The 1085077-nt window shown below is 38.0% G+C and overlaps 1 protein-coding gene and 2 pseudogenes across 4 annotated transcripts; 2 read left to right on the plus strand and 1 right to left on the minus strand.

The window, feature by feature from the left end:
- The first annotated feature begins 93888 nt into the window (after window positions 1–93888).
- On the plus strand, window positions 93889–889828 carry LOC148776201 (neurexin-1-beta). 4 transcript variants are annotated; one of them, XM_088841488.1, is made up of 17 exons: window positions 93889–94149; window positions 97276–97437; window positions 172324–172762; window positions 189636–190019; window positions 196478–196681; window positions 199232–199258; window positions 218946–219068; window positions 233635–234016; window positions 235093–235283; window positions 255701–255874; window positions 262506–262625; window positions 502680–502861; window positions 691798–691969; window positions 729655–729744; window positions 731128–731447; window positions 858564–858642; window positions 886499–889828. In XM_088841488.1, exons 1-17 carry the CDS (start codon window positions 93976–93978, stop codon window positions 886804–886806), a joined length of 3531 nt encoding a protein of 1176 aa, XP_088697614.1. In that variant the 5' UTR covers window positions 93889–93975; the 3' UTR covers window positions 886807–889828. The 4 variants fall into 4 exon arrangements, with proteins under 4 accessions (XP_088697614.1, XP_088697611.1, XP_088697612.1 ...); XM_088841485.1 differs by lacking the exons at window positions 93889–94149; window positions 97276–97437; window positions 172324–172762; ... (1 more) ...; window positions 196478–196681; window positions 199232–199258 and having other exon boundaries at window positions 218970–219068; window positions 858564–858651; XM_088841486.1 differs by lacking the exons at window positions 93889–94149; window positions 97276–97437; window positions 172324–172762; ... (6 more) ...; window positions 255701–255874; window positions 262506–262625 and adding an exon at window positions 388355–388980 and having other exon boundaries at window positions 858564–858651.
- On the minus strand, window positions 401396–457731 carry LOC148776202 (F-box/WD repeat-containing protein 2 pseudogene; annotated as a pseudogene).
- Window positions 884818–884914, plus strand: LOC148776203 (U6 spliceosomal RNA; annotated as a pseudogene).
- Window positions 889829–1085077: the final 195249 nt, after the last annotated feature.

A 1085077-nucleotide genomic window follows, 5' to 3' on the forward strand; every position in this document is an offset into this window, starting at 1 on the left:
TCCAGAGTTCATTGCCACTGGCTTCTTCTGGATCGATCACATTGTTCTAAATGAATGATGCTGTCAGTTTTAAAGAATGTCAGGGAGTTGTGCAGTCAGCTCTAGATATAATGAAAATGCTCTAGCAGCTTCCTTGACTTCATCAGGGCAGCAGGATTAAATTTGAGCTTGAATTTTGAAATGATAAAAAGCTGTTTGACTGCATTTTCAATATGTTTATCAGAAGAAAGCTGAAAGTACAAGATAACTTCTGCAAGAAATTTGGAAATGAAATGGGTATCAGAATCGGCTGAAAGGAATCTGCTGCAGTTGAAAATTACTCACGTTTCTACTGCCAAGAACCCACACTGCACTTTTCTTCCAGAATTATTTTTAACTAGCCTGGAAGTCATCCAGGTTTGAATCTCCCAGAAACAATTTTGTAAATGTGAGAGGGGCTAACTGGCTTCTGATTCCAAAGACAGGTGCACCTGGATGTCTTTTATACAGCTGTGAAAATCCACACGATGGTCATCACTTATCATTCCACAGTGGAACAGCTTAAGTGTGAAATGCATTTTCCTCCAAAGGTGATGAAAGCCAGCAAGACAGATCAAAGTTAAGTCAAGCAAATACATACACACCCATTTTCCTTTTCTCCTTCCTCAGAAAATATCCTGACAATAAAGTGAAAGATTTATGACCAGAAACCTGAGAATCAGCTGCATATATCCAACTGAAATTACAGTTGCTACTTAGTCCTGTCTAAATGAGGTACAAATTCATTTGAAATCTCTTGTGAGATAAACTGGCTACTACCCCCCTGAGGGTCGTTCAAATTTTGTGAAACAAGGTACAGTATGAGGTTTTATGTTAAACAATGAAGCAAAATATAGGTAGAATCTGAAATCTGATGGTCATTGCTTCTTAGTTCAGAATAAAGCAAAAATCCAGTTATGCTTTTTCAGTCTTTTAACATTGGAGTTGTCTTCTGTTATCACATTGAGATTAAAAGTTCATGTCAATGTATGGCAAAACCAACCAATACAATATTATAAAATAATTAGCCTCCAATAAAAAAAAAAGTGCCCTAGTCATTGTTAGCATCCCCATTTTACAGTGACATTCTACAGATTTTGTGTAAACTGTACACATATCGTTAAATATAATCAAATATAAAAATGTCAAAGTGAATAAAATAATATTATTTTCAATTTGTCTTTATCTACAGCTCATATAAACTTATTGCCTGTGAAAATTTCTTTAAAATTAATGTTCATCTTGAACAAAGTTTTCAGAGGAATCTTTTACAACTGGAGAATCTCTAATTGCTCTCAAGATTGTCTTAGCAGTTAGCTAAGATCATTTGCTAAGGTAAAAGTCCGCCTTCTATTAACCCAAGTGTTCTGCTAACCTCTTGGTAAAACATACCAGAATGTGTCCCATGCATCATGTAATTATTGCTTTAAACGTTTTCCCAAACCCAGAAAAGGCAATGAATAGGTAACTCAGCAGGTACCTACATCAAAAACTGTCCTGGGATTGGTAGACTTTAGTTAGTTAGTTAGAGAGGTCACCCATCTTGCTTCAGCAGTGAAAATGCATTTTAAAGATTGACACAGAAAGAAAGAAGATAGTAAATATAATGTTCTTGAAACAACTACATGTCCATGCTTCAAGTAAAAAACAAGAAACATATGATAGTTTGGTCTTTGAAGAACAGATAGACTTCAGCCTCTGGAAGGTGGACTAGATTCAAGGCAGAATTTGGGGGACCATTGATCTAGTATCCACCACTAATTGACTTAAGGACTCAATTTTTCTCTCTTCTATGTGATTTTTCTGCTTTCCCTTCTCCTACCAACTGACTCCTTTATCTTTAGTTTGAATTTATAGGAGAGATGCCAGTGGGTTTAGTTAATTACTATTATTCCTTTATGGGCAGATTGTTTATGGGTTGGCTAGAGGTTAGCCTGTATACAAGGGCATTTTCTGGATCAAGTGATCCCTGGGCCAGTCAGCTATGGCTAAGGGGTGGCAGCCAGCAGTGTACTCATGTAGATGGAAAGGCTAAGAAGGAAACATCAAAGTGAGGTTGAAGGGATAACTGGTATTTTGAGCCTCGGCTTATCTAATTATTTTTCCCTGAATGATTCAAGAGAAATTTGCAGTATGTGGGAAGTTGAAAATAATTCATCTCTATAGTCAAAAGATTTCAATCTGAATTTATGGAAGTCATGGTACACTTTGTGGTTAAGTATAAAGGAAGCACATTACTCTCATATTTATTGAACACTTACTATGTTACCAAGGTCTTTGCTAATTGTTTTCATACATTATCACATTTAATCCTCACCATAAAGTTTTCAAATACGTTTATAGGTTTGATATTACTATTGACACTATCAGTGTGCTTCAGTGTAACCTATTACAAGCAATGGTTACAAAGCAATATTAACTTTTTTAACTAGAACTGACAAAGAGATCAAACTTTAGGCCATTACATATATGATTCAGTGCTTGATAAAACATTAATCTTTGTCCAGTTTCCTGTTACAATAAATATATTTGTCAAATATCAATTTAATACCAAAGTAGATAGTTATTTTCTGTTATGAATTTCAATAGATTTATACTTGAAATCAGTAATTCCTGGGAAGCTTTATATACTGTATAAATATGTATTAAAATATATATATAAATATATAACTTGTAAAGCTTTATCAAGCTGCATAACTTTAGGCAAGCCATTTTACCTCTTAGAAACTCAATAACTTGAGTTGTAAAAGATATCTACTACTGTGGGCAGGAATCCCTTAGAAGAAATGGAGTAGCCATCATGGTCAACAAAAGGGTCCGAAATGCAGTACTTAGATGCAATCTTAAAAATGACAGAATGATTTCTGTTCGTTTCCAAGGCAAACCATTCAATATTACAGTAATCCAGGCCTATGCCCCAACCAGTAATGCTGAAGAAGCCGAAGTTAATCGGTTCTATGAAGACCTACAAGACCTTTTAGAACTAACACCCAAAAAAGATGTCCTTTTCATTATAGGGGACTGGAATGCAAAAGTAGGAAGTCAAGAAACACCTGGAGTAACAGGCAAATTTGGCCTTGGAGCACGGAATGAAGCAGGGCAAAGGCTAATAGAGTTTTGTCAAGAGAACGCACTGGTCATAGCAAACACCCTCTTCCAACAACACAAGAGAAGACTCTACACATGGACATAACCAGATGGTCAACACCGAAATCAGATTGATTATATTCTTTGCAACCAAAGATGGAGAAGCTGTATACAGTTAGCGAAAACAAGACCAGGAGCTGACTGTGGCTCAGATCATGAACTCCTTATTGCCAAATTCAGACTTAAATTGAAGAAAGTAGGGAAAACCACTAGACCATTCAGATATGACCTCAATCAAATCCCTTATGATTATACAGTGAAAGTGAGAAATAGATTTAAGGGACTAGATCTGATTGATAGAGTGCCTGATGAACTCTGGACGGAGGTTCGTGACATTGTACAGGAGACAGGGACCAAGACCATCCCCATGGAAAAGAAATGCAAAAGAGCGAAATGGCTGTCTGAGGAGGCCTTACAAATAGCTGTGAAAAGAAGAGAGGCGAAAAGCAAAGGAGAAAAGGAAAGATATAAGCATCTGAATGCAGAGTTCCAAAGAATAGCAAGGAGAGATAAGAAAGCCTTCCTCAGTGATCAATGCAAAGAAATAGAGGAAAACAACAGAATAGGAAAAACAAGAGACCTCTTCAAGAAAATTAGAGATTCCAAGGGAACATTTCATGCAAAGATGGGCTCGATAAAGGACAGAAATGGTATGGACCTAACAGAAGCAGAAGATATTAAAAAGAGGTGGCAGGAACACACAGAAGAACTGTACAAAAAAGATCTTCACAACCAAGATAGTCACGATAACGTGATCACTGACCTAGAGCCAGACATCTTGGAATGTGAAGTCAAGTGGGCCTTAGAAAGCATCACTACTAACAAAGCTAGTGGAGGTGATGGGATTCCAGTTGAGCTATTTCAAGTCTTGAAAGATGATGCTGTGAAAGTGCTGCACTCAATATGCCAGCAGATTTGGAAAACTCAGCAGTGGCCACAGGACTGGAAGAGGTCAGTCTTCATTCCAATCCCAAAGAAAGGCAATGCCAAAGAATGCTCAAACTACTGCACAATTGCACTTATCTCACACACTAGTAAATTCATGCTCAAAATTCTCCAAGCCAGGCTTCAGCAGTATGTAAACCGTAAACTCCCAGATGTTCAAGCAGGTTTTAGAAAAGGCAGAGGCACCAGAGATCAAATTGCCAACATCCGCTGGATCATGGAGAAAGCAAGAGAGTTTCAGAAAAACATCTATTTCTGCTTCGTTGACTATGCCAAAGCCTTTGACTGTGTCGATCACAATAAACTGTGGAAAATTCTGAAAGAGATGGGAATCCCAGACCACCTGACCTGCCTCTTGAGAAACCTGTATGCAGGTCAGGAAGCAACAGTTAGAACTGGACATGGAACAACAGACTGGTTCCAAATAGGAAAAGGTGTACGTCAAGGTTGTATATTGTCACCTTGCTTATTTAACTTATATGCAGAGTACATCATAAGGAATGCTGGGCTGGAAGAAGCACAAGCTGGAATCAAGATTGCTGGGAGAAATATCAATAACCTCAGATATGCAGATGACACTACCCTTATGGCAGAAAGTGAAGAGGAACTCAAAAGCCTCTTGATGAAAGTGAAAGAGGAGAGTGACAAGGTTGGCTTGAAGCTCAACATTCAGAAAACAAAGATCATGGCATCTGGTCCCATCACTTCATGGGAAATAGATGGAAAAACAGTGGAAACAGTGTCAGACTTTATTTTTTTGGGCTCCAAAATCACTGCAGATGCTGATTGCAGCCATGAAATTAAAAGACGCTTGCTCCTTGGAAGGAAAGTTATGACCAACCTTGATAGTATATTAAAAAGCAGAGACATTACTTTGCCAACCAAGGTCTGTCTAGTCAAGGCAATGGTTTTTCCCGTGGTCATGTATGGATGTGAGAGTTGGACTGTGAAGAAAGCTGATCGCCAAAGAATCGATGCTTTTGAACTGTGGTGTTGGAGAAGACTCTTGAGAGTCCCTTATACTGCAAGGAGATCCAACCAGTCCATTCTAAAGGAGATCAATCCTGGATGTTCATTGGAGGGACTGATGCTAAAGCTGAAGCTGCAATACTTTGGCCACCTCATGCGACGAGTTGACTCACTGGAAAAGAGTCTGATGCTGGGAATGGTTGGGGGCGGGAGGAGAAGGGGACGACGGAGAATGAGATGGCTGGATGGCATCACCGACTCTGTGGACATGAGTTTGAGTGAACTCCGGGAGTTGGTGATGGACAGGGAGGCCTGGCGTGCTGTGATTCATGGGGTCACGGAGAGTTGGACACGACTGAGCGACTGAACTGAACTGAACTGAAAAGAATTCTTGCCCTATCACAGATTTTGGAGAGAAAACATTTAAAAAATTATAATTAGAAAGTGCTACTCTTCCCTGGTGTCTCAGACAGTAAAGAATCTGCCTGCAATGCAGGAGACCCCAGTATAATCCCCAGGTCAGGAAGATCCCCTGGAGAAGGTAATGGCAACCCACTTCAGTATTCTTGCCTAGAGAATTCCATGGACAGACACCATGGGGTCACAGAGAGTTGGACACAACTGAGAAACTTTCATTCACTCAGTTAAGTTTTGAAAATATTATAACTGATCATGAATAATAAGGTTAAGGAAGTAAACTGTAGGAAATGAAATTAAGAGCTTTAAAATACCAAGATAAGACAAAAACTATAATTTACTCATATAAAAAATATTTTAAAAATTTAAAATGATCAAACCACCAGGGTATATTATCTGATATGATTTTCTGGCATTGTACTTTGAGATTTTTCTCAAAATGAAATGATTATTGATTTAATTTTTAATTATTTAGCTTGTAAATTAATGCCTTAAAAATCTTTATAAAAAAGTATTTTTGCAAGTGCTCTGTAGCATATTGATCTAATAATCTGATCCATGTTCATTTTTCTTCTTTTTTTAAGGTAACACAAACTTCTACTCCCTTAGAAATAAAATTGTAAAGGAACCTTGCCAAAAGATGAATAATATATAATTTTAGAAAAACAGACTTGACCCAATTGTGAAGCATGAAGAGAACAATTTGAAAACAGTTCAAAGGTGCTGTATTTGGAGTAGTAGAAATGTTTCATAATCTATTTTATATTTATATTAATACAAGATAATACAATGCCATTAATATTAATGGCATTCTTGTATGCCATTCTTAAGGTAGACGACAATAGAGCTAATATTGGTCACTAACTCTTCTAGGACCAGATCCAGTTTGCACATTTCTATAATTAGAAAATTTCCCATTTATATATAACTGTAACATAACCAATTTTGTGAATATTGAAATCCTTTAGAACTACCAGAATTTATTTATACAAGTGCCATCCATATATAAAACTCAAAGTTTGTTTGCATGTATACCTTTTAGCCTGTTTACAGCTTTGCAGTTTGTTTTCATCTTATTTTATTCTACAGTAAACCTTACAATCCCAGGTACTAGGTTTAAATCCTGACTTTATCACCTAGTAGGTATATGACCTTAGGTCAAGTTTCTTAGTCAATGTTTTTGCCTTCTTACCTATATACATCTATCCACAGGATTAAAGCAGGTTACTCTGCGTTAAATTCTTAGCATGAAGCTTAACACATAGGAAGCCTCAACTATACTTAGCCGTTGTGATTATTGTATAACTCTTAACTGAATTAAATTGCCATTTTGAGTGAGAGTTGGACTGTGAAGAAAGCTGATCGCCGAAGAATTGATGCTTTTGAACTGTGGTGCTGGAGAAGACTCTTGAGAGTCCATTGGATTGCAGGGAGATCCAAACAGTCCATTCTAAAGGCGATCAATCCTGGGTGTTCATTGGAAGGACTGATGCTAAAGCTGAAACTCCAATACTTTGGCCACCTCATGCGAAGAGTTGACTCACTGGAAAAGACTCTGATGCTGGGAAGGATTGGGGGCGGGAGGAGACGGGGACAACAGAGAATGAGATGGCTGGATGGCTTCACCGACTCGATGGACATGAGTTTGAGTGAACTCCGGGAGTTGGTGATGGACAGGGAGGCCTGGCGTGCTGTGAGTCACAAAGAGTCAGTCACGACTGAGCGACTGAACTGAACTGATACCCTAATGACCTTCATGTCACTCCATGAATTTCCATGTTTAGACAAGGGGCTATTTGAACAACCACTGATCACCAAAACAAATGTCATATGAAACATCCCCAAAGAGATTATAATATATAAAGAAGAATTGCAAAAGATGATATTAAGACATCTTTCTCTTTTTGTTCACACTTGAAATAAAACTTTTAAGACAAGTTTGGTCCCTTCTTTCAATTGTCATCCTGATACTTAGAACTTAGAGTGCAGAAATCAGTTTACATTCATGCATGATGTGCGAGTGTGCATAGTCCCTCAGTCATGTCTGACTCTTTGCGACCCTGTAGCCTGTAACCCACCAGGCTGCTCTGTCCAGGATTCTCAAGGCGAGAATACTGGAGTGGGTAGCCATTCCCTTCTCAAGGAGATCTTCCTTACCCAGAGCTTGAACCCAGGTCTCTTGCATGACTTCAGCCATTAAAAAACAATTGCCTGGTTTTATTAAACATATTCCAATCTCTTGACAGGCAAATTTTTAGTCTTACTCCCCTGTCCCTTGACACCACCCCTTACTACTTGAAATGTTATCTGTTTTTTCTCAGTTGACTGCCCTGAGGTTTAAGACCTTCTTAGAACTGTTTGACCTTGGAAAGATTTAACTTCTATTACGATTTTGCTTTGCAGTAAAATCTGCCTTATTTACAATTAAATGGAATGAGTAATCTTAACAGTAATAGAATGCTTTACCAAAACATTTGAGACTGTCAAAAGGTGTTATTTTGGGTGTAGGTTTTATTTACTTTTTCCTTCCCATGCCCACTGAAGATTTAGCTGTTATCTTGTTCATACCTTGTTCTTAATGAGGGAAAAAGATAATAAAGCAAAAGAGACATTTATAGGACTTTTCAGTCAGCATTAATAGAAAATTCTGAAAAGATATTTATTTGGAATTGTTTTTAACATTAGGGAAATAATTATAACACTGACAGATGGCTAAATATTATTTTTATATGTTGCCATAAAAGTCTGTTCAATTAAAAAAGCTAAATATATTGGCCATAGTTATTTATTTTAGTGAATTCACCTGAAGAGATAACCACAAAGCAAATAACCATACAATGTAAATACAGTTATGTATGATTTCTTGGCTGGCACATTAAAAAAATCAAGAATATATAATGGAATACCACTGCTTTAAATTCTTCAGTCTGAGCTATGGAGGTCAAAGTATTATAGGTTCAAGAAAAGTCATGCATGTATTCACATGCATAGAGAAAAATTTCCCTATTCTTCTCTGATTTATATCAAGGAGATGAGCTGTATAGCTTTGTGAAGCTTATAAAGGCAAGCTTAGCTATTTATGTCATTCTTTCAGATATACCTTGTCTTCCGTGTTTTCCGTTCCGTTCCGTTCTGTCGCTCAGTCGTGTCCGACTCTATGCGACCCCGTGGACTGTAGCCTACCAGGCTTCTCCGTCCACGGGATTCTCCAGGCAAGAATACTGGAGTGGGTTACCATTTCCTTCTCCAGGGGATCTTCCCGACCCAGGGATCGAACCCGGGTCTCCCGCATTGGAGGCAGACGCTTTAACCTCTGAGCCACCAGGGAAGCCCTTCCGTGTTTTACTCATGCCAAATACCATTAACTATTTCTTTACTATAATATCCTTTATGCCAAACATCTTTTATAGCATTTTTTCCATAGTATGGTTCATTAAAATGGTCTGTAGGAAGCTTATATATGTTATTAGAAAAGGAGTTCCATATGAAAATATGTTTAGAAAATTCTGGTTTAAGAAAAGCTATACTCACTTCTTAGACTTTTGTACATGATAATAGGCATGGTGAATTTCTAAGGTATGTAACATTTCCAGAACTTGCTTGACTACATAATGTTTTTTCCTCTAAATTCGTTTAAGTCTAATTTACCATGAAACAATCTTTTCAGAAATCAAGTTAAAGAAGTCTGGCATTATAGGTATCATTTTCCAGTCATTGGTGCATAGTTAAAGAAATTTTTAACAAACGCTTATTTTATATTGATTATTTATCAAATGTATGAAAAAGCAACTATGGTCAAACATTGGAATCCTATGAGAGACTCAATATGAATGATTCATATTGCCACTATTATGAATTCTAATTGGGAAAACATATTAAGTGCATTGCCAGGTATAACTAAAAACATGGGAGAAGAGAGAAAAGAGTAGGGAAAAATTGTTTCCTACTTTTAAGGGCTTTTCAACCTATGAGAGGCACCTAAGCATTGAACAGACATGGTTGCTATAATGAGATACAACATTAAATGAATAGACGCATGAGATGAGTCCTAAGACCTTTTCAGTCTACTGCAACTTAGTGATTTGTGTGCATGAAACTGGCATAGAATAATCCATGAGTATAAGAAATCAAATGCTAAAAGAGATAGCAAGGTATAGTAAAAATAAAATACACTTGGCAGAAATACAGACTCCACATTGTTCATATAAATCTAGGCAGATTTAGCCTTTGTGTGCCTCAACATCCTAACCTGTAAAGTGGTTCTGAGATTTGCTATCCTGTTGTGAAATCAAATTAGGCAATTTATGTATTGAATTACTGTAGAATGTGATATACTGTTAGCATTTCATGACCCTCAGATCTTCTTGGAAAAGATCTTCAAGGACTTTAGCAATTCCATACTGAACTATTCTGAATAACTGTAGATGTTATATTCAAAAGAAAATGTAGGATAGAATAATCTAAAATACATTATTTTTTTTTGTATATTCCTGAAGCGGTACTGAAAGAATAAATAAAAAGTAGGAGGAGTAGTAGTAATAGTAATAATATACCACCAAAGTTACCTTTGAAAGAGGTGATATTTGAGAAGGAAAATGGACAAATATGAGACAGATGGGAAGGTTAATTTTCTCTGTATATTTTAATACTTTTTTGATGGAATGAACTGAGGAAAATATTGTTGTTCAATTGCTAAGTTGTGTCCAACTCTTTGTGGCCCCATGTACTGCAGCACACCAGGCTTCCCTGTCTTTCACCATCTCCCTGAGTTTGCTCAAACTCATATCCACTGGTCGGGTATAAAATGCTTCATCTGAACTCCTCCATAGCTTATATCCTTGAAATTACTCTACAATACTGATACTGGGTAAGTTCATGTGAGTCCGATTTAATAATCCAATCCTTCCATTTAAGAGTTGGACACGACTGAACGACTGAACTGAACTGAATACAATCATGTATTCTGAAGGAATTTCAAGTAGAAGTATCAGAGATAAGAAGCCATTTTGTTTTCTTTGCCCTTACCCAAATTGAAATGTTTACTGGTATGTTGGTAAATAGTCTCCCTATTGAATTGATAAAATCAAAGCCACTCTTTTAAGCAGTGAAAATGCCTGATCTAATTTCAATAGCTATAAATCAAAATTAAGCCTAGGAAACTCGACCCATAAATAGCTGTAGAGAATCCAGCTGCTATTATTCTAAAGGCATTCTCAGATCAATCTTCATGGGATGATGTGGCTGATATAAGGGAATTGTCTTCCTATTCAGTTAGAAGTTTCCAGAATTTAAAGTGTATTATGGGGAGAAAAAAACAGTAATTATTTATTTTAAAAGTCAGGAAAAGATTGTATTGATAAAATGAGAAATCAAGTTTTTACTTTTGTCTTGAACATTTTTGTTGCATAGTTTTTATTTTATTTTTCAGGATTAAATATAAAAATTGGACATAATTATTCAATGTCCTCAAAATCAATGAGATAAGATAAAGAATGTAACTGACACCTACTCCTACTCAAATTAATTGGTTTGGTTTTAGGTAGAATTTTTTTTTTCTCTACTTTGAATTTAAGCAAATGAAATGCTGTTTTTTAGATTTTGACTGTAACGAGCAAACAAGTCAGTCATCTTGAGTGTTTGTTCGGTTTTAAACAGACATTCGTCAGGCTTAGAAATAATTACTGCAATAAACAGATAAAGAAAGTTATGAAAATGTGTGAGAATTCTTTTCTCCCCTCACATTTTTTCGTGATCTTTTCTTTCTTAGAGCAACATATTTTATTAATTTACAAAACTTTATCATATTCAGGTTCATATATTTGTAGTCAGTATCCAGTGTTTAAAAATACATTAATCTTTACCCTTAAGTTATACATACTTCAGTCCCCAAAAATTCTGAGTAAAATGCTGTGAAATATACCTTTGGGTTACAGACATATCTATGATTTTGAAAATATATCAACTTTCTCAAGTTGAGTTGTGTGCTTAGTCACTCAAGATCTCTCTATTTGTCTTTCATAATTTCCTTAGACACTAGTGGTAGTAAAAATTCTGTTTTAATGTAGAAATGTAAAAGCTCATGTATATAAAATATTTAGGCAGTATAAACTGTTATGAACTTTTGCATTTGCAGTTACACTTTTTGCTCTGTGCCAGTTCGTTTGGCCTTTGCATGCAAGAGTAGGCAGAACAACGTTCCTAGAAAGAGTAGACCAAAGGAGTGTGGCTGCCTTCTGACAGAAAACTTGGAGAAGCCAGGCGGCAGCTGGGAGAAGCTGTTTATGAACATGGGTCTCTCACTGCTCATTTCTTTGTCATGTTCTTTGTCCTGTCAGCCACCAATCCCAGACCTCAGCCTACCTACCGCCTATACTCTGTTAGCATTTTGTATGTAGCATTTGGCCATTTAGTCAGAATCTTCTTTCCCGTGTTTTCTCTTATCAAAATCTGCTCTAAGGTCGATATCTTTTCTTTATACAGTTATGTACTCTCTCCTTTGATTTTTTTGCCTTTTAAATCTGCACTCTACTGTGATGAAAAGCTTTGTCCCGTGAGAAACTATTCAAGTATTAGTATTCAATGGATGCAGAAGGCCCAGTTTAGGCGAGTGGAGCTGGGCAGAGATTAAGTCCTAGGTTTTGCATGCAGCAGATTTTTTTCTATTCCGTTCATGAGTAATTGTGGCCCTGCCACTAATAATTTAGCACTTCCTTTTTATAAGAATTGACTGATAGTTTTCTATCCTTCTCAGACTGAACATTTAAAATTAAACATGAAACTCATAGATTGTCAGAAATTAGGATTCAGGGCCAATATTTGTAAAGTGAACATGTTGAATGGCAGCTGAAGAAACAGTGATTGCTAGTGGAACTGTTTTGTTGTGCTAATATAAAAGTGCTGACAAGGACAGATTAGAAGGGGTGTGCGTAATTGTTTAAATGCAGCACTGACAGAGTGACTCATACTACCTGAAAGGGGGAAGAAATAAAACGGGGGTGAAGTAGAAAAGGAGAGAAAGGAAAAAGAAAAAAACAAAGCACCTTTCTTCAATTTTTAATCTCACGTTTTCATTGCTGGAAAGCCTAACGAGATTCATTGCAAAGATAGCTCTTTGTTGATGGGTCATAAAATAAACGGACAAAATAGTGGTGGATGAGTGATTTTTAGACTTTCTATGTTATATCATATTCAAGTATGGCCCTTCACACTCTGATTAGAATTTTAAATATGTCTGGGAATTAAGAAAAAGAATTTATGAAAAAAAAAAGACCTCCACAGAGTAGCTTTTAGGCATGCTGGAATGCTTTGACCTTGAAAACATAAATCCAGAACAAACTAAAAATAGCACATAACATTACTGCTAACATGCAATGCATATCAGGTTACTATGTATCATAAAATACAAAGAAGCAACCAGAGGATAAAAGAAGAACTATGTTTAAAATGGGATGATATATTGATACAATCTTTAATGCTATTCAGAGGCATTTAAATTCCATTTATGAAATACAGCTTGCTTTTATTGTGGAGGATCAGTTAGACTATATGTTCCAAAATAATATATATATATATACATATATTTGTGTGTCTGTGTGTATAATAACTCATTCAACGAATAAACAAGTAGAGGGGAATTTAGCAAAGCTTAGATAGAATCTTCTTTTTTATGATCTAAAGTCAATCTATTTGATATTGTTTTTCTTTGTTTTCATACCCAGATATATTTCCCAAAGCCAGCCTTAATCAGTAAAGGGTATAAATTAAAGACTTTTCAGATAAGTACAGGTAACTTCCATCTAGATAGCTTCAAATTTATATAGAAACTAAGTTTATTTTGGAATACTTTTCAAATGAATATTCTATTTTCTTTTTAGGAAATGGGAGCCGTGGACCACTATTATAGTTCACAGAGAGAAAGTGAAGGGAAGGTTTTCTATGGGAGTAGCCCTGAGTCTGCCCCAAGGGTTTTATGGCCACCAGAGACTGACCAAGAGCAAGGAAGGCTGGTGATGTGAGATGGGGGCAAGAATCCTAAAGGGAACTGGGTATTTATTCAACATTCTGTTTTGTCTTCTTTTGTGTAATCTGACAATTCTATGAGTAGAGTATTCTGCAATGCAGAAACAGCAACCCTGATTGTAAAATTAAAAAAGCATCACAAATCCTTAAAATGGCATTTCAGAGCAAAACCAGTATGTATACTCTTTCCACTTAAAATAAGATACCTTTCTCCATTCTAATGAAATAAAATGAACATTTGAAAAGATTTTTATTTTTTTCAACTTTGAAGTTTAAAAAACCCTCATTTATTTGAATTGTTATAAAAAAATCTCATGAGATAACAAGGCTCAATTGAGCCTGTTAGCTTTGGCACAAAGTTAAGCCAATAAAAACTGTTCTGAAACATGAATTTTCATTACATGCGATACAAGTTATTCAAGTACTTATACAATGGGTCAAGCCCAGTTCACCTTCTAGTGGTTTTCTTTATCCGTGTCAGAGCATTTATTAATTTTTTATGTTTATTTTTAAGCTAACAAATTTCATTTCTAAAATCACATCTCTAAACCCTCTATGTATTTGCCTACAAAGACATTTGTGTGATTGTTAGAAATTCCTCTCGTGTCTCCATCTAAAATGTAATCATTGACTTTTGAAATATTGAAAGAAAATGCCTTTAGAAAAATGTCACCCCAGGACAGTGAGGTAACTGAAACGCATCCCACATTTAATATCCAATTTAATACAACGTTTAATCTGTTGTATCTGACAAGGGACAGATATTTTCTGTGAATAATACAAGGAACACAGTAGTTAAGAAATTCTCAGAATGGTTAGAGGAAAGGAATGAGAGAAAAGTGGTTAATTTATTATTTGTGTGTATGTGGAAGAGAGAATCAGGAAAAGTATTTAACATTATTTTACCTCCTCTGGTTTGTGCCACTTAGACCAAAGAAATTAGCATTTTCAAGCCCAGAACTTGATCATATCTGTGTTCTAAGATGACACTTAGGATAAGAGTGCTTCAGCACAGATGTGCAGTGTATTTCTGCATAAGTGTATGTTTTCAAGGCCACTTATTAGAGGCTGTTACACTGTGATAGAAAATATATATTTGGTCTTCTTTGCTGGTTCCTGGCCCAGAGTTCCTAAAATCCTGTGGAGATAGGGTTGAGAGATGTGTCTTCCATTATTCATAATAACCCCCTTTCAACATACCTGAGTTTATGCTAATGATGTGATTCTAGGACAATGGGGACTGGTTACTAGAGGAACCAACCAGTGGTTAGAGGCCTGGAACTTTTAGAATTACCTCTGGGCAGGGGAATGGGCTTTGAGGTTGAGCCAAATCACCAGTGACCAATGACTTAACCTCTCATACCTACATAACAAAACCCCCATAAAAACTCTAACTGAAGGGGTTCAGAGAGCTTCTAAGGTAGTGACCATATCAAGGTGCAAATCTGGAGAAGGCATGGATGCCCCATGCCCCTTCACATATCTAGCCCTATATAGCTCCTCCATTTGGCTGCCCTTAAATTATATTCTTTTTTTTTCATTGCTGTATAGTCAATGTATATTATGATACAAGTTATAGGTCTATAGTATAGTGATCACAATTTTTAAAGGTTATTTTCCATTTATAGTTATTATAAAATACTGCCTATATTCCCTGTCCTGTACAATGTATCCTTGCAGCTTATTTTGCACAGAATAAATTTACCTTTTAATCCCCTACCGCTGCATTGTTCCCTCTTCCCTGTACCCACAGGTAAACACTAATTTGGTTTCTCTATCTGTTAGTCTGTTTCTTTTTTTGTTATAGTCACTAGTTGCATTTTTTAGATTCTACATATAAGTGATATAATACAATATTTGTCATTCTCTGACTTATATCGCTTATCATACCTTCCAAGTCCATCCATATTGTTGCAAGTGGCAAAATTTTCTTTTTATGACTGAATAATATTCCACTGAATACAGATACCACATCTTCTTTATCCGTTTATCTGTTGATAGACGCTTAGGTTGCTTCCGTATCTTAGAAATTGTAAATAATGCTGCTCTGAACATTGGGGTGCATGTATCTTTTCAAATTAGTACCAAATGACCCAACAATGCCACTCCTGAGTGTACACCCCAAAGAAACAAAATACTAATTCAGAAAGATACATGAATATATTCTTTATGATACATAGATATGACTAAATAAAGCGCTTTCCTGACTTCTGTGAGCTGTTCTTGCAAATTATTAAACTTAAGGGGGAGACATGGGACAGATGACAGAAGTACAGGTGACAACTGGGACTTGAAATTGGCATTCAAAGTGGGGAACCGTCTTGTGGGACTTAACCTCTTGGGTTGTCTCTGATTCCTGGTAGCTGAATTGTAAGACACACCTTTGGTATTTGGAGAGTTGTAGAATTGGTTGGTGTGGGGAAAAGCCCCACTCATTTTGTGTTAAGAGTGTTGAGAGTAAAGGAAACGGTTTGTTTGGGGGAACTGGGTGCCCATTATATTTCACTTCTTTCACACTCACTTTTATATTCATGAATTTGACTGTGAATGCCATCTCTCAGTAAAGATTCAGTGAAATCCAGAGACTTGCGAATGCATTCCTATTCCCTCCGTCTCACATGCAAAGCTTGATGGCTTCATGGTATTCTGCATTAGAGAATTCATCCATTTTGCTGCCTCCGGATGATTTTTATTCTATACATAGAGAGCACTATCAGAATTTCATAGGTCTGTGTGCTGAATCATTTATATAAGAGGCTGTAGAATGCATATTTATGAATGCCTGGATTATTCTGTCTTATAGCACCATATCTTTTGTGGTATTTGCATCTCAGGTTATCTACAATTATTGACTAGCCTAGCAAAGTTGGAAAGTTGAGTTTGACTTAAAATTTTATGTAGAAGTGAAATGTTAGTATCACAGCATTATTTTTGCAGTTATTTAAAATATGAACCAATGTGAAACCCCAAATGGGTTTGTCCTTTGTTTCTTCATTTCAAAATGACTTTTTTAATAGACAAAACAATGGATGGCAGTCTTGAATCTAATTCCATTCCTGTATTGGACTCTTACCTATGTACTTTTGTGTAATGTGTTGTACCACAGCCACAGGGTGAAGCCAAGCCACCATAGTAAACTTAGGGGCAAGACATGAACCAAGGACTTCTGGCTGGGAAATCAGGATGGCTTCTTAGAGTATGTTACACTTAGCTGGACTTTGCCATACAGAGAATTTTTTAAATGGAGCCCATTTTGTATTGACTGAAATCTGTGAGGCTGAGAGAACTGTAACACTGGTTTTGTTTCCAAGTCTATTATTCTTATTTTAATCAGACTTTTAACATTTCTGAAAGAAGGGCTAACATGAGGGCTTCAGAGATTTACACTCTTTATTGGTTTGTCTACAGTGATATTTTGTTTCAGTTTGCTATTTAATGTAATAAGTTTGTATATATTAAATTTAGTTGAATGGTGATATAAAAGGATTTGATGTAGATCTGAATTTCAGTGTCTTAGAATAAATTGATTACCCTGAGTCAAGTTCACATAACTTAGATACAGTTGCAGAAAACCCAACTATTAATAGTCAAGGGGTATTTCTATTTATTTTTAAGTCCCCTTATTGAAAAATAATCCAGTTGCAATGTGGAAAGGAAGCTGGCATAGCTTAATGTGGTACAAAAGACCTGCAATACAACATGCCTCTGCAGAGGAAAACATTGTGCTTATTAGTAGCAAGCGCATGAGGTTGCCCTGTGGCCTTTGAGCTTTGGGACTAATTGTATAATCTATATTCTTCTACTGGATTTCATACTAATTTTACTCTTGAGAGTGTATGGGACTGGGAGGGGCCTTTGTATTCTGCACACAGGTTGGCATTAAACAATAAAAAAAAAAGTCCTTTGTAATGCTGAAAAGCAAAGAAGCCCCTGACAAGATAAGGGATGCTGTCTCTGCTCTCATCTTTGTTTGAACCTAAGAAGTCTTTACTAATTGCAGTGAAATCCTGGCTACATCTGGGTCCTGGGGGAGAAACAGGAAAAGGATGTTCATCTTTCCTTCCCACCCAACCCCACACCCTCTGTCTGTCTTAGAGACATGCAGTCTCTTTATTGTGGGCTTTGAAGGAAGCATTTAAGCATTAAAAAAAAAAAAATAGATTGTGTACAGTAAATAAATATGGAGGGATCGGCAGGGAGATGGCTGGTTGTTACTAAGCCATCAAGATGAAGTCATTCAAATACAAATAGGCAGATGGGTGAGTCTCTGTTTTAGCACCAGGCTGTGGTTGGTGTGTGGAAACAGGGAGGCTCTGGAAACCACATGTGTTTGGGGACCCATAATAGGCTATCCTCAGGGACAGTATTAGACACAAGAGAAGACTTTAGGTAGGGGCCCTGATTTGAGGATTTCTGTAAAGAGATGGAAGCAAAGTAGACAGCTTTGTGAAGCCATGTGAAAATGAACCATGCAGCTCAGATTGGAGCTTGAACCCACACAACCGAGAGAGTCTTCCAACTGAGATCAAACACCTGGTTTCAATCTTAATGAAGCTCAAGTTCTTGATGTCTCATCACAAAAAGAATTCAGTGAGAGACAAAGTGATGGGTAAGAAGTGGATTTATTTAGAGAGAAATACACTCCACAGATAGAGTATGGGTATCTCAGAAGGAGAGAGTAGCCTCAAAATACGAGGTGGTTAGATTTTGCTGCTGCTGCTGCTGCTGCTGAGCCGCTTCTGTTGTGTTCAATTCTTTGCGATCATCTGGACCATAGCCCATCAGGCTCTTCTGTCCACGGGATTCTCCAGGCAAGAATACTGGGAGTGGGTTGCCATGCCCTTCTCCAGGGGATCTTCCTGACCCAGTGATTGAACCTGCATCTCTTACGTCTCTTGCATTGGTAGGTGGGTTCTTTACCACTAACATCACCTGGGAAGTCCCAGTTAGTTTTTATGGGCTGGGTAATTTCATAAGCTAATAGTGGAAGAATTGTTCCAACTATTTTGGGAAGGGGTGGGGACTTCCAGGAATTGGGCCACTGCCCACTTTTTGATCTTTGATGGTTGACCTCAGACCTGTCATGGCACTGATATGTATATCACTAAGCTTGCTGATGTGTCATGATGATCATGTAAGGCTTCCCAGGTGGCTCTAGAGGTAAAGAACCTGCATGCCAATGCAGGAGCTGTAAGAGATGCAGGTTCAACCCCTGGGGTGGGAAAGTCCCCTGGAAGAGGAAATGGAAACACACTCCAGTATTCATGCCTGGAGAATCCCAAGGACAGAGGAACCTGGTGGGCTACAGTCCTTAGGGTTGTAAAGAGTCAGACATGACTGAAGCAGGTTAGCACATAATGAGGCTCAAGGTCTAGTGGAAGTTGACTTGTTCACCATCTTGGACTTATTTGATTATAATCAGTTAATGTCCTGTCCTTGGGCTATGTCACTCTTTTAAACTTTGTCCAGCCCCAGGCAACTGATTTCCTATTGGCTCTTAAGAATTGTACCTGCCCAGAGCCCTGGTTTGGCAGGCCTTATGCTGTAATGTCTGTGATTCAGTTTTTCATCTCAGAACACCTGAGATGTATGTCTGCTTGGGTGGATTACAGAGTTCTGTATTGGGAAAAATAGGGAAGTTGTGTTAGGTTAAGCCTGGTTATGAATAAGATTTGAGAGGGCTGGTTTGAGAACGTTAGCATTTTTAAAGCAATATTATGTTTCTTCAGTTCAGTTCAGTCACTCAGTCGTGTCCGACTCTCTGCGACCCCATGAATCACAGCACTCCAGGCCTCCCTGTCCATCACCAACTCCTGGAGTTCACTCAAACTCATGTCCATCGAGTCGGTGATGCCATCCAGCCATCTCATAGTAACCTATAAATGGGAAAAATTCTGCAGCAGAGCAATTTACTACTGCAGCAGTTAAACAGTCATGAAGAGCAGTTGGTGTTAGGTTTAAATTCTGCTTCCTTCAGATGTCTACTGAGTTCACACCTAGATCTGAGAATCACAGTCAAGCACTTTAACCAGATATTAGTGGTTATTTGAGGAGAAGGCGATGGCACCCCATTCCAGTACTCTTGCCTGGAAAATCCCAAGGACGAAGGAACCTGGTAGGCTGCAGTCCATGGGGTTGCTAGGAGTCGGATACGACTGAGCGACTTCACTTTCACTTTTCACTTTCATGCATTGGAGAAGGAAATGGCAACCCATTCCAGTGTTCTTGCCTGGAGAATCTCAGGGATGGGGGAGCCTGGTGGGCTGCTGTCTGTGGGGTCGCACAGAATCGGACATGACTGAAGCGACTTAGCAGCAGCAGCAGCAGCCACAGCCCTGCCCCCTTCGCTCCTGTTTCAAAAACACAGCTAGTCCTGTTCTATTCTTTCCTAAGATTCTCCCATCTCACCTAACCAACATTCTGAGGGGTAAAGGTGATATCCTGAGAGATTCTAACAGGAAACCATACTTTTTGCCTATTATCCTTCAAGTTTGTCCTTCTAGAAATTGCCCTTCATATCTACGTGGGGGGAAAAAACAGACGTCTGGTAATCAAGGAAAGATTTTGATCTTCATAGTTTGAGGTTTTAGGCTAGGGTTCTTGAATATTGACTCATTTAATTCCTTTACTTCTGTAGAGTCTACTCAGTTTCCCTAGCTTGTATATTGTCTAAACCATCTCGTCTCTCTATGGAGAAATACTTTAACCTTGAATGCAGAAATAGCCTACCAATTCAAAGAACAAACCTCAACCCTTAATCTAGAATTAAGTGAAAACTTTCTGCATATCCAAAATAGCTTTCATGAAAACTCCATATTAAGGACATGCATTTTCTTTCTTAGTACCTCACTCTGAGCCCTTTGACTTGTATTCAGCAAGTCATTCTTAATCAGCCTGATTATCTGGTTTCTCAGCCCACAACAGATTGGAAAACAACAAAGGAGAAGCTATAAGAGGCATAGTGACAGCCACAGTGACAGCTGAAAGCTTGACATTGAAGGAGGAGAGAGAAAAATGATATAGCAGGCATAGAACTATATAGCCATATGGTGCAGTAATGAATGTTCACCAAGATGACCCCTAAGTCATCACGGGAAAAAAAAAAGATAATATTATGTTTAGAAATATCTATGTAGGAAGGCAGAAAGCCAGTGGGTAATTTATTTTATAAAGATTACCATCTAAAATTTAGGTGTTAAGTGGGCATAAGCTTTAAGTACATGGAAAAATCAGTTCTCCAGAACTGCTCTTTCCCAGGAAATACCCAGGTAAATGAGGTGTTACTAATCTCATCTTTAATCACCCTACTGATTTTCTCCTACAATTTGTCCATAAATAGCCTGACTATTCATTGTTTTGCAGCAGTTACCTTGTTACAGGAGGAAACAAACCCAAAGAAATGTTAATGAAACATGTTTTCTGTTTTTATTCAATGCCAAACATTATGAGTTCTGAGTTAAAAGCAATTGATAATTCAGAAACTAACTACTTAATTATGGAAATATCAAGTCTTGCCTCCTCTTCCCAGCACAGACTTCAGAGGTTTGATCTGATGTTGAGTACAAGGTATCATTTTACCAAACTTAACAAAATAGTTGCTGGCACTCTGTGGACATTAATTCCCATTTACATGCATAATACAAAAGATGCCCTGACCTAATCAACCGATCACTGCACATTTTGATATATCTCTAGAGGGAGAGAGTCCTTGTCTCATTGACTTGGCAACAGTCCCTACCAGTGACCTTTAATGCTATTATCCTCTCTCTGGGGAGGGAATCAGGATGTGTCGAACGTTGCAGAATCAAGGCCATCCTAAGAAATTGGATTTGAAAACAGGATTTTGTTGTCAGTTTTTACTTGTAATTTCACTGTGGTTTTTATATAGCATTTTATAGATTGTATTTTTTCCCTAATTGCCTTAATTTAGTATAAGACAAGCTGTAGCATTTCTGCAGATAGACAGAGGATCAGGACCAAGAGGGATGAATTTTTTTTTTTTTCCTGAGTCGGGCTGGCATGGGCTTATAATGAAAAGATTCCGTTTTATCTGAAAAGACCCTGATGCTGGGAAAGATTGAAGGCAAGAGGAGAGGGGGACAACAGAGGATGAGATGGTTGGATGGCAGTACTGACTCAATGAACATGAGTTTGAGCAAGCTCTGGGAGTTGGTGATGGACAGGGAAGCCTGGTGTACTGCAGTTCATGGGATCGCAAAGAGTCAGACACGACTGAGCAACTGAACTGAACTGAATGTTATTTTCCCCTCAAGGGGGCTCCTTTTGAAAAGGCCCAAGAAATGTATGAGGAATTTGCTGTGATTTCCAGTTGCAGCCTCAGCTGGTTATATATAATAACATATAATAAGATGGTAACAGTGGACTCTGGCCTAAGAAACATTATAGCATCCTCAGGAAGCCTGCTTGGATAAGAATGCATTTTTTAAAAATTCATACTGAAAACCTAAACTGGTGTTACCCTGGCTAATATAACTTAAGCTGTGGATTCTGGGATAGCCTTTTCCTTTTTGATTACTCTGTGTTATCACCAAACTAGTAGCTATCTAGCTCTCTCCGAATATAATTTGGAAGTTGACTTTTTCTTAAAATGTTCTTTTGCAGGCATAGTTCTTATAGTAGATAAGCAAGTAGGGCCAAGACCTTCCAAAAGAGTGAAATGGGTCATATTTGCTTTTTCTGTCCCAAGGCAGTCAATTCTAAGTGCTCACTCTCCCCTTTCCATAAATATCATCCCCCTCATACTCCATTTCTATCCTATTAAATACAGCCCTGAGGAAACTAGCTCAAATATTGTTCTTTATAAGGTGTAAATGACCAATAAAAGAAAGAAAGGGTCTCAGAATCAAATGCCTGGCAGGCGAAGTATATGAGCAAAACTGACTCAGTGTGAGATGACAGGCAGAAGTAGTCTGTGAATCAGAGAGTGTTTACCTCACCATTGAAATCCCCTTCATTTCTATTACACAAGAATGAAGACTCAATAAGACTAGATATTCTGATTTTTCAAGAAAAACTTGACATCTAAATTTTTATTTGAGACCTAATATTTGTAAATGTGGGTAACCATTTCTTTCTTTCTTTTTTTTAAATTCCATATTGGCTAAATGTAACTTTCTGCAAATCAGTTTCCAAACTGCAATTTAAATACAAAATATCTTCAGATATTTTTTGCTGGATGATGTGGATGGTTATGAGGATTCAGCTTTAATCCCAGAAGAGTATGATTCTAGTTGCAGAATTGCAGATATCAGAAAGAAAGGAGGAAGGGGTTTGAGAGGGAGAAGAAATGAATAGCTCCAAGTTCCTGAATTTATACTTTAGTGAAAGCCTGTCTATTTTCCGTACTTGTCTTTGGAAGCAGGATCTGTATCTTTGGCTTGGTCAAATGAATGTAGAAGAAAAGCAAAGCACAGCAGAGCATGGTACCAGGTGTGCAGCACTTGATGATGATGTTGAAAATACCCAGATTTTAAAAATGTATAATTTTTCAAATGCAAAAGACATATTGGAGTTTAATGTTGCAGATACCATAAATTTGGTCTCTCTGCAGCTGCTTTTAGATAAGAGATATAAAAAGTGGAACAAATTGCTCAATTAGTATTTTAAATTAGATATTGACAATATAAAACAAAATTAAGACTGTTAATTGTAAATAAATTTGAGGCAAAAAGAGACCAGAGACTGCTATGGTAATAAAGATCTTAACTTATTGGGTACTATCCCAGTTGGAGGAGGTTTGGAATGGAGATAAAAGGAAGGAAATGAGATATATTCCAAGAGAAAAAGTGACAAGATATGGTGTCCAAATGAATATAAAGAATAAAATAATGAGATGACCCAGAGTTTTAGTATCATAGCAGTGGACACAAACTGGTGTCAGTAAACAAGTTTGTGAAACAGAAAATGATTATAGCTTGGGTCCCATCAAGTTGGAAAGGATAGACTATACAGACTAAAATGACAAAAGACCATGTAAAGAAGATAGTGACACACAAAGATATTGGATAGTCCTCAGTGTTTTGGTTTCAGCCCTACCTCTCACATTTAGAGAGAAGGGCAGAAGACTATGGGTTATACTGAGGCATGTGGCAACAGCTGCAAGAAGAAAAGAATGAAAAATGTATATCAAGAACAGCCAGACTAGCATCTTAAGAGTTAAGGTGGAAAAAAGTAAAATAGTAATAAATCTTGTTTAAGTGAGAAGTTCATCTCTAGAATATACTTTTTAAAAAGCTAGTTTTATTTAACTTTAAGAAGAAAACAAACTAAAATTGGACTCATAAAAATGTGTAATTTACGATGATTCTTAGAAAATTGTATTTTGAAAAACAATTGTGTTTCCCATTTTTGGTGCCTTTATTAATTTAGTGATCTAATACTCATCTGTGACTCAAAGTTCAAATCTGATTCATGTTCTGTTCATGTTTGTCAGCAAGAGGTGCATTCCCAATATTTTCTACCAAAAATAATATATAAGGCAAGAATTTTCCAATTTAATGAATGCCAACATACCAATTTATTCTTATCCAAAATAAGACAGAGGAAATGAAGCAGAAAGTGAGATTTCAAATGTTTTCTTACAATTTAATATGGACATAAACTGGGATGTTGCCAAAACCCCATCTCTGAGTGTGACATAATCTGTGTGTTGACAGATATTAGGTGATTCATGAAGTTGCTTAGGGCTTGTCACCATGTATCATTCAATTTCTGCCTTGCAGGCCGGAAGAGATATTTGGGAAACAACTCAACTATAGATAGCAAAATGAGAAACCAGGCTATTATATGCATTTTCTTGTTCAACTTCAAGCTTTCAAGAATGTATTTTAATGAAATTCTTTAGAACTATCATTTCCATTTCAGAATTGGTCTGAAAATGCAATAATAAGTAAAAATAATATAATTTAGCCATTAGTGTGCATTAAGTGTACTAATTAGTATGCTCTGTTATAGTTGAGATTTGCCATGGTAGGAGTAGAGAATAACTTAGATAAAGTAAAGGAATAGAAAATTGCAGGAAATGAGATACACAGGATGGGTAGAATGGGTACATATAGTCACTATCTGATGCCATTTGAGAAGATTGTTCTACAAGCATGAACTTTCCAGATAAGTGATGTTTTCCACTTTGTGCAACAAAACTTTTCTATTTCATTATTTTGAAAGCAATACACACTTCCTACCTTATTGACTAAAACCTGCTAGCATAAATTAACCTCTTTTTGATAACACAAGGTCATCGTTATGAACATTAATCCCTGTACTATGCTATAATACAGTAATTCCTGTGGGGCTACTGAGGCGTGTAAAGCTGCTGCCCTCATGCTAAGCTACTATGCTTTCTAAATTCCTATATCTATTTTTTATAATTCACTTCTTAATCCTCCTCCCTTATTAGGAGAGCAATTTCTTGTTGTTATCATCAATATGCCTGCCTATTGAAGCCACTTCCAGGTTAGAGCAACTGTTTGCTTCTGATTTGCTGTAGGCTAGAAAGCCAAATAACACACCATTTAGAATCCTGTCAAAGATAAAGCTAATAGATTACAAAAGAGGTTCTACAGAGCATTTCCGTGTGCAAAGTGAAAAACTTCTGTGAAGGAATTATGCCATAGCTATTTCAGCTTTCAGATACTTTATTTGCTTCTTGATTATTATCTATGTTCTGGGAAGTCAGGAACTCAGGCTAAATACCTTCCAGCGTAATCAGTGTACACAGAACAACTAAAAGTTGCCTTCTCTCAATTATTAAAGCACACCACACTTAGCAGTCTCTTAATGGTTGATCTATAAGTATGTATTTAGTTATATAACTGTATCTGTATATGTATATATGCATATACATGTAAAATTTGTGTATAAATGTTACTATACAAAGAGCTACATTATGAAGTATTGAGATCACTCTGCTCCTCTATCTTATAATTTATATCGCTATTTAGTCCAATAAAAATGTGTGTGTGAGCTTTATCTTTTAAAATTACCCCTGCATTACTGAGATTACTTTTGTTCCTTTCCTAGACCTTAAAACATTACATGTACTGTTTTGCTGATTCTTGCTAGATCCTTGGAAATACTAGCTACTGAAAATCACAATCCATGTCAGACTATGGAGTGGGATGGTGTTATCTCCTGATAATGAAACAATATTGCATGCCACCATGACTTGCTTTTGTCTGACCCCTTCTGCCTTTGCACTGACACCAAGCTATAACATTATTAAATGCTGAAAAATGCCACAAGTTTAGTGTTCTTACACTTTCCAGCCAAGGGATGAAGCTTCTAGTAGATTTTCTTCTCCCTTATTTCATCTCAATAGGCCAAAAAGTTTAGCACTATTATTTTGAGACTATTATCAGCACTCTGTGTTGAAAGTCAGTCCTTACCTTCTTTTAAAAAGTAGGAAGATATCGGATGATGTAAGTGAATGAGAGCAATTTAAAGATGGTTTGGTTGTGTATTATCAGTACATGGATTAATGGTTTAGGAGATCTTCTTGGGAAAGCTCTCAGGTTCTTTGTAGCTAGAAAGATGTTAGTCATTGTCGTCTGCCTGGGTAATTTACTGAGGGCATACTTATGGTCTCACATAGTTCACAGGTTCTCACACAGGCCTCATACTATATGAAACAGCCAATTGTAGGACATAGAAAGGGAAACTAATTAATTTTAGGTGGGAATGCAAACTTGTGATCTTGTCACTGAGTACTGACCTACAAGTTAATAGGGCTTGTATTTATTTAATGGCTGACAGCTACCATTCATTGGCTCTGGGTCAGTAACTATGCTTTATGTTTCATATGGTATATCATTTGATCTTCACAAAAACTCTGTGAGTTGATATTATTATCAGTCTCTACTTTATAGATGAGGTTGCTTGAGGTTTAGAAAGAGAGAGTGCCATGCCCAAGATTAAACAGTTAATAAGTGTCAGAACACAGTTTTAATTACTATGCTGATTTGCAGTCATAATGTTAATGTGGACACATCCAATAAGTCAAATTTATATAAACAGCATTGACTTAACATCAAACCACTTGCTTTGATTAGTTATAAAAATGGCATGGTTGCTGAGTTGTAATATTTATTACCATCAAATAGTTCAACAAAGAAAAACTCCTGTTTCTCTTTTTCCTCCAAAGTTTTATGGCTGGGTGGGGTAGAGGGGAATGGTTGAAATTAATTAGTACTAGAAGATTGCATCTAGGTTAATGTTAAATGATTTGTATTTAATATTTTTTTCTTATTACTTTCTACTAGAATACATATCATTTAGTCTTTACTGGAATGTTTGTAACAAAAAATCTGCTGAACGCCTGTTAGTTCACGTCAGCCCATGTCAAAGTCCTTGATTCCAGGATGCTTCTGTATGGCTTGGTACTCTTTTGTGTCCACATATATTATTATATTTCAGCTCCTTTGCTCCTGACCTCCAGGGCAGGATGGCCTGTTCAGCCCCATGCCTGGCCCTTACTTCCAAAATAGGAGTATAAGACCCAGACCAGAGATAATTTTGTTCCTTGGATTTAGTTCTGATCATTTTTCTTAAAAGAGGTTAATATCATTCCATTTCCATTTGATCCAGTTGTCTATGCTTCATAGACACTGGAAAATAGGAACTGATTTTAAAAAGCAGAGAGTACCACATTTTTTGCACTTTTGCTGTTGTTATGGTTTTCATGCACTTCAAGTATGGCAGATAATGTAAAGACCAGTTGTCCTGAGACCAGCTTCTGATTTTTAATGTCTTGGCTGTAGGCTGTTGAAATAAGTCCCCTGGGTTTGCCTAGGCAGTGGTAAAGAAGCAAGGCTACATATAAAGATGGACAATGGAAATATATTTTTAAGAAATTATCCCTTGCTAGTGTAATAATGGAAAATTAAGTGCTATAAGTTGCGCTGGCCAGCTGCCTCCTGCAGGTCTCAGTATTCTAGTGGGATATAGCTGGGATTGCCATGTGATAACAGTGCTGCCCAGCAATTTGAGCACTGGATGGCATAACTCTGAAATCCAGCAAGTCATCCTTTTTTCCACAGCCTGCTTAATTATTTTGTTTTAATTTAGCTTTGCCTAAAGTCACTAAAAAAAAGAAATTCCTTTTCTTGCAGCATACTGTTTTCACATCTGCTAATTTCTTCCCTATGCTAAAATGATTTCCATCTCAGAAAGGCCAGATAATATCTTTTGTAATTTTCCATAGGCTGTTACTTTATGGAAAATTTTTGTGTCTTCTAGATCTTAGAGGAAACACTTAAGAGGATCTAGTGGTCTGAAATTTTATTTTTTAGTCATATATTTGACATTATGTCAACATTATAGCAATGTTTCTCTTAAACTTCACTTTACCTATTTTTATAGTCCATTTTCTTGACATCTGAAGGGGAAAAAAACTTATTTTTAAACCTTTTTTTCAAAATTTAAAGCTTATTCACAGCAGAAGTGAGTCCTTCAGAGGTCTCTACAGTGTACTTAGAGTGGATTAGATAATATATTTGATAAAAAGCAAAATCAAAGTAAATTCAGAAAATGCTTTTTTTTCTCCCTTAGGTTAATTCATCCAGACTTCACTGACATCATATTTATATATTCATTGGACTATTTGTAGATTTAAGAAAAATAATAGAAGTGACATTCAGTTCAGTTCAGTCGCTCAGTCGTGTCCAACTCTTTGCAACCCCATGAATGCCAGGCCTCCCTGCCCATCACCAACTCCTGGAGTTCACTCAAACTCAGGACCATTGAGTCGGTGATGCCATCCAGCCATCTCATTATCTGTCGTCCCCTTCTCCTCCTGCCCCCAATCCGTCCCATCATCAGAGTCTTTTCCAGTGAGTCAACTCTTCACATGAGGTGGCCAAATCATTGGAGTTTCAGGTTTAGCATCAGTCCTTCCAATGAACACCCAGGACTGATCTCCTTTAGGATGTACTGGTTGGATCTCCTTGCAGTCCAAGGGACTCTCAAGAGTCTTCTCTAACACCACAGTTCAAAAGCATCAATTCTTTGGTGATCAGCTTTCTTCACAGTCCAACTCTCACACCCATACATGACCACTGGAAAAAACTAAGATCATGGCAGCTGGTCCCATAACTTCATGGCAAATAGATGGGGAAACAGTGAAAACAGTGGCAGACTTTATTTTGGGGGGCTCCAAAATCACTGCAGATGCTGATTGCAGCCATGAAATTAAAAGACGCTTACTCCTTGGAAGGAAAGTTATGACCAACCTAGATAGCATATTAAAAAGCAGAGACATTACTTTGCCAACAAAAGTCTGTCTAGTGAAGGCTATGGTTTTCCCAGTGGTCATGTATGGATGTGAGAGTTAGACTGTGAAGAAGGCTGATATCTGAAGAATTGATTCTTGAACTATGTCCTAAATTAAAGTTTTAGCAAAATACTTTGAGGGAGTTCCTATTTAGAAACAACACAGTGTATATGACCAGATGGATGTTAAATAGGAAACAAATGTCCTGATTGTAGTCCTTAGCAACTGTATCACTCAAGACAAATCAGTTAAACTTTATAAGATGCATTTTCTTCATATGCATTGTTTTATCAGTAAAATAAAGATCATTTTATTTACCTTTTTTTATTTTTGTGAAGCTCATATAAGTAAAATAAAATAATTTATCTCACCATGTCTTACTGCTATCAATTCCCAGTGGTCAATAGTGTGAAATCCCAGATCATCTCTAGTTGACTTTGATGAATGGTATGTAAGCTTTACTCTAGTGGATTTGGGGAGTTTATAATATTTCAAAGTAATGAAACTGTACTGCAATCTTGATTCTGGAAGAACCAAAATACTTTTAGTTTTTCTTCCTTGCCTGTGTCATTCAACCTTTGTTTCTTCCTCTAAGAACAGACAGTATCCCTTCTTCAATTCTGTGTAGCCTAACTGTTTAACTGACTTGATCATGCTCACCTAAGTGAGGGAGTGCTTCAATCCCTGCCCCACCCTCCAGAGCCCTCCCAGACATTTGCCCCTTCATGCTTATAAACTATCCCAGTATCTTTAATCCGAACTTGGCATTCACCATAATTTCACTCCTCCTTGGGAATCTGCTTTTCTGCATCCTCTCTTGCTTGTGAGGCATAGCAAAGAAGAAAATACCAATGTAGCTACTGTTCCAATTCATACCAAGCATGTGTCTGCACATCCCCCCAAAGCTGCCAACCTCTGGGCTCTAGACTGACACTGCATTTGTAACAAGTAGAGAATCCCTTCCTTTCCAACTCTGGGCCTGCAGTTGTCACTTGGATTTCGGATGTTTCTCTGGGTGACCCATAGTCTCCACACATCCCCTTTGAATCTCTCTAAGCCCTATCTCCTTAGGAGCTAAACTCAGTCAAATGGACCTCATGGGTTCCAATTTGCTCTTCTCAATCATCCTACTTTGTTTCCCTACCTCTGCCCATTTCCTCTCTCTCTCTTTTCCTAATTATCATCATCATCTCATGCACATTGTATGATAATGAGCTCAGACAATGGAAGAAAAGATAATATTCTTTGTACGAGCAAAAAGCAGTAGGAAAAAAAAAAGTCTCAGTTGGGAAAAATTACCATATGTGATTTAAAAGATTCTCTGGAAAAAGAGGCTGTAGTGTTAACAAATCATCAAAGGTCCAAATTAAAAATGTGCTAAGAATTTGAAAACAAGAATTGCCAGTGCTGGTCAGTGAATGGTTGAAGACATCTTCATAACACTTGATTCTAGTTAAAATGTATAAATAAATATGTGCTTATAAAAGAATTACCTTTACATAGCATTTGTATTTTCTTTGAAAGCTGCAGTGCATTTTTACAAGACTGTCATTTAGAATAGTAGACTACTTTCTGAAGATTTTCAATAGCAAACCAGGAAATTCATCTCAGTTCTATAAATAACTTTTCTTGCATGTGAATTAAAATTTAAATTGCAATGTAGGCTTATGTATTCATGTTATATTAATCCAAACAATGCTTGATCATAATGTGTTGATGAACTTGCCTCACAAATCTCTTCCTATCAAACAAAACAGCAGATGCAATACTTCTAATGTGACTTGACAAAATTAGATTCATTGGGCAGAAAAAAAAATGGAATGCTTTAAATAAGTGTCATTAGCAGTTTGGAGGAAGGAAGCAAATTGCTCTGATAATGTGTCAGACCCTTAACCAGTTGACATTTTTTAAAAAAAAATGTATTTGGAGTACTAGAGAAGATGGTAGAATTATTATATATATATATATATATTCAGGAATATGGCTTGTAGAATATATCATATTATCTGTGATTCACAATGATCCCTGAGATGGCATTTCAAAGAAGCAGATGATTTGTACAAATACCAGATGCAACATTAATAATAAACCTCTTGTGGACTATTCCATATACATGAAGCAAGTGTGGGCTTAAGAATAAAAGTGTGAGAGAGGGAACCTGCTTTTCTAAAGATTGACCTGAAAAGGGGTATATCTATTTACAGTCTTTGACTAGGCTTTTCTCCATGCAGGTTTTTAAAGCTTTGATATCAGGATTTAACAAAGAAATAATCATCTTTTGTATGTGTTCAGAAAATATATTTCCAGAAGTCCAGTCTAGTCACTCAGCCAGCTGAGGTAAAAACTAATTCAGTGTAAAGTCCACCAGACCGATTGAATTAACTAAATTGATTGTGTAACTGAATTAGGCCAGTAAATTTAGTCAAAACTGTAGACTTTGCAACTGAGTGCTAACACAAAAACCTTGAGTTGGCAGTAGAGATGGAAATACAGTAGAGTTTCTCAGAGTGTTAGGAAACAGGAAGGGCAACTTAACACTTGTATCCTTGAGTTACAATACAACTAACTTATTCCAGAGTCTTTCAATAGCCTGTACACAGGCATTGCCAAAGTTAAATTGTGGACGAGAGTATCAATTATACATTGGCTATTGAAAACTCTTTGAAATTCTGACCATGAGATTCCTTGCAGAGCTAGAACAAAAAGTGTTGTGGGAAAGTCCCAAACTGACTGTTCCCTGTGCTTTTTCCTGCCTAGAATCTACTATTTCTAAGGCAGGTTTTTAATGAGTGTTTCAAAAGGAAAGACTGAAGGAGATACATAAGCTGTCATGCTTCTCTGAGGCTTGTTATACTTATCATGCAAAGTTCTGCTGAAAGGAAAAATATGACGGTTCTACCCTTGGCCCTGATATTCATGAAGGGTGCCACACTTATTTCTCTTACTGCTCTCAAACCATAACCTCATTTTAGTCACACTTGCCATGTCATGGCTTTTCATACTGAATATCAAATAATTGTTCAGTACTTTTATGCAGAATTTTAAAATGAATAAATGAATGAATTGTTGTTGCTAAGCTATCAGGGACTTATAAAGGATTCTTGTTTCTTCTTTTTACCTCACAAAACTTATCTTGCTTTTAAAGTCTCAGCACATAACCTAAATGCTCCAGGCCAAGTTGAACTTGCAATTTTTTGAAACTCCTTAGCTCTTATGTGTCCTCAACAATTGGTTATCAATTGGTACAAAATATTAATTATTTTTATTATTAGAGCTAACACTAAATGGTTAGCTTGTGTACTGCCATAAGCACGTTGTATGTGTTATATCTTTTAATTCTCTTAAAAACTGGAAAAGTATCACATTGTTCAGTTCAGTTCAGTCACTCAGTTGTGCCTGACTCTGCAACCCCATGGACTGCAGCATACCAGGCCTCCCTGTCCATCACCAACTCCCAGAGTTTACTCAAACTCATGTCCGTTGAGTCGGTGATGCCATCCAACCATTTCATGCTCTGTTGTCCTCTTCTCCTCCTGCCTTCAATCTTTCCCAGCATCAGGGTCTCTTCAAAGGAGTCAGTTCTTCACATCAGGTGGCCAAAGTATTAGAGCTTCAGCTTCAACATCAGTCCTTCCAATGAATATTCAGGACTGATTTCCTTTAATTTGGACTGGTTGGATCTCCTTGCTGTCCAAGGGACTCTCAAGAGTCTTCTCCAACACCACAGTTCAAATGCATCAGTTTTTTGGCACTCAGCTTTCTTTATAGTCCAGCTCTCACATCCATACATGACCACTGGAAAAACCATGACTTTGACTAGATGGACCTTTGTTGGCAAAGTAATGTCTCTGCTTTTTAATATGCTATCTAGGTTATTCATAACTTTTCTTCCAAGGAATAAGCATCTTTAAATTTCATGGCTTCAGTCACCATCTGCAGTGATTTTGGAGACAAAAAAGTAGTCTGCCACTGTTTCCCCATCTATTTGCCATGAAGTGATGGGACCAGATGCCATGATCTTAGTTTTCTGAATGTTGAGCATTAAGCCAACCATTTTACTCTCCTCTTTCACTTTCAAGAGGCTCTTTATTTCCTCTTCACTTTCTGCCATAAGGGTGGTGTCATCTGCATATCCGAGGTTATTGATATTAATCCCGACAATCTTGATTCCAGCTTGTGCTTCATCCAGCCCAGCATTTCTCATGATGTACTCTTCATAGAAGTTAAATAAGCAGGGTGACAGTATACAGCCTTGATGTACTCCCTTCCCTATTCAGAACCAATCTGTATAGGTACAAAAATTGAGGCTCAGAGAAGGCTACTTGCCCAGTATCACAATGCTCTTAATTAGCAGAACTGAGAATTAAACCAAGTCTATCGTATGACCTAACACTCTTTACTACTAAGCTATCTCACCTTATGTTTGGGTACTTTCCTTTTTTTTTTTTTTAGTGCATATTGTCTTCTTGAATAGATTTTAAGCTTCTTAATTCATTTGTTATCCTGAACGGTGCCTTTGATAAAGTGCTAACCGCAATACAGGTCATTGACACATACTTGATTTATTAATTATTAATCTTCTTAGCTAATGCACTTCTTTTCATTTTTATTATTCCTCTGACAATAGTCCCTAAAATTCATATTTCTTAAAGAATGGTGTGTTTGAGTTCACAACTAAAGTGTATTTGTGCCATGTTAATTTTAAACTTGCATAACCTTAAACAAAAGTGACTCATAGTTTAATTGGTAAATTTTTTAAGATGATGTATAAATATTGTTTGTCTGTGTTGCACTGGAGTAGCTTGAGTTAACATATTTCACTGTTGTCCCAAAAGCAATCTTCTAGTTTATCATCACTTCACCGGCCAAATGCAAATGCTTATTTTTTCCTAATTATGCTGCTTATACAGACAAGCCAAACCTAGTTAATTTCCTGAAACAGCATAAATTTAAATTATGCTTTTCTCAAAAGCAGTGGTAGTCTAACACAACAAATTAAGTCATTGTTGAAATCTGTCTGTGTTTCTATTATTGACTAGTAGCCCAAAATACTGAAGCAGACTGTTAGAAGCAAATAGTATTGCCAATCAATTTAAAAATCTATTGATTCCCAAAATAGAATTTGTGGTTTATAGGACTGCTGGACTATTTCATTTCTTTTTTTCCATAGCTAACCTTTTTTTACTTCAGATTCAGCACATCTAAAATTAAACTCATTATCTTTGCTCCAAAATATATCCCTCTTTCTTTATTTTCTTCTATTCATCCAAGCCAGAAACCTGCAAATTATTCTCAGCTTTTACCCCTCTCATCTACATGTATAAATGATCACAAAATTTTGCTGTTTCCCCTCCAAAATGCTCTCAAGTCTCTCCCTGTTTCTCCGTGCCACTGCTATAGCTAGACCTGTCAGTCCTAGGGTGAATCTTTGTAATATCCTCCCAAATGACGTCCCTGACTCCTACTCTGTCTCTTTCTCATTTTCCACATTTAGTAAAACTCAAACATGGTTGTGCTTAGTCATTCAGTCATGTCCAGATCTTTGCAACCCCATAGGCTGTAGCCCGTCAGAGTCCTCAGTCCGTGGGGATTCTCCAGGCAAGAATATTGGAGTGGATAGCCATGTCCTCCTCCAGGAAATCTTCCCAACCCAGGGACTGAACCCAGATCTCCCGCATTGCAGGCAGATTGTTTCCTGTCTGAGCCACAAGGAAAGCCCAAATGTGATTATGTCACTCCAATTTAAAAAATCTTTCCATGTATCCCTAAGGCCTAAGAATAAATGCCAGACTTCACGGCAGAGCTCAGAAAGTCTCCTTGGTTTGGCCTCAGCCCACCTGGCATCTGTTGTGTTCTCTAAAGAGAACGCTGTTCCCTCCATTCTACCTTTTCCTTTTCAGACCACATCTCTAAGAGTTCCTTCCTCTTCTGTAAGTGCCGTGGTACCTTGTATCATCTTTCTGAAGGCTTTTATTTTCTATTATTATAATTAGTTATTTGCCTGTCTTTTCGATTAATTGGTAGGTATATCTTCTTTCACATAAAGTATGTGTGTGCTTATTCGCTTCAGTTGTGTCCAACTCTTTGTGGCCCCATGGACTGCCAGGCTCCTCTGTCCATGGGATTTTCCAGGCAAGAATACTAGAGTGGGTTGCCATTTTCTCCTCCAGGGGATCTTCCTGACCCCCTGGAACCTGTGTCTCTTGTGTCTCTTGTGTCTTCTAAATTGGCAGACAGGTTCTTTGCTGCTAATGCCACTTGAGAAACCCCTAATAAACAGTAGATGTTTTAGTCAGTGTTGAAAGGATGAGACCACTTCTTTATATGCTAGCATTTTCCCAACAAGTCACTTTTTCTAGAAAACAATTTTCTAGTTATAAATTTCCACACAGAATAAAACTTCTGATCTGTAACAGAAATGTATTTTAAGGCATCTGATCTCAGAAATAAATAGGCAGATCTGAGAGCTAAGAGCTAGCATAGTTTCTAAACTACTCTTAAGTTTAATTATTGTCATTCTCTTCATTTTGTTTTTTCAGAAGTCACATTGCCTCACCATTACTACCTACTTTGTAGCATATGCAGATATGTATAGGTTCAAGAAATATCAAGTAATAAGCAGTTCGTTTTCCAGTTTAATAAACCAGAACCAAACGATGGTCGCATTTTATTAGATGTGATCTAAATGTGTTGCTTTGCAAATATAACGATATGTTTGAATTATAAATGTACAGTGATGCTTACAAAAGCATGTTTAGTTTAATATGAATTTTTTCACAAGTGTTCTTCTATTTCAGGGGATCTCATGAAAAAGTTTAATTGAATATGGCCATCTAGAATATATTTAATAAACTTAAATGATAATAAGCCAACCACTTTTTAAATAAGTACCATGTAGACAGTATAGGATTTTATCCATAACACCTGGGAAATTCAACTGAATACCATTTTAGTTTCACTTAATGAATTTTTTTTGAATCTCTATTAGTCAAACTATTGATATTCACATTTTACTCTAAAGAAACTGAAATGAGGAGGAAAGCAAAACTTCAGAGTTGATGTCTGAAACACTGAATTTCTACATTTGTTGTTTTAAGACCTCTGTAACAAATTCTTTGCTCTTCTTCAAGGGATTCAAGTTCAGTTTAAAATTACTTATCAAGTTAAGCATAAGACTCCTCTTGAACTTAGCAGTTAAAAAGCAAGGTAGAAGTATAAAAGTATGGTTACATTTTAATGAAGCCATTGTTTATAGATTAACTTGAGTAATTACATTGCAATGTAAAAAACAAGCAAAAAGAGTCATAGAAAATTTCCACTGAACTATGACATGTGTTTCTTTAACATTAATGGTTGAAGACATAGCTTATAATTGGTGGTAGAAAGGACAGAGGACAGACAGAGAAGCCTGGCATGCTACAGTCCCTGGGACATGACTTAGTGTATAAACAACGTGCTCAACAAGACAGAAGGAGCCAATAAGAAAACTTTACATTGCTGTTAGAAAATCAAATTATTTACATTCCAATGATATACTATGACTAGTCAGTGGACATTAATGGCTATTATAGCAAATTATGATTAAAACATTTTCAAAATTAATGTATCCATCAGTGAGTAATATGAATCATCATACAGAGATGTTATTCTCGTTGATATCTACATGTATTTTATATTTTATGTTAGGCACTAACTGGAATATTTATAATTCAAGTAGAATGCTGAACACTACAAAGAGTCATTTAAAATGTAAGAGTAACACAAGACACACAAAGAGAACTTTAAATCCTAATGAGCACATTCTGTCATTATTTTTTTTTTTAATTTGGGTCTTCCTGTCAAGAAAACAGATGAAAAATTGTCATTCTTCTTCAAAGTTTTTTTATGCTAGAGTTACCACGTGTTTACTGGCAGCTAAAATTCTGAAAGTTTAACAAAATAGCAAAAAGTATAGATGGTTAAAATATACTGCTGAATTAGCAAAGCTCCATTTAACCATTCATTGTTTTTGTAATTAAATTGTAACATCATATTGGAATACAAAAGTTTTTCCCCAAGGCCAGCATGCTTTCTTATATAACAAATTACACTCCAGGTTCTTACTATTGATTACTTATATTTAGTTACAAGATGTGCATGCAATTAGCAAAATATGGTTTATGTGACTTAAGGCATTGTGAATACTTAATAAATTAGATGTAATGAATATTATCAGGAGAAAGAAATGATTTGAAAATAATAAGATTGATTATATAACATAAATCAAGAAGAATATAAGGTAATTATGTCACAACAAACAGTGGAAAATTCATAAGAGATGGGAATACCAGACCACCTTTCCTGCCTCCTAAGAAATCCATATGCAGGTCAAGAAGCAACAGTTAGAACTGGACATGGAAAAATAGACTGCTTCCAAATCTGGAAATGAGTACATCAAGGCTGTATATTGTCACCCTGCTTATTTAACTTATATGCAGAGTACATCATGCAAAATGCTGGGCTGGATGAAGCTGGAATCAAGATTGCCGGGAGAAATATCAATAACCTCAGATATGCAGATGATACCACCCTTATGGCAGAAAGTGAAGAGGAACTCAAAGGCCTCTTGATGAAAGTGAAAGAGGAGAGTGAAAAGGTTGGCTTGAAGCTCAACATTCAGAAAACGAAGATCATGGCATCTGGTTCCATCACTTCATGGCAAATAGATGGGGAAACAGTGGAAAGAGTGGCAGACTTTATTTTTTTGTCTCCAAAATCACTGCAGATGGTGATTGCAGCCATGAAATTAAATATGCTTACTCCTTGGAAGAAAAGTTATGAACAACCTAGACAGCATATTAAAAAGCAGAGACATTACTTTTGCCAACAAAGATCCGTCTAGTCAAAGTTTTCCAGTAGTCATATATGGATGTGAGAGTTGGACTATAAAGAAAGCTGAGCGCTGAAGAATTGATGCATTTGAATTGTGGTGTTGGAGAAGACACTTGAGAGTCCCTTGGACAGCAAGGAGATCCAACCAGTCCATCCTAAAGGAAATCAGTCCTGAATATTTATTGGACGGACTGAAGTTGAAGCTGAAACTCCAGTACTGTGGCCACCTGATGCAAAGAACTGACTCATTTGAAAAGACCCTGATGCTGGGAAAGATTGAAGGTGGGAGTGGAAGGTGATGACAGAGGATGAGATGGTTGGATGGCATCACTGACTCAATGGACATGAGTTTGAATTAGCTCTGGGAGTTGGTGATAGACAGGGAAGCCTGGAATGCTGCAGTCCATGGGGTCACAAAGAGTTGGACACAACTGAGCTACTGAACTGAACTGAACTAATATCATTTTACTGTTTTCAGCAGCCAGAAACTCTAAATTTTAGTTATAAAATGGGGAAAAAAATGAAATATTTTTTCTGTGCAAGTAGCCAAATAGATTAAAAACTGAAAGAACCTATTGTTTTCTTATACAATATGCAGAATATAAAGTATTTTTTTTCTATCATTACTTGGTTTCTATAGCAACTTAGAAAATTTTATGCTCGCGAGGTATTCCCCAAGATTTGTTTGCGTTGTCAGGAAAAATTTTTTAAAAGAAAGAAAATCTACGATTTTTAGCAGTACGTGATATGTTTCAGTTATACATTTTGAGTTATGAAAAAATATACTGTTAAAGCAGATAAGATATAATACACTGAGAAGGGCATATCACTTCTGAAATATTATTGATAACATTCATAACTTCAGTCTAATCATGAGAAGACATCAGGCAAATACAACTTGAAGAATGATCTACAAATTCAGTGATCAGTACCCTTCACAAATCAGGGTCCTTGGTCCACCAAGGGGATTAGGAATTCATAACTTCAGTCTAATCATGAGAAGACATCAGGCAAATACAACTTGAAGAATGATCTACAAATTCAGTGATCAGTACCCTTCACAAATCAGGGTCCTTGGTCCACCAAGGGGATTAGGAAACATAACAAGGTGGGAGACTGGATTGGGTTCTGGGACAAAATAAAGATATTAATGGAAAAACTGGTAGAATCCTATAAAGTGTAATTTGGTTAAACATACTGAGCAACTGTTACTTTCTTTTGCTAACAGTCCTATATAGTATAAGATATTGATGTTAAGTAAAATTGAATAAAGAGAATATGCTCCTTCTCTGTATTATCTTTGCAGTTTTTCTGCAAAGTCTAAAATTATTTCCAAATTAAAAAAAAATCATTATTTTTATATTGTGTCCTACCTTATAGTAAAAACAAAGGTCCATATCCATATCATTAAAATATATTATTAATATAATGGAAATATATATATATAGCATTAAAAATTTGGAAAAGCCCTTGTAAAAATTTTAATTGCCTTTTTTAATGATTAAAGAATAATTAGTTAATATCCAAATATAAACATCTTCCTACATGATTTTATAGAAAATTTATAGAACATGCCTGATGTTTTCTCATCTTGAACCAACATTTTGGAGTTGAATAGTCATAGAACACCTATATTTATTCTTTGATTTATGTTGCCATGCTCTTGTTAAAATTACAGTTTTGCCTCAATAAACACATTAAGATAGGATAAATTTTAAAAAAATAATAGTTGAATGCAGAAAGGTAATACTGACTATATATGTATAAAGTTATTCTTAAAATTTTAATTTGAGTAGAACAAGATTATGTGTTGAATTTGATTTTCACATTATTTTTCCCTTTTGAAACAGCTTTGAGAATCATGGTAGCAGCAGCCCTTTTGTAAAATGTTCTAAACTGAGGTCTGGTTAATATAGTGTATTTGTGTAGCTACCAGCAGCCAGTATGCTTTTCTGTGAAATCACTATTTGTGTTTCTTTCTCTGTTTATAAACTGAGGTTCCTCTATTAATTTACATTGAGTCTACACTGGAAAACCATGCTGATAAATTTGATGATGGATAGGGGAAGGAAATTTTAAAAACATATCAGAAGAAATGCACTGTTATATAGTAGTTAAATCGAGTGGCATTATTATTCAAAATAGCTATCATGAAACTTGCTATAGATTTATTGTCAAATGTCTTCACCCTAATTAAATGATTGTTTACCAGTTACATTATATCTCCAAGGGCAATGAATGATGATGGTGGACAAATCCTATCAAGTTTAAAATATCCTTTGAAAAGATAATTTAGTTTTTTTTTTATATCACTCTTTATTTCTATTATGATGATGATTTCAGAAAAGAAATTTTATCTGAAATCTTTCAGGGATTTTTCATAGCTTTAAATAAGATAAAGCTTAATCTCCCTAATCTTGCAAAAAATTAAAATGTCTTGTCACTATTTCATTTAATAAACATCTACATTCTGCTGTGTTCCAAATCCCATGGCTGTCACTGGAGTACAAAGGGAGTAAGATTAAATCTGTCTTTTAGGAGCTCACAGCTCACTGACACCTATTTCTCACTATTTCTCTGGGTGAGCCCTTTTCTAAATTAGTTGGACCCCACTTGAGAATCTGCAAGGAGATCAAACCAGTCAATCCTAAAGGAAATCAGTACTGAATATTCATTGGAAGGACTGATGTTGAAGCTGAAACTCCAGTACTTTGGCCACCTGATGCAAGGAACTGACTCATTGGAAAATACCCTGATGCTGAGAGGGATTGGGGACAGGAGTAGAAGGGGATGACAGAGGATGAGATGGTTGGATGGCATCACCGATTCGATGGACATGAGTTTGAGCAAGCTCTGGAAGTTGCTGATGGACAGGGAAGCCTGACGTGCTGCAGTCCATGGGGTTGAAGAGTTGGACAGGACTGAGCATCTGAACTGAACTGAACTGAACAGAACTGAACTCTCTTTCCTGATGGCCACCACTCCCTCCCCACTTTCCTGCTTAACTTCCCTTCTCCTCTGTTCCCACACATCCCATTACATCCATCACCTGGACATCTTGCATCCCCAAACCATCACAGTCCACAGCAATCTCTATTTCTATACTAAAAAACTCCATTTGCACTTCCTGCTTGCAGTGGTACCCTTATGTTTGAATCTATCATAGCCTCTCAACAAGAGTCAGCACTCCCAGCATAGGAATCGTCCCTTCTTTGTCTGTCTTTGCTTTTCCAGCAATAGCTGCTGGGATCCACGTGGAACCAATTTTATTTTAAGGTATGGATGACATCATCAGCATATGAATCATTCCACAAGACCCAAATATTTTTTTTATTTGATCTTTCTCCAGTTTACCTCCTCCTTCCTTTTTCTCACCTCAAAGAAAACTCTTCATTATGAAACTCCCTCCAGAAATTTCTATTTCATGCTGATAGAATTCTAAAGCATGAAACCAATGATAAACTTGTCCTGTGGCCAGGATGATGATAAATCCCTGCACTAGCAATGTTCTCTATGCTTTCCAACCTTTTTCACATCAGGATGCCCAAGAAGATGATGATGTTTGAATGGCACATTGAAATAAATAGGAAGTTGTTTGCCCCTCGTTTACCCAACTGCTCCAGGACAGAGGTATTGATATCACAGCACCACTGTCCAGTTTTCAGTACAACCCAGCTCACTGCACCAATTAATTGCATAGGGTGATTGCAAGGCAATATATCTTCTCAAATCCTGTAGGCAGTATTTCCTCCTCCCTGATGCATGCTATGCAGTTACTCCTTTTGTATTAATTTTGAGAGATACCAGTATTTGAATTGGGGATATTCTACAGTAGTGTTTTAATAAGTTTGTAGATTGTAAGTGAAAGTGTTAATTGCTCAGTCATTTCCAGCTCTTTGAGACCCCAATGACTATAACCCACCTGGCTCCTCTGACCATGGAATTCTCCAGGCAAAAATACTGGAGTGGGTAGCCATCCCTTCTCCGTGGATCTTCCCAACTCAGGGATCAAACCCGGGTCTCCTCTATTGCAGGCAAATTCTTAACCATCTGAACCACCAAGGAAGCCCTAAAGATTGTTAAGAAAAATTGTCCACACATTGATTCTGTTTTTCAACTTGTGAGTCATCCACTTAAGCTCAAAACAAAAGAGCATAATTTAAGCAAGGGAGTGCTTGAGATAGCCACTTTATTTCTCTATTTTATTGCCCTATGTAGCTTATAGAGGGTCCTCCATGAAAGCGCCAACAAAACACTGAATTGACAAATCAAACATGACCCCAGATAACAGTAAAGAGATCTCTCAGTTGAAAAAGAAGGAAGTTGAAGTGTTAGATGTTGTGTTAACTAACAGGACTAAAATTCCATCCAGAATTATTTGCAGTTCCCTTTTTTACGTAAAAGTTATCTTACTACTCAAGGATAAACTGTCATTAGATTCTTGCATTCTTACTTGGTTCAAGGCATTTTGTAATACAAGAGACTATATAAAATGTAAAAATATTCTGAAAACTATGTTTTTTCTGAAAAATTTTGTATAAATAATGACAAAGTTGATAGTAAACATTGTGAATGGGGCATAACTAATTTTGGAATATGATTTCAAAACTCTGGTAACTTTTAATGTAGTTGTACAGGTAAGATATGCAGAGATGGAGTAATAGCCAGGAATATGAGGGTAGTTAGTGATGACACCAGGGTATCCCTCGTGACTCAGTGGTAATGAATACAACTGCCAATGCAGGAGATGCAGGTTTGATCCTTGTGTCAGGAAGATCCCCTAGAGAAGGACATGGTAACCTACTCCAGTATTATTGCCTGGGAAATCTCATGGACAGGAGCCTGGTGGTCTACAGTCTATGGAGTTGCGAAAGAGTCAGACACAACTTAGCAGCTGAACAACATCCAGGAATGACACCGAGACATATTCATGAAGAAGATTAGAAAGAATACAATGTTTTAAAGAAGAAAAATAACATTTAAAGCCAGAAGTAACAAGGAAACATTCTCAGAGATATAAAATGTGAGCTGAGTAATGCAAAATGAATATGAGGGGGACATTCAGAACTTAGATGTACCTCAGTGTACTTCTCTTGATTATCCTGTTTATATGACATTCTATCATCATTCTTACCAATTAGCAAAATAGCCACTAGCCCTATGAATATATCAGTGCTTATAAAATGCAGTTTATTTTGTGGCAGTTGAAACATTGAAAAAAACTAAAGCTATCTTTCTTCTTCTGTGAACGTGTATAACCAATATTAAGTCCATCTAAAAATTTGAAGCCTTCATTCACCCAGTGCTATTTGTAACATTCTGCTGCTGCTAAGTCACTTCAGTCGTGTCCGACTCTCTGTGACCCCATAGACGGCAGCCCACCAGGCTTCCCCGTCCCTGGGATTCTCCAGGCAAGAACACTGGAGTGGGTTGCCATTTCCTTCTCCAATGTGTGAAAGTGAAAAGTGAAAGTGAAGTCATCGCTCAGTCGTGTCTGACTCGAAGCGGCCCCATGAACTGCAGCCTACCAGGCTCCTCCATCCATGGGACTTTCCAGGCAAGAGTACTATTCTACTGGATGTTAATAGAAGAGAATGCTGTTATTTTACTTCTCTGAAGATGGAAATTATGAAATTGTCCCTGGTGAATAGGAAACTATGTTGATAACATGCAATTAAGATGGATCATCAGATAAAAAGTGTTGTTTACCTGACAAGGTTAAATGTCCAAAAAAGAGATAACTTGTCTTAATTCTTTCTGGATTTCTCTGTATTTCACGTGTGTGTGTGTGTGTGTGTGTGGGTATGTGTGTGTATAAAATATATACACACATATATTTTTAGTCTTTAGAATAAAAGGACAAATTTATAATTGGTTAAACTATCCCAATTGCTGAAACATATACATTACCATAAGTAAAATTAGATAGCCAATGGAAATTTGCTGTATGATGCAGGGAGCTCAAAATGGTGCTCTGTGACAACCTAGAGGGGTGGGATGGGGTGGGACGTGGGACAGAGGTTCAAGAGGGAGGGGATACATATACCTAGGGCTGATTCATGTTGATATATAGCAGAAACCTACACAATATTGTAAAGGAGTTATCCTCCAATTAAAAATAAATTTTTAAAATCCCATTTGCTTTTGGCGAATGGAAGAATATTAAGCAAGCAAAATCACATGAAAGTAAAACAATGTTTTTTATTAGCTATTTAAAAAGAAAATGACGTCATTTTACACTAGTGACACAGCCTTCTTTTTCATATACCCTCACCATGCCACTCACATGCTTTCTAAACCTAGAATCTATGTCTGTTAAATGCTCTTCACACACACAGAAGATAAATACATAAATAAATCAAACCATTGTCTTATGCTCTGAAACTTGGATACTGTTTTCCTTTTCTGGCCTTGGGTGCTGGTTCAGTAGGTCTAAAATATCACAGCCACTACTGCCATTGATACTTGAAGGACTTCTGATTATTCTTTTGGCTGAAAAATCTATTCTGAATGATCTAGCCTTTTATTTTTTTATCTGTGAATGTGCTACTTATTTCCATCACTTAGAGCCATTTATTTTCAGCTTAATGTTTGGGAGATTAATAATGTGCTTTACCTTTTTGTCTTTCCAAATGAATGATTTTAGCCCTAATCAGCTCAAGGTTCCCTATGGCATGTATTTTTTTGATTGGAAAATAAGATTTATTCAAGAGCAATGCAAAGAGGAGAAAAAAAAAGTGCAGGTATCCCCTAGTTTTTGAAGGTTTGTTTTATACTATCTTATTTATAGGAAAGACTTACAATAGTACATTCTTTTGCTACCTGAAAAAAAAATCTGAAAAGGATTTTCACTTTTAGAAGAAAAGGCAAGAAGTGAAAATAGCGTTCAGCATTTGTCTTGCAGTGAACTGATACAGAGGCAAGGATATATGGTCAGGGAGAATGGTACTGGGCAAGCTCCTTCTCGGAAACTACACTCAGCATCTAGCTTTGTACTATGTCTGTGAGGATCTGTGTGATATATATCTTTTTATTCTGTGCATCCATGAGCCAGCTGTGTTGTTAGGTGATAGCTTCTTCAACTGACACCATTCCTACCTTGTTGAGTTTTCCTAGGAATGATCTACTTTCAGATAATAGAGGAAATCTAAGTTTCTAATATGCAAACATAATTTCAAAATAAAATGTCAATCTTGTAAATAACCCCAACACAATCATTTATTCCAAAGAAGCAGATAAGGCATATATTATCATGCCACTGCCAAGTGTTGGCAAGCTCATAAAAAAAAACTGGAACTCTCACAACACTGCTGATGAAAATGCAAAATAAGGCAACCATTTTGGAAAATACTTTGGCAGATTTTTAAGAAGTTAAACATATAGGTACCATATAATCCAGCCACTCCACTCCCCAGTATTTTTTCAAGAGAAATGAAAGCTTACTTTAGTGCAATGGCTTGTTATTGAATGTTCATAGCCACTTTAATTGTAAGGGACAAAAACTAGAAACAGCCAAAATATCTATCTACAGTGGATGGATAAACAAATTGGGATATAGCCATATAATGAAATAGTATTAAGCAATGAAAAGAAATTGACTTTTTTTAATTGAAGTATAGTTGATTTATAATATTAATTTTTGCTGTACATAAAGTGATTCATTTATACATATACATACTTTAAAAATATTATTTTCCATTATGGTTTATCTGTCTGTGTAGTTGTTAAGTTGTGTCTGATTCTGCAACCCTGTGGACTATAGCCTGCAAGGCTCCCCTCTCCATGGGATTCTTCAGGCAAGAATACTGGAGTGGGTTGCCATTTCCTCCTCCAGATGGTTTCAGTTCAGTTCAATTCAGTTTAGTCACTCAGTTGTGTCCGACTCTTTGCAACCCCATGAATCACAGCACGCCAGGCCTCCCTGTCCATCACCAACTCCCGGAGTTTGCTCAAACTCATGTCCATCGATTCGGTGATGCCATCCAACCATCTCATTCTCTGTCATCCCCTTCTCCTCCTCCCCCCAATCCCTCCCAGCATCAGAGTCTTTTCCAGTGAGTCAACTCGTCGCATGAGGTGGCCAAAGTATTGGAGTTTCAGCTTTAGCATCAGTCTTTCCAATGAACACCCAGGACTGATCTTTAGAATGGACTGGTTGGATCTCCTTGCGGTCCAAGGGACTCTCAAGAGTCTTCTCCAGCACCACAGTTCAAAAGCATCAATTCTTCGGCGATCAGCTTTCTTCACAGTCCAACTCTCACATCCATACATGACCACTGGAAAAACCATAGCCTTGACTAGATGGACCTTGTTGGCAAAGTAATGTCTCTGCTTTTTCATATGCTATCTAGGTTGGTCATAACTTTCCTTCCAAGAAGTAAGTGTCTTTTAATTTCATGACTGTAATCAGCATCTGCAGTGATTTTGGAGCCAGATGGTTTATCAGAGGATATATATATATATATGAATATATATATAGTATATATATATATTCTTTTTTGGCTGTGCTGGGTCTTTGTTGCTTTGTGCAGGCTCTCTTTAACTGCAGCTAGCAGAGGCTGCCCTTTCTTGTGGTGCATGGGCTTCTTGTAATGGCTTCTCATATTGTGGAGCACAAGCTACAGGTATGCAGGCTTCAGTAGTTGAAACATGTGGACTCAATAGTTGTGGTTTATGGGCCCTGGAGCACTGCAGACTCAGGAGTTATGGCCTATGGACTTAGTTGCTCCAGGGCTTGTGAAATCTTCCTGGACCAGGGATTGAACCTATGTTCCCTGCATTGATAGGCAACTCTTATCGATTGTGCCACCAGGAAATTCCCTATCGTAGGATATTGAATATAGTTCTCTGTGCTTTACAGATAACCTTGTTGTTTATCCATTCTATGTATAAAAGCTTACATCTATTAACCCCAACCTCCCATTCCATCCCCCGAGCAGCACCCTTCCCCTTGGCAACTACCAGCCTCTTCTGTATGTCCGTGATTCTGTATCTGTTCCATAGATAGGTTCATCTGTGCCATATTTTAGATTCCACATAAAAGGGATATCATATGGTACCTGTCTTTCTCTTTCTGAGTTACTTTACTAGGTATGATAATCTCTAGTTGTGTCTATGTTGCTGCAAATGGTATTATTTCATTTTTTATGTGACTGAGTAGTTTTAAAAAGAAATTGACTTTAGATGCACATTAACTAGGATGAATCTCAAAATAATTATTCCAAGTGACTGTATTAGTTAGTAGTTGCCAGAGAAAAAGAACCAATAGGCTATAGTTATAAATACAGATTGGAGTAGGGCATGGCAATCCACTCCAGTATTCCTGCCTGGAGAATCCCATGGACAGAGAAAACCAGGTGGACTATAGCCCTTGGGGTTGCATAGAGTTGGACACGACTGAGCGACTCACACACACACATAAATACAGATATATGAGAAGATTTAGTTTAGGAATGGCTGACACAATTATAGAGGCTAAGATATGTCACTATCTGCCATCTGTAAGTTAGAGAATCAGAAAACATTGTGGTAAAATTTAGTCTGAGCCTGAGAACAGGGGCTCCAGTGTCTGAGGGCAGAGGAAGATGAAATATACTAGTTCAAGAAGAGAAAGAAGAAACACCCTTCCTCTCTCTTTTTGTTCTGTTTGAAGGCCTCAAAGGTTCATGCCCATTTGCATGCCCTGGTGAGGGCAGGTCTTCTTTACTCAGTCTTCAGATTGAAATACTGTTCTCTCTGGAAATACCCTCACAGACACACCCAGAAGTAATGTTTTACCAGTTATCTAGGCATCCCTTAGGCCAGTCAAGCTGACACATAAGGTTAATCATCACAGTGATAGAGGCTAGATTTGAAACAAAAAAGCTATATACAATATTACCCCAATAGCATTAAATTCTAGAAAATGTAAGTAATATATAGTGACAGTAAGCCTGTTGTCTGGAGGATGAGTAGAAGGGGTTATACCTTTGTAACAAGAAAACTTATGGGGTTATGAGTACATTCACTACCTTAACTCTAATGATAGTTTCATAGGCATATTGCATATATCAAAACCTGTGAAATTATACATTTTAATATGTAGAGTTTCCTGAACATCAACTGTATCTCAGGGGGCTGTTTTTAAAAAAGAGAGAGGACATTCAGTTAATTACTGGAAGAACAACAAATAGAATCCAGGTCTTTATCCTTTTGCAGTGGGTACACTACTAGGGTCCTGATTTTAAATTATGTGATCCAGCCAAAAAGATTTTGAGTTTATATAGTCCTTAACTATTATTAGAAAGGAGTTTGATAATACAGGAGGGCTTCTCTGATGGCTCAGATGGTAAAGAATCTGCCTGCAATGTGGGAAAACTGGATTCAATCTCTGGGTTGGGAAGATTCCCTGAAGAAGGGAATGATAACCTAGGCATTCTTCGTATCCATACCTGGTAATCATACTTGGTAACCAAGTATTCTTGTCTGGAGAATTTCATGGACAGAAGAGCCTGACAGGCTATATATAGTCAGTCCATGGGGTCGCAAAGAGTCAGACACGACTGAGTAAATAACACTTTTACTTTGATATATAGACTTTTAAAATATAGTAAAATCAACTCCCTTTCCTATAGACTGGATTTTTATAGATTGTGACTTTTCCAATATGGAACTCAAAATCTTTTGCAGAATTAGTTGAAGAAAGCAAAACAGCTGCATTTCTGACCTTTAAGTGGTGAACATTTTGCTTTTTTAATTCATTCTAGCCTATTTGATGAGTTGAGGAGATTGCCAATAGATCAATTATTTGATCTGACAGAGTATTTATCTAGTACAAAAGTTTCATAAAAAGTGGTTCCTTGGAATAATGTAGACAATTGAGATGTAACTGCACTAAATAAATTGATTCTGATTGGGATTTATCAGTTAGAGGACTGGAAATCAATAATAAGATAAAAAATCCTTTCTACTGACCTTCACATCTATTTAAACAGAGTATTTTAAGGTATGGGAGGGTCCCCCTCCTTATATCCCAGACAATGTTTCCAAGTCTGTTTTATTAACTAGCAGGGAAGTAGTATAAACCTATTGAATCCAGTGCATGAAATTAGCATAATAATTAAAGTTTGACCTTATTGTAGGTCACAAAAATTGTTTAATCTCTTTATTCATCTGTGCATACTGAATAAGAAAGTGGCCTGTGGAGATGCTAGTAAGCTAGGATCTATCAAAGCAACCATATTATGTTAAAAGAACAAAGTTAATTATGCTTTCAGTTTATCACTTTTTTGATGCCATCAAGGTTAACATGAATTGTTTTTTTCTTTTCAAATAGCTTATATGTGAAAGAATCAAAAATTACATGAGCTTCTATTTAAAAGATAAACATCTGTTTGTCTTTCATTAAGAATTATTGTTCTGCACAAAGAATGATAGAATAGGGCTATTTTTATTGCAAAACAAGACTGAAATATATCTTACATTTTGTATTTTTTTTTTTTAAGGAATATCAACTCATTTCTTATTACTCAAACCTAAAGCTTTGTCTCAGCTTCGAGGGAATGTCAAAGTATATGATTTGGTTTCTAAACTCAAGACAAATTATGGTTAAGATGCAGTGGTTAGCTTCTCCATGCCCAGACAGTAAAGGACATTGTGCAAGCAGCAAATAACTATAAGAACTTTCTTGTTCAATCTTCCAAAAGCATCACATACTTTGCCTCTGGTTCCAAATGGTAATTCTGGAGCCAAAATTAACGATTTTTGTCTGTTTGTTTTTGTTTTGTATTTAACCACCAGTGAAGAGAATTTAACCCAGTGGCTAGCCTCTTCACACACTCTTTATTATAGAATCTCTTAAGCTTTGCATTGTCAAGAGTTTATCTCTAAGCTAGAGACTTGAGATACATATTTTTAACTCAATGACTTATGCATGTTTCTCTGAAGAAGAAAGCATGTCTTTAGTTTGTATTAAAATTATGTTTATTTTTAAGAGAGAGAAGACATGTATTCTGATTGGAAAATATGAAATGGAAATGATATTTTTATTGAATTTCAAGATTGCTTTAGCATTGGGCAATTATTTAAATAATTGCTTTGTGTAACTGTGTATCTGTCATCTTTCTGCCATAATAGTTTATAAGTTCCAAGTGAATCTGTTTGTTCATTCTCCATTGTATCCCTACCCTCTAAACACAGTGCCTAGACCCATAAGAGGAGATCCTAAGATACCTTTTAATAAAGGGTGAATTAATAAAATAAATGAACAAGATATATTTTCAGCTTTTAAGTGGTGGTTTCTCCCAGAAATCAATGCCATGGAGACATTTAAATGTATAGATTCAGCAAGCAGGATTTCACCTATTGGGAGAGACACCCTAGATATTTGCAGCCAATCAAAATAAGAGAAATTAAAGTAATAACAATATTCTATTAAAACACAGAGTTGTATTTTTGGATACAGAAACTACCAGTATAAGAATGACAGTCAATAGAATGAATATTGTGATATATATGGATTATGATTGTGGATTTTACATATGTGAATTGTGCATGTACATTTGAAAATTCCACATTAACATTTTTTGGAACTCAGAATGGGGCAAGACCACCTTTGCTGCACCAGTTTTCATATGCTCTAAAGAAATGGAACTAATCATTAAAAGTTAGCCGAAGCAAGATAAAATTAGGAAGGCAGTTCCAAGATAAGATATTATTAAAAATATGTGTTTCTTAATTTCCTTTCAATTTTTATTTATCTGGACTTGACTGTTTATGTTAAACTCTCACCCTTCATTGTAAAGTTTCCAATCAGCTCAGAGTTGTAATAGGTAGTTTCTTACCAGAGATCTTGGATAGGAGATGGGTACCTCTAAAAACAGTAGCGAGAACTGAGCTAAAAATTAAACAGAAAGTCAGTTTCTCAGAAGGAGAAAAGAGAACCCAAGATTCATTTACTTGAAAGAACCAGAAATCCTCTAAAGATACAGAAATCTGAAAGACAGAGAGATAAGAGAACAAACAGAAAAGTCATAAAGGAGCAGGTGATTATCTCAGAAAAACATTTTACAGATATGAAAAATTATGGTGTGTGCATGGTTTCAGTGAGCAAGAACATAGGGTGATCAGTTTAAATCAAAGATCATGTTAGCAAGACTAGTCTGAAAAACACTGCAGAGAAGACTTGTCTTTTCCTTCTGGCCTCTATCACCGATATCTTGGTTTATTATTCCTTAGCATCATTTATCAAGGAGTGATGCTGGACCAGAATGATCTGTCAGAATCACCTGGGTGTTTGTTAAAAAATGAGGTTTTTCACAAGTCACCCCTCATCTACTTGAGTGAAAACACCAGGAGGTGAGGACCAAGTATCAATGATTTTTCAGTCTCTACAGGAGTTGGATCCTCTCTAAAGTTGGAAACTCCTAGATCTAAACCTTCCATGGTGGTGTCATCATATAAGAACATCAACTAAAAACAGGTTGGAGTTTACTTTCCCACATAGAAATTTCCTTGATCAAAATTTTCACTGCTTCAAAACTGAAAAATATATATATATTTTAATCCACTACTCCCAAACCTTCTACTATATTAATTGGAGAAGTAAGAGACTCATTTTGTAGGAATTCCCTATGGTCAGCTCCCACATTTTCTTGATGTTTTAACCATTCATACTTCTCCTGGCTAGAATGCAGAAACAGGAAAGTGGAACATCAGGTACCTAATGGGGATATGTTTGCAACAAGATGATCATTTCTGTGTGTCTCAGAACACTCTGTGTAGGTGGTCACTAACTCTGCCTATGCAAAGATCTAACCCTGAATATTGCAGGGCAGGTGTAGTGTTCAAAATAATGAAGGCAAAATAGAACCAGCAGCTTTTCCTTGCAGATGATATCCTTTCCTAACTTATGCAAGCTGTGGTAAGGACATTCTGTTTAGTTTGTAGTGTTTCAGCACCTGTTGGGAGGAATTGTAATCGACCTTATACATGGCACCCTCAGACTCTTGGAAAATAGTTGCCACATACATACATTATAATTTCAGTACTGTCACAAAAGCTGTAGGGAGTGAAAGCCTTGAGGAATAATACAAATAACAATTAAGGGCAATTGCAGTGATGGACAGACCAAACAATTCCTTTCCTAGTCTCTGCAAGTCTAAGAAGGCTTCAGGAAGCACTTCATGAATATAATAACAGGCCTGCCTGGGGAGAGACAGCTTCTAGTGTTTGCATGTCAAGCAGTTCTTTTCTTAATTAATAGAAAAAGTATCTGAGATGGTCTTTAGATGGTGCATTTGGAGAAGGAATGATTCTGTTTGGGTTCTAAATGCCATGAAAAAGCAGAATAATTTCAGAAGGAAGGGGAAACTCCTGCTCTGCATGACCTAATCATCCTACGAATGCACACTGCTGCTGTCATTCATGTTACTGTACCATAGAATTTTCCTAATGTAACAAATAGAACTCCAAATCAGCTTCTAGGGCTATGTGTCTAAACAGCTGATGGGTAATTACTGGCAACCTTTAAGGCACTAGCAAGGAAAAGTGGAGGCTATTAAGAATAAGCTATAGTTGAGCAATGTGATAGAGGAAAGCCTTATTTATGGAACTAGTTTCTGAAAAGGGAGAAAGAAAGCCATGTACCTAATTTGTTTTAGACTCAAGCAGTACACATTAAACTGAGGCTAGGATGAGAAGGCAATCAGGACAACAGTACAAATCAGAAATAGGATCAAAGATACAGTTCATGGTCAGTTCTTCTGTGAACCATCTACTGAAAGAACCTCCTTTTCCCTGATGGGCTAGAACAAAATTATTAAAGAAGCCTGAAATGTATGGATTTGCCACTATTTACTGAGGGGATGTAAGCCATCACCTGGTGTCTTTAAGACTCAATTTGCCTATTGTTGTTGAGTCGCTAAATTGTGTCTGACTCTTTGCAACCCAAGAACTGCAGCACGCCAGGCTTCCCTATCCTTCACTATCTCCCTGAGTTTGCTCAGACTCATATATGTTGAGTCAGTGATGCCATCCAACAATCTCATCCTCTGTTGCCCCCTTCTCCTCTTGCCCTCAATCTTTCCCAGCATCAGGGTCTTTTCCAATGAGTTGGTTCTTCAAATCAGGTGACCAAAATTTTGGAGCTTCAGTTTCAACACTAGTCAGTCCTTCCAATGAATATTCAGGGTTGATTTCCTTTAGGATTGACTGGTTTGACCTCCTTGCTGTCCAAGGGACTCTCAAGAGTCTTATTCAGCACCACAGTTCAAAAGCATCATTTCTTTGCACTTGACCTTCTTTATGGTCCAACTTTCACATTCATACATGACTCCTGGAAAAATCATAGTTTTGACTATATGGACCTTTGTCAGCCCATAAATTGTGGAAAATGTGGATAGTAAAAATATCAGTTCAGTTCAGTTTAGTCACTCAGTCATGTCTGACTCTTTGCTACCCCATGAACTGCAGCACACCAGGCCTCCCTGTCTATCACCAACTCCCGGAGTTCACCCAAACTCATGTCCATTGAGTCGGTGATGCCATCCAACCATCTCATCCTCTATTGTCCCCTTCTCCTCCCTCCCTCAATCTTTCCCAGCATCAGGGTCTTTTCAAATGACTCAGCTCTTCGCATCAGGTGGCCAAAGTATTGGAGTTTCAACTTCAACATCAGTCCTTCCAATGAACACCCAGGACTGATCTCCTTTAGGACCAACTGGTTAGATCTCCTTGCAGTCCAAGGGACTTCTCCAATACCACAGTTCAAAAGCCTCAGTTCTTCAGTGCTCAGCTTTCTGTATAGTCCAACTCACATCCATATATGTCTACTGGAAAAACCATAGCCTTGACTAGATGGACCTTTGTTAACAAAGTAATGTCTCTGCTTTTTAATATGCTGTCTAGGGTGGTCATAACTTTCCTTTCAAGGAGAAAGCGTCTTTCAATTTCATGGCTGCAATCACCATCTACAGTGATTTTGGAGCTCAAAAAAATAAAATTTCCGCTGTTTCCCCATCTATTTGCCATAAAGTGACAGGACTGGATGCCATGATCTTAGTTTTCTGAATGTTGAGTTTTAACCCAACTTTTTCACTCTCCTCTTTCACTTTCATCAAGAGGCTCTTTAGTTCTTCTTCACTTTCTGCCATAAGAGTGGTGTCATCTGCATATCTGTAGTTATTGATATTTCTCCCGGCAATCTTGATTCCATCTTGTGCTTCTTCCAGCCCAGCGTTTCTCATGATGTACTCTGCATATAAGTTAAATAAGTAGGGTGACAATATACTGCCTTAACGTACTCCTTTTCTTATTTGGAACTAGTCTGTTGTTCTGTGTCCATTTCTAACTGTTTTTCCTGACCATAGATGTTGGCAAAAGTAAGCACTAGCATGTATATAGAATCTGGAAAGATGGTACTGATGAACTATTTCCAGGGCAGCAATGGAGACACAAGAGAACAGACTTGTGGACACGGTGCAGGAAAGAGGGTGGAACAAATTGAGAGAGTAAATTGGAAACATACTTTGCCATATGTAAAATGGATAGTCAGTGGGAATTGCTGTATGATGCAGATTTTTTTTTTATTTCTCGGCTTTACTGAGGTATACCTGACAAATCAATTGTATATGCTTAAGGTGTACAGAGTGATTAGCTTTAATATATACATGCATTGTGAAATGATTACCATGATCAAATTAATCAACATATCGATTACCTCACATAGTTATCTTTTGTGTGTGTCATACATCTACCATGTTAGCAAATTTCAAGTATATAAGGCTGTATTATTATCTGTATTCACCATGCTATACGTTAGATTCCCACAACTTAATTCATTTTGTATCTTTATATATCCAACCCTCAGACCAGTGCATAGAACCTAATTGACACAACATACATTTTTTTAGATATTATCTGTTGATGAATGGATTTTCTAAGGTTCTGGGATGTATTGCTGTAGTATCTAGTACCCTGAAATTCAAGTCAGAAACAGCCGTAATACATGTTCACATTGACCTAAACCAGTGGCCAAGGGTCCTGCTCACATTTCCAAGCCTCTCACCTGTTCTAACTGCAGGTTGCATGTTACTCTTGCTTGAAGTCTCTTCTTCTCAGATGGAATTAAACCCAACAGGTTAGTGACACTAGGATATGACCCAGTAACGGGTCAGTCTCAATATTGTTACATGCTGTGGGTGGGGATAGAGAAGCATTTGTAGTTCCTTTTAGTTGTAAAACTTTTGGGTGAAGAAAGGCAACATGGCAATTTTAAGAGGCCAAAATTTGCAGTCAGACAAACTTTACGGCTTTAATCTTGACTTGCAGTTTATTAGCTCTGTTACTTTGAATGACCACCTTAGCTTCTAAATTCTTGACTGTTCATCTGTAAAACAAGGATAACAGTGCCTACAACAAAAGCATTTGTGATAGTTAAAAGAGATGGTGTATGTGAATTGCTTAGCATAGTGCCTGGCTCTTCTAGGTTCTCCTGACCATCCACCTCCCCATAGGGGTAAAGCACAGGGATTAGGCACTCATTAAGTTGATATATTTGCTGAGCACCCCTTGTATACCAGGCTGTATTCTAGGTGCTGGGATAAATCATTGGACAAAACAGACAGAAACTCCAGTCCTGATGGAACAATTCTTTTCTTTAATATAAAGTAAATTTTATAAGCTCATTGTATCCTCAAAACCTCTAATCTTATTAAAATGGAAACTTAATTTAGGATGAAATCAAAGCAAAACCAAATATAAATGATGGTTATAATTGATTGTAAGATGTTAGTCAAGGCACAGACTAGCTTTCAGAGAGTGAAATCTGTTGCAGATTTTTTAAAGTTGTAGATTCAGAAAAATAAAAGGGGGGGATGAAAGCCATAATTCATTTTAATTAAAGAATAAACCACTAATATTTCTTAAGAAAAAATATATATGAATGTATAATTTCTAATATTCAAAAATATATCCCTAAATAAGTTTCGTATTTACAGAGGTATGTTTACTTCTTAAATTTTAAAAGACTTCTAAGTCCTTTTAAAATTACAAAATCTTCAATAATTTGTCACAAAATGATTTTTAAATAGTTCATTTTATCAAACTCATCCCCAAACTATATGTCAGTATGCTATATACTCCCCACTCAAAACAGATTTTTAAGCTTCTTGAGTGAAAAATACCTTACTTTCTTTTTAAAGGACATTTATTATCCTCTCTAGTCAAGGCTATGGTTTTTCCAGTGGTCATGTGTGGATGTGAGAGTTGGACTGTGAAGAAAGCTGATCACTGAAAAATTGATGCTTTTGAACTGTGGTGCTGGAGAAGACTCTTGAGAGTCCCTTGGACTGCAAGGAGATCCAACCAGTCCATTCTAAAGGAGATCAATCCTGGGTGTTCATTGGAAGGACTGATGCTAAAGCTGAAACTGCAATACTTTGGCCACCTCATGCAATGAGTTGACTCACTGGAAAAGACTTTGATGCTGGGAGGAATTGGGGGCGGGAGGAGACTGGGACGACAGAGAATGAGATGGCTGGATGGCATCACCGACTCGATGGACATGAGTTTGAGTGAAGTCCGGGAGTTGGTGATGGACAGGGAGGCCTGGCGTGCTGTGACTCATGGGGTCACAAAGAGTCAGACACGACTGAGTGACTGAACTGAACTGAACTGATTATCCTCTACATTCAAATAAATGGATCAGGTAATAGGCCTTTCAAATAATCATGCAAAAGAAACTATTCATATTAAACATAAGGAAGCCCTTTGTAATAGGTAAATGTAAGAAGTGTCCAGCAAAATGTAATAAAAAAATGTACACTGCAAAAGAACAATTGTTTATATATCTGTTTACAGTGCAATGGAATCTTGAAGCATTGTGTTATTGATGCATTTAGCATTTGTCCTTGATGGAAGCACAGAGCCATATGTCATGCCATCCTCTATGTGCATGATGTATAAGTGGTAAGAGAGATGGTAGTCTGGGAAAAGGTCAAGAGTGCTGAAGCTGACAGGTAAAGAGAGAAGCAATGCTTCCTGCCACTACCTTCCCTTATTAATCCACCTAAAGCTATCTTTTGAGCTTATGGCTCATTCTTCAATTACCTATTGCTTGCCCAGTGTAAAAGGCACTATTACAAGTTGTGCTGTGATGTGATTTGAATAGTATGAAATGATACATCCTGCTCTCAAGAAGCTTGCGTGTATGTGTGCTTTAGTTGCTCTGTTGTGTCCAACTCTTTGTGACTTCATGGACTGCAGCCCACCAGGCTCCTCTGTACATGGGGATTCTTCATGCAATTCTACTGGAGTGGATTGTCATGCCCTCCTCCAGGATATCTTCCCAAACTAGGGATCAAACCCAGTTCTCCCACATTGCAGGCAGATTCTTTACTGACTGAGCCACAATTCTGAAAGAAGGAAGAAAGCTTTTCACAATTGGGCAGTGTATGGATATTGAGGGGATAAAGAAAGCGCTTTTACTAGTGTGATTAAAGAAGAGGTGATGTTAACTCTGGAACTGGGCAAAACGCCATGGAGCATGGCAGAAAGGGAGCAAAGGCTCAGAAACAGGAGGGTGATGAGGCTATAGGGACAATAGGGAAATGAGTAGGGAAGAACTTCCAAAGAGTCAATGTTTGTGAAAGATGCTGCCAGGAAAAGTGCCATTTATATTTCTAGAAGACATTTCTTTTTAAAATTAAATTAAATTTTTAAAAATAAAATTTGACTGTGCTAGGTCTTCGTTGCTGTGTGTGGACTTTTTCTAGTTGCAGTGAGTGGGCTGGGGGCCATTCTCTAGCTATGGTGTGCAGGCTTCTCATTGTGGTGGCTTCTTTTGTTGCAGTGTGAGGGCTCTAGAATGTGCAGGCTTCCGTATTTGTGGGGCACAGGCTTAGTTGCCCCGTGGCATGTGGGATTTTCCCGGACCAGGGAGCAATCCCCAGCCACCTACGTTGGCAGGCAGATTCTTAACTGCTGGACCACCAAAGAAGTCCTAGAAGACATTTTCAATAAGAATAATTTAGATAATTTTTCTTCCCATTACATACTTGTGCTCTCTAAAAAATAAATACAGTCAATGTATTTCTAGCAAGTTAAGACTTTTGCATTTATACTTAAAAGATCTGTGTTTGTGCCCTGGTTTGAGGATTACCAAGAAGTTAGGTCGTTCTTCATTCTAAAGTGAAGATGTACCCACTGCTCTTTCCTCAACTAAGACTATTTTGAGGTTCAGTCAAAGGTGCGAATGGACCCTGGGATGCTAATGTAGGTTTTATATTATAGTGTAAAATTAAGTAAAATGAAGATCCAGACTAAGCAATTGCACATTGAGTCAATACAAAGGCAACAAACAACAGAAATGAAAGACTAAGACTTGCTGAGTACATTACAATGGAAAATGTAGTTATGCTTGTATCTTTATTCACAAGCTAATTACATAACCTAAAAGCCTCTCTTGAGGGTGGAGAAGGAGACTTCTGTCTACTTGCCAGTTTACTGTCATCTGAGATGTGGCTGCAGTTCATTGTGACTCTGTAGAAGAGGAAATCCAATAACATGCTTTGCTAGTCCTGGTTCTGTCACTGAGGGCTTCAATAAATTCTACAGCCTCTTTCTCTCTCCACTGGGGATAATAATAGCCTGGAGCTGTTGTAAGGGTCAACAGATTATCCTTATGATTAAAGGAAGATGAGAATTTCAAGTGTGAAAGTGTTTGTTTTTATTTTTATTTTTTTTAAAGTCATTCTTTTTTTTTTCTTTTTGAGGGCATAACATAGAACTCTTATGTCTATCCTCCAGTTCAGACTGAGCCCCAGCAATAGGAAACAGAGATACCCACAGTTCCACATTTGCCTTCTAGCACCAGGAGCAACACCAATCATTTAAGAACTGCCTATTATAAGTGTGGCATCTCTCTGGGCCCCGGGAAAGCTACTAAATAAACAAAATAATAACTATCCCCGCCTCAAATCACATTCCACTGTGGAAGACAAGGCAACAAATATTTCAGCTTAAGTGATTATATATTATATTAGGAATTGTGTAAGTTTGAAGGAGAAAAACAAGCCGAGGTAAAAACAAGGCAAGGTAAGACCAGGTGTGGGTGATACTGGAACAAAGATTAGGAGGTTAGGGGGCAAGCATTATGAATATCTGGAAGAATAATCCAGACAGAGGAAAGAACCAGTGAAAGGTGGCAATCTTGGGAATTGCCTGGCTTGTTAAAGAATCAGTGGGTTGGTGGTTATGGCTGGAGCACAGTGGGAGCCCCTGAAGATGAGCTCATTGATGTAAGAGTGGGGGTCAGATGTATAGTTATGGCATTCTGAGGACTTTGGCTTTCATTCAGAAAGCCAGGAAGTTTGTGAGGGGGTTGTTGTTTTTGATTCTGAAATTTTTAATGGGATAGGGAAATGCCCATATCATGTTCAGTGGGGAAAGCAAGATACAAAACTACCATACAGTATTAATATTATTTCTTTTTTTTTTTGGTTGTGATGCAGAGCGTGCAGACTCTTTTTAAAAAAATATCGATTGACTGATTTGGCTGCTCTGGCTCGTAGTTGCGGCAGCTGGGATCTTTGATCTTTGTGTGGCACGTGTGAATCTGTAGTTGTGGCAGGTGAACTCAGGATCTATTTCCCTGACCAGGGTTCGAACCCCATCACCCCTGCATGGGAAGTTTGGAGTATTAGTCATTGAATCACTCAGGGAAGTCCCCAGTTGAACTCTTAGTGCCCCACCAGAATTGAATCCATGTCCCTTGCAGTGGAAGCTCATTGTCTTAACCTCTGGACTGCCAGGGAAGTGCCTGAAAGTGTTCATTTCTTGATGGTTGTGGATAATTTCTCTTATTTGATTATTTTCAAAAAAAAAAGAACAAATGCTCTAGGATAGCCTTATTTTTTAAACTAATGAATTAATTTTAAATCAATATATTTCGTCTCAAGTGTGAGATGATATTCTTGCTGAGATTATTGCACGAGTAGCCCTTGAGCTTGGATGAAACGATGGGGACCTGGGGATTGGGGAAATGGCAACCCACTCCAGTCTTCTTGCCTGCAGAATCCCATGGACAGAGGAGCCTGGCAGGCTACAGTCAAAGGGGTTGCAAGAGTCGAACATGACTGAGTGACTAACAGTTTGGGGGCTGTGGGGTAGATTGTCCATCAATTAGGTAATAATGATTAGTGTATAAACCAGAGAAGTCCTGTCATGTCAGTTATGAGCAGCCAAGAGAGGCAGGGTAGGCTGCTCAGTATGTTTTATCATGCATTTATAAATAAAATAAATATTTACTTAGATTATAAATTAATTTCACTTCTCACTTACAAGCCTCAGTACCTCAAATGAATCAAAAAAAAAAAAATAGTGGAGAAGATACCGCTAGAACTTTACAAACTCTTATTTCTCTTAATATTTACTTATTTTTTTCCTTAGCTTGTGACTTTGTCAGATCATTTTCATGACTTCTGGCTGCACCTGTTCTAATACAGATTGAGCTCTTTAAAATATACGTGCTACTTACCCTTTTAATTAACACCTCTTTTGCTTCTAATTCAAAAAGTCTACTAGTTTCTCAGAGATGGGATTTCAGCCAAAGAGTGAGGTGATACAACCTTAACTTTTCAAAGGATCATTTTGATTTCTTGTGGGGGAGGGAAAGAGGGAAGAATAATCTCAGGAATACCAGTTTGAGGGTTATTTCAGAAGTCCAAGAGCGACACTGGTGACTCAGACAAGGGTGCAGCAGTAAAAATGATATGTGTTTAGATTCTGGAATTATTTTGATGGTAGAACTGAGTTGTAATGATTTTACCCAAGCTTTCTGAAGCCTAGAAGTCAGTGTGTGTGTGTGTCTGTGTGTGTCTGTGTGTGTCTGTGTGTGTCTGTGTGCGGGCAGGGGCGCTCGCATATGCACCATCATGTCCAACTCTTTGCAACCCCCTGGACTGTAGCCTTTCAGGCTCCTCTGTCCATGGGATTTTCCAGGCAAGAATCCTGGAGGAGGTTGCCATTTCCTCCTTCAGGGGATCTTCATGACCCGGGGACCGAACCCATGTCTCTTGCATCTCCTGCGTTTGCCAGGCAGGTTCTTTACCACTGCACCACCAGGGAAGAGGGCAATACCTTCCCATTTCCTTATATCAGTAATTAGATTGAAAAATGGTTCAAGTTTAATTTCACAGTTATATGTCAGTTTATCCTTAAATAATAGCTGGTTTAAGAATTATTTTTGCTTCTTTCTCCTCTTCTGCTCTTGAGTATTTTTTCTTGTATAAGACATATAATGTCAAAAAGAAATGTCAAAATACACTACTACAAAGTTAAATGATATATAACAGCTGTATTTAGGTACTGGGTATGTGAATCATGATGTCCTAGCTTTCAAAGTCCCAAAGTCCTAGTTCTCTTACGTTCTCTTTCTTTCTCCTGCTCTCTTAAAGCAAAAATGAAAGCAAAAGCCAAAACATCTGTCCTTCATTCATAGGTATTTTGTTCCCAACAAGATGCCAAGATGTAGCTCTTAAACTAAGTCATACTAGCCCCAGCAAAGCTTTCAAGCAAATATTTCTCAATTCAGTTTAAATGTAATTTTCCATCCAAACAAGAACTGCATCCTTATCAGGCTGGACTGGTTCAGATTTATCTATCAGAATGTCTCTAAACACGTCCTGATAGAAAAGCATATATTCATCCTCCTAAGTTGCAGGCTAGAACAAATCTGAGTTCCAGAAACAATTGTTTTGGTATACGGATAGAGTGATTTGAAAGGCAAATAAAAATGCATCAGATGAAGTTCTTGATTCTTTATCAATGCCTGAAAAAAAGGTTATTATTTTCTTCTGAAAGAGAAGGAAATGAAAGAAAAGTAAAGAAGAGAAAGAGAACTGTATCTCTTCTCAATGTTTGCTACTCTCCAGAAGAAAAATACAAATAAAACTAATCCAATTTACAATTTAGTCGTAATCAATTAAATGTTTTTCTCGAACTGGCAAATCTATCACACATCAGACAATCCCAGTTTTCCAAACTTTCTATTTTACATCAAGGTCTGATGTGTTTTTCCCAGGTTGCAAAGAATTTGAATTAATTTGCCCTTTCTTGCTCTTTTGTTCCTTGCTTTTGTTCTCCTGTTTCTCCGGGTTCACTTGGTTGTATAGTGTGAAATGAATAATAATTTTTGTTTAAGCATCATTTGAACCTTTGTGTGGAGTCACCCATTGGCTACAGCTTAGATAGGAGGTGAAAAAAGCCAGAAGGGAAGAAAGGGAGGAGGCGTTTGTGTGGGGCTACTTGTATGCATTGACAGCAGTCATTATGTCACAGAGAAATGGGAAGGAAACAGAAGAGGCAGGTGGGGAAGGTAGTGATAACATTGGGTTCTAAACTGAAAGTGTTTCCAATCAAATGACTTTACGCTCTCCATAAGGCAGGAGTAGAGCAGGACAGTCTGATCATATGATCAACATATTTACTTAAACTTCAAATTATGATATAATAATACTTTAAGTATTTATATGTAAATCAAGGTAAACTTGAACTTCTCTATACTATTTATGTGGAAATTTAAAAAATTGGCTTCTCTGCCTTTTTTTCAAATAGAAATGTAACCTCAGCAAGTTCACGGATATAAATAAACTGAGAATGAGCTGTAAGCTGCAGGCATTTAGATATAGGACTTAATTAAATATGAGTGGGAATCAACAGGAGGAAATGGGTATAAAGGAAAAACGGGTCTTAAAAGCTTCAAAGAATAATAAAAGTAGAGGAATTTTAAAAATAGAAAAGAAAAAGAGCAGTCAAACACAAATGAGAGATGGTCATAATCATAAACCATCAGGAAAATGCACATTAAAGCCACAATGAGATACACCCAATGAGATGGCCATAATCAAAAAGACAGATAATAATGATTATTGGTAAAGATAAGGAGAAATTGAAATCCTCACACCTTGCTGATTGTAATGTGAAACTTTGGAAAACTGACAGTTTCTTAAAATGTTAAACATAGACTTAACATATGACTCAATAACTCCACTCCAGGTACCTACACACGAGAAATAAAAACATGGCCACACACAAAAAAACTCAAATGTCTGTTGACTGGTAAATGGATAACAAAAATGTAATATATCCATTCAGAGGAATACTGTTGTCTTCAGTATTGCTGTATGCTGCAATATGGATGGATCTCAAAAACATTATGCTAAGTGAAAGCAGTTAGACATAAAGGCCACACATTGTATGATTCCTTATTAACTGTCCAGAAAAGACAAATCCATGGCAACAGAAAGATTAATGGTTGCCTGGGTTGACCTGGGGTAGGGACAGAGAATGACTGCAAATGGGCACAAGGGTTTTTTTGGTGCAATGGAAATGTAAAATCAGACTGTGATGATGGCGGCACAACACTGGAAGTTTACCAAAGCTCATCAAATTGTACATTTAAAATGAGTATATTTATAATGTATAAACTAAACCTCAAAAAGTCCATTAAACATTTTTTAAAGATAATGAGACAAGACCGTGAATCCAGAAATATGGATGACGAAGATAGCTACATATTAAGGTAGAGGGGGAATGATGAATTGTAGGTGAGATTCGTGAAAAATTAAAATAGAAAATTCATGGTGGCCTCTCTGATTTTATCAGGGAAGCCATTCAGTTGATACCACCAGGGAAGCCTCCTTCAGCTGATGGCCTCATCTGCAGGTGTCTGCAGGAAAATCTGCCATCACTCCAGACTGTAATACCTGTCCTGTGGCCACAGAGCAGCTCATAATTATCCCACAATAATATGCTCATTTAAATAGGGTTTGTCATACCCAGACCATTAGGGTTTATTGTTGCTGTTTCAGTGCAGCTTTGGGTTGACTGTCCTGCAGGATTTATATTTTAATAGACATTAATTAGAATCAGAAAAGTGCCCTTATTTGTTAAGTTCCAGGACCCCAGTACAAGCTGTATTAATCCTATCATTGTGAGCAATGGAAAAACTGAAGGGGTGAGATTAGGGAAGGAGGGGGAATGGAAGAGAATATGTTTCGCCAGCAGGTTCACACTCTTTACTTTCATAGAGATAGTTTTACTTTAGAAAAACTCCCAAGGATGAAGAATCAACTTTAATTTCAGTGTGGTCAAAAGGATTTCCCTACAGGGAAGAATTACTATGCACATGCACAACACATAGATCACTCATTTCAAATGATTTAAAAATAGCATATGATTACTTATTTGATTTAAAATAGAATTACTTTTTTTTTTCAGTTCAGTTCAGTTCAGTTCAGCCGCTCAGTCGTGTCCGACTCTTTGCGACCCCATGAATCACAGCACGCCAGGCCTCCCTGTCCATCACCAGCTCCCGGAGTTCACCCAAACTCATATCCATCGAGTCGGTGATGCTATCCAGCCATCTCATTCTCTGTCGTCCCCTTCTCCTCCCACCCCCAATCCTTCCCAGCATCAGAGTCTTTTCCAGTGAGTCAACTCGTCTCATGAGGTGGCCAAAGTATTGCAGTTTCAGCTTTAGCATCAGTCCTTCCAATGAACATACAGGACTGATCTCCTTTAGAATGGACTGGTTGGATTTCCTTGCAATCCAAGGGACTCTCAAGAGCCTTCTCCAACACCACAGTTCAAAAGCATCAATTCTTCGGCGATCAGCTTTCTTCACAGTCCAACTCTCACATCCATACATGACCACGGGAAAAACCATAGCCTTGACTAGGCGGACCTTGGTTGGCAAAGTAATGTCTCTGCTTTTTAATATACTATCAAGGTTGGTCGTAACTTTCCTTCCAAGGAGTAAGCGTCTTTTAATTTCATGGCTGCAATCAGCATCCACAGTGATTTCTATGATCTAATTCCCAGGAATGACAGTGTTAGGGGTCATTATTATGCATATTGCTTTATTATCAGTTATTGAAAGAAGCTGTGGTTAAAAGATATATTTTGAGTGCCAGGTAATAAAGTTTACTAAAATATAATTCACTATCAGAAACCATAGAAAAATGTGTTCCTGTTTCCTAGTTTTTCTACCACTTAAAACTAATTCGAAAGTGTTGGCTAAAATGAGTTGTCAGTTACTTATTTTTATATTTTTTTTCACCTTCAAATATTTAGGATCTTAAAATTTTAAAGTCGAGCCAAAGATAACTTTGTACTTCTTGACTGACATTTTTGTTTCAAAAGTCAGCAGTTAGTTAAGAACACAGGGGTTTTTAAAATAGACTATGAGAGACTGGTTTCCGTTTGTTGGTTTGTTTTAATAGCTGTATTAGCAAGTGTTTTATTACCTAAATTACAGTGAGGTGCAAAGAAAAATCCTAGGTTTCATTGTCTGGTATTTGTAAAGGCGCCTGTTTTTCTGCTGGTTTGGGCATGGACATAATGAGCTCAGAGTGTTTGTTTTCCTGACCTCTGGAATAAAAAAGCAACCTGACGTTAAAGACAGGGTAAAATACTGGGTTGCCACTTACAGGTTTATCAGTGTGTTTGCTGTCACCATAATTGTTTGGAAGCATTTTTATTTGATGTTTAAATTTCAGAGCAGGTTCTTATGAAGGTCCAGGAAAGGAGAGCACAGAACCGTAAAGTGAATCATCCTTTGAGAACTGTGTTGACATCTGCACAAAAACGGTGTGCTGAGTTATCACACAACGTCAGGAGCCATACATTGATTGCTCTTACTGAAATCATATTTTATCATTATATATATGCTTTATATACATATAAAGCAATGGCGAGAGCAGAGGCTTCACATTTGGGATCTTTTCTTATATCAGAACCACTTTCCTAACTACCATGTTGTTTAGTGGCTAAATTGTGTCTGACTCTTTGCAATCCTGTGGACTGTATCCCACCAGGCTCCTCTGTCCATGAGTTTTCCCAGGCAAGAACAGTGGAGTGGGTTGCTGTGTCCTTCTCCAGGGGATCTTCCCAACCCAGGGATCAAAACCGAGTCTCCTGCATTAGCAGGTAGATTCTTTACCATCTGAGTCACCGGGGAAGCCCTCTAACTACCTTACAAAATAGCTTAAATAAAAACAGCAATCTTGTTAGTTATCACAGTAGATATTTACAGCTGTCCTTTGGTACTCATGCAGAATTGATTCCAGGACCCCCTGTGGATACCAAAGTCTACAGATGCTCAAGTCCCTTAGAGACAATGGTGTATTTCACATCCACACATCTGGGGTACAGTGCACAATTGAGGCCGTCATTCAAATTCCTCAGGAATAAGGGCATTTCTGACTGTAACTGGGAAAACTGGCAGAAAGAAACAGCTGCAGAATTAAAATAAATGCTACCAGTGTCTACCTTGTTTTACTGGATTTAGACCATATGTGGCTATTAGACAATGAGAAGGTAGATGACCACAGCTAATTCATTTTTATACATTTTAAGGACAGAGCAAGGGCAGTGATGACCTTTACAATTCATTCCCATCTGTTAAATCAGCCCCTAATCAGAGAAAAATGTATTGTGTGCCAGGAAGAACATCAACAAAAATTCCTTGCCCTAAAAAAGAGTTATCTTCTGGTAACTGTCATCTTTCTGGTATTTCTGGTGAATTTTAGAAGTAGCTGCTCAGGTGCCATCCTTTAAGGCCCTGAGCATTTGCCATCTTGCCATCTCTCTTACCCTTCAAATCAGGGTCATGCAGAGGACAAGTCCAGGACAAATGATCTTGATCACTGTGATAGGCAAAGTGAATTCCATTTGATAGAGGAGGATGCTCACAAACACATGTTTAATGTGCGCAAATTTTGTCAGCCTAAGTAAAATCTTGACTCCAAAATAGATACCTACTAAGGGATTTTCCCTGACAAAAGTTCATCGGAAGGTACTTTCCAGTAACGATCTCATCTGTAGCTTCTCAGCATTTTCAACTGATAAACATTGTAAAAAAAAAAAACAAAACAACAGTGTTGTGTGAAAAAGAAGAGGGTCTCTGTAGGAGGTTTTGTATTATGTCATTGTTGGCCATTGAGTCTCTACAGAACCCAATATGGTTTGGCATCTCTTTGGCTTGTCTTGTAAAAGGGAGCTGTTTATGTAAAATATTTCATGCACATGGCAAAATGACTCTAAATGAATCATTTAATATTATTAACTTTTCCCTGGTTATAAAAAAATGCTCATTATAGAAAATTTGGGAGGTAAAATATACTTTTAAAAATTCACATTTTTATACAACACAGAAATGATAATATTCTAGTATATTTTCTTTCAAAAATGTATTTATATGTATATGTCCATTGTATACATACTCATATGTACATTATAATTATAATCATGCAATTTATATGCAATTTGTATGTCTTAGCTTTACTTTCTTTAGTTATATGTGGAGTATCTTCCTCCATCTTTAGAATGTGAAAACATGATTTTTAATGTTGTAAAATGTCCCATCCTAATGTTTTTCCATTATTTAACAAAATTTTCTTGATTTTCAAGTCTGTAATGGATATCTAGTATACAAACTTTTTTTTCCTTAGATATGTTATCTGTGAGGACACTTATTAGGATATGGGCAGAACTTTTCTTCGAGTCTTCAAATAAATTGTTGATTTATAATCCCTGCAGTTCATACCACTTTGCATTTCCACGGTTAGGATTTTATTGTTTTGGTTGTTCAGTTGTGTCCAACTCTTTGCAACCCCATGGACTGTATGTAGCCTGCCAGGCTCATCTGTCCACAGGATTCGCCAGGCAAGAATACTGGATTGGGTTGCCATTTCCTACTCCCGGGGATCTTCCCAAACCAGGGTTTAAACCTGTGTCTCCTGCACTGACAGGTGGAATCTTTACCACTGAGCCACCAGGGAACCCCCTGACGAGTATTACGTATCATAAGCTAAACACAAAGCCATTTCTATTTTGTCTTTCCATGTACTTAACTGAATGTTTATAAAGTTGTATAATTTTTCATAGATTTATTAATCATTAATTTTCAGTTTCATGGATTGTTTATTCATGTTTTTTTTTACCTGTTTTCTTGTTGGAGGGCTAAGGATTTTTTCTGAACTGGTTTTACCAATGTTGAAAATATCATACCTTACACGTGTATTCTGAATACCTAGAACAAGATATATGAGTCTCTTAAAACTGGCTAATAAATGAAATAATTTGTATTTTTGGAAAATTGGGTTACTATCTACAAGTTTAAACTCTTTTTCGAGTCAATCTCCAGATAATGGCCTAAGCAAACATGGCTATAATTGATATGTGCTTGGTAAGTATGACTTGTTTCTTAGCAAGTAATTGTTGCTAAGAAGACTTTCTATTGCATAGATATTCTATCGAGTAATATTAAAACAGGATTCCCAGATTGAATAATATTCTCTCAAAGAATGTGACGCTTGACCTTGAATTGGTCTTTTACATGCTCATTAGAAATTTTCTTTTGATAAAAATATTCTATATTCATGTCTATAGTCTTTCTACCTTCCTACCTCCCTCCTTCTGTCTTCCTCCTCTTCTCCTCAGAAATCATATGCTACTGAAAGAAAAATTGTTTAACAAAGGGTATAAAATATGGAAAAGGTTAAAGGAGAGATGGCTCAAATGAGGCATTCTTGTGATTCTTGGTGATTCTGGAAATATGTGGGTAGTGGAAATGTTGCAGGAAGGGGGACCCCTTCCAGGGCCTGAAACTGGGCTCTTGTCTAGCACTCAGAAATGAATTGTCCAAGGAGACACATGTGCTAACAATGCAAGAAATTTTATTGGGAAAGGGCACCCGGATGGAGAGCAGTAGGGTAAGGGGATCCAGGAGAACAGCTCTGCCACGTGGTTTTATGGTGATGGGGTTAATTTCTGGGTTGTCTTTAGCCAATCATTCTGACTCAGAGTCCCTGGTGGTGCATGCCTTGTTCAGCCAAGATGGATTCCAGAGAGGATTCTGGGAGGTGGTCAGACATGGGGTGTCTCCTTTCGATCTTTCCTGAGCTCTTCCAGATGGTGGTGGCTTATTAGTTCTGTGTTCCTTACCAGGATCTGTTGTAAAACAACTCATGCAAATGGTTACTATGGTGCCTGGCCAGGGTGGGTGGTTTCAGTCAGCGTGCTTCGCCTAACAGAACAGGTCATAGAAAAAAAGAAAATAGAAGTATAGTGTCAGAAAAAAAATACAACATTTGAGGAATCATAAGAAAACTGAATTTTTCATAGCTGAATAATTGAACCTAGTTTGTGTCACTAGTGTAAAAATAGATGGATGAGGTTTGACTCCCTTTTGTCCTCCCCTAGAAAGATCTCAGATCTGCAGCCAAAGAGCTGATTCTCCTCAGTTTGATCTCTCATATCACAGAGTGCTTATTGGAAAGCCATCTAAGGAATTTCAAACTTTCTAAATACAAAATGCCTCTTTTGACCAGCCAGGAGTCACCCTCATGACTAAACAAATCTGCCAATTTTAGAGTATCCCCTGCTTTGACTTGTCACTGATGCAGCATCTAGCAGGGACATAGTGCTACTGTTTGCAGGAAAGTTCAAGAATGTTCCAAAGACTCCAGGTGGCTGATTTCAGTGTGAGAAGAAAGTCAGTCATCAAAATAGCTGCCTCCCACCTGTTTTGTCTTGATTCTTCTCTAAGACATCTTCACTCTCAACAGTTTCTAGAATTTGACAAGCAACATCTTCTTTTTCAGAAATTTCTAGACATTTCTGTAGACAACTAGAATGTTCCTTGCCATTTCTACCCACCTTAATTCTTACTCTTTCATTGGGTCTTGGTGACTGGAGTGTTCGTTTTCAGGGAATCTCTTTGTAAGTGCCAGTTGAGTATGTGCTTTCAAGGCACATTTCAGTTTTCCTTCCTTGGTGGCACTTTGAACAAATATAATTGAATGATTTGTTTAGTGTGTGATTAGTACCTGCTTTTCCCCCTTAGATAGACATGTAAATAAAAATCATTCCTGATCTCATATTCAATGAGTAGCATTCCTTTAACTCTGTAATCAAATTTGATTTTTAATTTTAAGCACAGTAGAGCTTAAAAGGGTCATAGATGAAAATGACAAAAAGTGCCATTTACATTTTAAAATAGCTTAATTGGTTAGTGTTTCATTCTTGTGCTCATATACAAATGGCAAATTAAGTAATTATAAATAATTCAGTCAACACATGGTTATTGAGTGTCTCCGAGGTTCTGGGCACTGTGCAGGGCCCTGAGATCCACTGGTAGACAACCATCAAGATAACAACAACCAAAGTCTCCTGCTCTCACTAAGCTCCCACTTTAGTGGGGCATGCAGATATTAATATATAAATAAATTCATAACTTAAGTAGTGATAAATGCTCTATAGGGGAAAAATAAAGCCCAGTGAAAGAAAGCAATGCAAGTGCTATTAATTCTGGTGGAAGTGCCTTGTTACTTTTGAAATAATTCTTGTGTTATTTATTTTTTCTTAGAAATGAAAATTAGAGACACTTTTCTATATAGCTTATAGAAAAACACTGCTTTCTGGGATATGGCTTGGAGTGTTTATTTAGGATCACATTTGAAATATACCTGTATTTGACATGATTTTTCAACACCAAAATCAAGAAATGTATATGATTATCATTTTATAAAGAAAAATGTATATTTAACAAACCTGTAGATGCTCTTCAGCATCCCAAATTGGCTTAAATTGCAGCATTTTCGTTCTCTTACCTCAGTAGTGAAGTTGCAAGAGGAAGGTGACCATTTGCACTTTCAATGTAATTTTATGTCCCTCAGGGTTGTTATTGGCAGGTAAATATCAAAGAATTATTTTCCCTCAACCTGGAGGATGGACTAATGAACGGATTGAACTTAGAGGAAGGAATGTCCTCCAATGAGTTCGTATAAGAGCATTTTATTCCATCTCATAAGTTTATGAGACTAAAATTGATGTCCATCCATCAAGATGGTTTAGGCCTTAATTTCTGACTGCAGGGTCATGAGGATTAGCCATCTGGGGGCCGGTTGTCTGTTTCCAGTTAAATTGTTGTTATTTCTTGCCCTTGTTGTTATTTTTTTTAATAGTCTCCTCTGGAATTTGTAGGAGTTACTTCTTTCCATAGATAAAATTTTAAAATGTTATATCTTGCTAATTATAAACATACATATATAAATTTAGTGAAATAAATGCCGTTTTTATATTTGAAAGAGTAATAAAAAGAATAAATGTTTTTCTTAACAATTCAGTTACTTAACAAAATTAAAATAGAAGACTAAAAAAGGCAAGGCAAAAATGTTAATTGTATTTTCTCTCAAATCATTATGTATATCAAATTAATGTAGATATTTAAATCATTAGGATTTTTACCTGCATTAAAATTTTAGGGATATGAAAAGCTTATCCAAACACTACAAAATACTAGCTTTATGTAAAATCTACATAAAAGATAATAAATCTTTTGAGAACAATACAAAATAGGGCCCAAATAGGTGGAAAAACAAACTGTGTGTCCCTAGATTGGATGATTTAAGGTATAAATTAAGTGACAGATTTAGGGCATTTTAACTCTTAATCTCAACTTTGGGAGAGGAATTGGGGACTTGACAAATTGATTCTAAAGTTAACATGGAAGCATAAACATCTAATTCTTTTTTTTTTTTTTGAGAAAGATAATTTGGGTAGTTTACCAACATGATCTTAAAAGATACTGTGTAATGACTATAAATAAACTTGGTTCTGTCCCAGAAACAGATAAACATATATATGGAGAAAAATGGGGTCTAGAAATGGATTAAGTACATATGGAGTTTAGTATATGATAATGTGGTATTTAAAAACTGAGGAAGATGTTTTATTTAATAGATAGTATTGAAAGAACTGATTATACACTTGGAAAATAAAGTAAAATTATGTTTCACTCATGTGTTATTCATATAAATAAACACTAAAGGAGTTACATATTATAGAAATACTAGAGGAAAATTCTTTTTGATTTAAGTAGGGCATGTTTTCTTAATCAAGAAATGAAAGCAGCTTGCCATGAAGTAAAACTCTGATGGAACTGATTTTATAAGATTAAGGAACAAACAAGGAAAGTTGGATGACATATGTTGCCAGACACTGTGCTAATAATTTTACAAGCATCAACTCATTAACCACTGGGTGAATATTACTTTTACCCACATTTTGAATAGTAAGTAGAGAATTATAATGTTTAAACAACTTGTCCCCAGTCACAAAGCTAATAAGTGATGGAGTAATGATTTGTCTACTGTGATTCTAAAGTGTGGGCACTTAACCACATCACTGGGAACAGAGTCAAAAGAAAATGTATTTAGGCAATGTATTCATCTGCATTTAAATTTAGTCTACCGGAAAAGTTGGCATCCACATAGGATATTTAAAGAGGGTATGTGTGCACGCTCAGTCGCTTCAGTCATGTCCGACTCCTTGTGACTTTGTGGACTGTAACCCTCCAGGCTCCTGTCTGTGGGATTCTCCAGGTAAGAGTGCTGGAGTAGATTGCCATTTCCTCCTCCAAGAAATCTTCTCCACCCAGGGACCAAACCCACATCTCTTGCATCTCCTGCCTTGACAGGCAGGTTCTTTACCACTAGTGCCACCTGGGAAACCCTATTTAAACAGTATCTTGGACTATTATTTCTTATGTGTTCAATATAATAGTTTTAAAGAATATAAAGTCTCTTCATAATATGCTTTAATGGTGTTTAATGCAACTTACTAGATTATATCTCACAGTTCAATAGAATATATCATAGCTTTACTTCTTTGAATCATTAGACTAACATCCTCTTTGGCAGATAGTGCAAAGTAAACCCTTTTTACATGAAGCATCTTTCCTCACAAATGCTTATCTGATAGGAAATAAGAATAAAAATATCTAATGACGGACAATCTGTCTCCCCACTTCTCGCAAACTAAACATGAGTAAATTTCCAAATGCTTAACTCTCCTTATTTTTAAATAAGGAAATTATCACCTTCACTTTACATAGACTGCATTGTTCAAAACTATAATATTAATACTTATAACAAAAGTATGAGGTGCAACTCTTGTCCCTAAGTCTGTGCTAATCAATAATTCACAATTTAGTTTCAGCTGGATGTTCCTGATAAAAATGTCTGGAATATCTCTTTCCTTTATCAAAGCCTTTTACAATTCATATGTAACCAAATTTTCTCACCTCATTTACCAGTCTTCTTCATGCCATCTTGCTGCTGCTGCTGCGAAGTCACTTCAGTCGTGTCCAACTCTTTGCGACCCCATAGACGGCAGCCCACCAGTCTCCCCTGTCCCTGGGATTCTCCAGGCAAAAACACTGGAGTGGGTTGCCATTTCCTTCTCCAATGCATGAAAGTGAAAAGTGAAAGTGAAGTTGCTCAGTCGTGTCCAACTCTTAGTTACCCCATGGACTGCAATCTACCAGGCTCCTCTGTCCATGGGATTTTCCAGGCAAGAGTACTGGAGTGGGGTGCCATTGCCTTCTCCTCATGCCATCTTAGTTCTAATCAAATTTCATTAATTGTTTGACTTCTTACCTCAAAATATTCACTCATTTTCATTCCCTCACCAGAAATGCTCCTCCCCAAAGTTCCTAAATTTCAAATGTGTCATCCTTCAAGAAGTCATTCATGTTTTGCCTTCTCTATGAAATGTATCTCAACACTGTAAATAGCCTCTTCTTTTGCATGCTTCTGACTTTTGATATGCCTTGTATCCTCTTTGCATTTTAAACATCTTATAAAATAAATATCTGTCTAATTCAACATTGTTTCTTTCAAAACAATTAATACAGTGCCTCACACATCAGTCAGTTCAGTTCAGTCGCTCAGTCGTGTCCGACTCTCCGCGACCCCATGAATCACAGCACGCCAGTCCTCCCTGACCATCACCAACTCCCGGAGTACACTCAGACTCACGTCCACAGAGTCGGTGATGCCATCCAGCCATCTCATTCTCTGTCGTCCCCTTCTCCTCCCGCCCCCAACCTTTCCCAGCATCAGAGTCTTTTCCAGTGAGTCAACTCGTCTCATGAGGTGGCCAAAGTATTGCAGCTTCAGCTTTAGCATCAGTTCTTCCAATGAACGCCCAGGATTGATCTCCTTTAGAATGGGCTGGTTGGATCTCCTTGCAGTCCAAGGGACTCTCAAGAGTCTTCTCCAACACCACAGCTCAAAAGCATCGATTCTTCGGCGATCAGCTTTCTTCACAGTCCAACTCTCATATCCATACATGACCACGGGAAAAACCATTGCCTTGACTAGACGGACCTTGGTTGGCAAAGTTGGTCATAACTTTCCTTCCAAGGAGCAAGCGTCTTTTAATTTCATGGCTGCAATCAGCATCTGCAGTGATTTTGGAGCCCAAAAAAATAGTCTGACACTGTATGATTATACAGTGGAAGTGAGAAATAGATTTAAAGGACTAGATCTGATTGATAGAGTGCCTGATGAACTCTGGACGGAGGTTCGTGACATTGTACAGGAGACAGGAACCAAGACCATCCCCATGGAAAAGAAATGCAAAAGAGCGAAATGGCTGTCTGAGGAGGCCTTACAAATAGTTGTGAAAAGAAGAGAGGCGAAAAGCAAAGGAGAAAAGGAAAGATATAAGCATCTGAATGCAGAGTTCCAAAGAATAGCAAGGAGAGATAAGAAAGACTTCCTCAGTGATCAATGCAAAGAAATAGAGAAAAACAACAGAATAGGAAAAACAAGAGACCTCTTCAAGAACATTAGAGATTCCAAGGGAACATTTCATGCAAAGATGGGCTCGATAAAGGACAGAAATGGTATGGACCCAACAGAAGCCTCACACATAGTAGGCCTTTAATATGTTTCCTTAAGCAATGAGTTAATTAATTCCTTGAGACTTCCATGATTTATTTTGCAAGCACATTCTAAAATGTAGCTTAAGATTTCAGCCTTTTGAAATGCAGCAATTAAGAAAAAAATATATTTCCCCCTGAATATTTTATTTAGTCCTTTATATACGTACATACAGATCTTGATTCATGGAAACATTTCTTTGAAAATCTTTATGATTGCCAACATATACAGGCATATTATGTATAAAGAGGAAGTGTGGTTTTTAGAGAGCAGAACAGATAGCATCAAGAAGGGGACAGACAGATGCAGGAGCTCATCGGCGGTCAGGAAGGTCTCTGCAGGTAACATCTGCAGTAGCATCCTAAAGTGCTTTGAAGGCGTGAAGTGGTTATTCTGCTGAATAACTGAATATCCACAGAGCCAAGGTCTGTGACCTTGAGCACAGCAGATCTTTTCTGCTGAATATGATCTTATTCCAAGTGAAGTCAAATTATTCTTCCAAGTCGCCAAGAAAACCTCAAAGCTTTCAAACCACTTTGCCCTGAGAGGTGCCTCAAACCTGCTAGGGCAGCCCACAGGATGCAAGGACCACAGAGTGCACTTGAACTGCTTGGAAGCATAAAACTTTCCTTTTTGAACAGAATTCAGATGCGTCTAGGTTGTATGCCAAGTATAAAAAGGACCGTGACCTGAAGTAGGAAAGGCTGAAGGGCTGCTTCTGTGTCTTCCTCAAATCGGATCTAGAAGAATAAAGCGTTTGTGTCAGTGGAGAAACTCACAGGCCTGACAGAGCCACAGACATTCCATCTTGAACCATCCGCCCACCCTTCCATTTTATCCCCTTTCGCATTCAAAGAGTGTGCTTTTTAATTAGTCCAGCAAGAAGCAGCAAATGAGGGAAATGTGGAGAAAGCTCTTTGTCTTCAAGTTGCAATACATGTAAAGAAAACACAAGCAGGGATTTATTAAAAGGCTTTTGTGAGGAGGCTTTTAGTCAGCATTTGACTTGGTTAAAATCCCGAGCGATTGTTTATTATGGCACAGCAGCAAGGGAAGAAAAATCAGTGCTTTGTGAATTTTTCTATTAGGAGAGGAGCCTTAGATGCTTCAAATTTCAGCCTGTGGTGTACCCTGAGGTGTCACCTGTTAAAGAAAGACTGGCCTGCCAAGGAGAGTTGCTGATGGATGGGTGTGGCTCCTCTTGTTAACTGTTTCAGGACCAGCTTGGGCGCTGCAGCTTTCTTTCTTTATCCACTTTAATCCCAGCACTTCTTCCCGTGACTTTCTCCTCAGAGTAGAACATCCTTGTTTTTAGAATCCACCATGAGATATTTAGCTTCCATGGACATTTCATCAGCTTCGGGTGTTTTTCTGACCAGCAAATAGAGCACTGTTCAAGACAGAATATTTGCCTTCTTTGAACTTTGGCGTTAAATTTTACCAGAAATACATAAACATTATATATTTGTATAATGAGGGTTTTGGAGATTGGCTAAAATTTTTTATTAAAAGAAAACTGAAAACAGTTGAATTCAGCTACTTGGGAATTTCTGTGTGTTTGGGCAAATGTGATTGCCTGAATTGGTAGTACTCTTCATCACTTCTTGGATGATTTTCCTTCAGGAAGGAAATGTATAATATCAGCATCTGAATGGGTTGAAGATCCATGCTTGTGCTTTTACATAAAGACTGGCCCTTTTAAAGAAAACTGTGGTTTAAAATCAGATGCTTTCAAAGGTCAGTCTGATAATGTACATCAAAGGGAAGAGAGGACATGCACTGTGTTGCCATTTTGTGAAATAAAGTATGCCAACTACTTATTAATTACTCAAGCAACATGCAGATGTAAAGCAATACTCTACACAGGCAGGTCATATCTAAAGAATGAATTATAACTTAAAGAGCTGCACCGTTTTGTCACATTATTATAACTAAATTAGTACATTTATAAAGGAACTCTTATTACACATTAAATGTGTAGGTCATATCTTTCTAAACCCATGATTCCCTTCCATGTTGATACATTTGAATCATCTGAGAAACTTCTAAAAGTGCCCATGCCCAGGACACTCTCTTGACCAATTAAATGAGGGTATAGAGGTGGGAGTCTGGAACTGAGGCAGTAATATTTTCTGAGGCTCTTTAGATGGTTTCGTTGTGATGCCAAGTTGAAAACCACTGTGAACATTAAACATTTCATCAAATAAACTCAGTCTGATATACCTAATTAGTCACTGATTCAATTCTTATTAATATGGTTATATATATTCAATTTATGTTTATTTTTTATTGTAAAACAATACAGATTTCCACCCCCCCACTTTATTGGCAATACTATCAATTTAAAATAAAATACACTGTCTGTTTTTAAGTGGCAATATTTGAACATTTAACTCAATGACATTCATTATAATACTATAAATCAAAATAAACTGCAGAATTAAAATTTTGATGTTGAGAAGCTTAACATAATTAGTGCAAACACAGTGAGATAGTCAAAATGATTGCTTCACTTTGAGATTATAGCTGAGAAAAAAATATTGGTACTCTTAACTGGCAACTTGAAAGCTATAAAGCTAAAATTTTACATATGTTGTCTTGGAGTTATGAAAACTAGTTTTCTGAGAAAGAGATTAAGTTGGGATTGAATGTCATGTTGAAAGAGCCAGACTGCCCTGTATTCTTCAAAGTGAATAGTTTCTTCCCTCTGAAACTGAAGATGTTCCATTCAAAGCTATTTAAAACAGCATTAGAAATGCAGCAGAATCTGATATAAAGACCACAGGATTCAGTCAGAGATCCATATTCTGGTCTGAAATATTCACAAGTTGCATACTTTCTGCCAAGTGTCTTAAATTCTCTGGGCCTTGGTTTTCTTATCTGTAGAGTGAAAAGGCTGAATTAAATCGGTGTTTTTCATTTTGATTAATTTAATTTAGTTTTTAATTGGAAGATAATTACTTTATAATATTGTGATGGTTTCTGCCATACATCAACATGAATCAGCCATAAGTATACATATGTCCCTTCCCTCTTGAAGCTCCCTCCCACTTCCCTCCAAATCCCACCCCTCTAGGTTGTCACAGAGAACCTGCTTTGGGTTCCCTGCATCATACAGCAAATTCCTCCTCCCTATCTACTTTGCATGTGGTAACGTGTGTATCAATGCTACTCTGTCAAATCATCCCAGTCTCTCCTTCCCCCACTGTGTTCCAAAGTCCATCCTTTATGTCTGCGTCTCCTTTGCTGTCCTGAAAATAGGGTAATCAGTACCATATTTTGAGATTCCATATATATGAGTTAATATACAGTATTTGTCTTTGTCTTTCTGACTTATCCTCTGTATAATAGGTTCCAGATTCATCTACCTCATTAGAAGTGACTCAAATGTGTCCCTTTTTACAGCTGAGTAATTTTCCATTGTGTGTATGTATCGCAACTTTACCAGTTCATCTATCAATGGACATCTAGGTTGTTTTCATATCCTAGCTATTTTGAATAGTGCTGCAATAAACCTTGGGGTACATGTGTCTTTTTCAGCTATGGTTTCCTCAGAATATATGGTCAGTAGTGGGATTGTTGGGTCATTTGGTAGTTTAATTCCTAGTTTTAATTTAAAGGAATCTCAATGCTGTCCTCCATAGTGCTGTATCAATTTGCATTCCCACTAACAGTGCAGTAACGGTCCCTTTTCTCAATACCCTCTCCAACATTGATTGTCTGTAGACTTTGTTAATGGCCATTTTGACAGGTGTGAGATACCTCATTGTAGTTTTGTAAATCAGTTTTTTTCAGATTTGAGTGGTGAACCTTTTTGAAATCAATTTAGATCAATTACCATTTGTAGAAAAAAAAATATAAGAGTACATTGCGAGTACAACATCTATATTGAGGATGTGAATCCTGAGTACCTAGGAAGAAATTTTCAAAAGACTTTGAATTAGAAGATTCCTTTAACTTTTATGGTTTTATTAATTGTTCATGAGAAGGGCATGTAGTACGGGGAAATGAGGGGTAGGCAACTTATTTCAAGCATAGTAGCTAAAATATATCCACATATTCTGGCCATACAATGTCACGGTCAGTGATCTTTAGAAAGAAAAGACTTGTTTCAATAGGGTATTTGGTTTACTCACAACAGGTAGAAAAGGTGGAAAAAGTATGTAAAATTACAGCTTGTGAATGTGGAAATATGTCCTATCCTTGAGACCAGAGAATTCTCACTGCGAGAAGTGAACAGATGCATTGTGAATTACAGCTACCGATTTAAGAGGTGGTATTATTCAGTCTGGCCAGAATGTTCTGTCATCAGTCAAATGACTTCCAAGCTAAAAAGTGAGAATGTGCTCTGCTTTTTGATTGCTTCATTTATATTTCATCGATGTTATTCTACATTTTTTGCTTACTGTTGGGAAATGGGTTCTTTCAATGGAGAGTAAGGGAAGGGACAGCCCAGTAATTTATAAAAAAAACATTGTTTCAAGCTTAATTTGTTACTGGAAATAAGTGGAAAGTAAGAAATAATACTGGGAGATTATTTCTTACTTTCCACTTATTTCCAGTAACAAATTAAGCTTGAAACAATGTTTTGATGCTAAAGCTGAAACTGCAATACTTTGGCCACCTCATACGACGAGTTGACTCAGTGGAAGACTCTGATGCTGGGAAAGGTTGGGGGCGGGAGGAGAAGGGGACGACAGAGAATGAGATGGCTGGATGGCATCACTGACTCTGTGGACATGAATTTGAGTGAACTCCGGGAGTTGGTGATGGTCAGGGAGGCCTGGCGTACAGTGATTCATGGGGTCGCGGAGAGTCGGACACGACTGAGCAACTGAACTGAACTGAACTGAAGAAATAATAATAATAAAGTATCAGGATTACTACTCCAAATCTTATTAAAGTATGACTTAAGGGAGTAGGTGCTAGAAATACGCTTCTTTTTCTTATTTTTTTTTAGTGAGGTTGTTGTACAGTATTATGTGTTTCAGGTATACAACATTGTGATTCACAATGTTTTAAGATTATACTCCTTTTATTGTTATTATAAAATACTGGCTATATTCCCTGTACTGTGTAATATTTTTTAAAAATGATTCCCAGGTGATTCTGATGACTAGGCCTGTTTGAGATCAACTGGTCTATACACTCAGCTTCTCATCCCTGTGCCTATCTATAGATGCCAGAGAAAAATTTCATAACCTTTATAGGTCTCCTTTTTCCTTTTTTAAAATTTACATTTATGTGACTCACTGAGATTTCTGATGAAGTTTCATGGTTAATCACAAACCAGCCAGTGTCCATATTTTAAAAATTGGAACCTAAGACATAAATTTTTATTGTAGGTGGCACTAAAAAGGTAATTATAATTTCTTCATTCTAGGAAGTTTGCTCTTTTGATATTAGATCCCAATACCAATTTGTTGACAATGTCAGGTATTAACCAAGGAGACTGTTCTCTTACAATAATTGCCACACATGCCCCTGTTTTATAATCCTGCCTGTTTTCCTACTCCAGTCATAAAAATCTGAACTGGGAATAAATATTTCTGACCAATGCAAGCCGGGCTAATCAAATTTCATCCCCTTCGGGGAATTCAGAACTCAAGTGAAATTACTTGGAGACTCGGGTTCACTCTTGTTGAGTGATACAACCTTATAGGAGACCAAACCTGTGAGGAGCTTAGGTCTTCCCCATGTTTCTTCCCTACCAAAACTTCACGGTTCACAGATTCCTTCTATTCTGTAAACCACTTCCAAATTCTTTCCACTAAATTCTGTATATTTGCATTAGGCTTGATAGTATATTAAAAAGCAGAGACAAAACTTTGCCAACAAAGGTCCGTCTAGTCAAGGCAATGGTTTTTCCTGTGGTCATGTGTGGATGTGAGAGTTGGACTGTGAAGAAAGCTGAGCGCTGAAGAATTGATGCTTTTGAACTGTGGTGCTGGAGAAGACTCTTGAGAGTCCCTTGTACTGCAAGGAGATCCAACCAGTCCATTCTAAAGGAGATCAATCCTGGGTGTTCACTGGAAGAACTGATGCTAAAGCTGAAGCTGCAATACTTTGGCCACCTCATGCGACGAGTTGACTCACTGGAAAAGACTCTGATGCTGGGAAAAGTTGGGGGCGGGAGGAGAAGGGGAAGACAGAGAATGAAATGGCTGGATGGCATCACCGACTCTGTGGATATGAATTTGAGTGAACTCCGGGAGTTGGTGATGGACAGGAAGGCCTGGCGTACTGTGATTCATGGGGTCGCGGAGAGTCGGACACGACTGAGCGACTGAACTGAACTGAACTGAACTGAGCTCTGCTGGTGCTGGGAAAGAGAAAAGACCTAAGGAATCTGTTTAACAGAATAACTTCTCTCCTGGGTATCTAGAAAGGTATTAGTTTTGTACCATTCTTGGGAGACTTGAGAAAATAGTATTCAAAGCAGACGAGAAACCTGGTTTGAGAAATGCTGAGCTTGACAGTGTTGATTTATGATGCTTTCAGTACAGCTATGATAGATGGGTGTGGGGAGGTTATGGAAGAATCAGTATATAATTAATAACCATAATTCCAAAATCATTATATCACCAATCCTTTTTTTTTTTTTAAATCTGAAGGTGTGGCATGGCAACATCATGATAGTCATTGTACTGTGGTCAACTCAGACTGTTACATATGTGACCATAGTCATGTAGCACAAACCATTAAGTGGGGAATCTGAACCCAGGGTTCCTAATTCCAAACTAATCCATTGGAAAGCATTAGTCACTGTTGATTGGAAAACACTATTCATTGTTGAATATATCCTTTCATACATTCTTTAGAGAAATATACATGGTCCTGAATTGATTCATATGAACTCATGGTAAAATATTATCCTCTTCTTAAAATGTTTTATTATTCTAGGAATTTCATTTATATGGAAAAGTGCCTTAAATTTAGGAGAAAAAAGTTTTATCAAACACATTCTTTTAATACCTGCATATATTGAACCAGAAAGTCTGTTGAAGGTATTTGTTTCTGGACAAGGAAGAAAAGTGATCAGAATAGAAACTTTGCTTCTGATAGAGTGTGAACAGAGCACTTTCAATGTTGCTTTATTTTTCTTAAATGTTAAGTCCTTACAGTCTAACAGGAAAAGTAGTTCTAGAAGCTCAGATAGACAGAGGGGTTGCTGTGGAAAGTTCTTTGTAAAAGTAACATCATCAGAAAACTTTAAAGACATTTTAACTCTAGCTTGTTATGTGATTTTGACAGCAGGAAAGCAGTAGAATTTAGCACAAAGTTGAGCCTCAGTAAATGTTTATTGAATGAATCAGTGAAAGAGTGACTCAATAAATCAAGAATGTTATAGGGCCATAAAATTTTAAAATTGAAATAATCACTGGAGATCACTTAGTCCAGCTATGTCACTTTGCCAGGGAGGAAAATGAGGCCCAGTGAGGCTAAATGGGGTGACCAAAGGGACAGAGAGCTGAAAGTGGCTGAGTAGAAACCAGTGCTCAACTCTCCTGATCTTTAGTATGATGTTTTGTTTTGTTTTGTTTTAGAGAATGAAAAATGAACATTAAAAAAAGCACAAACCTCATGAAATCATTTTGAAAGTCATCCAGGTTTAAACTTCTTTAAAAGAATAAGTCACCAATAGAAAAACATATTTTTTTCTTCCTTTATGCTATTTCCTTCCATCTCTTTTTTACTGCATGAACCTAAATTAACCAACAATTTCCTAGACTTAGGGTATTGACCAAAATGAAATTCTAGTTATTAAATTATCAGGTAAAAAGCTGATTTAAAAAAAAAAACTACTGGACAGTCTTTTAAAATATGATATTTAGTTTTTTAATGGGATTCCCTATTGGCTCAGATGGAGACAGTAGAGGATCTGCCTGTAAGGCAGGAGACCTGGGTTCAATCCCTGGGTCGAGAAGATCCTCTGGAGAAGGCAATGGCTACCCACTCCAGTATTCTTGCCTGGAGAATTCCATGGACAGAGGAGTCTGGCAGGCTATAGTTCATGGGCTCACAAAGAGTCAGTAATAATAATGATAACCAGTAATGATAACGATAACCAACAGCTGATTGCTCTCCATATGCCAGGCAATATAAAGCATACCTCTTTATATTCACAGCAGAATTTTGAGGATAAATTTTTTGCATAGAATTGTTGATTAAAGCCCCTTGAAACAGAATTTAAGTAACCTCTACTCTAAAGAAAATCTCTAAACATTGGCCACTTATCTCCCTCAGCACTTAGTAGAAGATATCAAAAGTGATCTTTTGACAACATCTAACCCTCTAATCCTGGATGTTCATTGGAGGGACTGATGCTAAAGCTGAAACTGCAATACTTTGGCCACCTCATGCGACGAGTTGACTCACTGGAAAAAACTCTGATGCTGGGAAGGGTTGGGGGCAGGAGGAGAAGGGGACGACCGAGAATGAGATGGCTGGATGGCATCACCGACTCTGTGGACATGAGTTCGAGTGAACTCCGGGAGTTGGTGATGGACAGGGAGGCCTGGCGTACTGTGATTCATGGGGTCGCGGAGAGTCGGACACGACTGAGCGACTGAACTGAACTGAACCCAATTCCTGCCTCCCTACCTCCCATCTTCCTTATTTACCCAAGCATTAGAGATGAGTGAGTGGACCGAAGAGTCAGTAGACAATAGGCCTCATGAAAATATACTGTCCAAGGAGAGTCTGCTTCCTTTGCCCATGGTAATAGAGAGAAGAGACCGCTATAGAAGCTTGTCTGCATTCTACATTCCTGATGCGTGACAGTGTCTGCATCAAACTTGCTGACCTGCCTTTGCCTTACTGAGGAGAAAGGGAGCTGGCAGGATGGAAAGAGACAAAGGAGGATAGCTTACACTCTCAACATCTGGTGTAGCCAGGATGCCTAAGATTCTGTGGGTCATGCAGACACTTTACTTTATTCTGGAGCTTGAACCATCTGGCCAGTATTACTCACAAGAAGGCCACTTGCTGGGCTGCGGGGTCAGGGGATCACAGGAGCCAGATGCAATGTGTTGGAACCAGAGGATGAAGCAAGTTGGGCCAGATGAATCAATCCCATCCCCACCTCTCTTTCTCATTATGTTTGGAAAATGAAGTGATGCAATCCTAAAGTGCTCTTGAGTCTACCATTTCAAGGGCATTAGAGGTCAGGGAGGGTGAACCAAAGAAGCAGGTAGAACCAATAGAAGGAGACTGCAACAATAGCCTCTGTCTTGTTCTCTTCCTCTCATCAGCTCCATCCCAATATACTGGAAGGGCCAGGTTTTAAGGTAGGTGGTAAAAAGATGTCTGTGGTTACACCACATCCTCCCTGTGTTCCTCAGCTCAGACTGTGAATTGAGGGATGAAATTTATATCATATATGAGGTGAAAGTTATCAAGTAGTCTCAGTCTTTAATAACCAAAAGACCAGAGATTTAGTAAGTCTGCCCAGGATGTTATTAAGAGATGGGGAAAGGAAGTGACAGTGTGTGCATGTGTAAAATCAGTGACTGAGGAAATATAATGAATGCATAAATAAATATCCTTTCATGTTTATATGCTATGAGTATATCCCTTGGATTTTGATTCTAATGAATTTATTACACGTGTTATATTACTTAATTCTCACAACTAACCATCATTTATATAGCTCCTATGCTTCCACTCATTGATCAGAAAACAAATTTTTAAGATGAGTGATTATTATTTAAGTACTCACAATGTGAGAGTGGGATTCAAACCCAGCTGTATATGACACTATAGACCCCATTCCTATGATTTATAACTTTATAACTATCGGTCTCATTGCTGTCACTTTCATACATATCCAGAATCCAATCTCTACATAGAAGTCAGACTTAACTTTTTAAAATGCAGATCAAATCTTATCACTTTTCAGCCTGCAATACACCAATGACTTCCCATTGTACATGGAATAAAATTTAAAAAGTTTGACCAGAATGATGCCTGAATGGATTATTAATCTCCCTCTCAATTTAAACTTCAATACTAGGCTTTACATATGTGACTTTTTGGATTCAGTATTCTTTCTTTAAGATCAGAGTGTGGTACTCTAAAATTCAGGTGTTCTTGGACTTCCCTGGTTGCACAGTGGATAAGAACCTGCCTGTCAATGCAGGGAATATGGGTTCAATCCCTAGTCCGGGTGGGTTTCACAAGCCATGGAACAACTAAGCCCATGTGCCACAGCTGTTGAGCCTGCGCTCTTGAGCCTCCAAGCCACAACTGCTGAGACTGTGTACCACAATTGCTGAAGCCCACACACCTGGAAGCTGTGCTCCCCAATAAGAGAAGCTGCCACAATGAGTAGCCCTTGCACTGCAACAAAGAGTAGCCCCCTCTCACCACAACTAAATAAAGTCCTCTCAAAGCAACAAAGACCCAGCACAGTCAAAAATAAATAAATAAAACAATCCAAGAGTTTTTAGTTTATACTGATCAGTATAAATGTGTGAGTGTGTGCTAAGTTGCTTCAATCGTGTCTGACTTTGCGATTCTATGTACTGTAGTCTGCCAGGCTTCTCTTTCCATGGGATCCTCCAGGTAATAATACTAGAGTGGGTTGCCTCCATAGTATAATGAGGAATAGTATAAATGAAGAATATTTATATATATATGTTTAAATACAGTATATCTATAAATTTGCTATAAACATCATTGTAATCCTCTAATTATTTATGTAATAATATATATGCTATCTCTCTCTGTATATATAATTTATTTATTTATTAAGTATTCCTTCATTGACACCCAAAGAAATCATAAGTTTATATAGAGTTTCTTTGGAAAGCCTATAATCACCATGCTATGGGTTTCCCTGGTGGCTCAGATGGTAAAGAACCTGCCTTCCCTGGGTTGGGAAGATCCTCTGGAGGAGGACATGGCAACCCACTCCAGTATTCTTGCCTGGAGAATCCCCATGGACAGAGGAGCCTGGTGGGCTACAGTCCATGGTGTCACAAAGAGTAGGACACGACTGAGTGACTAAGCACAGCACATACAATGCTATGTTTTTGCTTTGCTTGTGTCACTGATATCCACCAGGTTAAAAGATTATGGAGTCTAGTCACAGATTCAACTGAGGAGTTGAAGCAGGCCCAGAAATTATAATATTGCACACCTGGTGAATGTGTGTTTATGACTTTTCCTGCATGTCATCTGATCTGTGCAGAAGTGAATGGTCATCAGGCCAGTTAGGCATGGAGTGGCCTGTTTCCCAGCACCTGTAGTTATACAAACAAATGCAAATCAGTTGCACGATAGAATTGGAAAATTGTCCTGAAGTATTGAGCTGTGTCTTATTATTTTTTATTTTTTAGAGTATGTTCAAATGTAAATGGCATTTAGTTTTTGGTCATTAGTTAGAGGCTCATTTTGTGGCATTATCTAGGGAGTAAGGAAGAGAGTAAGATTTGAATAAAGAAAGCAAGGGGGGTTTACATATTATGATTCTACTCCAATTAATTAATGTGATCATGGTTTTATCTGTTCAGCCCTCACTCTCTTCATCTAATAAATGAAAGCATTATGTCAAATAACATCTAAGTCTTCACTTTGATATTTAATGAGTTCACGTATATCATCATTAAAAGTGTGCCTATTTTTCTAGGGTTATCTGATGGATACTTGGCAACTTACTTCCGGATTGGTTGCCTTGAGGTGTATCTGAAGTGAAATAAAACCTTTAAGAATGAATATTTTATGAAGCTTTATTTCTTGCTGCAAACAATAGAAGCTAACCACAGAATTTCTGTAGGTTTAATCATATTTGGGAATTTTGGAGTGATTTATGACATTTCATCAGATAGAAAGTCCAGATAAAGAACTATTCTCCCTTTAAAATAATGCTATTTTTTGTTACAGTGATCAATTGATTGTTTTAATATATAAATTACAAAGGATTTTGGCAAATAAAACTATGCTATTTTCTGTTATACTTCTTAGGAACTGAGAATTTAACCTGATGTGATTCAATAGGCAGACCTTCTTTTTCTATTTTTCTGAGCTTGCTTTATCTTCATAGTCAGAGACAGCCAGGCTTGTTATTTAATTTAATAATGTAAACTTCTAGTGTGTACCTTTGTTTAGTCAAGGATATTTGGGCCATGATATTCTTGTGTATTTGACTTCTAGAGCAGTAAAACAAATGAAACAAGTCTCTTACTCAAATGTCAGTTTTTGTTCACTTTTTTTTTTTAATGTGTTGATTTTAGTTCCTGATTTGTGTTGAACATAACCTTAGAATATATTTTAAGGTAGAGTGAAACCATGTAAACCTGTGTGATTTGTGACTGTGTATATGAAAAGCAAGATGATCGAGAACAATAATGTAGGTCAGGTTCTTGCCTTCAGAAAATAGCCTGACATTCTCCATGTAAGTGGGAATAGTAAGGCTTCTCTCTGACCATAGATATCTTTGCCTTAGGAACTAGAGTCATTTCCTTGCCGGTCCTTCACTTAGTAAAGAAGTTCAGTGAACTTGAAAGTTGTGGCAACATAGGGTAAACTTAGTGAGACTTTACCTAAAGCATAAGCAATGGGAAGGGGCACTGCTCTGAGAATCAATTTGCGAGTGAACTCGGGAAGTCATATGACCTTTTTTTTTTTTTGTCGAATATTCTACTCTCTAAAGTAGAAATCAGTAATTCTTGCTGTTGAAAAGGATCCATTTGTTCAATTGACCATCCAAAGTTTGAACACCATCTGCCATATCCAATTAAGTTTTGGTTATGTTTATGTCCTTTCTGCGATGAGAAATTTGTTTTCGAGCAAATGAAATGTTCCACCTATGGATAGCTCTCTTATAAAGTCTATTATTTTGAGATATATTTTCTCATAGCTTTTATGCTTTGATTCTATTCACACCCCTGATTCACTGCAAAATGGAATTTCTCCTCTAGGGAACATCCTTCCTAATGTTTGAAGATTCTGTCACATATCTTCTAAATTTTTCTTTGGAGGGTTTTTACACTACCTTATATAATCTTGAAGCCTTTTATCATCTCAACATATATCCAATAAATTCCAGCTTGTCTAAATAGGAGTGTGATAGCAGGCATGAGCCACCCAAAGACCATCCCATCCCTCTTCTAAGAACGTCTATGAATGTAACCCATGCTTACCTGAGCTTTTCTCCTTCACACTTTGGGGTTTCCTGGTGGCTCAGATGGTAAAGAATCTGCCTGCACTGCAGGAGACCCAGATTCAACCCCTATATCAGGAAGATCCCCTGGAGAAGGAAATGGCAACCCACTCCAGTATTCTTGTCTGGAAAATCCCATGGACGGAGGAACCTGGTCAGCTACAGTCCATGGCGTCGCAAAGAGTCAGACATGACTGAGCGACTTCTCTCTGACACTTTGATTCATGTTCTAAATGCTCTAGATTTAGCTTTCTTTGTTTTATCTGGCATGTCTGGGAAGTCGTGTTTTCTACATATTCTTCCTTGTTCAGTTGAGTGATTTTCGACCTCAGAATAGAACTCCAATTTTATACAATTTAGATTTTTTTCATTGAACTTTCCTTCAGAAAACTAGATGAGCAAGAACTGTGTATTTTTGTCTAAGTCATAAGAGAATTGAAAATTGGTGAGGACTAAAATCCAGTGGCACCCATTGGATATCTCTTTCTCCAATTGTATTATAACAGAAAGCAAATTAATGTAGAACATTAGAAAAATAAGTTTTTGAGCAGTTTATTTTTAAATGTTTCTCTAATTCTGTCATAGCATTTCTAAGATGAGTAGTAGACACCCCTTTCATCTCGACAGTGTTCCATTAATCACACATTTGGAGTATGGTCCCTCAAACAATTATAATTATATCCTTGCAACTTATTTATATTTTCTAAATCCTGTGAGGTTGCTCTGGAGAGCAAATGGTATTAAGGGATATTGATATACATAGAAAAGTTTTAAAGTGATGCATAGTTGGTATTATTACTATTGTTATTTTCATTTTTACTAATAAAAGTACTATTAATAAAGTAATGTCTTACTCATATCACCCTATTAATCAGTAAGAAAAGACTTTATCAGATGAATTTGTTTTGTTCTAAGTCATCTAGATTATGAATTTAAATTATTTTTTGAAAGATAGTATAAATACTAGGAAGTGCACGTATCATTAGTATATAGCTATATGAATGTTTGCACTCTGATCACACACATGAAAAAATCCAGATCAAGAACAGAATGTTGCTAGTACCCCCAATGTCCTCCTAACTACTTTCCCCTTCATTTCTACCAAAGGCAGTCAGTACCTTGACTTACAACAGTAGAGATTTAGTTTTGTTTTTGTTTTTTTTTTAATATAAATGAAATCATAAATATCTTCTCTTTTGTCTGGCTTTTTTTTTTCCTCAATGTTATCATTATGATATTTATCCATATTTTTGCATGTGGACACATTGGAGAAGGATATGGCAACCCACTCCAGTGTTCTTGCCTGGAGAATTCCAGGGACAGGGGAGCCTGGTGGGCTTCCATCTATGGGGTCACATAGAGTCGGACACGACTGAAGTGACTTAGCAGCAGCAGCAGCAGCAGCATAGACCATATTTTCTCTTTGCTGTTTAATATAATATTCTATAATTATGCCCCAATTTATTTATCCATTCTACTATGGATTGGCATTTAAGTACTGTTCAGTTTGAGGTTGTTATGCAGAGTGCTGTAAACATTCTAGTGTGTCATTCTGATTATCTTGTGTTCATTTTGTTGGATGTATAATTATAAGGGGAGATTCCTGGGTCATAAGATAGGCAAATTTAGCTTTTAAAGATACTACAAATTTCAAAAAGCTGTTCTCACCAGCAATACATAAGAGTTCTAGTTTCTCCACATCCTAACACTTGGTACATTTTGTCTTTTCCACTTGTTTTATTTTTATTTTTTTATTCATTGTAGTGTACTGTATTGATATTTTATTATGGTTTAGTTTGCATTTCTCTGAATTCTAATAAAGTTGAACATCTTTTCCTATAGTTGTGAATCTAATTTCTTTTTGATGTTTATTATTTTAGAACATAGTAGAAATGTGTAAGATATTTGAATCTTATCTTTTAAAATGGATGTAGACCCTTTCTTTAATTGTTCAACAGGAAAGCATGAATAATTCTTTACTGTGCTACTTGGTATTTGCATTTGACATAGCACAAAACTTAATGATAAAGACAGTATGGTAACAAGGACGAATTATAGTCCTCTTGAAGAAGATTGAATGACTTACATATTCTCATATGGTAATCAAATTCCTTCTTGAAAAAGAACATAACAAAAATATTTCCCTGCTTAGATTCATGTCTCATTTATGACTTTTTGATGTAAAGATATATTCTACAGGGTGAATTCTTCTAAAACTACGTGGATGCATTTAATGAAAATTTAAATTATCTTAATTTAGCATTAAACAACATAATAGGAGTGATATATTTTCATTTTTGAGTAATAGAAATATGATGGTGTGAAATGTCATTGACCTTCATATAACTTCACAGATTTCCATCTAGTAAACTACAAACTCTAATATTTAGTACTTTTCCTTTGGCTCTGCCACATTGTCTGGATTTATTTTGCATAAATCATATTTGGAATGATGTGAAGTCTGTTGGATAAAATGCTATCGCCTCTTAACTAGCAACGAGCCTCTTCAAGGACCCAGTCTTGTTACTTAGTATTTAAGGGTAGTAGGCTGAATTCAAGTCCCTTTCTGTGACTGGAATTTTCTGAATTTGACAGTCATTTAAACTCCATGTGCATCACTTTCCTAATGATATAAACTAAAAACTCGGGCTAGAAGACGATCTCTAAAACTCCCTTTGGTTCAGAGACCTCTTCTGAGTATTCAGTGGGGATGAAAAGTCTGCAAATATCCCCTTCAGATAAGTGAATCTCACCGTATCTGATGTATGTATATGGATATTAGCCAGAATTCTCTTGGCTCCCTATTCCTTGAATTCTCTTGTCTCCATATTCCTATTACTCATCAAATGATCAGAGCAGTGAGGAGAAAGTAATGGATTGAAAGAAATTGGGAATGTTATTTTTGTTGATTATGGTAACCATTTTCTAAAGACCAATACCTTTATAGTATGTGATGTTCCCATGGGGTAGCATAAGGCCAAATCGTGCTTATTGCAGTTGGTTGATTTTAAACTCATCAGCACTCTCATTAATTAGCGTTGGATAACAATGACTATTTTTCCATAACTTTTACAAAACCTGGAGTTTTTCTATCTTGTCAATTTTTGTCAATTTCATGGCTGCAAAATGAATTCTGAATTTGAGTTTTGTCTTTCCCTGAAGACTCAAAGAATTGAACATCTTTTTATTTATTCTTAAAGTATATACTGGTTTTTCTATGAAATTGTTGTTGTTGTTCAGTTGTATCCAAACATATTTTGCCAATTTTCCCATTTTCTTTTTTCCAAACTGATTTATCAGAATGCTTTGCAAATCTTGTATTGTAGTCCTTTGCAGACTAATATGGTATGAAAGTATTTTATGCCAGCTTAATTTAGATTCTTACTCTCTTTGTGGTATTATTGATAAACAGATGTTCTTAATTTTAATGCAGTTGAATATATCAATATTTTATTCATTTTTTATGCCTGTTTAATAAATCCTTCCATACCTTCATACCATAATTTCTTGTCTTAACAAAAAGTTTACAGATTTACCTCACTAATTTATGTTCTTAGTCCATGGAGAATTGATTTTTGTAAGCAAAATAATGTAAATGTTCAATTTCACTTTACTCGTATAGTTAACCTGTTGTCCCAATACCACTTATTGACTAATCTGTACTTGTCTCACTTTTTTCCAGTGCCTGATGACATAAATCATTTTCGTATATGTATAAGATTATTTTTAGTTTGATTATTATCTTTATTCTCTCCTTTGTCTATCCTAATGAATTATCTTTATTATCATGATTTTCTAATAGTTGTTCATATCTACACAGGAAACTTCCTTAATCTTCGTCCTCTGATCTATCTTGGCTATTTTGGGCTCTTTGTTTTGCCATAGAACTTACAGAAGCAGCTTTTCACATTCATTAAAAAAAATCATTGATATTTTTGTTGGAATTTTACCTAACCTTCAATCTGTTTATATGTTTAAAACATTGGTTTTCCCCAGTTCATAGAACCCTGCAATCTTTCTGCAGTATTTTAAGCCTAATAGATTTTGAAGATACTTTTGGTCTTTCAATTGTACAATTATATTTCCTCATGTGATTGTTTTTTCACTTGTACTCTTGATAATGCTCTTAAGTTTTTCTTAAGTCCTACATTAGCTAGGACTTGAAGCACAGTATGCTGATAGCGGGCATCTTGTTCTATAACTGATCTTAAAGAGAGTTTTCTAGATTTCATAATGAAGTATGACATATGCTGTTTGTTTTAGATTATTTATCATATTTTTTACATTAGTTAGGTTAGGAGGAAGACATCTACCATTTCTAGTGCCCACCAACTTTCCCAGAATGTCTGTACAGCATAATCTCATTATATCCTGAGAAACTGGTATCACTAACCATGTTTAGAAATTGAAATTTTAAAAGATGCATAATTGCCCCCCAGTACAGTTAACATGTGGCCCGCTAGGATCTAAATTCATACTTTAGCCTATGTTTTTTTATTCCCTTCATTATATCATAAATATTTAGTTGTGCTGGCTCCCAATATCAAGCCATTTACCATATTGAACTGACCTGAGAAGCAAACACCTAAACCGTAGACTTTCAGAGAAAGGGATTAGGTCAGTGTTGGTCACTCCACTATTGCTGAAGACTAGCGCCGGACTTACATTTGGGGATTTCAGCTAATAATTTGAGTATATGAAGGGAAGGGGCCCTTTAGTATGGATCGGGCTGTCATTGCTATGACTGACTGGATTGTAGTGGATTTGGCCTGACCACTAGTCTTCACTAATAGTTTACTGATAACTCTTCCTCAAGGGCTCACTCTCTTGTGAAAGTTCTTAGGTGCTCGCTATCCTACTCAGTGCCTTGCCTTGTCTGCCTGTATTGGTTACTCTGCTTTCTGTATCCAGAGAGTCACGTCATTGGACCCTGATGAGCTGAGACCTTAATTTGAGCTCCAATGCAAAGATATGACTTATATGTCTACTGAATGAAAGTAGTCCTGAGTTAAAATCCTATTGCCAGGATAAAGATAAAAGTGAGACCCCTGTTGGTATATGAGCCCTCCATTGGGCACAGTAGAGATGCTGTATTACCAGTGAAACAGATTCTCTAGTACCACTTGTAATTCTATGTTTATAGTTTATTGGAAGCTGAGTCCAGACCATACGGTCTCATTTTTCTTGGTACAATGCCATCATTGCGTAGAGAGTTGAGGGAGATTTTGGCTTCTACTTTTCCTTTGATTAAACTCACTTAATTAGTGGGAAAAGACTGATCTTTCCAAATAGCCACCATTTCTGTTTGATTTGACGTTTTGTGGGATCCATGATGTTACCCCTAAATAAATGTGGAGAAGACTGAGAAATATAGAAAATGTTGAGACTTCATTTACATGCTATTCCCCTGAGAATGTGCTGTAATTCTTACCAGTCTCATAAAAGCCAGTCTTGCCATCTGCTTGGTGAGATCAGAGAATGAACAAATAATCCAGCTTCTGCCATTAGGCCTTCTATCACTGTCCCCTCCACCCAGGGAGAAAACAAATGCATTTGTTCTATAAGAAATCTATTCACTCCCAGACAAAATTCTGTTATTTTTCTTCTTTACTTTCCCCTCACCAGATAATTTGTTGTGGTTTCTCAATGGTGGAAATATTTGGCTCTTCACTGAGAAGATCTTTGAATATAAATACCTCACTGAAAATTAAAATAACCTCAGTTGGGTGGAGAGAATGTTGCAAACACTTTGGAATCCATTGTTGCCAGCAGAGTAGAACCATCCAATATGTATTTATGGTACCTGACTCGTGCCCTGGAGATATCACAGAGCTACTTGCTCTGATCAGAGCTCTTGCAGTGATACTTAAAAATTAATTGAATTTTCAAGAATGTCAGATTTAGCTATTGCAGTTGATGGCCCAGTAGCTGACATTTCTTAAAAATATGCTGCCACCTACAGTATTGTTAGGGAATGGCAACCCACTCCAGTATTGCCTGAATTCCATGGACAGAGAAGCCCGACAGTCCACAGGTTCACAAAGAGTCGAACACGATTGAGCGACTAACCCTTTCACTTTTTCACAGTGCTGTTTAACTCTGACAAGGTTCTTGTCATGAATGTTAACTAGACAAAGAGTTAATCTTGGGACTGATTAGTGGTCATTTCTGTTAAGATTTGGTAATTTGCATAGTGTATTTTCTTTACTTATGCAATGTGTATCTGTTTTCCTCCAGGGAAAGAAGAATATATTGCCACTTTCAAGGGATCAGAATACTTCTGCTACGACTTGTCTCAAAACCCCATTCAAAGCAGCAGCGATGAAATAACTCTGTCCTTTAAAACCCTTCAGAGGAATGGACTGATGCTTCACACCGGGAAATCAGCCGATTATGTCAATCTCGCCCTGAAAAATGGAGCTGTCTCTCTGGTCATTAATTTGGGATCAGGGGCCTTTGAAGCACTAGTGGAGCCCGTGAATGGAAAGTTTAATGATAATGCCTGGCATGATGTGAAAGTCACCAGGAATCTGCGTCAGGTAACAGCGCAGTGGATAAGAGAGTAACTGGCTTTGTTTCTCGCTCCAGCTGTGTTTGTGTGGTACTTGAAAACCCTAACAACATGAGCTAGGGCTCCTCAGAGTTGCTTACAAATTAGTTTTTTTCTTCTGAGATAAATCTTCCTGCCATACTTGAGCAGGGGCATATCTAGAAAGTTCCAGGGGCCCAAAGGCTGTTTTGACTCATCAACATGTGACAGTTTCCCAGAGGGCTGCAAGGTCATCCCTGAGACCTGCCCTTCCTGTGACGTGTGTGATTCTGTTGTGTTTTTGGTTTTTTGTTTATTTGATTTTAAATTATAGTTTTCATGGTGATCATTTGGAAGCATGTACATTGGGATCATTAAATCACAGTTCCTTTTTTGTAGTTAAAAAAAAAGAAAAATCAAACAACAATGTGTTTATGATTCAGGATTGTGTCGATCCCTACTTCCTCCCCAGCCCAGTTGCTGAAATGAGGACAGAAAAAGCCCCTGAAGGGGGAAAATGACTTTGGGGATTTCCACATCTCCTAAAGAATCTATTTATGAAGATATTTTTATTTTTTAGCACAGACACTTATGTTAAGCCCCAGATGTCTCTGCAGAGACCAGTTCATCTTCTAAATGCCCATTTCTATTTGATTATATTTTCAAAAAATTCTTCCAAGTTTCTACATATTAGAAAAATACCATTTTTTCAGTCTATCTATGGGTCCCCATATACTGTATGCTTTTAACTGAGACATATTATTACAGTATATATATATATATTCAGATGAAAGTGAATAGATTGTCCTTATATATTGAACATGATAAGTTTTGGTTAATATTTAAAATTTTATGATATTACAATGTACCATTTTGTAAAGTGTTGACAGTGACTAATTTTTCTGCAGTACATGCTGATCTCAAACTAATATCCTTAACATATTTGTTGTTTCTCTGAACAGTTGCAGAATGACCGGATTGTCTCTGGTTTTCCTTTACTAAAACAGCCCCCTCTTTCTGAGCTGTTAACTGACTAACCTTTTCTTTCCCGCTTCTGAAAGGCTTAAACTGACCAAGCTAGAGAAGCAACCAGGAATTTTAGGAGTGCAGGGTTAGTCTAGCTGAGGCAGAGAAGTAAAAGTAAAGGATTCCTGAGACCCTCCAAGACCTTTCAGAGGCCTTAGTGTCACGGGAGGGGCCCTGCATGTATCCCACCTGACCTGGGGGATAGTTTCCCACCATCAGTGTAGCTGTAGACCACAGACTTCTTATACATGTGTCTCTTTGGTTTTCCCTTTTTATTTTTCTCTCAGATTCTCACCAAGAGGCCGAAGGCTCATTTGAGAGAAGCACAGAAGGAAGGGTGGGGCTTGAGGAGCCCACTTTCTAGATTTGCCTTTGCTCAGGTTACAAACCAAACTGCGAATTGGTAGCTCCAAGGAAACTGCAGTTATACAGCCGGGGTGCATGTGTGGCAGGACAGATTAAAAACAAATCCATTCTACTCATTCTGTGTGTCAGGATCTTTGCTTTGTTTCATTGCAGTAAACTGTGATCCTAAAGTCCATCAATATGACCGAAGGAAGTTTTGGAGTTGAGGAGGAGTCCTTGTATGCTGTAAAATTGAGTAGCAGGGCAATGCCAACCAATTCCTATGAATTTGCAGGGGCTGGGGTGGGCCAGGGTGGGGGAGGGACCACTTCTGGGCAGAAGGTGGCAGTGGTCAGCTGATGAGCTTTAGGCCTTTGAGTCCCTTTTAGACTTTTTAAATGTCTGTCAGATGTACTCAGGGAGACAAAGGAACATTGCCATATGTCTGTTTCCGTCTCATAGCAAGTTATGAACAATACTGGCAGGAAAAATATTACCTCTGTGGGAGGCCTATTTGTTAGTCTGCTTTTTTCTTGTAAAATTTTTTTGCCCTTTTTCTATGTTACTAACATGCTTAATAACTAACATGTCATTCATGGAATGTTTCATTCTACTAACCGTTACCTGAATCAAAAAATGTACTAACATGGTAGAGACCATCATATTTTTTAAGTAACGATCGTTATTTTGTTCACAGTTTTTAATTTCCTTTCTCCCCCCTTCTCCACAAAGCACTCAGGCATTGGACACGCTATGGTAAACAAACTACATTGTTCGGTAGATATCATTCTAATTGTTTCTTATTTTGGGTTTGCCGTGTGTTTTCTTTCTTTCTTTTAACTGTAGACATCATTAACAAAAGAGGAACTGCGGTTGGTACTCTTCTGCTTACTTTGACCTCCTTCTTTTCATCTGTTGTTGACCTTCTTATTTTTTACCTGTTCCTGTCAACTTCTGTTTTCCAACTCACCTGTAGGGGCATCGTTAACGTTTCGAACGTTTTGCATCCAGCTGTGGTTTAACACGGGATAAGACACAATGGTGGCTGGCCCGAGTGACCGCAAAAGCTCAGCCAGCCTCAAACCATTCATGACGCATGGCATGCACCTTTGATTTGGGAATGCTGGAGATGCCACACCCATTCATCTTTCCTCATCATTGAGCAGTTGTGTGTTTTCCTTTGGTTCTCCCTGTTGCCTTTCTGAACTGTCCTGTCCCTCCTGCATGTGCACCTCAATGTGTGCCGCTTCCACTGGTTGTTTTGCGCCCCCCTCCCCTTTGGCATGGACGCAGGCACTTGCATGCTGGACAACTGCTGCTCAATAGTGCAAACAGTGACATTGCTGGAAAGAGCTTGCGCCTTTTCTGTTAACAAGGTGCACGTGTGATTAGTTAATAACAGACGACTAAACTTTACTAATATGTACACCAGCAAAACTAACCTAGGAAGCATTTTACTAACACCATTTTTGTGTCTGCTAAATAACTTTTGAGTTGCCATAGGGATGATGCTGACACTAGTTCAATAACCACTTAACTCTCTAACTAGTTTAGACCTGTTAGGGCTAGTTGAATAGAATCCAAGAATAAACCTCAAACAGACATGAAAATGGGTTCCGCCATAGGTCTAAAAATAAAAACCAAAAAAAAAAAAAAGCAAAAAGCAAAATGAAAAAATAAAGCAAAACACAACACAGGCATATCCCAGGATTACAGTATCTAGGTCTGAGTATAGCGTGTCCTTTCCCTGTGCTTTGTTATCTAGGTGACAATATCAGTGGATGGGATTCTTACCACAACGGGCTACACGCAAGAAGATTATACCATGCTGGGGTCTGATGACTTTTTCTATGTTGGAGGCAGTCCCAGCACAGCAGACCTTCCAGGGTCACCAGTCAGTAACAACTTTATGGGTTGTCTCAAAGAGGTAAATATCACTGTCACCAGAATCATTTCTAATTCATGATCTCATCATTTCAGATCCGGACTCAAAGCACCTTTGCTGAAGACCTGATGTGTGTGGTGTCAAAGGGCACGACTTTAAATTCAGTATTCCACTGTGGTTTTTATAGGTTTGGAGGGATGAGGGAAGCTCATAGAACATTATCAAGGAATTAAGTTCCTCATCCTTTTAGTCTATAAGTAATTCACAGTTAATATTTACATGGGCAGTCATATTCACTATAAAAGGAAGTCAGACATAAAGAAATATTGGATTTAGAGTTAAGCCAAACACCTTGCTCATCTCTACAAATGCCTTAGTTGTTATATATTCAGTGGTGACTTATTTGAGCATTACAGGAAAAAAGAAGAAAAAAATAATTGGCTAAAAGAGACCAAGTTCAACAAGCACAAAATGAATCTGAATGATAAACTTTGTTCCTATATTTTAACTATGTTCAGAAGGAAGTAAATATGTTTCATTTGTGAGCTGATGAGTTAACTTGATGTTCACCTGAGTGAAGTTCTCAGGCTAAAAGATATCAAGAATTTCATCCCTCATTCTCAGCTGTCATTGTTGATTGTAACTTTTGATAGGCTTAGAATTTGTTGGGGTGTGAGAAGTAAAAAATCAGGAATGTCCTTGGGTTTTGACTTGTATGAATATTTTTCCATAAAATCTGCCTGTTTTCATTCAGGTACGACCCAATTTCTTTTGGCTGCTAGAACTAGAAGTTCCCTTTGCATTATATGGCTGTAGTTTAATGGTACAGACCTATAAAATATAAAATTTAAGAACTTTGAATTTATTATTGATTAGCCATAGATGTTGCTGGTAAGCAGTGATGTGGTTTGGTTTATTTTAAAGAAAATATTCTAATCAAACTCAATTCAGGTAAGCATCAGTGAAAGACTATCAGTGCTTAAATTATCCTGACCTGTTTTCCGTTTATATAAATATACTGGATATTGCATTGCCTAGTATGTGAATGTGTATAGAAGAGTCCTAAGAAGTGTTTGTGTTTTGTGGTGGTAGGGATCGATTTTCTCTCAAAAAAGACCTTTTAATTTTTACAAATATGTAACATGACCTAAGACTGCACCAAGCTCTGTGAGCATAATAAAATCTTAATAGTTATTATCACTGTGATAATAATAGGCATTTTCTGAGCTCTTATTTTGTACCTGATGCACTCCCAAGAGCTTTATAGGGATCTCCACAACATAAATAGTAATTATCTGCATTTTGGGGGCAAGGAAACTAAGGTTTGGCACAGGTAAGTTTCTTGAGCAAAGGTCTCACGCCTAACAAATTTTAAAGCCTAAATCATGGCAGTCTGATTTCAGAATTTTGTGTACTCTTAGCCACCATAATATACAGTGCCCTAACAGAAATATTTGTCAGAAGATTGTATAAACCCTCAAGTTTGTTACAAAAAAAGAAACAACTTTCAGAAATGTAATATAGACTGTGAGGAATGAGGTATTCAATTGTGTAGTACCATTATACCCGTTTGAATATAAATGAGAGCGAATGAATGGGGATCTAGTAGACAAGGAAGACCCAGAGAAGGTCAGAATGTGAGCATCTTGAGGGATAATTATGATTGATGCTGGGGATGGAGAATACACTGCAAGCTGGGGAGAAGCATGGTGAAAACATACTTAGATTTCACAATATGATGCCTGAATCTCTCTTTTGGAGATAGAAGTTGGAGTTGGGGCAGAATCATAACCCTAACCATCTACATCATTCCGTCATTTTTACTGTGATCTCTGCTATCTACCATCAGCCTCTTTGGTAAGTTAGTCTTGCTAATGACTGTGAAAAGGAAAGGAAATCCAAGGATCTTCAGTGGAAACTGAAATCTAGCTAAAGAGCCCTTCTGGGTATCCTGTTAAAACATGAGAGTTTCTGCAGTGATCACCCAAAACTTCAACTGTGTCTCATCATCTTCTGACATTTCGGTTTGGGCCAGGCAACTTCCTGTGTGTATGAGTCTTCAATGGATTGCCTTAATCTAAAATTACAGTTTCAGATTGAACTGTATCTCACGTTAATATCTTTGTGTTAATGAGTAGTTGATATACTTTACAACTCATCTCGTTTCTTAATTATAGTCAATTTGCAATTTTATATTAGTTTCAAGTACAACGTAGTGATTCAGTGTTTTTTTGCAGATTATACTCCATTAATGTTATTTTAGTCACTAAAAAACTGCGACCCCCTGGACTGTAGCCCACCAGGCTTCTCTGTCCATGGGATTTCCCAGGCAAGAATACTGGAGTGGGTTGCCATTTTTTTTTTTTTTTTTCTCCAGGAGATCTTCCCAACTCAGGGATTGAACCTGAGCCTCCTGCATGTCTTCTAAGGTGGATTCCTTACCACTGGGCAACCTGGGAAGCCCCATACTCCATTATCGGTTATTACAAAATAATGGCTGTAATTCCCCGTGCTATATCCTTGTTGCTTATGAATTTTGCACTTATCTTTTTAATTAGTATTTAACCACAAAAACTGAGTCAAGTGGTTTTCTGTGCGACTTCATCTACTGAGTCCAAACAATGAGGATCCGCTTGTGTTACTGTTTCTGTAAGTCTAGGATAGATATCTGGAGAAGGAAATGGCAATCCGCTCCAGTATTCCTGCCTGGAGAATTCTGTGGACAGAGGAGCCTGGTGGGCTGCTGTCCATAGGGTCGCATAGAGTTGGACATGACTGAAGCGACTTAGCATGCGTTCATTAGAGAAGGAAATGGCAACCCACTCCAGTATTCTTGCCTGGAGAATCCCAGGGACGGTGGAGCCCAGTGGGCTGCTGTCTATGGGGTCGCACAGAGTCGGGCATGACTGAAGTGACTCAGAAGCAGCAGGATAGATATCAGCCTTACTGATAGGGTATTTCCTACATCTCTTCCTCCACAGACCAGGATATGTGTTTGGAACAAGTCCTGCCAGTGTTTTATTAATGTGTAATCTCTTACACTTTATTTCCTTCTGACACACTAGTATGAAAGGATATGGGCATGATCAGCTCATAGCACACTTTGCTTGGTCAGATTTTGGATGGTTCCTAGTCTCCATCCAAGTCTAAGTATCTGTTTAGAATGCTCTGTTTTTCCTACTACTGAGATGAAATTGTGACAGAGTATCATAAGCTTTGAGCTACATCACCTTATCTCAGATAGGTGAGTTTTGTAGAGTTGCTGATAAGAGAGAAACATACCCACATTCATTCTCATCCCATCTCTTTTAAGCCCATATGAGCCTTCCTTAACTCTGTTGTGGGCTTTCTGCCCTATAGAACGTTATGTAAAACCTTAATTATGATTTTATTTATGGCTCATAACATTTTTATTTTCAGTCTAGTATGTGATCCCCCTTAGGATAACCAGTCCTGGAGGAGATACTAATAATATCATGTCTGAAATCATAGAAGAAATTTTGGAGTGTTGAAACAGGAAGAATCCTGGAAGTCACGTTCCAAGTCCAGCTTCCTTATCTTGAAAATAAGGAAACAGACCTAGAGGTTATTTGTTCCACCTCAAAATAATGAAGGGGTAAATGGCAACCCACTCCCGTGTTCTTGCCTGGAGAATCCCAGGGACGGGGGAGCCTGGTGGGCTTCCTTCTATGGGGTCACACAGAGTCGGACATGACTGAAGTGACTTAGCAGCAGCAGCAGCAACAGGATTAGAACACAGAATATTGTCAGATAAAACATAATACTTGTATCACTGGTTCTGTTTCATTATGAACAGTGGCACTCAAGATCTCAAGATACAAAACTAGAGATGGCCTACCACTCTCACTAATTCACATCTCTACTCTTGGAAAATTAAAGTAAAAAAAAAAATTACTTTGCAACAACCCATAATCTAGTGTTTATTAGAAGTAGCTAGAAGTTAGGGCTTTACCTATATGGCATTTGATAATGCTTTTTTGAAATGAGACTCGGTTTGCATGGAGAGCAGCCAACTTCATTAAGAAATTTATTTTTTAGTGATTAATAAATTTTAAAATAAATTATTTCAACATAATTTGGCAAAATCTAACCTGAACTTCATATATTGTTTTGTTCAAACCAAGAAGGAGTTTTGAATGGCCAAGAATTTATGATAAGAGGATCAAAGTAGTTTTTCTAAAAAAATTTGTATTTTCATCATAAATCGAAAAGACTTTGGAGAAATGTTTGAGGTCACTGAAAATGACTTTCAAGAACATAAATTTGAGAAGTTAGAATAAGAATTATAAATAATAAATTACCCATATACCAGCCCACATCTATGAAATTCCTGGAGGGTGATAGGTCTGTGAAAATACACTTAAAAAAAAAATCTGATTTTTATCGAAGCAATACTAATCATGCTTAGGCTGAAGCATTGTTTGTATTCTTTGCATTCTTTATGCTATTGTCTAAAACCTTAAATATATGTTGCTTAAAAAGATCATTTGAAATTAAATTTAGTTTTTCCAGCAGCCAGTTTTTGAGTGATTGTTCCAACAGTGGGGAGATTCAGAAGACGCTGTGGAAAGTTGAATCGTGGTATCTAGGTGAGATGGAGTCTATCTGAGGATACCTGTAGTCCTGCCCATTTACCTTAGACTCCTAGGAAAGCTCTGTGTGTGTGTGTGTGTGTGTGTGTGTGTGTGTGTGTGTGTATAAAAGCATCACCATTGATTCCTAAGGTGCTCATTAGAGGTTTTTGTTCATTTGTGTTTTAATATTCCAAGATGGTGGAAAACTTACTAACATGTGCTTCTACTGCAGTGTTTTGACCATGAGGGCTTCTGCAATAAATAACTTACAAGGAAGGCTCATGCTGCTCCTTATTAACCTTGCCTCAGAATCTTCTTCTGATATTATGCATTTCTTAGTCCCTTTGTGCCTTCATAATGCTTTGAAACACCTATTTCCCTCCTGCAGAGTGAAAATTACTCAACATAGTTTGTTAGTAGGGAAATGAAGTCAACAAGGAAGGAAAGGATTGTGTTCAATAAAATGACTTGGAATGCTTTATTTGAAGTTTGTTTTTAGCTATGTGTCCTTGCTGAAGGTCTTAAAATACATTCTGTGAGTGGAGACATTGCCTGAGTATGAAAATTTAGAATGCTACCACTAAAAGTTGCTTGGGATAAGCCTAAGAAAGGATGTTAGAAAAATAAATAAATAATTTAAATGCTAGGGGGATCAAATTCCTACTGAAAATTTCATCAGCCTAATTAGATCAGTGCAGCCTTTAATTACACTGAGAAATTTTTCAAAGTAAAAATTTAGAAGAGGCTGTGAGGTGGATGAGGTTCAGAAAATATCCTCTTTTGCACGCCTTTTCATCCGCTGTGAAAAAAATATACCTGCATGTGATCAGCATGGTCCCGTCTGCCATTTGCAGTGGCATTGCTATGGTTCATATAATATACCGGTATCATTACTGGGAAAAAGGTGCAGTAGTTCCTTCATGCAAATACCTCTTAATTCCTATCCTTCTGGGAGGGCAACAGAACTTTAGAAGATTGTGAAGGCTTCTCAGTTTATCTTCTATTATAGAACCAGCTCATCAAGTGTGGGTTCTGTGGTACCCTGTTCTTATTTCCTCATGACTCAGAGAATAGAGTGCGTATCATTTACATGTAAGAACAAAAATCCATGGCATACTTATTTTCATTTTAAGTAATCTTTCCAATTTTGAAATAGAAGTCTAACCTGTTGGAGAAATTTGACATCAAGGAAAACTTTGGAGGGTAAAGAGATCTTCGTTGGTCATCATGCAACTTGGGAAAAGGGGGGACTTCTTATGTGAGAGGACTTCCTCATAGGAGATCCAAAGTCATGATTAAACACAGTTCTCCCAGGTTTTAATTTCCTCCAGACTCTTCATTCTTGGGGTCCCTGATCCCTGAGATAGTTTCTGCCTTTCCTCTCCCATTACGCTATCACAGTCTATATATCACTGTATTTTTACAGTGTAGTTATGTTAACCTTTCTGCATGACTCATTCATTCTTTTCAAAAGAGAACTGCCTTTGCATTTCCATCTAACTTCTTCCTAGCCATTTTCCATACACATCCATGTATTTTTACTCACCGTGTAATTATATAACTAAGGATACTAAATTCTACCTTAATTATGTTTTTTAGAATGTCCTCAATGTAACTATTTTGGGAGATATTTTACTAATGCCATCCAAATAAGAGATTGTATGAGAATGCAAAGGAATTCCTGTAACAGAAGTCACCTTTGTCTTGGAGCTGTATTCCTAGAGGCAGGATTGTGGTTTAGAGACTTGTAAGAGAGCTTAGTTTAGCCTTAGCTGCAGAGGAGGCACATTGACTTACAGCATTGGGCAAAAGTTCTGGTCTAGAAAGAAAATAAATTTTCTCTATCTGATTTAAAATACAGAAGATGGCAGTTTGCTTTTTAAACTTTAACGAGAAAGCAAGATGGAGTATGTGGGAATGTCAAAGAATTTGACAAATTCTTATGTACTATTAACCTGATTTATTATAAGCCCTGCCTAATTTCTTTCAGATCGTGGAATTACTGAAATGTGTTTCAAGTCTTCTGCTGTAATAAATTGTCAGCACTAGAATGCAAACAGAGGTCAATTACCCTTGCCCCCTTTCATGTTTAAGACAGCAGACCAACAGCTTCTTTTAAGTCAGACAATCCCCTTTCCTTTTTAAGGATGTCATTCCAAGAACTCTTGTGAGGTAATAGTAATAATAATAATAATATCCTCATTATACAAATGAGGACTCTGAGATCTTAACAGAACACATATCTCTGAGTGGTGAGATTGAACCATGACCTTGATTTTCCATCCCTAAGTTGAGTACTTTTCCTAGTTAAAGCACATTGCCTGAATGTGCTCATCCAAGCAAACTCCAGTGATATAAACTCTGTGGTACCTAGTCGTGGGTAGGATTATACTAGGCATTATACACAGGGATATTAAAAGAGCTATTGTAAAAGGGCAAGAGGGTTGGTATATTCCAGAACAGTAATAGTAATAATAATATACTAAGTATTTTCTATTTTTCATGTAATATCTACAGCATCCACTGAGTTACCCCATTTTACTAGGGGCAGCATCAACACAGCAAACATAATAACTTATTCCTAAACAATAAAAGGATGAAACTTTGGGAAACAACTTGATATTCGGTACTTGAGACATAGTGGCAAGGAAGGAAAAAAAAATTGTATATGTGGACTTACAGCATTTTATCTTTGGTGCTACTTTTATTATTAAATGGCCTAGAGCAGTGCACTGTCATTTTTCCATTGTTTTATATGTTCAAGAGTAACTCTCCGAACATGATAAGAGTATAGTAATACCATTTGTATTTGACAAATGAGAACATGGAGACCAGAGAAGTTGGGTAACTGACCTAGGGAAAAAACAGTTACTAAGTAGCAGGGTCAAGACCTAAACCTTAACTCACCTGACCACAGAATCCTCTCCTTTACTACTCTATGTTGCATTCTTTACACAAAATGTAATTTCACTTATCTTTCCTTATTCTCAGTCTTTTCATTAAGGTATAATTAAATGGAATGAACATTATAGCAATCTTGAAGCAAAAGAAAACACAGCCTAGATGCCTAGGATGTTGCAGAAGGAGTTGTCTACGTGGGAGGAGAAAGAGCAGGAGATAGTTATTTCTTGAATGCTCAGTCATAGGTGAGCTTCCTGGGGGACTTTTCCTCCCACAGTTTTAACTGGTATTGGGATGTCACCTCTGTAAAAGTCTTCTCTACTCTGTAAGTCTATATTCTTCCTCCTCTGTGGATGTAAATAAGGCAATAATGCTTGTCATCAATTTCTGAACTCTATAGCCAACCATTTGAACAGGGATGCACAAAAAATACATTTGGAAGTACTTTCTAGCTTTCTATTAAGTATTGGCTCCATAGATTGTTGAGAGTAAATTTGCTTCTGTGGCTTGTAGCCTTGGGGACAGGGAAATAAGCAATTGGGGCAGAAACCAGGAATTTTGCCATAGACACTTCTCTTTGAGATTGGATTCAGGGGATCCCATCTGCTCAGGTCCCTGAGGAAGTGGAGCTCAGCTCTTTAGTCTCCAAGCATCTGGTGAGTCCTTGTCTGGAATTCAGCTTTTTTAACATACTAACCTCCCTTCCAGGGGACCCACAGGATTTTTATTTCCCATCATTTTCAGCAGATGCCCCATAGCCTGGAACTATAACAGCAGTTGGCGTAACGCATTGTAGTGTTTTCAGATATCAAGCTAGCAAAACATGGTTGGGTAGGAGGTTCGATGACATTTTAATTCAGAGGAATTGATGCATTTTATAGACTGACATTTTTCTAGCCCAGCAGAAAGCAATAATGAATAATGTCTAAGACTAAACATTTCCTCTTAATTTCAGCACCCACTGCAGTACCCTGTTTAAATTGTTCTGTTCACTTATGCCTGTGCATTCAGTGAATCATTAGTCAACACCTACTATGTGCTAGGCTCTGTAGTAGATACCAGGGACATACCGATAAATCACTCTTAGAAATCTGGAAGGAGACCCTGACAAAGAAACAGAAAATTACATTACAGATACCTTAATTGAGGTAGTGAAAATTGCTCTAAAAATACAGTGAAAGCTGTTATTAATTCAGCCAGAGGTGATTGTTAATACTTTCAAAGAGAAGGTGACAAAGTAATCTGAGTTATCCTCTCTGTCTCTCTTTGCTCAACTCTATAATGGGCATGATATTATATGAGATTAAAGCACAATGAATTAGCTTCACTCTCAGAATTAGAAAATAATAGAAAAGATAAAATGATATGAAGGATTAAAAAACACATTAGAAAAGAAAGGCTCCATAGAAATGCAAGCTTGTTCTTTGCTAAGTATGAACCATATTTTAAAAATCTGATATCCATCCAAAACAAAGGGAATATTTTAGTCCTCATCTTAATTTTTATTATGAGATGATTTACTTTTCATTTAGTTCTTTGGATCAAGTGCTGTGTTTGGAAGAAAATTATTGCTGTACATGGAAATTAGTATTTTTTTTTTTCAGGAGATTTATCACTATTGAAACACATTTAAAACTAATTACTTTAAAGTGAAAATAATTCTGTTATCATTCAGAAGCATGTGATTTTTAAATAATAGGAAAATGAGATTTTTTTATCTTTGTTGAATATTCTGCACACAGACAAATTGGTGATTCTGAGTGTTCAGTTTAGTTCTATATACATGATATGACTATCTACTATGTATCAGGGTCTGTGTGAAGTACCAGGATATGATAACTAGGTTGACATAGGTTATCCAATCAAGATCATGATGAATGAATTGTCCATCAAACATTTATATTTTTCTGAAACTGCTGCTGCTGCTGCTAAGTCGCTTCAGTCATGTCTGACTCTGTACGACCCCATAGATGGCAGCCCACTAGGCTCACCCATCCCTGGGATTCTCCAGGCAAGAACACTGGAGTGGGTTGCCATTTCCTTCTCCGACGCGTGAAAGTGAAAAGTGAAAGTGAAGTCACTCAGTCGTGCCTGACTCTTAGTGACCCCATGGACTGCAGCCTACCAGGCTCCTCTGTCCATAGGATTTTCTAGGCAAGAGTATTGGAGTGGCTTGCCATTGCCTTCTCCGTTTTCTGAAACTAACTTTCTAAATTTGAGTCAAATGGGATGACAGTAACCAGTTATAGATTGTTATTCCATTAAATTAGTTACAACAAATTACATTAGAATCAGACGGACCTGGGTTCAAGCCCTGGCTCCCTAGACTTAGTAATTGTGTAACCTGCGAATAGTAATTTAGTATTTTTTGCTTCCTTTTTCCTTCACTCTAAAGGATTAAGTGAATGTATGTAATTGAAGGACTCAGCATAATACCCGTTATACTGGACTATTTCAATAAATAAGGAGTGTTAACTATGACTATATTGCAGATAGGAATAGACCAATACATATATATTTCATGGACATGTGACCAATGTAATCACACAGGGCCCCCACATACAGAAGGACCCTGCACTTGGTTTAATATCTTCCTCTTGCCATTTGAAATTCTTAATAACTTTGAACAAGGGTCCCTTCATTTTTATTTTTTCACTGGACCCTGTAAAATATGAGAATTGTCTGGGTTTCAGACATGTATATGAGATTTTGCACATATTATCACATTTTAAAAATTATTTCATTTAACTCTCCCAACAGCTCTATGAGGAAATCGATTTCAATGCCACAAATTATTTATAACATCATCAAGGCCACAATACTCATATGTAAAAGAATTCAGAAGAAACACTGTTTATTGACTCTAGCCAATGTGTTTTCCTGTTTTGTTCTCCTAAATTATAATAGCCACCTTACAAAAATTAGTAAAGATGACTGAGAAACTCATCATTTTTTAGAAAAATATTGATATCTTTTTCATAACTGGAGATAGTTCATTTTTATGGTTTAAATGCAATTTCGTTTTTTATTTTTTAAGGATTTTATCATCATCATCAGATTTCACATTACAGTATTTTTCAAACACAGTCACTGTATTCCTTGCCTACACTCACCATCTGTAGACAAAACAGTCTTATATGTAAGACTTCAGTGCTTGAAAGAGTAAATTGACCTTTTAGTTAACATTTTCTTCTCTAAGATTGCCATCCATCCTTCATGAACATTACCTTTAGCTGTTTAATATTTTTTTGATTTATCCTGGATTAATCAAAACATTTATATAAAATTACTTAGAATTTATATAGAACAATTTCTAAACAATGGCATGCAACTAAGAAATAAAGCCCAGCAGCAATTCTTAGGCCATTTAAGGATTTACTCTTCAAGGTGTGGCCTGTGAACTATCAATATCACCTAGAAGCTTGTTAGATGAAAAACCTCAGGCTCTTCCCCAGATCTACTAAATCAGAATCTATGTTTTAATAAGACCCCCAGGTGATTTCATATGCAAATTAAAGTTTGAAAATCACTCATCTAGAGTACCTCAGCTCCTTTATTAACATCATTGAGTATGTGCGCACACTAAGTCTCTTCAGTCATATCTGACTCTGTGCAATCCCATGAACTGTAGCCTGCCAGGTTCCTTTATCCATGGAATTCTCCAGGCAAGAATACCAGAGTGAGTTACCCCGTCTCCGGGGGATCTTCCCAACCCAGGGATCCAATCCATGTCTGGCAGGGTGGTTCTTTACCACTAGCGCCCCCTGGGAACTCTCATTATTGACTGCATGATGCACAGTTAGCTATGATTGGCATTAAACATGGCTAGAATGAACCTCAATTGCAACTATGATCTGCATTTTAAACATATTAAATATAAAACTGGAGAAGGAAATGGCAACCCACTCCAGTATTCTTGCCTGGAGAATCCCAGGGACAAAGGAGCCTGGTGGGCTGCCGTCTATGGGGTCACAGAGAGTCGGACACAACTGAAGTGACTTAGCAGCAGCAGCAGCAGCAAATATAAAACAGTATACAATTAAGTAGCTCAGAAATGACTCTGAGGCTTACACCCAGAGCTCAGCATCTCAAAGTGACAAGACCCTAGGAAAACACTCCTAGGCTCGGTTCTCCTATACTTCCTGCTTGGGCTCAGCCTTTTGCAGAAGATGGACATCAGGATCTTCGTGTCAGATTACACCAAGGGCAGATAAACCACCAGGATCCCTGCAGGGCCAACCTCTCAACATTCTAAATTTAGTGGCAAATATAGCCTTAGGATCAGTTGTATTTACTATCCAAGCAATAAGCTTTTGCTTCTGAAATAGTTGGAACTATGCCCATGACCATTAAAGTAAAATACCTGTGTGTTTTAATAACAATTTTAAACTAGGTCTCCTAAGCTTTATTTGATTTTGAGTACTGCTTTCATAGCAAAATTTGTTCCCTTGCAAAAGTGCTGAAAATCACTGTGTGCAGGTCTACTTGGGTTAATTATTATTTTTGCATGGTAATATTCTTATGCTGAATTTTCCATGTACACTCTTCACATTTTTTTAGGCCATGGTTTATTCAGGTTTATTTTTACCTTACCACAATTTGCTAACTTAAACAGATTTCTATGTATTTATTTACATTTTAACAACTTTGTAACATAATGGATTATGCCCTAAAGGAAGTAAACTCTTCCTTGGATATAAATTAAACAGTTGGGGATTTGAGGCATTACAGAACCATTTAGGGAAATACTGCTTTTGCAACATGAATTTGAGTAAGAGTCCCCTAGAGGAAGGTGTGTTTAAACTACCACACCATTCCACTTATCTCACATGCTAGCAAAGTAATGCTCAAAATTCTCCAAGTTAGGCTTCAGTAGTACATGAACCAAGAAATTCCAGATGTTCAAGCTGGATTTAGAAAACCCAGAGGAGCCAGAAGTCAAATTGCCAACATCTATTGTATCATAGAAAAAACAAGAGAATTCCAGAAGAACATCTACTTCTTCATTGACTATGCCAAAGCCTTTGACTATGTGGATCACGATAAACTGTGGAAAATTCTTCAAGAGATGGCAATACCAGACCCCCTAACCTGCCTCCTAAGAAACCTATATGCAGTTCAAGAAGCAACATTTAGAACCAGATACAGAATGATGGAATGGTTCCAAATTGGAAAAGGAGTACGTCAAGGCAGTATATTGACACCCTGCTTATTTAACTTATATGCAGAGTACATCATGTGGAATGCTGGGCTGGATGAAGCACAAGCTGGAATCAACGTTGCCAGAAGAAATGTCAATAACCTCAGATATGCAGATGACACCACCCTTATGGCAGAAAGCAAAGAGTAACTAAAGAGCATCTTGATGAGGGTGATAGAGGAGAGTGAAAAAGCTGGCTTAAAAATCAACATTCAGAAACTGAAGATCATGGCTTCTGGTCCTATCACTTAGTGGCAAATAGATGGGGAAACAATGGAAGCAGTGACAGACTTTATTTTCTTGGGCTCCAAAATAAATGGGCACAGTGACTGCAGCCATGAAATTAAAAGGCGTTTGCTCCTTGAAAGAAAAGCTATGACCAATCTAGACAGCATATTAAAAAGCAGAGACATTACTTTGCTGACAAAGCTCTGTCTAGTCAAATCTATGATTTTTCCAGTAGTCATGTATGGATGTGACAGTTGGACCATAAAAAAGCCGAGTGCCAAAGAATTAGTACTTTTGAGCTGTGGTGTTGGAGAACACTCTAAGGAGTCCCTTGGACTGCAAGGAGATCGACCAGTCAATCCTAAAGGAAATCAGTTCTGAATAGTCATTGGAAGGACTGATGCTGAAACAGAAGCTCCAAAACTTTGGCCACCTAATGTAAAGACCTGACTCATTGGAAAAAACCCTGATGTGGGAAAAGATTGAAGGCAGGAGGAGAGGGGATGACAGAGGATGAGATGGTTGGATGGCACCATCAACTCGATGGACATGAGTTTGAGTGAGCTTTGGAAGTTGGTGATAGACAGGGAAGCCTGGCGTGCTGCAGTCCATGGGGTCATGAAGAGTCAGACATGACTGAGCGGCCCTACTGAACTACTACTGAAAGGAAAGTAAGAAGTATGACACCACTCTAAATTGAAGGACACTCAACCCAAAATTTTCTTGGAAATTAAGTGAACAGAGATGCCTTTGAGTGACATTAATGGAAAAACCATGAATCCCAAGAAGAGTGTGAAGTGTGTGCTTATGCAATGCTTATAGAAAAAATAACTTTGAAGTGAGCTGGCTGAATACTCTGTAGTCAGAAAAGAAAGTATCACAGACCTCCTCAAAATTTCTTTAGGAGACCAGAAATTTATGGCACTTTATATCCTTCCCCACTACCTTCCTCTAAACTCAGTGTGTAATTAGAGGCTATTTGTTCTTGAAAATGCATTAAAACTAAATCTCTCTGGCTTTATTAGATTAGAATAACAGTGAAAATACTTCCACTTACTTTCATCCCCCATTCAGGAAAATGCAGCCTTTTTTCACTTCATACAACTTTACTTGCACTTTTAATGCAATTTCTTCTTTCTATCTTGAAAATATACATAACACAGGGAGTATTAATAATTAAATTTGAAGTGGAATATCCAGAAGTGAAGTTTAATAGGAAAGATTTTTACATTCATGTTTAAGTATTGTAGTTATACATATGATAATTGAGTAACAATCCTTTAAAATGTTTGCATTTATTCGCCAAGCCCTCAGAGAGAACCAGCTGTCTCTCTAGCACTGAGTAGATGCTGGGTTTACAAATATGAATGATTTGCATCACCTTGTCTGAATTCTGAAGACCCACAACCATAAAAATGAATTTCAGTGCTCTGATTTGATAACAGCAACAAAATGTATCAAATGACCTCCATGAAATGAGCCTGTGCAAGATGCCAAGTGAAGATTAAAAAACAAAGAGAGAGAGAGAAGAGAGAAAGAGAATAAGATGTGGTACAGATGAAAGAAATACATAAGTAATTAGGTCACCTTATTCTGCTTTTCTGCCTCATCCTGAGCTCATCTCTATCGTAGTATTACTACTATAATTGTATCGGTGTTCAATCAACTAGGGTTTCTCAAGAATATTAAGCCTTAGCTCTGAGACATCCATTGTTATGTAATAGTGTTAGTTATGGATCATCATTGGGAGAATTGAGAAAATAGTTACTCAGCTAATTTTCTGTGTTCTGTGGTTCAGATGACTTTTCTAGTTGAGAAAAGCTAGGAAATGACTATTCTGCTAGTTTGCTGGCAAGGACTTTGACTTTCTTAGTGCTAGAACCTGTGGCATAGTTGGTGCTCTATAACACTTCAGCTGATTCATTATAATTACACTCAAGTGAGATATTTTCTACAACAAAGGTTTGTACTGCATTCTATGGCAACATGATGTAGAGAGAGGCATCAAGAAATGTCAAAAAACAGACTTTCCCAGGGAGATACTATTTGCGCTTAGCTTTCAAACAAAAATAATATATCTGCAAGTGAATAGGATGTGATATACAAAGTTTGAGACAGAGGAGAATTTGGAGAAATGGCATGGTTGTAAAAGAATACACAACCATGTAGGGGATGTCTAGGGTCCATCAGTGTGACTCAGGAAAGGATACATGGAACACTGGTGCTGGCTATAAATTGGAGGAAATAATGTTGAAAATGGCTAAAATGATGACAGGATATGACTGCTCTAATGGTTGAGACATTTGTGTATTAAGAATCACCTGAGAGTTTCCTATGCTACAGATCCTGGTCCCCACAACTTTTCATTCATTTAACAAACATTTAAGGTAATAAAGATACACCATATGCAAGGACTTTTTTTAAATTAATTTATTTTTATTGAAGGATAACTGCTTTATAGAATTTTGCTGTTTTCTGGAAAAATTGGAAACTACATGTAAAAAAAAGATATTAGAATACTTCCTAAAACCATACACAATGATAAACTCAAAATGGATTAAAGACCTAAATGTAAGACCAGAAACTATGAAACTCTTAGAGGAAAACATAGGCAGAGCACTCAATGACATAAATCAAACCTGATGCAAGGACTTTAACAAAGACTGCTACGTGTTATAGAGTGCTATGGATACTTCTTGAAAAGTCTGTGATTGGGCCAGGGTTTAACACGAATGATCAAAAGACACTAAGGCTCCCGTTGGAAAAAAGAGAAAACTGAAACAGATCACGAGAGAGATGTTCAAGATCAGGCTTGGGCAAGAGAAGAACAGAGAGGAGCAAATAATCCAGAGGGCCCTTGGAAGTAGAATCAAGGTGACTTGACTTTGGGAGACGAAAATAGAAAAATACCAACACAAGACATGTCTATATATTTCTATACAAACAAAGCAATCTAACCAGCTGTTTTTCTTCAGATCAAGGGCTCAAAGGAGTAGGGAACTAGAGCCATGGGAAGCATGAAGAAGTAAGAAAACTGGCTATCCAGATGCACTTTTTGATCCTTTGGACAACACAGGTCTGAAAGCTGTCCAAGACATGGGAAATGTAACCCAATGAAATTCACTTAACCTCTCTGAGCACCAGGGTTTTCATCTGTTAAGAGAGGGGATTACACTCGTCTCACAAACTAGCAAATGAATGCTCAAAATTCTCCAAGTCACGCTTCAACAGTACGTAAATCATGAATTTCCAGATTTTCAAGCTGGATTTAGAAAACCCAGAGGAACCATAAATCAAATTGCCAACATCTGTTGGATCGCCAAAAAAGCAAGAGAGTTTTAGAAAAACATCTACTCCTTTTTATTGGACTACACCAAAGCCTTTGACTGTGTGGATCACAATAAACTGTGGAAAATTCTGAAAGAGATGGGAATACCAGACCACCTGACCTGCCTCTTCAGAAACCTGTATGCAGGTCAGGAAGCTACAGTTAGAACTGGACATGGAACAACAGACTGGTTCCAAATAGGAAAAGGAGTACATCAAGGTTGTATATTGTCACCCTGCTTATTTAACTTATATGCAGAGTACATCATGAGGAACACTGGGCTGGAAGAAGCACAGGCTGGAATCAAGATTGCCGGGAGAAATATCAGTCACCTCAGATATGCAGATGATACCACCCTTATGGCAGAAAGTGAAGAGGAACTCAAAAGCCTCTTGACGACAGTGAAAGAGGAGAGTGACAAGGTTGGCTTGAAGCTCAACATTCAAAAAACAAAGATCATGGCATCTGGTCCCATCACTTCATGGGGAATACATGGGGAAACAGTGGAAACAGTGTCAGACTTTATTTTTTGGGCTCGAAAATCACTGCAGATGCTGATTGCAGCCATGAAATTAAAAGACACTTACTCCTTGGAAGGAAAGTTATGACCAACCTAGATAGCATATTAAAAAGCAGAGACATTACTTTGCCAACCAAGGTCTGCCTAGTCAAGGCTATGGTTTCTCCCGTGGTCATGTATGGATGTGAGAGTTGGACTGTGAAGAAAGCTGATCGCCAAAGAATCGATGCTTTTGAACTATGGTGCTGGAGAAGACTCTTGAGAGTCCCTTGGACTGCAAGGAGATCCAACCTGTCCATTCTAAAGGAGATCAATCCTGGGTGTTCATTGGAAGGACTGATGCTAAAGCTGAAACTCCAATACTTTGGCCACCTCATGCGATGAGTTGACTCACTGGAAAAGACTCTGATGCTGGGAGGGATTGGGGACAGGAGGAGACGGGGACGACAGAGAATGAGATGGCTGGATGGCATCACTGACTCGATGGACATGAGTTTGAGTGAACTCTGGGAGTTGGTGATGGACAGGGAGGCCTGACGTGCTGTGATTCATGGGGTTACCAAGAGTTGGACACGACAGGGACTGAACTGAACTGAAAGCCTTTGACTGTGTGGATCACAGCAAGCTGTGGAACATCTTAAAGAGATGGCAATATCAGATCACCTGACCTGCCTCCTGAGAAGTCCGTATGCAGGTCAAGAAGCAACAGTTACAACTGGAATGGAACAAAAGACTGGTTCCAAATCGGTAACGGAGTACGTCAAGGCAGTATCTTGTCACCCTGCTTATTTAACTTATATACGGAGTACATCATGCAAAATGCCAGACTGGAAGAAGCACAAGCTGGAATCAAGATTGCTGGGAGAAATCTCAATAACCTCAAATATGCAGATGACACCACCCTTATGGCAGAAAGTGAAGAAGAACTAAAGAGCCTCTTGACGAAAGTGAAAGAGGAGAGTGTAAAAGTTGGCGTAAAGCTCAACATTCAGAAAACTGAGATCATCGCATCTGATCCCATCACTTCATGGCAAATAGATGGGGAAACAATGGAAGCAGTGAGAGACTTTATTTTTGGGGGCTCCAAAATCACTACAAATGGTGACTACAGCCATGAAATTAAAAGATGCTTACTCCTTGAAAGAAAAGCTATGACCAACCTAGACAGTTTATTAAAAAGCAGAGACATTACTTTGCCAACAAAGGTCTGTCTAGTCAAAGCTATGGTTTTACCAATAGTCATGTACAGATGTGAGAGTTGGACTATAAAGAAAGTTGAGCACCGAAAAATTGATGCTTTGGAACTGTGGTGTTGGAGAAGACTCTTGAGTGTCCCTTAGACTGCAAGGAGATCCAGCCAGTCCATCCTAAAGGAAATTAGTCCTCGGTGTTCATTGGAAGGACTGATGTTGAAGCTGAAACTCCAATACTTTGTCCACCTGATGCGAAGAACTAACTCATTGGAAAAGACCCAGATGCTGGGAAGGATTGAAGGCAGGAGAAGAAGGGGACGACAGAGGATGAGATGGTTGGATGGCATCACTGACTCAATGGACATGAGTTTGAGTAAACTCCAGGAGTTGGTGATGAACAGGGAGGCCTGGCATGCTGCAGTCCATGGGGTCTCAAAGAGTCGGCCAGGACTGAGCACCTGAACTGAACTGAACTGAAATGAGGGGATTAAGCTTTGTATACTTTGAGGTCCCTTTACAATAAGGTTTAAGTTCTGAGGTAAAATCCTTCTTGTGGCCTTGGTAACAAACGCAGATAAGCATTTTTCTCACAAAGCTATCTGAAAGTCCTATTCTCAAAAGTCCCCTAGCCAAAATGGTTCTAAGAGATCACTCAGAGTGACCTTCATTATCTTCAAAAGATAAGAAAAGATAAGATTTTTCTTCCACTACCTCCTCCCTAATCAAAAACAAAACAGAACAAAACAGCAAACAGAATACTCCTAAATCTAAGACAAAATGTGGATTGAAAAAGATTCCTATCTGCCTGCTTAGTTATTATTTGTTCTTTCCCTTAAGGAAAGTTTGGCAAAGCCTCCAGAATCAGATGATCAAAAACAGGACAAATTTAAGAGTCTTTCTCTGTCCAAACCCTTGAAGCCTTTCTGAGGCAACTACCTGCTTTGATGCTGAGAAGTCAGGATTCTCATTAAGTTTTACAGTTTTCAATCAAACAGGCTTCATCACTGTAAGCCTGTAGCTGGTCCCACAGTCCAGTCATAGGACAAATGATCAAAACACTCTGTGTTTTAAAAAATTCAAACACTGGATGTACTTCCACTGCTATATACCTCCTTGTGTTCTAGTAAAGGTAGGCCGATGGGCTCTGCATGTCATTGCCCTGTGGTTATTTTTAAATGACAGTTTGAGTCTAGGAGGGGGATGATGCTTGTGAACAGGTGAGAGATCTCTGCCAGAGAATTGCTTTTAAGAATGGTATTATTAGGGATCGGCTTCAAGGAAAGTTTTATCCTGGAATTTTTTAACGTGGAGCAGGCAGATCCTATAGAGAGGCAAACTATATTTCCTGTTCTTTGAAGGTATAATACTCATACCAGTCCATCCCTCCTGGTCCTAGGACTGCAATGCATTAAAGAAGAGAAATCAAAGAGGAGCTATCTCTGCTGTTGGTACTATGATCACAAGTGCTAAGCAGTGAGTAAGTGTGGGAGGACGTGCAAGTGCCTGTAGAAGAGATGGATGAGTTCAGAAAATGCTCTCTCTGCTTTTGGGTTATTATGGTCTGCTTTCTTCTTTGCCAGAATCCATTCACCCTTTCATTCTATTAAAAATAGTAAGTGTACCTGAAACCCCAAATTCTTTTATTAGGAGGGAAGGAAATGAAGGAAGAAAAGGAAGAGAAAGAGACTGAGAGAGGGAAAGAAAACATTTTTGATTATACTCTTAGTGGGAAAAATAACGTATACAAAATTCAAAAGTAAGAGAAACTAGAAGAAGGTAAAAGTTGATTGAAAGGAGAAAATTCTGAATGGTGACAAGATGTTTCAAGAAAAACATGATTAGAATATAAATATAGGCGTGTCTATCAGGCTTGAAGGAGAAAAAAATTATGAGACATGATTTTATCTATCTTTCAGTGGAATTTTCCAGGATGCCAAAACCTAGTCTGAAAAGAAGTAGGGGGGAGATAGTTACTCCCACTCTCCCATAAATAAACCTGGAATTTGTTATTATTATAGTTTTGATCGTGAGATCCCATATCCAATGTAGTGCATATGTGGTAGTCTGTATTTTCTGGGCTACCTAGTTGATGGATTTTCCAAATCTGAATGAAATACATTCAGTTCAGTTCAGTTCAGTTCAGTCGCTCAGTCGTGTCCAACTCTGCGACCCCATGAATCAGAGCCCGCCAGGCCTCCCTGTCCATCACCAACTCCCGGAGTTCACTTAAACTCATGTTCATCGAGTCGATGATGCCATCCAGCCATCTCATTCTCTGTCGTCCCCGTCTCCTCCTGCCCCCAATCCCTCCCAGCATCAGAGTCTTTTCCAGTGAGTCAACTCTTCGCATGAGGTGGCCAAAGTATTGGAGCTTCAGCTTTAGCATCAGTCCTTCCAATGAACACCCAGGACTGAACTTCTTTAGAATGGACTCGTTGGATCTCCTTGCAGTCCAAGGGACTCTCAAGAGTCTTCTCCAACACCACATCTCAAAAGCATCAATTCTTTGGTGATCAGCTTTCTTCACAGTCCAACTCTCACATCCATACATGACCACGGGAGAAACCATAGCCTTGACTAGGCAGACCTTGGTTGGCAAAGTAATGTCTGCTTTTTAATATGCTATCTAGGTTGGTCATAACTTTCCTTCCAAGGAGTAAGCGTCTTTTAATTTCCTGGCTGTAATCAGCATCTGCAGTGATTTTGGAGTCCAAAAATTAAAGTCTGACACTGTTTCCACTGTTTTTCCATCGATTTCCCGTGAAGTGATGGGACCAGATGCCATAATCTTTGTTTTCTGAATGTTGAGCTTCAAGCCAACCTTTTCACTCTCCTCTTTCACTTTCATCAAGAGGCTTCTGAGTTCCTCTTCACTTTCTGCCATAAGGGTGATGTCATCTGCATATCTGAGGTGATTGATATTTCTCCCGGCAATCTTGATTCCAGCTTGTGCTTCTTCCAGCCCAGCGTTCCTCATGATGTACTCTGCATAGAAGTTAAATAAGCAGGGTGATAATATACAACCTTGACGTACTCCTTTTTCTATTTGGAACCAGTCTGTTGTTCCGTGTCCAGTTCTGACTGTTGCTTCCTGACCTGCATACAGGTTTCTCAAGAGGCAGGTCAGGTGGTCTGGTATTCCCATCTCTTTCAGAATTTTCCACAGTTTATTGTGATCCACACAGTCAAAGGCCTTGGCATAGTCAATGAAGCAGAAATAGATGTTTTTCTGGAACTCTCTTGCTTTCTCCATGATCCAGCGGATGTTGGCAATTTGATCTCTGGTTCCTCTGCCTTTTCTAAAAACTGCTTGAACATCTGGGAGTTTACTGTTCACATATTGCTGAAGCCTGGCTTGGAGAATTTTGAGCATGACTTTACTAGTGTGTGAGATGAGTGCAATTGTGCGGTAGTTTGAGCATTCTTTGGCATTGCCTTTCTTTGGGATTGGAATGAAGACTGACCTTTTCCAGTTCTGTGGCCACTGCTGAGTTTTCCAAATTTGCTGGCATATTGAGTGCAGCACTTTCACAGCATCATCTTTCAGGATTTGAAATAGCTCAATTGGAATTCCATCACCTCCACTAGCTTTGTTCGTAGTGATGCTTTCTATGGCCCACTTGACTTCACATTTCAAGATGTCTGGTTCCAGGTGAGTGATCACGCCATCGTGATTATCTTCATCGTGAAGATCTTTTTTGTACAGTTCTTCTGTGTTCTTGCCACCTCTTCTTAATATCTTCTGCTTCTGTTAGGTCCATACCATTTCTGTCCTTCATCGAGCCCATCTTTGCATGAAATCTTCCCTTGATATCTCTAATTTTCTTGAAAAGATCTCTTGTTTTTCCTATTCTGTTGTTTTCCTCTATTTCTTTGCATTGATCGCTGAGGAAGGCTTTCTTATCTCTCTTGCTATTCTTTGCGCTCTGCATTGAGATGCTTATATCTTTCCTTTTCTCCTTTGCTTTTCGCTTTTCTTCTTTTCACAGCTATTCATAAGGCCTCCTCAGACAGCCATTTTGCTTTTTTGCATTTCTTTTCCATGGGGATGGTCTTGATCCCTATTTCCTGTACAATGTCACGAATCTCGTCTAGAGTTCATCAGGCACTCTATCTAACAGATCTAGTCCCTTAAATTTATTTCTCACTTCCACTGTATAATCATAAGGGATTTGATTTAGGTCATATCTGAATGGTCTAGTGGTTTTCCCTACTTTCTTCAATTTAAGTCTGAATTTGGCAATAAGGCATTCATGATCTAAGCCACAGTCAGCTCCTGGTCTTGTTTTTGCTAACTGTATAGAGCTTCTCCATCTTTGGTTGCAACGAATATAATCAATCTGATTTCAGTGTTGACCATCTGGTGATGTCCATGTGTAGAGTCTTCTCTTGTGTTGTTGGAAGAGGGTGTTTGCTATGACCAGTGAAATACATTGGAATCCATTAAACTGCAGCCTTTCAGATTCCCAGCCTTTTCCATCAGGCTATACAGTTTTAAAGAAAAAGCAAAGATGATATCATTGTATCCTATTCAAGGGCTTTCCTGGTGACTCCTATAGTAAGGAATCTGCCTACAGTGTGGGTGACCTGGGTTCAATCCCTATGTTGGGAAGATCCCCTGGAGGAGAGTATGGCAACCCACTCCAGTATTCTTGCCTGGAGAATCCCAATGGACAGAGGAGCCTGACAAGCTACAGTCCATGGGGTCACAAAGAGTCGGGCACAATTGAGCAACTAAGCAGAGCAAAGCACAGCATCCTATTCAAAATGAAGGGAGAATATAAGAGGCATGTTCTAGCCTCACTATTAACCATTGGTAGTAGAGCTCAGTAGAGAAGCTCAGGCTCAGTAGAGGAGCCTGGTGGGCTGCAGTCCATGGGGTCACTAAGAGTCTGACACGACTGAGCAATTTCACTTTCACTTTTCACTTTGGTGCATTGGTGAAGGAAATGGCAACCCACTTCAGTGTTCTTGCCTGGAGAATGCCAGGGACGGAGGAGTCTGGTAGGCTGCCATCTATGGGGTCGCACAGACCTTCAGTCGGACATGACTGAAGAAACTTAGCAGCAGCAGTAGAGCTCAGTAGAGAAATAGGTCTTATGATTTTTACCTCAGACTCTTTTCACATTATAGCTCTTTTCACAAGCTTCCATGTTATTATTGATTCCTTCCCTAACTTTGTGGAACCAGTGAGCATTGCAGATATCAAAGATGTCATAGTTCTGTTTGATAACACCTGGTTTGTGTCTGACTAACCAATGAGGAAGAGTTGCTGCAGAGCACAGAAGGAGCTAAGCCTGCCTTATGTAACAGTACATTTTCATGGTATTTAAATATACTCTAATCTATAATGTGCGTGGCAGACCTGGCAGACTCTTAACTAAATTGAAGTGGTTTTTAAATCCTCCAGGTCAAAACTATATAAACTTATGAAAGTCTAAAGACAGGTGGTAATACACAATAAAATTATGATTTCTTTTTTAAATATGTGACTTAATTTCAAATCTTAGACTCTTCTCCCTACTCTTCCTATTTCTTAAGCACTTTCCAAGATGATCATTTTGGACCTTCTTGAACAACTGAAGTGGTTTACCATTCCCTTCTCCAGTGGACCACATTCGGCTGTGGTCCGTATGATCAGATAGACTAGTTTCCTGTGATTATGACATTACTTTGCCAACCAAGGTCCGTCTAGTCAAGGCTATGGTTTTTCCCGTGGTCATATATGGATGTGAGAGTTGGACTGTGAAGAAAGCTGATCACCAAAGAATTGATGCTTTTGAACTGTGGTGCTGGAGAAGACTCTTGAGAGTCCCTTGGTCTGCAAGGAGATCCAACCAGTCCATTCTAAAGGAGATCAATCCTGGGTGTTCATTGGAAGGACTGATGCTAAAGCTGAAACTGCAATACTTTGGCCACCTCATGCAACGAATTGACTCACTGGAAAAGACTCTGATGCTGGGAAGGGTTGGGGGCGGGAGGAGAAGAGGACGACAGAGAATGAGATGGCTGGATGGCATCACCGACTAGATGGACATGAGTTTGAGTGAACTCCGGGAGTTGGTGATGGACAGGGAGGCCTGGCGTGCTATAATTCATGGGGTCGCAGAGAGTTGGACACGACTGAGCGACTGAACTGAACTGAACTGAACAACTGACTTTCTTAGAATTGCATTGCAGAAGTCAAGGGCATGATTTCTGAGAGTTAATCTCATAATTGCTTGAGTTAAGTCATGCCTTTGACACAGTGCTATGTCTAACCCCATTCATCAGAATTTCTTTTGTTCCAGTAGCATCCTAAAACCCATATGTCTAGCATGTATTTCAAACCTAATTATTACACTATTTGAAGGACAGATCCAAGAGTTTAATTCTCAAATGCCTAATCTTATTTGATCCTTCAGATCAGATCAGATCAGATCAGTCGCTCAGTCGTGTCCGACTCTCTGCGACCCCATGAATCACAGCACGCCAGGCCTCCCTGTCCATCACCAACTCCCGGAGTACACTCAAACTCATGTCCACAGAGTCGGTGATGCCATCCAGCCATCTCATTCTCTGTCTTCCCCTTCTCCTCCCGCCCCCAACCTTTCCCAGCATCAGAGTCTTTTCCAGTGAGTCAACTCGTCGCATGAGGTGGCCAAAGTATTGCAGTTTCAGCTTTAGCATCAGTCCTTCCAATGAACATCCAGGATTGATCTCCTTTAGAATGGACTGGTTGGATCTCCTTACAGTATAAGGGACTCTCAAGAGTCTTCTCCAACACCACAGTTCGAAAGCATCGATTCTTCGGCGATCAGCCTTCTTCACAGTCCAACTCTCACATCCATACATGACCACGGGAAAAACCATTGCCTTGACTAGACGGACCTTGGTTGGCAAAGTAATGTCTCTGCTTTTTAATATACTATCAAGGTTGGTCATAACTTTCCTTCCAAGGAGCAAGCGTCTTTTAATTTCATGGCTGCAGTCAGCATCTGCAGTGATTTTGGAATCCAAAAAAATAAAGTCTGACACTGTTTCCACTGTTTTTCCATCTATTTCCCATGAAGTGATGGGACCAGATGCCATGATCTTTGTTTTCTGAATGTTGAGCTTCAAGCCAACCTTTTCACTCTCCTCTTTCACTTTCATCAAGAGGCTTTTGAGTTCCTCTTCACTTTCTGCCATAAGGGTAGTGTCATCTGCATATCTGAGGTTATTGATATTTCTCCCAGCAATCTTCATTCCAGCTTGTGCTTCTTCCAGCCCAGCGTTCCTCATGATGTACTCTGCATATAAGTTAAATAAGCAAGGTGACAATATACAACCTTGACGTACACTTTTTCCTATTTGGAACCAGTCTGTTGTTCCATGTCCAGTTCTAACTGTTGCTTCCTGATTTACCTGTAATTTCTTTATTAGGTAGTTGTGTTATTCTATGAACATCAAATATTAACATCAGAAGAAAAGATAGCAGTGTATATCATAGTGGTTAGAAAAACAAACAAAAATGGTTAATTACACAAGTAAGGAATCTAAGGTATAGTTCGATTAAGTGACTCTCCCCAAGTTGTTGTCCTTGTTATTTGCAAAGATGTCTCTAATAAGTTGGGTATCCTTGATGTTCCCAATACAATCTTCAGTTTAACAAAACAATAACTATGTCTATATAGGCAACCACATCACTCAATATTTTTTTCACCTAATTTTCATTTAGATAAGCTTAGAATCTGAAAAGGCATTTTCCCATTGTCAGTTTTTTAATTGTCACAGTCTTTCATGTCATTTTCCTCTGTTCTTATTTTTATCAGAAGTTTAATGATCACATGATTCTACAAGTGTCTTTCAAATTAATCTTGAGTTTCTAATCTATCATCCTCTAGCAGAATAAAGAGCTGTTGGAGAAAGGCCACAGTTCAGCTATTCCTCTAGAAACTTTACTTCTAAGTAGAGTTGTGAGCTTTTGCAGGGCCCATGGATAAGGCAATGGCAACCCACTCCAGTACTCTTGCCTGGAGAATCCCATGGACGGAGGAGCCTGGTAGGCTGCAGTCCATGGGGTCGCTAAGAGTTGGACAGGACTGAGCAACTTCACTTTCACTTTTCACATTCATGCACTGGAGAAGGAAATGGCAAACCCACTCCAGTGTTCTTGCCTGGAGAATCCCAAGGACGGTGGAGCCTGGTGGGCTTCCATCTATGGGGTCGCACAGAGTTGGACACGACTGAAGCGACTTAGCAGCAGCAGCAGCAGCAGGGCCCATAAAACATGTCTTTCACCTTTATTATTATCCCTTGCCACAGAGAACAAATCTTTGTATTTCTACTTAGAAATTTTATTTCCCCACTTATTTTTGGTCTCCAGTCATAACCACACTTTTCAGGTTATACCATATCTATCACTGCAAGGATGTGACTGTAATTAAGTAATATAATTCGAATGAAGCAGTTATATTTTGTGTGTTCTTATCATCTTACCATTTTCATAAAAAAATTGTTCACTTCAGAATTTTTTTTTTTTAAGCTTTTCAACAACCGGCTGTATTTGAGCAGTTCTTTCTTCTTGTTTTTTGAATCAGGTACTTCTCTTCTAATTATTATTTCTGTTCCTCATTTAATCTAAAACTCTGTCTAAGCAATTTGCAATATTAATTTCTCATGTAAGCAGTCAATCTGCTTTCCTCCATTTGATTTTACATCGCCCAATTTTTGATATGCCTTCCTGCTCTCCTTCAATTAGGTTTATAGTTATTGAGATGACTAAAATCCACTCCACCAACTGACAAAACAATTATTCACCCTTTCCACCCTGTTTAAAATGCATTAAATTTCTACCCACAACTGGAATTATAATGCACTTTCTAGCGTCTTATAGAAAACATCAAACCATTTCTGATGATTTCCTTTTCATCAAGTGCAACTGCTTCAACCCCAATTAGCAGAACAAATTTCTCAATCATATATTCCCTCTTTTGATGAAGAAATTATAAGTTGGTTTCTAGGATGTTGACTCATACAACTTTCATTGGAGCATGTTTGCTCGGAAATACTTTTCTTTCTCATTTCTCCTTATCTTAAAATTCCTATTTTGTGCAGCATCCACTCCCTCATATTTTTTGGAAAAGCATCACCAAGTATGTTTTCTTTATTACACCATAATTTTTAAGTCAAGGATATATATATATTTCACTTAGTGTTGTGCAAACATTCACAAGCTTTTCCCTGAAATAACTTACCATCAAACTGAGAAGTCAGATTTCCAGAAGTAAATATATTTATTTCTTCAGTATTTAGTGATCACTTTCTAAAGGCTCATTTTATTTGGAGCCATTTGATTTATCATTTTTTTAAAGTCTGAATCCTGCCTCTTAGCTTATAATCTGAGAGTAAGATAGTTATTTTATGGGCCTTGGGGACTTGGTTTTGATCTGACTGTGCAAGTAAGTCACATCCTGTCCCTCTGTTTTCTCATCACCTCATTCATAAAATAGAGATAAAAGTATTTATCTCATGTGATATCTGTGAGGTTTAAGTGAGATACTTAATGTACTTTTAGAAAAGTTAGAGATTAGAGCTGATAAGCATTAATACGGCGGGCACTGAGATATTTTACAGGTACAACCTAGATAGCATATTAAAAAGCAGAGACATTACTTTGCCAACCAAGGTCCGCCTAGTCAAGGCTATGGTTTTTCCCGTGGTCATGTATGGATGTGAGAGTTGGACTGTGAAGAAAGCTGATCGCTGAAGAATTGATGCTTCTGAACTGTGGTGCTGGAGAAGCCTCTTGAAAGTCCCTTGGACTTCAAGGAGATCCAGCCAGTCCATTCTAAAGGAGATCGATCCTGGGTGTTCATTGGAAGGACTGATGCTAAAGCTGAAACTCCAATACTTTGGCCACCTCATGCGATGAGTTGACTCACTGGAAAAGACTCTGATGCTAGGAAGGATTGGGGGTGGGAGGAGACGGGGACGACAGAGAATGAGATGGCTGGATGGCATCACTGACTTGATGGACATGAGTTTGAGTGAACTCCGGGAGTTGGTGATGGACAGGGAGGCCTGGCGTGCTGTGATTCATGGGGTCGCAAAGAGTCGGACACGACTGAGCGACTGAACTGAACTGAACTGATTTTCATAATATACAAATAGAGTGATTATTATTCTCTGTGATATTTGTTTTTTTTTTGTTGTTGTTGTTTGTTTCCTAAGGAGATGGCTGAGGAAAGCTGAGTGATTTGCCTGAGACTTCCTCTTATTAATATATTGATCACAGTTTCAAACTAATTCACTGTTAATCTAAAACTCATTCCAGGGCACAGCCAGCAGAGGGAGTGTTGGATAAAGGTGGGAAAAAAAAAGTTTTGTTTTAAACTCATTCGTTTGTTTGTTCAACAAATTGACATGGAGATGGTATTGAAACTTTGGAAATGGACATGCTCATTGGGAAAGGTAATTAGAGGACACAGGAGGCGACTCATTCATTTTTTTATTCAAAAAACATGTGCTGAACACTGAGCTGTGTTCCAGGTGTGCTCTGGCTGCTGGGCAGCAAATGAGAAAAGCTATATTATTCCTGAAAAACCTTCAGAGAGGTTCCTCTACTGTTGTGGAAGCAGGGTGGCTGCTAAAGAGAAAGATCAGGAGCCGCTCACGCAGAGTGAGTATTGTAGATGCAGGAACGTACGTGCCTGTTGGAGAGGGTAAGGAGGAGAGACAGGAAGAGAATGGAACCTTGGGAAGCGTCCATGTTAAGAAATAAGAACAGGGAGACAAGACAGGGAAGAGAAGTCAGAAGGAGAGGGATGTAACCCAGAATCTAGGGCAGGACATAGTAACAGGTAAGATCTCAGGAAGGGGCAACTTCTGAGGGGGCCTAATGGCTGGGGAGGAAGAGGTAAATCCTTGAAAGTAGACTCTCTGGCTGCTGCAGCAGGTCAGAGACAGAACCTGCTGACACATCAGTCAAAGGTTTAAGGACTGCAACACGGCCAGAGGACTGTTCCTATCTTAGGCAGCTAGAACAAAGACCCAGATCAAGCCTAGAGCAGAGCCATGACCTTCTCCAAGGCAGGCCCCTCTGGCTTCGCTTGTTAAGAACCAAGTCTTAGGGAATTTTCGATAGGCCCCCGTAAAGACCTGAGGAGCAATCCAACAGGACCTTTTTCCCAGACAGACTAGGAGGATCCCTACTGCAGTGTTCTATCCAGGGCAGGGCCTTTGGAGGCTTCCAAACCAGATGGGCAGACAGTCCTTCTTCCCAGGGAGAACAGGCAAAGTTCACCGTCTGTTCCATCAGATACAGATTTTTTCTCTCTGTAATTTTGACCTGGCCAAGCCAACTTATATTGTTGTGAACCACAAACACAATATTCCTGTCTGGGCACAGTGGAAGTGTGGAGAGAGTCAAGGATCTTGAGTTAGACAAATCTTCACTCCAGCCTTAAGTCCAGCACAGCTGATGAACTGTACAGCTGCTTTGCATGTGAGGTTTGTGTAATGAGAGAGGATAACAAAGGGTTATTTTGACAATTTAAAGCAGTATGTACCAACCCAGAAGCACAAAGAAGGGAGTGTTCCACCAAATAGGAGCATTTCTATATGGTGCATATTATGAATAACAGTAGCAATTATTTTAAAAATATGAGAGATCTGAGAAAGAACAAGGATCTGATAAAAGGAGGCAGCTCTGTAAGAGCAATGGTCCCAAGAACTCAGACTGCAAGAGGTTAAGGAAAAAGTAGACAGTGAAGAAATAGAAGCAGTCTTTTTTTTTTCTTTTTTTAAGTTGGCAATGAGCAGAAGGAGAGAGAGACTATTTGGACCATTGATGGAAGAAGTCTAAGGCTGAAGGGAAGCTTCTAACTCCTGATCATAACTGTGAAATCAAAACAAATGTGAAAATCAGTTCTAATCTAGCTGGGAATAAATATGCTTTTGGTAAGTTAGTTTTCTTATAGGAAATCACTACAAGAGTTTTAGGGGGACATTAGGAGAGAGAAATTGAAAATGCTGGCAAGATAATAGCTTCTATAGCATGTTGTTTATTCTTATTTTATAGCTTTTATTTATTTTTGCATTGTTTCAGCTCTTGGGCCTCATTTTATTCATGACATAGCAGGCTGGAGGGGAACTATTAAGGAACACAGTTAAGAACAGCAATGGAAATTAAAACGATGTTGGACTCTAAGCCCTCACTTGAAAAAATAGCTGGCATGCCTCTCCCCTCAGATCCTCCGTCCCTATGGCAGAATTCCAAGTAATGTGCATTCTCTGAGGCAGCCTATCCAATCATCCTGGGACCACCCTGGTTGCTATTCTTTTATCTGTTTCCATTAATCTTACATTTGTCTGCCAGGAAGAACTATTCATACTCACAGTCTCAAATGCTGACCCCGACACCCTTGCCAAGGTATTTCCTTCCCTTGGAACAGGGCTGGGGATGAGGAGTTGGGGAAGAGTAGGGTGAGGTGCATTCTTTTCTTACTCTGATCCATAAATCATAGTCTAAAAATTGGGAACATGCCCTACTCCCTGCAAAGAAAAAAAAAAAAAGAAGACAAAAAAATTCCTTCCTGCTTTCAAAACTCAACATATTTTCTCTGAAATCAGATCACAGTCTAAGAAAATGTTCTTCTTGGTTGGATGCCATAAACTCAACACACTAGGGTCTCACCATCATTTCCAAAGTTCATTTTATTCCAGATGGCTACTAAGACCTCATAAAAGTACTCACTCAATGCTCAATCTTCCCAGCATGTCAGAATTTTTAACTTGGATGTGCAAATTGAGCCCCAACTAGGTGCTTTGTTATTGTTTTTGTTGGTTCCTTCTGAGCAGTATTCTTCTCTTACACAGTAGAAAATCCCTCCTAGCTCTTGAAGAGTGGCTTAGACATAGGCACAAACTACAGTTGACTGAATAAATAAACACACTGATTGGACCTAGAACATTTCCTAAACAGTAAAAGAGTCTTCTCTAACATTGAGATAGGATGGAATGAAGGGATATGAGGACCCTATAGTTAAAGATGAAGAGAAGGGAAAATGTGAAACTGCCAGATTTAGCACCCGTCTTTAAGAATTCAATTGGTCATAGACTGAATGGAATCAAAGAGTAAAACATAAGCATAAATAATTGCTTCAATGATTAAGTAACACTCAGTGAATTTATATTATTCCTGTGGGTCTTTAAGAAGAAACATTCCTCAGCCCCTTTTCTCAGCCTCTGCTCTTAGAAGGTTTTATTTTGTGTTTTAATGATTCCCTTTTAGCACAGTACACATGCCTAATACAGTTATCAGAAGCCCTTTCTCCAAGTTTGTGACCTGGAGTAAATGACTCCCTGAATGGCCCTCCCACACTAATGCCTACAAGTGTTGACAATTACCAGATAATTTTGATATGTATTTTGATTAATATTCTTTTTCAGAAAAGAGAAATTTATAGACCTATGAATAAATTTTCAGTTTACATAGATATGACCACATGTCCTGATCTACCTTGATATGCATGTATGCTAAGTCCCTTAAGTCATGTCTCACTCTTTGTGACTCTATAGACTGTACTGTTCAGGCGGTTGTCATGCCCTCCTCCAGGGGATCTTCCTAAACCAGGGAAGATACTGCTAGCCAAGTGCACAAAGAAGACGACCCACTGCCCTCTTCCTTCTGGGGTGTGCAAACTGTAGTAGGTATCTGTTTACGTGCTGGCTTGACAGCTCTCACATTATTAAGCCTGTTTATGTACTGCTAGTGTTGTTTGCCCTTGCTCTTGAAAACTGCAAAAATTGACTGCCGAGTCTCAAATCTGGCTTTAATTCTTAGTGCTTGTGTAACTTAAACGAATTTCTTTATTTCATCCATAAAGCAGAGGTGATAGGAGTAGTCATCGTAGCTAGCGGGCAGGGCTTATGGTGAGGATATGCTGCGTTCTGAGTTTAGCACAGTGATTGGTCCATAATAAGTGATCACTAAGCTATAGATGTTATTCTTATCCCCTCCTTTATTATGTGTTCTTGAGCCTTCACTGCCAGGGTTAGGGTTGGAAAGGATTTGAGGCCTGTTTAACCAAGGTTGAAATTTGGATCCAGCACAATAACTGTGAGATCCACACAAAGGGTTTTAGAAACCTCAGACATGTAGTAATTCTGTGGGCATGGAGCTTAATAGCTAAGGGAACAAAGCCAAGCCTGAATCTTTGCTGAGGGATGCTTGACTTGTGTTTAGTGGGCAAATGGGGGCACACCTTCAGGCTCAGCTTTGGGGCATCTGCTGAAGGAGAGAAAGGTGCTTTTTCCTACCCAGTAGACTTGCTAGTCCCTAGAACAGCACAGAGACCTCACTGATGTCAGCCCCCTGGGGAACAGCCCTTGAATGCAGGAAAGAATCATAATAGCAAGGGAAGGAACTGTAAAAAAATTCAGTGAAACATCAAGGAGCAAGGAAATCATAAGCATCGTGATGATTAAAATTAGATAACCCAAAACTTCCCCGTCCCTTCATTTCTTATGTCACTGTCATCTCTTGTCCTACTTTCTCCTTTCTGCAGATTATAATCTGTCTCCTTAAAGATCTGAGTCATATGTGTGTGTGTGTGTATATATATATATATATATATATATATATTAGACAAGAAATAAAGCTTAGAACTGGAGATAAAATGTTGAACAACTTCAGTCTCTGACCTCAAAATGCTGACGGGACTTTAACTCCCCACCACATTGTTAGATGAACCCCTAAAACTCCGTGGACACTTTCTTTGCTTTTTATCAACACGTTGATCACTAGTGTCTGTGCATATTTTGTTAGCCATTATGTCAAAACAGTTCACCAAAAATAGAGTTCTCTATGGAAGAAACCATGTTTGGTATATAACACTCTTGGTTCAGGACAGGGATTTACAATATTTAGAGTACAGTGGGGTAATGGCAGTTGTCCAGGAGAATGCCATATAGTGTCCCATGTTCTCATGGATTTGGAATGTAAGAGTGTTCAGGTCATGGGAAAAGTTATTTATGCTAACATAATACTCTGGATTGTTTCATAGACAGAACAGCATCACAGAAGTAGCTCACAGGCAATGTTATAAAGAACCATCATTTCCTAGAGCTACATGCATGCATTATACAAGCACATTTTTTAACCACAGCAGTGTAAAATTCTATCTTTTTAAATAGTAAATATAACTTGATAAAATCTCTGATTGGAAATTTATCTGATTTAAAACTACATATGAATAAATCACTGATTTTAAAAGATTAACTAAAAATGCTTTTAAACACTCCACATTTTAAAGTTTGTAAAGTTCTAAAATTTATTTTATTATGTTCAATACTTGAGCAGCAATGAACATTGCATAGTAATTGGAATAGAACAGTGTGAGTGTTAATGGTTCAGTCATGTCGGACTCTTTGCAACCCCGTGGACTGTAGCCTGTCAGGCTCCTCCTTCCATGGGATTCTCCAGGCAAGAATACTGGAGTGGGTTGCCATTCCCTTTTCCAGGGAATCTTTCCAACCCAGGAATTGGACCCAAGTCTCCTGCACTTTAGACAGATTCTTTATGTCTGAGCCATTAGAGACCCTAGTGTACTTATGAAGCACCTGCTGTAATATAACAGGTGCTCCATAAATACATCTTTCCATTAGTGTATCCCTTCATTCACTATTTGTGAAAACTTTGCTATATGCCAGGTACTGTGGACGTGACAGTAAATGAAGCAGGATGGTTTCTTACTTCCCGTGGAGTTTATGATCTAATGGGCGAGAACCAGTCGCAGTTAGACCCGTGTCTATTTTCAAAACAGATAAGGTGAATTTCTGACTTATCTGAGAAAATTGAAAGGAAGTAGGTAAGTGAATGCAGAAAAGCCAGTAAGCAGCTGAGAACAACTAGAACGGATATATTGTGTGTAAGTGATGCGCATAGTGTGGTATGGAAACTGTGAGGGGAGCACGGCAAACAGCAAGCACTCCTGGGCCATCTACGCGATCTTCTACATGCTCACATTTTTATGCAGATTATAACATTTTACACCCCTTCAGTAAAGTATATGGTTTTATGAGGTGCAGATTCTCAGGAGAACTGGATTTATGGCCTGGATACGTGATGTGGGGAGACAATTGACTGTGATAGGCCCCAGCTTCCAGCAGGTTTGTTTGTAGGGGTAAAATGCCTAGTTTTTATTGCGTGCCAAGAACATAATAGGTGCACCAAAAAAAAAGGAAGATAACTCTTACCAGAATAATCATTATAATACTTTATTTCATTTGCATTTATTTAATGCTAATACTATCTTAGTATGGTTGACACTTAACTTTGAAAAGAACATTCTCATACTATCATGAATGATTCTCACAAGATTCTCCCAAACCTCAGTTGTTTATATATCACATTCAGCTGCTGCTGCTGCTGCTAAGTTGCGGCAGTCGTGTCCGACTCTGTGCGACCCCATAGGTGGCAGCCCACCAGGCTCCTCCGTCCCCAGGATTCTCCAGGCGAGAACACTGGAGTGGGTTGTCTTTTCCTTCTCCAGTGCATGAAAGTGAAAAGTGAAAGTGAAGTCGCTCAGTCGTGTCCAACTCTTAGCGACCCCATGGACTGTAGACTACCAGGCTCCTCCGTCCATGGGATTTCCCAGGCAAGAGTACTGGAGTGGGTACCATACTTATGTATTACCTATGTTACTTGTTTAATATTTTGCATTTAAACTTAATTTACTTTTGAAATTCATATCATCTTAAAGTAATATTATCCATACAATTTTAACCTGAATATGCTACCTATACTTTTTCCTTCCAAGTATACAACATATAAATATATATATAAGCTGGAAATTAAAATACAGTTTTTGAGCCACCTACACTTCATGGAAAATAGATGGGGAAACAATGGAAAAAATGACAGGCTTTTATTTTGGGGGGCTACAAAATCACTCCAGATGGTGACTGCAGCCACAAAATTAAAATACACTTGCTCCTTGGAAGAAAAGTTATGACCAACCTAGACAGCATATTAAAAAGTAGACAGATTACTTTGCCAACAAAAGTCCATCTAGTCAAAGCTATGGCTTTTCCAGTAGTCACGTATAGATGTGAGAGTTGGACTATAAAGAAACTGAGCACCGAAGAATTTATATTTTTGAACTGTGGTGTTGGAAAAGACTCTTGAGAGTCCCCTGGACTGCAGGGAGATCAAACCAGTCCATCCTAAAGATCAGTCCTTAATATTCATTGGAAGGACTGATGCTGAAACTGAAGGGCCAATACAATGGCCACCTGATGCAAGGAACTAACTCATTGGAAAAGACCCTGATGGCGGGAGAAGAAGGGTATGACAGAGGATGAGATGGTTGGATGACATCAGCGACTCGATGGAAATGGGTTTGAGCAGGCTCCGGGAGTTGGTGATGGATAGGGCGTGCAGACTGGTGTGCTACAGTCCATGAGGTCACTAAGAGCCGGATACGACTGAGCGACTGAACTGAATAGCATCCAGCACGTGAGTCTCAATTTTCAAAACCATAGGGCAATGTTGTGCCATAGGTGGAACAAGGATTGTTATGTTTATTTCACCAGTGAGATAGTTGAGGCTCAGAGAAGTTAAGATTTTTATAATAAACCAATCTATACAGCCGAACCTGGAGAGATTGTGTCTTGCCTGAGGTATGGGAGCTGGAGGAAGACAATTCTGGCATTGGAATCCCAGTTGCATACCTCCCTGATGTAAATTCTTTCTAGCCTACTCTCCCTTTTTGGAAGTTTTTTCTCCTAATACAGAACAGAATAATATATTGGTATCACATTCAAGTATGATAATGATATTTATAAATATTTATCTAGCCTAAGCCAGGAACCCAAGATGTGTTTTCATAAAGCTATCTATAATAACAGATAATTTATATTGAATGAACACTTGTTCAAAACATTTTATTAAATATCTACCTATACCTCTAAATCTCCAAATTGTTTTTAGTAACTATTGGTACATTAGCTTATGTGTGTCCCAAACTCCTGATTGGGGACATAGTAGCAGACAGATACATACTCTCCCTTTTATTGGAGTGGAAAGAAATTTGAGGTTAATGCAAATGACTTTTAGTAGGGGCATGCTATGGGGCTGCTAACTAAAATTTTTTTGATATTTCCTTTGTGAGGAGAATTCTTTTGGTTAAGCCATTATTGATTCTTTGAATTAAATAAGGCTTTGACCAATACATTTATTCATTCAATCAAAAATATTGAATATTCATACAATGTAACAGACCCTATTCTAGGTTGAAATACAGTGGTGAACAAAACGGATTTTTTTTAACATTTATGGAGCTTATACTGACTCTACTATAAGGACCTAGACACTAAACAAAGTTTTAAAGTGTATAATTCATCTGTGGATAGTATATGTTTTTGAGAAAAGTCAATATCCCTGGTCTAGGAGAGGAAGAAGGTAGTACTTTCATATGAGGTGGTCACAAAGAAATATACTGAGAAGGTGGGCTGGGAACAAAAATTCGAAGAAAGTAAGGGAGTGATCCTGTGGTCATTGAGGGAGATATTTCTGGGCAGAGGGAAGAACGATGAACAACTGCAGACTCTCTGAGGGATGAGCAGATCTGGGGATTCATTCAGAAATAGCCAAGAGACCAGTGGGACTCAAGTCAAGTAAGTGAGAGGAAATGGATTCCGGGGGTAAGGAAGGGGGTCAGTTTGAGATGGACATTGGCTTCTTGTCTGGTAACGCCCCCAGACTATTTTCTCCAGCAGAAAGAAAATCTGTGTGACTCTGCTCTCAGAGGTGTTTAGGAATTGTCAGTGCTTACCAGAGTGCCTGAATGGATGCTATCAAGTATAACTGAATGAATTCTCTTAGAAGACCGGTGCTTCCCCAGATTACTGCTTCATGCTTCACTAAAACACAAGACTCATGATCATCAGTAAAGCTGGCAGCATGAATGAATCATCTGAATGAGTTCAGTGATCCTCTTGACTGATGCCCCATCATCAACAACTGCCTAACACACTGAGAGGGAAATCATTCACTGAGTCGGTAGAATTGTCTATGTGCTTGGTACCTTTAATAATCTTGATCATCTCATTGAAAAAAGAATACTAGCCCCCTTTTATAAAAAGCCCTGACTCTTCTGGGTACTTGAATCTATCTATAAAATTTTAATCTTCACTATAATTCTATAAAGCAGGTTTTTTGTTAATTGTGTGTATGTGTGTTTCACAAAATCACATAGCATATAAAATTTACCATCTTAATTATAATGTAGTGAGTGAGTTGCTCAGTCGTGTCTGACTCTTTGTGACCCCATGGACTTGACATACAGTCAAGGAGTTTTCCAGGCCAGAATACTGGAGTGGGTAGCCTTTCCCTTCTCCAGGGGATCTTCCCAACCCAGGGATCGAACCCATGTCTCCTGCATTGCAGGTGGATTCTTTACCAACTGAGCCACATATACCAGCTGAGCCATTATAATGTAAGTGTACAGTTTAAGAGTGGTAGGCATATTTTTATTGTATAACAGATCTCCAGAATATTTTCATCTTGTAAAACTGTAACTCATGCTGAACAACTCTTCAGTCCCCTTCCCAGTACCTATTAATCAGCATTCTATTTTCTGTATTTGACTACTTTTGATACCTCATGGGCTTCCCTGGCTGCTCAGCTGGTGAAAGAATCACCCACAATGCGGGACACCTGGGTTCGATCCCTGGGATGGGAAGATACCCTGGAGAAGGGAACAACTACCCACTCCAGTATTTTGGCCTGGAGAATTCCATAGACTGGTATAGTCCATGGGGTCACAAAGAGTCAGACACAGCTGAGCGACTTTCACTTTTAGATACCTCATACAAGTTGGAATCCTATAGTTTTTTTGTTTGTTTGTTTTTTTGGACTGGCTCATTTCATGTAGGGATAGGCTTTTTTTTTTTTTCAATTTTTTAGTTTGTTTTGCTTTAATCTGTTTTACACATGAAGAGACCAATGTTTAGAAAACATAATTAACTGGCTTAAAGCCATTCAGTTACTAAGTAACACTGAGAACTTGAATCTGTCTGATGCTGAAACCCATGAACTTAACTACTATTTCTCAAACCAGAATGCCCGGAATCTGTGGGAAGAGGGTGAGGTATATAGATTTAACCTTGGAGAACTTTGAAGTTTCTATTTCCTTTAAAAATTTGAAGACTCATATTTAAGTGTGAGGAATCAATGCCAAACTGAAGTGATGGAGCCTGTGACTTGATGCCAGAGTCAAGAACATCCCAGACTTCCTCACTTATTACTTGTGTTTAACACATTGACCTTTACATTTGTACTTGTGGCTGAGATTAAGAATTCTCTTTCACATTCATGTAGGTATACTGTGATTGACCCAAGACATCAGGCTATGACGACAGTATTGCCACTGACCATCTACTTACCAAGCTCAGACAGCACATTCATTTAGGTTTTTCATCCTTTGATCAGAGAAAACCCTTCACTTAACAGAAGGAAACTTCATCTGCTTTGTTCCACCACCAGCACATTTCCAAGTCATTTGATGTCAAAATAAGAATAGTTCATCATATTCATCTTCTCTGCCAATAGCTGTCCATGTTCCTTACTTTTTTCAGAAAAGAGCTAAGATAATTTAAATATCGTTAAACATAGAGGGTGAACGTTGGGTGGTTGGTAGGAAATAAATAGAACATTCACGGTGACCACATTTTCTAAGCCAGTGAAACCAGGACAGACGGGCTGACGAGTACAAGTGTATTTATGGGATAGATGGAAGACACTATTTGATCAAGACTGACCTAGAAATATAAGAACATATGGTCACCCCCAAAATTTGGTATTCTCCATTTTTAGCATATTGAGTTTAAAGGATAATTGTCGGCTTGCCTTGAACAAAAGTTTAAAAGAACTTCCTTAGGGCAGCTGATCTTTAAAACTGTTAACTATGGGGATTGATGGGGATTTTATCTCTATATCAGGCATTTTCAAGGACTTATTAAGGCAGTGCTCTGGGTAGCCTTTTTCTTTTTGTGTACTTTACAGGGGAAGAGGAGAATTAGATATCGTCTATGAATTTCATTCAACAGATACTTACTGTGCTCTAGCCAAATGTCCAGCTCATCACTAGTTACTTGGGGTCAAGATGAGGAGTAAGATACATAGACCTAAAACACACAAAATGAAGTGAGAGATATACTCATAATAATTTTAGTGTAATATTTTGAGTATCATTATCTTACTATTTTTTACGTGTGCCAGGAGAATAGCAACTAAGCCTTAACAATTGGAAGATTATGAGGGTTGGGTTATCTGTTCTAGATCATAAACTTTAAATAAAATTTTACCTTGTGGAGAAGGAATTTCTAGATTCTGTGAACCTTAAGATTAATGTCCTCAGTACAATACTCAGTGAATAAGAAGTGCTCAATAAATTTTATCTACTCAGACATTTGGTGAGTAGCACTATATACCAGGTGTTGTGCTAGAGTGACTAGAAGGCTTAGCAGGCCCTAGTGTTTAACCTGAGTAAGCATGGGTTCACTATGAAATCAGGCAGATAAGGAGGTAACTGCAGTACTCCATGGTAAGTCCTCTGAGGGTGGTGGACAGGCGGTGAACCCTTGGTGCTCTGCCAGATCCAGAGTGCAATGTCAAAGAAGCTTCTCAGTCTTGATATACCAGTGAGTTCTAGAAGGTGAATAGATTAACCAGGTTAAAGTTGGGGAAGGAAGGGTGAAAAGCTGAATGAACAAGGGTCCAGAGAGAAAGGAGAGAAGAAAGCGATGAATGAAGGGAGATAATATATTGTTACGGCTTCCTTGGGGGGAGAAAGTTTATTGTCATTTGGACCCTAAGGTTTTTGAAAGTGAATAACAGGAAATGCAATTAGTAAGATATATAGGATAAGTTATGATAGCCTTTTGAGGTCTGGTAGGCAACTTAAACCCTTATGGTTTGAGTTGGGAAACTGGAAGCTGCTGGAGGTGTTTCTGGGGAAGTACTTATATGAGTATTTTAGACATAAATACAACACAACAAAACAATAAGCTATTTTGATTTTTTTTCTTGACAGATCGCAAATATGGTTAACAGAGAACTGAGAAGCTACTTGGAATATGTGTATTAGCTTCACTAGTGGCTTTCCCTTTCTCTTCTCGGATGCCTTTTTGCCATCTTTGCTTTATCCTATTTTGTCTTTTATTCCATCTGTGATTATTTTATGCCCTATTTTTCGGGTCAGAATTTTGTTAGCCTCCTATAAAACCAATATTTAAAGTCAAATGTTATGCTGGGAAATAATACTTTAATCCTGTAGCTATGAAAACCTTTAAAGATCAGACAAAATTTCTGGATATTAACAATATTGAATTATTGTGACAGGTGGTTTGTATGTTAGTAAACAGAATCTTATTAAATTATGTCTTTTTAAAATCAGGAAAGTCATAACCTCTCTATGATAGTATACCATAGTAAAATTTTACTATGTATACAACATTTTTTTTCAAGATGTCATTGCCCACCATGGCCTAGCCCAAGTTTCAAAGTGTACCTAGTTTATAGTGCCTGGTTCATAGTCTTGAGTCTGCCTCTAAATAACTGGATGTTCTTGGATAAATCAGTGCCCTGAGTTCTGAAATATAACCTTGCTTGGTTCCACCATTCCTTGCTAGCTATCTTCTTGTCTCAGATAAACAGCTGTGCGCTCTGTGCTTGGTGTTCTCAAGAGACCTCCAGAGTCTCCTGCTAGGTGCTTTTCCTCATAATCACAACATCTTCTCTTGTGATTCCTCCAAAAATTCCTACTTCACTTTAAACCTATTTTTCCTTTTGCTTCTTCCTTTTGCACCTAAAAAGATTGTCACAGAAAACTCTTCTTTACAAGTTCATCACATATTTATCTGTTGAAGATGTAACTAAATTAAACCCCTTAGTTTTCTTTCACTGAGCTATAAATTTATCTTTTCTATCACCTGGGGAGGTGAAATATGGCCAATTGGGGAGTTGAAATATGGCCAATTTGAACTTATTTGGTTTTTAATTATTTGAAGAAAGATGAATAATAATCTCTTTATGAAAGTGGGAGTCGTAATATGAGTATTATTGTTTGGATTGGTTATTATCAAACCTTTGGTATCTATAGATAAAAGATGCTGCCACATTAAACTGAAAAGTGTAATCCAAGTAAGGATATTTGTGTTTTCTTCCTTTCTTTTTTTAACTCCTCATTTATTCTGGCCTGATGCAGTGACTTGATTTAACCAATACAATGCCTTTCCATTCTAAGGCATTCTGTCAGGACTTTCCAAGTCTAAGCCTTGAGGAGGTTTGGCAGCTTCAGTTTTTGTACTTTGGGGAGTCCTGACCCACTACGTAAGAAGAGACCATGGTCTGGAAGAGCCCATGTGATGAGATCACATAGGGAGAGACCCTGAGTGTACATAGAGAGATGCCATGTGTCCCAGCTGTTCTCCAAGGTGCCACTCTGCGCAGAAGATGCTTTACCTCAGGACTTTGAGCAGTTCAGAGGGGCAAGGGGCTTAGGACTTTTTCCGAAAGACCAGCATCTTGTTTCCACTGGCAGCCTGTGAGACAAGGGCAAGAGTGGGGACTTTGTATCCAGTATAGACAGCCAAAGCATCCTTTCCAGAATCTTCTTTTAATGCAATTTCTGGTCCCCTAACATCCTTCATTTTCTTCTTTAAAAAACAGAACAAAACTTTTTTCACCCATTTCTTCCATACCCATTTCCTGGCGACCATCAGTCTATTCTCTGTATCAGTGAGCTTGGTTTGTTTCTTGGTGTGCTGTTTGGATTCTGCATATAAGAAAGATCATGTGGTATTTGTCTTTTTCTGACTTATTTCAGTTCATCCTTTGATGGACACTTAAATTATTTCAGTTGTTTCGATATCTTGGCTATTGTAAGTAATTCTACAATAAACATGAGGTGCATACACCTTTTTGATAGTTATTTCATTTTCTTCAGGTAAATACCTAGAAGTGGAATTATTGTATTATATGGTAATTTCTTTTTCTTTTTTTCCCTTCCTTCCATCCTCCCTCCCTCTCTTTCTTCCTTCCTTTCTTTCTTTTTTTAAGGAACCTCTATACTGTTATCCATAGTGGCTGTACCAAGTCACATTCCCACCAACAGGACACAAGATTTCCTTGTTCTCCACCTTCTCACCCGCACTTATTACTTCTTGTCTTTTTGATAAAAGGCATTATTACAGGTGCATTTGGGCTTAAGTCTTCTAGACAGCGTAGGAACTGGGAATAAAGCCCAGGACACAAACCATTCTGAACAGGGACATAATCATGAGAGGGAAACGAGCCTGGGAGGAAGAGCACTGTACCACTGAGCCAGGCTCTCACCCCAGTTTCAGATATCCACAGCGTGCTTCCTCCTGCTCTGGGTGACCTCTTGCCCCGTGTGTATCCTCATCCTTCCAGCTGTCCTTCACTTGTCATATTTCTTGGTCCTCTTATCTTTCTCTTCCAACATCTATTAGAGAAACTGGTGAATTAGATTTTTCTTATAAACCATTCCTCTTGGTTTTATTTCTAGAGGAAATAATATTGTTACCTATGCCAATCAAATAACCACTAAAAATAATTTTATTTTGAGACTGTTATGAATTAATACCATTGTGCTGAATTAATGTATGGTTATTTTTCAATGCTCTTTTTTCTAAACATATCAAAACCAGGATTCCTCTATCTTTGTATATGTGTGTGAGTATGGGGCATTTCCAAAAAGATGGGATGCTATAAATAAGCAGCAGAACTGAAATAAAAAATTATACCCAGAACCGTGCTTTAGGGGACTTTTCACCTCTGAATTATTAATTTTCAAGTCTGTTTTATAACTCTGTTTTCTTTCTTTCTAAATATAGGCTTGCATTTTCTTCTAGATATGTGAAGTTTAGGCATGATTTAATTCTCTAAGTATTTACTGAATATTTATCATATGCAATTAGCTAATCTGAAATCTGCAAGGGATATAAAGAAGAATAAGATCTGTTCTCAAACCTCCTGGGAAAAGAGCATTGCAGGAAGGGAAATAAAGCAAATGACTTGGAGAAGAAAGCATCTTTTTACTTTGAAGCATTTGTCTTAAAAACTGACCAGCAGAAAGCATAAGCATCTCATGATAGCCCTAGTTATCTAAAGTTGCTACACTGCCCTATTTGCCACGTAGATCTCTGGCAAGGAGGTGCCTGACATTTGTACTGGATCTCCGAGAGTGATGGGATCATTTATACTAACCCAGACATACTTTTGTACTATGTTTCTCCTTCGTATCACATGCGTATTTGTGGAAAAGTTGGGTGACAGCAGTGAAAACTGAGTGAATCTTGTTATAATCATCATATGTGGAACTCTAAGCCCACTTTCCCCACCCTCACTCTCCAAATTAGATCAGAGCTTTGTGACTTGGTGGTCTCTTTAGAAATCCAGTACTGGCTCTCGCTATTTATCAGTGCTACCTAGCAGCATAAAGTGTGAAATGAATCAATCCCATCCTAGACTTCCTCGTCTCTGAAGACAGTAGCTGAGAATCGGTTTTCCCAGCTCTGTAAGTTGCATGACAGCTGGCCTGCATTTGGAGCTGATACAAAAGTAGGGATCTCATTTCACTCTACCCACAATTTTAGTGAGTAGGGTTTATGTTATTAAGATTAGGATCATTTGACTTCAGTAAAATATGAATTTCTTGAATGATCTCTGTAAAGGAGCATGCCAAAATGGGAAATACAGCTTATAGGAAAAGAAGTCTGAAAATGGCACATGTGCCTGAAGTAAAGAAGTGGTAGTTTCATGTTATAGAATCCAAGACTGAGCCCAGATGCCCTCAGTGGTGAGAGAGAATCTGGGAGAGTGAATAGTGGGAGGGTAGATTTAGCCTAGAGGTGTCATCGGTACCTCTCTAGTGACCCCAAAACAAAATAGTGTATTTCCTTGATCTGAATAATTTACATCTTCTCATATGTGTCCACAGTGTAAATAAAAATGTACGTTTTGCTCTTTTGTATACTCTAACCTACAATACAATACTGTGGGGGATACACGAACCTACACATCTGATAAAATTGCATGGATCTAATACACACACACTCAAAGATACATACATACAAATCAGAACAAAGGAGTCAGCAATCCCTGAATTATATGGGTGGATTGGATCAATGTCAATAACCTGGTTATGACAGTGTACTAAAATTTTTCAAGGTGTTACTGTTCCTAATAGTGAGCAATGGGAAAGTGTCTGTACTTTATTATAGCCACATATGAAGCTGCTGTTATGCCAAAGCAATTTATTTTAAGTCATGGGCTTGTTATGCAAATACAACTTCAAAACAAGTCTCCTAAGCACCCACTTCAAACATTGTGGACCCTAACCCTTCATATATAGACATTCTGGAACTGATATTCTGAGCCATGGACGCTATTCTCCTGCTGTAAACAAATATTTTTAAATGACTTTTAAAGTATTTAAAATGAAATAGGGGAGTCAAGGCAATGGTTTTTCCCGTGGTCATGTATGGATGTGAGAGCTGGACTGGGAAGAAAGCTGATCGCTGAAGAATCGATGCTTTTGAACTGTGGTGTTGGAGAAGACTCTTGAGAGTCCCTTATACTGCAAGGAGATCCAACCAGTCCATTCTAAAGGAGATCAATCCTGGATGTTCATTGGAGGGACTGATGCTAAAGCTGAAACTGCAATACTTTGGCCACCTCATGCGACGAGCTGACTCACTGGAAAAGACTCTGATGCTGGGAAAGGTTGGGGGCGGGAGGAGAAGGGGACGACCGAGAATGAGATGGCTGGATGGCATCACCGACTCTGTGGACATGAGTTTGAGTGTACTCCGGGAGTTGGTGATGGACAGGGAGGCCTGGCGTGCTGTGATTCATGGGGTCGCGGAGAGTCGGACACGACTGAGCGACTGAACTGAACTGAACTGAACTGAAGAATGAAAAACCCAAGAAAAATCTAGAACATTGAATTCAACATTGGAATTAGAGCTGTTCAGGGCCGTTGTGGGAATTTCCATTGTGGCTCAGATGGTAAAGAATCTGCCTGCAATGTACAAGACCTGAGTTCAATCCCTGGGTTGGGAAGATCCCCTGGAGAAGGGAATGGCCTACCCACTCCAGTATTTTACCTGGAAAATTCCATGGACAGAGGAGCCTGGCAGGCTACATACAGTCCATGGGGTAGCAAAGTCGGACATGGCTAAACAGCTAACACTTTCAGGGCCATTGTGTTCCTCTTAGTATTCTTTGTGAACTTGTTGTGGAATGGGTGGCATAAAATTTTAGTCTTTAATGATTTTACAAAATTAAGAAAAAATAACTTCTTCTTTGCTCAATTTAGACTTCATTTTTCCTGACTATTAATCTACATTTACATATGATTTAGGGAGCTCAGGCTGAACTTCATAATACCTCAGTTCAGTTCAGTTCAGTTCAGTCGCTCAGTCGTGTCCAACTCTCCGCGACCCCATGAACCACAGCACGCCAGGCCTCCCTGTCCATCACCAACTCCCAGAGTTCACTTAAACTCATGTCCAGCGAGTCGGTGATGCCATCCAGCCATCTCATTCTCTGTCGTCCCCGTCTCCTCCTGCCCCCAATCCCTCCCAGCATCAGAGTCTTTTCCCCTTCTCCTACCGCCCCCAACCTTTCCCAGCATCAGAGTCTTTTCCAGTGAGTCAACTCGTCGCATGAGGTGGCCAAAGTATTGCAGTTTCAGCTTTAGCATCAGTCCTTCCAATGAACACCCAGGATTGATCTCCTTTAGAATGGACTGGTTGGACCTCCTTGCAGTACAAGGGACTCTCAAGAGTCTTCTCCAACACCACAGTTCAAAAGCATCAATTCTTCGGCGATCAGCTTTCTTCACAGTCCAACTCTCACATCCATACATGACCACGGGAAAAGCCATAGCCTTGACCAGACGGACCTTTGTTGGCAAAGGAATGTCTCTGCTTTTTAATATACTATCTAGGTTGGTCATAACTTTCCTTCCAAGGAGTAAGCGTCTTTTAATTTCATGGCTGCAATCACCATCCGCAGTGATTTTGGAGCCCAAAAAAATAAAGTCTGACACACAAATGCCCCAATAAAAAGGTAACTAGATCACAGTATTGCATACTGTAGATAAACTCATTGATTAGTAAATGTTTTAATAATCTTTTCCATCTCCTAAAAACTTGGGCTTCCCCCTAAATATAACTATTCTGTATTTCTGTGACTTCAATTTCATTTTTTTCCATCAGGAAGACATAATATTGGACATCTACAAAAAATATATTAGTCAGATGCTATTACAATTTCATATATACTATAGCAGTTTTTATGTTTGTTCCAGACCATTAATTATAACAGTAAGTATAATACTCTGCATAGTCTCATTAATTGGCATTTTATGTTAATACTATTCAGCCTAGCCACAGGTTATAAACATGTATACTCATGTCATACAGCTAAACATTTAAAGTAAAACTGGAACTCCATGCATCATGTGATATTAGGAACCAAAATATGTAATGCTTTTGGGCCCTAATGTTAAGACTAAAATCAGCCTTAAAAGTCCACAAATACTTGTAATAGTTACTTGTTTTTGATAAATCTGCTAGCATATATGCAGCTGATAATGATCTATTATAATTGTAAGGCTTATTTTATATTCACAAATATTAACAAGATTTTATTTAGGGTCTTAAATCATTTAAGTGTGCTGCTGCTGCTGCGTCACTTCAGTCGTGTCCGACTCTGTGTGACCCCATAGACAGAAGCCCACCAGGGTCCCCCGTCCCTGGGATTCTCCAGGCAAGAACACTAGTAATAGAGAAAAAAGAACAAGTTTGAATTTCATATCTTATTTCTCCACACCGTTCTCAGAGTTCTCCATCGGCTGGCATTATTTATTCATTGATTTCTGTGTGTGAAGCATCACACTGAGGATGATTTGGAAGTGAAAAAATGCTGAGATTAGGAAATGAAATAATGGTTCAGAATATTGACAACCAAGAGGTGGTAGTTTATCACTTGCTATGATGGCAATATAGAAACAAATTCTGGGTAAGACGATGACTGCTGATCACAAGGAGCTTATTATTAAAATGGCAGAAAGGATTAGCAAGAGTGTAATCAATTCTATCACAGACATATGGTAATTACAAGTTACAGCTCCAAAGAAGGGCTATTTAACCATAGAGGACATAGTGCAACAGGGTAAGGAGGGAGAAGGCCAGAGGGAGGAGGATGATAAGATAGAAAGGCCCTTGGGAGAGCCTTCATTTAAAAGGAGGAAGACTTGACAATGCTTTCAAAAGAGAGCTATTGGTATTCAGTTCCAGACCAAGCTGGGTGCAAGCAGATTCAGTATTTGCAATGCAAGAACTGTATCTATTTGTGCAGAATACATATAGGGAATATGGAGGTATGGTGAAGGTATGCATGTGTCTGTGAGCTTCTATGTGTGTGCACCTGTGTTTGTGTATCTGGTAACCCTTGCAAGTTAGGGTACTGAATTTAAAGTTACACATAAAGATTATTTTTTTATTCAAGAAGCTTAAAACCAAAGCTACTTTGGAGACTTATGGCATACAGTATAAGGGGAGAACAAAAAGAAGTATGAAAACTTGATTCATCTGGAAGGCAGTCAAGGATGCACTGGTTTTAGTCTGAAATGCAGATATAAGAAATGCTACTAAGTGTTTTTGAGTGTGTGTGTGTGTGTGTGTGTGTTTGTTCTTGTGTGCTTTAGATCTCAGAATATACGACACTGTCAAAAAGAGATAATAAGGTCTCTGAGAAAGAAATATACTAGGAACTTTGTCACTAGAGTAGTTAAAACTTACAATATACAAAATGTGATTATAAAGTAAGAAAACTAATTCTCAGTTCAGTTCAGTTGCTCAGTCCTGTCTGACTCTTTGTGACCCCATAGACTGCAGCACACCAGGCTTCCCTGTCCATCACCAACTCCCAGAACTTGCTCAAACTCACGTCCTTGAGTTGATGATGCCATCCAACCATCTCATCCTCTGTCTAAACTAATTCTAGAATCTATAGATAATTTTTTTTAATCTACAGTCACCCTGACAACTTAAACTCTGTGCAGGTGGACATATCTTTAGAAAATAATTTTCTGAAAATACATATATGAAAAATGCACTGGAAAATCCTATTAATAATTAAACTGTTTTCTCTCTTTTCCTTTTGTTCTCTCCTTTTCTTCCTCTCTCCCCCACCCCTCTCCTTTTCTCTCATTTTCTGCCTGTTTTTTGCATGTTTTGTGAAAATTATTTTCCTATTTTGGTTTTTACAGCAAAATCTATAGATTAAAACCATTTCTTTAAAAAGAATTGCCATTATTTACCACTTTTAGATGCAATTTAACTTCTGGTTGTGTGAGAGGGTAATTCCATTTGGAGGAAGTAACTCTTTGCTTCCAAAGAAAAGTTTGCTGATGAAATAATTGTACAAAGTTAAAGGAACACGTGACTATTAAAGCACTGAATAAACATTTGTTAAACATTTTTTACAGAACAGCCATGATGCACAGGGAAAATATTGTAAGCAGAATAGTTGTCTGCCCTCATGTAACGTGCCTCTAGCAACATATTCTGGATAATCCAAAAAAAATGATACAGTCTAGTATCTATTTTTAGAATTTGTGAATTGCTAGTTTTCTAAAAATTATCCCACCCTTTCATCCAATAAAATTAGACAGTGAAAAGAGAGATCAGAATTTTCTGGTTCACACAACTATAGCCATACAGAACCTATCATTAAAGAGCATGCAGGATTAGAACTCTGTGTAGGTGCCCGCACAGAACTTTTTGCTTCTAGGAAGCATCTCCACCTGGCTCCCATGTTTCCTGCCCAGGGCCCACCACTAGGCCATGTGATATCCTCTGGAGAAGACGCAGCTGACTACCAGGGTTCATACTGGGGGACTGGATATCGACCTCTTTACTTACTCCATGCCACACCTACATTAAGTGCAGCTACTGGGTGTACCTATTAAAAGCAATATGTAGTCAGAATGCTTTTTATGATAGGGAAAAGCACTGAATCTCTTAGATCAGCCATAACAGAAATCTAACGTGTATCTTCCAAACCACCAAAAAGGGAATATACACATCATTTAATACGAAACATTAGAAATTAAGTCTTTAAAACTTGCCTATGGCAACTAGTTCTGCCTCACGTGGCAATACATCACATAAGCTAAAGTGTTTTGGTGATGTATTGCTCTAATCCATCCTAGCAAGTGCACTCTGAGAGCATATTAGTGCAATATATCATTGCTGGGGGAGATTGCGGTGCCCACATAGCAGTCTAGCCCGAAGGGTACAGAGCATCACTTCAGCCCTAATGCCAAAGCATGGGGATTCCCTGATGTAGCAGTTTCCCAGCGATCAAGGCGAGGATGTGTCACAATGTGTGGGCTCTGAAAGGAACCTAGGATTGCTGTTGGCTGTCAGCAAACGTTAAATAAAAGTCCAGAGAACTATAGTCTCATCATCAGTGTGTTCAACAGCACAGTGCCATTCCCATTCAGAAACTACCCTTCTTGCTTGATTTTGCAGAGTGCTTCAGGGTGAAGTTAATATTTGGGTTTCTCTCCTGGGTAGATACTAGGAGACCTGAGAGAACTAGAGCAAGATGATGTTACAGTTTGATACTTCCTTTATGTATGCATCTAACCTCTTCTGTTTGAAGTTAATTTGATTTTGCCTGCATAGAAAACGAGCCTTGGGAAATGATTTTTTATTAGAGATATGCTGAACCATTCAGTTTCTAAACTTGCAAACTGGAGGAGATTGAAAAGTCCTTGAAGACTGAAGCTTTTGGTGCATATCCAGAACTTCAGTTTGTTTTTCTCGAGAAAAACCAATATCTCAAGCAGTTTTGAGAGACATCATCGTACAATCATTTGCTAACTTAAGTGAACTTGTAAGATATCCACCAGTTTATCCTAATGCTATTGGTTAGATGGCATTTTGGACTGCTTCCTTTTACTGACATTCTGTGTGCACAGAGTTTCTAATCTCTTCCTTGGTGTTTATTTATTGACCTACTAGAAGAAGAGATTAAAAGGTGGATTATTTTTTTAAAGTAAACACAAAACTTCTGTCAGTATATTAAGGCCTTATAAGGCCCCGTGCTATGGACACATACCAAGAGAAACCATTGGAGGCAGTTTTTGCGTATGTAAGAACACAAATAAAGGAAGTTTCAACAGGACATGTTTATTATATGATAATATGATGCCATTATCTATACATATAATTCTTTGGGTAGCTTTCTCACTAGTGGAATCACTTTTCATAAAATCCTTGGTGACAGTTATTCTTTCATTGAAGATGCGGTGTCCTATATATAATATTTCTTACTATTATATTGCATTTATGTAACTCTACTCTTCTTAGATTTGCTAAAGCAGTAGGTGTTATCTTCTTGCCTTCAGGAAAGAGTTTATTAGGAGAGGTAACCCTTGTACTTGATCTGTGACTTAAAGACCAGTCATCTTTTATGTGCCTAGTTAAACAGACATGCAGTTGAGAAAAATCACCCTGCTATTTCTTCCCAGGATTTCAGAGTAACATTCACATTCATGTGCTCTTACCTTTTTCACAAATTGTCCTGAGGTTTCCCTGACGGCTCAGTGGGTAAAGAATCTGCCTGTAGTACAAGAGATACAGGTTTGATCCCTAGGTTAGGAAGCTCCCTAACCTAGGGAAGCAGAAGGAAATGGCAACCCTTTCCAGTATTATTGCTGGGAAATCCCATGGACAGAGGAGCCTGGTGGGCTACAGTGGCAAGAGTCACAGAGAATTGGACATGACGAAGCATGATTCCTTTCCTTTGTAAATTGTTCTGTCCCAGGGTGCAGTGTAGTATGTGGAGGTTAGGAACTGAGAGTAAGGGTTGCATAGCCACCTTGTCTGGGTTCCAGTCTTACTTCCACTTACTAACTCTCTAACTGTGGTTTGGTTGGGCTAAGCCACTTTACTCTTCTGACTATCAGTTTCTTTATTTATGAAATGAGGATGATATTACTAGGCTATCAGGAAAAAATTGAAATGAAAATATCCCTACAGAGTTCTTTGTGCAATGCCTGTGATCCACAGAAAGGATGCAATAACATGGTAACTATTCTTGTTATGCAAATGAGAAACTCAAATTGTCAAGGAAACCTAAATTTACATCACTTTTTTGAAACTTTTTTACATCTTTTTGTGGCTTCATCTCCAACGAGCAGCTGTTTCATTCTTTAACTTTACTTGCTGATAATATGTACAAAAATATAATCATATTTAATTGTGAACCTCTAAATGTAAACATACCTTCTACTTGTTTATATCTCTCACAGTCAAATTCAAAAATCATCACCATCATACAACTGTGGATGAAACATTCCCTATCCAGGTCCTTCTTCTGAGATGTAGGTGGCGATCCATATGTTTGACTTTAGATTCATAACATTATTTTTGTTTCTGTCTGTTTCTATTTCATTACATGCTAATCAGCTATATATATTCCCAACTCCCTCTCTCAGGCTGGGAGCTCCTCAAGTCCAGAGACTGGAGCTTTTTATCATTATGTCTTTAGGACCTGGTCCAGCCTCTGACACAAACTCCACATATTGAAGTTGTCTCCCCAGATATCCCCATACCTGATAGGAATTTTAGATATGGCTATAATAATATATTTTAGATTCATCAGAAAAGTACATTTGCACACTATCCAGTTCTTTATCAATTAAGACAAAGCTAGAAATACTCATGATGCTCCAGAGGAGATAAGACAGCTATTATCCTTGTTGATCAGATGAGAATATTAAAAAGGTACTTACCACAAGTCACACAACTAATGGCAGCACTGAAACTAGAACTGAAATTTCTCAGTACTTTAAAACTCATGCCAGTACCCAATAGGTTCTGCCTACTGAGAAAATGAATAATCCTGAAGATTAATGTTGGATGGGGAAAAACAAAGTTAGCTTTAGTTTTTTCACAGAGCCCTCTGCTCCTCAGAGATTGTCAAAGTTTATTCATGTGTTAGAACTCATGTGTTAGGATTTAATACTATGTAATAGAATGAGCTTTGATTAGTTGTATGACTATGGGAAAGTTACTTAAACTTTCAGATATAGCTTTGATTGCTATATCTGAAAATAGGTATACGAAATGCCTACCTTAGAGAATCGATGCAATACTACTCATAATGGCTAGAATGCATACTGACTGGCACACACTGGGCATTAATCCGTGGTGGCTATTAATGATATCATTAACTATAAGATTACCAACATCATCCTCGTAGGATACTAGCTAAGTGAGTCTCTTTTAGTGAAAGAACACACTAAACATGTATTTGAAAAAGCAGAAAAGGCCAGATCAAACAAAAAAGACCCTTACATTTAAAAAAGAAAATAGTGTACGGTAAGTATATTATTTTTGCTCAAGGTGTATTGGAAACAATTTCTGGCAGCAGAATTTGCCGCCATGCCATGTATATATCAACCTGTCTCGTATGGACTGTGCATTGTAAGCAAGAGAAAGCTTTAACTGTACAGCAAGCCTTGCTATTGTAGTATGATACGGGCTGGAAGGATATAAAAGTTTAAGCAATTTAAAGAAGATATGCAGAGAAAAATTATTTCTTTTTGGTTCTAATCTTGTTCTTAATTCCCAGTCCTGGTGGTGGTGGTGTGAGGGCAAGTGGTAGAGTAACATTCCGATTTTAGGTCATGCATTTTCTTATTTTTTAAGAGTATTTCTTTCATGTAAATATTCAGTCAACTCAGATTTCAAATTCTCTTAAGTAAAGGGAAATGTCTCTGTCCATCCCCAGGATCTGGGGGAGGGATTTCTGTTCTAAAGGCCCGCCTTGGCATCAGCCTTGGAATCCCTGAGATTTGCCCCATGAGCCTGATCTCTGGCCATCCTTTGTGACTGAGACATGAGTGGCCCTGGCTAGTGGTCCGGGGACTATGTGCGTAGACATCCTTCTGGACTTTGGATTTTGTGTTGCCTTTAGATCCAAGATTCCTCAAGGCTCCTTGTCTGGGCTCCAAGCTTTTTCTGGTCCCTTGGTCCTCGTACTGTCTCTGAGCCCGGCTGGAAAACCCAGGAACTTCTCTGTAACCTGCTGGAGCCTTTGAGTTTTCCCTCAGATATTCTCCTCTGCTGTTCCACCTCTGCTCTTAGGCCTTGGTGGATAGAGCACTTTATCAAAATCAAGGCTTCTCTGAGAGGCTCTTATTATTCACCTACTCCCTGCTTCCCGCCCATTCAGGGAAGTGTGAGGACAGCGCAAGTGGTTTCTGAATCCTCCAGCCTGGGTGTCTGATCTTTCGGTTCAGCTCTGGTGGAGGAAAACAGTCACTCCATCTGCCTTCTTTCTCCTTTATTTTCCTTTTTCTGTGCTCTGCCTGCAAGCATCTAAATATCTTTTCCTTCCTGTTGTGGTGGGAACTTTCCCTGTTATTTGCTGCTCTGTGGTTTGCTCTTTGGCTCGCAGGCACCTCCCCTACACTACCCCCGCACTGAAATGTTACAGAGCATAAATCCTTTTAGATGTTTACTTTTCCTCTCAAAAAATTATGGCTTTTACAAACAGACAAACAAAAAATAATGTTTATTTGATCATTTCACTATGGAATTAAAAAAAAATGAGAAACTAGCAGAATTACTGGTTTCTCAAATGTGTTCAGGCATAGTTTTAGTGGGTGGGGGAATATCAACAGACAGCATTAAAGAGAAATTACCCTAAGCAAAAATACTTTGGGAGAATTAGGAATTAAGATTACAAATGAGAAAATTACACAGGCTTACCCTCTAACAAATTTTATCTCCGTTGTATCTAAGAATGTAAAATCCACTTCTCTTTTGGCCTTCTCAAGACAGTACAATATTCTTCAAATCCTTAAATTTATTGATTGAGTTTCCTTCCCTGTGTAAATGTAATCTTCTAAATGGGTATTTATAATTTTACCTTTTAGAAGCAATCAGCTATTACAGTTGTGCTTCCAATACTCTAATCATCACCGTGGGAAACGTTTTATATTGTGATAATTTGAACCAATATCTCTTTTAGAGGCTTCCTGGTGTCAACTAGCTTCTTTAAGAAATGGACCCTAGGGTTTATAGCTAAAGTTATAATCAGTAAACCTATAATTTCCATTCCACTGTAGACATCCTGATTTCAGGTTTAAACTTAGGGCTGCTTCTTGAGAGGATCTTAATTTGCTGACAGGTTTCTTGTAACCTGTTCAAAACAAATTGAACATTGTAATTCATGAGTGACTGTCCCATCCACTTCTTTCATCCTCACCTCCCATACTCCTCATACCCTTGCTGATATTGTATTAGTATGAAAAGCATTACCACTACTGTCCTCATTTGGAACAGTTGCCAGGGAAAGAATTTACATTATTTACAGGAAATAACCAATATTTTTTCCATCAATATTTATTCAACAAGTACAGGGAGATTTACAGCTGCCTAGCACATGAAGGAAATGGCAGCCCACTCCAGTGTTCTTGCCTGGAGAATCCCAGGGATGGGGGAGCCTGGTGGGCTTCCGTCTATGGGGTCACACCGAGTCGGACACGACTGAAGTGACTTAGCAGAAGCAGCAGCACATGAAGTATGGTGCTAGAGTACACATCTCTCTCTGATCCAACCACAGAGGTGATCAAGCTACAGAAAATACTTTGATTTTAAAATCAGTGTGTATCTATGGCCCTTACTGTCGCTTTGAGTGTTCAATAAGACTCAGCAACATATGAGCATTATGCAAAACATCAGTATCATAAATATCATAAAGAACACCATATCATAAATTTACCACAAAATAGATGTACTATAATAACATTATATTATTATATAATAATATATTAGAATACTTATTAGAATACTTCTGAGCCTCCCGTCACTGGTCAACATGCTTATTTAGTGATTCTGTTTTTCCTCTAGTCTGTATGTGTTTTTTCTAATCTATCCATATTTTGTATCTAATTTTTTGTGACCTATGGGTTGCATGTACAACACAGCTGCCAGAGCCTAGAGTTGCTTTCTGCAGATCAACCAGGGACCAAAACAAAGACTCAGGTGAGAAATTCATTATGAGAGTTCTTAAATAAGTCGTGTGTGAATGAACACACTCACGAATCCACTAAAAGTTTTTCCTCAGTGATACTTTCCTTAGAAGATGATTTGGTTTATCACATTTATAAGAAATGAATTCTGAATGGGATTATAAATTTCAATTAATGGCATATAATTAATAGCCTTGACCTACTTAACCAATGCTATGGAAATGCCCAAGTTTTTTGTGGATTAACGGCATTAATATTCTATTTATGGATTTTTCCCGCCTCAGTACTCTACTGCCAGCCCATCTCCCAACCCTTCTTTCCTTCTGAAATAGCATTTTCTCAAGAGCCTAGCCTGCTCTGTTTTGCTCCTCAAAGGTATTCCTACTTTAATACTGGCTCATTATGGACCTGAAAAAACATTAGTAGTAAATATTCTAATAGGACTGTTAACTTTTGTTTGTTATTTAATTTAATAGTAAAGTAGATGATCTGAAATCTACATGTATGGACAGCATGAATTGTGTCAGTAATTCCTTAAAAGTGTCCATGTAATAGATATGGTCTAAAGGCTTTACTCTAAATTCTTTATTCTTTTGTTTATAATTCTTTACAGTGTTCTAATTTCATCGTATAATTATAGTGCCACTGAGCACAGAGATGAAATTTATATAATTATTCTGTTTTTTAATCTTTCATTTGATCATACTGGCTGATTAATACAAGAATACTAGCTGTACACCTATAAAAGCTAGCTTACCAGCAGTGACAAAAGCTAGGAGGCTGGATTCTGTTGGCCTTTCAGTGCCTGTGAGCTGTTGAATTAATGTTTATTTATTCATCACTATCGGAGAAGGCAGTGGCACCCCACTCCAGTACTCTTGCCTGGAAAATCCCATGGATGGAGGAGCCTGGTAGGCTGCAGTCCATGGGGTCACGAAGAGTCAGACACAACTGAGCAACTTCACTTTCACTTTTCACTTTCATGCATTGGAGAAGGAAATGGCAACCTATTCCAGTGTTCTTGCCTGGAGAATCCCAGGGACAGGGGAGCTTGGTGGGCTGCCGTCTATGGGGTCTCACAGAGTCGGACACGACTGAAGCGACTTAGCAGCAGCAGCAGCAGCATTCATCACTATTTTTAAAAAGTCTTGAGTAAGCAGTCTAGTATATCCTTTTGAACTGTACATTGATTGGTGAATGTCAGAGATCTATTGTTCTTCAGTATGTATGGCTCTCAATATGATTTCAATGACAAGCCATTAAAAAATATGTTTGCTTTAAAATTTTTTCTAGTTTCTATGAAAGTTCACACCAGTATCTTTATTTTCAGGGTAATGATTATTAAAGTTGACCACACTGTAGGACTGAGTGGGTGTAGGAGTCAGATTATTTGGTCTTTGTGAACAGTATTGTTAAGAGCAAGGGCCTTGAAGAGACCATTTGGGTTTGAATCTTGTCTCCTTAGTTTCAGACCATGTGAGTTCAGTTTCCTCATCTGTAAGACAAAGACCATTTCTTTGTGTGGCCAGAATCATCCTGTGGTGTAGTTAGTTCCTCAGACATTGTCATCTAATGAATTCTGGGACAGGGAGCCTGTTCTTCTATCTCAGCAAGTTGTCCTGAGAATTAAATGAGTGAAGTGCCTAAAATATTGTCTGATTAAGTACTCTATAAGTGTTTTCTATCATTATCCTTTGGTAAAACTGGTCTTATTAATGTCTTGGACACCTGAAAAATTAAAAGTGTATTCTGATTCTAATTTTAATGATAGGTAATGATTTTTTCCCATAACTGCTACTGGTTACTGGCACTTGTTTTAATAAAAAAAGTTTCCAACAGACTAAATTAGGGTCTTTGATCCTAGAAAAACACTGTATTGCATTGCTGCACTAGGCTATGTTGGAGCCTGAGGTGAAAAGGAGCAATGAATAATTCTGATCCTATGGTTCTTTAAAAGTTTAGCAATTTGTTTATCATAGATGTTTTTGCATTTGAAAAAATATTGCATTGAAATATTATTTGTTTTGATAGCCAAATTTTTAGCATCCTTCCCTCCCACCCCCACTTGCTTTATATTTTGCATCCAAGATGAATGTCTCATTCACCTCACCCATTTCAGCCTAGTTCTGGCCCTGCTGTTCTGGCTTCATCTGATGTAATGAAAACAGTTTACATGTGATTAGCATATCATTATTCTATTGCTGACTCAGGGTGGAGGCTATTGTAGCCAAATCTGAATCTAAACACTGGAAACTGGCCCTTAGAATGCCATTCCTACTAATACTAAATCTCTCTCTTTTTTTTTTTTTTTCCACTTTCAAGGTAAGTTAGAAAAATCTCAGTTTATGGAATCCTGAAATTTCAAAGCAAGTTTTGTACTCATTTGAAAACATGGTCAGGCAATTTGCTCTTAAGAGTGAAATGAGCACAAAATAAGTGTGACACCAAATCAGAGTGCCATAGGGCAATAGGTCAGCCATGTGAACAATAATTATCCTAAACTCAAGGGAGAAAGAGAGTGGGATGGAACCCAGGGGGATTTTTTTTTTTAAACCAGTAATATTAAGACAGACACAATTAGTCAGATGAGCCACTTTGTGGGAGAAAAGGCATAAGGTGTGTCATTACTTATTGATGATGAGATTGATGGTGCTGGCTAAGTACACAGGAACTCATCCAATATCCTGTGGGATAATGGGGAGCATGGACTAAAACCCCATACAAGTTTGGAAGCAAATAAATGAGTTGTACTCCTGCTTGCTGCTGCTGCTGCTAAGTCACTTCAGTCGTGTCCAACTCTGCGTGATCCCATAGATGGCAGCCCACCAGGCTCCCCCGTCCCTGCGATTCTCCAGGCAGTCATCTATTAATATTAGCTGTGCAGTTTGGACTAGATACTTAAACGCTCTGAGCCTTCATATGCCTATATTACTAGACTGAAATGAGATATAAGAGTTTATGTAAGTAGCTTAAAAAGCACGGAGTACGTAGTAGAAGCTTTTATGAGTGATTCCTGGTGTTATTATAATTCACATTAATATTATGTCAAGCATCATACTAGCTAATCAAGGTATAAGGAGAGAGCTCAGTGAATAAGTCCGGAGAGGAGAATGTGCTGTCACTGAGTTGTGTCTTTACGACCCCATGGGCCACAGCCCACCAGACTCCTCTGTCCATGGAATTTTCCAAGCAAGAATACTGGAGCAAGTTGCCATTTCCTACTCCAGGGGATCTTCCTGAGCCAAGGATAGAACCCGCATCTCTTGTGTCTCCTGCATTGACAGGTGGAATCTTTATCATCATGCCACCTGGGAAGCCATAGAGCAGAATACATGTCCATATAAGCTGCCTGAGAGCTGGCAAACCTAGGGTAAGATGTGGCCAGCCCTCTTAATTTCTAAATAAAGCAAGAAAATGGTAAGAAAGGTAAGAAAGCCAAACAGGTAAGAAGCCAGGCTTCTGGTTGCTGAAGAATGCAGGGAGCCTTCAGCAAACCAGTAGAGAAAGAGAGAGCCGGGCTGACTCAAAATTTTTCTCCCAGAGAGGGAAAGGGACTGGGAGCTAGGCTGGCGAGTGCAGAAGATTGAAGGAGAGCTGACATCAGAGCCGAGTGGGTGGAGACGACTGCAGCAGACCTTTATTACACACAAGCCTCAGCACATGCTTAGAATAATAATTTGTAGGCTGGTGCTGTTCATCTTAAGTTGCTGAAAGATACTTACATTCTCTTTGTTTTCTCAAACTAGTGTTTATTAAAAAAAAAAAAAAACTTCCTTCCTCATTCTGTATCATAGTTGCATACTCATTTTGTAGTATAGTTGAGTAAAAGCAAAATGTATCTTTTAGTGAATTTGGGACTTTCCAGAGCCCAGGTGACATTTCAGGGCATCTTCCTGCTCCAGTCCTTAGAGAAAACATATCTGGTAGGCAGTGCTTATACAATGTCTAGGAACCTGGCTGAATCATTTAAAAAATTCAACCATATGGACATTTGTTCTAGGATGCACAGTTTTAAAAAAATCAATTACTGATTAGTCCTTCATCGAAATGAGTAAACTGAGTATATCTTTCAAGTATATTCTCCAGGGCTTGGTGTCTCAGATGGTAAAGAATCTGCTTGCAGTGTAGGAGACCCAGGTCTGACCCCTGGATCAGGAAGATCCCCTGGAGTAGGAAATGCCAACCCACTTCAGTATTCTTGCCTAGAAAATTCCGTGGACACAGGAGCCTGGCAGGCTACAGTCCATGGGGTCTTAAAGAGTCGGACATGACTGAGCGACTGATACATCTTTCAATAACATAAACATAGGTTTAGATGGATCTCCTTTAGGAGGGAACATGTGAGAAATTACATGACTTCATCTTTTTTTTTTTCTTAGCAAATAGTGAATTTTCCAATCAATCAAGAAATTTAAGCATATTGTCATCCTCCAAACTGAGGAGATTCTATTCCCATTTTTCCCCCAGAATTGTGAAGCATTTCCCCTCGTCCATTCATGGGCCACCTGAGATACTTGGATCCAGGATTTGTTTAATCCTCCACACCAAAGTCAGTTTTCCTTGGGTTATATGTGAGTTTGGTCTTTGTATTTTGTATTTTAGTGAATTTTTCTTGGCAAAGGTGCTGGTCTGCCTGGGAACTGATTGAGCTTCCGTAGAGCCAATATGTTTCTCAGTTCTCCAATTTAAATGCTGCCAAAAATTTCCCAACCTGTGCCATGAGAAATTCAGCAGCACATAAAACCCCATTCATTAAATAAACAGTTAACTAAGCAACCCTTGGCAAAAGCCACAACCCATCTGACATTTGAAGCACTCGGGACCTTCCAAAGGAAATAATTAAAGAAGGCATTAAGAAGAAATACCCCCGTGCTTAGCAGTCACAACTGAAAAAAATCACTGTTCCCAACCTGGGGTCTCTATACTTTTTAGTGTCTTTAAAATTAGAAATGAAGAGTGGTTGCACATGCTTAATATTTCAATACACCCGGAAAAGGCTACATACTTACTCATGCTTAGTACAAGCTAAATAAAAAATTTGCATAGGCTATCATTTGATCGGTTTAGTGGGATTACAGGCACTGTCATGTTTTTCATTGACAGTTTTTTAAAAAATCAGACACTTCCGTATTAAATACTATTTGTTAAGTAGAGGGAAGTTCTCAAAATGTATATTCATGGGAGATAAGAAATAGGGGTAGAAATTTGGGAAATATTTATTCTTTTTTCTATTTTTTGGCCATACCATATGTATCTTAGTTCTTAGTTCCCTGCCCAGTGGTCGAATATGTGCCCCCTGCAGTGGAAATGTGGCATCTTAACCACTGGACCACCAGGAAAGCCCCGGGAAGTATGCATTAAAATGAGATTTGAGAGTGACTAATTACTTCACAGAATGCTTCTTTGCTTTTTAGAGAAGTAGCACTTATTTTTTTAAATGACAAGCATGCCCCTCTAAAAATTTAAAGTCATAACTTCTAAGATCTTACACAACACCATGCTAGTAACAATAATAGCTGCTCTATTTACTCAGTGCCCACCACCAAACACTTAGTACTCTGTGTGCTTAAAGAACACTCTAAAATGGGTATTAACCTTGTGTGATAAAGAGGAAAACTACTTCGGAGAGACTAACGAACTTGCCTGAGGCAGTGTAACTAGTTAAGTAGCAAAGCAGGTCTGGAATCTATGGCCATATGAATCTATATCCATGTCTATATATCACACAATGCATTGCCTTCATCAGATATTATTAAAATTACAGAAGAGATTTGCACAAAATTTCTCAGGAACAAGTCTACTTTGCAAGATCTTTTCATCTCAGATGCTAAAAACAACAGCTTTGGCTGCCTTAAACGTCAGCTTACTCTGTTTTATTTGAGGTTTCTCAGGTAGAGGTGTGATTGAGAAGTAAAAGCTGGCAGCCAGGGCCTAAAAGAGGACCCACACAACTTTGAGTAATCATAAATTAGATGACTAGCTGTTGAAATTTAGGAGGCTTAGTTGAGTCCCCCAGTTTTTATTGCTGAAGGGAATTTAACTACCATAAAAACAGTCCCATGGAAAGGAAACAAAACAAAGAAAAAAACATATATTCCTGGTTGTGGAGACAAGCATTCAGATTCTCCCTCATCTTCTGCTTACTGTTTCCACACTTACTAGCTGCGTGTCTTTGGACAAGTGGCCTTGCTTCTTGAAGAGAACCACATTAAACGGGAGTCAGAGGGCACTTGCCTTCTCCTGCACTGATAGTCGTTCACCTGGTCGTCCTCCAACATCCTTGATGGACTCACAACACACTCTTCATACCAGAACCTTATGACTGTTGGAGAAGAATTAGTGTGCTTATAACTACATTCACTTTTTCTTTTTTTCTGATTTTCTCTCTGTAGTTGTATGTCTGCCCTCTAGCTAACAAATAATGTAATTTTCTGGCATGAGGCCAGATTCACTGATGTGTTCAACTCAAAATTATTATAATCACTTATGAATAACTTTACACATAAACATAATAACAGGTATGTAATTCTAAGCAAGATGTAATTTCCTTTACTAGTCAAGTCTCTTTAAGTGAGTTTGAATACTTAATTTGCCACCAGCTTTGAGTTGCTACCTTTTAGAAAGCTTCAATAATTCTGTTACATATATTTATCTTATTGATGCAGAAAACGAGAACCTCTGTATAATACAGTATATAAATATTATGAGAATAATTAACCTAAATGACTTTGTAGGAGGGGCATACATTATATTAGCATATTATAAAGCTATGATAATTAAATGAAGTGGAACTGGATTAAGAAACAAAGAAAGAGATGAATAAAACAAATAAAATGCTAGGCATAGAACCTTGTATATATAAGAATTTAATGTGTGGTAGGTAAGCCGTACAAATCAGCAGAAGAAGAATTATTTAACAGTTGTGCTGGTTCGTATAAAGACCTACTATTTGGGTATGGGGACTCAGTTTGGATCTTCCCCTTAAATGAGAAGACAGATATTTGCAAAAAGAAAAAGTTATACAGAAATGTATAAAATTAAGTAATAAATATTTAAAATGAAAATGCATTTGTCAAGTCTCTCTTGGTGGAGGATTTTCTAAGCTAAAAAGTGATGAATACAATCAAAAAATGATAGCAGATGGAAATGTTGAAGCTTTGGCATATCCAAAACACTGGCATACAATGTCACTGAGACAGTGGGGAAAGGACAGACTATATATAATAAATGGTATTCATGAATGCAGTGAACATATACTAAATGGTACATTATATACTAATGGCCACACCCCTCAGGAAAATATAAAAGTAAATGATGAAGGGAGATTCACTGAGTTCAAGAGGGTAGAGATACAAAAGAACATGAGTTGGTTAATCTACATAACATTTGGTGCCAGGATTTTATGATTATCAGTCTGAAGCTACTGTTTTTTGGTTGATGGGAAGATAGTTTCCCTTGGCGGGAGGCGGCGGGTGGAGGATGTGGCTACCTTCTCCTCACTGAGACTGGCAGACGATTAAAAAAGTCTTTTGGATAAAGCAGACGTGCATTGCCCTTATTAGCAGCATCTGCTGGCTTGGAATAGAAGCTTTAAACCCTAATTTACAGTGTGTTACATTCTGCAAGATCATGAAAGACTGAGGTTGAAAATATCTTCATCACTTAGTTGCAAAATAACAGTAAACATTGCAAGTTTATTGTTTCTAGTTAACTTTTTCAGTGTCTTTCTAAATTCCATTAGTAGGGGAAATAACTGCAAGATGTTTTCCCCTCAGGACTTTTATTTTTATATTTCAGCAGCAGCTTATTGTGAAGCTAATGCAGTTTTAAAGTTAGAATTGCCTTTAAATCAGTTACGGTTCCCTTTCTACCATGTTGCTGAGAAGACAGCTGCTCTTCATTTGTAATTGCTCAAGGGCCTCTGATGAGCCTGTGCCTGTGGGAGAAATGGTTTGTTGTTCTATTTATTTATTTATTTTTAGCAAAGGGTTTTGAAAGAGCCCTGAACACCGAAGTTCCCAATCCTCGCTCGTGATCAGAGCTTAATGCCAACTGGAACAATCCCTTGGTTTTTCTGAGCCCTCAGTTTGCCTGTGTGGATGCTCAGCTGCTCAGTCACTCGGTTGCGTCTGACTCTTTGTGACCCCATGAACTATAGACCACTGAGGTCCTCTGTCCTTGGGATTTCCCAGGCAAGAATACTGGAGTGGGTTGCCATTTCTTCCTCTAGGGAACCTCAGTTTACTCATCTGAGAAAGAGGATAGATCTAGTTTTCATCTTTTTTTTTTGAGTCAGTGTGTCAAATCTCATATTACTGACTATTGTGCTTCATTTTTGAGATATTATATTTTTTTTTTCCAAAGACATTACTGACTTACTGAATTTATTTTCAGAAAAAGAGACATTCCTATTTAATAGAACTCTTTCCACACTTAATGGAGTTATTTTGCCACACACCCATATGCCACTAAAAGCTTCATTAAATAGAGCTGTTAACCCAGGGACATCACAGTCTTTTAGCTCCTCTTTTAACTCCTACGGCTAACTTGCACAGATGGCATCCACTGTTGTCTACCAAACTGAGGTAGTTCACTGATGGTGGCAAGACGGAAGGACAAAGCAGGAGGATTTTTCTTTTCCTTCTTTTTATGAATAAGATGTATTTGGTGATGCTTATTTGAAACTAAGCAAAAAAAAAAAAGGTTTCTTTCCTTACATTGCTTAAACAAAATATTTTTTTATCTATATTTCATCTAATTTTTGGTTTCAAATTAAATGTCATATGCCTTTTAAAAAATGTCTTCACCATTCTGTTTTTTATTCTTTCTGTTAAAATTCAGGATTTCTTTTTTTAATTTAATTTAATGTGTTTATTTTTGGCTGCGCTGGGTCTTTGTTGCTGTGTGGCCTTTTCTCTAATTGCAGAGAGCAGGGTCTACGCTTTAGTTCCAGTGGCTTCTCCTGTTCTGGGAGCACAGGTTCTCAGGCATGCGGGCTTCAGTAGTTGTGGCATGTATGTTCAGTAGTTGTGGTTCCGAGGTTCTAGATCACAGGCTCAAAAGTTGTGGCGCACAAGCTTAGTTGCTGCTCAACATGTGGAATCTTTCTGGATCAGGGATTGAAGCTGTGTCTCCCACACTGACAGATAGATTCTTCATACGCCTTTATTGATAAATGATGTTATTGGAATCTATTTCATGTTCCATAATTAATTATTATTATTATTATGAAATATTTATTTTGGTGTGAAGCGTTTTGATTTAGTTGAACATTTTATGGGCATATCATCTCTAAACAGGATTAGAAAATGGGAAAAAACTCCATAAATTCCTACCCCCTCAAACCCCTTTTACCTTTTCAAGTGCTTTACGTAACTCTTCTTAAGACTGAGTTTCCTCAATGTGAAGTCGTGTTTTTAAAGAGGTATGGAGCTACTCTGTACAGGGCTTGTACGTCTCCTACACTTTCCTTGCCATCTGCTACCCTTTCTCTGCTACTGCTAAGTCACTTTAGTCGTGTCCGACTCTGTGCAACCCCACAGACGGAAGCCCACCAGGCTTCCCCGTCCCTGGGATTCTCCAGGCAAGAACACTGGAGTGGGTTGCCATTTCCTTCTCCAATGCATGAAAGGGAAAAGTGAAAGTGAAGTCGCTCAGTCGTGTCCGACTCTTAGCGACCCCATGGATTGCAGCCTACCAGGCTCCTCCATCCATGGGATTTCCCAGGCAAGAGTAATGGAGTGGGGTGCCATTGCCTACACTCTGATATGCTACAAATACACGAGTCCCTGCACCTGGCTGCGCATCTGCCTCAGTGGATGTATTCAGATTTTAGATGAAAACTTCAATGGTGTGATAGTCTCAGAAAAGCTAAAATCCTATTAGTCCCTTGATCAGTTAAGGTCAACAAACATTTTCTTAAAACCTTTTTTGCTTAAAATAAAGCAAGTTCTGTGCTAGGGTCTGGGTGTGAGAAAGCAACTAAAGCATAAGAAACTTGATCTCAGGTAGATGACAGGACAATAATGAGTACAACCGTTAAAAAAATGTGATTATCACAACCCTTGCCTTTACTCTGTCTTTATAATTATCTCTTCCTGCTGGCAGGAACACTGAGGGGAGCCTGTTGTTGTTGTTTTTTTAAAATCTTAATTGTAAGACTTTTATTTTATTTTTTGAGGGGGGGTGCTTTAACCCTTCCTTTGAAATGTGCTAAACTTATATAAGTGCTAAAATTTGTTTTTAAGCCAAGACATTTTGACCCAAGACCTTGAGTAAGACTATTAGTATATTTTAGCCAAGAAATCTCTAATTTCTGAAATTATTAAATATTTGTATTTAATATACAAAATATTTGCATTTACTATGGATTATTATATTAAATATTTATCTTAATATAAATTAAAATTATTTAATGCATATAAATATATGTATGTTTATTTTGATGTATATGTGGTATATATACATCATATACATCATGGGCTACCCTTGGGCTTCCTTTGTGGCTCAACTGGCAAAGAATCCACCTGCAATGCAGGAGACCTGGGTTCGATCCCTGGGTTGGCAAAATTCCCTGAAGAAGGAAACGTCTATCCACTCCAGTGTTCTGGCCTAGAGAATTCCATGGACTGTATAAGTCCATGGGGTCACAAAGAATCAGACACTTTTGAGCAACTTTCACTTTCATACATACATAATGTCTACTTATCTCTTAGATATGTACAATCTATTTTAAGATATGTGTATGTTTTTTCTCGGAGAAGGCAATGGCAAGCCACTCCAGTACTATTGCCTAGAAAATCCCATGGATGGAGGAGCCTGGTAGGCTGCAGTCCGTGGGGTCGCTAGGGGTCGGACACGACTGAGTGACTTTACTTTCACTTTTCACTTTCACACATTGGAGAAGGAAATGGCAAACCACTCCAGTGTTCTTGCCTGGAGAATCCCAGGGACGGGGGAGCCTGGTGGGCTCCCGTCTATGGGGTCACACAGAGTCGGACACGACTGAAGTGACTTAGCCGTATGTTTTTTCTGGACATCAGTGATAGCAGATTTAATGTTTATTACATTTAAACACATTTACATCGGGGAATGTATACACTCTGTGTGTGTATGCATCCACATATAGTTTACACATCACCTATATATGTGTGTGTATGTGTGTGGCAGATATTCAAGAGAAATTAAACTGCTTTATTCTCAGTGGCCCAAGATTTATTGGACTAAGGGTATGCAAAGGGAAGTGATTAAACTACATCTTCTTCAATACCTTGCCTAATAAATACTTATCTGATTAAACTGAAAGTGCAAGGATTGAAAAATCATTTCAAAATAATAAATAAGTTAATGTTAGGGATGAAACTTGTGATGCAGTTCGTGTCCTTTTCCTGTTTCTTATCTGCTGCTGCTGTCTTGGCAAAACAAATGACATTTACTCCTTAGTCGCCTGAGTGGTCCTTATACTGTTGGTTCACTTACTGGCTAACTCTTGGTTGTATTTTGAAATGGGCACATAGTTATAAGCAGATGGTCCATGGACAGATCACAGATAGGAAAAAAGAAGAATTAACTTTGGATGCTGGAAATATTCTTTTTCTTAATAGAGTAAAAATATTAAGTGCATTTAAAATGAACAAACAAAAAGTAAAGCTGAAACAGTCTCAGATTAATTCTTAAACCTCCTGGACTTTTAGAATATATTCAGTCATCCCTATCCATGGGTTCTGCACCCACAGATTCAACTAACCAAAGATGAAAAATATTCAGGGAAAAAAATACCAGGAAACAAAATACCAAAAAATACAAAAAAAATACCAAAAAACAAAACTTAAATTTGCCATGCACTGGCAACTATTTACATAGCATTTACATTCTATTAGGTATTATAAGTAATCTAGAGATGATTTAAACTATATGGGAGGATGTATATAGGTTATATGCAAATACTATGTCATAAGAGACTTGAACATCTGTGGATTTTGATATGGGGTAAGGGAGGAGTGTTCTGGAACCAATCCCTTGCAGATATCGAAGGAGGACTGTGTGTCTATATATGTATATATATTTGTATATATTATATCCTAAAAGACATAATGGTTAAAAACCACAGTATAGTCACAGAAATAGAAAAATAAGCCCCTCTGCCTATACTGGGCTTGAAGAGACATTTTATAGTCACGTGAAAAAATCCCTCTACTTAAGGTCCGTCTAGTCAAGGCTATGGTTTTTCCTGTGGTCATGTATGGATGTGAGAGTTGGACTGTGAAGAAAGCTGATCGCCGAGGAATTGATGCTTTTGAACTGTGGTGTTGGAGAAGACTCTTGAGAGTCCCCTGTAGCGCAAGGAGATCCAACCAGTCCATTCTAAGGGAGATCGATCCTGGGTGTTCATTGGAAGGACTGATGCTAAAGCTGAAACTGCAATACTTTGGCCACCTCATGCGATGAGTTGACTCACTGGAAAAGACTCTGATGCTGGGAAAGGTTGGGGGCGGGAGGAGAAGGGGACGACGGAGAATGAGATGGCTGGATGGCATCACCGACTCTGTGGACATGAGTTTGAGTGAACTCCGGGAGTTGGTGATGGACACGGAGGCCTGGCGTGCTGTGATTCATGGGGTCGCGGAGAGTCAGACACGACTGAGCGACTGAACTGAACTGAACTGAATTGTGATATCTGATTCATTTAAAGATATTTTAATCACCATAAATGAAAGGAAAGGTACTATTTTGTTTTGTTTTTTTTTGACTAATCCATGTAATTTATAACAAGGTCATCCCTTTGCATGGTGGCAAATGGCTGTTTGATTGTGAATCTCTTACTTTGCAACTATCAAAAACTAAGTGCAATTTCCTGCTGAGACAAAAACAAAGTTTGAAATTAATGTCTTTAGATATTCGAACACAGAGTATTAGACATGGTCATGATAAAAAACACTCAATGAACTCTGTACCTCTAAACATTTATTGATAAAATTATATAATGTTCCCTATCTCCTAGGATACTTCTGAGGAGTAAACATAATATGTCCATGCATCTCATAACATGACCTGGCAGAAAGCAAACCCTCCATAAATCTGAATTGATTCTTCTTGAAGTGGAGATGGTGGTGTTGGTGGTGGTGGTGGTGGTAGTTTGATGCCTAAAACTCCTTTTTATGAGTGAAAGTGAAACTCCCAGGATCATCAGTTTCCTGTGTAAACTTCCTGGCTGAGAAACCTCATCTCTAAAGAAAGCCTTTGGTGTACTTTACAATAGGGCTATCAGAATAAAAAAGAAAGGTCTAATCTGCTTTGATCTCTTTGATCCTGCTGGTTACAACTCTAATTTCTTTAATGCACTGACCAGTCATCTACCATGTGTCTTGTTAACTATTATTATTATTACACTTCGATTGTACAACTCGATAATTCAATGTAAGGATGATAATACTGTTATTCATAATGATAACCACATAAATAAGAGCAGCTACTATTTATTTTAGTACTTACTCTGTGCCAGGCCGTGTTCTTAGCACATTAATTGAGCTATTATTCATTTTTTACAATATTGACTATGCCAAAGCCTTTGACTGTGTGTATCACAATAAACTATGGAAAATTCTGAAAGAGATGGGAATACCAGACCACCTGACCTGCTTCTTGAGAAACCTGTATGCAGGTCAGGAAGCAACAGTCAGAACTGGACATGGAACAACAGACTGGTTCCAAATAGGAAAAGGAGTATGTCAAGGCTGTATATTGTCACCTTGCTTATTTAACTTATATGCGGAGTACATCATGAGGAACGCTCGGCTGGAAGAAGCACAAACTGGAATCAAGATTGCTGGGAGAAATATCAATCACCTCAGATATGCAGATGACACCACCCTTATGGCAGAAAGTGAAGAGGAACTCAAAAGCCTCTTGATGAAAGTGAAAGAGGAGAGTGAAAAGGTTGGCTTGAAGCTCAACATTCAGAAAACAAAGATCATGGCATCCGGTCCCATCACTTCATGGGAAATAGATGGGGAAACAATGGAAACAGTGTCAGACTTTATTTTTTTTGGGCTCCAAAATCACTGCGGATGCTGATTGCAGCCATGAAATTAAAAGACACTTACTCCTTGGAAGGAAAGTTATGACCATCCTAGATATTATATTAAAAAGCAGAGACATTATTTTGCCAACCAAGGTCCGTCTAGTCAAGGCTATGGTTTTTCCAGTGGTCATGTATGGATGTGAGAGTTGGACTGTGAAGAAAGCTGATCGCCGAGGAATTGATGCTTTTGAACTGTGGTGCTTGAGAAGACTCTTGAGAGTCCCTAGGACTGCAAGGAGATCCAACCAGTCTATTCTGAAGGAGATCAATCCTGGGTGTTCATTGGAAGGACTGATGCTAAAGCTGAAACTGCAATACTTTGGCCACCTCATGCGACGAGTTGACTCACTGGAAAAGACTCTGATGCTGGGAAGGATTGGGGATGTGAGGAGAAGGGGACGACAGAGAAGGCTGGATGGCATCACCGACTCTGTGGACATGACCTTGAGTGAACTCTGGGAGTTGGTGATGGACAGGGAGGCCTGGCATGCTGTGATTCATGGGGTCATGCGGACACGACTGAGCGACTGAACTGAACTGAACTACTCTGATAGTTAACATATGAAAAGCCTTGATCGATGCCTGTTAATTAATTTGAGCACCATTAAGATTTTTAAACTAAAACATATTGATAACAACAACAGCGAAAGTCATAATTTGAGTGGCAAACATCTTTCAATGATCTGATTATTTCATGCACATATTCTCATGTGGAAAGAGATTTATGTATCAGCCAATATCTTCAACATCATGTGTACAAACACTAGCTAGATAGAATTCTTGAGGCATGTCTGTGTACCTAAAGATGTGGTGAACATTCTCTTTACTAATGGATTAGAGTTTAACCAACCTAGACAGCATATTAAAAAACAGAGACATTACTTTGCCAACAAAGGTTCATCTAGTCAAAGCTGTGGTTTTTCCAGTAGTCATGCATGGATGTGAGAGTTGGACTGTAAAGAAAGCTGAGCACCAAAGAATTGATGCTTTGAAACTGTGCTATTGGAGAAGACTCTTGAGAGTCCTTTGGACTGCAAGGAGATCCAACCAGTCCATCCTAAAGGAAATCAGTCCTGAATATCATTGGAAGGACTGATGCTGAAGTTGAAGCTCCAATACTTTGGCCACCTGATGCAAAGAACTGACTCATTGGAAAAGACTCTGATGGTGAGAAAGATTGAAGGCAGGAGGAGAAGGGGACAATAGAGGATGAGATGGTTGGATGGCATCACCGACACGATAGATATGAGTATGAGTCTGCTCTGGGAGTTGGTGATGGAGAGGGAGGTCTGGTGTGCTGCAGTCCGTGGGGTTGCAAAGAGTCGGACATGACTGAGCAACTGAACTGACTGACTAGAGTTTGATACAGCTCAGAAGAGGGAACAATATCTTGGCGTCAAAATCATAACCAGGAGGAAATCCAAAGAGAAGGAGCAATGGGGCATCTTTTACCTCTGCCCCGAATTGCAGAGACTAAGGGAAAAAAGCTCAAGGATTTATGGATTTGACATTCCTTTCCTTTTTGGGGGTCTGATTTATAAATTAAGAAACTGAGACAGAGAGAAGTTAGGCAGCCTGACTTAAGTAAAAGCCTTGTGTTTAAACTGAGTCTATCCAGACTACCAAATTTTCATCCTTTAGCCCATTTATTTTTCCTGTCTTTTTAAGATTATTATCAAGATCAAATAAAATACTCAGTGACTGTCCACCTCAAGTTTCAAGCCTAAACCTATAAAAACACAAATTCATTACTCTTATTCTTGCTTATTTGTGAGTGACATTTTAAAAATTCTAACAAATGTTGAAAGAAAGGGAAAAGATCATCTCATAGCAATGTATGGAAATCATATGGCAGCTAAAGCAAACTATAAAAAAAGCCCAGCAAATAAATAAATACGTCTCTATTTCTTTGGGGCTTAGGTTATCATTTCATGAAGCAGGGAAGTGAAATTCAACATTTTGAATTACTCTTCAGAAAAACTTAAAATCAGTATCCCCCCCCCGAAAATATTGATTCTGTAAGAAGATCCAAATAAGTGTGTAAAAACATCAACAACTTTTAAGATGATAAAGTGTATGGAGATTTGTTGAAAGTTGAAACTATTAAATGATTACAACTTTAAGCATAAATAAGAAAAACATATATGAATAATAATTTGTAGATTGAAAACCATACTATCTCAGAAGGAAGCCAAAGAAAAAACAGATTTGGAGTGTTTGCTGGCTACTCATTATTATTATAACTGAACTATGTTCAGTGCATTTTAAGAATAAGTCTAGTCTTAGAAAAGTATAGTGCTTATGAAATCTGGGTCAGATGAAGCAGTTGTATAGGTCTGAGAGCCATCAGTCTGCCTATCCAATATCACTCTTCTGTCTAGAGTTGTCTTTCAAAATATACGAAATAAGAAAAAAAAATCGTGCTCAAGATAGTTCTTCTAGAAAAATTATTTCACTACTGGAGAATTTTAACTCAGGTGTTTTTACTATGAAAGTAGTTTCTACCCCATAAAATTAGTTTGAAGGTGATATGTCAGCTTGCCATTTGTAACTGAACATGTATGTAAGTTTTCACATTTTTCTAGGGAAATTGGCTAAAAATTATAGCTAGGTTATGATATGGGTCCATGATACCACATTCTGTTATATTTTAACTGTACTTGTAACTATTGTTATTAATAATATGTGAAGTATATTTTTAAAAATGAAGAAATAATATTATTCAACTCTCAGCAAGTGTTTATTGAATATCTGCTCCATGCCAAGCACTGATCTTGTTGCAGGGTTTTTGCGTGCATAGAGCAGACATTCTGGTGGAGATTTATTTTCCTGTTTTGGGTGGGAGGGCATAGTTCATGGCTAACCCTAAGTATTATGATCTAGGGAATCCTAACGTTTCTTCTCCATCTTCCTGAACCTTCCTGAATCACCAGGGCACCCGATTCACTCGTGAGATTTTAAATCTCTCACCTAAATTCTCACCTAGAATTGCCCTAACGCTGCATATTTTCAGATTTCTGATAGCTGATGTGTGGGACTCATGAGACGATATACCCCACCTTACACACACTTGCTCATGTCAAAAACATCCAATTCCATTTCTATAGTTCTATTTTATGGTGATGTGTTAGCATTGATCAGCATTATCATCTGCATCATTTGGGTCAGAAAATACTCTTTCCTGATTAATGTCAGAAGAATCTCCACATATTAAGATATAAATCATCAGGAAAAATGAACAAAAAATAGGCTTAGGTAGCTTGAAAATCATGATGAGAGGTGATAAAACTTAGAAAATCTGCCATGGAAAGCATTTTATCCAGTTCTAAAAATTCCCTTATGGCTCAGCTCTTAAAGAATCTGCCTGCAGTGTGGAAGACCTAGGTTCAATCCCTGGGTTGGGAAGATCCCTGGAAGAGGGAAAGGCTGACCACTCCGGTACGCTGGCCTGGATAATTCCATGGACTATATAGCCCATGGGGTCATGAAGAGTCAGACATGACTGAGCAACATTCACTTTCTCTTTTAAAGATTCTCAGAGAAATCAACCTTATATCAACTTTCCCGAAGGTTAATAAATAGTTCTTTCTCTTTTCAAGGAAGTATATTAAGAATTAATCTAATTCCTTTTCATTATAGCTTTAGTTCATTTCTCTTTTGCTGTCAATGTGCTGTGCTTAGTCGTTCAGTCATGTCCAACTCTTTGCCCCCATGGACTATAGCCCACCAGGCTCCTCTGTTCATGGGGATTCTCCAGACAAGAATACTGGAGTGGGTTGCCATGCCCTCCTCTAAAGAATCTTCCCAACCCAGGGATTGAACCCAGGCCTCCTGCATTGCAGGCAGATTTGTTGTCAATAAATGTTTGTTAAACCTTTATACATCTATGTTCAAGGAATAAGGGATATAGTATTCTTTATAATAATCCTTCTTCAAGATAAAGATAAACTGAAACACCAGGAGTAGCATTGAAATATGTGATATATTTAGTTGGCATAATTCATCTAAAATATACCAATTATATGAGTGTGCTTAATTTCTGAACATTTTCTCATAATAAATTAGAACTCATATCTTTATGTCTACTGGATGATAATAAAGAGATGATGATATTTATTATCATACAGTTTGATGTGGTTGATATTATTGAGATCTCACAATGTGCTTGGCATTGGATTGATTCCCTTTTAGGTAGATTTTATCACATGCATTTTCTTCTTTAAATATTTTAACCATTTTGAAAAGTGTTGGGGCTTCCAAAGTGGTGCTAGTGGTAAAGAACCTGCCTGCCAACGCAGGAGACATAAGAGACATGGGTTTGATCCCTGGGTCAGAAAGAACCCACACCAGGATTCTTGCCTGGAGAATCCTACATCCAGAGGAGCCTGGTGGGCCTGGAAGACTACAGTCCATGGGGTCACAAAGAGTCGAACATGAATGAGTGACTAAGCATGCTTGTAAAGTATTATCTCTCTATAAACAAGTCTTGGAGATCATACTCAAGGAGTCTGAAACTAGAACTTGCACTTTTACTCACTCTGAAAAGTGAATGTTCATTAACAAATCCTATCAGGAAATTCATCAGACACATTATTGGCTCAGTTACCATGAGTTTAGAAGAAATAACAGCTGTCTTGACTTGGTTAACTTTATAGCACTAATCAGACACAGGCTTATTTATTCTGTTATACAAATTTATTTTTATACATGGATAAATGAATTTACAAACCGACAGTGTTGACTGCTGTGAAATTTCAAGTGTCTTTGTAAAAGTAATTAGATAGTTATCTGGACATAGATAAATAATTTATCCTTAAGTCAGTATGACTTACATCTTTTGGAAATGTAATTATTCATAGTATGGATTTTGTAGAGAAAGGATGTGAATCTCTCTTTATCCTTATGTCGAAATAGCTACAAATTTATTATGGTGATGTGATAGCAGCTGCATGATGTTGTGAGCCATTCCAGTGGATTTGTCCCAAGTGCTGTTTGGAGTCCCAGAAAAGCGCTGGGACTATTAACAAACAATGAGAACTACCCCACCACTTTGGTGAAGTGCCTTTGGAAATGAGGGTACAAGGCAAACTTTGTTCCATATCAGTATACATTAAGAGTATTGGTTACATAGACTGAATGGATTTAGGGAAAATACCAAGTTCCAGAGTTAACTAACATTATTCAAGCAGTTATTAATGCAGGGCAGGGTAAGAGAGAACTTCTGGATCTTAGTCATAGTTTATAATTTTTCTGAGAAAATTTAAGATGTTTTCTGTCTCAGTTGTGATTTTACAAAGTTAATATATACTGTGGATATATAGACCATAGAAGTGATCCTATATTTTAGGGGACTGGCATTTGAAAGCATTTAATTTGGAATGTTTCAGTGATGGTAAAACTGAAAAACCTCAGTATTTATATTTAATAAACAAAGCATAATAGCCAACTAATGAAAGCAAATGCTTTAAGTGCAAGTCTACAAACGCTTGAAATAATGAAATTTCTATACAGATTTATTCAAGTTATTTGAGTTAGCTACAGAGACTTTATGTGAGTGTGTACATATATTTGAATGAAATTAGGTCATTAGTTCAATGAATTGATACCTGGATTTTATTTGGCTGAAAAAAAAACTGTCTTGTACATCAAAAGGCAGTAAACATTGTATGTCTTTTCATGCTCTACTTGGAAGTTACATGAACTGATAGCAAGTTGGAAATATTAAAATACAGGCACAGTTTCTCACTATTATCCTCTCCCTATAGGTTGTGTATAAAAATAATGATGTAAGGCTGGAGTTATCTCGACTTGCCAAGCAAGGTGACCCAAAGATGAAGATCCATGGAGTGGTGGCATTTAAATGTGAGAATGTTGCAACTTTGGACCCAATCACCTTTGAAACCCCAGAATCCTTCATCTCTTTGCCTAAATGGAATGCAAAGAAAACAGGCTCCATATCCTTTGATTTCCGTACAACGGAGCCAAATGGCCTCATCTTATTTAGTCATGGCAAGCCACGACACCAAAAAGATGCCAAGCACCCACAGATGATAAAGGTAGACTTCTTTGCTATTGAGATGCTGGATGGCCACCTCTACCTCCTCCTGGACATGGGGTCAGGTACAATCAAAATCAAAGCCCTGCAGAAGAAAGTGAATGATGGAGAATGGTATCATGTGGACTTCCAGAGGGACGGACGGTCAGGTAATTTATCATTTTTTATGCTGTTTAGCTGTTAGAACACCATTTGTAAGGAATTAAAATCAACTCATATTAAAAAGTTCTTGCATTTCTGTCTTTAGGGGAAAGGAAATTGTTATTATTTCTGTTTCACATCGTATAAGAATCAGAAGGAGCTAATTAATCGTCATAGTTGGGCATCAAACCCCAAATGCTCAAATGACTTCAAGAACAGCTTCTTAAATGAACATTAAATGGATAATCAAGTGCCAAATCTTGCAAGAAATTTTATCTTGAGTTTGCAAATGACAAAACTCAAGGTTCTTATGTTCCCAATTATCTCTTATATCATTGGATGTCTAGAGGTGCCTGAAGTGGCAAATATAAAATCTGGAAAAAAATCAATGATTCATATATCAAATCCTTAGTTTAATACAATATATATCAAATCCTTAGTTTAATACAATATAGTTTTTATCCAAGATGGGCCTACAGTATCAAAAACACTTTAATCATTACAGGAGGATTTCAAGGATGCTGGCAAAACTCTGCTGCCTTCCAAATAGCTTTCCTTTCTGATAAAAGAGGTTTCAAATTCCACCAACAAGAATTCATTTCTCTGACTTCCTTTTGCTGCACTTGTTTATTTATTTTTATTCTGAAGTCTTTGTGAGGTGGGGGGAAGGAGGGCATGTTGCAGAGAGGCCTGAAGAAACACCGTTTACTTTGAAATGCAGAAGTAGATTAGGCGGCTTAGGGAGTTGAGCAGTGTTAGGTTTGTGGGGGCAAGGACCATACAGGCAAAGGAAATAGTATTTGGAAACCCAGAGGTGGGGGGGGGGGTTGGGGAGAGAAACAATTTGTTTCAGGTCTGCAACTGTGTATTATTTCACTTTCTTGACCCTTTGCTTTCATGGTGATTGGACCTCTCACTTACAAATCAAGTTATCTTCTAATGGAAGATGGTTGAATTTAGACTTAGCCACTCTCCTCTCCCTCCCCCAACTCTCTCATTTGGTTTTATACTATACCAGCCTCTCTGGATTCTCCACTAAATACCAGTATAAGCTTGGCCTCAGCATTTTTTTTTTTTTATTAAGGCCTGGATGTCTTTCTTTGCAAAGCAGCTTGGGAAGGATTCACTTGATTCCAGTACCAGGGACAGGGAATTAACAGTGATGGAGACTAGGATTCTATATGTTTGCAAAGTTTTCTTGAGGCCATGATTTGGTCAGCCACATTTGGAAACCACAGATCAGATGACATTCAGATGACACCTAGAGTGCTTCTTTCAGATCCAAGAATCTGTGATTACCATCCCAGGTTAGAAGGGCCTTGCTGAAGTGCTGAGGGGAACCCTTCTCACTCCTTCCTTTCATAGACACCAGTGTCGCTTGTCTGTTTCTGGCTTCTCTGCAGCAGAACAGTTTGTTATTTGACAATTATTCATGCCTTCCTTTTCTGTTTATCTATCTAGAAGATCATATTTACCTTTATGGAAATATCTTTTTTGTCCACTAAAATAAAGAGATGAAATGTTTGAAAATTGGGAGGGAGGCAGGGGTGAGGGTGAAGTGTTGAAGGATGGTCAGAACCCATTGCTCTGATCCCCAAGAATTTTACAGACAGTTTCTGATTCATTCTTCTCTGTACACTTGGTCTCTATGTTCTTTCATTCCTCTAAAGAAATTCAAAAGGAAAAGAAGCTACTGTTGTGTGTAGTCTGTGCTTTGTTGTCATTTCCCCAGTATCTTAGATGATTAAGAGTAAACAGTAAAAAAAAAAATTTTTTGTCTGTTGTACTTTACTGTGCATTACAAATTGGATTCCTCTTTGTTTTTCCGATTTAAGCTGAGAAGAGTTCATTGATATGAATACAGAAATATAGCAATAGGTGGCCACCTGTTGGCTTCCCCCAGACTATTTCTATCAGAATTAACAATTAATTTGCTTCTGAAGAACCTTCAGAAGGAAGACTTAAAAGAGGATGGGAATATGACGAATCTTGTGTTTGACATACTAACTTATGGATGTTATCACTTGACTTAAAATATATCTAGAACTAATTTTGAAAGTGACTTTCAAGAATATATATAATTTTAGTCAGATATTATAACAATTTAAAACAGATTTAAATTTAAATCAGATCAGTAGGTATCTTTTGGAAGTTCAGAAGGGTAAAAAAAAAATACTACACTGCAGACTGGTTGTATTTCTTTCACCTAAAATTTTTTCTAAGTATTTTCTAACTGTATGAAAAAGTATATAGTTAATGTCAAATTTTTATTAAATGCAAAATAATATGAAATTGAAAATAAAATCATTAATTATTCATTTGATAATAATGATTTATACCTGGATATTTCTTTCCAGTCTTAAGTGGTGATGCAGTCTAATTAGTTTCCCAAGTTCCCTGGGTGACCTATTACAATAAGAATCAGATTAATACCTTAATCCTCAAGTCAAGGAATTTCTACATTTTTTTTCTATTTAAACTCTTTAATTCCTCCAGATTACCAAAATTTTATTAACTGCTCTGTTTATACCCTCATTGGAAAAGGTCAGAGCAGAAAATACCAACTTTAATTTACAAAGTTCAGTGCTAAATGAGAAAAAGAGAGATGTCTTAAGAGAATATTATTTGCAGTAAGAAAGAAGATAAACAAATGGTGGATTTCTGTTAGAATCCATTGGAAATATTTAGTATGCTTGATGTTGGTGTTTTGATGCTAAAGTACTTTAATTTGATAATGATTTCAGGTTAGTGAAATGAAACAAACAATATAAAAGCCAATGTTCATTCACTAAACCAAATTCTGCTTTACTAAATTGAAGGGAAAAAAAAAAAGAAAGAACTCATATTATGTTGGCCTAGCTCAAGGGAGTTTAATGTAGTTTTAATAACTGCAGCTGTTAATATTTTATATATAGTATTTTAATTAAGTTCTATATTTGCACATTGCATTGGTTTGGTATAAAGCAGCTTTTAAAAGATTGAATGACTAGCTGTACTGGCTTTTTTTTTTTAATTTCTTAAATTTTTTTTAATTTTTATTTTTATTGGAGGCTAATTATTTTACAATATTATATTGGTTGGTTTTGCCATACATTGACATGAATCCACCCCGGGTGTACATGAGTTCCCCCTCCCGAACCCCCCTCCCACCTCCCTCCTCCCCTTATCCTCCCTCTGGGTCATCCCTGCATACCAGCCCCGAGCATCCTGTAACATGCATTGATCCTGAACTGGCGATTCGTTTCACATATGATAATATACATGTTTCAGTGCCATTCTCCCAAACCATCCCACCCTCACCCTCTCCCACAGAGTCCCAAAGACTGTTCTATACATCTGTGTCTCTTTTGCTGTCTCGTATACAGTGTACTGGCTTTTATTTTACTTAAAGGATATTTCTGAGTTATGCTTGGAGAAATGCTAAAATTTATAGCTCAGTTAAAACAAGGAAGGGGCTTCCCTGGTGGCTCAGACGGTAAACAATCTGCCTGCAATGCAAGAGACCTGGATTTGATCCCTGGGCTGGGAAGATCCCTTGGAGAGGGGAATGGTGACCCACTCCAGTATTGTCACCTGGAGAACTCCATGGACAAAGGAGCCTGGTGGGCTACAGTCCATGAGGTCACAAAGAGTCAGACATGGCTGAGCAACTAACACTCACTTTTGAAACTAAGAAACATAGTATTTCAAGAAATAATTTGTTTCACCGATATTTCACATCAGCTATATTCAGAGGCTATATGAAAATTACTCTTAATATAGCATGGGAAATGATACTGATATGACTTGGCAACATTGGCTGATTTCTGACACATGGACAATGAAGGTCATAGCTATTGATTTGTCTGGGAACCTCTTTGGCTGAATATTTTAAAAGCATTTAATTAGCAATATTATCTCTGTTATTAAAATAAAGGAATCCTGGGCCTAGGAATTATTCTTTCTCCTATTGACCATACTAAAATTAGTAGGGCCAGCAGTCACGGTCATTAACTTGATGCTAATAGTTCTTGGCTATCTTGTTCAGAGACTGAGTTAAAACTATGTTGGTAGATAGACTGAATTTTTTATATTCCCCAGTTTATAAGGGAAATCCATGTATAACAAGGACTGTCTTATTTATGTTTATATCCACAGGTCCTGGTGCTTCTATATGCAGTAACAGGTGCTCCGTACATAATTGGTATAAGAAAAAGATAAAGAATTAAAACATGTAAATGGCTCAGTGCCAACCCACCCCAAGATTCTAAACATAGTAACATCATTACACTTGAAGAGTAATAGCACTCTTTTAGTTGTAAATGCAGCTTTTTAAAGGAATTATGTTACTTCCTAAAAGCAGGTAACACAGTATAACAGGGTAACAGGTCTTCTTTTATCAATATGATGCCATCCTGCAAGCCAGGATGTCTGGAAAAAAATGCAATGAGGGAGTTAAACAATTGTTAGATGATTGTGATAAGCCTAGTATAAAAATGACAACCTTTTATGAGAACAGAACTGCTATTCCTGCTTGTTCATGAGCTTCCTGTATCATGTACATGTGAACATGTAGATAGAAGGAGCATTAATCCTGAGGGAAGGTGTTTGCTTCTTTCTGAGGGTTAGAATATGCAGCCACAGTAATCACACTATTGATGAGGAAGTCACTCAGGATGTCCATTTTTCTGGTTATTTGTCCTTCTGTCCTTCGTTCACTAAGAGGTGGGTACATGAGCCCTTCGTCTAATGAGAAATACCACCTTCATCTGAATACTTTTCCAGCATTTTTCAGCACAATTAATTGTATTAGGTTATGTGTCCTTCTTCCACTCCATAATTTGGGGAAAGAAACACTTTTTCACTTCCAAACTTTGACTAACACTGTTTGGCCGCAGCTGTTCTCTCCGTACTTCTTTGGTCGCCTGCTTAGCCTATGACTGGTCACGTTGGGGAGTGGACTACGTGGACTAAGTCACAAGGGTCATTTTCAGATCCTGCACTAAATGGCAAAGGAGGAACCATACAAAATGTCAGCCTGACTTGTGGATCAGAGTGTATGATTTGAATGTCACAAAAAGTGGATATGCTCAATATATAACATAATTACTTAACAGAGCAAGACTCCTAAGTTGCTGAGTTAATAAATATGATTGATGGGACTCATTACTCTGCAAACTCTAAAGGATGAACAACTCAGTAGTTTCTTACCAACCTTTCTTACCTTTTCTAGGGTTTCCCTTTGCCTCGCTTTTGTTCCCAAACTCAGTCAGTACAAGATCGCCTCCCAGGCGTTTAACTAAAGGATGAATTGTACTAAAATTAAGAGGAAGTTAATGACTGTTTTCTTGGGGCAGATATATCATTTAAATTTGCATTAAGCTCTTTGACTGAGTCAAGAGTATCCTCTCAAGTATTTTTATAGTAAACTGCCAGTCATTTTTTTCTTATTTTTGCAAACCATCATTGCACATTGAAATCAAAGAGAAAACTCATTATTCTTATCAAATTCTGCTTGTGTACAGCAGGGTGTAGCGGATTGTATCAGCAGTTATTCATGGGTAAGCCTACATTTAACAGTTAAGAAGCCATTGAAAGTTGAATCAAAGTCACAGACTTCCAGTTTAAGAACTAGAAATTACAGAGGGAAAGCACAAGGCTCTCTCCAGAGCACATAATTAGAGGTTTATAGTAATCACTGTTTGATGTGAACACTTTCTAGCTATCTATTACCAGCACTGATTTCTGTGTATACCATTCATGAATCACCCCTCTTATACATTTCTACTTGAACAACCATTAGAGGATTTCTCTGTTTAGGTCTTGATTTGAGTTTGCCCTCTGACTATAAACATTCCTCCCATGCCTCTACCTAGTAGCCTGTTGCATACATTTGAAATAAGATTAAGTGAATGTATAACGCTTTATTTTGTACCCATGTCCATTAGACACTACTACCCATCCATGGGAAGACTAAAATACCTTATCAATAATTTATCAATTATTTGACAATTGCCGAAGAAGTGATGCTTTTGAACTGTGGTGCTGGAGAAGACTCTTGAGAGTCCCTTGGACTGCAAGGAGATCCAACTAGTCTATTCTAAAGGAGATCAATCCTGGGTGTTCATTGGAAGGACTGATGCAAAAGCTGAAACTCCAATACTTTGGCCACCTCATGCGACGAGTTGACTCACTGGAAAAGAGTCTGATGCTAGGAAGGATTGGGGGTGGGAGGAGATGGGGACGACAGAGAATGAGATGGCTGGATGGCATCACCAACTTGATGGACATGAGTTTGAGTGAACTCCGGGAGTTGGTGATGGACAGGGAGGCCTGGCGTGCTGTGGTTCATGGGGTCGCAAAGAGTCAGACACCACTGAGCGACTGAACTGAACTGAATGACTAGATGGAGTCAATGTTGCGTATGAAAATGTTTTGAATGGGGAGGGGGGAAAGGCAACAGATGAGTTTCTTCTCTAAAACACGTTCAGAATAAATAAATGAATATAAGGATCAATTTAATAAAATGTAAAATACAGACATGTCATGAATTAAGCAAGTACATATACAAATACACATAGCAGTTTTCAGTTTCAAAACATTTTCATTTTTGCATATCTTTATTTTTTGTTAACAGGTACATATATTTTATACAGTTGCAAATAAAGTACAAACTTACTTTTCAGGCTATTTGTTTAATATAATATCATGAATTCTTTTTTAACTGAAAAATATCTAAAGTAACAACACTTATTCTGTGGGATTTATGAAAACAGCATCTAAGAATCAGAGCAGAGTTTCCAGAGGTACCTTTTCCAAGCTTCTGGGGCTGTAGGACTCAAATGTATCAATCTTTATAGTGTCTGTAGGAAAGAAAGTCATGGAGACAAACATAGGCAGTACCCAGCTAAGCACTGCCCAAGGGACTTGACTATTCCACCGAGACAGAGGCAGGTCATCTTACCTGAGATAAGGGAAGGTGTCAAACCACCCTAAGCTAAAGTTATTAAAACTCCCATCATAAATGAATAAATACACACTCGAATTATAAATTGGCCTCTCTGAGGAAACATTTCATATCATGTGATAGCTAATTTCTCAACAGAATTAGTAACTTGGCATTCTTATTTTATACATTGGTCTTGGGAGTTGGTTGACTGATATGTATGTATGAAGGTATAATATGAAGACTTTCATTATAATTTAGTTTAAAACAGTGAATTTAGAAAAAAAAAGTTAAAATGTTCATCAATAGAGGACAAACTCAGAGAGGTGGAACCTCTCTTTCTAAATCTACTAAATCTTTCCAGCCTACTCTTTCAAAGGGCAGACACTGGACCTTGGTGTCAGGTGCATCCTCAAGATGTGAATGTATGGCAAAAACCTCCACAATATTGTAAAGTAATTAGCCTCCAATTAAAATTTTTACAAAAGAAAAAAAAGAAAAATGTGGGGGAGCACCAAAAAAAAAAGAAATAAGTATTTAACTCCACACACAGCCATAGTGGCTGTCACTGTGGAGTGCTGAGGAGAAATCTGTGGAAATTCTAGAAAATAATATTTTAATGCTGCGATATGTATCGATTGATATTTACAACTTCCCAGCATTGTGTATGATCATTTTAAAAACTCTTATGTATAAATATACTGTTATGAATATATGTGTTTGTATATGTGCCTGTGCTTAATTCATGACATATCTGTAACATATAAATATGTACTGTTAGTGAAAAAGTTTAGTCAGCTCATAAAATACATAAGTGAAAAGTTTTTCTTTTCTACATACTTCCATAATGAATTCACTCCCCACTTCCTTTGGTAAAAGAATTTGGTGTTGAAAAATTCCAGATATTTTCCTATGCACCAACATATCTATAAATATAATTACACATATAAAATAAATGTAGAGCTTCTTTTTTACATAAAGGTTACTCTTTACCAATTATTGGGTGACTTAAAAATATTAACTTTTTTTAGGCCATCCTTTATAATGATATCATATATCTCTAGTTTAAAGATATCAATATTTACTTATTCCTCTATTATAATATTCCTCTGTTGAGGGAGGAATATCAAACTTCTAAATGTTACTTCAAGATTTATTTTTTTCATAAATCTTTTAATTTCTGAAATTCCCAGCTCACAGAGGACGTTTAACTTTTTAAAAAATCCAGTTTTAAACTAATTTATAATGAAAGTGTTTATATTATATCTTTATGCATATTGGTTAGAATTTCTGTAGGATAGATTATGGGAACTGGAATTGCTGTGTTAAGTACATTTTTAAAGATAATCAAAGGTTATTTTACTACAAGCTGTTTCAGTCTACAGTCTTTAAAAAAACTACTTATTTTTGGCTCTGCTGGGTCTCGGTTGCTGGCTTTCTCTAGTTGCAGAGAGCGGGAGCTACTCTGTAGTTGTAGGGTATGGGCTTCTCTTTGGAATGGCTTCTTTTGTTGCATAGTATGGGCTTTAAAGCATGGGGGCTTCAGAAGTTGTGGGGCATGGGCTCAGTAGTTGCAGTGCGTGGGCTCCAGAGTGTCAGGGCATCAGTCATTGTGGAATACAGGCTTAGTTGCTCTGTGACATGTGAATCTTCCCAGATCAGGGATCAAACCCGTGTCTCCTGCATTGGCAGGGAAATACTTAACTACTTGACCACCAGAGAAGTCCCAGTCTACACTCTTATCTGCAGTGTATGAGCTGCCCTTTTCTCCTTTCTCTTGGCTTTTACTAAGAAATATATAACTTTTAAGTGTTGTTTCAAGATTTACTTTTTCATTTATCTATTTAATTTCTGAAATTCCCAGCTCACAGTAATCCAAGTAAACAAGAAATACATAGTAATAACCCGAAAACAGAATATTAAGATTGTATTTTTGTTTTGTTTTCAAGCAAAATTAATTTTAGTTCTTATTATAAACCTAATACATGAAGCTGTTTTTAAAAAGACATAGAAAACTAAAAAGAAAGAAAGAAGAAAGAAAAGAGAAAGCAAGAAAACTATCCATTTATGATTGTACTACTTCAAAGCTCCCATTATTAATATTTTGGTATTTTTGCTATCTATTTATGGGAATCATGTATCTTTCATTTTGCGTCACACACGGAAATCAGTGCTTCATTGTTTTTATCGCTTGTATTATGCCTTTTTACCGAGTTTGGTTTTGTTAATAGGATACTAAATTTGCCAAGTAAGTGTGTAAGTTTGTGGAATCTGATTTTCTTCAGGAGTGAGGGGTGAAACAGAATTGTTGTTGCTTAGTCAACAAGTCCTGTCCAACTCTTTTGTGACCCCGTGGACTACAGCCCTACATGATCCTCTGTCCATGGGATTTCCCAGGCAATAATACTGGAGTGGGTTGTCATTTCCTTCTCCAAGGGATCCAGGGATCAAACCCACGTATCCTGCATTGGCAGGCATATTCTTTACTACTGAGACACTTGGGCTTCCCTTGAAGCAGAGTTACAGATAGATTAAATTTATATTTAACTAAAAAATGATTTTAAACAGTACTTACAAAAATCTTACTCACTGAAGAATTTTAGTAACCATCCAGGCAAGTCGTTTATTTTGCATAAGAGGCACACTGAAACTTAGTAAATGTGTTATTTGACTAAGCTCCTGAGCTAGTTAGTTGCAAAGCTAGAACATGAAAATTGGTTTCCTTCGACCAGGTAAAATCATTTCCCATTAGAACACACTTTCTATTCCCTTATTTCTCAATCACTTAAACTTTTGCAGTAATTTAAAATGGAACTGGGGGAATTAACCTGCCAGACTTCAGGCTCTACTACAAAGCCACAGTCATCAAGACAGTATGGTACTGGCATAAAGACAGAAATATAGATCAATGGAACAAAATAGAAAGCCCAGAGATAAATCCACGCATCTATGGACACCTCATCTTTGACAAAGGAGGCAAGAATATAAAATGGAGAAAAGACAGTCTTTTTAACAAGTGGTGCTGGGAAAACTGGTCAGCCACTTGTAAAAGAATGAAACTAGAACACTTCCTAACACCATACACCAAAATAAACTCAAAATGGATTAGAGAGCTAAATGTAAGACCAGAAACTATAAAACTCCTGGAGGAGAACGTAGGCAAAACACTCTCCGACATAAATCACAGCAGGATCCTCCATGACCCACCTCCCAGAATATTGGAAATAAAAGCAAAAATAAACAAATGGGACCTAATTAAAATCAAAAGCTTCTGCACAGCAAAGGAAACTATAAGTAAGGTGAAAAGACAGCCTTCAGAATGGGAGAAAATAATAGCAAATGAAGCAACTGATAAAGGATTACTCTCCAAATTATACAAGCAGCTCCTGCAGCTCAATTCCAGAAAAATAAATGACCCAATCAAAAAATGGGCCAAAGAACTAAACAGACATTTCTCCAAAGAAGACATAAAGATGGCTAACAAACACATGAAAAAATGCTCAACATCCCTCATAATCAGAGAGATGCAAATCAAAACCACAATGAGATACCATTTCACACCAGTCAGAATGGCTGCTATCCAAAAGTCTACAGGCAATAAATGCTGGAGAGGATGTGGAGAGAAAGGAACCCTCTTACACTGTTGGTGGGAATGCAAACTAGTACAGCCACTATGGAGAACAGTGTGGAGATTCCTCAAAAAATTGGAAATAGAACTGCCATATGATCCAGCAATCGCACTCCTGGGCATACACACCGAGGAAACCAGAATTGAAAGAGACACGTGTACTCCAATGTTCATTGCAGCACTGTTTATAATAGCCAGGACATGGAAGCAACCTAGATGTCCATCTGCAGACGAATGGATAAGAAAGCTTTGGTACATATACACAATGGAGTATTATTCAGCCATTAAAAAGAATACATTTGAATCAGTTCTAATGAGGTGGATGAAACTGGAGCCTATTATACAGAGTGAAGTAAGCCAGAAAGAAAAACACCAATACAGTATACTAACACATATATATGGAATTTAGAAAGATGCAAATGATAACCCTGTATACGAGACAGCAAAAGAGACACAGATGTATAGAACAGTCTTTGGGACTCTATGACTCTATGGGAGAGGGTGAGGGTGGGATGATTTGGGAGAATGGCATTGAAACACGTATGTTGTCATATGTGAAACGAATCACCAGTTCAGGGTCAATGCATGTTATAGGATGCTCGGGGCTGGCATGCGGGGATGACCCAGAGGGAGGATAAAGGGAGGAGGGAGGTGGGAGGGGGGTTCAGGAGGGGGAACTTATGTAAACCCGGGGCAAATTCATATCAATGTATGGCAAAACCAACCAATATAATATTGTAAAATAATTTGCCTCCAATAAAAAATAAATTAATTACAAAAAATAAATAAATAAATAAATAATGAAAAAATTGGAAAAACAAAACAAACAAACAAAAAAAACTTGAAACCAAATTAACTTGTTTTAAATCTCACCTTTGCTTCATGTTTCTTTTCACCCTCTAAGCTAATCGGGAAATAGAGTAGCCTGGAAGAACTGGATGAGAAAAAGAGTAGAAACTAACAGTTTAAAAACACCAGACCAAACCATGAAGCTAATTTCCATTTTCATAACTAAGTGTTCCCCTATGAAATTAAGATGAATTTATATTATTTATGCTTATGGATATTTTTAAATATTACCTAATCTATTTAGTTTATTACTTTTGTTTTACCTTTTGCACATACCATGAAAACAACTAGATTTAAATGTTAATATAAGTTAACGTGGGTGCATCCCAGGTGGCTCAGTGATAAAGAATCTTTCTGCCAATGCAGAAGTTGTGGGTTTGATCCTTGAGTCAGGAAGACCCCTGGAGAAGGAAATGGCAATCCACTCCAGTATTCTTGCCTGGGAAATCCCATGGACAGAGGAGCCTTAAGGGCTGCAGTCCATGGGGTCTCAAAGAGTTAGACACAACTGAGCGACTGAGCTGGAGAAGGCAATGGCACCCCACTCCAGTGCTCTTGCCTGGAAAATCCCATGGATGGAGGAGCCTGGTAGGCTTCAGTCCATGGGGTCGCTAAGAGTCGGACACAACTGAGTGGCTTCACTTTCACTTTTCACTTTCATGCACTGGAGAAGGAAATGGCAACCCAACCCACTCCAGTGTTCTTGCCTGGAGAATCCCAGGGATGGGGTAGCCTGGTGGGCTGCCGTCTATGGGGTCGCACAGAGTCGGACATGACTGAAGTGACTTAGCAGTAGCAGCAGAGCGACTGAGCACTCACACAAGTTAATGTGATTTCTATTTTAAGATGATAAAAGTCCTATGTACAAAAATACCTTTGTTTTCAGCTGAAATTTCATTTCTTTAAAAGTAAAATAGCGCAGCAGGGTACTTTAGATTCTTAATATTGAAGCATGAAACAAACACCAATCCAAGTAAGTCCCCAAATATGACTACCATCTACATATTATAGCAGCTCAGATATAACAATGTTTACATAAAATGTTTTATTTGCCAGAAACTTCACATGTAATTATAGTGGAAGAAGGTAAAATGTGTGAAATAATCAAGCTGTTTCAAAGAGAACATGCCAGTATTTGTCATTCCTGGAAAAAATGATACAGGGATAATCCAATAGCACAATCAGATTTCTGTTTTCTTTTAAGTATTTATTTACATATGATCATACCTCAACCTTTGGAAATGCTTAATTTCTATTGATATATACAACTGCAGCAACCACTCATGGTCTTTCAATGAATAAGATTTAAATATTCATTTCATATTTTCTTGGTAATCATTGCCTTTATAATTCAATTATAGTGAAATAGGTACCTGAGAATGTTAATACTGAAATTTCCATTGTTCTCCTATGTAAGTGTTAGGTTGACTTGACTGAATTTGGAAATTCCATCATGAGTTTTTTTGTTTAGGTAAAAAGGTCCCTTGATTCATGTCAATAATAAAATCATTAAGGAACTAGGGATTCATATCCTTTACCAGAAACAGATGTGTTTCAGGACAGTTGCACATGGGAAGCCTAAAATATCAATCTCCATTTTGAGTTTGACTAACTAATAAAATATAGGTATTATTTCAAATAAATTTTTACTCTTTGAATCTTCAAAACATAAAAATAATCATTTCCGTTCCCTCTCAAGTCCTACCCTTTTCCTTTTTTGCCATCCCTTTTACAAAGATTTTCTAACGTATAAGTGAATTGACAAAGCATATAAAGCATGTAGGTGATTTTGGGTCATAGTCATTTCATTCTGCTTGTTTGTAAACTATTTCAGTGAATAATATCTAATACATGCATTTGTTCATGGAGACTCCACACCTTGAAACTGGGGCTAAATGAAAGTGTTGACTTCCTTGGATTGTATTTCACGTGAAGTTAGGATCATATTCTTCTGCTTCTTCTCCACCTCTCATTGTTCTTCTTCCCATGAGAAGTCTCAGACTGTCTCTCAAAGGGATAATAAGGAGAAAAACAACCTTATCCTTTATGATGGAAACTTCTCAGTGTTTTTTGAACATAGGATACAACCTGTCAGTTCTGAAATGAGTTTGGTGGGTCATGTCTAGCATTTGTATTAATATAAGAAAACATTATCAGAGTGTCTCAGAAGTAGTAGAGATATTTTGCTGTTAAACAGATATTTCAATGTGTAAATATATGTGTGTATGTGTTTGCGTGCACTGGTCTGCATGAAAACTATGGTTTAACTTTAGTTGTTGTGATCAGAAAACTCTAATCTCAAAGTTATAGTGAATATCTTACTCTGGCCACAGCAAGAATATCCATAGAGACATAATCTTCGGTCGCTCAATCATGTTCAACTCTTTGTGACCGTTTGAACTATAGCCTGCCAGGGTCCTCTGTCCATGAGATTTCCCAGGCAAGAATACTGGAGTGGGTTGCCATTTCCTCCTCCAGGGAGTCTTCCTGACCCAAGGATTGAACCCATGTCTCTTGTATCACCTGCATTACAGGCAGACTCTTTAGCAGCTGAGCCATACTGGAATGGGTCATAGAGAAATATCTGAACTTAAATACTTTGTTCAGAGCAGGCACTAATGCACCATAGTTAGAAGACCTAGTAACTCCATTCTCTCAGGCAAACTCTTCATGGATGATTATCTGAAATACTTGGCAGCAGATTTGCCCTGAGAGTGTAGACATACTGAAGACGGAAACCCCAGAGTGTACCGAACTCTGCAAACTGTGCAGAGGAGACAGAGTGAAGTGTTATGCAAGCCACTGGACTTCCTCATCTCAGGAATCCTCCAAACATCCTCATCCTTAGTGTCAGAATCATAACACCACAAATGAGGACAAGACAGTTTTTCCCAGTGTTTTCCCAGTCCTGAGCTAAATCAGACTTATTCCATGAATAAAAAGGCATATGGGGAAAATTGGATATTTCAAAAATATATCCCCAGTTTTGTAAAACTTGCTCTGTGTCTCCTAACAGTTGTGTCTCAATAATATGCATTCATTTCCAGGAAGTCTTCTGGAACTAATTAAAAATAGGGGCTGGGACCTCTCTCTCTTTTATCTTAAAAACCTAAGTCATTGTTTTCCTTGTGCACAAAACTTTGCGTTCAGCGTATGCTGTTTTTTTTTTTTTAATGTCCACTTTTCCTTTTATCATTAATACTTAACTCTCATCATTTTCTAACTTACTTTAGCTGCTGCAATGGTTACAGATCATGTCTTAATTTACTTCTTAGCGCATTTTGGACAGTTAAAAATGCATGTGGTGAAATAATGTTTAGAACAGTGTCACTATTCTCTCAGAATTATATATTTTATTTCCCCTAAATGATTTTTATAATATTTTTCTAAGTAAGATTTTCTGCTCTGTGTATTCCTAAATGAATTTTCTTCTAGACACCTGCACAAACGTGAACAGTAAAAATGAGTACTTGACCATTTTCCTCTTTTGCTGCCTCCCAAATCCCTATTATACTTCCCTCTTTGGAAGGCCAAAATAGCAATGCCTCTGAGTGTTTCTCCCCTAGGAGCCTTTTCCATTTCTTTCTGTGGAAGTCTAGAGAGACAAATGCACTCTTAATGACTTGGCCTGCCGCACAGTCTCTGTCAGCAGCTTCCATTGCCCTTCTCCCTCACAAAGACAGATCCCATTACACTGCTCACATTGGGGAGTGCGCCTCTGCTGGGATTTGAGGGTCTCCCGGGCACAGTGCAGGCCCCGGCAGCCCTGTGTGCTTAGATGCATGTTCCACATTCACCGCAGGCCGTAATTCCATTTGGAGTGGGCCTCAGCTAAACTAAAACACATCTTCCTACTCTTCTTCTGCTTCCCAGTGGTGAAAGACCCGCCTGCCAATGCAGGAGACATAAGAAATGCAGGTTCGATCCCTGGCCAGGAAGATCCCCTAGAAGAAGGCATGGCAACCCACTCCAGTATTCTTGCCTGGGAAATCCCATGGACAGAGGAGGCTGGTGGGCTACAGTCCATGGGGTCACAAAGAGTCAGATGTGGCTAAGGCAACTTAGCATGCACACACTTACCCTCTACAAACATTACCTTTTTCTTTCCAGTCCCCACATTTTGTACCCCATCTTCTGTCTTCAGGTCTCTCCTGTGTGTCTACATCCTAAATCCCTGGAGCTTCTAATCCACTTTCTCTTGTTAGACTCTTTCTAGTCTGCTTTATGGTCTAGACCTAAGAAAGAAATCTGGGAATGGGTAAGTGTGGTATTCATTTTGAGTATCATACCTACATTTTTACAAAGATCTTTCTGGAAATAGAGTATTAGTGGATTGTTGAGTAATCTGGTGGTACCCTGGGGAAGTTTTAATCAGGAAAATGCCTTCTATTTCTTCTTTTAATGGATTCCATAAATATATATATTTTTTCTGTGATCTTCAAGTAATCCCATGCAAATGTCTACCTCTTAATCCCATGTTTAAGACTAGGGTTTCTATATATTTATAAACTAATAGAGTAATTTTCTCCTCACACTATTGTGAGGAAGAAAAAAAAATGACTTAATTTAAATAAGTAACTGATTTGGTTTAAAGAAAAAAGTAAACACCTAACTTGACTTGGTTCTTGTGATGAATCATATTACACACAGTTATGTAGTGCTTACTACAAACCAGACTTTTTACTTGTATTGTTTTATTTAACACTCATATGAGGTAGGTCATATTAGTATGCCCATATTATGGATGAGTAACTGAGGCCACAGGGCTAATCAAGATTCATCACAGCTGTGATGAAGTCAGGTTTTGCTATAATCTGTCAATGTATTGTATTCTATTAAAAACAAAACAAAACAAAACAAGAACATGTCTATTACAGATGGGGACCCAACACAAGCTTTCATTGATTTGCAGATGCATAGCAGCTTTGAAAATGAACACTAACCAAAGAGAGCATGGCTTTTATTAGAGAGAGTGATGTAGAAGCCAGTTTTTCCTTCTTTCTTTCTCTGCCTCTCCACCACCTTCTCCCCACAAGCACCCCCTTCTCCGTCCTCCCTCCCCTCTCTTCCTTCCTTGCCATCTTGCCTGACCTGCCAGAGAGTGATCAGTAAGCCATTTTCTCTTCCCTCGTTCTCTCCCTCTTTCCCTCCCTCCCTTTTTCTGCCTTTCTTCCTTCCTTCCTTTCCTTCTTTTTTCCCCCTAAATTCTTGGAGGCTGACAACCGTCCTTCTTGCCTGTGCACTTTGGTTTTCATTCCCAAAGTGAAATAGCAACCATTTTAATGACAGTCTGCCTTATTCTTCAAGTTCCTTGATTCCTCGGGTTTCTAGTCATTTCCCTGGGAAGTACACCAGGAATAGGAAGAAAAATAAGAAATGTCAAGGGGGTCACCCTCAGGCAGATGGCAGAAAGAAAGGATGATGTTCAGAAGGGGTTGCCTTCTGTAAAGACCCGTGTGCTCTCTTGTCTTTGCACCAGGTACCATTTCTGTCAACACGCTGCGCACGCCTTACACCGCTCCTGGCGAGAGTGAGATTCTGGACCTGGATGATGAGTTGTACCTGGGGGGCTTGCCAGAAAATAAGGCTGGCCTCGTCTTCCCCACTGAGGTGTGGACTGCGCTACTCAACTACGGCTACGTGGGCTGCATACGAGATCTGTTCATTGATGGCCAGAGCAAAGATATCCGGCAAATGGCTGAAGTTCAAAGTACTGCTGGCGTGAAGCCCTCCTGCTCAAGAGAAACAGCAAAACCGTGCCTTAGCAACCCCTGCAAAAACAACGGCATGTGCAGGGATGGGTGGAACAGATATGTCTGCGATTGTTCCGGAACAGGCTATCTTGGCAGGTCCTGTGAGAGAGGTACGATTCCAAAATCCAAGCAGCCAACTCCCCTGAGGTGAAAAACGTATTCAGTGTGGACCTCACACCTTAAATGACCATTGAAATGTAATATGTGCTCTGGGGAAGTAAACTCTGCAAGCAGAGTGGCCACACGGATGCTTTACTGACAAGTCTGTATTGATTTTAAAAGGGCTTGATTCTGGGAATGCACAGCCCTTTAAGTATATCGCAGGAATACTTAGTAAGGTCCTTTGCATCCTCGAGGGTATGGGCCCAAGATGTATCATAGACAATCACTGTCTCTTTTGCCCAGTTTTTAATTTCCAGACACTGGAAAGTAAAATAAAAAAATAAAACGAATGAATCCAGCATACTTTTGGTGTCTAGTGCTAATATGTAGGTCAAAAATAGCATTCAAAGCAAGCTAAGCTGTAAGTTGCAACTTCCCTGACACTGAGCCTGTTCATTTTACTTTAGTCGACCTTCTCAAGGTTGAAATTTGAAGAGTAAGGTGATTTTAAACCATTTAAGTTACACCAGTATTTTCAGAAATGCACCCTAATTTCAGAGACACTTACCTTGGTCTAAGACCCAACTGATTACAGAAGGTTTCTTTACCAATTTGATATTAAGGCTTATTGTGTCTGAAAGCTCTGAATGGGTGCCTCCCTTTCCTTCTCTAGCAGAAGGCAAAGCTACACTTTTTTTTTCTTTTCTTCTCCCATTAGTAGGAGAATAAGGGTTAAAGGAAAGGTAAAGTGTGATAGCTGCCACTGCTCATCTAGAGACCAGTCAAAAGGAAGAAATAGCAGAACAAATATGTCTAAGTACGTTTTTCATCGACCCAAGAGTTTCAAATAAATGCTTTAGTCACTATACTCATTGCCACTCATTTTCAACAATGGAACAAAAATCAATATGAAAAAATATTGACAAGTTATCCCATTGTCCTCTCATGTTCCAAATAACATTGCTCTCTTAGACATTTAGCCTAAAGGAACCTGCCATCTATTTTTCAAGCCGTACACATCTAGTCATTTTGCCTTTGCACTCCTGAAATAGTTTAGTTAAGCTGACACTTTCTAGAGAAAAAGTGCGTTTTTTGAGGGGGGGAAATCTGAAGTTGAAATGTGGCTTTGATTCTTTATGTTAGTGAGAGGGTTCATCAGCTTATCAGTTCTATTGATAACATTAATCACTGAAACAATCAATAATCATAACCTAATAAATCTAATGATCTTAAATTACCCACCAAAATACTATCACTGTTCTGGATTTTACAATGAGATAGGTCTCTAGATAGGTACATATTTTAATCACATATATTCATTCATTCTCCTAGTACCTAATTGCAATTCCTGTGAATAGTCATTAGAGGTTATTTGGGTATAGTTTCATGTGTAAGGTGTATATTCTCTGTACATTTCCCCTTCTAATTTGTTTGCATAGTGTAGGTTTTAGAAATTGCCCAAAGGAGCCAACAACAACAAAGTGACAAACCTTGCAAGATAAATTATAGTTAAGTATGATGTGAGATTAGGAGACCTGTGTAATTTAAGACTCTGTTTTCATTTTAATCACTCAGAGAGCTGTCACTTATTCTGATGCCTCCTGCTTAAGTGAAGCTAGAAAAGGGTATAACTGAGCTATCACACAAATTACAAAAGCCTTCAGTTAAATATGCATTGTGTACCACCCTGTGGCAGTATTCCACTACTGCATATGGCAGAAATAAGAAGGGAAATTCTAGAGCTCCCTAAACCAGAATGAGGGAAAGGAGCTATTTATATGTTGCAATAATTAGAAGGAAGGGTGGCAAGCATATGCAGATTTGCAAATTAGAATTTAATAGCAAGTTTCAGCACTGGGTTTCAACATACATTTTTAACTGACAAGTGGCTGAAAATTTCTGCAGATTTCTTTGTCTCCAGGTTGGTTGTGTATTGAGGAGAGAAAATAGTCATTTTTGTGTGTTTTCTGTTTCTTGACTAACCAGTGTATTGCGAGAAGTCTTTGCTTTTCAGAATTAATTTTCTTGCTCACATTATGGCATCTCTCAAGAACAAGAGTGAAGTGGGATGCTTGTCATGTTCACTGCCACAAAATTTGGCTGCTGTCCAGTTCCCAACTCTGCCCTAGTTCAGTCAACACAAGATCATGTCCAGCCTTCAGGGTTTCCAATTCCAAAGAGAGTGCTTTGACTGTGGTTCTTCGCATAAATTCTGATCACATAAGGCTGCTGACCACGTAAGAGTTGACTGACAACGCTTGAAATTTTTTTTTAAAGGCATTTTCAAAGTTTATGTTTTACAATTATTAAGCAATAAATGTTAATTTATAAAGAAGCATGTTCAAGTCCTTGGACAGTGCTTATGGGAAATGCTGTTTCAATCACATTATAGGAAATCTTCATTCTTCACTACGTAAGCAAAAGAGTTTATAAGAAAGATTATAAGTATTTGCTGACTTAGGCAAATAAGAAAATAGTATTTTGCTTGAATGTGTATTGATCCCATAAAGAAGAGTAGCATAGAAATCACGTCCAGTTGAATATAGATTGAATTCAGCACCTTCTCTCCTTCTTTACATTTTATAAAACTGAAAATGTGTGGAGACTGGTCATACAGAAATTATTTTTGATTGTATGTACATGGTATCATCACAGGTCTACTTTATACTTGTTTGTTAAAGCTCTACCAGATGGAGGGACAGATGTCAGAGCAATATAATTTGGCTTCCTGTCTGATTTTCATCGTTGATCACAATATGTGACTGCCTTTTGGCAAAACTGAGCACAGGTGTGCACTTTAGACCACAAGAAGGAATAACACAGAAAAGCAAATTTATCAAACTTAAGGACAAGGGGGAAGGAGACAGAGGAGACAAAGTTGAAACTTTTTCTCCCTTGCTGGGAAGTGCTGTATTGAAATTAGCTTCTTAAAGAACTCTTTTGTGTTCTAAGTGGTAAAGTAAGTTTACTAATGTTTAAAGGATGCTGCCAAATAGCATAACCTTCAAATGTCAGAATGTTGTTTACCATTTATTTGGCAGCTCTCAACTACAGCCTTGTACATTTTCCATTTCTTGTCTAATTAAACGTTAACTCTAATTATGAGGAATCATTTAGGCATTCATTTGTCATTTATCAACAGGTTATTTTCACACTGAGAAGTGTTTAAAATGGCACTCAGAGGCACTCGAGTTTTATTACTTTACTGTTATTTCATTCCTGCAGCTTTTCAGAGAATATTAAAGGCCAATGATACTTATTTTCTTTTTACTTTGGATTGTATTTCATACAATATTTATAATCCCTTGTCAGTCATCTGTATCTCTAAAAGAATATTCCCTCTACTTAATTTTTAATCAAATTAAGCTATATTTCATACAAGAATGAGATAACTTTAAAAAATGATAGTTGAATAATAGAGACTAAATTTACAGATTAAATAAGAGAAAACTAAAAATATTTTAGCCCTTGTATCTACGTAACACCAAAATAACTGAGTGATAATGACTTTAAAATTTTTATTCAAATATATGTTGCTTTATAGATAGGGACAGTGATTGGCTATAAATTAGGAAGGAGTATGGTAGAGATCAAGTGTCTTTAAGATTATACTAGAAGCAGTTTTTTTTTTTCTAATGTTTATTTCAACTTTACAGTCATGCTTTATTTTTTGAGCAAATCCTACTAGATTTTCTTTAGGGAAACCTTATTGAAAAAATATGATGCATTCATAGATATGTGATATGATGTAAAACCACCATATTTTAAGGGGATTATATTTTATATTCTCAGTGCTTACTTAGGTCAGTGCTTAGCCATGAGACCCCTAGTTTGGTAAACAGACCCCTCTCATAGAAGGTCTTTTATGACATTATTATGGCTTCCAATGTAGACTTTAAGGAATATTTTCTTCATATACATCACCAAAATTAGATTCACTTACAATAGACAGAATAAATACTTAATCTCATTAGTGAGTATTTATGTATACATGATATCCAAATTGAAATAAGCTCTTTTACATCCCTCAGTATCAAGTCCAATCATTAATTCAGTCAATGTTTATCAAGGCTCTGCGGTGTGCCTGGTGCACTTGGCTGATGATAGAGAAAGACGTAGGAGGACTCAGCCTCTGCTGTAATGATATGCATACAAAAGGCCAAAGACAGATTACAGACAAATGAGAGATGGTAATTTAAAAAATACTAAGTAGATATAGAATAACTGGAGGGAGAATTAAAGGAGTGCTTGTACGTCTGGAGTAACGTTTGACCAGAAATCTGAATGCTGAAGGAACCAACCATATAAAGATCTGGGGCCGAAACCTTTTAAGACTGAACATGCCTCAAGTGCAAATACTTGAGTGAGAGATGAAATCAGTGTGGCTGGAATTTACTAAACGAGGGAGGACATGCTAAAAGCTGAGGCTGAGAGATGGACTGGGGCTGATTCACACAAAATATTATAGGTTAATAAAAGGAATACAGATTTTATTCGAACTGTAGTGGTGGGAATCTATTGGTGAAGGGTAGGGAGGTGAAGGTTTTGGGGTGGGTTGGTAGATGTGCCCAGATGAAGTAATGAAGTGATATGATCAGATTGGCTCCTTTAAAAGTTTAGCTTGACCACCATGTGTAGGGAGAAAGAGTAGAAGTAGGGAGGCCATTGAGCGAGCTATCCTTATTGATCTACGTGAGACATGGGAGCAGAGTCTGATGTACTGCAGTGGCACTAACTGATTGATTCAGAAGGTGGATTGGAATTAGAGCCTACAAGACTTGCAGATTTGCAAACAGATTGGACATGGCAGAGAGGTTAAGAAAGAAAGCAGAAAGGGTAAGATCTGAGTAATGGTGTTAAGCCATTTACAGAGGTGGAGAACACTGGAGCAGGAGCATGTTCATTGGAGCAGGAGAATTTGTTCTTTATCGGTGTGTGTATCTTATTCAAATTGGAGATGTCAAATAAGCAATGGCTGATGGATGTTTGAGGGAGCTCAGGAGAGAAGTCAGGACTGTTTATAAGTATTAAGGGGAGTGAGCATGTGAGTTGACCCAGATCCCTTAAGAGACAGAGAGAAGAGAAAGGTCCTAAGCAGGGAGCTCTGGAACCCTTAATGATTCTGGATGTGCGTTCAACCCCGAGATGATAACTAATGATTGAAGTCTGTTAGAAGCAATACTTGATTTTCCTGATTTTGAGAAGATAATCTTGCAAAACCACAGCTCCAAAATATAGTCTTAATAATAGGCATGGTTGTATCACTAAAGTTAATTGCTTCCAATCGGCAAGAGAAGGAGAACTTCCTAGTTTGTTTTAATTTCAGGTAGTTTTTCTTTTATTAAATGGTATCCTGAGTTCTCAGAACCCATGAAAAAGCAACATGATTCATACTTGTTTCACAGTGTTCCACAACCATATGGTGTTTAACATGAAGGGGTGCAGACTATTTCTTAAAGCAGTCAGTTTGAGAGCAACAGTTTTGTTCTTTGCCTCTCTTTGTGTTTCATGCAAAATTAAGCAACTTCTCCATTAAAGCCATCTACTTTTCTTTAGTAGCACACATCCATACAAGCTCTTCAGTCCTACCCCCATCCTCACTCAATGTTACCCAGGTACATAGTTATTGACTTTTTGGCGATAGCTTAATTTTTTCAGAACACCAGGGTGATGCTTACAGGTAATGTTTTAAGTTACTCCTATCTGCCAAATAACTTTAATATGAAGTTACAGTTTGTGTCATTGTGAAAATGTATTCCCTTGCTCACCTCAGTGACTCAGAACATGTATTACCTGTTGTTTGGTAATACCAATTTTTCTTCTGTTTCTGAACATCACCTTTGGAAAAGTGTTGACTTGATTCCTGTATTTAACTCATAATTTTAGTGTTTCTTTTTTGATTGTATTGGGGCACAAATTATTTTTTAAAAATGATAAAAGTAACTTTCCTTAGAATCATGGGCTTTTGAGGTAGGAAGAGGCCTTAGAGATGCTCTAGTAGTACCCTCTCATTTTGCAAGTGAAGGATTTGAGCCACGTTTAATTTCACAGAGCTGATCAGTGGCCTAGCCATATAGAAATAAGCATAAATAGTAACTAATACTTCAAGCCAGGCTTGCACTATGGCTGTACACAGACACACACACACACACACAATATGATCTCTGCTCTTGAGAAAAGATATGCATCCATGAACATGGATAATCCTACATGATGAATCCTATAGATAGAAGTTGTTTTAGGTACAGAAAGGGAAGTGCAGCCACCTCTGCTTTTGGACTTTACCAGATACTTCTCCTGTGACTTTTCTTTCCAGTTAAAAAAAAAAAATTGCTCATTTTGGAAGATGAGCCGAGTTTGTGTCTTATCTTCTATATGGAAACCTTTAATAGGTCATGCTTTTCCTTTTCTAAGTTTATATGTACTAAACTGACCCAGAGATGTTATGTTTATTTCCCAACTATAGAAGCAACGGTTCTGAGCTACGATGGGAGTATGTTTATGAAAATCCAGCTCCCAGTGGTGATGCACACGGAGGCTGAGGATGTGTCCTTACGGTTTCGATCCCAGCGTGCATATGGCATTCTCATGGCAACCACCTCCAGAGACTCAGCAGACACCCTCCGCCTGGAGCTGGACGCAGGGCGTGTGAAACTGACGGTCAACCTAGGTAACAACTCGCCTTCCCCCATTGAACTAACACTTTTCACTTTTTGTTCAGTTTTGCCTGCAAACATTTATCGAGTAGCCTGTTTGCCATAGAAAGTTAAAACACTTAATAGTCTCATCTCCATTATTTAAATTCATTTAGGTTTTGGGGACATCTTTTCATTGTTTTTATATTGTTTAACATAATTTACTGTTTTGTGGTTCCTTCCACTGAGGGTTCTTAAAAGGGAAGCCATGTGCATTAATGAAATTAATTGAAAATATTACGCTTGATGATGTCTCAAACTGAATTTCCTATTTTTACATTGACTGATATTCTGATTGGTTATAGATAAAATCCTTTCAGATAAAATAAAAATCCACCAACTTTGACTTGGACAGCACATGCTATAAAGTGTCAAATATGTAGTTTGTGATCTAAATCAACAGTTGCTCTTTATCTGTCCTTGGGCTTCTCCTTTGAACAGTTACCTTTGTGGTGTCCCATCTTTTCTGTTTGGAAATATTGTGTGGTGATATTTTGCTATCAAACAACAATCCACAACCCTTCAATGCCCAAAGTCTGCGGCCCTCAGCAAGCAGCCATGAGAACACTAAAAACACAGACTCTTCCACAGAAAAATAATGCTTTCCTGCTTAACTGTAGCATTCAGAAAGATTCATTACAGTAAAACCTCACCAAACTGGATAAAATCTAGGGGAAAATCAGGCCGAATTAAGAAAAAGTATGAGTTGTAGACTAAAAAAAAAAAAATGTAAGCATATTTGTTTCCAAATACATTCAAAAACACAAATTAGTAGCTCAAAAAATCTTAAGGAAAGGTCTTACAAGGCTAATGTTAATGGGTGGTTAAGAATTATCCATAATTAGCACATTGTTTCACGGAAGTTGCTCCATCAGTGTACTTGAAATCAGTTTTCTTTCCAAACTTGGCCTTTCACAATTTGTTTAATTTTTCTCAGACAATCTCTGCTCATAGCGAATGAAGAATTACAAATGTTCTGCCCAATAAGTTTCAATATTATAATTAACTCCAAATAATAGGAGCACACATTAATGAGGTTTTACTGTATTTCCTGGAAGTACTGAACACACACAATATGAATAAGCGGAAAGAGAAAAATAAAATTCAAGACTACATAGATTTACAAAAAGTGTAGCAAAATATGATGAGGTATGGCATTTGTGAAACCCCCACATATATCAAACCGTGCTGGGCAGAATAGTAGCTCATAAAATATAAAATTATTTCATTAGTAGTTCGTTGCATACAATTACATTCAATTAATATTAAGTTTAAAAGTCCAATAATAAGGTCGTTTTTTCTGTTTACTGAAGAACACAGAATACTTTTTTACTCTTCTGTTAGAGTTCCCTCTAGTGACAATGATAGGTTACTACAAGCCCATCAAAATTGCCTAGTTTCGGTAAAGGGGCTGTTAGCCAGAGGAGGTGAGCACACTCATGGGAATTTTCTAACAGCAAAGCATTCTGTGGAAAGAGTTGTGTAGATGCTGATCCTTGGCTGTTTGCAACCACTTTTCTGATGCGGTTGACGACACATGACAAACTCAGCTATATGGAAACAGAATCTAGGTTTGTATTTTTCATGTTCCCCAAAGGCATTAAATACAACAACCAAATCCAACAAATATTTATCTACATATAAAAGAAACATAAAACACCCCACATGGTCCTTTAAAGATAAGCTTTATAATTATAATCTATGCTATTCAGATCAAGCATTTCATTTTTGGGGAATCTACTTTTATATAAGAAGAAAGTATAAGAAAAGAAAAATCAATAGCAGTAATAACTATGAAACTTATTACATAGAGATAACATAGTTAGCTCCTAACAGAGGAGCCTGTGTGCTCCCGGGAATGACACTACTCTTTAGCCACTAGAGGTTCTAAAGGAAACAGAGTGTTTATTTCCTTCTCCAATTAATACAAGGCATGGAATCCAGCTAACTCCTGGCTGTTTACCTTTTTTTTGTCCAAGCAAATAATAGTAACAACAGCAGCAACAATAATAATAAATACATTAGAGTGAAATGAGAATAATTTCAACTAGCTCTCCATTTGACCACCACAATTCTAAAGCATTCTGTTGGCCTTTGCGGGATAATAGATTTTGGAGGTCCAAGATGTCTGAGCCTAGCTGAGCTTGCACTGTTCCCCATTGTGACGGAGCACTTTTTAATTAAATTGAAAACAATGATTTGTTCTTTCACAGATGGGGAGAAAGCTGCAGCCAGTCTAAGCTAAGCATCTTTGACAGTTAACAATTCTTTATTTCACTTAGATTTGTCACCATGTAGCTTTGTTTGAGTTGGCCATTTTTAAAAAAAATTCTCCCGTTGTCTCCAATGGTGAAGTTTTATGACAAAGAATCTGGGTTCTAGAAGTATGTAAAGAATAAATGATATGGAGTGGCCATATTTGCATGTGTCTGTCCCCGGAAGGGTGGACTGTGATTTTATTGGATGTCTGCAGCTATTACCTTGAAGGATAAATTTTCATTTTTCATCTATTCTTCCCCATCTAGATTGTATCAGGATTAACTGTAATTCCAGTAAGTGCCTATTCAAAATTTTTAAAATGTTATTCCTCCATCATGATGTAGCTAGTGAAGAAAAACAAAAGAGAGAGCAAGACAAAGTTGTTTATAAAATTCATGAGTTCACTTTTGAAATACACCAGTCCATCATCTGGGTTGTAAAAATTCATTTTGAAATCTGTCCAGCTGAAGACGTTCCTGCTGCAGTTCCCACCTCTAACTTGGAAAAAGAGGTGAGAAATATCCTGTAACAGAAGGTACCAACACCTCTGGAGACCTGTGGATAAAGCTGACAGCATTTGTATTTTGGTAAATCTTGGACTCCAGTAGTTCTCTTCATAACCAAATTAGGATAAAATGCTGTGGGTCTTAATTTCCTTCACTTTCTGTTTTTAATCTCTTAAATCAAACATAGAAAAAAATCCCTTTCATTTGAAAGTTACTATTGAACTCTTCTAAATTCAGCTGAAGTTTTACATTGAAAAATGTGTGTTTTTCCAAGTTTCATATATATATATGTATGTATATATATATATTCAGACTATGACTTATCTAAAGTGTTTTTCTGGTTTACTGAGAGTATTTACATAATGAATTTTTACATCCTAATCATATATCTGCAAAAATAACCAAAACCCTTCAAATCTGTGATATGCATGCCAAGTGATGAGATACAAAAGATGCATGGACTGAGTTGTTGTTTTTTTTAATTTGGACTAGAGAACTTGAAAGGATGTAAGGACTGTGATTTTATTTTGAGTTGTAGCATTATCTTGAGTGAATTTATTTATTTACATAAATATTTAGGTTTTTCTTTTCCAGGTTTTGCTGACCACATTAAGGAATCTCCTCCAATATAAAAAAGTTGTTAGCTATTTAACTATTTAATTGGTTCTAACAAGCTTCTAATCTTTTATTGTCCTATTCAGTAAAATATATATATTTTCTATATCCTTGGAAAATGCTGAATGTGAGTTGATGGAATTCACTCCCAAAACCTTTGACTATGTATCCAAATGGCAGTAAGTCATCCTCTGAGGAACAAAATGGTGGTCTTCAGCTTACAAAAGCAATAAGCTTATAAAGCATGCTGCTGATAACTCAGACTTGTCTTTAAAATATTTTAATATTCATTTTAAAGAGCATAAAAGACTGTCTTTCCAATCATAACAATAAAAAGGTAACAGAATCATGATTGGTAAAAAAAAAAAAAAATAAGCTGTTAAACTGTCATATAAGGCATTAAAACGGAGAAGGCAATGGCAACCCACTCCAGTACTCTTGCCTGGAAAATCCCATGGACGGAGGAGCCTGGTAGGCTGCAGTTCATGGGGTCACTAAGAGTCGGACATGACTGAGCGACTTCACTTTCACTTTTCACTTTCCACTTTCATGCATTGGAGAAGGAAATGGCAACCCACTCCAGTGTTCTTGCCTGGAGAATCCCAGGGATGGGGGAGCCCGATGGGCTGCCATCTATGGGGTCGCAGAGTCGGACACGACTGAAGTGACTTACCAGCAGCTGCAAGGCGTTAAAAATCATCTCAAACAGACTCTAGTTCCTGAACTAATCTCTCAGAGCTCTCACACAAGTGGAATATTTTCAAATATTCATCATCTCCTTTCAAACTCCATCTCTACCACACTCTGAAAAGAAGCACAGTTTTACCAATCTGATACCATGATCCAGCTTGCTTTCACCCTTGGACTGTAAATACAGGCAAAGTAACAACTCACAAAGCCCTTTCCCGAGGCCCCATTTGTGACTCAAGGCAGCTGTAGATGTTCTGAATGCTTCCTGGATCTTAGAAAATCCATGTGAGGAAAATATTTCTTTCTAGACTTCTGCTTTATTTTTATTTATATTAGGTATGCAATAATGCATGGGTTTTTAGATTTACAAAATGTGGCTACATAAACTATAATAGTTAATGGAAATTGCCCCATCAAATGTGCTTCTGTGTTCTCTAGCTCTATCATTTTAAAATACACGTTTATGGTCTAATTACCCTTGTTAGTTATTTCTCTTTATTTGGCTATTATAAGACTGATACTAAGTATAATATTTTCTCTAGATATTTCACAGAATAATACTTTTGAGGACAAAGGTTTTTGATGGTTAGTGGATTTATTTTCCCTTTTTAAAGATAATATCTTACCCTTAATTTTACTTGAATTAAACCAATGATTATGAGCTTTCAGTGCATACTGTGGACAGGACTGCAAATGCCTTAACTTGACAGCAGTCACTGGAAAGAACATTCAGTGATCAGGTAATGTTTTTATTTTCTTTGCCTTTGTTTAATATGGAGAATAATGGGCAAATATACCCAGAACTCTAAGTTCCATCAAGAAATCATGTTATTACTCAACTTTGAGGTTAGGGAGAAATTTACATTTTAAATAATGCAAATCTAACTCACAGTGATTAAATAGAGATTTCCACCTAGACTTTATTTCATACTCATAATGAAATATAAATAAAATGCTTGTATCTCAGTATAACTTGTAGTTTAATGAAAGACTGATTTATTGCATTTATCCTCTGCAAGCCATGAGTTTGTCTGAAACTGAAATGTACATTTACTAAGTCACAAACTTATACCACCACCATCTAAATATTATACCACACCTAAGATATCAACTGTGCTGTGAGGTTAATATGCAATACCTCAGTTGATATCTTTAAGACAATTTCCACAGGAAATATACATATGGTAACAAAAATTATCATACTTTGAGAATTAATAGTAGATGATAAATCTTTAATTTTGAATAGGAATCTCTCATTTCTCTACACTTATACAGAGTTGCTCTGCTGTTTCCTATAGTCACTCCATCCTTTTTAATCCTCCCTTCCCTCGGTTTATGGCAGGTGTTACTTCATATAGAAAAAAAATACATATATCATCAGATTCTCCAGTCTTTGCCACTGAAGAATAGGTAGTAGGTGAGGAGGGAGCAGGGTCTAGCTGCGTTGCGTGTATGCAGACCCGCAGGACTACAAGACGGCAGATCCATTTCTTTTTCAGCCCTTCCTGTGTCAGTAGTTTAGATGCAGCAATGCACTCTTCCACAGACAGGCCGAGCAAAGTCTTTTGTTAAGGTTCTCTTGAGAAGAGGCTGATTTGAATTTCAGGAACCATCTCTGTCAAACTCTTTGTTGCCACCATCCCTCCCTCCCCTAATAGGCAGAGCTGTCAAGAATTTTTAAATGGAAGGAAACAGCCCATTTTTATTTAAAAATAAAAAGCTTATTTTCATGTGTGGAGAGGGTTTTGTTTTTTGTTTTTTTTTAAAGAGCCATCTCTGTGAATAGCAGTCATGTCAGTGTCAAAATGTATGCTTTGATCTCTCTGATTATCAATGGAATGTCTCTGCACACAATCCCAGACCAGACTCAGTTCTTTGATGTCCATTAGCTTATTTCATTGCTAAGATATGTTTGTTACCTACAGCTTGGTGTTAGATTAGGTCAGTATTTGAAAATCTGTGGAGGGGAAGGCAAACACAGAAGTGTATTATATCTACAGCCCTCCATTCTCATCTATCCAGGATAGTCAGATTATTCTTGTCTCTTCAGTCAACTCCAATATGGAGAACCACAATCTACCATTATAGAATAATTGTATATGGAAGTTGCTAAAAAGAACCACCATCTTTTAGTGCAGATAATGTCTTCCCTGGACAGTGAAACTTACTTCAGTAAAGGTAGATGTGAAAGGACTGTAGAGTCACATTCTTTTAACATAAAGAACAATTATTTGATTAATGAAAAAAGGTCTGGTTATAGATGATTTTACAAAAATAATTATATATTACAGAGATATACACTAATACCAAGTTATCACTAAAGGAGGCCAAGTCGGATGGAATAGTGCTTTGTGACTAACACATTAATTATCATGAAAAGTGAGTGTATGAGGGTCTCTTGCCTAGCCCATAGTGTTAATTGACCTAAGTGTTTTAAAAAGTGTAGAGTGTGAAAGAAAATTTCTACTCCCTGTGAAATTTTCTCAAATGCATTATTAGTAGAGTTTGTAGTATTATTATAATAGAAATGACATTGGTTTTATCCTGCATTCTCTTTGTCTGCCAAAGTATGTAGCTTGAGATAGAGTGACCAAGAGAGTCTCAGTTTTAAATTTGCTGCCCATTTATCAATACATCCAAAGTCATTAGGCTATGTTTCTTTTTCTTTTTTTTTTTTCCGGATAATTTGGCATCTGTAGTGGTATATTGCATGTTTTAATAGTCTGTTTTTTTTTTTTTTCTCTTCTTTTAGTAACCTTACAAGTTGTTAGTGTTATAATCTTTGAAGGTTTAAATATATTGAAAATTTGAAAACTAAACTTGTTCCTGTCAACTATAAGTAAGTCCTAGTTGTCATATAAATAACTACTTTAAATATGTAGCAGACGCAAGGAGGATTTTGTGATTTTTGTTTTTGTTAGTGTTGTCTTTCCCTTTTTTTTTTGTCTTTTCAAGTCAATGACATAATTATGGAATATCCTTCTTGCCCACAGGAAGGTTTGCGGCCACCTCTGAATTCATATAAACATGCATTTTAATAAAACCATGATCTTTGATGTTTATTTTGCTTGTTTATTTATTTTTGTTTATTTAATCCTTATACATGGGTCTCTTCTGCCCACCTGCTGTTTCTTCCTACCAAGATTTACTCATCTTACTTCTCCATTTCCAATGTTGTTTTCTCTTGTTCTCCTTCTTGATTTCTTACAAAAATAAAACGCTCTATGGGGTAAAAAAAAAAATCCCAGTAGGCAGAACTTCCAACTATGTTTGGCTTCTTACGGAAAATGATTTATTTAAGACACAGAGATGGTGTTAATGTGGGCAGAGTGTCAAGGGTTGAAGTTCAGCTTCTTTTTTTTTGGCAGTTCATTGTCTAAGGATTGCAAAGAAAGAAAAACTAAGGCCAAGTACTTAACCTCACTTTTGACTTGGATATAGTGAAGAAATGCCCTGAGTGATATGTTATTGGAAAATGTACTATGATGGATGCCCAGAGTGGATAATAAGATCTTTGAATTATCATTTTATTACCAGAATGAAAAGATCAACTGGATATTAGTTATCACCAATTTTTTTATGTAGATAAAAATGGAAAGCAATAAAAGAATGCAAAATGTCAACCAGTGGCACTTAAGCCACATTAGATTGCTTTGATCAGGCTGCCACTTGGCAGACTACTTAAAAGATATGAGGGAATTTCCGGAGGCTGACTCTTGTTAACATGAAACAAATATTCAGTTCAGAGCAGCTGCCTGGTGCCTGAAGAGCAGAGAACTGCAAAGGAGCCTCTGTCTCTGCCTCCTTGATTTGAAGAGTTCCATCAATCACTGCTTCTCACTGATCGGTGCTGTCCGTCCACCTAGGATAGGAACTGCTCAAGGAATAAAGATATACATACATACAGAAAAGGGCAGGGTGTTTTTTGTTTGTTTGTTTTTCATTGCTGTCATTTTTAAAGCTGAAAGTATATATGAAGGAAAGGAAAAGAATGTTTATGAAGGATTTTCAACAAAAATATATACATATAAAATAAAAAGACCATAGATTTCTGATGAAAAATAAATAACTCAAAGAAGCAAAAGCTGAGTTTTTTTTTAAGGCCCATTGTGTAGGCAGTGTCTTTAGAAAAATATCAAAATTGGAATAAAATTTAAGGAAAGCCCATTTGAATTATCCACTCTTAACATTAAGAGAATCATAAAGAGTGCACATTTAATGACTACATAGATGTGCAAAATCATTGTATGGGAGCTTGGTAAGTAGAAGACTTGGGTCTATTTTAGTGAACAGTTAATTGGCTTATTGCTTACATGAAAATATAAAATGCTTCAATATTTTAAAAGATTGCTCTTTAGGTGCAGGTTAAGAATTCATCATGAAATCAGCCTGTTATTAGTCAGTTGAACATCTCCTTAGTACTATGGCAAATGGCTGTGCTCAAAGAAATGCAGAATTCCAGATCTGTGTTAACCAAATTCATCAAATTCTCTTTCATTGTTGAAAGTTAGCATTGTAACTATGGCCACAGTAGAAATTGTCAGAAAAGCCTATAATGTTTCAGAAGAAACATTCTGTACTTGATATTTCCCTTGGCTTGTGGGAAAAGGAAATTTTCTTTTCTACCACAAAATGTCACAAATTGTGAGACCACAACTTGTTGATCAGAGGTTCCTATTGTGCTATTAGAGAGTTGATTTCTAAAACATTTGCCATTTCCTTCATAGGTTAGAGTTTTGCCTTGTTTTTGTTTGCTTTTTGATAGGGAGGTAGCATTTTAGCAAGCTATCTTTGATCCAAAAAATTGAACGTAAAAATATGAATTAGACATTGTTAGCTACTATTAGCCGTCTAGGGGGTCTCACAGTGTCGGACATGACTGATGCGACTTAGCAGCAGCAGCAGCTACTATTAAGATTTTTTTTTTAATCTAGCCAGTCTCATTGTTAGATATATGATTAGAAGTTCATTTATTTTAAAGAAAATAATAACTGTTTGTTTGTTTGTATTTGGAGCATATTTTTTTACTTATGTGCCTCTATGATTCAGGTTCATAGACAGTTAATCCTAAATGCTCAGAAAGACTAAAAAGTGCTCAAAACTTCTGTTTAAAATAGCCTCTAATCCTTAGGACAGCCTTAAAGTTCAATGATGATACAAAGTACTATGACAAATAACTCATTTTACAAGTGTAGACTTGTAAAATATATTAATATTTTATATATGAATATATTGCAATTTAACATATATATTGCAATTTTTCAAGAAGTTTTGCCTTCCTAATCTTTCTCAAAAGAAAGCCATTAACAATTTGCTGCTGCTGCTGCTAAGTCACTTCAGTCGTGTCCGACTCTGTGCGACCCCATAGACGGCAGGCCACCAGGCTCAGCCATCCCTGGGATTCTCCAGGAAGGAACACTGGAGTAGGTTGCCATTTCCTTCTCCAATGCATGAAAGTGAAAAGTGAAAGTGAAGTCGCTCAGTCGTGTCTGACTAGTAGCGACCCCATGGACTGTAGCCTACCAGGCTCCTCTGTCCATGGGATTTTCTAGGCAAGAGTACTGGAGTGGCTTGCCATTGCCTTCTTCGTAACAATTTACACTTCATCAATTACTTACCTATCAGAAAATATGGAAACAAATAATATAATCATGAATTTCAATTCCTCATTTAGTCGCTAGATAGAAATTATGTATCTGCTAACTGCTAAAGTGGATGCATAATTTAAAAGACATTTTGTCCACTTAACCATATATCAGACATGATTAATATAAACCTTCAAGCTGAGCTTTGTTTAGTTTCCTCTCTTCTCTACTCACTTGCTTCTGCTTGGTTATAGCCTCTACTTTTTCGTGTCTTCTGCTTACCATGGTGTCTCCTACCTCATGGTTATTTGTCCACTGCCTCCTCTTGTGCATGTTTTTTTTTTTTTTTTTTTGCTGCTTCTTAAACTGTTGACTAAATGTATGCTATGTATTCAAACTCCGCTAGAAAGAGAATCTAGTGGATTCATTACTTATCCTTGCTCTGTTGAGCAGAGCTTTCAAGTCATGTCACCTCATAGGACACTGACCAGACTTTAACTTTGGGGGAAGATGCCCACTGGTGATCCAATGAAGTGTCCTCAGAGAAGGGGGACACAGAGTCAGTATACACACCTCCGGGGTAATGTAGGAGCAGTGGGCTTTCCCCACAAGCATCTCTTCTTCAGGCTGTCTGATTAACAGTGTTTTGACTTTAACCATGAAATATCCTTGAGGATTGTAATTTCTTCAACACATTGCTGGCAATCATATGGGACGTAAGTCAAGTGAGAAAGGCTCTTTAAATCGGGGGGAAATGCATGGGACCATAAAAAGTTGGAGATTGAAATGTTCAGCGTTGCTCAGGTCTTATGTGTTTTTCTTACTTGTGACCAATGGGAACAAAGAGCAAGATGGGTAAGAAGTACATTATGAAAACCATTTCCCAAAGGTAAAGTAAAAAATTCTAAGAATATTTCAATTACTGTTACTTTTATTGTACTTAGTATTGGATTGTTCTTTATTTGTTCTTTGAATGCATCATTCATACAGTTGTGAGTATTCTTCACCCTTCCATCACCCTTCCCAAGAGGTCAGTCTCAATATAAGACTTGAAATATTTTATGCACAGTACTATTGAAATAAATATGTTATATGTGTTTCTTTAAAAATATAAGGTCATGGTGTGCAAATGTTTTGCAACAGTTTATTTTTTACTTCAATAATACACTGAAAAAAATATTAATATGTCCAGTTTGTGAATATAGCATGCAGTACTGAAAAATCTGATCCATTGCATGTTTCAGATCTTATACTGAAGTAATATGAAGCAGATCGAGGTCACTGAGCCAGCTGAAGAACAATAAAATAGGGAGAAAACATATATGTACAAAAATAAATTCTATCATGATTCATCAGAGACCTCAAAGCAATCATATGAACACTGATCAGAAGCATCTGTGAGCAAGATCTTGAGAAACAAACTAGATTGGAATAACTGTAAATGAAAAGATAGTTTGCACTGGGATAAACTATTATCAGTGACACTAACTCACTCAAATGAAAACCTAACTAAAGTAATCTTAGTGTAGCAAGACTGATGAGGAGCAAGCACACAAATATTTCTTCTAGCAGCTGGCTGACCAGCTCCAGGGAACCTCCAAACACTCTCTCCTGAGATTAACCAAATTAATCTGGTATAAGATTTAATTGCTAATAGCCGTTGCTATAGGTGGGCAAGAATCATCTTAGAATAGCTCCTGTTTAGTAAGGCATGTCGTTCATTTAAGAAGACTTTGTCCCAACTTCAAACAAAAGAGTAAGCCCAATATTTTACCAAATACTAAAATAAATGGTCAAATAGAATCATAGCACTCAAATTAGTGACTAAAAGTTAGCCGGATAAAAAAGCTAATTATCAGTACAATAAAAGAAAAATTAAATTTAGTTCTATTTGTTATTGCAATAATAAAATTCAAAGTAAAGAATTCAGGAAATCATTATATCAATACTTTGAAAACACTTTATATTATCATTCTAATTTTTACATGATAGATGAATGAATTATCACGTATCATTTGTTCATAGCTTTCTTTGGGGCATTCACTGAGGAAAAAAAGAAAAAAGGATCAAAACAAATGAGACACTCTAGTTCAAAAATCCTAAAGACATATTATCCTTTATCATATTCCTGAGAATGCATTTGCTTTTTTTAAAAAATAGATATTGTAACGTTTATCACAAATAGTGAAAGCTAGATTTTCAAGAATTGTTTTGATTTCCTAGTGAAATAAAGAGGAACAAAAACTTAAAGACAGAAGCTTAGCTTTTTATTTTTATTTTTTCCTAATGTGTTTCTTATTCTGGGAGAAAGTTTTTACAAGAATACCCCCAAAATTCTGAGTAACAGCAAAATTTTGTTCAGTCAGTCTCACATTTAATGATATTGAAATACACTTATAGTGTTTATAGTACTATAATATTAGTATTAGTAATAATTTATAGTATTAAATTATTCCTTTAATTTTACAGAAATGTACATTCTTCTTGATCTTCTCATAAAAAATTCTGTAATAGTGTTGTATTTGGATGAGAAATTATTTAATTTTAGCATCTTTGCATTTGTCATTGCAATTCATGGCTTTGTTTATGAGATGTCAAATTGAATATTTGTATATTTCAAAATGCTCAATATTTGTATGCTTTTTCATTTTTGTTTTCATTCAGATTGTTTGGCATTGTGTAAGAATTGCATAAGACTTGTTTAAATTTCTGTCAATATAAATCTACATAATCCTTTTCTTCTCATGTTACACCAAGGCTCAGTATATTTTCAGTTTAAAATGCTTACTTAAAATCATATTAACTGTTTAGTACTTAATTTGATACATGCAGACTATCCTATAATGTGATAAGCTTTTCTTGGAAATGGCCTTTTTTTCTTAAAATAAAGTCACAGTCCAGATTTTTCCTTTCATTACAGTAGGTTTATTTTATTATGCTTCTTCCTAAACCAGTCACTTGAGCTAGATTAGATTTTAAAAGAGCTCTTGTAAAACATTATTTTAGTAATATATAATTTGTGTTCATTTTTTACTGTGTTGTAGTTATATTCTTAAAAGGTAAATTGTATTTCTTAAAATGTATTTTTTTTACATTGAAAATGATTTACATCAGAGATATTTATCCTGGTCTGTCATAAATGGGTACAATCAATGTCAAAGCTGTGTGTAAAGGCTAAATGTTTCTTATAAACCTTGTGTATTTATTTGCTTAGAGCTATGGTATCTAGCCAGATATGAAACAGGAGGGGAGGCAGCTGTATATAGTAATGTTTATTTTGTAGATGATAGGATAGGGTTGGTATGAGTTAGGATAATGGCAGAGGAGTCTCCATGGGGTATTTCCAGTAGCTCTCCAAGGTCAGACTCTTTGCACACAAGATCTATATTTCTTATAATTAAATACTCATTAAGCCTTGAATCCCCAGTTCCTAAGCCAACTACTCTCTTTGTATTTGGAAGTTACTGACTACCGGCCTCAGGTCATTTTGCTCTCCTAGACTGTACACATCATTAAATTTATTTTCAATGGAACTAAGCAAAAAAACTGTCCAAATAATTAGCCAGATAACCGATTAGCCCAAGTTTTCCAGTTCTTGGACTTATCAGATTCCATGCTGCCAAATATGAAAACAAGGGGGTGAAACTTTATATTTTTGACACTTCTTAGTGAAGATTGGTGTTAAAAGTTAATGAAGTTACTTTTCATTAACTATTTGGCTTAATTCAATATCAAGAGTTATTCAATCTACCATAAAAAATGTTCACAAAATCTAAACAGATTTACTCTTTCAATAAATAATTAAGCATGGATTTTATATTCAAGGCACTGAACAATAGGACCTAGGGTATTTTTCCTGAAGTTCTAAGCCCAGGTGGCTCAGTGGTAAAGAATCTGCCTGCCAGTGCAGGAGACATGGGTTTGATCACTAGGTTGGGAAGATGCCCTGGATAAGGAAATGGCAACCCTCTCCAGTACTCTTGCCTGGAAAATCCAATGGACAGAGGAGCCTGGTGGACTACAGTCTACATGGGGTCACAAAAAGTTAGACATGACCTAGTTACTAAACAACAACAACGAAGGGAGAATAACAATAGTGACAATATAATACTGATAGTATTATTATCATTATAAATGAAGGTGTACTATGCACTGCTGCTGCTGCTGCTAAGTCACTTCAGTCGTGTCCGACTCTGTGTGACCCCATAGACGGAAGCCCACCAGGCTCCCCCGTCCCTGGGATTCTCCAGGCAAGAACACTGGAGTGGGTTGCCATTTCCTTCTCCAATGTGTGAAAGTGAAAAGTAAAAGTGAAGTCGCTCAGTCGTGTCCGACCCTTAGCGATCCCACGGACTGCAGCCTACCAGGCTCCTCCATCCATGGGATTTTCTAGGCAAGAGTACTGGAGTGGCTTGCCATTGCCTTCTCCGGTACTATGCACTAGGCGTTGTTTTAAGTAATTAAAATGCCTTAAATTTGTATCGTAAAATGGTTCTATTGTTAGCTTATTTTAGACATAAGAATACTGAGACACAGAGAACTTATATAATTTACCAGGATCACATAGCTAGTAACTCATGGAGCCAGGATAAAAATTCAGAGGATCTGTGAATCTAAAACACATGCACCAGACCAAGCCATACACATTGTAGAAAGTTTAAAAGAAAGGAAAGACTTAAATAGCAATCTAACCAAAGTAAATACAGTGTAATTGATTAATGTGGGACTATTTCATTTCTCCAGTGGTTTTTTAAAGTTTACAAAATGCCTTTCTTCTGTTGTTACTGTTCATTTTTGAACCAAGTTTAATGTCTAATTTTATTTGCTCAAAGTACTTTTTAGTTGGGCTTCCCAGGTGGCACTAGTGGTAAAGAACTCACCTGCCAATGCAGGAGACATCAGAGACGCCCACCCGTTTGATCCCCGGATCAGGAAGATCCCCTGGTGGAGGAGAGCATGGCAACTCACTCCAGTATTCTTGCTTGGAGAATCCCATGGACAGAGGAGCCTATCGGGCTACAGTCCATAGGGTCGCAAAGAATCAGACACGACTGAAGTGTCAACACAGCACAGCACACACACAGAGCACACTTTTTAGTTAGGGAAGAATATTTGTAATATTTTTAGTATAAAGAAATTTTTCTGTCCTTAGGAGTCTATAAATGTCTTTTCCTATACAGTAAAGGACAATATAAAAACATTCTCAATAGTTCTCAAGGATCAGCTAAATTGAGGAGAATTTGAGGAGGAGACTTAGCAGCAGCAGCAGCAGCAGCAGAGAAGAGGAAGAGTTAGGTGACTGGGCTGGTACATCAGCCTTATGGCTGTGTGGGTGATTGGTCTATCCAGGTCATGATTGGCACCAGACCTGGCCAACAAGACAGCTCCGAGACAGACAGCCTTTCTGATACCCCAGAGGCCTTGTCATTAAGGGCTGACAAACTGGGCAGGGTGATGTAACCTTACCGCTTCCGTTGATAAATGGAGTCTTGTCTGCATATTCCTGAATGTAGAGCTAACTAAAAGAAAACTTTAAAAATAAATAAGCACAAAACTTCGACTCCTCTTTAGGGGTGGCTCAAACAGCATGCAATTTGTGCAGTTACCCAGGGCTCTGTGTTTAGAAGGGCCTGTTTTTGGGTAAATACTTAGCTATCACTGTTCTGAAATACTACATTTTGAATAAGATTTGCACGTCTTCACTGGGCTCAGAAACTATTTAACTGGTCCTTCCCCTTATGAGGCTAGTGTATTACAATATATATATATATATATATATAAAATAATCTGAAAGTGCCATTTATATGTTTCTAATTTTAATCAGCTTTCCTAACTGATTCATGTGGAAATAAAAACAAAAAATTCTGCTCCCAGCCCAGTATCTAAAAATTGAGAAAGATAAAACAGAAACATTTAATAAGACTGACTCTTCTTTCATTTCTATTTGTCCTTCAAGGAGCAATCTGATTATTTTTTAAAGTAATTATTTTAAAACCAGAAACTAATGGCAAAGTCAAACAGCAGGCTGAAGGTGTCATAATTACAACCTGAGAAATACATCCTCCTGTCATTTACAGGTGTAAGTGCTGTTGCCAGGAGCCATGACTCAGGCACCCAGCAGTGGTGGCTCTTGCTTCTGTTTCTCCTGGCTTTTCTCTCTTCTATTGTCACAATGACAAGGCTTCTTTCCAGCTTCCCACTGGGTCCTACCTCCCACTGGAGGCTACAGTCCTCAAAGTCAATTGCCAAATAAAGCTTAATACCTGGAAATTTTGATATAGATAGACACCTAATTTTATACACATATGCAAATGTCATGCGTTTAATGAAAAAGTTACTATTCTAAATTTGTAGAACAGGAAAGGTAATTACATTTTAGAAGTAGAAGGACTTTGCAATTGGTTTATGCCATTTACAGCCTTTTAAAATTGTTTTTAGTTTTTGTTATTCTCATTGTTTTGCTGATAAGAAAACTCAGACCAAGAGCTGTGGTAGCATTAGACAAAGTTAGAATAATTAAGGTTGTTGTTTAGTTGGTAAGTTGTGTCTGACTCTTTGACGACTGCATGGCCTGTAGCCTACCAGGCTCCTCTGTCCGTGGGATTTTCCAGTTATGAACACCAGAGTGGGTTGTGATTTCTTTCTCCAATAATTAATATTATGTTGGAGTTAATGGTCACAGTCAATCTAAAACTCTGGTCTCCGGACTCAAACTCATGACTATTTTTCCATTGCTTATTTCTCTAATACTCAATGTGAAGATTGAGGAGAAAAGGGAATTTGTCTGTTTATTTATGTGTCTCATACAAAGACCTGAAAACTATAAGCTGGTCTACTGTTTAAACAAATAATTATTGAAACAAAGCCATATCCATTTGTTTACATATAGTCTATGGCTGCTTTTGCACTACAATAGCAGTGTTAAGTAATTGCGATGACAACCAAATTTGGCAAAGTGGAATATATTTACTATTTGGTCCATTCATTTCAGTTCAGTCACTCATTCATGTCCAACTCTTTGCGACCCCATGGACTGCAGCACGCCAGACTTCCCTGTCCATCACCAACTCCCAGAGCTTCATTTGGTCCATTGCCAGAAGTATCTTGACCCCTATTAGATCTACTAGAATGTAAGCTATAGAAAGCACCTTGAAAATCTAACTAGGGACGTTCCCAATGCTGATCAGTGTTTGGCACAAAATAATTTTTAAACTAAATTAGTAGCCTATCTCAGATGGTAAAGAATCTACCTGCAATGCAGGAGACCCTGGTTTGATTCCTGGGTAAGGAAGATCTGCCGAAGAAGGGATAGGCAAAGAGTCGAACATGACTGAGTGATTAAGCACCAGAACATGGGTGCCACATAATCCAGAATGAATAAGACTAGTTAAATGAGACTAGATAAGCAGCAGATATAACATGGATCTGCTGCTGCTGCTGCTAAGTTGCTTCAGTCGTGTCCAACTCTGTGCGACCCCATAGATGGCAGCCCACCAGGCTCCCCCATCCCTGGGATTCTCCAGGCAAGAATACTGGAGCGGGTTGCCATTTCCTTTTCCAGTGAATGAAGGTGAAAGTAAAGTTGCTCAATCGTGTCCAACTCTTAAGAGACCCGATGGCCTGCAGCCTACCAGGCTCCTCTCTCCATGGGATTTTCCAGGCAAGATTACTGGAGTGGGTTGCCCTGCCTTCTCCATAACATGGATCATTTGGTTTCAAAGTTTCGTAATTCTGAGATATATGGTGCTGTAATAACTTCTAATTCATTTGCTGGGTGCTATAAGCAATTTAATGATCTAAAAAAAAAAAACAGTTATGTATAAAGGTAGAACCAATTTATATCCCTAAGGCAATGTGAATTTTTTGTTATTATTTATAGAAGTACTGTAGAAACTCCACTTTCATTTTTAACCCACATAGCTGTGGTTGAAGAGGCACAACCTATTCTTAATAAAATGAAGATAGATCATTTCTAGAAGGCAAACTAAGTGAATTCCTACCTGCCCATCATCTATGCAGTTTGCTGGGTTAGGGCTTTGCAGAAATACTTATTCAAATCCCCGTATTTAAATAGCTTAATTGAGAAAACTGATTAGCTCCTCAAATCTCTAGGTTGTTATATATAGAAATTACTTACAGTTAATGTTTAAGGCAACAAAAAGGAAATCTAGAACCAACTAGTTTGAACTCTAGTGAGAAATGGGTACCTCATACTGATGATCCATTTATGTAGTTAGCATCTTCAAAAAATACCAGTGGAAGGAAATAGCTACCTAAAGGGTATGTAATGAGTCTAAACTTTGCAGCCCTCACATCTGGAACTTTTAAAAATCAAAATATAGTAGGTCTGGGTTTGATTTTCTCAAGCTACATCCAACTTTCAACTCTAGGGACAGCTGTCATTACAGGCTACTAGACATCCTTAATCACATTGCTTCCTAAACTTCTTAGCTTTGTTTTAATCTTCACTATTGTCCTTTAATGTTATTTCCCCCCCTACATTTAAAAAAAACCAATGAATATACTTCACAGGACATTTGCACAGAAAGCTTTCTTACAAAAAGGATCCCAAATTGCTATTATATACATCTTGAATATGAAGTAAATTTGAAATATTCATGAAATAATATGAAACAAATATTAAAAATAAATTTAAAATACATTTGCAAAATTATCTGAAATGATCAGTGATGTTGTATACATACATGTCAACTAACCTCCCACAGAGCTATCTGTAAAATGGGAGGGTTGAATTAGTTATTTCTACATCCATTTGAAGCTATTCTTTTCTTCATTAAATAAATTCATTTATTGATTTATGACAAAATACTTTCAAAAAGAATATAAAGTGCTTAGCAAAAATAACTTAAATAATTAATTAGGGAGAAAGGTCAATATGCAGTTTGTTCATTTTTTTTAAAGAAAAGAAAAGAATCAAGTTGCCGAAAGTAAGCATATATCCTAAATCTTGATTTCATGATGAATAGAAAGAGATAAGGAAAGGCAGTCAGTTCTATAACTCACATGATATAAGAGGAAATAGCCTATGAAATCTTCAGAAAAGACTTTATGAATTTGGACTTTGCAATCAAAAAGAGAATTGAAAATGCATGTTAAAGAGTTGATATAAAAAAAGAAGAGAAGAGTGGATAAAAAAAATGAGTTGATAATGTAGGTAGACTAAAAAGTAGCTTTGAATTACTCTGGACCTTGGTAATGTAATAAATGATATTCCAGAAAAAAATTTTTTTTAATTCGGTGAAAAATCTTTTTTCTTAATCTAACTTTGAAAAGAAAAAGTTACTTGCAAATGATTTTTAAAAGCCTTTGCTGGAGTTTTCTAATAAAGAAACTCATCATTTTCCTAAAGGAAGAAATGAGCATCCCCTCCCCCCCACCCACCCCAGAAGGTTCTGCAGAATCCAGGGCTTCTGGGTGATGCCTTAGGGGACAAGTTAGCCTGCTTCTTTAATAGAATAGTAACTTCCCCTTTATGTGATTTTTATATTCTTTATGTGAGATTACAGGTGTAAAAAAAATATTCCACCATTTTAAAATAATAATTAACGACTGCCACAGTTTTGGACTATTCACTCCCTAGCATATACATTGATGCTGGGAGAAAGGTTAGAATCAATGAGACATGTTTTGATATCCCAAAAGGAAAAAGAAATTTCAAAAGGAATTCAGATCACTAATGGTATGAATGACTATAATTCTGCCATGGGGACAAATGACTCTGAAATTCAAAATTTCAACAGAGGATAAATTATCCTAGGTCAGACCTAGGAGAGAAGACATCTATATCACATTTTAGCTATGTGACCTTGGGCCGAGTTGTTTTTCGCTTTCTAGGCCTTTGTTTCACATCAGCCAAATGATAATAATGTAAAGATGAAATAAGTTAATAAAGTGCCTGGTACATAACAAACATTTACCAGGTCCCAACTTCCTTCTCAGTAGCAAATTAAGGACCAGCAACCGCAATCCTTAATTCCCTGTCCAGTTTACTTTCCATGACACTTCATGTCACATAGATAACATTGTTTTAAACTGAGAATATTATGTGCATTAAAAAAAAAAACCTCTTCTAAAATCAATCTCTTCACATTTTTAATAATGCAGGGAAGGAGCTTGAAGTTGGTCCACAGAGATTTTCATGAACCAAAGGGTTATTTTTAATTGGATTTTGTGCCTGTTGTTATGGAAATTATTGTTTCATGGATAAAGCTTTATGATTTCACTGCAAGATCAAGGCCAGAATGGGATATAATGATGATATCATCCTTATGCTTCTTTTTCTTGACAAAACATTTAAATTAAGAGAATGGAAGTGAAACTGCTTCAAAAGCACATATTTCTAAGAAAAAAAAGATCCACCCTATAAAAATAGCTTTTAAAATGATATATTCTCTTTTCAAAGATCAAAACTCAGAATGGCCCTTGCTGCCAGTAGGATGCTAAGATTCTGCAGAGTTATTAAACACTTCACTGTTGAAACTAGAAAGAGTTCCTTTGATCCTGGAACTTGCTTTCAACATTTGGTCTCAAAGCATTTTTGCAGTTGTTGAACAGGCTTCCTCTCGTTATTTAGTGATCAATCTCTCCAAACTCTTCTTTCTAGACTAGTTTTTATTCATGTGTCCAGATGCAATTTAACTCCTCTAAAGAAACAAGAAGAAATGCTTACTAATCTTAATGATCGTTCTGTTTAAAATTGAAAGTGTTAGTTGCTCAGTTGTGTCCAACTCTTTGCAACCCCATGGACTGTAGCCCATCAGGCTCCTCTGTCCATGGAATTCTCCAGGCCAGAATGCTGGAGTGGGTAGCCATTCCCTTCTCGAGGGGATCTTCCTGACCCAGCAATTGAACCCTGGTCTCCTGCATTATAGGTGAATTCTTTACCATCTGAGCCACCAGGGAAACCCAATACAGGAGGCAATTCATCCTGCAAAATTTAACTTATATCACTGGCTCATTTTAAGCCTCGAAGAAACCTCAAACAAGGAAGACAGAACTTGTTTCATCAATAACATCCTAAGAGAGAAATCAGGATAGTAGTCTGCAGTATTAAAGCAGTGATTTCTTGTTGGACAGACTGCTGAGGTTTCTTCTAGTACTTAGTTCCCTAATTTATTTTTCTTTCTTCTTTTCTCTCTCGTTCTTCTTGGCATTTTCATACACCATCCTATGATCCTTAGACATTGGCTAGATTGTCTGGTAGAATTCGGTGGAAGAAATTGTGAACCCCACCTTGATCCTGAATCAATTGAAAGTTGTGTAACTAAATGTCATGTCTTTAGTCATTTTAGTTTACCAAGAAATGTCAGTACCTTAAAAAAAAAAAAGCGGGGGGGGAATCCATCACCAAAAAATGTATCATGAAAAACTTTATGATTTTTTTAAATGAATCAAAATATCAGATTATTAGCAAGGCTTATTTTTAATAAAACATTTTCAGTTCTATTAAAAGTTCTTTTTTCCCTTCGTTTTTACGTGTAAGAGAGACATTTGTCTAATTTGTCATTTCAATAACGTCAGCAGATACTTTCTGGTATAGTCTCTCTGTCCTGCTGCTGCTGCTAAGTGTCTTCAGTCATGTCTGACTCTGTGTGACCCAATAGACGGCAGCCCACCAGGCTCCACTATCCCTGGGATTCTCCAGGCAAGAATACTGGAGCGGGTTGCCATTTCCTTTTCCTAAGCCAACTTAAATTCAACTTGCACAGGTTTACATAGGTTCACTTGCAATTGCTTTTCCAGTTGCTTATACTTCTGGCTCTTTCTCCTTTGGTCCTTAGTTGGAAATCACTTCCCGGTACCACTGCTTAATCATTTTTTCCCCTACCACTCAACACTTGACCCTTTATGGGCAGTGTTTTTCTTGACTTTCTTCATTTCCTAAGAGTCAGTACTTTTACCTATACCCACTCTCTGGGCCTTCACTAGTTCTCAGACACAACATTCCAGAAATTTAAAAACCTGGTGAATATTGAAAGTACATGATATAAATGCAAAGAGCAGTCATCCCACAATCTAATACCCAGAGCAACCTCCTTGCCAGGGCCTAATCAACCAGGTGCCATTCATTGAAAATTGTTAGCTAATGGCCTAGGGTCAGATCTCTCGTCAAGGTCAGAAGATGTCTTATGACTGCTATCTACTTCATTTGCCAAAAAAAGGAAAAAAGAGATAGTGCAAAACAAGAAAATTTCTGAGAGAGGGAAAAGTTTGTGCAAATTTGGGAGCATTGCTGTGTTGAGTGTGCCTATTTATGACAACAGGTGCGTTTGTTTGTCTTTGATTGATGCATAATGTTAAAGATTCTTCTTAAATTGTTACACCTGAATATCTGTTAACTGGTAATTTTCCTTGCTTGCTGTGACTCTAATGGGCTTGAGAATTGATCCAGCCAGTCTGTCCTCTCTCTGTCTTTTTCTCTCCTCTTTCTTTCATTCCTTTCTCTTCTCTCTCCTCCCTCTCCCTTGCTTCCCCGCTTTCTTTGTCTTTCTCTCACTCTCTGTGAGGTTCATTTGCTTGACTGATTCTGAGTGTCCATAATGACTGTTTGGCATATTCTACAGGCAAAGGTCCCGAGACCCTTTTTGCTGGCTATAACCTCAATGATAACGAATGGCACACAGTGCGTGTGGTTCGTCGAGGAAAAAGTTTAAAGTTAACGGTGGATGACCAGCAGGCCATGACAGGTAAAGCCCTATCACCTTTGCCTTTGTTGAAGCTTTAGACTTTCCTGTTTCTTCCAGGTGACCTTGAAAACCGGATGAATAATTTGAAGCTGATAGACACAGTTCATTTCTTATTCAAATTCTTCCGGCAGCAATTAAATTTAATAAGCTGCATGTTGTTTTCTTTTCTCTCAAATGAGCAACAATTTTTTGTCATGTTCCTTTCCATTTAATAATTCAAGAAGTTATAATATATTTTAATTTTATGCTTTGATAAATATCTCAGGGCTTCATAAAATATTGAAGTTATTGTTTGGAGGCCAATTCCTGTTCAATTTCTTTGTTATATATTTAGGCGATGAACAGCAGCAAGTTATACTTTTTAGCTTCTGGATACATTGATAGATACACTGGCATTCTGTCAGGTGAACTGCTTTTTATTTTAAGCTATGAGAGATCATTTTGGGCCATTTAGCTCTGTTGGTTAAGCTCTAATGTTAAGAATGGCAAGTTCAGTCCCTGATTTGTGGATTTCTGACCGAGGTGTGGAATATAAAGGCCCACGCCAGAGACAGAGGGAAACCAAATGAAAGAGGAATTGACTCACCTTTATTCTCCCTGCTGAAAATAACTTCAAGCATATGACCCACTGGGATATTAGCTCCCTTTTTTTTAAGAGCACATCCCCCTGTTAATTATTTTAGTGCAAGATGCAAAATGGTCCTTCTGCAGCACGGAAGTGTCTGTTCTACGTTCAGTCTCAAGGGGGTTTCCATTCTCAGAGATCAGGTGGTTATATCAATGAAGAAATAATGTGTATGGGATTTTAACTTTTAAGAGAATCATTCCGCAGTTTAAATGAAGCAAACTACCAACCCATAGATCTTTTACTGTCTTGTATTTTGTTAGCCCTTTATGGCTTTCCAAAACTTTTGTCTTCATGTGGGAGCAAACTTACTTTGTTTCAGAATCATCTGAAGAGCTTTAAAAGGATCATTTCTTGGCCAGACACCGCAGAAAGTGTGAGAGGAGCCCATTATTATTATTTCTTAAAATCTCTCTAAAGAATGCTAATGCAGCTGGCCCATGCACTGGCATCTAAAAACCACTGCTATGTTATGCCATTTTATTCTCCCAGGATGAAAATCAACCAGGGACTCATTAGCATAAGCCTTTATTCAAAATTACCAAACATGAGACGTCTCTAAAGAAACTGTGTGAACGTAGGGAAGGGAGGCAGAATTTTTATAGAGCTTTGGCAGGAGTGTCAGCTGAAGTTCAGCTAGTTTTGGTAAAGGCATTTCTTGGAAGAGGTGTAAATTGTTTTTGTAGATTAACATCCATTGTTTGAACAGTCTGGGTTTTATCAAAAGGGGCAGAAATTAGTGTCTAAGATCATGTATAAGAGGTTGGGAAGAAATAACTGCCAGAGACAAGGACATATGAAGGTCACAGTAGAACATTCTTTAGTCCCTTAAGTTTGTCTCAAATCTCGTACAGCCCTATGACATAGATAGGGTAGATGCATTCTCATTTTATAGATGAGGAAACTGAGATTCAAAGAGGTAACATGACATGTAACTTTGAAATGCCATTGTTACCAGAACTGACAGAGAGCCTAGGTTTTTTGTTTTTTTTTTTTTTCGGTTGTGTTTGTTAACTTAAAAAAAAATTGTTTACTTTTGACTTATAGTTCATTTATTTATATTTATTAATATCCTAATTTATATATATATATGACTATGATGAGTACTTTCTCAGATATAGAATGATTTTATGAGGATTTTATATATATATATATATATATATATAAACATATCAAAATCACATGGTAACTTATCATCTGGGATAGTATATGATGTACTAAAAAGTTGAGTAAGCAATTCATGTTCTTGAGGTTCAGAAGAGCTTCAAGATTTCAGGAATAGCTAAATCAATCAATAATATTTGAAGGCTGTAAAGAAAGGATAATACAGATAAGATTATGTAGGGAAGGGTAGAATGGTTTGGATGAGGATAGACAGACTAGTGTTCAGGCAGCAGAGAAGGTCTGTTTTGTTTCATGTAACCACAGGACAGCTGACATGGCTAGAATAACCTTGGATGCCAATAGGTCAGTGCTCCAAATGAAGCAGTTGATATTTCACGAGTTTTCAGGCAGTTGGGAAGTCACTGCATTTAAGCTGGAAAATAAGTTAAGAGAATATGTTTTGAGCAATAGAGATTCTGTGCAATGTGCTAAATGCTTGAGAATGTAAAGCAGGAAAATCCTAAACTACAATGGCTGAAAAAGGTATAGAAACAAAAGACTGGGGCAACACATTTTTAAAAAGTTTTGTTTATAAATAATTTCAAATTTATAAAAAGTTTCAAAAGTAAAACGACAGTGATATACTTTTACTATTGTGAGCATGTTATCCCATTTGCTTTGACATTTTCACTCTCTTTTTTCTTTTCTTAGCCAAGTGAGAATAAGTTACATACTTAATAGCCCTTTATTTTAAATATTATACTTCAGTGGACATTTTCTAAAGATGTGAATATCCCTTTACAGAGCAAATGCTACTAACTTCAGTAGATATGACACTGATGCAATATATTTTATTTGTCCTCTCACCCATATTCCACTTTTGTCAGTTAACACAATGTTGTCTTTTATAGCATTTTCACCTCTAGCAGAACGTGCAGTCTAGGGTCAGACTGCATTTAGTGTTCATGTCTCTTTAGTGAAGTGAAAGTCACTCAGTCGTGTCCGACTCTTTGTGACCCCATAGACTATACGGTCCATGGAATTCTCTAGGCCAGAATACTGGAGTGGGTACCCATTCCCTTTTCCAGGGGATCTTTCCAACCCAGGGATCGAAGCCAGGTCTCCCACATTGCAGGCAGATTCTTTACCAGCTGAGCCACAAGGGAAGCCCTCATGTCTCTTTCAGTTCAGTTCGGTTCAGTCGCTCAGTCGTGTCCGACTCTCCACGACCCCATGAATCACAGCACGCCAGGCTTCCCTGTCCATCACCAACTCCCGGAGTTCACTCAAACTCATGTCCATCGAGTCGGTGATGCCATCCAGCCATCTCATTCTCTGTCGTCCCCTTCTCCTCCCACCCCCAATCCTTCCCAGCATCAGTCTTTTCCAGTGAGTCAACTCGTTGCATGAGGTGGCCAAAGTATTGGAGTTTCGGCTTCAGCATCAGTCCTTCCAATGAACACCCAGGGTTGATCTCCTTCAGAATGGACTGGTTGGATCTCCTTGCAGTCCTAGGGACTCTCAAGAGTCTTCTCCAGCACCACAGTTCAAAAGCATCAATTCTTCGGCGATCAGCTTTCTTCCCAGTCCAACTCTCACATCCATACATGACCATGGGAAAAACCATAGCCTTGACTAGACGAACCTTGGTTGGCAAAGTAATGTCTCTGCTTTTTAATATACTACCTAGGTTGGTCATAACTTTCCTTCCAAGGAGTAAGCGTCTTTTAATTTCATGGCTGCAATCAGCATCCACAGTGATTTTCGAGCCCAAAAAATAAAGTCTGACACTGTTTCTACTGTTTCCCCATCTATTTCCCATGAAGTGATGGGACCAGATGCCATGATCTTTGTTTTCTGAATGTTGAGCTTCAAGCCAACTTTTTCACTCTCCTCTTTCACTTTCATCAAGAGGCTTTTTAGTTCCTCTTCACTTTCTGCCATAAAGGTGGTATCATCTGCATATCTGAGGTGATTGATATTTCTCCCGGCAATCTTTTTCCAGCTTGTGCTTCTTCCAGCCCAGCGTTCCTCATGATGTACTCTGCATAGAAGTTAAGTAAGCAGGGTGACAATATACAACCTTGATGTACTCCTTTTCCTATTTGGAACCAGTCTGTTGTTCCATGTACAGTTCTAACTGTAGCTTCCTGACCTGCATACAGGTTTCTCAAGAGGCAGGTCAGGTGGTCTGGTATTCTCATCTCTTTCAAAATGTTCCACAGTTTATTGTGATCCACACAGTCAAAGGCTTTGGCATAGTCAATGAAGCAGAAATAGATGTTTTTCTGGAACTCTCTTGCTTTTTCCATGATCCAGCGGATGTTGGCAATTTGATCTCTATTTCCTTTGCCTTTTCTAAAACCTGCTTGAACATCTGGAAGTTGACGGTTCACATATTGCTGAAGCCTGGCTTGGAGAATTTTGAGCACGACTTTACTAGCGTGTGAGATGAGTGCAATTGTGTGGTAGTTTGAGCATTCTTTGGCATTGCCTTTCTTTGGGATTGGGATGAAGACTGACCTTTTCCAGTCCTGGCATGCTGAGTTCTCCAAATTTGCTGGCATATTCAGTGCAGCACTTTCACAACATCATCTTTCAGGATTTGAAATAGCTCAACTGGAATTCCATCACCTCCACTATCTTTGTTCGTAGTGATGCTTTCTAAGGCCCACTTGACTTCACATTCCAAGATGTCTGGCTCTGGGTGAGTGACCACGCCATCGTGATCACCTTCATTGTGAAGCTCTTTTTTGTACAGTTCTTCTGTGTATTCTTGCCACCTCTTCTTAATATCTTCTGCTTCGTGTCTCTTTAGTCCCCTTTAATTGAAAACATTGCCATAGACTTTCTTTGTCTTTGATTACATTGACAAATTAAAAAGATATATAGTCCTCTAATATTTTATCCATGTAAAGTCATTCTTTGGGCTTATCTGATATTTCATGATGATTGAATTCAAGTTTTAACATTCTTGGATGAAATACCACATTGTTGATTGTGTGATCTTCTTATAGTATCCTGTCTGGAGACAAACGATATCCATATGCTTGACTCATGATTTTAGCACTTGGTCAGTATGTTGCCCCGGAGAAGGCAATGGCAAGCCACTCCAGTACTCTTGCCTAGAAAATCCCATGGATGGAGGAGCCTGGTAGGCTGCAGTCCGTGGGGTCGATAAGGGTCGGACACGACTGAGTGACTTCACTTTCACTTTTCACTTTCACACATTGGAGAAGGAAATGGCAACCCACTCCAGTGTACTTGCCTGGAGAATCCCAGGGACGGGGGAGCCTGGTGGGCTGCCATCTATGGGATCGCACAGAGTTGGACACGACTGAAGTGACTTAGCAGCAGCAGCAGTATGTTGCCCAGTTTCTCCATTGTATGATTAATATATTTTACTCCCTTACAACTAGTAAACTGTCTGTGGAGAAACATATTAAGACAATGAAAATATCGTAATATCTTCCTCAAATATTTGCCCCAGATTATCATCTACTGAAGATTTTTCCTGATCCAGTCTTTAACACAGTAGTTACAAATGATTATTTTCAAACCCCATTACTCTTTCCACGTTTAGAGTCAATACTTAGCATTCTACTGTATACAAGAGCTATCCCTTCTTTCTGTTCTCTTTCCTTTTCTTTTCTTCCTTCTCTCTCCATCTTCGTCCTCCTCTCCTTCCCTTCCTTCTTCCTTTCTTTCCTTCCTTCCTTATTGATATGGACCCTCAAGTTTCTGTATTTTCAAATAGTTATAATTACTTAATTATTTCGGTGCTTAAAATGTCCCTTTTTGGGCCAGTGTGAGTCCCATGAAGTTGGTTTCTGTGATCTTGTAACATAACTTCACCTCAGATTTTTTTTTTCTCACTTTTTTGGCAAAACAGAATATTTCAAGCACAACTTTTACTACCATGCCCCAGCCCTGGACTGAGACATTTACTTTCTATTTAGTGGAGAATTAGGTGTTGGTGGTTGGTATTGGTATGCTCATCACTGCTTTGCAACCTTTTCAGGAGGCTGAGATAGTAAATACATAGTATTTACTCAAGTATAAATACATATAACTGAATATGTATAGTTGCTAAGTTTAGTTGCTAAGTCATTCCCAACTCTTTTGTGACCCCATGGACTGTAGCCCACCAGGCTCCTCTGTCCATGGAATTTCCAGGCAAGAATACTGGAGTAGGTTGCCATTTCCTCTCTATGGGATCTTCCTGACCCAGGGATTTTTTACTGCTGAGCCACTAAGGAAGCCCAGAAGTGTGTGTGTGTGTGTATTTGCTTTAATATGCCTCTCCACACAAATATATATACATACATACATATAAATTACATGTTCACACAAATATACATGTACACGTATTTTAGAAAACATGAGTTCACCCTAGTACGACCATATCTACAGCATTGTTTCTTCCCCCATTTCATGTTTTCATATCTCTTCTTCCAATTTGTAAACTTGGTTTCCAGCGATGTCATTTTCCCATTTGCTTAATCCAGTAACACATCTATGATAGTTTCAGAATTGCTTTACATTGTCCATCCCACAAGTAATAACCTGACTAAAAGCAATTCAGGATTAATTTGTGATTCTTTTTCTTTCTGCCTAAGATACAATGTATATAGTCAAATACTATTTATAAATAACTTTGATTAGTTTGTTTCTTCTTTTCTTCCTTTCCTTTTCCTTCCTTTCTTTTCCTTGAGTGTAGTTATAGTATTTATTTAAAATACAGTTAATCTTATTGATTTCAGTTATGTTTATTCCCTCCCATTCTTATGTATTTAATTACACTTGTGTGTAAAACATTAGCCTGCTTTTTAAATCAGTGCAACTGTTTTGAATTAGGAAGTGATGAATAGAGTATGAAAATTATATCATAACAGAAAACTCCAGAAATGTTCCCTAAATGAATCGCCAGCCAATTTTCATTAAAATTTAAGATATATCTTTTCAGTTGCATAGATTCCTACCAAACTCCTAAATGAATAATTATATTCTACATTAGTGAGTTGACTTCTTCAACTTCCAGTCAATACATCATTTCTTTGTTTACTGCCATGTGTTTATGTACCACTAGGGAGGAGCCTGGTAGGCTGCAGTCCGTGGGGTCACTAAGGGTCGGACACGACTGAGCGACTTCACTTTCACTTTTCACTTTCCACTTTCACACATTGGAGAAGGAAATGGCAACCCACTCCAGTGTTCTTGCCTGGAGAATCCCAGGGACGGGGGAGCCTGGTGGGCTTCCGTCTATGGGGTCACACAGAGTCGGACACGACTGAAGTGACTTAGCAGCAGCAGTGAACATAATGTTAGGAAGTGGAGTGAATAGATACTTATATGGGTGTAGTTTGCTTATAGAAATAGGAACAAATAAATGATGAATTCAAAGGAGTACTCAGAATTGACACTGTTGGGGCATGATTTCTTAGCTAATGTAACATGTTTCCACTCTTCTGCTCCTGGGCATAGCCTGTTTGCTCATGGTAAAGTAACCTGTGTCTCCTTGGCGGATTAATTTTGTTAAACTCTGGCAGCTACTATTTCATTAGGAATTCATAGGCCATTTGCATAGTTTCGCTCATGATCTGAAAGAAAAAAAACAAAACTCCCTTTTGAGATTTCCAACTTTGAACAGCAGACACATTTGTTTCACAGATTTTTTTTCCCCCAGCAGGTATTAATAAAATTATAAGTCTGAGTCCACCAACTCAAGGGTGCAAGAAATGGCACATTTATTGTCTTTAATATCAATTTAAATGAGACCTTAGGCCTTTCTTCTGGGTTTACAGAATATTTAATCGTAGTCATGTGACCCCTGCTCCCACACACCCTGAGTTACGCAGAAGCTCCTGTTGGCTTCTGTCTTCACGGATTCTCACCAAAAAGACAGTTCTCCTAGTTTGTCCTTTAAATTATAAGAACCCTATTGCTGCTGTCCTAAGTGGGGCAAAGAGTCTTTGCTGATTCTTGCAGCCTATAAAGTATGGTTCAGTCCTCCTATATTGACCTCAGTAATTCTCTCTGAACCCCTGAATCTTATCAGATGACAGGATGTTGGTGCTCAGTACTGCTAAATCCCACCGATGTTCATCTCTGTCCCAGTCAGCGGTAACTGCCTTATCTAGTTCAGATCAGAAAGGCATTCTGTTCATTTCTTTTTCCTTTGTTGAACACCTTGCAAACTATGCCTTCACAAAAGATTGGGAAAAGCACTGTTTTCCAGAAAGTTGCCTTCCACTTTTTGCCAAGAAAAAGCCTTTGAGGCAAAGTGCTAAAAGGGACTAGGCTAGTTTCTTAGAACTGAAGGAAGAACAAAGTATAGACTAGCATTTCAGTAAATTAGCCTGCTATTTACTCTTTCTCAAAACTGCCAAGGCCTTAGAGCAGAAATTATATTCTATCTTCTTTCTGTTCTGTAAGAGTTGAACATTTTTTCAGTTGTAGAAAACAACTTGTTCTTTCTCAGAGTTAAAAGATGAATGGGATATAAGCCAAATAAGCATTGATAATTTACCCAAATTATGCATTCTCCCCCAGTATCCCACTCTAGCACTTTCCTTCCCCCAGCTCCCAGCATCTTGCTGCTCAGAGCTCAAGACAATGTTTTGTTTTTTGTTTTTCACAGTAATTTACCTTGATGAGTTTTTATCTGGGTGATTCATATTTGGAAAATTATGTTTTGCCAAAGATATCATGAAAGTCAACAATTCATAACAATAGAAAGTCAGCCTTGAGTTATATGGCATAGAAAGTTTTGCAAAGATGCAGTGGAACTCTGCCACTGAGGCTTCAGTTTGGAATGGAATTTTTTTCAATCATTCTAATAGCCACATGAAACTAGTCAAGCATCAGAAAAGCAATGGAGATTTCTTCCTAAATTTTACAGCAAGTTCAGAAATCACTGAACAAGAAAATAAATAAATCACTGGAGACTCTTCATGCAAAGTCCTATATTTTGATTACATCTTTATATACTGTTTTATATAGAGTTTTATATACTGTTAAGTCAAGTTGAAAACAATACAGTACATACTCAGGCCGTTCTTGGGAATGTCTGACTGCACTGAGGCTCATGAGGATAAGCAGTTGCCAGCAAAGAAACCCCAGAAGAGAGAGATTCCCCAGGACTCAGATGAGAAAGTGTCCTATACACTATTTGGTATCCCAGTGTAGGGAGTTTTGGGGGTTTAGTTTATCTCCTAGACTGTAAAAAAAAAAAATCTGGAATTGTGTGTTTTGTATGTGTGTATATGTTAGGGTGTATGTCCTTCACTGAACGCTAGTCACTGTATATCCAGTTACCCAAGCCTGGAAGAAGTCATCATTATCATATCCCTCTTTTCCAGCATTCTATGCATTATTAGTAAATCCTGAAATTATATCAGCAAAATTGTCTAATTTTGTCCATGGTTTTCCATTTCTAACATAAATAGTCTACTTCAAATTGTCTCCAGTCTATTATATCCACATCAGAAAGATTAAATACACATACACACACAGTTTCATGGCTTATGTCTGCCTAAAACCCTTCAGTAGTTCCTAATATAATCAGGAAAGTGAAAGTGAAGTTGCTCAGTCGTGTCCAACTCTTTGCAACCCCATAGACTAGCCTATTAGGCTTCTCCATCCATGGGATTTTCCAGGCAAGGATACTGGTGTGGGTTGCCATTTCCTTCTCCAGGGGATCTTCGCGACCCAGGAATCAAACCCAGGTCAGTCACTTACTCTTCCGATCTCATCTGAGCACTAACCTCCCTTACTTATTATGCCTTTCCAGCCACACTCCCTGGCTCTTTCTCTCCGAAGCTCCTCTGTTTCTCCTTTCTGGAATCCACCTTTCCATTCCTATCTTACAGTTTTTAATGTGGCTTTTCCTTTTTTAGTCCTTCAATTTTAACTTCACTATCCACTTGAGCACTTGCCCCTGTCCCATATTTACCAGCACAATTTGCTGTGTATCAAATACCTGGCATTTTTCCTCAGTTTTATCATTATATAGTTAATTATTTTCTTACCTGGTTTTGTCTGCCTTCCCCCAATAGACCATGAATTTTGTGAAAACAGGAGCCAAATCTGCTCCTTTCAACATTATTTCTTACTTACCTAATATAACACCTGACTCATGCATATAGCCCACTCTCAATAATTTTCTATACCTTTTAGTGAATCAATGAGTCTATCTAAGGCTGGGGAGGGGGGGTGGATCATTTTGTTCTGCAGCAGAAATGTAACCCAACTCAAGAGTAGGACCCAGCATAAAATAGTAGATCTTGCTATCTGTTTTGGTAAAAAGATTTGATTTAGAAATTGAGGTTTGTATACAAACACACAAGCCAGAAGTTTGTTTCTTAATGGAGATAATCATCAACCTGGATACCCCAGACACTTCGATCAGAAGCATTTTGCTAATTCCAAATTCTCCTTTCCATTAAATGCCTAGAAAAGATGTTGCATTCTTTAGTGAGTGGAGTCTTAAAACAATATTTCTCCTTCAGTGTCCTTTATGTTTTCTTAGTCAATATATGTATACAGCAGTAGAGATGGCTACATTGCCTACTGAGGATTAAGCATTAGAATAAATTCTGAAAAATAAAGGATTTTTAAAAGGCAGCCATTAATGTTTTCTTAGTGCATAATGGCTTTTAGGTGCTAATTCTCCTTCATGAGCAAGCATATCTGCCATTACTGTCAAGGCGATTTATATATGCTTATTAAAGAAAGAATAGGCTCTTGAACATGGGCCATAATGATTTTTCTTGTAACTGGGCCATGGTTGCTCCAATACTGTTTTACTACTTTTTCATTATTTATGGTCTGCATACATATTCTTTTCCTTTGAGAAAAGAAAACAGACATTACATGTTATTTTTATCACTGAACTTCTTTCTCAGTTCTGCTGAACAATGTGCTTTCCTCTTTCAGAGCTGCCAGTAACTGGACAATTTAGAATAATATATAATTTCAAATATTAGAAATATTTTTTTGATAGTCCCTTACTATTAGTTGGCTCATTCATGTAGCTTTTATGAAGAAACTTGATAGTTTCAGGATCTTGGTGGGTCCACCAGGTTAAGACTCAAGTTTTAATATAATGAAAAAAAAACTAATCGATATAAGGAAATGTAAAAGCCCAAGTCATTTTTTTTTACCTTTTCAGATTTTCATTCTATATAGCTTATTAATTCACTGTTACTGGCACCACTAGAGATTTGTATTTGAAAATGGTTAAAGGCCAATTTTATTTGATACCAAAGAGGTAGTGCCACACAGAGTAGTGTCAAGGTCACTGAGTAAAAGAATTGGAGAAGAGGATGAAATGGTGTCAGAGCATGAATCCCAGCAGAGCCCTCCACGGCCCACCTCCCAGAGGAATGGAAATAAAAGCAAAAATAAACAAATGGGGCCTAATTAAACTTAAAGCTTTGCACAACGAAGGAAACTATAAGCAAGGTGAAAAGACAGCCTTCAGAATGGGAGAAAATAATAGCAAATGAAGCAACTGATAAAGGAGTAATCTCAAAAATATACAAGCAGCTCTTGCAGCTCAATTCCAGAAAAATAAACGACCCAACCAAAAAATGGGCCAAAGAACTAAACAGATATTTCTCCAAAGAAGACATACAGATGGCTAACAAAAACATGAAAAGATGCCCAACATCACTCATTATCAGAGAAATGCAAATCAAAACCACAGTGAGGTACCATTTCACGCCAGTCAGAATGGCTGCTATCCGAAAGTCTACAAAAAATAAATGCTGGAGAGGGTGTGGAGAAAAGGGAACCCTCTTACACTGTTGGTGGGAATGCAAACTAGTACAGCCACTATGGAGAACAGTCTGGAGATTCCTTAACAAACTGGAAATAGAACTGCCATACAACCCAGCAGTTGCACTCCTGGGCATACACACTGAGGAAACCAGAATTGAAAGAGACACATGTACCCCAGTGTTCATTGCAGCACTGTTTATAATAGCCAGGACATGGAAGCAACCTAGATGTCCATCTGCAGACGAATGGATAAGAAAGCTGTAGTACGTATACACAATGGAATATTACTCAGCTGTTAAAAAGAATGCATTTGAATCAGTTCTAATGAGGTGGCTGAAACTGGAGCCTATTATACAGAGTGAAGTAAGTCAGAAAGAAAAACACCAATACAGTATACTAATGCATATATGTGGAATTTAGAAAGATGGTAACAACAACCCTATATGCGAGACAGCAAAAGAGACACAAAGATAAAAAACAGACTTTTGGACTCTGTGGGAGAGGGTGAGGGTGAGATGATTTGAGAGAAAAGCGTTGAAACATGTATATTACTATATGTGAAATAGATCACCAGTCCAGGTTCGATGCATGAGAAATGATGCTCAGGGCTGGTGCACTGGGATGACCCTGAGGGATGGGATAGGGAGGGAGGTGGAAGGGGGTGTTCAAGATGGGGGACACATGTACACCCATGGCTGATTCATGTCACTGTATGGTAAAAACCACTACAATATTGTAAAGTAATTAGCCTTCAATTAAAATAAATAAATTAATTTAAAAAATGAAGTCATAGGAGAAACCAGAATTTCTAAGGATTTAATAGTATCGTTGTTATCGAATTGTAGCTTGATCTGCTCGCCACATGATAGGCCAGTAATCGGGAGACAAGGTCCTGAGGCAAGAAATAGCAACTTTATTCAGAAAGCCAGATATTGGAGACGATGGCAGACTAGTGTCCTAGAGTCTTGTTGAAGAGTGCCAGTTTCCTAGTTTCTTTCACAGAACAGAGAGGGTGAGGAGGTACCTAAGTAAACTAAAAAGGCCAAAATCTTTGCAAAATATTTCCTGGCTTGACCAGCTTCGGGGAGAGGATGTGTTAATTATCCTCTTTTCTGCAGCCATTCACAGGTGTCAGAGTCAGAATGTCTCCCTGTGAGCCAGGCAAAGACACTTTAATCTTCAGGTGGAGAGGCAGGGTCCCCCCAAGTAGGACATTATGTATGCTTACAGCTATAAATAGAGAGCATCCTTTTAGTGATTATAGTTACAAAAGCAACAAAATGCAAAGGTTGAAGTAAAAGAAACAGATCCAACAAGGAGTCAGATTTTTCTCTTTCCTGTTGCATTTTTGCATGGGATAGACAAGAAAGAGGCATCGTGGGGAGGAGAGAGAAGAGAGAGCAATTTATAGTGGTAATTTTTGTCTTAAAAAAATACATTTGCAGAGAAGGAATCAGAACAAACTAATAACTGAAAAAGAAAAACCCACAGCATATTAAGGGGCAACAGAAACTGTTGTCAGGATCAAGGATTAGCAAGGAGGTGCAGGAATTAAGAGCTAAGAACCACTCGGGGGAGAGTTTTTAATACCAATGAGTTTATTAGTATCAAAATCAATTGAGCATGCCAACAATTTTTATTGCACAACAAAAAGTATGCCTTTTATAATTTAATTACAGAGATTTTCTTTTCAAATCTCACCTAGTACTTTTTTGTCTTAATGAAAGAAATGGCAATCTGTCAAACTGGCTGAAGGAGGCCCAGGACGGGTGATGTTCAATCTTCATTACACATGGGAATAAGGTCCAGTGCCTTTTCTCAGGTCTGAGGCTGGGATCAATTCTAATTCATATTTTCATTAATATCAGGGATGATGGGATAGGGTAAGCTCAATAAATTTTCCAATTATGCCAAACTGAGTAGTGAAGCTAACACCTGGAAGAACTTGATTGCAATTTAAATGACATTTTTGAGTTTCTAAAGAAACTGAATGACAGTTTAATTAGACAAGAACAAGATGCTGGGGACAAATTATTAGTGATGATAAGAGTAATATATGCTGTGCTTTAGAAAACAAGTTCACATCTTTGGTAATTTTTATTTCAACCTTGATGGTAAGTATAGTTATCACTCTGGAGGTAAAGACAGGACTAGGTACGCTTTTAATGGGGTTAGTACAGAAAGATGGTGGGAAGAACAGGGATGGAGTTGAAGAGTGAATCACTAAATAACTTGGCAACTAAGCTCCACATTATGGTGTTTAAGATTGTACCTTGGGGTAATGTGGACTGATTTTACTGGTATTCTAAAAACTGGACATGCCTTGAATCAGTTTGTTGTGCTCAATTTAGATATCCAAAACCTAAATGCAAGGAAAATAGCAGAGGTCCAGCAAAGATCAACAGAAATTCTGCTTGACTAGGAGACTAGGTCTTGGAAAGACTGGAAATTATTCAGCACCAAAAAGAGAAGGTGCAAAGTACATATTTAATTTCAAGCACATTTTCATGGTTCATATTGGAAGAATAGTCAGCAGGTCTTCAATATTTCTGTTGCTGTTGGAAAATATACTGTTGCTTTTTTGTCTGTTTGTTTTTCTCTAAGTGCATTCTCAATAAAGACAAACATCACATCACCGTGGAGCTGGGATGTATCACTTTCTGTTGGGATGATGCAGGACAGTCATTGCCCCTAATCCTTCTCCCTCTCTCTTGCCTTCCCGCCCTCTCCCTCTTCCTTCCTCTTCCGTTCTCTTCTTCCTTCCTACCAATTCTCCGTTCCTTTCTTCACTTCTTCTACCTATAAAAATTTCTACAACTTTAGTTAATGTAAAATTTGGGGCAGAGATTAAAACTTGAGCTAAGAAGGTTTTATTAATATTATCTGATTCAGTCTCACCCTGTAAGTTCATTTCTTTGTTTTTTAACATATGTAACTGAATATCAAGGAGGTATGTGGATCCTTGCATTTTAAAATGTGATATTGTTACGGAAGTCTAAAGTTGAAAGTGCCCTATAGATGCGGAAAATAGTAATAGACCATCTTCCCTTTTAGGTCAAATGGCAGGGGATCATACAAGGCTGGAGTTCCATAATATAGAGACTGGCATCATCACGGAACGCCGGTATCTGTCTTCTGTTCCCTCCAACTTCATTGGACACCTGCAGAGCCTGACATTTAATGGAATGGCATACATTGACTTGTGTAAAAATGGCGACATAGATTATTGTGAGCTCAATGCCAGGTTTGGCTTCAGGAACATCATAGCAGACCCTGTCACCTTTAAGACCAAATCAAGCTATGTTGCCTTAGCTACATTGCAAGCCTACACGTCTATGCATCTTTTTTTCCAGTTCAAGACAACATCCCTAGATGGACTAATTCTGTATAACAGTGGGGATGGAAACGACTTTATTGTGGTTGAGTTAGTTAAAGGGTAAGTATAGTTGTATTCAATGACAAATAATTAGAGCTTTGGGAAAATGAACCTCATTTTCCATAACTATAAGCAGAAGAAGGAAGGTGGTTTGCAAATAAATCATTTGTTTAAATCCCTTCTTAGATATCTTATAAAGTTAAGAGGGATTCAGTGCAGTTCTTTATGCCTAAATTTCCATAAAAGTACAAATAATGTTGTTTTAATTTACTGTAGGCATTACATAAATCTTACTCTTCACATGTGCATTTCTTTACTATGTGCGTGGTAATTCTACAAAAGAATTTCTACACACTTGTCAGCTCATCTGTGCTAGGTTAAATAGCTAATGCATAAAATCAGATTACTTCAAGTCCACAGTATCCCATTTAACTAAAGCTTAATTCTATGTCAGAGTTTCTTGAAGAATTTAAAAAGATTTTTATGACATTTTCTTGAAGCTTCCACTTCGTGGATCTTCCTGACCCAAGGATCAAATCCAAGTCTCCTACGTTGGTAGACAGGTTCTTTACCACTCAGCCACCAGGGAAGTCCATATATATACTATCACGCACACTTCACATTCCACCAACTGCGAGGTGCCTGGATGCACATGACCAGTGGGGATACAAGTGAACACAGGAATTTAGCAGAAAACCACCAGGAAGTTTCCTAAGATGGTGTTGTGTAGAGGTTCAGGAGAGCGAGGGAAGGTCGTGCACAGGTTCAGGGAAATTAAGAAGATCTATGAATACAGGTGAAAGAAGCTGAGGATTGCCAGTTTAGTGTGTTGGCAGAGGATGGAAAAAGTGGTGAGAGCAGAGAGTGTGTAGTGATAGATATTTACTTTCCACAGTGATGAAGTGGAATGTGGACCACAATTTTAGAAGTATGTTCACTATTTCCTGTATTGAAGACAATAAAGAATCCTTCCTGAAACAGAGTAGTGTTTCTTATATGTTTCTGTACAACTCACTCTCATGATTTCTAGCAAAGACACAACTACCTAAAGAGATCTCATATTTGTAATATGTATTTTGACTCCATCAAAAAATTCAAACAGTGATGGCACTTTCTCACCTTCCCTTTTTTCCCAGGTACTTACATTACGTGTTTGATTTGGGAAATGGTGCTAACCTCATCAAAGGAAGCTCAAATAAACCTCTTAATGACAATCAGTGGCACAACGTGATGATATCAAGGGACACCAGCAACCTCCACACTGTAAAGATCGACACGAAAATCACAACGCAAATCACGGCAGGAGCCAGGAACTTGGACCTTAAGAGTAAGTGTGCGAAGTCAGAGCAGCAGGCAGGAACACACGTGGCTGTGTACATGTGGCACGTCCTTGGCTTTGGGGCCTGTGTGTGCATGTGTGTGTGTGTGTGTGTGTGTGTGCCTTCTGAAAAGACTGACCAGAATTTCATCTCTAGCATGTAGTTAATAATACAGCACTCAAGCGTCTGTTCCTCCTTTTATATGGCAGAAACATATGTATTTTTAATAGCAGCTCAAAAAATACAACACCTAAGAATGCATGCATGATTAAAATTTAAAGAGTGAGAGAAATATATTCTTAGTCATGTTATTATAAAGAAAAGTAGGTGTTTGCAGCACCTTTTAGTCCCAACAGCTTTTAATTAATCTGGAGTCAAGTTAACCAGATACCTAATGAGTTTCTTCCAGAGCTTATTAGTTTTCTTTTCTTGGTGAGATTTCCTAGATACATACGAAGCCTCTGACAGCAGGGGTCTGAGGCTGACTTGTACCCTGAGTCTCTGATGGTGAATCTGCCCAACCCACATACACAAATGCAAATATTCTTTCACCAGCTGCTAAGAAAGTCTTAACAGACTTTTTTCCTTCCTTATTGATACTTGATTACTCAAATGAGCAAGACAAAATGCTTAGAAAACTTGTCAGTAATAGGAGGAAATAGCAGAAGTTTCTGTTTGAATGGGACTTTGTGATTCACTCAGAGCATACCCATAGATTCTATCTCATTTACCATGACAGCAAGCATTGAACAAGTGGTTATTAGCACTTTAATACTATTGCAGGAAATTGAGCTTTGAATGACTTGCCCAGGGTTAAAACAACTGCTTCAGCAGACCAAAACATAACCTCAGTTCTGACACACGCCCCCATCCATGGCTCCTTCTGTTCTGTCCTGATATATTCCAAAGCCCTGTGGGAATCATCATGGTCACATGTTTGCCTGGCAAGAGCTGTTCATTTATATTGATAAGATCTTTCCCTTTGATTTGAAAGACAAATACATAGGGGAGTTGGGAACTGGAAAGAGAAAATCTTTCTTTCTAGAGAAAAAATATTCTTTCTAAGCAGGGTGAAAGAAGAAAGAAAAGGATTTCACTTTCTGTAATTGCAGAATATATTTAGAATCCCGGTACTTTATTTGTCTAACACATAAAGGATGTGGTGATGGCTGTAACTTACCCTTGTCTCAGAGTCAGCCTCTTGTTAACTTCAAAGAGAGCCTGTTTATGCCCACGAATCTAATAGCTTAGCTCAAAAGGTAAAATGCAACTCAAAGGAAATGCTATTTTACAGGCTAACCCTGTTTCTTCTCTCTGACTGAAGTGAAGAGAGGGCGTTTTCAGTCCCTATCTCGTGGGGGCCCCAGTTTGGCACAGCAGGCTCAGGTGTTGATTGTCAAGGAAAAGGAAGAGATTGTGGCAGTCAGTGTGCTGGCCGTGTCAGACACCAAAGCGAAAGCAAAATGGGGTTCTGTTTGTGTAGGAAGAGACCTCGGTAAGCATAAATGAGTTTCCCTAGAAACTGTGAACACCAGGTGGGAGGCTAAAATGACTGGAAAAGAAGCAGTTCATGGTTGAAGTCTGTGACATGCGCAGAACTGCTCAGATCTAAGAGAGAAGCAGTGCCAGGCAGCGGGTATTTTATAGGGCAAGTAGGACGCTGTCTCCTGGAAAATATTTGCCTATTGTTCGTTAAAAAATCAGAGTGAGGGTAATTGGATGACATCATATGGGATTCTTTCTAGTGGTGGAAGAGACTTTTACAAACCTAAAAAACCCTCAGAGCTGATTTTTATTAAAGCATGGAGTGTTTTGTGATTCTGAATATCAGAAAGGCTTATCTGTAATAAAAATGAAAACTATGAATTGAAAATAATATTTTATATAATATGAAGATGGTAATTTTTGACTTCTGACTGAGTGCCTTTGTGTTTAAAAAAATAACACAATTTACATTTGAAGTAAATTTCTCAGGTGGACACAGAGATTCTGTGCTAATGATTATGCCCCCTTTACCTTGTGAAATTCCTTTGTGTTTAGACTTACCAGAGTGTGCCAGAAAGTGAAAGCAAGTTTCTAAAATTAAAACGTAAACATTAAAAGGCACAGCTGTGGACCTGCAGTTGGATGTGTGATTCAATGGCAACAGTAACCCCAAGAAGCCCCCTTGCCTTGTGTGCCCCCAGCAAGAGGGAACCTGAGGAGAACCTGTGGTCCTGGGGTGGACAGCTCCCTGCTTCTGCAAGCACAGCATTTTGGTGTGTGCAGCCAGGGGCCCTGGTCAGATGAGGCATATTAACTAAGTGTTTATTTTGTGCTCCGTGTGGAGAGCATGGCAGAGAAAAGGGCGGTAGGGTTCCTGTCACAAAGAACTTTCTGTTCCAAGAAGGCTGACACTAAGCGAACATTTACAGGACGGAGAACAAGATTCCCTGGAGCCACATCAGGACTCCGAAAGAAATCAGGCATCACCATGTAGAGTATTAGAGGAGGGAAGTTCTCAGAGTTACCTGAAGGATGAGGAACGAGGCCTTGTTTCTCCTTCCCACCTGGATGCCTCTGGAATTAGGAAGGCTCAATGAGAAAGGAGAACATCCACAGGCGCTCTTCACTCTGATTTTCTGGGGTGAGGGGTGGGTCTAGTTGCCTCCAGTGTTGTGTTTGTGCTGTGCAGCGAAGTGAATCAGCTGTACTTATACATATACCCCCTCCCTCTGTGAGCCCCCTCACCCCGCCCCGCATGCCATTCCTCTGGGTCAGATAGACCACCACGCTGAGCTCTCTGCTATACACGGGTTCCCACCGTCTGTTTCACACGTGGCCATGCACATTCGCCAATCCCAGTCTCCTGGTTCACTCCCCCTCCATCCACTCCTCCTCCCATCCTATTCCTGCCCTGCAAATAGGTTCATCTGTACTGTTTTTCTAGACTCCACATATAGGCGTTAATATACTATATTTGTTTTTCTTTTTCTAACTTATTTCATTCTGAATGACAGACTCTAGGTACATCCACATCAGTACAAATAACCCAATTTCATTCCTTTTTAACAGCACTGTTTCCTTTGCACGCTAGCTAGTCATGTAGGACTCAGCCACTCTAAATGCAAGAACAATGAAAGGTGACTGACTTTAGATAATGATTTTATTTTGTTTTGGTTTTTGCCCTTATAGAAATAAAATGATCAGGTTTAGTCTACACTCTGTGTACGGTCATTGCCACAATCTTTAGTTCCTCTCAGAGTGAGGTCTTCCTGATTAAAAACATCAGTTTTGTGGTGGGTTCATGGGGTTCATATTTCTGCACCCTTCTCAGACAGACTGAAGCAATGATCTTTTGAGAATGATACACAGGGAAGGCCAGGTGTCTGCACTTTTAAAGTGAAAATGTTAGTTGCTCAGACCTGTCTGACTCTTTGCAACCCCATGGACTGGGGCCCACGAGGCTCCTCTCTCCATGAACTTCTTCAGGCAAGAATACTGAGTGAGTATCCATTGCATTTTCTAAGGGATCTTCCAGACCGAGGGATCCAATGCAGGTCTCCTACACTCAAATCCAGATGCTGTAGTTCAAAGCCCTGAACAAATGCACTGTCTATGCTGAGGCCAAATTTAACTCACTTTTGAATTTTAGTGCGAAGCCTGCTTTTGCTTTCATATTAGGATTTTACTTTTGTTTTCCTAGTTCTCAGCCAAAGTGATCTTTGGTTGCTTCAGGAGCCTTGGGAATATTATTTCTTATGTAACCATACCAGAAAAAGACACTAGAGGGCAGCATAAGGCTGCAAAACCTGCCGTGAGGCTGGTGGGGCGGGGGAAGCGTCTTTCTCGTCTCCGCTGGCGCTGGGAAGCCGACTTTGTTTTTTTGCCCAACCAGAATTCCGCGGTTAGTCTTCAGAATAACACATGCTTCTGTTTGTGATTCTGTTTCATTATATAGACAGTGGTTTAGTGTGGAAATGTGCAAGCTAGGGGCCAATTATCCCATTTCCCTGGTTTACTGGGAAGAAGGTGGTCAGAGATAGGCGAGAGTCTTAATTGTCTCTGAGAAGAATTCCCGCCTGTGACCTTGTTCAAATTGTCTTTCATGACACTGCCACGTTCTCAGGGGGTTGCGTGTCTCTCCCCGCTGACACAGTTTTGCTTTCATCTTTATTTCCCAGCTGTTTGTGTCCCATTCTCTCTGGCTTTTATGTACAAGCTCTTGCTATGGAAAGAGCAGCAGAAACTTGACCTATGCAGCGATTGCCTAACACAGCTGTACCTACTTGCATGGTGGAACTTCTGAGTCCTGCCCCCTTTAGAAAGAGAAAGGGTTGGCTTAACTCCTCCTGCTGTCCCTTCCCTTGTTCCTGCAGTTGACACATCTATTTGCTTGCATGTGTATGTACATGGGCAGGAGCTCCTATATATTGACTCCCTGCTGCTGCTGGAACACTAAATGGATTTTTTAATTATTTATGTGGTTTTTTTCTCTATTTTACACAGTCTCTGACATTATAAAATACTGTTTAGGGAACTACTTATTATTCAAACTTAATTTTTACATTAAAAAATAGATTTAAATGAGGTTATTTTACTTACTCCTTGAATTGATTACCCAGGGATTTGAATTGAGGTCAGTCTTGCTCATTCGTTAATCTAGTTCAAGAACAAAAATGGAGGGAAGGGTCATCTTTGCCTCCTCCCCAAACCCCAGTGTTCCTTGGGTGTATGGGCCCCCTTCCTTAAGGCGTTACTTAAGTTTATCCTTCAGCAAATTGAGGAAAATTTCCTTCATGAGAAAATAAATGATTCCTAGGTGCAGAGGATACAGTGCCCTCAGGTGGCCACTTAGCAAAATTACTTTAAAGGGAATAATTCACTTACAGGGCAATTGTAGGCCAGCTCAGACAGAGCTTGGCCCTTTCTTCTCTTTCATACCCCATGTTGCTTGCCCCCATGGGCCCTGAGCGAGCATTCCCTCTGTCCTCCCGTTCTGTGTCTCTTCCCTTGTCACCACCATGAGCATCGTCTGCTTGTTAACCTCCCTCATAGCCCTCCTTACACCTACCTTGAAAAGCAAACACCTGCTATTGTTTATCCGGCTTCTGAGCCACTAAGAGCTCCCCTAGGCAGAGACAACCCGACCAGGGCTTTCCTTACAAATAGGTTCAGTCTCTAAGCAGAGATTGGAAGGTGAGTAGTATTCTTGCTCTTTTCGTCTTGATCTCATATCAGTCTCTGTTACTCAACTACCTACCCAGGTAGACCACATAGCCCCCCTCTTTCTTCTGTGTTTTTGACAAATCATTACTGTACAACATCAGTGATCCAGATTCTGTTCCAAAGCTCTGATCATGTTTAAATACAGCCTGGCTTTGTGTACTCAGCCAAGTGACATCTGATAGCCTGCTTGCCTTGCCCAGATAATTTACTCAAATACAAAACTTTCAGAGTCTGACTTTGAGCTTAGCCTTAAAGCAGAAGATGGCATTAAACATGTTGTATGTCCTGTTGGTTAGGCTGTCTTTATTGCTTTTATTTTTCTTTGTTTTGTTTTTTTTCAGTTTGAAAGGGAAAGAGATTTACTCACATTACTTCAGCTAATGGGAGATTATTTTAAGGACCCATTAGGAAGTAAGAGAGACCAGACATCCTTTCAGCTACTGAACAGTGCAGCCATGCAGAGAATAAGAACTTTGTTCTGATTGTCATACTGGGGTCTCAAGAGCAACCCTCATAAGTGTTTCCTTGGATACAAGGGCCCGTGTGTACATGCGTGATGAGTTGCTTCAGTCGTGTCTGACTCTTTGCGACCCTTTGGATTGTAGCCCTCCAGGCTCTTCTGCCCGTGGAATTCTCCAGGCAAGAATACTGGAGTCTGTTGCCATGCCCTCTACATGGGATCTTCCCAACCCAGGGATTGAACCAGCATCTCCTGAGGCTACTGCATTGCAGGTGGATTCTTTATCGCTGAGCCATCGGGAGTACCCACTGCTCCCTAATCCAGGGCTGCACCCCCAACCCTCTCTCTGCTGTGTCTGCTCCCATGTAGATCCTTCTGCTTCTGCCACATGGCTTCTACCTGTTACTTTCTCTCCTGTATGTTTTTCCACTTCTGTCTACTCTCCTCTTCTTCTCACTTTCAGATTTCCACAAAGACAAGTGCTCTAATATGGTGAGTGGACCTTTCTAGAACACAGCTTCATGGGCTTTTGCCCTGCTGCTTGTGGTCAGGCTTACTTCCTCAGACCGAGCAGTTATAAACACAGAGGTAGATTTACATGGGATTAAACTGGAGCTTAAAAGATGGTCCCTGGGGAGGAGGCTGGTGTTGGAAGGCTCTCATAGCTTCTCAGAGCAGGGTGATTTGCTTATTCTGAAGGTGCCAAGCAACACGGCAGAAGGTGAAGAGGAGGGAATGAAGGGGTTTTAGGTGGGAGAGTGGAGTATTATGGAACGCTTAAGAATCATTCTTTTGACTTCAGTACAGAGGATGGGCTAAGGAAAGAGGCCACTCTGGAGGCAATTGTCACAGTGCAGAACAGAGACAATTGGGCTCTGAGTACATAAAAGTGAGACTTGACATTTTTGTTAAGCCGTTTCCCACATAAGAACTGAAAGACAATTGGAGAAATGAAACTATTGTTTCTCTCCTGACTTCTCCATTGAAATCTCAGGCTTTGCAGAGATCAATCTCATTCTCTTCTTTGTACTATAATGCATTTGTCAGTTTGCTTTAATCCCACTCTCCCTCCCCATCAACACCCAGCACCGCCCCCCTCCACCAAGGCATCCTTTCTTCCTCATGCCCAGTTGCCTCGGACCTGCTGTCTAATGTGTTGCTTGGCAGCTCTTCCTTCTGCTTCCTTAAAACCCTTGGACCAGCTTCCCTGACTGCCAAAGAGTTTAAGTTCTTTATTCCCTACCAGCAACTCTGACTCTGTTTTCTTTTTTAATTTCTTTTAATTGGAGGATAGTTGCTTTACAATGTTGTATTGGTTTCTGCCATACATCAACATGAATCAGCCATAAGTATACATATGTTCCCTCCCTCTTAAAGCTCCCTCCCACATCCCACTCCATCCCACCTCTCCAGGTTCTTTTTTTTTTTTTTCAATTCCTTCACTCATGTATTGATAATTTTTTTGGAATCTCTTCTACTTTGGGCATTGTTTTACTATGCTTAGTGTGTTTTTTTTTCCCAACTCCCATCAACTCTATTATCTAAAATTTCTTTTCCCACTGTTACAATCCTGGGAACTTTTTATTCGAAAGGATCTGGGAGACACTTTGATCTGAGCCTTTCCTTTTACGGATGAGAGAAACGTGCTCAGGAGAGACTGTGTACAACCAGTCAGATAGTGTTCTGGATCTGGCTGGTATTCAAATCCCCAGTTTAACACTTTTCACAATAGACCAGGGAAAACAAATTGTCTTAATGTTTCTTGGATTCACCTCAGTTGACTGCTATTGACCACCTGGAGCGCATGCAGAAAATAAAGGGGAGGCCTCCTGTGGACTCACCAGAGAAACCAGTTTGTATGGTTGGCCGCAGGCGCGAGATGAAGCCTGGTAGCATGTGGGCCACCCATTAGCTTTTTTTTTTTTTTTTCTGGTGCAACTTTAAGGACCTCTGTCCTTCCCGTAACTTACTGGAAAAGACTCTGATGTTGGGAAAGATTGAAGGCAGGAGGAGAAGGGGACGACAGAAGATGAGCTCTTAAAGCTGGTGCTGTGGGTGCTGTAAAGAACAAAATGCCTGCATGTGCCCAGAGCTGAGTCCTTAAGGACCAGGTGACTGCTCACAGGACCTCAGCCTCATCACAGCTAGGACTTCCACATGTGTCCCTCTTCAGGGAGCATCAGGAGTGTGGCTGCACTGTCTTCTTAGAGGCTGAGCTTCTCAGCCAAAAGCTCCCGACATTAGGACCATCTGGGAAGGCAAGTTTGATGTCATCTCTCTCACTGAAGAAGGACTTAAGTCTTTAGCTTTCATTGCTCTTAGACCTTCCTCTTCTGTTTTTTTTTTCCCCCTGAGTGGAGAGAAAGACAGAGATTTTCGGGGGGTACAAGAAGCATCATAAACCCATTCAGATGAACTTAAATGAGGAAATGGGGCAGAGTGTAGCACTCCAGGAGCTCAAGGGCAAGAAAGAGAAAGCTTACAGCTGGAGCTCTTGAGAACATATCAGGAAAGCTGTCAGCAACAAGCCAGCCTCTCTTCCTCTCCCGGTCTCCACCAGGGCTGGGAGCTGCCTTCTCCCGGCTTCACAGGGAGGCCACATGCTCTCCTTCTCTGCACACTGGTTTTATCTGCTTTCACCAGCATTGGCAAAATTTTGGCTTCCCCAGACTTGGCCTTCCACCCCTGACCAACTCAAATACCCAGAGCAACTCACTTGAGTTTAGGAGTGAGTCCCAGTGCCACATTCTTGGGGGAGTAAATTTGATTGGAATGCACGTCCAATCTGTGATCAGGAGGCAGGGTCACACTGAAGAAATATGGCACCCTGGATTTGCTTGAAGAACTATTTGGACAGTCTACTTGGGGTGTAAGCAGAGCCATCAAGGGCTTCAAAAGGTGACCTTGAAGCTGCTGTGCAAAAATCGAGGGGATGGAGCAGGGGCTGGGGATTGAGGCTACAGTCATCTAGATAGTGGGAAACCAGGCATTGTGTGGCACCAACTTGTTCAGATGACTAAGATCATAAATGCTTGGGTTGGACAAAAGTACTTTGTGGTGGAGACAGAGACTGTGTTCGTCGGGAATGAGGCGGCTCAGGGGATACAGAAGCCAAAGCAGAAGTCATAGTCTCCCTGGAATTCACAGGAACACAGGAGGAAGGAAGCTAGATTCTCATCCTCTGTGGATTGGAAAGATTCAAACAAGGCTTCTCTAGAACTGTAAGGAAAGAGGGGCCCCAGCTGGCATCTGGGTAATGTTTCAATTGCTCGTTATACATCTCAGAAGTAAATACTACTATTATTTTCAGGCAGTTGTTCCATTGAGTTAGGATTTCTTGATAATTCATCTCCAGCCCACTTTTGCTGTGACTCACAGGACATCTAGCTTCTACCCTGACCCTGGACAGTTTGTCTGGAGCCATAGGTCGAAATTGGAATAGACTGGAAAATTGGGTGGGTGTAGTACAAAGTCCCCCCTGCTACTGTAGAGAAGCTGCAAAGCTGGTTCTGCTGTCTTTACTCACTAGGAAAGCACATTGTTAATGCCACTGTGCTGCTGCTGGCCCATCATTTTCATAAAATGGAGGGGACCTCCAGTGCTACTTCAGAACCGAATTAGGTCAATCAGGCTTTCCTGTTAATGCCACATTAATATGGTTTTCAGTGTCCACTCTTACAAGGGGCCCTTCCTTGGCCTTTGCAATTAATTGTTGTGGTTTTTCTTAAGGGTAATGCAAGAAGCAATAAAGCTTTGTAATTAAGGTTCAGGCACGGGGTCAGACAGACTTGGTGAAATAGAGTCTCTACCATTTATTTCTGTGTATCCTTAGGCAAGGTCCCCCATACCATCTTCATCATCATCTGCTTTTCAGTAAGCACTAGCTACAAGATTTACATATATTATTCCCTTATTTTTTTGTGGCTAATTGGTAAGGCTGCTGTACTTATCCACATTGTAGATGATGAAACTGAAGTTTAGGAAAGTTAAACTTCTCACCTAAACAGTAGTGACAGTAAAATCAAATAACAGTGATAATTAGTTTAGCTATTTCTGAGAGCTGATCATATCCCATGAACTCTTATAAGTATTTTACTCATAAGATTTCATTTAATCCTCACAACCATGCAGAAGCTCAACCAGTGCGTTCTTTAAAGCCCAAATGTTTATAAGGCAAAGGGTTTGTAAGGCCCACCTGGATATGACAGGCATTGGCAACATTCTCATAGGCTACTTTCTCATAACTGCCCTGGTGCAGGACAGCCCAGCTATTATTCCCAGATTTCTTAGAGGCTGGGTATTAGCATTCCTAGCCAGACTGTCGGAGAAGGCAATGGCAAGCCACTCCAGTACTATCACCTAGAAAATCCCATGGATGGAGGAGCCTGGTAGGCTGCAGTCTGTGGGGTCGCTAAGGGTCGGACACGACTGAGCGACTTCACTTTCACACATTGGAGAAGGAAATGGCAACCCACTCCAGTGTTCTTGCCTGGAGAATCCTAGGGATGGGGGAGCCTAGTGGGCTTCCGTCTATGGGGTCACACAGAGTCGGACACGACTGAAGTGACTTAGCAGCAGCAGCAGCCAGACTGTACTAGGTTCTGTCTGAACCCCACCATTCCCCTTCCACACACTCACTGTTTAGATTCCACCACTGGTTTTTCTGTGGAGATCAGAGACTGTATAAAGACTTCTTCAAGCTCTTTAAAGTTCTGTACTAGTGTACTATATCTATAACACAGCAATTCTGTATTCCTCAACTGCAGGAAACACAAAACAAGTTATCTACAACAAGGGTCCCCAATCCCTGGGGCCATGTACTATTACCAGTTCTTGGCCTGTTAGGAACCAGGCCGCACAACAGGAGGTGAATGGCACATGAGCAGAGTGAAGTTTCAACTGTTTCTACAGCCACTTGCCATCACTCGCATTCCTGCCTGTGCCTCCCGTCACATCAGCGGCAGCATTAGATTCTCCTAGGAGCACCAACTCTACTGTGAACTGCACGTGCGAGAGGTCTAGGTTGCATACCCTAGTAAGAGTCTAGGGTGATGATCTGATTCTTCATTATGGTTTGAGTTGTATAACTATTTTATTTATATCACAATATAACAATAATGGAAATAAAGTACACAATAAATATAATGCACTTGAGTCATCCCAAAATCATCCTTCTGCTCTGGTTCATGGAAAAATCTTAGAGAAAAATGTCATGTAATAAAAGAAAGTATTTCTTCCCTTGTGTAAAATGTAGTTCTTCAGAACATTTGACATTGCTATAATACCTGTGTAGTGCTGTAGCACTGAAAATGTCACTTCTGGTAATTGCACAATAACTGGATATTTTCCCGTTCACTTTCCACATGCTCTTCCCATCTCTATGCCTTGTGTAGAACCTATATCTTGGGTCTGTTTCCTTAGCCCCTGAAGTCTTCCTCAAATACGACAGCCAACAATTTTAATTGCTCTGTGTCCTTAATATGCATTCCATAGAACATTTGCATTTATAGATGCCTAAAGCAGGCCCAGGCAAATGTAGAATTTGATTGGATGATTGGAGAGTAGCCTGTTCTTCCATCATCAGCTTGTTCCAGCAGGCTGTTGGCTAGACCATTAAACTGGTAAAGCCCTCCATTCTCCTAGCTTTAAGGGAAAGTTCCCTGCACATCCAGCCCCACTTTTTGATCATTACTGTTAATTATCTGCATTTCTCCTTAAGGGTAATTTAAATATTGGAAGGACAAAGTGTTTGGGGACCTGCCCTAAGGAATTTTATACTGGTCCAGTGGGATTTGATGACCTGATTGAGAATATTCCATCCTTTAAGCATAGAAGCAATTCATTCTTTGGGGGAAAAAATACAGAAAAGTTCAGGTACCTAAGTAAAAAATAAGAGTTTTATTTGTCCCTGAAGCTCATAATATTTTGGAAGCTTTTTGACAATGTCTGTAAAGCTTTTTTGTGTGCTTTGTATCACTTTGTCCTTTCAAGCTCTCCAGAAAACCCTGGTGACTTCCCCCTATATCTAAGTTGAGAGCAGGTGCCATTTTTGACCTGCATTAAACAGGCCATTATGATGGGCAAGAACCTTCCTTTTATACTTACTCTGTACCCTGCTAGATCTTCCCCTCCCCCCAAAAAAGTGTGCATTCATTTTTAAATAGGAAAAGAAAATTTCTTTGAAATAATATAAGTTATTTTGAAAAAGAAAGAAAGCTCAAATTGTTATCCAGAGCTCCTCAAAATCTCAGGAAAGATAAATTTGGGCAGCTCCTCTTACGGGCCCCCTAGTTATAAGTCTCTGGTTCTGTCATTTCTAAACTCCTCTTCTACCCATTCTCTTCCTGTCGTCGAGAAAGCTTTTAGTAAAACTAGGAGGCAGTGTGTTGCAGTGGGAAGAGAGGTCACCTGGGACTTAGAGGCTGGGGTGCCAGTGTTACTCTCCTGGGAGTGGTTGAATTGCCTTGGGGAGGTCACTTACCTTTTCAGAAGGGTTGTTTCCTTACCTGTCAGGTGAGGATAGTAACCTCTTCCTGCTTATTGTGAAGATTTGGTATGAGGATCAGATGAAACAAGAGATGGCAAAGCACTGTTCACATGGAGGTCTGTGCACATATCAGGTGTGACAGTATGTGCGAGAGGAATTTCTGCAAGGCAGTAGGCAGTCCCGAAGAGCAACACCCAGGGAGTGGGGAACGAAACATGAAACAGCGACAGGATTGTTTGCTGCTGAAGGATATCTGTAGTTTCTAAACTGGCTGTCACTCGGATGGGAAAATGTGAAAACAATGAAAATACCTGAACCCTGTTTTTAACCAAAAGGTAAAGTCACTGAGCACGAGACACAGTTAGCTTGACAAGAACTGATATGCCTGAACTCGCACCCTGTCTGCCACATTGCCACTGACATCGTGTGATTTAAAATGGATTACTGCATGCCCCTCCATAGCAACTTCACTTTATTAGTTCCCGTTTAATATGCCCACCGGCTTTGCCTTAGAGTCTGTTGGCTAAACACACAAAGAAATTAAGTTTTACAATCATACTTTTCACTGGTTTGAATCCTTCATGATCAGTGCAAGTGTTGCTATGACCAAAACCAGAAAAGATAGCTCTGACTTAATAATAATAACTGACATTGATGTAATGCCCTGCTGCTGCTGCTGCTAAGTCACTTCAGTCGTGTCCGACTCTGTGTGACCCCATAGACAGAAGCCCACCAGGCTCCCCCATCCCCAGGATTCTCCAGGCAAGAACACTGGAGTGGGTTGCCATTTCCTTCTCCAATGCGTGAAAGTGAAAAGTGAAAGTGAAGTCGCTCAGTCATGTCCGACCCTCAGCGACCCCATGGACTGCAGCCTACCAGACTCCTCCATCCATGGGATTTTCTAGGCAAGAGTACTGGAGTGGGTTGCCATTGCGTTACCAAATACTTGCACATAGATTGTGTCATTTAGTTTTCACCTGATGAGCTACAAAAGAAATAAAGGTTATCATAGACACATGTTACAGACACAGACACTATGGTTCAGTGGTTCAAAGCCAGAAAAAATGGCAGGTCTGATTCCAAGCCCAGGTGTCCTGAATCTAGGATAATTTTCACTTAATCTGCACTGGTTTGTATACTGTACATGCCATGTGTCAAGTGACCAGTTTGTACAGTTCCACTGCCACAAAATACAGGAGTATTTTGACTACAGGAATAACCTGACTAGTGGGGAAAAGTAACGGTAATAAATGTTTGCGGAGTCCAAACTAAATAACACATATTTCCAGGATGAAGCGGAACCCACCTGCATGCTCCTTGACTGATCTCACAAACACAAAGTCAATTTGCTTCTATAATCATAAATGTTAGGTATCTAAATTCCAACAAGTGGATAGAATTCTTATGACTTCCAAGTTTGATTTTTAGATATGACAGCTACTTTTCACTTGCCTCTCTCTCACAAAGAGATAAGTAGAATTCCTGCGTCATCTATGACCCAGTGTAATACTTGTGTATGAATAGGTGGGGGGGCTCCAAGAAAATTGGAGTTCAGACCTTAGTGTTCCCCTGTAGTAAGACATTGACATTATAGTTACGAACAAGACAGACAATGCTTTCGACACTCTGAAATTTCTGTTTCTAGCTGATATTTTTGATTCAAAATTGCCCAAAAAAGGAAAGTTTTCTGAAAGTAACCTGATTTCCCATAGAGATGTATAAAAGACACAGATCTAATGTCTCAGAGCAGAAAACCCACTTGTATTATCAGTTTTGACTTCAATAATGATAATTTGTTGTGCCCTCAACTCACATGTGATTTTGAATAGTGTTTATTGTTCAATCCAATGTGTGCTTTATTATTACAGCTTCCATTTGTCTCCTGTTAAGCTCAAACATGTTAGAGAAATATTAACAACTTCCCATGCTTTTGCTTTCCGTAATTTAGCATCATTTATTTAAACAATCACAGGAAATAGTAACATCGGCTTTCTCCCCAGAAAAAACATGAAGTGAGTGTTTGTTCTTCAGAGACTAGAGATGATTTTTTTCTTCTATCTAACAGGGTTCACCTGTTATAAAAATAGTTTTTTATTTATTTTTTCTCCCCAAGAAAGCCTGTGTTAACTTACATGGTCTAGATATAACCTGCAGATGTTCACTTGTGGATATGCAACAAAAGATGAAAATTGAAGAGAAAGATACAAATCAGTGGAGGTGGGGGGTGGAAGAAGGTGGAGTTTGACTGTTCCCAAAGGTAAGGCAGGACATCTTTCCTGCAGAATAACTCTAAGAAACTAGTCCAGCCTGGTAGACTGGACTACTATTTTCTATTAGCCAATCACAGCAAGAATTGAGAGAAAAGTTAGCACAGTCTCCAGCTTTGCTAAACAAGGTCACATCCTCTCAGCAAAGCCTCTAGAAACTCCTCCAGTCTGGCCCATTGGAAAGTAAGACAGTGTGCATTGTTTCACCTTTTTCCCCCCATATGCCACTTACAAGAGATGGCAGAAGCTTCCTTAAGTTTCCCTAGAGCTTTAGCTATTCAAATCTGTAAAGCAGTTGTCCTTTTCATGTGTGCTCTTTTTAATTAAAATGAAACTGAGATGTTTGAGGCACTGAAAAATGCATCTGAATAAACAGGAACGCTGAGTCAAAGAACTAATTATACCTCGATGTTTACTCTGCTCTTGGAAGACGCATTCCAGGTCCTTGCACTAACTGCCTTATGCTCCCTGTTTGAAGAAAAGAGAAAACTTCTTTCACCACTTCATTTATCTGCTTCCGGTTGATGGCTCCCAAGCCAGTCTTCCAGGCCCAGCATCCCTGAGCCCCTGGTTGATATCATCCTGATTCCTAAAGAACACTCCTACTCAAATTACACATGTTGAATGTTAAATACAATTTCTTCTCTCCTCTCCAGATTATTGCTGTTTCACATTCTCTCCTAGCCTGCATGTCTTATATTTTTGGACTTGTCATTGCCTTTGGAAAAAAAAAAAATAGTCACAAATTCTATCATGTTACTCAAGGCTTTCCTTTGACTTTTCTTATCCAACATTATTTACCATGGTCCTTTTGAAAATTCTTCTTTTCTAGTCCATTCTGGCCTTTTGTGCTCTTTCTTGAATGCTGTTTTAATTTTGTCTTCCTGGTATATTTGTGCTGTTCCCCATGTTTGGTGTGTGCATTTATATCATCCCAAAGTAATGTATCCTATATTTTATTTTGATCTAAACTCTTTCATAATACTCCAGCTTACAATCAACGGCCATACAATCCTTCTCTTTCTCTGATTTTATAAGGTACATTTAGCCTGAACCTTACAACCTGTCCCTTGGTCTTCATAGAATTCTTCTCTCAGTCTGTTTACGTCAAATTAAAAGATATGCATTAAACAACTGTCCTGTTTATGTTACCAGTTTTAATCCTGCTGGGATTCAAATGGAGCATGTCAAAGAATCCTCTCAAGCTGCTTCTTGGATAGTGCAAGGCACACTTCCAGTACACAGATGCCTCTAAACTAAGTCAAGGAAAATAAGACTGTGTGTTGATATCTTACCACTCTAATTATACTAGAAGCAAGGGGAGAGCTTAGACTTCTTATTCTTCTGTATTTCTCAGTGCAAGTCAGCATAGAATGAGGTACACTGTCAATGGATAATTCTTACCACACACACCAACACTGCCACACCAGTAGCAGTCGTGTGCCGAGTACACTCTGTGCCCAATGCTTGCATGCATTCTCGGTGATTCTCACAGCCTTACAGGGTAGGCATTATTAACTCATTTCACAGATGAAAAATCTGACTCTTGAAAAAGTTGTATAACTTAATGTACCTACACTGAGGCAATCAGTAAATGGCAGAACCAGGGTCTGTAGCCAGATATAACTAAAAAGGTTGTGCACTATTTCCTTCTCGTTACTGCCCAACTACTGGGAAACAGATACTTGTGGTATCATTTCAGATTATTCTACAGATAATATTCTTGAGAGGGGACTGTTATATACACCCCCTACACACATGCATTCCACAGCAGTGCCAAAGATAAGGGTTTCTTGATATATATCTGGCTTTGTACACGTTCTTTGTATCTTCTTTTGCCCCAGCTCCATCATTTCCTTGTCAGTTCTATATATGGCCTACTTAAAGAATACTAATGAAAATCAACCAGTCATTCATAGCTTGAAGAAAGAGTAAGAGCATAGCTTGAAGTCCATAGGAAACTGACTCTTACTAGATGTCCATCCTGGGTATCATTCACATGCTGGACCTTTAAAAAAACCCAGCTCCCTTTCCAAGCACAGGATTTTGCCTTCAAGATCCCATTAGCGCTAATGGGTCATTTTCCTTCCATCACCTTAAGGATCAAAAGGAGAAGCTGCATCTTTGATGAAGTGCTAATACTACACAGGGCTCAAGCCACTTAAAGGTTTCCTTTGTTCTCTTCCTATGGAAACCCACCGGGGGACTTGAGACCACCGTCTGCTATATGAAGAGTTTATAAAGACTGTACTAAGTGGCAGTGCTAAGTGCAGCTTCAGTAATGAAAATGAGAATGAATCCCCTGCTTATAAAGCCAAACTCATCCACCTTGCTTTGTCCGAGGCATGTATCCTGCATGGCTTGAATCAGTATTTCCTGCTCTTTAACAGCACAAGAGAAAGATTACTACTTCTCTTCAATGAGCTTTAAAAAATTTGGGAAAGTAAGCGTGCTAATAGAAAAAAAGTAGGACATAGTAGGAAGTGGGGAATGGAAGTAAGTGCATTTTAGAATTAGTGCTCTCCCCGTGTGCTGCCTTGCCATTCTTTCTTTTCTGATTCTTTTCTACATGACTTCAATCCATCAGCTGACTGACAGTATTTTGTGCCCACTGTGCTTGTAGCCCAGTACTAGGCTCTGAGGGAGAATTGAAAACAAAGACACAGTCTCTATCCTCGAGGAGGTTATAGTCAGAAAGAGGAGGGACTTCCCTGGCAGTCCAGTGGTTAAGACTCCAAGCTTGCACTATAGGGGACGTGGGTTTGACCCCTGGTTGAGGAACCAAGATCCCACATGCCATGTGGTACAGTCAAAAAATAAATAAATTAAAAAGAAATTGAAAAGGAAGAAGAAAATTGATTATCATATGTATAGCATCCCACACATAACTTTCAGTGCTAAGTTCTATAGCCTGAAGCAGTGCCTAGAATTCTTCATTCAGCTACCACTGTTCTCTAATACCACCATTCAGTAGGCCTAGAGGAAAACTGAAATTTCCTAACAAATTTATTTGAATATATGAGTGTAGGAGGTAGGTCCTTCCTTTTGACATCTAACAGTATAAATCAGCCCGCTATCTCAGAAGAGCAACAAAGGGCACTTGTCCCTGTTTTTCTAGAACTCACCTTGGTTTCTGTTTGGAGCTCTGATTCTTTGAATTAGTGAAAATCTAACCTCAGGAACTTTTCATTCCTTCATTTCCCTGGGATTATGTCTAGATTATTTGGAGATGAAAGACTTCCACTGTACCAAAATTCTGGGAATAGAGAGAGATTGCACAGGAGCTAGTCTCAAATAATCTATACTCACAGCATAGGTGCCCACTGACTTGCTACTCACCGTCTTTATTCTTTGTGTGCATAACCTCCTCAGCGTTAGTTTCTCAGAGTCTGACTCTGTGACCTCTAAGGACTGTAGCCTGCCAGGCTCCTCTGTCCATGGAATTCTCCAGGTAAGAATACTGGAGTGAGTTGCCATGCTCTCCTCCAGGGGATCTTCCTGACCCAGACATCAAACCTGGGTCTCTTGCATTGCAAGAGGATTCTTTACTGTCTGTACCACTGGCGAAGCCCTCCTCAGACCAGCCCTTTTCTGCTCGTCGCTATTCTACTCTGGGAATTGTTCTGTTGCTTCCATAGCGTGTGGGATATGGAAAGCTCTGTGAGGCTCACTAAGCTCTCAGCATGTCTAAATCTACCCTGCCACAATTTCTTCTCAAAGATCACACTGCTGCTTCTGGGTTCTCTTGAGGAAATGCTACTGATCATTATTACTTTACTCAGCCTACTTGAGGTTTTGACATCCACCAGACCTCACCTCAGAACACTATGTCCTCTTTTTGGGAATGACTATGTTCACACTTCTCCTCCAACTTTCTTTCCTGCTTGCCCACATGAGGGACAGGAAGGCTTTACTCATCTCATGTAATTGCCATTATATTCTATTTAACTCCTTTAATAGTCTTGAATTTTAAGGATCAAATACATAAGGACAGCTTTATGTCTCTGGTTTCTGATCCATATCCCTTCTCTGAGGCAAGTGAAACACAATAACTTGAAATGTGGGAGAAAAGACTAAGAGAAAGGAAACGTGGAAGAAAAAATCATGCATTTCAAAGGTAGTATCCTATTGTAGACCAAAAGCATGGTATCCTTTAATAGTAGGAATCTTGGTTAATAATCAATAGGTGTTTTCTTCTATTTAAAATGTATCAGAGGTAAACATACCCAGTACCTTCAGTACAAATTATGGAGGATCCATGGCAATCCTACTTTAGTACTTTGAGCTTTAGTTAGTGGGTCAGGGACCTAAGTTCTCAGTTTTTATGGCACAGTGACTTTAAACAAGCTCAGTTTGCTCGTCAATACAACCCAGGAATATTCTTTGTGTTGCTTTTTACCCTACTTACAAAGATAGCTTATTACTGTTTCACGGATGGTGACAGGAGACAGTTTCTGGGTCAGACACCGAGGCATTTATTACTCATGACTCAACAACCAGAGTGAGCATCAGCGTGTAGTTCTCCTCACTCCCGGGTCTCATGAAAATAATACAGAGGGGCCCGGAAAACATTAAGAATGTAGGAGTTTTGTGTTACAGTGGGAGAAGGTACCAGGTGTCATGAGAGTTAAATAAAATGGTTAAGGTGGGACAGAAAATTCAAATAACAATGCAAACTCAGAGAAGTAAGTAGCTAAATAGTATATGTTACCAGGACCTAAAAACATGAGTAGTATATCAAGGAAATTTGTGGTGACCCTCCTTATGTTTTGCACTGATTAAGTGTCTACTAGAGTCAGTTCGGAGAAGGCAATGGCACCCAACTACAGTACTCTTGCCTGGAAAATCCCATGGACGGAGGAGCCTGGTAGGCTGCAGTCCATGGGGTCGCTAAGAGTCGGACACGACTGAGTGACTTCACTTACACTTTTCACTTTCACGCGTTGGAGAAGGAAATGGCAATCCACTCCAGCGTTCTTGCCTTGAGAATCCCAGGGACGGGGGAGCCTGGTAGGCTGCTGTCTGTGGGGTCGCACAGAGTCGGACGCTACTGAAGCGACTTAGCAGCAGCAGCAGAGTCAGTTAGTTACATCTACTCAGTGCTATCCAGATATGGTGATAGAAAGGAAATAGAATCAAACTTGGATTACAATTTTTTTTTTAAGTAGTAGTTCATTAAATTCAGAAGTCTCAAACCTAGAGACAATGAAGATGAGAAAGCAAAGCAAAATGTCCCACTAGAAACTGTAATAAAATTGGGGGAAAGTTATTGATGCCTTGTTAAATGACCCCAGAACAGCTTAACAAATTCAAAGTGGTATACCTTTACCTAAAAATAAATAAATACTTGAAAAGGGGTGGAATATTCAGGTATATACAGTCTACTATGGGATTGAGTTGGTGAATAAGATAGGTACAAGCAAGGATAATAGATTTAAGCATAATAGTGAAGGCAATTTTAGACATTAGACATTTAGAATTTGTTGAGCTTCTAGTTAACAGAAAAGCCTAGAATTCTCTAATCTGAAGGTAGATTTGATAATAAAAGCACCTTCTAACATCTACTACAGATTTTCATTCTGATACTCTCCATTATTTTATCTTTTAATCCTCATGCAGTACTATAGGATGCACTTTATTGTTCCCATTTAAGAAATGAGGTTATTAACTATCAGAGAATTTTTTTAAAAGTGCTCAAAGCCATGGAGTTGGTAATAATGACTTAGATTTTAATTCAGGGGCCTCTTCATGGCCCATGTTCATTCCATTTGGCCACATTGTATTAATTAGTTTTCTGTGGAACTAGCTTCTAGAAATTTCTTCTAGTGCTGATGTATTAGTCAAACACTTCTACTGTTTTGTACTTTTAAGAAAATAGTTATAAATTTTATTAATTTTGAAAATTAATGAAAAATAGACCATACTTTTTATTTTTCCTGTCCTACTGTTGGTTAAAGTCAATGACAAGTTACTTTTGTGACCGAAATTTTTGTCTTCCCACAGGTGACTTGTATATAGGAGGAGTGGCCAAAGAAACGTACAAATCATTGCCAAAGCTCGTCCATGCCAAGGAGGGCTTTCAAGGCTGCCTGGCATCGGTTGATCTAAATGGGCGGCTTCCAGACCTCATCTCAGATGCTCTTTTCTGCAATGGACAGATTGAGAGAGGATGTGAAGGTATTAGAGCTTCGTTATTACACTCAAAATAATTCTAATTCCACCTATAAATGAGAACAGATCTCTCTGGCCAGCAAAATTTTCATTTCTGACAATTGGCCAAATCCCTATTTAAGGCTTAAAAAATCCTTATTCATCCCATACATCTTAAATTTTCTGGACACTTTGCAAACCTTACTAATGCTCAATAAATTTAAAAATTGTAGCTATATCTATGGATCTTGATTTTTTCTACTTCTTTGCATTCCATAGTTCATCTCATTAGCGTGCTAATCAGCTCTGCAATGCTTGCTTTATAGCATGTAATAGATACTCCATTTGAACCAGAAAAACATATTTATTCCAGCAAATGTTAATCAACCTGAGACTGTTGTTTTTTCTTTTTTTTTCTTGAAATCTACATTCAATAAGACCCAACAAGAAAATAACATTCAGACATTCATTCTCAAATCACTATATGATTTGTGTCTACATGACAGCACAAGTGTCTCCCGTATATCATGAGTTTGTTTTAGCAAAAAGTGGTTTCTTCTATTCCCCAAGGCTAATATTCCAACCTTCAGAAATGTGCTCAAGTATCTTTCTGTTCTTTTGTGTTCTCTATCAGACTAAGATCTGTAGGAGTACTTTTTGATTGCTGCTTTCATTTTAGATAATTTTCACTTCAACACCTCAGATTGTTTGAGCCATTTCTACTTCCATAAATGCAATTTAATCACATTATCCTGAATTTTGTAGCTCTGAATGTGTTGCTGCTTCTCCTTTAATGTTGAATACAGTTTGGGCCATTTTGAAAATTTTAGATTCATAATGAAATTTCACATGGGAGAAATGAAGAAAGACATGTGAATTCCTGTCCCCCAGGAGCTTACGAATCATTTCTTCTCAGCCAAAATAATGCTATGAGGTTTAGCAACTACCTAAGTACATATAAATTTTTTATTTGAAAATACATTTTTTTCCTCTTTGCAGCATATGTTTTCCTGAAAAGTCAGGTGAAATTCAAACTGTTTTAATCATGCCAGAGAATAGGTTATTTAACTGAAATCTTTGATTAATTAATTTTTAATGTTTTGCCATATTTCTTTTTTCATATTTTTGAATAACACACTTTTGTAAAACAAAAAGAAACTATGTGTTTTATTCTTTCATTAATTTAACAAAGGAAATAAAATTGTTAAGTGAATAAATTCTCTCTAGTGGATGAATACCGAAATGTGAGACGTAACTTTGATCCTTGGAGGTGATCTAATAAGTGAGGATATATGTATTTTTTTTAAGTTACTACAAACTCTTCTGAAAATATTTTTCAAAAATAGGCCTTTCTACAAGTTGCTTGATGAATTCTCACCTATAAAGAGATGGTGGGAGAGAAAGACAGAGACACATTCGCAGCTAAACACTCACAAGATAGAAAAACAGACACACATACATGACCTCCCACCACTGGCACATAATTGAGTGGGTGAGTGGGAGGGAAAACTAGTGAGAAACGTACTGAGAAAGTGTATTTACAATAAAATTTGTTGTTATTTTCCATCATAATCTAATGAGCAAATTGGTTAATATGATTGATTGGAATCCTCTTGAGTAATTGTAAACTATGATTTGAACATCTGGAATCATTCAGTAGATTATATCATTGTTTCCTTCCTTACTTTATCCAGTTTGCTTTAATATCTAAGCTTTAATAATCCTCACCCTCTCTTAACCCCATTTCCTTTATTTTAAAAGTGTTGACATGTTCCTGCCTTCCTGCCTTAATACTTCCTTATTTTTTTCACTCCAAAATCAAGATTAACAGTTTATAATTTATGATTATTTCTGTTCTCTGTGGTCCCTAGGAATAATCTCAAATGTTCCTGTCATAGATGTAATTGATGAAATACACATATTTTTCATGATCAATTTCTAAATATTCCATGAATTATTTCTCTAAAGATGATTGTCTTAAGGGGTTTTGAGTTCAAATCGCATCAGAATCACTAAACCCCTGTATTAATATTAATAGATATAGTATAAATTTGACATCACTTAATAATATCTTCCCATGATTTTCCACCATGTCCACCCAACAAGACACATCTCTAAGCTTCTTTCATGTGAGAAGCCATTGGTTTTCTCACAATAATCACTTGCTGCCTTTCTCTCTAACTTATTTCAATGAGTAAAAGTTGATTTTATTTACATGACACATGTTAGCTTGCAGATGGAGCTTACATTGTCCTTTTCCCCTTACATTAATGTTTCTCAACCTGAGCAAGTATTCAAATCACCTGGAGAATTGTTAAAACCCATGTCACTTGACAATACCCTCAAAGTTTCTGGTTCAGTAGATCTAGGATGGGACTCTAGAATTTATGTTTCTAGCAAGTTCCTAACTTATGCTGATGCTTTTGGCCTTACAACAAACTCTGAAAATTACTGCCTGGAAAGGCATTGACCTGCTTAGATAAGAGAAAATAGAGACTGGCAATGCACCAATAATCAGACTCAATTAAGCTCAATACTGAGTCAAGATAACTTCTGTACATGAAGTCAGTGAAACAGCTTTTAGACACTTGGATTGACTCATAACATTCAACTCTTGAACTGCATTATAAGCTCCAGAAATGCTTCATTATTAAAGCTACCATTGATTAAGCAATGATAACAATAAGTTTATATGTATACAATTTCATTTAATTCTCAAGACTCTAACAGCTAGATATTATTGTATTATTTTAGAGGAGTAAATTGAGCCTTGAGGCTTTCCTGGAGACTCAGTGGTAAAGAATCTGCCTGCCAATACAGGAGATGCAGTTTCCATCCCTGGGTCAGGAAGAGCCCCTGGAGAAAAAATGGCAATCTACTCCAGTATTCTTGCCTGGGAAAACCCATGGACAGAGGAGCCTGTAGGCTACGGTCCATGGAGTTGCAAAAGAGTCAGACATAGTGACGAACTAAAAAACAATTTGAGCCTTACAGATGTAACGTGATCTTCCTAATGTCACACAGCAAGTAAGTGGATGTGGAAGCTTTGAACCCAAGTTTGCCTTATTTGAAATCCCAGACACCTAAGCAACTTTATCTATTGTTTCTTTGGTTTCCAGACATTGTCGTTTACCTTCACTTTCCTTTCCTTTTCAGAAATATCCTTATTTTCAAACACTTAGTACAAAAGTCTTTGTGGCTTGCTCCCAGTTTTATTCAGTGATAAAATAAAAAGAACATTATAAAACTAAAAAGAAAAATTCAGGGCTTTGTCTCATGCAAATGGCTGTCAGTGTTTAAATATTATTCTAGAAGGTGAGTTCTTTGAAAAATGTGACTTGTCAGGCATAGGCCTGAATTCTCTTGTAATACCTGAAAACATAAAAAACTGTTGTGATAATAAAAAATAATAATAAAACGTATCTTTATGCTCACATAAGACTTGGCAGGCACTCTGAGTGGCTGATGTACAATATGGAGAGGCAGGTTATTTTTCAAAATTGCAACTTTACCATTTTTAGAGTTTAGCATTATTTTGCAATTCTATTTCTGATAATTTTTACAAAAACAAAAAGATAAAAGCAAAAGCATGGCTCTTCATCAGTTCTTATTCCTGCTCTTTCCTTCTGCTGAGCAAGTCGGGGGAACAGTATTGTTGATAACACAGCCCCTGACCCAAGCTGGACTTGTGCTCAGGAAGGACTGCACTAAGGAATACTGCTTTAAGATTTTTTTCTTTCAGTTCAGTTCAGTTCAGTTCAGTTCAGTCGCTCAGTCTTGTCTGACTCTTTGCGACCCCATGAATCACAGCATGCCAGGCCTCCCTGTGCATCACCAACTCTCGGAGTTCACTCAAACTCATGTCCATCGAGTCGGTGATGCCATCTAGCCATCTCATTCTCTGTCGTCCCCTTCTCCTCCTGCCCCCAATCCCTCCTAGCATCAGACTCTTTTCCAGTGAGTCAACTCGTCGCATGAGGTGGCCAAAGTATTGCAGTTTCAGCTTTAGCATCAGTCCTTCCAATGAACACCCAGGATTGATCTCCTTTAGAATGGACTGGTTGGATCTCCTTGCAGTCCAAGGGACTCTCAAGAGTCTTCTCCAGCACCACAGTTCAAAAGCATCAATTCATCGGCAATCAGCTTTCTTCACAGTCCAACTCTCACATCCATACATGACCACTGGAAAAACCATAGTCTTGACTAGACGGACCTTTGTTGGCAAAGTAATGTCTCTGCTTTTTAATATGCTATCTAGGTTGGTCATAACTTTCCTCCCAAGGAGTAAGCGTCTTTTAATTTCATGGCTGCAATTAGCATCTGCAGTGATTTTGGAGCCCCCAAAAATAAAGTGACACTGTTTCCACTGTTTCCCCATCTATTTCCCATGAAGTGATGACAACCATTAATTATTTTCAGTCTTTAGTACCATGGAATAAAGATCTTACCTCTCACTGATTGGAAAAAACAACAAAAACTGAGCAAGTTAGTGATCCTTGGTTCTTTAATATAGTAAGTGAGAAAAACTAGCTATTATTATTATTAAAAGCAACTATTATTTTTGTTATTATTTCTATACCGATTATTATTATGATGAGACAATTAGTAGTTACAATATTATGATTACTAAATTTTTGAATATTCATAGTTTAGGCTACATTCAATACTTTTTATGAAGAATACCGTGACTCAGAATTTCTAATAAAAATATATTTATAAGGAAGATGTTTAAAATTGGCATTTATAAAAACATCAGTTTGTTCAAAATCTAATTACAGATAACTCTCATGTATTCACTAGAGCAGTTACCTCAAAGGCTCTCAGTGTTAATAGCATCTAATTAGTCTGGTATCTATTTTTGTATTTTCATAAAACCTAAAATTGTGTTTGCTAGAAAATATCTTCAGTTTATACTCTAAAGGTATTGAGATAGATGCTGCTCCCTTTCCACCCATCTCTAAGATAACCCTTATTAGTGAGGTTATACTGTAATAAATATTCACAGGGCAGTTTGTAAGAGTTGAAGACAGTTATAAAAGTAGGGAAAATATAGATATAACTCTGAGACCTGTAAGCAATAAATACCTCGTCTGGTAAAAGCAAAGATAAATACTCCACCTTGCAGTCTTGTAAAGGAATTTTCTTGATGGGGAATTACATTGCAATTTGCTTCTTCCATTCTTTACTTTTTCTTTCATCTATTCTAAATGATGTTGTATTCATTTGGATAGTGTGGTGTCACTGTAAGGTCCAAGTGTCGGCAGAGAATGGCTGTCATTACAGTTTTAAACCTTAACTGCAATAGCAAGTGAAAAGACCCAGAGGGGGAAAAAAATAGAAAGGGTCTGATAATGACTATCATATCCATTGTATCTACACATGATAAGTGGGGCTGCATGCTTCAACTAAGCAGTGCAATCATATCTATCCGAGAAGGGAAAATATGCAAAAGCCCTCTTAATTTTCCTTCATTACATGTCATTGGCTCAATTAACCATTTTATGAATACATATGTAGTGAAATTCTAATCAATTATCGCTTTCTCATTTTTGGCTTCTCTTGAGATTTATGGCTGTTAATTATTAATTTGTTTGCTCTACATAGCATTTCTCTCCCCCTTTACAGCAGCATGCTTTTTTGAATCTTCTGTGTTTGCCCATTTCAGTATTGCTTACTAACATTTAATATATTTTGCTTTTTTTTTTTTATTTTGCTGACAAAGTTGCATTGATGAAAGCTGACTTGCAAGGTAGATAGCCCTGTGTGTATAAAACAAGACTGAAACCCCATAATACACAGTGGAAACCTCAAAATAACACATTTTATATTTTTGCAGTAACCATTATTTGGGTATAGATTTAATTTTTTCCCTTCTTGAATGCTGTGTAAGAAATGTTATTTTGTAGCATAGTTTGCATAAAGGCTTTCAGTCTTGAATATGTTTGTAGAGTGATTACATTTAGTGCTTTGATCATTCTTTTTAGTTCTTTGTTTTTCAGTGTTCTAGTTATGATTCTTTAGAAATAGACTAGCATTCTTTTTCTTGTTTGTTAAATGGAGGCATGTCATTTATACAGTTTTTAAGTTTATGTTTGATTGCATGAAATCGTTAAAGCATGTGAATTGATACTTGCCAACATACCTATCCAAAACACCAACAGTCAACTTTAATCATAGTTTCTGCAGGGAAACTTCTAGAAACTTGCAGGACATTTTTGCACAACTCTCTTCAGTTTTTTTTGCCAATCTTTATCTCAGTTTCATGAAAGTTGTAATCTCCATCTCTCATGGTGTCTCTACCCATTGGTCAGAAGTTAAGGAGATCCGTGCATTTTTCTAAAATCCAAACAGTGAGAGAGTTATTGAAGATGGAATGAGATTACCTGCTACCATGATCATACTGGAAGCTATGTGCTTGCTTTTACTATTTGTTGGTTTAGTTTACTATTATAACGTATATTGTCCTATATTTGAAATTCCAGAAAACCTTCATATGACAGCTTCTCTGTTTCTAATTCAGGTGTGTGAACTAGAACTTTCCTAACTAGTTTGGTCATGTAATTTGAGTTGTTGGCAACTACTGTATGTGACCTTGCTCATGTGTAAAGCTTTTTTGATTTTTTTAAAGAACCCAAGTTTCTTTTGGATTGTTTTTCAGGGCCTAGCACAACCTGCCAGGAAGACTCATGTTCCAACCAAGGTGTGTGCTTGCAGCAGTGGGATGGCTTCAGCTGTGACTGTAGCATGACTTCCTTCAGTGGACCGCTCTGCAACGACCGTGAGTACCTGCATGTGGACTGATGCTTGTCTTTGCTTCCAGATACTATTTGATACCCCAGTCTAAGGCTAAGAGTCTTTATATTATTCATGAATAAGTTAAATGGTTGTAATCAGGAGAAGCATTTGGTGCTACAGAAAGGGCAGGTTTGAAATACTAAAGTATTGATCAAAGATGCCATTCGCCAAAATCTGTGATAATGGTTGATTCTTTGGTCTTTGACTCTTTGTTGGAATTTTTAGAACTGGTAGTGGATACCTTATTGAAAATAATTTTTCCTTTGTTTTATATGACACTTCTTCCCTAATTTTTGAAAGAGCCTTCATGTTGCTTTCTATTAAGTAATATTTAATTTCATAAGATTATATCTTGAGAGCGGGAATTTTAGTGAATTAACAGGTCTTGTTATTTTTTTCTCTCTCTACATCTTTTCAAGCCCACACTGTCTTTTAAGTTAACAGACACTATGTTTAAACTTTGTCCTTCAACTATTCTCCCTTATATTTTAGCCACTTGTGTTTGTGTTTTTTCCCCTTCAGTCTCACAATATAAGCATGATAAAGAAACACAGCATTCACAATATATTATGGAATATCTGTGAAAGCCTAATTTATGTGATAGCAGTCTGAATTTTGAGACCAAACTAACTGGCATATGGGATGAATTTCTGCTTCTTAACTTTCCAATAGGTGCTGCTTTACAATAGTTCATCAATATGATGAAAGGGTTTCCTACAAATCATGGCATTCTGCTCTATTGAGAAAATATATCTGACAAAGCTTTTTGTTGTAAAATAGGGTTCCATACTTATGTTGGAAATGCTACTACATTTAACAAAAGCTCTAGGATGGGATGATGGGAGAGCAGGTGAGATGATTGAAGGTTTGGGCTTCCAGGTTAAAGCTGAGCTTGAGTATGGATTTAAAGAAAGACTAGAGTTTGTTCATTTTGACCTTTATCCATCTGAGACTGTTCATGTCAGTAGATATGTGTATGTGTTGAAGATGGAGTCAAACTAAAATGTGTTATTGAACTGAGTTGTTGTAGCCTAGCAGTATAGCACAATTTCCTAGCCATTTTTACGTCTCCTATCTGACAGTGAATATAGGAAGAACAAGTGACTAATACAAAGTAAACAATACTTGGAGGAGGCATGTAAAGATCACACCACAACAGGAGAACTATTTAATCTTCATCCTACCAGTGACCCCTTCTATTACAAGAATTACAAGAAACTTGAAGCCACAAGCATATATACTAACCATCACACATTTGCAAACACTGTATTTCTGAAAATCAAATCACTCCTACAAACATTAAGCCACATTTGAAGTTATATAAATAACCTTATGTAAAGACTCAATAATTACTTATATGTACCTAGAGCAAAGCAAATCAGAGAACCTATATATCCTTTTAATAGACACTTTTGGATATAAATAGAACAGTAACTCCTTGCAGTGGCTCCTGCCCCAGAGAAAGTAAAACCAGCTTACTTTCAAGGACAAACAGAAGACTAATAATTTGCTATGATTTCATTATGACAGTTTTAAAACACTAAATATGATCCTGACACGTGTAGCTGAGTGCCTTTTTTCTTTTTTTTTGCATGGAACCATTTTGCATTTTGCCAAAGAATTTATCTGCCAAATTTTATGTTTAGTTTCCATGTTTTACACAATGGTTGTCTCTTGGTTGTGTCAGATTGTGTATCCTCTTATATGAGTTAAGTGTAAAGAATTTAATTTTCTCTGTTTATCTGCTAATTGTTGCTGTTGTTAGTCACTCAGCCGTGTCTGACTCTTTGCAACACCATGAACTGTAGTCTGCCAGGCTTCTCTGTCCATGGAATTTCCCAGGCAAGAATACTGAAGTGGGTTGCCATTTCTGTCTCCAATGTATTTGCTAGACATTTCCTAAAGGAATATCGAGATCCTTCCTTAAGTATCATGCTGTCTTCAGATCATTTTTTACAGAAAATTATTTGAATGCTGCTCTTGGGTGATAGTAGTGGTGATGACAATGATAAGGTTATTTGTTATTTTCTTGTAAATAGGGTAGCTGTCATTCAATAAATAGGTCTCCTGATATACCTCTTGCACAAATCAGCATTAAAATGACTTTGGAGGGCTCTCAGAATACATGCATTTTGATTAAATCATTACCTCTTAATGGGTTTTCTGGGAATGTGAAGTAGTTTTCCCGGTTTTTACATTGGTGTTTTGGTGGTGAGGCTATGTAGGTACAGATCAATATTTAAAAGCAAATCTTATTTTCATATCAATTTGTAGAAGTTGTCACTATTGTACAATAGTGACAGTTACCTTGAAGACATGCAATTAACAAGGAATAAATGTGGTATGTCGCAGTTTCTTCACTCTTTAAACTGATCAAAATAAACCTTATCTCTACATCTCACTGCTTTTCTTTAAGTTGTGCACATAAGCCAAGTGTGATTCCATTTTAACAAGCTCCTTTCCTGTATAGAGGATGACTTTTAATTTTTAAATAAAGCAAAATATGACATTTTGTTTCTTAATGAAATGTTCTTCTCCAGTTTAGATATTTATCCTTAATTTCTGTGACTGTGGCTGTCAACTGCATGGAAAACAAACCAATAAAAAAAAAAAAGAATGGAAAATAGAAACAAAACTATTTTTTAAGGGAAGAGAAAGAACACAGCACATTGCAAATGAGATTCCCTTACTCCAATCCCCCATAGACCTTCTAAATGTCATCTCTCTGATAAGTTTCATAGAGTTAGAGTAACTAGAAAAATTTATTTATGTTAGCCTGGAGACATAATTAACAGTGGGATGATGGGAATACTTTTTTCCCTTGTAAGTGTAATCTTGGATAAATCATACTAATTAATGAAGTTAAAGGAATCTTTCAAAAAAAGTGGTACTTAGGCTAAGTGGTGCCAAAGGCTATTTTTTAAGAAAAGTGTTTGTGAAACCCTATCTTTTCTGGAAAGTTGCCATCTAAATAACCTACTCATTGACAAAAATAATTGCTCTGAGGGTGTATGTGTTTGTGCATGTGTAGGGTGCTGCATGTAACTCCTTAATTCTTCCATATCTATACCATATTTTAGGTCCCCCATATAATTTTTCTGGCTCATTGTGGCAATATCCTGGTTGAGTTTCCCCCTTCTAATCCCTCCCTCATCCAATCCATCCTATGCCTCCTTACCAGTTTTGTTCTTTCTTCCTGTTCTTCCTAGGTTAATTATCACCAGCTCTTCCTGACTTTCCTAACAGAGAAATGCTTTCCCCCCTTTGACCTCTATAGAACTTTGTTTATGCCATCTTATCAGCCATCACTTTCTACGTTATAGTTACTTATATCTGGTCTTATCTCCCAGGAACAGTAATTCTGTTTTGGGCGGCAGGTGTTCTCAGCCCGGTGCTTGGCCCCTGTGTGCATGTTGCATGTTACGTGTACTGTTGATAGTAGTAACTCACTAAATCAGTGTTGACTAGATGCATGAACTTTTCATAAGAATTTCTAGTATGTCCTCAGTGGCTGACAGTACTCTCTCCAAATTCATCAGTTTGGAGTTCATGAACCTCCATGTTCCGACCCTCAGTTTCATTTCTTATTCTTATCTATTGAAAAAAGCCTTGTCCAAATGGCATGTTACTGCCAGTTAACCCACAGTGTTTTGAGCAACATTACACCTTCCCCATTTCTTCACCATTGCTTATGCTAATTTCTCCTCCTAGAGAATGTACCCACTCCACCTAAAATGCATTCCTTTCACTATATCTGCTTGAAGAAATGTAATTTCATTTTTTAATCTTTACCTTAACTGTTTCATCTCATGAAAACTTCCAGGTCCTCTGAGCTGGGTCTGCTTTCCCTCTTCTGAAATCTTGGAGCATCTGTTTTTTGCACTTATCACTTATGTTTGTGAACTTTCTCTTGGATGTAACTGCTTTCTGAGTGTACACTGCATGCCAGATGTGTGTTAAGAGTTTACATTCACTGCATTAAATCTGCATATCACCTATCAATGCTTGCGTGCGTACCCACACCATCTTCAGACGACTGTGCTACGATAATCCTTTTCTGTATCTTCCCTGTGGTTCAGAATAGAATGTAACCACACTAGCTAATTTAATGTCAGATTGGGGAAGATGAATATGGCTATGATCACATGGAAGATAGCGAACATAATAACACTGTCACATTACATTAGTGTAGAAATGTTGTGTGCCAAATTACAGTTCAGCTTCAGTGGTGCCTGTTACCATGAGGGATTAATACATCATAGTGCTGTTATTTTGGTGCTAGAAGGGTGTGGGCACTGCCATTAAAAGACTATTTTCAGAATTCTAAACTTTGCCAAAAGAAAATCTTTCTGATAGGAATTTGTCGTATCTATTGTATGAGAATTAGAATTGTTCATTGAAAGATAAGAATGGAAAACATTTGACTGTGACTTGTTACCATGACATTTTAAAATATCTTCAGATTTGTTTCTCACCTTCTTTTGTTCTTTGAAAAGAAAATCTAATACCCAGCATCTGAGCATCAATATCAGAACTACTGTAAATTAATCATAACATACATAAAACTAACTTGAATCAAAGTGACATTATTTCTCTCCCATGTAAAGCTGCCAATAGTATTCAGCTGTGAGCTGATTTGCTACTAATGCCATTTATGGCTGAATAAAATTTAGCAATTAGCTGTGTCCACAACCAGATCCTCATTGTGAGTATGATGAATCTTATTAACCTTGAATCATTCAAGCATTTCTATAATAAATGGCAGCCCTGAACTTGTTGAAAGCAAATAATAAGTGATATTTACTGATAATGCTTTAGAAAAACTATCTAGGACCAGACCTGTATTAGGTTAAACCATAAAGGATTAAAATATTGTTCATACTGAGTCAGAAAATGCAATAAAAGACAGAACAGGAAGCATGATGTATGATAGAGAAATGTATTATATAGTAGAAGTGCTATCTTCTGCTATTTTATATAAATTTATCTTTGTTCTTCTGGTTTGTAATAGACATCGTAAAAGTAAATGTATAAAAAGAAGCATTAGTCTCTCTTCATATTGCAATTGGGTGATCAAATGACAGTTTTAAGTTCTATCTTTATAAGAAAATTTAAGTGGGAAGAGAAGTCCCAAACAGTAGAGTGTAGAATATTTCTGTATTTAAATTACCCAGATTAATTCCCTCTATTTTTCAGCAGCTGAATGATCCATGATTCTAAGTAGCCTTTTTGCTCTTTGTAACTGGTGCCAATTTGGCCCCAGAAGTCAATAAAGAAGGTCTAATTGTTGTTGTTGTTTGGCTTGTTTGTTTGTTTTTTACCTCCGCTGAAAGTGAAATGAAAGTAAAAGTCGCTCAGTTGTGTTTGACTATTTGGAACGGACGCCATGAGTCCATGGAATTCTCCAGGCCAGAATACTAGATTGCGTAGCCTTTCCCTTTTCCAGGGGATCTTCGTAATGCAGGGATCGAAGCCAGGTCTCCATCATTGCAGGCAAATTATTTACCAACTGAACTATCAGGGAGGCCTGTTACCTCTGCTGGTACTCTCTAAATTTTCTGGCTTGCTTAAAAATCTTACTTTGTGGACCTTGATTTGGCTCTTACATGGATGCTCTCCATCACAGGCCTTATATAAACGTGAAGGTGGCTCTTGTGGTAATACTGTCATGTCCCACCAGAACCCACTGGATCTCTGCTCCATGGAGGGAAGTTTTCACCAGTCACCTTTGTTAACTATCCTTAAGGGTTTATTTGATTTGGGTTCTCACTCGGTGCTATTTCAGAGAATTCTGTGACCCTAGTCTTTGTCTGAATAATTTTCTTTTTGTGTGAGTGCATTTTGCTCAGGCTTCTAACTTTGCTGTTCAGTAGAGCAACACAATGGGTGCAGGATCTAGGCTCAGGTGGGAGACTGCTTGAATCTGAGGTACTCATTTCAAACTTAATTTCTTTGGGTTTTACTTTGGATTTTGCTTCCTCGGAATTGATACACTGAAGACCCTTGTGAACAAACCAAAGATTTATCATGGCAAATTCTCATAAACCTGTAGATACCAAATAATTATAAACAATGAATAGTTTAATACTTATTTACTAACCAAGAAAGTCTGTGAAGAGAGTAAAATGTTAGATAATTTTCCAACTTTATGCAATCTGATTATTATAGGTAACTTTTAAAAGGAGTATAAGACTAAAAAGGATAAGTTGAGTCATTGGAAAAGACCCTGATGCTGGGAATGATTGAAGGTGGGAGGAGAAGGGGATGACAGAAGATGATGTGGTTGGATGATATGGTTGGATATGGTTGAATATGGATCACCGACTCAACGGACATGAGTTTGAGTAAACTCTGGGAGTTAGTGATAGACAGGGAGGCCTGGCGTGCTGCAGTCCATGGGTTTGCAAAGAGTCGGACACAACTGAGGGACTGAACTGAACTTGTAAAGTAGATATTTGATTTAAAAAATGAATAAAATTGTCATTGAATTTGGAAGGAAGTAGTTGGATCAGGCATAAGTTGTTTATGTAGTTTGTTCTTATGAATATATCTAAGTGTATAAAAGAACTGCAAAATATTTTTATGTGGATCACACCAACATATTTTAATCTGAATCACATAATAAATAGCATATGCATATTATTTATATATTATAAACCTTGGCTTTTCAGTATTCACAAGATATTATTTTCACTTTATAAGTGAGGCTATCGAAGCTTTGATGGTTTAAATGTCTTCTTTATGCTAAAATGGCTAGTACTTTTCACAGAGAAAATTTGAATGTAAGTTTGTCTAACTTCAAGCTCATATTCTTACTTGCACCCACAATTCTCCCCAGAAAGGGATAGATTCTGAAATTCCCCAGATGCAAAATTCTACAGAGAAGTTGGTAATGACTGATACTTAATATTGTAAATTTTTTTTCCAACCCCTTCTGACTCTTGATTCTTACATATAATGTTAAGCATTGTATTGCATGAAACATGCTCTTCTTAACTTCTCACTTCTGCTTCCAAAGACGAGTTAAAAATTCATAGCTGTTTAAAGCCTACTGTCATTAACTTTCAGTTCTGTTATAAAAAGGTACTGATTATGAAATAGAGATGGGAATTTTCTGTGATGTTTCCGTGACAGCCTGGGTTTCTCAAAAATAATAATTTAATACTTGATAATGAAGTCAGGCAAAATACTTCCCAAGCTTATTTTCTTTGAATCAGAGTCACAATGCATATTATGGGAAAGGAGGAGCAAAAATTCAGAATTGTGCTGATCACTGCATTGGTACCAAGTGTTTGATGATGTTAATTACATCTCAGGTTTCTCTTTATGTGGTGTTAAGGTGGAAAGGAGAAAAAAAAAGAATGAAGTCAGAGGTTAGCAGTGTGGTCTTTTAAGGTCTTTGAATGATTCACAGGGATGACATGAGAGAATGCATGAAGCCCAAACCATGGAAAGTGCTTACAGGATTAGTAGTCAAGACCAAAGCCTGCTTGTATTTGTAGGGAAGAGAAAGAAAGATTCTGAGGAAGTGTGCAGAGTCCAGAAGAAAGGTCATGATAAATAATTTTAGTTGTAGGGAAAAAAATATTACCATGTAGAAAATGCACCTAGTCCAGCAATCCTTTTTCCTTCCCGGAACAAAGTATTCTGTTTCTTTAATGAGATTTACTGTGGCAATTAAAACATGTTGGGACCTTTTATGGGGAGGAATTATGATCTGCTCTGTAGCTCGGTGCTGTTATGCATTGTTACTTCTCTGGTAGCATTCTCTAGCAGCATAAAGTACAAAGGTGGTTTCTAGCTCTAGGTATTATGGAGTATATGATTTTAATGACCCTAATGATCTAGATTCACATCTCTCAGAAAATGGCCTGTAGAGCCTGAGGCTTAATCTCCCCAGGATTTGGTAGATAGGAAGGTACAAAGGCATTTCTTAACTTGAAATGATTTCAGAATGAAACAAGTTTCATAAAAGGATGAGTGGATGGATGTAGAAGGATGTTTTAAAAAAAAATGGGTCATGAACAGGGAGGAGGCTGTGTTTGACAGAGACAGTGGAAACTGTGTTTACGTAGGTGTGAATGCTTCTTATAAATGTATAACATATGACCTTTTAGGGAAAGAAACAGATGGAGTATGTAGCAGAAAATAAAGAAATAAACCCAGCATTTTGCTGGGTTTTGTCACTCAAATGGTAGAGGGTGTATTTTAATATTTGTCATCTCCTGTTGGGAACCTTTCAAGGTCTCATCTGGATTCCAGCAGCTCAGGACAACACTGACATTGGGAATAGTGCTGGATAAAAGCAAGCCTTTGAATATGATGACAAAACTTATCTGGGTCATGACTAGATGCATAAATATCCCAGCTGTGTTTCTATGTCAAATCCTTGATGATCCCTCAAACACCCATGAAGGAGTCCAGAACGAAGGATCTGGATTCATGCAGTCATCACACCCTCAGAGTAAAGCTGTGTTCTGAAACTGTGGGGTCCATCTTCCATGGCATCCATCACAAATCTGTTCTCCAAGGTCTTATTCAGGGCAAGTGCTCCATCTTACTAAATTAAAAACAGAACAGTGTCAGAGAAATATCATTTCCTCTCAGCCGCAGGAGACATCACAGAAGTAATTAAACTGAATTTTGGTGTGTCAGGCACATTCCTTTTATTGACAGTGACAATAATTCTGTAAATCAGAACTTGGAAGCATTTTTTCAGTGTTGTTGAAGTGCAAAAGATGAAAACCTAAGGTTCTTAAAATTAAATCCCATGAAACTAAAATTGATCTGTGGAGTACAGTATGAGAAGCTGCTGTCTGAGTTGTGAAAGCAGTCTCTCTTCTGGAATTCAATGCCTGCAAGGTATGTGATTATGATTATATATATATATATATATATATGTTTTAATGCTGAGTCCCTGAAAGCTGTATTGATGTAAGACCAAATGGAGTAGGACTTCAGTGCAAGATATTGGTTATGGTTTTAAGGTCCCTGGGAAAATGCTGTCTCCATAACGCCAACGTCTCCTTTTCTAACGTTGTTAGTAGGTTTTGTTGACATTCACTCCCCTAGCATTCTTGTAGTCTTTTCACTCAACAGTTAAGGTTCTCCATAGTCTTGCTCAACAAACAAACTGTACACGGTGCCTCAGGTGCTCAGAAGACAACTCTTTATTACCAACATGTATAGACACACAGTGTAGTCACTGAATGTTCTCCACGTGTTCACCTTTGCTGAACGAGTCCTCCTCAGATTGCCCACCTCCTCCCCAACTTCTACTCTGCCTAAGAAAATGCAGTCCATCAAGGTGAGCCAGTGCAGATCAAGTTCTTCCAGAGCAGGACAGTCTTCACTTAGCGGGTGATTTATCAGCTTTTGAGTCTCCAGTTACTATCTACCAGGTATCTTTTTATGTGTCTATGCCTTTATTTTCCAGCTCTATTTCTCATTCCATTCTTCTCTTTCTGGTATTATTTCTCACAGTAAGTGTTCTGAAATACTTGAAGCTTGGTTTCTTGAGGCCTCCATTAGTTACCTGATTTTTTAAAGACTATTTTCTTAGAGACATTTTAGGTTCACAGCAAATTAAGAGGGAAGTACAGAGATTTCCTGTGTGCGCCTGAACCCACACAGGTATCACTTCCCCCATTACCAACAGCCCTCACCAGAGTGGTACACTGATTACAATTAATGGACCTAGACACATCGTAATCACCCAAAGTCTGTAATTTACAAGTTAACTGATGTGTGTACCCATCCCTAAAGTTCTTTAAAGATACATACGTACACATATCATATAATATCTGGCAGGGGTAAATACATTTTTCATTATCTTTATTCCTAATAGTAGAGGCCATGTGGAATTAGAGCCTTAAATAACCAGAAAGAAAATGCTTTGAGTAAAGATGTGTCTGTCTGTCTGTCTAGGGGGATGTGGGTAAGAGTGTGTATGTGTGTGTCTGTGTGTACACATACCATGGAAGATGGATTTAAAAGCATCACTTTCTGTTTTCTTCAAATTCTGCTGATGTCCTGATTGGTGTATTATCACATTAAATCTAACACATTTTGAAACCTTTAGTTGTTTCAAGAATTTTTGTTCAATTTTCTTTTTTCTCACTAATTAGCTGATAACTGCAGGAATAATCACATCATTATGAAATGCTACATTGCTTATTTGATCTTTTCTAGTTCAACTTTACGATTTTGCAATATTGGAGTGTTTTCCCAGCAATAACATAAGCTCTCTGTGAGGAAAATGATACTATTTTTCCTATAATAACATATCACTCATGTGCCTTGATACAGTGAGTCCACCAGTGTCCTTGAAGAATTCTCAACATTTAGAGTTGCTTTTGCAATAGTCCTGGAAGAGTCCAGTCCCCATATGATGCTATATAGATGGATTCAAAATGTTCTTATTTCTTTCTTTTCATATTAAATATGATTAAGATAGCATTTTTATGATACAGCTATGCCAGGTGCAAAAGAGTAACTTGGCCTTCTTGCTCTGGTTCAGTATTTTAGGAGAATTTACCTAATATCAGCTTAATAGATCAACATTTTCTACCTCCCAGTCTTTGTAAACCACACAAGTCCATAGTGACAGCCTCAGAAACAGAACTTGCTTAGTTGTTGGAGAGGTGGAGAAAGGGTATAAAAAAATAAATTCTAAGAATACTAGAATGTGTCTACCTAAATAAAAAAGAACGTTGTAAAATGAGCAGGCTGGACTAAATCAGTGGTTCCCAAAATGTGTTTCTTGGACCAACATTGTCAACACAACCTGTGAATTTGTTAGAAATAAATATTCCTACATTCCAGACCTCCTGAATTAGAAACTGTGGGATGGAGCTATATGAAATCTGTATCATAAGAGCCTCCAGGTAATTCTGATACACCCAAAATCTGAGAACTGCTAGACCAAATGATCTATAAACTCATCTTGTTGGTTCTATGCTTTCCATATAACAAAAACTTTATTTAACGAAATGAAGGAAGTTTGCCTGAAGAATTTTCATAAGTAAAGCATCATGACTAGATTTAAGAGATGATTTCAATACCATCTTAGATATTTCTTTCATAGTAATTTGAAAAAATAACAAATTTTCATTTTTATTATTAACATCTTCAGTAGGCCGGCAATCTTAAAAAATGTTTAAAAAGTTCCTGTTCACACTATAATGCTATGAAAAATCAAGTTCAAGTCAAAATTTTCCCTTCAATATGAGAAAAATTACTAAATCCAAGTGCATATCCTTCTATTAATAGTCTTTGTGGTTTTTCAGAGTAATACTCTGATAATTTATTTGAACTGGAACCTATAAAATTATTCTTATCTGCATACATATTTTAGCCTAAAAGAAAGTTGAATCAAGAAAACTATTGTCAAATATGCCATTCATATGAGATAGTATGTTCTTCACATGGCATCCTTTTTCATTGCCTGAAATGTTCCACATCTTTACCTATCTTTTCCACTTGCTCATAAATGTGATCCCGATTCAGTACCCCAGATATGATTTCCCTTCTCATTAACTAAGATCTTGCATCTAGTAAGATCTGCATTTTTCTTTTTTATCTTTACTCACAAAGAATGACTTATATGTGGGCCATTCCATCAAGATTCCAGTATATGACCTTGAACAAGTCCCGTGAGTTTGTGGGCCTCAATTTCCCCATTATAAAATAAGAGATTAGGTTTGCCTGGTCCTTAAGGTCCCTAGAGCTCCAAGAGTTTGTGATTCATTGTCACTATATTCTTTCTCTTCTTTTCCCAACCCTCAGACCTATTTTTACTCATGGTTAAGGCTCTTCTAGGACGCAGCCTATAGCTCAGTCACACAACACTAATCTTAAGCTATATTTTAGCCAAAGACCTTTCCTGCCAAGTCCTATAAAAACGAAGAACTTGGGGAAAGAAATCTGATTAATGGGATGTCTTCCTCTTTGTAAAAGGAAACTTTGGATTAATCCTGAAACACAAGGAAAAGGCATCTGCTATTTGTTTCTTTCATGTTTGTATAGCTATTTATTTATAAGTTCTTTTAGAAATCTATTTCGGAGAAGGCAATGGCAAGCCACTCCAGTACTATTGCCTAGAAAATCCCATGGATGGAGGAGCCTGGTTGCAGTCCATGGGGTCGCTAAGGGTCAGACACGACTGAGCGACTTCACTTTCACTTTTCACTTTCACACATTGGAGAAGGAAATGGCAACCCACTCCAGTGTTCTTGCCTGGAGAATCCCAGGGACAGGGGAGCCTGGTGGGCTTCCGTCTATGGGGTCACACAGAGTCGGACACGACTGAAGTGACTTAGCAGCAGCAGCAGATATCTATTTATATCAACTTTGTTTTAAATTGAAAATTTTTACTGATTCAGGGTCATGACTGTGTACTTGCTTAGCTAAACACTAAATGTGATTACTTACAGTACTTCAATTGTTTTCAGTGGTTAAAAAAACCCAAGTGATTCAGTTCAGTTCAGTTCAGTTCAGTCGCTCAGTCGTGTCCGACTCTTCGCGACCCCATGAATCACAACATGCCAGGCCTCCCTGTCCATCACCAACTCCCGGAGTTCACTCAAACTCATGTCCACAGAGTCGGTGATGCCATCCAGCCATCTCATTCTCTGTCGTCCCCTTCTCCTCCCGCCCCCAACCTTTCCCAGCATCAGAGTCTTTTCCAGTGAGTCAACTCATTGCATGAGGTGGCCAAATATTGCAGTTTCAGAGGGATATATAATTGTTAATATGATCAGAATACAGCAACTTATTGAATATTTACTATGTACTGGGTTTCTATATTAATTTTTTTATTCTCCTACCATTCTCTCATAATAAGAATTATGACAGCTATTTTACAAAAGTTTTATCTAACGTAAAGATGTATTCTCCTTATTAACATTCACATATTAATAAGACCAAGAATCTTGTCTCACTTAAATTTCCATGGTCTGCCATCCATAGATGGCATCATGTAGTCTCTTAATATTGAATAAAGTAGTCAAACTGAGATTCACATGCTTTCTTTATTTTCGTTTTAAATATTTTAGAACACATGCAAAATGAATTCATATATACAAATTTTCTCAATATAAGTAGTTGTAAATATGAGGAAGAATTGATACAGAACAAGTTTAGTCTTATTTTCTCGTTTAAGTCACTCATCTTCAGGCCAAAATCCTATACTGATATATATTAATACATGTGACCAGCATGCCTAGTGAGTTTTATGAAGTCTACAGCTTTAAAGAGAAAAGCTTTGTATACCTTCAGTGAATGAACAGACTTTAAAAGCTGATGCTTATGAAATATTGTAGAATACAGAACATTCTGAATAATCCAGGAAGTTATGTTTTCTCTATTTAAGTTAGCACAGATTTGGTTAAAAACGTTTGTAAAAAACATTTATGAAATGATAAGCCTGTGATCTTTCCTAGTTATTAATAGTAGGTTTCTGGTCTTGAGTTTTAGCGTGTAAGGAGGAAAGGGATCATCTTCAACAGTGGAGATGACCTTTCATGGAGTTGCCTCTTCTGCCTGCAATTTCTATATTTCTGAAAAGATAATTTCTTTTTACTGAAAACTGCTATGATTTAATTTTAGTGAATTCTGTTTCTCCAGCTGATACATGTACTGGGTAGGAGACTTTAATACCTCTACTTCTGGCCTGAAACACTGCCAGTGGGAAATAAGAAACATTGTGAAAGCATCGTTCCACCTTCTAAGGATCACTTGTACAAAAACAGAGGGCCTTGGGCTTAAGACTCTCCTGTAGATTAGGAACATATTTGCCTGGTAAGTTATCTGAATCTTAGACTATTACTCATTGGTGCACTTGCTATGTACAAAACACTGAGATATATGAAAAGTGAAATGGTTGGATCCCTGTCCTCAAATGAGTTTTCATCTTGGAAGAATGATTTCCAAGACCCAGCAGTAGGGAATATTATCTGTTTTGTTTCATGGCCTGTCACAAGTGCTTACAACAATGCTCGGTGCTTAGTACCTACTCAAAAACTCTTTACACAATGAATAAAACACATTGCTGATAAGATAACTAGTAATTTAAATACTTACTGTATGGTGTAAACAATTGGCATTTGTGAACTCAAAGGAGAGGGCAAGCACAGTAATGCTTGCAGTTGGCCAAGAAGTGAGGTGGATCTCAATCAGTTAAGAGAGAAGCAGGGAGGGCATTCCATACAAGGGACAGGGTATGAGCAAAGGAGAATATACAGATAAAATATTCACAGAACCAAACACATCTTTGAAGCGTTTTCTGTAGCATCAAGTACACTATTAGACTATGTATATACAGAAATGAACAAAAGGAGGCTGTGGGGAAGTAGAAAGATCACAGACTTTGGAGACATATAGATCCAGAATTGCATTCTGTGTGCCATCATCAGGTTGACTAATATATCTGAGACTTGGCTTCTTCATCTGTAAAATGAGACCATGATAACAGACATTGCAGGGTTGTTTTGAGAACTGCAGGTAATGTATAGTAAGATACTTACTGTACTCCAAACTGGTCAACATTGGTATCTATCACAATGCTCCCCTTACCTTTGTTTTCATGGAGCTCATAGACAAGAGGAAATGTCTGATATGTGTACAGATTATTATAATTTAAGCAGTGCTTTAATAGTTTGTTCCTTCTGGACCCCTATAGTGCAAATGTTGGTGTGTTTAATGTTGTCCCAGAGTTTCTCTTAAACTGTCTTCATTGGTTTTGATTCTTTTTATTCTTTTTGTTCCATGGCAGTAATTTCTACCAATCTGTCTTCCGGCATACTTATTCATTCTTCTGAATCATTTATTCTGATATTGATTCCTTCTAGTGTATTTTCATTTCAGTTATTGTGTTATCTTTGTTTGTTTGTTCTTTAAATCTTCTAACTCTTTGTTAAACATGTCTTATATCTTCTCAGTCTTTGCCTCAATTCTTGTTCCAAGATCTTGGATTATCTTTAGTGCCATTATTCTGATTTAGTTTTCAGGTAGATTGCCTGTCTCCATTTCACTTAGTTCTTCTGAAGTTTTATCTTGTTCCTTCTGGAACAAGAAGGAATATATCTAGAATATATTTCTCTACTGTCTCATTTTGTCTAACTTTCTGTGTTTGTGGGCTCCATTCTGCAGGCTGCAGGATTGTGGTTCTTCTTGCTTCTGGTGTCTAACCCCGGGTTGTAAGGTTGGTTCAGGGTCTTATGTAGGCTTTTTGGTGGGAGGGGCTGGTACCTGCTGCCCACTGGTGGTTGGACGTGGATCTTGTCCCTCTGGTGGGCAGAGCCATGTCAAAGGGCATGTCCAGAGGTAGCTTTTGGCTCAAGACAACTTTAGGCAGCCTATGTGTCGATGGGTGGGGCTGTGTTCCCACCCTTTTGGTTGTTTGGCCTAAGGTGCCCCAGAACTTCAACCTGTAGGCTATTGGATGGGGCCAGATCTCAGGGCCAAAATGGTGACCTCTAGGAGGGTTCACACTGAGGAATATTCCTTGGGGACTCTACCACCAATGTCCTTGCCCCAGCAATGGGCCACAGATAACTCCTGCCTCCCCAGGAGACTCTCTAAGACCCTTAGGTAGGTCTGGTCCAGGCTTCTGTGGAGTTACGGCTTTGCCTTGGGTGCACCTTCCAACAATGGAATCTTTGTTTCCCCTGGTCCTAGGAGGTCCTACATTCAGGCCCTGCTGGCCATCAAAATCAAATGCTCTGGAAACTCCTACTCCTGATACCAGACTCCCACGCAGGAGAGCCTGACGTGGTACTCAGCACTCTCACACCCACAGGAAAACCTCTGCAATATCATCATTTTCCAGTTTGTGGGTCACCCACCCGGTTGGTATGGGTTTTGATTATATAATGAAAACGCCCCTTCTGCCCTCTCGTTATGGCCTCTTCTTTGTCTTTGGATGTCGATTTTTTTTTTTAATACATTCCAGTCCTGTCGGTGGTTGGTAGTTATGATTTTGATGTTTTTGTGAGAAGAGGTGAGCTCAAGTTCTACTTTTCCATCTTGTCTGCCTTCAATATTCTCCTGTTCAAAATGTGGTCTGAAGACCAGAAGCACCTACAAGCTCATTAGAGATGCAGACACACAGACCCCCCTCTCCCCCGACACACCTGCTGAATCAGAATCTGCATTTAACAAGACCCCGGGTGATTCATGGGCACATTAAAGTGTGAGACGCGCTGCTCTAATAGAGGTATGTAACTGGGGCAGAGCAGGGAGTGACTAAGTACACTTAAGGAACTGAGTGAATTCTCATAGAAAATGAAAGCTGGAGAAATTCAGACAGAAATATTACGTATGTGTGGAGTAACTTGTTTAGTAAATCAGAATTCCTAATTTGAAAGTTTTGGTATAGATTCACCTTCTTGACACCACTATTTTTACATCACGTTGACTTTTGGTAATCACCAGTGGTTTAGCAGACGAAATGCATGCCAAGGCAACAGTTTGATCCAAGTGAGGCTGGCTAATCCTTGCTTCCTGCTTCAATGCATTAGAAGGAATAAGCTCTAAAACCTAGGATTTACTGTGAACCTGCCTATAACAGGTCTGAATCCACAAGCCCTCTCCCAATGCCCTCTCTCAGAATGCAGCCGTTTCATTGGATGGTCTAGTTTAATCATAAAGGTCTTGGCAGACACTACTTCTTTCTGGGCCAGTAAATGGGATAATATAAGAGTTAGTCATTTGGTACTTAGGAAAAAAATAAATACCCAGCTTTCCCTAGACTGTCCCTGAAGGCCCCTCTGGTTTAACACTCATTTTGTTTTTTAATGTTAAAATTGCTTCTATTTTATGTGGAACCACGTGGTTCTGTTCATTGAGTTGGCAGGTGGCTCCAAACCTGTAATTATGATTCTGATTGTCGGCTGCCAAAGCACAAAAGAAAACTGTAGTAATCCACCCTTGTGGTCTTTAGTGAATTGCTGCATATGCTCTTTGATATATCACGGCACATAAATCTCACAGTAGCAATAAAACTATTAGGGTAGTAAAAGATATGCATTTTAATTTTCATAAAAAATGTCATGAAATTCAATTAACTACACTTTCCCAAATTGCAGTTCACTCTGGGAAGCCTTGGGTTTCCTAATCTGAAATTGTGTGTTCCTTTCACTTTTCCTAGTGACCTCCATTAATGCTTTAATCATGACACCTACTCGACATCTTACAACATTATCATCTCTGGGGTCCCTTTGTCTCCTTATATTTCTGTAAAATTTCTCCTGCTTTTCTACTTACAGTTTTGTAGAGGCACTTGCAATACAGTGTTTTGTTTTTTTTTTTTCTACTGCCTTAATTGGAGGGAGAATGGGAAAATGAATTGCATAAGTAATCCATACAAATTTAGGCTTTATAATTGCACAGAATGGAGGAGGATGTTCTTTGGTGCTATATCCACAAGTAATGAGGAAAAAACAATGAGGTTTTATTTATTAGACCACGAAAGACTCTGGCCAACTGCTGCTTTGCTAATCTGTGAAAGTGAACATTCCTCCAGTATTTTTAGATAGTTCACCTTCTTCTCAAAAGTAGTTTAATAGCACAGACTTGAGAAAGGTCTCCTGGTGTTCAGATTTTATTACTTTCACCGACTAAAGTGCAGTACATTTCCTAGTATAATTACACCCTAGTTGTCACAATAAATGAATGCAGTATATTTTACGATACACTTTACTTGCTTATTATCATGTTTGTTCACACATCTCTCAGATTTAATAACCCATGGGGGGCTTCTACCAACATTGGTGAGTGGAAATTAGTGAAGTTCTCTTTCATTTGTGTTTGTGGTGGGATGCTTATTTCAGTTGTACAAAGCCATACACAGGATAGAAAACAGATTTTTAAAGATTTTTTTAAGTATCTATAACTTTGTAATATTCTCTGCTCACTGTGTCTCTTTTCTAAGTGTCACTACTAATTTCCCAGCACCCACAAAAGTGAATATTAGGTAAATGCATTTTTAATGGAGACCAACTAATGTTCCTGATTATTTTACAAAACAAAATCAAAGAAAATCCTGAATGTCAATATAACTCTTTTTTGAGATTTATATTTGAGTTCTGGTTGACCTTTCGCAAGAGAGAGTTTCATTCTACATTTGTGCTAGGATCAGAAAAAATACCAAAATGTCCAGTTGGTTTAAATAAATTAAAGTCAGAATATAAGAATTCAACCCTGTTAGCATGGATATTTGAAAGACTGTCTATACTGCTTGTTGTAGGACAATTACAGATCTTATCATGGAAATTTAAAATGTAGCCTAAAAGTAATGAGATCTTTTTTCTTTAAGGAGAGGATGAAGACATTGTATGCCCTGAATCATGTAGTATTGTATTAACTTTTATAAATGTGCAGGGCATTTTTCCTCAAATTAGACAAGGCACAGTCATGTAGGCTTGGCCATAAAATAAGCAATTAGGTTCCAACTTTTGGGTAAGTTTAAAAGATTTTTGTCTATTTATAAAGACAGCACATACTTGTAGAACCATTGAAAATACAGAGTCCCTTTGCTAGTCACCTGAAACTATCACAATGTTGTTAATCAACTATACCCCAACATATAATAAAAAGTTTTTAAAAATAGAACAAATAAACGGCAAAGCAAAATCACCTGTATTTCTACAATTAAGCTTCTCTTTTAAGGGAAGCTTTCAATTCAGCAGTCAGGAAGTATTTACTCAATGGGCTTAACATTGTGCTAACCATCAAAAGATAAAAACAAATGGAAAGAAAGAAGTTAACTTTACTCTGTAGATGTAAGACAAAAATGTGACCTAACAATGACCAAATAGCATTGGGACAGCAGTCACCGTGTAGTACTGCACAGTTTCTATATTATAGATTTGGGAGGCACCATTCACCTTATAGTCATTGATCACTTAATATTTGAACCATCATTTTGACAGATATTTTAGCAGCTATATGTATTGATAAAGTTGCACCTTTTTTTTTTTTCCCAATTCCTGTGAAGTTACCATACATGTTGTATTAAGGAATGCAAGATGGTGTATAATCAAGACCAACATGATCTGATACAATATAAATCCCACAGGTCTTACAAATGAGGAAAAACTTAAACTAGACCTTGAAATTTATCTAAGATTTCCTTACATCAGTTTAAAAGAAATAGGAAGTTGAGGTTGTCAGTGCTTGCTTTCTGGATCTGTCTTTTGGGGAACCAGTTAGGAGCAGTAGTGGTCTAAGAGTAAAGGCTCTTCCTACTTCGGTGTGGCCTTCTCTTGAAGAAATCTCCTCTTGCCAGTCTTATGGTAGAAGGATTGCCACAGTTATCCTCACCCTGTTTAAGCCCGTTTTCCCTGCCACACCTTTGGCTTCTTTGGTTTGAAAGTCCTTTCATATGTTATTGCTTGGAGTTGACAGTTATCCCCATCCACCTACACTGAAGTGATTCTCTCCCATTTTTTATAAAGATAAGTGAATAGGCATCATGGTTCTTCCCCTCAGGAAGCTTAAATTCTAGTTAGAGTATCACACACTGGTCAACCCACCCCTTGATTGTGAAAATTGAGCTCGAAAAAATGCTGGAAAAGAAAATGGTTTGTACAGTGAGAGAATAACAGAGGTAGGTCTCAGATATCTCAGAGTTTAGAATTTTGCTTACTTGCCTTTTGAGGGTGGATACAGCCGAAGACTCTTGAGAGTCCCTTGGACTGCAAGGAGATCCAACCAGTCCATTCTAAAGGAGATCAATCCTGGGTGTTCATTGGAAGGACTGATGCTAAAGCTGAAACTGCAATAATTTGGCCACCTCATGTGAAGAGTTGACTGACTCTCTGGAAAAGACTCTGATGTTGGGAGGGATTGAGGGCAGGAGGAGACGGGGATGACAGAGAATGAGATGGCATCACTGACTCGATGGAGGTGTGTTTGAGTGAACTCCGGGAGTTGATGATGGACAGGGAGGCCTGGCGTGCTGTGATTCATGGGGTCGCAAAGAGTCGGACACGACTGAGCAACTGAACTGAACTGAACTGAACTGAACAGCCTCCTTATAATTGTTTTCCTTTGACTGTGCTCATTCATCCCTTCTATGCTCCAAGAGGGAAAGGGACAGAAGCTCTTAGTACATTTTTAGGTATATGCAAAGAGACATTCACTGGCTTTCTCAAGTTGAAAAATGTTATACCTTTGCAGCTGCCCCCTTGCAGCTATTGCCTGATTTTGAGCCAAAAACATGAGATTTATTTTCCTTGGAAATACTCTTTATCTCCCCTGATATAGTAGGTTGTTTTGGTTATTTGAAGCATTGAAAGTCACCCAGAAGGATTTTTTTTTTCTAGTGCAGTATATGAATAAATCCCTCTACAGAAACTAAAAGGAAGAGAACTTGGTCGGATAAATAGTAGTTGATATCCACAAAGAGCTGTGTTTCTTAGTGGCAGCAGAAACAAGTTATGGGTACAGTGTATCCTGCTATGCCAGCTATTTTGTTGGTAAATTTAATGGAGTCTAGGATGAGGCAAGTGAACCATTCACTAGGGTATAAAACTTAAGGGGGCACTAAACACTGTGTAATTAGTATAATATTTGACAAAAAAATGCAAAAATAAGTGATGAACAATATCAAAATTGAATCAAGAAAGTATCAGTAGTACTGAGTTTTCCTTTCTTCTCAGGTCCCAGTATTGCCGAACACACCGCTGTTACAGATCCTGTCTTTTAAAAAATTTTTGACGTTATTCATCATAAAAAAATTTTGATGTTTAGTTTTTATTTTTAAATATTGCTTTGTCAGAGGTTGTGGTTCCACCTCAGATGTTGCTCTCCTGAGGCAAGTGCTTCACTCCAATCCTGGCAAACATCCACTTTAAAACAAAGGCCAACGGGCAGGCACATAATTAGACCAGGGACAGAGCTGCAACTTGAACTTGACTGGCATTATTAATTCGTAAGGCCCAGAACTTCTGCAGGACTGTAAATCAAAAACAAACAAATAATACTGAGTATATAACATCATTATGGGTGCTGTGGGTGCTATAATTTGCTGAAGAGACCCAGCTTCTAACAGGCTAATAACAACTGAGGAGTTAATTGCATCCCCTTGCATTTTGGAAAATTAAAGTCAGTCAACTCTGTCCCACACTGCTTTCTATGAGAGCTCATTACTTTTATGTATATTTATGTTTCATGTGACAGAAAATGGCTACCCCAAGGCGAAAATTAAATGCCATTTACAACACTCTTAAGTTGGCTAAGACCAAAGATTTTGGTCAGAGAAGAAAGGAAAGATTCATTGCCCATCTTTTATTGGGTTGTCATTGAATAGAAATTTATAAACACACTTAAAATCACAAAAGCAGTGGAGGAGGAGGAGAAGGAAAATTCTTGATGAACATGTTGTGGGTCGTGGTGTAGCTTTCTACTCAAATGCAATCCCTCCATAATAGCAAACATTCAAATTGATTTTTGTGCTTAATTCTACATTTTATGTACCAGACAGATTTTGTAATTCAGCACTCAAATAATAAAATTATTTCAAAATTTCTACATGACAAACTTAAGAAATTGAAAACATCCTATAGATAACTGAGGACAAATTTTAGAAAGAGTATATTGAAAACCTAGAGGATTTTTACAAATTTAGTCTGTGAACACAAAATGAGCCTATAATGTAGCTATTTTGACTGTCCAGTAGTTGCAGTTTTGAAGATTATATTTAAATTCTATAATAAAACAATCAGTTCAGTTCAGTCGCTCAGTCGTGTCCAACTATTTACAACCCCATGAATCACAGCACGCCAGGCCTCCCTATCCATCACCAACTCCCGGAGTTCACTCAAACTCATGTCCACAGAGTCGGTGATGCCATCCAGACATCTCATTCTCTGTCGTCCCCTTCTCCTCCTGCCCCCAATCCCTCCTAGCATCAATCTTTTCCAGTGAGTCAACTCTTTGCATGAGGTGGCCAAAGTATTGGAGTTTCAGCCTTAGCACCAGTCCTTCCAATGAACACCCAGGATTGATCTCCTTTAGAATGGACTGGTTGGATCTCCTTGCAGTCCAAGGGACTCCCAAGAGTCTTCTCCAGCACCACAGTTCAAAAGCATCCATTCTTCGGCGATCAGCTTTCTTCACAGTCCAACTCTCACATCCATACATGACCACTGGAAAAACCATAGCCTTGACTAGACGGACCGTGGTTGGCAAAGTAATGTCTCTGCTTTTTAATATACTACCTAGGTTGGTCATAACTTTCCTTCCAAGGAATAAGCATCTTTTAATTTCATGAATGGCATCAATTAATTGTTGATCTTTCTAAATGATCTAGATCAGTCTTCCTCTACAAGAAAAGAAAAGTTGAGGTTCAAAGATTTTTATTGTGTTTAACCCAAGATCACTTATTGATTTAGAGGCATATCTCAAATTAGGGCCCCCAGTACTCTTGCCTGGAAAATCCCATGAATGGAGGAGCCTAGTATGCTGCAGTCCATGGAGTCGCTACGAGTTGGACCCGACTGAGCAACTTCACTTTCACTTTTCACTTTCATGCATTGGAGAAGGAAATGGCAACCCACTCCCATGTTCTTGCCTGGAGAATCCCAGGTACAGTGGAACCTGGTGGGCTGCCGTCTGTGGGGTCACACAGAGTTGGACACGACTGAAGCGACTTAGCAGCAGCAGCAGAATCCTAATTCTTAGACCAGTTCCCTTTCCCTTCTGTAATGCAACATCAGTTACTCACCAAACAATGTTTCACTACTTGAGGTAAAAAACAAGCGTTAAAACAATGACTCCAAATTGTCCTCCAACAAATCCACAGATTACACAGTCCTTGCCCCGCACTTTCTATACCACTGAAGAAAACAAAGCTGGAAACCAGTAGAAGAGAACTCTCCTATTCCCACCGTCTCCACTTCCTTCTCATGTTACACTTGGTGATTGTCTGTTTGCTGTCTTACCTTGCTCGTCCGCCCAGTGACTCAGTCTTTCATTTTATTCCTCTTTATGGCCTTGATTCTTCAACACTGGATTACGCTAATCCTCAAAACAAATAAACCCAAAAACCTTCCTCTTGACCTAATAATATGTATCCTTTTGCCCTTTTTCTTAACTCTCCTTCATGGCCAAGCTCCGTGAAAGTTTTTAATGATAAATGCAAAACGACATTAACAATTCAAGCCACTCCATACCAGCTTCCCCAACAGAATTCAGCCAAAACTTTATTCTAGGAATACCATTAGCCTTCCCATCATCAAATTCATTAGACATTTTTTTTCAGTTATCATCTTGTTCAATCTCTCTTTGATATTTTATGACTCCTTCATCCCAGAAGCATTGTGTACCCATGACACTACACACATCTGGTTGTCCTTCTTTCCCTGTGACTTATCCTGTCCAGGTATCTGCCAGTTCTTTTGTTCTACTTACCTTCTAATAGTTGAAGTTACTCAATTCTTTATTTCAGAGTTCTTCTCATTTAATACTCCCCATCTAAGTAATCTCATCCCTTCGCATATCCTTAAATACTGTCTTTATACCTATGACTCTCGATTTTCTACCTTTAGTGCCAACTCCTTAGATTCAGATGTTGGCATACAAAATTGTATTTAACATTACTACTTGAATATCTCATATGTGTCTCGTTTCACATGTCTTAAATGTAACTTTTGGCACTTCCCTCCTACCTCTTCCCTCTCTCCCATATCTCTCTCCCTGTTCCCCATTTTAGTAAATAATGCCTCAATTTATCTGGTGAGATAATCTATATAACTTGAAACTTAAGTCCTAAGTGTATATTTGAGAAAAAAGTTTCAAACAATAAAAAATAAGTATATGTGTGGCGTCACATTTGTCTTTTATTGCAAATGTTTAATCCATGGAGCTCATAATATTTCCATTTCAGAGACCTTAGAAATAATAGAAATGAAAGGCAACACATAGGTCCTACTTTGTACTAGAAACTGTACTAATATTTGATATTTGCAAGGAGATCCAACCAGTCCATTCTAAAGGAGATCAATCTTGGGTGTTCATTGGAAGGACTGATGCTAAAGCTGAAACTCCAATACTTTGGCCACCTCATGCAAAGAGTTGACTCACTGGAAAAGACTCTGATTTTGGGAAGGATTGGGGGCAGGAGGAAAAGGGGACGACAGAGAATGAGATGGCTGGATGGCATCACTGACTCGATGGACATGAGTTTGAGTGAACTCCGGGAGTTGGTGATGGACAGAGAGGCCTGGCGTGCTGTGATTCATGGGGTCGCAAAGAGTCAGACACGACTGAGTGATTGAACTGAACTGAACTGAACTAATAAGGTGGCAGTCGTATTCTCTCTTTACAGATAATTAAACTGAGGTGCAGAGAAATCAAGTAACTTGCCCAGGCTCATAAAGCTATTAAATGACAGAACTGAGATTTGAACTCATGCAGTCTGGTTCTAGGGTCCTTGCTCATAAAAACTATGCTGTGCCACCTTGAAATGGTGACAATGATGGGTACATGTAAGTAAGTACTAGTGTTTAAGCCAGTGTGTTGAAGACTGAAAAGAGAGACTCAACTCAAAGAAATTAACAGTGGATTTTGATCTAATTTTTTAAACATATAAAACAATGGTTAGAAAGTGCTGATGTTTATTGTATTTTTTCCACTTTTTTTTTTTGACAACACAGACTTGAGTATTAGGTGTATCTGCCTTAAGGGCAGGGAACCTCCAAATCAGATGCTGATGGATGTTTTTTCATGTGTAAGTTTTCAGAAATTCATGATAAAGTTTCCATTATTTTGACATTCTAAGACCAAAATTACATGGACCTGTTTTGCCTTATACGAGGTCTTTCCTATTTCTTTCATATTACGACTACATTTACAGTAATTGATTTTGAAATACAAAAGCCCAGAACAGGTTGTACAGACAGTTTGTTGTTTCCATGGAGTGGGAGTCCTGGACAAAATGCACAACCCCATTCCTTTCCCATTAGACTCTTGGGAAACACATAATGTTTTTCTATCTTTCCCACTGGCTGTCGGTAAGAACAAATGCCTGTTATCTCATTTAAACTGAGATTGGTGAATTTCATGTTACAATAAAATAAATTACACTGAATGTTTCATATAATTGGAAAGCTTATAAATTATTCATTTTTAAAACACATAAGAAGTATAGCTCTATCCATTTATTCTAAATCTTTTTGAAATAAGTTAATAAAAGGAAAGAGGGAAGAAATAAACGGAAACAGAAATGAAAAGAGGGCTATTATTCCATTTACCACAAAGTACATACTAAGTAGCTAATTTACAAATTAAAAACCATTGAGACAGTTAGCAACATTTTAATGAAACTTTCTACATTGTCTGAATTATAAGGATTGTCAGGGTTTACATTTTTTGAATTCTCTAAGTGATATATAATCTTCCATGACATTCTGATGAAAAACCAAATTCAATAATTACGTAGAAGAAAAGATACAAATCTAAGAAGAATCAGCAGATCTAGAAATTAAATGATCTCTATTTGGATTGTGTAGAAACTAGGTGAACATACCTTTAAAAATAACCAGTAAACGAGAGTACACCTTTGATGAAGAGTCGGGCTGAAATGGAATTATGTTATTTATATCTGCTGTAGATTCATTCCCCCCCACCACCATAATGGATGGACTTTAAATTTCTTACCTCAATCAAAAACAAATTAAAATTGTATTTGAATAGTTATAAAAGCATTATATAAGCTTTTATATAAAAGCCATGATAGGTTGAAAGTTATGTACATGTTCTTTCTTAAAACACCATTCCAAAGTGAAAAATAACTCTTAAAAGAAATATGAGATTTTTGTGTGTGATAATCCCAAACCCCATTGGAGGGAGGAGACATTAATGCAATGGGAAAGCTGAAGAGTGAACCAGTCTTTATGTTCAAATGTCACTTTCCCAATAAAGCCTCCTTCCTGGCTATTGTAAATCAAATGGCACATCATTTACCAGATACTCCTTAACCATGTTTCTAGCCTTATTTTCCCCTTTAAACTTTCTCAACATCTATCAAACTTCCTATTTTAATATTTATCTTATGTATTGACTCTCTTTATCTGCTGGGGGCAGTAATATAATCAATCTTGTTTGTGCCTGTATTTTCTAAACAAACAAAATAGCAAACTATAGTCAGGTGTTCATCAGGTTTGGAACCTTCAGCATCCTACATAAGCCCCCAGCATCCCATCTCCAATCTTAAGTGCAACTCTGAGAGTTTTTTTGGGTATTCTGGCCCTGTGTCATCTGGAGCCTTGACTCGGTTTTTACCCCTCTCACCTTCCCCTTTCTAGTCACCTTTATCCTCATGCTCACCATGCATGCGTGCTAAGTCGCTTCAGTCGTGTCCGACTCTGTGTGACCCCACGGACTGTAGCCCTCCAGGCTCCTCTGTCCATGGGATTCTCCAGGCGAAAATACTGGAGTGGGTTGCCATGCCCTCCTCTAGAGGATCTTCCCAACCCAGAATGGAACCCATGTCTCATGTTTCCTGCATTGGCAGGCAAGTTCTGTACCCCTAGCATCACCTGGGAAGCCCCATGCTCATCATATGCATCCTTATCTCTGCCTCATTGCAATTGCTTATTACCTGAGCATCCTTGCCTGGAATTCTCTATTTCCCTGCCAACCCAGAAAAGTCTGATCCCTCTTGAAGATGATTTGAAATTTTGCTTCCTCCATAAATCTTTCCTCAACTTCTGTAGTTATATAATCAAAGTGAGCTTTGAAATCTTTGGGCACAGATTCAAATCTAAGCTCTGCTAACTTACTAGCTATGAGACATTTTGTGCTGTGCTATGCTTAGTAGCTTAGTGGTGTCCGACTCTTTGCCACCCCATGGACTTCCATGAACATGGGGATTCTCCAGGCAAGAATACTGGAGCGGGTTGCCATGCCCTCCTCCAGGGAATCTTCCCAACCCAGGGATCCACCCCAGGTCTCCTGTATTGCAGGCGGATTATTTAACAGATGAGCCACCAGAGAAGCCCTATGAGATCTTTTATAAGGTGCCTAATGTAGAGTTTCAGTCTTAAAAGTTATGGTAATTATTTTCATCCATAATATTATAGTGAATCTACTCTTGGGAGTCCCTTGTACCACAAGGAGATCCAACCAGTCCATTCTAAGGGAGATCGATCCTGGGTGTTCATTGGAAGTACTGATGCTGAAGCTGAAACTGCAATACTTTGGCCACCTCATGCGACGAGTTGACTCACTGGAAAAGACTCTGATGCTGGGAAAGGTTGGGGGCGGGAGGAGAAGGGGACGACTGAGAATGAGATGGCTGGATGGTATCACTGACTCTGTGGACATGAGTTTGAGTGAACTCCAAGAGTTGGTGATGGACAGGGAGGCCTGGCGTGCTGTGATTCATGGGGTCGCGGAGAGTCAGACACGACTGAGCGACTGAACTGAACTGAACTATGGGGAAGACCTAGCACATAATGAGCTTTCAATAATTATATTAGAATATTTATGTTATATAATACATAAATATGTACTGCACAATAATATAAAGATGATGATGGTGATTATAAGCATAGTTATGTAGAATTTATTGAGTCAGGCTTTTCCAGCTGCTTTACATATCAGGCTCTCTGCCTCTGTAAGAACTGCTATAGCACTTATAAATCATAGTTATCATACACTCTTGTGTTCATATATTCTTCCATTTTGTTGACTATGGTTTTTCTCAAGTGGTTCTTGGAGCACCTTGAGGCAATGATCATGTCTTATACTTCTTTGTTTTCTAGAACTTAGCATGTTACTGGCTACCCTGTGCTTACTGTAACATCCTCTAAAGAATGTATGGCTCTGTATTCCTTGCAGATTTAGGTTGTATAATTTAATACAGAGACAGACAGAAAGATTCAAAGACACACATCTATCAGTCATACTGTGCAGCAGAATACCTAGAACTGTAATCTGTTTCTTATTTCTAAGTTGGAACTCCTGACACTGGAGTTATTTTCTTCGACGTAGGGCAAGAGAGCCACTGATCTTACCAACATAACTATGTTTTTTAAAGCTAGCTATCAGAACCCAGAGTGGCCCCTGCAGACTGTAGGGTACTATTTTACGTTTTGGTACCCTTCAGTAAAACCCTATTTTGAGTTCATCTGGCAATTTTCCATGATGACAAGGGAAGTCAAGGTCTGTAACCAAATGGGGTGATATGCAAATAACAGCAAATGCAACATAGCCATAGAAGAGGCCACTGGGTTAAGTATTTTAGAAAGTATTTTCTGTGTTTGTCCTAAAACTGTTTTTCCTTCTGGATTTAGTAGAGGTTTAGAGCATGTGTAGGATTGAAGGCGGAAGGAGAAGGGGACGATAGTGGATGAGATGGTTGGATGGCATCACCGACTTGATGGACTTGAGTTTGAGCAAGCTCCAGGAATTGATGATGGACAAGGAAGCCTGGCGTGCTGCAGTCCATGGGGTCACAAAGAGTCAAATATGACCGAGTGACTGAACTGAACTGAGAGCATGTGTAGCAACAGTGACCCCAGTGGTAGGATTTACCCATGTTCTAATAATTGATAAAGTGTTTAGTAACCCTTTCCATCCCTTAAGCTAAATCTTAACACCAGCCTTTTTTATTTTGAATATGCATTTGAGAATGCATATTCTCCTGTGGTATGAGTAAAAAAACCCTGCATATGAAAACAATGTATGACCTCAGTGAAGAATAGCACCTGCCCAAATACACTCACGATGTGAGAAAAATTGCACCTGCCAGATTGTGCTGATCATTTCCAAGTTGACACAATGAAGTGACATCTGTGCTTAAGCAGTAACCTGCTATTTGCTATCAGCATTTTTGAGTTAACTCAGAAGAAGTCCACTCTCCCCAATTCCAGTGGAGTCAGAAGGTCTTCCTGGGACCTATTCCTGGATAAGCTGGAAACAGAGATTCATTTTTTGACATTTTGCTGTGACTGTCCCTAGCCAATTACGTAAAATAAATCTGACTCTTGGTTTTCTTCATTCAGGACTATATCCACAAGCAAATCTGGCAACGTGAGAGGCAAAATGTCAGGGCTCTTCTCCACTCACTTAACTTCTAGCTGTGCCCTGGGAAGAAGGAAAGAGAATCGTATTCTTGTGTTGGAAATGAGAGATCCAGGTGGAAGGGCAAGAAAGTTATTTTTGATGTCTCCGGTTTAGATCTTAGAAGATGCCACTGTTCATCTGATTCGCTCTGATGACTGGCATTCGGGATTCTCCTACTTGATTGCACTATTGATGCCCAGAAAGACTATTCTTCTCTTTAATTGTAGTAATTTTTAATTTGATGTTTGCTATGGAGCAAGCATCCCCAAGGGAATTTTGATGGCTTTTGGCAACTTCCATTCCAGAGATTGCAAAGCATTTCACTTATACTTTATCCATGGCTTTTTGGTGACCAGTTTTATTAGTAGCCAGGATATCAGTGAATTAGAAAAAAAATCACTTTTCATTTTTCCAGAATGAAAATATGCATCTAGGCTGCCTTTACCTAGCATATTTTCAAGATCAAAGACAAGATTTTGTCTTCGCTTTTTCTTTTTTCTTTCTTCTTCTCAGTTCCACCCCGCCAAACCCATAGTCTAGATCCATAGACACATTGCATGCAGAACCACATGTTACTGCTAGTGTATGTTTACTGACATAGAAACCATTTTCACAGAGGGCAAGGCCATTTTATTAAAAGTAAGAGATAAGACTCAAATAAGAATAACTCTGGGACTTGCATTAGAAGCATCCTCATGAAAGAAAGATAGTTCTAGGTTGCTGGTGGTAGAGGCAGTTAGAGGGTAGACAGGCTTGGTGCAAAGAGGATCATTATGCACAAAAGGATGCCTGGGACATTTTAGCTACAATGAATACTCCAAAATGCTGATTTAAGCAGGTCTAGTGGTGGCACTGGTGGTAAAGAACCTGCCTGACAATGCAGGGGATGTAAGAGATTCAGGTTTGATTCCTGGGTCAGGAAGATCCCTTGGAGGAGGGCAGGAAACCCACTCCAGTATTCTTGCCTGGAGAATCCCCATGGATAGAGGAGCCTGAAGGCCTAAGTCCATGGTGTTGCAAAGAGTCAAACACAAGTGAAGCGACTTAACATGCACAGCACAGTAGGTATTTATATGTTTTTTCCATGTCTTTAACAAATAATAGCTCACTTAACTAGGCTTTTCTGTAATAAAATAACTAGTTTTCTGAAAGTGAAATAAGGCTTAGATATTCATAGATGAACTTGGGAATTGGCACCCTGAGTGGTTCACTCAAAATGAATAGGGAGAATGAAAGTCTGTTTCCAGTCATACAGTATTGAGACTTTTTTTTTACCATGGAGATCCTAACTCCAGTGAATAATTTGTCTGTTAGAAAGGGTAGGGACTGGATACTGTAGAAAGTAATTATGATTGTTATTAAGAGACAAATTACTTTGGGAGATAGAATAATCTAGTGTAGCTATTCTTCATCCTAGTTTTGAGATACTCTTGGGTGTCTCCAGACATCGCAAAGGATATCACAAGACTCCCCCAGAAAAATTAATTTTACTTTGTCCTACTTTTAAAAATATATAGTATGCAGCACTATTAAAAGAAGCAGAATCCCTTGTAATAAAAATATGATGGAGATAGCTGAAAAATGAAAAGAACACAGAGCTTAGTTGAAAACATTGATTCCATGCTTGTCCCTGCTATCCATCTCTGTTCTGAAAAGTTTCACTTTCAGATGAAACAATTATCTATCTTAAAACCCAAGTAGGATATAATAAATATAAAATGATATTTCATTTTGAAAATATGTCTTATATCTGAAGAATTTCACATCACTGTAAAATTATTTTTAAATCAGTAAATTCTGGTAAACAGTTCCACATTTAACAGAGTGGGGTTTTTTCAGTAGGCAATAACAATGAACTGAGAGTTAGGAAAACATAGATTCTAATCTAGACTTCTTTCTCAAATATTCATTTCTTTTATTTTTAACCTTCGATAAATCATTAGTATTTCTTGGATTTAAGTTATGTATTTGTAAAATGAGGGAGCTTGACCCTACAAGTTTTAAGTTTCCTTCTATTTCTAGAACACTGTGATGCTAGCTATGAAGACCGATTCTTAGAGAAGTTAAAAGTTCTTGGTGAATTGGAAAATGCCAGTTTTCAAAGTTTCTTCCATTAATTTATACATCTTCTTAGAGTTTAGGTAATGTTTTCATATATATACATGCTTTCATTTGTTGATCATACATGAGGCAGACAGAGCAGGAACCACCCTCATTTTATAGGCGACTTGTTAAGTGGGTGATATTAAGAATGCACAGCTGGTGAGTGACTGATGTCAGACATGAACCCACTTCTATGTCTAACATGTGAAGCTCTCTCTTAGACTCCACAGCTTTGGTCTTTGCTGTCTGCGAAGTGCCCAGTATTTTAGACTATTTCCATTTTGTACAGCATAAACCTGTAAACAAAAGCATCTTACTTTGTGATTTGCATTATGAAATAGATGCTTCCATCTCTAAAGTGTGGTTTGGCACACCATGATTTTCATTGAGTTTTGACAGCAGATAATTTAATCTCGGTAAATATAATACTGTATCCTGACAGTGATATAAATATGTGGGCAAGCTAGTTTAGCAAATTCCTCAGCATTTTCAATGCTGTTTCCATTTCTGGAAAAGCAAGTCTGAACTGTAGGAAGGAAAAAATATAGTCTTATGAAAATGGCTATGAGAAAGTTCTATTTACAACTACTTAGCACAGTCTCAGACAGTACCAACTACTGTTGCTAGCATTAATTCTATTCCACAGTTTTGAGATTCAAGAAATGAACAAAGAAACTGAAAACTTCTCTGTTTGACTCTAAAGATATCTCATTTTATAGTTAAGAATAGATTCTTAAAGATGACCTTCCCATTTCATTTTGTTCCTCTCAAGGCTGGCATCCATCCAGATGTAGGAGAATGAATTGTAGGAGAATGCTATTTCTGATCTGAGATCTGTCATTTTTACTCAGTTCCTTCACTGTCATTCTCACTGGTAACCTTATTCAATCTTGGGGGATGGTCTGAGACATGGTGGTCATTTATTCATTTGTTACTGTTTGTGAAGAAGTCTTGTGAAGATTGAAGCGGGACTGAGGGAAGGCTTAGATGCCAGAAACAAGGAGTAAGCAGGAGGTGTAGTGATGTTTCACGTGAAATGCAGAACCAAAGTGAAACATAAATATTGCTGGCGAAATGAAAGAGCAGCTTGTTCAGTTGCTACTTCATTAGCAGGGAATTTGTGGCCAAGAGGAAAAAGCAAAAGCAAAAGCTTTACCATCTGCTTTTATTTCTGAAGCTGCCTTTTTATTTCTGAAGTACTGGGTGATTGGCCTCTGCAACCTGTTCATCATTTGTGTACAAAATGTTCTTTACATGTACCAGCCTCCCTCCCTCCTTTCTGTTTCTTTATTTCTCTCTTTCCTTCCTTCCTTCCTCCCTCCCTGTCTTCCTTCTTTCTCCTACTGATGTCTAGGTGCTTGCAGTGATGACTTTCAATATATTTTTGCTACACATGACACCTTTGGAAGAAATCAGAACAGAATTCATCTTCCCTTTCTGCTAGATACCCATCTTTACCACTCTTCCAACATGTATTAGTGTATTCAGTCAACAAGCAGATACTAAGCATCTGTAATGGGTTTAATGCTGAGAAAATATATAGAATAAATATTTCTTCCACCAATCCTTCAAGGACAAGTTAAGTAATAATGTTAATGAAATGCTAAATAATATTACAAATTAATAAAACACATGACAGAGCTGAATGCAGAATATATGTGTAATATAAATATGTATATATATATATATGTATGTTAAATGCACACATGCATTTAAATTGCAGTAAATATTTGTTGAAAACTGACTCAGACTCTGCAAGTAATAGAAGATGCAAATATTAATAAAAGTAGCCTAAGCTCTAATGGATTCTTTTATCCTTTAATAAAAATCTAGAAATAAGACTACAGTAGGATTGGTTAATTCAAGAGTTAAAATAGGTCATCAGAGACCAAAAGGCTTTCAGACCTTCTCTCTAATGGCATGTGTGTGATAACTGGGTCTGCTTTCATTGTTGTGAGATGGTTAAAGCTATTTTAAACAAAGAGGGGTGTTCCCTCCTGTCAATTTTTTATTACAAAGGAAAACCTTTCTCTGAAGGCCCCCTTTATATTTCACTTGACCAGTGTTTTAGACTGAATATTTGCCCCCCAACAAATTCATATATTGAAGCCCTTACTTCCTCCCCATGTGATGGTATTTGAGATGAGGCCCTTTGGAGGTAATTGGGGTTAAATGAGGTATGTGGATAGGGCCTTCAGGATATTATTAGTGTCTTTATAGAAAGAGGAAGAGACTGGAACCCTCTCTTTGTTTGTCACGTGAGGATATAGCAAGAAGACAGCCAATGGTAAGCCAGGAAAAAGGCCCTCACCAAGAACTGAGCCATGGTGTTGGTCTGATCTTGGACTGCCAGACCTTCAGGACTGTGAGAAATCAGTGTCCATTTTTTAAGCCACTCAGTGTATTTTGTTATAGCAGCCTGAGCAGGGGCTTCCCTGGTGGCTCGGCAGTAAAAATCCGTTTGCAGTGCAGGAGATGCAGGAGATGCAGATTTGATCCCTGGGTCGGGAAGATCCCCTGGAAGAGCGCATACACTCTAGTATTACTGCCTGGAGAATCCTCATGGACAGAGGAGTGTGGCAGGCTGCAGCCCATAGCGTCACAGCAAATCAGACACGACTGAAGTGACTGAGCAGGAGCCTGAGCAGACTAAGCCTCTTGCCTTGACTGATTTAGACCAATCATGACTAAGCTGTTGGCAGAGGTGGGTGTATCTCACCTGAGTACACAGTTAAAATGGAGGTTCTGCTGGCCAAAAACAAAGGGAGAGTATAGCTGTTGGCTAGACAACCAAAACAAAAATACTTCAAACACTTGTGTCCTGTAAGCTGTAAGAAACTCCATACCAAGAGTAAGATGAGGCCATGCCTTCAAGGAGGTATAGTGGAATTGTGGAGATTAGACATGCATACTGATAATCATCACGGGAGACAGTTTGAATTAAAAATAGCTTGAATGAAAGAGTAACTCAAGGAAGGGAGAATAAAAACCGTCCTTACAACTAAACTAACTGAAATGATGGACAAGGAATTCCAGGAGGAAGGCAGAAGAGGAACAATGAGCAGCTGCAAAGGGCTTTTGCCGCGAGAAGTGACAAGAGTAGCACTTGGTAAGCACTTTACTAGATTCTTACAGATATGACGATGTGAGTGAGATGGGTGAGAAAATGCTCCTTTAGAGAGCTTAAGTGATGTGAGCATGCAGGAGAGATGGAAGACAGAAGAACTTAAGACTCGTACAACAGAAAATACACACTACTTCAGGCAAGAGGTTGTTATTTTCTAAGCTACACAAATGGCAAAGGAAATGGAAAGAGTTTTATGGGGAAAAGAGTCAAGGCTGGAATATCTAGAGTCAGGTATAGTCAAGGGGACTGGGGAAGTGAGTATGGATGCCACACATATGTACTGACTCCATGCAGTGGGCTAGAAAATCTGTTCCACAAATTACTAGCTAATGTCAGTGAATAGTCTTGACGGGTTATTTAAGCTGAGCATCAGATTTCACATTTTACAGTGGCATTACGTGCCTCATTTAATGTCAAGGATTACATACAATGATGACTATAAGTTGCTGTCATGTTGCCTGGCATATACTAGGAATTCAACAATTGCTAATTCTTGTCTCGCTTCACAGAAGTGATGGGAAGCAGCTGTAATGATTGAAGGAAAAGCTTTAAAAGAAAGTTAAGAGCTGCCTTATGCAGAGGTCAACGAACTTTCCTCAAGGACTAGATAGTAAATATTCTCAGCTTTGCAGGTTGTATGACCTCTGTTGCAAGTATTCAACTTTGTAGCATGAAAGCAGTCATCCATAATATGTAAATGAGTGTAGCTATGTTTCAATAACACTTTATTATGAATTTCATCATATTTCCACCTCCCATGAAATATTAACCTTATTTTGATTTTAATATAGAATATTCTAACATGTGATAAACACTCTCAGCTCTTATGTCACATAAAAAGTCAGCAGGCTAAACATGGCTGGTAGGTTATAGGCTGATGATCCCTCATTTTAACTAATGCTCAGTTTCAGGGAATGGAATGGTAGAGAATATTCAATAAGAATGATCAGTTAAAGAGTTACAAAAAGAACCAAGTGAGTGCCCAGAAGAAGGTTGAATTGAGTGATTATCAAGTCACTGATCAGAGAAGTGACTGAGGTAGAACCTAGGATTTCAGGGGAAACAAGGAAGCAAAGCAGAATAATTATAATAGCTTTAAGTGTGATTAATAGAAGGGATCTGAAAGAATCACTTGTTTATTATGTGGGTAGACAAAGATCGAAGATACAAAAAGATGAAGGGAATAATGAAAAAGAGACCAGAGGAGATGAAAGTGAATATTATTTATGTTAATGGGTATGATACTTGGAAGAATACAGTCATCTTTGTTGCCAGGAGAAATGGAGGATAGAAAAATAAAAGTTGATGTGTGGTGGTAGTGATATGTGTATTGGCAGAATTAATATCGCATGTGCTTGAGTTCCTTTGTGAATGAGGCATAGACCCTATTTTCTGAGCATGAAAGGGGACCAATAGGACTGAGAACCTAGAATATGGAGATAATTTAAAATGGAGGCTATGGTCAATGCAGAAGTCTTAAATGAGAATAATCAAAGGGTTTCTGAATGACAGTGAGGGTCCTGTGAGAATTTAGACATCCTGACTTGTAGTAGTTGATATCTCAGAGATTTTGAGTTGTAAGCAATATTAAGAAAACAAACCCAGAAACAGAGAAAGTGAAAGTAAATATTCACATACCTGATATGGAGAAATAGGTTTCTTCTTCTCCAGCCTTTTCCCTTTTACAGTCACCTATTAATAGAAATGATCTGAGCATGGTATATGTTCTTGCATGCTTAGTTGCTCAGTTGTGTCTGACTCTGCAGTCCCATGGACTGGTAGCCTGCCAGGCTGCTCTGTTCATGGGATCCTCCAGGTAAGAATACTGGGATGGGTAGCTATTCTCTTCTCCAATGGATCTTCCCAACCCAGGGAAAAACCCCAGTCTCCTGCAATGTAGGCAGATACTTTACCATTTGAGCCACCAGGGAAGCTGAGCATAGTATATACAGCTGTAGTATTTAATACTGTAACTACTAATCACCTGTAGCTATTTATTTATTTAAATTTATTAAAATTACATTAAATTTTTTAAAAAGCAGTAGTTGCATTAGCTACACTACAAGTGCCTAGTAGTCATCTGTGGCTACTGACTATTGTGTTAGACTGCTCAGATAAAGAACATTTCCATCATTTTCAGGAGAAAATTCAATTGGACAGTGCTGGTATTGGGAATGGCTTCCTACATCTTATTGTTGTTGTTTTTTTAACCTGTCCAGAAATCACTGAGATTAAAGTAAAACTACAAGGAGATAATCAAAATTTGCACATATGTCCCCAGCCCAAGAACTTGAGAACATTAGAACAAATGGTTCAAAGACAAACCATGGTTCACCCTAGGTTAACTTCTCCATCTTGACTGATAGGCACACAGACAAAAATAGAGTTCAACTGAGTGACAATTAAAGAATTTAAAATCCAAGGCAGTGAAGAGAACAATGGGGACGTCTGTATTCATTCTGCTGCTTTTTTCTCCCACTCTCAAATTTTCACTTGACTGAGTCACATAGGTTAAATGTGTGTGACCAGAGTGTATTCTGTTGTGTGTGAACATGAAGGGCACATGCTGAAATGTAGAACATTAATATGTTAATCAATGCATTTTTTTCATAATAGGTATATTAATGGAAGTGCTTAAAGGATAGAAAATGCAAGAGGTATGATCACCATGCCCTTTTTGTCAAAGTCCATTATAAGCACAAGGGAACTTACATGGATGTGGCATGTATGAGCCCATCATCTCAAAAACTGGGGTGGTTAGTTAAGGAGAGATGGTTGTTAGTTGCCTCAGTTATTCATTAAGTAGTGCTTACGTACAAAATTTCCAATACTGCACTAACTACTCTTCAGTAGAAAAATATTTTAAAAATTATGACTATTTTTAGAAAGGTATAATGAGTTACTCTTGATCTATTGTGGATCTATTTTTATTTTCTTAAAAAAATGGAATAATTTCTGTAGTCTGCAGAAACTATGTGCAGGCACACGTCATTTTGTTGCACTTTATTATACCTCACAGATATTGCATTTTTTACAAATCTAAGGTTTATGGCAACCCTGTGTTGAGCAAGTCTATCGGCACCATTTTTCCAAAAGCATTTGCTTACTTTATGTCTTTGTGTTACAGTTTGATAATTTTCACAATACTTCAAAATTTTTGTTACTATTGTATTGTGGTGACCTGTGGTCAGTGATCTCTGATGTCACTATTGTAATTGATTGGGGAAACCACAAGCCACACCCATATAAAAGAGCAAACTTAATCCATGAATGTTGTGTTTTAACTCCACCAATTGCTCTTCCATCTCTCTCTCTCTCCTTGGGCCACTCTATTCCTTGAGATACAACAATATTGAAATTGAGCCAGTTAATAATCCTATAGTGACCTCAAAATGTTTCAGGGAAGGGGAGAGCCATACATCTGGTCTGGATAGAAGATCAAATCAGCCATCTGGTCACCCAAGCACTCTGATGGAGATTGATTTCATGCCTCCTAACACAACATTCATTCTGTAGCCCATGGATTAAGGAATAATTTTGACTTTCAAGTCTCAATGCTTAAGAAATACATTTCATAAAGCTATAGTTGCCATAGATAGTGATTCCTCTGATGGATCTGGGCAAAGTTAATTGAAAACCTTCTGGAGACTTCCTTGGCAATCCAGTAGTTAAGACTCTGTGCTTCCAATGCAGAGGGCATAGGTTTGATCACTGGTTGGGGAACTAAGATACAACATGCTGCACCTTGTGTCCACTCCTCTGCCCTACAAAAAAGAAAACCTTCTAGAAAGGATTCACCATTGTAGATGCCATTAAGAATATTTGTGATTCATCAGAAGAGGCCAAATATCAACATTAACAAGAATTTGGAAGAAGTTGATTCCAGTCCTCATAGATGACTTTGAGAGGGGTTCAGGACTTCAGTGGAAGAAGTAACTGCAGATGTGGTTGAAATAGCAGGAGAGCTAGAAGCGGAGCCTGAAGATGTGACAGATGCTGCAATCCCATGATAAAACTCTAATGGATGAGAAGTTTCTTCATGGATGAACAAAGGGGGTAGTTTCTTGAGAGGGCGTCTACCCTGGAAGATGTTGAAATGGTGACAGAGGGTTTAGACTATAACATAGACTTAGATGATAAAGCAGAGGCAAGGTTTAAGAGGATTGACTCCAATTTTGAAAAAAGTCTTACTGTGGGTAAAAAGCTATCAAACAACATGCCTACTACAGAGAAATCATTCATGAAAGAGAGCCAGTCGATGCAGACTTTATTATGATCTTATTTTAAGAAATTGTCACAGCCACCCAAACCTTTAGCAGTCATCACCCTGATCAGTCAGCAACCGCAAACGTTGAGCAAGACCCTCCACCAGCAAAAAAGGTTAGGACTCACTGAAGGCTGAGCTGATGATTGGTGAAGTGAACGAGAAAGTCATTCAGTTGTGTCTGACTCTTTGCAACCCCATGGACTATACAGTTGTCCATGGAATTCTCCAGGCCAGAATACTGGAGTAGTAGCTGTTTCATTCTCCAGGGAATCTTCCCAACCCAGGGATTGAACCCAGGTCTGCTGCATTGCAGGCAGATTCTTTACCTGCTGAGGTACTAGGAAGCCCAAGAATACTAGAGTGGGTAGCCTATCCCTTCTCCAGTGGATCTTCCCAATCCAGGAATCGAACTGGGGTTTCCTGCATTGCAGACAGATTCTTTACCAGCTGAGCTACCAGGGAAGCCCCTTTAGCAATAAAGTATTTGTTAATTAAGTTGTGTACATTTTTTAAACAAACTGCACACTTGATAGGCTTCAGTATAGTAAATTTATATACACTGGGAAACAAACAAACAAAAATTGCTTGACTTGCTTTGTTGTGATACATGTTTCATTTTGTTGCTCTAATACCAAATCCCCAATATCTCCGAGATGTGCCTGTATACTCTGGCAAGCTCCCAGGTGACTAATAGTCAAAAGAATTGTGGAAAAGTTCCTATTATTACTTTTAATTCTAAATGTAACATTAAATAGGGAACTTGAAAGTTATTTCTGAAAAAAGGTGCATGGCACAAATATTGTTCCTTCATGAAAAATTACATAAAATAAGTAAGGACAAAGATCTTAAAATGTAGACATAAATTTTATTTAATACCTATACATTTATTTATTTACACAGAGTTGCATATTGTTCAGATAACCAATATACTCTCTTTATGAAGATAAATATATAAATTAGGTACTTAAAAGCTCTATGAAGTTGGACAAATTGTTAAATTGCCCTAAACCTTTTTTTTCTTCTTCTGTTATAATGGATTTAATAACAGTATCTTTCTCACTGAATTTACCTTCATATTAAATGAGGCCATGACTATCAGTCTTTTAACTTAGGGATAAATGTGCTAAAGGAAGATTTACTATTATTTTCTTATTGTTTTTTAAAGCCCCAGAGCTAAGAAATGTTCAGAGTGTCAAATCCATATCAGATTGTCAGCAAAGCCACTCTTCTTTCCTGACTCCATGGTTAGAAAACTGCCCTTCTAAACTTGTGCCAAGACACTACGCAACTTATTCTCTAGGAAAAATAAAATTAAATGAATATCTAACTGTATAGGAAAGCCACTCACAAAATAGACCTGTTTAAATATGTTTACAAAAATTCCTAAAACCCTTGTTCATCTTACTAGAGCTTCTCTTGAAACACAAGGATCTAAAGAATTTGGGGCCTGAGTTCTTATAAGGAGAGGAAGCAGCAAAACTTTACCCATAAGGGAGAGGAAAGTGAAACAGTGAATCAGACCTTAGGGTACCCATTTCAGAGTCTTCTGTCCTTCTGCAAAGATATTACTTGTCCTTCTATCCATTTTTCAAACTTAATGTTCTCAATTTCAAATTCTAAACCTCATATCAAAAGAATGGGAATGATAGGGCATGAGGTTTTTCATTTTGCAGATGCTACTTTTCACCCTTGGGATTATGTCAACAGAACAAAAGAAAATACAGTTAGTTATTGAAGCAAGGTCCAGGAGCAGCTGGGCTTCTGCCAGATTGATCTGGATTAGAGATTTATCATTCTGAACTTGCTATTGAACTTTATGACCTATCACTTGGCTTTCATTGCATCAGCACAACTTGTTAAGGAAAAAGGAAGGTGGCAATTAAACTACTAATGTCAAACCTCTGTTGACATCTCCCTAAAAGATAACCTGCAGTTATAGAAATCTACAATGAAAATTAGCCTAATGGTTCATACATACTCTGACTATATGATCAGAATAACAAAATCTCATCATCTCTGCTATTTCCAGATATGACAAGAGAGGTAAGAAGTATTAATCAGTTATTAACTTTTTCCCTAGAATAAGTAATGCATGGCTTTTCTCCCCAAATTAGACTGTTACATAATTGTATATTGATAATTTGTCCTAAAGAAACATTCACTAACTTCATTTTAGTTATTATTGTACAGCTTCATATATTTACAAATGAACAGCTTCTAATTTGGACAAGACCTATAATTTTCTGAGAGCACTATTTTATTATTAACATTATTTTACTATTACTATAAAAATGGATTTAGATGATGCAATTAATTTAGTTTATTAGGCAAGACAGCTTATAATCTGGATTCATCCTCTTAATTTGTGAGATTTCTCTGTAAAATGATTATCTCTCTAATAGTAAAAAAAAAGGAACCAAGGCATAGCAAGTTTGGCATGAAATATTTTGTCTTGATATATTAAGATAAAATGTTCAAATGTCTTTCTTTTCTTACATGTACATTAAATGCTGTCACTATCCAATGCAATTTTAAACTTCCAAATCTTGAAGGAAGGGCTGTGAATTTAGAGAAAGACTGCATGAGGCAAAGAGAATGTATATGTTGTCAATTATGGGGTGGTATGTGAAATAGAGTCCATCTGAAATGTTATTATATCATAAAAACATCTTGAGGTTTGGGTGCATGTATTCTGTTCTTTGGCATGGGTCAGAGACTGAATTTGCAGTGGAATTTTTCAGAGCTGAATGCAACAAAAATAACTGCTTCCCTCAGGGAAAATGAAAGAGAAGATTTTCCAAGACTGACCTCTAAAGAACTGGTACATTAGATGTGGAAATTGTCATGGTGGAACTCAGTTATGCTTCTGAAATTTCTTTCCATTCTCAAATAAATATCATGGTGTACTGGGATGTGTGAATGTGAAAACCAAGATGCTACACACTGTGTTGCTGTAGAATTGGGCAAAGTATGTGTGCTTTTTGAAATTTGTTTGAGATAAATCAAAAGTTAGATGAACTATTAGAAGGATTTTTGTTACATTAAGTGAATTAAAAAATGTTTGTCTTCCTCTGAAAATGGATAGTAGGATGATAATTTTTTAAATTGATAAAAGTCATCTATGCTGGATGGCTTTATTAGTAGCATTAGATCATTCACCTAAATAGTCTCTTGTAGTTGCAGTAACTGAAAAACACAATTGGTGGCATGTCACAGCCCTTTAAGCTTGAGCACTTGGAGTTCTATCTCAGAAAGTTAGCCTCATAAGCTTCTCTACTGAGAAAAGTAAAACTTGGAATTTCCACAAAGTAGTTTAGAAAATCAAAAGAGACAGGATGGGTTTACCAGGATGCGCATGACTCATATCCTTCCAATAATATCATTTTATTTCAGGCAGCACAAAAGCTCTAAGTACAAACAGTTACCTACTGAAAAGATTTTAAAATGTCTCTGCGACCAGGATCATTGAGAGATGTAGAGCGTGGGATGAGATAAGGACGTCCACAATTTGGCCTGCTCAGTGGGCCTCCTTTATTGTAGCCTACATTTTCTGCTTTTGAAGAATAGAACTAAAGTGATGTTCAAGGGACTCTAGGAAAGAACGGTGCTTCTTGGAAAGGTGAGCAGTCTGTCAGCAGTGCCCCTGTTAGGGGTGACCTGTGTCAAGCACGCCTCTTCATCTCAGAGGCATCATGCGTCTTTGGAAATCTTTAGATCAAACTCACAAGAAAAAGAGGTGTTAAATGTATCACAGGGAGCCAGCCAAAGAACTTTAACAAAGAAAAACAAAACCTTGAACAGAAAGTGTTTAGGATTCAACATTACGCCCTTAATTTACAAAGATTAAGCAGTACCAAACCATGGCCTCATTCTCCCTTTATTATACTATACATATTTTCTCCCATCTCTATCTCTACCTGCCTCCAAACTCTTCCCAAGAAACTGGGATGAGCATTAAGACAGACAGTAACTTGCAGATTATAAAGCCCCCAGCTAGACAGAAGCTGTGAGACAGGAAGTTTGCCTAGTGGAATGGATGTTAATAATTTAAACAAGCCATAAGGGAAACTTCTCAGGTATCCAGTTATGTAGGTTAAATGAAGGCTTGTACTCTCAGGCAAGACATTGATCAGAATGTAACAAAGAGTTTGTTCCAGTATAAAGCCTTAGCTCCCCCAGTTGTTAATAGCAACTACTAGCATATGATAGAAGCATCCTGTTTCAGTGTTATATCTTAAGATCTTGACAAGGTAGTTTAAAGCTAATTATTTCTATCACAAAAGAGCACAGGAGGCAGTGGCATGCTCATTGAAGTTTGGCATTTTTTATTTTTCTAGCAAAATTCATGCTATGGTCCGAAGTGGTGCTACAAATTACAGCCTGTTTCTCAGCAAGACTTTTTTTTTTTTTTAACTGAGACCCAGTATCTTGTTTCTAAATAGTTAGGAAACTTTAAATCAAAGTGAGAAGATTCCCCATTTGTTACTAAAAAGACTGAAGAGGGTTAGTGAATGGATTTTAGATGCCTCATTTTAAAACAATCTTACACTACACAATAAGAAATAACTTGTCTTTACTGATATTAATCTGTCAGCAACCAGTTAATGCAATGGCAGAAAATTAGAATCAGAGCAAAGAAGCCATCTCTGATGCAAGCCAATCAGGCAGATTTTTAGTGCAGATGTGAATCCATGTCTTAAATTCATTAGAGATGGGTATAGTATTCTTGAATTTCCCACAAAGCTTAGCCTAGAATTGAGCATTATATAAAGTTCTAGTAGAAGTCATCTGATTAATTAAATCAAGTAGGACCTATGCTGTCACATATAAAGAGACCATTCTTTAGTACCACAGATGATGACCACTGACCTTTCCTGGGGCTTTGTCATCAATTGTTGCGGGGCTGTTTTTGGGCACACCCTCACCCTCACTTGTGCTCTTTCTCTAATCCCCACAGTCAGCCAGCCTGACTCCTCCACTGGAATAGGGCAAACTGGACCTCACCTCGGGGCCTTTGCACCTGCCTTTCCCTATGCCAGACTCCACAGTGATTACCCAGCTGCCTGAATGACTGGCTTGCTCTCATCTTCTGATCCTTGCTTAGATGTCATCTCTGCAGAGAGCTCTCTTTTGACTCTTGGCTATCTTTATTATTATTATGCTTTATTTTTCTTAATAACATTAACTATCTTCAGTATTTGATGCATTAGTGTTTGTCTCCCTATTACCACTAACCACCTCCAAAACAGAAATGCAAGCTCTCAAGGGCAGGGATTCTGGCTTATTCATTACTATAGTTTCTGCTCCTCATAGACATAAGACGTGCTCATTAAAGATTTTTGACTAATAAATTAATGATGAGAACATTTTTTCCAAATTCCATTTCCGATTTCCTTTCCAGAACAATGGAGTAGGTGCCATGTTCTCTTTTGTTTCCTTTCTAGTAGTTTACCTTGTTAAGGGGAATTGTCTTGCAGTTGCTAGAGGTAGATTGTCCATCGAGGGCACAGAGGGAGATGGCATTGACAGGTAATCTACTTATTGCTGAGGGGAAGTCACTGAGGCGGGGCATGGACAACCAAAGGAAATGAGAGTTGATAGGAGGGGATTTGATCAGCCTCAATCATTTGAGAACTCTCAATATGTTCACTGGAGAAGGAAATGGCAACCCACTACAGTATTCTTGCCTGGATAATCCCCATGGACAGAGGAGCCTAGTTGTCTACAATCCATGGGGTCACAAAGGGTCGGACACAACTGAGCAACTAAACACAGCACAGCACAATATGTTCACAAATACAGTTTTCAAGCTGAGAAATGCAACCGTATCTCTGCTTTCAAGGGCTTCCTTCTGGATATAGGAGTAAGATAAGTCAGATGAAAAACCACAGATTCAATGATAGGAAAGGGAAGACAGAATTCCAGGGAAAAGAGAGAGCTTGAGCAAATATAAAAGGGCAGGAGAGGAATACGTTTCACCAAGGAATGGAGAAATACTTCAGAGTTGTTGGGGACTCACTCAAAGCAGAAAACTGGGATAATGAAATGGAAATATTAGCTTATGCCAGACTGTGGTGAGATTTTAATTCAAGGCTTTGGTTTTTGTAGTTTGAGCTACTTGTTTTCTGTAGAAATATGCTAAGTTTTAAATGACTTTTAAGGACAATCAGTATAACATCAGCGCTCAGGCTAAGGCAACTTGCATACAGAACTGAGAGTGGTCAGGAAGTCTGGGGAAATTTTTGCACATATTTTATGTCTAAAGATAGTTCTGTGTGACTGCCTGGTGTATGTCTTCTATTAGCCGATCTGCCTCTCAGCTTTAGCTCTGTGTTACTTACTATATTTATGGTTCTGGTTCGCTGTGGTCAAACCAGCAATTCTCTGAGAAAAAAGCAGATCATGTTTCAAACCTTCATAAGCACTTAGATAAGTAATTTAGTTAGATTGATTAGAGGTTGTGAAATTTCCTGCAGTGCTTATGTGTTTTGAATACAAAATCTAGACTAGAGCAACATATAGCCATTGCTACAAACAAAATTGGATTCAATTCAGTTCAGGTCAGTCGCTCAGTTGTGTCCGACTCTTTGCGACCCCATGAATCACAGCACGCCAGGCCTCCCTGTCCATCACCAACTCCCGGAGTTCACTCAAACTCATGTCCATCGAGTCGGTGATGCCATCCAGCCATCTCATTCTCTGTCGTCCCCGTCTCCTCCCACCCCCAATTCTTCCTAGCATCAGAGTCTTTTCCAGTGAGTCAACTCGTCGCATAAGGTGGCCAAAGTATTGCAGTTTCAGCTTTAGCATCAGTCCTTCCAATGAACACCCAGAATTGATCTCCTTTAGAATGGACTGGTTGGATCTCCTTGCAGTCCAAGAGACTCTCGAGAGTCTTCTCCAATACCACAGTTCAAAAGCATCAATTCTTCAGCGATCAGCTTTCTTCACAGTCCAACTCTCAAATCCATACATGACCACAGGAAAAACCAGAGCCTTGACTAGACGGACCTTGGTTGGCAAAGTAATGTGTCTGCTTTTTAATATGCTATCTATGTTGGTCATAACTTTCCTTCCAAGGAGTAAGCATCTTTTAATTTCATGGCTGCAATCAGCATCTGCAGTGATTTTGGAGCCCAAAAAATAAAGTCTGACACTGTTTCCACTGTTTCCCCATCTATTTCCCATAAAGTGATGGGATCAGATGCCATGATCTTTGTTTTCTGAATGTTGAGCTTCAAGCCAACCTTTTCACTCTCCTCTTTCACTTTCATCAAGAGGCTTTTGAGTTCCTCTTCACTTTCTGCCATAAGGGTGGTGTTATCTGCATATCTGAGGTTATTGATATTTCTCCCAGCAATCTTGATTCCTGCTTGTGCTTCTTCCAGCCCAGCATTCCTCATGATGTACTCTGCATAGAAGTTAAATAAGCAGGGTGACAATATACAACCTTGATGTACTCCTTTTCCTATTTGGAACCAATCTGTTGTTCCATGTCCAGTTCTAACTGTTGCTTCCTGACCTACATACATGTTTCTCAAGAGGTAGATCAGGTGGTCTGGGCTTCCCATCTCTTTCAGAATTTTCCACAGTTTATTGTGATCCACACAGTCAAAGGCTTTGGCATAGTCAATGAAGCAGAAATAGATGTTTTTCTGGAACTCTCTTGCTTTCTCCATGATCCAGCGGATGTTGGCAATTTGATCTCCTGTGCCTCTGCCTTTTCTAAAACCTGCTTGAACATCTGGAAGTTCACGGTTCACATATTGCTGAAGCCTGGCTTGGAGAATTTTGAGCATGACTTTACTAGCGTGTGAGATGAGTGCAATTGTGCGGTAGTGTGAGCATTCTTTGGCATTGCCTTTCTTTGGGATTGGAATGAAGACTGACCTTTTCCAGTCCTGTGGCCACTGCTGAGTTTTCCAAATTTGCTGGCATATTGAGTGCTGCATTTTCACCCCATCATTTTTCAGGATTTGAAATAGCTCAGTTGGAATTCCATCACCTCCACTAGCTTTGTTCGTAGTGATGCTCTCTAAGGCCCACTTGACTTCACATTCCAAGATGTCTGGCTCCAGGTGAGTGACCATGCCATCGTGATTATCTTCATCGTGAAGCTCTTTTTTGTACAGTTCTTCTGTGTTTCTGTGTATTCTTGCCACCTCTTCTTAATATCTTCTGCTTCTGTTAGGTCCATACCATTTCTGTCCTTTATCGAGCCCATCTTTGCATGAAATGTTCCCTTGATAGCTCTAATTTTCTTGAAAAGATCTCTTGTTTTTCCTATTCTGTTGTTTAAAAATTGGATTAGCTAGACTAAAATGACAGCTTCAATTGAAAAGTGGGTCATCATGAAATTTCTTGCTTGAGCTTGGTGTCTCAAAGTCCAGGTACTTGCTTCCATATGTACTAAAATGTTTCTGATAATGTCAGTTCTAGAGAAGAACAATTTTTTTTTTTTAATTTTCATGGTTTGTCTTTCTCTGGAAAAATATTCAGCTCAGTGGTAATACATGCTCCGTATTAAATGATTTATTGTTGTTTTAACTCTAGGCTATAGTTAGAATTCATGAGGTCACAAACTGGTATTTTGGGAGGAAATTATGTCAATTATCATGTTACACTTTGAACAATTAACATCTGTAACATTTTAGAACCACACACTTGAATTGTGCAAATTTTTAAAAGTTGGATATCACTAAATATTATATTATCTTATATATTATATATTTTATTTTATAGCTGATAAGTTAGATGTGGTAGCTCTCGTTATCATTCATTTAAAGTCAAACATCTCAGTCCAAATACACTCCTTGAGAATGTAGGTCAGAAATAATTCATTATGTGAGAAATTTGCAACTTAAGAGTGTATATGAAAGAAAGAGGGAAAAAGAGCTCAAATTGGAGAAGCACAAAGAATATAGCCATATAGTGACTCTAAAGAATTTGATTACTTACTTTTAAAACTGATGATAACAAATAAGCTGGCCACACAAATCATTTGTGGTTTTCTTGAATTGCCCATTTCATTAAAGGAAAAATTTGGGAAAAAATTCTTCATAAGAATTGTGCATCTTGCATGGCTGACTAGTTTGTCACTTTTTTACTTGCAATACTCATTTGTTGAGCCACAAAAATCCACCAAATTATTCTGTTTAGGGGTTCAAATATGCTAGTGCCCACAGGATTTCATCCTGGAAATAATCAACATAGTTTAATGGTTTTGAAGATAAATTGAAACTTGCTAATTATATTCATTTTGTGAAAACTCAGATTAAAAAGAGACAGCCATATGCAAATTAGATATATGCAGCCCAACTGAATTATATTGTTTCATGTGCTTTCTAAATAATAGACAAGGTAACTATTCAGAATGATTCTTTTGAATCTTCTGACAAGCATGATTTATGGTGTTCCTAAGGTGTATTCTTTGCTTAACAGGCAAAAGAAAGGCTTTACTTTCTCACTGATCTAATATTGCATGAATTTATATTATAATGTAGCTCCACTTAGAAAGTGAAGGAGGAGGCGAAAATGGATAAAAATTATATCTTACCAAAACGTACAACAGGTTTGAAATTGAAAATTACTATTTTAGCATGCAAAGTGGAAAACCACAATTAATTGCTTTTCTTATAACAGACACCATAATGAACTTTGTAGAAGTGTGACATCTTACAACCTCACTGTAAAAGCCTTTTGACATTATGAAACCTGAGTGACAGGGGGAGGGGGGTAGACTTTTCTGCATTTGACATAAATCAGACAGTCTCTTTCCCCATCTAGCAACAAGAGGTCAGTTGTTAGATATTTGAATACGAATGTATTAGGCTAAAGGGCTAGAACAGTGCTGGAAAAAAACGCACCTCATCTGTTCTGCCTAGGGTGACCAGTCGCAGCTGTTTGCTTGGAGTAATCCAAATGTATTCCTGTTGTACTAGTGCTAACTATGAGTTCTACTACTTTTTACCTTCATAAGAGTTCCATTTTAGAGGATAAAATATGATAACACTGGTGATTCACCATAATGAAGTAGGGACTAGCATTTCATGGCTGAGCTTCCTTAGTACTCCCTTGCTGTAATTCACTAGAGCATGCACAAGGGAATTATGGGTGACCAGAAAGGTATGTGAGTTGCACAGGGTTTTCTTTATCCCATGATGTTAAATCACCAGATCCTTACTCTTTAGTGAGATACTTTAAAAGGTCAGCTTAATACTGAAAACAAATGAAATGAGGTATCATGGGGATGGGTGGCTCATCTACATTGGTTTTCCCATCCAGCAAGAGCCTACGAAATCAAAAATAACTTTTGCTTGCAACGGAAACTACTCATGATTTTTGTTTTTGTCTTGGTTTTACTTTTCATGGATGCCTTCTACACTTCCACTCCTTTCAGTGTTTTCTTTATCTGTTTCTGTCCCCTCCTCTAGTTCTGTTATTTTTGTAGAAGGATGAGAATTCTCTGTGTTGTCTGATCATTTTTATTCCTTCCCCAAATCCCCTTTATCTCTGCTCTCTTGCTTTTTTTAATACAAATTCCCATTACACATCTAAGTCTGGCCTGGTCACTTGTTCTGTTTCACTAGTGTGTTCAGATTTATTTGGTGCGGTGTAAGAGTGTTATCTGGGATATAAGGAAGAGCTATTTCTATGTTATTTTTCCCAGATAAACTTGAAGCTTCAAAAAGTGCATTATCTTAACTATGAAACTTACAAAGCGTTCTCATAAGAGCATATATTAAGAAGATATACACATAGATGCTTTCTGTCGGTTTTGTGACTGAGCATTATTTTAACTTTAGTATTTTATAAGGAATAAAATTTAAGTATTTCCCAACTTATATGAACTATTGCATCCATGCAAAGTTCTTTTCAATGTATCCTTCCTCCCTCCCTCCCTTTTTTCCTTTCTACCCTCCTTCTTTCCTTATTTTCACTGAAAGCACGTGGAAAAATAAAGAAAATTGGACAAACATGTAATTGAATACCCAGAATACCAGCAGGATGTCACAAGTCAATAACAGTTACTTGGATAGCAGTGGCACTTCCACTGTTAGCTTTGTTCTTGATAGTAGGATGATTTTACACTTCTGGTACCAAGATTGGAAGAAATTTCTTGATCAAGTGGGACATCAAATATCTAGGCCTGACTCAGAGATCATTGGTTTCATTAATTTGATGGCAGCCTTGCAAATCATGATCCCTTGTTAATTGTATATTTTATCTTTACTTATATTTATACTTGACTTGGGAACTTTCAAAGGAGAATCAAAAGACTTTTGTAACACAAATGATAAAAATCTAATTATAATTACAAAAATTAAAATACTAAAATATTTATCATTTGATTATGATGTAAATATGATAAACTATTCATGTCTTTATACATGTTCATAGATGTATTCACAGTAGGTTAATGGATTTGCTGCATATATTGTAACTCCTTTGTGATTATAACATCCTAGATATTAATATATATAGTATATCATATGTAATAATATATGAGATATATATATATGTCTTTGCATTTGAGAATAATTTCTCAATCACATTGTAAAAGTTGATAATGGAGTAAAAATATTATTGATTGTCCTTAACCAATTGGATGAGTTTGTTCTATAGGGTGAATTATAAAGAGAGTTTGCCCATACAAAGACATAACTTCCTTAAAATCCACTTTTTAGTAACAGTTATGAAGTCAAAGAGAAAAGAAATAAGTGATGATTAACCTAATCAAAATGGGGTTTCTGCTGCTGCTGCTAAGTCACTTCAGTCGTGTCCGACTCTGTGCGACCTCATAGACGGCAGCCCACCAGGCTCCCCCATCCCTGGGATTCTCCAGGCAAGAACACTGGAGTGGGTTGCCATTTCCTTCTCCAATGCATGAAAGTGAAAAGTGAAAGTGAAGTTGCTCAGTTGTGTCTGACTTTTAGTGACCCCATGGACTGCAGCCTACCAGGCTCCTCCGCCCATGGGATTTTCCAGGCAAGAGTGCTGGAGTTGGTTGCCATTGCGTTCTCCGACTGGGGTTTCTAGGAAGGCCCTAATCAAAGCATCAGCTGTTTGCCAACTACCTCCAAATGCAAAGAACACTCCCTTTCTCTGGCATCTTATTTGTGTCAATCAATGACTGTCTTAGTTTGGAGGGTCAATGATGGATCAATATGTGATTCCATTGTGTGAGTGTATGCTCAGTCACTCTGTTGCATCCGACTCTTTGAAACCCCGTGGACTGTATCCTGCCAGGCTTCGCTGTCAATGGCAGTTTCCAGGCAAGAATACTTGAGTGGGTTACCATTTCCTTCTCTAGGGGATACCATTACACATAAAATAAAAGCATCAGCATATTAAGAAAAGCAGCAGCAGGGGAAACAATGTGTTAAGGAATGAATCTGAACCAAATTCATTCTGGGTGATGCTTCATGGGCAGGTATAGTTTAAAATTGCCCATTCAAGGCTCAGTGGTGATTACTGTTTGCTATAAGAAGAGGTTTGCTTTCAGTGGTCCAAAACAGAGAGCCTCTCCTTCCTTCACATTCCATCAACTACTGGTTTCATCCCCTAAATAACTAGAATACAAAAGGAAAAATCCATTTTTCCCCCTTCTGCAGACTTTATGGTGCTTCAGGTCATCATCAAGGTGACCTCTCAAGTAGACTCCTGGAACCAGTAATCTTTGGAAAATGTCACTTCATTTTCCTGCTCACTACTGCCCAGTACCCAGCCCCAACCTGGTCTTCAGGATGGTCATCCTCTACTTGACCCATAAGGCCATCATCCAGCCTTTTTACCTCAGCAGCCCCGCCTGCGCCTCATCCCCTTTTCATACTTCACACTCCTCTTCACACCTATGAGCTTCTCGCAGTTTCTTAGTTAAGCACTCTTTGGACTTTGCACATGTTATTTCCTCAATATGCGTCTTCATTTCTTTAATCTTTACTCAGTTTTCAGGCCTCCATTCAGATACTATGGTCTCAAGAAAGCCTTGCCTGCCTACTCCCTGCTATGCAAGTTATCTGCCCCTCCCATATGTTTCCAAAGTATTTTTACACTTATATAGATTATGATTGCTAGGTTGCATTCTGAGTCATCAGCCTCTGTGTAAGCATGGAATTTGTCTTCTGAACTAAGTATTATTCGACTACCAAGCAGAACGCCAGTTCTTAAAGCAGAATGGTAGTCCTTAGGACTAAGCAGAATACGAGGGTTTTAGACATTGCCAAAAATCATAGGGACTTCCCTGGCAATCCAGTTAAGACTGCACCTTCCAATGCGGCTAATGCAGGTTCAATCCCTGGTTGCAGATCTAAGAGCCCACATGCCTTGTTGCCAAAAAACAAAACATCAAACAGAAGCAACATTATAAGGAATTCAATATAAAGACTAAAAAAAATCATGGGTGGCTACTTTCTCTAGACCGTGTTAATTTTGCCATCTATCAATATTAACAGAGAAGCAGAAGTTTTAGTTCAGTGATAAACACAGGGACAAGTCAAAAAGTTTTTCTAAAGTGCCATTTATATCCTCTACTCAATAGAATATTTTACACTATTCAGATATTTTCACATCTAGTTCACCACTCTGTTTCTTAAATGTCTTTTGTTTCAAATGTCCAAACAGATTTGGAGCACATGGCCTTCATTTATTTATGTAAGTTCTTCTTTTTGGAGGTAGGGAGGCAGGCAAATGCAGAGGAAACAGCCCACACTGGGCTTCTGCTTCTAAGGAGAAATGGTTCTGGCTCTTGCTGTAACATTACTAGAGGCAGAGTTGAAATTCAGTCATAATACCTTTCCTTATTTAAGGTGAGTTCAATGAGCAGATCCCTCTGTGAATTCTAGAGCTAACAGTAAAAAGCAAGCTGTCGCATTTCTTTTTTGGATTAAAGTACGAAATGGAACTGCTTACACATCATAGATTCATTGCATTATAAAAGTGCCAAACATAGCTTTCTGAGAAAGGTGCACACGTATCTTGCTAATGAAAAGTTATAATGTTTATTTCCATCTTTCTCCTAAAAGAGGAGGGAAATAGAAACCATTAACTCTAAAATGAATGAAAGAGGACATGAAGCTTAAAAGGTCGATTTGGGGAGATCACCTAGGAGAAATAGAGGGAACTCAGTTTATCTAAAGAGATGTGGAGGCCAACCTTCTCTTCGGTGCTCCCCAGCCTTCTTCTTCAACCTGTTTTTCCCACCCTTCCCCTCCACTGTCTTCCCTCTATCTCCTTCCCTGTTAAAGTGCATTTTCTCAGTGAGGTCTGCTCCAATGACTCTGTTAATTAAAACTTAGAGTCACTTCCACAACTTTCAAATCTCCCTCTCTCTTTGCTGCTTTATTTTGTCCCACGGAATAGAAGGCCATCTGTTTTACTACAAAGCTTATTTATTCTCTTTCTTGCTTACTTCCCTACCTTAGAGTGTGAGCTTGTTGAGGACATGCAGTGTTGCCCATATTGCTTACTGTGGCATCCCTAGTGCCCAGGACATGGATGCCATGGAGTAGTCACCGAACAGATTCCTGCTGAATGAATAAATCAACCTTACTTGTGGCTAGCCTACAGCTTTCTGACTTATATGTGCCCCATCTGAAGCCTTTAAATTCTCTATCTATTCTGTTTTTCTTTTATTCTTATCTCAGTTCAGTTCAATTCAGTCGCTCAGTTGTGTCCGACTCTTTGTGACCCCATGAATCACAGCACGCCAGGCCTGCCTGTCCATCACCAACTCCCGGATTTCACTCAAACCCACCTCCATCGAGTCGGTGATGCCATCCAGCCATCTCATTCTCTGTCGTCCCCTTCTCCAACTGCCCCGAATCCCTCCTAGCATCAGAGTCTTTTCCAGTGAGTCAACTCTTCGATGAGGTGGCCAAAGTATTGGAGCTTCAGCTTTAGCATCAGTCCTTCCAATAAACACCCAGGACTGATCTCCTTTAGGATGGACTGGTTAGATCTCCTTGCAGTCCAAGGGACTTTCAAGAGTATTCTCTAACAACACAGTTCAAAAGCATCAATTCTTTGGTGATCAGCTTTCTTCACAGTCCAACTCTCACATCCATACATGACCACTGGAAAAACCATAGCCTTGACTAGACGGACCTTGGTTGGCAAAGTAATGTCTCTGCTTTTTAATATGCTATCTAGGTTGGTCATAACTTTCCTTCCAAGGAGTAAGCATCTTTTAATTTCATGGCTGCAATCAGCATCCACAGTGATTTTAGAGCCCAAAAAAATAAAATCTGACACTGTTTCCCCATCTATTTGCCATGAAGTGATGGGACCAGATGCCATGATCTTAGTTTTCTGAATGTTGAGCGTCAAGCCAACTTTTTCACTGTCCTCTTTCACTTTCATCAAGAGGCTTTTGAGTTCCTCTTCGCTTTCTGCCGTAAGGGTGGTGTCATCTGCATATCTGAGGTTACTGATATTTTTCCCAGCAATCTTGACTCCAGCTTGTACTTCTTCCAGCCCAGCATTCCTCATCATGTACTCTGCATAGAAGTTAAATAAGCAGGGTGACAATATACAACCTTGATGTACTCCTTTTCCTATTTGGAACCAGTCTGTTGTTCCATGTCCAGTTCTGACTGTTGCTTCCTGACCTGCATACAGGTTTCTCAAGAGGCAAGTCAGGTGGTCTGGTATTCCCATCTCTTTCAGAATTTTCCACAATTTGTTGAGATCCACACAGTCAAAGGCTTTGGCATAGTCAATGAAGCAGAAATAGATGTTTTTTCTGGAAGTCTCTTGCTTTCTCTATGATCCAGCGGATGTTGGCAATTTGATCTCTGGTGCCTCTGCCTTTTCTAAAACCTGCTTGAACATCTGGAAGTTCACGGTTCACGTATTGCTGAAGCCTGTCTTGGAGAATTTTGAGCATGAATTTACTAGCATGTGAGATGAGTGCAACTGTGCGGTAGTGTGAGCATTCTTTGGCATTGCCTTTCTTTGGGATTGGAATGAAGAGTGACCTTTTCCAATCCTGTGGCCACTGTTGCATTTTCCAGATTTGCTGGCATATTGAGTGCAGCACTTTCGCTGCATCTTCTTTCAGGATTTGAAATAGCTCAACTGGAATTCCATCACCACCACTAGCTTTGTTCGTAGTGATGCTTTCTAAGGCCCACTTGACTTCACATTCCAAGATGTCTGGCTCTAGGTCAGTGATCACACCATCATGATTATCTTGGTTGTGAAGATCTTTTTTGTACAGTTCTTCTGTGTATTCTTGCCACCTCTTCTTAATATCTTCTGCTTCCGTTAGGTCCATACCATTTCTGTCCTTTATTGAGCCCATCTTTGCATGAAATTTTCCTTTGGTATCTCTAATTTTCTTGAAGAGGTCTCTTGTCTTTCCTATTCTGTTGTTTTCCTCTATTTCTTTGCATTGATCGCTGAGGAAGGCTTTCTTATCTCTCCTCGCTATTCTTTGGAACTCTGCATTCAGATGCTTATATCTTTCCTTTTCTCCTTTGCTTTTCGCTTCTCTTCTTTTCACGGCTATTTGTAAGGCCTCCTCAGACAGCCATTTTGCAGAAACAAATACTTCAGCCCATATTTCTGTATAACTTCTTCCATTGTTTTTCAGTTTCTCAGTCTTCCAATTTCCCTAATATGTACAAGAAATAAAAGGATGCAAAGATATACACAGATAGTTACAGAGATAGAGATGAAAAAATAAAGATAACTTCAATCTTCAGGTTAAAATTTTTACATTAACTGCATCTCTGAATGTACTGTTTTCATGCCATTTTTGGATTTTGAAGTCCTTAAAGTAATTTAATGCGTACACTTGTACATGCTGGTACACACTCTACAGACATACAGACACACATACACGGAGTCATGTGCTTCCCCCAAAATCTTGAGCTCAGAGAAATCAGAAGCAATTTTTGGTATTACATAATCTGAAGATAAACTACCTAAAGAAAATTATTTAAAACATGTCTATATTCTTCGTATTGAATAGATTTTATTATTTCTAATCAATTAGCATTCAGTCTAAGATTTATTTTTCATACTATTGGATAAGTACTAATAATCACTCATAAAAGTAGGAATAGAGAATTTGAAAGTCATTCACAGTGACAAAACTAATAAACTCCTACAAATTTTGTCTATTTTTCTTTATGTTTTTACATAATTGGATATTTCACAGTGTGAGGAACTATGTCATGAGATCCTCTTCAGTTAATGCAAAATGTATCGTCTAACTATAAGTGGTAAAATATTGGCCCTGGAGTCAATATTTGTAATGATTTATGATGTTATTTAGTGAATTACAGTTAGACCTTTGTTTTTTACACAGTAGCTTATTTCATGTTCAAATTTTTAAAATGTCATGATTCAAACAGATGTAAATAGCAGATGAGACATGTTCCTCTGTCTTATAGCTCCATGCCTCTTATGAGGCTCTAGCTTAATATGCTATGGATCTGAGGATTCAATTCACATCATTATCCAAGCTTCATCAGAACATCCACAGAACCTCGGCAGTGAGCACTAGACACGTTGGAACTAATGATATCTTCATCACAGCTTCCAGTAGTCACATTATGAAACAGCTTGTTTCAACCAGTCCACAGTGTACTTTGTGAAACAAGTGAGGTGAAAATACAGTGATTAAATTCCATGTAAGCCATGGAAAGAGATACCTTCTACTGTAACCTCTGGGTTCTGTTGCTAAAGTTCAAAGAACAAAAAAATGAGTTCTGTGAATGGGAAAATGGATTAATATGTGGAGTTAAAAATAATTCTAACTCTAATTGATTTAATGTGAACCTTCTTGGTATTCTGATTTTATACAAAGACCTCCAGTTAACATAATTGTCTTCTTTTTTATTTTTAAGAAGTAAGAAAATCCATTGCATATTCTGTTTCTAGGAAGCTGTCGCTTTCTGTCATTCTGTGTTTTGTGTCATTGTCTTTTACTTGGAAAACCATATTTAATGCATTTGCAATACTTCTAGTTATAGATTGGCAAGGGAGTGATGGGAAAGGTTAATGGTATCTGTGAGATTTAATAACATTTTTGTAAATTATTTCTGGTATATTTAAGAATGGTTTCCAAATTTAATAGCTTTGAACTTTGCTGAAGTCCAGCATCAGCTATCTTCACAATTTTTACAGTATATTAATATACTTGGTGTTACTACATTCACATTATATGTGAATTTTATGTATATTATATATGTGCTTTAAAAATAATATTTATGGAAATTCAAAACACAATTATTCATTTATTCATTCATTTTGCTGAGTACATACTACTCTGGCTTTTGTGAGAGAGAATGAGTGTGTGAATAGTCTCTGCTTCCAGACATTAACCTGGAAATATACTAGGTAGAATACGTATTTGTTGATATATGGGGTTGGCCAATAAGTTTGTTTGAGTTTTCCTGTAAGATGTTATTGGAAAAACCAGGATGAACATTTTGGCCAACACTGTATATGTGCATGCATCACACGTGTGCAGTTGACATCCTGCAGAGTTCTGAGTTACAAAACGGGCTCAGAATAGATGGAAGGTACCACAGTATCACATGCATGTTTTAGAAAATAAGAACAATAGGAATTCAGAAGTGGAGGGAAGTATACAGGCCAGACAGCAGAGAAAGCTTTAGGGAGGGAGCGAATTTCAGCCAGACCTTCAAGTCCTATTGACTGTTGTCAAGAAAGAAAGTAATCTAGAGAGATCCCCTAGTTTTTTTTGTTTTGTTTTTGCCTTTGTTCTATCCTCAGTGTCTAGCAGAGGTCTTAAAAATTACTTGTTAAATCAGAGAATAGGACTGTGGAGTTTCTGTACCCTTACCTGAATGCAGGGGATCAGGGAGGGATGGAGAAGAGAAGTATCAGGACGGGGACTGAGGGGAAGGGCATAGAACAGAGAACAGCATGGCGAGAGGAAAAGGGTCCTGAAGGAATGTCAAGATGAGGTTGAGTGGGCATTCAAGTCAGAATGGAGGGAGGCTTGCAGTCTCTGTCCTTTTGCTAATGGAGAGCAATGCATTTATTTTAATTAACTGAAGAGTAGCGTGGTAAAACTTTGAAAAAAAAGATCTGTCCACTTATAAATAATTGCCTAATCATAATCTGTCAGATAACATGTAATTTCATCTCCTAGTAAATTTAACCATTTACATATGTTGACAAAGTACTCTACAGTCTCTCTCTTGAGACTATTAGAATGAACTTAAATTGTGTCATCTGGAAGGTAAAATCTGGAAAACCAAACATGTTGGAGATAGTGGAGGTGAAATCAAAAAGGATGCTTCTTATTCCAAGTCTTTAACACCTGTGTAATTGTCTATTATTTAGAAGGTTTAAACTGGTCCAGATGATGCTGTCCCAATGAAAGAAGAGAATGCTTAAGTATATTTCTTTAGTTTTATAATTTTGGGAATGGAAATCTAGTTATGGTCTTCCCCAGTGGCTCAGCAGTAAAGAATCAGCCTGCCAATGCAGGAGCTATGGGTTCAATCCCTGGGTTGGGAAGATGCCCTGGAGAAGGAAATGGCTATCCACTCCAGTATTCTTACCTGGAGAATCCCATGGACAGAGGAGCCTGGCGGGCTGCAGTCCATGGGGTCCCAAATAGTTGGACAGGACTGAGCGACTAAGCAGCAACAGCCAGCCTAGTTATAACCAAGGGATGCAAATGGCCAGTTCCTCTTAAACTAAAACACTGCCTAAGAGTACTGCTGGATAAGCAGGCTTTGTATGCAGGAGAATCTTAACCGAAGACCATCAGTAGCCAAACAGAAGCAAAGGGGCCTTTTTAGTTACTACTGGCTTAGGAAGTCACATGAGTAAAGTAGGGTGAGCGGGTTTGGTCAGAACATCTATGAGGCCTTGAAACACTAAGAATGGTGAGAATGGTGTTTGGTGAGTTGCTTTTCTCCCAAGGTGGATGAGCTTCATAAACTAATAAGTGTTTTCCATCTGTGAGATCAAAAGACAGATTTTTACAACATTTGGCAGGGAGGGTTAAGCATTTGGAGTCCACATGGAGATTATATAGGAGAAAAATCAGGGGAAAGCTGCTTTTTTGGCTTTGGTTTGCACCAGACTCAAGCAGGTCCATAAACAACACCCTCCAAAACATAAACCAGAATGCCACTTCAAAAATCCCACTTGTCAAAATTGTCTTTTCTCTTCTCAGTTTTTGTATTAGCAGTTTCTATTTAGTCTTCTCATTCTATTCATATTGTTCTGAGAAGGTAAAATCAGATTAAGAATATATACATACATAGAGAAATAGAGAGAAGTGGGGGAGGGGTAAGACAGTTGACTTGAAGTGGCATAAAGCATACCCACCCATTACCTCTAGCTATTGGAAGGGAGGAGGCAAATAAAATACAATATGAACAGTAGATTATTTTCCAATACACTTGTGTGTCTACACGCACATACACACAAAATCTATGTTAGTCCAAAATATTTGGGGGCCTTACACTTTGGGGTCTGTTGAAGAATACTTTTTTCATGGCTATCGCATACTCTCTAATCTGATTCATTCAACAAACACTTAAAGAGCATCAACTAAGCAAGAGGAAATAGCGCAGTAATTGAAGCCAGCTCAGAACCAGTTTGTTCCAAGGAGCCCTGGCTGCCTTGTGGAGGCTATGCAACCTTGTGCAAATGTTTGCCTCTTCAGCTGCCTTTCCATCATTGGTAAAATGAAGATGGAAACAGTGCCTAAAGTTGTAGTGAGGGCTAAATGAAATAATACATTTTGTACACACGGTAAATGCTCCATAAATATTCTTTATTACTGTGATTATGTGCCAAGCACAACCTCAACCGGATTCTCATTACTGCTTGGAAATTCTTCTGTTCATCTGTTGTGGACTCTAATTTGTATTCCTTACAGTGGGACTTAGAACTGTTTCCCCTTATTCTGGACAGACTTTCTCACTCTAGTGTGATCTCGGAGGGCTGGGATTGTAACTAATTTATTCTTATATGTGCCAGATGGACTTTTAGATGGTACACACTGAAAACACTGAATGAATATGTGAAGGACAGCAAGTAGTTATTGAGTCTACTGTCTTTAGTTAGCACGTAATCTAACTGGATGGGAAAGACAAGTATAAAAAGAATGAGAAGACAATGCAAATAAGAATACGATGAAGTGTGAGCCTTGTACAGAGACTAAAGGCCAAGATATTTAAGAGGGAATGATAGTAGTGAGGCTGAACAAAGTGAGTTGAGACAGAATTTTATTTGCATCTTAAAGTTTGGATAGTTTACATATACAGAAGGGATAATGGTATCATTTCTTGTGAGAAGTCATTAAGCATTTCTGAGCAGAAAAGTGGAAGGTTGATGACAGAGATGTTAAAGATCCCTTGCAGCAAAGAAAGAAAATGTTACACATGTTTTTAAAAGTAAATCTTTTTATAGAGATGAGGAAGAGTATAGAAACAATACAGGTTTTCCCATCATTTGTTAGGTTAGAAGATTGAAACCATAGGAATTTCATAATTAAAAATTTTCATAACTTAAAAAAAATTAGTAATTTTTAAAAGATGCGTAAAGAATAACATCCATAGGCTTATCCTAGTGTCTACAGGAAAGAGCCTCCCTTTCCATTCTCTGTGATCTAGAGGTGATAGATAAAGCTGTAAATACTGGAGTCAGTGTTCCAAATTCTCAAGATCATGAGTTGAGATCTTCCTACTTCCCAGAATGATCAATCAGTGCACAAATTGAACTTCATAAATTCATTGTGAAAAAGGACTACTACATAGGTTAAAATTGCATTTGAGGATTGGACTTATAACTCGGTTTGTAGAGTATCTCCCAAACAGATTATTCCTTTTAGATAATGGTTTCAGAGGTACATGGAGCAGAATTAGTTATCAGATAAAAACCAGAGAAAAAATGTTGTGCCCTCACTGTCTCTGTATTAAATGGAAACGCTGAACTCACAATTATTAACTATGCACATGGACATCCCTAATACCTGTATGTCATGAGCTTATAATGAATATAATTTTCCTTTCCTGCCTTTTCACTCAGATCCTACTGACATCTGGCTAGACATGGCCATGAGGGGTCCTCTTGACTGCAGAGTCAAACAGTAAAATTTATGCCAAGATTAGATTTCTTATTGAAAAGTGGAGGTCATTAAAGCAAAGTAGAATTTGGATGCTGTCAACAAAATACTCAAGAGATAAGGAACCACATTTTGGAAAAGACAATTGAAACCATTTTATTTAACATTTCTTTTGCATTTTCACAAAAGATCCATATAGACTTTAAAAGTGTATATATATATTTTTTTCTTAAAGGGTTAACCTATTCTTCTTTGTTTCTTCCGTTATTTAGTAGATCAAATTTATGACTGTGTCTTCTCCCAAAAGTTCCATCATGTTTTATGGTGGTTTTCCCATCATCTCTCCCCCAATAGATATGAAACCATTATTTAAAGGCTTACTGTCAGAGGTATCAAGAGTTTATAGAAAGCAGAAAACACGGGGAATACATGATGTGAAATAAAAATCAGGGATTGAAAAGGTATCAGAGGAGGAGAACTAACATGAAAAATTTTAGGCTCTGGAGCAAGACCCCAGAACTCACATTCTGATTCCACTGCATACCAGCTGCATAGTCATGGACAAGTGATTTTACCAATCTGTGCCTCAGTTTCCTTGTCTGTGAAATGGGGATAATTATGTTACCTGCCGTGAAGGATTTTGGGAGGATTAAATCAATGTAAACATCTAGAGCACCTTGAACAGTGACTGACAATTAGGAAGTACTTATTAAGTTAGCTATTATCATTGTTCCTATAATCACTATTTATAGTTAGAGTACAGTATTTCTGTCATACAAATATAATTGATTCCTTGGGGAATTTAACCACTGAGTTTGAGTCATGGGAGGCAGGAGTCAACATGAGTGGACATTAGGTCTTCTGGTTCCCAGTTCTATTTGTTTCCTGCTGTACCATGGGATAGAAGAAAAAGCAAGAGAGGTTTGGAAGAAAGAAAGCAGATAGGGACTAGAAAATATGCTCTGGTGAAAACTAGGTTTGCTTAAATCCCCAAATTGGGTTCTGAACAACATGTGGATTACTTTTACATCATGGAAAAGGATTTTTATTTATTTTCTTTGCAGTCTTTTCTGTATGCTAAGCAAATCCCAGTGTCCCTAGAAGTTTGTGTTGTCTTTAAGGCATTTAAGTTTCATTTCCAATTCTTAGAGTTTGTCAGTGTATAAGTCAAATCCAGCCTTTGAGCTGAAGGGACACCGTTGTTTGTCATAGCACTGTCTTTTCTATGTTGTCCCCAATTCCCTTTTTTAAAAAGTCTTTGCTTCCTGTGTTCAGCAGGCATGTGTACTGAGCCTACATCTCCACTGAACATTGACAAAGAAACTTTTCTATATCAATAGACATCTATCTGTAAATATACAAGTGGAAAAATCCCTAAGATCTTACTTTAAATGGAAGCTACAAGAAGTTGTGTATATCGTGTAGTTCAGGCCTGATATAGTGTCTACATAAAAGATTTGTGAAGGGTGGAATGATAGCAAATATCACCCATATTCTGTCCTCTCTTCAAAGTCCACCTTCTTAGCATAGTAAGTTGGGGAAGGGGTAGTTTTTCTGGACCAGAACTTTTGTCAAGAGCATCTGGAAACAAAGCTGTAGGTAAGAGAAAAGAGAGCCAATATGAAGAGCCTAAGAGATATGTCCCCCTGTGCCTGTGTGCCTGATATTGGGTTCTGATTAGTAAAGGGAACAGATCGGAAGCCCTGGGTACTCTCCCGGGTGAAGTTCCTTGTCCTCTCCTAAAAAGCTTCCTTCCAGTTGAGCAGACAGTCGAAATTCCTAAACTTCTAAGAGCACCTCCTCAAAACATTTCCTGATCTTCAGTATCCAACTTTAGTGCAGGGAACATATTTTTTTTAATGTTTCCAATGACAAGTTCAGAGAAAGAAACTCCACAAATTCTGAAATCCATCATTTTAGGGATTTCTGCTATTACTCAAGGAGATAACCCACAGACATCACTTCTGTAGCCAGAGCCTACATTAAATCTCTTCCCCATCAAGTCTGAAACTCTTCATTCCTTAAAGTACATGAAGTTCCACTTATGAGCTTTTCACTTCAGTATATGAATTATCCTGAAAATTTTGTAGATCCCCATTAGGAGGTTACAGAAAACTGTTAGCGTCCACATTTCTTAGTGTGCGCTGGTTTAATCAGGTGGCTTCACTCACCCACAGCCAAGGTACTGAAGAAAAGGAGAAGAATGAATAATTTTATAGCAGGAGCTGGTTATACAGGGACTATCCTGGTTGAACCACTGGCATTAAAGTATTTTAACCTATTATTCAGAACATAGCTATGGGAAAAAACACCTAAAGGAAAAAGACAGAGCAAATGTGTGTGTATGTCAGGGGGTGGGGGGAAGGTGGATGTAAAAAGGGAATGGATTCCATTCTCACACCTGCCCACACGTCTTCCAAGTTAGGATCACTTTAAATTTGTGCCTGGATAATTTTGGCCCTATTTGTTGCTAGTACAATGATTTAGTTCCAGCAACTCAGAACATCTTATAGATTAAATAGATTATATCTTCAGTGAAAGCTAAAACTTACTAGGTTTTTTCAAAAATCTGATTAGACTTGAGTTGACCTTCTAAATTCTCTTCTGCTTATGTAATTTGCATTTTAAAGTTCTATCAGCACAGGTAATACAAGCAAATATAAAGTATGCATGTGTCATTGCCAGTGTAAGAATTATCTTAAAATTTGTACTAAGAAGCTATAAAATTTTTGAAGTAATGTTTTGCGATATAATGTTTATAAAAATCATTTTATTATATTCTTTGTTAAGATTCATGAAAACGAATTATCCTTTACCACAATTTTCTTTCCAGCCTCATTTTTATAAGTTGTTGTCAATATACTGTTAAAATAAAGCCAAGCCAAAAATACTATTCTGTAAATGCTTACTAGATATCAACTGATGTATATATATATAGCCAGAGAGAATTTATAGCCTAAATAGTCCAGAGTAGAGTTTCTTAAACTTAAATTTTCCCATTTTCTGGGAAAATTGTTAAAATGCAGATTCTGAGTCAGTTGCCTGGGTTAAAACCTGAAGTCTGTGTTTGTAACAACCTCCCAGGTGATGAGATGTTGTTGTTGGTCTGAAAGCACAGAACCAAAGCTAGACAGCAGTGATTACAGAGTGTAAGAAATTATCTTACTCTCCTTTACCCATCTCCATCTCTCTGTTCATCAACCAGTAGTGACCCCTTTAAGCGTATCTTATTCTTGGAAATAAGATTTTGAGCAATGGTTATGGAAATCAAAGATAATGCTGAGTCCTTGGAAATCAGGTGATGTTACAGGAATTTGAATGTCTGTTTGCATGATGACAATGCCTGGTGTGTCCAGCCTGGAGCACCTTCTTATGACTCTAGGAGAAGTTGGTGTAATTGTGAATGGAAGTGCCCCTTCTCCCCCAGCCTTACTAAATTCATACTCATTTTGCTTAGTGCTAGAACATTTAAAGTGTTTTTTGTTTCCCCTGTGTAATCTCATTTTTGCAAGAGCCCTCTGCATTAAATGGATGAATTATTATTGTTACATGCATTTTACAGATGAGGATCTGAGGGTTAAAGAGCTTTGAGCAATGTCACTAAGAATATAGAGGAGCCGGCAACAAGGCCTAGTTCTCCTAATGGGCTCTGGGGTTATTAATCCATAACCCAATCCTACCGGTCCCCGTCCCCATTCTCACTCCCAGTTGTGGTTGTGTAAAAAGAAATAGATAACAATACACACATATTCCTTTTACTAAAGTGACTCCTTAATAAAACACAAAGTCCCCTTTCTGTGACCGGTCAGAGACCGATTTGCTGTCTGCAAGGTGCCACTTCTAAGATCTCCCAGCAGGGGGCACTATGGCATTGGACTTCAGCTTTGCTTGCTGTTTACAGTTCCAAGGTGGTGGGTTTTTTTTCTCATTCTATTCAGTTTTTTGGTTTGTTTTTCTTTCTTCTTTTTTTCCCCTCCCTACTTTGTGCTTTCCTGAGATCCTTCTTTGCATTTATTAGAACAGCAGCTGATATTCATCACTGAAAAGTGCTCATCATACTTTATCATTTAAGCATGGGAATGTGTGTGTTGGCGGCCAGGGGTGGTATCTATATGAAAGCTATGGAAGAAATTATAACTGATGCAGCAAATATCAACTCTCTCATAAAAATAGCTTCTCTTGTATCTTTCCTTTTTTAAATTTAATGGGAGTAGTGAACTTGTGAAAAAAATAAAAGACATGAAGGCTCTGTAACTTTGATCCCTTGATACTTGTAGCAGATGCCTGTTGTGCTTGCTTTTCATCTGCTGCAGATTAATTTTATTTTCCAAACAGGCCAATAGATAAAAGAAGATAAGCAATGCTTGTCTGAGACCCTCAGAGTTATTATTTTCTGCAGATCCAATCAGAATAAAAAGGCTGCTGCTCTAGGAAGTTTCAAAGATGAGCACTTTCTCGTGTCAAACCTTCAGTTCACTCCATGGGGATGCTTTCTCCTCCCTCACCCCAGGCCAGCAGGGGAAGAAAAGTCACCTTCAGAAGCACATAATCTGAGCCAAGGTCTCCCTGAAGAGAAAAGGCTGTGGATTGGTTTGCATAGTTTTCTCCAGCTTTCAATACAGCAAAAAGATGTTGAAATACTAAAGATTTGGGAAAAATCACCCTGATTGTGTTCTGAGGCCCCTTTAAATGAGATATTTATTTGCTTGTTTGTAAAGAAATAAAATGCCAACTATAAACTCTCCTGAGAACTTGCCCACCGCAAGATGATATCACTGTGGAATTTTCCCGTCATGCTCTATGGCATTGCCCTTTTTTCTGCCATTAGAGACAATAAATTGAAGATTTATCTTGTAGGGGCCCAGCTGCCTTCAGTCTAGTCCAGTATATAGCGTCTTATTGGTATACCACAGATCAAGCTATGGAAGGAGTGGAATAATCAAATTTTGTGAACTGGAAAAAATCTTAGAGTTTTGTTTTGAAACCAGTCATTCATCCTTCCTCCCACCCCTTCTCGGAAAGGGGAAGCCAGTACCCAATTATCACATTTACCAAAGGGCACATGTTTGGTTTCCAGACAGAGGACAGAATCTCATTTTCTGATTCTCCTGCAGTTGTTTTTACTCTTCTGCAGTGATTTTTCAAACCACTATCAATATAAATATTTCATTGAAACATATACATTAAGAATAATTTTACTGGCAGGACTTTGCATCTGAAAAATAAATTTTAAAAATGATTCCCCTTTGAACAGCATAAAACTCATCCGGAGGTTTCCCTGGAGTCTCAGTGGCAAAGAATCCACCTGCCAATTCAGGAAACACAGGTTTAATTCCTGATCCAGGAAGATCCCACATGCTGTGGAGCAACCAAGCTCATGTGCCACAACTGTTGAGCCTGTGCTCCAGAGCCCAGGAGCCCACGTGCTGCAACTGTTGAAGCCCATGTGCCTAGAGACTGCCGCAGTGAGCAGCCTGAGCACCACACAAGAGAGTAGCTCCCAACAGCCGCCACTGGAGAAAAGCCCTCACAGCCATGATAGACCCAGCACAGCCAAAAATAGATCAGCACAATTCTTAAGAATATTTTTTTAAAACCTTGTCACTATAAAGCATCTTACCAAACTTAAAGTGAAAGGTGAACGTCAAAGGCTGAGCACAAATGCTTGATATCACATGTAAAGACAGTCTAGAAACAAGGCCAAAGATACTCAAATTTGGGAGAAAACTCAAGTTTGAGATATTACATTCCTTAATTCACTTTTCTTGAAAATAGGAAAGGACTGCAGTATTTCAGTCTTAGAGGAAGCATCTCTCAGCACAACTCATAAAACTCACTGGCCTGAAATTTTATTTTGAAATGATTACCCAGCACTACAACTGAATAATCAATTAAAGACCTATCTTCTACTCAACACTGAAATATATTTGTATCTTCAGTCTCTAAGCACTCTTTTTTTTTTTTTTTTGGCTGTGCTGGGTCTTGGTGTGCTAGTAGATTCTCTTGCCGGGGAACCCTGGCTGTAGGGCACACAAGCTTCAGAAGTTGCAGCTCCAGGGCTCTGGAGCACAGGCTCAGTAGTGGTGAAACTCGGGCTTAGTTGTTCCATGTCATGTGGGATCTTCGTGGATCAGGAAATGAACCTGTATCTCCTGCACTGACAGGTATATTCTTTATCCCCTGAGCCACAAGGAAACCCCTCTACTCAATCTTATAAAATATACTCTTACATTTGCAAAGCACTCCTGTTTGTCCAAAGCACACTTTTTTTTAGTTTCATTCAGAATTCTAGCTTTCTAAGAAACTTTCTTGATTTTATTTTATGGATTTCAAGTCCACACTAATGTAAGGGAGGAAAATATATTTTTCCTCTACCCTTTTAAGGTCTCAACTGGGACTCCAATAACTAAAGTGATTAACAAGTGAAAAATATACAAATTTATTGAATTAAGTTTTGTATGATGTGTGAGCCTTTTTAAGGAAAGGTTATACCTTAGTGTTTTCATGCTAAGTTTGATGAAAAGTGGAGAGTCATGGGAAAATGCAACAGGATGAAGAAAACGAGCTAGGAGTAGTAAACTAGGAAACAGCAAGTTCTTTTCCTTCAGAGTCCTCTGTATCCCTTGTCTTTGGAAAATTAGTAAACTAGGAAACAGCAAGGTCTTTTCCTTCAGAGTCCGCTGTATCCCTTGTCTTTGGAAAATGTGATGTCCCTTTCCTCTGGGTTTAGGGAGAGTGCCTCTCACATGAGGGTTTTACTTCCTGCTTCCAAGAAAGGTCAGAAAGTTCTTCCTACACATGCCACTTCTCAAATGCCTTCAGTTTAAGATATTCAGGTGTCCTATTTTGGGGTTATCATGTTTTGAACACCATCATCTACAGGGTTGTTAATTTATTCCAAAAAAGTCCAATGGAAACTGCTTAATGCCACTTTACCTAGAAACTCTCTGGTTTAGGATATCCTTGTGGTTTTGCTAATGAGAATCTTATCTTGTTCTCCAGGCATTGATGCCTTTTGGTCTCAGTTATTTATTTAAGTTTTATCAATGCTTTGCTTTTCTCATGTCCATTATAACAACAAATCTAAGTACTGTAAGAAATACTTTATTATGTTTATTATATATTACCAATTATTATTAATTGTGTTATTATTTATTATGTCTCTCCTTTATTATATCTATATAAGTAATTGGGTTTCTCTACAGTCTCCAACATATAGCATCCTTGAGCTTTAGGGAAAAGTGGATGGAAAAACAGATATCCTCTTCAGTTTAATCTGTTCTGCTGTGTGTCTCATTTCTATAACATGGAAAAGCTCATCAGTTCAGTTCAGTTCAGTCGCTCAGTCGTGTCTGACTCTGCGACCCCATGAATCACAGCACGCCAGGCCTCCCTGTCCATCACCAACTCCCGGAGTTCACTCAAACTCATGTCCATCGAGTCGTTGATGCCATCCAGCCATCTCATTCTCTGTCGTCCCCATCTCCTCCCGCCCCCAATCCCTCCCAGAATCAGACATACATGCTGGGAATATAGGAAATACGTCACTATAAAGGGGAGTCAATCTGCGGCCTTCATTTGTCAGTTTTCTGGCTTGTTAATGTTCTACACCAGCAAGTAACAGTAGTTGCATGCTAAATGTTCAGACAGGTCAAGACATCAAGGAGTCAAGTATAGTTGCCTATTCAACTTACATTCTTTCCTGGGATGCACTTAGGCCACAAGCTCTGGTTTACAAGTATGGATAATACTGTTCTCCTGACGTTTGTATACTTTGCTCATGTCTCCATGACTTGGCATTCTCAATTCTTTTTCAGACTCTTGTCCTTCAGGCAACATTTACCTTTTAATTTCAACTGACCAGTTCTTTACTGTATTTATTAAAAATTAAATGACTTTCAATGATAATATTTTATTAGGATGATTATTAGTTTTGCAAGTGTTCTGGTTCCACAGTTGTGTAGATTTGGAGTAGTGTACATTTTTGCAGAGTAAATGGTTTTTCAAGAATACATATAATAGGCAATTCACTGGTGGTTCAGTGGATAGCAGTGGACAGGACTTCATGCTCTTACTGCCTAGGGCCTGGCTTCAATCCTTGGTTGGGGAAATAAAATACCACAAGCTTCATAGCATGGCCAAAACAACATTCTTTTTTAATTAAAAAAAAAAGTACTCATACTAATCAAGACCAATCTGAACAACAAGACTAAGTTGTGAGAGTGACCTGAGCATGCTAACTGAACCCTGGTTAGGCAAGCCCAGCTCCCAGGCACACAAGTGGGGACCCTGGGCAGATGCATCCATGGAGTAGAGCCCTTACAGGAATCTATTGAGGGTCCCCACTTGAAGTTCTGCCACGAGGAGGAAGCATGGGGTTGAGTGGAGTGTGCCTAATTATTTTTCCCAAATTTCCCAATCAAAGGCAGAGAGAGAAACTGAGAAGAAAAAGTAAAATCCTCCAGCATGGAAAGAGAAGATGCATTCCCCTCTAACATAGTAGAAAACATTACTAGGAAATTTTTAAAATATTAAGCAAGTCATAGAAATATAAAATAAAATGCAAATAACCCATTCTTCCTTGGGAGGCAGTCATGTTCAATAACTGAAAATATTTCCTCCCAGATCTTTCCTTGTGTCAACCCAGTTTTATGGAGCAGGCTTTCTGCCTCTCCTTGAATTCACATATACTAGTCATTTAAAAAAAAAAAAAAAAGACGCAGGTCTTCTAAGAACATGACCCTTTAAAATCTAGGTGAAAAACATAAAAACACAGAGAGAGAGTAGAATAATCAAGTTTATTCCCTGTTTGAGTTGTGCTTTTTAAAATCCATTATGGCCTCAAATCAGTTCTGAAAATAGTTATGCACATATTTGCCTAGACAGGTTATAATTTATTCCAGCTGAGTAGAAAAGAAAGTTTATTTCGTGTATGTGCTTGTACACCTACTCTCCCACCCCCTATCATCAATAAGAGAAACGGCCAGCTGAAATGCAGGGCATCTCTCAGCCCCACCATTAGGCTGATAATGGAATACTGTATCACCTTTTATACTTCCAAGCCGGATATTGTAGAACTCTAGAAATGAGAATAGAAAACGCATGGGGAAGCCACCTATTTAGGAAACAGTTACATTTCCAAACCAACTGAATATAAGCAAATCCTGCCCAAAGGCAGTTCCCATTATTCTCAGGGATCACACTCTTGCAAATGAAAATGTCTCTTGGACTTCTTTATACAGGGAGATGCTATACACATGGTATTTCTCTTTCTCAGTTTAATCCTCTATAATAAATTGTTTATATTTTCACTAACATACATACGTGTGAGTCTTATGTGCTTTCTACATGAGATGCATGCATGTATGTTCTCCACAGTTTATTTTTTTCTCACTGACTAACATAATAAGTTCCTTGGCTGTATTTTCATTTTTAAAAACTTAAATAGAATTCCAATGCTTGAATAACATTGCATTCAAATTGTACATACTCTTTAGTTACCTGACTTTACCAGTTGTACTTTCTCAAGAGACAGTAATAAGACTGGTACAATAATGAGAACAATAGCCAGTAAGCTTTAGCACAGACAGAAATTTTAAAATTCTATGGTGTTTGAATCTATGAAAACACTGACCTTAGTGGAGACTTAATGCATATTTGCTAAATAGTTCTATGTGTGCTGAGTGAGAGTTATTGGGGAAACAGCCAAGAAATCAATCCCATTAAATAGGAGAAAAACACCCAAAGAGTCTATAGACCTGAGAAATTCCAGAGCCTTTTAATTCATAGTCACCAGGTTTTGCTTATGTGTAAAACAATGTTGAAACTAAAATGATGATCATGATTTTGTTCAATATTCTTCTCTTTCTATGTTGAACAGTTCAGAATATCCTCCCTTTATTTGCAGAGTTGTGATCTCTTGTTTTGAGTATGTGAAAACTATTTCAAGAACGTTGCAGAGTTTTGTTTTGCAGTTTTACTCTATTTGTTCACTGATCGATTGCAATTAGAATGAGGTGGGTTTTTTTTTTTAACCTTTTTATACATAAATGTTTCTATTACTGTAGAGGAATATGGAACTGGGTCAGTGAAACCAAGGGGTTTTAAAAGCTAAAAACTAAATTTCTTCTACTTTCACCACTCTAAACACAACTGGTTTCCTACCCTTTTTAATGACAATAGCCAGAAAACGACTGTGAAAGAAGGGTTCTCTAGGTCAATTCTTAAATCAAAAATAGGTAGAAAGTCCAGATGAGGAACATTAGGAACTTGTTTCCTGGTGGGGAAATGGCCAGTGAACCTCTCTGTAGGCTTTGGTGTCCTCATTTGTACCATGGATGCAGTAACAGGACCTACTGCTCAGGGTTGCTGCTGGTATTAAGTATGCAAGCCATGTGTCAGAGTCCACGACCCCCAGGAAAAACTCAATCAATACTCGTCGATAAATACTCTTTGCCTACATTGCATCACAGCAACCAGAGAACCTTAGAAGACAGTTCTCTGCACTGTGGCAAAGGTTTGATAGGCATTACGTGTTTCTGTCCTAAAGCACATAAAACAGATGGCAGAGTAGCAGTGTCACTGATTGTCACTCTAATAGTTTATCCCCTCTGACTCATTTTCTCATGCGTTTGAGTTGCTGGCCACAAAATGCAACAACCAAACTTCCCCATGGTTGCTGTCACAGGGCCAGAGTAAGACAGAAAACAAGTTTGGCTCTTATGGTCTGACCTCAGAGAGCCAGGCCAGTCATGAGGGTTTGGGGTGGAGCCTGGCACAACACCTCTTCAGGTCCTGTGGCTGCTTTCAGAAGTGGATTAGGATTGGAACTTGCTGCTTCTCAAAGAGAATCAAGGCACCGAGTTCAGCGTCCTTCCCTTTTCCCCTTTAGAACATGCCCGGAGGAGCTGTGATGCCCAACAAGTTTGACCTGAAGTTCAAAGCTTTAATGACCTAAAATACACTTTTTTCCTAAAAATAGGCTCATTGGTGTTTTGCTTGATAGAATGCTGAGGAGTGTTTGAATTTTAACACTCACAGCTCTGGAATGTTCAAGTCCACGGACAGTATGTGGACATTTCACCCGAGAGCTGTGTTACTCTCTGGCTGCACCTCTCCCTGCCCTACCTGTGATCATGCCTCCCTTGCACACTACGTTAGGAAGCACTTGAGCAACACAAGCAAAGCTGTTAACCTCAGACAAAAGTTCTCAGCCATTTTTCAACCACAGTCCTCATGACCCATTCCATTCCAAACATACAAAAAACGTTGACAACAAATACCACTGTATGGACAATTCAAACATAATGAGGTATGTATAACATGTGCTTTCTGATGGGAATGTAGATGAGTCATGCTTGTCTGCTATATGTAGATGTTCTAAAGTCTAGCCTTAAGGCAGTTATGAGTCACCAATACTTTATCTTCACATATGCATCATTACATAGAGTAGGGTTAGGCAAACGATTGTTAATGAGTTAAATCGACAACAATGGAGCTTAAATAAGTAAGTTTAAATAACGGAGTTAAATTTAAAGCAAGAATAACAGTACTTGAAAAGTGTTCTCTCACTGCCCACGGTGCTTTGATAAGAGCGTCTCCCTCCTAAATCTTGGCAGTGTTGGCTATCTGCATGTGTCTATGTCCCAGGTGCTATTTGCATTACTCCCAGGTGCTGGGCGGCAGCCAGATTTCTCATTAGGATATTGAATTAGCATTCTCAGTAAACTCTATTAACTACTAATTTTAGTTTATGAAAACTAAATTTTAGTAATTCAATAACTATTTAATAGGTTACTAGTGAGGACACCATAGACACAGGAAAATGGCCATCTGCCTTCTTAATCCTAACTACCTCACATGTTTGGATTAATTGAGTCTTTAGGGTCAGCAGGGGTGTCCTTGAGGCTTGCTCGTGGCAGTCAGCTCTACCCTGAAAACTGCCAAGGTAGACTAGACCTAACCTTCAGAAATGCAAGGGTTCAAGGTCCTCTTTAGTAGCTTTCTGATGTAGGACAAGTTACCAGATTACTGGCAGTGTCTCATCTCTAAAGTAGGGATTCTCAGACCTCATCGAACTGTCGCAAGGGATTTAAATAGTATAATACCTCTCCAGCTTTTGGTACATTGCCTGGTATAAATTGCTCTATAAACATTAGCTATTGTGATTCACTTTGTTGTCTTCCACAGGTTTCAATGGAGTAGGAATACCTTGAACATCATGGTTATATATTCAATTGAAGAGAATGAAATCAGACTGTATTTTAAAACAAACATATAAAGGCCCTGTTTTATCTAGAGCTGTATATATGTTTGGAGCCATTTCGATATAAGAGGTGGCCAGATTCCTTGTCATTTCTTTCAGATTATTGAAAAGGACTTGAATTTTGTCTTAAGCCATCGATCATTTTTTGAGAATGGCTTTTTTGGGGGGAATGGCTTTTATTTAAAAAAAAGAAAAAACAGAACTCTAGCTTCAGTGTAGACAATAGATTTTAGAGAAGCATAGGAAAAAGGAAATCTGTTAGGATGCCCTGCTGGGTGTCCATACAGAGAGAGTGGTTGTGATGGTTGTTTGAACATAAGCAGTGGTCAAATTCCAGATTCATTTTGGTGGCCAAATGGACAGCACTTGCTGACAGATTTGATGTGAGGAGAGAAAGCAGAAATAAATATATTCTTTAATTTTGACCTGCTAAACTGTGAAGATGGTGGTGTCACTAGAGGAAGTCCAGGTTGAAAATAAAAAATTGGAAAATCAAAAAAAAAAGAAAAGGAAAATCAAGAGCTTTCTCTTTGGAGGCAGGGAGAGGGGGTCAAGGTAAAAAAGGGGTTTTCATTGTTGTGTGTTGTTATTGCTATTGTTTAGTGATTTTTAAAGTCCTTGGTTTTGAATCATAAAATCGAAAATTTGGTTTTGACATGTGTAGTAGACATCCTAGTAGAGAAGCCAAATTACAGATGGACAAATGAATCTGGATTTCCAGGGAGAGTTGGGGCTGGAGACTCAAACCTAAGCACCTCCACACACACATTGATTAAAGTTATAAGATCAGAAGAAATTACTCTGAAAAGAAGTTGAGATGAAGTATGAAAGCTGAAGTATTACATCTTCCAATAATCAGATGTAATAAAAGACCGGAGACTATCAAAGGAGACAGAATAAGTGGCCAGCAAGGTGAGAAAATTAGAACTACTGTGTGACATCCTGGAAACCAAGAAAATAAATTGTTTCAAGGGAGGACATAATCTACTATGTCAATACTTTATAGAGGGAGAGACACAGTAATCAAAGGACAAATCCTCGGAAATGGCACCATGGATAACAACCTGATTTCTCTCTTGAGATCACACCTGTTGATCTGAAAATGTCTTAGGGCTGTTTGCTATCAGTGCTTTGTGTAGCATAATTCCCTTCCCTATTTTCTTCTTGTCCTGGGAATTTTATGTGTCAGTTGCGAGTGAGCGGTGATTTTGTCAGTTTCTCACGTATAGAGAAAACAGAAGAAATAGTGAAGTGAAGTGAAAGTTGCTTAGTCGTGTCCAACTCTTTGTCACCCCATGAACTGTAGCCCACCAGACTCCTCTGTCCATGGAATTCTCCAGGCAAGGATACTGGAGTGGGTAGCCGTTCCCTTCTCCAGGGGATCTTCCCCACCCAGGGATCAAACCCTGGTCTCCCGCATTGCAGGCAGATTCTTTATCATCTGAGCCACCAGGGAAACCCAAGAATACTGGAGTAGGTAGCCTATCTCTTCTCCAGGGGATCTTCCTGACCCAGGAATCAAACCAGGGTCTCCTGCATAGCAGGTGGACTCTTTACCCGCTGAGCTATCAGGGAAGCTCTAAAGAAACAGTAGATTAAGCCTATTTAAGTAGATCATATCCTCTTATTCCTATTCAAAAATGCCTTTATACAGCAAACCACGTAGAGAATAAAATACTAGGGAAAATGAAGGTTCTATGAAAAAAAAAATTGCGGAATAATGTGCTTTTTATCCCAAAATTTCACAAAATCCAAAAGGAGAAATGACCTACTTTGGAATAGCTTAGTTTTCCTCATTTTCTTATAAATCCATTCTACACATTTTCAAAGCCAAATTATTTTTACTACCTTAAGTAAATAGGCAAATTTCTGTTTTGCCTATTTTGAAAATTACACACTATGCTCTCATTCATCTTCCTGGAATATTTCATGGAACTACTCCTTGAAATGTCACAAAGCTCAAATTCTAACAAAAAAGATGTTAATACATTCAATGACTGACAGGCTAGGTATCATTAGGAATGAAACTTTGTCTAAAGAGTTGCTCAGTTCTGAGAGTAAATGGAAGTAAGGAGGAACGATGTAATTAATATGTAAAGTCTTGAAAACTAAGGATTTAAAAGATTTTTGAAGGAGAAAATTATCCAGTATGCAGATAGTTTATCTTGTTAGAGAAACAGCCTATAAATTATAAAACCTAGAAAGTAATAACATCCAGACAACAAAATGGCTCCTCCCTTGAGATGATATCTGTTGATTTGAAAATATCTTGGGTTTATGTGTACATTGTGATTTGTCTATCCTAGTTCTCTCCTTATTTCTTCATTCCTAGTATTGTTGCCATGTCTTTCAGCTTTTAAAAAAATGAGATTTTAAGTAACATCTGTGTGTGTGTGTGTGTGTGTGTGTGTGTTTGTCAATCGCTCAGTCGTGTCCAACTCTTAGCGAACCCATGGACCATAGCCTGTCAGGCTTCTCTGTCTGTGGCATTTTCTAGGCAAGAATATAGAGTGGATAGCCATTTCATTCTCCTTAAGTAACATCTGCTAATTTTAAAATATTGATCACTTTGCTTTTAATACATTGCTTGAGCTGAACCATTCAATTTATAGTCCTGATCTAGCTATCAGTTCAGTTCATTCGCTCAGTCGTGTCCAACTCTTTGCGATCCCATGAACCGCAGCACGCCAGGCTCCTCTGTCCATCACCACTGCTGGAGTTCACCCAAACCTATGTTCATCAAGTCAGTGATGCCGTCCAACCATCTCATTGTCGTCCCTTTCTCCTCCTGCCCTCAATCTTTCCCAGTATTCGGGTCTTTTCAAATGAGTCAGCTCTCATGAGGTGGCCAAAGTATTGGAGTTTCAGCTTCAAAATCAGTCCTACCAATAAACACCCAGGACTGATCTCCTTTAGGATGGACTGTTTGGATCTCTTTGCAGTCCAGGGGACTCTCAAGAGTCTTCTCCAACACCACAGTTCAAAAGCCTCAATTCTTTGGTGCTCAGCTTTCTTTATATCCAACTCTCACATCCATACATAGCTACTGGAAAAACCATAGCCTTGACTAGACGGACCTTGTTGACAAAGTAATGTCTCTGATTTTTAATATGCTATCTAGGTTGGTCATAACTTTTCTTCCAAGGAGTAAGCGTCTTTTAATTTAATGGCTGCAATCAACATCTGTAGTGGTTTCGGAGCCCAGAAAAATAAAGTCAGCCACTGTTTCCCCATCTATTTCCCATGAAGTGATGGGACCATATGCCATGATCTTAGTTTTCTGAATGTTGAACTTTAAGCCAACGTTTTCACTCTCCTCTTTCACGTTCATTAAGAGGCTCTTTAGTTCTTCTTCATTTTCTGCCATAAGGGTAGTATCATCTGCATATCTGAGGTTATTGATATTTCTCCTGGCAATCTTGATTCCAGCTTGTACTTCCTCCAGCCCAGCGTTTCTCATGATGTTCTCTGCATATAAGTTAAATAAGTAGGGTGACAATATACAGCCTTGACGTACTCCTTTTCCTATTTGGAACCAGTCTGTTGTTCCATGTAAGTTCTCACTGTTGCTTCCTGACCTGCATACAGCTTTCTCAAGAGGCAGGTCAGGTGGTCTGGGATTCCCATCTCTTTCAGAGTATTCCGCAGTTTGTGGTGATCCCACAGTCATGACATAGGCAATAAAGCAGAAATAGATGTTTTTCTGGAACTCTCTTGCTTTTTCAGTGATCCAGTGGATGTTGGCAATTTGATCTCTGGTTCCTCTGCCTTTTCTAAAACCAGCTTGAACATCTGGAAGTTCATGGTTCATGTATTGCTGAAGCCTGGCTTGGAGAATTTTAAGTATTACTTTACTAGCGTGTGAGATGAGTATAATTGCGTGGTAGTATGAGCATTCTTTAGCATTGCCTTTCTTTGGTATTGGAATGAAAACTGACCTTTTCCAGTCCTGTGGCCACTGCTGAGTTTTCCAGATTTGCCGGCATATTGAGTGCAGCACTTTCACAGCATCATCTTCCAGGATTTGAAATAGCTCAACTGGAATTCCATCACCTCCACTAGCTTTGTTCATAGTGATGCTTTCTAAGGCCCACTTGACTTCCCATTCCAGGATGTCTGGCTCTAGGTGAGTGATCTAGCTAACGGGGCTACCTATTTGAAATCTCTTTTCTACTATCTGTTTGTTTTCACATGTTCATTCATTTACAGAACACATATTTATCAAGTACCAACTAGACCAATGTAAAGAATCTCTCTTATAATTAACTTTCTCTTTATCCTCTATTACTTTATCTCATTCTCGCTTTTCCCCTAATGATCACATTATTCTAGTCTAAGAATATATCTCAAAAAATAGTACTGATTTATAATATTTAATAATTAGGGTTCTTTAAAAGAATCTTTTTTTTTACCTTGTTACAATCTAACTGAACATTTTTATGAATTAGATGAACTAGTATTTTCATTTCTCTTCCATGATACTATCATCTAGCAATCTTTTAGAGGCAGTGCTGGCAAAACACTGCTAGAGTGAAAAGCATCCTGTGGTGGAATTCTGCTAATCTCAGTCCACCCTCTTTAGAGGGTAATGACGATGGGGGTGGCTGTGGCCGTTGGATAGAAAGCAAAGTAGTCATATACAAAGCACATCTAGGAAGGTATTTGCCCTGAAATCTCCCCGATAGGGTACTTTTGTTGGTTCCAGTGTTATTAAATAGGTTTTGTTTGATAATTTGTCATTAGTAATTGTATAAATAATATGTGTGATCAAGTCATTTTAGAAATGCATGATTGACTCTGTCAGTGATGAATAGACAATAATTCAAGAAAGAGAAACCTCAATGATTAGCATAGATGGCAAGTGTTTGATAAATTGATAATCAAGTTTCATAATCTGCCTCATTAAGAATCAGCAAAAAGTAATATGCAGAGATGTTTACAAGTGAAAAGAAGTCAATTGCTCATAAGATTTTTTAAAATTATCAGAAATATATATATATATTTTTTTAATTAAAAAAAATCCCTCTCTCAAAATAATACCATTTATGTTATAAACCATGAGCACCCCATCAAAAGACAGGAACTGCTTTTGTTAATTCATATACATATATATATATATATGTCTGTGTCACTTTACTATACACCTGAAACAAACACAACACTGTAAATATAGTACAATATAAAATAAAAATAAGTAACAGAACTTTGGGGCTTTACACTGAGTTAGAGTTCCTATCAGAGGGATAACAGCACCACAGCCGTACTGAATCCTCATGAAGGAGGCACACGAATGACTGGATTACAAGAGTTACAGGAATGAGAGCTGCTCACTTCCCAGAAACTACAGCTCACAAAAAGCCAACAAAGGCACGAGATACAGACCATTTACTTATGAATGTGTAAAACTCAAGAAAGTCCACATTATTCCTACAACATGTTGAAAGTGCTTCAGAATTCACACAATACTAATTTTCTTTTGGTTCTGGTCAAATTATATATACCACTTTATAACAAAAGGTAAAATCTGTAACTCTGTTCAAAATTTTAAAAGATCACTTAAGAATAGATTCTTGCATTTCTATGCCACCTTTATAGTTCTGGTTTCTCATTTCTTAATTAGTAAATTCAGCGTGCAGGTTCTATCCCAGGCTAATTTATATACTTCCGGAAGGAACGGCCTCTTGAATCCACAGAGTATTGAGGTGGGGAGCCCCCAACCACGTCAGATTCGTTTCACATATGATAATATACATGTTTCAATCCATTCTCCCAAATTATCCCACCCTCGCCCTCTCCCACAGAGTCCGAAAGACTGCTCCACACATCCGTGTCCCTGCTGTTGTCTCACATATAGGGTTATTGTTATCCTTTTGCTATATTCCATATATATGTGTTAATATACTGTATTGGTGTTTTTCTTTCTGGCTTACTTCACTCTGTATAATAGGCTCCAGTTTCATCCACCTCATTAGAACTAATTCAAATGTATTCTTTTTAATTGCTGAGTAATATTCCATTGTATAAATATACCACAGCTTTCTTATCCATTCATCTGCAGATGGACATCTAGGTTGCTTCCATGTCCTGGCTATAATAAACAGTGCTGCAATGAACATTGGAGTACATGTGTCTCTTTCAATTCTGATTTCCTCAGTGTGTATGCCCAGGAGTGGGATTTCTGGGTCATATGGCAGTTCTATTTCCAGTATTTTAAGGAATCTCCACACTGTTCTCCATAGTGGTTGTACTAGTTTGCATTCCCACCAACAGTGTGAGAGGGTTCCCTTTTCTCCACACCCTCTCCAGCATTTATTGCTTGTAGACTTTGGATAGCAGCCATTCTGACTGGTGTGAAATGGTACCTTATTGTGGTTTTAATTTGCATTTCTCTGATAATGAGTGATGTTGAGCATCTTTTCACGTGTTTGTTAGCCATCTGTATGTCTTCTTTGGAGAAATGTCTGTTTAGTTCTTTGGCCCATATTTTGATTGGTTCATTAATTTTTCTGGAATTGAGTTGCAGGAGTTGCTTGTATATTTTTGAGATTAATCCTTTATCAGTTTTTTCATTTGCTATTATTTTCTCCCATTCTGAAGGCTGTCTTTTCACCTTGCTTATAGTTTCCTTTGCTGTGCAGAAGCTTTTAATTTTAATTAGGTCCCATTTGTTTATTTTTGCTTTTATTTCCAATATTCTGGGAGATGGGTCATGGAGGATCCTGCTGTGATTTATGTCAGAGAGTGTTTTGCCTATGTTCTCCTCTAGGAGTTTTATAGTTTCTGGTCTTACATTTAGATCTTTAATCCATTTTGAGTTAATTTTTGTGTATGGTGTTAGGGAGTGTACTAGTTTCATTCTTTTACAAGTGGTTGACCAGTTTTCCCAGCACCGCTTGTTAAAGAGATTGTCTTTTCTCCATTGAATATTCTTGCCTCCCTTGTCAAAGATAAGGTGTCCATAGGTGTGTGGATTTATCTCTGGGCTTTCTGTTTTGTTCCATTGATCTATATTTCTGTCTTTATGCCAGTACCATACTGTCTTGATGACTGTGGCTTTGTAGTAGAGCCTGAAGTCTGGCAGGTTGATTCCCCATTCTATTCTTCTTTCTCAAGATTGCTTTGGCTATGCGAGGTTTTTTGTATTTCCATACAAATTGTGAAATTATTTGTTCTAGCTCTGTGAAAGACACCATTGGTAGCTTGATAGGGATTGCATTGAACTTATAAATTACTTTGGGTAATATATTCATTTTCACAATATTTATTCTTCCAATCCATGAACATGGTATATTTCTCCATCTATTAGTGTCCTCTCTGATTTCTTTCACCAATGTTTTATAGTTTTCTATATACAGGTCTTTTGTTTCTTTAGGTAGATATATTCCTAAGTATTTTATTCTTTTCGTTGCAATGGTGAATGGAATTGTTTCCTTAATTTCTCTTTCTATTTTCTCATTATTAGTGTATAGGAATTCAAGGGATTTCTGTGTGTTGATTTTATATCCTGCAACTTTACTATATTCATTGATTAGCTCTAGTAATTTTCTGATAGAGTCCTTAGGGTTTTTTGTGTAGAGGATCATGTCATCTGCAAACAGTGAGAGTTTTACTTCTTCTTTTCCAGTTTGAATTCCTTTTATGTCTTTTTCTGCTCTGATTGCTGTGGCCAAAACTTCCAAAACTATGTTGAATAGTAGTGGTGAGAGTGGGCACCCTTGTCTTGTTCCTGACTTTAGGGGAAACGCTTTCAGTTTTTCAACATTGAGGATAATGTTTGCTGTGGGTTTGTGATATATAGCTTTTATTACATTGAGGAATGTTCCTTCTGTTCCCGCCTTCTGGAGGGTTTTGATCATAAATGGATGTTGAATTTTGTCAAAGGCTTTCTCTGCATCTATTGAAATAATCATATGGTTTTTATTTTTCAATTTGTTAATGTGGTGTATTACATTGATTGGTTTGCAGATATTGAAGAATCCTTGCATCCCCGGGATAAAGCCCACTTGGTCATGATGTATGATCTTTTTAATGTGTTGTTGGATTCTGCTTGCTAGAATTTTGTTAAGGAGTTTTACATCTATGTTCATCAGTGATATTAGCCTGAAGTTCTCTCTTTTTGTGGCATCTTTGCCAGGTTTTGGTACTAGGGTGATGGTGGCCTCATAGAATGAGTTAGGAAGTTTACCTTCCTCTGCAATTTTCTGGAAGAGTTTGAGTAGGATAGGTGTTAGCTCTTCTCTAAATTTTTCGTAGAATTCAGCTGTGAAGCCATCTGGACCTGGGCTTTTGTTTGCTGGAAGATTTCTGATTACAGTTTCAATTTCCATGCTTGTGATGGGTCTGTTAAGATTTTCTATATCTTCCTGGTTCAGTTTTGGAAAGTTGTACTTGTCTAAGAATTTGTCCATTTCTTGCAAGTTGTCCATTTTATTGGCATATAATTGCTGATAATAGTCTCTTATGATCCTTTGTATTTCTGTGTTGTCTGTTGTGATCTCTCCCTTTTCATTTCTAATTTTATATATTGATTTGGTTTTTCTCCCTTTGTTTCTTCATGAGTCTGGCTAGTGGTTTGTCAATTTTATTTACCCTCTCAAAGAACCGGCTTTTGGCTTTGTTGATTTTTCCTATGGTCTCTTTTGTTTCTTTTGTATTTATTTCTACCCTAATTTTTAAGATCTCTTTCCTTCTACTGACCCTAGGGTTCTTCATTTCTTCCTTTTCTAGTTGCTTTAGGTGTAGAGTTAGGTTATTTAGTTGGCTTTTTTCTTGTTTCTTGAGGTATGCCTGTATTGCTATGAACCTTCCTCTTAGCGCTGCTTTTACAGTGTCCCAGAGGTTTTGGGTTGTTGTGTTTTCATTTTCATTCATTTCTATGCATATTTTGATTTATTTTTTTGATTTCTTCAATGATTTTTTTCATTATTCAGCACTGTGTTGTTCAGCCTCCATATGTTGGAATGTTTAATAGTTTTTCTCCTGTAATTGAGATCTAGTCTTACTGCATTGTGGTCAGAAAAGATGCTTGGAATGATTTCAGTTTTTTTGAATCTACCAAGGCTAGATTTATGGCCCAGGATGTGATCTATCCTGGAGAAGGTTCCGTGTGCACTTGAGAAAAAGGTGAAATTCATTGTTTTGGGGTGAAATGTCCTATAGATATCTATTAGGTCTAACTGGTATATTGTATCATTTAAAGTTTGTCTTTCCTTGTTAATTTTCTGTTTAGTTGATCTATCCATAGGTGTGAGTGTGGTATTAAAGTCTCCCACTATTATTGTGTTATTGTTGATTTCCCCTTTCATACTTGTTAGCTTTAGTCTTACATATTGTGGTGCTCCTATGTTGGGTGCATATATATTTGTAATTGTTATATCTTCTTCTTGGATTGATCCTTTGATCATTATGTAGTGTCCTTCATTGTCTCTTTTCACAGCCTTTGTTTTAAGTCTATTTTATCTGATATGAGTATTACTACCCCTGCTTTCTTTTGGTCTCTATTTGCGTGGAATATCTTTTTCCAGCCCTTCAGTTTCAGTCTGTATGTGTCCCTGTTTTGAGGTGTGTCTCTTGTAGACAACATATCTGGGGTCTTGTTTTTGTATCCATTCAGCCAGCCTTTGTCTTTTGGTTGGGGCGTTCAACCCATTTATGTTTAAGGTAACTATTGATAAGTATGATCCTGTTGCCATTTACTTTATTCTTTTGGGTTCGAGTTTATACACTCATTCTGTGTTTTCTATCTAGAGAAGGTCCTTTAGCATTTGTTGGAGAGCTGGTTTGGTGATGCTGAATTCTCTCAGCTTTTGCTTGTCTGTAAAGCTTTTGATTTCGCCTTCATATTTGAATGAGATCCTTGCTGGGTACAGTAATCTGGGCTGTAGGTTATTTTCTTTCATCACTTTAAGTATGCCCTGCCATTCCCTCCTGGCCTGAAGAGTTTCTATTGAAAGGTCAGCTGTTATCCTTATGGGGATTCCCTTGTGTGTTATTTGTTGTTTTTCCCTTGTTGCTTTTAATATTAGTTCTTTGTGTTTGATCTTTGTTAATTTGATTAATATGTGTCTTGGGGTATTTCGCCTTGGGTTTATCCTGTTTGGGACTCTCTGGAATGCTTGTACATGGGTGATTATTTCCTTCCCCATTTTAGGGAAATTTTCAACTATTATCTCCTCAAGTATTTTCTCATGGTCTTTCTTCTTGTCTTCTTCTTCTGGGACTTCTATGATTTGGATGTTGGGGCGTTTAAAATTGTCCCAGAGGTCTCTGAGATTGTCCTCATTTCTTTTAATTCGTTTTTCTTTTTTCCTCTCTGCTTCATTTATTACTACCATTCTATCTTCTAACTCACTTATTTTATCTTCTGCCTCCGTTATTCTACTGTTGGCTCCCTCCAGAGTGTTTTTGATCTCATCTATTGCATTATTCATTGTATATTGACTCTTTTTTATTTCTTCTAGATCCTTATTAAACCTTTCTTGCATCTTCTCAATCTTCATCTCCAGATTATTTATCTGTAACTCCAATTTGCTTTCAAGATTTTGGATCAATTTCACTATCATTATTTGGAATTCTTTATCAGGTAGATTCCCTCTCTCTTCCTCTTTTGTTTGAGTTGGTGGGCATTTATCCTGTTCCTTTATTTGCTGGGTATTTCTCTGCCTCTTCATCTTGCTTATATTGCTGTGTTTGGGGTGGCCTTTCTGTCTTCTGGCAGTTTGTGGAGTTCTCTTTATTGTGGAGTTTCCTTGCTATGGGTGAGGTTGGACGGGTGCCTTGTCAAGGTTCCCTGGTTAGGGAAGCTTGTGTCAGTGTTCTAGTGGGTGGAGCTGGATTTCTTCTCTCTGGAGTGCAATGAAGTGACCAGTAATGAATTATGATATGTCAATAGGTTTGGAGTGATTTTAGACAACCTGTATAGTCACTTCCAAGGTGGTTCCCTCTGTTTTAGCTTCTGTTTGCTGGTCTCTTCAGTGTCTAATTTCCGCCCTGACACTAGGGGGCAGTGGTGGACACTTTTTAAGGCTCACTTGTTCAGTCCTGTTCTGGGAAGGGAAGAACAGTGAAGAGAAATATCTCTGGAGTCTGTGGGGAGTGCTCACAGTGTCCCAGCCACACTGGGTTTGCCCCCACTCACAGCGTGTGTGCTGTCCCAGTCTACACTGCACAGCCTCTAAGTTACTCTGCCAATAACTGTCTGAGGCCAGCGCTGGTTGCATGCACGTTCCAGGTCTAAGCCACTCAGGTTCAGGTACTCGGGTACTCCACAAAGGTGCAGACTTGGTTGGGCGTGCATTTTGTGCCTTCTCTGGACTGAGCAGCTCAAGTGACCAGGTGTTTGGCGAGTGCAGTTGCTGCGACTTATCACCTCCCCGGTCCCTCCCGCTCGGTTTTCTGTGTATACAACCGGCGCACCTTCTCAGGCGGATGTTAACCAGCCAGAAACCCAAAAAGTCTTGGTTAACACTGAAGCCTGCTTGCAGTTTGGTATCGGATGCCTCTCTGGGGCCCTGATTGCCCCCTTCTGCCTCTGGCTGCCTTCCCCTGCCTGTCTTGGCAGGGGATGGGCCATCCGCAGCCAGCTAGCTCTGCTCAGTCCTTTGTTCTGTGAGCGGGGCTGGCAGAGTCTTAAGTTAGGGCTTTTCGCCTTTTCGCGGGGTAGCTACCCCACAGTCTGTTCTGCTATCTCCAATCAGCTCCCCCAGACGGCCCTCGCGGCATTCAGGCCTGGTCCTCTCTCTAAGCAGTTCAGCTGTTATAAAATGAGACAGCACGCTTGCATATCCCTGTCTGGATTGTACAGAAACATGTAAACAGAGAAAAGAATAGGCATATTTGAGGAAATTACTTTCAATTGTTTCTCATTCCTCTCTAAGCCATTTGTTGCTGCCTAGTCATCTTAATTCTCATTCTTCTGTGTAAATTAGAAGCTTAGTAACCAACAGAGAGTTTCAGATCTGGGATTAAGACTCATTGATCCATTTGGAAAAAACAGCCTTCTTATCAGTACATTGGAACTTAAACTAGAATAGGAGCCCTTTCCAGAAAGTTCCATTCTAACAAAGACCAATGTTGTCCCTGTATTTCTAAATCATTAAGGCCATGTACTGGATTTTTAAAAATAAATGATGAAATTGCTAATAAGCAGATTTAAAGAATGTTACTGCTGTTATTATATTTTAAATGAAATATAAATTTGAAACAGGATTCTCTTCTTAAGTAAAGTGAATTGTTTTTAAAACAACACAATTAGATTTAGTCATAACTAAATTAACGTATACCTATCCCCAAAATGGGCTTCGGTGGTGGCTCAGAGGTTAAAGCGTCTGCCTGCAATGTGGGAGACCCGGGTCCAGTCCCTGGGTTGGGAAGATCCCCTGGAGAAGGTAATGGCAACCCACTCCAGTATTCTTGCCTGGAGAATCCCATGGACGGAGGAGCCTGGTGGGCTACAGTCCATGGGGTTGCAAAGAGTCGGACATGACTGAGTGACTTCACTTTCACTTTATCCCCAAAATAATTTGTTCTATAAGCTTTAAGTCTTCCTTCCCACTCTAGTCAATCCAGGAACCTACTCCTGTGTTCCAGCTTTCATCTGTCTCATGAATTACTTTTATCTTTCTGTTAACTCTTCCTGCTCTTTTCTGTCTGCACTCTTGTCAGCCTCTCTAAATACATCTAAGTCAATTTTCCGAGTATTGCCTCACTTTGCCACTCCTCCAAAGCCTTTTAATTCTGCTCCTCTAGCTCTTTGAGCTCAACTAGGAGGCTCAAATTTCACCGAGTTATTCTGGAAGCTAAAGGTAACATATTTCCAAAGTTTGGGAAAATAAGCCCAGAGTCTGTTAGAGTAAATGACATCAATTATGTGCTTCATCAGCTTATTTTTAAAACTCCTGGTCCACTGGGTAGTTAAATACTAATATGGCTTATCAAGGACACTTGTCACCAACCTTTGTAGTTCTAATATAGTAAGCACAGCATTGCATTTTTTATTAAATCAGTGTGTGAGCTGAACCAGCCTGTATAACCAGTCACTCTCAAGAGTAAGGAAAAATGTTCCTAAATTCACAAAGAGGTCTTCTCTCAAATCTGTTGAATATATTTAAAAAGTTAAAAGAAGAATGAACAAAGGGACCTAACTTTTTATTAATGAAATTAAACAAAGTGTAGGAAGAAAGTCTGGGAGGACTTCATTATCCTTATGAGGATTTCCCATATTTCCTGGGTACCCCATTTTCCTCTGGATAAAATCCTTTTAAATAGCCAAACCCATGACTTATTAACTTACAAAGGATTTTTGTAATAAACAGGAAAATCCATGTTTCTAATCTTTGCCTTGGTTTGTCCATATTAAAGAAAGATGCATACTCACAGCATAATTTGCTAGTCTATAAATCCGACACAACCATTTAAGGACAAAAAAGGTTAGAGATATCAACTAGTTAGTTGTAAGAGGTAGATATTTAATTGAGTAACATGGTACATAAATGATTCTAAAGATGAGTTTGAAATTGCAATCTAGAATTTTAACTTCCTTTAACCTGTTCAAGAAAATAAATCGGATACCATAATATCACCAACTATAATCAGCAACTCAGTATTTAAAGTTCCATTTGAACATGAGGTCCTGCCTTAGGATTTGGGCTATTTCAGCACTTTTTCAATAATATTCATGAAGCATCTACCGAGTGCCAGTTATTCTAAGCACAGGAATACGTTGCCAAAGAAGCCAGACAAGTCACCTACTTAATGAAATTAAGCTTAAAGGAGGAAGATGGATGTTGACAACAAATTAGTGATTTATTAGTTTGAAATTGTGAAAGATGCTTTAAAAGAAAGTGAAGGGAATTATAGGGGAAACTGACCTAGTTAGTGAAGTTAAAGCATAAATCTCTGAGAAGGCTATATTCAATCTGAAATGTGAACAGCAATTGAAAATAGCTAGGAGAACAGGGAAGATAAAGGGACAGTTTTACAAATCTGTACCCTTGGGTACAATGAAGGAGTTAATAGATCAATGATGTGTTCAGATACTATTGATACCAGGAAATCCAACATTATTGGTTATATTGAAAAGTACTTTGTCTCAGAACTTATTTTCCAACTCTCTCTAACTGTAACCATGTAAGCATTATCATTGGACTGAATGGTATTCATATTTTATTCATATTCAGTTCAGTTCAGTCGCTCAGTCATGTCCGACTCTTTGCAACCCCATGAATCACAGCACGCCAGGCCTCCCTGTCCATCACCAAATTATAGGAATACGAATAACGAAGAGTGCTGGCACATAGACATTTATGTGCATATGCCTAAATCTATATGTGTATCACCAGGATATCTGGTCACTTAATTCAAAGCTTTGATAGTCTTTTTTAAAATTATTTTTATTGGAGTATAGTTATAGATTTATAACTTGTGTTAGTTTCTGCTGTACAGCAAAGTGAATCAGTTATCCATATACACATACCTACTCTTTTTGAGATTGTTTTTCATGTGGGTCATTACAGAGTACTGCGTAGAGTTCCTTGTGTTATACAGTAAGTCCTTATTATCTGTTTCATATATAGTCATGTGGATAGTCCTTATTTTTGCCTTATGACACAGAATAACTGATTTGAAGCATGACTTCCCCGGTGGCTCAGACAGTAAAGCATCTGTCTACAATGCGGGAGACCTGGGTTCGAGCCCTGGGTTGGGAAGATCCCCTGGAGAAGGAAATGGCAATCCACTCCAGTACTATTGCCTGGAAAATCCCATAGACAGAGGAGCCTGGTAGGCTACAGTCTATGGGATTGCAAAGAGTCGGACACGACTGAGCGACTTCCCTTCCCTTCCCCTTACTAAGTTGGTTAGACACTGTGCTGCTTGTAGACATACTCTTAAAGTTACCATGATGTGTGTCCTTCGTTTAATGTGGTCACTACATAAGTAACCAGAGTATCTGTAAACTTCTTAAAAGTAGCATTCTTCTTCTTCTTTTTTTTTTTGCTATTGTAACCAGGGAGTCTAGTACAAGCTCTTTAATGAGTGGGAGACATTCCATAAAAGGGTGTCAGATAAAGGCACCTATCAGAGGGATTGAAAGGCATCTCTGAAAGATGATAAGGGAGGAATGTTCTGCCAGTTCCACAATATCAAGTTTGGTTTTCAACAGATATCCTGAATTTCAGTATAATTGAATGGAATTGAAGAAGCATAAATTATAATTCCAAAGCAACAGCACTCCTCAGAAAATGCCCTTCTGTCAGAAGCCAGATTTCAGAGTTGCTGCCAACTCCCTGATGGGGAGCATTTCTGGAAGATGTTTTCACTGTCAGGACACAGGAAAACCAAACCCTGGTTTGTATGGTATATAGGGCAATAGAGATAAAGTACAGCATTTGGATGTACCCCAAGTGGCTATGACAGAACCAATATACACACACACCAGGTTCTGAGTTTTGAGAGCCAAGCAGGTTCTCCACAGAATGACCACCTCTAGAAGGTCATCAAAGAGTCTGAGGATAAGGCCATGCTGGACAATGACTGTAAGCAAGTCAAAGTATAGATGCATTATATATAGCCTATGGTTAGGTTGATACCAGTCCTGTGTGGCTGAAGTGACAGTGCTAGTATATTTGTTATTCGTAATCAGTCTATTTTACTTCTCTGTGCTATGAATGGTCTAATTGAAAATCATGTCCCAAAAAAAAAAGTCTTTGCACCTGTCATGGCTGGTTCTTCTCCAAAACGGTTTACTCAGCGTGAACCTTTAATCTGCAGTGGGTTAAAGCAAAAGCTTGCAACCAGAAGACAAAACTACAGACTGCTCTCATATTTAGCTTCTTTAAGATCAGTTGACATTTTTAATTGTGATTAATCATATAATCACCATTAGGTTTCACTTTTTCAGGACTTGTGCTGCATTACCCACGCCCCTAGTGGATTAGATATTCATTGTCCACAGCAAGTGTTTTGTAAAATGTTATGAAATAAAGGTATTCATTTCTTAATTCAGAGCCTCCTGGGAGTTCATAATGGTGCTGATTGTTTTAAAAGTAATCGAGTGTTTAAAAATATCTGAAAAATTAACAGGACCTTTCTTTTTTTAATGCCATTAAGAGCAATCACGGCTTCCCTGAAGAGAGGCTTCATAGGACTATGCACTTCAGCTGTCAATTACTTCTTCATGCTGTTCCTGTAATTTTAGCCTTTAGCACAAATAACTGAATTGAGCTGAACTTGGCATTCCTTTCTCCTACCTTAGCAGAAGTTTGTTATTTAGGTATGAGTAAATAGAAAATGCAAAGGTTAAAAAAATTATATTTTTTAAAGGGCAACATGTTCCTATGTTGTTAAGAAGACACAATAAAACCAACTTCTATTAGGTCTTATTCACCCTCTTTCTAAATGGTTGAGGCCTGAAATTGCTGGGAATACTGCCCCATTGAGAGAAAAAAAATTTAATTGATACCGCAATTGATACCAATTAATTAGAAATGGATTTTCTTTTTCATGTAAAATTGTTTTATTATCTCTTATAAAGTTAATTTTTCCCTCCCTGAAATCCATTCTAATTGTTACAAATGAAATATATTTTAAAATATATAAGGAATGTCAAGTAGAATGCTTTAGCTCTGAATAAAGGAATCTTTCCCCCATTCCTGCAGTGTGTCATTTTAATTCCTTACATAAAGTCCATTGTTTTATTAACAATACTGAGAAAGCTATTCATGGATAAAGGGAGTAATACCTGGTAAATGTGAAGAATGCTTTGATGAATCAGACCCCATCTGAGGGGTGGGCAACTTAAGGCACAATTTGAGGCTCCTTAACAAGACATCAAGGAATCTTAACTCTAGAGAGAACTTTAGGCATATTCTGCCAGATCACTGAAGCTCAATTTTGTCAACTATAAAGATCATAATACCTCTCATGTGCGGAACAGACATAATTGTGTCTGTAAAGCTTTCAGTTCATGCACAGTCCCTGGGAAGCATAACACTAAGTGGAAGCAATGGAGAAACTAGAGTTCAGCAGGTAGACATGTCTTCAAAGACACCGCTAGGTCTTCTCCTGCCTTCTACCTCACCCAGGATTCTTCCCACTGCATGAGCCAATCCCTGCTCTCTTGAAATACATGCCTGACTCAATGGGAAGGAGTAAGTGTCTTCCCTTTCCACTGCAACTTGGAATCATAAATACTTGAATTTGCAAGGGTGTTACAAGAGCGCCTTAAAGTAGCCATCTGGAGCAGATGCATATGTGTGTGCTTAGTTGCTCAGTTGTGTCTGACTCTTGGTAACCCCATAGACTGTAGCCTGCCAGGCTCCTCTGTCCATGGGATTCTCCAGTCAAGAATAATGGAATGGGTTGCCATTTCCTTCTCCGGGGATCTTCCCAACACAGATGTTAAACCCAGGTCTTCTGAATTGCAGACAGATTCTTTACCATATGGGCCACCGAGGAATCCCAGGGCAGGGGTGGCTCCCTGACAGTTTGTCACTACTTTCTGCTTGAATGCCTCAGTTTGGGGGCTTTTTAACTGTTTGGTATACTTGTTATCTTGGACTTCCCTGGTGGTTCAGTGGTAAAGAATCCACCTGCCAATGCAGGAGATTGGAGTTCAATCCCTGAGTCAGGAAGATCCCCTGGACAATGAAATTTTCCAGTATTCTTGCCTGGAAAGTTCCCTGGACAGGGGAACCTGGCAGGCTACAGTTCATGGAGTTGCAAAAGAGTTCAACATGACTTAGAAATTAAACAGCAATATACTAGTTATCCTAATCTTATTCATCTGTAATTTTACCATGACTTTTGCCCTTTCATCCTGGGTATGCTGAAAAGAGAGAGAGTAGCTCACTCTCCAGAGAAGGTCACTCCAGTACTCTTGCCTAGAAAATCCCATGGATGGAGGAGCCTGGTAGGCTGCAGTCCGTGGGGTCGCTAAGGGTCAGACACGACTGAGCGACTTCACTTTCACTTTTCACTTTCACACATTGGAGAAGGAAATGACAACCCACTCCAGTGTTCTTGCCTGGAGAATCCCAGGGACGGGGGAGCCTGGTGGGTTGCTGTCTATGGGGTCACACAGAGTCGGACACAACTGAAGTGACTTAGCAGCAGCAGCAGCTCACTCTCTCGTCTATAAAACTCATTAATTGGAAAAAAAAATATGTGTATGTGTCTAATATAATCCATCAGCTTTCTTGGCAGTAACAGATTTCATGACTGGCTTTCATTGGGATCACCATTAGTTAACATTTCTAAGATCTATTGCAACTTTTTTACCATTAACTCAAAACTCCAATATTTTACACTTATATATTTCATGTTTTATGTCTTTAGTGCAGAAATTTCTAAATTTATCTCTGTCAGATGATATTTTGTTTATAATGATCAGTCTGGTCAGTATCTCTATTTTTTGTGGATTTTGATTATGAGGGATTTTTTAAAATAACATTTTCATTAAAGGAGTCATGATTAAATAAAAATTTGAAAGTACTGACAGATTTTATGTAGTGATCTATCTCTAGCATTAGTATAATTATTGATATATTATTGATATGTACACTTATATCTCTACAAAGATGTGTGTATGTATGTATATGTGTGTGTGTGTGCACGCTCAGTCACTCAGTGGTGTCCAATTCTTTGCTACCCCATGAACTGTAGCCTGCCAGGCTCCTCTGTCCATGAAATTTTCCAGGCAAGAATACTGGAATGAATAGACATTTTCCTACTACAGGGGATCTTCCAGACCTAGGGATAGAACCTGCATCTCTTTTACCTCCTGCATTGGCAAGCAGATTCTTTACCTCTGCACCACTTGGAAGCCGAGTGATGAAATATAGCTTTGATTTGTATTTGTATTTAATATATTTTATACCACCTTTCTTAATGTTTGTTTTGAGAAAATTTTATTATGTAAGTATTATTATATAATTTTAGTAATAAGTAATTTCACTTTTTTTTCCTTGGGAACCTTCAGAAATTTAATTATCTGAAGATTATCTTACAATTGAGGGGTCATTTTGTAAATTTACAAGGCATCCCTTCTGTTGTTTTTATCAAAGTCATTGACCAAGCTGTTGAATAGTATGGCAGATATATGATAACATCGATTATCCATATTCTGAGTACAGCAGGGGGAAAAAAGGCAAATCTTATGCAGTGTGAGAAAGAGCTTGGAAAGCTTCCTAGAAAGGGAATAAGCTGTGGTAGAAATCAAAGTAGTAATGTACAGCTCGGAAAAAGAAATATGAAAATGGCATCGTGCCACTGCTGGTTTACCCACTGACAGTGCTGGTTTGAGGTGTAAGCCACACGCCACCAACATTCCTGGGGAGCGTGAATGCCTGAGTTTCATTAGCTTAATGTAGAAATCACTGAGACTTCAGAAATCTGCTGCTTTCAAATTCTTTCTGGCACTGCTGATTTAAGGAAGCCATTTGAGTGAGTTAACTCTGTTGTGGTCGACAAAATATTTGATTTATTAGTCTCTGACATGAGAAGATTTAATACTGTAGAAGAGAAGTAAATTGTTAATTTTGTGTACAAGAGAAGGGTGCAGGCTCTCAACTGCCCAAAGCAATGCGGAAGTTGCTTTCCTCATTCACGCAGTGAGGTGCAGACTGCCATGGAGAGTCATTGCTTGAGGTTCGGTATAAAAACAAACCCATTTTTCAAATGGGAAAGTTTTGGAAGAATTGGAAATTTTCATCCTCAGTGTTCCTTGGGGGTGTGTGGATTAAACACGGAACCGTTTGCTGATTTTGTGTGAATAGTAAACAAACAAACAACAGCAACATTTATATTTTAAAATGTTAGTTGAGTTCCTGCAATATTGGAGCAACTGATTGTTGAAACTAGATGATTTCTCTAAACAAATGGAGTTGGAGGAATATTATTTCTTTTTGAAGTATAAGGGTGGTTCAAAACTCCCTGATTTGAATGCTGTACCAAGAGTAAGGGACAGCTATTTAAAGTTGCCAAGAGCTGAGTGGGTGAGCAGCTCTAAGGAGCAGCTGGGAAGGACCTGGGAGAATCAGAGGAAACAGGCCCACTCATGTGTATAGGTTGAGAAAAAGACAGACACAGGATGGGGTTGTGTGTGACTCTAAAAGTAATAATTTTTGAAAGGTATGAGACAGAAAAGGATGATAGTGTGAAGGTAACTCATCTCACACGCTAGTAATGTTCAAAATTCTCCATGCCAGCCTTCAATAATACCATGAACTTTGAGATGTTCAAGCTGGTTTTAGAAAAGGCAAAGGAACCAGGGATCAAATTGCCAACATCTACTGGATCAACAAAAAAGCAACAGAGTTCCAGAAAACATCTATTTCTGCTTTATTGACTATGTCAAAGCCTTTGACTGTGGGATCACCACAAACTGTGGAACATTCTGAAAGAGATGGGAATACCAGACCACCTGACCTGCCTCTTGAGAAACCTGTATGCAGGTCAGGAAGCAACAGTTAGAACTGGACATGGAACAACAGACTGGTTCCAAATAGGAAAAGGACTACATCAAGGCTTCATATTGTCACCCTGCTTATTTAACTTCTATGCAGAGTACATCATGAGGAACGCTGGGCTGGAAGAAGCACAAGCTGGAATCAGGTTTTCCAGGAGAAATATCAATAACCTCAGATATTCAGATGACACCACCCTTATGGCAGAAAATGAAGAGAAACTAAAGAGCCTCCTGATGAAAGTGAAAGAGGAGAGTGAAAAAGTTGGCTTAAAGTTCAGCATTCAGAAAACTAAGATCATGGCATCAGGTCCCATCACTTCATGGGAAATAGATGGGGAAACAGTGGAAACAGTGTCAGACTTTATTTTTTGGGGGCTCTGAAATCACTGCAGATGGTGACTGCAGCCATGAAATTAAAAGACATTTACTCCTTGGAAAAAAAGTTATGACCAACCTAGATAGCATATCAAAAAGCAGGGATATTACTTTGCCAACAAAGGTCCATCTAGTCAAGGATATGGTTTTTCCAGTAGTCATGTTGGACTATAAAGGATGCTGAGCGTTGAAGAATTGATGCTTTTGAACTGTGGTATTGGAGAAGACTCTTGAGAGTCCCTTGGACTGCAGGGAGATCCAACTAGTCCATCCTAAAGGAAATCAGTCCTGAATATTCGTTGGAAGAACTGATGTTGAAGCTGAAACTCCAATACTTTGGCCACCTGATGTGAAGAACTGACTCATTTGTAAAGATTCTGATGCTGGGAAAGATTGAGGGCGGTAAGAGAAGGGGATGACAGAGAATGAGCTGGTTGGATGGTGTCATTGACTCGATGAATATGAGTTTGAATAAACTCCAGGAGTTGGTGATGGCGTGCTGCAGTCCATGGGGTTGCAAAGAGTCGGACATGACTGAACAACTGAACTGAACAGAGTTAAAGAAAATGTTATCTGATAAGCAAGCAAAAATGGAGTTTCCTGGTTTGGGGTAGAGTCGGGGTTTTCTGTGAAAGATGAGTGATCAAGAGACCAGAATTCAGTAAGAAAGGAGACAACCATACACTTAAATGGGACTCTGAACAATGCATTTTTGGAGAGGCTGCCTTTTTCTAAGCTATCATGATTTTACTGTGCATCAGTAGGAAGAAAAACATCCAGTAGCTAACTTCCTTTTTCAGGCTTTGTCTCACTCAGAAAAATCTATATTCTGAGGCTAAAGGCACAACTCCCCAAGAGGTCATTACATGCTGACCTGTCACTTTACGTGTAGTAAAAAAAAGTTGGATATACAAAGGTTTTTCTTCCCTCTCTTTCTTTTTTATCTTCAGATTCTGAGAAAGGTCAGTTGTCTAAGCAAGTACAACATGCGGAAGTATGCTCAAGTTGAATTGGTTTTTACAACAAAACTCTCAGAAGGATGGACTAACTGCTATTTCTCAGTCTTTTTGTGGTACTTTCCCCCATGGTAGAAACTATGTCAGAAGATTTGATCAACTAGAACCAGAGCAACATGAACTATTTAAAGGTGAAATAATCCATAAGAGATCATTCTGTCCAAGATTTTTAATTCTATGGTTAAGGAAAGAAGCACTGTAGGAGATTTACCCAATGTATAAAATAAGTTATTTTCAAGGAGTACCAGAACCTATTTTCTTCACTCTCTTAACCCAGTTTTCTTTTTCAGGGTTATTCCTTTTGAGAGGGAAACAAAACATTGTTGTGGAAGGTGTGGCCAGTGCTTAAAATCTCATTTGTTTTGGGTCTAGGAAATCTCAGAACATTTGGATGATAATGGATCCTTCTTTCAGTGTTAGAAGCTGTTCTCTTTTTTGCTTCTTCTGCTTTTGCTATTATTATTATTACTCAACTGTGCTAGTTAGTGGTGATGAACAGTAATGGGAAACAGGCAGATGATGCCTGGGTTCCAAGTGCCTTCCTAAATATTTCCTAGTGCAGTTCAACACCGAATGATCAGATCATACCACATTCTGTCCAGGTTATTTCTTCCCTACTGAAATTCCTGTGATATTGTATTAAGGAGCTTTAACTTGGGCTTCAAAGTTTTAGGCAAATCCAAATTCATACTGTTAAAGGATAAATTGAGGTATATTAAACGTTTTAAGAGTTTTTTTGAACAAAAATCTACTTGAATTTTGCAGTACCAAACCAGAAGTGGTTAGGAGCCAAGGCGGGTGGCAGGGTGGGGTGAAATGTACAGAAGATGCAGAAGCATAAAAAGGAAATAATTTGATTGACTGTAGCTTAAAGCCTAATTGACTGTGATTGTCTGTCATTAGGTTTCAACTTCTTAACCTTGACATATGTACAGATGTAGGTTTGGGTTTGCGCAATTAGGCTTCTGTAGCATTAGAGCCACCACAGTTTAATAAGCCCCTTGTTTAATCAATTTAACAATACCCATTCATTCCACAACTTGATCTACCCTCAACAAATCATATAAAAAGGAAAATGAATAGTACCTACCCTCAGGTTGCTTATGACCAAGAGCCTACAAGACAATGAGAATAATTCTAAGAAAAACTAAGTAAATGCAAATATAAGTAAGTTAAACGCTGTGAGATTAAATCTGGAAAGATCCCAAATAAGAGAAAAAGTATACTGAGTCTAAGGCAACTTCAGAAGTCTTCCTAAGGGAAGCTTAACTTTAAGCCTTTGGGGCATTACCACGGAAAACCATGACTTTCCATTAGAATAAAGATCCAGAGTCAGCTGACTTCCACATCAAGTTTGCCCTCCCACTGCCTAGTCCCTTCCCCTCCATAGTTGGATCAGAGTGTCTGCCTGTGGGGAGTTGCAGATGGATGCCTATGTAGCTGATCTTTTCCTTCCATGTTAGACTTTGATGATAAATCACTACTTTGGGAGAAATGATGCCCAACGTCCAGGAGGAAAAGCTTCCTGGCCATAGGCTATTTCAGATCTGGCAGGCTGCATGCACTTAATAAACATCAAAGAAAAATAAGTGATGAAGCCCAGGAGAAAAGTTTCCTTCTTGTTTCCCTGTCCTTTTGGAGAAAGGCAGTCTAGTTTTGACCTTGTCATTTTTCCAGTTATCTACTGGTATACATTTTCCCTCTCAGGTTCCAGGGTAATTCACAACTAAATGGAATTTTAGAACTCCTGATAGATTTTTCAAAGGTGATTGATACTTAACTGCTACTTGCTATTTTTCACTTGATAACCCAGTATCATAAGAAAATGAATCTCCTTTCAAAATTAAAATCATGATAAGTTCTTAAAGACAAATCAACACATGGGGAAGTAACAGAGTATTGAGAAATTAACAGTAAGATATTGAGTGCCTACTCTATCCCAGGCTTTGTATACTAGTGATGAAGGTTCCTGGTCTTCATTGAAGTACAAGGTGTATGGCTTTCTTAAAATCCCCAACTTAACTAATTTTCTTAGTTCTAGTCAGAAATTGAACCACTCTATGGACAGGGAGGCCTGGCGTGCTGTGGTTCATGGGGTCGCAGAGAGTCGGACACAACTGAGCAACTGAACTGAACTGAACTGACTCTGTCTATACTGAAATGCAAGCCATCTTCCAGACCTTTTGTTGTTCAGTCACCCAGTCTTGTCTGACTCTTTATGACCCCATGGACTGCAGCACACCAGGCCTCCCTGTCCCTCACCATCTCCCAAAGTTTGCCCAAGTTCATGTCCATTGCCTCAGGGATGCCATTCGGCCATCTCATCCTCTGATACCTTCTTCTTGTTCTGCCCTCAATCTTTCCCAGCATCAGGGACTTTTCTAATGAGTTGGCTATTCACATCAGATGACCAAAATACTGGAGCTTCAGATTCAGCATCCTTAGCCTCAAGTAAACCCCAGCTGTCCTCTTTTATAGGTGTGAGAATCAGCTCCCTATGCTGCCTTCCCGGACTCTAAGCTTTACCATATGGAAATTGATAGCTGTTCTGGACCCTGTGGAATCTACTTTTCAGAATCTACTTCAGATCCTGTAATCTGAAGGCTAAATACCTTCTCTATCTTGCCTTTAATAGTTCTCACTGTGATACATTGGAGAAGGAAATGGCAACCCACTCCAGTGTTCTTGCCTGGAGAATCCCAGGGATGGGAGAGCCTGGTGGGCTTCCGTCTATGGGGTCACACAGAGTCGGACACGACTGAAGTGACTTAGCAGCAGCAACTGTGATACATAAGATCTTGTATGTGTGTGTGTGTTGTCTCTTCAGTCATGTCTGACTCTTTGCGACCCTATGGACCACAGTCTGCAAGGATTCTCTGTCCATGGGATTCTCCAGTCATGAAAACTGGAGTGGGTTGCCATGCCCTCCTCCAGGGGATCTTCCCAACCCAGTTCAGTTCAGTTCAGTCGCTCAGTTGTGTCCGACTCTTTGCGACTCCATGAATCACAGCACGCTGGCCTCCCTGTCCATCACCAACTCCTGGAGTTCACCCAAACTCATGTCCATCGAGTCGGTGATGCCATCCAGCCATCTCATTCTCTGTCGTCCCCTTCTCCTCCTGCCCCCAATCCCTCCCAGCATCAGAGTCTTTTCCAGTGAGTCAACTCTTCGCATGAGGTGGCCAAAGTATTGCAGTTTCAGCTTTAGCATCAGTCCTTCCAATGAACACCCAGGATTGATCTCCTTTAGAATGGACTGGTTGGATCTCCTTGCAGTCCAAGGGACTCTCAAGAGTCTTCTCCAACACCACAGTTCAAAAGCATCACTTCTTCAGCACTCAGCTTTCGTTATAGTCCAACTCTCACATCCATACATGACCACGGGAAAAACCATAGCCTTGACTAGACGGAACTTGGTTGGCAAAGTAATGTCTCTGCTTTTTAATATGCTATCAAGGTTGGTCATAACTTTCCTTCCAAGGAGTAAGCGTATTTTAATTTCATGGCTGCAATCACCATCTGCAGTGATTTTGGAGCCCAGAAAAATAAAGTCTGACACTGTTTCCACTGTTTCCCCATCTATTTCCCATGAAGTGATGGGCCCAGATGCCATGATCTTAGTTTTCTGAATGTTGAGCTTCAAGCCAACTTTTTCACTCTCCTCTTTCACTTTCATCAAGAGGCTTTTTAGTTCCTCTTCACTTACTGCCATAAGGATGGTGTCATCTGCATATCTGAGGTTATTGATATTTCTCCCAGCAAAGGCCCATCTAAAGTCATTCCTACAGAACACATCCAGGGCTCCAGACCTGGGAATCTGTGAACCTCCTCCTGGCAAAGGTCACTCTGATCAATTGGCTGACACTGAAGCATATTTGCTAGTTGATAGATAAGGCCATAGAGGTTGGATTTACCATTAGGTTAAGCTTGGCTCCTTCCCTTACATTTAAAATCCTGGAGGGAGGATATGGGGAAGAGGGAGGTGGGAGGGGGAGAAAAAAAATATCTCCAGCTAATTTCTCTAGATGGGCGTTACTATATAAGATGCCATTCTATATTATTTGAGCTCCTTTCCACAGCCAAAAGCAAGTTTTCCTCCTGTTTAGAAGCTCAAGTCCCCTTTAGACCTCTCACTAAATTCTAATTTCTGCTTGTCAGTGTCCCCAGGAAACTAACAAGACTGGCATGCCCTCAGCCCAGTGAACAATCCCATTCTTCCCCCAGGTATTCTTCAGTAATTTTTTATTCAAGAGTTCCCTCCTTCCTCTTCTCTTGCAACCCATTCCTTCATACACAGCATAGAAGGTAAGCACCCAGAATATCATCATGATAATAGAATCCTGTGCTTATAATTTACCACTAGTACAGAGAAGACAGATTTCTTCTCTTGGAAATACATGAAACCTTGTCTTATTCTGTAGGACTTTTTTAATATTCATATTGTTTATCCTCAACTTGAACTTTTTGAAATTAGAAATGTTTCATTAATTCTTTCAATTTTAGATGGACATGTCTAATGTTCCAGACATTATACTATCTGCTGGCATATAGAGTAAAACCTATGCATGAAGAGTTCTCTATCCAATAGTTTAAATAAGATATGAATAAATATCAAAACATAGACTATTTCTGCCATGGTAGAGGAAGTACAAGATCTGATAGTGGCCTGTATGAGAGAACAATTGATTCTGGCTGTATTCTTTAGTGTCTAATGTAATACCTTATGCTTATTAGGCTTACAGTAAATAGTTATTGGTGATGATAATATGGCATAAGTAGAAATTCACAGAAGAGAGGAGGTGGAAAATCATCTTTCTTAGAACTGAGAAAGATGCCAAGCATTGTGATGATAAGAATGCTTCTCGGTAATGGGTGGCTTTTATTATTAATACTAGCAGTCACTTATTATAGTTATAAATTGCTGCCATTTATTGAGTGCACATTATATATCAAGTATCATGCTATATTAATATATTTTTCTCATGGCACATTATTCAGTCATAACACAGTCACTGGTGATTGGGTATTTTTCCTACTTTATGGATGAGGAAACAGAGGCTCAGTCAGACAGTGAATTCCTGAGCCAGAATTATAATTCTCTCTGTCTTCCACGTTTCTCCACTTAACTATTCTATATTATTATCAATATGAAGATTGGAGCCAAATATGTCGATGCGTTTCCAAAACAACTAATTATTTGAAACAGTTGTACCAATGCCCTAGGAGTCTTTAGACAATTGGAATAGTCATGATGTGTTCTTCAGTTATTAGCAAAATTGAAATGGAATCTCTAAGAGGGAAGATATATATATATATATATAGCTTTAGAATCATTTCCTAGCAATGTGGACTATTGAATACATTAGTGAATTTGCATCCAGTATTCAAACTTCTCCTGGCCTTACAAATTATATAATAGTAAAGTGACAAACTATAATACCAGCATTTAAATTTAAAACAGTACTTTAGTTCTTCATGAAGAGTTTATAAAACATTTCTTGGAAGTATTTCACAGGCATTTCCTCAGTCAAGATTTACACTTCATTTTAAATAAAGATTTCTTCCTATTGGATATTATCCTAGTCATTTACATTTACGTTTTTTTCACTTATTGCTTTTTTGTAAATCTGTGATCAAGGCTGTTGTAATAAAACTTGTAACTACTTATAAGTATTCAATGGGAACATAATCTTATTCTCAAAGGATTAGGCTATAAACAAGGATTAGTGTCACTAAACACAATATGGTAGAATTGAGTGTTTAAAATGAGTTACAAATGTTTTAGAGACTTAAAATAAAGCATTTATTTAATAAAGAATTAAGCAAGTCTTTCCTGTTGTTGTTTAGTTACACTGATTGTGAAGAGCCCTTCCTTTTCTATACCCACCTCATTTTTTTTTTCCAAATTGCACATTAATATTAGATTGCTTTGGTATGTATTGCCTTAATCAGTAAAGCATATGAACTAAAGCTAGCTGTGGGACTGCAGAGCATCTCAAAGATGCTATAAAGGGGACATAAACAAGACATTAGACCTCTCATTCTCTTTCTCTCTCTTTTTTATTGCCTAGCTCAGTGGTCTGTTTTATAGCCATGATGCTCTGCCTAGCAGTCAATACTCCACCTGCAAGCTAGTCTGCTTCTCAAGGAGGTAGAAAATCTTTGACCGTGGGGTTGTACACAATAGAGTCTGTCTGTTTCTTTGTTATTTCCCCCTGTCGGTCTCTCTGATATTCATTTTCCATCTTATTTTGTCTAGTCCTTCTCTGCAAACATTCCTAAGGAAGTATATATGTGTCAGGGATAAAAAAGAATAAAATGTATATGGGTCAGGGAGAGAAAGTGAGTACATTGACGCCTCAGAGATTTGCCCTGGTTCCCTCACTGTGTAAAACAAAGGGTCAGTTTTGAAGTCATCCTGACAATCTGGTGCCTGTCCATCTCCCTTCTCACCTTCCTCTAAACTGTGCCTTTCTCTCTCTTCTCCATAGTCCTTTATCTTATTTTCATTTCTCTCCTCTCTTCAAAGACATTACAGTATGGACATTTCTTCTTTTAATGAACACTTTTTAAATGTCTATTGTATGACAGACACTCTGCTGGAATTACATCAGTGAATAAGGCAGTCATTTTTGGGTCATATGGGAAAATATACATGGAGCAAATGATCCTACAGATTTTTATAAAGTTTCATGAGAAGGAAGTCCTGGAAGCAATATGTGTGTGAAGTCAGGGAGCCTTAGCAGAACATTGTAGTCTAACTGGGTCAGGACAGGTTTTTCTCCTAAAGTTACATGATCTGATCCTGAATTCCCTTCACAAACTTCAATTTCACAATCACTTTTCAGAATAAACAGCTTTATTTTGTTCACAAAATTAGGAATCAACCGTCTGCTTTTATTGTTATATCTTTCTCCCTCTTTCTGTCCCAATATTATAAATAGCCCTAAATCATTATATTCAATTACCAGCATCTACCCAGCACATTCTCATGGGATTACTAGGTGAATATATGTGAAAATCACCCCAAAAGAAGAAAAGCCAGTTATTAGGCCAAGCTTCTGTTGTCTGGGTAGCAGCCTATTGACAAGTGAATATTTACGTGGCCAATCTGGCTTACTACATACTGAATACCTATATTGCATGCTTCTCATTTCCAATGTGCCTATCTCTAGGCACAGGCCTATGGTCTAGCCTGTTTTAATTGACTCGAAACCAAGATTCCATGATTCTTGGAAGCTGTCTAGTCATAGACTTAAATGATAATGTCATTGAACTTGAACAATTAAAAAAAAAATCCTGATTACTGCTGACTCTTCCTTTTCGTCTATGCCTTACAGAGCTGCGATCTTCTTTCCTACTTTCCGTCACCTTTGTTGGGATAACACAGATGTTCAGACTCAACTGCTTTACTCATTCCTCATAAATAGGCTTTTCTAAAATGTGTGTGACTTCTGTTGGATATTTTTCAAACCATTTCTTCACTTACACATCTCGTAAATGTGTAATGAGAGTCAAATATGTGAGCAAATGGCAGAATGCAAACTGGCCTGGTGAGGCCAGGGGGATTGGGGTAGTGGATATTGAGATAGCAATTAAATGTCTGCCCTTAACTCAGTCTTCTGTCTTTTAATAGGTTAAGAAACTGTCTTGTGTTTTACATGATGGTTCTTTGGAGATGAACTAGCCCCAAGTTTTTATTTTAAGGATGTGAAAGCCAGAGAGGTTGTGTAATTTGTTGAGAGTTACGTAGAGAATCAGTCATCAACCATGTAGAATTATTTCTATGTCTACTATTGTTCTTTATGAATATTTCCTTTGCAAAGGGCTACATTGTTTTTATTAATTGAATTAATTGAATTTTTGTGAGCTAAATCTCTTAACTCATCCTTTCCTGAACAATGAAGAACAGAAAACTTCCTTTTCTCTGAAATCAAGTTGTTCTGGAAACTATAGCATCAAAACTCAGTAAACCCATACTTCACCAGTGTTTGTGTAAATCTACCAACAGAACCTGAGTAGCTTAAGTATGTTATAAAGTGTTATAAAGTTGAAGGGATCTTTGTTGGGAGGTTTTCTATAATTTCCCAGTTTATTTTTTTCAATCCTGCTTCCAGTTTTGGTGGCGCAAGTCTTAGAACTGCTGCCAGTCGAGCATGGAGGAGACAAATAATTTTGCCTTCATTCTAGATCATCAAAGTCTCGAATTTGCATCAGAACTGATTCCCGCTCTTTCAGATATAAACAGTATGAAATATTCTTATACTCTATATATCTTCAAATGGAATTTGTTAATGTGTTTTCTTCAGTTATTAATAAGCTATTGGGTTAGCCGAAAAGTTCAGTTGAGTTTTTTCTTTAAGATGGTCTGGCAAAATGTAAACAAATATTTTGGCCAACCAAATAATAAAAATGATGATCTTCTTCACCATTTACTTTATTCCCCCCCCAGGAGTTATATATGTATCCAAATATTTAATTAATATTAACTTGCAGAACCGTTTTTTCCTAATACAGCACCATCTGTAAAAATGTGATCTTTTTTTTTCTTTTGCTTTTTGCATATTATTTTGTTAACCTTAGTAATGTCTGGGATTATTGTACTTAGATTATCTTTTAAGGTAAACTTTTCTTTGATCGTTTGGTTTTGCCACAGGGCTTTGAAGGTAAAGCCTTGCTACAGCCAGCATCCTCTGGTCTGTGCGTAACAGAAGCACTTCTGAATCAGTCGGGGTGCTACCTGGAGGAAATTTTGTTCTCTGGAACTAAACCTATATAATTCTACTTCAAAAGACAGTTCATTAGTTTGTTTATTATTATATGTAAAGGGATTGTATTCATTGTTATTTTAATTCAGAGCCTGCAATGGTTTCCTTTTAAAAAACTATTTAAATGTTTTTCGTTGTACTCCTAGATCAACCATCCCTCTTGTATCCTATAGTAGTCTTTCTGTTTAATTTTTTTATTCTGACCTTTTACTGTGATGCCTTTCATTGTGTCACCTTATTATTTACTTATCTTGCCACTTTCTTACACTTGAATTCTAGCTTTCAGCATCCGTTGTTTATTGCTATAGTTGTCCAATTTACCAAATTTTCCATAAATAAGCCTACTTTCACATTCAATGAGATTTTAAAAGATACAGCTGTTTCTTAACATTTTTCTTATAATTTAGAACCAGTTGAAATGGTATCTAACCTAAAAGGGTAGCATATAATTTAGTGATTAAGAGTTTTGGTATTAGACCAGCATTCAAATTCCAACTCAAAGACATACTAGCTTTATAATCTTTGGCAAGTTACCCTTTAAACTCTCTCAAAGAGTCAGCTTGTTCATCTATTAACTGATAGTAATAATAGCTAGTTATTAAAATCAAATTTAATTCAAAGATACAATAAAATAATATTGGAAAGAGATTTGGCTGGTATTTGGCACAGAATAAGAGTTGGATAATGATTTTAGTTGTTTTTATTATTGACCAATAGGTTAGTCTAGTAGGAATAATTGTCATTAGCTATGTCAATTGTTCACGAACTAACGTGATTTCCCTTCAATGGAAGTGATGTTAAACTGATGTGTATTAAAATATGTTCAGAGTGGATCCAATATATCTTGAATGTGAGCATATATATGGAAACTGTATCTATAGTTACTTACACTGAAGTATAAACAAGTTTTTGTACCCACAAAATTGCACTTATTTTTAGGGCACTGGTGTCAACAGCCACCTCTTCAAAGAAATTATTTCTTTTGATCCATTTAGTAGCTTGATCCCAGCTGCATAAAAATAGACTTGCAGTATTTCATTTTTCTACAGACTGCTGATGGCTGCATTCCATAACTCAAAAATCTGTCAAAAGGAAGCCTCTGAAACTCAAAAGCTTTTACAGAAACTTGTTGCATTCACTAACATTCAAGCTGGAATTATTTGCAATTCACAAAATATAGGCTTTAAAAATATTGTCTCAAAATATTGAATGTGATACTTGACTCTACATTAGATACTGATTGTTAGAATTCTCATAACATTATGGTTACCATTCAATCAGTAATTATATAGCTGTACGATGATGTGGCCACCTGATGCAAAGAACCAACTCATTGAAAAAGACCCTGATGCTGGGAAAGATTGAGGGCAGGAGGAGAAGAGGGCAACAGAGGATGAGATGATTGGATGGCATTATTAACTCAATGGACATGAGTTTGAGCAAACTCCGGAAGATAGTGAAGGACAGGGAATCCTGGTGTGCTGCAGTCCATGGGGTTGCAAAGAGTCAGACACGACTGTATTGACTGAACAACAGCATGATGATTTTTAATATTTTCTCTTTGGACAAATGGGATCAATCACTCCAATAAGAAGAATGTGCCCAGGAATACTATGTGTATGTGGGTGCTACAGTTGATAATAGTAGCCTCAGCAAAACTGTTTGTTACAATAGTGAATGCTTTGACCACTTGGAAAAAACTTTCCAACTGTCACACTCATGTCTATAATTTATTTATAAGGTTGAAAGTTCTGTGTCAGATTGTGGTACTTATTACTATTAAACTTTAATCAAAGAACATATCAATCACAAAGAAAACAGGCAGATAATGAGAATCCAAATGTATCTATCACCCAGTTCTGACAGTTATCTAACACATTGACATGGTTTTATCTGTAAGTTAAACTCCTTCAATTTCTACCCTCTGACTTGATTGTTTTCAAGCAAATCCAGGACTGCCTTATTCACTTGCAGATACTTCAATATGAATTATATATATATATATATATATATACACACACACACCAAGAAAAAGAAAAACTATGACCACAGTAACTTCGGTGCTGTTTTGCTGATGACATTACAGTTATGACCTAGAAATGTCTTGAGTACCATTCTTCCAGGATTCCTATCCCCCCAGGATTCTCAAGAACAACACAAAATGTGTGCCTAAATTCTTTCCATGCAGAACTCTCTAGAAAAAAAATTAAAACACCCAACGTGGACTTGAGGCCAAAGTGAAATCTCCCTCACAAATCTGAATCTTTATCACTATCATTCATAGATCTTTCTGCAAGTGAGAATATGGAGATTGAAAAGGAATGAGTTTACTTAGCCATCAATTGCCAGGAATAGAAGAGGAATATCAAGAATTTCCAACCTAAATTAGAGCTTTCATTTACTTAGGCCTGAGGCAAAAACAAAACAAAACTTTGACCTAACCTAACTCCTCCAGCAAATTTGGAAAACTCAGCAGTGGTCACAGGACTGGAAAAGGTTAGTTTTCATTTCAATCCAAAAGAAGGGCAAAGCCAAAGAATGCTCAAACTACCACACAGCTCCACTCATTTCACACGCTAGCAAGGTAATGCTCAAAATTCTCCAACCCAGGCTTCAACAGTATGTGAACAATGAACTTCCAGATGTTCAAAGTGGATTTAGAAAAGGCAGAGGAACCAGAGATCAAATTGCCAACATTTGTTGGATCATCGAAAAAGCAGGAGAGTTCAAGAAAAACATCTATTTCTGCTTTATTGACTACACCAAAGCCTTTGACTTTGTGGATCACAACAAACTGTGGAAAATTCTTCAACACATGGGACTACCATACCACCTTACTTGCCTCCTGAGAAATCTATATGCAGGTCAAGAAGCAACAGTTAGAACTGGACATGGAACAACAGACTGGTTCCAAACTGGGAAAGGAGTATGTCAAGGCTGTATATTGTCACTTGCTTATTTAACTTATATGCAGAGTACCTCATGTGAAATGCCAGGCTGGATGAAGCACAAGCTTTAATCAAGAATTCCGGGAGAAATATCAATAACCACAGATATGCAGATGACACCCCCCTAATGGCAGAAAGTGAAGAAGAACTAAAGAGCTTCTTGATGAAAGTGAAAGAGGAGAGTGAAAAAGTTGGCTTAAAGCTCAACATTCAGAAAACTAAGATCATGGCATCCTGTCCCATCACTTCATTTGGGCAAATAGATGGGGAAACAATGGAAACAGTGACAGACTTTATTTTGGGGCTCCGAAATACTGCAGATGGTTACTGCAGCCATGAAATTAAAAGACGCTTGCTCCTTGGAAGGAAAGCTATAATCAACCTAGACAGCATATTAAAAATCAGAGACATTACTTTGCCAACAAAGGTCCGTCTAGTGAAAGCTATGGCTTTTCCAGTAGTCATGTATGCATGTGAGATTTGGACTGTAAAGAAAGCTGAGTATGTTGGTATAGAAAATCAATATTGGAATAGGGAAAGAGACTGACTTTTTCATTTTGTCCCATTTTCTAGGTTTAAATTATTTGCATGATTGTTGCTACATTATTGAAGTTTGGGCTGTGAGTATACATTGCAAGAAAGTGGTTTGTGGAACTTTTATTCTATTTATTTATTTATTGGCCATGCCACACAGCTTGTGGGATCTTAGTTCCCCGACCAGGGGCCAAAAACATGCCCTCTTGTATTAGAATCATGGAGTCCTAACCATTGGACCTCCAGGGAATTCCTGGAATTTTATATCAAGTAAACCTGACAATACTTTTTCTGACATTTGAAATAGAAAAACTATATTCTAAGTCATCCTTGCTCATTCTTGCTCAGATTTTGTAAATCTGAGGTGTTCCATTCTTTGTTTCTGACTCAACCTGTGGAAAAAATGCCAGATTTTTCTCTTTTGTTAATTTCAAATATTTTATTTATGTGAACCTCATTACTGTTAAATCTGGAACTGCAACTGCCTAGAGTTGGGTGTGAATGCCCCAACTTCATGCCTCTTGCTCTGTTGCCTTTCAGGTGGGAAACTTCTGAAAAAGTCATTAACCCCAATCCTCCCAATTACATAGTAAAATATTATGATGCCCCCCCAAAAAAGAGGGGGTGCAAAATACCCACCAGGGACAGTCTAATCATGGACTAACCAGGTCACCAGTGGGGCATCGTTTTCAGAATTTGATTGTATGTTTGTTAAAGAATATTGACAAACTGAAATACATTTTTCCCAGCTCTAAATGTGCGTGAATCTAGAATGGCAACTTTGGGGCTGTTTTGATCAGAGAAACATGGATTCTTAGGAATATAACCATCATCTTCAAATATTTCTGAGTAAGCAAAATGGCTTTATTTTTGTGGCTTGAAAGGCTTACTTGGCCCTTTGTGAGAAAATATAGAATAGGAAATATACAGAGAAATTAATCCCTTTCTAATTATTGGAGCTTTGAACCCTGGTAGCATGAATGGTCATAAGCTATTAGTCATCTGAATATACTAGACAGAGGTTGTTGCATGCCCTCTACCAGAAATATTACCTAAGGATAATATTAACTGGAAGTTTGGGTTTCATGACCTTCAACTCTATTCTTCTTTAGTTATAAAAATATTTTATAAATTACAGGTCTAGCAATAACTCTCCCAACTACATTGAGGAACATTTTGAGAGTCTGATAAAATTATGGATCCTGTCTCCACAGAAATGCACAGATGCACACTAGCAATTTGCATGCAAGTTTGAAGATTCTTGGTCCCCTTGAAGCTTATTCATACATCCCAGGAAAAGAATCTGATCTGTAATTTAATTAACTTTGCAATTCTGAGTGAATCACTTAACCATCTAGGCCACAGAATCTTCTTAATTAAGGTGTAATGAATAGAGATCTTTAACAGATAGATCTTTACATTCTTACACACACACACATATTTGATGTTCTGTTAGAAAGCAATTCTTGAGTATAAGATTCATCCTTAGTAGGAAAAAATGGAAATGGAAAGCAGGGGTCTTCCCACCACTTGAAAATTTGAATCCTAGAGATAAGAAGCAATAAAACCTCATGTCCCTATTGGTTTGGACATAAACTTGTTCTCAAGTCTTGATTTCCAATTTTATCTGTTGTCTATTTGTGATAATAAAACAAGAGCACAGGAGGTGTGTGTGGGAGTTAGAGCTGAGTGAAAGATGAGGAGTGTCTTTTGCAATAAAAAACAATTGGAAACCATGGGTGACTGGGTGAGTCCATCTTATAGCTCATTAACACTGCCCATAATTGGCAGAGATCATTGTTGAGTTTATCCTTATGAAGTAATTACACATACATACATATACAAACCTATATGTACATATAGAAATGTAAATGATTTCCATTAATCAATTTTAGGAGAAGAAATAGAGACCAGCATTTCGTTACTATTACAGTACAGGTTTGTTCTATGCTAGCCCTTCATAGTATGGTCTATCTTCAATCCAAAAAAAAGACTGTCTTTTTTTTAAATTTATTTTTTTATTGAAGTATAGTTAAATTACAATGTTGTGTTAATTACTGCTGTAAAAGTGACTCAGTTATACATGTATATACATTATTTTTTAATATCATTTTCCATTACGTTTTATCACAGGAAGACTGTCTTTAGTAATCTCAAAAAAATAGGGGATAATTCTCAGTGTTAGTAAGTGTTGAACAAAGAAATTAAGTAGAAAACTTTTAAGTAGAAAATTCATTAGCACTTTTGAATTCCAGTTCATCCAAGTACAGGAGTTTTTGGAATAACCCTCCTTCTTTCCCTCCCAACTCTTTTTCCATGTTCCTCTTCCTTCACTGTTGTCTTTTTCCTTCTTAGCATAAACAATTATTTATGGTGCACTCTAGGAAGTGCCTAGTTTTATAGAAAAAAAAAATTAAAGAAGATACAAAGGACCATCTGGGCAAGACATCAACCTTCAAGGCATTTACTATCTAGTGGCTGACAGAGAACACACTAAGCAAATCATTGTTTCTTTGTTTCTCATAAACACGTATGGATGGACATGCCAAGAAGCAATATCTTAACAGCAGTGCCAGACATTTACAAGCACCTGCTCTATGCAAGGCTTTGGGCTGGCAAATATTTGTGACACTAGTGTCCAGTCATTTGTTACGAATGTGGATTCCTGAGCAATTTCCTCAGAAATTCAGTAAGTCCAGAGTGAAATACAGCTTTAAATCATGGTTTCACAGGAAAGTTCTGTGAGTAGTTGGCTGACTGTATTTTGAGTGGAGACCTGTTTATGAAATGGAGAACCAGAAAAACATAAGACATAGACCCTACCCTGATGAAGCTAGAGTCTAGCTGGAGAGATAGTCTGTGCACACAGAGAAGAAGAGATACACGGTGGCTAAGGTCATGATAAATCATGGCTGAAATAGCGGAAGAAGTAGAAACTGAGGAGTCTTCAATAAATAGAATGAATACCTTTTATCAAGAGTGTGTTTATCTTGTTTATCTTTGTCTGTTAGCCATGGCCATCATTCTGTTAATACCTTTTTTTGGCCTTTTATCTACATTCTCTAATTTGTTTAGTTCTTATGTCAGAGCTCACCGAAATAAGAAGGAGGAAATACTGGCCAACACTTCTAGTAGCAACCTGTGGGAGTTGTGGGTCAGTGGTTATTTCAGTATCACCTCCAATAGAAATGCCAGTCTGCCTAAGATATGTGAGTGTTTGAAGCCATAGGAAATATTGTAGAGGGGAATTATAATCAGAAATCACAAAGAACATCAAAAACTGGCTACTTGTTTCAGATTAAGCATACATAAGGTAGCTGTGTATCAATTCTGCCAAAATATGGAAGACAAGTAACATCATGCTATTAAATTTATTTGAGCCTATTTATTTGGGATTGTAAAATTTGTTTAACCTCCTGTAGCATCTACCCAGGTGATTTGGTATGAAAAGATAAGAATTTGAGTCTAATTGAGCACTGATAAAACTCTTAATGCTTATGATCAAATAGAGTGTTCATTGTTATTACACTTAGTCAGAAGTTGATAGTTTGCATGGTATAGTCTAATTGCAACAGAGTCCAGTGGAAATTTCATACCTTAATAGAGTAAGGTAATATGTATTTGTTTGGTTTATTTCACACATGCCCTTTTACTGTGTCTGCAGTTACCATGATTACTTCACCATCCACCTTTTTCTCAGATCATTTTGACCTTGCCCTTCTATATTCTCCATGAGGTCTCTTCTCTTCTCCTATTTTAGACTATTTATTTTTAGGCTTCCAAACTAGTGGCTATGCATTTGCAGCTTCTTAGCGTTAGAATTATTTTTTATTATATGTATTATGGTACTTCCTTCCTGCACCCCTTCCTAAGGAACATGGGGTACATTTCCTGGAACTAAGGACATATGATTGAAGATATATAAAATAAGAATTATGTCTACTTTCCTCTGGATCATTACCTAGCTCCCCAAGAAGGTACTTGGAGATGAGGTACTTGCCTAATGAGGGTGCAGCAGTATGTATGTCAGAGGGTAGCCTTTGTGCTTCTTCTTGACAACTCTTGCATAAGATCCTACTTTCAGTTTCCTTGGTTGACAATTAGACCGAAAGCTCACTTTATTATTTCTCTCAAGTTCCATTATTTCTTTAAGTACATGTTCACAGGTAAGATGTCAGGACAGGGGAACACATCAGAAATTATCTTTTAGAAATGTGGATTAATCCCAAATTCCCACTTTCTGAAATGTTCTTTCTGAAATCTTCATTTATCTTTGCGCTATAATCTGCTTCTTTATTAATCTGTTTCCATCTATTGACTCTTTCTCTAGCTTCAAAATCAATGAAGCATGCCTATCAGATGGTAAAGAATCTGCCTGCAATGCAGGAAACCCAGGTTCACTCCCTGGGTCAGGAAGACCCTTGGAGAAGGGAATGGCTACCCACTCCATTATTCCTGCCTAGAAAATGCCATGGACAGAGGAACCTGGCTACAGTCCATGGGGTTGCAAAGACTCGGACATGACTGAGTGACTAACACTTTCACTTCATCTTCATGGCTTTTCTGAGCATCTGGTCATTCCTTTTGTCAATGTATCTTTTAAAATAAGGAACTCAGCATGTCAAACCATATTCCATATGTGTTTTATGTAAAGTGTGGAAAAAAAGAACTACATCCTTCAATTAAATTCATGCTGTTTTTTATAACAGTTGCATCAAACTGTTGTCTATGATTACTTTTTTGTTCAGTGAAAATCTCATGGTACTTTTTTAAACTAAGAACTACAGAAATCAGGTTTCCCTCATCCTGTGCTTGTGCTACTGATTTTTCTCAAAGCCACATGCAAGATTTTACATTTATGCATGCTAATTTTCCCTACTCTGAAGCATATGGTAGTCTGTTGAAGAGGATGCCCTGCCAGTTGAAATGTATTTTATTAACTTTACAATAATTAAAACAATCTTCAGTCCTCTATGGACCATCTAGACACTTCCTAGATAAATTTAATTTTTATTTGCATAAATAATATGTACACAGAAGAAGAACAAAACCAGCTGTAAATTCTTGTCTAGGACTTCAAGGACTGTAGAAAGCAGTGACAAAGACATTCTTTAGTAGGTGATATAACTATTGATCTTGTGCCACAGTGGTTTTCTGGCTGCCCAAGTCAACAACTTGTTGCTTCTATACTTTTAATCATGGTGTGGTGCCCAAGAGTTAGGGCAATTGAAACTCTTTAGTCAGACAGGTAATTGCATGTGTACATCAAAGTTAATAGTGGCCTTCTAGAATGATAGAATATTAAATGCAAGGGAATTGTTGGATCAATATTTGTTTCTTGAAAACTTGATAAACAGCATTTGCCAAATAGGTGGTAAGCACCTGGTCAATAAGCATGTCTGAACTGCTTTGAAACCCTTTGAGTATGAAACTGTATTAACTGAAGTAAGACTCATTCAGTTCCAATTCAATCCTATCTCAGGGCAGTTTCTATAAGTCATGGTACATATTAGCCTTTTATGGACTTCAAGAGAGGACTGGGATGAGCCCAGTTCAAGATAAGGAGGCAATAAGCTCAAAGACTCCTTTCCTCAACTAGAACCAAACCCCCAAATGTTTCTTTCTGGATGTGATCAGGACCTGGTACACATCCTGCTTTAGAGCAGGTACTCAGTAAACATTTGTTCAATCAATAAATTATTTGATACTTTAAGGAATAAATGGAAAAATAAATGTATATCAGCTGCACCTACTCACATTTAGGTATTCTGACTAGGAAGATGAGTTTATTACTAAGAAGCCGACTTCAGAGACTTCCTGATTGAGAATATGTCTTTGGTAGGTTCTAGTTCCTTATTTCTAGAAAATAGAATGTTATCTTCCTTTTCCCTGGCATGCTTGGAAAGGACAAAGAGAGAACACTTCCCTTCAGGCCCAAAACATTTTTTACTCAAAGTCATTTTCTTCTTTTTCAAGGACCTTAGATAACCTTATTTCTCAATTATTATCTCTAATAGGCCCTTGTATTAAAGCAACTACCTTTGTAAAATGCATGTAGTTCTGGAGGAATCCAAAGCATATCCTGACCTGTTAAAATCACAGTTCTGGACAGTATGTTATTGACTTTCCTTAAGAATAAATGTCACCCTGAGTTCAACATGGCTAACCAACTCCCCTAAATAATCATCCTTACCAGAAATTAGTTATATATTAGATATGTATTTACTTCCCCACACTGATAACCTGACTTACACTGATTTAAACAGATCATTTAGTTTTCATATTTAATAATGAGCTCAGAATTAGGTGAGGTAGGGCTAGTATAACTCCAGTAGAATAATGTCAAGTATTTAGACTCCTTCTTATTTCTCCATCCTTAGAATAAGATTTTGACCTCATGGTCTCAGAATGAGTATCTTCCATAGCAGTGATTCTGCATTTTGGACAAAAGGAATAAGATTTTGTGGCACAAAGAATGAAAGGACATGCTGTCCAAGTCTGTCTTTGTAGAAAACCTTTCCCAAGAACTTCCATTTATATTCCCTCAAGATTAACGGGCTCACAAGGACACTCTGACTATCTGGAAGTTTGGGAAAGCAAGTTTCTTAATGGGACATATTGCCGTTCTATGTACTTTATTCCTCCCTCCTCCCAAAAAACCGGTCATTCAATTTGCCAAGAAAATGTCAGAGTAGATAATGAGTACAAATTAGAAGTATCTGCTACAACTGCCTTTCTAAGCTTGATCTATGATCCAAGGACTGGGCTGCCCCTCAAAACTATAGGGACTAAAGTCACTGAATTTTAAAGTGAATCTTGGCATTCCTTTATAGATACTACCCAGTAAGTCATAAGAAACTATTGGGTTCTTTAGAACCAGATCTGAGTCTTATTACAGTATTTTTGTGCTATTTATTTTTTAATCTGGAAAATTGTAACCTATTTTCCATTCCTTGACAGTAATCCAAGTCTTGATTTTTTCTTTAGTTCCCAGTTTTGGAAACCCAGTGGATTCAAACTTCATTTGCCCAACTAACCTGTTTTTAATCTATTACTAGATTGAGGGATTTTTACTGGGTAAAAATAATATCATTTATTGCTACAAATTCTGCTTATCTCAGCCACACTGGACAACTTAAAACTTCTTCTAAGACTGTATGATTGTAACAGTCATATTTTATCTTATTGGATTGTAGATCTGTACTCTTCTAATTTGATCTCTGTTTATAGTTCCTTATTCCCTTTAATTTTCACAAATAATTCCCAAGTTTATACAGTAGATTATTCCACCAAGTTAGAAAATAGCACTTACATTATATATAAAACAAGAAATATCTATGTTAATATACTTGTTCTCTTGCTTTTAATGTCTCTATAGGTTATTGAGTTCAAAATTGCCTTAGCATCACTATTTTGACAAAGTGGTAAAAAGGATGTTTAAAATAAAAGTTAGAGCTTTGTTTACTAATCATCTACCATACCTCAGGTGTCTGTTAATAGTATGAAATGTAGGATTCTAGGCAAACTGGGTAACTGAGGAATATGTTGAGATAAATAATAAGGTTTTGTCACAACCCTATTATTTAGCTACAGGAAATTTCTGTTTTTAATTATCTGATATAACAGTCTTCAGCATAGAAAAAGTGCAGCTTCCTTAAACATGACTCGTAAGCAATAAACCTTTAAAAAAATGGGCTGTGAAAACAACCTCATGGTTTTACTTCCCATTTTATACATATAACTGTTGTTTGCCTCTATTAAGACTATGCCCTACTCCTCCTTGAATGTAAAAGCATTTTAAAGTGATTAAGATTTTCACATGATGTTCAAGAGCACAGTTTTATGCTTCAAATTTTCTCAAATCTGAATGCAATACTGACTGATGGAAATAGTTATTGTTGTGAGTCCAAAAAGGAAAGCAAACATTTGCTGAAACTTACATAGTTTTCAATTTTGTAATGCTAACAAATGTGAGCTGCTTCAAAATAAAAATCACCTATTTTTTCCCTAAATAATAAAAGAAAAAAGCCTCACATATCAGTTCAAAGTCTTCCTTGTTAAGCTAATTATCTTTAGCTTGTGTTGTAGTTTAGTTTATTATTATTATTATTTTATATGCTGTGTGAAGGTTTGCTCAAGGCTGTAAATATAAATGAGGGCTTTTTAAAATCTGTTTTATTGATTGGCTGAGATGGTTTGTGTTTGGGGATCTCTAGAGACTATGTAAATTGAAAAAAAAATCAGTATTGCTTGAAAAAATAGCCAAAGCTGTGATTTAACAGTACAAAAGAGGGTACTGTCTAATCCCTCAAGTAGGAAATTGCCTTCCTTCATGGCCTGTTGCTTTAGTACTGTTTCTGGCTCCTACTGCTGAAGGAGAAAAGACCTACGTTTACTCTTTTACTATGTCTGTTTTCTAGCCTCTGAAAGGCCTGGCAGTAAATAATCATTGAAATGAGTAAATTTTAATAATAGTAGTAAAATGCATGACTGATCAGATCTACAAGTCTCATTTGGACAACCGTGATTACTGTTCCAAGATAGGAGATAATATTATATGGGAACCTGAAATGAGAAATTAAGAATTTGGCTTAGTGCAACAATGAGGATGTGACTTCTCTGTGGCCTATCTACATGGTACTATAAATGTTAGATGGAATAGGATAGCATATGATCTCAAACTGATGAATTTCTGAAGTAGGCAGGTATTTCTGCATTATACTTTGATTTTTTTTTTCTTGCCAATAAGAAAGGATACAGATTATGTTTGCAGCTGATCTTCCATTGACCATTGAAGTGTTCAATTAGAATTTAATCTGCTGTTTGCTATGCTAGGAAGTAGCATTATTTTAAAGCAAACCACTGTGAAATGGACTAACACCGTTCCATTCTCCATATCTGGTCCCTAAATTTCATTAATGAGTGGCATTTTACATTGCACAGAAAATTGCACACTATTATATAGCTCCATTCTTAAAAATTAGAAGAGGAAATCTGGTTTTAATTATTTAAGGGTGATGGTAGATAAGACATTTCTTCTTTTCATTTGGATGTGAAACATTTGCTCAAGTCTAGAAATGTTTCTTGTATCTCTTTGATTAGGCACCTAAAGCAATCTGAGGGTAAACTAGTTCATTTGAAAATAATATACAAGGCAGTCATCGTGTATGCATTTAAAAAATTACCAGATATGCTTTAATACCTATCATGTGTTAAATATTGAAGATGACACCATATGCCTAATGAAAGCTTCATTAGGAAGACATTAGTAGATTAATTCCACTCTCTGGGTGGTTTATTTTGTTTAGAATGCAATAAGGTAAGTTCATTAGTTTGCAGACGTAGTGTTTTCTACTGTACCTCAACACAACTAGGAACAATTCCACAGAGGTCAACAGATCTACTAACACCTGTCAAGATAAACACACAAGTCTCTGGGGGAATCATCTCAGCAACAGAACAGAGAAAAGCTGAGGAAAGTAATTCTTTCATGAGAGAAAAAGAAGACAGTTGAAAAAAAAACCTGATTAATGATTTTTGGAAATGCCTCTCAGAAGTCATATATTTTTATAAAAGTATCAAAAAATATATTCTATATTTTAATAGTAAATATTTTGGAAAATATACTACACATTTGGAAATAAATATAAATATCCTAAGAGATTCGAATGGAATGATCATTCAATCTGAATTGAGCCGCTGGAAGTTTTCCCAAAACCTATAGCTAAATCTCTCATCCATCCCAGAACAGGTATATTGGATTATAAGTTCTGCTATAGTGATATTATTTGAATGGTTATAGTTAAAATGCTGCCAGTATTTCCATTATAAAACCCTATTTTCAAGGATTTATAAGTTGGCTATAAATGTTTGCTTGGCAATTCAACTTGGCAGCAAGCAACGTTGCTTGGTGGTATTTTATTTTCCTTTTACATAGAAGAGGAAAGACAAACATCTGTGTACTACATGAGTAGGAAAATGACAATGAATTCCATTATTCTTCATAACCAATTTATCATTCAAACTGAAGTTTAACCTAAATTTCTTACATATTTTAGGCAATGAACGAGCTCGTCAAAAGCCTGCAAGGATAAATTGAAGAGGGTGTGTTCCATTTCTTTTGTTTTTTGGTTTGTAAGGAGTTTTTTAAACTCCTACATATGGAGATACATTTAATCTGTTATTTTGATATTCCATTCATTCAGCACAATGATAGTATAAATATATTATTACATACCTTAGGGTTTTTTTTTTTAGGTATTTGTGATAGTCTATACTTGAGAGAGTTTAGCAAATAACTGACAGAGTTCAGAAAATTTTCCAACAATTTTGTAGAAGAATACATGAGCTATTAAAGAGACATAGGAAGGAGAAAAGATAATCTTTTTACAGAGAGAATTGCATGGGCAGTGACAAAAGAAGTGAAAAAATATAGTGTGTTTAGGGAAGAGAAGTTCATGTGGCTGGAGCCTAGGATGTTTGCGGGGGAAGTGGCAGAAGTTGAGATAAAAATAAGACGGAGGCAGGATGGAGGCAACTTTTGAAGGGCTTAATATGCCATGGTAAAGAACTTTGAATTACCTGGAACACCAATCTTTGTAGTGGGATAATTACACTAACTTAACTGTAGTGCAAACTTCAAAATATCACTCTTACAAAGTGTGTAATCTATTTGTCCTGAATTGGATGGTGATTAGATTATAGATCCCAGACAAACCTATTTAGAGATTCAGTTCAAATTGCATGATTAAATTCTTTTCAGTGAATTCAAATGGCAACATATGCTCCAGAACATATATCCATAAAGATGGATCAGATTGGTTTATGCTCCAAGTACTCCAGCGTTCAGGAAATTGAACTCGTGGTATGGGTATGATGTCTGGTTCTAGATTTGAATATCTCTATTTACTAAGAAATTTGCAAATTACATCTCAGTTTTTATATCACCCTAACTTGCCTTATAGTTGTCCTTTAACTCTAGTTCCATTCTCAAAAATCCCATGTTGCTTTCTTCTGCAGTGATGCATGTATATGACAGACTGTGCCACCGCCGATACAGGTGACAACTCCCAGGTTGTCAGTTTTTGTCACTGATCTTTCCTGTAGTTGATGCTGGTCAGACTGAAAACTTGAAATGCCAGGACCTGAACGGGACTACTTTTTTTCTTTTCTTTTTTAAAATGGTATCTGGATGATTAGGTTTTATATGGAAACAAAGCATTCTCACCTGCATAAGGCCACATGGCTATTAAGTTAATAAAGTCAGATTCAGAGTGTAATGTCATGCAGTCAGTCCTGTAAGAACTCAGTCCTGCCTCTAGCCACTGGCTAGGCTAACTGAAGAAGAGCTCAATCAAATTCAAAAGATGAGAGAGAAAAGAATTTTTTCTAAGTAGAATGAAAAGAATTTATAGTTACATGGTGTGAAATTAGAACATCTAGGTTTATAAGGTAGACATCTTGAAGTCTTTAAAGAATGCTTTAAAGAAGAGATCTGGGAACAGCACTGCTGTCTATGTTTAGAGTACACAGCCAGAGAGGCGAAGTTACTGGTAAGGAGCTTAATTAGAAAGCCCTCCCGGTGTTGTTTAATAAAACCCATGTTAAAGACTGACATTCAGACGGAGCAGTGGTTCTGAAAATGTAGTTCCCCTGGGCCAGCAGTATGAGCATTACCTGGGAACTTGTTAAAAATGCAAATTATCAGGCCACTGTACAGATCAAGGGAATCAAAAGCAAAGCAATCCATGATTTAATAAGTCGTTCTAGTGATTCTCAGACACACTAAAGTTTGAGCATTACAGTTTTAGAAAATCAGAATCATGGAGGTGGCTGAACTTGACTGAGTGGGAAGAGTCTGAAATTGGGCAAAATTAAAAATCCTGTTACAGCTCATTATTAGTATGTCTTTAGTAACTATCTAAAATATGTACACGTGAGTAAGTGGCAGTAACTTACATTTAGTGCTTAATATATTTTAGAGGCTGTTCTATTTCATTACACAGTGTTATAATCATTTTACAGACAAGGAAATGGGGGTAAGGGTCCATTAAACCCAGTGTCAGATGGACACTAATCACAGACTCAGATTCAGACCCACAGTCTGGGCACACAAGCTGCATATTCTTCCTCTACACTATGAATGCAGTCACATCAGATGGCATGAACCTAGGGAAGAGTTTGTCAGCAACACAACTTCATTTAAATAACTATACAAACAATATAAGATGCTAGTGATTGAAAGTATATGATTGGGTGTTGCCAAAGTAATGCCCACAACACTTAAAAAGGAAGTTGATAGTGAAATGTCTATGACCCAGCCTTGGTGCTTAGGCAATTAATTTTATGCCAGATGTCAAAATTAAGTTTTAATTTAAAAGGGCAAGAGAAAAGATAGGGAGCATAAAATATTTCAGGCCTGAACACCGCTAACTGTGATTGAATAAATTGATTCATATTTCACAAATCAAACCACAGGCTTTATTTTGAGTAAACTGGGCATCATGCTGTCTCATGTTGGGTTCCTGCTACTATCCCTCATTTGATATATCAGTGTGGAGGTTCTAGGTAATAGGTACATGGACTGAATTCACCAATCTACATCTATGATTAGACTATCGGTGGTGGGAGATGAAAGTGCCCTTCCAGATAAGGAAACACATCCTAAGTATATCTGAATTTTTGGTATGATTTTTACTTTTGTGGACCTCAACTTTATCATCGAAGAGGTTGAACTGCAAGATTTCCAGGGATGCTTTTAGTCCTGGCATGTTTCCTCCCTCCTCCCCTCTTTCGTTCATCCTCTTTCTTCCTCCCTCCCTCCCTCCTTCTTGTCTTCCTTTCTTTTTTTTTCTTTGTCTCTTCTGTCTTTCCCCGATCTTTTATCAGAACACCTTTCCGTTCGTTCCGTTCCGTCGCTCAGTCGTGTCCGACTCTTTGCAATCCCGTGGACTGTAGCCTACCAGGCTTCTCCGTCCATGGGATTCTCCAGGCAAGAATACTGGAGTGGATTACCGTTTCCTTCTCCAAACACCTTTAGGGACCTGCAGTAACCCACAAAGGTAACAGGATCAGAGGTTTGCTTTACAGCTTCACAGATAGCACCCTCTCCTGGGTCTCCCCTCTTTACTGTCTCTCAGGCCCCACCCAGAAATGCAGGTAGATGGGCACATGGGTTTTCTTTGCCTTTCTTGTGCTGACATTGGTGGAAATGCAAAATGCTTGACTGACACTCTCCTCATTTTTAATTTTTAAAAGATTGGTGCTGCCTGTGGGTTTGAATATACTTCCTTTCTGCTGTTTTAGTGTCTACTTTTCTATTTTGAAAGCTTAATACTGAGCTGTAACAATTTCCAATTAAGTTTTAAGAAAAATACAAAAAGGTTGAAAGTGTCTACCTGACAACCATCCTGCTTCTTGAGGTGGAAGGGTTGATTTTAGGAACAGGAAAAAATAGTTTGAAGTGACCTGTCCTTTTCCATTTCTGTGCACACTCCCCCTTCTACAGGCTCTTCCCCTCTTTCTTCATCTATTTTCTTTCTTTTCTCCCCTCAGCTTTCAATCCCATCTCCCATTTCTTCACACTAAATCGCCTGCCTTCTTGTCCACTGTGAATCATTGGCTGTGAATGAATCTAGAATAACCTCCCATTTATAGATATTAGATTCTCTTGATAGATCTTGGTACATAAGGTGGTCAGAGGCAGGGGAGTTGAACCAGTCTTCCAAGCATTCCCACAGGTCCTAGTGGATTTAAGACGCAGACCAACTTTTGTTGCAGAAGCAGACATTTATTACTAAGTAGTTAAAAAATCTTATAGCCTGTTATGGAAGCTTGATGAATTTCCAACTCCTGGTTCTTTTAAGCACCACCTCCCACAAATGTCTTGCAAATAGAATTTCTTGAAGCAAATATGGCAGTATTTCAGTGGTAGCATTCAGATCCTCATCTGTTAGAATTAAGCGATTAAGACTTGTTAGGGATCAGTGAGCACTGGTTTCATATAGTTTTGTGATGACTAAATGAACTCACTCTTTTACATCTCTCAGAGTTGTGACAGTTACAAATGTGTTAGTTCCTATTACTAATATTATGGCACTATTTCTTACAGTAAACGGTGAAAGGTCTCTTAGATTTGCATATGCAATTCAAATAGAAGCAAAGCATGTTCATAAAAATTTTGGCCAGTCCACATATCTTGAGTGTTAATGATTTCACCAAAGATAACCCATTCTTAACCTCCATTAACAAACTGACAAGCCATTTATGTCATTGATGATAACCCATTTCCAACATATATTCCAATTAATGAGCAAAGCTGTATCATGATTGAAGATGATGATAACTCAAGCCTTCTAGAAGCCCCCCTCTGACTTCTGTGGTTCTGGCTTAAACATAAGAGCATGCATTCCTGGTGAAAGCAACCAATTCTCCTGAGACATAGAACAGTACTAACACACATGTATATCACATTGTCCATGCTGAAATATTTAAGAGTAAATTACAGGCAGCCAAGCACTGTGTCTCCTCCAAACAGTTGTTTACTCACATGAAAACACATGTTAGCACTGCCTCAGTTTCCTTTAAATAATACACTTCCAGCCTCAGGAATGGACCCGCTGAAGAGACATCAAGAGTAAGCACAAGCTTTATTTGCTTCATCCACATTAGGCATGAGTTTGCTCACAAGACTTTTCTCCACTCTGTAGACAGAATTGCTCCTTGTTCCACCAAATTACAGTCATTTATAACAAATATTGCAGCATCTGTATCACAGAATCCATCCCAGAACCTCCTAAGTATTGCAAAGATGCCCCAGACAGCTACAATTTCTTCTTTCAAGGCAGTCATAAATATTTCCTCTTAAGCCGTTGAGACTCCAGTAAAACTGAGATTCCTGGCCTATGCCTTCGCTAACCCCACCTTCATCTCCCAAGGCCTGAGACAATGTAAGACAGTCAGAGGAGTATTTTGTTCATCGAGTGCTCTTGGAAAGGTTCATCAAAATCTACACTTATTCTATTCCTATTTCTTTCATTTATACAAATCATTTCCCAAATTTCACCCCCTCCTTCTTGTTAATTCAAGAAAGTCAATTGCTGTTTTTCACGGGTGTGATCTTACCTCTGCAATAAAATTTATAACCCCAGATCAGTACTCATGGAACCAAGGTGATCCTTAACAGACATGCACAGAGTGGCAAAACATTTGAGTCCTCAACACCCACCTTTCCAGTTGAGGTCAAACAAGGCAACATTCTGCCTTCAGCTTATATTATAAACAAATGTCCTTTGTGTGGTCTATTTAGTACCATATTTTTCACATTTCTGTTCTTTTTGTTGGTGATTTTACTGTTTAAAACAGTCCATAAACATAATGCTGAAGTGCTGTTTAATATTCCTGAGCACAAGAAAGCCATGATATGTCTTACGGAGAAAATAAGTATGTTAGAGAAGCTTCATTCAGGCTTAAGTTATAGTGATCTTGGCTGTGATTTCAGTGTTAATGAACTGACTATATATATATATATATATTCAGTAAAGATGTCTTTAAACAGAAAACACATAAAATAAGGTTATATATCAATCTGTTGATGAAAATACTGTGACCAGAGACTTGTAGGAACCTAACCCATAGGAGCAATGGTTTGGTATTCCTTAAGTCAGTGTTCAGAGTCACTTTTTAGACATAACTTCTGTAAATAATGACAATTGACTATGTGCATTAAGAGATAAATTTTCATTTCACAAATGTTGGGCACTAGAGGGAGTACACATGAAGATTTGCCTCCTGTCTCCTTCAGGAATCTACCATCTAGTTAGGAAGGGTAGGACAGATCATCACCCTTAAGCAGGCTATCAGAGAACAGTGCTCTACCTATCTGTAGATGGAAACGAACCAGATGCATGATGTAGGCCCATCAGCTCCAATATTTTAGACCTCTACAGGAGAGACATACTGCCTGTACCCTGTGGAGTGTTTGATATATTTTAAAGCCCTCTCTCATTAAATATTACATTATACCCTTCCTGCCCTGAGGGATTGTTAGGAAAGACAGGCACATGACTGTTTTATAAAGGAAGCCACAGAGTCTTGGGGAGATGCTAGGTTACTAATGTGGCATAACCGGTATTTTAAATGGCAGTGCCAAGAAGGTAGCCCAGGTTTCCCATCTCCTAAATTAGTGCTCCTCATTTTTTTTTTTTTTTTTGAAGCTTACTGGATGTTTTAAAAATGGATATTTACAATCTAGTGAATTAAAACCCACATGCTAAAAAGTAACAAAATGAGAGAAAATGGCTTGGGGATAAGGATGGGAGCAGGACACAGTGGAAAGTGCTGGACTCGGGTTCTCTTGATCTTTGAGCAGTTGTGGTAAGTTGGGAGACATGGTGTATTTAAGTAGATAAAAGCACCTTCACTAGCCCGACTAAGCTATTGAGGCTATGGTTTTTCCAGTGGTCATGTATAGATGTGAGAGTTGGACTATAAAGAAAGTTGAGCGCCAAAGAATTGATGCTTTTGAACTGTGGTGTTGGAGAAGACTCTTGAGAGCCCCTTGGACTGAAAGGAGATCCAACCAGTCTATCCTAAAGGAGATCAGTCCTGGGTGTTCGTTGGAAGGACTGATGTTGAAGCTGAAACTCCAATACTTTGGCCACCTGATGCGAAGAGTTGACTCATTGGAAAAGACCCTGATGCTAGGAAAGATTGAGGGCAGGAGGAGACAGGGATGACAGAGGATGAGATGGTTGGATGGCATCACCGACTCAATGGACATGAGTTTGGGTAAACTCCGGGAGCTGGTGATGGACAAGGAGGCCAGGTGTGCTGCGGTTCATGGGGTCGCAAAGAGTGGAACAAAACTGAGCAACTGAACTGAACTGAAGTATTACATTTTCAGTAAAATAAGGTGAACTTTTGCCAAGGATGTGAGATGTTGGAATGCTACACATTTGATTAGGCAGTCCCTGTACACTGATAACACAGTGACCACCGGAGTCCTATGATTGACTCTGAATGAACTAGGAAGCAGTATATACATCTAAATGGCCAACTGGGTGAGTGGATGATTTGTATCAAATCCTTCTAGAACTCCTTTTTCAATACATAATTTTGTTGGCGTAAGGGATTATATAGACAGTAAGTAGCCTGTGAGAGGTAATGCTTATTCAGAGTTGTTTGTCTTTAAATAGGAATAAACACACAAAAAATGTCCAGCCACTAGTCATGCCATAGTTTTTATCTTCTTTTAGAAACCAGGGAACTGTTTTAATCATACTTCCTTATCCTGTCTACTAGCTTCCAGTGACTGTGGTCATCCTGGCTAACTCTACTTGCCATGCTAAGATTTTTATTTTCAGGTGTGTTGTCTTTTCCAGGACACATGGCTTCAGGTTAAAAATTCTTCTTTTCACCAATAGAATATAATGTCCTCTCTTCCTTAGGGGCACTAGATTAAGGAATTTTTATTTCCTGATTTATTGGTGTTATTTTCCTTATGAAACATGATAATAGAAAAGCAGCACTCCACCCATATAAAAGATCATCGTAACTGTGCTTCTACAGAGATCTTGGGGTTCTTAAAGAACCCTAAAATGTTGGACCAAAACACAAGCTATCTCATTCATGATGTTTCTCTCTTCTCTCATCCTTTCTCAGCTGTCTCCTTATGTCTCTCTTTTATTCTCTCTTTTTCTGTCTCTTCCTCAATGGCCAGATTTACTCATTCCTTTTCCTCCTTGTGTAGTTTGGCTCCCTGCACTTCTACTGCCTTATATGAGATATGATATTGTAGTAGGAACCAGGGCTCTTTGTTATGAGTAATATGTGTAATTAACAGATCATCGAAACTGATGCTTGAGTAGATTGTGTCAAGCCATATTTAGCAGATTCGGTTTGAACACCTGGCAGAATAAGTTTGGTCCAATAAAAAGAGCCGAATTCTTTCTCTTTTAAGAGCTCTCAAGACACTGGTTACATCAGAACCATAGGGGTAGGGGAAGGGTGCCATTTGCCGTTGTAATTCAGATGGCGGGATCACCTGGCAGAGGAGGGAGAGTTGCCTTTTAGGTGTTCCCCGCATCGCGGTACACGTGTCCCTTTGATGTGTGGAGAATGCTTGAGAGAGGCAAAGCAGGGCGATTTCTGTGGGAAGCCAGACCAGCCTCCCTCGTTACATAGGCTCGTCCTCTGCATTGCATCCGAGCTTCAGTGATTTGCTGTTTGGAGACTGCAGATTTGCATAGAGCCCCTCGCTTCGCCAGCTTGTGTGGTTTTTCTTTTCTTTTTTTTCTTTTTCTTTTGCTCCCCCCCCCCCCCACTCCTTTGTCTGCTTCTGCTTTTCCCCAGCTCTCTTTCCCCCGTTCGATTCCTGCTTCTTTCGGAAGGGTGCACTCTTCCCTCTGAACCCCTTGCCGGGCGTAAGTGTCAGGAGGCGGCGGACGCGGAGATTGCCTCGGGAGCAGGCGATGCGCGCCGCTGCTCCGCGCGCTGCCCGGGGGAGGCTGGCGCTAGCGGGCGAGCCGGCCCGGGCTGAATGGAGAGAAGGGGCGCCTGGAGTCCATGGGGTCTGCTTCTCCCTTGAAAGGAGGTTGGGCCGGCGAAGTGGCCTCCTCGGTTCCCACACACAATGCTAAATGGATTTACCTAGTGGATTCGCGGTGGATGGCTGTCATGTAGAAGTGAGGACCCTCCGGGAGGAGCTTTAAACCATTTCCCCGCTCCCCACCCCCCGGCACGCACTCGCCCGAAACTCTTTGGGAGTATCTCTCGAGAACCTGGAGCCCTGGAAATCTGGGAGCAGCCGCCCGCTCCGCGCTTGCTGTTCCCCGGGACTGCCTTTCCGGACAAGCCCCTATCAGCTGCATTCGCCTCGGCTATGTTTCGGAATCTTTGGGGTGCAAGGCACGGCGGACTCCAGGACCCCGAGAAGACTGTCCGAAGGAGGGAGAGGATGGGTGCCCTGGCGCGGTGAGGCGGCCGGCCCTGCAGCCCACCCTGAGCTGCCCGCTCCCCAGCGCCCTCTCCCCTCCCCGCGCCCCAAACTTTGCCTCCCGCGGCGGCGGCCCCTCGGCGGGCGCCCCGCCATGTGCCCGAGGATGCTCCGGTGCGGCGCCGAGCTGAGCTCGCCTGCGGGCGGCGGCGGCGGCGCGGGGGGGCGCCTGGCCCTGCTCTGGATAGTCCCGCTCGCCCTCAGCGGCCTCCTAGGAGTGGCTTGGGGGGCGTCCAGTTTGGGAGCGCACCACATCCACCATTTCCATGGCAGCAGCAAGCATCATTCAGTGCCTATCGCAATCTACAGGTCACCGGCATCCTTGCGAGGCGGACACGGTGGGTCTGCGATGCCAAGTTCTCGCGGGCTACTCCCTCGCTCCCCGCTTCCCACCCTGCACGCGCTTCTCGGCCCTTCAGGCTCGGAGAAACGGGAGCGCGAGAGAGGGAGGTGCATTTGGGTGTGTTTGATGGGAGCCACTTATCTCTTTGAAGACAATAGAAAGGGGTTGGAGGAAGGCGTCGCGGGTGTTTGTGCTGGGGGGTGGGAGGGGCGTTCCTTGTCGGGGGTGTCGGGAGAGAGATGTGGGCACCCATTAAAGGACCTTCCCCGGACGGGCGCCTGGGCCCCGCGGGAAGGGGGCGTTACTAGCGGGAAGGTCACTCGGTGTGGCCGAATAGGGGACCGAGCCCTGCCCGGGGACCTGAGCTCCCGAGAGAGGAGCGCTCTGCCGAACCTTTTGTCTGTGCCGTGTGCTGCCCATTTTCCCTGGTCTGGGGGAGGGAGAGGTTCCAGCCCGCACATTCCTCCAAAGAGTACCCAGACTGCAGTGATGGTGACAGGTCCCGGGACTCACTCAACAGGAGGCTATTTCCGCTTGTCCCCACCTCTTCCCTTAATTGGAGAAGGTAGGAGGGTGATGGAGGAACATTATGATTGCCAGCTCCTACACAGTTTAGAGAGGACCTCTGAACCCCATCCGCTTCCCCCACCCCTCACACTTATACGCTTCTTTTGGGATCATGTCTGAAGGCTGTTGGGATAAGGGAGGTCCTGTGTCCTCCTCCCTCAGAGTATAGTGCTCCTCAAAGAGGGCAGGTGGGTCTGGTATAATTAAGGGCTGGCTGGTATAATTAAGCTAAGAGGTCTGCCTGGAGGAGGAGAAGTTAGAACAGAAAGAATTGTTCTCCTCTCCGGGAATTCCTTTGTAAAGAGCAGAGTATGGAGGAAAGCTTTGGTTGTTAGGTTTCTTCTCCAGCATGGCCAGCAGTGTAAAGCCAGGTTCCTGGCATCTTCAGATAAATGCCTATTTCAGATTCTCTGAGTTCCCAATAAATAAAACATCAGCAGTTTGTGTATGTGTGTCTTCCCCCAGTCCCAATTTTTCTTTTCCCCTGGTGTAAAGTCTGTTACTTTAAGAAGCAAGGTGAAAGTTACGGACACTCTTTTTACGTCTATTTCTCCCTTCTTTTGCTTGCAGGGCCCCTTTCCCTTTCAGACTTGGTTCCTCACTGAACCCTTTACCCCTCCCTAGGGAATTCCTCTCCCCCAGCAGCTGCTAGTTATAGCAGAATAGCCCCTTCCCCAGGGAAGGCTTCCCACCTGGAGACAATTCTGGTTAGATGTGAGAGGCTACAGCCTAACCCAACTGAGGAGAACAAATCCCCTGGGCATCTCCTTTAGGAGTGGCTGAGACACTCTCACAATGGGCCCAGGAATCCCTTCCCTTCCTTCTCCCAGTTCTCTCTCTAGGACTGTCTCCAGTTCAGCGTGCCTAGGATGGAGACCTGAGTGATGCTTCCAAAGGGTTTTTTGTTGTTTTTTTTTGGCACAAAGTGACAGCAAGGAAAGATCCGTCTGAAACAGCAAGGAGTTGCCTAGCTCTCTCCTTGCCCACAGTATCCTGGTAGCTTGCGGTTCCCTTTCCCGGGTGCAGTCCTTACCCACTGCCCGGCCTTTATGCAAAATTGTGTGAGCCCCGAGGAAAGGAGGCGAGCCCGGGCGCGGGCGGGGCGGACAGAGCGTGGGTGGGTGCGGTGAGCCAGATGGGGTATGCGAGGGGGTGGGGCGCCTAATTGTACCAGTGGGGAGGGCTTGGCTAATAATCTTATATGCATATTAACTTCTCTTTTGCTGTGGCTCTGCCTGTCTCCCAAGGGATATGGCTGAAATGGGAGGGCACCCGGGGGTTACGGGAAGAGGAGAAGACCAAGGGGGCCCCGCCGCGGAGAGGCACCTCCTACCATTGCAGCATCTGCCCCAGTCAGGCGCCCTCTGCTGGTGTCTGCAAACACTTCTTTCCCACCAGAATATAGTGATTCTGTGCGCGAATGAAAAACCAGGCGTATCTATCGTTGAGAAAGGGAAAGGATGGATGGATGGCAGAGGGAATTGTATGTGAGCAGCAATTGGCATTATTATTTTGAGTCAGAAAACTTTCTCTTTCCTTTGAAGGTTCTGTTGTATGGTCATATTTGTTTCTTTTTGAAACTCACACCCTTCTCACACATACTTTTGGAAGAAGCTTTCTGATTCTTTTTTTTTTTTTTTCCTTTTTTAATCAGGGTAGCAGACTTACCAGTCAGTAGCCAGCCTCCACCAAATAAAAGCAGCTGTGGATTTTTCTCTCTTCCCTCTCTTGAAAGAGGGGATAAACTCTGTCTAGGGAACAACTGAGGCATGTTGAGGATGAATAAGCCTCTGAGGGTGGAGGATGGAGAGACAGGAGTGAGGTGGAGATGCGAGTGAGGTGGAGATGCGAGTGAGGTGGGAATGCAGAGAGGCTGGCAGCAGAGCAGGCAGGGTGATGGCTTAAAACAACCCTAATAAGAAAGAGGTGATGTTGAATTTGTTGGGTCAATAAACTCTCTGAATATTCAGCTAATTAGAGAGAGAGCCCACAAGGAAATAATCTCTGAGCCTCATAGATGAGGGTGAAGGAAAAACACAAAGGTGAATGACAATATGATAAACTCCTGGCTGAAAACCAAGGCAGGTGTAAATGAGGTTTGGCTCAAAAATTGAGAGTATGGCAAATATACGTATATAGATGAACAGACGAGCTACCCTGTTTGCTTATAATAGGATTTTGTGGAATCATGAGACATTTTTCTCATAATAGGGAAAGCATGCATGTGCTCAAATGTGTAAAAGAAAAATCATGTGTGGTGTATTTAAGGGAACAAAATTGAGTCTCCCCTCTGTGTTTTGAAAACTGCTGGGTTGACTGTCCGGGTCCATTCTTCTTCATTTTCTCATCATGCCATGCTTCATTTGCACTGTTAGGAGGTGTCACTTACAAGGATTGCGGGGTGCTGAAAGCACTCATCACTACCCTGAGCATCTTTGTGCAAGCTGACCCAGTTGCAGAGATTATGATGAGGATTTTTTTTTTTAATGAATATGAGAAGCAGGTTTTGAGATCACTGCAAGATCCCATTTTATTTTGCATGTACTTAAAAATATAAAGGTTGAAAATACCTCCACAGAAAAATTGAATTTTCCTAGTCAAATAAATGGAGAACTGTGTGACTGTAAATGATAAAAAGCAAGCCTGCTTGTAATTAAGACTGCTACTGAAAGCCAGCAAGAGTTCAGACTAAGCCAGTATGTTCAGTTGGTATTGTTTTAGTGAGGTGCCATATGTGTTGAGCATAGAATGATGTCAGTGCGATGCTCAGGTTTTTATCTCTGCTCCTGGATTTCCTAAGTACCTCTGCATACTTTCAAAAATTAGCTTAGAGCATCTCAATAATTTCAGGAGATAAAGGAAAGAGAACCATCATAAGAATGAGCATAGCAGCGCCAACCATTCTCCTCCCAGTAGTATGAGCTCCAGAAATTTTACCGCCATGATTAGCTTATACTATTAAAGGGCATTCCCAGAAGGGAATGTTTTCAGATTTTAAAAAGTGTGGTTTATAATTGAGGTAGCTCAATGCGCTTCTGTAAGGAAAATAATTGTATCTTAAATTGATAACATTTCTCTTTCAGAGGCACTTTCATACACACACTAAACTTCTGAAAAGTGTGGGGGCTTTTGGAGGCAGTTTGAATACCCTTTTCCTTGTAGGGATACTGAGGCACACCACAGGAGCACCGAAATGTACAGCCAAGTCTCTGGTTGAAGTCAAAGAGGAATTAGAATCAACTCTGCACGGCCCATAGCCCAGAGCAATTGCTTGAGCTCAGAGCTTTCGAAACTTGAACTGAGAGGGTCCTCCATGTGCTTTCATGGTTAATCTCTTGGAGTAGAAATCATTACAAGGACCAGAACTTCACATCTTGCTGCCAGCGTGCATTAACGATAGTGGATACTGTGAGAGAAGCTGATGGCGTCTGCCAGGTGTCTCATGGATCACTTCATTGATTCTGAGGAGGTTTTTGTTTTTCTCACAGTCGGGAGAGTGCTGTAAGATAGAGTAATCCCTTTGCTCTTTTGTCTAGCAACCAAGAGAGTTAACAACACCTTTCAAAATATACTTGACTTTACTGTGTTGAAGAGCAATTTTGCGTTGCTGGTAATTGATTCATATGTGTAACTCAGAACATTTTTAGCTATGAATATTCTGCTAAAGTAGATAACCCTACCCCACACTCCTTCCTTACTTTGGCTTCTTGGACAAAAGTGTGCATCTCTGCCATGATATTTTAGACAAACTTGTCAGCTAATACTCCTGGAAGAATCCTTGAATTAATTATGGCCCAAGTAGTCCAAGACTCTAGTGTCTTAGTTGCCCTTAACTTTAATATATTGATTTCTTAGATGGTCCATTCATTCATTTGGTAATGTGTGCATGTTTTTGTGTTTGTGAACCAGATATCATGACAGGTCAGATAACAAGGGGGGACATTGGTAGCAGAGGCAAGAGAGGAGGAACTAACATACCCAATCATGACCATCAAAAATTTTTGCAATTTAGTTCCAAAAATACAGCAAGCTATTGTTAGAAAGGGTTCATCTTTAAACAAACTTGCCCTTTAAAAACAAATAGCCTCTGAGCATAAATACAGAAGCTATAAACTTTATGTATATGTAGAAATTATCCAAGGCTCAACATGAAATGATGTGATGAAAACATCAACATAGTGAATTTTAGCTACATCACTTTGCATTATCCTTTAATGTTAATGTTCCAGAAAGAGCTCCTTATGCAATTGCTTTCCACCAAGTAGCTGCATATATTTCCTCTAACAAAAACATAGAGCTTTTTATTTTTCAAATAGAAATAAGGCTTATTTTGCAAATGTATTTAAGGCAGGGGATTCACTGATTTAAGTTCACACCAATGTATTAACAAAAGTAGTTGAGGCAGCTTGGTCTGGTGAAGATAATTCTCAAAATCATTATCTACGTGAAAATTTGGCCACTGCCACTTTCTCACCTTATATAAATTCACTAACTTCCTTATCCTCCCTAAGACTGTTTTTACAACCTCACTTCAGTTCAGTCACTGAATTGAGTCCAACTCTTTGCGACCCCATGGAATACAGCATGCCAGGCCTCCCTGTCCATCACCAACTCCCGGAGTTTACTCAAACTCATGTCCATTGAGTTGGTGATGCCATCCAGCCATCTCATCCTCTGTCATCCCCTTCTCCTCCCGCCTTCAATCTTTCCTAGCATCTGGGCCTTTTCCAGTGTATCAGTTCTTCGTATCAAGTGGCCAAAGTATTGGAGTTTCAACTTCAACATCAGTCCTTCCAATGAATATTCAGGACTGATTTGCTTTAGGATGGACTGGTTGGATCTCCTTGCTATCCAAGGGACTCTCAAGAGTGAGTCTTCTCCAACACCACAGTTTAAAATCATCAATTCTTTGGTGCTCAGCTTTCTTTATAGTCCAACTCTCACATCCATACATGACTATTGGAAAAACCATATATTGACTAGATGGACCTTTGTTGGCAAAGTAATGTCTCTGATTTTCAATATGCTGTCTGGGTTGGTCATAACTTTTCTTCCAAGGAGTAAGCATCTTTTAATTTCATTGCTGCGGTCACCATCTGCAGTGATTTTGGAGCCCAAAAAAATAAAGTCAGCCACGGTTTCCCCATCTATTTCCCATGAAGTGATGGAACCGGATGCCATGATCTTAGTTTTCTGAATGTTGAGCTTCAAGCCAACCTTTTCACTCTCCTCTTTCACTGTCATCAAGAGGCTTTTTAGTTCTTCTTCGCTTACTGCCATAAGGGTGGTGTCATCTGCGTATCTGAGGTTACTGATATTTCTTCCGGCTATCTTGATTCCAGCTCGTGCTTCATCCAGCCCAGTGTTTCTCATGATGTACTCTGCATGTAAGTTAAATAAGCAGGGTGACAATATACAGCCTTGACATACTCCTTTCCCGAATTGGAACCAGTCGGTTGTTCCATGTCCAGTTCTAACTGTTGCTTCCTGACCTGCATACAGATTTCTCAAGAGGCAGGTCAGGTGGTCTGGTATTCCCATCTCTTTCAGAATTTTCCACAGTTTGTTCTGATCCACACAGTCAAAGGCTTTGGCATAGTCAATAAAGCAGAAATAGATGTTTTTCTGGAACTCTCTTGCTTTTTCGATGATCCAGCAGATGTTGGCAATTTGATCTCTGGTTCCTCTGCCTTTTCTAAAACCAACTTGAACATCTGGAAGTTCGCAGTTCACCTACTGTTGAAGCCTGGCTTAGAGTATTTTGATCATTACTTTGCTAGCGTGTGAGATGAGTGCAATTGTGCAGTAGTTTGAGCATTCTTTGGCATTGTCTTTCTTTGGGATTGGAATGAAAACTGACCTTTTCCAGTCCTGTTTTCACTGCTGAGTTTTCCAAATTTGCTGACATATTGAGTGCAGTTTTTCAAACTATAAAATGAAAATACAATGAGTTACATCTCAGTGAAGAATAAATAGGACCATGGATTTGAGAAGTGCTCAGATGACAATAGGCCCCCAAAAAATATTTGTTAAAGAAAAATTTGTTTCCACATTTTGGTATTGTGAAGGGTGTTACAGTAAACATGGGAGTGATGACATATCTGCAAAATCCTAATTTCAATTCTTTTTGATAGAAATGGGGTTGCTAGATCAAATGGTTGGAGAAGGCAGTGGCACCCCACTCCAGTGCTCTTGCCTGGAAAATCCCATGGACGGAGGAGCCTGTTGCGCTGCAGTCCATGGGGTCGCTAAGAGTCAGACATGACCCAGCGACTTCACTTTCACTTTCATGCATTGGAGAAGGAAATGGCAACCCACTCCAGTGTTCTTGCCTGGTGAATCCCAGGGACGGGGGAGCCTGGTGGGCTGCTGTCAATGGGGTCGCACAGAGTCGGACACGACTGAAGCAGCTTAGCAGCAGCAGATCAAATGGTGGCTGTATTTATAATTTTTTGATTAACACCCATACTATTTTTCACAGTAGCTCTAGCCGTAGCATTTTGTATTCCTACTCATAGTGTATATGGATTCCAGTTTCACTTTGTCAAAGTTTGTCTTTTTGATAACAGCCATCTTAACAGGTGTCAGGTGATATCATACTGTGATTTGGATTGAAAATATAAAGTGGTGTATGTATTCAACCTTGAAAAAGAAGGATATTCTGTAGTATGTTGCAACATGGATAAACTTTGAGGGTGTTACGCTGAGTGAAATAAGCCAGTCTTAGAAAGACAAATGCTGCACAATTCCACTTATACAAAACATCTCAAACAATCAAATTCATAGAATTAGAGGACAGAATGGTGGTTGCTAGGGCTGGAGAAAAGAGGAAATGAGGTAGTTTCTAATCAACAGTATCAATTACACAAGATGAGTAAGTTCTACAGATCTTCTGTACAACATTGTGACTACAATTAACAATACTGTATTGTATACTTAAAATTTTCCTAAGAGGGTAAACCTCATGTAAAGTGTTCTTACCATGATAGCATACACTTTTAAAAAATTGTAAGAGATTTCAGAGCGAAGACATATGTAGTGGGAAAAATCAAATCTTGAAATCAGGAATTCTGGTTCTGATTCAACCAATGAGTGCATGTGTGAATTCTGGAATTCAGTCACAGCTTTGAACCTCACTTCTCTCCCAGCTCTAAAGTTTGGGGAGCACATTCCTCTCATTTTATAGATGTGACAACAGAGCTGTAAATAATGTAAATGAACTCATAGAATCAAAGCAAATTGATAGAGTTGGAAGTAGAACCCTCATCTTCTAACTCATCTTCCTCCTTGTGTAGAATACTCTTCCCAGAAGCCTGTGCTCCAGCAGTGAGGAGGGGCTGTACTAGTTGATCCAGTTTTTCCTGAACACTTGATAACCTAAGGCAATTTGAACCTTGGTCCTTGAGAACAGAATAGAGCAACTGGACTTAATTCTATAGAGAAAACCATCTTTATACAGTCAGCTACCACTGCCTCATTTACACCCCATTGTGTGCCTTCTTTTAATGAAAGACATAATTGTTTCCAGAGGTGTTAAGGATCTCAATAGTAATGTTGAGAGTGGCATTTTATATTGTTTTGTCATTCATATGCTCTTTTTTTTTAATCTGACAAAATCCTTTTCAACTTTGAGTTCTAAGATTCTTTCGGCAATAAGGATCTCTTAAAATCCTCATACTCTAGCCTTTTCCCAGAACTTTATTGATTGTAAACACACTGTAACTGGAGATATTTTTGCAAAGATTGTTTATAGACTCCTTCAGCCATCCAATTGTCCTCATTAGGTAGAGGTGGCTTTTTTAGGTGCACAGGAACCTGGTGTGGGGGGTCGGGCTCAGGGTAACTTGCTGGGTACTTACTTGCCTGTCAGCTAAGGTCCTACAGAATATCTCTTAGAAAAGCACCTGCTTCCTTTAACGTGGTCTTTTAGCCGAGTTCTTTTTTATTTTTTAGCGGAGTTCTTTTTTGGGCTGTGTAGGGTGAAGAGTATTTCTCCACACTGAAATCCTGAAATCGGCAATGGCTTACGTTACATTACAAAACATTACATTCCCTCACAAAATGCAAGAGTTTTTTCAGTGTTAATCAAATAACAATGAATTCCGTCAAGCTTTTGACAGAACTTAGTAAAAATAGCTGGATTTTATGTATGTATTTCCTCAGAGTCCTCATGTAAAGTGTCTCATTTCATCATCATCATAACTCTAGCAGGACTTATGATCTCCATTTTGCTGACAAGGAAACAGATTTAGAGAGGTGATGATTCTTCCAGGGTCACTTAATTAAGTATCCCCAATACTTTTTGCTTTCTCACTCCAATATGTTAAGAGGCAGGGTTTTGAAAAGAATATGGCATGTGAATTTAAAAGACCTGAGTTTGCCTCACTCTCATCATTTTCCAAGTCACTACTCCAGAAAAGCAACAAAAAGTTGTTTCTTCATTAAGAATAAACTTAACCAAAAAAGGTAGCATACTCATATAGTTGTTAAGAATTTCAGGTGAGTATAGATATGAAATTTATATCTTCATTCAGGTAGAAGAACTTTTAGTTAATATTGCATTTTGATATTTAGCTGGAAAGTAATAGTAAGGGGGGATGGATAAAAAATAAGGACATTATCAAGTTCAACATAAAGCACTATACTCAGGCAGTGGTAAATAATGTAATATTAGCCATGTAATAGTGGTAAAACACTTTATGACTAAAATGATGATTCCTGAACAAACTTCCTTTTAATCACTAGCTATGCAGGCAGCCAAGAAGAACCTACTGTGTCTATTGTATGAACTTAATATCTGTGGATTTGTGAATTGGAACTGAGGTAGAAAGGTTTTTTTCCAGTGTGCAGTCAAGATACTTGGTTATGTACATATTAAGTTTTACATGAAGCTTCTATGAATCTTGTAGACATTTTCATTGCAAACCTCAGTATATTAGATCTTTTTTGGCTGTGGGATCTCCTTATAAATGTATTACATAATGTGACCCAGAGTTTTTAAAAGCAAGGTTGTGGACTTTGTGTTCATGTACATATTTGGTGACTTGTTTTCCCATGTAACTAAATTGATGAACAAACATTATGCTATATCTCTGAAAATGATCATTGAGAAAGAAATAGACCTTTTTAGTGAATGATAAGGCAGTGATTTTTCATGTGTGGTAGAATACAGGCAGTGACATCACTAATGTGGACATCGCTTCTGACAGTTATTTTGATTGTCTGAGTTGCCATTGGACTAACGTTGGTGCATGTCATTATTTACGTGGTTCAGTCTGTCTTGGCTATTAGTTACCATCTGGTCCTCACTACTACAAGATTCAGAGCTGCTAGAAAAGAGGAGTGGTATTTCTGATGCTTCTTAAAGCTGAACTGATTTTTGAATTCATTTTAATTTTACATTAATTCATCTTAATTTTACATTAAGATTGCATTATCCATGTCGTTCCATAGCATGAAGCACATTGTTATGAGTGATTGTGATGATGTTCTGAAAAATGCATTTAGGGCAAATATGGAAACTCACTATCCTGGTACTCACATACTATTCAATTAGCACTTTTATTTGGGTAAGCAGCAGGACCTTTTAAAGAAATACGTCCTTTTCCTGAGGAGCTTCTCTTTCGGATATTTCAGGAAAAATGCTCTTGTTCTTATCTATGTCATTTTATATGTAGTTATACTTTTCAATTATAAGTTACATTACAAGCTAGTATAGAGAAATAATACCAACGCATAATTAGTTTAAACGCCTCTGGGGATTTTTATCTGGAAGGTATATTATAGAAATTAAACTTTCTAGTTGCTTTGCAGAACATTATTTAGTAGTCTACATATTTTATATTTCATATTGATTTCTGAAAATCTTGCCATTTTAGACTCTTTCAGCCTAGATACTCATTGTAAATTAATCATTCTGTACATCTTTCCAAAATTGAAATAACAAAATATTTCTCAACACTCAAAGCTATGCACTTCCTTGAAGTCCTTACTTAACATTTCCAAAATTCAATGTGCTGTATCAGTCATTTTTTCATGTCTACTGTCAAAGTATTAACATATGCTGGAATAAGATGAATAATAAATGAATCTCTGTCAGCAAAGTGGCTAATTGGACATGCTGTTGTATATGCAAATAATGTATCTGGCTTCCCCACTCATTCTTTCCCTGAGACTTGTCCTAAATGAGATAATAGAATTTTTGATGCTTCTCTGGACCATTTATCATATAGTAATCAAAACTAGAACACTGCTGATGGGTTTCTGATAAGTGTATTTATACAAAAGCTTTGTATTTCAGTAGATACACAAGGTATTGATTATCTGGGTGCCTTTGTAATGACTGTATTTATATAACAACAGTCTATTTGTACTTGCCAGTAACAAAATGCCTGCCTCAGTAATATTCGTTTTAAACATAACATTATGATTTTCTAAATTTTAATATGATAAACAAAAATTTTAACTTCTACCCAAGAAATTAATTCAACTCTTTGTTAATAGTAAGAAAATGACTTAAATATTGCAGGGGTGATTTACTCTCCCAGTTCTCCCCAGTAAGGCGGTTGTACAGAGAAAGAACTAGGGCTATGTAAAGTGATAGCAAGTAGCCAGTGACATCATTTATTTGTTTAATAATCACTGAGTGCTTATTATATGTTGGATGCTATTCTAAGCCCTTAACAAAATATCAACTCATTTATTTCTCTCAACTTTGTGAGACAGAAAGTATTAACTTCCCTTGTACACTCAAAGATATTAAAGCACAGGAAGTAAGAGATGACAAAGTGACAAAACAGAGGTTGTGGGGCCTGGACTGAAACTGGAGCAGGCTCACTCTGAAGTCCATGTTCTTAACTCCCGCAGTGTGCTGCCAACAGATATAATTTATCCTGACTGAGCATTTTGTTTTCCCTCCAGCTTTTATCACCAGTGGTACATAAGGGACCAACATGGATGACTCTCTGGATTTACTTTAATTTACAAGTCATTTCACTGAAGGTTTAGTGCCTCATCCTTATCTTCCAATTTGTTTTTAAGCATCTTTCTTCTTAACTACATGTGGCATCAAGTAGCCTCTCTGTGCCTCCCTTCCTCATCACTTGGTTCATCTGGACTGATTTATTAATCTTGATATCCACCACCATATCAAGAGTAAAGGAATGATTGATTTAAGATGCTTATTAATGTTTATTAACTTTTTTTCATTCTAGCTGGCAAATACATTCCCCATCAAATTGATAAATCTCCTGTGATAATAGACTAATTTGCAAGTGTAGCCATGATTTACAGTTAAAAGGAAACAGTTGCAATGTATGGGATTATGGGATTATATTCTCATGAGATGAAAGGAATACCTCTGTAAATAGTTAAAATTGTATAGTTCTGAAGCATGGTACAGAGAAAAGACTGACCGTTAATAAACTAAGTATTTATCGTAATTTTAATTATGGTTTCTTAATATAAAACGTTTATTTTTTTTATAACAGACTGTGTTTTTATAGGCAACCAATAAGCAGATTAGTGAGCCATTTAAATTTCTTTACTTAAAACTAATATTCAAGAAAGATGAACCCCAGATGCAGCCTCTCACACTGACCCACAAACTAAGAACAAATGAAGCCAGCGGTACACCCACCCCGCCAGTGTGCTGCGGTGTGTGTGTCAACAAAACGAGCCCCCCGCCCCGAGCCCTGTCCCCCGACAAACAGAGACATGATTGTGCACTGCGTGATGATACCATGAGGTGAGAACTTTGGTTCATGCAGTCGGCTGCCACAGAGGCTGCACCCTAAACCCGCGGCCCCGGCGCCGGAAGTCAGCGGGCGGAGCGGCTCGCGGCGTTAGCCGTGCTCCTTCCACAACACCAGGTGGATGCTGTGGTCGGGCATGCTGGTGGCGAAGACCAAGCCCGTTTCGTTGTGCCCATCCAGTCCGTTCAGCCGGACGCTTCGCCTGCCAGGAAGCTGGAGCCCCTCTTGGATTTCCTCCACTCAGGGAGAGAGGCCAGCGGCTAATCAGGCTCTCTGTCGGCAAGTCCAGGATATACAGGCAGCGGTTGTCAAACAGCAGGGCAAAGATATCTCCAAAGCCAAGCAAGGCCAGGTTTGCTATCTCAGGAGTCTTGATGACCCTGAGAATATCATAACTGGCAAAGTCCCACTGGTAGAGGCCCAGTGCCGAACTACAGACAATGTGTTTGCCATCAAAATGAAGTCTTGGCTGCAGGCAGATACTTCTATCCTCAGAGACAGACAACGTCTTTAAGCACTTACAGTTAATTTCTCTCCCAAATGGCCAAATCTTGATCTCATATTTGTCTGCACTTAAGAGGATGTAGTCTCCAGGGCTGTAAAACCTTTAAAATAAAAAAAAAAAAAAATCTGTAGATTATGTATGCATGGTGTTATATGAGTACATAATGAATTTAAGGATTTCTTCCCACTCATTTCTATTCAGACTATAAGCTAAAGCAACATTCAGAAAGGGTGGTAAATGCTTCGAAGTTTGAGTCTTTTAGCTACATTTTTCTTAAAGATTCATTTGTTCCTCTGACTTTATAACAGCATTTTCATTCCAGTTTATTTGCTGACACTGCACTCATTACACTTAAACTAACGCCACACATGCGTGCGCGTGTGTTAAGTTACTTCAGTCATGTCCAACTCTCTGCAGCAGCCTGCCAGGCTCCTCTGTCCATGGGATTCTCCAGGCAAGGATACTGGAGTGGGTTGCCATGCCCTCCTCCAGGGGATCTCCCCAACTCGGGGTTTAAATCCATCTCTGTTATGTCTAACCTGCCTTGGCAGGTGGGTTCTCTAGGAATTCCCAAGCAAGACTATAAAGGATTTATTTTTTGATATTTTTGTATTCACTAACTAACTCACTTTGGACAAGTTTCAAAACCTCTCTGAGTCTCAGTTTCTTCAAGAGTAAAATAGGACCTGTGATATCTACTCCGTAAGGTTTTTGTGAGGTCTAGACCCTTTATGTAATCATCTATCACAATACTTGATAAATGGCTGCTGCTGTTCAAGTAATAGATTAACCTCTCTCCGAGTGGGTCCTCTCTGCTCTGTACTCAATTAAGGGAAAAAAAAAAAAAAAAACCAGGAAAGACAGAGGTTAGTTTTGAAAACAATTATCCTCAAAGTCTTTTAAAACAGATTGTCCTCTTAATCCTGCTAGATTGATTTGGTGGATTCCTTAAGTGAAGGCAAGGGGTTGAAGGTGATCTCCTTTCCTGGTGTCTGATTAACCCCAAAAAAGGATGTCACAGATATTAACAAGAGGATATAATGCAGAAAACCAATAATTTTTATGCCCTTTGTCTACACAGGAATTAAACCAGGGAACCTGCATCAGGGTTTAACTGCCAAGGCTATTGATGCATCTTACTGTTGGACCTTGTTTTGTATTTTTATCTTTTGCAAAATTCTTTTAAAATTTAAATTAGGACTCATTAAGACATGGTAGGACTGAGAGGGCTTTGATAAGGAAGGAGGAGAGATTTAGGAAAAAAATTTCCACTTTATTTTTCCCCAACTAGTCCCTGAAAATGTCAGCAAACACAAAGCCATGTGTACCTGGCTATACTACAGCTGAAAAAAGTTTCGGCAAGAGAAACAGTATTTCCTGGCCCAGAATCTCTATGTTATTTTATTGTGGCCAGTCTGATGCTTATGCCATAGCCAAATGCCAAAAGTCTAGCATTTAAATAGAACATAAGCATCTTAGAATACTAAATCAAATAAAAATGCTCAGCAACTGTAATTTCATCATCTGTTTTTAAAATATAGCTAGTCTGTTTCTTAATAAATGTTTAATAGGAATTTTTATCTATACTTGAACCCCACCCTGCTTTCTAAAAAGCAGGGAGGATGGCATTCTTAACATGGCAGATAATCTGAACAGAAAACACCATTTTCACTCCACTTGTGCTATTTGTTTTTAAACAAATTGTTGCAAATGTAGTTTTTCTTAGTCATCCCAGCCAACTGGGTCTGACCACCAAATGAATGACTCTGTGTGTGTGTGTGTGTTCTTAGACATGCAGCCGTCAAACAACAAAAATATTTTTTTTTCCAGCCTTGGGGAAAAGCAGTATAGAAGAGATCTGATTTTTAGTTTAGCTGTAAAACACTGTGCTTTGCCCTCCAGGCACAGGCTTGGAGCTGCCAGAGAGGAGCACGTACTTGACTGATGGACAGCATACATAGAGACCAAAAGCCCCCCAGGAGCAGGGCAGTGCTCCATCCTTCATTTGCCTTAAGATGCCCCGATAGACCACTGTTAAAAGTCCTGCTTCTGCCAAGAGAAAATGATAAAGGAGAGAGATGTAGGGAGCTGACTTTCTGTTTTCACATAATTTTTTCATTTAGCCTCCTCATTCACAATATGCAGATATTTAGGTTATTACCAAAATGTGGGTGTTTTTACACTCTCTGCTGGCTAATCACTGTTCCGGTGAGTGCCAAGAATGCAGAGACCAATCAATCAACAAGTGCTTATTGAATGTCTGCTGCTTGGGAGAGGATGTTGTCTTATTGTCTGCAAAGAACACAGTGTCTGAAAGAGGCATCAAATCCATTGTGCTGGCTCAGGCTGTAAAATTCAACCTGCCTACCTTTTGTTCTTCTTACCAACACTTGAGGGAGGTCTCCCAAATGTCCTGGGAGTAGCCAGTAGGAGAGGTGACTGCCATCTCTTTTTCATTCTACTACGGCTTTACAGCATACCAGAAGCTCCATCTACCCATCAGCTGGACTAGACCAGTACAGGTCTTCTTTTATTACACATGTCTATAGGAAACCCACCAATGTTCTGTTGGTATTTGGGGAGATGTTTGATTGCATTTCCATTTTCACATTTGTAGAGCTCTTAATATTAAAAAATGGTTTCTCATGTTTTAATCTCACCTGATACCCACAATAAGCCTACAAATTATGCATGGTAAATTTTGCCCCATTTTACAGGTAGGGAAACGATGTTGTTTCACTTTCAGTGGCCTGACTTAGTCACATGTTTATGAAAGGCAGAAGTGGGACTTAAACACAGCACACTGGTTCTCAGAGTCCAGTGCTATTTCTTCCATGGAAGTAGGGGAGCACAGGTAAGCAGATGAGTAGGCTTAAGAATTCTTCATGGATTCTGGGAAAAACCACGAAAAGGACCCAATCTCTATAGACCTTTGTGATCATAGAAAAAGCTAAAAGGGACGGAGGTCCTACGAGATGCAATGAAATAAAAGGAGAGGTGGTTTGGTGACATGGTCATGGTTAAAGATCGACTGTTAATACATTTTGTTAGTGCGATCATTTCATTTTCTTCTTGCTTATTCGGGTTTGTCTTTTAGAAAAGAAATGAGGATTCCAGCAGGAAGGACAAACTCATTGGCTTTGATCATTGTTGAAATAATTCAGAAAAATACTCAGGTTTAATACATCTTTATTTAACATAACGCTGTAATATTTTTTAGTTGAACAGTGACAAGAAGCTATATATAATTAAAACACCCAATTACTTGTAGGAAATTATTTAAGGGTACTTGGAAAATTGAGATATTCTGTCAAGAACTTAATAATTAAACCATTTGATTCTTCACAAGGATGACAGAGAAGCTTACAAAGAAATCTCACTTTGGAAATGTACTTGTCTTATAATAGTATGAAAAATGATGCCCATTTGCTGAGATAGTCCACATTCCCCCCAAAGCAGAGACCGACAAGATGCAAGGAAATGCTTCCAGGTTTTATCAATGAACTTAGAGATTATGACGAGATGCATTCAAAGTATGTGTTTGTACAAACACTGTCTGCATTTTCACAGCAGCCTTCTAACTTTTCTGGACTAAACTATCTGAGAACAGGGAGTGTGGTTTTTGATTTCTCTATAGCACCTAATATGCTCCCCAACAGTAAATACTCACAGATACAGAAATGTCTCCAGAATGATTCGTAGACTGCCTCCTTACATAAAGGCCATGATATGTTCATCCTGTTAGAGGGAACTGACTTTAGAGCTACAGTCAGCAGGGTATGATTTTTGAGCTGTTTAAATAGACTGCAAGGAGATCCAACCAGTCCATTCTAAAGGAGATCAATCCTGGGTGTTCATTGGAAGGACTGATCCTAAAGCTGAAACTCCAATACTTTGGCCACCTCATGTGATGAGTTGACTCACTGGAAAAGACTGTGATGCTGGGAGGGATTGGGGGTGGGAGGAGATGGGGACGACAGAGAATGAGATGGCTGGATGGCATCACCAACTCGATGGACATGAGTTTGAGTGAACTCTGGGAGTTGGTGATGGACAGGGAGGCCTGGCGTGCTGTGATTCATGGGGTCGCAAAGAGTCGGACAGGTTTCTCCCATTGCCTTTGATTGCACCATTGGAGATGGCATTTTTCAGTGTCTTGATAACTTTAATTAACATTTGTTGTATGGTGTAAGAGCATGAAGTTTAGAGTTATGGTCCATCAGTTGCTGGCTGAGTGATTGCTCTAAAATGGGACACAAGTGACAATCCCTGTCCTTATTGAACCATGTTATGTGAGAAATAAATGACATGATGTTTGTAAAGTGCTTTATAAGTTATATTCAGGAAGAATAAAAACATTTTAATAATAAAGGTAACCCAGTTACTTAGGAAATAGTCATACACAAAACTGATGCAAGCTGATGATTCTTAAAATTTAAACCTATCAGAATTGCCTAGGGAGCTTATTAAGACTGCAGATGCCTGGCCTGTACCCCTAATGGCTCTGTTCTGTAAATTGGAGGTAAGATTCAAGATTTGCATTTCTCAATACTCACTTTAAGAATATTCTAGTGTAAATGGTTCTTGGCCAGCTCTTTTGGAATAAGACTTTATAACATCATCTTCAACTGCTGGCATGTATGTACCTCTTTTTAAGCCCACAACACATATTGTCTGATGAACCAGTAGAAAATGATTGCTTTACATAAAGTGAATTCAGGAAATTACTAGAATGCAGGGACAAAATGTGGAAGGGTACCTCAAACCTGACATCATAATGTTAGTTCTCAGTTGCTCTTCATAAAATATTAGCAATGGTACCTGAAAGTTAAGTCTATTACCTTTCTTCTAGGAAGGACTGTTACATCTAAAAATATTCTTATAGGAAGAAAACTGCAAGCAGACTTCCATTAAAGGCTCACAGCTATTGTTTTGATTGGAATAGGGTGCATCTACACTCAGCCAACTCTGGTTTTGCAGTGGAGTTATACTTTTGAGGATAATCTGCATATAGGTATAAGTAGAGACACGCACACACAAACACACACTTTACAAATCTGTCTGTGACATCCTTTTATCCTTCCATATACACATTATTTTGTTTTTCATTCCCAGTATCCTTCAGTTCATTTCAGTTCAGTCGCTCAGTTGTGTCCAACTCTTTGCGACCCCATGAATCACAGCACGCCAGGCCTCCCTGTCTGTCACCAACTCCCGGAGTTCACTCAAACTCATGTCCATCGAGTCGGTGATGCCATCCAGCCATCTCATTCTCTGTCGTCCCCTTCTCCTCCTGCCCCCAATCCCTCCCAGCATCAGTCTTTTCCAGTGAGTCAACTCTTTGTATGAGGTGGCCAAAGTATTGGAGTTTCAGCTTTAGCATCAGTCCTTCCAATGAACACCCAAGACTACACATTCTTTTGTTTTTAATTCCCAGTATCCTTAGAAAGGATTATTTTGTCTATAATGCAGACCAAGGTTTCATTTCTTTCTCTTTTTCTTTTCTTCTAGTAAAAAATGTCTTTTAATGGTTAACACTTTTTTTTCCTTCGACCAAGAAAACTTTGATGCAGGTGTTATTTCAGCACACATTTCATCATATCCTACGATAATGTTTTAGATTTTGTAATGTCTTTTCCAAATTTTATCTCCTTTAAGGATTGTGATGTTTTAATGATAAATCTTTTATGAACTTCCTCTTTCTTTGTCTTCTTCCTAAATTACCTATATCTTCCTGGAAAATGACATTATTATTGGGTTATAATTCTTCATTCTTTTTGACTTTATGTGGATACAAGTGTATCTTTAGAACCAGACACTTGGAGTACAAAAGGGATTTTTAGGATTAACTAATTCGAGTCGGACACGACTGAGTGACTGAACAGAATGGAATGGAATTCCTATCCTTAATTTTATGGATGTAGACTCTCAGACCCAGAGAGATTAAATACTCAGCTGTACATTTCTTCTCCCATTCTGTACTGCTTTTCTCTCAGCTATATTCATGAGTTACCCAAACTCAGAATAATCTAGTCGTATACAAGTCATTCTTTGTGAAGAATTTTAAACTGAGTGACTCCCCTGGCAGTAAACAAGTTCTGAGAAACTGAACAAGTTTTCCATTTATAGTTTGAGAATTTTTTTTTGAGCTACTTTATTCATTAAAATTTACTTTAACTGAGAGCAACCATAACTCCTGTGTGCACCATTAAGCTGACAGTTTAAAATACTTCCATGCTCAATTTATTTTACTATGGAGATTTTTTAAATGGGGAAAAGATAGTGTCGGCTTGGTGGGTGGGTGCAGTAGGGAAAAGGAAGTATCAGGAGGAAGGTTTTTCTACTGTGAATATCCTTGGGCATGCAAGCTTACAGCAGGAGGAAATGGCCTTGTTTTAGTATCCCATTGTTGTTAATGAGAGAAGAAAAAAAAGAGGCTCCCTCTGACTTTAAATTCTATTAAATTCTTAAGACATTTAGAGATAATTAATGTTTTAAATAACATTTGTTATTACTGAGTGACTTCCCATGTAGCTATAGTGGTAAAGAACCTGCCTGCCAATGCAGGAGAATTAAGAGATGCGGGTTAAGTCCCTAGATTGGGAAGATCCCCTGGAGGAGGGCATGGCAACCCACGCCAGTGTTCTTGCCTGGAGAATCCCATGGATAGAAGAGCCTGTCGGGCCACAATCCATAGGGTTGCAAAGAGTCGGACATGACTAAGTGACTTAGACACATGAGTATCATTATTACTGTACAAGATTTAGAAAGTGCAGAGAATTCAATGACAGCATTCATAATCATAATATACAGCTGTGCTCTGTGCTAAGTCGCTTCAGTCATGTCTGACTCTTTGCAACCCCATGGACTCAGCCCACCAGACTCTTCCATCCATGGAATTCTCCAGACAAGAATACTGGAATGGGTTGCCATTTCCTCCTCTGGAGGATCTTCCCAACACAGGGATCGAACCTGTGGCTCCTGTGGCTCCTGCATTGCAGGCGAATTCTTTACCCCTGAGCTACCAGGGAAGTCCATTATGATATCCAGAGGTCAGCACTATTAAAACCTTTAGTATTTTTTTAGTTGTCATCTTTACATATTTAAACACTAAGGAAAAAAAAATTCTGCTGTACACACTGTTTTGTAACCTTTTTTAAATTAAAAATGTATGGAGAACATCTTTTTTTTTTTAATAATTTTATTCTAGATATAATGTTTTAGTCACTGCATGGTGTTTTAACTGGACCATACTTATTTCACCAATCCTTTTTGTTGTTGAACGTTTAGATTGCTTTTGTTTAAAAACTGTATAAGCACTGGTGTTATAAATGATACTTGAATAGCAAAATCTGTGTGCAAAGTGTGGAAATTCTAAATTAGAAGGTATAATTATCTAGGGTTTTTTGGTATTCTTGGTTTTTTGGAACAGTTTTTCTAAACTAAATTCTCTACCTGATCTCTCTTTGCATCCCTGTACATTACCTCCTGGTCTATCCCCATTCCCTGTCACATTGGCCAGTCCAAGCTATAATTGCCACTTTTAATTTTGGTCATTTTATAGGAAAAAAAATTACTTCATTGTGTTAACTGTTATATACTTTTTTAATTTCTGCTGTGTTTGAACATCTTCACATGTGAATTTGCCAATTATGCTTCACCCAATTGCCTATTCATTACATATTCTAGTCTATCTAGTAAGGTGTTCCTTTTGTTCTCATTGATTTGTAAGATTTCTTTATAAATGTTTAATTTATAAATTTCTTTCTAAATAAATTCTCTATTGTACATGTGTCTAACATTTTTTTCTCAAGTTAATTACTTGCCTTTTGTTTATGGTGCTGTTAATGTATCAGTTCCGTTCAGTTCAGTTGCTCAGTCGTGTCTGACTCTTTGCGACCCCATGAATCGCAGCAAGCCAGGCCTCCCTGTCCATCACCAACTCCCGGAGTTTACTCAAATTCATGTCCATTGAGTCAGTGATGCCATCCAACCATCTCATCCTCTGTTGTCCCCTTCTCCTCCTGCCCCAAATCCGTCCCAGCATCAGAGTCTTTTCCAATGAGTCAACTCTTTGCATGAGGTGGCCAAGGTATTGGAGTTTCAGCTTCAAAATCAGTCCTTCCAATGAACACCCAGGACTGATCTCCTTTAGGATGGACTGGTTGGATCTCCTTGCAGTCCAAGGGACTTTCAAGAGTCTTCTCCAACACCACAGTTCAAAAGCATAGGGGCTTTAATATTTTCCTGTAGTCAGATATATTGGCATTTTTCTCAATTGTTAATTTCATTTGTAGTGTCCTTTTGACTCTCCACCTGCTTGGAGATGATTCTGCATGACATTTTTTATATGTCCACAGGCAGGAGATATTGAGCCAGCATCTATTCAGGTAACTGTGAAAGAAATGACAAGAGACAAGGTATGTTAGTAGATTGACCTAGCAAGCAGTTAGGGGTCAAGAGTGAAGCTGCTAACAGCATAGGGAAGTCTTGGGGTTTAGGAGTAGGGTGGGGATACCAGAGTTAGCACAAACTGATTAGAATATTTCCAATTCTTAAGAACACTGCAGCTGAGAGATCTAAATATGAAAACATCTTTCATCTCTTCTGGTGCTAGCCATGGTGTTGAACTCTTTGTAAATATGTGCTATACTATCCTTCAAGATGTTCTCTGTTGTATGATCTTATTGACTGCTTCATTTTTATAGCAAGGACCCGAAAGGAAAATCAGAACATGCATATACTAACTCTGCTTTGTAAGATTAAGAAGCAAGCTGAAGTTCTTTTTTTCTTTCTTTTTATAGCACATTTTTTCCTCTTAAAAAATGAGGAATAATTTAAATACAAGGAAATGTACTCATTTTCAGCACACAACTAGAAGGAGGAATTTTTTACCTATTTATATTCCTTGTCCTGGTCAGTATAGAACATTTCTATCACTGTAGGATATGGTTCTCAGTAGAATACTTACCTACCCTACCCCACCCAAAACCACTTCTGACTATTGTAATAGAGGATTTTGCCTGTCCTGAACTTTATATCAATGGAATCATAAAGAAGGTTCTCTTCTGTGTCTGGTTTCTTTGTGTTGGCATAGTGTTTTTGAAATTTAACCGTGTTGTTTTCTGTATCTTAGTTAGTTCTCTTTATTTCTGAATAGTATTCCATTGTATAGATATATTGCAGTTTGTTTATTGATTATCACATAGATGGGCTTTATGGTTTGTTTACAGTTTGGGATTCCTTTGACTATGATTATTCTTGTATCAGGGTAGACACAAGCATTTGTTTCTGTTTAGGTATACTCTGAAACTGGGAAGCCTGGGACATACAGTAGGCATTTGCTTGGTAAACACTGTGCCAGTTTTCCAAGGTGGCTGTATGATTTTACAGTCCCAGTAACATTATAGGGAAGTTCCAGTTGTTTCCACACCCTTATGTACACTTAGTATTTTTAACCTTTTAACTTTATGCATACTGTTCGATGTGTTTAAAATTTTATTATGAATGTTGTGACTGACCCTAACAAAATGATAATCAGTACAAATGGCTACAAGGTGATGTTTCTTAGCAAAGAAAAGTCTAAAAACTATAGACTGTATGATTTTAAAGCATTTTTAAAGTTAGTATCAATTTTATATAATTAAAGAAGGTAACTAAAGAGTTAATGGACATAAAAACAGCAAGTTAAGTAATAGTAGTTGAAGATAAAGTTCCATGTTGAAACTTTAGTCATAGTAAAGGCTTAGGTCCTCTCTCATAACTTCCTGGCCTCCTTTGGTTTTTCTCTCTCTCTTCCATTTTACGCCTGAGCCTGCAGCTGCTAGCCTGAAATTTCACTTAATAGTGAAGTGTTATTTTAATAAATTAAAATACTTGTAAAAATTTGTTTTCTAATTTTATTTAACTAAGTCTCTTGCTGTCTTCGGATACAGCAAGTACAATATAATAATCTCAGTAAACATCTGAGGAAGAAAGTTAAAGTTGAAGAAAAATGTATCATTTAAAGTAATTGCTGCTAAATTTATTTCATAGGTTTAATTTAAAGTGCTTGTTAATAATTGCTGGTGTTTGTTCAGTACCTCTTTTAGCACAGTGTACATAATATATTAATTATTGTGTTAAATAGTAAAATTGGACTGTGAACATAAGTAAAATATTCCTAAAATATGAAGAATCAGCCCACCAAATTAAAAAAGAATATTTAAATATAGCTTTGTTTTGATGAAAACTAATAAACATTATACAAATATAATGAGAGGAGTAAAATGCTTACTGTGCATTACTTCTTGAAAATACATTCAAATAATATAGTTAGAAACTTTCTCTGGTAAATATATACCTTCCATTTTTTTGAAACTATATTTTGAAATTATTTTGTTTATTGGAATCTATTGATTGGGAAACTATAAATAAGGAAAACAAATACATTGAAATCATAGTCTTTTAACATGTTCACAAATTTTATCAGAATATTTTTAAAATAAAGATAAACACATAAAATATAAATGTAGTAATAGTATGTATTTTATAATACATACTATTTGTATGTGATTTTTATCTCTGCGTTGAAGAGGAATCTCAAAAATATTCTTAAAATCAGAACCAAGCTTCTAATTCTAAATTTCAGATAATAATTTGAATAATACTGTTAATAATAGTGCAGATAGATTGATGCGCTATTAAGATGTGCTTTTAAACGTAAGGCCGAGAACTTGGAATCAGGCAAAACCAGAACTGAATTCCATCTCTGCTTGGTGGTGTGATTTCTGATGTTTCCTCATCCATTAAACAGGAGTCATATTAACTCATCTTCTTGAGATATTTGAATGATTCTGTAAAGTTCTTATCATGGGAACATAAGCATATTTTACTTCCATTTTCCTTAAGAGAGGTTAGGAAAACTGCTTCTCTTTATTCTTCCATGGGACCTAGTGAAGGACATTGTAAACTTCTTCCCTATCTAGTCATATTCTTCTCTCCAGTGATCACCAGTACATAGGCCCTGTCCTCTAAATTTGCTAGCTCCATGTTAGCACCCTCCTTTGTCTTTTCAGCACAGGGTACTGCCTCCATTCTTACTTCATTATGATTCTTTCTTCCCTTGACATCTGTTTCATTGAACTATACTATTTTCTTTCCATTCTGATAGTTCTATCCTCTCCTTCTCTCCCAATTTCTTCCTTTCTCTGCCACCAAGGTGCAGAAATTCTATTTTAAGTCCTCTCCCCTCTGTCTACCTTCTCTTTTTTGGTGATCCCATCAAGTATTCTCATTTATTTCCCTCAACCCAACTGTTCTGTTGGATATTTAAACCCATGCTGGACTTTTTCCACCTGAATTTCTGGGCAGCACATCAAAGTCCAAGAATAAAAGTGAACATACCTTCCCCACCACTAGAAACTTTTTCTGCAGAATCAGATGGAGGTTTTTCAGGGTCTAAAGCTAATAAAACTCAAGGAGTGTCAGTTAAGAAAAAGAAAGCCAAATGTTCAATAAAAATGACCATAGTCCCTCTGTTGCCACCTGATGTGAGGGGGAGTATGGCGAAGGAAAAACTGGAGCAGAAAGATTTAGACGCTTAAGCAATCAAGATAGAAATGACTTTTGAAAGTTTTACCGAAAGATATGACTATGTGAACACACAGATGGGGTTCCCCCACTCAGGGTTCTGAAAGAAGTCCTATAGATAAGTGACCCTGAAGCTTAAGATTCATTAGCTTCAAGCAAATTAATTCTATCCTTTTGTCTTTCTAAACCTTAAATGGTACCCTGATTTTTTTAACCACTAAAGTGCAAAACCTTTAAATTAATTTCCCCTTCACTTTGGCTGTGTATCTAAACAGTTGCCTATTTGTTTTCATTGTATTCTATGAATGCCAAAGATCTCAAAAACTCTAGTGGAGACCGTTTCAATAGCTTTCTCATTAGTCTTCTGCTTCTAGTCTTCTCAATCATATACCTTGCTTAAAGTTTAGTCTCATTGCTAAATGAAAATATTACTTTCACCCCATTCTTACCAAAGTAAGTTCAAATAGTTCAGATTCCTAAGTCTTATATTTAAAACCCTTCCTTCCTTGGCCCCAGCCTCCTATTTTTCCAGTTTTTCAAATCTTTTCATAACTAGTCTCCTGATAACCCACTACAGAAACTACACTGAACTACTTTGAGTTTCTAGAACATCTCTTTTATTTCTGAAAGTATATACTGACCATAATTGGAGTTAGATACTACTTGTTCAGTTCAGTTCAGTTCAGTCGCTCAGTTGTGTCCGACTCTCCGCGACCCCATGAATCACAGCACGCCAGGCCTCCCTGTCCATCACCAACTCCCGGAGTTCACTCAAACTCATGTCCACAGAGTCGGTGATGCCATCCAGCCATCTCATTCTCTGTCGTCCCCTTCTCTTCCCGCCCCCAACCTTTCCCAGCATCAGAGTCTTTTCCAGTGAGTCAACTCGTCGCATGAGGTAGCCAAAGTATTGCAGTTTCAGCTTTAGCATCAGTCCTTCCAATGAACACCCAGGATTGATCTCCTTTAGAATGGACTGGTTGGATCTCCTTGCAGTATAAGGGACTCTCAAGAGTCTTCTCCAACACCACAGTTCAAAAGCATCAATTCTTCGGCGATCAGCTTTCTTCACAGTCCAACTCTCACATCCATACATGACCACGGGAAAAACCGTAGCCTTGACTAGAGGGAGCTTTGTTGGCAAAGTAATGTCTCTGCTTTTTAATATACTATCAAGGTTGGTCATAACTTTCCTTCCAAGGAGTAAGCGTCTTTTAATTTCATGGCTGCAATCAGCATCTGCAGTGATTTTGGAGCCCAAAAAAATAAAGTCTAACAGTGTTTCCACTGTTTTTCCATCTATTTCCCATGAAGTGATGGGACCAGATGCCATGATCTTTGTTTTCTGAATGTTGAGCTTAAAGCCAACCTTTTCACTCTCCTCTTTCACTTTCATCAAGAGACTTTTGAGTTCCTCTTCACTTTCTGCCATAAGGGTAGTGTCATCTGCATATCTGAGGTTATTGATATTTCTCCCGGCAATCTTGATTCCAGCTTGTGCTTCTTCCAGCCCAGCGTTCCTCATGATGTATTCTGCATATAAGTTAAATTAGCAAGGTGACAATATACAGCCTTGACGTACTCCTTTTCCTATTTGGAACCAGTCTGTTGTTCCATGTCCAGTTCTGACTGTTGCTTCCTGACCTGCATACAGGTTTCTCAAGAGGCAGGTCAGGTGGTCTGGTCTTCCCATCTCTTTCAGAATTTTCCACAATTTATTGTGATCCACACAGTCAAAGGCTTTGGCATAGTCAATGAAGCAGAAATTGATGTTTTTCTGGAACTCTCTTGCTTTCTCTATGATCCAGCGGATGTTGGCAATTTGATCTCTGGTGCCTCTGCCTTTTCTTAAAACCTGCTTGAACATCTGGGAGTTCATGGTTAACATATTGCTGAAGCCTGGCTTGTTAAGCACCCCTTTTTTTAAGAGGAAGGAGTGTTTTCTACAACTTGTTATTTTCTAACTCATACTAATGAGTAAGTACGGACAAGCATATTTTAGAAAAGGACTTAGAGGGAGCTCGATTGCATATTGATTTTAAAAGTTACATTAAAAAATGATGCTTTTTAAAAAATCAAACCACTTATAAGGTCATAATATTGAATACTGACCGTGGTATAAATAAAATTTGAGGCTGTGAAGGAAGTTTTCCATTCATTTTCTGAAATCCATATTATTCAGCCTCCCACCTTCCATTTGGTTCTCCATCAAACATTGCAAGGCCTGTTTGCCTCCTTTTATTCAGAAATATGTATTGAGTGCCTGATAGGTGTCAAGCACAGTCTCTGTTCTTTCTGGCTGTAGTTTCATAGTGGAGGACAGACTTTGAAACACTATAAAAGTTCTCAAAGTGTGGTCCCCAGATCAGCAGCAACAGCATCATCTGCAGACTTGTTTGATGTAAATTCTTGTGTCCTACCCACACCTAATAAATCAGGAACTCTAGTGTTGGGGCCCAGCAAGCTTGTAGTTTAACAAGCACTGCAAGAGATTCTGCATGATAAAGTTTGTTACAATCTATTTCTTGAGCAATAGCAGATATTGGGCAACTGTAGAGTATACAGTGACCCTGCCGGGAATTGTTAATTGAGGGGAAGAAGACTTCTGATTAAGTTTTATGGAGGATAAGACCTATGAGCTGGATCTTGGAAAAATACTGTCTAATAGTTATTTTTTGCTTGCATTTTAGTAAATTCTAATATGGCCTATCATATAACTAAATTATTTTGACTTTTCAAAGTCACAGTTAATAAAAAAAATAACGCTAAAGTTATTTTATAGTTGGAAGAGAAATCATTTTAGAATATGCTTTAAAATGTTGGTGGACTGACTTACAGAATGACTTACAGATAAAACACTGATAAGAAGGAATGCACTGTTCTCAGGGCTAATAGCATCCTTTAACTCCATGAGGTTAGTTTTTAAATTATAGCTTTAGAATTTCATTTTTCAAGAATTATGTTTTTTTTTTTATAATTTGGGGTGAATGATGAGATAGAAATAGCAGTGAGAAAAATAAAATAGCATTGGCTTATAAGTAAATCTTTGGCAAAGGCAAGGAATGAGTTTATATCTAAATTCATACCATGCCTTACTCAACCTTATTAGTTGTCAAACACAGTGATAGATTAGAGAGCTTTGCATACTTATAGGGTAGCGTAATTCTAAAAGAATCATCACGTGAAAGATTCCTTGTCTAAGAAATCACTGTTGTCAATTCCTTATTCAGGATGTGTGTGCATACTGAAGAGGGTATCTCTTAGTGATCAAATACATTAAAATCACAGAATCATTCTTGATGGACCAAGTTATTAAATCCAACTCCCCTGTTCATACTCTGTCCCAGAATACCACCACCACCACATAAGTGTGTTTGGAGTGTTTTGTTTGTTTGCTTTTTCCTTTTAGATGATTGTTTTGAGGCTCTTCTTCTCTGTCGAGCTGAGGTGGTAAAGGGCAGTGGCCCTGAGTATCCCTTGGGGTAACCTCATTAGCCCTCGTCTCCAGGTAACCCTTCTTGATGTAACGTCTGGGCTAGCAGTCAGTGCTCAGCCTCTAGAATGAACCCAGTTCTGCCTTGCAGAGCACATCACTTAATCAACAGTATGTAGAGGAATAAAGTAACTTATAAAATGACATAATTGAATACATGTCTTAGACCTGGCTGTTTTTTGACTTTCCCAGTTTTTAGTTCTGTGGTCAAGAGTGGGTCAGGGCTTCACAGGTGGCTCAGTAGTAAAGAATTCGCTTGCCAAGCAGGAGATGCAGATTCTATCTCTGGGTCAGGAAGATCCCCTGGAGAAGGAAATGGCAACCCACTCCAGTATTCTTGCCTGGGAAATCCCATGGACAGAGGAGCCTGGTGGATTGCAGTCCCTGGGTCACAAAGAGTTGGATGTGACTTTATGATTAAACTGCCACCACCATAGTGGGTCACTTTATCAAGCCAAGCATCTGTTGTAATTTGACTAATTTTCATCTGTAAAATGGGGAAAGGAAGTTCATATAACGTTTTAAAATAATTTAATGTAATATTTGGCATATTATCTACTTTTGGCTAGTTTATTGTTATATATTGTTTAATTGTGAAATTGAATATTATACTATTATTGTAGAATGGAAGGCAGTATTAGAGTTACTGAAAAGTGAGGTTAATTACTACTAATCTTTGTGATTTTTCTCAGTTTAGAGCAAAATCAGAAGCGCTATGCCTCTTCCATTTGCTATCTTTTAAAAGATAGCCAAAGTTCAGTACCTCCCATTTATTGAAAAGTACCGTTGTGCATGCTTAGTTGCTTCATTCGTGTCTGACTCTTTGCGACCCCATGGTCTGTAGCCCGCCAGGCTCCTCTGTCCATGGGGTTCTCCAGGCAAGAATACTGGAGTGGGTTGTCATTTCCTTCTCCAGGAGATCTTCCCAACTCAGGGATCGAACCCATGTCTCCTGCATTAGCAGGTGGATTCTTTACCACTGGGCCACCTGGGAAGCCCTGAGAGGTACCAGTACTTGAAAAACAAAATCGTTTTCATTTTGTAATTTTTTGCTTCCCTTTTCCTCACTCTTAATTTATAAATCTATGCACTGTTCATGAATCTTCTGTATACTGGAATATGAACTTCAGTTTCTCTCAGTGAACAAATCTCAGTTCACTCCCTGTCTAAATGGGAAATACTGAATTCAGTAACTTAATCCCTGTTAGCTTTGAGTTTTCTTAGGTTTAGGAATACAGACAGGAAATCACTAAGTGTTGAACTAGTGACAGCATAATCTTGGGTATCACTAAAGACTTTGTGTATCTCTTTAATGTAGAGACGTGCATTTCAGCTACATGTTTTCTTTTGTGTTCTGGCTTGCCTACATACTAAGTACTCTCTCTGAATTGTGCATGGCTGGAAGCCAAAGAATGCTCTTGTTCCAGTGAGACTGCCTAATATTAATGTTTATGTTGTTACTGACTTTGGGACTTTTACTTTAGAGGGTGATGATTTTCTCCTTGTGTTTTCAGCTTTCCAGTTGTTAATAATCAATCCCAAATGCCTAAATTCTTTCAGGATGACAAGGACATGATTTGCTACCACAGGTTTTCCTACAGAACTCAGGGCTGCAATAATTTGGCATGACAGGTGTGTGCTGCCAGCAAAGTATCAGAAGATGGAAGAGTACAAACCATTGCTGTTTGAATCAGATGGCATTTGATGCACATTCCATGAGTTCAGTGAACAGAACAGTCAGACTTCTGGGTGTTTGTGGTCTTCTCTTCATATCCTCGTCAGACCAGATACTGGGATCAGCCATTTAAACTCTGTTTCATGTTGCAGCGTCATAGCCCTTGTTTCCCTTGACTTGGAGTGGGTGTTCCGTCGCTCAGTTGTGTCTAACTCTTTGCAACCCTGTGGACTGTAGCCGTTAGACTCCTCTGTCCATGGGATTTCCCAGGCAAGAATACTAGAGTTGGTTGTCATGCCCTCCTTTAGGGGATCTTCTTGATCCAGGGACTGAACCCACCTGCATTGCAGGTGAATTCTTTACCACTGAGCCCCTGGGGGAATCCTTATCATATATGTTTGAGCCTCATCCCGTATTCTGTATCTACAGCCAGAAATACTCTCCTTCCTCCTCTCTGACTTTTTAGCTCCCTTCTATTCATCCATATCCTAAACCCTAACTCTATTCTCAGAAGCCTTCCCTTAATACTCCTGATCATGCTGATTTGTCTCCTATTTGAATTTCTGTGTCACTTAATGTCACTGCTGAATCATTTGGCACTTTATTTTATTGTTTTCCATATTTTGTCTAATTCTCTTCAAGTGCAGATTTTCTCAAGGATAACGTCCTTATTGTAATGTACCGTGTTTCTTTTCTATTCCTTTACCAAACAAATCCCTCCCTACCTCCAGACTAACCTAATTCTAATCACATACTAGACATTGTTCTCCAGTATGACTCAATGGATACTTTAAAAAATTGCTGATTTTTTTCATCTGACTAAATAAGATTAAATTGTTTTAAATGTGATCATGCAAGACCTTCCAATTAGAAATGTCAGTCACTTGTTCTTAAGATTTTAAAATACTGTGGAAGTCTTTTGCTTATAAATCTTTAAGTCATCCATAAGTTTGGGATGATCTTGGTTACAGCAGAATCAAGGGTAGGGGTGGGGGTGTACTGGAGATGATTAGAAAGCTCAGCCTTCCCAGGAAAGTGTTAGGTTTTGATTATACTATCTGTATACCTCCCATTTCTGTAAGTGCTTTGCTCTCTGGATTGGAGAAGACAGGGTCTTACCAAAGTGAGTGTTGTGTTTCTAACAGGAAAGAATGCAACTTGTGTTAAAACTGGAAGAGGCAAGGATGGAGAAGTTACTGGGTAATGAATTTAGTGCTTGGGAGACAGAGGAAGTAAGTATGAGGGGGGATAGTGGTTGACCCAGGAGACATCAATAGGTTGTGACTGCATCTAAGTTTCTAGGCCTGGGAGGTGGGTGTAGGGGAACTCTTCTTTGCATTTCTAAGGTGCTGTTCCCATCTCCTGGGCTTCAGGTGGCACAGTGGTAGAGAATTTACCTGTCAATGCAGGAGATGCAGGAGACACAGATTTGATCCCTGGATCAGGAAGATTCCCTGGAGTAGGAAATGGCAACCTACTCCAGTATTCTTGCCTGGAAAATTCCATGGACAGAGGAGCCTGGCGGTCTACAGTCCATGGGGTCACAAAGAGTCGGACAAAATTGAACACCCATTCATTCCCTTCTCCCACTCAGCCCTGATACTGTTTTTTCCTGCAGGTCAGCCTTCCTTAGAATAAATGTTTTTGCTGCTGGTTGAGTCTTTCAAGGGACTCCTCTCTTTAAGGTAACGGAATTCAGACATTTTAGAGATAAAGGAGTCTGAGATCAATATGGGCTTCCCTGGTGGCTCAGATGGTAAAGAATCTGCTTCCATTGCACGAAACCCATGTTTGATCCCTGGGTTGAGAAGATCCCCTGGAGAAGGGAATGGCTACCCACTCCAGTATTCTGGAGAATACTATGGACAGAGGAGCCTGGTGGGCTGTATCTCAGTGCAGTCACAGAACAATACTGGACACTCAAAAATGACTGTCATGTGAGCCACTGTAACTTTATGCTACAGTTTATGAAGCACAGTATTTCTAATTTTGTTTTCATTTTTCATAATGCAGCTGTAATATATAATTAATGATGGGGAAATGCTATAAAACTAAACCAGAAACTAAAATAATTAAACAAAGAGACATTTTCAACTTTCAGTCAGGGGAGTTGAGTAATTGTTATTCCACTGACATTGTGAATGTGTGTGACAGAGAACATCCTCAATGTAACCTAAAGTTCTGCTGTTTTGTTAAAACATGGTTTTTGAGGAAAAAACCCAAATGTGAAACATTTCCTAATGTTTATACTAACATTCATATGCTAACTTTTTCAGTGAAATTGCTCACCATTCACAGTCCCCACATTGGAGCCCAGGGACCCCCCACTGCTACATGTGCTTATCAAAACATTAATCTTTGCTAATCTGGTGAATAAGCAGTGTTTCTCATTGTGATTTAATTTGAATTTTCCTCCTTATTAATGAAGATGTTCATTCATGTTTTCATGTTTCTTGGCTATTTATGATTCCTCTTCCATGAAGTATCTGTTCATATTTTCCATCCATTTGTTTTCTGTTAGATTGTCTTATCCTCATTGATTGTTAAGAATTCAGTGTATTTTCTACGTATATTCTTCCAGTTTTTGGTTTGAATTTTCACTTTTAAAGTTGTGTTTTCTTTCTTTTTTATTTTCTTTTTCTTGGTGAAAAGGGTTTCATTGTTTTAATGTAGTCAAAATAATCACTATTTTCATATAGTTTGCATCTTAATGTCTCATTTAGGAAATACTTTTCTATCCTGAAGTCATTAAATGTAAAACATGCATCCTTAAGGTTACAATATCTAAAATTAATGAATATCCTCCTCTGAAAATATAAAAAGGCCTTTAAATGCTTTGATTTACATTGCGTGTGTGCTACATACTAAGTTGCTTCAGTGGTGTCCCACTCTTTGCGGCCCTATGGACTGTAGCCTGCCAGGCTCCTCTGTCCATGGGATTCTCCAGGCAAGAATACTGGAGTGGGTTGTCATTTCCTCCTCCAGAGGCTCTTCCCGACCCAGGGATCAACCTTAGTTTCTTATGTGTCCTGAATTGGCAGGTGGGTTCTTTTCCACCAGGGCCATCTGTTGCTGCTGGTGCTGCTGCTAAGTCGCTTCAGTCATGTCAGACTCTGTGCGACCCCATAGAAGGCAGCCCACCAGGCCCCTCTGTCCCTGGGATTCTCCAGGCCATCTGGGAAGCCCATTAATGATCTCCTTAATCATGGTGACTCTGATTTTTGTTTTGTTAGCCCTATAAATTCAATACTGTTTATATTTTTATAGGGTATTTCTTTAGATTTGCCCAGGTGGTTACCATTTTCTTTCCTTTTCCATTTCTATTTTAGACCTTTCTTCTGGGATCATTTTCCTTTTTTTTTTAACCTGATGTATATTCTTTGCAATTTTCTTTAGTGCGGATTTTTTGGAAATTACTTTCTCATTTTTATTCCTTTGAAAATGTCTTTATTTTCACTTCATTCTGGAAGATTATTTCACTGGGTATAGCAATTGTGGTAAAACAGCTGTTGTCTCATACTTTGAAGATGTTATCCCATTGGATAACTCCATGGTTTTGTCTTCCATTGTACATTTTGAGAAATCATTTGTAAATCTATCATTTAACACTTTCATATTTCTTGACTGTTTTAAAGAGCTTTGCTTTTGTTTGTTTGTTACTAGAATACATCTCTCTAGGTAAGTGGGTTTTTTTTGTTGTTGTTGTTTTTATTTGTTTTTAACTTTGAATTCACTACACTTCCCGGTATGAGGATTTGTAGATGAGATGGTTGGATGGCACCGACTCGATGAACATGAGTTTGAGTAAGACTACGGGAGTTGGTGAAGGACAGGCAAGCCTGGAGTGCTGCAGTCCATGGGGTCACAGAGTCAGACATGACTGAGCGACTGAACTAAACTGATCATTCATGAATTATGTAGAATGACCAGCCTCTTTCTCAATCTCCTTTCCTTCTCTTTCTGGAATGCTGATTACATGTGTGTATGTTAGACTTTTTCATTGTCTTCTCCATATTTCTTAACTGGTCTTTAACAGTTTATCCATGAGTTTCAAATATATAACTGGAAGGGTTTCTATGAAAATTTAGTTCATGATATTGGCAGGAATTCCAACATATTATTTTTAAAGGCTCTCATCTCCTGAAAATAATTATTTTTCTTTTTTATATCTTTTTCTGATTAAATTTTGGTGGAAATGGGTTAATTGAGATGATATTTCAGGACTAAAATTTACTTGGAATAACTCCTATAGTAGATGTAGAATTCCACAGAACTCCTTTCAATTCAACTAAGCCTTTCTAATTGATATTTTGGCATTTGCTCTGTTTTATAATAGTAAGTCTATATCAGAATATGTATTTGTTACATATTAATCTTTTTTACTACTTCATTTATCTCCAGAATATTTGTTCTTACCTACATCTTTTATGAATGCTTTTCCTATTTTATCTTGTGACATCAATTATAAAATTTACTGCCTTTATTCCTTAGATTACAAAAATGGTTATACAAAGGAGAACCTTACAGATTGATCAGTCCAATTCAGTGTGTTATTTTTTGGCTGTACCAGTTAAATTTGACAAGATCTTCCCTTGTCTGTCTTCCATACTCCTATTCATTTTCATTGTTGTTTGATATTTGAGCTGCCCTATTAAGCCCTTGAGATCCTCACTTTTAATCCCACTGCATTTTCTTTGCTTCCTACCTATTCTCAAAGCTCAAGTCATTGGGTAGGATTTATAGTGGAGCAGAAGGTGATAGATATAAGATTTCAGGAGTAGTAGAAATGTCTTACTACTTCACCAGATTTCCACTGCCTTTTCTCTCTTCTTTTAACCTCACCAAATTCTAAGTATAGAAAACTAGCCTCATTCCTGACTATATAACCCTCAAGCCTCTAACTAAAAGTTCAGTATCATGATATTCAGAAGGAAATCCTTGAAAAATGCCCTGTTCTTCCATTCTAATAAGTATCTCTTTTTGTATGCTTTCCTAATTATAACCAGTTCCTCCACCTTGTATCACTTTCTGCTTTCACATTTGCAATGTCAGTCCCTTTCCTGTATGTCTGGCCTCTACTCCTCCTGATTGAATTTCTGAAAGTCTTTAAAGTTTGTCCTTTTACTCTACTATTTGTTTCCAGGGATGGGAACTACCGCTGTAATTTGCAGAATAGGGGATCTATCTATTACTGTACTTCCAAGATTGAACTCTGAGTCCAAGTTTCAAAGAAGCATTGCTTTGGTGATTAGTCTCCGTAGTACTCTTGATATTACCTTTTAAAAATGCATCCTTTAATAAACTGGCCTTTGTTGGGCTAGCTAGGAACCTAAACACCATTTTCATCATTAATTCTATGGGAAACTTAATACAGAGCTTGGTACAACTGGGTTGTAAATGGACTCTTGGTATATAACCCATTTGTAAGCTGGGCACTGGCTGTACAGGAGAGAATTTGATCACCATGTGGGCTGGGAGGGAAATGCCTTCTGTTAACCAGCAATGCCACAGATTTGAACATTGCACGTTTGTTTTGTGTAATCTTCCATCTAACTGTGAGCAAAGAGCATGATTGAAGTGCTGCTGATTATGTCTAATGTTTATAGATTCCATTTTAGCAGAGCAGACTGCTGTGTTCCATCATTCTATCTTAATTCTAAATATGATTTCCATTGTCTCCCCTCTTTAGTCACCCAGCAGCAGAGCAGCGAAGTAATTTTACCTTGCAGTTCAGTAACTTTTAATTGCCTGTTCAGTTTCACTTGATTCTGAGAAAAATGGAGTTGCTGCCTATGCAGTTTTAGTAGCCAGAACCTCAATTGTTAAGCACTTAAATGCTAAAATGGGAAAGGAGCTCACATAGTCTTTTGAGAGATAGAGCAGAAAGGAGATCCCACTGTGTTTTATTGTGGTTGTTATGGCTTTGTGGTTTTGTATGTGTGTGAGTGTGTTTTAAGGAATCAGAGCATTATCTATAAAATATACACCAATATATAATATATATATATATATAACATTACTTATATCCTTTTTTTCCCAAGCATATTCTAAGCATAAAAGTTACTTTATAATCAGAATTTTTAAGTGTTTTTGAAGTAGGATAAAATAGTGGCATTTTAGGTTGGGAAAGGACTTTGAAATTACCCTCATTTTGAGTGTAGGAGAATTGGAATTCTCAGAGGAATACCGGAATTGCTTCAGGCTTCCCAGGACTGTAGCTAGGACCCATGTGAGCATTCATGTAAATATTGGTTTGTTTTCTCTCATTCTTGGCATTTGTTTTCATGATCCTGGTGGAGAATATATAGTTTTAGAACCTTTTATTCTAACTCTTTTATAATTACAGAGAAACTATCCTACGTTTTTCATTGGTACTTCAACACTCCTAAACCACTCTTTATCTGAACATGATGGCATTTTGAAACAATAGATTTAACACATTATTGATTTCAGTGCACATATAACCATGTAGAATGATTTTTTTTTTTTTCCTATAAGGGACTAGAACTGTTCTGACCTTATGAGTATTGAAAAAGAGAAGAAGGAACCTGCCCTTTTGTAGTTGTGGTGAGTTTTTTGATTTGAGCTGAGGAGGAAAGGGAACAGAGGGATTAAGTATTTTCTGGAAGTTTTTGAGAGAGTTGTTTAGTTTTCATTTTTTAAATGACCAGACCCACTCCTTTTATTTATTTATTTTCTTCTTAACAAAACTGTCTGAGCCCATATGGGAAATAGATGAAAATGAAGTTTATATTTTTGAAATAGGAAAAATGTCTCCAGAAACTAGCATTTATTTAACATTCCTTAGTATTCAAGTGAATGCTTGTTTCCTCTATCAAAGATTGAGGTCTCTAGATAAGGACTCTCTTTTCTATTCAGAATCTACCTGTTTTGAAACTTTCATCTTGAGCATGCAATATGAGCTGTTTTTTCATCTTCAGGATTTCCAGATACTCAAATTATCCATGTAAGCAATTGTGTAAAAATTATTTTTGTCAATTAGTTTATATTTATTAAACTACATTGTATACTGTTGGACTGACAAAGTCCCTGTGTTCTGTGCTTATGTTCTTGTGCATAAAGCATTTTGAATAGAGCTCCACATGACAGCTGCCAGGCAAAGTCTCTTTGCTATGCTTCGAGCTGCCAAGTGGAGGGTGAAAATCACTGAAGTGTGAGACATGTCTCTTCAGTATCCTCAGCTACCTTTTCTTCATCCTTTCTCTTCCCTGAAGACATTAAACATCCCCGCAGACATGATGTCTTCCACAAAAGTGGGGATCTTATACCAATCATACTTCTGTTTAATTGCCCTGGCTACTCTTGGACCAAGATGCTCTTGATGATCTCAGCTAAGTAGTGTCATCCATCCCTGAGAGTTTTGTACCTGCTTAAGTATATAATTTCTGCTGTGCATTGTGATATCTGCTTAGATTTCTTCTGCTCACACCTAACCCATCACTACATGAAGGGACTAAAGCTTGCTGGCACCCACAGGGCAGATGATCAAGCAAATACCCTCAGGGCCCACAGCTCCCAGGACAGGAGGACTGCCTGAAGGGCTGTTTGGCCTGGCCTTTCTCTATTTTTTTTTTTTTTCCCCAGACTTTAAACTTTTTATTTTATATTGCGGTACAGCCAATTTCATGGATCCTGATTGCCGAAAACTCATGAGCATCCTCACGGAATAAATACTCATCCAACCCAGGAACATTAGTGGCATTGAGGAACTAAGTTGTTAACAGTGTAATTGTGAGAGCTTAGGGTGGGAACAGGGCTTCCCAGGTGGCGCTAGTGGTAAAGAACCTGCCTGCCAAAATAGGAGACTTAAGAGACATGTGTTCAGTCCCTGGGTCTGAAAGATCCTCTGGAAGAGGAAGAGGCAACCCACTCCAGCATTCTTGCCTGGAGAATCCCGTTGACAGAGGAGCCTGGTGGGCTATAGTCCACAGGATTTCAAAGAGTCACATGATCAAAGCGACTTAGCATGCACACAGGGTGGAAACTAGGGAAGTGGGAGTGAGCAGAATGAAAGGCATAAAGAAGAGAAGAGGGTTATTCTTCATCTTGGCCTTGATTAAAGACATTGATGCAATAATTCTTGATATATTGGAATTTATACTACATTTTCATAAATTAGCACAAGCACTCTTTGTCAGAAAAAAATTACCATTCAGTAGAAATCTCACTTTTTTCTGAACTAATTTTGTAACATTTGTTACCTTATATAATGTTATCTTGGGCTTCCCTTGTGGCCCAGCTGGTAAAGAATCCGCCTACAATGTGGGAGACCTGGGTTTGATCCCTGGGTTGGGAAGATCCCCTTGAGAAGGGAAAGTATTCCACTCCAGTATTCTGGCCTAGAGAATTCCATGGATTATATATAATCCAGTGAACCAGTGAAGTTGCTCAGTCATGTCTGACTCTGCTGTCCCATGGACTGTAGCCTACCAGGCTCCTTTATCCATGGAATTTTCCAGATAAGAGTACTGGAGTGGGTTGCCGTTTCCTTCTCCAGGGGATCTTCCCGACCCAAGGATCAAACCCAGGTCTTCTGCATTGCAGGCAGATGCTTGACTGTCTGAGCCACTAGAGAAGCCCATATATAGTCTATGGGGTTGGAAAAAGTCAGACACGGCTGAGCGACTTTCACTTATAATGTTACCTTGTACTCTCATTTACCTCTTAGTGAACGTGACCACTGTTTCAGTCTTTTCTGCCTTAATCAGTTGTTGTTCAGTCAGTCCACCAGTTCTGTGGACTCCAGCACACCAAGCTTCTCTGTCCTTCTCTATCTCCCAGATTTGCTCAAATTCATGTCCCTTGAGTTGATGAGAAATCTGGTCAGAAAGCAACAGTTAGAACTGTACATGGAACAACAGACTGTTCCAAATAGCAAAAGGAGTATGTCAAGGCTGTATATTGTCACCTTGCTTATTTAACTTCTATGCAGAGTTACATCATGAGGAACGCTGGGCTGGAAGAAGCACAAGATGGAATCAAGATTGCTGGGAGAAATATCAATAACCTCAGATATGCAGATGACACCACCCTTATGGCAGAAAGTGAAGAAGAATTAAAGAGCCTCTTGATGAAAGTGAAAGAGGAGAGTGAAAAAGTTGGCTTGAAGCTCAACATTCAGAAAACTAAGATCATGGCATCCGGTCTCATCACTTCATGGCAAATAGATGGGGAAACAGTGGAAAGAGTGACAGACTTTATTTGGGGGGGCTCCAAAATCACTGCAGATGCTGATTGCAGCCATGAAATTAAAAGACCTTACTCCTTGGAAGGAAAGTTATGACCAAACTAGACAGCATATTAAAAAGCAGAGAAATTACTTTGTCAACAAAGGTCTGTCTCGTCAAGGCTATGGTTTTTCCAGTGGTCATGTAGGGGTGTGAGAGTTGGACTATAAAGAAAGCTGGGTGCAGAAGAATTGATACTTTTGAACTGTGGTGTTGGAGAAGACTCTTGAGAGTCCCTTGGACTGCAAGGAGATCCAACCAGTCCATCCTAAAGGAGATCAGTCCTGGGTGTTCATTGGAAGGACTGATGTTGAAGCTGAAACTCCAATACATTGGCCACCTGATGCGAAGAACTGACTCATTTGAAAAGACCCTGATGCTGGGAAAGATTGACGGCAGCAGGAGAAGGGGACAACAGAGGATGAGATGGTTAGGTAGCATCACCGACCCAATGGACATGACTTTGGGTAAACTCCGGGAGTTGGTGATGGACAGGGAGGCCTGTCGTGCTGCAGTTCATGGGATTGCAAAGAGTCGGACAAAACTGAGCGACTGAACTGAACTGGATTCAATGATACAATCTAACAATCTCATCCCCATCACCCTCTTCTCCTTTGGCCTTCAATCTTTCCTAGCGTCAGTCTTTTTCAATGAGTCTGCTCTTTGCATCAGATGGCCCAAGTATTGGAGCTTCAACTTCAGCATCAGTCCTTCCAATGAATATTCACAGTTGATTTATTTTAGGATTGACTGGTTTGATCTTCTTGCTGTCCGAGGGACTCTTCAAGAGTCTTCTCCAGCACCATAGCTTGAAAGCATCAGTTCTTTGATACTCAACCTTCTTTTTGGTCCAACTCCCACATCTATACATAACTACTAGAAAAACCATAGCTTTGACTATATGGACCTTTGTTGACAAAGAGATCTCTCTGCTTTTTAATACTCTGTCTAGTTTGGTCATAACTTTTCTTCCAAGGAGCAAGCATCTTTTAATTTTGTGGTTGCTGTCACTGTCTCAGTGAATTTGGAGCCTAAGAAAATAAAATCTGTCACTGCTTCCACTTTTTCCCTTTCTATTTGCCATAAAGTGATGGGACCAGATGTCATGATTTGCATATTTTGAGTGTTGTGTTTTAACCTATCTTTTTCACTCTTCTCTTTAACCTTCATCAAGAAGGTTCTTTAGTTCCTCTTTGCTTTCTTCATTACAGTAGTATCATCTGCATACCTGAGGTTGTTGATATATCTCCCAGCAGTCTTGATTCCAGCTTGTGATTCATTCAGCTTGGCATTTCACATGGTGTCCTCTGCATGTGTGAGAGTGCTAAGTCGCTTCAGTCATGTCCAATTCTTTGTAACCCTATGGACTATAGCCTACCAGGCTCCTCTTTCCATGGAATTATCCAGGAAAGAATACTGGAGTGAGTTTCCATGCCCTCCTCCAGGGACCTTCCCGACCCAGGGATCAAACCTGCATCTCTTATGTCTTCTTGGCAGGCAGGTAGGTTCTTTACCACTAGTGCCACCTGGGAAGCCTATATAAATTAAATAAACAGGGTGATGGTATACAGTCTTGTCATACTCTTTTCCCAATTTTGAACCAATCAATTGTTCCATGTAAGGTTCTGTTAATTTTTGGCCTGCATACAAGTTTCTCAGGAGTCAGGTAAGTGGTCTGGTATTCCCATCTCTTGAAGAATTTTCCACAGTTTGTTGTAATCTACCCAATCAAAGGCTTTCATGCAGTCAATGAAGCAGAAGTAGATATTTTTCTGGAATCTCCTTGCTTAGTCAGTTAGGCGTGCTTTGATAAAAATTCTGTAGACCTAGTAGCTTAAATCACAAATGTTTATTTCTCATAGTTTTGGAGGCTGGGAATTCCATGATCAAGGTGCCAGCAAATTTGTTGTCTGGTGAGAACCCTCTTCTGGGTTGTAGGGTGCTGACTTCTCATTTTGCTCTCACATGGTAGAGAGAAGAGAGAGCTCTCCAGAGTCCCTTTCCCAAAGGACTAATATCATTCACAAAGGCTCCACTCTCACAACCTAATTATCTCCAAAAGGCATGGCCTCCTAGTACCATCACTTTGAGGGTTAGAATTGCAAGGTATGAGTTTAGGGGAGACACAAACATTCAGACCATCGCAGGAAGCAACTCTCATGGGAGCCTAGAGAACTCCATCAGTGTTCCCTGGCACACTTTCACAAATCACCTGCATAGTACTTATGCACAAAAAAGTTTGAGAATCACTGTCTCTGTCAAAAACCTAAAATTCTTTAGCCAAGTGGTGGATGTTAGTTTACTTTTTCATCATTTTGTTGGTTATATTTTGTTGTTGTTGTTCTTGATGAACAAGGTAGCTTACATTGTCATAGATTTATTTGGCTCACCTTAGGGGTAAATATAGGATAGGGGAGCCTGGTGGGCTTCCGTCTATGGGGTCACACAGAGTCAGACACGACTGAAGTGACTTAGCAGCAGCAGCAGCAGGGGTAAATATGATATAGGCATTTTCTAGTGACTGTATGAGAAGTGAAAAGATTCAGAAAGTTAGTGTTCTAAATTCTCTTCTGAGGAAATTCAGAAGGGATCTCCTGCCCCTGAAACATATCTCAGTTTCAGCATGTGTGCAGGGTGGGAACCAGTTGTGAAACTTTGGGGTATATATATAAGAATATACAGAGGGGGAAAGTCAAAGAAGAATGATCAGAGGGGGAAATATCAAGTGAATTGAAAATGTAAAAACACTGTCAAAATTACTGTGAAAGACACCTAGATTAAGAATTAAATCATGATTCTGTGACCATGTATAATCAAATGGCAAAACCAACCAATATAATAGTGTAAAATAATTTGCCTCCAATAAAAAATAAATTAAAGAAAAAAAAACTGTAAAATTTTTCAAAACTAAAAACAAAACAAAGAACAGCCATCTCATAGGCATACCACTGTTTTGCTCATGTCAGCTCTGCCTGCACCATCCTTTTTTCCCCTCTATACTGTGACTGCCCTCCCACGCTGTATATCTGTGTTCAGTTTCTCATAGCACAACCCTTAATTCAAGGTAAAATCCTGGATCCTGATTCTGTGAGTACTCATGTTCCTCCTGTGAACTAAGAATAAAGGTGAAATCTCAGAATTTGGTTGGACTGGTAAAGGGTAAACTTATTAGGAGCCTTGCCCAGGGAAAAATGACCAAGCAAATTGAATTGAATTAGTGCATGAATTGGGTCAAACTCAGATAAAAGTGAATTTATTTAGTGATTAATACTAATAATAAAGAATTAATGCATCAACACTTATTTATCAAGGCTAGGATGATGACTTCTATTCTTTTTGCCTTCCTTTCTGTTCACTCCCACTCCCAAATACTACCGTAACCTCTCACAATTAAGCCATTATGACTTGATTTTCCAGTTCAGTTTGCCTTATTCAAGTGCCTAGATATTTATTATTATTTATATTTGTGTTTATTTATGCTTATGTATATTTATTTATACATTTAGCTTGCTCTGAGCTTTTTGGCAATAAAGAGCTACAGATGTAGGTGGAAGCCCAAGTCAACTTCACCAAGCAGTTTCTCTGCCCTGGAAATCAAATAACAGTTAAAGAAATTTTAATTTTTTAAAAGAATTCAGCTGTCCTCTACTTTTTATATAACATAACTGATAATTACTTATAAAAAATTCAAGACTCTAAAGAGCAATGGTGGCACATTACTTAAAGACCATCATGACATAGCAATAAAGATAACTCTAGGGTCCTCTTGAGTTGATGGTTTCCACAGCACAATGTGAGTTGTTATATGCAAAAGTACACTTGTGGTTAATGGATAGCAATTCCATGTGAGACATATTTGACACCAAATGCTATTTAGGTATAAATCTGCTTATATAGGCAATCATTTCATATATTCTGCTTTCTATTTGGCTTCTTTATTATGTGGAATATAACCAAACATACAGAAAAATAAACTGAACTTAAATATTTGAAGTAAATCATCACAAAATAAACAGCTGTGTAAACACCACATGTGTAGTTCAGATCAATACCCCAGAACCTGTCATTTTAAGCTCCTCATCCCAAAGTTAACTATTCTTTTTGCTTCTCTCCTTAAAGTTTAGTTTTTCATAGAATTGAAATTTACATAAATGAATCATACAGTATATATTCTTGTTGCTTCTACTCTTTTATGCTATTTTGCATTCTCAAGATTCATATATATTCTTATATATGACTATAGTTCATTTAAAATTTACTGTATTATATTCTGTATTTTAAATATGCCAAAATATATTTATCTAATTTCTTATGGATGGACATTTGTGTTTTCTCCAGTTTGGTCTCTGAACATCCATGCTCATTTCTCTTGATACACATTGGCACACATTTCTATTTGGTATAAAGCAGGAGTGGAATGTGGAATGGTGAACCATAGAGTATGTAATTCTGCAGCTTTAGTGGATGATGTCAAACTGTTTCTCACAGTGGCTGTACAGATTTACACTCCCACAATATTTTGTCTATACTCAGCATTGTTGGTCTTTTCAATGTGAGTTTGTTTGATGGTTGTTTAAAGATTTCTTGCATTTCCTTTTGACTTTTGTAGCATGATTCTCCTTTTCCAAAAAACTTTGCATTTGTATCTCAGGCACAGATATAAACACACATATTCACTACTTTTGGTTCTGTGAATAAATAACACTGGAGATATATATGTTTTTATATTTCAGGCTACAGAGGTAAATGTTTCTCTGGCAACTACTCTATATTTCTATAGATTTGAAGACATGACACTGTGTCATCCATATCATAGAAGCATTTGGATGTTTTGCATTCCAAATTTCTAATCATAATTTGTTTCGCACTTCTTTCTACAATGAAAAATATTTTTGAAAATTCAAAAGTAAATTTTGTGCACTGAGAAGAAGTTTGCTCTTATTTTATTTTTTTCCCCATCCTGTCTTTTTCTCCCAACTTGCTAATTCTTCATATGCAGCACTGTGAGTGATGTCATCAGCTCTGACAACCTCCAGTGTGGTTGTGAGGGAAGGACACACTTGGTCAGCTGGTATGATCCATCCAGACTCAGATTGTCAGTGGAGGACATCTTCACTCTTTGTCTCATGGGGGTTAAAGAGCCCTTGGGGAACTAAAACTTATACTCCATAAATAGAGTATTATACTCCATAAATAGATTCCTGTCTGCTACAGTGCGTATCTCTAAATACTTAAATCAACATTTTTAGCTTGTAAATGGAAACTCTGAAAAATTACCTTGGCTAATTTATTATCTGGAAATATTTGATCTTCCATGATATATGTGTTTGTTATCATTTGTTAAATTGAACGATATGGAACTCCATTGTGATTTGATTAAGCAATCTTTGAAATTAGTTTTGTTTTAAAGAATAGATGAGATAATCCTTGACAATCATGATTCTTTTATAAGCATGTGTTATATAATATCCTGTTTCATAGAGGAGTAGAAAACATTGCTTTCATAGCTTATTTTTCTAATGTTGAAATTTTAAAAAGGCTATGTTTATTTTTGGTACACAGATTTATCTAAAAGGTTTCAATAGTCCTGCAGTCTTTGCCATTATCCAGGAACAAATGGAACTTATGTTGTGCAAATGATAGGGTACCACATTTATTTTCTTCAAAGTTTTTAATTTGAAAAATATTAAGAGACACAGTAGTGGAAAAAAATTGCCCACACCTCACTACATTATAATTGTAAATACAACCTTATAAAGTAAGATATGACAATCTCTTTGTCTGCTGTTAGTCTCTTTTTTCCTCTAAGTATATATCAATTATATAAACATGTAATTATGCATAAATATGCACATAAGTGTATGAATATTTAAATAGGCACCACGACATCCAAATATAGCTTATAGATTAAACTTGGATATGTTATCTAGTAATTCTAAAAGTATTACATTGATTGATTTTTGTTGCAGGTTTAATTTTGGAAGAAATAGCAAGTAATATTCAAATTGATGGATCATTCTGTAAGGAGAGTCATTTGAGGACAATACGCTGTATTCTTGTACATTCGCCTGAGGAGGACTCTATTTTAGAGGCCTGGAATCCAAATAGAAACAAAATATCATTTCAGAGAGTAACAGGATGCAGTCCTCAAATTGAGCAGCCTTGGGCACAAAGGATCATTGCTTCTTTCAAAGCCTCCTTCTGAGTGAAATATATTGAGTGGCAGTTGGTTATTTTTTCTCCCTTTCCAGTGTTGCAATTTTAGTTTTTTTCTGAATATGTGGTGGGAGTTAAAGGACCTAGAAATTCATTCTCCCCATTGTAAGTCAAACCGTTCCAAGTGGGCAGTTAGGTTATTCAAGAACTGAAAGCAGGGGACAATAAACAATCTTGGTCAAAATAATCCATGAGTATAGCCCAGCACTAACAGGAGTAAGACACTACCTCCTTCCTCCAACACTGCATTTCCTCCCTGCTCCTCAGACCCCTGGATGGAGCCAGAGGCATCCAAACTATATTTTAGCTATGCTTAGCAGTGTTCTTGCCTGGAGAATCCCAGGGATGGCGGAGCCTGGTGGGCTCTTGTCTCTGGGGTTGCACAGAGTTGGACACGACTGAAGTGACTTAGCAGCAGCAGCATTGAATAAATACTTGTGGGCTGACCTTGAAATCTAATATATCATTTTGATTAAATTGTTCTTTAGTTGTTATGTCCAACTCTTTTTTGAATCCATGGACCATAGCCTGCCAGGCTCCTCTGTCTTTGGGATTTCCCAGGCAAGAATACTGCAGTGGATTGTCATTTCCTTCTCCAGTGTATCTTCCTGACCCCGGGATCAAATCCATGTCTCCTACATTGCAAGTGAATTCTTTACCACTGAGCCACCGGAGAAGCTCTTAAAATAATAAATATTATTCTGCTTAAGGCTAAGAGTACTAGGCAGTTTTCTGCACACAAGGGGTTTTCATGGTACTTATGGAGATATGACAGTTTTGGAAACAACTATAATAGATGGCATGAAAAGTGCCATGAAAAGAGGCTTGATGAGCCATGACTCAGATGGCATGGAAGGTGGACAGCACCTTATCAATCATTCATTACCAGGGTCAAAACTTCACAACCAGTTGAAGAAACTTAATCAGTTAATTTCTTGTTTGAGTTAGCTAGACTGTGGTTGAGGAGGGGGAAAAAATAACCCTCACTGTTGAGACTGACTGATTAGATGTCAACGCCCATTGGATCTTCAGCACGTTCTGTTAAAGTGCAAAACCTCACTGTTCATCTGGAATGGGGCCTGAGACCCTGCATTTTTCCAAGTTCCCAGGTGATGCTGAGGATATCATTCCTGGGACCACACTTTCAGTAGCAAAGAACTAGATCACGTGAGAAGTAAAGCAATGACAATGACAAAAAAAGAAAAACACTAGCCCCAAATAACAAAATTTAACTAGCAAGCAAAAAAACTCAGCTCTCCTGACAGAATTTGACAAAAGAGGTTGAGTTCTGGGCCTGTATCATATAAATCAATCAGCTGTTATTTCACTTGAGTGGTTTTATTAATTGAAAGCAACGGAGAAAGGCTTAGTTTCATGCTTTGCTAAAACAGGGCACCAGAAGAAAAGGTAGAGTTCCTGTCCAGAGCCAATGGTTAAGGGTAAACCTTAAGCTATTTTCAGAACATTCAGTTGTAATAATCTGAAGACAAACCAGGATTTCTCTTCAGGTTTGAATCAGGAGGCTTCAATGAGAGTAAAAAATTTGTTTCTCTATCAAATTTAATAGCATGATGGCTAAGATATGAAATTTCCATCTATTTCCTAAATACATCTGAGGACATATTATGCAGTTTACGGGCTTGAGAAAAAAATAGTGCCATTATCACTGCAGTTAAATTTGATAAATATTTATAAATAAAACTAAGGGAAAGATGATTTTTCTCTCTTTTACCTTCTGTGTTTCTACCTCCATTAATTCTTATGGCCTACAACACAAGGCTATGGACGTGAGAACTGCAGTATATAAAAGCAGTTTATTTAATAACTCTCCTTTATCACAAAGTGCACTGGATGAGAGATGATTCCTGCTGCTCTGTCAATAGAATTATTTAAAATATGATCTGAGAACATATCAACAGGAACTGCAGCCAGAGAGGTTATGGTATTTGGGAGCTGCCATTTGTAGAACAATGTTGTTTCTGTGAGGGTGAAGGTTTGCGTTTCACACCAGCTTTCAAACAACAGAAGAATCCATTTTAATAGGAAGCTTTCTTCAACACAGTAATAACAATAATAATTGTAATACCTGCAAAATTCATTGAATACTTTCTAACTTCTTGCTACGATGCTCAGTATTTTACATTTTATTTCACTTAAACCTCATGATAGCTCTATGAGTTTACCTGCATTTCATTTAAGTCACATAATAACTCTATATGTGAGATACTGACATTTCCTCTATTTTACAGATGAGGAAACTGGGGCCTCAAGAGGTTAAAAAACATGTCTTAGTACATACCTGACCAGATTTACACTTCTTGATCCTTAATCCTGCTCAATCAAGGATTGAAGTCTCCTCACAGGGCTCAGTCATGAATACCATTCCTTCCTCCAGGGGATCTTCCATCTTTCATCTCCTGCATTGGCAGGCAGGTTCTTTAGCACCAGCACCTGCCTTTATCCACAGTTGTAGCCAATACATCTTGAAAATTAGGAATTTTGCATGTAAAGGACCAAAGAGAACGCTCTCTTGTACATGCAGGCTTCAGATTAATTAATCTATTCTTTTCTTGGGGAAGCACAAAATACAGATTATACCCTATTGGGCAGAACAACCCATATGTTAATGACAGATGTACCAAGCTTTAAAAAAAGGTGCCTATAGTGTGGGATAGATGTGAATTTAAGTAAAAATCCTTTTAAAAAGGTAAAACTTTTGCCAAATTATTATTTAGCAAGCATGAGTATTAATTTCTTGCTCTATGCCTCAGTTCAGTTCAGTCGCTCAGTCGTGTCCGACTCTCCGCGACCCCATGAATCACAGCACGCCAGGCCTCCCTGTCTATCACCAACTCCTGCAGTTCACTCAACCTCATGTCCATCGAGTCAATGATGCCATCCAGCCATCTCATTCTCTGTTGTCCCCTTCTCCTCCTGCCCCCAATCCCTCCCAGCATCAGAGTCTTTTCCAGTGAGTCAACTCTTCGCATGAGGTGGCCAAAGTATTGCAGTTTCAGCTTTAGCATCAGTCCTTTCGGTGAACACCCAGGACTGATCTCCTTTAGAATGGACTGGTTGGATCTCCTTGCAATCCAAGGGACGCTCAAGAGTCTTCTCCAGCACCACAGTTCAAAAGCATCAATTCTTTGGTGATCAGCTTTCTTCACAGTCCAACTCTCACATCCATACATGACCACTGGAAAAACCATAGCCTTGACTAGACGGACCTTTGTTGGCAAAGTAATGTCTCTGCTTTTTAATATGCTAACTAGGTTGGCCATAACTTTCCTTCCAAGGAGTAAACGTCTTTTAATTTCATGGCTGCAATCAGTATCTGCAGTGATTTTGGAGCCAAAAAAAATAAAATCTGACACTGTTTCCACTGTTTCTCCATCTATTTGCCATGAAGTGATGGGATCAGATGCCATGATCTTAGTTTTCTGAATGTTGAGCTTTAAGCCAACTTATTCACTCTCCTCTTTCACTTTCATCAAGAGGCTTTTTAGTTCCTCTTCACTTTCTGCCATAAGGGTGTCTCTATACCTAGTGTTGTGCTAAAACTCACAAAATGCTGTCTTGCAAAGGCAAATCGTTTGGGGATTATTTTCCTCTATTAGTGCATATATATCATCCAGCACTGACAACATGAGAAACTTTATTTTATTTAGATGTAACCCTCAGGCTCTTTGCCCTGTAAAGAGGCCCATTCCAAGAATCAGACATGTCATGAGGCCCATTTTACCCATAAGTCTATTTGGAGGAACATGTTTGAAATGGGGAAGTTAGGGAAGGTTTTCAGTTACTCTCCCCAGAATCTAAGGACAGCACTGTCATGTGATCTTGGGAGGGGACTTTGAGGAAGGACTCATTTGAGCAAGTGCAATTCATAATTGTTTTTAGAGAGGCGGCTGGCAAGGCTCCCGCAGCGGCATCAAAGGGAACAAGAAAATGAGTCTAGACGAAGCAGTCTGCTAGTGTGTCGCCTCTCTGCCTTTCCTGGGTGACAATTTGGCCTAGTTTTGTGCATAACTAATAAAGTGTCACCATGGGGTCTGCCAGAGGAAATGAGGCCAGAATTTCATATATGTGAAGATAAATTTGTTACAAATGGAGATTTATCACATGCAAAAGAAAAGATTTTTTTTTCCCCTTACAGATTGCAGTGGGGTTACAGCTCCCAGATACACTGAATACACAGATACACTGATACACTGAATACACAGATATACTGAAGGGGCCTGTGGCCCAAACGCTGATGTTGCAAATGAGGGAGACTGAGGCCTTTATTGTTAGTTGGCACTTGGAGCCAGAACTCCTGATTTCTCACCAATTTAGAGAGAAAAGTCTGTGCCTCAGTAAAAAAGCTGTATGTGCTGTGCTTAGTCACTCAGTCATGTCCAGCTCTTTGCGACCCCATGGACTATAGCCCACAAGGCTTCTCTGTCCATGGGGATTCTCCAGGCAAGAATACTGGAGTGGGTTGCCATGTCTTCCTTCAGAGGATCTTCCCTACCCAGGATTGAACCCAAGTCTCCTGCATTGCAGGAGAATTCTTTACTGTCTGAGCCACCAGGGAAGCCCAAAAATACTTGAATGGGTAGCCTATCCCTTCTCCAGGGGATCTTCCCGACCCAGCAATCGAACCAGGATCTCCCTCATTTCAGGTGAATTCTTTACCAGCTGAGCTTCTAGGGAAGCACCAAATAGTACAGTTTCAAAAAGATTGATGTTAGAGTATTTTCCAAATTGGACTCTTAAGAATATCTTATTTTACATGCTGTATTTTTATTGAGTTCCAAATTATAGCTAAGTGTAATTAGTGTAAGCAAATTGTAATCAGCCATCTTTATTTTTTTTAAAGCAACAAATAATAAATCTGTAGATGCAGAAAATCCTTGTATCATCTGATCCAACTAATGATTTTTTTTATCGGAGAAATACCTTTATATATTCAGAGAAAGAATGTGAGGAAGCATTGAAAGTCAATCATTTCAGTGGATCATGGTTTCAAGCAGTGGTCTCTAACCTTTTTGACACCAGAGACCAGTTTCATGGAAAACAATTCTTCCATGGACTGAGGTGGGGGTGATGGTTTTGGGATTATTTAAGCATGTTACATTTATTGTGAACTTGATTTCTATTATTATACCTCAGCTCCACTTCAGATCATCCATCAAGCATTTAGATCTCAGAGGCTGGGGAGCTTTGGTTTAAAATCATGGAAGCACTTGGAAGTAAAACAGGAATCATGAAACTGGTTGTTTGATGGAGTCTTTACATAAACACATTTTCAGTATATTGAACCTGATCTCCAATTAATGGTTTAGAGTCTAAACTGGGTTTGAGACAAGTCTGAGACCTAAGAATATTCAAAGTGAGCAATTAAATCTATTGCTGGTTCACTTGCAACCTTTCTATGTTCTACTCAGATGACCAGGAGTTGTGCCAATTAGGCCTGTTGTTAAATAGACTTTCCCCACTTAGTGACTAATTAAGTTGCCTTACAGGCTTTGGAGATGTTCACAATTAGAAGACTCCCCCAATCAAAAAGTTAAGCTGCTTCTTGATCTTTGCTTAATCTGACATATCCTTAAGCTTTCAAAACATATAACAGTGATAAACCAGAATCCAAATAAAAGAAAATAAATGCACAAATTAGAGTAGACAATATCTCAATTGTTTTAATGCATGTTTGTCTATTATGTGACATCAGTATCCTTATGTATTTTTCAGGAAGCTAAAGAACTGTTTATTAAAAAGACATACAATAACACATATAACAACAAAAAGCCACTTCAGCCTTAATTCTTCAGTTTAGTACTCCAGCTAAGCCAGTGCTTCTGCATTTTGATTATACTAAAAAATGTCAGTATCAATACTTAGAAACCAACTCTGTTTCCATGTTAACTGAAGTGTAGGAGGAGGGGCACGGAGAGTGCATCAGTTCTGAACTTGAGCTAATATAATCAGTGACTTGATTTGTATTAAAAAATGTAAATGTTTCTTTGAAATCTGACTAGGCCTTTGAAAGAGAAAAGTACTTACTGAGAAATCTACATTGACAGAATAAATCTTTCTTGAAAGTAGAAACCAATGTTGTTGGCTTGAGTAGATCTCAAGTCAACTGTGAAATTCATAATCTTTTATCCATAAAATAGCTTCTCCTCTGAATGATAAAATTATTTTTGAGCTGGATGTTTGCCACATCTAAAGACAAAAGGCTCCATGTGCACCTGAGCACCAGCTCCAGGCTGGCTTTAAAAAGATGGTTGTTTTCTTAGGGGTCACAGGTGCTACCGTTCTGAAATAATCAGTGTGAATATTGCTTTAATCAGTCAGATGTCATCTATTTTATTAGCAAAAGTCCAATACTTTAGTGATTTAAAGAACAGCCTCAGACTACTCAATGAATTCAATCATGTTTGGCTCCTAATTTGTACCAAGGAACTTTTTTTTTTTTTAGAGTGTCCCATTTTCAGGCCTTTACAGTCTCAATAGATGAATCTAATTATTCAGTGATTAATTTAATTTTCCTGTAAGACAGAAGTCTAGAGGCTTCTTATTCTTTGGTATTCAATTTGATAAAGTACCAATTATTCTTGACTAACCAACAAATCTCAAGTTGTCAGTGCTTATGTCCTGCCTCATTTTAAATAAATAACCATGAGGCAACGGGTAGGGGCCAATTCATCCAAGAAAAATAAAGGAAGGGTCAATTTCACTACGAAAGAAGGAAAACGTATTTCTAAAAGCCCATTCGTGCATAGCGGGACAGGAAATTGGAGTCTCTCCCTTCTTTGCAACTTCCAAGGACAAGATCACTGAGGTCTCCAGTTTGGGGGCATCTCTTTGTCTTGTGTTTCTTGCGACAAAGCATTCAGATCTTCGAAAGCATGGACTTTGGTCATAGTATTGAGAAAAGCCAGAGGTAGAGTTTCTCATAAATGTGTGACGCATGCTGACTTGTTCCATGGTCAGGCTACTCAAGATGGCCATTCTCTTGCTTTCTGTGCATCCCCCGCCAGTGTCTGGGGCACCTGCACCCTGTGCACATTTCCAGCCTTCCTACATGCTTGCCGCAGGCCCCAGCTGGCAATTGTTCTTACCAAAGAGGCCGTGAGGGACATGCCCCTCTGTTGGTTTCCCTGGTAACTAATACGCCCACCTGACATCAGTTCCACTCTCCGCTCCACCCCCACCCCACCCCACCCCCGCTCCCAGAGGTGAAGACTACCACCATGTCTTCCCACTGTCTGCTGCTCTAGGACCTTGCTTCAGACATGTAAGTACCCCTTTTCTTTAAACCAGGGGTCCCCAACCTCCAACATCTAAAGCTTGATGATCTGAGGTGGAGCTGATGTAATAATAATAGAAATGAAGTGCACAGTGAATATAATGCACTTGAATCATCCTGAAAACCAGTTCACCCACCACCACCACCAATCTGCGGAAAAGTTGTCTTTCATGAAACAGGGTCCCTGTTTCAGGGTCCCTGGTGACAAAAAGGTCAGGAACCGTGGCTTTAATCCATTGATTTAAATGGTCTTTGTTGCTGCTGACTCTGGGCTGTTTCTTCATTCTTAAAGCTGGGCAACTACAGACTCATATTCATGTGAAGTGCAGCCCAGTATGTGCATATCAACTTGTTGTTTGATATGAATTTATCTGCTAACAAAATAAATTTTCAGCATTGGTTATTTGATATTAAGATTTCATATTATGATTCAGGCCAATTATGAACACAATTGGCCTGAAATTGTGACTTGAATTTTAAATTTAACAAATAACAGTTTTCTCATCTCTGGTGTGTGTTTATTATGGTGTTGAATTTTAAATCTAGCTATTGGATTTTCACTGGAATTATAGAAGCAGACTAAAATTAAGATTACAAAGTTTGATAGCTATTTAATTTTGGAGACCCGGGATATTTAATAGACATTTATACATTGATCTTAAAGGTTTGCCTATCATATCTGTTTTAACCTTCCTTCTAGGTTAAAACTTATAGGAAGGCTATTATTTAAATAAAAGTTGATATCTCTGTGAGTCAGTGTGCTAAAAAGAATCAGTCCTTTGAGGCTCTAAAATCATATTTTAAACAACTTTGCTTTGTCTGGTGGTAATGTGGACACAATTTAATTGTACTGAGTTATAACTCTAAATACCATTGTATCAGTAAGTACCTTTTTATTAATCGGGGATGAATATGTATTTAGCATTCACTGAACACTCATAAGTATTTCACATTTCATAAAGCTCACTTATACCCCATTCTTCAGAACACAAAACCTTGATAATAAAGGGAGGGAAATTTAGAGAGGTACAGAAAACAGACTTTAATTAATAAGATCTGCTTCTATGGCTCTGTAAAATTGCTTTTCTCTGGGGTTCAAGTAGAAAGGAGGGGCGTTTTTGTTTATATCTTACCCAGCTGCAAAGAGTGAAGAAATCCCTAAACACTAATGCTGAAAATGGCTTTAGTTGGCTCCTGGGGACTTTTGGCTCATTGCATAGAGGAGCATCTACTACATAGATCTGTAGTTTATTGCTACTACTACCTGTGTTTTCCTTGATCTTCAAAATATTTTCAGCTCCAATGTAGTCAAAGCTGGTTCAGATCCCCAGAGGGCCTAGAAAATTTTTAGCCCTTTCAGCCTTTGTAGTTTATTTAATAAATGACGTTGTCCTTGATCCCTATTGTATTCTGTTGAAAATGTACTTAATATGTAGAGTTCTGGGTACATTTTGGGTTTATCTCTCCAGGGTTCAGTTGACAATTTTAATACAATTTCAGTGTATTAGGTCAGAAAAAGGTTTCTGTCCAAAATAGACAACAGGAAAACACTTAAAACACATTTGTTTTTCAGTTTCCATAAGCATTATGAATGTAACCAGTCTTCTCAGTATGCTATATCTTTTCTGCTACATCCTATTATATCTATAGCTATAATCTTACATGCCAGGACTTTCAGCTTTGGCCTACCCACTCCAGTATTCTTGCCTAGAGAATCCCATGGACAGAGGAGCCTGGCGAGCTACAGTCCATGGGGTTGCATTGAGTTGCACAAGACTGAGCAACTAACAGAGAAGGCAATGGCAACCCACTCCAGTTTTCTTGCCTGGAAAATCCCATGGACAGAGGAGCCTGGTAGGCTGCAGTCCGTGGGGTTGCAAAGAGTCAGACACGACTGAGCGACTTCACTTTCACTTTTCACTTTCATGCATGGGAGAAGGAAATGGCAACCCACTCCAGTGTTCTTGCCTGGAGAATCCCAGGGACGGCGGAGCCTGGTGGGCTGCCGTCTATGGGGTCGCACAGAGTCGGACACGACTGAAGCGACAGCAGCAGAGCAACTAACACGCTAATCTTGCATGTCAGGACTTTCAGCTAATTGGGATAAGTTATGTATGTTTACATTACAGTTATGATCTATAAAATGATATTTTGTCTGTCTTTATATAGAAAAAGACTTCCTATGATTATGATTATAATCCCTAATGAATTTGTTTGAAACACAAGACTCTTCTGAGGTTTCCTTGGGAATATCACATTTTGCAAATAGAAGATTGAAAGCTTCCAATGAGTAATTATTCTAGATATATTTAAATAGTATATTTCATAGGATGTATTACAATGTAAATGGAATTATTTTTATTTAAATATATTTAAAATAATCTAAGGGCAAGTAGACTTAGTTTAGACTTAGTCACAAAAATGCCAATTTTTGTGGCATATTCTGCTTATCAAAAGCTTTTTCTTTTTTAAAATTAATTTTTATTGGAATATAGTTGCTTTTCAATGTTGTGTAAGTTTCTGCTGTACAGCACAGTGAATCAGCTATATATATACATATAAATATATTTTATATGTATATATATATACATAATCTCCACTCTGTTTGATTCTTTTCCCATATAGGTCATTACAGAGTACTGAGTAGAGTTCCCTGTGCTATACAGTAGGTTCTCATTAGTTATCTATTTTATACATAGTAGTGTATATATGTCAGTCCTAATCTTCCAATTCATCCCTCTCCCCTCTTGGTATCCATACCTTTATTCTCTACATCTGTGTCTCTATTTCTATTTTGCAAATAAGTTTATCTGTACCATTTTGCTTGGTTTCATTACTTATACTTAAATACACATTAAAAATATAAAGAGAACAGTTTAAAGAAAGAGTATTTGGGGCTTAATTTCAAAGTGCTGTTCAGAGAGATAACCAATTGTGAAAGTACATAGGTATGACAGACACATCATCATTAATTCATGATAGTGACTTAAGAATATAGGAATTATAAAAATAGAAAGCTGAAGAAGAGAAATGTGGCCACCTAAAATGTGACTAGTAAACCTTTCATGAGTTTCAATTAATGTGTCAATTCAATACCAGCCAAACTCTCTTGGTATTGAGAAAACTAATAAGCATAGTTTTGCTAGAAACTCATTATTGTAAGTAACAATCTTCCTTCCAAAAATTATATACTGTTATGTACATATGCAGTTCATGGGTGGGTTTGTGAGAATTTAAGTGTGGAATGAACATAAAGACTGCTGATTAATGATGCAGATGGTTGTGAGTAAATTGGACATGCTCTGGGTGATATATGCTTACAGGAAAATATGTGGACCGATTATTACTCTTCTCTTTACTCCAGTGAAATCCAAAACAGATCAGTTTAAAGCAATGCGCTTCCAGGCTTTTTGACCCATATGCAGTGTTCTAGACAAGCTGAGCACAGTTTTACTACTGGTGTGTTGAGTTGCTTAGTCGTGTCTGACTCTATGTGGCCCCGTGGACTGTAACCCGCCAGGATCCTCTGTCCATGGAATTTTCCAGGCAAGGATAGTAGAGTGGGTTGCCATCTCCTGCTCCAGCATATCTTCTTGACACAGGGCTCAAACCTCTGTCTTCTGTGTCTCCTGCATTGACAGGCAGATTCTTTACCACTGTGCCACCTGGGAAGCCCCTTACTTTTGGACTCTAGTTCAATAAATTTTATTTTCCAGCTGTTAAAAGTGAACATATATGTATGTGTGCATTTTTGTATAGATGGATAGATGATAGATGGATGAACTGGCAGACTGTAATAAGTAAGCAAATGCAAATTTATTTCTCAAATTGGCAACAAGAATTCCAAACTATAGGACCTTCCCAGGTGATGCACTGAAAAGAATCCACCTGCCAATGCAGGAGATGCAGGAAACATGGTTCGATCCTTGGGTCACGAAGATCCCTTGGAGTAGGAAATGGGAACCCACGCCAGTCTTCTTGCCTGTAAAATTCCATGGACAGAGGAGCCTGGTGGGGTTGTCAAGAGTGGGGTATGACTGAGCAACTGAGCACGCACATTCATGAGTTTTGAACTCTTACATCTCCCCCTCCTCCCTTTAAAATGAAATTAAAACAAGGTAGGGATTCTTCTATAAGGACTATAAGCTTCAGTAAAATAGAATATTCTGTTTGAAACTGGCATAATGAAAGACACATTCATCCATGTTCTGGGTGCTTATGTTCAGAAACAAAGTGTTCCATTAATTTGGAAGAGTATTTGCTAAAACATACCACATTTATATAAGATGTTAACGAAGTTAGCACAACTTCCAGGTTTACAAATCACAACTACAATGCATTTTCCAAATTGTAAAATGGAGAAAAGAAGTCACCTGAACAGAATTGGTAGTAATTAATTGAGTGAGTGAGTGAGTGAGTGAAGTCGCTCAGTCGTGTCCGACTCTTTGCGACCCCGTGGACTGTAGCCACCAGGCTCCTCTGTCCATGGGATTCTCCAGGCAAGAATACTGGAGTGGGTTGCCATTTCCTTCTCCAGGGGATCTTCCCGACCCAGGGATCAAACCCAGGTCTCCCACATTGCAGACAGATGCTTTAACCTCTGAGCCACCAGGGAAGCCCTAAACCAGCTCCAAATCAGTCTTCTTAGGGATTAAAGATTTGAAAGAAAAGAAGGGATAATAAACCTGGACATCGCTCCAGAGTGAATGGTTGCTAACTCATTCCCTAAAAGGGGCACTGAGGACAATGATATATTCATGTTAATAATGTTAGCTACTCAGCTAAGCTCCAATACTTTGGCCACCTGGAAAAAACCTTGATGCTGGGAAAGACTGAAGGGAAAAGGAGAAGGGGGCAGCAGAAGAAAAGATGGTTGGAAGGCATCACTGTCTCAATGAACACAAGTTTGAGCAAACTCTGGGAGATAGTGGAGGACAGAGGAACCTGGCATGCTGCAGTCCATGGGGTCAGAAAGAGTTAGACACAACTGAATGATTCAACAACAAAATGTGTGACTTCATTGTATCTTAGCTGCCCAAAGGAATGTCTCCGTTAGTAAATACTGCATTTTTTGTTTCTACATAATTAAATTACTTCCTTAAAAAGAACTATTTACTAAATGTACTTAGTAATTAATTGTCAATCAAGACATTCTTGACTTTTGGCCTAGTGGATTGTATAATCTATCAGTTCAGTCAGTTCAGTTCAGTCGCTCAGTCGTGTCCAACTCTTTGTTACCCCATGGATCACAACACGCCAGGCCTCCCTGTCCATCGCCAACTCCCGGAGTTCACTCAAACTCACCTCCATCGAGTCGGTGATGCCATCCAGCCATCTCATTTTCTGTCATCCCCTCTCCTCCTGCCCCCAATCCCTCCCAGCATCAGAGTCTTTTCCAGTCAGTCAACTCTTCACATGAGGTGGCCAAAGTATTACTGTCAATAAAGATGACTGACAGAACTGTGTGTTGATTCTGCAGCTATCATTTGCTCTCTTTATGTATCAATGGGTTAAATCCTTTATTATTTTAAGAGTACAGAATGTCCTACAGCTTTTGTTTCATTTCCAAAACTTTAAATTTATCTATAGCAAAACAGCTATTCATTATTGAAACACTGAAAATTTGAGTCTCTGCAGAAAGAATCCTTATGGATTCAATTTTTGGTACTTGAGAGGTAGAGGGAAAGAATCTCAAAGAGATGGGCTCTATTCTTTGTCACGTAAATGTCAGATACCATTTTAGGGGGCAAAAAAAAATTAAAGAGAAAAATCTTATTGTTTGTTAGTGTTCCCTTTACTTCTTTCCACTGAAAACAGTTTTCTGAGAGTCATCATACTCACTCAAAAGGTTTATTGTATTAAGGGGAAAACACAAAGAGATCTTTGGAAAAATCTTGTACTTGAAGGGGGCTGGATTTTGAATTCCTTGAAGGGGAGAAGTTCTCTGTCATGTTTATAACTCTTCAAACTATCACCAGTCACTTTGTCCCTGGTACTTGAAAAGCACAATGCTAAAAGGACACAAAACAAACAGTTAATGGACATGCCTCACCTTGATTCTCTTTCCTGTACATCTATGCCCCTTTTCAAGTCTTGAGTGCTCCTGTATTGACGGTCATTCAGTCGCTAAGTTGTGTTTGACTCTTTGAGATCCCATGGGTTGCAGCACATCAGGCTTCCTTGTCTTTCACTATCTCTTGGAGTTTGCTCAAACTCATGTCCATTGAGTAGGTGATGACATCCAACCATTCTGTCGTCCCTTTCTCCTCTTGCCCTCAATCTTTCTCAGCATCAGCGCCTTTTCCAGTGAGTTGGTTCTTTGCATTAGGTGGTCAAAGTTTTGGAGCTTCAGCATCTATATCTCTGGATCATGTCTTTACTCAGCAGCAGCTGATATGTCATGGTCATTGAAGAGGTACTAGAGAATGGCTACATGAAGGGCAGCAGGGTGCAGAGTCTTCTAGAGAAACCTTCTGACTATAGAAAATGATCATTTCTCCCCTGTAAAAGAGGAAACTCTGTGATTGCATTATCAAATCCATCCATGTTGAAATTTCTAAATACAGTTAAACAGTTTTCAACAAATGGATCACTTCTTAATTTATTAAACAGATATTTATTCAATGTTTGGTAAATGTATTATGCTAAATGGAGTGACCAAGCATGTGGAATCCAAACTGCCTGGAATTAAACCCTGAATCTACCACTTCCTTGACTTCTCTGTGTTTGAATTCTGCACCTATAAATACAGATAGTGATAGGTTACTTTTTAGGTCATTGCATTATGTAATGTGTACTATGTTATAATCACCTATAATACTGCCTGGCACATGGTTAGTACTATAGTGTGCTTACTGTTTTTGTATATGTTCTACTGCAGGAGAAGGAGACCTAAATTAAAAAATGGCTTTAACAAAATCAAAGTTAATTTATCTTTCATATAACAGTGAGCAAATAAATCTGATTGAGATGGCTCTTCTGTGCAGAATTTTCAGGATTTTGTTTTTCGGTTCCATTAACTTTTGAAGAGACTGTCCTTCTCTGCTTAGTCTAAGGTGGATATTCTCACAGGAAGGGAGGGAGAAGGCCAGATTCCCCTGTACAGGCAGAAATTTGCAACTGCCCTCATCACTTCTCACTTGTTTTTGACCAGAACTCAGACCACACAGCCACAGGGGAGTCTGTAAACTCCCTTCTTTATATTGTATGGCCATGAGCCCAGCTCTGATTTCTATTACCTATACCAGGGAAGCCAAGGAGAAAGTTTATTAGAAGGACAGTTTCTAGTATCTGCCAGGATGAACTCATATAGAATCAGCACAGAAGTGGCTTTCCTTTCTAGAGCTGGTAGATTGTAGTACTGATTTTCCATTGTACACTGAAATACATGGGAAAAAAACACTTCTGCTTTTTTTCAGATACGTGAACTAAGTACAGCGCATTGCTCATTATTATTTCTGGCATCACTACAATCAGAAGGCTCTTAACCCCTTTATTTAACCCAGCTTTCAATCGTAGTAAGACGCTTTTAAAACTTTACAGCTAGCAGTTTCTTTGTTAATATTGTTGACTTCCTTGATTTCTCTTTAGCTTCAGTTCAGTTCAGTCGCTCAGTCGTGTCCGACTCTTTGCGACCCCATGAATCACAGCATGCCAGGCCTCCCTGTCCGTCACCAACTCCCGGAGTTCACTCAAACCCAACTCCATCAAGTCGGTGATGCCATCCAGCCATCTCATTCTCTGTCGTCCCCTTCTCCTCCTGCCCCCAATCCTTCCCAGCATCAGTCTTTTCCAGTGAGTCAACTCGTCGCATGAGGTGGCCAAAGTTTTGGAGTTTCAGCTTTAGCATCAGTCCTTCCAATGAACACCCAGGATTGATCTCCTTTAGAATGGACTGGTTGGATATCCTTGCAGTCCAAGCTTAAAATATCTATTAAAGCTCTTCATTCTTTAAAGAATATCTACTCTGATTTTCTTTTTTTTTTTCTATTACTCTATCCCAAATGTTTTCTGAATTGATTTTGTTTCTTGCCTTCCTTCCTGGCATCTTCTTTCATATTCTGGTTTAGATAATATACAACCTTCCCAAATGGTCACTTGGAAGACTCTGTTCTAAGAGTCATTATGGCGATGGAAGTTTGATCCTGAATCTTGTCTAATCACCTTCGTATTTCCTTGAGATCCATTACTTGACTCTTCCCTAAGCATGATTTCAGAAGCCTTAGGTTTGTTCATAAAGGCTTAATGAATTATAGATTGTTTATTAGCCTAAGGAAATAGGTTTGATTTAAAACATAGCCATTTCAAAAGGACTGGAGCAAGATCAGCAAGTTGGTTGGACTCCTTTTCTGTTGCTTTATATAAGGCACGGGCTAATCTCATTTCTTCCTTCAACTTTTTGAAAACAGAACAAGTTCAAATAATAACTCATTCTTTAAAATGGAGCTTGTAATTTGTACGATGTACTTAGGATGATTTATTTATTAAAATTGTAATAGAATAATGATTGGCTTCTAAGTGGAGACTAAGTAGTGGAAAAAACACATGCAGACTTACTTATTATCATCTGAGAGGATGAACTATTCTAATTCCTCAGGAACAACAAATATATCTCAAATAATAAATATAGAAGTCAGATTTTTTTAAAACATTGATCAGTGACCAGGGTATGAAACAATCTTTAGTGTTACTTTATTCAGTAAATGAGAACTGTAAAAATCTGCTGTAAATAACTGGATGCAGATATGGAATAAATGTACTCTTAATACATCATCATTAGAGCCAGGATTTAGCAGATGACAGATTTCTAGCTGATGTAGAAATTCAATCCTCCCTCCATATATAGCTTTCCTACTTTGGAAACATATTCGAAAGGAAGAGAGGATGTAATTGTATAAAGCCAGAAGTGTGAAATCTTTCATATATGAAAAGAAATCCATGATAAACCATTTCCTGAAAGTGGGCTACATGATTATAAATCCCTAAAGCGCCAGCTTGGGGTCAGATCAATTTTGAACATAACACAAGGATGGCGTTTTTTCTCCTGCATTATGCCAATATCTTTTGAAAATTTTATATATACAGAAGACAGGATCGTTGCATTTGAAAAGTGGACACACTACCCATAGAGAGCATATATTATCTGAAATAAATGTTCATTTTAAAAATAAAGTTTGTGTGTCCTGAGTTAGTAGCAGAGGCATCTCTTAATCATAAAAATCAGTTTTAAGAATCTTTAAAGAGTCAAGGGATATACCAACAACCAAGCTACATCCTCTTCCCAAACATTATGTCTAGCATAAGGCACTATAAATAGATTATGTAAAAATATATTAAAATGTTATACTTGGAAGAAATTTCAAAAGCCCAGGTCTGAGGAATCATTTAGTAGAAAGGTGCATGCTTGTTGAGAGTGGAACCTCTCTCTAGGGGAGAAAAGAAGTGGCGATGAAATATCTTTTTCCAGTTTTGTGGACATTTTACATAGGTGGTTTAGTTTAGTCTCTAAAGAACTTCATAAATTTAGGAAGGTACTACAAAGTTCTAGCAGTAATACTGACTCCTAACCTGGGTTTCCATGTAATTTTTAGGCTTTCTTACTGTGATTTCCCTGGGATTCCCCAACAAATATTCAAGAAAATGGTAGGACATTATACTGAGTCATAGTAGGGTAGTGTTAGCCTGTAAAGACTGATGCTTAGAATAAGAAAATCAAGAACAAGGTATAATAAGTGTCTAAATATTCATCTATATTCACATTCCATTCTATTCCATTATTCTTTGCTCCTTGAAAAAATCTGTGCCTGAAATTAATTTTCAGTGGTAACGACATTGGGCTCCAGAAGAAAAAAGATCAAAGAAGAGACTTGTCATAGTCTTCATTTTAGTTTTTTGGCATTTTAGCACTTACGGCAACTTCATTGAATTAGCCGTCATTTCAAAATCACCTCTTTCTATTAATTCTAATATTAGTATGAAATTAGGCTTATTAGCAAAGGCTAAAGAACTGAGATATGCTAGTCAAGAAGAGGGGAGAATACAGAGAAAGCTACCTTTTAGCTACATTGAGCTATTCAATACCCTGAGCATGCCGAGTGCCTAGTTTTGGTTTCTGAGAGTCCCTTGGACTGCAAGGAGATCCAACCAGTCCACTCTAAAGGAGATCAGTCCTGGGTGTTCATTGGAAGGACTGATGCTAAAGCTGAAGCTCCAATACTTTGGCCACCTCATGCGACGAGTTGACTCACTGGAAAAAATTCTGATGCTGGGAAGGATTGGGGGCAGGAGGAGAAGGGGACGACAGAGAATGAGATGGCTGGATGGCATCACCGACTCTGTGGACGTGAGTTTGAGTGAACTCCGGGAGTTGGTGATGGACAGGGAGGCCTGGCGTGCTGTGATTCATGGGGTTGCAAAGAGTCGGACACAACTGAGAGACTGAACTGAACTGAACCTTTTGTCCACATCACCCAATTTGCACTGAATTCCTACTCATCATTCAAGACCCTCTGAAATTATTATTATTATTTTTTGATGTGTGTGGGGGAGATACTCCTCAATGCAGCAAAGAAAAATTAACCTTCCTCTTCTATGCCTGTGTCAATAGTTTATATCACCATTACAATCATTCCCCTTTAGAGTTCTATTATAGTATGCCTAGTTAACCCAGAAGTTAATCATTTCTTTGTTAAATTACCACCAGGTGTTTCTCTCCATTTTTTGACATTTGAAGCAGTTGTTGTGCAGTGTCATGGTAGAGTGGAAGGAGAATGTGAACTTTGAAATAAGACACACCTAGGTTTAAACTTCGGAGAAGGCAATGGCACCCCACTCCAGTACTCTTGCCTGGAAAATCCCATGGACATAGGAGCCGGGTGGGCTGCTAAGAGTCGGACACGACTGAGTGACTTCACTTTCACTTTTCACTTTCATGCATTGGAGAAGGAAATGGCAACCCACTCCAGTGTTCTTGCCTGGAGAATCCCAGGGATGGCGGAGCCTGGTGGGCTGCCGTCTATGGGGTCGCACAGAGTCGGACACCACTGAAGCGACTTAGCAGCAGCAGCAGCAGGTTTAAACTTGGATCCTTCACATATTTACTTTGTGCAAATTATCTATAATTTTGGTGAGCTTCAGTTCTTATGCCTATAAAATAGAGACAATGAAATATATTGTACAGAGTAGTTCAACGAATTAAATGATAAAATCGTAGGTAACCAATGAGCATTAGTTCTTATTTGTGCTTGCATGCTAAGACGCTTCAGTTATGTCCAGCTCTGGGACCCTATCGACCATAGCCCACCAGTCTTCTCTCTAGGGATCGAACCTGTATCCCTTACATCTCCTGCATTTGCAGGCTGGTTCTGTACCACTAGTGCCACTTGGGAAGCCCAGTTCTTATTTGTATTCTTAGCCAAAGTGGCAGCTCAGCTCTTTCCCATGGTCCTGCACCATCAAAGACCTTAAGCACAATCCTTGTGGCAATAGCACAAAGTCAGTAATTTTAAAGCACTTTATTCGGAGATCAATCCTGGGTGTTCATTGGAAGGACTGATGCTAAATCTGAAACTGCAATACTTTGGCCACCTCATGCGATGAGTTGACTCACTGGAAAAGACTCTGATGCTGGGAAAGGTTGGGGGCAGGAGGAGAAGGGGACGACAGAGAATGAGATGGCTGGATGGCATCACCGACTCTGTGGACATGAGTTTGAGTGAACTCCGGGAGTTGGTGATGGACAGGGAGGCCTGGCGTGCTGTGATTCATGGGGTCGCGGAGAGTCGGACACGACTGAGCGACTGAACTGAGCTGAACTGAACTGATTCCCTCAGTTACTCTCCCAGGCTTCTTTTGTGTAGAAAGCTATATGGATGAGTGACAAAGGCCTGTAATACTTTATGAATATGGCAGTTCTGTAATTAAATGTAGTCAATCTATAATTTTTCTAAAATGATTACATATCAAGTAAGTATGAGACATAAGCATCTCATTCATCTTTATCGAGACACAGTGAAGTCTTTCCTACAGTCTGCTTAGAAAGGGTGTGCCCACTGAGGACATTCACCTAGTTGCAGCATGTAGACTAATGGCTTTTGTAAAGCAATCATTCTGTGTTTTACATGTGCTGGTAATTAAGATAGATTTAAAGGTGCTGCTCTAGTCAAGTGACTTCCAGGGACATTATTGTGATAAACTAGTGAAACGTTTTACACATCAGTGGTGGTTTGTCCTCTCTTCCAATGATCTTTCAGTGCAATAAAAATTTAGAATTTTCTGTTATTAGTGAAGCTGTCTGCATTGTAGTTTTGTGAGAAATTCACTTATGCCTACTGACTTTCTCACTCTTTACACAGTGATTCTTCATCCTCATTGAAATTTCAAGTTATTTTTGTCAGTTTGCCTTTTGATGTAAGTCAGTTTCCAAACATCCAGAAAGATTGTTTGGAATTTGGTAAATTAAGCATTGACAACATAAAGCAAATTCAGAACCTATATTTGTGAAATATTGGACAAGATTGAATTTAACAAGGTTGGAATGCAAGTTCAAATTTATTTTATTGCTCATATTTTTTTCTGTTCAATGCAGTTGTGTTAGTAAACAGACTTTTTCCCCCAAAATGGTAACATTAAACAACCATTTACTATTCCTCATTATTTTGTAATTTTTTTCCACTTAATATTAGGTGCAGAAAATATATAAAATATAAGAAATATTGATCAATATTCTCTATTATGAAAACACTTGCCTTGAGTCACTTTTGTAGGACTAATGATGGATTTGTATTGGCCTATCCAAGCTCTGTTGCTCCTTAGAATCAAAACATAAATTTAAGGGATGGCCATCTGAGTTAGTGATGTGGTTTGTCCAGAGGTGATCCAAAGCTTTGCAGAAATTATGACATTCAAATTTAGTATTAATTGATATTTTATGCCATTGTACCCAGTTTAGGGTCAGATGAAGCTTGGGGCTTGGCAAACAGGACCAGAAACACAGACAGAATATGGAATGTGTGAAATATGCATGATTCACCTTTTCTAGTCATGTGCAGAAATTTTACTAGTTAATGTATTTTTTCCAATATAAATTCTTACAAGTCCAAATTCCAGGCTGGACCAAGCAGTACTGCTAAAAACCATTCCTCTTCCCTCGTTCTTTGGAGTTTCTTTATCCTCTCCTCCGTCAGTTGTTAGGGATAAGGTTTTACCTGCAAGGACCTGAGGCCTAAGCCCAGCCAGGAAAACGTGTAAACGTGTTAATAAAGGGACTCTTTCAAAATGAAACAGATATACTCTCCCTGTGTCTTCAGTGGTTGCTCCTTTGGTCAAGAGGTTCTAATATAAGTTACTCATCAAACCACAGGGACCAGCCTGCCCTGACATGGCAGAAAATGCCTCATCCTTCTGGCTTACCTCGAGGACTGTTTCTTTAGGAAGTTTTCCCTGAATTCTGCCTCCTTCTCACCCCAGGCTAGAGCTTGTGCGCCCCTCAGACGCTCTGTTTTGATTTCTATCTAGGTATCTTTCTCCCTTACCGTGAGCTTCATGAGGACAAGGATCATATCTTATCCAACTTGTCTTCACTTCTTAGTATATAGTGACTCTTCCTTAATGAATGTATGAATGAACGACTATTTGCTATCTTCGTTTCTTTTTATATTTTTTATAACAGAATATGAAGCTTTACAAGAGAAATCTATAAAATTGTGTTATTGTTATTCTGTTTTAGATATTATAAATAAATAGACATTACTGTTGTTTAAACATAGTGGAAACAAATTGAACATTTCCTGGGAAATAAGGAGTAGAGTGAATTCACATTGGCTGTATAGGTAACAAGCTGGTAACTTAGACTGTCTAAGGTGTTTCAAGTTAATTCTGCTTTTATGTTACCTCATAAGATGACACGTTCAGTGGAAGAAGCTAGAAGGTCATGAAACTCATTTTGGAAAATCTTTTCAGAGGGTCCTAATGAATGTTATCTTTTACTAATATGAAGTTATTTGGGATAATATACACTTATTACAAAGATAATGCAGAAGACACAGGAGACTTGGGTTCGATCCCTGGGTTGGGAGGATCCCCCGGAGAAGGCAATGGCAACCCACTCCAGTATTCTTGCCTAGAGAATACCATGGACCGAGAAACCTGATAGGCTCTAGTCCATAAGATCACAAAGAGTTGGACACATCTGAAACAACTTAGCATGCGCACTTGTGCAAAGGTACTGTTGCTACTCAAAGCAGTTTTAGAATTTTCTGCTCTTGACATTAGAGCCAAAATATTAAATACATATGAAGTGTCACATTTCTATGAACATGGATTTTCTTCAGGATACAAAGATGAGACCCACTTTGGATACTGTGAGACATGGGAATGTCAGAAAATATAGGAAACCTTTGTAGTAGCTACATAGCCAGACATTATAAAAACTAGAGTGTGGTCATACTACGGGTCAGCCTAAAATATTTGAGACCTAATGAGCACAGAAGCAGAAAGGTGCAATGCAAATAGTTTTGAGCACTGGCAACATTCATATTGATCTGTAAATTCTCATATGTTTAGTGCAAAAAAAATCTTGTATATTACTTTTAAGCTTCACATTGCATGTCAGTCCTGAACTTTTAAAGGTACCATTTTGAGGCCTTGATTCTTGGTTAGCTCAACCAGAACACTTAGATGCTCTTCTCAAGTGTGGGCCACAGGCCCGTCTGTAAGGCAGTGATCAATTGTGACCTTGGGTAAAGAGTTTGACATGGAACCCTCCTCTAAATTGATAGTAATACATTTCAGAAACTGTTAAAGGATGAAAATGACTGATAATGCTCCAGATTAGGGGTTGGCAAACTTTTTCTCTAAAGGGCACAGGTAGTTTTCAGTTGTGCGCCATAGATCTCTGTCACAGCTACTCAACTCTGCAGTTGTAGTGCAAAAGCAGCCTTAGACAATATGTAAGTGAATGGATGTTGCTCCGTTCCAATACAGCTTTTTTTATGGACACTGAAGTTTCACTTTACATAGTTTTCATGTCTCACAAAATATTCTTTTTCTTTGGCTTCTTTTCAATCATTTTTAAATGCAAAAAAACACATTCCTTATTCACTGATATTACAGAAGAAGAAGTGGGGTTCTGTGGAATTTGACCCATGACCTTAGTTAGAGGACCCTTGATTTTAATGAGGTAACCAGTCAGTATTTAGGAATGTTAGGTCAAAGGGTGGCTGCCTACAGGGTGGATGCAGAGTTAAGGTGGCTTCCAGGAGCCATGCTCTGAGTGAGTTACCTGCAGCTCTAGTGTAAAGCATTTAAAGAGCACCGTTAAGGTTTAATAAACTGGCAGTTGTCATTCGGAGTCCCCTTTGTTTGGATGAAACAGGGTGCTAGAATTTATTGCTTCTGTGACTTAAAATTCCTGGACACACCAACTACACTTGCTCTTTTCAAATAAAAGTCAGTTTGGATTTATTTAGAGACTCTGCCCTTATGGAAGAAATACCAGAACAATATGTCTGAGAGAGCAGGATGCTCATTTCTTGGAAATCCCGCAGGCCTCTGGCATGGTAAAATTACTTCTAGCTGGTAATGGGGACATTCCCGTGTGACCCATAGGATGGCCTTTCAAGGGCTCCTGACTCTCAGGAATGAATGCTACTCTGGAAGTGGGGGTATGGGTTGCAAAGGCAGCCTTGAACATCTATCCACCTTGGTTTCTCTCTTTGGCAAAGTATAGCCTATTTAATAATTTCCTCCATATCTGGCCAAATGCCCTCTGATGCCTGGCATAGAATAGGTACCTGAACAAGCAACTGGGGATACAATTTTAAGCTAAAATCCTCCATCATTTTGAAATAGTTCCTCATATTTTCTTTTTGTACCTGAAGGAAGAGGCATGCATTAATGGATGCATATGTCTGGGTAAACAAAGGCAAATAAAACAGAATTATTTGTTGAAACTGTTTAGTTCCAGGGAGTGGGAAAGCACATGAGTCAGTGTTTCCTAACATCAGATTTCCCCCCTTAATTTGGAGCCTTACATTTTTTCTTTTCAACTTTGGTGGTTCAGCTCCAGGAGCAAAATGAAAAACCCTCTTCCCACCTATGGTAAGCATGCACAAGCATGATTACACGGGCTGGCTTCTCTCTGCTATCTTTCTAGAAATAGAAATGTGCTGGTACCACGTGGCAACATTACCTCCACAGTCGACTGGTAATAGTGCCTCAACTTCAGGCAAATGGGCCCTGAGATAAAATACAATCGTGGAAAGGGTGCTTGTGCCAGCCTCATTTGAAGAAAGGACCCATGATTCAGTTAGACTGTCAACTGCATACAGCAGAGTGCCTTCTAAACACCTACACTCATATCTTGGCCCCCACTTTTTGTCCAGAGGAGATCTGATTTTGCCAGTGTTATTTCTTGGAAACCTCATCCCTTCCCTGTTGGTCTAAACCAGCACTCCTAACTCCAAAGCGATAGATTATCAGGTACCCACAGACAGCCTCCTTCATTCCTCACTGCTGCACAGAGGGAGTGGGAACCAATGTCTCTGCCTCCCTTCACCAACATCCCTTTGCCTGACTGACTAGAGAACCCAGAAAACAGCACTGTCTTCTTATCTGCCCGCAGACATCGTTTACTCAGTTTATTAATCAGAAAGGAGGCTCAAATAGGACAGTTTTAACTAATACATTAAGCACAGACCCGGTGTTATGCCTGTTTCTTATATCAAGGAACCTGTCTCTGATATCTTTTATAGAGAATATTGGAGGGAAGTGTGACACTTAAAGTCCTTATTTTTTTGCTCTCTTCATACACAAGAACAACTCCAACAAAGCAAACCCAACTGAATCAACTGCTTTTACTTAGCAGTTGGTAGAAAGAGCTTCTTCAAATTGGGATAAATTTCAAGGCAAATGAAATCATAAATGCCATATAAACTTTTCCTTTTGGGGGTAAGAAGTGCTACTCATTTGTCATTAATCACCTTGCACAAGTAAATTTCACCTGTTGACTTTTCCTTTCTTGTTTCTAAATATGAACTTTGAGAGACTGCTTTTCAAAATATGTGTAGAGAAAAATGCCTGGTACTGTTTGTTCAGAACATATCTGAAAGCCATTTTCTCACTACTGTACTTAATTAACTTCCTTAATTTTCTTCTAAAGTTATCTTCTAATTTCATTTAAAAAATTACTGTCTAATTGTTTCTTAACATTTAAGTGCTAAGAATAACTGAGTTGGCTCAGGAAGCATCATTACCATTTGAGATTCAGAATTCTGAATATTGTCTTCTTGTAAAAAATTAATGAGTTTGCCAGAAGTTAGCTGATTATGGAATGTACAGCTATCATATTTCCTTCCTGTGCCCTGAATTCAAGTGTCTTGATCCTACTTGAAATCAATAGTCGTGAGATGCTGTATGTTTTATAGATAAGTAATTTATATACCCAGCTATTTGTAAATTATATAAATGTGTTTGTAATGCATATATTTGTAATATGCATTTCAATTTAATTTAAGACCTTAATTAATTAAACCTACCCTGAAAATTCATAGCTAATATTAAATTGCATTTAGAATTATAGTGAAATGACACTTTAAGTAGCAGGAAAGAAGCCAAGTTGTATAGAGTTTTGGCAAATATATCAAACAGTTTCTGGTTTCTAATGAGATGTCTTTTCTCTCAGTCTTGATTTATATCACCCATTCACATAAAAGGACCGTGAATAAGTATTGCGAATAATACTGGAGGGGGAGAGGGACGTATCATCACCACAAAATGCACAATTGTCCTAGAGGAGAGCTTTACCATTCTGGGGGAAATTAAAATCCCAGCCTCAGACATCATGGTTGCATTGTGAAGACGCCTTTTTAACAGTCATCTCTTTTAATAAATAACAATATCTAATGTGTAAAACTTCAATTTATTTGATGATTAATCCTTGGCTTTTGAATCTGGGCCTTAGGGGTCTGCTGAGTTATACATTCATCTCTATAATTACTACTTAGACATTGTTTCCATTTAAGTGTTACTTGGTGGCTCAGATGGTAAAGGATCTGCCTGCAATGCAGGAGACCAAGGTTCTAATCCCTGAATTGGGAAGATCACCTGGAGAAGGGAATGGCTACCCACTCCAGTATTCTTGCCTGGAGAATGCCACAGACAGAGGAGCCTAGCAGGCTACAATCCATGGGGTCTCAAAGAGTTGGACACAACTGAGCAATTGACACTTTCCCAAGTGTTACTCTGTATCCTCCAATTCAGCATTTTTAAAACCAAACTTATTTTCTGTCCATACCTGTCTTAGCTTCTACATTCTCGATTGCAACATATTGACAATCACCACTGGATTACCAAAATCAGAAATCTGGGAGTCTTCCTAGATGTCTTGTCTTTCTTCAGTTCAGTTCAGTTGCTCAGACGTGTCTGACTCTGTGACACCATGAACCACAGCATGCCAGGCCTCCCTGTCCATCACCAACTCCCGGAGTCTACCCAAACACATGTCCATTGAGTCGGTGATGCCATCCAATCATCTCATCCTCTGTCGTCCCCTTCTCGTCCTGCCCTCAATCTTTCCCAGCATCGGGGTCTTTTCAAATGAGTCAGCTCTTCACATCAGGTGGCCAGAGTATTACAGTTTCAGCTTCAACATCAGTCCTTCCAATGAACACCCAGGACTGATCTCCTTTAGGATGGACTGGTTGGATCTCCTTGCAGTCCAAGGGACTCTCAGGAGTCTTCTCCAACACCACAGTTCAAAAGCATCAATTCTTTGGCACTCAGCTTTCTTCACAGTTCAATTCTCACGTCCATACAGGACCACTGGGAAAACCATAGCCTTGACTAGACAGACCTTTGTTGAAAAAGTAATGTCTCTGCTTTTAAATATGCTGTCTAGGTTGGTCATAACTTTCCTTCCAAGGAGTAAGCGTCTTTTAATTTCATGGCCGCAGTCACCAACTGCAGTGATTTTGGAACCCAAAAAAATAAACTCTGACACTGTTTCCCCTGTTTCCCCATCTATTTGTCATGAAGTGATGGGACCAGATGCCATGATCTTAGTTTTCTGAATGTTGAGCTTTAAGCCAACTTTTTCACTCTCCTCTTTCACTTTCAAGAGGCTCTTTAGTTCTTCTTCACTTTCTGCCATTAGGGTGGTGTCATCTGCATATCTAAGGTTATTGATATTTCTCCTGGCAATCTTGATTCCAGCTTGTGTTTCTTCCAGGCCAACATTTCTCATGATGTACTCTGCATATAAGTTAATTAAGCAGGGTGACAATATACAGCCTTGACATACTCCTTTTCCTATTTGGAACCAGTCTGTTGTTCCATGTCCAGTTCTAACTGTTGCTTCCTGACCTGCATACAGGTTTCTCAAGAGGCAGGTCAGGTGGTCTGGTATTCCCATCTCTTTCAGAATTTTCCACAGTTTATTGTGATCCACACAGTCAAAGGCTCTGGCATAGTCAATAAAGCAGAAATAGATGTTTTCTGGAACTCTCTTGCTTTTTCCATGATCCAGCAGATGTTGGCAATTTGATCTCTGGTTCCTCTGCCTTTTCTAAAACCAGCTTGAACATCTGGAAGTTCACAGTTCATGTATTGCGGAAGCCTGGCTTGGAGAATTTTGAGCATGACTTTACTAGCGTGTGAGATGAGTGCAATTGTGCGGTAGTTTAAGCATTCAACTCAATCTGCTGTATCTTGTCTGAAATCTTTCCTAGTATCTCTTTATCTGACTCTTCCTCTCCATTCCAACCTTAACTGTTTTAGTTCATAAATCTGTCTTTTCTCACTAGGGTTAATACAATTGGAGAAGGCAATGGCATCCCACTCTAGTACTCTTGCCTGGAAAGTCCCATGGACGGAGGAGCCTGGTGGGCTGCTGTCTATGGAGTTGCACAGTGTTGGACACGACTGAAGCAACTTAGCAGCAGCAGCAGCGCTAGGGTTAATGCAGTCACCTTCCTAAAAGGTGTTCTTTCTTCAGTTTTGTGCGCCTGTAGATCATCCTTATGTATTTATTCCAGATTTCTTCCCTTAGCATTATTGGCCTTTGGGGCTGGGTAGTTCTTTGTTGCAGAGTGCTGCTGTGTACATTCTATGATGTTTAGCAACATCACTGGCCTCTACCCTCCAGATGCCAGTAGCATTTCTCTCCCAGTTATGACAACCAGGTGTTTCCAGACATTGTCAGATGTTCCCTGGAAGCAAAATTGCCCCCTACACTTGGCAACCACTGCTTTCGCCTCATTGTTAAATACGACTCCTAGAAGAGGAGATATTTAGTAAATGATATAAAGCAATTCATATGATATAATTACATATTTAAACATCCAGGAGAAAGATTTCTTTGAGTTTTGTTTGGTTTGGACATTAAGTAATACATCAAAATATGTATTTTAAGTTGTGCACCATTAATGCCATTAATATCTACTTTCATTTCAGTTCCCTTCATCTTTGATGTGTCTGCACCTGCTCTCTACCAGTTTAAGGTCCTTTTCCTTAAGAGTAGAGTACCTGATCTCCCAAGTTCAAATTACAAAATTCTTTATGATTTGATATATCAGGGAAGGATAGTCTAGAAATCTTCCTCGGTTATCAAAGTAAAAATTTAATACATAACAAAAATATTTGTGGATGCCGCTCCTTAAATGAAGAAAGCAAGCTGCAACATATGGGAACTCAAATCTTTTTATCAGCAACTAACACTTGTTTTCATTTGTTTAAAATGGTGTTTTATCGAACATGTGGTGGACTGTAAAAATGATAAAATATGGAAACAGAAACCAGATCATTCCATTATAATCCATTTGTATCCTAATAAAGACTACATCCTAGGATGTAGGATGTAGTCAGATGGTAGAAAGCAAACTTATCTTGAGAGACATGCTATAATTAGTCATCTTCCCTCTGTTGGTAGTTCCTATTGTAGGAAAATAAAATTTGCTGAATTTTAAATATTTAGCAAAATCTTCAGACAATGTAAGCTCTGGGCAGTGTCAAGAAGAAATCAGTATTCCTTCAATACTGGTTAACGTCTTTAAAAAAGTTATATAAACACCCTTTTGGAAGATAATACATCTCTATCCATTTCTCCTATAGATCCCACTCTGGTATTCTTGGGCTTCCCTTGTAGCTCAGCTGGTAAAGAATCAGCCTGCAATGCGGGAGACCTGGGTCTGATCCCTGCATTGGGAAAATCCCCTGGAGAAGGGAACAGCTACCCACTCCAGTATTCTGGCCTGGAGAATTCCATGGACTGTATAGTCCGTGGGGTCTCAAAGAGTTGGGCAAAACTGAGCCACTTTCACTTTTTCCCTTTGTCCCCCATAGATATTTTCATGATTTCTAATGCTAAGGGCATGTTAAAAATCATAATGAAAGATTAGATATTTTTGTCCTATCATTTGGGGATAAAGGATGTAGAAAGAAGACATTGATTAATTTTCAAATCAGGAAATTATAAAGAGATATTCAGTGTGAGACAAGTGCACAAAATGTGTGGGCACGGAATTTGAACAGTTTAGCACAGTCACCCAGATTAGTTTTGTTTTTATTACTTGTTTTTTAAGAAATACTGAGTCTCAAGCTCAATGAAATTACGTATTTCAGTAATTTACAAGTCTGTTTCTATTGCTTCCATGATGTTTAGATTATTACAACTTGGAAAGTACTTTCAATAAAATAGGGAGTTCTATTTATCAGCCCTTTGTACTTGAATGCCAAAATCAACATGTCTATATTGGATGAGGAGGAGGAGGAGGAGGTTGAAAATAAGGATGAAGATTAAAAAATGAAGAAGTAGAAGCAGAAATAGCAAAAGAAACGGTATTATCACAAAATATGCTGTTTCTTAGAGGCTAAAAATAATTTCCTGATTGTCAAGAAAATATAGAACTCCAGAATCTCATTTTTATATCAACACTTCTTCGGAGATAATGTGAATTCATATATATTTGTAGGAGTCCTTTGAAGCATTTTGCAATTATGCAGCAATTACTGTTCCTCACAATTTTTAATGTACTTACCCAGGTAACATGAGATGTTAACAGGAGATTTATCTAGTTCTTTGGTTTAGTTGTTTGATATTATCAGTTTGTCTCTTACTCCAATGAGTAACATTCGTGGCATGTTCATTTACTAGGTTTCTTAACTGACTTACTGGTTAAATGCCTTATCTAAGTGCTCTTCCTGAGCTATATCTTTTCTTAGGAATCTTTTGGTTTAATTTTTCTATATTGCTTTCCATAATAGTTGCAAGTTGAGAATATTTCATTCTCTCATGCTATTTTTCAACTTTTGTTCTCAAATATGTAATTTTATAGAATGTCAAATTGACTGTGTATTGACAAGAGAGCTGTATGGGTAATTTGAAAATTTTTATATGGGTCTTAGTGTAAGTGAAGGTCTTAAACATGCAAAATATTCTAACAAGTGACATGCAAGTAAAACAAAGTCCAGACTTGTAGAAACATTTCATAAAGTGGAATTTCATGACATTATTATTGAAATAATATTTCAATATGTCAGAAAAAGTATTTCTGAATGCTTTTTGTTGCCTACTGAAACATTTAAACTACTACTCACTTTCTCTTTAAACAAAACGTGTGTGTGTGTGTGGTGTATTTCACTTGGTTTGAAAATATCAAATAGTACAGAATAATCTCATGCCTCACCTCCCATATTTTCCTATTAGAAGTATAGATAAGGGCAGCTGGAGGCTAGAATTGGGTTGATAAGTTAAAACAGAATGAAGAGAAAACATTTACTAACTACCATGTATTCTCCTAGGTGCTGAGGATATATGTGATAGAGGAAAAAAATATATAGTCTTTACCTTTATTGAGTTTACAGCCATTGTGGGAGACACCCATTATTAAAAGAACACAAAATATGTAGTAATTTTTAAACCATTATAAGTGTCATAGAAGAAGAACATAGAAGCAACTTCTATAAAATCACATAATAGGAGACTCTGATCTAGTGTGGGAGGCTAGTAAAGACTTCCTTAGAGGAACATCATTTGAACTGTGATCTGCTGGGTTCATCAGCTGAAAAGGGAAGAAGTGCCAGGTAAGAGATTTCAAGCTGATGGTACAGCACAGGCAAAGGCTTTGAGGCACGGGGAGAAATGACACTTTTAAAGAACTGAAATGTTATTGTTACCCTTTATCAATGACTGTTGACTGAGAAACCTCATAGGAAACACTCTTAATTTTGTATATGCGGTGAAAACTAGGTACCATACCAACCCATAGCATTTTTGCCCATCCTTTATACTTTCGTTGGTATGGAGAGGAAGAAACTCTTTTCTCAAAGAACTTTGCCCCGGTTAGGAAAAGTAGAACAAAGAGATAGAATATAGATAGAGAAGCAGAGAGAGAGTTTAAGGCATTTGCCTAGAGTTCTCCAAATCCATCCTTGAGAATAATAAGCCTGGAGTTTCTGATGAAAATGGCCCTGTTAATAGTGACCACTGGTGTTGCCTGTTGAGACACAGAAGGTATTTAGACAGAAAATGTAGGTATTTCCAGAGACCGCATATATGAAATTAGATATTATAGTTCCAAAATTCAAATATGGGGCAGTTAGGTGTAGTAGAAAAGGCAAAGCTTAGATAAGCTAAGAAAAAGAATCACAAATATATATAGGACATCCGATATCCTTCCATTTAAAGAGTAATTCTAACAAATCATTAAGTAAAGAGTATGTCAATGCATTCTTCAATCTTTGTAAAAGACATCCGATGTTAAGCTTCTTTGTTCAAATTGGAGCCATAAAATTCTGCAACAGAAAAGGAAGTTATTGATTCTTTTTGGCATGTGCATTTTGTGTTTTAAACAAGACCAATATTTAAGATTACCAGCAGTGTAATCTCAAGGACTCTTTTTCATTCCTTAAAGCATTTCCATAAAAATAATTTACTTAAATGCTTCTTGAGGGATAGTAGCATTTTATTTTGTTGAAGGAAAAGTATTTTCCTTTAAAGCATTCTCTAATAACTAGGTTTTTAAAAGAAACCAGAGACTGCTTATAAAATAGACAAAACAAAAACAACAGTAATAACTAACATTGCAGTCTGTGGAGCAATTTCTTATCAATGGTACCACCTAACTAAGTTAAGGTTGGATCTCATTTTTTGAGCCTTCTTTATCTGAATTCCTGGTTTATTTTGAAACAGTTTGTCTTCAAGCTCTTGATTTGTGAAAGGGGACTTCTTTACTTTCTTCCTTAGGGCAGGGACCTGGAGCACATTTTTGTCATTAACAGTAATAGTATCTAATATTTACATTATCGTTATCAATTCAATAGATATTAATACTTTCCTGTTAATGTTTTCACTTGATCCTCAACAGCCCACAAAAAAAAAAAAAAAAGGTAAATGACATGACCACAGTAATAAAAATACAGGGCTTAAATCTAAACAGAGGGTCATTTTCACTCACCAAGCTCTCAGCACATTCATGTTTCCACAAGGGATAGGACAAGGTTTAATGCTGCTGTTTTACACTTATGGATGTTTAATACAAAATAATAAAAATTCAATTAACATTGGCCCCCACTCAACATGGTCCCCAAAATGTACATTTTTAACCATTATGCTTATTCAAAATGGGTTCCAATCCTCTAGTACTTTAAAACAGACAGAAATAAACAATCAAAATAAAAAATGCTCTCTTGTATCAATCATTTTCTTCCCTGAGGAAAAGCTCTATAAAAGCATCCTATGTCCTCTTTGGACCTGGGAAAATATTGAGTTGGTTGGTTACTCAGTCAATTGTGTCCAACTCCTTGCAGTCCCATGAACTGTAGTCCACCAGGTTCTTCTGTCCATGAGATTTCCCAGGCAAGAACTGTAGTGGGTTGCCATTTCCTTCTTCAGGGGATCCTCCCAACCCAGGAGTTGAACCTGTGTCTCCTGCATTGGCAGGAAGATTCTTTACCACTAAGCCACCAGGGAAACAAAATCCCAAACTACTAAATAATGGGCCTCAGAAAGTTTGAAATATGATATGGTTGGTGATTTAATAGTGATGGATTGTGCTTAGTTGCTCAGTCATATCTGACTTTTTGTGACCCCATGGACTATAGCCCACCAGACTCTTCTGTGCATGGGATTATTCAGGCAAGAATACTGGAATAGGTTGGCATGCCCTCCTCCAAGGGATCTTCCCCACCCAGGGATCAAACCTAAGTCTTCCACATTGCAAGTGGATTCTTTACAGTCTGAACCACCATATTTGTCTTAGATCATCCAGAGGGTATTCTTCTGAGGAGGTATTTGTCAGGGGCTTCCAGGTGCTGCTGGTGGTAAAGAACCTGCTTGCCAATGCAGGAGACACAAGAGACTCAGGTTTGATTCCTGGGTTGGGAAGATCCTCTGGAGGAGGCCATAGCAACCCACTCCCATTTTCTGGACTGCAGAACCCCATGGACAGAGGAGTCTGGCAGGCTATAGTCCATAGGATCTCAAAGAATCAGACATGACTGAAGCAACCTAGCATACAGGCACATTTTGTAGATGAGGAAACTGAGGTTCCAACAGGATAAATGCAGTTTGAAATCACATGACTTATAAATGGCAGAGCTGGAATTTCAGTTTGAGCCTGCTGGACTCCAAAACTTGAGGTTTGTCATGATCCACACCACATGTGCATGTGGTTAGTGTGCTCTGACAAATGGTAGCCTCAGAAAATCTCAGGAGATTTACACAGTGAAATCCTATTGATTTCAAGCAACCTTATTAATAATTTTACAAAGTTATAATGCATTTTGTAATGTGGATAATTGACTTCTAACATATCTGTTTTGTAACTTTAACTTTTTCATAGAGGGCTTTTTCTTTATAGGAAGGAAACCTGAATAAAAATTCTAAGATAAATTAACATTTCAAGTTAAAATTAAGTGACTTAATGTTATTGCCATTTTAAGTTATTTTAAAATTAATCTCTGTTGAGACAATATTTTGAAACTATGTTCACTCTAACTTTTCTCTGTTTTATATTGTGACTTATGAATCACTTAATATTGTATTATCTTTGCTAATTTGAAAATGATTCTTGGCACTTTGTCAACAATGATCACTACAGAGAAAATATTTTATCCTTCAAAGCAGTTTATGAACAAGTACTGTTTAGAGCTTTGTGGCAGTCTTTAATAAAATGGCAGAACCCATTTTCAGTTTGATTTACTTAAAAAGCTTCATCAGGGTTGTTTCATATGTCATTCATGTAAATATTTTAAATATTGAATCATTATCTGGTTAACAACTTACCCAACCAAGGATAATACTTCATGACCATCATAATCCTGGAGCAGAGAATAAGAACAGTTAACTTTGAGTGGAAAAGATACAGATATAATATTTTGGGTACTTCATTCTTCAGTTTTGAATATTCCTTTCTTTACTCCTATCAAGCACAAGCTGGAATCAAGATTGCCAGGAGAAATAACAATAACCTCAGATATGCAGATGACACCACCCTTATGGCAGAAAGCGAAGAAGAACTAAAGAGCTTCTTGATGAAAGTAAAAGAGGAGAGTGAAAAACTTGGCTTAAAACCTAACATTCAGAAAACTCAGATCATGGCATATGGTCCCATCACTTCATGGCAAATAAATGGGGAAACAATGGAAACAGTGAGAGACTTTATTTTTTTGGGCTCCAAAATCACTGCAGATGGTGACTGCAGCCATGAAATTAAAAGACGTTTGCTCCTTGGAAGAAAAGTTATGACCAACCTTAGACAACATATTAAAAAGCAGGGACATTACTTTGCCAACAAAGGTTCATCTAGTCAAAGCTATGGTTTTTCCAGTAGTCATGTATGGATGTGAGAGTTGGACTACAAAGAAAGCTGATCGCCGAAGAATTGATGCTTTTGAACTGTGGTGTTGGAGAAGACTCTTGAGAGTTCCTTGCACAGCAAGGAGTTTCAACAAGTCCATCCTAAAGGAAGGCAGTTCTGAATACTCATTGGAAGGACTGATGCTGAAGCTGAAACTCCAGTCCTTTGGCCACCTCATGTGAAGAACTAACTCATTTGAAAAGACCCTGATGCTGGGAAAGATTGAAGGCAGGAGGAGAAGGGGATGATAGACAATGAGATGGTTGGATGGCATCACTGACTCAATGGCTGTGAGTCTGAGTAAGCTCCAGGAGTTGGTGATGGACAGGGAAGCCTGGTGTGCTGTAGTCCATGGTGTCGCAAAGAATTGGACATGACTGAGTGACTGTACTGACTGACTGACTCCTATCAAAAGTATCTTGCTAACATGTCTTGCTGAGGGCTTATGCATTATCAATGCATTCTCTAACTTTTAAACTATTAATATTTATATTGGATCTGTTTTCCTCTTAAATGTAAAATGTTGATACCGATATTACTGTAAATTTGATGATGACCATTATGTTAATGTAGTTCGATGGATGGTTGCCTCATTTGACAAGCAACTGATGGATCATTTGGTGAATAAGATACAGGCAGTCACACCAGCACCATTATTTCTATTTTAGACAGTCCAGTGATTTCCATGGTGGTTCCCAGGGAATAGGAGCATGTTAGCTGATAGCCTCTGACAAATGATGCTGCAGATATCAGGCTGTTTCATTGAGCCTGATTTCTTTTAAATCTTGCAGTGCAAAAGTGCAAAATTAAGGGCAGAGAAACTTGAACTTGGTAAGAAGGATGAATGAATGGTTTGTGGCATAATTGGATATGCAGGACATTTTTAATCTCAGGAATAATTTTTTCACGTGTGTCCCTTGTTTGTAGCCAAACCACTACTTCTGTGTTCTTTGAATGGTTTGAAAGGTGAGCCATCAATAAGTTCTTCTGTATTTTAAATAATTTCTTACTAGCATTATCCCAGAAAATCTTGGTACTGTTGGCTTCTCTCAAACTGTTTCCAGTATTTCACTGCACTCTTGTTGGCTGCCACCTTACATTATGGATGTGAGAGTTGGACTGTGAAGAAAGCTGATCGCCGAAGAATGGATGCTTTTGAACTGTGGTGCTGGAGAAGACTCTTGAGAGTCCCTTGGACTGCAAGGAGATCCAACCAGTCCATTCTAAAGGAGATCAATCCTGGGTGTTCATTGGAAGGACTGATGCTAAAGCTGAAACTGCAATACTTTGGCCACCTCATGCGACGAGTTGACTCACTGGAAAAGAGTCTGATGCTAGGAGGAATTGGGGGTGGGAGGAGTAGGGGACGACAGAGAATGAGATGGCTGGATGGCATCACCGACTCGATGGAGGTGAGTTTGAGTGAACTCCGGGAGTTGGTGATGGACAGGGAAGCCTGGCATGCTGTGATTCATGGGGTCGCAAAGAGTCGGACATGACTGAGTGACTGAACTGAACTGAGCAGAAAATGGTCTTTTGCTCAATAAGACCACATTTTCATCTTTCAGTTTTATTGCTTTTGTAGAATTTTTTCTGATGTGGTAAAATGAATGCATCATATGTCAGTAAGCTTCTTACTATTCAATGTAAATACAAACCCATATAAAGAGCTTTTATTCAGAAAATATAATGACCTCCATGACCCTCTGTGCCAAATTTAAGTGGTTTCTCTCATAAGTGGTGTATTGAGATTTTTTTTAATAGGAGGCATAGTGCATAGTCTGTGTGTATGGTTTTTACATTGTTTGATGTTTTGAGCACATGGCAGATTCCTTAGAATAATCTGTGCTTAAGAGTGCTGGTATTTTAATTACCAGCCAGAACATTGTTTCTCTTTTATCCTTAACACTGTGCTCAGCACATATTTCTGGCTATATAGAAGGATGTGATATAAGTTGAATATTGCATTAAAACATAAAGAAAAATGAGGATGGTAGTCGTTCTTGTATCTCACAGCTCAGAATCCATATTTGGACGTTTTGTAAGCAAAGACAACACTGTATGATTTTAAAGGCACTTGGTGCTTTCCTGGCTGTGCTGCAAAATCAGTCCAGCTCTGATCTGCCCTGAAATCATCCATCTAAACTATACTTATTACTTTCTCTTTTGAATTTAATACTTAAAACAAAATGATCTAAACACTGTATTTTTATAAGCTCCTGGTTTAAAAATATAAAGATCAGACCCTTTGGGGGCTACTGTTGGCTGAACAATATGGGCTTCCCTCATGCTTAAGCAAGCCAACAAGTAGCAGAGGACTAGTCTTCCACTCTAGATTTTTTTTTCCAGTCAAGGAGAAGTAAATATTCTTACTAGCAGGCTCTATTCTCATGTCACTCCTTGGTTATATGTATCTCCTGAATACAAGGTTAGTTTATTTATCTTTCCTTTTAACAGTTGTGTGATCTTTCATAAGGTGAAGAGCTGTCTGTGAGCATATGAAAACTAAGTTGCAAATACATACCACCTTCTTAGAATCAAAGGAGACATCAAGGAGCCTTTTATTTCCTGCTCCTTTTGAGTGTCTCTCTAATGTTGAGGAAGTGCTGCTTGAATATATAGGGCCTTTTCCTTTAATTATTTCAATTTTTTTCAGTTGAGCCTTGCTATTTTAAACTGCTGAATTTAAGTCACAGAATTGTGGTTTTTTGCAAGTTAGTAATGGCTATAATCCATGCTGCAGTCCATGGGGTCGCAAAGAGTCGAACATGCCTGAGCGACTGAACTGAATGGCTATAATATTATTACTGTAATTATGAAACAGTGATTGAAGATTTTAACTCATTTTGCAATACATAGGACACACTAAACAAGCACGGCCTTTGACACTACTGTTATATAGCAAATTCATTTCTAATATTTAATACCTTCCTTTGTTAAACTAGGCACCCAAAATCCAAGAGGATAGGATTAGCCAGTTTTCTTTTCAGTTTGAAGGAGGTATATTTGGAGCAAACAAATGTTCCATAAGTTACCTGAACTTCAAGAGTGAATTTCACCAATATGGGGAAACGATAAACTTGTAAGTAAATTCAAAGAGACTCAGTGAATAAATAATTAATTGGCATAATAAAGGCTTCATATGTTATAGAAAGACAAAGTTTAGGTGAGGAACCTGATCCTTTGAATAAAGGTCAAGGTGAAGGACAGTAATGTTCTCCATGATCTTATAAGGGGACCAGTAGCCATAAGCATAGATTTTATTTTCTACCTGGAACTTTGGATAGAATAAAGCAAGTTAGACTAATATTTGATAAATCTTTGTAGAAGTTACAGTCTGCACATCCTTACTGATTTTCATAGAATGTTTATAAGCAATAGTTCTTGCTGCAGTAATCATCCTTCTAGTTAATAACACAAAGCTTAGAAAGTAGACTGGGCTTACTTTGTGACTGTTCATTTGTTTTCCACTCAAGCATTTTTCTTCAACTGTCACTCTGACATCTAAATTTGGTAGTTCATCCTTAAAAGATAACATTGTTGTCCAACAGCTCCAATTCCAATTACTTACGACCACTGAAGGAATAGAACAAATGGAGTGATGATATTCTTGGTGTTTAAAGAATCTGTCTTTATTTTATTCAGTCTATTTTGTGGAAACCACGGTCAGTACCTTGTCATTCAAAACGTACAGAGGCTTCTATGTTATTTGGCATCAGTTTTGTAACACAGGTCACACTTTTATCCTGAGTTAAGCACACAAAGAGAAAATCTGTTGGACAGAAGCCTGTTTTTAAATTTGATTTCATTCACTTCTACAGAGTTAGATTTTTCTTTGTCCATCACTCTGATATCTAAATGTGGCTGTTCATTGTAAAGATAGCATTGTTCTCTGGTAGCTTCACTTTAAGTTGAGTAGGACCACTAAAGGAACAGAACAGTTGAGTTGATATTCTTGGTGTTTAAAGAATCAGAGTTTATTTTATTCAGTCTCTTTTTCAAAAACAGTGATCAGTCCCTTTATTGGTGAAATATCACCTTTAGGCTGTGTCTACTGATTCCTCATTCTGAGAGAGGAAGAATTAACTCTTAAAGAGCATTTCGTTGATGTCTGTCTTCGCTTCATTTGGCTTCCCTTCCTCTCACCCCCCACCGCACCCCCTCCACCCCTGCTGTCTTCTAGCTTATTATTATCCTCTTTGTCTCTTCTAGCTCTTGTTTCAGAGAATCTGAATATTTTCTTTTGATTTCACTGAGACTTGAGCATCCATCATTTTTGTCTAAATTGTGGAGAAAATTTTTCTGGTGTACTTTTCTTAGTTTACCAGTTTTTTTTGGTCACATCAATTTGCATTGATTTCTTAACTCCAGTTTTCCAAAGAGAGTTATTGTTTTCAGGGTCAGGTTTTGTTGAATGATAACATGGGGGAAACATAGAGGTGGTACTCTGGGAGAGCAGTTAGCTTCATTTTCATGCACTGTCTCTTTACCCTTAGCAGGGATTTAACAGTGAACTGCTGATGCCACATGCCTCACCTGTGGTCCATAGCATGTTCTTCTTTTCAGCCCAACAAAGTGAATGGCTAGAAAATATGATCCTGATAAGGATAAATAATTAGAAATTATAAGTTAATTTAGATAGATTGAGAAAGAAAGATGATAGTGAGGAGAACAGAGAAAGTGTAGTGTGATTGTTCAGTGACTCCCTGGTCCAGAGAAGAAAATTCAGAATACTAAGTCAAGAACTAGAGGTAGAGGTGATGTAGAATTTCCTTCTCTGCAGCATTTTAGAAGTAGTTAAAACTAACAAAAGACTTATTTAGAGTATGTATGGTAAATAGCAGATTCAAACTACTCATTACAGTAAGTAATCCAGAGCAGGCCCCATGACCCAGCACACGTTTTCCTTTTTGTTCAGAAAAATACAAATATTTTGCTGGATATCTGACAGAAATAGGACAGCAAACGAAAAACAGAGAAATTGTCTTTTCAACCAGGATTGAAAACAACCTTTTCAATCATGTCACCCACATTTGGTTGCCTTTCATTCATTGAAGTAAATTGCCTATTATGTGCGAAGTCTACAACAAATGTTTTCTTTCCTTATTGTCCAACATCATTTGTGATCTTAGGCAAGGTCCTTACCCTCTCTCTTAGCATGGTTCCTTATGTATAAAATGGAAGAGTCCAGACTAGATGGCCTTTATTAACTTTTCCAAATCTAGAATGCACAGTACCAAATTAAGCAAATTTTATTTGCTAATCAGAAACTATAAGAACTCACATAGCCTGCTTAGTGTTATTCACCTTTTCCAACGTCACAGTTTAAAATCCAGACAGCAAGCATTATTTCTTTAACATAAATATGCAACAACATTTAAAACTTGAAGGCAGGAAGCCAACATTGATTGTATACCTATGCTATGTCAGGTATTTTGCTAGAAGCTCTGTGGCCTAGATAAAGAATCCCAATGACACAGTTCTTATTTGCAAGGCTCTTTGGGGCTTAATTGAGATAATGAGAGCCAATGGGAAGACAAGAGTTCAAAGACAACATTTCATTTGAAGTGCTAAAGTCACACGACAGACATTGTCTGGGTGATGTGGGCTATGGGAATTCAGGAGTAGGAAGGAATCACCTCCTGGGATCTTTGGAACTCAGGCTAATGAACCTTAAGTGAAGGGACTGTCTCCCTGAGTCTGGGAGCTCAATTATATTCTATAGCCATGAGCTATACCCAAAGCATCGAGTTAATGATGAAGATGGATACAGAAGGACCAATCCTCCCCATTGGTTAATTCAACAAGTGTTCTGCCTGTTGCTATTAGGTGGATGACTAAACCTATGGAAGACAATAAGAAAGCTTATATTTGTGTCCTTAAAGAATTAGTGAGGTTTTTGCCTATGAAAATTAAGGCCAATGTAGTTTTCAGTTGTAATTGTCCTATTCTTTCTTTCCTATTCAAATTCAACTCATCTTTTAAATGCCAGTTCCAGAGGTAGTTTTCTATCACTTCAACCTCTGGATCACTTCTCTTTTTAGAATTCACATTATTCATTGTCTGTTAAATGAGGAGACCAATTCAAGACAGATTTTGAGAGTCATAAAGTGCTTTTAAAATTAAGTATTGTGTATATGACTGTTACTCCTAATTTGGCTCACCCTGGAACTAGCTCTTATATGTCCAATGTGTAAGCTTTTCTTGTATTCCCCTATAATGCGTCATATACTTTGGGTATTAGATAAACATTTCTTGGTTAGTTGTCATTAACTAAACAACATACTGCTATAGCAGTTCAGATAGGAAAAGAGACTAATAGGTGTTCCCTCCAAAAGCATAAGGACCTTCTTGCTTTGGAAGACATTAAGGACAGATATTTTTATTGCTTTTTACTTTCATTTTTGGTATTATTCAGTATGTTTATGGTTCAGTTGAAAATTGAGACATTTTTGTAATGAATGCTTCCTTTTTACTTTGAGGAAATATGTACAGTATAAATAGTCTTCTTCTGAGTATTATTGTTTCTCTCTCCAGGATACATACTAATATATTTAACACTTACCTTAGAGTATTTCTGAAAAATAATAAGAATGCAACTTACTTGCTTCACAGTTCAGAAACAGAGAAAAGGAAATTGGTTTGTGATGGTCCTAAGTCAGATTCTACAGAGTCAGGGACAGGACTAACTTGTACTTAAACTTCTTTTCCCTGTACTTTTCCTGTCTGTTCATTTGCTTCTCTATATAAACAAAGAAACAATATATTTCCTTTTTTTTTTTTTTTTCTGGCAACCTCATAGAGTACATTAGCTGCTGAAAAACAGAATAGCATTGGACCTTACAAAGGACTGCTTTGGGAGTTCTTTTAAGAAAACGATCATAAGGTGTGCACAAAGCAAATAATTAATTCCCTAGGTAACTATGCTATCTGTATGCAAGATTAAGCTGAGTGTTCCATCAGTATTCTAAAATAGGGAAGAATAAACAGTGTTTTCCATGGTCATTTTTCCAAGTAATTTTGACATTGGCAAGTGGAACTATGAGCTCCTTATGATTCTTTTTTCTTAAATTCCAAGTATAGCTTTCCATATCTCTCAACTGGAAACCATCCATGCTCTGTCACAATAGATTCACGAATGTCAGGGAAGAGTCTATTACATAAAAGAGTAATAAGCAAAGACAAAAAGATGGGAAAGTAGACAGGGTCAGAGGTCACGTTGGTCAGTATTATTTGCAACTAACTTGCTTCTTCCCCCTTTATTGTCACCCTTCTCTTACTGCTTTTGCCAAACCAATAACACCTTAGGTCTTTAATTTTTTTTTCTCTCTTTTATTCTTGGTGATCTCAGCCTCAGACATCAACTTGAATTCTGTTTCTTTTCCACCAAACTTTGTGGTAATTGTAGGGGGCTATTTCTATTTCACTTAGTTATATTGAACTAACAGTCCAGCCCAGAGGAGTTTTTTGAAAATATGTAAAGTCAGTGCTTTCAAAAGTGGCCTTCAAATCTCTATGTGACCATTTTCATAGCTTTAACTTGCCTGTCCTGTACATTTGACTCAAAGAAGTTATTTCAAAACGTGGAAAGAATATTAGCTACCATGACCCCTGGGGGAAAAATGTTTATCTTTTGAGTGTGAATGACTGTGGTGAGAAGAAAGTATTTGATGGAAACATGACTTTCTCTAGTCTTGGGTCCCATTGCCTCTTCTGTTTTTATAAGATGAAAACTTGAGCCTTTTATGGAAAAATAATATTATTCCACATTTTATTAGGAAATTTCAATAGCACCTTGATATTTGGATGCACTGCTGTGAAATTACCTTTGAATTTTTTCTATCTATTTTAACTCTGGCAGGAGCCCTTTCTTTTAGATTAATGGCTGCCTGAAGAATTGGACTATTTTCTGTTTTGGGTTTCTCTCTTTTTTTTGTCTTTGTTTATTGCTGTTGAAAGGAGTTTTCCACAATGAATCACAAACAAGGAGTTTTGTGCATTCTGTCTGGAAACTATTACAGTAACTTGTGTTGTAGTGTATAGGATGATCCACAACTTTCTATGATGATTTAATCATAGTAGTACTTTTCATTGAGGAGATTGGTGAGTGCAGTCACTGAGTCCCCTCTACACGGTGATCCTTTGAAATAGTTTCTCCAACATGGTTTCTGTAATATATAGAGAGAGCTTTAACCTCACAAAGAGAATGGCTGCTGTTTTCGGATTTTCTGTACTTACTAGGATGAGTTAGCAGCAAGGTGTTTATTTCTAATAATTTGAAGTCATGTCAGAGAGCACTTTCCCAAGTATTTTCTACATAGAGCAAATATACTCCCATTATAGGAAGACTAAGAATTGGTGAGTTGGTCTTAGTTTTCTTGGGGTTCCCTGGTGACTCAGGTGGTAAAGAATTCACCTGCAGTGCAGGAGACCTGGGTTCAATCCCTGGGTTGGGAAGATTCCCTGGAGGATGGAACAGCTACCCACTCCAGTATTCTGGCCTGGAGAAATCCATGGACTGTATAGTCCATGCTGTCGCAAAGAGTCAGACATGACTTAAAAAAACGTTCACTTTTTTGTTGAAAAAGGTTAAAAAACTATCATTTTTTTGGTTAATATATCTCATCACCTGCCATATTTCTCCTTTTTCTTTTCATGTTTTCTTGAGAAGGCCTGGCACCCTGACTTAGCTTCACAAATAGACAAATTTTGCTGGTCTGGGTGATGATATTATTGCAAAGAAAATAGATATGTGTTCTTACATGAGAGTGGTCCATGATTTTGCTCCCACTTTTTATCTCCAAAAGACAAAAAACAAAACCCTAAGAGGATGCTGCTGCTGCTGCTAAGTTGCTTCAGCCGTGCCCGACTCTGTGCAACCCCATAGACGGCAGCTCACCAGGCTTCTCTGTCCCTGGGATTCTCCAGGCAAGAATACTGGAGTGGGTTGCCATTTCCTTCTCCCCCCTAAGAAGATAACTGTACTGAAATGCATCCATAATGCTAGTCCAATTAGGTGCACAGATCATTCAAAACCAGTTAAGAAAATGGAAAAATATCTATTTTAATATTCTGAGTTTCTCCATTTCACTGTACCACTCAGGGAAATCATCCTTTTGCTGGAGTACATGGCGGTCTCCTTGTCATTGACCTGCTTGCATCGATTTATCATTATTAATGTGTTTTGTTGTTTTTTTTTCTATCTCTTGGTTACTTCTTACTGCTGATGGGAATGCATTTTCCCACCCATCTGACCGTAATTTACCTTTTTTCAAAATGATTGCCTTGTCATTTACCTTTTTGGGTGTCTGCTTTGAAAATGCTTTGTTTTTTAGGAATGAGTGGCTAGTTTCTTGGATATGAAATGTTAATAGCTCTCTAGAGACCTAGTGACTGCTGTACAATGTTGTCTGTCCTATTTGTGTGTATGTCTGTGTGTATTCCATTTTTTATTTTCTTTTATATTTTATCACTAGGATTTTTTCATCCCTTTTCTTTAAATATACAGACACATACATATAAACTTAAATCTTGTTGATGAACACCTGCTTTAAACATATAACTTACTCTGCCCTATTGTCCTTATGTCATAAATTTGTTAGTTGCTGCAGTTGTCCCAGTACATAATGTTGTAGTACTTATTTCCCATACAAGCCATTTTAGTGCGTTAGAAGAAATATAGCAGATTGAAAGCTTCACTCAATGGCCTAGGTTCATTAAATCTTAAGGACTCGTGATATTGAAGTTGAGAAAGATGAAAGCAGCAACAGTCCATTGATTTCACACGATGTCACTTGCTAAATGGTCTTCAAACCAAGAGAGCAACCTTTATACCAATCCAGGTCTGCACTGGTCCTGAGCCAAATATGCAGTCAATAGAGTGACGCAAAGTTAAGTTGATGTCTGAGGATGTAGCCCTCATCATAAACAAGCTGTGGTGCTGAACTTGGTATGAAGACAGGTGATAGGGACAACTTGGAGAACTCTGGAAGAATGCATGCTCTAACTTCTTACTTCAGTGTTACTGCTCTTCTTTTTCTGTTTTTTTTTTTTTTTTGTGTGTGTGTGTGTATGTGTTGTTTTAAGATTTTTTTTTTTTGGACCATTTTTAAAGGCTTTATTGAATTGTTACAATACTGCTTCTATTTTATGTTTTGGTGGTTTGGGCCTGAGGCATGTGAGATCTTAGCTCTCTGACCAGGGATTGAACTTGCTCCCCCTGCATTGGAAGACAGTCTTAACCACAGAATTGCCAGAGAAGTCCCTCCTATTTTCTCAATAGCCAAATCATTTAGAATTTCCCTAACCTGTTTTAAGTCCCCTTTGTCTTCATTTCTGTACTTTCCATAATTTCTGCAGTATATAAATATTATTTATTCACAACCTATAATTAAACCTCTTACAAATAACTATATTATGGATAAGAATTGCCTAATGCATTTGAATACCTAACAGTTATCTATGTATAATGATTTGTTTCATTTGGAGTCCTTAAATAGATGAATAGTAGAGACTGCCCTAGATTCACTCGTTCGACATTTGTTGAGTGTACGCACAGTGCCACATTATAGTAAGTGTAATATTATTGCCGTTTTAATGTGGAACAGTTGCGTGAAGGTCAGATTTTTGAAATCTGAGAAATAAATCAGTAAAGGTATCCCTGTGTGTTCTTCCTGCTCACTAATTTTATGACTGAGGTCAGGTTACTTGTTTTTCTTTCCCCTTGGGAAAATTAGAATCACCTTGCCAGTTACCCTCCAACAGGTGCTTGGGGAAAAAAGAGGCAACATGATAGATGAAATTCAGCTTTTGTCTATGGTACTTTCATGTAGTTCTGAAAAAAACATGGTTTTCTACCCTCTAGTGTAAAAGGTTTAATGGCATTTCAGATAGTACTATTAATCTACCCGGGAATGATCACTGTGATGATTTAACTGGATATCTATAAAGGACTTTCCCTGGTGCCTCAGACGGTAAAGCATCTGTCTGCAGTGCAGGAGACCTCGGTTTGAATCCTGGGTTGGGAAGATACCCTGGAGAAGGAAATGGCAACCCACTCCAGTACTCTTGCCTAGAAAATTCCATGGATGGAGAAGCCTGGTGGGCTATAGTCCATGGGGTCGCAAAGAGTTGGACACGACTGAGCAACTTCACTTTCACTTTCTATAAAGGACTTTAAATTCTTTGCCAAAATGCATGAGCACAAACAAACAAGTGGCCATAGTCTTGGTGAACATGGCAGAATTATCTTAAGGAAGAATTAACATTTTGGCTAGTGAGTTAATGCCTGGTCTTTCTCAACTAGAAATATGGGAGGAAAATGATACCAATGAAGTTACATTTGTAGAGAATATGTTTTCACTTTTCCTTGTATTTTCACAACTTAATTTCACTGTTGGAACAGGATAATGAATCCCTTTCTGGATCTGAGTCATATTTATGACAATAGAACCCACCAAGGTTCATAATCATTCCTCCTTAGAATGATTATGTCTTTGTAAGTAGGAATTATCTTTACATGTATTCACAAAACACATCAGATAGGGTGGTTTTTACTTAATAACATTTAACCCAACCTTTTTAGTAGTAACCACAGTAATTATAGGTTTTAGACCCAGAAAACCTCAGTCATTATGTAACTAGGTTTTAATAAATCTGAAGCTCATTTTAGACTGTCATTTCTGTAGATTTTATATTGTATCGATTTTGGGTGAAATTGCTAGACCAGTCATGTGGGGTATATGATTTCAGTAAATAAAAACATTAACTGCCAACAGTGCTTAGCCAATACTCTTTTTTTCTTTTTTTGACTTGTATTTATGTCTTAATTTTCTATAATCATAGAAAGAATTACTATATGACATAAAATGTCCTCTACTATATCATTTCACAATTGTAAAATATAGTAAACATTCTGTATAATCATTGTTTAAAGTCAAAACAGAAGCAAAGTATCCTCCCTAAGAAATCTTTTCATGTTATCTGCTCTGGTGCCTCACTGGTAACATGCCTTTCTAGCTCATGCTCATGTTAGCTGGACAGTTCAGTGTATGCTGGGATCAAGTTCAAGGTTTGTGCCAGCTTTACTGAAGTGATATTTTAAACCCAGAGAGTAGAGTTGGAAATGACTATAGAGATTACCTGAAACAACCCCTCATTGAGGAAAATGACAATTATTGCATAGTTTCAATAACTTTGGCAAAATTACAGAGCCATGAGTTAGTCACTTTCCTGATTCAAGATGCAATGCTTCCACATTACATGCTGGCTTTTTAGCTGTGTTCGTATATAATCTTATTTTCATTCTTTTTGATATAGAACAGCTAGAATTTACTAATAAATTCATAGTGCAGACATTGTTCAGTTGAGAGAAGTAAAGGATCTAATTTGTATAGAGATATATTTTTACATGTATTTGTATTGTTAACATATCTTTTCAAATTAATGAAATCTGTTTGAAACTGAATTTGTCACATTGTTTTGTGTTTCTTTTAAAATTGGATACATGCATCCCTTTCAGACAACAATGTAAGGGGCATTACTGTTTTGTGAGTTTATGCATGTCTTTCAGCTTGAGAGTTCTTTGGGCGCTTCTGGGTTTAAGAATGTTTCTTCCATTTTCAGCTGCACTTGTGTGTCAGTTTCATATTCCATTGGCTAGAAAGTAAGCTTGTTGCTTTCAACAGTATCATAGAGGAGATTTTATTTTTGCCACCTTTCAATTTAACTCCAGGAAAAACTAACCTCTTTGGGCATACCTTGGAGGCTTTCCTTGATACATAAATTCATTTAAGCAAAACCTGGGAAATTCATTAAATATTTTCAGTTTGTGCATATGACTTAATTTGCAGGATCAAATTTAGTCTAGAGTAACATATGTGTGTGTGTGTGTGTATGTAACTTCTCTGGATACCTGTGTAAAGTCTGAGTCCTTCAGGGCCTCAGAAGGGGGGTGAGTTCAAGAATATAAATGGTTATAGTTTTGTAGATTAGAAGAAAGAGTTAATATTATAACTTAATTAGATGTCAGATTTTCTCCATCTTTGTCTCTAGCTTGAAATCAGTCTGGGGGGAGGAAGTTGGCAAAACTCAGTAATTATCAAACCTTTTTTGAGGCTTTTTCTTTCTTTCTTTCTTTTTATTTTTTTTAATTGAAAAGAAGGAAGATTGTCCAAAATTCATTAACTACATATTCCCGCTTGAACCCCCAATTTAACCTGCTTCAATATTGAATATGTACCTTGGAGCAGCCATAGAGGAAAACGGGAGGAGACTGGTCTCCTGAGGATCCTCAGTGTCTGGTTTTTACAAGTGACAGTTTTGTCTGACTGAAATCTGTGCTTCCAAAATAAGGAATGAGCTGCTGTGGTTTTTCTTTGTGCATGTTGGACTAATACTACTCTGATATTGTCTTTCTTTTCAGGAATTTCATTTCCACAAGTTAGGTCTGTGACTGATCTTATTTCAGCTGTGCAAAATTGCTTCTTTCCAAGAAAAAGCTGAACTTCTTTTGCTACTGGTGTTTGCTCTGCATGAAAAAAATTAGTTAACTGGGACTTATAGTCCTTTTCTCTGTCTCTTGCATTTCTCTCTCCTAAGGAGCATGGTTGTACTCCACTGAACAATAGAATCCAAGATGAGCTGAATCTCCCTCTTGAACCAAACTCTAGTGTTTCCTCTATCAGTCACTAAAGGGATGCTGTGTATACTTGTTTAAGATGTAGAAATGTGGAGGTGTTTTCATTTATGTTTTTACCTCCACAGAGTTACATATTTAATATGATAATTTTCTAAGAAACAGTAAGCAAATGGCTTGTTCTGACAAGATCAATATACTGTAACAATTTCCCAGCAGTTGGAAGTAAAGGGTTCTGAGGAAGATTTGCTTTTTTCTGATTTGCCTAAGGGTATCCTAGGGACTGGAAGTAACCATGCCCTTTATATTCTAGGAGACAGAGGGTCTATACTAGATCAAAGTTATGGTTACAATACAGAATATCTAACTAAACTTGTTCTTTAGGGAAAGTCTTCAACATTTTTTGTACTGAGGGTCAACAGAGTTAACGGTGCAGAACATACTTTCTGGTAGTAGTGGATTCCATCACCATTCCTCTTTCACTATTTCAAGGTGAAAAAAAAATGCAGAAAACTCAAGTTCCTCTATAGATGCAGGGATTTGAGCCTAAGCATAGCCAATATCGTATATTATTGCTTACTAAGTGACATAACTGCTAAACCAACACATCCTAACTTACTAAAGTACTCTGTGTGCAGGAAACAGTTAATACAGTTTTGATGAGCAGAGGAAACCAATCAACCCAGCATAAGAAGTTAACCAAGCAATTATATGCAGAGAACCAAGTGGCAATCAAGCAAAAGGCATGCTGGGACAATATAGTATGGTTAAACCTTTTCAATATTCTTTTTCTTAAAATTATTCAAAGAAAGGGAACACTGCAAATGTTCAGATGACAAATATAGCCAATTCAGGTGGGTTCCATGGAATGGTCTTTTTGAAAGATAAGCTTTGCTACATCTGGACACTATTTTAAAGATGATGAGATACAGGTGAGCTTTGTCTGGTAAAACTTGTTTTAAGAAAAAAAAAATAACACAGTGGTTTTCATTACAACATACTTTTTAATTGACATATTTGAGCCAGTATCAGGATACTGAAAAATGTCTTCTATGTCTACTTTAGGGTGCACAGTGTTATAGGGCTGTAAGAGTGATAAAAAATCCCCCTACAGAAGAAGATAATTAAATTCAAACATATAAAGCTAATTATATTCTCCACTTTTCATATTCCTCTTGATGCTTCCTGTCTCAGTGAATAAATGGCAGAGAATCTACCTCCTTTGCAGGTCAGAAACGTAGGGAGAGACCTTTGATTTCTTCCCTGTGACAGCCCTTTCGACATCCAGTCAATCATCAAAAGTCCTTATAATCTCCTTTATGCTTCTCACATCTGCCTATTTCTTTCAAGGTCTTTATATTTTATTCTTCTTTTTGTAAGATAACCTTTTGCTAGGCCTCCTTATCTCACCTACCCTGCATCCATCCCATTTTCCACATAGAAGCCCCAATAATCTCGCTAAAATTCAAACTCAATCATGTCATCTCCCCAGTGAAAATCTTCCATATAACTTCCCTTTTGCTTCAGTGTAAGCCCCATACTCTTTGGCATGAGTCTGTCTGACATGGTGAAAAGTATCTTGGAAGAGTATGTGCAGAAGATAGTGAAGAGTTGATAGCCAATTCCTCTAGGGTGATTAGCCAGGGTATTTGTGGAAGGGACATTCATTTTTGTGCATTTCTCTACACACTTATTCCAGTAGACTCTCACCTCTTCATGGGCACAGAAACATTTTATCAGCTTATTGGTGAATGTCTTAGGAAGTTACAGTGGAAATTGTCATCTCCAATTCTGAATCCATTTCAAACACATGTGAAACAGTGTGGGTTTTAGGCTTTCATGTCATTAGTGGGATTGAAAGGGAAATTGGCTATTCTATTTTGGAAATCTACCCCTCAGAATGTGTTATATAGTACATGGAAGAGAAATGGTATTTGCCAGACAGATGAGAATACAGGAAATGAATGTGGAAATGTGTTGGTTACAAGTATTAAAATGGCAGAAGAATAAAAGATGATTAACCTTTATTAATATAAGAATTTCCACACTGCTTGATAAACAAGTAACATCTTGTGGGAAAAAAAAAAACAAAAATTTTTTATCCTTTAAAATACACCTTTATGACATTAAGGTGTTTATTTTCATTAAAAAAAATAAATGAAATTCCAGCTTGAGAAAATTTCTCTTATTTCAGTTCAGTTCAGTCGCTCAGTCATGTCTGACTCTTTGCAACCCTGTGAATCATAGCATGCCAGGCCTCCCTGTCCACCACCAACTCTGAGTTTACCCAAACTCATGTCCATCGAGTCGGTGATGCCATCCAGCCATCTCATTCTCTGTCGTCCCCTTCTCCTCCCGCCCCCAATCCCCCCCAGCATCAGACTCTTCCAGTGAGTCAACTCTTTGCATGAGGTGGCCAAAGTATTGCAGTTTCAGCTTTAGCATCAGTCCTTCCAATGAACACCCAGGACTGATCTCCTTTAGAATGGACTGGTTGGATCTCCTTGCAGTCCAAGGGACTCTCAAGAGTCTTCTCCAACTGGTGGTGTTCAAAAGCATCAATTCTTCGATGCTTAACTTTCTTTATAGTCCAACTCTCACATCCATACATGACCACTGGAAAAACCATAGCTTTGACTAGACGTTCCTTTGTTGGCAAAGTAATGTCTCTGCTTTTTAATATGCTAACTAAGTTGGTCATAACTTTCCTTCCAAGGAGTAAGCGTCTTTTAATTTCATGGCTGCAATCAGTATCCGCAGTGATTTTGGAGCCCCAAAAAATAAAGTCTGGCACATGTTTCCACTGTTTTCCCATCTATTTGCCATGAAGTGATGGAAACAGATACCATGATCTTCGTTTTCTGAATGTTGAGCTTTAAGCCAACTTTTTTACTCTCCTCTTTCACTTTCATTAAGAGGCTTTTGAGTTCCTCTTCACTTTCTGCCATAAGGGTGGTGTTATCTGCATATCTGAGGTTATTGATATTTTTCTCAGCAATCTTGGTTCCAGCTTGTGCTTCTTCCAGCCCAGCATTCCTCATGATGTACCCTGCATATAAGTTAAATAAGCAGGGAGACCATATACAGCCTTGACGTACTCCTTTTCCTATTTGGAACCAGTCTGTTGTTCCATGTCCAGTTCTAACTGTTGCTTCCTGACCTGCATATAGGTTTCTCAAGAGGCAAGTCAGGTGGTCTGGTATTCCCATCTCTTTCAGAATTTTCCACAGTTTATTGTGATCCACACAGTCAGAGGCGTTGGCATAGTCAATAAAACAGAAATAGATGTTTTTCTGGAGCTTCTTGCTTTTTCCATGACCCGGCGGATGTTGGCAATTTGATCTCTGGTGCCTCTGCCTTTTCTAAAACCAGCTTGAACATCTGGAAGTTCACGGTTCACGTATTGCTGAAGCCTGGCTTGGAGAATTTTGAGCATGACTTTACTAGCGTGTGAGATGAGTGCAATTGTGCGGTAGTTTGAGCATTCTTTGGCATTGTCTTTCTTTGGGATTGTAATGAAAACTGACCTTTTCCAGTCCTGTGGCCACTGCTGAGTTTTCCAAATTTGCTGGCATATTGAGTGCAGCGCTTTCATTACATTATCTTTTAGGATTTGAAATAGCTCAACTGGAATTCCATCACCTCCACTAGCTTTGTTCGTAGTGATGCTTCCTAAGGCCCACTTGACTTCCCATTCCAGGATGTCTGGCTCTAGGTGAGTGATCACACCATCGTGATTTTCTGGGTCATGAAGATCTCTTATTTAGAGCCTGCTTATTTTCGTTTTGAGAGAGTATAAATTTGAGTAGCACCGAAAACCACTTCAAAAGAGGTTTGTTTTAGGACCTTCTTAAAAGGAAGGGTTATTTTTTTTTATTTGTTCTGCTTTGTATTTTAATTAATCTGTCCCCGGTGTGATATTGGTTATCTAAAAGTTCACTTTCTCTGATCAGCGAACTTGGCGTTTTATGTGTATATATGTATATAAACCACACAGATTCTTTATTTTATGTGGTTTTAAGTATATGCTCATTAGAGTTGATGAAAGAAGAGTATGTAATGTAGATGATTATGTGAAATATACAAATGTATATTCAAAAATAGCATATGATAAATGTGTATCAACAGAAAGCCAAGACTTTTCCTTTTATTCCAAAGTTAACATTTGAAAAGAAAATAAATCAACTAGATTATTTTTGAATAATCTTTTTCTCAGTACTCCCAACTTATAGTCTTTTGAAGATATTTTCTAAATTACAGTTTTTTTCAAGGCACTGAGAAAAGTTGCTGACATACAGATTTTGACACATTATGCTTCTCTTTGTTTCCAGCTTCCCATTGATAAATCCTTTTTTATACATGTAGTGCAAAGGTATTTGATTCTAAAACATCTAATGGAAATATAGATATATTTTATTTTTTTACCACATCACATGCAGTTATATATCTGCAAAGTTATCTAGTAGTATTCTAGGCTCTGAGGTAAATACAAGGAACCATGAGAATTAGTTCTTATCACCAAGATAGAGTGTTAGAGACAAACAATATAAAACTAATACAAAATAAAATAAATAAAATTTGCTCTATATTGATAATTATATATTTCTTGCTGTGGCTGTTCTCAAGAAATGAAGATAGAATGATCATTGCTTTGTTATAAAAAGAACTGAAAGTGTTAGTCGTTCAGTCATGTCTGACTCTTTGTGACTCCATGGACTGTAGCTTGCCAGGCTCCTCTGTCCAAGGAGTTCTTCAGGCAAGAATACTGGAGTGGGTTGCCCTTCTCTTCTCCAGGGATTTTCCTGACCCACGGATCGAACCCAGGTCTCCCATGTTGAAGGCAGATTCTTTACTGTCTAAACCACCAGGGAAGCCCATTTTGTTATAAAAGTCTCTTACAATTCAGTCTCCATAGATGTTCCTCAGATTATTTAGCATTTTGAATTAGTGTATAAAAATACCTCTCAAAATCATTTCTCCAAAGTTCTTATTACTAACCTTCCCTGATAATACTGTATTTAATTTCTGTGGAGAAGTAAATATTTTTCTCTGTGAATGAGGAAGTGAAATCCAGATAAAGAAACAATTTTCTATTTTTATTTTGACTGGGTTGCTATTTCTTTTTCTGAGGCTGACTAGCTTAGATGGCAGAATAAATAATATGATAAATGTGAATAATTTGTCACGAGTCATGGATATCAAAGAAGAATGGCACCAGAAAAGTTGAAAAAGGGGGAGAGATTGAAGGCAACCCTTCTGAAACAAAAGACTGGAGACTTTTTAAGTGCTGGAGTGAGCAGTGGTAAAATGCTGGAGGACATTGGAGATGGGAGAGGAAGGTTGATCAAGGTGATTAAGTCCTGATGTTTGCTAATTGGTGCTTATCCAAGTTTGGCTTCTACAGTTCCAGAGACTGGGACAGAGGGACACTGTCTTTCCTAATGATTACATTTCAAAGAGATAGCTCCTAGGCTCTTAAGAAAGATATTTCTAAGTTATAAAAGTATCAAGAAACTGGAAGAAGTTTTATATCTCAAAGAGGCAGAGGAAGAATTCACAATTACAAATTTCCTAAAGTAAATGCTCTATAGTCAAGCAAATGGAGTCAGTGCTGGTCCGTTTTTTCACTTTGCTTTAGGGTCACAGACCACATTCTTTAATGTATTTTACAACATATGCCATTCTGATTTTGTCAGAGAGAAAAGAATTTGGGAATGGGGTAGATTCAGGAAAACAGATGGTCCCTTCCTCCCCATCTCCACCCCCACTGAATCTGCCTGGGTGAGTAACCTTGGCCACTTATAAAAAGGGTAATAGTTTGTTACTAGCCTTGCTGAAGGTTTTGATAAGAAAAGTTTCACATTACTATGTGACCATGGACAAATCACTTTACATCGTGAACACCAATTTCTTTTAAATTTTAAAAATATAGATAATTACAGTTTCCCTATAATTTATTTGACTGTCATGAATACAAAAAAGTACTTGGAAATGTTTTGTCATTTTGTCTTAAAGTCTATTGTAAACACCCTTTGTTGTAAAAATGTTCATGCCTCCATAATACATAGGTATGAACAAAATGTAAGATTTTTTTTTCTCCTTTCATTTTTCCTGCTTGTCACATAGGATCTTCCATCTCTAGTTCTAAGGCAGCTGGCTCAGTTTTTGGTTAAGTGTCACTCAGTCGTGTCTGACTCTTTGTGACCCCATGGACTGTAGCCCAACAGGCTCCTCAGTCCATGGGATTCTCCAGGCAAGAATAGTGGAGTGGGTAGCCAGTCCCTTCTCCAGGGAATCTTCCTGACCCAGGGATTAAACCCAGGTCTCCTGCATTGCAGGCAGATTCTTTACCATCTGAGCCACTAGGGAAGTTCCAGTTTTTGGTTATCACTCAACATAAAGAAAGAGGGACCTGCCAGTAACGTGCAGGTACCTTTCAGGCCCTTAACTGGAAAAGTCACACATCATTTTTGCTCCACTGTCATTGGCCAGAATTTATTCACATAGCCCCATCAAGCTGCAAAGGTGAATGGGAAATGTAGGCTCTAGCTGGACAGCTGTATGCCCAGTTTATACATTTTAACTGTATGCCCAGCTTTGAGTTCTATTATTAAAGACATTGAAATGAAGAGTGGTGAACAACAGCAGTCTTCACCGCAGATATAATTGGAGAGAAAGATCAAGATGACAAAAACTTCTCAAAGGGGAAGATTAAGTAGTCCCAAATAACTCAAGACAATGTAATGGGTTATTAAAACACCAAAATTTAGTCAAATTGGCAGCTAGTTTCTTCTCAGAAAACAAAAGCTTCCCACTTTCTCTTCAGCCTTTTTTTAAAATGTCTTCTAGGTTCTGATATGCATAATTGCATTGATAGCATTCCAAACAATAGTTACAAAATTATCTTGCACTACAAAGCCTATGTAGTCAACTAACTATTATTTTAATGCTAAATATGTTTAATCGGTAACCTTGTTTGGTACATGGTCTGTGAACCTAGTAGCATCATTTGTCTCAGTATATTGTTGAATTTTCAGAAAGCTCTCTATGTTATGTTTTAATTCTTGCAAATTGCTTGCCAATTTAATACGAGCTGCATCTAAACAGTAAGTAATTGCTTATGATAATGAGTGCAAACTAATTTGCTGGAATATGTTAATATTCACAAAGCACTTTTATACTGCCTGCTGTTCCAAAAATACTGCTCTCTTGGTTTAATGCAGCTTTTAGATGGCATTATTGTTACAAATCTGACTAAAATCTTCACTTCGGTAACATCTACCCAAAAGTCATAGAACTATCACTTCAATATACCAAAGAAGAAACTGAAAGTCATGTCATTTTTTGATGAATGATTTAGAATATTCAAGGAAAAATTATCACATTGTTAATAATTAATTTTAATTAGCAATTAATAGTAAGCAGACTATACTGAATTAGAAATGGCCTCTTTTCCCCACAAGAATCATTAAATTTAATTTAAAAGACTTTAAAGACAGATGGCATGGCAAACTTCATTTCAATACAATAACTAATGGAAAACAAATTAAAATTTTAAGGATGGACCTGTATATGGTTGCTTTTAAGCTTGAAGCCTATTTTATTCCTTAATAGTGCCCTACCCTCTTTGTCTTATAGCTCTTTTTCAGCCTTTTTCAGACATGCTATTTGAAGACTCTAGAGCTCAAAGACTTATATTTCAAACCTGAGGGTCCTTTGAGTTTGGGGACCTGAGTATTCAAGGATCTGAGGTTCAGATTGGAACCACCTTGTAATTTTAGTCTAGGAAGACTAACATAAAAGAAGAAAAATTTGACACTTCCCTGCCCCGGGGCTGATTTGGCACTTTAATCCACTCTCTAATGTTTCAGTCATTTCAACTTCAAAAATGACTCTCACACATAGTTATATATCTTCACATGAGTGGTGAAATAGATCTCTGTAGAGAACCTTTTTTTTTTTTGCTTTTCCATTACTTTCAAAATTCATTTCCTGTGTTAAATTCCATTGGACAGATATCTTCATAGGTTAAAAAAATCCGTCTTTGGGTTTTAAATCTTTCAAATACCAAAAATTGCTTGTCAATGTAAGTGGTCTAATTTCCCAATTTTTTGCTTTTCTTGTAATTTTTGCTATGAAAATAGGTGGATTGATACCTCTAGAACTGGCTGATATTTATTATTATTGGCATCTTCACTAAGCTGTTTCAAAGAGTCTGAGATGAAGAATGAATAAACAAATGAACAAAAAAATTATATTTTAATTTAGGTTGCTGGAATTGTTGCTTTTTCTAAACACAGTCAGACTAACACTTAAGAAAATGAGAAGTGGTTTCATTTTTGATAAAGATGAAATGAGAAGATTCAGGATAAATAGTAGATATCACCAAGACACTTCTTATTAAATACAATTTATCTCAATGACAGTAATATCCCATTTTTCTAAATTTGGGAAGCTATGTGACTCTTTGTTAAAGGAAATTTGCATTTCATAGAATTATGAATATTCTAAACTGCTAGAACTGATCTAATCTCTTTTAGCACTGACCTTGAACAGTCCTAAATTCCACTATCTGATTCGTACTCTGTATTCATCTAGAGATTTAATTCAGGAGACAAAGACATAGGAAATAATAGTGCCTAAAAATATAGCTTCTGAAAAAAGGTGATGTCATTAATGTAAGTGGATCTACTCCATCTCTCTGGAACCTGTTTTGTGCCTTTGTGACTTTTCTCATGAAAACTCTGCCCACAAAAATACATTTGCTTTTATTTTTCCAGAACTATATTAAATTTTATCTTTTTTGAAAAGAATTTGGGGGCATTTCAGAAGACCGAGTGAATTCTCCAGTTTGACTGATGTAGAGGATTGGTTTGTGTGGAGGATGTTCACAGTTATAAGGGTTTTTCATTTAAATTGATAGTGGTTTAATCATTGAAGGTCTTTGAATAGAGGAGTGATTTCAGACACCATTTCGAAACAAAATGAATCTAATGTTAGTTTGTATAGTAAATTTAAATTAGGGAGAGGCAGGAAAATATTGAATCAGTAAGGATGAGCATTTAGTACATTTTAGATTGATGGTGATACAATCTGAACAACGGCTGAAGGAATGGAAATATAAAAGAAAAACTTAGGAAATCACAACTGCCTGAAACGGGAGTTTTTGAAAAACTGGATCCTATAGTTTTAACATATACCTTTCTGTCGTTTCCAGTATCTAGCATGGTGCCTATGCATAGCAAATACTTAAATTTTTATTGAATATATGGAAGTTTATATTTTTGAATTATACTGTTGTATTGCTTTTGTGTTCTCTTTCTTCACTAGCATCCTTCTGCTGTTGTTTCATCACTGTGTTTTGTTTTTGTCAAAAATCTTAACTCCGTGTTTTGAGTTAGTCTTTCATGACCACCTCACTAATTTCAATTTTCAATTTTCCAGGCAACTTCTAAAATAATCTCACCTAGGTATTTTTTTCTTGTTATGTTAAAGGAGATACAAACTTTTCTCCCATGTTGCGCACTATTCCCCATCTTTGATGGTTCATATTCATCACAACTACAGTATATATTAATACTAATTACTACGCATGAAAATATCACAGTGCATTTAGCTGTCATGTCAACTTCAGTTCAGTTCAGTCGCTCAGTCGTGTCCAACTCTTTGCGACCCCATGAATCACAGCACGCCAGGCCTCCCTGTCCATCACCAACTCCCGGAGTTCACTCAAACTCATGTCCATCGAGTCGGTGATGCCATCCAGCCATCTCATTCTCTGTCATCCCCTTCTCCTCCCGCCCCCAATCCCTCCCAGCATCAGGGTCTTTTCCAATGAGTCAAGTCTTCATGTGAGGTGACCAAAGTATTGGAGTTTCAGCTTTAGCATCAGTCTTTCCAATGACCTTAGTTCCCTCCAGTATGGGACTATTCCTCAGTCTTTTTTTTTTTTCTTCTTTATAACCTTGACTTTTGAAAAGAATTCTGCCAGTTATTTTGAGAATGTCCCTCAGTTTGAGTTTCTTGGATGTTTTCTTATCAATAGGTTGAGGCTATGCATTTTTGACATAAAGCAATATAGAAATGATGCTGTGCCCTTCTCAGCACTTCATATTTGGGGGACCCAAATTATATGTCTCCTTGCTGGTGATGTTAATTTTGATCACTGTGATTATGGTGCTGTCTCCTTGGTTTCTCTGATGATTAATACATTTTTAAGGACTAGCAGATTATATCTATCTCTTCATTATAAAACATGGAGAACTTTGGACTGGGTTATTCAAGAAAATTGTGGAACTTGGTTCTGACTCAAAAGGGTCATCATTACCTGTTTAAAGAGTCTCATGACTATTCATGATTTATTTTTTCCACAGACAGAATGAAATGGAGAATGGTGTCCATTATCAGGGTAATCTAGGAAAGTTATCTGTTCATCTGAGTCTCTGTATTTGACAGGTAAAATGATTAAGATTACTTAGAAATGGATATAAGCATGGAATTTGTTATATGAGAATCAGGAACCTTAAGTTGCTTATAATCCTATCACCAGTCCTTACTTGGTTAAAGCATTATTTCAGATTCTTATTAATGATTAATAAATGAATAAAAGACCTAAGTCTGATGAGGATAACAAGAATTAAAGCAAGACCCCTTTCATTAGGATTCTTACATTTTAAGATGGAAATTTCAAAAAAGGCAACTCTGACTTATTATATAATAGGTGCAAGTTAAATCTGTAGATGGTAAAGAGAGGGAATTCACCTTGACTGGAATGAGAATGGGAAGCAGGACTGAAAAGAAAACCAGGTACAGCAGAGAAGCATAAATCAGCAAAAGTAAAAGTCCCTTTGGGAGAAGAATGTATATTCTACCACATGTGCATGCCTAAGTGATAGAGCTTAGTTTGGAGTGACTTCTGAATCAGCAAATAGTACTCTATCCAGTTTTAGTTTAAAACTGCAAATAAATAATTTCAGTTAGTCCTAAACGAAATCAGCCCTGAATATTCACTGGAAGGACTGATGCTGAAGCTGAAGCTCCAATACTTGGGTTATCTGATGCGAAGAACCAGCTCATTGGAAAAGACCTTGATGCTGGGAAAGATTGGAGGCAGGAGGAAATTGGGGTATTATGAATTTATTATTGATATGGGGACCTCAAAGTAGTTCAGAATAACCACATGCAGTTTTGTGTTCAGAACTGAATTTTGCTTTTAAGGGCAGGAAATGGTGTCACTGACAAAAGCTGTCAGGCCTGTCTGGTATGGAATAAAAGTAATCATGGTATTAATGATAAAGATTTGGCTTCTACATCTCTGTTCAGCATTTTGGAAGCATCTGAACAAGCCAAAGCTGAGATGACTTCTGAGGCAAGATGCTGGCAGTAAAGATTTGCAAAGACTCCACGCCTTTTAAAGATTCAGGCTAGACACTGAAAATGTCAGAATATGAAATGAATCATTTCTGCTAAGTGCCATTTTAGAAACTTTGAGTCTACCAAAACCAGACCAAGGAACCATCATTAGAAAAACCTCTAGAGATTGAGACCTAGACTTGTGAATTTTAGCTTCTTTCTCTAAACAAGAAGCAGTCATTTAGTCTTAGTTCTTAATTGTGCACTAGAAATAGAGTCGGGTACTGTCCCCAAGCATCTGTGTGAAATTAAGCAGCCACTTGATTCCTCTGGGCCTCTATTTTGTCATTTGTAAAAGGAAAGTTTCCCTTTGTCTTCTCCAAGAGCACTTCAGCATTAAGGCTGTGTTCATGTCAGTTGTTTTTACCCTATGATGTTTTTTACACCATAATTCTAGTAAATTCTTAACTGTGAAAAACATTTTGACAATTAATTTATGAAAAAGTAAATTGCAGGCCATCACTAGGCATTTGCAACCTTTACTTACTGGCTAATAATTTAAAGAATTTATTAGGAGCATTTACAGCTTATTATGTTGTTTTTTTTTTTTTAATGAGAGTTTTCTTAAGGGAGCAGAAGGTTTGATTTTTTCTCCCTCCTTCCTTGCTTCCTGTAGCCCTAATGCAAATTGATTACTGAATTACCTGTCAGAGACTTTTTAATAAAGTTCACTTACTGCTTGAGGGAGTCTAGTTTCAGAAGGAAAGACATAAACCTTTGATGTTCTTAGGGTTATTGGTTGTGAGATTGCTTTGCTTAGTTTTATTTTTAACTCTAGATCACTTTGCTATCTTTATGATTTTTTTTTCTAATTTGATTGGCAGAAGGTCTACCATTTACTTATTTTTCTTCTCAGCCAGATAACTTAGATTCCAGGAGTCTTTTAAAAGGTTCCAAGACTTTGAATTTGATCTCAGAACAAGCTCGTCTCCCTGGGCAGTTAAAACTATTCAACTCAATTTTTCCTGGAGGGAGTATTTTCTACATAGCATGTTTAGAGAGGGAAATAATGAGTAGTTTTTAAGGAAAGCATATTGCAAACAAACCATGGAGTGAAGTGTTACTTGTTGTATAAGTTTAGTAAGATAATATTCACTGAACATTATTTCAAGTGAATATTTGAAACAGTTATATGACTTTGATCTGAAAAGAAATTATAGATATAATTGTTCTTGTTAATAATTTTTCTACTCTTTTTATCATTACCATTAATCAGTGCCTTTAACATTGTCTTCTTTTCTAAGATTGTTAAACAAAAAATCCAGCATAGATAGTGATGTGGCTGAATACCATTTTCCTGATATCTCTCATAAACTCTTGTCCTGATATTTACCTCTAATTCACAGATCCTACCTGTTAAGGAAAAAGGGCTTTGTGTTTTCAACTTTATATTCCTAGCTCCTTTCATGTATTAGACAACCAAGAGATAGGTCAGCTTGGGAATGTTTCTTATATTGATTAATTCCCTTAAAGATAGAGAAAGAGAATGACTTACTCTAATGACTACATTTGAACATTAGTGGCTGTTTACGTAGTCTCAACTTTGCACACCATTCATGTTGCATTTGTGTTAACACTGCCTTTTTGATTGTACAGTGCATAGTCTGTGTAGCTCTTTGTGCTATCCCTGAACAAATATCTAGGATATGAACAAGGTAGATAAGCCCTGAATCCACTTGAGAATTATTTCATTTATTAAGAAGAGTGCGCTTGTTTTTCCAAAGATTGAATACTTTTTTCCATGTAGCATATTCTTTCCATAAATGTTAAAATATGGAAATGTCAAATACCAAAATGAAAACTATATATGATACACATATATTATCCTTGCCAAGATCACAGGAATATAGAATTTTTATTACAGAAAAATACAGTATATTTATTTAAAAAGGCTTTTATTAGAGGAAAGTTTTGGGCCAAATAGACAAAGGGGAAATTTCCCTACTTTGTCATTGAAGTGCACAGTTTCTCTTGAAATTGTCTTTAAGAGAAGTGATTCCTGAGCTTATAGAAATCATGATCGTTTTTTTTCTATTCCATTTTCTTGAGTTTTAACTTGTTTAAAATATCTTATAGAATAAAATTCCCTGGTGGCTGAGACAGTAAAGAATCTGCTTGCAATGCAGAAGACCCAGGTTCGGTCCCTGGGTCAGGATGATCCCGTGGAGAAGGAAATGGCAACCCACTCCAGTATTCTTGCCTGGGAAATCCCATGGACAGCAGAACCTGGCAAGCTATAGTCCATGGGGTCGCAATGAGTTGGATACAACTGAGCAACTAACAAGCTCATGCCATTTTTCTTTTTTAAATGGTACCTTGACTGGACCCAAGCTAAAACTCATATGGTCTGGCTTAGTGGCAATGATTCTTTGCTTTCGTGACTCATAGATAGGTCTACTGTGGAGTTTGAGTGGTTCAGGCTTGTTTGATCACATTGAAACTTTGGGAGACATTAGTTTTTAATGCCTAGTGAGTCCTCATGGATCCTGAGAGTCTTAACTCCTGATTTCATGGGGCTCAAGAATCTTTGTGAAAAAGTCTGAACCAAGTTCATGAATTTTTAATGAAGCCCTGTGTGTGTGTGTGTGTGTGTGTGTGTGTGTGTGTAGTGAGTCAATACAGTGACACTAAAAAAATTTTTGGAACAGGGTGTTCACAGTTTTGTCAGCTTATATTCAATTTAATAGATGTTCAACAAACTTCTTTTAAATTCAATAAATTCCCTTAATTCCCAAGTATAGGGTGCTGATGGACCTTGCAATGTGCCATATATGAAAAACCTCCCAATGTTCCTTCTATCTGGAATGTCATCATGAGTTACTTTCTTAAGGCTTTGGTTCTTTGGGAATTATCTAAACTCTTGTTGACTTTCTTTTCTTTGCTGTGGTTCAGGCTACGAGGCCAGTGTCTAAGCCATTTCAGAGACAGGTCGTGTTTCTTGCCCTGTTTTTCCCTGAAGACCTACCTGCTCTCTTTCTCAAAGATGTATGGGTAAAAACCTTGTCTTATTTTCTAGTCTCTTTAGCTAGTTGTATTTGTTATTCCTACCAAATCTGCATCTTCCATCAGGAGTCTCCAATTGTGATATATATAATCTTTATTTTCCTTTCTTTCCTACCATTTTTTCACCCTTAGATCTGTAGCATTGAGGACTGTCTCTTATTCTCAATATTGGTAATTGGTGTTATTACTTTTTAGATTTAGAGTTGATTATGTATTATAGGTAGGAACTCCTGTTACTCTGATTCCAGTCGTCTCTCCTAATATAGTGCCCACCTTTCCTGATTTTTAAGGCTCTTACATGAAATTTTAGGAATTAGGAATTTATAGTGCTCACAACTTAATTCTTCGTGATCTTGCAAATAATTTACATTAATGTAGAGAGAAATTGTTGCTTTAGAATACAAGTAAGATTCTTCAGATTTATTAATCTATTTGTTTTACTAGTTTTAGACCTATTTTTTTAATACAAGGTGGTTTTCTTATTGTTTTTGTTTTCTGTGAACTTTATTCAGAATAATGGCTCTGTATAGGTAGATATTGTTCAAGAAACTGAGATTAAGCAACAGTCTTGACAAAGTTGTAGGAGAAATAAAAGCTCCCCTTATTTATAACTGTTTTATTCTAAATTTCTATCTGACCGCCTGGCAGAGTTTCACTGGAAAGAAGTGTTATGTCCCTGCTACATTTAATAGAATCATAATGGCCTGAATATTTCATGTTGGTTACATGATGACACTATAAGAATTATAGGCTTTCAGAAAAGGACATTTTATTCATATACTTATGAGTTAGAAGCTTATCTATTCTGAAGTTAATTATATTACTGTTCATGTTGCAAGGATCCAAGGCAACCAATGATCAAGCAGAACTGTACATGCTGATTGGTTTTCTTCTTCAGAAAGTTTCAACCTGTTGGAGGGAGTGTATTAGCACTTGCAGAAATAAGGCTAACGTAGAGATGGTTGGAAAGAAAAAGGAGGTGAGAGACTCCTTTATGTAAATAGATATTAAGTAAAAATCTAAAAATACATTTATTATAACATCACAGGCAGTTCAAACATTAGAAGTAAGAGCCCATGTATAATTTTTACAAACGTTTATTGCAGTGTAAAGTATGCTGACACTGCTAAATTTGTATCTGGTTAAGCCAGCTTTGTTAATGAATTTGGAGTAAGTAATATAGACTTACTGTATAGCTTAAATGTGAAGATTGCTGAAAACCACTTTAAATTTGAGTCACCTATACATTTAGTGATGTGATGGATGTCAGGATTTTTTTTCAATAAATCCATTAGTCATGGCACTGATGTGCTAGTGCTTGTCATATAGAAACATGCATAAATAAGAAAGGTGCCACATTCCTCCAAGTTCTTCTCTGTGTTGATAAAACTCTTGGAACTGTGATTAAGATGTACTGTTGCTGTGCTTTGAATTTACTTATATAATAAAGTAAAACATGTTCCTATAAAATAAAAATTTTAAAAATATAGCTAAATGGCAGTTCATCTTGCATAGCTTCCCCCTTTATTTAACAAAGTGAATTTTTGTGTCATGCTGTAAATCTTACCATGCTAGATGTTTTATGGCAATGAACTAATATTCTTTTTCTCATGAAAATGATGCAATTTAATATCCTTCCCTTTGTCAACTATTAGTGAATGTAAATAATAATGGAATGGATTTATGTGACAAAAGTGCTAATCTAAGGAATAAAATACTGAAAAGTGTAATAAAAACTGGGATGTAGGAAAGCCATTTCTTAAAAGGCATTTGATTTGACACAATTTTGAAATCAATCAAATATTTCTAAAGACTCTTAAAACAACAATGTTGCAATCTTGGTTATTTTAAATTGTCAACATACATATGGGGCTTCCCTAGTGGCTCAAATGGTAAAGAATCTGCCTGCAATGTGGAGACCTGGGTTCAGTCCCTAGGATGGGAAGATCCCCTGGAAAAGGGTCCGGCTCCCTGCTCCAGTATTCTGGCTTGGAGAATTCCATGAACTGTCTCAAAGAAGTCCAGGGGGGTTGCAAAGAGTCAGACACAACTGAGCGACTTCACTTCACTTCAATACACACATGGGGTTCCCTGATAGCTTAGTGGGTAGAGAATCTGCCCGAAATGCAGAGACACAGGAGGAGTGAGGTCTATCCCTCGGTTAGGAAGTTCCCCTGGAGGAGAAAATGGCAACTCACTCCAGTTTTCTTGCCTGAAAAATCCCATGGACAGAGGAGCCTGGTGGGTTACAGTCCAAAGGGTTGCAAAGAGTCAGATGCTATTGAGCACACACCCACAGCACAGCACAACACATGCATCATCCATTCTCTTTAAAGTGTATTGAGTATTTACCATATGTGAGAAATTGGACGGAGGTTTTACTGTGCAATTTTTCATTTATTCCTGACAGAAACTCTATGAGGCAGTGTTAATATCCCCAAGGATAAGAAACCCAAGAATTAAAGAGAAAAAGACATAGTCAATGTCATGTAACTGGTAAATGATACAGTTGGAATTCGCACCCAGGTCTGTCTGAGTCCAAACTTGCATTCTTAATTTCTAATCTCTTCTGCTACCTCATATCCTTGGTTCAGAAAGATGCATGTTAAATGAAGTAGATTTTGACACGTTGTCATCTATATTTTATTGTGGGAGTATTCTCATATTTTTAAGGTCACCAAAATAGAGTATATTATAATTTTCTATCTTGATGGAAGGAGGGTGTTAAGAATGTAGATTTTTGAGAACATAGAGTTTGACGCAAAGTGTTTTTTTTTGTTTTTGTTTGTTTGTTTTTAAACCAAGATGCTTATAGAGGGAAGTGTAGAGAGTTGTGTTGGGAGCTGGGCATCTGAGTCTCTCGCTTATTATAGAATTGTGCTGATGAGTACATTACAATGCACTATTGTGCTAGAAGAAAAACAGGAGAGAGATTGATTTTCAGATATATCTGAGGAAAAAGGGCACTAGAAATAATTGCATCGTTTGGCACATGGTAGTACACTTGTTTCTGCTTGGTTTTGGCAAAACTTTAAAAATTAGAAAGTCACTGTAAGGAAAACAGAGTAGCTACTGGCATGCTAGTTGCCAAGGCTTAACACTTATTGGAAAAGTTTGAAATATGAGATGAAATCAAATCTTGAGTAATGATATTTGTATTATGACATTTATCTTATTGAAAATATAAACCTTTAAATTATTATCCTCAAGTTCTACAGCTGAGCAACTGGAAACTTTCATAGTTCCACAAGTTTGGGAAGTATACCCTAAACTAAATGTTAATCTACATATATTAAATGTTCTGTCATTTCACATTTACATGTTATTTATTTTTTTCTTTCTTTAAAAGCTTTGTGAGGTGAAAGGACAGTATACGATTATGAGGTGCAAATGTCACTTTATGGATATGAGACATTCGAATATGATAGCAGTTGGCCTTGATAAATTCAGACTGACATATCCAATTAACTTTTTGCAGTCCTGTTATGGTAACAGAGCATTTCTGTTAAAAAAAAAATACAGGAGTAGAATCTGGATACTAGATTTCTACTAGCTCTTCCAAGTTTGCGACTTTAGTTAACAAGTTAATCCTTATGACTGAATTTTCTCAGATGTGTTGTGGGAGTAATGCTTGCCCTACTTTCCATACAGAAGTAAAGAGAAAATGAAAAAAATTGTTGTGAAAGTGGTTTTTAATGTTAAAAATGATCATATAATGTATGATATTGTTGCTTTGCCAGAATCCCTTACTCTGATGATTCTGGAAAACATCTGAGTCCTTAGATTTGTTTTATATTGTTAAGTAGCATCTCTACTTGAATATTTTTAATTTGCAATATATAGTCATTAGAGGACAAAGTTAATTAAAAAGAGAAAAATAAAATCAATCAAGTACCACCACAGAGGTCACCAACAGATTCTCTTTTTAAAGAAACCTTTACTTTTATATGTTCTTGTCCTGTTTTTATCATTGTAGGATTTTCAGAAACATTTAATACTTAATCATTTGCAATAGTTACCAAGCATAAGAATATTTATCAAATTGTCCTTGCTTGTTAATATTGTGGTGAACAGTCTTCTGATGAGCCTTCTGATGGGCCTAGAAGGCTCTGACAATTCTGATATACAAATATGTATATCCTTACTGAATCTTCTTTATTTGTACACTGATTAGTACATTTCAGACATAACTTACATATTCTCACATGAAAGAGACAGAGTAACTTGTTTCATACATTAGTACTCAAGAAAATGAATAGTCCCTCTACCACTGCAGTTTAACAAGATTTTGTTTTATTTCTTTTATACAGTATTATCCTGATATGTTTCTTGGGTCAGGTCTACACACCAGCACCTATTTAATCAATCAGGCACATTAGGCATATTGTAGGGTTCTTTGGAGTTTCTCAAGGACCTATGGAAAAGTTTCAGACAGAATGCCAAGAGTAATTGACCCCAAAATAGAAAAAGAGAAAAAAAAATTGTATCATCACCTATTTAATTAAATGAATATAAATGTGACACTAAGTCAACTTCATTAAATTGGTAAATTTGATTCATAGAAATTTATTTATTTCTTTTGGTTCATAGAAATTTAATGTGGGCTTCCCGGGTGGTGCAGTGGTAAAGAATCTGCCTGCCAGTGCAGGAGACCAGGGTTCAATCCCTGGTTGGGAAGATCCCTGGGAAGAGGAAATGGCAACCCACTCCGGTATTCTTGCCTGGAGAATTCCTTGGACAGAGGAGCCTGGCAAGCTACAGTCCATGGGGTCATAAATGACTGAGCATGCATGCACGCACGCACGCACGTAGAAAATAAGACTTAATATTCCGTCAGCGCTTTGGGGCTTCCCTGGTGGCTCAAATGGTAAAGAGTCTACCTGCAAATCCTGGGTTGGGAATCCTCTGGAGAAGGGCATGGTTCCCCACTGCAGTATTCTCGCCTGAAGAGTCTCATGGACAGGGCAGCCTGGCGAGTTGCAGAGTCAGATATGACTGAGCGACTTACATTCACTCATAGGTTGTCTGTTATAGTTGTTTACCCTGAACCCACAGCTCAAACCCATAGTTGAGGGTATGTTCTGTGTGTCCCGTTTTGGAGAAGGAAATGGCAACTGACTCTAGTATTCTTGCCTGGAAAATTCCATGGACAGAGGAGCCTGGCAGGCTACAGTCATTGGGATTGTAGAGTCGTCCACCACTGAGCAACTGAGCAATATGTAAGATACCTTGAAAATATACAGCTGTATACTCAACTTTTACATACAACCCTTATTCCTGGTAGAAGCTATGTTTCCATACGCTCAAGATACTTTGAGGCCAAATTTTGATATTTAATTTTATTGCTTCCCTTACCATATTGGTACATAGTAGGTACACAATAAATATATACTAGCATCCTTTGTTATTGGAAGGCTACACCCCCTTCTATAAATTTTACCTTAAAGTCTATTCTTAGGATAATAGAAGAAATATTTCTCTGGTTCCATTTAGTATGGAGGAAGATTCATTCTCCTTTATGTATATCTTTGCATGTCTCTTCCAAAATTTCTGACTCAAAGAATTAATTTTATTGCATTAAATGAAGTGGATGTCAATGCTGCAATGAAATAGGACTTTAACACATTGGATGTTTAGGAGACTCATTTGAACAAAGCTCTTTTTAAAGCAAGATGGGTACTTTACTGATATCACCATCATAAAGTAAAATTTGAACACTTAGCAAATGATGCTATGCCATTATTCTCATTGTTGTAAGACCAGCATTTGCTTTGGGAAAAAATGGATCTTTTTATGGAGCTGGATAATTTGACAGATAGTAAATATTGTGTGTTATATAAGACCCGACATCTATGGATGGGATCTATTATCTGTGTTTTCTTGACATGACTATTGGTCTTATGGCTGTTCATCTATTAGTTATCATCTGTCATATGTAAACAGGCCCTCTCTTCATAAAAGTTGATTGCATGCTTGCAATTTGCTTTGCTGTGCTGTATGACCCTGTCACACCTACACACAGCTCTTGTTTCAGACACAAGTTGATACATGTTTCTGCTCCTTTCTGAAGCATCCAAAGTCAATGTTTTCTACTATATTATTTTTTTTAACTGGCAAAAAGAAAGAAAACCCCATTACATTGCATGCTTGTCCAACTCTGTGGAAAAGCAGTAATCTCTTGTTTGTTTTGAAACACCTGCTGGTAGATTTAATGAGTGTATTAAAAATGAAGCTGCCTTGATATTAAAAAAAAAAACACTTCTTTTTCTTGAACATGTATGATTAAAATCTATTATTTGCTTATTCACTTTGTCATAGGTTTTTGGTTTCTCTTCTTGTTACTTTGTTTTATTTATTTATGATTGCCATGCTGTAAATTTAATACTTTACTAATATGTCAACATAATAATACATAGGAAAGTGTGCCCTGATATAGTTGGACTGATTGGTTTCGGTTTTTGTTTTCCAGCTGGGACAACGTATATCTTTAGCAAAGGTGGTGGACAAATCACATATAAGTGGCCTCCTAATGACCGGCCAAGTACACGAGCGGACAGACTGGCCATAGGGTTTAGTACTGTTCAGAAAGAAGCTGTATTGGTACGAGTGGACAGTTCTTCTGGCCTGGGTGACTACCTCGAGCTGCATATAGTAAGTACTTCTAAAATAAAGATTCTGTTTTTAGCTTTTACTGCTAGCTTTTTATAAATAACATATAACTCTGTTTTTTGGACATTTCCCTCCCCCTGCCCCACCAGAGCAACTAGTGCCTTATTACAGAAAGCATAAATATACTCTAGGGGTAATAAGACCTTAGAGCTATTACTGTTTTTAAAAATGTTTTTGACTATTTCGTTTTCAAGTGTGAATTCCTCTCAATTTTCTGTCCACAAAGAATTACTCTTTGTGTGTTTTTAGTGACTTTAGGCAGTTTTGTTAAATTCATAAAAATATTATAGTCCAGTAGATATTATTCCATCTGGCTGGAAGCATGAGGTTGTAATTTTGGTAACATCAACAGATTTGGATCCAGTGTCATTATTTCTTTTTTCAGTTGAGAAAAGAATTGTCTAAAGTTACATACAATGGACAGGGGGAAATGAATCGGCAAAGGTATTTGGAGATATAAAAGAAAAAGGCAGAAAGATTACTTCTATGCCATCTTATACTCATTTTGATATGTACACATCAAGAAAATACAATGGACTCTTGCCATTTATATCCTGGGACCAGAAATTTTCTCTAAGTCCTAAACCTCACACAAGAATTTAATTAGCTCTTAGTGAATGTCAAATAATAGTTCATGAATGAAAAGCTTTTCTATTCAAGTTTTAAAGTTGTCATAACTGACTATAGCTTGGGGACTCTTCCTTGTATCTCTGTATTCAGAGAGTTACTAATTTGTTTGGTTTCAATTCTTTATCTTCTCGTGTCCTCACAATATTTTCAAAGAATCATGCGGTCTTTTATCAATAAGAGATAGTCATATTTTATTGATGTATCAAAATAATACCCATAGTAAATTATCATATATTCAAAAACCCTAGAGGGTTCTTATCATCATAGTTCTAAATAAACTATCTTCTGGAAGATGTAGAAGCATATAAACCTCTTCATCCCCCTTTCTGTTCTTGAGGTTTATCTCTTCTGCCTTATGTGATCACATAAGTTTATTCTGTTTTGCTTTTATTTATCCTGCAAGTTCTTATGTTACCTGCACCAGTGTCTCAGAAGATCTTCGATTAGGTCAACATGTTCTTTCAGTCTTGCCTTCAGGCTTTCATCCTAAAATGATTAGGAAAACCACCAAACACCAAAATACATTATCACAGATTTGCAGGGTCTTAATTTTCAAAGTTCGATTTATTTATTAATCTTCGTTTTCCGCTATACTTCTAGAATTTCCAATAAGCTGAATAGGGTTTACAACTGACCACAAAAGCTGAATTTATTGCTAATATTGGGGGAAAAAAGAAAACAAAGTAAAACAAAAACCCCCTTAACACAATGATTATTGAATCATCGTAGATTTTCAATTCAAAATGCACTTGTCAAAATAAGAATCCTTGAAAAATAATTTTAGCTGCCTTTCTGCAAATATCTAACAATCAGTATCGAGGGCATCTGGATTTTTATAGCATCATAAATAAGTGATCAGCTGAGATAACTAATGTAGTAAGGAATCTTGCTATTTAGAGTAATCTCAATTTTCCAAATGGATTTGCTCCATTGTGATTTAAGAGCCTTGCTACTTCGAAAATAAATAAATGAAAAAGAAAGCAAGAGGTTTACCTCCTAAAATAAATTACATATTGATCCATAACCAGTTACACATTTACCCTGAGAAAAGGTTCTACACTGATCACTCTCATATCATAAGGGGTCTTGTTATTGAACTACTCAAATCACTGCTTATTTTATGGTCAGAGGGTTTTAGTCTACAACAATGTGTATTTCTTTCCAATTTTGATCAGCTGTGACCTTAGAGTCTCTTTATATGTAAAAGGTTGACTTTTAGGTGTCCATGCCCACTTAGAACCTTCCTAAACTTCTTTATTGGCCATAGATTTCTGATAGATGTCCTGTGAGGCCCTCCTTCATTCTGAATCTCTTCTCTTGGTCTTGCCTGACTGTTGGCTTTGGACCCGGGTCTTTGTTTCTAACACCCTTCTTCTTGGATTTGCTATATTCAAACCCTTTCTTAATCCTGGCCTGTCCTTGACTAGGAAATTGAAAACAGATGTTAGTTCCCTGGAATTAGCAAACACCATTGGTAATCAGCCCTGCTGCTGCTGCTGCTGCTAAGTAGCTTCAGTCATGTCCAACTCTGTGCAACTCCATAGACGGCAGCCCACCAGGCTCCCCTATCCCTGGGATTCTCCAGACAAGAACACCGGAGTGGGTTGCCATTTCCTTCTCCAATGCAGGAAAGTGAAAAGTGAAACTGAAGTCATTCAGTCGTGTCCGACTCTTTGCGACCCCATAAACTGCAGCCCACCAGGCTCCTCCATCTCACTCCTTTATCAAATACTAGGACCCAGTATCGGAGAAGGCAATGGCACCCCACTCCAGTACTCTTGCCTGGAAAATCCCATGGATGGAGGAGCCTGGTGGGCTGCAATCCATGGGATCGCTAAGAGTCGGACACGACTAAGCGACTTCACTTTCACTTTTCACTTTCATGCATTGGAGAAGGAAATGGCAACCTACTCCAGTGTTCTTGCCTGGAGAATCCCAGGGACGGGGGAGCCTGGTGGGCTTCCGTCTATGAGGTCGCACAGAGTCAGACACGACTGAAGCGACTTAGCAGCAGCAGCAGGAGCAGGAGCCAATCTTAGTCCAGATCGGGCCAACTAAATCTTACTATTTTCCCCTCCTTTTCTCTTGTTCCCTGCAAACAATGATCAGCCATTTAGTGACTCAGCAAGTTGCTTACATGGAAATAAGTTACTTTTTTCCCCATGTTTCCAACATACAAATAAAATTAAGCCCGTGGTTTTCATTTCACTTCTGAAGTTTACATTTAACTCTTTCCCATAATGTTGGGTACATGGAAGAGAAAGAGGAGTTATTTATATATATATATATATATATATTTTTTTTTTTTTTTTAAGAAGAAAAAAGCGTAAAAGAGAGGGAGGGAAGACAGGAACAGGAAGGGAAATTAAGTGGGAAAGAATCAAAGTTGATGCCCATGGCTGATAGAAGCAGAAATATTCTTAATGATGGTACTTAGATTTGGGAATATTCAAGGAATATTTTATCAAATGGTTTACATGCCTTTGAATTTATCCTGATTTTTACCAAATCATTTCTTTTGCTTCTTTCAGAATTGAAGTATAAAAGGAAAACAGTAATTGCAGAAAGATTATTACCATTGTTTGATTTTAGTTTATAAATATGACTGACTTAAAAATTAACCTGATGATATCACAGATATGTTTAGTCCATAAAAGTTAGAAATGTTGGTTATCCATTAACTTCTAAGAAGGTGTCTATAAACCTTCAAGGTCAGCCATGTATAAACTATGGACTTATCTTATTTAAAAATCACTATTTATACCCTTAATTAATGAAATTAACCAAGAAGCAGGAAAGTTAATTGCACGTATTGAAGGTGCTTCAGTCTTGCTGAATTGTGTAATGTCACTTCAGATAGATAACTTTTAAAATCTGACTTACATATAATTTCAATGAAGTTGTGAATATCTGACATTATTATCCTATTCTTTTCAAATGATCATGTTTGATCTTATTTAATATTACCATATTTAAATTTTGATTAACTGTACTCTTAAAAATATAATAAATTCGAATAAAATAATTTTTGACTCAGTTGACCTAGTTTTTACAGATGGATTTTTTGCCGTATTAGTATTAATTCTACCACTGTTAACCTCAAAGCCATATAATATTGCTGTTGAAATGTATAAGGTTTTAGGAGGGGATTAGAGGAAGAGAAACACAAGTAAGGGGCTATTAATTAACATAGTGCCAAGAATACAAATGTTTTCTTGTATTCAGAAATGTTTTCTGAAATAATAAAAAATGAATTATATGTTGAAAGTAGTGTGGCTTAGGTTAAATATCAGTTCAGTTCAGTTCAGTCGCTCAGTCGTGTCCGACTCTCCGCGACCCCATGAATCACAGCACGCCAGGCCTCCCTGTCCATCACCAACTCCCGGAGTACACTCAAACTCATGTCCACAGAGTCGGTGATGCCATCCAGCCATCTCATTCTCCGTCGTCCCCTTCTCCTCCCGCCCCCAACCTTTCCCAGCATCAGAGTCTTTTCCAGTGAGTCAACTCGTCGCATGAGGTGGCCAAAGTATTGCAGTTTCAGCTTTAGCATCAGTCCCTCCAATGAACATCCAGGATTGATCTCCTTTAGAATGGACTGGTTGGATCTCCTTGCAGTATAAGGGACTCTCAAGAGTCTTCTCCAACACCACAGTTCAAAAGCATCGATTCTTCGGCGATCAGCCTTCTTCACAGTCCAACTCTCACATCCATACCTGACCACGGGAAAAACCATTGCCTTGACTAGACGGACCTTGGTTGGCAAAGTAATGTCTCTGCTTTTTAATATACTATCAAGGTTGGTCATAACTTTCCTTCCAAGGAGCAAGCGTCTTTTAATTTCATGGCTGCAATCAGCATCTGCAGTGATTTTGGAGCCCAAAAAAATAAAGTCTGACACTGTTTCCACTGTTTTTCCATCTATTTTCCATGAAGTGATGGGACCAGATGCCATGATCTTAGTTTTCTGAATGTTGAGCTTCAAACTAAATATAGACTCCTCAATATTCAGTCATCAAAATTTTCAGTTAAGTCATAGATGCAGTTCAGTTTCTACATAACTGAATAAGTTTATCTAATTTCTTGTTTACACTGTATAAAAAATGTAGCACCTGATGCATATCAGCTGTTTTATTGAAAAGTTACACATTTTTATTGATGTTGTTTTATGAATATTCCCGCTAATAATTGACCATGGTAGTTGAATTAAGTCTGTGGTGAGAGTGTTTGTTGAATGAGTGATACTCTCCTAGTTACCTCATTTTTTGTAATTCACTCTTTTCATGAATTGTTCTCCAGTCATTTTGTATCTGTCCATTATCTTCAAATAAAGATAAGCTTTCTGATGGCATAGAACAAAATTTGTAATAATGATGACTAATAAGAAAAAATAATGTAATGTAGAAATGTGACTTTTTGTCATTCATGTAAGTACATACTAGAAGTCTGTGTAGAAATATTTTCTGAGCAACTTATAGGGTCCAGCCTATGTTGTAGACTCTATGGATTCAAAAATGAATGAGCTCACCACTTAGTACTTATCTCAATAAACATTAGTTAGATAGATGAATGAAAAGCCTACTGGGACCCTGGTTACCAGCTAGCTTGTATTCTTAATAGTAAACACACTTTGTCCTAGAGTGACTAGTGTTTCTTGGATATTTCTCCATCTTGGTAGAGCTCCACGTCTTCCCTTTATCTACAATAGTATTTGTAAGAATGTGGATAAATGTTAGGTTTTTAAGGTAAAGAATATGAAAAAAGAAACTTATGAACTGTAAAGTGTTCTGTTTTACACATTTAAATTAATGTTGATTATTTAATCAATATTGAATATGATAATTTCTTAGAGGCAATAAGCAAAAAATTAAATTCATTTTTTTCATTATTTATGAGATATAGCTACGGATTTTACCAATGTTGTCACTCTAGAGGAATTATCTCTCATCTATCAGTCTGGCAATGTTAATTGGAGATCACTTAACCCTTCTGACTTAGAAGAATGCACTGCAAATGTGTGTTCCCTCACTGACACGAATATTAACATGTGTATTAGTTCTGATCAGAGGAAATTGTTGTGGGTGGAAGAGAGGATGAGTGGAAAGTGTTCTTTGAAATTCTTTCATCTTAGGAGCATGAAAGAGCATTGCAAATTTGATTAGTGAATTGTATATATTTGCCTTAAGTGTTTCTTCTTTGTACCTTCCTGGACCGGAAGCCTTATGTTTGAATCCAAGCTCTTAATTGATTTTGATATAGAAATACACCTTTTGATCAGCAATTTTAGTGTTAACTAGAAGCATAGTGTATTTATGGTAGCTATCACACCCTAAAATAACGTATCAATATCTTTGACATAACCAATCTTTCTCATCATTCTCTGCTGCTCTACATTTTACACTAGTTACCTTGTTTTAAAAAGAGTTTCTGAATTTAATCTTTGTAAAATCAGTACATATACATGGGTACATACCTATATCAACAAGATAAAACCCAATTATTTCCTCACAGGCTTTTCTAGAATTTAAAGTGTTTCATCTGAAATATTCTTTTTAACCACCAGATTCCCCTATTTTAAGAGTTTCACTTTCTCGTGTAATATTTAAAGCCTGTAAATCATACACAGTAGATATTATATTTGTTTTGGCTATCCCAGCTCTTAGTTTCCCTTGTAGCTTAGTTGGTAAAGAATTTGCCTGCAATACAGGAGACCCAGGTTCGATTTCTGGGTCAGGAAGATCCCCTGGAGAAGGAAATGGCAATGCACTGGATCGTTCTTGCTGGGGAATAGTTCATGGACAAAGGAGCCTGGTTGGCTACAGTCCATGGGGTCACAAGAGTTAGACACAACCTAGTGACTAAACCACCACTACAGGTGTTAATTCAGAAAGCACTCCTGAGTGAACTTCCTTTGGCAAACCTCCATCTCAAAGTCTGCTTCCTAGGAAACTAACCTGTACATCTTGTCAAGAAGTCCTTGTTTTGGGCTTCGCAGGTGGCGCTAGTGGTAAAGAACCTGCCTGCCAATGCAGGAGACATAAGGGACATGGGTTTGAACCCTGGGTCAGGAAGATACCCTGGAGGAGCGCATGGCAGTCCATTCCAGCATTCTTACCTGAGGAATCCCATGGACAGAGGTACATGGTGGACTGTAGTCCATAGCGTTGCAGAGTTGGACACAACTGAAGCGACTTAGCCCATCCTGGTTCTTACAGGAATTAGAGACCATGTGGCCTATTTGACTATTTGTTGTAAAAGTCTTGCCCAAGCCTCTCAGGTATATAGGATGGACATTATCTTTGAAGAAAGTGAGAGAAATCATGGTCACATTTTTATTGACTTAAGTGCTGTACAGATATCTTGAAACAATCTCTATCTTGGGAATGGATGGTGTCATGTGGATTAATACAAACTCCTTCCTTCATCCTTTCACCATGGAAGTTAGTTCAGTATCTCACTTTCTAATTTATTGGTTGAAACATTTCAGCATCACTAAATCTCTCTGAAGTTGGTTTCTCAATTTTTAGAATTACCTCCTCCTCTGAAATTCTATTGCTGTGAAATGTAATAAAGAGAACCAAGACATTTCTAGCTGTACCTCCTTATTTTACATACCTATCACTTAGGGGCTTAAGAACTGCCACACCTTCTCAGCTATCTTCCTGTCTCTATTCTGAATACTCTCCAATCCAGTTTATATACTTACATCAGGCTAATTTGCTAAAATGCTTTATTCGATATTCCTGTGTTCTTCCTCTTGGGAAACACATTGATGCTTCCCAGTTACATACAGGTAAAGGCACACTCTGTGACTCACATTTAGTGTCCGGAAAATTCTGATCTTAGTTTCCCTTTGTATGTCCATATTTCCAAAATTCTTTTCTTTCCACTTCAGGGAAATTTATTAATCCACTCTTTAGAAAATGAATGTCCTATTGTCGTGTCTGAATCGACCCAGAACTTTCTTCTCATTCTCTGTCTAGCTTCTGCTCAATCATCATCTTCTCTATTCAAATATTTTGTGTTTTCAGGGTTGGGTCTGGGAACTTGTAGTCCCCTGAACTAATAGAAAAAAAATCCAGAGTTCAGAAATCTCTTTGGAAGAGCTGCTGAAACAATAGCCAGGGCATTACCTAGGTAGAGAAAATCTTGGACATAGATTTTCCTCCAGTATACGATCACTACACTTCTTGACTTACTGATTTATGTTGGACCCCAAGCTATTTTACAGAATGGCTTCAAATCCATTCTAGGTTAGCCAGTGATGAGTTGCCTTAGCAACCTCTCTTCTTATGGCTAGATGCCAAAATAAGAAAACTTTTGAATTTTTTTTCTCGCTACTGATCACACATCAATTTTTTTAAAAAGCCTGCATTGTTTCACAGGACATGGTTCAATGTCTGGTAAGGGAAGTAAGATCCTATATACTTCTGCGTGGTGAGGCCAAAAAACAAAAAGAGAAAAATAAATACTTTTTCTGATTTACTTCACTCAGTATGACAATCTGAGGTCTATCCGTGTTGCTGCAAATGGCATTATTTTGTTCTTTTTGTGGCTGAGTATTATTCCACTGTATATATGTACCACATCTTCTTTATCCATTCTTCTGTTGATGGACATTTGGGTTTCTTTCATGTCTTGGCTATTGTAGATAGTGATGCAGTGAACATTGGGATGCATGTATCCTTTTGAATTATGGTTTTCTCCAGATATTTGCCCAGGAGTACGATTGCTGGATTGTATGGTAACTCTATTTTTAATTTTTTGAGGAACCTTCATACTGTTCTCCATAGTGGCTGTACCAGTTTCCATTCCCACCAAGAGTGTAATATCACATATGTGGAATCTTAGAAAAATGGCTACGGATGAATTTACCTATAAAACAGATACAGAGTTACAGATGTAGAAAATAAACCTGTGGAAGGTGAGGGGAGGGATAAATTGGAAGATTAGGATTGACATATACACTCTGCTGCTGCTGCTTAGTCACTTCAGTCCTGTCCGACTCTGTGTGACCCCATAGACGGCAGCCCACCAGGCTCCCCCGTCCCCGGGGTTCTCCAGGCAAGAACACTGGAGAGGGTTGCCATTTCCTTCTCCAACGCATGAAAGTGAAAAGTGAAAGTGAAGTCGCTCAGTCGTGTCTGACTCTTAGCGACCCCATGGACTGCAGCCTACCTGGCTGCTCCATCCATGGGGTTTTCCAGGCAAGAGTGCTGGAGCTGGGTGCCATTGCCTTCTCCTCATATACACTCTGCTGCTGCTGCTGCTAAGTCACTTCAGTCGTGTCCAACTCTGTGTGACCCCACAGACGGAAGCCAACCAGGCTCCCCAGTCCCTGGGATTCTCCAGGCAAGAACACTGGAGTGGGTTGCCATTTCCTTCTCCAATGTGTGAAAATGAAAAGTGAAAGTGAAGTCGCTCAGTTGTGTCCGACCCTCAGCGACCCCATGGACTGCAGCCTACCAGGCTCCTCCATCCATGGGATATTCTAGGCAAGAGTACTGGAGTGGCTTGCCGTTGCCTTCTCCAGCATATACATTCTACTATATATAAAATAGATAACTAATAAGGACCTACCATATAGCACAGGGAACTCTACTCAATACTCTGTAATGGAATGGTAAGAGAATCTAAAAAAATGAGTGAATATGTATGTATAATAGATTCACTTTGCTATACACCTGAAACTAACATGACATTGTAAATACTCCCCCAAATTTGGTGAAGGCTTAATTAGGAATTTCTTTAAAAAAAAATTACTTTGGCTCATTCAACATATCATTCAGTTCAGTTCAGTCGCTCAGTCGTGTGCGACTCTTTGCGAGCCCATGAATTGTAGCACGCCAGGCCTTCCTGTCTATCACCAGCTCCCGGAGTTTACCCAAACTCATGTCCATTGAGTCGGTGATGCCATCCAGCCATTTCAACCTCTGTCATTCCCTTCTCCTCCTGCCACCAATCCCTCCCAGCATCAGGGTCTATTCCAATGAGTCAAATCTTTGCATGAGGTGGCCAAAGTATTGGAGTTTCAGCTTCAGCATCAGTCCTTCCAATGAACACCCAGGACTGATCTCCTTTAGGATGGACAGGTTTGATATCTTTGCAGTCCAAGGAACTCTCGAGAGTCTTATCCAACACCACAGTTCAAAAGCATCAATTCTTCGGCGATCAACTTTCTTTATAGTCCAACTCTCACATTCATACATGACCACTGGTAAAACTATAGCCTTGACTAGACAGACTTTTGTTGGCAAAGTAATATCTCTGCTTTTTATATGCTGTCTAAGTTGGTCATAACTTTCCTTCCAAGGAGTAAGCATCTTTTAATTTCATGGCTGCAATCACCATCTGCAGTGATTTTGGAGCCCCCAAAAATAAAGTCTGACACTATTTCCACTGTTTTCCCATCTATTTCCCGTGAAGTGATGGGTCCAGATGCCATGATCTTAGTTTTCTGAATGTTGAGCTTTAAGCCAACCTTTTCATTCTCCTCTTTCACTTTCATCAAGAGGCTTTTGAGTTCCTCTTCACTTTCTGCCATAAGGGTGGTGTCTTCTGCATATCTGAGGTTATTGATATTTCTCCCAGCAATCTTGATTCCAGCTTGTGCTTCTTCCAGCCCAGCATTTCTTATGATGTACTCTGCATATAAGTTAAATAAGCAGAGTGACAATATACAACCTTGACGTACTCCTTTTTCTATTTGGAACCAGTCTGTTGTTCCATGTCCAGTTCTAACTGTTGCTTCCTGACCTGCATACAGGTTTCTCAAGAGGCAGGTCAGGTGGTCTTGTATTCCCATCTCTTCCAGAACTTTCCACAGTTTATTGTGATCCACACAGTCAAAGGCTGGCATAGTCAATAAAACAGAAATAGATGTTTTTTGGAACTCTCTTGCTCTTTCGATGATCCAGCAGATGTTGGCAGTTTGATCTCTGGTTCCTCTGCCTTTTTAAAACCAGTTTGAGCATCTGGAAGTTCACGGTTCATGTATTGCTGAAGCCTGGGTTGGAGAATATTGAACATTACTAGTGTGTGAGATGAGTGCAATTGTGCAGTAGTTTGAGCATTCTTTGTCATTGCCTTTCTTTGGGATTGGAATGAAAACTGACCTTTTCCAGTCCTGTGGCCACTGCTGAGTTTTCAAAATTTGCTGGCTTATTGAGTGCAGCACTTTCATTGTATCATCTTTCAGCATTTGAAATAGCTCAGTTGGAATTCCATCACCTCCACTAGCTTTGTTTGTAGTGATGCTTTCTAAGGCCCACTTGACTTCACATTCCAGGATGTCTGGCTCTAGGTGAGTGATAACACCATCGTGATTCTCTGGGTCGTGAAGATCTTTTTTGTTCAGTTTTTCTGTGTATTCTTGCCACCTCTTCTTAATATCTTCTGCTTCTGTTAGGTCCATACCATTTCTGTCCTTTATCGAGCCCATCTTTGCATGAAGTGTTCCCTTGGTATCTCTAATTCTCTTGAAGAAATCTCTTGTCTTTCCCATTCTGTTGTTTTCCTCTATTTCTTTGCATTAATTGCTGAGGAAGGCTTTCTTATCTCTCCTTGCTATTCTTTGAAACTCTGCATTCAGATGCTTATATCTTTCCTTTTCCCCTTTGCTTTTCACGTCTCTTCTTTTCACAGCTATTTGTAAGGCCTCCTCAGACAGCCATTTTGCTTTTTTGCATTTCTTTTCCATGGGGATGGTTTGATCCCTGTCTCCTGTACATCATTACTGATCACCTATAATTCAGTTCATAATGTATTAGTTACCTATTTCTATGTAAAAATAATTCCCCTACAATTTAGCAGCTTAAAACAGTAAATGTTTATAATCTTATAATCTTATACAGGCTCAGAAATCTAGGAGCAGCTGAGCTAGGTTATTAAGAGATTCCCAGGAACAGACATGGTTAATATCTCCCATCCATATCTGATATGTTCATTCTTATAATCAAGTTAGAGTCTACATGGTTTAGAAAGAAATGGTGAGCAACAATGAAAGCATCCACTAGTTTAAGGATGCTGGCTTTTGCAAAAGTCTAAACACGGTATAGATTGATGGAAGAAGAGTAATGAAGACGTTGCTTGAGGGTTGAGAACTAGTTTGGGGAATGCGTAAAGAATAAGGAATCATTTGTACTCTCTTTTTATTGCACCAAAATAGAAAAGAAAACATTGAAAGGCATAAATAAAATGCACGAGAATAGTAGTTAAAAAATGAAAATGGCATAGCGAATATGTCAGCCAAAGAACAGGAAATGAGATGAAAGTGACACTATGGCATTAGAGTTTGTTTAAAGGTGATGATGGACCACTTCAGACATAGGCAGTTTGTTTCAACAAAGGAAAGAAACGACCTAGGTAAATATACCCAGGGACACTCAAGTTAATAGTAGGCATAAATAATCCACATTTTAAATCAGTAGCAAAGAACTGGAGATAATTTTTACTGGGCCTGAGAAAATCCTTTTCATGAAAACCTAACCATTTTCAGAGCTGTGAAATGCAAAGGTTTTACATTTAAGCACTTTAGGAGATAGTACGTGAGATTTGGGGATCCTTAGGTTACAAGACGGGGGCTTCCCTGGTAGCTCAGCCAGAAAAGAATCCTCCTGCAATGCAGGAGACCCTGGTTTGATTCCGGGTCAAGAAGATCCCTTGGAGAAAGGATAGGCTACCCATTCCAGTGTTCTTTGGCTTCCTGATGGTAAACAATTTGCCTGCATTGCAGGAAACATGGGTTCAATCTGTGGGTTGGGAAGATCCCCTGGAGAAGGGCATGGCAAGCCACTCTAGTATTCTTGCCAAGAGAATCCTCATGGACAGAGGAGCCTGGCAGGCCCCAGTCCATGGGGTCACAAAGAGTCTGACACAACTGAATAACTAAGCACAGCACAGGTTACAAGACAAAGGAGGCTTTTTAACCTCTCTCTTTACAAAGCACTGCCCTGGAAGAGCATATTTCTCAACTTCTGAGGGGACGTTTTCATGGCTGGGTTCTCCCATCGAGAGAAATACTTCCTCCTGGGCCTACTTCTTAGGGCCTTCCTACCCCCAAAAGAGTGGACATGCAAGATTTACAGACCAAAAAATTCTAGTGAAAGATCAAAATTTAATTGATCATGATGGGCTCTTTGGTCTCTGAAAAAAAACAGTTAATGTTCCTGGAATTCTGCTCTGCATTATAGCTAGCAAAATGCTGACTGCTTATGCTCAGATTTGCATCCCCCATCTGGACTTTCCCTGTCATCACCAACTAGCATTTCCAAAGACTTACTCAGCATCTCCACCTGGATGTCTCATAGGCAGACACCTCATTAAAAACTGAATTCACCTTCCAACTACCTGCCCATATACAATTACAGATGAAAACTTTGACATCTTTCCTGTGCTTGCTTTTTTGATGTAAACTGTTTCTCAGTAAATTCCAGAAATGTCTATCAGTACTGTCCAATAGAAATATAAAGTGAGTCAGATATGTAATTTTTTAAGTTCGTAAGTAGTCACAAAAAGAGAGGGGAAAAAAAAAACTCAGATGAAATTAACTTTGAATGTATTTTCTTTAAGCATATCCAAAGTATTATCATTTCAACATATCAAATAAATTTTACTATATTTTATACTAGTATTTCATACTAAGTTTTTGATATCTAATATATAGTTTGTAATTAGTTCCTCTCAATTCAGAATCTAAATTTGCATCAGAGATATTGTATATTTCATAAAATATCCCATTGGAAATGTAGATTTGCATTGTCTGAATTACTGTAGACATACCTAAAAATTTTCCATGATTGAATGAGCTCTCAATTTTAAATTTATATCTAACTTAATTAATTAAATACATTTTCAAATTCAGTTCCTCAGTTCCGCTAGACACATTTCAAATGCTTAACAGAGCTTTGTAATTTATAAACAGAGCTTTTCTTTGACTCTCATTATTATCGCCTTAAGTGAATGTTCTCTTTTTCAACTGTTGCAACAGATTTCTAACCCATCTCACTGCTCACAAGGATTCCCTTTCTCGTTCTTCTCTACACTGCCACCAGAACAATTTGTGTAAAGCAAAAAGTTGGTTATTTCAACCTCTTGGTTATTTCAACATTCTAAATGTTTGATGGCAGTAGGTCTCTCAACCTCTTTTAGTTCAAAACAATCTGACTGATAATATTCAGCCACCTCTATCAGTAATGGTGTTCACTTAGAAGCATAAAAGCTCCTGAGTGAACAGAAGCAGGGAGAGCGTGACACGGGGCCTGTCAACCCTTCCTCCCCTTCTCTCTCTGCTTTGCAAGGCTGTGTCTCAGCCCCTCACCTGCCAGCAATGCTGGGCAGGGATGGGCATGGACTGATTTGAAAGTGTTGGTCACTCAGCTGTATCCAACTTTTTGCAACCCCATGGACTGCAGCCCACCAGGCTTTTCTGTTCACGGAATTTCCCAAGCAACTGTACTGCAGTGGGTTGCCATTACCTTCTCCAGGTGATCTTCCCAACCCAGTGATCAAACCCAGGTCTCCTGCCTTGCAGGCAGATAGATGCTTTACCATCTGAGCCACCACGGAAGCCCAATACCAATTTGAAGTCCCTCCATAATATTCATTATTTTTTTCCCAGTGTTTATTTAGGGTTTGAGGGGAAACTGATTTTCAAATTGTCTACAAAGACGCTTAGTAATTTACTTCTCCTGGACAAAGCAAAGTCAATTGTCTGGAAAAGAATCAGCCCCAAAACCCTTTATCAGTTTTTCTAGTCCTTGTACTTTCTTGTTTCTGGTGGCATTTTTGTGAACCAGGCAAAATTTGGCATTTAAATTAAAGTGTTTAAATCCCAATGGCAGATCCTTCATTTATGATGAATAATGTGATGCTGAGCAACAGTGAATGTCAAGAGGGCGGAGACATCCATCTATTTTGTGCACCTTTGTATTCCCAGAGTCCAGCTGCAGCCTGGAATTTAGCAAATGAGCAATAAATATTTGTTGAAATTTTTTTTTGGTTGTTCTAAAAGTTCTGCAAATTTAAGCTGCCTATGTGCATTCTAAAAATGTTCAAGGACAAAAAATAGGTCAGTGCTGCTCTGGTCAAGGGCATAGTCTCCTTCAAGAGGTCGGTTTATACTTAACTTGTTAAGGCTGAGTTAGAGATGCAGATCTGAACTAACTGCTCAGTTCAGTTCATTTCAGTTGCTCAGTTGTGTCCAACTCTGTGACCCCATGGACTGCAGCACACCAGGCTTCCCTGTTCATCACCAACTCTCAGATCCTATTCAGACTCATGTCCATCGAGCTGGTGATGCCATCCAACCATCTCATCCTCTGTCATCCCCTTCTCCTCCCGCCTCCAGTCTTTTCCAGCATCAGGGTCTTTTCCAATGAGTCAGTTCTTCCTATCAGGTAGCCAAAGAATTGGAGCTTCATCTTCAACATCAGTCCTTCCAATGAATATTCAGGACTTATTTCCTTTAGGATTGACTGGTTTGATCTCCTTGCAGCCCAAGTAGCACCACAGATCAAAAGCATCAATTCTTCAGCGCTCAGCTTTCTTTATGGTTCAGTTCTCACATCCATACATGACTGCTGGAAAAACCATAGCTTTGACTATATGGACTTTTGTCGGTAAAGTAACTGCTAGCATGTTACATATTCATGATGTTGCTTCCTTATAGATTGGTATCTTGAGACATGTTTCTGGTGAACCATGCCTTCACCTGTTGAAGAACCAATGGCCTATACTGCAGATAGTTCAAAAGCCAAACTCCTTAGGTGGACCTGCAATGAATGCAAAACATGGGCTTATTTTCCAGCTCTATCTCCAGTTACTCCTCAGTGCAACTTGAACATATGCTATTCTCTCTTTATATGCATTTAACATACCTTTTAAAAAAAAGAAAAAGCACCTTTTAAGGCATTTGGAATACAGTCACATGAGGCCTGGCTTTTGCCCTCAAGTATCTTAGAATTTAATAGATAAATTTTATTTGTATGGCACCTTAGTCACAGAATGTAGGCATAGGCTGATATTCTAAACCTTCATGCTTTAGAAACACAATTAAAGGTTTTTAAATTCTATGAAGATATCTTTAAGTGTGACATTTATGAAAGTAACCAATAATCACATAGCTGTTCTAACTTTACATTTGTTATCCATTTAATATTCATAAAACCCCTACAAATAAGAAACATTCTCCTCATTTAGTTAATGAGGAAAGAAGGCACACAGTGAGTGAGCAAAACCAAGCTTTTAACTCAGACAGTCTGATTGCTAAGTCCATGTGCTTAATCTCTGGGCCTTATGTGTGTGGTACAGGTAAGGGTACAGGGGGGACTACCTCATTAGGTTACACCCCACAGCTCTGCCCACAGTCTGTTAATGCAGTTATTATAAAGTCAAACAACTTCAGCCAAAGTGGGTAGCCATTCCCTTATCCAGAGGATCTTTTCAACACAGGGATCAAACCCAGGTCTCCCACATTACAGGTGGATTCTTTACCAACTGACACCAGGGAAGCCCTTAGTATACCACACATCGTATAAATTACTGAGCATTCCGCATATCAGCTACATAGACTATTTTTTCTAGTTAATAGAAAGTTATCTGGTTGACTAGTTGTCTCAAATGTTTTGTAGTTAGCTGGTTAGCTTTTGTTATCAGTTTGATTTGTAAATTTGGGGTGTACATGATTTTAAGGCAGAGACAATTAAAAAACACTGTCAGTAACAAAATGTCAGCAAAGATAGACCTTTGTTTACATTCATTTCTTTCTTTGAAGTATTCCTACTTCCTCTCGTTCTTGCTTGCTTTCCTTTTTTTTCTAGTCTGGTGAGTTTTTATTCACCTTTAAGGCTTAGATCATATATTTCCTATATTTGTGAAGACTTCCTTTGTCCACTAGGGAAAAACTATTCAGGTCCATCTTGGTACTAACGTAGCACTTTGTTCTTAAATCTACTATATTACTTACTATAGTCATAGTTATTTCCATATGGATCCTTTTAGTCCATTAAATTGTGAACTCATCAAGGTCAATTACCATATGCTATGTATCTTTTTATCTTGGCATTTTCTGACAGTTGCACAGTGCTTAACAATACACAGTAATATTTATTGATAAAGGTAAACAAGTGTATATGAACGGAGCTTTCCTTTTTGGCTTGTGGCCTTCCTTCCCCACTTGCTGGTAAATTTCCACTCTGGTGCAACAACTCACATGAGGAGCACTCTCCTTGGATCCCAGCATGAGGTAGACTCCCAAAGGGTAATGGTGAAAGCATATGACACTCTCTTGGGCTCCCATTTTACAATGTACAGAGGCTTGCACACTCAAGCCAGAGGCTGGGACCTATCATGAAATGGTCTCATTATCCACATGGTATTTGTCTCAGGGAAGGAAGACTTCTCCTATGTTAGATCATTGACCAGTCCCACTTTCAGATTCAGATATTCCAAACAAGTAGTCGGTTCTCTGAAATTTAGTATACTTCTTTCTGCTGTCTGTATAATTTGGGGAACTTATATAAACTGTGATATATTTCTGTGCAGTCTGAATTGATGACAGAAGATTATCCGACCAGAGAGTGAAAGGGAAAAAACAAACAAACCAACCTGTGGTAATCAGTCCTAATTGATTAGGGTTGTGGAAGGTAATTAACCTCTACTCCCTGGCAATTTGACCATCATTTTTTTTCCTCCTACTGTGACACTTGTTAAAATGATGGAGATGAAATTGATTGTCCAGTTATTAAAATATTTTTAATAATTTTAATTAAAATATATTAAATGTTTGAAGTTCTAACAGTCAATTGTCTTAAGCAGGGTTAAACTTTCCCTTTGAAATCAGGTTTCTTCTGTCCATTGGCTTAATAAGAATAATAGCTAAACCATTCTATTTAGCATGTATTGAATATTTACTGTGTAACAAGCACCAAAGACTTTACATAAATGTTATATTTCATTTAATATTCACAATAACCCATTGAGGTATGAATTATTATCTCAGCTTTACAGATGAGCAAACTACATTTTTTAAGCAATTGACCCAAATCACATAGCTAGCAAGTAACTGTTCTGACTGCAAAGCCCCATTTTGCTTTTGTGTAAAGGAAAATTTCAGGCTAGCTCAGCTACTTTCTCAAATGATCATACAATCCAAATTATCAATCCTAGCTTAGTGGGTCTTCACTGCATGTTGCATTATAAGATTCCTTAACCATGGGCACAAGCTAGAGTTTCCGTGTCCCTCAATACAGTGGACTAAGTAACAGTAGAGTTCCATGACATAGCACATAATATTTATTTTGAAATTGTTTTAATGGATGGAATTATAGGTATTCTTATTATTTTTTGAGCTGTGCCCAAATGTGGGACCAAACTAATACTGTCACGAGAGTATTACCCGTAGGTGTAGATGAATATAAAAATAATCTGAAATGCTCTGGAAATTGGCTGGAGCTAAAGCTTTCATCCCTTGCACAGATTCTAAAGCTTGTGCATAAAGCCTAGACAGCTTGACCTACTTTTTTTTTTTTTTAAACCAAAGGCAGAGTAGAGTCTCTGTGTATCTCAGCATGTAAATGAGTGGGGGGAGAAAGGGAATTTGTCTATGGCTTGTATCTTGCTGATTGGACATCTTCCTGACAGAAGTGTTCAAAGGAAAAGTGTGTCATCCTGTTCATTATTGTTAATTAGCAGTGGAAAGCAAGGCTTTGGGGGCTCCATATCCCACAAGGCATCAGCAGAGAAATGGGGTTGAAATTTTATCACTTATATGTGAGGTAAGGTCAGATTGCCTGCCATGTAGGCTTCAGAACTGATTTCATTTGATCTTTAAAAGACAGGCATTGCAGAGAGATTTTACATGTAGAAAGAAAAACACTGTAAATTCTAGCTTCCCTCAAATGCCTAATTCATGACCAATGGTTAATTGGTTATTTGTAATTGGCCACTGTGAAGCACCAATACTTTGGCCACCTGATGCAAAGAGTCAACTCATTGGAAAAGACCCTCATACTGGGGAAGATGGAAGCAAAAAGATAAAGAGGCTGCAGAGGATGAGGTGGTTAGATAGCATCACCAACACAAAGGCTGTGAATCTGAGCAAACAGGGAGATAGTGAAGGACAGGGAAGCCTGGTGTGCTGCAGTCCATGGGCTCGCAAAGAGTCAGAGACGACTTAGAGACTGAACAACAAGACACAACTGTGAAACGTGTTGGATAAATGAAGAGGCTGGGGGTGCTTTTTGGTGTTTGAAATTACAACAGAGATACTGTTCATTGTTATGTGAGGTAATACTGCAGCCATCAGCTTCATGATTAACTAGCTTTTCAGTATACTCTATGTCTGTTATTCAACTGCTCTTTTTTATTTACCAGCTTTTTTTTTATTCTTCTATCTAGACATAAACTAGGTTCAATAGATTAGTGATTCATAGAATTGGGTCTGTGTGTCCAATTATATTTTATGACAGGCTGTTCAGAGAGAATTGAATTTTATCTGTTTTCCTATGTCTCTATTTACTTTCCAGAAAAAAAAATATTTTTAATAAATTTTATCTTTTTCTATCGTACTTACTGAAAATTTTAAATGCAATGATGAGAATCAAAAGTATAAACTGCCTGTAATATGACCAACCTTTTTACTGTCTTTAATTTTATGCATGTATTTATGTCTTTTCTTTTATATGTATCTGTTAATAGTTGTATATGCAGACACACTTAAACATTCTTTAAAAATACAAAATGTTTGAATGTTCTTACATGATACATACTAGTGTACAACTTAATTATTCTTATTTAATTTGTTTTGGACATCTTTCTACCCTAAAGTGTATAATCTCATATTTACCTCCTAGGCGCCTACTGCACACATATACTAAAATTTAGCTAAACCACTCCCTAATGATGGATAGTTTGTTTGTTTCAGAATTTTTAGATTGCAAGCCAATAAAAATTTTTAATCTTAAATAAAAACAATATTTCACAAATATGAATATATTTATTTAGGAAGACAAATCCCTAGGAGGGAGCCATTACATTTATTGCAGAGTTGTCCTTCAAGAAAGTTGTGCTGTTGAACACTTCTACCACCAAGTGTATAAGGATGTCAGAAACTGGAGTATTTTCATGTGAAGACAAACTGGCCTCATTATTTCATAAGACACTGGGCTCCATATAATGATTTTCCTTTTATGACGTCTTTGGTTTGAGTGTGTCTATATTTTAATAATAACATTGGTTTAAAGTTGGTACCAAACTTCCAGTAGCTTTGGTCACAGTTTTTTTTCCCTTATATTCTTACAGCATTCACGGAATAACAATAGGTTAAGGAAGTGGGATAAGGCGTTCATGAATCGTGAGTCATTTTATGGAAAGCAACTGCTGCACAGTTTTCAGGGATGAGCCAGCCAGGGAAGAGAGTAATGTCCCAGTGGGATGCACCACTCATTTCAGAGTCTGTCTTGTGTTCTTCACCTTCTACGCATTCCATAATTCTTAATTTTGCCCCTAGTCGCTTCCTATTTTGATCATGCAGTCCCCAGGAATTGTGCATCAGCAGTGGAACATGACAGGCTTTTAAATGTATTAATATTGTCAACATTATTTTGGTTAATTTTAATATAACAAACAGTAACAACAGATGTGTTCTGCTATTAACCATGTAGTAAGGCATAGATGTCTTAGCTCTTGATAGCCCATTTCAGCAACAAAGTTGTTGAGCTCAGAGAGTGGATTCCATCAAGGGACTAGCTCATATGTTGTGGGGCATTTGATAATAGCTAAGATTAAATTGAAAGGAAGTAAGATATTCAGGAGGGAAAAAAGGATGTAGCTATTAAAATTTTTCACATTCTACATGTGACTTTTTTTTTAACTTTAGTCTTAACACATCCATTGTGAACTAAATCACAGCTGATAGAATCACATGTAAAATTCGAGAACATTTTGGTTAGCTTGCCAAAATTTTTATTACTAATGCATGGATATAATTTAAACATGTGAAATATAACCAAACTGTTAGTTTTTCTTTGAACTTTTAAAATTATTTTCAAGGTGCTACCGCCTTGAGTTTTACTAATGAATGGTAAAATTAAAATATATAAGTATGGAGTTTAATAGACACTAAGAATATTTGATATGCCATGGCTCTCTATACCATATTCACTAACATATTTAATAGCGGAACAGATACATCTTGCTATGGTAACGCATGATACCAACCAACAGGGAGTCCCATTTGCCAAGTCAGTTTTTATTTTATTTCTTTATCCCAAAACCTCCTCTAATAATCTCAGCCTTCAGTGTGTTTTGATTTGTGAGGCAGCAAGCAGATAGGAGGGATTTTGTGCTCTGCTGTTTGTTTCCAGCAGGTTGTTGGTTTCAAGATGCAAAGCCCATGAGATTCTAAGATAAAATAACTGGGCAAGACTGGATAGGACATTCAGCACATATAATTATATAAGCTACATAATAAAATACATGCACCCAATACAAAACAGGTAGAGAAGTACCATGTTCAAGGAAGCTCTGCCATGTGTCATGTGATAGCTTCAAATTAGTAAGAAAATTCTAGCTACCAGCCTCTCAGTATTAGTTATGTGGTGAGCAGGTTATTTAAGTGTGATGGTTTGTGTGTATGTCTTCTAGTTGCCCTTCCCTAACTAGCAATAGCTCTTGTTACCCAAGAGATGCCCAAGGGAAATTGAAGTTGTTTGGTGTTGCAAGATTTTCTCTCAGAGGAGCAATTCTTTGGAGCTTCCATGAGCTATTTTACAATCCTTTAATTGCTGTGTCTGAAAAAAAACTCTCATATACATTCTAAAGCTAAAATAAGATGACTGTCTAGCTAATGTATGCTGATATTCATAGAAAGATGTGGAATTGAAAATGGTCCATTTAAAATGGGTTTTACCAAAGATTCTGGTCTAGCTATATTGAAAATTGAAAAACTGTTGAAATTGGATACATCCTATTGAACTAAAAGGACTTCTGTTGTGTTTTGTGTGGTGAGGGAATTATACAAACCTGGAATTTAAAATGTGAAAAAGCTTGGTTCTAATTATATGGAATGTCATAATGCAATTGTCAGTTATATGGACAAGACAAGGCAATTGTAGTTTGAGATGTTCTGCATCTTTTCTGACCATCTTCTTTAACAGAGTTTGCAAAATTGTCAACTAGGGCCTGTTAAACCATTCAGAGTATTAGTTTTTTCTTGGCTCGATGGCTTTTATGCCCAATCTATCTTTCCCTCCACAGTCCACACTGATTCATAAATTAGGGAAGTCCGTTAGCCTTACTCAACTGGAGTATTAATTTCTTTCCATTGTGTGAGTGAAGTGTTTCCCCCACTTCAAATTTCATTCTGTTGTAATGGTGAACCTCAGGGAGCCATGGTTAAGGGAGTGGGGAAAGCTGAAAATGCTTTTTGTTACTGTGACTTGTAATTTGCTGTAATGCTATCTTAAGAAAATATTCCTAAATAGGTAATCACTTCAGCATCTATTTTCTGACCAGTAGGACTGAAGAGCTGTATCCTTAAAGTATGCTAGTAGGATAAGAGGTTTGAAAACTCTTAATATCACCTTGGTTTTCCATTTTAGATATACTAAGAATGTAGATAATAATGATTTATCTTACAACTTGATTTGGTTGTTGATAATAAGGAGTTAATGTATACCTAAACTCATAGGGCTTTTTCATCAGCTAGTCTGATAACAAATAATTTTTGATAAAATGCTCATATTCTGGCTAAAATTTCTTATTTCCCAACCCAGAAGAACAGTCTTACGTGCTTATCAGAATGTTACTCTCTCCTAAATTGGAACATAGGAAGATAATTTATGAAATAGTGAAAACTGTGTGGATAGCTAACAGATAGAGCATAGTTATAAGATAATGTATCATCTTCAAGAAATTCTAGAGTTATTTAGATGGCAGGAGAATTAGATGTAGCTATTTGCTTTCTTCTATGTCTGATGGAGAGATGGATCTAAGCCTGTTTGAAGATAATGAAAACAGGTCACCCTAATGTAAAATCCAAATGAATCTTTGAAATCTAACTATTCACTCAGGGAAATAAAACCTGTAGCCTCTGGAGTTTGGTGTATTTCGAACATCACAGTGAAGCTTGTACCTAAGTTTATTGGCAATGGAGAAGAAAAAAATTTAAGACTATTGATATGTCCTTTTTTTAAATTAAAATATAGTTAAAATACAGCAAAAGAGACACAGATGTATAGAACAGTCTTTGGGACTCTGTGGGAGGGGGGGAGGGTGGGATGGTTTGGGAGAATGGCATTGAAACATGTATATTATCATATGTAAAACGAATCGCCAGTTCAGGGTCCATGCATGTTACAGGATGCTCGGGGCTGGTATGCGGGGATGACCCAGAGGGAGGATAAGGGGAGGAGGGAGGTGGCAGGGGGGTTCGGAAGGGGGAACTCATGTACACCCGGGGTGGATTCATGTCAATGTATGGCAAAATCAACCAATATAATATTGTAAAATAATTAGCCTCCAATAAAAAAAAAAGTGGAAAAAATATATAGTTCCACTGCAATGTTAGATCTCAAAGCTAAAGCAAAGTTATTGATATATATATATGTATTCTTTTTCAGATTCTTTTTCATTATAGGTTATTATAAGATGTTGAGTGTAGTTATTTGTGCTATGCAGTAGGTCCTTGTTATTTACTTATTTTATATATAGCAGTGTGTGTATGTTAATCCCCAAATCCTAATTTATCTCCCTCCACATCCCCATTTGATAACTGTAAGTTTTATTTTCTATGTCTTGTTATATTTTTCCTTAAAACTATTTCAAAAACATAGAATAAAACTAAATATTTTTGAAAAAAGTAACTTTGCCTACTTTATTTTTCAGATAAAAACAGGAATATCTAAGCTTTTAAATCAAGATCATCTAAAACGTTACTGGGTACACAACTGATATTTTCCAGGATCTGGAAGTATAGTTCACTCACAAGTTCACTTTATTCTAACCCTTAATTAGAAACTAAAGATAGCTTAAGTTTTAGAAAATAAGTGGATCATACTGCTTGTAAGCTATGGCTTACTGAGGGTTTAAATTCTGTCTCAGTCTTCAACATAAACTAATACCTTTCTATCCAAAAATATGAGAGTGGAAAAGACTATAATTGTTGTAGTTGGGTATGCATTATGCTGAAGGACTTTGGGATCTGGGAGAAAAAAAAGAACTAAAGGAGAATTCAATCAAGTCTCTAGAGTAATATGATGGATATTATTTTATTCTGAGAGAATCATTACATTTTATAGAGATGATGGGGTTCATACAACAGTTAGACCTCTCCAGAAGGATGTTTAGAACTAATAGACATCCAGTCCCCACTGGAGGTAGGAGGTCTTTCATTCATTCATGAATCATGTATTGAGAACCTTAAAGTGCACAGAACCGTGTTAGTTTCATGGAATGGAATATAGTGTGGCTAAAATATTGCATGCACTTCAGTAAAACTGAAGAATAATAAAGACAGACTTTTAAAAAAGAATTTTAAAATACTGTAATAAAGAACATAATAGAAGAATATGAACTTACAGAAGTAGTGTTAAGGAAAAACTCATGAATTTTGCTTTGGCACTTTAGGGACACCTTTGCAGAGAAGGTAGCATGAGGCATGTGTGAGTGAGGAGTTTGCCAAACAAAAGTAAACAAAGGGGACCATCAGAAATAACATACGCTAAGGTTAAATACAGCATGGGATATATTATTAATCATGTGCCCTGGGATATAGCCCTGAGTAGGTATCACAACATGTTTTCTGAATAAGTGGTAAAATGGGAGGCCTCTTACCAGATTGTTCAATAACAATAAAGAAAAGGAGCAAAATGATTTTAACAAGTATGCAAGTGATGTTATACTGCAAAGATGGTATGGTGGCATTGGTTTAGTCACTAAAGTCATGTCCGACTCTTGTGACCCCGTGGACTGTACCCTGCCAGGCTCCTCTGTCCATGGGATTCTCCAGGCAAGAATACTGGAGTTGTTTGCCATTTCCTTCTCCAGGGATCTTCGTGACCCAAGAATTGAATCCAGGTCTCTTGCATTGCAGGTGGACTTTTTACCTACTGAGCTACGAGAGAAGTCTTACAAAGATGTTATATTGTATCCTAAAGCTTTACTGTAAGTGGCTTTCAGGGCAGCACTCTGGGTTGTAAAGGTTGTAAGGATGCCCTTTGACCAGGCATTCTGGTGAAAAAAGTACTGCACAGACCCACACAGTATGCAGTGTTCCATACTGTCCCAGAACACATGCTTTGGGTCCATGTTATTACTAGTTCTGTCTTTCTTTTTCAACCTTTCTGAAAAATGATTCAAGTTGAAAGTTGAACAATTTATAGAAGGTTTTTGTGTAATTACATACTTAGATAAAAAGTTTTAAAGTAATTATAGATCCAGTCAGATAAATGAAGGTCCTATGATTCTACACATTTTTCTAGGCTTTTTTTTTTTTCCCAGACACATGAGTGCTCACCTAATTCAGTGGTCACTGATACAATAACAATGGTATGGGATCATGATATTTTCCCAATGTGATATGCGTGATGAACATACTGTTCAAAAGTGACGTTAAAGATGTGACTGAGAATAAATTGACTACTTTTTGACTACTTTGCTATTCTTACTATTACCAAAGATTATCCTTGAATGTATATTTATTGTGATGCTCATAACCAGGGATTGGGAGAAAAATTATGGAGAATATCAATAGTATTAGGAGTCCCTGCTTACTATGCTGTATCTCTTTTTCTGCAGTAACAGTTCTGATCCCTTTGTAATTGCCATATTAATCTTCACTAGTATCTGACCCAGGTGTTTCATCAGGATTGCCAGGAACATGACAAGGTCATTGCTTTTGACCCTTCAAGACATTACTAAGAAGCTGTTTTTAGCTACATATTTTGGAGGCTGCCACACATAAACTAGATTCTGTCATAGATATTTCTTTACTGTTTAAAAATAATAATGATATTTCACAATACATTCTGTGTAATTTAGACCATGTAATTATTCTGGACCTGAATTCTGATTTGAGGACAGCAGCTGCATATTTGGCATCCCCCAAATCTGAAATCCACTTTTTGAAATGATGTTAGCATGATACCATTGATCATTAAAACCTGACTTGAACTTTCCACTGTACAATATATTCAGAAAATTAGTGTGGTAGTTAGTTCTGTTGTTCCCAGAGGCTGTGGCTTCCTGAATTCAATGAAACACTCTTTTTTTTTTTTTTTTAATGGCTTGAAAACAGAAAGCTAAAAGCAAGAGAATGTCTTTTGGCATGTCTTAGTCTCTGTACATTTACATTTTTAAAAATGTGAATCTTTTTCTCCGTTTTATATTGTGAAGATAAGAGGTGACTCAAAGAAATGAATAATTCTGTTTTCTAATCTAGTTTGTAAATAGTTAAGCTATATGGCATGAAACCACTGAATACAACTTCCTCATGCAACTTCAAAATCAAATTTTTAAAACTGGACCTATCTTCCCATACTACGTTGTGATTTCTAAGTGGGGCATCCAGTTTGGCTACATATATTACAGTGTTTATAAGCATCAAAATGGTAAAAATCTAGGTACAGTTTGTTAACTCATTTGGTTGTAAAATATTTTTTAAAAGCTTCTCTGACATCTCTCTGATTCTACTCTCAATATTTTTTGTGCTTAGAAGCATATTTAGTTTCTTTAAATTCTAACAAATTTAATCTGAGGTTTAGCCACACTCATTTATAAATTAACATCTATTTTTGATAATTTATTGATAAATGCTTCATTCTCTAAAGAGTTACCTAATATGAGTAAAATGTTCAAATTACAAATTTGGACCAATTGCCTGTTTAATATACCTGATACTGTATCTTCTTTTAACTGTCCTACTTTTTAAAACTCTCGCGCCCAAAAAATTGTTTGCACTTGCTTTTAACACCTAAAACATCTGAATATTTACTGGGGAACTGGAATTATTATGCTAATTATGTGCTTGCTAAAAGTTTCATTGGAGAATTTACTTCTCATGAGGCCTGTGGTTGACCAAACTATAGGATACATGCGGTTGAACTGAAAATAGGCAAAAATAATTACCTGTTAAATTATTAATAATAATCCCTTAATTAAGATTATCTTGATTTTCTACTATTATTATTAATATGGTAATCTCATATTTTATATCTTATTTTGTAATTCAAAGCATTTCAGCATAATCTTTAAGCAACTCCAAAAGATATAGAAAGCAGTAGTTTTTATTGTATACATTTCTTGAATAGCAAAGGGGCCTAGAGAGAATAAATGACATGATTAGTCAGAGGATGAACAATGATGATAATTCAGGTCTTCTGATTTCAGTTCAATTACTCTTCTACTATAATTTAATTTGTAAATTTCTCCCCAATACTCTTTGATTGAGATCATCTTAGGTACAGGGAACTGTAATATCCACACTTGATGGGGGTCATGTTAATATGAATGGAATTCGTTTGTTGAACTTGAAGAAGTGCATTGACCCATAACATATGATATTTATTTATAACTAGTCTCTATTTTAAAATGTACCTGAAGGGTATAATAAAGGCATACAGTTCTTTGCTTTCAGAAATCCTTATAATATCTTTTTCCTTTTAATACAAGGCTAGAAAGAGCCTGGCATATTCAGTCAGATAGGAAAATGGGAGTAGAGTTGGGTTGAAAGTATAATGTAAAGGAACAATAATGTCATCATAAGAAAAAGTAAAGGAAATACTCATCAGAAAAAATTATTTCAACACCTGGGAGAATATAGAAAGGTAATTACATAAATGAAGTATTATCTGAAATGAATTTTGTGAGGTTATAGCCACCTATCTCATTTCTGTGATGTGTAGAATTCAGGTAATGCTTTGGCTGCAAATCAATGACCTGGGTATATTAAAATGAGCCGAGTCCTAACTCTGCAGCATATTTCATTTCACCTTTCATCAGTTTGTAAAATCAGGTTAATAATACTTCCCTATCTACTTCGTAGAATTATTCTGAAGATCAAATGAAATAGAGGGGTGCGAATGTACTTTGGGACATTAAAAGCATCACAGTGCAACAGAAAGCTGTATGGTTCCTCCAGATCATGCCAGAAAGCCATTTCATTATCTTTTAGTCAGACTTTGTGAAAAGATAATGTAGGATATGTTATGATTTTTGCGTGAAATCTGGGAGATATGCTTAAGAAAATCTTAAGAACAATCAGAAGAGTTAAGCTTCAGCTTAATTAGTAGTAGTTAAAAGCTGGAAGTGCCTAGAATAAAGACTGAATTCAGATTTCCTGAAAATGATGATTTCGTTAGGTAAGTAATAGAATTTTTTCTATATCTGCCAAATTCTTACTGATATTGTTGCTGTTGCTTGCATTGGAAATGTTAATGATGACGGAAATGGCAACCCACTCCAGTGTTCTTGCCTGGAGAATCCCAGGGAAGGGGGAGCCTGGTGGGCTTCCGTCTCTGGGGTCACACAGAGTCGGACACGACTGAAGTGACTTAGCAGTAGCAGTAGCAGTCTTTTCCTAGGCAAAATGATCCAAATTATTTGATAATCTACCCATTGAATACTGAAAGTATGGAAAATAAAGATGCAGATTGGATTAGAAAGAGCTGAAAAGATTTAGTGATTTGCTGATTTATCATTTATGGTGTGTGTGTATGTGTGCTCAGTCATGTCCAATTCTTTGCGACCCTATGGACTAGAGCCTGCCAGGCTCCTCTGTCCTTGAGATTTTCCAGGCAGGAATACTGGAGTGGGTTGCCATTTCCTTCTTCAGGGGATCATCCCAACCCAGGGATTGAATCTACATCTGTTGCGTCTCCTGCCTTGGCAGGCAGATCCTCTACCGCTGTGCCAACTGGGAAGCCCATCTCTTAGGGAAGTGCCTTGAAAAAGATAGGCATGCATGCACAAGAATGTCCCATTTAAGAGCAATAATACTATGTTCAAAAATGGTCATACTCATAATGAGAAATTACCTAGTACTTCCTAAAAGTCCTTGTCCTTGCACTGGCCTGATGAAAATTATCCAGCACCCCTAATGAAAATATATAAATTGTTATTCAGCTTGTAAATGAAATGCATACTGGAGCCATGGCAAATGTGTGAGTATCATATGCAAGATGAGATGAAGTGTCAAATCCAAAACATCACATTAATAACTGTAAAAATGAAGGCCTGTGTTTGAGTATAACACAGGATAAACAGCAAACAAATAAACTTTATACCTTCAGTTCAGTCCAGTCGCTCAGTCATGTCTGATGCTTTGCAACCCTATGGACTGCAGCATGCTAGGCTTCCCAATGCATCACCAACTCCCAGAGCTTACTCAAACTCATGTACGTGGAGTCTGTGGTGCCATCCAACCATCTCATTCTCTGTCGTCCCCTTTTCCTTCAGTCTTTCCCAGCATCAGGGTCTTTTCTAGTGAGTCAGTTCTTCACATCAGGCGTCCAAAGTATTGGAGCTTCAGCTTCATCATCAGTCCTTCCAATGAATATTTAGGACTGATTTCTTTTAAGATTGATTGGTTTGATCTCCTTGTAGTCCAAGGGATTCTCAAGAGTCTTCTCCAACACCACAGTTCAAAAGCATCAATTCTTCAGTGCTCAGCTTTCTTTATAGGCCAACTCTCACGTCCATATATGACTGCTGGAAAAACCGTAGCTTTGAATAGATGAAACTGTTTGTAAAGTAGTATCTCTGCTTTTTAATATGCTGTCTAGGTTGGTCATAGCTTTTCTTCCAAGGAGCAAGCATCTTTTTATTTCATGGGTGCAGTCACCATCTGCAGTGATTTTGGAGCCCAATAAAGTCTGTCACTGTTTCCACTGTTTCCCCATCTATTTGCCATGAAATGGTGGGACCAGATGCCATGATCTTAGTTTTCTGAATGTTGACCTTTAAGACAGCTTTTTCACTCTCCTCTTTCACTTTCATCAAGAGGCTCTTTAGTTCTTCACATTCTGCCATAAGGGTAGTGTCATCTGCGTATCTGAGGTTATTGATATATCTCCTGGCAATATTGATTCCCATTTATGCTTCATCCAGCCTAGAATTTTTTATGATGTACTCTGCATATAAGTTAAATAAGCAGGGTGATAATATACAGCCTTGACATACTCCTTCCCCAATTTGGAACCAGTCCATTGTTCCATGTCCAGTTCTAACTATTGCTTCTTGGCCTATAATCAGCATAAAGTTAATTTAGGTCAGTAGTGTTATGAGGCTATCAAGTAACAGTAATCAATTTTAGTATAAATTAAATTTTAAAAGATGAATATGATGATTCCCCTTATGTATACTTTCTCTGGGGGCTCCAAAATCGCCACAGATGGTGAGTGCAGCCATGAAATTAATAGACGCTTGCTTCTTGGAAGAAAAGTTATGACAAACCTAGACAGCATATTAAAAAGCAGAGACATTACTTTGACAACAAAGGTCCATCTAGTGAAAACTATGGTTTTTCCAGTAGTCATGTATGGATGTGAGAGTTGGACCATAAAGAAAGCTGAGCGCTGAAGAATTGATGCTTTTGAACTGGGGTGTTGGAGAAGACTCTTGAGAGTTCCTTGGACATCAAGGAGTTTCAACCAGTCCATCCTGAAGGAAAGCAGTTCTGAATACTCATTGGAAGGACTGATGCTGAAGCTGAAACTCCAATCCTTTGGCCACCTGATGTGAAGAACTGACTCATTTGAAAAGACCCTGATGCTGGGAAAGATTGAAGGTAGGAGGAGAAGGGGACGACAGAGGATGAGATGGTTGGATGGCATCATCGACTCAATGGACATGAGTTTGAGTAAACTCCAGGAGTTGGTGATGAACAGGGTGGCCTGGCATGCTGCAGTCCATAGGGTTGCAAAGAGTCAGACATGACTGAACAAATGAACTGAACTGATACTGATGACTCTGCTGGAGTTTCATATATTTGTCCTATTTGTCAGATTTTCCAAATAGAATATCTTCAGAGGAGAAAATGGAAAAAAAAAAAAAGCATGAAGCTAGGTTAAATTGTAGAATCATCAAAGAAATTAGAAGGAATCATGATCTCTGGTTAGAAGCCACAAAGGAGAGAACTTGAACAAGTAGGTAACAGCTTGAGGAGACTATAATTAATTTACTTGGAGAAATGTCTAACTGTCACAGGGGTTTAGAGATGGAATTGAGTGCCTCAAGAAGTAGTGAGTACTACAAGTCCCCTTGATGGGTAGTTGGACAGAATTCAAGCATTAGCTAGCTACTGGACAGAAGGACCTCTAAATTCTATTGTATTTTCCCATTATTCTATTGTGCTGAATAGATGTATCAATTATTGCAGAAATTAACAAGCTAAATGTAGCATACAAACTTAAAAACATGGAAGATGAGATGTGCCACTGTTGTTCTACAAACCATACATTCACCATAGCTTTTCTTTCCTGTCCTTTCTTATATTCTTGAACTCATGTATCCTTTACTCGTGCATTCAAGACTTTCATTTAACAAGATGTAAATGTTGCTGTATGCTTCTCAGGTGGCTCAGTGGTAAAGAAACTGCCTGACAAGCAGGAGATGCGTGTTCAATCCCTGTGTCGGGAAGATTCCCTGGAGTAGGAAATGGCAACCCTCTTCAGTATTCCTGCCTGGAAAATTCCAAGAACAGAGGAGCTTGGCAGACTGTAGTCCACAGTGTCGCAAAGAGTGAAACATGACTTAGCAACTGAACAGAAACAACAACAAAAACAAATTGTTGCTCAACAAAATGCTGAGTGAATGCGATGTATAGAGTATTAATATTAATCATGTGCAAGCTCCACAAAGGATCGACTTTTGTCTGTCTTTTTAATTTCTGTATCCTCAGCACCTAAAACTGCCTGGCTTATTATTAGTGTTTAATAGTGTGTGTGTGTCTATACACACAAACACATATAGAGATGGGGTCTTCCCTGGTGGCTCAGGTGGTAAAGAATCCACCTGTAATGTGGGAGACCTGGGGTTGATCCCTAGGTTGGGAAGATCCCCTGGAGCAGGGCATGGCAACCTACTCCAGTATTCTTGCCTGGAGAATCCCCATGGATAGAGAAGCCTGGTGGGCTACAGTCCATGTGGTCCCAAAGAGCTGGACATGATTGAGCGACTAAGCACACACACAGCATATATATAGAGAAGGGGAAATGAAAGAAAGATACAATCTGACAGTTTTACAGTTACAGTTAATTTTACAGTTAATTTATTTTTCAACTTTATTTATTTATTAATATTTATATTTTTGGTTGCACTGGGTTTCCGTTGCTGTGCATAGGCTTTCTCCAGTTGCAGTGGGCAAGGGCTACTCTTCATTTTGGTGGGTGGGCTTCTCATTACACTGGTTTCTCTTGTGGAGCATTACTTCTAGGAGTGTAGGCTTCAGTAACTGTGGCATACAGGCTGATAATTGTGGTTTGAGGGCCCTCAAGCAGGCGAGCTTCAGTAGTTGTAGCACAGGCTTAGTTGTTCTGAGGTGTGTGTAATCTTCCTAGACCAGGGATTGTACCTGTGTCCCCTGCATTGGCAGGCAGATTCCTATCCTCTGTACCACCAGGGAAGTCCTGCAGTTCATTTTACAGTTAAAAATTTTTCCCCACCACAGTATTAGAGGGCGTCCTGTTACAGAGCAGATCCAAAGACAGGCACCTTTCCTACTGTACTTGGCCACTGTTATGCAAACTACAATCCTTGGTCTCTCAGGTGTGTGAGACACTGTCCTAATGGCAAATGGCAATGAGCAGCTCCTGTTGGTCATTACATGAATGTTGATTTCTATTAATCACTATAAAGAAAAAGCATCTCATAGGGGAGTTAGCAACTGGGAAATTATTTCAAAGGCAATATCTTTGTTATAACTTTAATCTATGGTTCTCAAACTGGAGTCAGTGGGAACATGCTTAGCGTTTGGAGATTCTCACTATTGAGGGCTTCTTTATTATCATAAAGCTGTTCCCTACCTGACTCTTACAGAGATATCAGTTCACACTTGGCTTCCATTTGCCCTTGGAAATTTATATCATGTAGGCAAATTGAAAGGTTTAAAGGGACAGGGTGGTGTCGACAAAGACATTTCATTGTGCCCCCATATTTTCTCCAGTTTATCTATGTAACTATTTTTGTTTCCTAAGAATACTCTTCTTCCTTTGCTCCTTCCATTTAAATAAGAGAATTATAGAAACCAGCACCACCTGAAATTTCTTTTTCCAGTTTTGATACTAGAAACACATATTGGCCATTTATTCAAGCAGTAGTTATTTTTTCAGAACATTTAAGTTCTGGCACCGTCTTAGGGTGTATAAAACGGAGAACACAGTATATGAACACAATAGAGAACCATACCTTCACAAGAATTATGTTGTCGAGTCACACACAGGCCTTTAAAATAAGCTGTTTAGATAAAGGGGAATAGTAATGTAATGAGTGAAATAATCTTTGGGATAAAACTTCTGATATGATCTTTTCTAGGCAAACTCATTTATTTCTTTACAAATTCAAAGTATTATTTTGATTGTTAGTTTGAAACTGCTGTTCTTGTTGATTTTCTACCTTCTTCCTGAGAGTTTCTGTAATATTTATGATGAAATTAGTAGTATGAATTAAAACTTTAAAAGCATAGATCACTCACAAACTTTTTTTATTAATTACATTTTTTTGTTTCTCGGAAAATATGCTCAGTGCTCAGTGAATCCCAAGCTTATAAATTAGATCCTAAAGGGACAGTTTAAGGGACAGGAATATAGAGTATATTCAGTTTGCAGTAAACAGAAATTTTAGTGTAGCTCTTAAGGTCTTCATATTGATTTGCTTCCATGAATGAGCAAAAAAGGTATGTAAGATTTACAAACAATGCAATTCCAGCATGTGTCTGAAATTGTCATGCATCATGTTTGTTAAATCTATGGAAAACAAGTTACCTGTCCTTTTCTCTTTCCTTCTTCTTAATGAGGTAAAATTATTATACATCAAAGTAAGTCTGATTGACTGACTATACTTGATATTTTAGATATTTGCCAGTAGATAAATATACTGTACTGATGTTTTTAATTATTTCTATACTTCAATATTTTGCTCTCATTTTATTGTATATACCTCTTACTAGACTTAAGTAGAGCTTATAAATAAAGCTTTATAGATTCCAATATGTATGAAAATAGATGCTCATGATTATGCATTTGCCATATTCTTTTGCTACTACACTAGAAATCACAAGCATATTATTTTATTATCTTCCAGTATTAGTTCAGTTCAGTTCAGTCGCTCAGTCGTGTCCAACTCTCCGCGACCCCATGAATCACAGCACGCCAGGCCTCCCTGTCCATCACCAACTCCTGGAGTACACTCAAACCCATGTCCACAGAGTCAGTGATGCCATCCAGCCATCTCATTCTCGGTCGTCCCCTTCTCCTCCCGCCCCCAACCCTTCCCAGCATCAGAGTCTTTTCCAGTGAGTCAACTCTTCTAGTATAGAAATTACAAATTGCATAATTCAGATTGCTAGTCTGTTGATAAGGAGATTTCACCATCTTTTCAGTGTTATGAATATTTTCATTTTAACTACAAATAGCTAGACCTCAAATGTTATTTTATGTTCTGATTCCCACATCTACTATCAAGTTTAGGAGACAAATACTCTGAATAGGAAATCAAAGTCTTATATAATATGTAACAAACAAATATGCATGTCTGTGTGTTCACTGAGCTCATCTACCAGTCTAGGAAAAAATCTTTAAGTGTTTCTTATGGTTAATTGAAATTTTGGCCCTTCTTACATAAGATCTAAGAAGGACTTTCCTCAACCAGTTTTCTCCCACTATAAAGTTTTGCTTGAATCTAGTGGCCACTCTTAAATTATTTTCAAATCAGTTTAGTAGGTCCAGATTTTATCACAAGTCATTTAGAACAATGGATAATGATAAATATTAAAAATTTATATTTTAAATAGCATTTAACTTAGTTATCGGTGCATTGTTATTGAGGAATTTCTGATGCTAATAACTGTCCATCACTTAGATTTTATTAAACTACTTGAATTGTGTATGTTTTTGTGAAGAACCTTACTTTTTTATGAGGTATGGCTGTGAGTTTCTCATATCTGAAAGTAATGGCTAAAAATTGTATTTTTTAAAAGTTAAAATTTTTATTTAAATGGCATCTTAAAATAAGCATTTAATAATACATAAATAGAAATAAAATTGTGGTTTTGGTTGTACTTTATACAATTTTTTAGCTAGTCAATAATTTATTTCTTGCTACTGCTTTAAGTAAATATATATTCAGCAAAGAAAGATTTTATTCATAGTCAGACACCTATGAAATACATGTTCCTACTTTATTGCAAAGAAATGTTATTTTTAATTGTCTGACAGTATTATTATAATGAATATATGCAGTCTACATATAATGCGGTACTTGGATTAATAAGTTTATTGCTTTCACAAGGTCCACTCAGTGATTACTATCAGTGATTTTTTTGAAATTAGTGCATTTTCTGCTAATTACAAAACTATTCCTAGTGTCCCAGTAGTAGTTATAACTCATAGAAAACACTGATTAATATATATGAATATGGATGTAATTAAATATTAATCAGATTTAACTTTTAGAACCATGTACTACCAATCCTCTTACCTCCGAAAATACTGGTAAATTAAAATGGATTGTTCTGATTTTGAAGTTGAAATTCATGACTCTGAGTTCTTACACTAAATCAAATAGGGTGATGGTGATATGTGTTACTTATGTGATAAATTCTCAAGTCCTAATTAAAACATTTTAAATGTTGAATGAAATGATAAAACAACACAAGACCTTTAGGCAGAAAGTTATACATGAAACTGTAATTGGGTCTCATTGCCCAGGATGAAGGATCGATTTTTATTTCATTTTCTTCAAATTCCTATTATTTGTTGCAAGTGATAATATTTACTCAAGCAATTATAATTATAACAAATAACAAATTTTCTGTTTGGCTAGAAGAAAGATTTCAGAGAATTGAAAGATAAACAACATTAACAGCATCATTAATGTTGCATTATAATTATTAGTAAATAGAGAATTAATAAAGCTATGATACAGTAATATAATTATGCATGAATATATGATTAATAAATGTATACATTGGTTGCACAGTTAATTGTTGCAGAGACTTTAAGTACAACTAACATTTAAATCTATGATATTTCTCATTTTACTGTCATCTTACTCATTTTTATTGGAACAAACATAAATGATTTGAAACACTAAATCACATCTGTTTGGCTATTAATAGATCAAATCTCTGTTACTTTCCATGTTTCTACTGAGTGATGTACACACTTCAGTTACCTGGTGGCTCAGACAGTAAAGAATCTGCCTGCAATGCAGGTGACCTGGCTTCAGTCCCTGAGTTGGAAAGATCACCTGGAGGAGGGCATAACAACCCACTCCAGTATTCTGACCTGGAGAATCCCATAGACAGAGGAGCCTGGTAGGCTACAGTGCATAGTGTTGCACAGAGTTGGATATGGCTGAAGTGACAGCACACATGTAGATACTTCAGTGGTTAAGAATGTAGGCATCAGGTTCTGACAGAATTGAAAAGAAATCCCCAAAGACAATGACTTTGCTTTAAGTACCTAAGTTGCTCCAGGCAGACAGATGCTGGCCGAGGCAGGCCCAGCCCTGGTACCTCATATGTCATCTGTCTCTTGGTTGCTGCTGCAGCTTCTTCACTGGGGCTCCTCTCTGCTCTCAGAATTGGGCTGACAGACCACTGCGGTTTCCTCAGAAAATCTCAGCAGAGAGGCCCTGTTCTGAAGATGAGCAATGAAATGAATGTCTTGCTGTCCTGCCAGACTTAACAGGGAGAGGCAGGATCTGAAAGTCGGGACTCTTGGATTTGTATGTTAGGTATCACAGACCTACAGGGCGCTCTGACACACTGTCTTAATTTTTCAGCCCACAGAATGGGTCATGGGGATCTCGGAGGATAGACTGTGTCTGGCTGGGGTTTGGGAATATACAAGACCTACAGGAGAACTTCAGTATTTCTTTGAATCAGATTCTCTCTGAATCAGATTCTCCCACCACTGCTTTTTCTGAGAGTTGAATTGTAAACAAGCAAGCACCAGGCACAGAAATATATAATTTCTGTCCTACTCTTTCAGTGGGGTTTAATCTCACTGGTTATTCTTTCTAGACTGGCCCTGGCAGCTGCTCATGGTGTCAGTCGGTACTGGGTGGAACTTAGAGATCCCAGTATACTAGGTGGCCAAAACTATTGATATCTTTATATAATGTTAAAGAATAAATTTGAATGGTGGCCCTTATAATTTCTTTGTTTTTAATCTTGGGTTACTTAATTTCTAAACCTCAGTCTTCTCATTTGTAAAACAAGGATTCTAATAATGGGACCACCTCATTGGGTCAGACTGAAATGAAATGAAAAAAGGCCTCTCAAAGGTCTAGCATAATGTTTGAGACACCATAAGTACTCTATAATCGGTAGCTATTATCATTTCACATTAGTGACTCTTGAGTTAGACTCTGACATTTGTTTGTAAGTCAGATTCTCAGGGCTCATAGAGACCACTGATGTCCAGGTCAGCTCCCTTCCTCAATCTGAAATAAGTGAAACACTAACTTTGTTAGATGTTTTGCTGAAATCATAACTTTATCAGAGAGCTGGAGCGCTCCGGTGGTGAACATTACAAAGACACTTAGATTGACTGTTCTTTTAGTACTTTACAATCTTGCAATCTTATTTCTGTTTAGATTGTGGACACATATTCTCATTCTTTTTTGACTTAAAGCCTGGGCCAGAATAATTTAGGATGAAGAAATAAGTCGTGTGCAATAAAGTAAAATGTTTGTTACAGATTTGAAATGGAAATTATACATAATTAGTCTTTATATTAAGCAGGCTTGGTATGAGAAACCTAATCCTTTTATAACTAATTCAAATAGATTAAAAGGCCCCAGATGTTTTAACATCAAACGTGTTAACATATGGAATGTTTGCAATTTTGAGATATATATATATATATATATATATTTAATTATGGGTTAAAACCAGAAAGATAATTGTGTCGTTGTCAAGTGCAATTGAACATGTGATGACCTTATTCTTGTCATCCTTTGTTATAACTCAGGCCAAAGCTGAGGACGGTGGGTGTTCAGGACATCCACATGTGAAGTTAGAGGGCTTCTGGGAGGAGAAGTGGACGATAAGCCCTCCAAGCCTTTGAGAGAAGCCAAATCTTTCACCACCACCTCCCCGCCAAGTTGAAATAAGAGAAAAATGGACAGATGACATTTTTGTGAGTGTAGTATGCTTGAAGAAAAGCTATATTCTTTTTCCTTCTCAAAGTCAGAATGGGATGCCCTATGAGAAGGATTCAAAAAGATTGGAGGTGGCTCTCAGGTGAAGAGATTCAGTTCAGTTCAGTTCAGTTGCTCAGTTGTGTCCGACTCTTTGCGATCCCCTGACCGCAGCACGCCAGGCCTCCCTGTCCATCACCAACCAAACCCATGTCCTGAGTCGGTGATGCCATCCAACCATCTCATCCTCTGTTGTCCCCTTTTCTTCCTACCTTCAATCTTTCCCAGCATCAGAGCCTTTTCAAATGAGTCAGTGCTTCACATCAGGTGGCCAAAGGACTGGAGTTTCAGCTTCAACATCAGTCCTTCCAATGAATATTCAGGACTGATTTCCTTTAGGATAGACTGGTTGGATCTCCTTGCTGTCCAAGGGACTCTCAAGAGTCTTCTCCAACACCACAGTTCAAAAGCATCAATTCTTCAGTGCTCAGCTTTCTTTATAGTCCAACTCCATCCATACATGACTCACATCCATACATGACCACTGGAAAAACCATAGCCTTGACTAGATGGACCTTTGTTGACAAAGTAATGTCTCTGCTTTTCAATATACTGTCTAGGTTGGTCATAACTTTCCTTCCAAGGAGTAAGCATCTTTTAATTTCATGGCTGCAGTCACTATCTGCAGTGATTTTGGAGCCCCCAAAAATAAAGTTAGCCACTGTTTCCACTGTTTCCCCATCTATTTGCCATGAAGTGATGGGCCCAGATGCCATGATCTTAGTTTTCTGAATGTTGAGCTTTAAGCCAACTTTTTCATGCTCCTCTTTCACTTTCATCAAGAGGCTCTTTAGTTCTTCACTTTCTACCATAAGGGTGGTGTCATCTGCATATCTGAGGTTACTGATATTTCTGTCAGCAATCTTGACTCCAGCCTGTGCTTCCTCCAGCCCAGCATTCCTCATGATGTACTCTGCATATAATTTAAATAAGCAGGGTGACAATATACAGCCTTGACGCACTCCTTTTCCTATTTGGAACCAGTCTGTTTTTCCATGTCCAGTTCTAACTGTTGCTTCCGGACATTTTCTTTTTTTGTTTTCTTCTTCATCAGTAAATGGGCTGACAGAAGGGTGACAGCAGTGGAGCCACCCACACACTCACTCTTTGGTGAGGTGAGGAAGTGTGTAGCTCTCATTCACTCATTGCGTACCTCTGAAAGTCTCTGGGAGTGGGCCTGTTGTACTGGCAGACAAATCCTGCATACCACATGAGGTTACCCCCATTAGCATGAGTTACAGGCTTAGAAGGTGTGGAATAGTTGAATGGGAATTCAGTCTTTCATCTGAGGGAACTATGCAGGGTAATTCAGGAGAATGCCAGCATTTGAGTACCAGACTGTAGGTTCTTCTGCCAGCCATAGCAGGCCAGAAAATCAGCTCCCATTTACTGAAGGAGCAGGACAGCTTTCCAAGCCCAGGAAGGAAAGCTTTGCTTTTTTTCTCTCCCACTTCATCACCTAGTGTCTAAGAAGCAGCTGACCTCGAGAAAGGGGGAGGAGGAGGTCTGTACAGATTCCCAACCCAGATTTGGGTCCACTCCTCCCACCTCCCTCCCACATGGCTACAACCAAGAGCCTAACTTGTGCTGGGTGAGTGGCTGAGAGGAGCTTTGGAGTGCCTGAAAGCTTTGAACTTGGGCCAAGATATTATTAAGAGAGATTTACTAAATGAGAAGCTGATTCAGTGTAGTATAGACTGGAGCAGTTATTGGAAGGAATTAAACCAGTAACATGTGTTGAGTTAGATTTTTAGTAATCAGAATGTTTTTATGGAGACAACTGGTATGTGAAAGAATGAAGATAGCCTTTGAAATGATACTTTATTCAAATTCAAGTTATATCATGTGCCAGGCACCTTAAGCGAGTCATCTAGTATCTGCAACCTTCTGTTTCCTTACTGGTAAAATTGCAACAATAATGCCAAACTCCTTTAAGAATATTAGGGAAATAGTATAAATTGTACTTAGTCTCTCAGTTGTGTCCGACTCTGTGACCCCATGAACTGTAGCCAGCCAGGCTCCTCTGTCTATAGGGATTCTCCAGGCAAGAATACTGGAGTGGGTTGCCATGCCCTGCTCCAGGGGATCTTCCCAACCCAGGGATCGAACCCAGGTCTCCCATGTTGCAGGCAGATTCTTTACCGTCTGAGCCACCAGGGAAGCCCGAGTATTGGAGTGGGTAACCTATCCCTTCTCCAGGAGATCTTCTCAACCCAGAGATTGAACCAGGGTCTCCTGCATTGCAGGCAGATTCTTTACCAGTGGAGCTACCAGGGAAGCCCTAATATAAATTAAGCTATTGTAATTAAGTAAAATACATAACTGCAAATAGCAAGGTTCCTCACCCCCCAGAGTGTGCACAAGGGATTATTCAAAAAGTGAGCTGGAGAGAGATTGTTTATAAAGTTCATCTGGTGACAAAGTAGGAAAATATGAAAAGTATTTGAACACCAATTTAATGGTACTTTTCTACTTAGACTCTTAATAGATTCATATATCTGTTCTAACCTGAGAAGATTTTTTATTTTTTATGTCAGGAGGATAAAATGTGGAGATCACTTTTAGTGAACACAATCTTACTGCTCCTGAAATTTAGCACTCCACATTGATGAATCTTGTTTACTTTCTATCGTTAAATTCATGGTGAATTTCATCATCTAAAATACTTTTCTGAATTTATTCTGACTATGTATTTGCTATAGGAAAAGGGTGCGAGTAGAGAAGCTATTTTTAACCTAATGTATTCTTAGAATATAGATTTCAGTATTGCCAAATGACTATAAAATGGGCAGTACCCAGGTTCACAGATATGTATATAAGTTCATTGGTTTTATAATCTATAAAACACTATATATTATATATTAAATACACATATAATTTATATGTTATAGATATTATACATTATTTCATGTTGTTAGTATTTGAACAAGTGACAAGTCTTTAAACATGATGTGAAATTAGATCAAGGCTAAACAAATAAAACCTTGCAGACATTATTTCATATGCTTAGTCTAAGAGAACATAATGCCTAGGCTTATTGGGAGACCCAGGTAATTTTACACCTGCTGTTTGAGGAGTGATTACTGCAGAGGATGCTGTATACTGGTACTCAGATTTAAGTAGAGGATATGGCCACCAAGGAGGGAAAAGAATTAGACTGTCGAAAGGAATGTAATAAGGAGAAATAGATTGAAATTAAGTCAGGATGATTTCACCTGCCTAGGAAGAAAAAATGTCCTTTGAGATCTTATTATCTTCTGACATACTCTCACATGGGAAATAGTGAAACTGCCAACGGTGGATGAGTTTAAATTGGCCTGACCACTTAATGAAGACTTTTAACTGCAAGGACCTGCCCTAAAACTGGTTTTCAAAGTCCTAGTTAGGGGGAAAAAAATCAATGTGTATGTGTCTCTATGCATGTTTGTAAATATATTACATTGTATATATACTTACATGAATTCATACCTATAATTTTTGCTGAGGAAAATTTTGCAAATAAGGAAATTTTCTAGGAATTCCTTTGGGTGATGGTGGTTAACATTTTGTTTGCTTTTTAAAAGGTTTATTGAATTGTAATTCTCATATCATATAGCTCACTCATTCAAAGTATACAGTTCAAAGTTTTTCAGTATACTTACAGAGTTGTGCAACTATCACCAACATTGAATTTAAAACACTTTTCTTCTCCCAAAAGAAAGGCCTCTTCCTCCTCTTTCAATCCCTAAGCTACCACTACTTTCTGACCCTATTCCTTAGCTTGTTCTGGACATTTCCTAAAAATGGAATCATGCAATATGTGGTCTTTTGTGAATGGCTTCTTTCATTTAGTGTAATGTTTACAAAATTCATCCATGTAGCTATGTCACCTGAATCACTGCTGCATTCCTTTTCAGCTCTAAGTAACATTCCATTATATGGATATATCACATTTTGTTATCAATTAAATGGACATTTGGATTGATTTACTTTTTGGCTATTATGAATAAGGCTTCTATGAACATTTCTGTTCAAATTTTTTGTATGGATAGTGATTAGCTCATGTGTGTATGTGTGATTTTAAAATTTATATTCCATACGTTGTGTTTTGGGGATCTCTGAAAGAATTAAAATGAACTATAATGTATTTTTAAACCTAAAAATAGTATTAGAGCCAATATTTTTGTCTAGTTTTCTGTTATTCATTGGTATTGCTCTTACAGTTGATGTAAGAGTAAATTATCTGTGAGAATACAGGTAAGGGGAAGATAGTTTAATATCAGTCCTTCATGCATTGCATCACTTTTTGTTTTGATTGTACTTTCACTCACATGCTAGGGCACATCTGATCATCTTCATTTTGGAGATAATGAAAGTAATATACAAAGCTGCTCATGAGTGCCATAGTCACATGATAGATAACAAAGGCAGAATTTCTATGAAATTCAGCACTTGATGTTTAGTTCAGTATATCTGGATTTTATCCCTTACATGTGTGCAACTTGTCTGAGACACTAAATCTTTCCAAGTATCATCTTACTTATCTTTCTATGGTATTGATAATACTTACCTCACATATAAGATTATTATTGGGTGAAAATGGAACAATTCGTGTACAACTCTGTAAATTTTACATGTATCATAAGTATACAATAGAGCTTTGTAGCTGTAGTAACAGTAGCACCAGAAGTAATAGTAGTGATAATAATAACTGAGATTAAAATTCTGATTTTATGATAACTAATGCAGAACTTTTTTTGGTACTCAAAACTACATTTATGTAATTGGTTTGCCATTTGGCTGTTTGGCCACCTTGTGTGTATAATTTCACACCTACTCTTTGCCCAAATATAGCCCAAATGCCAAGATTTATTCACATCCAGAAATTACACACATCCGTATACAAATTGACTGGCCCAAAATAAGTACCCAACCAAATGGCAAGTCATATCCAGAAAGGTTTATACACACGCACACAGCTAAAATATCAATTCATGCAACACTTCTCATTTTTAAGGCACCTTTTAAAGGTTGATGTTCTCACTGCACCCGGGGAGCAGCACATTAGTCACTGGTCTAATTTCTCTGAGTTCATGGCAGTAAACAATTTGAAAAGCTTGAAGGACCAACAGAGCCAAAATCTATACTTGAATTAGAACGTTGTCTTTTGTATCTCTTAGCTCTTTTCTTATATTTCATACACATGCACAGATATACATATACTTGTATTTTTTTAAATTTTAAGTGAATACTTTCTTTGTTAAAGGAAATCTAAAAAAAATTAGAAGAAGAAGATATCCATGGACAACAACATCACTCAAAACCAGGCTTTAATTGCAGATAATTGGCTTATACCATTTCTACAATTTTGAATGCTGCTTTTTAAAATTAACTCGACAGTGTCAGCATTTTATGTTTTTATGGTTCTTACAACCAAGGTTGGTTATTGGGAGTTCTTCTCCCCTGGTAGATTTCCCATAGGTGGGTTTAGATTCACTTGAGTGATCTTTGGGTTGAAAGCTTCGTAACCCATAATTAGAAATTCCAAAATTTGTGAAAAGCATATATTGTAAAACATTTAAAATAGTATTATGTGGAAATCTCTTTTCTCACATTCAGATAGCATTATTTCCTAAGCACCATGGAGTTAAGAATGATTTTTCTTCAAGAAAACTGACCTAGTCACTGCTGCTAGAGTAAGAAAGCCTAATTTCATTTGCTTAAACTGGTGAACAACTTTCAGCTTTAAGGAAAAAATTTTAAAAAAGAAAGATTTTTGTAGGTATTTTTTGAAATGCCGTTTTGAAAGTTTAATGTATGTTATGTAACACAAATAATAGAGCATATATCAGATCTTATCGTCCATCCACAAAGCCTAGATATGTAATCTTTTCATCCTAAGAATACGGGCTTCCACAACATTTGATATCTCTTGTGAATTAAAAACAGAATCTCCCTGATGTCTAGGGTAGAATTATATGCATGATTAAACCTATATGCCAGTAGACAGTATCCAAAGAGCAAAAATAAACTTACTGTCCAAAGTAACCCTTGAAAAAACCCATACATAAAAATTCAAAAAGTAAGAAGGTCAAGGAGAAAAGGAAAAGGTGAATGACAAAGCTAAGTTTTGAACTCACTACTGTCTTACTCAAACACTGTGCTCTTAATCATCATAGCAGACTAAACCTATTACCCATTCCTCAAAAATATGCATACCATAAATTATATGTAAAAACGTGTAAAAACAAAACTAAATATGTTGCCATACCTCCTTTTCTATCTTGGAATGACATGTGTGGTTAGTAGGAACTACATACAATCCAATTTAAAAATCTATATGTTACCTTTCTCATAAAGTAGAATGAAAAGTAATTTATGATAGTAGTTATAAAACTATATATATTAGTATCTTGATATACAGGCATAATACAAGATAAAACTCAATTAATTAGTCATTTGCTTGCACTGTGAATGTAACAGTTACAGTCTAATTAGATATGTTAAATCATCAACTCAATTACTATGTGTGGTTTTGCAGTCTGATCTGATTTTCTGATGTAACAAACAAATCTTGTTAAATTCAGAAACACATAAAGCAACCAAAGTTTAAGTTTTTCTTGATTAATGCTATAGGTGGAATTCCTGGAAAATTCAGTATGTATAAAACTCATTCAATAACCTGTGTTTACGTGTGAAACAGATGTAAGTTCTAGACGTAGATCATTATAAATGGATTTTTTTTTTTTACCGACATGAATATCCAGAGGAACAGTCAAAATTTGCATAGAATGAGGGACAATATTTTGTGGAGCAGGACCTTGACAGATACTGGAATAGGCCTAGGGGACCTGCTTCTACCTACTGAATTTGAATATAACCCCCTGGTAATGTAACTTTACAATTGCAGTCTAACATTTTCAACAGTGCTTGTAGGGATTGATGCCACCTTCAGTGAAGTTCATTTATATGTCCTGTAGCATAAAGCTTTTGCTCACTATTGTAGTCTAGCACCTGGCACTGTCTGGCACATAGAGGAGTTTAATAAATAGTTCTTTAGCAGATGAACATAAGGACATTTGTTTTACTTACACAGCATTTTTCATCTTGTTTTGGATAATGACCCACAAATTTGCATTTCTGCCCCTGACCTCTCTTCTGAGCTCCCAAGGGAAAAAAAAAAAGTTAAAAACACAATTTCAACATTAGACTTAGTCTATAAAGAGGAAATATTTATTTGTTTAGAAGCACCTAAACCCTTGAAACATAGAAGGCTTTGTATCTTCAAACCCTTGGTACAAAAGTAAAGTTGAGTAATAACAGAAGACATGATCAAGAATGTGAAGATGACCTGTGTCAGAAACGGGAGAGCTGGTTTGATTGTTGGTTTTTCAGAGTTGGTGTTTCCTAGACTAAATTGTTAAGGAAAAGTTAGGCCAATTTAACTTGCTGTTGTTACCTTTGTAAAACTCAAGGAAAGTAGTTATTCCTCTTTGGCTTGAGTCTAAGGATACCAAGTTTTCAATCTCTGACCCTAAGAACTCAATTATTACTTTAATTCAGTTATCAGAAGCCCTAACAATAGCTTTGTTAGCTCTTCACCTGCACTGTGACCTTGGTTCTTCAGGCTCTTCCTAGTTTTGCTGTCCACTGTACCCTCTCAGACTGCATGAGAGTTTTCTGCTATTTCCTGGGCTGCCCTCTTTCTGACCTTCAATTCCTTCTCCCATTGACTTCCAACCATTTTTAATCTCCAGGCCTGCATTCTGTTTACATTTTCCATTCCACTCCCAGATTATTGAGTGTTGCCATAGGATTTTTAAAAAGAAAAAATAATAATAATCAGTTTCACTTAAAATTCGTACTTTTCCACATTCTAATATCACTTGCTACCAAAGCTTTTGTGTTTAGTTTTACTGTCAATACTGAAGCTATTCTGTCTTCCGTAATCTTTTCAATAGCTACCTACCATTACATACACTTAGACTGTTTTAAGAATATTCTCTACATTCATCCATAAACTCCTCCTTTTTTTTTATTCTGTCACAGTATGTTTATTTCATTGTATGCAGTAGACAAGTTGGAAACCTTAAAACCATTTCAATCCTGTTTTACACACCCATGACAATAAATATTACTTGAATGGAAAAAGTGAGTGTTAGTCACTCAGTCATGTCCAACTCTTCGCGACCCCATGGATTATTGCCCTGCTCCTCTGTCCATGTAGATTCTCCAGACAAGAATACTGGAGTGGATTGCCATGCCCTCCTCCAGAGGATCTTCCCAACCCAGGGATTGAACCCAGGCCGCCCGCATTGCAGGCAGATTCTTTGCCATCTGAACCACTAGGCATTTCCAGTAGTTATTTAAAACTAGGCCTTCTTCTACATGTATAATTACTTTCTGGTACTTGTTTTAAAATCACTAACTGCAGTAAGCAAACTAAATTTAGGATAATCTATTATGTTTTCCTGGCCTGATAGATTCTGTAAATATCAGCCCAAGTCCTGTTTCTCTATTTCAAAAGTATGTGTCTGTATGCACATATAATAACTGTATTTTTTAGTCCAAGAATCGTATTAATGAGGCCAGCCTTGTGAGATAGGATAACAAAGGTACCAATGGTCCTAGAAAAGAGACTCAAGTGAAATACCCTATTTCCCCTTTTTACCTCTCAGAAACTCACATTTATCATCAGTACACAAGTTTAATGCTACCTTATTTTGTAATTCTACCTATAGTCGTTCATTTTTCATTAATTTGCCCTTCCTTTCATTTGCCATAATCCCTTTGTGTATTCTATGTGTATTGTCTATTATACTACACCACAAGTCGTACCTGTGTATAAGCATCTTTTTTTTTTCTCCTTTAACTTGTGACATCTTCAAGACTGAAAAATAGAAGGCATAGTGCCTTGCACAGAGGAGCTATTCAATGATTATTTATTAAATAAGAGTAGACTTGTTGGTCTTAGATCATGGGTGGGAGAAAATTAAGTATAGGTAGCAAAGAAGAAAACTACAAAGCTATGAACTGAAAACAGTATGTTGTTGTCCCTGTGAGTCAGTCACCTTGGAGCAGATCCTCCAACTCCATTCAAGCCTTTAAGCTGACTCCAGCTGCACTCAAACTCTTCACTGTACTTCAATGAGACTCTGAGCCAGAACTCCTCAGTTAAGCTGTTACTGAATTACCGGTCCGCAGAAATAGTGTGGATTATACCTGTTGATTATAGTTTTAAGCCACTTCATTTTTTTATTTACTATACAACACTTGATAACTCATACACCCTCTTTTCCTAATGAATCCTGTTCAAACAGACATGGAGTACCTTGTGTAAATGCAGAAGAAATAAGTTGTGAGAAAAGGCACTCAGTGAATAATTTTAGATCATTAGTGTCTAATGCATTAAGGATTCCCAGGTGACTCAGTGGTAAAGAACCCACCTGCCAATGCAAGAGATACAGGAGATGTGGGTTTGATCCTTGGTTTGGGAAGATCTCCTGGAGGAGGAAATGGCAACCCACTGCCATATTCTTGCCTGGAAAGTCTCATGGACAGAGGAACCTGGTGGGATACAGCCCATGGGGTCACAGAGAATTGGACACGACAGGGACTGAACACAAACAGCACAGCTTAATGCTTTATGGTCCCTAGAGTTACATGGATTTAAAGTTTCGCTGAAGCCTTGACCTTTAGGGACACATGGGGTGATAGTTACATGTAAATACTCATTTATGACATCTTTCACTAAATCCTGACGATAGTATTATCCATATTATTTATGTGTAGACATAGTCATTCACCACCTTAGATTCCAGCTTAATGTTTTAAAGTAGAACCCTAGTATTACCATTGTTTAATGCCTCACAGCGGAGGAGGCAATGGCACCCCACTCCAGTACTCTTGCCTGGAAAATCTCATGGATGGAGGAGCCTGGTGGGCTACAGTCCGTGGGGTCACTAAGAGTTGGACACGACTGAGCGACTTCACTTTCACTTTTCACTTTCATGCATTGGAGAAGGAAATGGCAACCCACTCCGGTGTTCTTGCCTGGAGAATCCCAGGGACAGGGGGGCACAGAGTCGGATACTACTGAAGCGACTTAGCAGCAGCAGCAGCAGCAATGCCTCACAGGTACTCTTGTGTAGTCTAGGTTGAGATTCACTGAATTACCTTCTGATGATGATATTTAATGCTCTCCATTAGATTCTAATATGTTGCAGAACAGGGAGCATGCATTTTACCTCTTTGCATAGCATTTGGCACAGTGCCTTAGACAGAATTGTTATTTAGTCACTAAGTTGTGTCTGACTCTTTTGCAACCCCACAGACTGTAGTCCACCAGGCTGCTCTGTCCATAGGATTTCCCCAGGCAAGAATACTGGAGTGGGTAGCCATTTCCTTCTCCAGGGCATCTTCCTGACCCAGGGATTGAATTCATGTCTGCTGTGTCTCATACATTGGCAGGCAGATTCCTTACCACTGAGCCACCAAGGAAACCCTTATATAGAGTAGGAAGCCAATAACTGTTTGCTGATCTTATGCAGCTGAATGCATCTTGAAAATTCTTGAGAGGACATTAAATATCAGTCTCAGAAATTAGTCAGCGAGCAAGAATAAAACCAGAGAAGACCTAGTGAAAAAAAAGAAAAAAAGGGAGGACCAGGGGAAAAAAGAGAGAAGGCTTTTCAAAGGTAAATTCTATACCTTCACTTTTTAGGTTGTACATTCTTTTTTTAGTGTGGACTGATACAAAGAAAAATGAAAAATCAAAGAAATAATAGAGAGGGGCAGACATTACTGACCTAATACAAGTTCTATGGTCTACAGAAAGTTCTTCAGAATGGTTTTAAATTTAACACTCTAAAGTTGTTCTTACTTTTGAAAACCATAGTTCAGTGCACCAAGATTCTATTTCATTCATTGTGTCTGGGTTGTATTTACTTCTTATAGAAATAGTCTAAAGGAAACCAAATGTTAGTGTTCCAGATTGCTACAAAACCTTTGATATATTGGATATTTTTGACATTAATGTTAGCTAATGGGAGAGGGGTTATACCGATGAGAACCTGTTCAGCTTTCTCAGTTTATACCCAGTAAATTGTGTGCAGCTATCGCCTGGCTTGTCACAATGCTTGCCAAAACATTGCTTACTTTATGTTATAGTTAGAAAAGTTCAGATTCACAATTATGGTGTTCTCTTCCATGTTTTAGGCCAAGACTAGTCTGTCTGAAAGAATATTAGTAGCTTAGAAGACTTTAATATTAATGAGACAAATTCACTGTGATTCCAGACAGTAGATAAAACAGTTAAAGCAGGAGAACCAAAGCTGGGTTTACAAGCAGTTATTATAGCTAAGATTAAGAGTTCATCTAGATCCCCAAGAAATAAGTCTAGTAGGCAGCAAATGATATGATAAACATTTATGGGCTATTAAGGGTTTGTGGAAAGCTTCCAGGAGGTATTGTTTATTTATGCATATTTCCATTGCTAAATCAAAGTATTTATAGCAATAGGTGATGAGTAGATTGTCATTTATAAACTATAGAGTAATAAAAATGAAAAATAAAGGGATTATTAGCTGAGTCCAGCAGTATTGTAACTGCCTCTTAATGGGTTCTTACCTCATCTGCTTTCTCATTGCAGACGTTGTGAATCATAATAGAAGGCTGCAGGAATGTTAGAAAAATTTGTCCAGAAACAGTAATAAAATTACAATATTATAATGACTGATTTTCTGGGATGAATTTTCCACGTTTGTTTTATGAAGTTGCCCAAAGAGAATAAATTGCATTTAGTGCAGTCTCTCAGGAAGAAATGTTTCTCTTGTTTTAGGAAAAGAGAAGTGGACTGTCTTGTGTCATTCGGTTAGTTAATGTACTTGTTCCTATACCTCAAAGTGATATCATAAATTAGACAAATGTGATTGCATGCTGTCTTGCCACTCTTGGAAAGAATTCATGGGCAAATCCTTCATGGAAATAGCATTAAGACTTTCGCTTGCACTAAAAATTTAAATAAAGACACGAATATACTCATCATTCACTTGTTAATGTCAGAGAGAAAGTGATTATAAGACAGAGAAGGAAAGAGAGAAGAATCTCATTAGGAACATGTGTACTTCCTTCTTATATTTGTTTTATTTTCTTATGTAAACCCTAAGACTTTAACATCCTTAAATGAAAATTCCTTTTTCTCTTTGGTTTAAAAGGAATTAATTTCTCTGCGAGGCAGTTACTAAATTGAACCTAGCCTGGTTTCCAAATAGGACTTCTAAAATACTAGTTTTTAAGAAAAGAGTCTTTACAGAAATCCTTGGAATGAAGTCATCCTAAGGGAATCTGGAACCTGTGACAGATATGTGAACCTTTGGATTCAATCTCTCCAATCATATTTCTGACTAGAAGCAATTTGTTTTGTTTCATCCAACTGACGTGAAATAAAATTATCCTCTAAATATATATTTCTGTGAGAAATGGTACACGGTGATGACGAGTGCAAATTGGAGGCTTTATGAACCATTTCCAAAGCAGCACAGAAGGGAGCAGTTGTTCCATGCAGTCAGGTCCTCAGCTCTGGGCTTTCATGATGCTTCGTTCTAATAATGAAGTAAATGTGCCTTTCGTGGGCAGTCACTGGGGACTATTAGCCAGTCTGTGCACCTCCTTGGCTCTGAGGATAAAGGCAAGATTTTTGTCTTTAGAGATATACCTTTGCTCTAAAATTCACTGAGCATATATATTGACAAACAGCTCCCTACCCAAGAAGATCCTTCAGAAGAAAAGAATAATCTAGTATAACATGAAAACCACATGAGGCCATGTAAAATTTGAACCTTGAGACCTCACATGAAGCAAATATTTTAGCATGATCCATAGTAAGGGATAATCTAGAGTGAATTTGTTTGTTTATGGTTATCATTGCACCTTACTGATGTTCTGAATAATAACTGCTTCTTTGGTGCCTTTAACTGTCAGAGTGATAGCTCTATTTAAAGCAGGGCAGCAAAATAAACAGGTTCAAAAGTATGTGTATATGTGTTTTAAAAATCATTGATTTACCTTTAGAAAATATAATTGTTTCTAAAGAACTGTGTTCCTTCATTGGGCTGTGAACATCCAAAGAAGTTGGAAAGAATTAAAAGAGATAATTTATGATAGGGAAATGCAAAGGAGTCTTTGGGAAGATGGATGCTACAGTAGAGGGAGCACTGGAATGGAATATTCAAACAGCATTTCTTTCCTGTGGGTGACCCTGACAAGTTTTATGACCTTGAACAAGTCAGTTTACCCTTGGGACCTCTTCCTATACAATGTGTGGACTGGATTAAATGACCACTGTGATTCATACTTTTTCCTAACCATCTAAGGCTTCATGTGAGTGACTGCTAGATTCTTTATTTCTTTGAGCCTTCATAAAAACCTCAGGAAACCTAAAGGGACAGTATTGCTATTTGATGATGGCCATGTCCCTTGGATGACCTGAGGACCTAGGAATTATGCAAACCATGTTCCATAATGATGAAGGTGAAGAGTGGCGTAGGGAAAGTCGGAAATTTACCTTGAATGAGGAAGAAGAAACTGTCTTAAAACTTCTAGTGCTGCTGGATGAAAACTATGAAAAGACAAGCAATTTAGCTTAATAACCAATCAAGATTTCTTTTTCTATTGAAAAGATGACAGATACATGTGGAAAGATTAATTTTATACATTTTTATTATTTCTATGAAGTGGATATAAATAACAAAGGATCTATGAAACTGTGTTGTTTCCTTTAATACAGTTTTAAATGAAGTTGAGTTTTAGATCCTTTAACTTGGAATGCTAAAAAGCAAAGTGTAGTTTTGTGACTAGACTTTCAAGAGGCATTTAAAATATCTTCATTTTCTTATGTTGTAGCCACAAGCTAATGAGGGGTTTGGTAGGTATTGAGCAGCTGTGATAGCAGCATGTCTCTTTATTTATTGATGAAAATCCCACTGGAGAATTGTGTCTGGAATAGAAAAATAGCTCAAATCATGTCTCTGCTGAAGAAGATATCCAAAGGGGGAAAAAGAGCTTACAGGAGAGAATTTGGAGACTGCTGATCATTGGTGTCATCTTTCTAGAAGCCAACAAAGATGAAAATGTGAGATTTTGAAAATAATGAAGAAGTAAAACTTTTTAAAGCAAAATATAAGAAAAAAATAATAATCCAATGAGAAGGGGACAGTTGCATTCAGTTCAGTTCAGTCACTCAGTCGTGTCCAACTCTTTGCAACCCCATGGACTGCAGCACGCCAGGCCTCCCTGTCCATCACCAACTCCCGGAGTTTACTCAAACTCATGTCCATTGAATCAGTGATGCCATCCAACCATCTCATCCTCTGTCATCCCCTTCTCTTCTCGCCTTCAATTTTTCCCAGCATCAGGGTCTTTTCCAATGAGTCAGCTCTTCGCATGAGGTGGCCAAAGGATTGGAATTTCAGCTTCAACATCAGTCCTTCCAATGAATATTCAGGACTAATTTCCTTTAGAATGGACTGGATCTCCTTGCTGTCTAAGGGACTCTCAAGAGTCTTCTCTAAGACCATAGTTCAAAAGCATCAATTCTTTGGCACTCAGCTTTGTTTATATCCAACTCTCACATCCATATGTGACTACTGGAAAAACCATAGCCTTGACTAGATGGATCTTTCCTTCCAAGGAGTAAGCGTCTTTCAGTTTCATGGTTGCAGTCACCTTATGCAGTGATTTTGGGGCCCAAAAACATAAAGTCAGCCACTGTCCACTGTTTGCCCATCTATTTGCCATGAAGAGATGGGAGCAGATGCCATGATCATAGTATTCTGAATGTTGAGGTTTAAGCCAACTTTTTCACTCTCCTCTTTCACTTTCATCAAGAGGCTCTTTAGTTCTTCTTCACTTTCTGCCATAAAGGTGGTGTCATCTGCATATCTGAGGTTATTGATATTTCTTCCGGCTATCTTGATTCCAACTTGTGCTTCCTCCAGCCCAGCATTTCTCATGATGTACTCTGCATATAAGTTAAATAAGCAGGGTGACAATATACAGTCTTGACATAATTCTTTCCTGGTTTGGAACCAGTCTGTTGTTCCATGTCGGTTCTAACTGTTGCTTCCTGACCTGCATACAGATTTATCAGGAGATAGGTCAGGTGGTCTGGTATTCCCATCTCTTTCAGAATTTTCCACTGTTTGTTGTGATCCACACAGTCAAAGGCTTTGGTATAGTCAATAAAGCAGAAACAGATGTTTTTCTGGAAGTCTCTTGCTCTTTTGATGATCCAGCGGATGTTGGCAATTTGATCTCTGGTTCCTCTGCCTTTTCTAGATCCAGCTTAAATATCTGGAAGTTCATGGTTCACATACTGTTGAAGCCTGGCTTGGAGAATTTTGAGCATGACTTTACTAGTGTGTGAGATGAGTGCAATTGTGTGGTAGTTTGAGCATTCTTTGGCATTGCCTTTCTTTGCGATTGGAATGAAAACTGACCTTTTCCAGTCCTGTTTTCACTGCTGTGTTTTCCAAATTTGCTGGCATATTGAGTGCAGCACTTTCACAGCATCATCTTTTAGGATTTGAAATAGCTCAACTGAAATTCCATCACCTCCACTAGCTTTGTTTTGTAGTGATGCTTCCTAAGGCCCACTTGACTTCATATTCCAGGATGTGTGATCACACCGCTCTAGATGAGTGATCATACCATCATGATTATTTGAGTCGTGAAGATCTTATTTGATCTGGAGAGTCACAAAGTGTGACTAGCGCAATAGGTGATCAACCAAACTTTATTAAAATTTAAAAATAAAAATGTGTTCTTTTCCATGCCATTTTTGATGGTGTTAGGAAATTTCTCTGGAGTTCTAATAAGTGATCATAAATTTAAGCATTACAGAACAATGACATCTTAATGCTTTCTCAGCTGTAGAAACTGGGAAACTTTTCTACTTCAGTTTTCTACCACAAACACAGATATAGTAAATAATGGCATCTAAGGAGTTGACTCTAGATGTTATTAATGATGCTATATTCTTCCTTTACATTCCTTCCTACTATCTCTAGAATCAGAATAGAAGCTACATTAATATTATATTTTAAATCATTAATATGAGTTGCTTTAAGAGTAATAGAAAGTTGGATCATTGTGCAATTCTATTATCAGGCAATATTTTTGTCTTTACAATAGTCACTCAGGTACAGTTATTACCAGTTTCTCAGTCTACACAACAAGATAAGAAGCAATTATAGAAATGCCTGTCTGGGAGAGAGAAGGGAGTAAGAATCACCATAATGCCAGAGGAAAAAGCTGTCTTTGTAAGATTGCCTTTTTCCTGGTATATATAAAATGGTAAATATTTTAAAGGGCCTATTTATTCTCACTGTCTAAACAAAGCTCTAGTATTAATAGGAAATTTAAAAAGTGATATTACAAATATGCAGTGTAATATACCATTATTCTATAAAATGGAAATGGCCGTTAAAGTTTAGCACAGAATGCAAATCACTGTTGAAACATTGCAGTTTGTTATATTATGAGCAGTCAAGGATCATGCATAATTCAATGGGCAAAATGGAGCAGCCTAATCACACACAATCATTTAAACTTGATTCTGTGGACGTGAAGAATTGATCTTTGAAGTGATCTCTGATGAGGTTTGGCTAGGTCCAAGTAGCACATTCTAGGGGAATATGTTTGGTTCTCTTTTTGCATCTATACATCTTCATAGGATATGGAATAAGAATGATCTTAATTATACATGAGTTAATCTTCAGTCCCCAGTATATGGTTGAGGTTTTAACGGTTCAGGTGAAAACAGGCATACACAGATTATCCAGTTGCTCTCTCAGTGAACACCAAAAAATGGTTCTGTGTAAACTCTCCATCTGCAGAGTCAATATTAACTTGATGACACTTTTATTCTTTCCAAAGATGGCCTCAATTTGATCGTAAAGTGAAATGTTATAGGTTTTATTCTGTCAATTAGAGTTATTTTCAGGAAATGCAAAAACAAGTAAAGTTAATTGTAGTTAACAGAGTGGGGAAAATAGCAGATCACAAGCAAATCTCTAAACTGGGCTAGTCCATGGGAGTCCCTTTGGATCGCCATCGCTAAATGAACCTCTAATTCATCTTCAATTCTTGTAAACATTTCTTAGAAAAGCCTATTACCATGGAAATGACATAATTAAATTTTCCAGATTGAGTAAAGTAAGACCCTGAGAGGTTAAGCAACTCATCTAATGTCATAGAACAGAGCTGGTACTCAGATTCAGGTCTTCTAATTTCCAGATATTCTTTCAAAGGGAAGTGTCACATCTTTAGAATGCTAGTTCATTTGTAAACTTGGTATTTAATGTTATTTTAAAGCTGAAGGATGGAAGAGTAAAGGTGTTGAAATAAGTTACTGAATTTTTAATAAAATTCAGGGGAAATTTGTAGACCACTTTTGGCATCAAGGTAGCTAGAAATGATGTATCCATATTCCTTTGTATATGATGTTTAGCCTTCAGACCAAGCTTACAATATGGTGAAGTGATGATTAAGGCATCAAGAAAACATCCATGCATGATTCCTATACTCTTTCATCAGCTACTGGAAAACTAATGAACTACTGCAGCTTTCAAGCTAAGTTGTGGATGATTAACTCAGACATGGGAAAGTTTGAAAATGGGGACCTTGGGAGCACAATATTCAGCTATAGATTAGCTCAGATGAGTTCCCATTTTGATGAATTTCTGTAATGTCCACTATAGCACTACATAATTGGAGACAGACTGCCTGGGTCCAAGTGCAGTCCCCCCATAATCTGAAGGTGTGACCAGGATAGCCAGTTAAATCGGTGAATAAGTCACTTAACTCACAGGGTCGTTGTTAAGATAAAAGGAGTTAAACTACATAAAGATACATAGTAATCACTGTGTAAGTATTCAGTTCAGTTCAGTTCAGTCGCTCAGTCGTGTCCGACTCTCCGCGACCCCATGAATCACAGCACGCCAGGCCTCTCTGTCCATCACCAACTCCCAGAGTACACTCAAACCCATGTCCACAGAGTTGGTGATGCCATCCAGCCATCTCATACTCCGTTGTCCCCTTCTCCTCCCGCCGGTGTTACTAATAGCAGCAGCAGTGGTATTCCCATCATCAACAGTGCAGGACTCGCATTTGTTTTCTTAAAGTAGTTGATGCAGTTTCTTTCAAGTTGCATGACTTTTTTCAAAATTAAAAAACAATATGTCCTTGAGATACATTTGTGGTCACAAAATGATAATAAATGTAAAATATTAAAAGAAAATTATATCAGTAATTGACCCTATTATTCTATGAGTACTTGTTAATTGAAAAACTTTATAATAGATAACTTTGAGGTACTAATTCTAGTGCCTAATATGGCTGATCGCCAAAGAATCGATGCTTTTGAACTGTGGTGTTGGAGAAGACTCTTGAGAGTCCCTTATACTGCAAGGAGATCCAACCAGTCCATTCTAAAGGAGATCAATCCTGGATGTTCATTGGAGGGACTGATGCTAAAGCTGAAACTGCAATACTTTGGCCACCTCATGCGACGAGTTGACTCACTGGAAAAGACTCTGATGCTGGGTAAGGTTGGGGGCGGGAGGAGAAGGGGACGACCGAGAATGAGATGGCTGGATGGCATCACCGACTCTGTGGACATGAGTTTGAGTGTACTCCGGGAGTTGGTGATGGACAGGGAGGCCTGGCGTGCTGTAATTCATGGGGTCGCAGAGAGTCGGACACGACTGAGCGACTGAACTGAACTGAACTGAATATATTAAAGGTAAACTTCCAATTTAAAAGAAAATTACATACTAGTAACACCATAAATTGCAAGCTTTATTCAGGGCAATAGAAGCAGATGCACTGATTGGACAATTTTTCTGTTGGCAGTGGTGGCAGAGAGGGAAAACTCTACCAACAGCTATATATAATATTGATCAATACCATGCCATAATTTATAAATATCACTAAAAATTGCTGTGAAACAGGAAAAAATAGTTAATGGTTGGGCAGGTGTACTGCAGCTTTGTTTAATAAGTAAAGGAAGAAGAAATCATAAGATGTGAGTTTGGGCAACACTGGAGCATGTACACTCTAAGGACTTTATTAAATGCTGAATTTGATATATTTAGAGAAACTAAAATGTTGATGTCTCTATTTTTTGTATTTTTTGTTTTGAAACAATTTGTTTAATCAGTATTATTTAACCACTGTTCTTTTGCTGGTGAAGATATGAAGGAAATTCAAAAATTAAATTATTTTTATGGAAATGAATATAGCAAAATGCTAATTAAATTAAGTACAACTAAATAATAAGAAAATAATATTACTGTACAAGAAGACTGACTTTGTAGCAAAAGGAAAATACTGTCCTTTATATAAGAATAGTTATCTTGTAAGTCAGACCAGGTTTAAGTTCCTTTTAAAAGCATATCAAAAATACTGTTCCAAACAATAGTTCAGAATGTCCCATTTTAAATACTTATTATACAATATGGGTATACTATTCCGAATGTCTTTTTTAATATCTGTGTGCATTTGTATGCATTGTTTGATAAAACCGTATTACATAAAATATTTTTGTAACCTTCTATGATGATTACTAATAACTCAGAAATATATTCCCAGATCATTAAATTTTGTACTGTTATCATCATTCTAAATTGCTGTATAGCATTTTATTGAATGGATATTCACTAATTTGTTTAATCAAATTATTTTCAGAATGTACCTGAAAGGCAAATGTTGTAATCATAGCAGTGTTACATTAAAATCTATAGTCAATCATTGAAATAATAAATTTCATGCTTCAAAGACAATGGTATTATAATAATCAACCATAGAAAGCTAACTACTGTCTATATCAGATTTCTTATTACACTGAATAATCTAACCGAGTCTGTTGTGTGAATGAATTGAAGTACTCAAGTATTGAAATAAGAAGTAAAATATTTATAACTCTGGGTTTTAGATACAAATTTTGCAGCTACAGATTGAACCACTAAATGGAATGTAAAGCCATTTTAGATCTTAAGAAACAAGTTTTATTTTGGATAAAATTCTACTTTAGAATGTTATTTTTTCAAGCTTTATGGAAGTATGTTCTCCCTTTCTAGAAAAACATCTTTATACAGCATATGAAGAAACTGTTCTTTATATTTTAGGTAGATATTTCCATCTCAAAAGTTTATATACTGGATGATTCCATTTATCTGGCATTCTTGAAATGACACCATAATAAAGAGAGATCGGTGGTTCGGCACAAGTTAGGATTGGAGTAGGATGAGGGTGCACGTGGCTATAAGAAGGGAGCAAGAAGGAGCCTTATGGTGCTGGAGCAGTTCTGATCTTGAGGTCATGGTAGTTAATGTGTATCTACACATGTGACAAAATGGCATAGAGCTATACACACACTCACACATACATGCAGACAAGCACACATTCTTTTAAATCTGGTGACACTGGAATAAGTCCTGTGGACTAAACCAATGCCACTTTTCTCATTTTGATATCGTACTGTTGTTATGCAGGATATTGTCATTGGAAGAAACTGAGTGAAGGGTACTCAGGACCTCCTAGTACATTTGGGCAACTTTTCTTGAATCTGTGTATGAATAGAAAAACTAAAGCAAATGAAGGAAATGTTTTAAAATTTAAAAAAAATCTTAAGAGAATTTAATGTTAGGATTTGAAAGAAGAGAGACTTTGATCAGTAGAAAATGCCATTGTTCTTTTTCAAGATACCATAATGCTACCCATAGTGCCTTAATTAATATGGGAACTGCCTGTTAGTTCAACTTAAATTTTGTTTAGGATAATTACCTATATACTTGAGCTTTAAAATATCCATCTATATTTTAGAAAAAATTATCTCTTAAATTAAAATGTATCAACAAAGAGCATTTTATACATCCCTGGGAAAAATACGTAAACAATGCAGTGTCACATTCTTAATTCATTTATGTATTATAATTACATCTCTGCTTTAAGGGAAAAAAAAGTCTAGGAAAAAGCTGTTAATTGCATAACTTTCTATGATAATTGAAAATAGCAGTAACTTACAATATTCACCATTTTTATTATCATACTTCAGTCTCTCCAAGGTCCTATGGGTTGGACAAAATCAGAGTTTATTGTCTCCATTTTATAAAAAAAAAAAAAAAATTAGTAACCTGAGGTTACCATGACATAGTATTAGAACTCACTTCTGATTTTACACCTTTTTTCTACTCATCTATTCCTACTTCATTCATGATAATTACATTTTGTTTCCCTTTGGTTTGTAAAGTTTAGTGAGGTCAGTCAGTGCATAGTGCCTAGACATCGTTCATGTATAGTGTGAGCAGCAGGATGAAACTCTTACCAAATTCTTGTCCAGAATCTACTGACAAACTAATTCTGTGACTTTGAATGATTTCAGTACTCTATTAGTTCAGTTTCCTCATATATAAAGTGAACACAGATGTATGCTTAAAGTTTTGTGCTGTTCTAATACTTTGTCAAATATATTTTCCCTTTCTACTATTCTGAGTTATAATCCTCTTAAAACTTTTGAAATGCTTCTCCGTTGATCATTAGCCACCATGCTGTACTTAATTCTCTGCTGGGTAAGAAATTTTAATTTTAATTCTGTTTTACCACTCCTTCTTAAGAAAAAAGATATTTTGATGTCAAAAAATTTAAAAATGCTGTTAATTTTACAGTAGTCTTGAAATGTTTTCTCTACTAACCCTTAAGAAAAGGAATGAGCTCTGTGTGAAGACACTGGCAGTTTTAAGTGCTAATTAAAATATATCTAGTGACCTTGCTATGCCAGGACTTCAGACTTTTTCCTTTTATTCAACTTGAGTTTGTGAACATACGGTCAAGACTTCCATACCGACAGCTATTTCTCAGAACATGTCATGTTTATGGTCCCTAAGTTTAAGGTGCAGTGTTTATTGCTTTTGTCATCTCATTTTAAAACAGACTCAGCAAATGATTTTATGATTTTATTACCTATGACTTTATGTTGTAAGCTGTGTAAGAAATATCTTACCTCTTACCTCTAGAAATATCTGCTTCCTTTTTGTTCATTATTTTGCAACTTTTTAAAAGTGCAATGTAGTTGATTTACAATGTTGTATTAGTTTCAGGTGTACAGCAAAATGATTGAGATTGTTTTCCATTATACATTATTACAACATATTGAATATAAGTACCTGTACTATAGAGTAGGTCCTTGTTGTTTATTTATTTTATATATTGTAATTCCAATCCCAAAGAAAGATAATGCCAAAGAATGCTCAAACTACCGCACAATTGCACTCATCTCACACGCTAGTAAAGTCATGCTCAAAATTCTCCAAGCCAAGCTTCAGCAGTAGGTGAACCATGAACTTCCAGATGTTCAAGCTGGTTTTAGAAAAGACAGAGGTACCAGAGACGAAATTGCCATCTGCTGGATCATCATAAAAGCAAGAGAGTTCCAGAAAAACATCTATTTCTGCTTCATTGACTATGCCAAATCCTTTGACTGTGTGGATCACAATAAACTGTGGAAAATTCTGGAAGAGATGGGAATACCAGACCACCTGACCTGCCTCATGAGAAACCTATATACAGGTCAGGAAGCAACAGTTAGAACTGGACATGGAACAACAGACTTGTTCCAAATAGGAAAAGGAGTACGTCAAGGCTGTATATGGTCACCCTGTTTGTTTAATTTATATGCAGAGTACATCATGAGAAACGCTGGGCTGGAAGAAGCACAAGCTGGAATCAATATTGCCGGGAGAAATATCAATAACCTCAGATATGCAGATGATACCACCCTTATGGCAGAAGTGAAGAAGAACTAAAGAGCCTCTTGATGAAAGTGAAAGAGGAGTGTGAAAAAGTTGGTTTAAAGCTCAACATTCAGAAAACTAAGATCATGGCATCTGGTCCCATTACTTTATGGGAAATAGATGGGGAAACAGTGGAAACAGTGTCAGACTTTATTTTTCTGGGCTCCAAAATCACTGCAGATGGTGATTGCAGCCATAAATTAAAAGACACTCTTTGGGAGGAAAGTTATGACCAACCTAGATAGCATATTAAAAATCAGAGATATTGCTTTACCAACAAATGTCCGTCTAGTCATGGCTATGGGTTTTCCAGTGGTCATGTATGGATGTGAGGGTTGGGCTGTGAAGAAAGCTGAGTGCCGAGGAATTGATACTTTTGAACTGTGATGTTGGAGAAGACTCATGAGAGGCCCTTGGTCTGCAAGAAGATCCAACCAGTCCATCCTAAAGATCAGTCCTGGGTGTTCATTGAAATGATTGATGCTGAAGCTGAAACTCCAATACTTTGGCCCCCTCATGCGAAGAGTTGACTCATTGGAAAAGACCGTGATGCTGGGAGGGATTGAGGGCAGGAGGAGAAGGGGTTGACAGAGGATGAAATGGCTGGATGGCATCACCGACTTGATGGACATGAGTTTGGGTAAACTCCGGTAGTTGGTGATGGACAGAGAGGCCTGGCGTGCTGCGATTCATGGGGTCGCAAAGAGTCAGACACGACTGAGCGACTGAACTGAACTGAATGTGTATCTGTTAGTCCCAGACTCCTAACTTAATCCCCCTGTTTCCCTTTTGTAATCAAAGGGAAAATCAATCCCTTTTTCTGTGTCTGTGAATCTATTTCTGTTTTGTATAAAAGTTATTTGCATATTTTTTTAGATTCCACATAAAATTAATATCATATGATATTTGTTTTCTCTCTGACTTAGCTTTTTAATTTTTTAAAGATTAAGGACCACATCTGATTTGTCTTTATACATGCAGCACTAATCAAGATAACTGGGAAATTAGTAGACAAACAATTGTAGAAGAAATGTTTTAAATATGTTCCTGATATAAATAATATTTTTAAACATTTATTTTAAATCATTCTGTAGTTTCCCAAAGATTTTGTTTATTTACAGGCAACTAAAAATATAGATCAACGTTTTGTTTATATTAATATATCAGTATATCAATATATTGCTCTTAATGAAATATATAAGTATCACATATCTATTAACTCTGGGCCTAAGTAAAAGTTCAGAAGAAGTACCCTATATTCTTTCAGCCTTTGAGAATAGCATGCAAGATGGATGCAAAGGAAATTGTTTTGAGCTTCTTACTGTCAAGATTATAAGGAGTGTAGCCAAATCAATCAATAATCTTTTAGTTTTAAAATTGTTTGAGACATTTGGAGATGAAAAGGTTATTGGAGGATCTACTCATCTGCCAAGGCTGAGTAATACACAAATTGTTCCTATCCTTCTTGGGACTGATCCAGCACAAGCAGAAGACCCTGAAGGCATAACTTCTAAATGAACACAATGAAATCCTGAACATAACATTTCTTCCAAGTACTTTTTAAGAGGTCATAGCCTTTAGAATTACGTCTCTTTGGCAATTCATAAGTATTAGTGAGCTCTTCTTGCAATGTTTTCATGAAGACTTAGATTTACTCATTAATTTGCTAAGGGGATAGCAAGCTGAAAGAATTCTTTGTTTGTTGTGAAAAGAATAACATTTATAGGAAAAGATAACATTAATATTAGAAATAATTTTATGAGAGTTATGACCACATGAGCCATATTATTTGTTTTGTTCATTAAGGTAGCCCAATCAAACAGTGAAAAAGTCAGATTTTACAACAGAGAGTTTCAAAATATTTTACTTAGATAGTTGCTATTTATATCAATTGTACTGGCATTGCCTAGGTTTATAGATCAACATTTAACTGCTTTAAATATTTGTGTCTGAACTTAGTTGTTTTAAAATTTGAAATCAATACAGAAGTGTTGAATTATAGGACATTACAGTTGATGGCAGAAAAATGATACATAGGTAATGGGACTTTGTCAAGGCTTCTCTGAAAAGTGACACAGATTGGGTTAAAGCAGTCCTAAGCCAAAGTAATTTGGAGTTTAAGAGAGTAATCATTTCAGTCACTTGATGGCATAAATTCACAATAGCTTAATAAAAGCAAGCTGTTATAAGAAACAATTCAAAATTTCAATGGTCTTACATAATAAATATTTATTTTTGACTCACAGGATAATCCTCTATAGTTCAGTGTCAGGGGTGGAAGCTTTATTCCATGTATTAATCAAAGGACCCAACCTTCTTCCATGTTGTGGCTCCACTATTCTTTAAGCTTCTGAATGCTTCCTTGCATTCAGTTCTTCTCCATCTAGATTTAGATAAGACAAGAAAAAGAACTCAGACAAGGTACTCTTGTTCTTAGGCATCTTGGGCTGGAACCATCACACATTATTTCCATCCTTATATTATTAAAGAAAAACTAGAAACATGGCCCCACTTACCTAGAAAGAGATAGGGAAATGTGACCTGACAAGTGTTCCATGAAGAAGAAAACATAACATTCTCTCTGCCCAACAGTCAAGAAATGCACTAGAAACATAATTATAGCAATTCTAGAAATTAAACTGAAGAGTTGAGTTCCAGAGTCCACCCTCTTAAATACCATCCTATTCTGGCTCTCCTTATGGAGAATGAATGAGTTGTTAGTGACTTAAAATGGATGCCATAAACAGATGACAGGAAGAGAACAGATGCTTTCAATTTAGATCTAACTATTTTTCAACTTCTAAGAGATTTCTGGCCAAAGTAACTCCGTGGACGAACCAGCTGATAAGGCCACCATCCTGCAACAACTTTCTTTTTGACTTGACCCGAAACCTTTCACTCACATTCGGTCTCCTTCAAGGTCACACTACTGGGGCAGACCTGAGATAAATATGAAAATTAGTAGCACATGATATAGAGAAGAGGCTACCTACAAAAGGTGAAAGTACACGGTTTTTAGGATCAGCCTTCATTGATACAAGTCTTGTCTCAGTCACTTAGAATCTGTGAGACCTTGGCTATTTACTTGATCTCTGTACACCTTAGTTCCATTGTCTATGTAGGATGTGTATGTGTGTTTTAGGAGAATTAATGAGTTAATATCAGTTAAGTCAGTTCAGTCCATACATGACCACGGGAAAAACCATTGCCTTGACTAGACGGACCTTGGTCGGCAAAGTAATGTCTCTGCTTTTTAATATACTATCAAGGTTGGTCATAACTTTCCTGCCAAGGAGCAAGCGTCTTTGTTGGAGAAGACTCTTGAGAGTCCCTTATACTGCAAGGAGATCCAACCAGTCCATTCTAAAGGAGATCAATCCTGGATGTTCATTGGAGGGACTGATGCTAAAGCTGAAACTCCAATACTTTGGCCACCTCATGAGACGAGTTGACTCACTGGAAAAGACTCTGATGCTGGGAAAGGTTGGGGGCGGGAGGAGAAGGGGACGACGGAGAATGAGATGGCTGGATGGCATCACCGACTCTGTGGACATGAGTTTGAGTGTACTCCGGGAGTTGGTGATGGACAGGGAGGCCTGGCGTGCTGTGATTCATGGGGTCGCGGAGAGTCGGACACGACTGAGCGACTGAACTGAACTGAACTGAACTGAAGTCAGTTCAGTCACTCAGTCGTGTCCGACTCTTTGTGACCTCATGAACCGCATCACGCCAGGCCTCCCTGTCCATCACCAACTCCTGGAGTTTACCCAAACTCATGTCCATTGAATTGGTGATGCCGTCCAACCATCTCACATTCTGTTGTCCCCTTCTCTTCCTGCCGTCAATCTTTCCCAGCATGAGGGTCTTTTCAAATGAGTCAGCTCTTCATATCAGTTTGCCAAAGTATTGGAGTTTCAGCTTCAACATCCAGTCTTGCCAATGAACACCCAGGACTGATCTCCTTTAGGTTGGACTGGTTGGATCTCCCTGCAGTCTAAGGAACCCTCAAGAGTCTTCTCCAACACCACAGTTCAAAAGCATCAATTCTTCAGCACTCAGCTTTCTTTATAGTCCAACTCTCACATCCATACGTGATTACTGGAAAAACCATAGCCTTGACTAGACGGATTTTGGTTTTCAAAGTAATGTCTCTGCTTTTTAATATGCTGTCTAGGTTGGTCATAACTTTCCTTCCAAGGAGTAAGTGTCTTTTAATTTCATGGCTGTAGTCACCATCTGCAGTGATTTTGGAGCCCAGAAAAATAAAGTCAGCCACTGTTTCCCCATCTAATTGCCATGAAGTGATGGGACCAGATGCCATGATCTTAGTTTTCTGAATGTTGAGCTTTAAGCCAACGTCTTCACGCTCCTCTTTCACTTTCATCAAGAGGCTCTTTAGTTCCTCTTCACTTTCTGCCATAAGGGCGGTGTCATCTGCGTATCTGAGGTTATTGATATTTCTCCCAGCAATCTTGATTCCAGCTTGTGCTTCCTCCAGCCCAGAGTTTCTCATGATGTACTCTGCATATAAGTTAAATAAGCAGGGTTGACCGTATACAGCCTTGACGTACTCCTTTCCCGATTTGGAACCAGTCTTTTGTTCCATGTCCAGTTCTAAAAATTAGGACAGATAATAGGCAAATTCTAAGTGCTGTGTAAGGGAAAGAGGAAGGATAGAAGGGAGGGAGGGAGAGATGCTAAGTGTTCTGGGGATCTAAATGAAGGAGAAAGTTTTAAGATCCACAATTTTGAATTGTTTTCTGGTTTAAATGAAAATTATTATCGTGATAGTGGAGTATGTCCCCTTTAAATTTCTTCGTGATAATATTTGCCAAAAGATAAATTTTATTGGATATTTGACCCTGCATTATTCTCTGTTCTTTTATTTTTCACTGGATAAATAATAAAATAATAGTTTTTCTGAAAAATACTTTTACATGTTAGATGACATTTTTTAAAGTCAATCAATATTACATATAAAATATTTTTCTCTATAGTTAATAGAAAGTAGACACAATAAAATATGCACCCTTAGTCCTTATTTTTGAATTGAAAGTAGCTGTTTCTATTATTGATAGTCCTAAAAAATATTACTTTAAAAATGAGTAGCCTAATTATAATATTTTACATATGTTTTTTGAAAACACCTTTAATTTGAAAAAGTGATGAAATAAAAGTTGGGATAAGACTATATTCAATTTTTTTAACATTGTTTGATGAAGAGCTTGTGTGGAACATTAGCTAAGGTACATTTAGAAGATTATTATAAAAGAAGTTTCCTGTACCATTTTAGTTTAGGATTCATTTTTATGACCCAGTTCTAAAGTGTCGTACATAGAAACATATCTAGTATAAGTGCTGACACAGACTTAATTGCATCAGTACTTGCTATAATTTTAATCTAAAGAGTTAGACTGTGTTGTTCTGGTAGCACTTGAAGCACAGCCAGCGTCTGCCTGGAGCCGCTCTCTACTACACTTCTAATGGAAACGGTGGTTTACAAAGCTTGTGACTACAAACCTATCTTTAGTCTAAATACATCAAATCAATTCCTTTAAACAAAGGAGTACTGAGTACTGTCAACATGTCGGGCCAAATATTCTTTGTCATAGGAGTTGCCTTGTTTGTTAGCAATGTCTCTGGGATAGCATCCCCCACTGTGACAAACAACAAATGTTTCTAGATATCACCAAATATCCCCTCAGGGGTCAAAAATTGCCCCAGGTTAGAAAACACTGCCTAAATATCTTGAAACAACAATAAAATCTCACACTTTTTCATATACTAATTTTTTCAAAATGTAGGAAAAGTCTTTTTTGTCAAATGAAATTTTTTTCAATAGAGAAAGATATTGTTTCAATGAAATAGACATTTGCTTTTTCAAGAAACATCACAAAAATCCGCCAGCACTCACAGATGACTGTCTCTTTGGCAGGAGAAGAGTTCAGGTTTTGCTGATTTTTATTGCAGTTGTTGGTAGCAAATTGACAGCTGCTAAATATGAACCTTCTAGTATAATAAATCTTTGCTATTAACTTCTAAGTGTCAGTTGTCAATTTCTGTTCTATTGTGTTATTTTAGGAGCAGATGCTTCTGACAAATTTTCAGTGTTGTCCTAACAGGAAGAAAAAAAAATGTTGATAGCTTTATGGCTTGTGTTTTTCTCTCTGTTCACATCTGAAGCACATTTCAGGAAATACTTATTTCTAAATATCTTCTAGAAATTGGTTGAAACATAAGTCACAGCACATTGTCGGTGATCTGAATTCTTGAAGCCTACATTTAATAGAATTAGACTATCAGTCCCTCTATTATGTATACATTGGTAAACTCATATTTTAATGCCCCTTGCCATAACAACCTTATAATTAGATCATCTACATGCTTTATATCTAATGACTTCTTCATGAGTTCTAATTTACAGATTTATCTTACTGAATTTTAATCCAAAGTGAATTATGTGATATTCCTGGGTTCTACTCCCCAAACCAATCTACTACCAATAACTATGAAATGTGGAATATTATACTTCTTATTTAGAAGAACTTTCTTTTTGTATCTACTGATTCTATATAATAAAGATAGATTTTTATGACATGTCTCTGTGATAACATTTATGGTTGTGACTTTCCACAATGGACGATGGTAACACTCCACTAGAAAATGGAGCGAACAAACTTTGAGAGGGCAGGAGCCACTCAAAAGAGGAGAAAATCCAAGAGCAGTGTATACCAGTATAAGGGCAAATTGCTCTGGATGAACTGGGATTTAGAGCTCCAAAGAATTGGAAGTACAGCTTAATAATAACAGCTCACAAAGAGCAATGGGTTATGAAAGAGAGAGGAACACAAATTCAAAGAGAAATACAAGAAGGGAAGTGGAACCCCAGAATGTGGAAGCATTCCACAAAATGTGGAAGCCAGTTGCCTTTACTGACACTTAGAGACACTAATCTAGGATTTTAAATTTCATTCTTTGCCACTCAATGATATCTTTTTTGAATCTAGAAGATCAAGCAAAAAGTTTTATAAAACTTAGCTCATAAAATCAAGAAAGATTGAGCGAGATGGAAACAAAGAGGAGCTAACATTTGAGAGGCTTCCGTGTTTTAGGTCCTGTGCCAAACTCTAAGAGTGGCTTTTTTCTTATCAAAGAATAGCTGTCTGCTTTTAAAAAATCTTTAAAAAGGGGATGAGGAGGGGTGAATTTTAGGAAATAGTAATCCATGGAGAATATTTCAAAGTAATTGGGAATGAGAAAGCATTTTTTTTGTTGTTGCTATTTTTCCTTTCCCTTGCAACTCTCAAAAAAGGTATGAAAATCTTGCTTTTTTTATTTTTTAAAACTTTAAATTTAGAACTTAATGCGGTCCTAAGGATTATGCTTTGAAGAATTTTTGATACTATCTTTAACTGAGGTTACCAAATTATACCTGTGCTCCCTTGTGGCTCAGCAGGTAAAGAATCCTCTTGCAATGAGGGAGACCTGAGTTCAATCCCTGGATTGGGAAGATCACCTGTAAAAGGGAATGGCTACTGACTCCAGTATTGTGGTCTGGAGAATTCCATGAACTGTATAGTCTCAGTTCAGTTCAGTTCAGTCGCTCAGCCATGTCCAACTCTTTGTGATGCCACGGACTGCAGCACGCCAGGCATCCCTGTCCATCACCAACTCCTGGAGCATTCTCAAACTCATGTGAGTCTTGTTGGTGATACCATCCAATCATCTCATCCTCTGTTGTCCCATTTTCTCCCATCTTCAATCATTCCCACCATCAGGGTTTTTTCCAGTGAGTCGGTTCTTCACATCAGGTGGCCAAATATTGGAGTTTCCGCTTCAGCATCAGCCTTCCAATAAACATTCAGGACTGATTTCCTATAGGATTGACTGGTTGGATCTCCTTGCCATCCAAGGGACTCTTAAGAGTCTTCTCCAACACCACACTTCAAAAGCATCAATTCGTCAGCACTCAACTTTCTTTATAAAAGTCCACTCTCACATCCATACATGACTATTGGAAAAAGACGAACCTTTGTTGGTAAAGTAATGTCTCTGCTTTTTAATGTGCTGTCTAGGTGGGCCATAGCTATTCTTCCAAGGAGCAAGCGTCTTTTAATTTCATGGCTGCAGTCACCATCTGCAGTGATTTTGGAGCCCAGAAAAGTAAAGTCTCTCACTGTTTCCATTGTTTCCCTGTCTATTTGCCATGAAGTGATGGGACTGAATGCCATGATCTTAGTTTTCTGAATGTTGAGCTCTAAGCCTACTTTTTCACTCTCCTCTTTCACTTTCATCAAGAGGCTCTTTAGTTCTTCTTCACTTTCTGCCATAAGGGTAGTGTCATCTGCATATCTGAGGTTATTGATATATCTCCTGGTAATCTTGATTGCAACTTGTGGTTCATCCAGTCAGGCATTCCACATGATGTACTCTGCATATAAGTTAAATAAGCAGGGTGACCATATACAGCCTTGACGTACTCCTTTTCCTATTTGGAACCAGTCTGTTGTTCCATGTCCAGTTCTAACTCTTGCTTCTTGACCTGCATACAGATTTCTAAGGAGGCAGGTCAGGTGGTCTGGTATTCCCATCTCTTTCAGAATTTTCCACAGTTATTGTGATCCACCAGGTCAAAAGCTTTGGCATTGTTAGTAAAGCAAAAGTAGATGTTTTTCTGGAACTCTCTTGCTTTTTCGATGATCCAGCAGATTGTTGGCAATTTAATCTCTGGTTCCTCTGCGTTTTCCAAATCCAGCTTGAACATCTGAAGTGCACAGTTCACATACTGTTGAAGTCTAGCTTGGAGAATTTTCAGCATTGTTTTGCTAGCATGTGAGATGAGTGCAGTTATGTAGTAGTTTGAACATTCTTTGACATTGTCTTTCTTTGGTAATGGAATGAAAACTGACCTTCTTCAGTCCTGTGGCCACTGTTGAATTTCCCATATTTTCTGGCATATTGAGTGCAGCACTTTCACAGCATCATCTTTTAGGATTTGAAATAGCTCAACTGGAATTCTGTCCTCTCCATTATCATTGCTCATAGCGATGCTTCCTAAGGCCCACTTGACTTCGCATTTCAGCACGTCTGGCTCTAGATGAGTGATCACACCATCATGGTTATGTGGGTCATGAAGATCTTTTTTGTATAGTTCTTCTGTGTATTCTTGCCACCTCTTCTTAATATCTTCTGCTTCTGTTCAGTCCATACCATTTCTATCCTTTATTGTGCCCATGTTTGCATGAAGTGTTCCATCGGTATCTCTAATTTTCTTGAAGAAATCTCTAGTCTTTTCCATTCTATTGTTTTCCTCTATTTCTTTGCATTGATCTCTGAGGAAATCTTTCTTATCTCTCCTTGCTATTCTTTGAAACTCTGCATTCAGATGCTTTTCCTTTTCTCCTTTGCCTTTAGGTTTTCTTCTTTTCACAGCTGTTTGAAAGGCCTCCTCAAGCAACCATTTTGCCTTTTTGCATTTCTTTTTCTTTGGAATGGTCTTGATCATTGCCTCCTGTACAATTTCATGAACCTCCGTCCATAGTTCTTCAGTCACTCTGTCTATCAGATCTAATCCCTTGAATCTATTTGTCTCTTCCACTTTGTAGTCATAAGGGATTTGATTTAGATCATACCTGAATGGTCTAGTGGTTTTCCCTACTTTCTTCAATTTAAGTCTGAATTTGGCAATAAGGAGTTCATGATCTGAGCCACAGTCAGCTCCCGGTCTTGTTTTTGCTGACTGTATAGAGTTTCTCCATCTTTGGCTGGAAAGAATATTATCAATATGATTTCAATATTGACCATCTGGTGTTGTCCATGTGTAGAGTCTTCTCTTGTGTTGTTGGAAGAGGGTGTTTGCTATGAGCAGTGCATTCTCTTGGCAAAACTTTGTTAGCTTTTGACTTGCTTCATTTTGTACTCCAATGCCAAACTTAGCTGTTACTCCAGGAGTTTCTGGACTTCCTACTTTTGCATTCCAGTATCATCTATGGGGTCACAAAGAGTAGGACATGACTAAGTGACTTTCACTTTCACCTGACCTTTCCTGTAGTTGAAAGTTCTCACTGCAGTTTATTTTCTCATTTTCCAACATTATCTAATGAAGTCATCAAGTTCATGGGGTGGTTGTTGTGGTCTAGTACTGAGAGCTGAGGCCAATAAGGAAGCAGATATGTTGATGAAATTACTGAGCACTTTTTCCTATTTATTGTTCTTCATATCATCAAAGGTGTGAAACTTATCAACAGAGTAATGTCAGGAATAAAGTATTTATGTTTCCATGTGAAAAGATAAAGTTTACACCTCAGTTATGAATGGTTAGTATTTTTCTTATCTAGCTTTCTGCTACTGGAAAGGCAAAGCACTGGATTACTTTACCAATGAGGTAAATGAGACCCAGAGAAGGTAACTATTTGCCTGTGCAATGAGACCAATATGAAGCTGAATGAGGAAGCAACTCTATCTGTTCCCTCTTAAGAAATACATGTTCTATTTAGAAGAGCTGTTTTGCTATCCATGCTTCTGAACCAGTTAAAAGGCTGTATTCATATATTTGCAAGAGTTTATTGTATACCTATAGTATTCCATGAGAGGAGTAAGGGACAAAGTAATAAATAAGACTTTTTTTTTTGCCTCAGAGAAACTGAAATTCTAGTGTTTCAACATTCAGTTTGTCAATCAATTGTAATAAGAAGCATTAAAAAAATAGCTGCATATATTCTCTTTCTTTCCTTTAATAGAGTCTCATGCATTTATGTCATATACATCTAGAAAAGATATTTAAGTTACTCAGCTCTTTCAGTACTTTAGTGCTCTCATCATTGTTAAAGGAGAATGCTTTTTAAAAGTAAATTATTTTTATTATACATAATAAATACTTCTTAAAGAAAAATTGGAAAATATACAAGAATGAAAGCCCCTAATGAGTTTACACACAAACATAAATATTATAAATAATGTTATTTTGAACATCTGTGAGAAGAAAGGATTATTTTCCTTTAAGATAATTACTCTCGGACATATTCTTCCACATGATTACAGTGACTGGATCAATGGTTTCTAGTATTTGTAAGACTTTTAAAAGGGGATATACACATTTGCAGGAACTCCAGCAAGATACGGGGATCTGTCTCAAAGGCTCTCACCAAAATATGGCTATTATCATTAAAAATGAAAATTGAACTTTGATAATAATTGCTTGAAAATGAAAATAATTTAAAAAAAGCTGTATGTTACCCACAAATATGGGATACAATGCTTAATTTTAGAATAATGGTGTCAAAAAGCAAACTGATCATTTGGAGCCAGTATAAGAAAGGAGAGGGGGAATAAGATGTGGCTTAGGTCTGTGAGGATGTCTACCTGTAGGTTTATCACCCCTACGCGGCAGCTACTTTTTATTTTTTGTTCTCTGTCCTTTTCTTCCTCAAGAGCTCTTGTGAAAACTCTAAAGAGTGTGTCAATATGCAGTGTGTAAAAGGGGCAACCATTTAAACATGTGATTTGTTTATAATTAAGGGACTGCTATTATTGGGGTCATAGATTTGGTAGTGTATTATAATGAGGTACTCTGTAATAAACTGTACTGAATTCACAAAAGCTCCTGTTTTCCTGATTAATACCTTTGTGAATGTTACCACAGAATCAATATCAGAAAATATCAGCTCACCCTAGAGGAGGGAAGGGGGAGAAATGATTTCACAAGTTAAGTGAGTCTAATTTGTTTGTTTGCCTATAATATTCATAAAATCATCCCCCATTTGTGATGAAAAATTCACCTCCGGGCATAAGGACAAAAGGAAAACAGGTAATTAAAATTAATGAAACAAAAGCAGTGATTATGTACACAGTTGATCAACAAATCACTTCAGGTGGTCCCAGAATTTATTTACCTTCTCTCTCTGTGGCTAATATGCTAATATGACTAGACAGGTTAGGAATGTTTACTTACTCACATCTACTGTCTTCTCCCTGGGAGATGTGTTGAATTAGAGAATAATTCCATCTTTTTGTGAAGAGAGCAACTTGATGTTACTGAAGTATTTAATGAGATATTTCCTATTAATTCCTAAAGCTACTGTTCTCCAGTTGTCCTCCTGAATGACTTTTCTGGCCAATGACTTTTCTGAAACAGTGAGGTTGGTAGCTTTGAACTGAGAAACCTGGGAATACAGTCTTTGGTATTTTCTTTATTTTCATTATGAATATAAAATGTTCTCAAATATTCTTCCTGATTTCTCATTACAAAGAGCACATTCTCTGAAATGAAGACAGGGGGACTTGCATGTGACTTCTTCCTTGGGTCTTCCGTAATCCCAAGAACTACTTCCTGATCCCAAGAAATGCTTTACCTCTGTCTTCTGCAGCTACAAGCTGACGTGCTTCTTAAAACTATTTTCAAGGAAAACCTCCAATGTAAAGCATGGCTAAATATTGCAGTAATACTTTATGGCATATATTTTTATAGCAGGGATATGGTCAGATGTTTTAACAGATGACTTTTTTTTTCCTTTTGTTCCATTTCTAGCAAATGAACCAGTCAAAAGGTTTCCCATTGCAGTGGGCCATTTATAATCCAAATTCCACAGCAAACTTCAGATGTATCCCTCTAGATTCCTGTTTGGTATTATAAGTTTCTAGGAAAGGCAATGGCAAGCCACTCCAGTACTCTTGCCTAGAAAATCCCATGGACGGAGAAGGCTGGTAGGCTGCAGTCCATGGGGTCGCTATGAGTCAGACATGACTGAGCGACTTCACTTTCACTTTTCACTTTGACACATTGGAGAAGGAAATGGCAACCCACTCCAGGGTTCTTGCCTGGAGAATCCCAGGGACGGGGGAGCCTGGTGGGCTGCCGTCTATGGGGTCACACAGAGTCGGACACAACTGAAGAGATTTAGCAGCAGCAGCAGCAGAAGAGAGTAGAAAGTTCTTTCCAACCTTGTGTAACTTCTGTTTTGTGGACAACTGGTCTCAAATTATATACAGCATTGTAGAACAAAAGTAGCATGAAATCATTGGCAAGAATTTACTTTTAATGAAGATGGCATTTATCATGGACTGTCCTCCCTACAGCCTGTGAGACACCAAGGAAAAAAATCTAAGCCTCCCCAAATTAAAGTTATCCTAGGCAGAACATTGGATAGTCCAGATTGAGCAGGCTGTGTTGAAGAGATTTTTTTCATTCAGTGCCATCCAGCCAATCTGTTCCTGGCATCATCAAAGATACTCAGGATAGCTGGCCAAGTTGTTCTTAGAGTTGAAGCTCATCTAGTTTATGTTAGAATGTAACTTAGCTCAGAACTTTAAACTCAAAGTGTTCCTTCTACTCCACTCATCTGAAATACATTAAGGAAAAGCGATTGTTTAAAGGGACTATATGTATCTTCTAGCCAACTCCCCAATTTTGCATATGTAAAAGCTGTGGCTTGGAGAAATTATGAGACTTTTCTAAAATTCAGGGTAGGCTCAGAACTCAAATCAACGAAGACTTTCTCTCTTGAGATTGTACTCTCTTTCTCTGCTCCATGCTCCCTCAATTCCTTCTTTTCTTTTTCTAACGCATTTATTTAGTGTGTATGTGTGTGTGTGAGAGAGAGAGAGAGAGGAGAGAAATAGAAGGGGACAAGCAGAGGTGAAGAGAGATTCTTATGATGTTTAAGGTCCTTCTATTGCTAGGCCATTATATGCCATTGTTACAAGATGTTTCTGTGACATAATTACATGTGTTTGGTGATGTTTTGGTCTAGATAGGGATTTTCGATAGGCTTCCCATCAAAAGCCACTTCTTCACCAGTAGCTCAGTGGTAAAGAATCCACCTGCAATGCAGGAGTTGCAGGAGATGCAGATTTGATCCCTGGGTCAGGAAAATCCCCTGGAGAAGGGCATCGCAACCTACTCCAGTATCCTTGCCTGGAGAATCCCATGGACAGAGGACCCTGGTGGGCTACAGTCCATGGGATTGTGAAGAGTTGGGCACGACTGAAGCAACTTAGCACACACACACATGCAAGAATTTTTGATAGAGATGGTTTGCCCTCAGGGTGTATTATGCAAGGTCTGGAAATGTTTTTGCTTGTCATAACTGGGTTGGGGATGCTCCTGGCATATCAAAAATAGAGGCCAGGCATGATGCTTAATGACCTAAAATTCACAGGATAGCCTAACAGTAGAGAATTATGTGGATCAAAATGCTGATAATGAAGAGGCTGAGAAACTCTGATACAAACACAAAATATTGAGCTGTTGGAAATCTTTCTAATTTGCCCAAAAAGTTGTGTGCTTGTGAATTTTTGAGTCTTCTTGACCACGGAAGCATTCAGTCTGTAAATTTGGTCCAGAGCCAATACATATATGTCACCACAACGCATTTGGCCCAAGGAGACATATCAAAATTTTGTTTGTTTGTTTCAACAGGTTGTGAGGTGGAAGAAGAAAATATTTTTATCTTTTATTCATGGCCTAAGGAGATCAGTGATTGTCTTAATTCTGGCTGCCATAACAAAGTACCATAGACTAGGTGGCTTAAAAAACTATTTTCTCCCAGTTCAAGATCAAGGTGATTGCTGGTGAGAGCTCTTTTCCTGACTTATAAATGACTGCCTTCCTACCCGTTTCTCTCATGGCAGGGAGAGAGACAGAGATGAAAGAGAGAGACTGAGAGAGACAGAATGGGAACATGTGAATGCGCAACCTCTTTGGTCTCTTCTTATAAGGACTTTACTTGATGCTGGGAAAAATTGAGAGCATGAGGAGAAGGGGGTGACAGAGGATGAGATGGTTGGATGACATCATCAACTCAATGGATATGTGTGAGCAAACTCCAGGAGATAGTGAAGGATAGGGAAACCTGGTGTGCTGCAGTCCGTGGGGGTCGCAAAGAGTCGGACATGACTGAGCGACTGAACAACAAAATCCCATCATGAAGACCCGGATCTTGGGTGGCCTTGGCCTCCAGAAGCTTGAAGCAGAGTTTCAGTTCCTGGCCAGAGACTGAAGTCAGGCTGTGATGCTGAGAGTGCTAAATCCTGGCCACTAAACCACGAGGATCAGTGACCGATGAAACGATCCTGGCCTATTGGCTTTGAAGAAATGAATTTCCACATAGACCCAGACAGTAGTGAAACAAGTGTTTATTAGGAGGAAAAAGAGTATGTGTGGATAGACACAGGCAAGCTCAGAGAGTCATGCCCACATGGTAGCTTGAATCTTTTATATGGGGTGTTTTCTGGATTTTCTCTGGCCGGTCATCTTGCTTTCTCTGGTTCTGAGTCCATATGTGGTTTATCTCAAGGGCCTCCCATGTGCACACATGCATCTCTCAGCCAAGATGGATTCTAGCAAGGAGGCTTATGGGTAGGTTGACATCACCTATTATGGGGTGGCACCCTGTCCCTTTTTGATTCCCATGGAGTCTTTCTACACATATGTCACCGAGACAACCTCCTTGACCTTGAGAATTGAGAAATATGTGATCTGTTTATCTCTTATCTGGGCAGGGCCCAGCTCCTCTCTGCCCCTGCCATTACCATGGTCTTAAAGTGTCCACTGGAGGCAATGTTCAGCTGTTTACCCTGTTCCTTTTGTTATTTATATCTGGAAGTATAAACAGGAGGCTGGTCATAAATGTCTAACTTGGAGCTCATCTATCTTCTGCCTTAACCCCACCCACATGACTTCATCTAAACCCAACTATCCCTGCAAAAAATCCCATCTCCAAATACCATCACATCAGAAGTTAGAGTTTCAACATATGAATTTGGGAGGAGAGCAAGTCAGTCCATAGTATTTATATAAGTAATGATACTGAAAGTTACAGCTTTCCCCTTCCTGTTTGCCCTGAGGAAAGACTTAGTTCTAAGCACCTAGGACAGTACTTAGTGGACCAGGGAGTCATTAAATGCTTATTGTCTGCCTCCCTGACGAAGAGTGTTCATGAGCAGCTTCTTCCCCAAAAGACATAAGGATGACCTCCCTCCAGGAGGAAAAAAAAATTGTGCAGAATTATCTGAAGCCCATAATTTGAAAATAAAATCAGAGGTAAAGTGAAGAGAAGCTGAGAAAGGGCACCTTGTCAATGGAAAGATTTGTGTGTTTACTGACTTCAGCTTTTTTTTTTTTTTCCCACTCTTTCACCTTAGTGCTGTGTAAATTCTGAGTTGAGTGCTAAATGGTGTTATTTTCAAATATATAAAATTAAGCCATTTTTCTTTGTTATAAATGAAGACATATATATGCTTATATATGTATTTTTGGCATGAGTATGTATCCACATATATTCTTTTATTTTTAATGACAGAAACAAGCTAAAAGTGGCAAAGTTCTAGTGCTTGGAAATTTGCATAATGCAACCTTCTGTGGCCGTGAATTTTATCAAAAGCATAGAGGAGAATTTCCATGGGGTAATGGTTTCCTGCTGTTAAACAGATTCCACCTGTTATTTGCAAAGCCAGTAGCGCTAGAGGTATACTAACTGTCCCTTACTGTGGTGTGTAATTAGGAATAGCCTGAATTATCTAAGCCATGGGGAAAACAGCAATTTAAAAACAAAATGAAGATATGTACTTTTCCATGGAAGTGGCTGAAAAGTGGAGAAGCACAAGAATATTTTTTAAAGTAACCTGTTCATAGGAATTCCCTGCCAGTTCAGTGGTTAGGACTCAGTGTTTTCACTGCCAAGGGCCCGGGGTTCAATCCCTGGTCTGGGAATTAAGTTTCAACAAGCCTCGCCAAATGGCCAGGGGGAAAAAAAACAGTAACCTGTTCCTGCAGTGCCCTATCCAGCTGCAAATAATCATTAATAGACTTGAGAGACAAAGGGAATATGAAGTGTCACAGAAAAAGGAAAACTGGATCCTCTTCACGTGAATATAATCCGTTAATACCAGAATTGATAGTTCTAGGATGCATCTCTGTAGCGATGACCCTATGGTCTGTGCATTTTTAATGGTTGTTACCTACAATTTCTCTAGAATTACTGAGTCCAGAGGCACTGTGCTTTGATTTGGGAAATCACAGTGTCTTGTTTCAGGTTTCTGTATCAGGATGGCTGTTGGACAGCCTTGCTGTGGATTTTGGGTTTTGGCTGTTGAGAAACAGTGTCGTTGAAAGGACACTGAAGCAGGAGGCCCGAGGTGTTAGCCCTGGGCTCTATTATTCAGTGTTATTATGTAGCTCAGCAACTCATTGATTTTTGAGCTTCAGTGAAGTATAATCTGATGATAATAATCCATAGCTTGCCTCCATCACAGGCTTGTTGAGAAGTCCATGTTGGATTTGCATGTGTGCTCAGTTGCTAAGTCATGCCTGACTCTTTTGCAACCCCATGGACTGTAGCTTGCCAGGCTGCTCTACCTGTGGGATTTCCCAGTCAGGAATACTGGATTGGGTTGCCATTTCCTTCTCCAGGGGATCTTCCTGACCCAGGGATTGAACCCACGCCTCCTGAATTGGCAGGAGGGTTCTTTACCACCAAGCCACCAGGGAAGCCCACATGTTGGATAGTTTATATGAAAAAACAAGTGAACAATAGCATGTTCTATCTGAGCTAATTATAGCATTGTTGGGCTTTCCTGGTGGCTCAGCTGGTAAAGAATCTGCCTGCAATGCGGAAGACCTGCATTCGATCCCTGGGTTGGGATGAAGCCTTGGAGAAGGGAAAGGCAACCCACTGTAGTACTCTGGCCTGGAGAATTCCATGGATTGTTTTCAGTCCTTGGGGTCACAAAGAGTCAGACATGACTGAGCGACTTTTACTCACTCACTCATAGCATTATTATTTTAGTGGTTATTATTATGATTTTTATTATTTATTTATTATTATTATTTAGTGGTTATTATTATGATTTTTAAATGATTATTGTTTTAATGACTACTAGATTAGTTCTGTTGTTTTTCTGGATTTTTCAGTTTTTGGCCATTTTCTCTTCAGAATTAGAATGGATAAAAACAGTGGCAAATATTTGTCATGTGCTTAAAAGTTCCAGAGGTTCTTTTTTTAATTCTAAGAGTTTGACATATATTAACTCATTTAACCATCCCAACAATACTATAAAGGAGCTAATATTATTCTTATACATTTTGTAGTGATGTCAAAGCGATAATGAGTGAAACAGGCTAATAAGTCATAGAGTTAGGATTTAAAGCCAAAACTTTTTCCTAAGTACTGTGCTCTGTGGTGACAATGTGATATGAATGTCATATGTATACTGGCTGGTTGAGTCAGAATTTAAAATACAGCATGCCACCCACATCCTTATTTGATTTTTAATAGCAATTCTAAAGTTATCTCTGTAGTAGTAATGATAATAATAAACATGTTGAATGAGATGTCAGTGCCTTACATGGATCTTTTATCCTTTACAGTGGGTCTTTTGTGAGTACTCATTACTGTTGTTCTTATTTTAAATTGAGGAAGCAAGTTCAAAGAGGTGAAATAACCAGACCACATTCACATGGTAGTTAATGGTTGAACTGGCTCTGATAGAGACTATCTGGTCCTAGAACCTTTATTCCTAATCACTACATTATGTTACATCCTTTTTAAAAGCATTTTTTGTAAACCTTGCCATAGTCCTTCTACTTGTATAATACTAGACAGGTTTTCTGAGGCAACGAAGTCGTATGCTAATCACAATGGCCAATTTAGGGCAACGCTCTGTCTTATGTATGCATTGTTGATATAAATCAATTGTAGTTTTTGTTTATTTTCACGGGTAAGAGGATTGATATATTCTTTTAGGGAGGACTTGTGGTAGTATCCATCATCTGGAGAAAGACAGTCAGTGCATATGCACGTTAATCTGACAGATGGTCAGAGTTCAGAGCCTAGATCTTACTTCTGCATTACCCATAATAAATAAACCATATTGGAAGGTTTGAGAGTGCAGAGGGAACACAGAGAATTGATTTAGGACAACTTGCTGGATGATCTTATTTTACATTAATTTAATATATTGACCAAATTTTAAAAGTCATGCCCTTCATAAAATGGCCTAAGGATGTGTATATGAAAATTAAAATTTTAATGGAAACACATAAAACAAAGCAGCAGCAGTATAACACACACAGCAGGGAAGTCTTTAGGAATATGCTAACATAAAAATGGACTCGTTGTGCATGTAGGTACATACTACCTCCTAATGATTTCAAACAATTTGCATGCCAAATGATTTTCATGAAAATACTCGTTATGTCATTGGTTTAGGATTTGAAACTGAGTCCTTTTGGGCTGAAGGTCATTGCTTTATTCTAAGGCCCATTTTGGTTGCTGTATTCAACCTGCAACAGCCATGTAGGAAGGTTAAATAAAATTATATCCTTATTACTCTGCTGATTGACTGAAAATCTAGACTTTCCTCATTCTAGCTGTGCATTACCATGGAGAAGGCCTAGTATATTTTGAACTAAAATCTATGACAGTCAACTGGAATGAAATCTTTCCAATATCAGACTTGGTAAAAGTTTCTTAGTGACTTGCCCATTGTTTTTATTGTATTTATTTGTTTATACTCCATCTTGTCTGAAATAGGTTTCAGATATTCTCTGAATTGTTGCTGCTGAATTCTGAAGTCAGAATCAATATTCTTAGATAGTGATGATCCAAGGTAGCACACGTACATTCCCAAGTGTCTGTCTTGATTGGTTCTCTCATGGACTAGGAAATAAAATTCTATTGACAGTGAGCTAACTGTAGTATAATGGGAAATTGTAGATTGTTATGTGTGTGTTTATGCAAACTCTGTCTGGGAAGAGGATAATTTCTTTAGAATTTAAGGCTAAAATGAATGAGTTATGGGAAAATTGTATTTTCCGAAAGCCAGGTGTCAACAGACAACCTAGTCCAGAATCGACAGTTTTAGTGGCTATGTTTCTGCTTTAGCTTCTTTTTTTGTTTGTTTGTATGTCTGTGTTTTAATTTTTGGAGGCGGATTGGGCCAGATAAGGCAAAGGGGTAAATATCTCTGTTCTAGAACCTTGTTCCTCTCCATATTTCCCACACTGACTAGGACTTTTGCCCAGTCCCAGAGTCCAAGAATATCAGTTTGGGGAATCCTTCAAGAACCTCTTTGTTTCTTTGTTGAGCTCACTCATTTGTTTAAATGCAACTTCCTTTGTTTTTGCTTTTCTTTTCTACTTAAAATCAGTACTAAAAATAGAAAAATGGAGAGTCCAAATATATATGAATATTTTAAAATTAGGGAATTATAATAACCCAATAGCACCAAATATATTACTAATAATTATTCTGAAGTTTAAAATATTTTGTAAGGCATTATTGCCTTTTCTATAATAAGTTGAAGAAAAAATCTTTCAAGCCTCTGATATTGAGAAAGAAATACTAAGTTTGGTTCTGGTAGTTGCATAGCCATTTGTATAGCGGGTTGAACAGAGAAAGCCATGTCTCTTCATCTGCTTTTAATAACTTTTCAGAACAATCCTGTGTATAATTTTTTATGGAATATAATTGCTTTATAATATATTAGTTTCCACTGTACAGCATCATGAATCAGCCATATGTATACATATATCCCCTTCCTTCAAGGTTTTATTCTCAGACAAGCAAAATGGGTTTTCAGATGGTCAGTGCCTAGAAAGATAAATCTAGAGTCAGAAGGAGATACCACTTTTTTATTTCCTGTCCCTCAGGTGAGTGTGTCAGAAACCCTATGAAGATAACCTACCAAGATAAGCAGTAAACCAAAGAATAAGGATGCTATGACTGTTCCTTTGACCATGCTTCCAATATGGAGTCATCCCTTGAACTTATTGAATTTATTCTTCCTGCTGTCTAGCTAGACTTGATTTTGGATTCCCTGTCCTTTTTTGCCTGATCTTGGAAAATTCTCTCTTTCCTCCCAGTCTGTTTTTCAGAATCACCCAAAACACCCAATGAATGCTATAAAAGTGATCCAGTTGAGTGATAACTCTCCCTGACATGATCAAAATCCTTTATTGATCACCATTATTCCCTATATTTATAATATCTGTAAGTTTTTTTTCAAACTGTAGGTTGTATCCCATTAAACATGTATTTTCAGGGACTGACAGTGGGAGGAGAAGGAGACAACAGAGGATAAGATGGTTGGATGGCATCACCAACTCAGTGGACATGAGTTTGAGTAGCTCCACAAGTTGGTGATGGACAGGGAAACCTGGCGTACTGCAGTCCATGGGGTCTCAAAGAGTCAGACGTGGAATGAACTGAACTAGTTTCCTAAACAAATAAACAAGTGAAATAGACTAAAATAAAGTAGAATAGAAAATATGGATGCATAGTAAAGTTAGTTATTTTGTCTTAAAACTTTGCATCCACTTTTAAAATCATTCATATACATGTTTAGTATATATATGTATTATATATATATATATATATATAAATGTAGAGTGTATATGTATGGTGGTGGTTTAGTCACTAAGTCATGTCCAACTCTTGCCACCCCATAGACTGTAGCCTGCCAGGCTCCTCTATCCATGGGATTCTCCAGGCAAGAATTCTGGAGTGGGTTGCCATTTCTTTCTCCAGTATATATGTACAAACATATGCATATAAATATACTAGATTGTTGTGTGAAATGTATTTCTTTCTATGGATCGTGTTAAAAACACTTGAGCTTCTTTATTGTAGGATAAAGTCCAATAACTCGGTTTACAACTGTCATGGTGCCCTCCTTCTTTAACTCTCCATACCATCTCGGTAGTTTGGATCTTATCTCTCAGCCATATCTAACTGCTCAACACACAATATGATGGTGTTTTTTTTAACCTCTTTGATTTTACTTGCATTGCCCCGTCTGCTATAAATTTCATTCTCCTTTCATTTACTTCATCCATGTGATTTCTATTTAAACATTTTTTTCTTAACTCAGATACAAACGCCCTCCAGAAACTTCCCTGAAATTCCCATTTCCCAATGGAGCAATGTGTCCCTTTTTTGACTTCATGAGCTCCTTTTCACAGCAACTAAAATATGGTACAGTGATTAAGAGAGTGGGCACGTTGGAGCTAGATTGCCTGGGTTCTTGAATCCTGACTCTTTTACTGCTATCTGTGTAACTTTCAGCAAGTTGCTTACATTCTCTGTGTGTCTCAGTTTCATAATTTGTAAAATTAGAATAATAATAGCAACAACCCCACAGAGTGGTTAATTAAATGAGTTAATGTATGATAGGCGCACAGCCTAGAGAACTTGATCAACAAATACGAACTAGTATTATATTATAGTGGTATGTTTTCTTCTTTCTCTGATGAACGTTCTCCGTGGGAAAATTCTTTTTCTGTTTGGAGGTGCCTCTGCAAACAATATTTCAGTCTGCTTTTATCTGCATGCCTTAAGGTCATGAACTTTTTATTTGGAGGAGGGGAAGGAAAGGGCACAAAATTCTTTTTAACCGTCAGTCACCAGTGAGATAAAGAAGTTGTGGAAAGAGAAAACAGTCACCATCAAGTGCCTTGAACCTCAGGGCAGAAATCTTGGATGAATTCAGCTGCTGAAGAAGCATCTCCTGGGGCTTCATTTATATAATTTCTGGGCTTGTCAACTATCCAATCCAGAGTCATTGTAAAGTATCTGTTTGGCCTCCAGCCTTCCAGTTTCAACTATACATCAGTAAACCTTCCAGCAAACAATCTTATTTAGGCACCAGGTCAGAAAATTCTGGCAATCATACAAATGTTCCGATTGATTCATCATCAATATGTACATGAGAGTGAGAACTAAAGAAAATGTAAGATGGGGTAAAAAAAATAAAAATCAGAGTTCCATTAATTCTATCCCTTCCCCAATAAATACAGTTTCTAATAGCTTCTCTCACTCAAGTTTCTACTCTCCTCTGTACATCGATGCAACCTTAAATGAATCCTGATTGTTTTGTTAAAAGTCAAATTGTGTTGCTCTCCAATTTTCAGCCAAGATAAAGTTTAAAGCTACCTTTAGTTGGGTATATCCCTGGCCTGAAGGTTTTAAGTCCCCACATGTAGTGTAGAAGGTAGATAGTTCATTGTTAAATTTGCTACTGTGCCAACTGAGGTTGGTTTTAAAGCTATAATTATTTTTCCAGTTTTCATGTCACAGTGATAGCAGTAAAAGTCAGGATTTGTGATGCAAGGTTTTAATGTTGCTCATGTCCCTCTAATCCCATCAGGAACATCTCTGGGCCACTGCCTACCATCACTAGACTAAAGGTAGAGACACATCCTTCTTATTATAAAGAAGATTCAATTTGCACTCAAACAAGACTTTGCCCCAGTGCAATCAGACAAAAACTTTGGAAAAGCAAAAATACTAAGATAAAAGCAGTATTCTCTGGCATGTTCATTTCAGAGCCATTACTCATGGATTTTTATATTTGAGAGACTTCTAGAATCCAGTCTTCCAATGGAGAAGATAAACTGGATTCATACTTGCCCTTCTCCAAGAGTAGATCAAATGTATATCCTGGCCATGACCCAGAGGCATGTGTGCCAAGAGCAGTAAATAAATAAATGTACCCCACCTGGTAGGAGATCCAACCAGTCCATTCTAAAGGAGATCAAACCTGGGTGTTCATTGGAGGGACTGATGCTGAAGCTGAAACTGCAGTACTTTTGTCACCTCATGCGACGAGTTGACTCACTGGAAAAGACTCTGATGCTGGGAAAGGTTGGGGGCTAGAGGAGAAGGGGACGACGGAGAATGAGATGGCTGGATGGCATCACCGACTCTGTGGACATGAGTTTGAGTGGACTCCAGGAGTTGGTGATGGACAGGGAGGCCTGGCGTGCTGTGATTCATGGGGTTGCGGAGAGTCGGACACGACTGAGCGACTGAACTGAACTGAACTGAACCCCACCTGGCCATATGTTAGCATCACCTGGCCATATGTTAGCATCACCTGGAGAGTTTTTATCACACCATGATGACCAAACTGCATTCCAACTAATTCAGAATTTTTTAAGAGAGTGAAACCCAAGCATCAGAATTTGTTAAAGATCTCCAGTTAATTTCAGTATGTAATCCAGTTTGAGAATCATTATTCTAAGAAATAGAGCAAACTCCAGGAGTTGGTGAAGGACAGGAAAGTTGGGTGTGCTGCAGTCCATGGGGTCGCAAAGAGTTGGACAAGACTGAGCAACTGAACTGAAGTGATTCTAAGAAAACTTTAATAGATAAGGGTTATAAATCCAATGATTTATAAATTAGTTCTTTGACAGAACTTCCTTTTTTTTCTTTGTGAATTAGGAAGTCTTTCTTTATGAAGTGAAGTAAACTGAACTGAATTTGCTCAGTCGTGTCCGACTTTTTGCAACCCCATAGACTGTAGCCTACTAGGCTTCTCCGTTCATAGGATTTTCCAGGCAAGAATACTAGAGTGGGTTTCCTTTTCCTTCTCCAGGGGATCGTCCCAACCCAGGGATCGAACCCAGGTCTCCTGCATTGCAGGCAGATGCTTTATCATCTGAGCCACCAGGGAAGCCTTTCTTTATGAACGTGATCATTAAATTATTTTTATCCCCATTCCTTCCTAGGAAAAGGCATTTCCAATTCCCATTGGTTGTTAATCTTGTGCTGGTTGCCCACAGTACCTGACGTCAATGCAGCAGTTATATTTTTAAAATATTCTAATATCAAAACATGGGTTTTAAAATTAACAGGCATAGATGGAAGGAGAACACGATGAAATGGCCTTTACTTTTTGCTTCGTGCTGAAAGAGGATTTCCTCCAAGGAAGAATAATTAAGTCCCTGAGAGAGTGTTCTTTGATCTTTTCCCATAAAAATATACTCAAATAAGAGGGATGCTTTTTTTGGCACACTGTGATAAGACATGATAATACATGGGGGGAGAGGCAGGAGAGCAGACTTGATGGAGATGGTGCAGTTTTACTTTACTTCATCATCAGTTTTCTTACACTTTAGACGTTAATACTCAATGTTGAGACTTGCTGAATGCTAATGACTAAAGGCAAGCCTGCCTTCCCCCTAAAGCCATACTAAGCTACTGATATCCACCCCTCTTTTAAGGGTTCTGGGACTTTACCCTATGCAAAATAAGTGCACTTCATTGTAGTTATTCTGTATGTTACTGACCTGTGAGTAAACCTGGGAAATTAATGCCCAAATTATACTGATGCTGAGCCTCCGTCATATTTGACTGTAGCTTTGACACAATTCCACTGCCACCAACAAATATTGTCTACATCACCAAGGATGCTTAGACATGTCTGACAATTCTAGTTGTAATTAATCTTCAAAGCAATTTTTTTTTTTCAATTCTAACATTCCAGGATAAAAATTCTTAAGGAGAATTTTCAGCTCAGACTGCACCTGAAATGTGTCCTGATATTACATATCAGTTGCTTCATGGGCATTCAATAAATGACTTTCACTTAGTAAATAGCATTTATTCAGTAAGTAGGTTACAGTGTCTATATTAGTTTTAACATAATAGGTTACCACAACGTTGCAGCCTAAAACAACATCCACTTATTAGCTCAATTTTCTGTAGCTCAGAAGTTTTGTTTCTTTGCTTACCGTCTCACAAGGTTAAAATTAAGGTGCCAAAAGGACTAGATTCTTCTCTGGAGATGCTGGGGATGAAACTGCTTCCAAGCATCTTCTGACTGTTAGCAGAAGTAGGTTCCTTGTGGTTGTAGGACTACATCTGAATCTCCTTACTGATTTTCAGCTAAGGGGTCATTCTTAGCTCTTAGGGACATCTCTTCCATCCTTGCAGCTGATGCTCCATCTTCAAGCCAGCAACAGCATTCTGTAGTTTCCGCATGCTTTACATCTCTCTGACTTCTCCTCCTGCCTAATCCCACAGTCACCCCTATATTTTGGATATTTGTTAGAGTAACACCCCACTTCTGGTACCAAAATCTGTGTGCTCTTCCTATTGCTGCATAATTGATTACTGAAAATTTAGTGGCTTATAAAAATGTTTATTATTTCATAGTTCTGTGGGTCAGAAGTCCAGACAGGCTTATGTGAGTTCTCTGCTCAAGGCTTCATAAGGCTGAACTCAGATCATCAGCTAGGCTAAGCTCTTAACTAGAGGCTCTGGGGGGGAAGACCCTTTCCCAGATTCATTCAGGTTATTATTGGTAGAAAGATTGAAAGGCAAAAGGAGAAGGGGGTGGCAGAGGGTGAGATGGTTAGATAGCATCACTGACTCACTGAATTTGAGCAAACTCCAGGAGGTAGTGAAGGCCAGGGAAGCCAGGCGTGCTACAGTCTCTGAGATCACAAAGAGTCAGACATGACTTAGTGACTGTTGTCAGCAAGGGGGTGCTATTGCCTTCTAGAAGTCATATACATTCCTTCTCACATGGCCCTCCCATTTTGCAAAGCAGCAAAGGTGATTTGAGATCTTCTCATGCTTGAATCTTCCTTTTACTTCATTAACGTCTGGAAAAATCCTTGCTTTTAAAGGACTCCTGTGATTCGATTGCTTCCCTGGTGGCTCAGTGGTAAAGAATCCACCTGCCAATGCAAGAGACACTGGTTTGATCCCTAGGTTGGAAAGATCCCCTGGAGTGTAGGCAATGGCAACCCACTCCAGTATTCTTGCCTGGAAAATTCCATGGACAGAGGAACCTGGCGGGCTACTGTCCATGGAGTCACAAAGATTTGGACATGACTGACCAACTGAGCACAGCACAGCACACAGTTAGATTAGGCCCTCCCAGCTAAAACCTTCATGGGTGCTTTATATCAACATGTTCAAAGGATCCATCCACACTTAAAGGGAATAGGATTGTACAAAGACAGGGTCATTCCAAATCATGCTTGAAATCTGTAGACTACAGCCTCTGGGGAATATGCAAGGCATATAGTTGGTTATGACTAGCTGACTAAGAATGTGTGTAATATGGTAAGATCATATGGCTGTAACATTTGGATTAAGTATTAATAACAGTGTTTGCTTAGTGTAATCCTTTAAAGTCACTTCTAAAAACATTGCCCAGTTTATCCTTCACAAAAGCCCCATGAGGCAGAACTTGTTAGTCTCATTTTACAGAGGAGGAAACTGAGGTTCAGAGACCTTCAGTGAATTGACAAAGTTCTCTGAAGTACTGTTGAAACTCAGGCTTGAACTCATATATGTTTGATTTCAAAACACTTAAACACTACATGCTGTTACTTCTGGTACCTTCTGTACACAGTTTGTACCCCTTCTTACTCCCTCACAAGGGTCACCTCATTTGACCACTCTGTGAACCACCCCACACTTTTTCCATCTTCAATTCCATGTTCCTCCTCATGAAGCCCAGTTAACCACTGAGGTCTTCAGCACCCTTAGGGAGACAAGAAGAACCAGAGGGGACCCTTCTCCTTCACTTCTTAGGTTTTCTGACCCCTAGCATAGACTGTTCCAGCAGGCCTCCTGCTTCTAGAAAGACGTCTTTCCAAGCAGGCATCTCTCTCTCTCTCTCTCTCTCCCTGTGTATCCCTAAGCCACAGCGGGTGTGTATACGACTCCCCGACAAGTTCTTCAGCAGATTCTGTTTCATTCCTATGATGGTAAGTACAGAGGCTGGCAGTGAGTGACATGGCAGTGGCCCCACCTAGGCAACTGCTATGAGTGTCTCCTCTGGGGTCTCATTCGTTTAACTTGAATATTTTGTGGGAAACAGAAAACAGACCTCTATATTCCCTGTTGGGAATACTATCTCCTTCATGACTCTCAAGTCATATAGATTAGAAAGTACATTGGGGAGGGGGGATTCTGGAGGGTTGGGTGCCACTGTTGATCACAGCCCTAGCAGGGGATGTGACCCAGTCTTATTTAGAATCTGAATCGTTTATTTCACCTTGGTCCTCATAGTTACGCTCAGGCTGCCAAGGCAGAGGCAGCAAGAGAAGTGCCATTTGACCATCTGATACTTCAGTTCAGTGTGGGTTTCATAGTATGTGCTGAATAAATGCCCATTGAAAATTCACTTTCAAGGATTATAGTATCATTATAAGTAACTCGTTATTGAAAATTAAAACAACTTCTCACTTGTGTTCTGGTCTTTTCTACCTTCTTATCACCACCAAATTTCATTCCAAATTCTTTCATCTTATGCAAAAGAGAAAATATCCTGACCACAGAATGAATTCCTCCAAGTTCTGTCAGTCAAGCTAAATTCATTTTAACCCAGAGAATAGAACATGCCTTTGCCACTTCTGTAGAGTTTCTTTCTGTCATTGTGCCAGGTGGCTCTCATTTATTTAAATTCTTAACTAGAATTTATTTAAATATATCTAATTTATTATAAGTAATTCTATAAATGTCAGTATAATTAAGTGATATGACAATATTGGTCATAATGGAATTACTCTCAACAAATTATAAGTAAAAAATTACTAAACATGATGTTGTGTTGGTCTGTTGTATATTTCAAAACTGAAATACAGTTTATATCAATGTGCCTTAATAGAAGGAAAGGAAAACCAGAGAGAATGGATTTTGCTTTCCAAAAGCAGGCTTTTGAATGAACTTGGCTCTGGGTAGTAATTGCAATAGGATCAAGTGTATATATTTTCTCCATTGTCACATTACTTACTAACTTTCTTACAAACTTGGTTCAATCCTGAAAAATCTAGGTGTTGTCCTATAATTTATAGTGTCAGTAATTCTTAAATTAATTCTTAAGTTAGTAACATCAGGAGTAGACTGAAACGTGTATTGTTGGCACACTTTAAGAGAGAGAGTAAATACTTACTGAACTTTTTAACATTTAAAAAATGACCAGTTGCTATTTATATATGGTTTTGATCTGATCTGTTATATATGGGAGAACTTTGAAGGAATGTTTACCAAAAAAAAAAAAAGGAAAAGGCAAGTGTCCATTATCAATTGTAAAAGAATGGATATGATATTTCTTTAGCTAAAACTTAAAGTGGATTGTGATACTAAAGCAGATGGAAGTTGGCCGACTAGGCTCAAAAATTAAAACATGTTATCAAAAGCAATCAGAGAGCCCAGATAACTTCAGATTATCAACTCCATCTGTCTGTTTCTCCCCCTTGACTTGCTGCCAGTTGTGGGAGCCACTTGGTTTGAGTGGGGAACTCATTTGTTACTCAGGGATAATTTTATAGAAGAAAGGTTATTTGATTCTAATTTGACTGGACCTGATCATTAACCCTAGGTTATTAAGGGTAAGTCACTTTCAACCATGTAGTTTTGAAGACCTGCTATGATATAAATAAAATGAAAATGATGTAAACTTCCAAATTACTTGGGATACTAAATTGTTTATTAAGTATATATATATATATATAGTTGAAGTCATTTTTGTTGCTCAGTATTTGAAATAAAAATGTCTGATTTTTTTTCTTTTTTATTGGAGGCTAATTATTTTACAAGATTATATTGGTTGGTTTTGCCATACATTGACATGAATCCGCCCCGGGTGTACCTACGTTCCCCTTCCTGAACCCCCCTCTCACCTCCCTCCTCCCCTTATCCTCCCTCTGGGTCATCCCCGTGCACCAGCCCCGAGCATCCTGTATCATGTGTTGAACCTGGACTGGTGATTCGTTTCACATATGATAATATACACGTTTCAGTGCCATTTTCCCAAATCATCCCACCCCCACCCTTTCCCACAGAGTCCCAAAGACTGTTCTATACACCTGTGTCTCTTTTGCTGTCTCGTACAGGGTTATTATTGCCATCTTTCTAAATTCCATATATATGCATTAGTACACTGTATTGGTGTTTTTCTTTCTAGCTTACTTCACTCTGTATAATAGACTCCAGTTTCATCCACCTCATTAGAACTGATTCAAATGCATTCTTCTTAATGGCTGAGTAATACTCCATTGTGTATATGTACCAAAGCTTTCTTATCCATTCATCTGCAGATGGACATCTAGGTTGCTTCCATGTCCTCGCTATTATAAACAGTGCTGCGATGAACATTGGAGTACACGTGTCTCTTTCAATTCTGGTTTCCTCGGTGTGTATGCCCAGGAGTGCGATTGCTGGATCATATGGCAGTTCTATTTCCAGTTTTTTAAGGAATCTCCACACTGTTCTCCATAGTGGCTGTACTAGTTTACATTCCCACCAACAGTGTAAGAGGGTTCCCTTTTCTCCACACCCTCTCCAGCATTTATTGCTTGTAGACTTTTGGATAGCAGCCATTCTGACTGGTGTGAAATGGTATCTCATTGTTGTTTTGATTTGCATTTTTTTAACTCAAATTAATATTGAAGATAATAATTGACAAAGGTTTTACATTTTAGAATTATATTTCCAGAGCCATTGAGGAAATAAAAAAGAGATACAAATAGGATGAAGGCTGTTACCTACAAATAGTAAATGCAGCTATAATTGCTTATTTAATTAGCAGGTTGGCATTTTTAAAGACAAAAAATGTATTTTTTAAATTTTTATTTAAAATAAGAATACTATATTAGGAAAGAACATATGTGGAAAATAAGAAATTTGTAATAATGCTGTGAAGTATATTTTTCCAAATAATGTCTGATTAAGGCTTGCAAATACCACAAGGTTAAGCAGAAAGGTATTACTTACAACTTGAAAATGACTCCATGAAATAGCAAAAACAATTTCTATGTTCCATTTTGTGTATATGAAATATACTTATGAAATCATCTTTAGTAGTTCTTAAAGGGTTGAGTCCCTTGGACTGCAAGGAGATCCAACCAGTCCATTCTAGAGGAGATCAATCCTGGGTGTTCATTGGAAGGACTGATGCTAAAACTGAAACTCCAATACTTTGGCCACCTCATGCGATGAATTGACTCACTGGAAAAGACTCTGATGCTGGGAGGGATTGGGGGCGGGAGGAGACAGGGACGATAGAGAATGAGATGGCTGGATGGCATCACCGACTCTGTGGACATGAGTTTGAGTGAACTCCGGGAGTTGGTGATGGACAGGGAGGCCTGGCGTGCTGTGACTCATGGGGTCACAAAGAGTCGGACACGACTGAGCGACTGAACTGACTGACTGAACTGAACTGAACTGAACTGAAAGGGTTGATTGGTGCCCTTTTTGTTATTTCATACTTCTATTGTTGTACCTTGGCCTTCCTTTGTGATTCAGCTGGTAAAGAATCTACCTGCAAGGCAGGAGACCTGGGTTCAATCCCTGGGTTGGGAAGATCCCCTGGGGAAGGGAACCGCTACCCACTCCAGTATTCTGGCCTGGAGAATTACGAGGACTGTATGGGGTCGCAAAGAGTCGGACGTGACTGAGCAACTTTCACATCACTTATTGTCTTATCTTAATCATCTGGTTCAGTTTTGGCCCCAAAGTTTATTTCATAGAGCAGAGTTGCTATTGATTTTCTTTTCTATCTTTTTCTTAGAGTAATTCTGCAGAAGCTGCTGTGTAAACATCTGAGGAACTAGAAGCAATCCCTCTGTTTTAATCTGGTGCTGTTTATAAGCAGAATATTACATTCAGAGGATTGCAGACTTTATACAATGCTTATGAAGATCTTCAACATATTTATTGTCCTTGCTTGGCAAAAAAAAGCAGTTTTATTTGATACAAGTGCTAGTGTTCTTTTCTCCTTAACACCGTAAGAAACACCCCCTCGTTCTTAAGCAGTTTATTGCCTTGAGTGATAGATCAGTTCACTGGAAAAGGAGCAGTTGGCATACCGCTCTGGTCAAGTTACCCAGTTTTTACAGAATTGTATTAAAAAGTTGATCTCTTTAATACTGGCTAACAACTGGTAGTTTTCAAATCAAGTGAGCAAAGTCAGTATTTCACGGATTTTCAAGACAATCCTTTATGACACAGACTTCAAACATTTCTCCTTCCTTCTGAGCTTCTGTGTGTCACAGACTTAGTCAGCAGAGTGATTTGCATAAAGAAGTTCCAAAAATCCTTCCTTCCTTCAGCAAATTTTACTGAGCAACTTTTACATGCTTGGCACTAAGCATAGGAGAAGAATAAGCAAGTTTCTTCCTTTGAAAAGCCCACTTTTTAGTAGGAAGATAAACAGACATTGTAATGATTATTCTCTAACAAATTGCTAATTGTCAAGGTAGATAAGTAAAAATTTTACTGGATATTTCAGATGCTATAAAACTTTACTGACCATAGAAATAAATTTTACCAAGAAGGAATGGGCCTTGGTCTAGAAGGACAAGTAGTTTTCCTGTCAAAACTCCTTCCATTCTGCCTTTGCTGTTAAGGAACCATCTTTGGAAACAAGAGCAAGGATGCATTTCACCTCAGGGGGTCTATGCAGAAACAGTGAGTGGGACATTCTCAATATTTTTAACTGCTGACTTGAATCTGTCTATTAAATCCAGTCCCTGGAAATACTAGGCTGCTCCTAGGCAAAGCAGGCATTAGTTTGGAGCCAAATGATTTGAATTTTAGCCCAGATTTTGCCAGTAATTTATTGTTACTTCAGTTTCCTTATCAGCTCAAAACTGAAATTCAGCTTATAATTTTTGCTCTATGCAAGACCATTTTGAAGATGCAGTAAAATAATAGGTGCAAATATGTTTTGTAAAGTTACAAGGGCTATACAGATGGGTGGTGGGTGGTGGTGACTTTAGCTATAAAGTACCACTGAAGTACTACAGACAGGCCTGGCAGAGATGATAGATTAAGTTTCTAGAATATGTGTATAAATTGAAATGAGACATGTCAAATCTAATTGTTCCCCAGAAATGCTATTAATAAGAGTTACAATTTCAACCCATAGCCTGATGCTCAAAATTATAGACATCATAACACATGCCATCTGTAATCAAATATAAAGTCAATTTTTCATGTTGCACTAGGCCACTATTCAATGAGAAGCTTTCTCCAAAAAAAAGGTGAATATAATTTTAACTTTTAAAAGCCCAGGAAATAATCTGTTATGTTTAATATTTAAAAAGTATAGTGGATTCTATAGAAGTCTTATCTTCTCAAAAATGCCTGATTTATTTTATTGCAACAGATGAACAACACTGAAAAGATCAGATCACAAATCTGAACTAGAAGTTTTTGGATGACATTTGTAATGAAAAGGCTTTTTCTTCCCCTACAGTTGTCACCTCATCAGTAGTAGCAGCTGTATCTAACGTGATATAAGAAAAAGCACATACCCTTGGTCCCACTCTATTCTGTATCCTTTGATCCCTCATGATACCAAAATGCCACAAAGGTTTGCCTTGAATTGTGGCCATCAGTTCAGTTCAGTTCAGTTCAGTCGCTCAGTCGTGTCCGACTCTCCGCTACCCCACGAATCACAGCACGCCAGGCCTCCCTGTCCATCACCAACTCCTGGAGTTCACTCAAACTCATGTCCACAGAGTCGGTGATGCCATCCAGCCATCTCATTCTCGGTCGTCCCCTTCTCCTCCCGCCCCCAACCTTTCCCAGCATCAGAGTCTTTTCCAGTGAGTCAACTTGTTGCATGAGGTGGCCAAAGTATTGCAGCTTCAGCTTTAGCATCAGTCCTTCCAATGAACACCCAGGATCAATCTCCCTTAGAGTGGACTGGTTCGATCTCCTTGAGGTACAAGGGACTCTCAAGAGTCTTCTCCAACACCACAGTTCAAAAGCATCAATTCTTCGGTGCTCAACTTTCTTCACAGTCCAACTCTCACATCCATACATGACCACGGGAAAAACTATAGCCCTGCCCACAGGTTATTTATTGTTGCACTTGATGCAGAATTGCACAATCAAGTCACAAATCCTGCATGTTATCTTGCTTATCGACTGTAATGATTGTGAAAACAATGCTTTGTAAACATTTCAAAAATTTGGCTATGAAATAATGACAGATTTTTCACCAACACATTAAGTCTTAGACATTTAAGATATTTTTCTTCCACAGCATAATCATGTCATGTATAATAATTTTGGAGATATCTCCAGGATCAATAACCAGCCACAAAATAAAAGTCCTCATTATTTATAACTATGGATCACCCTTCTTTTTCCTAAGATGAGTTCTCTAGTTTTTTGTCTCTTGCATCTCCCTTTTTATAGGCTTTCTCACAGAGTCAGGGAGGACCAGTGAAGGACTGGGCTGAATCTGTAAATAATTACTTCCTGCATTAATTGCTTGAAACTACTTATGACTCAGCATACATTTTATGTATTTCAGTTAAAATTTACATACTAGCAGTTTATGCCTTAATAACATAAATTAATTTTGAACCGTTAGCTGTATTTTTCATTGTATCTATTGATTATTCAGAGATAACAAATGAAAGTTCATTTTTTGAAAAATGTTCCTATTTTGAGAGCAATTTTGTGGGGAGGGGAAGAGTGATGGCAAAAAAATACTTTGAAATTTTCCAATGATAGAATGGCAATTTGGTACAGTTTATAATCCTCCAAATAATCAAGAAATGAAGATAATTATCTAGGTGAAATTCCATTCTGAACAATATGCTCTGAAACTTCAAAATAATTCACCAAAGATTGGAAACAGAATGTTTGTCTGCGTTGGCTTTGAGGCCACTTTGAGCATTTGTCAGTTATATCGTTGTGGAATTCTGTAAACACATCAAGAAGCCACTGATCGGTTCCTTCTCTGTGATCTTATCAAGTCTGGTCCTCTTGCAGTTTCATCAGAAGTATATAGCATATTGTTTTAACTTCTAAAAAAATGAAAAAAAAAGAGAGTTTCATTCCTAGAAGCAGCATTTTTTCTCTCTCTGATCAACATTGGCCTCTGTTCATTTTCTTCTTGAGTGAACTTAGAGGAAGGCAGTTACCTTCATGTGATGAATGGTAGGTGATCTTTGGCTGTCCCCATCGTAGACAGTTTTTGTCTTATCCTGACAAGCAAATCTTCTCTATCTCTGTGGACTCCTAATAATATTTTATGGAATCAATTGTTGCCTTACAAAGTGCCAAAAAGTCTATCCCTTAATAAAGAGTGTAACCAGTATGTGAAGGAAAAATAATTATTAACCTTTTCCACCTTAAGAAAACTTGAGTCTTGAGCAATTAGTTTTGCCCTCATTACAATACCACAAAAAATAGTGGTATTTATTGCACTATTGATGCCATAAATACCATTATGTAACAAAATACAGCTGTGTCAGAAGCAAATTAATAGCTTAACACTCAGCTTCTTAGTTTCTCAAAAGAAGGTCCTTGATCCCTTCACAGGAACTTCAGTTTTTAATTATATTCATCAATTAGACACTTCATAGTGAACCATTTGCTTTGTAGGAAAAATCAGGATCAGGACATTAACACCAGGATAATAATGTCAAGAACTTTTTCTTTCTCTTCCAATTGTGGTAGACATCACCCTGCTCCAACATAATTTAATTTCTTACGGTGTTTTTTGAAGTAAATGCATGTAAGAAAATGCACTATGAATGTCAGCAAATAGTGGTGAATGACTTAACTAGGAAATGTGTTACACTTAAATGGATTAAAACTGGAAAATATTTAGCCGTGCATTTTGTACTCCATTCACATTCTGCTGGGCTCTGAAGAACGGTGCCCTGAAATGTACAAAGACAGACTTACCAGTGATGCAGATGTTCTTTATGTTTTCCGAAATGGTAATTAAGGTGAGGTGGAAGAGATTCTTATGACTCCTGTGTTGACTTTTTCTTCCCCCTCCCACACTTCTGATGAATGTTTCTTTTTTCTTTATTTTAATTGGAGGCTAATTATTTTACAATATTGTAGTGGTTTTTGCCATACACTGACATGAATCAGCCATGGGTGTACATGTGTTCCCCATCCTGAACCCCTCTCCTACCTCCCTCCCCATCCCATCCCTCAGGGTCATCCCAGTGTACCAGCCCTTAGCACCCTGTCTCATGCATCAAACCTGGAGTGGTGATCTGTTTCACATATGATAATATACATGTTTCAATGCTATTCTCTCAGATCATCCCACCCTTGCCTTCTCCCACAGAGTCCAAAAGACTTCTATACATCTGTGTCTCTTTTGCTGTCTCGCATATAGGGTCATCGTTACTATCTTTCTAAATTCTATATATTTGCATTAGTATACTGTATTGGTGTTTTTCTTTCTGGCTTACTTCACTCTGTATAATAGGCTCCAAAAGCTCTCTCTCCAGCTTCATTTCTTTTCCTGTAATTCCTTTCCCTGATTATCTCATCCAATACCAGCAAGGCTTCATCTATCCACTCCCTACAGATTACTCCAAAGTTTATCTTCCCAGCTGCAACTCAACCATGAAAAAGTCCCCACAACATGTCTAGAAGATCTTCCCCCTATCCAATTTCTTCTCTGCACTTGTGGCAAGAGAGTGTTTTCCCCAGAAATTCAGGGTAACACTATAAAAGATATCTGAGTTTTTCTCAGTGCAAACTTACCAAAGTTGGCTAACTCTGCATTGTCTTCTTCAGTATTCATTCTTACTGACTTCATTTCTGCTGCTGAGTCTACTCTTCTGACATGCTACTTACACATTCCCTGCTTCTCCATCCCCATGCCCAAGTCCATCCTGTAGATACCATGAAACAAATATTCTTAATACAACTGTAAACATTTCCTCTGTTTCTATTTGGGTGCTTATTATATAAAAGTTCATAATGTTAAATTGATTACATCTGCCCTCAAGAATAATATTATCTTTACTATTATATATCTCATATATGGAATATATATAACATATCATTTATAGTATATATAACATATGGACTTCCCTGGTGGCTTAGATGGTAAAGCGTCTGCCTACAATGAGGGACACCCGGGTTCAATCCCTGGGTTGGGAAGATCTCCTGGAGAAGGAAATGCAACCCACTCCAGTATTCTTGCCTGGAGAATCCCATGGATGGAGGAGCCTGGTAGACTACAGTTCATGGGGTCGCAAAAAATCGGACACGACATAATATATATATTACTTGTGTACTTCTATATGTAAATATTATGAAAAACTATGCTTATCTGCTTTTATGCTCTGTCTTTACTCGTGCTGTCTTCTCTGTCTAAATGATGGATTCAAAGCTTAATTTTGAGACAAATACAATGCCAACTCCTCTTGGAGGAAACTCCATGTGGCATGATCTCAACTTGATTTTATTTGGGAATGCTTGCATGTTTTGTCTCCACTGCTAAACATCAGTATTCTTTGAGTTAGAACCTATATCTTATCCATCCCAATAGTTACCACATTGTGTGACAGAAGGCATTGTAACGCGTTGGTCAAGCACCGGGCTTTAGTCTCCCCACTTCTGAACAGCATGTGTCTTTGACTGAGCTACTTAATACCTACTAGTTAAGATTGTTATGAGGCTTAGCTGAGATAATAAACACAAAGTCCTTAGCACAGTCCCTGGAACATTTTAGCACACAATGAAAGCCTTAGTTGTTACTGTTCTCTTAGCACATGTGGAGCACTTAAGAGCCAGCCAAAAAGGTATTTTCCTGCAGGAGTTTTGTGGCTTGTGAATTGCACATCTGTACAAACCAGTAGCAATATTGTGTGCCCTCAGAGCTCACTTCCGACTGGCTTGGCAGGGACATTTAGGAAAGAAATGAGATTTGATATTTATCTTATAAATTATACACTCATATCACAGATGGTAAAGAATCTGCCTGCAATGCAGGAGACCTGGGTTCGATCCTTGGGTTGGGAAGATCCCCTGGAGAAAGGAATGACTACCCACTCCAGTCTTCTTGCCTGGAGAATCCCATGGACAGAGGAGCCTGGTGGGCTACAGTCCACGAGGTCACAAAGAGTCAGACATGACTGAGCAATTCTCTCATGTCAAAGAAGGAACTAGAGAAAAATTAGAAACTGTGGCTTAAAGCTTTACATTTTATTGATTTATTTTTATTTTACTTGATTTTGTTTTTTATTTCCTTCTTATTGTTTTTATAACAACTATTTTAGCATGAACATGTTATCTTTTATAGGTTAAAAAAAGTAAAATAAGTCAAGATCAGGGATTGCCTGAATTCATTCAAGCATTAAATGGCAAAACTTGAGCTAAAACCCAGGAACACTCGTGCTGAACCCTTTTCCATTTTTCATATACATTTACCTGCCACCTTGTCTATTTAACAAGGACCTCTAGAAAGAAATAGCCCTTGGAGTGATTACCCAGAAAGAGATCCCTTTGTTTGGTGTTCTAAGGCATCTTCACACCCAATTTGACTTCATTACATGACTTTTCATTTTTTAATTTTAATTAAAAAAAATCATATCTAATGCTTTTTCTGCTTCCAAAAGTAGTATGTATTTATTCCAGGAATTTTATAGAACACAGATAAACACAAAGAATAATATGAAAATCACCCCTAATCTTACTATCCAGAAAGAGATAAATGTTGAAATGTATTGATACATTGGGTTGGCCAAAATGTTCACTTCCACAAAATCTTATGGAAAAACCTAAACAAACTTTTTGGCCAACCCAATATATAATTCCAGATACATTTATTTGCATATGTACTAATTTGAAAATGTTTTCTTTCAAACAATAGAATATATTAGACATACTATCTCAGGACACAATTTTTCAGTCTTCTGTAAAATTTTTACCATCATTTTTATTAGTTACATGTACTTCCAGTGCATGAATATACCATACTTATTTAATCCATCCCCTATCTGTATCCCAAGGGGTTTCAGGTTTTCCTTTGTAAGGAAAAAAGATGGGCAATGTATTTTTAAGTAAAATTTTTTCCATATGCATTATTTTTTTATTAAGATAAATTCCAGGAGGTAGAAAGCAAACAGAGAGATGGTCAACTCTTGAGATCTTAGACATGAACTGTTCATTTTTCTACAGAAGGATTGTTTCATTTTATACCCGATCAATTTACATTGCCAGAAACAGTGGGTGAGAGAAACACTTTTAATGTCAACATGTAAAAATTGATAACATTTTAATTAAAATACTAAAGCCCATTCTTCCTTCTGTCTTTCCTTCCTTTTTTTTTTTTTTTTTTAATCTTCTAGCCCCATACAAAACAGTAGATGAGTACATGCCTGAGTAATTACATGTTGTACATTGCCCACACTACTCTACAGACCTGGGAATGCTGGAGGAATTTTCCAGGAAAACTATTTACTACCAGAATAACCATGGTAGTAACCATCCAATACATTTTCAATTGGATAATAGTGTCTTGTTCCCATAATAAACCTCTGTCTCAGGGAAGGGTCTGAAATGTTAGTATCTTTTTTGACTGTATATTTTATTGTACGTTAGCTATTAATGAATATGAAAAGTTTTTTGGCTGTAATTGTCAGAAAGGCAGCCTGAACCATTCACACAAAGAGGAAGATTTACTGGCTCCCAGAATGGAAGGAAGCCTTGAATAACTATCCAGGGGAAAGAAGAGTGTTAAGGTTCAGCCCTAGGGACTCAGAAACTGTCAGAAATCAATCTGGTTTACTCATTTGCCTTTCTTAGGTTGTCAGTTTCATTCTGTCTTATGGCAGACTACATTCTTCTTTGTGGTAGAAAACTTGGTTTTAATAGATCCCTAGTTTTGTTTCTTTAATCTTTAGCCCCTTAATCTTCAGTAAATCTTCGGCATTTACCTGAATTTGGAGGTAGATATCTGAAGCTCAGATATCTCTGGATGGGTTATAGCCATAGATATTTGGCTGTGGATTCAAAAAGCTAGTGGAGTACCCACTTCTGGACCAATCAACTGTGCTTACACAGATACAGTATTGTTATTGGCCCAATGTGGATCCATTTCGGATCTATCAACTTTGATCAGGGAGGTATGAACACAGAAAAATATGGCAGTCCCTAAAGGATCCATATTGGTGAATTGTGGGAGGAATAGGCCCTTTTGGAAATGAGAGGTAATTTTAGTAATTCTAGAATGTAGAAGTGGTACTGATTAGAAACAAACAAACAAAAATAGATCTCTGACACACAATACCTAACCTTGTCTTCTATAATATTTAGTGTCTCTCTGTACTTCAGCAATTTTATAGACACACAAAAAAGACATAAATCCATGTAGGTGCATTTAGCAGCAGCACATTTTTGCTTCTTCAGGAAAATATTGAAATTAACATAATACAGAATTATCAATAAGTAAGAACTTAAAGAGGACTGATGCTAAAGTTGAAACTCCAATACTTTGGCCACCTCATGCGAAGAGTTGACTCACTGGAAAAGACTCTGATGCTTGGAAGAATTGGGGGCGGGAGGAGAAGGGGACGACAGAGAATGAGATGGCAGGATGGCATCACTGACTCGATGGACATGAGTCTGAGTGAACTCTGGGAGTTGGTGATGGACAGGGAGGCCTGGTGCACTGTGATTCATGGGGTCGCAAAGAGTCAGACACGACTGAGTGACTGAACTGAACTGCACTGAACTGAAGAGCTTAAAAACTAAGTGCCAAAGAATTGATATGTTTTGAACTGTGGTGTTGGAGAAGACTCTTGAGAGTCCCTTGAATGGCAAGATCAACCAGTCAATCCTAAAGGAAATCAACCTGAATATTCATTGGAAGGATTAATGCTGAAGGTGAAGCTCCAATATTTGGCCATTTGATGCAAAGAGCTGACTCAGAAAAGATCCTAATGCTGGGAAGGATTGAGGGCAGGAGGAGGAGGAGACAACAGAGGATAGACGAGATGGTTGGATAGCATCATGGCCTCAATGCACATGAGTTTAATCAAGCTCCAGAAGATGCTGAAAGACAGGGAAGCCTGGTGTGCTGAAGTTCATGGGGCCACAAAGAGTTGGACATGACTGAGCAATTGAACAACAACAACAAGAAGAGCTTTGCAGAAACTAGTGAGCTTTCTTTCATATAGAAAATGGATGAAAGTAAATATCCAATTAGAAATTTTAGCACTTTTTAGTTATGCCCTTCTCTAGATATGATGGTGTCTAAACGTAGACCAAACAGCAAGACTATGGACTGTGTTCATCTTTATAAAGTTAAGTGTCCATTGCAAGTGCAATCTAAACCTCCTTCAGTCAGTTCAGTTCAGTCACTCAGTCGTGTCTGACTCTTTGCGACCCCATGAATCACAGCACACCAGGCCTCCCTGTCCACCACCAACTCTCGGAGTTCACTCAAACTCATGTCCATCGAGTCAGTGATGCCATCCAGTCATCTCATTCTCGGTCGTCCCCGTCTCCTCCCACCCCCAATCCCTCCCAGCATCAGAGTCTTTTCCAGTGAGTCAACTCATCGCATGAGTGGCCAAAGTATTGGAGTTTCAGCTTTAGCATCAGTCCTTCCAATGAACACCCAGGATTGATCTCCTCTAGAATGGACTGGTTGGATCTCCTTGCAGTCCAAGGGACTCTCAAGAGTCTTCTCCAACACCACAGTTCAAAAGCATCAATTCTTCGGCGATCAGCTTTCTGCACAGTCCAACTCTCACATCCATTCATGACCACGGGGAAAACCATAGCCTTGACTAGACGGACCTTGGTTGGCAAAGTAATGTCTCTGCTTTTTAATATGCTATCTAGGTTGGTCATAACTTTCCTTCTAAGGAGTAAGCGTCTTTTAATTTCACGGCTGCAGTCAGCATCTGCAGTGATTTTGGAGCCCCAAAAAATAAAGTCTGACACTGTTTCTCCATCTATTTCCCATGAATTAACACAGCTTATGCTTGAAGACTATGTATCAAAACTCACCTATTACTTTGCTTGTCTCTTTGATAAATGAAGTGGTAAAAGATGATTAACTCTTGGTCAGCTCACTGAATTGTAGTTTGAGCAAGGCTCAGATCTTCTCAAAGTGATCAAGCATGATTGCTTTAAAGGTAATTTAGTATACTTAGAAGAGAATTATTGATGTTCTTCAGGAGTATCGGAATAATTCATCAATAGAATTAGACCCAATGGATGGTTTCAGTTGGAAGTTCTATTTCTTTTTGGCATCAATAGTTCTACTGATAAGCATATAGCATTGTGAAGGTAAAATTTTGAATGGTGTGGCTAGTATACTGGGAAACCTTGCAAATGACAATAAAAAACAACTGAGTCCAGGGGCTTAAGTCTTTTCTTGAGGCAAGACTTCTGATTTTTTCAAGCAACTAGTCACCAGAGCGATATGGTCAGAATCCAACTAATGTTCAACATTTTTGAATATTTACCATATGCTTTGCACTAAGCTAAGCTAGATACATAGATAGATCAATAGATATAAATGAAGAAATATCTTGTGGTTTACTGGAGAAGCCATCTGGGTAAGGAGAAAGAGTGCAATATAGTAAGCTTTATCAAAGAGCACAGGGGTACTAGGATGAATTCTGTGAAGGGTACCACATATGGCTTCCCTCATTTGGTCACACTGACATGAATCATGAGAATCAGAAAATAATTCTATGTGAGGAAGGGCAGGCAAAATAATTGTTGCAACATATGCAAGGGTAGGAGTCCTTGAATGGTTCTCTATCCAAAACTATTCATAAAGTATAAATTTTAGAGTGACCAGAATAATATCTAAATAGGCCAGTGCTATCCAGCAGAACTTTTTACATATATTTTGTTTCTGCACTTTCCAACATGGCAACCACTAATCAAATTGCTGGTGACCACTTGAAATGTAGACTGGCATGACTGGGAAGCTGTATTTTTAATTTAATTTAAATACATGGGACTAGTGACTACCACATTGGACAAAACAGACATAGATAAAGTCTTTGGGCCTGGATTATGGAAGACAGGGAAGAAACTCAGGGTCATGGGGAGAAGCCTGTGACTGAGTAATGTGGTGCGTGATCCATTTATTTGGATGACAGCTCTGGCACCAGTGTGAAGAAAATGGATTACAGAGAGAAGGGATGGTGGCAAGTTGAGAGATAAGATGAGCCTGACAAGGGCATTGGCAGTGAGTCGGAAAGAGGATGGAGACACATTCCTTAAGTATTATCATGAAATTAGGTTAACAGCAGTGGTGACAAAGAATTGGTTGTAGAGGAGTCTTCTGTCTTTAACTTGAGAAACTTAAAAAATGCTAAAATTTAGTAGAAAAAGAAATGGAAGAGTAGCTTTTGTGGAAGAAAGAGTAAATTCAATGTTTTAACTCTTTAGTTAGAAGTGATAGACAGATATTAAGATACTTGATTTGTTAAATTTTAGAAGAAAAAGATGAAAATTCAAAGAAGCTGAATCATTTAAAGTAAGTTGAAAATGTCTTTGGATCAAGCCTTTGTTAAACTGCTTTTTCCTTTTATTCTGATTCAAATATCATTTTACTCCCATGGAATCCTTAATGAATGAAACAAGTTTATGCATAAATTAGTGATTTGAAGAAAGGCCTGGGGAGTACAAGAACCATCCTGGTGCTGCCATTGTTTTTTTCTGGGAGTTTTGACAAATTGAGAAAATTTGCCTGTTTCCTTAAATTTATACAACTATTGTAGATAAAGTGCCATGTTCTGTATCATTTGCTCCTCTATATATACAAACATCCATTTTAATTTTCCACCTAGATAACATGATTCTCTAAGTTATTTCCGCAAGTAGAAAATAACTAGTTGTGTGGATTACAGCTCTACTTCCTCACTAGCAGTATGTCCACCCTGTGTCTTCTTTGTGGATCAATTTGTCCCTGAATTCTCAGTTCATCCGTTTCCAAGCAGGTGGCTCCAGTGGATTCCCCGTGGCTCAGAGGTTAAATCGTCTGCCTCCAATGCGGGAGACCCATGTTCAATCCCTGGGTTGGAAAGATCCCTGGAGAAGGAAATGGCAACCCACTCCAGTACTCTTGCCTGGAGAATCCCATGGATGGAGGAGCCTGGTAGGCTACAGTCCACGGGGTCTCAAAGAGTCAGACAGGACTGAGCGATTTCACTTCACTTCCGGTGGATGTAAAATTGGTTGCATAAAGCGAGTGATAATATATTAAAAAGCAGAGACATTACTTTGCCAACAAAGGTCCGTCTAGTCAAGGCTATGGTTTTTACCGTGGTCATGTATGGATGTGAGAGTTGGACTGTGAAGAAAGCTGATCGCCGAAGAATTGATGCTTTTGAACTGTGGTGTTGGAGAAGACTCTTGAGAGTCCCTTGGACTGCAAGGAGATCCAACCAGTCCATTCTAAGGGAGATCGATCCTGGGTGTTCATTGGAAGGACTGATGCTAAAGCTGAAACTGCAATACTTTGGCCACCTCATGCGACAAGTTGACTCACTGGAAAAGACTCTGATGCTGGGAAGGGTTGGGGGCGGGAGGAGAAGGGGACGACAGAGAATGAGATGGCTGGATGGCATCACCGACTCTGTGGACATGAGTTTGAGTGAACTCCGGGAGTTGGTGGTGGACAGGGAGGCCTGGTGTGCTGTGATTCATGGGGTCGCGGAGAGTCGGACACGACTGAGCGACTGAACTGAACTGAACTGAAAGCGAGTGATGCCTATTGATGTTCACGACATTTGAGGCCCTTCTGTGGCAATGTATTTCTTTCCTCCTTTCTGTTGGCTATTTTAGGCAAAAGCTGTTCATTGCTTTAAGACTTCTACTTTCACTACTTAATGTGTTGCCTGTAAGGAAAACATACTCTTAACATCAACTTGGAAAATAGGCTTTAAACCCAGAGATGATCTTATATACTGTTGATGAACACTCTTTGGCATGTTCATCAGAAAGAAAGGTAGATGTCAGGATGTGCTTTTTCTGAATTAGTGCTGATGTGAACCTAAACTCTACCATATTCCTCAGGACTTGGGTGAGTCATCAGATAACAGTTACAAGACAGGCCTTAAAATGGCAGATATTAATATTTTATCTTCTGGGATGACAAACTTTGCTACTGAGAATCTTCTTAAGCTTTGTGTCTTTCTGTCCTTTGACAGTGGGAACATTAGCATCAGGAATATTTTCTAATTGTAGTGCCAAATCATGTGACAGTTAAAGAGAAAGAGAGGAACATACCAATATTTGGAACCTTTCCAGAAAGCCGACTTGTCCTCTGGATAAGCAGATGCATGCCTACTACTGGACATGTGTGCAGGAAAAGAGAAATGACTAAATTCAACCAAATGGTGATGAGAAAGACGAGAGCAATTTATCTGTTGGAGAAGTTGGACTTTACCTTCTTGTCCTTCATGTATTTGTATAATAGTTCTAATAGCTAACATTTGTTGGGCAATGTAGCAAGGGCTCTGCTTGAATAAAAACTTACTCTTTAATCAAATGGATGAAGTAGATGCCAATGTTAACCTTGGCTTTTTTAACAGCAAAACTGACACACATGAGGTTGTGACTTGGTAGGTCATACAGTCAATAAATGGTAGCACTGTTTCTGAGGCACACATCATTATTACCCTAAGAGTCTCTGTAAGTGTCTGGGTTCCAAATGACTTTTACAACATAAAACAGTATTCACAAGTATCAGAGTCTCATCCATATTATATTTGTTCTTTAAACATGAAAATATATTGGTAAAATAAATGTGAGAATGGAGGAATTTGAAAGTCATCAAGCTCCATTCTTCCAAATCCTAACACTGGAGAATCTGTACAAAGAACACTGCAGTTGGAAATAGTCTTAACTTTGAGTGTCCCACTTCAACCCAGTATTAATTTATATCCAAACTCAGTTTGTAAGCAAGGATTTATTTTCTAGAAGGTGAGCAGCACATGTACATGAACCTAATAATAAAGCCTGAAATCTTTCAGTGATTTCAAATATACCATAGGATTTCCAACTAAAACTTTTATATTGACTTCTTCTAGAAGAAGAAATCCTGTGATTAAAGTTTCCTTCATGGTAGAAACTCATTGTAACTCTGGTAAAGCCAAGACTAATTGAATAACTTTTTCCCTTATTTTCTTCATTTTGTAAGTGGGTTAGAAAATGAATGCAGTCATATAGGAAGTTTTTGAGAGTAAGAATGTCAAGTATAGTGAATGAATCCTGAATTTTAGATGATTAGGAAGGAAATGGCAACCCACTCCAGTGTTCTGGCCTGGAGAATCCCAGGGACAGGGGAGCCTGGTGGACTTCCATCTATGGGGTCACACAGAGTCGGACACGACTGAAGTGACTTAGCAGCAGCAGCAGCAGCAGGATGGTGTCGATAATGTAAGTTAGAATTTTATTTTGCCATGTGCAATTTTGTATTACGATGGCTGTTGTTTTAATTTCATGAACAGCTCAAAGAATCACCGCTTCTCCAAATATATCACCTGTTGGTCAGTTGCCTTGTTTAGCTCTCCTTTCCATTAGGTTTGTGGATATCTAGAAACAGACCCTTTATAGAGAGGTAACTAAAAAGTTTTATTTTCAAATATTGTTATTTGGATTTTCAGTTATCCTAGAAATCTTAAGAAAAGTTATCTGATGCTTCTGTTTTGCAGCTCTGTACCTGGTAGAAGTGTAGCCTAGAGGGGATCAAATATTCATAAAAGGATTTGACTAATCCTTTTGTATTTCATCTGTTTAGTTATTCATTTATTTGTTCACCATTCATTTATAATATTGTTTGCAAAGCCGTGTGGGGAGATGCTATGGAGGAGACATAAAAATAAGGCATGTGGGTTGTCCTCTGTTTGCGGCCAACTTTTCTTGGGAATCTACTAAGGCACTTACTTGAAAGAATGCATCATCACTCTGGTTTCCTCTTAGCTATGTGCAATTATTGCAATCATGGTAAATAGAAATTTGGATAACTGCAGTGCTTGCTGAAACTCTGACCTCTTGAAGATCCCAGATGTGAGAGGAGACTTTTGCCATTAGTGTGAAGTATCTGTAAGTATTTATAGAGTACCCACTGCACAGAGCATCTGTGCTGAATGTCATAGGGGAAAAAAATGAGATAGAACTAAGAAAAATTTTCCTAGCACATTCTTTATGTAGGAACTAAACATATTTTAAAAGTTCACAATATAAAGTTGTATAAGTGAAATGAGTAGAGAGAGTATAAATGCTAAATACATTCAAATAAATTCAAAGGTTAGGAAAAGACTGTCCAGAAGACAGGCTTAAGTACAAGCATATAGAATTTCAATGAATGAAAAGCACCAGGAAAGGAATTTCAGGTGGAGTAAGGTTTTGGCACATGCATCATCAAAAGAGCGTTATTCAAAGAGAACTTGACTTGTATGTATTGGCGTATGTGTGTGTGTGTGTGTGTATAAAAACTTTATTTAAACTATTTTAATCTAAATATTAAAGCAATAAAAGTGAAAAACTAAGATCTAACCAGCTACTTTTGCTTGACAGCCTGTTGCTTTGGGGATTTAGGCTCACACAAATAGCAAAATTAGATTTTCTCTTACATCTTTTCATTCACTAATGTATTTGTTCACTCAGTACTTAAATGTGTCCAGCCCTGTGCTATGTGTTTGCCATTAGGATACCCTTGAATAGTAAAATAGCTCACCAAAGAAAAACATCAGCATGCCAGTTGGGATTTGTTCTTCAAATGATAGGAAGACCATGTGATTGAGCCGAGGGATTTATTGACTGATTGTACAAATGTTGTTTTAGCTCTTGGAGCTACTGCCCCCTCCACTCCAGGCTTTCAGACTAACTTAAAATTTTCATGAGTCTTTCTTCATTGTGATTTGAGTTATGTGTATCTCATATTTTTTTCAGAATATTCTAGTTTTCACTTCCACAAACTTTTTCCAGGAGATATTAGAGATAAATTTGCCTTTTACCACTTATCCATTCTATTTAAGTTAAAGATAAAATATATTTTTAAAATATATTTGGATAAAATGGGTAAAAATATATTACTAAAGACATCCTAAAAGATATAGTACTCTAAATATCTCTAGGCAGAATCAAATGAAATTATTTTGTCTAAATCTGATATGCTAAGTAATTCTAATGTGTAACTTTAAGAGGAAACCATTCTATGTTTAATCTTAAAATGTCTGAACATCTTGACAACTCAGAGAAAATAAAATTGTACTTTTGCAGATTTTGACATTTTTGCAGAAAGATTCTCATGGTAAGGTATTGGCAGAAAAATAGAAGTCTCCTGTGGAGTATTAGATGAGAACTCAATGGAGAAAAGAAAGACAAGAAAAGGAAGTATGGAGAATACAAGGGGTAACAAAGAATCTCTAATAAGGGATTCATGATGCAAAGAATGGAACAAGGCAAAGCACACAGGAGAAAAATAATTAATGATGAAAAAGATGTAGAATGCAGAATGAGGAGTCAGAAAGATTTATTACAATACTAATCAGAAAAGGAATAATATTTCTCTCTCACAGGTAGGCATTGGTCTGCTCAATATTTTAAGTTTTAATTGAGAGTCTTATTGTTCATTGACCAGATCTCTTCTCATTTATTTTCACAGCAATCTTGAGTAGCAGAAAAATAATCATTTAGAAAACTATAATGGAACCAGGAACTTCCTCTCTTAAAATATCTAGCATACTGTATATAATTCAATAAATGTTAATGTTCCCAATTAATTTTTAAGGGGAAATACTCCCTATGTTAACTTGATTGTGTAAACTGTTCTCCACCTTTCCCCCCCCGCCCCCATATTTCTTTTCCTGCTGCACATCTCTGCTGTTTGCAGTGCTTTGCTTTTTTTATTCAAACCACATCAGAACATAACGCTGTTAAAGAATTTGAAAACTGAACCTCTGACTAGTTGAAAGGACTTCTGATTTAAATCAGATTTCTGACTTGTAACATTAAAAACTGTCAGAAAGGAAGATACTTTTTAAATGGTTTTGTACTTTCAATGGGACCAGAGCCAGCTCTGTATTTCAAAGGTCTTTTAGTAAACAGTAGGACAGTTTTTCTCTCTGATTTTATTTCCAAAATTGTATTCTTTCCCTCAGATGACTGAAAAGCCTTTTATATGTTTATTCTTCAGGAACACAGTATTTGTTTCTTCCACACATTCCAATGGAAAATTGCTACTTTTTGTAACTGGAAAATTGCCTTTTGTTACTGAAAGCTTATTCAGTGTAATTAAAATCAAGGTTCTCTCCACTCCTCCAAATGTTTACTTGAAAATAAGGTCAGATTTCAGTCACATTGATAGTGGAGAGAATTCAATAGAAGTGGCAGGGTCTCATCAAAAATATATGTTTTGATCAATTACAGTTCCCTTCTTGGATGAATAAGACCAGATTCAGGAGAGTATAATTGTCTTTTTTTAAAAACTCTGGTATAAATTTAAAACATACTTCTTTTCCTTTAGTATTTGCATTTTAAAACTGATTTACAAAAAGTGAAATAAAATATTAAATTTCATGAGTGTCTGGGAAGCATTTTGCAGTGTGGGAGGTCAGTGAAGACCTACCAAAAGGCAGGAACGTTTTGTAAGACTAACTCTATTGGTAGAAGCTGTCAAACTCAATGTATAATCATAAAATAATATATGCTTCAAAATAATATACAATATTGTGATGTTTTTATTTTATGTATTATAATATAATTGATATGCTATATGTGTATTGAAAGTGAAAGTCGCTCAGTCCTCTCTGACTCTTTGCAGCCCCGTGGACTATACAGCCCATGGAGTTCCCCAGGCCAGAATACTGGAATGGGTAGCCTTTCCCTTCTCCAGGGGATCTTCCCAACTCAGGGATCAAGCCCAAGTCTCGCATTTGGCAGGTGAATTCTTTACCAGTTGAGCCACAAGGGAAGCTCAAGAATACTGGAGTGGGTAACCTATCCCTTCTCCAGGGGATCTACCCTACCCAGGAATTGAACCGGGGTCTCATGCGTTGCAGGCAGATTCTTTACCAACTGAGCTATCAGGGAAGCCTGGATTAGGTATATAATTAATAATAGAAGCAATACATGTATAGCTGATGATTTTTCCATATCAAAAGCTTTATTCCATTTAGCAAGCCCTCTATCTTTTGCAGGCTAGTTATCTTTCTGACATGAATTTTAACCGCAAATTGAGCAGGGAAATTATTTTTAAATTGTAGGCATCCCTTTTTATCTTCAAATTTTAGTTAAATGGAGTTTTACCGTAAGAATTTCAAAGCTAGAATAATGTGGAAGAATGCTAATGTGACAAGGCTTCTACAGATTCAATGAATCTCATCTTGTTATCTGGCCTTTCTAGCATCTCCCTAGGCCGCTCCTTCATGGTTCCTACCTAGAATTCTATTAATGATGTCAGTAATAATATTGTAAAGGACTAGGGTTCAGATGTTATTAGTGTATATAGTTATTTGGGGCAGAGGAATAACCAGCTTAATATGTTAGATCAACTATCTCTGTCATGTGGAAAACACTAGCTTGGGTCAATGTAATCTACTTACTAAGAACAAGTGTTTTGTGATCAAATGAGCTCTTGGGGAAAAAAGCCATCTAACTTGTGGAGGAGTAATGTACTTGGCCATATAGAATTCTGAGATATACCATTAAAAACCATACTGGCTAAATTTAGACTAGCAAAAAAGCCATCTAATTTACTTGCCCAAGGAATTTTTTTTCCTTTTAACATGACCTAGAACAGTTTTCTGTTGTAATCTAGGACCTATTTCACCACAAGGGCATACTCCATTTGATATTTGCCATTAAGAAATCTTATCCAGAAGGTTATTGTAAAATGGAATCTAATTTAACTAAAATACTTGGGGAAAGATTCTGTTTTATAATTAAGTGTTAAGAGTAATCACTTACAATATTTGCATTGTTGGAAATCATTATGGAAATCAATAAATATTGAATCTTTCTATTTTGTACTGACTGTTCTAGCAAATATTTTAACATTATATTTGAGGATTTAGGGCACTGTAAAACATTGGAATTTCATTATATCACTGAAAACTATTGCACAGATGCTAAGCTGTGAGAAAATAGGACAGGATGTATACCTAATATAAAACACCTGTATATATATATATATATATATATATGTATGTATATATAAATTTGTACTATATTCCTAATGAACTTTCAATTTTTTAATACAAATAAAATTAGGGAAAAATCAATTAATGAAGTTTTGGTCATTTGTGTCCTGACCAAATGAAGTTTTCTTTATTGTCTTTATATAGATTTCCTGATTTAATCCTAAAGCACTGTTGAATTCACTAAGTAACCCTTGAAAATCTCATTTTTGTGATCGACTGCCCAAGCATTGGATAAATATAAGAAAAAAAAAATGACTGGAAAATTTTACCTTAAGGAAACTGACAATGTAGTATAGTGACTTCCCTGGCGGCTCAAATGATAAAGATTCTGCCTGCAACGCAGGAGACCTTGGTTTGATCCCTGGGTCAGGAAGATCCCATTTCAGTATTCTTGCCTGGAGAATTCCATGGACAGAGGAACCTGGTGGGCTATAGCCCATGGAGTCACAGAGTCAAACACATCTGAGTGACTTTCACACACACACACTTCACAGTACAAGGGTTAATATCTTTGAAACAGTATCTCAAACTGTCTTAAAATATTTTTTTCCTAAGTTGTTTTAGGAGTTTGAAATATTTGCATAGGAATGTATAGCTACTATTGTGATTAGTACTTTTTGAGTTAATTATGATGATCATAGTTTCCATTTTAATATTCTCCTTCTCCTCTTAAACGCACATAAAGAGATAGCTTTTCACTTACCTAATGCTTATTGACTGTCAATTTCACCATACGTTTTTTCTATGATGCTATGTTATAATTTCTCCAACTTTCCAAAAAGTGTTTGCCAACTTTGGGGAAATGTTACATTCAGTTCTGTTAAGCCATTTTCAAGTTCCCTAGACTACTGACAGAATTCCATTATAAGCATATCAAGTAAGACCTCACCTATCTTTAGGATCATAGATAATTGACCAGGAAGTAAACAGCAATTCCTGTTACCTCTCAAATACATACAAAAAATTCTCCTGCCCTATATAGTCATAGGAAAAGTCTTCAATTCCTCATATAAAAGATATTTAATTTTAGCAAAGCCATAGTTCAAAAATATTTTATTATCCTGGTTCTGAGTCTTATATCTTTTATCAAATAATAAAAGAGGTGAATGGGAGCAGCCTACATTCAGGCTTTTTGGCTACTATACTAAGTAACAGCTAGAGTCTAAGCAGCTAAAGAAGAGAGAAACTGTTCTTTCTTTTCTCCCAAGAAAGAAGATTCAAGGACTTTAAAAATTAAGCCTTTCCCAGAGTGGATCTTGTCCTAGAGGAGGGAAATGGTATGACAGACATTTCTGGATCAATTGACAAAATGGGGATATTGATGAAAATTAAATCCAATTATGTATTGCATTGTCTTGATAACTGTATTGTGATTATGAAAGAGAATATCCCTGTTAGGAAATAGCCTTTTGGGGGAAGGGCTTCCCTTGTACCTCAGCTGGTAAAGAATCTGCCTTTAATTCGGGAGACCTGGGTTCATTCCCTGGGTTGGGAACATCCTCTGGAGAAGGGAGGACTACCCACTCCAGTATTCTGGTCTGGAGGATTCCATGGATGATATAGTCCATGCGATTGCAAACAGTTGGAGACTACTAACCGATTTTCACATACACACACACATTTATGGGGAAAGTGCCATGATGTATATAATTTACTATCAGTGATTACAAGAAACTGTGTGTGTGTGTGTATGTGGAAAGAAAGAGTATAAAGTTTTTTATTCTTTTACCCAATGTCATATATTTGTAGTGATGGTATTAAATTCAGTTCAGTTCAGTTCAGTCGCTCAGTCGTGTCCGACTCTTTGTGACCCCATGAATCACAGCACGCCAGGCCTCCCTGTCCATCACCAACTCCCAGAGTTCACTCAAACTCACCTCCATCGAGTCAGTGATGCTATCCAACCATCTCATTCTCTGTCGTCCCCTTCTCTACCTGCCCCGAATCCCTCCCAGCATCAGAGTCTTTTCCAGTGAGTCAACTCTTAGCATGAGGTGGCCAAAGTATTGGAGTTTCAGCTTTAGCATCAGTCCTTCCAATGAACACCCAGGACTGATCTCCTTTAGAATGGACTGGTTTTATCAAGTAAATATTCAACACCTCATACTTAAGAAAGCAATGTCTTTGAAATTCATTTCAAGGATACTTCTCTAAACAAATAGGTGTATGGGTCGCTCAATTGTTTTCAACTCTGCAACTGTGTGGACTGTAGCTCACCAGGCTCCTCTGTCCATGGACTTCTCCAGGCAAGAATACTGGAATGGGTTGCCATTTCCTCCTCCAGAAGTCTTTCCAACCCAGGGATTGAACCTGGGTCTCCTGTATTGCAGGCAGATTTCTTTACTGTTAACCACCAGGGTAGCTGTAAACAAATAGTTAACACATGTTTTAAAGCTTAGGATATTCAATGAGAAAACCTTTAACCCCCAGACATATTGGGTATAGATAAATGTCCTAAAACATTGTATATAATGTTACATAAACTTTCCAATAGCGTTCAGTTCAGTTCAGTTGCTCAGTCATGTCCAACTCTTTGCGACCCCATGAATCACAGCACGCCAGGCCTCCCTGTCCATCACCAACTCCTGGAGTTCACTCAAACTCATGTCAATCGAGTCGGTGATGCCATCCAGCCATCTCATCCTCTGTGTAGTTGAACCCAAAGTAGGTACAGTCAGCCTGCCATATTTGTAGATTCAACCGATTATTGAAAGTTACAACATTATAGAAAAAAAAAATTCCAGAAATTTCCAAAAACAAAACTTGCATTTTCCATACGCTTGGGACATAGTTTTTACAACATATTTAGTTTCATATGTAATTTAGAGATGTTTTAAAGTATATGGAGGCTGTGCATAGGTTAGAAACTGATCATCCTCAGAATTTGGTACCTTGGGATAGGTTCGTGGTTCTGGAACCAATCCCCTGCTGATGCTGAGGGACGACCGTATACAACTTTTCTGACATTTAAAAAAATATATTTTTCTAATGGAAATTATCAATAGTACAGTACAATATTATTGTCTTTTTATTTTCTATCTTTACAGCTCTATTAAGTTTTACTGGCCCAGATTAATGAGTAATTTACATATTTTACATAAATATGTATACATAATACAGATGTACACACACTCACCCACACGTACATAATATATAATTATTCCATACTCTAAATCAAGGTTATTATTTGATGGCGTTGACTTCTTCCTTATCCATATAGTTCAACTGTACCCAGTTTCTCCCCATTGTGAAACATGAGTGGCCGCTTTCATGAGACTGAGATGAGGATGATCTTAAAGACGGTGCTCATGTAGTCCCTGTAGGTGGCAGTATCTGCCAGACCTTTTGTGTAGCACCTTTCCCCCTGGTTTTCTGGTTTCTCTTTCAGACTGTTGTCTTAGGAAGTCAGGAAAATGCACATGGGCCATGAATATTGACATGTATGAAATGAAGGAGCAAAGATATAGACAGAGCAGAGAAGGGCGGAACTCAGGGGGGGGTGAAAGTAAAGGGAAAAGAACCACAAACAAATGTGGAGAGAGTTCACTGGTTGATTCAGTGTCCCTTTATTGCTGCTAAGTTAAAAAGAGCAGAAATGAGGAATGTTTTGCAGATCCCAAAACTGTGTCTTCATCAGCTTGCAAAATCCATATGGCTATAATTTGAAAGATAATTCTGTCATAATTGCACTTAAGGGGGAATTCTAGGGAATAATTTATTTCTCACTTAAGGAACCAAGATCATATAGGGAGCTTTCAGAGGCCAATGTTTTGCTTTGGAAATCTATTCTAAGGATGAAAATGGAAGATGAGAAAGAATAGAGCTATAGTTTTGAAAAAGGTGAACATTTTTTTTGTAGGATTCTGTTGGAATCTTGTTAGAATTAGTATAAATTCTATAGAACTTTGAAATAATTTTGAAGGTTAATCAGTAAAGCCATTAAACAATCACTAAGCATGTACTCTGGGCAAAACACCATGGACCCTCAAGTGTAAACATTGATGGTCATCAGTAAAGGCACTGTAGTCTAGATAAGAAGCTGAGACATGATAACTCAATCATTATGTGACAATAAAATAGAACAATGCAAGAGAGGTCACATGGTGATTGCAATATAAAGGAGACAGACAACAGTGCTGTTCAAGTCCTGAAAAGAAATGAATAGTTTGGTTTCAGGGTTCCAGGAAGAACTTGGTCTTGATGGACGGAAAGAATTGTGCCTGGCAAAAAGGAGGGTTTAATATATTTGAGTTTGAGTGAACATGGGGCTGGAGACTGACAACGGTCCTGCAAGCTTTAGAAAACAGGAAGTAGATCAGTCTAATGAGTGAATGGCCTGTGTCTAGGAGGAATTGGAAAAATAGTTGAAACAGCAGGATAGAGCCAGACTGTTAAATATCTGACTTACAACTTTGGATGGATCATCATGTAAAGTCATTTAAAGTTATTTTTGCAATGGAGTGAGATGATGAGTGGGAGCTTTTTAAAGGAAGATTAATCTAGCTACAGAACATTTGCACATTTGCCACTCTCTCTGTCCTTAGGTAAAAATTGGATTTCTAAAACTTACATAGCCTTTCCCTTGTTTGGTATCTGGATTGATTTTAATTATACTTAAATCAACCCATAATAAATTAGTGTCTTTCAGCCAAGAGTGTCTCTTAATTCCCTTTAGAGCATGATCCATTGTCTGAGTGTCCTCATATAACTATAAAAGTCTTTCATATTATTTAACCTAAATTCTCTTCACTATGCTTAAGTACATTGCATCCTGAACTGTACCCACTAATGAGATGAAGTGGTCAATGTTCCTTTTCCCCCAGGCCCCTTTAAGTGTTTATAGATATTCTCCTCTTATTTCTTCTTATGATGGATCAATATTTTGTTTCTTCCCTTCCTTCCTTACTCTCTCTGCATGTCTAATCCCAAACCTTGCAATCTATCTACCTATCTATATTTATATTTTTCTTACTTTCTTCTCTGCTCATATTTTTTTATTTAGTCCTCAATCTAACATTGGATAGTATTACATGCTGTCAGACCGATGAAGAAAAAAGCAAAATACTCTTGTCTTATTTTTTTACCTGAGTTTTTTCATGGACACTTTCACAAAGATAGGATGATAGTGTCTTAGTTAACATTTTCGGCAACCTACTACTCTTCTTTGTAGGCACTATGCTTGGGCTTGTTCTGTTCATTTTCTCCTTCTTGATTTTGATTAATTATCCCTGGTTATACCCTAATATAACAAAGAAGATCTTCATGACCAAGATAATCACAATAACGTGATCACTGACCTAGAGCCAGACATCTTGGAATGTGAAGTCAAGTGGGCCTTAGGAAGCATCACTACGAACAAAGCTAGTGGAGGTGATGGAATTCCAGTTGAGCTATTTCAAATCTTGAAAGATGATGCTGTGAAAGTGCTGCACTCAATATGCCAGCAAATTTGGAAAACTCAGCAGTGGCCACAGGACTGGAAAAGGTCAGTCTTCATTCCAATCGCAAAGAAAGGCAATGCCAAAGAATGCTCAAACTACCACACAATTGCACTCATCTCACACGCTAGTAAAGTCATGCTCAAAATTCTCCAAGCCAGGCTTCAGCAATATGTGAACCGTGAACTCCCAGATGTTCAAGCAGGTTTTAGAAAAGGCAGAGGCACCAGAGATCAAATTGCCAACATCCAATGGATCATGGGGAAAGCAAGAGAATTCCAGAAAAACATCTATTTCTGCTTCATTGACTATGCCAAAGCCTTTGACTGTGTGGATCACAATAAACTGTGTAAAATTCTGAAAGAGATGGGAATACCAGACCACCTGACCTGCCTCTTGAGGAACCTGTATGCAGGTCAGGAAGCAACAGTCAGAACTGGACATGGAACAACAGACTGGTTCCAAATAGGAAAAGGAGTACATCAAGGTTGTATACTGTCACCCTGCTTATTTAACTTATATGCAGAGTACATCATGAGGAACGCTGGGCTGGAAGAAGCACAAGCTGGAATCAAGATTGCTGGGAGAAATATCAATAACCTCAGATATGGAGATAACACCACCCTTATGGCAGAAAGTGAAGAGGAACTCAAAAGCCTCTTGAGGAAAGTGAAAGAGGAGAGTGAAAAGGTTGGCTTGAAGCTCGACATTCAGAAAACAAAGATCATGGCATCTGGTCTTATCACTTCATGGGAAATAGATGGGAAAACAGTGGAAACAGTATCAGACTTTATTTTTGGGGGCTCCAAAATCACTGAAGATGCTGATTCCAGCCAGGAAATTAAAAGATGCTTACTCCTTGGAAGGAAAGTTATGACCAACCTAGTTAGCATATTAAAAAGCAGAGACATTACTTTGCCAACCAAGGTCCGTCTAGTCAAGGCTATGGTTTTTCCCGTGGTCATGTATGGATGTGAGAGTTGGACTATAAAGAAAGCTGATCGCCGAAGAATTGATGCTTTTGAACTGTGGTGTTGGAGAAGACTCTTGAGAGTCCCTTGGACTGCAAGGAGATCCAACCAGTCCATTCTAAAGGAGATCAATCCTGGGTGTTCATTGGAAGGACTGATGCTAAAGCTGAAGCTCCAATACTTTGGCCACCTCATGCGAGAAGTTGACTCACTGGAAAAGACTCTGATTTGGGGAAGGATTGGGGTCAGGAAGAGAAGGGGACGACAGAGAATGAGATGGCTGGATGGCATCACCGACTCGATGGACATGAGTTTGAGTGAACTCTGGGAGTTGGTGATGGACAGGGAGGCCTGGCGTGCTGTGATCCATGGGGTCACAAAGAGTCGGACATGACTGAGCGACTGAACTGAACTGAACTGATATGCTAATACCATGCATTTTAAATACAGTCCATCCTGATAGTTGTATTTCTTTTCTTCACATTTTCAGTATCTCTAAGCTCTTTTAAATGCTTGTGTCACTAAAATGTATGTATTAACCGGCCTGATAAGATTTCTAGCAGAAAGGAGTCTTACAGTCCTAATATGTGCCCTGTTGCTCCATCGTTTCTGACTCTGTGACTCCGTGGACTGTAGCCCATCAAGCTCTTCGGTCCATGGGATTTTCCAGGCAGGAATACTGGAGTAGTTTGCCATATCCTTCTCCAACAGTCTTAGTAAAGTTATGTAAAATTGTTTTTTTAAAAAAACATAATCACCTTTCATGGTCCATTGTAAATACTCCCTTCTCTAGGAAGCCCTCTATAATCTTCCTATCCCATGCTGACCATACTCTTCTCTGAAACTCATGGTTAATTTGGTCACTGTCACAGTGTGTGAGTCTTACTTGTTGTGTAGACCATCATTTATTTTAAATAGGTCCAGCGTTGTATGTTTATCCCTTCCAAAGAACCTATACTTAGCACTGATAGTGTAGGGAGTGGACTGTTCCATTTGTGCTTTATGTATGAAAACCATAGTTGGAAGTGAAATTATATATGTGGCAGACAAGACTATTCTGTAGTATTTTTCCATAGAGTTTACCAGAAGCAGATGTTGCAAATGTTTTGCCTGCTTATATAGTGGCTGATTGCACATTTAAAATGTTATAAATTAGTTGTCAACATTTTAAAATCAGAACATTTCACATAAGCATCTGGATCTCTACTATGTAAAGGACAAGAAAAGATTCAGTATCTGACAAAGTAGTGTATGTTCTTGTGGGAAAATAATCAAGTGGAAGTGAGTAGCTGCTGTTATTGCCTTTGCACAAGGAAGACTGTCTTTGGTCTGTAACAGTCCCATTTTTCCCCATTCCTATTTTAAAATGCTGCCTGGCCTCTCTAGGCACTTGACTTTAGGAATGTTGTCCTAAATACCCGGGTGAATATGGGATCCTTTAAAGAGGTCCAATATCTGCTAACATCCTGAACTTGATGCTGCCCTGATTATCTGATTTTAAAGATAAGAAGAATGGCATGATCACCTTCTGGAAGAATGAAGATTTATTGATCGCATGCTGAGGTCTCTTGAATTAGCAGGCCAGGGGAATCTGCATTTTTCCAAACAAGAAAAATGAAAGGTGATGGCCATGCATTTGTTATTTGGATCACATTGAGTGAAAACTTCTTGTACCTTGTGGTCTCTGAAGTCAGACATACCTGTTCCTTCACTGATAGAAATCATTTCAGTTTTAGTCATAAACATTCTAAAGTACATAGTCCTAGGGTTAGGAAGATAATCTCTTGTGCTACATTTTTTCATCTACATTCTTATTATTAGATATTTACTTTGTGTCTAATACTTTGGCATGACAAATAATTGGATAAATGGATATACTTAGAATTCGTTTGAAAAGGAAACTAAAAACTCTGCACCGATTTCATTTAGGATAGAGGGTGTGTGTATATATATAACACACACAGAAGACATATATATATATATAAAACTGAAAATAACATAACAATTTTCATTTTTGGCTTAAATTAACTATACTTATATATCTTAACACTTTCAGTTCTTGCTCCCACTTTCTTTTTTATTCGTTTCTTTATTTAGGCTGTACTGGATCTTTCTTGCTACCTGTGGGCTTTTTCTAGTTGCAGTGAGCACGGGTTACTTTCTAGTTGTGGTGCATGGCCTTCTCATTGTGGTGGCTTCTCTTATTGCAGAGCATAGGCTGTAGGGAACGCAGGCTCAGTGATTTGTGGTACACAGGCTTAGTTGTTCCGTGGCATGTGGAATCTTTCTGGACCAGGGATTGAACCCATGTCCCCTGTATTGGCAAGTGGATTCCTAATCACCGGACCACCAGGGAAGTCCTCCATTTTCTATCATTTTTAAAAAAAAGTGTTAAAATGGGAAAATATTATACTTTCTTCTTGATGACTCTTTGCTACTGATTTGGAAAAGGCTCCTGCAAAATGTTTCCTTAGTATAGCTAAAATAATCTATATGACTGGTCAAATAAGGTGAAGTTAAAAATTTCTGATTACACTGTGTTTTCACAACCTTTGCCATTTACTATTTTTTGCCAACGGAGAAGGCAATGGCAAGCCACTCCAGTACTATTGCCTAGAAAATCCCATGGATGGAGGAGCCTGGTAGGCTGTAGTCCATGGGGTCGCTAAGGGTCGGACACAACTGAGCGACTTCACTTTCACTTTCACACATTGGAGAAGGAAATGGCAACCCACTCCAGTGTTCTTGCCTGGAGAATCCCAGGGACGGGGGAGCCTGGTGGGCTGCCGTCTATGAGTCGGACACGACTGAAGTGACTTAGCAGCAGCATTTTTTGCCAAAACCCATGTAAGTTTTAATAATATTTACTGGGTCATTACTAGTGTTTTTTTTTTTCTTTTTTAAGATGCATTCTATTTTTAGTAAGCTACTAATTTATCTGCTTGGATATTGAAAAGACTGGAACTGTCCAACTATCTGCCATACTGTTGCTTTAACTTTACCTGACAAAAATAGCTGTTGATTCTATCTACTTAATCTCCTTGTGGGAAAGTCCTGTATACTTTGGATTAATGATATGACTGTCATTGTCCTGCAAAGAATAACATGATTTCAGGTTAATGTGATGGTCTTTGAGCAATTTTATTTCTTCTCCTATGACTTTGAGAATTTTATACTTCTACAAAATGGACTCTTTACCTTTCATCTTCACTTCTCAACTCTCAGCTGATTTTTTTGTCTTGCATTTCCAAGAACCATCCCAACTGAGAAGTCAAACTTTTACGACTCACATTCTGCGTTATTAAACACATGTATCATTTTGGTTTTATGACAAACTAATGGGACCATTGTTCCTATCCTTCGGAAGGTGGTTCTTTGGGGACCGTTTGAGTATGGAGAAGAGTGGAACAAGAAAATAAGATGGCTCCAAGCCTAATAATGAGAGGGCAACACAGCTCACAAGATAATCATTGTTAAATATTTCATTACCCTTGAAGAAACAGTTTGAGGAATTGCCAACCATATTTTAATTATGACCCAAAATTAAATTCTATTCAAAGTTAAAGCTAATGTAGAAAGAAGAATAAGTAAAAGCTGTGAGGAGGGGAAGGAAACAAGTGGGTTTCAGCTTTAGATGGCAAACAGAGGGGAGTGAAAAGTGAAATTAACCTTCTGTTTCTGTTGTCATAGATTTTCCTAAATCCTTAGTGTTATTTCATCTCTTTCTAGCCACAAATACCATGAAAGAATTAATATTAATGTGTTACAGATGGCTCACTGAATTACTTTTCCTTTCCTGCTGTAACCACCAAAGGTTCCTTGAAGGGGGTGGAGAAGTTGTCTTTTTTGTTTGCATTGTTTCACTATTGAGAGAAACTTAAAATCTTGGAAACCAGAGTGGTTGAGTTGTATCTGCATCTACTGCCCCCCTGTGCCCCCGCCACCCCCAACTCATCAGAACTGGGAGGTTCCTTAATGTAGTGCTGTTTCCAAAGCCTATATACTAATTCAAGTTGTTTAAAAATTCCAGCTAAATTGATGTGCATGCAACTGATAAATGTGTCTGTCTTTACATTTTCAAAGTGACACCAGTATTTTCTATGACAGCTTTTTGTTGAAAGAAGTGGTTTAGTTTGGTCTAGAATTTTACAAGTTCAACCAAGTAATTCAAAATGGCATGAAAAAGTAAACTGCTTCATTCTTTCTCAGAGAAGAAATTAGTTCTATTTTAGAAAATAACTGTAAACAGAAGTAAATAAAACAGTTTTTACTTCTTTAAAATTCACTCTGCAATTTTTCTTTTATAAACAGCCTATCATCTCTTCTACTCTCAATTAAAATCAAATCTACTTTTCTCTTCAGCTAATGACTTTATGAGTGGCAGGCAGGCTATTTTGTGACACAGGGAATAATTAAGAAGAGATAAATTGACTAATTGAGTCCTGTCTGTATTCTTGGTAGAATACTAGTTAATAAGGACTTGGAAGTGTTTTCCTGGCTCTGGATTTGGGAAGAAATTAGTTATTACATTCCTTTTTAATTTTGATTGACAGATGCTGTTGGGAAATCTACTCATAGTCAAGTGGAACAAGTTCCTGAATAAATTGAGAAGAGTTTGTTTGGAAGATCAGTGCAAATTCATGACAGCCCAATGACTTGATCTGTCTGTTAGTAAACTGTGAAGATCGGTCATCAATACTGGCCTTAATTTCCACATACTAGTAGCTTAAGTTTGAGAACTAGGATGTCCACAAATATTCATCAATCACCCACTTAGAATACGCACTTGGTGAACACCGTATAATTAATTGGTTTTCATGAGTCTAGGTTTGGTTGGGTTTGGTAAACACATTCTGGCCCAAGAGAAGAAAATTCAGTTGGTTTGTCTCTTACCTTTCAAAGTTGTCAAAGTAAGACCTTCAAATGACAGTGTTGTAAGTACTTTCTGTTGGGTACTTTGGTGTATATCATTGTTTAGCACAAATTAGGAATCTCTTGATATTTGAAATTCCAATAAATGGAGTTAAAAGAGATTGATCCTTTCTTTCAGTTTTGAAAGGTTATTGTCCATTTGTCTTCAAATTTAAGATGTGATCATTTATCCATTCTCAAACATGTATAAATGGGTGATTCCATATTTATTCTATTAGATTTCTCCTTTTAGTACCCAGAATCATAGCAAACTAATATATATATATATATATATATATATATAATTTTGTATTTATTCAGTCTTCCAGATAATGCATTTGGGGCAGTAAAAATAATATCAGTTTGATATCCAGTTTGTACATAAGATTTCATGGCTGTCATGCCTGCTTAAGACAAAAGCATTTCTTTCTGTTTGCTTCAAAGATCCAGCAAAATGCTGGAAGCAACCAGTGGTATAGGAGAAGGCAATGGCAACCCACTCCAGTACTCTTGCCTGGAAAATCCCATGGACGGAGGAGCCTTGTAGGCTGCAGTCCATGGGGTCGCTAGGAGTTGGACATGACTGAGCGACTTCACTTTCACTTTTCACTTTCATGCATTGGAGAAGGAAATGGCAACCCACTCCACTGTTCTTGCCTGGAGAATCCCAGGGCCGGGGGAGCCTGGTGGGCTGCCGTCTATGGGGTCGCAGAGTCGAACACGACTGAAGCGACTTGGCAGCAGCAGCAGCAGCAACCAGTGGTATATCGAGGGTTCCTTTGTACCCTTTTCTAAGGAGGAGGTGAGGCATCAGATGGCTGTAAAAGTGTGGTTCCTCTACTAATAAATAAATAATTGGGGTCTTTTGAGTTATTATAATCTATGATGTTAGAAACAAAAATATTTTAACAATAATAAATGAAGTAAGAAGTTAAGGTGTATCACAAGAGTCCATCATGTCCTATCCCTAAGCCAGGCCTCCTGGCAAGACAAAATGTAATTTGAACTTAGATCACTTTCAGGGTTTCTTGAACCACCACTTTGAATCCACTTATTCCTTGATTTGGGAACTTTATCCACCTTGTTCTGAACAATTTGTTCTTCTCAGGAAATTTTATTTCTTCTCTTCATGCTGTTCAGCTCTACTCCACTTAATTTGTGGGTAAAAATAAAGTGGTCTCTTTTTGTAGCTGCATTAACAACTTCCATAATTAAATAAGCAATTTTATGAGGGAAGCACTTAATTAAGAGACAAACTTTCTATTTCTCCCTTTGACTCTTCCTAACGAGGAGATATTGTTAGAGAAAATTGGTCAGTGTTTTGGAGATATAGAGAGAATCAAGATCTATTGTTTTGAAAACTGGCAAGTAGGAAAAGTAGGGCAAATCCCTGGGGGGCCTTTGTGAACCATTTTCTTCTCATTGATATTTCTGACATCTACACAGAATACAAGACAATGGAATTGGCCAAGATGAAACAGTCTTTGCATTATCCATGTTGTCTCAATTTTCTTGCAGGAATAGTTTTCCCTCAGAGTTATTTGACTGGAAACCAATTAGTGAATCCATAAATATCCTTCTCTCCTACATGAAAGTTTAAAATACTACAAACATAATCATAGCCTTCACTTTGATCAGACATCAGTAAGTAGCTTGTTTATATTTTATAGTTTGTAAGAAAAGCATCAATACTTGTTTTTCTGCTACAGTGTTTGGATAGGGGGTTCCTCCTAAAACATATCTTCTTTCCTCTAAACAGTACTTTATTATTACTGTTTAAATCTCTTATGACTTATTAAAAAAATAAAAACTGTTTCTGACTAGCAGTTTCTTTTTTATCGCTTTACTCAGTATTTAGTAGAGTACTTTAATAAATATTTATTCAACAAATGAATCAATACATCTACTTCTCACCAAGAATTCAGCCTAATCTGAAGTAATAGTGAGCATGCTGCCTTGAAGCAGCTAATAACGGCTTTGGGATTTCAGAAAGAAGCTGTGTGAGAAAGGCCACATTATATTAAAGCATGTAATCCTTTTTGTTTTCTTGTGTGAAACTCTCCAGTGAACTAGCAAGAATTGTTTGGGGAGGGGGCAGGAAAGGAAGTAGCATAGGGGCGAAGTGCTGTCTGCTTAGATTTTTAAGAATAGATTAGACATCCATCTCCTTTGATATTTTAAGCAATTACCTGCCAGGAATATATCAATTGTGTTATTTCAGGGGTCTTTGTGTGTCATTGGTGTCTTTCATCAATTATGATATCACAAAATGTGCAACCCAAGACTGGAGTCTGTGGTTATTAAAGGAGTAATATTGACTTCACTGACTAACATTTGCAACGAAGAGATTTAAGAGAAAAATGTGTGTGTGACGGGAGAAGGAAGAGAAAAAGCAGTGATTTCTGAGGCTGTCAGTGCCTCGTTTTGGGAACAGGGCTGGAAATCTGCCTAAATCTGTTATTTGGCTACTGTCATCTGCTTTATTGACACCAAGATTAGTGATGAAGGCTTGTCTTGTATTTTATCAAAATGCTTCCTGAGGCATGGTGAGCTTTGCCAGTCATTTCCACTCCATGCTGTGGAACCCATTCCATGATAGGGACCTGACTTTAAAAGGAAATGTCATTCAGTTTTCTAAGACCTGGGGTCTTTCTTCAATCTGTTCCACAGATAATGGCCATGTGTTTCTGTTAGAAATGTGATGAGGGAAGACCTCTTAATCTTCCCTTGATAGTTTGATTTTTCTCATTACTTTTGATTACTATTGGCAACTATATCTCAAAACTATTTTCTATTGCTTTTCAAAAAATTCATAGTTTAAAATTAGCATGAGAATGAAACAGTGATTTTCCTTAGTCATATTCCTTGATTGGCTGACTTGATCTTGGACTACATTGAAGTTTTTTGCCTTGAGGATGTGAGGTTTCCATATCAGAGACTTATCTTCCCAGAACAGATAAGAAAAAGCTTGTCCCTTTGAATCAGACTGTATGTTTGATTACCTTTAAATAACCTGGCAAGAGGAAGCCTCAGCTGTACTTGTTCTTCAGTTCAGTTCAGTTCAGTCGCTCAGTCGTGACCGACTCTCTGCGACCCCATGAATCACAGCACACCAGGCCTCCCTGTCCATCACCAACTCCCGGAGTTCACTCAAACTCATGTCCATCGAGTCAGTGATGCTATCCAGCCATCTCATTCTCTGTCATCCCCTTCTCCTCCTGCCCCCAATCCCTCCCAGCATCAGAGTCTTTTCCAGTGAGTCAACTCTTCGCATGAGGTGGCCAAAGTATTGGAGTTTCAGCTTTAGCATCAGTCCTTCCAATGAACACCCAGCACTTTAGACGCAAGCAAAAAAACATTGTTTACTCTTCACTTTACCAGGTAGGTATGTGATTTGGGAAAATATTTCCTTAAGGCTTCAGTTTCCTTGCCTGTAGTATAAATAAAAGCAAATGTTAATTGAGTCAATACCTAAGATCCTTTCTACTCTAGAAATCTGACTTCTTGAGCATTTATGTGTTTTTAAGGGCCCCTGTGAAACAGTCTTCTCTTGGCCATGAACAAAGGTTTTCCTTTGCCTTTGTCCATGCCTGAGTTCAGTCACTCAGTCATGTCTGACTCTTTGCAACCCCATGGAATGCAGCATGCCAGGCCTCCCTGTCCACCGATTCTCACCTTGCCCAAATTCATGCCCAGACTTGTTCATGCCTTTAATTTAGCTTTATTTTTTGGCAGGGCACCGACTGGTTTATTAACTTTTTTCTGGGATTGTCACTCTGGAACAGAATTTAAAAACTATTAGGAATTCAACATATCTGTACCTAGAGAAAAGTTCATCTGGCACCATGCAAGCTGATGGAGATTATGGGGGTGGTGTTGCTATTGTTGCTGTTGTCTATCTACTCCACCCAAGTCATTAACACAGTTATTGCCCCTGGAGGTTTTCAGTTCTGATCTAACATACTTCTCCCTTTAACTTCTCCTTAGACTTCCACAGCAATCCGTATTGCCCACTTGTCACTGGCTTCTATAAAGTAGTCTGTCCTGAGTTCTATTCCCAGCCTCTGTGTAACCCAGAAAAAAGGCTTCCTGTGGATCCAGCCGGATCCAGCATCCTGCCTCAGCCACTTCCCCATCTTTTCAAGCATTGCATGCCACATACCTTCAAGTCCAAGCCCAGGCCAGCTACATGGGGATTTATCTCCAACTTCTCAAAAGCGTATTCTCTGCTGCCTGCATCTGACACCTGACCACAGGGTGCTGGTCTTAGATCAGTCCTTACATCCTTGGTCCTAATTGGCAGCATTCTCACTAGGTCCCTTGTAATTCCTCCTTCAAATATCGACTTTCAAACCAACTTTGATGTTACACACAACCAATGTCATCAGCTAAGTAGAAATAGGTTCATTTTTACCCCATCAAGTGTTGCTTTGAGAATAAAAGGCAGACATCTTTTATGGCTTAATTGCACAGGTTTCAGCAGGACAGAGAGGAGGCGGAGACAAGGTAAAAGAAGCCACAAAGCTAGCTGTTTAGAACTTACATGGAACACTTTTCTGACTGTGTCTCTGTCTCTGGATCTGTAAACACTAGACCTTTTCATCCCCTTCTACTTCTCGGAAGCTATTCTGAGAAGTCAAGGTCTCCAAGGAATAGAAACACATGGACATCACCAGATGGTCAACACCGAAATCAGATTGATTATATTCTTTGCAGCCAAAGATGGAGAAGCTGTATACAGTTAGCAAAAACAAGACCAGGAGCTGACTGTGGCTCAGATCATGAACTCCTTATGCCAAATTCAGACTTAAATTGAAGAAAGTAGGGAAAACCACTAGACCATTCAGATATGACCTAAATCAAATCCCTTATGATTATACAGTGGAAGTGAGAAATAGATTTAAGGGACTAGATCTGATAGATAGAGTGCCTGATGAACTCTGGACAGAGGTTCATGACATACAGGAGACAGGGACCAAGACCATCCCCATGGAAAAGAAATGCAAAAAAGCAAAATGGCTTTCTGAGGAGGCCTTACAAATAGCTGTGAAAAGAAGAGAAGCGAAAAGCAAAGGAGAAAAGGAAAGATATAAGCATCTGAATGCAGAGTTCCAAAGAATAGCAAGGAGAGGTAAGAAAGCCTTCCTCAGTGATCAATGCAAAGAAATAGAGGAAAACAGCAGAATAGGAAAAACAAGAGATCTCTTCAAGAAAATTAGAGATTCCAAGGGAACATTTCATGCAAAAATGGGCTCGATAAAGGATAGAAATGGTATGGACCTAACAGAAGCAGAAGATATTAAGAAGAGATGGCAAGAATACACAGAAGAACTGTACAAAAAAGATCTTCACGCCCAAGATAGTCACGATAACATGATCACTGACCTAGAGCCAGACATCTTGGAATGTGAAGTCAAGTGGGGCTTAGAAAACATCACTACAAACAAAGCTAGCAGAGGTGATGGAATTCCAGTTGAGCTATTTCAAATCTTGAAAGATGATGCTGTGAAAGTGCTGCACTCAATATGCCAACAAATTTGGAAAACTCAGCAGTGGCCACAGGACTGGAAAAGGTCAATCTTCATTCCAATCCCAAAGAAAAGCAATGCCAAAGAATGCTCAAACTACCGCAAAATTGCACTCATCTCACACGCTAGTAAAGTCATGCTCAAAATTCTCCAAGCCAGGCTTCAGCAGTATGTGAACTGTGAACTCCCAGATGTTCAAGCAGGTTTTAGAAAAGGCAGAGGCACCAGAGATCAAATTGCCAACATCCACTGGATCATGGAGAAAGCAAGAGAGTTCCAGAAAAACATCTATTTCTGCTTTATCGACTATGCCAAAGCCTTTGACTGTGTGGATCACAATAAACTGTGGAACATTCTGAAAGAGATGGGAATACCAGACCACCTGACCTGTCTCTTGAGAAATCTGTATGCAGGTCAGGAAGCAACAGTCAGAACTGTGCATGGAACAACAGATTGGTTCCAAATAGGAAAAGGAGTACGTCAAGGCTGTATATTGTCCCCTTGCTTATTTAACTTATATGCAGAGTACATCATGAGGAACTCTGGGCTGGAAGAAGCACAAGCTGAAATCAAGATTGCCGGGAGAAATATCAATAACCTCAGATATGCAGATGACACTACCCTTATGGGAGAAAGTGAAGAGGAACTAGATGAAAGTGAAAGAGGAGAGTGAAAAGGTTGGCTTGAAGCTCAACATTCAGAAAACGAAGATCATGGCATCTGGTCCCATCACTTCATGGGAAATAGATGGAAAAACAGTGTAAAGTGTCAGACTTTAGTTTTTGGGGGCTCTAAAATCACTGCGGATGCTGATTGCAGCCATGAAATTAAAAGACGCTTACTCCTTGGAAGGAAAGTTATGGCCAACCTTGATAGTATATTAAAAAGCAGAGACATTACTTTGCCAAGAAAGGTCCGTCTAGTCAAGGCTATGGTTTTTCCCGTGGTCATGTATGGATGTGAGAGTTGGACTGTGAAGAAAGCTGATCGCCGAAGAATTGATGCTTTTGAACTGTGGTGTTGGAGAAGACTCTTGAGAGTCCCTTGGACTGCAAGGAGATCCAACCAGTCCATTCTAAAGGAGATCGATCCTGGGTGTTTACTGGAAGGACTGATGCTAAAGCTGAAACTGCAATACTTTGGCCACCTCATGCGACTAGTTGACTCACTGGAGAAGACTCTGATGCTAGGAAAGGTTGGGGGCGGGAGGAGAAGGGGACGACAGAGAATGAGATGGCTGGATGGCATTACCAACTCTGTGGACATGAGTTTGAGTGAACTCCGGGAGTTGGTGATGGACAGGGAGGCCTGGCGTGCTGTGATTCATGGGGTCTCAGAGAGTTGGACATGACTGAGCGACTGAACTGAACTGACTGAGAGCTGAAGCAGTATATGACCAAGGAGTCTTTTTTTGTTTCTGCAGTTCACAGAAGAAAATGACATTTGAAGAGATAAGGGTTTGGGACATGAGCTAGCTTGTAAAGAAATGTATGAAGTGACACACCTAATACTCTCCATGTGTGCTTTCATTTGCAGTAGGATACTGTAGATTTTTTAAAAATTGTTGTAATATCTATTTTGAAATTTTGGTGTTGCTGCCACCTGTCAGAGGCTTCCCAGGTGGCTCAGTGGCAAAGAATCTCTGTGCCAAGCAGAAGACATAAGTTTAGTCTCTGGGTGGGGAAGATCCCCTGGAGAAGGAAATGGCAATCCACTCCAGTATTCTTGCCTGGAAAATCCCATGGACAGAGGAGCCTGGTGGGCTATAGTTCATGGGATCGCAAAAGAGTTGGACATCACTTAGTGACTAAACAACAAACACCACCACCTTTGGGTCTATACAGTTAGCACACTTTTGTTAGAGCAAAATAGGCTTTAGGTCAAATGCATTTCAATTTCTGTGTAAACTGCATGTGGTGCCTGGAAGCCATTTAGGTATTGCAAATGGGAAATGGTACCTCTGATACAGTGTGTATCAGAATTCTACACACACACACCCACCCCACACACACACACAGTCACATGTCTAAAGATACAACACAGAGCACTTTTTGTTCACACCTGTTCAGTAGAGCTGTAGGGACCATCTAGTGGATTTGTGTCTTTAACAGCTATTATCTTATCACAAGAGTAGAATAACCAATACCTCCCTGCCCTTGGTTAAATGTTTTTTTTTTGCTTTTTTCTCCCTTGGATGAAGCCTGGGGCATGTGACCGGAAATCAGTAAATGCAAATGTCTGCTTCCTAACAGCCAAGGCTTTACTCTTTCTGGCCTTTAACAGACCATTTAGCCTCTCCAGCCTTTACCCATCAGCAAAATGTAAATAGCTGAATTAATGTGAATAAAGGGCTTTGAAGATGAAAACTACTTTGCACTGTAAGTGGCAGCACACTTTCTTCCTTTATTAAAGAAATATTTATGGAGCTCAGTGTCAGTTCTGTGCAAAGCACTTTAGAGATGTATAAGGCAGGGTCCCTGTCCTCAAAGGGAATATCAGCTATCTTGCTAACACCAAGACCTAAGTCAGGATGTTGTAACTAGTTCAGTGTTGGGTTTGCTTCTCAATTACGTGACTGAGTTTCATTGTATTTTGAAGACTTAGCAAAGAAAACCCTCATCATCTCTGATAATAAAGTCAAACAATAAAGTTTGTCCAGAAGTGATATTCAAATGGACACCTTTAAATCCTTGAAATATTAGGTGCTCCAGACAAAGGTGTTAATGATTAATTCAGTTGAGAAAGGACTGCCTAAATACCATTCTCTTGCAGATGAACAGTGAACATGTTTAACAGTTTTACAACCCAAGCTGAGAAATTCATTTTTGAAAATTTTATCTAAGTCTACTCCATTGAACATTTGCTTCCAAAATAGTCTGAGAATTCTGCAAAATTAAAGTGGGTTTCAGAGATGCCCAACTGATATCTGAAGATGATACCAATAAGAAATGCTTTGCTTAATATGTTATCAATTAGTGACATATTTAAGTTAAATAAATTGGGCCATATTTTTGCAGAAATATTTCTGATCATTGTAGTATTAAATGCTCATAGTCATTATATCTGGAAAAGAATTGACCAGGATCCCAAGTCCTTGAATTTTCAACTGACTGCCTTCAGTTGTAGCTGCTCCCTTAAAGTCATCATGTGGAGGATACATAAAGCAAGGCATCCCAAATTTCAGTAGATTTTCAATGGACTTAATACTTTTTTAAGGTTCATAATGCTGATTAGCATATAAATGGTTAATCATGAAAATAATAAAGAAAGCTGAAATATATTCTACCTAGCCCTTCCCAAACTTGTTCAGCTCCAAAGTACCTGTTATTTTTATTTGCTTTGGCATATTTTTCCCCCCATTTAGGCAGCATACAAAACATATTATCTAACAACAATCCTCGCAGGACACTTTGGGAACTATGTAAGTAAACAGTATTCACCTTAATTCCCAGTCAAGGTTTTAACCCAAATCTTTTGCTCTTCTCCAACTTGAGGAGCTGGATCTGTTCTCCAAGCTCTGAAAAACAGTCTTGGGGAGAGCAGGTTCTGTTTTTATGGGCTGCTTCTTGGTTCTTGGTTGGCCATCTGAGGAGCAGAAGCCTCAGGAAGAGCTTCTTTGCTTCTATTAAAGCTCCATCCCTTGCTGTTTGTCTTTAAAAAAAAAAAAAATTACATCACTTTTGTTTATTGAGGTATTGTTGCTATATATAAAGTTGCATAAGTTACAGATGTGCAATATAGTGATTCACAGTTTTTAAAGATTATACTCCATTTGTGGTTATTATAAAATATTGGCTATATTCGCTGTGTTGTACAGTATATCCTTTTAGCTTACTTGACACCTAGTAGTTTATGCCTCTTACTCCCCAGTGGTGACCACTAGTTTGTTCTTATGAGTCTGCTTTTTTGTTGTGTTTCCAGATGTTTGTCTTTGACCATCTTCAGAGCATCTCCCTTTGTGGGAAGAGCAAAAGAATTTAGGAAGGTTTTGATGTCTCTTCGTAGGTAACAATGAATGAGTCATTAAGAATATCTTCCAGATGGAAAAAAAAAAAGAAATCTGTATTCTTGGGCATATCAGAGCAAGTTTAGGAAGACATCAGTGGGAAGAATGGATGTGACTATGTGTGACCTCAGGAAAGCTTAAAATTTCTAAATATCAATTTTCTAATCTTTAAAATGGGAATAGTAACCTGCTTAGAGAGTTGGTATGAAAAAAATGAGACAATCTTCATGCTTATCATAGTGCCTGGCATATTTGTTGCTTAGAATATTAACTTTACATGGAAGATATAAACTATATTTCATTTCATTTCATTTCATTTTCAAGTATAGTCTGCTTTGATTATGTCTTGAGGTCAGTTCAAGTAAAAAATCTAAAATTTAGAATATAGATTTTCTCTCTAGCATTCAAATGAATATTTTTATTGTTTCTTATTTGAACCATTTATGGAGTGGCCAAAGTACCTAAATACCTGGGTAGCTATAGCATGCAATCCAAATGTGGCCCAAAATAGACCCTCTCTTGTTTTTGAATGTTGAGCTTATAAATACTGTCTTTTGTTTTATTTTTTAAACAAATAGATAGATCCATCAACTTGCTTTTCATATTCCATTCCATGTCTCTGTACTTTAGAATTGCTAATTTTGTTTTTATATTATAATACATGGAGCATGGCTTAGCATACTGCTCAAACAAAATGAAATTTTTCCTTAACTTGTTAGTTCTCCACCCTTTCTAGGTATCTGACAATTATTTTAATACAAAGTTCCTATATAAATTTGAATTAATTTTCTGCAATTCTATTCTCTATGTGGGAGAAAAATTACCCTTTCAATTGTATTCCAGTGGCCATCTGCCAAGGCAGTAGACTTCTCAGCACCTTGCTTCACTAAATTATGCTCAATTTTAGTGAGAGAACGTTTGTGAAATAGAACTGTATCCAATAATTCAATTTAAACAGAGGTAATAGCAACTTTGAACAAAGAGAGCCGATTTTGCTTTCCTCTAGTTTGCCTCTTAATTCAAGGAAAAAATGTTTTGTTATTCAAATAAACATTGTAAAACTGGTGTATTCAAAAAGGATGATTTCTCTCTCTCTCCTTTTTTGTTTTTTCTTTTTTGACTTCCTGTGGCATCAGCTAAGAGATCAGCAAAATCATGGGATTTCCTTTGAGTTTTCCCACCTTGAGGATTAATTTGCTTCAGTTCAGTTTGCTGTTCATAATAAGTTAATTCATGTACTATGTTTAGTAAGAGAATTTGGATTTAAGCAATCCATGTTGACCTGGGATACTCTTTTGAAGCATCGGATGTGGATTCAGAAAGCAGAATGAGATTAATTTTACTATGTGACATCCATTTTATTTTCCTAAGAGCAAATCACTCACATTTTTTTGAAAGTCCATTACTGTAAATATTCATTTTTTAAATCCTGCCTTGCATTACCAAAGGTTGTAAGATGGCCAAGCTTCTTCTCACATGTTTCCTGATGTTATTGTATTAGTGAGGATACTCTTGTATGAAACAGAAGGAAGTTTAGTTCCATATGGCTAAAGTACCAGAGCATATAGACATACTGGCTGATGGACTCAAGAAAAGGTGAACTGGGGGTTGAAAGGTGTCATCAAGAATCATTTTTTTTCTCCTTCTCTTTTTATTTTCATGACCTTCCCTGGTGTCACCAAACTCACAATTTATCACTCAATTTTAGCTCCTTCCACGTATGTGCCAGGCAGTGTTGAGCAAGACAAGCATGCCAATCTTTTAGTCACTGTTCATATGGAATAGTGATGAGGGAAGACATCTATGGTGAAAGTATCAGGGAAGTCACAGAAAAGAATGAAGCAACAGAGAAGTAAAGTTAGGGAAGTTTTTTTTTACTAACCTCATCTCTGCTTCATGTTGCTTGACAAGGGTTTAAAAGCCTCTCACCATTCAGTTCAGTCGCTCAGTCGTGTCCGACTCTTTGCGACCCCATGAATCACAGCACGCCAGGTCTCCCTGCCCATTACCAACTCCCAGAGTTCATTCAAACTCATGTCCATCGAGTCATTAGGCCAAACTTAAAACAGCTCTTTACTCTAATGACCCTTTTTCTTTTGCCTCTTATTGTGTCTGACATTTACTCCTAGAGAGAGTATTTTGCTACTGTTTTTGATAGGTTAAAAATAAAAATAGTATAAAGACATTCGTATTTTATTTCCTTCATCATTAACCTACAACATAGTCATACGACTTCCTGGTCTTTGATATCTTCCAGTTTTTATACTTACTAGATGATTGAGAGATAAGTGAGAAGTATAGTAAGGTATCTAGAAAAGAAGACATAATAAAACAATAACCTATTGCCAGTTACCTGGAAAACTCTAATAATGATATGAAAGGAGCTGAGAAGATTCCAGTAAATCTTAGAATGTCCAACTCTGAAAAACTCAAATAACTGGGCAGATTATATTTGAAATCAAATATTTTTCACAATCCTGCTTCAGCCTCCAAAAGTATCCCATATATTTTCAAGCAGAATTTTTTTTAATTTATTTCTTTGACTTTTTTTTTTTTTTTAATTAGAGCAGTGTTTGGTACAAAGGTGAAATGAATATTGAAGAATGTGTTTTGTTTTGTTTTTAACTTTGTATGTGTACTCTGTCATGTCCAGCTCTTTGCAATCCCATGGACTCCCACCAGGCTCCTCCATCTGTGGAATTTCCAAGGCAAAAATACTGGAGCGGGTAGCTATTTTCTACTCCAGGGTATCTTCCTGACCCAGGGATCAAACCCTCCTACCCTCTCACCATCTCCTACATTGGCAAGATGGATTGTTTACCACTGAGCCACCTGGAAAGCCCCCACCCCTATGTTTTTCAACTTTGCCTTGCCCTTTTAAGATCCCCCTGTGTCTTAGTTCATATTTTGTTATTGTCATATGTTCAGTTGATAGACGGATACATATTATCTTCCCAATGGATAGAGGGCCCAAGAGTGACTGGGGAACTGCAAAGCAGAGCTATTAAATTTATATTTACTGCTAATCATTTCAACTCCTGGCAGACAGCCTAATTACAAACACAAAGAGGATGCTCATGAGAATCATGGTCATATAACTTGCCCAGTGACTTTCAGTAAGATACATGGTTTGTGAAAGCTCTTGGCTTATTGAGCGAGTAAATATTATTGCAGCTTGAGTTTCCCTGTGCTGTTTCCAACTCAGGATTTATTAAATATAATTTAATGAAATATATAATTTAAAGAGATGAGGCAAAATGTGATTAGTAGCTTCCCATATTGTCTTTTCAGGATGGGCAGCAATGCATAAGCTCCTTAAAAGACCAAAAACTAATCTAGGGCTTTTTCTATGCATACTTTCCATTAATGTTAATGGCTTCTTCTGGGCATAGTTTCTATTAATGTTAATGAGATGCCCTCTTGAAGAAAAGGGAAGGAAAAACAAAGAAAAAAAAAATGATCTCCCTTTGCTTCAAGTATTTTCTGATGTAAGCTGATAATGAATATTTAGTAATGAAATATATTGACTCCAAAGACGGAAAGTTTTTCACCGCCTATTTTTGTTTTCTTTATGTCTTAGCTCTTTGAAAGTTTCATTTTCTAGAAATTTACAGAAAATACAAGTATATTGGTTGGAGCAGCAGTTTCAGTTGTTTATTCAACCAAAGATCTCACACATTTAGTATATTGCAAAACAATATTTCTTTTATTTACAGAATTGTACCTGTAGTTACCATGTAAACGGAGCATATCTTTAAGTGATGGAACAACACCTAACTGTGAAGGAAGGTGAGTTAGAGTCAGGATAAAAGATAGGAAAGGTGTTTTTCTTGACATTTAGTCAAGGTCAATCAAACATCTGCAGAGAAAGAGCAATGTTGTAATATGTCCTGTATGCTCAATGCATCAATTTTGTATTAAAATTATACACTGAAATGGGCATATGTTTAAAATCCTGCCTAGTGACAGAATTTTAGTAGTTTAGGGGCCGAAATAGATGGAATACATTCTTATTACTAAGACTGTAATTCTCCTTTGTTTGCTACTATTTTTTTACTTTGTTCTGTTACTACAGTCTCTAGAATAAAACAGCATATTTCCTAATGCAGTAAACAGGTCCCACATAAGGCTACCTTTTGTTAAAAAAATCTTGGTTATGTTATACCACAGAGAAGTGTAGCAAAATGATACATCAATTGAACTTCTTCAAATGGAAACTTCTAAAAAATATTCAGGTTCTCTCATGTTACCTTGGCATGAGTGTGGGCATATGTGTATATGTGTTAAACTCTGTGAACATTTTTAATCTTCTTTAATTTTCTTTATTGCTAATTTCCATCCCATCTGCAACTTGGTACTCATGTCCCTAGATCAGCATGCAAATAAAAATTTCATTAACTTTAAAGCTTAGCTATAACCAAAAATATTAATATTAAAGCCAGAATCATATTATGTTTTATGCAAAAAATACATGATTTTCCCTTGCTCTCTTGTCCCTGGCTTGTCCCAATTTCATCGTCTGTTCAGTTTCTGTTTCAGTCTGAAAAAAATTTCTTGAAAGAACACTATATAGATCCCTGTTATCCCCAGGATTTTGTATCCTGTCAGCCTCTCTTTCTGGTGTGAGGCCAGAAGTCTAATCTTTTATGCTTAAAGGCACATGGGAGAAAAACTCTAAAAATATACATCTGTGCTACTAAGATTTTGAATGAAAAAAAGATAAAGTAGATTTTATTCAAGTGTGCTAATTTTACACTCAAATACTACTACTGAAATTTAGGACTGCTGAGACTCAACACTATGATTTGGTGGTTAATGTTGCTGCCACATTTTCAATAAATCAACCATATGACTGTTACACTCACTGATACTGTGCTGAATGTTCAGAAGAATATAAAGGGATAGAGACAGTTCCAAAATAGGAATGTAATCTGGCTCCACTCTCCATGGAATTCTCCAGGCAAGAATACTAGAGTGGGCTACCATTTCCTTCTCCAAGGGATCTTCCCATCTAGGGATGGAACCAAGGTCTCCTGCATTGCAGGCAGATTCTTTACCATCTGAGCCACCAGGGAAGTCCAAAATTGTGATAGTGGGAGGGAAAGATATATTTAAAACATTTTAAGTTAAATTTGGGATGTATTAACCTAGGAAACCATATAAAAATATTGATAACAATATGTCTGATTTCATTTGTAAGACAGTCTAGAAAAGTCAAAACTACAGGGAGAAAAATCTGATGAATGGTTATCAGGGTGTAGGGAGGGTTCACCACAGCAGGGCACTATAGAACTTTTGGGATTTGTGGGATTGTTTTATATCTAGGTTGCCATGGGTTACAAAAAGGTGTGCTTTACAAAGGGTAAATTTTCCTAATCTGCTATTCTCAAAAATGTACTCAATGCAGTATTATTCATCTCAAAGGATAGCTGTCCATACTTCCTGTTGATTTTTTCTAAAGACCTTGAAGTCATCCTGAGTTCTTCCTTTATTCCACACATCACATCCAATCCACAAATCTTGTTGGCCTTACCTTTTATAATTTGCTTATAGTTAAAACGTAATCAGGATTTAACTGCTGCTCACTATTTCAGCAGACTGGTAACTGTTCTGTCTGTCTATTCCAAAAAAAAAACAGAGAATGCCCTTTTTAAACTTTAAATCAGATTATGTGAGTTGTCTGCTTAAAATCCCCCATATAAAAAAAAAAAATTCCTGCGTATCACCACTGGCCATATCACTTGGCGTAAAATACAAAATTCTTCTGCTGACCTGTAAGTTCCTATATGATTTTGTGATCCCCTCCCAACACACACCTATGTACTCATACATACATACTTATTTCTTAATTACTTATTCCACCCACACCGGGCTCCTAAACACATCATGCTCGCTCCCCACTTGGAGCCTTTGTAGGTGGTGTTTCCTGTGCCCAGAACACTTTTCTTTCGAACATGCACATAGTTCTTTACCTCAACCCTTTAATCTTTATAAGGTGACCTTGTTAGATGTCATCTTCTTCAGCCACTATGTTTTTCAGTGCCATCCACTCACACTTCCTTTTCTCCTTTCTTGTTTTATTTTCTTATCATATTGTTGTAGGAAGGAGGGGCCCCTGTCTAACCCTCAGGAAAGAATTGTCCGAGGAGACATGTGCTGACAAAGCATAAGATTTTATTGGGAAAGGGCACCCGGGTGGAGAGCAGTAGGGTAAGGGAACCCAGGAGAACAGCTCTGCCATGTGACTGGCAGTCTTGATTTTTATCGTGATGGGATTAGTCTCTGTGTTGTCTTTAGCCAATCATTCTGACTCAGAGTCCTTCCTGGTGGTGCACACCTTGTTCAGCCAAGATGAATGCCAGAGAGGATTCTGGGAGGTGGTCAGACATGTGGTGTCTCCTTTGACCTTTCCCAAACTCTTGAGGTTGATGGAGACCTATTAGTTCCATGTTCCTTAGCAGAACCTCCTGTCCTAAAACAACTCCTGCAAATGGTTACTATGGTGCCTGGCCCGTGTGGGTCTTTTCACTCAGTGTGCTTCCCCTAACTCCCCCCTGAGATACTTCATGCTCAAGATACTTCTTGGGAATTGGGGTGGAGTTCTCTTTCTTCTGTAACTTCTTCCTGCTGTGTATGGGCATAGGCCTGCATAGCAGAGCAGAAGTCTCTCTCTACCTGATCTAAGTTGGGATGTTCCGCATCTGAAACCAGCTTCCACCCTTGTAGTAACATCAGTTTAGCTTGGAACTGCTGGAGTCTGCTGGAAATACACTTTGTAAGGAGTTAGAGGATACAGAGGCCAAATAGGAGGCCTAATAAGATAGTTATCACTGGACCCATAAACGGTAGAAGCCAAGAAGGGAAAGAAGGAGAACTCCATACACCTGTTGAACTCAAATCCCAGATCTCTGTGGCCTGATCCAAAAGCCCCTTGATATTTTCTTGGACCTTCCCAGACTGGTTATAATAAAAACAGCGTTCTTCCTTTAGATAGAGACAGGGGCCCAACTATTTTGTAGGACCATTGCGGCTAGGGAGTCTAACTGGGACTGTAGGTATTGGAGGGTCCTCGCTGTTTTTTCTATGGATACAGCAGTGTTGGTAGATAGCTGCTGAAATTTATGTAAAGAAGTTCACCCCATGGCAGCTCCTGTCAAACTAGTGGTCAGTCCTAATGCCAGGAAAAGAGGGGTAAGTATTACCGCATGATGTATCCTCTGGTTGATATATACTGGTAAAGGCAAGGAGGTATTACTCCAGGCCAGATCTATGTGGGGCATGACATACCTTAGGGAACAAGTTCCTGACCAAAAAGGTGGTAGGAATAAATAAGCTTTATCCCCACATGTGAAATAGACACCATGACTGGATTTAAGCTGGGCTGCAAAATGGGTTTGCCAAAGGGGAACAGGATTTCCATCTGCCTTACAACTGGAACATGGCATAATGGAACAGGGGCAGTCTTTTAGTAGCTGGGAGGAGACTGTCATTCCACTTGCTGCAAAACCGGCAGCAGTGAGGGCATTTAGGAAGGGATTTAAGTGTTGTGCCTACAGCACGGGAGACCCGGGTTCAATCCCTGGGTCAGGAAGATCCCCTGGAGAAGGAAATGGCAACCCACTCCAGTATTCTTGCCTGGAGAATCCCTGGGATGGAGGAGCCTGGTGGGCTGTAAGTCCATGGGGGTCGCAAAGAGTTGGACACGACTAAGCGACTTCACTTTCACTTTAAGAGTTGTGAGGCATCCTGGGTTTTGCCCCCATGTCCATCAGTTTCAACAGTGAAGGTCACCCCACATCGTGAGTTGTCTAGATTTCCTGCTGACACCCCTGTTAGGGAATCGCTTTTTAGACAGATAGGGAAGGTCACTTGGGGAATGTTAGTCAAGAGAGAAAATAAGGGCTCAGGTGGGATTGCAGATGTTATTGAGGGGGTAAATATAGACAGTTGTTGCTGATACCAAGGCATGAAGTTTTTCCCCCCTTTTTCCCAAAAGGCCATATCGCAACCAGATGGGGTGAGCTGGGTGACAGCATGTAGCTGGGCTGGAAGGGTAGGCCATTGATACCCCAGGGTAGGTTGGACATACCCCCAACTTATGCCATTAATGCATATCCAGCAAAGGCTGGTTAGGTTGACTAGCTTTCCCCAAGTCACTCTGGTCTGGAGGCAGCAAAGAAGGTCTTTCCCCAATAGGGAAGTAGGGCAACCAGGGATGTATAAGAAGGGGTGGGTTCCTTGCCAATTACCCACCTTACAATGGAGGGGCTTAGTAAAATTTCAGCTTTGGGGTTTTCCATCTACCCCCATCACCATTTTAGTCAGGGAATCTAAAGGTCCTATTCGGAAAGGAAGAACAGAGAAGGCAGCCCCCGTGTCTAAAAGAAAGTTCACATTCTTACCTTCTATTTGTAGAGTCACCCAAGGGTCGAGAGGAGTGATCTGGATCTCATCATTTGCATGGGTTTCTCAAGCCACTGGGCACCATCAGTCCTGGTCGCCCAGGACTAACACAGAAAGAGCAGGTGTAGGGGTCTTCATACACCTTCCCTTAGGGCGTATTTCACTGGACACTCCCTTTTCCAATGCCCATCATCTTGGCAGTAGGCGCACTGGGTGCATCTCAGCGTGGTGTATTTTTAAGATCCTTTTTTCTTCCTTGTTTTCCCTGTGACTTTCTCATAGTGGCAGGATGAATCAAGTCCAGGATTTTAGCCTGTTGTCTGGCCAAGGCCTGAGTCTGCCTCTCTATTCTCCTATCTTTTCGGCTTCCTTTTGCTCCTTTTTGGCTTCTTCCTCCTGGTCCCTATTCAAAACCACCCTATTTGCCTCCTCCACCAAATCGGAGATTGGTGTCTCTGGTCCTTTTCCTAGTTTTTGTAATTTTCTCCTTATGTCTGGGGCTGCCTGGGTTATGAAGGAATGGGCCAACAGGACTGTTCCTTCCATACTTTTAGATCTGTCTCGGTAAAGGTTTTAAAGGCTTCTGTGAGTCTTCCCAAAAAAAGAGCTGGATTTTCATTTTCTTCCTGTGTAACATCTTTTATCTTATTATAATTAATGACCTTTTGGACACCCCAGGTCATTCCCTGTAGTAGGCAAGTAGTGAGGTGTCTTAAGGATTCCTTTCCTGCCCTTGTATTAGGATCTCAGTCTGGCTCGTAGAGGGGATTGCCTCTTCCACAGGGGCCAGACTGACATCCATCTGCTGTCTTTCATCAGTCACTTTTCTCACTTCATCTAGGATTCTAGCTTTTTCTTCATCATTACTACACCAGGTAAGGATGACCATTATATCCCTCCAGGTGAGGGAGAAGTTAAGGCTAAGATGCTCAAATTCATCCCTAAATTTTGGGGGGTTCTCAGAATATGAACCCAATTGTTCCTTGCATTGGATAATGACTTGCATAGAGAAAAGGACATGAACCTGAATAGTTAACCTCTCCCCATCCAGTACCTCTCTTAGGGGGCAGATTGTGTCTGAGGATGACCTTTCCTTCTGTGGCGGACAAAGCTTACTTCCTGTTTGTAACCCCATGGAGAAGGGACATATGGAGGAGGAGCCAGGGCAATTGTAAGTGACTTCCCTTCAGATACCATGACTTCTGGGCCCACCTCCTGACTTCCGGGTCCAGCCTCGTGACTTCCGGGCCTAGCTTCGTGACTTTGGGTGTGTCTGACCTTCCTTTCCCCATGACCTCTCTGCTGAATAGGAGGGGGTCAAGAGAAGATCCAAGGGGATCTTCTGTTTCAGACCTTGCTAAAAGGACTTTGAAAGAGCATTTATCAAAGTCTTATAGCTTATATTTTCCCATTTTTCAGAATCCTGAAAGAGGGCCAAGAAGACCTGGGCATAGGAAACCTCCTTGTATTTACCCTCGCGTTAGCAGTATAGACTGAGCTGTAAAATGGTGTTGTATCCAAGTGATCCCGACTGGGACCATTTTCCCCCTCCTCCCAGGGAGTAAGTAGGCCGGTATTGAGTAAAGTATTTTATCAGTTTTTCCTTTTTTACTCTTTCTAGTTGGTATCCTTCCCAGTGGGCCAAAAGACAACCCAGCAGAGTGTCTAAAGGAAAGCTACGCTTATTTCCCATTTTAGCTGTGGTATAGTTTATATCTCATTCCCAGGTGACCAGTACTGAGGTCAGTTCAGTTCAGTTGCTCAGTCCTGTCCAACTCTTTGCGACGCCATGAATCTCAGCACACCAGGCCTTCCTGTCCATCACCAACTCCTGGAGTTTACCCAAACCCATGTCCATCGAGTCAGTGATGGCATCCAGCCATCTCATCCTCTGTCGTCCCCTTCTCCTGCCCTCAATCTTTCCCAACATCAGGGTCTTTTCCAATGAGACAACTCTTCGCATGAGGTGGCAAAAGCATTGGAGTTTCAGCCTCAGCATCAGTCCTTCCAATCTTCCAATGACACCCAGGACTGGTCTCCATTAGTATGGTCTGGATGGACCTCCTTACTGTCCAAGGGACTCTCAAGAGTCTTCTCCAACACCACAGTTCAAAAGCATCAATCTTTGGCGCTCGGCTTTCTTCCCAGTCGAACTCTCACATCCAGGCATGACCACTGGAAAAACCATAGCCTTGACTAGACAGACCTTTGTTGGCAAAGAAATGTCTCTGCGTTTTAATATGCTATCTAGGTTGGTCATAACTTTTCTTCCAAGGAGTAAGCGTCTTTTAATTTCATGGCTGCAATCACAATCTGCAGTGATTTTGGAGCCCCCAAAAATAAAGTCTCTCACTATTTCCACTATTTCCCCATCTATTTCCCATGAAGTGATGGGACCAGATGCCATGATCTTAGTTTTCTGAATGTTGAGCTTTAAGCCAACTTTTTCACCCTCCTCATTCACTTTCATCAAGAGGCTCTTTAATTCCCCTGCACTTTCTGCCATAAGGGTGGTGTTATCTGCATGCTGCTGCTGCTAAGTCGCTTCAGTCGTGTCCGACTCTGTGCGACCCAAAAGATGGCAGCCCACCAGGCTCCCCCATCCCTGGGATTCTCTAGGCAAGAACACTGGAGTGGGTTGCCATTTCCTTCTCCAATGCATGGAAGTGAAAAGTGAAAGTGAAGTCACTCAGTCGTGTCCGACTCTGAGCGACCCTATGGACTGCAGCCTACCAGGCTCCTCTGTCCATGGGATTTTCCAGGCAAGAGTACTGGAGTGGGGTGCCACTGCCTTCTCCAGTTATCTGCATATCTGAGGTTATTGATATTTCCCTGGCAATCCTGATTCCAGCTTGTGCTTCTTCCAGCCCAGTATTTCTCATGATGTACTCTGCATATAAGTTAAATAAGCAGGGTGACAATATACAGACAGCCTGATGTACTCCTTTTCCTATTTGGAACCAGTTTGTTTTTCCATGTCCAGTTCTAACTGTTGCTCCCTGACCTGCATATATGTTTCTCAAGAGGCAGGTCAGGTGGTCTGGGATTCCCATCTCTTTCAGAATTTTCCACAGTTTATTGAGATCCACACAGTCAAAGTCTTTGGCATAGTCAATAAAGCAGAAATAGATGTTTTTCTGGAACTCTCTTTCTTTTTTGATGATCCAGCGGATGTTGGCAATTTGATCTCTGGTTCCTCTGCCTTTCCTAAAACCAGCTTGAACTTGAAGTTCACTGTTCATGTATTGCTAAAGCGTGGCTTGGAGAATTTTGAGCATGACTTTACTAGTGTGTGAGTTCAGTGCAATTATTCTCTAGTTTGAGCATTCTTTGGCATTGCCTTTCTTTGGGATTGGAATGAAGACTGACCTTTTCCAGTCCTGTGGCCACTGCTGCGTTTTCCAGATTTGCTGGCATATTGAGTGCAGCACTTCCACAACATCATCTTTCAGGATTGAAATAGCTCAACTGGAATTCCATCACCTCCACTAGCTTTGTTCGTAGTGATGCTTCCTAAGGCCCACTTGACTTCCCATTCCAGGATGTCTGGCTCTAGGTGAGTGGTCACACCATCGTGATTCTCTGGGTCATGAAGATCTTTTTTGCACAGTTCTTCTGTGTATTCTTACCACCTCTTCTTAATATCTTCTGCTTCTGTTAGGTCCATACCATCTGTACTTTGATACCCCTGTGTCTGACTCTAGAGAGATTGGAAGCTCTCTCCTGGTCCCACATTGACTGTTTATGCGCCAAAGGGAATGTTCAGTAGTAAGCACAATCAATGGGGCTGTAGGACTGGTCCTGAAAGGTGAATTAACCCCTAAGGATATGTCTAGGGTGTTAATTTTCACCCAAGATCAGGTGTGACTATACTGAACCCCATGAATCACTTCCACATGGAAGCACTCAGCCAAATGCTCAATTAAATGGCTGAGTTTATAGAAACAGGGCACCCGATGGAGGGCTTCTAACCTGTGATTGTCTCCCCAAGAACAGAAAGCACAGTTGATGGGGAGCAGAGAGCGTAGCCTCTCAGAAAATCTCTTGCAAAGACCCAGAACTTCAGGTCCATGTATCGACAGGCAGAGTAAATGGAAATTACTTGGGTGTTCAAAGAGAGGAAAAGAGGCCAGGTTGAGAGAGAAGGAGTGGAAAGAGACAAGAGGTCTAAGAGTGGGGGAGAGAAAGAGAAAAAAAGGGGTGGCCCTACAGACATGTCCTGCCAACTGCAGATATTCAGGCGTTATGGGACTTTTCCCTGTGCCTCCAGAGAAGTGAGGACTGGAAATCGGCCCTACCAGAACCAAAATTCGAGTTCTGTGCCAAGAGGAGGTGATCAGTCTCTAATCCTCAGTTCAGTGTGAGGCCCTTTGACCAGATTCCTGCATCCAGGACCAGGGGACAGGAAAAAATAGGATAGGATCGGTTGAAAGGAGGATAAGATAAAAGGGGTCAACAAAATCTCTTGTTCCTTACCCTGTCAGGGCACCCTGGCCAGTTGTCCACGTTAGGAGGAGACCAGGGAAAAACAAGTACCAGTGCAGCCGCTGGATCAGATCCATTGGCAGGCGAGCTGGTCCTGGAGTACCCTGAGTGACCCTGATGTCAGCCCCAGTAAAAAAAAAACGGGGGTCACCAGCTGTTGTAGGAAGCGGGGGGTGGCCCTTCAGGGCCCCAAGAGCGGGCTCTTGTCTAACACTCGAAAAAGAATTGTCCAAGGAGACAGGTACAGCAAAAGATTTTATTGGGAAAGGGCACCCAGGTGGAGAGCAGTAGGGTAAGGGAACCCAGGAGAACAGCTCTGCCATGTGACTGGCAGTCTTGATTTTATTGTGATGGGATTAGTCTCTGGGTTGTCTTTAGCCAATCATTCTGACTCAGAGTCCTTCCTGGTGGTGCACACCTTGTTCAGCCAAGATGGATGCCAGAGAGGATTCTGGGAGGAGGTCAGACGTGTGGTGTCTCCTTTGACCTTTCCCAAACTCTTGTGTTTGGTGGAGTCTTATTAGTTCCGTGTTCCTTAGCAGAACCTCCTGTCACAAAACAATTCAGTAACAAAACAGTTACTATGGTGCCTGGCCAGGGAGGGAAGTTTTAATCAGTATGCTTCCCCTAACAATATCACCTCCTGTATGTAAATTACTTTTTATTTTCCTATTCTAGAATGCAAGCTATAGAAGGGCAGATGTTTTTGTCGGTTTTTTCCTCCATGTTTGGAAAGAAAAGTTTGATTTCTCAAGAACATGTGTTAATGGATACTATCTCTGGGAACTAGAAATGAGTCTCTGCCATAACAAGTACTATGAAACACATTCAGAGCAAGCTGTCTGCCCCTGGTAGTTTCTCTGCATACTTCCTCAATTTGAGCAGGTCTTGTCAGATGAGATTAAAATGTCTTCACAACAACCAAACACGGAGCACAAAGAACAAAACCCCATGTTATCTGAAAGTAGCAAGCGAGGAAGGAATTACAGTTCACCTGGGTTATTGCTTTAGTGTAGGACACTGGAAAGAGAACGTCTTGCCAGTCTGCTTGAGATAATTAGCATAGTCAAGTGTCAAGCATTGGTGCTGACCTCATTAATACAACTCCTCAGGGAGAGATTTTTACTTGGAAGAATTAGCCTTTCCTCTCTGAGAGCACTGAAAAGACCTCCTCCAGCCTCTGGTGAGGATCTGAGCTTCTCCATTATCACATCTGGTTACAGAAGAGAAAGTACTTTGATTCATCATTACCTTCCGATAAGTGAAAGAAACCTCTCAATAAGTGTGAATAGATTTTGGTAAACAAATGGAATTTTTTTTGAAGGGAGATTTACACAGCAAGTTTATCTGCTCTGTCTACTGCGGTTTAGCTGTCTAGACTTGAAGGGCTGACTTCAGTTGTCTTCAGCATATGTTATCACCAAGCAGAGCTTTAATGAAAATTCAGTGACTATACCCCTTCCTCTCCAAAGATTTTTGAGGAGATAAGAAAATTGCCTTTGCAGACTTTGTCTCTCTAATAGGAGTTTCTGCATTCCTATTGCATGTTGTTTTGAAATGCACTGTAAACAACAGGTAGCTTTATTGACCTTTGGCCATCTTTAGGAAAGGTCTAGTATTTGTGATTTACTTTCGATTTACTTTAAGTGCATCAGTGAGTCAGTCTCACCTGACCTCAATAATAAAGCACTAGGATTTTTCCTTCCTTCCCAATCAAAGAACTACAGTCTATATGCCTCCATGTTGCACCTTATGTTATACTCTCCTGGATAAGAAGCTATATTGTGAGAAGTTGACTGTAGTGTTTAAAATACTGTGAAACAAAACAAAGAAGATTTAATTCCAGATTCTTCCCCTGGCTAGCTATATGGTCTTTGCTAAATTCTGTGACTTAGCTTTATCACCTATAAAATGGGAATTATTACACTGTCTGTTTAGAGTTATTGGGAGGATTAAATGAGATAAGTATAAGATTTCAAACAATATCTATCATACTATAAGTGCTTAATAAATGTTAATTTCTGTCATTAACACACTCTAAGTTCAAGTATCAGCATTTAATCAAAGTCACACTTGGTCAATCAAGTGTGATTGACATTTCTTATGAAGTGATTAGTAGCTTGCCCCAAACTTCTATACAGTGTTTAAATGGAAATAAAAGTTTTGCAGCATCAGTAATGGCGAGGCTAGCATAAGTGAGAAGGAAATGGCAACCACTCCAGTGTTCTTGCCTGGAGAATCCCAGGGACGGGGGAGCCTGGTGGGCTTCCGTCTATGGGGTCACACAGAGTCGGACACGACTGAAGTGACTTAGCAGCAGCAGCATAAGTGAAGAATTGTGTTTAGCAATATATGGAAGGACTAGTTTTTCAGCTTACACTGGATCTATGTTATAATAAATTCCAAACAGAGGAAAATATTTAAGGGAAGTAGAGGATATGTATTATTAGCAAATCAACAAGTTCAGTGATTTTATTAATTTACCTACATTTAATGAAATATATTTTTCATGTTTAAACAACCAAAGACCCTGGAATTGGATGTCTGTACTTCCATGTCATGTTATGGATAGCATGTAACCTCTATTACATAGACTATTTTAAAAAGTAATTACTGTAAATTAATATGTTTATCCCTTAAAAGCCAACTAAACACTATTGTAATTAATAGTTTGCTACTATTTGTTTGCTAGAAAATAGGCCTGCTGCTGCTGCTGTTACTGCTAAGTCGCTTCAGTCGTGTCCGACTCTGTGCGACCCCATAGACGGCAGCCCACCAGGCTCCTCTGTCCCTGGGATTCTTCGGGCAAGAATACTGGAGTGGGTTTCCATTTCCTTCTCCAGAAAATAGGCCTACAAAACATAATATGTATGTGTGCTTCAGTGTGTGGATATATACTTGATGTGCATGCATGTGTGTGTGTGTGTGTGTGTGTGCACGTGCACGTATTTGAGTCCTTGACCATTTTCCAGAGTGCCTTATGCATATTTTATAAAGATGTATATAGAAATGAATATTTATTTTTTAACCTTGAGGTTTTAGTGATATTTTCCTCTAACTCATATATATTTGGTTTGAAAGCACTCTGCAAATCAGAAAGCACTGAGGTTACATTTAAGTGAGAAACAGAGAAAGTGAGAAATATTTCAAGTATAATATTAAATTGTCTTTTTGTATGCTCTTTATCATTGGCTTCTTGATCAGCAATAGAGAAGGATTCTATTAACAGATGCATGGAGGAGAACGTATGATAGGGAACAAAAGCACTAATTGTATGCATCTGTTAAAAGTATCACAGGTTCCTTCTTTCACTGAACCCAAAACATATTTCTTAAAAACTCATGAAAGTGTCTTCTTGTAATACTTACAAGAATTGTATATTTTTATCATTCTTGAGTGGTAGTGGAAACATTAAAAAGAGCAAAATAAATATAAATATGACTCATGTAAATATAGGAAAAGGACACTGAAACAAATTGCTTTGGTGGCAATGGAAAGAATTGAAAAGAAGGCTTTCTATATAGATCTGTATATTGTAGTTCCTTTTGCCTTATTAGCCGAATTAGGATTTGGAGACAAAAATCTCTTGAGCTAGGATTTCACTCTTTTACTCAATTTTCCACTCAACCTGGAGGAGACACTTGCTCCATTTTACATTCAAATGGTAGAGTTTTTTTTTAAGTGAAACTCCCTTTTCAACCTTTCTCTGTTTATGATAAGGTTTTGCATCTCCCTAATCCCTGCCACAGGCTTTACACATGACAAAGAAACCTCTGATAAAAGACAAGAGGAAGCTTACAATTTCTTTGGAGACTTTTCAGGAGGATTTACATCCACACTTCATTGTGACTTCTGCTTATAGTTCTCAAATAAAAGAAGGCACATTTAGTATGAAAAGTAGCTCATGAAAAAAATCAATGGATTTTGATTTTTTATTCTTTTATTTAAAAAAATGTGCAGACACAGTCTTCCAAAATTTAAAATAAAAAAAAAAAACCCATGTTTAGAATTCTGACAAAGCGCAACCACAAAATGATAGTGGTTACTTCTGACTAAAATTCTCATATGCTGAATTTTAAATTAATATGTGGGAAAATTCTGACTTGTGTCAGGTGAGCAGCATGAAGCTCTCAGTGTCATGGAGACATAGCATGTCTTCTAAGCCTACTGGAAATTATAAATCTAAAACTTATCAGAAGATCTGTAAGACCAGCTAAAAATGGCATGTTAGCATACAGGTATTATGCCTATTAAAATGCACAATCTTTTGCCATACAAGAATGAGCCAGGCTTTAATTAGAGTGTAAGTGTTAGTCGCTCAGTCGTACCTGACTCTTTGTGATCCTATGGACTGTATGTAACCTGCCAAGCCCATGGGATTTCCCAGACAAGAATACTGGAGTGAGTTGCCTTTCCCTTCTCCAGGGGATCTTCCTGACCCAGGATTCAAACCCAGGTCTCCTGCATTTCAGACAGACTCTTTACCATTTGAGTCACCAAGGAAGCCCCTGTGCAAAGAAATCCTTCGTACTGGTGAATTAAGATATATTCCAGATTGATGCTCAAAGAAATACTTGACTGATGTCTGTCTTAGATTATACATCATGGTCCGTTTTACAGCCAACAGAAGTAAAGTATGACATTCAGTAACCACTAAAGCCATAGAGACCCCAGATTTCTTGAGATAGTAGCTCATCAGTTCACTACTGTGGTTTCTTAAAAAAGGTATGGAGTCTGCTTTTGAATTGAATGAAAACACAATCAAACACAGAACCACACTCTGTTTTTGCTGAGCTACTTTTAAATGCTAGAGAAATTTTTAATTTACAAGTACCCTGTTATTGCAATCTTTCTCCAACTCAAAAATTCACCAATTATATGATCACAGTCAAATTGCTATTCCAGTTTTTGTCTAAAAAACACTTAATATGCCCAGTCTTTTTCTCTCCTACAAGGGAGAAAACAAATCCTCCATCGAATTTACATTCGTATGTTTAAAAGATTTCTTTAATAGATTAATCCTAGGCATCAAGCATCTCTGTCCCTTGTATTTGCTATTCAAGATGTGGTCTGCAGACTTACAGTATCAGCATAACCTGGGAACTTGTGAGAAATTTACAATCTCAGGACCCACCCTAACTCTACTGAATCAGAAGCTCCTATGTAACGAGATCCCATATGATTCACAAGGGCATTAAAGCCTGAGAATTCCTGCCCTACAATCTTCTTTTTCGGTGTTCTCATTTAAGGACACGCTCAGTTCAAATAACACGAAGACCCTGCTTTTGCATTTTCCTATAAATACCTTTACCTCCAGTTCATTTGCTAAGGCACAATCATTCTTTTGGAAGGTGGCTGGTCCAATGCAGTTCCTACAATAGAAGAAAGAGCTCCTAGGTCTTTATTTAATTTCTTTCCAGCATAGATTTACAACAAAGGTCCTGCCAATACTGTAGAGTCTAGACAATACCATAAAAAGTAATTACATTAAATTTTGTAGCAATAGAGTCTCATAGACCAATTCTAATATTTTTCACAATAGGACTTCTGGCAAGGGTATCTTATATATTTCTGTCAAGTTCTTGTCAGAATTTACAGGTAAAAAAAATTTTTTTTCCCTGACAGCCTGAGGCTTTATGATTTGGCTCAGTGAATCAATGAAAAGTATTCATTGAAACTTTTCTGCTGGCTGTGGGAAGACAATTGTACTAGTCTGCTGCTACTGCTAAGTCACTTCAGTCGTGTCCAACTCTGTGTGACCCCATACATGGAAGCCCACCAGGCTCCCCCGTCCCTGGGATTCTCCAGGCAAGAACACTGGAGTGGGTTGCCATTTCCTTCTCCATATAAGTCTCCATATAAGTCTAGTGCTTATAATATCTAATGTTGTTCTTTTTTGAGCCACAGAGCAAGAAATAGTTTTGGAGAAAGTTATAATCATTTAATACCTGTTCCTATAATCCATCTTTACTTTGGTATTTGTTTATTCTGTATTACATGCTTTATTGAAAATGAATTTTCAAACACTGCCTACTATCTTTGAGTCTATACATTTGCAGACTCAAATGTATGCTGCACAAAAAGGCCTGTTCTACTTATTCCCAGTTTATGCCAGTAGTAAAATTGTGGGTAGCAGAACAGAATGGAAATATTATTCTTGATTCCCTTTATTGTCCACTGTCCTTATATCTGAGTTAAAGCATTTTCATGGAAACCCAAAATAATTTTGTGTTTCAAAAGACACTGTCATTTTGCATACCATCTTAGGGATTTTTGTTAACTGAAGGGACCTACATAAATCTGATGGGTGTTTATTATTTTATAGTCTTCAATTCTCAACTTAAAGCACCAGAATATGGTCTGAAAGTGTTTCAGGTTATATCTACTTTCAATTCTTATTTTCTTGTCCAAACAGATTCTGATAAAAACAATCACAACCTAATGTTTTGAAAATGTCTATTTCTTCCTTTATTTCCAAGGCTTTTCATGCACATACATTAACATATGCAGGCACATATACAAACACGCATGCGTGCTTGTGGGCTAAATTGCTTCAGTGGTGTCCGACCCTTTGCAACCCTATGGACTGTAGCCCGCCAGTCTTCTCTGTCCATGGGGTTCTCTAGGTAAGAATACTGGAGTGGGTTGCCCTGCCCTCCAGGGGATCTTCCTGACCCAGGGATCGAACCTGTGTCTCTTATATCTCCTGCATTGGCAGGCAGGTTCTTTACCATGAGCGCCACCTGGGAAGTCCCACAACACAAATATGTTGGCAATTTTCTTTTGTCTTTGTGACTCATTTCAGAAAATGATGAAAAAAGTTAGCTTCTCTTGGCATCCCACTCCCCTTTCTCCTTCCCATGAGATATCAGAAAAGGTACAGGGATTTTTAAAGTCCTTTTTAGTAGGAAGAGCACAGAGCCAAGTCAGAAATACTGAAGAAAAATTAGCTTTAATTAGTGACATTAGATACCATCCTGTATTTGAGACCATTTAATCCTATGAAATGTTTTAAATTGTTGGTAACTCCATTTGCCTGAAAATAGTTAGAAATGTCAGTGATGAGGAGGTTGGTTGGAAGAGTAGGATTGTACCTGTTCCCCAGAAGAGGTGATCTAGGGAAGAAGCAGAGGTTTTTCTTTGCTTTATCGCTGCCCCATATCTGTAGATATTCACGTACTCCACTTTGAGATATGCAAAGCAATTCTGCTAACTTATTGTGAGAATCCCTTTGAATGCTCTTGGGAGGTTTGAGAATAGGTTGAGATTACTATTCCAGTCTCCAGATATCTTGGGAAATGCTTTCCAGGGCTAATCTTTTACTTTCCTATTTGAATGTATGATTTATTTTCATTGCACATCTTTTCATTTTTTTACCTTCTTCCCCCAGTACATACAAAAGCTTTAATTGATAAGTTGTGTTTTTCACTGCTGACTCAACACTTTATGTTGTATCTCTAATTACCCCTGTGAGGTTCAGATAATAGCTTCAAATTCACTGAGTTTTCTCAGCATCCCAAAGTCATATATTAGAGCCTGCAATAACATGTCATAAATCTTTCTATTAAATTTCAATTTCTACAGTCAAGTCAGTGGAAGATCAACAAAAATCATGCAGCTTTTTTACAGTTCCCCAGTAAGAGGTGCAAGCAATTATTCCTTCAGCCTGTAAAGTGTCTTATATTAAAAATTGTTAGTCACAGTAGAAAAGAGAGGTCTAACCTTAGAAGAATTTCAAACTATGTCTTCAGGCACACTAGAAAAGGTTCAAAAATCAGTTAGGCAAGAAATCTAACTACTGGTATTAAAAAGAGATCAAATATAATTGCTTAGGCCCAAGATTGACCCTGTGAAAATTACTTCTTCTTAATAAGTCTTCTCAATAAGACATACTGCTTTACAAATTGAATATAAGTATACATATTATATAATTCTGATGTAACAGGAAGACTATTGCATCCATTTATCCTGGACATGTACTAGTAGTTTTGAAGAAACAGTCATTAAAATCAAATGAGGCTTAAAACTGTCATAGATGCAGAATTTTCAGGAGTGAGTTTGACATATCCCACCTGATTTTCTCAACCTGCTGCAATTGCCCATCTGATTTCTCCTTTTAATTCAAGGCAAGTAACATGGGCTATCCCAGGTTGTGTAATTAGGCTTGGGTTTGTATCTTATACTCCACGCTGAGCTTGTGGAGCTTGAAAAAGTTATTAACCATCATGAGTTTCAGGCCATGAACAAAATGGAGATTATAATGGTACTTCATTGACCGGGTTCAATTCATTTCAGTCGCTTAGTCATGTCTGACTCTTTGCGACCCTGTGGACTGCAGCATGCCAGGCTTCCCTGTCCATCACCAACTCCTACAGCCTACTCACACTAATGTCTATCACATCAGTGATGCCATCCAGGCATCTCATTCTTTGTCATCCCCTTCTCCTCCTGCATTCATTCTTTCCCAGCATCAGGGTCTTTTCCAATGAGTCATTTCTTCGCATCAAGTGGCCAAAGTATTAGAGTTTCAGCTTCAGCATCAGTTCTTCCAACGAATATTCAGGACTGCTTTCCTTTATTAGCATTGACTGGTTGGATCTCCTTGCAGTCCAAGGGACTCTCAAGAGTCTTCTCCAACATCACATTCACAGTTCAAAAGCATCCGTTCTTCGGCGCTCAGCTTTTGTGATTGTCCAACTCTCACATCCATAAATGACTGCTGGAAAAACCAAAGCTTTCACTAGATGGACCTTTGTTGGTAAATTAATGTCTCTGCTTTTTAATATGCTGTCTAGGTTGGTCATAGCTTTTTTTCCAAGGAGCAAGTGTCTTTTGATTTCATAGCTGCAGTTATCATCTGCAGTGATTTCGGAGCCCCCCAAAATAAAATCTGTCACTGTTTCCCCATGAATTTGCCATGAAGTGATGGGACCAGAAGCCATGATCTAAGTTTTCTGAATGTTGAACTTTAAGCCACCTTTTTCACTCTCCTCTTTCACTTTCATCAAGAGGCTCTTTATTTCTCCTTCTGTTTCTGCCATAAGGGTAGTGTCATCTGCGTATCTGAGGTTATTGATATTTCTCCCGGCAATCTTAATTCCAGCTTGTGCTTCATCCAGCCCAGCATTTCACATGATGTACTCTGCATATAAGTTTAAATAAGCAGGGTGAAAAAATACAGCCTTGGCATTCTCCTTTTCCTATTTGGAACCAGTCTGTTGTTCCATGTCCAGTTCTAACTGTTGCTTCTTGACCTGCATACAGATTGACTGGGTAGTTGTGGGGATTAAAGGAAAAAGTGTATGTAAACTGCTTGAACCATACCAGGATGACAGTTAGTGCTCCAAGAATGTTGATTCCTGTTGGAGTTATTTCTGCTTGGATGAACTTCTGGTAGCCTCAGAAATTTGTTGTGTTTTTTTTTTTCCTGTGGTCCCAACTATATTTTTTTGATAGACTATTTTTTAGACCTGTTTTAGGCTCACAGAAAATTTAAATGGAAGTTACAGAGAATTCCCTTATCAACATCCTCCACTATCATGGATATGTTACAGTCAATGAACCTATACTGACACATCATTATCACACAAACTCCATGCTTTACATTAGGGTTGACTTTTGGTATTGTGTATTCTATGGGTTTTGACATATGTAAAATGACATTTTCACCATTATTGTATCACATAGGGTAGTTTCACTGCCTTAAAAAATCCTCTATGCTCTGCCCTAGCCCTGGCTTCTGGCAGCAACTGATCCTTTTCCGGTCTCCATAGATCTATTTTCTCCAGTATATCATATGGTTGGAATTATAGAATATACAAGCTTTTCCAATTGACTTCACAAAGAATCGGACAAGACTGAAGTGACTGAGCATGCACATACTAAAAATATCTTGGTTACTTCCAAGTTTTGGCAGTTGTGAATAAAGCTGCTATAAATATCCATGTGAAGGTTTTTGTGTGGACAAAAGAATTTAGTTTATTTGGTTAAATACCAAAAGGTGAAATTTTTGAATTGTGTGGCAAGAGTACGTTTAGTTCTGAAATAAACTATCAAACTGTCTACCAAGTAGCTGTACGATTTTGCATTCCCACTGGTGATGAATGAGAGTTCCTGTTGCTCCATATCTTGCCAGGATTTGATGTCTTCAGTATTTTAAATTTTGGCCATTCTAATAGAGGTATAGTGGTATCGTATTATTTTAAATTGTAATAATTTAATGACAGATGATTTGCAGCATCTTTTTATGGGCGTACTTGCCAGTGGTGAATCTGTTTTGGTGAAACGTCTATTCAGATCTTTGACCTATTTTTTTAATTTGGTAGTTTTTTTTTCTGTTGATGAGTTTTAAGAGTTCATTGTATTATTTAAATAAAAATCACTCATCTGTTAGGTTTTTTGCAAATATTTTCTCTAAGTCTGTTATATTCCGTTCAGTTCAGTCGCTCAGTCATGTCCAACTCTTTGCGACCCCATGGACTGCAGCACGCCAGGCTTCCCTGTCCATCACTAATTCCCGGAGCTTGCTCAAACTCATGTCCATCGAGTTGGTGATGCCATCCAACCATCTCATCCTCTGTCATCCCCTTTCCTCTTGACTTCAACCTTTCCCAGCATCAGGGTCTTTTCCAGTGAGTCAGTTCTTCACATCAGATGGCCAAAATATTTGAGTTTCAGCTTTAGCTTCAGTCCTTCCAATGAATATTCAGGACTGATTTCCTTTAGGATGGACTGGTTTCATCTCCTTGTCTGTTGTGAGTCTTCTTTATATCAATCATTTTAGAGTTCAGCTTGTATAGGTCTCACATTTGATGTATCAATGTGTGTGTATATAGAACCTATCTTCGAAAACAGGAAACACTCTGAGTTTACTTTGTATCTTTGATAGATCTATATAGTCCCCTGCATGGATAGAGGTACTTGATTAATTGCTCAAGTGACTGATTAATGTCCGATTGAAGTCATCATTTCAGTGTCATGATACCCCAAATGAAGGAGTTTCATAGAGCAGCAGTCCTCAACTTTTCTGGCATCAGGGACTGGTTTCATGAGAGTGAATTTTTCCACAGACCGGGGGTGATGGGTAGTTTCCAGATAAGTCAAGTGCATTGCATTTATTGTTCACTTTATTTCTAAACCAATGCTGCTACCATCTGAGAGAAGGTACCAGTCCGGATGTTGGGTACCCCTCCCATAGTGGGACCCTAGGGGCAAGGCCTGATGCAAACTATATGAGGTTCCTGCTTCATTTTTCAGCATATCTTTTCAACATATTAAGATGGATTAAAAATGAGCATTAAGGACAAAGAGAGTCACAAAAAAATTCTCCTGCAATTGGACTTAAACTTTCAAAGCCTTTTCAGGGTTAAGGGATTTATAGGTAGATCACTTGTATAGGCAGAGGATTGTATAGGCACAGTCATTGGATTATAGCACAGAGGCCTCAGAACGAGGCAAGTTATGGCTCAGTTATTGGTACAGATTTCAAAACTTTCATAGACATAAAAATCTCAAAAATATTTTGAGAATATTCCATGTGCTGAGACATCATGTGTCAGCCAAATATCAATTTGATATATGTGTGCTCAAAAAGCTTTAAATTCCTATGGATCAGAGGAGTCATATGTGCCAGTGATTATAAAGTGAAGTGAAGTGAAAGTCACTCAGTTGTGTCCAACTCTTTGTGACCCCATGGACTATACAGTTCATGGAATTCTCTAGGCCAGAATACTGGAGTGGGTAGACTTTCCCCTCTCCAGGAGATCTTCCCAACCCAGGGATCGAACCCAGGTATCCCGCATTGCAGGTGGATTCTTTAAAAGCTGAACCACAAGGGAAGCCCACAAGTAATTATGGTGCATGGTAAATAGTTACATGTGATAAGGATGTACAAAATCAGGAGAGGAATAAATTAATTTTGACTGGGACAAGATGTGGGCCATTGACTCAAGCAGATATTTATTAAGCACCTACAGGAGTTCAAGTTCTATGTGGGATAATAGGCTGCAGGTATCAGTTGTAAAGATCTCACACCTTCAAGATCCTTGCCCTGCAAGAATCAGCTCCCACAGTAGTGAAGGCTTCTGGAATGAGTATCAGGAAAAATCTTTTGAAAGAGGTAATATTGGGACTTGACGTCAGGGGGTGGTAGGATTTAGATTTTGGAGATGTGAAAGATGTGAAGGGAAGCACATTCCAGGTACTGGCCACAGAAATGGCAAAGGCATCTGACTATCTTTTCAAAAAGCAAAGAATCTAATTTCTAGTTTCTGTTGATGATCATTTTGTATCTAAGATTGTAAACATACTAGATTATTGAAACTTCCTTTGACCTAGACATTATTTTAAACATTTTACCATTTTAAAAAGAACTCATTTAATCCTTATTAGATCTCTGACCCACATATGACTTTTATTCCCAACTATTCTAAAGGAATCAATGGGATTCCTTGCCTCATATGGGACTGGAACACACCTGCACATTTGCCGCAGTTCTGCACTGCATGTCAGAGCCACAACAAAGCTTTCAGTGTTCTGTCTCCACAAAAGAGTTCAAAACTTAAAATATTTTAGAAGAGTGTTCCAAGATTTGTCTGTAAAAACAAACTTGATGAGAGAGAGAGATTGCTTTGAGCCAGTAAATATGGACTTATCAAGACTCAAGTCTGAGTGAGCAAATCTTGTGAAACATGGGGTTTTTATTTTCTGGAAAATGGTGGAACTGGAAGGCATCTGCTTAGGTGAGAGGATATGACAGATGAAGAGAGAAAGCAGGGGATTTTGACGTCTCTTATTTAGAGTTTATCTTCTTTATCAAGCAAAATGATACACTGGAAAGGGTAATATGGATCAGAGGAAGTTTAAACACAAGATAAACAAGAGTGTTCATGTTTTCAGACAGCAGAGCTGAAAGGGAATATTTTGGATGAAGAAAAGGTTTGAGTAAAAGCAACACAGATGGAAGATCTGGAGGGGGTAGTTAAATCCTGTAATTGCATTTTCAAATCCACAAGAATAAATACAGAGAAGAGATCTTGCTAATGAACAGTGTGTGGAGGCCTGAGAATTCTACTTTACAAAGCTCAGATCAGCAACTAGTGAGTGTGACTGTTAAAAAGTCCAGACAATATCGATGGGAAAATAATGCCTTAATTAAGAAAGAAAGCACACTGTTTAGTACCCATCTTATGCAATGCAGTTAAGTCAATGTGTTCTATTAAGGTCCTTTAGAATCTAAGTTTATTAGCAAGCTGGGGATCTGAAGAATGAATGGTTAGAAAAATTTCCCTTAATGATAGATAGTTAAAGAATGGAAAGATGCCTCTCCAGAAGACTTGGCTGAGAGTAAAAAAAAAGGACTGGGTTACTATTTGCAAAAAGGTGAAGGGTCATCATATGGGAAAGGGTACAGATTGCACTATACTAATCCATACTGCAGATACATTAAGAGAGGTAGCTTTCGGTTCAAAAGAATTTTCAAAAACAAATAGGTCGTTTTGAGAAGTAGTAACATTAATGGCAGGTTTCAAATGCCTTTGCCCCAGATATTTTAGAAGTTTACTGCATCAGGAGAGAGTTGGGCCTAACACCTCTTTCCTATTTTATGATTTTCATTATTTTATTATTCAATGTTTTAAGAATCTTTGGCAAAAGTCTTAATTTCTTTCACCAGTTATATCCTGGTGCTTCATGGCATAAACTAAATAATGGACCAAGAGAAATACTATTAATTTCCTATGTTTATGGTTTCCAAAGTAAATAGCTTTTGTAACTTAGTTTTAGAAAAATTTAAATGCTGGGCTGGAGGAAGCACAAGCTGGAATCAAGATTGCCAGGAGAAATATCAATAACCTCAGATATGCAGATGACACCACCCTTATGGCAGAAAGTGAAGAAGAACTAAAGAGCCTCTTGATAAAAGTGAAAGAGGAGAGTGAAAAAGTTGGCTTAAAGCTCAACTTTCAGAAAACTAAGATCATGTCATCCGTCATGGCAAATAGATGGGGAAACAGTGGAAACAGTGGCAGACTTTATTTTTCTGGGCTCCAAAATCACTGCAGATGGTGATTGCAGCCATGAAGTTAAAAGACGCTTACTATTGGAAGGAAAGTTATGACCAGTCTAGATAGCATATTAAAAAGCAGAGACATTACTTTACGAACAAAGGTCTGTCTAGTCAAGGCTGTGGTTTTTCCAGTGGTCATGTATGGATGTGAGAGTTGGACTACAAAGAAAGCTGAGCACCAAAGAATTGATGCTTTTGAACTGTGGAGTTGGAGAAGACTCTTGAGAGTCCCTTGGACTGCAAGGAGATCCAACCAGTCCATTCTAAAGGAGATCAGTCCTGGGTGTTCATTGGAAGGACTGATGTTGAAGCTGAAACTCCAGTACTTTGGCCACCTGATTCGAAGAGCTGACTCATTTGAAAAGACCCTGATGCTGGAAAAGATTGAGGGCAGGAGGAGAAGGGGACGACAGAGGATGAGATGGCTGTATGGCATCACCGACTCGATGGACGTGGGTTTGGGTGGACTCCGGGAGTTGGTGATGGACAGGGGGCCTGGAGTGCTGCGATTCATGGGGTCACAAAGAGTTGAACATGACTGAGCTATTGAACTGAACTTAGTTTTAAATAATTTGAGAAAATAGATGGAAATAAAGCATTACACCTAATGGGAGTTAATTCAGAGGTCTAAGTTTTGGAAGGGAAATGAGAGGCAGAGGATATTGACAGTTTTGTCTTTTGGAGTCTTGATGTTTGAAAAGGAAACTCAGTTTATGAGCATTCTCTTAAAGTATCAATAGGGGAACAATAGAACATTTTTATGACTAGTGCAGTGAACGAGTCAATATGTGTTGTGTTGTCTAAATTAAAACCTAGGGACAAAAATATCCACTCAACTATATTTTTAAACTTTGGTACTAAATTTATCCAATAATGGAAAAACAAGACAAAAGAAGTGCTAGAATTGATCCCTCCATTCAAATGCCACCTTCTATCAATTTTTTATTGCCAAAGACATTATTTTGCATGTATGCACACACCCTACATAGAAATTTGGAAAATGAATTAGGCTTGAAATTATTTTTTATGTTGAAGTTTATGCAGATTAAAGAGTCTGCTTCATCAGCGTTCTTTTTATCTAAGTGTGGAGTGCTATCTTATGTCCCCTTGGTAATGATTGCTGCTATTCTCCATGTCCTCCTTTTTGTTTGCCTTCCACAACTGTCTTCGCTTGACACAAGAGATAAGAAACTCATACGGCCAATGCCATCTCCCTTAGCTTAACAAAGGTTCTTGTAAGTATAGGTTTGTTGTGTTCACGATATCAACATCATGAAAGGATAACTGCATGTAAATCAAAACCATTGTCAATATAACCATACACAGTATATTCTTCGTGTTCTAGACTATCTTTATTTTTTGATAAGTTGTATACTTATCAAAAAAGAGACCCAGGAAACAGTATTTTGTATGTCATCAATAATTGAAAATAAACACACTCTATAAGTAAAAGTTAGAGATTGTTCCCTGAGAACATCTATACTACTTCAGGATCAGTTCAGTTCAGTTCAGTCGCTCAGTCGTGCCCTACTCTTTGCGACCCCATGAATCACAGCACGCCAGGCCTCCCTGTCCATCACCAACTCCCGGAGTTCACTCAAACTCATGTCCATCGAGTTGGTGATGCCATCCATCCATCTCATTCTCTGTCATCCCCGTCTCCTCCCGCCCCCAACCTTTCCCAGCATCAGAGTCTTTCCCAGTGAGTCAACTCGTCTCATGAGGTGGCCAAAGTATTGGAGTTTCAGTTTCAGCATCAGTCCTTCCAAGGAACAACCAGGATTGATCTCCTCTGGAATGGACTGGTTGGATCTCCTTGCAGTCCAAGGGACTCTCAAGAGTCTTCTCCAGCACCACAGTTCAAAAGCATCAATTCTTCGGCAATCAACTTTCTTCACAGTCCAACTCTCACGTCCCCAGTCAAAACCACAGTGAATGTACCTACAATTTTCATGAAAAACATCAACTGTGAGTGTAGAATCTCCACAAACCATTGCTAAGGCATCTCACCATCCTGGTAGAAACTAGATTTGATTGTTTACTTTTCCTTTCCTTGTTTGTCTGCTTAGCTGAGTTTTCCATTCATTGCCCAACAGTAGTTCTCAGAGTTAGACACAATTTAGTGACTGAACAATAATAACAACAAAAGTTCTCAAAAATTGAATGGTTATGAATTAAAATGTATTAGTGTATATAAACTCAGCTAAGCAGGCAAACAAAAAAGGAAAGGAAAAGTAAACAATCAAATCTAGTTTCTACCAGGACGGCGAGATTCCTTAGCAATGGTTGGTAGAGATTCTACACTCACAGTTGATGTTTTTCATGAAAATTGTAGGTACATTCACTGTGGTTTTGACTGGGGACGTGAGAGTTGGACTGTGAAGAAAGTTGATTGCCGAAGAATTGATGCTTTTGAACTGTGGTGCTGGAGAAGACTCTTGAGAGTCCCTTGGACTGCAAGGAGATCCAACCAGTCCATTCCAGAGGAGATCAATCCTGGTTGTTCCTTGGAAGGACTGATGCTGAAACTGAAACTCCAATACTTTGGCCACCTCATGAGACGAGTTGACTCACTGGGAAAGACTCTGATGCTGGGAAAGGTTGGGGGCGGGAGGAGACGGGGATGACAGAGAATGAGATGGATGGATGGCATCACCAACTCGATGGACATGAGTTTGAGTGAACTCCGGGAGTTGGTGATGGACAGGGAGGCCTGGCGTGCTGTGATTCATGGGGTCGCAAAGAGTAGGGCACGACTGAGCGACTGAACTGAACTGAACTGATCCTGAAGTAGTATAGATGTTCTCAGGGAACAATCTCTAACTTTTACTTATAGAGTGTGTTTATTTTCAATTATTGATGACATACAAAATACTGTTTCCTGGGTCTCTTTTTTGATAAGTATACAACTTATCAAAAAATAAAGATAGTCTAGAACACGAAGAATATACTGTGTATGGTTATATTGACAATGGTTTTGATTTACATGCAGTTATCCTTTCATGATGTTGATATCGTGAACACAACAAACCTATACTTACAAGAACCTTTGTTAAGCTAAGGGAGATGGCATTGGCCGTATGAGTTTCTTATCTCTTGTGTCAAGCGAAGACAGTTGTGGAAGGCAAACAAAAAGGAGGACATGGAGAATAGCAGCAATCATTACCAAGGGGACATAAGATAGCACTCCACACTTAGATAAAAAGAACGCTGATGAAGCAGACTCTTTAATCTGCATAAACTTCAACATAAAAAATAATTTCAAGCCTAATTCATTTTCCAAATTTCTATGTAGGGTGTGTGCATACATGCAAAATAATGTCTTTGGCAATAAAAAATTGATAGAAGGTGGCATTTGAATGGAGGGATCAATTCTAGCACTTCTTTTGTCTTGTTTTTCCATTATTGGATAAATTTAGTACCAAAGTTTAAAAATATAGTTGAGTGGATATTTTTGTCCCTAGGTTTTAATTTAGACAACACAACACATATTGACTCGTTCACTGCACTAGTCATAAAAATGTTCTATTGTTCCCCTATTGATACTTTAAGAGAATGCTCATAAACTGAGTTTCCTTTTCAAACATCAAGACTCCAAAAGACAAAACTGTCAATATCCTCTGCCTCTCATTTCCCTTCCAAAACTTAGACCTCTGAATTAACTCCCATTAGGTGTAATGCTTTATTTCCATCTATTTTCTCAAATTATTTAAAACTAAGTTCAGTTCAATAGCTCAGTCATGTTCAACTCTTTGTGACCCCATGAATCACAGCACGCCAGGCCTCCCTGTCCATCACCAACTCCCGGAGTTCACTCAAACTCATGTCCATCGAGTTGGTGATGCCATCCATCCATCTCATTCTCTGTCATCCCCGTCTCCTCCCGCCCCCAACCTTTCCCAGCATCAGAGTCTTTCCCAGTGAGTCAACTCGTCTCATGAGGTGGCCAAAGTATTGGAGTTTCAGTTTCAGCATCAGTCCTTCCAAGGAACAACCAGGATTGATCTCCTCTGGAATGGACTGGTTGGATCTCCTTGCAGTCCAAGGGACTCTCAAGAGTCTTCTCCAGCACCACAGTTCAAAAGCATCAATTCTTCGGCAATCAACTTTCTTCACAGTCCAACTCTCACGTCCCCAGTCAAAACCACAGTGAATGTACCTACAATTTTCATGAAAAACATCAACTGTGAGTGTAGAATCTCCACAAACCATTGCTAAGGCATCTCACCATCCTGGTAGAAACTAGATTTGATTGTTTACTTTTCCTTTCCTTGTTTGTCTGCTTAGCTGAGTTTTCCATTCATTGCCCAACAGTAGTTCTCAGAGTTAGACACAATTTAGTGACTGAACAATAATAACAACAAAAGTTCTCAAAAATTGAATGGTTATGAATTAAAATGTATTAGTGTATATAAACTCAGCTAAGCAGGCAAACAAAAAAGGAAAGGAAAAGTAAACAATCAAATCTAGTTTCTACCAGGACGGCGAGATTCCTTAGCAATGGTTGGTAGAGATTCTACACTCACAGTTGATGTTTTTCATGAAAATTGTAGGTACATTCACTGTGGTTTTGACTGGGGACGTGAGAGTTGGACTGTGAAGAAAGTTGATTGCCGAAGAATTGATGCTTTTGAACTGTGGTGCTGGAGAAGACTCTTGAGAGTCCCTTGGACTGCAAGGAGATCCAACCAGTCCATTCTAGAGGAGATCAATCCTGGGTGTTCATTGGAAGGACTGATACTGAAACTGAAACTCCAATACGTGCTGTGATTCATGGGGTCGTGGAGAGTTGGACACGACTGAGCAACTGAACTGAACTGAACTGAACTGATGCTACAATTCCGGAGAAGGCAATGGCAACCCACTCCAGTGTTCTTGCCTGGAGAATCCCAGGGACGGCGGAGCCTGGTCGGCTGCCGTCTACGGGGTCGCACAGAGTCGGACACGACTGAAGTGACTTAGCAGCAGCAGCAGTGTATATAAAATTGAAAAGGCTATTGTAGAATAAAATTAACAACTGAAAATAATAATCTAGAAAATGAAGAAACTTAGCAGAAGAGTTAAATAATTTGTTCATGGTCATAAGCTTAGTTAGGGACAAAAACCTCAGGCTCCTTGATTCTCAAGCTACCATTCATCATTTATACGTTCTATTGTGGAAAATTTCCATCACAAATAAAGAAAATAACATGATGGATTTCAATGAACTCACCTAGAGAATCATTTGCCAAAAAATATTTATAAATTTTGATTAAACTCATTTATACTTTTTATTATAAAATATTTGTCTGAGTGTCTTTTATCATCCCTTGTGATAATGCATGTCTTTATGTTGAATCATCTCATTCTTAGAATAGGTTTATGAAGACCAGCACTTTTATGCTTTTCAAAGTGACTGTTTTTCTGTCCAATGGTGAAGTTTCAGGTTAGTGGTAAGCACTGTATGATAGTTTTTCTCTTTTACCCAGTAATTTAAATTATTTACATTTCCTGTCATAGAGCATTGATTGACATGTCTAAGAAAGAGCTAAAACATAAAAATATACTGTAATAGGAATGTTTTTCATGGTAAGAATCATTGTTACTAGTTGGCTTAAAGTAGATTTGGTTTTTATCATGCCAGGGGGCAGTCTTCTATTTCTGGTTTACTAAGTGATTTTTTTTTTTAATCAAGAATAGCATTGGATTTACCAAATATCATTACAGAATACATCTTAGTGATTTTTGTTTTCCTTTATTTGTCTTAATTTAACAATTTTAGTTTGTCAATATTAACAGACTGCCTTATTTTGAAACGTTATAGCATTCTTGGTGTATACCCAACGTGATCATACATGGCATCTGAAGTCAGAATCAGGCTTTAGTCCTTGGTTTATACTTAGTGGCTGTGTAACTCTGGGATACATTTTCTCATCTATAAAATGATGATAATAATAGTACCTCAGAATTGTAAAGCTAAAACCAGTTATTATATAACGTATCACACAGGGGCTGACTCAATAAATGATGCTACATGCAGCAGGCATCTTTATCAGAGTGGATTACTCATTTATATACTATTGAAACTATGTAGGGAGTATGCCAATTAGGGTTTTTGTAACTGTCATTATAGTATAAATTGGGATTTGTGTATGTGTGTGGGTGCATTTCTATGGCTTTTGTGTAAGGAAGTTCTAATGTTATGAAGTTAGATGGGTGGTTGGCTATCATTTTCCATATTCTGAAATAGATTTCATTACTGGGAATTACCTGTCTCTAGGATGTTTTCCCCCAAAAGGCTAGAGTATAGTAGCAGTTAAGACAGACAAATCTGGATTCAAGTACTGTTATTCAGCTGATTAGCAGAAGGACTTTGGGCAAGTGACTAAACATTTTTATATCTCAGTTTCCTTATCTATAAAAATGAAGATAATATAATAGCACTGCCTCTCAGAGTTGATGTGAAAATACAGTCAATATTCAGTAAATATTTACTTTGTGATCCTTATGGATCAGGACTGTGTTCACTGTTATCTGAAAAAAGATTGAGCTGGTAACTTAGGAAGGGGTCATTGACAATTAAAACTTATTGTTTATGTTATTATCAACATTATTAACTGAGGTATACACTATATGAACCAAGAATTTTTATAATGATCCTTTCTGCAGTTATTTTTATTCTAGTTTTAAAAGTTTCAGCTGTTTTTGTACTTAAATTTATTGGTTTCAGCTTTTTAACAATATATGAATATACTTAGGTAGATAGCTGAGTAAATATTCTTTTTGTTGTTGTTAAGAAATTGACAATTTGCACAAAATATCTACTGTAGTATTGGATAAGAATATCCTAGAAAGTAACTTGGGACAGTGTTTGTGATAGAATAATTCTAAAGGACAGTGAGAAGTTAAATAATTATAGTAATTTTTAAAAAACCCCTGCTGCTGCTGCTGCTGCTAAGTTGCTTCAGTCATCTCCGACTCTGTGCGACCCCATAGACAGCAGCCCACCAGGCTCCCTCGTCCCTGGGATTCTCCAGTCAAGAACACTGGAGTGGGTTGCCATTTCCTTCTCCAATTCATGAAAGTGAAAAGTGAAAGTGAAGTTGCTCTGTCGTGTCCGACTCTTAGCGACCCCATGGACTGCAGCCTACTAGGCTCCTCTGTCCATGGGATTTTCCAGGCAAGAGTACTGGGGTGGGTGCCATTCCTTCTCTGAGACTGAGGGACTACATGACACCATTTAAAGAACCAGGAGAATTTTGGCTAACAAGATGAAAAGGGGGCTTTTTTCTTTAGAAACTAAAATATAATACAAATTCTTTCAAAAAATAAGCTGGATGAAAATTAATAAGCCACTCAGAAATGGATAATTTCAACAATACTTTTGAAACACTTCAGTTCAGTTCAGTTCAGTTCAGTTCAGTCGCTCAGTCGTGTCTGACTCTCCGCGACCCCATGAATCACAGCACGCCAGGCCTCCCTGTCCATCACCAACTCCTGGAGTTCACTCAAACTCATGTCCACAGAGTCGGTGATGCCATCCAGCCATCTCATTCTCCGTCGTCCCCTTCTCCTCCCACCCCCAACCTTTCCCAGCATCAAAGTCTTTTCCACTGAGTCAACTCGTCGCATGAGGTGGCCAAAGTATTGCAGTTTCAGCTTTAGCATCAGTCCCTCCAATGAACATCCAGGATTGATCTCCTCTAGAATGGACTGGTTGGATCTCCTTGCAGTATAAGGGACTCTCAAGAGTCTTCTCCAACCCCACAGTTCAAAAGCATCGATTCTTCGGCGCTCAGCTTTCTTCACAGTCCAACTCTCACATCCATACATGACCACGGGAAAAACCAAAGTCTTGACTAGACGGACCTTGGTTGGCAAAGTAATGTCTCTGCTTTTTAATATACTATCAAGGTTGGTCATAACTTTCCTTCCAAGGAGCAAGCGTCTTTTAATTTCATGGCTGCAATCAGCATCTGCAGTGATTTTGGAGCCCCCCAAAATAAAGTCTGACACTGTTTCCACTGTTTTTCCATCTATTTCCCATGAAGTGATGGGACCAGATGCCATGATCTTTGTTTTCTGAATGTTGAGCTTCAAGCCAACCTTTTCACTCTCCTCTTTCACTTTCATCAAGAGGCTTTTGAGTTCCTCTTCACTTTCTGCCATAAGGGTAGTGTCATCTGCATATCTGAGGTTATTGATATTTCTCCCAGCAATCTTGATTCCAGCTTCTGCTTCTTCCAGCCCAGCCTTCCTCATGATGTACTCTGCATAGAAGTTAAATAAGCAAGGTGACAATATACAACCTTGACGTACTCCTTTTCCTATTTGGAACCAGTCTGCTGTTCCATTTCCAGTTCTAACTGTTGCTTCCTGACCTGCATACAGGTTTCTCAAGAGGCAGGTCAGGTGGTCTGGGATTCCCATCTCTTTCAGAATGTTCCACAGTTTATTGTGATCAACACAGTCAAAGGCTTTGGCATAGTCAATGAAGCAGAAATAGATGTTTTTCTGGAATTCTCTTGCTTTCTCCATGATCCAGCGGATGTTGGCAATTTGATCTCTGGTGCCTCTGCCTTTTCTAAAACCTGCTTGAACATCTGGGAGTTCACGGTTTACATACTGCTGAAGCCTGGCTTGGAGAATTTTGAGCATGACTTTACTAGCGTGTGAGATAAGTGCAACTGTGCAGTAGTTTGAGCAATCTTTGGTATTGCCTTTCTTTGGGATTGGAATGAAGACTGACCTCTTCCAGTCCTGTGGCCACTGCTGAGTTTTCCAAATCTGCTGGCATATTGAGTGCAGCACTTTCACAGCATCATCTTTCAAGACTTGAAATAGCTCAACTGGAATTCCATCACCACCAGTAGCTTTGTTAGTAGTGATGCTTTCTAAGGCCCACTTGACTTCACATTCTAAGATGTTGTATTTATATTACAGAAAAATGAATCATGTATTGTTGAAGAGGTATTTTAGGTGTTACTGATTTTCTTTTTCTTGTGAATTTATTTGGAGAACTTGAATACTGTGTGCTTTTATATCACTAATCACATATGGTACAATTTGACCATATATTGTCCATGATCAGTGCTTTTGGTGACCTATGCTATCAGTGTAGTTATTTGTTTGGAAAATGTGTTGACATAGTCTAGCTCTTAATAGCATAGATTGACATTATGATGTTTTAAGCTAAATGATGAGTCAACAATGAAATAAAATAAAAATATAAAATGAAATGCTAAGATAGAATTTCAATTTAAAAATTAATTTATAAATCTGTCCTGAAAATATTTACATTATTTGTTTTTATGGCATTTTTTGGTATAAAATGTAACAGCAAAGTTTGAAATAACTGATAGATCTAATTAAAACAGGAATTATATTATCATTATTTCAAATAAATATGAAATAATTTAATTTTGGCTCAGAAAGTTAATCAAAAGCTTAATGTCACCAAACCAATTCTGCTGGGTTCACATTTGTTACATCTTGGTCCAAATTTAAATGCTTTCCACAATTCTTCAGTTCAGGTACTCAGTCGTGTCCGACTCTCTGCGACCCCATGAATCACAGCACGCCAGGCCTCCCTGTCCATCACCAACTCCCGGAGTTCACTCAAACTCATGTCCACAGAGTCGGTGATGCCATCCAGCCATCTCATTCTCTGTCATCCCCGTCTCCTCCTGCCCCCAATCCCTCCAGCATCAGAGTCTTTTCCAGTGAGTCAACTCATCGCATGAGGTGGCCAAAGTATTGGAGTTTCAGCTTTAGCATCAGTCTTTCCAATGAACACCCAGGATTGATCTCTTTTAGAATGGACTGGTTGGATCTTACTCACCTTTAATTAAGTATAATTACTGAATTTTGTGAGTTAATCATAGTCTATTACTTGTTAGTTGTTAATTGGAATGCAGCCAAAACCAGGAGAAGGGAACAGCTACCCACTCCAGTATTCTGGCCTGGAGAATTCCATGAACTGTATAGTCCATGGGTTCACAAAGAGTCGGATACAACTGAATAACTTTCACTTTCACTTTTCAAGTATACTCTGTGCTTGCAGAGAAAGTGTTCCGTTAGCTTTTCTATTCATTTTTAATGGTAGCATGGGTACTATCATTATGACTCCTTGCACGAAGCTTTCTCTTAAATCTGGGATTCTTGCACAGCATCCTGGATACAATTAATTCAAATTAAAAAGTGGTTCATTAAAAGTTAGACTCATGTTTACAAGCCTAGAGAGAAAGGAAAGATAACAATGATTGAGAGGCCTTTTCAAACAACTAAGATAAAAAATAATTTGAAGAATTATGATTTGAAATATTTATGGAAGAATAGGATTGCTGCTGTTGCTTCAGTCATGTCCAACTCTTGTGCGACCCCATAGACGGCAGCCCACCAGGCTCCCCCGTCCCTGGGATTCTCCAGCCAAGAACACTGGAGTGGGTTGCCATTTCCTTCTCCCATGCATGCAAGTGAAAAGGGAAAGTGAAGTCTCTCAGTCGTGTCCGCGCCTCAACAACCCCATGGACTGCAGCCCACCAAGCTCCTCCATCCATGGGATTCTCCAGGCAAGAGTACTGGAGTGGGTTGCCATTGCCTTCTCTGAAGAATAGGATTAAAAGAGTCTAAAACATGGTGGTTATGTTTCTAAGGGAGAAGTTAAATGAATTAGATAAAGAGAGAAGACTGATATTAATATTTCTAACCATGACCTCAAAAATTAAGAAAGTTAAAAAATTATAATTAGAATATTTTTAATGGTACAATTCATATTTCAAATTTCAGCACCTCTATCTATTAAATTGGGGCTTTCCTGGTGTCTCAGTGTTTAAGAATCTGAATGCCAATGCAGGAGACACAGGTTTGATCCCTGGGTCAAAAAGATCCCCTGGGGAAGGAAATGACAAGCCACTCTAGTATTCTTGCCAGGGAAATCCCATGGACAGAGGGGCCTGGTGGACTATAGTCCATGGGGTCATAAAACAGCCAGACATGGCTTAGCAACTAAACAGCAACAACAACCTATTAAATTGTGTCTATTATTGTAATAAATAGCTAATGATAGTTTATTTCTTATAAGGAGTGAGTTGCCATGCCCTCCTCCAGGGTATCTTCCCAACCCAGGAATCCAACCCATGGCTCCTGTGTCTCCTTAAAGACTGCATCTAGTAGTTCTGTACATTGCTTTTTTTATATAATAAAACTGGTTACAGAACTCAGGTCTATATTTACTTGCTTATTGATTGTAACACACAGATTTTATCTGCTGAAAGCGCATTAATATTTCTTTTTAAATATTAGGTTTATCACTATTGGAAAACAAGAGTGAATGCCCTCTTTTCCTTTTTTTCAACAGAGTCACAAATTTTATTTAGCAAAAATCTCCATGGCTGTCTTTGTTAGGATGATGATATATTTTATTAGATTTGGTTGGAAGTTTGAACACATCTTTCCAAAATGACAACTAATACTGAAAATGATTTAAGTAAATCTGTTAGCTGGGAAGAAAAAAGATACAAGAGGTGGCAAGAATACACAGAAGAACTGTACAAAAAAGATCTTCATGACCAGGATAGTCACGATAATGTGATCACTGACCTAGAGCCAGACATCTTGGAATGTGAAGTCAAGAGGGCCTTAGAAAGTATCACTATGAACAAAGCTAGTGGAGGTGATGGAATTCCAGTTGAGCTATTTCAAATCTTGAAAGATGATGCTGTGAAAGTGCTGCACTCAATATGCCAGCAAATTTGGAAAACTCAGCAGTGGCCACAGGACTGGAAAAGGTCAGTCTTCATTCCAATCCCAAAGAAAGGCAATGCGAAAGAATGCTCAAACTAGAGAATAATTGCATTCATCTCACACGCTAGTAAAGTCATGCTCAAAATTCTCCAAGCCAGGCTTCAGCAATATGTGAACCGTAAACTCCCAGATGTTCAAGCAGGTTTTAGAAAAGGCAGAGGCACCAGAGATCAAATTGCCAACATCCGCTGGATCATGGAGAAAGCAAGAGAGTTCCAGAAAAACATCTATTTCTGCTTCATTGACTATGCCAAAGCCTTTGACTGTGTGGATCACAATAAACTGTGGAAAATTCTGAAAGAGATGGGAATCCCAGACCACCTGACCTGCCTCTTGAGAAACCTGTATGCAGGTCAGGAAGCAACAGTCAGAACTGGACATGGAACAACAGACTGGTTCCAAATAGGAAAAGGAGTACGTCAAGGCTGTATATTGTCACCTTGCTTATTTAACTTCTATGCAGAGTACATCATGAGGAAGGCTGGGCTGGAAGAAGCAGAAGCTGGAATCAAGATTGCTGGGAGAAATATCAATAACCTCAGATATGCAGATGACACTACCCTTATGGCAGAAAGTGAAGAGGAACTCAAAAGCCTCTTGATGAAAGTGAAAGAGGAGAGTGAAAAGGTTGGCTTGAAGCTCAACATTCAGAAAACAAAGATCATGGCATCTGGTCCCATCACTTCATGGGAAATAGATGGAAAAACAGTGGAAACAGTATCAGACTTTATTTTGGGGGGCTCCAAAATCACTGCAGATGCTGATTGCAGCCAGGAAATTAAAAGACGCTTACTCCTTGGAAGGAAAGTTATGACCAACCTAGGTAACATATTAAAAAGCAGAGACATTACTTTGCCAACAAAGGTCCATCTAGTCAAGGCTTTGGTTTTTCCCGTGGTCATGTATGGATGTGAGAGTTGGACTGTGAAGAAAGCTGAGCGCCGAAGAATTGATGCTTTTGAACTGTGGTGTTGGAGAAGACTCTTGAGAGTCCCTTGTACCGCAAGGAGATCCAACCAGTGTTTTCTAAAGGAGATCAATCCTGGGTGTTCATTGGAAGGACTGATGCTAAAACTGCAACTGCAATACTTTGGCGACCTCATGCAACGAGTTGACTCACTGGAAAAGATTCTGATGCTGGGAAAGGTTGGGGGCGGGAGGAGAAGGGGACGACCGAGAATGAGATGTCTGGGTGGCATCACCGACTCTGTGGACATGAGTTTGAGTGAACTCCGGGAGTTGGTGATGGACAGGGAGGCCTGGCGTGCTGTGATTCATGGGGTCGCAGAGAGTCGGACACGACTGAGCCACTGAACTGAACTGAAGAGCAGGGATGCGGACAACGATGCTAGGTAAAAACAGGGAGAGAGGAAAAACCCTGGCCATTTCTTTAGTTGATCCCATTATAGAGTCTTTGAGCATCTGGCGATATCCAGAGTTATAAAAAAATCTAAAGGGTATTGTGGATCCATTTCTGTTCCCAGGGCTTCTAAAGTATGAGACAATCTGCTCTGACCCTAGTGCAGGTGAAAATTTAGCCGACTAGTCATTCTGAACACCTCGACTCATTTAATGTCCATGAAATAAAAGTTATTGGGCTCTGCCTACCTCCATCTTGACAAGTTTGTCAGTGTTCAAAGCATCATAAAATGACAAGGACTTTGAGGCTCCAGGGCACTCTCATGTGGCCTCTTCTACTTCTAGGGGATCTGAAGAGGTGTGCAGAGGGAAGCAGCATGCTGTGACTGAAAAATATCAGTTTGGAATGAAATAGGCTGAGTTGAATGTGACTAGATATTTTAGCTTAGAGAAGTCACCTAGGTTTTGAGTTTTAGGTGTCCTCCACATGATAACTCTAAGGCTAACAAATAGAGTTAGTGTGAGGATTAAAGGTGTGAAGGTTTGAAAAGTAATTGATTTATTGTTTGGTATATACAATAGGAAGGATGCTAATATCTCCCTCTTTCCAAAAGGCTTATTAATATCACATCTAAACTGCAATCTCTTTTGAGCACCTCTGGATCCCTTCTGAGAAGCTTAGTAGTTAAGTATAAGTAAGCACACAGAATCTGAAACCAGATTGTTTGAGACCAAATCACAGCTCAAATGCTTATTAGGCATTTGTTTTGGGGCAAGTTATTAAGCCCTTTGAGGTTCAGTTCCCTCATCAAATAAATGGAAATAATAGCATATATTCTCATATAGTATTTCTTATAAACTACTTAAGAGCTCCTACAACATGGCAAGTATCCAGAAAGGATAGCTTTTAACATCACTACCATCACCATCACCATCAATTCATCATCATGCATCTGCTACCAAATGCAGACTTTCTTTAATTTCCACTCATTAGGAAGCTTTGGCACTAATGTTACAAAACAGTTAATAAGTTGGATATGGTTTCCATTTAGCCTTAGAAGATATTTGTGATTAATTTCTCAATGGATTTTTATCTTCTCAATGAGTTTTGATTTATTATCATTTTGAAAGAGTGGGCATGTTTGGCAAAGGAATTATATAAGTTAGATATGAGATCACAGCATATTACTCTTGCTATGTTTTTAATAATTAAAGATTTATCATAGATAACTCAAACACTGGAGAATACAGTTAATCAAATGAGACATGTTTTACTATATGGCATTGGCTTTTCAACTATGGTTGAGGCAGACATTTAAATGAGTCTTTGTACTTCGATGGGTAGCCACTCTTCAGTACTTGCTTCATAAAAAAGGTCATTTTTCACAGACAAGCATTGTCCTTTTGCTCATCAGAGTCAATGACTAGCTCCACCCTAAAGTTCTCAAGGTTCTTTTTCACGCCTAATATAAGGGATTGGTTATTTGAGGGTGAGGGAAACAAAGAAAGATCTAACTAGACAAAAGGAATAATAAAGATCCTGAGATGGAACCAAACATGTTACATTCATGTAAATGGAAGTCCTTTGTGATACAGCAGTGAGAAAAAGAGAATCTATGTTCTTTGGGTGGATGGCTAATGACTTTGCTTCTAATGGTTATCTCTCCATCAGGCTTTGCTCTGTTGTCAGAGTCTATAAGTCTCTTCAGAATACTCTCTGGTTCTTCCAGGGGAACCATGAAAAGGGATGATCTCAGGGAACATCCAGTCTTCCCTGGTAGCTCAGCTGGTAAAGAATCCACCTGCAATGCAGAAGATCCCAGTTCAATTCCTGGGTCGGAAAGATCCTCTGGAGAAGGGATAGGCTACCCACTCCAGTATTCTTGGATTTCTCTGGTGGCTCAATTGGTAAAGAATCTTCCTGCAATGCGGGAGACCTGGGTTCAGTCCCTGGGTTGCGAAGATCCCCTGGAGAAGGGAACATTTATCTACACCAGTATTCTGGCCTGGGGAATTCCATGGACTGTATAGTCCATGGGGTTGCAAAGAATTGGACAGGACTGAGTCACTTTCAGGGAACCTCCAGTGATCACTGCTGTAGAGAAGTTAGCAATGAATATTTACCTTAAGTTCAAAATGCTCATACATTATTCAGATTTGAGCACTTTGTGTGATTTCGTCTTCAAATTTCTAAGCCAAATTGCAGGGAAAATGTTATCTTCTGAATTCACTGATTTAAAATTTTTCCAGAAAAATAATCGGATGAAAATGTATCTTCTTGTTTAAAGCGACTAGTTCATTACCTGGAAACTTGCATTTTAGGGACTCAAGCACCAAACTTTGTTGATTTTTCTCTTTCAGGTGAACAGGGAGGTAAAATGGTCAAAGGTGAAAACTTTTCTTTCTTCAACTAATTTGTAGAGGGTTCTTGAAAAACAAGTCAAATGATTTCAAACAATATTTTTAAGGTGAAAAGTGTACAGAGAACTCTTGCTACATCTCAAGATAAAAGAGCTCTCTAGAGAAATGAGTTAACAAGACATTCTACCCCACAAAGAAACTAAACGTATTACATTAGCTTTGAAATATAAGCATAGAATGATGAATCATTTTTTGACATTGTAGAAGTAAATGACTTTTAGAAAATGTGGTGAGTCCCTGTTGATTCAGAAAGGCTTTATATATTACATTTCATAAAGCACTCTGATGAATGAAACTTAGGAACAAACAATTAGATGAATGTCAAGATACATACTGTTAGGTTCTACATTTATATCAACAATTTTCCATTCTTAAATTGGAAGATTTTTTAAATGTGATTAGCCACCTATTTTGCAATTGCTTTATGTCTGCAAATGATGCAATTTAGTTTTTTGTGCGTAATTCCTTAATCTAGTTTAATCTTCTAGATAAAATTTCTGAATAATGCCTACATATGTGCATACATAATTTACATTTCTCTGTCTCTACAGAGAGTCCATGTATTTATATCTGAACTGCATATGTATATAACAGCATCTGTCTTTTTATTCATATATATTTTCCTCCGCAGGGCCTATGCACATACTGTTTCCTCTGCCTGGAAAACTCTTACTCTCATTGCTGACTTTTTCACATCTTCAGCTCCTCGGCGAGGCTTTCCTTAATCACTCAGTGCCTCTCATAATACCGTGCCCCTTTCCTCTTGACCCTTAGCATACTTTATATGCTAATATAAATTTTAATATATAAAGAAATGTTATTATATAAATAAATTTGATATATAAAGAAATAATAAGAGACTTAAAGCTTCATAATGGCAGTGGCACTGTCTGTTTTGTTAACTCCTGTTTATCCAGATTTTGGCAAAATGTCAGGAGTACAGTATAAAATCCATCTGTATTTGTTGAATGGATGAATCAGTAAATAAATCAATACAAGTGAAGACTTATACAAGTTTAGTATTTTTTGTTTCCAGAATTTTAGTGTCATTTATCCAAGGAAATCATATAATTTGGAAAAAAAAAAAGAATGTATATAAACACAATCAGCATGTACCTATTTAAAATTTTAAATCCTGGGAAGAGTGGTGTAGCATTTTCATGACATGTATGGCATCTAATAGAAACTTGCTGAATGTTTCTTATTATTTTATTTTCATGACAATATTATTGTTTTATTAAGACAAAGAAAGGTCATAATCATCAGGAGCTTCAGCCTTAGAGATTTTATATTCTGAAAACTCTTTTGGGCCAAAATTGCACATATAAACATAGATTTATTTTTGATGGCTACAGAAATCATTGCTTACCACACTGGGGATGATAGAACCTTGCTGATTATATAGAAAATAGTCTTTGGTGAATGCCTTTGTCTGCCCATATGTTGTTGTTGTTTAGTCGCTAAGTCATATCTGACTCTTTTATGACCCCAAGAACTGTAGCCTGCCAGGCTCCTCTGTCCATGAGTTTTCCCAAGCAAGAATACTGGAGTGGGTTGTCATTTCCTTCACCAGGGGGTTTTCCGAACCCAAGGATTGAACCTGTGTCTCTTGCATTGGCAGACAGATTATTTACACTGAGCCACCTGGGAAGCCTACCCATATATATATATACCTTTGCTTTTTCTAAGGATATAGACAGGTAGTCCTGGGCTAGAAGTCAACAAAAATGAAAAAGTGAAAGGTAGCCCTGTCAGCTTTTCTCTTGAAATGTGTTTCAAATTAAGGCTCTGCTCAAGGCTTATGGAAACCAAGATAGCATTATTTAAAAGTCATTTCATCAAACACACTTGAAAATATTATCTCACTATTATTTTTTCTGGTTTCAAGTCAAAATTTACAAAAACAATTAAAAAAATTATATCCCTTCCAAACTAACCTTTTGATTTCATGTATATTTTATAATCCTTCACTAACTGAGTCATTCAAATTTTAAAGATTTTTAAAATATTTTTATTTATTTATTTATTAGCTCTGCTCTGTCTTCATTGCTGTGCAGGGTTTTCCCTAGTTGTGAGCAGAGGGCTATTCTCGAGTTGTGGTGTATGGGCTTCTCATTGTGGTAACTTGTCTTATTGCAGAGTGTGGGCTCTGGGCACACAGGCTGAGTGGTGGTGGTTCCTCAGATTTAATGGTGCACAGATTTAATAGTTGTGGCACAACTATTTAGTCTGTGGCATGTGGAATCTTCCTGGATCAGAGAATGAACCTATTTCTCCTGCATTAGCAGGCAGATTCTTTGCTACTGAGCCAGCAGGGAAGTGCCTAAAGATTTTGTTAATATAAAGACTAATTTTACTTTACTTACAACCTGGTTACTAAGATAATATTTACCGTGAAGAGGACTAAAGTCACCATCCAAAGATGTTTTATCTCTTGTCTGAAATATAGTGTTCCCTGTGGAAGTTTGAAAGTCAGACCATAATTGCATAGTCAGCTCTCCACAAAAATGATGGTTCTGGGATACAAGTAAATTAAATCCACAAATAATCCCAGACTTCTTTTGTAGAAAAACTATTTTATGTAGAAATTCCAACAACTGTTGCAACTGGGAGAACTGAATGTCCTATTCCTGTCCAATTTCTGGGCAGGAATTAATAACAAGCAGTATAACAGCCCAAAGACAAGGAATCAAAGAAAAGCAGAGAAACAAAGGTAATGGTTTTAATTAGCAGCTGAAACCCAGTGTTTTTTGCCTACGGTTTCCTGAATGACCATAAAATGTGACCAAAGCTAACTGAGCACCCAACCAAGGGTTTAAAGGTTATAGTAAAACAAATGTAAAAAACCATAAACAAACAAGCCATATCTGATCAACCTACTGAACTTTTGATAAGGCTTAAGCAGGTGTCACCTTATACCTCTATGCAGCAGCTCACCGCCACCACCGAGTCCTACAAACATGGTAAGCCATGAGATCTCACCCATAAAATCAAGTCTCTCCATCCCCTCTGAAGAGAAGGGTTATACTTTCTAGGGAAAAAAAAAAAAACATATAAGGTTTACAAAAACCTCCTAAGTTATTCTGAAACATCAATCTAGTGGGATATCCCCTTTCCCCTTATAAATTGAAGAATTTCTGATTTAAAAATATAACACAATCCCAGATCTCAGCTATTGTATAAACTTTGAAAAAAATCTAGGACTCAAATTCAAATTTAGGTGCCTTTGATTCATTTCAAAAAACTAACAAGTCCTTTCTCCCTTTCTCCTTCCTTCCCTCCTCCTCTCCTTCTCTCTCCCTCTCTCTCTTTATTTTGTCTCCCTCTATACTAACCACTAAGCAATCCATTTAGGCTTTTCATAGAATGATAGTATCATTGACATTGGAGAGTTCATAGAGGGGTGTCTAATCAAGCAGTCTCTGCTTCATTACAACCAATGGCTGAACAGTTTATACCATAGGTGAGCATGATCAGATTTTAGAATAGTCCCTCTTAAGCCAGCTGGTAGATAGATGCTTTTACTTTGGTCAGTTCTCAGTTTTTCCAAGCTTTCGTTCTCAGTTTTTCTTTAGCTTTTTTATTTGCAAAGTAGATATGGTACTTCACAAATTGTTATGAAAATCAATCAAGGTACTGTATGTTCTAACTGCACTGCAATGGCTATATAATTCAAGCATTGTTTTAATTAACTTCCATCAAACTGCTGTGAAGTAAAACATTGTTTTCCAAATGTAAGAATAGCAATGATAGAAGTAATAATAATAATTGAGCTCAGAGGTGCTGAGTGGCCATTAAGTGTGCTAAGAACTTTATATGCATTATCTCATCAAAAGAAAATTGCAGTGTGATGAAAACATCTTGGAATTAAATAATGGTGACGCTTGCACAATCTTACGAATGTTCGAAAACCACCGAAGTGTATACTTTAAAAGGACAGATTTTATGGTAGGTGAATTAGATCTCAATTTAAAAAAGAACATGTAGGTGCAAGAGCCTTGGAAAACTATAAACACAGAGGTAGTCCTCACAGTGCTGTGATGGAAACAATAAGGAATAAGTCAGTTTGGGATTTTTGTTTGTTTTTTTTTACTTTCAAGTTCTTTATCATATGGTTGAGTTACAACAGGTACATTAAAAACTAACACCTAAAACAAGATGTCTGGGTTGGGAGGCTGTCATGAGCTTACAAAGTTTTATTAGACAGTATGAGGATCAGGAGATGAGTATAAGCCTCCAGAAGGGTGATACCATTGTCAGGATGTAGTTTCATGGAATCAAAGGAGCTATAGCAGTCTAAAGAACAGGGGCACATTAGAAAAGGTATACTGTCTTCCATGAAGATTTGATGAGCAAATGAAAATATGATTTTCTTAGATTGCATGAGCCTTAAATGATATCTCGCTACAGTGATATCACTCTAGATTTCAGCCACTTCTGGTTCTTTATCATGTGGTGCTGTGAAATGTCATCAGCCAAAATGAAAGGTGTATTTCTCAATAACCCTGCTCTTGACTCGGTTCTTTGATTTCAGGATCTTCTAGAACATGGACACAATTGAAAATACTTTGTTTTTTAAAAATCCCTCCAATTTGATGAGGTTTCCATATTATATTATATATAATTATATATAATATAATAAATGTATTTATTATCTGTATGATTTGAGGCACATTATTTAAACTCTCTGAGCAGATGGAGAAAATAACTCTTAGCTTTAGGTCAGCTAGGAGTTTCAGGTAGATTCCTGGTATGTTTCAAAAGTCTATTATGAGAATGCCTCATTTTATTATTACTGAATGTCTGTTACTCAGTGAGCCCTGTAGTGTGTAGGGCCCAGAAAGAGAGACGGAGGCAGAGAGAACATATCTTCTGCATCCCTGAATGTCTTTGGTATCCACTGGCTGGCTGACAGCTGTCCAACTGGCTTGCTCCTGCCATACAGTCGAAGGTTTCCTGAGACACTTTCAAACCTTCCTCACAGAGCAGCTCTGCTCCTCCTGCCAATCCCTCCCCTGTTTTAGGGTTATGAGTATTTTCATGCATTACTTATCTCCCCTTTATCTCTCCAATTTGTTTGAAAACTTTCTGAAGGGAAGAAACGCACATGAGCTGTTTGTATTGTCTGCACACTTATCAAATGCAGAATTCATATTATTCAGTTTTGTATTTATTAACTGAATGAAGAAAAAAGTGTTAGTCAATAGGGAAAGTGGAAGACAGGGGAGCAGTGACCTTCTGTTTTTGAAATGGTGTGGGGTTTCTATTGGGGGGAGAGAGTGCATTGCCAGCTCAGTGCCAGGTTAAAATGACTAGATCCAAACCACGTCTTGACATTATAGTCCATCTAGACAGGTAAGCACAATCTCTACCATGTGGACCCCTGAGTCACTCACTGGAAAATGTTCAGGGGTTAAATTAGCAATTATCTGAAATGGTATCTCTATTTTGAGGTGAGAGAACAGATGCCTCTCTGACTCTGACACTTTGCAGTGTCACTTACTCCCAGCAGCAGTGACTCTAGGTCTCAGCGTCACCATCAGCCTTACATCTATTTCTGCTTCATTGACTATGCCAAAGCCTTTGACTGTGTGGATCACAATAAACTGTGGAAAATTCTGAAAGAGATGGGAATCCCAGACCACCTGACCTGCCTCTTGAGAAACCTGTATGCAGGTCAGGAAGCAACAGTCAGAACTGGACATGGAACAACAGACTGGTTCCAAATAGGAAAAGGAGTACATCAAGGCTGTATATTGTCCCCTTGCTTATTTAACTTCTATGCAGAGTACATCATGAGGAATGCTGGGCTGGAAGAAGCACAAGCTGGAATCAAGATTGCCGGGAGAAATATCAATAACCTCAGATATGAGGTGATACCACCCTTATGGCAGAAAGTGAAGAGGAACTCGAAAGCCTCTTGATGAAAGTGAAAGAGGAGAGTGAAAAGGTTGGCTTGAAGCTCAACATTCAGAAAACAAAGATCATGGCATCTGGTCCCATCACTTCATGGGAAATAGATGGAAAAACAGTGGAAACAGTATCAGACTTTATTTTTGGGGGCTCCAAAATCACTGTGGATGCTGATTGCAGCCATGAAATTAAAAGACACTTACTCCTTGAAAGGAAAGTTATGACCAACCTAGATAGTGTATTAAGAAGCAGAGACATTACTTTGCCAACCAAGGTCCGTCTAGTCAAGGCTATGGTTTTTCCCATGGTCATGTATGGATGTGAGAGTTGGACTGTGAAGAAAGCTGATCGCCGAAGAATTGATGCTTTTGAACTGTGGTGCTGGAGAAGACTCTTGAGAGTCCCTTGGACTGCAAGGAGACCCAACCAGTCCATTCTAAAGGAGATCAATCCTGGGTGTTCATTGGAAGGACTGATGCTAAAGCTGAAACTCCAATACTTTGGCCACCTCATGCGACAAGTTGACTCACTGGAAAAGACTCGGATGCTGGTAGTGATTGGGGGCGGGAAGAGAAGGGGATGACAGAGAATGAGGTGGCTGGATGGCATCACCGACTCTATGGACATGAGTTTGAGTGAACTCCGGGAGTTGGTGATGGACAGGGAGGCCTGGCGTGCTGTGATTCATGGGGTCGCAAAGAGTCGGACACGACTGAGCGACTGAACTGAACTGAACTGATGAGGATTAGTCTCTGGAGGAGCAAAACACAACATTTAACCTGACTCTGATTTTAGTTGACAGTGTAGACTTGGACAACGGGGGCTGTTCTGTACAATAGGAAATGAACCTGAGTATTGAGTGCATTTGAAGACATCATCAAGTCCTCTCCACAGTGGGGCCCTGGAGTTTTGAGCTCTATTGTGTGGCACAACAGAAGCTTTTAGATCATAAGCAAGTCTCCTTGCTAATCTACACACCATGCTGGATTACACACTCATTTATTTTGTTTAGTGATACTATAAGAGTATGATAAATAAATGAACAACAACAAAAAAGACACTTTTTCTTTCTTTTCTTTTTTTTTTACTGTTTTCTTGGACATAATTGAGCTAATTTCTTCCTAACAACCCCAGAATAGGGAACAAAGCAGTGGATGTATCTGTATGCCATAGTATATATATATATATTGTTGTATCTATTTCATATGCATATAGATTGAAATATATCTGCATCTTGAACATACAAGCATCCTGCTTGAAGTATGCCCAAGATATTGAGTAAATCATTAAATCCATATCTTGGTTAAAACAAATATTTTTCAAATGAGTATGTGATTGCAGATGGAACTAAGAGATGAATTAACTTTAGTGTCACTGGCTAAATCTTTCAAGTTCCTTCCTGGTGTCATCTTTCATGTTTCCTTTTAACTTGGTTTAATAATATAATCCTTATTGTGAAATCAGCTTATGTGAAAAAATCAATAATTACCTTTGTCACTATTTATTTAATGAATCCATGGAAAGATTTCATTAAATTATAAATGCCTCATTACAGATAGTCTCATAATAGACTTTTGAAATTATTGTGTGAGCCAGTTATCTATTTTAAGAAATATACAGTGTTGAAAGATAAGTACATGTCCGATGAAACTATTGCTGCTTTTGCTAATGCAATATTCAAGAGAATTTGCCAGAGACAATCACATTTAATCCCAGAGAATAAGAATTTGAAATTAATTCTTTTAAATAGTAATTATCCATTGGCAAGAAAGTTTAGCAGGTTTTATTGTTTATGTAATTGACATGACTTTCTATCCTGTTAATAGGGGAGGGGTGTGTTTTGAGAATATTTACAGTTTCTGAATAGAACAATAAATATTGGCTCTCTAAATATGCTTGATATTAATATTTTAGTTTTATATGCCTTTTTATTTGTTTTTAGGGGAAAAATTGGCCTATTGGCTATTATTTATGCTTAAATTGTTTTTCAACAACTTGATGCAACCTGGAGTGGAGTAAATGATGTCTGCGTTAGGGTACAGTCTATTGTTTGAAACTACTCAGGTGATAATTCAGTTCTAGTTGACTCTGGACTTTGAATCCATGAGATGTCAAAGATGTTGGAAACTGAAGGACCAAATCAGCATATGCAGGAAAATATGAGCATCGTTTAAAGTCAGAAGCTCTCCAAGTATCACCAGTTCTCACTGTTTCTTAATAGTCTGTTTTGTTTCAAGAAATGAATCCCTGAGAAATCTGGGGATTTCTTTACCCTAGAAGATATACATTTTATCACATATACATGGGACCTAGCAAAAGGTACAGATGAACGTATTTTCAGGGCAGAAATAAAGATGCAAACATAGAGAGTGGACGTGTGGAGATGGAGCAGTGGAGAGGAGGTGGAATGAATTGGGAGATTGGGATTACCATGGGACACTACCATGGGTAAATGGATAGCTGGTGGGAACCTGCTGCAGAGCACAGGGAGCTCAGCTCAGTGCTCTGTGGGGACCAAGACGGGTGGGATGGGGTAGGGAGTGGGAGGGAGATCCAAGAGAGAGGGAATGCATGTATCAGTTCAGTTCAGTTCAGTCGCTCAGTCGTGTCTGACTCTTCACGACCCCATGAATCACAGCATGCCAGGCCTCCCTGTCCATCACCAACTCCCGGAGTTCACTCAAACTCATGTCCATCGAGTTGGTGATGCCATCCATCCATCTCATTCTCTGTCGTCCCCGTCTCCTCCTGCCCCCAATCACTCCCAGCATCAGAGTCTTTTCCAGTGAGTCAACTCGTCGCATGAGGTGGCCAAAGTATTGGAGTTTCAGCTTTAGCGTCAGTCCTTCCAATGAACACCCAGGATTGATCTCCTCTAGAATGGACTGGTTGGATCTCCCTGCAGTCCAAGGGACTCTCAAGAGTCTTCTCCAGCACCACAGTTCGAAAGCATGTATACATATAGCCAATTCACTTCATTGTACTGCAGAGATTAGTACAACATTTTAAAGCAACTAGACCCCAATAAATTATATGGTGGTGGTGATTTAGTAGCTAAGGCATGCCTGACTCTTTGAGATCCCATGACTATAGCCTGCCAGGCTCTTCTGTCCCTGGGATTTTACAGGCAAGGATACTGGAGTGGGTTGCCATTTCCTTCTCCAGGAGATCTTCCCAACCCAGAGGTTGAATTCACATCTCCTGCTTGGCAGGCAGATTCTTTACCACTGAGCCATGTAAGAAGCCCCAGTAAATTATATATATATAAACTCAAAAAAGAAAATAAGCATTTTACACTTCACATTGCCAAAAAATATAGAGATAAGCTAAAGGACTCTTTTTCAGATTTTGGTGCATTTTGTATCTTTAGCATTGTAGCGCATCTATTCACAGAACGTAAATCTCCTTAATGATTAGAACTCTGATGAAAATAGCCTTCTGCAGCCTTCCTGTCAGAGCAAGTAGTAAACTTTAAGAATTTCTTTCTGTCTATTCTGGGATAAGATAGATTTCTATAATAGAAGAAACACTAAGGCGATCAACTCTAGAGTAACAGATATCCTCACATGCTTGTTATGGTGAAAGAGTGGATTCCTAGGTTGTGACAGGAATTTAAAACTGTTCATGGAATATTTCTTCTTTACTCCAGTAAAGTCTAGGAAAAGTCTCATTATTATCTTGGTCACTCTTGGATAATGAAAAAAAGTCCTCTGTTCATGTGGATATAATTTCAATTTATGTGTATGCTCAGTCTGTCAGTCGTGTCTGACTCTTTGCAACCCCATGCACTGTAATCTGCCAGGCTCCTCTGTCCATGGAATTTTCCAGATAACAAAACTGGTATGAGTTGTCATTTGCTACTCCAGGGGATCTTCTCTTGAGTCTCCTGCATTGGCAGCAAATTCTTTACCGCTGTGCCACCTGGGAAGCCCAATTTCAGCTTGCTCATTTGTAATAATAAATACAGTTTCAGTTAAAGCCAGTCTCTTATGCCTGCTTGGGCTGCCTTGGAGCTGCTACTTGCACTGGGTGAGGGAACAGGGTCATGTCTCCTCTTACTTCCAAGGCCTTTACTCCTCCTCCTTTCTGATTCCTCCAGGTATGAAGCAGGCAAAGGCAGAGGAGATAAGGAGCAGAAATGATCTTACTTGGCTAATACAGTAGTAACCATCCAGCTGGGTTTAGCCCAGGCTTAAATTTAGCTCGGAGGAGCGCTTTGGGGGGACATTTTGGTGGGATTTTTGTGTGTGTGTGCTCTTAACCACACGGTTGAAATTTCTTTACTTGCAATTCCCTGAAAGTGGGTAAATGTGCCTCCTTCAGACAGTCATTTAGGATTTCACCCCAGTCCCTGCGCGCCCATCACTGCAACTCCATGCTCTTCTGTTGAGTTGTCTTCACTACTTACCACCTCTCTCTCCAGAAACCCTCTTGGATAGAATACACCACTGTTCTGTGCTGGCTCTCTAACCCGTGGTCCACGTGTAATGCTCACCTGTTCTTTCTTCTAATGAAGTACTGCACAGGTTAGCTCTGAGGCAGTAGTAACTCCTTGCGCGGCCATCATAGCATCAGCCAGTCATAGTGTCTCCCTTTGAAGATTTGTTGGGCAAGAGTCAAATCCCAGGCAAGGGCAGCCAGGGTGGCTGATAACCCCCACAACTGCTCCCAACTTCTAGGAGACAAGTATCAAACTTCCTGGGATGTGCCATTAAAGTCACTTTCCCCTCTACCCCTAAGATAAGGGAAAAGTAACCTTCTATCTTGGAGGTACATGCAAATCACATCACACCCCACTTTTCTCCAAAAATCCTCTTCTAATTATCAATCACCTCTTGGTCTTTCTTGCCTTTTTAATTGGCTGCAAATAGGTAATTACTCAAGGGTCCCCAAAGTAGTTTTCAGTGCTCTTCTTTGCAAGTCTGGTTTAGGCGGTCTTGTACCTCATTTTGTAAAATGGAAGTAGAAATCTGGCCTTGTTTGTTTGTTCTTTGTTTTTTACTTACTGACATGTCAAGATTGCAGCTGAAACTGAGGCAAAAGAGTCCATTTTAACATCCAGTTATGTCCATGTTAAAGACTGAGGGCAGAAGGAGAAGAGGGAGTCAGAGGATGAGATGACTGGATGGCATCACCAATGCAATGGACATGAACTGGAGCAAATTTTGGGAGATGGTGAGGACAAAGAGGCCTGGTGTGCTGCAGTCTATGGGATCACAAAGAGTTGGACACGACTGGGCGACTGAACGACAAATGTCCATGTATCAGTCGCTTACTATCCTGTCTAAAATTATTTTAAACATGCATTGATTGATATATACAATCTGCAGAGTATAATAAGAGCCTCCACGGTGCTCCTATTCTAGCTAGTAAGATAAAACAAGTAACAAAGAACAACCAGATTTACCAGGTACGCTACCTGTAGCTAGAGGATAACCCAATATTCCTAAAATTCAGCCTAGTGTAATGATTAGGAGCTCAACCTCTGGAGCCCAGCTGCCTGGGTTTGAGTCACAGCTTTTCTCTTTCTAGCTGCATGACCTTAGCTAAATTACTTTATCTGTGCTTGTTTCCTCCTCTGTTAAACGCAGACAGAATTGTACCCCTCTCTTGGAGCTGATAGGAAAAATATCAGAGTTAGTATTGGTAAAGTTTTAGGACACTATAGGGTTGTTGTTTAAATAAAGATAACTTAATAAACTATTCTTTAAAATTTTCCTGTGGCATTGTATCACAGGTGTTAAAATATAAATATGCCATGTTAAATATTTTACTGAAAATGAGCAAAGAGGAATCCTACTAAAATGAAAAAATAATGAAGGTTTGCACAAAATATCTAGGCTTTAAAATTTTCTACAAAAGTCTTGTAGGTCCTTGGATAAATAGTGTTCACTGGAATCCTCTTGCTTATCTTCTGAATCAATCTATAAGAAAGCAAAATGCCTTCAATGGCATATACTTAAAAGTAAGAAAATTGAGAAATACAGTAGAATATAAAAATAAGCCCAGGTTAAAACAGAAGAACAGAGGTCTATGCTGCTTGTTAAATTTCCCTCCTCATTTTGACTGAGTTTCCTAATAACCAAAGTCAGAAAGGAAATGTGATTTTGTCATATTGTCCATCAAGCACAAAACAAATCAAAACACACAAAAATAAAAGCTGTACTAACCTGTTATAGGAAAGAGCTCTTTTGTGGACCCTAAGAACCAGGAATAAGAAAAACAGAAGGGAACAATGACAATGATCAGTGTCCCAAACAACATCTTCAAATACTTCCCTTCAATTATTGCAGTGTTATACAAGAATGTTTTTTAATTAATACAATAACTCTCAGTGTAAGCTGATGTCATACTGTTGCTGCTTAGTTCAGTGATGAGAATCCAGCAAGAGGTCAAGAGAATGTAGTCCAAATCTTTAGGTTTCTGATGTCCTGATTTTAAATTTCTGCAGGAATGGATGGACTATGTGTCCTTTACATCCCTTTCCCGCCATGTTGCTCCTCTCAACTGAGGTTTGACAAAAGGTGAACTGCCGACAATTTGAGGTTACGTACTCTGACAAGGGCCTGCGGTGCAAGTGTTCTCTCCTACTGATTAAGGGCAAATCCACATGCTTTAAAAATAACTGAACTCATGCTAAAGTTGACAGCCTTGCTGTTAGAGAAGGCTTCTCAAAGGCAGAGGGCATAAGCACATGTTTCTCTTTGCTGCTTTGTATAAAGGAAGTATAAAGTTAACAGCACAAACTTTGCGCTGAGAATAATTTGTAATGTTGCTTTGCATAATTCAGAGAGTTAATTTTAGATAGCCATATCTTAACTTCATCTTAGCTTAGATATACACTAAGAACGAGGGAACTGAATTCTAACTCTGCTGCTGCTGCTGCTGCTAAGTCGCTTCAGTTGTGTCCGACTCTGTGCGACCCCATAGACGGCAGCCCACCAGGCTCTGCCATCCCTGGGATTCTCCAGGCAAGAACACTGGAGTGGATTGCCATTTCCTTCTCCAATGCGTGAAAGTGAAAAGTGAAAGTGAATTCGCTCAGTCTTGTCCGACTAGTAGCGACCCCATGGACTGTAGCCCACCAGGCTCCTCTGTCCATGGGATTTTCTAGGCAAGAGTACTGGAGTGGCTTGCCATTGCCTTCTCCAGAATTCTAACTCTCGCATCCCTCTTTTTAATTATATGACCTTGGACAAGTCATTGCACCTTCCTGCATCATAATTTCATCATCTGTAAAATAATTTGAGTAAATTTCAGATTCTTAGCATAGGAGGATTTCCTGTGTGTGAATAATGATTGCACTCACTAAATGCCTGTCTGTGTGTTCATACTCTATAGAATGATTTTCTATATTGTGAACCTTTGTCCAGTTTATATTCAGAAATAGACTTTATTGCTCTGATTTCAGCAGTTATTAAAAGGGAGAATTCCAAGCCTTGTTTTTCTTGTGAAATGGAAGGCATGGATTAAAGGAACTATGTTAAAGAACATGAAAGTACATTGTTTCACACAGGCAGCTGTGCACCTTGTCTGTGGCAACCCCTGGGAAGAAGGCGGCTCAATTCTCTTGAAAGCGTGTCTTTTGAAATATTAATTATCCATGAGAGAGATGCTTCAGATTTACCCAGATGTCAAGAACATAGCACAAGTCTTAAGAAATAAAATCGGAGGAGAACAACTGTTCTTAAGCAATACCTTGAATGTGCTGCTGCTGCTGCTAAGTCACTTCAGTCGTGTCCGACTCTGTGTGACCCCATAGACGGAAGCCCACCAGGCTCCCCCGTCCCTGGGATTCTCCAGGCAAGAACACTGGAGTGGGTTGCCATTTCCTTCTCCAATGTGTGAAAGTGAAAAGTGAAGTCGCTCAGTCATGTCCGACCCTTAGCGACCCCATGGACTGCAGCCTACCAGGCTCCTCCATCCATGGGATTTTCTAGGCAATAGTACTGGAGTGGCTTGCCATTGCCTTCTCCGACCCTGAATGTAATCATTACTAAATACTGATGAATCAGCACAACTTCACTCAACTCTTTTTACTCCTCTGCTCTCTTCTAGCATCAAGGAAAAATTGGAGTTAAATTTAATGTTGGGACAGATGACATCGCCATCGAAGAGTCCAATGCAATCATTAACGATGGGAAATACCACGTAGTCCGTTTCACGAGAAGTGGTGGCAATGCCACGTTACAGGTGGACAGCTGGCCAGTGATTGAGCGCTACCCTGCAGGTAAGCCAGTGAATGTGTATCGGGGGAAGATTTTATGAAAAGCAAATGAAAACGAAGCATTGTTTTGCATCCGTTTCACCCCATTGTGGGTTTTCTGAGAAACCATCAAGTATTTATTGGACGTTAGAGTCGTGTGAATGTAATGCTATCCTAAACTGTTCTTGATACAGTGTACAAATGGCATTATATAGGAGAACTTGAAGGCACACGTTATAGTTTGCAAAATTCCGGACATCAGTGAAACCATAAAAATGCACACATAAAAGGCACAACATGTCAAAGATCTTTTTACTGGATCCTTGCATTTGAACAAAGGAAAGGCTTTGTCAAAAGTAACAAAGTTAAAATTTAAAACTAAGAGAGGGAATATTATACCACTTTTCTCTGAAAGAAAATAGGATTAGACAGTTCCTTTGATGGTGGTACATAGCTGAAACTCATGAAAGCTGCAGGTGGGGACAGAGAAATAGTAAAGGAACTCTATATAGTACGATAAATCAGCAGTTATAAGAACATGTAAGTAAGTGACATTTATTTTCACTGTCACATAACCATGGGGTTTTACACAGATTCTGTGACACTAGTCTTAGTCATTTCAAGTCTTTAAAAAGGATGTTAAGCTATTATTGATAAAATAAAAATTATCTTTCTTCATCATTAATGAGTTTTGTCAGTACTACTACTGAAACACAGTAGATTAGAAATTAAACCAGTGTTACTGGTGATTGATATACTCTCAATTTTTAGAATGCCATTTTAAAGTAAAATTCAAATTAAAAGTACAAAGGTATTTTGCTCTAATTATTATCCTTTCCATATTTTAGCGCAAAATAGACTACTAGAAACATTGTCTCATTTTTCTGTGTACCCCTTTTGGAAACAACTCTTTTATATACAGCAGCAGATGTATAGCATGGTAGAAAGAAAGATTAAAAAAAGAAAGTTCCATTTTGCACAGTAAAATGATTACCAAACCTTGTATAAAAATTTCTCTATTACAGTATTTGTTTCCTGCAAGAAGTAATTCAAGGAAGTAACTAACTTACATAAAAACCACTTTTCCTTAGTAGTTACACAAAGTTATGAAATGAAATGTCTGTGATGCCCTCTGGGACCTTTTATAATTTATAACATCTACACATTTAAGCCGCACTTCAAACCTATTCTGTAAAGCTGGTGCTTTACAAATATATACTGTATTTAGTGTAATAAAATACTGTCTTCTTCTGAAAATACAGAATTCATAGGCAAGCCCATTAATAATATACTCAGTGCCTTTTAAAATACTGTCAGTTTATAGATACAATAGATATTTCCTGAATGGATGTCCTTCGAATCATCCAAGTCTTAGACTACAATTATAAGAATGCATACCTTCCATTACCAACTATAATAAGATGAAGAAACAGAAGATCTGGAAGCAAAGTAACTTCAATGTGAATGCAGTGTTATATAGCCCCTGCTAACCCTTATCACATTTACTGAATTCTAATAGAAATATAAGTTTTATGATAACTGCAGCCTGAGTGAAATAACAGGAGTCAACTGGATTTTAATCTAAAATCCAGATTAATCAATACCTATTTACTGAGAGGAAATCATTACACTGGATACCACTGAAGACATAAAGTAGGATAAGGTCTAGACTTTGCCCCTGGGATGTGGTCCTCCGTGAACAATGGACCCGAACTTGTAAAAGGACAAATCCTGTTACTCTTATATTAGAGTGCTGCAGTTGCCTCTTGAAACTTAACTTGGTTTCACCAGTTAGCTCATTAAAATTATCTTAGTTCATTAACTTTTCACTCTTGTTATACTTTCCAAACCAGTATCTTTAAGAACCCTGCTCTAGAGAATGTTAATGGTGACCTATGGGAGGAGAGAGGAAGCCCCACCCTCAAATTAGTTTGGGAACTTCTGGGTTAAAATAAGTTAAAAATATCTACACTTGGACTTTATATTAATACCATATTGAATCTCTCAAAGAGAAATACAGTATGCATTTCCCAAGCATACATAAACAGAACCTAGTTTTCTGATGTACTAATAATGCATTTAGATAAATATTTTATGTTTTTAAAAACTTTTTTTTAAATTTATTTAATTGGAGGCCAATTCCTCAGCAATTAAAAAGAATACATTTGAATCAGTTCTAATGAGGTGGATGAAACTGTTTTTTAAAACTTCTATACCTCATTATTTTAAAATATTTTATCTGATTATCAGCACTTTAATTGTGTACATACCAGATACTATATTCTAGGCATAGTCCCAAAAGGGGTGACCTCTGTCTTTTTGTGGCATCAGTCAGTTCAGTCGCTCAGTTGTGTCCGACTCTCTGCGACCTCGTGGACTGGAGCACACCAGGCTTCCCTGTCCATTACCAGCTCCCAGGGCTTGCTAAAACTCATGTCCATTGAGTTGGTGATGCCATCCAACCATCTCATCCTCTGTCATCCTATTCTCCTCCTGCCTTCAATCTTTCCCAGCATCAGGGTCTTTTCCAATGAATCCGTTTTGTGGCCTGCTAATGTCCAATTTGAATACTAGTAGCTGAGACTGGAGCAGTATTAATTAACTTATAAAACTTATATAAAAGCACTTACCACAAAGCACTATAATGAAAAGTTAACAAGTATTTGTATTTTTTCTAAACTTATATTTTTACACATATAATATGTACCAATTAAATATTTTCTCAATATAAAATATATTTAAAAAAGCTGGCAAAATCATGATAATTAAGGAGCAAATCTCTAGAAATACTCAATTTCTTTTTCACCTTTTATATTTAGTCAAAGATTCTAAAAGTCCTTCCCAGCAAAAATTGTTTTAGATATAATTAATAAATCAAAGGTGAGCAAAGTTGCAGTTATTCTGAAGGATATAAGCAAGGGTAAAACACTGAATCTGCCCTCAAGGAAATTAGAGGAGTTGTGAGGAATTTTGATATATACATATAAAAAGTTAATGAACAGCATGTAAAAAACTCAGGGGAGTCACCATGGTTGTCATCAAGCATTTTATTAATCATCTGCTCTGCCTGCATTTCATCATGATATTGAGATAGGAAATAAGCCATGAAAATTTTAAATACCTTTTATCTCAGAGCTTCATTGGCAACAGTGCCATGAAGACTGAATACAGATTTCTAAGTATGTGTCACCTAGATTAAAGTTTTTAGAACAAAGTGATCATATATATAAATTCAATAGAAATGTTTAGTATATCTCTTTTGTATTGGTTTGTAGTATGAGCATTTTTATTTTAAAAGGTTTTTGATTATTATTCATTAGAAAAACAGCTGGACCAATGCTTTTACCACTAAATCCTGTAATCAGAAAAGTGGGAACCAATTGACTATATTTGGTTCCTTTTTAAGTGCCTGCACTGCAAAATATAGGTAATGGGGTTGAAATTAGTAATTAAGTATACCACTTAACCTTCCATTATAGTGCTTTGTGGTAAGTGCTTTTATATGAAGCAATTCATCTGGTTGTGACACTATATCTTTAATGAAAAGCATCTAAAGCATTGACCAGTACCATTAGCCTATAATTGTCTGGAAGGCTTTCATAGAGAAACTAATTAGCAGAGGTAGATTTTATGCTCTTTTGGAGTGTATGAAATATTCTCATAACTCAACAATTCACGTTAGAATAAATATTGAATTTTCTGAATAGCAGACCTAGTTTTCATTATACTCTGTGCATGGAGAAAAGTATAGAAATAATATTTTGCAAACCATTTAAAGTTGAGAAAGTCATTTCTTGGTGCTTATCAGTTAAAGCTCTAGAAATAATGCATCATTAATCCCTGATTTGTTCCTAATTGCAGTTAGTAAAATTTTCTCTCTCAACCAAAATAGACTTCCTCTTCTCATGATGTTAATCCACAAAGTCTAACATAATTTTACTTGCCAACACTAAAGATTAATCCATATAAATCACAGTTACCTTTGAGGTTAAACCTTTGGATTCATTTTTCTACCACAGTGTGCCAAAACGATGTTATTTATTCTATACAAAGTCAAATATCCATTTTATTCCTGTCCAAGTTAATACATTAAATCAACAAATATGTACTATATTATAAGAACTTTCTAGACTTACCATCTGGTTACAGAGATACATAAAAATGTTCAAGATTAATGTATTATGTGAGAAAATACAAGTTTTATCATATCATATTCAGCTAATTTCTGAATAAGACATGCTAAGAAAACAGATAAAATTAGTTCCAAGGAAGAAGAGCCATTTTAGAGAGTGGTCTAGTTAAGGCTACAAAAAATATAGGAAATTTGACTTGGATCTTAAAAGGCTAGATTTTTACTTAGAGGGTGACATGCATTCATTTTAATGGGATTAGCAGGAACAGATACTGACAAAATGATTAGAAAGCTTTTAAAAAGCCCAGGTGTCAAAAGATAAGGCCTAAAATAAGATGTGAGTGTATGAGAAAAGAAAGAGGTTGAATATAGAATAAGTTAGAAGACCTCATGAACAGCCAAGTGAAAAGAGAGTCAGTTCTACTTTTTAGTTCCTCTCTCTGTCTGTTTCTCTAATTTAACCATGAATTCATCAATGTTCTGATGCTGCTATGTGACCACTAGAATGCACTAGGTAACAATGAAGTGAAAACCTGTGGTAGGAAAGAGTATAGAAGACATAGTTTTGCTTTACTTAGTCTCTTTGAAAACCTACAGATGTCAAATAAAATGGATTAGCCTCAAAGTTAGGAGTACAGGGTTTAGTTGCTGCTGCTGCTGCTGCTGCTGCTAAGTCACTTCAATCATGTCCGACTCTGCGACCCCATAGACGGCAGCCCACCGGGCTCCCCCATCCCTGGGATTCTCCAGGCAAGAACACTGGAGTGGGTTGCCATTTCCTTCTCCAATGCATGCAAGTGAGAAGTGAAAGTGAAGTCGCTCAGTCGTGTCCGACTCTTCGCAACTCCATGGACTGCAGCCTACCAGGCTCCTCCATCCATGGGATTTTCCAGGCAAGAGTACTAGAGTGGGTTGCCATTGCCTTATCCGGTTTAGTTGCTATTAGAGTTTAAATAAAGAGAAAGTGGCAGTTTGGAGCAGTGTAAAAATAAAGCAGATAGTTTAGGGATGGAAGAGCGGAAAGAAAGAGGAATAACTCAAGGGGAGACTTTAAGGAGTGGGTGTAAATGCTGTCTGCATGAACATTTAATTTGGCTGAAAGGTCTTACAGATATTATCTCTAACTCTTGGCTTTCTTTTCATCTTCAAAGGCTTGTAGGATATTTCAGAGCTCAAGAAAGGTCATATTGATGATTTTCCTTTAAATTCTTCAAACAAGTTAGGTTAATTAATTGATTTTTAGTTCAAGTCATGATTATTTATTGGTTAGATATTTAAGTCATTCCATCCTTTAAAGTTTCCTATTTGGTACTAAAATGTTCATTGATTTGAGTATTTTTATATTTTTATTTTTTAAACTGAAAATTTAATCTGTGTGATATAATTGAGAAAAATCTATCTCATTTATGATCATAGCACTTGAAGGAGGAAGGAACTTCAAAGATCTGCTCTTCCAGCTTCTTCATTTTTAGGCAATAAAATGGAACCTTGGAGAGATTAATGGATTTGATCAGTATCACAATGATGGTTTGTAACAGAGCCAAAACTACATACGAAACTTGTCCACTAACTGTGCGCTTTATACTGTCTGGGAGAGAGAAACCAAAATGAAGAGAGATCATTAGATGTATCCTCAACACAGCAAAGTACATTCTTCATAACTAAATATTGTGACTTACATGGTCAGTCATACTACTTCTGCTGACCCACAAAGACACACATACATACAGTCTTATGAGTATTGAAAAAATAGTAACACATAGAATAAAAATAATTTTCTTACAGAGTCATAGTTTTCATCACTAAATTTTTGAATAACTCATTAGTAGGCACTGATTAATTTTTAACCTTACTTTAGGCTCAGAGGTTAAAGCGTCTGCCTGCAATGCGGGAGACCCGAGTTCGATCCCTGGGTCGGGAAGATCCCCTGGAGAAGGAAATGGCAACCCACTCCAGTATTCTTGCCTGGAGAATCTCATGGATGGAGGAGCCTGGTGGGCTACAGTACACGGGGTCACAAAGAGTCGGACACGACTGAGTGACTTCACTTTAAAAACTTTATTAGCAAATTAAGTAAACCATTTATGAATCATACTATTTTACTGTTCCTGCAACACTCAACCTTTAGGTTGACATACTTTCAAACTTTTTATATTTACTAATTTATATATATTTCTCAGCAACATCACTTGAAACTTAATTTCAGTTACTAGAAGTGGCTCATTAGCGGATTCAGGTATTAGAATTCTTCAGGATTGTTAAGGAGAAAAACTGTATCCTAATAGAAAACTTGCCCCTCTTGGTTAAATGGAGAGATACAGGAAAGGTATGACTGAGTTTTGTTTCCCTCCTACAAAGTTAAGGCAGTGAAAATCTAACTTACTTATGGAAAATGATAAGCCATGCGGAAGATTTGAAACATTCTTTAAATAAATTACCACTTGAACCGACTCCAGTCGATGACCTGGCACATAGTGTGGTCAGTTCAGTTCAGTCTCTCAGTCGTGTTCTACTCTTTGAGACCCCATGGACTGTAGCATGCCAGGCTTTCCTGTCCATCACCAACTCCCAGAGCCTACTCAAACTCATGTCCATCATGTCGGTGATGCCATCCATTTCATTCTCTGTCATCCGCTTCTGCTCCCGCATTCAATCTTTCCCAGCTTCAGGGTCTTTTCCAGTGAGTCAGTTCTTCGCATCAGGTGGCCAAAGTATTGGAGTTTCAGATTCAGCATCAGTCCTTCCAGTGAATATTCAGGACTGATTTCCTTTAGGATTGACTGGTTGGATGTCCTTATAGTCCAAGGGACGCTCACAAGTCTTCTCCAACACCACACTTCAAAAGCATCAATTCTTTGGTACTCAGCTTTCTTTATAGTCCAACTCTCACATGCATACATGACTACTGGAAAAGCCATAGCTTTCACTAGATGGACCTTTGTTGGTAAAGTAATGTCTCTGCTATTTAATATGCTGTCTAGGTTGGTCATAGCTTTTCTTCCAAGGAGCAAGCGTCTTTTAATTTCATGGCTACAGTCACCATCTGCAGTGATTTTGGAGCCCCCCAAAATAAAGTCTCTCATTGTTTCCATTGTTTCTATTTGCCTTGAAGTGATGGGACCAGATGCCATGATCTTAGTTTCCTGAATGTTGAGCTTTAAGCCATTTTTTTCACTCTCCTTTTCACTTTCATTAAGAGGCTCTTTAGTTCTTCATTTTCTGCCATAAGGGTGGTGTCATCTGCATATCTGAAGTTATTGATATTTCTCCCTGCAATCTTGATTCCACCTTGTGCTTCATCCACCCAGCATTTTGCGTGATGTATTCTGCATATAAGTTAAATAAGCCGAGTGACAATATACAGCCTTGATGTACTCCTTTCCCAATTTGGAACCAGTCTGTTGTTCCATGTCCAGTTCTAACTGTTGCTTCTTGACCTGCATACCAATTTGTCAGGAGGCAGGTCAGGTAGTCTGGTATTCCCATATCTTTAAGAATTTTCCAGTTTGTTCTGATCCATACAGTCAAAGGCTTTGGCGTAGTCAGTAAAGCAAAAGTACGTGTTTTTCTGAAACTCTCTTGCTTTTTCGATGATCCAGGGGATGTTGGCAACTTGAACCTTGGCTCCTCTGCCTTTTCTAAATCCAGCTTGAACATCTGGAAGTTCATGGTCCACGTACTGCTGAAGCCTGGCTGGGAGAATTTTGAACATTATATTGCTAGTGTGTACGATGAGTGCAATGGTGTGGTAGTTTGAGCATTCTTTGGCATTGCCTTTCTTTGGGATTGGAATGAAAACTGACCTTTTCCAGTCCTGCGACCACTGCTGAATTTTCCAGATGTATGGTACTTACATAATAAATTGTACTTAATAAAAAATTGTTGAATAAATCCCATTTCCTCATTCAACTTCAATGTTAAATATTGTCTTTTGCACATGATTTTTAGCCAAAATGTGCAGATGTGCATGGATAAATATTTCTGTGAATATATAAATATTTGGCCTTCTATTTGATATAGTTAACTGTTTACTCATCCAAATTTTCCAAAGGAAAGCTTACGTACTATGAGAAATCTGAAATTTCAAATACTATAGTAGTATTAAGTTGAATTAATGACTAAAACTCTGACTTTTCCTTTGTTAATTATCTTCTTTCATGGTATTTAGTTTTTCTGAGGCTTTGGGGGCTTTTCTTAATGATCAAGCATAATGAACTTTTTATTGAGTAGTTTATTAAACACATCTGCCTAAAATACTTAGCTTCAAAGAAATTTTATCCAAGGAGATAGAAAGAAATGATATATACTGACTTCTCACTTTTTATTATATATTCTCAGTGATCTGCACTTTTTTTTCTTTTGTAACATGAAAGATTTCTTACAGTTACAGTAGCACAACCATATTAGGATTTTTAATTTTCTGACAAAAGAAAGAGAAAGGTTCTCTCATGGTTTGGTGGGGTTTAGTGTCAATTAAATTATACAGACTGGCAAGCATAGATAATATAAACTTATAATATGAATGGCAGCCCTCCTTTATGATTTCCAGAAGATTCCCCCTGTATCTTCTTGTTCCCCATTATTTCCAAAGTACATTTTGGTTAATGATCATTAATTATTAATTAATATCCTTTTATTATGATAAGCTTACGTTTTTATCATAATAAAAGAAGGTGTTGATTCCACTCCTGAAAAATACCTGGGTTAAACAGAGAATGGCGTTATTATAAACTTTAAGTAAATGTAGCCAAAAATGACTGAGGAATTGGGTTCAAGGGCTTTTCTTCAAAGGTATTGATCACGTGAATGAATCTACCTACTGGTTACAAACAATGAATTACTTATGTCAGAAACAAACAAAAAATAGTTGGTGCTATAAGTGAAAATTTAGTTTTTAAGACCTGAGATGGAAATAGGTTTTAAGAAATAGGTAAAGGCTGAAAGTCAGAGAAATTACATTTTAAAAGATATTACACTTTCAGGAAACTTCAGTTTTTGCAAGCGATTGGTTGATTTTGAGATTTATGGTTTTGTGACAGTGCTTTTGTTATTTGATTATTGTCCAAAAGTATCTTTATTTTAACAGTTTATAATTACCTGAGTTTAATGGAAGAACAGCCATGTTCTCAACTTCACAATGAGTCTTTCTCTTAATTTTTTCTCAAGCACTCTGACCCTTCATTGTATCAAGAGGTTTTATCAAATTGCCCAGTAATATTTATGTATTCTTATAATAAATACAGATAACAACTAGTATTTTGGTATAAGATTAAACATTTTTTTAATATTCTGCTATATGTTTTTTTCCTCTCAGTTCTTAATGTCAGCACTTGAATACCACCTATGAGTAAGACTTGTACTTTTCCTAGTATTTCCCTTTGTCTGCCATCTACCTACTTTGCTTCTCTTAGTAGCTCAGGTGGTAGTTGGAATTAAACATCACTTTTTTTCTCGTCAACAATGGCAGTTGGTTCAAGAGGTAGTAGAGTAGTATAAAGGTAAAAATTTCATACACTGATGTCAAAGTCCTATATAGAGGACAAAAATTAGGTAAATATCTTCAGTTTTAGATTAATCGAGGTTAATTTTCTTAATCTCCTTTGAATCTCTGCCTGTGTAAGAATCTGATAAATAGGGTATCTTACCTTTAGAAAAATATACATACATCTGCATGTACACAGAGTTATGCATATGATTTTTAGAAGTTTTGCCTCAATATCCTTATGGCCCATTAACCTAGTTTCAGAACCTCTGCTTAGATTGAGCTTAAGGATGTTGATATTTTAGAGGAAAGAAATATAGTCTATTTAATGGACATATGAGGCAGAACCTCCTGCTACCCAAATGAAGCAAGCTTTCTATGAAATGTAGCTGCCCCTTTTTAAAAAAAAATCTTCTAATCATAATAAGCTTCTCACCACTGATGTTGCCCTGGATGTAACTGCTGCTGCTGCTGCTGCTGCTGCTAACTCACTTCAGTCATGTCCGACTCTGTGTGACCCCATAGATGGAAGCCCACCAGGCTCCCCTGTCCCTGGGATTGCTAGTTTAGATAAAATGCTTTTTCTTTAAAAGAACAAACCCAACTTTTGTACTTCCAATTTAGAAAAATTGGTTTTCCAAGTATGAAACCAATATATTACAAGAATGTCATAATCCTTCCAATAAATGTATTTTGACCACTGATACACTGATTGATATAATTCAGGCATTGACTCATTGCATGATAAATATGCTTAAAATCAAAATGCATGATTTGAGGGTCTCGTTCAGATAGATCTATTGATAAAACATCTGAAGATTGTGAAGTATGATGATGAAATAAGTGTCCAATGTAGTCAAGACAACAATGAGTATTAATCAGACACCTTTGGAAACTATTACTTTTTATTATTATGAGGACAAGGTCATAAAGCCCTTTGCATGTGTAGAGAAAACTTTAGAACTCATGGAGAAAGATAGAGTATCTATTTTTCTCCCTGTACTAGTAATTTTTTACCTTTTTCTCCCCATCACATTCTTAACCTTGATAGTTTATTCTCTTATACATGTACCAAACTCATTCCAAGAGAACACTGACAACACACGCCTTCCTTTTCATGAAAAGTAAATTCTTAACATAAAGAATGTTATAGCTAAGTTAGAAAAATATGTATTCAGGGTTTTATATTATGAATGAACTACCTCAAATGTGACAAACAAATGTATTTTGGACACTGTCCAAAGTTCATAATTTCAAAAAAACTTTAGGGCAGGGATTGACAAACTTTTACTATAAAAAGCCAGATAGTAAATACTATCAGATTTGCAACCATGTAATCTTTGTTACAATTACTAAATTCCACCACTGTAGGTCGGTAGCTTCAGTAGATAATAAATAAATAATGGGTATGGCCAAGTTCTGTAGAAGGAAATGGCAATCCATTCCAGTATTACTGCCTGGAGAATCCCATAGACAAAGGAGCCTGGTGGGCTACAGCCCATGGAGTTGCAAAGAGTCAGACACTATTGAGTGACTAACAGGCACACGCGCGTGTGCGCGCACACACACACACGGCTAAGTTCCAATAAATCTTTATTTATAAAAATTGATAAAGGGACACATTTGATGTGTAGGCCATAGTTTATAGACCCCTGATATAAAGGCATGACAGAAGAACACAGGAACCAACCTGGAAGAGCTCCTACTAGTCAGAACTGTAGCTATTTGAGCAACAAAATAAGTACAATATTGAGTTTTAACCCAAATAGTGAAATAAATATCTGTGAGTGTGTACTGATATTAAGTAATGGAATAGATAGATAGATATGTGAGGAAGCAGGGACACTTTTATGGAAGAATTCCAATAACCAAATGTAGAAGGATGATGGCAATAGAAATTCAGCATTAGAGCTTCAAAGTAATAATTGTTGAAGGCAAGATACTCACATAGATGCTAAATTACTGGATCAAAGTTTGAGTAGAGACTAGAACTTTATATATAGTCTAAATGTGATTCATCAGATGTGAAGAAAAGACTTTCAGACTCAGTGGGAGAAGGCGAGGGTGAGATGATTTGAGAGAATAGCATTGAAACGTGTACATTACCACATGTAGAGTAGATGACCAGTGCAAGTTCAATGCATGAAGTAGGGCACACAAAGCCAGTGCTCTGGGACAACTCAGAGGGATACATTGGGGAGGAAGGTGGGAGGGGTGTTCAGGATAGGGGGATGCATGTATACCTGTGGTTGGTTCATTTTGATGTATGGCAAAAACAATCATAATATTTTAATTATCCTCCAATTAAAATTAATTAATTAAAGTGAGTAAATAAATGTGTCTCTTGCAAGGGGAAGATAGAAACTTTCCACAGAGAAATCCAGCAGACCACCTTAACTAAATGATTGAGTTACACATCACAATTAATAAGAAATATGACCTCATGCACCTCCCGATATAATGCACTGAGAAACGCACATAATTTCTCTGTTATTCTTTGTATTCTCAACAAAAATTTGTGACCTCAATCTAATCATGACAAATACAGTGTGGGAATCAGGTTTGGATCCTGGAACACAAAAATGACGTTAGTTAAAAGTTGCTGCTGCTGCTAAGTCGCTTCAGTCATGTCCAACTCTGTGCGACCCCATAGACGGAAGCCCACGAGGTGCCCCCGTCCCTGGGATTCTCCAGGCAAGAACACTGGAGTGGGTTGCCATTTCCTTCTCCAAATTAAAAGCTAGTAAAACCAAATAAAGTCTTTAGTTAATATCATAGTAACAATGTCAATTTCTTAGTTCTCATAATTGTGTAATGGTTAAGATACTAGCAGTAGGTTAAGCTGGATGCAAGTTATATAGAACTTTCATTACTATCTTTTACAACTTGTATTTAAAATTTTTAATTAAAAAATTTACATGATTTTCATTTAAAAGTATCTTTTACTCAATTCTGTATAACATTACTGCAGAAAAAATAAAAGATTTTAAACCACAAAACTTCTTGCCTTTGTAAAACTGGTAAGTCAGATGTAATTATTGTGTCTAAATTGTACATTAACATGTTTATATGGTTATTAGGAAAATATAGTTATTCATAGGGAGTATAAGCCTAATTTCTGTAACAATCCAAAGGTGTAACCTAGCCTAATATTTTAGTTCTTAATTAAGATGGAGTGACATAATAAATGTGAAAAGCTTTTGAAGTATGAAGCCTTTAAATAGGCCATATATTAAAATTTAAATTATGATGATGAATATTTTCTGTCAGATTGAGCCTCATGGGTTGAACATTTCTCAAAGAAAGACTTTCATCTTAAGCATTTAAAAGTCTGTTTTTTAGCCTTATGAGTTTTATAGCATTAGAAAGAATCTGAGGTTCCTATCCCCATCCTGCAAGTATGAGACTAACTTTCCTCATATTAAGTATTATTGAAATAATTTCTCATCTTGAGCATATTATCTGTACTGGTGGCCTGAACATTTAAAATGTCCACTGAGACCCCCAAAAATGAATATACCTAACGTAAGTCTGTCTAGATATTACCATATGTATTTCCAATGAAGCAATGAAGTATTTTAGCTAGATTTATGAGATATAAAACTGGACAGAATAGAGGAACATTTAGCTTCATTTTTCTACATAGTGTGAACTAATTGATAACATACCATAATAATTTTTCAGGGTCACCTTTGCTTAAACATTTAAAAAGTCCACATGGAGTCTCAGTTCTCTCATTTATTATTTTTATTGTTTAGTTTGGCAGAGGAGTTGGATGAAGGTGTATTTTCTAGTTGGAGAAATAAATAAAAGCTTTTAAAATGCAAAGGTTTGCTTTGTTCTAAAGAGGGGCAATATGGTGGCAACCCCAGTAGGAAGCAGACCTGGAGATAATTAAATGAGGCTTGTGCTTGATGGAAGTGAAGCTCACACAAAAGATTAAATCCATTACGTTGACTCAACAAGGAAATTGTTGTTGCTCAAGGATTGGGGTGAAGAGGTAAACAGAACTTACCCCAAATCCCAGACATCCCAGCTCAGGGCTCATTTCAGTTCCTGCCTCGACAGGATCTATAATCTGCAACAGCGAGTTAGGTAATCTATGCTGGACTCTCCATACTGGAACTCTGGTGGTTTTTCCACATACATTTTCTCATTAACATAAAATCTTATAAGGCAGCTTTTAGTTTCTCCTTTGGATTGAGAAGTAAACACAGAGAAATTAGATTACTTGCCAAGGTCACACACCCTACACTCAGTCCAGGGCTCTGAAGTATTGTTTAGTGTTGTCCACACTATTTATTCTTACTCCTGGTAAGAAGAAAAATTATTCTCTGTTCCCATGAGATTGCATCTTTGTTGTGCTGCGGTCCTAATACCAATGGTTACTCTTTCTTCTGCCCAGATCTTGAAAGGACATTCAAGTGTCCCTTGGAATTTGTCCCTTGCAATTATGTCCTCCATTTTTTTCCTGGTTATTATTTATCTCAGTGCAGAAATGAGTGCCGAATCCAACTTGTATACTCCTTTGAAACACTAAAATTGTGATAGAAAATATGGACTACACATCAAATGACCAAGCTTTAGACTTACACTGTAGGCTCACCACAAGATTAAAGGTGGCTTAAGACAGAAGATTCAGGAGTCAGACTATCTGGTTCAAATCTTAGTTGCAGCTCTTTGTAGATACATGACTTCTTGCTCAATTCTCTAGCCTCTTTTTGTACTTGTTTTTTGATCTGTAAAACAGGTTAATGATGGTACTTACCTCATAGGGCTGTTTGAACTTTCAAGGAGTTATTAGTTTCAAAATACTTAGTTGTTAGTAAAATTCCTGGTGAGTAGTAAGTACTCAAAAAAATGTTAGCCTCACTATCATTAAACAGAGTAGTTTAGTTTTGCAGTTCTGTAACTGCAATAGGTACTAACATCCCCGTGTTAATGTGTATTTTCTTCTGGGAAAAATTTGTCCTGTCTTTGCTGCCAGACATGACGACATATGTATGGAGATGAGTCTTTCCAGAAACCCCATCCCCTGGTGCCCTCCAAACCCACCGTAAGCCAAAACACCACAAAGACATCACTAAGGAAGGGCAGGACTCAAGGTAAATAAGTAACATAGAAAACATTTTCTGGTGTAATTTAAGGAAAGGAGTGTTGTGTGGTACTCAAGGAAGATTTCACCGAGGACAGGAATGTGGATCGGGTGTTGGTGAATTCTTTGAAGTGTAATAAGTGAGCGTCAGGGAACCCACGCTAACTGATGGGCTGGCCACTGCATATAGTTATGCAATTACTATTTTTGAGTTACCTATGTTGTTGTTTAATCACTAAGTCATGTCTGATTCTTCTCAACCCCATGGACTGTAGCCCCAAGGCTCCTCTGTCCATGGGATTTCCCAGGCAAGAATACTGGAGTGGGTTGCCATTTCCTTCTCCAGAGGATCTTCCTGATCCAGGGATCAAACCCAGGTCTTCTGCATTGCAGGTGGACTCTTTGCCACCTGAGTTACCAGGGAAGTTCTGAGTTAACTATAGGCACTCACCAATATCCCATCAGAGGGGATGTTGGAAGCTGGAATCCAGTCTGTGCATGGGTCAGCAAGCCATGTGTCCTGACACAGGGGATGCCCCCTAAAGACTGAGCTATCTTTTCCTCTGTACCAAGCACCTTCAACTTGTCAAACCTTTTGTCAAACCATCAGGGGAGTCTCCATTTTCAATTCTCCTCAACAGTGCCCTATAATTAAGAGACCATAAACATTCAAATGAGCACAATTCTGAGAGAGAAAAGAAACACTATTAATAGTTACTCCTATATAACAGGCACATACCAACACTGCCCTGGGCAATCCAGAACAGTTGTCACTTTACCTATAAGCTGCTAGGTAGAACTGAGACTATTGCTTGTCCCTTACCTGAAGAAACTAGAATTAATCTTAGTCATTATACTAGGTGGATGGGTTTATTCCTGTTCAGGTGGGGAAGCTGAAGATATTAAATTAATAAAATTAAATATTATTACATAAATAATAATTCAAAATAAATAATTCTGGTGAAATAATTTCAACCAGATTTGAAATTATTACAACTTTTCCTACTCCAAGTATTTTAAAATATCAACACATTCTCAGTCACTCATAAATCTTATGCGGAATATCTTTTGCTTAATTGTTTCATGTGTCATAAGTTATATTTATTTTTTATTCAAAAAATTTTTTTACTCGCCTAAAGATATTTTTCTCAAATATTTATTTCATGTTGAATAGAAAGCATTGATAAAAGGTAAGCAACTAGAATTTTTCTTTAAAGCATCAGAAAATGGATAAAATTATTTAAAGTGCTAACAATAGACCCAAGTCTTAGACCTATCCATTACTTTAAAACGTTTTACATGAAGGAGGTAATGGAGGCCAAAAGCCTACAGTCCTCCTTTGATCCATCAATGAGCCGGAATTAAGACCCACTTTATGGTTGGCCCATGCTGTGCTAAACCTGGTGGAAAACAGAAACACAAAAAATACTGTCTTTGTCCTATAAGAGTTTGAAGTATAACTTGGGAGGAAAGATAAATCAGGGAAGCATGAATTGTATGGGAAATGCAAGATTGCATAGCACAAAAGGTAAACTTGAGAACTGGAGGAGATAGGAAGTAGAGAGGAGAATACATGTTCAGTGCTTAAGAGAAGTGAAGTCTGAATGGACATGTATTGGTGAAAAGCCCATTCCAGTCAGGAGAGAGAATGACCCCAAGAACACAGGTGGTTAAAGATTCCAACATAGCACACAGAATGGTCATGCTGTCTGTGATGGGATATTTATAATTCCATTACAATCCTGGCTTTCCAGGTGGTGCTAGTGGTAAAGAACCCACCTGCCAATGCAGAAGATGTAAGAGATGTGGGTTCAGTCCCTAGGTTGGGAAGATCACCTGGAGGAAGGCATGGCAACCCACTCCACTATTCTTGCCTGGAAAATCCCATGGACAGAGGAATCTGGCAGAGTATGGTCCATAGGTTTGCCAAGAGTCAGACACGACCGAGGTGACTTAGCATGTAGTTTACAATCCTAGTAACTAAAGCTGAAGGAGTAATTAAGAAAGGACAATCAGAACCACTTTTTTCCAGAATTCGTAGGTTTTTCAGGGATATCTGATCTGCAACAAGAGGATGCTTTTGGGAGGAGGTTTAACATGGACCTAGTCTTAGGAGAGATAGCCCATAGATTGACAGCTTGAGTTCCCATGGGCTCTTAAGAGAGTTTGTACACATTTCTGAATCTATCATGATAAAGGGAAATTAGCAGTGTCCACCTGGACAAGACTGAAAACTGGAGATAATTGTAAATTTCTGTTGAATTTTAATAACTTCTGAGTGAATAGGTAGTAATGAGCGTAACTGTTTCATTTTCACAAAAATTTATATTCTTGATTGTAATTGAATTCTTACTCTGTAACTGAGTTATACCTCCCCAAATCATCTTACCCTTTGACATTCCTAGCATGCTATTAGTAACATAGTTTACATTATTATTATATCAAAATCATCCTACTTGTCCCATCAAAGCACTGAGTCCAATGATAGACACTAGTTTCCAGTAATTCTTCTTTCAAAGATTCCCCAGTTTCCATCATTTTTCTATCTGCACTTGTATCGTTTTAGTTATGTAACCTTTATAACAATTTTCCTATTATCAGCTATCATTGTTGTTTAGTGGCTAAGTCATGTGCAACTCTTTGTGACTCCATGGACTGCAGTAGGCCAGGCTCCTTTGCCCTCCAGTGTCTCCAGGAGTTTGGTCAACATGTCCATTGAATCAGTGATGCTATCTAAACATCTCGTCTTCTGCTGCCCTCTTCTTCTTTTGTTTTCAGTCTTTCCCAGAATCAGGGTCTTTTCCCATGAGTCAGCTCTTTGTATCAGGTGACCAAAGTATTGGGGCTTCAACTTCAGCATCAGTCCTTCCAATAAGATTCAGAGTTGATTTCCTTTAAGATTGACTGGTTTGATCTCTTTGAAGTCCAGAAGACTCTCAAGAGTCTTCTCTAGCACCACAGTTTGAAAGCATTAATTCTTATGGCACTCAGCCTTCTTTACAGTCTGACTCTCACATCTGTACATGACTACTGGAAAAGCCATAGCTTTAACTATATGAACCTTTGTCAGCAAAGTGATGTCTCTGCTTTTTAATACACTGTCTAGGTTTATCACAGGTTTCCTTCCAAAGAGCAAACGTCTTTAATTTCACAGCTGCAATCACTGTCCACAGTGATTTTGGAACTCAAGAAAATAAAATCTGTCACTGCTTTCACTTTTTCTCCATTTTCCATGAAGTGATGGAACTGGATGCCATGATCTTAGTTTTTTGAATGTTGAATTTTAAGTCAGCTTTTTCACTCTTCTCTTTCACCCTCATCAGGAGGCTCTTTAGTTCTTTATTTTCTGTCATTATAGTGATATCATCTGCATATCTGAGGTTGCTGATATTTCTCCCAGCAATCATGATTCCAGCTTGTGATTCATCCGGCCCAGCATTTCACATGACGTACTCTGCATAGAAATTAAATAAGCAGAGTGACAATATAGGGCCTTAACATACTCCTTTCTGAATTTGGAACCAGTCAGTTCTTCCATGTCTGATTCTTACTGTTACTTCTTGACCCACATATAGGTTTCTCAGAAGACAAGTGATCTGTTTCCTATAAAGTGGTCTGATACTCCCGTCTCTTTAAGAATTTTTTCACTGTTGTGATTCACACATTCAAAGGCTTTAGCACAGTCAGTGAAGAAGTAGACATTTTTCTGGAACTCCCTTGCTTTCTGCATGATCCAATGAATATTGGCAATTTGAACACTGGTTCCTCTGCCTCTTCAAAACCCAGCTTGTACATCTGGATGTTCTCGGTTCATGTACTGCTAAGCTTGAAACATTTTTGTGGATAACCCTATGAGCATATGAAATTAGCACAATTGTATGGTAGTTTGAACATTTTTTGGCATTACTCTTTTGGGATTAGCATGAAAACTGACCTTCTCCAATCTTGTGGCCACTGCTGAGTTTTCCAAGTTTATAACATATTGAGTCCAGCACTTTAAAAGCATCCTCTTTTAGTATTTTAAATAGCTCAGCTGGAATTTCATTATCTCCATTAGCTTGGCTTATAGTAAAGCTTCCTAAGGCACACTTGACTTCACACTCCAGGATTTCTGGCTCTAGGAGAGCAACCACAACATTGTGGTTATCCAAGTCTCTAAAACCTTTTTCACATATTTCTTTTGTGTATTATTGCCACCTCTTTTTAATCTCTTTTGCCTCTTTTAGATCCTCACCATTATGCCCATCCTTGCATGAAACGTTCCCTTGATATCTCCAACTTTCTTGAAGAGATCTCTAGTCTTTCTCAGTCTATTGTTTTCCTCTATTTCTTTGCAGTATTCACTTAAGAAAGCTTTCTTATCTCTTTGGATAAGAGATTCTCTGGAACTCTGCATTTATTTGGGTGTATTTTTCCCTTTCTCCTTTGCCTTTCGCGTCTCTTCTTTCCTCAGCTATTTATAGACTCCTCAGACAACCACTTTGCCTTCTTGAATTTCTTTTTCTTTGGGATGGTTTTGATCACTGCCTTTTGTACAGTGTTACAAACTTCCATCCATAGTTCTTCAGGCACTCTGTCTACCAGATCTAATCCCTTGAATCTATTTGCCACTTCCACTATATAAGGGTTTTGATTTAGGTCATGCCTGACTTTACTTTTACCATCAGACATTTCCACAACTGAGCATCGTTTCCACTTTTGCTCAGCCACCTCATTCTCTCTGGAGCTACTGGTAATTGCCCTCAACTTTTCCCCAATAGCATATTGGACCAACCTCGGGAGCTCATCTTCCAGTGTCATATCTTTTTGCCTTTTCATACTGCCTCTGGGGTTCTCCAGGCAAGAGTACTGGAGTGGGTTGCCATTCCTCCTCCAGTGGACCACATTTTGTCAGAACTCTTCACTATGACCCATCCATCTTGGGTGGCCCTGTGCAACATGGCTCATAGCTTCATTGAATTACACAAGCCCTTTTGCCATGACAAGGCTGTAATACATGAAGGGGAGTATCAGCTATAGACTATATTCATTATGTTAACCCATTCGGTGTTTGGCCTAGATGCTTATCTTCCTTAAATTACTTTGATATATATCTCTTCCTGCTCCTCAGTTCTTCAGTGACTCCCCAAAGTGGACTACAGAAGGAGTAGAATTTGTGGGGATGAAGAGTTGTGTGGGGATGATTTAGTTACTAAATCATATCTGACTCTTGGAACCCCTTGGACTATAACCCACCAGGCTCCGCTATCCATGGGATTTCCCAGGCAAAAATATTGGAGTAAGTTGCCATTTCCTTCTCCAGGGGATATTCCCAACCCAGGTCTCCTGAATTGTAGGAGAATTCTTTTTTTGTAATTTTTTTTAACTTTAAAATTAAATTTAATTAATTAATTAATTTTTTACTTTACAATATTGTATTGGTTTTGCCATACATTAACATGAATATGCCCTGGGTGTACATGTGTTCCCCATCTTGAACCCCCCTCCCACCTCTCTCCCCATACCATCTCTGGTTCATCCCAGTGCACCAGCCCCAAGCATCCTGTATCATGCATCAGACCTGGGCTGATGATTCGTTTCACATATGATAATATACATGTTTCAATGCCATTCTCCCAAATCATCCCACCCTTGCTGTAGGAGGATTCTTTACCAACTGAGTCAACAGGGATGCTGTGAAGAGAGCTATGTAGTAGAATCAAATGTCTTTCTCTCAGGTCTGATGTTTTCCACTTTGGAATGTTATTTTTCATATGTTATTTTTTGTTTTTATACATTAGACTTTCTTTAAAATATGATTTTCCCAATTTACGTTTTTCTAAGTAGCATTCATAATGTTACCAATTTCTTACCTTTGCAATAGGAAACCAAAGATTATAGCTGTTTGTTTTTTGCTGTATTTGTAATTTCAGTTTCATGGTTTGAACTTGATTGTTATTTGTCTATATTTAATATACCTAAAAGCCATTTATTAGAAAAACTAAGTTTAATGATTGCATCTAGAGTATTTTAGTGTATAGCTAAACTAAAACAAATCCAAACACTAAGGTCTGTTGTATTTGTTCATAATGTGTGATAATATTCTTTATTTACTTTTTCATTTCCTTTAAAAAGTAAATTACATAAACAATAGTAGTTTTATGAGATAATTTACTTCGACTCTTAATGAACCATGGTACCTTTCTTATTCTCTGATTCTCTTGTGGTGCTCAAGAGAACAATCTCTCAAGGTTATCAAACCCAAACTGAACAGGTTGAGAATTGGACCAGATTCTAGCTTTAAAGTCTATTTCATTCCTACAGGTCTGTGATTCCATGCAGTCTGTGAAAGCAATGATAACCATCATAGAATTAATAATGACTGTATACCAGAACCTGTTCTCAGGTGTTTTCAGTCAGTTCAGTTCAGTCGCTCAGTCATGTCTGACTCTTTGCGACCCCATGGACTGCAGCACAACAGGCCTACCTGTCCATCATCAACTCCTGGAGTTTACTCAAACTCATGTCCATTGAGTCGGTGATGCCATCCAACCATCTCATCCTCTGTCATCCCCTTCTCTTCTCTTCTTCAATCTTTCCCAGCATCAGGGTCTTTTCAGATGAGTCCGCTCTTCACATCAGGTGGCCAAAGTATTGGAGTTTCAGCTTCAACATCAGTCCTTCCAATGAACATTCAGGACTGAATTTTCTTTAGGATGGACTGGTTTAATCTTGCAGTCCAAGGGACTCTAAAGAGTCTTCTCCAACATCACAGTTCAAAAGCATCAGTTCTTTGGTGCTCAGCTTTCTTTATAGTCCAACTCTCACATCCATACATGACTACTGGAGAAACCATAGCCTTGACTAGACAGACTTTCATTCTTACAAATAATCTTGCAATTTATCCCCATTTTACAGATGTGATGATGTTTGGAATGTTTAACATGTCTTTGAGTTGAATACATTACTAAGAGTTGAAACAGATTTTTTTAATCCTCATAAAATCAAATAGATTTGATTATCTCTTTCCATAAATGTTAATAGCCCTATAGTTTAAATATACAGAAAAAAATCAAGATTTCACAGATTTGAAACTGGAAAATTTTTGGAGCTATTAAAAGGAGACTTCTTTTTTGGTGAGAAGTATGTCAACTCCATGTTCTATAATTTTCACTTATGTTATTGTCACAACTTCAAGTGTTTAAAAAGCTGTGTATTCTTGATAGTATGCTCTGTTGTGACACTTTTCCTAGTCATGAGATAAAATTTCTTTGTCATCACATAAAAAGTGTGGCAACCTAAAATAATTGTTTTAAAGTCTAGTCAAATAAAGTATCTCTGGCTATGCATGTCATTAGTGACAGACTTGGGACCTTTTACCCTTGCTTTTTGTAAATCAGAGGTTTTTTTTTAGTATACCACACTGCCAGCTAAAGAGCAAAACATATTTTGCATAGACCTCTTTTAGCATAAACTTTATTAAATACCAAGTTATTACAACATATGTTGCAGCATTTCTGCAATTTTGTCTATTTTTTGATGAAATATTGAACATACAATGCACTCACTTATGTCTGAGAGCTTATATGTGATGTTTCGCCTCAGAATGCCCAAGGGATTCTTAAAAAAGATTAGTAGTCCTATGACTTTTTTGACTCCCAGTTTTGCTATCCAAACTAGAACAGATGTGTCCCTCCTGCAAATAGTTAGCAGAGTCATTGTGTCAAATTTCATGAAGGGAATTGACTTCATATATAAACCAACTATTTCTTCTGTTTTCCTAATGTATTAATTAGAAAAGCAATCACTGCTGTGGCTACCTGTTTTCCCTTTCGAAAAGCAGGATTGGGACAGAATGGAGACTGGAATCACTAAATTTGTATTAGAATGGAGAATCAAATCAGTAAGTTTCCCCTCTTAATGGGGAAGAGGCTGGGAGCATGAGATAGATCTGATAGATCCCAAGGTGGAGAGATTTGGTATGAGGCGAAGGACAAAGGATAGTTGAAGAGAAAATTGCCTGGGAGGGTACAGGTCATTCATTTATCTAGTAACTCATTCAAAAACATTCCTTTAATACCTCCCATGTGCCTGGTCCTCTGCAGGGAATACAGAGGTGACCAGAAACAGACACAGTTCTTATTCTCGAGTTTACAGTTTGCTGGAGAGAACACATTATTTCAAATAACCCCTCCACATAAAGAGTAGAAAATAAACTGGTGGGGGCCAGAATGAATGTCTAGTGCTAAAGTAGGAGGTGCTACAGCAGTCCAAACGTTGGTTGGACTATAGCATGGGGAGTGGAGAGGGAAAGACACTGATATTGAGAACGAAGGCCTGGCTTTTCTTCAGACTCCAGGTATATTAGAAGAAAGCAGAAGTCAAGGTCAGTGGCAAAACTTTTCTGCTCCCTCTGCCAAACATTTTCCCAAACCACAAGCAGATGGAAAGGTATATTGAAGTCTGATTCTATAGGTGAAAGTGGTGATGGTAAGTCCAATCTCTCAGGAAATAGGAGGGAGCTTGAGATGATATTATGATGGGCTTCCTTGGTGGCTCAGCGGTAAAGAATCTGCCTGCAATGCAAGAGACGTGAGTTCAGTCCCTCAGTTGGGAAGATCCCCTGGCAGAGGAAATGGCAATCCACTCCAGTATTCTTGCCTGGAAAATCCCATGGATAGGATCACAAAGAGTCCGACACAACTGAAGCTACTGAGTATGCAAGTCTTTATGTTTTAGCTCCAATTAGTATAGTTATCCATTTACCAGGCCTTCTACTGTCCCTGGGAACTTTCAGCAGAGAATCTCACCGTATGGCAGGGCTACTTCACAGATGTTTGAAACTGGCCCTGGCTCATTCTTTAGTGATAAGCCCTAAAAGAGAATGAGAATAGGGTAAGATATCCATCCAGTTTTGAGTACATGATAAATATTTCAAGTTAACAGTCAATGTTGCTATTTTTTGTTGGTGGTGGTATGGCTATTTGGCAAGTCCCAAAAAACTAATTACTGTCTCACAGAATCATCTTTGTGTTTATTTTAAAACACTCCTCAGGCAGTTTCTAAGAATAGAAATTTGTATGAGTAATATAGGCTATGTCCTCTGGGACTTAGAATTGATTTACAGTTTTGAAAGTAGGCACAATAAATATTTGGTGATCTCAAAATATTTGCTAATTTGAAGAAAACCAGTATATTTCAATAAAAGAATTTTGCCTTTTTGACCCATTAGTAGAGATTTATTTTGTGCCGTAAAATACATTAGAAGTTGAATGCCAACACTACATTTTTAATAGTACTGCAGTGGTCTATGCTCATGAAGCTATAGGTGTCACAAACTAAGGAAAATGGTTTTCAAATAATTTGTTTTTAATTTGAAAAAAATTTTTAACTATATGAAAAGTTAAATTGTTCCTTTTGTAAAAGTTGTTCTATATACAATGCGCAAGCACACACGCTCAGTCATGTCTGACTCTTTGCAACCCCATGGACTGTAGCCCTTCAGGCTCCTCTATTCATGGAATTTTCCAGGCAAGAATATTGAGTGGGTTACCATTCCCTACTCCAGGAGATCTTCCCTATCCAAGGATCAAACTCACATCTCTTGCCTCTCCTACATTACCAGGCAGATTCTTTTCCACTCTGCCACCTGGGAAGCCCCAAAATATATTTATACCTCATGCTAAAGTCCATTTCATCATTATCTTTTAACCTAATGCAATATGTAAATTGGTAGACTGTTTGATAACTATGCTTAACTATCAGAATTGTGTTGCAGAATATTATGATATGCAGCAAAAGGACAAGATAAATTATTTAACCAGAATTAGAAATTAAAATGAATATGGTTTTTTAAGTACTGTATTAAATTGCAAATCCAAAAGTACTTATTTCTAGCCATTTTGGCAATTAGTGGCAAAATATAGTCACATCTGCTTAACATTAAAGGTCTTTGAATAAGCCAACAATATATGGTTTTAAATCATCCCTAGATTAATTTGCTAGGACCACCATAACAAAATACCACAGACTGGGTGGCTCACACAGCAGAAATTTATTTCCTCACAGTTCTGGAGAATAGAAGTCAAGGTCCCCATGTTAGCAGGGTTGATTTCCTCTGAAGCTTGTCTCCTTGGACTGAGAATAGCTGCCTTCTCTCTCAGATTTCCCATGGTCCCTTCTCTCTGTGCACGTGCAGAGGCATGTGCAGAGGTGTCTTTTTGTGCCTTCTTGTTCTTATAAGGACACCAGCTAGTTGAATTAGTACTTATTAAAAAGGAATCAATTTAATCATAACTTTAAAAGCCCTATCTCTGAATACAGTCAGATTCTGAGGTACTGGGCATTAGGGCTTCAACATATGAATTTGGGGCGGACACAAGTCATAACAGTTTGGAAGTGTTTGAAGGGTTCTTGTGTGGAGGATAACTACAAACTGTTGATTTCCACTGAAGTAACTGCAAGTTTCCAGTTAGATATTGAGGATATAAGGAAAAAACTTGATGAAGTGTTAATTAGGTCAGAGTTGTATGGCCCAATTTGTTTAACCCTATCCTTGAAAATGACATGATGAAACTATAGAGGAGCTGGGTTGTAGAATGACATAGAAGAAAATGTGAGTGGATCATTTCCAGCTGTTCTTACTAATAGAGCATCAGCTTAAACTTTGTTGGATGTTTTTAGACTTTTGCTCGTCTCTCCATTCCGTTCTCTGTGTAGGAATCTACTAGAAGTCACAGTTGGCAGTTTAAAGGGGAATACTGAGGGCAGTGAAGAAATTCATGGTCTTATTTGAAGTGATGCAATTAAACTACTCTACCTACTTCATTCTGTAGGATGCCTGGATCTCAGTGAGTGAGCTTCACCCACGCTGAGAAATAGACTTGGGCCACTACCAGCAGATTTTAAACTCTGTTCTTATCAGATTTTATTGGATGGGAAATCTCATGAGGATGTTTCCTGAACCAGAAATACCTCCCAAAGTACAGTTCCCTAGATCACAGGTGTTTGATATACCAGAGAAAAAATTTTACTTAGCTAAATTTGGGACAAAGGTTTGCAAAGAGCACCAATTGATTTGAAGAAGTGCTCTTAAAATTGTCCTCTCATTTCTCTAGTGCTAAGCATTTAAAACAAAGAGGAGGTAAACCTTTTGTCTTTTCAAATGTCATAATATACTCTCTCCCTCCTAGTATCTTACCCACTTTTTATAAAATCGAAAGCTCCTAAAATCTAATCTCTGTTGGCCTTTCTCCTCTTGAAATGGCTGTCAGACCAGTGACATGCTTTGGTGGGTGGTTAGAAAGAAGCAAGACGACTGTCTACATGGTGACAGATGTGTGTGTGTGTTCAGCTGAAAGAAGAAAGAAGACAAGTTTATAACATTAAGAGTATCAGAAAAATTGTAATGGCTTAATTATAAAGGTCTCTCTGTAGGATGACTGAAACTCTTCATACATTTCCCAAAGCACTATGAGATAGTTAAAGAAAAAAAAAAAAAAAAGAGGAGGAGGAGGAAAAGAAAAAAACCTTGCCAATTCAAAGATTTCATACACTTCAAAAAAATTTTCAGTATTAGAAACATTGATGATATTTTGTTTTTAATGGATCTAAAATTAAATACATCATAAAACCCAACAGATGGCATGTTTTAACAGATGGCATAATGCATGTCTTAAACTGGTTCTACCTTAAACTTGGGGCTGTCAGTCATTAGCGTTGAAGATATCTTGGAGGCCTCACTGTCCACTGACCTCATGTTACAGATAGTAGGACTAAATTGCCTTAGGTCACACAGTATCCACTTCTGTTTATAGTTTCTATGACCCTTCTTTGCCACAAGCATTTTGGGGGGTGAGGAAGAAGAGTTAAAGATGTTCTATTTGCAGTATATCTCCTAGAAGTGTTAATATACAGATTAAAGTGTCATTTAGAGACCTCAGTGATATTAAATGTTTTCTTATTCCAGGAGCAGCTTCATTACTACACTGCTGCACAGAATAGAGAGTGGACCCCTAAAGTGTATTTCTCCTTTGACCTCCTTTCAGTTGTTCCCACTGGCTTACAGGTAGTCATGCATAAACCTCTGAGAAAGGAGCTGACATTGTTTGAGAGAAAAATGCAGTGATTTTGACAAAGCACCTGTGGGGTTTAGGACATCATTTACAATAAATCTAGTTCCTTGGCCTTTATTTGTCCTAGGAAAGAAAAATAGATTTTTTTCCCACTCTTTTCACACCTACCTCAGCTACCTTCCTGAGCTCAGAGGGGTGAGAAACAATTTCCATGACCTTTATATTTCTAGATATGTCGTATTAAGCAGATTTGACCAGATGACAAATAATGACACAATGTAATAGTTAATATTTACTGAATAGTTATCTGTGCAAGGCACTGTGCTAAGAGAGTTATATATAATGTAAATATCATGTCACTTATTCTTATAAACACTTATTTTACAGATAACAAAACTGTTATTCAGAGGTGTTATGCTCCTGGTTCAGTGTTGCCCAGCTAGTTAATAATAGTAAAGCCAGGATTTGAACCCAGGCATTAGAGTTCAATATCTTAAATACCAAGAATTCTCATTCTACAATGAATCTGATCACACTGGCACTGTCTTCTAAGAAATAATTGCTGACAACCAAAACAAAATTTTATTGAGGGAAAGTTATTAGGGTTTTTAGTTCAAATTCACAGTGTTCTATTTGCCTACAAAAGAAAAATGATTATTTTATTTAAGAGGTTTTATATTTTATGAAATTGAAGAGGCTGGCATTGATCCAACAGCTGTATCTTAGCCTATCCTCTACACTTGTAGGGCATTTAATATTAAATAATTTGTGTACAGTAGAGAATCCTCATCTTTCTAAATGAAGAAAAAAAAATCTCCCTGCATTCTAATTACTTTTAGAAGAGAGAGATTGAAGTCCATTGAAAACAGTTAGAATGCAGTAGAAATCAGACACTTTTTTTTTTTCCACTAGAGGATAAGGAACTTTCTCAGTACCATTTGCAGGCTGTATCAGACCATCTTTGAGACATTTACTTATTTCCTCTCCCACAGACCAGTCTAAATACTAAGAAGAATAGACTAAAAGTCAAGGTTGATATGAGGAGGTAGAAAATCCATCTGTACACGTACTTCTCTGATTTTCAGAAATAAATAACTGGGAAAAGAAGGATGAGAGAGTATATATGTAAGTTCTTATTAGGGTGGGTAAGCTTAAATGTTGACATTACAATTTAGAAAGGGCATAAGGTTCTCATATCTGGGAAAATTGCAAAATGCCATTTGTAAGGTAATGTGGGGATGTTCTTACATTTCATTTTTCTTATTCTCTCCATTGAGTGATATCCATCAGTGGCCCTGTCTGTTTCAACACAGCTAGTATAAAAGAACTCTTTGGTATGCGTGATAACAGAGTATGACCCTTAATTTATCAGAATATGTTCTGTATTTTCTTATCTGCTTCTCCCTGATGCTTTCATTTATTTTTTTTTCCACTGCTGGTTTTCAATATGATACTCCAGTTGTTTTTTTGTTTTTGTTTTTGTATTAGGAATCCAACAGCCTAGAAGGCTTAGGGAAGAACCTATAAATCACTGTTCATTACACATAGGCAATGAGACCCAAAGTTCACAAGATTACCTTTATTTCTAATTCTTTTGATGGAACAATATCTGAAGTAAAAATTTTGAATGTAAGTAGCTAGTAGGAACATATGCTCATAAAAGTCTTTGTATAAAGGCACACTAGATATCTTAATGTATTTCCACATAACAAAGGGACATGAAGGGAAAAATTTCTTAAGCCAGTTAGAAATGCTCTAAGCTTCTAATTTCTTCCCCAAATCACTGTTAAAGCCTGCATAGATAGCTTGTGGTTTTCCATGTTTAGCATAACAGCAGTCTCACATGAAGATATTATTTAACTGGATACAAAGGCCTGCTGTTTCGCAGAAGAAACTGGGGTGCCCTGTGAAGCATTAGTCATGAACAGTATTTCCCTACATGAGCAGCCTGTTCTTTCTTAAGCTGTGTAAGTGGGCTGACTGGCAGGGCTCTTGGGTATGCCACCCTCTCTTGCTATAACATTTTGTTAAGATACTACATTTAATTTGTAGAAAAAGCTTCTTTTTTTAAGAAATAGAAGGGGCAAAATTACAGTGTTTATAAATATATCAACAATATTCAATTAAATCTTGGAAAAGATCACTCATCATCCCTCCATCCTAACACGAATATTTTCATTTCTGCATATTACCCTCAAATTCTTGCCAGCTGACATAATGTTTTACTTAATAGTCCTAACATTATGTGTATTACATGTTTCACTTTGCATGACAGAAGTATTTTATCCATTTTTTTTCAAGCTGTAATTATTTTGAGTCAAAATATATTCTGCTAGAGAATGTATTGATTTATAAAATAGAGTGTAGAGCTTTATGAAGTTACAGAGAATAATTGCTTATCAGCCTTTTGAAGATTCATATCCACATTACAATGCATTTTTTAATCTGGTTGTAATTTCAATAAAATTTAGATTATTTGCAATCCTTTGTGTTCTGTCACACCTTCTTTATTCTAATCCATTTTCCTCTGTGAACTTCTGTGGCAACTACGGTTCAAATGGTGGTTTACTGTATATGTACACCAAATCATGTATTATGTTGAATTTCCATCTAACTTTCTTAATTTGACCCTTGACTCCCCAGCCAAAGTCTAAGCACGTATGCCTGACATGGTACTTTAGGTACACAGTCAGTGCTTGTATGTTGACTTCATTGAATCAGATTGCTTTCCTAATGTCTACCAAAGCTATACTAAAGAAACAAAGGATTTGACTATTGGAACTAGAAAAGGAAAGTAAAGACTTTTGAGGACATAAGATAGGTCTAGGAAGAGTAGACATAGAGCCATGACATGGACGAGGGCCAAGAGAACAGAGATAAGAGACGGACAAAGAAGGAAAAACAAAGGCAATATGAAACCCAAGCACAAAGTGAATTTATCATAAATAATATATTTATTCATCATATATTATATGAAACTTTATATTATATATATATTATGATAAATAATAAATAATATCAAAAGGAGAAATAAGTCGGCCAGACTCAGATGTGTGTGTATGTATGTGTGTTTGTGTTGGAACGAGTAGGGTTGCTGAGGTGTACACAGAGATGCAGGAAATTTGCAAAGCAACGTGAATGGCATCAGAGGATTATCTTTTCTGTAGAAGTTGAAAGAAGTCCAGTGACTAGAATTTAAAGAGTTAGAAATACATGGTTTCAAGATGAAACTGGAGAAGTCAGAAGCCAAAGGATGTATATGTTTGTTATATACCCAACAAAAATCATAGCAAATTATGTAATACACAGGACAAATATTTTCATTAGAGCATCTGCATTTTTTTCACAACTTTGTCCCTTCAGGAGTGTCAACTATGTTCAAAATCTACTTAATTGGAATATTACCAGCTAAATTAGGTGCTACTGTATTGTATGATTTGCGTAACAACTACTAGTACAGCATTGTTGGAAATTACATGATAATTCTGCTTTTAACACCCGAGTAATTTTTCAAAATTATATTAAACTTTTACTTTGCTTTATGCGTCTCAGTTCAGTTCAGTTCAGTCGCTCAGTTGCGTCTGACTCTCTGCGACCCCATGAATCACAGCACGCCAGGCCTCCCTGTCCATCACCAACTCCCGGAGTTCACTCAAACTCATGTCCATCGAGTCGGTGATGCCATCCATCCATCTCATTCTCGGTCGTCCCAGTCTCCTCCCACCCCCAATCCCACCCAGCATCAGATTCTTTTCCAGTGAGTCAACGCTTAGCATGAGGTGGCCAAAGTATTGCAGTTTCAGCTTTAGCATCAGTCCTTCCAATGAACACCCAGGATTGATCTCCTCTAGAATGGACTGGTTGGATCTCCCTGCAGTCCAAGGGACTCTCAAGAGTCTTCTCCAACACCACAGTTCAAAAGCATCAATTCTTCAGCGATCAGCTTTCTTCACAGTCCAACTGTCACATCCATACATGACCACAGGAAAAACCATAGCCTTGACTAGACGGACCTTGGTTGGCGAAGTAATGTCTCTGCTTTTTAATATGCTATCTAGGTTGGTTATAACTTTCCTTCCAAGGAGTAAGCGTCTTTTAATTTCATGGCTGCAATCACCATCTGCAGTGATTTTGGAGCCCAAAAAAATAAAATCTGACACTGCTTTCACTGTTTCCCCATCTATTTCCCATTTATGGGTCTAGGCATATCCAAATGCCATGTTCTCAATTACAGACAAAATCTAAAAGTTGACTCCTAAGCTTCTCTGGAAGTATGTATAGCTTTTAGGAACCCTTTTGTGTTTCCTTTCCCAGTGTTTAAAAGAGCAGGAATTAACAACCCTTCAAAAGAAGCAAGTATCTTTGTTTTCACTTTTATATTATTCTGAACAAACGTAGGGTTCATAGTGTTGCTTTTCCTTATTGTTTTCCAAGTGTATTACTACGTCATATCAAAAACTGCCACTTTTATTTCCAAGGAGAAATTACACATCAGGGGAGATCTATGAAAATGAGAGTAGAAAAATATGTTAGCGAAGTTCATATAGCTCGTCTCTCCTGACCAATAGTCATAAAAATATGATTACAATTTTATTTCCTTTGTTTTCTGAGTCCCACCATGAAATTTAACTCCAAGTCAAGGATTTGAGTTTTATTACTCCTTGCTGCTTACCTTGATTCTTTGAAATTACTCTTGTTTCCTTGACATCGGCTGATTTATAAAAAATTAATAAATACACTATACTGTGACCAATTATTATTGGTTAGATGGGAAAGTAAAACTATCCAGAATTCAATCAAAATTGTGGATGCTACACTCTTAAGTCTGAATGATCAGATTTTCCTTTCTATTCTTCACCTGTGGAACCTTGTTTGAAATGCCCCATTATGCGTAACTTGTTGTTTTTTAGTCTCTAAGTCATGTCTGACTGTTTTGCAACCCTGTGGACCATAGCCCACCAGGCTTCTCTGTCCATGGGATTCTCCAAGTGAGAATGCTGGAGTGGGTTGCCATTTTCTTCTCCAGGGGATCTTCCTGACACAGGGATCTAACCCACATCTCCTGCGTTGACAGGCAAGTTCTTCACCACTGAGTCACAGTACCTTAAACTTAAGTGGCCACACCAATTAGAGCTAGAACCTATCAGTTGGTAGTAATTTTACTACATGGAGCCTTGTTGTTTAGTCACTAATCCGTGTCCAACTCTTTTGCCACGCCATGGATTGTATCCCAGTAGGCTCCTCTATCCATTGGTTTTCCCAGGCAAGAATACTGGAGTGGGTTGCCATTTCCTTCTCCAGGGTATCTTCCCCACCTGGGGATCAAATCTGTATCTCCTGCATTGGCAGGCAGACTTTTTACAACTGAGCCACCAGGGAAACCCCAGATGGGGCCTGCTTCCTGTCAAAAATACTGAATCCTGAAACTGATACAATGTTAGAAATCAATGATATTTCAATTTTTAAATTTATTAATTAAAAATTAACAAATCTTTCAATTTAAAGAAAAATAAACCAAAATTTACATACTATTTTATTGCTTAAAAATTACTTCAACAGAGACATACATGTTACTGGTGACATTTTCAGTGGAGGTTCCAATTTTCACCCATATAAAATTAACTGAAGAATAAAGAAAATAAATCAAAAGGAAACCTCATTCCACTTTTATTAAAGGAAGTATGTGACTAAATTATATCCTTTATGCAATGAGAAGCTGGTTCTATAAACCTAATTTATCTGCTCAATAGATTGCTGCAGTTGATTTACATGCTTTTTAAAAAGTTGAAACTCTACTTGGACCGTTTTTATTATTCCAAAATGAGAAAGTCTTAGATAAGTGGGTGTGCTGCTGCTGCTGCTAAGCCGCTTCAGTCGTGTCTGACTCTGTGCGACCCCATAGACGGCAGCCCACCAGGCTCCCCCGTCCCTGGGATTCTCCAGGCAAGAACACTGGAGTGGGTTGCCATTTCCTTCTCCAATGCATGAGAGTGAAAAGTGAAAGTGAAGTCACTCAGTCATGTCCGACTCTTAGCGACCCCATGGACTGCAGCCTACCAGGCTCCTCCATCCATGGGAATTTCCAGGCAAGAGTACTGGAGTGGGGTGCCATTGCCTTCTCTGAAATAAGTGGGTCATTACTGCTTTATTCTCATCATGGATTTAGGATACTTGAAGATGAAAATAGCTTCTCACCTTTGATTTGATTTGGATTTTCAGATACATTTTCTTTTTAAAAATATCTTCTGTCAGGTATAAACCTGCAACCTCTGACCGTCCACAGAAAGCCCATGTAATATTTCTACATCCCAACATACTTGGTATCAAATTTCAACACTTTCCAAAGAAAAGAAAAGGTCATCAGAAATGATATTTATCTTTGACCTTTCCTGATCAAATGGGTTGTTTTTATGTCCTTTATGTTATATGTAAAATTTAGAAGTATACCAAAATGTGGACAAGATTAAATAAAATTAACACAATCACACAGAGTTACTGGATATGTTGTAAATAATATAGCACCATGAATTTGTAAAGGAATGAAATGCATTTATGTCAATATCTTAGAATGCTGCTGATAATTGCTTCAGTCTGACTCTGTGTGTCCCTATGGACTGCAGCCCACTAGGCTCCTCTGTCCATGAGATTCTCCAGTCAAGAATACTGGAATGGGTTGCCATTTCCTTCTCCAGGACATCTTCTCAATCCAGGGATCAAACCCAGGTCTCTTAACCTCTTACCTGCATTGGCAGGCCAGTTCTTTACCACTATCGCCACCTGGGAAGCCCAATGTCTTAGAATAATATACCTAATTTATGGCTTTTCATGTTCCACTTGTTAATGAAAATCATGAGGTAGAGGCAAAATGTGGGCTTATTCCTGGCAAACTTACACAATCTGAGCTATTTCTTACCTACTACTAGAAGGAGTTTGGGAATCATCTGTTAGGATATTGTCACTCTACTGTAATTAGATGTGTCTTTGTCAATAATGTATTGGACATAAGCTTGAACAAGCTCTGGGAATTGTTGATGGACAGGGAAGCCTGGCGGGTTGCAGTCCATGGGGTCACAAAGAATTGGACATGATTGAACAACTGAACTAAATGTATTTATATATTTTTTTGAAGAAAAGACATTAATTTTTTATTCTAGTAGAAGAACAAAGAATTTAGAGAATAAAGTCAACATATAATGAAGCAAGCACCATCTAATTTCCTATCCATTACACCAAGAATAAAGTCTGTCCTTGAAGGCAGGAGAAGGAGATGGCAGTATGAGATAGTTGGATGACGTCACCAATTCAGTGGACATGAGTTTGAGCAAACTCTGGGAGATAGTGAAGGACAGGGAAGCCTGGTATGCTGCAGTCCGTGGGGCCGCAGAGTCAGACATGACTTAGCAACTGATTAACAACAAACTGGATTTCAAAATCAAATATTCTAATTTAAAAATTATTATCAATTAAAAGGCATCTGAAATTTGGGAGTTATAGGATTGTATGACCCCATTTGTATGGCTATCTTTCTTAAATATTATCATGTCACTCTGCTACCTACTCTAATTTTTTCTTCTTCTTGTTAGATCACCTCTTTGCTATTCATTGGGAATTCAGTGGCGTTTTTTTTTTGTTTGTTTTTTAAGCTGAGTATCATCAAGAATCTTCAAAAGCTATTGCTGGTTTAAATGGTGCTATAGCAATCATGTTAATTGTTCTGTGGGTGCCAGTTAAAGGTATGAGGGTAAACTGTATGTGTGTATGCATGTGTATGTATGTATTCTTATGTTTTTATACACTCTTTTCAATAGCATTCAAAAGCCATCTATTTCCTCCGTCTGTATTATGTAAGACTTTTCTCTCTACTTTGAGTGTGTGTGTGTGTGTACATGCTCAGTCATGTCCAACTCTTTGCAATCCTATGTGCTGTAACCTGGCCGGGCTCATCTGTCCATGGAATTTTCCAAGCAAGAACACCGGACTGGGTTGCCATTTCCTCTAGGGGATCTTCCCGACCCAGGGATCAAACCCACATCTCCTGTGTCTCCTGCATTGGCAGGTGGATTCTTTACCACTGAGCCACCTGGGAAGGTTTCTCTCTACTTTCCCTACTAATGATAACTATGATTATCTACTTTGTGGTACAGGGCAGTTATTATTAAAAAATAATGGACGGATTGACTAAATGGATGTTCAAATCATTAAAGACCTAAAATTATAATTGAAATGTTTCCTTTGAAAAGTACAAAGAGAAATTTAGCTACATGCAGTCTATCCTCTGGGCACAAGTGTTTGCTTTCTTGTGAATGTTGTTAGCCTGTGAAGATGAGATAATGGTGACACAGAAGCTATCAGAATTTAAAACAAGATTTCCTTTATTACTTCATTCTACAAATATTGCTTCAGAGTTCGTATGATAGGTATTGTGCACACACTGAAAACACAACAGTGAGCACTACAAATAATACCTGACCTCATGGAATTTCAGAGTGAAAACATTTATTGAATGTGCAATGACAAGGTCAGTTCTTGTTTCTATGGGGCATATATCAAGTGTGAGGAATGTATTTATTCAGGTGTCCTAATTTAACTTGAGAACGTCAGTGAAGACCTCCTGAGAATTAATGTTCCTGCCAAGAAGACTCCCTTAATGAGTCATGTTTGGCTAAGGAAAGATGAGAGTGAGATGGGAATGAGGGAAAGTCAAGTAGAGGAGAGTGCAAGTGAAGAAGTCCAGAGGTGAAAGGAGGGTTTTAGAAGAATTGAAAGAAGTCTCAGTTTCCGTGAGGATGGAAAGAGAAGAGCAAGGCAGTGACCACTATGAGATGAGGTAGGGGAGGTGGGAAGAGACCAGATCATGGAAGTCATCATAAACCTCATCGTGTTGGTTGATATTTTATCCTAAAAGCAACAGGCAGGTTACAATAGAGAAGTGGCATGACTGGGTAGTGGCTGACAATGTGGAGAATGGGTGGGACTGACTGCAGATAGGACCCAGAGAGATCCAGTAATATATTGTAGTAGTAACTGGCAAGAGGTGGTTTGCAGTCTGGACTTGGGTGGGGTGTGAGGGAATATTAAATCGTTTCTGATGATGGGACACTCTAGCATGAAGACTTGGACAAAGAGCTACATAATCATAAAGTTGTCAGGAGAATTATACCAGTGTAAATTGGTATGCATGTTGGTCAACAAAGAAATCCATAGAGCAAAGGTTATGTTTTTGAAAATAGTTTATCAAATTATGTACATAAGCATGTTCATTACCTAAATCATATGTAAGTCAAAAACACATTCATCAATAAACGTGCTGCCATAAGACAACCAATATTAAATTTTAGTATATTTTTCCAAATATATATGTATACAGGCACACAAAAGAGAACGTAAATTGAACACATTTTTTTTTAAATGAAGATAGACTTGGAATTTAGGCTATATTATCTTTTTTAGAAAATTATCAATATACCAATATATGTTCCCATAGGGAAAAATATTCTAACATTTTAATAACTTCATAATACAGAGAAATACATATGTGTTTTTGTTAAACTGTATATTTGATTCCATTTTGATATTTGCACCTTCAATTAAATTCTAATGTATGAAATATTTTCAGTCATATAAAACTTCAGAAGAAAAATTGATAGAGTCTAAATGATAGTTCTTTTCTCTTTCTCTAAAAGTTTGTGACCAACATCATGGTGGGTTTTTTGTGGTAAGTATAGTATATACTATACTATATAGTATAGAAAGAAGAAAACACATTAAGTATTCTAAATGTAAGAAAATTTATATCTTTTCTCTTCCCCAGTAAAATGCTCTAGTCTTTTCCTTTGGGCAGTACTACCATTCATCATTTCTTTCACCTCTGAGTTCCCATCTGAGCTATTACTACAATTCCTTAGTGCAAGATTCCATGTTACCTAATTTTCATAGAATAGAAAAACTTCTGGCAATATACACAATTGAGTGCTGAGATGGAAGCCTAGATTCTTCCTAAGTGCTTTATAGATCAAGAAAACAGTCATCTATTTGCAAGCATTATTCAAGGTCATTTTAAACTGTTTTTATTAAATTAATTTTTTGTTCAAAGTATCAATGCTCCTACATAGTTTAGAGCTATGAATACAGACCACTATTGTGGCTTGTGTTTGTTCCTGAAGCTATCATGCCTTTTTTAGAATAGTTTAATAGAAAGCAAATATTTGAGTATATAATTTTTTTCAAATTTATACACCTCAGCATGTCAAGCTTTAAATGAAACTGAAGGATAATCAAATAAAGTCACTTTTGTCAAAGCCTTTTCCTATCATATTTGGATGATGCAAGATGTATTCCCTTATGATGTCCAAGTGGTTGATAAACCGATTTCTGTGCAATATATAAGAACTATTCGGACTCTGTGGTTTCCTTAAATGAGATGAATAAGAATTTCTCTTTTCTGAATAGGACATAAAGTATGCTAGGCCTATTTTAGATGCTTCAGTGTGCCAAAGATGGTATTAAGTTTGGTGTTCATAAATTACTAATCTGGAATAAGAGATTGAATGTATTTTGAAAACTTAAACCTGTTTCACCTGAACATGTTTAACTAGTTAATAAGAAACATCAAAAAGACAAAACCCTGAGATCAACGGTCATTTTTTTGTAAAGCTATTATATGCTGTTTAAATTGGTTGTTCGGGTCTGTCTATAACATAAGTTTTAATAACCTAGCTCAAATGCAGATTTCTAATTTTCAATTAACATAGGAATAATTTTGTTTGCTAAAATAAAATAAATGAATGAATGACAAGTCTGAAACATGAAATGTTCTAGGTAGAACTTTTTAAAATTCCAAATTTCAAAAAATCATGTGGCAACTGTATAGCTCGAGCTTTAAGTATTAACTTTTAACCTTTGACCTTACAGATTTTAACCAATGAAATGTCTCTTTAAACTTTAAAGGAAACAATGATAACGAGCGCCTGGCGATTGCTAGACAGCGAATTCCATATCGACTTGGTCGAGTAGTTGATGAATGGCTACTCGACAAAGGTAAAAAACATTGATTAAAACTTCAAATAAAAAAATAATTTGAACATAACCAAGTAGTACTTCATTGTAACACTAATAAACATAAAAAATAAATTTTCCGTAAAACTAAATTAAAAACAGATTTAAAACAGTAAAATGTAGATAGTAATATTTGCATTCCTTGTATAATACTTTCTATACATTTTTAGACGTACCAGCTGTTTAATAATCTTACCCTGTTAACTTAAGGTTAAAGGGACTGTTAAATATAATCCACTAACTCAATCTATGAAGGTACTCACAGCAAGCATTAACCCAAAATGATAAATCATTCATAGATTATATTACATGTTCCAGCCTCTAAATTATTAACTAAAATATATGTAGTTCTGATATCTTTATTATGGTCCTGAAAAACAAACAAACAAACAAACAAACAAAAAACTCTTGGTTTAAACTCTAGGCATCTTAAATAGTGGGCAATATGGATTGCCAGTCAAAATGAAGTCCCTTTAACGTTTGCAACCTTCTAAGAGCATTTGGGAACACGCCCTAATTAAAACTGAACTTAAAGTTGTGTGCATGCTTTTTATGAACAGAGAGCAATCTGCTAAAACTGGATACTCAATTTGATGATTTTGGTACTGTTGCTGAGGATTGCTGTTTAATGGAAATGTGCCATAATTTCTCCATCGGTTTGTGTATCATTCCTGAAGCCGCTTTTTACATCTGAAGCTATGTGTTTTTTTCATTTGTTTTGTTTTAATAGACTTGCTGAAAGCCAATCAGAAAAACCTTTTTGGATTTTTTGTTTCTTTGTTTTGTCTCTGATACACTCAGTGTAAACCATGTGTTTCTTTTCAGTGTATTTGCCAGAAAAGTAGAATAATTCAAATAACAATGGACTACTGCATTCAAAAAAATAAACATTTATAAAGAAAAGCATATGGATACATGTGGCCATTATGTGAATTATGAAATTTTTACCATAAATTTAAAATTAGATTTCAGCTCCTATAGACTAGTTTCTGCCAGTGGTAATTTTAGAATGACAAATACTTGAAATGTTAGATATCTTATATATTTTCAATTTATCAATTTAGATTTGAGATCTTGAGGTAAAAGAGAAAGTGATCCACTGAAAATTGATTTATAATATATATCTTTGATTGGTCTTTTAGCAAAGGCACTACATTTACAATAAGTTGAGAATTTATAAGTATTTGCCAGTGATTATGCATTTCATGGACACCTCATTTATAAGCAATGAATTATGAGTCAAATGCCTCTCTTATAGTTTATTGCTCTCATTATCCACCCCATGAAAGATCTGTTTTATCATCCTTTATAGAATGTAGAGTTCACAATCAACATTTTTGCATGTATGTAATATTATTTTTACAGGGCGTCAGCTCACAATCTTCAATAGCCAAGCAACCATAATAATTGGCGGGAAAGAGCAGGGCCAGCCCTTCCAGGGTCAGCTCTCTGGGCTTTACTACAATGGCTTGAAAGTTCTGAATATGGCAGCCGAAAATGATGCCAACATCGCCATAGTGGGAAATGTGAGACTGGTTGGTGAAGTGCCTTCCTCTATGACAACTGAGTCGACAGCCACTGCCATGCAGTCAGAGATGTCCACATCAATTATGGAGACCACCACGACCCTGGCTACTAGCACAGCCAGAAGAGGAAAGCCCCCTACAAAAGAACCCATTAGCCAGGTGAGTACCTGGATTTCATTTCTTCATTTGAAATCTGTGACTATGAAAGTGGACTTTTCTGCATGTGTGTCTTTTCTAAAATGGGATTACTTCTGATTTCAATCATTATGGCTTTTTTGAGACTTGCTTAATATAATGGATTCACTTTGAAGATGAAATGTTGGTTTGTGGTTTGTGAACTTTGATAAACTTTGTGTTGGTTTGTGTGTGGCTAGGCTGATGGTCTTGATCCAGTAACCTTGGTCTAGACCAAGCTAAGGGGATTGTCTGAGCATTATACACAGTTTTCACTTTTTAAGTTAAATGAACAAGTAAATTAATGAAGTATCTGAAAGACCTTGTTCAAGCTCAAAACTTCATCAAAATTAAAGCAAGTTTTGAAAATCTTAAAAAAGAAATTACGTACAGCACTTGTATTTTGAAGTCTGAAAATTTTGAATTGGAAGGTTCGTGGGTCTTGTCATGAATGATACGTCTACTCTTCTACTGTTGATAGGAAAATATGCGCTATTAGTTTATCTGAGTACAAAGACCCAAAATATGGTATTAAAAAATGTCTTGGGCCAACATATTTTGTACATAGTATTTTGTACTATGTGGCTAGCTGCCTTCACCCAAAATATTCACTGAGCTTATTTTTCAATCTTATGTCTAAAATTTTTGGGAAAAAAAAGCTCTAAATGTCACACAGTACAAGAAGTGTGCAATTCGATTAAGATATTACTTCACTAATGATTTGTTGTTGTGTTTATTGTGTATGGCTTATTTAACAATAAGCAGGTTATTAAGGCAAATCTGATATAGGAAAGCAAAACACAGAGCAATGATAAACTGTTTCCTTTAAGTAAATAATTCAGAAGAGGATATTCTAGGACATTTAGAATAAGAAATATTCTTGTGAATAAAATTTTAATTAACCAGATATTTTTTCCTCAGAAGTCTTGCTTCATCATTAATGAAATTGCAGCTGCTTAAGTTCTTAGGTAAACTGGATATATCCCCCAGTAAGGAAGTATCAGCCTCATTTTAACATGCTTTATCTATTAGTACTTGCTATGTAGTAAGTCGGACGCGACTGAACTGAACTGAACTGATGTAGTAAGAAATTATGTTTATTAAGAAAATATGTGTAAAACAGCTATTTCATTTACAAGTTAAACACCTAGAAATGAAGAAATTAAAATTTATGCATTTTATAATATTAAGTAATGTAAAAGGAAAATAATTAACTGCCCATTAATTGCCAGTGAAAAGACTCTCTTTTATTATAAGCTATAACATGTTTAAAGACAGCAGTGGTTTATAGAAGTAAATGATCTAATCAATTAGTGATTACTTGGTTCATTTGAGGAGGTATTGACTTAAATAAACGATTACTAGGTACGTTAAAAAATAGATATTTTAAATCTTCAGATTTCAACAGACCGATAATAGCAATTAAATAATTTGGATTAATATAGTACAAATATTCAGTTGTGGCAACAGTGTTTTAAAGTTGTACTGAAAGCTTTTACAATTCTCTCAGAAGGATATGTTTGTGATTACAGGTAATAAGATGTGAATGTATGAAAGAGAGACTACTGGGGAAGAAATCAAATTGCTTATTTTTGAATAGCAGGCTAATTTGTTGTGAATTTTCTTTACTTCACAATTGATTTTTAACAGCTCTCCAACTATAAAGAAATTATTGGTATATACAGAATTTAAGTGTTTGCTAGAATTATCAGTCTTGGAAGTTTCAATAGGAAAGTGATTTGTAATGCTGTCTAAGACTATAACCTTTGACCCATTTTTGCAGGTTGGATGAGGCATCTTCCTTCCATAGTGGCCATAACTGCCTGCTTTTATCAACTATCTTACTCAGTTGTATGCCAGGGAGGGTCATTTCGTTTTCAAAAGCCATACTGGACTGTTTTCTCAATCAACATGTATTTTCCTCAGTGATAACACAGAGCCACTTAAGTTACCATGGCTATGTACCTTAGGGTGATTGCATGTTTTAGAACTATAGAAACAGATTTTTGATCAAGCAGAATTAAATTGGATTCATTCGGATAGATGAGATGAGGTTTTTTTCAGCCATTCTGCAGGGCAAGTAGTGGGGAGAAATGTATGTTTCAGTTTTCACAGAGTCAAAGAATATAAAAGAGAATTCACAAAATGTCATCCCATAATATTCTGTTTACATTCCTATTTAAAAATAAATATGCTTTAAAAAGAAAAAAAAGTTTTTCTTCTCTTGATAGTGATCAATTTTAAGACTGATATTTACTTTAGAAAGACATGATCTATGTCATGAAGTAGTGGATACATTTACCAACCCTTCTGATTAAGTAAATTTTAAAAATATGAATATAAAAAAATAAAAAATAAAAAAATAACAATATTAGTGGTACTTTTTAATATGGATTATATAAAATTCACAAAAAGTTATTTTGCTTATGATATTTAGTATCTAAATGTTTCCATAATACCCACTAACCCTAACAAAGAGAAACTTTCTATAAGGATAATCTCAGAAAGTGAATAATTGCAAACTCTTGACAGTATAAAGTTCTTCAGGATGCTGAGAGCTTCCTTTTTGGGATTGGAGGCAAAAGTGTCACACAAGATCTTTAATGGCTCAGTGTTCCCTGCTCTTCTGAATAATATGGCAATCTATGATGTATATGAGAGAAAAGTTTTAGTTGCTCAGTCATGTCCAACTCTGTGACTTCATGGACTGTAGCACGCCAGGCTCCACTGTCCATGGAATTATCCAGGCAAGAATACTGGAGTATGGGTAGTCATTCTTTTCTCTAGGGAAGCTTCCAGACCCAGGGGTCAAACCTGGGTCTCCTGCATTGTAGGTGAAATCTTTACCATCTTGAGTCACCAGCCAAGCCCTTTATGTATATGTAGCTTTATGTAAATGAGTTAAAGCAAGTTAACATGCAAAGGACAATATTCATTCCCTTTGGTTGTCAGTTTGTAAAGAAAGGAAATTGTTTCTTTTGAATCAAGATTTTGATACTTCTTTTGGTCTACGCTTTGTATCACATTTTGCAATATTGTGTTCTTTCCATTAAGAATATTTTACAAGTTATTTACATACTGTAGACAATATGGATCCATGGTATTGCCTTTTGGTTAGAGAAGGTATGGTATAATAGAAAGATCACAGCAACAGGTTTCCAGTTTCAATACAACCTCCTGTCTTTGTGAGTATCTTGCAGAGGATGGTTAACGTCGCTGCACTCTGGCCTTGCTTGCTATCTCTCTAAAATAAGTGGGTTTAGGAAACTCTTGAACTGTGTTGTTCTCGATTAGTCACCAAGTCATTTCTTACTCTTTTGTAACCCCATGGATTGTAGCCTGCCAGGCTCCTCTGTCCATGGAATTTCCCAGGCAAGAATATTGGAGTGGGTTGCCATTTCCTTCACCAGGAATCTTCCTGACCTAGGGATCGAACCCATTTCTCCTGCTTGGCAGGTGAATTCTTTACCATTGAGCCAGCAGGGAAGCCTCATGTACCTGGTTGTATATCAATGTAATTATTAATAGAATCCTTCTTTGACTCTGAAAAGCAGCCCAGTTTGGTCCACAAATTGTATTACACTCTACTTTGATAACATATTTAAAATCTATCTTTGCAAGAAAATCATTCTTCATAAGAATAATAGAGAGGCCCTGTCTTTTACACTAAGCGTAGAAACTGACTCTGGTCTCCTTACCTGATCTCAAGAATCCGTGGTGTTTTTCATCTTCTTTTCATCTCATTTCAAAAACCTTAAAAAAGGAGAGAAATAAGGCTTTGAGAGATTCTGGTTTTTGACTGGAGGGATCATAGTTTACAGCTCTTAGAAAGAAATTAAATTATAGACTGGGGCAGAATCAGTAAGTATGAGTGAAATGTACTGGAACAATTTAGTGGTTCCAGTTAGACTTTATTCAGAGTAGAGGTAGCAAACCTACTCAAGAAAAGGTACTATTGAGGATTTTAAAACATTGGGAGGTTGTCAGGACATGTGTATTCACTTGCTACTGAACTCATTGGTATTTGATTCCTGTAGAATGTTCCAAAAAGAATCCCAGTTAGTGAACAAACAAAAAAAGTGTTTGAATGTGTTGGACACTGCTATTGCTTCCTGGCAGCTTTGGAGTTACTCATAAAAAATTAATGCTATTTGTTTGAAAAATGTAAGCAGAGTGCACACATATTTCCATGAAAAATATCTAAAGCTAACAAAAAACATTTTGTAACTTCAAAGAGCAAAATTTTATTTTTTATTAAAAATATTAATTAACCTTAGCTATGGCTTCATTATTAAGAAATAACTGCATTACTTATAATTATGTGTGTTCCTGATAACCACTCTGCATTTTAAAATACTGGTGACATGAATAATTAATTTTATTTTCCCTCATCTAATCATTCTGCTGAATTTACTTAAATTAATGTACATTTTAACTGCAAATTTTAGTGCATAGTGAAAAGAGAAACACTTGGGTGTAGATTTGAGAATATATACAAAGGCACGTTCTTTTGAAACTAATGGTGCCGAGTAAGAAAAGTATAATTCATTGTAATTTTAAATGTAGATAAGCACTGCTGTTTAAAAGATGTTTTTCCCCTCATTACTGGTAAACAAAAGTTTTAGGATATATACAATTTAAAGAGTTTATTGAGAAATTTGAGGCCCAAAGAAACTGAATAACTTCCTCAAGGCAATGAAGCCAGCTTATTTTCAGAGTATGTTGAGGTGAGCTGGTCCTCTGCCCTTGAGCCTGGCCTCTGTTCAGAATCTCATCACTTCCTGCCTTCACATATTCTTAACTAGTTCAATGTGATCTCTACCTAGAGATCAGGCTTCTCTTTTTGAAAATGCAGATGTGAGCCTTAATACATCCAAGAATTTAAGATAAAGAGCAGATTCTCTGAATGATCATCAGGGTCCATCCTTCACAGCTAGCTTCCTGTCTGCCTCACTAGAAAGTTTTATCTCTCCTCTTCTCCATACCCATTTCCTCTGAACTGCTAATAGAAACCTCCAGAAGTCATGCTATTTCGCACCTCTCTCTGCTCTGCCTGCAAACCCCTTTCCATTGTTCACCTACCTGTTTCCATCCTTCATACGCTTCCCAATCTCTCCCAGTCTGCTTCTGCCTTCTGAGAGCTGACAGTCTGAAGAGACAGCACTGACAAGGCTGTTAAGAGTGTAGTATTGTGCAGGGGTCAAGGGCAATGACTCCAGAAGCCTGGATGCTTACTTAAATCTCAGTCTTACTTTCCCCGTATACTGGCTGCGTTCCTTAGGCAAGTTAGCCTCTCAGCATCTCTGCTTCCCATCTATAAAATGGGGATGATGGTGTCATAAACTTATTGTGATGATTAAATAGTCACTATCGTATGAGAACAATATACAGTCACTGCTATTTGACTATTTTTCATTGTCAAAAAAAAAAATTTCATTATGGTTCTCCCTAAAATGAAGAGAAGTAAAAAATAATGCCTGACACGTGTAACCATTATACAAATAATAGTTATGTTTGAAAAGCATTCCTTAAATACACTGTATGAATTAAAGCATCTTTCTTACCTTTAAAACTTTTTCTTCGCCCTTGAAAGCAATAGCTCTGAATCGCTGTTTCTGAATCAAAGCATCAATTGCATGGCACATGCTGAGCTGAAGGGGCTTCCCAAGTGGCATGAGTGGTAAAAAACCCGCATGCCAATGCCAAAGACGTAAGAGATGCTGGTTAGATCCCTGGATCCAGAAGATTCCCCGGAGGAGGGCATGGCAACCCACTCCAGTATTCTTGCCTGGAAAATCCCAAGGATAGAGGAGCCTAATGGACTAGGGTCCATAGGTCGCAAAGAGTCAGACACTACTGAAGCCACTTAGCACGCACACACGCACGCACGCATACTGAGCTGAATTCTCTGTTGAATGTGTTTTCCACAGGGAGGCAGCACCATTCCCCTACAAGTATGTTGAAAATCTGTGGGAGGCAGGAAGTGATTCAGGGGGAGAGTTGTCACTAGCATTTAGTGGGAGGGGACCGTGAACACTAAATATACTGCAAAGTGAACTGTCCACTGATCCCCATACCCGGCACTGTTTCACTCAACCTCCAACCAACAGAAATTACTATTGACTGAGCAGCCCAGAAATTTCCTATACCTGTTCCCCAGCTGTTCTCAGACAGAAACTCATTCATAGTATGCTGCTGAATATTGAAAATATGACTTCTGTAATTGTCCTCAATAACATGTCTTGATTAAGGAGCTTAAAAATTCATGTTATACTCTTTTTTCAACATGGATATGAAAAACATCAAGTACTTCCAGCTGTGCATTAGACTAAATTGGGTTTATGATTCTTGATATAATTTCTTTTGATACCATTTGGGAGAAACAGAATGATTTAAGACCCTGTATCTAATGAATATGTGACAGTAAATTCAGTGAGCATTTTCTCAGAAAGGATGGTGAGATTGTCACGATTCCTGATATTTCAAGTCTCAGTTGAGGACAAAGGAATTACTTTTTATTTAGTAAGGTGTCAGGTGTGAAGTCGCTCAGTCGTGTCTGACTCTTTGCGACCCCATGGACTATAGTCTACCAAGTAACTCCATCCATGGGATTTTTCCAGGCAAGAATACTGGAATGGGTTGCATTTTCCTTCTCCTTTTACTGAGTAATGAGTTAAATTTAAAGTAGCAATAAAATAACCTTATCTTCTTGTCTTTATTTTAGTCAATACTATGAATTCTTGGTACCATAATAATCTGTCTTTCAAGAACATAGGTATTTTATGTTATACCTGTTGACTTATTCCTCTTTTACATGTAATAATTATTTTGTTAAGAAGGAGAGGAGGCAAATTATCTGCAATAAGAAAATTGTGTATGCATGCATGTATGTTAGCAATGCTTTTTTCTTTGATAATATATGTAAAACAGTAGGTTTAGTTTAATAAACTGATATTAAGATTGAATTTAAATCTCTCGAATAATATCTTATGGAAGTAGAATTGATATACAGTACACTTTTGCAGATTCTTTTCCATTATAGGTTATTACAAGTAATTGAATATAGTTTCCTGTGCTATACAGTAGATCCCTGTTGTTTGTCTTTCTATTTTATATGTAGTTGCGTATGTCTGTTAATCCCAAATTTTATTTATCCTTCCCCTTCCTTTTCTACTTTGGTGACCATAAATTTGTTTTCTATGTCTGTGAATCTATTTCTGCTTTGTAAATAAGCTAATCCTTTTAAAAATAACTTCCACATATAAGTGATACCATGTGATATTTTCCTTTCTCTGTCTGACTTACATCACTTATTATGATAATCTAGGTCCACCCATTTTGTTGCAGATGGCATTATTTCATTCTTTTTTATGACTGAGTAATATTCCATTGTATATATGTATACCACATCTTCTTTGTCCATTCATCTGTCAATGGACATTTTAGGTTGCGTCCATGTCTTGGCTGTTGTAAATAGTGTCACTATGGACATTGGGTGCGTGTATCTTTTCAAATTAGTGTTTTCATGTTTATGGATATATGGCCAAGAGTGGGAAATTGCTGTGTCATATGGTACTATATTTTTAGCTTTTTAAAGAACTTCCATATTGTTTTCCGTAGTGACTACAAAAATTTACATTCCCACCAGCAGTATACAAGGGTTCCCTCTTCTCTATACCCTCTCCAGAATTTGTTATAGATTTTTTGAATGATGGCTATTTTGACCAGTGTGAGGTGGTATCTCATTATAGTTTTGATTTGCATTTCTCTAATAATTAGTGATGTTGAACATCTTTTTATGTGCCTGTTGGCCATCTGTTTGTCTTCTTTGGAGAAAAGTCTGTTCAGTCTTCTGCCATGTTTTGATTGTTTTTTGTTGTTGTTGTTTCTTTGTTTGTTTATGGAGCTGCATGTGCTGCTTTTATATTTTGGAAATTAATCCCTTATTGGTCACATCATTTGCAAATACTTTCTCCTGTTCTGTTGTCTTCTCATTTTGTTTATAGTTTTCTTTGCTGTGCAAAAGCATTTAAATTTAATTAGGTCCCATTTCTTTATTTTTGTTTCTATATCCATAGCTCTAGGAGATGGAGCCAAGACAAGTATTGCTGTGATTTATGTCAAAGAGCATTCTGCTTAAGTTTTCTCGTAGGAGTTTTATAGTATCTCGTCTATGTACCCCTTTTTGTGCCAGTTCCATACTGGTTTGATTACCATAGCTTTGTAGAAATTCGGGCACGTGATTTATCCAGATCCATTCTTTCTCAAGATTATTTTGGCTATTCAGGTTCTTCTGTGTTTCCACACAAATTTTAAAAAATTTTGTTCCAGTTCTGTGCAAAATACCATTGGTAATATGACAGGGATTGCATTGAATCTATAGATTTCCTTGGGTACTATATGAGTTCTTCAATTTTCATTATTTAGTGCCTATATTAAGTTTTCTTATCAGTTAACATCACTGAAAAGTTCTCCAACAACAACAAAAAAATATGTAGTATTATGTGATTTGAACTTTAAGAGGAGATATAGCTAATTCATCTGCCTTTTATAGCACTTACAAAACACTGTCTTCTCATTGTGGCTATTCCTTTTATGTAGAATCTCAAGCAGACAAATAACACAAGTGTTAAGCAATAGTTTCTTCATATAGCATAGTAAATGATAATCAAAACAAAAATAGCAGTGTATATTTGTTTTTATTAAGTTGTTTATAGGGTTGGCCAAAAACTTCATCTAAGTTTTCTGTAAGATGTTGGCCAAATGAACTTTATGGCCAACCTAATATTTTCAACCATAATGTATGTTGCCTGTAAATCTGCAGTACTTTAATTTAAAATTATGAATTAGAAAATATCTCTTGTGTGCATAACATATAAAATACACTTTGCAATGTATTGTATTCTTGAGGATAAAGGTGTGGTACCTAGAGATACAGACCTGTATAACAAGAACCAACTACTTCTCGGATGTGTAGAGAAACCGTGCATGAATTATAAAATGCAATAATCAACAGGCATCACTGACTCAATGGACATGAGTCTGAGCAAACTCCAGGAGATAGTGAAGTACAGGGAAGCCTGGCGTTCTGCATTACATAGGGTAGCAAAGAGTTGGACACAACTGAGTGACTGAACCACGGGAAGAACAATTAAGTCAACAAGAACAAAGCTTTTGTGCATAACAGATGTACAGTATATTGTTAACAGTGTCACTGACACCACTGAAACTCTGAAGCAAAGTGACAGGGTGCAAGATATGTTAGTCTTTTTTATTTTTAAACAGCAAGTGTTTTGAAGTAGCACACTTTTATTATTTCACATGTCCTGAGTGTTGGCAATGTGCTAGACATTACCCTGGGTCTGAAATTACCCACACTCTGTGGAAAACTTCTAAACTAAATGTTATCATCCCAGTCTGTAGGTTTGATAGCATAGCTGGTGATGCAGACCACTTTTGTCCTCCTTTAGGATTGATTTTCCTAGTTAAGGGATCTGGAGACTTCCCTGAGAGGCATGTGGGTGAGCAGAATCACCTCTGTCTTTCCACAGAATAAATACCACGTGGTTGAGGAAGTGTGGATACTGCTTGAACTCTGCTGGACTATTACATGGAGTGAATTATGAACCAGTGATAAGGGAACTTTAAAATCATTCTTATTGTGATGATAGGTTCTTTGTGTCAGTTGATTTACATGAGCAAACATCTTAGCATAGTGTCTAGCACAAAGTACATGTTCATTTTTTCCTTTCTTAGAATCCTTGTTCCTATTCCTCCACTCTCTTCTTTCTTTTCTCTATTTCTTTTTTCCTTTCTTCCTTTTGTGTCCTAGACCGTATTCTAAGCATTACAGATTCAAACAAGATGACCCAAATCCCAAATAAGAAAAATGGGCCTGAATTTGATCAACTCTGTCCACGGGCTGCATAAAAAATAAATTTAATTATAGATTCCCCAGAATACTGGTGAGCTAATCACATGAGGTCATTTTTGAGGTTGCACCCAAGTACTGCATTTTGGATTCTTTTCTTGATTATGAGGACTATTCCACTTTGTCTCTGGAATTCTTGCCCAAAGTAGTAGATGTAATGGTCATCTGAATTAAATTTCCCCGTTCCCATCCATTTTAGTTCACTGATTCCTAAGGTGTTGATGTTTATTCTTGGACATGAACTTGGGCAAACTTCGGGAGATGGTGAGGGCCAGGGAGGCCTGGTGTGCTACAGTCCATGAAGTCACAAAGAGTTGGACACAACTGGACAACTGAACAATGACAACACCCACGTGAGGAGTTTCTATCTGCTGTACTATGTTAAGCCAGCTCTTACAAGATCTTCACTAAATGTGTGTGTGTGTGTGAGAGAGAGAAAGCCACTCAGTCATGTCCAGCTCTTTGCCTGCCTGGCTCCTCAGTCCATGGGATTTTCCAGGCAAGAATATTGGAGTGGGTTGCCATTTACTTCTCCAAGGGATCTTCCTGACCCAGGTATCGAACCCAGGTCTCCCGCATTGCAGGCAGGCTCTACCATCTGAGCCACAAGGGAAGCCCACTAAATATACCCCAGTAATAAAAATTCAGCAGGAAATTCAGCAGGAAAATGTGGCCCTAGAACATTTGAGGGAAACTTGTTTTCATATTTCCTACATCTCTTAGCTTACCTCTACAGTAACTATCCCTGAATATATATCAAAAGACTTTGTATACAGCTAGATTATACTGTAAGTACTTGTGTCTACGGGTCCAAAGGGAATAATAATTTCTTTCAAAAGAAAATAGTATTCACATTATATTAAAGGGAGGTTCTCTGGTTCCAATGCCTGTATTTTAGAAGTAAAAAAGATTTATCAAGATTCTTTCACATTTTGTGGTGAATTTCCTATTCATGCGACAAGTTGACTCACTGGAAAAGACTCTGATGCTGGGAAGGATTGGGGGCGGGAGGAGAAGGGGACAACAGAGAATGAGATGGCTGGATGGCATCACCGACTCGATGGACATGAGTTTGAGTGAACTCCGGGAGTTGGTGATGGACAGGGAGGCCTGGCGTGCTGTGATTCATGGGGTCGCAAAGAGTCACACGACTGAGTGACTGAACTGAACTGAACTGATACCTGAATTGCCTATTCCTATACCTGACTTTCCCATGCACAGCATTAAGTGACCGTTAGTAATAATTCTAGACAAAGCCAATATGGCAACTCATAACAACAAATGAAAAATAAGATATCACAAGGCAGCCAAATGACCCACTTATTCTGTTATGAAGTGAAGGTTTTCCACTGTCCAAAGTAAGAGTTTTCAGTATAGTTTTAGATAGATGTATAAATATTTGTACCTGAAATTGTCTGTGTTTTATTTAATTGCCTCCTTGTCTTATATATTCTTCTAAGTATGACTTTGCATTCCACATTATTTGGAAGGTTGATTCAGAAGAGGGGGAAAAAAAAACGTGTGTGAAGCACCAAATTTGAAATCTGAAATTTATCATTGGTATGCTAGCAATAGTAAACAAAATGCAGCTTCCCAGTTTCAGCCTCTTCAGTGTTTTCCTGTCTACCATCAGTGGTCCTCTTTTCTTCTTTTTATCCTGTGCTACCCTTGTACCTGTGGTCTTATTAATAGTAATTGACTCTATGTTTATAAAGTTTTTTGCTGTTGTTCAGTCACTCAGACACGTTAGACTCTTTGAGACCCTATGGACTGAAGCACATCACACCTCCCTGTCCCTCACCATCTCCCAGAGTTTGCTCAAACACATGTCCATTGAGTCAGTGATGCCATCCAGCCATCTAACTTTGCTAATGTTAATGTTATGAGATGATTTTAGACCTTACATTTCATTCAAAACTTTCCCCCCAAACCCCAAGCAGAATGCATTTCTTGTTTTATAGCACTTTGGAGAAACAGATAAATAGACATTCAGATAAGTAGATACAGATAGTTCTTTATCTATCAGAGCCTATAACTTATACTTCCGTTTCTTTTTGACAAGCCCCTGAAAGTCAAAATCTATGCCCTATTCCCCTATGCAGGCTCAACACCTAAGGTGCTTGGTACATAGTGGACACTAAGTAATTAGTTCTTGTGTAGATAAATTATGAACACATAAAGTGCATATCCCAATACTGAGGTAAATAATAATGAGTGTTGCCTAGTGTTGAATTTTCCTGGATTGATCAATAGTTGCAGAGAATAAAAATGGTACATATAAGGGGAAAATAGTTATTCCTTCATGTGGAGAGTTAATATACAGTTTTAAAACAAAGAATATTATTGTTTTTAAGAGAAAGTTGTGAATAGGACATACAGAAGGCAAATTGTCATTTCAGTTTGTGTTACTGACGTTCGCATAAGTTCAGGAAGGAACGTTGGTCAGTAAGGTGGAAAGGACAAAGGTACAAAGCACTATAGTTTTGACTGACAGGTTACAGATCAGTGGATATAGCATGCTTTTTCAGAGGTTGAGGAGTGTCTTATCATTTTTGGGTTCACTGTGATATTTTAATTGACAATTACAAATGAGAATCAAGTACAAAGAACTAGCAAATTAAAAAAGATTAGAGGGGCATGCTGGCATAACACTAATTGGACACTAAGATTTAAATGAAGTTTGGGGAGTGGAGTGAATTCCTGATGACAGACAAATCTAGACAAAACCTAGGAAATGTCGAAGGAGTTAGTCTTGCTGTGTGGGGTATTTGAAAATACAGTATATTTAAATGGGTGATAGCTCAAATTGCAAGTAATAACATTAATTATAACCTACTCTTTTACACTGGTTCCTAAGCTAATAGCAGGAATCTGGCAAAATTTACTTTTAAACTTTGTTGTATTATATATATAAACAAAAAAGTGGAAATGTTAAACTATTTTCATTACAGTAAAACGTGCACATGAAAACAAGTCAATATGATTTAGAAGATGATGTATGTATCAGTTCAGTTTAGTCGCTCAGTCATGTCCAACTCCTTGTGACCCCATGGACTGCAGCACACCAGGCTTCCCTGTCCATCAACAACTCCTGGAGCTTGCTGAAATTCATACCCATCAAGTCCGTGATGCCATCCAACCATCTCATGCACTGTCATCCGCTTCTCCTCCTGCCTTCAATCTTTCCCAGCATAAGGGTCTTTTCCAATGAGTCAGTTCTTCGCATCAGGTGGCCAAACTATTGGAGTTTCAGCTTCAGCATCAGTCCTTCCAATGAATATTCAGGACTGATCTCCTTTAGGATGGACTGGTTGGATCTCCTTGCAGTCCAAGGGACTCTCAAGAGTCTTCTCCAACACCACAGTTCAAAAGCATCAATTCTTTGGCAATCAGACTTCTTTATAGTCCAACTCTCACATCCATACATGACCACTGGAAAAACCATAGCTTTGACTAGATGGACCTTTGTTGTCAAAGTAACGTCTCTGCTTTTTAATATGCTGTCTAGTTTGCTCATAGCTTTTCTTCCAAGGAGCAAGCATCTTTTAATTTCATGGCTGCAGTCACCATCTGCAGTGATTTTAGAGCCCACGAAAATAGTCTCTCACTGTTTCCATTGTTTCTCCATCTATTTGCCGTGGAGTGATGGGACTGGATGCCATGATCTTAGTTTTTTGAATGTTGAATTTTAAGCCAGCTTTTTCACTATTCTTTCACTTTCATCAAAAGGCTCTTTAGTTCTTCTTCACTTTCTGTCATAAGGATGCTGTCATCTGCATATCTGAGGTTACTGATATTTCTCCCGGAAATCTTGATTCCAGCTTGTGCTTCAGCTAGCCGGCATTTCACATGACATACTCTGCATATAAGTTAAATGAGCAGGGTGAAAATACACAGCTTTGATGTACTCCTTTCCCAATTTGAAACCAGTCTGTTGTTCCTTGTCCGGTTCTAACTGTTGCTTCTTGACCTGCATACAGATTTCTAAGGGGGCAGGTCAGGTGGTCTGGTATTGCCATCTCTTTCAGAATTTTCCACAGTTTATTGTGATCTATACAGTCAAAGGCTTTGGCATAATCAATAAAGCAGAAGTGTTTTTCTGGAACTCTCTTGCTTTTTATTTGATCCAACGGATATTGGCAATTTGATCTCTGGTTCCTCTACCTTTTCTAAAACCACACTGAACATCTGGAAGTTCATGGTTCACATACTGTTGAAGCCTGACTTGGAGAATTTTGAGCATTACTTTGCTAGTACATGAGATGAGTGCAATCGTGCCTTAGTTTGAACATTCTTTGTCATTCCCTTTCTCTGGGATTGGAATGAAAACTGACCTTTTCATGAAAACTGATGAAAACTTTCAATGAAAACTGTGGCCACTGCGGAGTTTTCCAAATTTGCTGGCATATTGAGTTGCAGCACTTTCACAGCATCATCTTTTAGGATTTTAAATAGCTCAACTGGAATTCCATCACCTCCACTAACTTTGTTCATAGTGATGCTTCCTAAGGCCCACTTGACTTCACATTCCAGGATGTCTGGCTCTAGGTGAGTGATATACCATCATGATTATCTGAGTCATGAAGGTCTTTTTTGTCTAGTTCTGTGTATTCTTGCCACATCTTCTTAATATCTTCTGCTTCTATTAGGTCCATACCATTTCTGCCCTTTATTGTGCCCATTTTTGCATGAAATGTTCCCTTGGTGTCTCTAATTTTCTTGAAGAAATCTCTAGTCTTTCCCATTCTTTTGTTTCCCTCGATTTCTTTGCATTGCTATATGTATAAATAGTAGCAATACCCCATGCAACCCCTCACAGCCCCTCGTCTTACTTCACAGAGATGTATTTTCATAATTCTTTTGGTAATTCATTTTATATCTTTAAATAATATGCTTACACTTCCATGTGTTTATCCCTTTTAAAAATAATATTTATGCACTCTCCAGTATGAAAACTGAAGATTAGTTCCTGGTCTTTATCTCTTCATTTTCCTCTTCTACTTTTCACCTGAATTTTTTCATATACTAGTCATTTTTGTCACTTTAAATATTGCATATAGTATCTCTATTTCTCATTCCATTAATCTACAACAGTTTCTCTTAAGATCCACATTAGTAAGATAAAGATATTGTACTCCTACCTCTTCTACTAACTTCTCTAGATCCCACCATCTCATTATATTTCCAGAGATGTTAACTCTAGCATACTGTTTGGCAACCACAACCACATCTTGCATATTTTATCTATGAGGAATACCAATTGGAGAAACAGTACCGTGCTCTGAGACTACCACTGCTGTGTAAATATTGTCCAGTGCCAGTTTCAGTTATGTGTTAAGATTATATTCATTTCCTTAGGGTCCAATATTATATTACCTGGATTTCTTAAAGGAGAATATTCTCAGGGTCAGGATCAAATGGAATCCCTTCTATCATATCAATTTCTTATAATCAGGACATTCTCTTTTGTTTCATATTTGTATTATACCTGTCTCCTTTTTTTCCCAAAAGTTCTCAACATCTTTTTTTTCTTACTTTGTTTCCTTTGTGTTTTTTGGATCAGCAGTTTAAGTTCCCACTCTTTCAACTGTATGAAATCTTTCTTTTTCACCCCAAACATCTCCTATCTGTGCTTTCTGTTATTGAACCTTAGGGTTACTGCTTGATCTCTAGTGTGACAGGAGATCCTGTTTATGTTGAGAGTGATCAATGAGTATGTAGAGTGATAGGCTTTTCCTTGGAAATGGCAGATGTGGTGCAGACATCCTAATGCCAGAATAAAAAGAATTTTCAAACTAAGAGCCTTAGCTTTCTTTGAACAAATTTTTGACTTTAAGAGAAAAATGATCTGGATTTTCATTTGTCAGTTTGTTTTTGCTTCGGGGATTTGCTTTTGTTTTGTATTTTAGATGATTATATTAACTGTGCATCCCTGTGTCACAAGTTGTCTCAAAATTTAGCAACTTAAACTAACAGGGATTTATTCTCTCACCGTTTTTGTGGGTTAGGTGAATCTGGGTAAAGCTTAGATAAGAGCCTTGGGCTCAAGGACTCTCATGAAGCTGCGCTGAGAGCCATTGACCAGACCTGCAGTCTCAGTTGAAGGTTTGACTGGAGGGTGGGAATTCACTTTCCAATTCACTTACATGGCTTCTTCTCTCACATGTGGGTATAGGGCCTCTTCATAAATTCTGGCAGCTCATTTCCCCCAGAGCAAGTGATCTTAGAGTGGAAGGAGAGGTTGGGGTACAATCTGGGAATCACGTAAGATGGGAGCCATGGACTTTTCATAACATAATCTTGGGAGTGACATCCATCATGGCTGCAGTTAGTCTAGACCATCCACGCCCCAAGGGGAGGAAATTCCAAAAGGGCATCAATGCCAGGAGTTGAGGATCTTTGGGGACCATCTTAGATCCTTTCACAATGTCAAAAAGTAGATGGATGCCAACGGATTTGACTTTTATATATATTTTCTGCTTATTTCCTTCTATGTCTTCTCCAGATTAGCTGTCTGTGACTCTTTATCCCCTTTGTCTTTCTGCTTTGTATTCAAGCTGTGCATTTTTCTGCTTTTCCCACTCACCAACTCTTTTTCAGCCATTTCTAGTCTTCCGCTAGTGTTTGAAAAGCTCTTTATTTTGTTGACTGCATACTTTTTCTCTCCACTGAGAGGCTTTACAGACAACACAGGTTCTTCTAGCTTTTATTTTTAGTGGGGCCTCAGGAGGGAGAGAGACAAACGCATCAGTATTCTTCCCCAACTTGAAATGGACTTTGAGATTGCAACCATGACTAGAGGAAATTAAATATTTTGGTACTGTGTTTAGTCACTATCCAGAAAAGAATGCCCTTTGCTTTTCTTTTCACATTCAAAACACAGATGAGAAGTCTCTATACTCCCAAATTAACTGAGTTTGCAAATTTTAACAGATTGTGAAATATGAAGAAAAAGCCTAACATTCTTTATTATTTCTGAATTCTGAGTTTCCTGCTCCTTCACCCTACTAACTTAACCTTTTGAAGCAGCTTCTGCTGGCTTGACCATGTACGGTATTATATTTACACAACTTCAAAGAATCTTTTAATCTTCCTAGTTTGACAAAGTTTAGCTATAATCATTTGGACTCAAAGAAAAGAGCAATCACACAAATTCTAAATGACTCTGTGATTGATAAGGCCTGAGTTCTTTTTCATTATCTTATTGTTATTCATTTTTAATGGTTAGAAGTAGATGATGTGGTAAGTCAGCAAAATAGTCTTCATTCTCTCAAATAGCTTATCTTTAATGAAATCTTAGAAAGAAACAGCCTTATATTTCTGACTTCATAATACACTGTTCATCAATGAAGAAAAGCCAAAATGAAAAGCAAGGTATAGTTTTGTCTTTGTATCCAATTTCAATTTGTTCCAGAGAGTCAGGAACAGAAATATTAGAGAGATTAGAGTAGTATTGGAAGAACAGGAGGATTTTTCTTATTCCTAGATTCCAGGTTTTTTCTACTTTAACTTCAAAAAATATTTGCCAATTAATTCCAATGGTAATTAGAGCAAAAGTACTGCTTACTTTGCTAAAAAGAAACTCAGAAATTAACAAATACAAAGCAGAGACACATTTTACATTCAAACCTAACCTGAAATTAAAAGACGCTTACTCCTTGGAAGGAAAGTTATGACCAACCTAGATAGCATATTAAAAAGCAGAGACATTACTTTGCCAACAAAGGACCGTCTAGTCAAGGCTATGGATTTTCCCGTGGTCACGTATGGATGTGAGAGTTGGACTGTGAAGAAAGCTGATTGCCGAAGAATTGATGCTTTTGAACTGTGGTGCTGGAGAAGACTCTTGAGAGTCCCTTGGACTGCAAGAATATCCAACCAGTCCATTATAGAGGAGATCAGTCCTGGGTGTTCATTGGAAGGACTGATGCTAAAGCTGAAACTCCAATACTTTGGCCACCTCATGCAACAAGTTGACTCACTGGAAAAGAGTCTGATGCTAGGAGGGACTGGGGGTGGGAGGAGACGGGGACGACTGAGAATGAGATGGTTGGATGGCATCACCGACTCGATGGACATGAGTTTGAGTGAACTCCGGGAGTTGGTGATGGACAGGGAGGCCTGGCGTGCTGTGATTCATGGGGTCGCAAAGAGTCAGACACGACTGAGCAACTGAACTGAACTGAACCATATGTGACATTTAATAGCCTTATGTAGTTATTGCTTATCTTTTATCATTTCAAAGTTAACTGTTTCTCCCTACTTAAATAAAATTGTTTCATTTATCTAACTAAACTGGAATAAAATAAATGTTGTTCTGCCTTTTTAAAAAAAGTTCACCCACTTGGTGTTTTAATTAGTTTTTGCTGTTGCAAACTACCTCTAAACTTAGTCACTAGAAACATTGATTTAGCTCATGATTCTGTGATCTTGCAGTTTGGACTGAGCTCAGCTGGGTGGTTTGTCTAACATCTGCTGTGTTTGGGTTTGACTGATCTCATTGGGTATATTCTTATGTTGATGATCCACTACTGGGTTTCCTAGGGACTGATTGATCTAAGATGGCTCAATTGGGACAATATACCTATGTTCCACATGTGTCTTATACTTCAGGAAGCCAGCTCAATCATAAAATTCCATGACTGAGAGTAGAACTGTGAAGAATCTCTTGAGCCCAGGCTCAGAACTTGCCTAACACAACTTCAACTTCAGTGATAAAGCAAGTCACAAGGTCAGCCCAGATTCAAGGACAGGAATTACAAGAAATGTGGCCTTGATTATAGTTGATCACAATTTAAGGAATGAGACCTGTGTTAATATTTATGCTCCAGACCACCAAATGATAAAATCATGTTGTCACATACATTGTTAATAGCTAAAAAGTCCAATGAAAACAAACCAGTATGCATACAGATTTGTCAAAACCTGAGAAAATTGTTAGCATTTCTAATACTGGCTATTTCAATTATACCCACTCTCCTCTGAAGACAGTCTCCTAGTGTGTCAGGTGGTGTTATCCATTCCTTCCTGGGCACATGCAGTATCAGAAGAGCTCATTTGTTCAGCTGACAGCAGGTGCTATTTAAGTCCTGTAGTTAGCTTTCTCCCCTCTCGTCTTTGGAGGTATTTTTATCAGCAAAATTTGATGGTCAAAAATCACATTATTCAAAGATCACTGTAGGACAAAGTGCATGAATATATTTTGAGATACAGGGTATAGATATGGATATAAGTTCAGTTCAGTCTCTCAGTCGTGTCCGACTCTCTGCGACCCCATGAATCACAGCACTCCAGGCCTCCCTGTCCACCACCAACTCCCGGAGTTCATTCAAACTCATGTCCACAGAGTCGGTGATGCCATCCAGCCATCTCATTCTCTGTCATCCCCTTCTCCTTCCGCCCCCAATCCCTCCCAGCATCAGAGTCTTTTCCAGTGAGTCAACTCGTCGCATGAGGTGGCCAAAGTATTGCAGTTTCAGCTTTAGCATAAGTCCTTCCAATGAACACCCAGGACTGATCTCCTTTAGAATGGACTGGTTGGATCTCCTTGCAGTCCAAGGGACTCTCAAGAGTCTTCTCCAACACCACAGTTCAAAAGCATCAATTCTTCAGCGATCAGCTTTCTTCACAGTCCAACTCTCACATCCATACATGACCACGGGAGAAACCATAGCCTTGACTAGACGGTCCTTTGTTGGCAAAGTAATGTCTCTGCTTTTAATATGCTATCTAGGTTGGTCATAACTTTCCTTCTAAGGAGTAAGCGTCTTTCAGTTTCATAGCTGCAATCAGCATCCACAGTGATTTTGGAGCCCCCCAAAATAAAGTCTGACACTGTTTCCACTGTTTCCCCATCTATTTCCCATGAAGTGATGGGACCAGATGCCATGATCTTTGTTTTCTGAATGTTAAGCTTCAAGCCAACTTTTTCACTCTCCTCTTTCACTTTCATCAAGAGGCTTTTTAGTTCCTCTTCACTTTCTGCCATAAGGGTGGTGTCACCTGCATATCTGAGGTTATTGATATGGATATAGCTATAAAGATATTGATAACCTTTCTTGCTCTTAATAAGTAAACTTGCCATTGTCATTTGTTTCTATATCTCGTTTACACATAAACCCACATACCTCTATATTTTCCTCAGTTTTATGTATTGCATTATTTTTCTCTATATATATGCTTTGTGATTGTCATATATATTTTTTAAACTAAATTTTTTCATTCAAGGCTTTAGGCTATACAATGTCAAAACTTAAAGTCATTGTTTTTCCCCTCTGAAGATAAGAATGTTATCTGAATTGCAATGCAGTTCCAGAATTTTGCTTTAATTCACCTTGACATTACTATAAAATCTATGTAAATATCTGGCAGAAATTAATAATGTAGATTGTTAGAAAAAAAAAACATTTTAATAAACATTAAAGAATACTCCTCTTCTACTAATTGGGTAGAAAGAGTGAAACTATGTGGGAAGGAAAATCCAGATAGTTGGAATTAGAAAATACTCATTATGGCTCAATGTTTTTGTTCCCGCAAACTTCATATGTTGAAACCCTATCCCCAAAGGGATAGCATGAGGAAGTGGGGCCTTTAAAAGGTAATTTGCATTAGATGACATCATGAGGGTGGAACCCCCATACAAGAGAGAGTTTGCTTCCTCTTTGCGCTCTTTTTGTGAGGATACTGTAAGACAGCAATCTGAAATGCAGAAGGAAGTCCTCAATGGAGCTCAACCAAATTGGCACTCTGATCTCAGACTTCTAGCCTCCAAAACTATAAAATTTAATGTCTGTGTTTATAAGTCACTAAAGCTTTGATGAGAAGGGGACAACAGAGAATGAGATGGCTGGATGGCATCACCGACTCGATGGACATGAGTTTGAGTGAACTCCGGGAGTTGGTGATGGACAGGGAGGCCTGGCGTGCTGTGATTCATGGGGTTGCAAAGAGTCGGACGCGACTGAGCGACTGAACTGAACTGAACTGAAAGCTTTGATACTTTGTTACAGCAGCCTGAAATGGAATAAAACAATATGATACCTTTATTCAAGTGGTACAAACTCATACAAGAGCAGAAACACTGATACTCCAATGCAGATACCAGGGAAAAATATCTCAGGACACTACAAAGATGTGTTTTGGAAAGTATCCAAACTTATGATTTAACTTCCCCGTCTGTAGCCTCTCTTATGACAAATAACCAAGTTATATTGGCTTTTATTTCTTCCTGAGATGTGCAGTCAATAAAATGTTCTCATTTTAGCATCACATAACCCTCATTGTTGTGTGATGAAATGGAAGAATGAAATATAAAAAAGTATATTACGTCAACTCTATTTAAGACATAACCAAACTTTTATTTTCAACTTAAAATAATAAATTGAAATTTCCATGTCAATGTATGGCAAAACCAACCAATATAATATTGTAAAATAATTTGCCTCCAATAAAAAATAAATTAATTACTTTAAAAAAAAAAGAAATTTTCAGTGACTACCTAGTACAGGCCAGTTATGTCTACTAAAACCTACTAATTTTTTAGACTATACATTAATTATCCAGGTGGGCTTCAGAATTAATATTCAAGTAAATCAACACAGAAAATACATTATTAGAGAGGAAAGGGTATATGGTGGAAATAATTAAGGAATAGTTCTGTATGTATATGAGCATTACTCATAACCACATCAAAATTGGAATTATTTCATCCATTTAGTAAATAAATCTGTGAAACATCTAGTATAGGAAAGACAATGTTTGAGGCAGTGTGGAAACAGTAATGAAAACAATGGATTAAGAACTCTACTCATGATCCTTACATTTTAGTAAGGAAAATATGAGGCAATTGCGTAAGCAAAATATATCATCTATTAGATAATGATAGGTGCTTTATTAAAAAAATTAGGAAAGGAAACTAGATAGTATCTTCATCAAAAAGCAGTCATGTGAAAGACCTTGGACAGGCTTGATTACTATCAAATATTTGTTTAAAATATCCAGCGTTAGATGATATTGCTACTGAATCACTCATTTCCAGCTGTGAATACATCAGCCATAACTTCATAGAACCTCCCTGGTAGCTCTACACAGCGTCTATGCCACCTTGAATTCATTTTTTTGGCCCACACTCCTTTGTTAATAAGAATAAAAACATAAATTATTTCCTCAGGAAACAATATGTGTACAGCACAGTCTGCATGCAATTTGAGTATTTTAGAGAGCTTCTGAACTTGATCCACAGAACCCAGTTTCAAATGTATGAAGTCACATTCAAGTTAAATTTGCTAAAATTTTGAGCTACTATAGTAATAAATGCTGTTGTTTTCATTTTATTTGCTATGTTGCATTTGACTCTTTTGCGACCCCATAGACTATAGCCAATAGATGGGGGAAACATTGGAAACAGTAACTCCAAAATCACCTCAAATGGTGACAGAAGCCATGAAATTAAAAGTCACTTGCTCCTTGGAAGAAAAGCTATGACCAATCTAGACAGCATATTAAAAAGCAGAGACATTACTTTGCCAACAAAGGTCCATCTAGTCAAAGCTATAATTTACCCAGTAGTAATGAAGAATTGATGCTTTTGAACTGTGGTGTTGGAGAAGACTCTTGTGAGTCCCTTGGACTGCAAGGAGATCCAACCAGTCCCTCCTAAAGGAGATCAATCCTGGGTGTTCATTGGAAGGACTGATGCTAAAGCTGAAACTGCAATACTTTGGCCACCTCATGCAAAGAGTTGATTCACTGGAAAAGACTCTGATGCTGGGAAAGGTTGGGGGCAGGAGGAGAAGGGGACGACAGAGAATGAGATGGCTGGATGGCATCACCAACTCTGTGGACATGAGTTTGAGTGAACTCCGGGAGTTGGTGATGGACAAGGAGGCCTGGCGTGCTGTGATTCATGGGGTCGTGGAGAGTCGGACACGACTGAGCGACTGAACTGAACTGAACGTTCAGATGTGAGAGCTGGACTACAAAAAAAGCTGAGCACTGAAGACTTGATGCTTTTGAACTGTGGTATTAGAGAAGACTCTTGAGAGTCCCTTGGATTGCAAGGAGATCCAACCAGTCCATCCTAAAGGAAATCAGTCCTGAATATTCATTGGAAGGACTGTTGCTGAAGCTGAGACTCCAAAACTTTGACCACCTGATGCAAAGAACTGACTCACTGGAAAAGACCCTGTTGCTGGGAAAGATTGAAGGCAGGAGGAGAAGGGGACAACAGAGGATGAGATGGTGAGGTGGCATCATCAACTTTATGGACATGAGTTTGAGCAAGCTCCAGGAGTTGTTGATGGACAGGGAAGCCTGGTGTGCTGCAGTCCATGGGGGTGCAAAGTGTCGGACTCGACTGAGCGACCGAACTGAACTGAACTGAGCCTGTAGCTTGCCAGGCTCCTCTGTCCATGGGATCTCCCAGGCAAGAATACTGGAGTGGGTTGCCATTTTCTTCTCCAGGGGATCTTCCTGACCCATGGTTTGAAGCACCTGTCCTGCACTGGCAGGTGGTTCTTTACCACTGAGCCACCAGGGCAGCAACAAATGCCATTACATGAAAGCAAAAATATGTCAGATTGGAAAGAACTCAGCTTTTCTGTCAAGATGATTATAATAAGAGTCCAGTAAAAATGTATGATTTCCTTTCTAGATTAGTCTGTTCTGGTTACTGTAACAAAACAGCACAAACCGAGTTGTTTAAACATTTTCTCATGGTTCTGGTGGTTGAATAGTCCAAAATCAAGGTGACAAATAATTTGGTTTCTGGTAAGACCTTCTTTGAAAAGCCTGGTAGGCTGCAGTCCGTGGGGTCGCTAGGTGTCAGACACAACTGAGCAACTTCACTTTCACTTTTCACTTTCACACATGGGAGAAGGAAATGGCAACCCACTCCAGTGTTCTTGCCTGGAGAATCCCAGGGACAGGGGAGCCTCGTGGGCTTCCGTCTATGGGGTCACACAGAGTCGGATACGACTGAAGTGACTTAGCAGCAGTAGCAAGACCTTCTTTGCTTATAGATGGCTGCCTTTTCACTCTTTTCTCGTGGTCTTTCCTAGGTATGGACACCTGGTGAAAGGGATCTCTGTCTTCCTCTTCTTATAAAATTGCTAATCCTCTTGGATTAGAGTCCCACCCTTATGACAGGCGGTAAGGAATCTGCCTGCAATGCAGGACACCCGGGTTCAATCACTGGGTTGGGAAGATCCCCTGGAGAAGGGAATGGCTACCCATATCAGTATTCTTGCCCGGAAAATTCCATGGACAGAAGAGCCTGGCAGGCTGCAGCCCTTGGGGTTGTAAAGAGTTGGACACAGCAGAGCGACTAACACACTCACACTTATGACTTCATTTAATTACCTTCTAAAGGCTCTGTCTCCAAGTGCAGTCACATTTGGGGTTAGAGTTTTAACATATGGATTTTCAGTGGACACAGTTCAAACCATAGATGCCCTGAATCTGAAACAGACTTGTGCTCTCAAACTGGAATTTTAATATAATTACCAAAATCTACAAGTTCAATCTCAATGACCTGACCTACTTCATTTGTAAAATTCTCTAAATTTGAATTTCTTTTCCTTTCCTCCCACCATCAAACTGTTTCTCTACTTTGAATGTTGACAAGACAATATCCCAAACAGACTTGTCTCCAGTCAGTCTTTAATACTGCCACCTAATTAATTCTAGCAGTATCACAGAAAAGTTTCAGGTCAAATTTTCCATCCTCCAAGACAGTCAAAGGAAATATTAATTGTTCTAATTTACATAGGGAATGGGCAAGAAAGTATCAATTACAAATGAACAAATAGACAAATATCTATTACAAAAAGCACAAAAAATGTGCTTTTTCTCTCTGGCACATATCATCAGACTTAAAATATAAATCATAATCTTCCTAATAATAATGGCTGGCTAGTCACAATGAAATAGTGTATCTATCATTTTTATTATCCAAAAGGATATTTCAAACTGAATGGTAAATATTCTCTATTTTTTAAGATTTATATTGAATTATTTAACACACTGTATCTGTTAAAAGGGATAATATAGTCATTCTTTTTAGAATTGAGTAGGGGGAATTGTGTCATTTTACTAGAATTAGTCCATTGCTAAGGAAAGCCAGAGACATTTATTAAAAACTAGCAAGACCAGGAGACATGGTCTGCAAGAAAAAAATTGCTTCTTCTGTAAGTGGCGAATTAAAGGCTGAGAACTAGATTTATATTTCACTGCTTCTCGCTAAAAGGGTTGAAGTTCTAAACAACTCCAAAATGATGCAGACATGGAGAGTCTTTTGAGACACATTTCTAGCTCTTAACAGCACTTGGTCATTTTATGTGATGCATTTGGATGAGACAAATTGCATTGCTCTTCCTTGTGCATTGATATTTTCTTAGTACACAATTTGATATATGGAGGAGCAAGTGATTTGCCTCTGACAATGTGAGAATTGGTAAAATGGTATTTGTTCACTCTTTCCATCCTCACTGAGCTAAAAGATTACTAAATTCTGTGTTTTCTGGGTGCCTAAGTGACTGTGTTTGATACTGAAAAAGTAACTCAAAATCTGACTAAGGAAATTACATTTTATTCATTTATGCTGATAAATTCTGAATTATGATTTAAATGGGTATGTGTAAGAAAAAAGAAAGAAAAACATTTTACTAGAAATAATCACAGTAATTAGAGAAATAGTCTTTTTGGATATCTTTTTGAATTCCATTTGTTAATTTATTGTGCTTGATTAAAAATGTGCTAAAAACTTTAAAAAATACATCAAGATTAATAGTGTAATAACATAACCTGAGTTTGAGCAAAAGATTTTCATCTAAGCATACTGGTTTTCTTACATAGATTAATGAAACTTTCCACATTAGTCATACAGATGAGTGTTAATACCTGTCTCAGAATCATTCACATATTAGATTTATATAACTTTATATTCATTTAGTAAAAAAAAATGGTATGCTTTACACATTGGTCTATATTGCTATATCACAGAGTTCTTCAGAAAACAGCCTCACTCTAGGTAATGTTTTAAAATTTTAAACTAATTACTTCTTTCTCTCCCTCCCTACCACCCATAAGCAAAAAATTAAATGTGTGATCAGTTTCCTGAAAATGTATACAAGAGTTCAGTGCCATGGAGATTCTAATGTTAGTGTAGTGATTTAAAATCTCAAAAGATACTTAGTAGGTGCTCTCTAAATAATTGTTGCAATACTTGATAAAATTCTCGATAATAATCCTTAATAAAGCATTGAGACATGTCCTAATTAGTTGCTGCTAGCTAATAAATTATATGTAACTTTTTTCCTAAGCAATATACATGACCAAACCAATATCTAAGCTACACTTCATAGCATATCTCTGTTTTTATGTTATCTGTGAATATTTCCCATCAAAGTAAAAAAATTGTACCAAAGTTTTACAACCAGGCACAAAGTCTTTATTCATGACTATTACAGTATGGGAGAGACTGAATTCAACTCCAGTGGATCAAAGAGCTGGAGAGATTTTTAAGAGCCAAGGTAGAAGCTCACAGGTCACCTGTGCTTGCTATTTTGGCCTTCCACAAAGGGAAAATAAAACTTTCTTATTTCTTCATGACAGGAGACAGTTTTACAACTTTCAAGGGTATCTCACCTAAGATAGACTCCTATCCTCCCAGAGTCTGGGAAATAGGGATGTTATCTTTCTTGATAATTACCTTTCAAAGGACTGACTCCCAGGTCCTTGAGAAAGACATTCCCTAGGTCATAAAACTAGTAAGAGGCTTTTAAGGAGATTTATGTATATTTAAAAGGGGGGTAGGGAAAGAATTTGTAATTATGTTTTTCAAAAGCAAATGCTGTAAGAAAAGGGAAATTGTTGCCTATAGTCAGAAAGAAACCTGTCTAAAATGTAGTCAAGTTGAAGGAAAAATAATGTTTTGGTCATTCTTTAACTCTTCCAAGCAAAAAGACCATTTTCTCTTCCAAAACCTAACAGCCCTTTCTCTCTTTCCCACTCACTTGACACATTTTGGGCCTCCTCGGTGACTTAGTAAGGAATCTGCCTGCAATGCAGGAGCTGCAGGAGATGTCAGTTCGATCCCTGGATCAGGAAGATTCCTTGGAGAAGGGCATGGCAACCCAATCCAGTATTTTTGCCTGGGGACTCCCATGGACAGAGCAGCCTAACAGGCTCAGTCCATAGGATCACAAAGAGTCAGACACAACTGAAGCAACTTAGCACGCACACATGATCCATTTACCCATATTTGTTAAATGTTAGGTTGCATGTGTGTCTTTGGAGTATTTGTATCATCATGCCACATACTTTATATGCACTTTCTCGTTTAAACCCTCAATAATATTTGGGGTCGCAGAGAGTCGGACATGACTGAGCGACTGAACTGAACTGAACTGAATATTTGGAAGGAAATATGTATATAAGCTCCATTCAGAAGAAGAACTTGTGACTTATTAAGGAAAAGGCTAAGAAATCCCCTCAAATCTCTCATCTAATAAGTGGTGGATCCTGCACTTGAATCACTGCAAACTAAAGTGCTCTACTGCTGTCTTAGGCAGCTCAGGCTGCTATAACAAAATAGCATAGAGATGGCTTAAACAGTGGGAGTTTACTAGTCACAGTTCTGGAAGCCAAGAAGTCCAAGATCAAGGTGCTAGAAGATAGGTTTCAATCTGATGCCCCTTTGACTTGTCCAGCCATCTTTTTACTGTGTGCTCTCAGTATCTTTCCTTGGTGTATATGTAAGGAGAGAAAGAAATTTCTTCACCTTCCTCTTGCTATAAAGTCGTCAAACCTATTGCATTAGGGCCTCGCCCTAATGACCTCCTTCACAGTTAATGACCTCCTTTACCAGGCCTTCCCGGTTAACTCAGCTGGTAAAGAATCCATCTACAATGCAGGAGACACCAGTTTGACTCCTGGATCAGGAAGATCTCCTGGAGAAGAGATAGGCTACCCCATCCAGTATTCTAGGGCTTCCCTGGTGGCTCAGATGATAAAGAATCCACCTATAATGCAGGAGACCTGGGTTGGGAAGATCCCCTGGAGGAGGACATGGCAACCCACTCCAGTAGTTTTTCCTGGAGAATCCCCAGGAACTGAGAAGCCTGGCAGGCTACAGTTCATGGGGTCGCAAAGAGTTGGACATGACTGAGTGACTAAGCACACACACCATTAATTGCCCCCTGAAAATATTATCTTCAATTGCATTCATGTTGGGATTAGGGCTTTGAAAGGAAAACCTCTGTTTTCATGTTCTACTCACCAGTTTCTTCTCAATATTTATGGCCACTAAACGTGGATTTTTTTTCCCCACACCGAACAATTCTCTGAGACCAGCTAGATGTCCTATAATTCAGTTCAGTTCTTACATTATCTACCTAGATTTAGGTTTAGATGGCACAAATTAAGAAACTCAGAAAAAAACTGTTCCTACTTCAGACGTCAATTACAAGTCCCAGATTATCACATGTACTTCTGACCAATCAGCTATAAACTGAGGTTCCCACAACTCCTTCCTTGAATTCAGTAATTTACTAGAATAGCTCACAGAACTCATGGACACACTTTCATACATTTACCAGATTATTATATAGTAAAAGAAGTAATAAAAGACACCAGTGAATAAGCGGATGAAGAGATACCTAGGTCAAGGTCCAGAAGAGTCACAAGGATCTGTCCTTATGGAATTAGGATATGCCACCTTCCCAGCACATGGGTATGTTCACCAACTCAGAAGCTCTCCAAACCCTGTAGTTAAGGGAGTTTTATGGCTTTATGATATAGGCATGATTGATTATTAACTCAATCTCTGGTCCTCCCCTCCCCCCAAAATGGGGGACGAGGGTGAGGCTGAACATTTCTAGTAAGCATCATGCTTATTCCCATCCCTAAGCTCTCCAGAAACCCAAGAGTTGCCCTTTTAGAAGAAAACACATTGCTATCACCAGGAAATTCCTAGGGATTCAGGAATTCAGTATTAGGAAACAGGGTCACAGATTAGAACAAAGGAAATCACCGAGGTTTTAGGAACTCTGGTCAGGAGCCACTAACAAAGACTGAAATACATATATCACAATATCACACACTTCAACATGTGAATCTGTGGGCAACACAATGCATTCCATAGCAACTACCTTACTAACAACATTGCAAAGTCCATGATGATAGCTTCTATATCTTGATTATGTCTGAACTCAACACACTGCCTTGGTCATAACGGAGATGGGTTCATTGCTCAAGTCATCACAGTTGAAGATTCCCATGAATTTCACTTTGCCTCATATAATCATTGTCAGAAGAGGGGCAATGAAGTATTTAGGATATACTAGAGTTTTGTTTTTTTATTATAGTATTTTGAGACTTTGTAGAATGAAGCAAGGAAGAGGAGGTTAGATTCTTCCAGAGACTACTTAGTGGCATGGCTTTCTGTCCTTTTATTTGGTGACTCACGTGTTCCCTGCTCACTACCTGCCAGGGCTTCCTGGACCTTGGCTGTGTGCAGGTGATCAGGCCCAGGTGGTGCTCTCTGGTTTTGCCTACTCAGATGGTTGGAATGTGTCCAAAGAGTGAGAATCCCTTTTTTTAACTTTTACACTGACAACCTGTGTGGCATTCAGTAGGATACACTATGTGATTGATTTTCTTTCCTTAGGGAATGAGATGATTACATCTATTCACAGGACTATTGAAGGATAGTCAGATTGTTTGAAACCTTGAGAATAAAAAAGACCTTATTATTTTAGAAGCTGAGTCTATTGTTTTAAAAGGCCTGATGTCTCCTTGTTGTAGCTAGAAGGACTGGGTAATATTCAGCCTTTAAAGAGGAAATATGCACACAATTCTCTATATTTATAGAATTGTAAAAGCTCCATCAGTATCTCTACAAAAGAATTTTAAAGAGCAACATTTTAACTCCCTCTGAATAACTAGTAAACATTTTATATGATCATGATCAAGGACAGTAGTAAGAAAAATTGGAGACAGAAAGGCAAAGGAACTTGTATATATGCCAACAGTTTTTTGTTGTTGTTATTGTTCTCCAGAGTCTCCCTTACTTTTTCATTCACCCTATGGTCTCAAGACTTGCTGTTCTCAAGACACTGTGCAAATCACTATGGGTATAAACACAGAGATCTTGAAAACAAAGTCTCAACCCGCATAAAACCAATACAACGTAATAGGAACAAGAAGTCATTTACCACTGCAACAATCAGGGAAAGTCCAGTGGACGAGGTGGATTTCATGATAGATCTTAATGTGGAGGAGGATTCTGTTAGGTGTGCAGATGGCAAGATGTCCTGGGAAGTGAGTGTAGTTTGAGTAAAGATGTTAAATTAAAAATGGCCCTTATTTAGGAGACAGGCTGGAATACACAAAGACAGTAGGACAATGGTAGGTCCTCAAGTTTTATTTCTAGAACAGGGAGACCAATGAAGGGAGTAAGTAGAGGAATGCCATGATCTGATTTACAATTTAGGATTTCTTGGATGCTGTGTAGAAAATAGATTAAAGTGAGACAAGAAAGGGAAAGCATCGAGGTTAGTGAAAAGAACATCAAAAAATCATGAAGAACATCAGAACTTCATAAAAGCAACTGAGTTCTCTGAGTTGTTTTCAAACTGTCTTATTTTTGGGTGGTATGTTCCCAGGGCCATAATCTTAAAGGGAAGTGAAAGAATTCACTTCCCAGGTTAAAATAATAATATATTTAATGAGTCACAAGGAGAAGTGTGTCCCTTGTTAAACTTCAGCTTTTCAATTTTTTATTCCAAGTATGCCCTTTTAATGGTTTTTAAGTAAAGTGTGTTCTTTAAAACTCGCCGAACAGTTCAGAACTTATTTAAGGTGTCAATAAACCCTTTGAGAGGCAAAAGTATGCTTTATGTTTTGTAACTGATGAAATATTCCCCCTAAATAGATCTCACGTTGCTGAATCTGATGACATGAATAATAAAAATAACCATGGGAAGGAAGTGACCATTTTAAGCAGTATGCAGGGAAGAGAGATTTATCTGGTGTTGAAAAGTAGAGAATATTTTCATGATGAACTAGGCTCTCCAGACCACTGCAGTAAGCCTCCTGATGTTAAAATTCAAGGACATTTCAGGGTCACATTTGAGAAAGAAAAAGTCTCTGTTTTAAACACAGAAAGTCTGGTGTCTCAGAAAGCAAGTGCCTCAAAAATTGAAGAGATACTGAAGTTTGAATTGAGTGGATTTCTTCCATTCTTGTAGATAGACAGTGGGCTTGAGGTGGTGGAGAGGCGAGTTTCCTGCACTAATAAGTGGCAGTTGGTAATTTGTTCTGCTTGCCCCATGTATTTTCTAAGTTTTTTTTTTTTCCCCACTCAGTATGCCACATCTGCAAGTCATATAACTGGATACAGAAAACAAAGAAATTGACATCTGCCACAGAACCAATGAGAAAATGCCAGTAGCAGTTTTTAAGAATTCATTATAATGTTCACATTTGGGATTAACCTAAAGTCATTCCCTTACATATTTACAAAATTAGTTTGGGACTGAGAGTTAACATGATGTTAGCTGTGAAACAGGCCTATATTCTCCTCCTAACATATCCATTTACTATCTGGTAGGTAAACTTTACCAAGCTGCTTAATGTGATGAAACATCCATAAAATGGGAACACCATAAAACTAGTTTATAAGATTATTGAAAAGTTCAGTTCAGTCGCTCAGTCATGTCCGACTCTTTGCAACCCCATAGACTGCAGCATGCCAGTCTTCCCTGTCCATCAACAACTCCCTGAGCTTGCTCAGACTCATGTCCATCAAGTCAGTGATGCCATCCAACCAGCTCATCCTCTGTCGCCCCTTTCTCCTGCCTTAAATCTTTCCTAGCATCAGAGTCTTTTCTATTGTGTTGGTTTTTCACATCAAGTAACCAAAGTTTTGGAGCTTCAGCTTCAGCATTAATCCTTCCAATGAATATTCAGGACTGACTTCCTTTAGGATTGACTGGTTTGATCTCCTTGCAGTTCAAGGTACTCTCAAGAGTCTTCTCAACAGCACAGTTCAAAAACTTCAATCCTTTGGCACTCAGCCTACTTTATGGTTCAATTCTCACATCCATACATGACTACTGGAAAAACCATAGCTTTGACTAGACAGACGTTTGTCAGCAAAGTAATGTCTCTGCTTTTTAATATGCTGTCTAGATTGGTTATAGCTTTTCTTCCAAGAAGCAAGCATCTTTTAATTTCATGGCTGCAGTCACTGTCGGCAGTGATTTTGAAGCCCAAGAAAATAAAGTCTGTCACTATTTCCATTGTTTCCCCATCTATTTGCCATGAAGTGATGGGACCAGATGCCATGATCTTAGTTTTGTGAATGTTGAGTTTTAAGTCAGCTTTTTCACTCTCATCTTTCATTTTCATTAAGAGACTCTTTAGTTCCTCTTTGCTTTCTGACATAAGGGTGGTGTCATCTGCATATCTGAAATTATTGATATTTCTCCCAGTATCTTGATTCCAGCTTGTGTTTTATCCAGCCCAGCATTTCACATGATGTACTCTGCATGTAAGTTAAATAAGCAGGGTGACAGTATACATTCTTGATGTACTCCTTTCCAGTTTGAAACAAGTCTGTTGTTTCATGTCCAGTTCTAACTGTTGCTTTTTGTTCTGCATGCAGGTTTCTCAGGAGGCAGATAAGGTGGTCTGGTATTCCTATATCTTTCAGAATTTTCCACTGTTTGTTGTGATCAACACACAAAGGCTTTGACATAGTCAATGAAGCAGAAGTAGATGCTTTTCTGGAATTCTCTTGCTTTTTCTATGATCCAATGGATGTTGGCAATTTGATCTCTGGTTTCTCTGCCTTTTCTGGATCCAGCTTGAACATCTGGAAGTTCATGGTTCACATACTGTTGAAGCCTGGCTTGGAGAATTTTGAGCATTACTTTGCTAGTGTGTGACATGAGTGCAATTGTGTGGTCATTTGAACATTCTTTGGCATTGCCCTTCTTTGGGATTGGAATGAAAACTGACCTTTTCCAGTCCTGTGGCCACTGCTGAGTTTTCCAAATTTGCTGGCATATTGAGTGCAACACTTTCACAGCGTCATCTTTTAGGATTTGAAAAAAACTCAGCTGGAATTCCATCACCTCTACTAACTTTATTCATAGTGATGCTTCCTAAGGCCCACTTGACTTTGTACTCCAGTATGTCTGGCTCTAGGTGAGTGGTCACATCATCGTGGTTATCTGGGTCATTAAGATCTTTTTCTGTAGAAATAGTTAAAAGGAGCATCCTAGTCATAGTGGGTCAATAAACTCACTTTTGCAAAAGAACTTATTCTTTTGCTCCTTTTGAGTTCACTCTCTACCTCACTTATTTCCCCCAGCTCCTCAGATTATAAACTTCTTCAAGACTTAGCCTGTCTGTTCTCAGCTATAGTGAACCTCTGTATAGTGCAGTGTTTGCAGATTTATAGTCCGAGTGAATGTTGTTATGATACCATCTTAAAACTAATGTGACTCTGTCAGCAAGTCTAATATATTCATTTTATAGTTGAGTAACCCGAGGAATTTAAAATCTTACCGTGGTGACAAGGCTGACTGTGTAAATGAGACTAGAACTGGTTCTATGCAGTGAGTGTTTAATTCTTTAGCTAGATCTGTAATTGACATTTTTAAAAAAGCCCTTTCTTCCCCACTTTAAAGGAAACTGTTAGTATTATCCTATACAAAAGACTATGTATTGTAATCTTCTTATAAAAGTAAGGTGTTAAATATATTCAGGGAAAGTAGGGCACAAGACTAAGGGAAATTATTATTTCTCTTCAGTTTAACCTTAGGATATTTCCAAATGTAAGATATTTTAGCACAACACACAAGACAAAACCGGTCCCTCGTGTTCATGGGTATTATAGCTTAGTACTCAAGGCAAAAAGTCTTGATTCTGCTTAAATTCAGTCTCAGTTCCTTATCTGATCTGCTGTGGTATATAAGGGACATTATTTACACCCCTCTGACATGCATATGTACATATATCAAGCAAGCCTAGGCACCTTCTTCAAATCACTCTCCTCAGTGTATTCTTTTTTCTTCCCTATCAGTGAGGAAGGGAGGATGCAGTCCCTTGAAAGACAACAGAATGATGAATTACTACTTGATTTCAGTAAGAACTAGCAATATATAGAGAGAGACCTAGTTCCATCTGTAAAATGATAATGTAAGTAAAAGTAAAGTCTCTCAGTCGTGTCCGACTCTTTGCGACCCCGTGGACGGTAGCCAACCAGGCTTCTCTGTCCATGGGATTCTCCAGGCAAGAATACTGGAGTGGGTTACCAAAGAACCCCTAATTCCTGGAGTGCTATGAGGATTATATGAAATAATCTGTGTACAGTGTTTGGTGTAAATATCAGATATGTTAATATCATCCTTAATATTTCTAGATGCTATATATAAACTAGTTCCGTTATGTTACAAACTGTTTATGAGAGGACAACTTTACATATTATAGTATGCAATGTGGTCATCTGTCCATCTACCTCACAATGATTTGTTACTTGAATATTTAAATTTCCTTGGATAAGCTCCAAAGGAGACCATCTCTTTAAACAAGTTTGGCCCTGAAGTGAATGACGCTACAGCAATTATCCCACTGAACTACTTTAAAAGATTACTCCATTAGCTTTGCCTTTGCCTTCCCCCTTTTTTAAAATGTGATACTGGTTAAATATCCGTGAAACCTGCATTAATCTTTTATTCAAAGTAAGTAAAACCCAGTCCCAGATTTTCGTTGCAAGCCTGTTATTGGTCACCAGATTGAACACATTTGCAGGAGAAAACATAATGAGTTTTCACAGAAAAAAAATAAAAATTGACACTAGCCCCTTTAATGTTCTTGGGTTCACTTTTAGTTGGATTTAGTGACAAGGCAACTATAAGCTCATCAGTGTTTCTTTATAATTTATATTACATGTTTTGAAATGGCATCGAAAAATATGTGATGAAGGCAAAAAGACTTTCAAATATAATTCTTAATCAAAATCTCATTTAGAGAAGTAGCACCCAAACTTACTTAGCTAGGTAAAGCTATGTGACTTCTATTCAAAAAGGACAAGAGAAACACTTGGCAGTGATTTGTGGCTTTATGGATTCTAGTATATTACAGAGACTGACATGCATATGTACCTTTATCAAGCAAGCCCTGGCACCTGCTACAAATCAGTGTCTTCAGTGTATCCTTGCTCCTTCCCTGGCTATCAGTGAGGAAGGACACTCAGTCCCTTGGAAGACAATACAATGATTTAGTGCTACTTGATTTCAACAAGAATTGAGAATATTTGTGGAGACTGAATCCCAGCATTAGCTAAGGATAGAATTTGGTTGCCATAGAAGCTTTACTGCTGCCTACTATATAAGAGATTCTGACAACCAATAAATTTACAGGTCACTGAATAAAAATCTAATGTTTTCATTCCTTGACATTTCAGCAACTCTTCATCATAGATTTCAGAAAAATAGTAAAATGAAAATGTAGGACACAATGTAATAACACATCTCTGGTTTTTAAAAATAAAGGATCTGAAGTTATTTTGTACCGTCTTAATGGTATTCTAAAGTTTTAGGAGAGGAACCATACATTTTATTATGGTTATCTGTGGTCGTTTGGCAATGAGCCTATTAAATTTCAGATTTGTATCACAGTTCTAAAATTTTGCACACATCCTTTAGTTGTTGTTTTTTCCTTTTGCTTACCCAGACATTAAATTGGAGCTAAGAGTAATCCCTGGAGAAGGAAATGGCAACCCACTCCAGTATCCTTGCCTGGAAAATCCCATGGACGGAGAAGCCTGACAGGTTACAGTCCATGGGGTTGCAAACAGTCGGACATAACTGAGTGACTAACACGAAGTGTAATCTTCTCTTTTTCTAAATGATTTATATCTTTACTTACATTATGTTGAGGAGGATAAGATTCTTGTGTTAGGGAGTTAATTGTGTTAGAAAATCTAGTCATTCTAAGTATCAAATCATTAACTTTAAGAATTAATATGCTTTCTAAATTAGAAAGCAGTAAGATGCCACTTTTTTTTTCCTATGAGTTAGTATCCAGGATTGGAATAATTAGAAAAGTTATTTATCATTTTTTATTACATGCCAACATTTGTTTTGTAGCCATGGTGTTTGAGTTATCTTTTATGTACAGTGATAAAGAAAGTAGATTGTTGAATAGATGATTTAGAAAAATATATGTTAAAGATGACTGATATTATGTTTTTTAAAGTCTTTCAAAATGTTTTGATTATTTAACATTTTAAGAATTCTAAAGTCTAGGAAGGCAGCGCTAAAGAATTCCCTTGGTTTTAACTGACATCCTCAGCTCCTTTAATTATATTTCTTTTGGTGAAATAAAGGCTAGCATTTGAGTCTCTAATAATTTATTTATTTTAAAAGACACTTCTTACAATATTTCTAAACTGGAAGCATTTAGGAACTATGTGATAAATTCCATAGGAAATATAAAACACAAACAACAAACAAAATGATTCTTTCCTTGTCTAAGAGAATTGCAGTATGCTTACTGCTTGTTTTTGCTTACCATAGATTTTGACTTGAATCTGTGCATATTTCTAAACAAAACACCTTTTCATCCTACTATACTGGCCGTATCCAGCTAGCCCAGATCTTACACAGACAACAGACTCAAGTTTCATAGATACACTCCATAGACATCTCAGAGCATAAACACTCCAAATCAACTTGGTCCTTAAATTAGAAAAAACAACCTTGCTTAAAACTCCAACAGATACCTCAGATTAGCACTGTTCATGCAGGTTTGAGACCTAAAGAGATGACAATATATCTCCTCTTCCTTTCTAAAAGACTTATTCGTGTTTCAGTTCAGCTCAGTCACTCAGTCATGTCCAACTCTTCACAACCCCATGAACTGCAGCACACCTGGCTTCCCTGTCCATCAACAACTCCCGGAACTTGCTCAAACTCATGTCCATCAAGTCAGTGATATCATCCAACCATCTCATCCACTGTCATCCCCTCTTCCTCCTACCTTCAATCTTTCCCAGCATCAGGGTTTTTTCTAATGAGTCAGTTCATCGCATCAGGTGGCCAAAGAATTGGAGCTTCAGCTTCAGTAATCAGTCCTTTCAATGAATATTTGACTGATTTCCTTTAGGATTGACTGGTTTGATCTTGCAGTCCAAGAGACTCTCAAGAGTCTTCTCCAACAGCACAGTTCAAAAGCATCAGGTCTTTGGTGCTCAGTTTTCTTTACAGTCTAACTCTCACATCCATACTTGAGTACTGGAAAAACCATAGCTTTGAGTAGATGGACCTTTGTTGGCAAAGTAATGTCTCTGCTTTTTAATATGCTGTCTAGGTTGGTTGTAGCTTTTCTTCCAAGGAGCAAGTGTCTTTTAATTTCATGGCTTCTGTCACCATCTGCAGTGATTTTGGAGCCAAAAAACTAAAGTCTGTCTCCATTTTCCATTGTTTCCCCATCTATTTGCCATGAAGTGATGGGATCAAATGCCATGATCTTAGTTTTCTGAATGTTGAGTTTTAAGCCGGGTTTTCCACTCTCCTCTTTCACATTCATCAAGAGGCTCTTTAGTTCCTCTTCACTTTCTGCCATAAGGGTGGTATTATCTGCATATCTGAGGTTATTTATATTTCTCCCAGCAAATTTGATTCCAGTTTGTACATTATCTAGCCTGGCATTTCTCATGATGTACTCTGTATATAAATTAAATAAACAGGGTGACAATATAAAGCCTTAATATACTCCTTTCCCAATTTGTAACCAGTCCATTGTTCCATGTTCAGTTCTAACTGTTGATTCTTAATCTGCATACGTATTTCTCAGGAGGCAGATAAAGTAATCTGGTATTCCCATCTCTTGAACAATTTTCCACAGTTTATTGTGATCAACACAACGAAGACTTTCGTTGTGATCAAAGGCTTTGGTGTAGTCAGTGAAGCAAAAGTAGATGTTTTTATGGAGTTCTCATGCTTTTTCTATGATCCAGTGGATGTTGGCAATTTGATCTCTGGTTCTTCTGCCTTTTCTAAATCCAACTTGAACATCTGGAAGTTCTTGGTTCACATACTGCTAAAGTCTACATTGGAGAATTTTGAGCATCATTTTGCTAGCGTGTGAGATAGGTGCAATTGTGCAGTAGTTTGAACATTTTGGCATTGCCTTTCTTTGGGACTGGAATAAAAACTGACTTTTCCTAGTCCTATGGCCATTGCTGAGTTTTCCAAAATTGCTGGCATATTGAGTTTCAGCACTTTCACAGCATCATCTTTCAGGATTTGAAAAACCTCAGCTGCGATTCCATCACCCCCACTAGCTTTGTTCGTAGTGATGCTTCATAAGGCCCACTTGACTGCACTCCAGGATGGTGAGTGACCACACCATCGTGGTTATCTGGGTCATGAAGGTCTTTTTTGTATAGTTTGTCTGTTTATGCTTGCCACCTCTTCTTAATATCTTCTGCTTCTGTTAGGTCCATGCCAATTCTGTCCTTTATTGTGTCCATCTTTGCATGAAAAGTTCCCTCGGTATCTCTAAATTTCTTGAAGAAATCACTAGTCTTTCTCATTCTATTGTTTTCCTCTATTTCTTTGGATTAATCGTTCTTATCTCTCCTTGCTATTCTTTGGAACTCTGCATTCAGAGTTTATATTCAAAGATTCATATATCTTTCCTTTTCTCCTTTGCCTTTTGCTTCTCTTCTTTTCTCAGCTATTTGGAAGGACTCCTCAGACAACCATTTTGCGTTTTTGGATTTCTTCTCCTTGGGGATGATTTTGATTACCACCTCCTGTACAGTGTTACGAACCTCCATCCATAGTTCTTCAGGCACTCTGTCTATCATATCTAACCCCTTGAATCTATTTGTCACTTCCACTGTATAATCATAGGGCATTTCATTTGGGTCATATCTGAATGGTCTAGTAGTTTTCCCTACTTTCTTCGATTTAAGTCTGAATTTGGCAATAAGGAGTTCATGATCTGAGCCACAGTCAGCTCCTGGTCTTGTTTTTGCTGACTGTATGGAGCTTCTCCATCTTTGGCTGCAAAGAATATCATCAGTCTGATGTCAGTGTTGACCGTCTGGTGATGTGCATGTGTAGAGTCTTCTCTCGTGTTGATGAAGAGGGTGTTTGCTATGACCCGTGCTTTCTCTTGGCAAAACTGTTAACCTTTGTCCTGCTTCATTTTGCACTCCAAGGCCAAGTCTGCCTGTTACTCCAGGTGTCTCTTGACTTCCTACTTTTTTATTATTCATGTTTGCCCTTTGCAAAAGCTTGATAGAGCTACCAGGCATCATCAGTTGAAATCAGCATCTACTAATAGTTAGGAAAAGGCTTGCATTGTTAAAGCACTATGCACTTTAACCTCCTACCTAAGGACTAAATGAACACTTTAATTTAGTGTATTTTACAATTGATGACCTAACTGCTAGATAAGAAAAGTATTTTCTTGAGATTAAATTGAATGCATTTTTTCCCCTTGGAAAAATTAAGAAATGTAATTTATAGTTATTCAAGTGGAAAGAGGAAGGAATGGGACAGTCAGGAAGAATTTTGTTAGATATTTAATGATCTTTCTACTGTAGTTAAGTGTGTATATACATATTTGAATATATTTTAAACATGTTCAGAATATATGTAATATGACATAAATGGGAGGATAAGAGAACTTTATTTATTTTAAATTTGGAATGCTAAAGCGGGAATTAAATGCTTTCCTCCCATCCATGACTGGTTCATGCAGGATCTGTTTAAATCTGTTAGAACTACCACCAAGGAATGAAACAGGGCATTCTGACTGTTTAAATTTATATGGAATTATCAAGTACGTAGTATCATTGCATATAAATTTCTATTACTGGCTTATACATGAATTACATTTAATTCCTCAGAGTGTTAACCTACAAAAGCATACTCTAAGAACAAGCCTTGCTGGGAAAAATGACTCGGTGGGTGCATTGTTTATAGATGAATAATTATGTTTGGAAACATTTGCATTTTCATATCAAAAATATGTCTTAAGTACACTTCCAATATGCAATTATGAATTTTAGGATTAAAAAAATGAAATTGAGGAAGGCCCTTGAGCATTATGGTATTAAAACAGCTTAATTATAATGAATATAACACTAAATAGTAAAGCCATTTAAGAAAAAGACAAACGTATTTATAAACGCTTCTTATAGGGAGTGATACGCAGTCATTGTTTGGCTATAAAATATGTAAGACACACTGTTTACAAAATTATAAGTAATTGGGCACCCCAGCTCGTTGAGTTTTGTGTATGAAATTATGCAGTGTATAGTTAACAAATGTACACACATATGCTGAAAATGATAGACTTGGCCTTCAATAATCTATCACATCCTCTGAAACTGCCTTGTTGTAATCCATCAGAACTCTCTCTTAAGGACTAAGGATTCAAAAGAGGTTTCAAAAGAAGCATAAGAAAGATGTATACCTGCCCTCGAACAGCTTCCAGATCTGTTAGCAAGTTTAGTCTCAAATCAAAACAAGAGAATCAAAATAATAAAAACTAAACTGAGGGATAACTGTAAGGACAACAAGGAACTGCCCACAGGTTCATCTCTCAGTTGCGCAAAGGGATCAGATGAGTAACTGAACCCTATACCCTGGGGACTATGAAAGCATATATGAGGTAATGTTTTGGAAGGGTTTGCAAAGCAGAGGGAGTGATTAGGAAATATGAAGTTCAGTGTGCTTGCTACCTGACCTTGTGCCTTTTCCCTCATCTGCTGATAAAGTTTTCCTATGAAGTATTTGCCAGTAGCATTTTCCCTGTATTCTTAATCCTGCCAGCTCATCCTTTTTCTGATTTTTTTAAAAAAATTCTCTTTATCCCCTCTTTATTTTATATTGATGCTGTGATCAATAAAAAAAAGAGTATTTCCTATGCCCTGTTATATGGCCTTAACATATTCAGCCTGTTCCACATAGATAGCAAATTAAATGTTGGTGAAACAGTCAACTTCAGTCTCCTCTGGTAGAATAGGACATGGTTGAAGAGGATATACCAGGATTGCTCAAGGAAGAAATTGTTCCTCCAAAATGCTTGTAAATAAACAGTAGCCTTGAGCTATAAAAATCATACTTTTCAAATCAAATCAGAAGTCTCTGAATTTTAGGATAAGAGACCTTACAGCTATCAAAAAGTTTACATGTATGTATCTTTATCGTCTTTACCTCTAAAGATATGAGACTCAGAAGGGAAAAAAAAGAGGTATGACTATAGTGCAATAGGGTAAGAAATGACAAGTAATAAAATGTTGAAGTCACAGCATTTTGTCATGAAGTCATAATTGGAATCGGTCCATTACTCCACATTAATTTTCATGACCCCCTTCACTGAATTGTCCATTTTTCCCCCATTTTACCAGAGGTCTCTGCTCTTTGAGTAGCATAAAAGCAAGCTTTGAAAATCTGATTAGTAATTTGGCAGGCACTGATATCTACTGTTTTCCTGAATACACAGCTCATTAATGTAAAGACAAAGGGAGGAAAAAAAAAACCATAAAAGAGCATCTGGAAAAAGACTGGCCTTTTATGCCAGAGGCACTTTATGGGAATGACATTGTGACTAGTATGTTAATGAAGAAATGTTGTTTTATTGTTCTAGAATTGCCAGACTCAAAACCTTTAGAGGAGTGCATTAGCTTGTTCAGCTCACAGAAGGTCCTTTGATGCATTCCTGCTGAAGAGAAAGCATCCAAGTTACAATCTTTTAAAAGTGTATTAAACTATAGTCAATTATCTATCATGTTTAAATTGACATCTTTCTGTATTCAAATACCATACCATCCTGATTCAGAATGTAAGAATTACACTAATTAAATAATGTTCTATAGAGTTCCTGAGAATCAATGTGACCTGTCCCTGAATGGAAACTCATAATCTAAGGAGTAAACCTAGTACTCTTAGAAAATCTTCAATGTTGCAGAAAAGTTTTACCCACCAAAAAACTAGCATCCATCATTCGTTACTTGTTATCCACAATATATTTAAAATATGTGCTTCCTGATTGTAAAGGTCTTCATGAATTGATGAGTCATCAGAAGATATCTGGTATTGGGTAATGAAAAGAGGAAAAATTAATCTTGTGTCTTTTCTGCTCAAATCTTTACACAGGAAAGGGCTCTACTGAAAATTTAAGTAAAGCAAAATTCATTGTGCTCTTCTTGAGGAGACTCTGCGTGATAATTTGCTTTTGCTATTGCACTTTAATTGGAAAGCAAAATTACCATTGTTGAGGTCTCCGAAAACATACTTCTTCCAAACACAGGACTCATTCCCATCTTTTAGATTTTTATTTGGTTATAGCTTTTATTATTTAACATTGATTTTTCCCTGGTAGTGTTGCAGTGCTATTTTCATAGAGGCAAGGGGGCAGTTTGTGGTTAATTTTGCTTTTCCATTTCAAAAATATTTTGACAATGCTTCACTTGGGGGCTTTTACTACGCATTTGAAAGAAGTGTCTGTTGTGGCAGAGGACATAGAGTTGACATATTAGAAAACATAAATAATAATAACACTTCCCATTCATATCACATCCATCATCCAGAGGGGCTCAAAGTGCTCCACACATGATAGGGAAGGATTATTATACAGCAAGCTTGAAAGTTTACACAATTGCACTGCATAAAATGCTGATCAAACGTCAATTTCAAGAATTATCCCTAAAAGTCTTTGAGCTGAGATGTGTCCTCTATCTCTAAAGCTGGAGGAACAAAAAAACAAAAAATGTCGATAGTCAGTGAGGTAGAAGCTTGGACAGGCTTTGTTAATCTCATTCCAGGCAACCCTCTCACTTCATTGCAGAGTGGCTTGGAATGATCAAACTTTGACTTTCTTCTATCACTGCGGGATTAGTCAACTGGAACTCAAAGGCCCCTAAGGTGATAGGAGAAGGCATCTGACCTTCTGTGACTAATATTGAACTCCTTGGTCTTTACTTAAGGGTCATGCTCTTCCTCCTGATGTTACTGGTGTCCCATCTTTCTGAGCTTTCCCTACCTGGTTGCCTTGGTCTTTTGAGTTGTGTTAGTCTTCATATTCCCCTTGGGCCATGGGTCTTCTTAAAATAAAAATAACCCTCACTTTTTTCCACGCTCAATAAAATACCCGAGGGAAAGGAACCTAAACATCCTTGTACAATTACTTACCACTTGAAAACTTTCAGTTCAGTTCAGTTCAGTTGCTCAGTCGTGTCCGACTCTCCGCGACCCCATGAATCACAGCACGCCAGGCCTCCCTGTCTATTACCAACTCCCGGAGTTCACTCAAACTCATGTCCACAGAGTCGGTAGGCATCCATTTAACCAATGTATATTTACTGGGTGCCTATAATGGGCTTCCCTGGTGGCTCAGAGGTTAAAGCATCTGCCTCCAATGCAGGAGACCCGGGTTTGATCCCTGGGTCGGGCAGATTCCCTGGAGAAGGAAATGGTAACCCACTCCAGTATTCTTGCCTGGAGAATCCCATGGACAGAGAAGCCTGGTAGGCTACAGTCCACAGGGTCGCAAAGAGTCGGACACGACTGATCGACAGAACGAACGGATAATGTACCAAACACTATTGAAAATACTGTCTAAATCTTAGAATATTCTACAAGAGAGATCATGTTACCCATTTCACAGATCAGAAATCAGAGTCGCAGATTAAGTCTGAGGTTTCACAGATAAAACTTTCTGGGATCAAAAGACATGCTCTGGATAATCAGTGTGCTTGTGACCGTGAATTAGTGATTCTCTTTTTATCGCTCTCACCTGCTGTCTTCTCTATGATTTTTAATGGTTTCAAATAATGAATGAACCCTACTGATCCATCCTTAAACTTCATTTATTATTACTAATGCATGGAATCTTATCATTAAGAAGAACTTTTCATAAATATTATACAGACAGGAGAATAGAGGCCACATACCAAAGTCAGGCATCGTCCTACCTAGCTCAGATCTCTTTAGCAGCAATCCCTGTTTACCTTTTCAGAAAAAGGGAGGCTTTAGCCATTTATTATTATTTCTAAGTTATTCCCATGCACTCCTCCTTACTCCAGCCACAGTCTCCTGCCTACATCAAGTGAGATGAAGTCAGAGGAGTTCTTGCTGCTGCTGCTGCTGCTGCTAAGTCACTTCAGTCGTGTCCGACTCTGTGTGACCCCATAGATGGAAGCCCACCAGGCTCCCCCGTCCCTGGGATTCTCCAGGCAAGAACACTGGAGTGGGTTGCCATTTCCTTCTCCAGGAGTTCTCGCCACATGATGGCAAAACTTCCACATCAAAGACAAGGCAAACATTTTCCCTTATAGCATTATTTTCCCCACTTTCCACATATTATTACAGGAAAATGCAGCAGCTCTAGTCTGAAAGTGGGCAGGTAGATTGTCCCCTTTTGACAGGACCGTTAGGCATATTGTACAATCTAGGTACACTTGAAAGCTACAAGATGTACTCAAATGATTACATTTTTGAATAGTTGTAGACAAACAAGAACCTTTTATTCCCCCTAGACAGCCTTGAAGAAATAGAGAAGCCCTGATAATGACTTTTCTGGTGTCAGTTTAAGGTCAGATACAACAAAATCTCTTTAACATGATTTAGAACATATCACTGAAAAAGCATTAAATAGAAACTCAGCCACTGGATAAATTGCAAAACAAGAGACAAGAGTCTTCTCTGCACTGACTGTGATATCATTACTAGAATAAAGAAGTCTGGCCATTTTATTAATATTTCAGTTAACATGAGGACTATAACGCTGGGTAATTTCTTATTTTTAATAGCACTTTAACTTAGATTCTTTAAGTTAGATTATGAAGAAGCAATAGACAATAGTGGTTAAGAATCTAATTCTTAGAATATAGTGGCTGAATTTCATAGTCCGCACTGGTGCTTATTAACCACATGACATTAGGCAAGTTATTAACACCTGTTCTTTCAAATCCCATACTTTTGAGATTTTTATGAAGATGTAAAGCATGTAAGCATTGTAGATCATTAACTCCATTTCAAGTCCCTCTCCTTCTCTAAAGTATAGGGAATGAGCTAAAAACCTCCACCTTCTCATACTGACTTTTTTTTTAGTCTGTTTAGTTTTTTCCCCAAAATCACACACTCTTTAACTAGACACGTGTGTATCCTGCCATAATTACTAGAATTTTAGTATTTTACTTCTGCCATATCCGGGTCAGTATCCTACTAGCTTATCCACATGGCTTCTCCTCTTTACATTCCTACTCAGGATAGCTCCACATAAAATTTATCTACCTGGCTTCAGCATTCTACCTTTTTGTTTCTCTCCATCTCTTCCACTGGCAGGTATTCATTGAAATTAGTACACAGTGATGTAATCTCTGTTTCATGTGGGTTTGCTTTATCTCAGAATAAGGAATGAATATCTTTCATTTATTTTGTGCCTGCGTGTATCTAAATTTTCATGTATATAAAATTAGAATAGAAAAAAGGAAACAAAATTAGGACATACTTAATACATACTTAATATACCCCCACATCCAATTTCTTATAATTATTTGCCTGCATCTTTGACTATATTTCTCTTTCGAATAAGTGTCACTACCGTATTAGAGGAAAGAAATTTTGAAACATTGTTTTGGATTCACATACCTGGAAAATAAGGCTGAGCCTACTTCTAAGCTCACTATGCTTTCCCAAACAGGCTGGCTGTCAGTAATGAGGCAAGAATTTGTTTTTATAAAATCTATGTAAATCCGATTCTAATTACCTGCTGACTCCACTTTTTTTCCAGGTAGGAATTATCTGTGCTTTTAAACAAATCCCAGGGATGGGGGAGCCTGGTGGGCTTTCGTCTATGGGGTCACACAGAGTCAGACACGACTGAAGTGACTTAACAGCAGCAGCAGCAGCATAAACAAATAATTGAGTACACAGTTAAGTAACAATATAATTCCATAGCTGACTTAATGTTTATCTCAGTTTCTCATCTAAAGTCAATACATAATCCTTTGGGTATCCATGTCACCCTTGCTATTATTCATTGAACATATTTATTCCTGTGTGTCTGCCAATCTCAATTAATTGGTCATTAAAACAGTTCCTTATGCAATTTTCAGCAAAGCTCCTAACCTTCCGAAATTAAAAAAAGTTTGAAAGATTGAGTTAGATTGAACATCTTTTCACCTGGAAATGATTTTGAAATTGTGTGCTAGAGAAAGTCTGTAGGGTTTCTTTCTGTAGTGACTTCATACAGTACCTCTCAGGAAATGTATATTGTCTGTGCTGTTGAGAATTTATTGTCTGCTGGCCTGGCCCACAGAGACATCATTCCCCAGAGTAGCTGGGCCTGGTAACCAAAAACACTGTAGCAGAACCAGAGGCAAATTGGATTTTAGAATGCCTTATGCCGTGGTCCACTACTGTGTCTCAGTTCGTGCCCTCCAGAGACGAGAACCACACAGATAGAATCTCTTGGAGTTTGACAATGTCTGCAGACTAATCTGAAGAAGGAGCTAGCAGGAAGTTCTCATGGACCTAGGCTTCTGGCCCATGGCTCTATAAGGCTGGTTACAAATTGGTGTTTTTAGGTCTGCCTATTGTTTTCATCAGCTCTGAGTTGGATTTTAAAAATTAGATATAACTGTAATATCAGGTCCCACAGAAACCTGTTGAATTCAGAAGTAAAGAGAATCATTCACAAGGAATCTTTGGTTTATGGTAGCCAATATTTCCAAGATGGGACAGAATTTAGCTCGGCCATCCCAACTAATCTCAGTAAGTACAGGGCATCTGATTGTACAGATGAATGTTTATTCATCCGAATATCGTTTGGTGTTCTTCTTTTGTAAATGTAAATGATTGTTTTTGCTCATGGTTTATTTTCTTTTGTTTTTTAGACAAAATGGGTTTGGGAAATTAAAGCCTATTTTTAAGACAGAAATAAATTGCACAAAGTAGTTGTATTGCCTACTATATCTCTAGAATGACTAATTCATGTAAAGAAGGTACAAAATATATAGTTAATCCCTTACAAATTAGAATAATGATCCACAAACCCAGATCCACAAACTCAGAGCTCCTGATGTCTTAGAAAGAATAGTGATTTGAAGAATAAAAATTTGAGCCGTAATTCTAGATTGATTATAGTAGTTATGCAAATGTAATTATAATTTTCTGTGCAGAAAAACATATTTAAATAGAAAGCACAGCAATGATCTTATTCAGAAGCTACTCCAATGAATACTTTTACAGTAAAGAAGAATTTGGTGTATTTTAATAATTGTCAGCCAACCATTATGATTGTATTACTGTACTGCGTAATTTTCTTGAATTGGATATGTCTCTTTGTACAATTTCAATTACCAAAAGTAATGACAAGCCTTAGTAAATATGCTAATTGTACATAATAGCAATTTTCTCCATATAGGCATAATATTCTTGAAAGTGTTTTTGCATTTCTAAAGGAAGAATGTGCAGGGAACTCAGATGAAAGCCACTGAAAAGAGCTTCTCTGAGATCCATTAAAAGGTGGGATGTCCTGCTCACAGCAAATAAATCTCAAACAAGCTATTTGTTATGCTTCAAGGCTCTAGTTACCTTGGGTCTAGCTCTCCTATGATTTCCTGAATGACGGTTGGAGAATGTGAACTTAATCCTAGTTTAATAATGACCAAATTAACAATCTAAAGATGTCTCCATTATGTGAGTACAGTAAGTCCCCTACATACAAATGAGTTCTGTTCCAAGAGAGCGTGCATGAGTCCAATTTGTTCATAAATCCAATACAGCTAGCCTAGGTACCCAACTAACACAATTGGCTATATAGTACTGTACTGTAATAGATTTATAATACTTTTTCCATAAGTAATACATGAAAGCAAACACCAAAAATAAAAACAACATTTTTAATCTTACAGTACAGTACCTTGAAAAGTACAACAGTACAGAACAATGACTGCCAGGGACAGGTTTGCATCTTTGGAAGCTTGCACCTTGAATGTTCGTTTGTAGGGGATTTGACTGCATTGACTGCATCTGGAACTGATTGGATGATTCTGAGATCTGTATATGAAGAAAGGTAGATCAGTATGGAAATAGGTTACGCAGGGCATCTGGAGGGTCAAGGGTCAGAGACCTTTGCTTCAAACTAACTCTACACTTGATATAAGTCTTCTTGTTGAAAAGAAGAGAGGGAGGGATTGTTTAATAATTTCTGTAATGCCCTCCATCTTTAATATTCTTTGAGTCTATCCTAGAGGTTCTTCTTGAGTTTGTGCCTTTAGTGTGAACCTTCTAAGCTCTCTAACTGTAGCTGCTGCTGCTAAGTCACTTCAGTCGTGTCCGACTCTGTGTGACCCCATAGACGGCAGCCCACCAGGCTCCCCCGTCCCTGGGATTCTCCAGGCAAGAACACTGGAGTGGGTTGCCATTTCCTTCTCCAATGTGTGAAAGTGAAAAGTGAAAGTGAAGTCACTCGGTCATGTCTGACTCGTAGTGACCCCACAGACTGCAGCCTACCAGGCTCCTCCGTCCGTGCGATTTTCTAGGCAAGAGTACTGGAGTGGCCTGCCATTGCCTTCTCCTCTCTAACTGTAGAGATTCCATCAAAGCCACCAAAGTTCCATTTGTCACAAGAGGTCATCAAGCATCATGATAGTTCTCCTTGCCATGATGACTTTCCTGAGCTTGTGAAAAGTCTGCACATGAAGTAGAGCCAAGGCTGAACAAATTTTGATATTTCCATAAATATTATTTAAAGTTTATAATAATTAGCTAAGGAGAATTTCGGCTAAACTCTTAGTGACTAATTGAACTTTTTGGAAAAAATCATAGCATAGGATTATTGATTAAGGCCATGCTGAGCTTTCTGACTCATAGATTTGCTCGCTTGCAGAGGTTATCATTAATTTATTATGAAAAAATTCATCTAGCAATAAACCAATGAACACAGTTTGAGTATAAGAGAAATAACACTTTGCTTCCTCACCCAACCAGCTAGAGATATGTGAAGATTGGGGAAAGAGCCATAACACCAAAACCAAAGACACTATCAAGGACTTAAAGTTTAGGTTTGAGTGAGTGAGGTGGTCCCTACCTGGGTTAAAGTCAAGGCTTACACTATAGCACATAGCTGAGAAGAGGAGAGACATGACTGTAACAGAGCCTTCTGTTTCAGATGTACTAAAATGGTGGGAAATCAGCATTGCAATGTTCTTTCTGTTTTTTTTTTTAAGTAAAAGATATAGGTATTAAAAAAATAGGATACAGAAAAACTCACGATGACAAAAATAAACACAGGTCTACAGAAGAGGAAAAAAGAAAGAAAGAAAGAAACTCATCTACTCAATTGAAAGCTTTAAAACTGCATTTTAAATTAAACCATCCCCCAACCATGCACACACCCTTAGTGACATTATGCTCCTATAATGTAGAGTAATCTGGTTGTTTCAGATAGGAGAGTGTTGAATGAGTAATCTTGTCGTCTTTGTATAATTAGCAGACCAGAAAGTTAAACTCTAACCCGTAAGTTTCCTTTCCTCCCCAGTAATTCTTGCCTAAAAGATATGTCATCCTATTTCAAGGCACTTAGAAAACCTCATGATTGTTGTTGTTGTTGAGTCACTAAATCATGTCCATCTCTTTGCAACCCCATGAAGTAGGATGCTAGGCTTCCCTGTCCTTCACTGTCTCCCTGAGTTTGCTCAAACTCATGTCCATTGAGTCAGTGATGCCATCCAACCATCTCATCCTCTGTCATCCCCTTCTCCTCTTGCCCTCAATCTTTCCCAGAATCAGAATCTTTTCCAATGAGTCGGCTCTTTGCATCAGGTGGCCAAAGTATTGGAGCTTCAGCACCCAGTACTTCCAATGAATAATCAGAGTTTATTTCATTTAGGAATGATTGGTTTGATCCCCTTGCTGTCCAAGGGCCTCTCAAGAGTCTTATCCAGCAACACAGTTTGAAAGCATCTGTTCTTTGGCTCTCAGCCTTCTTTATGGTCCAACGGTTACATCCATACATGACTACTAGGAAAACCATAACTTTGACTATATGGACCTTTGTCAGCAAAGTGATATCTCTGATTGTTCAATGATATTTAAAACATTGAACCTGTTATTTGGGAGTTGTCCAGATACTTTAGAAAATGTAATTCATAAAACAGATATCTTAAGTGAATGATCTTTTCTATTCTCCTGTTGATGTTATAGAAATTTAAAGAGGATAAGTGAATTTTCTCATTGGATCTTTGATGGACCTCTTGGGTTCAGCATCAATTTTAATATCTAAGACCAGAATTAGATGCTGTTAATTTTAAAAGAAAATCTCCTGTGTTTCTCTCACTACACTCTCCCTGCCATACTTCACTTCTGACATCTTGAGTTTTCCACATCAAGCAGTTCTTCAGTTTTCTGTAGACACCAACTGGATGTCCTGCAACTCAATTAAATCATAACACTGTGTACCTGGGATTAGTGTCAAATCCCTAAAGTTAAAAGGTTCAGTCCCATAAGACTGCCTCCCTCCCCAACTTCAGATACCAGTTGCCATCCCAGATTGTCACTTTAGTTTCTAACAAGCCAGCTATAAATCACTTTTATTTCACATTTAGAGTTAATTCTGTTTTATTCCCTTGGTAACACGGAATCATAAAGTTTTATGAGGGAACTTTCAGGTTGTGCAGTTTCATTGCCTACCTAGTATAGAAATTTCCTTCACTATTGTTCATTTGCTGCTGCTGCTGTTTAGTTGCTAAGTCTTGTCTGACTCTTTGAGGCCCCATGGACTGCAACATGCCAGGCTCCTCTGTCCATGGGATTTCCCAGGCAAGAATACTGAAGTGGGTTGCCATTTCCTTCTCCAGGAGATCTTGCCACCAGGGATCAAACCCACGTCTCCCGCATTGCAGGTGGTTTCTCTACCACTGAGCCACCTGGGAAGCCCAGATAATCATCTGGCCTCTGGCAAATAGTTTTAGTACTCAAATTAGCCTGTCCATTATTAAACAGGTCTCATTTTAAAAAGAAGTTTTGCCTTGTGCTAAGTAATTTCAGTCATGTTCGACTCTTTGAGACCCCATGGATTGTAGCCCACCAGGCTCCTCTGTCCATGAGATTGTCCACGCAAGGATACTGGATGAATTTCCATGCCCTCCTCCAAGAGATCTTCCCAACCCGGGGCCTGAACCTGTGTTTCCTGTGGCCCTGCATTGCAGGCAGATTCTCTACCACTGAGCCACCGGTGGAGCCAGTTTTGCCTCAGCTAACCAATTTAATAAACTTTTATTGAATATTCACTATCGACAATGTATGAGGCCCAACCCCAAAAACAAAGATAAAATATGATCTATCCCTTCAGAGGAATTTTTATCAAGAGTAGAATTTTTGTACAAATAACAGTGAAATGAGATTAATAGATTACATTTGTACATTTTCAATGATATAATGATTATGCTCTATGAGCAAAACATCTGAGGTTAGGTACTGAAGTACTTAATTATGGGTCTGGGCATTTTAATACATTCCTTGAAAGGTGGGCATGTCAACAATTAGAGACGAGGGAAAAAGCAACTAGGAGATCAAGGGAGAAAATCCATACAAAGGTTCAGGGAATGGCAAAGAGCAGGGTTAGGGTGGTGTGTGGATTGTGTAAAGTGGGATGTATAACAAAACCTGGGAGAACACACAGTGGGCTGATTATAGAGACCCTGTTCAGGGGTTTAGAGTTGCTCTCCAGGCATTAAAGAGTCATTGATATTTTTCAAGCCAGGGAATGGAATTATTACAGCTGTCCACTGGGAAAACAACCCCACCAGCTGGTTGTAAAATGATCTAAGGGAGGGATTGGAAACCGAGCAACCTCTGCAGAGAGAATTGCAGTAATTGAGGTAATGAGAGTCAGAATTAGGGTAATGGCAGTGGGAATGGGGGGTAGGCAAAAGGAATATTGCTAAAGCAACAGGACTCAGCCGCTGATTGTGACGGTTGAGAATGGAGAGGGTAGATGTCAGACAGAAAGGGGCAGACAGAAGACGTTCCACAGGCATAAACACTTTTGAGCATCCATGAAGTATAAAAACAATGTTAGTCACTGATGAGGAAAAAAAGACTACCAAGATACGACTCCAGCTTCAGTCAACATGTCTTTATTGTGTTATTTCAACAGCACAAGTGCTTGTGGTTAACTAATACTTTCAAGACATTCTCCATAGTGCAAAATAGATTGCAATAAAACGAGCAAGTCAAACTGTGATATAAATAATAGCCTTGCTAGGCAGTAAGATTTTCTCAGGCAAAGAATTTGAGGAAAGCATTCTAAGCAGAGGCTGAAGCATGGAAAGGTCTGTAGTTGTGAACATGCACCATGTTTTAAAGAATTTGGTGATTAGAATGCAGGGAATAATAAAAGACGAGGATGGCAGTACTTTACAGCAGATGTTTAGAGAATATGGCATACACCACAAAAGAGGTTGGACTTTAATTCTCTGGATAATGGGATTCCCTGGAAGAGTTTGGTTTTGTTGTCATTACTGTGTGTCTTTCACAGTACTGTGAAATTGTTTGCTTTGTGTTTTGAAAGATAATACTGGTGAAGAGTGGATGATTGGTTCAATAGTGTGAAATCTGAAGGCTTTGGACATCAAGGAGTGGATGCTCACAATTGTCCAGGCAGGCAATGCTGTTAGTGGCCTGAAGAAAAGCAGTGGGCTGGTGAAAAGGGGAAAAATATTAGAGCTGTTTCCAAGGTGAAGCTTGTCTGCATCCTCTCAAATATTAGGAATCAAAATCTAACACTTGTATGAAAGTCTATATCTTCTTTAAAGATAACCTTCTTTTATGCTCCCCACAATATATCATATTTTTGTTCTGTGAAGCATCTGGTTGTCGTAACATTATGGTCCCTTCTGTCCAATTTCTTACTATTTTTTCACAGTGTGTAGTTACATTGTGAGGATTATTTTGTCTGGCACTTGATAAGAACATGATCTATTGATTGGTAATTCCTTTATTACCTTCTTTACAGCAAGAATACTAAATAACTTTAAAATATTCAATAATGAGCTAAGAAAAAAATAGTAATTTTGTGAAGCATTTATTATTCCTTTGGTTACTGTGGGTTATTACTCTGCTGTAGGGTGACGGGCTGCCCCACTGTTTTCTAAACTATGGTGTCGTCATGATGCCATCTTTAAACAATCAACTTTTCAAGCTGTGGAGCTGTGAAATGTTGAAAATGTTTCCAATGCTCCAGCAATGAGATGAGCAATAAACATTTACCTCCCTCTGTTTTTTCCTGCAGAATTCTGAATTATTTTAATTTGCACTTTAGATGCATGTTGTAAGAAATGAATATGAGTAATCTACAAGGGTGTTTGGGAGACGGAATGCACCCAGACTGTCATTCACAGTGTCAAACTGCCTATTATAATTATTATTACAGACTAGTGTGTGTTAACTCCACCTATCTTCAAGTTGTTGATTTGAGACGCAAAGGAAGCTGGGAAGGGAGGGTAAAGAAGAGAGGGCTTTGAAAAACTCTGTGAATTTTTAGAGGAAGGATATAAATAAACAATTCAAGACTGAATATTGAAACCCCATTTTTGTGAGTCATAAAATGTTGAGATGCCAAGTAGCTTAAACTGGGAATCGTGAAAAGGCTCAAGAAAACTACAACAAACACTGAAGAGAAAATCTGCCCAACAAAACCATCTCATAACAAGTTAACACGAGAGAGTAGCACATTTTTAACGTACATGTTCTTTAAGTTTTGAAAGACATACAAGATGTTGGAATGACTTTATTCCAAATAGTCCACAATAGATTTTGGAATGACAAATGCATATTATAGAGTACAATCCACATTTTATTATAATTGAAAGAGTCATGAAACAAGTCTTTTCCTCAGACCCAAGGGATTACATAAGATGCCTATCTGACCCCGTCACTGACCTGATTAGAGGTTTAAGGTTCCCAAGCTCCTTAAAATGAACTACAAGGCACTCTCTGATCTAACCCCTGCCTATTTATTCATCTTCTTTTATCTCAGCCACCCCACCAGTGTAAACTTTGTACTTCAGCAATAAATCTACTGGCTCTTTATCAGATATACCATGCCTTTTCAAGCTCTCCAACTAGTTTTTGCCAAGAAATATTTCCAAATGAGAGGGGGCATCTGTTAAGCCAAGGGGAGCCAAAATGTTCCATCCTTGATAGTCTCTCTGGAATAACATAAAAATGTATATATACTCTTTTTTATATATCTAGAAATACCTTGTAGAATTGTTCATCATTTCTGATGCTTAGCTCCCTAGAGATTTTTGGAAATATTATCTGTTTTAGATGTCATCCTGAAAGATCACTATATTATGGTTTGTAAATTTTAAAACAAGGTTATAAGAAAAGTAATAAACAATTCTAAATTTTACAATAGACTTAAGGAAAATTGAGTTAAACCTGTGAATCACAAAAGGCACATATCCATGTTCAAGGATGGCCTATGTGCCCATTTATATTGAATATCTTGCAGATTATTGTTTTGGATAACTGCTTTGCAGCTTCAAGGAGGTTGTCAACAGATTTTATCAAGTTTCAAATAAGGATGAATGGATATTACAGAGATTGAGAATAAATATTACACTGACAAGATTGGACACTCATTTCCTCACACTGGCAGAATGTAATAGAGACATCACAAACTTGAGAAATAAAATGGCTTTTTTGAAGTAGCAAAATTCATCATTGGCATTATGAATATAGATGCTTAACAGGAATAAGCAAATGTACAAAAGCCTTTTCTGATTCTGTTACAAAGTTGAAAGCAACTAGTTGTATAATCTTAACAAGCATACCATTTCCCCATCCATCTGTGTTCTTAGACATAAATTAACACACTAGAATTAGGGTCAGGAGATGTGTCCCCTGCCTGCCACCTCTGCCACTAGCCCTTCAGTGCCCATCGCAGTCACTGATGGATAAATAACCAGAATATGCTCTTTCACTGAGCCTCAGAACCCTGCTCAACAATCTAGAAAACCACTTCTCTTATACAAGAATGGATTAAGAGAAAAAATCCCTTGTTTTCCAGTGCTTAAATTCCATGAATCTCTGGTCCAAACTTAAAAGCATAAACAAGCTCACCCTTTGAATGGGCAATATGAGATAGCTCTTAGATGATAAAAAACTTGAGGCTTTTAAAATGTTTACCTAGGCTCCTTTCCAGACTTTTTTTGTAATTTGTTGTTGTTAGTAATTTGTTCTGCCTTTGTAAAATTTTCTCTGCATTTTATTTTCATTTATTATTCATCTCTTCCCTGACCCTATGCCTTTGAGGTCAGTAGAGACAGAGATAAGCTAATTTACCTGTATCATATTTAGTCCTACAAATAGCAATAAGCCAAGCCCCAAACCAGTACACAGATACCTTCACACTCAGTTTGTTTCTCTGGAATGGCAAAGCTGAGCAAACAGATGTGGGAAGGAAGGCAGAAACTCCCCAGAAAGCCATTAATATTTAGGATAAGGTTTATCAGCAAAACCTATTAAATTTTACAGTACACAGCAAACATTTCATTAAACTTTACATTACACAACAAATATTTCAATCCCCCATTCCCACTCTCAAAAAGGCATTTTAGTATGTGCATGCTTAGTGGCTAAGTAATGTCTGACTCTTTGCGACCTCATGAACTGTAGCTTGCCATGCTCCTCTGTCCATGGAATTCTCCAAGGAAGAACACTGGAGTGGGTTGCCATTTTCTTCTCCAGGGGATCTTCCTGACCCGGGATTGAACCTGGGTTTCCAGCATTACCAGCAGATTCTTTATCTTCTGAGCAACTAAGAAAGCATTTTTCTGTTTATTCTGAACTGTGATCTGAAGCTGGAAAAATGAACATTACTCTCATCCTAATTTTCTTGCCATTCATGAAGGCCAGAGCTAAAGTTAGAGGAAAAGTGTAGACCAGTTAGATCTTTTTCAGTGTAATTAGCAAAGATAGACTTAGCAGTGGCTTTGACTAGGTCTTTCTCAGCCTAGAACTAGCACTAGATTCACAATACTTAATACAAGCAAATATCAGAAAGATATACCAAGCCACTGAAAAAATAAGCTTTTACACCACCTGCTATTCTTTTCTCTAAATATTACATGGAGGTGTTGGTTTTCTATTAGTGTGTAACAGATGCAAAAATTGTATAGGCTTAATAAAATACACATTTGCTATTTCATGATTTCTGTGGAGTCAAGGCATAGTTAAGTGGGTCCTCTGCTCTGACTGTCACGAGACTGCAAACACAGTGTTTGGCTTGCCTGTATTCCTTTCTGGAATCTTAGCATTGTTGTTGTTGAGAGAACTCTGTGTGCTTGTTCTGAGTCTGAGGCCCTCAGCTCCCAGAGGCTGTGGTTCCCTGCCTTTGACCCTCTCTGCAAGCAGTTCACATCAAAGGTGCTTATTTCTTCAAGGCCAGTGGGAGTCAGTTCTCTAAGACTCAGTCTTTATAGCATAACCTAATCTGGGGTGTAACACATTTGCCATTTTATATTAGCTAGAAACAAGTTATAGGACCTGCCTACATTCAAATGGAGGGGATTACAAAAAGCTATGGACACCAGGAGGCAGAAATTTTCAGAGATCTCTCTAAGGTCTATCTGCAACAGTATATGTGTACTATTAAAAGAAAAAGATGCGTGCTGTGATTCATGGGGTCGCGGAGAGTCAGACACGACTGAGCGACTGAACTGAACTTAAATAGAACTTCGTTTGCGCCAATTTCTTAGTCTAATCTAGTAACATTTAATTTTCACAATTATCTAAGTAAATGTCACTATGATTGTCTTCATTTTATAGATTAGATGAGAAAACTGAGGCAGAGAATTCAGAAGACTTGTCCAAAGCACACAGTTGGTCTGAGGTAGACTAGAAACACAAATGCAGATAATCTGGCTGCAGAACCCATCTTCTTAATACGTGAGACATCGCTCTCTGATAATAGCTTACTCCTTTACAGCACCTTCTAAGTGCTTTACATATTTTAATTCATTTCAGCCTTCAGTGATGGCACAGTTTTAGTATGCATACAATTCATTTCTTTAATTTTCAGACAGCGGAAAGCATCCATAAAATTAAACTTGAATATGATGTTGGCTTTCCATGGAAGTAATAATATATACTATTTATTGAGTGGTCATTTTGCTAAACAGTCCATAAATATTATTTCATTTCTCATGTAAGCTCTCTTGGAAGTAGATATTATTTTCCACCTTTGTGATGAGGACACTGAAATTAGAGATGTGAAATAGCCACACTTTCTTGGGCTGGGACTTAAAACCAATTCCCTTCGATTTGGACCCAGCTTACAATAACTGTGATCCATGACTTGTAAGGCACTGCAACGCTTGTATATCTTCTTTCCTTTTCAGCAAAACGTGCTAACTTGTTGGATGTGTTCTGTTGCGGGAAGAAAATAACCGTTTTATATCTTTTTTACCTTATCTGAAATCTAACTTTCTGTTGTCTGCCTTTCACAATTGAGCAAGTCCTGGATGACCAAAACAGCAAATGTGAGAACTTCATTTTGTGATTGACTGCTTGCTGCACAGTCCACCAAAGCTCGTCTGTAACTTTGGAGTATCTTGCTTGCCAGTGCTGTGCTCGCGATTTCTGAGCTGATTTCCAGTCATTTTTACAGTGAACAGTCTATAGTGTCAGGAAAGGCAGATCCTTACCTCCTCAGTGTGCATTTCTTCACACTGACATCCTGTGATTAGGAGAAATGCTTCTAGACTCTGTAGAATATCCTCTAGAACTATTTTCTTCTTCTTCTGTTATTTAGGAATGTGTTGGAACAGAGCAGCTTCATATAAACCTCTCTGCATTATGTTGACTGTCTTATTTTACGCCTTACATTTCCCTCCTGACCATCTGTCATTGATTCCATCTAGAATCCCATGGAGCTAAACACTGCTTTTAATTAAAGGTGTGGAGTAAGTAGTAGATTGTTGTGTTAAATTAAATTAGTAAAATGATGTTGCATCAAAAGCGAGCATGATGTCTGCTTTCATTGATACTATTACTTAGATATTTGAATCATCTCTAGTTAGACAATTTCCATTTCTTTTCATTACACAGATGTTTAATGGAAATTGGGACTTCATTTTATTCTTTCCCAGCTAGATTATAAATCCTGTCTGTCCTTGGAAAGAAGCACAGTGTATATTCAAATAAGCTGCCAAATTGATTTTTGTGTTTGTTCTGCTTTAGTCTTGACTGGTTCTGTAGCTTGTACTTTTAGCGGGGATTTTCTGTGCACATTGGTTCCTCATATCAGGCTAGAAGCAGCTTGTCACTATGAGAAACCTTATAGCCCATGTACAGGAAAGCTATTAGCAATTACTCAGGAGAAGTTCATTTCTAGCATAACATGATGTGGAGGTATTCAGAGAACCTCTACTTAAATCTGTCATTTGCTTTATCATTAAAAGTCCAAACGTCTTCTTTAGTGGCCTCATTCCATTACATACAGAGCTTGATTTCTGTTAAAAATTCAAATTCCCCTTAGGGTGGGGGTAAGGAATAGCTCTTTAAGCTATAGTCAGTCATTTACATTTTAGTATAAATTAATCTCAGACTTTTTCTTCAAAGAAGGTTTAGAAGGTTAAAGAAAGTGAAGATGATATATGTTCAAATGTGTGCCTGCGGGTGTGTGCATATGTGTTTGATTAGGTATGGTGTGTGGTGGGTGGGAAACAGAAGGGATATGTATAGCACAAGGAGACAGGAACTCTGAAAACAAAAATAGTTCTAATTCAGAAATCATTTTTGAGCAAAGCATAGTGTTAAGGAATACACAGATATGTAAGATTTGGTTCCTCTCCTAGTTTAGTACCTGACATATCTAAATCTTAACAGTTTACAAAGATATAAGTCCCATAAGAGGGGGATAAATTAAGTTATATACTAGTATAGAAAACAGTGATATGGTTTGTATGGTAAACTCAGGTGATGGGCATATTGATAAGTAAAGTCATTTTGGAAATATTAAATTCAGAGTCCATATTCTAAATGTTTAGAATTTATTTTTAGGAAAGTAGTCTTTAATCCCTCCCTGGGAATTGGTTTGCCTTTAGTTCTTCACAGTTCTTAAACAATAGGATTATCTAATACCTTGCTCCTCAAACTGTGTTCCAGGGATTGGCAGGATGGGTATCACCTGGAAGCTAATTAGAAATGCAGAATTTCAGCTTCTTTTCCAGAACTACTGAATCATTTTAACAAGTCCCCAGAGTAAACTATAGCACATTAAAGTTTAAGAAACATTGGTCTAACACCCCAGCTCAAGATAACTTCCCATAATGTTGGCACATTGGGAATATCTTGTTTATTGGTTAAGAGTTGGTGGAAGCAGGTGGGCTGACTACAACAGTAGTAAAGTAGTAAATAAAGTAGTAAATAAAAGCCAACTAATGTATATATTATGCCAAAGAGAAAGGCCCAAGAAAATTTATAAACAGGTCATTCAAAATGGAAAAAAAAAAAAAAACACCGAATTCAGCTAGGCCACTTCAAGTGTAGGTAAGAATCCCTAAGAGACTCCTTGTGTCACAGCACCATAGAATAATTACTATTCATAATAATGAAACCCATGTCATTATAGAATAGGTTAAATTACATTCAGCATCATATGATTAAGAAGGCAGGGAAGTGAATAATGTGTTATAGAATGATTTCCAGCAAAATTTCATTTTACTTTTTAATTACTATTTAAAGAGGTATGCTTCAACTCACATGTGCTTTGGGTATGAAAAAACTGGATTTCAAAAAAAAAGTATTTTGGGCAAAGTTTGATATTAAAAAAAAAAAGCAACCTAGTACATATTATGGGTAGGCAAGAATACTGAAGTGGGTTGCCATGCCCTCCTCCAGGGGATCTTCCCACACCCCTGGTGGCTCAGATGGTAAAGAATCTGCCTGCAGTGTGAGATACCTGAGTTTGATCCCTGGGTTGGGAAGATCCCCTGGAGGAGGGCATGGTAACCCACTCCAGTTTTCTTACCTGGGGAATTCCATGGACAGAGGAGCCTAGCAGGCTACAGTCCATGGGGTCACATAGAGTCAGACACAACTGAGCAACTAAGCACAAGCACATGATTTGGATAGAATCCATTAAACATATTTAACAATTTTTAAAATGTATCTGTCTATATAAAAATTAGGTCTTCTCAAGTATCTCAGTAGCAAAGAATCTGCCTGCAATGCAGGAGACGGGTTTGTTCTTTAGGTCAGGGAGATCCCCAGGAAAAGGAAATGACTACCCATGCCAGTATTCTTGCCTGGGAAATCCCATGGACAAAGGAGCCTTGTGGGGCTACAGTTCATGGGGTCATAAAGAGTCAGACACAACTTAGCAACCAAACAGCAAAAACAGTGTAAGAATTATATGTGGTAAAGGTATTCTTCCTTTTTATACAATTTCAGGGGTCACTGACCCTAAAATATTTGGTTAAACTCAGAGGCACCTTTCATAAAACAGCATGTGGATATGGTGCTTTGGAGTTATGTTGGACCTTGGCTTAGGGGAGAGACATACCATCATCTTTTCAGAGTTCAGGGCAGGAAAAGATTTTAGTCCCACCTTGCCTGCACTTATTTGGTTGACCTGTGTTGTTTGCACTGTGGGACAGGAGAGTGGAGACTGCAGTGTTCTATTGCCCCTGAAATTTCTGCTTGATTGCTAAACATCATGGCCTTCTGTTTGTAGAGGTCATCCCACTCTGCTGACCAGGCGGTCTTTCTACAAAAGCAATGCAGCAGCTTTTTATAAAATCCCTGAAGTGGTGGTAATTTGGGACAACCCAAACTGAAATAGGCAAAGGTTGCTTTCACCATCCTTACTTTAAGCCTCCTTTACCTGTTTTTCCTCCCTGTGTAACATATTTGCAAGCCCTTCACCCAGCTTCCTGCAGTTCCCAGACACAGTGTCCCCGTTCTACCATGACGAATCATAGGAACAGACTGTAGGATTAGGATAGGCCATGAACACTCTAAGGGGACATAAAAAATATATACCTTTGGGGAAAAAAGGTAATTTGGGGCCATTCCGTTCTGTTCAGTCGCTCAGTCGTGTCCGACTCTTTGCGACCCCATGAATCACAGCACGCCAGGCCTCCCTGTCCATCACCAATTCCCAGAGTTCACCCAAACTCATGTCCACAGAGTCGGCGATGCCATCCAGCCATCTCATTCTCCGTCGTCCCCTTCTCCTCCTGCCCTCAACCTTTCCCAGCATCAGAGTCTTTTCCAGTGAGTCAACTCGTCGCATGAGGTGGCCAAAGTATTGGAGTTTCAGCTTTAGCATCAGTCTTTCCAATGAACACCCAGGATTGATCTCCTGTAGAATGGACTGGTTGGATCTCCCTGCAGTCCAAGGGACTCTCAAACAATTCTGTCTAATTATGTAATGCTTTGGGGGAAATATGCAGTTTGATATTAAAAGGATTTAAACTTCTCAGAAACAAAGATTATGTTAGGTAAAAGATGAACGAAGAACCCTGCCTTGCACTAGGAGGTACTCAGAAACATTTGCATAGCTGAAAAATTAATGTCCTATTAAAGACATTTTAGAAATCGGGAAACTTATGGGTGAGGTACTTCTCTTTAGAAAGAAAAGGGAAATTTGCTCAGTTGTGTCCCACTCTTTGTGACCTCAGGGACCATCAGCCCATGGACTTCTCCAGGCCGGAGTACTGGAGTGGGTAGTTCCCTTCTCCAGGAGTTCTTCACAACCCAGGGATCAAACTCAGGTCTCTCACTTTGCAGGCAGATTCTTTACCAGCTGAGCCACCAGGAAAACCTACTTTAGGACTTTTTCTCCATCTGTGAATTCATCTGTGGTAGGTTGCCTTTTGCTTTGCTTATGGATAATCATAAACTAGTTAACAATGGTGGCATTTTAGCTAATAATACTATAAAATCACTTCTTCCAACAACATGTGTCAAAATATCCTGATGAAATAATTCCCTTCTCATGAATACATACCACTTGAATTTTCTCAATGGTCAATAGCCACACTTCAAGGAGTCTATTTTAGGAGCGGTAATAATAAATTGTAGTAATTGCTTCTGAGAGTTATGCACCTTTATCTCTAAGCAGAAAGCATGAATTTCCATTTCTAAATGTCCACCCACCATGTTGACCCACTGACATTTCAAATGTACTGCATCCACCAAAGAATTCAACATCTTGCTCTCAAATCGTTTTCTATTTGTGGGTTTTCTTTATTTTGTTAAAACATTTTTTATCCTCTTGGTAGATCAAGCAAGATAGATAAATATATTTTTAAAAATTAAACACACACACACACAAGTGTTATAATCAAAGAGTGAGTAAGAGTTGTGGGACTCCCTTGAAGGGTCAGGCTGATGCTGTAAGGTAGTATATTCTGATTATTCCACTCTGATTCCTGTTGCTACTATAACAGACTATCACAAACGTAGTGGCTTGAGATAGTACAAACTGATTATCTTACCATTTTAGAGGTGAGATGTCTAAAATGGGTTGCTGAGGCGGCCTTCCTTCTGGAGACTCTAGCAGAGAAGCTATTGCCTTGCTTTTCATAGTTTGTGGAAGTACCTGCATTCATAGTTTGTAGCCTCTTCTTGGCATCACTCTGACCTCTGCTTTCCTCGTCACATCACCCCTGACCTTGACTTGTTAAGACACTTGTGATTACTGTGAACCCATCCAAATTATCCAGGATAATCTCCCTAACTCAAAATTCTTCACTTAATGATAGTTGCTAAGCCTGTTTTCCAAGTAAAGTAACATGATTACAAATTCCAGGGATTAAGAAGTGGACATCTTTTTGTGTGTGTGTGTGTGTGTGCTCAGTCACTCAGTCTGACTGTTGGTGACCCCATGGAATGTAGCCCACGAGACCCCTCTGCCCATTCCATTTTCCTGGCAAGAATACTGGAGTGGGCTGCCATTTCCTCCTCCAGGGGATCTTTCCAACCCAAGGATCAATCCCCCATCTTCTGCATTGGCAGGCAGATTCTTTACCACTGAGCCACCTGGGAATCCCTGGACATCTTTAACTGGATGTCATTTAGTTTGTTGTTGTTCAATGGCTAACTTGTGTCCAACTCTTTATGACCCTGTAGACAGCAGCACACCAGGCTTCTCTGTCCTCCACCATCTCCCGGAGTTTGCTCAGATTTATGTCCATTGAGTCAGTGATGCTATCTTACCATCTCATTCTCTGCTTCTCCCTCTCCTTTTGCCTTTAGTTTACCATTTACTGCAAATCCCCAATCTGTCTTTCTAGCTAGTCTTCCACTCAGTTCAGGTGAACAGAACAATTTATTGGTCCACCATGGTTTCCTTATGTCTTTACTCATGCTGTTCTTGCTTTCGAGGAAAATATTCTTTCACCTTCTGTCCATGTCCAAAGGTTTCCCATTTTTCCATGCAAAGTCAGTTATATCTACTTCTAGAATTCCTCCCTGCTCCTCTCTTGTAATATCTTCCTCCTTTGAAATTCCATAAATTCCATAATACTTACCTCTAACTTCTATGACTCTTATACACAAATATGCACAAGCTGGAATCAAGATTGCTGGGAGAAATATCAATAACCTCACATATGCAGATGACACCACCCTTATGGCAGAAAGTGAAGAGGAACTCAAAAGCCTCTCGATGAAAGCGAAAGTGGAAAAGTTGGCTTAAAGCTCCACATTCAGAAAACTAAGATCATGGCATCCAGTCCCATCACTGTGTGGCAAATAGTTGGGGAAACAGTGGAAACAGTGTCAGACTTTATTTTGGGGGGCTCCAAAATCACTGTTGATGGTGATTGCAGCCATGAAATTAAAAGACGCTTACTCCTTGAAGGGAAAGTTATGACCAACCTAGATAGCATATTAAAAAGCAGAGACATTACTTTGCCAACAAAGGTCGTCTAGTCAAGGCTATGGTTTTTCCAGTGGTCATATGTGAGAGTTGGACTGTGAAGAAAGCCTAGTGCTGAAGTATTGATGCTTTTGAACTGTGGTGTTGGAGAAGACTCTTGAGAGTCCCTTGGACTGCAAGGAGATCTAACCAGTCCGTCCTAAAGGAGACCAATCCTGGATGTTCATTGGAAGGACTGATGCTAAAGCTGAAACTCCAATACTTTGGCCACTTCATGTGAAGAGTTGAATCAGTGGAAAAGACTCTGATGCTGGGAGGGATTGGGGGCAGGAGGAGGAAGGAACGACAGAGGGTGAGATGGCTGTAAGGCATCACCGACTCAATGCACATGAGTTTGGGTGAACTCCGGGAGCTGGTGATGGACAGGCAGGCCTGGCGTGCTGTGATTCATGGGGTCGCAAAGAGTTGGACATGACTGAGCAACTGAACTGAACTGATACACAAATAATTTTAGTACAAGGTGAAAAACAGTATGTCTTCTTCCCTTCTAGACTGTGAGGTCTTCAAGGGGATATTCCCCATCTCATTTATCTTTGTACATCATGCTTACCTGCACCCTACTCCTACCTTCCTGCACAGATCATTGCCCACTTTGGATGCCCAGTAAATATTTTTTTGAAAGGTTTAATGAATTTCCAGAAATCACCCCCATCATTTGGAAGAGTCATGAGACCCTAGGGACATATACTCAGGCTTTCTAAATATTCTTTATTATTATTTTTTTTTTTTTTACTATCCAGCATGGTGCTGTCCATACTTGAAATATAGGTTGTTTTCATTCCTTTCTGTTTTTCTCAGGTATATTGATAGTTGAAAATATTATGAAAAGTACTAGGCTTTACTGCTTTTTAAATATATGATCACACTTAAAAGCTTTTATTTTCTCTCAGAAGACAAATTAGAACTCAGAAAAGGGGAAATAAAATGTCAGCACTCCTATAATTACAAATGACAATGTTATTGAAATGAAGAAATTCAATTTTTAAAAAGTCAAGGAAGGTGATTTTTTTTTTAGTCACTTAGTTATTCCTGCGTATCTAATTGGCAGAAATTACAAGTTATGTTTCTCTCATTTTTCTCCTCTACTGAGTTCTTAAAAATTAGTTTCATGTCTTGACTTTGCAGATTTGACAGCTGTTGTTAACGCCCTCTTCAATCACTGCAAGACATGTGTATCCTTAACTATAAGAAATCCAAAGGTGCAAAGGAGATTGGAAAGAAAGATCATTTTCTCTCCTTTTTCCAGGTGTTTTAATGTTACCCAGGAGTGTTCAGTCATTGCTTTGAGCTGGGTGAAATTACAAGAACTACACCTAAGTATGTCAATATTTCATTCTCCTGCAGCACTGGATGGGTGGCACTGGTGGAACAGAATCCTGTTTTTCACACTTCAGTGATTTTTCCCTATTGCTACGAGCAGAGAGAAAGAAAACTGGTAACCTGTTTATTAACTTCTAGAAATTTGCTCTCACCTTTTGCCCTACACAGAACACAGTGCAAGTTTTGTAGTTTGCCCGTATCATCAAATAATCATTGAATGATAGTGTGTAAGCATGCCTGGCTGGGGGAGTCATTCTAATGGTGGTGAGATTGCATCTGGGCTGTAGGATGACGGCATTCTATCTCTGGTTTCTTGAAGGAGTTCCCTTAGCTGTGGTGATTTTACATGGCTTGGCATCCCCGTAACAGGTTGTGACCACATGACCCCTAAGATGTTTGTATTTTCCCCCAACTCTCACCATTGTAGTTTAAGTATGTTCTAACCTTCAAATTATATGCAGAGTACATCATGAGGAACGCTGGGCTGGAAGAAGCACAAGCTGGAATCAAGATTGCTGGGAGAAATATCGATAACCTCAGATATGCAGATGACACCACCCTTACGGCAGAAAGTGAAGAGGAACTCAAAAGCCTCTTGATGAAAGTAAAAGAGGAGAGGGAAAAGGTTGGCTTAAAGCTCAACATTCAGAAAACAAAGATCATGGCATCTGGTCCCATCACTTCATGGGAAATAGATGGGGAAACAGTGGAAACAGTGTCAGACTTTATTTTGGGGGGCTCCAAAATCACTGCAGATTGTGATTGCAGCCATGAAATTAAAAGATGCTTACTCCTTGGAAGGAAAGTTATGACCAACCTTGATAGTATATTAAAAAGCAGAGACATTACTTTGCCAACCAAGTTCCGTCTAGTCAAGGCTATGGTTTTTCCCGTGGTCATGTATGGATGTGAGAGTTCGACTGTGAAGAAAGCTGATCACCGAAGAATTGATGCTTTCGAACTGTGGTGCTGGAGAAGACTCTTGAGAGTCCCTTGGACTGCAAGGAGATCCAACCAGTCCATTCTAAAGGAGATCAATCCTGGGTGTTCATTGGAAGGACTGATGCTAAAGCTGAAACTGCAATACTTTGGCCACCTCATGCGACGAGTTGACTCACTGGAAAAGACTCTGATGCTAGGAAAGGTTGGGGGCGGGAGGAGAAGGGGATGACAAAGAATGAGATGGCTGGATGGCATCACCGACTCTGTGGACATGAGTTTGAGTGAACTCCGGGAGTTGATGATGGACAGGGAGGCCTGGCGTGCTGTGATTCATGGGGTCACGGAGAGTCGGACACGACTGAGCAACTGAACTGGACTGAACTGAACCTTCAAAAGTCAACGTGTGTTAAATTCTAGGTAACAAAGTACAAAATAACCCTAATCTGGAGCAAACAACCCAATCAATGTAGTATTGTCATAAATGAGTACTAAGTAAATGTCTCCTACCTATTTAGTTGCAACATGCAGAAAATAGATTCTAAAATAAATAGATTTTGTGCAGTCAATTTTAGATAATCTGATTTTATTCCAGGTGCCATGTTATCTGTAGGGTTGAAGCTGTTCCTCTGGTGCTTGACAAGTATATTCTCAAACCAAACATCTTTTTATTGGTCACATTGCTTTAAGCGTATCAGTAGACAAAGACACTTCTTGCATATTCCGCACACCTGATTTGGCTTACACAAAATAAAATTTTGAACCTCCAGATTCCAAAGCAAAGCATGCGATAGAGTCAGCGTCTCCTCTACTGGAGTCACCATCATGCTGGAAAGATAGCCTGAGCTCCAGCCATGAGCCAGAATAGGCGTGGATGAGGAGTGCTCCCATACTCTGCTGCCTCACTGCTTCATGAAGGTCTTCTCTTATGAGAGAAAAGGAAGATGCCCCAGTGTGATTCTGGAAAAGCTGTGATGTATTGCCCATACTTCATTACCCAGGCGCTGTATGTTCCTGAGGAGAGTTCTCTCTGGGTTCAGCACAGAAAATTAGATAAAGCCATCTGATGGGGCCATGACCTTCAAAGGTTGACTCAAGGCAGCAAATAGAATAGCCAATTCTTTAGACACTCCTTTAAGATAAGTTAGTGTACAATGTACATAGCATTCACTTGAATTAAGGAGAAAAGGTTAGATATCAAAGGTGTCTGTGGACAAAATTCAGAATCTTTGGGGTTTTTATCTTCTGTAAGTTATTGTTGTTTAGTTGCAAAATCGTGTCACATTCTTTTTGCCACCCCAAGGACTGTAGCCCACCAGGCTCCTCTGTCTATAAGATTTCCCAGGCAAGAATACTAGAATGGGTTGCCGTTTCCTTCTCTAGGGGATCTTCCCGACCCAGGGATTGAACCCACATCTGCATTGGCAGGTGGATTCTTTACCACTGCACAACCTGAGAAGCCCACTCTGAAGTAATCACCCACTATTTTCCCATTTTAAAAATGTTCCCAAATCTATTTAATTTAGAGTCTGTTTATCTTCTGCATGTTTTCACTAAGTAAGTAGGAGCTATTTACTTATACTTAGTACTTCTTTATGACAGTATTACCTTGATGGAGTTGTTCTGTCCAGACCTGGGTTATTTTGTATTTTGTTACCACTGAGTTATCTAAAAGTTGATAGAATTAAGAACCAAACTTCAGCTGTAAGTTAATAAATGTGGACAGACAGTTTTGAAGCTTGTCATTTGTGCCAATGTTCACTGAAACATAGACTCTTTCATTTACCATCCATTGCCCTCTGTGAAAAAGGAATTAGGATTGATATGGTGAATAAGATTATCACATTAGTAAAAAATCATCCTGCATTTATTCCTCCCTGCCCTTCACCTCCCAAGTTAACTCATCAGTAAGTTCCACAGCACTGACTCCAGAATAATCCCTCTGCTCACCTCTACTGCCACCAGCCTGAAGCAAGCCAGGATCATCTCCTGCCTACTAATGCAAAACCTCCTATTTTGTTTCTTTACTTCTCATCAACTCTCCAAACTGCTTAATACTTTTTTCAGTGATCATACACAAGGATATTTTAAATATAGAAATAAGATCATGTTATTATTCACACTTAGCATAAAGTCTCAGTCCCCTACCTAGCCTGCAAAGCTCTTTTCTGACTCTTTCCTACCTTCTTTCTTCCTCACTGACCCTCTTGGGTCATACTGTCTTTTTGTCCTTCAGACGCTTCAAACTCTTTCCAGCCTTACAGCTTTGAGATAGCTGTTCCCTAGAACATTTGCACTCTCCCCTTAGCTAATCACAGATTGACTTCCTTTGGTTGATCAAGTCCGAGAGCCTTTCCACAGATGAGCCATATATGGGCCCTCCCTTTTACCCTCTTCTATCACCCTTTGATTTTTGTTGTTGCTAGAAAAGTGAAAGTGAAAGTCACTCAGTCGTGTCGGATTCTTTGCGACCCCATGGACTATACAGTCCATGGAATTCTCCAGGCCAGAATACTGGAGTGGGTAGCCTTTCCCTTCTCCAGGGGATCTTCCCAACCCAGGGATCAAAGCCAAGTCTCCCACATTGCAGGCAGATTCTCTACCAGCTGAGGCACCAGCAAAGCCCTTGTTGTTGCGACTGTTTATTTATTGTTTCCATGGTTGGATTGTTAGAAAAGAGCAGCCTCTGATATCTGGGAACTGGACTGATCTACACAGTGAGGCCATGTGTAATTCAAAGCTGCCCAGGAGCTCACAGGAAGATCATGTTTTTCACCTGCTGGACAGAAACCATCTCACAGAATACCAACATGAGACAGGTCACTCTGAGACCAAGATAAAGTGGAAAAAAAAACCCAAGGCCACATTATTCTTTTGTTTAAAAACAGTGAAAATCAAAGTCACTGTGTAGCCTACAAAATTTCAAATCATCCTTTAGTTAAAATGAATGAATACCACTTATCTACCAATCATTGCTCCATCCTGACTCTAATCTGCTCTTGCTATAGGTAATATTTATTGAGACATTTAGTCAATTGTAGAATTACCTCTACTTCCTGATAACATCCAATCCAGAACAAAGCTCTGCTTTCTTAACCTTGCCCTAAGTCAACTAATACAAGCCCAAACTCTTTAATAAGTCTTTTCTAACACCCTCTTACTGAGACACTCATGGTTCCTTATGACATGTGTTCTTGCTAGCTACAACAATTAATAAACCCCACTTGTCCAACTGAAGGTGTGTTCCTAGTGATATCTAGTTGGAGGACATTGACAGTGGTATATTCATCAGCTGTAGGTTTTCTGAATTTTTCTATCTAGAAGATGGACTATAGCAGGACCTTGTCTTGTTCACTAGTATATCCAGAGTCTTAAGTAGGTTTGCAATTTAGTAGACCCAACACATATTTGTTCGATGACTTGACCTTGTTTATATGGAGATTTAATATGCCTTTGAGCATTGATTTTCACATGCAAATCCTTGGCTCAAATGCACCAAGGTTCTACTTAGTGATTTGCAGCCTGAACCAGAAAGCTACAGCCTTTATTTGCTTTTCATAGACTAATGGCACACAAGCCATTGAACTTGAAGTTTTCACAACACAGTTAAGTGTTAGCTACCAGATTAACAATTCAAAAACCTTTGCATTTATAAGGTAAAAATAACCTACAATTACACTTGCTCAAAATTCAAACTGAATAATCTAGAGTTAGCCTGCCACATTCTGCTGGGCAATGTTTTTAGGCTCCCACTGCACATGCAAGTGAAGATGGTAGCAAGAGTTCCTACTTGACTTGTATTGAAGGTAGTTTTCAATGATAACAGTTTTACTTTTTAATAAATTGGTTATAAGTTTAACTTCAATGTTTACAATTTAGTTTACTTGAGTTTTTTGGTTAACTCTCTGTTGTTTGTTCAACTCTCTGTTGTTGCTAAGTCATGTCCAACTCTTTGTGAGCCCATGAACTGCAGCACACCAGGCTACCCTGTCCTTCACTATCTCCTGGAGTTTGCTCAAACTCATGTCCATTGAGTCAGTGATGTCATCTACCACCTCATCCTCTGTTTCCCCCTTTTCCTCCTGCCCTCAATCGTTCCCAGTATCAGGGTTTTTCTCATACGTTGGGCCTTTGCATCAAGTGGTCAAAGTATTAAGCGCTTCAGCTTCAGCATCAGTCCTTCCAATGAATATTCAGGGTTGACTTCCTTTAGGATTGACTGGTTTATCTTCTTGCTGTCAAAGGGACTCTCAAGAATCTTCTCTAGCACCACAACTCAAAAGCATCAATTCTTCAACACTAAGCCTTCTTTCTGATCCAACTCTCACATCCGTACATGACTACTGGAAAACCATAGCTTTGACAGTACGGACTTTTGTTGGAAAAGTGATTCTCAGCTTTTTAATATGCTGCCTAGGTGGCTCAGACGGTAAAGAGTCTGCCTACAATGCAGGAGACCTGAGTTCGATCCCTGGGTCTGGAAGATTCCCTGGAGAAGGCAATGCAACCCACTCCAGTACTCTTGCCTGGAAAATCCCATGGACAGAGGAGCCTGGTAGGCTACAGTCCATGGGGTCACAAAGAGTTGGATACGACTGAGCGACTTCACTTCAGGTTTGTCATAACTTTTCTTCAAAGGAGCAAGTTTCTTTTAATGTCATGGCTGCAGTCACCATCTGCAGTGATTTGGAGCCCAAGAAAATAAAATCCGTCACTGCTTGCATTTTTTCTCCATCTGTTTGCCATGAAGTGATCAGACTGGATGCTATGATCTTGGTTTTTTTAATGTTCAGTTTTAAGCCAGCTTTTTCACTATCCTCTTTCATCCTCATTGAGAGGCTCTTTAGTTCCTCTTCAATTTCTGCCATTAGGGCGGTCCTTATTGAAGTTGTTGATATTTCTCCCAGTAATCTTGATTCCAGCTTGTGCTTCATCCAGCTTGGCATTTCACGTGATGTACTCTGCATTGACATACTCCTTTCCCAATTTTGAAGCACTTTGTTGTTCCATGTCTTGTTCTAACTATTGCTTTTTGACCTGTATACAAGTTTCTCAAGAGACAGGTAAGATGGTCTGGTATTCCCATCTCTTGAAGAATTCCACAGTTTGTTGTGATCCACATAGGCGAAGGCTTTAGTGTAGTCAATGAAGCAGAAGTAGATATTTTTCTGAAATTGCCTTGCTTTCTCTATGTTCTAACAGATGTTGGCAGTTTGATCTCTGGTTCTTCTGCCTTTTCTAAACACAGCTTGTACGTTTAGAAGTTCTCAGTTCACATACTGTTGAAGCCTAGCTTGAAGAATTTGGGGCACTACCTTGCTTGAATGTGAAATGAGCACAATTGTATGGTAGTTTGAACAGTCTTTGGCATTGCCTTTCTTTGGGATTGGAATGAAGACTGACCTTTTCCAGTCCTGTGGCAACTGCTGAATTTTCCAAATTTGCTGGCATATTGAGTGCAGTACTTTAACAGCATCCTTTTTTAGGATTTGAAATAGCTTAGCTGAAATTCCATTCCCTCCACTAGTTTTATTCATAGTAATGCTTCCCAAAGCCCACGTGACTTCACACACCAGAATGTCTGTCTCTATGTGAGTGATCACATCGTCATGGTTATCCAGGTCACTAAGACCTTTTTTGTATTCAGGGTATTCTTGCCACTTCTTCTTCTCTTCTGCTTCTTTTAGTACTATGTCATTTCTATCCTTTTTTTGTACCCATCTCTGCATGAAATATCCCCTTGGTATCTCCAGTTTTCTTGAAGAGATCTCTAGTCTTTCCCTTTATATTGATTTCCTCTACTTCTTTGCATTGTTGACTTAAGAAGGCGTTCTTATCTCTCCTTGCTGTTCTCTGGAACTCTGCATTCAGTTGGGTATCTCTTTCCCTTCTTCCTTGCCTTTCAGCACATAATTTTTTTTTTTTTTAAGTCGCTCAGTCATGTCCGACTCTTTGCGACCCCGTGGACTATGAAGCCTACCAGGCTTCTCCATACATGGGCTTCTCCAGGCAAGAGTACTGGAGTGGGTTACATTTCCTTCTCCAGGGGATCTTCCCGACCCAGGGATCGAACCCAGGTCTTCCGCATTGGAGGCAGACGCTTTAACCTCTGAGCCACCAGGGAAGCCCCAACACATAATTACACAACACATAATTGCATCAACTGACGTGTCAGTTAGAATTTCATACATTTGTTTTACAGTTCAAAAATTCATCATCAGTTAATCTCTTCCCATCTCTTGCTTCCCAGATTTATTAATACAGTGATGCTTTGGACCATTGTACATGTTCACAAGTAGGCTGGGCAGGATTCGGAGCTCCTTTTCTTAAAATCAGTTTAAGATGAAATACCTAAGAAAATTCTATTTACTGAGCCACTAAGCCCTGAAGCTTTGTGCTTTGTAATTTAGCTGTGATTTTAGATAATGTAGACATCCTTTGAAAGCAGAAGACAACTAGACTAGTGTATCTGCTGTCCTATGTACATGACAAAGGAAAAGCCAATGGCAATGAGTAACCTCTCTTTTCATTTTCCAGTCTAACAGCTCTGTTGGGTATCTACCTAGATTTTAGCAAGGAAGAGCCTTTTCTAGTATAGTCTGTCATTATGACAGAAGAGTCAAACAGTTTTCTGCTCACCAAGACCATGGCAGGCACTTTGTCTCTTTCCATGGGTTTCCACAGATGAAGATGAAAGAACCATTTTGTAAGATTGAGAGAAATTATTTATTATGTAATAAAGGCTTTAATTTAGGAGGACTGTTTCATTCTTTAATATTTTGCCAACCATCCCACTCTGCAAGGATTCAGCAGAGATAAACATATAAATGTTTCAGTTCTGAATTACTACGTGGGTGTCTCTCAAAGGATCTGATTTTGAAGTAGAACAAATAAAAATAAATGGTATTTGTTGCTTTTTTCCATTCACAGAGGTATGAAACTCTAGCTTTTAATGAATTCAAATTGCATTTCCTTCCATGTCATTAGCTTTAAATTGTTTTATAATTATGAGACTACAATTAAATACACAAATTTATTAGACCTTGAAATAGTGCCTATTTGATACATTAGGACAATTTTTATGGGAAAAAAATGTTATAATGACATCCCTAGAATTGTAGAATTCTAGCTTCTCATCTCCTGTCTCTCTTCCAAAATTCACAGGTGCTTCCTAAGGGAGAGGGGATACTTTGTTTCATCTATAATAAATTCAGATACAATTAGCTTCTCCTTCTAGTTAAGTAGAATGTTGACATAATGGGTTCAATATTTGATGAACTGTACACCTGCCTCTATAGTAAATATTTTGAAGGTTATTAAAGGAACAATAAGATATCATGAGTTTCAATCAATCAGTATATCAGTTAATCACATATTACATATCGATGTTATACGGTTCTGGGCAGGCCTACAATGCTGTAAATGATACCTAAGATTTGTAGGACATGGTCTTCTCCATCGGGAAGTTTTCAGACAAGAACAGCACATAGATATACTGAAAATAATAATAATAACATACCAAAAAATAATAATGAAGGTAGTCTCTAAATATTATAAAACCTTTAAAGCAGTGATTCTCAAAATCTTGAGGAAGGAGTAGAGGTTATCTGTAAGACCTTTTCAGTAAAGTCAAAACTGTTTTCATAATAATGCTAAGATTTTATTTGCTGTTTTCATTCTCATTTTTACCACAAGAGTATGGTGGAGTTTTTCAGAGACTAAATGACATGTGACTTTGCAACAGACTGAATGCAGAAACAGGTATTAGTGCCCAAATGTCTTATATTACAACAAATATTTCAAATATTTTTAAAAATATAAAGCAATGCTGTGCTTTTCAGAATTTTTTGTTTTAAAAATATTTAATTTTTAAATGTATATTTTATGTTAACATGTAACAGATTTACTATTGTTATTTTAAGTGAATTAATAAGTATTTAACACTTTTTTGCTTTTAATTTCTAATAGAGTATATATCCTGGATATAATCTGTATAAACAGAAGATCTTTTGAGTCTTTAGCAATTTTTAAGAGTGAAAAGTTCCTTGAAACTAAAATATTTAAGAGTTGCTCTTTTAGAGAAATACTAGATTACATATGGTACACATATGTGTCCTACCTCTTCTGGGGTTCTACACAACTTATCACTGTATTTAGATCCAAGCAGCAGCAGCAGCAGATTATTAAGTAAACATCTTCTCACACTTTACACAATTTGTGATATTAGATCTTTTTCTTCTTTCAGTGGTAGTGGGTTTCCTGACCATAATGAATTTTCTTCAGAGCAACTGAACTTTTGATTTTTCCACACATCAGACACATTGCCTTGGGTCATGCCATAGGGTAATTCTGTATCATAATTTGTTTGATGTCCCAATCAGATGTGAAATGCATTTTAAGTAATGTGTTAAAAGTAATGGTTTAACTTAAAAAGTGAGTAAATAAGGTTTTTTTTGTTTGTTTAAAATAGTCAGCTGTGTAGATTCAAGTTTATCTATGATAACATCACTCTCACGTACTTGCATCCCACATGTCTTCTTAGGTAAAAGGGAAAGGATGAGGGTGTAGCCAGCTTGCTTGGAGTGTGGCATGCTTGGGAAGGCCATTCGTCATGCTTTTCACAATGCAAGTCTAGTTGAGAATCTCAAAGGCAACTAATGCAGCATTTATGGAAGTGACTAAACTCAGCAAACACTAATGACTTCATTGTTTTTGATTGATTGAATGGAGGTCATATACAAAATACAGCTGAAAAAAAAAAGCCTAGCATTTTCCAAAGAGTTTGGGTAAAACCTAATGCATTGCAAAATGAAGCATAGCATCTTGCAAAGGCTTTGCATGAATACTAATTCAAAAATTTCTAAGTATTTACCTTGCAAAGTCATTCATTTTTTACTTTTTTCATACCTAATTTGAAAATTTGTAAGTTTTTGCCTTGCCAGAGTCTTTGGTGTTTAATTCAGTTCAGTTGCTCAGTCGTGTTTAATTAACATAGAACAATAATAGCTTCCACTGTGGGTAAGCTGTGTCAAAAGTAAATTATGAAAAAAAAAGTAAATTATGTAGAACAATAGAATTGAAACAGTCTGTGGGCACTTAGCAGCAACTTCTTCATGTTAATAGTTGATTATTAATATTTATTGACCATTGAATATGTGCCAATTTTCTTCTGAGTGCTATATATTATCTCACTTATAGCTTATGGGAAATTTCAAAGGGTATGTGTTGCCATTATTCTCATGAAGAAGCTGGGAGTCAGGAAGATTGTGCTAACCATTTGATCTAAGCCCCAGGCTTAGGTCAGGAAACCAGATCTGTCTGATCTCACTGCCCATGCTCTTACCACTGAATTATTCTCTCCCTGTGATCACACAATACCTGCATTTGATTGGCAAAAGTGTTTTCATTTCCTTTATTTCACAGACAAGGACATATCAGCATAGGCAGACTAAATGGTTTTATAAAGTCATGGAATAAAAAATAAAATTCATATCCATTTACTTTGTTCCTTACATGAACATCTCAGACTCAATATAGGGTATAAACCTAGACGTTATCACTTGTTCCTGAAAGTTCAAAATGTTTACCATATAATTTCTGTGGCATTTATAATACACTGTGTTAGAGAGAAAGAGACAGAAAAAAGAGTGAGTGAGAGTGTGTGTGTGTGTGTGGTCTTGGAGGAGGATTCTGCGATGCTTTTTTGTATTTCTCATAGTTCTTCATACTGAGTTAGGCCATAATAAGTATGGCTGAATTATAGGATAAGTGAATGGTCCACTATGATACTTTCCTGAATGCAATTTATAAAAACTACCAGGAACCACCAGATAGGAGGGAAAGCAGCCCCCTCCATCTTACCAATTTCAGTAGGAGTCCTCTGATACTATTTTTCACACAATTATTTTTAAGCATTCTTTTGGAATATAAGTTTCCGTCACCAGCAAAGTATGTGTTTGCTTGTTTGTTTTTAAATCACCAGTCTAGTTTACACTGTTTAAAAGTTTGTTTTCTCAATTTGATCAATTAGGGAATAAAATTCAGCAGAGTCTCATGATTTTTTAGAATGAGGGCTAAAATGTGATTCAGTTCAGTTCAGTTGCTCAGTCGTGTCCAGCTCTTTGCAACCCCATGAACTGCAGCATGCCAGGCTTCCCTGTCCATCACCAATTCCCGGAGTTTACCCAAACTCATGGCCATTGAGCCGGTGATGCCATCCAACCATCTCATCCTCTGTCATCCCCTTCTCCTCCTGCCCTCAATCTTTCCCAGCATCAGGATCTTTTCAAATGAGTCAGCTCTTGGCATCAGGTGGCCAAAGTATTGGAGTTTCAGCTTCAGCATCAGTCCTTCCAATGAACAACCAGGACTGATCTTTAGGATGGACTGGTTGGATCTCCTTGCAGTCCAAGGGCCTCTCAAGAGTCTTCTCCAGCACCACAGTTCAAAAGCATCAATTCTTCAGTGATTAGCTTTCTTCACAGTCCAACTCTCACATCCATACATGACTGTTGGAAAATGTGATTCAAAATACATGAATACTGATCCTGCTTTTTCCAATTCCTTACCATGTTTCTGTGCTTTAGATTCCTTATCTTCCAAATTTTAGATGTGATTTACTTGCTTTGTCTGTGTTTCTTACCAGGATTTGGTAAGGATAAAATAGGAGTGTATATGTCAAAATGTATATATTATCTATTATTAAATAATTCAGTATCAGTGATTTTTTTAAAAAAACTTCATTCTCTCTACAGCAGGGTCATACACATGCTATAGTTTCCACAGGTGATTTACAATCCTATTTACTAGTCCTAACATTTTATTCATAAACACTTCTTCATTTTGAACTGGAAAGAAACATTTTCTGACTCTTGTTTATTCATAAATCATTCACAAATTGTCTAATGAATTCAGAGAATTGAGTCACAACAAGTCACAGAATTATACCACCAAGACCTGAAAGTAGTGTAGTAAAAATGTAAAAGTATAGAGCTACAAAATAGACAAATGTAAAAAAAAAGAATACACATATATTGTATAACAGATCTACAAAAATACAAGTGTTCCTAGGACTAGGTGGCCTATAAGAGAGTTGGTGAAAGAAGGCATTTTTCGCAGAGATATGGCCAGAGGCTCGGGTGGGCATCACATTGGCAAGTTCGTTCACTCATTCCTCATTCATTTAAGAAACACTTATTAAATGTCTAATATATGCCAGGCCCTGCGGCAGAGGTTGGAAGGATGAAGTGGACAGAGTTCCAACCTTACGATTGCTAATAATCTAAGAAGAAAAAAAGAAATATGCAAACAGAATTATTTAAGTGCTAAAATGGTATTATTACAAACTACTATGGTAACACGATGGAAATCATGACTAACTCTGCTTAGGGACTTTGAGAAGCCTGCAAGGAAGAGTAGCATTTGAGCTTGGTATAAAGCAATGTGTAGGAGTTTACCAGACTTTTTTCTAAATGGGAAAAGGGCATCTCTAGATAGAAAAGACAACATTTTCACACCAGTGAGGTATAATAGAACATAGCATGCTGGAGACAATGTGAAAATTAGAACAAGCCTTTTGAAAAGTACTTTGGCAGATTGCTTCAAGATCTATAAAAACATTTATGTCTTTAGACCAGTAATCCCTTTTTGGGGAATCTATCTTATGAAAAAAACACAAAGGAAGAAAACTGTTATTTACAATAGCAGAATTACAAAATAGGAATGAATCCATTATCCAAAAAAAAAATGCAAAATAGAAAAATTATAACACACCACTTTGGCTATTGGATTGCTATTAGAATGATAATAATGATGTTCTAAATCAAGATGGGAAATGTACATGCCATTATATTAAATTATAAAACTATATTTTTATTATTGCAACTAATTTTAAATTAACTTTTATTGGAGCATAGTTTATTTGCACTGCTATGTTAGTTTCTGCTGTGCAGCAAAGTGAATCAGTTAGACGTATACATATATTCTTTTTTTAGATTCTTTTACCATATAGGTGATTATAGAGTATTGAGTAGAGTTCTCTGTGCTATATACACTAGGTTCTTATTGGTTACTTATTTTATGTATCTAGTAGTATGCACATGTCAATCCCAACCTCCCAATTTATCTCTTCTCCCTCATTTCCCCTTCAGTAATCGTGAATTTGTTTCTACATTTGTGACTCTACTGATGTTTTGTAAATAAGTTAATTTGTACCATTTCTTTTAGATTCCACATATAAGATATATCATATGGTATTTGTCTTTCTCTGTCTGAGTTACTTCACTCAGTGTGACAATCTCTGCTGCTGCTAAGTCGCTTCAGTCGTGTCCGACTCTGTGCGACCCCATAGACGGCAGCCAACAGGCTCCACCATCCCTGGGATTCTCCAGGCAAGAACACTGGAGTGGGTTGCCATTTCCTTCTCCAATGTGACAATCTCTAGGTCCCTACAAATGGCATTAATTCATTTTTCTTATGGCTGAGTAATATTACATTGTACATATACACCATTCCTTCTTTGTCCATTCATTTGCTGATGGACATTTAGATTGCTTCTATGTCCTGGCTGTTGTAAATAGTGCAGCAGTAAATATTGGAGTGCATGTATCTTTTCAAATTATGGTTTTTTCCCAGACATATGCCCAGAAGTAGGATTGTTAGGTCCTATATTAGCTCAGTCTTTAGATTTTTAAGGAAACCCCATACTATTCTCCTATTTACATTCCCACCAATAGTATAAGAGGATTCCCTTTTCTCCAAACCCTCTCCAGCATTTATTGTTTGCAGAATTTGTTGACGATGGCCATGCTGACTGGTATAAGATGATAGCTCATTGTAGTTTTGATTTGCATGTCTCTAATAATTAGTGATGTTGAGCATCTTTTCAAATGTCTTTTGGCTATCTGTATGTCTTCTTTGGAGAAATGTCCATTTAGAACCCCTGCCCATTTTTTTTATTGGATTTTTTGTTTGTTTTTGATATTGAGCTTCATGAGCTGTTTGTGTATTTTGGAGATTAATCCTTTGACATTCTCTTCATTTGCAAATATTTTCTCCCATTCTGTGGGTTGTCTTTTCATTTTTTTAATGGTTTTCTTTGCTGTCTTATTGCAACTATTTAAAATTATGTGTGTACAGATAAGAAATAGAAAAGAATGTGAAATGAAAATCAAAGTGGTTACAGCAGCATCAACAGCAATAGAAAGTTTTGTGAAGGTGGTAAGATTGTATTTGAATTGTTTTCATAGATTTACTTGTTGTGATGACCAAATTTACCACTTAAGCTAATGTATATTGATGGTTTCCCATGTGCTATAAGCATTGTTTAATCCTCCAGTTGAAAAGATAAAGTTTATCATTTATATAATTTTAAATTTTTACAGAAAAGCACTTTTACACTTTCATGCCTTTCCTAAAATAACTCTACCATCTTTCTAGACCAAAATTGAATGCAGTTTGTTACAGGGAATCTTTTCAGGATCTATTTATCCCATCATTTCCAAGCTCTCTGTAGATTTTCCGACCTTCTGTCCCCCACAATTAAAGGTATTACACCATAGAAGTTGAATTGTGTGTGTGTGTGTTAGTCACTCAATCATTAGTGACACTCTTTGCAATCCCATGCACTGTAGCCCACCAAGCTTCTCTGTCCATGGAATTCTCCAGGCAAGAATACTGGAGTGGGTTGCCATTCCCTTCTCCAAGGGATCTTCCCAACCCAGGGATCGAACCTGGGTCTTCTGCATTGCAGACTCTTTGCCATATAAACCACCAGAGAAGCCCTAAATTGGATAATCCAATTGAACTGGATAATCTAGTCCAAGACTGGTGTTATAGTAGAAAGTAGCTGGAGGCGGGAGGAGGGTGTAAATAGATATGTTTCTCACACTGATGTCTGAAACAATCTGTATCAGAATTCCCAAGAGTACAGATGAAGTATTCAGTGTTTTACCCTCATCCCTGGAAATTATAAGTAGATCAAGGTGAGACCATATAATTTCCTTCTTTCTAAGCACTCAAATTCTTTGGCATCTTAAATTTGGAAAATAATCGCTATAAAATATTAAGTCTATGTGAAATAAGTGCTTCTGCCTGCTGCAGTTTGCTCATGAACTTTACAGTATATTTGTAAGAGTGAGAAGTTTGAGAACTTCTGTTCACTGATTTTCTTATAATGCAATAGCCAATTATGAGCTTTGTTTCCAATTTAGCTTTCACAGTTTTGTTAATGGAAAACACTCTTGATAAGTAGAAATGTGGATTCTGTATGTGGCTTATGCGCATGCATAGGATTGTGAAGGCACGTGTAACCTTCAGCGTTTACACTCTTCAGTGTTTACATTTTCCTTGCTTAAAGTATCATTTTGTGGTACTTTATCAGTGGGAGGTGCGGCAAGCAAGGAGGAAGACGACTCACTTTTTATAATGTCTCACAAGTTGTACTCACTGAAAAGCAAAATTTTCTCACAAGTTCTACTAAGGCACTTCAGCTTCATGTAATGTTTTGTGCTCTTTTTTTCTTTTTTTCCTTTTGTTCTTTTCTCTCTTGTCTCCCTTCCTGCTTTCCCTCTTCCCTTCTAACAGACCGGACCATGGACTGTGGCTTTTTTGATTAATGCTTTTCATTAATCAGTCACCCAGACTCTTTTTGATCACTGGTGTCTGTTTGGTAAAAAGCATTGTCCTACTTACAGCATCCTGAAAGAATCAGCTTCTTATTACATTTGTCTCTAAAGTTTTGAGTTTGGATCAATGTGAACAGTTCATCAACTTTCTATTGAAATTAAACAAATGTATAGCATGACAAAGGGCTCAGCAATTTAAAAAAAATGAGTTAGGGATTGGCAGTAGACATCCTTTCAGCACCATTTTTACCCTTTGACCTTAAGCTGGCCAATCTGGAAGCCAACTGGGAGAAAACGGTGACCAGGGGATTTCTGAACAGTGCACTCTCCTTTCATTGTGTCATTATTTTTAATATTATTTATTGATTTGGATTTACTGGGTCTTAGTCATAGCATGCAAACTCTTAGTTGCAGTATCTAGTTATCTGACCATGGATTGAACTCTGGCCCTCTACATTGGGAATTTGGAGTCTTAGCCACTGGACCCCCAGAGAAGTTCCTTTCACGTGTCGTTGTTCTGCATGAAATACTTTGGGGGATATCTTTCTGGGTGGATTTATATTTTAAACAATTAGAGAAGATTTGAGAAGATCAGGTTCTGATCTCATAAAGGAAAGCTTTCCTTCTCTAGAGATCTAGAGAGCCATTCTAAGAAAACCCTTCTCAGTACAAATGAATTCTTAGGACATGCAGAAAGATCCTGCATGGATATCTGCCTATTCATGGTTTCAAATGGCGGCAGTGAGATAGGAACCAATTCAGTCAAGTGCCATATGTATCTGTGGCTATAAAAGCGTCATTCTATTCTTTTAAATGCTACTATTTGCATATTTCTTCTATGCACATTAATCTTTCTTGCTGAAAAGTATTTTCAACTAAAATATTCTTTACCATGTAAAATTCAGCTTGGGAAACTATCCCTTCACGGATGACTCTGAAGCACCTACATTTTTCTTTTTAGCTATGGCGCTGCTCTCTGTCCCAGTTTCTCTCTTGGTGAGCATGACTTTTAAATTTTATTCCTTTAATGAAAAGCTTCCCATTTCCATTCACTAGGAATCCTGTCGACCTGACTTTTCCTTTAAAAGAATTCTGAATTTGAAACTCTCAGTTGATCCTGTGCTCAGTCACATCAGATTCTTTGCAGCTGCATGGACTGCTACCCTCTAGGCTCCTCTGTCCATGGAATTTTCCAGGCAAAAATACTGGAGTGGGTTGTCATTTCCTGCTCCAGGAGATCTTCCCAACCAAGTGATTGAACCCACATCTCTTATATCTCCTGCATTGGCAAGCAAGTTCTTAAACACTGGTGCCACCTGGGAAAGGGATCTTAAATTATGAAGGGGTGGTGCCTATCGACAATGCAGACTTTTGGGACCCATCCAATTAAGAGAATCAGTCTCCAGGGAGGGGCCCAGAAATCTGGATGTTTAACACATTCCTCCTTGGTTCTTATGCAAACTAAACTCCAGAAGAATGATGCTAGAGAAAGCACAAGGGGTGGTTCTGATTGGAAAGAACATTTGCTACATAGTCAGTAGACTTTCAATTTGCTACATAGTCAGTAGACTTCATAGATGTTATTGAGTCCTTCTGAGTATCATTTTCTTTTATTTCTAACATTAGTATAATAAATTTTAGAATACAGTGTTATGGAAAAGATCATTTGAGGCAGTGGGTTTTGCTTGTGTTTTTACTTTGCAAAAAGTGTACATACCTAGAGGAATAGTCAGTCTAAAAAACAAAACCCAGAGGAATAAAGTGGCAGAAAAAAAAGACATCATAAGATGTAGAATAAGGGAAATTTTACTCATTTAGACATTAATTCACTTCCTACCTCTAATATGTCTTTGTACATATTAAATTAGCAGTTAACAGGAGTTAGTTGTAAGCGATGGTCTCAAACTATGGCTGCCATTAAAGGGGAGAAAGAACAAAAATAATAAAATTTAAGACTAAGATAACCCACTGTATTTTTATACCATTGCTATGTGTTTATTCTCTTAAAAAATGAAAATGGTCCAGAATATTTCCCTATTCTATATTCTTTCACAACTAGAGCTTACTTCCTGACATATGTCTTTTAAAAGTCACTCATGCATCCTACTTCCCATTCATGGTGAGAGTACAGACAAGAAAATTTGCATTTAAAAAAAATCTTCAGCAACCACTCATTTTCTTCCAAAAGGAAGAAACTCAAAGCTGCTTCTTTTGTATTTCGTATCCTATCAATGCCCAGTGGAGGATCTTACTCTTTCCTGGATAGCAAAACCCTTCAGTGCCTTACTCTAGTATCAGTGTGGGAGGGAGGGGTTTGGAGCCACTTGCTGTCTCCTTTTTGACATCAACATTTTCCTTTCCTCTCAGTTTTACTCTGGTTGATAATTATGGTGATTTTTGAAATCATGAACCTTGTCAATAACATGTTCATCAATCAACAGAAATGGAACAGAATCCCACTGTCAACTGAAGCAAAGTTATTTAACTTCTCTGCCTCAAAACCCTACATCTGTAAAATGAAGGATTGGACTATGAGACTTATAAGAGCTCTTATAACAAACATTTCTGGTTTTAAGAGAATTGTGAGGTGGAACGTTCTCCCACATCACAGAGTGTATGATAATATCTGCATCTGTGGCTGTTTTCTCTGATCTCCCTTCCTGTCTTTCTCTCACTTCGTCTGTCCCTTTCTCCTCCTTTCTGTCTCTCTCCCGCTTTCCTGCAACATTTCCCTTTACAAAGAGCATTCATTTGGCTTGAAGCTGCTCCAGTGCTATAGTATTCCAGGTAGCCTTGTGGCTCAGCTCTGCTGCACTGACCCTAAATGCCACAGGCTTGGCCAAGTGTGGAAATTGGCATGACAGGAGTCACAGAGGAAAAGTGCCTGATGCTGGTCCTGAGAACTGTGTTCCTAGAAATCTTGTCTGTGGATAGAAAGACTGGGTGAGAGTCTGAAGAAAAGAACTACTAACCCCCTTCCTCGGGGGAACAGCAGAACCCTGCCTCCTCTGCAAGCTATGTTGGGGGTTGTGTATAAGGTTAGTTGCTCAATTGTGTCCAACTCTTTGCGACTCCACATATTATAGCTCACCAGGCTCCTCTGTCCACGGAATTCTCCAGGCAAGAGTACAGGAGTGGGTAGCCATTCCTTTCTCCAGGGGATCTTCAGTCACTCGTTTGTTTACAACTCTAACTTTGTGGGCTCTGAAGTAACCTAAAACCATAAGTAGCCTAAGAAGTATAATTTGAAGGTCACCAAAATCCCTGCCCTTCACATATTCCTTCAAAGAGCCTTCCTGTGATCCCTGTAGATATTATTACATTTCCTGGCCACATCTATAAGAATTCAAATAGAAGGAGGACTAGGGACCTCAAGTCTTTCATGTTGTTAATTTCAATGAGATTAATTTCTCAGATCCTTTATTTAAGTGAAACTTCCATGGAAAATGGATTACTTGGCCTATTAATAGCATCCAAGCAATTTGAATGTGTTTCTGATACATTATTTATCACAGGTTTTCAGGTCACCACACTGATTTTTCTTCTGTCCTCATCCATATTTGCTATTTCTTCTCCATGACTTCTTAATTTTGGAGTGACTCAGGGTGTTGGCCACAGTTATCTTCTCTTCGCCATCTCATTACGATGTATACAGAATACTTTTTTAACCTCTTTGTGAACACAATAGAAAAACCTGCTGTTTAGAGCATGGTTTCTCAGTCTCGGTGCTGTAGACATCTAGCGCCAGATAACTCTTTGATGTAGGGGCTGTATGTTTTAAGATGATAAGCAGCATCTTTAGCTACAGCCCACTAGATGCTGGTAACACCTCCTCTAGTTGTGACAACTAGAAGTGTTTCCATACATTATCAGATGTTCCACTGGATAAAAATCATCCCCATAAACCACTGATTTAGAAAAATTTGGTGTAAAACAACAACAATAAATCCTTTAATAATGCATATTATAAACTTTTGACTTAATCTGGCCAATTCATTTTTTAATGTTTATATTTCTTTATAGAAATCTGAATAACAACATCTAAAGAGTAAAAAGTAGAATCTATAAGGCAGGTTCTGGTTTGGGGATAAAATAAGTTTGTGCCTGGGAGGAAATAGAAGGAAATGGATTTCATCTTGTCTTTAACCCTACACCATTATTGATAAAAACATGAACATTACCTTCCTTTTAAAGCAGCAGTAAACAATATCCTAAATTAAGATTCAAGTTTAACTCTGCCACTTCTTGCCAATTTCATCCTGCTGAGAAAACTAAGTTTTGGAAGAGTCAGTTCACCCAAATTCAGGTAATTATCCAAATTGTGTATTCTTTCACATTCCTACCTCTATGAATCAGAGATAATTTCGGTGAATTGTCACTGGAAGTTGTAAAGCCTTTAACCCATGTAAGTTTGTTTTGCTGTTTGCATTCAGAGATGAAAGCCCTAGAAGTTAATATGGGATGTGTAAGTCTTTGGCTAAGCCTGACAGAACTTATACCTAGCATTTCTCTTCTTGCCCGTATCTACCAAATTTTCTTTGCATCCTGAAATCCAGGCCACCCTTCCTTCTGTCTCTCCTCCTTCCCCTTCAGTATTTTAGCTTAAAACATCTACCAATATCATCCTTTTAAAAAATATTTTATTTATTTATTTGGTTGCACTTAGTTGCAGCATAGAGGATCTTTATAGTTGAAGCATGCAAACTCTTTATTTGGGACATGCAGGATCTAGTTCCCTTACCAGGAATCAAACCCAGGCACCCTGCATTGAGAGCCTGGAGTCCCAGCCACTGGACCACAAGGAAAATCCCAATCACATCCTTTTAAAACTAAATGAACATAAATGCCATCACTTAACATTAATTAACTAATTTTGAATTAGAAAAGTAACACATAGACTTGGATTTTAAAATGTACAAAATGGTACTTATTAGAACTATGCCATGGTCCCAACCTTTGAACTCAACACTTCTCCTCAGATTTAACCACTATTAACTGATATTTTTATGTCCTTGCAGAAATATCCTCTGCATATGCAGCTTTGTATTTACATGTATAAATGTGTGTGTTTAGTGTGTGTATAGCCTTTAAACAATTTTGAACTTGTACCTTTAATTTTTGTTTACGTAGCAATACATCTTAGAGGTCTCTTCATATACACGTTTGAATTTATCACATTGTATTTTACAGCTACAGAGTGACTGTAAAACTGTAATTTATCTTCTCAGTTTGTTATTGATAAATAGGTGGTTTCTAGTTTGGGTCTATTACAATAGTTCAATAAATAGGTTTCATGTCAGTGTTTCATTCTTGTTTTCTTTTTGCTAAGTGCTCTGAGCCTTCATCTTTTCTTTTTTTTTTTTAATTTATTTATTTTAATTGGAGGCTAATTACGTTATTGTACTGGTTTTGCCATACACTGACATGAATCCGCCCAGGGTGTACATGTGTTCCCCCATCTTGAACCCCCCTCCCACCACCCTCCCCATCCCATCCGTCTGGTTCATCCCAGTACACCAGCCCCAAGCATCTTGTATCATGCATAGAACTTGGACTGGCGATTCGTTTCACATATGATAATATACATGTTTCAATGCCATTCTCCCAAATCATCCCACCTCGTCCTCTCCCAGAGTCCAAAGTAAAGTTTGACTGTTGAGGTTTATAATATTTAATAAATAGGCCAAATTGATAAAATGGGCAGCAAATGATGTATGTTTTAAAGAACTTTAAAAATGCTGTATTCTTTTCTAATAGACAACATTGAATAAAGGAATGAGAGGAAAGGAATTGGTCAAAAAAAAAAACCTTGACAGAATCCAAGTCTTTCAAAAGGATGAGTTTAAAAAATAGTTGCCAAGACAAAATGAGCTGTGAAATTTCAGCATTCTAAACCTCAGCAGCAATTTTTCTTATTATGGTACACCTATTGGGATTTATTCTCAGATTTTTTTTCTAAGTAGTTTTGCATGACTCTGAAAGGAGTTAGAATTAGTCCTTGAAAATGCCAGGAGATAATAAAAACTGGGCCATAAAGAACAATAGATGTACCCTAGATACTCTTTCTGATATAAATGTTATTCCTGAAGATCATTCAATGTTTCTTTTGGACTTTTAAAAAAATATCTCCATGATACTGCCATTTGAAACACAGCATAGTCTCACCACTTAAAACATTCCTATCAGACAGGATACACTCAGCTATCTTCAACTGTGCAATATGTGTGCTATTATAGAATGATCAATAAATGCAGATGTATTGGGGATATATTTCCATATGGTATTCCAGATGTGGAGACTCTGTTTATGAAAGAATTACTTTAAATTTTAGAGGAAAGGCAAAAAATAAGTATGTATTTCCAACACTGGATAATTCATTTGTTTTTATTTGGGAAGCAGGATATACATTCTTTGGTGCTTGTTTTTATTTTTAATGGTCGATAAAATGGCATCTTTATTGGGACTTAAATCGTCTTTAAAGAGAAACAGCTCTGATTGGCAAAAAAAAAAAAAAAGCATAGTAATCTACTTCTTAATATTGCATAATTGCCATTGCAAAATTATCCCATAAAAATACTCATTATATACAGGGCATTCAAAAAATGCCATTCATTAACTTGGAAATAAAATTTTAATTACAATTATAAAGCTTTGAGCTGATTCTGTTAGGAGGTTTGCATGCTAATTGCAGTTGAAGGCTTCTAATTTAATATTAGGTGAAAACATGATGATCAGCTGAAGGAAAGCACATAAGAGAAGTTTAAGGGTTGGGATGTTAAAAAGTAGTTTTCTTTCTGCTGGGCTATCACATTGGATTACAATATAATACAGAGAAAAATTCCCGTGCATGAAAATAGGTCTTTATTTAGGTCAGGGGTTTAGGGGGATGTCAGTTTCCCTATGCAGTCACAGCCAGGGAGCAAATTCAGCAGCAGCAACTGCCTAGACTTTTTGAGCGGGGCGCGGGTTGTGGGCTGTGTACCAACAGCCTCGTCAACTGCAGACGGAACTGCAGCATCCCTTCCTGCAGTAGCTCGTCAGCCATTGGCTCGTTGGTGACACGTGACTGATAGAGCCTTTTCTGTGTCTTTTCTCGCCCATCTGTGTGCAGGGCACTGATAGGCCAGGCTGATGCGCAGGCAATTTATCATTTTGATCTCCCACTGAGTCAGGGAGCTCTCCTGTCACCAGTATTGATTTCAGAGGATGGACTAAATTTCCTAGGATTTCCATTAAGAATTAAGAAAAAAGCTCTAAGCACGCAGGGTAGCCAGACAGACATGGATATGAGATGGCACTGTGAAAACTCGCAGGTAGCTTCTTCTGTCACAGCCGGTGCTCAGCACAGCTTAGAACTGCAGCATGCAGGGTTTAAGATACCAGAAGCCTGAGAACAATAATAATGAAACTAAGAATAAACTCTTTTGGATAAACTAATTTTAAGATTTATATTAAAATGTTTCTTCTTGGAATTGCATGTCAAATGTATGCATGCTTTATAGGAAATGTAGAAAGGTTGTTTTAAATTTTTAAATGTCCTTAAACCCTGAGCATGGTTGCTTATACTTTTGTTTGCTGCTTTCTGTGAGCTTCAGAGGTTTTTGAGCATGCTTGTGGCAGAAACAACTGAAAATTGTGTGTGTGTGTTTCTATATATGTATATATGTATTAAGTTGGTTCGAGTAAAAGCATGAATAAAAGCTGCTTTCAATACTCGCCAGACTGCTTTATTATTGTTAATGATTTGGTGATAATTTTGCCTAAATATGCTTAGATTCTGACCATGCATGCTTTTGCGGCAGAGTGGATTTTCGTTGAGAAGTCATGAAGGTGGAATGTGTGAATTAAATGTATGTTTAATGCAGCAGAAAATGTATTAGTGATTATTAAATCTGATTAATTAATAGAAATATTTCATGATGGTAAGATTTGAGTAACATTTATTTACACTAATTATTTCTGCTTACTGAAAAAAATGCATGTCTGGGATTAATCAAAGTGTTTGTATTTTTGAAATATAAATTTTGATTATTTCAGAGATAGGAAGATTTCAATTTTTAAAAATGAATCTGAGATAAGAAAATTAGAAACATCTTTTAATTTTAGCCTAGGAGAGAATTCTAAAAGTGCTGTTTGTGTATTTGAGACATTATGTGCCTGTTCATGTGTGTGAATTCTTTGGCTAATTGTTTGATAGTCTTCTAGCTATCCTTATTCTCCTGAAGAGGAGAAAAGCCTTGGCATTGAAATGTTTCCTAGGCCCATGGGAATTAGAGCCAGCAGAAGCAAGAGTAGGACCAGATGGGATTGGCATGCTTGGCAGGGAGTGGAGACAATAGGTGGGGGCGGAGCAGATGGAGAACAGAAGGGAGTGAATCTCAGGAAAGGGGAGAGAGGAGGGGGAGGGGAGGAGTTGGCTTAATAGTGAAGGAAGCCTGGCCTCCCTTTTCAAGGCAACTTCTGATTGCATCTGCCTTTAATTATGAGAAAGTCATGTCTGTTGTGACAACTATTTTTCATAGATTAGGAAAGAAGTTCCATGAATGGAAGGTACTTTGCCAGATTATAAATGGTGTGTTATTTGTTGTTGTTTGTAATCTTTTCCTCTTTGTCATATTCAGGAGAAGTAGGAACAAAATTTAAATTTAGTTGTCATGTTATTTGAGTTTGTAGTATTTAAACATAAATATGGCAATAACTGCTAAGCTTATTTTCAGATTGTAACTATTCAATCATCAATAAGGCTTATTGACTTTTTCCCGAAGTAAGTTTTCAATTCTGAAAACATAAGGAGCTCATGCTGACTAATCTGTTATTTTACTTCTGACTTGTAAATACACGTTCATTTCTAGTATAACTTTGAATGTTTTATTTAAGTACTTGTTGATTTTATCATGAAGTCTCAGGCCTTGACCAATGCCTAGTTCAAATTCTACAATGAACTTAATCGCTGAGCATCTTCAATGAAACCCAGAAAATTGGTCATAGTCTTTGCCCAGAAGTGTCATAGGATTGAGAAAGAATAAAAAAAATGAATTTACTTATGAATTCTATTATTTTAATGATTATTTCAGAATCCTAAGGTGAATCCAGACACAATTCCCTGTCCTAAGTAAAACTGAATTTTACCAAGTTCATGCAGCCAAAATGTACCAGTGAAAAACAGCTTTTAAAAGTTTAAGTATACACCTCTTGCATTCGGCTGGCGGACCTTGTGTATGGAGAGAATTTCCATTTTCTAAAAGTTTTGCCATGTTGCATGTCTCTTTTGACTGCTTTTTGAAACTTGGCTTGGCAAGGAATTATGTATGCCTTAAAGTAAATGAAAATCTTTAATATCCTGGGATACATTTAAAATAATTTACTCAAATTATATTGATTTTCCCAGAGTTAACAAATGAAGCCAATTTCTTATACTTTCTCCAGTCCTTTTCCTCCATGCCTTATTTTTCGAAATTAAAGAGTCCACTATGCAGCAAAATTCTCCTCACTTGCCAAATTCCCTCTAATGTTCTTAGGAAAAAATATTGTCTACAGATAGATCTTTGAACAGATATTTATATTTTGGAGTGTCGACTCGTGTTCATTAAGCAAGATAACCCAGTGTTAAAGAATAAATATTTTCAATTACTTTGTCCAATCAAGGTTGCCTAATAGGCTGAGAAGGGCTTCCTCATGTGGCTCAGTGGTAAAGAATCCACCTGCCAGTGCAGGAGAGATGGGTTCGATCCCTGGGTTGGAAGATCCCCTGGAAAAGGAAATGGCAACCCAATCCAGTATCTTGCCTGGGAAATCCCATGGACAGAGGAGCCTGGTGGGCTATAGTCCATGGTGTCTCAAAGAGTCAAAAAAAGGCTTAACAACTGAATAGCATCAGGAATAGGCTGACAGCCCCATTCTCCTTCTGTGGAATAAAACTAGAAGAGGCCTAAAGTGGTATTAAATGTTTGGTCACAATAGCATTTGGGCTCAACTGCCAAGCAAATTTCTCACCAAGACATTAACCAGGAAATGCTTACATAGTTACAAAGTAATTAGTGATGTAGCATTGCATATTAAGGATGTTTTGGAGAGTTATGATGAAACGTTACTGTCTGTGTGCCTTCCATATGCTCCTTTAATTTACAGAATGTGATCATCCCACAGCATCTGGGTGCATTTATAAACTACACGCGCAATCAATTAACTCTATGATTGATGCAGTAAGCAGAACGCTAAATGATGGGAGAAGCCCTTTCAGCTTGCACTTTGTCGTTTTCAAATGGGAAAATAATGCATGTAGCCAAGGACTTTCAGTCTTTGTCTGTATTAAATTTAAATGTTTCAAGAACTAAGCTTATACTCTGCCCATTTGGAAAATAACACTTTTGAAACAAGATTTTGCCTTGTCAAAATAAGTGGTCTTCATTCCAGTGTTACGAGCACCAGCATAATTCACAGGTGAACAGAGTTAGTGATTAGTTAGTTATACTTAGACCCAAGTGGTACCTTTTATTCAGTCTTATTTTTTACTTCCCATTTCCTAAACTACCAGTTCTTTTTTCCTCTGCTGTTTCCTCTGCATTTTTGTACTCAAATGCCATTTGTTCCAGACCTCTATTACTAAACAGAAATAATAAACTATATATAAATTCAGCAGAATATAATGACCCCAAGTTCTGCTTGTGCCTTTTTGTATACATTTAGTCTTTGAATGTTACTGATTTCTACTAAGGTTACCACATTGACTCAGATAGATTTTTACTTTCTGCCATCTTATTTACATTTAGTTGATTGTTGATACTTGACTCCCCTGAAGGCTCCCTTCCCTCATTTACGCTAACACAGAGAATGGAGCCAAGCACATTATCGAGTAGATAGGCAATTTCCAGTATACAGAATAATTGGGGAAAGCCACAGGCATATAAAAAACCCATGGGCATCTCTAGTGTCTCACAGAAAATTAAGACAGCTTGAGTCCAAACTAAATAATAACCATGAAAAAACAAAAATATATAAAAGAGGTTTGCTAGTTTTGTAGTTCTGTGTCATAAAGTATGTGTGATTACCACTACACACTTTCTTTTCATTTGACCCTCAAATTTTAACCCTCATTTGAATTCACTTGATTATTCACTGGAAACTATCTGAGAACTACACTTCACCAAAAAGAGCAAAATCAGTTATATATTTTTATTTTCATTGTTGTGGGAAATAAAGATATATATATAGAGAGAGAGAGAGAGAGACTGCAGATTAAGCCACAGTTTGTTTTCCTGATAACAAAATAAGGCTCAGAAAGTTTTCTTACTATTTTCCCATGAATAAATGTAAAAGACTTTATTACCTTAAGTATTCCTTACTTTAAAAGACAAAAACTGCATGTAATGGTGGGAATGACTTGAATATTATTTAGGGAATCAAAAGAATTCAATCTTCGAAAGTCATCAGTCTTGAAGTCTGTGTGCTCTCATGTTTGTTTTCATGACTTTTTTATTGAAGCATAACGGGACCACAGTCTTGACTCTAAGCATATTTTCCGTTCCGTTCCGTTCAGTCGCTCAGTCATGTCCCACTCTTTGCGACCCTATGGACTGTAGCCTACCAGGCTTCTCCGTCCATGGGATTCTCCAGGCAAGAATACTGGAGCGGGTTACCATTTCCTTCTCCAGGGGATCTTCCCGACCCAGGGATCGAACCCGGGTCTCCCGCATTGGAGGCAGATGCTTTAACCTCTGAGCCACCAGGGAAGCCCAAGCATATTTTAGACCAAATTATAATTACAGAACCTCACAGTCTAGATTTACTGGTAAATTCATAGGTGGCATGGGAGGGTTGTTTAGTGGTGTGGGCAAATGCCTTCACCTGTCCAACCTCTTCATATATTTCAAATTAAAAACTCTACTACAGCTTCAAGGGCTTCCCTGATAGCTCAGTTGGTAAAGAATCCACCTGCAATGCAGGAGACCCCGGTTCAATTCCTGCACCGGGAAGATCCATTGGAGAAAGGATAGGCTACCCACTCCAGTATTCTTGGGCTTCCCTTGTGGCTCAGCTGATAAAGAATCCACCTGCAATGCAGGAGACCTGGATTTGATCCCTCGATTGGGAAGATTCCCTGGAGAAGGAAAAGTCTACCCACTCCAGTATCCTGGCCTGAAGAGGATAGGCTGTATAGTCCATGGGGTCGCAAAGTGTCAGACACAACTGAGTGACTTTCACTTTCACTACAGTTTCAAAGACAATGCTGTCCCAGTCAGTCATCCAGGGAAAGGATTTTTCTTATAATGAAAAGCTATTATACATAGAAAATATATAATACTGTGTATATATAATAAAGAATATATATGACTAAGACTACCTTTGTGACTTCAGAACATTACTATTTTATTGTGAAATCAAAAATTTTACATAGAATTTTTATATGTTTTGAAGCTTCTTATTCTGGAGTCATAGAGGTATAGCCCCAAGAATCGATTCTCAGTGACCCATGTGCGGACAACCTACATAATGGATGCATGACTAGATGTGTTTTCTAGACCACTTAACCTCCCATGGGCTGAAAAATCATTGTTTTCAATCATGTGCTGTGACTTCTTTCAATTAGCTCATTTAGATTTGAGTGGATCGCCTATCCATTGGGTTTGTGGTAGGACTACAATATTTTCAGAGTTGAATGTAGTGTATGTATGTGTCTGCTTTAAAACACTGCTAAATATTTAGCTGAAACATAATAGGTTTCAAGAAGACATATGAAAAACTAGAAATTTTGGGGTAATAAGCTACTCTTGGGTTTGCCTAGAGTTTTCTTATGCCTTCAAGAAGTATACCATCTCTTTCCAGAATGCTTAAATTTATAATTTATAAGCAGTTACTAAGGACTACTTCAGTGTTTTTTTTTGTCCATTTAGTAGTTAAGATGTGAAAAAATATCTGCTGATTGATTGATCTATACTAGAACTCCCTGGTGGAGAAGGCAATGGCAACCTACTCCAGTACTCTTGCCTGGAAAATCCCATGGACAGAGGAGCCTGGTAGGCTGCAGTCCATGGGGTCGCTAAGAGTGGGGCACAACTGAGCGACTTCACTTTCTCTTTTCACTCTCATGCATTGGAGAAGGAAATGGCAACCCACTCCAGTATTCTTGCCTGGAGAATCCCAGGGACAGAGGAGCCTGGTTGGCTGCCGTCTATGGGGTCGCACAGAGTCGGACATGACTGAAGCAACTTAGCAGCAGCAGCAGAACTCCCTGGTGGCTCAAATGGTAAAGAATCCACCTGCAATGCGGGGCAACTGGATTCGATCCCTGTGTTGGGAAGATCCCCTGGAGAAGGGAACAGCTACCCACTCCAGTGTTCTGGCCTGGAAAATTCCATGAACAGTGGAGCTTGGCAGGCTACAGTCCATAGGGTCACAAAGAGTCAGACGTGACTTAGCAACTTTCACTTCACTTCATACCAGAACTCTGCTTAATGTCAAGGGTGACTCAGAGGAAAGTAAGATACTTTCTAATTTGGAAGTCCAGCTGAAGGGAAAAGACAAACACATATAAAACTAGAGGAGTACTGAAGGCTGAACAATTTTACCCTATCATCTCAAATAATGAACACATTTTTGCTGAGCATCTATTACACACTTCATGGTGGTTTGAAGAAAGGAGTGTTCACTGTGAGCTAAGCAGATGCACTGGTTTCTCTGCTGAATCTTCTCTGAATTTGTTGGAGCAGCTTGAGTTAGCCAGTAACACAGAATCAAGTCTGATTCAGTAGGCTACACATCTTGTAATACCAGTATCAGCCTCTGAAGTGGTGTTTAGGGTGTTGGAGTATGAAGCAAGATCCCAAGTAGCTTGTCTCAAAATCAGTCAAGGTGACTGTTTCCTGTTCTACATCTTCTCAGGATAGCATATTGATTTCTTAAAAGCCAGTTTTCATGTTTTATAAATAATAAAAGTAATATAAAATGTGTACAAAGTTTTAGTTAAAAATCACCTGCATATATAGTATGTTTATTTTTCTTTATTTGTTAAAATCATGCATTGCTGCTAAAAGTTTTCCTTTAAAAAATAAGAAATTGATTTCCTTTTACTGGTAGGATGACTTAAGATATTGAATCATTTTTCCAATAGTAATTAGACACTTCAGATTAAGTATAACTATCTCAGGCCACTAGGGTATAAATGGGTGTAACTGTAAGTTACTCCAGCAATAATTTTCAGTATGCTTAATTCTACTTCTTTGATTCTATTTTCTTTTTGAAGTGCCCCCACCAAAAGAAAATAGAACATAGGTGGGAATAGGTAGGAAGCAAAGGTCTGGCATGCTGCTGATGCTGCTGCTAAGTCACTTCAGTCGTGTCCGACTCTGTGGGACCTCAAAGACGGCAGCCCACCAGGCTCCCCAGTCCTGGGAAAGCCTGGGATTCTCCAGGCAAGAGTACTGGAGTGGGGTGCCATTGCCTTCTCCAAAGGTCTGGCATAGATTGGAACAATTTTGAATAAGCGATAATTATGTAAATAGTATACTCTTACTGAGTTACTATCAATATTATCACTTTCTCAGTAAGTAGTTTAAAATATAATGAATAATTAATGGGAAACCTGATGAACCATTCTTTAGAACTGACTGAAATAATAACCTTGGGTATAAAATGTCAAAATGAATAGTTTTGATTATTTTTCAAAATCTCAAGCTAGAGACAGTAAGCTCAGGTGACTGGAGTCATGCAACAGAAGTTTCTAAGATTCCTGTCTTCCTAGCTGTTCAAATAGCCTGATGCTTGACTTTAGTTGCAATAAATGTGGTCATTTTAAACAGGAGATTGCTGATGCAATAACAAAATAAACACTGACTTTAACCTCTCTTTCTGCCTTAACAATTCCCTAAATGATGCATCAACCCTTTGTACTTCTTTAGGAAGAGGGTAGAAGGTTTAAAATGATGAGATGAATTAAAAATGTATATGCTCGGTTTATTTGAAAGTCTATAGCGTAAGATCATTTCTAAAGATGTCATTCAAATGAGGATAATACATATTTTGTGTCTGTAAATACTGCAAATGTAAATAACTCATAGGTTACTTTTTTATGGTTGTAATTGTATTCTTTTCCTTTATGAATGCATCTGTATCTGTTTTCAAAGATAATTATTTTTTAATTATCAGTTTTACCAACTTACATATAAGTTGATCAGATCAGTATGATTCTTTTAGTTTTGAAAAAAATTATTTAATTTGCAATGATTTAAATTTATAGAAATGTTATAATAATATTTAAAGAGAGGTCACACTTCATCCAGCTTCCCCTAACATTAGCATCTTACGTAAGCTTTGTACTTCTGTCAATGCTGAGAAATTAACATTCAATACGCCCTTTGAGAAATGATTTTTTTTTTAGAATTTTTGTGTCATCTATGCCACTGAATGACATCAAACAACTTTTGGAAAATTTGACATCAATTGGTTTTATTTCCACAAATACCTAAGAGATTTCTTCCCACTGGGCTACCCAGAATTTCTGCTAAGAAACGTTCAGTCAAATATTTTAGGAGGAAAACATTTTTTTTTCTTCCCACCCTTATCAGTGTGAATTTTATTTTGAAGTTGGTCACAGACTCTCTTTTTCATTCTCAGTTTTCTGAGAAATTTTACCATTCTCAGCAGAGAGAGCTCTCCTGAATTTTAGACCTATTCTTACAGCTGCCTCTGGCTTCCCTGATGGTTCAGATGGTGAAGAATCTGCCTGCAATGCGGGAGACCCAGATTTGACCCCTGGGTGGAGAAGCTCCCCTGGACAAGGGAATGGCTACCCACTCCAGTGTTCTTCCTTGGAGAATTCCATGGAGAGAAGAGCATGGCGGGCTATAGTGCATGGGGTCGCAGAGTCAGACACGACTGAGTGACTGACATTTATAACTTCCCCTAAACTAACTAAAGTGAAGTCGCTCAGCCGTGTCTGACTCTTTGCTACCCCATGGGCTATAGCCTACCAGACTCCTCCATCCATGGGATTTTCCAGGCAAGAGTACTGGAGTGGGTTGCCATTTCCTTCTCCAGGGATCTTCACGACCCAGGGATTGAACCCAGTGTCCTGCATTGTAGGCAGATGTTTTACCATCTGAACCACCAGGCTGCCCCAGTTCACCTCAAATTCAATATGTCCCTTGGTGAATAGGTTATTTTTTGGAGTTTATACAATTTCAAAGCATTTTACTTTATTTTTTTTTCCCATGGGGATTCTCTTTATTTATTTATTTATTTTTATTTTACAATATTATATTGGTTGGTTTTGCCATACATTGACATGAATTCGCCCCAGATGTACATGAGTTCCCCCTCCTGAACCCCCCTCTCACCTCCCTCCTCCCTTTATCCTCCCTCTTGGTCATCAGGTTTACGTAAAGACATTATACTAGAGAAAGTTCCTGCTACTGTGTGGTGAAAAATCTGATACTTGATTTCCCCATTTGTAAGATGAGGGGTTTGTAGTTCTAATACTTTATGATTTTAGAGTGTGAATAATTGTGAATTTCCTTTAAAAGAAAAGTGGTTTTAAAGTATAGACTACTTTTCATTTTGTTGAGTCATCTCCCCTGACTTTTTAGATGAATCTGCATCTGGAGTTTTCTTATGAAGTGTTCATTTTGAAACTAGTGGGAGAATAATTCCAGTCATGGCTAGCATTAATTAGAGGGAAATCTCCTTTTCCATTTACATAGTGAAGAATATAGAGGCTTCTTAGCACTCTGTGTGCAAGGCCTGTAAATTTCAGATAATTACTGGTTTGGAATCCTTAAAACTAACAATAGGAAATGCTATAGAAGGAACAACATCTTTTCATTTTGACATCATCTTGACAAATGAGGGGAATTTTTGCAGTATGTGCATCACAAAACAAGCAGTTCTGTGAGAACAAGGGAACAGTGGCCTGTACTGCCTGTTTTCTCCTGTGTTCCAAAACCTTCTCCTTTGCTAAGAGATCTTGAAATTATTTCAGATCCATTTTTCATACATTCCAAAACCTTCTCCTTTGCTAAGAGATCTTGAAATTATTTCAGATCCATTTTTCATACATTCCAAAACCTTCTCCTTTGCTAAGAGATCTTGAAATTATTTCAGATCCATTTTTCATACACTGAATACCAAAAGAAAATATTTAAGTGAAAATATTTATTACCGTGTATCAAGAAACTCTGATTCCCTTTCCAGTATTCCTAGTAAGAACCCTGTGGTGTAAAATTATGGGTTGAATCTGCTAAATAATTACCCACATGAATGCTGTACCTACCATGTGTATTTTTAGGCTTTATATCAATAAGTGTTTCATAAAGTGCTATATACACTGGACTAAAATTCCTTTATCCCCGAATCAGTTTTAAATTCTTCTCTAAGGGAACAAGGTACAATGAGGCTTCTAATGAAAGTGGTAAAGAAGGAGGTAACATAAGCAATCAACAGCACAGTCTGCAAAAATTCTCATCACCAATAAAGATTTAGGAAAAATAAGTGTAATCAGTGCCAATGACATCCTCAGAGAACAAGACTTTGTAAGCATTTTCCTATAAATGTGAAAAAGAAAGTGGGCTATATTGAGAACAAAGGTTAAATGTGTAGGGCAAATAATTTTTATGGGTGTTCATAATTTAGTTATAAAAACATATAGTTTGTGAATGTCTGTAGCAGTTGGAAATATTTAGCAGAGAAATATTTGTAGACATAGAAAATGATATTAAAACTTTGACACAGTATTAAGACTTACTTTATAGAAGTTATAATGATTTCATTTTTAATTTTTTTTCTATTTCTTATCAGCATTTAAACCCAGACAAGGTTTAATGGATGCTCTGGGAAACCAGTATTTTGGAGTACAAATTGTTATGTGTAGGAGAGATTTCGCTTTTAACGAAATCTTATAATGATAGATTTGACTTCCAGAACACAGTTAGCTTGAAACATTTCAACTGTAAAGCATTACCTGGACCCCACAAAGCTCAGGATGCTTTGTGGTGATAGGGAGAGCAAAGAGGGTTGAAGTGTTATGCAGGATGGTAACCCCACACTTCTCACTAGTCTTTTCTGTTATGGACACGTGAAGGCCTGGATCCTGTTACAGCTGCTTTGAAACATGTTCACCACCCATGGTCTTCCCTGGCGGCTCAGACGGTTAAAAAAAAAACCCACCTTCAATGCAGGAGACCTGGGCTTGATCCCTGGGTTGGGAAGATCCCCTGGAAAGGGAATGACTACCCACTCCAGTATTGTGGCCTGAAGAACTCTGTGGACAGAGGAGCCTGGTGGGCTACAGTTCGTGGGGTCACAAAGAATCACACACACTGAGTGATTTTCACTTTGACCACCCTTAGTGTCTTTGTTTTTTTTTTCTTGCAATTGGAATATAATCGCTTTACAATGTGCTAGTTTCTGCTGTACAGTGAGGTGAGTCAGCTATATTATATGTATCCCCTTATTCCTGAACCTCCCCCTCAACTTATCCCCCCATCTCACCCACTTGGGTGATCACAGAGCACTGAGGTGAGCTTCCTGTCTTTATGGTGGGTTCCCACTCAGTTCAGTTCAGTCGCTCAGTCGTGTCCAACTCTCCGCAACCCCATGAATCACAGCACGCGAGGCCTCCCTGTCTATCACCAACTCCCGGAGTTCACTCAAACCCACCTCCATTGAATCGGTGATGCCATCCAGGCATCTCATTCTCTGTCGTCCCCTTTTCCTCCTGCCCCCAATCCTTCTCAGCATCAGAGTCTTTTCCAGTGAGTCAACTTGTCGCATGAGGTGGCCAAAGTATTGGAACTTCAGCTTTAGCATCAGTCCTTCCAATGAACACCCAGGATTCATCTCCTTTAGAATGGACTGGTTGGATCTCCTTGCAGTCCAAGGGACTATCAAGAGTCTTCTCCATCACCACAGTTCAAAAGCATCAATTCTTCAGCGATCAGCTTTCTTCACAGTCCAACTCTCACATCCATACACGACCATGGGAAAAACCATAGCCTTGACTAGACGGGCCTTGGTTGGCAAAGTAATGTCTCTGCTTTTTAATATGCTGTCTAGGTTGGTCATAACTTTCCTTCCAAGGAGTAAGCATCTTTTAATTTCTTGGCTGCAGTCAGCATCCGCAGTGATTTTGGAGCCCAAAATAATAAAGTCTGACACTGTTTCCACTGTTTTTCCATCTTTTTCCCATGAAGTGACGGGACCAGATGCCATGATCTTTGTTTTCTGAATGTTGAGCTTCAAGCCAACCTTTTCACTCTCCTCTTTCACTTTCATCAAGAGGCTTTTGAGTTCCTCTTCACTTTCTGCCATAAGGGTGTTGTCATCTGCATATCTGAGGTTATTGATATTTCTCCCGGCAATCTTGATTCGAGCTTGTGCTTCTTCCAGCCCAGCATTCCTCATGATGTACTCTGCATATCAGTTAAATAAGCAGGGTGACAATATACAACCCTGACGTACTTCTTTTCCTATTTGGAACCAGTCTCTTGTTCCATGTACAGTTCTGACTGTGGCTTCCTGACCTGCATACAGTATCCTTAAGAGGCAGGTCAGGTGGTCTGGTATTCCCATCTCTTTCAGAATGTTCCACAGTTTATTGTGATCCACACAGTCAAAGGCTTTGGCATAGTCAATGAAGCAGAAATAGATGTTTTTCTGGAACTCTCTTGCTTTCTCCATGATCCAGCGGATGTTGGCAATTTGATCTCTGGTGCCTCTGCCTTTTCTAAAACCTGCTTGAACATCTGGGAGTTCACTGTTCACATATTGCTGAAGCCTGGCTTGGAGAATTTTGAGCATGACTTTACCAGTGCGGGAGATGAGTGCAATTGTGCAGTAGTTTGAGCATTCTTTAGCATTGCCCTTCTTTGGGATTGGAATGAAGACTGACCTTTTCCAGTCCTGTGGCCACTGCTGAGTTTTCCAAATTTGCTGGCATATTGAGTGCAGCACTTTCACAGCATCATCTTTCAAGATTTGAAATAGCTCAACTGGAATTCCATCACCTCCACTAGCTTTGTTCATAGTGATGCTTTCTAAGGCCCACTTGACTTCACATTCCAAGATGTCTGGCTCTAGGTCAGTGATCACATTATCGTGATTATCTTGATCGTGAAGATCTTTTTTGTACAGTTCTGTGTATTCTTGCCACCTCTTCTTAATATCTTCTGCTTCTGTTAGGTCCACACCATTTCTGTCCTTTATTGAACCCGTCTTTGCATGAAATGTTCCCTTGGAATCTCTAATTTTCTTGAAGAGATCTCTTGTTTTTCCTATTCTGTTGTTTTCCTCTATTTCTTTGCATTGATCGCTGAGGAAGGCTTTCTTATCTCTCCTTGCTATTCTTTGGAACTCTGCATTCTGATGCTTATATCTTTCCTTTTCTCCTTTGCTTTTCGCTTCTCTTCTTTGCACAGCTATTTGTAAGGCCTCCTCAGACAGCCATTTTGCTTTTTTGCATTTCTTTTCCATGGGGATGGTCTTGATCCCTGTCTCCTGTACAATGTCACGAACCTCCGTCCAGAGTTCATCAGGCACTCTATCAGATCTAGTCCCTTAAATCTATTTCTCACTTCCACTGTATAATCATAAGGGATTTGATTTAGATCATATCTGAATGGTCTAGTGGTTTTTCCCTACTTTCTTCAATTTAAGTCTGAATTTGGCAATAAGTAGTTCATGATCTGAGCCACAATCAGCTCCTGGTCCTGTTTTTGCTAACTCTATCGAGCTTCTCCATCTTTGGCTGCAAAGAATATAATCAATCTGATTTTGGTGTTGACCATCTGGTGATGTCCATGTGTAGAGTCTTCTCTTGTGTTGTTGGAAGAGGGTGTTTGCTATGACCAGTGCGTTCTCTTGGCAAAACTCTATTAGCCTTTGCCCTGCTTCATTCCTTTGCCCTGCTTCATTCCCACTAGGTATCTCTTTTACACATGGTAGTGTATTTCTGTCAATCCTAATCTCACACTCTGTCCCACCCTCCCCTTCCCACCATGTTTCCTTGCCTGTTCTCTATGCCTGTGTCTCTATTCTTGCCCTGCAAATAGACTCATCTGTAGCATTTTCTAGATTCCACATATATGCGTTAATATATGATATTTGTTTTTCTGTTTCTGATTTACTTCATCCTGTATAACAGACTCTAAGTCCAATATCTTTCTTGTCTAATTATTGGGATTGTCAACTTAAAAAAAAAAATACACACACAACATGAGAACTGTTAGTTTCCCTTTTATTTAGGGACTTACCAAGGACTATAGCCAAGGGACTGCCTCTCAGAGAGCTTTGAGAAATTGCTCCAAAGAGGCAGGTCAGTATGTATGAGTTAGGTGAAGGGATATAGGCAGTCAAGCATACATCTCAGTAGAAGGTTGCTGCATGTGGAGTAGATATTCTCAGCCCATGGTTTTCATGATTTTCTGATTATGCGGAAGATTCAAAAATCTGGATTCAGATGTTTTTCCCCTGGAAATATACAAATTTCTGATGGCCTGTTCTGCTAGTTCTCCCAGAGCACAGAATGCCTTACTCCTCATCTCTGCCCTAAATTATTCTCACCGTGTACCCATAGGTCAGTTACTGCAGTGGCTGACTCAGTTCTTATAGAACCAGGTAATGAGTGACATTCCTTAGGTGACAGGAATAGCTCGTCTACCATTTTAAATGTATAGTAACTGGTATAATTAACCCTGGGAGAAGTATGCTTGTGTTCTAAAGGATTTTTAGCAGGTAACTCACCTTTCTTTGCCTTTTTTAATTAAGATAACTGAGAAATCCCTCTGTGTGTTTTACCTTGTATCATTTGTTGAAAGATGTTCAAGGACAGGAAAATCTTCTAGGCACTTTTCCTGTTCCGTGTCTTAAGCTCTGGTATTTAAGAGAAGTGAAGTCCCCGCTGCCACAAGAGAGCTGCTGCTGCTGCTGCTAAGTCACTTCAGTCATGTCCGACTCCGTGTGACCCCATAGACGGAAGCCTACCAGGCTCCCCCGTCCCTGGGATTCTCCAGGCAAGAACACTGGAGTGGGTTGCATTTCCTTCTCCAGTGTGTGAAAGTGAAAAGTGAAAGTGAAGTCGCTCAGTCATGTCCAACCCTTAGCGACCCCACGGACTGCAGGCTCCTCCATCCATGGGATTTTCCAGGCAAGAGTACTGGAGTGGCTTGCCATTGCCTTTTCCAACAAGAGAGCTAAAGACACAATTTAGTTGGCTAGTCCTGGAGTAGAGGTTATTTGATGAATTAATTTACTTTGACTTGTAAATTTTATAATTCTTCATTTCTTCCAAATCTTTTTCTGGAATTTTTGAAACCCAACACCTATTTTATATCTCACTGGTGAGACAGTCCTACTTTCTAAGTCTGAAATACCTCTGTTATTGGTCTTATCTGTAAAATGAACTGAGATTCTTCTATACTGTGCTTAGCCATATATGACTCTTGGTGATCCCATGGACTATAGCCCACCAGGCTCCTCTGTCCATGGGGATTCTCCAGGCAAGAATACTGGAATGGGTTGCCATGCCCTCCTCCAGGGGATCTTCCCAACCCCAGAATCGAACCCAGGTCTCCCACATTGCAGGCAGATTCTTTACCAGTTGAGCTACCAAGGAAGCCCTGAGAGTCCCCTACCACTCTGAGACATACATAGTTTCCTGCTTGCTTTGCCTCTTTTCACCTACTTTACCTCTTAGAGAAGTGAGCTATGGGCATCTATTTTGCTTTCTTTTGCCTCATTTGTGAAACTTAAGAATCAAACTTTGACCACCATATAGGTACAAAATCACTAAGACAATGGCCATTATTTTTAGACCTCATGAAAGTCAGAAGAATCCACTGGATTCTGTGACATTGAAAGGAACTGTATTGAGCACAGCCTAATTTTTAGATACATAGGATACCACAGGGTTTTAGGAATAGAAAGCAAGATTATTCATCATAGGAGAAGCTTATTAAACGGAAACTGGAATCCTCAGCATATAAATATTAGAAATTCAGTTTTTAGTAACTCTCTGAAACTGCCTTTGCTGTTGCTGCTAAGTCGCGTCAGTCATGTCCGACTCTGTGAGACCCCGCAGAGAGCAACCCACCAGGCTCTTCTGTCCCTGAGATTCTCCAGGCAAGAATACTGGAGTGGGTTGCCATTTCCTTCTCCAGATACTTCCGTTAGAATTGTGTTTGTTTTCTTCTATTTCTATTTTGCTTTAATCTTTTCTTAAGTGAAAGACACGTTGAAATTTTTAATTATTTGGTGTCTTAATCCTTAGGGTTCAGTATTCAAGAATAAATAACAGAAGGGTTAGCAAAAATGGTGCCACTATTAACAGCCTGTCATGTGACAATTTCCTTATTCAGATCAATGTGAAATAGTCAGTATTCCAGCTACTTTTAATATCTATTGATTTATTTGGCTGTCCCAGGTCTTAGTTGTGGCATGCAGGATCTTTTAGCTGTGACATATGAAATTTGGGGCCTCCCTGATAGCTCAGTTGGTAAAGAATCCACCTGCAATGCAGGAGACCCCAGTTTGATTCCTGGGCCAGGAAGATCCACTGGAGAAGGGATAAGCTACCTACTCTAGTTTTCTTGGGCTTCCCTTGTGGCTCAGCTGGTAAAGAATACAGCTGCAATGCGGGAGACCTGGGTTCAATCCCTGGGTTGAGAAGATCCACTGGAGAAGCGAAAGGTTACCCCCTCCAGTATTCTGGCCTGGAGAATTCCATGGATTGTATAGTCCACAGGGTCACAGAGATCGGACACCACTGAGTGACTTTCACTTCATGGGATCTAGTTCCCTGACCAGGCATCAAAGCCAGACCCTTGCATTGGGAACATGCAGTCTTAACCATTGGACCAGCAGGCAAGTTCTACTAACTAGCTTGAAACCACTGATTGTTTTAGGATAAAAACTTGTCACATTTAGCTGAAAGGTGGATTATTTGGAACCAATGAATTTCACTTTATTGGTAAAGCATCAGGCCCTGTATGGACATGAACTTGGCAAACTCCAGGAGATGGTGAGGGATAGGGAAGCCTGGCATGCTACAGCCCACAGGGTCACAGACTTGGATATGACTTGGCAATTGAACAACAACAAGAACAGTCCCTGTGAGTTGGCATTTATCTTTGATGGTCAACAAGACATTTCATGAAATCAGATATTATATTTATGTATGCATGTATTATATATTTCAAAGCATTTTTTGAATTGATTATAGACTCACAGATAGTTGCAAAGAAAGATACAGGAGGTTCCCTACACCCTTTATCCAGTTTCCCCCCATGTTACATCTTATATGACTATAGTTCAATAACAAAACCAGAATGTAAATCATGGAACTTATTCAGATTTCACCAGATATACCTGCATGTGTGTGTGTGCATGTGGGCCTATATAGTTCTATGCAGTTTTAGCACGTGTGACTTCTTATAACCACCACCAAAATCAAGAGACTTATCTGTACCAGAAGGTTCTCTTGTGTTACCCTTGTTTGGTACACTTTAAAGGGACCTGAGGAGTCATCTACACTAACCTACTTCCATTGGAATGGAGAGTAATTTGTGTCAGGTCAGTGGGTTGGATAATGATTGACCTCAGAAAGTGGTGCCCTATCCCAGACTAGTTTCAGGCATCCCATCTTACAATCTCAATTTTATGAAGTAGGCAGTTGTTCTACAAGTTGGAAGATAAAAGAATTAAAGCAAACACAAATTTCAAAGCAATTGTATTTTTTTCACAATTCTGGATTTAAAAAAGAATTCTATTACTGACTGTATAATGGGTTAAGGGGACATTAACTGTCAACGTAAGCCTTCGATTGATACTTCAGATAAAGCATGTATATGTTGGAGGTAATCTGTGTTGCTTCACAGGAACTCAACATGTTTGTAAGAAGGAGAAGATAGTAAAGGATCCCCAGAGATTTAGCTACAGATTGTGTAGCCTGTACTTTCCACCCAAAGAACTGAATGTCTGTTTCCTTCTGTTCATACACAAATGCCCAGATAATTTAAGAATTCTTTTCACTTTCCAGCTTTCCATTTAACTTTGTTACCTCTTATAAAGCTATTATGTTGAGACTTGGGGGATGTGAGGTTTTAGGGTGGTCACAGCATGTGATTTGACCCACTCACCAGTTCCATATCCACTTTGGAACCATTTTAGATGCTACTCACCTTAGGAATGAATCTGGTTATAGAAGAGTATAACAGAAGTCACATGGAAAGAGTGGAGGATCAAAGACTTTTACACTGTATCAGCATCAGAGAAGTCAGAGATGTAAAAGTCTCATTAGCTGATTTGCCCTATTTCCATGGAAATTGCAGTGAACATTTTTCAAAGACCTAATCTATTTTTGTTTAAAATAAATGGGAACTCAATGTAGATTCTTGTTAGAACTTGAAACTGCTGATTGTTGTGTTTTCTGGGTTGTTTTTCTTTTTAGATCTACTTGACAGTTCGCATAGCTAATTATTATGTTCTCATTTGTTTAATTCCAGCACTGCTGTAGGCTTTTTAGAATGGGGGAGGGAGAGAAGCACTATCATAGTTTCACAGTGTATCAAGGAGCTGTTAAATCGAGGAGTGTGAACGACAGAGAGAGAGTGTTTGTGTGTGTTACTGAGTCCAAACTCACTCTGCTTGCTGCACACTAGACCAATAAATCCAGGAGACAAGGTACTGAGGCAAGGAGCACTTCATTCAAGAGCCAGCTGACTGAGATGGCAGACTAATATCTCAAAGTAACGAAGTTATTGGGGTCTGCATGCCAATTTCTTCTATAGAGTCAGAGAGAGAGAAGCGATTAGAAACTAGAGTCCAAAGGCAGAATAGAGAGGAAAAGGCGGTGGGGGAAATAAAGAGAAATGGTCCTTGGTCTTGAAAAACATCTCCAGAAATGGCCAGCCTTTGGAAGGGGTGTGTTAATCTCATCTTTTTGCTATTCATAGATGGGCAGGGTCAGATGCTCTCTCTTTGAGGTGAACAAAGGCACTTTAGTTTACAGTCAGGCAGAGGGGCAGAGTCCTCTGAAGCAGGCTATTATGTATGATTCTAATAACAAAAGCAACGAAAAGCAAGTCAAAGAGTTTCCAAGTTGGAGTCAGGATAGTCTTCTCTGCAACAAGCGTGTGTGTGTTTTGGAAGATGGGTCAAAGTAAAGTTGTAAAGTGAATTTTAAATAACTGCCAGACTTTGGTAGCTAATAACATTTTTGTGAAGGTTTTCTGACTAACTAACCAAATGTACGTCTTTTGTGGTCTTATTTTATGTAGGGCACTTTGTATCCTGATGGATCCTTTGCAACAAAAGTTTTTGCTAGGAAATCTAAAAACTATATACTCTTAGAAATCCTTTTTTTTTTTCTCCTGTTGATTGAATCTTTATATTATTGGCTTAATTTTCATAGTGCCATTTTAGATGGAAAAAGTCTTTTAATTTGAAGAGAATTTGTTAAGAATTATTTCTTATATCAATAACATTAAAACTTTCCAATGTTAGTGTTCTGTAGATGCCATTTATGGCAGGAAAATGTTTTTGTCAAGAATTACTGCTTTTATTACCAATGAATCATGAGTTCTTTGTGGTTTTGGAATTCAGGAGCATCAGATGAGACATTTAAGAGCAATTAAGATACTGATAGGTCAAATGCGACGAGTTGACTCACTGGAAAAGACTCTGATGCTGGGAAAGGTTGGGGGCGGGAGGAGAAGGGGACGACGGAGAATGAGATGGCTGGATGGCATCACCGACTCTGTGGACATGAGTTTGAGTGAACTCCGGGAGTTGGTGATGGACAGGGAGGCCTGGCGTGCTGTGATTCATGGGGTCGCGGAGAGTCGGACACGACTGAGCGACTGAACTGAACTGAACTTCTTTTGTATGCTTTTTTGTTTTTGGTAGTGGTAGTGTTGCTTGGGGGTGGAGGGCATTTGACAATGACTCAAATTACACACTTTAATCCTCTTTCCAGCATTATAGGATGGGACCTCTTTAAAAAGCAATTCCTCCACATTTCACTAGAATGTAAATTTGCTTTAACTGAACATCCCTAAATAATTATCATGCTTCTTATAGGGATGCATCCATTTTGAAGAAGAAATTAATGTGAAATTCAGTAGAGTAATTTTAAAGCTATTTCATATTGGGAGTGCACCTCTTTGTAACAATGGCAAAAATGATACTGTGTTGAATTTATGTATACAGCTTCACTTAAAGCAGCCAAACTGATAAGATTGGCTAGTTAAGAGTAGGTAGACATGACTGAGCGACTGAACTGAAGTGAATAAATAACTAGATCTCCACACTTGCATAAATAGCTAAATAGATACACAGATAGATAAGTAGATATATAGACAGAATTTGTGTGATTTCTGGTTGCTATAAGCAACAGAGACAGTTATTTCTAAACCTCTCAGGACCCAGTGAATGGCAAACATTGTGTGCCTAGTGATTTGAACCTCCACGTAGGAACTCGGTTGAATGCTTGAGAGTTAAGATGAAACTCATACACAATCTTGCAAGCCATCGCCATGGCAACACACTTAAAATTTCAAGGTCTATCTCCCTTGAGTTTGCACCTGCAGTTAGCTTATTGTGAAACAAAAAAGCTTTCCAACTTGAAAATACTTTGGAATGGTTGGAAGTATGTTTTTAAATAAAGTGGAGTTTAAAAGTTGAAAAGCAAAATAGAAATTCAGGGAGAAAGTACAATTGCATTCTTCATGCAATATTTAACTATTTTCTCCTCCTACTTCACAATATTATTCTAGGCAAGGGCAAATGTGGATAGTCAACCTATTGTGTTTGTTAGGATGTTGGGGTTTTACCCTCTCAAATGACAAACGTGTTGCCTTCTGGTAGGCTAGAGGTAACCTGCATGCAGTGTTAGTCGCTCAGACACGTCTGATTCTTGTGACCACACAGACTGTAGCCACCAGGCTCCTCTGTCCATGAAATTCTCCAAGCAAGAATACTGGAGTTGGGAACCATTCCTTTCTCCATGGAATTTTTCCAACCCAGGGATCAAACCTGAGTCTCCTGCATTGCAGACAGATTCTTTACTGTCTGAGCCACCAGGTGTACTTCAAATATACCTGCGCCTTATGTAATAACATGGGTGAGGAGAGCTAAGATTTATTTACTGTTTATTATGCCCCATATTGACAAAAAATTATTAAGTCAAAAAAGATTTTAAAAATATATGGAGAATTTTATTTGCACCAAATTTGAGGATTATAACCACAGAAAGGCATTTAGAAAGTTCTGAGTACTGTTCTGTTGGTTAGAAATCAAGGCACCGTTATGTAAGTTTTTTTAAACAGATCTGTACATCAAATGACATATTAATGACTGTTTACATAATCCATATCTAAGTGGCATCGAGGTAGGTCATCTGACCCATTAGAAGATCAAAAAGAAATGCTATTGTTTAAGGAGTTGCCTTATTGAGGCTAGGAGAATGTTACTCTTTATGGTTAAGAGGGTATTTTTCCTAATAATGCAGGTTTGGTCAATGCATAATGCTGATACACAAAGCACAGTTTGGGGAAAGAGGAGGCCAAAGGTCAGAGAAGATTTTTTGTTTAAATTTCTCTTGCCTTATCGTGAAAATATAGGTTTTATTTCTCAACCAGGAATAGTGCTAAGTATTTCATTGATCATGATTTTCTTAATTCTTACAACTATACCACCAAGGTTAGTACTGCATTCCTCCCATTTCATAGATGAGAGGTTAAGTGAGTCACCCAAGTTCTAACAACTCTAGATTTAAACTCTGGTCTAACTCCAGTATCCATGCACAGGGTCACTGCGAGGCAGTATACTAGCACACCTTGATTTGTCAAGTGAAAGCCTGGATGTGGGAAGAGAGAAAAGTAGCTCCACCAGAGAGGATCTGTCTCTGTACCCTCTGCTGCTGCTGCTGCTGCTGCTCAGTCACATCAGTCGTGTCCGACTCTGTGTGACCCCCATAGACGGCAGCCCACCAGGCTCCCCCGTCCCTGGGATTCTCCAGGCAAGAACACTGGAGTGGGTTGCCATTTCCTTCTCCAATGCATCAAAGTGAAAAGTGAAAGTGAAGACGCTCCGTCGTGTCCGACTCTTAGCGACCCCATGGACTGCAGCCTACCAGGCTCCTCCGCCCATGGGATTTTCCAGGCAAGAGTACAGGAGTGGGGTGCCACCTCCCTCTCCGGTATTCACTCTAGGATACACTAAATGAATCACTGACTCTGGATATATAGTTGAACCCTTGCACGTCAGCATCAGGTTCCACCTATAAAGACAAGCCAGCATACGGCTCCTCCATCTTTCAGCTAGCGAGGTGGTCGAACACAGGGAGGCAGCTCTTCCTTTGTGCACTGCACATGCCCCTCCCTGCAAACTCAGAGGACTACCAAGGAGGCTTGGCTTCTATTTGACTAAACCTTAGGGGGGAAAAAAGAGACTGAGTTTGGAGTCTACTTCCAGTAGAATTTCTTGGGATTAATGAAGTAAGAAAAACCATTTTGAGAATTATCACAGTAAAAATATTACTGGGTACTCACTTACCAATAAATGCACTGCCTTCAGAAGGAACTTTGCGTTTTGAGGCAGCCAAGTCTTGCATATTTTAGGCCATAAACCTTGACTCTGAAGCACCTGGACTTTCTTGTTTGAGGGCTTCTCTGACACCATTACTAAGATAGTTAGAAAATGCTGATTATCTGATCATCTAGATTTTCATCTCAAAGCAGACATGAAGAAGGAAATTCGAAGACAGAAACGGCATCTTTAAAACCTGACAGTGATAGACAAAAGAGAAAAACTAGTAAGAGTAGGCATTAGTTAAAACATGGAAGGGTAGTTTGAGGACCTCTGGAGCAGGCCAGTGATACCATTCTCTTTGGCATCTGAGGTCCTTACTGTGTTATAGGGAGCACTAATGTTACCAAACCATCAAGAAAAGCTTGTCTTTCTGTTTGCATGATGACACTTACGTGTTTCCAAAGTTCTCACAATAAGAAGTGACTTTTTATTTGGTCAATAGAAGGCTTAATTCTTATCCTTAATCAGCAGACATGCCAGTAATGAGAAAGAAGATAAGATTAAGGGATTGCAGAGGTGTGTGGGGGAGGAAAAAAGTTTATTCAGGTAGAGAGGAATGATAGCAACTTCCAGGAAACATGTTAGAATAGAGTTGGTGATGGACAGGGAGGCCTGGCGTGCTGTGATTTATGGGGTCTCAAAGAGTCAGACACCACTGAGCGGCTGAACTGAACTGAACTGAACGGATTGTAAATGCAAGGAGAGAGAGAGGGAGAGACAGAGAGAGAAGCTATCCCAAAGAGGACATGGTTAAACATTCAGAGATAGAAGGGTTTCACATGTGACCTTTACTTATCACAATGTTTTTAAACAAAGAAAAATGTGTGTAAATAGTAGTAGAAGAAGGGGTCATTCATGGCAAAACTAAATAAATTTGTTGTTTAGTCCCTATGTTGAGTCCAACTCTTTTGGGACCCCATGGACTGTAGCCTGACGGGCTCCTTCTGTCCATGGAATTCTCCAGGCAAGAATACTGGAGTGGGTAGCCATTTCCTTCTCCAGGGGATCTTTCCGACCCAGGGATGGAACCCATGTCTCCTGAATTAGCAGGTAGTTTCAGTTCAGTTCAGTCGCTCAGTCATATTCGACTCTCCGCGACCCCATGAATCACAGCACGCCAGGCCTCCCTGTCCATCACCAACTCCTGGAGTTCACTCAAGCTCATGTCCATCGAGTCGGTGATGCCATCCAGCCATCTCATTCTCAGTCGTCCCCGTCTCCTCCCGCCCCCAATCCCTCCCAGTATCAGACTCCTTTCCAATGAGTCGTCACATGAGGTGGCCAAAGTATTGCAGTTTCAGCTTTAGCATCAGTCCTTCCAATGAACACCCAGGATTCATCTCCTTTAGAATGGACTGGCTGGATCTCCGTGCAGTCCAAGGGACTCTCAAGAGTCTTGTCCAACACCACAGTTCAAAAGCATCAGTTCTTCGGCGATCAGCTTTCTTCACAGTCCAACTCTCACATCCATACATGACCATGGGAAAAACCATAGCCTTGACTAGACGGACCTTTGTTGGCAAAGTGATGTCTCTGCTTTTTAATATACTATCTAGGTTGGTCATAACTTTCCTTCTAAGGAGTAAGCGTCTTTTAATTTCATGGCTGCAATCAGCATCCTCAGTGATTTTGGAGCCCCCCAAAATAAAGTGTGACACTGTTTCCACTGTTTTTCCATCTTTTTCCCATGAAGTGACGGGACCAGATGCCATGATCTTTGTTTTCTGAATGTTGAGCTTCAAGCCAACCTTTTCACTCTCCTCTTTCACTTTCATCAAGAGGCTTTTGAGTTCCTCTTCACTTTCTGCCATAAGGGTAGTGTCATCTGCATATCTGAGGTTATTGATATTTCTCCCAGCAGTCTTGATTCCAGCTTGTGCTTCTTCCAGCCCAGCGTTCCTCATGATGTACTCTGCATATAAGTTAAATAAGCAAGGTGACAATATACAGCCTTGATGTACTCCTTTTCCTATTTGGAACCAGTCTGTTGTTCCATGTCCAGTTCTGACTGTTGCTTTCTGACCTGCATACAGGTTTCTCAAGAGGCAGGTCAGGTGTCTGGGATTCCCATCTCTTTCAGAATTTTCCACAGTTTATTGTGATCCACACAGTCATAGGCTTTGGCATAGTCAATGAAGCAGAAATAGATATTTTTCTGGAACTCTCTTGCTTTCTCCATGATCCAGTGGATGTTGGCCATTTGATCTCTGGTGCCTCTGCCTTTTCTAAAACCTGCTTGAACATCTGGGAGTTCACGGTTCACATATTGCTGAAACCTGGCTTGGAGAATTTTGAGCATGACTTTACTAGCGTGTGAGATGAGTGCAGTTGTGTGATAGTTTGATCATTCCGTGGCATTGCCCTTCTTTGGGATTGGAATGAAGACTGACCTTTTCCAGTCCTGTGGCCACTGCTGAGTTTTCCAAATTTGCTGGCATATTGAGTGCAGCCCTTTCACAGCATCATCTTTCAGGATTTGAAATAGCTCAACTGGAATTCCATCACCTCCACTAGCTTTGTTCGTAGTGATGTTTCCTAAGGCCCACTTGACTTCACATTTCAGGATGTCTGGCTCTAGGTGAGTGATCACACCATCATGATTATCTGGGTTGTGAAGCTCTTTTTTGTACAGTTCTTCTGTGTATTCTTGCCACCTCTTCTTAATATCTTCTACTTCTGTTAGGTGCATACCATTTCTGTCCTTTATCGAGCCCATCTTTGCATGAAATGTTCCCTTGGAATCTCTAATTTTCTTGAAGAGATCTCTTGTTTTTCCTATTCTGTTGTTTTCCTCTGTTTCTTTGCATTGATCGCTGAGGAAGGCTTTCTTATCTCTCCTTGCTATTCTTTGGAACTCTGCATTCAGATGCTTATATCTTTCCTTTTCTCCTTTGCTTTTCACTTCTCTTCTTTTCACAGCTATTTGTAAGGCCTCCTCAGACAGCCATTTTGCTTTTTTGCATTTCTTTTCCATGGGGATGGTCTTGGTCCCTGTCTCCTGTACAATGTCACGAACCTCCGTCCAGAGTTCATCAGGCACTCTATCTATCAGATCTAGTCCCTTAAATCTATTTCTCACTTCCACCGTATAATCATAAGGGATTTGATTTAGGTCATATCTGAGTGGTCTAGTGGTTTCCCCTACTTTCTTCAATTTAAGTCTGAATTTGGCAATAAGGAGTTCATGATCTGAGCCACAGTCAGCTCCTGGTCTTGTTTTTGCTAACTGTATACAGCTTCTCCTTCTTTGACTGCAAAGAATATAATCAATCTGATTTTGGTGTTGACCATCTGGTGATGTCCATGTGTAGAGTCTTCACTTGTATTGTTGGAAGAGGGTGTTTGCTATGACCAGTGCATTCTCTTGGAAAAACTCTATTAGCCTTTGCCCTGCTTCATTTCGTGCTCCAAAGCCAAATTTGCCTCTTACTCCAGGTGTTTCTTGACTTCCTACTTTTGCATTCTAGTCCCCTATAATGAAAAGGACATCTTTTTGGGTGTTAGTTCCAAAAGGTCTTGTAGGTCTTCATATAACCGTTCAACTTCGGTTTCTTCAGCGTTACTGGTTGGGGCATAGGCCTGGGTTACTGTAATATTGAATGGTTTGCCTTGGAAACTAACAGAAATCATTCTGTCGTTTTTAAGATTGCATCCAAGTACTGCATTTCAGACTGTTTTGTTGGCCATGATGGCAGGTAGTTTATCACTCACTAATGGTGCAGTGATTTGCCACTGCACATCTGACTGTGCCCACTTAGAGTTTCCCTCTCTTTTCTCTAAGGGAACTGGAAAAAGTAACTCAAGAGTCCTTAGACTCTGAAACAGTAGGATTTGACAAATGCTTGGTTACATCATGAAGCTAGGGAGAAGAAAAGAGAAGCCCCTGGGCTTTTCAATACACTGGCAATATTGTGATGTTTTTTGAAGTGTTTTAAAAACAGCTCTCAATTCAGTTATGTAATTTACTCTGTTTATAAGATGTTTAAACACGGATATGTGTATTTAAGCCAGGAAATTGTACTTAGTTTGTGAAGGGGATGTCTGTGTCTGAAGTTTTCAGGAATCCAGGGCTAGGAATCAGAGAAGGCAATGGCACCCCACTCCAGTACTCTTGCCTGGAAAATCCCATGGACGGAGGAGCCTGGTAGGCTGCAGTCCATGGGGTCGCACAGAGTCAAACATGACTGATGTGACTTAGCAGCAGCGGGGCTAGGAATAAACTTTTCTTTTGATGTTGCAGGGAGAGCAAAACAAGAATGTATACAGGGCCTGCTTTACTATTTACATAGTAAATACTCTCAATAACATCTTCTAAGTGCAAACCCCTGTGCTAAACAGCTTGCCTATCTAGCCCTAGAGAATTTCATCCTCATAAAAATTCTGCAAAACAGGTGTAAATAATGTCATTTTTACAGAGCAAGAAACCTAAAGAAGCTAGATAACTTGCCCAACATCATGTAGCTAATAAGTAGTAGAGTTACAATTTCAGCCTAGTCAATTTAGCTCTGACACTCATGCCCCTTCCATGCTCAGGGGTCAAAGAGAAATTTTCAGCTCATAGATGGCCTTTATTTATCATACACCTGAAGTTCTCCAAACAATTCTAGGCAGGAAAATCTGGTTCCATATTATATTCCTCCCTTGCTTAACCTCTTATTAATCAAAGGTATTCAGTAAATGATTGTGAATGGATGAATGAATTGGTTAATAAGTGAGTATATGGAAAAATCTATCAAAAGATGTAAATTTCAAGAGTGCATCCTATGATCACTTATCTGATGACTGGTCTCAGATTTCAGGAAAAAGACAAAAGTTACATTCTGTAGTTGGAATTTGAAGGAAAACATTCTAAAGGCATAGCTTCTTTATAATCAAATGAAAGTATTTACAGGGTAAGACTATTGAAATAGAGTGCAGGGGAGACTGAGTTGGGGAAATATTATATATTAAAAAAAAACCAGAATGACTGTCATTTTTTTTCACCTTTCTCAAAAGCAGGCTATATTTTATTGCTTTCTCAAAGGAGCAGAGATGCTTCATAAAAGCAGGCAGACCAACTTATTGCAAGACATTTTTAGCTTTTCTTTCCTTCAAACTTTCAGTCATTTTCTCTTTACAGTTAAAGATAATGTCACTTTTTGCTATTTTTCTACCATAAATTTCCAGCCATGAGGTATAATGTAAAAACCAGTTATAAAGTTTCATTGTCACTTCTAGAGATGGTGGAAGGCAGATAAAAATCTTTCAAAAAGTGTGATTTTTGCCACAATTCTCATCTCCCACTCTTAGGAGTTATACTCCTGGAAAATAATCTATATTTTCTCACTCTTATTTTGAGATTTAATGAGCTGTTATAAATAAGCAATTGTGACAAAAATACACTCAGATATAGTGAGCTTAGAGAGGATGACCATCAGGAAAAGATTATTTGAAATGATTCTACCAATTCAAGTGTCACATATAATATTTCTTCTATTTTTAAAGATGAATTCTTCATACAATTTTATTAATTCTATGTTCACAATCATAATTATTTTCATCAAGTGCTGATATTGAAATTATAGGTGGTTAAAGAAGCCAATTTTAGAGTATGATAAGATTTTTTTCCATCTTTATTGAGGTATAATTGACAAAATTGTTTAAAGTATATGAGTTGATGTTTTGATATCCATTGTGAATTAACCGTTACAGTCAATGGTGATGACATTTTAAATCTACTCTACTGAACCACGATAAATGTAATAGGTGTTCAAGGGTTATAATCATAGAAAAGAATCCTGTCCCACAGAAATATATGAAATATAGCTAGGCAGTTCAAAAACTTTTAGATTTAAAAACAATTTGGAAAGGCACATACCTCTACTGTTCTAATGTGCTAAGAAAGTATTGTTCAGTGTCTTACAAAAGTTAATCCTCATATTTTTAATCCATCTAGGAAACATGACCATAGGCAACATTACAACTATAAATACTGATACAACCACTACAATAAGAAGCATTGTGATGCAAGTATCACACTTAGAATGAGTCTCCTCTTCTCGCCTCAGCTCCCCTGCCTATTTCTTCTCCTTCTGTCTCTGTTTCTCTCTCTCTCTCTCCTTTAATTAGCAGTATTTGCTCAGTGATCTCTTTTTCTTGTTTTCTGTTCATTTATTTGCTCTAGATATAATAGGGCATGAGTCAGAGTCAACTCAATTGTCACAATCTTCTAAGTCCCAGAAAAGTGAATGACAAGGAGAGTTTCAAGGGAACGCCAGTAGCCCTGCATCTGTACAGTAACTCCCTCAAAGCTCTGACCTAGAGAAGAAGAAATGACAGAACTCGACGTGGACTGGCACTGCCCATCTTGTAGGTTACCAGTGGGATTGAAACATGTGTACTCAGCAAGCGGTGCTGAAGTAAATCACATCCCTAAATAAAAGGGATCTTCCCAAGAATTAGCAGCCTTTATATGAAGAGCCATTTGGAATGAGAGATACCGATCTTATTCGAATAACTGAGGGGACAAAAGGACTTCATGACATGAAAATGAAATATATTCAGTTAAGTGGATATGTGGCTGCCTTCCTTAAGCACTCCCCAGAACAGTTCTTCATATCGTCATGTGAGGAAGAAAAGTAACTGTATTAGTTGTAATAATAGCATCTAAACATTGCTTGTGAGAACTTTCATATTTATAAAGTTCTTTCACACATTTCAAAATGGATCCCCATAATATCCCTATGAGATAGAGAGGTTATTTTGTCATATACAAATGATTGTATATACATTATTCCACATGTATATATAATACATATACACACACATATATATATTTACATATGTAATGTACATGTTCTTATGTACTGTTGCAAACACAGAGACCTTTTCAAGATGGTAATACTACTTATAAAACCCAGATCAAGACTTTATATATTTTATATTATTGATCAGCATGTAACAAAGTAAACTGAAGTGGTTCCACAGTAACATATTCCAAATAGGTATAAGGAACCAAAGTAAGTACACATCACAAGGAGTGAAATAGTCAAATTTGGAAGCTTGGAGGTCCAGTTTAACTATAACCAACAAGGACTCCATCTTCTTAGTTCATGAACATAATAACATTTTAACATTTAAGCCAGATCACATTTACTCTTAATCACTCTGCCAGAGCGCTCATAGAAATGCTGCTCAGATATTAGCTAAGATATTGGTATAGAACCTTGCAGATATACAACAAATGGGTCCAAAAAAAAAATCAGAAAACCAGCTGTCAGTTAGATCCATATTATTTCCAACCACATCCCTATTTCTTGCTGTCGCATACTTCAAGGATTGTGTGGGATGGAAGTTCTCATTTATTTCCAGGTTAAAGCTCTATCAAGGGAACTTTTCTCATGGTCCTACCCTGCAGGAAAGAAGTGTTCTAGATGACTAACTGCCTGTGGCTCCTTCTAAACCTTGACTTCAAACCTCCAATTCTAGGGGTATGATGTAAATGAGACTGTCCAGATTAGTGAATACATATTTAGATTGCAACTGGAGAAGCAACCAGTATTATTAATAAATGGTCACTTCCAATTATTTATTCCTAAGATGTAATGAGATAATTTGACAAAACCCTAATGATGGTATGTGAGAGAGACAAAGATAAATATCTCATTACCACTTATTATGAAAACAGAAGTTAATTGAGAGGCTTTGGAAGTTTTCATCAGTGGATTAATGAGAAGATCAACAGTCCATTGAATTAATTTTGTAGCCAGTGTGGCCTGCAGTGTTCTAAGTCAAGGGGAAAAATAGGAAAAGTTTCAATAATCTACATTTTCTTTCTGTCCCAAAGAATTTAGTTACACATTTATATGCAGAGATGGGAGTCCAGATGTTTAAAGTCTTTAAAAAATAAGTTAAGAAAAGATTAACACAAGTAAAGAACTTTCTGGATTTACTCCATTTCAGAGTAACATGGTTCTATCAATATTGTTCTATAAATATTTGAATTTTTGTAAGTGGAGTAAACAATTAAACTCCAGAATTCATTTTATTCCTTTTTTAGTGCCACTTCATGTGCTGCCATATCAAGTGATGCAATAGCTGTGGATATGTCTCCTAGTACCTGTGTGGGCTTTCTTTATGATACGTTTAGTGGTTACTTATGTAAAATCCAATACTTTCCTTTGCCACTTTTAACTTACCTTAAATTTATTTTGTATCTTTTTAATCACATCAAACCCTTTAAAAAACAAAATGGTTTGAGCTGGATGGATGAATGAGTAGATAAATGGATGAGTAATGAGTGGAAGGATAGAAATCACCTGGAATGACAGTCAGTCATAATCTACTGGGAGTCAGAATTATCTCATATTCTTGCTATTCATTTGCAGTATAATTAGAATCAAACAAAGAGACTTAGTTTTCTAGTTTCAGTTTCCTAGTATGTAAAATCAAAAACTTGGACTAATGATCACTAGGGTCTGACTGAGCCCAAGAAGATATATAACTGCTTGACTAAAGTATGATTCCATTTGCTAGCATGTTAAACGCCAACAAGGGAAACTTGGATTTGGGGGACATGTTGTTGAAACTGTCCATCATAGGCCTTTTACAATTACAAACTGTTTTGGCCTCATTACCAGTAAGGATTTTCAGTTCAACCTGTGTAACTAATTAGTTTATTCAGTCATAACAGTTAGACTAAAGATTCACATTGACACAGCTAGAAGCATAGATTTACGCTGTAAACATCTGTCATTATTTAATTTGGAAATGTCCACATCCATTTCAGGAAGGTCTTTGTTCAAAAACAAAACAAACTAAGAGGAAATGCGTTCAATCACATGCATATTCTAGTTTCCCTTTTAGCATCTCCACTCCACTACCAGCATTCTTTGGAGGTCTTACACTCCCAAATTCTAATTCATGGCGATCCAAGAGAAAAGGTTATTCCAATTCCTTTCTGAAAATTTAAACTTTCCTTTTAACTTTTCCTTTGGCTAGTGCTCCTACTTACTTTGGCTTAAAATGGAAATAAGCAGAGAGGTCATCAGTATCTCAAAGAAAGATTAAAATTATTATTTTTTTTATTTAAAAGATTAATTAAAAACTTCCTGATACCAGGTTTTTATTTTGCAGGGTCTTCCCTGGTGGCTCAGACAGTAAAGAATCTGCCTGCAATGCAGGAGACCCAGGTTCAATTCCTGGGTTGGGAAGATCCCCTGGAGGAGGGCATGGCAATCCACTCCAGTATTCTTGCCTGGAGAGTCCCATGGACAGAAGAGCCTTGTCGGCTACAGTCCATAGGGTCACACACAAACAGTCGGACACAACTGAGCAACTAACACTCTTTTGTATAACTTTGTTAAAATATAATTTTTTTAAATTTCATTAAGCAGGGATTCAGTTCATTTCTTTCTCTCATAAGTTCATTTTTCTATGGCATTCTTTCTACATCCCTGTCTTCCCCTTTAGAGTTTTTCCTGTTAGGATGACCAGTATCAAATGCATATAAAAATGAATGTTAGAATGAGTAAGACATTCGTGATATCTTTATGTGGTAAGTTTTTCTATCCAGTTTGCTTGTGCTGTTCTGAAACCATTGCATACATTTTAAACAGCCAAGAAATTCTGAAGAAAATCGAATGGCTTTCAAGTCTGTAATTTCCAAGAAGACAGCTGATTTATGGTCACTTTTTATAACCTAAAGCATCAATTGAGGTAAAAAAATTAAAGAAATGTGAAAGCTGGCTGTTTTCAAGGATATTTCAGTTTTTCCCTAAATATTCATGAATGCCAATGTTCAAACGTTCAAATTGGGTGAATAAGTCTACAAACAGGTATTTTTTTTTGGCACTTAACTGTAACACCCAGAGTAATAGTACCTTCACCTGCATTCTGCATAAGCATGTTGTTGGTGAATATTTAATGAAGTAATAGAGATGGGGGCACTCTTACATTTCAATCAAAATAAGCTATTAGTTTGATTACTGTTGTTTCTATTAATGAGTGAATTATTCCTATGCTTTAGAGTAGAATGGACACAATTAATTATTTGCAGCTAGGAATCACAACTTAAACCCTCTCAGGTAATAACCATATTTTGTGCCCATCAGAAAATGCTGTGCCCAGATGAGTGACTAATTTGTTGGTGACTAATTGATCTTCCAGAGAAGGCAATGGCAACCCATTCCAGTACTCTTGCCTCGAAAATCCCATGGATGGAGGAGCCTGGTAGACTGCAGTCCATGAGGTCGCTGAGTCAGACATGACTGAGAGACTTCACTTTCACTTTTCACTTTCATGCATTGGAGAAGGAAATGGCAACCCACTCCAGTGTTCTTGCCTGGAGAATCCCAGGGACGGCAGAGCCTGGTAGGCTGCTGTCTATGGGGTTTCACAGAGTCGGACACGACAAGTGACTTAGCAGCAATTGATCTTCATTTTCTTTGTTACTCATGTGCCGGAGCTAAAATGGATCCTTCATGTATAGGATCTCAGGTTATTATTATTACTTTTATTAGATTACTGAGGATGGGATTGATATCTTTATGTGGCATCTGCTACTCAAAGAAACAAATGAAAAATAAGAACCAAAGCTTCACTGAGATGATGGAATATGCAAAGTTTCTAAAGTCCTTCCACATTTTAAATAGGATTAACTAAAATTACCAATTTGATATATTTCTTTAGTGGTTTGATTTGATCATATTGTTTGGGAATTCTATATATGTCTTACAATTGGGTTTTTTTGGTTTTTTTTTTTTTTTTTTTTTGCACTTTTTCTCCATTGGTGAAAACTCTAACTTCCCCCACCTCCTAAAACTTCTTGCCATGTAGATTATCAGTGTAATGGTTCAGACCTAGTTGGAGGAGTTTGTGTCGCTAGTTGTGAATCCTGGCTTTTTTTTTTTTTCCTGGAAAGTTCACCTAGTGATAAATCTTATAGGGAAAACTGTCAGATTCAGTGCTGAAAGGCAGATATGAATGTTCTCTTCCTTCCCTAGCTGCCTCATGTAAACAGAAGTATCAGCCAGAACAAGTGTCCATCAATTAGTCAAATACATCACATGTTCGGTGGCACTGTACTCAATCAGCTGTCTCAGTCATTTTAGGCTAAGTGTCCATCACAGCCATGAGAGATTAGACTAAATACCGTTACAACGAGGGAGCACCGTTGCTTGAGACAATTATTTTTTATGTTGTATTTGGATGTATAGCTAAATAGACTGTTGCTCTGTTTTGTTTTGTTTTTTCCCTTCCCCTGGCTGCACACTGCACGGCATGTGGGATCTTAGTTCCCTGACCAGGGATCAAAAACTATAAACGTGTCTCCTGTGTTGGGAGCATGGAGTCTTAGCCACTGAACCAGCAGGGAAGTCCCATACTGTTGCTGTTTAGAAATAAAGTTTCAATTGAAATTTTAGAGTAAATCAAGAATTTCTTTGTGGGTATCAAATTCATAGTGGACGTCTTTGCACAGTTTAAGTGTGCTCCTTTCCTTACAAAGCAGATTTGTCCTGGTAGAGTTTTCTTGTAGGTGTTTCCATTAGAATGTTTCAGTCTTCAGCAAAGCTGTTTACCATGAGGGATAAAGTCTAGCAATGCTATTCTGAGCAAGGATATAATATTACACAATAAGTTTATCTATCCTCTCATCATATCTTCTTACCACACAGATATGCAATTGTGCTATATTCAAAAAGTAAATATGCCACAAATTCCATCATTAAATGCGATGATAGGCAAAAAGTCTCTCTGTGGAACAAAAATACATCAGTGTTTCTCTACTTTCTAGCCCACTGAATAAAGAAAATTGAAGTAGCTCAGTTGTGTCCGACTCTTTGCAACCCCGTGGACTGTAGCCTACCAGGCTCCTCCCTCCATGGGATTCTCCAGGCAAGAATACTGGAGTGGGTTGCCATTTCCTTCTCCAAGGGATCTTCCCAACCCAGGGATCGAACCCAGGTCTCCCACATTGCAGGCAGATGCTTTAACCTCTGAACGACCAGGGAAGCCCATCCCACTGAATGGTCACCACCTAATAACCCTGGGCATTAAATAAATTAATGTTGATTTAGTATATAAACTAAGAATCAGCCACCTCCTGATTTTTCTAATGTCTTACTGTACATTAAAAACTTCCTTTCCCTCCCATTCTGAGTACATTTTCCTCCCCTATACCAGGTTGGTATTGATCCATAAAACATGTGAATTAAGTTTCGGTGCCTTTAATTCTTGAATTGTGTACAAGTCATTTTTTCCCTAAAGGTAAAGAAACATAAAGTAGTTTTAGCAGACATTTTGAACAAGCACTGATGTTGGCCATGAAAATATCCAGACCATTCTGAATTAAGGAAGACCAGCATGTGCTTTGACTTGTGAGTGGTTAAATACACAGTTAGGGACACTTATCTAAATGTATGGTTATGAAAAGCCAGTGCCTTTGCTTGATCACTATTCTCTCTTCTTCAGCAGGCCGTCTCTTTTCTGGAAAAGGTTATAAACATCAGGGAAAAGTATACTGAAGAATAGAATTGATTAATGTGACATATTTGAGTTTCTTCTACCTCTCTTCAACAGCATGTCATAGGGAGACAGTTCCAAACACAGTGAATTAAATTTAAATTACAAAGCTTTGGCTAGAAAAGTGTTTAGTTAATTCAACCCCTGGAATGAAATTTGATTTTCCTCCCTACACTTGAGCCACTTCCTGATTTTTCATACAGTGATGATTTCTATCAAGGCATCTATTGATCTGAGATCTTTTATTCACAAGACTGTTGCCGGATTTTAATTTCTGAGAGAAAAATATGAAAAAAGTGTATTGTTTATATCAGGGAAAGTATACTAAAAACTAAAATATAGTTGTACAATAGGGTCATATTTGTATGGTGACTTTTTTTCCTACTAAGGGGTATAGGAGGTACTATTTATTCTATGATATCTTTTGTTATTTTAGGTACTATGATTTGTGAAAGATAACACTGAGAACATTCTGACACTTTCTGTTTGCTGTGGAATTGTTCCAGAAGGCTGTGGAATGTAAAAAATAGGTCAACTTTTAAAACAAAATTTAACTTGTGCAGCCTAAATAATTTAGTTTGCCTGAAACACTACACTGAGTCACTCATTTCTTGTCTTTGAATTTCTTTTAGGAAGAAACCTTTATTATTTACTTTTTATGTTTGACTTCTAATTCAGAATTTAAATCTGGGAAGCAAAAGATGAAAACTTAGTTCAACCAAGTACCAATAGAGCTGCTCTATTTTTGTATAAAAACTAACAAGAGATGTAAAGTTGAGAATAATTCACATGTGCAACTTCCAGTTTAATATCTAAAATTAAATTATTTATATAGTACAAAAAATATTAAATCAGTGCTCCATTTGTGAGATAATAATGTTGATACTATCACAACTTTTTTAAATATTTAAAAGGTGGTCCTATTCTAGTTGCTTTCCATGTACTAAGTTAATCTTTACAATAACAGTGAGAGTGCTCTCCAATTTTTTCAGATGAGAAAAACAAGGAACAGAACAGTTTTTGAGTTTTTAGAGCAGAGGTCCTCAACTTCTGCACTATTATCACTTTGGAAACTATGGAGTCATATCTTTCTTTGCTGGGGGCGTTGTCACATACATTTTAGAATTTTTAGCAGCATCCCTGGTGACCACTCATTGAATGCTAATAGTAGCTCACCTACTCCCACCCTCCACCCAGCTGATACAACTAAAATGTCTCCAGTCAGTTTAGTCGCTCAGTCATGTCCGACTCTTTGTGGCCCCATGAATCACAGCACGCCAGGCCTCCCTGTCCATCACCAACTCCCAGAGTTCACTCAAACTCATGTCCATCGAGTCAGTGATGCCATCCAACCATCTCATTCTCTGTCGTCCCCTTCTCCTCCTGCCCCCAATCCCTCCCAGCATCAGAGTCTTTTCCAGTGAGTCAACTCGTCCCATGAGGTGGCCAAAGTATTGGAGTTTCAGCTTTAGCACCAGTCCTTCCAGTGAACACCCAGGACTGATCTCCTTTAGAATGGACTGGTTGGATCTCCTTGCAGTCCAAGGGCCTCTCAAGAGTCTTCTCCAGCACCATGGTTCAAAAGCATCAATTCTTCGGCGATCAGCTTTCTTCACAGTCCAACTCTCACATCCATACATGACCACTGGAGAAACCATACATAGCCTTGACTAGATGGACCTTGGTTGGCAAAGTAATGTCTCTGCTTTTTAATATACTATCTAGGTTGGTCATATCTTTCCTTCCAAGGAGTAAGCGTCTTTTAATTTCATGGCTGCAAAAATGTCTCCAGACATTACCAAATGTCTTCCCAGATGGAGGAAGGGAGAGGGGACCACATCACTGCCAGGATGAGAGACACTAGATTTAAGAATTTGTCCACATTCCTGCTCCTCCTTCCCCTCCCCCAATCAAGAACAGAACAACGTCCCTTTCCGGATTTCATCAACAGAGTTAAAATTGCTCAAGGAAAATGAGAAATTTTTTCTAACTTGAAATTAATTTTAAAGAGTATCCACTGTAGTTTAAAAAAAAAAAAAGAGTAGCTTTCCACTTGAAGTTGGCTTTTGAAAAGCAGATTATCAGTTCTGGGGCGAATTGGAACAATTGACCTGGCAGACCTCTTAATCCAATAACTTGTTATTATCAAGTCAGTTTGAATGTTATCCTGAGAGACGTGCTCATGCCAAAAGAAAGATGTGTTCTTGCCTTTTAAAGCTCACTTTAATGAAAGATACCTACGTGATTATCACACCAATTGCTGGTGGCTATCACTGGCATTAACAGTTACAATTCTGGAAAACCAGCATTTGAACTTCTTCTTTTAATATGACAGCAGCAAAATAAATGAATTTGGTCTCCCAACTTAATTGCCAAAGGAATTAAGAGAAGAATAATGTGAAGCCATCTCAAAATACTATTAAAAATACTATATAAAGTTATATTGTGAAGCACTAACATCTGAACAAATCCTTTATTCTTAATTAATTAAAGACCTTGTACTTGAAACATTTTGAACCTATGTTTGTCACAAATATACATCATCCCTTGTCTCCATTTTTCAAAGTGACACTATTCTCTTAATATTTATATATTTATACTTTACCCTATATTGGGCTTCCCTGATGGCTCAGAGGTTAAAGAACCCACCTGCAGTACAGGAGACCTGGGTTTGATCCCTGGGTTAGGAAGATCCCCTGGAGGAGGGAATGGCAACTCACTCCAGCATTCTTGCCCGGAGAATCCCTATGAACAGAGGGGCCTGGTGGGCTACAGTCCATGGGGGCGCAAAGAGTCAGACGTTACTGAGTGACTAAGCACAGCACACTTTACCCTCTATTAGATACTCCCTTAATAAAAATATATTTTATCATATTTCTTATTTTTTCTTTCCTTTGAGACTCCTATTATAATTCTACTTTTCAATAAGGATTTCATCAATATTGTAGTTCTGAGTATTGTCCAAACAGTTATAATCTCTTAATCCTTAACAGTTGTAATGAGATATTTTCCTTCTTGTACCTTGAATTCTGTGTTGCCTTCAATTCAGTTCAGTCGCTCAGTCGTGTCCGACTCTCCGCGACCCCATGAATCACAGCATGCCAGGCCTCCCTGTCCATCACCAACTCCCGGAGTTCACTCAAACTCATGTCCACAGAGTCGGTGATGCCATCCAGCCATCTCATTCTCTGTCGTCCCCTTCTCCTCCCACCCCCAACCTTTCCCAGCATCAGAGTCTTTTCCAGTGAGTCAACTCGTCACCTTAGCTTTAGCCAAATATGATGCAAATCTTCAGTTTCTATGAAATATCTATGCTGAATTTACTGCTGCTTATAAGTGACAGTAAAGAATAGCCTTTAATGCTTGTAAATATGTTGATTATGTGACTAACTGCTAGGATTTACACACTCTGCTTTTTATTACACTGATGGTTATCTTCTTTGCTGTAAGTGCAATGAAGCAACTAAAATGTCACAAAGAAAACTGTCATCTCTATCCTGTTTGCTGTAAAATACCATCCCCCCAGTACTCTTCATCTATTCTGAAACTTTAATGGTGGCAAAGACAATGGGGAAATAATGCCTGATTTTTGAATATTACAAAGATGAGAATTGAGAGTGAAAGCGCAACAAAAATTTTTTAAAATACCTTCCATGAACCATATTTGCCTCCCTTTTTGCATCAGTGAAAAAATATTCTCTGCTTAATCTGTGTTTCCTAATAAAGACAGGCTATATCTCAAAGATACATTGACTTCTTCTACTTGGTCATGAATATAAAAGGTTATAGCTGTTCTGCTTTTAGGAAGCCAAGCACAAGCATGGCATAAAGCCCACTGATGCGTACCTTGTAGCACTCCAGGGCTGTAATAAATTTCAAATCATCTGTTTCTGCCAGGCTGTTTTTTAAACCGCTGTCTGCTCCTGCATGCAGCTTCACCATGAAGTTAAATGGATGGGTATCTACAAGTTGGCTGCCACCTATCCTCATGAAAAATAAGCTAGAATCAAGGGTTCACAAATATGCCAATTCTTCCATGAGGAACATAACATATGTTGAACAATGTAAGCTCTGTGTCCTTGGGAAGGGAAATATTGAATTTGGTTTCTCAATCGGTCAGGTAAATGCAAATGGTGTTTAGTACATGAGAGAAAGATGAAAAGATCTGTTAGGTCCCGTTAAAGTAATCTACTGAATGTGATTCTTTTGCAGACCACAGATGACATCCTTGTGGCCTCAGCAGAGTGTCCCAGTGATGATGAGGACATTGACCCCTGTGAGCCGAGCTCAGGTGGGTTAGGTTAGTCGACTTTTTTTCTTACTTTCTTTGGCTCAACTGTAAATCTCTGTTGCATGCTATATATAGTCCTTATAAAAAGATCCTTGCACTTATATCTAGAAGTCCTCCCTTTGAAACAACACCTCATTGTAAGATGAGTTCCTAGTTTTTACATGGATACAGTTACCTACATTTATTTTACATGGATACATTTAACATGGATACATTTTACATGGATACATTTACCTACATTTATTTTACATGGATACAGTTACCTACATTTTATTGAAAAAAAATATTTTAAAACAAAACCCACCAAGATTAGGTATTTCAGAAAAAACAGTAGAGGACAGCAAACAAGGCTCATACCTTACTGTTCATATTCCATTAGCTCACAATAAATAATTTTCAATATAATTGTTTAGGGGGACTCCCTTGGGTCATCTATAGTAAAACTGTAAAACTTAAAAATTGCATTGCATTGTGGAAAATTATTTGACCTTTCTACTGACAAAACGTCTTCACCTCTCATTTTGCCAGCAAATTATCTTAAGTGATATATTTCTGAATTTTGAAAGTAAGAGTATTATGGCAGTACAGGTACAATCTTTGATTCATTTAATAGAGACATGTTTGAATCTTCCCATGTCTCCCTAAAATTCAAGTTGATGTGTTTTAACTCTAGGTGATACATAATTTACCCTCCTTCTTTGTGATAAAGTATGATTAATACATAAGTATGACTTTCCTGGTGGCTCAGTGGTAAAGAATTTGCCTGCCAATGCAGAATCCCTGGGTCGAGAAGATCCCAGGAGAAGGGAATGGCTACCCACTCTAGTATTTTTGTCTGGGAAGTCCCATGGACAGAGAAGCCTGGCAGGCTACAGTCCATGGGGTCACAAAAGAGTTAGCAACTAAGCAACAGCTGTTTACCTGCAGCCTTGTACCATCAAGTGGTAGCTGTGGACCCTGAAAATGAATGAATCATAACCTGAGTTTCATCTACATACTCATAATACCAAGTATTAGGGTAATTTGTATTAGTTTCCTTTGTAAGCAGTTTCTTAAAATTCAGTAATTGTCTTGTTTAGGGTTTGAATCATTGAGGTATCTATGGACTCACCACTATGGGATAACTCATGACCTCTGTAGGTGTCACCTGTTACCCCAGGAGAACTTCATATCATAATTTAAAAGTTAATGTGTAATTATTCTGAAGAATATCATTTTTATCTACTCATTCTGATATTTGAATAAAAAATGATTCATGATACATATGTTGCACCTCCTTTTGAATATCACTTCCCTGCACTGGCTATAACTACTGATTGTCAGCTCTTAGAGCAGCTACTGAGTGCCCATGAGGAGCTCAGCTGTCATCTCTCAGCAGCAGAAGGTCTTGAAGGTCCATCCTGGCTGTCTTCCCATCTATCTTTCTCTCACCTCCATCCAACATATTGAAATTCTCAGCCTCCAGAACATTTTTCACATACAGTTATTAGAATGTGACCTGATGATCATCCATTCCCTTTCAGCTGTCTAGACAGACGTGGTCCTTTCCTGATAAGTTCTGGGCCCCCTCTTTTTTAATTCTCATTCTATGTTAGTCAAAAAGGAAAAGCTAGTGCTTTTTTGTCCATTATGTCAGTCCATCTCTGTCTTATCCCTCCCTCAAATGTCTTTTTTCCCCATTCCTCTTATACTCATGTTCCTCCCCATGACTGTCTTTTTTTGTATCTTCTCCGAGATCTTCCAGCATGGATCATTCATGAAACCAAGTCTGGTATTTGTTATACATTGATATGTGTGTGTCTATATTTGTATTAATTTGTTTTTGTTTTCCCAGTTAGCATGAGAGCAGGTGATTTTTTTCAGTATTTTCTAGTTGATTAACATAATGTTGAAAACAGTCTAGGTTCTTACTAATTATAGTACTTGCTAGTTTTCCTCTGGGCAGAATCCTTCTTTTGCTGTCTGAGTGGAGGCTGTCATTTTCTTTATATAGAATCCTCACCTTGAGTACCTAGTAACTTCAGCATAAGAAGTCTCAGTTCAGTTCAGTTCAGTTGAGTCGCTCAGTCATGTCCGACTCTTTGCGACCCCATGAATCACAGCACGCCAGGCCTCCCTGTCCATCACCAACTCCCAGAGTTCACCCAAACTCATGTCCATTGAGTCGGTGATGCCATCCAGCCATCTCATTCTCTGTCATCCCCATCTCCTCCCATCCCCAATCCCTCCCAGCATCAGAGTCTTTTCCAGTGAGTCAACTCGTCACATGAGGTGGCCAAAGTATTGCAGTTTCAGCTTCAACATCTGTCCTTCCTATGAACACCTGGGACTGATCTCCTTTAGGATGGAGTATTTGAATCTCCTTGCAGTCCAAGGGACTCTCAAGAGTCTTCTCCAGCACCACAGTTCAAAAGCATTTAAATGGTCACTTTTTTCCCCTTTCTTGAGCATAGTTAAAGGATCCATTCTTCTAGCCATTGCTCCTAGGTCTTACTAACCTTTCCTTATAGACTAGTTTTCTGTCTTTCCCTTTGGCTCTAAGAAGAGAATGGTGGGCATGCGGAAAGAGAGAGACTATCACCCCTTCTCTTTTCTTAAACCATTTTGTTATCTTCCTCTTCTTTTTTATTCACTGGGCTTTGTTAAATATTATAACACCAAAAGCAAGGAGCAGCTTGTTGATAACATACTCCAGATATTTTTTCTGCTTCTCTTTTCTTTACTAATTTCTCTCTTATCTGAAACAGTAGTGTGTATTTTTCTGTTCATTACTTGTTTATTAGCATATAGTGAGAATTTTCACCACATAAGAAAAGCTCCCTGAGCAGGAAACCCCTTTGTGTTGTTCCGTGTAAGATTTGTTGCATGAATTTTGATTTTGTTCCACAGCCTGGAAATCTGCTGCCAGATGTTCAAGACACAGAAGGAACTGACCCCATCTGATGACAGCTACGACACTCTTGTACCAAAGCTAGTTTTACTTGCCCTCCTCAGTTCTTCTTAAGGCTTGAACCAGATTCTGTTGTTTTATGACATCTTCCACCATAGGCTTTTCTTATGATCTTACCTCCTCTAGATAGTATAGTCCACGCATGGTTTCTCTTTCTATATTACGTTTTGTGAGATCTCTTTTCTGCACTGCATTCTTCTATCCAGTTCCCTGTAATTTTTTTTAATACCATCTTTAATAATTCATGCAGTGTTGCTCTTTTGGCATAATTGGCTCTGTTTGTATGACAGCTTCAGGTGAAATTCTTAGTTCATATGATTTTTTCCTATTTTCCAACTGTTTGTTTTTAATTGAAGAGTTGTTTTTTGTTATCATCTTTAAATATTGTTTACTACTAGGATAGCCTTCCTCTGATCTCTTAAATAGCTTTTCCTTACTTGCTTTGTGTCTTGAACACAAAATAAAACAACATAGTCAACAATTGCAGTTGCTGACATTATTAGATTTTGGATACTGTTAGATATACCTCTATAAAAATTATGTCAGATATCAGCAGGTTTTATTTGGGGAAACTGATTGTTTAGGAAAGTAGTATATTGGGTTAAATATTTAGAACTAGATATACCTGCTAAGCAAGAGAGGCAGGTTCAGTCCCTGGGTTGGGAAGATCCCCTGGAGGAGGAAATGGCACCCCACTCCAGTGCTCTTTCCTGGAAAATTCCATGAACAGGGAAGCCTGGTGGGCTACAGTCCATGGAGTCACAAAGAGTTGGACACAACTGAGCACACGCACGCAGCTGCAGCATACCTGCTATGCACTTTTGTTACTCCTTAAGCAAGTGAGGACAAATTTTTTGGAAAGAGATCCACATTTACTTTTATAGGTGGATTACCCAAATGTTCTGTGTATTTCATACCAATGTCTTTCAGTCTTCCTGAATATTTACATATGAAATTTCTCTAATCACCCTGCCTAAAACTCTCCTAAAAATGCCTTCTTCTTCTCTGAAAATGTGCTATGCTTACTGTTTAGGTGTCTTCCTAAAGCTACTGAGCACTCACTAAGGCATTAATGAAGTGAACAGGAAAAATCTGGCATTATCTTGAATACAAGTAAATTAATACCTTTTCTGAAATGCTTGATAAATTTGAATACCATGCACTTCCACCCAGATTTCTTAATGAAAAGGGAGGTTGAATATTTATTTGGTGGATTGTCAGTCTCGCCACTGACCAAAAAGCGTTGAGAATTATTGTGCACTCACTGTTGTGTTAAGCTCTGGGGAAAAAAATAGAAAGTCTCCACCTTTAGTTCCATTCTACAAAAGGACAACTTTCCTTCTACCTGTTTTTCAGCTATTCTTTATAAGGAAAAGGCTCTTTATTTTTGACATTAAAATAACACCTGTTTTTCAGTTTGTTACAAGAATAAAAACTGACATATTGGACAGAGGAGCCTAGTGGGCTACAGGTCATGGGGTCACAAAGAGTCGGATGTGACTGAAGTGACATAGCATAGCATAGCATATATATAAGATACCTACTGCAATGCCTGGCATAAACTAGAGCATAAATGGTGACTTTTCTTTTTCCCAATTCAGTTATATAAAAAAGAATATTCAAGCTATTTTTTTTCCCCTTTTACATAAAGCTGTTACTTTTCCTGGATGAAAATTGGTGGGCAACTGATGAAACCACTAAGGCCTCCTGATGGGAACTGTACATGTTGAAACTAGATCAGGAGCAACCCCCTGTGTGGGAACACATGGAACTCAATTATGCTTGATTCCAGACACACTGTCCGGTGTGGTTAGCATCAGATGACAATTTCACATCGTTATAAACAGTGTTTTAGAATATGAGAGGGTGGCTATTCAATCCAGTAGGTCTAATTGAACCCCAACTCTTAGTTGACAGATGGAAATCTGAAGCAGCCATTGGTAACTAGGTTGCAGGCCACCTTTGCCCTAAAATGCCTGATTTTAGCTGTCTGAACATGTGAGAAGTGGCTGACTTTTCCTTCATATTTTTGTCAAAAGCACTTGGTCTTTCTGTGCCTTCCCTTCATCCTAGTGATATGGTTGTTAGATTAAGTGAATTAATACATGGATAGATTGTGATAGAACAATGCCTTGCTCATGATACATGCAATATGAATGTTTGCTGTTATTAATATATGTATTATATAAATATACATGTTTTCCAACACTTCTTTTTTCACTGAAACACAGTTTTTAAGAAACAGATTACTTTGATTTATTAATAAATTGATAAATAACATCATAAACCACTGAATTTCCACAGTGACCCTTAATCATGTCAGTACATCCTAATTTTGAAGACTTCTTCTAAATAGATTCTTTTTTCTCAAAACTCCTGAAGAAATTGGAAAAGGTGATTTTTATGTTGATATCTGAGACCTAAATGAAAATAATGATCTTCTTTGGTATGGGAACTTCCTGATGAAGACTGGTTTGTCATTTGTTACAAAGAGAACATTATCAGGTTTGCTTCCTGGGAGCCCCACTTAGGGAGGAAAATTTCGTCTTAGATACAGAATACTTCAAATAATATGTTTATTCTCTTTGTGTATGAATGTGGGCAGTGGGTAGCTCATAGGATATGCGGACACTCTCAAATCAGTTAAACCTTTGTTGAAGGAGAGAAAGAAAAGCTGTATTGAATAATAAAAAAATCAGTGTAGTAATAGAAGAAAAGGACTGTCATTTGGGAGGCAATCTCTTAAACATTAGTTGAACCAGTGGGGATGAGAGTACAGCCCCTCGAAAAAATACTGTTTGTGGACTTCCCTTGTGGTCTAATGGCTAAGACTCCACTTTCCCAGTACAGGGGACCAGGGTTCAATCCCTGATTGGGGAACTAGATCCCACATGCCACAGTGAAACAGCCTGAGTGCTGAAACTAAGAGCCAGTACAACCAAATAAATAAATATTTTAAAAAAATATTGTTGGTTGCCTATCAGTTGATCAGACTTCGGGATAAATGAGTAATAATAGATAACAACAGCAACTAACAATTTAGCAAAGATTTGTTCTGTGCTCATCATTGTCCTTAGTTCTTTATGAGCAATATTCTCTTTTATGATTTGGCCGAACTGAAGTATTTTCATAGCTAAGGAGATTCAGAGAGATTAAGTTACTTTTTTGTAATACAAGAGAAATAAGACACTCTCTAGTTTAGGAAAAGTGGCACTTTAATTTCTTGGAATGCAGAAGGTTGTTCTTTTAGAATTCAGGCACCTCACAAATATAAGAGTAATTTTTTAAATATTCATTTAAATAATTTCCATGGCTGGCATAAATTTTAAATTTGATGGCAAAAGGTCCTTTACATGTATTACTATTCATTAGGCTAAATTTGCTGCAATTACTAGGCAATTTCGTGTGGTGTTCCAATGTGCTATTTTGAGAAAAGATCAGAGGATTTCTATTGAACTGATCCCATTAACCACATTAGGAATAAAGATATGTATATTGCACAAGGTGCATCTTTTTATTAACTAAGTAATCACAATCATTTAAAGGAATGTATTACTTATTAGATCATATTTTTAGAGGTTGATTAGAAGATAATTTTGTGGTACATTTAAATTTGGGGTATTTGATTATGTAATTATTCAAAAGCGAGTTTAATTAGCCCGTAATAGCCAACACATTGCTGTTAAAATGGGGAATTTTGAGCTGTAGCCAGCAAAACAGCAGTGATGAGTGCTCCATTTTTGGAAACATCTAGAACAGCTCTCTTGAAGAGTCGCACCAGAGTCAGTGGGGAGGACCCAGCTAATCACAGGGGTACAGGACGGGACAGCTGGAGCTTGGGCCCTGATGGGCTAGGTGGCTTTCAGTGCGTGACTCACTGGTGGAAGAACTGCTTTTTTCCATATAAATTTAATTCTCAGAAAACTGGAATAAAAATGAATTGCTGTGTAGTTAAAATGGACAAAACTCATTAGACATCATCTGCACTTTTCCTACCATTTTTCTGAGAGCAGTAATAACAAAACAGAATTATCTTGAACAGAGTTAAACAGGCAAGGGAGATCTATTCAAGACAATTGTAGAGAAGGAGCCCACAATTCGATCTGAGCTCAATCCAATGTGGAAAAAAAAAAAAAACTGAAGAGTTTTTAAGGGCTGGAGTGAAGGACTCATAGTCCATAGACCTGAGTCGGCTAATTGCTGCTGCTGCTAAGTAGCTTCAGTTGTGTCCGACTCTGTGTGACCCCATAGATGACAGCCGACCAGGCTCAGCCGTCCCTGGGATTCTCCAGGCAAGAAAACTGGAGTGGGTTGTCATTTCCTTCTCCAATGTGTGAAAGTGAAAAGTGAAAGTGAAGTCACTCAGTCGTGTCTGACTAGTAGTGACCCCATGGACTGCAGCCCACCAGGCTCTTCTGTCCATGCAATTTTCTAGGCAAGTACTGGAGTGGCTTGCCATTGCCTTCTCCGGAGTTGGCTAATTGGTTTCACCCAAAGGAACACTAAACCCTCTTCTTTGAATATCTTCAAGGCTGAAGGTTGTTTTATGAGTTGGAGCAAAGTGCACTGCCTCAAGGTAGGTTCCTGTTTTCCCCACAGAAATTGGAAGGAGGACTGTCATTCCTTGAAAGCTAGGTTTCAAAGTGAGGGCTCCTAGGTCCTGGAAAAAAATAATCCTCAGTGGTAACACTGAAACGAAGTCTTCAAAATATTTACACATCAAAGGAACAGAGAAAAAATTTGGAATTACAAGTTTTCTGAAGTAAATGCTCTAAGAAAAAGGAGGCCAGGGCCCTGGAGACAGGACGAGAACTGTCTGAAGTTTGGCCAAGCTGTGGTGGAGGTTAAGGTCTTGTTTAGAGAAGGCAGTTTCACCTTTAAGACAACCTGTTTCATTTACCACAATTAGTTCCTACCCGGAGTTCACTAGAAAACAAAATAACGAGCAAAAGGTGGCTTTTGTTTGTTTGTTTGTTTCTAGAATATAGCCACTTTTATTGAACATTAATTATTTTGACCTTTCTGGTTTGAGAATTTTTGTTTAACGATATAATGGAGTGGATTGTTGTCCCACAATGGGAAAGCTCAAGGGCGTTTTGTAAGAATTGTGATATGCAACCAGAAGGGAGTATTACTTATGATTGTAACTTTGGAGTCACAATTTGAACTAGTTTGAGTTGCAGAACCAGTTTTAGTTGCAGCTCTTCCTGGTCTTGGGAAGTTACTTAGTATCATTGAGGTTTAATTTCCTTTTATGTAAAATGGAGGAAATGGGGTGATAGACTGAAAGATGCACACACAGTGTTTAGCAGAGAACCTGGCATGTACTAAGACTGTAACACATGATTATGATAAACCCAGTGGTGAGTAGAAGACTTGTTTTATGGCACTGTTTTTGTACCAGGAGATGCATTTTTCTACCTTGAGGGAGGCTCTTCACAAGGCAGACAGATTTGATCTGGATAGAAAATGAGCACAGTTCCTTTTGCTGTTAGAATGAGTTCTGTTCACACATGTAAACTAATTGTGATTGGCCACTTACAGTAATTACTTAGCAAATAAGGGAGTTTACTGAGTTAGATTAAGCATTTACTTGAAAGTCTGCAAAAAGTACATGATTGCTAATACAGAACTGTCCTACAATAAATAAAAGAAAAATCTACTCATGTATATAAAATAAATTTCTAAGCAGCCTGCATATTAATATATATATCCAACCTTTAGACATTAATAACATTTTTAAAGTCCTTATTAGAAAGGCTCAAAATACCACAAGCCTTTCTAAAGTGTGACTTGTCCTGTTGAGCTTTAAAAGGAGACAATGAGATGGACTGCTGTGCTTTAAAATGGTTCCCCAATATTGTAAAGGGAGAAATGCAGCATAGGTTTAGGAAAATATAGGGTAGTGAAAGTGTTAGTTGCTCAGTCTTGTCCAACTCTTTTTGGCCACACCCCCACCACCCCACCCCCACCCTGCCCGCCCAAGGTCTTCTATCCATGGAATTCTCTAGGCAAGAATACTGGAGTGGGTAGCCATTCCCTTCTCCAGGTGACCTTCCCAGTGAATCTGGATCTCATGCAGCACAGGCAGATTCTTTACTGTCCAAGCTACCAGGGAGCCCAATTTATAGGCTAAGTCTACCTCTAATGGAAACATGAAATGCAGGCAGAATGAAACCACATTTTCTTGTCATTTGTGTCCAATACCAGCATTGATAATGAAATTGTCTTCTTGTTGAGTTTTCTTGGTATTTTATTAATTACATTTACTCAGATGGTAAGAGAGGAAAGGTAACATAGTCTGAGTACTTCTCTACAGGGTGTGCTGCTCGCATGAAGAGCCCATATGCTTTCTTTGTTGGTCCCCGTGCTCCAAGGAGCAGCAAATACTACAGCAGGCTTTAGTCTGCGGGTCTCATCTCATGTCAGTTGACTCGTTGGTTAGATCACTTTCGTCATTAGTAGCTCCTCACTCATCCTCAATATTTTAAGAAGTCTGGCGTTGGGAATAAAATAAGAAAGACAAGAATACTTTATTCAATGCCCAGGTTTAAAAAAGGATGTATTAAAAATGCCAATATAGCCAGAAGCCATCGATTAATTTTTAAAAATTAGTAGAGAAGTAGTAATATGTGGCACACAGATGTGTACATATATGTACATTTATGTTACATAATATAACATAGTAATGTTACCACATCTACCACTAAAATCTTACATTTCATTGACCAGACTTTGGAAATCAGACTGAATTCACATCCCACTTCACCCACTTGCTGTGTAATCAGAAGCCAAACATTGAACCTCTGTGTCCTTGACTTTTTGCTTCTGCAAAATGACATGAATAATGTTAATTACTCATGATATTGTTGTGCTGGTAAAAGAGACAATGCATGTAAAGCACTTAACACTGAGTTACCACCTAAAATTTTATATTAATTAGCTTTTATTAGAAGGCAATGGCAAGCCATTTCAGTACTCTTGCCTAGAAAATCCCATGGATGGAGGAGCCTGGTAGGCTGCAGTCCATGGGGTCGCTAAAGGTCAGACACGACTGAGCGACTTCACTTTCACTTTTCACTTTCACATATTGGAGAAGGAAATGGCAACCCACTCCAGTGTTCTTGCCTGGAGAATCCCAGGGATGGGAGAGCCTGGTGGGCTTCCGTCTATGGGGTCACACAGAGTGGGACACGACTAAAGTGACTTAGCAGCAGTAGCAGCAGTAGTACAAACAAATTAACTGAGGAGTCAGCCAAAATGGAAATAGACCTACCTATAGCCATAGGCAAGGGTGAAAAATATTAGTAATTAACACTTTAGCATCTAGAAAGCTTTATAAACTCTTTCTGGATTCTAGCAGCAGCAAACTTTTCTCAGTAGCCATTATGAAACTAATAAGACAAGAGCAATGCTTTAGTTAAATGTATGTAGGTTGCTAAAACGGCAAGAGGACACATATCATCTGTTATTCTTATTTGGGTGGGGGTGGAATTTAATGCAGGTCTCTCCAAACGGAGTTTCTGAGAGAAGGAATGATTAACCTTCCCCCATGCTATTGTGATCGACTAGCTCTGCTCCTAAGACCTTCAGAAATGTTCTGGGCTAAAGTGACTTAAACTGGCAGAGCCACCATACCCTTCCCCCCATGATGGACGGCTTGTCTTCCATATTCCCAAATTCTAGGCTTGACATACCTCCTTCTAATGGGCTCAGTAGGGAAGCTGTCTAATCTTTCACCTTAGCTATTGCACTTTAACCAAAAAGAATATGACTTTTCCCAACAAAAGAAAATTGAGACAGCAGTAGTTTCGTGACAGGAATATAAAGATGATCACCCAAAGTGAGGAGACCCAGTTTTAAATCAGGAAAACTGCACACTGCCCCATCACCCAGAATGAGCTGCACTTACATAAAAGCTGTCCAGAAAGCCTGGCAAGAGACAGGGCTCTGAGAACCCAGCATACAACTCTGCTGTAGGAATTCTGCTGTGTATTTCATCCAGAGTGCAACATAGAATTCCAGAGCAAGGAAGGAAAGAAGACAAGAAGAGATGACCTAATCATTTTAGAAAGAAACCCTAAAACCTAATCGAAACAGTTCTTATTTCCCTGATAATAAGCTTCTCTGTCACATATAACCAAAGAGTGGTCTCAGGTGATTGATTTCCTGATACCTAGAAACATAAAATCTTGTAATAAAATTTTGAGAGTGGGAGAAATTTAATTCACTCTGACCGTGGGAGCTGGAGAGTGCTGATCCATAAAGATAGAATGTTTCACAGATAAACAGAAACAAGCTCCATATGCAACTTAACAATTAATGGCCTGAAACAACAGGTCCCTTGGTATAAATGGTCATTTTGCCACCTGAATTCACGGGGCCTCCATTCATGAAAGAATGAATACAGAGACCTCCTCGGAGATAACATTCCTGGTGGAACTGGACACTGCCATGGCTGACTGACCACAGTATGCTGGATGTATCACAAAACTCTTGTTGGGAAGGTTGCTGATTCAGTCCCTTTTGTGTGAAAGACATGGGGAAGATAATCAGACCAGAACTTTTTTTACATGGCACTTTGTCTTCCTCAGAGCACTCACACGTTTATCTACCTGGTAGGATCCTCAGAGTGACCCTGGGGGATAAATAAAGTATCACTGTTATATCTCTGATGAAAAAATGTGATCAGAAGATAATGAAGTTCAAAGAATCATTCAGTAAATTAGGAGCAGTGCCTGGACTAGATCTAAAAAAAAAATAAATTAATTATTTTTCCACTTTACTATGCTTTCCTAAGATTCTGTGGGAATGCAAACTCCTTCTACTGCAAAGGACAGATAGATGGCAGGATTTGGGGGTGGAATGTGGCCGGAGGGGTAGAACTGGACACTGCTTAGATGAGAGGCCTAAAAGGATTCAGTTCTTCAGGAAAGGGAAAAATTGGGGATACTGACGAATGTTCTGCAGTCATAAGTGCTGACACATTGAGTGCATAAAACTGTAACGGCCAGAGACACACTGGAGTTTGAATTTTGTCTGTGTCACTTGTGAAGCACACACAGCATGACCTCTGAGACTCAGTTTCCTTTCCTGTAAAGTTGTAATAACAACTACAGAGTCACTATGAGGAATAAATTAGATAAAGTACAAAGCCCAGAGCCTCCCATATAATAATAATTCAGTAGAGGTAACAGCTACTAACTAGATAGAACTATAAAGAAAATTTCAACCTTGCAGTGAGTCAGAAGGCAGAGTAGCCTGTATTGAGCATCAGTTAACTGTTAAGTCACATGAAACTCTATCTACTGAAGGTAAAGCCATGCATCATTTGAGAGGAAATTAACAAAGGGGTTTATAATAATTTAATATATTTAAGTAAGTTAATCTCAAGGTATTATGAAATCTTCTCTGGGGTTCTTAGAAGCCTGACTTTACCTATAAATTATGAGAAAATAAAGGTGACTAGAGCAAATTCTGTGAGAGAATTGGAAGGAATGCTGTAAGATTCACATACATATGTGCATATACACACTCAAACACACACTCCTCATTGCTGCAGCTATAATCATAGTGCCATCTTCATCTTACTAGAAGCCAGGTTCCTCCCAGATTCCTGGTTCTAGACTTAAGGATTCCTTGGAATGAATCCCCTGGTTTTGTGTAAAATGACTGTTCAACTTTCCATATGTTAAAAAAAAAAAAAAAACTACATACATCTTAAGAAAGGTGATTTCTCAGTGCATGTATTTCTAGGTGCATGTATTTCTAGTCAATGAACTTCCAGGGAAAGAAACTATTTTGCTATCAAAGAGTTTAGTTGGCTTGAAATCAATAATGGAGAGTATCATCACTATTTCAAAATATAACTCCTCTTGCATTTACTGAAATGTGATACATTTTGATGAAAAACACAATATAGAATACATGACATAGAATCACCAGGCTCCCTTGTTTGAAACCAACTTTCTCAATTATTGCCAAAGGGCTTTTCTTCTACTTGACAGTTATGGAAAGTTTGACCTGGCCTGACTGATGGGGTCCTTTTCAACCATCTCACTCTAATAGCCACAGGAGTAAAAATTACCCTAGAAATTTCTGAAGCTGCTTTGCTGAGTTTGAGAAAAGAGTTCCAAATTAAATTTCAACTATTTGTAGTGCTATGGATATCAGATAAGATTAATATATAATATTAGGCACCCAAACAAATCAAACTGAAGACTACTAACCTGATTGACTTCAAATAACTTGGCACTTAGTGATTGGAATTTAAGCAACTTATATATGGAGGCTTGAAAGAAAGTGAAAATGTTAGTCGTTCAGTCGTGTTCCACTCTTTGTGACCCCATGGACTTCAACCCGCCAGGATCCTCTGTCCATCGGATTCTCCAGGCAAGAATACTGGAGAGGGTTACCAGTCCCTTCTTGAGGGGATCTTCCTGACCCAGGAATCAAACCCAGGTCTTCTGCATTGCAGGCAAATTCTTTACCATCTAAACCTTAGGAAAAGTAAACACAGCTATGATACTTGCATCAATGCACAATGATCCCAGTTCACCTAAGCAGAGAAGTGTTTTCTGGTTTAATTAAATAAACACTTTTGTTACTTCTTTTACTGAAGATATTATAGGAGGTGGGTGTTAGGAAAGTATTGATAAAAGCATTTTATAAAGAAGTATGCAATATCGTCATCAATATTTTACCCACTTGTTTACTGCCTTTACTCCAAGCTTTGAAATCAAAGATCTCTCACATTTCCTTAATGATTACATCCATCCCAGTCCACTCCTGAAAATTTGTAAACTTAGAAAATCTCTTCCTCTGTTCAGTCAGAAAACATACATTTTGCAGCTTGTGTGTTCAGTCTTCATTCCGTGTTTGGAGGGGAGGAAAGTGGTGGGAAAGAGAAACAAAGTCACAGGAAACTATCAGAAGACTAGCAGTCTAGTATGGAAGAGAATTAACAAAGCAGTAGAAGTGTAAGATTTCACAGTAATAAAGGATCCATACTAAAGTGGATGATGTAGTATATGGTTGAGAGAAGATGAGGATAAAGTTGGGTTTCCTGCAAATTCTCCCATGTGTCTTCTTATGTTTTTTTTTCCCAAATTCAAACTATTCTATCTCATGTCTTCCTTCTTGAGAAATACTTGATGGCTTACCAGGGTTCACACTGGGAGGCCTGGGTCCTGCTGCATTAATGCTCATCCCAAACAACTTCTATTGGGACAGCCTTTTGCTGATGTACTGACCCCACCCTCTTTATTATCTTTCTTAGTACCCAGTATTTGTGCTTTCTTGTGTTATTTTTTAATTTAAAATTGTTCTGTTTCTTTTCTTATATTTTCTGTTTTATTTTGAATACACTGAAAGTTCTAAGAAGGTGGAACCCAAGGCTGTTTTGTGTACCTTGGTATTAATGTCTTTTGTAGTGCCTAGTAAATTGTTACTTAATACATATTTCTTGGAATTTTAAATTATTTTTTTCTATTTAGCTTTATTTTTCCCTTTTCTCCCACCTCCATACATTAACCAATGATAACAGCTTGGCAGGAATCTTTCATACACCTTCACCATGTTCCTATGAACATATATAAATAGAGGGTTGTTTTTCTCTCTTGTCACATAAAAATTAGAAGCATACTCTATGAATTAAATTTGATTTTCTCCTTTCCTAATGTATTATGGACATCTTCCAGTTCAACAGATTTTTCTTCAATTCCTATTTTTAACTCTGTTACAATTCTAGGGTATAGGTGTGCCATAATTATGGGTGTCTAATAAATTATTGGAATAATTTGCTCAGTCATAGCCCTGTTAATGAGCTTCTAAGTTGTCCTTTTCTCTTTTTTTCCTCACAACATGATCAGCAAACATCCTGTATCTATATGCATGCTGCGGTATTTAATTCTTTAGACTATAGTCTCAAAACTGAGGCTGCTTGATGAAAATATTTGTGTATTTTTTAACATTACTATTGTAAATTTCAAACATAAACTAAATTAGAAAGAATTGTATAATGAACTCACATCCACCCATCAGCCAGCTGCAATTTAATCTTTTTAAAATTGTGATAGATGTTAGAATACTTTCTAAAAATTGAGAAATTCATATTCTCACGAGCACAATTGTCTATTTCCCAAGCAAATGTTCTAAACCAAATTATCAGCTTAATTCACTTTATTCTTCCAAGTTTGTTGGGGAACAAAGTACCTCCTTATTTTATTTTGACTTGCCTTCTAGTGAAATTGGGCATCTTTTCCTATATTTATCAACCATTTGAATCTTCTGTTCTCCACTTGCATGTCTCTATTTTTGTCTATTCTTCCAGTGGGTTTTTGCCTTTGTTCATAGCACTTGATACATGTTTTTATATTTTAGAGGTGTTAACTCTTGGTCTGTCATATATACTACAGATATTTCTCCTTTCTAATCTGCATTTTCACTTCATTAGTGACACCTTTTTCCACATAAAATTGTTATTGTTTATGCAGTCAATTGTGATGATCTTTGATGCATGGCTTCACTATGCTCAATGGAAGTTTCATGTCCACCTTAAAATTTCTTCTCACTTTCCCTTAAAAGTCAATATGCCGCCTCCAGTCTGGCATTAGTTTAGATACTGAAAAGCAAACTCCTTTCTTCCTCAAAGTCATTCCATATATGTTTCCTTATGATTAGAAGATTCTTCTGCCCACTTTTTACTGAACTACTCTCCACTGATTTTCCAGGTCTCAAAATAAATATTACAGCCTCAGAAAGTTTACTTGACTCCCCAGTCTAAATCAGAACCCTCTGCTCTGCTCCTGCCTGGTACTTGTCATTTTCCTTCGTCACACATTTCAGTTATTGCTTTCAGCCTAATTGTGTGATTTTTTTGTTGTGTAAATCTTTCCCTCATTATATTTCAGGGTTCATGAGGAAAGGCATCAAGTGTGTTTTGTTAAAACCTCTTCTCATGAGACTTAGTATAGTACCTGGAACATAGCAATAGCTCTTCATATAACTGGTTGACAGCAGGAGTGAATATTCATAGAGAGAACACCATAAACGATGAAGCATTTAAGCTGTCTGAGAAATAAGTAATGCTCAGCCAAGCTAGAAAAGAAAGGTCATATGAGCCAGGCATGAAGATAAAACTTTTACTGGTGTATGGGGATTGGGAGACAGCAATAAAATTATGATTGTTACTTTCTTTGAGAGAAATGGAAGACAAACTTGAATATGTAGCTGTAGGCAGACCATGAAGAGCTGTTAGAACAGTGGTACTTTAGTAAATACCATGACAATTTCAAGGATTCTAGTAAGAATTTATGGGTACAATGACCATGCAAAAAGTCTATGAAGCTTGCAGATGATCAAGCTGTGGACACACAACCATGATCCCCTGGCTTCCCCCAGAGGTGAGGGAGAATGTGTGCTCCTCTGTTTATTTTCAAGTCACCAAAGTCACACACGATGTGATTGTCTGTTGCTTTTTCTATTCTGTGTGGTGCCGTTTGAGGTTAACAGCTGCCCTAGGAGGTGCTCCCTATTCTCCCGGCACAAAACACATTTTTCTGTGGCTCACGTTGCTTCTCATGCAGTGCCTAGATGTCTGGTGAAGATAGTCATCATCTCAATCCCACATCAGTGGCTTTCCCTTCAAACACATGCTTTGCTTTGGTGGTTTTGAAAGTAGTTAGGAAACGTTTAGTCCCAGCAACCAGACAGGTGGTAAAGTTTTATTGATTTCCAAGTTCTTTCTGAATCTCTAATTGATTGAGTAGGGATTGAGATATACTAGACGTGACCTCCCTCAAGCAGTCTGACCTGCAGTAGCAGACATCAAAATGTGCAGGGCGTGGATGGAGCTGATGGCAGGGAAGATGAAACTGGGAGGGATTTGAAATATCCAGCACCACCTCTCAAGAAATCACAGGATGAGTTGAAATTAGTGCATATCGTATAAATCACCGCCTACCTGCTTTCTGCAGCTGTGGCATTTAAACATGAATTTGTATGAGCCTTTACATGATCACTGGGTTTTGTTTTTTTTTTTTGGCATGTGTTGTATTGAAACACAATAATGAAAAAAAAGTAATATTTTTCTTTTTTTGGTTATGGGGGAAAACTGCTAATCTCAATTCACAAACACCACAGGAACCTGCAATTCCAATTTTCTTTTCACAGTATTAATGAAACTAGGAAAAGTCAAATCTTCCTTATAAATCTGAAACCATTTTCAAGGAGGCCTAGAATTATAATAACTTTCACATTTATTAAGATGCAGTACAGAACTATGGTCTAATGAGATCATTTTAGGCAACTCTTTTTCTTCAGTGTGGTGGAGACAGAAATTTAAAATTGATTGATTTCTGGTAAGAAAGACTGCTCAAAGACTCTTAAGTGAGAAAGAGTTCAGTAAATACATCTTTCCATTAGTTTTTGAAAAGGATTATTTAAGGCAGAAGATCTAATAATTTAGGGAACCAGAGTGATATATGTTGAGCATAATGGAGTTTTATGATCCTTTATCTACTCCTCTGGATCTGAAATATATAGCTCAAGTTCCATTTTTTTAACCATTGGTGTATTTTCTTTATTATTTCTTAATGTTGATGATCTCTTACAATTATTTTTTTCCTTAAAGCTTAAAAGCTGAATTTTCATTATCAGTATATAGTGAAACTCTTGCTTCATCCTTCATATGACAGGGTCACAGTCAATGATGTACCTATACACTAACAGTCAACATTGAAGAAATGTAGTCTATAAACTCTATACAGTCAGTAAAAATAAGACCAGGAGCTGACGGTGGCTCAGATCATGAAATCCTTATTGCCAAATTCAGACTGAAATTGAAGAAAGTAGGGAAAACCACTAGACCATTCAGGTATGACCTAATTCAAATCCCTAACGATTATACAGTGGAAGTGAGAAATAGATTTAAGGGACTAGATCTGATAGAGTGCCTGATGAACTATGGATGGAGGTTCATGACATTGTACAGGGGACAGGGAGGAAGACCATCCCCAAGAAAAAGAAATGCAAAAAAGCAAAATGGCTATATGAGGAGGCCTTACAAATAGCTGTGAAAAGAAGAGAAGCCAAAAGCAAAGGAGAAGAGATATACCCATTTGAATGCAGAGTTCCAAAGAATAGCAAGGAGAGATACGAAAGCCTTCCTCAGTGATCCGTGCAAAGAAATAGAGGAAAACAATAGAATGGAAAAGACTAGAGATCTCTTCAAGAAAATTAGAGATACCAAGGGACCATTTCATGCAAAGATGGGCTCAAAAAAGGACAGAAATGGTATGGACCTAACAGAAGCAGAAGATATTAAGAAGAGGTGGCAAGAATACACAGAAGAACTATGCAACAAAGATCTTCATGACTCAGATAATCACGATGGTGTGATCATCACCTAGAGCCAGACATCCTGTAATGTAAAGTCAAGTGGGCCTTAGAAAGCATCACTACGAACAAAGCTGGTGGAGGTGATGGAATTCCAGTTGAGCTATTTCAAATCCTGAAAGATTATGCTGTGAAAGTGCTGCACTCAATATGCCAGCAAATTTGGAAAATGCAGCAGTGGCCCCGGGACTTCAGTTTTCAATCCAATCTCTAGGAAAGGCAATGCTAAAGAATGCTCAAACTACCACACAGTTGCACTCATCTCACACGCTAGCAAAGTAATGCACAAAATTCTCCAAGCTAGGCTTCAGTAATACATGAACCGTGAACTTCCAGATGTTCAAGCTGGCTTTAGAAAAGGCAGAGGAACCAGAGATCAAATTGCCAACATCTGCTGGATCATTGAAAAAGCAAGAGAGTTCCAGAAAAACATCTATTTCTGCTTTATTGACTATGCCAAAGCCTTTGACTGTGTGGATCACAATAAATTGTGGAAAGAGATGGGAATACCAGACCACCTGACCTGCCTCCTGAGAAATCTGTATGCAGGTCAGGAAGCAACAGTTAGAACTGGACCTGGAACAACAGACTGGTTCCAAATAGGAAAAGGAGTATGTCAAGGCTGTATACGGTCACCTGCTTATTTAACTTCTATGCAGAGTACATCATGCGAAATGCTTGGCTGGATGAAGCACAAGCTGGAATCAAGATTTGTGGGAGAAATAGCGATAACCTCAGATATGCAGATGATAACACTCTTATGTCAGAAAGTGAAGAAGAACTAAAGAGCCTCTTGATGAAAGTGAAAGAGGAGAGTGAAAAAGTTGGCTTGAAGCTCAACATTCAGAAAACAAAGATCATGGCATCCGGTCCCATCCCTTCCTGGCAAATAGTTGGGGAAACAGTGGAAACAGTGGCAGAGTTTATTTTTTGGGGCTCCAAAATCACTGCAGATGGTGACTGCAGCCATGAAATTAAAAGATGCTTACTCCTTGGAAGGAAAGTTATGACCAACCTAGACAGCATATTAAAAAGCAGAGACATTACTTTTTCAACAAAGTCTGTCTAGTCAAGGCTATGGTTTTTCCAGTGGTCATGTGTGAATGTGAGAGTTGGACTACAAAGAAAGCTGAGCACAAAAGAATTAATGCTTTTGAACTGTGGTGTTGGCGAAGACTCTTGAGAGTCCCTTGGACTGCAAGGAGATCCAACCAGTCCATCCTAAAGGAAATCAGTCCTGAATGTTCGTTAGGACTGATGTTGAAGCTGAAACTCCAATATTTTGGCCACCTGATGCAAAGAGCTGACTCATTTGAAAAGACCCTGATCCTGGGAAAGATTGAAGGCAGGTGAGAAGGGGATGACAGAGGATGAGATGGTTGGATGGCATCACTGGCTCAATGGACATGAGTCTGAATAAACTCCAGGAGTTGGTGATGGACAGGGAGGCCTGGTGTGCTGCAGTCCATGGGGCACAATGAATCGGACACAACGGAGCGACTGAACTGAACTGAATATTTAAGAAATAAAACCAGCAATACAAATGACCTGGGAACCACAATCTCACCCTGAAAAGCTAACTTTGGAAATAGCATGAACACAATAAGATTACAGTGAAAGAACCACTCAAGTATACAAAATATTTTCATAAAACTGCCAATTTGAGTGATAAAAAGAGCATCTGATGACATTGTTATTGCCTTGGTGAAATACATGGTTCCACTACCCACCTCATTTTATGTAACAGGAATTAGGACTTTAGGCATTGTTTCTCTTGTAAAACATTACGTAAAAACATAAATCAAGAGCAGTTTTGTTTTTTAATAACAAAATTAATTTAATTGCTCTGTTTCCAACCTCAGATGGATTTTAGATTCTTTCCACTGCACAGTGAAACCTTGGAAAAACTCATTAATGTTTGAAAATTTACCTTTCAAAATGAAGAGTTATTTTAGAACTTCAGTTGTGAATCATCTTTCAGAGGCAGCATGAGGGCTTCATTCTCCCCCTGTGTAAAGACTAAGATTATGACCAGACCTGATACAAACTGGCAAACTGGTAAGGACAGGCTCTGGTGCAAAGCTGAATGGCCTAACATGCTCATCTTACCATCGTCATAATCGAATTTCTATTTAATTATAATAAAACATTATTTCATTTGATAAGACATTGAATTTCATTCTGTAAACAAATTTAGGAAGTTAAATCTTTAAGTATAGCAGACCTATATAAAGCACCAAAACTGTATTTTAATGAAACAATCACACTGAGACTTTTTTTTGACAGTTGGGACAGTTTTAAAGTGTGGTGTGAAATCAGGAACTTGGCAATAACTTTTGTTCCTCGAACACCCAGCTGAGTGAGGCACCAGCTTCAAAAGACCGAGTTCTGACCTCGCTGGCCTGCTCTTCTTCATTTACTTCTTCATTTGGGGGGATCACTGTGCTCTCTGGGGGCCATCTAGAAAGATATCAAGAGCTGAGAGAGGGATGCAGAGAAGAGCTAGGGAAGGGGAGGAAGTCAGCAAGAGAGAAGGCAGGCAGGAGCATGGAGTAGGTAACAGACAACCAAAGGAGCTAGTGAGAAATGAGATTTACCACAGGGTCCTCTCTGTTTTACAGCCTATTGTATCTGATAAACCTGTTCGTTCCATGGTGTTTCTCAACTAGATCTAGATTAGTTCCTATTTGGGGAAATAATACTCTTTCACAGATACAGTGCCAAGAACTGTGTCAAAATAAAAAGGACCATTTCTTTTTCTTGGGTGGTAGTTTTAAAAAACTATGCAGCAAGTTAAGGCTAAGTTAAATTTTTTAATATTTCACTTTAATTTTTTTGTGCAGAGCAACAAATGCAATTATTCTTCTTATGTCACAAGGCCCTGGAATATGTCTTTTGCACTTACTATGCATTTTCACAGTTAATTATTATCTGATGTAACCTAAAACTGGTTTGGGGTATCATATGGAAATATGTTAATAACTGTCCTAGCACCTGAAAGACAGTGTCTTTCTAAGTAACCACAGTAATGATTTGATAGTGGAAAATGAGAAAAGTCATAGAACTAGCTTTTAGGATTTTTGATAATCTGGGTCAAAACAGACCATGTGGAAAATTAGAGACCATCAGATCTTGCTGAATATTTGAGAGAGAGAGTTAAAAATCAGTTTTTATCTGTCCTTAAGATAGCGCTATCTTTACACAAGTCCCAGAAATAGTCCCTTAGCCATTTGGCTGAGAAGTGGCTTATATGAAAGAGGTTATAACCCTTGTGACAGCCTTGTGTCCTTGCCACTACAACCAGTACTTTTGAGTCACTTATGCAAAAGTACCAGCAAAAATGAAAAGTCTTCCTCTTGCCATTAAGGAGTACATGTGCACTTTCCCAACATGTAGGAGAACTAGCACTTCCATTCTGTTTCCTGGGGGGTATGTGATGATTGTCACCCTTCACTAAATCATAAGATACAATTACATGGGAAAGTTTTAAGTAAAATAATCTGTCAGTATAGTGTTCATATAAACTATATGTAATTCGTGATGCCTTTTATTTTATGAGTCATTAAAATGGGATATATGGGAATAAACACATAGGATATTTCATCTTATCTACTTCTTTTTTTGCTAGCAAGCTATCCTCAAATCAAACTGTGTGCCACCAGTGGAGTTGAATACTTGTTCATTTCCAGTTATACCAAATAATATGTAAATGCCTTGGCTTATTCACTGCCCATCATCAGTCCTACTGAAGTTTTCCATTGATCTGGGCTCCTTGTTCCTCTGACCCCCATATATAATGAGTTGGTTGTGTTAGCTTAGCTTTACCTACAAACCAGTTAACTTTTGACTATTTGGGGACTTTTTGCTAATCTATACCCATTCCATTCTTTTAGCGCCTCTCTCATATTCTCTTTTACATGTTTTTTAAGTGTTCTCATCATTTGCTGCAACAAAGAAAGGGAGACCATGAGAAAGTAAAATTTAGTTCATTTATTTGTTTTTTAGCACTACTGAGAAAAAAACACATTGTAGATTTTAAAAAATAATGTCTCGACTCAGTATAAAGAGAATGCAAACTACCAAAGTTGTTAAATACAATTGCTTGGGAAGGTCTCTGATTAAATTTCTTTCTTCATACTGTTATGAATGGTGAAGAAATGACTGTATTTTTTAATAAAATATTTTAAACCAATTTATATAAGAAGGTATTTAGCCTTTTTAGGCTTCCCTGGTAGCTCAGACAGTAAATAATCTGCCTGCAATGTGGGTTCAATCCCTGGGTCGGGAAGATCCCCCAGAGAAGGGAATGGCAACCCATTCCAGTATTCTTGCCCAAAGAATTCCACGGATAGAGGAGCCTAATGAGCTACAAAGAGTCAAACATGACTGAGCAACTAACACTAGCCTTTTTAGCCATTTATTCTATTCTCTACATTTAAATTCATAGGAAATTCCTCAGAGTTATTTCAGTGATCATCAAAATAAACCATTAATGACCATCAATAAGGGAAACCACATTTATAATTCATAAAAATATTTACATTTCTCTAACCATTTTTGTACATCTGAGAGAGATGTCCCATTAACTCTTAAGCATGTAAGTACTTAAGTGATCTTAGCATAAAAATTAAGAAAATTATCACTTAGCTTTCAGATTGGAAGCATAAGCAGAAAACATTGTTAAATAATCAATTAGATATGGAAGCAACTGCATATTCCAAATAGACCTATCATAATACCTGTGGTGGTTATTAATTTTCAATGTGAATCAGGATAAAAGGGGAATAAAATGTTTCATCATTGGGTTTGTGGTAGGGGGTTGGTAGGCTATTTTCATGATATTTAGAATTCTTGTTTATGTATGGGTTACAGAGCTGTTTCAGGACTGCATGAGAAGCAACATTTTGGCCGGAGTTCCAAAAGAGACAAGTATTTTCCTTAATCGGGAGGCACTTCTCAGATAGCTCTGTGGCAAAGCGGAAGCATTTGAGGCTTTTGCTTTGGTCTTTGTCATCTCATTCTAGTTTTACCATCAATTTGGTTTTGGTGTGCTCCTTCAACAGTTGTGAAAACATATCAGAAATTTTTGAACAGACAAAAATCAGATTAAAATTATCTGATAAGATAGTCCATTTACAATACCTACTCCTAAATGAAAAAAAAAAAAAGTACATATATATTCTTAGTTTAGAAAATGTAAAATGTAGAGACTTCCTTCTTGGTCCAATGGGTAAGACTCCATGCTCCCAATGCAGAGGGCCCTGGTTCGATCCCTGGTCAAGGAACTAGATCCCACATGCCACAACTAAGAGTTCTCTGTGGCCCCAACTTAAAAAAAAAAAAAATCCTGCCATGCAGTAACTAAAGATCCTGCCTACTGCAAGTAAGACCCAGCACAGCTGAATTAAATATCTTTTCTAAAAAAGAAAAGAAAATGTAAACCCTGCATTCCATTAAGGAGAAGGCAATGGCAAGCCACTCCAGTACTATTGCCTAGAAAATCCCATGGATGGAGGAGCCTGGTAGGCTGCAGTCCGTGGGGTCGCTAAGGGTCAGACACGACTGAACGACTTCACTTTCACTTTTCACTTTCACACATTGGAGAAGGAAATGGCAACCCACTCCAGTGTTCTTGCCTGGAGAATCCCAGGGACGGGGGAGCCTGGTGGGCTTCCGTCTATGGGGTCACACAGAGTCGGATACGACTGAAGTGACTTAGCAGCAGCAGCAGCAGCATTCCATTAAAACTTTCAAGTCTGACTATCATGAACTATATGATTAGGATTTTATCTCTCTTCTCCCCATTTATTTCTGACAGACAAAGTGAGGTAATTATGAAAATGTGTTTGAAAGGAAAGCATTCCATCAGGTGGGGCAAATGATTTAGGTAATGTTTAAATAAAACCCTTTTCCAGCTTTTGAGACACCATGGTGAGAGAATGCTCCACAAAATGAGCAAGTAGAAAGTTGTCATTTAGTGAAAGTTAGCAGCTGAGCTAATTGGCAGACTTTGGCAAAGATGACGGTATTTGAAAGAGAAAGTGCTCCCTTTGGTTTGTCAGGTAGTGACAGAGTTCCCACAATAGGTTCTGTTCTTGAGAGGAAATTAATTTCCTGTAATCAAATGCTGTGGATTATAGTCTTCGTCGCCTTCTGCCTTGGCCACAGAAGCAACTCCAAGGCGTTTTAATTTGGCAACATTACATGCGCTTTTGTAAAACAAGCAGGGGATACATTTGGCATACAAAGGTTTCACCTACTACATTTTGTAGCTCCAGAGCATATTGCCTCTTTGAAAGCTGTTCCTTTGTTAGTGACTATATCTGCAAGACTTTATTTGGATAAGGAAAGGAAAGCGACGGCAAGAAACCCACATTTGGCAGATGAAATCTTGGTGATGTTTGAAAATGGAATTACAAAGCAGTATGGTGCTAAGTGATGGATAAATATCCCCAATAGCTAATAGGGACTTTTGTAGAAATATTTTAAAAATTACTAATAATAGTGAAATAAAAGTACCATTTTAGTCTTCATGAAATGTTCAGTTTCTGGTGTGTGTATATATACACACAAAACCTTCCACATATACACACATACATATATTCAATATTTATGCAATTTTGAGATTATATAAATTCATTCTGCATAATTTACAAAGAATATCATTTTGAAAATCATAGAATTTTTAATTCATTACATCTGAAAAGTTATCTTTTTTCTGTAAGACAAGGGAAAAGATGGAGATTCAGAGAAAGAGAGAAAACACAGTCCTTAGGGAAACAGACCCTGACCTGGGATCAGAGATCGGATAGAATACTACCTCTCTACAGTTCCTTCTCTCCTAAATTGTTTTAAATAAGTTTATAAGGTAAAGGAAGAGAACCGCTCCCCTCTCCTCCAAATCTGCAAGCTAAACCCCAGGACTTTTTCTCCCTCAGTTCAGTTCAGTCGCTCAGTCGTGTCCGACTCTCCGCGACCCCATGAATCACAGCACGCCAGGCCTCCCTGTCCATCACCAACTCCCGGAGTACACTCAAACTCATGTCCACAGAGTCGGTGATGCCATCCAGCCATCTCATTCTCTGTCGTCCCCTTCTCCTCCCGCCCCCAACCTTTCCCAGCATCAGAGTCTTTTCCAGTGAGTCAACTCGTCGCATGAGGTGGCCAAAGTATTGCAGTTTCAGCTTTAGCATCAGTCCCTCCAATGAACATCCAGGATTGATCTCCTTTAGAATAGACTGGTTGGATCTCCTTGCAGTATAAGGGACTCTCAAGAGTCTTCTCCAACACCACAGTTCAAAAGCACCAATTCTTCGGCGATCAGCTTTCTTCACAGTCCAACTCTCACATCCATACATGACCACGGGAAAAACCATTGCCTTGACTAGACGGACCTTGGTTGGCAAAGTAATGTCTCTGCTTTTTAATATACTATCAAGGTTTATTTTCTCCCTATCTGTGGTTAATTTCAGTGACTGACTAAGCCTTGGAGAAAAATATGAATGCCACCTGCAATCCACTTCTTGTACCCAAGGAAGAACTTTATACTTTGGAAAGGCAGAATGAGGGTTTTATCAATTGAATAAAAGTGAGGCAGTCAGCCCTTTATTTATGATCATCTGCTAGGTACTGAATTTTGAGTCAAAATCATTCTAGATAGTCTTTAAAGTATATAAAAATATTTCCTTACTTTCTCCTCTCAAACTTGGTCGTGGTGATCACTCAACCACTGCCAGTAAATGAATAATATACATATATATTTAGGTAAACAGATAAACCTTCAACAGCAAAGGAAACCAGTTCTATTTTAGTTTGTACAATTGTGAGTAATGCTCACTTCCGCAGCACATATACTAAAATTGGAACGATACAGAGATTAGTAGGACCCCAGGGATGACACAAATTCATGAAGCCTTCCATATTTTTACAAACATCCCATACAGCTCAATCTCAAAAAAATAAACAACCCAATAAAAATTTGGGCAGAAGACCTAAATAGACATTTCTCCAAAGAAGACATACAGATGGCCAACAAACACATGAAAAGATACTCAATTCAACATCACTAATTATTAGAGAAATGCATATCAAAAGTGCACCTGTCAGAATGATCATCATCAAAAAATCTACAAACAATACATTCTGGAGAGGGTGTGGAGAAAAGAGAATCCTCTTGCATTGTTGGTGAGAATGTAAATTGATACAGCCACTATGGAGAACAGTATGGAGGTTCTTTAAGAAAGTAAAAATAGAACTACTATATGACCCAGCAATCCCACTACTGGGCATTTACTCAGAGAAAACCATAATTCAAAAAGACGTGTGTGCCCCAGTGTTCACAGCAGCACTATTTACAATAGCCAGGACATGGAAGAACCTAAATATTCATCAGCATGGGAGTGGATAAAGAAGATGTGGTTCATGTACACAGTGGAATATTACTCATCCATAAAAAGGAACAAAACTGAATCATTTGTAGAGACATGGATGAACCTAGCGACTGTCATACAGAGTGAAGTAAGTCATAGAAAAACAAGTATTGTATATTAATGTGTATATGAGGAATATAGTAAAATGGCATAAATGATGATATTTGCAAAGCAGAAATGGAGACCCAGACATAGAGAACAAATGTATGGATACCAAGGGCGATAGGAGGAAGTGGGATGACTCGGGAGATTGGGATTGAAGTAAATATACTACTGATAAAACATATAAAATATAAGAACCTACTGTATAAGACAGGGAGCTCTATTCATTGCTCTGTGGTGACCTAAATGGGAAGGAAATCCAAAAAAGAGGAGATATATGTATATATAAAACTGGTTCACTTGCTGTGCAGTAGAAACACAACATTGTAAAGCAACTATATTCCACAGTTGGAGTATAGTATATAGAGTATAATAGATAAAATTAATTTCCAAAAATTGTGACTAAAATAACACTTTTATTGTTATTTTGACTCTTCAAAATGCCTGTTTTATCTTATTGTTCAATACTCTATTCATTGCAATAGGAGGCAATGTGATTTTTGAAGTAATCCTAAATTTAGCTATCCTTTTTCAGTCAAGAGTTAGCCATAAGCAGTCTGTATCAACAGTAATTTGATTCTTAGAATGATTATTCTCTAATATTATACCGTCATTATGATGCTATACTTTTATTTTCCATGTTGAATTTATTGCTTTTCACCTAACACATCAATATGGCCCTTTAGAACTACATGGAGCTAATTTGGAGCTACACTTACAACACCCTATTAACAAAAGTGATCTGTGAAAAAGAAAAGATGGTTACAGATCGCTCTCTCGATGGTATAGTTCATAGTCCCTAGTTTTTAGTGACTACAGGTGTAGGCATCACTACGCTTACTAGCTTCAGTATCCTTTTTCAAGAGCAGCAGGCACAGGCACTATCCATTAGGCATGAAAATAGATGGTAAATGTGACTCTCTGACATTCGGGAAACTCCATAATCACTCGGTGTTTTTTCTCACCCTCTTTCCTACAGCCAACCCAACACGGGCAGGTGGGAGAGAACCATACCCAGGCTCAGCGGAAGTGATTCGGGAGTCCAGCAGCACCACGGGCATGGTCGTGGGGATTGTAGCCGCTGCCGCCCTATGCATCCTCATCCTTCTCTATGCCATGTACAAGTACAGAAACCGGGATGAAGGCTCGTACCACGTGGACGAGAGTCGAAACTACATCAGTAACTCAGCACAGTCCAATGGGGCTGTTGTAAAGGAGAAACAACCCAGCAGTGCGAAAAGCGCCAACAAAAACAAGAAGAACAAGGATAAGGAGTATTACGTCTGAGCCCAAGATCTGAAAAAGGACCCTTGTATAGAAATAGTCTTCATTTTATCCGAGACATAATATAAACTTATTTACTTTCCTTTTTATGAAGCACATACAAAAGAAGACAGGGAATGCAATCAGGAAGGAAAGACTGTTTTTAAAAAATAAAAACAAGTATCTCATGCTCTTGTTTCTCCAAAAAAAAAAAAACAGGGGCCAATAAATTCCTTAACATCCACAGTGTTTTAATTTACTCTGCCTGTCTTTATGTTGCTGGAACATTTCTAAAAGACAGTGATGACCACATGCATTCATAAAGCAAAGGAGTATTACAACATCGGGAGGCACAACACAAAAACAACACAAAACACAACACAGAAGAAGAAGCTACCTATGATCCCAGATTTAGCCAAAGTGCTAGCGCTTTCCTGAGAAATCAGTCTGATGGCCAGAGAAGACTGTCATTTTGAGTGACTCCACCTGTAAACCTTTTCCGAGCTCACCGCCTGGCACAACTGGAACACTGGCTGAAATGAACCCGCACTTGAAAAAAAGTGCTGACTTTTTTGAAGACTTGTGTAGGAACACGTTCAAAAAGCCCCTTTTGGTTGTGAGGGAAAGAAAGAAAGTACAGAGGCCTTATTTTCAACAATGTGAAAGATAAGGCACATTTTCACACTAAAATTTCAAAACAGAAACAACAACAAAAAATAAACAAGAAGGTATAGATGCAATCATTGGGAAATTTTCATGCACGCTTAATATGTTATTACATATGTTTATATAAAATCCATCTCTGTGTGCTTTCTGGACTGTGATAAGTGATGTTTTATAGCCTGTTGTATAGAAAATGCAAACTATATCTCTGCTCTTCAGCCCTTTTTGGTAAATTCAATGTTATAAGTGTTGCTAACTATAGGGAGTTTTATGAAATCAGATCAGCAATTATTTCAGGGTTTTTTTTTTTTGCCACCATTATAAATTGCCACAATTAAATTTTTTTTAGAATTAGAATGTGGTGTTTATTCTAAGGAAGATATGTATGAATGTATATAAAGAGACTCAGCTACTTTTTTTTTTATGTACAGCCTTCATTCTGTTGCAATTAAGTTTTAGTATTTGTATGAAAGGTGTGGATTAGGCAAACTATATACATATGTATTTTATAATCTTCTTTACCCCCCCAAATACATTTCCCACATATATTCCCATTCATGATCACAGATATGTGCACGCACACACACACACACAAATCCAGAGGAATTCATCAGATAGGATGGAAGACCCAAACGTACATATAAAGAAAATATTTACTGACAAATTGAAAAGCAGGAAGGAAGATAGTTGTGCCAAGATATTGATGACAAATGGGGTGATTTGCTTCACTGAGATATGCTCCCGGGAAACTTCCAGAAGATTTTAGTCCCTAAAGAAATGGAGTCTTTTCTTATCAAGTAAACTATCACTGGTATATTGCTGCATGAATATGAACCATTAAATGGGAAGGTTGCAGAAGCAAAATTGATTGATCTATACCTTAACCCTGGCTGCTACAATTGAAAACTGTTTCCAATAAAATTATATATATATAGTCTCTGAACCTGATGTGCATGATAAACATTTTTGGAAAGTAAACACTTTCTCAACTAAAAAAGTATTTTCAATAATTTTTGATTCTATATTACTATCCATTTAAGAAAATAATTATCTGTTGACTATAATTTAACTTTTCTGGTTTTACATATATATCATTAAATATAGCTTTAGTTTAACACACATTAAGTAGTGGAAACATATAGATTATACGCTTGTTTTGCATATTGTTTCAATGATGTTCATAGCAATAAATTATTAGTCTGAGAAGGCAATGCAAAGGAAATGCAATATTAGATTGGAAGGTGATGTCTCAGTAAAAATTGGTTGCATTACTTTAACATCTCCTAAAAGAATATTAGATTTTATAGAAGAGAAGAATAATTTTACAATTTGCTTTAATCAGAAAAGGCAAAAAAATGCAAAACATCTTTTGTGATACTTCAGTTGATGAAAAAAGCCAAGAAGTGGCCTGGATTATAGACATACAGCACCTTAGATATATGTATAATTCATAGCAAATCACCACCATCTATGGTTGCCAAGTAATTGTCATATATGAAAAGTCCTAAAGGCTTTTCATGACCCAGAAAGTAGAAGTATGAAAATAAAATTTAGTATCGATTACTTGTGTTTCAGATTTTCTTCTTTTTTAATTTGCCAGGTTAAAGAATCCATAAATTTCTTTGTAGTTGCTGTTTTCCTCTCATCCAGTCTTACTCAGGGAAAGCCAGTGAAACAGAAGGTAAATATAAAACCACTCATTTACATCTTGAGGTTTGAAAGAAACAGTTGCTTTTCCATTTGATCTACTGAACTTGAACTAGCTTCCATCCGGAAAGATTCTAAATTGTGATTGAAAATAACTGAAATAATGGTATTTTTAAGCAGTATATCTCTGAAGCACGTTGTTTGGAATTGATTTCAGTGTTTCTTTCCAGCATAAATTTTAAAATTTCATGCAATATTGCTGGTAAAAATATTTCCAATGTAATGGCCTACAAGAAATCTAGCAAATTTTTTTCTTGTTTTCTTCTTTCTTTGTGAATGGACAAAGAAAAGAGAAGAACACAAGCTAGGGAGAGAAAAGGCATGAATGAAATCCCAAGTATCTTCATACCAAATGTATCAGGGTTCCATGTGTAGTTGGCAGTTAATAGAGGATTTCACACTACCTGGCATAAATTTGATTATATCTCTCGACTGTAACTTTTCTGATTGAGTATGCTTCTTTTTTAATCCATGTTATGTGTTGCCTTTTTTAAAAAAAAAAAACAAAAAACAAACACTACAATAATGCGTGAGGTGGTCAATCCCTAAGACATCAAAGAAAGGCCACGTGACCCTACCCTTCTAGTGCTTTGTGTGATTGGGTATCTAAGGGTTTTGTTTTGTTTTGTTTTGCTGTTGCAAGGCCAACTTATCCATTATTGGAAATGCTAAGCAAGTGGAATTTACTCTTTTGTTAATAAAATATTTCTTAATACAATGGTGGTTTTATTGATTTTTTAAAAGTAATTGCGACACCCTTTGGAGACAAAGTGGCAGCATAAAGAAGACTGCATTTGAAAGGAAAACCCATCCTTAGACAAGCAGAGGAAAACTACCAACCCTGTGTTTTCTGGATTTTAATATTCATTAAATTAAGCACCACTACACTAATACACTTAAAGATGTAGCCACTAAATATACCTTTGTTTACATCTTTTTCATCTTGCTGTGCGTGAAACCACAAACTCCTGGAACTAGCTGAAAACAACATGAAAGTGCTGATTTCATAAATGTGGTTTTTTTCCACAAAAAGTAATATAGTTCTGGTTAAGTAAATTTGTGATTGAATTTACTTAGTTGTGATTCCATACTTCTAAGTTCTTACAGCTTCCACTAGTCGGTTCTAATTGTGCAAAACAGAAAGTACCCCATATTCCACATGACAACCTTTCCAATATTGTCATTCCCCCTTCCATGCTCGCCAGGGTTTTCTCTTCTTCAGTCTTAACCTTCTAGTTTCCCTTGACTGTTACTTAAATTATATGGATGCTTAAGTTCTCATAATCTTAATACTCTTCTCTTGAACCTCTGTTCTTCTCAAAATGTGATATAGAAATGACCATATTGGGGAGGGGCTGTCTGTTTTTTAATATATTTATTTATTTGGCTTCACTGGGTCTTAGTTGCAGCATGCAGGATCTTTAGTTATGGCCTGAGGGAACTTTAGTTGCGGTTTGTGAGAGTTTTACTTGTGGCATGTGAGATCTGGTTTCCTACCAGGAATCAAACCTGGGCCCCCTGTGCTGAAAGCAAGGAATCTTAGCCAATGGACCACCAGGGAAGTCCCTAGCATAGTGTTTTTAAGACCAGATTGCAATGAGTTTATCACCTTCCTTGATTTGAACTTTATTCTCTATAATACTAACATTTGGAGTTTTAATTTTTTAGAGAAAAATCTTACAGTAGTTATTTCAACTATAATGAATTTGCAATCAACTGCCATCATCAGATTTCTTTCCAAGACAAATTTCATTTGTACTTATAAAATTGATTATTTAGCTTAAATGTAGGCTCTAAATCTATCCATGAGAAATTCACTGTATTGAGTTATGCAGTATTGACTGTATTCAGTTCAATTGTATTGAATACTGGACAGCTGAGATAAATTTTTATCTTGCATCTCTCACTGGCAGTCCTCTGACACAAAATCATTGAAAGTTTTAGACACATTTAGTGAAAATATGTTCACTAGGAAAACTATTAGGCATGCCTCAAGGGACTGCCTTCTAAACAATGCTTCTTAGCTGGGTTGAGTAGGGAAGAGGGGATACTGAGTTGGTTGACTTGACGGGTGGGAAGTGCTACACACACATACAGGGTGGAGACTGAGGATGCTGGTAAACCACTTATAATGCACAGTAAAGCCTCCCTCAAACAAAATTATCTTGTCCAAAATGTTAACATCACCAAGGTTGAAAGGCCTAACACATATCAACTAGTTAGAATAATATCTATCAACTTGTCAGTCAACGTGTGTGCATGTTTTTCCTTGGGTTAAGTCCGTGCAAAAATATTAGAGAAAAAATTCAGTAAGGAACAGAGATTAAAAAACCCAGCCATGGACCTCTTCAAGAGTGCAGGCAATTGCAATGAATGGGAAGAGGGCAATAAGCGGTATGACTTTTCAGTCTCCTGGTGATTTTTAGCTGTTGGAGAAACTCTTACTCACACTAACCAATGAAAGACTAACCCAGGATCATTTTGGTTGGTTCTACTTTGGCACAAATAGTAAAATGGTTGAAATGACAGGATTCAGACTGACAATGACATTACAATGATAAGGCTCTAGAGGATGCAGGTGGGATGTGGGTGCCTGATGCGTTGAAAATAAACAGAAGTAATAGGATAAATAAAGCCAAATGTTAGTCTTGGAAAAGACCCATCAAAGAGAAAACTTCCAGATGGGTCAAGGTAAAAGAGAAAAAATTTAAACTATTAGGAATTTTTATCAAATGAAACAATTATAAATACTGCAGAGACAGATGTTATGAGGAAATTAGTAGTTTTGTCCATTTCACTAAAGTTTTAAAATTTAATAATAAATAGACTTTAATAATTTAAATTTAGGACAATTACAGCCATCTAAGTAAGGTGGTGGGCTTTCCTGGTATCTCAGATGGTAAAGAATCTGCCTGCAGTGCAGGAGACCCAGGTTTGATCCCTGGTCAGGAAGATCCCCTGGAGAAGGGCATGGCGACCCACTCCAGTATTCTTGCCTGGAGAATTCCATGGACAGAGGAGCCTAGCAGGCTATAGTCCATGGGGTCACAAAGAGTCAGACACAACTGAGTGACTAACACTTATTTTTACTTATTTAAGTAAAGGTAGTAAAGAGACAACTGGATAATTATGTTTGAACTCAAATTATCTGAGCTAGAAATAGCAATCTAAGAGCTATCGCTACCCCTGGATATCTAAAGCCATGTAAGCGGGTGCCCTTACCTAAGATACAGAGAAAAGCCAAGGGGCTTTATAGGACTAAAATCTCAGACCTCAAATATTTATAGGTTATGGGTGAGAAACTTGCCATGCAGGAGTGAGGAATGCCAGGAGAACATAGTGTCATTAAAAGAAAAGTCAGTGGAAGATGAATATTTTGTTAGGTGCTAAAGTTAAAAAAAAACAAACAAAAAACTCCTTGCTGATTGAAGGGTACCTGGAATTATTGACTTTGTTTTCACAAACCTATAAGAGAAAACAAACAAACAAAAAAGTAGCTCATAGGATCAAGAGAGAAAGGAACAATTCAAATAATAAGGCATGGCTCTAACTACTTAACACAGGGATTCTCAATCCTAACAGCTCATTAAAATCACCTGGTGCAAGAAGGTCAAGATGGTGGATGAGGAAGAGGCCGCGTTCACCTTGTCTCAGCTGCAGCAGCTGAGTCACTTCAGTCGTGTCCGACTCTGTGTGACCCCATAGATGACAGCCGACCAGGCTCTGCCGTCCCTGGGATTCTCCAGGCAAGAACACTGGAGTGGGTTGTCATTTCCTTCTCCAATGTGTGAAAGTGAAAAGTGAAAGTGAAGTCGCTCAGTCATGTCCGACCCTCAGCGACCCCACGGACTGCAGTCTACCAGGTTCCTCCATCCATGGGATTTTCTAGGCAATAGTACTGGAGTGGCTTGCCATTGCCTTCTCCGTCACCTTGTCTCAGGACCTCACCAAAATTACAACTACTTACAGAGCTACTGTCTCTGAGAGCAACCTCAGGACCACCAGAAATTATTTTCCACAACTAAAGATATAAAGAAGTCACCAGAAGACAGGTAAGGGGTTTAGAGACTCAATCTAGTCATGCCCAAACTTCCAGGTCGGGACTCACAAGCAGGAGGGTGGTGGAGGAGGGACATGACACCCACAGAGGGTCTCCTAGAGGAGCCGGGGTCCAGCCTCACACCTGGCTCTCCAGTCCAGAGGTTCTGTACCAGAAGGAGGAAACCCCAGAAAGTCAGGCTTTGAAAACCAGTGAGGCTTATATTCAGGGGTGCCAGAAAGCTATCGAAAACACAGACTTTGCTTTCTAAGGGCCTTCCCAAAATTTCACATTCTCCCAAGTCCCAGCACAGAGGCAGTAGTTTGAAAAGCACTTGGGACAATGTGGCAAAAAGGAAACCATTATCCACTGTTGGTGGGAATGTTAATTGGTTCAGCCATTGTGGAAAATAGTCTGGAGTTTCCTTTAAAAATTAAAAATAGTAATTCCCTGGTGGTCTGTGGTTAGGACTCCAGGTTTCCATTGCTGGGGGCCCAAGTTGGGTCCCTGGTGGGGAACTAAGATCCTGTGTGCTGTGCAGAAAGATTGAGAAAAAAAACACTCCTCATAAACCTTACAGAAGTTTAAAAAAAAGAGAGGGGAACTAAAAAAAAAAAAAAAATTAAAAATAGACTTGCCATATGATCTAGTAATTTCATCTCTGTGTATTTACCTGAGGAAAACAAAAACATTAATTCAAAAAGATAAGTGCACTCCAGTGCTCACTGCAGCATTATCTACAAAAGCCGAGAAGCAACTTAAATGATGCACACACAGAGGAATATTACTCAGCCATTTTTTTGTCATCTGTAATGATCCACATAGATCTAGAGGGTACTATGCTAGGTTAAATGCCACATGGTCTCAATTATATGTAGGATCTAAAAAACAAAATTAAAATGGACCCATAGAAACATAAACAAACCCGAAGTTGCCAGAAGGGAGCAGGATGGGGGAATGGGAGAAACAGGTGAAGGGAATTGAGAGAGAGAAATCTCTGGTTATGTGATAAACAAGTCACAAGGATTAATTAATATATGGCATAAGGAATATGGTTAATAATATTCTGATAACTTTGTAAGGGGACAGAGGGTTACTAGACTTATTGTGGTGATCATTTTCATAATGTATGAAAACATCAAATCATTATGTTGTATACCTGAAACTAACATAGTATTGAACTTCGGCTATATTTCAATAGAAAATAAAGTTCACCTGGTGGACTTTAAAGACTAACAATGTTCAGACCTTACCCCAGGGGTTTATATTAGTAGTGCCCAGGGATTTTCTAATCAGTTAATTTACTAAGTATTTAGTTATACACATTGCTTCCTTGATGGCTCAGATGGTAAAGAATCTGCCTACAATATCGGAGACATAAGTTTGATCCCGGTGTCGAGAAGGTCCCCTGGAAGAGGGCATGGCTACCCACTCCAGTATTCTTGCCTGGAGAATTCCATGGTCAAAGGAGCCTGGTGGGCTACAGTTCATGGGGTTGCAAAGTGTCTGACGTGACTGGGCGACTAACTCTTTTTTTAATTTATAAAAGCTTTGCTAGGTGGTTCCATTAACATCAACAGTTAAAATGGATCACAGAAGGTACCTGTTGGAATAATCTGTCCACGTGTCCTTAGGCTATAAACACAGAGTTCTCTTTGGTCTATCCTGATTAAAAATCAGAGAACTCCAGTTGCAGGCTATGTATACTACTAATCATAACTTTAAAATATTAGTAAAAATATAATGCATACACCTGGTAATGTCAGTCATAAGCAATAATTGGTTGACAGAAAAGAATCTTACTTTTCCTGTTCTATCAGTAGAGTTATGGTTACAGTTTCTATCTTTGCTACTAATTAAAAAAAAATTATTCCTTATATGTATTTCTCATCACTCCCACTACTACGTGAGATCCTTAAGAACAGCAATTAAGTTTTACACCTCTTTTAAGCACCACAGAATGTAGTTAAATGTCAGAACTCAGAAGAAATTTAACAAATATGTGACTGATATACTGATATTTTTGAGTCTGTTTCAATTTTTTGATGGGACTTATCAAAAGAAAAGAAGCAGCCTTCATGATCAGGTTCAAAAATAATACCACTAATTGCCAAAAGAAAAATTTTCATCTTCTATCCTCTTAGAGACTTCATATAGATTTATTTTGACCTTCTCACCTCCTCCCCAGTCCTAAAATATAACAGTACCACAGCAGTAACAGAGGCAATAGTAAGAGTTTATCCTTTTAATTCAACTTTGGTTTAAGCCAGAACAGATGGTGCAACTTTTTTAAATTAGGCAGTCTTTGAAGCAATAAATGGAACAGTGCAACGGCAGTTGTTGCTTCATACTTATAAAGGTAATGCACACTGGTTAGTTCATAAATTCACAGAGTGGAAACGTTGGAATGGGCATTTGTAGTCTCTAAACTGTGTGTGGGTGTTGGGGAAAAATTGAGGACACTTTAAGAAATGGTTCAAAGACACAGCAGTGAGTTCAGAAGAGGTAAAAAGCCATCAAATTATCTTTGCTCTAGAAAAAAAACACTTTTCCGCCCTGAGGCAGAAGGAATTACTATAGTAAAAAAAAAAAAGTTCTTCCTAAATTGACTAGTCTTATAAACTCACCACAAAGTGCACTTTGTCTGACATTTTGACTTGAGAAATGAGGCTTAAGAGAGAAGTAGCTGTGGCCAACTTTCCAATCACTTTTTCTGCTTTCTCTTTATTCTGTTTCATGTTTCTCTAACTCCAGCCATAATTAGTGCAATGTGAAAGAACCTTGTCTCATAACCCGGAAACCTCCAGAAATCTGCTGATTATGCAGTTTCCTATCTGACATGCTAAGGCTCTGTCTGAGTTTCATTTGCAACTGTTCTGCCCTTTGCCACCCAAGTCATTTATTTATTTGATTTGATCCTTTTGATTTATTAAAAATGTTGCCACTGGCCTTAAGAATTCTTGGCAAGGTTACAAAATTTGAATGTCTTAATTGAATCTGGCACGAGGATGGGGGCAAAGAATTGGATTAAAGGGAATATCCTGCAAAGAGAGAAAAATGCATATCATGTGATTGGTTTCAGTAATAGAAGCCATGTTCGCATCAGTTGAGAGGCATTGCTGGATCTGCTTTGGCTCAAGCCCTGCTAAAATGGAAATACGTTTCATTGGAATCTAATAAACCAAAACCGCAAATAGCCCTGTGGCTCAGGTTATCTGCATCCAGGCAAGAGAGAATGTCACCTGTGATGGTGAGGTTGTGGCAAAAGTGAAGTAAACTCAAACAGTGTGCTCGTGCATCTCTCTTCTTTGACATCCGAGAACCTAGTTAACATGTTTAAGGATGGGGAGAGTATCCAGTAGGTTACACTCTGAATCATCCATTAAAGGTTTACTTCTACAGTCTAAGGAGAATGTGTTCTTTTCACCTATTCATCTCCTTATATTTTTCTCCTGTTACTAATTTCCCTTTTGCCCTTTTTTATAAATTTATTTATTTTAATTGGAGGCTAATTACTTTACATTATTGTATTGGTTTTGCCATACATTGACGTGAATCTGCCCCAGGTGTACGTGTGTTCCCCATCTTGAATCCCCCTCCCACCTCCCTCCCCATCCCATCCCTCTGGTTCATCCCAATGGGCATACACACCGAGGAAACCAGAATTGAAAGAGACACATGTACTCCAATGTTCATCCCTTTTGCCCTTTTAATTTCATTTCCTCACCTTACTCTGCACTAAGTGGCTGAAGAATGGGCTAGGGCTTCCATTTCTTTTTCACTACTTGCTTTAAGACTTGACTGATGCATCATTAAGGCAGAAATGGTTGAAACAGAATTGCAGGTGGAGGCAGCTAATAACGCATTCATTGAACAAATATTTATTAAGATGCAATTATGCACCAGACCCTTTTTAGGCACTGGGTACAGGAAGGTGACCATGGCAGAATCATTCCTTGTGAAACTCATTTTAGGAAGCCAGAGACTTCTTAAACAAACCTAGACTCCTACCAGATCCTTTGACTCATAATCAATGGGTCAAAGATTGAAATGGGGTCAAGAAAATAAGCCCAGCTCTGCTAGGAAGAATGCTGGCAGGCTTTGAGCTGTGCTTCCTGCTGAAATGCTGCTGCCCCGCTCCTGCCCTTCTCTTCTCCATAGTGAAGATTATATTACTCCTCCGAAACCTTTTCATTTTAATCTATTCATTCCTTTTATTTCTCAGTGAGAAATTCAAGGCATTATCTACTTTCAGTGAAAAGAAAAAGTCCTTTCCCCCATGGGGTTTCCTGATTGACTTGTTGAGTGCTGAGAATTGTCCTTGGTTCTATATTTTTCCTTTAGTGATTGAGGGAAACCTCTCATGACAATACTACACTCTTGGGGGTAACACCTTAAATCAACACAGAGAACAGCCATCCTCTGCTAGTTGATATGTCTCCAGTGATTTTGAAGAGGAGGGGGAAAACAAGCTTCAAAACAATGTGCTTCTTCATGTTCTTGATGATTCTTAAGTAATCACAGTTCAGACCTCATACCCAGCTGATCACGATTGCCCTGACCTGCTGGCTGTGGAGTCAGGCAAGGAGGCAAGCCATGCACCACGCTGCTGAGATAGTCACGCACTGTGGGCACAGCAGTGTTCTGAACCAGCCAAGCAAGAGAGAATCTCTTTGGAAGGCTAGTCTTAGCAGTCAGGGTTCTTACACTGCTTGATGATCAGGGTAATACCTGAGCATCCAGGGCTTGCCTGTCTCTATGCTAGGGGACAACAATTTTCTCATGTGCAGACAGAGAAGAGATAATCTCACTTCAAGCTAAGTGTCACATACCTGCACAAATGCAGGCTTGGTGTGTTTATTGTTTTTAAAGGCTGAAACATGATAATAAACAAAGAAGGAAATAAAGTGTTCCTCCCTTGTACCGCAAGGAGATCCAACCAGTCCATTCTAAGGGAGATCGATCCTGGGTGTTCATTGGAAGGACTGATGCTAAAGCTGAAACTGCAATACTTTGGCCACCTCATGCGACGAGTTGACTCACTGGAAAAGACTCTGATGCTGGGAAGGGTTGGGAGAGGGAGGAGAAGGGGACGACGGAGAATGAGATGGCTGGATGGCATCACCAACTCTGTGGACATGCGTTTGAGTGAACTCCGGGAGTTGGTGATGGACAGGGAGGCCTGGCGTGCTGTGATTCATGGGGTCGCAGAGTCGGACACAACTGAGCGACTGAACTGAACTGAAGATACAGCATGATGGCACATGGCAGGAAAGTCTTCCCTGGTGGCTCAGTGGTGAAGACTCTGACTGCCAATGCAGAAGACTGGGTTTAGTTCCTGGGTCATGAAGATCCCCTGGAAAGGGAATGGTAACCACTGCAGTATTCTTGCCTGGGAAATCCCATGGACACAGCAGCCTGGCAGGCTCCTGTCCATGGGGTCCCAAAACAGCTGGACACAATTTAGTGACTAAAACAACAACATGGCAGGAAGGAGGAAACCCACGTGGGAGGATCGCAAACACCCCACCCTAAATGAGGCTGGAAGTGTCAATGAATAGAACTTGGTAACATAGACCATGGGGTTCAATTCTTTACTAAAACAGTGGACACGCACTTGTTCCTGCCTCTAGATCTCTTCTGTGGTGGCTTTACAAATCATTAAGATGTTCATGTGTTCATATACTTTATTATAGCTATCGTTGGCTGGAATAATTTTATTGGTATTGTGCATAATGAATTTCTTAGTAATTTTTATTTTACATGTAGCTTTTTTCCTAATTTTTTTAACCATCAGATTGCACTGCAATCATTTCAGACAGACTATTTTTTATTGAATTATTACATTAAAACTAACGCATAAGAATAGAAATGCTCAATCCAAAGGTATAGAAATCATCACAGTTCTGAATTTGTTTTTATCATTCTATCATGACATTTTATCTATCATTTTATAATGACATTTATAATGTCACAAACAGTAAGTGGGCACACAATGATCTTGTCATCAACATGTATTAAATATATGAAACTTACAACGTTGTACCTTATAACTTCCTTTATAATGCATTTTTAAGTTTCTAGTGTGGATACAATTTTCTACTGTGCAATTTTTCCTCAGTGAGGTCACCTTGTTTTAACTGTTGCTATGGTTTTCTTTAAAAAACATAATCTTGTCTGTCTTTTGAAGATACGAGATACTTAGCTGTGATCACTTAAGAAAATATTATGCTATATTTAATGCTGAGTCCATTTGAAATATGACTACTGTAAACATTTACAGCTAGTTGATTGACAGCTATGTGCCTGTGTGGTTCTGTAATTTAAAAAGAATACTCCACAGATTATATTTCTTCAAGTCTATTGAGATTGACCTAAAACAAAGAAATAAGAGATCCAGAAAGAGAGCAGGGAATCATAAGTCAGGCTTTATAAGAAACTAATTTCTCAGTGACTGGGAGCTTGGGGCCATAATGCATGCTAAAACTATGGTTTATTAATAACCATCCCGAAATATTATTTGACTTAAATTGAACTGCAACAAAGATTAAGAAGTAAAACTAAGCAGTGCTGACTAGGGATTCTGAGACCTTAGTTAATTCTGTCAATTAGTTTATGAGTTTTTATAATAATATAGAATATTTTGTTATGAAAATAAATCTAAGACTAATGAATGTACTGTGCATAATGCATGTTGAAAGACAAGGAAGGTCTTATTCTGTTTTACTAGATGTATCCTGATGATACAAGATAGTTTTAGACCTGATCTTTTTTCCTGAGCAGGTCCCAAGCACAGAAGCCTCTGTCCCCATTAGGCTGGGATCTGTTACAATCCTGGAATGTGGATGCAAACAACCTGGAAGTTCTCCATACCCCAAACTGTTGGGATTTTTTATTTTTATAGGGGCTTAGCCATGTAAACATTGGAGAAGGAAATGGCAACCCACTCCAGTGTTCTTGCCTGGAGAATCCCAGGGACATCTGAGGCGACTTAGCAGCAGCAGCCATGTAAGCACAATCAAACATGAATTCCATTTTCAGTCCTATTCCTTTCTCAAGAGAAAAAGGGGTGGAGCTGTAAAGCTTCTAATCATGGCTTGGTCTTTCTAGTGACCAGACCTCATCCAGGAGCCAACGAGCATGCCCCCCCCTCCACCAGAGTCACCTCATTAAGACAAAAGTAACTCCTATCTCCCAGGAAATTAACAAGGGTCTCAAGAGCCCTGAATCAGGAACCTGGATCCAGAATCACATATTAGAGGAAAAGATGCTCCTACTTCTTTCATTACTTAAGAAATTATAAGAGTTTCAAGAACTCTGCACCAGGAATTGAGGGCAGATTATAATATTATCTCACAGATTCTATTCACCAAGGTCTCTCCAAGTACTAGAGATGACAACTAAACACAGGAAAAAGTAAATCAAAATGTTAGACTGAATATAATAAAATATTAATACTGAATATATTGATAATTGCTTAAATTAATCCTGCACATTGAAAAAAGGAAATAAAAGCAACAAATCTAAAGCTTTTGTTTTACTTTCCACCACTCAACAATATGCAAAGAACACATTTCTCTGATGAGGATTTTCAAGTCTTTTTAAGATGGCAAAGAAATAATGCTATGGAAAATAAAGCAATGCATTAGCCACTAAAATTTAGCGGGGTGAATAAAACTTTATTGTTCATTTTTTTCCTAATTAGGCTTTATAGATTACTTAGATGTTGATCAGAACACAAGGTGTCTGGAATTTTTACTTCCTGAAAGAGTAGCAAACTGATTTTTAAATTATCCAATAGATCTTAGTGGAGAGAAAGTGGACTAGAAACTATTTCTTAATTATAAAGGTTTCATGAAGAAGGGAAACAAAGAAACCCTTGAGCTAAATTACAGTAGCATAAAACTAGGAACCAAGCTAGAATTTTTCTTCTTTAATATGTTTTTTGCCTTTATTCAACTAGGAGATCCTTCCAATGGTGGTTACTTTATCATTATAGGACAATATTAAATATATTATTGTTAGCATTTTTTGATTTGAAAGATTCTTTTGTTGTTGTAGAGTTGCCAAGTCTTGTCTGACATTTCGTGACCCAATGGACTGCAGCACACTAGGCTTTCCTGTCCCTCACCATCTCCCAGAGTTTGCCCAAGTTCATGTCCATTGCATTGGTGATGCCATCCAATCATCTCATCCTCTGTTGCCGTCTTCTCTTTCTGCTTTCAATCTCTCCCAGCCCCAGGGGCTTTTCCAATGAGTCAGCTCTTTACATCAGGTGGCCAAAGTATTGGAGTTTTAGCATCAGTCCTTCCAATGAGTATTCAGGGTTGATTTCCTTTAAGATTGACTGGTTTGATCTTCTTCCTGTTCAGGGGACTCTCAAGAGTCCTCCAACACCACAGTTTGAAAGCACCAATTCTTCAGTGTTCTGCCAAGCCCTTTTTTGTTGTTCATTAATTGTTGGGTTGAATGGGATGTTTAATGGGAAGAAGTAGATAAACACAAGAGAGACCAAATTGCAGTCTTTTAGTAAGCATTCCTATAAGTAAATATTTCACAGTTTTGCCGTCTTCTGCCCCAACCTTACCTCTGTCTTTCATCCTCCCTCCAGTATTTGAGGGTAGCAATGCATCTTTCCTGGGCTAGTATGTGGAAATGTGTATGAATATCTCTTCTCTAGCATCTTTCTCTCTCTCCCCTGTCCCCACCTGAAAAAAGGTATTAATACAAGAGTAGTAGAATACTTGAGTGTCTGTTCTGATTCTAACTAGTCCATAGCTATTTAATATTTATGTGGTATACAAGGGGAAATTTTTTCCTGGACCTTCTGAAAATGGTTCATCTATCCTAATGAAAGCCATTATCAACAACTGTGGTGTACAAAACTGAAAGCTGAAAAACTAAAGTCATTCAAGACAGTTGATACTCTTACAATCACAGGTTGAAAAGGTCTGTGTATTCCACCCCTACTATATTTCTAATATCTAACTCTTTCACTGTGCCCTCTACATTATTTCCTGATTGATTTCTTAAAAAGTCTCCTTAAGAAATGGTCTTATTTACCATTACTATCCCACATTTATACCAAGTTTTCCAATTCTGCTTTGATTTTTCTAAAATGAACATCTAATTATGTCTTAACCCTACTTATACATCATTTATTTCCAGTAACAAGTCCTATTAGAAAGTTCTAAAAAATCTATCTGGTTAATAATGGAAACAAAATAAAATCTTGAATGAAGTGCTTTAAAATCTTTAGATGTATATATAAGAAGAAAGCAATTTAAAAAAATTCCTCCAAATCCAAATCAATGAGAAAGCATGATTCTAGATATTTAAGAAAGCACAGAAGCACACCCTGGGGTCATCTTCTAATTTGCGGTGACCCAGATCTTCAGTGTGTCAAATCAAGGGGCTGCCCAGGCAGCAGGGGAATCTGGATCCTGAGCAAAGTGAGATGTCATCATAGAATCCCACATACAGATATGATGTCCCCTCACTAAATATGAAAACAGTGGCAGGAAAGAGAACAGTAGCAAAATAAAACCAGACAAAATCAAAACCAAACAAAATTTGTACCCTGTAGTGACATAGTAAAAAAAAAAAAAAACTTACCTTGATTTTGTCTGTGGTTGAAAGAAAATAAAATGTCTTTAACACAAACCAGCTCTAACAAAGATATGGGATGTTATTCACATAATTTGTAGAGTCCAAAACAGCCACCAATCTAATTTAGTCATTTCAGGTCAGTAGTGCCATAATGCATGGAAGAATCAATGTCAATTCTCTTTATAAGAACACATTAAAAACTCAATTCTGTAAGAAATTCCACAGGTATAGTTTTAGAAAGTAACAATTATTAAAAAAGAAAAACACATGAGGACACAATCTACAATAATGAAAATCAGAAGAAGACAAACTCAGACATATAAAGACTTCAGATTCTCAAAAATATGCATACTACTATACATAAAATAGATAAACAATGAGGACCCAGGGATCGAAGATCCCCTGGAGGAGGAAATGGCAATAAACTCCAGTATTCTTGCCTGGAGAATTCCATACACAGAGTCACCTAGTGGGTTATAGTTCATAGGGTGTCAAAGAGAAGGACATGACTGAAGCAACTTAGCATGCATGCACGCACATGGTGCCTTCAGCTTTGTTCTTTCTCAAAATTGTTTTGTCTGTTTGTTGTTGCTTAGTCACTTAGTTGTATCCAACTCTTTGTGACCGTAAGGACTGTGGCTTGCCAGGCTCCTCTGTCCATGGGATTTGCCAGGCAAGAAAGCTGGAGTGGGTTGTCATTTCCTTCTCCAGGGAATCTTCCCCAGCTAGGGGTCAAACTCAGGTCTCCTTCATGGCAGGTGGAGTCTTTACCACTGAGCCACTAGGGAAACCCTGTTGGTTATTTGGCTATATTTTATGGTTCCACACAAATTTTAGAATTGTTTGCTCTGCTGCTGCTGCTAAGTCACTTCAGTCGTGTCCGACTCTGTGTGACCCCATAGACAGAAGCCCAACAGGCTCCCCTGTCCCTGGGATTCTCCAGGCAAGAACACTGGAGTGAGTTGCCATTTCCTTCTCCAATGTGTGAAAGTGAAAAGTGAAAGTGAAGTTGCCCAGTTGTGTCCGACCCTTAGCGACCCCACGGACTGCAGCCTACCAGGCTCCTCCATCCATGGGATTTTCTAGGCAAGAGTACTGGAGTGGCTTGCCATTGCCTTCTCCAGACAATACCGTTAAACTTATGTTATTAAATGATGAGTTGCTATGATTCCTCTTTTGTTCTTTCAGGTTATTAGTTTTTGTTTAGGCTAACAGATACTTGAGGAGGGTAAACAGAACTGAAGCATGTTTATGGCTTAATGGTAAGGTACACCTTAGCCTACAGTGTAGAAAACTCTCAATTTATCACATAGACAAATTAACAGAAAAGAGCACGGGACAACATGTCATGTACCATGTAAGACTATCCATTCTTAGTATAAGTGAAGCAGGGTTTTATCGGTCATTCAAAAGGAACCAATAGCGTTACAACTACAAGAACTTAAGTCAGTGAAATTTCTGAGTCTAATGTATCTGCTCCAATGCTGTTGGTCAGAACTGTGCATGCCTCCCTTTATTTGTAGTATCTTCTGCAATAATGTTTAAATAAATAAACAACGAATTATAATAGCTACAAAAATGTTACTTGGTATTATAAAAGGCATAAAGCTTTAAAAGGCAAACTGTATGGAACGTAATGGCATTTCTCCTTCACTAGGGACGGGGGAGCCTGGTGGGCTGCTGTCTTTGGGGTCGCAAAGAGTCGGACACGACTGGAGCGACTTTGCAGCAGCAGCAGCAGACCATTATAGACATATCCCTTGCGCTAACTTTCTAGCTAGTTGCGATGGCTGGGTAAGAAAGGAAGACTTACCTTGATTAAAACATTAATATTTGTTATTTTCAATGCAACGACTTTAATCTTGTTCTGTTGTTTGCTCTAGTTCTATAAAAAATGCCATTGGAATATGGATAGTGATCGCATTGAATCTGTAGATTGTTTTCTATGGTATGGACATTTTAACAATACTCTTCCAATCCATGAGCACAAATATCTTTCCATTTATTTGTATCCTCTTCATTTTTTTTGTTTCTTACAGTTTTCAGGTCTTTCATCTTCACGCCTAAATTTCTTTTTAGACATTTTATTCTTTTTCATGTAATTAATTTCTAATAGTTTATTAGCATATGGAAGCACAACTGATTTTTGTATATTGATATTGTACCCTGTAACTGAATTTGTAAATTTGCTTGTCCTCCTGAATGCTTTAAATTATCTTTAGATTCCTTACAGAACCCAATACAATGTAAATGCCATGTAAATAGTTGCTGATGCATGGTGAATTCAGCTCTTGATTTTTGGAAGTTTATGAAATATCTTTTTCCCAAATATTTTTGATCCACAGTTAGTTGATTCCCAAGATGCATAACCTAGGAATATGGAACTTCCAGACATGAAGGGCCAACTGTAGGTTTCTTATATGTAGGTATGTAATAATATATATATCTTTCAAGAAATTGAGTAAGGATTTGAGGTTAATGTATGAAAAGGTTGGCTTGAAGCTCAACATTCAGAAAACAAAGATCATGGCATTTGGTCCCATCACTTCATGGGAAATAGATGGGGAAACAGTGGAAACAGTGTCAGACTTTATTTTTTTGGGATCCAAAATCACTGCAGATGCTGATTGCAGCCATGATATTAAAAGACGCTTACTCCATGGAAGGAAAGTCATGACCAACCTAGATAGCATATTAAAAAGCAGAGACATTACTTTGCCAACCAAGGTCTATCTAGTCAAGGCTATGGTTTTTCCTGTGGTCATGTATGGATGTGAGAGTTGGACTGTGAAGAAAGCTGATCGCCGAAGAATTGATGCTTTTGAACTGTGGTGCTGGAGAAGACTCTTGAGAGTCCCTTGGACTGCAAGGAGATCCAACCAGTCCATTCTAAAGGAGATCAGTCCTGGTGTTCATTGGAAGGATTGATGCTAAAACTGAAACTCCAATACTTTGGCCACCTCATGCGACGAGTTAACTCACTGGAAAAGACTCTGATGCTGGGAGGGATTGGGGGTGGGAGGAGACGGGGACGACAGAGAATGAGATGGCTGGATGGCATCACCAGCTCGATGGACATGAGTTTGAGTGAACTCCGGGAGTTGGTGATGGACAGGGAGGTCTGGTGTGCTGTGTGATTCATGGGGTCACAAAGAGTCGGACATGGCTGAGCGACTGAACTGAACTGATAATGACATAAAATTTCACATCAGATAATGGAAAATAGGCTCCTGATAAACTTTTTGCCCAAAATATCTAATTTGCAGAAATGAACTTCTGATTTTAAGTTGAGATACTCAGCAATATGTAAGATATATTTTGTAATATAATTGTTGTAGTTGTTTCTATTTTCTCATGACTTTGAATTCAATTTCTTTAGCTGGTTTCATAAGCCTTTATGTTCTTCTTGATGTTCATGCTTGTTTCCTCCTGCCTCAGCCCCAGTGATCTTGCCATGCTTTTCCATGGCACCGTGCATTTTTGCATGATAGTCTCTCTGCCTGGAATATTTTCCTCCTTCGTAACTCAGTTCATACATTATTTTTGCATGGAAGCTGCTCTCTGGCTTCCCCAGCTTTTATGCCTCCATATATTCTTTGAGTCATATAGCATGGAACACAATAGAATATTCAAATTAGTTGTTCATATCTCTATTTCCTAAGCTAGTCTGTGGGCTTCTTGACTGAAAATGTTGTCTTTCTTGAGGTGACGACATTTAGGTTTTAAATAAATGTTTAATCAAATTAATTCATAAAGGTAAAAAATACAGATCATTATGGGCTCAGGTTTAAGGAAAACATTCAAGAAGAAAACAGTCTCAAAGATACAAATGTTAAGAAAGTAGCATAAGTAAAGCCTCAATAACAGGACAAAAATGATATAGATTTACAGAACAGAAAGTGGAAATTTTACAAGGGGAATATGGAAGAAAAATGTGAAGAAAAAGTAATTGAGAATTGAAAAATCTGTCTTTTTTCCTTAGATTATTTGACCCAAAGTTGCATAAATCTTTAGTAACCAACCCTTAGTGTTATTTGTATGCTCTAATGTCTTTACACACAGAAAAGTTTGGAGAGATGCATGAAATTTTTCTTGATGCTCTGTATATGTATATCCAGAGTTTTTTTTTTTTTTAGGATTAAATACCTCTCTTCCTGATTTTTCTCCCACAAAGAAAGTCAATTCTTAATGTACTAGCTTAAGATAAACTCTGTCCTATATTGCTACAGTTGATTTATTAAACAAGCAAACAATAAATCCTTGCTCTATTGTACTTGTGAGTTATTTTCCTGAAGAAGACGCATACTGGCTTAGAAAATCTTATGAAACAGTGCTGTCTAAACAAACTTCATTGATAATGGAGACATTTTATTTGCGCCACCCGATATGGCCGTCACTATCCACACAGGGCTACTGAGCACTTGAGAGATGTCTAGTGTGACTGAGGAATTGAAATTTTTATCCTACTTAGGTTTACTTAATTTGTATTTCGATAGCCATTTGTTGTTCAGTTCAGTTCAGTTGCTCAGTCGTGTCAGACTCTTTGCGACCCCATGAATCACAGCACACCAGGCCTCCCTGTCCATCACCAACTCCCGGAGTTCACGCAAACTCATGTCCACAGAGTCGGTGATGCCATCCAGCCATCTCATACTCTGTTGTCCCCTTCTCCTCCCACCCCAAATCCTTCCCAGCATCAGAGTCTTTTCCAGTGAGTCAATTCATCACATGAGGTGGCCAAAGTATTGGAGTTTCAGCTTTAGCATCAGTCCTTCCAATGAACACCCAGGATTGATCTCCTCTAGAATGGACTGGTTGGATCTCCTTGCAGTCCAAGGGACTCTCAAGAGTCCATTCAGATATGACCTAAATCAAATGCCTTATGATTATACAGTGGAAGTGATAAATAGATTTAAGGGACTACATCTGATAGAGTGCCTGATGAACTATGGACGGAGATTCGTGACATTGTACAGGAGACAGGGACCAAGACCATCCCCATGGAAAAGAAATGCAAAAAAGCAAAATGGCTGTCTGAGGAGGCCTTACAAATAGCTGTGAAAAGAAGAGAAGTGAAAAACAAAGGAGAAAAGGAAAGATATAAGCATCTGAATGCAGATTTCCAAAGAATAGCAAGGAGAGACAAGAAAGCCTTCCTCAGCGATCAATGCAAAGAAATAGAGGAAAACAACAGAATAGGAAAAACAAGAGATCTCTTCAAGAAAATTAGAGATTCAAGGGAACATTTCATGCAAAGATGGGCTCGATAAAGGACAGAAATGGTATGGACCTAACAGAAGCAGAAGATATTATGAAGAGGTGGCAAGAATACACAGAACTGTACAAAAAAAAAAAAAAAAATCTTCACGACCATTTGTAGTTAGTGCTTACTATTTGGGCCAGTGCAGTTCTGGAATATTTGTGAGAAATCTTAAGTTACAGCCATTACCTCTACCTTCCTGCACTGTCCTCCTCCCTTTCTGATGCTTTCTCCAGGACAGCAGAAGCTGTACTGCTTAACTCCTAATTTGCTAGAGAATCTCCAATGGCAGCATCTAATAGGAATTAAGAGCTAGCTAGGCCGTGAGATATCCTCATTCCTGACTGTTACACATGAAAGGCCAACAAAATCTCTGTATAATCAGTCTATCAAGAAAAGTTATATTTAGAAGCTTATTTATTTGCTTCTTGGGGAACGCTGAGTCCCTTTTACCATATTAACACAATCAGTGCTAAAAGGCAATGGGAAATTAGCTCTGGCAGGAACATCATTCTTTTTGTACCCATGAGATTTTCACCAGAAGTCAAAGTAGCATTCTGGATTAGTGTTAAGGATGTTTCTTGTGATCAGACTGTCCTAAATAATACATGAGCCTACACGTACATACACATTTCATGTCAGCTGCTACTGAGAGCGCATTCCTAACTACCCCTGGTAATTTCTTTCCAACCCTCTGGTGGGCCACTTAGGTTGTTAATTTTCCTCAGAAGGACTTTAACCTAATTTAAAGAGGAAGGTTGTCCGAGCATTAGATGTGTGGTTTCATCTTTTGGAAGTGGGGTTCTGATGCAAAGAGTTATGGTGCAGTCTATAAATTTACATTTTAGTAAGCCCTCTGAGTCTGATACAGTTTTCTCTCCACCACGTTTGAGAAAAGTAGAATTGGACCATAAGACTCATGTATGGGCCAGCACACAGACCACAGGCACACAGCATGATTATGTGTGTTAATGAGACAGTAAAGCTTTAAGACACACTTTCAAATAGCTTTTTCCAAAGAATATATGTCTACAGAGATGCCCTGTGCCTATTTAAGAGTTGAGGGAGGGGCATAATAATATATAGTCTTAGAAGAAGAAGGTATTCAGAAAGAAAAGGTTCAGGAAACTGGGATGGTCCATAGCATTACAGCAGGCTCAGCGAATGAATAATTCTTCTTGAGACACAAGCCCTTTTTTCCCTCAGCAAGACATCCTGATCACCTAGTGGTTAACAAATGGTAACCTTCACATTCTGTTTTCTCTTTTCCTTCTTAATAAGGTGGAGGGAAAAGGAAGTGCTGACCTGAATCAGAGTCCCTTGCTGTCCTACAGTGGGAAGCACGTGCCTTGTTTTGAAAGCCTGGTGCTCTGAGATGAGGTAAGCAGCTCAGAACAAAGTGATTTCCAGCTGTCTGTGTTCTTTTTCACCCCAGTACGGCCTTATTAACTACGAATTGCTTGGTGGCACGTTTGGCAGAACATCACTGAAGATCTGTCCAGGTCAAGTCAATTGAAAGTGGTTTGCCTTCCAGTAGTGCAGCCAGTAATAGCACTGAATCTCACAAAGACAACTTCACATCTTTAAGCCTTAATATGAAGAGCCATTCCACCTCGCTCTTCTCTCAGAGAAAAGCTTGCTGTGACTTTCTTCATCTTGTGCTGAGATAATCCACAGTGGCTTCCTAAATGGGAGCATAATTGTATTTCCCAAAAAAACTAAAAGGATACTTTTATTTGGTTTGAAAAGGCCAGAATCTAACAAATGCAGTAAATATATCCACTATTAAACTAGAAGTACACATCATATTTCAAGAAATTGAAATTTCAATTCTCCAGCCAGAGTTCCTCCTGTCAACTTCTCCCCGCCAGCCTCTTTGCCTCTCTTCTCCTTTGCCTTGTTTGGAAAAATATGATCTCCAAAGGGGAAGGAAGAGTGGTAACATTTAGATTCCACATCAGACACTGTTTTTTAAAAAATGTTTGGGAAATAATTCATAATATTTCCACTTTTCAGTTCACTTCAGTCGCTCAATCGTGTCCAACTCTTTGTGACCCCATGAATCACAGCACGCCAGGCCTCCCTGTCCATCACCAACTCCCGGAGTTCATTCAAACTCATGTCCATCGAGTCGGTGATGCCATCCAGCCATCTCATTCTCTGTCGTCCCCTTCTCCTCCTGCCCCCGATCCCTCCCAACATCAGAGTCTTTTCCAGTGAGTTAACTCTTCGCATGAGGTGGCCAAAGTATTGGAGTTTCAGCTTTAGCATCAGTCCTTCCAAGGAACACCCAGGACTGATCTCCTTTAGAACAGAGCAGTAAATCAAGCTTTAGAGAAGTTGATTAGTTTGTTTACGTTAAAACAAATAGTACACAGTGGAATGCATTCAGCTCCAGGTTTGTGAGACTTCAAGTTACTCATCTGTCATGTTTTGATCTACATGATCTAATTTTTAAAGTGAATTCATATCTGTCTTTTTTTTTTTTATATCATTGCTAAAAAACAAGAAACTTCGGAGCAGTTCTGCTACTGCTGCTAAGTCACTTCAGTCGTGTCCGACTCTGTGTGACCCCATAGACGGAAGCCCACCAGGCTCCCCTGTCCCTGGGATTCTCCAGGCAAGAACACTGGAGTGGGTTGCCATTTCCTTCTCCAATGTGTGAAAGTGAAAAGTGAAAGTGAAGTCACTCAGTTGTGTCCAACTCTTAGCGACCCCACGGACTGCAGCCTACCAGGCTCCTCCATCCATGGGATTTTCTAGGCAAGAGTACTGGAGTGGCTTGCCATTGCCTTCTCCTGTGCCTACCTAGACTCTCACAATAGCCCTTCCTCTGATCTCCCTGATGTGAATGTCCTTCCATTACAATTGTATTTGCAATGGCTGTTTCCTTATTCTGTGAATGCTCATCTGCCATTACCATCCAGAGGCACTGTATCACTCCTCATTCCCACCAGCCCTGTGCCAGAGTGTCCATTTCTATGTAATCTCATCAACAGAGTATGTTGCACTTTTGCCGCAGAATAGGTGAGAAATAGGGAAACCATACGCTTGCAATGAACTCATCAGCTGCTTTCTAAACAATTATTTCATTAATGCTTACCATGTGTAAGTCTCAGTTTTAAGAGATAGGCAATATGGTTTTATTTTTATTGGGGTGCTTATAAAGAAATATATAATTGAATATAATTAAAGAAGGAGCTGGCAGTCAGTCCTGAAAAAAAGGATGGCAGTAAAATCTGAACTATGAAATGACATTTCTGAAATCTATTTCTTTAAATACTGACATCTGAACAATAAAAATCTGGAATACAAGCCCTAGACAGAAAGTCTCTTTAACAGACTAATGCTAAATGCAAGTAGAATGTACCTTAGACCAGAGTCACATATTTATATCCACAGTGCTTTATTTTTTCTTTTTGTTTTATTACATGAACTACTAATTTTAAGGTAGCAGCACAATTGCACAGCTAACATGTTTCCTTCTGCATTTTTAACAAGGAATATTCAAGTAGATACTGCAGGAGAAGTAAGAAGGCTGTGTTGGCATTATCACACTCAGAAAGACTTGTCTGCAGGTGCTGTGAAGTCTTCTGATTGATGTTCATGCAGGATAATCCTTAGAGACTGAGGTAAGAATACCCAAAGTAGTGAGGTGAAGCTGCTGTTGATGAGGAAATACTGTATCCTGACTCTGTAGCCATACCTGCTAAAACTAAATCTTTCTCTGATCTGTTTTTGCCCTCTTGGCTGCTTGTAACCTGCTCAAGTCTAGTGGAAATTATCTGTGTACCATTAAGAATAATTTTTAAATTTTGTCAGTAAATCAAAAGTTATTTTCTTATTGTGCTAGACAAACAACAAAGGAAAGAATTCAATGATAACAGCATACTATATCAAGCATATATTTTTTTTTGCTTCAGAAATTGCTAATAAAAGACAACTGTCTTCCTGCTTTTCCTAGTAGAGTGTCTCCCCAACTCAGTAAGCAGTTTATAAACTTAAACTAAGTACAATCAAGCCTACCTTTTGGCCTCTTAAGGTTCTTTCCTAGATCCCTTTCTCTTCACAGTTTACTCTTATTCTTACTAAATAATCTCATTCACTAACATGACTTTAGTGAATGTTTGTAGGTTGAAGACTCAAATGAGTATATCCAACCTAAACCTGTCAGACTTCTGTGAATCCAGCTTCCTAAGCAGTATCTTGGTTTGAACATCCTTTTGACATCTCATCATAATAGATATAAAACTGGACATGTCTTCTCTCTTAACCAATCCCCTTCTTCCATATTCACAAGTAAACTTTATTCCACTCTTCATGACCTCTGTGAGTGAATGCTAACACCATCCACTGACTGTCTTAAGTCAGAAATTAGAACTACCTACCTCTCTCTTTCCCTCATTTCTCTTATCCAGTCAGTCATCAAGTCCTGTTGATTCTTTCTCCTGAAGATTCCAGAGGCAACCCACATTTCTCTAATCCCAGGGCCACAGCTGTGCTCACTCAGAACATTCTCATCTCCTCACTGGATTAACTAAAATGATCTCATTACAGGTCTCACTTGCCTTCTCTAATCAAGTCCCCAAAGTGCAACAAGAATGGTCTTTAAAAATGCAAATGTGTTCATAACATGCTGTTCACTCCCAGCTTAAAATCTTTCACTGTCTTGTCACCACTCTTGATGAAGAGAAAACTTTTCACCCCGTGTTACAAGCTGTGTCATATTCCAACATCTGCTAGTTTTTCATCCTTCACCATTTGTCTCTTACTCTCTTTACTCCTTACAGACTTGACTTTCAAAGTAGCACTCTTATGTTTTAACCTCTAAGCTGTCTCAAGATGAGATGGCTGAATGGCATCACTGACTTGATGGAGGTGAGTTTGAGTGAACTCGGGAGTTGGTGATGGACAGGGAGGCCTGGCGTGCTGTGATTCATGGGGTTGCAAAGAGTCGGACACGACTGAGCAACTGAACTGAACTGAGTGTTATGAAAAGGACTGTTAACCAACAGTAAAAATGTCCACTTGAAACCCAAACCGCTAAAATCCTTCATCATGACTGTCCCATGATATACACTGTACATAGCATCTTGATATCCACAGACCCTCAAGTCTCATAGGCCAAGTGGCAGAGCTACTGACCCTAGAGCCTGGACAGTTTTGAGAACCACTTCGGGCTTCCCTGGTGGCTCAGAGGGTAAAGCGTCTGCCTGCAGTGCGGGAGACCTGGGTTTGATCCCTGGGTTGGGAAGATCCCCTGGAGAAGGAAAAGGCAACCCACTTCGGTACTCTTGCCTGGAAAATCCAATGGACAGAGAAGCCTGGTAGGCTACAGTCCATAGGGTCGCAAAGAGTCGGACATGACTGAGTGACTTCACTTTCTTTCCCTAGATCCCATTTTAAGATGGCCACCTTAAGTTATCTGGTAAATTATTCAGAATGGCAACTCCCAAATGAGGTATATATTGCTACTGAGAGAGTCAATTCCTAGGCAGATTGATAAGAAGTTCAGGGTCCCCAAGGAGGAGAAAGGGGTCTGGGGCTCTCAAAGTGGAGATTGGGGGTCTGAAATTCTCATAGGAGGAGAAAAGGACAAATGTTTTTTTCCTTTGCATTCCTTCAGTTCAGTTCAGTCGCTCAGTCGTGACTGACTCTTTGCGACCCCATGAATCACAGCACGCCAGGCCTCCCTGTCCATCACCAACTCCCGGAGTTCACTCAAACCCACCTCCATCGAGTCGGTGATGCCATCCAGCCATCTCATTCTCTGTCGTCCCCTTCTCCTCCCACCCACAATCCTTCCCAGCATCAGACTCTTTTCCAGTGAGTTAACTCGTCGCATGAGGTGGCCAAAGTATTGGAGTTTCAGCTTTAGCATCAGTCCTTCCAATGAACACCCACGGCTCAGTTTAAACTCTATACTGGGGATTATACAACAACAATGTATCCAGCTGGAGGACAGTTTCTCCTTCCTGAAAACATTTTGACTAATACTGATATCTTAAAATGTATACTATGGGAGTGGGTCTGGAGGATCTTTCCATTGCTAAATTTTAGTTTTGTTATCCTAAATTGTAAAGTGCTGGAGTAGGTCTGGTAAAATTTTCACAAACTTGAGACATTCTTTTGATTCATTGTAATAACTAATTAAAAAGTATATAACTTCATTGCTAACACTAGTGAGGGGGTACTCTTTCTGCCCCCTTCTGATGTCCGTGTCAGAAGCTTTCTCTGTCCCTTTTATACTTTAATAAAACTCTATTGCACAAAACCTCTGAGCAATCAAGCCTCGTCTCTGGCCCCAGATTGAATTCTTCTCTTCTGGAGGCCAAGAATCCTGGTGTCTTTTCGTGGGTCAGCAACAACCTTTCACTACCAGTGTTTTAAGTTCTGTGATGCAAATAAAATCTGTGCAATTATAGGGAATAACAGGAATATTATAGGTTAGATAGTGTGGGCAGGGGAAGACTTTCTAAGGAGTTCGCTTTCAAGCAAAGATAGGAAAATTTAAAGGGAGTAACCAACAGTCAGGGCCCTGGGTAGGCCACCCCAAACTATGCCTTAACAGTGTATTGATTATTTTGCATTAAATTTACTGAAGGGTTGGCTGATTCATGAGGGTGTCTTTGACCCTCTTCTCTGTCTCCTTGAAAGCGGGAAATAAACCTTCCATTTCAGATAGTAAAGAATCTGCCTGCAATGCAGAAATCCAAGGTTCTATCCCTGGGTAGGGAATATCCCCTGGAGAAGGGAATGACTACCTATTCCAGTATTCTTGCCTGGAGAATTCCATGGACAGAGGAGCCTGGTAGGCTACAGTCCATGGGGTCACAGAGTCAGACACGAATGAGCAACTAACACTTTCACTTTCAAAAGATGCCCTCCCTGTATCTATAAGTAGAAAGACATCCTTATCAACAAGAATTTAGGATTAAGAAGAAAAAGGGAATTTAGGATCAAGAAGTTTATATAAATACACTTTGTTACTTCTTTTATAATTTACTCCCTATACCCAAACTTTGCTTAAATTCCTTACTAATTAAGAACTCAAACGTGTTTGTTTTTCCTATCAATTCCTCTTAACTTATTGTTTCTTTGTCTAAAATGTATAAAAGCTTCCTGATTTGGCCACATGTTAGGTACAATTTCTATCAGACTTCCATGGACATAAATGAAAATTTGTTGCTTTTTCTTCTGTTAATAAGTATTGTGTCAGTTTTATTATTAATCCAGCCACAGGAACTCTAGAGGTTTCAGTTCAGTTCAGTCACTCAGTCGTGTCTGACTCTCTGCTACCCCATGAATCACAGCACACCAGGCCTCCCTGTCCATCACCATCTCCCAGAGTTCACTCAAATTCATGTCCATTGAGCTGGTGATGCCATCCAGCCATCTCATTCTCTGTTGTCCCCGTCTCCTCCCGCCCCCAATCCCTCCCAGCATCAGAGTCTTTTCCAGTGAGTTAACTCGTCACATGAGGTGGCCGAAGTATTGGAGTTTCAGTTTTAGCATCAATCCTTCCAATGAACACCCAGGATCGATCTCCTTTAGAATGGACTGGTTGGATCTCCTTGCAGTCCAAGGGACTCTCAAGAGTCTTCTCCAACACCACAGTTCAAAAGCATCAATTCTTCGGCGATCAGCTTTCTTCACAGTCCAACTCTCACATCCATACATGACCACGGGAAAAACCATAGCCTTGACTAGACGGACCTTTGTTGGCAAAGTAATGTCTCTGCTTTTTAATATTCTATCTAGGTTGGTCATAACTTTCCTTCCAAGGAGTAAGCATCTTTTAATTTCCTGGCTCCAATCAGCATCTGCAGTGATTTTCGAGCCCAAAAAAATAAAGTCTGACACTGTTTCCACAGTTTTTCCATCTATTTCCCATGAAGTGATGGGACCAGATGCCATGATCTTTGTTTTCTGAATGTTGAACTTCAATCCAACCTTTTCACTCTCCTCTTTCACTGAGGGGAAAACTCCCCCTCCCCAACACAAGTAAACAACCAAAGTATTGGATTGGCCAAAAAGTTCATTTGGATTTCTATCCAATATTATGGGAAAACCCCTGTGAACTTTTTGGCCAACTCAATATATCCAAAAAGAGAACAGATGTGAGAGAGGCTGGTGTGACTGGAGCATGGTGAACAGAGAGCAGGTGGTATTCTAATTTTGGAGATGAAGTCAGAATTCTGATTTTCTGATTATTTAAGAAACTATGGGCAAAAGATAATGCTGTGAAAGTGCTGCACTCAATATGCCCACAAATCTGTAAAACACAGCAGTGGCCACAGGACTGGAAATGGTCAGTTTTTCATTCCAGTCCCAGAGAAAGGCAATGCCAAAGAATGCTCAGACTATTGCACAATTGTACTCATCTCACACACTAGCAAAGTAACGCTCAAAATTCTCCAAGCCAGGTTTTAGCAATATGTAAACTGCGAACTTCCAAATGTACAAGTTGGATTCAGAAAAGGCAGAGGAACCAAAGATCAAATTGCCAACATCTGCTGGATCATCGAAAAAGAAAAGAGAGTTCCAGAAAAACATCTGTTTCTGCTTTATTGACTGTGTCAAAGCCTTTGACTGTGTGACTCACAACAAACTGTGGAAAATTCTGAAAGAGATGGGAATACCAGACCACCTGACTTGCCTCTTGAGAAATCTGTATGCAGCTCAGGAAGCGACATGGAACAACAGACTGGTTCCAAATAGGAAAAGGAGTACGTCAAGGCTGTATATTGTCACCCTGCTAATTTAACTTATATGCAGAGTACATCATGTGAAATGTTGGCTGGATGAAGCACAAGCTGGAATCAAGATTGCCGGGGGAAATATCAATAACCTCAGATATACAGATGACATCACCCTTATGGCAGAAAGTGAAGAACTAAAGCGCCTCTTGATGAAAGTAAAAGAGGAGAATGAAAAAGTTGGCTTAAAACTCAACATTCAGAAGACTAAGATCATGGCATCTGGTCCCATCACTTCATGGCAAATAGGTGGGGAAACAATGCAAGCAGTGAGAGACTATTTTTTAGGGCTCTAAAATCACTGCAAATGGTGACTGCAACTGTGAAATTAAAAGACGCTTGGTCTTTGGAAGAAAAGCTATGAGAAACCTAGACAGCATATTAAAAATCAGAGACATTACTTTGCCGACAAAGGTCCATCTAGTGAAAGCTATGGTTTTTCCAGTGGTCATGTGTGGATGTGAGAGTTGGACTATAATGAAAGCTGAGTCCCAAAGAACTGATGCTTTTGAATGGTGGTGTTGGAGAAGACTCTTGAGAGTCCCGTGGACTGCAAGGAGATGCAACCAGTCAATCCTAAAGGAGATCAGTCCTGAATAGCCATTGGAAGGACTGATGTTGAAGCTGAAACTCCAATATTTTGGCCACCTGATGCAAAGAACCGGCTCATTGGAAAAGACCCTGATGCTGGGAAAGATTGAAGTCAGGAGGAGAAGGGGATGACAGAGGATGAAGTGGTTGGATGGCATCACTGACATGATGGACATGAGTTTGAGTAGGCTCTGGGAGTTGGTGATGGACAGGGAAGCCTGGCGTGCTGCAGTCCATGGTGTTGCAAAGAGTCAGACAAAACTGAGCGACTGAACTGAATTAAACTGAGGTGTCCATTGGACTTCCTCAGTAATGCTACTGGTAATGATTTGCCTGCAATGCAGGAGCTGCAAGAGACATGGGTTTGGTCCCTTGGTCAGGAAGATCTCCTGGAAGAGGACATGACAGCCCAGTCCAGTATTCTTGCTCGGAGAATCCCTTGGACAGAGGAGCCTGGCAGGCTACAGTCCGTGATGTTGCAGAGTCAGACACAATTGAAGCAAGTTAGCACAGCACACAGCCATCCATTGATATATATCTGAATTTTATTCTAAGGATCTAGAGGCAACTGGAGTCACTTCCAAGGTCAGAAACATGTTGGAAGGCCAAAAAACATGTAACAATGGAGTTTTCAGATTGGAACACCTGGACTAAATTAGGAATGTTGTTTTTGTGTTCCCTGAGAAAGTATATGTAGTTCTTTGCAAAGTGGCTGGAAGTTTCATTGTATTTCAATGAAAGGAAGTGTAAAATGCCTAAAACTTAGACTGAAATAGTTCTAAATTCCATATAATTAAGGAAGTTAACCGCTGATTTCTTCAGTTTAGAGCCAATATTTTTTCTTAAAAGCCTTAAGTTTTTCATTCAGGAAGGAGCTTTCAAAATTATCTATCTAAGCTCTTCATAATATAGGTGCAAAAAAATGAGGCCTAAGGGGTGTGAAAATCAATTGCATTGCACACAGAGAGTGACAGAGACCTAGATTTATTGGCACAGTGGTGGGGGGTGTTGTGGGGGTGGTGGTGGAGGAGGAAGGAGGCAGAACAAAACCATGAAAGGAGAGAATGTGGAACCAAGAAACACTCAGTGTGACCCCATAGATGGCAGCCCATCAGGCTCCCCCGTCCCTGGGATTCTCCAGGCAAGAACACTGGAGTGGGTTGCATTTCCTTCTCCAATGTGTGAAAGTGAAGTCTCTCAGTCATGTCAGACTCATAGCGACCCCATGGACTGCAGCCTACCAGGCTCCTCGGTCCATGGGGTTTCCTAGGCAAGAGTACTGGAGTGGCTTACCATTGCCTTCTCCAAGATCAAGTATATCCAGTGTATCTAACTTGTGGAAAATAAAAGTTTGAAAGGAAAGTGACTCAGTCTTCTTGAACGGATAAGTGTTCTGTTGTTATTCCCTCTGAATAAGGAATAGGGAATATTTTCCCTGAAAAGGGAAAAACAGTTCAATATTTTCTTTTCTTTTTTGAGACAGAAAATTAAACTTGTTTACATCTGAGTTGTATTTTAAATTATACCTTGACTCACAGTTATAAACAAAGTGCCATGAGAAGATAGGGAAATCAGGAGTTAATTTTATCTGGGAACGAAAGGAAATAAAGAACCTGGACCTTGGTAGAAGAGAAAGCTTTCCAGAAAGTAGGGATAGGAACACAGGGCCAGGTACTCCAAATTGAGGAGACAAAGAAAGAAGGCAAAAGCTGAAGAATTTTAGTGTGTTTCCTGGAAAGCAGAGCAAGGTTCTTTACCAGAGGCTGAAGGTATAAGCACAGATGAATCATTTTTTAGGATCCTACTTATTTCCCCACAGGTCTTTGATGATGTTTCATTGTTTAATTCAACTCTGGGTTGTGAGAATGAGCCCTTTGCCTGGTTTGCCTCTTCTTTCTTTAGAATGTAATGTTCAGAGAAGCAGTGGAAGTCCTTTTGTGAGTATCATGGGCAATTGCTATTTTTAATTTTTTGTATCCTCAGGTTCTGGGTCTTGTATCCAAATCCATCTGATTTATCACACCTGCATTTGTATGTAAATGTAAATGAATTTTATACCAAAGGCAATAAGAATGACATCCTTGTTTATTAAGCAACTGTGCTTTGGTAAAAGGAAGCATAAACAATAAAGAAAAAGATGGGGGTGGGGAGGTATCCAGCTCAGGACATTGGCCAGAAGGCCCAGAATTAGCAATTATGCAACAAGTCTAGGGAGAATCATCCCATAACAGAGTAGCAATTCATAACTGAGGGCAGTTGGTGGGAAAATTCCAGAAATAAAAGTAATCCTTAGATTATCTGATGGATTGTGTTTGACAAAAATATTTCTTGCTGTTTAACACATATATTAAGCTGTTAGAAAGAATATTATGCATCTGGAGGAATTATGCAACCAATGAATATGTTATTTTTTAAGCATTTATTATATTTTGTATTAGGATATAATTTATACACAGTAAAATTCAATGTTTTTAATAAACAGATGTGCATGTGTTTACAATGCATACAGTCATATAATCATCACCATAAGGCCTAGAATAGTTCTGTCAATCCCCAAAGTTCTTTCTGTTGAAGTAGTTAACTCTCTACTCATAGCTCCTGGCAACCACTGACTTTGTTGTCTCCATGGTTTTGGAGTTATGTTCATAAATTTACCACTGTGTGATATAAATGGAATCAGACTTATGTAGCTTTTCAAGTTTGGCTGTTTTCACTTAGCTTAATGCATTGTGGTTCATCCATGCTGTTATTATATGAGTAATTCATTCTTTCTATTATTTTGTTTCTTTTTATTGCTGAGCAATACTCCATTTTATGGATTCCCCCACACCCCACCCAGTGTGTGTGATTATCCATTCACCAGCTGAAGGGATATTTGAATTCCCCCCCCCTTTTTTTTGGAGATTATAAATGAAGTTTAAGATACTATTGATTTTTTATTTATTTATTTTTATTTATTTTTAATTTTTATTTAATAAATGGTACAAAGCACAATGCCAAAAACATTAACAGTTAAAATTTCACCAAATGAAAAAAATACTATAGAATGCACAGTTGTAAAAAGCTACATTAACTTATTTTACAACTGCCTCAAGCTGCAAAAAGAAAAAAAACCCAATACCATACCTAAGTTATCCCTCTCTCAAAGTAATGCCATTTATGTTATAAACCATGAGCACGCCATCAAAAGACGGGAACTGCTTTTGTTAATTCATATATATATATATATGACTGTATCACTTTGCTATACACCTGAAGCAAACACAACACTGTAAATAAAATATAGTACAATATAAAATAAAAATAAGTAACAGACCTTTGGGGCTTTACACCAAGTTAGAGTTCCTATCAGAGGGATAGCAGCACCATAGCCGTACTGAATCCTCATGAAGGAGGCACACGAATGACTGGATTACAAGTTACAGGAATGAGAGCTGCTCACTTCCCAGAAACTACAGCTCACAGAAAACCAACAAAGGCACGAGATACAGACCATTTACTTATGAATGTGTAAAACTCAAGAAAGTCCACATTATTCCTACAACATGTTGAAAATGCTTCAGAATTCACACAATACTAATTTTCTTTTGGTTCTGATTAAATTATATATACCAGTTTATAACAAATGGTAAAATCTGTAACTGTTCAAAGTTTTAAAAGATTACTTAAGAATAGTTTCTTGTATTTCTATGCCACCTTTATAGTTCTGGTTTCTCATTTCTTAATTAGTAAATTCAGTGTGCAGGTTCTATCCCAGGCTAATTTATATACTTCCGGAAGGAACGGCTTCTTAAATCCACAGAATGTTGAGGTGGGGAGCCCCCAACCACGTCAGATTCGTTTCACATATGATAATATACATGTTTCAATCCATTCTCCCAAATTATCCCACCCTCGCCCTCTCCCACAGAATCCGAAAGACTGCTCCACACATCCGTGTCTCTGCTGTTGTCTCATATACAGGGTTATCGTTATCCTCTTGCTATATTCCATATATATGTGTTAATATACTGTATTGGTGTTTTTCTTTCTGGCTTACTTCATTCTGTATAATAGGCTCCAGTTTCATCCACCTCATTAGAACTAATTCAAATGTATTCTTTTTGATTTCTGAGTAGTACGCCATTGTGTAAATGTACCACAGCTTTCTTATCCATTCGTCTGCTGATGGACATCTAGGTTGCTTCCATGTCCTGGCTATAATAAACAGTGCTGCAATGAACATTGGAGTACATGTGTCTCTTTCAATTCTGGTTTCCTCGGTGTGTATGCCCAGGAGTGGGACTGCTGGGTTGTATGGCAGTTCTATTTCCAGTATTTTAAGGAATCTCCACACTGTTCTCCATAGTGGTTGTACTAGTTTGCATTCCCACCAACAGTGTAAGAGGGTTCCCTTTTCTCCACACCCTCTCCAGCACTTATTGCTTGTAGACTTTTGGATAGCAGCCATTCTGACTGGCATGAAATGGTACCTCATTGTAGTTTTAATTTGCATTTTTCTGATTATGAGTGATGTTGAACATCTTTTCATGTGTTTGTTAGCCATCTGTATGTCTTCTTTGGAGAAATGTCTGTTTAGTTCTTTGGCCCATTTTTTGATTGGGTCATTTATTTTTCTGGAATTGAGCTGCAGGAGTTGCTTGAATATTTTTGAGATTAATCATTTATCAGTTGCTTCATTTGCTATTATTTTCTCCCATTCTGAAGGCTGTCTTTTCACCTTGCTTATAGTTTCCTTTGCTGTGCAGAAGCTTTTAACTTTAATTAGGTCCCATTTTTTTATTTTTGCTTTTATTTCAATATTCTAGGAAGTGGGTCGTGGAGGATCCTGCTGTGAATTATGTTGGAGAGTGTTTTCCCTATGTTCTCCTCTAGGATTTTTTATAGTTTCTGGTCTTACATTTAGATCTTTAATCCATTTTGAGTTAATTTTTGTGTATGGTGTTAGGGAGTGTTCTAGTTTCATTCTTTTACAAGTGGTTAACCAGTTTTCCCAGCACCACTTGTTAAAGAGATTGTCTTTTCTCCATTGAATATTCTTGCCTCCCTTGTCAAAGATAAGGTGTCCATAGGTGTGTGGATTTATCTCTGGGCTTTCTATTTTGTTCCACTGATCTATATTTCTGTCTTTATGCCAGTACCATACTGTCTTGATGACTGTGGCTTTGTAGTAGAGCCTGAAGTCCGGCAGGTTGATTTCCCCCAGTTCCATTCTTCTTTCTCAAGATTGCTTTGGCTATGCAAGGTTTCTTGTATTTCCATACAAATTGTGAAATTATTTGTTCTAGCTCTGTGAAAAACACCATTGGTAGCTTGATAAGGATTGCATTGAACTTATAAATTACTTTGGGTAATATATTCATTTCACAATATTTATTCTTTCAATCCATGAACATGGTATATTTCTCCATCTATTAGTGTACTCTCTGATTTCTTTCACCAATGTTTTATAGTTTTCTATATATCGGTCTTTTGTTTCTTTAGGTAGATATATTCCTAAGTATTTTATTCTTTTCATTGCAACGATGAATGGAATTGTTTCCTTAATTTCTCTTTCTATTTTCTCATTACTAGTGTATAGGAATGCAGGGGATTTCTGTGTGTTGATTTTATATCCTGCAACTTTACTGTATTCATTGATTAGCTCTAGTAATTTTCTGGGAGAGTCTTTAGGGTTTTCTGTGTAGAGGGTCATGTCATCTGCAAACAGTGAGAGTTTTACTTCTTCTTTTCCAATTTGAATTCCTTTTATGTCTTTTTCTGCTGTGATTGCTGTGGCCAAAACTTCCAAAACTATGTTGAATAGTAGTGGTGAGAGTGGGCACCCTTGTCTTGTTCCTGACTTTAGGGGAAACGCTTTCAATTTTTGACCATTGAGAATAATGTTTGGTGTGGGTTTGTCATATATAGCTTTTATTACATTGAGGAATGTCCCTTCTATTCCCACCTTCTGGAGTGTTTTGATCATAAATGGATGTTGAATTTTGTCAAAGACTTTCTCTGCATCTATTGAAATAATCATATGGTTTTTATTTTTCAATTTGTTAATGTGGTGTATTACATTGATTGATTTGCAGATGTTGAAGAATCCTTGCATCCCTGGGATAAAGTCCACTTGGTCATGATGTATAATCTTTTTAATATGTTGTGGTTCATCTATGCTGTTATTATATGAGTAGTTCATTCTTTCTATTATTTTGTTTCTTTTTATTGCTGAGCAATACTCCATTTTATGGATTCCCCCACACCCCACCCAGTGTGTGTGATTATCCATTCACCAGCTGAAGGGATATTTGAATTCCTACCCCGCCTTTTTTTTTTTTTTTTTTGGAGACTATAAATGAAGTTTAAGATACTATTGATTTTTTAAAAAGAGGAAAATTGAAAGTATAATCATGATAAATTACTTGGTGGACAGCATACATATAGTTTGGATAATGCAAATTCTATCATTCCAGTTAAAGGTTACCACTTCTTTAAAGTGAGTAGGTTAGGGAAAGAGGAAGTTATTCAGAAGAATTTTAAAGCTTCCACTATAAGTAAAAAGATAGTGTCTGATAAATGAAGGAATAAAGGCACTGGTAATTTTAAGTATGAAGAAAAATAGCAGAAAAATTGTCTAAATGATTTAAAAGTCATTTCCTCTGGAGAATTGAGAAGGTTGGACCAGGGAACCATAGATTTTTCCTTCTTTATTTTTTTGTGTGTTCTTAAAAGCAAATTAGTTCCATTTAATTTTTAAGCTGTGCACATCTATTAATGTTACAGAAATAACATAATAGATAATTCTTGGGTTTTTCTCAGTGTGTTTCAAGTAGCTCTTCATAGGACCATTTCCCAAACTTGCATCCTATTCCTTGGACACCTACCTGTCCTCCTTTACTTTCTTCCCTTTATTCTTCGGAAGTTCTTTCTTTTCCTCTTTAATAAATGAGCTAGTGCCCTGCCCGTTCCTTTTATCTTGTCTTTACCACTATGATGATGATTTTGCTCATCCTTTCAGAAATTTCTTTATATGTGACAAAATGAGATATTGGTAGATTCCTAATCACTCACTTGATCACTTCCACCTAAGAAGGAACAGTAAAGATCTTAAGGCCAGCAAGTTTCTCAGGCCCAAATTTATAGTCTCAAATAAAAAGCCCAGAACTGGGCAATCTGACTACCCTCAAAAGTATAGTAATTGTCAGAGCAAATTAAATGATTTAGGGAATTGTTTATAGGATCAAAGTTTTCTTCTTCTGGAATAAAAAAGACCAAAGTGATATTTGCTTCAAATCAGCAAAAACATTAAACAGGCCATTGAGAGAAAATTTATATAGTAACAAGTCAGTTGGGAACATGGGAAATGTAGAATGCTGAGAAAAAATGGACGCAAAGATGGCAGAAAAACAACAGGAAAAAAGCTCCTTTAACAAGGCCAGAGGCTTCAGAAAGGGAAAGAAAGTAATTTTGCATGGCCCTGCTTATTTCCCCAGGGGCTTAACATGTGGCTATATATTTAAGAATGCTTTCATTAGATTTCAGCACTTCTGACTTAATAAATTTAGTACACCCTGGGATTTTCCAGAAGAAAAGAAATTGACATCACATAGGTTAAATGAAGCTGTGTACGAGAGAAAATGTGTGTCAAATCTATCCCTTTTCTTATTTCCTAAGTTTGTTGGCATACAAAAGTCATAGGACACAATAGCACTAGGGTCAAACCACCCTTGTCTATTGATAAAGTTTTAGAGCATGTTCCCTAGGTTGCTGTCAAGTGAAATTTCAAGAATTCTCTTATGAAAGATTAGTAAAACCACGTCCAAAATATGAGATTTTGGTTGAAATGTAATCCATAGAGGTGCCTCTCGTTAAACAAACTGCTGTTCAATATTATCCTAATATTGAATTTTATCCACTTTAAAGCTAACATATTTTCCTTAATGGCCACCTTATGAGAACTCACATATTTGGAAAGCTCCACCACTGTTTTAGAGAAATTATGTACTTGGAAATATTAAATATATATGATGATTTTAGATCTTTTGCAGAAAGTGAAGAGGAACTCAAAAGCCTCTTGATGAAAGTGAAAGAGGAGAGTGAAAAGGTTGGCTTGAAGCTCAACATTCAGAAAACTAAGATCATGGCATCTGGTCCCATCACTTCATGGGAAATAGATGGAAAAACAGTGGAAACAGTGTCAGACTTTATTTTTTTGGGCTCCAAAATCACTGCAGATGCTGATTGCAGCCATGAAATTAAAAGACGCTTACTCCTTAGAAAGAAAGTTATGACCAACCTTGATAGTATATTAATAAGCAGAGACATTACTTTGCCAACCAAGGTCCGTCTAGTCAAGGCTATGGTTTTTCCCGTGGTCACATATGGATGTGAGAGTTGGACTGTGAAGAAAGCTGATCGCTGAAGAATTGATGCTTTTGAACTGTGGTGTTGGAGAAGACTCTTGAGAGTCCCTTGGCTGCAAGGAGATTCAACCAGTCCATTCTAAAGGAGATCAATCCTGGGTGTTCATTGGAAGGACTGATGCTAAAGCTGAAACTGCAATACTTTGGCCACCTCATGGGATGAGTTGACTCACTGGAAAAGACTCTGATGCTGGGAAAGGTTGGGGGCGGGAGGAGAAGGGGATGACCGAGAATGAGATGGATGGATGGCATCACCGACTCTGTGGACATGAGTCTGAGTGAACTCCGGGAGTTGGTGATGGACAGGGAGGCCTGGCGTGCTGTGATTCGTGGGGTCGCGGAGAGTCAGACATGACTGACTGAACTGAACTGAACTGAACTGAAATATTGTAAAAGATGGGGACATATTTTAAGAAGCAAAGTCTTAAGAAATAGTGTTTTAAAGTATATTACAACTTTCGAAGTATCTCTCATTGATTATGTCATTAATTATATGTGACAAAGCAGAACTAGAGGGTTTTACAAATTTGGTTTGTTACTTAGAAAAGCTGGGGTCTTGACTCTTCAACTCAATAAAGTCACCTGACCCATGATCAAGTCTTGACTCTTTCACTTGAGTATCTCACTTAGCTTCTTCTGAATTTCAAATTCTTCATTTGTAAAATTTTTTCAACAATGCCTAGAGCTCCATAGGGTTGTTTTGAAAACTAATGTGTACTTTGAACAAGGACAAGACATTGTTACTTATTTATCTATCTCCAGTCCCTGAATTGCTCCACAAAACATTTTGTAATTAATATATTTCCAAAGAAGTTGATAAGATAAAACATACATTAACAGCTCAGTGTTAATCTGGTAATTTCCTTTTTCATCCTCAGTGCTTGCTATGAAGCTTTATCACACATACTGACTATCTTTCCTGTAACAATCAATAGTCTATTTATAGTAGAGAGTGTAGTCTAAAATATTTTTTCCTTTAGAATATCAGGATTTGGAAATGGCACTTTTATTAAACAACGTGGTAACCAAAGAGTGATGAGACTGAAAAAAATCTTTAAAGAATATGATATCCAGAGATAGGAAATACATATTTATACATTTATAGCCTCATTCAAGTCTTTTTAACAGTGCTGATGATTGCACTTTTTTTTCTGAACAGGTTTGTAATAGCAGTTATATAATATATATTATTCTATGTCTGATCTGATTCATTTTTCCTCATTTTACTATGAAAGATTAGGTGATGGGATCGACACGGGATCAAAAATAGACCCAGACACTAAAAATATTACTTTTATGTATAGTTTTAAAATAAATATCTATTACCATCTTATCAGTAAAACTTTATTTAAATTTATTTTGCTACCATTTTGTCGATATTTTCAGAATACTCCTTTAAGAAGCTAGATGATTCTTTGATCTTATATGAAATAGGGGTGACAGTGGGTAAATTCATGTGGAAGAAACAGATCCAGATGAAATATTTCTCACTAGAATTAAACAGCAGACAGGTGTAATGTATTAATTAACATCTAGTATTTAAGTAAGAAGTGAGTACCAGCTGAGAAAACAGAGACCATTAATATTTCTTGAGGTGATCTAGAAAATAGAAAGCAAGATCAACCACCAAAAAAAGAATGTTAATACTACAAATTCACTAATAAAAGGATCCCTTTTATTCAGTATACAATACAGACTGCTAGTATCTAAGCTGTTTCCATTATTTATTACCATTTATACTGCTTATTCAAAATTATGTAACCAAAAGTATGGTTGGCAGATGCCAACCAAATTAGGTGTTCATTGGAAGGACTAATGCTAAAGCTGAAACTCCAATCCTTTGGCCACCTCATGCGAAGAGTTAACTCATTGTAAAAGACCCTGATGCTGGGAGGGATTGGGGTCAGGAGGAGACGGGGATGACAGAGAATGAGATGGCTGGATGGCATCACCGACTCAATGGACATGAGTTTGAGTGAACTCCGGGAGTTAGTGATGGACAGGGAGGCCTGGCGTGCTGTGATTCATGGGGTCTCAAAGAGTCGGACACGACTGAGTGACTGAACTGAACTGGTTAAGAACTAAGTCTGCTAAGACAACTGACTTTGTAGACTTAGCATTTTCTTCAGATAATCCTACTAGAATATATGCTTGTGGACTTCCTCCTCCTCCTAAACAAACAAAATGTGAATTTACATTTAAATCCCATTCAATTCGTAGGGGAAAAAATGTACAGATCTAAATAATTCATCTAAGTTTTAGTAGAAACACAAAGTACCATTCTAGACCAAATAAATGATGTCAAACTTTTTAAGGATGAATTTAACCAATATGTGCAGCAAAAGATGCAAATGCATTTCTTTAAAGTAGATGTTCATTCATAAGACGAGGCAATATGGTAATCAATCATTACTGTTGTGTTCGATGTAATTTATTGTATAACTCCTATCTTGTTTTATGGAAATGGATGAGCTCTTAATTAGTGTAAAGAAGTCAGAAAATTTTCTCAGGGGAGCTTTTAAGAAGCACGTTTTAGGAGATTTGTAGTAAGACTTTAAAGTCCGTTAGGGCTACAAATCCAATAAAAAGCTGTAGGGTTTTATGTTCTCATTTTCATTTTGTTTCCTCTTGGTAGTACAGAGACTTCAGTCTGTTGCTCTTTGTTACATTTAAATTTAGGATCCATTTCTTAAAAATGATATGGGAGCTATATATTCCCTTATGTTTCCATAGATAATACCAAGGTCATAATGGGTGGAAAGCACACAGCAGATGCAAATTGTTGTAAGTGGGGAACCATTCAATCTACAGAGAAATTGTTGCAATCGAAAGGCCAGGTTATTTATTTGCATCCGTTTATCTCTGTTAGGGTTCTGGTTCTTAGTTCTTGGGAAAAAGTAAGCAGGGAGCCTGTTGACTTGTAGAGTAATTCAAGGAAACTAGCCAGCACCAGATCCAAACAGGTCTGGGGTCTCATGTAAGTCAGGTAGGTTGTTTATTAAGGACTCTTGTTCAAAGACGGACTTACTTCCTCTGAGTCTGGCCTCCTGTCTGTATTGAAGCTCAACCATGGCATCCCCAAGTAAGGAAAAAATCATTCCTAACAGAAAATTGCCACCAACCATGTGGGCAGAGAGTAAGAGGAGCAAAGGCACAAACTGAAGAATGCAGATAAGACTCGAGTGCAGAAGTCGATTAAGCCTCATTAAGTCTCAGCTTACCAGACACGTAGGTGGCTGTGTTAAATTTATATTGCCTGAGGAATAAAATAAATAAAATTTACAGAGTTTGGAGCCAAAAGTTTCTAGGCTCAGTTCTGACACTTCTGATTTATTTGTGAATTCCACGAATACACCATTTTCCCTTTCTCAAACACTGACTTTGGGGTTCAAATAGCTCTGTGCCAAAGAAACATTTCAAGATGGCTTTAAACTTGCACTTAAAAAGTCATCTTTGTCAGCTCTGGGTCCTGGCACAAAAATTGCTTCACGAAGCAAGTCCCTGCTCCTGCCCATAGTCCCACTATGGAAGGAAATTCAAAGCAAGCATGAATATGCTGCTTTTTTCTTTTGCAACCCCAATTAAGTTGTATTTTCCTGCTATGGGGCAGTGTGCAGGACATGTTATTTTCATGGATCTTAGAAAGCTAGAGGGTAGATTGTCACAGTCACATTTTAGGTCTCAGCAGTAAAAGGACTTTTTAATTTTTCTTAAAAGCTTGAAAGAAAGTTAAATGTAAAATGTCTGGCAAAGCAGCAGAGCCTTCAGAAGCAGGCTTGTGAACATCAAGGTTTCCATAGCAACATTATCTTGTCCAAAGAGTTTATTTCTTCCTAATTTTATCTACCATAAGATATTACTATTTATTTTGACCTGTAGACCCAAAATGATACTTATTACATGCACAAAAAGTTATCATTTGAAATGCTCTGGCTTATTAGCATTGTTTCTTATATCCTGTTTTAGAGCATTGCTGTTTGCCCAGGTTATATATCCGGCTGTATGGTGTGGATCTTATTATATAAAGCTTGCATATTAAATAGCTTTTGGTAAATATACTCTTGACAGACAAGATGAGATAATAAATAATATGAGTTTTAAATATAATTCCCCACGTCTTCAACTATTTTAAACTACTCAACTTCAGCTTGGAGCATTTGGGTAAAACATAACACTTTCTTGCCTTGGATATATGCCTTTGATTTTGCAGAGATTTTTGAGGTGTGAACCAAAAGATTTCACTTCATCAGAAACGTATGAAAACATTTTCTGCTAGCTTTGATATGGTATCATTTGCTGATGACTATTGGCACTGTATATACTATTTCAGTCCGTGAACAAACATTGACGACCTAGGAGCCAAATGCCTCCCAAGTTGCTCCTGAATATTAAAAAAAAAAAAAAAATCAACAGAGGCTTTGACCTCAGTTAGTGAACTGTCTTGTTGGAGAGATAAGAGACATGTGGATAAATATGACTAAGAATAACAAAGAAGCAAAAAGTCAAGACTGTAAATAAATATAGCTCATGTTGACTGTTATCATATACCATATACTGTCATGTGGGCTTAATTTTGTTCACTCTGTCTATAATGATGGTGATTATTCCCATTTTAAAGAAAAGGAAATAAACTTTCCAAGGTCACATAGAGTGACAGATATAGGATTTAAATGTGTCACCATAAAACTCCTAATTCTCTCCCAGTGATTCTCACAGCTGTTCAAAGGCTGTCCTATCATTCTGAACCAAAGACAGCAGAGAAGATACTACAGATGGTCCAGGACAAAGAGTTGGAGGGTGCCTTAGATGTCCTAACCTAGAAAGGACAAGAATTTTAATAGCTAGGAAGAAAGAGGCAATTTTGAACAAAAATACAGAAGCAGAATGCAACAAATCCCATGTCAAAAACCCAAATGCAAAAGTGGACGTGGATCAGATAGGAAGTGCCAGGGTTTCTAACCCAAGCAGTTTGAAACATTCTGTAGATCCTGAGATGTGAGCAACATTCTTCACAAGTTGAGAGAGTGCTGAAAACACAATCCTAGGAGAGCAACAGAATTCACAATGAGAGTAGAGATGCTGGAAGCAGGAGGACGTGAGGAGCAAGATAAGGCCAGGAACAGAGAGGGATGTTAACACCTTTCGAAGACAGGGATTGATAGTCACATCCAAAGAGATCATGTATTGTCATTCTGTTGTTAAGTCTTGGCCAACTCTTTGTGAGCCCATGGAATGCAGCACATCAGGCTCCTCTGTCCTCCGTCATCTCCCTGAATTTGCTCAAATTCATGTCCATTAAGTCAGTGATGCTATCTAACCATCTCATCCTCTGCTACCCACTTCTTCTTTTGCCTTCAGTCTTTCCTAGCACCAGGGTCTTTACCAGTGAGTTCAGCTGTTCCCATCAAGTGGCCAGAGTATTGGATCTTCAGCTTCAGCATCAGTCTTTCCAGTGAATGTTCAGGGTTGATTTCCTTTAGGATTGACTGGTTTGATCTCCTTTCAGGGATCAAGTAGGAGGGAATAAATTGAGCAACACTCCACTAAAATGCTTCTACCTAATGTTTCAGTAAACGATCTTAATCGGTAAGTAATTTAATAAAACTGCTGCTGCTAAGTCGCTTTAGTCGTGTCCGACTCTGTGCAACCCCATAGACGGCAGCCCACCAGGCTCCCCCATCCCTGGGATTCTCCAGGCAAGAACACTGGAGTGGGTTGCCATTTCCTTCTCCAGTGTGTGAAAGTGAAAAGTGAAAGTGAAGTTGCTCTGTTGTGTCCGACTCATAGCGACCCCATGGACTGAAGCCTACCAGGCTCCTCCATCCATGGGATTTTCTAGGCAAGAGTACTGGAGTGGCTTGCCATTGCCTTCTCTGTTAATAAAACTGATAGAATCTTATTAACTGAGTTGAGTGAAGGAAATGGATAGATAGGCTACTCTTAAAAATGGTGTAAATTAGAAAAGTGAAAATGTTAGTCACTCAGCTGTGTCTGACTCTTTGCGACCCATGGACTGTAACCCATCAGGAAGTGCTACACAAAAGCATGCACTGATTTCAATAATATAGATGCCTAATCAGGTCGTCAGGACACTTGTTTTAGTGACTAGATAAGACAAGCTTTGTAAATGGCATGTTAATTGTAAAGCGTGACTTCTCTAATGTAGTAGTACTTGAAAATGTCTTACTTTCCTGTGACCCCAAGTTTTATTTCAACAACTCACCTACACTGTGAAAAGGTGCTAATAAATTCAGGTAAACCTTAACTAAGCTCTACTTCATATCATGTTACACCTGATCGTCGAAGAATTGATGCTTTTGAACTGTGGTGCTGGAGAAGACTCTTGAGAGTCCCTTATACTGCAAGGAGATCCAACCTGTCCATCCTAAAGGAGATCAATCCTGGGTGTTCATTGGAAGGACTGATGCTAAAGCTGAAACTGCAGTACTTTGGCCACCTCATGCGACGAGTTGACTCATTGGAAAAGACTCTGATTCTGGGAAAGGTTGGGGGCGGGAGGAGAAGGGGACGACCGAGAATGAGATGGCTGGATGGCATCACCGACTCTGTGGACATGAGTTTGAGTGAACTCCGGGAGTTGGTGATGGACAGAGAGGCCTGGCGGGCTGTGATTCATGGGGTCGCGGAGAGTCGGACATGACTGTGTGACTGAACTGAACTGAACTGAAGCTTTATATTTTTAAAGTATGTGACAGAAAGAAGACCTCAATTACTCCCAACCACAGTGTCTGAGGAAATTATTTAAAGAGAATTCAGGAATTCATTCAAGTTCTCAGAGTGGCCCCGGGTTTCAACTGTAGAGAGGCGTATCTGGAAATCACTAAGAACTTAGTTTCTGTTAAAGAAAGTATATATTTTATATGAATGAAATAGGTTATTCTTAGTGAGATGGAAACTGGATCTACCTTTTTCAAAGGGTGAAAGGACTAGTATGTGCATCACAGGCATAGCATTGGCATTTTCATTGGAATTTGAAAGAGTAGATTTACTTCTGCATCAGACTAGCTGGCTAATAGAAATGCTTGGTTACACTGTGTCAGTAATGACAAATAGAAGAATAACCTGAAAGAAATTTGGTAGATTATTGCTCTCATAGAAATAATGTGTGAATGACCTTGAACTTCTTTTGTTGGAGGTAATTTTGGTGGAAGGAAGCCTCTTCCCAATATAGAAAAATAAACAAACGGCTACTACAATTAAAAAATTTAAAAAAAACCTACCAGCTAAGGAGTAATGTCACTTCCTAGAGAAATGGCAAGTGTAATTTGCTGTTAATCAAAAAGAAGAATTTACATATAAAACATCTATTATTTGTTTTTAAAACTAAGAACCCTCTTCTTGTGAGTTCTGACAGTCTTTCAGAAGCTCCTTTGCCTTAGCCAGAAAGTTACTTTCTTATTTGATTATCACATTATAGGGTTCTGCAGAGAGGCAAAGAAAGCTAAAAGGTGAGCTTGTTAACCCTGTAGGTCAGAATGAAAATGTGTTTTAATTCACAACTACACTAGTTAGACTGAGTGCCTTGAAGGAAAAGGGAGATTGCTTTGACAAGTTCAGAAACGTTGCTTCAACTCAGGGAGTTATATGCCTCAAAGAAAGCTGGGTACCTTATACAACAGTGAACCTTGTGAACTCAGGCAGGATTCTCATTCTGTCAGTTGAAATTCTGATATTTATTCTGTTTCCTCCAGTAAGCAATGTGCTATAAATAACAGAAAACTCTACTTATGGTGGCTTAAATAAATAAGAACTCTAGTTCCTTTTCCTATAACAAATCCAGGGATAAGTGTTTCACGGCTGGTACAGTTGCTCCTTATAGCTTTCTGCTCTGGCATCCTTTAGTTTTTTTTATTTTATCCTCATTATCACAAGATGGCTGCTGAATCTCTAGGCATTGCATCTTTACTCTTGGCAGGAAGAAGAGTAAATTGGCAAGAGGGAGGTTGTCTCTCTGTTATGAAAATCTTGCCTAGAAGTACAGAAGATTTCTATTTGCATTTTCTTGGCCGTAACAGGATCACATGGGAACTTCTAGCTATAAGACATCAGGAAAGTGAGGTGTGTGGGTTTTTGTTTTTTTTTTAGATTTTTACTTCTTTTGAGGACAGATTGCCACTCACACAATTAGAGTCCTATTGGTAAGGAAGGGAAGAGAATGGATATTTGGCATCTAGAATATGTTAATTGTTACTGCATCGTCCTAGTTTCTTACTTACAGTTTGACTGAATTATCACTCATTTCTCCTGATTCTCTTCAGAGGCTGGTCAGTATTCTGACTTCAAACAAACAAATAATAATGATGGGAGATACTCATTGCCAATGTGCATGATAAAAAGAAACACAGGCATCATCACTGAAACTTACAAAAAAAGTCCAACTAGAACTTTCTAATAAGAGGCCATGGAAAAAATTCTATGTAGAAGTAGTTTTCCAGCAGAAATAAGATTTCACTGAACTAAAATGAGGACAGAATCTTAGGTGAAACACACACACACACAATGATTCAGTTCACAGGTAACAAAAACATTAAACTACTCTAATATTTTTAGCCAAAGGCAAGAGGTGAGAGTCACTGACCTAAAAACAAAGATTACCCAGAAGGCTAAGAAGAAAGATGAGTAGAAGAACTATAGAGAGAACTAAAATGCTCAGGAAGAAGAATTATTTTCTCTAGCATGGTACCCTATGGATGAATAATAAAAACAATGGAAAAAATCATTAAATATGAAAGGGTAGCATACCAACACAGGCAAAAATAGACATCTTAAGTCGAAAGTGGGAAATATATTTATTTAGGGATTTGTGAAGTATTGCCTTTACTTGTAACAATGAACAATCACATGCTTCTGTGGGAAATGTACTGGTCATTGCTTCAGACCTTTCATGGGAAATGCATAGTGTTGGATAGCAGAATTTTAAATTTAAAAGACAAAATCTTGATTTGAAAATTCTACAAGCATGAGTCTGTTCTCCAGTCTGGGTTTGAAGCTTCGAACCCTAATTGAGGTTTCCTAGATACTTCTTCCACAACTGGAAATTTCCCCCTAAGGTTATCTAGAGAGGAACTGAGGACAAAGTGAAGTTCAGTGGGTCCTGGAAACAGGTTTTATTGTTTCTTCCTCTTTCACTTTCTGGATGTACACACAATAAAATTGCAGTAGGAAGGAGAAGGATAAGAACAAGTGATTTTTCCCAAGTCATATATCTGGCTTCGTGAGTTTGATGATTGGTGAAAAATTAGTTCTTTCCCACTCACTTCTATCAATGACCTTTGTATCAAGAATTTTACTGAGCTTCTAGGTGAATGAGTTGGTTAGGGTACTCCTTTCACAGTTCAGAGGAGACACTGATTCATAAAACCACTCCCTTGAAGATAATTCCTTCTAAGGGAAAATATAATTCCAGATACCTAGACTATAGAACTCAGCTACAAACTCTGCATCTTTGGTGAGAGGTTTATTTCTCCATCTCTCCATGGAGACTCTTCTGAGTTCCTTGTCATGACTGACCTTATTTCTTATTTTGTATTAGTAATACTTTTTCCCCTACATCATCACGGTCTTCATTTATGCCTAACAGTTTAAACTAACAATTGTTTTCTTATCCTGTTAAAAAGTTAAAGAGTCTATATATACACATATGCATATTGTACATATATTGATTAATAAAATATTGCAACAGAAATTTTATAAGCAAAAATATATACCAATAGAGATATCTTTATAGCCCTCTGATCTGAATGAGAGGTAAAGTCATTTCAAAGTGATGATGGTAAAAATAAAATAGTATACATGTTTGGTAAGTAAGAATAATCTTCTTAATTCTTATTCTCCCAATTTTTCTTATCGCCTAACCTTTTTTTTTCCTTTGATCTTATTTTAAAGGTATCTTTTTTCCCCCCTGCTTTCACTTATCAAAGAGATTTTGAGGGTGACCATTTATTGATGACCAGAATCATCTTCTATGGTTTGGTACAATGTGAAAGGGAGAAGGAAAAAAGAGCTAAAATCCTGTAAGATTTTTTTTTTTTTTGAGGATCTCAAATAATAGACTCAAACTTTCATTGGTTTCAAAGAATTCACAATCAATTTAGTCTACTTTCCTTCTTATTTTCTCCTATCCTCTCTGGAATGTTGCAGAAAGAGAGTCTCAGCCCAACTAGTCAAGATAGTAAAGATATGGACTGAGAGCAGAATGCAGATAAAACAGGAAGGATGGTAAGGGCTTAAAGAGTTCATGACCAAAGCCTCCACCACATCTTTGAGAACTGCATTAAACACAGGCCACATTTGGTTTTGATGACCATCCTGTCATTTAAAAAAAGAGAGAAAAAAAAAGAAAGACTAATGGAAAATATATCCATCAGCCTTACAGCTACCCAAACTACAGACCAATTTCAGGAACATGTTTGTCTTGAAACACACTGTATTGCTACCAAACATAAACTAGTGCTAAATTGGCAGTCCCAGGGAGATTTTTTGTGACTGCATCAGTTGGCTGCTTGGGAAGGATAGCTGATGTCCAGGGATATAAAACAGTAAAAATTCTTAGACATATTATCTTTTTAGACCCTTGACTCCCATCATGGTGGGGGGTGCTTGGGGAATGGGGGGCAGGAGAATCAAACTAACATTTTCTGCTCATTTGAATTTAAGAAATAAGACAGATAATGTCTTTTTTTCTCTTCCTTTTTATTCTTTTTTATCAAGTAGACAAGTACTCTCAAAAGGAAGAGAAATGGAGTCTGCAAACGGCTCCAACACTACAATTTCTACTAAATTATAGATGATTGGCCTCTTAGAAACCAGTGTGATTGAAATTGTACATGCAAGCCAACCCACCGGATAACATATCTTTACTGTCCTGTAAAACTATACATCAATTTCCCCCTAAAATTAGTGACATTCACTAAAGGGTAAAGGGCCATATTTTGACATTAATAAGGAATCACGGAGTTTTAATGGCAAAACAAGGTAATAAAATTAATTCTTAGCTATGATGAGTATTAAAAAGCTGATATAATTAATGCTTAGATCAAAAGTTCTATGTATTGAGCTCATAGCAGGTGGGAAGAAGCACTTGAAAAATACCCCCACCCCAGCAGAAATTTTTTAATAGTCCAGGAAATTCAGAGAGGTAAAGTTTACTATATATTGACAAAATTTTATCCCTTACTAGGAAAAAAAAGTCTGTATTTTTACCTTTACTTTTTATCGTTTGTCTCTTTATTCTTCTTAGAACATTTATTGACTGATTGATAAATCAATTTAGCTTGCAACTAATTAAATTTTCATAACTAATTTGATTGTGTTGCTTTATTATAATAGTTGGAGAATAGGTTTAAAATGGCTGGCAGAATATTTGTCCATCTTTCTTCCTCTTCAGAACTGAAACAAGAGTAAATCTATAAAATAAATATCATCCAAAAACAATGGAGTCAGTGGCAATGATGACAGAACAATGAATCTCAGAAGATGAGAGATTTTAACAAATATCTCAACTTTGAAAACTGAATGAAAATCTGTGGAATGGTGAAATAGAACAACAGAATTTATAGCTTGTTATGCATGGAGAAAGTGAGTGGATAAGATGTCTAATATCTCTCTACTCCCGAAACCTCAGAAAACCCTGGACTCAGAGATAGACTATATAAGGGAGACCCAGAGTGGAAAGTAGGACTGAAATATTTAGTGTGAAGATTTATCCCAATTCTCCATTTAATCTTAACACCTTTGTGTCTCTCTACTCCAAAAGGTAAACTGTCAGGAATGTATCTATTCCCAGAGGGGAAAGAAATGAACTCTTCTTCTGAAAATAAAGTGAAGAGAATCATTCACTTTATCTCTGTGAATGTCTGTGCTCAATAATAAAAACTTTCAGCATTGACTGTGAAGTAGGGAAAGGACCATATAAAGTCCTGCTTTGTCCATTCACACCAAAGTGCATGAAAGTCCAAGTCAGTCTTTCTATTCAATCACTCTAAAATATCAGTAGATAACCTGAGAACATAAAGTGCTTGAGGACAGCCTGTAGAATGAGGGCTTCCCCAGCGGCTCAAATGGTAAAGAATCTGCCTGCAAAGCAGGAGACCCAGCTTTGACCCCTGGGTCAGGAAGAGCCCCTAGAGAAGGGAATGGCTACCCACTCGAGTATTCTTGCCTAGAGAATTCCACCGTCAGAGGAGCCTGGCCAGCTACAGTCCATGGGGGTCACAAAGAGCCATACATGATTGAGCAACTAATACTTGCACTTCACTTTCACTGTAGAATGAAAGAAAAGATTAGAATAAAGAAACTAAACTCAAAGGAAGAGATATATCAGATAATAAAAAGAAATTAAAATCCCCTTTGTTATTGTCAGACATGTTTGAGAACATATGACATCTTTAAGAAACAAAGGGTTAGTATAAAAATTATAATCTAAAAATGGGACTTCCCAGGTGGTCTGGTGGTAAAGAACCCATCTGCTAATGCAAAAGACATAAGAGATGCAAGCTCAATCCCTGGGTCTGGAAGATCCCCTGGAGGAGGAAATGGCAACCCACTCCAGTATTCTTGCCTGGAGAATTTCATGAACAGAGGAGCCTTACAGGCTACAGTCCATGGGGTCACAAAGAGTTGGACACAACTGAAGTGACTTAACACAGAACAAAAATAAGAGATCCTAAAATTATGATTATTAAAATTAAGTTCACAAAAAGAGATCAGATGTAATGATGCAAAGGCTAACATTTTAGAAATATCCCAGAGAGTATATTGGTGGGAAATACAAGAATAAAGGTGAGAGATGTAGAAAATCATTCTGATTATCAAACAGCTTTCAAATCAGAGCTTTGAAAAGAGAAATCACAGAAACTGCAAAGAGAAAATTATCAAAGAAACAAAACAAGACTATGCCCCAGAGTTAAAGAGGAATCAAGGTATGTAGGTGAAAGAATTAGTTGATACTAAGATTGAAGTAGGGCCTCTGTAATAGCTCTGTTGGTAAAGAATCTGCCTGCAAAACAGGAGACCCTGGTTCAATTCCTGGGTGGGGAAGATCCTCTGGAGAAGGGATAGGCTACTCACTCCAGTATTCTTGGGCTTTCCTGGTGGCTCAGCTGGTAAAGAATCCACCTGCAATGCGGGAGACCTGGGTTTGATGCCTGAATATGATCCCCTGCAATGAGTACGTTTTATAAATACCTGGGGAAAGAAATTATCCTAAAAGATTTGAAAGAAGAAATAAAATATTAGATTCCCAGTGGAGGGGGAAAAAAAATCAGACTGACATCAGACTTTTTATCACCACAATAAATGCCAGAAGATGAGCATACATGGCCTTTATATTTTCTGAGGAAAATTAATTTTGATCAAGCAGTCTGTATTTAGTTAATCAATGGCATTTGGGAGAAAATAAAATAATTTCTGGTTATATTTATTTTTATATCCAGTGAAACTTTTCTGCGAGTGTTTCTTGAGGATGAACTCCAACAAAATGAAAGTGAAAAAAATAGGAAGATATGGGATATAAGAAATGTTAAGAATAATTCAGTGGCCTAACCACTCCATTCTAAAGGAGATCAATCCTGGGTGTTCATTGGAAGGACTGATGCTAATACTTTGGCCACCTCATGCGACGAGTTGACTCACTGGAAAAGACTCTGATGCTGGGAGGGTTTGGGGGCAGGAGGAGAAGGGGATGACAGAGAATGAGATGGCTGGATGGCATCACCGACTCTGTGGACATGAGTTTGAGTGAACTCCGGGAGTTGGTGATGGACAGGGAGGCCTGGCGTGCTGTGATTCATGGGGTCGTGGAGAGTCGGACACGACTGAGTGACTGAACTGAACTGAGCCACAGGAAAGATCAACTATACACAATACAAAAGGAAATCAGTGGTTGCTAAGAAGTATATCTTCAAAACAAAGATTAGACAATAGGCTGAAAAAAATTATAGATAGCTTATATTTCTTCTCATTCAAAGAAATAAAGGCTGAGTTATTTCAAAAAATACCCAACAAAATGTACAAGAAAATAATTGTTCCAACATAAAGCAAATTCAGGCATGTGATTTTAGGTACTTGATTGAGTATAATAAAGGAGATTTTTCCTTGACTAGCAATTAGGATTTAACATTGAGCCCATAGAAAAAGAGTAATAATCAGAGACTTCTACTTGGCTTTCCAATAAGCAGTATTTACATCATCATCATAATATAAACACGGTTTTTGTTCTTCAGCTTTTAAAATACATGTTTAGACAACCCTCAGATGATTTCATTGTTGTTGCAGAATATAATGTAAATATTAGTACCAGATGTCTAGGTAAAGATCAGTTTTCTAGTGTCTGAGGTAGGGATTACAACATAATTTTTTACATAGACTCAGGTTCCCTAATATGATAAGAACAAAAGCAAGATTTAATATTATCCCTCTTACCTTGCAAACCATAGTGAGGAGGAGAAAAAGAGGATTCTTAGAGACAGATGTTAAAATATATAGTTTCTCACCACTCCCGGCAGAGTAATGCTCATGCTGAAAGCAGGGAAAGAGTGGGCTTTTTCTTCAGGAGGTCATAAGTAATCAAAAATCTGGTTCCTTTTCATTCCAGAGGAATTCCATCACCAATGTGGTAATTGCAACAGAAGAGTTTGCTCACTATTTGAACTGTTAACCTCAAGCTGTCTTGAAGAAAGTGTCTTTAGTTGAATGGAATAGGCAGCCTAAAATAATGAGGATGGCTGGTTGCTTATATGCTAATCAATTATAAGTCAAACAAAGAAGGGTTGGGCTTACATTTAGATCTTATGCAAAAACTAATTGGCATTTCCAAAGCATGTCATTGAAAGCTATCCCCATATTACAGACTGCTGCTTTCTAGGGAGTCTAGTCCTTAGGAGAATGCTTAGTAACCGCAGAAAGTAAGACTTGTGAAGTTCTTTCCTTCCCCTTGTAACAGAGAAATAGCCCAAGGAGCCCACTAACATATCTTGATTACATTAAAAATAAAGGTATAGATAATGCAAGTTAGAATGCAGACAGCTGAGATGAAGAGAGTGTAGCAATCTTTTAAAAATGCAATCAAAGAAAAAGCTATCAGACATCACCAGGACATAAAAGAGGTTTGTGTATTATTTTGAGTTAAATAAATAATTAACAGACAAACTAAAACTACTGATTTAACTATCAAACAGGAAGTGAGAATACAGGTGGACATGCACTAAAACATCTATCACAGTAGCAAGTCAATAGCTAATGTCAACATTAATAAGTCAATTATATGTCTCATAGGCATACAAGAGATGGGAAGATTTTTACAAGTAGAAGTACCAGTTGACTTTAGGAGCAGGATTGGGGATGGGAGTAGAGGAGAGGGTTCTGTTGCTTTTCAGTGTTAGCCCACTTGTGTTATTTTTCATCATGAGAGTGTGTCACTTTAATAAAAGCTAGGCATATGTTTCAGTTCAGTTCAGTCGCTCAGTCGTGACCGTCTCTTTGCGACCCCATGAATCACAGCACGCCAGGCCTCCCTGAGTTCCAACTCCCGGAGTTCACTCAAATTCATATCCATCAAGTCGGTGATGCCATCCAGCCATCTCATTCTCTGTCATCCCCTTCTCCTCCTGCCCCCAATCCTTCCCAGCATCAGAGTCTTTTCCAGTGAGTCAACTCGTCGCATGAGGTGGCCAAAGTATTGGAGTTTCAGCTTTAGCATCAGACCTTCCAATGAACACCCAGGATTGATCTCCTTTAGAATGGACTGGTTGGATCTCTGCAGATGCTGATTGCAGCCATGAAAATAAAAGACGCTTACTCCTTGGAAGGAAAGTTATGAGCAACCTAGACAGTATATTAAAAAGCAGAGACATTACTTTGCCAACAAAGGTCCGTCTAGTCAGGTCAAGGCATATGTTTAGGAAAGGACAAAACTAATTGGACTAGCTGATTAAAATGACCAAGCAGTATTTGTTTAAGTATTTAACTAGTTTCCTGGTGCTCACACAATCTTCCTCATTTTCTTCTTTCTCCTACCTTATGCCCAAGTCTACTTCTATTCATCTCCTTTATTCTGCTCACAACATACTCAGAAATCCTTTGTGCTGCTTCACTAAGCATATAATAATCACTAAAAGGCCTATTTCTGCTTCATTGACTACGCCAAAGCCTTTGATTATGTGGGTCACAACAAACTGTGGAAAATTCTTAAAGAGATGGGAATACCAGACCTCCTGACCTGCCTCCTGAGAAATCTGTATGCAGGTCAAGGAGCAACAGTTAGAACTGTACATAGAACAGACTGGTTCCAAATCAGGAAAGGAATACATAAAGGCTGTATATAGTCACCCTGCTTATTTAATTTATATACAGAGTACATCATGCGAAATGCTGGGCTGGATGAAGCACAAGCTGGAATCAAGATTGCAGGGAGAATTATCAATAACTTCAGATATGAAAATGACACCACCCTTATGTCAGAAAGCTAAGAAGAACTAAAGAACCTGTTGATGAAAGTGAAAGAGGAGAGTGAAAAAGTTGGCCATAAGACTCAACATTCAGAAACTTAAGATCATGACATCCAATCCCATCACTTCATGACAAATAGATGGGGAAACAATGGAAACTGTGAGGGACTTTATTTTTTGGGGCTTCAAAATCACTGCAGATGGTGACTGCAGCCATGAAATTAAAAGATGCTTGTTCCTTGGAAGAAAAGTTATGACCAATGTAGACAGCATATTACAAAGCAGAGACATTACTTTGCCAACAAAGGTCCATCTAGTCAAGGCTATGGTTTTTACAGTAGTCATGTATGGATGTGAGAGTTGGACCATAAAGAAAGCTGAGCACCGAAGAATTGATGCTTTTGAACTGTGGTGCTGGAGAAGACTCTTAAGAATACCTTGGACTGCAAGGAAATGAAACCGGTCAATCCTAAAGGAAATCAGTCCTGAATATTCACTGGAAGGACTGATGCTGAAGCTGAAACTCCAATACTTTAGCCACCTGATGCAAAGAACTGACTCATTGGAAAAGACCCTGATGCTGGGAATGATTGAGGGCAGGAGAAGGGGACAACAGAGGATGAGATGGTTGGATGGCATCACTGACTTGATGGACAGGAGTTTGAGTAAGCTCCAGGAGTTGGTGATGGTCAGGGAAGCCTGGCGTGCTGCAATCCATGAGGTCACAAAGAGTCAGACATGACTGAGCAATTAAACTGAACTGACTGAAAATGTCTATTGAATCAGTCTTGTAGTTATATACTATTTTTATGTACTTTGTACTGCACAAGGTGATTGACAGATTAGCTCAGTTGTTACTGCTATTTTTGGATAAGAAAACTGATATTCCTTGTCAAATTTATTTCAAGAAGGAGTCTGAACATTGTTGTTGCTATCAATGGAAAATCATGATTAAAAAAATATTTTTTGAGGGGAAAGAATGGATACTTGTATCCAGAAAATGGGTGATTCAACAAAAGCAATTACTTTCTTATGAAGCCTCAACAGACAAAGAAGGACTGTTCTCAGAAAATAAAGAATAACCTTGAAGTTTATCAATCAACTTTTCATGTTTCCAGTTTGTCTGCAGAGAACTATCACTTCATTCTACTTTGCCTTTTGCCTTTTTTAGTACACAGTGAATGTGTGAAAGAATTTTTATTAATACCCCAACTTTTCTTTGGGGACAGATTTCTGTAACATCTTTTCATTTATTTAATATTGTTCCCTGTGTGTTGCCACTTCTGGACTTTGATGAATTCAACTTTCTTTATGATGTGTTAGGTCTTGGATCTTCTAGTCCTTTGCTATCTTCTTCCAAGTCATCTCATGCTTCTGCAAAAAGCTGAAAATTCCAGTTATTAAGATAGTGGCTAGCATCCTTGAGCAGAGATGACAAAATGATGTCTCTTTCACTAATCTCAGCTTATGCACTTCCCCAGATTCACTTGACCCTTCAGTCTCTCTGGCTTTGGTCACTTCCTTGACTTCTCAACCTGAGCTGCCCCAGTGACTACGTAGACCTGGCCACCATCCTTGATCTTATCATAGCTTCTAATATCTCTAGTTGTCTTCTAGTGGCAAGGGCCAGGTTTTAGCAAAGGTTCCTATGTGTTCTCAACAGTGGGAGTCAAAGCAGTGCTCTGGTCCAATCAGTCAAGTCCAAGGATGCTCGCCCTTTCTCAGCAGCTGCCTGGAGAAGCCAAACAAAATAACCTGGAAGTTCAGCAGAGATAATGCCTTATGAGTCAAATTTGACCAAAGAAAGACAGTATTTAGGGGGAAGCTGTCAGATATATCAAGAGACTGAGCAACCAGGTTTGTTTCCTTATAAATCTGTGCCAACTTGGTAACACATTTGTTGTTTGTTTTCCTTTTCTTTCCTATTGTCATTCCTTGTATCCCTTATTCTCAGAGGGTACTCTTGATTCCCTGGGATTGTGCCCCTCCAATAAAATATTTACTTGCATACTACAGGCTCTGCTTTCTAGAAACCTGGGCAATGCGTTTGGCACCTCTATCTGGAAAACAGACCCTCAGGATAGGAATATTCAGTTGGATTGCCCACTAATGGAAGGTATTAGGGCCCCCACCACTGGTGGAAAATGAGGTGGTAATAACCTAGATATACACAATTATTCAAGTTTTGACCTATGGTTAACTGGATTGAGCTGTTGGTGAAAGACAAAGCAGTGAGAGAGCAAGTGTTTAATGCACTTGATTGATGGATAGTTAAATGACTGTGGTTGAGATGTCTGGTTTTAACAGCATTCGAGGGCAAATTAAAGCATACTTTGAAACCTAGAGATCTTAAATGCAGCTCTGAAAAAGATTCTTATTTCTTGATGCACAAAAAATTCTCAATAAAAAATGAGGCTTAGAATTCAAGCATCAGAGTAGCAGAGATAAAAATGAAGTTGAAAGAAAAGAACCCTGAACTATGTGATTGGATCCTCAGTTTATAAACCTGAGAGTCTTAAACCTTCAAATTCCACTGAAACCTTCTGGCTCACCCAGTTCCCCCTTACTAAAAGAGAACAGTTTCTCTATATCTGAATATGATGCAGTGTCCCACCTGAAAAAAGGGTGACATGTTTTCTTTACGACCTACTTCATTATTCCCCCTTGCTTCCAGGACAACAAGAAGCATTGTTCTTGGAATAAAAAGCACCCCGCAAAAGGAGTTGTACATATACGTGTTTTCAGGAACTGAGGAAGTAAGTATTGGGATGCATTTTGATGATGTTAACCCAGGGAGATGGAACATAGGACTGAATAGGGGAGAGCTGAATAGCGGAGAACTCACTGACACTGGAGCACGCACTCACACTGACGTCCAACGTTCTGGCAAGTGTGTCTGAAGCTGGTCATAGCAATTCACTGTCATGGTTTCTGGATTACTGGGTGACACTGACCTATGATACATGAAGTGGAAGTTTCAGAATACTCAGCCCGATATTGAGAGAGGGATTAGACATGGGGGTAATTAGAGAGGGGGTAATGCCAGAATGTTAGAATAGATCTGAATGGTCAATGTAACTGAAAAACTGCCACCTGCCTATGTTTCCAGGAAGGACCCCAAAGACACTGCTTTCACTGTGGCAATAAAGATGCATTTTGGGAATCACTTTGGCAACTATCTCTGCAGGAAGATACTGCCATGGAACTTGGATTCCAGATATTAATGGGTAAATGGCATTTTGAAACGACATAGACCAGGGGGCAGCATGCACCAGAGTCAAAGTAAATGCAATTGCTGACATGGACAGCCAGATTAGCAATAAGGATTGCCAGATCAGAATTCATAGAGATTTAGAACAGTAGCTCTTAGCTAGCTGTGGTATGCTCAATTTGTGTAATAATAAACCAAGTAAAATCTGACTAGCAGACCAGCTTGCGTCAATGGTCAAGGTGGAAAAATCATAGCTCCTCGCTTAGGTTCCAGGTTTCTCAGCATATTGGGGCAGTTTATCGATTAAAGTTGAGGCCAAGTGCTCTTGAGGAGGACCTTCAGAAACACTGTTGGTGTATACCATAAATATCCCTACTATCTCTCCTAGCAGACTTACAATTTCTAGGGTAATTGTGCTTTTCTGGGAGCTTTCCGGGATTTCTAAGATGTGTGTCTGATATGATATTAATACCAGTGAACAAAAATTGCTATTACAATTCTCTGAGTAGAGTGGAAGTTTATGGAAGTGAAGTACATGAAATTTTGCCCACATTTCTTAACGGTTGGTCCAATTGGTGTTTGAGTTCATTGAGATCAGTTTCCTGAGCCTCAGATATTTAATTGTGAAGATAGCATCTGGGAAATATTCCGTGTTGGCCCTCTGGCTTGTGGCTAAGTAGCACCTTGGTTGGAAGGGAAAACAGAACTTTCTGAAACTGTTCCCTTCCCCAATTGACCTAGTCAATTATATAAAAAAAAAATACTGTATCTAGAGAGGAATTGAAGGGATTAGACTTAAAATCAAACACTAGAAAGTGACAGGGGTGGTGGTTCCAAGTCACAGCCCCACTTAATTCACCTGTTTGATTTCTACTAATACCTGCTTGGTTGAGGTGGATGTCAGTGGACTATCACAAATTTATCCACATGACAGATCCAATTGCAGTTGCTATAAGATGTGTTGTCATTACTAAGACAGCTCCACTACAACCTCTAGCATTTCATGAGAGGAATTATTCCTTAAGTGGTAAGTTACATCTCTTGTTAATCTCATACACAGTGTGCAGACATTTTTATTATATTGATGTGCCACAGAACAGCATACAGGTCTACTATCTTGACAAAATTATGCTAATTAGACTAGAACCAAAAAAACGGCACTAACCTAGAAGCCCTAGTAAGACATGTATTCCAGAAGGTAGGAGATGTATCCTACAATCTTTTGGTGACTTCAGGAAAGTTTTTAGGGGTGTTCAGGAGCATACTAGGACACGTCCTGTAAGGTAAAAGGCCACTCCTTTCATCATTTCACATCTCCTCCTAAGAAAGAAGTAATAAAGAATTTTAGGGTGCTGAAACAAGATCCCTGTAGCAGAAAACTGGTCTCCATGGGAATAATAGTTCTCTGCATGTTGTTGGGCCCTCATAGAGACTGAACACCAGATCCTGGGACACTGAAAGTCCAAACAACTTGAACTGCTCACCGTAAACCGCAGTTATAACATCCATGAACTCACAAAATTAGTGAGCATCCATCCACTCTAGGATGGAAGTGGTACACCATCCATCCATTCTCAGATGGTGGTAGTACATTCAGCACTGGCTGAGGCAAGTCCTGAAGGCACAAGTAACTACATGAACAAGTAAATTACATGCCACCCATCTCTACTGAGGGCTTCCCTTACAGCTCAGTCAGTGAAGAATCCTCCTGCAATGCAGGAGACCCAGTTTGATTCCTGGGTCAGGAAGATCCACTGGAGAAGGGATAGGCTACCCACTCTAGTATTCTGGCCTGGAGAACTCCATGGACCGTATAGTCCATGGGGCCACAAAGAGTTGGACACAACTGAGTGACTTTCACTATCTTTACTGAACTGATCCTTCCACCTCACCTCACACCTGTGGCCTCATAGCATATTTCATATGGATTTCTTACACATAACTGAGGAAGAAGGTAAGTATCAGGCCTTGTTCATATCTGCACTGATTGTCTTATTGCATCCCGTTGAGAAGTAGCCCTGAAGGATAAAGCAGATCTTCAATCAGTACATTTGCTTGTTCCCTAGTTTGGAGGAAAAGGTGATACATGGATATACATGGACTTCAGGGCAGTGGAATGAATGGCATAACAGGCTTAAAGGTCTGGAATGAAGAGAAGGAAGAAGGCTTGAAGCAATGTTAAGAGGATGTACCATTGGGTAGAGGATAAAAGTGTGTGGAGCTTTGTGTTTTTATCCACCAGAAAGCATCTCCTGCAGATAAGGTTCTCAACAATCAGGTGCCAGCCTGAGCTGTAATTGTCAGCCAGCCTATTCAAGTGATACTTGTGTTATAGGTACATGGACAGATAGATATGGTTACAAGTTACACATAGGCTCAACCACAGTGATCTCATTCTACCAAGGCTGGCTGATAGTTATTACTACTACTAAATGTCCAATTGTCATTTTCTGGGTCCAACTCCAAGGACCTGGGTGACTCAAAATGTCACCATCCTTAGTGATACAAGACAACCTCCTGTGATGGGTTCATTCCATTGGACCTTGGAGGGGATAGAAATTCTCCCTAATCAAAATCAATACAGTCACCCAAGGACTTATAGAATGCCTGAGATATCAATAGCGTCCTGCACAATATTGTTCCAGATGAAAAGAAGCTATGTATTTTAATGCAAAGAGGTTTGAAAATGAAGTTACAAATGTGGGATTCACTGGCCGTACATCACTGAGAAGCAGCCATAGGTGGAATGGCATTTTGAAGGTTCAGTTAATTTGTCAGCTCAGGGACGATACCTTGTAGGTTGGGGAGCTGCCCTATGGGTTGCACTACATTCACTGAACTGATGCCTGATATATGGTGTTATGTCCTTCACAGTAGAAGTTGAGGAACAAAAGAAAGGAATTATGATCGGGCCTTTACATCATGACTATCACTGGGCCTCTTGCAGGATTTGTATTTTCTATCTCTGCAAAATTAGTCTCTGCCATTTTAGAATCCTGGTTTCCAGTATTTCCACCAGCAGATAACAGAAAAGTTTTCCACTTAATTGGAAGCTATTATTGCCATTTGGCCACGACCGATGGACCAGCAGGAAAATAAAGAGCTACTGTTCTGAGTTAACAAATATTTGTGTTGATACTGCATAATTATGGCAAAGAGGAGTGTATCGGGAACCATATATTTACTGGGATGTACTTTGGTTTTTACTGCCCAGTAATAACTTGGAGAAGGAAATGGCAACCAACTCCAGTGTTCTTGCCTGGAGAATCCCAGGGATGGGGAGCCTGGTGGGCTGCTGTCTATGGGGTCGCACAGAGTCAGACACGACTGAAGCGACTTAGTAGCAGCAATAACTGTGAAGTGACAATTGCAGCAACCAGAGCCCCTCAAATGGTAAGGTAAGTAAGGGCTTAATGCTCCTTGGGGATAAAGGGCTGGGTCATTCCACCAGGGAAGTAACCAAGGCTACTCAAAGTTTTGGTCAAGAAAAATCCCATGTTGGCAGAGAAGGGGATAAGTATCAATTATTGTTCCAGAACCAGCTGCAGCATCAGGGGATGTAAATAGTTTGTTTTGCTCATCCTCCTTGAGGTTCTTTAGAATATTGCAATTGTTCACCCTTTGAAGATCCAGACTTGTACCACCCTCCTTGGAATAGAATTGAAGGTGCTTACACAAAAGAGGGTATAAGTAGATCTGGGCAATGCAAGACACAAATTATGCCAGATCCAACCTATGTACCTGTGCTGATGTAATCAGTGACATTTAGTCTCTACACCTTGATCATTTCCTATTTTTCAGACGATATAGTCCTATTCAAAATGTTCTTATAGCCTTCATGCCTTGGTCATGGCTGTTGTTGCCTTATCTTCAGATACAACCAGTTGACTCAGTTTCTCCCTGAGAAAAGAGCTGAGCCTTAGTGCAATTTCAAATGTTAGCTGTAGTGGGAACTTCTTAGCATCTTCAGAGCCCAATTTCAATGTGGCTGGACCTGCTGGGACTCTCATTTCCCAGCAGTTATCTACAAAGACCTAGCAGAATGCCCAGAAGTGCACAGAAAGGAAAGCGCTATGGCCTGACCCTTGGCCAGTTAGAAACAGAACTTAAGAAGTTGTCAGTTTAAAACACTTCCCCTTTGTCTCCTTGGACAGATTCTCCAAAGAAGGTGTGGGTATACATGACCTCTTCTTGTTACTAACATGAATTTTCTTGTAAAACTGTGGCCAGTTCTTTGATGTGTTTTTTTGTCCTTTTTCCTTGCATTGTGTCACTTTTTATTTTTTTCAGTTCACTCTTGTCCTGGGATTCTACCTCTCAATAAAGCATTAGTATATGAGCCCTGGTTCAGGGATGTTTTCTAGAAAATTAAGGGTAATGCAACTTCTTAATAGGAAAGACATCAAAATCACTACAATAAGAATACTTGAAATAGAACAAATAAGGCTCTCCAACCCAAGTGACATGGGATGTGTGAAGAGATTAATGGAGTGAAGATTGGGCAATCTTTTGTTTAAGAAGGGAAAAGTTCATCGTTTTCTCTTTCTGCCTTTCTCTTAGATATTATATTGCAATAAGGCTTGGAAAGTTGCATTTGGGAGCTAGTAAGATTTGTTCAATTCTCGGCTAGGCGGCAGAGACTGAACAGCAAACAGGAAGCATAGACTTGCAAAATATGCATTCTATAATACCATCTTTAAGAAAGAGATGTAAGGGTAGCTTGAGGTTTTATGCTTTATAGTCTAGACTATAGAAATTTAAACAATATTCTATTTAAACCACATGGGCTGAAATGTTGTGTGTTTCTCAAGATTTTCCTAAACTTTCTCCCATAAACCAGCTATTCTCTGATTATTATCCTCCTCAGCAAATGTTAACTCTGTTCTTCCTCTTGCTTAAGCTGAGACATTGGTATTATCCTTGACACTTTTGCTAGTCTCAGGGCCTGTATTCAAGCTGTCAGTAAAACCTGTAAACTTCATCTTCATTTTACATTTAGAACCCAATCAACTTAAAAGAAATTTTAACATGGTTTAACCCTTTCCAATGGTTTTATGTCTTTGTTATAGTAAAATTCAAAATATCTTTGTTTTGGTTTATTCATTAATATATCCTTTATACACATAACTATTCAGTGTTTATAAATAATAGTTTATTTATCAACTTAAGAAATATTTTGTGAATTAATTGATATATGTTGAGCCTGCTTCCTAATCTCTAGAGATAAACAAGGAAAGTTATTTGAAAGTCTCAGTGTGAATTTGTGGATATTTGGATTAATGTTTCTACTGCTGGAAGATTTAAGAATGTTCTAATTTCAGAAATATTAACTAGTTGACAGTGACATGACCTTGGTAGAGAATAATTTAAGATGAAAAAGACAGTTTTTCTGTCAAAAATAGAATCTATTTTTTGATCTGGTGGTAGCCATGATTAGATTGACCCATTGGCTGAACATTTCCAACACCCCAAACTAGCAAAACTTTCTTGGTGACCAAATTGTCTCTCTGTTTAATGCCAGAAATCAATGACACTTTGTGACTAAGGTGATAATAAAAATCTTAAGAAACATCTATTATTAGCCTCATTAAGAGAAATTGTGAAAGAACACCTCCATCTTCAAGTGATATAGATAAATTTAGTGCCCTAAAAGGAAGATGTGACCAAAAATAAAAGAAAAAAGAATAAAAGGAGACTACTTGACATTTAGATAAAAATTAGTAAAAGTTACCTAATGTCTGTGAACTATGTTTACTCTATATTTAAAAATCACCATAGTTATACTATGTAGCTATGCTGTCATTTAAGTTTCAAGAATGATTTATAATATGAGTGATGTTGTATACTCTTAGATTAAAAAAATTATGCCATGTTAAAATATTCTACTCATCAGTCAATAAAATTGAGATTGTAGGCATCTTTGAAGTTAGGATTCTGTGCAGGCTGGTTTGGCAGGACAAGGAATGGCAAACCTCAGTTCAGGTAGTAGCAGACTGGGCTCATTTGAAGGACTGATGCTAAAGCTGAAACTCGATTCCTTTGGCCGCCTCATGCGAAGAGTTGACTCACTGGAAAAGACTCTGATGCTGGGAGGGATTGGGGGCGGGAGGAGAAGGGGACGACAGAGAATGAGATGGCTGGATGGCATCACCGACTCGATGGACATGAGTTTGGGTGAACTCCGGGAGATGGTGATGGACAGGGAGGCCTGGCGTGCTGTGATTAATGGGGTCGCGGAGAGTCGGACACGACTGAGCGACTGAACTGAACTGACACTGGGTCTTCAGCCTGGTCTTTACCCTCCCATTGTGAGATGGTGGCATATCCTTTTGTTGCCTGAAGCTCCCACGAGAGATGTGGGTTAGGTCATCTGCAAGGTCACTCCCAGCTCTGATAGAGTTTACTGATGATATGAAATTTCTAACATTTTAAAGTTGAACCCCACTGCCATTTAAATTGTCCTTTCCCGGAGTGTGTATGATCCTCCGGTTAAAACTCTCTAACTTCCAAACTGCTCCATTTTTGTTGTAGCCTTACAGTTTGCCAGAGGTAAAAACTTGCTGCCATTTTTGACTCTTCTTTTAATCATTTAACTTACTACAAAGTCTGACTGCTACTTTTTTGGAAATATTTCTCAGATTAACCACTTTCTATATTCTGAAATCTATGATTTTTACTTATGCCTTCTTCTCTCCTGGCTTTATTATTCCACAGTTGCCTGGCTGGTTTCAGTCTCTCGTGCTCTGCTTTATTCATCCCATACATCACTTTCAAAGGAACCTTCCAGTACCAATGCTTTCGTTCCACTCGCCAGCTTGAGACGCTAAACTGGTTATTTTTTGTTGCCTGCTTTGTTCCAATGCATGTTTACCCTCCAGGTGGTTGCTTACTCAATGTGTTTTTCTCTTCTTTGTCCTTCTGCTTTTCAAAACTCCACCCTCACCAAGATGAATTATGCTTATTCCATCATTAATATTTTTTCTTTATATTATTCTTTTTTGGACCTGTTATTTCTTTTTTAAAAAAGTTTAATTGAAGGACAACTGCTTTACAATATTGTGCTGGTTTCTGCCATATACCAATATGAGTCAGCCACGGGTGCATTTATTTTCCTTATTTCCAGATAAACACTGAGGTTAAATGACTTGTCCAAATTCTCACATTAAACTTTGACCTACTGTTTCTGGAGTCTTTGCATTTGACCACCATACAGTTCTGCTTATCAAATTATTTTAAAAAATTTTTTAGATTTTAAAAAATTTTATTGAAGTATAGTTGATTTAGAATGTGTTAATTTCTTCTATACAGCAAATTGACTCAGTTGTACATATATGTGTGTGTGTGTGTGTATTCTTTTTCATATTCTTTTCCATTATGGTTTATCACAGAATATTGAATATAGTTCCCTGTGCTATACAGCATGACCTTGTTGTTTATCCATCCTATATATAATTGTTTGCCTCTGCTAATCCTAAACTCTAATTCCTTCCCTCTCTTACCTCCCTTCCCCTTTGCCAACCACGAACATATTCTTTATATAAGTCTGTTTTTGTTTTGCAGATGTGTTGATTTGTATCATACTTTAGATTCCACATATAAGTGATAGCATATGGTATTTGTCTTTCTCTTTCTGACTTACCACTAAGTATGATAGTCTCTAAGTCCAAGTATGTTGATGCAAATGACATTACTTCATTCTTTTTTATGCCTAAGTAGTATTTCATTGTATGTGTGTGTGTGAGTGTATTACATCTTCTTTACCCCTTCATCTGTCAATGGACAGGTTGTTTCCGTGTCTTGGCTATTGCAAATAGTGCTGTTAATATAGGGCACATGTATCTTTTCTAAAACTATAGTTTTGTCTAGGCATGTGTCCAGGAGTGGGATTGCTGGATCATATGACAACACTATTTTTAGTTTATTGAGAAATCTCAATAGTGTTTTGCATAGTGGCTGTACCAATTTACCTTCCCACCAACAGTGTAAGAGGGTTCTCTTTTCGCCATATCCTCTCAAGTTTTTATTATTTGTTGAGTTTTAAATGATAACCATTCAGACTGCCGTGAGGTGGTACCTCTTTGTAGTTTTGATTTACTTTTCTCTAATTTACAAAGTTGAGCATCTTTTCATATGCCTATTCTGCCTACCAAATTCTTATATAAAGTAAACATGTTTGTTTATCAAATTGTTCAAGCCTAATTTGCATATTGTTATACTGAGATACATACTTAGACCTCATGTTTTAGTGAAAGAAAAAAAAATGCACCTTTCTTCTATGGAAAATAGAAGAAGGCTTAGTTATTTACCAGGTTCATTTCTGTAATGCTACAGCTGAAATAATTACAAATGTATGGGCTTCAAAAGGTGAACTGTCCTGTATTAATATTTAAAATTATTTTCCTAAACTGTAACTGAAGTTTTGGGGGAAATGTTACTGTAAATTTATAATAGTTATTTCATAGAACTAGTGGAGAAAATAATTTGACAACCTGAAGCAAAAGCCAACTCATTATAAAATCAAGTTATCTGAAATCACATACTACATGAGTTGAGAGAACTGAAGGATAGATCTCTTATGATGAAATAAGTGACTAGTGAGTAAGTCATAATAGTTGATAAAAAGAGAATTTTAATGTTAAATTTTGCATAACTCCTTCACAAAATAATGTCAGATGTAAAAAACATTTTTTTGAAGGTGTAAATCTTTCAGACTGAAGTCATATCATTCTGTTTATGATGGTTGAATGTATTAATCAGGGCTCCCAAAGATTGAACGAATAGGATGTGTGTATGTAGAGAGAAAGATTTATTTTAAAGAATTGGTTCATGTGATTGTGGGGCCTGATATGTCAGAATTCTTCAGGGTACACCAGTAGGCTGGAGACCCAGAGAAGATCTGATGTTGCAGGTCAAGTCCAAAGTGACTGTGGGAGGCAGAATCCTTTTTTCCTTGAAAATCCTGTCTGTTTTCTCTAGAACCTTCATCTGACTAGATGGGGTGTACCTACATTAAAAAGCTGGAGAAGGAAATGGCAACCCACTCCAGTATTCTTGCCTAGAGAATCCCGTGGACAGAGGAGCCTTGCAGGCTACAGTCTATGAGGTTGCAAGAGTTGGACACAACTTAGTGATTAAACCATAGGTTTGTCTTAAGAAACTTCAGAGTGCATTGGAGTCATCTTAGGCACTTAGTATAAATGTAATTGAGTAGGCACTATTCCGGAGGTTTTAATATAGGTCTAGACAGAGAATGAGATGGCTGGGTGGCATCACCGACTCTGTGGACATGAGTTTGAGTGAACTCCGGGAGTTGGTGATGGACAGGGAGGCCTGGCGTGCTGTGATTCATAGGGTTGCGGAGAGTCGGACACGACTGAGTGACTGAACTGAACTGAACTGAACTGAGAGTGTAACTTTGGAATTTTCATTTTGAAAAGAGACTTCAAGATGATATTGAAACATGAGATATTCAGGTCACAATTTGACAGTACTGATGACATAGGTAAATATAGATTATGCCCCATTCCTGCTTTAATCTCTATTCTAATATTATTTATTTTTTAAAAATTTTTATTTGTATCATATTTTATTATTGGAGCATAATTGCTTTACAACATTGTGTTAGTTTCTGCTGTACAACAAAGTGACTCAGATATATGTGTACATCTATCCCCTCCCTCTGGAGCCTTCCTCTCATTGGCCCCCATTCTACCCCTCTAGGTCTTCACAGAGCACCCAGCTGAGCGTCCTGTGTTTCAGGTTCCCATTTCTACTTGACGTGTAGCAGTGTATGTATGTCAACACTACTCTCTCAGTTGGGCCCACCCTCTCCTTTCCCCTATGTGTCCACAAAGCTGTTCTCTACATCAACATCTACATCTCTCTTCCTGCCCTGCAAATAGATTCATTTGTACCACTTTTCTAGATTCCACATATACACATTAATGTATGATATTTGGGTTTTTTCCTCTCTTTTTGGCCTACGTCACTCTGTATGATAGATTCTAGGTCCATCCACATCACTTTTTGTGGCTGAGTAATATTCCATTGTATACTTGTTCAGTTCAGTCGCTCAGTTGTGTCTGACTCTCCGCGACCCATGAATCACAGCACTCCAGGCCTCCCTGTCCATCACCAACTCCCGGAGTTCACTCAAACTCATGTCCACAGAGTCGGTGATGCCATCCAGCCATCTCATTCTCTGTCGTCCCCTACTCCTCCTGCCCCCAACCTTTCCCAGCATCAGAGTCTTTTCCAGTGAGTCAACCCGTCGCATGAGGTGGCCAAAGTATTGCAGTTTCAGCTTCAGCATCAGTCCTTCCAATGAACACCCAGGATTGATCTCCTTTAGAATGGGCTGGTTGGATCTCCTTGCAGTCCAAGGGACTCTCAAGAGTCTTCTCCAACACCACAGTTCAAAAGCATCACTTCTTCGGCAATCAGCTTTCATTATAGTCCAACTCTCACATCCATACATGACCACGGGAAAAACCATTGCCTTGACTAGACGGACCTTTGTTGGCAAAGTAATATCTCTGCTTTTTAATATACTATCAAGGTTGGTCATAACTTCCTTGTATATATGTACTACACCTTTATTCTTCTGTTGATGAACATTTAGGTTGCTTCCATGTCATGGCTATGGTAAATAGTTGGTTTTTATTCCCCTCTAATGGCTACTTCCAGTTTTCCTAGAAAAACTGATATAATTTAGACAGAGGGATGGTGATTGTTCCCTTACTTCATAGCTGTTTTCTAACAAAGAAAAGTCTCACAAGATTTAAGCCAAGCTTCCCCTTGATAACATGCTATTCTTCACACTTGGAACTCTTGAAACAATCTCATGTTTATTCTAAGGCGCAATTTTAACGAAAATCTGGACCTTGCTAAAATCAGTGTGACTCTTATCATAGATGATGCTTTGTAATTACTGTGGCCAGAAGACCTTCACTGTCATGGTCTATGACTTTGTAAACTTGGACATGACTCTTTAGTTTTTTATGATTTTAACTGAATCTGTTTATGTTTTAGTATTACATATGTTGAAGTTAGTTGCTATTTAAAATATCTTTAAAAGTTTTTGTTATGTGATTTGTCTTTGAAACAAAATTTACTATGTTCATAGAAATGCACATAAACAAAAGAATGTTGTGTAAACTTAATAGTCAGCAAAATGAAGTCCTTTTCTTTAGAGGAAGACAACAATTCTATTTTTTCATGCAAAACAACAATCAAGTGCTTTAAAGAAGTACTTTTCCAAATTTATTATACAGAAGAATCACTTGGGAAGTTCATTAAATGAAAATTCTGATTCTGTAAGTTTGGGTTGAGGCCTTAAATTCCAAATTCCTCACAAAACTTCCAAATGTTATCCATGCCGCTGGGCCATGAACCATGATATGAGTCATCAGGTTAGTCAGAAAGGACAGATATAAGTACAGGAAGCTGTGTCATACTTTAAGGTACATATAAAAGGATTATCTGTCTTTTATTTCTCTATATTTTGGTAACACCTTAGCCATTTATTATGTAAATACAATAAATTTATAATAAATATAATATTTTTCTCTTCTAGGTATATATGAGTGATTGCTCTATAAAAAAACTCAAGTCTAAGTTAATTTTCCAAGTATAAAAATTCTGTTAAGAAATTGTCAAATTGGGAATATGTGTACTCCAAAGAATTGGGTCTCTGTATTTATATTGTCTACCCTTATCTATAGTACTAGCATTATTCATGATTCCTAAAACAAGGAGGCAACCCAAGTATCTATCAATGTATGAATAAATAAGAAATATGTGGTATATGTATACAATGGAATACTATCCAGCCTCAAAAAAGAAGGAAATTCTGATATATGCTACAACATGGATGAATCTTGAGGACATTATTATGAATGAAATAAGCCTGTCACAAAAAGGCAAATATTCTATGATTCCACTCATAAGGAGTATTTAGAATCATTAAACTCCTAAAGACAAAAAATAGAATGGTGTTTGCCACCGGCTGCAGACAGGGAGGAATGGGACTTTATTGTTCAATGGCTGTAGTGTTTCAGTTTTGCAAGATGAAAAGAATTCTAGAAATGGATAGCGGTGATGGTTGCACAACGATGTGAATGTTCTTAAGGTTACTGAAAAGATGTATTAGAGATTTTATCTAATTTCTCATTTAAGACAGAGTCTATACCTGTGTGACTGATAAGTTTCTTGAATGTGTATCTCAGGCATCCTTGAAAAATTGTGAGGTCTACCTGTCAATCCTTATAGATTATATGTTCCCCCATATTCATAGTGTAGTTATTCTCAACCACTTTGGGGTCTGCCAAAATCCTTCCTATAGTACCTAGAGTCATTCTTTCAATCCTTGATCTGGCATATCTGTTGACTATTTCATAGGGAAGTAATCCCATCCTAGGGGAACATTTAAGTTGTTTCAGTTTAACTCTTGGTACTAAATAGCTCGGCTTCCCAGGTATCTCAAGTGGTAAAGAATTGGCCTGCCAAAGCAGGAGATACAGACGATGTGGGTTCGATGCCTGGGCCGGGAGGATTCCCTGGAGAAGGGAATGTCAACCTTTCCAGTATTCTTGCCTAAGAAATCCCATGGACAGAGGAGCCTGGTGGGCTACAGTCCAGGGTGTCACAAAGAGTTGGATGTGACTGAGCGACTGAGCATGCACACACTAAATAGCTTAACCATTTCAGTTTGTGCCCGTGAGTGATAAGATAGCCTTGCTGCTAAAGGGTTTTTATAAATATGAGTCCTATTATTATGAAATTCACTTTGAAGTCATATTGTGGGAAGAAAAATATTGTTTTCAAAGATAACTACAGAATTCCTGTTAGGTCTAAAGTAATCTTTCTTTTGAGACTTACCTTATTGGGTGTGTTAATTTGTGGAAATAAATTTCTCTTTTTTTTTTTTCAAGAATTGGAAAGTTCTCCTGGACCCTGTCCCTGAATCCCCAGTTCACGCCACAGAAAAAAATAAATAGAAATAAGGAAAACAATCTTACATACAGAAAAGCCAAAAAGAGATTGCTCGGGATACAGAGCAGCTGCAGTGGAGTATCTCAGTCACCATAGCATTAATTGACATCTTTGATAGCTGTGAGATTCCACCCATTCTTACCTTGCTTTACTTTCTGCTCTTCCTTCTCCTAACTCCTCATATCTATTATTTAAGGATCATGGTTTTCTCTTCACTCATGAATCTCCTTGAAAAGAGAGCTAATTGATTAGTGTATTTCTGTTTATCAAAGAATCCCTGTTGTTTGAAACTGTCCCTTCATGCCACAACCTAGCATGGTGGCCAGGCTATAAATAGCTGTGTATATAGGTGCTAGTCCAACTAGTTATGTCAAATGTGGTGGTGTCACATGGTTCAAAGCACAATAATTTATGTGATAGAAATGTACACAAAAGGGTCTGTGGCTGTGATAGTCACTCTGATGCTATTTGGGGGCTCATTGTAACAGGCAGATATCTGTCCTGATATATTGAAATACATGTTGCTGAGATCCATTGTGGGCTTTCCTGGTGGCTCTGATGGTAAAGAATGTGACTGCAATGCAGGAAACCTGGATTCAATCCCTGGGATGGGAAGATCCCCTGGAGCAGGGAATGGCAATTCATTTCAGTATTCTTGCCTGGAGGATCCCATGGACAGAGGAGCCTGGTGGGCTACAGTTCTTGGGGTCACAAAGAGGAAGACATGAAAGGCTAACACTTACTTACTAACATGGTTTGGGTTAACATAATTTCAAACAGATTGCAGTGAACTACTAACAGTGAAGGCTCTCATTCTTTATAACAAATCCACACACTCAAAACACACTCCAAATATTTGTCCTTTAGGACTGTATTTGACTAAATCTACAAAAAAATTTCATTCTTCCCCAAAAAAGTTTATATGAAATAATCTCCATCCTTGCAAGCATGTTAAGATTTATTTTGCCTTTAAGAATTTCCAGGGAATTCAAACTAGAATTGCATTCACTTATTTATAAAGAATGTTTTGTTCAGTAGAATATTTGGGTTGACAGTGCACTGAGACAATCAAAGCATTGTCAGTGAAATGATCAGGATTTCAAAGTTTATGTAAGTAGATAGACTACACCCCTAAGATGTTATAAATAGTCAGACAGCAAATAGTTTAACCCTTACAGTTCATGACTGAGCACATGCTTTCAGTAAAGCAAAAGGTCAAACTGTGTTGACTTAAAATAGAGCAAGGGCAATTTTGGCAGAACTTATAATAGTGAAGAGAGGATGGGGAAAGCAGACAGACAGAAAGTTCTATTTGAAGAAATATTGATGCCCTATACCTAATACAAGAAATCATCTCCTAGACCAGAATAAATGTAAAAGACTGATGTTTTCACAGAAATCTGGCAGAGCCATTGTTACATGAGTATCGTGCCTTAGTCACTGAGAAAGAAAATCCCTATAGCACATAAGAAGGTCGATATTGGGGTCATGTCTGAGAGAATCCCTTTTCTTCAGTTCTGAAGGTTTATATTCACTGCAGGAAAAAAAGACAATTAATGGAAGGTACAAAGGTCTCTAACAGAAAAGTTACAATACAATAGCTACAGAAAAGGCTTTAACTATGGGGATAATCAAAATTTAGTGTGCTTTCTCAGTGCCTGTTCCTTACATGCACATATATATGATCATATTTGGAGAGGAAGCCAGCTAAAAAGTAGTACAGTATTCCCGTATCCCCCACTCTCCACCGTCTTTACAAAATTATAGTGTTTTTGCCTCTCAAGCCTACTTAATCCAAGATCTTTACATATCTGCTGCAATGCCTTACCCTTCACAGAAAAATAAAGGTTTTGGGAAACCGAACTTAATAATAATTTTTTAAATTAGATGGCAGACATCTCAAGATCCATGATAACTAAAAGTTAAGATAGGCTTATAGTAAGTTATCTTCAATTTCATTCTTCTTAAAAGTACTCAGTGGCAGTTTGGTAATCATACCATGATATAATCAAATATCATTGAACATGTCATTCTCATGTTAAAAGAATGAATATTTAGAGTCACATGAGAACTTAATTCAATCCACAGTGTTATTCAAATAAACCCAGAGTTTGACCCAAGACATGACTCATTTTCATGCATGACAGCAGTACAGATTTCTTTGTAGGTGTAAAGCAACAGAATGTAAGAAAATATAGCTTTCTCCTGGTATTTTAGTTTTTAAAAAAGATTCCTACTTTGAAATCAATGGGATAAATTGCTTTTCATTCTCCAAGTTATTTATAGTTTTAATCTGGGATGACAGGCTGTTGTTTCAAGAACACGCAATGTGGGCTCAGTTGTCCAACTCTTTGCAACCCCATGGAGTGTAGCACACCAGGTTCCTCTGTCCACGGAATTTTCCAGGCAAGAATACTGGAATGGATTGACATTTTCTTCTCCAGGGATTGAACCTACATCTCTTGCATCTACCTGCATTGGCAGGTGGATTTTTACCACTGTGCCACCCCATTTAATTCAGTCTGATTGTTTCATACACAAATGTACTGTATATACAAATTTAATAGCTAGTTAGACATTGTCAGCTGTATGTGAGAATATTTGTAATAATTCGCTCCAGTTCCATATCAGTCAACAAATACATCTTTGAACTTGCCAGCATTATGTTCACAATATTCAGCCCAAGAAAAATATAGTTGTGTTATTTATAGACAGATGTCATGAATGTGATTGAATAAATTTACCCCAAAATTGTCTGTACAAAATTTATTATTTAGAAAAACATATCTAATCCAATTCTGACATTTTTTAAAGGATGAGTATACAAGTTTGCTTAGCAGTCTGACTTTGTGAAAGTTTTTCCAAGACCCTTATTGAAACATGTATTATCAAATGAATCATTGTAGATGAATAAGAAGCACCGCAATACTCTAACGACTTCACTTTCACTTTTCCCTTTCATGCATTGGAGAAGGAAATGGCAACCCACTCAAGTGTTCTTGCCTGGAGAATCCCAGGGACAGGGGAGCCTGGTGGGCTGCTGTCTATGGGGTTGCACAGAGTCAGACATGACTGCAGTGACTTAGCAGCAGCAAAACTCTAAATTGTATTTCATGCAGTTACATTTTACTTTTCTTAATTTATAAAGTCAAGTCAACAGCCTTTATTATTATCTAAATATTTAAGCCACTTTCATGATGAAAAGACAGATGTTATACTTAGTAATTTGTGAGTTGAGGAAGACTGACCAATGTTTGAATGTTTCCGAAAGAAAACTTTCTTCCTTTTTACTTTTTTACACATCATTTCAGTGAGGATGAGCTCAAGTGATTAAGACCTACAGAAACCGTACACATATGTACATCCACACACACACACACAAGCAAAGAGGAACTAAAGAGCCTCTTGCTGAAAGTGAAACAGGAGAGTGAAAAAGCTGGTTTAAAATTCAACCTTCCAAAAACTAAGATCATGGCATTTGGTCCCATCACTTCATGGCAAATAGATGGGGAAACAATTGAAACCATGACAGACTTTATTTTCTTGGTCTTCAAAATCACTGCAGATGGTGACTTCAGCCATGAAATTAAAAGATACTTACTCTTTGAAAAAAAAAAAGAAAGCTACAAGAAACCCAGACAGCATATTAAAAAACAGAGACATTATTTTGCCAACAAAGGTCCATCTAGTCAAAGCTATAGTTTTTCCAGCAGTCAGGTATGGGTGTGAAAGTTGGACCAGAAAGAAAGCTGAACACTGAAGAATTGATGCTTTTGAACTGTGATGTTGGAAAAGACCGTTGAGAGTCCCTTGGACTACAAGGAGATCTAACCAGTCAATCCTAAAGGAAATCAGTCCTGAATATTCATTGGAAGGATTGATGCTGAAGCTGAAACTCCAAATCTTTGGCCACCTGATGTGGAAAACTGACTCATTGGAAAAGACCCTGATGCTGGGAAAGATTGAAGGCAGGAGGAGAAGGGGACGACAGAGGGTGAGACGGTTGGATGGCATCACCGACTCAATGGACATGAGTTTGAGTAGGCTCTGGGAGTTGGTGATGGACAGGGTAGCCTGGTGTGCTGCAGTCCATGTGGTCTCACAAAGAGTTGGACACAACTGAGTGACTGAACTGAACTGAGTTTTCTGTTTTTAATCAAATAATGAGACAGTATTTGACAGATTTAACCTTGTTTTTGATTTTATACCTTAGATAAAAATGGCAGCATCCAAATGACATAATTGGAAAGAACTGATTCCAAATATTTTTCCACTTGTGCTTAATGAAATGTTTGCATATAGTAAATAAATTTTATTATACACAAGTGGGCAATTATTTAAAGTCAGTTATACATATATGTATATATGTATGCATATATATGCATATATGGAGAGAAAGAGTATTCTATAAAGGAGAGGGAAAGACCAGTATAAAGACTATTCTATAAAAACATATAGATATGATATATATAGATTTATATATTTCCAACACATGAATCTTTCCTATAATATAGCAGAATCTTTTTTCTAGAACGTAACTTTTCAGCATTCACCAACTTGATAAAGACTTTATAAAGGGCAAGAGAATAAGAATGGAATGATTCTGGATTTAGCAGGTTGAGGGGAAGGTTATTTTTTCTTTAGAGTTTTAAGAACTAAGAAATTTACAACCATGCAAAAAAAAAAATATAGTTGTTGGAGGAGGTCATATAGAGGACATGACTGCTTGTTGACCCACAAAGTACACTCAGGCAAAGGCTGCTCATCCCCTCCCCTACCCTTGGAATGCACTTTCTGCCCACCACTCCCACAGTGCAAGCCACTTTCAAGAGTGCAGCCTTGAGAGAGTAATGTGCTACTGAGCCTGACTGAGTCCAGTTAAGGCCTCTGTATAAAATTCTGTGACCCTGAGAGACAAGTACAGAGATCTCAGCTTCCTATGGTGCCCTAAACAAGCCACCTATGCAAGTTCCCTTGCTTATTAAACCTGTCATCCACCTGCTTAGAGTGCCCTGCCTCCTTTTTCTGTCTTTCCTTGCCCTCGATATATGGAGGCCAGTTTGTAAACCAACGTTAAAGGATGCTTATAATCAAATTGCCTTACTTAGTTATAATTATATATTAAGAAAATTTCTAAAATACCTTGAATAAGAACTGCTATGGTAGAACTCAGTGCCTAGGCAACGACAGGTACATGAAAAAGCCGTTATCCTTATTGACAGCTATTAAAAATATAATAACTATTTCCATGAAAGAAAATGAGCATTGGGCCAGGCCAACTGACATTCAAACGCAGATTCTGTCACTCTGCACAAACATGGAAATGCTACTTAACATTTCTGAGTCCCGACTTTATGTTATATAAAACAAGGTAAATAATGAATATGTTCCACGGTTGTTCTGAGGTGCTAATGAGATCACACATAGCTCAAAACAGCACCTTGCATCTTGCACAGTGTTCAGTAAAGTTTTGTTGTTTTAAGGGGAGAAAATTGAATTTAGTCGTGAAGAATGTCAGGCTATAGATATGACTTTGGAAAGTCCTTTCAAAAGGATAATTCTCTCTCTTTTTCTAAAAGGTTTTCTCTCCTGCTATTTTTATTATTACAGTTGAGTAATATGTGGTGGTCTCCAGAAAACCACACTACACCCAAGAGTATTTCTATAGATCATGTGCTAATTCATCAAACTATAACTGGCTAGCATCTTTTAATCAGAAGGGTACACTTTGATGGTGCCAAGCCAAGAAATTGAGAGAAGAGACAGAAGAAAAGGGCACAAAATACAGCTTGGCCCTTGAGTTGAGAATTTCATAACATATGAGATGATTAAAGAAATCTGAAACTTTTTTGAGCATATAAAATTAATGTCCTATTTTGCTTAAACACAGGGTTATAGGTTTTGATTTTATCTTGTTTAGGAAAGCTAGTGATGGCGGTCTTACATTTTCAGTTGTTTATAATAGTGTACTTACATATAGGTAGGAATCTGGGTATGGATATAGATATACAATATGACTTTCCTAACACCTCCTGAAGTAAGTCGTGTTGCATGTATATACCAACACACATGTGAGAAAACAAAAATAAAGATATGCATGATTTATTCTGGTTTATATTGAATGTCTGGTGGGTTCATATTTACCATTTAAATATTACCATTTTAGTTTATATGAAAATAGCCTGTAATTAATGACTCAAAACACAGCATGATTACTTTTTTGTTTCTCCTACTGAGCAAGAGAGCAGTATTTCTTATTATGGGAGCATTAGCACCAATTTAAGGAAAATGTATTAAAAAGTAGGAGAAGGCAATGGCACCCCACTCCAGTACTCTTGCCTGGAAAAGCCCATGGACGGAGGAGCCTGGTAGGCTGCAGTCCATGGGGTCAGGAAGAGTCGGACACAACTGAGCGCATTCACTTTCACTCTTCACTTTCACTCATTGGAGAAGGAAATGACAACCCACTCCAATGTTCTTGCTTGGAGAATCCCAGGGACGGGGGAGCCTTAAATGCTCAGTGTACATGAAATATGAATGTTATCTTAGCAAGGCAAAATTGGTATGATTAGTCTAAAAATTTTTGTATGTACCCTCAGCTATAATATTGCCGTAGGAACAATGAGTAAGGAAAACATACACTGTGTCATACACATACATGCACATACAAAGAAGCACAGAAGAATGCGTTGTGAGTCCACGGAAGACAGTCTCTGAGAAATTCAAGAAATACTTCTGGTGTGCAGACTTTGAAGAGGGCTCAGGTTCTGAATTAAGGGACCGGCACTGATTATAAAAACAAAGGTTTAAATTCTAAGGAAACAAATCAAATGTGGAAGAAAAACCTTGAAGCACAGAGGTATTGATGTAGCATTATTTGTAATTATAAAGCTTTTGAAAGCAATCCAAATGTCTAAATAATGAATAGTGGTATAATAGGCCATGGAATGTTACATAGCTGTTCAAATGATGTTTATGAAGAATTTTTAATAACCCAGAAGCACAGTTTTTATTTAAAATGAAACACAGGAGACAAAAGAGAGAGTATAGGTATGTTTTTGGAACAGCATGTGTGTGAGATAGTTGCTTAGTCATGTCCAACTCTTTGCAACCCCATGGACTGCAGCCCTCCGAGTTCCTCTGTCCATGGAGTTTTCCAGGCAAGAATACTGGAGGATTTCCATTTCCTTCTCCATTGGAAAAGCATGTACCTATTTGCAAAACAATATTACAGAGAAGAAGCAAAATGTTAGCATAAATTCTATGTGTATGATGGGACTGAATAATCTTTTTTCCCTATGTTTATACATTTCTCAAAATTTTTGTAATCGAAAAAATATATTCTCTGTTAAGTTGCCATTCTAATTTTTCCATGTAAAAATAATCATGGACTTTGTTTCAACAAGCAAAGCAGAAATGCACTGGCCATTTCACAGGACTTTACATGGTGGATTGGTTACAGGTTTTGGATGTCAGAGGCTAGTATCAAGTGCCTTTCCTGGGGGAAGTACTGCTGAACTGATCCTGACTAGAACTGAAAGTCAATAGAAAGGAAGAAATCGGCCCTCCCATCCTCTTACCTAATAATTCTTTCTTGTTGCCCCCTACTGCAGAACCTAGGAAGCTACTGGCAACTGAGAAATGTGGCTTGCATAGCCCCAGTCAGAACATCATGAAAAGGGTGGATTTAGAACAAAAAGACAATAAATAACCACAAGCTTATTCTGTGTAAATAGTAGGAATAATGTATAAGATGCATTTCTCAAGACTAAAATCTTAGAGTAACAGTATTGAGATACAGAAACCTTTATTAATGATTTTTGTTAATTTGATTACCAAAGTCAAAGTGCTTCCTAATGGGATGAATTGGGTACAAATAAGTGATGTTAAACTTTTAACATGTATCATTTGTTTTTATTAAAGTGACTCAGCCATCACCATTCTACTCCAATAGATATTTTATTAAGGAAACTAATTTAAATGTACATGATAAATGAACTGTGTTGAAAATTCTATTTTTCTTCAATTCTAACCTCCTGATCTTAATTAACTTCTCCACTACTGTTGCCATAGAAACCAGCAATGCAATCAATAAGATGCAAAGGTAGTAATGTGCAGGCAGAAGCATTCTACATGTACAGTAACAACATTTATTTTAAGTCATGGGACAAATTAATATTTGCAGTTAGATTAGAGGTAATCTTCAAAATTCAAAATGAGAAATGCAGTCTAATGGTAAACAAAGATGATAAGTTTTATCCGAACAACTCTGTTTTCTCTATTCCAATGTAAAACAAGCATAATGCCTAGGAAATGTAGGCTTGTGTTTTTCTGTGGCTTCATTTGATTTCCCTGGTATTTCTTTAATCATGCCATAACCTGTTCTCTTTTCCATGAGCAAATAAAAAACAAGTAACAAGACATATAAAACAATGTAAAAGCCAAGTTCCTTTGTATGAAAGACTTGTCCAATTCTGTCCCTTTTTTTCACTCTAGATTCACAAGCTAATGACAGCTGACCCTTGAACAACATAGGTTTGAACTATACAGGTCCACCTTTACAATGATTTTTTTTCAATGGATGATTTACAAAAGATGTACTACAGTGCTGCATGACCCAACTTTGATTGAATGAAACTATAAGTATGGGGAGCTGACTGTAAATATGTACTCAGGTTTTTGACTGTTGGGGGTTGGTGCCACAAACATGTTTTTTAACAGTCAACTATATTCACAAAACCATACATTTGAGGCTGAGACCAAGACACACTTCTCCTAGAGTTGCCCTTACCTGACTAAATAAGCACCAGTTGGTGAAACTCTGCTGGTCCAGTGGTCCCCAATCTTTATGGCACCGGGGACTAGTTTCCCGGAAGACAGTTTTTCTAGAGACCAGGGGTGGGGAATGGGGGGAGGGAGAAGGTTTTGGAATGATTCAAATGTATTACATTTATTGTGCACATTATTTCTATTATTATTACATCAGCTCTACCTCAGATCACAAATTACCACACACAAATAACAGTACACTGGATGCTGTGGGAATCAACCCAGGCCTGTGACAGTGGATGGTGCACTGCTAAGTCATATCTGACTCTTTGTGACCCCATGGACTATAGTCAGCCTGGCTCCTCTGTATGTGGGATTCTCCAGGCAAGAATACTGGAGTGGTTTGCCATGCCCTCCTCTGGGGGATTTTCCCAACCCAGGGACTAAACCTGTGTCTCTTACTTCTCCTGCATTGGCAGGTGGGTTCTTTACCACTAGCACCACCTGGGAAGCTTCACCTCAGATCATCAGGTATTGAATCCCAGAGGTTGAGGACCCTTGAGTTAGGCCATGAATCAAATGCTGAGGACAGTAGTTGCTAGAATCTTGACTGTGTTTCAGTTAGAATGGCCTGGTAACATTTCAGTTTAGACATTCTGGATGTGATGACATTTGCCTGCCTCCATCCCTTCTGAGTTTCGTTACAAGTGGTTTATTAGCAATAATAGTTGACACAACAAAGGCAAACAATAGGTATAAATGATTATTTTTAAAAAATGAGTCGAGTCATTTCAAGGTTATTTCTATATATTTTAAGACAGATGCTGATTGCAGCCATGAAATTAAAAGACGCTTGCTCCTTGGAAGGAAAGTTATGACCAACCTTGATAGTATATTAAAAAGCAGAGACATTACTTTGCCAACCAAGGTCCGTCTAGTCAAGGCAATGGTTTTTCCCGTGGTCACGTATGGATGTGCGAGTTGGACTGTGAAGAAGGCTGATCGCCGAAGAATCGATGCTTTTGAACTGTGGTGTTGGAGAAGACTCTTGAGAGTCCCTTATACTGCAAGGAGATCCAACCAGTCCATTCTAAAGGAGATCAATCCTGGATGTTCATTGGAGGGACTGATGCTAAAGCTGAAACTGCAATACTTTGGCCACCTCATGCGACGAGTTGACTTACTGGAAAAGACTCTGATGCTGGGAAATGTTGGGGGCGGGAGGAGAAGGGGACGACCGAGAATGAGATGGCTGGATGGCATCACCGACTCTGTGGACATGAGTTTGAGTGTACTCCGGGAGTTGGTGATGGACAGGGAGGCCTGGTGTGCTGTGATTCATGGGGTCGCGGAGAGTCGGACACGACTGAGCGACTGAACTGAACTGAACTGAACTAGTATTTTGATGTCGGAGAAGGCAATGGCAAGCCACTCCAGAACTATTGCCTAGAAAATCCCATGGATGGAGGAGCCTGGTAGGCTGCAGTCCGTGGGGTCGCTAAGGGTCGGACACGACTGAGCGACTTCACTTTCACTTTTCACTTTCCACTTTCACACATTGGAGAAGGAAATGGCAACCCACTCCAGTGTTCTTGCCTGGAGAATCCCAGGGACAGGGGAGCCTGGTGGGCTTCCGTCTATGGGGTCGCGCAGAGTCGGACACGACTGGAGTGACTTAGCAGCAGTATTTTGATGTGGTTTTGTGAATGTAGAAGAGTGGATTGAGAACTATTGGTTCAGAAACGTAAATTATGATAACTTTATTTTTCCAGTTCATTTTGGAGAAAAAAATTGTCAGAACAACTGTGCAATCCGTGACTACCATTTCTTTTTTTCCCTCTTTCCTGTCTTGCTCTACTATGCCACCAAAAAAGAAGCCCATTAAATTAGTCTTAACCAATGCATTTATAAAATGCTGAAACATTTTCATATCAAATCATGTTTCACATTAACCACTGGTTTTTCATTTCAAATGGATTTGATGGTAATTGATTTACTGCACAGGTGGTTATTTCAAGATCTTCTTATATTGTAAATATAGGTAGATATAGATAGATGTACAGATAACTATAAAATTAGTAGTAGGTCAGCCAATTTGGACTTCTGATATATTTTAGTGTATATTAAGACTAGATTATGATGTTTACATTATTTTTTACAATGTGATCTCTTTCCTGTCTTTAAATACTAGACAAACATACCAAGGAAATTTAAGATCTACCCAGATCTAGGACATTATCTAAGTTATTATATAATACTGTTATTTTTCTTGTTGTTTTTTTACTGATGCAGAGGACAGCTAGTCTTAATTTCAATAAGCGTGCTAATGAACTTTGAAGTATACAGATTTCACAATTGCTCAACCCCAGCTAGCTTCAGTGCCATGCCATTTCTCTTCAGCTATCTTAAAGCATATGACTTTGATCTTTTTCCTTATCTAAACCTGCATCAATAATTTTAAGCTTCAAACCAAAAATCCTTTTTGTCCATTAGGTCAGTCTTCACCAATTCTTAGTTTCTCTCCTTTGTAGGAAATTAATACCTCCCTGCCGTGTTAAATTCAGGAGTGAAGATAGAATATACGTGTGCTGATGAAATCCAAGTGAAAATGATGTATGAAGAACACATGCTTTCCTTTAATTCACTTTCCTCTTTGTTACAATTAAAAGAGAGTTGCAGATTTTGGCTCTTTTGTCAGTTTGGGGCCTAGAGTACCAACAGTGACAATTTTAACATATCATCCATCTAACTTGTAACAAAGACCAAGGATGAACATGATATAAATCCTCATTGCTTTAAGTCTGTGGTCAGCAAACTCGGGGCTAATTTGTTTGTTCTTGTGCATAAAGATTTCCTGAACACAGCCATGCCCATCCATTTATGTATTGGCTGTGATGCTATTTGTGCTTCAGTGACAGGGTTGAGTAGTTATGACAGATATCGTGACTCACAAAGCCTGAAATATTTACCATCTGGTCCTTAGAAAAGGTTTTGGACCTAGCTTTAAGTCCCTGAGATTTCAGAGACATTTGTTACTGCAACTTAAACTAGGTATCATTTCATTCAGTAACTCTTCTCTTTGTATTGGTTGTAGCCTAAGAAATGGGTATAGATCACCATATTATTTGTTTTCAGGATTATATGATGGAGGAGGTGACCTTGAAGTAGAGGATGACCTGACTCTAGAGAATAAACAAGATGAATAAAGCACAGAGTTCAAGGGGCAGAGTCACATCTCAGAAAAAATCAGCATGAGTCATGGCAAGACCACCTATCTCAGTCAGCTCAGGCTGCCATAATAAATACGATAGACTGGGTAGCTTAAACAACAGACTTTATTTCTCATAGTTCTGGAGTCTGGGGGTTTGAGACCAGGGTGCCAGCATGGTAGAGTTCTGCTGAAAACCCTCTTCCTAACTTGTAGATGGCTGCCTTCTCACTGTATCCTCAGCAGGCAGGGGATAGGGAGAAAGACAGCTCCATTCTCTTCCACTCTTTAAAAGGACTCTAATCCCACCATGGAGTCCTCATGCTCCTGATTTCTTCTAAACCTAATTACCTCACAAAGTTCTACCACCAAATACTACCACACTGGCAGGTTAGGGCTTCAAAATAGAAATTTTGGGGGGACACAAACATTCACAGCCCAGTGCCAGGCTACACAGATGGTGGCCAAGACTGAAGAGTCAGGATGATGGGCAGTTGTCATATGTGACATCATATAGAAGCCCTTTTGCTAAGCTAATAACTAAGGCAGTGTTCTGGTCTTCAAGATGAAGACAGGCATATACAGGACAAGATAACAGACTCCTTAAATATGTGGGCAGCATTCTGAGCATGTTTCAGCATTTCAGAGGCAAGCTGTTAAGAATAAAAAGCAGGACATAAAACAGATAACCAGTTCTAAAGACTGAGCAGATGGGTGAGGCAGTGAAAGATAAGTATTTAATGTGGAGAAGAGAAAAGAAAAGGGACTAATTCTATGGACTTTAGCTTCCGTTGACAAAGAGAATAAACACAAGGGGGCCACAAATGGCTCTGACTGGGCAATATAATTCTCAGCAATTCTAGATGCGGGAGGACAAGGGCAACAGAGGATGGTGATCTATGACTCCTCTCATTGAGACTGGTGCATAAAAATGGGCGGGACTGAGAATGGGAGGAACGAGGAACTCAGCTATGATAACTTGGAGGAGGGTGGAATAAATATATCTTCTTCCTATTTTATACTGAACTATACCTTTGCCTTTATCATCATCTTTAGTCATTTCATCTTTTTGTATTCTCACAGGCTATCCATCCCTTTTCTGGTTTAGTCTGTTCCTTAAGCAATCTAAAATCTATGTTCAGTGATTTCATGTATATTTTGTTTGAGCTCAAACTCTTTTTAGTCTTCTGCTCACAAATCCTTTTGCAGCCACAAACTTGTTTAGATCCCTAAACTCTCCTTTCCTGGCTTCTTAGCTTCACTTGAGAAACTCACTAAACATTGACAATCAGTTCTACCACAAACACGTTCTCCCTAAACTTGGCAGGATCTAAAATACAATGCAGCAATTCTTACTCTTCTCTCATTGATTCCCAATTATAATTTGTGCCTTATAATTTCAACAGCTGTAAAAAAAATCTTTTAGCATTTACTATATGTCAGGCTCTCTGCTAGCTATTAGAGAAACAGTAGTGAATGAGATTGGCTTGACCCCTGTCTTCGTGGAGTTAGTGAGTGAGACAAACAGAAGTCAAGCAACTAATTTATATTGAGATTAGGGAAATAATAGAGGATAGCTATGCAGTAGACTCTTATCACAATTCTTCCCACCTCCTAAGTTTTGCTTTATCAAATTAAAAGCTAGAAAAGTGCTTTCCTTGCCTCCCAGCAGTTCAGAATTTATGCCTATGACTAAAGTCCACCAATCAGATCTACCAACATGTCAATTCAGAAAAGACTGATTTAAGATTAAAAAAAAAAAAGCTGACTAGAACTTAATGTGGCAAGGGTGGGAGAGCGGGAGCCACCATTCAATTAGTAATGACAAAGGACCGAATGATGGCAGTTCAAGAAGTCCAGAGTTAACGGTTTTTGTTATACCAGCAGTAACAAAGATACGGGCTCTTCAGAAGAAATTCATACATTTCTTTTCCCGTTGATACAGCCTCCAAGCCTGATTCTCCAGCCTTTTGCTCTGATATATTGCCTTCTATTTAATATTCTTTAATAAAGTTATTTTCTGCTTAAGCCCTTATATATATAAAATAAATAGAATATTTGGAACTATACAGAAGCAACAAATAACTCGGGTGAGAGTAGGTTTTACAATATTGCATGGAAAAATCAACATTCACATTGAGACCCAAAGGATACACAGAGATGATTCAAATGAAGCAGGAGTGGAACAACTTCCCAGGAAGAGAATGTAGTTGAGAAGTGAGGGAACAGGGAACATAGCACACAGATGGGATTCAGTGACCAAAGGAATCAATGAGGGGAATGAGGTGGGCATGAGTTAGTGATGAAAGATGAAACTATAGGAGTAAATAAAGGCCATATCAGTCTGATTATTAAAGACAGGTAAGGAGTTTGAATTGACTCTTAGAGCAATGAGGAGCTTATGACGTATTTTAGGTGGATAGGGAAACAGTCAGATATATAGTCTAGGAAGAGCGCTGTGGCTTAAGTTGGAAAACTATATTGGAATGGGACAAGGCAGGGAGAGTGCAATGGTTTGGGTCAGAATTTCTTGTGGACTGAGCAGGAGGGGCACAAGAGGGAAAGGAAGAAAGAGACTTATCTGAGAAAATACAAGTTAATTTATAGAAATGGCTAAGGTAATTTAAAATCTGCTTCTTTAACTTTCATCTTTTTCACTTCAAGGTTTATTCATTTGTTTTCAAATAATTGTTTTTTCCCCTTTCTTTTGTCTTGTGTTTTATGTGCTAGAGACTATTCCTGGCATCAGGAACGTAATCAGTGAATGAGTAAGATGGAGTATCTCTTCTTACCAAGAATAGAAGAGGCAAATGATAAATAGATAGTGAGGAAGATGATATCATTGAGTGGTATGTACCCTTTTAATTAAAGCAGGGAGATAAAGTAGGGAGATATGACAAAACATGACCTGAGTAGAAGCTCCATCATTTTGGGAGGTCAGAGAAAGCCTTTTTTAAGAGTCTCACATTTGACCCAGGACCTGAGCTGTGGGAATTTGCTGGTCATGAGGAGATTCTGGGAATGAGCATTCCAAGTAGACAAGCCAAAGAAAACGCAGATGGGGGAATGATCTTGAGTGTATGAAGAACCGCAAGAAAGTAAATGTGGCTGGAGCAAGGGGTGAGTGCAAAAAGAAGGAAAGGTGGATGGAGAGAAAAACATAGGACAATTTATGGAAGATCTTTAGAGACCATTAGGGATTTTCATTTTAAGTATGATGTTGCTGTATATTCATCCTTTTTAGCTTCTTCAGAAAAAAAAGTACAGTCATCCCTCAAGATTCTTGGGGGATTGATTCTAGGACACCCCCGAATACCAAAAGCTGCAAGTGATCAAGTCCTTTATATAAGATGACAGATATATGGTCTGTCCTCTGTATCAGCAGGATCTGGAAGGGTCGACTATATTACACAAACTCTACTAGAACTTTTTACAAATTGTCCTATTTTACCTTCAGCCTTTCCCTATTAAATGCTTCCCTATTAATGTACTTAAATTATTCTTTCAACAAATAGTTACTGAAAGTCTGCATGTTATGTTTAGACACTGTGTGCTCCTATTACCAAGAAAAATTAAACAAAAACCATTGTCACCTCTTACTGGGCAATTCCCTTGATGGAAAATTCCATCTCATACCTCCTTTTCCTTTCCACACAAATAATAATACTAATCTTTACCCAACAGCTTCTGCTACTCAGTCCTGCAGTCACTGTAACATTACCTCACCTTTTTGTATTATCTACCCTGGAAAAGTTCATCAGGTAAGGTCTATATGCGAATCCCAGGGGCTCTCTCCCTTGTCTCATCCCACTGATTCTTTTAGTCATGTGCCTCTTTGTTTACTTTTGCTAAAAATCTCCTTTAATTTCTAAGTGTCTGAATACTCTCCATTCATCTCCTCTCTGACAATATGTTATCACTCATTCCCTGCCTTTTTTTTAAATTTTCAATCCCTTAGCTGTGTCTCTTATTTGTTCTGTATCAGTAAGTTTAGTTGCTCAGTCATGTCCGGCTCTTTGCAACCCCATGGACTGCAACACACCAGGCTTCCCTGTCCATCACCAGCTCCCAAAGCTTGCTCAAACTCATGTCCATCGAATTGGTGATGCCATTCAATCATCTCCTCCTCTGTCATCCCCTTCTCTTCCCACCTTCAATCTTTCCCAGCATCGGGGACTTTTCCAATGAGTCAGTTCTTCACATAAGGTGGCCAAAGTATTGGAGTTTCCGCTTTAGCATCAGTCCTTCCCATGTATATTCAGGACTGATTTCCTTAAGATGGATCTCCTTGCAGTCTAAGGGACTCTTTAAGAGTATTCTCCAACACCACAGATCAAAAGCATCAGTTCTTCAGCGCTCAGATTTCTTTATAGTCCAACTCTCACATCCATACATGACTACTGGAAAAACCATAGCTTTGGCTAGAGGGACCTTTGTTGGTAAATTAATGTCTCTGCTTTTTAATATGTAATCTAGGTTTGTCATAGCTTTTCTTCCAAGGAACTAGTGTCTTTTAATTTCATGGCTGTAGTCACCATCTGCAGTGATTTTAGAGACCCCCAAAATAAAATCTGTCACTGTTTCCATTGTTTCCCCATCTATTTGCCATGAAGTGATGAGACTGGATGCCATGATCTTGGTTTTCTGAATGTTGAGTTTTAAGCCAACTTTTTCACTCTCCTCTTTCACCTCCATCAAAAGGCTCTTTAGTTCTTCTTTGTTTTCTGCCATAAGGGTAGTGCCAGCTGCACATCTGAGGTTATTGATATTTCTCCCTGGAATCTTGATTCCAGCTTGTGCTTCATCCAGCCTGGCATTTTCATGATGTACCCTGCATATAAGTTTAATAAGATGGGTGACAATATACAGCCTTGGCATACTCCTTTCCTGATTTTGATCCAGTCTGTTGTTCCATGTCCAGTTCTAACTGTTGCTTCTTGACTTGTGTACAGATTTCTCAGTAGACAGGTCCGGTGGTATGGTATTCCCATCTCTTTACGAATTGTTCTATATATACTTTTTTTAAAAAAGAAAATATGTTTCCTTAATAAAAACTACCTAGATGGACTATTTTTAAAATAATATTTTCCTTGAAAATTATAATTAGGTATGTATCTTGGACTACCACTTCAGAAAAGGATTTACTGTTTATTTTATTTGGAATGTCTCATCAAACAATTGAATTCAGTCTTTGAAGTGAAACATCTTTTCTACCCCTAAACCCTGTAATCCTCCTTTATTTTCTGATCTCATTTTATTCTTATTGCAACTGTCCTTTTGGATGTTCACTCTTTCCTGGTCATGGCTTTCAGTCTCATCTTCCTTCCCTCCCCTCTTCTGCATGCCATAGGCAAAATTAAAATTTCTGAAAAGGGGGGTCGACGGGAAGATGGCGGAGGAATAGGACAGGGCGGCCACTTTCCCCCCAACAAAATCAACAAAAGAACATTTGAACGCTGAGTAAATCCCACAAAAAATCTTCTGAATACCGGCAGAGGACATCAGGCACTCAGAAAAGCAGCCCATAGTCGTCGAAAGGAGGTAGGAAATAGATAAAAAGATAAAAAGAGAGACAAAAGAGGGAGGGACGGAGCTCCCTCCCGGGAAGGGAGGCTTAAAAAAAAAAAAAAAAAAAAAGAGAGATAGAAGTTTCCAAACACCTGGAAACACTGGCGAGTGGATCCTCAGAGGGCCGCATAACTGGGAGACAAAAGACATAAATAATTAAAACTCACAGACTAAGTGCCCAGAGGAAACTCTCAGCGGAGAAGCGGCGCAGACTCCCGCGCCCCTCACTAGCAGGCGGGGGCTGGGCAGGGAGGCGCCGGCAGCAGCGCTCAGAGGGAGAGCCAGCGGCGGCGGCGCTTAGAGGGAGAGCAGGCGCCCGCGCTTGGAGGGAGAGCCGGCGCCCGCGCTTGGAGGGAGAACCGGGCTTGGGCGCCCCAGCCCCCGCCGACGCGGGCGGGGAGGGCAGCCAGCGCTGGGGCGGGGGCAGCCACGGCCCCAGAGAGGCTTCCCGTACCAAGCTGCAGGCAAGCTTCCTTGCTGGCCAGGACTTCTTGGGTTCGGGCCGGTCGATATCCACCTGAGAAACTGCACCGGTTGTACTCCCAGAAAACCGAGCGGCGGGGACCGGGAAGGCGATAAGTCACAGCGACTGCGCTCGCCAAATGCCTGGTCACCTGAGCTGCTAGGACCGGGGAAGGCACAAAACGCAGGCCCAGCCAAGTCTGCCTTTGTCGAGTACCCGAGGACCTGAACCTGAGCCAATCAGACCTGGGAAGTGCATGCAACCCAGCGCCAGCCGCGGACAGCTTGCAGCAGAGCAAACTAAAGCCTAAGCAGCATAAACAGGGAAAGCACACACGCCTCGAGCGGGAGCATTCCCAGTGTAGCCGAGACACCGCGAGCACTCCCCACAGACGCCAGGGGTATTTGTTAGTTGTTCCTCCCTCCCTACAGCAGGACTGAATAGGAGAGCCTGGGGAAAAAAAAAAAAAAGTGTCCACCACCGCATCCTGGAGTCAGGACGGTAATTAGACACTGAGGAGACCAGAAAACAGAAGAGGGAGAAGCCTTGAGCCTCCTGCAAGAATAAGACTGAAAACCAGAGGCAGAGGCTTAAGGCCAAATCCTGAGAACACCAGAGATCTCCGGTTCCAGAGAACATTAATTGATAGGTACTCATCAAAGGCCTCCATACATACACTGAAACCAGGCACCACCCAAGGGTCAACAAGTTTCAGTGAAAGACATACTACGCAAGCTATCCAGCAACACAGGAGAATAGCACTGAACTTCAATATACAGGCTGCCCAAAGCCACCCCAAACCCACGGACATCTCAAACTCATTATTGGACACTTCCTTGCACTCCAGAGAGAAGAAATCCAGTTCCACCCACCAGAACATCTACTCAAGCTTCCCTAACCAGGGAACCTTGGCAAGTCACCCATCCAACCCCACACATAACGAGGCAACTACATAATAAAGAGAACTCCACAGACTGTCAGAAGACAGAAAGGCCACCCGAACACAGCAATATAAGCAAGATGAAGAGGCAGAGAAATACCCAACAAGTAAAGGAACAGGATAAATGCCCACCAACACAAACAAAAGAGGAAGATATAGGGAACCTACCCGATAAAGAATTTCGAATTTTAATTGTGAAAATGATTCAAAATCTGGAAAGCAAAATGGAGTTACAGATAAATAAACTGGAGAAAAGGATGGAGAAGATGGAAGAAATGTTCAATAAAGAATTAGAGGAAATAAAAAAGAGTCAATATACAATGAATAATACAATAGACGAGATCAAAAACACTCTCGAGGGCACAAACAGTAGAATAACGGAGGCAGAAGACAGGATAAGCGAGCTAGAAGATAGAATTGTAGAAATAAATGAAACAGAGACGGAAAAAGAAAAACGAATTAAAAGAAATGAGCACAATATTAGAGACATATGGGACAATATTAAACGCCCCAACATTCGAATCATAGGAGTCCCAGAAGAAGAAGACAAAAAGAAAGACCATGAGAGAATACTCGAGGAGATAATAGTTGAAAATTTCCCTAAAATGGGGAAGGAAATAATCACCCAAGTCCAAGAAACACAGAGAGTCCCCAACAGGATAAACCCAAGGCGAAATACCCCAAGGCACATATTAATCAAATTAACAAAGATCAAACACAAAGAACAAATATTACAAGCAGCAAGGGAAAAACAACAAATAACACACAAGGGGATCCCCATAAGGATAACAGCTGATCTTTCAGCAGAAACTCTTCAGGCCAGGAGGGAATGGCAAGACATATTTAAAGTGATGAAAGAAAATAACCTACAGCCCAGATTACTATACCCAGCAAGGCTCTCATTCAAATGTGAAGGAGAAATCAAAAGCTTTACAGACAAGCAAAAGCTGAGAGAATTCAGCATCACCAAACCAGCTCTCCAACAAATACTAAAGGAGCTTCTCTAGACTGGAAACACAGAAAGGGTATATAAACTTGAACCCAAACAATAATGAAAATGGCAACAGGATCATACTTATCAATAATCACCTTAAACGTAAATGGGTTGAATGCCCCAACCAAAAGACAAAGGCTGGTTGAATGGATACAAAAACAAGACCCCCTTATATGTTGTCTACAAGAGACCCACCTCAAATCGAGGGACACATACAGACTGAAAGTGAAGGGCTGGAAAAAGATATTCCATGCAAATAGAGACCAAAAGAAAGCAGGAGTAGCAATACTCATATCAGATAAAATTGATTTTAAAACAAAGGCTGTGAAAAGAGACAAAGAAGGAAACTACATAATGATCAAAGGATCAATCCAAGATGAAGATATAACAATTCTAAATATTTATGCACCCAACATTGGAGCACCGCAATATGTAAAACAATTACTAACAATTATGAAAGGGGAAATTAACAATAACACAATAATAGTGGGAGACTTTAATACCCCACTTACATCTATGGATAGATCAACTAAACAGAAAATTAACAAAGAAACACAAACTTTAAATGATACAATAGACCAGTTAGACCTAATAGATATCTATAGGACATTTCACCCCAAAACAATGAACTTCACCTTTTTCTCAAGCGCACACGGAACCTTTTCCAGGATAGATCACATCCTGGGCCATAAATCCAGCCTTGGTAAATTCAAAAAAATCGAAATCATTCCAAGCATCTCTTCTGACCACAATGCAGTAAGACTAGATCTCAATTACGGGAGAAAAACTATTAAAAATGCCAACATATGGAGGCTGAACAACACGCTGCTGAATAATGAACAAATCATAGAAGAAATCAAAAGAGAAATCAAAATATGCATAGAAATGAATGAAAATGAAAACACAACAACCCAAAACCTCTGGGACACTGTAAAAGCAGTGCTAAGGGGGAAGTTCATAGCAATACAGGCACACCTCAAGAAACAAGAAAAAAGTCAACTAAATAACCTAACTCTACATCTAAAGAAACTAGAAAAGGAAGAAATGGAGAACCCCAGGGTTAGCAGAAGGAAAGAAATCATAAAAATTAGGGCATAGATAAATGCAAAAGAAACAAAAGAGACCATAGCAAAAATCAACAAAGCCAAAAGCTGGTTCTTTGAGAAGGTAAATAAAATTGACAAACCACTAGCCAGACTTATCAAGAAAGAAAGGGAGAAGAACCAAATCAATAAAATTAGAAATGAAAAGGGAGAAATCACAACTGACAACACAGAAATACAAAGGATTATTAGAGAATACTATCAGCAATTATATGGCAATAAAATGAATAACTTGGAAGAAATGGACAAATTCCTAGAAAAGTACACCTTGCCAAAACTGAACCAGGAAGAAATAGAAAATCTGAACAGACCCATCACAAGCACGGAAATAGAGGAAGTAATCGGAAAGCTTCCAGCAAACAAAAGCCCAGGTCCAGACGGCTTCACAGCTGAATTCTACCAAAAATTTAGTGAAGAGCTAACACCTATTCTACTCAAACTCTTTCAGAAAATTGCTGAGGAAGGAAAACTTCCAAACTCATTCTATGAGGCCACTATCACCCTAATCCCAAAACCTGGTAAAGATCCCACAAAAAAAGAAAACTACAGGCCAATATCACTGATGAACATAGATGCAAAAATCCTTAACAAAATTCTAGCAATCAGAATCCAACAACATATTAAAAAGATCATACATCATGACCAAGTGGGCTTTATCCCAGGAATGCAAGTATTCTTCAATATCCGCAAATCAATCAACGTAATACACCACATTAACAAACTGAAAAATAAAAATCATATGATTATCTCAATAGATGCAGAGAAAGCCTTTGACAAAATACAACATCCATTTATGATAAAAACTCTCCAGAAAGTGGGAATAGAAGGGACATATCTCAACATAATAAAAGCTATATACGACAAACCCATAGCAAACATTATCCTCAATGGTGAAAAACTGAAAGCATTTCCCCTAAAGTCAGGAACAAGACAAGGGTGCCCACTCTCACCACTACTATTCAACATAGTTCTGGAAGTTTTGGCTACAGCAATCAGAGCAGAAAAAGACATAAAAGGAATACAAATTGGAAAAGAAGAAGTAAAACTTTCACTGTTCACTGATGACATGATCCTCTACACAGAAAACCCTAAAGACTCTACCAGAAAACTACTAGAGCTAATCAATGAATACAGTAAAGTTGCAGGATATAAAATCAACACACAGAAATCCCTTGCATTCCTATACACTAATAATGAGAAAATAGAAAGAGACATTAAAGAAACTATTCCATTCACTGTTGCAACGAAAAGAATTAAATACTTAGGAATATATCTACCTAAGGAAACAAAAGACTTGTACATAGAAAACTACAAAACACTAGTGAAAGTAATCAAAGAGGACACTAATAGATGGAGAAATATACCGTGTCCGTGGATTGGAAGAATAAATATTGTGAAAATGAGTATACTACCCAAAGTAATTTATACATTCAATGCAATCCCTATCAAGCTACCAACGATATTTTTCACAGAATTAGAACAAATAATCTCACAGTTTGTATGGAAATACAAAAAACCTCGAATAGCCAAAGCAATCTTGAAGAAGAAAAATGGAACTGGAGGAATTAACCTGCCAGACTTCAGGCTCTACTACAAAGCCACAGTCATCAAGACAGTATGGTACTGGCATAAAGACAGAAATATAGATCAATGGAACAAAATAGAAAGCCCAGAGATAAACCCACGCACCTATGGACACCTTATCTTTGACAAAGGAGGCAAGAATATAAAATGGACAAAAGACAGTCTCTTTAACAAGTGGTGCTGGGAAAACTGGTCAGCCACTTGTAAAAGAATGAAATTAGAACACTTCCTAACACCATACACAAAAATAAACTCAAAATGGATTAGAGAGCTAAATGTAAGGCCAGATACTATAAAACTCCTAGAGGAGAACGTAGGCAAAACACTCTCTGACATAAATCACAGCAGGATCCTCCAAGACCCACCTCCCAGAATATTGGAAATAAAAGCAAAAATAAACAAATGGGACCTAATTAAAATTAAAAGTTTCTGCACAGCAAAAGAAACTCTAAGCAAGGTGAAAAGACAGCCTTCAGAATGGGAGAAAATAATAGCAAATGAAGCAACTGATAAAGGATTAATCTCCAAAATATACAAGCAGCTCCTGCAGCTCAATTCCAGAAAACTAAGTGACCCAATCAAAAAATGGGCCAAAGAACTAAACAGACATTTCTCCAAAGAAGACATACAGATGGTTAACAAACACATGAAAAAATGCTCAACATCCCTCATAATCAGAGAAATGCAAATCAAAACCACAATGAGATACCATTTCACACCAGTCAGAATGGCTGCTATCCAAAAGTCTACATGCAATAAATGCTGGAGAGGGTGTGGAGAGAAAGGAACCCTCTTACACTGTTGGTGGGAATGCAAACTAGTACAGCCACTTTGGAGAACAGTGTGGAGATTCCTCAAAAAACTGGAAATAGAACTGCCATATGATCCAGCAATTGCACTCCTGGGCATACACACCGAGGAAACCAGAATTGAAAGAGACACATGTACGCCAATGTTCATTGCAGCACTGTTTATAATAGCCAGGGCATGGAAGCAACCTAGATGTCCATCTGCAGATGAATGGATAAGAAAGCTTTGGTACATATACACAATGGAGTATTTTTCAGCCATCAAGAAAAATGCATTTGAATCAGTTTTAATGAGGTGGATGAAATTGGAGCCAATTATACAGAGTGAAGTAAGCCAGAAAGAAAAACATCAATATAGTATACTGACGCATATATATGGAATTTAGAAAGATGGAAACCTGAAACCTGTGTACGAGACTGCAAAAGAGACATAGACATATAGAACAGTCTTTGGGACTCTGTGGGAGAGGGTGAAGGTGGGATGATTGGGGAGAATGGCATTGTAGCATGTATATTAGCATATGTGACCAGTCCAGGTTCGACGCATGATGCAGGATGCCTGGGGCTGGTGCACGGGAATGACATGGGGGGAGGATATGGGGAGGAGGGAGGTGGGAGGGGGGTTCGGGAGGGAGAGCACATGTACACCCGGGGCGGATTCATGTCAATGTATTGCAAAACCAACCAATAGATAAAAAAAATAAAAAATAAAAAAAATAAAATTTCTGAAAAGACAGATGATATTCTGTTATTTCCCAGGCTAAATATACAATGTACAAATGTGGTATTTAAGGTTCTTCTGACCCCATTACACCTTACTGTTCCAATTTTATCTCTGTTGTTCTTCTTTAGACTTCCTCTGTTTCCATCAATCTCAAATTCTCATTATTATTAAAAATTAAACTTCCCTACCTCTAATACTATCCAATACTGAGAAGCTTTTTCTTATTTTTCTCTTACTTCATCCTATTGAGAATCTTACTATTTTTACAAGTCCTAGTTCAAATATTTTACCTAAAACTAAAACTATTTTAGGAAGTAAATAGTATGCTAGAGACTTTTAATATGCTAGAGACTATTCCAAGTGTCAGCAGAATACATCTCTGCATTTCTTTCATTCCTCTACAGTGAAAATCAGGAATTCCTTTTCTCAACAAATGTTTTTTGCACTCCAACTACTGCCAGGCACTGGTCACATCTCCAGTGAGTTACAGCCATGACTAAGACGAAGTTTCTGCCATTAGAACCTTACATTTAAGTGTGTGGAGACAGACAGTAAATTAATATGCAAAGGGATATAAGTATAATAATAACTAGTGTGACTGCTAGAGAGAAAACTAAAACAGAGTAAGGGTATAGAGTGTGTCAGAAGCTGCCTTTTCTAGATAAAGAGGTCAGACAACACCGTTCTGAGGAGTTAATGTTTGGAAAGTGAATAAGTAAACTATTGTATCTGATGATTAACTTCATGTGTCAACTCGACAGGGCTAAGGGATGCCCAGATAGCTGGTAAGACATTATTTCTGGGTATGTCTTTGAGAGTGTCTCCAGAAGAAAATAGCATTTGTGTCAGTAGACATCATGAAGCCCAGCTTCCCCAATGTGGCTAAGGGCCCAAATAGAACAAAAAGATAGAGGAAGGTAGAATTCATTCTTTTTGCATGAGCTGAGACATTCATCTTCTCGATCCAACTATCTGGAGGAGGAATCTTCTAGGAAGAGAGACCAGAAGCTGCAAATGCTGAGTACACATGGTGGATGGGTGGGAAGACATGGAGATCTGTGAGGCCGGGACACAGTGAGTGAGGGAGAGGGCTCAGGAGGTAATGCAGGAGAGGCAAGGAGGAGCCAAACCATTGAGAGCCTTGGAGGCCATGGGAAGAAGGTGCTGGAGGCCACTGGAGTCTTGTGCAGGGGACTGACATGATCAGACTTACATTCTGGCTGCGATGTAGGCTATGCTGTGGGTGGCCAAGAGTGGAAACAGTGAGACAAGAGGTTATTACAGAAATGCACCAAGAGATCATGGTGGTCTAACATCATGGTGGAATCATGTCCTCCTTTGCACCAAGCACCCATTATAACACTTGAAACACTGGACTTTGCATTTTGGGTATTTGTCTGCAAGGGTGTCACCCCATCCTGAACAGGGACTACACTTGTCCACTTTTGTATTTTCTAAAGTGTCTGTGTCTAGTGCTGCAATTCACATAGAGATTTAATGGATAAACTGCATTTCTCATCCTTCCTCTGAAATCCTCACTCTTTGAGACCTTTATTTAGACTCTATTCAGTTTCTTTTCTTTTTCTTTTTTTATAGGATACATAAAGACAGTTTCTTCAAACTTTTCTCCTGGGTCTTAATTTATAATCTTTTAGCTGTCTTTGTTTCCCTTCTCTGAAATGTAGTACAGTTGGCTCCCTTTTAAGTTATTAAGTAAAAGTCTCCAATATTGATATAATCTTGGGTACTTTATAAACAAACTGTCTAGGTTTTCATTTTGTGTGGGGGCGAATTTTACTAAAATAAATGTTCTATTAAAAAATAAATTTATAGATTTTGGGATCTGAAGGCAAAGTGACTTGAAACTCCAATGTTAAAGATTTATCTGGTGAAAAGAAGTGTTTAAAAATCTAAAACGAGCAAGTCCCTTTTCAAATTATAGACGATATTAGGAAACTGCCTTGTTCTGATGTGCTGGATTTGGAAGTAAAGAGAAGGCGCCACCTTCCTTCTTTATTTTTCAATTTACATGACAAATGGACTGACAAATAAATTCATTATAAGGAAATCATTAGGCAATGTGGTATTGGATCATCTACGTTTCTACTTGAGATCCACCTTAAAAGTTTCTGGTCCAGAGGGGAGGCATTCTGATCCAGCAGCAAATCTGGCATATATATATATATATAATGTTACTTGACTTCTGATGGAGAATCACCGTTGGGCTTGATAGCACATGAATAGCTATGCGACGATTCATTTTAATTTCTCTGAGTTTCAGTTTTCCTTTTTCTAGAGATCAGGAGACAGTAATAAACCTATAATGTAGGGCTGTGGGAAGGATAAAAAGAGATAGATATAAAGTACTTATATAAATATGTGGGCAATACATAACACAACAAATATGAACCTTTGCCTCTGCATCGCTTTTCTTGGCTGTCATGCTGATATTCTTCTTTATTCAACTTAGATTCATCCATTCTTAGCCCAGAAGGCTGACTGCCTGAGACAGCTTCATTTAAACTCCCTTAACAACTGGCTTTTCAATGGGCTCAGCTAGAGATTTCAGTGGGGGCTGGGAGCACAGGAGAACAGAGGAGGGAGGGTATTCCCCCTATATCTCCATTTTCATGCTGAGCTCCTGGCAGTGGCTGGTCCCTCCTTATCTGTTGCTTTACTCATAGTTCCTCCTCTGTGTACCCATCCCTCATTGGATCCACTAACACTGTTCCCTCCCCCTGTAGCTAGTGCTTGTGTGATAACACCCCTTGTTGGTCCCCTGAACCCTGTCTATACCTCTGAAAGTAGTCCATTTGATACTTCTTTTCCCTTGAACCATCAGAGTAGAATTGTGTTTGCTTCTGGATCTGGACTGATATCTTTCAAATTCTTCCTTTCAGCAAAAACTGGTTTTGTTATGTTTGGGAAAGATTTCTGACCCATGGAGCAGGGTTTACTTTAAGTCAGCAAATATTTGCTACTGTCCAGGCAATGGGGATATCAAATAATCAAGACATAACCCCTAATTTCAAAGAGTCTGCAGTCTACTGGAATATTAGGGGTGAGCAGGAGACAAAGGCAATCTTTGCAAAGGTAAATATGTAAGTGCCAAGATCATAATAATGTCTAAATTATAGGAAATTGTAGATAAATAAAGTTGAGAACAAACATTTCCACAAACAGACTCTATTAATTTTGAGGGTGAATAGAAGTCCAACAGATGGAGATGGGAAGGTAAATTTTTTCAAGCAAGAAAACAGCATATGCAAAGACTTCAAGTTATAAAATTACTTGGTACCTTTGGTGAACATTTAGAAATAACGAGGGTTTGCAAAAATTAAGATATGGGCAGAAGGCATGAGGGGAGGGGCATGGTTACAGGAGCATTATTGAACCAGCAGGAGCTGTGGATGGAGAAACAGTCAAGGACAAGACCACAGAGGTTTTATATGACACCCCAGCAAGTTTAGACTCTATCCTAATAATATATGTGCTAAGCTAGTGATTTCTTTTAAGCAATTGGGATATTCAATTCAGTGTGTAGTATTGGAAAAAGAACAGTGAAAGGGATGTGGATGATGGAGGGAACAAGACTGCAGATTGGGAGACAAGATAGACTTGTTATGGTCTAGAAAGGAGAGGATAAGAGACCAAGAAAATTTAGTAAAGCGGAAAGAAAAAGAAAAGGAGACTTATTCCAGAAACTTTGGTAAGTAGTATGGATAAGCTTTAGTGAAAATCATAGGTGAGAGCAGATAAAGACACCTAGGGTGGCACTGAATTTCTGACTCTTGGTGGATGTTGGCACCACTGGCTATTAGCTTTGGTGGTGAGGAGAGTTAGTTTATTCCATTTGAATATGTTGAGATGAAATATTTGTGGCAGAGGCCAGACTCTGGTTTTGTGGGAACTGAAGCTAATACAATTGTGGAAACCTCTTTAAGAAAAAGTGGAGAAGGCAATGGCACCCCACTCCAGTACTCTTGCCTGGAAAATCCCATGGACGGAGGAGCCTGGTGGGCTGCAGTCGACGGGGTTGTGAAGAGTCGGACACGACTGAGCAAATTCACTTTCACTTTTCCCTTTCATGCATTGGAGCAGGAAATGGCAACCCACTCCAATGTTCTTGCCTGGAGAATCCCAGGGATGGGGGAGCCTGGTGGGCTGCCATCTATGGGGTCGCACAGAGTCGGACACGAAAGTGACTTAGCAGCAGCAGCAGCAGCTTCAAGAAAAATAATTCAAAAGGTAAATACTAATTCTGCTAGTGTGTTAGCATCCATCTTTGGAAAAGCAGCTGTACTATATGTGATGAGAAAGAATATGGCAATGAGGTAGTTGACAGCAGGGTTTTGCATGAAACCAACCCAAATTGGGGTACATTCTAAACAAATTAAAAGATGCCCTGAAATCTTTATAATGTCAGTATCAGGAAATACAAAGACAGACTCAGAAACCGTTCCAGGTTAGGGAAAGTAACTATAGTAAATTTTCTATAAATCTGGTATTGTGTCAAAATTAAAACACTGTCTGTCTCCAAAACCTTACCCTGCTTAAAAGCAATCTTGATTTGAATCCCAATTGTGCCACTTTGTAGCTTTATGTATTGATGCAAATTATATACCTTCTTTCTGTCTTATTTGCTTTAGCTGTTAGTTAGGAGTACCAATAGGTCACTGTGAAAATTAACTAACATGAAAAGATATAATATTTGTAAACTGGTTAGCAAGGTTCCTAGAAAATATTTTCAATAAAATTACCACTATTTTGATTAACAATGTTTTCCATTCTAGATAGTTGCAAGGGAGACAATGTCTTCAAAATACAGACAAATCGTAGAATATCTTTTAGGGCAAGAAGATAGACATGGTAGAGGAGAGAAAGATGAAATAGCTGGTGTGGGTGTAGTTGTGGTTCAGTCACCAAGATGTGTCTGATTCTGTGACCCCATGGACTGTAGCACACCAGACCTCCCAGTCCCTCACCGTCTCTCATAGTTTGCCCAAATTTTTGTCCATTGAATCAGTGATGCCATCCAAACATCTCATTCTCTGTTGCCCTCTTCTCCTTCTGCCTTCAATCTTTCTCAGCATCAAGATCTTTTCCAATGAATTGGTACTTTGCATCAAGTGACCAAATTATTGGAGCTTCAGCATCAGTCCTTCCAATAAATATTCAGGGTTGATTTCCTTTAGGATTGGTTTGATCTCCTTGCTGTCCAAGGGACTCTCAGGAGTCTTCTCCAGCACCACAGTTCAAAAGCATCAGTTCTTCTGTGCTCTGACTTCTTTATGGTCCAACTCTCACATCCATATGTGACTACTGGAAAGACCATCCATATAGTTATATGGACCTTTGTTGGTAAAGTGATGCCTTTGCTTTTTAAAACACTGTCTAGATTTGTCATAGCTTTCCTTCCAAAAAAGCATTTGTCTTCTAATTTCGGCTGAAGTTGCCATCTACAGTGATTTTAGAGCCCAGGGAAAGGAAATCTGTCACTGCTTCCACTTTTTATTTGCCATGAAGTGATTGGACCAGATGCCATGATCTTAATTTTCTTAATATTGAATTTTAAGCTAGCTTTTCACCCTCCTCTCTCAGCCTCATCAAGAGGCTCTTTAGTTCCTCCTCACTTTCTGCCATTATATTGGTATCATCTGCATATCTGAGGTTGTTGATATTTCTCCCAGCAGTCTTGATTCCAGCTTGTGCTTCATCCAGGCTGGTATTTCGCATGATGTGCTCTGCATATAAGTTAAATAAAGAAGATGGCAATATGCAGCCTTGTTGTACTCCTTTCTCAATTTTGAACCAGTCAGTTGTTCCATATAAGGTTCTAACTGTTGCTTCTTGACCCTCATACAGGTTTCTTAGGAGACAGGTAAGATGGTCTGGTATTCCCATCTCTTTAAGAGTTTTCCACAGTTTGTTATGATTTACGCAGTCAAAGGCTTTAGCATAGTCAATGAAACAGAAGTAGATGTTTTTCTGGAACTCTCTTGCTTTCTCTATGATCCAACAGATATTGGCAATTTGATCTCTGGTTCCTCTGCCTTTTCTAAACCCAGCTTGTACATCTGGAAGTTCTCGATTCAAGTTCTGCTGAAGTCTAACTTGAAGGATTTTGAGCAAAACCTTACTAGCATGGGAAGTGAGTGCAATTTACAGTACTTTGAACATTCTTTAGTTCTGCCCTTCTTGGGAACTGGGATGATGATGACCTTTTGCAGTCCTGTGGCCACTGCTGGGTTTTCCAAATGTGCTGACCTTTTGAGTGCAGCACTTTAACAGCATCATCTTTTTAGGATTTTAGATAGCTCTACTGGAATTCGATCAACTCCACTGGCTTTATCGGCAGCACTGCTTCTTAAGGCCCATTTGACACTCCAGGATGTCTGGCTCTAGGTGAGTGATCACACCATTGTGTTTATCCAGGTCATTAAGATCTTTAATGTACAGTTCTTCTGTGTAATCTTGCCATCTTTCTCTGTTCTGCTTCTACTAGGTCTTTACCATTTCTGTCATTTATTGTGCCCATCTTTGCATGAAAATTTCCTCTGATATCTCCAGTTTTCTTGAAGAGATCCCTAGTATTTCCCCTTCTTTGTTTTCTTCTATTTCTTTGCATTGTTCATTGAAGAAGGCCTTCTTGCCTCTCCCTGCTATTCTTTGGAACTCTGCAATCAATTGGGTATACCTTTCCCTTTCTCCCTTTCTTTTCACCTCTCTTCTTTCCTCAACTATTTGTAAAGCCTCCTCAGAGAATATTTTGCCTTCTTGCATTTCTTTTTTTGGGGGATGGTTTTGGTCAGCGCCTCTAGTACAGTATTACAAACCTCTGTCATAGTTCTTCAGGCACTCTGCCAGATCTAATGTCTTGAATCTATTCATCACCTCCACTGTATAATCATAGGGGATTTGATTTAGGTCATACTTGACTAGCCTAGTGGTTTCCCCTGCTTCTTTAGTTTAAACCTAGTGGGTGTAGTATAGGTATTGAAATAGGGCCAGCAATTAATCAAAGTTTAATATGGGGAGTGGCGAGGACAGAAATTTTAAGACAGAGAAAAGATTAGATGATGAATAGGGGGCTAAGTATAGCCTGATGATGCTAGGCATGGGAGGTATGGATGGTGAATCTGGGCTTTAGATTTCCATCATAGTTGTAAAGTTGTGTTGGGTCAAAATTGGCAGAAGATCCAAAATGATTTTCTGGTGGGATTTAGAAGACCCTGCTTTGCAAGATTACCCTTTCAACAGAATTTCTATAATTTTTTCCCAGATGTTCAACATATAATGTCTGTGTCAAATCTCTGTAGCTCTATTTTGGGAAATCAGAGCAGCTTTGTGTTGAAAAGACTATGCACAGGGACAGACATAAAAGGGAGCATCATTTCTTGTTTATCCAAGAAGCCCAGTTTGAAAGATAAAATTGGCTATATTGTTATTATTTACATTTCTATTGTTAAATTTCTCTATTCTTTCTTTAAGGATCACCTCTTGACTATTTTCTTAGTCTGTTCAGTCTGCTATGTAAAAGTACTATAAATGGATAGCTTATAACACTATAAGTTTAGGTCTCACAGTTTAGGGGCTAGAAAAATCCCCTATCATGGCACTGGAGGGTCTTCAGTGACTTCTGAGTGCCAGCTTCCTAGATGACTACCTTTTCCACTGTAAACTGATGGAATGGACATGGGAACTTTCTTAGGTCTCTTTGTAAAGGGATTAAGCCCATTCATGAGGACTCCACCCTCATGATCTAATTGCTTCATCTTATAATACCATCACCTTGGGCATTAGGTTTCAACAAATGAATTTTGTGGACACACATTTAGACCATAGCAATTATTAAGATCATATTCTGTTCTCCTTTATATTTCTAGAATCTTTATTTTTTTATTGAAGGATAATTGTATTTTTTATTGAAGGATGATTGCTTTACAGAATTGTATTGTTTTCTATCAAACCTCAATATGAATCAGCCATAGGTATAGATATATCCCCTCCCTTTTGAACCTCCCCATCCCACCCCTCTAGGTTGATACAGAGCCCCTGTTTGAGTTTCCTGAGCCATACAGCAAATTCCTGTTGGTTGTCTATTTTACACATGGTGATGTGAGTTTCCATGCTACTCTTCATACATCTCCCCATCTCCTCCCCTCTCCCCATGCCCATAAGTCTGTTCTCTATGTCTGTTTCTCCATTGCTGCCCTGTAAATAAATTCTTCAGTTCCGTTTTTCTAGATTCCGTATATATGTATTAGAATACGATGTTTATCTTTCTCTTTCTGACTTACTTCACTCTGTATAATAGGTTCTAGATTCATCCACCTCACCAGAACTGACTCAGATGCGTTCCTTTTTATGGCTGAGTAATATTCCATTGTGTATATGTACCAAAGCTTCTTTATCCATTCATTTGTTGATGGACATCTAAGTGGCTTCCAGGTTCTAGCTATTGTAAATAGTGCTGCACTGAACAATGTGATACATGTGTCTTTTTCAAATTTGGTTTCCTCAGAGTATATGCCTAGGAGTGGGGTTATGGGGTCGTATGGTGGTTTTATTCCTAGTTTTTTTAAGGAATCACCATACTGTCTTCCATGATGGCTGTACCAATTTACATTCCCACCAACAGTGCAAGAGGGTTCCCTTTTCTCCACACCCTCTCCAGAATTTATTGTTTGTAGACTTTTTGATGATGGTCATTCTGACTGGTGTGAGGTGATAGCTCATTGTAGTTTTCATTTGCATTTCTCTAATAATGAGCGATGTTGAGCATCTTTTCATGTTTGTTAGCCATCCATATGTCTTCTTTGGAGAAATGTCTGTTTAGGTCTTTTTCCTACTTTTTTTTTTTAAATTTATTTTATTGGAAGCAAATTACCTTACATTAATATATTGGTTGGTTTTGCCATACATTGACATGAATCCTCCCCGGGTGTACATGTGTTCTCTTTCTTGAACCTCCCTCCCACCTCCCTCTTCCCCATATCCTCCCTCCATGTCATCCCCATGCACCAGCCCCAAGCATCAAAAAACTGGAAATAGAACTGCCATATGATCCAGCAATCGCACTCCTGGGCATACACACCGAGGAAACCAGAATTGAAAGAGACACATGTACTTCAATGTTCATTGCAGCACTGTTTATAATAGCCAGGATATGGAAGCAACCTAGATGTCCATCTGCAGATGAATGGATAAGAAAGCTTTGGTGCATATACACAATGGAGTATTTTTCAGCCATCAAAAAGAATACATTTGAATCAGTTTTAATGAGGTGGATGAAATTTTTCCTACTTTTTGATTGGGTTGGTTGTTTTTCTGGTATTGAGTTGTATGAGCTGCTTGTATACTTTGGAAATTAATCTTTTGTCAGTTGTTTCATTTCAGTTCAGTTGCTCAGTCGTGTCCGACTGTTTGCGACCTCATGAATCACAGCACGCCAGGCCTCCCTGTCCATCACCAACTCCCTGAGTTCACCCAAACTCATGTCCAGAGAGTCGGTGATGCCATCCAGCCATCTCATTCTCTGTCGTCCCCTTCTCCTCCCGCCCCCAATCCTTCCCAGCATCAGAGTCCTTTCCAGTGAGTCAACTCATCCCATGAGGTGGCCAAAGTATTGGAGTTTCAGCTTTAGCATCAGTCCTTCCAATGAACATCCAGGATCAATCTCCTTTAGAATGGACTGGTTGGATCTCCTTGCAGTCCAAGGGACTATCAAGAGTCTTCTCTAGCACCACAGTTCAAAAGCATCAATTCTTCAGTGATCAGTTTTCTTCACAGTCCAACTCTCACATCCATACATGACCACGGGAAAAACCATAGCCTTGACTAGACGGACCTTTGTTGGCAAAGTAATGTCTCTGCTTTTTAATATGCTATCTAGGTTGGTCATAACTTTCCTTCCAAGGAGTAAGCGTCTTTTAATTTCCTGGCTACAATCAGCATCTGCAGTGATTTTGGAGCCCAAAAAAATAAAGTCTGACACTGTTTCCACTGTTTTTCCATCTATTTCCCATGAAGTGATGGGACCAGATGCCATGATCTTTGTTTTCTGAATGTTGTTTCATTTACTATTATTTTTTTCCCATTCTAAGGGTTGTCTTTTCTCCTTGCCTATAGTTTCCTTTTCTGTGCAAAAGCTTTTAAGTTTAATCAAGTCCCACTTGTTTACTTTTGTATTTATTTCGACTACTGTAGGAGGTGGGTCATAGAAGATCTTGCTTTATGTCATTGAGTGTTCTGCCTATGTTTTCCTCTAAGAGTTTTATAGTTTCTGGTCTTACATTTAGGTCTTTAATCCATTTTATCTTTGTGTTTGGTGTTAAGAAGTGTTCTAATTTCATTCTTTTACACATAGCTGTCCAGTTTTCCCAGCACCATTTATTGAAGAGGTTGTATTTCTAGAATCTTTTATAGTGCCTTCAAGGTAGAGGTATATACTGTTGATTATCAAGAAAAGCTTGTTGAATCAATGATTCAAGGGGTAAGTGCTTCAATGATGACATGGGAGTCATTTTATTATGAAGCAATTTTATTCTTAGTGTTATTTGTTATTGCATTTTAGCTGTAGGTACTATTTATGAACTTGATTGTTTCAAGGTTTGGTTTGCAATCTTTAGATGGAGGGGAGCAATAACATGTTCATCTTGATTTTAAAAATGGGTACTGTGAATCAAGTCTGCAGAAAGCTGTTACTTTTCTTAAGTGCATAGGTCCTGTGTTAAAAAGAACAGAATAATAGCATTTTTTGCTGCAGTCCATGGGGTCACTACGAGTCAGACATGACCGAGTGACTTCACTTTCACTTTTCACTTTCACACATTGGAGAAGGAAATGGCAACCCACTCCAGTGTTCTTGCCTGGAGAATCCCAGGGACGGGGGAGCCTGGTGGCCTGCCCTCTGTGGGGTCACACAGAGTCGGACACGACTGAAGTGACTCAGCAGCAGCAGCAGCAGCAGCAGCAGGACATAAAAATGATATTCATATCCTTCTTCATAATGCTCACCTTTTCCCTCCTCTGACTGACTTTAAAAATTAATTTGATTATAGAACTGTCCTAGAGGGTTAATCACAAATGATTCTATTAAAAATAGCAAAGGTATAAATAAATGAAGTTAAAATGGCTCCCACTCAGAAATTGTGCTTACAGATCCGCAGGATATTGACTCAGTAGTATTGCACTACCTCGCTCCGTGAGTGCAGTTTCTTAGAATAATGATGTGGAGTGTGTACCAAGTGTTCTAATTAAATCCCATGGTCATTCATCTATCTAATTGCAACAATGCCCTCCAGGATACTTCCACTCCAGATGTACCATTCTTCTTTTGCTGGAGCAAGTGACTTTAAAACCACCTGGCTTTGTGCCAGGACCTGAAGTGAAAAATTTACTGACTGTGATATCACACTAGTAACAGCATTACAGAATGAAAAATTAAAGAGGACAGGCAAAGAAGCTAGATTTTCTATCAGGTTTCTGGAGGTACAGCTCATAAGGTTTCAGTATTAGCTGTCATAATATCTAATTTTCTCCACAATTTAATAGAAGTCATCTGTTAATAAAAGACTTTCTAAAATACACTGTAACCTCTGAGTTCCCAAGCTAAAGAAAAAAAAATGAAGCTTTAAGGAGACAGACACCATTATTGGGTATGCTTTCTTATAGATTTAACCCAGAAGGCTGGGAAACTGTATCCAGGAGCCCTCAGGGCTAGTACTCAGGTTAACACAAAAATAAATTTACCCCATACCAGAAATATCCAAGACTCCAGTGAAATAACTTCACAGCATCCTGTGGATAATGAATCTATAAATGCTATTTTCTTTTAGAGCATATTGTGTTGTTAGTTTGATTGATTATATCCTGTGAAAGTGGGTTGAAATAGGCAGAAAGTACTTTTTGATATGAACAATAAGATATCATTATCTTATCAGAATCATGAAGGCTACTATTTATTTCCTTATTAACTATGTACCAGACACTACCTAACTGATTTACATATGCTGCTGCTGCTGCTAAGTCGCTTCAGTCGTGTCCGACTCGGTGCGACCCCATAGACGGCAGCCGACCAGGCTCTGCCGTCCCTGGGATTCTCCAGGCAAGAACAATGGAATGGGTTGCCATTTTCTTCTCCAAAATGTGAAAGTGAAAAGTGAAAGTGAAGTCGCTCAGTCGTGTCCGACTAGTAGCGACCCCATGGACTGCAGCCTACCAGGCTCCTCTGTCCATGCGATTTTCTAGGCAAGAGTACTGGAGTGGCTTTCCATTGCCTTCTCCGGATTTACATATCAGTTCAGTTCAGTTCAGTTCAGTCGCTCAGTCATGTCCGACTCTCCGCGACCCCATGAATCACAGCACACCAGGCCTCCCTGTCCATCACCAACTCCCGGAGTTCACTCAAACTCATGTCCACAGAGTCGGTGATGCCATCCAGCCATCTCATTCTCGGTCATCCCCTTATCCTCCCGCCCCCAACCTTTCCCAGCATCAGAGTCTTTTCCAGTGAGTCAACTCGTCGCATGAGGTGGCCAAAGTATTGCAGTTTCAGCTTTAGCATCAGTCCCTCCAATGAACATCCAGGATTGATCTCCTTTAGAATGAGGAACGCTGGGCTGGAAGAAGCACAAGCTGGAATCAAGATTGCTGGGAGAAATATCAATAACCTCAGATATGCAGATGACACTACCCTTATGGCAGAAAGTGAAGAGGAACTCAAAAGCCTCTTGATGAAAGTGAAAGAGGAGAGTGAAAAGGTTGGCTTGAAGCCCAACATTCAGAAAACAAAGATCATGGCATCTGGTCCCATCACTTCATGGGAAATAGATGGAAAAACAGTGGAAACAGTGTCAGACTTTATTTTTTTGGGCTCCAAAATCACTGCAGATGCTGACTGCAGCCAGGAAATTAAAAGACGTTTGCTACTTGGAAGGAAAGTTATGACCAACCTTGATAGTATATTAAAAAGCAGAGACATTACTTTGCCAACCAAGGTCCGTCTAGTCAAGGCAATGGTGTTTCCCGTGGTCATGTATGGATGTGAGAGTTGGACTGTGAAGAAAGCTGATCACCGAAGAATCGATGCTTTTGAACTGTGGTGGTGGAGAAGACTCTTGAGAGTCCCTTATACTGCAAGGAGATCCAACCAGTCCATTCTAAAGGAGATCAATCCTGGATGTTCATTGGAGGGATTTATATATATTAACTCCTTTAATCCTCAGAACCATTACATGGAAGAGGTACAATTTTATCTCATTTTAAACATCTAAACTGAGGTACAGAGGGGTGACACAAGATCAATGTTGTATATTCAGGGAGTGGTAGTGCTGGATTTAAACACAGTCTTCTGGCTCCATAGCTCAAATTATACATACATATATGCTACTGGCCATTTCAGTGTTTGAATTTATACAGGCGGAATGAACTCTCTAATCATATTTCCATTTTTATCTCACAGAATAAATAGAAGACATTTGGGCTAAATAAATAAATGATATTATTAATGTGTCTCAAATTAAGTGGTAGATACTGAAAACTGGAACAACCATCCCTGTAAATCATTGTAACCGCAGAATGTTTTGAGCACTTATTTGCTCAAAACCTTGCCTCACTTACATCAATCAGTTCTGAAGCTTCACAGTATCCCTCTGCTAATATCCCCCTTCTATCGACCCCTGAGTCTAACCCCGAATAACAAAATCCATGCATTTATTTACTTCTTCTATTGACACTCTGTTTCAGGATCATCTTTGTGGTGTTTTTCTTTGCTGAAGGAAGTCAGTAAAACTCTCGTTGGTTATATATTAACAGGTTTCTTTATTTAAGTTCCACACTTTGAGGATTCAGCAAGATTCAGTTGAGACCCCTCTACTTGGTTGTTAAGCACTTCTTTTTCAAGGCCATTTGCACCTGTTCAGTTCAAGGTTTCTGGCAGCCCATGGCGAATCACATGTTCTGCCTGAGCTCTGATTGTGTGGAAGACAAAAATGTTTCTAGAACATGGAGTTTATTTTGTCCTGTGAAAATTACATTTTACCCATTGCAGTCCTTATTTTTCTAAAGAGACTTGTCTTTATGGTAGGCCATAGTGATCCCCATCACCTGGTGTTTGATTCTAATCAACACAGCATAGAAAAGTGATATGCTGTTACTTCCAAAAGCAGGTTATAATAAAAGTATTGATTATTGGGGACGAGAGAGAGGGGCTCAGGAGAGAGAGGAAGAAAGGGAGGAACAGGGTAGAGGGACATGTGGAAGAGACAGGGAGAGAGAGGTTTCTTACTTAATTCAGAGTGAAGGCAGCTGCCATGTTTGAGCTGGCACATGGAGAGGCACAGGTGGCAAGGGTCTGGTGTCTCCAGCCAATGGCCAGTGAGGGCTTACAGGTTGAATGCGCTTGCAAGTGGGTCCGTGCCTATTCGAGCTCTGAGATCACTGAAGCCTCGACAGACAACTGCACTAAAACCTTGTAAAAGATCCAAAATGAGAGTTGATGCTACAGCTGGATTTCTGTCTCCCAGAAGCCGTAAGGTAATGCTTGTTGTTTGAAGCTGCTGATTCTGGGAGTGGGGGTTGGGGTGGGAGTAACTTCTTACATATTGAAAGATAAATGATACAGATCTTATACCTGAAAGCAGTGTGCCTCCACAGAAAAACCTAAAATGTGAGTGTGGCTTTGGAACTGGGTAGTAAACTTTGAAAAAAGGGTTAGTGAAAGTTTAAACTATGTTGAACTCACTTTAGGTAGAAATATAGATTTTGAAGATACCACCAGTGAAGCCTCAAAAGGAGGTGGGGAACATGCTCTTGGAAAGCATAGGAAGTGGAGATAGGGAGTCCTTGTTATAGCAGTGGAAAGCTTGACTTTATTGCAAGTATGAATGTGGAAAGTAGAATATGTGTCTTATGATCTGGGTGATCAAGCTACAGAGATTTCCAAGCAACATGTTGAAGTTGCTGCTTGGTTTCTTTTTGCTGCTATAATAAAATGGGAAAGAGAATTAAGGAAAGGAATGTTAAAGGGAGCCAGGTGTTGTTGGTTTTGAAAATCCTCAACGTCTTCTAGAAGTCAGGTGATACTAAACTTATGAAGTGTGTTCTAAGCACAAGTTGAATCTAAGATGCTGTTCAGAAAACACGATTTAGATATTGGACCAAGGGTGTGACTCTAAAATCTTTTATTAAGAGCACTGACTGATTAAGGGAGTTGCTGTAGCCTACTATTCAGTCATACAAAAGGCCCTATGGAAAGTTTAAGTGTGTGCCACAGAGGTTCTCTTAATGAAAAACAAACAAACCCCAAAATCTCTTATCTTGAAGATATTTATGAATGTTGATTTTATCTAATAGAGTGAGCCTCTATGAAATTAATAGGTGGCTCAAAACATTTTTGGAATTAATTATATCAATAGAAACATGCTGGCTTAGATTTAGAGCAACAGATACAGTACAAATAACAGTTGGGGCCCCAAATTTTCCTACAACAGTCTCCATAGAGTTGGAGACACAGCAGAGCTACAAACAAATACTGGGGCTCTTCTTTCTGGTTCACTTATTTTTTTCTTAATTATTATAAATCATTAACCTACACACAAGAAATTTGCCTCCCTCAAGGAAGAGATAACTGGAACACTCTTATTATGGTAAAAAACACCTGCACCCCAGTAGAGTACTCTTGTTATATGAACATCAAATCTTTACTTGGTTCCCTTGCTATTTACTTGGTTCCCTACCTATCCTGAGTCTGTGGTGTAAATGTCAGAGCCTTTAGAAATCCAAGATCCCGGGGCCCTTTATAGACAATGTCTCATTGAGTTGTGTGCCCAGCAACTTACAAGATGAAACCACTGTAGACTGCTCTGAAGAATTACTCAGAGGTTACACTGATTGAGTTTTATGCATGTCATCTGGGTGATAGTTTCTACAATGATACGATACCATTGGAAAGGATGGCCATTAACCTTAAGTTTTAAATTATACTTTCACAGCTTCAATACTCAAAAGACAAATCTAAACTATTTGGCCCCAGTAACAACAGAAAATCTAGTAGCTTTAGACTTTCTATTAACCTGTACCATTCCCATCATTTTGTGCTGCATTTGGATAAATATTCTTAGCTAAGTAGAATGCTCCCCTAAAGTGGAGGAGTTGGCCATTTGACTCTCCAAGGTAGATCCTAATACCTTTCATCTTACTCACTTGTCCTGAGTTCAGTAGTTTCTGCACATGACTTTGAAGCATTCTACAAAATCCAATCATCACTCTTCTTTTCTACTTTGTGTACATTTCCAGTTTTAAATGTTGCTGTGTAGCCACTATCATATCAGGTGACCTGACAACTCATCCTTAACAATAGAAGCGAAAGATCATACCCTGATCTGACTCCAAACTTTTTGTTTTTTGAAGATGATGACTTCGGATCATCACAGTGCTGTAGATAAGAAATGAGACTGTCTTTGTGGCCAGTCCTCTGGACTGGTCGGCAGATGGCCAAAAGCTAGTGTGACTTAGAACTAGAACCACCACCAACCCCCTTAATCAGTTATAGAATTAGAACCACAGAATATATGACTTATATAGTACCTGCATTTTTACTTAGAATCTCACATAGTTGTGTCCTTATTTTAAAAAAACAACCAACTCAAACACTCAACTCCTTCTTATTTCTCAACCATAAGATTTTTGTTCAATCCATGGGCAATAAAAGTTGTCTGTTCACTTCCTGTGATGAAATATCAATTCACAATTCCTTACAGTCTCTCTTGCTGGACTGAATAAGTCCAACTTGCTTGTATAATAACAGATTTCTTTATTTAAGAAGGTTTCACTAAAAATATCTAAAGTTGATTTACTTTGTCATTGTCTAAATCAAGCTTTTTAAAGTTTTTAAGAAGCATCATTGATTTTCAATAGATAGTGTTGTAATTTTTCTTGATATTTTTGTTTATAAAGAAGCTTGAAAGGAGTGATGACATGAAGGACGGTGAATAAGCATATCTTGACATTGAAGAATAAACAGCAAGAGTTGGCAGAGTAAGACATCTTGCCCTGGCTTCTGCTGCCAATGCACAGTGTAGACAGGACTTGAACACATGTTTCCTGACTCTGCTCCTAGATGTTAACTACCTGCATCCTATCTCAAGCAATACAGGGCTCTGAGCCCCTCAGGCTTGCTTATATTTCCAAGTGGCCTCACATCCAGAACGGCAAGGTTCACTCTGGTAACATCCATCTCTGTATGACAGTGTTCCTTTCCCCTTTTCCCTTTTGCTTAAGCAAAGGAAGCTAAAAGAGGAGAGTCCTGCTCACTTGTAAATAAAATGAGGTCTTCCCTGGTGGCTCAGCTGGTAAAGAATCTGCCTGCAATGCGGGAGAGCTGGGTTCTATCCCTGGGTTGGGAAGATTCCCTGGAGAAGGGAATTGCTACCCATTCCAGTATTCTGGCCTGGAGGATTCTATGGACTGTATAGTCCATGGGGTTGCGAAAAGTCAGACACGACTGAGCGACTTTCACTTTCAGTGCTAAACAACTACTTGTAATAATTTTTCCCCAATCCTGAATATTTTAAGGTTGTATAGATAAGATCTATATTTATAATGATAGATTCATCTATGGTATAGGTCAAGGATCTAAACTCTGATATTGTATAAATGCCGCTATACAACATAATCTTAAATATGATTTAACCTTTCAAAATGTGAGTACCCGATGGGGGTCTAGCACTACTCTATAGCCAGTGAGTGTTATAATAGAAATGTGACAAGTTTTCCTTCATGATTATTCTTCTGTTAAGAAAAAGAAACAAAGACAAGGGAAATAATGACTAGTTTTGGACTTTTACAGGATCAGAACACTTTCAAGGTGGAAGAGCTATTTAAAGACATGATGATGACTCAGCAAAATTGAGTCATAACTATAAGTAGTTTTATACCACTACCATAACTATATAGTAGTGATTTTTAAAAAATTTGCCTTTTTGTTTTTAGTTTGATAATATCTGATTTGGAGGTATAAGTACACAAAATTGGTGAAATTTTCAAGTATTGCCTAATAAAATGAATGTCCTTCTTTTATGAAAGTTTAACTTGATTCGTTTGGAAACACTGACCATTCATTTTATAAATTATATTCTCCCTGGATAACCTCTTCCTTCTTTAAGTGTACTAGCACACCATCAGGTCAGAAATCCTTGCCAAACAGAATCCCAAGCCTCCATTTCAGATTCATTTTTCATCTCTTGCTAATGCTAATTTCCTGCTTACCTCCTGCTGGGGATGTTCCTTGATAATATGGTGGTATTTTTTAAAAAAGTATTAACATTCTAACATAGGTGTAGATGTAAGCGTTTAAGAATCCTTTCACATAAACACTTTGGGATGGTAATGAACTAAGAGTCAGAAAAAAACCCACTAACTGTAAGAGAAGTTAAATATAGTCAAAGTAGGTCATTTTGTATTCTACTTTAAGTTCAGATAGGCCAGAGAACATTTTTATGCTGAATTAATCCTATCCTATCAAATGCATAAAAACCTCCAGGGAAGCCAGATTGTGTCACCTGAGGGCATATGATAAGAGGTCAACTGACTCTTTTCTCAGGTTATGATCATCATTAATGATAATGGACATTCTGTTCTGGGACTGAGGTAAGGGCATACTCTTTTATTGACCATTGATGCCATTGAAAATAATAGACGTTTATATGGAAGAATTTAGGAGCATCTCGGGGAAGGTGGCTAGGGAAGGTCAATTCAGCAGAACAGAAATAGAATCCCTCCATTCAAAGGTGTTTGGCTAGATCATGGGAAATAGATGGGGAAACAGTGGAAGCAGTGTCAGACTTTATTTTTTGGGGCTCCAAAATCACTGCAGATGCTGACTGCAGCCAGGAAATTAAAAGACGCTTACTCCTTGGAAGGAAAGTTATCACCAACCTAGATAGCATATTAAAAAGCAGAGACATTAGTTTGCCAACCAAGGTCCGTCTAGTCAAGGCTATGTTTTTTCCCGTGGTCATGTATGGATGTGAGAGTTGGACTGTGAAGAAAGCTGATCACCGAAGAATTGATGCTTTTGAACTGTGGTGCTGGAGAAGACTCTTGAGAGTCCCTTGGACTGCAAGGAGATCCAACCAGTCCATTCTAAAGGAGATCGATCCTGGGTGTTCATTGGAAGGACTGATGCTAAAGCTGAAACTCCAATACTTTGGCTACCTCATGCGACGAGTTGACTCACTGGAAAAGACTCTGATGCTGGGAGGGTTTGGGGGCAGGAGGAGAAGGGGAGGACAGAGAATGAGATGGCTGGATGGCATCACCGACTCGAAGGACATGAGTCTGAGTGAACTCCGGGAGTTGGTGATGGACAGGGAGGCCTGGTGTGCTGTGATTCATGAGGTTGCAAAGAGTCGGACACGACTGAGCGACTGAACTGAACTGAGTCAGTGGAGGGAAGTGTTTGACAGATAAGAGATTTCTCATTTTGATATTACTCATTTGTGGGCTTTCAACACACTCTCATTCTTTGGAAATTCGTTTTTTGTGTGTTCGTTCATCTGTCCAAGCTAGAAAGTTGATGTGAATAACAGTTTTCCAAAGTCTTCAACTGCAAGGAGATGTAAGGGACAAGCAAGAGAATAATAAATGCTTTGTTTTGCATGGTATGTTCAGTTCTGCCTGAGAACATGTCTTATGGGTCTAGAAGATCCAGAATTGAGTAGTGTCAGATGATTAGTGGAAGAATGTTTACATAATCACCAAGCTGAGGAGACAAAAATGAATGTTGTAGCTGGACAGAGAACTGAAATCAGAAACCTAGGGAAACAGGCCCAGAATCCAAACTGAAAAGAAGCAAAGGCACAAGTGGAGAGAGAGTATTAGGATCAATAGACAGGTGATTGAGAAAATGGAAAGAGCAGTGAGGGCTGGAACAGGTAAGATTAGGCAGTGTGTGCTCCAAGCTTTCAGTTGGTCATTTCTATGAAGTTCATAGGACATAAAATTTGTATGTGTTAGTGAAGGAAACTCCTAAAATAACAGTGGTTGAAACAGGTTAGAAGTGTATTTCTCTTTTAAATAAAAGTCTGGGTTTGCACTCCAATGCTTATATAGCATAGTTTGTACCGTGTCATACGGTTCTTCTGTCTTTCCCTGGTGATATGACTGTGTCCTCTGTGTTTCCAGCAGAGGAAGACATAAAGGGCACATACAATATTTCTTAAGGTAAAGTTTATTAAAATGATACACATTTCTGCTTATCACACATTGGACAGAACATAGTCATATATGGTTATGCCGAGCAAAAGATGTCTCTGAGAAATGTACTCTTATTCTGGGGAACTGAGTGTAAAATTAAAATGGGGTAGAAAGTTTTCTTTTACTGAAGAATAAAATGAGGATCTTACAAAGCAGTTAACCCTGATACAGAGCTAAACTGGAATGAGTGCACTGTATCTATATCACCTGACAAATTGCCCACTGATTCATAACCTACATAGCCAGTGGTAACTGGAATGCTTCAGTTACTTGGGAATCTATCTTTGAGGAGTTGAATATCAGACAAGAGAACTCAAGGCAAAATCAGGGAGCTGTTAATATCATAGTAAAGTTCTGTCTTTTTAGTAAACCAGGCTTTAATGGCCAAGCACTCAGGAGCTCTTAACTGCTCTGAAACATTCTAGGACTTTGGAATAAAGGACTAGTACCCACAGTTTAATCTGTATGCCACAGACAGCACAGTAGGAGAGAACTTGAACCCACCTCTACTATGGTAGTCACATGTATACAAATCCATCTGAAAAAACTTGGTTTCCCTGAGGAGATTTAAATTGGAATAAAACGAAATGAGGTCTCAATGAGAATATCAGTATGAGTTAAAATAATCTGGAAAAAATGGACTAGCCTTAACAGCAGAGCTTAGATGCAAAAGAAAGCAATGGTTGCAAATGGAGTGTGAGACATATCAGACCAGCTCCTTTCTTCCCACCTGCAGTGTAACAGGGCTTTCTGGTGAGGAATGAGTGGACTTTGGTCTAAGTGGAAGATCTCTGCCCTATGGCTCATTTTTCTTGAGCTCTCCTGGCACAGCTGGCCTTATGAAGTGCAGAGTGCTTGCTCTCTGTAAAGGAAGAAGAGAACTGAAAGCTAACAATGTGGAAAAGGTCAAAAACCCTGCCAGTGAAAGGAGCAAAAATCCCTTAGAAATGAGATCTCAAATGATAAGACCAGAGGAAATCAGAGTGGAAGGGCTGTGGATATCACAAGTTTTCAGAATTACAATCAATCCTGGCAACCGTAGATTTCAAGAGAGTGAATTTGGGAATGAGATGCCAAGAAAATTCCAGACTTCTGAATTAATGGCCTGGACTCAAACCTTTAGTATTTTTGCAGTATTCTAAATATGACAAATTTATCCTCACTGGTGGGCCACCACAAAAATAATACAGATTGAAACAAGAATGAGGAAAAGAGTTATCTTGAAAATAATAAAATGATCATTACCAAGAACTATGCCAAGGAGCTTCTGTTCAGTTCAGTCACTCAGCCATGTTCGTCTCTTTGTGACCCCAGGTACTGCAGCACACCAGGTTTCCCTGTCCATTGCCAACTCCCAGAGTTCACTCAAACTCATGTCCGTTGAGTCGGTGATGCCATCCAACCAACTCATCCTCTGTTGTCCTCTTCTCCTTTTGCCTTCAATCTTTCCCAGCATCAGTTCAGTTCAGTTCAGTTGCTCAGTCGTGTCCGACTCTTTGCTACCTCATGAATCACAGCACACCAGGCCTCCCTGTCCATCACCAACTCCCGGAGTTCACTCAAACCCACCTCCATCGAGTTGGTGATGCCATCCAGCCATCTCATCCTCTATCGTCCCCTTCTCCTCCCACCCCCAATCCCTCCCAGCATCAGAGTCTTTTCCAGTGAGTCAACTCGTCGCATGAGGTGGCCAAAGTATTGGAGTTTCAGCTTCAACATCAGTCCATCCAATGAACACAAAGGACTGATCTCCTTTAGGATGGACTGGTTGGATCTCCTTGCAGTCCAAGGGACTCTCAAGAGTCTTCTCCAGCACCACAGTTCAAAAGCATCAATTCTTCGGCGATCAGCTTTCTTCACAGTCCAACTCTCACATCCATACATGACCACGGGATAAACCATAGCCTTGACTAGACGGACCTTGGTTGGCAAACTAATGTCTCTGCTTTTTAATATGCTGTCTAGGTTGGTCATAACTTTCCTTCCAAGGAGTAAGCGTCTTTCAATTTCCTGGCTGCAATCAGCATCCGCAGTGATTTTGGAGCCCCAAAATATAAAGTCTGATACTGTTTCCATTGTTTCCCCATCTATTTCCGATGAAGTGATGGGACCAGATGCCATGATCTTTGTTTTTTGAATGTTGGGCTTCAAGCCAACCTTTCACTCTTCTCTTTCACTTTCCTCAAGAGGCTTTTTAGTTCCTCTTCACTTTCTGCCATAAGGGTGGTGTCATCTGCATATCTGAGGGTCTTTTCAAATAAGTCAGTTCTTCACATCAGGTGGCCAAAGTATTAGAGTTTCAGCTTTAGTATCAGTCTTTCCAATGAATATTCAGGACTGATTTCCTTTAGGATTGACTGGTTTCTCTTTGCAGTCCAAGGGACTCTCTAGCCTTTTCCAACACCACAGTTCAAAAGCATCAATTCTTCAGGTGCTCAGTTTTCTTTATTGTCCAACTCTCACATCCATACATGACTACTGGAAAAACCATAACTTTGACTTGATGGACCTTTGTTGGCAAAGTAATGTCTCTAATTTTTAATGTGCTGTCTAGATTGGTCATAACTTTTCTTCCAAGGAGCAAGCATCTTTTCATTTCTTGGCTGCAGTCACCATCTGCAGTGATTTTGGAGCCCAAGAAAATAAAATCTGTCACTGTTTCCATTGTTTCCTCATCTTTTTGCCATGAAGTGATGGGTCCAAATGCCAAGATCTTAGTTTTCTGAATGTTGAGTTTTATGCCAACTTTTTCACTCTCCTCTTTCACTTTCATCAAGAGGCTTTTTAGTTCTTCACTTTCTGCCATGAGGGTGGTGTCATCTGCATATCTCAGATTATTGACATTTCTCCTGTCAATCTTTGATTCCAGCTTATTCTCATCCAGCCCAGCATTTCTCGTGATGTACTCTGCATATAAGTTAAATAAGCAGGGTGACAATATACAGCCTTGACATACTCCTTTTCCTGTTTGGAACCAATCTGTTGTTCCATGTCCTGTTCTAACTGTTGCTTCCTGACCTGCATACAGATTTCTCAAGAGGCAGGTCAGGTGGTCTTGTATTCCAATCTCTTTAAGAATTTTCCAGAGTTTGTTGTGGTCCACACAATCAAAAGCTTTGGCACAGTCAATAAAGCAGAAGTAGATATTTTTCTGGAACTCTCTTGCTTTTTCGAAGATCCAATGGATGTTGGCAATTTGATCTCTGGTTCCTCTGCCTCTTCTAAATCCAACTTGAACACCTGGAAGTTCATGGTTCATGTATTATTGAAAATAATAAAATGATCATCACCGAGATTTATGCCAAGGAGATTACCATGTATATTTTCTTTTTTTTTTTTCTTTTTTTTTTAATTAATTTATTTTTTATTGGAGGCAAATTATTTTACAATATTATATTGGTTGGTTTTGCCATACATTGATATGAATTTGCCCCGGGTTTACATAAGTTCCCCCTCCTGAACCCCCCTCCCACCTCCCTCCTCCCTTTATCCTCCCTCTGGGTCATCCCCGCATGCCAGCCCCGAGCATCCTATAACATGCCTTGACCCTGAACTAGTTTAGGAGTTTTATGGTTTCAGGTTTTACATTCCAGTCTTTAATCCATTTTTAGTTAATTTTTGTGTATGGTATAAGATAATGGTCCAGTTTCATTGTTTTTCATATGACTGTCCAATTTTTTTAACACTGTTTATTGAAGAAACTCTCCTGTCTTCATTGTATATTCTTTGCAACTTTGTCATAAATTAATTGACCATATATGCATAGGTTTATATCTATGCTTTCAGTTCTGTTGATCTATAGTCCTATGTTTATGCCAATACTGTACTGTTTAAATTACTATAACTTTATAATACAGTTTGAAATAGGGGAATGTGATGCCTCCAACTTTGTTACTTCTCATATTTGCTTTGCGTATTTAAAGTCTTTTGTGGTTTCATACAAATTTCAAGATTGTTTGTTCCAGTTCTATGAAAAATGTCATTGGTTTTAGATCTCTATCAAAAATTGCTTTGAATCTGTGGATTGCTTTTGGTAGTATAAACATTTTAAGAATATTAACTCCTCTAATTTATAAGCACTGAGTTCCATTTATTTATGACTTCAGTATCTTTCATCCTGGTTTTTGATATGCAGGTCTTTCACTTTCTTGGCTGAATGTATCCCTAGGTATTTTATTATTTTAATGCAGTTGTAAATAGGATTGTATTCTTAATTTCTCTTTATGTTAGTTCATTATTAATGTGTAGAAGTGCAAGAGATTTTTGAATATTGATTTTTCTGTCTTTAGACTTTACTGAATTCATGTATTCTAACAGTTTTTTGATGCAGTCTCTAGGTTTTCCTATATATAATACGTTATCTGCAGGTACTGGAAGTTTTAGTTCTTCCTTTCCAATTTGGATGCCTTTTATTTCTTTTCCCTATCTATTTGCTCTGGCTAGGCCTTTAAATCGGAGAAGGCAATGGCACCCCACTCCAGTGTTCTTGCCTGGAGAATCCCAGGGACAGAGGAGCCTGGTGGGCTGCCGTCTATGGGGTCGCACAGAGTCGGACACGACTGAAGCGACTTAGCAGCAGCAGCAGTAGCAGCAGGCCTTTCAATACTATGTTAAACAAATGGCAGAGTGGACATCCTAGTTTTGTTCCTAATCTCAGAGGAAAAACTTTTAGTTTTTCATCATTGGTTATGATGTTAGCTGTGGGTTTGTCATACATGGCCTTTATTTTGTTGAGGTAAATTTTCTCTATACCCACTTTCTGAACAGTTTTTAGCATAAATGGATGCTGAATTTCATCACATGCTTTTTTCCCCCTGTATCTATTTCATCACATGATTTTTACTCTTACTTTAGATAATGTGGTATATCACACTGTCTAACTTGCAGATACTGGACTATTTTTGTATCTCTAGAATTAATCTCACTTGATCATGGTGTCTGATCATTTTGGTATATTGTTGAGTTCAATTCGCTCATATTTTGCTCATATTTTCTTGAGGATTTTTGCATCTATGTTAGTTAAGGCTATTGGCCTGCAATTTTCTTGTGGCATCCTTATTTGGTTTTGGTATCAGAGTAAGTCTGGCCCCACGTGAGTTTGGAAGAGTTCCATCTTCTTCTATTGTTTGGAAAGTTTGAAAGGATTGGTATTCATTCATTGAATGTTTGGGAGAATTCACCAGTGATCCTATCTGGTCCTGGGAGGGTTTTCATGACTGATTCAACCTCCTGACTAGTAACTAGTTCATATTTTCTGTTTCTTTATAATTTAGTCTTGGTAGGTTATATGTTTCTAGAAATTTATCATTTCTTCTATGTTGTCCAATTTGTAGGTGTATAACTGTTTAGTGTAGTCTCTTATGGTCCTTTGTATTTCCATGGTATCAGTTTTAATATCTCCTCTTTCATTTCTGATTTTTGAATACTCTCTTTTTTCCTTGGTGAGTATTGCTAGAGGTTTGCCAATCTTATCTTTTAAAAGAAGCAGCTTTGTTTCATTCGTGTTTTCCATAGTAGTCTCTAAATTCATACAACTCTGCTCTAATCTTTGTTATACCCCTTTCTCTACTAACCTACTAATTTTGACCTTTATTTATTTATTTTTTTCCAATTCCTTGGGATGTAAAGTTTGGTTGTTTATTTGAGACTTTTCTTGTTTCTTGAGGTAGGCTTTTATCGCCACGAACTTCCCTCGGAGAACTGCTTTTGTTGTATCCCATAAATTTTGGTATGTTACATTTCCTTTTTTTGTTTTTCTCAAGGTCTTTTTTATTTCCCTTTTGTTATTTCTGACCCATTGATTTTTCAGTGGCATTTTGCTTAATATACACATATTAGTGAATTTTCCAATTTTCTTTGTGTTATTTCTAGCTTCATGCCATTGCAGTCTGAAAAGATGCATGATATGATTTCACTCATCCAAAATTTATTAAGACATTTTGTACCATAATATATCATATATCTTGGAAAGTGTTCCATGTGTACTTGAGAATAATGTGTATTTTATTGATTTGGAATGGAATTTTCTGTAAATATTAAGTTCATCTGATCTAATGTGTTGTTAAAGATCAGTGTTTTCTTTTTTTTCTGCTAGATAATCTGTTCGTTGGTATCAGTGGGGTATTAAAGTCCTCTGCTACTATTGTACTGCTGTTTGTTTCTTTCTTCAGCTCTGTTAGGTTTGTTTTAAACATTTGGATGCTTCTATGTTGGGTGCATAAATATTTGCAAAAGTTATACCTTCTTGTTGGATTGATTCCTTTATTATGTAATACCTTGCTTTGTCTCTTGTTGCAGTCTTTGCTTTAAAGTCTGTTTTATCTGACATAAGTATATAGCTACTCCAGCTATTTATCTTTTGGTTCCCATTTGTATGGAATCTATTTTTCAGAAAAAAAGATTAAGAGGAGCTATCAGGTGTCAGGTAAACATAATTTACCTGAAAAAGGATTCAAAGTAATAATCATGAAGATGGTAAATAAGCTGGAGACAGGAGTAGATAAACACAGTGAGAACTTCAACAAAGAGATGGGAAATATAAGAAACTACCCAAATAAGAGTAAAAAAAAAAATACAATAGCTGAACTGAAAAATATGCTAAAGGAACTAACAACAGACTAGATGAAGAATAACCAATCAACTTAAAGACAAGGCAGTGGAACTCCACCAATCAACCAATAATGAAAAAGAAAGTTTAAAAAGTGAAGATAGTTTAAGGGACTTATGGGGTGATATCAAATGGCCTAACACTCGCGTCACAGGGTTCCCAGAAGGGGACTTTTTTCTCATTTTTATTTCAGCAATCATATTTATTTTTATTTTTAGGGCTCTAATGTACTTGTTAATTACCTGACATGTTCCACTGCATGCTCACTGATTTGTTTGCTTGCATCTTAAAGGGGTCATGCACATCTGGTCTAGGTTATTTGGCTTTTTTCTTGTGTAGTTGTTCATAACTATGAGCTCACTGTCTTATTTTAATTGCAGTCTGATGGGCCCATATTAGGAAAATATTTCTCTCTACACAGTTCTTCTCAAACGATAATGTGTGTAAGAATCACCTAAGGAATTTATTAAAATACAGATTATAATTCAACAGATTTGGATTGTGGTCTGAGTGTTAGGGTTTTTACTTTACTCCAAGATGATAATGTTACTATTTATTCATAGAACACATTTTGAGTAGCATGGGCTTAGAAGAATTGCCCGAATTTTTGCTGGTGGTTGGAAAGTTTTACCCAGAAACAGGTGACATCAACCTCCATCTCCTTTGACTTGAAAGAGTACTGGAAGTTGCCCAACAGCAATATTAGCTCAAAGCTCAGTATCCTGATAGCATTAAAGTTACTGGTATTTACTCTCTGGGAAATTCTGCCTCTCCCACTTGCAAATCTGCCCCTCTCATACCACTGAATATTTTCTAAAAGGGGATATTAAGAGTTTCTCTTGTTAGACCAGTGATACCACAAAATATCTCCTATTTAATACATGATGTCTGGCTGCAGGAAGGTTCCTAGAGTTACCCAGTCAATCATAATGCCAGAAACAAAAGTTTCACTTACTTTTAAATACTTAAAAAAAATAAAAATAAAAAGGTTTGTAGTGGAAACCTAGTGACTTATTGACATGAGATAATATAATAGAGTTGGAAAAGCATTGATAATAATAAAGGGTCATAGAAATATGAAAATAAATTTGATATGTTTCATGATTATATGTAATTTTCTTAAATGGACAAGGTATGCAAAGCTGTCATAAAGCATCATAGTGCTTGATCTTATTATCTCATTCATGGTCTTTGAACTGAGACGTTGTCTTTGCGTCTTTTTTTTACCTATCAACTTTGGTTATATTTAAGTATTATCCCTGGTGGCTCAGATGGTAAAGAATTCACCTGCAATGAGAGAGACCTGGGTTCAATCCCTGGATTGGGAAGATCCCCTGGAGCAGGCAACAACTACCCACTCCAGTATTCTGCCCTGGAGAATTCCATGGAAAGAAGAGCCTGGCAGACTACAGTCCATGGGGTCGCAAAGAGTCAGACACGATTGAGTGACTTTCACTTTTCAGGCAATCTCAACTTATTTTACCCAATTTTTTTTCCAACAGTTTTTCTCCATTTCATAGAAATAGAATTCATACTAGTAGGATGCAAAGCCAGACAGGTTGGATTGTGTTTTTTAAATGAAATATGATTATAGCACTGAGTTGGGATAATTTATATTTGGCAGTGCCTCCAGTTAAAAAATTCCTACATGTACCTGCTTTAAACAATTTGTTAACTGATACTATTTCCCACTAGCCTTGGGCAAAGCAAGGTCATACTCACTGATAGACTAGGTAAGTTAAGGTGTTCAGAATTCAAATTGGTAGTTCACCAAAGCTGCAAAGTAATATTCCATATATAAGATCTTGTTTTTAGCAGCTAACTAGCAGACCTCATGATACATGCCAGGTGTGGTACCCTCTGGTCTCCAGTCCACCCAGTCATTAAAATGTTGCTGAGAGCACATTTCTCTCCACTGGAATTTTCCTAGGGGCTCTATCCAGGTGCATGAAATAGTTAGGAGGACCACACATACATTTGCATTAAAATTCAATTCTGATTTGCATATCATTTACATACACCTACACAGACTGTGCCATCTATTCTTAGGCAGCTTTTAGCAAAGCATTATTTATTGCTACCATTAAGGTTGACACTCCTTGAATTTTTTCTTTACTTTCAACCTTACCCAGTCTTTGACCCCAGATCTTGACATCAAAGGAATACACAAAGTTGGTGATGATAAAGAGAGAACACAAAAGCTTACTGCTGGGTTATGGTGTGAAGAACACAAGACATATTTCAAGGAATCCTTCATCTTTAAATCAAATTATACATTACTTTTTCTCTTCTGAGAGCAAGAGGTAGAATTGAGATTTATTTTTGATGGAGAGAAAAAGGTGCAAGAATGTTAGTATTTTAAGTATATAAATTTAAAGCACTTGGTGGAGTGATTCATTTATTTAACAAATATTTACTGAGTACTAATGTTAAAAGGTTTTACAAGGTATTGAGCATTCAGCAGTGAATAAAACATAATACAAAAGAAACTGTTCTCATAGAGGTTACATTCTAGTTGTTAAGAATTGAGTTTAGAGAGGGTAGATAAATCAATAAATGAGTAATAAAATATGTTTATAATAGTCATTAATTCTAGAGATAAATATCAGGTATAGAAGGGGGTATAAGGAATGCAGGATTTCCAAATAATGAGCCTACAATTTCAAATAGGGTGGTGAGAGAAGATAGTTTAGAGAAGTTTTTATTTCAGTAAAAACCTAAAGGAGCTAAGAAAGAAAGCCATGCTGGCATTCCTGATGCCTTTAGGAATTACGTGAAAACCTAACTAAAATCCAAATTCCTGGGCTTATACTGCAAAGATTTGATCTAGGAGGTTTCAAGTGGAAAACTCAATTCTATTAAGTATCCCAAGAGATTCCAGTGTAAAATGTTTTCATACAACAAAATTAAGAGGCAGGTACAGCCATTTCCCCATATACCCTCTACCTCCACATATGTACAGCTTCCCTCACTAGCAACTTCCCACACCAAGTGGTACATTGGTTACAATTGATGAACCTATGTTGACACATTATCACCCAGAGTCCATACTTTACAGTTCACTCTATGTTGGTTTTGAAGAAATTTATTTTTCGACCATTTTTCTAGATTTATTGAGATATAATGGCCATATGAAATTCTGTGAGTTTAAGGTGTACAGTGTGATGATTCGATACACATATGTATTATAAAAAATTATCACAATAAGGTTAGTTAACACATGTATCACCCCATGTGTGCTTAATCACTCAGTCGTGTCTGACTCTCTGCGACCCCATGGATTGTAGCCTGCCAGGCTCCTCTGTCCATGGGATTCTCCAGGCAAGAACACTGGTGTGGGTTGTCACACCCTCCTCCAGGGGATCTTCCCAACCCAGGGGCTGAATCCAGGTCTCCCACATTGCAGGTGGATTCTTTACTGTCTGAGTCACCAGGGAAGCCCAAGAATACTGGAGTGGATAGCATATCCCTTCTTCAGGGGATCGTCCTGACCCAGGAATTGAAATAGGGTCTCCTACATTGCAGGTGGATTCTTCACCAGCTGAGCTATCAGGGAAGCCTGCGTTATCACCCCCAATAATTATAATTTTGTGTGTGTGTGGTGCAAATATTTAAGATTTACTTTCTTAGCAAACTTCAGGTACATGGTACAGTATTGGTAACTATAGTCACCATGCTGAATCTTAAATCCCTAGAATTTATTCATCTTATAATTGAAAGTTTTTATCCTTTGACCAACATCTCCCCGTTTCCCCCACCTACTGATTAAATCACTGTTGTTCTGGTCTCAGCTACTGGCTAGAAATGCTTGAGGCACTCAGCTAGACCCAAGCTACTTGTGGAGAGTTCCACAGACTTTCTTCAACTAGAGTTGATGTTTTATCACCTGTTGCAGTTATTTTGATTTCAGGAAATCACCTCAGCAACAACCATTAGGGAACTTTTAAGAAGAGTATATATTACTCAGAGGTCCTGGAGAATAAACAGCACACCAAAGGGCCAAATAGTGAGGTTGCAAATAGGGAGGTAGTATGAACCTGGGACTCTGTCTTTATTACAGTCTGAGGATGAGATGTCTAGGGTTTCATGAATTCACTCTTGATTGGTAAATTAAAAGAGTAAGAGCAGGCATTGGGGAACAGGAAGGCAAAATGGGGTCACCCAAGCAGTCCATTATCTAGATTACTCAGGGATTTCTAAAAGGTTAATCTTTGAGCAACTTCATGAGAGGGAGTAGCATGCTTTCTCAAAATGACTCTCCTTGGTTTTGAACTGTACCACATTTTTCACAGTCTCCTATCTGGATCCGAAATCTTTCAAGAAAGCATACTTATACACAGATGGATAACAAATTATTGTTGTTGAAAAAGAATGTAAATGAAGGGCATCTTACTTGGCCATCTTTCTGATCTGGAAAAATTTATAATAACACATATCTATCACTATAGGATAACAGAGTATATTGTTACTGCCTTAAATCATCTGAGCTCTACATATTCATCCATCACAATCCTCTTGCAACTACTCTTCTTTTTATTCTATTCATAGATTTATCTCTCCTAGAATATCCTATAGTTAGACTTACATAAGATGTAATCTTTTGAGATTGAGTTCTTTTACTCAGTAATTTGCATGTAAATTTCTTTCCAGTCTTCTCATGGCTTGATAACTCTTTTTTTTTGTTTGTTTCTCTAGTGCCAAATAACATTTTATCAATTAAGTGTGCCACAGTTTACTTACCCATTTACCTCTACTGAAGGACACCTCAGTTGCTTCCAAGATTTTGCCATTATGAATAAAGCTACTATAAACATCCAAGTTAAGATTTTTATGTCAACATAAATTTTCACCTCCTTTGGGTAAATACAAAGGAGCATGATTTCTGGATGTTATGGTAAAACTATGTTATGTTTACTTTTGTAAAAACTCACCAAAATGACTTCCAGTGTGGCTGTACTTTTGAACTTCCATCAGCAGTGAATGACAGTTCTAGTTTCTCCACATCCTTACCAGCATTTGGCTTATTAGGATTTCGGATTTTGATCATTCCAATAGATGTGCAGTGGTATTACACTGTTGGTTTAATATGATTTGGAGAATCTTTTTGTGTATGCTTATTTGCCATCCGTATATTTGCTTTGATGTAGCTCTTTGATCCATTTTCTAATTGGGTTGTTTTCATATTTTTGAGTGTAAAGTGTTCTTTAAATTTTTGCTTAATAGTCCTTTATCAGATGTCTTTTGCAATTATTTTCTTCCAGTCTATGGCTTGTGTTCTCATACCTGTGACATTTTCTTTCACAGAACAGAAGCTTTTAATTTTAAGGAAATCCATCTTAGTTCTTTCTTTCTTGGATTGTGACTTCGCTGTTGTATCTAAAAATCATCATCATACCTAACATTACTTAAGTTTTCTCCTATGTTGTACTCTAGTTTTATAGTTTAGGTTTTTACATTTTGGCGTATGATTCATTTTGATTTGATTTTTCATCAAATATGTAAGGTCTGTGTCTAGGTTCTTTGTGTGTGTGTGTATGCAGGTGCCCTGTTGTTTCGACATCATTTGTTCAAAAGACGATCTTTGTTCAATCATAATGCTTTTGTTTCTTTGCTGAAGATTAGTTGCCTGTATTTACATAGGCTCTATTTTGTTTTATTGATCTATTAGTCTATTTTTTTTTTCTACAATATCATACTCTTTTGGTTATTGTAGCTATAGAGTAACTCCAAGTTTAAGTCAAGTAGCATCAGTCTTTCAACTTTATTGTTCTCATTCAATATTGAGTTGGCTATTCTGCCTCTCCATATAAGCTATAGAATCAATTTGTCAATACCCATAGAATAATTTTCTGGGATTTTGATTGAAATTTCATGGAATCTACAATCAATTGGGAATAAATGAACATCTTGACAATGTTGATCTTCCTATGTATGAACATAAGATCCCTCTCCACTTAGCTCTCCTTTGATATATTTCATATAGGTTGTATGTATTTCACTAGTTTTATACCTAAATGTTTCATTTTAAGTTAATAATGTACATGGTAATGTGTTTTTAACTTTAAATTTCATTTTTTCATTGCTCATATATATGAAAATAGCTGACTTTTTAATATTAACCATCTATAATGAAGTCTTATTATAATTGCTTATTTAATGAAGGAGGTTTTTAATTCTTTAAGATTTTCTACATAAACTATCATTTTATCTGTCAGTTTGCAGTTTTATTTCTTCCTTCTCAATGTGTTTATCTTTTATTTCCTATTCTTGGCTTATTGCTTTAGCTAGCATTTTCAGTACAATGTTAAAAAGTAGAAGTGAAAGGAGATTCCTTTGTCTTGTTCTTTTTATCACAGTGAATAAACTTCTGATTTCTCACCATTAAGTATGTTAGCTGCAGCTTTTTGTAGATATTCGTTATCAAGTTAAATTGCCCTCACTTTCTAGTTTGTTGAGAGTTTTTAAAATGATCAGCTGGAGTTTGCCAAATGTTTTTTCTGCATGCATTAATATTGATAATATCAAGTGATTTTTCTTTTTTAGTCTGTTGATGTGATAAATTACATTAATGGAATTGAAAAAAAATTTTAGTGAAGTATAGTGGATTTATAATGTTTCAGGAATACAAAAAAAGAGAGTAAGTTTTATATATATATGTGTGTATAATATATATTATAATCATACACGCTGATGCAGATTTTTTTTCATTACAGGTTATTAGACAATACTGACTATAGTTCCTACTGTGCTTGTTGTTTATCTATTTCATATGTAGTACTGTGTATCTTTTAAACCCAAATCCAAAATTTATTCCTCCTGTCTGTTCTTCTTGGGTAACCGTGTTTATTTTTTATGCCTATGAGTTTGTTTCTGTTTTGTAAACAAGTTTATTTCTATTATTATTTTTTTTTTTTAGATTCCACATCCAAGTGATTTCATATAATATGTGTCTTTCTGTGTCTGACAATATGATAATCTCTGGGTTCATACATGTTACTGCAAATGTTATTATTTCACTCTGTTTCATGGCTGGGTAATACTTCATTGTGTATGTTTACCTCATCTTCTTTATCCATTCATCTATTAATGGACAGTTAGGTTGCTTCCATGTCTTGGAAATTGTAAGTAGTGCTGCCAAGAACATTGAGGTGCATGTATTTTTTATGTTAGTTTTCATCATTTCCGATGTATGGCCAGGAGTGAGATTGTTGGATCATATTCTAACTCTATTTTTAATTTTAAGGAGCTTCCATAATGTTTTCCATAGTGACTGTGCCAAATTATATTCTCACCAACAGTGTAGGAGGGTTCCTTTTTCTAAACAACCTTTACAGCATTTATTGTTTGTAGATTTTTTATAATGTCCATTCTGACCTTTGTGAGATGATACCTCACTGTGGTTTTGATTTGCATTTCTCTAATAATTAATGATGTTGAACATATTTTCATGTGTCTGTTAACCATCTGGATGTCTTCTTGGGAGAAATGTCTATTTAGGTCTTCTGCCATTTTTTATTTTTTAAGTTTTTTATTATTCTTTGATATGGAGCTATTTGTATATTTTGAAAATTAATCCCTTGTGGGTCAAATAGTATGCAAATGTTTTCTCCCATTCTGTATGCTGTATTTTCATTTTGTATATGGTTCCCTTTGCTGTGCAAAAGCTTTTTAAGTTTAATTAGGCTCCATTTTTTTTTTTCTTCTTTCCATTACTCTTAGAGATGGGTTAAAATATATTGCTGCAATTAACATCAAAAATAATGTTTTCCTCTTGGAGTTTTGTAGAATCTGGTCTTACATTAAGTTCTTTGATCCATTTTAAGTTTATTTTTGTGTGTGGTGCTAGAAAGTATTCTAATTTCATTTGTTGACCTGTAGCTTTCCAGTTTTCCCACCAACCCTTATTGAACTTTTTCTCTCCATTTTGTTTTTGCCTCCTTTGTAATAGATTAATTGAACATAAGTGAATGGATTGATTGCTCGGCTTACTATCCTGTTCTATGGTTGATACGTCTGTTCTTGCACCATTACCGTACTATTTTGATGACTATAGTTTTGTAATATAGTCTGACGTTAAGGAGTGTGATTTCTCCAGCTTTGTTGTTTTTTCTCAAAATTGTTTTCACTATTTAAGGACTACTGTGTTTCTGTACAAACTTTAAAATTGTTGTTCTAGTTCTGTGAAAAATGACATTGGTATTTTATAGGGATTGCGCTGAACCTCTAGTTAGCCTTCGGTAGCACTGTCATTTTAACAATACTGATTCTTTCAAACCAAGAACACAATATATCTATTAGTGGGGTGTGCAACTTCTTTCATCAGTGTCTTAAAGTTTTCAGAATACAGGTCTTTTGCCTCCTTAGGAAGGATTATTCCTATGTATTTAATTCTTTTTGATGTGGAGGTAAATGGAGTTGTTTCTTTAAATTCTCTTTCTGCTGTTTGCTAGTGAAAAGAAATGCAACAGATTTCTGTATGTTAATTTTGTATCCAGCAGCATCATCACATTCATTGAACTCCAGCTTTAATTCTTCCTTTCCAATTTAGATTCCTTTTATTTTTTTTTTCTTCTCTGATCACTATGGCTAGGACTTACAAAACTATGTTAATAAAAGTGGTGAGAGTGAGTGCCCTTGTCTTGTTCCTGACCTTAAAGGAAATTCTTTCAGCTTTTTACCGTGGAATATGATGTTAGCTATGATTTTGTCATATTATGTCTTTGATTATGTTGAGGTATGTTCCTTCTATGCCCAATTGGGAGTTTTTATCATAAATGAATGTTGAATTTCATCAAAAACTGTTTTTGCATCTGTTGAGGATGATCCTATGTTTTTTATTCTTTTTTTTTAATTAATTTATTTTTTATTGGAGGCAAATTATTTTACAATATTATATTGGTTGGTTTTGCCATACATTGACATGAATTCGCCCCAGGTTTACATAAGTTCCCCCCCTGAACCCCCCTCCCACCTCCCTCCTCCCTTTATCCTCCCTCTGGGTCATCCCTGCATGTGAGCCCCGAGCATCCTATAACATGCATTGACCCTGAACTAGTGATTCGTTCCAATGTTCATTGCAGCACTGTTTATAATAGCCAGGACATGGAAGCAACCTAGATGTCCATCTGCAGACGAATGGATAAGAAAGCTTTGGTACATATACACAATGGAGTATTATTCAGCCATTAAAAAGAATACATTTGAATCAGTTCTAATGAGGTGGATGAAACTGGAGCCTATTATACAGAGTGAAGTCAGCCAGAAAGAAAAACACCAATACAGTATACTAACGCATATATATGGAATTTAGAAAGATGCAAATGATAACCCTGTATACGAGACAGCAAAAGAGACACAGATGTATAGAACAGTCTTTTGGACTCTGTGGGAGAGGGTGAGGGTGGGATGATTTGGGAGAATGGCATTGAAACACGTATGTTGTCATATGTTTTTTATTCTTGAATTTGTTAATGTAGCATAACACATTGATTTGCAGATACTGAAAAATGTTTGCATCTCTAGAAAAAACCCCACTTGATCATGGTTTATGAGCTTTTTTTTTTTTCTCTTTTCTGTGCATTGTTTATTTTTATTGTTTTGGAGGATAACATTAGATTTTATTTTATTTTAAGTTAATTTATTTTAATTGGAGGCTAATTACTTTACAATATTGTAGTGGTTTTTGCCATACATTGACACGAATCAGCCATGGGTGTATTTGTGTCCCTCATCCTGAACACCCTCTACCACCTCCCTCCCCATCCCATCTGTCAGGATTATCCCAGTTCACCGGCCCTGAGCACCCTCTCTCATGCATTGAACCTAGACTGTTGATCAAATTCACATATGATAATATACATGTTTCAATGTTATTCTCTCAAATCATCCCACCCTCGCCTTCTCCCACAGAATCCAAAAGTCTGTTCTTTATTTCTGTGTCTCTTTTGCTGTCTGCATATAGGGTCATTGTTGCCATCTTTCTAAATTCCATATATATGAGTTAATATACTGTATTGGTATTTTTCTTTCTGACTTACTTCACTCTGTATAATAGGCTCCAGTTTCATCCACCTCATTAGAACTGGTTCAAATGCATTTTTAATTCCTGTGTAATATTCCATTGTATATACATACTGTGACTTTCTTATTCGTTCATCTGCCAATGGACATCTAGGTTTCTTCCATGTCCTGGCTATAATAAACAGTGCTGCAATGAACATTGGAGTACATGTGTCTCTTTCAATTCTGGTTTCCTCGGTGTGTATGCCCAGGAGTGGGATTTCTGGGTCGTATGGCAGTTCTATTTCCAGTTTTTTAAGGAATCTCCACACTGTTCTCCATAGTGGTTGTACTAGTTTGCATTCCCACCAACAGTGTAAGAGGGTTCCCTTTTCTCCACACCCTCTCCAGCATTTATTGCTTATAGACTTTGGATAGCAGCCATTCTGACTGGCATGAAATGGTACCTTATTGTGGTTTTAATTTGCATTTCTCTGATTATGCGGGATGTTGAGCATTTTTTCATGTGTTTGTTAGCCATCTTTATGTCTTCTTTGGAGAAATGTCTGTTTAGTTCTTTGGCCCATTTTTTGACTGGGTCATTTATTTTTCTGGAATTGAGCTGCATGATCTGCTTGTATGTTTTTGATTAATTCTTTGTCAGTTGCTTCATTTGCCATTATTTTCTCCCAAACTGAAGGCTGTTTTTCCCCTTGCTTCAAGTTTCCTTCATTGTGCAAAAGCTTTTAAGTTTAATTAAGTCCTATTTGTTTATTTTTGCTTTTATTTCCAATACTCTGGGAGATGGGTCATAGAGGATCCTGCTGTGATTTATGTCAGAGAGTGTTTTGTCTGTGTTTTCCTTTAGGAATTTTATAGTTTCTGGACTTACATTTAGATCTTTAATCCATTTTGAGTTTAGTTTTGTGTATGGTGTTAGAAAGTGTTCTAGTTTCTTTCTTTTACAAGTGGTTGACCAGTTTTCCCAGCACCACTTATTAAAGAGATTGTCTTTTCTCCATTGTATATTCTTGCCTCCTTTGTCAAAGATAAACTGTCCATAGGTGTGTGTATTTATCTCTGGGGTTCTATTTTGTTCCACTGATCTATATTTCTGTCTTTGTGCCAGTTCCATACTGTCTTGATGACTGTAGCTTTGTAGTATAGTCTGAAGTCAGGCAGGTTGATTCCTCTAGTTCCATCCTTCTTTCTCAAGATTGCTTTGGCTATTCAAGATTTTTTTGTATTTCCATACAAATTGTGAAATTATTCATTCTAGTTCTGTGAAAAATACCATTGGTAGCTTGATAGGGATTGCATTGAATCTAAAAATTGCTTTGGGTAGTATACCATTTTCATTATATTGATTCTTCTGATCCATGAGCATGGTATATTTCTCCATCTATTAGTGTCATCATTGATTTCTTTCATCAGTATTTTATATTTTTCTATATATAGGTCTTTTGTTCCTTTAGGTAGAGTTATTCCTAAGTATTTTATTCTTTTCATTTCAGTGGTGAATGGAATTGTTTCTTTAATTTCTGTTTTCTCATTGGGTTAGTGTATGGGAATGCAAGGGGTTTCTATGTGTTAATTTTATATCCTGCAACTTTACTATATTCATTGATTAGCTCTAGTAATTTTCTGGTGGTGTCTTTAGGGTTTTCTCTGTAGAGGATCATGTCATCTGCAAACAGTGAGAGTTTTACTTCTTTTCCAATATGGATTACTTTTATTTCTTTTTCTTCTCTGATTGCCATGGCTAACGCTTCCAAAACTATATTGAACATAGTGGTGAGAGTGGGCATGCTTGTCTTGTTCTTGACCTTTGGGGAAATGCTTTCAATTTTTCACCATTGAGGATAATGTTTGCTGTAGGTTTATCATATATGGCTTTTATTATGTTGAGGTATGTTCCTTCTATGTCTGCTTTCTGGAGAGTTTTTTAAAATCATAAATGGATGTTTAATTTTGTCAAAGGCTTTCTCTGCATCTGCTGAGATAATTATAAGGTTTTTATCTTTTAATTTGTCAATGTGGTATATCACATTGATTGATTTGTGAATATTGAAGAATCCTTGCATCCCTGGGATAAAGCCCATTTGGTCATGATGTAAGATCTTTTCAATATCTTATTGGATTCTGTTTGCTAGAACTTATTTGAGGATTTTTACACCTATGTTCATCAGTGATATTAGCCTGGGGTTTTCTTTTTTTGTGGCATCTTTTTCTGGTTTTGGTCTTAGGGCGATGGTGGCCTTATAGAATGAGTTTGGAAGTTTACCTTCTTCTGCAATTTTCTGGAAGAGTTTGAGTAGGATAGGTATTCAGTTCAGTTCAGTTCAGTCACTTAGTCGTGTCTGACTCTTTGCGACCCCATGAACCACAGCACGCCAGGCCTCCCTGTCCATCACCAACTCCCGGAGTTCACTCAAACTAATGTCCATCAAGTCAGTGATGCCATCCAGCCATCTCATTCTCTGCCGTCCCCGTCTCCTCCTACCCCCAATCCCTCCTAGGATAGGTGTTAGCTCTTCTCTAAATTTTTGGTAGAATTCATCTGTGAAGCCATCTGGTTCTTGGCTTTTGTTTGTTGGAAGATTTTGATTACAGTTTTGATTTCCATGCTTGTGATGAGTCTGTTAAGATTTTCTGTTTCTTCCTGGTTCAGTTTTAGAAGTTTATACTTTTCTAAAAATTCATCCATTTCTTCCAAGTTGTCCACTTTATTGTCATATAGTTGCTGATAGTAGTCTGTTATAATCCTTTGTATTTCTGTGTTTTCTGTTATGATTTCTCCATTTTCATTTCTAATTTTGTTGATTTGATTCATCTCCCTTTGTTTCTTGATGAGTCTGGCTAATGGTTTGTCTATTTTATTTATCTTCTCAAAGAACCACTAGCTTTTAGTTTTGTTGATTTTTGCTATAGTTTTCTTTGTTTATTTTTCATTTATTTCTGCCCTAATTTTTATGATTTTTTTCCTTCTACTAACCCTGGGGATCTTTGTTTCTTCTTTTTCTAGTTGCTTTGGGTGTAAAGTTAGGTTATTGAATTTTTCTCTTGTTTCTTGAGGTAAGCTTGCATTGCTAAGAACCGACCCTTAGCACTGCTTTTACTGAATCCCATAGGTTTGGGTTTGTCATGTTTTCATTTTTATTCATTTCTATGCATATATTGATTTTTTATTTCTTCTGGGATTTGTTGGTTATTCAGAAGAGTGTTGTTTAGCCTTCAGATATTTGTATTTTTAATAGGTTGTCTTTTTCCTTGTACTTGACATCTAATCTTACCACATTGTGATCAGAAAAGATGCTTGAAATGATTTCAATTTTTTAACATTTATCAAGGCTAGATTTATGGCCCAGGATGTGATCTATCCTGGAGAATGTTCCATGTGCACTTGAGAAAAGGTGAAATTCATTGTTTTGGGGTGAAATATCCTATATATATATATATAGGCCTAACTGGTCCATTTTATCATTTAAAGTTTGTGTTTCCTTACTAATTTTCTGCTCTCAGTTGATCTATCCATAGGTGTGAGTAGAGTATTAAAGTCTCCCACTGTTAATTTTAATTATCAGTGTTACTGTTAATTTCCCCTTTCATACTTGTTAGCATTTGCCTTACATATTGTGATCCTATGTTGGGTGCATATATATTTATAATTGTTATATCTTCTTCTTGGATTGATCCTTTGATCATTATGTAGTGTCCTTTGTCTCTTTACATGGCCTTTATTTCTCTTTTTTTTTTTTTTTTGGACACAACTGAAATGAATTTACTTTTAATTGAAGAAGAATTGTTTTAGAGCATTGGTTTCCGCCAAACATCAACATGAATTGGCCATAGGTATCCAAATGTCCCCTCCCTCTGGGCTTTTGCTATGATTCTTAAAGAGATGGGAATATCAAACCCCCTCACCTGCTTCTTGAGAAATCTGTAAGCAGGTCAGGAAACAACAGTTCAAATTGGACATAGATAACAGACTGGTTCCAAATAGGGAAAGGAGTACGTCAAGGCTGTATATTGTCACCCTGCTTATTTAACATTTTTTTTAATGGCCTTTATTTCAAAGTCTATTTTATATGATATGAGTATTGCTACTCCTAATTTCTTTTGTTATCCATTTGCATGAAATATCATTTTCCAGCCCTTCACTTTCAGTCTGTATGTGTCCCTTGTTTCGAGGTGGGTCTCTTGTAGACAGCATGTATAGGGGTTTTGTTTTTGTATCCAGCCAGTCTTTGTCTTTTGGTTGAGGCATTCAACCCATTTACATTTAAGGTAATTATTGATAAGTATTATGCCAATAACCTCAGATATGAAGATGACAGCACCCTTATGGCAGAAAGTGAAGAGGAACTAAAAAGCCTCTTGATGAAAGTGAAAGAAAAGAGTGAAAAGGTTGGCTTGAAGCTCAACATTCAGAAAACTAAGATCATGGCATCCGGTCCCATCACTTCAAGGGAAATAGATGGGGAAACAGTGGAAACAGTGGCTGATTTTATTTTTCTGGGCTCCAAAATCACTGTAGATTGTGATTGCAGCCATGAAATTAAAAGACGCTTACTCCTTGGAAGGAAAGTTATGACCAACCTAGATAGGATAAATAAAAAGGAGAGACATTACTTTGCCAACAAAGGTCCGTCTAGTCAAGGCTATGGTTTTTCCCATGGTCATGTATGGATGTGAGAGTTGGACTGTGAAGAAAGCTGATCGCTGAAGAATTGATGCTTTTGAAGTGTGGTGCTGGAGAAGACTCTTGAGGGTCCCTTGGACTGCAAGGAGATCCAAGCAGTCCATTCTAAAGGAGATCAATCCTGGGTGTTCATTGGAAGGACAGATGCTAAAGCTGAAACTCCAATACTTTGGCCACCTCATGCGACGAGTTGACTCACTGGAAAAGGCTCTGATACTGGGAGGAATTGGGGGCAGGAGGAGAAGGGGAGGACAGAGAATGAGATGGCTGGATGGCATCACCGACTTGATGGAGGTGGTTTGAGTGAACTCCGGGAGTTGATGATGGACAGGGAGGCCTGGTGTGCTGCGGTTCATGGGGTTGCAGAGAGTCAGACACGACTGAGTGACTGAACTGAACTGATGATCCCATTGTCATTTACTTTGTTGTTTTGAGTTCAAGTTTATATACCTTTTCTGTGTTTCCTATCTAAAGAAGATCCTTTAGCATTTGTTGAAGAGATGATTTGGTGGTGCTGAATTCTCTCAGCTCTTGCTCGTCTGTAAAGCTTTTCATTTCTCCTTTATATTTGGATGAGACCCTTGCTGGGTACAGTAACCTGGGTTGTAGGTTTTTTCTCTTTCATCACTTTATGTATGTCCTGCCATTCCCTACTGGCCTGAAGAGCTTCTATTGAAAGATCAGCTGTTATCCTTATTGGAATCCCCTTGTGTGCTATTTGTTGTTTTTCCCTTGCTGCTTTTAGTATTTGTTCTTTGTGTTTGATCTTCATGAATTTGATTAATATATGTCTTGGGGTGTTTTGCCGTGGGTTTATCCTGTTTGCAGCTCTTTGAGTTTCTTGGATTTGGGTGACTATTTCCTTTCCCATTTTAGGGATGTTTTCAACTATTATCTCAAGTATTGTCTCATGCCCTTTCTTTTTGTCTTCTTCTGGGATTTCAATGATTAGAATGTTGGGGCATTTAACATTGCCCCAGAGGTCTCTGAGGTTGTCCTCATTTAAGTTTTTTCTTTTTTCCTCTCTGCTTCATTTATTTCCACCATTCTATCTTCCATCTCACTTATCTTATCTTCTTCCTGAGTTATTCTACTGTTGATTCCCTCCAGATTGTTTTTGATCTCAGTTATTGCATTTTTTCATTATTGATTGACTTTTTTATTTCTTATAAGTCCTTGTTAAACATTTCTTGAATCTTCTCAACCCTTGTCTCTAGTCTGTTTATCTGTAACTCCATTTTGTTTTCAAGATTTTGGATCATCTTTACTATCATTATTCTGAATTCTTTTTCAGGTAGACTCCCTATCTCCTCCTCTTTTGTGTGGTCGGGTGGGCATTTGTTATGCTCTTTTACCTGATGAATATTTCTCTGCCTTTTCATTTCATTTAGATTGCTGTGTTTGGGGTGGCCTTTCTCTATGCTTGAAGTTTGTCATTCCACTTTATTCTGACGGTTGCTCCCTGTGGGTGGGGTTGGACTAGTGGCTTGTCAAGGTTTCCTGGTTAGGGACACTTGCCTCTGTGTTCTGATTGGTGAAGCCTGATCTCTTCTCTCTGGAGTGCAATGAAGTGTCCAGTAGTGTGTTTTGGGGTGTCTCTGGGTTTGGTGTGACTTTGGGCAGCCTGTATTTTAAAGCTCAGAGCTGTGTTCCTACATTACTAGATAATTAGTGTGGTATGTCTTGCTCTGTAACTTGTTGGATCTTGGGTGGATCTTGGTTTCAGTGTAGGTGTGGAGGCTTTTGGATGAACTCTTGCCAATTAATGTTCCCTAGAGTCAGGAGTTTTCTGGTGCTCTCAAGTTTTGCATTTAATGCTCCTGCCTCTGGCTTTCAGTCTTATTTTCTTACAGTAGCCTCAAGACTTCTCCATCCATACAGCACAGACAATAAGACATCTATGTTAATGGTGAAAAGATTCTCCACATTGAGGGACACCTAGAGAGGTTCGCAGAGTTAAATGGAGAAGAGAAGGGGGAGGAAGGAGATAGAGGTGACCAGGGGGAGAAGAGGGGATGTTAAAAGTGGAGAGAGCAGTCTAGCCAGTGATCAGTTCCCTATGTGTTCTCCACAGTCTGGAACACGCAGAGAGGTTCATGGAGTTACATAGAGAAGAGAAGAGAGAGGGGGGAGATAGAGGTGACCAGGGGGAGAAGAGGGGATGTTAAAGGGGAGAGAGCAATCTAAGCAGTGATCACACCCCTAAGTAAAAGTGGGTACTGAAGATTAGATTCTTAAAGGTACAAAATTGATAACAAATACCAAAAAGCAAAGATTAAAAATCTAGAGTAGAGTTTCAGTTCAGTTCAGTCACTCAGTCGTGTCCGACTCTTTGCGACCCCATGAATCACAGCACACCAGGCCTCCCTGTCCATCACCAACTCCCGGAGTTCACTCAAACTCATGTCCATCGAGTCGGTGATGCCATCCAGCCATCTCATTCTCTGTCGTCCCCGTCTCCTCCCGCCCCCAACCTTTCCCAGCATCAGAGTCTTTTCCAGTGATTTAACTCGTCGCATGAGGTGGCCAAAGTATTGGAGTTTCAGTTTTAGCATCTGTCCTTCCAGTTAACACCCAGGATTGATCTCCTCTAGAATGGACTGGTTGGCTCTCCTTGCAATCCAAGGGATTTTCAAGAGTCTTCTCCAGCACCACAGTTCAAAAGCATCAATTCTTCGGTGATCAGCTTTCTTCACAGTCCAACTCTCACATCCATACATGACCACGGGAAAAACCATAGCCTTGACTAGACGGACCTTGGTTGGCAAAGTAATGTCTCTGCTTTTTAATATGCTATCTAGGTTGGTCATAACTTTCCTTCCAAGGAGTAAGCGTCTTTTAATTTCCTGGCTGCAATCAGCATCTGCAGTGATTTTGGAGCCCCCCAAAATAAAGTCTGCCACTGTTTCCACTGTTTCCCCATCTATTTCCCATGAAGTGATGGGACCAGATGCCATGATCTTTGTTTTCTGAATGAGCTTCAAGCCAACCTTTTCACTCTCTTCTTTCACTTTCATCAAGAGGCTTTTGAGTTCCTCTTCACTTTCTGCCATAAGGTTAGACTCTCAAAAATACAATATTAAGAATATAAAACAAATTCAATCACAAAAATTATAATATATATATATATATGAAATTTTCTTTAAAAATAGAGTCTCTTTTTTTTGCAAGGTAATAGTACATTATAAAAATGCAAATTTAAAGAGTAATAAAGAACTTAAAAATAAAAAAAAATTAAGAAATGATAATAGTAAAAATATATTTAGGAATTTCTCTGGAGCTTTTGAGGACAGTGTGGGTCAGTTCAGTTTCAGATAGTTCCTTGTTCCAGCTTATAGTTTTTCTCAAGGCCTATAGGTCCCTTCAATATTTAGTCAATGTTAACTACAGGGTTTTAAACTTTTGCCCCTGTTTCTTCCAGAGCAGTTCCCTCTTCTTTGTTTATTTTGGCTTCCTCTGTTTGCAAGTCTTTTCAGTGTATAATTTCCACCCTATCACAAAGGGGCAAATGTGGTCACTTATTTAGGCTCATTTGTTCAGTTGTGTTGTGGGGAGGGAGGAACACTACAAACAAATATCACTGGTGTGTGTGTGGAGTTCTCACAGTGTATGGACCACTCTGGGTTTGCCCCAGCTCATGGCAGTGTGTGCTTTTCCAGTCTACAGTGTTCTGTCTCCAGGTTGCTCTGCAGGTGTAGTGTCCAAAGTAGGCCCTGTGTTTAGTGCACTTCCCAGGTCTAAGCTGCTCAGATTCAGGTTCTTGGGTCCTCCAAAAATGCATAGTCTCTATTGGGAGTGCATTTTGTGCCCTTCTCAGGTCCAAGCAGCTCAGGCGACCAGGTGCTTAGTGAGCACAATGTCCCAGGTGGGCATCTTAATCACCTCCCTGGTCCCAGCTGCTCAGTTTCCTGGGTGTGCCATGAGAGCACCATGTGACATGTGTGACATGTATCTCCACTTGGGAGCAGATCTTAGGCTGTGATCTTCCTTGCAGATTTCAACCATCCAGGATCCCAAGAAGACTTGGTTAGTAACTGGAGCCTGCTCACAGTTTGGTGGAGGATGACGTCTCTGGGCCAGAGATTGCCCCTTGCCTTCTGGCTCTGGCTGTTGCCCACCTGCCTCTCTGCCTCTGGCGGGGGGAGGAGCCGGTCCACAGCCGGCCCCTTTGCTTTTGGCCCCTAGCTCTCCTTTGCTTTCGCTCAATCCTTTGTTATGTGAGCGGGCCAGGCTGCACTTTAGGTTAGAGTTTCTTTTGGGAAAGTTCTCTCTCTCTCTCTCCTCCTTTTTTTTTCTTTCTGGCTATACCACAGTTTGGGTTGCCATGTCATGTTAGCTCCCTCAGATTGTCTTCAGGGTGTTCAGGCCTGGTCCTTACCCTAAGCATGCAACCCATGACTCCCTGTCCAGTTCCTGCTAGCTTTTTTCAGATGTGAGCATCTGGGCTACTTCTCCTCTGGGAGTTGTGCTTAGGTGCATATTCTATGGTTTTTTTTTTTTTCCCCTCCTGGTTATGTTGTCCTCTGAGATTCCAAAACTCCCCACAGACCAGCCAGTGAGAGAGTTTCTTGCTGTTTGGAAACTTCTCTTTCATGACCATAGTCCCGCCAGTGAGAGGGTTTCTTGCTGTTTGAAAACTTCTACTTCAAGACTCCCTCCCCAGGATGGGTCTCCATCCCTAACTCTTTTGTCTCTCTTTTTATCTTTTCTATTTTGTCCTACCTCCTTTCAAAGAGAATGGGCTGCCTTTCTGGGTGCCTGGTGTCCTCTGCCAGCATTCAGAAGTTTTTTTGTGGATGTTTCTCAGCATTCAAGTGATCTTTTGATGAATTTGAGAGGGAGAAAGTGGTCTCCCTGTCCTATTCCTCTGCCATCTTAGCAACGCCGCACCCCCCACCACCAATGATCTTTTTAAATGTATTTCTTAATTTGGTTTGCTAGCATTTTGTTGAGGATTTTTGCATCTATGTTCACCAGTGATTTTGGCCTGTCATTTTCTTTCTTTGTAATATCTTTGTCTGGTTTTGGTATCCGGTGACCTCATAGAATGAGTTTGGAAGATTCCTTCTACAAACTGCTCTGCAATTTTTTGGGAATAGTTTCAAAAGGAAGAACATTAACTTCTCTAAATGTTTCATAGAATTCACCTGTGAAGTCATCTGGTCCTGGACTTCTGTTTGTTGGGAATTTTTTAATCATTCACTGTCAGTACTAGTAACTGCTCTGTTCATATTTTCTATTTTTTTCCTGGTTTAGTCTTGAGAAAGTGTACCTTTGTAATAATTTGTCCCTTTCTTCTAGGTAGTCCATTGTATTGGTGTATTGCTGCTCATAGTAGTCTCTTTGTATTTCTGTGGTGTTGATTGTAACTTGTTGCTTTTCATTTATGATTTCATTTGGGTCCTCTCCTTGTTTTTCTTAATGTCTTGCTAAAGGTTTATCAATTTTATCTTTTCAAAGAACCATATTTTAGTTTCACTTATATTTTCTATGATAGTCTTGATTTCATTTATTTCTCCTCTGATATTTATGATTTCTACTAACTTTGGGTTTTGTTTGTTCTTTGTCTAGTTGCTTTACTGGTAGGGTTAGGTGGTTTGAAATTTTTCTTTTTTTCTGAGGTAATCTTGTATCACTGTAAATTTCCCTCTTAGAACTGCATTTTCCTTGTCCCATAGGTTTTAGATCAGTGTATTTTTGTTTTCATTTGTCTCTAGGTATTTTCAGATTTCCTCTGTGATTTCTTCAGTGATCCATTGGTTGTTTAATTGCATATTGTTTAGCTTCTATGCATTTTTTTTTTCTTGTAGTTGATTTCTAGTCCCATAGTATCATGGTTAGGGCTTCCCAAGTGACACAGTGGTAAAGAATCCACCTGTCAATGCAGGAGATGAAAGAGATGGAGGTTCAATCCTTGGGTCAGGAAGATCCCCTGGAGTAGGAAATGGCAACCTATTCCAGTATCCTTGCTTGGAAAATTCCACAGAGAGAGGAGTCTAGTGGGCTACAGTCCACGGGGTTGCAAAGAGTCAGACACAACTGAATGACTGAGTACACACATACACACAGTGTTGTGGTTAGCAATGATGTTTGAAATGATTTCAGTTTTCTTAAGTTTACCAAGTCTTGTTTTATGGCCTCACATGTGTTTTTTCTTGGAGAATGTTCCCATGTGCACTTGAAAGGAATGTGTATTCTGTTACTTTTAAGTGAAATGCTGTGGCAATATTGATTAGTTCATTTGGTTGAATGTGTTACTTAAAACTAGTTTTTCTTTATTGATATTGGGTCTGGATATCTGTCTGCTGATGTAAGTGGGATACTTAACCACATACTATTATTGTGTTACTGCTGATTTTTCCTTTTAGGTCTGTTAACATTTGCTTATATATTGAGTTGCTCCTATGTTTGGTGCATATACATCTACAGTTGTTATAACTTCTTCTTGGATTGATCCCTTGATACTTATGTAGAGTTCTTTGTCTCTTATAAATGTATTAATTTTAAAGTCAATTCTGTCTAATAAAAGTGATGACCCACAGCTTTAAAAAAAAAATTTCCATTTGTATAGAACAATTTTTTCTACCCCCTCACTTTCAGCCTGTCTGTGTCTAGATCTAAAGTGAATCCCTTGTAGGCAGCAAATATATGAGTCTTTATTGTATACATTTAGTCTTTTGGTTGAAGAATTTAGTCCATTTCTATTTAAGATAATTACTAATATATATGTTCTTGCCATTTTGTTTATTTTTTGGAGTTGTTTTTGTAGGTCTTTTCCCCGCTTCTTTGGTTCTCTTGTGATTTAATGACTATCTTCATTGTTGTATTTGGATTCCTTTTTCTTGTGTCTCTGTCTACTAGAGATTGTTAGTTTGTGGTTACCTTGAGGTTTTTATTTAGCAGTCTATGTGTATATGTGATTGTTCTAAGTTGCTAATCTCTTAATTTCAAATGCAATATTTCTGCACCAGTGTCTGTGTGCCCAAGGTGGACTGAAGATACCCTGAGACCAGAAAGTAGGTCTGGTCTAGGCTCTTATCAAATTACTTCTTTTGCCCTATGCCCCTGTGCGTGTGAGAGTTTGTGTGCACTCTTCAAGAGTGAAGTCTCGGTTTTTCCCCAGTCCTGTGATGCTCCTGCAATTAAGCTCCACTGGCCTTCAAAGTTAAATGCTTTCAGGACTCATCTTCCTGGTGCTGGACTTCTGGGCTGACAAGCCTGATGTGTGACTCAGAACTCTCATTTATGTGGGAGAACCTCTGCAATATAATCATTTTGCAATTTTTGGGTCACCTGGGGCATATAGGAGTGATTATATTATGAGTCAACACCTCCTCCTTGTCTCATTGTGGTTCCTTTTTTATGTCTGTAGATGTGGAAGATCTTTCCTGATAGGTTCCAGTCTTTTTCATTGGTGGTTTTTCTGCAGATAGTTGAGATTTTGGTGTGCAACTGACAGGAAGTGATCTCAGGTTTTTTATAGTCCACTGTCTTGACCTCTTCACCTAATTGACTTTTGAATGTTGAATCAACCTTGAATATCTGGAATAAACCCCACTTGGTCATAGTATATAATTTTTCTTGTACATTTTGAATTCAGTTTGATATTTTGTTTTGAATCTTGAAGCTATATTGATGAGAGATATTTGTTTGTTGTTTTCTTGTAATTTCTTTGGTTTCAGAACTGTGGTAATTCTGGCTTCATAGAGTTAGGAAGAATTTCCTCTACTTCTTCCTTCTGAAAGACATTGCAGAGAATTGATATATTGTTTTCCTTAAAGGTAGGGTGGAAGTCACTGATGAAATCGTCTTGGCCTGGAGATTTCTGTTTTGGAAGGTTATTAATTACTGATTTCATTTCTGTAATCAGATTTTCTATTTCCATTTCTGTAAATTTTAACAAACTTTGTCTTTTAGGAACCAACCCATTTCAGCTAGGTTATCAAATTTGTGAGCACAGAATTGTTCATATTATTGTTCAAATTATTCCTTTATCATCCTTTTATTATCCATGGTATCTGTAATGATGTCTCCTTGATAGTGGTTTATTTTCTTTATTTTCTTAATTAAACAGACTAGAGTCAAAAATTTTATTCTTTTCAAGGAACTAAGTTTTGATTTTTATTGATATTCTCTAATGATTCATTTTCAAATTCATTGATTTCTGCTCTAATTTTAATTTTTCTGCTTACTTTGGATTTTATTTACACTCCTTTTACTAGTTTTCTAAGATGGAACTTAGATGATCTTTCTTCATTTTTAATATATGCATTCAATGGTATAAATTTCTTTCTAAGCACTGCTTTTACTGCATCATAGAGATATTTTAAGTCATGTTTTCATTTTAATTTAGCTCAAAATATTTTAAAAATTTCTTTATCAGTGTATTATTTTGAATTTTGTTATTTAACCTTCATATAATTTGGAATTTCCAAGTGTCTTTCTGTCATTTCTAGTCTTATTTTATTATGATCCAAGAGCAGTTCTTTTATGAAATCTATTCTTTTAAATTTGTTAAGGTGAGTTTTATGGCCCAGTATGTGACCAGTCTTGGTGAATATTCCATGTGAACTTGAAAAGTGTGTATTCTGTTGTTGGATGAAGCAGTCTCTGTCAATTATATCCATTTTATTCATGCTTTTGAGTTCAACTGTGTTCTTACTCATTTTCTGCCTACTGGATCTGTCTATGTATGATAGAAGAAAGTTCACGTCTCCAACTATAGGAGTGGACTCTTCTATTTCTCCTTGCTCTTCTATCAGTGTTTGCCTTACATATTTTGATGCTCTACATTGAGAGTTTTGCTTGGAGAACTGAGCCTTTTATTACATAATGTCCATGTTTATCCTTGAAAACTTTCCTTGCTCTTAGCCTTCTCTGTCTGAAATTGATATATCCACTACCAACTTTCTTTTGATTTATGTTAGCTGCATTTATCTTTCTCTATCCCTTTACTTTTAATTTAAATACATCTTTATATTTAAAGTGAGTGTCTTATAGACAACTATAGATGGGCCTTATGTTTTGATCCTTTCTTATGATCTCTGTCATTAGTTGATTTAGACCCCAACCCTGGACTATGAATTATAGACAGTTTCTAGCACACTCTTAAGTCTTTGTTCAGTTTAGCCTCACTGTCATTACTTCTTTCTCTTCATATTCTTACCTTTTCTTTCACTTACAGAACAGAAACACATGTGTTTTTTGGGAGCAAACATGGTTTTATTTCAACCTCCATTACAAGTCTCCAGAAAATCTTAATGAAATGGTAGGAGGAAATAAAGGTGGAACTTAATAAACTTTTTTTTTAATTTATTTATTTATTTATTTTGTAGCTTGATAGGGATTGCATTGAATGTATAAATTACTTTGGGTAGTATACTCATTTTTACAATATTTATTCTTCCAATCCATGAACACGGTATATTTCTCCATCTATTAGTGTCCTCTTTGATTACTTTCACTAGTGTTTTATAGTTTTCTATGTACAAGTCTTTTGTTTCCTTAGGTAGATATATTCCTAAGTATTTAATTCTTTTCATTGCAACAGTGAATGGAATATTTCCTTAATTTCTCTTTCTATTTTCTCATTATTAGTGTATAGGAATGCAAGGGATTTCTGTGTGTTGATTTTATATCCTGCATCTCTACTGTATTCACTGATTAGCTCTAGTAGTTTTCTGGTAGAGTCTTTAGGGTTTTCTGTGTAGGGGATCATGTCATCAGCGAACAGTGAAAGTTTCACTTCTTCTTTTCCAATTTGTATTCCTTTTATGTCTTTTTCTGCTCTGATTGCTGTAGCCAAAACTTCCAGAATATGTTGAATAGTAGTGGTGAGAGTGGGCACCCTTGTCTTGTTCCTGACTTTAGGGGAAATGCTTTCAGTTTTTCACCATTGAGGATAATGTTTGCTATGGGTTTGTCATATATAGCTTTTATTATGTTGAGATATGTCCCTTCTATTCCCACTTTCTGGAAGGTTTTTTATCATAAATGGATGTTGTATTTTGTCAAAGGCTTTCTCTGCATCTATTGAGATAATCATATGATTTTTATTTTTCAGTTTGTTAATGTGGTGTATTACATTGATTGATTTGCAGATATTGAAGAATCCTTGCATCCTGGGATAAAAACCACTTGGTCATGATGTATGATCTTCTTAATATGTTGTTGGATTCTGATTGCTAGAATTTTGTTAAGGATTTTTGTGTCTATGTTCATCAGTGATATTGGCTTGTAGTTTTCTTTTTTTGTGGCATCTTTACCAGGTTTTGGGATTAGTGTGATGATGGCCTCATAGAATGAGTTTGGAAGTTTCCCTTCCTCAGCATTTTCTGGAAGAGTTTGAGTAGGTGTTAGCTCTTCTCTAAATTTTTGGTAGAATTCAGCTGTGAAGCAGTCTGGGCCTGGGCTTTTGTTTGCTGGAAGATTCCTGATTACAGCCTCTAGTTCTGTGCTTTTGATGGGTCTATTCAGATTTTCTATTTCTTCGTGGTTCAGTTTTGGAAAGTTGTACTTTTCTAGGAATTTGTCCCTTTCTTCCAGGTTATTCATTTTATTGCCATATAATTGCTGATAGTATTCTCTAATAATCCTTTGTATTTCTGTGTTGTCAGTTATGATCTCTCCATTTTCATTTCTAATTTTATTGATTTGGTTCTTCTCCCTTTGTTTTTTGATGAGTCTTGCTAGTGGTTTGTCAATTTTATTTACCATCTCAAAGAACCAGCTTTTGGCTTTGTTGATTTTTGCTATGGTCTCTTTTGTTTCTTTTGCATTTATCTCTGCCCTAATTTTTATGATTTCTTTCCTTCTACTAAACCTGGGGTCCTTCATTTCTTCCTTTTCTAGTTTCTTTAGATGTAGAGTTAGGTTATTTAGTTGAATTTTTTCCTTTTTCTTGAGGTGTGCCTGTATTGCTATGAACTTCCCCCTTAGCACTGCTTTGACAGTGTCCCAGAGGTTTTGGGTTGTTGTGTTTTCATTTTCATTCATTTCTATGCATATTTTGATTTCTTCTATGATTTGTTCATTATTCAGCAGCGTGTTGTTCAGCCTCCATATGTTGGCATTTTAAATGATTTTTCTCCCGTAATTGATATCTAATCTTACTGCATTGTGGTCAGAAAAGATGCTTGGAATGATTTCAAATTTTTGAATTTACCAAGGCTAGATTTATGGCCCAGGATGTGATCTATCCTGGAAAAGGTTCCATGTGTGCTTGAGAAAAAGGTGAAATTCATTGTTTTGGGGTGAAATGTCCTATAGATATGTATTAGGTCTAACTGGTCTATTTTATCATTTAAAGTTTTTGTTTCTTTTTTAATTTTCTGTTTAGTTGATCTATCCATAGATACAAGTGGGGTATTAAAATCTCCTACTATTATTGCATTGTTGTTAATTTCCCCTTTCATACTTGTTAGTAATTCTCTTACACATTGCAGTGCTCCTATGTTGGGTGCATAAATATTTATAATTGTTATATCTTCTTCTTGGATTGATCCTTTGATCATTATGGAGTTTCCTCCTTTGTCTCTTTTCACAGCCTTTGTTTTAAAGTCTATTTTATCTGATATGAGTAGTGCTACTCCTGCTTTCTTTTGGTCTCTATTTGCATGGAATATCTTTTTCCAGCCCTTCACTTTCAGTCTGTATGTGTCCCTCGTTTTGAGGTGGGTCTCTTGTAGACAACATATATGGGGGTCTTGTTTTTGTATCCATTCAGCCAGCCTTTGTCTTTTGATTGGGGCATTCAACCCATTCACATTTAAGGTAATTATTGATAAGTACGATCCCGTAGCCATTTTCTTTATTGCTTTGGGTTCGAGTTTATACACCCTTTCTGTGTTTCCTGTCTAGAGAAGATCCTTTAGCATTTGTTGGAGAGCTGGTTTGGTGATGCTGAATCCTCTCAGCTTTTGCTTGTCTGTAAAGGTTTTGATTTCTCCTTCATATTTGAATGAGATCCTTGCTGGGTATAGTAATCTGGGCTGTAGGTTATTTTCTTTCATCACTTTAAGTATGTCTTGCCATTCCCTCCTGGCCTGAAGAGTTTCTATTGAAAGATCAGCCGTTATCCTTATGGGAATCCCCTTGTGTGTTATTTGCTGTTTTTCCCTTGCTGCTTTTAATATTTGTTCTTTGTGTTTGATCTTTGTTAATTTGATTAATATGTGTCTTGGAGTATTTCGCCTTGGGTTCATCCTGTTGGGGACTCTCTGGGTTTCTTGGACTTGGGTGATTATTTCTTCTTCTTTTTTTTTTTTTTGTACACATTTTCATGAAAAAATACTTTATTCCTAAAAAAAAAATGCTAAACATCATTTAAGGCTTCAGAGTCATAATCTTTTTTGCTAGTCAGAGGGTCTTGCCTCAACGCTGATGGCTGCTGACTGATCAGGGTACTGGTCACTGAAGGCTAGGGCACGGAGGATGTGGCACTTTCTTAAAATAAGACAACAGAGAAGTTTGTTGCACTGGTGGACTCTCTGTCAGGAACAATGTCTTCTGTAGCACGCAATGCTGTTTGACAGCATTTCACCCACAGCAGAACTGCTCTCAAATTAGTTAATCCTCTCAAACCCCTCCACTACTTTATCAAGTTTATGTAATATTCTAAGTCCTTTGTTGTCATTTCAACAATTTTCACAGTATCTTCACCTGGAGTAGCTACCATCTCAAGAAACCACTTTCTTTGCTCATCCCTAAGAATCAAGTCCTCAGCTGTCAAAATTTAGCATGAGATTGTAGCAACTCAGACAAACCTCCAGGTCCAACATTTTAAAATATGTATTTACCTATTTATTCAGCTGCACTGGGTCTCAGCTGTGACACACGAGAGCTTCAGTTGTGGCATGTAGAATCTAATTACCTGAAAAGGGCTCAAATGTCGGTCCCCTGCATTGACAGCAGAGTATCAGCCACTGGACCCCGGGGAAGTACCCTAGGTTCAACGTTTAATTTTAGTTCTCATGCTATTTCTACCATATCTGCAGTTACTTCCTCCACTGAAGTCTCGCAGTCTTCAAAATCATCCCTGAGGGTCTGGTCAACTTCTCCCAAACTGCTGTTAATGTTGATATTCTGACCTCTTCCCATGAATTACAAATCTTCTTAATGACATCTAGAATGGTGAATCCTTTTCAGCAGATTTTCAATTTACTTTGCCCAGATATATCAGAAGAGTCACATCTACGGCAGTGATAGCCTCATGATTTTTTTCTTCAAATAATAAGACTTGAAAGTAGAAATGACCCCTTAATCTATGGGTTACAGAATGAATGTTGTGTTAGCAAACAACATTAACCGTAAGTACATCTCTATAAGAGCTCTTGGATGACGCAGGTACACTGTCAATGAGCAATAATACTTTGAAAGGAATTTGTTCTTTTTGAACAGTAGGTCTCAGCGATGAGCTTAAAATTTTCAATAAACCATGTGCTGTCATCCAGGTTTTGTTGTTCCATTTACAGAGCACAGGTTTAAGGACCTTAGGATTTTCAGAATAGTAAAATCATCGCTGCACTAGCCCCTAACAGGAGAGTCAGCAGCTTGTCCTTTGAAGCCAGACACTGACTTCTCTCCAGCTAAGGAAAGTCCTAGATGGCCTCTTCTTCCAACAGCAGGCTGTTTCAGCCACACTGAAAGTCTGTGTAGTGTAGCCACCTTCATTAATGATCTTAGCTAGATCTTCTGGATAACTTGCTACTTTACCTTGCCCTTTTATGTTATGGAGACGGCTTCCTTAAATCTCAACTTCAAACTTTTCTTCTGCGGCTTCCTCATCTCTCTCAGCCGCCACAGAATTGAAGAAAATTAGGGCCTTGCTCTGGATTAGCCTTTGGCTTAGGGAATGTTGTGACTGGTTTGATCTATCCAGATCACTAAAACTTTCTCCATTATCAGCAGTAAGGCTGTTTTGCTTTCTTATCATTTGTGTGTTCACTGGAGTAGCACTTTTAACTTCCTTCAGGAACTTTTTCTCTGCATTCATAACTTGGCTAACTTGCACAAGAGGGAGTATCTTCTGGCCCATTTTTACATGCATTCCTCGCTAAGTTTAATCATTTCTAGCTTTTAGCTTAAAGTATGAGATGTGCAACTCTTCCTTTCACTTCAAGGTCACTTTAGGGTTATTAACTGACCTAATTTTAATAATGTGTCTTCTGTGGTTTGGATCTTTCCAATTTGACCAAAAATGACATTAGCAGCTGATAAACAGTGTCTGGCCTCCATAAAGCATTGCTTATTGATGTAAAATTGTGACAAGGTAGCAGCATTAATAGCCCACTCCATAGGATGGTAGGCATTGTGCTCAAGCTGGCGTTTTAGGGTACTGTGGCAATAATGGGCAGCCTTCTCAAACATTTCCATATGCTGGTAGACTTGAGCCAGGTAATACAGATTATGAGTGTAAACCTTCTCACATCTTTTTGATCTCTCCTGTTCAGAAAGTTTCTCTTCTTCAGGAAGAAAATGCTCAGTAGGGTCAAGAGGAGGACTTCCAATCTCTTTCATATACTGATTATATAGAGCTTTTATGATTCTAGATAAGCTTGTGCAGTTTCAATTTCTTCTCTTTCAGACCACAAGATACCCAGGTTATTCTGCGCCTGGATGTAGAGGGAGACGCAGTCGTGCGACAGTCGGTACTTGCGCAGTAGCCGCAGGCATTTTACCAGATGCTCCTCCCCCGCCGACAACTCCTCGGTGTCAATGTGGTTCACCCCGAGATGGAACTCAATAACCGCTCGCCTCACTGCCCCCTGGGCGACGGGCCCCTCGGCCTCCACCAATTCAGCCGGCAGCCCCAAGGCATGTTCCCCCGCGCCCAAGCAATCATCAGCCTGCGGTCGCTCATCCTCGTCCTCAGGAGCGGGTCCCAATAGCGCCTTAACCTCTTCCAGCAGCGCCCGGGTGCTGTATTTCGACTTGTATGGTTCCTTCTCCGGGTTTTTATGCAGTTCCACCCGTGATAAGGCCAGCGCAGTCTGGAATTTCTCACGAATCTCGGCCCACGGAGCATCCGCCATAGCGGCCTGGTCAGCCTCGGTTTCAATTGGGACTCCCGCCTTCCTCCTGTTTTGCGACGCTTCTTGGGTGATTATTTCTTTCCCCATTTTAGGGAAGTTTTCAACTATTATCTCCTCAAGTATTCTCTCATGGTCTTTCTTTTTGTCTTCTTCTTCTGGAACTCCTATGATTCGAATGTTGGAGCATTTAACATTGTCCCAGAGTCTCTAATATTGTCCTCATTTCTTTTTATTCGTTTTTCTTTTTTTCGTCTGTTTCATTTATTTCTACAATTCTATCTTCTAGCTCGCTTATCCTGTCTTCTGCCTCTGTTATTCTACTGTTTGTTCCCTCCAGAGTGTTTCTGATCTCATCTATTGCATTATTCATTGTATATTGACTCTTTTTTATTTCCTCTAAGTCCTTATTAAATCTTTCTTCCATCTTCTCAATCCTTTTCTCCAGGTTATTTATCTGTAACTGTCATTTCCAAGGTGGTTCCCTCTGTTTTAGCTTCTGTTTGCTCTTCTCTTAAGTGTCTAATTTTTGCCCTGATACTAGGGTGCGGGTGGACACTTTTTAAGGCTCAGTTGTTCAGTCCTGTTCTGGGAAGGGAGTAACACTCCAGACAAATATCTCTGGTGTCTGTGGGTAGTGCTCACAGTATCTCGGCCACACTGGGTTTGCCACCGCTCACAGCGCATGTGCTGTCCCAGTCAACACTGCACAGGCTCTAGGTTGCTCTGCCGGGAACTGTCTGAGGCCGGCGCTGGGTTGTATGTACTTCCCAGGTCTGAGTGGCTCAAATTCAGGTTCTTGGGTACTCCAAAAAGGCACAGACTTGGTTGGGCCTGCGTTTTGTGCCTTACCCGGTCCAAGCAGCTCAGGAGACCAGGTGTTTGGCAAGCACGGTCGCTGTGACTTATCACCTCCCCAGTCCCTGCCACTCGGTTTTCTGGGTGTACAACCAGCACACCTTCTCAGGCGGATATCTACCGGCCCGAGCCCAAGAAGTCTTGATTAGCAACGAAGCCTGCCTGCAGTTTGGTATCAGATGCCTTTCTGGGACCGCGGTTGCCCCCTCTGGCTCTGGCTGCCCTCCCTTGCCTGTCTCGGTGGGGGATAGGGGATGGGCAGACTGCAGTCGGCTCACTCTGCTCAGTCCTTTGTTCTGTGAGCAGGGCTGGTGGAGTCTTAGGTTAGAGCTTTCTGCCTTTTCGTGGGGAAGCTATCCCAGTCTGCTTTGCTATCTCCCATTAGTTCTCTCAGATTGTTCTTGTGGTATTCAAGCCCAGTCCTCTCTCTAATCAGTTCAGCCGACTCCTCCCTGCCCAGCCCCTGCTTGCTAATGGCATATGCAAGCGTCTGCACTGCTTCTCCGCTGGGAGTTATCGTTTGGTGGGTAATCTGTGGGTTTTAATTATTTCTTTCTTTTTCCTCCTGATTATGTGGCCCTCTGAGGTTCCAAGGCTTGTCACAGATTCACCAGTGAGAGTGTTTCTTGGTGTTTGGAAACTTCTCTCTTTTTAAAGCCTCCCTTCCCGGGATGGAGCTCTGTCCTTACCTCTTTTGTCTCTTTTTTATCTTTTATGTTTTTTCCTACCTCCTTTTGAAGACAATGGGCTGCTTTTCTGGGTGCCTGATGTCCTCTGCCAGCATTCAGAAGTTGTTTTGTGGACTTTACTCCATGTTCAAATGTTCTTTTGATGAATTTGTGGGGGAGAGAGTGGTCTCGCCATCCTATTCCTCTGCCATCTTGTTCCTTCCTCCGGAACTTACTAAACTTTTAATTTCATAGTCCAATTTATCATAAACTCAACTCATGATGTTGATGATTCCACTAGCAACTCTGCATCCCCATATCTCAACTTTAGTTTCATATTGAGCCATCTAACAATTATTTGTGGGGTCACCGTGGAAGATAGTTCATTTCTTTCAGCAGCAGTGTCTAAATGTGTGCTACATTTAAATGGCATGGTGCTTAGGTTACTTGAGATGCCTCATGCAACATGCACTTTCTCCAAGTTATTCCATCTTTCAGGGCCAGTTCAGGTCCTATATTTTCCCTAATGACTTTCTAAACTGCTTCTACGCACATTGATTCTTCTCTTCTCTAAATTTTCATGGAAAAATTTGCATTTTTGATATACTATCTCCCATTTTTTTCCCAAATAAAATAAAAATGCATTTATTGGACAGAATATTATTCTAGTTATTATAGAAAATAAAATTAATATAAAATTATTTCTACTCTTAAGGGGTTTATGATCTCCTTGCAAAGGGGACATAAAATCTTCATAAGAAATGGAAAGATTTAAAAAAATTTCAAGAAAGGGAAGTGATACCACAGTGTAGGAATGTTAACTGCCAAATGAATAGTTGAAACAAATAATATCCAGACAAGTTTGGGTGATATAAGACAGAGAGCCAAATAAAAAGGTGTACTTTTACAAAGGAGATGGAATTTGATCTTGATCTTGAAAAGCTTGTAAAATACAGAGTTTTAAAAGTGGGGAGACTATATAATTAGGGAATGTTCATTCCATGCATTCAAGCTTCACTTGGCCACATCTGTAGAATCTTCACCAAGATTACAGGGTGCTTCAATTCTCTTCTAAAGGCAAAAAACATAGTGTTCAACTTTGCAAACACAAGTAATTGGTAATTGAATATCCTTTTCCTCTCTTCCAATCCTGTTTCACATCTGGCAGCTAGCTAGGCATATAGTTTCCAGTAGAAAAGTTATTACACCAGCAAGGATTATGTGAATTATCATTGAATTAGTAAGTTCTTTTTTCTGTTAAACTTAAAAAAATTGTTGATATATTTTATTACAAGATGATATACATTAATTTACTGACTAGAACATAACCATCCACAAAAAACTTGTCCTCTAAATAGCATTTTTGTTATATACCAGGAGTGTTTTTTTTTAATCTTTACTGAAAATAAGAGATATATGTATATCAAATAAGGCATCATAGTTGTATGAAGGTTAAAATATATGTTGTTTCTTATCATCGTCTCACTTCCATGTCACAGTTCTTAAAATAAGACAAAGGAGGTTCATGACATTGTACAGAAGACAGGGACCAAGACCATCCCCATGGAAAAGAAATGCAAAAGAGCAAAATGACTGTCTGAGGAGGCCTTACAAATAGCTGTGAAAAGAAGAGAAGTGAAAAGCAAAGGAGAAAAGGAAAGATATAAGCATCTGAATGCAGAGTTCCAAAGAATAGCAAGGAGAGAGAAGAAAGCCTTCCTCAGCGATCAGTACAAAGAAATAGAGGAAAACAACAGAATAGGAAAAACAAGAGATCTCTTCAAGAAAATTAGAGATTCCAAGGGAACATTTCATGCACAGATGGGCTCAATAAAGGACAGAAATGGTTTGGACCTAACAGAAGCAGAAGATATTAAGAAGAGGTGACAAGAATACACAGAAGAACTGTACAAAAAAGATCTTCACGACCAAGATAATCACGATGGTGTAATCACTCACCTGGAGCCAGACATCTTGGAAAGTGAAGTCAAGTGGGCCTTAGAGAGCATCACTATGAACAAAGCTAGTGGAGATGATGGAATTCCAGTTGAGCTATTTCAAATCCTGAAAGATGATGCTGTGAAAGTGCTGCACTCAATATGCCAGCAAATTTGGAAAACTCAGCAGTGGCCACAGGACTGGAAAAGGTCAGTCTTCATTCCAATCCCAAAGAAAGGCAATGCCAAAGAATGCTCAAACTACCGCACAATTGCACTCATCTCACACACTAGTAAAGTCATGTTCAAAATTCTCCAAGCCAGGTTTCAGCAATATGTGAACCATGAACTTCCAGATGTTCAAGCAGGTTTTAGAAAAGGCAGAGGCACCAGAGATCAAATTGCCAACATCCGTTGGATCATGGAGAAAGCAAGAGAGTTCCAGAAAAACATCTATTTCTGCTTCATTGACTATGCCAAAACGTTTGACTGTGTGGATCACAATAAACTGTGGAAAATACTGAAAGAGATGGGAATCCCAGACCACCTGACCTGCCTCTTGAGAAACCTGTATGCAGGTCAGGAAGCAACAGTCAGAACTGTACATGGAACAACAGACTGGTTCCAAATAGGAAAAGGTTGTATATTGTCACCCTGCTTATTTAACTTACATGCAGAGTACATCCTGAGGAACGCTGGGCTGGAAGAAGCACAAGCTGGAATCAAGATTGCTGGGAGAAATGTCAATAATCTCAGATATGCAGATGACACTACCCTTATGGCAGAAAGTGAAGAGGAACTCAAAAGCCTCTTGATGAAAGTGAAAGAGGAGAGTGAAAAGGTTGGCTTGAAGCTCAACATTCAGAAAACAAAGATCATGGCATCTGGTCCCATCACTTCATGGGAAATAGATGGGGAAACATTGGAAACAGTGTCAGACTTTATTTTCTTTTGGGCTCCAAAATCACTGCAGATGCTGATTGCAGCCATGAAATTAAAAGACGCTTGCTCCTTGGAAGGAAAGTTATGACCAACCTAGATAGCGTATTAAAAAGCAGAGACATTATTTTGCCAACCAAGGTCCATCTAGTCAAGGCTATGGTTTTTCCTGTGGTCATGTATGGATGTGAGAGTTGGACTGTGAAGAAAGCTGATTGCCAAAGAATTGATGCTTTTGAACTGTGGTGCTGGAGAAGACTCTTGAGAGTCCCTTGTACTGCAAGGAGATCCAACCAGTCCATTCTAAAGGAGATCAATCCTGGGTGTTCATTGGAAGGACTGATGCTAAAGCTGAAACTCCAATACTTGGCCACCTCATGCGATGAGTTGACTTGCTGGAAAAGACTCTGATGCTGGGAGGGATTTGGGGCTGGAGGAGATGGGGATGACAGAGAGTGAGATGGCTGGATGGCATCACCGACTCGATGGTGATGGTGGTTTTGAGTGAACTCCGGGAGTTGGTGATGGACAGGGAAGCCTGGCGTGCTGTGATTCATGGCATTGCAAAGAGTCGGATACGACTGAGTGACTGAACTGAACTGAAGTATCTTAACTTTGGGTCCTGAAATTATATAATCTAGAATCTTTGAAGTCCCTTTTTCTATCATGTTCAGTTTTCTTGTCTCCTATAATATGGAAAACTTAAAAGCACAGTAGTTATTTTTTCTGAACTAAATTTGATTCATTTTTCTCCCTTTTCATCTCTCTCTCTTACCAGTAAAGGGTCAGGGCAAGATAATTTTCCTTTAAATGCATCACTTTTTCAGTTACCTCAACTATTAACATACTACTACCTTCTATCCATCACCAACTCGATGGACATGAGTTTGAGTAAGCTCCAGGAGTTGGTGATAGAGACGAAGCCAGGTGTGCTGCAGTCCATGGGGTCACAAAGAGTTGGACACAACTGAGAGACTGAAATGAACTAAACTGACCTCTTTTTTCTTTAAGGTACGACCAGAGTCTCATAATTCGATGATAATTAGACCAAAGTCAGGGACAGTTACATAATTGGTTTCCCATGTTGATCAGTGCTCAAATATTCTCCCTCTTTTACTCCCCCACCCAGAGACAAAGACATCTGTGTTTTGTTCTTGTGTTATTATCACACAACAGCTGGGCAGGCATAAAAAGAAGCATGCATTTGAAGAAAGAAAAGAAAGTGGAGTCACTAAGTCGTGACTGACTCTTTGCGACCCCATGGACTCTGGCCTACCAGCCTCCTTTGTCCATGGGATTTTCTAGGCAAGAGTACTGGAGTGGGTAGCCATTTCCTTCTCCAGGGGATCTTCCACACCCAGGGATCGAACTTGAGTCTCCCGCATTTCAGGTAGATGATTTAATGGTCTGAGCCACCAGGGAAGCCCAACCACATGGTTCATCTGATAGCTTTCCCTGAAATTCCCATCACAAGAAAACAAAGGAGGATGATGGTCAGGTTGAGAAAGAAGCTGGCCTAACACTAGTGCTGAGCTGAGGTTGAGGGATCTTTCCTTTGGTGTGCTGCTCTGAAGCTGGGCAGTGGTACTACACACACACACACACACACACACACACACACACCCCTCTTCTAGTCTTCAAGCTAAGACTAGAATAGTTGTCCACACAGAATATGAAGTTTAATTGTTGAACAAAAGTATAGATTAGTGCAAAAAACGATGTCCCTGGAGTTAAATGATTTTATTTCAATGTCACATTTACCACTAACTGAAAATCTTAGCACAGTCACCAACCTTTTCATTTATGAGTTGGAGTTAAAAATAGTTGTTCTACTTTCTGGGATTATTTTGAGGATAGATTCAAAAATATGTACATTTGAGCATTTAGAAATGTTAAAACACATAATCAAGGTGTTAATTATTACAGAAACACATTCAGATATCTTAAAAGTAACAAGATACATACATACATACCTAATACTTTAAAGTTGTTAATCTTCCTATTTTGCATCACAGGAAAGGTCATTGCTGGAAATACTGAATAAACACATAACTACAGCTGAGGAAATAAATGATGGGCACTTGAAGAACTATAATGGGAAAATGTGAAGTTTCTCTGTGATTTACAAAACCTGTTGTTACTTGTTATTCTACCTTTTAGTTTCATCCATTTAACCAGAAAGCACTAAACCTTTCAATGTGTACTTTTTTGAGAACCAAATGATAGAGTAAAGTGAGACATCCTACCTGCCATTGAGGGGCTCAGATGTTGACAAAATGACATGTCTGCAAGGAACCAGAGCTCTAGCCAGTCATGCAGTGTTTCCCAAACCACATAAAACAGAACACAGGTGTGTCACACAATCTATAGATGCTGTAGGGGAAGCAAAATCTTGCCTCTGCCTTCCTAAAGGTTGTGTCTGGTGCTGAGAATTTAATTGATGTAAGGCAAATTAACAGGAGAAACACATAAAAATTTGATAAGCTTTTTTATATGGCATGGGGGCCCTTATGAGGAAATGAAAACCCAAAGAAATGCCAAAATCTGAATGCTTTTTGTTGAACAGAGAGGTAATTATGAAGTATCCTAAATAAAGGAAAATCTAAATGAAGACAAGCAATTTTTAACAAGGTCTATTTGTACAGAATTCTCTGAGCTTCAGTTTCCTGTCTTTGGTTATAAAAATGTTATTTTCCTCCTATAATAGGAAGGACATCTGTATGAAGGTTTTATTTCTTGCTTTTAGGAAGAAAAAGGAGAGGGTCAGCAAGCTCTTCTCATACATGCTGGTTTTCTAAGTGCCTTTAACACAAAATAATCCTGATGCCAAAGCAGCATGTTTCAATACTATTTCAATTCTATCAATTTCTCTCTTAAAATCAATAGATTATCACCTGTTTTTAAAAAGAGATTAAGGAGCTTCTATTTCGAGTTTGTAATTGGAGTTCAAGTGTTTATCTGTCCTCCCTCATAGACTCCAAGAAAATGAAATAATATAAATAAACATGACAATAAATGTAACAAGGAGGCATCTATGAAAGGAAAATAGATTTTAATGTATCTTTGGAAAATAGAAAATACTGAGCCGGGTACCAGATTAAATGACAAAGTTGTAGTCTGGAAAAGGTGAATCTCCTTATTGGCCAGAATCTCAGAGCAGTCTCAAATTCAGAGTGGAAAGTGGAAGGAGAAAGATATTGAAACATGGTGAGAGATTATTAATTCACTATCTGTCTATAGAAGAGATGTAGTTCTACCTCTTGCCCTTTTTGCCTGTACTTTCCTTCTTTGCCCCTGTTATTGCAAATGAAAGACAAACAGCCTAGCCTAGAATACCAATCAGAAACCTATAAACCTCTTGTATACTCTGTGCAGTTTGTCTGTGTGCTGAGATTCAAAGGCACTCAGTAAGTTTCACAGGCTTGTACTGCATTTGAAATTAAAGGAAAGAATTCAGAGGGGAAAATCATATTGTAGGGTGGAAATAGACACATTCCAGATATATTAGTCCCTAACAGTGTGGCTGGAAGGTTTCACAATGCTTTCCTATGTCTTCCTGCTCAATTTTCATGATATATTCACTTTCTGGGGGAAAAAAACAGAACTTCAGAAAAAAATAAGTGATTTACTGAAGGTCAAATGATAAGCTGAGCGTGCTATGCTCAGATCCATGCTTTCTGGACTGTATACATATCCTCAATTCCAGCACTTGCCACTTGTGTGTCCTTGAGCAATTTACTTGACCTCTCTAAGCCTCATTCCCTTAATTGTAAAATGAGAATAATTGTTGCTTACCTCACATGGAGTTGTTGGGGGATTTTAATAAAATAATGTATGTGAAGCATTTAGAACAATACCTGATACCTGAACGCTTTCAAGGTATTAGTCTTGTTAGCTGACTTATATATGCTATTCTTTAATTCTCTTGACTATTGATCCATGGCATTCAGGATGGGGACCCCTGCTTTATACCAAATACTTAATAAGGGCCAACTTCACTTAGAATATGGGATACTTTTTTCTTATAAAACTATATAACAAAATTCTTTGAGCTTCAAAAATGTTTTCTCTAAATATATATAAAAAAATTGCCAGAATATTTTGAATGGTAACCTTTCTATGTGTACTTGTGTATATGTATACACACATATACATTACACACATATATAACAAATTTGCTTAACTCTGCTGCGGCCAAGTCGCTTCATGTCCGACTCTCTGCGACCCCATAGACGTCAGCCCACCAGGCTCCCCCGTCCCTGGGATTCTCCAGGCAAGAACACTGGAGTGGGTTGCCATTTCCTTCTCCAATGCATGCAAGTGAACAGTGAAAGTGAAGTCGTTCAGTCGTATTTGACTCTTAGTGACCACATGGACTGCAGCCCACCAGGCTCCTCCGTCCATGGGATTTTCCAGGCAAGAGTACTGGAGTGGGGTGCCATTACCTTCTCCGTGCTTAACTCTAGACAGTGTATATACATATGTATAATCTGTGTCTATATATTGTTGAGAATGTGTTTGTACAAATTGATATTAACCAAACTAGATGAACAATTCATACAAACGGAAAAAAAAAAATTATTCAGGGCTTCCACTGTAACCTGGTCACTGAAGAAAGTACTATCTCATATACTCCCAGTGGTTCTTTGCCTTCATGGAGGCTGCAGGATGAAAGTTACTGTAAATCTGGCAAAGACAATGTACATATGTTAAAGTAACAAGGAAACTATTTAGAAATTCTTGGGATACTATATATTTCTCAAGTACACTCTTGCTCTTTAATCTTTTGGATGGAATTTAAAAATAACAAAAGGACATTTGTTTCAAAATGCCCAATTCCATTCATAGACAAATGCTTTAAAGATGCTGTTCTTTTAGGCAGTTTGGCCATGTAATGATCAGCCACCACATGAAAACAGTGGGAACTGTTTCCCTGTTGGGCATAAAGTTGAGAGTATAGTATAAAGGGGAAACAGATTACTGAAGCTGCTAGCAGTGTGGTGGCAAAGATACAGAGAGAGAACAACTTGTTCTCTGTGGGAGTGGAGACGTCTCTGGCCAAGACCCCAGGTTCTGAGTGAGCACTTTCTGTCTTCCTGAGCTATTTTCTAAATGCCTCTCAGAAAACTGGACAGAGTCAGGGTAAGTCTGCACACTCTTACCATTATGCTCACATCCCAAAACCTGTGCATTCCTCAGGTTGGGTGCTGGCTTTCATGTCATATATTGAAGACAGGTGTGAGAAAATCATATGAGGGAAAGAATGCTCTTCTTCCTTGAACTCTAGAAAGGAGCTCATTGTAGCCAAGCCATTGGATTTTTTTTTTTTTTTAATTGGCCAAGGTAACTTCTAGATAGGATCAAACTTTGTTCTTCTTACTCTTCTTGCCTCAGCCAGAAGAGTAAGCCTAGAAGACAGAAAAACACCTCAGTATAGACATTGCTATTCTCAGTTGAAGGGTGAATTTAAATTTAGGTTTTTCTATCCTTAATTCTGTCTTCCTTTTCTAGATTGCAAAATGTAGAAGGAGCAGGGACTTTCCTGGTGGCTCAGATGGTAAAGAATCTGCCAGCAGTGCAGGGGACCTGGGTTGATCACTGGGTTGGGAAAATCCCCTGGAGAAGGGACTAGCTACCCACTCCAGCATTCTTGGCTGGAGAATTCCATGGACAGAGCCTAGTGGGTTACAGTCCATGGGGCCACAAAGAGTATGACACAACTGAATGACTAACACAGAGGGAGCAGAGACCAACCCTGAACACATTCAGTCTGAATAGGACAAGATTTAGGGGCAACTTCTCTCACAGTGAAACTTAGCCTTTTGTTCTCACTGTCATTCGCCCCACAAGTACGTGGGCCCAGTACAGAAGTTTAGGTTCGGGAAATTTTAGATACAGTCAGATGACTAAACTGTGGTCCCATTCCCGGTACGTCTGTTTCTCAAAACTTCAATATTTACCTCTTGATCCTTTTAATTTCCCTTTATCAAATTTGTATTATATTTATTTAAAAATTCCTCCTTCCATCTCTTAATAGCTACTGCAGTAAAATGCAAAAAATAAAACTCTTTAACAAATAAGAATCTGTGCTTACATTTTCTTTAGTAAACTATTCTAGGTCACTCATTGGCCTTTTCCATCCTTTTTTTGTGTGTGTGCTTTAGCAAGTAATGATCTGTATTTATCCTTAACATCAAATATTCCTTATGATTACTGCCAATATTTCGTATCTTCCAGTTCATTCGGAAGCTGCATGGTAAGCAACTTGTGCATGAACTAGGTCAGTCATACTCATTTTCAGTTAGGGTTTTTAGATCCGTGTATTCTAATTTCAGATGATAAAGCAGCAGAGGAAATGTTTTCTTGACCATTGCAAAGCACAAAAAGTAGGGTTTGATACTCTTACTTAGCCATTTCTCTGGAACCTAGAAGAAATTATCTCGCTTAAACAAAAGGAACATGTTCAGGGTGATTATTTGTGAATCCCACTGAGCACCTTGATATATTGAATTTGTTTTTAATTTTAGGGCAATATCTTAAAAGACTTATAGGTTGGAGTTGTATATAACTTTGGTTACTAAACCAGTTAAAAATGTCACACTTATTCAATTATGTAAGCCCATAAACTCAGATGGGCTTCCCTGGGAGCTTAGCTGGTAAAGAATCCACCTGCAAGGCAGGTGATCCCAGTTCAATTCCTGTGTCAGGAAGATCCTCTGGAAAAGGCATCAGCTACCCGCTGCAGTATTCTTGGGCTTTCCTGGTGGCTTAGCTGGTAAAGAATCCACCTGCAATGTGGGAGACATGTGTTTGATCCCTGGGTTGGGAAGATCCCTTGGAGAAGGGAAAGGCTACCCACTCCAGTATTCTGGCCTGGAGAATTCCATGGACAGTATAGTCCATGGGGTTGCAAAGAGTTGGACATGACTGAGTGACTTTCACTTTCATAAATTTAGATGCATAATGAGATCAGAGACATTTCTCTCTGATTAAAATAATGAAAATGTAAAAGTGAATTGTAATGCATAAGTATCTTTGCTCTCTAGTTCACCTGTCATCTCAAAAATTAATTCAGTAAACACTTATCAGCTGCCTTCTGGGGCCTGTAGGTTATCTAGGAGCTCTGTGTTATGCAGCCACAGGATATTTTATACTGGACATCACCCATTGTCTCTGCATGTTTGTACCGTATGTATATTGAAACCTCATTAGTTTAGACCATCCCATACTCCCAAGTGGTGCTAGTGGTAAAGAACTCTCTGGCCAATGAAGGAGACACAGGAGGTCTGATATCTTGGTTGGGAAGATACCCAGGAGGAGAGCAGGGCAACCCATTCCAGTATTTTTGCCTGGAGAATCCCATGGACAGAGGAACCTGGCAGGCTATAGTCCATAGGGTGACAAAGAGTTGGACACAACTGAAGTGACATAGCATGCATGCATACTAATTCTGAATTGAAATCAAAGATAAATGGCATATATAATAACATAGATTATAAAGAAAATATTAATTAGTTCAAGATTTTTTAGAACTGTAAAAAAAATTTATAATCGCTGAGCTGGTAGAATGAGTCTCATTTAACAACCATTTACTCACTCTATGATAGGCACTGTGGTACGCACTATAAATATGGCAGGAAGACAAGGTCCTGCCCTTATGGAGAAAGCTAAAGTGTAGTTCTAGCTGATCAATAAAAGCTGGTGAGCACAAAGTTTCCAGTTGATAGTAGTCATTTTGTACAATCTTTCTTAACACACCACCATCAACAAAAATCTATTCTTAAAATGAAGTAAGTGTTAGTGTTAGGTGCTCAGTCATGCCCGACTTTTTGCGACCCCATGGACTGCAACCCACCAGGCTCCTGTGTCCATGAGATTTTCCAGGCAAGGATACTGGAGTGGGTTGCCAACTTCTAGCTACTCTACTTTTAATTAATCTGAGTGGAGAAATTTTGTGTTGCTAGTGTTATCAAGCACAGGTCCATGTGTCTGATGTACAGTAAGGCCAAACTGATATGCTGGAGTTAGGAGAAGAGAAAGGTTTATTCATGGCCATGCAAGCAGACAGGTGGCTAGTGCCCCAAACTCCTTGAAGGATTTCATCAAAGCTCTTTTCAGGGCAAGGTGAGGGAGGGGCAGGTTTAGTTCTTGCAGACTTCTTGGTGTCAGGATCCTTTGTCCTTGTAGCTGTCCATTTAGGTCCAGTCACAATGTTCCTGTAAACATTCAGTCAAAATAAATGCTATTCCCTTTTCTGCAATCTTTTGTTTCTAAATGAAAGGACTCTTAAGGATCAAAGCCCTGAGAATACATTATCCTATATATTTCAAGCTATAGGCAACATTGTTTTATAAAAGTGGCAGAGCCATCATGACTAAGCATAAGCAATAGAACAAATCTAATAGTCAAGGCTATGGTTTTCCCAGTGGTCATGTATGGATGTGAGAGTTGGACTGTGAAGAAAGCTGAGTGCCAAAGAATTGATGCTTTTGAACTGTGGTGTTGGAGAAGACTCTTGAGAGTCCCTTGGACTACAAGGAGATCCAACCAGTCCATTCTAAAGGAGATCAATCCTGGTTGTTCATTGGAAGGACTTATGCTAAAGCTGAAACTCCAATACTTTGGCCACCTCATGCGAAGTGTTACTTTGGCCATCTCATGTGAAGAGTTTGGCTCACTGGAAAAGACTCTGATGCTGGGAGGGATTGGAGGCAGGAGGAGAAGGGGACGACAGAGAATGAGATGGTTGGATGGCATCACCAACTCGATGGACATGAGTTTAAGTGAATTCCGGGAGTTGGTGATGGACAGGGAGGCCTGGCGTGCTGTGATTCATGGGGTCACAAAGAGTCGGACACGACTGAGCGACTGAACTGTACTGAACTGAATATGGAGTCAGATTTGTTCTTCCCTATTACACCAGGAACTCCTAAATTTCCCAGACAGTATGGTCTATGATCTTTTTTATTTAAGAAGCCACTATGCAAGACTTAAATGACTGAGTCCTCAGTTATTGCTGTATAAAGTTCCTCTAACTTTAGTGAGGATGACTTCCTAAGCAGCCTTTAATACAGAGTCTTTAAAACTTTACTGACATTGACCCACATATAAGAAATTAATTTTACTTCTCAACCAGGTATACACATATATAGTTTTGAAAGAAGATTCATGAATAAAAATTGACATTAAAGCACACAGTGTGATCTAATATTTTCTATCCAGTTCTACTCTAACCAATTTAATTTTTAAACAATGATCATTACAATATTAAATATTTTCCATAACTCATTAATAGATATTAATTTGATAAAAGTATTTGAATTGAAGATAAGATTAATATGTGTAAGTTCATGGTAACTGAAAATATATATAGTAGATTTTTTTTGGTGTGTATATATTTTTAGGTGTGATTTTATTAAACAACCATTTCCTTGAAATATGTGAAACATTTCACAAATGATTCCAAATAATTCTAATCCTTTCCTGTGACAAGTCACCTGAGACATGCAAAACTTTTCTTACTTGAAATTCACCTGTTTGAGTGTTTATCGACTCTTACAAATTATTTTTATGGTGTATTCTTTTTCTTCATAGTCATTTTCTTAGAATCTAGCATGGTGCTTAGTGTTGGGTTTGTATAAAATAAACAGTGGAGTGAATGAATGAATAAACTCTGCTTTGCATGTTTTGTTAGGTAATTAGCTTTTTAAAGAAAATGAAGCTGGGCTAAACAGAGGAGACTTTGAAATGGGAGAGAACATGTGAACAAAGACATGGAAATAGGAAGGAGCAACTACCATTCACCCACAGAGCGATAGGGTGTATCCTGAGGTGGAAATCAGAGTGAGAGTAAATGATGAAGTAGTACATAGTAAGCATGGTACTTTCGGTGGGAGGAAATAGGGCAATGGTGAGGAAGATAAATGGAGCAAGAGAAGAGAGAGAAAATTAAATGTAGATATGTTGCCTGTTGCAAAATGCTTCATTTTGATCTTCCCATACTTAAAAGTCCAGCCTGCCTAGAGACATTTGACGGCCATGTGAAGAAGCTGCCCCATTCTCATAATGAGGTACTGCATGTGTGCTCAGTCAGTTGTCATGTCCAACTCTTTGTGACCCTGTGGACTGTAGCCCTGCAGGCTCCTCTGTCCATGGGATTCTCCAGGCAAGAATCAGTTCAGTTCAGTTCAGTCGCTCAGTCGTGTCCGACTCTCCGCGACCCCATGAATCACAGCACGCCAGGCCTCCCTGTCCATCACCAACTCCCGGAGTTCACTCAAACTCATGTCCATAGAGTCGGTCATGCCATCCAGCCATCTCATTCTCCGTCGTCCCCTTCTCCTCCCGCCCCCAACCTTTCCCAGCATCAGAGTCTTTTCCAGTGAGTCAACTCATCGCATGAGGTGGCCAAAGTATTGCAGTTTCAGCTTTAGCATCAGTCCCTCCAATGAACATCCAGGTTTGATCTCCTTTAGAATGGACTGGTGGATCTCCTTGCAGTACAAGGGACTCTCAAGAGTCTTCTCCAACACCACAGTTCAAAAGCATCGATTCTTCGGCGATCAGCTTTCTTCACAGTCCAACTCTCACATCCATACATGACCATGGGAAAAACCATTGCCTTGACTAGACGGACCTTGGTTGGCAAAGTAATGTCTCTGCTTTTTAATATACTATCAAGGTTGGTCATAACTTTCCTTCCAAGGAGCAAGCGTCTTTTAATTTCATGGCTGCAGTCAGCATCCGCAGTGATTTTGGAGCCCAAAAATATAAAGTCTGACACTGTTTCCACTGTTTTTCCATTCATTTCCCATGAAGTGATGGGACCAGATGCCATGATCTTTGTTTTCTGAATGTTGAGCTTCAAGCCAACCTTTTCACTTTCCTCTTTCACTTTCATCAAGAGGCTTTTGAGTTCCTCTTCACTTTCTACCATAAGGGTGGTGTCATCTGCATATCTGAGGTTATTGATATTTCTCCCGGCAATCTTGATTCCAGCTTGTGCTTCTTCCAGCCCAGCGTTCCTCATGATGTACTCTGCATATAAGTTAAATAAGCAAGGTGACAATATACAACCTTGACGTACACCTTTTCCTATTTGGAACCAGTCTGTTGTTCCATGTCCAGTACTGGAGTGGATTTCCTTGCCCTCCTCCAGGGGATCTTCCCAACCCAGGGATCAAACTTGAGTCTTCAGCATTGCAGGTAGATTCTTTATCCAATGAGCCACCTGGAAAGCCCTGTAATGGGGTTAGTAAGCCGTTATCAGAGAAGGCAATGGCAAGCCACTCCAGTACTCTTGCCTAGAAAATTGCATGGACAGAGGAGCCTGGTGGGCTGCAGTCCATGGGGTCGCTACTAGTCAGACATGACTGAAGCGACTTAGCAGCAGCAGCAGCAGCAGCAGCAGCAAGCCGTTATCGTTGGGACTGGCAGAGTAACATCCACTGATGTGGAAAAGATTCAGAGAATATGAGCTTCATGCCTATATAATCAGTGCTTAGACATCCTTTAATCATCTTATTCAAAACAGGTCAAACCCAGATAATGTCAGCACCTTCTTTGTTTCCTTTATGGCATTGAATCAAAATTTATAATTATTTGTTTTACCTCTTGATTTTTTTTCCTGTCACTCCATTGTGTGGTAGGCTTCATGAAGTCAAAAACTGTTTTTCATGTTCACTATAGTATCCTTAGAAATACGTACAGTGCTTTGCACAAAGTAGTTTCACAATATTAAAGAAATAAATGCATGAATGAAATGGACACTCACACAGTAGAACTGGGAGGCTAAGCATACATAAGATTGCATGCAAGTCTTTTGTTTTGTGTTCAGCTGGAAAGCAAGCCTTGTCACCTGAAAAACACAACAGAAATTTTCAAAAGTGATTAAAGCAAGCCAGAACACAAACTACTGTAGCATTCACTGAATGGCTTAAGGGGCTGCCAGCAAATCCATTAGAAACCTTGTTTATAGAGCATTATAATTCTGACATGAAGAAAAAAACTGCTTCAGGATGAATTGTTTCTTATAAAATACCTTGAAAATGGATTTTCTCAATTAAAGCTTCATAACAATTTAAAAATATTTTATAATTTCAGCATGTGCTATACATGTCCATGCTTCTTTTTCTTTCATCTTTCTAATTCTAATAAAACTTGCATTGTTTTACAGAAAATCCTTTTTCCATGAACCTTATTTGATGAAATGACATCCTTGCTATTTAACATGATAATGAATATTAGAAAATTGCAAAACTGGAGAGGTAAATACAATTCTTTGGAGTAAATAGATTTGAATCCCAGCTGTGTGATTTTATGCAAGCTATTATCATCTCTGAATTTTAGTCTCTATTTCTGATAAATGAAAGTAATAAAGCAATTTGCTAGCATTCTCACAAATAACATACATAGAATCTTGGGTATAAACTGTGATACCAATCTATGGGAGCTTGTATAAAATAATCTTAAATTTTAATTTAGTTTTTAATTAAAAAACAAGAAATAGTGGGGAAGGGGGACAGGGAATTAGCATTTTTTAGTGTTCTATTACAGTCACGCTGTTGAAGTTATTTCATTTAATTCTTCACATATCACCTTTCTCTATTTTTTATCCTTTTGGGAAGTCTATAGACTTCATTACCTCATTCTGTTTTCTAGGTCATTCAACATTCATGTCTCTTTTTCTTTTAAATATTTTAAAATCTCTTCAAATATGTACTCTAGTCTACTTTTTTGTTTTATTTCAGATGTAACTGTGAGTCACAAATTAAACCTTCAACTGTTACTAATCAGCTTCCAATTCTTCAATGAATTTCAAACTTCAATTACAATATCAGTTATTTCTAAATTTTCTTTAACGTTCAAATATGCCAACCAGTCCATCCTAAAGGAGATCAGTCCTAGGTGTTCATTGGAAGGACTGATGTTGAAGCTGAAACTCCAATACTTTGGCCACCTGATGCGAAGAGCTGATCCATTTGAAAAGACCCTGATGCTGGGAAAGATTGAGGGCAGGAGGAGAAGGGGACGACAGAGGATGAGATGGTTGGATGGCATCACTGACTCGATGGACATGGGTTTGGGTGGACTCTGGGAGTTAGTGATGGACAGGGAGGCCTGGTGTGCTACAGTTCATGGGGTTGCAAAGAGTCGGACATGACTGAGTGACTGAACTGACTGACTGACTGACTGATGCCTCATATGTATTTAAGCCCTTCTTTTAGAACAAGTCATTTAAAACGTATTAATTTTATAATGTTTTAGAAAATCGTTTGAGTTCAAATTTGCTTTCAACAAATACCTTGTTGTAGCCTTCTTCTGGTTGATGGATCAGTTGTATACTGAAGAGAGGCCATAAAATAATTAAAAAGACTAAAACCCTAAATCCTTTGTGTTAACACTCTTAAGTGAAAGTGTTAGTCTCACAGTTGTGTCTAACTTTTGCGACCCCATGGACTGCAGTATGCTGGGCTTCCTTGTTACTCAATTACTCTTGGAGTTTGCTAAAACTCATGTTTATTGAGTCAGTGATGCCATCCAACCATCTCATCCTCCGTTACCCCTTCTCCTCCTGCCCTCAATCTTTTCCAGCATCAGAGTCTTTTCTAACAAGTCAACTATTCACGTCAGTTAGCGAAAGAATTGGAGCTTCAGCATCAGTCTTTCCAATGAATATTCAAAATTGATTTCCTTTAGGATTGACTGGTTGGATCTCCTTGCTGTCCAAGGGACTCTTAAGAGTCTTCTCCAACACCACAGTTTGAAAGCATCAATTCTTCAACACTCAGCCTTCTCTATGGTCCAACTCTCACATTCGTACTTAACTACTGGAAAAATTACAGTAGTTTTGACTACTTTGACTATATGGACCTTTGTCAACAAACTGAAGCCTCTGCTTTTTAATATGCTGCCTAGATTTGTTATAGCTTTTCTTCCAAGGAGCAACCGTCTTTTAATTTCATGGCTGCAGTCAATGTCCACAGTGATTTTGGAGCCCAAGTAAATAAAGTCTGTCACTGTTTCCATTTTTCCTCATCTATCTGCTATGAAGTGATGGGACTGGATGCCATGATTTTAGTTTTCTGACTGTTGAGTTTTAAGACAGTTTTTTTTCATTCTCCTCTTTCACCTTCATCAAGAGGTTCTTGAGTTCCTCTTCACTTTCTGCTATTAGGGTGGTGTCATCTGCATATCTGAGGTAATTTATATTTCTCCACAATCTTGATTCCAGCTTGTCCTTCTTCCAGCCCAACATTTCACATGATGTACTCTGCATATGAGTTAAATAAACAGGGTGAAAATATACAGCCTTGACATACTCCTTTCCCTATTTGGAACCAGTCCATTGTTCCATGTCCAGTTGTAACTGTTGCTTCTAGACCTGCACACATGTTTCCATGTTTCTCAGGAGGCAGGTAAGGTGGTCTGATAGTCCCATCTCTTTAAGAATTTTCTACAGTTTGTTGTGATCCACAAAGTCAAAGGCTTTGGCGTAGTCATTGAAGCAGATGTTTTCTTGGAATGCTCTTGTGTTTTATGATCCAGTGGATGTTGGCAATTTGATCTCTGGTTCTTCTGCCTTATCTAAATCCCGCTTGTACATCTAGAGGTTCTAAGATCATGTATTGTTGAAGTCTAGCTAGAGAATTTTGATCATTACCTACTTTTTGAATTGAGCGCATTTGTATGGTATTTTAGACATTCTTTGACATTGGCTTTCTTTGAGATTTGTATGGAAACTGACCTTTTCCAGTCCTGTGACCCATGCTGAGTTTTCCAAATTTGCTGGTTTGTTGAGTGTAGTACTTTAACAGCATCATATTTTAGCATTTTAAATAACTAAGCCTGAATTCCATCTGTGGAAGAATTGATGCTTTTTTTTTTTATCTTTTTTTAAATTTTTAAAAAAAATTTATTTATTTTAATTGGAGGCTAATTACTTTACATTATTGTATTGGTTTTGCCATACAGTGACATGAATCTTCCCTGGGTGTACATGTGTTCCCCATCTTGAAACTCCCTCCCACCTCTCTCCCCATCCCATCCCTCTGTTTCATCCCAGTACACCAGCCCTGAGCATCCTATATTATGCATTGAACCTGGACTGGCAATTCATTTCACATATGATAGTATACATGTTTCAATGCCATTCTCCCAAATCATCCCACCTTCACCCTCTCTCAGAGAGTCCAAAAGACTGTTCTATACATCTATGTCTCTTTTGTTGTCTCGTATACAGGGTTATCATTATTATCTTTCTAAATTCCATATATATATGCGTTAGTATACTGTATTGGTGTTTTTCTTTCTGTCTTACTTCACTCTGTATAATAGGCTCCAGGTTCATCCACCTCATTAGAACTGATTCAAATGTATTCTTTTTAATTGCTGAGTAATACTCCATTGCGTATATGTACCACAGCTTTCTTATCCATTCATCTGCAGATGGACATCTAGGTTGCTTCCATGTCCTGGTTATTATAAACAGTGCTTTTGAACTGTGGTGTTGGAGAAGACTCTTGAGAGTCCCTTGGACTGCAAGGAGAGCCCACCAGTCCATTATAAAGGAGATCAGTCCTGGGTGTTCATTGGAAGGACTGATGCTGAAGCTGAAATTCCAATACTTTGGCCACCTGATGAGAACTGACTCAATTGAAAATACCCTGATGCTGGCAAAGATTGAAGACAGAAGGAGAAGGGGACAACAGAGGATGAGATGGTTGGATGGCATCACCGACTCAAGGGATCTGAGTTTGAGTAGGCTCTGGGACTTGGTGATGGACAGGGAAGCCTGGCGTGCTGCAGTCCATTGGGTCACAAACAATCAGACATGACTGAGGGACTGAACTGAACTGAATTCCATCACTTCCTCTAGCTTTGTTTTTAGTAATGCTTCCTAAGGCCCACTGGACTTCACAGTCCAGGATATCTGGCTCTAGGTGAGTGATCACACCTTTGTGATTACCCAGGTCCCTAAGACCTTTACTGTACAGTTCTTCTGTGTACTCTTGCCACCTCTTCTTAATCTCTCCTACTTCTGTTAAGCCTTGCCATTGCTGTCCTTTATTGAGTCCATCTTTGTATGAAATATTCTCTTGGTAGCTCCAATTTTCTTTAAGAGATCTCTAGTCTTTCCCATTCTATTGTTTTCCTCTATTTCTTTGCATTGTTCACTTAAGAAGTCTTTCTTATCTCTTGTTGCTATTCTTTGGAACTCTGCATTCAGCTGCTTATATCTTTCCCTCTCTCCTTTTCCTTTTCTTTTCTCAGCTCTTTGTAAGGCCTCGTCAGACATCCATTTTAACTCCTTTATTTCTTTTTCTTGGAAAAGCATGCATCTAAAAGAGTAAAAGGCATTGTTCAGAGAATACACATTTTGAAGATAAATAATGTTTTTCAAGCTAGAGATCTCAGACATTATAGTGCTATTAATTTCTGGACAGGGACTAAGACCATCCCCATGGAAAAGAAATGCAAAAAAGCAAAATGGCTGTCTGAGGAGGCCTTACAAATAGCTGTGAAAAGAAGAGAAGTGAAAAGCAAAGGAGAAAAGGAAAGATATAAACATCTGAATGCAGAGTTCCAAAGAATAGCAAGGAGAGATAAGAAAGCCTTCCTCAGCGATCAGTGCAAAGAAATAGAGGAAAACAACAGAATAGGAAAAACAAGAGATCTCTTCAAGAAAATTAGAGATTCCAAGGGAACATTTCATGCAAAGATGGGCTCAATAAAGGACAGAAATGATAGGGACCTAATAGAAGCAGAAGATATTAAGAAGAGGTGGCAAGAATACACAGAAGAACTGTACAAAAAAGATCTTCACGAGCAAGATGGTCACAATAACATGATCACTGACCTAGAGCCAGACATCTTGGAATGTGAAGTCAAGAGGGCCTTGGAGATCATCACTATGAACAAAGCTAGTGGTGGTGATGGAATTCCAGTTGAGCTATTTCAAATCTTGAAAGATGATGCTGTGAAAGTGCTGCACTCAATATGCCAGCAAATTTGGAAAACTCAGCAGTGGCCACAGGACTGGAAAAGGTCAGTCTTCATTCCAATCCCAAAGAAAGGCAATGCCAAAGAATGCTCAAACTACCGCACAATTGCACTCATCTCACCCGCTAGTAAAGTCATGCTCAAAATTCTCCAAGCCAGGCTTTAGCAATATGTGAACCGTGAACTTCCAGATGTTCAAGCAGGTTTTAGAAAAGGCAGAGGCACCAGAGATCAAATTGCCATCATCCGCTGGATCATGGAGAAAGCAAGAGAGTTCCAGAAAAACATCTATTTCTGCTTCATTGACTATGCCAAAGCCTTTGACTGTGGGGATCACAAGAAACTGTGGAAAATTCTGAAAGAGATGGGAATACCAGACCACCTGACCTGCCTCTTGAGAAACCTGTATGCAGGTCAGGAAGCAACAGTCAGAACTGTACATGGAACAACAGATTGGTTCCAAATAGGAAAAGGAGTACGTCAAGGCTGTATATTGTCACCTTGCTTATTTAACTTATAGGCAGAGTACATCATGAGGAACGCTGGGCTGGAAGAAGCACAAGCTGGAATCAAGATTGCTGGGAGAAATATCAATAATCTCAGATATGCATATGACACTACCCTTATGGCAGAAAGTAAAGAGGAACTCAAAAGCCTCTTGATGAAAGTGAAAGAGGAGAGTGAAAAGGTTGGCTTGAAGCTCAACATTCAGAAAACAAAGATCATGGCATCTGGTCCCATCACTTCATGGGAAATAGATGGAAAAACAGTGGAAACAGTGTCAGACTTTATTTTGGGGGGGGCTCCAAAATCACTGCAGATGCTGATTGCAGCCATGAAATTAAAAGACGCTTACTCCTTGGAAGGAAAGTTATGACCAACCTTGATAATATATTAAAAAGCAGAGACATTACTTTGCCAACAAAGGTCCATCTAGTCAAGGCTATGGTCTTTCCCGTGGTCATGTATGGATGTGAGAGTTGGACTGTGAAGAAAGCTGATCGCCGAAGAATTGATGCTTTTGAACTGTGGTGTTGGAGAAGACTCTTGAGAGTCCCTTGTACCGCAAGGAGATCCAACCAGTCCATTCTAAGGGAGATCGATCCTGGGTGTTCATTGGAAGGACTGATGCTGAAGCTGAAACTGCAATACTTTGGCCACCTCGTGCGACGAGTTGACTCACTGGAAAAGACTCTGATGCTGGGAAAGGTTGAGGGTGGGAGGAGAAAGGGACGACCGAGAATGAGATGGCTGGATGGTATCACCGACTCTGTGGACATGAGTTTGAGTGAACTCAGGGAGTTGGTGATGGATAGGGAAGCCTGGCGTGCTGTGATTCATGGGGTCGCGGAGAGTCGGACACGACTGAGCGACTGAACTGAACTGAACTGAACTGAATTTCTGAAGAAATAATAGGCTCTTTTCTGTTATTTGCTTATATATAGGTATAAGTTGCAAAGATGAATTCTTTGACCCATAAGCAAAGGTTTCTATTGTGATTGAAATCATCGAACAATTTCAACATGTCTGTATTTCTGTAAATATTACTGGAAACTGGAGAATTTAAGATAGCATATATATTTGCATATGCTAATAACCATAATCAAAATAGAAACTCTTTCTTAAAAGGACATTTAAAAAGAAACACAATACATAAACTTGAAAATTAGAAATTACAGGAGCTTGAATCTAACTTTTAAAGATTGAATTTACCAAAGAATAAAAGGCTGGTTTGTAGATAGCGAATAAGGAAAATTAAAACCCAAGAAAAATATTCTTCTTACTCAGGTCCACATTCACATAAAAAATTCCATTTCAATATTAAAGTGAATGTCTTTCCATAATGAAAATAATGTTCAATTTCAATGTTGTTATAAATAATTACTAATATTAACATGCTGTCAGAGTTGGTATGAATATATTAATAACTGGTACAGTCATTTCAGAGAGTACTTGGCAGTACTTAATGAAAATAAATATGTGTATTTCCTAGAATCCTAAATCTAACCCTGGGTATTCTTACTTCAGAGAAGCTCTCACATAGGTGCACAAAGTGGCTTAAAGAATATTTATCATCAAGATTGGATGGAAGCCAACCTGGTAGCTACTCTAGGGGGAAGTATAAATAAAATGTAGTAGGTACCTAAGATGAAATACTATATAGAAGCTGAAAAAAAAGAAGAAAATTAAACAAATTTACTTATAGCAATGTGAGAGTCCTCAAAGCACATCATTACATGCAAGGAAAGTAAGAAACTGAATGAGATATATCAGAAATAAAAATGAAATTTAAAGCAGACACATAAATAAATGTCAGATCTTATACACATGTTTGCAAATAAACACATGAAATTTACAGATAAGCACACAGCAGAGTAAAAATGCATGTTAAGACACAAATAAGCTTTATAAAGGGAAAAGAAGAGAAAATGGTATAAAGAAATAGAAATGCAATAAGTAGCTAACCAGAGATTTTGGAAAGACTGAAAATAGTATGTAATGAACTAGGATACACACAACAATTCTATACAGCACATTAACAAATTAGTTAGGGTATGGAGAAGAATGAGACATTTGTTATGTACAAATCATCAAAATATAGGATTTTATTTTTATCTCTAGGATGATCATCAAGTAAATATTCAACAAATAAGTTAAAAATAAACACTGATGTATATAGTACTACTTATTTTTTATTTTTGTTTGTTATTCTGTATTTTATGCAAAAATTATTTCTATAATCATGGAAGTGATGAAGGGGGAACTGACCCGAACTATTCTTTCCAAGAGAAAGCGAGACTTTAGTGAGAAACTGAACCCATTAAAAAGTCAATTGTATTTTATACCAGAAACGAACAACAGAAAGATTTTTGTGAACTTTGAGAAGTATTACTTTTTACCATAAAAATAACCTAAAGAAAATCTGTATACTTAATGTTATATTCTCAGTAAAAGCTTGCAGATACACTGTTCTATAATGTTCAACTTGTGCCCTGAGTGCTACTCAAAATGAACTGAAAGTCTAAGTTGCTCACAGTTGTCTTTTTAGTCATCAGTTTCCTGATTCTTAGTCTTTAAAACCCTTGGTGATTTTTCATAAAAACAGTATTTTTCCTCCTGGAATAAAAGCTTTTAATTGATTGGAATTTTTAATTTAAATATCTAGCCTTTGAAGCAAAGACCAGAACAACAAAAGAGTAAAATCTTAGGATAAAGTTTCAAAGTTAGAAAATCTCATTGACCTCTTCAAAGAGAAAGAAAATGAAAGTAAAGAAAAAAAGGCAAAGGTAGGGAGAACATGAATTAAAAGCTTCTAGGATGCTTTAGAAATGTCAAGTGATTTTTCACTTTAATTTTGAGGCCAAATGACCTCAAGGAGCTTCGTTAAAAATTGTTATCTTAGAAAACCAAGGGAAAAAAGTGCAAACTTGGTGAACAAATCTATTACTCCTTTGGTCAAACTGGAGTTAGAAATAAAAGTATTAAGTTTTTCTTCAGTTTGAAATTTGGAAAGCATTCATTGTCCTTTTTGGTCATCTTATTTAGAACACTCCTCTTTGGGATGTACATTAATTTTAAAATTTAATGAGCTGAGGTCACATTGGTTACAGGAGAACAGTTAAGCCAAAGATACATTAAAAGAGAAGACTCTCTTTAAAATCATTTGCTCTGTGCTGCGTCACTCTTGGCAAGACAACCAGTATCTCCTGTGCAAAGACTACCCACATTAAAATGACAAAGACCAGATACATATTTAATAGCATATAATTGAATTAATTATCCACTTCACTCCAAGAGGCGATCAGGACTAATCCTATCATTCCCTTTACAAAACACAGTCCTTTCTGGACTTCGGAAGCCCGAGGTTCAATGTTCATCCTTTATCACCTAGACACACAACTCTGTATTCTTTGTACAACCTCTAACCTGGCATGATCATACATTCAAGCTTACTACTCCAAATTCTTTCTCCATAGCTCAGACTTATTATTAAACATAGCTCATATTAACATAGCTCATTATTAAACCACTGCTTCATCATTCTCTTCTTTAAAGGTTCAATTTACCTTCTTGCTTGAATTAAAATTTCACTCTTCTTTGAAAACACTACTTGCCCTTCGAGTATTTTTGAATAGTGGCTGTATTTTTTCTCACCTCATGTGCCATTGGACACAGCAGGTGAGTACATAAACTGCTTGCTCTTCACAATTCCTTTCACACAGTTTTTCTTCCTACTTCCCATATATGCCAGTTCCATTGGAATGCATATAATTAGATAATAACCAGCACTAACCTTTACTGCATTCTGAAAGAGATGGGAATCCCAGACCACCTGACCTGCCTCTTGAGAAACCTGTATGCAGGTCAGGAAGCAACTGTTAGAACTGGACATGGAACAACAGACTGGTTCCAAATAGGAAAAGGTGTACGTCAAGGTTGTATATTGTCACCTTGCTTATTTAACTTATATGCAGAGTACATCATGAGGAACGCTGGGCTGGAAGAAGCACAAGCTGGAATCAAGATTGCTGGGAGAAATATCAATAACCTCAGATATGCAGATGACACTACCCTTATGGCAGAAAGTGAAGAGGAACTCAAAAGCCTCTTGATGAAAGTGAAAGAGGAGAGTGAAAAGGTTGGCTTGAAGCTCAACATTCAGAAAACAAAGATCATGGCATCTGGTCCCATCACTTCATGGGAAATAGATGGAAAAACAGTGGAAACAGTGTCAGACTTTGTTTTTTTGGGCTCCAAAATCACTACAGATGCTGATTACAGCCATGAAATTAAAAGACGCTTGCTCCTTGGAAGGAAAGTTATGACCAAGCTTGATAGTATATTAAAAAGCAGAGACATTACTTTGCCAACCAAGGTCCGTCTAGTCAAGACAATGGTTTTTCCCGTGGTCATGTATGGATGTGAGAGTTGGACTGTGAAGAAGGCTGATCGCCGAAGAATCAATGCTTTTGAACTGTGGTGCTGGAGAAGACTCTTGAGAGTCCCTTATACTGCAAGGAGATCCAACCAGTCCATTCTAGAGGAGATCAATCCTGGATGTTCATTGGAGGGACTGATGCTAAAGCTGAAACTGCAATACTTTGGCCACCTCATGCGACGAGTTGACTCACTGGAAAGACTCTGATGCTGGGAAAGGTTGGGGGCGGGAGGAGAAGGGGACGACGGAGAATGAGATGGCTGGATGCCATCACCGACTCTGTGGACATGAGTTTGAGTATACTCCGGGAGTTGGTGATGGATAGGGAAGCCTGGCGTGCTGTGATTCATGGGGTCGTGGAGAGTCGGACACGACTGAGTGACTGAACTGAACTGAACCTTTACTGCACTCTTCTGTCCTTTTGGGGAGTCCTACATTTATTGAAGATTTCGCTTAATCTTCTTCCATTAAAAAATTATCTCTCCCATATCCTGAGTCTCATTAACCTCCAATTATCTTGTCTTCTAATCTATATCAGCTACTCACTTTTTGAAGGTTATTTTTATTGAATATAGTTGATGTATTACATATTACATGTATTGTATATCAGCTACCCATTTCTATGATCAGACCATAGATGCTATTATTTGCAGTAGCTGCATTCTTATTTTCAAGCATTGCATAGACTACCATGTTTACCAGTCATTTCTCCACTGTGAGCACCAATCCATTGACACAACCACCTTAGCTCTTTGTTTTGTTCCTTTCCTCACATTCTTTCATGACTGGCTTTGATGTAATAGATCAGTCAAAGTCTCTGTTTGGTTTCCCCTTTCTCCCTTCAGTCATATCAACGTGACAAGACCTCAACACTGAGTTATATTTAACTTTCCATCTACCTAGTACCTATAATGCGACTGTGTGTGCATGTGTGCTCAGTCGCTCAGTCGTGTCCAACTCTTTGTGACAGCATGGACTCTTTGTGACACCATGGACTCTTCTGTCCATGGGATTTTCTAGGCACAAATACTGGAGTGGGTTGCCCTTTCCTTCTCCAGGGTGTCTTCCCAACCCAGGGATCAAACCTGCATCTCTGGCATCTCCTGCATTGACAGGCAGATTCTTTACCACTAGTGCCATCTGGGAAGTCCATGATGCAACTAGAGAAAAACAAATATCCAGTTTGACTGATCTCACTGTAAATCCTAAAGATGATGCTGTGAAAGTGCTGCACTCAATATGCCAGCAAATTTGGAAAACTCAGCAGTGGCCACAGGACTGGAAAAGGTCAGTTTTCATTCCAATCCCAAAGAAAGGCAATGCCAAAGAATGCTTTAACTACCTCACATTTGCACTCATCTCACATGCTAGCAAAGTAATGTTCAAAATTCTCCAAGCCAGGTTTCAACAGTACGTGAACTGTGAACTTCCAGGTGTTCATACTGAATTTAGAAAAGAAAGAGGAAACAAAGATCAAATTGCCAACATCCGCTGGATCATCAAAAAAGCAAGAGTGTTCCAGAAAAACATCTATTTCTGCTTTATTAACTATGCCAAAGCCTTTGACTGGGGAAGGAAATGGCAACCCACTCCAGTATTCTTGCCTGGAGAAACCCATGGACAGAGGAGTCTGGTGGGCTACAGTCCATGGGATCACGAAGAGTCGGACATGACTGAGCAAACAGCACAAGTCTGTGAGTGTGTGGACCACAACAAACTTTGGAAAGTTCTTAAGGAGATGGGAATACCAGATCACCTGACCTGCCTCTTGAGAAATCTGTATGCAGGTCAGGAAGCAACAGTTAGAACTGGACATGGAACAACAGACTGGTTCCAAATCAGGAAAGGGGTACGTCAAGGCTGTATATGGTCACCCTGCTTATTTAACTTATATGCAGAGTACATCATGAGACACGCCAGGCTAGATGAAGCACAAGCTGGAATCAAGATTACCAAGAGGAATATCAATAACCTCAGATATGCAGATGACACCACCCTTATGGGAGAAAGTAAAGAGGAACTAAAAAGCCTCTAGATGAAAGTGAAAGAGGAGAGTGAAAACGTTGGCCTAAAGCTCAGCATTCAGAAAACTAAGATCTTGGCACTGGTCCCATCACTTCATGGCAAATAGATGGGGAAACAGTGAGAAACTTTATTTTTTTTAGCACCAATCTTGTCCTCTGGTAGCTGGCTTAATAACATCCACTTCCTTGTATCACATTTTCCTCTCCTGCTCATGTTCTCTGGATCCTCCAGTAAACTACTTGCAATTGATTCCTTGGCATGGTGTCTGCTTCTACAGAATTCTAAAATGGATTTTAAAAAAATCTATTTTGATAATCACTATTAACTCAACTATTTATTTTACATTTAATACAATTGCTAATAAAAGGACTTAAATCGGTCATCACCTATTTGATGTTTCTGCCACCAGTCCTGGACTTTTTTGGTCTATTTTATTTTGCTGCTAAGTCACTTCAGTCGTGTGCGACTCTGTGCAACCCCATAGACGGAAGCCCACCAGGCTCCCCTGTCCCTGGGATTCTCCAGGCAAGAACACTGGAGTGGGTTGCCATTTCCTTCTCCAATGTGTGAAAGTGAAAAGTGAAAGTGAAGTCGCTCAGTCGTGTCCGACCCTTAGCAACCCCACGGACTACAGCCTACCAGGCTCCTCCATCCATGGGATTTTCTAGGCAAGAGTACTGGAGTGGCTTGCCATTGCCTTCTCTGGTTTTAAGAGTGTTTAAATATTCTACCTCTCCCCATTAGTTCCTTAGCTTTGTGATTTTAAGTGATATTTTTAGTCATTACAGCATGCATTTTGACATATTTATATATGCTATAAATGAGTGATAATTTTACCATTTCTTATAGCAAGCATTTTATTGAGAACTTTATGTGAGTTAATGATTGGAATAACCCAATGAGTACCAAGCTGTAACAGCAGCCTTGATTATAGACAGGAAAAGAAAGGGAACAACACTGGCCAAATTGGGGGGTTTGCAACATCCATCATCATTACACTCATATTATGGCCTTTTCCTTTCGATTGTTCAAAAGTGATCAATACCATCTAAATATTCAAATTTTCTATTTATAAGAGTAACTAATGTCCTGGTAACTATAACTCTGTTGCAGAGATACATACTTCAGTTTTTCAGAATTTGATGACATTAAATTACTGAAACATAAAACCAACTCCATTTGCTCATTTCCCACACTTATCAGAAGTCTTTTCTTTATAACATAGATTTTCATGTAAATTTGTTCTAGGAGCAAATGCATTGATTAGGCTAATGCAAATGCATGTCACACTAGATAATACATAAATAATATATAAAATACATTTTCTCATTGGCACTGGTCCCAGATCTTTCCCTGTGACTAAGATGTAAATTCCTTATGACAGCTTAAAATGTTTACATTGCAGGCACTCATATCAAAGAAAGTCAAAGGTTTAGGTTAAGAGAATAAATTTCTTGCCAATGACATTTCAGGAATCAGTAAGAAATGGTGAATTTCTGTAATGAAAAGGATTTGAATTCATATCACCTGGTCACTTTCTCTACCACTATGTAAGATTTATTTTGATGATTTGAGGGAAAAGTAATTGAAGTTGCAGTGATAGTACAGAATTGGATTCTCTTCTGTTACTAGCAAACTGTGGGTCATGGGAGATATTACAGTTTTTATACTCTTGAGCTACTGTCAAAGTGTAACCTTTATCATATATGTGAAAAGGTATTAAGCAAACGGGCCTTTGAAAATATGACCATCTTTCTTCTTTTTTATAAATTGAACTGTAGTGGATTTACAGTGTTTCAGGTCTTCAGCAATCTGATTCTTTCACTTTCTTTTCCATTATAGATTATTGTAAGATATTTAATAGTTCCCCGTGCTATACAGTAAATCCTTGTGGTTTATCTATTTTATTTATAGTGTGTATATATATATAAATCTAAAACTTATAATTTATCCCTCCCCTTCCCCTTTCATAGCCATTTTTGTTTTTGATGTCTTTGAGTCTACTTACATTTCATAAGTACATTTGTAGAAGTTATTTTTTAGATTCCACATATAAGTGATGCCATATAATAATTTGCCTTTCTCTGTCTGACATACTTCACCTAGAATAATAACCTTTAGGTCCATCCATGTTGCTGCAAAGGACATTCCTTCATTCTGTTTTATGGCTGAATAGTATTCCATTGTGTGTAACGCCACAGCTTTATCCTTTCATATGTTGACGGACACTTAGGTTGCTTCCATGTCTTGGCTATTCTCCATAGTGGTACTATTTACATTGGGATGCATATATCTTTTCAAATTAGAGTTTTCATCTCTCTTAAATATATGTTCACGCGTGTGGGAGTACTGGATCATATGGTAGCTCTATTTTTAGTTATTTGAGGAACCTTCATACTTTTTTCCATAGTGAGAACACCAATATACTTTCATACCAACAGTGTAGGAGGGTCTCTTTTCTCCAAATCCCTCTCTAGCATTTATTGTTTGTAGACTTTCTGATGATGGCCATTCTGCCTGGTGTGAGGTGACACCTTATTGAAGTTTTGATTTGTATTTCTCTAATAAGTAGAGATGTTGAGCATCTTTTCCTGTGCATCTTGGGCATCTGGATGTCTTCTTTGTAGAAATGTCTATTTAGGTCTTCTGCCTATTTTTTAATTATTATTTTGATTGAAGGTATTGCTTTACAGTATTGTGTTGGTTTCTACTACTGCCTATTTTTTTCATTGGGTTTTTTGTTTTTTTAACAACAGCCACATGAGCTGTTCATAAATTTCAGGGGCTAATCGTTTATCAATTGCATCATTTGTAAATAGTTTCTCCCATCCTGTGGGTTGTCTTTTTGTTTTGCTTATGGTTTTCTTTGCTGTGCGAAAGCATTTGAGTTTAATTAGGTCCCCAATTTTTTACTTTTTATTTCCAGAACTCTAGGAGGTGGGTTAAAAAAAGGGCATTGCTGCAATTTATATCAAAGAGTGTTCTGCCTATGTTTTTCTTCCAAGAGTTTTATAGTATCTGGTCTTATATTTAGGTCCTTAATTCTTCTTGCTGCTGCTGCTGCTAAGTCACTTCAGTCGTGTCCAACTCTGTGTGACCCCATAGACGGAAGCCCACCAGGCTCCCCCGTCCCTAGGATTCTCCAGGCAAGAACACTGGAGTGGGTTGCCATTTCCTTCTCCAATGTGTGAAAGTGAAAAGTGAAAGTGAAGTCGCTCAGTCGTGTCCGACCCTTAGCGACCCCACGGACTACAGCCTACCAGGCTCCTCCATCCATGGGATTTTCCAGGCAAGAGTACTGGAGTTGCTTGCCATTATCCTTCTTGAGTTTATTTTTATTTATGGTGTTAAAGAATGTTTTAATTTCATTTTTTGCATGTAGTTGTCCAATTTTCCCACAATCATTTATTGAAGAGACTGTCTTCCCTCCATTGCATAGTACACTGCAGCTTTGTACTATAGTCTGAAGTCAGAGAAGCTGCTTCTTTCAGCTCCATATTTCTTAAGATTGCTTTGGCTATTCAGAGTCTTTGTGTCTCCATACAAATTTTAAGATTTTTTGTTTTAGTTCTGTGAAAAGTGCTATTGGTAATTTGGCAGGGATTGCACTGAATTTATAGATTGCCTGGGTAGTTTAGTTATTTTGACAATATTGATTCTTCCAGTCTAAGAACATGGTATATGTTTTATCTGTCATCTCCAGTTTCTTTCATCAGTATCTTACAGTTTTTGGATTATGGGTCTTCTGTCTCTCAAGGTAGGTTTATTCTTAGGTATTGTATTGTTTTTCATGTGATGGTAAATGGGATTGTGTCTTCAATTCCTCTTTTTGATCTTTTGTTTTAGTGTATAGAAACACAACATATGTCCCCTGCCTCTACTTGTGGCTGATTTATGTTGATGTTTGGCAGAAACTAACACAATTTTGTAAAGCAACCATCCTTCAATTAAAAAAAAATTAAAATTAAAAAAAGAATAAGAAACAACAGATTTCTGTGTATTAATTTTGTATCCTGCAACTTTACTGAATTCATTAATGAGTTCTAGTAGTTTTCTGGTAGCGTCTTTAGGATTTTCTGTGTATAGAATCATGTCATCTGCAAAGACTGACAGTTTTATCTTTTCATTTCCAAGTTGGATTCCTTTTATTTCTTCTCTGGTTGCCATGGCTAGGACTTCTAAAACTATGTTGAATAAGAGTGGCAAGAGTGGACATCCTTGTCTTGTTTCTGATCTTACAGGAAATGTTTTTAGCTTTTCACCACTGAGTAGGATGCTAGTTATAGGTTTGTCATGGTGGTGGTGGTTTAGATGCTAAGTAGTGTCCAACTCTTGCGACACCATGAACTGTAGCCGGCCAGATCCTTTTGTCCGTGGGATTCTCCAGGCAAGAATAGTGGAGGGGGTTGCCATGTCCTTCTCCAGGGGATCTTCCTGACCCAGAGATCGAACCCACATCTCCTGCATTGCAGGCATATTCTTTACAAACTGAGCTATGAGGGAAGTCCAAGGTTTGTCACACCTGGTCTTTATTATGTTAGGTATGTTCCCTCTCTGCTTACTTTCTGTGTACAGTGTTGGATTTTATTTAAAGCTTTTTTGCATCTATTGAAATGATCGTATAGTTTTTCAATTTGTTGATGTAGTATATCACACTGATTTGCAGCTATTGAAAAATCCTTGCGTCCCTGGAGGTAAATCCTACTTAATCATGGTATGCTGCTGCTACTGCTAAGTCAGTTCAGTAGTGTCCAACTCTGTGTGACCCCATAGAAGGAAGCCCACCAGGCTCCCCCGTTCCTGGGATTCTCCAGGCAAGAACACCAGAGCGGGCTGCCATTTCCTTCTCCAATCATGGTATATAATCCTTTTAATATACTGTTGGATTCAGATTGCTGATACTTTGTTGAGGATTTTTGTGTCTGTTTTCATCAGTGATATTGGCCTGTAATTTTTGTAGTATCTTTTTCTGGTTTTGGTATTGAGGTGATTGTGGCCTCATAGAGTGAGTTTGGGAGTATTCCTTCTCTGCAATTTTTTGGATTAATTTCAGAAGGGTAAGTGTTAACTCTTCTCTCAATATTTGGTAGAATTCACATCTGCTTGAACTTTTGTTTGTTAGAAGTTTTTAAATCACATTTTCAATTTCAATACTTGTGAATGGTCTGTTCATACTTTCTCTTTATTCCTGGTTCAGTCTTGGGAGATTGATTACACCTTTCTAATAATTTGCTCATTTCTTCTAGGCTGCCTGTTTTATTGGCACATAGTGACTTGTAGTAGTGTCTTATGATCCTTTGTATTTCTGTGGTGTCTGTTGCAATATCTCCTTTTTCATTTCTAATATTATTGATTTGAACCCTCTCCCTTTTTTCTTGAGTAGTCTGGCTAAAAGTTTATCAATTTTGTTTGTTTTTCAAAGGACCAGCTTTTAGTTTCATTGATCTTTTCTATTGTTTTCTTCATTTCTAGTTTATTTATTTCTACTCTGATCTTTACGGTTTGTTTTCTTCTACTAACTTTGGATTTTGTTACTTCTCTCTCCATTTCCTTTCAGTATAAGGTTAGGTTGTTTATTTGAGCTTTTTTTTGCTTCCTAAGGTAAGATTGTGTTGAAACTTTCCCCTTTGAACAGTTAATGCTTGTGCTGTGTCCCATAGGTTCTGGGTCATTGTGCTTTCATTTTGTCTCTAGGTAAATTTTTTAAATCTCCTATTTGATTTCTCCAGTGACTCATGGTTATTTAGTTGCATATTGTGTAGTCTACACGTGTTTGTGTTTTTTACCATTTTTTTCCCTTATAGTTGAATTCTAACTTCATAGCATTGTGGTAGGAAAAGATGCATGTTATGATTTAAATTTTGTTAAATTTACTGAGGTGTGCTTTGTGGCCCAGCATGCATCAGTTCTGGAGAATGTTCTATGTACACTTGAAGAATATGTGTTTTGCTGATTTTGTATGGAATGGTATGTAAATATCAAGTCCATCTGGTCTAGTGTGTCATTTAATGGCTGTTTGTTTTTTTTTATTGATCTTCTGTCTGGATCCTTTGTTCGTTGCTACAAGTGGGTGTTAAAATCCTCCACTATTACTGTTACTGTTGATTTCCTCTTTTATGGCTGTTACCATTTGCCTTTTGTATTGTTGTGCTCCTATGTTGGATGCATATATATTTACAGTTGTTATATCTTCTTCTTGGATTGATCCCTCGATCATTATGTAGTGTCCCTGTCTCCTGTAACAGCCTTTATTTTAAAGTTTATTTTGTGTGATATGAGTATTGCTACTCTAGCTGTCTTTTGTTTTCTATTTGCATGGAATACCTTCTTCTATTCCCTCACTTTCATTCTATGAGTTTCTAGAGCTGAAGTGGGTCTCTTGTAAACAGTATATATTTGGGTCTTGATTTTATATCCATTCAGCCAGTCTGTCTTTTTTGGTTGGAGCATTTAATCTATGTTTTTAAGGTAATTAGCAACACACTTGTTCCTGTTGTCATTTTCTTAATTGTCCTGGATTTATTTTTATAGGTCTTTTTTTTTCTTTTCTTCCTTTATTGTTTTCTTCTTGTAATTTGATGAATATTAGTGTCTTTTGGAGTCCTTTTTTTGTATGTGTTGTAGATTTTTGACTTGCAGTTACCTTGATGTATGATTTAGCAGTCTATTTATAATCAGTATTGTTAGTTGCTGGTCTTTTAATTTCAAATGCTTTTCTGATAGCCTACATTTGTGTTCTCCTTTACTCACCAATAGCTTGTTTTGATATATTTGTGTACAGATGATTTCCTACATTTACTTTATATTTTCCTTTACTGGTGAGCTTTTCCATTTATATGTTTTGCCGGTTTGTTTCTAATGATAGCCTTTTCTTTTCCATGTAAAGAAGTTCATTTATTTGCTGATAATTTTTGAAGAAGCTTGTTTTGAAGATTTTCTCTATATCGTGAGATAATGTGTTGTAGGATTTTTAAAATTGTCTTTGTCTAGTTTTAGGATCAGAGTAGTACAGATCTCATATGGTGTTCTCTCTTTTATGAAAGAGGTTGTGTTGAACTGATGTTAATTCTTTAAATATTTGACAGAATTTACCAAGAAGATCATCTTGCCTGGAAATTTCTTTTTCAGGAAATTTTTAACTATACATTTAAATAACTTTAATATTTAAAATACTATTTGTTGTCTATTTCACGTGTGAGTTTTGGAATTTGTGACATTTGAAGAATTAGTTGATTTATTAAAGATAATTTATATATTTTTATTTTGGCTGTGCTGGCAACTACTGAAGCCCATGCATCTAGAACCCATGCAATATTTTTGCTGGATATGGAATTATTGGTTGATAGTTCTTTCCTTGTAGCACTTCAGATATACTGTTCCTTTTCCTTTTGGCTGTATGCTTTCTTATGAGAAATCCAAAGCTGTTTCAGTCATTGTTCCCCTCTAGGTAATGTCATTTAAAAATATCATCATGCACACCCAGAAATTAAGAAACAAAAACCAAGTGTGTTAAAATAGCAACTCTCTTCATTATTTTATGCTACTGGAATGTCATCTGTCTTTTACTATTAAGATGTACATCTAGTTAAGCCCTAGGGATTTATCACTTTTGTTCTTCAATAAAGGGCACAATCTCATTTAAAAAAAATCATCATGATTATTTTTCTTTGTCTTTAGTATTCAGCAGTTTTATTATGTGTTTGAGTATGCATGATTTTGAGTTTATCTAGTTTGGGACTCATCAACTTAAATCAGTAGGTTCATACCTTTTACCATATTGTGGCTTGTGTTTGTTAGTTCCTCAAATTTTTTATGTGAACTTCAGGTTTTTTCTTTCTATCTTAAACTGCAGTGACATTAATAATAGGCTTTATGATATTGTTCCCCAAGATCATATTTTTATTGCTTTGCTTTCAGTTTCTCTGCTTAAATAATTTTTATTGACCTGTCTTTAGGTTCACAAACTTTCCTCTATCATCTCAATTTTTGCTATTGAACTTGACTATTAAATCTTTTTGCAGTATTAAAAATTATATTTGGTTCTTTATATTTTCTCATTCTTTGAGATTTCTGTATTTTTTGTTTCAAGAGCATTCACTCTAAAATACTGAAACATATATGTAATACCTGCTTTAAAGTCTTCAGATGAGTTTAATATCTGTGTCCTGTAAGTTACTCCCTGTAATTTCTTTGTTTACCAAGTAATTTTAAGTTGTTGCCTGAACAGTTTGAATATTTTTTTCCTGAAAATGTGGGGCTTATTTAAATCCTATGGAGAATGTTTATTTTCCTCTTTTAGCTCAGGCCCTTGACTTGTTTAGGTTCAGGCTACAAATTTTGACTAGTCATTTGTGTGGTGTGATTTCAACCTCAGTTCTACTTTGAAAAGTTTTGCAATGTTAGATATATTTGTTCCAGCAGTGGACCACTCAGTGGCTACTCTGTGACCTGGGTGGTGATTTCTCCCATTGTTCAGTTGCCAAAGACTATGGAGTGCTTTTAAGATCAGACCCATGCATGTTCAGCTTGTGAGTAAGGCTGATAGTTTATAAACAATGTTATGGAGTCACTTTTATGAATTCCTTCTCTTTCTTTCTCCTCATACTTTACGATCCTTTGAGCTACCTCTTTTCTATACTCCAGCCGGAAAGCTGGAATTTTATTTACCCTGATCTGCTACATATTTCCCATGGTTTTCTCTGCATCTGAGAACATTAAAAAAACAAAAGAAAAGGCTACATAGAGGAAAAAGGCAATGACATTTTGTCCCATTCTCTTTGGAAGACAGTTTTTCTTATCATACAAGATCATTTTTGTTCAGAATTTTAGCCTCCACAGGCCCCTATTTTCTGCCACTGTTGGTGCCACAATTGCCAGATTGCTTTAGATCTGGAGTACGAGACTGGAGAAAAAAAAAAAGAAAAATGGAGATATTTCACTCATTTTTTTTTTAACAATTAGGAGGTACTTTGTCTCTGAGCCAAAATTAAAGAACTTCTGGAGCTCATTGTTGTTTTTTTTTTTTTGTGGGGGGGGCTGTTTGTGATTGGTTGAGATCATGGATATTAAAAGATACACTAATCACTAGTTTGATAGTACTTTGAATTCTTATACTCTTCCCACTGTACTATTATTTAATTCTCCTTTTCTTAAATAGCTGTTCCATGCATTCTGTATAGTTTTCATACAGTGCGTTTAGTGGCAAAGACAGGAAGAATTGTCCTTACTCCTTCTTCAGTTCAGTTCAGTCGCTCAGTCATGTCTGGCTCTTTGTGACCCCATGGACTGCAGTACACCCGGCTTCTCTGTCCATCACCAACTACCAGAGCTTACTCAAACTCATGTCCTTTGAGTTGGTGATGCCATCCAACCATCTCATCCTCTGTCGTCCCCTTCTCCTCCGACCTTCAATCTTTCCCAGCATCAGGGTCTTTTCCAATGAATCAGTTCTTCGCATCAGGTGGCCAAAGAATTGGAGTTTCAGCTTCAACATCAGTCCTTCCAATGAACACTCAGGACTGATTTCCTTTAGGATGGACTGGTTGGACTTCATTGTAGTCCAAGGGACTCTCAAGAGTATTCTCCAACACCACAGTTCAAAAGCATCAATTGTTCAGAACTCAGCTTCCTACCCAGAAGCAAAGTGTCAGGGAAAAACTTTTTTTTAATGTAGGTGTTTAAGTGCTGTTGGTATCTTATTTTTATATACTTCATGACTATTTTTAAAGAGCTGATAAAAAAAAACACATGAAAGATTTCTTTTTGCTATTGATTAGTTTTTCTCTGCTGTTCTGGACGCTTTCATGCTGTAAGATCAGCAAAAACAAATTGATTATTTGAGGGATAATCATGCCAGTACTTGGCATCTCTTTAGCTTTAGCTCATCACTGTACCTAAAAAGCCCAGCACTACTTACTGTTTGTGTGTGTTTAAAATTATCCCTATCAAAATGGGTTAGAGATAGTCACAGAAACTTGAAGACGGATGTCACCTGAAGAAAACTTAACTCTTCAGAGCTTGTGTTCAGTTTAATGTTAAAATACTCATCTGCATAATATATGACAATAAGCCTAGTGCATGCCACAGTGCATGATATAAAGCAGATATTTAAAACATATTTGCTCAACTTTTTGAAAGGATAAACCAGTGCATTCAACTCTTTGATCATATATTGAATTTTGTGTGTGTGTGTGTGTGTGTGTTTGTGTGCATAAGACACTAAGATGAATGGAATTAAAAAGATAACTAAGATATGTTTCTGACAATCAGAAACTCTCACAGTGGCTAGCCACACAGACAAAAAACTTATTATAGGGAAGAATTAAAAAGATATGTTGAAGGAAATTTTATCAGAAGGAAAAATAAAATATAAGTTGAGGTAAAAATATCTTTGTTGAAATCAAATTAAAAGGCCACCCACAATCTTTCTGATTAAATTCTGTGGAAAACTTTGGAAGAACACTGGAGTCAGGAAACATGAATTCCTTTTTCTAGTTGTACTGTTATGTGTCTCTGATCTTACCATCTGTAGTCTATTCTATTTCATATCTGAAAAACAAGAGACTTAGCTGATGCTTATGGTCATTCATAGCACAAAATTTACTTTGTTATGCAAAAAATCTCTATCAAGAATTAATAAACACTGACATTTTGTAATTTTCACTTCCGATTTTTTTTAGATGATATAAAACATCATAGGTAAATTTAGATCGTCCAATGCTCCCTTCTCAACCTCCCTCCCTAATAGTAGTTACTATATTATTTTTTCAGAAACTTGGTACCTAATATTATTGTGGTAATCACTCTGATATCCCAAACTATCTTATGAGATGGTAATGATATATCTACTAAGTAGTTATACTTTAAAGTTGATTCATATCTTTTTGGTCCAGTTTTTAATGTTTTGACTGCATGTTTCATGTCCACATTTTAAAAATATCTTACATAACATTTTATTCATCACACTGAATATATTTCAGTAGCTTGATTTTTAGAGGAACAAAACAGTCTTTTCATTCAAATGTACATATTGGAGATTTATCCTTGAGGAGAAACATAATCAAAATAATTTATTTAATAGTATAATACATTATAAGAATATATCATAATATACCTACCCACCACCTTTGGATTTATCCCCACCTAGTATTTTTTTTTACTAGAAATCATGCACATATCTTGGGTCCATATGATGGGTTCTCTAACACATATTTAAAACTAAGATTGCTGAATCCTAGCTCAAGTATATTTTGATGTTTATTAGACATTGGTAAACTGCTGATTTCTTCACATACTCTCTGATTCTTGTTTTCTGATTTTTATGATTTTAGGGGTGTGAATTAGTATTTCATTCTCTAAAGGTTTTGGGTCAACATATTTCATAACACTAGGTAAATCCCACACTATTCTGGTTTACTAAGAATTATTTCTTATTTTCTAGTTTTTCTTTTTTTATATAGTTCATAATGTTTCTGTCTTAATTTTGTTGAACTTATTAGACTGTTATGTCAGTAAGAAACAGAGTTCCATGGTTTGCTTTGGGCAGTATTGTACCCACTTTCTCAATCTAATTAATAGCATCCCCTTCGACTCATAGGAGTGTCTTAATTTAAATGATAGTACCTGTGGAAAGATTTAAAAAAAAAAACACAAATATTTCTTAAGCAAAAAAAAAGTTTTATTTAATCAAATCTTTTTTTAAGTTATTGATATGATCATACATTTTTTATCTTCCATTAATGATGCTTTTAAACTGTGGTGTTGGAGAAGACTCTTGAGAGTCCCTTGAACTGCAAGGAGATCTAACCAGTCCATTTTAAAGGAGATCAGTCCTGGGTGTTCATTGAAAGGACTGATACTAAAGCTGAAGCTCCAATACTTTGGCCACCTCATGAGAAGAATTGACTCACTGGAAAAGACTCTGATACTGGGAGGGATTGGGGGCAGGAGGAGAAGGGGAGGACAGAGAATGAGATGGCTGGATGGCATCACCAACTCGATGGAGGTGGGTTTGAGTGAACTCCGGGAGTTGGTGATGGACAGGGAGGCCTGGCGTGCTTTGATTCATGGGGTCGCAAAGAGTCAGACCGGACTGAGCAACTGAACTGAATGTGCTTAAACAGATTATGTTATGAAATACTCTGAAATGGAGCAATTCTTATGTTCCTGAAACTTTCAGGAAGCCTTTGGTGGTGATAGCTTATTGTTAAAGACCAAGAAGCCACAGAACAGGGCTCATCACTTGCTTTGTGCATGGTGTGTCATTCATTCACACAAGCACTCTGGAGAGTTAGTAAAGTAAAGAAAGTAGAAAACATATATACTGAGAAAGCAGACAATGCTAGAGCTCTGAGTGTTCTTACCTTGTCCTGAAGATCCCAGAAGAGCGCCCAAGATGATAGCTTATGTGAATGATATCAGATTCATGATATCCGAAGAAGATTTAGCTTTGGGACCAGACACCAGATGTGATCACTTGAGAGCTTTTGTGTAGCAGAGTTTAGTATAGAGTTTAAACTGAGTTGTTTGTTGTGAAATTATCAGTTCCTGGCTTAAAGATAAAAACGTTTTATGTGACTAAGACTAAGGAATGTAGAGGGGAAAAAAAAAGACATTTGTCCATTCCTCCTTGAAATTCCAGACTCCTATCTCCTCCTTGAGAGCCCCAGACCCTTTTCTCCTCCTCGGAGACTTCTTATCAACCTGCCTAGGAATTGACTCTCTCATCAGCTCAGTGGTAGAAATCCGTCTGCAATACAGGAGATACAATTTTGCTCTCTGGGTTGGAAAGACCCCCTGGAGAAGGAAATGGCAACCCATTCCAGTATTCTTGCCTGGGTAATCCCATGGACAGAGGAGCCTGGCAAGCTGTAGTCCATGGGGTCACAAAAGAGTCGGACATGATTTAGTGACTGAACAACACCAAGAATCTGACACTGTTAGATTTGGATTGTGAATGTATTATTTAGAATTTTTGTATTTCTATTGATCAGTGAGATTTATTTCTGATATTATTCTTGTCTATTACCTAAACTTTGGTGGTCTCATTAAAATAAGTTTGGCTTCTTTGTTTTCAGAGAAATTTTGAAACTTTCTGGCATTTTCTGAATTGAAATTATAATTTACCAATACATTTCAATAATGGTATTAACCAATAGTCTGAAAAAGGTTGTAGATATTGTACTTACCTTTGCTGAACCTCAGTTTCTTTAATGGTGATACTGCCAAATCTGCTTTATGTTTCCTATGAGGACCAAATTATATAACATGAGAAGCATATGTTTGACTTAAACATTAATTAAAATTTATATGTAAAATAGACAGCCAATGGGAATTTGCTGTATGACTCAGGGAACTCAAACCAGGGCTCTATAACAATCTAGAGGAGTGGGATGGAGAGGGTGGTGGGAGGAAGGTTCAAGAGCGGGGGACATGTGTATATCAATGGCTGATTCATGTTGATGTTTGGCAGAAGCCAGCAAAATTCTGTAAAGCAATTATCATTCAGTTACAAAAAATATATAAAAAAGCACACATATACACAGAATAAAAATGTAGAATGCTAACAGATTGAGAATTTTGACTGAATGGCTATAAGATGATGACATTAAGGCATAGGAGTTTGGGCATAACCAATCAATGGAAATAATTCAGAAACTAAGAGGAACAATAGGAACTTGGTTGTTTAACCAGTGTTCAACCAGCCTCTCCCATCCAGAGGTTTTTTATGAAAGGACACTGGTGTAGGTTTTATGTTTACATTTAGGAATGAGTTTTCATGGCCAAAGTCAATCTGACTATAATGTGGATTGATTTTAGGTACGGCACTGTTTATTCTAGGCATAGCCCTCTCTACAGTATACCTGTCAAAGGCCGAAAAAAGATCCAACAACTAACTTTGGGATGCTGGATTTCATGTCAAGCCAAATGGTTTTAATTTGTTAACATTTTGAAGTAGCAACTATAGTTGTGACTGAGAAACAAAATGCCCCCAGGAGACATAAAATTCTATTAAATATATTTACATTGTCACCCAGGATGCATCTGGACCATCTTATTCTCTCTCCAAATGCTATGTGCTGAGAAAGTACAAACTGAAATAGTTTCCTAAATAAAAACAGATCACGGTATCTAAGTCACACATTATGTTCAAAAGCCTGTTGGGAATTTAGAGATTGCTATGGTCAATAGCCCTGGATTCCAGGTCAAGGGAATTCTTAATCATCTGCCTCTATTAAATTTGGAAAGTTTACTCTCTCTGCCTCATTTTACACATATGTGAAAGTGTGCATGCATATCAAATAACTGCTTTTCTTTATAAGATTACTATGAAAGTCAAGTATCAGTCTTTATTGTACAATGAAGGAATGAAACTAGTATATTAAGATATTAACTATGAAGACTGTGACAAATAAACCTCAATTTTTCAGTGGCTTAAATCTTGAAATTTTGAAAGTTTTTATTAGTAACTATTATTTAAATTAAGACACCTCTGTAAGTGAAAGGGGAAGCTATTAATTACACTGTGATAGTGGGCACAGCAATCCTGGGCACCCTGTTTCTCATTGTCATAACAGTCTGATACAGGTGTTCTTGGTCAGGTGACTTTTTCCCAGTAGTGAACCAGAGATTAAGTTCCTCCTTCTAGATTTTGGCTCTGTCATCTTTCATCTGTGGATTACAAAACCGTTCTAACGGCAGTCATACGCTAGTAAATAGCCTCCCAAAATGAAGAAAAGAAAAAAGAGCTCTAATGTGTAATATTTTCTGATTTCTTTGGTATAAATATTCTCCCCATGATAAACCTCAAACTTCCAAAAATGTATCAACTGACTTAAATACATCATCAAATATTTAAGAATGGGCTGTTGTGTACTGTAGAATCTAACTTCATAGTGTCACTGACATGAGAAAATTATGTGGGGGTGTTTTTTTACAGGCCAGGCCTTGAATGTGAGCATATAATGATGACTTGCAAACCTCTGGTTAGAATTCAGTCATAGGCAGTGACTGTGACATGTGATCTGTGTATCCAGGAAGAAACAGAACTGGGTAACATTAAGCAGCAAGCCTGCATCTGCCACAGCTAGATTATCTCCAGGACTATCCCTTATTAAATATCATAAAAACAGGACTATGAATCTCCAGTTTTCTGTCCCCAAATAATGCAAATATGCAATCTTATATGTACTTCGGAGGAGGATTGAGTAATCAGCTCCAAATGAAAATGCAGAAGGTGGACAGGAACATTGCTATGTAGTAATTTTAGAAATAGTTATCTTTAATTATGGCTTGATAGAATTACCCTATATGTATTACTCATAAAACAGCTATTTTGTAGTTTCTATTAAATACTAAACCACTGCCTTGAAATTTAGAAATCAAGAGGTGTCCAAAGTGCATTTTAAAAAATACTTATTTATTTGGCTGCATCATGTGGGATCTTTTGCTGTGGCGCAGGGTTCCCTAGGTGTGGTGCATGGACTTAGTTGCTCCACAACATGTGGGATCTTAGCTCTCCAACCAGGGGTCAAACCAGAGCCCCCTACATTGTAAGGCGGATTCTTAACTACTGGACCACCAGGGACACCCCCAGAGTGCATTTTTAACTTTGAAATTTGTTCACATCTAGTGTCTCTTACTTGAATCACTTTGTGGGAAGGATGGAATTGACAAATCTGAAGTAAAAAGCAACGACAAAATGTTTCACTGGTAGCTCTACTCCAACGGCAGTAGAGAAGAAGTAGAACAAAATTAAGCTACCTCTTGTTCTGATGATTTTCACATGTCAGCTTCAAAAATGAACTTGGTAATTTGTAGCTAGATCTCCACTGATTTTGTTTTAGGGTATGACAGTGTGTATCATAAATTACATAAAACTTCTATTTTGTTCAACTTGGATTTTAATCAATATTTTCAGATTCCTTTGAGTGCAGAAGTACTGTATTGAATTGATGGAAGTAAGACAATTCAATGTCAAGTCCAACCATAATGGTATCATTATATTTTCTCCTGAACTCATTTTCAGAACATACTTTTCATCATAGTCACAATGAAATTCACTTTGAATTTTTTTTCCCTTCTGATAGCTGATTGATTTGGTAGACAATGTTACAAAACGAAAATGTTAAAATACAAAGCAGTTATTTTCAGGTTATAACTCTGCCTGAAATTTTTCCCTTGCATGGCTTGTACAATATTTAACTTGTGAGTCTACATTCCATGAACCCATTTGTTTCCTTAGTGTTTATGATCTATGTGGTATAGAAACCAGTTTCCAGTAGTAGAGAATAGTGGGTAACAATCACTAACCTAAAACCAAAATAAGTGGACTTGAAGTCTGACCACAAATTAGTAACTCAGTAATTTAGAGCAGTGCTTCCCTGGTGGTTCAGATGGTAAAGAATCTGCCTGCAATGACGGAGACCTGGGTTCAATCCCTGCATTTGGAAGATTCCCCTGGAGGAGGGCATGTCAATCCACTCCAGGATTCTTGCCTGGAGAATCCCCATGGACAGACGAGCCTGGTGGGCTACAATCCATAGTGTTGTAAAGAGTCAGACATGACTGAGCAACTAAGCAATTTAGAGCAAGTCATTTTCATTTTTCTGTGACTCAGTTTCTCTTTAGTGAAAAGGAGGCTGAAAAATTTAACTCTGTGTTCCAAAAGTTTGTTATAAGAATTAACTGTCAACACATAAAAAATAGTTTAGAACAACAGTACATGGTGAGTGTTTCACAAACATTATTAGTATAATTGTATTTATTATTTCATGATGAGATTACAGTCAATTTTATTTTTTTTTAAGTTTCTGTATTTTCTTTATTTTTTCTAAAATAAACATTTGCCCAATTAAAAACAAGCAAATCATCATCAAATTTCTTGCTGATTATTTTGGCAATACTCTTTTTTCATCTGAGGAGTTTAGATGATTTTGCTAATTTTAATCCCAAGAGGTGGAGGCCACATTTAATCTAAATAATTATTGTATTATAGTATAATGATTTTTCAAAGTTCAGATTTTTGTGATAATAAAAGGTGAACAACTGCAAAATTAATTCCCTAGTTGAGTACTAAGAAATCATAATGTACCCTTCTTACACCTTCAAGAGAAGTCACATGGACTGTTTCGCTTTTTTCCCCCTGTATTCTCTTTCCTGTTCTTCTATTCAAAATTTCCTTTGACTTTTGAATTTTAAGATGCTTTTATAAGAAAGCATTTTTTAGTTATTATTAAAGCAAATACTCTGTTGGGTATTAGTTGGGTTTAACTTTTCGACAGGTAGAAAAAGTTTAAAATGTTGAATCCTTCACTGTGACCTATCAGTTTCTTGCTATTCAGTTCCCTGAGATCTCAGCTGTAAAAGAGGATAACTGTTGACCTCTAAAAAATGTAGGCATAAAGTAATTTGTTTTCTATGTGTGGAAAAACTCTAAACATTGATGGATACAAAGGCTTTTGAT

Source organism: Moschus berezovskii, chromosome 11, assembly GCF_049115385.1.
Source record: "Moschus berezovskii isolate FMDL1 chromosome 11, NW_MosBer_1.0, whole genome shotgun sequence".
Lineage (NCBI taxonomy): Eukaryota > Metazoa > Chordata > Mammalia > Artiodactyla > Moschidae > Moschus > Moschus berezovskii.

Coding starts and splice junctions, on each gene's coding strand:
- LOC148776201 (XM_088841488.1), top strand. CDS start 93,976: ATGCTTCACACCGGGAAATCAGCCGATTATGTCAATCTCGCCCTGAAA. Junction 199,259..218,945: donor CAGGATTAACTGTAATTCCA/GTAAGTGCCTAT, acceptor CATATTCTACAG/GCAAAGGTCCCGAGACCCTT. Junction 691,970..729,654: donor GATTGAGCGCTACCCTGCAG/GTAAGCCAGTGA, acceptor TAAACTTTAAAG/GAAACAATGATAACGAGCGC.